A 984485-nucleotide genomic window follows, 5' to 3' on the forward strand; every position below is an offset into this window, starting at 1 on the left:
ATATTAAAAAAATATCTGTGAAATGCGAAAAATTGGGTACTTTGGCTGAATACAACTCCGTTTAAAAGATCCCCAAATGTGTAGTGTCATAGATTTAGCTAGTCCCTTATATAAGCAGAAACAGAGGATAATTCTAGGTTGTTTATTCATATATAATTATTATTTATTATTATTACTATTCAAACACAAATGCAAATATGGTAAGAAACTAAAGAAATATCTCAGGGGTCTTGCTTACAGAAACTGCAGTGAAGAAAACATGCAAAAGTCTATGAGTGAAGTAAAATCAATGTAGAAGAAGGAACTGACTATATATTCAAAAAAAAGATGTTTCCTTCAACATATCCGTTGTTCTTCATTATCTTTAAATCTTGGCCCGAGGATTCTTGATTCCTGATTCCTGTTTTAATTTTCACACACCCAATTTTTGGAATTACAGGCCAAGGAAAAAACTGGTTCAGACAATCACTTGATTCTATGAACTAAAAGAAAGTTACGGTATTAAAACTTTGTAAATTTTAGGTCCTTTCGTTTGCATAAAAAGTGTAGCACGTTTCTACACTCGATTTGATTTACACCAGTGTAGAGAAAGTTTAGTTTATCTACACATAGTCAAAAGGAGATGTAGATAAATTACACCTCCTCTACACTGGTGTAAATTCAATCAGCAAACGAATACTAAAATCGAGTGTAGAAAAGTGCTACACTTTTTATGCAGACGAAAGGACCTTTTGTCGAAATGAAACTATTTTGGTTCTTTTTATCGTGGTGAAATATTTTATTACACTAGACCACCTGATGCTGATGAAGGATCACAACACATATTATGTAACATGATGAATATCATTATTAGTATTCAGGGTGTCCCAGGATTAATGCGAATAAATAAATTCGTTGAAGAGTTACGTTTCTTCAAAAATGGAGACTTGATCATGGATTCATTCAATTTTTTCAGAAGGACAGAGATAAACAAATAACAATTTGCAGTGATATTTTTCAAACAGTTTTTCACCGATTCCTCATAGCTACAGAGTGGTGAAATCACAACAACACAAAAAATGTGTATTAAAATTACGTTTTTCTTCTGGAAATTTTACAGCCTTTTAATTGTGTTCGTAAAAGAATGAATTAGATCCTTTGGTCTGTTTTTGAACATCACATCGACATATTCCTCATCTGAAAAATTTTCTCCATAATTTGTGCACAAATCAAAAAGAACTTAAATCGGTTAAAATTCCACCTTTTTCCCCAATCGAATCGATGATCATCACAAATATTTCATCGTATCTCTAATAACCAATTTCGAGAAAATCGCTGCTGAACGAAAGACTGCTATTTTCAAAATAAAAAACGAAAAATATGTACCTACGTTATTTTGTTTTCAATAAAATTGATTTATAATTGAAGAAACGTATTTCAACTTTAATTTTTTCCACAAATGATGGTGAAAATGCTTCCCTCCCACTGAGATGGAATCCCATTAAAAAAAAAATTTAACTTTCAACACTAAGCGTTCGCGGACCTATATTTATATGGACTTTTTGCCTTAAAATGATTCAAGGAATATGATGCCTCTAAAATTATTCCACTGAATTCTGAAACTCCACATATAGGGCCAGTTGATTCATTTTGTATACTTTTTTCACTGAAACTTGTGCGAATTCTACAAGGTTTTTGATAAGTGTCAACTTATCGCGAATTATAAATAGCCAACTTCTTCAGAAATCAAAATGCCAAAAATAATTGATACATTTTTAGGGAGTTTCCTACATTTTTCGCCTCCTATAGGGCTTCTTGGAAGGAAGCTTCTAAGTACAGAATCGTTCTAACATTAAAATAAAATCCATTATTGGATAATTGTGAATCATGTCGGTACATATGTCAAGTCAAAAAATATAAGAACCGTTGTAATAGGAAAATCAGAGCAATCTGTGAAATCCATTATCATAACGAACATAACAGATCATGAAAATCATAATCTGTCACATGTATATTGTAGGTATATCGTGAGTACTAAATACTTCAAATTCTGTGAATGTGAATACAATTTCTCTGGAGCCTTTAATTGATCTATTGAGGTTATTATTCCAAATAATCATATTTTATATTACTTTTATTAAAAAAAAATATTTACATACAAATCGTGCTTCAGAGCAGACTAGATTTATACATTTGGTATAAACTTAAAATTAAAATTCTCCAATATAAATAATTTAAACGTTCAATGCTAGAATATATCAATAATACAATATATACATCATTTTTTTGCAAGTTTCGTTTAACACTCATCCATTCTATTTCTATTCCACCTGTTGTCATTTATTCCATATGGCAAGAACATTTTTGGTTTATGTGGCACCTAGAAAAATGAATGTCATTTATCATACGGATAAGGTAACGTCCCCTCTAATGCAGCAGATATGTTTAATATCCCACCTTCTTCTCAGTTGCTGTTATCATCTTTAACGTGCGCTTCTTCCTGATTGTTTTGGTATCTGCTTTGTTCTGCAGCTGACGTTATGACAGATGTTTGTTCTTCGGGTATGCCAACCATTACTGGCTGCAGAGGCGCAACACTGGAAAAAAAGGAAAGAAAATTCATCGAAAACGCCCACATTGAATGAAGAAATTGATTTTCACTAGACCCATCAAAATAGATACAGCATTGAACTTATTATCAATCGAATTGTACTTTAGTGTCCCTAGCTAATTGACCAGGTGGAACTTGATAGCAGAAAGCGATGAAGAAGTGTATAATAATCCCTACATCTTCATCGTTGAATTGAATTTCAATGAACTACCCTCAAGATGTTACAAGACTAAGACGTCCTTATACAGTGCGGCAGCGAGTCTATGACTTGGAATAAATTCAGTAAATCAAAAACAACTCTTTTGTTCTAAATATATGAGATTAGTATTTTAAATAGCGCCCTTTTATGTAAGACAATGTAATATGGCCTGTATTTTAGATAAGACGATATCGATAATTTTATTGAATGGCAATTCTAATTTTTTAATGATTATATCAAGTTACACATTCGAAGTAAATGAATAAAATGAATAACTTGCTTACTAAATAACCAAATATGTTAAGTTCGAAGAAGTCTGAACACTCTGAACAACTGATCTATCTGATATCAAACTCTAACATATGATGTTTCTTCAATAAATGTTCAAACTGTTATCGAAAAGCTTTGCTTTTCAATACCCTACAAGAAATAATCCACAGGTGTTAAATTTTGAGGCCTACATCAAAAAGAACGCAATTCAAATACCAATCCACTTGCCTGAGCACAATTACATAAAAAAAATGTCTTTGATTTTTCCGGATTCATTCCAATTTAGAAACTTGCACAGTATTGTTTTATAGTCATTATTAATGTGAAGTACATACAGCTAAGCTTCTTCAATTTTTCTCAAGATTGGCCCATCAACATTAATTTCCACTGAGGCTATGAGATCTCATAATATCGAATTTTTTCTGATCTCGCTTGCTCAACGCTATCTTTCAAATATATTTTCTTTAAATATATTTAGATTTTCAAGGAATATATAACATATATCTAATGTTAATACGTCAACATTTTTACTACTTATAGATTTTGGCATTGTTATTACACCGATGAATGTATACCCACTGTTGGTATAAATCGTGTTGAAAAGATATCGCAATTTTAAGGCCCTCTTGGAAGTGAAATATGTGTAGGTACTCGAAAAGTGAAAACTACATCCATATATTTTGCCACTATGATAATACCATAGACATATTAAACACATGGACACGGCGTAGAGAGAGAGGGAGTGCGGCCGAAATAAGATAGAGCTAGTATGGGCAAAATATTCGTTTGAACTTTGTATTTATCAAAATTTTCAGAATTTTCTCATCAATTTTAGATCAACTTTGAATGCCGTATCCTTTTTCTATTATGAAAGTAATAATGGTGTCCCCGTAGAGTGCAATTAATAGTACGAAATGAGTTGAAAATACAGATAAAGTGAAATTTCACAGGTATAGTAACTTCGAATGTATTAATCGATTTATTATATCATAGTTGAATTATTCATTTCAAATCAATAAATGTATGTCAATTCTTTCCTCATCTAGCTAAAATAATACTCAAGAAGCACTTGAGATTAGAAGAGAAAATTAGTATGCCGATTGTAATGTCTATTTTTCAACCTTTTCATCAATATTGATCAATGAAATATTTTTTCAGATATTGAACAAGAAATCAGAATATTGTGTTGGCTAAAAATGTGCTCAATTGTTTTTATTCAAATCAATTTATTTACAAACTTTTCATTAACTTATCTGTTGTATTTTCCGAGGAATAGTTGCCGAAAGCAAAAATTGTGCTCTTTAGTTCTAATTGGATCATTAAACGCAATCTAAATGATACTAATATTCGTTCAATTTTTTATATTCGATAATAGGTACTTGTTTTTATTTCTAACGGGCGCCAATATACAAATATAGCTCGGAAATTAATACCATCTTGCCCATACTAGCTCCATCTCATGTTGGCCGCACTCGTGGCTATTGAAACTCACTGAAAGGGCGCGTCCATGTGTTTTATAGGTCTATGGATAATACCTATCCAAAAAAGTTCACACATTAAGCACATTAAGGCCGCAGTGATGTTTTTAAACAGAGATATGGAATTCCTCAATTAGAACAGTTTTATCATTTATATATGAACAATTAATCAACAAACTTATGAATCTTGATTCATATATTCATGTAGCTTCTTGGGTAGGTTACGATCGAGAATGTTTAATTATCCTAATATGGGATATGATTTGCCAAACCTTTTGATATGTGAAATTTTTTTTCGAAACTATTGAATAATCCACATTTCCTGGCGTATCTATTCATAAGATGTGCACGTCAATATTATTTTAAGAAATTTCCTCAATACTGAAATATTCATCTATATTCTCTCTTTTTCTCGGGAGAAGAAATCATTTTAAATTTTGAAATGCTATGAATTATTGAATATTTAAATGAAGAATTGGTCTTTGATTCAGCATTTTGCTGTTTTATTCAATCCAAGCAGTACTTAGGTAATTAGAATTAAATGGGTGTTCTGACGAATAAAAATGGAGGGTAGAGACATGCCATAAAAGAAATAAAATTACTCAGTCCAATTAGAATTCTTCGTAACTATAAGATTCATTCCATGGCCCACCGTTAGATGGCGATGAGTGTCACTCATCCAAAAAATTTATATAGCATATTGTATATACTGAGTAAATAATGCGGATTTCCCTTTTTTACATCGATATTGAATCCTTAGTTTCATGCTTAGGAAAGAACAGATCCATTGAGAATTTTCTCAAATTCAATCATTCATCATTTTCATATTTTTCAAATGAACCCATAAATAATTATTTTTTGAGTTAAAAAAAGGTAACATTTCTCTGCAGAAATAGAATTTGGTCGCACAAAATGTACAATTTTTCTTTCATTCAGAATGTTTCAAGATATTTTAGGAATCAATTTTGACAATAATCTCAACTTACTTCTGGTTGAGTAGTTGAATCTCTGCACTGGATATCCTTCTATTGGCGAACTCTACAGTATGATTATGAAAAGGTGTTGTCACTGGAAGTTGATATTGGTCTGCAGGTATTTCATAATGGAAATGTTGGGGGGCTGCAAATAAAAAAAGATCATGACCATTTCGTGTTTAATTTAATATATGATAGCAAGAAAAATATCATATCTCAAAAGTTATATGTTTTATAAGTATAATATTATGAAGGGAATAACCCCTGAGCCCCCCCTGGATCCGCCAATGATTGGCGAAGATAGGGCTTGTTCAATGTCAGTACACCGATATATTTGGATGGATAGAAAATAGTGACAAAAGTTGTACTGACAAAAAAAAGAAAATACTTAAGATGTACTCAAATAAAATTAATATATTAATGGTCTGTTTCGTTTTTGTATTAGATCTGAGATTTTTCATGAAGAAGACCCCTATACGGGTCTCTGCTGGGTTTACATTTTGATGGCTCTTTTATAAACAATTTTGTTTTTATAAATATGTGAACAAATTGTTCAAGTATATTAGAAAAACTCACAAATACAACATTCACAGGTTTATCTATTTTCTATTGCAGTTATATCTTTCGAACGTTAGGTACCTGTACCTTTCGATTTTATAAATGAATAATCAATAAAAATGAAATTCTGCAAGTAACAACACTGTACGTTGAAGGAATTGTGAAAAAAAAGGATTTCTCATCATCTATCAACTTGGCTTGGCCTTCATAAGTGGCTATTGATTAATTTATTCAGTACAAATCCTATGATATCATATGAAAGAAGAAACATTTAATTAAAAGGCCAGTTCTTCAGATTCAAAAAATAAGAACACCATTGTCATCATTTTATTGGAGATAAAGTGAGTAAGATGCATAATCTAACCAACACATTTTCTGAAAACAATAGGAGGTAGATCTGGATCATTCGCTTAGAATTGCCCTGTTTAAATATTGTTTTCAATCTTGACATAAAGGTTACCGAATTTATATGGAAATATACACAAGAATTCGGAAAATTCGTATCCAATCGCTACGAACTGCTGCAACGCTAATTCCATGTTTCATTCCACAATGATTCAAATAAGGACTAGTAATATAAACACCAGCAGGAACGTTGTTCCTATACCTCAAACACGTTCTAACGTGCTAGCCTAAAAAAATAGATTTCATGGGCTCTTGTTCCTGTTAATGATTTATTCAGCGAAATATGGCGAAATATTGAATTGTGGAAAACCCCTTCAAGTAAGACCAATGAGAGGCATCTAGATAATAATCTTCTAAAAAAAAAAACATGAATGCACGTTTGAATAGGAACGTTGCACAATCGACATCGATGTGTTACACATTTTAGCCTTCACAATCGTTCTCGTTATTGAAGTCGGTTACATTATCCCCCCTGTCTGACGGATTGTTGACAGAGCACTCGTATTTTTATCTCTCTGTATGTATATGGGGACAAATAAAGTTATGAAACGAGTAAAACGGAGTAATCCTCTCGTTTTATACATTCGTTCTATTTGTTCATGAATTTATATGCGGGATTACAAAACTGTACCTACGAGGAGAATCTTAACGTCTATTTTCGAATCGCTTCTTCGGGAAAATTTTTGTTTGTTGGGTTTGGTTTCTTTCTTTCATTTATACTTTTGAAAGAGTACTATAGACTGCACACAGTCGTTCTGACTACCAAATATTATATTATATGGCATAAAAAAGAAATAAGGACAAGGAACAGATCGTAAAAAAAAAACTTCTTCCCTGCTCAAAATCAAGGGCGTTTCCAATAGGAAAGCCATGCCTTTACCCCCCACCCTCTTTTAGAACTTGAGAGACATATTTTATCGAATATTTACTTCTAGAAGAGGTTGCTCTTTTGGAATAAACATATATCACATTGAGATCTACCATGATTTTTCTGGGAGATACAAGTGTCGAAAATTCAGCTTCGAAAAATCCCCGAAAAGATGGGGTCAGTTAAAAAAACGTCAAGACTGAATATTTGCACCGAGCACGATGAAATTTCGAGATTTATTACTGGAAGAGTTGCTCTTTAAGAACTAGAAATATAGAAAGATATACCTATTTTATATCAACAAATAATCAAATATAAAATTATGGTCTCGTTTCAAAAATCACTCGCGGAACCGCCACTGGTCTAAATATTACAAATACAAAAATATAAGAATAAGTAGATACTAGCATTACTTAAACATAATTTTGTATTGATTTATTTTTTCAGATCAGACCGAACTATAGTAATTTGTTCTTTCTATAAGTAAGGAGCGGTCAAACTGGATGGATATTTGCGAAAATTCTATACCCAAACCTACAGAACCAAAGTTGAAAACCAGTACAGGTACTTGGCTCTGAAATAACGTTCGAAGGAGCATAATTTGAGCGTTATTTGCAAGGTAGACAAAAACAATTTTCTCTCTTCAGTACCCTGTCATGTAGATCAGAAAAGGAATCCTTGAAAGGACATAAGCCTATAATGAATATATCTAATATTTATTAATAATAGCAACTTAAATGGCGATATGTTTAAGTATATTGAGTTATTTTTCCCAATAATAACCTTCTTAAAAACTTCATTTCGAAACATTCTGTATATAACGAGTTTCACGAATTCACTTCCAAAGGTTCAGTGAAATTGAGTATAAGTAAATATTTTGAAGGCACGATTGCTAACAAAATATTGTACAATTATTTATGAATAGTTTCCGAAACAATAAAAAAATGAAGCTGCAAACAGTTGTTAATTATCTCCAAACTATACTTTTCTCTACATTTCTTACAGAGATAAATCTGTTTAAAGGTGGTTTTTCTGTAGGTAGATATAGGTTAATTTCTACGGATCTGATCTTTCAATCATATAAATATCATTCAGTAAGAATCAAACGAACGTTCATGAAGTTATAGGCAAAACGATAATGCACCTATATGTATTTAATATGCCAGTATGCGAGTAAAGTTCAACTCAAGGTAAATTTCAACAAATATAGGTACACAAGAAATCCCCACAGCAAGGATATTTCCAGATTGGAGAATTATAAATCAGTTCTGTAAAAAATTAGGATGATTTTTTCCTCAATATTGATATGTTGTGGTTAGGTTAGGTTTTAGATGACGAAGTTTTTGAATAACGAAATTGCTCAATGCTGCAGGTGTATCAATATATTCTATTGATCTTTAACTACCGTAGATTCGGGTGACTTGCGGGACGATTTCGAAATTCAACTTGTCATATTTCAAAAACGGTGACCTATTTTCATGTCAGAAAGAGGTTCAAATATGTTAAATGACTCAGACTATTGATTAGGATATATACTATGCTTCAGAATTCGGATATAAATTTGGAAAAAATAAAATGTAGTTGTCCCCAGTCACCCACCGATTTGATAGGCTTGGGACACAAGTTAAAATCTATTGATTTCTCTACTCTCGATTCTATTACAGCGAGAGTAAATATATATTGCAACTCAAATGTAAAAAAAGTAAACAAAACAAGGGAACTTTGATTTCTTTCATTCTTCGGTGATTTCTTTGTGGAAATAACGTAAATAATAATATCCTGCAAAAAATCGGCATATTTCCTGTTGCCAATGCGCCGCTTGTTTCTATTCGTCATTGTCCCAACTCACCCTATGAAACAACAAAATAAATGAATGAGATCCGTGTTGCCGTTTGATTTGTAAACAACCTTGTTTCATGACATATCTAATATCCCACGTATCCAGAAAAAAAATTACACATGCACAAAGTGAAACACATGTACAGGACACTAGAAAGTATAAGGGCCATAAAAAAACGGGCTTTTACTCTTCTGAATTCGTTAATTTTTCCTGTCAATTCAAACGCTCTGGTCACGGCAAACTCAACAGGAATTAATTGTTAAACTAACCGAAAAGACGCTACTCAATCTTATAAGTTTGTCCCTTCACTCATAAATGGTAAGAAACAAAGAAATCGGCAAGGGGGGTAATTGTCCCAAGTTACAGGTCTGTCCCAAGTCACCCGAATCTACCGGTACTGAATGATAATTAAAAAAAATGATAAAACATTTATTTATAAGAAAACTCTACATTTTTCGCTGTGTTTAAAATATTTGATGTTAATGTGAATAAATTCCTTGAACTGATAAAATCGACTAATACCACGATGTAAGTTAAATATTCAGAGCACTTCAATTTCAATTCAATTCCATCAAGATTGGCTATCATCCATTTCTCCGAAATCAGATTGAATCTCAAGGATTCTTGATAATTCTGATGACGTTGCTTTTTACAAAATTGAGCAAATACGAATGGTAATTGTTGATCAAAGTGGAATACTTATCGATTTTTTTCTAATGATAAAATTTCTGGAATGAGTTCATCTTATAATATTCGTGACTGAAACATATAGACGGAGAAAGGGAAAATTGGGTAATCTCTGAGTATATTTATAGTTTTCAACGGTTTTTTAGCGTTTTTATTTCATTGCATGGTATATGCATTCGAGCCGATGCATCATACTATTAAGAAAACTGACTTTTTGAACGAAAATGAAGTAAAATAAAGTTTTTGTACTCACTCAGTCTGGGTTGTCCTAAGGGTGGTGAAGCATGGTGTGGCGAAGGTGCTGAGCTCCCTTTGGGCCTCCTCTTCCTGGTCTGTATGCCATCCTTCTTCATAGACTGCGGTCTAGGCACCTGAAATCACGCATCAACCACTCAGCCACTCTTCACACTCTTCAGATTTTGCGAGCGAGTACTCATAAAGGCCCTGCTTGGGCTCCCGTCTTGCAGCCGCATTTTCCACATACTGAGTATGGGTTTTTGTACAATTAAATAAATCAACGGCGATTATCTTTGAAATGTTAACAGATAGTGTATCTTTCGTGTTTACCAGAGATTTTCATTCTATCTGAAAGATAGCTCGGTATCAACCCTGCATAAATTTTTTTCACAGTTAGATTAGCGTGTATCTCGCCGTATCTTAGATTATGAGCAAGCTGATTTCGTGGCTACCATCGAACGTCGTCTGCTAGCTGTTAACTCCAGATAACACCCGGTGTATTTCCTGCAAAATACCGTCTGTCACATGGTCAGAATTGTAGCAGTAAAGACAGAATCTTTGGCTTGCTATATATAGTTCATAAAGAAGTGGAGTCATCACAGTAGAGGGGGTGTAAAATGCAGCATAATGAAAATAGTTAAGAACCATTGTATCCTTGCTTGCTATATCGATACTCCAGAGATAGGTAATTGAAAGGAACTCATCGACTCTTCGTTTCTTTTGAACATCAATTGTGCTTGGAAATGGTCTTTATGAACATATGAAATTCGTAATCACTCAGATCCACTTAACGTGGATGAACTTGATAAATCCTCCAAGTGAATAATAGCCCTAATAGATATGCGTGTAGAATATTATATATTGTCCACAAATGTGAATAGATTCCCTTCAAGTTATCTCATCTTATTTTTAATATCTTATATCTGTATCCATTTCAGAAAAACAAAACTCGCTAAGGCACCTGCTGACATTTCACAATGAAGAAATATCTAGCGGGGTCACTCCCAGTTGAGTTATCTGAATTCGTGACCATAGACGTCTCTATGTCTGTAGTTGTGACCATGAGGTTTGATAGATCAGTGAATAATTACTCAATAAACACAAGTGATTTATGAATTCATTATGCTCAAGGAGAGTAAATAATGACCACTTTATTCAATGATTGTGGACAATATATACAGGGTGTATTTTAAGGTGGGGCTTTTTTTTCAACAGAAGGTAGAACTGGTAAAAATGAAGCGTTTCACCAGAAATTATCTAAACAAAACTTTCAAAATGACAAAGTTGAAAAAAAAATTGAAAATGATTACTGAAATAGATCCTACCACGACCCTAGACCGTTTGGTAGCCGAATTAACGCGAAACAGTGGGAAAAAACTTATCTCCTGATTCGACCATGTGGTTTCGTTTAGAATATTGGCTCGTTCGATATTTACGTGGTAATGAAAATGGAAACTTAGGATTGCCGAATTGTTCTCATTAATTTTTAGTATCTTACACGATTTTTTGAAATGGCTCATTTCGATACCAACTGACAAACTGACAGAAGAGACTAGGTCACAAGTATAAAAAATAGAATAATACTTCAAAATATCACCAATAAAATAAGTCTAAATTATTCACGAATTTTTTCACAGTGGGCATCACAATCTTCTTTTTCGAACATTCAAACAATCGTCGTTAAAATGGGATGAAATGGGGAAACATCATAGCACTTTTTCAAGAAAACTAACATAGGCACTTCCAAAAACTGCCTCGATTTTCTACATTGTTTTTTCACCCTAAATTGCACGATACAACAATTATGTGTAACCTGATGCATCTAATCCGATGAACTTGAGAATCATAATTGTTGTATGGTGCAATTTAGGGAGGAAAAAAATGTAGAAAATCAAGGCAGTTTCTTGAAAGTGCTTATGTTATAGTTATGTTGAAAAAGTGGTATGATGTTTCCCCAATTCATCCCATTTTTACGACGATTGTTGGAATGTTCGACTAAGAAGATTGTGATGCCCATTGTGAAAAAATTCGTGAATAATGAAGACGAATTTTATTGCTGAGATTTTGAGTATTGAGTATTATCCTATTTTTTGCACTTGTGTTCTAAGTCTCTTCTGTCAGTTGGTATCGAAATAAGCCATTTCATAAAATTGTGTAAGTTACTAAAAAATAATGAGAACAATTCGGCAATCCTAAGTTTCTATTTTCATTACCACGTAAATAATATCGAACGAGCTACTCGTAATATTCTAAACGAAACCACATAGTCGAATCGAATAAGTTTGTTCAGACTGCTTTGCGATAATTCAGCTAACAAACGCTCTACGGTCGTATAAGGATTTACATATTTCAGTAATCATTTTCATTTTTTTTTCAACTTTGTCATTTTGAGGGTTTTGCATAGGTGATTTTTGGTGAAATGTTTCATTTTGACCAGTTCTACCTTCTGTTGAAAAAAAGCCTCACCTTCAAATAAGCCTGTATTATACTGGTGATTTTCCTACAATAAAACCTGACGTTTTGTTGTATTTTCTATAATATAAGCCATTTGCTAACATTGAACTTACCCCATGTAATTTGAAATAGAGTCCACAAGCGTTGCAAACAGGTTCTCCCTGGTTGTTCCGCCTCCATAAGGTTGTAGTTGTTGTTTTACAGTTCGCACATGACACCCCCGCCCTTCTGGTACCATGCTAGAATGAAGAAGATCTGGCTAATATAGTTTAGTAGACCAAAGTCTATAATCTGCACAATTTTGTTCGGTGGATCGGTTTTTGGTTTAAGTAAACCCACAAAAAGGAGTCAAGCCCTATAATGTCGAACTAACAAGCTGGCCATTCTATTTCATAATTTGTACAGTCTCTCCGGTGGTAAGTGTGATACTTTGGAATTGCACAACCTTGGAAATTATGAGGCCTTCAAATATACCCATTTTGCATGTGAATTTTCAAAGGGGAAATTTTTGGATGTCTCTTTAAAAAAAATAAATTGCCATGTCTGATATAGTTCCACTTGGATCCTTATAACTTAATAACATATTTAATTAACTTATACGGCACGAAAACTTCTCAAACTATAATATCTATTGTAAGTATCGACTTTGAATAGTTCCTTTGATTACTCGATGTTATTTTTTTCAAGTTGAGCTCGAAAAAGAGAATAGAAGAATTTATCCACACGGTATATTGTTGAACTTTTTGTGCTCTATTTGATTGATGTATTCATAAAATTATCTCCCAATTGGCAGTTCGGTTATATCGATCAATTATGCAGGGATATGAAGAACGTTTTCCGTTTGAATTTGTGTACACAACATATTCGTATTGAGGCTGAAAACAGACTCTGACTCTGTTTGCTTAATGATAAGCATGAACACTACTCCACCGGTGATATCGTATGGGACTTTCAACCTTCTACTCCGACCCATTCTGGAGGAATATTTCATATAGTAGAAATTTTATAATTTTAAACCGTGTGGACCCAATCAGGAGAACAATTCGTAGATATACCCCTATTAATAAAATAATGAGATCTAAAAAAATTGTGTGAGTATCATCTACTTAGTGCTTCATAATATGTATGTAGAGTTTTATGATTCAGTGTTTTTTAGAACCCGTAAAAAAAATTAAAAACTGTCAACTCGTCATCACCTTCCAAAGGCTATATCTTGGAAGGGAGGTCGATTTCGAAAAAGAATTATAGGAACTACCCTTGCTTTTCATCGAGGAATCATCTTTCTAAGTCCTTCGCATTTGTTTGCAGGCAGCCTGTATTATCAGTAACCTAAAAGATTCTCAAAGAGCTCATGCTCGTTTCTTCAAATTTCACCTATCCAGGAAATGAAGCCACCCATCGCTGCCCACAAAAAAAATCTATTTTCTCAATATTTCCAAAAATACAGATAGGATTGTGTTGAAAATTAGGGTAAAATTCGATGGGATTTAATGGCAGCATATTCAAACATTCTATACCCACTTTTTTATAAAACATTCAGTATCATAGTAAAAAAAAATTATCATTCCACCAGTATAAGCTATGATTATAGAGATATGTGGTTGTGGCCATTGTCAATTTTTTGAAAATGAGATCGAAAATGCGCCATACATTCTTCCCTAACCAAACCTAACATTTGAAATTCAGAACTGCCATGTATACCAAAGACTTCTACTAATCTGTAGAAAGAGAGCAATTAAACAGCTGTCTCTTTTCTGTGGGCATAGACGTAAGTGTAGACCAATCAGAATTCTAAAAGAAGACAACTATTGGCCGCACGTTGGCTTGTTTCTTTCACATTTCTCTGCCATATTTACTATACAGCTATGATTAGGGAATGCTCAATCCATTCTTTATGTCTTAACAAGACAAAATTGGTTCTTGAACGGGCATTCATTGAAAAATACGAGAAGTGAGGGTAAACTGAATCCGATTTTTGGTCAGGAGCAGGATTCAAACTGAAAGAATCTTAAAACTAAAATAAGTACCCTACTAAGACACCGTACTCATGTCTATTTACGAGAAGAGTGTATTCGAATGGAGCAGATAATAAGTTTGGAAACAGCTTAAGCCGAAAGCACCCGATACTAACAATTAGTAGAGGGATCTGCGCACACTATAAATGGATAGAGTCAATAAAAGCGATAGCGCAAGAGTCGAATAAGTTTGAGGCCAATGTGAGATGAAAACGCATGCGCCAGATTTAAATTGCTTACAGTAATGTCAGGGCAGACAATTTCTGCAATTTATCGGAGAATCACCGAAATTCTAGATCGGGTTAAGCAACGCGATCACGTAAGGAATACACACATAACGTATAAGCTATAGTGGAATCTGCATACCTTCGTAAAGTCGTCTACTCACTCGCGTGCTTCAGGGCAATCTAATGAGTATAAATCTAAATATTATCATAAATGGTCAACACCTTCAAGAGTAAGGCAGGTGAAGAATAAACGAAACAGAAACTCTATTCCGTCGAGAAAGAGTAGATGCTGACCATAGTTTCGGTCTCATTTGACCTCGTCAGAGGAACACAACTTCCTCAAAAAAGGAAACTGGAATAGATCATTATGTCTGCAAGGGAGGTCTTCTCTAGACACCCTAGCTTACAATTCCGTAGTTTAGTCGATTTGTTTTCAATCGATAATCATAAGTATTCAGAATATCATTCTTGCATCAGATTATGATCTATACAAGATGAGTTCATTTAACAGAGAGTAGAACTTGTCAAAATAAATCATTTGAGGTAATATCACATATAAGAAACTTTCAAGAGTACAGACTTCAAAAGACAATGTCGCTCAAAGTGCGGATATTGTGATTTTACATACAGGGTAACAATTTAAAAACTTGCCAGGCCAATTATGTCGCGACAAGGATGTTTTCAGAGAAATGCCGGAACAGGTTGAGCAGAATTGTAAGCCAAAATCTCCTCAACCCTAGTTGTAGGGGCTACCAACCCTAAATTCTTAATAGGGAATAGGGGGTGAGATTTACCTCAATTGAAAGATCACTTGTCTCTCTAAATGAATATCATGGTTTGCAAATTTTTATTGATTCCTTGAAGTAGTTACAGGAGGTGACAATTTGAAAACTTGCCAGGCGAATTAGGTCTCAACAAGGATGTTTTCGAAGAAAAAGCCCGAACAGATCAATTTTTAAAGGGAGGGAGACATATTTTGAGCAAAATTGTAAGCTGAAATCTCCTCGAACCTAGGTGTAGGGGTTATCACCCCTAAATTCTTAATAGGGAATAGAGGGTGAGCTAAACCTCAATTGGAAGACAATATGTTCATCTACATAACACTGGGTCTTCCAATTGAGGTATAGCTCACCCTCTATTCCCTATTAAGAATTTAGGGGTGACAACCCCAACACCTAAGATTGAGGAGATTTTGGCTTACAATTCTGCTAGAAACATATCCCCCTCCGAATAAAAATTGACCTGTTCTGGCTTTTTCTTTGAAAACATCCTTGTCGAGACATAATTAGCCTGGCAAGATTTCAAATTGTCAGCCCCTGTAACCTGTAACTACTTCAAGGACTCAATAAAAATTTTCCAACCATAGTATATATGTAGAGGGTAAAGGGTCAAGTGATCTTTCAATTGAGGTATAGCTCATACTTTATTCCCTATTGAGAATTTAGGGATGATAGCTCCTACACCTAGGGTTGAGGAGATTTCTGCTTAAAATTCTGCTCAAAATATGCCTCCCTCCGAATGAAAACTGACCTGTTCCGGCATTTTCTCTGAAATCATCATTGTCGTGACATAATTGGACTGGCAAGTTTTCAAATTGTCACCCTGTAGGGGAGACTAGGGAGCATTGATACATGGGGAGGCTTGATACAGGCTTATATCCGCGGTATGTAGCCGTTTTCAAAAGTAATATACTGGTGAACACTATTCTCTGGCAGAAGGCACTACGTGATCTCAATCTGTAAGGCTAACAGTAGTTTGTTCCTGAAATATTCAACAAAGAGTGTTTCGAGGTTAGAAATTGTAAGTATTTACTCACGTTACCTAAGGGTTTTATGATCATGCATTGATTTTTCGGCATAAAAAAACATTTGACTGGGAAATATGCATAAAACTACTTAATTTACTGTTTTATTACGTTGCCAAAATGTATGGGTATAAAATGAAAACATGAATTACTTTAAAACTTGCTTTCAGGGAGGTTTGAGACATTTAGGGTGGGGAGGCCTGATACATGTATCATCTTTAAAAAATATTCCGGAGCTGGTTGGACAAGCCTACATAAAGGCGTTTTTACCATCCAACCTACCTTCTGAACATGTTTCTGCACCTACGGGACCAAAGCAAACCAGTATCATTGCTGACCTACCTACTGATCTACTAATTCTGGATCAGGCGTCAGGTGTGCTCGCAATGGTGCCACGAAGAATGTGACCGTGTTAGAAATGGCACAAAAATGTTTATATATGAGATTTGCAAGTGATAACAATGGGGCTCATATTTTCAGTTTACCTATGTGTCTCATGCCTCCCAGTACACCGTATCAATCCTCCCATATGTGGGGAGGCTTGAGACAGTTTGCATGTTTTTGTGTTCAACGTTTTGTACAGAATATTATGTTTATGTTTTGAGAATTCTATATTTATTTCGTTGAACGATTAATCGAAGAATTATATAATGTTATAAAAGTCCTGTTTCCTCATGTAATTCATCTTACAAAAGTAAATATTCCAAAAACGTATCAACCCTCCCCAGTCTCCCCTACATCAAAGCGCGTTGCCGACAGGTGTTCCAGTACCTGACCTTGGGAATGGGTACTCACTTACGTACACCCTCAACACTCACTCATATATTTCATTATTGTAATTGATTTTTACAGAAAAATAGGAAAGTGTGCTGCATAAAAACTACATGTGTTTTGTATGACCAATTATTGTACGTGTATTTGAAGTTTGTTTTTGAAACCGATTGAAATCGATTTTCAATTTTAACATTTGAAATAATTTGTGCAATATTTAATCTTCGTGAATTCTCTTTTGTAGCCCTGAAGAAGTGGAAATATATCTACGAAACGTTGGTATTAGTTGAATGTACTTAGTTTTTAATGCAGCACACTTTCCTATTTTTCTGTAAAAATCAATTACAATATGTCTTTACCAGGAAATGATCGATCAGATGCAGATCATATTCAATTATGCCATTATGAAACTCTTTTATTTTTGTCGCCAATTCTTGGACTAGAGTGATTGGCAGGATGGCAGGAATAAAGGGAACAGAAGGGATATTCCTTCCTAGCCTTCAAATGGCACTAATGGCAGGCGATTCTTTACGATTTTCCATGCCAAACGTGGCCGCCTAGCTATGCTTCATTACTCACTGGATTTCCCGTGTACCACGCGAGCGAGTGGCGAGCTTTACAAGTCCTCGAGTTCAGGGAACGACACGTTTCTCCGACGTAGGTACTCCGCTCGCGGCGGAGGGCGGCATAAACGTTCTCAACTTACCGCCTGGGGTTTTTTGGTGGGCCTCACCGGGGGTCGATTCACACCGTTGATACGGTTATAGAGACCACAGGCGTTACAAAGATAGTGACCGGTACCGTCCCGACGCCACAGGGGCGTCACGCTGGCACCGCAATTGACGCATTCTTTGATATTCACCTCTCGCAATTGGGAGTTCTCCTCTGGGGAGTTGGAGGCGGTCCAGGTGCTGTACGCGTACTGCTCGCCCGCCGGGGCGGTAGCACCGTGGTGGACGGCGGTGCCGTTGTAGTAGTCGACCTCCTGGTGCCCGCCTTGCCAGGGCGTCGAAGTGTTCGACGGCGTGTACTGGAAAGAGCCGTGCTGGCTCAGAAGGGTTACCTGGTTGCTGGACGAAGGGGAGCCGCTGGTCTGGATCTCGTAGTTTTGCTGTAATCAAAGGATAGAGATTGAAGAAGAAACAAGGATCCGTTGTCCGATTAGTTAAACATATAAAAGAAGCCAGACAATCTAAATGGAATTGATCTTGAATGGATAGACAATGACCAGAGTACCTACAATAAATTTTGACATTTGGAATCCGCCTTAATCTTAACTTGCCTCCACATGTACAGAGTGGGCGAATTTCGATGTTTTAGCACTAAAGCTTTTAAACCAGAGGATATAGACAAAATCTGATACCCCATTCTCGATCTCTTTTTCTGAGAAACTAACAAGAGTAGTAGTAATGCTTGGCCACCTTCTTTTGTTTTCGAGTTATAAGCGAAAATTGGAAAAATGGGGATTTCGAAATAAATTTATATCTCCGCTAATACTGATGACAGAGCTCTAAAATTAAAACATTATACAGGCACTTTTTTAAGTAGAATCCAGTGGCGTGCTTGCCTTTTTAGCAGGATTTTTAATTACGAAGCTATGACCCCACTAGGTTTCTGTGCAATTTTTCGAAAGCTTAATTTTTACTGATTTCAAAAATATATAACATCATATGGTTTGTATCAATATAAATAATAGAAAATGGTCAAAATCCTTTTTTCTCAATATTACTATGGTTTCAACTTTTGACGAGCACAGAAAAATAGATCTTCCTATAACAAGAGCAGTCTCCTTCCGGCAATGTCATTCTTTCTATGCTTTTCAACAATTTTCACAAAGTTTGAGATATAAAAATTTATGAAATATATCTAGATTAAAATTTTGTGAAAATTGGTGAAAAGCATAGAAAGAATTACATTGCCGGAAGGAGACTGCTCTTGTTATAGGAAGCTCCATTTTTTTGATTATTAAGCTTCCTTTAACCATGCTAAAAATGACAGTAAAGGAAGCTTTAAGCTTAAAGTGACTTTAACGTACATACGCCTAGTTTCATAATCAAATTGAAAGTCACTTTAAGCTTAAAGCTTCCTTTAGTGTCATTTTTAGTAGGGTTAAAGGAAGCTTTAAAATTGAAGCGACTTTAGGTTTGATTATGAAACCGGCCGTAAGTTTCATAATCGAATTCAACGTCACTTTAAGCTTCCTTTACTGTCATTTTTAGTAGGGTTAAAGGAAGCTTTAAAATTGAAGGGACTTCAGGTTTGATTATGAAACCGGCTGTAAATTTGATTATGAAACTGGACGTTAGTAGGGTTAAAGGAAGCTTTAAAATTAAAGCGACTTTAGGTTTGATTATGTTCAGGGCTTCAATCTGACTATTTTATCTATGGACTTATTAATATGTCTATGGTTTTATCATACTACTTCCTAGACGTTTGATGAATGAAAAACATACCAATAGATATAAATATCAGAAAACTGGTGAATTTTGGTATTGGAAGGGTATAGGACTATCTGTTACATCATTGGGGAGGTAGGTATACAGGGTGAGTCTTTGACTCGTACAAATATTTTAACAGTAGATTCTTGAGGTCAAAAGGAGCTCTTTTTTCCTTTACCTTTTTTCTGAATCGGCATGGTTCAAAAAATACAGGCTCTCGAAAAACCATGAAAAAATATCTCACAAACAGTTTTATCGAATGGAATGAATTTCGGGATATAGTTTTTCAATTATTTGATGAATCTTTTTCGAACACAAGATATCACCCACGCCTTCCAGTTCCCTCATTATGACCATCACGTACCATAAAAATCACCTACGTCTTTCGTTATGACCATTACGTACCATAAAAATACCAAAATTTCAAAGAACCCAACTCTTGAAACTAAGTTAGACGCTATCTCATGAATATTCGAATGTTTTGTGAAATGAAAGTATTCTTCATATTTTCTTGTATATAGTGCCGTTTTCGAGTAATTTGATGTTCAAAAATAAAAAATATCTGTGAAATTCGAAAAATTGAGTTTTTTAACCGAATGCAACTCTCTTCCACTGATGTGTAGTGTCACAGATTTAGCTACAGTTATTCTGAAGGTAATTTTGTTTTTCCAGGGGTGGCATAGCTCATTATGAAAACTTAAAATGGCCATATCACTTCATCAGGGCAGAATGTTTCTTTTGACCTCAGATCAGTCGAAGTAAATTTCTTGATTCGGACCTCACATTATTCATGTTAAAATGTATCGAATAATCACAGAAGAAATAGGCTATAAATAAATGGCATATTATTCATCTAATGTTTATCAACAACTAGCAATCATGTATGCACTTAGTCTTATATCTTATATAGTGTTATAATCAAAGGGTAGAATTGAAATTCTATATTTTCGATTAGTATAAAGTGCCATCCCATTTTCAACTCCATTATTCGGAAAAAGAGCATAATATTTTCGATTTATATCCAAATAGTCCATAAATATTTTGCGTGAGTGATATATATTCCCAATCCCAATTATCTAATGCTTATCCTGTCATTATCTTTAGGTTGTTTAGACGCCGGTTTGTCTGATTATCTTCAGCTGGCTGTATCGTACTCACCTGGTATCTAGTTCCCATGTTTGGATCATTCCTGTATAGGACCGTACTATTCGGCGGGCTATCCTGAGCAAAATACTGCTGAGGACCGTACTGAACAAGATATGGAGTCCCGTCATTCGGATATCCGGCATAGTGTTCACCACCAGGCACGCAATCAAGATTCGTATAGTCGTTCTGAGCCTGTTCGATCGGCTCAGACATATTGGTCATATGCACCGAATTGTAATAGTCTTGAGGAGTCGCGATAATACTACCATCGTCCGCGACGAACTGAGTGGCGCCACCCCCGTTCTCGAAGTTCTCCCCTTTGTACTGCAGCTCGGCCTGTTTGACTTCTTGCTCCTGCTGAGGGCTCATCTTGGGGGACTCTGGATGCGACTTCGCGTTCTCCGAGGGGCCAACCTCAATGTTTTCTATGGTACCATTTGCCGTTATGCTCCTCCTGATGACCCCCTGCGGCTGCTCCTGCTTGACCTCTTCCACCGCCGCCTTATCTTCCGATTTCGACGTTTCTTCCCTGGTAGTCATCCTTCAACCGTACCTGCGACCGCCGCGCACGAAAATGAGACCTCGATGACCTGGAATAGGAAACAATTGTTTGGTATAAGCGTGCTTCGGCGTTGACGCTCCGTTTTTTCGACGCGTCATTATTTGATCTGTGGAAAAAGCATTGTTTTATCAGTGATAAGGTAGAAGAGGACGGGGAATTCTAACATGTTGCGAGTTTCGGGAAGTTCGGATGGGCAGATGAGAATGCCCCGCTTGTTCTTGGAGATGGGGACCGGAAGGAGATGGCGAAGAATTGTCTGGTTGCACAGGACGTGTCTTAGCGGCAAGAATGTACATATGAGATGGTCGGAAGGTGATGCAGAACTGTTTGAACAGTATATCCGCTGAGGGGCCACGCGCTGGTTTTGTTACTATTTACAGCGTTTTTACGTACTACACCACTACAGCAAAGTTTCGATTTGAAATGTTACTTAGTTGGTACCAGATTACGTTTTGAAAAAATCAAGATGAATTTGACTCAGGTATTCATCTGGGAATTTCTTATTCTCTTTTGATACCTACTTAAAAAGTTTTATCATATCGTCACTCTTATATGCTCGTATTCACCAACGATGTTTAAATTTTCGTATAGCTCTGGAGGCACGAAAGACGTCAAGGTCTTGACCTATGTGTGTGTGTGTACCTCTTTTTAACTATCTACTATCTAGGTATCTTGATCACCAACTTTTGGGGAGTACTTTAACGCTAATGGAAACCCTGAAATATATGACTTGGAAAGTTGATTTTGATATACTTCTGATGCCTACGCAGATAATTTTTTTTTAAGAAAAGGGTGTTCCAAAACTAGTGAATCAAACGTCACACCACGATAGAGTAGATCAAATACTATCGAATCACACCAACATTAGTTGAGCGAAAATGTACCGTTTCTGAAAAAACCTAACCTAAAGTTGCCGATTTTCGAACTATTTTCTCAATCACAAGGCCAATTTGTGATTAAGGATAGCGTTTTTCTCCCATACTATCACCCCTATAGAGGGGGTTTATTCTGAGTAATAAAAATCATGTAGAAAAAACAATTGTTTTAATTTACATTTACCTACTTAGATTATCGACTAACTACTTAAAATAATTTCAATTAGGGGAGATAAATCAATAATCTTAGTTCAATATAATTTAAAATCGATATCCTTTTTCACAAACTGGCCCTGTGATTAAGAAAAATAGTTCGAAAATCGGCAACTTTAGGTATTTTAATGAAATTCTGTTTATTTTGAAAACGGTACATTTTCGTTGAAATAATGTTGGTGTCATTCGATAATATTTGGTCTACTCTATCGTGGTGTGACGTTTGATTCACTAGTTTTGGGACAGCCTGTATGTAAGTTGTGACAATAGATAGTGAGTTGTGGAACAAATATTTTAACAGTAGATTCTTGAGGTCGGAAGAAACACTTTTTTCTTGACCATTTTTTCCGAATCAATTCGGTTTACAAGATACAGGCAGTTAAAAAACCATAAAAAAAATTTATTTTCAGTTCTATCTCACAAACGGTTTTATGGAATGAAATGAATTTCGAAATATAGTTTTTCATACATTTGATGAATCTTTTTCGAACACAAGATATCATCCACGTCTTCCAGTTTTCTCATTATGACCATTAAGTACGATAAAAATACCAAAAATTCAAAGAACCCAACTCTTGAAACTATGTTGGACGCTATCTAAAGAATATTTCGACGTTTTGTAAAATAAAGGGAGTTATAGAAGTAAATTCGAAATAATGAAACAATAGTGAAAAAAATTATTTTCATTTTATTTCTAGAAAAAATTTGTGACTGATTCGGTCCATACTTGTCGGAAAAAAGCACCATAAAAGATTTTTTCGCGGTTTTTCGATCATATCTCCAGAGTGGTTGGAAATTTTGAAAAAATCGTTGATATAAAAGTTGTTGGGCATTGAATTTTGCGTCGAATGAAACAAGATTCATATATTTTGGATCATCCACTTTTTTTGTATGGGTCCACAAAGTTTGGCAAGTGTTTGTTGTTAACAACTGTTTTTTGAGAATATCTCCGCATATACTAACTAACTAACTAACCTAGTTATGGTAAAAGTGACTCCTACGGAATTTGTTGAGCATTTAATTCTGCGTCGATACAAAACTTTTTTTTTTAGCACCCATTTCAAAACAACGAAATTTCCAAGTTGTGTCTCCTCCGATTACCAATGGAAAAGTGAGCTCTAGTATTTAAAAATCGAAACTGACCCCATGTGTCAATTTCGATCAATCTGATTCCTATTCTAGAAAATACATAAGTATAAGTATGATATTAATTCATGTTACAGACTGTTTATGTTGTATACTTGTATAAACCATGCTCGACTTTTTGAGGTGTATTGCATGGTATTTTAATGATTTGTGCGGCAGATAAACAAAGGACGGTACCATCCTCATATCCTGTGTGGGTGTTAGTGGAAATATTCAAACACGATCTTGATTTCGTCACCGAACTGACTGCTCGGACCCACCCTTTATTTTATGACCTCGTTTTCGTAGAGAAATGAGATCATATTGATTTTTCGGGGTTAAGTGGAGGAAATGGGATTTTCGCAAGTTCGTTGTCGTGAACTCATCGGTAATTTCGACGAATTTATTTATGATACATCTATATGCCAATATAGCATATTGTTGAACACTCAACAAACTCTGAATATTGGTATGTTCTATAGCCATGTGTCCGGGAAATCCCAGATTTGAGGAAATCGAAGGAAATATGAGAAAGAAGTATTTATTAAAAAAATTCTTATTCTGTTGATAATCTTTTCACAATAACCTCTGCCTTCAGATGTGAACTGGGTGTGGGAAAAGTAGAAAAAATGAAAAAATTGGAGCTCTGTTTATTATTTTTCCCAATAAGTATTCGTTTTTCAATGGGAAAAGGAAGAAACTGAAATGAATAGTGAATAGGTAATTCAATTAATTTGTTCAAAATTTGTCTCATATTCTCGAAAATTTCAGGAATAGATTACCTACAATTATGCTATATTAGGTATTCATCTTTTCTCAGTTGCAGTGAATTTTTTCAAGTACGTTTTGATTTCAAACGGATGAACGTTAGAAATCTGGACAAGTAGATAGTCTTTCCCCGTGTTTTTATTCGTAGCAGTGTGAATGATACAGTTCACCCTTATGAAGATCATCACTATTGATGAATGATCTGAAAGATTGTGAGACTATTGGTAATTTGAAATTTTTTTTCATTGTTTAGGAGATGACAGAAACTAATTTGCTTATTTATATTTCAGTATTATTTTTCTTTTTTCAGTTTTTTCTCATTGAATTACACTATAAACATAATTCACCGGTGAATTTTTACATAGAAACGTATTTTGCTTTACTAGCTTTATTTTAAATGGGTGAAAAGTCAATAAAGAAGCCAAAGGGTCAAGACCTGCTGTTTGAGAGACTGATGGGAGTGAGAACCCTAAAGAATTTCAGAAGATTACTAATGTAGATTCAATACCCAAAATTGGTAATGGGATACACCTAAAGAGCTCAAACGATGATGGTGGAACTATCTCCATTTGAAATGTTAAAAATCCTAACTTCACTATTTTCATCAGTAGAAGTTCTCAAAAAATATATTGGGGCCACTTTGGAAATGATTTTACCTGATCTGTTTGTGATCACGAAAATTATTATGAGATTAATGTTGTAGGGTAAGGTTTAATGGACCTGTAGGTACCTAGAGGCAAAATTCTCAATTCGTGTCGCATGGAAATCAGTTTTCGAGATCGATACAGTTTTTCATTTCACATTATTTTGGAGTAAACTCCATGATGAGCACATGAATAGATCCTCAAAAAGTTATAAAGTAATGTGGACATATTCGAAATGATATTTACTCTGCAGACCGAGACGAAATTCAGTTGTTTTCCTGAGGTAAATAATGAAGTTTATTTGCCCTCTTCTATATATGGGCCCATTGACAATCGTGGATTTGAATTGTGATTCAAACGGCGGATTTGTAGAAAATATTATGATACCTACATATATTCAAAGTATATATAGTTAATTTATTCATGTCGCTTATATAAATCGTTCAAGTTTCAGTTCTCTATATTTCGATAATAGTTCATATTCGACAAATGTAAAACTTTTCCTTGGCCAAGTTCTTTGTCATTGGATGCATTTCTCTATGTGTCACCACGATACACATCTTGCTTTTAAGACTGTAAATATTATTTCTGGGAAGAGAGCAAATAGGAGATTAGGCAGCGAAGAACAAATTTTATCACATTAATACCTTGATCAACTACTGTTCTTGAAGCCGAAAGGCTGATAATAGGTTGGAGTTCAATTACAGTTGCTTTAAATCGTTACATGCTCACATGCGGCCATAAAATATAGAAAATTACATTGAGATTGAATCGATTGGCAAATAAATATTCCCACTACAGTAAAAACTAGCTAATTCAAAATAATATCAGTGATTTTGATCAATGAATCTAATAAAAATTGTTATTATTGGAAGTTCGGTCCGTTTAAAAAAATGGGTTTCGCTTTCATTGTTTTTTGTCTCATCGTGGCAGCTGAGTTTGATGGTTTCAGAGAGGTTAGACATGAGTCTATAATATTCAGATCTTATCGATCATACAAAAACCTTGTTTTTCACTGTTTTGAATATGTTTGATTAGTGCTAACTAAACATTTGTAGGAGGTTTTCTGCTTCAATTGAAGGAAAAGTGCAGCTGAAAAGCTGTGAAGTTTTGAGAGTGTTCCAAGTGATAAATCATGAAATGTTTTCGATTATGTTTAAAATTGCGATTTCAGGAGGTCATGCCTACCTCTGGACAGCAAAAAACATCGAAGACAAAGAATTCATAACTCGATGAAAATCTGAATTCTGAATCAAACCAAACGGAATAGACATTTGCAGAATCATGTGGCTTGAATTCAACAAGCAGTTTCCTTATAATTGAAATACATAAGAATCATTAAATTCGAGGTATTTAATTGAGTTTCTCATGAGCTAAACAGTGAGACGCCAAAAAGGTCGAAAAAACTCCGATGCAGGTCACCGGTTCATTTCTTCTGCAGAAATAAAAAATTTGCTCTTATCTTCCATCGCCTCGAGAGAAGTGATATTTATTTGAAAATTTCTATAGCGATGGAAAATTTTTTTTGGACTTTTGACCACCAAAAAAGGACTGAAACAGTTTGCACTTCAAATATTTCATCTCACGCTTAAAAAGAAAATCATCTTTCCAGGAAAATATGAATTCTCTTCAAAAAGAAGAGAAATAAAATGATATCGTTTATATAAGAATGTTATTCGATTAGAATGTTATTCGATTAGACGGTTAAAACTATTTAGAGGGAGACTTACAGAGATATCGAAAACCGTTAGAAATACAGGGTGGGTTAAATTACATAAAAGTTGCGTTATTTAAGGATGAGCGTGTTGGTGTAAAGAGTTCTAAAATATCTCTGATGGTTCCTGAGATATCTCGAAAAAACAGAAAATCAAGATTTTTTTCTCTCTATAACTCATTTGTTTTAGGAGATAACTACATGAAATTCGGTTTGTAGTCATAATCCTATAAAGCGATTCTTCTGGTGTACTCCTTTTTTGTAATTGAAGCCACTCTGTATTTTTAACGGTTTTCAATATTCCTGTAATCCGCGCCTCCTAAATAGTTCTAACCCTGTATTATCAATGAATTGGATGAAATTTTTCTAACACCATTGTAAAAATTAATAAACATTTCGTAGTCTAGAAAAATTTCAGCTTCGTTCAGGTCTTTGTAAATCACGATGAATAGCAAATATACAGGGTGACTCTTTGACTCGTACAAATATTTCAGCAATAGATTCTTGAGGTCGAAAGAAACACTTTTTCCATTACCATTACCATTATCTCCAAATCAAGTTTAAAAGATACAGGCTGTTGAAAGACCATACATTTTTTTTTGTTCTATCGAACAAACGATCGAATGAAATGAATATAGTTTTTCATTTATTTGATGAATATTTTTCGAACACAAGATATCACCCACGCCAAGTTCAAAGAATCCAACTCTTGAAACAAAATTGGATGCTATGATCTAATGAATATGTGTACGATTTGTAAAATAAAAGTATGCTTCGTAATTTCTCATACTTCTATATGATGCGCCATTTTCGAGTATTTTGATGTTCAAAAATAAGAAATATCTTTGAAATTTGAAAAATTGGGTACTTCGAACGAACGCAATTCTTTTTAAAAGATTCACAGAGTATAGTGTCACAGATTTAGCTACTTATTCTGAACGTAATTTGTTCTTCCAGGAGTGTCACAGCTCATTATGAAAACTTCTTCTTCTATATCTTTTATCAGGAAAAATGGTATAGGAAAAAAGTGTTTTTTTTGATCTAGTGTTAAAATATTTGTATGAGTCAGAGACTCAAAATGTAAGTATATTTCATTCCATTTTTTTCTATATATAAGGAAGGAATTTTTTACTCCACTTTTCTATGAGCCAATTTGCTTGTTTCCCCATATTTTTCAAGAGACTTTGTATCTTTGACTGAGAAGCTTGACAACTGAAATTAGATTTTCAATTTATTATCCGTTGAATTATTATATAACTTTCAACGCTCCTTCGTTAGATGCAGTAGAATTTCCAAGAGAAATGCGTACTTCTCCCAAATTCACCCCTGGTCAATATCCCCATGTTGTTTAAATATTTAGAAAAACCAAAAGTAGCGTAATAGTTTTATACATGAAATCGTTAAGGAAAAAGAACACAGTTCTTGGTATGAAAAAAGGTGTACCTACTTAAATTGAATTCAAAGATGTGAAAACATACAGAGGCGCTAATAGTAAACTGAATATTAGCTTTGCGTCTGTAGGGAAGTACTTATAGAGTTATAGAGATATCAGGATTACAGATGAAGATGAATTAGGCATTCCTTAGCAGCAGAAAAAATTAGGAAGTCTCGAATTATGGCGCTTGAAAACCAGAAAAAAACAATTTTTCTCTTGATCCGGAGAAATTCAGCATGGAATCGAGGCCCGTGAACCTTATCACTGATAAAATATAAATCAAATAAATACATACCTGAAGCTGATCGAGAGATGCGACCGTAATCTGTATAACGATAAGACGATACCTCGTCCTATACACCTTGATATCTAAACTCGTACGTGTAAATGGCGACATCCAGAGCGTCTAAGCAGCTATATAGATCGCATGACGTAACTAAATCAACAACTATTCAGCACCATTTTGATTCGATTGTCTCTATATAAAATGGGCGTTGCCACGCAGGCAGTTAGCCCCGTACGCCACTGGTCCGATTTTCGGGGTTGATTCGGGGCTGATGGGACGGCGTCGTGGTGTTTACGGCGAAAGGGGATTCCTCATTAAATATTATTTAGATTATTACTATCTTGGTAGATATTGTCCTTAACCTTACGTTATATCTTAATAAAACATAATAAAATTACGACGTAATCTTTCCACCTATCGGAACTGATAATTACATTCACTAAAAGCGGTGTTTGTGGTAGATATGGGGCTGGCAGATGCGAAATTTTGCCTTGATATGTGATGGATTCTCCCACCTGTATACAAATCCGACAAGAATAAGCTCTTTGATTTCGCGGAAACTTACTCATCAATAAATCTAGAAGTATAGGAACTTTTTGGTCAAATTAGATACTATAGAGACTCAAAGTTAGAATTCATTTCGATTTCGAAGGCAAGGAACAAAATATACTGAATGTTGGACCTCCGAAAAGTCTTCGGCACTCAAAAAGACATCGGGGCATACTTTTAATAAGATCGATTCGCCTTCAGTTCAGGTATACCTTCCTGAGCACATTGTACCTCATGTCAGAAGGCCGCTAGAGTCTGTGTAAGATGGAGTTTGAGTAAACATTTCTTCTGTATCCATTCACAATGCCCCAGACGTATTCTGTGACTATGGTTAAAAAATATTGGGAGCTATAGGAGGCTAACACAACAAATCGACTAGACCGTCTTTAACATGCACCACGCAATTCTAGCTACATGTGGTCTTGCAATATCTTGTTGAAAAAGTGGCTTGGATAGCGTCCAAATATAAGGTGAAACATGTGGTCCATCAACTCCTGTATGTAACGCTTGGCGTTCATGTTGCCTTTAATGAATACTGAAGGTGACATCCTACCATGAGCAATAGCCTATATACCATAATTCCGACAGTGCGATGCACATGCCTTTCCACACAAAAAATAGGATCTCGTCTTCCATCCTTGGACGGCCATCATGCATGGCCCAAAAAAATCTATCCAAGTTCAGCTTTTTTCTGCACCAAGACAGTTGCTCTTGAAGTGCGGTCGTTCTTCTGACTTCTAGCTCTCCGTGTACGCAGTCCCTGAGAACAATCTACTACCGTTTTTACAGTAGATGATATTTTTATTGCTTCAATTAGACCTCGTTTCGCAAATGAAGGATAAGGATGATCTCAAGTTGTGAGAGTTCGATACAACTAGTTCCGTATCTTCTTTCGCAGATACTTGATATCCTTTCAAGAAATTTTGTCCTTAGTAACGTGTGAAACTCCAAAGTATGGCATGCCTGATGATATCAGGGGCATTCCTCTATTCCTCTCTATTCAAACTACAGTCGTGGAGATGCAATTAGACAAATTCTCCACATTTTCGTATGAGGAGACATAAGACCAAGAACTCGTTGAGTCTTAGACAGCTTAGCTCTGAATGACCCGTGCAGACTAGTTTCCGTGTATCGAACCAGCTGCTAGCCGAAATCAAAGGATGATGAGGTACTGGACATGAAAACTTAGATGACTCGATCTGTTATAAGGACCTCTAAGAAATCGCCTCCGGGACTGTGATTACTTCTGAGGTCAATGGCCGCAGGTAGCATTTCAGGCGGAAATGTATGCCCTTTACCTTTGTATAGCCACCAGCTCTTTTTCCTCGACTTGTAGCGAAGGTCAATAAAAGCCTTGACGAATGGTCAAGCTTCCGTGAGAAGATTTATCTCCTGGACACTAATCTTCAAGAGAACGAGATTTCGCATGCGCAGACCAGAGAAGGCGCGAACGCAGTGGTTATTAGTCTGGAATTAGAGTTACCTATTAATTCCATGGTGAAGGAACATGGACAGATGGATAAGATGAAAGGTCCTCGGCGTAGGCGACAGAATCTGCGGTATTCACATAAGGCTTTTTCTGGACATTCCGAAAACACATCAATTATTGGTTGAATTCTGTAAAATAACTCTAAAGATCTCTCATAGCTGTTTTGATGGGATCATGGGATGGGTGAACTCAAAGATCACCTACAAAAATTGTTATCGTCGAAGAAACCCTTCGCAGGCCTCGCAAAGAAAGAAACCAGTGACCATACCCCTTGTGACTGCTCGACGGAAGACAGGGTCAGGCTTTTGAAACCTTTATTGGTTCTCTTACGCTGCATCTAGAATAGCTCAGCTCAACTGATCTTCCACTAAAAAAATCTCTTTTCTTAAGAAGATGGGCTTTGAAAGTAAGGTCTAGCTCAATGAGGTTGTTTCCGAGCGACAATGGACAAACGTGGCTTAATCCTCTAAATTAAAGCCTTACCAGAATCTATATGGTTTGATGCACATGTCTCGTAGCAGGAAACAGAACCCTTCGAACGATTTTAATTTGCCGTTAGGTATAGGGTCATCAAGCATCCCCAAACAAAATTAGAAGTCATCACTGAACACCACCTTGATTTCAAGACAAGTAGGTATCGTTCATATTGTTCAGAAAATCAAAGGTTTCAATGGCATTGGGTATTAATGTCAACTTTTGGTTGAATACCCAATGATAATGCTGAGAAGCTGAATTTGAGCTAAGACCTCAGTAACAAATGCGAATATACACGTAGAATAATAGAAAGATTGAAATATTTTGCATTTCATCATAAAAAGCAGTGATGAGAAAAAAACAGAATATAGTTGAGAATATCAATTCAAAATAATCATTTTCAGTTCTATATTTATTCGGTCAACAGTATCTTTTTAGTTGGCAGCTGAATTTTGCAGCATTTTTATGACATAGTGCATGCATAAATGCTGACCTGCTTGACCTACCTAATTAATTGGGTACATTATTTCCATTAAATGCCATTAGAGTTTTAACAATCACGATATGAGAATTAGGGCAGGTTTTCAATTGTGAACCTCAACATAGTTGAAAAAAATGGTGGATGAGTAAGAAGCACCTCAGTGTCTCAGAACGTCACCATTTACATGGCGTTAGGATAGAGTCTTACTCCTTACTCACCAAGAGCAGCTCTTAGATTAAGGACTAATTGGACTAATATTAAGTCAGTGGCGGATTTACCATAGAGGCTGAGTAGGCTGCAGCCTAGGGTGGCAGATTTCAGGGGGCGGCAAATTTAGGGACAATTTTGTTTGCACTAATTATAGAAACTGAAATATTTGTATTTCATAGATATTTTGATATCTATCTACATCTGATTTTGCCTAAATATAAAAAAAAACTAAACAAGTAGTGCATCATTACTATTTTCCTGTTTCACTCTTATTTCGGCCGCTTTGGACTCATAGCTTTTTTGTGTTTGAAGTTACATATCTGAAACTTACCTTCTTAGTCACTTTTATACGTAGATTCAGAATCATTTTTTCCAATTCAAAAATAACAAAATGAAAGTTTGCATTTAAAAAAACGAATGTTCGCCTAATGTTTCGAAATGAAAAAATATTTGGTGCTCGTCACTGGATTCTACGTAAAAAAGGGTCTGTAGAAGGTTGAAGTTTCAGATCTGTAACTGCCAAGACAAAAAAGTTATGAGAACTTTTCGAAATTGTCAAAATTTAGTTTTTTGCTAATAACTCAAAAACTGATCCAGCTTTATGAAACCCTAGGAGAGAGTTTTATGAATTACGTTCCTATTTTATTGTCATCGTCAGTTAGATTGTGGCCATATCATACATAATATAATATGAATAGTTGCAAACAGTTCAGGGGTTGATTCAAAGAGTAGGGAAGGTCTTTTTTCTTTTTTTGTGCCCCTGTCTAGAAACAGCCCCCGAAAAGCAGTTTTTGATTTTTTTTATTGAAAATCAATAAAATTTCACGTATTAAATCAAGCAGATATTTCATACGGGCGGGAAGGCATTGAAAAAATTTTGGTTCTGTTTGTCTATGATAGAAAGGGGTAGAAAGATCTATTCCTGAAAATTTCATCTTTTTGGCGTGGAGGGAAAAGAAATAGCTGAAAATTCAAGACGAAGAACAGTTTTTTCTGAATAACTCAGAAAATATCCACTTTAGGGCAAGGGTGTGATGCATACACTCACATTATTTTTTAACGAAGATTCAATATCTGCCATAAAAAAATGGGGTTCTAATTTGAAAAAATTGATTTTTCACGATTTTGTCATCCCTAACTTTGAAAGCGATTTTTTCACCCCCTGTATCATGAATCGCGATTTCGATTTTTAAAGTGGATACATCAATCTTACATCTTGAAAAATCCCAAAATTGAAAATTTTCCATCCAAAAACCTCGAAGTTATTCCTGTTTCAGCGGAGCTCTATTTTCGATTTTTTTTTCGAATTTTCCCGCTCAGAGAGAATTTTCCAACCAAAACTGAAAAATGTTACTTCAAAATAACTTGAAATTTTCTAAGGAATCTATTTCTGCAATAAAAAATGGTGTTCTAATTTGAAAAACGGAAGTTGACGTCATTTCCGGGAAAACCGGAGGTGCTCATGCCTTGAAAATATTTTAGATTTCATCAGCATCGTGAAATACTTATAAGTGCTGAATTTCATGAAAATACGTTCAGTAGTTTCCCGTATAAATATGGGTGAGGTTCCTCGTGAAAGACCCTGTATATAGTGTGCCATACTTAATGACAATAATTTTTTTTTTCGCTTGATATAAAATATATGTATTCTATTTTAAACTGTGTGCCCAATAAAAATAATTTAATTACGTTTACTGAATGTATATCACTGTGTGACTAATATCAATTAATATATTCACAACTTCGGCTCATTAGAAGTCTACGACTAAATTTTATTTCATTCTGAAATAAACGTTCTATTTCTTGTGAAATCTCAACTTGCGTTGTGAAAATGATCTGGAAACTCGGGAACTGACACATAGATTCCCTATGTCAGAATAATTATGAATAGTTATTAGGACCAAAGTGTACAAATCTCAAAGTTACATTTTCACTGACACAAATATCAATCTCTGGAACAAAATCAATAACAAAATTGATTTGCCTGCGTAAATTCAATGCACTAATTTGTCAGGAGTAAATCAAGAAGAAAAAATTGTTGCCTGACAATGAATTGAAAAAAGCAGTTTTGAGAAATTGGCTTGGCATCTTTAGGGAAAAATTATCGAACACGTCATTGTGGAGTTATGAAATGAAACAGCCTCCATTGTCTCCTCATCTACGAATCCAGAGTTGTAGTTTGGAAATGAAATAATCCCGAAATCGTATTTGGTGAGGAAATGACCTTCAATCGTAATTTTGTGAAACGAGAAACAGATCTCCAGAATAGCCTTATATGACTATGAGACTTTGGATCTTAACCTCCCTCGGAATCAGGTATTGTGTTCATTTTTAATGTGAACATGAGATTCCTTGATGTTTCACGATCTGTTTAGAGCTTCTGAGAGGTGAAATATTACACCACCTCACCTTGGTACCCATGAGAATCGGTGTAATAATAAAAAATAATATTTGAATAATCTGCCATCTTATTGAAAAGTTACTTCATTCCTTAGATGAGTTAGATTATATTGCACTACGACCACAAGGTCTATTGTGCTGTTCTTACAATTACTTCGTCTACAGCTCGCCATCCAGTTCAATATTAAAACTTCTTGGAATCATCCAACCCAGGAAGATTCGTCAGTGCTTCTCTTTCGGTTTTTTCCTTCTCCTGAAGGGGGCTTATGCTCATTTCCTGGCAAGTGTATTGGCATCTTTATCTCTTTTAATTCCCGAATGACCGGTAACCCAGACTAAACAGGCCTTATTATTTTTGCCTAATTCGTTGAGTTTTCTTCGCCACTTCCACACTTCAAAGTCTTGAAAGTTTGTATATGTGATGATCCAGAGTTCGACTTTGAGCAATGGAGGAAATTTTTTTTTCAACTGAGTTTAGTTTCGAAGACTTCCATTCACAAGATTGTTCAATGTTACACAAAGCAAATCAAAGGTTTGTAGTCGCGGTATCTGAAAGAACATGGAAGATTTCCATTGCTCTTGATTTTTCGAAAGAAGCTGGATACAGTTATTTATGAATTTTCTGGTTCTTCTCACGAAATGGGCCATCACAGGTTTCGGTATTGGAGTGAAAGAGTACGTATCCCATGAAAATTCAGCATATTTCCTATGTTGCAGAATGTGCATTGCTCAATGAAGAAAATGACTTGCGGTGTTCAGAAGTGAAATTAAAGGACAATATTATTTTTTTCTAATTTTATTGGTTTACAACATCAGTAAATAAAGATACAAATCTCTACAAACATATTTCTTCAACTACAATTAAATATTTACAATATTACGATATTCAGGAAAATGGAATTTCAGAATAAGTAATAATGATATACTGTGAGTTTTAGCCTCCGGTATAATCTTTATGAACCTTAAACTTAACGTTGATTAGATTTTACACTCGTTGGAGACTCACAGAAGATACTCTGCCGTCTCTTGTTCTAACCTAAAAGTGCAAGTAGGTAGTAAATCAGTCGAAAAACGTGTTTTGTTTAAATTATTGTATGTACAAATTAACAAAATACGTTTTTTTATAAGAGATAACAACAACTCACGTCTTTGGTTAATGAAAATGTCATGAGTAAAGCATTTATGTCATTTATAGATAAACAGAAAATAATGTGATCTCATCCTACCATATATACAATAATAAAAATAAAAATATATTTTGACGATTATTTACAAAATTGATAAAAGTCATGAATCTAGTTAAATTACAATACTTACAATAAAAAATTAGACTGACACAGAGATTGTTGGATATATGGATTAATTTGGATGAAACCCAAAAATAGATTTATCACAATAGTTTCGAATTCTACGAGTACTTTTTACTTAATATTAGGTAAAGTGTGAAATTCTAAGTGATGTCTGAGGATTCAAATTTTGTAGATCACAATGATGAAAGCATTTGGTTTAACGTTCGAAATTAAGTTTTTTTTTCAATTAAGTTCACCCAACTTATCCAAGTACAAATTTAATAGTTTCATTTTATAGATCAAAATGATGAAATGAACTGAAAAATTACTGTAAAAGAATTGGATACTCTCTATAATATAGCAATTGTTCATTCAGAAAAATATTTGAATAATTTAAGTCATGGATATAATATATTAATTACAGTTTCAATTCGAGTAAGTATGATTAAAAATTGTGGAACTTGACTGTTTTACACTACAGATATAGGTCTGGCGTCTGGCCTATAACGGAGATCACAGATCCGTTGCTTCTTGGCCGAATATAAATGAAATTAAAATATTTGGAATCCATCAAGGTTCCGTTCGAGAAATACGCGATTTAGTTGCAACGGAGGTAGCGTTCGAATTTTCAAGATAAGTAGCTCCTTCAGTTATGACTAGCAAAAACGTTAAATCCAACATTTTCAAACACGACTCGAAGATCCTTCTGTTCAAAGTACGTACAAATACGTTGAGGAATACCAGCCTATATAAATTACAGTCATTTAAACCCCAGATGACATAGAGACAACTGTAGGTCGATCGGTTTCATCGTTGATGACGACTTTTCTGTTATTATTGTTGTTCAGGACTATGTGAGAGTTTGGGCTCGGAGATTGATTTTCCGAATGGGGACTCGGTGTAGATTGTTGGAGGAGGGTGGTGTAATAGTCATTGTTGTTGAGCTGGGGGGAATTTTGCGTCGTGTAAGGCGAATGAGGGGCTTGATAGACATATGAAGTGGCCTGAACGTGGGGTAGGTGACTGAGGCCGGACACTGATCTGAGATCGGAGTAATCTGAAAAAAAAAAAAATGGTTATTTAATGAACGAACATCGACAACTTTCAATGAAGGGTTTGGAGTTTCTGAATCTGTTCATCTGGGAAAGGATGTGAATAGAGTATCTATACTCCATTCACATTTATTTTAGCAGTCGGTTGGCCATGAAATAATTTTCTCAAGTTTCTGTAACTAGAACAGAGTAAGGTTGGCACTCATGAAATGTCGTTAATGTCATAACGCTGTTGCCACAACTAATATCAATTTTTATTACGAAAATGCCGAAAGTGATTGAAAAGAAAGACAGGGTTTCAGGAAGTGCTATTTAGAATTCAGGTCCGCTCATTCAAATAGTTATACCCTGATATTCTAAAATCCACAATACGTCAAACGGTAGCGAACATATTCAATGTAAGAGAATTTATATAATGTTCCATCTGAATCTAAACGACTTGTATTTCAGCTGAATATTTCCACAATCAGAAAGATTGGGAATAAAGAAGATGACAAAGAATTTTCTCCTATTGGGAGACCCAAAAAAGTGGTGGCATTTGAGAATTTTATGTGAGTTAATTAATGCGAAAAGTTTACTACAGGATTTTCGATGAATGTCATCGTATAATAAGTTCCCGAAAATTGATTTTTCTATTTTTCATTTGACTTATCCTGTACATTGTAAATGTCTTAAGGTACCAGTAAATATCTACCTGATTATTATTATTATTATATCAATGTATTAAGATGAACAGCCACAAATACGAGCCAGTTTTCCTGTTAATTGTTTATTCAGGTGAAATTTTTGTTCAAAGGTGAAGTTCATCTTGACTTGACACTTCCTTTAATTCATTTTACTTATATTGATGCAAGATGATTTTCGTTGAAGAATTTAACATTCTTGTAATTTGTAATTGTTAATTCCTTCGGGAGATACCCATTCCCAACCACTGCATCATATGCATTTCATCTTCGGGTTAATATTTTTGAAATCTACATCTGATGTAACGTATTCAAACTTTAGCCAAAGAAGATAACGAACATTAACTCTCCTCAAGCTAGTGCATATAATGATATTATACTATACCTCTTGTATTTTCCATGCAAATAACTGGATTTGGTATGCCTTCAATCAGTTTGTATAAACTTCAATTATGTTCGTCACATATTTTCCGAAGAGATTCGACATTGTGATAAAATACGTAATAACAAAAACTTTTACGTATAACGGGCAACATAGCGTTGATTTAAAACCCTAAAATGTTTTGACAAGGTTCATTCAACTCCACATGTTCGTACTATACAGAGTGAAATCTGTCAAATTTCCATGGCCAACCGAGTGCTAAAATAACAGTGAATGTAGTACCACCCAAGTGGAATCAATGAAATTCGCTTCTAGAACTATATTATTTCCCCATAAAGTTTTCGGACTTACCTAATCCACCAGTATGTTCCATTTTAATCGCAGACAGGTTCTGCTCTAATTTGATTGGAGGTACTGATTGCCTATTTACAGACTGCATCTGATTAGCAGTCATGGTAGGAGCTTGTTGTATCCCACTTCTTGGTGATGGAGTTGCTTGTTGTTGTTGTTGACCCTTACTCCCTTTGGGCTTCCTTTTTCTCGTCTGCAAATATTGATGAATACATATAACACATTCAATCTATAATGTCGCGAATTTATATTCGAGTACTGAATGACGAATTCAATTAAGTCCAAAATATGTAAGTTTTATTCAGTTGCAAATTGGCGAATGCGTATCTGAATAAAGTGGCTTGGTAATCATTTTTCAATATAGGATTTATATCCCACTTCTTGATAAAGGAGCCGACGATCGTTGATGTTGATCACTCACTTTAGGTTTCCTTTTCGGACTAGAAATCCCGAATCTATCATGTCCCGGGTTCAAAAAAGTTTAATCAGTTGCAAATTGGCGAATGCGATCTTTTAAAGTGGCATAACAGATCTCGGTGACACGAATTAAAGTGAATAGTAATCGACTGTTATTATCACCAGACTCGTTCATGATTGTCGCTTGAAAAATCAATTTACAAACTTTTCGAAGAGAACAAAAGTATGTGTGAATGAAATATTATAACTTTACTAACCTGGATGCTATCTTTTTTCATCGCCAGAGGTCTGTCGATGCCGTGCAATTTGTAATATAATCCACATGCATTGCACACAGGTTCGCCGCATGTGTTTCTTCGCCATAAGGACGTAGTGCTGGTCCTACAGTTTGTACAGGTTAATCCAACCCTTCTGGAAGCGGACTGTACAACAAAAAAAGAAATTACAATTCCTGTAATGAAATTTTTATTTTGCATCTGAACTGAAGCAATAAAAAAAAAGGAAATGAAGATGATAAAATTCTCACAAAATATTCAAAGAAGAAGTTATAAACTTTTTAATTATCTACAGACAACTGTAGATGAGAGATTCATATTGCTTCAATCTAGATGTAGTCCAAAATAATAATGCTTGGAGTGTATTCAGTAATAATCATGCTACTGAAGACGACTAAGATGATTTGTTGTGAAAGCTTAATTAACTACTAATGGATGTGAATACATAGGATACGGCCCCATTTATTTGTTAATATGTGTTTTTGGTGAAAACTACTACGTAAGGTGGAATTAGTAAACATGCAAAGCTTGGAGGGAGCAAATCAGGACTGTAAATCATTCATAATAAAAATAATCAACAAGTTTTCAGTTCTTCCCAAATAATTGACCACCAACCTGTTGTGCTCCCTACCAGGGTATATTGGGGCCACCGCACACTACAGAACTATCAACTACTTGTGTAGTTTTTCAAAGCTGAAAGGTTCGGACTTGATAACTATAAGTGCGTAGCAAAAAATCGCACAATGAACCAAAATAACGCTCAAGTAAAAAATAATTTTCGAAAAATTTTCCAAAACTAAACTAAAGCTAAGCCTACATCTTGTTTCTACTTCGAGGTAAAATTCTGACAAAGTGTGAGGGATGTTGAGGGGGATTAAATAAGGGAACTTTTAGAGTTGTGACCTACCAAACGACGAGTGGATTTTTCTTCGGTTGTGTGCATGGGGGCACGCATGGCCCCATTATACCCATAGTAACTCTTGTAGGGATCAGGTACACCCCCGTGCCCCGGCTCCGCCGCCACTGTAACAACGCAAAAAGATATTTGTAACTTTGGTATGCATAAACGTTTCCTGTCTGAACCGGCTTTACTTAGCAGCTTTGCCTCGCACAGTGGGGGTGTTGTTGCTTAGCAATCACATAATTACCCATATGGTCGACAGAACGGCATTCTATGTCAGCAGAATATGACCGTAACGAAGTTTAAAGCATCGAGTTGATACGGTTAGTTTATTAATTGAGAGTAAACGGCGTTTTGAAGATTGAAGATTTTTCATGGAAAATAGGATGAAGAAAATCAGTAGATTTATATCCCTTTATTTGGATCATATCTAGTTCCATGAAAAATTTGAGAACATACTGAAATACGTTTACCACATGAAAGCAAAAATTTACTGATGAAATTTGAGCGGACAATTCATAGGAAGTGAAAGTGAAAGACTAATTTGATTTTGCAATTATTCAGAAGTTCAGTAAAAGAGCAAACAAAAAGAGATGAACAAAGAGAGTTATAAAATGAAAAAATGGTAAGGGTAAACGACTATTCTCTAGTTTTTGATATTTTTTCTGGTTGTCTCTTACATTTGTAGACTCTGTTTACTCTGCTGGTATCTCGAGAAAACTGTCGATGACGTGTCATTTTTCATAGAATGCCATCCTGTGGAACCACAACCTTGATGGTAAAATGGTTATTAATAAAAACTCAAATGCATCAAGATAATCAACATAAAATCTGTCGTTCTGTACCAGTCTACGAGGCTGCTTCACAAGGGGCCGGTTCATTCCATTCATCTTGTGGTAGAGACCACAAGCATTACATAAGTAGTGCCCTGTACCATCTCTTCTCCAGAGGGGGGTGTCAATTGCGCCGCAATTTACACACTCCCTGCCCTCAGTGAAATACTCTGCAGTACGGGCGTCGACTGATTGCGAAAAATAAAAAAAAATAGTACACCACAAATTTTTTGACAGCGAATTCGTTGTAAATATAAACTAAAAATTCAGGCTGTGAAAAATGAAAAATTGTGTGCATAATATCTATATATCAATGTGTCAAATTCAATTCTGAGATAGGACGAATCCCAGGGTAGATGAATCGAAAAATGTTCGAGAAACCATAGCCTTAGAGCAGAAATTTTTATGGTAGCAATGCGAAAGACATTGAAAAACAAAAAAAACAAATTTATGGCAACCAAAATTTCGAATTAATCCACAAAAGTTTTTGGTGAAAATAAATTTAATAGCGAATAACAGAACGAATGAAATGAATGTTAATTAAATTCTACCGTCGAAAAAACTGTAAGAAAATGTAACATTTGAAATAAAAATATTAACGAATCTAACAAATTGTTTTTAAAATGATGAACCAATTTCTTCATTGCATTTTTCACCACAAAAAACTTCAAGGATCTTTCTATAAATGCCTTGTGGTGAAAAACAATTAAAGCACTCCAATGATAATTGGATTCTGTTTTTTCTTCAAGATGAATAATAATTTTTAATCAAACAATTTCAAACATCTTCATTTTATAACCAAAACCTTCTTCTTTTTCATTCTTAACTTTATATCATTCGATATGTTTTCGATAACACTTCAAAAATATCAATCAGCGTATGCCATTGACCATAAAAATGCATAATAATAAATATTCGAACAGAATTAGTTTAACTATATTTGATAAAGAAGTTGATTGATTAAAAAACCTCAATGACCAAATCAACTTCAGAAACAAAAGTTCTATATATTCCAGGCATAAAAAGTTAAGTCACCATTAAAAAAACTCAACAACCCTCTATCCTTCGTAGAGGGTGTATGGTAAACTTCTCAATTTCACCTGAATTCATAATAAAACTTGACAATTTTTAGCATTTTTCCACGAAATAGTTAATACCGAAGATATAATTTTGTCTCATTTCTTATACTTATAATATGTAAGTATACAGTGATCATTGTGATGACTGTATTGCCTTATCATTATTCAATAACTATTAATAGAATTGATTTAACTGTCAAATCACGTTAAATAAGAACAGTTTTCTAACGTAGCCGTAGAAAAACATATTTTTCGAAGCCATTATTAATTATTGCAGTCATTCTTCCGCCACATATACCGGATGTTTCCATTGTATTGTTCTTCCAATCAATCGGCGATATAGTGTGGCGAATCAAATCAATTCCTACTGAGCGTAAGTCTTAATGAAAGTATGAATTGCTGGAATCGTACAACCGGAAGATGATAACTAGACTTGCGGATTACAAAGTGCTAGGTAACAAGTCTTTCCCCTGTCATTTATTGATAAAAATTATTATTAGATCTTGGTGCTGTTTACGAGAAGGGTCGGATGTGGAATAAGGAGCGATAACAATGATTTTAAACAGTTCATGTACTTGTGATATCTTGACGGACAGTACGAAACCTGAACAATATACATATTTCAACAGTAAAAGAGTTTGATAACGCTGATATGAATATGTAATTATGGAAGATGATTTCATTGTTTATTTTCATTCAGCGTAGGAACTGTTCGATCCCCCAATATTTTGAAATTGACCGTTTCAACCAAAAATCACCATAATTTGAAAGTTTTCCTTCAAGTAATTTTCATTTTAGCCAATCCTGATCGGAACAGACTGATTGGAAATTTTCTACGAATTATATAAAAGCTTCTCCTACGTGTTGAATATACGGAAGTAGAAAATGAATAAAATACGAACACAATGAGTTTGATCGTCCGTCATTTTTGTTTGTGTGTATCATACGTTTAATGCTGAGGAATCTCTGGTGTGTTCAACGTGCTCATTTGAAGCGTAGACTGATGGCAACTTTGAAGTGATTACGAGAACTTTAGCATATTTAAATTGATTCATGCGAACAGTTGAGGAAAATCACACGCATTCATCGTTAGCGGTTCTCCAATGAGGAAATCGTTCATTTAACCGCATTATCGATAAATCAGAGTCGATAAAAATTGGCATAGAAGTTTTCTTATGTAAAAAATAAGTCTAGAGCTCCAAAACTATTTATACTGCATACTACTTACATCGAGTATTACCAGATTTAATAAAAATCTCAAGATATACGTATTGATGAAAATATTATGTCTATTATACAGGGTGATTCATAACTATTGGCACATAGGCTGAGGGCAGATTGTTTGGACCATAATATGGCGATAGGACCAAATATACCTCAATAAAATATTGCAGTGGAAAAAGATAGAAGGCTTTACAGTTGAATTTTTTATAAGGGGACAGAATAATATTTTCTTCGAAGTTCGAAAGTCATTTATTAAAAGAATTAGAAAAGGCATAAAAGTCAGAGGAGGCTACGTAGAACATTTAATTAAAGTTTATTCTCTTTTTATGTTACATCGTTTTTAATTATGCTTTATCGTCGAAATAAATGAATAAAATAAATAAATCGTTACAAATATACAGTGAAATTATTAGCAAAAAACGAAAAAAAAAATTCAACTCCTATCCTATCCTATCGCCATATTTTGGTCCAAACAATCTGCCCAATAGTTATGAATCACCCTGTATTTATCTCTGATTGGCCGAAGGTGGTATAATATATATAAGTTTTATCAGAAGTAGCTGTATGATATTAGCTAGGTAAGTTTTTCACATGAACATTGACACGAAAGTTACTGAGTTATACTACTATTGTGGCCATTTTTGTTACCCTTTTAATTTAGACTACTTCGATTACAAAATCATCATAGATACAAGGTACAAGGTGTGTTAGATAAAGCACCTCAACCTCATAATACTATGAACCTATTGTTTTTCCTTCAAAAGCAAATGTTTTCAAAAAAATTGTGTTGCAGATACATCTTATACAGGGTGAGTCTTTGATTCGTACAAATATTTCTTGAGGTGAAAAAAAACACTTTTTTCCTTTGCCATTATTATCAGTTTAAAAGATACAGACTGTTAAAAAACCATAAAAAATGAATTTCGGAATAGAGTTTCTCATTTACTTGATAAATCTTTTTCAAACACAAGATATCACCCACTTCTTCGAGTTTTCGCATTATGAAGATGCAGTACCATAAAAATACTAAAAATTCCAAGATTCCAACACTTGAAATTAAGTTGGACGCTATCTCATGAATATTTGAACATTTCTAGAAAATGTATTCTACATATTTTCTCGTATAATGCGTCGTTTTTGAGTATCAATGTTCAAAAATAAAAAATATCTGTAAAATTCGAAACATTGGGTACTTTGGCTGAATATAACTATAATTAAAAATTCAGAGATGGGTAGTATCACAGATTTAGCTAGTTATTCTGAAGGTAGATAATTTTGTTTTTGGTGGCAGAGCTCATTATTAAAACCTAAAATGAGCTATATCTTTTTGTCAGGGCCGAATTTGAAAAAATGGTATAGGAATAACGTGTTTCTTTTGACCTCAAGAATCGACTGTTGAAAGACTTTTACGAGTCAAAGACTCACCCTGTATGAAAGCGGTAATTCTGAAGATTATATTTATATTTAATACTTGATTGTTTGAAATCGAAAAACTCATGAAGCGCTTGTAAATTCTCTTGGTCGAAGCCAATGAATATCTACCGCTATTCTGATCAACTCCCAAGATATATCTGCTTTGCATCTTGTTGAATAATTGTGGATGTTCCGAATTTCTGACCACCCCAAAACAAATCCGCTTATCCAGGACTAATAATAAGCCATTGTGGGTAATATTCGCGATTTTTTCGAACTGAACCGATACAGTGTTTACTCTTTCTCTCAATCATTTATCGCCCACCAATTATGTCCATTTCTCATTCGAATGTTTTGGTAAGATAAGTTTCCTAGACTGGTGAATGGAACCGTTGGTGACAAATAACGGCCTGTGACGAAGAATCTGATCGCAAACAGTCCTCGACTATCCCGATAACGGCGATTGTTTGAAAATAAACCGATGCAATCGATAAAGCCCCGATCATCATCGCGAACGTTTGTTTTCGTTGCGTCGAAAAGAAAAGCAACATGGAGACAATGGCTCTATTGACAGCCGAGACTTGCTGATTCGCGAAATGGGATTTCTGAGAAACATCGTTGTGGCGAATGAAGGTATGCATCAGCCAGGGAGGGGTCCGTATGGGAAAGGTATCCGTTCCAGACATTCAATATGCCGCGAGGAAAAGAATACCGGGATCATCGTCGCGGGAATCCTTGAAAGCGAGAAATTGAAGTGGTAGCAGCCTTCTAGCGAACCTGAGATGACCACGGTACGTGTGCGAAGGTGGCACACGTGAAATCCGTCATGTGAAAATGTTTACCTGATACATTTCGTCGCCATACATCCAATTCAACATTACTTGTTAGTAGAATGTATACTCCATTCACATTTATTTTAACGGTCGGTTGGCCATGAAATAATTTTCTCAAGTTTTTGTAACTAGAACGGAGTAAGGTTGGTACTCATGAAATGTCGTTTATGTCATAAAGCCGTTGCCACAACTAATATCAGTTGTTATTACAAAAATGCAGAAAGTGATTGAAAAAGAGACAGAGTTTCAGGAACTGCTATTTAGAATTCAGTTCCGCTCATTCAAATAGTTATACCCTGATATTCTAAAATCCACAATACGTCAGACGGTAGCGAACATATTCAATGTAAGAGAATTCATATAATGTTTCATCTGAATCTAAACGACTTATATTTCAGCTGAATATTTCCACAGTCAGGAAGATTGTGAATGAAGAGGATGACAAAGAATTTCCTTCTATTGGGGACCCAAAAAAGTGGTGGCATTTGAGAATTTTATGTTTGAGTGAATTTGAGTGAATTAATGCGCAAAGTTTACTTCGATGAATGTAATCGTAGAATAAGTTCCCGAAAATTGATTTTTCTATTTTTCATTTGACTTATCCTGTACATTGTAAATGTCTTAAGGTACCAATAAATACCTAAATATTATTATTATATCAATGTATTAAGATGAACAGCCACAAATACGCGCCAGTTGTCCTGTTAATTATTTATTCATGTGAAATTTTTAAGTGAAGTTCATCTTGACTTGAAACTTCCTTTAATTCCTTTTACTTATATTGATGCAAGATGATTTTTATTGAAGAATTTAACATTCTTGTAATAATCTGTTAATGTCTTCGGGAGATACCCATTCCCAACCACTGCATCATTTGCATTTTATCTTCGGGTTAATATTTTTGAAATCTACAACTGATGTAACGTATTCAAACTTCAGCCAAAGAAGGATAACCAACATTAACTTTCCTCAAGCTAGTGCATATTATGATATTATGCTGATCTCTTGTATTTTTCATGCAAATAACTGGATTTGGTATGCCTTCAATCAGTTTGTATAAACTTCAATTATGTTCGTCACATATTTACCGAAGAGATTCGACATTGTGATAAAATACGTAATAACAGAAACTTTTACGTAGAACGGGCAACATAGCGTTGATTTAAAACCCAAAAATGTTTTGACAAGCTTCATAACCCCACATTTTCGTACTTTACAGAGTGAAATGTGTTAAATTTCCATGGCCAACCGAGTGCTAAAATAAAAGTGAATGGAGTACATTTGATATATAGGTATTTTTAATTTTTACCCCAGTAATAGAAAGCATTTCCTCTGACTTGCGTCAATTACTATATTTTCAGTCTAGCAGCAAAAGTGAAGGAGGTGATTCCTCGTCTGAAAACATCAATATTTCGTGGATAAACATGGTGTCTGCGATATAAGGTGTCAAAAGTTTTTCAACATTTTCAGGCTGATTTTCTTCGTTCACAGCATTAGGCCAAGCAAACATTTCTTTTTGGCAAACACACTAGGTTTCCGAATCGGCTCTGTTAAAAATTTACAGGCTTGCCAAAATGTGAGATTTCGCATATCATAAAACCATTACAATTTCCTTGTAAGATTTCACCATTTTTCCTCAAAACAAGGCGACCCTTGCAAACAACAATCTTTATCGAAAATCGTTCCTATGGTGTAAAATGAATTTCGATTAACATGATTCCATGATTGTTTTCAAGACGTGCTATCTTTTGAGTGGATAAATTGTGAAACATCATAAAATATAACTCGGACAATTGAAACTCTTTGGAAATTGCACAAATGAAGGAATAGGAGAATTTTCATGACCCCAATATTTTTTTCCGTTTCTTTCCAGCCATGGACTGAACTCTCCAAGTGAGTTTTTCATGTAGATAGAATTCAGAAAATAAATGGAGCTGAAATTGAACTTGCTTCTACTGTTATCAAACCGAACTTTCTATCGAATCCCACCATAAAATGCCGGTCACACTCGTCGAATTACATTCGAGCTCATATAGTTCAACAGTCTTATAAGAAATACTGGTTAAATGGCACTCTCTCTAGACCAAACTGGCAAGAAATGGGAAAAATCGAAGATAATCGAGGCGACAACCAAGAACACTACCTGAAAAAGTCTATTCGTGTTTTGAGAGAGTTCCTTCTAATGTTCCTCGAGATTATCAGGCAAAGTCTAGATAACTTAAAATGTTTCGTTGGTAAAGGAGTAATTAGGGAGAAAAGATGAGGAAAATAAATCGTGACTTATTTCCTTCCTCCTTCGATGAAAGAATGTGATCCAATAGTAAGAATTGTGGAATATAAAGCTACATTTTTCATTATTCAGAAAGAAGCAAAGAAAAAACTATACCCGCTTCCCAAAATTTGTACACCCCCATATGAATGTACGCTTTTTCATACATTTTTGTATTTCATTCAGAGCACCTATCAGATTTAATTTTAGCTGTGCATATCCATTCATTTTGAGTTTCCCTGTATAATAATAATATGTTCCTTCTCTAGAGTGAATCTACATGAGCGGATAAAAATGTCAATTATTAAGTGAATGGGTATAAAAATTCAAAACTTCATTAATTTCATCATCCAAATTTCACTCTGTCGTTTACTCCAAAATAATAAACAATACTCCAGCTCTTCGACAAAGGTTGACGAACATTTTGATGTTTTCAAGGGGATATTTCACCTCTCTAAGCGAAGACTCACATAAAGCACTCCAAAAGTTTGATGAACAATTATTAAACAATAGCCATTATGTTCCAATTTATTGAAATGATCGGATTTTACTACGAGTCGTAGTTGATGAAGTTTATGAAGTCTTCATCGAATCATCCATTGGATGAATCACCTTATGAGGCATGTTCCGTTGTAAGCATTGGAATAGCGTAATTAAATGAGGAATTGAAACTACAACGTCGAATTTCCAAGATATTCATTTTCTTCAAGTTTGTACCATAATGGAACGCCCATCAGAGTTGATTAGAACATTTGGTCGTTTCATTCATTTTTCTAGATCTCAAAACATGAATTTTCAGAAATGTTTTTCGTCAGAAACACCTTATTTAAACAAGGAAAATTTGCGCTTATTGATTTGTTGTAACTATTTTTACTCGAGCAGATCGATTTTGATTTGAAATTAGCCTCTTTTTATGTGAGAAAATGTTATACGGCGTATCCCAAATTTGAGATATGACGATAATTGATGAATTTTTAGATGATATTTCTGATTTTTTATGACTTCTCTCAAATGGTTTATCAATTTATACATTTATACGAATCAAATTTTTATTTCTGAATTTTTTCCAACTTATAGTACATTCAAGAATTATTGACATCCCAATAGGCCAAAGTCTAGACCCAGCTTGATATCTGGTTACAAAAGATAGAACATATATAAATAACTTAGAAAAGTATTTGTAATGAAGAAATACTCCAATTCAGAGCAAATGAATCAACATTAAGAATTGATACAATTATTTTCTCAATTTGTTCGATTCAGAATATAAATAAAAGTACAAATTCGAAATATCTTTCAGTTCATAGACAAATAGGGTGAGTCTTTGACCCGTACAAATATTTTAACAGTAGATTCTTGAGGTCAAAAGAAATACTTTTTTCCTATACCATTTTATAAAGTCATTTTAAGTTTTCATAATGAGCTGTGCCACCCCTAGAAAACAAAATGACTTTCAGAATAACTAGCTAAATCAGTGACACTACCAGATCTGTAGATCTTTTAAAGAGAGTTGTTTTGAGCGAAAGTACCCAATTTTTCAAACAATACGAGAAAATATGAAGAGTACTTTCATTTTACAAAATATTCCAATACTAATTAGATAGCGTCCAACTTAATTTCAAGTGTTTGGTTCTTTGAAATTTTGTTATTTTTATGGTACGTAACTGGAAGACGTGGGTGATATCTTATGTTCGAAAAATATTAATCAAATGAATGAAGAACTATACTTCGAAATTCATTTCATTCGATAAAACCGTATGTGACACAAATAATATTTTTTTATGGTTTTCAACAGCCTGTATCTTTTAAACCGAGCCTATTCGGAAAAAATGGCAAAGGAAAAAAGTGTTTTTCTGACCTCAAGAATCTACTGTTAAAATATTTGTACGAGTCGAAGAATCACCTTGTATATTTGATCAGTGTTTATTTCCAATGTAGGTTTATGGGCTATTATCAACTTAAATTTTCTCCAACTATCCGGGATGAAAATAGTTCTTGAATAGAGTATAGATTCGATAAATTCTTCAATCATGAAATTCACTGCAGATTTCAAACCGTTTTTTTTTTAATTTGAGAAAAAAATATTCCGATTGGCTTGGAAATAATAAATTTGTTTCTTTTTCTTATTTTTCATGCAGAATTGAGAATTCTATTTAAACAAGTCAATGCATATTTATGGTTTATATTCGCCAAGTTCAAACACAAGAGCGAAACTAACTTCTGTCCTGAAGGAATCATCGACAAGGTCTCTTACGTCTCAAAAATATCCAGCGTTTGCAAACACCTTGGTATATTTCGCCATATTTTTCGGAATATCGTCTGGGTCCTTGACTTGCATACCCAGAGAGTTCTGTAGGTTAAAGTTTGCTCTCTTCGGGATTAGACGCGAAAAAAAAATCCCAATAAACCCCGAATTCCACGAAAGCGCCAAAACGCCGTTGTTGACAGGGTCAACAGTCGTACGACTCATTGGAAACGGTCTGTTGATTTTTCAAACGCAAATAGCGATCGTCCTGTTTGCCCTCGTTGAGAAAAAGAGGAAGAGAGAGATGACACGGACGGAAACGAGCCACGGGGGGTACACCGGAACACAGGAAGTGATACAAGACCACTTCAAGTCGCTCGGAATGCCTTATCGGCGAACGCACCGGGATGCGCGTGCCCCTTTCAAGCGTAATATAGGGCTATCTATACCTGTAAATGACTTTCGACTCCCGTAACGATCGGAAAAATCTTAATCTACCGTGAATGCTGGTCGGACAGGAATTTTTTAGAGTTGAGTGGATCGAATTTATGGATATCTCCGAAGGACGTCCGTCCGTGACAGTCGAGCTGGTTTCATGGCGTCGATGAGAGCATTTCCCACATTCCTCCGTTCAGAAAGATTCATCAAACCAGAAAATTTTCCATCAGTCTTCAAACGACTTCATAACAAGGAATTTCAATTTTTGTTTGTTGCAACTTATGATCTGCCTTCAGATATACAGGGTGTATTTGAAGGTGAGGCTTTTTATCAACAGAAGGTAGTACTGGTCAAAATGAAGCGTTTCATCAAAAATCACCTCTACAAAACTTTTCAAAATGACAATGTTGAAAAAAAAATTTAAGATGAGTACTGAAATAGATCCTAATACGACCCTAGACCATTTTTTAGCTGAATTATCGCGAAGCAGTGGGAAAAAACTTATGTCCTGATTTGACCATGTGGTTTCGTTTAGGATATTGGCTCGTTCGATATTTACGTGGTAATGAAAATGGAAACTTAGGATTGCCGAATTGTTATCATTATTTTTTAGTAACTTACACGATTTTATGAAATGCCTCATTTCGATACCAACTCCCAGAAGAGACTTGAGACACAAGTGTAAAAAATAGAATAATATTTCTAAAAGAAAAGAAATTTAAGCGAGATGATACATATTAATTTGCACGATACCGTCAACCATAGGAGTGATACTCAGGGATTACACCAATCTTATAATAATTTGATTTCCTTGTTCAGACAATTCAAGTGCCGTTGAGATGAACTACTGTTTAGTAGTTGTTTTGATTGATCGTTTGTGCGTCAGATGCGTGACATTGTATCTACCGTCATCCGTGTGTTATTGTTTTCTTGCGCTGTGTTATCCTAGATGCTATGTGTCAGAGTTCTTAGGATTGTTTTATTAATTGACTGTTGTTTTTAGTAAAGGTAGTTCACTTCTACTTCCTGCACATACTATGATTTTTATACAGATTTTAAACAACTAACAAAACTAGGTAAGATGCAGCTTTAATGATTTGTTGTGTTCTTGTTTCTATTATTCCTGTCTCAATTTTTAGTCTTGAGAAAGTCGAAATATATCGACGAAACGTCGACTTTGTTTTAAAAAAGTTGTTATTATTCAGTCCTAAGCCCGTGAATATCCCCTGAACATTATAATGGAAGGACGTGAAATACAAGTTGAAGAATATTTCTAAATCTCACCAATAAAATTCGTCTAAATTTTTCACAATGGGCAGCACAATCTTCTTGTTCGAACATTCCAACAATCGTCGTGAAATGGGATGAAATGAGAAACATCATAGCGCTTTTTCAACATAACTAACTTAAAGACTTTCAAGAAACTGCCTCGATATTCTAAATTTTTTTTTCACCCTAAATTGCCCGATACAGCAATTATGATTCTCTCAAAAAGTGACCCGATGCATCTAATCCGATGAACTTGGTACTGAACCATTCATTGTCCACAGCCATATGTTTATGTTTTGTTTCGTTTTTGCGGGAGTCACCTTCTACAGTCCCGTACTTGAAATTCAATGAAATTTTGTCGAACTTCCAGGGGTTGTATCTCAGCCAACTTGCATTTTATATAGAACATTTTTGGTTAAACGACTTATTCTGATGAGTTCTACGTACTGTCAAAAAAAACCTCACCTTTAAAAACAACCTGTATAGATGATAAACGGTTAAGCGGAATCTGTTTGAGTTATTTTTTCCAGAACGTTTTTTGCATCTTTTTTATGGCTTTTTTGCTACTTTTAATTGATAAGAGAAATTAGTTTCAAGTAATAAGCTGTGAAGGACAGTTGGTGTTTTTCCATATTTCCGTATTTTTTGGAGGAATAGACTCTACTTGGCGCATAAGCTGAAGGTATTCTTGACTTTATTCTACATATAAAGTTTACAGATTGGCCCAAAAGTGTTGCAACACGCCGAGAATGAAAGGTTCTTGAAATTGATTTTAGGCCTGAAATGTTTCCATAAGTATATGAAGGCAAGCCGCAAGGGTATCCAACAGACAAAAAAGTTCAGGGCATGACATTTGAAAAAATAGAGTTATTGACATTGTTTGAAAGCCATTTGAAAAATTTACGGTTCTTTCGGACCACCTTTAGAGAGATCCAAAAAACTGCAGAAGATTTGAAAACTTCGACAAAATTGTCTGCATAATGTTTCCATTTCAACATCCTAGCACAAACAAAAACGGAGATAATGACCAAAACTTAATTTTCAAATTTTGGCCTATAACTCGAAAACAAAAGAAGATAGTGGAATACAGTTGGATGGCATTATTAGTTTCTCGAAAAAACACGAACGTTATGTGCCATGCATTTTCTTCTAATTCGTTCAGTTAAAAAAGTTGTAGTTTAGGTATCACAATTTTTCCCACCCTGTACAGTTACGGGATATCCTGTAGATCAAAAAACAATAATTTTCTACAAAATATTGAACGAATTCGTCTTGACCAGCAGTGGCATAACAACACTAATTACCAAATAGCCTCCAATAATAATTCAATCACAACATCCAGCCCACCCTGCGAAGCATCACCCACATAAACCTAGTTTTCAGGTAGCACCATCAGATAACAGTTTCAAATTGGGATTGTCAAAGCTTATTCATCAACCTGATGAAGACGTGTAATCCCGAAACCCACGGGGACAGCTTCGACGGCTCGTCAGATGACGACACGACTGCAAGTCGTGAAATGCTGAATTTATGGGGGTGAACCCAGCATAAGAACCGTGGACCGGCCCTTACGCTGTAAGTTGTCAGTGTCGGCCTAAAAAATTGGCGCCACATCGCCCAGAGTATCGTATGACAGCATAAATCAGATAGATGGCCTAGATGTTGGAAAGAGACAAGATCTGGAGATTGGCCACTTTATTTTCCGAATCGATGACACGGGGGACGTGTTCAGAAAAAAAAATTTCGAAACGTTTTGTCGAGAGACAAATTACCTAGCCGACTAAATTAATATGAATGATGAATGTGGGGTATTCAAGCGGTGTATAGTGAGAGGAACTGTAAAAGTCAAATGGCACTTGGCTTTCGTACCAAGTTGAAACAACGTACGTCCAATGGCTCCAGAGAAAAGCTTGGAAAACAGACTGGGGTGGAATGTTTTTTTTTCCATAAAATGGCCAAATCGTGAGCTGTTGTACAAGGTATCCCATTTAAGGCACTTTTGGGTAGTATTCGCGATAGTGCTACTTTCTTTTTGAATTAAAAACGGTGCAAGCAAAATGTCAATGACTCTTTTGGTTTTTGAGATACAGGGTCGATTTGAAAAGCATCACACTGTTCAGATACCTCTCGTATCTCAGTTCTTATTCACATATCTCAATTCTTGATATTCAACCCTTGAAAACATAGCCTCAAACTGAAGAGCTCAGGAAGATTGATGTCAAATTTTTAACGACTTTTGTAGCAAATTTTAATAGTTAAGTACTGAAATTTCAAAAAACAAAATAGAGGTAGAGATGGAAATTTCATCCACTGCTTACATTTTACAACGATAAAGAAAATTATAGAAAACTGTGACCTTCTTCTGAATGTGCCATAATAAAAATAATCGAGAAAAATACAGAAGAACCCAGGCTGATGTTATGAGAATCAGACAGTGGTTAATACATACATCCTTATCATATCGCACGGTATATATCTGATTTGGGGACACTCAAAACCATCATAAACAATTATTCTTATCACGATACACAGGAAGTGGAAAGCATGTAAACTACTTTCGTTCGGTTATTTTAAAACATACCCTTCTCTTGTTCCACGTTCTTTTCTATCGAGGAAATTGTTCAGATAAGGACTAGACCAGCGAAAAATCGAGGTTGTGAGACCTAGCCTATAACAAGGTCAGATTGGTCTTCAGATTTCGAGGGTACCCGAGAACAGTAGCACTCTGAATAAAGAAGTTTCAACGCGGAAATTTGCATTGTTCCTTCTCTAGCTTTCCCGAGCTTTTAATGGATGGGAAATGCTGACTGCGTTATAATTCACTGTAATTAATTCTGTCCCCCAATCAGGAATTTCTGAAGTCAGGTTCCAAATATGCTGGGAGATAAAAAAATCGGATTTTAACAACGTGAGGGAGATAATAAGCTCATTTGAGGAAAAACATTATTTCTGTTTGTTAGGGACTGGATTCGATAAGAACTGGATCGATTATAATTACCTTGAGAGGAAGAAAAATGTGAAAAGTAGATCGATTCGAATGATATTATGTTATCGGAAAAAAATAATTTTACTACTACATCGGTTATAGCAGTCAATAAAATATCAACAAAATCATATTATATATCTACGACTCCCAGCACATGAGATTGAAGAATATGGTTTTCAACAGAGTCTCAAGGGCCATCCCCAAAAAAATTCACTGAACACTGAACATTCCAGGTTAGAGTGCCAAATTAATGTTTTTGCGAGCTTGTTCCTATAGGTAAGGGAGTGTTATCATTTTGCACTCTACAGGTGGCCCGAAAATGTCAATAACTCAAGGCATACCATTAAGAAAAATTGAACAAAAATTTTCAAAAATGATTAATATCAAAGAAGGCTTTGAGAGACAGAACGCAGCTCGATATCGAGTCACAAAATTATTTCTGTACTCTCAATAATAGAAACAAAATATACAGCGTGTGCAAGGTATCTATTTTGTAACGTTTCACAATTATTTCACTCAAAACAAACGAACAAATCTTTGCTTTTTGGTGTACGATGAATTTCGAATAAGATAATATAATAGATTTCAAGTTATGCTGTAGGTTATGATTTACGTGGAAAACGTATCATAGATAAGATAACTGGACTCCTTTTTTTCATAACCTTTTTTTCCGAATCAGCTCGGTTTAAAAGATACAGGCTGTTGAAAACCCATAAAAAATGTTATTTTTCTATCTCACAAACGTTTTTATAGAATGAAATGATGAATATAGCACCCACGTCTTCCAGGTTTCTCATTATGACCATTACGTACCATAAAAATACAAAAAATTCAAAGAACCCAACTCTTGAATCTAAATTGGACGCTGTCTTATGAATATTTGAACGTTTTGTAAAATAAAAGTATTCTACATATTTTCTCGTATAATGCGCAGTTTTCGAGTAATTTGATGTTGAATAATTTGAAAAATTGGGTACTTTGGCTGAATACAACTCTGTTTCAAAGATACACATATGTGAAGTGTCACAGATTTAGCTAGTTATTCTGCCAGTGGAGGCACAGCTAATTATGAAAACTTGAAATGGCTATATCTTTTTATCAGGACCGAATCAGAAAAAAAGGTATAGAAAAAAAGTGTTTCTTTTCACCTCAATATAACTGTATATACCTACTGTTGAAATATAAGTTATTGAAATATTTAAAGAAATACTCAAATCAATGGCTAATGAATCAGCATTCAAAATCGATAAAATTATATACATATTTGACATATTATAATTTCGATTCTCTTCAGCCGCCCGAGCTGTCAATAATTCTCGAAGCGAGTATAAACCCTTTCTGCTGTCTCTTCTATTTTTCTAAGTTGTTGAAGAGTAATTGTTTTCCTTTTGTTTCTTTTATAAAAATATGCCACATGTATTGAATGCAGCTCATCCAAGGGCGAGTGAGGGGCACAATACAGGCAATATGCCTAGGTGCATTTCACCGTCCGGGATGGTGTGAACATTTATCATTTATATTAAAAGTTTTTTCTGTACACACACGGAAACAAATAAATGTTATTATTATTATTATTATTATTATTTATAGAAAGAATTCTTTTTCAGACGATCAGGAGCCTTCCGAATGACCCAAGTTGAATAACGGTGTGGTTTTCACCAAAACATTACCACACACGTGCTCGTGTGGATTAGGATCTCCAATAAATCCCTAGGGCTTACGCCCCCTTATCTGTTTTCTCTCACTGGATCAGCCACACACACGCACTTCGATCCCATACATCATGTTTTTTTCCTTTCACTGGTACCTGTTCCTTCTTCGCCGTTTTTTTTCCTAGCTTTTGGCGATATTAGTTTGTTTTCAGCGTGTCAAGGCGTATATCATCCGTGTGATGTCAATTTCACATTCTTTTTCCAGCATCTTGTAATTCGACACCGTAGAAATTAGTTAGAATTTCGGTTTGACCATATCGGAGAGAGGATCGTGTTTGGGGCTATGTAATTTGTTATACATTGTAGAATATGTGAAGATAAGGCATTTCTGGCTACCTTGTATCGGTTTCGATGAGATTGTTGGGGTTGTTTCAGTTTTAACCCTCCAGAAAAGAGCTATTTCAAAATCTCATTGAGAAATAGTATGCTATTCTCCCAACAAATGAGAAAAAATACTATGGGTACTCAAGTTAGCGAATGGACAATGTTCATGAGCGTATCATGCATATTCATATCCCCAATATCTCCAATAATTTGAAAAAAAAACAGTGAGTGAAGGAATAATACTGAATCTCCTTTAATCAGGAATTCTCACAAAAAAATGAAAAATATAATTTTGAAAATTTGCACCATTGAGTTTTAGAAGCTCTGACCAATATTATTATATATTTTCAGTTTATGAGCTCTTATTCCCTTCCTTCATCGACTTATTGTATGTGTATACAGGGTGAGTCTTTGACTCGTAGAAATATTACAACAGTAGATTCTTGAAATAAAAAACATACTTTTTACTTTTTCCTATACCATTTCTTCCGATTCGGCCCTGATAAAGAGATAACCCATTTTGAGTTTTCATAATGAGCTGTGCCATGTGCCACTAATTTTTAAATTTTCAGACACTTATTAATTTTTAAACATCAAATTACTCGAAAACGGCGCATTATACGAGAAAATATGAAGAATACTTTCATTTTACAAAACGTTCAAATATTCATTAGATAGCGTCCAACTTAATTTGATGTGTTGGGTTCTTTTCTCTTTGGTATTTTTATTGTACGTAATGGTCATAATGAGAAAACTGGAAGACTTCGTGTTATCTTGTGTTCGAAAAAGATTCGCCAAATAAATGAAAAACTATATTCCGAAATTCATTTCATTCGCTGAAACCGTTTGTGAGATAGAACTAAAAATAACATTTTTTTATGGTTTTATGGTTTTTCAACAGCCTGTATCTTCTAAATCGAGCCTACTCGGAAAAAATTGTAAAGGAAAAAAGTGTTTCTTTTCACCTCAAGAATCTACTGTCAAAATATTTGTAAGGGTCAAGACTCACCCTGTATATACTTAAACAATCCCGAGAAAGCCGACTTTGCAGAATTTGCCTAATAGCATTTTTAATTTTTAATATAATCACCCGATATGTACCCATTGTATTAACATCTGTGAACAGATTCGATATTTTGTGAAATTCTTCAACTTTTTCTGTTCAAAAAAGGAACTGTTCATACATTGAAATAAATTGACAAATAACGTTCGTTCATTTCTGTTTTTCAACTTCGCGAAATTTTTTCCGCTAATTTGGAGTAGAAAATTCAATTTTCATCCCATATTTGTAGGGAAAGCTGCAAATAAACTACTTCGATACGCACCTAACAGTTGAATATGTTATAGTATTAATTTCCGAAGTCATGTAAAAAAAATATTATCGTTAGGCATTTTTGCAAAAATGCAAAATGCTCCCAAAATAAATTTCAATCGATATTTTTATGGTTGTTGACAAAAAAAACAATATTGGGGTTTCATCATCCCTAGAAATATTGCTCGATATTTTCGATTCAAAAATGAAAAATATTATTTCTCTGTTAGATATATCCGAATATTTCATGACCGAATCAAATTAATTGTTCTACTTACTGGCTGATAATGATGCTGATGCAGAAGGAAGCCTGCTTCTTCCAGCGCTGGCAGGACTCATCAAATAGGAGGGAAGACCAGGGTTGGCTTCAGTATATTGATCATAGTAACCGCTGGATGTAGACAGGGCATAAGAGTTTCTGTGATTGGGGGTGTGATAAGAGTTGGAGAATTTATTGAAACCTGGCAACGTGCTTCCACCGGTAGATTGAGCGGAATCATTCAGAGACAGGGTTGTCGCTGTATTAATTCCTGAAAAATATTGGGTTATAGATATACTGGATATTACTCAATGGGGTTAGTTCTACTACTACTACTATTAATAGGGTTATTCAGAAGATACTACTAACGAGCGAGTCTTTGGTACAAATAATAGTGTTAACGCTCTGGAAAAAATATATACCTACCTACTATTCAGAATAGTTAGAATAAATATTATAATAGCAGCAAGAAATCATTGTGAAAAGAGAAACAAGAAAGATCGGATAGAATTAAATTCCGGAGAACTCGGATGGACTTCCTTCAAACGAAAATTCCAGCCAATGAAATTTGAATGGGGTATATCGTGTGGTATATCATACGGACAGTTTTTCCTGAATCCAATAAAAATGGACTTTTAATACAAAAAAAGATGCCAGTGATCTCTCGTATACATTTCCTGTTCAAATTTCAAAGGTTATAGGATTGCAGAAGTGTAGTGATTCAACATTCTCATTCAAAAAGACGTCGTCTCCATAAACTTAATGGACCTGTCCGAGAACTTCTTTCTAAACGAAAGAACTCATATTTTGTTTTTCATGCGACTCCCAGTATAAATCAATATGTAATATAAAAATTGGTTCAAGTCTCGTTGCTGTCAGTTACATCCGTCAATAGGAAATGATATTCGTCATTAAACGAACGTGTCTAATGCTTGAATAATAAATATCGCAAAAAGTAATATATAAACGATATTCGAATGCGTGACAATCGTTGAATAAAATACCATCAATAGTACGATCTGAACCGAACAAGCCACACACCTTTCAAGGTACCAACGGAAAGACCATTCTATCGAAGGAGAGTAACAGCCGATCGTGGTTTCGGTCTTGTTTGAGCTCATCAGAGCTTCACAACTCCCCATCCGATAGAAAAGCCACAGAAAAGACTGGGTATATTGCCCGGTATCTCAGCTGGGAAGCTTCAATAACGTCCCAGCGTCACCGAACATGCAACATGCAACGACTCAATTCCTTTTCCGAGGTTCCTAGAACATAGATGGTGACATGTTTCCATTGCTACTATGTCACTTACTAAATATATCTAAGTTAAAAACTACGGAGCTATCCACAATAAATCCAGAAATTTGTTCAATACGGAAGTAGGAACACGTTTTCTAGGTATTACTGCTTGGAGGTTAAGTTTTTCACTTTCGGCTCATCATGATGATTTCTAAAGATGGGTGCACTCAAAATGGCGACTTGACAGACGAAAACACTCACCCTTAGGGATAAGGGGGTTATTTCGTTTTGACTTTGACCAGGACGTTGCACCTTACCACAGAGGTTGATAACTCTGATGCTGATGAAAAGATAACAAGCACTGGCCAAGTCCAGATCTCAGTTAGAGCATGGTTAGCTCCACTTCAGTCCACAAGGTGTTGATCGACAAGAGAGAGCCAAAAAATCTGCTCTTTCATTGTCCCATTGTCGAGGAATTCCATGCCTAGACCTCTAGATTACCATAACGGTGTCCCAAGGGTCTAGATCACGAAACCTCATGCCTATTTAACAGATGGACTCAGCGTCAACAAGTTTGTCACTGATCTCGTCTGAAAAACAGGACACTTCCTTCTTATGTAAGCTCATGTCTTCGAGCCATTACTGGTTAAACTACTCAAACTACAGGTCAAACTAAATCTCATATGTGTGAAGTTGCCCAAGAACTTTTTCGAAAACAAAAATTTGTGCTGAATTGTTCTACTTTCGTAACGTTAATTTTTTTTTTTCATTCCATACGGTTCTCAACATATTTTACAAAATGTTACCTTGGCCGAACCAGCAATTTTCGAAAAAGTGAAACAGCTGAAAAAGAATGTGCTATAAATATGTAGCTGAGTTATGGCTCCTCTCTACTGATTGATGGTGTGACCTATCAATTACAATATGTACCTATGCCAAATTTCAGTTGAATATCTTGTGAAGTGTAGATACTTCAACACCCTGTATCTCGAAAACAAATCGTTTGCGGTCCCATGTTTATGTGACTTTTTTTTTTAATCACTCAGAACTCAGTAGGCATGTATAGCACAATTTATTTCAGCTGTTGAAACTCAGTATAAAGTGCCGGCTGTGCATTTCATACATTTCTTGGAATATCTTGAGAACCGTATGGAATTTAAAAAAATCGAGGGAACAAAGCTGCACAAACAAAATTTTGAAAATCGAAAAGTGCTGAGCTGACTCCGCACACATATCTAAATTTCTCGTTATGATCACCTCCATTCTGCGGAATTGGTTGCCAGTAAATCTGCATCATCTCTTCATTATTTGGGTGAGTATTTGCTAGATTCCAAGTGTGGTTTTCTTCCTCTGGCTGCTGATTACTGGGGTACTGGTACGATCTTGAGGGCTCGGCGTCTTCGGCGTACATACATGGGTTGGGGCTGCCCCCGACGTATATACGCGTGTTAGGGCTACCCTCCGCATACATACAAGAGGAAGGGCTACCCTCCGCATACATGCAGGAGGAAGGGCTACCCTGCGCATACACGCAGGAGGATGGGCTACCCTCCACATACACGCAAGAGGAAGGGCAGCCTTCGGCGTAGACGCGCGAGTTTGGGCAGCCCTCGGCGTAGACGGGCGAGTTTTGGCAGCCCTCGGCGTAGACGGGCGAGTTTTGGCAGCCCTCGGCGTAGACGGGCGAGTTTTGGCAGCCCTCGGCGTAGACGGGCGAGTTTGGGCAGCCCTCGGCGTAGACGGGCGAGTTTTGGCAGCCCTCGGCGTAGACGGGCGAGTTTTGGCAGCCCTCGGCGTAGACGCGCGTGTTTGGGCAGCCCTCGGCGTAGACGGGCGAGTTTGGGCAGCCCTCGTATATCAATCCGTTACTAAGCTCGTACATAGAAGAATGGATCTTGTCGCCGTATTCGGAGGGTGGTGTGTATGGAAAACCTGAGGGAATTAATAAATGAATAATTTCAAATGTACCTGTGCGTGAGTCTTCGATATAAATATTTTTATTGTGCCGTCCCTGCTTAGATAAAGCCCCTAAAGATGGCACCTGAAAATCAAAATTTTCAATTTCTTTCCTCAAACCCAGAAAACCCATTAAATTGGTCAGACATTCTATGAGACCTAGAAGACAATAATCCACCCTATAAGACTCATGCTACGTACTTGTTGATAATTTTTTTTTCAAAAACCTTATTTGTTCATAATAAATCAAGCTATAAAAAATTAATTTTTCAATGTTATGATATGAATGAGGAAGAAAGTTTCTGCAAAACAAATTTTAGGGGTGGCCTTCCCTACCTCTTGCAATTATATGCAAACACCATCAAATTTTTTTTTTATTGCATTCGCCCTCAATAACCTGACAATTTTCTGGTTTCCCAGAAAAAATTGAAAATTGCTTATTTCAGGTGACAAGGAATAACTCCTCAAATTTTTTCGAAACCTTCACATCCTGTATAAGTTTGTAGGATCAATATTCATGATGTCCTGCTACTTAAAACTGTGGCGTGCACTTTCTTCAAATATTCCTTCGGCTATTTTAACGAATAATTTCGAAAGAAACTACCGTCCATAATACAAAGCAACCCACGATGACAAAACTCCAAAATGATTCACTAATGTTTATAAACTAGGTACGATGAAACGTGAAATTGCAGCATATGATTAGGATATTGAACTCGATGGCGTTGAAGTCAAAACTTCAGCTCGATCGAAGGTTTTTCCGTGGAAGAAAATGTTAGACTTCCTTGTTTGTAGCTTTCGTAATCCGCAATACACTGTACTCGATCAAGAATTCAAGTAATCTTTTTTTACCGAAATCAAACTCTTGCAACGTCACAATTAAAGAGTCAAGTCAAATTATCAGAAAAATAAACAATAAAACATTTCAACATTAATTCATTCATGTTCCATGAGGAGAACAAAATCGAATCTAAGTAGAATTTTTTCAAAAATTTTTCAAAATATTCAATTAATTCTCTCTGAAAATCAGAAGTCAATATCCGACTGCCTCAAAGCCCTCCAACAAGTATCAAGGACAAGGTCCGTCTCTGGAATATACACCTAGAAAATTGACTATCGCTTGAAGGAATTCAAATCTAAAGATAAATAAGATGGTCAAATCTCTTAGAATTCGTATTTCATTGCCGTAAAGATGTTCATAGTTTTCCGTACTTTTTTTGACAATAATGAGCCATAAATAGTAAATAACAATGGGATATGGATCTGAATTATTTTCCATCAAACTCTACTCAAGGATGCTCACTTCCTCATTGAGTATAAACCAAAAGCCTCATTGATCATGACGTTCAATCAAGAAAATGGAACAATCTACAAAAGTAATGCAGATGACATTTTTGGATTTTTTGAGGCGACTCGAGATTTTAATAGAACCCATAAGAAATCTTCCAAACGCGTTCTGATTGAGAGTGATGATCGACTATGAATAGGCGATGGCTAACGACTTCCACATAAGAACAACATAATGAGTAATTTATTAGTCTTCCACATAGAGTTCATCATCTTCAATTGTTTTCAGTTTTATCACATACACAACTACGTCAATGGCACCATAGTATAAGGGCTACTTCGAAATGACTTTTTGTGTATTTGTTCGAAAAAATAATCAAAACCGCAATTTGAGCCTTGAAAAAATTCTTAATCTATTTAGTATGTATGTAGTTGGAAAAGAAAGTTAGAATCAGACGCAATCAAGAGAAAAATTTTTCCCAGATTTTGAAACTTCAATCGGCCCGTATACAGGGTGAGTCTTTGTCTATACAGATATTTTAACGGTAGATTCTTGAAGTCAAAAGCAACCATTTTTTCGATTCATTTTAGATAAAAAATATAGGCATTTTAAGTTTTCTTAATTTCATCGCCACCCTTGAATCTAAACGGCATATTTTAAGAGAACATATGAAGAAACCTACTGTTATTTTTCAAAATGGTCAATTTTTCATTCAAATTACTTTCAAGAATTGGGTTCTTTGAATTTCTGGTATTTTTATGTTATATACCATAATCCAATGTTCGGGGAAGATTCATCCGTTCAATAAAAACCATATTCCGAAAATCCATTCGACAAAACAATTTGTGAGATATAACGCAAAACAACAGCCTGTATTTTTCAACCGTGCCGAAAAAAAAATAATAAAGAGAAGAAGTTTTTTTGACCTCAGGAATCTTCTTTTAAAATATATGTACAAGTCAAAGACTCGCCCTGTAGAGGACTTAGAGTTGAGAAATAAAATTTGAAAAACGATATTTTGAAAAATGATACCCAAAATAGTTGAAAATTTTCACTGCGTAACTTTAGGGGAAGTAGTTCTTTTTCTTTTCTATTAAGGTTTTCCTACAGGATATCCCAACTAAAAGATTTTTCCTGAACCCTTCGAATAGGGAGACATGTTTTAATTTTAAACCAATTTCTATTTTAACTATTTCATTCGATAGCGCCCTAAGCCACTCTCGATTTTTTGATACCAAAATCTGGGTCGAGTGACGCATCATTTCAAAAGTGGTTGCAATCTGGGTAAGACAAATATGCGTGACAAGATTCCTGCTTGAAATAATTATTTGAACGATTTATTTACCGATATCTCATTCCCAAAAAACTATCTGGAAAAGATGATTGGTTGTAACATTATTTCGTATAGACAAAAAAATATGTGTAATAGTTATAGAGTGACAGCATGTAATTGAAAACAATTATCATTGATTTTCTGATTTCTTTTAGGAACTGTAAACTTTTGAAAAATAGCATGTTTTATTTGGGACACACTATATACTACTGCGAGGATTAAAATCAAAAGATACATTGAAAATTCCATGTGCCAAAAATATAATCTGTATGGAGGCTTATAAATGCAATAAAACGTTTCTACAAAAATGTAACCTAACATAACACAGATAACACATCTAAATCACATACATGAATTCAAAATGGAATAGTTTTCGCGACGGCAAATAAATAGGTCAAACGAAAAAAAGTGCTGTTTGGCACCAAAAACATGTCAACGGTTTTCTCGTCATATTGAAGTGCTATTAATCAAGTGGCGCTGTAAAATATGAAATACAATTCCCCTTTGGAGTTTCCGACGTGTTCAACCGAAGGCAAAATATTTATCCCATCAGCGAACTGATTCTGTGACGATTGCAAAATCGGGCAAAGTTATCGGGTGTCCAAGTGACCAAAGCCGCTTGTTTCGAGTTTCAATGTTTCGTGAGTTTTGAACAATTCCTGATTGTGGAAAAAAAAATTAAGAAAATTCACAAGACCAGACCTATCAATTTCCGACTCAATAATCCGAAAAAACAACAAATTATGTTGGGAATATATTCAGCTCGAGAATGAGAGAACCTTCTAAAGGAGTTTTGTCTACTAGAGCTAATCGGTTGAAGGAACATGAAAATGACTGAAAATGGCCTGAATTCGTAAATAAAAAATATTTTGAATTATTAATCGATTGTGCGCAACGATAAAAATAAAATAGTTGATCAAACAGTAATTATCATAATTAGTCATCATCGATTGTGCTGATTTTTTACGTGCATCAGTTTTCTAATCGTCGTGAATTTGCTACCTGTAGATGGAAATCAAGCAGACATGAGTCACCCGTTTTGAAGGCTTGAAAAATAATAATCGGTGGTAAATTGGTGACATATTAGTCCTCTGTTCAAAGCAGCTTAAACCTAATAGGTTTTTGATTGTACTCTGCAATTTTGCTCTGAAACTTAAATAAGGAGCTGAGAGATTTTGGTCCATCATTTGGCGATCAATCTTTGGATTAGCAATGAGAAAATAGAACTGTGAAAATTTCGTGGCCATTCAGATTTGGAAATGTTTACGTCATGACAAGGTACAAAAAATAAAAAGAATTCTATGATTACCTACATAATAATTAAAAAATGAAGGTCAATTCGAAATGAAATTCTTTTGGGATAATCGAACATTCCTGCCGACAAATTTCAAAATATTGTGAAATTTCAAAGAATTTTCGATTGAAAAACTAGTACATACTGGTTTCCCCGTATTAAAATGACCCTTTATCACATACAGGGTGTTCTGCAATGACGAAATATTTCAGATATATAAAAATAAATGACTTGAACTTTTCAGTGCAACAGAAGAAAAGTTAATAAGTAGGTACACACAATCATAGAAATAATATTTCATGCAGTTTTCTGAAAATATTATGAGCGTATGAGCATATAGAGACATGCATATATGCATGTTTGTTATTGAATATGGACATGTCCAACAAATTGAAATAAAGGCTATAATAATATGTTTCAGTATTTATCCCCAATCACCCAGTGTAATAGAACAATTCCAATAAAATTAATGTATCATATCATCCTTTTGATATGAAATATAAACAAAAATAGATACATAGATATATAGGCATCGAAACAAAAAACACTTTAGCTGTCTATATACACTGGAAATGATATATTTGAAAAATAATGCGAAAAATAGTCCTTCTGGTCATCCAGAAAATGTCAATTAAAAACTAATTGTTGTATGCAAAATATGAACTGACGTTAAGATTGGAAACAAGGGTCATTTCGGAATAGTCCAGGATGAAAATATTGTCGGAAAATTCGTCGCTTTTCAAAACAATCGGACGAAAATATAATAAAAATATCTATAAAGTTTGTTTGAAAAATTAGAGAAAAATGCGACATTTTTTCAGAATTACAGCGCATCTGGTCCTATCCTCTCCTAAATGAAAGTATGTATGCATCTCGCTTAGGTACCAACTTAAATTTCTACGTGTAAAGGTTTCAAAAATTCAATTTTCAGAGAAAATAGCAGACGTACAAAAATGATGAAAAGCTGAAATGACCCTTACAAAAATTAATTGGCCCGCCTCTGGAACCAAGCGTTCGACATGTTAAAACCACCTAGTATTAAATTCCGATTTTTGCAAAAATTTTTATTCGTGAACGAAAATCAAAGACTCACCTGTATTTGTCCAAAGTTGGCTTTGCGATGTTAAATCGGGCGAATTGGGCTGATAATATGACATGGGGGCAGTTGAGTAGGAAGAGTTCCTTGGATACATCGAACTGAAAACAAAGACAGCAATATTTAGCAAGATAATTGAGATATACGGTAAGGAAGTATCAGATAAAATAATCGCGAAGATAATTAATCGAATTTCTTGCAAAAAAAAGAACACACTCTTCTGTATCGCTCGATAAGAGATCCCGCAGTATAGAACTCATTAAAAAATTTTAAACTATCGAGAATCCCCTTAATCTCTTGATAATCGGTGTTTTATCAACCTCAAACACATTCACCCTTTGAAATCAAACCAAAACTGATATGCTTCTCGTTCCAAATGTTAACGCGAGATTAGGAACATATAAAAAAAAACTAACTTGTGCTGCAAAAAGTTCAAATCCATGGCTGGCACTGATGTTTACCGCGTTTTTTTTTCAGGTGCGACACACACTATCGTCGATCGAAACCCGCACCAGAACGAAAACAACTGACAATCGTAGTACTACACTCCTCACCGATGCACAATGCGTTCTGCTACCATCTTAGACCAGCGCGCTTGTCAGACTTCAGATTTCGACAATGTGCCGTCGTCACGTGGTCAGGTAGCGTTGGCATGCGATAGCTGGTTGGTCGGGTGATGGGGAGCTATTCTGTTAAGCCCAAGAAGCTCCCCTTCCAGTTATCAGTAACAAAAGGGTTGGGGAGAGGCAACTCGTTCGTTTTTCACCCTTCCATTTTGCTTTATTTCCAAAGAAATACATCCCCCACTTTTATACACCCAAACCGAAGTAGTACTACGCCACTGAGGTCGATCTGAATTCTTCAGACATTCGTTGAAAATATTTTGTGAGGGGCATTTTTCATCAGCAAAACGTGCCTAAGATGAAGATGACATTTTATGCTAGGTACATATACAGGGTGTCTGTAAACAAATGCGAAGGACTTAGAGAGATAATTCCTCGATGAAAATAAGGAGGAGTAGTTCCTATAATTTTTTTTCGAAATCGACCTGCCTTCCAAGATACAGCCTTTGGAAGGCGATGACAAGTTGACAGTTTTTAATTTGTTAACGAGCTCTGAAAACCACTGAGTCATAATCCTACACATAATATGAAGCACTAAGTAGATGTTACTGACACAATTTTTTTAGATCTCATAACTTTATTATTAGGGGTTGAAAATAACAACCCCTTATGATTTTCCTTTAAAAATTGTTTTCGTGGAATAGATTTTCGAAAAATAAAATTCTCTTATGGTTTCCCATATTGCAAAATTTCGATACAGTCGATATTTTTCTCGGAATAAATAAAAACTTAGAAGCAGTATACGAAGGTCTATGAGGCAAAGAGTTGAAGCATGTATTTTAGAGGGTGGAAATCATTCTATGCAACACTTATACGATGAAATGGAATGAACAGTGATCAGAACTGCTTTTAAGTTTTCATTTGTTTCGAGAAAAGTATCGGCTGTATCGAAATTTTACAACAGATATTTTTTCTCCAGAATTGCATAGGAAACCATAAGAGAATTTTATTCTTCGAAAATCTATCCCACGAAAAGAATTTTTGAGAGGTTGTTATTTTCAACCCATAAAAATAAAGTTATGAGATCTAAGAGAATCTAAGAAAATTGATTGAATATTTGAAATCTGCTCACTCCAAATGCATTCTCAATCTAAGATGATTGTGATTTTTTCACATTTTGTTATTGTGTAATTATTGATGATATTCGATATTCCCTTCATGAACGGGGAAACTGAATCAGTCTCTTCTGTCTGAAGACAGAAGACAATCACGATCTCATTAATTCCACCGTTAAAGATGCACTGTAATTCAAAATTTGAAGAAGCAACATTTACATTCGATTAGGGAATATTTGGAGAGTTAATTTTAAGTAGGTACCTAATGTTCTTCGTCACGCATTTGAATTATATTCACTTTTTATAATAACCTATAACTCTTTTTCAATTGTATTGAAGTGAAATAGAAATGAAGAGGAAAATATCGAATATTTACCGCCAACAAATGGTTATGAGTTATGAATAGTACCTACTTCGTTCACCAAATGGAATGAAAGAAGTGGGTTTATGCTTGTTTTTGTAATATAGTAGCTTAAAATCGCATATTTATTGCTTGGAAATATTTCAGTATCAGGCTCGCAGGGCTGACCTATCGTATTTTGAAAACTTGAAATGGCGAATCAACTGTTGAAATATAATAATGTATTGAGGTTGTCGATACTTGATGAAAGTCCATAATTGTGTCGTGGTTTAAAAACTCATGTTAGTGAGTGTTCTCAGTCAAAATATACATATGTATAAATCAAAGACTCTGTAATGTGCATCACGAATAACCTTTCAAGGATTTATGAATTTCAAATAAAAATAATTCTGAATAGACTCTTCCGACCTCTCTACCGTGAGTGGAAACACCTGCTCTACCATACATATATTGAAGAAAAACCTTCGAAGTGATGTGTCACTCGACCCCTATTCAGAAAATAGGTGCGTTGCTTCGAAGGCAAGAAGAATTAAGTTGAGGATGTTATCGTAATCAAAGCAGGTTATCTTTCAAAATTAAACAAGTTCAGAGGTTACAGTAGGAAGAAATAATTTCATAATTTGTCAGAAAAGGTCTCCATTAATTTCACTGTTAAAAGGACAACTGTAACACAGAATTTCAAAAAGCAACATTCAATCAGGAAATATTTGGATACTTATTTGAAGTGATATTTTTCGTTAGTCATTTAACAATATTAGGCACTTTTTTAATAACCTATAACGCCTTTTCAATGATACCGATTAAACAGGTGAGTTGGCCCCTTGTTCCAATTCAACAATACAGGATATAATTTTTCTGCTTCAGTTTACATATATACAATGAAAAGAAATTCGAATTGACTTGTTATAAAAATCACGGTGAGGAAGTATAGAAAAAAAAACTGTAAACGTTTTTCCTTGTCACTCTGTACATACGAAATATTCGAATTGAATTATTCCTAATTTCTCACTCAGTATCTTACTTTCGTCGTCTAATGCAGAAAATTGTTATTCCTTGTTTTATGTCTTTCTTTAACCATTATGTAATTTTATTTTTTTCCGTTAAAATAGTAGAAGATTTATGTAATTGCGGCTTCATTAAAATACGGTGGGATTATACACCATTCTACTATTTTTGTTTCGACAAACAAGGAATAAGCTTTCCTTCCTACAGTTGCAGGTAATTTCTTCATTGGGTTTCAAGAAGGTGGCAACAGGTTGCCCACTGGAAGGAATTAGGTACTCATAGAATTGATCTGATGCAGTTGTAAACCAACGGTTTTTCTAGGAATATTAGCACTCATCATTTACGTTATCGTTTATTACATCAAACCCCTACCACAGGTAGGCCAAGTTAGCATTGTTATGCACCACAAATAAACTTTCAAAATTTTATGGCTTTCAACTGAAATATTTCTGAATAGATTCATTCTATAATTTTACTGTTACCGTTGCAGGAAAACGCCTGCCCTACCATAATAATAAACAAAATCTTTGTGAGTGATGTATCACACAACCCACAGGCAAGGGCGGATTTAGGGGGGGAAGGGGTGGCACGGGGCCACTTGCCCCCCCCCAGACGGACGGATCTTTCTATGCATACTTAAACTCTTTAAAATAAACTTGAAGTTTCTGTCACAGTTACTGTTGATTTTTTTGTTCATCTGCCCGTTGTGCCCCCCCAGTAAAAAATCCTGGATCCGCCCTTGCCCACAGGCACTCAAAAAGTTCGGAGGTGAGAAAATTGAAGTTGAGAAGTATAATCGTCATCAAAGCAAATAACATATATGTACCTCAAAAATAAATGAGTTCAAAAATTACGAAATAATTAAGCAATTTCCTGAGTTGTCAGAGCGGGCGGCAAATTTCAGTTGAGACACACTGTATACAACACGAATGAATGATAGCCCAAGGCCGATTACTATCTGCTCTTGTTTTTCATACAATCAGATGGAATTAAACCGATAGCCTACCTACTATCTTATCGTCAAAACCACGTTATGCATAGCGATAAAAATGGTCACACCATATTTTTTTCCAGCAGAAGATGAACCAGAAGGACAGGTAACTCCATGGAGGAAAGGGATGCTGTCCTTCTGGTTTCCTCGTTATGTATACCGAATACGTTTTTAAGCGTAATTTTATAGGGCTCCCAACTAATTGAAAATGAGAAAATGATATTCCTAATCAGTCTTCCCAATTGTTAGCTTGAGTGGTTTTTGATGGGATCAAAACATTCAGTTTGGAGGTGAATTTATGAAAAAATAAGCCGACTGCCATCGAGTCTCTTGCTCTCGACTGTAAATAAATCTCTATTGCAGAGTTTGGTGGTTATTTTATGGTACGTTATTCTTCGAAAATAGAAATATTGATTAATTTAAAGGCAAATATATATACGAACAGTTGCGAAAAATCTAAGGGGTGATTTCCTGTCAAAAAAAGATTGGGTCTTTCATATAAAGGATGATTCATAAAAATTGGGACATAGACCAAGGGCAGATTGTTTGGACCAAAATATGGCGATAGGACCAAATATACCTCAATAAAATATTGCTGTGGAAAAAGATAGAGGGCGTTAAAGTTGAATTTTCTTTTTTCTTCTTTGCTAATAATTTCACTGTATATTTTTTCATCCGTTTTCAAGAAAAACACAATTGAACTGTTCAGAGCATCGGAAGGGGATTTGAAGTAACGATTTATTCATTTTATTTATTTATTTCGACAATAAAACATAATGAAAAACAATGTAACATAAAAAGAATAAACTTAAATTAAACGTTCTACGTGGCCTCCTCCGACTTCTATGCCTTTTCTAATTCTTTCAATAAAGGACTTCCGCACTTCGAAGAAAATATTATTCTGTCCCCTTATAAAAAATTCAACTTTAACGCCCTCTATCTTTTTCCACAGCAATATTTTATTGAGATATATTTGGACCTATCGCCATATATTTTGGTCCAAACAATCTGCCCTAGCCTATGTCCCAATAGTTATGAATCACCCTGTATATTTTTTTTTTAACTCCTACTTAGGTACGGCATTCTAAAGCTGGCACTTGGCACTTGAAAAGCCATTTCATTTTTACTTAGAAACCTGAAAACTGCCCGAACAGTAGTGAGATATCAAATGTAACATTATATAGCTCTTTCAGGACTGCAGCCTTCAAAATACAGGACTGCAACAGCCCACTCCCATTCCGTCAAAAATTTCACGAACTTCGAGATTTTAATTACGACATATACAATAGGAAAGAGCGATAAGAGGGCTTTGCGAGAACAATCTCAGGATAGGATCAGGTGCGATTACTCTAAGCAGTTATTAAGAGTTATCAATTACCAAACCGATAAACACACCACCTCGTTCAAGATAACTCTACATATGCTGAGATTAAATTAAGCCATTTTTTTACGTGCTGCCATAGTCCGAAAGTACTCCTTCTGTTCCAATTATCGAATCGAATAAAATTGAAAGGGGCCATTCAAATGATTAGATAGTTTTGAAATAATTGGATTCTGAGGAAGTACAACATCAATACTATCAATGCGAGGAAGTAAGGCGGAACACTTAGTTTTGGGTTAGTCACGAATTGGGCAAGTTGATAAAAGCGATTTTAATTATTTGTCTTTTCTCATTGAGCAAACCAATATTTGGTACTCTCTTCAAGTACTCAGATATTCATGTCCAAACTTTCCGTGAACATTCTATCGTCCACTACTGGTTATTCCGAAATTCCTGTGGTGTTATCTGTCTCAGACTTTTCCGTTTCAACAACGGTAACGCAATAAGTCACCCCCAAATTGAATTTGTCCTAACCCATTACAATTTCAGATATATGAGCAATATACATTGTAGTTTTGGATAGGAAAAACTCGTTTTATTTCAAGGTGTCTCTGGTTCTTATCGCAAGCAGCCCATTACTCTGGCCTGCTGATAAAACGGGCCCGCATCCTACCGTGAAATGCTGGCGGAAAACCGTGTCGGTAATGCTAGTAGCTCCCTGTTTTTTTACGGCCGTCCTAGGGGTACTGGAAAAGCATTGCCCAACTGAGAAGTGGCAATCGATTTTCAGTTGATAGCATTAGTCTGAAGCTATTTGAATCGATAGAATGTAATGAAATTGTTATGCTGCTTTTTCGCGTTCATTCATATTCACAACCAGTTCGGTCACTTATCCAGATACAGAACTCATACAACGCTGCTTTTCTCCCAGAAAAATTTTTTTGCCTAATATTCCCATCAAGTTGATAACAAGTATTTGGCAAATGTTTTCGCTAAATCTAGCTTCATCTGGAGGATAGTTTTCGAGATACAAAAATTTCTTCGATTTTTTTTGTAGAGATTCGATTTCCACGAAATTTTGCACAAGTCTTCACATCGGTACTTCAGTTTCATGGTCACATAGGGACAAAAAATCGAATGTAAAACTGCTCAGCAGGGTAAAAGTCATGGGACCGAATTTCTTGATGAATATAGGGGAATTCCTTGAGTAATTTTGAGAAAAAGAATTCTCATAAACATCAGACTGCAAACGATTCGTTATATAGATACAGGTTGTTAAAGTTAGAATTTTTCTCAAGATATTGAACTGAAGCTGATAGTTAAGATTTTTACGTACTCATTCCAAACAATCAAAAAAATAGTGGCTTAAAATGAAGCCTTTTTTCAGAAGACAGTAAGTAGAAACTGCTTGTTTATTGACGTCTGAATTTCTAAAATATAACGAGAATCAATAATTATTATGACATGGCCGATAAGTGCTCGCATTATTTTTACGATTCTTATAATATAGATCTGTACCAAGTACATATACCCGAGGATATACGTTGTTGGCATTAGTTTCAACAGGAAGCACTCTTATCAGCGATCATTTTCCTGTTACTTCGATGTTTTCCAGATCGGTGCTTCAATATCGCATTTTAAAGCACCTACAAACTACCATTATAATGAAATGCTCTTCTTTGCATTCGTGAACGGGAAAGTACCAGGGTCGTCAGAAAAATGTTACTTTACAACAACTACGAAGGAATTTTAAAGATTTCTTCAACTATCAATCTGTATCTCACGATTCTCACGTCCTTCCATACTATTAGTCGGGGCTTTGTTTTAATGAGTTGTTTATTACTCAAGTCCTAAACCTGTTATCCTACCCCTGGATTCCTTCAAAATTCGGACCCTCAAATTAAAGAGAGTGTCAAAGGTCAAAGAATAGTTGCGGGAAAATACAAGGAGTTATTGTTTGTCGCAAGATCTAGTGTGGATCTTTCATATATATTTTTTTGAGAAGCCCTGCTTAGATACAGCTCCCTAAAAATAGCACCTGAAAAGCAATTTTTATTTTTTTCTTAAAAACCAAAAAACGAGAAGGCAATGAATAAGTTTTTTATGGTGTTCCCCTACAATTGCAAGGGGTAGATAAAGCCACCACCAAGTTGCTTCTTCATATTAAACCATTGAAAAATCAATTTTTGATAGATCGATTCATTTCGAATAAATGATGTCTCCTGTAATTTCTTGCCAAAAGTAACGGTTTTTGAGTAAAACAATTATTTATCAACAGACGTAGCGTGAGTCGTTATGCTGCGGAATTAATTTACCTAGTAGGCGCCTAATGCTGACATTATAGGGCGATATACCACCAAAAATTTTTTATTGCCTTTTCGCTCCTCAAGAAGATCTGCTCAATTTTATTTTCTAGTTTCTAAGAAAAAAAAATGACTTTTCGGGTGCCCATCTTCAGGGGGCTCTTTCTACTCAGGGACTTAAAAAAACTTCATGTACACCCTCTATAACTCAAGTGAACAACAAGAGGAATATTTAAATCTTTTTTGTACTTCTTGAGAAAAGATACATAAACAAATAAATGTTTTTCTCCATTGAAAGCCTAGATAATTGATAAATAACCAGGAAATTCTCCAGTTTTTTTGTAAACAACATTCTTTCATTTCTCAGTCATTTTCAGTCACACTTTCACCCTTAAGTCTAATAAGATAGGCCAATTATAACGGATATTCACACACAAACAAATCTGTATGAATACCGCAATACGAGATTCAAATTATCATTACTTAAAAACCAATCAAGCTTGTGCCATACACTATGAAAATATTTTGCTGAGTAATATTCGAAACATAACAGATTCGTGGGTATGATTCATAAGGTTCATTATTGGAATCATCAGTTCTGTAGGGTCTTTATAAATTATATTGTAACATCGCAGTTGACTTCGAATTATTTTCTGTCGCTCCATGCTTACAAATACATATTATGGAAATTCGAAATTGACACTATCTACATTCCAATTTTTTTATTCTCAATTCTTATTAGAATTTTGCTAATCTTCTGTTTCCACAACCGTATTAAAAACTATCGTAATCAGCAGAATAAGGATTGTTCGCAGAAAGCCCAGCACCATCATAATTCAATAAAGCGATTTTGAGCACCATCCCCTCCAAAGTAAAGCTTTTTGAAGTTATTATAATAAGTTTGAACATAAAATATACAGGGTGAGCTATCCATAACTTTCCACCCCGAATTTTGAGCTTTGCGATGGAATAACGAAAAAACGCTCATACAGGTCAAATTTTTTCGAAAGGGGGACAAATAAGGGTGTTCAAATGAGTTTGATATCACTACCCCTCTAGCCGCAACCTCAAACAGCTCTCATTTTTTAATAGGGAAAATGGGTCGAGCAGCACCTTGTTGGAAAGGCAATTCAATTTCCTGCATGAGTGTATTATTTTTTTCATAGCTGTATTATCATACAGAGTGACTCAGTATTCCATCAATAACTTTCACGCACCGAGTTCAGATCTTTGAGATGGAAAAAACGTTCGGACGGTTCAAAAAATGAATTCGATATCACTACGACCTATTATCTCTATTGAAAAATATTTGCTAAAGTGGTAGCGGCTAGAGGGGTAGTGATATCGAATTCATTTTTGACCCGTCTGAGCGTTTTTTCCATCTCCAAGATCAAAATTCGGCGTGTGAAAGTTATTGATGGAATACTGAGTCACTCTGTATAATAATAAAGCGATAAAAAAAATACACTCATGCAGGAAATTGAATTGCCTTTCCAACAAGGTGCTGCTCGACCCCTTTTCCCTATTCAAAAATGAGAGCTGTTAGGGGTTGCAACTAGAGGAGTAGTGATATCAAACTCATTTGAACACCCTAATTTGTCCCCCTTTCAACAACCCTGTCTCAGCGTTTTCTCGGTATTCCATCCCAAAGCTCAAATTCGGGATGGAAAGTTATGGATGGCCCACCAAATTACCTATAGTGAAGAGCCCTCCTAACTTCTGTTGATGAATAGCATCTATTCAGAAATAGTCCAAAACCCTCAAGGTTTAATCCTAGCAAAGACGAGCTCAGTTGGAGATTGAAACAGGCAGAAAAAAGAATCAAAATATTTATTTCATTTGGGTTATTTTGAATGCTATTGTGTGACACGTGTCGTGGTTTAAAAATTCAGTGGAATTCCTTTAATTTTAAGTTTTTAGTTCAATTATGTGTTTTCATCAAGTATCAGCAACATCAATTCAAAAAGTTTCAATGGCTGAATCAATTTAATAAAAAGTCGTGTTTATGGATTTCCAGTAAATTACACTCAATGTCTAAACGGCTCGTGCCGTTTTTCAGAAAAAACATCTGCAAATTACCGGGCTTAGTAAGCAGGGGCGGAAGTACAGGATCGCTCTGTTGGATCCACGTGCAGACTAATAGACTTCGGCTAAATACATCATTTACCATTTTACATTACTGGTACAAGAAGATACACTTAAGGCATTCGGAACCGGTAGTGACGGTGGTCAAGAACAACAATGACTTGTGGCATGGCACGCGACAAAAGCTTGTCCATTTGTCAGATGTCAGGTAATTTATGTTCGATTTCTGTCGTTTGCCTGACGTGAATTACAAGGAGATGAGGTACGAAAGGAGAATATTTATGGTATTATCAGGGGGTGCTTTTAAGGTGATTATGAAGGGTAGAGGGACGAAAATTCCTAGCAAAGTAAGCTTTGAGCTATTAGCCCAGAAAAGTAAGCCTTCGATTATGAAAAGATTGCAACCAAAGCATTTATTGCTCTATTGGCTTCAGATATGTCCCAATATGACTAGTCCATACAGGGTGATTCATAACTATGAATCACCCTGTGATTCTTGGGGACATAGGCTAAGGGCAGATTGTTTGGACCAAAATATGGTGATAGGACCAAATATACCTCAATCAAATATTGCTGTGGAAAAAGATAGAGGGTGTTAAAGTTGAATTTTTTGTTTCGTTTTTGCTAATAATTTCATTGTATATTTTTTAATCCGTTTTTAAGAAAAACACAATTGAACAGTTCAGAGCATCGGAAGGGGATTTGAAGTAACGATTTATTTATTTCATTTATTTATTCCGACGATAAAGCATAATTAAAAACAATGTAACATAAAAAGAATACACTTAAATTAAATGTTCTACGTGGCCTCCTCCGACTTCTATGCCTTTTCTAATTCTTTTAATAAAGGACTTTCGAACTTCGAAGAAAATAATGTTCTGTCCCCTTATAAAAAATTCAACTTTAACGCCCTCTATCTTTTTCCACAGCAATATTTTATTGAAGTATATTTAGTCCTATCGCCATATTTTTGTCCAAACAATCTGCCCTTAGCCTATGCCCCAATAGTTATGAATCACCCTGTATAGGTTTTTTCCCAGGGCAAAATTGTGTATAAGGAGGGAAAGGCTAGAATGTCTCCTCTATTAGGGGTGCTTTCAGTGTTCACGGTTTTCCTATCATATCTCCTGTAGGAGTGAAAACATCGAAAAAATGGTTGAAATAAAAGTTGAATTATTCTTCTAATGATACCAGATGCACAAATTCAAGACTTTCAGTCCTCTCCATTATACAGGTGCTCAAACTTAGATCAATTTTTTTAAATAAAGAAGAAGCACATTTTAGCTCCCCCTCTTTACGTACCTAGGATATGCATATTGTCACATATTTGAAGCTATTTCAGCAATTAATTTTTCGATTGTAATTTTTTTATAATTGGTCTATTTTAAAGTCTAATGCCTTTATGCACAAACGTGATAATTATTTAAAGCCATTCGAAATATTCTAAGTGTTTTTATTTTCCATTTTTATTAAAAAAATTCACAGTATCACACCATTTGCTCTTGGATATGTTCATACATACCAGGTGCTATTATTGAAGCCTGAATATTTCAAAAAAGGATCTTCAATAGTTGTATATCAAAAATTGATGTTATAAATTAGATATTATATTTTAAAACAGTGCTGGATGAATGAAGAGTGTCACAAACACTTTTTCTTCAACAGCTGTTGGCCTGTTGGTAAAACCAAAGGAGTACTGCATAGACATTGCTTACTGTTGTCCCTACACAACGCCTTGAGGCCCAAGTGTCAATGTTAATGCAGATTCACAGTATGAATGACTTCCTTAATTGCTCATTAATATTGCGATCTAAAGAACAGTCAACAGAGCGTTTCAAAAAATCAACAGGAATGGCTCACAACATACTGTGCATGCACATTTCAATGTACGTATCGTATTAAGCCGACTATTAAATGGGTATTTCCCAGAGGCGGACTCTGAATGAATGGCCAAAAGATCTGGTTTATTATTCAGTATTATTAATAATCCTTCGTAAAATGAAATGAAATCTAAGCCGGCCTTTAGAAGTGTTTCATACTTTAAACTCTTCGGCTAAACAATCATGAATCAAATGATTTATTGCACATCATAATTTTTTTTCATAATAATATTCTTGCAAATGTTATCGTTCCAGTCATGATGCTAAAAACAATTAGAAGAAATTATTCCTTCCGAATGTAGTTCAGATTTGAATGAACAGTCTTATGTGAAAAATGTAACTTATTATAATTTTTTTTCATTTGGTTTCAAATAGGTAGTTTGAATAAAAATATTTTGCAGACTTTGGAAATAGTGAACCTTTGGACGGAGTTCTGAGCCTTTTCTGTGAAGTAGGACAGGAATATTCTCAGCTATATCTTTGATGGAAAAGTTCATTATGAAAATTATGAAATAGAAATATAATAATTAATCACATTTAATCCGGGACATCCTCTTCAAGGTCATTTCTTAATGAATATTTAATCGCAATGTTGTTTTGGTTGAGTACGGTCCACGACGAGCGAAACCTGATGAGCCGTTGGAAACGCAACCTAAACAATTGACGGCCAGATTTTTAATTTCTGTAGTGCAACGTTACATAATATGCGAAGAAATGGAACACCCACCCACTCTCTATAATACTCTTCGGCAATTGTCATTGAAAAATTATTCAAAGAATATCTTAAATTCATATTATGAAAAATTATATTTCTCGATATTTTTCAGAACCTTTTTTCTCAAACCTTACATTGCGACCGAGGTCTTACATTGATTATGAAAAAAAAAATGAGGTTTGAAATTTTTGACAAGAAATAAATGGAAATAGATTGATATAGGATTATTTAATTTCACCTATTAGTTAATAAACTTGAATAAATTCTATCTCGTCGAACATTTTAAACCTTAATTTTTTTTTCATATTCAGTGTAAGACTTCAGAAACTTCTTACTTCTTTCGATTAATAAGGAAGTTTGATATCATTGGAAATAATGAATAAAATGAGAATTCCTTTCGTTATTCAGATTCACAAAGAATTACATACCTACATACATTATATTTTTTTTTCGAATAATGATTCATAACAGTAGGTTACTACCACCATGTTCATTATATTAAGTGTGAACAAATGCAATAGCTACATGTGAAATCGTTTTTACTGTTTGTAGAATGCTATTAACTTGTTTTACCAATTGATGGTAATCGTCCAACAAAGTATGCTCGAGAAAAATTCAACATTACTTGGACTTTTTCACAGGAAAATATTACCAATTTAATCGACTGCTCTGGGATCATTCCCATCTAAACGACTATTGTATAAAAGTGCCAAGTATCCGTGTCTAATGGTGTTGCCACCACAACAATACGAAACTTTTCAACCAGGATGCACGTACAATACGTCAATATTGAGTAAGAAGTGTTCGTATATGGGTAGAACTGTTTTCAAACTAATTTTTCATTAAAATAGAAATCGTGTGTTTCCAACTTCAAGGTCGGATTTCGTAAAGTACTTATCCTTCTAAGTTTTTGTTTTTCTTACTCAGTGCAGTTATATTATTCGATGCCTTATTCAGTTCATGAAATACTCTTTCTTCTCGAGAATTCCCCATTTCAAGGATATTTAGAATACTCATTAAACAATCAGAGTAAAAGTGGAAGACATGCATTCTGGAATATTCTATCTTCAAGTCTATTTCAACATAAAATTGAAAGGAATAATTTTTGACTAGAAAGAGTCTAGACTTCTCCATTATGAGAATTGAAGTTTGAGAATTGCAAGATCAAATGAAATTATTGTTTTGCGTCCACATATACTCTTATACAGTCGTTTTAGCTAACCTCACACCAGCAAAGGCAGTAATGAGAACATTGTTTAGCAATGACGTCTCTCCTGTAATTGCCAATAATAATTCCTCTGTTTCCAGGCATTAATACAAGTCTTACTTGATTGTCTGCCGCCAAATTCTCTTCTTGCCTTCCAATAGAAGCCCTAACCAAGCATCTATTGCTTGGTTTTGTGCTTGGAATATTGGTGTGGTGGAACTTAATGGTGCATACTTAAGAGCTTCTGTTACCTGGCATCCACACAAGTATTGTTTCGACTTGCCAGGAGAATCTTTCAGCATTTCCAAAAGCTATTTGGATCTATATTCAAGGCAAGCAAGTGCATAATCATATCAGGGTCACTTGATTCCTTGATTGTCTTGCTCCATTCTTCTGTTGTTACATTCGAATAGAAGCCCTAACCAGGCATCTTGCTTGTTTTTGTGCTTGGAATGTTAGAATATTGATGTGGTGGACCTGAACCCTGACTAAAAGATGGTTTCAAATAATACCGCCAATTTCTGACAACATATCCACAAGGGCGAGCTTCAGGATCAGGTTCCATTGAGACTATTAGAAATTTTCTATCGTTTCATCTAGAACGTAACACTTCAATTAATTCCTCTTTGTTTTGTCTTACTCCTGCGATTTCATCAGTGAAAAGGGTTTTGTTTACGTTTCTAATCAGATCTCACCAACTTAAAAATATGTATAGACACAGTGAGATACATTATTTTGGTTGAACAAAATTCCTAAGTAAGTTTGCATTATTGGCATTTTTCCCAGTACATATTGCAACGAGACATCTCTGAAGCGATATTGAAAACTCTCGACATTGACATTAATCCGGTTTGTTGACAATATGAATAGTTTGTTACACCTGAGGTCAGCGCCCTGGTCATTTGTTTGTTATTATCGCAATGAGAGTCGTAATAACGTAATAGCACGAACAATATGTCTATTTCTTCGTAGTAATGATGCGATCGAAGTTTCAATTGTACAGGCTGTGAATTCAACATTTCTATTGAACTATGCAGGGTGAGTATTTGACTCGTACAAATACACTGCGTAAAAAAATCAACGCACATTCTGAAAATCTCAATTTTAATGAAAGTTATCTCTACATTGACTTTATAACTTATTTTTATCTTATGTGAAAGAAGAGAAATGAAGAATTTTAAAATACTGAAATGCTGATAAGTGATTCAATACTTTGTATTTCCACCCCTTGCGTTAATTACAGCTCTCAAAATGTTCTGATCTAATCCTTCCCAGATTTCTCCGAGTTGGATTCCTAAGTCATTAAGAGTAGCTGGATGATTTTCTGAACTTCTCAGCCTTCTATTGAGGTTGTTCCAAACCTGCTCAATCGGATTGAGATCTGGACTTCTTGCTGCCCATTCCATTCGAGAGACTTCAACCTCTTCAAGGTACTCCTGAACGATGCGCGCACGATGGGGTCTGGCATTATCGTCCATAAAAATGAAATTTTCACCAATGTATGGGGCAAATGGCACTACATGCTCTTCAAAAATGTTCCTTATATACTTATCAGCATTCATAGCTCCATTATCAACGACCGCTAGGTCTATGCGAGCAGTCAAAGATATTCCACCCCATACCATAATCGATCCTCCCCCGAAACCAGTAGTAGGTATTCAGGAAATTGGACTGAGCATATCTTTCATTTGGACGTCTGTATACAAGGGAACGTCGATCACAATGGTAGAGGCAGAATCTAGACTCATCTGTGAAGAGAACTCTTTCCCAATCGGCCTCTTTCCAATGGATATGCTCTCTCGCAAAATCCAAACGCGCCCTTCGATGGGCTGGGGTCATAGGCGGAAATAGGGGGGGTCCAGGGGGGGCCGTGCCTCCCCCCCAGATGTCCACGGTGCCCTCCCCAGAAAAAAAGAGAAATTAGAAAACAGCAGTGAAAAACAGCAATTCTGGAGCTTTTTCGTTGTTTTTAGCCATTTCTAAAATTTTTGTCTCCACCCAACATCTTTACCTCGGGTGCTATTACCTCAGACCTTCCTAAGGGGTGCCCCCCCCCCACAAAAAATGTTCATTTCCACCTATGGCTGGGGTGAGAGCTGGGCCTATTGCCGCGACACGAGGCCTCAAATCATATTCTCTGAGGCGATTTCTTATTGTCTGAGTGCTAATTTGCACCTCATTAGTTTGCTCAAGCTGAAGTTGAAGGAGGCGAGCTGTTGCAAACCGTTGTCTCAACGAAAAAACTCTCAAGTAACGTTCTTGAATGGCAGTTGTTACCCGTGGTCTACCCTGTCCTGGTCTTCGCGGATATTTATACCTGTCTCCCTGAATCGCTGCAACATTCTGGACACACTTGTATTCGAAACTCCAACCTTTCTGCAATTCTTGTGTATGTCCACCTTCTTCTCGCAAAATTACCGCTTGGGCACATTACTCTTGGGTCAAATTGCGTGTTTCGCGTTGCATATAGCGATCGAGTGTAGAAAATCAAACGAAAGAAAAACTATTGATCACTAGAATTGATCGAGAACAACTTGTTTTAGAATGGAGCCAATACATTCAAAATCTTATAATATCATCTTTTTTTATTCCTGCTGGGAAAAAACATCTGTATTGAAGAAAACCGTTGAAAGTGGATAACATATGCATGCATAATTCTGATAAAAATAATTATCATTGAGAACACCTTCAGTTGTAGAATAAATTTGAGATTTCCATAATGTGCGTTAATTTTTTTGCGCAGTGTATTTTAACAGAAGATTCCTGGGGTCAAAAGAAAAACTTTTTTCTTTACCATTTTTTTCACAGCTTTCTGATATAGGTCGGTGAAATCACCACGAATTACTTTGACTGAGCAAGTACAGGAGGGTTTCTCCAGAGGGTTATGCTGTTGTTCAACTCCGATTGTTGGACCGCTGCCTTATATCGGTCTTTTCCAAGCTCACAAAAAGAGAATGTTAACCTTGAAGCACTTTTTGCAAGTTCATCAGCTTTTTCATTTCCTTCAACACCACAATGCCCTGGTACTCATAGTAGAGTCACTTTATTGCATCTGGCCAGTTGCTTTATGATATTACGGCACTGCAATGTCAGCACAGATCACTGAAAAGTGACAGTGTGATTCCAGGGACCTCAGCGTGGCCTGACTCTTCGTGGTGATATCTGATAAAGATCTGCGCTCCTTTGATGTTCATTTTAAGACACTCCTGAGCGCATGCGTAAACAGCCAGAGTCTCGGTCTATAAAATAGAAGGTTCACTTCCCAGGGCTTCGGAAATACTCATTTCAGGTCCATATACGCCAATGCCGTTGCCTCTCTCTGATTTTGATCCATGAGTAAACCATGTGGATGGCTTTTTGTCCAGACAATTCAAGAAACTTATTGCACTAGGACGGTCAGCTATGACATTTTCAAAGGGCCTTTTCGGAATCGAAGATGGTTTTTCCAAGACATTTGAGTCCAGTCCAGTTGATGAGAATTGGTCTAGCAGAATCTGACGAGTGCAGATTCTGTGCGGAAGAGCACATTGCCAGCGAAGGCAAAGAATGGTTTTAACGAGAAACTCTCGCATGACCGAGGAGGTAATAACCTCCTTGAAGCCATCCCAAATATCTACTGACATTGTATGAGTTGTTTTTATACAATGATACTCGAGTTCATTAGAACTCCGGAACTGTGGGGCGAGCTGTATGAAAGGACTGCTCTGATGGGAGGCACAATAAATCTTGACGTAGGATTTAAACGGAACTATCTTTGCGTTTTTGGATATATACAAAACAACTTTTTCTTCCTTATAGGCGAGAGATAATCAAAGCGTGCCATGAAACCGAATCACTGATCCTTTTTCTTAATTTTCCCGAATACCTCACCAGATAATTCCTAATTAGCGTCGCATTCTTCTTCTTCGAAGGAAAGCATTCGATAGATAGGAGTATTTTCATCGGTAACAACAAGCGGTGAGTAATCTGTCAGTTTTCCACGTAGAACCTTATCTCGTGACCATTGTTTGTTGTGGTCCCAAAGGTGCCAGGCTTTTAGTTTGCAGAAAGTGAGCGAGGTCGTAATCGACACATCTGACTAAACGGACGATAACGAACAATAACGCTATATATGTGACATAATAGGACCATAACTCACACTCGTTTTATGGAAATCGATCGAGAAATTGGTTCATTAGTGGGAAGAAGGAAGAACTAGAATTCGAATGAATATTGAAATATGTACCCACTTGAGAGGATATTTGTAGTCTAAAATAGAAATACTCATTTGGGGCGTTATTTTTGTGATGCATCTCTTACTAATTTAATGCATATAGATCATACGATATATTCAATTTATCTGTTTTGATGACCAAAAGGTTATATTAGGTATACTTTAGGTGCATAGATTATTACGATCATTATTTATCTACATCCAAAAGTTCTTCAGCCATTTTGGGCTATTTCAAACCTTAGTCTAGTAGGTAGATATTTAAAATGTGGAGAAAGGAGCTCGCAGAAAAAAAATTTAAGGTGCCCACCTATACTCTATACCAAATTCATTGCGTAGATGTAGTATAGTATAGGAATAGCCAAGTAGATACTACAAAATCACTCATAAGTCCATGGTACACATAGGTATACGCAGGCCCGGATCTAGGGGGGGGCAAGCCCCCCTAAAATTAAATTTTTTTTTTTTAGTTTCTCGGAAAAAATTAATTTCCTAGTGCTAAAATCGAAACTGTAGAATGGAAACATGATAAACCATCACTATGCCAAGAATCTCCAAAATCAATGATTGATCAATTAACTGTATATTTATTATTCAGTCATCTAGGAATGACCGCCACACTTGGGTGAAATAGGTTCAAAGATAGGATATGTCTACAATGTGTCGCAAGCATAGAGCCAGTAATTTCTTTGCCTGGGGAATTACCGACTCATCCCCATTTCATCTGGAACTAAGGGCCAAAATTTCCGACTTTTGATGGACCATAGCTTCTTAAAAACTAATCCTTTCAGCAAAATTCTGTTCGCATATTCGTAATCTACGCCCTCGATTTAGTAAATACACCAATATTGGTGGAAATCGCAGAGATCGAAAATTTTTCAAATTAATTTTTCAAATTTTCCATACTGTATGGATTTTTTGAAAAATATTTTTGGTTTCCGATCGAAACCAAATTCTTACTGTCCACTAATACGAGGGCGTAGAACACGAATATGCAAACAGATATTTTTTAAAAATTAAGTTTTCAAGTTATGGTCTATGGAAAATCGGAAATTTTGGACCTTCGCGGAAAAAATTATAAAATCTAAACTGTTAGCGGTAGATGAATGAAGTGTGGTTTTTTCTATTCATTAAGAACCAATCTATCACAAAAAATCAGCATATGACTAGTGCTTTTTTTCTGGCTGCTATACCTCCTCAAAGTGGACCAATTTATTTTTCGAACGATTTCAACCCGAGTCATTTTTTCTACTAATTCGTGGTCGAAGATTACGACTAAGCAATTAGATTTTTCCTAAGATGAGATGGGAAAAAAATAACTTTTAATGGAACAATGGAAAAAAAATAAGAGTGATTTTTTCCCTAAAGTACTCATTTTAGGAAAAATCTAATTGCATATTCGTAATCAACGATCTCGAATTAGTGAATTAGTGAAAAATTGCGGATTGAAATCGCAATGACGAATATGCAATTATACCTTAGAGGGGGGGGGCGCCATCATGAATTTTTGCCCCGGTCAGAAAAAATCGTAGATCCGGGCCTGGGTATACGGCAACATTGTTGACAGACCCACGAGATTTTTGGGTAGTACCATTGAGTATTAAGGGGGTATTAAGGGGGTCAATACTCAATGGTAGTACTGACCTTCAAACACTACTTGTCGATTTCGTGGCATTCTGGCCTGGCAGTTACGTTACGGGTTGAGTCTTTGAACTCTTTGACAGCAGATTCTTGAAGTCAAAAGAAACACTTTTTTCCTCTACCATTTTTTACGAATCGGATGGGTTTGGAAGATATAGGTTGTTGAAAAAAACATTAAAAAAATTATTTTTAGTTGTATTTCACAAAAGGTTTTATCGAATGAAATGAATTTCGGACTATAGTTTTTCTTTTATTCGAAGAATCTTTTTCGAAAACAAGATATCACCCACGTCTATCAATTTTCTCATTATGACCATTACGTACCATAAAAATACCAAAAATTCAAAGACCCCATCTCTGGAAACTAAGTTGGGAGTTATCTAATGAATATTTGAACGTTTTGTGAAATAAAAGTGTTCTTCCTATTTTCTCGCATAATGCGCTGTTTTCGAGTAATTTGATGTTTAAAAATTGAAAAGTATCTGAAAAATTGGGTCCTTTGGCTGAATACAACTCTAACTATGGAACCTAAGATATTATAGCAACAAAATCGAGTACCTACAAAAAAATTCTGCTCTTTTTATAGAAATATCGAAGTGCCCAAAATACGACTACTAATCTGATTACTCTCATATTCCTAGCCTTTCGATGATAATGGAATTATTTTAATTTTTCATCAACTGATAAAATATGACCCCATAACCTTTGCTTTCTTTATTTTGACGAATTCTGATACTGATCCCGATTTTCCAAAGGCCAAAATGTTGTCTAACTGATAGGAACGTGATTATCGATTGTTTCTTGCTGATTTTACATTCGCGATTCACGAACGTAACAAAAAAAATTCTCTTTAAAATCGGATGAATTGTAATTTTTTATTTTTATCCTTGCATCCCTATTATACGAGGTGTTTCATAAACATTACGAACAAATTCAGAATATTGTTATCTGTGTTATTTGGAGTCTGGAAGGTCCTTTAATTAGGCCTTTGTCCGGAAATGAGAAATGCTTCGTTATCCAAGATACAGGGCGTTGAATGTATTTTACAAATAAATAAATGAAAACGAATTACTCTATATTTTCGAAACGGCTTGAGATATTTGAACGATATTCGGTAAAATGGTAACCTCATTAACGTGATTATCTAACGTTGAATACCTCGTTTTCAGCAACTAGAGTGGCGTACGCACTGGTATTAAATTAAATATTTTGAAGGAAAAAATAGTATGTGACGTCCTTTATCTTGGAAACGAAGCGTTTCTGGACAATGACTTTACAAAAAACTCGGAGATTAATATCCTCAATTTCTTCGTAATGAAATGGATTTGTTCTAGGTATATGAAACACCCTGTCCCGTATATCCGATCATCTTGCCAGTTTCCCTCTGTGCAAGACGAATTTCTGTGTAGGATTGAAAAAGACTTACCCGGTGATATTTAGTGTTTGAGCATCAATGCCTCCTGCATAGCTGATGTGGTTGGTAAGTTGCGTCAGTTGCGCACTGTGGTCATCAGCACCATGCAGGGGATTGAGGCTGGTGAATTTGAATTCGTTTCGCCTCGGTGAACCTGAACCAGACGCGATACTGCCGTTGGGCGATCCGTTCGTTACGCCACTGTGCGTGTTGTCCAACTGCAGGTATTCTGTGGTGGGAGAATCATCTATGCCAACCTGCACATAGAAGAAGAAATCTAAATATGTGTATCAAATATTGAATCAAAGGAAGGAAGCATTAATTCCATTTTTAATGGTGTTCAAATTATATAGGGTGTCCCACTAACAGACGTTTACGCAGAGAACGGATCAGGATTGTTCTGAAAATTTGGGTACTATAAAAAAAGGGTTTACACTTCTGATCTATCTGACTAAAATATTTTCAATGTAGCGATATTGCCGCTTATACGAAAAAATATTAAAAACTTTTTTTTTTTCATATTGGACACCCCATTTATTATAAATTTTTTCACTTCAGAATCCCCATCTATTTTTGTCTTTTAGTCTTTTTATCACTATTCCTGATACTTTTTGAATATTGATGGTTTTCCACAAAAAAAAATTGCCAAAAACATGGATCTATTGAATGAGGCATAGAAAGGACATTTCATATTTTAGGAAGCTGAAATTTCGAAAATAGGTCACCGAAATCCTGAGGATGTATTTCGTGTAGAAAAAACTCGGTTTGAGACATACAAGGTGTACCAAAATTATTCGTCTTGTCACTGGATACAAAAGCAGCAAAATCTTGATTTTTCCAAATGGAACACAGCGTACTTTTCATCTGATATTTTCAGAGAAAATTAAAATACGCATCTAATGCTCCTATACGAAAACCTCATGGTTTCGGAAATGAGGTGAAATTTCTATTGCGGTACAACATCATAATATTCAATTACATATTACCATAAGGAAGCAAACTCAATCAGGTAAAATTCACCCCATGGTTTCGGAAATGAAGTGAAATTACTATTGAGGTATAACATCATAATATGCAATAACATATTACCATAAGGAAGCAACCTTAATCAAGTAAAAATCCCCTCATGGTTTCATAAATGAAGTGAAATTTCTATTGAAGTATAATATCATAATATGCAATTACATATTACCATAAGGAAGCAACCTTAATCAGGTAAAATTACTCCCATGATTTTGGAAATAAAGTAAAATTTCTATTGAGGTATAAAATCATAATATGCAATTACATATTACCATGAGGAAGCAAACTTAATCAGGTAAAATTCCCCCCATGATTTCGGAAATAAAGTGAAATTTCTATTGAGGTATAAAATCATAATACCTATGCAATTACATATTACCATGAGGAAGCAAACTTAATCAGGTAAAATTCCCCCCATGATTTCGGAAATAAAGTGAAATTTCTAATGAAGTATAAAATCATAATATGCAACTACATATTACCATAAGGAAGCAAACTTAATCAGGTACAATTCCCTCATGGTTTCGGAAATAAAGTGAAATTTCTATTGAGGTATAACATCATAAATATGCAATTACACAGAACCATAAGGAAGCAAACTTAATCAGGTAAAATTCCCCTCATGGTTTCGGAAATAAAGTTAAATTTCTCAATAGAAATTGCTCGACGAAGAGGGGAATCTTTTACCTGATTATGTTTGCTTCCTTATGGTAATATGTATTTACATAACATAACATCATAATATGCAATTACATATGACCATAAGGAAGCAAACATAATCAGGTAAAAGATTCCCCTCTTCGTCGAGCAAGTATGTTAACGGAAAGTGCCAATAAAATCTAGACAATTCCTGATTTCCCCTGTTATATTATTGGGAGGGAAAGATCCATATGTATAGTCAATTAATTTCCCCTCCATTACCGTAATCGTCCTTCAGAAGCGCATCGCATTTATCTCCTTCCAAACCGTCTCCTTTTACCCCCTCCCAGGAGATAACCTTTAGATCCAGATGCTAATCAACTTACCTCATCCAATCTGTTGGCCGCTGTATTATATAGCAGGTAATGCCCGCCCCCTCCATCCTCCGCCGCTACACGCATGACGGTGGAATACCCTACAACATCCTGATCGTGATGTTCCGTCGTACCTCCATATGTTAGGCACTCGGCGATCGGGGTAGGAGTAGCGCTATCAGAGTGGGGGGAAGCTTGTGTCGTAGCCACGCCCTGATGCGACGAGGTTGGACTATATTGGCCAGCATGATCGTCGCTATACTGGTTCTCCAATTCTGAAACTATAACATGTATTGTTAGTTGCATAACTAGTAGGGTTCGATTAATTAAATAATATGGTAATGGTACACCTATATGTTATATTTATAATGATATAACAGGTAATTTCGAAGGATCAGTGTTGGAATATAATCTACTATTTCGATGATATATGTTATAAGAACGTTTCTCCATCTTGAAATCACAGTAATCACACCAACTATGTAATAAATTCGGGGAACTTTTTCTTAGGTATCACAGGTGCTTTGATGCTTGTTCATTGTTCTGATAATAGTTCAATTTCGATAGTATTTATTGCTCGTAAACATAGTTGTGCTGCGATTTGAACGCCACTGAGATAAGATATCGGCGCTCTTGCTTATTGGGAAAATCATTGGTTGAGGTCAAGAACGGATAAGTTGGTTAATCAATGCAAGTCTTTATTTGTACCTACACGTAGATAACAGAAAAAATGTCTGCGGAAGATGAATGGGAGTTTTTTGAATTATCAATTATCGGCTCTTACCCATGCACGTCCAAAGTTTATAGTTCGTACAGGTATACTCCATTCACTTTAATTTTAGCACTCGGTTGGCCATGGAAATTTGACACATTTCGGTTATGACGCTTGTCAAAACATTTTTGGGTTTTAAATGAACGCTATGTTGCCCGTTCTACGAAAAAAGCTTCTGTTATTACGTATTTTATCGCAATGTCGAATCTGTTCGGAAAATATGTGACGAACATAATTGAAGTTTATACGAACTGATTGAAGGCATACCAAATCCAGTTATTTGCATGGAAAATACAAGAGATCAGTGTAATATCATAATATGCACTAGCTTGAGGAGAGTTAATGTTCGTTATCTTCTTTGGCTAAAGTTTGAATACGTTACATCAGTGTAGATTTCAAAAATATTAACCCGAAGATGAAATGCATATGATGCAGTGGTTGGGAATGGGTATCTCCCTAAGGAATTAACAGATAATTACAAGGATGTTAAATTCTTCAACAAAAATCATCAAGCATCAATATAAGTAAAAGCAACTAAAGGCAGTTTCAAGTCGAGATGAACTTCACCTTTGAACAAAAATTTCAATAAACAATTAACAGGACAACTGGCGCGTAGGTATTTGTGGCTGTTCATCTTAATACATTGATATAATAATAAAGGTTAGGTTAGGTTAGGTAGATTGATATAATAATAATAATTAGGTATTTATATACCTCAAGACATTTACAATGTATAGGACAACTCAAATGAATAATAGAAAATAAATTTTCGGGAATTTATTTTACAATGACATTCATCGAAAATCTTGTAGGGGAGACTGGGGAGGGTTGATACGTTTTTTGGAATTTTTATTCTGGAAACGGAATTATATGAAGAAGCAGGACTTTTCTTATATTATATAATTCTTCAATTAATCGTTCAACAAAATAAATATAGAAGTCGCAAAACATAAACATTTTATTCTGTACAGAACGTTGAACACAAAAACATGCAAACTGTCTCAAGCCTTCCCACATATGGGAGGATTGATACGATGTACTGGGAGAGTAATCGAGAGGATTATTCAGCTCAGTAGGTAGGTCAGCAATGATACTGGCTTGCTTTGGTCCTATAGGTGTAGAAAAATCAGGAAATTGTCAGTTAGTCACTTCCACACAAGAAAAGTCGGCCTCGTTAAATACATTGGGATTGTACGGTTTTTAAAAATCCCTTTGATATGTTGGATGGTGAAGACGCCTTCATGTAGGCCTATCCAACTAGCTACGGAATATTTTTTGAAGATTATACATGTATCAGGCCTCCCCACGACAAATGTCTCAAACCTCCCTGAAAGCAATTTTTAAAGTGATTTATGTTTTCATCTTATACCCATATATTTTGAAAAGCGAAAAAAATTGTAAATTGAGTAGTTTTATGAATATTTCCCAGTGAAATGTTTGTTCATGCCGAAGAATTAATGCATGATCATAAAACCCTTAGGTAACTTGAGTAAAAACTTACAATTTCTCACCTCGAAACACTCTTCGTTGAATATTTCACAAACAAACTACTGTTAGCCTTACATATTAACGTCACGCAATGCCCTCTGCCAAAGAATAGTGTTCACTAGTATAATACTTTTGAAAACGGCTACAGATCGCGGATATAAGCCTGTATCAAGCCTCCCCATGTATCAATGCTCCCTAGTCTCCCCTACTAAACTTTTCGCATTAATTCACTCAAACATAAAATTCTCAAATGCCACCACCTTTTTGGGTCTCCTAATAGAAAGAAATTCTTTGTCATCCTCTTCTTCACAATCTTTCTGATTGTGGAAATATTCAGCTAAAATATAAGTCGTTTAGATTCAGATGAAACTTTATATAAATTCTTTTAGATTCTGTCTATTCTTATTTATTCTTAGCTATACCGTCTGACGTATTGTGGATTTTAGAATATCAGGGTATAACTATTTGAATGAGCGGACCTGAATTCTAAATAGCACTTCCTGAAACCCTGTCTCTTTTTTCAATAACTTGCATTTTCGCAATAAAAAATGATATTAGTTGTGGCAACGGCGTTATGACATTTCATGAGTGCCAACCTTACTCCGTTCTGGTTACAAAACTTGAGAAAATTATTTAATGGCCAACCGACTGCTAAATAAATGTGAATGGACTAAATCTACTGTTCATTTCTTAGGGCAAGTCCTCTATTCAATTGAAAACGACCGAAAAGTAAAAAATCAAGACAAAGTGCGTTGTGAACCAATGGGACGAAAGCCTGAGAGAGGAAAACAATATAACCTTTATATACAGGGGGTTCAAAATATGAAAAATAACTTCATATTAACTCAGGTATACTGGAGATTATTATGCCGATCTCACACCTCTCCATCTCGTGATAGATTCATTAGCTAATGAGGTCATTTTAGGTAGGTAATGGGGAAATCAGGGATCAGAGATTTTGGGCACCGCTGACGAGATGATAAAAAAATCACCTAGAGAAAACATTCACTAGGTACGATGCCAAGAAGAAAGGTAGATTTGTAGAGGAAACCCACCTCCAAATCCTCAAAAGAAATGCCCTCAAATCAAATGGTGTATAGAGACGGTTCGAAAACCACGAATGGGACTGGCAATTTAGGGCTCTGTCTAAGCATCTTTTTGAGGCAGAAGATCTGAAAATTAACCTATGTATAAAGAAACTATCAGAAATTTGATCTAGCGATACACTCTGATAGTCAGGCTGCGATCAAAGCAACTGAGCTTCCATGTCATCAATTCTGAGATGGTATGGGAGTGCCGAAAAAAACTCAATCAAATATAGGCAGAAATACCAAGGTCTGTTCAATTTCCGATCCCTCATGGATCGAAGGTACCTAATGAAGGAGGCTCACACACTTGCCAGGAAACCGAACACAAAGTCCTCTCTTTTAATGGCCCGGAACCCTTCTGTGATAGGTATAGGAAAATGTACAGGGTGTCCGAGTTAGAGTGTCCCTATACCTTATTGTGGAAACTAAAGGATCTAGAAGAAAAAGTTCAATACAAAACTTGTCTGTAATCGATTGAATTTTTATTTTTTATAAACCACCTTTACAGGGTGCTCCGTTTTTTCCCTGTTGGTATCAACTTTCTTATTTTAAATGGAACATCCTGTATATTATTGCATTTTTGAATTCCTTCTCAAATCTTAAGATAACTTTGGTATGACAACAATGGTCCGATATAGCACTGATTCTGAGATATTCTACTTTTTCCTAAACTTTTGACTGCTGTAGGTGCTCACTAAAATAGCTGATACTAGTTTTCTAATGAATGTATAAAAACCAAATTTTGCCCAGCTCTTGTCAACATATTGAATCATACGTTACATCTCTATTTTTAGCATTCTGATATACAGGGTCTTCAAAAATTAAAGTTAAAAATTCAAATAGAAGTTCAATCGAAACTTAATTTTTTCAAATGGCAACCTATATTTTTTTCTTGTTCAGAGCAGGTTGTTCAGAGCAGGTTAAAATGAGCAAAAAATTTTTTCAAACTTCTTCTGTAAAGTGAATAGTTTCAGAAACATGGACGAAAAAGTGCATTTTCCCGTGAGAATATGATTGTCATTGTAAAGCACAAACTACTAGATATATCCAACATGTGTGATTTCATTGACAAATGATATTTAACAAGTTTCGTGTCTAGAGCTTAATAAAAAAGAAAAATGTAAATTTGCTAAACTTCAACCACTTCTCCGAAAGGTAGACAGAAAAAGATTTACCTATTTGCTAGTACGTATAATATAAAAGGACCGAGGATTTTAAGCAATTAGGTAAAGGGAGAAGACAGACAAGTAATTTACCCATTGGTAAATTACGTATGAAAGGACCAAGGATTTAAGGCAATTGGGCACCAATTTCTAAGAAATGACTAAATTTGGCAAGATACCCAGCCTATAACCTTTCAAAACTAACAATCATCCATTGATCTTCGAAGCGATTTAGCTCACAATTATTCAAAAATTTTAACCGTTTTCTTTATATTCTAATATAGGTACCGCTCTCTGCCTAGATAGAGGTTAAGACTCTGGCTAATAGCTCATATAGTCTATCCTCTCATAAAACGAATATTTGTACCTACATAATGAAAGGGTAATTTCGAGAACGCTTAAAATTCTTTTTGTCAGGGCCGAATCGGAAAAAATGTTATAGGAATAGAGTGTTCTTTTGACCTAGAAGAATATAATGTTAAAAGACTCGCCCTGTATATATCTCATAATGCATATTTGGTCCTTATGTTTCTTCTTCACAAATAATTAATTTTTTTGGATAACGAATCACCGCACCATCTGCATTTTTGTCGCATCTTCAGGAAATCCCCTGTCGCTCTGTATATCAACATAAATATACAGGGTGAATCAAATGAGCTCGATCTATCGATTACTCGTAGAAATTAAGGTCTAAAATGAATATTAAGAACTACATATGTACTTATTCCAGGCCTCACATGTTGCCATAAAAATTAGGACTACCCACTAGGGTATTAAACAGACATATGCAGCGTTAAAACCGTGATTATCTTTTTTTAATAAACTTTTCAGGGTTTTCACTCCCAATCTCTGAAACAAAATCAATTAAAAATGAAATCGATGATTTGCACTAATTTGTCAGGAGCAAATTAACTAGAAAAAAATTGTTGCCTGACAATGAATTGAAAATAAATAAAGTTGAAATTATAATTTTATGTGGTAACGTTTCGGAGTCTATATCAGACTCCTTCATCAGACGAAAAATCTATTTTTGAAAATCTTCTGAATTGTGGCTTTTGTTTGACATCAATTGTCAATACATAGAAATAGAGACTGCAGAGAAACGTTGATTCATTTGATTTTGAAATTACCGGATGACAGCTCCTTCTTTAGTGAATTGATCCAAATATGATCTATTCCTACCGAACAATTTGCCAAATCATTATCTTGATCTAATAGAATACACGTAGACTCTTTGATCTTTCGTTTGAAATGGCATGGCTCCGTCATTAAAATTTTAGTGTTAGGAGCAAATCATCGATTTCATTTTTAATTGATTTTGTTTCAGAGATTGGGAGTGAAAACCCTAAAAATTTTATTAAGAAATGCAGAATCCTCCCAGAATAAATTTTAATCGATATGTGATTATCTTTTGTTCGAAGACGAAGCAAAAATCACGGTTTTATGGCTGCATGGTGAAATTCGAGAATTTGTGGGGACCTTTTACTAATTCTATTTGTTTACAAAATTGCTAAGAAGGGTGAGTTATTCTGAGAGTATGGGGACGATCAATAATCAATACAAATTTATCGGCAAGAATTAATGACAGATCAGATTCAATCAAAAATACAAACATGCTGAATCATTATTACACTTCGTAATGTAATATTCAATTGACTTCGTTTGAAAGGGGAGAACGATGATCCAATTTGAAAAAAAATCCATATCTCGAATACAAGGTGAGTCTTTGACTCGTACAAATATTTTAAGAGTAGATTCTTGTGGGCAAAAGAAACACTTTTTCCCTTCACCATTTCCGAATCGACTCAGTTTTGAAAGATACAATACAAGCAATTGAAAAACCATTAAAAATATTATTTTTAGTTCTATCTTCTCTTCTCACAAACGGTTTATTCGAATGAAATGAATTTCATTTACCTATTTGATCAATAATTTTCGAACACAAGATATCACCCAGGTCTTTCAGTTTTCTAATTATGACCCATTACGTACCTTAAAAAAAACAAAAAATCGAAAGAACTCTCGAAACTAAGTAAAAATTAATACAGTAAGAATGAATGGAAATGGATATTCTCTAAAAAAATCGCAACGTCAAAATCAGTAAGTACCTACATCAGGTGTCCGAGGATGATAATTATTTTTCGATTTTATTGAATCTGCATCCTAGAAAAAGGACATAGATACTACATTCGTTATATAAGCAAACCCATTAATAATTCTGATAACACCAAAGGTTATCTTGCCGGCGTAGAACTTTACGTCATAAATCGAACGAAGACAACGAAAATTATATCTTTCACGATAAAATGTCTACAAATTAATACTTCTCATTTTACAAGCGAAGTGCCAGTCCACTGGGTTCTTTGCTCTTATACTCTTGTATTGAAAATTCAAATCGAATCGATCTTGAGTCGCTGTCTCTATTATGAATGGATAAACTAGAATCCTTTATATAGTATAGTATATCCACATTCAATTGATGAAATTCATTAAGATTCATAATTCACTTCATTCTGAGGATGTTGAATATCGACCCAAGAGAAAAAATGGTGTTCTGTATGAAGAAAAAAGAATCAGTACCTGACCTTGATGGTGCTATGCGATGTTATTTGACTAATGGAATAAATGAATCCTATTCATCATGAAAATTCCTATACAGATGGTGATTTCGCGAACCTCTCAGACAAAACTGTCCAAAATTTTGTAATACGGACTTGCAAATCGAATTATATTTGACTGCATTTTTCTTGAACATCGTGTGATCAATTTCCAATCCAAAGTATCAGATAAGTGATGCCATTCAGAAGATAAAGTGCTTTAAATATTTTCATTCTAATTTTAAAAATACCGTGTCAATCAGAATCTAGTAGGTACTCCTAGACACTACATTTGCGGTTTTTCGTAATCCTTTACGTATCGTTTACCACTACCATGTCTACCATTAAAATGTTTCCTATTTTATGTGGGATACCCTGCATAGTTTCACAAACTGTGTCGCTATAGCAATTTATGCAGATATTCAATCCATCTACTAAGTGAAGCAACAACATATCATTAATTATTTAACCGTTATATATTTTTTAAGGAAACACCTTTCTAACTACAAGTTAATGAAATGATTGAACATTTTCAGTCCAGTCAGTCACATATCGAATCATAATCCTCATTGGTTCCTTTCGACATGAGACAAGTCAACAATAGTAAGAGTTTTATTAAGTTGATAATGGGTTAAAGAAAACCAATTAAATGAAACGCCGACAGTTTCGGTCTAGATTTAGACCATCTACAGGGCTCTGGAAGTCTGGAATCGAACAATACAGAGATTTCAGACGTAGAAAAATGGCACCGACAATACATATGTAGTACGTACACACACAAAATCTTGAAACTCACATTATTTCTAGGTTTTCCGTGTTCTCATGTATAAATTCAAGGAACATTACAGTGCAGTGAGATTGGGCATACCACCAGCAGGAGAGGATCAATCACGACTGAAAACACATAAACAAACAGACGGTGGCATGTGATCATGTGTTCAATAAGATTTTTGCAGCGTTCGAAAAATGCCTCATAATGTAGGTATATACAGGGTGTCTGTAAACAAATGCGAAGGACTTGAGGAGATGATTCCTCGATGAAATTAGGCAGGGGTAGTTCTTGTAAATTTTTTTCGAAATCGACCTACCTTCCAAGATACAGCCTTTGGAAAGCGATGACGAGTTGACCGTTTTTATTTTTTTTATCTACGGGTTCTGAAGAACACTGAGTCATAAAACTATACATAATATGAAGCACTAAGTATGTTACTCACACAATTTTTTTAGATTTTATAATTTTATTATTAGGGGTTGAAAATAACAACCCCTTACGATTTTCCTTCAAAAATTGTTTTCGTGGGATAGATTTTCGAAAAATAAAATTCTCTTATGGTTTATCATTCAATACAGGAGAAAAAAAGTCTCTTGCAAAATTTCGAAACAGTCGATACTTTTCTCGAAATAAATAAAAACAAGCTGTTCTGATCATTGTTCCTTCCATTTCATCGTATAAGTGTTCCATAGAATGACTACCTCCCGCTAAAATACATACATGAACTCTCTGCCTCATAGACCTTCGTATACCTACTACTTGTATGTTTTTATTTATTCCAAGAAAATTATCGAATGTATCGAAATTCTGCAAGATACTTTTTTCTCCAGAATTGAATGGGAAACCATAAGAGAATTTTATTTTTCGAAAATCTATCCCACGAAAACAATTTTTGATGGAAAATCTTAAGGGGTTGTTATTTTCAACCGTTAATAATACAGTTATGAAATCTGAAAAAAATGTGTGAGTAACATCTACTTAGTGCTTCATATTCTGTATAGTTTCATGACTCAGTGTATTTTAGAACCCGTAAAAAAATTAAAAAATGTCAACTCGTCATCGCCTTCCAAACACTGTATCTTGGAAGGGAGGTGGATTTCGAAAAAAAATTGATAGGAACTACCCCTGCACATTTTCATCGAGGAATCATCTCCCTAAATCCTTCGCATTTTTTTACAGACAACAGACACCCTGTATATTAATTTATTTTCTCTCAATTTTTCATGTTAACTCGAAACTATTCAAACATACACGTCTCAACATTTCGCATTTCGGATTTTTTCGATGAGGCTAAAATACTAAAATAGCATAAGTTGAGATTATCTCTATCGGGCCTTTTGTTGATAGAGTATTTATTCTTTTTGCAAAATTATTTTTGGTTTCTGATTTCTTGATACATTTTGAACGAATAAGGCTCTTGTAATTTCTCGCTAAAAGTGACGGTTTTTGAAAAAAAAATTAATAATTTATGAACGCAGGTACACAGTGTGATTCGTATAGGTTGGAATTATCTTACAACTCAAATTTACCTAGGAAGCAGATATTATGTTCTCATAGAGCAACACCAACAAATTCTAAGAGAAAAATTTGAAATCTTTTTCAAGTAGGTACCATCTTTAGGGCGCTGTACGTATAAGGGGGGATTTTCCAAAAAAAAAAAATTATATGAACTATATATGCATACTACTTTTTTAAAAGGAATATAAAATGAATATTCATTCACACCCTGTATAATATAGCCAAATTATCACCCTTTCCTGTGATAGGTAGTTCACCATATATGCAACATGAATACAATAATTTTTTGCAAAATTTTCCGTTTTACAAAGATATTGTCGAAAAAAACATGTCTACTAATGGATGTTTCTCTTCTAGGTACTAGATGAGCAGATCCTTTCTACAAGACAAATCGTCTTTTTCAGACAAGTGCTTCTTCTTAAGTACAAGCAGCAGACAGAGGGCATTAAAACAGGCAACATGACTGAGACTGACACTTGCGCTTCCTTATCAGTTGGGAATATTGTGGAGTTGTCCATGTGAAAATAAATATAAAAATATGTAATTCGTCGATTCGTTATAGCCGCAACCATATAACTAGAGGAAGTCGTTATCAGTCACCCTGCGAGCAACGCTGGACTGATAAGGCGGACGCCACTGCGCAAGCACAGTCAAACTGGAACAATGCTAGTCAGGAACGTAATAATTCTTTTTCATAATTTTAATAATACGAGCAGTAATTTCAACAGTTGAACCAAGAACCTACCACAATTTGAATTTTGAAAATTCATCGAGGAACACATTCACAGTGAAAGAAAAATTTACAACACCAAAAATACGAAAATGAACACTTGAACACAATAAATTTCAGTGAAACAGAAGTCCATCATTCTCAATATATAAAGGGTAGGTATAAACCTACATACTTATAAGTATGTCCCTCGAAAAAAATTTTGTCTGTGGACAACTTTGTTTCTGGAAACTCTTCTGATAAAAAGTGCAAGTTACCTACTTAAACAAAAGCATTTCTCACTATAAATTTTTAATTCGTTATTCGTTGTGTATCACATATTGGGAGAGAAAACCTATGAAAACGTTCAAGAAGAATGACACCTCCCTAATAATGTTCATGTTCAAACTCATGATATGTGTATTTAGTAGTATAGTAGTAGTATATCAGCTTGGCGTCTTGTATTATGAGCAAACTAAATTTTCCTTCGGAGCCTGAGTATCCGAGTATCCAAATGATCTCTCCAAATTGAGATCATAATTTTATTCATGGTCTCTCAATGAAAGCATTTGTTCAGAATCATTTTACACGATTGGGAAAAGAACTATAGGACACATTGATACCTAAAAATTACAGCTATTCTACTTGTACCGTATCTATAGGAATTCTCGAGTTCGATGGAAATTGATTCTAAATACTTCCCTGTGTTCCAGTTCCTCAGACGGTTACTTCATGAAAAACTGTATTACGAGCATTTCCACTAATTATTCATGAATACGGTATACGTCATTTTCAGACAGGTGAAGATAGGTGAAATAGATGTTTTCTGATAGCAATTCCTATCTTGAAATACGAATGAAGATGATTCTGACCGTAGATAAGATATGTACATATATAAAATCAGTCGGCTTTTGATTTAATTGTAAATGAAAGCGCTTCTTAAAATTTTCGTTTAGGTAGGTACACCTACACTTCAGAAAATTATGAAGGATGCTTATCCATTTTTCGTCTTATGCAGCTAATGCTTTTCTTGAACACACAGTTACACAAAAAATATCGTGAAAAAGTGTGGTATATCATCAAAAAACAGATCTCCCAACTTTTCGATCCGATCTTATCATTTTTAGGACCATTATGAGTGGATGAGAACTATGAGAAGAAAAATTAACAGAGTAAATTCAAATATTCGTTTCATTTTATTGAAACATGCACAAGAGGCTCAATTTTGTCTTCAAATTACAAAACATTTCATGAATAATTGAGAAGTTTGACATGGAATTTTATTACAAAACATTTCATGAATATAGTTGAAGAGTTCGTCATTGAATTTTTCTGTGTCAGAAATGGATAGACTTTTGTTGGTGAGGATAATTTGGCCATTGATGGGTTTCTCATCAACCCTTTTATTGTAGGGATGAAATAGTGGAACTAGTTGAATTCGAATTTTGAACTGAAAAATGAATTATATGATTTTGAACAGATTTTGACAGCATTTTATCTTCACCCACCTGAAGATGCTATTGTGAAAGCGAAACACGTGTCGTGGTTGATTAACTCATGATAGTAGTGAAAATCATGTAATGATTTTCATCCACTATCGGCCACATCAATTCAAGAATTCGAATTTGATATTTTTCATGTATTTTTAGGTCAATGACATACCTACCTTTATACACTTTATGAATGAGTAATATTTCCGAAGTATTCCTAACAAGATGCCTGATAAAAGAATTACAATTACAAAAATAAATGAACCTGTAACTGATGAGTTCTTTCATCAATTACAATCCTACAAAAAATATCAAAGGTAAGGTATGAATTTTTACGTTACTTTTTAACTTTTTACTGTGCGTTTTCGAATTTTTTGATGCCGGACTATAAATTTGAGGAATGTGTTGCTATACTGGTATAATGGCATTGAATTCGTACTACTACAAAAGGACCAAATGTATGTATATCGTTTATTATCTCACCAAGCATTCTGGACAGTTTCTTCGTCAATTACTTTTTAAAAAAATTCTAATTCTCCATGATTACTTCGAATAGGTACCTAGATATATTTTCTCGATTTTTTTCACTTGGAATCTTTCAGTGACTAGTAATATCGAATAATTGATACTTTTATCGTCAGTACACAAGTGCAATTCGTCTGAATCTGAATTAATAGGTTCCAAAGATTCACCATCACTGCTTCCTTCCCCCTTAGTTTTGGGTTGGTATAAACTCATTATTCTTAAACTTTCTCCTATCCATTTATGCTACCCTGTTTTGCAGTTAAAATGGTGGGTAGTTGCAGCCATACAACCGATTCAAGATTCACAAACGCACCATAAAACGATAGGTAACCATAAAAATTTCAGCGAAGGTCATGATTCATTTTGAAGGCAGGTATTTACCAAATGCTACTTATTGACGTTATATTGAGAACGGTTCAAATTCTTCTTCTACCGGTCTTTTCCATTGTCCGGGTTATGTTTCGAAAGACTGAAAGGATCTCCCAGAACAATTGTGAATAGCTTTATATTGAGAAAGCTTCACTCTCTACTTTATTCAATTCTTCACCTGTATGCTTCCATGAAGAAAAAGAAGAAAAAATAATGTCCTTCCGATTACGTCTCTCAATCCGGTCATAAGAAAATATTGAAAAATTTTCTTGTCTCCTGCAATGTTTGTATGGAACGGAAGATTTTCGGGAAAAATCTAAAAATGTGATTGAATGCATTTTCGAGACTCGTATGGATGAAAAAATTGCAAGAGAAAAAGAACGTTTTCAATTTAATGCGTTTTCATAACTTTCCTACAATTTTCAAGGAATTCAAATAGTTGATTAATGTTTAGTGGTTCCAAAGACATCGTGGCCCAGTATAAAACGTCTTAAGAGGGTCCATCGGCAAAATAGGTAGTACTGTGAGATTTCGCATATCATAAAACTGCAAATTCAGTGATTTTCGTATGATAGAAAAAGACTATTTTTAGGGGCGAATTTCAGGGGGTAGTAACTACGTAAGGAAAAATTAAAAATAGGGATCTCCTTATTTTGCCACGGAAAATTGTGACAAAATTTGTTTTTTTCCAACAACCTTTTTTTCGATATAAAAATGGAAAGGTTACTTAATAGTAGGTACCTAGTGTCTTTCGTACTGATTCAACTGGCCTATACTGCCAAGATTTTTGAAAATATTCAACTTTGTCTTTGTTTGCGGCAGAAGTTGCCATTTTTTGTTTTTACTTGAGAGTATTTTATGTTTGAGCTCAATTAACGTTGAAATTTGGTGATTGGAGTTTTCGAGTCATTCCAAATCATCCCTAGCTGGCCTTATTACCCGCACTTACCGCAGTATTTATGGGGAGTCTATGAGAGAGTTGAACCCCTTTTCAGTCTGAAGCCAGTTGTATAGGTAGCAACTCATTTTTTTTGCGATATCATGCCCAAATAGGTAACGATAGATAAAATAGCAGAGAGATGAACATTTTGAGTACAGCAATTCTTTTTTTAGGACCGAAAATTGGCTCATGTCTCTCTAACCCATGGGAGAGTTGAACAGGGGGCGAGAGAGACTTGACCATAAGTTTGTTTATCAGGAAAAACATTGAAAGAAAACAATTTCCAATGACCAACGATTGCCTGTGTCAAGGTTTTCATCATCAGATGTATCAGCGTATGAAATACATATTTTCTATTTCAGAGTCACTCTCCCTTATTTCAGAGATGTTTTTTACTTTTTTGTACCTTATTATATTTTTTATATTCATTTCTTTTATTGGATCTTCTTTTTTTAAAGCAAACTATTATCTAAGCTCAGTGCGAGAAACTTGAACCACTGATTATGACTCCCGACCATAGCATTGGTCAAGTCTCCCGCACTCCCTTTTAGGCTATTCAACAGATGTTTTCTTGAAACTTACTTAACTTACAACTACCTATTATTAAAAAGACTCATCGTTTGTAAAACAATATTAATCAATGAAAGCAATAAAACTAAATAACACCACGCACCAACTAAACTTTTCATACAATATAACAAACAATAATTATTCAATTTCTTACTTCCTAACAACAAAATAACGTTCAACCCTCTCACTCCCGAACTGTTTTGATGGCGGCCAAAATGGAGCCACCAATGGTTGTATCTTGTTACGAGTATGTCGCAAGCTATTTACGATACCGATAGCGCAAAATTTGAATTGAAATATTTGAGGTGGTTCAAGTCTCCCACCTGAGCAAGTCTCCCGGACTTGTATGGTATTAGATAATACTAGCAGTCATCGTTTTCTGAACAATTTGTACATTGGACCTGATCTGGTTTGACCAGATTAGCTGCTTACTAGCTCTATTTACGTTGATCCAATGGAGATGAGAGTGTCCAGAGATTTCTTCATCGAGGTTTCCAAATTTGCGAAGCTGGTACGAATCAGTACGTAAAAACATAAACTAACGTTACTCCACGTGACCCCAAATCAAGTGCGACCTGTGCTAAAACAAGGAAGTACCTCGGCATGGATTCAGAATTCCAATCCTCAATTCCAGTAAAAAATGCCATTGTTATGACGTTCTAATTTTTCCACTCTCGGCCATCAGCTCCACTCCGTTGCCGTTTCTACGTTTCGCACACCTTGGGTGCTCTCCAGAAATAACAAATCGACAGGTTGTGTGTGACAACAGGGCGACCTACACTTGCCACGGCAATTTGTGAAACTGGAGAAGCAATAAAGCGGCGAACAATGGCAATGCACGGGTTTAGTTAGCTGCACGCCATTTCCCCCCTGAAAACTCGCCGATGGAAAAATCAGAGTACAGTTATCGGCAGGTGGGTTGATTTACTTCTTCCTCATATCTCGGGATTTACGAGGCCTTGCGTGGCCGTGACGCAATTCTATGGTTCGGTGTAACTTGTTCTACTGGCTCAATGGAAACATCAACGGTTTCAGTATGAGAGGATTGAGATATTTCAAATCCAGCTCCTCGGAAAAAGGACGATGTCTTAGTTGGTGCTCTGGTCAGCCAAAGGAAAAATGCTACATTTTCACACATCAGCACTAGGGCTGCACAATGTGCAGATCCCTATGACGTTAGATTAATAACTCCAACTTCTGTTTCTCCTTCCATCAATCTGAGTGACAAGTGTTTTCGTTTGAGCATAACCTCCAGAAATTCAAAATACCAATAAATAAAAAAAACAGCTCTCAAATGTAGGTAGTAGAGTGCACTGTGCACTTTGCACTGAAGCCATTAGAAAAACTTCTCTCTATGTCATTATTTTGCAGATTCAACAGGTCAAATGAGCTTTTCATCAATTCAGGCTACTTCCTTTAAACAGCAAGTTCCTGCCAAGATTCGAGACTTTTGGATATTTTGGGGCTGACACAATTTTTTTGCAAATCCTCAGCCGACGTATTTAAAAAAGGGTAGCCACCAAAAGCAAAATGTTCATATAGACTCGTTGTTGAGGTTTCTAACACTCGTTAGACTTCTTACGTCTCTGATACAAGAGCAGCTTGTTTGATAAATGCTTCCAGCAGTGTTTCATGTGTGTATCTTAACATTCTTAACAAGAGTTGAAGCCACAAAGTAGAATCAAAATATTCTCTTTCTGTATTCGAACGCTCAAACCCTCGTATTGCGTGAACATCACGTTTCGAAATCAAATGAAAATGAATCATTCAAAAACAATTTGTGTTAGATTCCAAGAGATTTATGGATCAATTTTTTTCAACTATATTATAGGTATTATGATCTTGGCGACCCCTGGAGCTTTCGCTTGAAGTCAGCAATAAGGTGATAAAATGGCGGCCAAATGCATCGAATAGTTTCAGGGGTAGACAACAAAGATGGTGGATAGTCTATTGAAACACCCTTTATACATAGTGTCGCATTGAAATGGCAGCAGATATCTTTCCTTTTAAAGAATTGGGATTTTTTAAATCGCTGAGACCCGTCAATTTGGTTCTTGAGGTCCACATTTTTATTCATACAAACCATTATCATATCATTTAATTCCTCTACGCGGCAACCCCAAACCCTTATCTTTAAATATTTGGGAAACATTGGTCTTGCGATATGTTGTTCAGAAGGTCCTGGAAGAATAAATAAAGCCAGCAAATTTCCGACAGATGTAGCCAAATACCACCGAAATGCTCCAAAATATGGGACGAAAGTCTTTTTCTATTTCAGTTTAGTTTAGAATGATCTAAAAACACATATTAATATTCTCGTTACTCTATAGGGCGAGTCTTCGACTTGTACATATATTTCATAAAAAGATTCCTGAGGCCGAAAGAAATTCTTTTTGCCTTTAGTATTTTTTCACATTCGGCGATTTCGTATAATTGGATATTCAAAAATATCTGAAAAATTGAGTTTTTTCAATGAATGCAACTTTGTTTAAAAGATCCACAAATGTGTAGGATTATAGATTAGGCTTGTTTTTCTGTTGGGAATTTTGTTCTTTCAGGGGTGGCATAAATCACTATGATAATTCGAAATGGCTAAATCTTTTTATCTAGGCTGAATCGTAAAAAAATGGTGAAAGAAAAAATTTCACTTTCGACCTAAAGAATTTATTGTTAAAATATACAGGGTGATTCGACGAAAACTAAACACCTGCGAACTGCGAGGAACAACAACGGCTTTATTTAACGAACGACATTCTGGAAAAAATGTATCCGCTGCTTACGTTGAGCAACTGGTTGCCAAATTTGACGCTACTGGTTCAGTCGGAAACAAAAAGAAGGTGCATAAAGAGACGAAGCGAGGAACGTGGCTGTCTTAGGTCATGTAGCAATGGTTCCGACCTTTAGTAGGGGAGAGTTCCTTTGAACTGGACAGCCCATGAACCGGACGCTACAGTTTCCTACTACACTCGATAGCAATTTAGCATCCCTTACGTAAAACCCATTTTCGCAATATCGATCGAGATCTCTTGTAAAATGGCTGATCCTGTGGCTCGCGCCTTGTTGCGAAAATGGGATTTACGTAAAGGATGCCAAATCACCATCGAGTGTTTTAAAAAATTGTAGCGTCCGGTTCATGGGCCGTCCAATTCAAAGGAACTCTCCCCTACTAGGAAATTGACCGATTTATCTGGTGTTTCACGCACAACAATCATAAAAATTCTTAAACAACATAAATTCCCTCCTTATAAGAGCTATAATGTTCGATTTGTTTTTCGGACGAGTGTTCATTTTACCGTAACGGCATTGTAAACCGGCACAACTGACGGTATTGGTATTGGATGATAATCCAAGATTATTTCGTGAGGTGCATATACTCAACTCCCCCGAAAATTAAATGTTTGGGCTGGTATTTATGGAAATCACATAAATGGCTCTTTTTTATATCCGATAATCTCATTAAAGATCTATTGGAGAACCCTCGTGCAAGTATTGGAGTATGCAGAAGTCCATCAAACATTCATTTCCCAACAAGGTTATGCACCACCTCATTTCGTTCAACCAGTGCGTCAGTTCTCAGATGACAATTTTCCTCAAGCTTGGTTCTGAAGAAGTTGACATATTGAGTGGTCACCCAGATCACTCGATTTGGCTTTACTGGACTTTTTTCTATTGGGTCACTTGAACTACAAGATTTACGCTACCCATCCTGAGTCACTGGATGATTTGTGAACTTGCGTCAAATTACACCAGAAATCTTGAGTGATGTACGTGAACGTTTTAAGCAAACCTTATATTACTGTATGGAAGTGAATGATACGCATTTCCAGCATTTAATAAACTAATCACAAAAGTAAGTATTCTTCCACTATTTTACCTCTATCGTTATCGATGGAATTATTTATTGAGAGAAATTTCAGGATCAGATAGTATTCGATAAGATCTTCAACATGAGATATCGTAAGACCCCACATCCCTATTCAAAATCAAGGGGTTGTGCTAACCCCCTTTAGGGAATGCAAAGAGAGGAAAAGTTGTTCCCCTTCGAATCAAAAATTGACTGGTCCCAGCGATTTTTCAAGTCAAAGACTCACCGTGTAGAGCAGTGTCAAATAAAAGCTACAATTCAAAAGATTTTCAAAACTTGACCTTCGTCTGATGAAAGACTCTGAAGTCTAATATAGACTCCCAAACGTTACTATACATAATTATAATTTCAAAGTTCCTTTTTTCAGTTCAATGTCAGGCAACAATTTCTTCTACTTGATTGGCTCCTGACAAATACGTGCAAGAATTTACGCAGGAGCAAATCAGTTATTTCAATTTTTCAATTGATTATGTTCCAGAGATTGGGAGTGAAAACCCTTAAAAGCTTCAGAAAGTGTAGAGCAGTGTTTCCCAAACTATTTGGGAATCTATTCTCATCGAATTAATTCGTCAAATTCTAACCCCAATCCTGTTTTTTCTTACGCACTATAATCACAGAGATGTGCCGACCAAAAGGATTGCCCAACATGGATCATGGTTGAATAACAAGTGTGGTAAACGCGAGAAACCCACTTGACCCGAAGGGTCACTTGTGGCCATAAAGCTCCCGATCTCAATCTCAAATATCCAAAGCCAATCGTTTCGACTGATTTATATCGATGCGACTCCGACGCTCACCGTCAGGAGCTAATTTATTGACCGAAAAAGGGATGACAAACGACCGTAGTAGCCCGCTTATCCCGGTTTCCGAGCCATCATAATCGGGAGATGGTGTTGGTACGATTCGATGGGGACTATCGGATCGAGTAATAGGAGTATAAAATACTGTGGGATCGAACAACGAATTTGAAGGTTTTTTTTTTTTAATTTTAGTCCATCTAATTAGTTTTTTCTTTCAGACAGAAGTCATGAGATGTTTTAGATTAGTCGAACTCATTAAAATAAGTGTAGGCGTTTCAACGGTTTCCATACCAATTTACTCAAAGCTAGCAGGGTATTAACAACTTATATTATTTTCTTCAAAAGTATGGAATAGAAAAATAAAGAGTTATGCATAAGTCTGGAATGAAATTAGTTATTCTTCAAAAATTAATCGAAAAAGAAAACGCTGAAACCAGTCAATTGGTTTTCAATTACCTATACCCCCATTTTCTGGTAATAAAATTAAGTGTTTTCCTTCAACCCCTTAGCTGCACCCTATTCAACTTCCATTGAACTTGAAAAGCTCGCTGAAAATGGAATCGCAACAAAATCTTTATTTTTGCCCAATATTGTGGTTATCAGAAGACACACAAAAGTGAAAATGAAATTACCTTATATCTTTGAGTATTAATACTCAATGCTACAATGCTAATATGTAGATTCTTAACCAGTTACTTGAAATTGAGACGCCGAAACACGTTGAAATCCGATTGCACTTATTTTTTGGCAATAATATTTAACATTTTTCTCCAACCCCTTAACCGCAACCCTAATCAACAGTTCAGGGAAAAACTAATCTCACCACACTCTTTATTTTTATTTTAGTCTCTCGATTATCTGGAACTCAAAAATAACAAAATATACATACTCTATGGCCTGCCGCAGACATGCAACTTTTCAGTTGCGCAACAGTTTGATTGCAAGCGGTTCGAGGGCGCACACAAAGGCAATCGCTGCAACTATTTAGTTGCATGTGTGCGGGGCCCCATATAAATGCATTGTACTCACTTCTGCAACTAAACAGTTGCAAAACTGAAAAGTTGCATGTCTGCGCCAGGCCTATTAGTATTGTCTACATAGGTGCTGACAATGTCCCCCGCAGCTACTAATTGGCATGCTCCAAGATGTTGCTAAAATCTTTCAGTAAAATTCCGAATGGCATCAGCTCAGCCGATATGTTATTTAATTCAATTTTAGTTTTGGCTTTTAGATCTCCAATATTAGCAAAGAAATTAATCTAATGGCGTTGACTCTGGGGATCTTGGTGGCCATTCAATTATATTTCCAAAATAATAAGTATACAGAGTGAGTCTTTGACTCGTACAAATATTCAAACAGTATAAATTCTTGAGGTGAAAAGAAACACTTTTGTCCTATACCATTTTTTCCGATTCGGCCCTGATAAAAAGATATAACCATTTCAAGGTTTTCATAATGAGCTATGCCACTCCTGGAGGAACAAAATTACCTCCAGAATAACTAGCTAAATCTGTGACACTACACATCTGAGGATCTTCTAAACAGAGTTGCATTCGGTCAAAGTATCCAATTTTTCAAATTTCACAGATTACTTTGAATTTTTGAACATCAAATTACTCGAAAATATGAAGAATACTTGTATCTTACAAAGAGTTCAAATATTCATTTGATAGCGTGTAACTTAGTTTCAAGTGTTGGATTCTTTGAATTTTTGGTATTTTCATGGTACGTAATGGTCATAATGAGATAACAGGAAGACGTGGAAGATATCTTGTATCCGAAAAAGATTCATCGAATAAATTAAAACTATATTCCGAAATTCATTTCATTCGATAAAACCGTTTGTGAGATAAAACTAAAAATAAATTTTTTTATGGTTTTTCAACATCTTTCAAACCAAGCCGATTCGGATTGGGATGAAGCAAAAAGTGTTTTTTTTTCTTTTTCTCTGTTAAAATATTTGTACGAGTCAAAAATTCACCTGTTATAATCGGAATCCAATATACGTGTTTCAGCGTCTTAATTTCAATTTATTGGTTGAGATTTTTGTGTTTCTATCGATAACCAAGAAATTAAAAAACAAAGATTATATGGGGAATCCATTTTCGGTGAGCTTTCCAATGAGCTCACACATGGCGTATATGTATATAATTTCCATTTGAAGAACGAAAGTTGAATGGGGTTGCGGCTAAGGGGTTGACGAAGAACACTCAATTTTATCGCCAGAAAATGAAGTTACCTAATTGAAAATCAATTGATGGATGTTTTAAGCGTTTTCACTTTTAGTTATTGGTTGGAGAAGTAGATAATATTTTCATTCCAGACTTATGCCCAGCCTGTATAATGAGTAGTATATGATTTTTCCTCATATTTTTCGATTTTCCAAAGATAGTGGACATGCCGAATGTCAATAATAATTAACGAATTTCGATCGATGCTCATATTATTCATTCATCGAAGAAACTAGAAACTAATAAAATAACAGTGACTTCATTTTTATTTACCTTCAATATCAAGAAATAATACCAATTCAATTCAAGATAAACTAGCTGTTGATGCAAATACTTGTATGAATCTTTTGTTATTTGGCAACATAGAAGAGACACATCATTAATCTTTAGTTCACTCAGCGGAAAAATTTGAATTCCTGATTATGTTTTCTTCGCTTTTCGATTTTCTCCGATGTCCATAGTGAACGCAGGTTCCCCCTCTCCAGAATACTCGGTAACCCTCCACTCTGGAGGATACTGGAATTTTCAATCAAGGGAGAATTCTGAGCACCACATCCCTCCTCCAAAAAATTCTGGCAATTTGCACATTTCCTATCCTTTACTATTATTGCATTCACACCTAACTGTTACAAACATATTTGGGGTAGTACCGATGTTCCCGAACAGGACTCATTCCTATACAGGGTGATTCATAACTATTGGGACACAGGCTAAAGGCAGATTGTTTGGACCAAAATATGGCGATAGGACCAAATATACCTCAATAAAATATTGCTGTGGAAAAAGACAAGGGGCATTAAAGTTGAATAAGGGGACAGAATAATATTTTCTTCAAAGTTCGAAAGTGCTTTATTAAAAGAATTGGAAAAGGCAAAGAAGTCGGAGGAGGCCACGTAAAACATTTAATTTAAGTTTATTCTTTTTATGTTGCATTGTTTTTAATTATGCTTTATGGTCGAAATAAATAAATAAAATAAATAAATCGTTACTTCAAATCCCCTGAACTGTTCAATTGTGTTTTTCTTAAAAACGGGTAAAAAAATATACAGTGAAATTATTAGCGTAAAACGAAAAAAAAATTCAACTTTAACGCACTCTATCTTTTCCCACAGCAATATTTTATTGAGGTACATATATTTGGTCATATCGCCATATTTTGGTCCAAACAATTTGCCCTTAGCCTATGTCCCAATAGTTATGAATCACCCTGTATTGCCAGTATACCAAAGACGGTTAATATTAGCCTGGGACTATTGTAATTTTTCGAATGGGGTAACACCAGTAATTTAGGAACTCGCCTTTTATTTATCTCATTTTCATTGTTGCCTACTTTGACCGAAAGCGAATATCTTCTATTTGTTCAGACCGTTTAAAACTAAGAAGAAGAACTTTGCATACAATTTATCAGGTAGGAATATCAGGATTTTCAAATCCCGAAACGAATATGGGGATCACCCTACCTGTTTTCGAGGATCAATCCCGAAGTGAAATGGAGACTTCAAATTGGTTAGAGCAACAAGCGAACAATTCCGGCATTTGTCCCAAAAGCTGATCTGATTGAAATTGTTCAACGGCCAAATTTCGAGTTGAATCAGCTGGGGTTTCATGGATTGACTCCAGATCTTCAGTGAGATAAAATGAGAGATCTTCCCTAGCGGATCGATACCAGGCAAATATCATTTGTGTGTTTTTCACGCGATCAAGATAGGGATCCACATTTCCTGGACTGTATCGATAACTACAACTGTGTAAATTCGGAAATTATGTTGTTGACTCCACAGAACAAGTCTTGAAATAGCATAACCGCAATAATGTAGACATCTGGATTGTCAGATAAGCAATTTCTGTATGAAATGGTTGACCGTATTTTACCCTGAATGAATTGACCAATTATGTAGACAATATACCCCTGGGAACAATAATTTTAAGGAAATGAATTTGAATATTTATTTGGGGTGATTATCTGACTTGCCAATCAAATTCAAAAGGAAGAGTTAGCTTGATTTCATTGTTTGAGTGGAGTTAGCAGGTGTTCAAGGGTGTTAAAATACACATATTCTCAAGTATCGGAGTTTTCTTGAAGGAACTGTCGACGATCTCATCAACGACTGTTTTCAATCCCCACAAACTTGTCGTCACATCATTCACGCGCTTCGTTCGGTCACTATTCAAAACGCCGACAAGCCATCATCCGACCAAAATCGATGGTATAGAAAAAATTCGACGGCCTAGGTAATCTTACCAAAATCGTAAAAACTCAATTTGTCTGTTTTTTAGAACGATCCGAATATTCATCTCGATCCTCAATATGTCAACGGATCGTTCAATAAAAACGTCGTTGACGCACTTATCAGCTTGATGTATAGACAGCGCTTAGAACCCCGCACGTCCTTTATGTCCAAAAATGAATATTTGGGGGTATGTGATAAGTTTCGGGATTACAAATGTTGAAACCTACGATATTTCACTGTGCTACTCGAAAATTATGATAAACAATAATTCAGATAAGGCGGACGTATTTTTCGTCTGAGATAAAGGGCAAACAGGGAGATAAGGTCGCTTAGTTGGGATACCCGGGTCGTCTTGTGAACGGCAACATAAACCGAAGTGTGACATTCAATATGAGGACATTCTTAAATCGTAAACTGAAATTTTGAATGATTTTTTTCAAATTTTTTTTAGCCAAATTTCCTCCAATATAGAGCCCTCTTGAAGTTAGGGAAATAATCGACTGTATTTAATACTCTTTAGTTAATCATTACTTTCCACAAATAACATAGAAAAACGTCAATTTGCTAGCACTATTTATTTCTAAAACTTTATTTTGCCCTACCCTTAAAGGGTTGTAACTTGGAGGGGGAGAGGTTTTGAACAAAAAGTTATATGAAATACACCCCTTAAATTTGGCTACAAAACCACTCTGAAATTTTCCGTATCTATACAGGGTGAGTCTTTGACTCGTAGAAATATTTTAACAGTAGATTCTTGAGGTTGAAAGAAACACTTTTTTCCTTCTCCATTTTTTCCGAATCGGCACGGTTCAAAAGATACAGGCTGTTGAAAAACCATAAAAAATGTGTTTTTAGTTCTGTCTCACAAACGGTTTTATCGAATGAAATGAATTTCGGAATGTAGTTTTTCATTTATTTGATTAATCTTTTTCGAACACAAGATATCACCCACGTCTTCCAGTTTTCTCGTTATGACAAGAAATTAACAAAAATTCAAAGATCCTCAATCTTGAAACCTAAGTTGGACGATATCTAGAGAATATTTGAACGTTTTGTAAAATAAAAGTATTCTCCATATTTTCTCGTATAATGCGTTTTCGAGTAATTTGATGTTCAAAAATTAAAAAGTATCTGTGAAATTCGAAAAATTGGGTACTTCGGCTAAATACAACTATGTTTAAAAGATCCACGGATGTGTAGTGTCACAGATTTAGCTAGTTATTCTGAAGGTAATTTTGTTTTTCCAGGGGTGGCACAGCTCATTATGAAAACTTAAAATGGCTATTTCTTTTTATCAGGGCCGAATCGGAAAAAATGGTGTAGGAAAAAAGTGTTCGTTTTGACCTCAAGAATCTACTGTTACAATATTTGAATGAGTCAAGGACTCACCCTGTGTATTCCTAGAAATTCTTTATAATGAATGCAATAATACTGGGTGTTCTGTTTTCTATGTAGTACTATATGGAGATTCAGGTGTTTCGGCCATAGGAGTGACTGTAAATTCTTGGGATTTTTGGACTGAACATATGTTGCCAATCTATATAGCTACATTGATACAATAACTCCATTTCTTTACAAGTTTCAATTTTCATTTTTCGTTGGGAAAATTGAACGCAATTATTTATGGGAACGTCCATCTGGGAATTTTTTCTGAGATCTTTTCTACCCAAATTTATGAATCTGTCGTATAGCCTCTAGAATTCGAGCATAATAACAGAGCGGATTGTCTCAGGACACCACGAAACAAGGCGGGATACCTATTTAGATTTTTATCAAAGCGTCACCTTATTTGTTCCTCTGTTTAGCAAACATAACCCTCCTGAAAATGTTTGTCAAATAATCTTTTGTTTAAACTGTCCGCGTGCTATTAAGATCATTTACAAGGGGGTTTTACCTTTCTCCTAAATATGTGTGTTTAGGATATTTTGCACTTTGTGGCCTGACACATAGTCAAGTTTGCCAACATTACCTGACCACGACGACGCTGACACTACGTGATTGTCCACGTGGTAGGGAACATTGAGCGGCTTTTAACCGCCAAGTAAAGCGGATATGTTCGTAGTAGAAGAGGAATTATTAGAATCTTATCCGAAGTAAGGGTTAACCATTATAATACAGGATGAGTCTTTGACTGATTCCTGAAGTCGAAAGAAACACTTTTCCCTTCACCATATTTTTCAATTCGGCTTGGTTGAAAATAACAGGTTGTCGAAAATCCACAAAAAATTTGATTTTTAAATTTTATCGAATGGAATGATTTTCGGAATATAGTTTCTATTGATGTGATGTTTCTTCATATTTTCTCGTACCTATAGGAATGTGCGTTTTCCAATGATTTGATATTCAAAAATAAAAATATCTGTGAATTCGGAAAATTGGGTGCTTTGACTGAACGCAACCCTGTTTAAAAGATCCACAGAATAAACTTTAAACCATAACACATTACGTGTCGTAGATTGAGCTTGTTATTCTGAAGGGAATTCTGTTGTCATTATTGTATTCTATGTTTGTTAACCTGAGTTTCACAAAACTTTGATTGCGCGATCAACGATTTGACAGTCACTCGATTTGTCGATTCCCAAAACAAAATCACTGACACCTTTTCATTTCTGAATATATTGAAGAAGTAGCAATAGAGAATAACTGACTGTGTATATGGATCATAATTTGATGCTAGAATGATATTCTGAATGCTGATAACTGAATTATCGATTGAAATCAAATTGACGTTTATCCGTTTATCAAGCGTTGATTTCCCGATGAAGCTTTGTGAAACCAGGGGTTAATGAAATAAAATAATGTCAAATGGTTTATGGTTGAATCTGGTTTTGTTTTGTTCGTAATGAAATAAACAAAAATAATTAATAACTAATATGGGTAAATGGCTAGTTGCAAGCTCAGTAGGTACGTTATTATTAGCGAAAAGAATTATAAATACAAGAAGGGAATACAAATTGCAGTAACTCATTCATCGTATTATAAATATCTTCTACTTCGTTGACCCAATGGAATTGAAAAAGTGAAAACTTAACATCTATATCTTTATATCCAGGCCGAATCGAAAAAATGATAAAGGAAAAAAGTATTTCTTTTGACTTCGAAAATCTACTGATAAAATATATAAGTATACAAATCCAAAACTCGCCCTGTATTCATATGTCAGTTGGTACATTCGTCGACAAAATATTTTTTTAATGATATTTCTTGTATTCTCTTATACGTATACGTATATGATTTATTTAGATATATAAAGGGTCCCAGAATATAAATGGTCAATAATTCACCAGCGTATTATATGACCAGAAATACTGTGGTTAATTTTTAGAGAAATGCTTTCGTATGAAGCCACAGATCCTCAAAGATATACGCCCCCTAAGATGAATTTTATTGATTTAAATTTGGTACAACCCTTTGCACTAAGAAGCTCAAACTACTACTGTGAAGATGCCTTGGAAATTTCAATAAGGTGCGTCTGAAACTATTATCAGAATATTTGATACTCCTCAAAAATGTTTTTCTCGAAAACCGCTGTTTATTTCATAATTAGGAATCAGTGTCTCACAGTTCTTCCCCTTAATTAAAACGCTGATATTATACAGAGTGTCCCAAAACTAGTGAATCAAACGTCACACCATGAAAGAGTAGATCAAATACTATCGAATTACACCAACATTAGTTCAGCGAAAATGTAACGTTTCTGAATAAACCTAACCTAAAGTTGACGATTTTCGAACTATTTTTTCAATCACAAGGCCAATTTGTGATTAAGGATAGCGTTTTTCTCCCATTTCTTACTTACTTATCACCCCTATAGAGGGCGTTTATTCTGAGTAATAAAAATCATGTAGAAAAAACAATAGTTTTAATTTACATTTACTTAGGTTATCGATTAACTACTTAAAATAATTTCAATTAGGGGAGATAAAACAATAATTTTAGTTCAATGTAATTTAAAATCGATATCCTTTTTCACAAACTGACCCTGTGATTAAGAAAAATATAATTCGAAAATCGGCAACTTTGGGCATTTAAATAAAATTCTGGTTATTTTGGAAACTGTACATTTTCGTTGAACTAACGTTGGTGTCATTCGATGATATTTTGTGTACTCTATCGTGGTGTGACGTTTGATTCACTAGTTTCTGGACACCCTGTAGATAATATCTACTGTTTGGGAATTCAAATCAAAAAGCTCCTTGATATGGCAGAAAGTGCCACAGTAGTGCTAGGACCTAGACACTTCTAATCTATCTGAATTGAGGCAAGTTGAGCTCGTTATCATCAGCGGAGAGACGAAATTGGATTCAGTAGCACTCTGACAAGCTTGCGATTGTCTCAAGGCACACCCCCATTGCATCGCGATGTCTGCGGCAAAAATTTTCATGAATGACGTCCTTATCTCACACTTTCAGCTGGTAGAGTGATAAGTTGGTGGAATGCCTCCAAAACAAAGGTGATAAGGTATCGCTATTATTATGACGGAGTGTATACACTTTTATCATCTCAGACTGAGATTATCAGGTTATAAATTTGCTATTATACATATATGGGGAAGGGGACGTGATAATGCAATCTTTAGTGGGGTATCTTTAGTATTCGCTCGAGTTTCTAGGTGTAAACCACGGATTCTCGGGGTTGCACCTGTGAAAGATCGAAAAAATCGCTTTAAACTCGTCCCGCGAAAATTATAGCAACATCAAAAATTCTCCAGATCCCCTTTTTGACTGTCAGATGTAACAACGTCGGTTTACACGTACAAGTGAGTTCTGTGATAGTGATGACCTAATGGATTAAGTGAAAAATCTGTGTGAAAACTGAGCAGTGGAGTGAATTAAAATGCATAATCGGATATTTCTCGATAGCGCATTGGAATATTTTCTGCCTGAATCCACCCCTGACGTCGACTACGTTCATTCTGACTTACGCATAGTGTTTTAAATTGCAGAGCTTTTGTTTATACTTGCGATTATAATGATGCCAGTATGAGTAAGCGTTGCACACAATGGATATTGTTTGACTGCTACCAGTGTATAGTGTCTATTCTTCAGGGTCGCTAGTCTTTGACGAATTACGAAAATATTTCTGGTTATTATTTACCCAGTAGAATCGATGGACTCCTTCACCAAAAACCAATCAGAACAAATTTAACTGATCTTTCAGCATCTTATTGTATTTTAATCGAATTTTCCATAGAGGAGTCATTGCATTCAAAATGTGTGTATAATCAATTGAATTTCTGCGGATATTTGGTGGTAAACAAACGAAATACCAACGTAGAGAGGTGTTTATATAATATTGACCACTAGGTACTAAAATTGTGTTAAATTAAAAAAGATGCATGTTTACAGAAATAACTAACGAAATTTTAAAACGAATAATTATCGAAATGAGTAGTAAATGTCACAAGTTTCTTCATTATGTGTTTTCGAAGTGTTTCCTAATACCTTTTAACACTTGAATGATTTTCGAACAAAACAACAAATACCTACTGAGATGAGATCATCTCAACGATCTCTTGAGCTGAAGGCTTGCAAAGGACGGTATTAACTTGAGTAAATTTAAATTATAAAGGGCACAAGTGAAAGTGAATGAAATGATTCTTTTTCTTTCATTTTCAAATTTGTTCAGCTATGAGTTCCTGCATAGCACTGGGTTTTGTAGCAAATTCATCTTCAGTACTTAAGAAGGAAAAGCCTTGACGAAATCTTAATAACGTCAACTGTCAAAATTTGGTTCTTATTGATTTTTCGCCTTTGTTAATAATACTCAGTACATCACCCAAAATATCTGATGTTACATATATGTGGGAAGACAAAAATGATAAATAGATCTGCTCGTTCAATGTCAATATTACGAATCTGAACTTGAGCTGGATAGAGAAAAATTAGTTTCATTATGATATACTCTACTGATCTTTCAAGATTTTGTTCCTCTGGGATAAAAAAAATTTTGCTGTCCATTTTTCCAGTTGTTAGAGCATCATCGGAAACAGACGGATGACGTGATGAATCTAGTCAGAGGAATAAAAATTTCTATTTATTATGCTTTAATAAACCGAATTTTCTCATTGAAAGTCGATCAATTGATAGGAACCTAGAAAATATAAACATAATACCAAGATGGGAGATTATGATGAATTGTTCTCTTCAAATATCAAATATTATGACGAATGGCATCAACGGCAGTTATTTATTGAATGCTGAAACCTCATACCCATTGTTGTATTCTACTTTAGTTTCTGGATTAAATAGGAAGCAATCAATGACGACACTTCTGAATCATGAAGACGAATATCAACAATATCATAAGATTAAAACAGCAAAAATTATATTTCCTATTCTTCGAGACGGTCCATTTGTGAAAAGTGTTTCTGATATATACATAGGTACATATAGTACAAACTTAAGTTCAAGCATTGAATAGTTGTTCTATCATTGAATTTTTCATTTTTTTTTATCGCAAAATGTAACTAAAGCATTTTGTCAAATTCGATTAAATTAATCCCTGCTAATATGTGAATTCGTTTTGAATGTTTTGGATAACTCTACGGCGGTAATGTCCAGACTGAGTAGCTTATTATGGCAAAGATAGTAAACTACGAGATAAGGTTATCGCTGTTGGATAACAACTTGATCTCGTTAAAATAAATTATCTCTGATCTTCATTAAAGTCGAAAATTTTCGATCGATAATGAGATTATTTCTTGGATTCGGAATAAACAAGATGGCGGAGGTCCTCGCTATCTCATTATGTTTATATTGGTAGGTCTATGTGAAATTTAATGGTTTCGCTGACTAGAGAAGTTAAAAGTCAAAAAATCACTTAATAGTTATCGAATTCCTGCTAAACTCGCCATTTAAGGTTCACAACAATTTTTGTGGAAAAAAATACAACAAATGACATTATGCTGAAAGGTCATGATCAATTGAATTACATCTGTTGGCATCATCCAACAGAAGGCTGCCAAAATTTTCAGAATTATTTAAATTTCCTATTCCCAGGCGTCTGGATTCATTGTTAAAATAATACAGGACCTTCGCCCTGAAATGCTCCTTAAAGGATTCCGAACCTTCTTTACCATAGTACCAAAAAATAATTACAATGTCAATATTTGTAGATGAGGCTGTACCACAAAAGTCTTTGCTACAGGTACAAATTGAGATGACAGATAAAGAAATGGACAAAAAACTCAATTTTTGGCAGATATATACATCGAATGATATATCCTCGATCGATATTCCAAATACACTGCAGTTCCTCTGAGAAATAATGATGATAATAGCGAAAAACCTTCACTTGACAAAAATCAGTAAAAACTGGTAGCAATTTCAAAACCCATTACGACTACTGCACTCGACATCATGTAGGTACACCCGGTCGAAATAACAATGCCATTTGGTATTTTCCGCATTCGAAACGATCATATAGTCACCAACGCAAAACCCAGCCACCTGTATTCAATTCGTTTGTGACAAATTCTAAGTCGTTTTCATCTCCACGCATTCCTAGCTGGAAATTAGCAAAGTTGGACGATTTCCTTCGAGCGACCTTGAGCCGTATACAAACAAAGGTTGGAAAATAGTTTTCTGTGAAACGAGAAAATTATCCATGATTGTAACGAGCGTTCAAAATAATTAGCCGTCAAGTAGGCCATGAAATTCAAAAGGTTGAAATTCTGTGGTTCAAAAAACTCCGTCGTCAAGTTGGCTATGGAATTCTACAGATTTAATTATCACTGACAAAGAACGTAAAAATCTCTCCATCAAGGGATAATATAACCTAATTCACAAAGGGACCAAGGAAAGGATTTAGGTACTCCCTAATAAGAGTTCTCTGCAATATTTCGTCCATCATAATATACAGTCTAGTAATGAAAAGAATATAAAATATTTTTTTTAAACTGTTCAGAAATATCAGATGTTCGAAAATCGTATTTGTATTTTTAATTAGTTCAAATAACGTAATGGTTACAACCCTTTTATGATGATGCTCTGAATTAATTCAATAAGGCTGTAAATTATTAACTTTTATAGCGAGAAATGTTCTATTCTTTACCATGACAGGTGTAGGTAATATACCATCCTAGAACAATGATGAAGCAACATCTTTCCTGTAAACAACTACGTTAATCCTCTTTAGCGGCTTTGAATACCAAAATAAACGGAAATTCATCCACCCCTCATTTTTACTGCAATGCACGCTGTAAATCAGAATAAAAACAGAATTCTCCGAAGCTGCTCTGTTCAAACAATGTTGAAAATTCCTCTTGGTAGTACAGGGGCTTTCAAGCCTAAGACCTAGCACGTCAAATGCATCATTTATGATGTCCAAAATTTCCCTTTTATTTTTCACCATAGGTACTGCAGATTATGTAGAAAGTTTTCTTTGAGTAGCATTGGGGTAATACATATATTGAACAAACAGGAAGGATATATAACTAGTTTCCGAAATATCATCCTCGAACATACACTGATAAGGAGAATTTCTTGAGGTTGGGGTATGTCACAATTACATACCTACTTATCTTCAGTTTCAACGAAAAAAACAGTAGTTCAATAGAATTCATAAATCGACCACGGAAATTAGCTTTGATTCCGATTTAGAAGGGTTGGATATTTTTTGACGTTTTTTGCTCGAGCTCGGTTACGGTTTACTATTCGATTTATAGGTCTTTGACACGTACAAATATTTTAATAGTATATTCTTGAGGTCAAAAGAAACACTTTTTTTCTATAACATTTTTTCCGAATCGGCCCGGTTCCAAAGATACAGGCTGTTGTAAAATCATAAAAAAGTGAAATGAATTTCGGAATAAAGTTTTTCATTTATTTGATCAATTTTTTTCCAACACAAGATATCACACACGTGTTCCAGTTTTCTCATTATGACCATTACGTACTATAAAAATACCAAAAATTCAAGAAACCCATCTGTTGAAACTAAGTTGGACGCTATCTAATGAATATTTGAACTTTTTGTAAAATAAAAGTATTCTTTATATTTCCTCTTACAATGCGCCGCCGCCGTTTTCGAGTAATTTTATATTTAAAAACTAAAAAGCATCTGTGAAATTTGAAAAATTAGGTCCTTTGGCTAAATACAACTCTGTTTAAAAGATCCACGGATGTGTAGTGTCACAGATTTAGGTAGTTATTCTAAAGGTAATTTTATTTTTTCCATGGTTGGCATAGCTCATTGTGAAAACTTAAAATGGCTTTATCTTTTTATCAGGGACGAATTGGAAAAAATGGTATAGGAAAAAAGTTTTTCTTTCACCCCAAGAATCTACTCTTGAAACATTTGTACGAGTCAAAGACTCACCCTGTACTTATTAAGTTTATAATGAAGAATGCAAATCTCCCAATTCGCTCTCTACCAATGGTCACGGTGCCAATTAAAATCTCCACCGCTAATTATAATCCTTATCTGCTTCCGGTGAGGAGGAAATTCCGTTTTGAAAGTATGATTTCTAACGACAATTTTCGCGTTGGTTTTTTCAGCACACTCGGATATTCAGTGTAGAGGAAAATTTTTCGACCAAGCTGATAAAGGAATCCAGTGATCACTGAATAAATAGCTGAATTTCAATTTCAAATTCCGTAAAATTGCAGATTATCAATATCAACCAGTGAAGAGAGAGAAGATTAATCATTACTAAATTGCACTTGGTGAGAAGATCAGCGATGAGTTTTATTTATAAACCTTGTTCGAGACTGACTTTTTTGGAATGATAAGATTCATCTTAAAACCAATGCAAATCCAATTTCGAAATTCTCCCTTCCAAATCGAAAATCTTTTCATAGAAGCCTATGCATTGCTTAACCAAATAACTTCTATATATTGCTTTTACCACCTTGAGGAAAATTTATAATAGTAAAAAGTATTTAAAAAAATTCATATATCATAGTAAAAACCATACTTCGGTCCAAATTTACAGGTACAAAGAGAGACACAGACAACAGATGAGTACAGAACTGAAATATTTTCGGATTCTGAAATAGGTCCTTCACATCTCTGAGCTACGGCTAACTATATGTAGTTGAGAATGGTTCTATGTATAAATGTGACAAAAAATATCTCATTCAAAAATAAAACCACACACCCAGAGGCCAGTGGGAAAACTTCTTATTAAATTTTTTCTGAATTTTTTCGAGACATCATCTTTTACAGCCTCAATGCTGCCTTATATCATCGCATCTTTCATGAAGAGGATCACTACTTCGCGAAAAAATACTGTATACTGTATAAGTTTGAAAATTCTCCAAAGCGAAGCGATATTTGTAACAGTTCATTCAAGGTCGTAATTTATGAAACCTTATCGTCCTAGCCACTCTTCAAAATTATCCATAATTGGACTATACATCAATTAGATGTATTCAAAAGTCTTATAATTATCGGCGCACCTAATTACCTTAGTTATTAAAAGGTCGAATAAAAAGGTTTTTTCGGTTGAAACCTAGAATGCACAAAAATTCTTTCGATTTTCGATGGCGCACAAAAGCGTTAATTTATTATACCTATCTGAATTTCCAGTTACAGACTTCATGCATCAATGATAATTGTTATTATTAATTATATTCATATCTACTCGATGTTGTAAATTACCAAGATACAAAACTAAAAAAATATTCTATTATATTCCATTTTAATACGAAATTATAATTATTTATCATAACGTTTTCACTAAACATTCGCGAAACTTTGTAAAGAAACAAATGGATTAGTGTTCATCGACCAAAATATAAGAAAACACTCGAACTCTACATCCATTGACATTATACAGTGCGAGTCTCTAACTCTAATTAACAAATTCAATAAATCAAGGAGAGTTTTTTTATCTTAAATATGCTTGGACAGGTCGATTGGTATTTTAAATTGCACTCTTCTTGATATAAGAAAATGTTATACAACGTGTCACAAATTTGAGATCTGACGTCATCAATAATTTTTTTATGGAGAGCTTTATTTTTTTATGACTATTCTTGAATCAAGTTACACTTGTTGCGTATACACTCAGTATAAAATTCTTATTCCTTGTAAACTCAATTGTGGCAGTTAAATGATTAAATGTCCAGAGGCATTTGTTCATCATTTTTTGTCAAATAAAAACTTATATAAAATAAGTTTAGTGAGAAAAATAGATGGTATCTAGCTAAGATTACGAGTTTATACCACAGGACTTTCTCACCATTCGTACAAATCGTAAAAGGGGTGTTGCCAGAAAACTTGAACTATAAGTAGAAGTTACGAATATTACAATAGTTTTCACTTTCGTCAAACAGCACTTAACGAACGTCTTTTTTCAATTTCACCATGATATACGAATTGTAGCAAATGGCGAGACTGTTCGAGAAATTTTTTCATTTGGGAATTCATAGAAGAGATAATTTCACCTGGGAAAGTCAATGACATGAATGAATATTCCTTCCTCGATGAAAAATTTTGTTCCCGTTTGACGAATAATAAAATTTCTGACCTTCCGAGATGACGAACTGATTGAATTGAATTATTATGAAAATCCTATATAAATTAGTGGTTTCTGACGTAAGATATTTATTTTCTTGTTTCGAACTGACCACTAAAACGGTGTTGACCGCTCTTAAGGAAGATATTTATGATACCACCGAATGCTTTTCTTTGAATAATTGAAGAACTTCATTTAGTGTTCTTTGTCCATTGAAATTTCAATCTGTGAGTTTAAGTTGATTTGGCCGATTTTCTAACAAATGTTGTTTCGCACTAAACGACAAACATATTAAGAGGGTTCTACACCGTTTTAGTGGTCAGTTCAAAAAGAGAAAATGAATATCTTACGTCAGAAGCAACTGATTTATATGGAGTTTACATTATAATTAAATTCAATTAGTTCGTCATCTCGGAAAGTCAGAAATTTCTTTATTCGTCAGAGGAAAAAAAATTTTTTCATTGAAGAACAAATATTCATTCATGTTATTAACTTTCCGAGGTGCAATTATCTCTTCTATGAATTTCCACATGAAGAAATTTCTCGAAAAGTACCGCCATTGGCTACAATTTGTATCCTGGTGAAATTGAAAAAAGACGTTCGTTAAGTGCTGCCATCTTTTCTACGAAAGTGGAAACTATTGTAATATCCGTAACTTTTACTTATCGTTCAAGTGTTCCAGCATCACCCCACATTCTTACCAGAATGTGTTTCCACCTTCACGCCTCATATACGGATGGCGACAAAGTTCAGTGGTATAAACTCCTCTTAAATACACTCGCTAAATAATTAACACCTGAATTCATAAGATAGTGAAGTAGAACACCATCATAAACAGATCGTACATAGTTGTGATTCAAAAAGTTTTCTTTTTAATTTCATAATCAGAGGTTGCTTGTCTTGTCAATAAACTAAATTTCTTCTGGATATAGAATGGCTCGTTTCCACCATAAAATGGCGATTCTGCGGTAATTTCATAAGGCATGAAAACTGAGAATCCGCTCAGTATGAAAAATTAACGATCATCATTTAGGCGTTATCGCATCCTCCACGTTCACGAAATTGCGCCAAATCATCAACATCGTTAATTGATCTGAAAATGATACAGATTTCACAAACGTACATCGTGCCTGACGTCCACTCGTAAAATGGCTGATCCGGGCAAAGTCCGCCAAAGTTCAAGAGATCATTACAGCCGTGCCCAATACAACAATAATAAATTAAAATCGAAAACTGGGAAAATTCGTGAGACGCGTCCGGCATCTCTCAAATATTTATTCACGATAAAATTTTCGGACTCTATTTGCCCCCATTAATTGGGGCAGAGCAAACTCATTACTACAGAATTTCTGTGTACATATTTGGTGCCGTACAGATTTTGTTCGTTTCAAATATTTATGAATCAGGGTGGATGATAAGGATGACCAAGATTGTTTATGTTTGTGGGTAGTTGGTAGAGGAGAGAGAAGGTCCGGTTCTGTTGTTGCCAATCGCTTTTGGAGTTTCGTAAATAGAGAAAATTGCCAATACATACGCATTGATAAGGGTGTTTATCTATTGGAATGAAATGGAATTCGAGGAAATGGTCTCAGTTTAATTATGTCACAAAAAAATTCAAAAATGCTACGAATAATCAACGAATCAATCTTCTTACCCCTATATGAGCTTTAGATCAAATCGTTGTACATCCCTACAAGAACATATTTCAAAGCGGCTCAGAAACTGCATGATAATCTGCAGGCCAATGATGAATATTCACGAGCCACCCAGTACAGGGAGTACACCGAGAGATATGCATTTCACTGTTGAAATCTTCATTGAATTTCCTTTGCATTTTACCATTTGAAAATCCAAAGATTTTGATTACCTCAGAATTAATGAAAATTTGATAAATGTTTACCGATTGAAAATTTTGCTTCATGCAAGTACGAAACCACACGTCAACCACAAGAAACTCATTCGTTAGCGTCAATAAACAGGAAAATTTCAAATATGTACACAGAATTTCCCATAAGAATAGACGCAAACCAGCGCAAAGAAACGAAAACGGTTGATCAGGAAGAACTTCAACCGAAACCAACCTCAAGCTACGAGACTTCCTATTTCACAAGGTCCGCCATAACTTACAAAAATAAAATGCATTATAAGGTACGACGACGTTGAAGAAATGATTCAAGCAGAGTCGAATGGAGGAAAACTGCAAAATATGTGGCTTTTCATCGTAAAATCATGGTAACCATTTGAAGGATAGTACAATTGTTTCATACTGTCGGGTATGGAACTTTTAGCAGCCATTTATCCATTTTATAGAATCGATATCTATATTTGAATGAAAATGTGTATGAAGAATATCTAATAGGAAATATTAAGGGTTTGAAAAAAATATCCTTCGTATGTTATTTCCTGATAAGTTGGCATAATTCTCTAACAGTTGGAACCACTCTAATATTACGCCTCAATATAACCCACTAAACCAGGCTCTAGTATAGGACCACTACAATGGCGCCAAATTTCGAATATTTCTCAACTGTCAACAATAACGCATTTTATTTTACACTTTGCAAGATAAACCGATGGTTTTCTGGAAGTAATCATTTTATATTTTTGAAAATTGAGATTCAATTAGTAATTTAATTCCAGAAAAAAGAAGCCTCAATCCTCTTTGAAGACAGCGATAACATTGTAACTCGAAGAAGATCTTGAAGGTTTACATAATATGATATTAGAATATCAACGTGATCATACATCCTGAAAATTGATCACAATTTCACAAAACGATGATCAAAAATTACAATTATAACTTTTGTGCGGTTTCCAAAAATTACAGAAGATCTTCTTCATTATTTTGAACGCGTTTCATAATTATCAGGAATAATGAATAGGAGTCCAAAAAAATTTGAGAAATCGCGATGTATGAAATTAGGTACATACTGATGGATGTTAAAATTTATGCGATTTTTAAATAAGCAACGGTATGGCTCAAAAATCCATGGGAATTATTCAAGAATGAATAATATATTGCGTGAGTCCCTGACTCGTACAATTTTAACAGTAGATTCTTGAGGTCATAAGAAACAAATTTTTCCTTTTCCATTTTTTCCGATTCAGCTCGGTTTAAAAGATACAGGCTGTTGAAAACCCATGAAAAAATATTATTTTTAGTTCTATCTCACAAACGGTTTTATCTTATGAAATGAATTTCGGAATATAATTTTTCATTTATTTGATGAATCTTTTTTGAACACAAGATATCACCCACGTCTTCCAGTATTCTCATTTCGACCATTGCGTACCATAAAAATACTAAAAATTCAAAGAACCCAACTCCTGAAACTGAGTTATGTCATATCTGTGAAGTTTGAAAAATTGGATGGTACATTGACCGAATGCAACTATATTTTAAAAGATCTACAGATGTGCAGTGTCCCAGATTTAGCTAGTTATTCTGAAGGTAATTTTGTTTTTCCAGGTGTGGCACAGCTCATTATGAAAACTTAAAATGGCTAAATCTTTTTATCAGGGCCGAATTGGAAAAAATGATATAGGAAAAAAGTGTTTCTTTTGACCTCAAGAATCTACTGTTGAAATATTTATACGAGGGAAGATTCAACCTGTATACAGATAAAGTCTTAATCTTGACTGGAACAATTCAGTATTTCAAAGGCAGTTTGTTTGCTGTGAATATGCTCGGACAGATCGATTAATATTTTAAATTGCGCACTTTTTTATATGAGAAAATGCTATACAGAGTGTCCCGAATTTGAGATGATGTTCATCGATCGATAGCTCTTTTAAATGTCAATCTTAATTATATTGAACATTCTTGAAGAGTATATCAAGTTACACATGAGAACCTAATGTACACTCTTATAAGAAGTTGAATATGCTCAGAAAATAAATATTTGCTAGCTTTTAATTTCCATAAGATGTTTCGTCACCTTTTACTATAGGTATGTGATATTTTTAGGGGGACTCTAAAATTCCTATTCATTTCAAGAAAAAAATTAAATTCAAATAATTGTGAATGGAACCGTTAATCTTATTGAGCATATACGATGAACAGAGGCGTATTCGAGTAATTCATGTTGATAAATTGTACATATAAATATCTCGAATCTTAAAACACTGGAATTCTATAAAGTAAATATTGTCTAACATAATTCGCTTGTTCCTAAAATAAAAGGTCGAATATTACCCATAAACTATAACGAAAAGCAATTTAACTGGCAGAACTCTATATCTTCTGCCAGTCCAATGCCTTTTTATAATCATTCATATCAATGTCGGCGTTTACCTTATAATTAATTATATTGCATGAATTTTCAAAAGGACTATTTGGAACGCTTTACTATTGCCAATTTTGCTCAATTAAGTTGATCCTTGAACGAATCATAAACTGATGATGTCCGAAAAATTTGAAGATTTATTATATCTTGTGCAAGCCCAAACATCATGCTCAGCTTCTAGATATACTATGATGAATCAAACATTTTGGATTTAGACAGGATCTGCTGAGAATTTTTCCACGAAAGATTTTAAATCGAAAATGAAAATAGCTAAAGATCATTGAGATTCAAGCGCTAACAGAGTCTTCAATATTTAAGTATAATGATTTAAGTAAGGGTTTAATCATCTAAGTAAATAAAAGAACTACTCTTTTTTCTACATCAAGCTTTCGCAATTTACTTTATTGCTTCTTCAGAGTCATTAAACCCTTACTTAGATCATTGAGATGTTCACATATCTGCGAAACATGCGTGGTGGTATAAGCTGAACATTAAAATAAAGAATTCCGAAGCCTACTTTACGCATCTGATGAAAATAGTTAACAAAATCGCAAAAAAATACGGTCTTTAGGGGGTGTCATTTATTATTTCATTCATTTCAATAACTTTCAAATTCATTAGAAATTTGAATCGTAACGAACTCATTTAGTCGGAAACAATGAAAAAAGTGTAAATTTCTGTATCCAATGAAATGTCATCTTATTCGCAATCTCGGATGGCCCACTGTCAACATAGTTATCTGAATATTTCGAAAAGCTTGAAGAAGGGCTGTTCATGGGTCATGCGGAGAGGCCATTTATATGGTGTCCAATTATATTACATATTAACAAAACCTTTGGATGAAGAAGAACTTTTCTATTCAAATACCTATGTTCAGAATAGTCGAATGGATCACTCAGCATTTTCCACACACCCTGTTTTTTAAAGAAGGAAATGAAGAAACAGGGTGGCAAGGAACACACTGGACAGAGAGGGAACAGAAAAGGATTTCTGGCGAATTTCCTTGTAATTAATATCATAGTACACTTCCATATTCATAACATTTTGAAATTTTTCCTAAAATGAGACGAGAGATGAGAATTCGATAATGGCGAAAATAGCGAAAACATTTTCAACAATCTTCGAATAACCCGCCAAATGTCACGTCTAATGACGTGAAAACTCCCGTGAAAAACTGTCGTTGACGGATCATGCAAACGTACTGACAGTCCACCGGCCCACTATAAAATAATCTATGTATATAAATTTTTATCAACTTACCGTAGGAACGTTGATAATCTGACTTGGTGTTAGCGGCCATTATTATCGGCTTTGAGTGTTTATCAACCACTATCAAAATAGAACTACACACAATAACTGCTTTCGGCCGACACGCAGAAAACTCAGCTCAGTTTTACACTCAATGCTCGATCGTAGAGAGCTACGTCTGTTTTTCGGGCGGTTGTATGAGTCTAGAGCAACTTAAGTCTTTTTAGGGAGGGGGGATGGGCTACTGGCAGACGTGGTGGGAGAAGGACGCTCCGAGCTATTTGTTTCTTCCATGATGGACACGCGTAAGTAGCCAATTTAATTTAATTATTGATACTTACGGTCTTTCATGCTAAACTTATCCCTTCTTCCTTCGGGAAATGGTTTACTCATAGCTTCGGAATACGAGGCTCTGGAATCAGAAAGAACATACCCTGTTCTGAGGACTATATTATACAAGGGGTTCCACATCATGTACATTAATTTTTAGAGCACAAATAAGGGTACTTCTTTATGTACACCTAGTCTGGAAACCGCATAATGATAGAGGTACAACGTTTTGAAACAATGAATTTCTTTGGGAATACGTTTTAAGAAGTATTATCAAATTTTTGCCTCAATTTGTTTTATTTTTGCTAATACACTGGTCGATTTCAATGTCTATTTGATACATCTATTGCAAAAATGTAACAATTGCAGTAAAATACATGTAAAACATTGAATTAAAATACCTTAATCGAAAACGCCGATACCTGTCCAACCCTTTTGCACGAAAAAGTCTGAGAAAACAATTTTCCCTCTCCAAAGCTACTCTGAATTCATAAGTGATGAAGTAGGCTGTAACATGAAATATCATATATATTCCCTAATTACTGCCAAAATATACACATCTTTTTCAAAAAACTTGTGTGAAGATATTTATAAAAAATTAGGTTTCTAATTCACTCCTTCAAAAGGTGCATATTATGATATTATACTGATTGATCTCTTGTATTTTCCATGCAAATAACTGGATTTAGTATGCCGAGTATGCCTTCAATCTGTTTGTATAAACTTCAATTATGTTCGTCACATATTTTCCGAAGAGATTCGACATTATGATTAAATACGTAATAACAGAAACTTTTACGTAAAACGGGCAACATAGCGTTGATTTAAAACCCAAAAATGTTTTGACAAGCTTCATAACCCCACATTTTCGTACTATACAGAGTGAAATGTGTCAAATTCCCATGGCCAACCGACTGCTAAAATAAAATTGAATGAAGTATACCTACATACCGATGGATGAAAAAATTTATGCGATTTTTAAATCGTATTCATTCAAGAATGAATAATATACTGCGTGAGTCTTTGACTCGTACAAATATTTCAACAGTAGATTCTTGAGTTCATAAGAAACACATTTTTGCCTTGCCATTTTTTCAGAATCGGCTCGGTTTAAAAGATACAGGCTGTTGAAAAACCATGGAAAAAAAAATTATTTTTAGTTCTACCTCACAAACGGTAATATCGAATGAAATGAATTTCGGAATATAGTTTTTTATTTATTTGATGAATCTTTTTCGAACACAAGAAATCACCCATGTCTTCCAGTTTTCTCATTATGACTATTACGTACCATAAAAATACATCAAACATGCCCTATTCTGAGGACTATATTATACAATGTACAATGTACATTATTTTTTAGAGCACAAATAAGGGTACTTCTTCATGTATACCTTGTCTTAAAACCGCATAATGAGAGAGGTACAACTTTTTGAAGCAATGAATTGGTTTGGGAATACGTTTTAAGAAGTATTATCAAATGTTTGCCTCAATTTGTTTTATTTTTGCTAATACACTGGTCGATTTCAATTTCTATTTGATACCTCTATCGCAAAAATGTAACGATTGCAGAAAAATACATGTAAAACATTGAGTTAAAATACCTTAATCGAATACGCCGATACCTGTCCACCCCTTTTGCACGAAAAAGTCTGAGAATACAATTTTCCCTCTCCAAAGCTACTCTGAATTCATAAGTGATGAAGTAGGCTGTAACATGAAATATCATATATATTCCCTAATTACTGCCAAAATATACACATCTTTTTCAAAAAACTTGTGTGAAGATATTTATAAAAAATTAGGTTTCTAATTCACTCCTTCAAAAGGTGGCATCTATCTTATAATACCGTTTGAGAAAAAGGTGTATGTAAAAAAGTACCTACCCTAATTTTTTAACGTATTATCAGCAGCATCCGCTCTAGATTTCAATTTACATAATTCAGCACCCTTGTACTAAGATCTCTTTGATTAGAATTAGAACTTAATTGCGCCTGAGTCAAATTCTGAAAATTTGTATGAAGTGTCTGCATCTTTCTTGAAAAATTGTTATGGGCTAACTTTACCAATATCCGAAACACAACAAATATTCAAAAAATGTATGCACAAAATCTTTCTGCTTCCAAAGTGTTTGAGAAAAGAAGTTTTTTCAAAATAATGGTGCAACAATTTAAATGAAGGTAGGTATAACGTTTCGTAGTCCATATTACTCCATATCAGACTTCTTCCTCAGACATTAAATTGAAATCTTCAGAATTATTTACTTGCCTAACTTCGAGTGCAGAAGTGATCTTTAAAATGTTGTAATTCATACATTGGGAGAAGAAATCTTAAGATTTTCCAAAAAATACCGAATACATACACATAGGCCAATTAAATAAATAAATTTCGAAGGCTGTTCATTTCTATTAAGAGTATACCTATTAAAATACAATACATCTCTCTGAATGCCGTGATAAACTAACACGTGAATGGCATAAATATTTGGTCATTTACTTCTGTAGGAAATATAAAACAATAAAAAAAACTGTGATTTCCATAATCGAAATGAAATACTGAGGTATCCCAAAAAAATGTATAATGCTAATTGATTATCTCATGTTTTCATTATTTGAAGTAGTATCATTTGATTGTAGCTTTCAAACATTGTTGTAGTATCTAATTGATTAACGAATTGTAACATGTCACTGTTACGCACCAATGCGTCAAGACAATTCACTTTCACGTGATAGGGGAACTTTCAGTGGAATTAATGAAAAAAGGGTATAAATATCTACCTATTTCATTTTGCCAAATAAACTTTGTTTCCTTATCTGTTATTTGGCACTTTTAAACTGTCATCCAAAATATTTTTGAGTTAACTATAGGTCCTTTCGTTTGCATAAAAAGTGTAGCACATTTCTGCACTCGATTTGATTTATACCAGTGTAGAGGAAGTGTAGATTATCTACAAATAGTCAAAAGGAGTTGTAGGTAAACTACACCTCCTCTGCACTGGTGTAAATTCAAACGAATACTAAAATCGCTACACTTTTCATGCAAACGAAAGGACCTTATGTCATTGATCTGAAACAAAGAAAAAAATACGAACATTTTTTTTTCTTATTTTTTTTATTTTTTTTTCACGATTATGACTATATGAAACATAAGTATACTTGAAGATATTTAAAATTATATCAATGGAGCATATCAGTGTTTTTTTTTCTTTTCAGGATCCAGTTTCCTCTTGTCACTACTACTAGAATTTAGTATAAAATTCGGATCACAGATATAAGGAATATCATTGTTAAAGAATTGTTATATTCACCTCTTGTGAAGAGTTCATCAACTAAACACTTTCTAAATACAAGCTGGTGAGATATTTGATTATCAAACTATCAGAAAAATATCATAAAATCTTCGACAACCCGTCTTATTCTTCATATTGCCTATGATTCATAACAAGATCGATATCTAAGGTAGGTGACAATAATTAATAATAATTAATTATAATAATATATTTGTCGGGTTTATGAGGGCCCACAAATTACTTGTTATTACGGTTGGTTCGTCATCAAAGAAAGTTTGTAGTAGGTGCGTGAAAACTAGCTGAACGAAAAAATTAAACAACATTAATAATGATATTTAATATAAATATTTTGGATTATGCTCCTTGTTACTAAAAAACAGAAAAAATAGATTTAAACAAAACTGGACACTTTATAAAAATAATAGAACAAAATATTATGGTACAGTCATGCTAGATTTAAGTTGAATATTTTATAAGGTATCCCATTCAAAATAAAAAGAAAAATTATCGCCTTTCATGAAAAGAGAGAGAGAAATTATATTTATTGATCTGACAATCAAACGGCTATCGACCGCAGTCTTCCAGCCTGTTAAATACGAAAATTTAAAAAGTTCTCTTCATGAAGGAGTATCAAATTTAATTAGATATTTCTAAAACCAACCTACTCACAGCATTTCAACGGACTATCTGAGCCTGAGGACCATAAAACTTAGATATTTGAATTCTTTGTTTTTAGGATCTACTTAAATATCAAACAAAATACAGGGTGTTCGATTTAGATGAAGTAATGTACATTTACATCCTGTACACAAATGAGTAAGCCTTATTTTATTATTGAAATATTGAGGGCTGATTTACCAAAAACAACTTTCGCATATGACGTATATGGGACCTTTCTCAGGAATACACCCCGCGCATTAAATAAAAAAAACAGTTGATATAGTTTATTTTTAATTATTTAGTTTCTTATAAGTTTCCATTCGAGTATTTTATAGATGAGGTCCAGCAAAGTAGAAACATTGAATTTTGGAGACCTCAATTCATAATATAGATAGGATTATTTTTTCTGAATTAAAATGATTTGGTTACTGAAATCATTTCACGCCAAATTCAAAGAAATTCGAACAGATCTGTCAAGAAATCGTTTATCAGTTTCGTTATCGTTCTTTGTTTGAACCATTTTATTGGTCTAAGTACGATTCAGATTTGAATCGTTGTGAATGTTATGTTTTCTGGACATTCTACAAACAATGGTAAGTTCTCTTAGCGAAACTCAACAATTCACGTTGGGTTATTGCAGCCGGTATTATAATTTCATTCAAATAGGATCGTTCATGAGTGAAACGAGGTTTTGAAAAATAGGTATATCTTGAAGCGACAATTTTTTCTTACAAATATTACAGCTCCGTACAACCCCGAAGAAGATTGTTTTTGTTTTCAATCATCGTCTAGACTTAGACGATGGTTTTGCGACAATAGCAATTTGCAACTGATTGAGCCAAAAAATAAGAGATTTCTTCTGAATTATATCAATAATTGTTAATTATTTCCATTATATCCTGAAGAAATAAGTTGGGATATTTTTACAAAAATTACAACAGCTATTCAAAGGATCTGGCATATCTATTTTGAAATATCACATAAAAAATATTTCACCAGGGAAGAACCGATCGATTTAATTAATTTTTAATCGTGACGTACGGAAAGCCAATATGAAAAAAGAATTCAACAAAGGAATGTTCTTGAATTTTACTCAGAACACCTGTACTAGGAGGTGTTTCGGTCGTTTACATTCAATCTGGAAGTTTTAAAAAGAACGTCAACACATTCCGAAATATTTTTTTTGTTCTACTCTGTAAAAATTGAGTCGATTAAGATCATTGTCAACTACAACAGTGACCAAAAAAAGATCTTGAAAGAAGGATGGATAGTTTTTTGTCCTCACATCTAAAAACAAAAACATTAACTGTAGGAATTTCTGGTGGTTCCTTATTTTTTGCATGATCCATTCCAAGTGTTCATTATTAGAAATAATGAACCGTCCAGTTTGATCCAAATCCAAAGGTGGATTCCGTTCTATCAATTACCGCATACCATTATAATAAATCCACAAATAAAGCCATATAATTCAACTCGTTCGTCAAAAATTTCGATTTGGAGGCATAATTCGTAGAAATACGTTGGAATTTTCACACTCAAGGTATTCAGTTGAATTTTTATGTAAACGGATATGAAATATAAAATATAGGGTATATTCTGGTTTTCTATTTGTTTTGAAGAATTTGCGGACATGACAAAATACATCATTCGAATTTGTCATCTTGAAGTATGCCTTGCGAGATGAAAAAACAGTTGAAAATGAGTTTTTCGTCGACCTCAACATAAAATGACATTTTACGTACTAATTCCCTATCAGAAAGTCGACTATTTTGATGGCAAGTATTTTTCGTCCGTAAACACTTTTCGTCCGCTCTTTTTGTAGTATATAAACAGATATTGATAGTGGCGATTAATAAATTTGGAGAGCCAGGATTTGATGATATCAAGTTCTTGTGACAATAACTGTCAATTGCTATTGTCGAATTAATTCTTTAAGAAATCTGCTAAATTTTACGAGTGAATTCAGAACGAAGTTTGAATATTACTGTTCATTATAATCAGAATTGATAGTTATAGGGATATGGATATGCGTAAAACTCATCCAGATATGAGAGAATTGGCAACTACGACCAGATTGGATTTATAGCACACAAAAAAGTAGCTACTTACTTTCATAAAGGTATGTGAGGTCGACAAAAAATGTAATATGCACCTACGCAAAAAAATGTCTATATCGTCTCCGCTGCTTGCTAGGAACTTCACTTTCCCAACTATTATTGTTTTAATGAATAATTATTCAATTTTCTCCTTGAAAATTCTTCAACCATATTTTGCTGCATGAAATTAGTATTTTTACCAATTTTGATCATTTCACCAGAGCTGAAGTATTAAAAAAGCAAAAACAAGAAGGTAATTTTCAAATTTCGTATCAAAAAATTCGAAGCATCACGGAAAAGAGAAAATTAAATGGTTTGCCAGTTCTTTATGCGAACCACGATAATGATATAACCGTTGAAGAAATTTTGCATATATAATTGCTTTGACATACCTAAACCTAAGTTTGCATCTTTTGTAAAAATGTATTTGAAACAAGCTGCTCATTTCAAATAAATTTTCACTACTTAAATAATTTAGTTTATCTAAATATTCAGAGTCTCCTGAAAAAATTACTGGTCGCGCCACTGCCTGAACGTTTGGAGATGCGGAAACTATTTTACAGGCTCATTCTTGTAAAAATAAACAAAAATTCATTTCAAATCAGTATCCCATCAATTATCGAAAAGTGGTTTATTCCTTGAAGGTGTTGTCGGAAATTACAATAATATGGAATGATTTTTTACGAGGGTACCTACTGCTACCCATAAAAGAGACAGTTACATTTACCTACTATTACACTTTAACTATTACGGTTATAACTACTATTTTGTTCTCCCCAATAACCCAATTTCGTTACCGAAATGCATTGTGGATGAGGGGTATCGTTTTCACAGATAATTCTGCATATACCCCCTTATTATTGGCAGTTTTATGATGTTGGTTAAATTTACACATTGGTTTATTTCCAATATCCGTTCTCAATTTGTGGATATACCATTAACAAACATCCGTGATGAGATAATCAAATGGAGATGGCAAGTATCGCAAGATATGCCAACAATCATCAAATTAAAAGAAAAACATTCATCAATCAACCAATCTCTGCAAATTTCACACAATGTGCAAATCTGCAAATCTCAGAAATATTCTACGCCAGCTAGCATCCTGAAGACTGAGGCAGATTATTAACCTGCTCCAGAAAAAAACTGAATGCAATTTTTTCTAATTATATAAAAAAAAAACTGCACGCTGGGGGCAGGAAAGTGGGATTGTTATGTTCATTGTACCAATAATGGTCAAGGCGTCTCTTGCTTGCACTAATACTGTATTTTATGGGACAAATGAAGATTTTTATTGGAATATTCTGGCACTTATTATTTTCTCCCTATTTTGAATTTGAATGGTGAAAATTGGAATATTTCAAATATATTTCCCCCGATTTTCAGTGGGAATAGATTCAAAAACTAATGATTGATTTTGAAATGCTCATTAGATGATTTTAGGAACAACGAAATGTAAAATAAAATTGCAATCTTATTCTATGGCAATATGATTTGAAAATTAACGGATTCAATAGAATGAGTGCCAAAAATTTTTTCACCATTTCCTGGACAATTTACTGTTTCCGAATGATGGGATGGGACATATCAAAAAAGCTTTAGATATCAGATGGTCACTCAAACTGTTGAGAGTAATGGATTCCATACTCCCACATAAGGTGGCCTTTCAATTTCTGGTATTTTCAGGATATTAAATGATTATAATGAAATAACTGGAGGATCTTGGTGGTATTTTGTGTGAGAAGACGAATTATCACATCAATGAAAAACTGTATTCCAAAAATCGTTTCATTCGATAAAATCTTTTCAATAACCGAGCCAAACTGAGAAAAAATGGTAAAGGGTATGCCTAAATGTTTTTTTTTGTCACCTCAGGAATCTTCTTTTAGAATTTATGTAAGTCAAAGATTCACCCTGTATTAACTCTGAAAAATTAATCGTTTCGAAATTATTCACAGACACTTCCACAATTTCATTCAGAGAGAAGCCTGGACAAACAAAAAACAGTGAATTTTTTTTTCGTTTCAGATAATGTGCTGAACTAGGTACTGAAAATTCTGTTTCCTTTTTTTTTCTGCAACTTCGGTATACCTATTATCAAATAATAATTAGTCGTACCCAAAAGCTCCTCAACTTTAAGTGAATGACAATGGTTGCGATTTTCGAAGGTTATCCCTCGACTGCAAGTGTAAACATGATTTAAAGAGTGACTCATTTATTTTGGGCTTCTTGATGGTTTGGTTCGCGCACAAACATAGTTGTAAATTAGTATTTAAAACGGTTCTATGACACTTACCTAATTTTTCAGTTTCAATAATGTGTTTACTCTATTTCGTAGTGATTTCCTTCGCGTCTAACCATCTGGTTTGTTTGTCAGAAATTGCACAGAATTCCAGGTACCACTTGCGATAGATAACGATGACTCAGTCTGATGAGGTTTGCTTATGTTATCATTTTAAACAAGCGAGACTAATTTGGATGAACGGCGTTGAGCATGAAGACAATTAAACATATTGGATTTTGTTATTCGAAGTTCAGAAAGCTTGGAATGCCTTGAATGCTTCCGCAGAAACATGTTTTGACGAGTGGAGTGATGTTCGTTTAATAGAGTCCTCCTCATAATTTCTTATGGCTTATATGAAGACTTACAGAGCGAGTCTCTAACTTTCCTTCTAAAATTTCCTAAATCAGATCCGCTATACCTACTGCCTCAAATTTGAGATATGATGCCATCGATACATTTTTCAAATGGCAATCTTAATTTTTTATTTGTTAGGGATTATCAAAATACATTTGCTTAATCAATCAAATTCTTATTCCTGAAATAAGAGGAAAGTAAATGGTTCAACTTAGGTAGTTTGAAAATAGAATTATCAATATATCAAGTGGTACTTGTTCATCATTATTTGTCAAACAAAGGAGTAGATAAAGAAAATAAGCATCGTATCGAGCGAAGATTAGCGAAGAAATTTTTAAGTTTTTCGTGAAAGACAAGGTTTGTTGAAAAATCGGACATTCAACTGAACTTCGGAGAAAGGACGTATCCTTATTTACCTTATGTGGCAAAGTATCAAATATATACTCGTTAATCTTCGTTCCAGAAGATGCTGTTCTATTTTTTTAAATTTTTGAGTAAAAAAAAATAGCTCTTGGCCTTCCATCAGAGTTGCTCTTTCAAAATATGTATCACATTTTCATCTACGGTTACTTTTATTGAGGGATAAACGACTCAAAAGCTGATCTTCGAAAAATACTGAAAAAGATAGGTTTAGTTAAAAATTCGACCGAACGGTTGAGCTGAGATGAATGATATTCTCAGATTTATTACTAGAAGAGTTGCTCTTTCAGAAAATGTATCACATTTCCATCTACGGTTACTTCTATTCAGAGATAAACGACTCGAAAGCTTACCTTCGAAAAATCCTGAAAAAGATGGGTTTAGTTGAAAATTCGTCAAGACCGAACGGTTGCGCCGAGATGGATGAAATTTTCAGATTTATTACTAGAAGAATTGCTCTTCCAGAATATGTATCACATTTCCATCTACGGTTACTTTTATTGAGAGATAAACATCCTGAAAAAGATCGGTGTGTTCTGTGATGAAATTTCGTGATTTATGACTAGAAGAGTTGCTCTTTCAGATCATGCGTAGATTCACTCTAATGACACAATCGCCGCTCTCGTACTGTTTCTTAGTGACGATAGCGGACGAAAAGTGTCTGAGGATGAAAAATACTTCCTTGAAAAAAAAACTTTTCCTTTGGCTTTGAATATAAGTAAGTAAAATGCGGCAAGGCAGCAAGGTAAAGCCGCTGTGTATGTGGTTGCATCGTCGGCTTGTGCCGCTGAAAATTCGCGGAACTGTCCGTCTCCATCAAAGGAAGCCAACGGAAATTTATATTATAGTGAGGATGTGCCAACCGCTGCTTTCAGAGGCCACGAGCTGCTTTAGTTGCAATTTAGTTAGACTGTGTACACCTGTCACTGGAAAACGTCCGTCAAAATCTTAAATTTAATTCAGTTTTTTTCTCAAGATTATTTGGGATGGATATTTAAAAACATCTTTCGAAAGAATTTACATTTTTTAAAAAACAAAACTTGATTCTGAAATCCAATGTACGAATTGTGTGGGTCAATTCAGATTGCATTTGGAGGAAGAAGAGATGTACGGCATGTTTCAAGTTACGAACATAAAAAAATGTTTAATGCAGCAGCGTCTTCCTCCCTGACCAAATATTTGAGATATTCAAATTTTTGGGATGAAGAAGCTTCTCTAGCAACGTCTATCCTCTTCTCATTCCACAGTGTAATGCACAACCATTATATTAATATTATTAAATTTTCGTTTTTGTGTTGTGATAAACTTTTATTATTTCTCTATTATCAATAAGTTATTTTTTTTATCGCCATACGTTGTAGGAAACTGAGTAGCTGGAATCATATACAGGGTGAGTCTTAGACTCGTACAAATATTTTACAGTAGATTCTTGAGGTCAAAAGAAACACTTTTTTTACCGTTTTTTCCTAATCGGCTCGGTTTAAAAAATACAGGTTGTTGAAAAATAAAAAAAAATATTATTTCTGGTTCTCACCAACGGTTTTATCGAATGAAATTAATTTCGGAATATAGTTTTCGAGTAATTTGACGTTCAAAAATAAAAAATATCTGTGAAATTCGAAAAATTTGGTACTTTTGACCGAATGCAACTCTTTTTAAAAGATCCACATTCATGTCACAGATTCATTTAGTTATTCTGAAGGTAATTTTGCTTTTCCAGGGGTGGCACAGCTCATTATGAAAACTTAAAATGGCTATATCTTTTTGTCAGGGCTGAATCGAAAAAAATGGTACAGGAAGAAAGTGTTTCTTTTGATCTCAAAGACTTGCCCTGTATATATGAATATATACACATTCCCCAGGTCCTTCCGTCATTGAACATTGGATAATCTGGTCAGCATAACCCATGTTAATGTGGATGCGTATTCTCTAGTTGGCTTTGCCGATCGGCAAAGCCGATGGACACACAGTGACATCATGTGGATGCAGCTCAAACCAAATTTACTGGATTGTGGAGGTCTTGAAGCTGCATCCAGATTATGCTGCTGTGTGCCGATCAGCAAAGCCGATGTATATGAAAGCACCGTCGGCACAAGCACCAAATCTCGGCACACAGCGGCATAATGTGTATATGGACAACCTGACAATTGATAACGTGGATACAGCTTTAGCGCCCGCAAGGCGCATTTTAGGACCTAGATTGATTCATAATACACAGGTAATATGTAATAAATCTAGGTCCTGAAATGTTTCCTGCGGGCGCTATAGAGCTGCATCCACATTATGCCGCTTATGTGCTGATGTTCATATTATGAGGTATTCTTCTTACTTTGACCTCTAGAATTGCCCCCTGAAATATGTATATGAACCTTTTATACGAGCACCCTGTATAAGAATTGAAGATTGAAATAATTACCAACGAATAATTCGACGATAAGGACTCGAAAGGCCGCGAGACGTAACAATCAGAAGAAACATTAAACACCAGCCTTGTAGCAAACCAGAACTGGTGTATGATTGGCTATTGTTTAATGCAATATTTTATGGTCGTGTTGTTATTAGAATTCGCTATAAATTGAATTTACTGCATCTGCCTCCGCATACCTGAATATAGCCTTTGTTTGTACCTACAATTCTTCCTCCATGATATTTTGTTCTTTCGGATTTACACTGGTCTTCTTGCCTCCGACAGAAGACGGATCCTAACGTGTGAAGCACAGGCGGCTCGTCACAAGAGAGGAAGAGGATGCTATGCCACCTCATAAATTTTCAGTAAACATGCTCTCTCGATATAATATGTTGAAATAGAGGGTGAGTTTTTGACTTGTACATATATATTTTAACAATAGGTTCTTGAGGTCAAAAGAAACACTTTTTTCCTATACCATTTTTTCCGATTCGGCCCTGGTAAAAATATATAGCCATTTTAAGTTTCATAGTGAGCTGTGCCACTCCTGGAAAAACAAAATTCCCATCAGAATAACAACCTAAATCTATGACACTACACATCTGTGGATCTTTTGAACAGAGTTGTATTCAGCTGAAGTACCTAATTTTTCGAATTTCACAGATAGATATTTTTTATTTTTGAATATCAAATTACTCGAAAACGGCGCATTATACGAGAAAATATTAAGAATACTTTCATCTTACAAAATGGTCAAATATTCATTAGTGCGCGTTCAACTTACTTTTAGGAGTTAGATTCTTAAAATTTCTGGCATTTTTATGGTATATAATGATCATAATGACAAAAATGGAAGATGTGGGTGGAACCTACTGTTAAAATATATGTACAGGGTGGGCAAAATTGGTGATACCTGAACTACAACTTTTCAACCCAACGAGATAGAGGAAAATGAATGGCACATTACGGTCATCTTTTTTCGAGAAACTATAAATGCCATTCCTGCATTTCTCTATCTTCATTTGTTTTCGAGTTATAGGCCAAAATTGAAATTTTAATTTTGGTCATTATCCGTGTCTGTTTGTGCTAGCAAGGGCGGATTTAGGGGGGGGGCACGGGGGCACGTGCCCCCCCCAGACGGACGGATCTTTCTATGCACACTTGAACTCTTAAAAATAAACTTGAAGTTCATTTCTCACATTACTGTTGATTTTTTTGCTCGTATGCCCGTTGTGCCCCCCCCAGAAAAAAATCCTGGATCCGCCCTTGTGTGCTAGGATGTTGAAATGAAAACATTGTATAATGTTTTCAAAAAGTGTTTGTATAAACACTTTTTTTAAAGCAGTCCAGTGGAGTAGGTACTTGATTTCTTCCAACAGGTTCAGTTGCTGAGCTATAACATAAAATTGTGTTTGTTTGTTTGTAGATTAAAATGACTTAGAAAGACTGAAGGCGATGTATGATATTTTTATGAATCTGGAAAAAATGGCGTTTCTTTTGAAGTCAATTCAAACTACTGTTTTCATACGAAAAAACACAACTTTATGTTACAGCTCAGCAAATAAACCTGTTGGAAATCATATTAAGCCTCTGGATTGCTATGAAAAACTGTCTCCATCATTTTTTTATTTCAACATCCTAGCACAAACAGAAACGGAGATAATGACCAAAGTTGAAATCGCCAAATTTCAATTTTGGCATATAACTCTAAAACAAAAGAAGATTGAGGAATGGAGTATATGGCATTATTAGTTTCTCGAAAAAAGACGAACGTAACGTGCCATATATATTTTCCTCTATCTCGTTGGGTTTAAAAATTTTAGTTCAGGTATCACCAATTTTGCCCACCCTGTACAAGTCAAAGACTTTTTGATTTGAATTTTCGAATTCGATTATGCCAAAAATTCCGAACCTTATTCATTTCAGAGTTCTCGCTGAAAAAATAAGTAAATTAGTGCCCTCGTTTGAAAATTACAACGTAGGTATCCCCAAAGTTAAAGAAATATACAAATGGGTCACAACTTATCAGCAATTTCATTCCGTTACAAGGCGATAAAGATTAATGCAATGCAAACTGAAGGAAGTCGTTCAATTCATACCTACATATGGCTTTCTCATATCTTCGATAACGAATTCAGCTAATTAAAATAATAGAACAGGGGTGTATGTGAATAAGCAAAGCAAAGGAAAGGGCATTCACTCCTCATCTATAGTTTCGATGAATTCATATGACAGCAATTTTTGAAGAAAATAAGAGAAAGGCTATCAGACATTTACTGTTTGCATATAGAAGATACTGTGTATAAGTAATAAGATTAGGTAGATACCTATAGGTATATGGGCACAGCTATAATGCAAACTTTGGAACTGGTTCCAGACGTTGGCAGAGAAGTTTCAAGAATAATGCAGGAATTTTTGCTGATAAAATCATAGTTATCATTCAGGCTCTCTCCATCGTTGTCCCGTGATCTCTGACGATATTGGGGAGCCCCAGAGGGGAATTTTGAATTCATTGGATTTATCTTGGACTAGGTGAAGTATCTACCTACCAAAATTACAAAATTAGCCTTGTATATAAGTAGGGGATCTGTGTGGAAAAATCAGCAGAGCAAAAAGAAAAACGACATTCTCGAGTGCGTTGAAATTTTTTTGTATTTAAAAATGATTCAAGCATAACCTGGAAAATATACTCTGGCAGTTCTCACTTTGCTTCGTTTTTACGTCAATAAAAATGAGTTTTCCGCAGCATCTCTCTTTATAAGCCTCGCAAATCATTTTTGCTTTCAGCATAAAGTTGCACCTCTGCAACATTTTAATTTCGAGATACCTCTCTCGAAATTAAAATGCAACAAAATTTGGTCACAGATTCTCGGGACAAAATTGGAAGACCTCTATTTTTTACTTCTGTCAGGAGGTGCCGTCTTTCGGAGTTACAGCCGCTGAATTTCACGCCTACAAATAGTATTTCAACTGAGAATGCGGACATACAAAAATCACTGAATTTGGTACACAGTAGTTAATATTTGACCAAAATATCTTTGGAACCACCAAACCACCAAAATTAACCCCTCAAACACTTATGTCTGTGGAAAATAAACCAGTCGTAGATTTCCTCATTCATCGTGTTGCCTTTTCTCTTTGGAAATTATTTTCTTTTAAGGATTGGTTCGATTTTTTAACTTTACTAATGATAGAGGTGCAGCTTCATTAATTGAATGTTTGAAGTTTATTTCAAACTTTGAACTAAAAACAGATTATATGATTTTCCATTTTCCCTAAAATGAGTTTTCAAACCATTACACGTGTTTCTCTAGTACGGTTTACCTTCACCCACCAGAAGATACCATATGCCATTTTGATAGCTAAACACGTGTCGTGGTTCAAAAACTCATTTATGTGAAAATCACATAATCTGTTTTTAGTTCAATTATGGATTTTCATGAAGTATCGAGTATCGAAGAATTGTTGTATTTCGGAATGCACCCTCACAAAGTTTTGAAACCCCAACGTATGCTGGATGCTAGATTTTTCAAGAAGCAAGATTTTTCAACCATAATCTTCCCCTGAATACTCAATTTATTCCAGATTTTTACTAAGTAAGGTTTTTCTTTGTAGAACTCATATCTGCTGAAGGAGGACAACAAAGTGCTATCTTCATATCACCCACAAAAGCGATGATATGATTCTCGGTCGTTGGTAGACGAAGAAATGGATTGGAAAATGTATAGGTGACAATACTGAGCCTTTAAGGACACCCAAGCTTGAGACCATCATAAGTCAGCTTACATGAAGCAGAAGTTGATGATGTAAGCCTTTCTTGTTCAGTAGATTTGATATTTTTTTTAATTTCCAATACTGAAAAAGTTATGCAGATAAGATATCTTTAGAATAACTGGTTATACTTTCTTTCAGGAAACTGAAATGTAGAAGTAGATGATTGATTCACACCCTGTTAGGCTTCCCTTTCTACAGTGACTATATAGTCACTGTATCCCTTTCTACAGTGAGTATATATGAAGGTATATAGTCACTGTATCCCTTTCTGCCTTTGTGCGCCATCTATCTTTCAATTCTGTAAGTTGCACATCATCACACTACGACACTCCAAGCTAGAGCTCAAATATTTATCAGATCCCGTCTTCTATGGTTCCAAAGAGGAACATCGACGACCTTTTTACCGCTTATGTCTTGGTCATATCGAAATATGAGAAATTTTCAGAAATCGGTTTGATTTCAATCCCAAAGTTTCAATTTGAGTTTTTTAATATTTCGAAAATAATTAAGGGGGTCTAAAACTAAGAAACCGTCGTCCGGATTCTGTTTATTCGGGAACTGGCTTATGGACTCATTTGGAATCAAAACTCAAAAATACTTCTTTCTTTCGGAAGATACCACTTTACTAGTAGGCGCACATATTTGAGAATGAATTATTCTCCAAAAGTCGAAACCACAGTATATTGGTTTCTATACTGTGGTCGAACCTAATCATTTCGGACTATTTTGACTCAAAATTCGCACTTGTTCCTGGGAACACTGTATTTCCATTTTTTTTGCTGCAAAGCGGTAAAATATTGATTTGTGACACAAACACAAATCTGAATAGGAAGAGAATATTTCCAATTAATAATCTGATGAGGCAGTCCGATTTTTGGTACATATTGTTTCGATTTACTAGGCAATGTTGAAAAAAAAAATTGCTTTCAGAAATAGTGTAACTTTTAATGCTGGAGCTTGCTCTTGATTACTGCAGCAGGTTCCTTAAATTAGACATGACTTATCTGCTTCCTTTGCTGTAAACATTCTTCTTATTCTTTAGCTTTTACAACCCAAGGTAGGTTTTGGCTGCAAACATTGGAATCCACTATTCCATATCGGGAATAATACACAATAATTAGCTCGTGCATTACAAATAATGAAATAATTTCGATACACAAGTATCAAAATCTAATTTTTTGGAAATTTTCAGCTAAAATCTTGCTCATGGGATGTGACCCAAAAACTGCAAAATTCGCAGCACCTACAAACACTGGAGACTACAAAACCGAGTTCAGTCGTCGGGTATGTAGAAGGAAAGAAGAGATCAATCAATACAAGCAGAACTTGAATGTATAATTATAATCAAGAAGGAGGAACTTCAACACATTATTAGCATCAGGGTAAAGATCTTCATTTATCACGTTCAATTTGGTGTTCAAATTCTGATAAGTAAAATAAATAAACAATAATTCTGAAAATTCAAAATACTTCACTTTTTATTTAAAACAAATTTCGGAAATCCAAAATTTCAATGAGGACAATTTTTTCAGAAGGACACTTATTGATGAACCAATAAAAAGATGTAACATAAGTGTAAATTCAGAAGCATAAAATATATTGAATTAAAAGTCACCTATAAGGTGTATTTAACATGGTATAAAACTACAATTTGTACAGTTTATAATCTGGGTAGAATAAATATATTACAGTGTTTTAAAAATTGCTTGAATTACTTTCCAATCACAATTAAAATATTGATTTTAAAACATAAATAATAGAATTTAGTTAATCTAATCCTTAATTATTATTTTGATCTATTATGTCTATATACAAATATTCGACAGAGATAAAACTTAAAAAAGTGATATCTGAAGCACTAACTGTTATAATCTTTTCATTGCATTTACGCTTAACGACGATGATTTCATTTTACGAGTGGGTTGTACCGATAAAGGGGCTTGTGGCGGATTTTCAGGTTCATTTTCACCATTTCCTATTTCCTGGAAACAAAATTATAACACTGAAGAATAACGTCAAATGATTAATATTAAGAGTTTCAAATATCCCAAAGCACAGCTAGCAGGTTCCAGAATTCATTTAAGTTATAATACATTACACTCTATTTTGTGCGGTCATTTATGTTTTAATACTACGACTACGATGGAGGTGTTGTTAAAAACGAGGCAAATTATTATAACATAGTGATTTATAAACAATACTGAATTTATAATTGAGCAAATTTGAATAGGGAACACTGATAGTAGTACCTGATGCATTTGTTGAATAGCATCTATACACTACAATGAAAAACCAACCAGGTGGATCAATCTTTAAGATATGTGCCGAAAATTTAGGAATATTTTTAGAGATGGATACTTGTATCATTGAAAATGTTGGAAGCAATATAATAACATATCATAGAATTGAAAAACTGTGACCAGAATAAATTATTTATATGATTTTTGGTACTTCAAGCTTTATAGATCTTTTTTAGGAGTATAAATCATATAATGGAATCTGGAATCGATAAGAACAAACCACACTTGAAAAGAGCCAGCAAAATAATAAACTGAAGAACATGTTGGATTGTAACGATTGTAAGAAGTTACATAAATTAGTTAAATAACTGAATAAAATCTAAATGGCGAGCCTGTACTACCAAAATGTGGCATAGCCGGTCGTCTCTGCTGGGAAGCAGAGCACTGAAGGTTCAGTCCGATCTGGTTCTTGTAATCACCAGGTCAGAAAAATAAATTTGTCAGGATCGTTAACGGTTAGGTTCTAGAGCCTGTGAGTTGCTTATCACGCCTCCACATCTATAAAAATGTGAAAGGGAGGGAGGTCATCCTATAACATTCTACCTCTCCTTTAGATATATGAATGATCAAATTTGATTATTTTTGACTATTGTATAAATTTCATTACTTTTTTCAATTAGAGTACCTTTTCACAATTTAGTTTGTCCTTCGTGTTTTGTAGGTTTTTCATTTTGCTCGTTCTTTTTATATGTGCAATGTTGTTTTCGATTCTAGATTCCATGATATGATATATACTCCTAAAGATCAGCTGCAGAGTTCAAACATGCGTTATCAATAAATCATATGAATAATTTAATCCATAATAGTTTTTTTTTTGGGCCAGATAAAACTTTTTATTAAAATAATAACACATTGTTATTGAAATAATAATAATAGTCCGAGAGCTGGCGACGAAAATCTTCAAGAGTTTTGTAATGGCTCATAATTAAATATGATTTAGTATTGAGGGTGTACATTAGTCCGCACCCACTCTCAAGGTCAGGTAGTGGAACACCTAGCGGCAACGCGCTTTGATGTAGGTATATAAAATTACAACATACCTACTCTACAAGTATTTTGTAATAATCGATAATAGTCACTTAAAGCTACATTCACAATCAATTCACAGGCCGAAGTGCACTTCGGCACGGAAGCTTAGCAGATGGCGTTCTCCGTTACCATTCACAATGAAATTCAAGACAAAATTTCTTGTAAGTCGCAAACTATCACTTCGGCAAGGAATTTCGTGCCGGCTATAGATGATGCTGATGCTTATGTTTTGATCAGTTACATGTTTGATTCATTTGAGTATTTGGTTCCAAGATTATTGCGAATGGTAAATTTCGTGCCGAAGTGCACTTCGGCCCGCGAATTGATTGTGAATGCAGCTTAACTAGTTTATAGAACAGAAAACTTGAGAAAGTAGTCAGACCTCATTTTAGTAAAACGCGGTGGTTCGGTACCCCACATAAGTTGCTGCTTTAACGATGTCGTTTCAAGAGATTTGTAATGGCTGAAAATGCATTTATTGCCCAAATACCATGTATTATTTGAGAAGAAAATAGTCAGACCACATATCAATAGAACAGAGGCAGTCAGTAGACATCTAAAGTACGGATATTGTAATTTTACATAAATCAAAGAGCCGCCAGATGTTCCACTACCTGACCTTGAGAGTGGGTCTCTTGTACACCACCCGAACTACTCTTGTCGATTTTCGTCGCTAACTCTCGGACTATAAGAGATGAAAAACTTCATAACAAGCTAATAAATTAATTAGTGATTAGTTCAGTGTAATTTTATAAAATGATTGTCCCAAATCATGCAAATTGAAAATTTTTCTCTATCACCCGAAAATATATAAAAAAAAAATCTGAAACTAGAATTGAGAAAAGTAATTCAGGTTTTACGACAGTCCATGCTCCAAAAGAAGCACCCTACAAAGTTGAAATATCGTCAGTGGTCAAGTCATAAAAGATAACAGCTTATTTTTCCCATTTACCCAAGTGAGTGATTAGTTTTAATTCTTAAACAAGCTAATGAAAGGTTAGGTAATGACGTTTGCTACTGCAGGTGGAAGGTGGAAACATTGAAATGAATATTTTGACAAATTAATGAGCATTCCAATTCGATTTGTGACATGCTGATACTGTGGAGACTACTAGTGACTAGTACCAAACTTGAACTGGACATCAATTGTTTAATCACTCTGTTAGGTCTTCAATTTAGATAAAAATATTTCTTATATCAAACAAAAATATAATTTCAAGGTAAGTGTAACATGGCACATACAGGTTTTTTTAAACTAAGTACCCAGTAGAAGTATCTAGCTAGAAAACCGAAAAAGTTTTTTTCTGAAAATTAGTGGATTATAATAGCCGAAAGGAAATATTCTCATCTTGGTGGTACCTTAACTTTGTTATTTCAAGTGGAATAACCTGTAGTGTATCACTTTTGGATTTTCTAGAAAATTTTGACTTCGGTTTATTTGCACCTCCATAACCAAACCTCAAGGTTATGGAAATGATAATTCGTTTGTCTCAAATTTGAATTTGTGACCACAATTACATGTCATGAATCTTTTGGAACACTCAATAAAAAACCATTTTGAGAAACATTTGTAAGCCCGTAATACCAAAGAACAAACCAGAAATTCGAAATTTATATGCAAGAGCGACCCTTTTTCACTCTAAAAAATCCACTATAATGAGTGACTTATGCAAATAATTCAAAAGTTTTACATCTTTGTAACAAACTAGTTTAGTCCTCCGAAAAATCAATTTTCATCTCAGACACGAACTTTTTTGAAAAACTGGTAAAACGTAAAACTTTTGCATGGATGCAGTTCCTCTGAACGGCCACCTATATGCATGATGACTGCCACAAATGGAAGAATCGAAAAATGGATAAAAAATAAAAATAAAACCAACCTTCAAAATAAACTGACGTACCAACTGACTACTCTGGCGTCAAACGAACCTCGGCACAAAAAAGGGGTATGATCACAATTTGAAACTCCGCCACATTCTGAACATACTTACATTGATATTACTATAACTGGCCAACTTCATCTGTGCTAGCTGGTTGGCCGGGGTGAGGTTTGTAGAGCTGCCGAAGGGCGACATCATGGAAGACACGGCCCTTTTCAGTTTGGAGGGCGTTTTGTTGAAAGAAAACGCCCTCCCGACCTTCATTTTCGTTCGACTCGCGAACTTGATGGCTTTAGAGAGCGTTCCATTACTGAGATCACTGGTATCGATTTCCAGCTGTTGAGGCTCCAGATAAGCCATAAACTTATCCTGCAAAAAAATGGGCTAGGTATAAATCTTCTCAATTTCTCGATAAAAACTAACTACAAAGCACTAACTGTAATCACAAAATTTTGAAAGCAGGTTGCACCATAGAGCAACCTGAATAAAAAATTCACCCTTTTGACCATCTTATGAAATGAAGGATTAACTTCCAAATTACCACTTTCATGTACAATTTGACTGCATGAATGAAAATATAAAAAGTAACACAATGTATTATAGTCTTTTTTTCGTTCGTGTAAAGTGCAGCTTACTCGCTATTTCAGATACGAGGATATATTGATATCTAGTTAGCCTAGACCAGTTCCATGCATAAAAACAATATTGCGTTACCATAGCAACGAACAATAACTTATGAGAAGTATTAGTGTGAAGTTTGAGGTCAAAAAAGTAAACCAGAGTTACGCAATAAATTAAAAGAAAGAAGATGTCCAACGAAATTGTGAAAATCGAAAAATTGTAGTATCGAGCCATCATCAAGTACCTATATTTAAAAGGGTTAAGAGGTAAGCAGATTTAAGAAGATATGCTTAATCCTTGGTGATCAATGTCCTTCGTATGCAACCGTGAAAACTTGGACTGCAAGCTACAAAAGAGGCAAATTTTCCATTGAAGATGATGACCGATCGGGAAGGCCAGTTTCTGTGTCAGTCCCCGAAAATATCGATGCAGTTCATGACATGATTTTATCAGACCGTCGAATTGGGCTGAAACGGATACTGAATTTTCATACGAACGCGTTCATCATATAGTTCACGTCAATTTGGCCGTGGAAAAAATTGCTGCAAAGTGGATACCCAAATGTTTGAATGTTGACCAAAAGCGTGCAAGGGTAGAATCATCGCGTTCGATCTGTGCTCGATTTGAAAACGATGAGGACTTCTTAAACTGAATGGATGAGACTTTGGAACATTTCTACGATCCAGAAACAAAGCAACAATCGATGGAATGGCGACACTCAGGTTCTTCAAGACCTGAGAAGTTTTGTGCCCAAAAATCTGCTGGAATAGTTCTCACTTCAGTTTTTTGGGATTGCCATGGAGTAATCATGATTTATTTTTTGTATAAGGGTATAACAATAACCGGAGATTACTATTCGACATTACTGACAGCTCTACAGGAAAAAATTAAAGAAAAAAAGACGCGGAAAGCTATCGAAAGATTGTTTTTGCAAGACAACGCCCCTGCATACAAATCTCATGTTACCATGCAAAAAATTCGTGATTTAGGGTTTGAATTACTAGAACACCCCTCTTATTCACCAGATTTGGCTCCATCCGACTATCATCTCTTTGCTCAACTGAAAAAAAGTTTGAAAGGTCGTAAATTTTCTTCCATCGAGTAGGTAATAAAAGCTGTGGAGGTCTTGTTTGCAGAGCAAGAAGAAACATTTTTTGAAAGGTCTACAGACGTTGGAGGTTCGCTGTAATAAATGTATCCAATTGAGAGGAGAATAAGTTGAGGAATAAAATTTTGTTTGGTTCTATAGTAGGCGAAGAATTTTTCAATATATCCTCGTATGATAAAAAAAGCATTCAGCAGGAAGAATTTGATGAAATTTCCCGCGCAACACTTACCGCATCAGCTGTACATGAATTCGTCGCCATTTGCTTGGTGAGGGTCTTCAGAAAGTCAGCCTTGTCTGCATCTTCGTCGGCCATCGCAAAACAATACAACCTCTCCTTTACCTCGTCATTATGCCTACAAACCAGACTGAAAACTTTCTGGCAGTCCTCAGTCTCCTTTATGTCTATGACCTTCTTGATTGTGTTCAAAGCCATCATCCTGATGTGCTTGTAGGGCTTACAATTGGTCTTGCCCTGAGACGTACTGACGCCGGTTGGGCTTTTCAGGCTGTTGAAGGCTTTAGACTTTTTTTTGCAGACTTCCAATTGATCGGAGAAGAGGAAAAGAACCAAGTTATTGCCCTTACTCGACAATACATCTGGTGAATTTAACTGTATCACTTCCGACTTGGCAATAAAAATTCTGTGGGAAGACACCATGTCAGGCTGGAAAAATTAATATTAGATCATTATATATCTGCATCAAAGCGAATCATGTATAGAAAAAAATAAACCCGGATAAAAAAAAGTACTCACCGGACAGTTATCGATTTCGTTGAAAATATTGAACAATGTCACTTGGCCTTCAGTTTTTCTCTTATCCTCATTTATATGCGTCATAATTTCTTTCAGTACTTCTTGAGCTTGATCGAGGGCAGCATTGTCTGGATTAGTTTTTGGAGTATTTTTCAAAATATCTGAAAATTTTTGTGAATATGAAGTTGAAAACGTGATTATTATGATTTGAGAGGTAAGTGATGAAATAGTTCAAATGTCCTCTTACCATTTAACAGGAGACTGACACTTCCCAGCCGCTGTACCGGTCTGATCATCAACTCCGTGAGGCTCTGCCTGCCGCATTCCGGCCGTGTCTGACAGGCCTTCAGGAAAGCATGGAATCTGGGTTTGTTCTGATCGCACCGTATCAGCACCTCCTTCATTTCCTCAAAATAGTTGATGAAAGGGGGATAGGCCTTCAACAGTTCGTTCGCGTACTTCACGATTATACTTCCGATGCATCGGTCTTCAGTCCACTGCGCGGCAGTCTTTTTCAGTTCGCCGAGCATCTTGACGTGCACATCGTAGATTGGAGGGATTTTGCCGAAAATCAGATTCAGTTCCGTATTGTTGAGAAGTGCTTCCTCCTCCGGCATTTCCTCAAGATGCTTTTTGAACATCTGAAAGGAAAATTAAAACGAATCTGTCTCAAATTATGTTTTTTTTTTCACTAAAACGATACACGCGGGTTAGGCAGGGAGTACCGTCGATCAATGGAGAGTAGAAAGACTTGCAGGACTGCAGGTAAAAACTCTCCGAGAAAGCGTCTAGTGACAGAGAATTTCAAAGTCTAGATGCTCTAGTTCTAAATTTAATGACAAACTTTCAAAATGAACATAGGTGTTTGTGAAAAAAAGCTTTGAAAAAATAAATCTGAGGTGGATGTACTTCTCCTGCATCCATTATATTATTCTTGTAACATTGGCTAATCAATTACAAGTGATTTATGAATTTCATAATGCAAAAGGAAATGGATAAATAATAATGATCACTTTAAGCATCGATCGTGTATAGTTTTTTGATGTATTGAATTTCACAATCACGAATCACGTCCTGAAATAAACTAACATCAAATCTGGATTCCCTTGTGAGTAACATTCGGCTATAGTCCAAGAATGATTGACATCCCAGTAGGCCTTGAAAGTCCAGACGCAGCTTAATATCTGGTCACAAAAGATATTCAATAATTTCTATAGTTTCAATCACAGAACTGGAATATACAGGGTGGGCATCCATAACTTTCCACCCCGAATTTTGAGCTTTCGGATGGAATAACAAAAAAACGCTCAGACAGGTCAAATTTTGTTGAAAGGGGGACAAATAAGGGTGTTCAAATGACTTTGATATCACTACCCCTCTAGCCGCAACCCCTAACAGCTCTCATTTTTGAATAGGGAAAAGGGGTCGAGCAGCACCTTGTTGGAAAGGCAATTCAATTTCCTGCATGAGTGTATTTGTTTTTTCATCATTTTATCATTATACAGAGTGACTCAGAATTCCATCAATAACTTTCACAAGCCGAATGTGGATCTTTGAGATGGAAAAAACGCTCGGCCGGGTCAAAAAATGAATTCAATATCACTACCCCTCTAGGCGCTACCCTAACAGCAATTATTTCAATTTAAACGAAAGCGTACGATTTGCGACTTATTATCTCTATTCAAAAATAATTGCTCTATGTGGTAGCGGCTAGAGGGGTAGTGATATCGAATTCATTTTTTGACCCGTCCATCTCAAAGATCCAAATTCGGCGTGTGAAAGTTATTGATGGAATACTGAGTCACTCTGTATAATAATAAAGCAATGAAAAAACAAATACACTCATGCAGAAAATTGAATTGCTCAACCCCTTTTCCCTAATCAAAAATGAGAGCTGTTAGGGGTTGCGGCTAGAGGGGTAGTGATATCAAACTCATTTGAACACTCCTATTTGTCCCCCTTTCAACAAAATTTGACCTGTCTGAGCGTTTTTTCGTTATTCCATCCCAAAGCTCAAAATTCGGGGTGGAAAGTTATGGATGGCCCACCCTGTACAAATATAACCTAGAATAGTATTTGAAAAAAAAATTGAAATTCAGAATTAATCAGCATCCAAAATTGTTACAATTATTTTTTCAATTTGTACGATTAAATTGAGAACATAAAAAGCATAAAATTCAAATTATCGTCGGTCAGTGCATAGATTCACATATACATCACTGTTTATTCAAAATACCAACCTAAATTCCGCAACACAAAATCTCAACTAATGGGCTATCACCAACTTAAATTCAATTTTCCATAGCCACCCGAGATGTCAATCATTCTTGAATGGACTATACATTTGTTGAATAACGTTTTACTCACCGTCATTATGGTTTCGAGAATGCTAACGTAGTTCGACTCTGTCTGCAACAGTTCGAGGAACACCTGATGCCGAGCAGTTTTGCCCTTTCGGGGGGTGTCGGCTACTTCGGCACCGTCCAAAAGGGCCTTGTCCGGACTGGCCGTACAATCTAAAAATGAGCCCGACACGGATAGAAGACCTGCATCGCTGACAGACGACCGACGCTTATGCAATGTGGGCGAATGCTGATTGACAAGTGACTGGATGGTTTCGTGGATCCTTTTGCGCTTCCTCCTGCTGGCGCTGCTTGGCGTTGCCTGATGGGAGTCCCTCCTTCCGTTAGGGGAAAGCACCTGTTCGATGTACTGGAAAATCCATTCGAGATTAACATTCCGACGTAACAGAAATGGAATATTGTTCAACAACTAACAAGCAGGGAATGATACTCATTTCCCACCAGTATGACGTTTGAAGGTTATAAACTCTAGCAGATTATGTGAATCCATAGACATAGAGAAATAGACTGGACATTACCAGTATGACATTGGCTATTTTGTAGAAAGAGACAAATGATCGTCAAGCCATAACATGTCTCTTTTCTGTTGACATAGATGTGAATGTGGACCAATCGGAATTCTAGAAAAGAGACAACTAGCTGGCCTGATGTTCTGTTTCTCCCTGTCACTATTTCTTACCGTACTTCATGCACAGATGATAGGGCAATGCTCAGTCCATTTCTCTATGTCTATGTGTGAATCATACAAGAGAAATTAACATTCTGTTGAGTTGAACAGTATATTTTTTTCTTATACTATCACATAAAATAGCAAAATTAGACATTTCCACCGCTCATAATATTTGAATTTGACAACCGTTGTCAAACCAGATCTGATGATTCTGATGATCTGATCAAATACGACAAATTCAAGTTCTGTCAGATATCTTATTTTTGAAAAAATCTATTATATCATATTTTCTATTATTCATGTACAAAATGCCTAAAAATAAAAGTAATCCATTGGATTTTTTTTAACTTGAATAGAATTAAAAAAAACAAATACTCCCTGCTGTATATGAAACAAGGTGTTTTACATAAAGAACACTTTTTTTTTAATTCCCTGTTATTCTACTGATGTTATAAAACATAAGTTTCAAAAACCTTTTTTTGCTTTGAAATAAGTATTTGACATCGATTTCACTGTATAAAATTGGTAATATAATTTGAAATTTCAATCCAGGTCCCATATATTTCAATTTGAAATTATACTCACATCATCAAACAAGTAATCCTTCTCGCACTGTGTGATTTGCTTCTGCACAGACATCCAAAACCACTCTGCTTTCACCACCCATGTCTTCACATTAGCGTCTGGCTTCTCCCCTACTGAAGACTCATCCACAACCTAGATTGAAACAAAAATTAGAACGTATAAGAGACCGTCCCTAAAACCCTTGTTTTATAAATATATTTGCTCCTGGAGACAGTTCAACAATTATCTACAAGGTTTAAGCCTGAAAGGTTTAAAGGAAAACACTTTAATGAAGTCCTGCAAAGGAATAAAGACTGACAAATCGAAATAATTGAAAGTTGTGTAATGGAGTCCCTCTCTTTACCACATTTGCAGAACTTAAAACGTATTCCAAACAAATTTTAACAGTTTTTTACCAATATTTTGTTAGTTCACTTTGATTATTCAATTGATTAAAAACTGTAAAGGCTAACTCAGGAGTAACTTGGTTTTAGTTTAGTTTAATGAGCTGAGCACGTTTCTGTAGATTTCTGCACTGTAATACAGGGTGATTCACAAAGATGGCCTATTATATGTTACATGTATAGAAAAACTAATCATAATTTTTTCATGAAAATTTGAAAGTTGTGTTTTCGACCATGAACTGTCTGTAAAATAATCTCAGACCTGTGCAACTTCTGGTTGTACTGGAAACAGCTTACTACTTCCTTATATCAAATGGCACATCCAGTATTATAACACTGATTGCTTTAGAACCAAAAATGTTTATTGTCAAAAACCCCAACATGCAAATTTTCAGCACAAAATTGTGATGTTTTCCATGAACATTCAATAGGCGCTAACAAATTCTACAAACCTGCCATAACAGATTGACTTCAATTTATCTTCCCATTCTTATCTTTAATAATGAGATGAGTTACGTTCAATTATACTTTGCCCAGCATAAAATAATTCAAATAATGTTTGGAATACGTTGAAGTTAATTCAGAATGAAATGAAGTTAGTACCGCAGCTGATGTTACGGAGAGCCCCCTTAACTCCCTGGTCAACTCATTGCTAGGCTCGGTTTGATCGGGTGCTAGGCTTGGGATGGCAGGAACTCGGCCAATGGCCGGAAAACAGGAAGTATTGAACTTGTCGACCTCGTCCGCTTCTCGACCCCCTTCTATCAACGACAATTTGGAAGTGTCAAGGTCCATCTTCGACCTCTTCTTGCTCGCCGAAAATTTCGAGCTGAACGTCCGTCTCAGCAGGTTCTTCTTCGACTTCTTGCAGACCGGAGTCTCGGGCCTTTCGACGGTGTTGCTGAGATCCTGGACGGTGTCCACGTTGAACACGCCAGAACTAGAGATAACGCTCTCGTTGAGGCTGCCGTTGAAGCTGGTAGAATGTATCGTACGCCTCCTTTGCGAGAAGTAATTGATTGGGGTCTTGAAAAAGTTCGAGACCCGCTTTTTCTTCTCGCTGAAGCTCTTGTCCCTCTTTCTCTTGACGTTGGAGAAATACTCGGGAGATTCTATTTTCCTCTTTCGATTCGAGGAGGTGGTGGTGTTCATCGTTTGATCGAAAACGCTACCCACCTCGCTGTCGTCGTGCGATTTCTCGTCAAGCGTTTCCAAAAAAACGCTGCGAGCTGTCGAGTTCAAGGGGGTGTTGTAGATGTTCTGGAATCGACTGAACGACTCCAGGTCGTCGACCGTGTCTTTGGCAACGGGAGGAGTGTCATTTAGGTTAGGAAGGGTGGGGGGTTCGATAGCGGGTGAGGTTAACTGTGCACCTGCGTCCATACTGAAGCCTTCTCTGTAATCCATCACCTAAAATCCACAACCATGCTCTAGTTATAGGTACTCAAGGGACACAGTACATGGAAAAAACTAGGTTTAACCTTTCAACGTCAAATTTCAATGATAATTAAAATTGACTGAATATGATCATAAAACAATGTGAATGAACATAAAATGTACCTTAGGCCTTCATCCCTCTTCTGATTAACCCTTGCAATGGATGTTTATTTGAAAACAACCAATATCAACAAGAAAATTGATGATATTTATACAATTATCATTTTTAAAGTTGAAAAAAGTTATAAATAAACATTTTAGCATTGTAGGCTATATTTATTTATACTCTCATATTGGAATCTAAGATAACCAAAAACAAATTAAACAATAACACATGAAAGTCCTATACAGGGTTTTTCACGCAAAGTGAATGGCCGGGATCTGTTCAACTAAAATATTCTCGTCCCGCTAGTACATCTAGTTATACCAGTAGAGCCACACTTTATTATTAAGAATGGGATATCTTTACTTTGTTACATTTTTGGATTCCCCACTTAATTTTAACTATGGCTTATTTGAACTTCTCCATATCCAAACCTCAAGGTTGTAGGGATTTATTTGTCTCAAATTATATGTAAAGATAGTTTTGAATAAAGTTTTATAACTTCCTTCTGACCTTCAGAGAATGGTCTTTGAATTCTACTTTTTGTCTAAGGGCCTGTATCTTCTGCATATAATGTTTGTAAACTTACATATACATTCATTGTTTTGCTAGTTACTGAAGTGATACTGAGGAGTTTATCAAGGCTGGTTTATTGGCCTACGGTTAAAACTGTTCAATAGCCTTAACAAACAATAGACAAATGAACCGGCACTAAGTTAATCAGAAGGGAACCACAGGGAACTTCAAAATTGATTAAACTGAAAGTTCTAAACGAATAGGCCCAGTTTTTCAAATACAATATCTTCTATTTTGATATACCCTTGATGGGACGCCAAAATCTCTATTTAATAATGTTTCAGATATATAGTATACCTGAAATTGAACATTTTCTAGAAACTATAACAATTCATTCAAGATTATTTTTACGTCAAATTTGAGGTTTGGTGTGAACCATAGTTAAAATTTTGTTATGATACACAATTTTTCAGAAAAAAGTCTCATTTGGTTCTGTTCAATTATAAATCATTAATGTTCTATTTGAAAATGAGGCTGTTGAAAGGCTTCAACTAGGAGAAATTAAAAAATATATGCAGGGTGTTTAATAAACATTGTGAACAAATTGAGGATGTCAATCTCTGAGTTATTTGTACTCAAACAGGTCCTTTAGGCCTTTGTCCCAAAATGTTTTTCAATTTTTCACTGAAGGTGGATCCTAGAGTAAGACAGAAATGCAGAAGTGAGTTAAATTTTGAAAAAAGGGACTGGCAATGTTATTTTTCCTTCAAAAATAAGATGCCAATGCCAGTACATAAGCCACTGTAGTTGCTAAAGATAAGGTATTCAACATAAAATAATCACTTCAATGAGGCATCAATTTTTACCAAATCTCATTCAATTATCACAAGCCATTTCGAAAGTGACGAGAAATTTGTTATTTATTTACAGTCCCTGGCCATATTATTAGACGCACTGATTCGATGCAAAATCTCAATATTGAATTATTAAATTGAATGTATATGTTACATATACTTCATCTGTAAATGATTTTCACATATAATATATCATATTGGATAAAAAATATTGATTTATTGATGATTAAACATGAAATTCTAATATTTTGCTGAGCCACCCTGTGTAGCTATGAGAGCTTCATACTATCAAAGCAGAATTGTTCGGTTTGCTGCATTCGAAGATAATGATTTCATATGTGGATTATCGAAATAACGTACGAACCTGAAGAATGCAAGACGTCCACTGGAAGACATAGTACTGAATCATACTTAAGTATTAATACTACAACATCAAAAATAAATGCCAAATAGAACAATTTAATGAGAGTCGTAGATAAAACTGACATTCTGTGGAAATGAAATTTAAATATTCTGCTTTTTCCTCGGGCAATACCAGTAAATGTAAAAAAAATTCTCAGTGCGTCTAATAAACTGGCCAGGGACTGTAAAATACATTCAACGGTCTTGGAAACGAAGCATTTCTGGACAAAGGCCCAAAGGATCTTTTTGCCTACAAATAACTCAGAGAATAATATCCTGAATTTGTTCGCAATCTTAATGAAACGTCCTGTATACTTGTAGTATGCATGGAATAATACACTAAAATCCCCATAAGATTAAGAGTTAATGAATTAATTTGGTAACTTATGAATAAATTATCCCAAACAAGAAACCTAAACTGGATGAATGTATGTTAATATCAGTAGGTTCCACAAAAACTTGATTGCCTGTTCAATGATTTGACTTGAGTTCCAGAATGAAATCATTGAATCTTTTCATTCCTGAATATATTAAAGAAGTAGCAATTAATTATTCCTAAATATATTAAAGAAGTAGCAATTAATTATCTATCATCAAATTAATGTAGATTGTAATAAATTGACGAAAGAAGCATATTCTGTGTTCTTATGACTGAATTTACAAAAAATTATGTTGATCTGCCAAAAAAGCATTGATTCCCTGATCAAGCTTTGTGAAACCCAGCATAAACCTATAAAATTTAGCCATAAATTAAGCCCGTTTGCAACAGCCGAGAATTCTCTAGAAAATTTACTCGGGATTTCATGCGCCGTGAATTATATACCGTTACATACGCACTTTCGGTAGAATTCTCTGTTCAGTTGCATACAAAATAATCTCTGCCGTTTTCTTGCGAGAATTTTGTAAAGAATTCTCCAGAGAATTCTCGGCAGTTGCAAACAGGCTTTAAATGTGGATAAAAAATGTTCAACAAAAAAAAACCCATGATTCTTATAAACGGCATTAAACTTATTTGATATTATAATTATATATGATAAAAGTAACTTACAACATGAGTGCAATTTGGATCATTGCTCTCACTAACTGTACCCCCATTAGAAATTAACACTTCTCTCATGTGCTCTTCCTCATCCTCCGGAAAGCCTTCAAATCTTATATGAGCGCCTTGGAAAGGTTTCAGTTTGTGTTGATACTGTAATAAAGAAAAAAAATATCTAAAAATTGTTGAATTCAAATTGAAAATAATACCAACAAGATGATATGTATTCTTTAGGATCATAAAATTGAAAAAAAATTCCAGCAGCAGAGGGGCTTCCAAACCAGGCAGGCAATATAGCTTTCTAGCTAATAAATAATGCGGAAGTTTTTTCAGCAACTAAAGGCTAGCAAGAAAGGATGCATCTATGCACTGGTATGACCTATTTTTACCACATGATGTGCTGCTATAATATTTTACACAAAAATGGAGTGATATTTTCTGGTTCATCAGTATTCTCTCAGGGAACCTTGAGAACCAAACAACCAATTTGTCAGTAGATGTGCTCACTTATGTGTGATGTTGAGTCCAAAATACAAAAGCAAAACTTTATGACAAATCATTTACTACGAACATTGAATATTTAGCATCTCATATAGAGAAAGTATAATCTCTAAAGGTAGCAGCAAATGAGTTAAATTTACTTTTCTTGCTGAAACTTTTTCTCTGCATGGTGCATTATTTGAAAACAAAAAAAATCAAACTAGAAGAGTAGAATCATGCCAGTCAAATTTATGTGTTGGAGATTGGAGAACCTACCAACCTATCGTCCAATAGGCTTTACGATAAATGAATAAACCTGTCGGTTTACAAAAATATGGCTACTTTCAAAAAATTCAAAAAGATCAAAACATAACTCACCAAAAAATTATCATTTGTAGCAGAAAAATCGAGGTCATATCTTTCTTCCCACGCATCTAATACCCAACTCTGATTCAGAACAGGTACTTTAAACGTAGCCGCATAGTGATACTTCTGTCCTCCACAAGTGTAGGCTATTAAATGAGTTACTTTGGCAGACATTTCCTTCCTAATTGAACCACCCATGTGATGTATCAAAGGTACTAATTTTGCCTTAAAAACAATCAAGTTGGATTATAACTATATTGAGGGTGGTATTCACTTACCAAATCATCCTTATTTCTAAAACCTGTGAAGCAAACAACAACTCCAGACATTGCAAGGTTATATAAAGGCCTAGTCTTATTATTTGGAAGAGGTTCATTTCTCATAACTAACTGCTTCAAGGCAGGTGGCCCTAATATAGGCTGTTTTGCTTTGTATAAATTGGAAAAAGTCGTGCCTTGGAACTTATCTATCACAAATATTGTACTGCAATTATTGTCTTGAGCAAAATCTCGACCTGTTTCAGATGTAATAATTGGCAAGTTATAATGTTCAGCAACTGTTCGTAAGTCATTATCAAAAGCAACATCGCCAATAAAGCATATACGTTGATATGGGGATGCATCTGAAAACATAATTCAACATTAATTATATTCACAAAACAAATTGATATGAAAATCTTAGGAAGGTCTCAGAATTTCAGTTATTTCAACCTTGAATGAAGGGACAACATAACCCTACTTTTCAAAAATTAATAAATAAAAGGCATCGACTCAAAACTTTTACTTACTATCACATTTGCTTTGTTCATCTCCATTAGAATCGAAACTGCAGGTTGAATACTGCGGTATTAAATTGTTTTGACGAACGTTGTTAACTTCGTCCATTTTGACCACAGGATTATTGGTTATAACATCCATAAAAATAATACAAAAAGTGTATAAAAATGACGACAACAATGCAACATATCACTTGAATTGAACACTTTCCATCGACTTCACATTAGTTCTCGACATTTTGATAGATTTAAGTTTCATATTTTTGTATTTTTACTTTGTTTGGTAAGAAAATGCACCATAGTAACTTTGAAGTTAAATAACTTTCCGTGATTGGTTGGAATTCACTTTTTAAACCGTCGCGACAGGTAGGAAAAGGCAAGAAGCATAGAGATAGAAAAAAAGAATGAGATAGAAGTAGCGCAACAACAGTAACGTCACTAACGTCATAGAAATGCTTAGATTTTCGAGGACCATTCAAGATTTCAAGCGCGGTTTCTCGAAATGAGTCAGACGCGTCGACAAGATTAAAATTAATTGCGGGAAGTGGTTGCAACGTCAAACAACGTCTATTTTTGAAAATTCGTTGTCATGAGCTTTCATCATGTTTTCCACAAAAGTTAATGTAATTGAATGAAATCGATCATACTCAATCAAAGAATGAAAGGTGCTCGAAACTGTTATTCAAATGTGTTATGACTTTTTAGCAAAGGAAGTAGATTCATTATTTTCAAAACAATTTCTTAAGTAATTGAAATTTTTGATACGCACGATTGAGAAAAATGAGATATTTTGTTATCTACTTTTTTTCTGGTTTATAAATTAGATATGAGCCGAAACTTTGAAATCAATAATGGAAATCTAATTTCAAAAATAAAGTGTCAGCCGGGCAATTCATAATTTGAAAGCATGCGTAATAAAAATGGCAGAGTTGAAATCTTGCCTTATGGCGGATGCGCATACATTTAATTGAAAGAATAATCTGAGAGGATGAATAATGTATCCTCGGAATTTCTGATTTGAATATATTTTAAAAGATAGTATTTTTAAACAATTGTTGGAATGGACACGGAAAACTATCTTTTATTGTGTTTATTATTTCTAACACGTAAGATTTTTGACATTTTTAATTCTTCAAATTCTAACAAAATAAGCAAAATGTAAGAGAAATTGAAAAGAAGATTCTTTCACAGCTAGAAATTATTTTGCAATCTTCTATTTTGTTATATTCAGAACCAAAGATTATAGAGTTAACTCTATAATCTTTGTTCAGAACATTGTTTCAACAAGCATTTGCTGGCCTTCTTCAGGTATTCTCTTGTTTTTAACATTTCTTTTTGTCACACTACTACATTCGGAAAACAATTTTAAAATTTAATATTTCAGAATTACCAATGAATTGGTAGTATGAAATTGTAGTATAAGAAGTTGCGATGAAGGATTCGATTAAAAAAATGAAATGTCAATAAAATCTTTATTAAAATGACTTTCTAAACAAATATGTATTCATATCTTATAAAGTTTTTTTTGGCAAAAATTCATTCATTTTCAAGTCTAAATGTGCACATGCCATTTACTACATTTGTAAAGGTAGTTTTCAGCACCTCAAAGTTGAACCCCTTCAAAGAATGTGCAAAGAAGAACGTATAAATGAGGGTATATACGAAGGGTATAAAACAAGGAAATCTAAAATATTTAGATACAAAGAACCATCCTTAAAGTTTATCGAAATTATAGTGTATAGCTACTGCAGTAAATTTCCAAATCTATTTTATACCGAATGTCGCAGAAACTTTCAAAACTCTAGAAGTACATTTACTACTGTTTTTTAATGCCTACAATTTTCGAAGAATTTCCTAATTGGATAGATTGGGAGTCTAGGTTTATAATAAGTACTTATGAACTCTGTATAGAAAATTGAATACGAAAATCGGTGAATATCTTCTGAAGTTAATTATCGATTGGCACATTATCTCCACACGTCAAGTTTGGTGTTCAGTAGAAAATTTAACAACTCCCAACATCCATTAGGTAGGTGCATATGGAATGTCAAATGTCAGACCAATTAACTTTGTTGGAAGTTTGAAAGCAAATCGACTCCAATGTGCTTGTTACATCATATTTCTTGATAATGAAAAATGGTGAATTAATTCACATAATTAATATCAATTGGTTTGTTAAAATTGAGCATCTTAATCTTTCCTCCTAAAACATATTATCATATGCGCCACCTAAATAAGGAATATTTATCATTAATATGGTTGATTGGTAGATCAAAATAGAAATACTCAATCAAAAAAGAAAACTTGATTATTCTTGATAATAAATTCATTGACATCTTTTATTGGTTCACAGTGTATTCTTCTACGTCAGTTTGATAGAAGAATATTTTATACAAATTTTGACCAAAAAATAAGCACATATCGCCATTAATGCATAGCCTTGAAAAAATTTCAGAATTTCTCATGAGGCATTTCAACAAAGATTTTTGTTCTGTTGCAGAATTCGTGATGTTGATGTCATTTTCAAAATAGCTGACAACCTAATAAATATAAAAAATGAAAAATCCTATTCAAGGCACTATCATAATTAGACTTCTACCAACTTTTCTCACACTCACAATCAGAAAAATAACATTCGTACAAAATATCACAAGAACTTTTTTCAAGAGAAGAATCAAGCTTTCCTCATTCACCATCGGTATTCAGTTCTGCCCGAAATGTATAACATTCAACAACGTTTAAATTTTCATTGTTCCAATCACTACTCCAACAGTTTGAATAATTTATATTGAAAATAAATAAATAAATTTGTATATTTTAAAAACATAAGACATATACAACAATTGCATTAACAGTCGAATACCTCGCATGGTAAGTTTAACTTGTAAATAACGCAAAAATCAATGTTTCACTGATCCTGCGGGCGTGACATATTCATCGTCCTCATCACTATAATCGTTGGTGTAATATTCATTGAGACTAGATGTACTTCGGGCAGCTTCATATCTGGCGTTTTTCCTTGGTGGCGTTTCGTCGTCCAAGGCCTCCAGGTCGCCGTTACTGGACGAGGGGGATGCGGGGGGAGAACTGGGCGGACTCAGAGCGTTCATAATTTTGTCCTTTGATTCGTTCCAGATGGAGGTGAGTCGTTCTTTTCCAAACAGAAGGAGAAAGCTTTCAATGAAATCTCTAGATTTCTCCTCCCATTTCGCTATCATGTCATCTTTGCGTTCGCCAATGGTGTCGATTACTTTACGTCCTTTATCTTTCAATTCGTGCATCTTATTCTGCAACCTGAAAATCGAGGATCATATTGAATAATTTCAATTTCGTTCAAATACTGAGAATATGCTGCATATACAGGGTGCCTGTAAACAAATGCAAAGGACTTAGGGAGATGATTCCTTGATGAAAATCAGCAGGGGGAGTTCCTATAGATTTTTTTCGAAATCGACCTGCCTTCCAAGATACAGCCTTTTGGAGGCGATGACGATTTGAAAGTTTTTATTTTTTTTACGGGTTCTAAAAAACACTGATTCATAAAACTAAGCATAATATGAAGCACTAAGTAGATGTTAGTCACACAATTTTTTTAGATCTCATAACTTTATTATTAGGGGTTTAAAATAACAACCCCTTATGATTTTCCTTCAAAAATTGTTTTCATGGGATAGATTTTCGAAAAATAAAATTCTTTTATGGTTCATTCAATTCTGGAGAAAAGTCTCTTGCAAAATTTCGATACAGTCGGTACTTTTCTCGGAATAAATATAAACTTACAAATAGTTTTCTGATCACCGTTCATTCCATTTCATCGTATAAGTGTTCCATAGAATGACTACCACCCGCTAAAATACATGCATCAACTCTCTGCCTCTTAGACCTTCGTATACTGCTTATAAGTTTTTATTTATCCCGAGAAAAATATCGACTGTATCGAAATTTTGCAAGGGAATTTTTCTCCAGAATTAAATGAGAAACCATAAGATAATTTTGTTTTTCGAAAATCTATCCCACGAAAACAATTTTTGAAGGAAAATCATAAGGGGTTGTTATTTTCAACCCCTAATAATAAAGTTATGAGATCTAAAAAAATTGTGTAAGTAACATCTACTTAGTGCTCCATATTAAGTATAGTTTTATGACTCGGTGTTTTTTAGAACCAGTGAAAAAATTAAAAGCTGTCAACTTGTCATCGCCTTCCAAAGGCTGTATCTGGGAAGGGAGGTCGATTTCGAAAGAAATTTCTAGGAACTACCCCTTATTTTCATCGAGGAATCATCTTCCTAAGTCCATTGCATTTGTTTACAGACACCCTGTATAGCTACGTTTGAAACCAAAACTAGTTTGATACATAACATCCACTATGTATTCAAGAACATAAGGGCAGTTTCATGTTGAGATGTATCTAGGAAACCGAATGAGATTTTTTCTCAAAATTTGATGATCATAATGAATGACAGGGATCTATTCAAATAGGACAGCTTATTTTTCATAACATTTTCGATTCTTCATTTGTGGTTTATTTAAACTTTCTCCTACCCAAACCTCAAGGTTCTTGACACATTAATAAATTTGTCTCAAATTAAACGTAATGATCATCATGAATGACTTTTCATAACTTCCAAATGAATCAATGCCGCAAGAACCTTAAGGGTTCGGTACGGGGAAGTCGAACTATTGTTCATGGAAGGGCAAGAGCTACAACCGACGCACAAGATCGGCGAAAACTGCACTGCGAAATCCCTTCCTCACAGCATCCCGAATTGATAGCTCATTCCAGCAAGCTACCAGTGGGATAGTTTCTGGTCAAACAATCCGGAATAGGTTGCATAACTTCAATTTGAGGACAAGAAAATCCGCCAGGCACCCGCTATTAAAAAGGGAGCTGCATGTAAGATATCGTTGGGCAGTGAATTTCTTATCTATAAATTCTTCGAACTTTTCATTTCAATTCTTCAATGATAATTACCTGATTTTTTTCTCGCTCAGGTAGGAGATGTTCAGTTCTTTGGCGGTGTAACCCCTGGCGAGGTTCCTCCTTACGTATATGTCGTAATCCCTGACTATCCTCGCCACCACGTCCGACGTCGACACGCCCTCCGTCCTCTGGGTGGCCACAAACATACCCTTCGCTTTCCAGGGCGCGTATATGTCATTGCTGTCGTCGGTACCGTAAGGGATGTCGTCATGGGCTATGAAGTCGATCTTGTGCTTGGCCACGAAGACCTCGTCCACCTCCCAGGGCGCGTCCCTGACTATCTCGTCCACGTATCTACAATGTCGGACCGCTTCGTATCTTTCATATTCGCTCATCACCGTCCTGCCCTTCTTGCTGTGCGTCAGCTTGTCGCTGCATACTGAAAATAGATAAACATCACATATTTCTTCCAAAGATAAACAGAATACTTTTCGGAAAATCAAAACAAGGTCTAGGGTTCATTCCCATTGAGGGTACTCGATGTAGTTGTAGGTCAAAGTATCCGCTATCAAACATGATCGTTGGAAGCAGTCCCTTGTTGACGATAGAGATTTTCGGACAGTTTCTATTCAATATTCTTGAATGACGTGAAAATCTATGGAATTGTTAGGAAAACCTGAATAGTCCTAATCCTCCCCGAAGACAGTTCATCGTCGCTTGACTACCACAGCTGGCAAACCCGTGATTAGCCAAGCATGTATGAATGTCTTTTTGTAAAGTGTTGAAATCATTTATGGGGGAAATTGTACAGAGTGGGCCATTGAAAACGAAAAACGTTCTGCCGATCTACAGAGCCACTGTTTCGTTTTCAATGGTCCACTCTCTATACCTAAGGACTAAAGTGACACTTTTGACCCCGAAGATAAAAGTTGCTACAATTCGCTGAGGGATTAAAAAAAAGAAGTTTAGTCGTCCCTTGGTTTATAAACTATTTCATGTACTTCACGACTGAAAATAAATGATCAAGGCTATAATGATACAGTACTCTCGTGTCCGTAGTTTCAAATGGTCAATTCCACTGACTGATGGGTAGTTGACATAGTAAAGTGATGTGCCTTGAAAGAGTTGGAATGGCTTTCAACTCCTCAGGAATTGAATTCACTTTTAATCCCTGAGGGATGAGGAGAGCTACTTCTTACAGGAACGTCCATCAAGATTTAACGTATTCCAAGGGAATAATGGAGGATTGAGATTTTAATAGAGTATTAAATTTGAACGGAATCTTCCTGCAACTGGGCGATGTTCTCTCAAATGAGGGATTAAGAGTACCTTTTTATTCTCTGAAGTGCATAAAACATTTTATACATGTCAGATGATTTTGATGAATTACAATGATTAGAAAATCCCCCTATTGTATCATGTGTTACAATAAAGCTTTATATTTGTAAATTTAAATTTAATAATCGACGAAATGAATAAGCGGTCAATATAATGACCGTGTAGAAACACACGTCAAGTTAAAGAACAAAAAAATCCAATAGGTGTAAGCCAATCTATGAAAGTGAAGGCTTGAATTGAAACAACCTAAAATAATTCCTTATTCTTTTATGAAACTACTAAAACATAGTCCATAAACTGATCTCCAACTGCCAGAAAACGTTTACTCATTAATTACCCGTTCTATTTACATTCAATTACACGCATGGAGGTTACGGCGATTGGATGAAAACGCTCAATAAAAAAGTTCCTGGACTAGATCCCATTAACCCACGAATAAATAAGCCATAAACCAAGAACGATTCGTTTCAAACATGAAACGATAATAAAGCTATGGTTAGTGAACGGAAACATTTGGATCCTCATTTTTAATCCCGAGTGTACGATAAGAATTGATTCAACCCCAAACGATCTAAGGTCAACGGGTTTCCGCCCATTTTAAAATGTATTTGTCTGCTGAGAAGGCAGACGCGCGGAATTTTTAGAGATAAGATGCGGACGGACCTTGATACGATTCACCGTTGAAATTGAAGATGGCGCTGATGGGACCATAGAACTACAGTGACTTTATTTATATGGGGGGTATAAAGTCACTGTTCATAGAACTATACTCACTTCCAACGATGAGATAGACGTTGGGGAATAAATTTTTCGCTTGCAGCAACTGCCTAGCGTGACCCTGATGGAAGAGATCGTAGATACCATCGGCGTATATCCGAATGGGCCTGGGCACGTTACCGCTCCTCGCCATTTCGATGGTTATTTTTTTGGTGTAATCACACATTTCTCTGTTTCGGATGGCTTCGGGTTCATCGCTGAATGGGGCCTCCCGGCAAAGCGACTGAAAAAAAAAATACAATTCATTAAACTGGACTTCGTTACAAATAGGTAGTTAACGCCAGCGTTGCTACAGACCACAGTGGTTATATCACCAGTTTGCCTATGAATATCACACTGAAGTAGGCTAAATTAAAAATTAATCAGAAGAACAAACTAGAATGGAAGCTTCCCAAACGCAAGCCAATATTTATCGTTCTATCGAATCATTTATGATTAGAATAGAAAGAACAATATTCATATATAGGTCGACTTAAGCCTTTACGATTTTTCCTATGGGGTTACCTCGAAGTTGTTTAAACCTTGCTTGTGACTCTGACTCATATTGAATGTAAGGGATGTATTGTGCTCTAGCTTGAATTAAGTCAATTCGTACAAATATTCGGGGAATTAATGAAAAAAAAGACACCTTATCAAGAAAAAGGAAATAGGAGGATTTATTTTTGTCCTATCCATTGCCTTGAAATTCTGTATGTCGACATCAAAACAAGGTGTATGTTTGTAAAGCATTGTTTTATCTCTTCGGTATAATTATTAGTCTATGGGAGCAATAGGTTACCAGTACTTTGTTAATCGAAAATCATATAACCCTAACCATATACTTTAATAACTAACACCGACTGGGTCCTCGAATAATGTGACCGTGACGTAGGAATAAATCGCACAGGGTCGGCATAGCTGATTTTATTTCCGTTTCAAAATAAATATTTTCTTCAATTTAAAATCAAATGATAGTTTTAGATTTCACATTGTCCTTTTAATATATGTATGTGGTGAGCTGAATAAATATGGGTACTAAATATACCTAATATAATTTCCATACCTATTGAATAATCGAAATTAAACTATTGAATATGAAAGAGAAAATGAATTAATGAAATTTATTCTCAAAAAATTATTCAAATTTTAATTAATTAATTTCATCAAATGAAGTATTTTTCAATCATTTTGGAATTTTTCCCTGTACCGCAAGAAAGTGGATAACTTCAATCCATGATTTTAAGGAGTAAAGGACACAAGATGGAAAGAACAGATACACTCTTACTTTCGATTGAACGGAGTACTTTCTACTATTATGACTGCCTGTATTTTTGAAAATAGATGGCTCTACATACATAAGTGAAATTTAACCGGTTCCTTGATCTTTTTAAGCCTTTTAGAGAGTTGAAAACAATTATTATAAATTGCAAAGCAGAGCAACAATCATTCGACAAAAGCAATGTTGGCAACGTCACTGTATAAACATCCAATGCAATCACGAAAATAAGTTCATAATACCGTGAACATCGATAATTGAATTTTTCCAGGGGATGATCGCAGGAGTACTCAAAATTCCTCAATTCCATTCATAGGTTATTCAGTGAAAAATAATTTTCTCATTGGTATTCATTATAATCAATGATAGTATAATATAAATTTTTTGGGTTTGGGTAACTCACGTTGAAAACCATCTTTCGACGTGACTTTTTTCCTGTTAGTTTCCTCCACATTATTAAAATAGAGAAATAACTCACTGAATTTGTGAACCTTGAGAAATACCGAACGGTACTGATTTTGTCACCTATAAACGGGCAAAAGTTTATCAACATTCTTTATCGGTGTATTTATACCAATTTCCTGCAGAGAACATCAGAACCCCCGCTTAACCTCTTCGATTTGAGCGTTTTATTTTATGACTCAAGTTAAATTATGAAAAAATATGTACAAACAAATGAGATGTGTGACAGTTAATAAATTTGGATATAATTCATGAATGGATGAATTGATTCAACTTATTGAATTAGAATTGTTTTCTAAGGTGAATGACATTCACTTCTCAAGGAGTGAATGAAGTACAACCCCTAGCTGCAAATTTCGTTTCAGCAATGTTCTATTTCTGTACAGCGACTACTATAGTGACAACGTATGACAACACTTTTGTTTTCGTTTCGCATCCAAACAACTGAATCATTCGACCATTATAAACACGCCTGATTTTCTGTTAAATACAATATATCGATGATGCCACACAATATAATCATCCACTTATCTGCGACGAGACGATATTCCGATATGTATTAAAACATCCGGAATATCGCCTGATTTTCGATTTCGATTCGAGGGACAAACCTGTTGACCTGAAAATGTTCCATATCCGTTTGATAAAAAAATTACATAATTGATAAGTATTGCATTTTGGTTTATCTTTTCCAATAACAAACCCATGGAATAGAGTACAAATAAAAACACTGCAAAAACAGGCACCCCCTCAAACTTGAAGAAACATATTGCTAAACCTGATCCATATTTGAATCTAGAAGTGTGGTAGTTAAATGCAGTAGGAAATATGTGGCATTTCTGGCAATTTATTTTATGGACCCCCTATCCCACTTTATCTCCGCCACTGGTAGAAATTAGTATTTTTTTTCGATATCGAAAAATTTTGGTCCAACAAAAATTATATTGATACAATAGATACAATAGAACAAATAGAATTATTTGTTCCTACTGAATTTCCACAAAATTATCGCAAAAATAAAGGTTTTTGGCAACCTTGATGAAAGGACTCTAATTCCACAGGAGTTGAATATCATTCAGACAAAAAAAAATCAACATTTATTTAGCCTGTAAAGCATTAGATCACTCCAAGATTTCAGATAATGAAGCTTTCAGCTGCAAATTTACCACTTGCGACAAGATGGGATGGTTTTAAGGGGTGGTAACGCCTTAAAACACCACTAAATCCAACAGAGGGGGAATAACCATTAACATATCGAAAATTTCGAGAAAATATCACTTGCCTTTCAATTTCAAGAACGGAAACGTGAGAAAAGCTATCATTTTAGAGGCCTCCTTTTTCAGAAAGAAGGGTGCATATTTGATCCAATGTATCTTCACGAAATATCAACATTTTCAGATAAGCAATCACCTGCATTTTTGCCGCATCCTTAGTAAACACCCAACACTCTTTATAGGACGAAAAGGACTTTAGCAATGGAAACAAACTAGATCGAGTGTGGAAGGTTTATAATGAAGCGAAATGAGTATTATACACACCTGTACATTGTAATTCATCATATTCCAACTAGGGTGCTTTCAGAAAGAAAAAAAAACCAAACACAAACACGATAAACTTCGAACCCACCACTACTTTGGAGAATTTCTAAGAGAATGATTTTACTCTTCCGAATATTACTGAGCCCTGTTTTCTACCCATTTATATCTCATTAAAAGAAGGTGTACAATCCTACGTCACTCTTCATAACCGCACAGTTAACTTTTTCGAAAATAAGTTGTCGACGGACACAAAACGAAATCGGCTCATACGTTTCGGAAACACTGGCATTTGTGAGTGCGGGAGGACACACGGCTACGTTTGCCACAAACGAACTCGATATGGGCACGACAATTTTACAATTTTTCGTTGCTAATCCTATTGAGTGGCTTTAGGTATGATGATCAAATCATACGCCTCTATTAGGCAGTCGCATTCGGGAGTAAAAATCATTAGAGCACAGTTTGAAAGTATTTGAGGGTCTTTCATTACTCCCCTTGCTGATGAACTCAAGTTACCCGAAATTTCGTAAAGAATATTTGGTTCCAAATTTGTTCTGTTATCTGATAAGGTCACGTTCAAGGAGAAAAAAATCAGAGATGGTTTTACTTATCATTTATTAAATTTGCCCGTACACAGGAATATATTCCAATAAATAACCCACTCCTATCGATAAATGGTAAGAAGAGTATAAAACCAACGGGGGTTATATGAAATACCTTACAATTTACGATCAGGCGCCAACTATAAGATCATCAAACGTATATAATTAACTATATGGCCTAAAGATCAAACACTGACGACTTGAAATCAAATTTTTCGATAATTTCAGATTTCAGGTAACTAATGTTAGGTTAAAAGACTTCAAATAAATCTGGCTCATCTTAAAAATCAATATATGTATATGACAATCTAGGTTGGAATCTATACCTAGTTGATTAAGGCAAACGAAGGTGGGATCATCCATCTGGATGTCTCGGTATATAGTTATTGCGAGAGAATTCAAAAATACAAAAAAAAAACATAAGTTGAGATTTTTTATGATAACATCACTGACGTGGGAAGCATATACTGTACTTTATCCAAGATTGCAATTCATCATAAAATAATTATATTTATATCTAATTATTTCTACCATTTTGGACAACTGGATGGGTGGGACAAATTTGCAAGAAGCTTCTGTTCAGCCTGTATTTTCTTCATCTCTCACTTCTTCATATAGAGAGCATCCTCAATACAATAAGTCAGCAAAAGTTAAGAGAGTGTGGATGATAGTGATTGAGAACTTGCTGAAGAATTGCTATTTGGGCTCTTTTCATAATCTTTTTGGTTCATTTTTTTTCAACCAAAGAGTTGACGAGCACAGTCCATATAATTATCCAACAAGTTGAACGAATTTGAATTACTTTTCAATTCATTTTCGAATTATGCAACTTAGGTAAAATACATAGTTCATCACAAACATGAAATGTAGAATGAGATAAAATATTTTCAAGATAGTGTTTATGCTGCAACTTTCAACTGATTTCATAGCGATTTTCCAAAATTTTTCTTAGAATTTGAAGAAGAAAAAAGTACCCTCTACAAGTGTAACCAAACTCTAGACATTCATCAGAATGCGTTTGCATGCTTGACACCTAAACCATCTCTTGGGTCCACAGTAATGGAATTCTTCATTCTATTCTTATCCTGACTAGATAAATGATTATTTAAGTATACAGGAAATGTACCGAGGTAATTGCAGTTACCTATTCAGACATAAAAAAAATGTTCATTTGATTTTCAGTCATGGCGATTAAGAATGGAAGAATTCAAAATTTGACCTTATTCAATATTCTTCCATATGGAGATTGAAGAACGAAAAAAATATATTTCAGATTCTGAGCATTTCATAATATCAGCTCTTATTACTTTAATTGATGAATGAAATATCATCATGATATAATGAAATTGAAACATTTCGAATGATATTGTACGAGGAAAGATAGAAAGTTTGGCAAATTTAACATAAGATAACGATAATTATGTTTTTTTTCCATAATTAGTTCATATCCGCGTCAGTAGAGTTTAATCAATATGTATTTTAAAAAGCGCACTCGCTTATTTCTGAGAATCACAAACCCAATATTTATGGAAATATGATTTTTATTGAAATTTATCTATTGAAGTCGGAGTCTAGATGGATCATTATGTGAAATCATCAACTTAGCCACAACAGTTTTAAAGAAACATATTGAGGATAGCTGAATTTTTTATTAGTTTTTCGGAATGAACATGTTTCAACACTTTGAAAAATTCAATAGGAATTATCATTTTTTTGAGTTCATTATTGAAAATAATGAACCAAAAATGATCCAATTCAATAACATTAAAATGTTAATTCATCCTCATTTTAAAATCCAAGAATTGAATCGAATCGAAATTGCAGACTCCAAAAACTCATTTACAGTCGAATTCAGCCATATGAATAACAATTATTATACTAATGGCTTGGCGAAATAAAAATGTTGAATGATCACATCCTTCAGTTAGATTCATTATGTCGATTGGCAAATGATCTTTGCAGTCGAATCGCACGGTAGAGCGAATTATAAAAATAATGTTAGTCACTTTTTTTCCCATTAACCTCGAGCTATACATAAACTGTGGATAGTCGTTATGACGATGGGAAAATTAAAAATAAACATTGGACAAAATAGGGTTTGTGAAAAACGACGACGAAGTGAACTCTTGAATCGAAATAAGACCAGTATTAGTCAAAATGGGATAAATCGATAGGGATTCAATTCCAACAAAAGGTTTTATCATTATAATGAGGTCATAAGTGACCAATAAAACTATCCGCAGAATTCAGTGCTCTACAACTTTTATAAAGACCTCCATTTTCATCATATACATTAATAGATATTGACTGTTACCTCACTGATTGAGACTTGACCACAATATGAGGTGAAAGTGAGCAGGTTTTTCATGATTTATATTTCGATTGTTTTCCTTGACGTTCCTAATAACACGGACAAAATGCAAGGGGGCGCCAGTGCATGGTGCTAAGGCCGATCCTGAATGGATAATCCGCATTTTTTGAGTTCATTTCTTTTTCGCTTTCAGCACAAAATCATCGTACTTCACTCAAAGACAAAGTTTTCCGATTTTAGTATCGCATAAAAAAAGTGTTCGGAAAGTGGGAAAAAAACTTTTCGAGGTTTTTGTCATTACCTACTTTTACATGACTTGAAATGTAAACTGATAAATTTTCATGGGGTCTTGTGACTTTTTTTTAAAATCAAGAACAATATGAAATAATAGGGCATGTACCTATAAACTCATAAAAAATGTTACAAAGTCAGTTTTAATGCGCCGAAATATCGATCAAGAAACCTTGACCTAGAGAACAGGAAATGAGGAACATCCCTTCAAGACTTGGAGCTAAATATGGACCCTCTAAATAGGTACGAGGTGTGTTCAAGGAAAAATGAAGGGATTTGTAGAATATTGACGATTACGAGTTGATTTTAGAAATTTAAAAAGCTGGTTTATGCCAACCATCTTCCAATCTATTTGAAAAGCTTTACGACTTGAAACAGTTTCGAACCAGGAACCAGCCAACAACAGTTAAATACTGTTATTAATACTTAATAAAGGGCCGACGGTTCATCCCCCCTTAACCCGCCCGGCACAATAAAGAGGTAACTTCGAAAATATCGTAATGAGGACCCATTAAGACATTTCGTGCTCCTACTCTTCTTTGTTTCAAACTTTGCTCTTTTATTGGTGCTTGATTTTATAAGAAATGATAAGAAAGGTTTAGTGTGGCTATAATTTCTTCCTCCTGTTTGATTGAAAAGTTTTTATATCAAGTTAAATAATAAACCACAAATCCCTTTGATGAAATGCATTCAGATTGCTTCACAATTTCTAAATGCCGTATCTTCCAATTGGGAGACATGATTATTTAAAATGCAAACTGCTAAATATCGTGAGTCATTTTTTCTGAACTATTTTTTTTTTCATAAATTCCTTTCATATTTTTTGTTTATGATTCAAAAGAAGTAGTCGTCGTTGTTCAGTAGATTATATGAATGTGTTCTCAAAGTAGGTCTAAATGCACCTATACACCAAATAATTTAAAGACCATAATGATACCAAATCTATTCTGCTCAATATTATCAAAGAGATTTGATATTATTTATTCAATTTATTTTAAACTTCTCGATTTCAAATCTTTAGGGCTTTTATGGCAATTCGGTTGTTTTCTTATGAAGATACATAATATATTCCAGTATTCTTAACAATAACTTGAAATTACTACGAAATACTTTTCATTCAGTATAAATATTTGTATAAAGCAATATTCTGACACTCCCAATTTGAATTTTGTCGAAATTACATCAGTTTCAAAATGTTTCGGGATAAATTTTGAATGAAACTCACCATATTGTAGGTTGATTGAGGAGGAGACGTGTCTTCTGATCTGCTTCTGGTCCTCTTCCTAGACATTGCGAAAAGGGGTTTTTCGTTTTTTGCTATAAGCTGAAACAATGAATAATCTTCAACTTTTTTGTTAGACGCAGGGTAATATTGCAGAAAAGATCTTAATGAAGCTGAGATTCCTACGTAAATATAGTGGATTTAATTAGGAATAAAATCACGAAAGAAATCTTAGGCCTGAAAGTGATTCGAAATTAAAATGAAAGTGAATGATTCAAAATGAACCAATCTCCACTAGTCAACGTCGTTCAGGTTCATTTCCTCACCCAGCATTCCTAAGATAATTACGATTCCATGCAAAAAAAATTGGGCTCTTTCATAACAAATGACACCTTTTGACACGTAGTTAATTTTGACAGTATAAGAACAGAGAAAAATCAACGAGGCCACTCCTGTTTGCAGAATGCATTTTCAACTTCACTGTTATCATAATTCATGTTATGTTTACTTACTGAAATTAACTATTATTTGAGGTTAAAAACGAGATTCGATCCTCTCCAAACTTATCGACACATATCTAAACAGCTGCCAATTTTAAACTGTACTGTCCCATCGCGCTAGCGTAAATTCCAGATTGTACCTGCGCCTTGTGTATAGACAATTTGCCGGTCCCCAATAAATAGGAATAGAAAATACCGAATAGGATTTACAAAAAAAATCTCGTTCTCAGAGGATTGATTATGACGAACAATTACTATAATTAAATTCACAATTAATTATTTACGTGCTGACTTGACTTCGTTGAAGTAGGGAGTTTCATAGATGAAACTTGAGCATTTTTCGGCCTCTCATAATCGGCGCCACGTGTCACGTGTTTGTTTGACGTGTTATCGGGTGATGGTTCCTAGGTCCGCGCAGAAATCGACGGATTTACAGGAAACTCCCGTACAGGGCCGTATTCCAAAAAATCCGAATTTATTTAGGAAAAACGTGATCAAGTAGATATATCTCTTCGATCTAAGATATTTAGAATAATGAGGATAAATCCAGATGCATACTACCCGCTGATATGAATATCAACAAGTGTTACGATCTGATATTCATTGCCTCCCCGTTTAGGCGTGATCATTCTTTATTATGATATTTAGAATGTAGAACTGAAATGGAGATTCGCTTTGTTAGCAGATGATAATCATCAGGAAGGCCTCAGACTACATATTACTTTTCAAATCCCTACCATGCCTCTGAACTCTTGGAAAATTTGAGTATTTGAGTAAAATAAATAAAATTCGTCCTGCGAAGCGAGCGAGCACAAGAGGCTTTTTTCAGCCCTTTCCAGTGCCGTATTGGTAATCTTGGAACAGGTTCAGTCAATTCTCACTATTCTTTGTTTCCATAAGAATGTAATGGGATCTCATATTAGATAATATTCTCATTTATTTATTTAATCTCCATCGATCTTTAATTAGAAAAACAAAATAGCATACATTGATTTCCAGTGATTGATTAAAACCTTTGGTTCTTCAATCATCCAATAGAAAGTAGATCCAGATTATTCATATCACAGCAATATACCTAGTCAATATAACTAATACAATTAACAAATAAAATGTATTATTCAGCTTGCTGGCTTCAAATCATCAAGATAATATGTATTTTTTTCTAACATTTCTACTAGAGGATCAATTTTATTATATTCTACATCCATCTTAGGACCAACAGACCATAATGAATCCAAATCATATCGTTCCCGAGCTTCCTTAGAAAAAATATGTAGTGCTATATTGCCTAAAATAAATCATTGTTAAAATTTAAAGTGATTAACGTCAATATGGAAGTGGAAAACAACTTAAAATCACAAACCCAGATCTAATGCTTGCCAATCTTTTGAACTTGCTCCTTCCAGTTTTGGAACTATATCATTTTTGTTTTTTTTCATTTTATATACTCTTCGAACAAACTGCGAGACAGCATGCATATGCCTTGATGATTTCACAGAGACTACACAAATGAAGTCTGCATAATTAATTCCTTCAGGTATCTTTGCAACAAATATATCTAATGCATTTTCTCTGCGTAAAACATCAACTAAGTCCTCTATCTCGAAAACTCCAGTTGAACCACCTTGAAATAAGAACACAGAGAATTGCAAAATATCCTATAAATCTATAATGAAGAGTTAAGTGGAGTAGCTTTTGTTGGCTTCATCCTGATATTATGAATGTTGGTATTCTAATAAAGTATACTATATTGACTATATTTACGTTCCAAATTCAATCCTTGATAACGATCACTGTCTTCCTCGTCATTTTCCGGAAGATCATATCCGTAATATGTATTTTTGTTTTCATCGTATATATCCGAAACGACTTCTGAATCATCTTTGAAAATTTCATACTTAGAGTGCAAGCTCTTATCGTAATTATCATCCTTTGATATTCTGGAGATGCAATCTAATTTTAGATATCTGGAAAAATTAACACTTGTTGTTTCTACATGCAAGATGCACCTAGAGATTTTATTGCATCTGAATAACATAGATCTAATGAAGCTCATGTCGAATATTGTATTTTAATAATTCGTATAAGTAAGACAAATTGTATGAGAAAATTTTAAACAGAAGGCAGAACTTATATGTTTCTATTTGCTTTCATAGGTTATTTTGTTATTTATCACAGAACACAGAGGAGTGAACCACAGATTACAGATTACAGAGATCTCTGTAATCTGTGGAGTGAACACCACAGAACACTCCGACAAAAGACTCCTTCGCTCAAAAATACACAGTGTCGTCGTAGCATCTGGGGCGTTTTTTTATTGAGCACCACTAAAATAAAACAACTTTTGCTTGCTTACGTGACTTTATGTAAGTATTGGATCACATTATTGAAAATTTTGAGAATCTTCAATTACATTAAGACACTGAAAACAAAATGGATAAATGAATCTTAAATACAGTGCCTAACTCAAAACAGTAGAATCGATAATAGCTCTAGGGTGGTCTATTATGGAATAAATATTGAGTTCAATGTTTCCATCTCTGCATGAAATACGGTCAAAATAAGTGACAAAGAGAAACTGAACATCAGGCCAGCTAGTCGTCTTTTTCTAGAATTTTGATTGGTCCACCATCACGTCCATGTCAACAGAAAAGAAACAGGTGCTCAGTCCATTTCTCTATATCTATCGGTTATCCTTCCACCAAATTAAAGATTATATAATCTTTTCACCAAATGATTTTCTGAATGTCTTCCATTTTCCATTCATTTTTTCATTTAAATTTCTCTCTTTACTATGGACCACTCTTTTGCTACGCCACCACTGTTAATACGAAATATTCTATGATACAGCTTATATGTAGTCAATTCTGTGATTTTAATCAAAACAAAACAAATCCCATGCCTTCCAAATCTTGCGAATTGTTTAATTGAACATGAATACTAAAGGCTTTTTCGATTTATGTATACCTCAGAAACATTTTATGGGTGATAACTGTGTCACCACATTGAAATTTTTACGAAAATGTGAGTTATATTTTGTAGCCAAGTATCCTATCTAACGATTAAAGAACTCAACTGACTACTTTTAGATGAAGATCGTTAATATATTTATTTCCATTAATTTCAGATGGCTACAGAACTATTGCGATAAATCATGAAGTGAGGGAGAGTTCAGAATTAAGTAATGAAAATAAAAAGAAAAAAAAGAAAGGTGTTGTGAAAGACAACAACGAAATAATTCCAGAACCAATACAAATAGATAAAACTATTTTGGAAGTATGTATCATGAATAAAGCTTTCTTTGATTTCTATGTGATATTATACTTTTAGCTTTCTGCATAGTAATTTATAATTATATTTCAGGAATTTAAGGACATGACAATATTGAACCGATTAACAGTCACCTTTTCAGATAAAGATTTTTATTACAAATTGGTAAGTTATAATCAGTACCATATCAGTTTAAAGAACTCATAATTATTGAATTTTCAGACTAAATCTACAAATTTGAAAAAATATCATATATTAGCGGTATTGCCAACAACAAAAATAGCTTTTATGGTATGTATGAAACAATAATTGGAAATGATTATTGAATGTTTGTTCATTTCAGTTTATATGTACTAGTGTTGAAGCGGATATAATAGGTTATGATTCAGAAGAGAAAGCTCCATACAAAATACAAAGGAATCTATATAATCATCTTGTGAAGAAAGGATTTTTCTTTGAATTATTGTATGCTCCTACAATAGAAGATTCAACCAAACGAAAAAATACTATAGATAGGTCCCACATGTATCACACTTATGGAAAATCAAAAAACATAATTATCTCAAGTGGAGCTTCTAACTTGATACATTTGCGGCAAGCTTATGATATTATAAACTTGTAATGATTTCTCCAATAACATGTTAAGAGATATTTCACTAATATATATCTTCTTTCAGAGGTATAATTTTTGGCTTAAATATGCAGCAAGCTAAAGATGCTGTTTCATTTTGTGGATCCGAGCTGTGTACAAAAGCTGGTATGATTTTTAATTTCACACTCTTCTACCTTAAAAGCAATCGATTATAATGATAAAGAGATTATTTCTTCTAGTTGGTCGATGTCATGGAAAATCTATTGTTATGGTTGAGACAATTGTTATCGATAGTGATATAAGTACTGTTCAAATAGAAGACTCAGATGATGAGGAAATGGCAGTAGATGAACCAGAACCTAAGAGGTCGAGAAAGGAGGACAGTGTTACAGAAATAATATAGAAAGATGATTTATTTGTTTATTTTCCACCCAAGAAAATTGTACAAAAATCTTTCCATATTTGTTACTTTTGTCAAAAATATATTTATTTCTGTATTTATTTTCTTCACTTATTGATTGGAAAATCGAAAGCAAACTAAAAAAACATCTTCACTTCTTTGAATGGAATAACTTACTACATACTTAAATGCCATATTATTAATATAAAACCAGGGTACTTGATACACTCTTCATTGTGTTTTAAAAACAAGGAGATCCTTGGTTTTAAATATAATCTTTCACAGTGAAATATGCTAAGCTTTCAACAACATCAGAATGATTAAATATTGATTATTCAATTGGCTGCTTAAGAGCATTTATTAAAATTATAATATCTTAAATTTATAACAGGAATTTTCGAAAGAATAAAAAATGCTATTCATTGTAGTTCAATACAGATTCTGTTGTCAACAGAGAGAAAAAAATCGGCTGATATATAGGATTTTTTATTTCAGACTATTAAAAACATACACGTTACTAGTAGTGAAATAGGTAAATTCTCTAACTATACAGGGTCTTTGTGTATAATAACATCGTCCTGGATGTCGAAATACGATTTGGAAAGCAAATTTGACGAAATTTTAATTTAAATTGAGAATGAAATTAAAATGAGTAATATCAATTTCGAAGTTCTATGCAATTTTTCAGTATGAAGCGGCAGATAATTATTTAAAGCGCACAATAATATTACAAGCATTTATAAAAACCCTGTGTCACATCATATATATCAGTAAAATGAAATTTTATGATCACCTGTATGAAAGTTTTTAATAATTTACATTTGTGTGAAGGTTAAGGTCAGCAACCCTTTATAACAAAATAAATTTGTAAACTTCATAATAGAATTAAAATATATAAGACTTTTTTCATTTACTTGAAATAAATATTGTACAAAAATAAATATTGCGTTGTTTTAAATTTTTTCAATAATAATCCAAACCAAATTCAGTATTTTGTGGTTTGCACATTTGCGTTTGAATTTGGCGCCATATTAGACCCCTCATAATTGTCCGCCAGGTAGCGCTTCGCTCACAGAACAGAAGCGTAATGATAAAATGGAGTACATATTTATACGTGCGGATAATATACAAAGTAATTTTAGGTAAATATCTGTATATACGTGAAATAAAAACATAATTATAACTACAGTTCGGTTTATATATGTGTGATTCACAAAATCAAAGTGTTTTATTCAGTGAAATTTTCGGTTAAAGTGTAAATTGTCATCCGATTCAGTAAAAAGAGAACAACCGAAACAGACAGATCTTAGGTATCCATGGTAAGTAATGCAAATCGTAATATCATTCTCGTATCAATTCTTTACAGTAAATATTGTGTGTTGAATCGTTTGAATTGCTTATTTCTGAATGGATTGTTTTTGATTTTCTTTCGATTTAGTAAATATTTTTCAAGCCCTCTGTGAAAACTCTAACATTGTATGTATCCATTGAAGTTATCACCTGATTGGCCGTATTTCCACAACTGTATCCTAAATTGTGATATTCTAACCAATTAAGTAGTCTGATATGTCTTGTTGCGATTGATGTCGTATATTGGAATATTCGAAATTATTCTCTGTTAAATCAGGAGATAGAGATTCGTGAAGGGATAATTGTTTACATACAACTATTTTAAAACAAAAGTGATGCGGGAAGCTGTGACCTTTGATGAACACCGCAAATGTCGCTAATTCAAACCCAAGCTTGGACATCTTTCAAATGGCGGTCGCGGTAAGGTTCATTGTTCTCGACAACTAGATTGATAAGTTGACGGATGATATTTGTATCGTCGAAGCATGCCGTGGAAAAGGTTTCCGAGATTCCGAAATGAATTTTCCTGAATCCGTGAAAGTGGATGATGGCAGATGTCGGTTTAACGTGGAGATCGTGAATTAATTATTTCTAAAGTCTGCCAGGACACCCGCTGCTAATCAATTTAGTAATTAAGTTTAGTCGCTTTCTGTCCGTATCTTCTGTTGTGCGCGGTTGCCAATGCGTAGCCGATGTAGGTAATTGCAAATTCGTTCGACTGTCGTTGTCATGGATTTTCTTACTTTTCTCATTCTTAATTCCGATTCAATGCAAGGGGTATTTGAGTCCCGCACTCCCACGTCGATTGTCCATTATTTCGCCATCGGTTTCTACGTTTTTCGTCGATAGTGTCGTAGAATAGGTAAATTTTATTGATTTGAATGGGTTATGTTGCTGTATGTTTGTAATTATGTAATTTGCGATATGGATGCAATTGATTGGGACTGATGGGTGGAAAGTTATGTCGCTCATGTTTTCATCTGGCTCATAAGCGTATAGCTTTTCCCCTTGAGTTCCAATTCTAAACTTCTTTCGGCATGTAGGATGTGTTTGTTTTGCATGCCCCGTAACGTTGAGTTTCATCTAACGTTCAGACTTTTCTGGCTACCTGGACCGCGATTAAACGCAGCCGATATCATCTACACAGTCGCAATCCCCTAGAAATTGGAAATCTATTACCAGTTCCTAAAAATACAGAAGTTTCTTCGATTTATGTCCGTCGTTCGGTCACCATTTAAACTTTTCTAGTTCGGTGTTCAGTGTCCTGTGTTTCGAAGAGCAAAATCGAACGGATGGTTGACTGAAAGGGGAGAAGTTGTCAGATTCATTCCAGTGTGAGTGAATAATTTCGAATAACATCGATTTGCTGTGATACGATTTCGTAGTGTACGGGGGCCGACCGAAAAGTTGTACAGGTTATCAATTGGAATTGAGAACTGAAATTAGACTTTGCATTTGAAAATCAAAACTTCTGCCTTGAATGAAATCTGAGAGAAATGGAATGAATAAATTATTATTATTATTATAAAAATTATTATTATTGCTGCTAGATTCATTGAAAATATACCGAATTAAAGATGAATCCGTTTATTCATACTCCATAAAGGTTCATAAAACATTCGATATTTCATAAGTAGAGTTTTTTGCATTATTTATATTATTTATATTATATTTCAACACAGGTACTTCGATTCGTTCTTGAAAAAAGTTGCCTCTTTTTTGGTTTTACTCCACAGAACTTGTTCATGTGATCTCAGACTAGTTTAGTAGTTTGTTGTGACAAAATATTTCTGCTACAGGACAGTGGAGGCCTTTTCACTGATTTATTACCCATAAATTTCTACCCGTCATTCAAAAAGGGACTCTGGGATAACTCTGTCATCATGTTCAGAACAATGATTATGTACCTATTTCTATTATGTACTGCGGTTTGAAACGCCTCCCTCAAAAACGAGAATAAAAAACCTAATGAATAATTTAGATTTAAAATACTAAATTCAAGATTTTCAAGTATGTACAACGAATCTCATAACCCTGCACGTGTTTCTCTATTACAATAGCATTTTTATGTGGGCGAAGGTGAAACATTTCTAGTGCCACATGAAAAATATTCTTGTTGTTAACTGGCATTCAATACATATTTGAAATTCTTCTTGGAGAAGATAAAATATATTACCATCCCCTTGGGTAGAGTTTATGAAATATTGAACCACATTATGTGCTCAAAAACTTCTATAACTGAAGGATCTCAAAAACGATAACTAGTGTGGTACAAAAAATGTTATATCAACATAGACCTGAATAAATTTGCCTTCGTCGTGCATTGAGTGCCATAAAAAATCTTTGTATCTGCTTGCCAATAATATGTTTCTATGCTGGTAACATCATTACGAAGTAACTTCAAAAAGGCTTTCATTTTTCGTCTCTTCTACTTTCACCAACTCCTACCACCAAGACCTGCAAGTATACCAAATTTTATTGTCAATAAAACACCCCCCTTGAACAGGTTCTTATTCCGTGTAAACAGAAGATTTCGGAGAATTTTGAAATTGCTGTAGGCTGTAGGTACTTCATTCCTTGAATGCTGGCTTGCAAATGAGCTTTATTTGCAGGTACAAATTTGTGACTTTGTGTAATTGTCGGGTTGAATACCTTTGCGAATTGTGCGTCATTTTTTTCCTGGAAAAAGCTCAAACGCAAAGTTTAAGCAGAGTATTTTTCGAATTATGGGATATATTAGGGCATACGGCTAAAGTGTACAAAATATACTTTGAAGGTGGAGATGAGTATCACCCTTGGCTTCATAAAAGTCTCCGTTAAAACCTTTTGTGTTCATACCTTTGCTCAGATCTCTTCTTCAAGACGTTACCTTGATGTGCTAGTCAGCTAGTGTATAGTGTTCAGTTCGTCGAGTTTGTCGAGTGTCAAAAGTGCACTATGTGGCTGTTATCAGGATTACTGCGTTGAATAATTTTCTACAATTGCCTATGCACACAATTCTCCGACCAATTTAAAAATACAATTAAATATTAATAGAATAGAACGACAGAGAATAATTGAATAGATCCATTTCGTAAGTATATCCGTTGTTTATTGCCACAATTTACTGAGGACAATTATATTATTTCTGGATTTTTCTAATTTCGACCTTGACTCTGGATTTATGAATCCTAAACGTTCCTAGGTGTCAGAAAAAGTGGATTTCGTGGTGATGCGCACTCATGAATAGTGGATAATGCAGAAATACAAATCAACTATCATTTCGGCAAACAATACGATCAATATCGTAATTTCGATAATATTAGAATTTCGAAGAATTTTTCTTCTTAGGTACTTTGGAACGGAAGTGTTATTAATTTATATGTTATGATTCTCTCTGCAACATTTTTTTGACTACTTACATTTATCCTGATTGAAGTCTTCATCATTATGATGGTTCGGTCTCTAATGATGAATAAATTAAAATGTTCAAAACATGGTTTTATATTTCTCAACAAGTGATTTTGAATAGCTATGTGTGTTGTTGAATCTCTTGTTGTACAGTGTGTGAATTGAAGTAGAAGAATTTGGGAATAGTAACGATCTATCAATACACTACTCCCTCATTACCCTTCACTATTTCCAAATTCTTATCCGAAAAACTTTTTCGTTTTCTGTATTAACATCCTATACAAGACACGAATTACGTATAAAACAAGGATGGTGCATCATATCCCTGTGGAATAATCCAACATCGTAATTCATAAAATGGCAAAAATTTCATAGCAACGCCATGTATTTGACCCAAAAATTGGCCTAGATGTCCCGAGGTATTTTATTTACCTAACATTCCACCCAACGTAAAAAAAAGGTATGGCCCTCTAGAAATACCAAAATCTTGCATCCCTGAGTGAAAATCCAACATAGCCAAAGTCATGCCGAAGTTATAGCTGCTGAAACTTGAACAATTTTTAAGCTGTCTCAAGTCTTTTTCCGCAAGTTTATATATATTTTTTTTTATTCCTTAATTAATAGATACATTTTTTCCAAATATCGAAGTGTTCGAGCGTTCTTATATAAGTCGGCTCTGAGCAGCTGTTTACTTTTCAATGGCCACTCTGTACCAAGGTATATACATATACATTCCTTAACGAAGTTCTATGATATATAGAATAGATTTTATTCAAATGTTGGTTTCTATTGGGATTATCTCTGTGAATTACGAAAATTCTCGTTACATAATTTCGAGTCGGAAGCCCACTTTTATTATTCCATATATTCGCTGGCCGATATACATACACAACTCGATAAATTATACTTTCCTTTTATCAATTCTGATAATATTATAATTAGGCGAGGTAAAACTATGAACAAGATACCTTGGCAGTTCTCGTGTCAGTCACATTGTGTGCTGGTAAATCGACTTTGCTTAATTTGATTAAATACCATTATTTTGTTTTGATAAGAGCGGTTGACATTGTTACCAAAAATGGAATTCGTTATCATCACATTCAAGTTTCAATAATGATTGCTACTCGGTTACTCATTGTAACTCTGTTGTTTCAACAGTTTCGTGAAGTGATTCGATCTGGTTTAATATTCAGGTGAAAACCTGAGAATTTCAGGAGAATTTATACCGTGGAAGTGAGAACACATGCCAGTTGATATTCATTCACTGATCTGAACTTGCTGCCCAAATGAATCTCGATCGTAGAGAGTATTTGTTAATAGTTGCGGTAAATATGATTTAACATAAACAATCTGCATTATCGGTTGGAATTTGATGTGACACGCCTTTCTCTATTGGAAATTTTCATAATAAATCGACGATTCAGGACTAACCTTGAACATATTCTATATAACATAGGAGACTTAATTTTTAAAAACATGTTTTCATATTTTTATTGCTCACTGTGTAGGTGAAGAGTGCCTAACCTAAATCTAAAAGGAAGAATAGTACTCATTCATGTTTATTTGGTAGCAAACAATTATGCATTTGATGAAAGAAAAAACGAATGATATATCGAAATATTGCCAACTCAACAACCTTCTTTATCTAATTAACTATAAGACGTGTGAAAAAAAGTTGAAAAAATACAATAGAATAAGCATCTTGAATAGATTAAAATGTTGATTTAATTTCACTATTCTAAAAAAATGAGATAAACTTCATTAGACCAAGGGTGCCTTTTTCCGAAAACACTTCGCAAATTTACAGCTTGCGGAATGTTTTTTAATACCCCATATTTAACCACAGAACCCATAGACATGGAGAAATGGACTGAGCAATACCATCATGAAATTGTCTATTTTATTTATTATATAGATAAATGATCGTTAGTCCAATACCTGTCTTTTCTGTTTATCTGCAGGATTTCTAGAATCAAAATTCTAGAAAAAGAAAACTAGCTGGCCTGATGTTCAGTTTCTCCCTGTAATGTTTCTGACTGTATTCCATGAGCGGAGAATGCATGGAATGCTCGGTCATTTCTCTATGTCTATGATGCGAGCTATGATGTCTTCACGAAATATTATGATTTCCGGAAAACAATCACCGCCTGCATTTTAGTGAACATCTTGTCAGCAAGAATTAATAATAACCTTGAGGTTTTTTTTTCTTAGGGTCGCTTGTCACTGTGCTAAAATCAGTACTGAAAGTTGGAATAGTCATTTATCACATGCGCGCGCAGTTAATATTAAATTTAAGTAATGAAATCTGTACTGAATTTAGTATAGTGGCAAGCGGCTCTTATGAAAAAGGCCAATGATTGACAATACGTTCGTGAAACTTCGTTTTTATTGTACGTAATAAATATATTGGGTTAGTTTACTCACAGAATTGTAATAATAATAATATTGACTCGTTTGTGTTGGTATTTACTCCATATCGAGTTTATAAATTCTGGAGATGTTATGATATGTGAATTTAATTGAAATGATAGTGGTGTAAATGGTGAGCTTATGAAGGTTCTGTTGTTTGCAGCGATGGTGTGGTGAGATGAACAAGAAGGCGATATGTGCCGCTTAAAGCGATGGACTCTTACGACTTGTTCGGCGAAGATGGAAGTGGTATGTTGGACGGTCTGCCCGAACTGGGCTCTGATCATTTCGAACCTGCGGTGACGGGAACGCGCAATGCTACATCGGCCTATTCTCAGCCTGCATACTCGCAAGAGACCCCCCTTCAAAAATTGGCTTCATTCGGCGGAACAGATTTCAACCACATGGATCCCAACGCGCAAGCGATGTACGCTCAAGGTTACGGAACCGATAGACCAATGGGACCTCCGGGCAGCGCCTACGGTCACCAGCGACAGATGGCACGACCGCCGCCCACACCGCAGGCGGCGAACCCAAATCAGTATCCCTATCAGACAGACAACATGTATTCAATGCCGGACCATCAGTTAGGAAGTATGGGAGATGGAAACAACATGCAAGCTGGTTGGGGGCAACATTCTGCGGCAGCGGTCGCTGCCTCTGCGCCAAATTACCCGATGCATAGATATTCCCAGATGGGAGCTTACCGACAACAAACCCTTTCAGCTTACCAGCAAGAAACGCAAAAACAGCAATTCCACCCTATGATGCAACAACCTCATCAGCCCGCTGCGTATCAGATGCAGCAACGACACGCTCCCCATTACCCCCAAAGCAGCGCGGGATACCCTACACCTGCTGCTGCTCAAGGTTATGGAAGTTACATGCACCAACGATTACCTCAACATCATCAATATCCTCACGCACATCACCAAATGGAGATGGGAGTCTCGCAAGCGCAACAGTACGGTCAGATGGGACAGTCTTTGGCTGGACATCCCGTCCCTCATGCCAGTTCGACACCTTCGCACATGAATCAACCGCCTCATCCTGGACACCCGAGCGGTCATCCATCTGGCCATCCTGCGTCAAATCAAGCCTTGGCTACACCTCAACCGACTCCCCAAAATCCGATGTCCCACCCAAGTAGCATGGGATATAACCAAACGCACCAATCTATGCAGCAAACAATGCAACAGAGGTCGATGGAAGTACCCGCTCCTAATCAACAATATCCTCAGAAACACCCGGCAGGTCCCATGGGTAACTCGAGTCCGCAATATAGAGCTCCCTTTCCGCAGTTATCGCCGCAAATGTCTCCTAGACCTCAAATGTCGCCTAGACCTCAAGCACCTCAGATGTCGCCACGCCCAGTGATGTCTCCAGCTAAGCCAAACATGTCCCCACATCCTCAAATGCAACAAACGAATCTTAGTCCTAGACCTGCCACAAGCTTAACGCCAAAAACGACCGCTGCATCGCCAGCTCCTATTCCGCCTTATTCGCAACAAAGTACCTTGCAGGCACTTGAACAAATGGTGATGCCTCCTTCCAGTACCAACAACACTGAGTACCCACCTTATTCTTCCAGGACATCGTTGATACCTCCTCAACCTTCTCAGAACCCATTATCGCCAGTTATGGGAATGAGAAACCAAATGGCCGATCAGTGGCCAAACCAATCACCTAGACAGCCGCCTTCGCATAATATTTCTAGTATAAACGGACTTATGGGAATGATGGATCCTAATCAAATGCAAGGTATGCAACAGCCACAAGCTCAACCACCGCCGCCGCCACAACAACAACAGCAGCAGCAGCAACAACAACAACAGCAGCAGATTCTGCCGCATTCTCAACAGTCAAATATGCCTCCATCATCTCAATCTTTACCCTCGAATCAAAATTCAAATAATCCAGGATTGCCCCCTCAGAGCATGAGCTTCAACTTTGGAAATGAGGATTTACGAAGCGACTTGAATAAACCAACTAACATTTCTATTCCAGAAATGCCTAGAGAAACAACAACTCCCCAAAATTTACCTCTGAGTACACATAAGGACTTTGCTCCCCCCATACACTCAGTACAATCTCCTACAAATAGTTTGCCCGATAAACAGCCTAGCAGTACAACTAACTCAGAGATAAATAGAGGAGAGATAAACATTCCGTACTCTACAGCAGCTAGTATATCACCACATCCTCCTACACCTACCCCTTCTTCGACAACAGATGATAATATAAATAATGCCCCAGATGTTAGTCTTCCCCTAAGCGAATCGTCTAAACCGATAGAAGAATTAGGCGAAAACGCTTCGCCAATTGAACAACCGACACAGAGCAAAACGACAAATAGTTTCACTGACTTCAATTGTGTGTCAAGTATGTCTGGTTATAATAGTGAACCAAGTACACCAAAGACTATAACTAAGATGGATGATTTGGTGCAATCTAACGCACCGTCGACATTTTCACAAGAAAATTCTTTATCACAAGACTCGTCAATGGATTCTACAAATGATGTAGTAGCACCATCGAATACTCACTCATCGTATCCACATTCTCTTAATCAAAATAGCAATTCCTCTTTCCCTACTAGTTTTTCGAATAGTGTTCATACGCCGCAAAATCAGCCTGCTACTTTACCATCTGAAGTAACGTCGCCTCCTTCTAATGTGATGTCAAACCAAATAAGTACAAGTAGATCGTCGCCTTCGTTACTATCGAATACAAGTCAGACCAGCACAAATTTAACTCCAACATCTGTTGTTCATACATTTGGTTCTCATCAGGACTTGCCCAGTACCCCTACAAGCGTGCCTACCCCTGCTCCGATAATGAGCGAAGCGAATGTTCCAGTATCTGTACCTCCAGCGATTTCGAATACGATTACCCAAGTAAGTCCATTGAATAGTACAACACCACCTGTTTCTGTTGGAGGTGCGCCTAATCAAATTCCCCAGATGCCTCTCACAAATCCTATGATTGGTAACTTGCCACAAAATCATACGAGCATTCCATCTAGCCAAAGCAATAGCTTATATGATCAAAATTCTGCTATGCCACCAAGAAGTCTTGCTACAGGTATGCCGCACACTATGCCACCAATGACACATCCTAATTTGCCTATGGGTATGCCACCTCACCCAGGTATAATGCCACTCACTATTTTACCGAGTCAAGAATTCCAAGGCTACCAACCACCGATAAGTCATCAGCAAGAAAGAGCTGCTCTACAGCAGCAGCTCCAAGAACTTTATTGTATGCCTCCTGGCCCTGATCATCAAGAGAAAATAGCCCATTTGCAAGAACGCCTAAACGTTCTTAGTCAACATGAAGCTACAGAACAATGTAACGGAGGTCCACAATGCGTTCTACAATCGCCTCTTTTCACGTCTCCCATGATTGATAGTCCACAAGTAACAAGCACAACAGGAAGAGGTAGATCAAAGAGCGGTGCTAGAGCCAAAAAGCCTCGACAAAGAAAAGGCGAAAAGGCTGCTTCTCCGATCCAGATGCCCCAGCCAATTTCTAACGTCGCCTTGACCCCACAACAACTTCCAGTATCGGAAGATTGTGTTACACCTGGTGCGGGGCTGAGCATTTCTTCTGAGGAACCTACAGATATTATGGATATGGGAGAAGATCCCATGGGTGGAGAAATTGCTGAAAAGAAAAAACGTAAACCAAGAGGTCAAAGTAAGCCAAAACAAACCAAAGATTCTCAGGAAGCAGCCGATCTTAAGACTCCTAAAGAAAGAAAGAAAAGAGAACCTAAAGATCCAAATTCAAAGAAACGCAATAGAAAGAAGAAGGGCGATAATTTGGAAGATAGTGGGGCTAGTGACACTTTGAATAAATCTGGAGAAATGATGGAAGATTCCTTATCCGAAGCTGTCAGAGATAATGTGAACGAAGCATCAGGAAATGCATCCGCAGACGAGACGAAATCTCTTCCTGAAGAAAAGGCTCTACCAGATTCAGCTCTAGCTTCTTATGATTCGACAACAGGTGATTTGTCTGGTGAAACTGATGCTGTGGTTGATTCTCAAACCCCTGATGATGTTTCTGAATCTATACCAGAATCTACAGAGACTGTTGTTAAAGACGAATATGCTTTCGAAGATCAACCTTTGAGTCCCCAAGAATTGGGAGAATTGCCACGTAAGAAGCGCATACGCGCCCCAGCAAAGAAGCCTTCCGCACCCAGAGTAAGAAATAGGAACACTTCTGGGTCATCCAGGAGTAGAAGACGTAGGGGACCTATCGTACCAGAATCTGATGGAGAAAACGATGATATGGCTTCATCACCACCTCCTTCTCCTCAGGATGAGGATTCTAATAAAAGACGTTCCGCTAGAAACACACAGAGGAAAAAATATATCGATGATGTTATGCTCCGTTTCTCTGACGACGATTCGCCAGTATCACAATCAAAGAAAAAATCATCAACTGGTCCTGTACCACCTTCTGTACCTCGACCAGAGTCTTCTCAATCCAATAACGAAGAAAAAACCGAGAATGCCAATAAACCCAATTTTGTTTATGTCAACACAACTGAGGAAGATTCTATGGTTGTTCAACATGTTCTTTCATCGAGAATGGTGATGAGGCCTAAAAAACCAGCTCCTCCATCTGAAGAACAAAACAACGAAGAGCAGAAAAAGGATGAAAATGAAGAAAATGGAAAAGGGTCTGTCGAAAAGGATATTGATGTAGAAGATAGTAAAGACTCAGATAAGGATGATGATGATGATGAGGAAACTAAAAAGGAAAAGAAAACATCTAATGAATCATCTGATAGTAAAGATACAGAGATGGTGGAAGTCGAAGAATATTATGTAAAATATAGAAACTTTTCTTACCTGCACTGCGAATGGAAAACTGAAGAAGAACTTTTCAAGGGCGATAAACGAATAGCCAACAAAATTAAGAGGTTCAAGCAGAAGCAAGCACAACAATTGAATATATTCGAAAATCTTGAAGATGAACCCTTTAATCCTGATTATATAGAGGTGGAGAGAGTATTGGATGTTGCAGTGCATACTGATCCTGTTACACAAGAAACTGTTAAACACTATTTAGTGAAATGGAGATCTTTGCAATACGAGGATTGTACGTGGGAGTTGGAGGAGGATGTCGATCCTATAAAAATCGAACAATATGAGAGGTTCAATAAACTCCCGCCCAAAGATCAGTGGAAGCCTAAGAAAAAGCCAACCCCTGAAGAATGGGTGAAGTTGGATAAATCCCCCATATACAAAGCAGGAAACAGCTTGAGAGAATATCAATTAGAAGGTTTGAACTGGTTGCTTTTCTCATGGTATAATGGCAGAAATTGTATTTTGGCTGATGAGATGGGTCTAGGAAAAACGATACAAAGTTTGACTTTCCTGAATTCGGCCTGGGAATATGGTATGAGAGGGCCCTTCCTAGTCATCGCCCCATTATCTACTATTCCCAATTGGCAGAGGGAAATTGAAGCATGGACAGAAATGAATGTGATCGTCTACCATGGTTCTGCAGCTAGCAAGAATATGTTGCAAGAATATGAATTGCATTATAAGAATGAACAGGGAAAACCGATAAAGGAATTAACTAAATTCAATATACTCATTACAACATTCGAAATCATAGTTACTGATGTTGCAGACCTGAAAGGTTTCAACTGGAGAATATGCGTTATAGATGAGGCTCATAGACTCAAAAATAGAAATTGTAAATTATTAGATGGTTTGAGACAACTGAATTTGGAACATAGGGTTTTACTATCAGGAACGCCATTGCAAAACAACGTGAATGAACTGTTTTCACTCCTTAACTTTTTAGAACCTGAACAGTTCAACAGTTCCGAGGCTTTCCTACAGGAATTTGGTGCTTTGAAATCCGAACAGGAAGTCCAAAAGCTGCAATGTTTACTCAAACCGATGATGTTGAGAAGATTGAAGGAAGATGTAGAAAAATCTTTAGCCCCGAAAGAAGAAACTGTGGTAGAAGTAGAGTTGACTAACATCCAGAAGAAATATTATAGAGGTATATTGGAACGAAATTTCTCTTTCCTTTCCAAAGGAACAACCAATAGTAACATACCTAATTTAATGAATACAATGATGGAACTGCGAAAATGTTGTATACACCCCTACTTGTTAAATGGAGCTGAGGAACAGATTCAGTACGAGTTCAAACAGACACAGGGGGATGATTCTGATGCATATTATAAGTCATTGATCCACTCCAGTGGTAAAATGGTTCTTATAGATAAATTGCTACCTAAATTGAGAGCTAATGGACACAGAGTATTGATATTCAGTCAGATGGTTAGGTGTCTTGACATTTTAGAAGATTATTTGATGTATAGAAAGTATCCCTTTGAGAGAATTGACGGTAGAATCAGAGGAAACTTACGACAAGCGGCAATAGATAGGTTTTCAAGACCTGACAGCGACAGGTTTGTGTTCTTGCTGTGTACGAAAGCTGGTGGATTAGGAATAAATTTAACAGCTGCCGATACTGTTATTATATACGATAGTGATTGGAATCCGCAAAATGATCTTCAGGCACAGGCTAGATGCCATAGAATCGGGCAGCAAAAAATGGTCAAAATATACAGATTATTATGCAGGAATACATATGAAAGAGAAATGTTTGACAAGGCTTCCCTGAAGTTGGGTCTTGACAAAGCTATATTACAAAGTATGAATACTTCCCAAGGTGGCAAAGATTCTAGCAACCGACAGTTGAGTAAGAAAGAAATTGAAGATTTGCTAAAAAAGGGTGCTTACGGCGCATTGTTAGACGAAGGCAACGATGGTGACAAGTTTTGCGAAGAAGACATAGATGTTATCCTTGCAAGAAGAACGCAAGTCATCACTATGGAATCTGAGAAAGGCTCCACATTCTCTAAGGCAAGTTTCGCTTCGAGTGCGAACCGTTCAGACATTAACATTGACGATCCAGATTTCTGGAACAAATGGGCGAAGAAGGCGGAAATTGATACGACAGAGAAAGACGAAAGTGAGGACTTAGTGATCTCGGAACCAAGAAGGAGAACTCAGATCAAAAGGTACGGACATGATGAGAGTGCTATAGACATGTCCGACTTAGAGACTTCTTCTGATACTGATCCAGAAAACGAAGGTGTTCCGGGAATGGGACGTACTAGAAGGAGTAAGCTTAAGAAAAAGAAGCTTAGGGATGATTATTATCCTCGAGAAGGGGAAAAAGGCGAAATCGTTTATGGCAGTTGGGCAAGAAGGGAATGCTTTATGGTTGAGAGAGGTCTACTCACTTTTGGCTGGGGAAGATGGCATGAAATTCTTCAAAATTCACAGTTGAGAAAAGGATGGAAAGATGTGGACATTGAAGACTGTGCCAGAATTATAGTAAGTATTATTTTTAAAATCGCATATACATTGAATACTAATTCCAATTCTTTTTCAGCTTCTCTACTGCTTAAGATTTTATAGAGGAGATGAGAAAATAAGGTCGTTCATTTGGGATTTGATTACTCCTGGAGATGAGTCGAAGGTTTCTAAAAATCACCAAGGGTTGAAGGATCCTGTACCGAGGGGTATAAGAAATAAACATAAAAAGAAGAAAGATAATACTTTAGATGCAGTGGATGATCCAAATCATTGGAGTAAGGACGAGAAATATGATGGAGACCTCTTTTTAGAAAGCAATTACAAAAAGCATCTGGGTCGACATGCTAACAAGTAAGTTTAAAATATTCAGTGAAAAGGGCCAACTCTTATTATTCTCCCTTCGAATGATGAATTACATGCTAATTTAGAGAATACTTTAGGTATTTGATGAAATGATATACTATCTGACATAAGTTCATCTATATTGATTTTGTTTTTGGCGCTTTTACTACCTGCTTACCCGAGTTATTCTTTCAGAGTTTTATTACGAGTTCGAATGCTGTATTATATCAAACATGAAATTGTAGGAGATTTGGTTCAACACATAGCTGACGGAGTACATGCCAGGTAAATTTTTTCATGTTCTTTTTTAGTTTAGTTTTTTACTCCACTGTGAGAAATTATTTGGTAATTTGAAGGTAAGCATTTTTTTTTTCTTAACCTTGGGCAAAAAATGTGGGTGAGACCTTCCTAAAGGAAGGGCATTTCAAATCAAAAGAGCTGAAATATTATTGAAAAAATGCAAACTATGAAATTGATATTTTGCATTCATTACTTTTCGTAACAAAATTGCAATGGTCTGAAGATACATTTTTGTACTCATCCAGTGGTTTTACCTAAGGACATTCTCATTACCCATTTACTCTTACATTTTATGAGAAGAAAAAAGTATATATGCTAATAATGATGCTGGGAGTCAGCTTGCCTTTTTAATATTTTTAACATTTTTGCATGTCCCTGCTTGAGGCCATGCCTAGCTTAGCAAGCCCTGACATATGTAGCTTCATTTTCGGAAATTAAGAATGCCTCAATCGATATATTTGCAAGTTTTTTATTTCAAAATCACAAACAACTTCAAATGCCGAATCCAATGGTTTAATTCCGAAAGCTATGACTGTTCATGGCAATATTTAAAGAAAAGGGACAATAATCAAATAATGAAGAAAAAATCAGATGAGATTCGAGACAGGTGAAAATTTAGGCTTGAACAAATATTCAATCAACTTCTTTAGTGTCTAGTGTGTTAACAAATGAAGGGAAAATTCAGAAGTTTTGTGTAAATTCTGTTTCTGACCTAGTAGGAGTTACAGCTTTGGGAATACAATCAAACCTTGGACAAAATTCTCGATAATGATGGCATAATCATGTTTCCACAGCTTGTTCGCTTACTTCTTAACAACATACATTTTGTTATATTAACACAATTAAAGATAGTCCAGTACTCATCAATATCCAGTTCCTTGAGTTGACACGGTACGGCACTAGTTACCAAATTTTCATTTTGGATCAACATATTGTTCGTTGGTAATCCACAAAGTTATTGCCGTGCATTCAGTAAAAAGTAAAAAATTGGCATTAATGTATTATAACTGCAGTTCAGGTGAAATTTGATTTGTACTTTGAAATTTTCTGTTTGTCAAATTTGCACGTAGTTGCAAGGTTTGATTTTTTATATAATGACTTCCTAGTATTGACAATAATAATTGCATTTGAGAACGGTAAATGTTGAGTTTTACTGCTTGATTTTAATCAGATCCTCTTCTCATAATTGTGTGGTAGTTTTTACGTTTAACGCAGAGGCTTATCAACGTGTCTTCTAGTTTTTGTTGAAGATGGATTGCAGGCTGTTTATACCCAGAGCTTCGAAAGTTGCTATGTTATTGAGGCAAAATTTTGAGCCAACAAATATCCATTCGAAAAATATTTTTTTTTTCTGTTTCACAAATACCATGGTGAACTCAGATAGTTCCTTTGAATTTTTTATATACTTTTTTTTTACACTTCTTTGATCCACTTATTCCACTGTAGCAATTCTGAATGCCAAAATTCACAAATCCTTTATGAATCAGAATACTTGAGACAAGTTACAGGCTTGATGAGAATATGTTGGGTAGGTGAAGACTTTGTACATTGGCTTGAAATTTAGCATCATATCTGTTTTATATATTGATCAATTTTTGGAACTCCTAAAATTTTTGAAGTTACAACAGAGTAAATGAGGTTGAGGATTCCCTTTGTAAATATTTTCTGGTTGAAATAAATGAGCAATTTGATGAGTAGAATTCAACACTTTTTTTTGCCCAAGCTTTTTGACCGTTTGCTTTATGTAGTAAACTGGAAAAATGTCTCGACTAACATTATAACATTAAGCGAATCGGATAATGCAAGATTCAAAGGCACTGAAAAAGCTGATTGACAAACAGAAAAATTTCGAGTATTACAATCGAAAACTCCCGTTTGAGAAACGGGTACTGCTGGAAAAAAAGCGTTATTACAACGCTACCAAGTGAAACTTCTGTATGTGCAATGGTGGAGCATTTCGAACCTCGTACTATTGTTTTTTAAATAAAGTACGCTGCTGGAAAATTATTCCAGGTTCCTTCGTGACGAAAAATATTTTTGTTTTCATATTTTAAATGAATCGGGAAGAATTTTTCATTTCGAATGATTCGGTATATTAAATTATTCTACCTTCAAAAACCCAGTGAGGATACAAATGAATAATCATGATCAGTTATCTAAACAAACAAAAAATTCACAGTATTGATCGGATTAGTGTAATCTTTATCAACAGTTTACATTATGAATGAGAATAACTCGTTTCAGGAAATCAGTAGTATATTTTCGTTATTGAATTTCTTGGGCAACGAATACTTTATGATTTCGATAAAAAAAAATCTGTCCACATACGCTACGATGGTAATATTACGAATTTCGAAGATTTGAATGTTCTATTTCAACGGTCCATGAAAAGTTTGTGTACCGTACTGTAGTGAAAAATCTTAATTTCTAAGCTTTTTCGAACTGACTAGAAAGTCATGATCATGATCTTGAAGTTTTTACTGATGCTTGGATTGTTCGGTGTGAAATAAACATGGACTTAAATGTATATATTTCGATGCCTATCCTTGTTTATGAAGTCTAAAAGATTCCCCTCGTTGCACCTTAGGAAGTTTCATTTCGGAACAACGAATCCGGTTAACTCGATCGGTTGAGTCGAATCTTCGCAAAATTTACAATTGGCGTAACGTAATTCACAGTGCCTTGCCGATAAACCCTCCCGTAACGGAGCAATTACCTACTGAGTGGTGGGACAGTGAGTGTGACAAGTCTCTGCTCGTTGGCACGCTGAAGCACGGCTATGAGAACTACACTGCGATGCGCGCCGACCCTAACCTTTGTTTCCTGTCCCGCTGTGGCCCTCCCTCCGATCGAGATCTTCAGATGCTGGCAGCCTCGAATTTGCAACCGTCAACGCCCTCTACGGCAAAGTGAGTAGACCTTATACAAATTGGAGCTACAAGAGGGTCCCTCCTGCAGGATCTGATTTTGTTATTGTTCTTCAATTTACTAACTTTTACCATCCCAGTAACTCGACGTTTCTAGTGACCATCATAGTTGGTACACTCAACACTTGCCACAATTGAGAAAGGCTATAAGGGTCTTATTTAGTATTTCACTGAATTCCAACATCTTTTCTGCTAAGAAATTAGGAAGAATAGAAGGACCAACGATGTAAAATACAATTCGTGATAGAACTATGATGGTCATTGGAAACGATAAGTTTAAAATTTAGATATAATTTTATTTCCATTTTGCAACTACTTGCTTTCATTTAAGCTTCACTACTTTTAATTATCAGTGCATGAACATACATAATTGTTATTGTAATTGCCGAAAAAGGTAAGATAGAGAATTAGAATAACTGTTAGAATTTTAGAGTCTTTAGGTATTTCCCCTAAGTCCTAATTTATGTTTTCACATTCTCACCTTGATTATTTTCTCTAGCAACGAGGAAGAAGCGGAAGAGGATGACGGTAATGACGAGAATAAATCTAAAACGAAAGAAAGTGCCGATTCGGAAATTCCTGAACCGTCCCCGGGGCCTTCTGGGTCTTCCGAGACCCACAACCCTGACGAAGAGACGAGGACAGAGGAAACATTGGACGATAAGCAATGGCCTACTATAACTGATCTCAACACCAGGTTGAGACGAGTAATTACCTCTTACCAGAGAAGTTATCGTAAGGAAGAACAAAAGCTGGCTAATAGCAAATTGAAGGTAAAAATTGTTGAAATTTAATTTTTTTTTCGAGCGTTTGGCAATAAGTTCTGCACATATTTGATAGATTCTAGATTCACACGGCAATAATTCCTCATGAAATTCTGCCTTTGTCAAGAGTGAGCCATCAATTTTATGATGATTTATTATCTAAAAACTGATCTATTCTCAAACCCTGTGTTATTCAATCCCAACGACTAAAATTTGGCTTGAATGACCAAGAAAAGGAAATCAATTTTTTCGGTACCTTATATGGAAGTTTCGGTCGGACACTATTGAAAACTCGTCTAAATACGTCATCATAGAGGTTGACCATTTTATATTTCACTAATGTGCAACTCATTTTAATTGAGAGAAGTTGAAGAAATAATTTAGAATTTTTTGGATGTTATTTGTTAATGTATCACAAGGAAACTATAGTTTCATGAAGCTTGATGTATTAACTTTAAAGGAGTAGGTCCTTTAGATAAACTTTGATCGCAAACGTCTCAAGATTTAAAATCAAGTGGTGCTTATTTCAAAATTTCGAGAAGATTATTGAATGATTGATAGCTTGAAATTTCTCAGACATCTTACTGTGCACCCTAGATAAATAGGATAATATTGCCAGCCGCTCGTGCCTCATTTTTATGATTTTTTCTTTCATCAGTTCAAATTTTCGTGGTATCTTGTAAATTTCAGTTTTAGATTTCATTTGGTGTGCTTCAAGAACATGTTTTAATGCTTGAATAATTGTTCTTATTGTTCGGTTAGTTGTTTCATTTCATCATCATTATTTTCGAAATACGTTATTAATTTAACGGATTCAATTTTTTTTATTCAAAAACTACTTGAGAACTGAGGCTTGACCTCTAGCAAAATTAGCGACGTTCACAGTCATAATTCTCATTTCTTTTTTCGTAACAAAGTTTGAATTTTGTTGTCATCAACTACCATAATTTTTCAATTCGATTCCACCATCATCTTTGCATCATGGCTGTGTTATCTCCTTCATTACGTACTTTTGCGAGAGATATGCACACGCATGTTGCGTGCTTTCTGTCTACCTGTTAGTATGTAGTTATTGCACTGTGTCCAGAACGCCATAGAACCGCCCTCCATGTCTTCACCGTTGGCCGCATTAGCCCAGGTGTCGCAGCAGTTCGATGGGAGAGACTCTGTACCAGGCCTTGGATTGCCAGGATGGGACTTGCAGCAGTTAGCTCTGTATCTACTTGTAAGTATCTTTGATATGTTTCCTTCCGGTTTGCGTCTTTGTCGATGTTAGTTTTGTCATGTGGTTGTCATCGTATACACGCTAGACAAACTAATGTAGTTTTAGGTTGAAGGGTTTTGTAGTTTGGTAAGGGGTAAGGGTTTTATAGAACTGTTTGACTTTTTATATTAGTGAACTAACGGAAAATTTTGTGGATTAATGTAGTCCTCAATTAGATTTTTGGTTAACCACATTCAAATTACTACTGAACCGTAAATTAACAGTTACGATATGAGTACTTCAAGATTGTTGTGAAGAATAAAGTATACAGCTGGATAAAACAACATGCAGCAAATATCAATCTCTTATCTTCAAGTTTGACCACTTTAAAAAGATCGATTCACTCGATTAAGTTGTTCGCAGAAAATTTCTGCGTCCACAGTTTGTTCAGATTTCTGAACGGTCCCGCGAATACACCAGAAAACATACGAAGGCTCATGTTAGGGATATAAAACTGGGTTAGCTGTGTGTTTCGTTGATGACCAATTTTTCACCTCCAGTGATCAAGCGATCAAAAAAATACTTTTGTACCTTATTTCTATCATTTTCGATCTGATGCAGAACGCTCTGCGCATGATTGGACGATGATGCTTAAAAAACGAACTCTCGATTAATTGGTGAAACAAAGATCGTTCTTTGTACTCAGAGGAGGTTGCCTTGCAATATCAAGTTTCTAGTTTGTTTGGGATTGGGCTGACTGTATCCGAGCAAGTCCGATATCTTGGTATGATATTGAACCGCAAACTAGTGTGGAATTAAGACCTTATTGAATAAGGCTTACCTGATCTCTTGGTCTTCTCAGAGATTGCTTGGGAAGAGTGACAACGGCGTGATAGTGGTCTGTTCAAGAGACACATATATCATAACTACTGTGTAAGATGACTAGATAAAAAAAAATTCGAGAATGGAGTACGCGAAGTGGTTTCAAGCATTCAAGACTCCTCATTGAGAGACTGCCCTCTGAGGTCAAAAAACTCCTGGATCGTGAGAGGAAACAGACGAGACTGCTGCAATGACTGGCCACCTGTTTAATAAACATTTAAAGAAAATGTTTCTCACTGCTGCAGGAACACTGATGTAACTGTTGAATATATTTTGCTCACCTGTAGTGATCTTACAGAGTTTAACACACCTAGCAAACGCCCACTATTCTTATGGTGCGAGGGACTCCTCTCTTTCCAAAGGCATTTTACTCTGCGTATCACAGCTATAAGTTTCATTCGGTAGAATAACGCTATTTTTCGGTCCTGATGTTATACTGCCACTTAACTGTTTTAACTTTTACACAACTTGTACTAAAAGAACCTGATTTTTCTCATCTCTAGTTGAATCTTTATTTTATAAATTATTACAGTTAGGAGGCAGAGACAAACGATTGTTTATTTGTGTATGAAAATTTTAAATTAATTTTTCACAACAAGTTGGTAGTTTAAATAATTGAGTAATCAGTACACTTAACTTGAAATATTTGCACTTCAAGGGCAGTAGAGTTTGGAACTACGTTTTAACACATGTTTGTTCATTCATCCTATCCTGAATTCCTTATCCTCCAAGATGTCTCCCCAAATTAGAAGTCGATGATAAGGTAAGCCCTAATGATCTGTATGTTGACTGTATCATCTTCTTAATCATCACCTAACCTAGCCATCACTTTGAGTTTCAAACACACAACTAACCAAAACTAGTAAATCTAGAAGTGTGATACTAAATGTTTCAGAAGATGGAACGTCAAGGCAAGCAAGTTATTGAGCAAGCGATGAGGGAGAAGGAGAAGTTGACCTTAAACAAGAGGTGGACAAAGAGGGAAGAGGCCGACTTCTTCAGGGTTGCGTCATCTTATGGCGTGATATATTACCGAAAGAGGAAGGCTTATGATTGGTCAAAGTTCAAGCAGCTTTCGAAACTGGAAAAGAAGACTGATGAGGAATTGACTGAGTATTATAAGCATTTTGTCATGATGTGCAAAAAGCAGACTGGTATATTGAATGAAGAGGGTACTTATGATACAACTATAGAACATATAGGGGAGGAAAAGGCCAGAAGGACTTTGGAGAGATTGGAACTATTGTCGCGAATAAGGGAGGAGATTATAACCCATCCGAAACTGGATGAGCGTTTGAAGGTCTGTGTGACTTCAGCAGATATGCCCGAATGGTGGATCTCTGGAAAACATGACAAAGAGTTACTTATTGGTGTTGCCAAGTAAGTAAAGATTTTTTTCATTGAATATGACAAATATTTTCTTCAATTGAAACGTGAAAAACTGTCCGATTCGTTTTATTAAATTTTTTCATTAATTTCAGACATGGCTTGGGCAGAACAGATTATTACCTTTTGGATGATCCCGATTTATCATTCCACGAAATATTAAGGAAGAAGGTAACGTCCCATGAAATGAAGGATTCCAAAGACGCTATCAAATTGGGAAGTCGCGAAGATATCCTGAAACTAAACAAGGATGAATTATTAGTCAAACTGGAAAAAGGCGAAGGAATATTGAAGATTGAAAAAGTAGTCAAAAAAGAAAACGCTGACGAAAAAGATAAGAAAGAACAAGAACCCAGCAACATTGAACTGTCAGTCGTGAAATCCGAAGATGATGAGAACTCTTCCAAAGATAAGGAAATAAGTGAAACAATAGAAGGCGAAGATGATGGAAAAATCAAAGAAGAGAAAAAGGACGAGAGTGAACAAAGCGAAGAAATTAAAGAAGGCGAGAAGGAGAAAGAATCCGATGAGCCGGAAGATATGACGAAAAAGTTGCAATCGCCTGATAGTAAACCAGCTGAGACGGTCAAGAAGACCCCTATGGAGGAAGAAAATGACCTATGTTCAAAACAAGCGGCCGAATTGAAAGCTATGTTTCCAGATTTGGAAGTTATTCAACCACTTTCCAGGCTCTCCCAAATCGATACTTTCGTTCTGAGAGATAAACAAGCATCCGGAGCTTTAGATTTCAGTGAAACTACGGTGGCCCAGCTGTTCACCAACGCTGTGAAGTGGCCTAAGGAATACGCCATACAAGTCAGGCTTCAGCACATAATATACGCTGTAGAAACCAAAGAATGGCCGGCGACCAAGAGCTTTTCAGCTTATGCAACAGGCATTGGCAACGAATTTGATATACCGATTCACGAGCTTCCTAATGAACCCCCCAAAAGGGAGACTTCTACGCCAATGTCTGTGGATTCGGACATTAATCCTAAAAAGAGAAAACGTCACATTGCTATCGATGTCGAGACTGAAAGGGCGAAGTTGCACGCTCTGCTCAACAGCACCAGTCATTTGAGCAACCCCATGATGAAGCATTCAATGGGATGGGATAATGACGATTCTGAAGACTCGAGGAGATCCACACCCGTCCAAAGCACCTTGCAGCCTCCTCCCGCACATCAGGGAACATCGAGGATGATGAGTAACATGAACATGCCTTACGATTTGAAGTACCACGCACCTGTAGCCAAGACAATTGGTCAGACTACGGTGATTCCTGGCACCAGCAGTACATTAACTCCTATCGATTTGAGTTCTAGGTGAGTTGCAATCTATGTGTATTCAAGCTTCTCGAACTGTTGGTCAGTTATGAAGAAAATAATTTACTTTTGTTTTATGTATTTCAGTATTCCCAAATCTGATAGATCATCAATGAGTGATATGACAGAAGTTCAAGATTTTTCCATGCCTTCCAAGAAGATGTCCAGTAGTAACTCGTCTTCTAAAATGGGCGGTAATAAGCTCGATGACACATTATCTAAGTTGATGAAGAGGAAAAATTGCGTAAGTTGAGTCAAAATTTGGTTCGATTTTTTTTTCACTGAATTACTTATTTTGCAGCCTGAACCTGAGCAGTTGGTAGGAAAGGAAAAGAAACGGAAGAAACTTGATGAAATTGTATTGGGACTATCCGCAGCCAAGGAACAATCAATGTTCCCGGAACCTACCAAGAAACCAACTATTCCTCCTAGTGTTACTCTGACGCCAACATCGGCACCAGTCAGCAGTTCTCATAATCCATCACAAAAACCCTTCACCATTACAGTTACATCAGTTCCATCTTCGTCCGCTTCTCGCAACGTATCTATGCCAAACATGATGCCAACCATGCCAGGATCTAGCAAGGACAGTTTCTCATCTTTCCTTGCTCAAGCGGAACAACAAAACCTTCTTCTAAAGAAGCAGCAACAACAACGCAAGAGCTACGAGGCGATGATTGCTGATATCAGCAAAGTTTCCGATTATAGCGCAAAAGTAAATTCCTTTTCGCACGAGGCCAAGGTCAACAAATGGCTAGCTGAACAGAATGCCGCTCTTGCCGAACAACCGTTAGGTGCGGATTACCTATCTCCTAGAAGAAGGAGACCCAGGATTGATCCTTCCCTCTTGGACTGGAAGAAACTCACCGGAGACGAGAACGTATCAGTTATTCATAGGGTCAGCGGAAAGAAATTGACCGGACCAAAAGCGCCGACGTTGAAGAGGTTAGGACAGTGGTTGTTGGAGAATCCAATGTACGATATCGATCCTAAGTGGGCGGAATTGGTGAAAGAACGAGGCAATCTCAGCCACGACCTCCAAAAGCGCGTTCAAGGCGGATCTTCATCTTCAGGCTCATCTAAAAAGAGTAACATTCCAGGTAGGCCGCCCCTGATGGCCAGTCCCACAGGCTCTAACTCCAGCGTTGGTTCTGCCGGAATCAATACTTCTCTACCATCGAATTTATCATTCCCCTCTTTAACAGGAGCTGGACTCGGAGGCATAAATTCCAATCTTCTTTCAGGTTTATCCGGATTAGGACAGTTCGATCCTAAAAATAGTCCATTGCTGATGCCATTCGCAGGTTTACCGAACATGGGAGCGTTAGGGTCGATGGGCGGTTTAGGAAATCTCAATAATATGAATCTCTTTGCTAATCTGGCGGGATTAGGTTTGCCTGGTTTGGGCATGGACCCAACAGCTTTGGCAGCCGCTGCTGCTGCAGCTGGAGTCGGAGGCGATCCCCAGAAATCCGGAGGCAAGGGCAGTGGTAGCAGTAAACAGTCGAAGCCTCAGGAAGCTCACAGCTCAAGCAAATCTTCAAATCCATCATCGAGCAACTCGATACCGACATCAAACCCATTTCCATTCTTTTTCCCTAATCCTAGTCTACTATACACTCCACTAGGATTAGGAGGGTTGAATCCGTTCACTTTGCAACCAGGTATGTCTGCAGCTTATGATACTCTAGCTCAACAGTGTGGATTACTCAACGGTGGTAATCTTAATCCCGCTGCGTCGCCGAACTCAAGCTCGAAATCGAGCAAATCCAGCGTGGGCTCGAGAGCCTCAGCCTCTTCAACGATGACCACTTCCTCCTCCTCTAAACCTAGAACATCTAGTCGTGATGCTCATCTTCAACAACTACTCTTGCCGCCCGATACCCAAATATTGGAAAGCATCACGAAGGCAGCAAGTTCTTTAGATGCTTCCTTGAAACAAATGAAAAACGACAAGAAGGAGGAGAAACGTAGAGCTCTCGAGAGTTTGAGGGGAATGCTACCGACAGATTTCACGACGCCAGACAAGCTGAAGGAAAAGAAAGATCTACCAGGGTTGTCTGATTTTACCAAATTGCTAGAAGCACAAGTTAGTCAAACGGCTAAAAAGACTCAAGAACAACAAATGAAAGAAGCTATCGAGCAACTTAGTAAAAACAACGCCGAACTCATGATTTCTAAAACTTATGTGCCGGACGAAAGAATGACGCCATCATCAGCAAAGAGAAGTCGAGAATCTATGGAACCTAGTCCCGACGATAACCCAGCCAAAAAGTTGAAGGAATTTACTGAGAAAATTTCGGCAGTAGAAACTTCCAAAGCTACTGGTGGTGAACAGGAAGGAGTGGACATAGAAGCATTGCTGCCACCCTCGACTGTGGTCAAAAGATCGGGCGAAGATGCTGAACCTCCGAAAGCAGAAGCTCAGGTTGAAACCGTTCAGCCGCCAGAACAGCAAGAACCATCAGTTGTGGAGGAAAAGAAAGAAACGGAGGAGAAAAAGTTCGAAGACTCGGTAGGCGATGAACCTCAACAACCAGTCAACGAACCTGAAAGGGAAACCTCGCCGCCAAAGAAAAGTACAAAGCGAACTCGCGGTAAGCGTAAATCGGGAGACCTACCTCCCATCGATCCAGAATCGGTGCGTGAGAAAAAGAATCTACGTTCAAGTGCTAGTCGATCAGCGGCCGCAGCTGCAGCACGCGCAGCAGCCGCAGAACATGCCGCAGCCAAGTTAGAAGCTGAAAAACTGCGTGAAAGCGAAAGTGGTAACGCTGATGTGTCGTAAAGTCTATTCGTGTGAATAAGGTGGAAAAGCTATCGGTAACTTTTGGTGTTTCTATATCTCTTGTTTTAGTGGGAAATTTGTTTTCAGGACTTTTTCGAAGACAAAAATATTTCCTTTTGGTTCATATAGTCGAAACAAAACTTTTGAGTTCTGAACGTAACCCAAAAAGTTATCGAAGGAACGAAACATGGACGATCTGGGTATCGCAAGTGTTGGTGGTGTGCGAAGTGAACTGTGATACATGAAGCTAAATGAAATTAGGAAGAACGCTTTTCAGTGCTTTAAACTTCTACTTAAACAGACTGTTAGGCCGTTTTGAGAAAATGGTATGCTGTAGTCGAGGTTTCTAAACAGACAACTGGAAAATGAAAAATACGCTTGATAAATTTTACTATGTATTCCCACTTTATTAACAATGAACTACTTAGGGTTACTTATTGAAATAAGCTTGAATAATTGGAAATTGTTGTCTCATTATTGGATGGAATGCGTGAAAGGACTGGAGATGTGTAGGGCGTCTTCAAATTGGTTCTTCATTTGGAATATTTGCATATTTAAATCGATAAAAATAATTGAATTGACTGAATTGTCAGTGTGGAGTCCAAGCATATAGCTCTTCAGATATTCATCAATATAGTTTTTCTAATATATTCTCATTATTGTATAAATGAAAGTTCTTCAAATTTTACTATATAAGGTCAAAATGAAGAATTCAAACAGTCCTTCAGCATTCCGTTTGAAAGAGGACGAAGTAATAAGTATATTCGAAGACTCGAATGATATGGAATAGGACATGCATCTGATAGTTGTAGCCCACAATGATAATGTTGGTTACTTGTTTCTGTATATTTTTTGCTTTCTTTGTGTAAACATACTGGGTGGGCGAAGACATATTAGGGAATGTCCTGTTGCAAAAGATTGATATTTTTTCCACTCAGTTATTTTATACAATTTGTATATAATATACTTAAAGTATTATGACTTATAATTTTCCGACAGTGTGCAAAATCTGTAAATAAAACTTAGTGTTTTTATTTCAATTTTTTATTTAATCGTGTACGTTGATTAGAGGTTTAAGAAGTCTGATGAATATTTATTATTACTTTTTACCTTGATCTTGAAATCTGGTATTTATTTGAATCCGCATTTCCGTGATTTAGATCTGCTGTTGTCATACTTACGACGTATACACGTATCATAGCATGGTAGCTCTCTCATTTATTGTTATAATGTTCATAATAGATAATTAAATGATATAAATCCAACTTGCGCCTATTTTTCAACCTTATCTGATTATTTATATTAGGTCTGCACCAATTCTATTCATCGATGAGTAACTCTAGTCGAATATTTGGCTAGAAATAGGCAACTCGGTTATTTTTACTATGTTCTCTATAAATTTTCTTGCGCCAACACGCTAACTGAAGCGTACCTCTCTGCGCCAACTCTTGAAGATGTAGTATAGGGGGCTCAAGAAGTATTGTGGTTTTGCCACGCGCTACATCACACTAGCGCGCATTGGCGTAGCTATCATGAAATTAGGCTTGACCTGGCCACCCTTCAAGTCTACTCTGAACTGAATTGCTTCTCCCTTCTATATCAAATCCATAAACATATCCCTGCGAATTCTCTACCTGACCCAGATCGTCTTAACGATCACTGCAAAACTACCAAAACAAAATTGAATGCGCCAATTTCTATCTTGAATTCGATACTTGTAGGAATTGGCCGTCGACACAAGTTTCGATAGGCGGCGATTTTGGGCTAGGACTAGATCATTACCAAAAAGTGGTATGTGCATTCAGCGCAGTGAATGCAATATATTCAAACACTGAAGTATAAGCTGGACAATGTCACATATGATCAGCGAAAGGGTAGACCACCTTATATAGGCTTATATTCAATATAATTGCAGTGTAAATTCATTATCAACAAATGAATATATTTTGAACATCAATGGTTTTTATTCTTTAAAAAACTATACATCAAAAGTAGAAACATAACAATCTAAAGTTTCTTTTGAACATTCAACAAAAATATAGGAACTGAACATCGATTGTGAACAAAGCTACAAGTTAACATCGAAATTGCATTCAAAAAATGTACAGATGTTCCAAATTCGCTCAATAAACTTAATTTCTTCGTGCTTTCATAGAAATCTTGTATACAATTGTGTAAAGAACAGCCTTTATCAAAAGATGGGAACTGATAAAAACTCAGTATCCACAATTGAGACACCTGTACATTGGTTTAATGGCTCTTCAGAAATTTGATCCTACAATTCCGAAGCTGATTTTCATCTGACTCTTTCTTTTTGGATCCGCAGATTTTTAACAAGCCAGTACCTGGTGTAGCATGACGGTTGTGGCGATGTCGAACGTTGGCAGAAATAAGGAAGAGTTCCGACCCCGAAATCCTTTTTCATACGTTCCTGAGTGTAAGTTCTTCCTCATCTTTTAGTCAAACTTCTGCTCAACAGACAAGACTGTTGCGTTGTCTTCGTCGCTAACGCACATTCCACCGGTAATACCAGAAGAGGCTGTCTCGCAAATACTGCTACGATCTAGTTCTTGGCTTGAAACTGGACAGTCGATAATGGAAAGCAGTCTCGTATTGAGGGTTTCCATCTGAGGTAAAGGTAAGTTACATAATTGATCTTGCTCGGGGATAACGATCTTCAGTTCGTTGATTCTGAATAAATGAAAGCGAAACATTAGTTCTAGTTTTGAACATTTATATGCTTTAAAGAATGGGAATTTTTTTTACTCATATACGTATCTTAGGTTTCATAAAACTTTAATCAAGAAATTCACAGTTATAAAAATATGAGAGTTGATAATCCGTTTTTGACATTGCTATTTTTAAGTATTCAACCCTGGAAAATGAGTGGGAGACTTATTGGTGAATATATCGAAGTACTAGTGTCCTCGTACATCTCAAAAAAATGTACCAATCGTCAACACAGCAAGGACTCTATAATATTATAGATAGTGGTTGACGGTAAACCATGTGAATAATAGCCAAAATATGCTCTCTCAGAGTGGTTATTCTCCATACAAAATACAGAGCATATTTGAAGAATTGAGTGTTGATGGAGGGACAAATAAAGAATCAAAAATAAATTTTTCAACTAAAAGGCGCAACAAAAACTAAATTAATTGCACATTTCATCTAAAATGTTTCTCCATGATTAGCAATACACAGTTCTCCAGTGGTCAAAGCATCAGACGGTTGATAAAAATAGTATGAAAGCCTGCATGATTTCATGATTCGTTCATATCGATCGTCGATAATAGTATATTAGTCAACGAGCATATTAGGATGACTATTTTTTTATAGTTTATCCATATCTTATCATATGATTCATTTACCTGCTAATGCTATTTGCGAATCCAGAATCTTGGCAAAATGTGGGAAGCAATCCTGTTGAATTTGGACTGAAATAAAAGTGAGATCTATATAATATACCTATATGTACAAGGAGACTTGAGTTCAGAATTAGTTTGACTTACACGGGTGTATATCGGAATAGATAAGGTGTTTCCTTTGAGTCGTAAAAAAATTTGGCGTGGTCCTTGGTATCATTTTCCTCCAACTTACTGGGACGTGCTCCTTCATCTTTGTTGTCTTCTTCGAGCAACGCAACGTCAAATTTGATTTTCTCTGAAATTGAAGTTGAGCTTTATTCGCCAAGAACAACACAAAAGGTCTCTCTAGTCTGGCTTCAATCAAAGGAAATCAAAGGCAACGAAGAAGTAATCTTCATCTTGTATCAACTTATATGCTGTGTCTTTTATGTAATATAAGTACCCTGTACATAAGGGGACCTTATATGTGAATTGTGGAACTAAAGAAGTTATAGAAAAATTTTCAACTAAAATTTGTTCTGGATAAATCACTCCTAAATTATGACTTACAATACTCATTTGTATTCAGGGCATCAATAAAATTTTCCTTTTGTTTTTAATTCAATAATATCCTACTTTCATTCGAAATTTGAGTATAACCCAATAGTCCATGCACTATGGTATTACAACACCTACCAAAGTGATGAAAATCGCATAAAGCGTAGGATGCAGTTCGAATCTTACCTCTACTTATAGGACCCAACAACTGAGCTTTTCCATATATCACTCCTGCCGTCCAAAAGTTTGGTATCCTCACAAACAACTTCCCTGTATGAGCCGGTAAATAAAGTCCCAGTTTATGCATCAACACGACGAAAGGTGGAAATCTTAATGCCACACTTTGTTCCGTTGTCCAGCTTATGAAAGGCAAAGGAAGGTTCAACACTGAAATGTAAAGTATTTATAGAATTGTTAACGGCCTCAATATTCGATTCCTTACAAGAATTGTAGTATACTGTAGGTTCTACAGGTGGACTCCCCTTTCCAAATTTTTCAGGATTTTCTAGTAAGAGTTTGGCGTAGCAAAGTTCTAAGAGGACTTCTTGTAACCACAACAAATACTTTTCTCTGCCCTCTTTGATTAGATAACTTCTTAAAGCTTCCACTTCTTTATCCACTAATTCACCTGCGTTGTTCTGCTCATTTTTTATTTCATTTTCGGGTTTGACCTTCTCAGGCTGTTCGTTCTTAGTAAAATCCTTGTATTGCTCTTCACTGATGACGTTCTGTAAGAGCAAGTCCTTGATTATCGAAAGTTGCGTCCAATGATTCATGTCGTTCTCGCTGTTCTTCTCAGATATCTCATCGATTGCTTCCAGTTTTTTTTTGGTTCGATGTTTATTTTTCCCTTTCCCGATACACCTGAAACTGTGAACCACTTTAGCATAGGTACGAAGTTTTAACGGTGTTTGATTGACTTACTCAGATTTCTCTGAGCTTTCAGAAGAATCGGTATCTGAAGTACTTTCTAAGTTTGCACCAGAAAGGCAGTGACTCTTTCTTGGCGTGTTTATGAATTTGTGAATAACGTATTCGATTAGATCTGCCCAGTCCTACAAAATTATTACGGTATTACGGCATAACAGTTTTTTTATACAAGGGCTCTATATAGATTGGTTGATAAGCTTTTATCAGAACCAACGACAAAGAAAACTGGTCATAACAAGACAAACCAGTTTTATGTTTTTTGCAAAGTCATCGTAAAGCCCTAGTATGCCATCGCATCTAACAAGAGTTGCAACCGTCAAAAACGTTAGTACTCACTTCACAAAGATCGAAATCGGTCTCCCAAATTTGCGAAAACGTCTTGAGTATGTTCGGCTGAAATAAGATAGAAACATTGCCTAGATCTCCGCCTACGTGATGCATCATTGTGAAGATGCAGTTGTTGATGAATTCTCCGTTTTCTTTGAAATTCTCCAAAAGAATTCCGTACTGGCACATTATTTCCACAGCTGCAAATCTGAAAATTCATATTTACTTCAGGCACTCCCAAAATGTCCCAAATCTTATAATAGTCATTGATTTTCTTGTTCTTGCACCTAATTATTGAATTTTTGCAGCGGATACTCACTTTTTGAGATGCTCCATCAAACTTAACTTTGGTTGGACGTACTTTATCTTGGAAACGTTGTCCAAAAATAAGAGATAAATATGATTCGTCAGTATCACATCTTGTAAATACTGTCTGCTTTGTAATTTACTATTATAATGACGCAATAAGAGAAGAAACAGACATCCAATCTCCTGTGTTCCTACAATTTTGCACTGTAAGCTGAAGAGATTATCCTTGTCTTCTTCGTTCAATTGGATTATCTTTTTGTAGGTGTCGACTGCCTGCAGAAACTCTCTAATTGCTGTTACAACCTGTAAGAATGTGCCTCGAGATAGTTTACGCACCTAAAGGTTTTTTCTGAGATTGTGCTGTAGTTTATGTGCAATAGGTTTACGAATAAAAATGTATTTTAAAATGTGGTACGTTTGTTTGGGTTACTTGCTCGTTAAATGGCTCTATTTGCATCTTTCATTATCATTTATCATTCACAAAATAAGAATGTGAAAGAGACGAATATAACCCTTCACATGTATATTTTGGGAATATTTTCCTAAATCCTGCTCACCAAATGTAGCCTCCTCAGGCACGGTTTTAAGTCCACGTAGACAAGCCTCATCTTCAGCTCGAACTCTTCCAGGGCCCAAACTCCTTGGAACACCAGGTACGACAACAAATCGTAAGATAACACTGGAACCAGATGCTCCAGATCTAATTCAAGTTGAGTTGCGAATTTCAAGAAATACGTTACTAGCCAGAAGAAATGCGAGGTGTCTATCTGTATGTGGATGTTCGTCAAAAGCTGAGTGTGGAGATCCTTGACCAGGATGCCGTAACCCTTCAGCAGGAAATCCACTGTGAATTCTTTCAGGACGTTAGAAATGTCTTCATCGGTCGGGAGATGATGCATTAGGCCCTTTACGTTTATACTGAAAATTTTTGAGCATGAATACATCACTTTCTCGGATATAAGGAACCGGAATTTGATAGTTTCGATTAACATATTTGTATGATTATTGATTGAGCAAATCATACATACATACATACTTACATGTTCGTTTTGCTACGCTTAACGAGCTTCTTGCGTCTGAGTTCTTTATTCTCTTGTGCTGTTGTTGTTTTTTTAGCAGAACTGTATCTCGTCTTCTGAAAAGCATGTGGTTTTTGATGTACTGGTTTGTGGCTCGGCTGATCATCATCATTACTTGATGTTGAAAAGATCTCTTGGTTTTCAGCCTGGGTTGCGTATCCACAATCGGATATTTCACTAGTGGAAGATGGACATTCCCGTTTTTTTGAATTGATAGACACGTCAGTGGGAAGAGAAGATAATGACTGAAAAAATATTGATTTCTTTGATCATCAGCTGCTGTCTTTACAGTATAACATTTTATGTCCTATGAATTACAAACTGAGAATTTTGTTTCATCACGAAAAAAATTTAAAGAATATGCATTGGTAGAGAGTTCGCGAGCTCTAACAAGAAGTTATTCTAGAACTCCACACTGCTTTAGCCATCGTAATTTCTGATTGAAACATAACAATAGGACTTTCCACCTTACTGAAGAAAGAATATATATTCCTCGAAATGAACTAAAAAAAACTCGAAAGAGTTTAGAATAATGATTGTGGAAAAAATCGAATAAGTAGGTACTCCTGAGCATTCACCTTATTGGTACTAGATTGGCTGACCATCGACGATATACCACTGCTAGAACTAGCCTCTGTTTCTATGGAGTGAACCCTGTTTATTTCGGACATGGTTTTATTCCTGCTCAGTGCAGTTCTCGTTTCCTTCATTATATTTCGGCCACTATCAGTGAGATCGATACCACCCCCCGTATCGCTGCTATCGGAGTTGGGTTCAGAGGTTGCAAAGGGTGATGAATCGACACTACCTTGAAAGGGCGCAGAGGTGTTGCTCTCATTATCTTCTGAACTTTCGCTCAGTGAAGCTTCCAGCCAGAGATTTAGCAGCTTCTGTAGTGTCCCAACGTGTTGATCTTTGTATAGCATAGCTATTAGTTGCACCATGGTAACGCTCCAGAAGATCTGGAATATACTTTATATTATTGGATATGAATCATTTATTATATGTGTTTCAATTTTATCTTAATTTTGGTGCTTTTGTCAACGAGACATAAATGCAAGTGCAATATTGCAATATTCTGCTGGATCTGGATTAATATTATTCCCGAAACCAATTCAAGAGGAACTTTTTCTCACCTTTTCCGGGCAAGTGATCAAAAAAATAATGATCTTATCCACACTCTGAGTAAATAAATTCCACACTATTTGGTTCTGCAGGGTGGAATGGTTACCAGGAACGCTCATTTCGGGTACATGCAAAATATTCCTCAACAACAACAAACAATTATTAATACTATCGCATTGCTCCAAAGTCAAAGGACTGTCACATTCTATGATCTGTTTGATGTGGTCCAACACAGCCTTGGTACTGCGACTGTCCGAAAATGACTCTTTACTGGCCCTGAGGAGGCTGTTGAGTTCGAAGATGCTATGCTTGCCCACATCGCTACCTCCCATCATCTCCAGAGGCAGCAGATACTCTGTGGGTATGGTCAGGTTGACGAGAAGCTTTATAGTACAGTTGACTATTTGGTTGGAGTTTGTTACGTTCTTGTTCTCTTTAAGGTGAATAAGTAAGGGGATCAGGTCGTTTTGTATGTTTTTGCTGAAGCCAATCGCCCTTCTGAAGGTTCTCAGATTTGCATCTTCGGTACTCAGTTCTTGGTTGATCTCTTCTAATGTGTCTGAAAAACAAATTGGGTGTATTTCTAGAATCACCTTTTGAACCGGAATAAGCGAAAAAAATTTACTATGATGACCGCATAGGTACTTGACCTATTGCTATATTACTATAACCTTTTGAGGTATAGGGAGAATTCAAAAACGAAATATTTCACCCTTTAATAATACTGGGTCATCGAGTGTGATACTTTGAGCTGCATGTAATAACATGCAGCTTGCAGTGGCGGATTTACATATTTGCCGCCAGTAGGCTATTCAAATTTTGCCGCCCTTGCCATAATTATTTAGTTCAAAATATTAATGACAATTTTTGTGTCAGTGAAAATGTAACTTTGGGATTTGCACACGTTGGTCCTAATAACAACTCATAATTATTGTGACCTAGGGAATCGATGTGTCCGAGTTTCCAGACATATTTACAACGCAACGATTATGTTGAGATTTCACAAGAAATAGAACGTTCATGTCTGAATGAAATGAAGTTTAGTCATAGACTTCTAATAAGGTAAAGTAATGGATATATTATTTGATATTAGTCACACAGTGATATACATTCAGTAAACTTGATCATTTTTGTTGGGCACACAGTTCAAAATAGAATAGATAAATTCTATATCAAACGAAAAGAAGAAATTTATTATCATTAAGTATGGCACAGCATATATACATGGTTACATGGTCCATAGGAATAGTTGCAAAAAAATTAAGGGGGTGATTCTTCGTCAGAAAATAGGATGGACCTTTAATATGCAATTTTCTTTTCTGAGTCCTCCTGCTTAGTTACAGCTCGAAAAGCAGTTTTCAATTTTTTTCTTGCGAATCGAAAAACTGACAAGAACGAAATCAAGCAGATATTTTATGCGAGGTAGAAAATCTCGGTGCTGTTCCTCTATGATTGAAAGTGCTAGAAAAAGCTACCCCTAAACATTGTCCCGCAAGAAACTTTTTTCCATATCCGTATTTCAAAATAAAAGATTGATTTTGGATAGCTTGATCCATTCCTAATAAATAACGTCTATTGTAGTTTCTTGGGAAAATTCACGGAAAAAAAAGACCGTAAACAAAGTGCATATCGAATATTTCTGCGTTTGTGCACACAATCATCTTGATGAGTATATGTGACAAAAATCTCAAGATGATTTTTTGAGAATGGATTAAGTTATCCAAAATTAATTTTTTATTATAAGATATGAATATCGAAAAAGTTTCTTGCGAAGCAATGAGCAGAGATGGATTTTTCTACCCCTTTCTATCATAGACGAACAGAACCAAAATTTTTTTGATGCCTTCCCGTCCATATAAAATATCTGCTTGATTTAATACAGGAAAGTTCATTGATTTTCAATAAAAAAAAAAACAAAACTGCTTTTCGGACGCCATCTTCAGGAGGCTGTAACTAAGCAGGGACACAAAAAGAAAAGACCTTCCCTACCATTCATATTATTATATGTATTATCCCATACAGCACATGACGTCCAATGGACGTCCATTTTATATCCAAATGAAGTACAAACGTCCACGGACCTTATATGGAAGTCCAATGGATGTACATTTCTGGACATTTACTGTACGTTCATAAATGGACGTTTTATGGATGTCCATTGTACTTTAAATAAGGGATGTTGGACAAACATCCATATACGTCCCTTATTGAACATCCTCTGGATATACAAATCTGGATCTTAATTGTACAATCAGAAATTGTACGTTAGTGTACGTCCATTCAACGTACAATTTTGGATCAACGTCAATTATCCATGAATGTACATCTTTTGGATGTTCGGATCTGGATACAAATATGTACTTCCAGAAATTGTACTTTTCTGTACGACAACTGGATGTACCATTTTCTTGTATCTATAATTATTCATTTCTCAACATTCGTAGGATGTACATTTCTGGACATTTACTGTACGTTCAAAAATGGACGTTTTATGGATGTCCATTGTACTTTAAATAAGGGATGTTGGACAAACATCCATATACGTCCCTTATTGGGCATCCTCTGGATATACAGATTTGGATCTTAATTGTACTATCAGAAATTGTACGTTAGTGTACGTCCATTCAACGTACAATTTTGGATCAACGTGAATTATCCATGAATGTACATCTTCTGGACGTTCGGATTTGGATATAAATATGTACTCCCAGAAATTTTACTTTTCTGTACGACAACTGGATGTATCATTTTCTAGTATCTATAATTATACATTTCTCAACATTCGTAGGATGTACATTTCTGGACATTTACTGTACGTTCAAAAATGGACGTTTTATGGATGTCCACTGTACTTTAAATAAGGGATGTTGGACATACATCCATATACGTCCCTTATTGGACATCCCTGGATATACAAATCTGGATCTTAATTGTACTATCAGAAATTGGTACGTTAGTGTACGTCCATTCAGCGTACAATTTTGGATCAACGTGAATTATCCATAAATGTACATCTTTTGGATGTTCGGATCTGGATTTAAATATGTACTTCCAGAAATTGTACTTTCCTGTACAACAACTGGATGTATCATTTTCTAGTATCTATAATTATTCATTTCACAACATTCGTAGGATGTACATTTCTGGACATTAACTGTACTTTCAAAAATGGACGTTTTATGGATGTCCATTGTACTTTAAATAAGGGATGTTGGAAATAACAGGAATGTGTATGCAAGGATATACCCTTGTATTGCTGCCATGTCGGTCTCGGCTCTTATTGAGAGTAGGTACATACTGACTGTGTTGAAACCCAGATGTTCCGCCCTCTCATAATTATTCCTTTTTTTACTCTGGAACTTTCGTCCCAAAGACCGAAACATTTATTTTTTGAGTTTCGAGTGACACACAGCGAAATATTGAATCAGAACAGAATATCTAAGAGAAACTCATTAATCTGTAATTAGTGGATTTTGAAGTGGACTCGACATATTTTGTAAATTTGTGAATATTTTGGCTTTAGCTTGTTGAACTTCATTTGAAGTATAGTGTCTAGTTCTAGTTCCAGTGTGTGGTGCATATATTTGATAGTAACGAGGTGAGTCGAAGTTTTTATTCTTGAGGGAAGTGGCAAATTTACGTGTAGATAGAAAAATATAATCTAATGGGTAGAAATGTTGAAGGAATTGAATGTTGAATGCTTGTACGAACCACGACTGTTCATCTCCGTTTCATGGTAATTTGATGATTTCATTAGTTATAATTATATTCATACTATCGTAAAAAATATATTTTTGTCTTTTCACAACCATGAATATCTATTATTTGGTAGGGGGACAACAATATAAGAATATGAAACGGAATTACGAGAAAACATCCAGAAATTCAATTTTCAATAGATATTATCACCATTCTATTATAATTATAGTATGGTGATGTACTGATATATAATATAACAACAGCAAAATTTCAATGAAATAAATTTACAGAAACGGCCATACACTCCAGTAAAGGGGGGACAAGAAGGAGATAGAAGAGGCTATTTCTAAATGGGTTCGAGGAGCCAACGATAGAAAATCATCATAAGTGTTTCCTGTTCAGTGTATATATACCTATATATCTGCTTCTTTGATATTCAGTTTTTTAGAGTTTAGTTTTTTTTTGCTTAGGGGCAGTAGTCCAATGTTCAAATTATACTTACTTGTTATTTATTTTATTTTAATTTTTCACATAAAGATGTGGAACATTTCCAGGCATTTCATTTTTCAAGAATCCCAATTTCCTTATAATTATCAATAAATATATGTATTGATAGGTGGGTTTTTAAAATACCTTTTTCGAATCAAACTTAAAAAATGCTAACCCCAATAAAATGGGCATTTGAGACTCCCAAATAACGTCCACTTATGTACCAATGAATGGTCCAGAAAATGTCCGAACCTCACTGGATTTAACATCCTATGGACGTACATACAGGATGTACAATGGACGAACATACAGGTATGTCCATAGGATGTTAAATCCAGTGAGGTTCGGATGTACAATGGACGTACCTGTATGTTCGTCCATTGTACATCCTGTATGTACGTCCAATGTACATCCTATATGTACGTCCACTGGACATCCTGTATGTACGTCCATTGTATATCTTGTATGTACGTCCAATGTACATCCTGTATGTACGTCCAATGTATATCCTGTATGTACGTCCAATGTACATCCTGTCTGTACATCCATTGTACATCCTATATGTACGTCCATAGGATGTTAAATCCAGTGAGGGTCGGACGTTTTCTGGACCAAACATTGTACATAACTGGACGTACAATGGATGTCCGTCATGTCCATTTTGTACGTCCAATGGACATTCAATGGATATACATGTGCTGTATGGGATATCGCCACAATCCAAATGACGATGACAATAAAATAGGAACGTAAGTCATAAAAGTCTCACCTCGGGTTTCATAAAGCTTGATCAGGGAATCAACGTTTGATTGATCAACAGAAGACGTCAATTTGTTTTCAATCGATAATTCAGTCATGATCATTCATAATATCATTCTCGTATCAAATTATGTTCATACGTCCATTAAATTATTCTCAATTGCTACTTGTTCAATATATTCAGCAATGAAAAAGTTTCAGTGATTTCGTCATACGAAAGTTTGTTTAGTTATGACTTTATACACGAAAGAGCCAAAGCGTTCAGCTTTTCTTGGCTCAATGTGGTTCTTAGGTACCTAACTTTTCACCTTTTTCAAGCAAAAAAAGTCGATTGTGTATACAGGGTGGGCAAAATTCTTTATCTACTGAGGGAAACTCGAGAACTATGGCAGATGAAAGAAAACGGATGACACATTTTCGAGCTCAGAAAAACAAAGAATGGTGAAAACCGACTTCGAGTTATTAGCAAAAATGAAATTTTGACGATTTCGAAAAGTTCTCATAACTTTTTTGTCTTTGAAGTTACAGATCTGAAACTTGAACCTTCTACAGACCCTTTTTTAGGTAGAATCCACTGACGAGCGCCAAATATTTTTTCATTTCGAAACATTAGGTGAACCTTCGTTTTTTTAAATTGAATTTGTAATTTTTGAATTGGAAAAGAAGATTCTGTCAATAGAATCTACTTATAAAAGTGACTAAGGAAGTATGTTTCAGATATGTAACTTGAAACACAAAAAAGCTATGAGAACTTCTCGAATTCGTCAAAACCCCAATTTTTGATTATAACTAAAAATCTAGAAATGATAGGCCGGTTCTCTTTTCAGAATTGGATTGGTCATGAAAAAAGAGCTAGATAATGTGTCATCCGTTTTCTTCTTGCTCTGATAGTTCTCGAGATCTCCTCAGCAGACAACGAATTTTGCTCACCTTGTAAATTGAGGCAATAGAGCCATAGATACGAACTTCTGGACAAACATTTCTTGAATTGTGTTTTCGTAGGAACCGAAGAAACACATCCCAACGATTCAGAATCTAGTTACACCAAAATTTTTCAACCTCACGAAAGTTCATTATAGAGTCCAAAGCGGCCGAAATAAGAGTGGAACAGAAAAATAGTAATGATGCACTACTTGGTCAGTTTTTTTTTATAATTAGGGAAAATCAGATGTAGATAGATATTAAAATATCTATGAAATACAAGTATTTCAGTTTCTATAATTAGTGCAAGCAAAATTGTCCCAAAATTTGCCGCCCCCTGAAATCTGCCGCCCTAGGCTGCAGCCTACTTAGCCTCTATGGTAAATCCGCCACTGGCAGCTTGGGCTAGTAGTAAGCCCAACTTGTTAATCATAGTTGAACCATTAGATGGTACGGTAGCAGAAGATCTGTATCCTAAGTGTCAGATTAATAACTCACTGAAATTACCTATTACAATTTCCATTTAATGTTAAAAAAATTCAAAGACAGAAATAACACCAAGTGCTTGTGTGACTTAACTAGATCGGCAGAATCAGTTTCGAAATACTTCAAAATCATATTTTACAGTGTATAAACTTTGAACCCTTTGTTTTAGCCAGAAATGTGTCTATATATGAATGAAAGGTTTCTTTTTTTTCTTTTCTATTCAGATTTGAAATGGTTGAATTACCTCTCTATTACCCTGAATTTACATTTGTATTATTATTATTATTATTATTATTTAATATTGATAAGAGAAGAGGCAGGAGCCTATACATCTCAAATACATACAGATAAAAAAAAACACACTGACAGCGCTAGACGTACAAGAGTTCAAAAAGAATTATAACGATACAACCAAAAAGAAAAGGCAAGAAAAAAGAAAATGAGAATTACGATACAGTCAAGTGCCGATCAAGATGGTTTTTGAAAGCGTTCACTGACGGGGCGCATACCATGTATATTGTATAAGATTTTATAATGATTTCGAAATTATTCCTTTTCCATTATAGGTATATTTAGCGCAATTACCACTGCAAGTGTGCTTTTATTACACACTTTTTGACAACAATGTTTTATGGGTGACTGAGTTGAGCTTACTGGAGTTCTCATGAAAAAAAAATAACAATAATTATCTTTTATCTTACCTAGACAGTCGGAGTTCACAGTCATTACATCTCCATTTCGTCTAACTAAAGACGCGAAGGTATTGTAAATTTGTAAATTTCCATTCACCCAAGTCATTGCTGGGTTTGAAATAAAACGACACTGAAAAAAAAATTATTGAAATCAATTCGCCTATTAGAAAAAATTGGTCATTTATATCTATCAGTATCTCCGATTTAATCCGGAGATACTGGACATAAAATGATACGACTTCGCAAAATACAATTCTAACGAAGATAGAATAATATATAATAGATAATCCCTCGATTAAAAATGAGAAGATGTACCTAATATATGAAATCCATCTGTTTGTGTGAGAAAGCATAAGGTTTCCGAAAGCTTTATACCCCGTCAGTTTTACCAAATTATTCGCTTTCATCTGCTGGAAAAATCAATTTACCTGCCTTAATGGGAAAATCATAAAGGACGGTTACGCTTACGCACGTTCCGAAACACGTGAAATTTTTCCCAATGGACTCCGTTCGTTGGAAAATGTTTTTCATCACAATAATCAATCTCATTCCCATCTCATCCACCCCTACTACTCAGTGGCGGTAACGAAAGGGATATTGTACATTCGGGTGCATTTATTCGAATATTGGCTGGTAGGTACGCATTTCGTGTTTTTCTTGAGTTTTGATTACATTTATCTCACCCATTTCATCCAGGATCAGTGGGAGATGTGTAAACTTTTTTCATTAATTCAGGCTTCTTTATGAGCCGAAGCCTCTTATTGGTTCAATTCAACTTTATTCTGTACTCATTTAACGTTAATATCAGGACGAGATTCTTGTTAAAGAAAAAACCTACTTGCTATCTACAAACTTTTCGATAAAAGCTACTAGTTGAGGGTGCTAAGAACGACTATTCTTGAGACAAAAAGGTCCAATGGCGTAATTGAGTTCAATTTCCCTCTGGCAAATTTTAACGAAATGATCAAAAAATATTGGATTTTGGGGGTTATGATGATAGAGGCGCCATTTTAAGATTTAAAACATAATATGAATCCCGTCCTAAAATATATTAACATTTAATCCTGATATCCTTACTAAACCTATATCCCATTTCCATTTAAAAGATGGACCGCACTGGTCCATCAGCATCTTTATGTGTTATCGACAGATCTGCTGTTATTTGTGTCAACCTCATAGCATTGATGAGAATCAATTACGCAACAAGGAATATCCTGATTATAAACCTAACAATAGATAATCCCTCCGGAAAATGAGAGAGTTTTGCGCGCTAATTTTGAATCTCGCACATTTATTTTCGTTAGATACCTATTTAATCCGTTTCCCAATGGAAAACACAAGATCTTGTTATAAAATGAAACGTTTAAATTACTAAGTAGCAGGTGAATCCTACAGTGAAGTGTTTTTTCAGAAACATTGGTAAGATATGGGACAATTATGATGAGGGATGTAAAAACAGAGAAAGAAATGTTTATAAGCACTGTCTCTGAATAAGGAAAAGTGGGAAGGGTCTGTTGAGAAAATGGAAAATAGCTGTAAGATTGATCAAAAACTATATCCTACAGAACTTATAGAGCAAATTACCTAGTAAGCCCATTAATTCGTTTTTCGTCTTTCAGGACAAATTCGCCTATAATGACGGATTCCCATTTATTGACAAATCTATCTTGCAGATAGATGCAGATTGCAGATGGATACACCTTATAAGTTAGATAAGTATTGTAGTTATACCCTAACGATCACAGTATTTTTTCCGATTATTCAATTGACAATAAACAACAACAAGTTGTTGTCTCTGGCAAACATAAAGCTACTCTACCTCGCATATACCAATGTTATAAAATGTTTGAATTTCTCGAGTGTCAATAACAACACCTCTGCAATACTCTGCATACCTACGTTCGGATTGTTGAAGTAGCCTTGGCCGATTTCGCCCAAAACTGCGGTAACAGCAGCCGGCGGGGTGTCTGTGGGGGTGGCTGATGCAAATCATCAGTGTCAATGTCAAAATCATTTTTTTTGCAGAATTGAAAAGAAATTGAGGTTTATTGGATTATACAATGCCTGGGTTACTATATCGATAGATAAATTACTCTGTTGCTGTGGATTAAAATTGATTCAAAAATATTCAAATTTCAAGTCCTATTTGATGGTGACTGGTAGCAAGAAATGAGGTCGATATGAGTGTTCTGCGATAAACTGTATTGATGCGCATGTCAATATAAATATAAGAGGAGAACATTGGATGGGTACTATTTTTTCTAATCCACCGGTCCATATGAGCAATAGATACCATCATAATCAGAACGAAAAGTCAGTATCAGCTATCAGTAGATAGCCCTCCATGGCCATAAGTAAAACTCTCTTTTGTTTTGTTGTTCGGGTTTCTCCGAACCATCCCCTTTACGGTTATTGAAAAACAATAACTCAAATCTTTTCTGATAAAGACTGATTGAAAACCTATCAAACGACTTTCAATTAAACCAAGAATGGTTACTCTTAATGATAACCTCATTCATCTTCAAAACTAAATTACGGCTTAAAATCGATTTAGTTAAGAGCTGCCAACCATCGTATGGCCCTTTCAGTGTACTGATAAAGGTTTTCCATTCTCTAATTAAGAAAGTATGTATTATCCTTTAGCCATTATCGATGTTTCTCGACTGGTTTAGAAGGGATATACAGCATTTATAGAAAGTTTATAGAGAACCAACGGCGAGTGTCAAAAAACTCCATATCAAAGATATAGACACACCGCATTCATAGAAAGTAGGTAGAGAACAAGTTGCGCGTTTCGAGAAAGTTCAGGAACATCAGAGTTTTTTTAACTCTTCATGATTTAACTTGTATCTATTTATTCAAAACCAATTGAATAATGAGCAGTAACAATAAATTATGTGTAGATTTATATGGGACTTAATTGTACTTACCTACCATATGGATATAGTGTATACACAGAATATACCTTAAAAATTACCTTTTTTTTATCAGAAAACAAAAAGAGCAGTTCTGATTCCTCTTGAATGATTCGCTAATGTATTATTGAATATATCCCCATAGTAGAACACTAAAATTAAAATAAAAACACTCACCAGATATTCAATATGTTAGTCAAAGCAAAAGATTATGAAAATTAGCGAGTTTAACATGAAGCACATAGCTTGCACATTCAAATTCCAAAAACTATAGTTGAAGAAATTAATTTTCGCAAAGCATCATGTGCTGCCCAAGCCGCGCTTAACTCTAATGGGATTTAGTTAGTGCGTCAAGTATTGGGGCGTTTTGAGGATTCACGTGTTTTACAAACGTGACCTTCTACGCCTACGTCAGAAAACTTTTATCTTACATCTCTAGAAAAGACGAGGCAAATCGAGAAGGGGTGGCTCAAGACCAGCGCACTGAAATACTTATGAAGGCTCGGCGCTCATTAAGTACATCAATTAATCCAACATATTCTTATATCTTAAAAATATTTGCTGATTAAGAGAATGATATTTTTCCAACAATCCATTTTTTTTTTTCTGTATCATACCACCCCAAAACTTAATTGTTTCGAATAAGTATATCATTAAAATCCTCTTGAAAATGAACCTTATATAAAACTCCCTACAGCATTCCAGTTAAGCAGACCAACAAAAACAATGTGATGCTTGGCAACTTGGACCGACCAGTATAAAACGCAAGAAAATTGAGTTTGTCCAACTTCCATAGCTTCAAGACTACTGTTAGGGAAAGAATACTCAGACTAAATAGATAGGAAACTAAATATGTCATTGGGATCAAAAACAGATGTTTTTCGACAATGGGACAGATATGAAGGTATATACCTTCATCTATTCGCTATGGCCTACAGATCTTACAGGAGAGATACCTGTATTATGTTCGGTCGAGAAATAAAGGTTGTCTTGTGACCTGGAGTTTGGATGTGAGCCCGGAATGAAAATAGCTGGTGAGGACAACGTGTGCAGCTTGAATGGTAGGCTACTCTACATTAATGAGAAAGTACGACAAAACCTCCAAATAGCGAATGACCGAATGAAGACTCGATATGACAGCAAAGCTGGCTATGCAACCTCCAGAGAGGAAGAGAGGATTATCACCTAAGTTACAGAATGACTGGAAAGGACCATACAAGGTATCCAAAAACTAACCAGAGGAGAGAAACGAGTTGTCCATATAAATCTTTTGGCGAAATAATACGAGGCGGACTACGACGAACATAACGAAGCCCTTCTGAGAAGGACGACCACCCAGAAAGTAAAGCATGATGAGATGAGTTTCGACCAATTCATGGAAAACAATTAAGGAACTAGGAGAGCAAGATTCAGAGTTACCTTTGAGCTGCCGCTTGAAAACATCGGGAACATCGCTACGGCCCCCGGATAGTCTGGAATACTCTCGAACCGGAGCGTATCGATATAAAAGATACGCACGGTGGACCCCAGGGCAGTTAGAGTTCTGAATAAAGCCTATATAGTGACAGGGAAATCCAAAGAGTTACTAAGTGCAAGGTACTGAAAGTAAATTAGTGAGTATGTAAATGAATTAGAGTAAAGGTCTTGTACACAAATTAGTGAAGAAAGTTACAATAGTAATGGGGGGGAAATAAACTAGATGTCATAAAATGTCATCGAATGAGGATCTGTAAAGTCGGAATCATGATTTACTTTTACTTTTAGGCAGACCGGCTATCGCGAAGTTGAGCTTAGCTGCACAACTTCGAAAACCGAAATAAAGATTTTTAATGGATGGCCGGCCACCGAATGCAAAGCAGAGCGAGCTGAGAGTAACATAGCTTGTCACTGCTTTCATTCGACAGGTTTTCGGTTTTCTATATCAAAGCGCCGCTTTACCTGCTACAATAACTAAAAATATGAAAAATTGCATTGATGCAATTCAACTCGATAGAATAAACTTATTTTTATTATTATATTGTTTTACCACTGAGTACCTGTTAATTGTTGTTGAATAATCTAAAGTTTTACATAGTTTATGGAATTCATATTTTTGGTTAGAAAACATTCTCAGCTAGACTTATTATCAAAGAGGAACTCTTCCTCTTTGTTCCTCTTTGTTATTATTATCAAGTCTATGCTTATTAAAGCATAGACTTTTTACCTCTTTTAATATGTCTATGATAATAAGTCTATGGCAGTCACTCACCCCATATTCACCCAGGTAATTTTTTTTTAAATTATATACAAAGTAACTTCAAAATATGTATTACTGATTATCATATGTTGTGTACAACAATATATCTTCATTTTAAATAATATACAAATATCTTTTTAAATCTAGTTAAATATTATCATAACATTGTCATTTTGTATAATCCTCCTAGACTTTGTGTATGACCTAACCTTAACCATATACTTCAACAAATCAGACGTAACATACAATACTAAATTAGAAGAATATTGAACCAGTTGGCACCAAACTATTCACATTTGCTCTTAACCGTCGCTATTATCATGTTTGTTTGATGAATCAAATAAAGGGCACTAACAAATACTGCATTGGCACTGAAAAAATTAAAGAGCAGTATAAATATCTGTTTATACAAACGATACATTGAGTTTAGATTGATAAATGAACTATTTCCTTCTAGTGATGAAGAAAATATTAAATTTACCCTTCTTGGATAATTCAAATAAAATTCAATTCATTTCTACTCACTGTCCTTCTTTGAAATACTCCTTTAAAGTGTTACTGAACCTTTTAGAAAATTTGACAAATTCCCTTTTCCTTTGCTCTAAAGCTTGTTTACCAGTACTTCCAGGAATGAAACCACTTATTTCATTCACAGCATCCAATAGTTTCTTAATGGCACTAGCAATTTCCCTACAAAAATATGCACATAGTTGCTGAATATTTTAATTGATTTGAAAAACTAACTTAATTGTTTCCAGGAACGTTTTTCTATCAGTTATTTCATCCGGTATCCTGCTCAATATTCTTTTTAGGGAAGCAGACTTCTTATTGAGTTCTTGAAAAGCATCTTCTGATCTACTCAGTCTGTATTCCACAACTGAAATATTTTGAAAGGATAAAGGAATAAAGTTCATTTTATAACATAGAAAAAAAGAAGCATTTACCATCAGTTTCTGAAACTCCTCCTTGTAGTCTCAAAATGCTCTCATTCATATTAACTGCAATATCTCCCTTTTTCATGATACCAACAACCAGATCATATGTAATACCAGGATATGAAGCTTCTGCTTTAGTAAGAGCTGATCGCAAAGTTTGAGAGGCTGATACATCCTGTTTTTCTAACTGAAGAAGAATTTATTATTGTGAATTGTGAATATTCATTATTAAATATGGAGAAGAATACCTGAGAAAGAATAGGGCGTATCAAAACAGGAAAAATCAGCGATGTAGCAGGAGTTTCATCGCCCATTGTCATATTTCCAAAAGGAATGATAATGAATGATATTCGTTTCCAGCACTTATGGAGATAAAATTGAATGTAATTATCGTAGACGGAAAAGTATAATTGATCAAAAATTATTCCTTAAAATTGAACCAAATACATCAATATTTTTCATATTGTGACATAGTGACATGATCGATTACCTGACGAGAAAACAATATAGTCGTTATAACTATTGTGGTGTTTCCATATTTGAACTAAAAGAGAAGAAGAACCATCCACGATCTATGTTTCAAAAGTAGTTCTAATCCATGGAGTGTCAGTGTAGTATTCTAACCTAAAATAAAAACAAAACACGTTACTCTCTTCCGCACGAAGGAATTTTTAAATGTGTCCTAGCCAAAAAATGAACCAAATAGTTATGGAAGAATCACAAGATTCAGATAGTAGTGATAGTAGTATCAGCATAAGCGATTCAGATGAAGAAGATAATGAGGTCAATATGGTAAGCGATAGTGACGACAATAAAGCAAATAAAAGTACTGAAGAAAATCCTGAAAGCGAGGAAGAGGATGAAGTTATCAAGGCTATGAGACTGGCATCTAAGAAGAAAAGTAATCATCCACCACCAATCAAAATGGAAGAAGATATTTCCACCCTATCTTTTCACCCTCATGAAGAAATAATAGCTATAGCAGATGTATCTGGAGATGTTCACCTTTATAAATATTCACTTGAAACAAATGCTTGCTTAAGTACTCTTGAACTTCACACAACATCTTGCAGAGACGTTGACTTTAGTCATGATGGAAATGTAATGTTTTCTGTTGGTTCTGATAAATCCATTATGATGAGTGACATGGAGACACAAAAATTAATAAAATTTTATGAAGATGCCCATGAACATCCCATAAACTGCATTTCTGTAGTAGGCGAGCATCTTTATAGTACAGGAGATGATGAGGGAAATGTTAGATTGTGGGATCCAAGAGTTGATACTCAAATTTATAAAGCTAGGAAGAATGAGGACTATATAAGTGAGATGATAACAAATGAGGAAGAACAATATTTATTATGTACTAGTGGAGATGGGTCATTGACAACTTTTGATTTGAGAAAGAGGTGGGTCTAAGAAATTCTTCGATATTTTCGGATTCATCAATATATGCCATTGTTTTGTTACAGAAATTTCTTAATGCAATCAGAAGAATACCAAGAAGACTTGACTTGTATTGGATTATTTCGCCATGAAACTAAAGTATTAGTTGGAACAAATAAAGGAAAGCTACTACTTTTCAACTGGAATCAATTTGGTCTTCATAGTGATATTTTCCCTGGACCCAAAACTCCTATAAACTCATTGGTTCCTATTACTGAAAATATTGTGGTAACAGCTTGTGATGATGGTGTTTTAAGAGCAACACATTTGTTTCCTCACAGACATCTTGGAATTGTTGGCCAACATGAAAATAGCTCAGTTGAAAAAGTGGATATCTGTAATAACGGAACATTTGTAGCTTCATTTAGCCCAGAAAATGATGTACGATTTTGGAACATAGAGTATTTTGAAGATTTTGATAAAGTTGATAGAAAACATAAAAAGCATAATTCAAAAAAAGAAATGAAAAATAATTTACCATCCTCGAAGTATGGAAATGCATCAGATTTCTTCAGCGGACTAATAGAATGAAAATACATCAGTTTACAAATATTTTTTATTTGGTTAAAAAAGTTATGTAATATATGGCAATAAAAAAACTATCACAGACAAATTCAATGTTAATACTCAAAATAATCATAAATCACTATCGCTACTACTCTCAGACAAATCTGCATCTTCTTTTGGAGGTCTTGATTTGTGTGCAGCACCTTTTTTGGTAGATGGGTCTATTTTTGATTTTCTAAAAACTTCAATTGCTCTCAGCCGGTTATTAACCAAGTTCTTTTGTGCTCTTTCCTTCTGGGGGATTATTTCTTTTCTGTGTATTTTTCTCTCTATCAGTTTTTTCTTATTTAATTCTTTTTCAATAATTTTTTCTGCTTCAGCTTTTATATCTTCAACTCGTTTTATAGAAAAGTCCTCTGTTTCTTTTAAAACTTTTAACTCTTCATCTATATTATCAGCAGGTTTGAGGGTTTTTGATTTGACTTTTCTTTTAGGTCGCATCTTTTCTTCAAGTGTTACAACATTCTTTCCCTCTAATTTTCTGGCAATTCGCTTTAGTTTCATTATATTGCTTTCTTTTCTAGATGTGGTAGCAGCTTCCAAATCCTCTACTGAACCTTTTTGTTCATTCTTCTCCAACTTCTTCGTTATTTTTCTATTAATAGATGTTGATCCTTGTTCTTCATTTGATTCTGGATTTTTAACTTTCTCAATCTTTTCTGCAATTTTTTTAACTCTAGCAATTTTAGTAGCATTTTTGGAGGTGCTTGGTTCCTGATTACTCAATACTTTTATGAGCAGGTTCATCTCCTCATTTTCAAGTATAGAAATGGAATTTTTCTCATCCTTGGATCCAACACTTGCTTTCACTTCTGGAGAGATTTTTTCCTCAGTCTTTTCATCAAATTTGTTCTCGTTAGATTCGATACCATCTTTGTTTTCCAATGCATTACCTGCTTCAGTTTGACCTAAGAGTTTCGAGGGTTTAACAACTTTTTTCTTCCTTCCTTTTCTAGATTTATTTGTTTCATTTTCCTTTTCAACAGTTTCCAGTAGTGCTTCAATTTGATCAATTTCAATAAATTCATCATCTGACAAGATTCCTTTTGTACTTTCGTTCTTTTTTGCCTTCCTTTTAACAGAGGTAGTTTTTTTCTTGTCTTTATCACAATCAGATTTCTTTCTTTTTTTCACATTTTTCAATTCCTCTGAATCATCACTGTCTTCAATATCCTTTGGATCTTGCCCAATCCTTTTCACAGCTGATCTCACTCTTTCACTCATGAGTTTCTGAGCTTCTTCAGCGTTCAAGTCATGTTTAATTTTGAAGTAATTGAGAAGCGTACTTTGATACTTGCTTTCTTTCATCCGTTTTATAACAGGTTTGAGTATTTCTTCTGTTTTGATTTTACTCCATCCGAACTTGGACCTACCAAAATCAATCAAGGCGACAATATCTGGTTTCGACCAAGTGAATTGCTCTTCACTTTGATCTACTGTGGGATTCAGGTAGGCTTGAACAACTTGCATGCTCGGAAAACCTTCGGTAAAGGTTACATTTTTCAATTTATTTCTCAAGGAATTTTTGGTCCTGGCTACTGATTTTCCTCCCATAAACCATGATTTGAATTCGTTCAGTCCCATGAGTAGTTGGTTGTGGGATAGGGTGAAACTTGAGGTACTGCTTGGGGGAAAATTTGCTAAGATCTCCATAGCAGTAACAGGGCCAACACCTTGTAAACCAGTTGTATAATCACTGCCCACCAATAGAGCAAGCAAAATCATTTGTTCCCTTGTTAGTTCTGTGATTGATAAAATATTAAATAGTTTTTTTGAAAAACGGAATTTCATTTGTACTTACTGAAATGATGTTTAATATCTTCCGCCCTATATTCTAAAACATGTTTGCTCTGATTGAAAAAATTCTTATATACTGTTTTGCCACCAAAGAGCCATATATCACTATCATCAGTTATAGTTCCATCAGTTAAAGAAGCAGATTCCAAAAATGCGCACTGGGCTTCAGCTTCCATTGGTGCCACAACATAGGGCAAGCCGAATAGTTCCAATAAATCCTAAAAAAAAAAAACAAATTGAATTTTGTTACTCCTTTACTACAATTTCTTCATATTTACTTGAGCTTCTTGGTACATCTGATCAGTAATATTAGTACCTAATCGTTCCCGTAGGCCTTGCTCATTTCTTAATTCTAGCTCTTCTTTATTTAAATCATCTCGAAGCGTTTTCAGATCATTCTCTGTTAATTTTAATTTATCTGCTGACTTTGGTACCTGCCAATCTTCCACCTGATGTTTTTCGCCACTTTCTTTACTTTTTATTTCTTCAACTTTATTCATTAAATCTTCTAGAAGATCATCTTTTTGTTTTGGCTCTTCTTGTTCATCTTTATTTACTAGTTTTTTATTGTCTTCCTCTTTACCTACTACCTTTTCTTCATTTGCAATTGTTTCAGTTGACTTCTCTAATATTGTTTCTTCTTTTTGGAATTCATTTTTTTCATTTTTTGGAATGAAGATATCAGCAAATAAATCATCCTCTTCAATGAACTCCTTTGCTTCAATTTTGATTTCCATCATATTTTTTTCTTCAGGGACTAATGAGAGTTCTTCAACTTCTTCAAAATCATTCTCGGATTCTTCACTTCCTGAAGTAAATCCTGCTGAAATATCTACTTTGGCTATTTTGTCCTCTGTTGAGTTTATATTTTCCTCTATCATTTCCTTTTTTTCAGTTTCTATGCAATTCACTTTTGGTGAAATGGTTTCATTTTCTGTCACATCAGTTTCTTCATTTCTAGTTGGATTACTTATTTCCATATCTTTTTTGTCACCAGAAATAACATTTAGTTTGAATCCTCCTTTGATGCTCTCGCTTTCACAACTTATATTACTGTCTCTGAGTTCTTGGGAATGAGAGGAATTATCCCTTTCTGCTAATACCTCTGAACACTCGTTAATGTGTGTCAGTTTTATTTTCTTTGAATTTGATTCTTCAGATTTTTCCACAAGTACTTCATCCGATTTCGACCTTCTGTTTATTTCACTTTTTTTTGTTTCATCTTCTAATATAGAAACTAGTTTCCTTTTCTTTGGCTGGTTTTTCTCATTACTGGCAATGATCTTTGCTATCTCATTTGGAGTAAGGCCACTATATTCCATCATATAATTTTGGGCTGAAGTCAACTTTGAATTTTTTGTTATATGGCTTGATTCTTCTGCAGAACTTGATTCAAAATCTTCATCTTCAAAATTTTCTAGAAAAGAAAAATCTGACAACTTTTTTTTGTTGACGTAACCTGACCCTGATGGTTGTTCTTGTAGAGATAAAGCAATAGCTTTCTGTATATCTGATTCCAATTCTAAGTCAGCTTTACTTGCTTTTATGTTTTCATCTTCTTCTACTTTCAAGTCATTTTCCTCACATTCTTCCTTTATTGCTTTCATTTTCTTTTTTTCTTCTTCTCGTCTGGCTTTTTCTAGGGCTTGTTTAACATCTCTTATATATAGGTATCTGTTAAAAAATAGTTTGTAAAACATTACTTTCAGCAACTGGAATATCTTCACCTTGTGTTCTCATCCGAAGCAATTCTGTTTCCCATTATATTCTTTGAAATTACTCCTTGATCCTTAAGGATTTCTTCTAATTCCGCTAAGGAGAGGGAATGGCCGCCCATCTCTTTTTCTGCCTCTTCTAAAGCCAATTGTACTTCTTGCCTTTTAAGAAGCCTTTGCATTTGGAAACCTTAAATTGATCAAAATAATTTCAAATGAAATCACAACTTTATGTGATATTATTTTACCTGAAAAATCATCACTTTGTGTAGGTAGTTCATGCAGTCTACCCCAAGAAGATTGTTTTCTGGTCTCTTTCAATTCAGTGAGGATTTCATGTCTAACATCAGCAGGAAGGCTTTTGAAATGTTCAGATCTAGTATCAATATTGTGTAAGTTCCAGTGTTTAGTCGGACTACCATTATCTGATTCACTTGAGTCTTCTTCGTCGCTTTTTTCAGATTTTTCTTCAGCTTTGGGCAATTTGAACAAGTCATCACCTGTTTTTTCTTGTTTAGACGAGGATACTGAAGCCAACTCATTTTTGGCTTTTTCTCCTAATACTTTACTCACAGCTGAATGTTTAATCAAAGTATCGAGAAGCTGCTTTTGTATTTTGTCTGCTTCAGAGATATTTTTGTGCTTCAGTTTGTTTCGCTTAGCCTGAAATTGTTAAATGATAATTTTCTGAATGAACAAATTTCTTACTTAGCTCACAATAGTTTCTCGTTTAAGAACTGGTACACCTCCATCAAAAACAAAAATAGGTTTTATTTTGAAATATAATAATTTGCACACTCTGTGAAAAATTCCCAGTAAATGGTCATTGAGTGCAGGTGCACCTTTTGCATCCTGAAATCCTTTTATTGCCTGATGCAACCATATCGAAACATCTAGTTTTTGTAAGAAAATTATCACTCTCAATCTTTGTCATTCGTTAAGCCTTATTGAACAACTAATAAAATTTCCCAAATTACACAAGGTTCTGAAGATTGAACTTAACGCCTTATCAGCTGAGAATGTCAATATCAATTCCCGACGTGAATTTAATATTCAAATATAAAATTTGTTCTGGAAAGATACCCTAAGACTTTGGGGTTATTTTAGCATAACCTGAAAACATGAGGGACTATTTATACTGATATTTGAATGTTTAAGAAGTTATTAAAGGGTAATGAACCTCTAACCACTAAGTAGATTAACTGAAACCTGGTATCTAAATCAAAAAGGATACCGACAGCCAATATTTTGTTTTCTAGGGATTCCACAGGTACAGGTTTACCGGAAGGCTCAATGAGTCTCCATAAACCGTGAACTCCCATTGTTCCTACACGAGGACAGGTAATGATAATTGAAGAGGAGGCGCGAAATATCTTAAATCAAAGCAGAAAATTCCCACGATCTGTAGACGACGCTCTGAAAATGAGTCTTGTCTTTGGTTGTGTAAAGTGGGGACTGGGGAGCAAATTTGACGGTTCCGACCTTGGATAAAGCAGTCCATACACAACCAGATATCCACCACATCCATAAAAACCACCTTTAGATACATTTCTAGGCTTTAAATACTTTTGTCTTTTTGGAGTAAGTAAAGCGAAGGCGTAAGTCAGAGAATGTTTTTATCCTTTTCGTTCTCTCCAATGCAATTGTCTCGTTTTTTGTAATAATAATCATTTATAGTTACATGTGTACCCCATCTGAGATGGGAGTTATCATGTCGGTGTATGGTAACCTCTAAATCGATCCCATGGTATGATGTTTCCGCCACATGAAAGATTCAAAATGGGAAGAAGTACTGTGGGAACCGTAGAAAATTTATTATAATAATACATTACATTCCTTCAACCTGCTAGATGGATAGTTTGGAAGATTTATAACTGGATTATAATTTTGTTCGATTTCATGGAGAACGAAAATGGTGAAGTATTAGTAAGGAGTAATGAGTATTTGACCATAACAATCTACGAAAGGGCATGACCCCTTGATGGTTTCACTCGACAAAAATTTCTAGATTCGAAAACTCAAATTTTTCCTACATAGTATTCCGAAATTCCCTTTTTTTTTAGAAAAAAATGCAATTTTACTCATTGGTTCATCCTATCCGAAATTTTATTTTCTTTTTATGCGATTTTTTGAATGGCATCTGCCTCTGCCTCCATTTTAGGTCTTCATTTTTAGTAACGCTGCATAAATCAAAAAGTTTTCTATTGTATCGCAAAGCTGAGAAAAAAATTTAATTAAATCCAAAAGATGCAATTATTATTATCTATAAGGCAAGGGGAGATTTTAACCTCCGATAATTATTACAGTGAGCGGTTCAAAAAATTTATCCAGTATTATCAAAATTGTCGAATTGTTCTATCCTTTGAAAGGATCTATGAAGGGTGTGATAATTTGGTGGAAATTCATATGGCAAAATCATTATTTTTGGCCGAGGAATCCGCTCAAAAAGTAAAGAAAAATATTGGAGATAAAAAGAACGGAAAATGCTTTATATCAAGGAATTTTGATTGAATGTTCAAAAATTGTGTGCTGTTGGAAAACGAACAAAAACTGGTGGCCTACCGACCTATTTTTGAAGGTTGAAAATTATAGGAAAAATCAAAAAACAACCATATTTACGAAAATCCTGGAGACTAATGTCAAAAAAACCGGAGATATGATATGTATGTTTTTCTCGAGTTATAGCTTTTCTGTTTTTTTAGGCTCATATGATAGAGTGAAAGAACCAAGACTTAATAAGAAATAATATTTATATATACCCATATATGGAAGATATTTTGAAAATAAAAAGACCATAAGAAGTAATGGAAAATATTGCGATTTAAGATACATAAAACCAATAGCTCAGAGCTCGAAAGTTAATCGATCGAGATATCAGAAGTCCCAACTTCAAATGTTATCAGACAAAACTCAATAGAAATCACGAAACTGACGGCAAAAATCGTACAGTCATCAGGAGCTCCCTCAGATGGGGTGCTATCACGTCAATTTTCAATTGTTTCACTGGGGAACCCTCCCGGTCGGTCTAGAAACGTCACACGGCAAGGTGATCCCCCCTGTCGCGTGCTCGTGATAGAGAAAGAAGGAAACAAAACAAACTATCGTGGCCGCGCCACCCACTCTTTCCCACACGGTATTTTCCCACGGCCTGACCTACCCCGCGTCGCGGGGAGAGGGGCTAGCGATAATCACTGAAGTAAAGCCCTATTCACATGAACCCGTTCCCTCTATTATATTTAAATTGGTTTTATAACGCCGGTTATCAAGACTGATCTGATCTTGTCTTATGTTTATAGATTAGGTTCATTTGGAGATGATGAATAGAATGTTTCGGGTAAAGAGGTTTCCAATTGGAGTAATAAAGGGCGATCCTGCTCCAGATTGAGGTCTTTGAATGAATAATACTCAGTTATCACTTTTTTTACACGACATTGATGCATATTGTGAAACTCAGTATTTGGACCAGATTGTAAATTTAGGTTTAGATTTAGTTTGATTTAGTATGACAGTATGTATATCAACCCGCAAATTTTTTATAGGCTTCACTACAGGTTGACTCTTCGAATGTATATAGGGATTTTTGTATTTTTAGACCTGTAGGTACAAGCTAAACATTTTATTGAATGGACTTGGCTGATACTTGATGATAACCCAAAAGTGAAGTAACAAAAACACTAGGTTTCATTTCAACTATATGTTCATGAACCACGGCACATATTTCTGTATCACTATACATATATATTACATCTTCAGGAGGCTAAAGCAAGGTGAAGGAGAACATACATACTTGATACTTTTCCCAAAGCTTTTTGAGATTAGATGTAGGTTGTTATGTGTTTTATTTTATTCATTGAAAGTAAAAAGCTATGCTGTTATAAATTGCAATAAGAGTAGAGTGTAGTTGTGATTGTTGTGAAGTGGTTTGTGGTTTGTAAAGCTCATTGTAATGGAAATTTATGTCTTAACTTATTTTACTCAACCTTAAAAAAATAAAGTTGTTTTTCGATTTTTTTTGAAAAACTCAATGTTTGCAATTATTTCGTATTCTTCTCTATAAGACAAAAAATTTTATAAGTTCCAGAACTTCTCGAATAAGTATATATAGGATATCAGTAGTGTGAAAAATAAGATGTTCGAATAAGTAATGTTTCCATTATAAAGAATATTGATAATCTTTAATAGACGGTCATTTATTTTTTTCTATGCGAAACACCATATTTCCAATCAACGCAACTGAGAAAATGAAAATTATAATGCGATACAGGATACAGACGAAAATTCCTCACCCCTCTGACACCAATGATTCGAATTGAAAAATAAAATCATTTATATAACAGGTAGGAAGTATTGGTATCATAAACACAGTTTTTTTCCAAAGACTTTTTTTTTATATCTTCGAGAATCTAGAAGAATTAAGTTGATTCTTTGTAGATATCAGTCTCTGGTTTTCTCAATTACATATTCGGTGATTATTGAAGTCATATTTTTAGTTCAGCAAAGGTTTTTGCAGCGTCACGTATAGTCTTTTCTTGAATAATTTTGACGAACCTTTGGCAGAAATTAATTTTGCCTTCAACTGTTTAAAAGGAACTACCGAACCAGCAATTGATGCATTTAACTCACGATTCATTTAAATTTTTTCAGGACCAGAAGTGACAAAAATCCTATGTTCTTGTAAAGCCTTGGGTTTTTGAGTTGAGGATGCTTCATGGACGTTAAAATAGATTAAATTAATTTTCGAAATGCTTTGTAGCTTTGTATATGACAATTTATCGAGTGTGACAAAATTTATATTAATTTTTTCTTATGATGGCGATTAATCAAAGCTGATCATGAAGTTACGAACTTGGTGGGTATGGAGACCTTTAGCGCGAAGGGGTGCCGTCTGAACCGCGCTTAACGCTACCAATATTGTCAAATTAAATAACCCTACAAGATCAGTTGATTAAACAACGAAGCGCTCGTAAACATTCACAAACCACACGTTTCAAAAGTCTCAAGATTCGTGCCTGATAGCAATAATATCTGAACGATATGTGAAACGCATCGAAAAAGATAGTTTCAGAATGGAATTACGCGAGTTTGGGAAGTGGTGGGGTTGGCTGAACTGTCGGAAAATCGAGTTCGAAAACAGGTGTTTGAAGATAAACTGGAATGAGGTATCGGTTGTTGTAGGCAACCGGCTTGGAGGTTCTCACGTACGACGGTAGTCCTTCTCAGATTTGAGCTGATAGAAAAGAGATCGCGATTTTCCGAAATCGCCACAGCTGATTTGCTTCTTTATACCTTGTGTCTTGTTCCAGTAACAGTGAATTCAACATGTGTTCTCTTTGAGATGAGATTAGTGGCGACCGTTGTAAATAAATAATCTGTGCGGTAAGATGCCCCATCAATACGGGCTACCTGGAATAGCCCATGGACAATCACCCCCAACACCTCCACCCCAGCAGGGGGCCATGTACGGGGGCAGATTTTCTGGCGCAGTGGTGCCTGGAGGCTACCGTGAAGACCGCAGGCTGACTAGGGAAGCAATGGAAAGGTATTTACGGGATAGATCAGATATGGTCATCGTGATCCTTCATGCCAAAGTAGCCCAAAAATCCTATGGTAACGAGAAACGTTTCTTCTGTCCACCTCCTTGTATATACCTCTTCGGAGATGGCTGGAGATTGAGACAAGAGCAGATGGCCAGAGAGGGTGAGTCTGAACAGGCCTCCCAGTTATGTGCATTCATAGGAATCGGTAATTCTGACCAAGACATGCAACAATTGGACCTTAACAATGGTAAACAGTATTGTGCAGCAAAAACTTTGTATATATCAGATTCGGACAAACGAAAACATTTTATGCTCTCAGTGAAGATGTTTTACGGTTCAGGACATGATATTGGTGTGTTTCATAGTAAAAGAATCAAAGTTATTTCTAAGCCTTCCAAGAAAAAACAGTCTCTCAAGAACGCAGATTTGTGTATAGCTAGTGGTACAAAAGTGGCTCTCTTCAATCGGTTGAGGTCTCAGACTGTCAGCACAAGGTATTTGCATGTTGAGAATGGACATTTTCATGCAAGTTCCACGCAATGGGGTGCTTTTACAATTCATCTTCTGGATGACAATGAATCAGAGAGTGAAGAATTTCAAGTACGAGATGGGTATATTCATTACGGGTCCACTGTCAAATTAGTTTGTTCAGTCACTGGAATGGCTTTGCCTAGGTTGATCATAAGAAAGGTGAGAAATCAAATAATTCAAACACATGCCAATATTGTGCAGGAAAAACTGTTACTATCGAGTCTTGAATGAAGAAAACCACTTCGTTTAATGATTAGCCAGTGCAGTATTCATTTGATATAATATTAACATCAAACATGAGTTTCAAATTGAATAACTGGAAAAATATTGCCAAAAAATAATTTCATTCAATAGATATTTCATTTTTCCTATTGATTGGTTGCTTTTATTTATCCGTATTTGACTTTTAAAGTTCATTCAATCATTTTTTTTTTAAACAGTTTCAGTCTGTTTCATCATTTTTATAATTCGAGCTAACTGACATTATTTTTTATATTCTGTATTAAATATTGTCTTCTCACCTGAGATAATGCTATTTCACTGTGCCAAATATGACATGATAATTGTAGTTTTTTATTAACAGTGTTTTTCATCAAATAGCGATATTTTATTGAGGATATGCTCATATGAGGGGAAATCTTTTCAGGTGGACAAGCAGCAGGCTCTGCTTGAAGCTGACGATCCAGTCTCTCAACTTCATAAATGCGCCTTCTACATGAAAGATACAGAACGCATGTACCTCTGCTTATCTCAGGAACGCATTATACAATTCCAGGCCACCCCATGCCCCAAAGAGGCTAACAAAGAGATGATCAACGATGGTGCATGCTGGACTATCATTTCTACAGATAAGGCAGAGTATCAGTTCTACGAGGGTATGGGACCTGTAAGGTCGCCTGTAACTCCCGTGCCGATCGTCCATAGCCTCCATTTGAATGGAGGAGGTGATGTTGCAATGTTAGAGTTGACGGGAGATAATTTTTCCCCCTCTCTTCAAGTTTGGTTTGGGGATGTTGAAGCCGAAACTATGTATAGGTGTCAGGTATGTAAACTATCATATAAATAAATACTTATATTCATTAAAATTGTGTGTTAATTTGTATTAAATTTGTTTGCCCTTTTCTACAGTGTATAGTAAATGAAATAAATTACTTTTTGAACTTGATCACCTAAAATAAGTTTTGATTTCAGGAGTCTATGCTTTGCGTTGTTCCAGACATTTCACAGTTCAGGGGAGAATGGCTTTGGGTACGTCAACCAACCCAAGTTCCTGTATCTCTGGTAAGATCTGACGGTATTATTTATGCTACGGGTTTAACCTTTACATACACTCCCGAACCGGGACCAAGACCTCATTATGGCCCTGCTGACGAAGTTATGCGAAGTGGGACCTTACAACAACAAAATTCTGAACCCACTTGGGGTCAGCAACATTCAACAAATATGCATTAAATATTTGATCAAGTTTAGGTTGTGATTGTAGTAAAGGTTAATTTCCGATGACAAATTGATGGTCGAAAAAAATTATTGTTGTCTTGGTGGTATTGATCTTTGAATTTTTAAGTTCTTCTTTCATAAGCATTTTGATAGAAAATAATGATTTTTCTATAATAATATGTACATATATAGAAATAAATCTATGTAAAAAATTGTTTAAAATGTTATGGAATATACATTTTATTGTATATACATATTCAATGTTCAAGGTTGAGTAGAATGTGGGGTATTAAAATGAACAATACATTTTTCACAAAATAAGTAGGTATTTTCAGTTTCATCTCTTGTTTCAGAAGAACTCAAATTCAAAGAAAAAATAAATATATTCCCAAGATATATTTATGACAAAAATTCCATATTTATTCCGCAATAATTTTGTTATGCAAAAATTAAAATGCAATATTTGGAGATACTCTTAGTATTATCCTGTGATTTATCTTTCAGTATTTATTTAGATAAATTACTACTAAGACAACATCAATTTTTTTTTATTTTTCAATGAAAATGAAGTAACATAATATGAACTTTCAATAAATTCACATTTTTCATTTTGATTGTTATATTCTTGAATAAGTAAAAATACAAAATGAAAACTACCACAGAATGCATTTAATAGTGTACAATAATGGTTACACTGACACTGTAGATTCTTTAGACCCAAATTTTTTAATGTAAAATCTTACACAAGGGATTTTGTGGGAATTTTCCTTTTGCATGATATTTTTACTTATCGAGAGTGAATTTCCATCAACCAATAATTTGTTCTATACTTGAGAACACACAAAGGATGCTCAAATTTTTAAATATCTAGTAATTATAATTCAAGGGACACATGCATGTCAAGCCACATATTTTTTAAATTTGAATACTGTTATTATTCTTATTAACTATTATTACACTTAATTGTTTCATTTTGCATTGTTCAGTACATTCATTTTATATTTGATGAAGGATAATTATGGCATATGTGACTTTTTCTTTCATTTCTTTCTGTGGATTCTGAAACAGTGTTGAAAAAAAAACATGTTTGACCATTCTTTGGTATCAATCAAGTTTTGAGATAGACAGTTTTGGTAATATTTTTTTCAACAAGAACATAAATATGGAATTCTGTTTTTTTTTAATTTGAAAGTTCAGTTATTTGTTTCTTATAGTGATTCTCAGATTTTGAATCTGTTTCTTCGTGATGTGATATTTATTTGATTGACTGCAAGAGACATTAATCATTGAAAACAATTTTAATGCAATTAGTTCCCAGACATTTATGTCCGTTTTTAAATACTCCGGTACGATCGAATCAAAGTAAACTTTCGTATGATTACGAATGATTTTAATCCTAAGATGAAGTATTTTTGTTGCCTCTCTTTTATATATTTTGGTATTTGTTGACGTTATTTTTTTATTCGCTATTATTTCCGAAGATTTCTTAGCATAGTTATATATACCAAAGCATTTACGTAAGGTAATCAATACAATGAATAACCTTTTGCTCATTTAAATCTTAAAGAAGTGAAATCTGATGATTTAGAAAATAACTAATTATTTCTGGAAAGTGAATTAATTTTTTTGAGTAATTTTTTAATATTGTCATAGAACACATCGAATATTAGACTAGGAAAAAAATTTTGTACAAAGTTTTGCAGAGAGTATAATTATTAATATAAATTTGAATATCTGTACAGTATGCTGCATATTTTATAGAAATACAGAATAAAATATTTAGTAATAGAAACCTTTTTCATCTACCCCAATTATAGAAATATAAAAATCAAAAAATCTGTAAATGATTTCAATAATTTTCGTGTATATTATTTTTTATCAGTGGATGGATAATTTGTCGCCTTTATTGTATTCATTTATATCCTCGTTCCTTTTCTCAATTATGAATAAAAATGAGGAAGTTGTGCATTTTCTCATACTCTTTCAAGGAAGTTCCCATAAGATGAATTGTGAGAAAATTTATATCTTGATTTGAAAACAAAACTATTAAATTTGAATGTGGGAATTTCAAGAAACAATGACGAGGAATTTCTAAGTGTTGCGCCAATATTAACGATTTGCTCCCGTTCCCAGGACTTCTTCTTTTTATGGTGAATGGAGTATGTAATTTTTTCATTCGAGAAACATCGTCGTTTTCATGAGTTGTTTTCACATAGAAAAACCGTTAGTTGGAATTGGGAGTTTTCTAACACAAGTTAACTAATTTTTGAAGGCATTTATACTTGGTGTTCAAAATCATTAATGACGGACATAAAAAACTTCAACTTCTACTGTTTAACAGCGGGCTTCACAAAACTTCAATGATTGGATAGGCTTTTGATTTCCGGAACTAAATCAGTGAAATTTTTTAATTCCTGGCTATATGGCTGAAGTAGTAATTGAAAGAAACGATATGAATCCGTCAATCAAGCGTTGATTCTCCGATCAAGATTTGTTAAACCTGACGTGAGCTATTTGCAACAGTGATAGGAAAGCAGGTGTTTCACGAAAAGTGTTCACTAGAAGTATCCATAGAACCAAATGGGATTTTTTTCTAAAAATTTGTTTTTAATAATGTGGCTGAAGCAGTAATTGAAAGAAACGATATGAATCCGTCAATCAAGCGTTGATTCTCCGATCAAGATTTGTTAAACCTGACGTGAGCTATTTGCAACAGTGATAGGAAAGCAGGTGTTTCACGAAAAGTGTTCACTAGAAGTATCCATAGAACCAAATGGGATTTTTTTCTAAAAATTTGTTTTTAATAATGTGTGGTCGGAATCTATTCTAAAATATTTTCGTCCGGTTACTTCCGGTAGTGATATGTACTTCCGGTTATACCGGAAGATGTGCCAAACTTGGTTATTTCAAATGGGACACCTAATATTTTCTTAAAATTTGTAATTCTCCAGAAAATTTTTACTGGGGTTCCTTTAAACTTACCCAAAACTAACAGAGTTGCAATCCTCAGAGAATACTCTGTAGATTCTACTTGTTTTTAGGTTGAACCAGAATGTATCTCAAGGACGTTCAAAATTGGATCTAAGAGTGGTACCTAGTTAATTTTTCCACCCTGTATTTCAATAGACAATTAGACGGGACCCAAATATCTCTAACAATTCTATTGATCAACAATTAATGAATTGAGGAGAATAACAACAGAAAAACAGATAAAGAATATTTTTTTCTGAACGAGAACAGTGAATCTCTCGCGAACTCTTTTTTTTTATCCACTCCTGGACAACCTTCGGGTAAGTTAAGTAGCGTTTTTCGAAAGGATATATCAGGAAGCAAAAAAAGCAAATTTATCATAATTATATTTTAAATATACATCTTTAAATAAATATGGTTCTCAATCTTCATATACAGATATAAATTCATGAGTATTTAACGCATAACCAGTAAAACTAACTGTAATAATTGACTAACAATGGACGGACTGTATACAAACCCCTGGACTTTTCGAAGAACCTGATTGTATAAATGAAAAAGATAAAATAACGGAAAACAAATAGGTACTTATTTGACCCTAATGCTACGTTGTTTATTCATGTTTGTTAACATCAGAGAAATGTAGGATGTTAACAGATCGTCCATTTTATATCCTAAGGAAGTTTCGCAAAGAAGTTTCGATCCTCTGACTAAATTTCCTATGGTCATGTGGAAATAGGTGTTTCCCGAAGACCAGTTAGATATCCGGGTGAAAGGATGGGTGACCAGAATTTCCTAGAAAAAAAAAATGGTCAAAGTAATATTTTTGATTCTTCTCTTCGAATACATTGTGAATGATTGTCTGAAATTTCTCTTGGTTTAACGTTACACTGAAGGACCTCAGGCCAAAATTTAATAGATTAATAATTTTTTTTTTCGTTATTCGGAACAGTTTTTTTTCCTCCTGGACGCAAAAAACATGTACCCTTGCATTTACATTTCATGACTGAAAATTCAAATAAGATGTTTTCACTGCATAAAATGTCCCTGAATGGAAAAAAATTGCATTCTCGATATTCTGTGGGATAATCAGAAACCAGGTAGCGGGACAAGAAGTTATATTCTCGTAGAACAATGATAATTGGAGGTTCTCACGATGAATACATGTCAAATTGAAGTATTTCCTGCGATTAAATGAGCGTGTTCATTCATTATAGACTTCTGAATACATTCAGCGTAGTAATTAATGAAAAGCAAATATTAATAATGTGGTGAGTAAATAATTAGTGGTTCAGTTGTGTCATCATTGAAAAAATATTAAATGTGAGCTAGCTAGAGATAATTGCAAAACTCATAGAAACAGCGGTTTTATTAAGCTTTTATTTTGAGAATTGTTTCAAAGGTTTGGACAGGCAAGAAAAAGCATTGCCTTAACATTACTATCGTTGATTCGGGTGACTTGGGACGATTGTTGAATTCAACTTGTCATATTTTTAAAACAGTGACCTACTTTTATCTAAAAAAGAGGTTCGAATATGCTTAATGACTCAGATTAGGATATATACCATGCTTCAGAATTCGGATATAAATTTCGAAAAAAATAAAATATACTTGTCCCAAGTCACCCACCGATTTGGGTGGCTTATTGGGACACAAGTTAAAATCTATTGATTTCTCAACTCTCAAATGAAATAGGTGACTTGGGACGGTGTATAGGTTTGAAAAATTAGAATTTGTGATTATATAGTTGAAATTCGGTAAGGAAATTTCAGCGAAAGAAAATATATTGCAACTCAAATGTAAAAAAACTAAACAAAACAAGGGAACTTTGATTTCTTTCATTCTTTGGTGATTTATTTGTGAAATAACGTAAATAATAATATCCTGCGAAAAATCGGCATATTTCCTGCTGCCAATACGCCGCTTGTATCTATTCGGCATTGTCCCAAGTCACCCTTTGAAACAACAAAATAAATGAATGAGATTCGTGTTGCCGTTTGATTTGTAAACAACCTTGTTTCATGACATATCTACTATCCCAATATCCCACGTATCCAGAAAAAAAAATTACACATGCACAAAGTGAAACATATGTACAGGACACTAGAAAGTATAAGGGCAATAAAAAAAACGCGCTTTTACTCTCCTGAATTCGTTTATTTTTCCTTTCAATTTAAACGCTCTGGTCACGGCAAACTCAACAGGAATTAATTGCTAAACTAACGGAAAAGACGCTACACTATCTTAAGTTTGTCCCTTCACTCATTAATGGTAAGAAACAAAGGAATCTGCAAGGGGGGTAATTGTCCCAAGTTACAGGACTGTCCCAAGTCACCCGAATCTACCGGTATTCATAAGAAATACAGCACTAAAAGAAAAGTGTGTTTTTATCCTTTGTATTCTTTTCGGCTACTTCAAATCATCCTCTCTACTGAATGAAATCACAGTCATAAATTACATATGATATAATATATTTATCATATGACAGATACTGAAAAGAAAGCCTAGGGATGGCACTTCAAAGTGACGGTTTTACCAGATTAAAAATAGAATAACAATACTGATATTGATACTTCGATTATGAAAAGCGCACGAAAAAATATTTTATTAGGGGTATAAATATAGTCCTAATAATTTTTTTTTTTAATAATGGGTTATGTTTAGAAAAAATATGTTTTGAATGAGAAATTCGAATAGTCTTTAGTTTAAGGGAGAGCATATAGGTGATGTACCGTTATTTTTTTCTACAAAAATATTCACGGCAAGACCCTTACGGAACCACTGGCAAAATAATAACTTTGTTTCTACATCATAAAATGCATTGATTGGAAAGAAGTCGTGTATTGATTTCCACAAGAATATCTACAATCGTACCAGGGTAGTTACATAGAAAAAAGATTTTTTCTCGAAACTTTATCACACACTGTGTATCTTAAAAGTTAGGATTGTGTTCACAGCAATTTGAATATGAATTATTTTTTCTTGGAATGGACCCTGGAATCACTTTAAATATTAGCATATGTCTTTAAGGAACAACATGAAGTTTTTGTGAAATTGATGTATTTCTCCATCAGCGTGTAGATTATAGTAAGAAAACTGAAGTTTTTGTCAACAGTGATAGGAAAGCAGGTGTTTCACGAAAAGTGTTCACTAGAAGTATCCATAGAACCAAATGGGATTTTTTTCTAAAAATTTGTTTTTAATAATGTGTGGTCGGAATCTATTCTAAAATATTTTCGTCCGGTTACTTCCGGTAGTGATATGTACTTCCGGTTATACCGGAAGATGTGCCAAACTTGGTTATTTCAAATGGGACACCTAATATTTTCTTAAAATTTGTAATTCTCCAGAAAATTTTTACTGGGGTTCCTTTAAACTTACCCAAAACTAACAGAGTTGCAATCCTCAGAGAATACTCTGTAGATTCTACTTGTTTTTAGGTTGAACCAGAATGTATCTCAAGGACGTTCAAAATTGGATCTAAGAGTGGTACCTAGTTAATTTTTCCACCCTGTATTTCAATAGACAATTAGACGGGACCCAAATATCTCTAACAATTCTATTGATCAACAATTAATGAATTGAGGAGAATAACAACAGAAAAACAGATAAAGAATATTTTTTTCTGAACGAGAACAGTGAATCTCTCGCGAACTCTTTTTTTTTATCCACTCCTGGACAACCTTCGGGTAAGTTAAGTAGCGTTTTTCGAAAGGATATATCAGGAAGCAAAAAAAGCAAATTTATCATAATTATATTTTAAATATACATCTTTAAATAAATATGGTTCTCAATCTTCATATACAGATATAAATTCATGAGTATTTAACGCATAACCAGTAAAACTAACTGTAATAATTGACTAACAATGGACGGACTGTATACAAACCCCTGGACTTTTCGAAGAACCTGATTGTATAAATGAAAAAGATAAAATAACGGAAAACAAATAGGTACTTATTTGACCCTAATGCTACGTTGTTTATTCATGTTTGTTAACATCAGAGAAATGTAGGATGTTAACAGATCGTCCATTTTATATCCTAAGGAAGTTTCGCAAAGAAGTTTCGATCCTCTGACTAAATTTCCTATGGTCATGTGGAAATAGGTGTTTCCCGAAGACCAGTTAGATATCCGGGTGAAAGGATGGGTGACCAGAATTTCCTAGAAAAAAAAAATGGTCAAAGTAATATTTTTGATTCTTCTCTTCGAATACATTGTGAATGATTGTCTGAAATTTCTCTTGGTTTAACGTTACACTGAAGGACCTCAGGCCAAAATTTAATAGATTAATAATTTTTTTTTTCGTTATTCGGAACAGTTTTTTTTCCTCCTGGACGCAAAAAACATGTACCCTTGCATTTACATTTCATGACTGAAAATTCAAATAAGATGTTTTCACTGCATAAAATGTCCCTGAATGGAAAAAAATTGCATTCTCGATATTCTGTGGGATAATCAGAAACCAGGTAGCGGGACAAGAAGTTATATTCTCGTAGAACAATGATAATTGGAGGTTCTCACGATGAATACATGTCAAATTGAAGTATTTCCTGCGATTAAATGAGCGTGTTCATTCATTATAGACTTCTGAATACATTCAGCGTAGTAATTAATGAAAAGCAAATATTAATAATGTGGTGAGTAAATAATTAGTGGTTCAGTTGTGTCATCATTGAAAAAATATTAAATGTGAGCTAGCTAGAGATAATTGCAAAACTCATAGAAACAGCGGTTTTATTAAGCTTTTATTTTGAGAATTGTTTCAAAGGTTTGGACAGGCAAGAAAAAGCATTGCCTTAACATTACTATCGTTGATTCGGGTGACTTGGGACGATTGTTGAATTCAACTTGTCATATTTTTAAAACAGTGACCTACTTTTATCTAAAAAAGAGGTTCGAATATGCTTAATGACTCAGATTAGGATATATACCATGCTTCAGAATTCGGATATAAATTTCGAAAAAAATAAAATATACTTGTCCCAAGTCACCCACCGATTTGGGTGGCTTATTGGGACACAAGTTAAAATCTATTGATTTCTCAACTCTCAAATGAAATAGGTGACTTGGGACGGTGTATAGGTTTGAAAAATTAGAATTTGTGATTATATAGTTGAAATTCGGTAAGGAAATTTCAGCGAAAGAAAATATATTGCAACTCAAATGTAAAAAAACTAAACAAAACAAGGGAACTTTGATTTCTTTCATTCTTTGGTGATTTATTTGTGAAATAACGTAAATAATAATATCCTGCGAAAAATCGGCATATTTCCTGCTGCCAATACGCCGCTTGTATCTATTCGGCATTGTCCCAAGTCACCCTTTGAAACAACAAAATAAATGAATGAGATTCGTGTTGCCGTTTGATTTGTAAACAACCTTGTTTCATGACATATCTACTATCCCAATATCCCACGTATCCAGAAAAAAAAATTACACATGCACAAAGTGAAACATATGTACAGGACACTAGAAAGTATAAGGGCAATAAAAAAAACGCGCTTTTACTCTCCTGAATTCGTTTATTTTTCCTTTCAATTTAAACGCTCTGGTCACGGCAAACTCAACAGGAATTAATTGCTAAACTAACGGAAAAGACGCTACACTATCTTAAGTTTGTCCCTTCACTCATTAATGGTAAGAAACAAAGGAATCTGCAAGGGGGGTAATTGTCCCAAGTTACAGGACTGTCCCAAGTCACCCGAATCTACCGGTATTCATAAGAAATACAGCACTAAAAGAAAAGTGTGTTTTTATCCTTTGTATTCTTTTCGGCTACTTCAAATCATCCTCTCTACTGAATGAAATCACAGTCATAAATTACATATGATATAATATATTTATCATATGACAGATACTGAAAAGAAAGCCTAGGGATGGCACTTCAAAGTGACGGTTTTACCAGATTAAAAATAGAATAACAATACTGATATTGATACTTCGATTATGAAAAGCGCACGAAAAAATATTTTATTAGGGGTATAAATATAGTCCTAATAATTTTTTTTTTTAATAATGGGTTATGTTTAGAAAAAATATGTTTTGAATGAGAAATTCGAATAGTCTTTAGTTTAAGGGAGAGCATATAGGTGATGTACCGTTATTTTTTTCTACAAAAATATTCACGGCAAGACCCTTACGGAACCACTGGCAAAATAATAACTTTGTTTCTACATCATAAAATGCATTGATTGGAAAGAAGTCGTGTATTGATTTCCACAAGAATATCTACAATCGTACCAGGGTAGTTACATAGAAAAAAGATTTTTTCTCGAAACTTTATCACACACTGTGTATCTTAAAAGTTAGGATTGTGTTCACAGCAATTTGAATATGAATTATTTTTTCTTGGAATGGACCCTGGAATCACTTTAAATATTAGCATATGTCTTTAAGGAACAACATGAAGTTTTTGTGAAATTGATGTATTTCTCCATCAGCGTGTAGATTATAGTAAGAAAACTGAAGTTTTTGTCTTTTTTCACAACGTACGAGTCTTTTCAACTTAATCTCGTATATACGAAAGTATGGTACCTTAGTTTAGATTCAGTGATATAAATTGAGGAGAACTCACTTTTGTGTGTGGATGAATCAAGCTGACTCCGTGTTTGTTGATGGCGATCAGCAGCATTTCTGGATAATTGGGATCGGTGGTTTGTTTCACTTCGAAAAAGGCAGAACCAAAGGTGGGCCATCTGTATACAATCTTGAGGAAGGTGATTTTAGCATCCTCTGGACTCATACCAGCATCCTGATTGTACGCCTGGACTATGGATCGCTTCCAGTCATTACTACTTTGTATTTTGATCAAGTCGTTGGGTATGAGCTCTCTGAGCATTTGACTGAAGAATAAACGAAAATTACGCCATCGTAGGAATACACCAAAAATAATACGGTGGCGGTACTTACGGTATAGCTTGCAGTTCTTGTTTGCTCTCTCCAAATCTAACCCTGTACACCAAAGCTGCCAATTTTACAGCTTCTTCTTTAGAACACTTATGATAACCCCTCACTAACTTAGGTAGTTCTTGATGAAAGTGAAATATGAGGTCAGCATTCCTATCCTTTCCAGGCACAGTGTTAGTCCATAGTTTCTTCATGAAGAAAACTTGATACGAAAACTGTGGCGTTATCCCGTCTCTCGTTGGCCTAGCCTTCCTGATCCAATCGGTCAAATGCCTGACAAAGTCGAAGAAGAAGTCGCCTTCAGGGACGGATATCACCTTATCCGCTATCTTCACGAACAAGCTGAAACCTTCGCTGGACCTCAAACTCAACCTCTGGCTAATGTTCTGGCAGAAATCCTTAGCCCGGGTGCTGGAATCGACTTCGAACGCTTCATCGGTATCGTCCGGGAAGTAAACCTTGTGAAATATCTGCGTTGTTTTGTGTTGGATGGCTTCGACTTCCACCTGATGCGGGGGATATTTTCTTTGGCCGTTTCGGAGCGTTTTCTGGAGCCTTTGCAATGAATCTTGGGCTATTGGATGACGTCTACTGCGCAGAAATGCAGTAAGTTCCTTGAGCAGGTTTTGTGAGCATGTGAACAGTCCGGCTGCTAACCACATAAGTTCCCAACCACGTTCTTCAGATAATCTGAAAAATATAGGTATATTTCTCTATGAATAGTAGAAGAAATTGAGACAGGACTGTATAATTTCCGGGGAACCGAGTTTACATTTTTAATATTTTAATAGAAGCTGCAAACTAAAGAAGAATAGCTATTTTCCTTTCAACTGCGGAAAGAGACTTTCTCTCACGCAACTGCCTTTGACCGAACCCCGCTTCGCTTTACGCAAAAAATGGAAAAAATATTTTTCAACGACCTTTCGTTCTCCATTTTTCTTCACCTATTTCAGTTTCTCAAATAACACTTCCCCGCACTAGTGCGAGAAAACTTTACTCTCCGCCAATAGCAGAAGAAAAATTCACTCTCCTACACTTTCGAAACAGAAATGAATGCGAGAAAGTAAGTAAAAACGCACGGGGGTAGAAAAAATAAATTTTTCTAGCAGCGTGCGGCGTGCGAGTCTTTAGAAGGCCGTGGCCAAACGATGCGCACGGTTATACTACAAGAACTTGAATTTGCGTGAAACTTACCTATTTCGATTTTCGGTTAGCTGCTTCATTATCTGGCAGTAAATTTCATCCCTTAGTATCTCATGTTTCAGTGGACCATCGAATATGTGATCGGTATACTCGTTTCCCAATCTAGGTCTTTTCGAAGGCAAATCTCCCATATATTTCAAGATAGCTGTGAAAGCGAAACATGCCTCTTCAGCCAATTCCTCCTTACTGAGTAATTTCTTCAGTAGAGGTTGTTTTATTGGCTCCCTACTGTGTCTCCATAGGTCATCGGCCCCACCTCCTCTACGTCCTGATGTTAAAGTCAAAGCTTTCGACATCGTCCTTTTCATGGGAGGCCTGAAGTGGTCTATGGAATATTCTGCTAGTGTATGAGGTCTGTTCTCTCTGTTATCTAGACCGTTCATTGAGTATTGTCTGCTAAGATACCTCCCATGCTCAGCACCTGAAAGATGAAATTTTTATTGAACAGGATAACTGAAATTCGATTCTCTACAATGACAGCTCCCAAACAGTAACAGCAAATATTAAAGAGTTACCTAATAATAATCTTTGAGTAACAGTTGCAAAAAAAACCTATGGATATTCTGTATGATAAAATATTTTCTTCTAAACCAAAAAAGTGCATATTTTGTATTCAGAACAAACTCCAAAAATGGGCCTCAAATCAAAATAAGTAATCGGAGCAATGAATGTATGTTTTGTTTCAAGGCTGTTACTCAACTATCACCAAAGTGATTAATGAATACGGAAATTTTCACTTTTTCAATTCGAGCCTCTACTTCAAGAACAAAATGATAAGAAATAGGGGCGTAGATATGAGTTGTTTTGTAACTTTACCACTCGGGAGCATGCTTTGTGCTGCCTGTATGTAGTTCGTATTTCCAACTCACCTTCTGCAGAAAATAGCATCAAGATCTCTTTCGGAGGCTTGGACATACAGGGCAAGACATAAACCGTCTCAGCTGGAAAATCGCCTTTTTCTTGCGTTCGCTCGCACCTTCCAACGCACCATCCAGAATTCAATACTGTCTCTCCTGTACTATCCTCTTCTAAAATTATCAAGTCTCCTTTTAGGAAAGTCAGGAAACTAGAACCCTCTCCAGGCGCCCTATAATCCTGTAAGGCTATGACGAACTTCGACCTCTTTTTGAGACCCTCTAGGAAATAAACCACCAAATCCCTTATATCTTCAGCATTTGGACTTTGGAACGTAAACTCATCGCCTCTCACGGTACTCAAACTGAATGTTTGCGTGAAAACCTTGTTGGTTTTATGACTAGCTACGGAAGTTATTTCGGGAAATGATAATTCAAGAAGTACTTGTTCCTGGTCATCGACCACGTATACGCCCGTCCAATTCACCGCTATTATCACGTCGTTCTTGGGTAAATTAGGGCCAGAATTTCTATAAGCTTCATAGAAGCGAGAAAACAGAAGGGGCCACTTAAATTTGGCGTAGCTGACTACGTCTTCTTTCACACGTAAGGATTCAGCCTTTTCTTTTACGTAGTAACTCTTTCGGTATGCCTGCGCAACCAATGTGGCCCAACGATCTATCGCTTTTTCTACCCCAGTCAGGCAATAATCTGGTATGTAACTAGGAAGAAGTGTTAGAAGTCTTTCAGTGTTCATATCTGGTCCATACTCCACATAATATTGCTGCGCAGCTATCATAGCTAAATCTTCTTCTTTATCGCACCTATATTCCCCAAATTTAACTCCTCGTACAACCTGCTGGTAAATAAGATTCGTTGCGACTTGGTCTTCACCAGGTTCGTGCCACGGAGCGAATATCTCCTTCCTGAAGAACAACCTCCAAGGAGCATTACGTTCTTGCGCACCTTGCTCTTTCGCATATTGCTCGCATTGCGAGATTGCGTCCATCACATGATCTCCGCCACTTCCGAGCGAGGAAACTTTGTCGAACAAGGCTATGTACAAGGAAAATCCAAACTGGTCTTTCAAACCAATTTTGTCGGATAGTTGGTTGCAGAGTTCTCTTGCTGTTGTGGCCGAATCTGCAAGTAGAGTCTTCGTATTACCATCCATGAATGTTATCGGTAGCATTATTGGTTTTTTCGATTTAGTTGCCTGTAATTCTAACCAACTTGGTGGCTGGTTTCTTGTGCCATTATTGAAGGTTCTCTTCAATCTGTCTTCGCAATATGGCGCGTAACCTGGCGGACCTTCTCTGATGAAGGCACGAAGATAGTTGACGAATTTTTCAGATGGGGCAAAGCAACCAACACATAAGGAGAGCAGTATCCATCCTCTAGCATGAGAAGACTTCGAAGGGTTATTCGTCAATTGTTTACAAATTTGACAGTATATTTCATCCCTTAATTCTGCTCTTAAAATACCATGCCCGATCACGAAATGCAGCTTCTCTAAGTTTGATGTTGGTCGTGATTCTAACCAGCTCTGGTAACTATCAGCGGTGTACTCCTCATCTTGGAGTTTCCTTCGAACGTCCTCCCCCAACTTATTTTTCCTTTTCAAGGTTAGCGAGACTAGTTTGTTTCTGATAGACCTTGGTTTCTGCTTCAGGAATGACTCTGGCTCCATGCCCATCATCTGGGCTTCTTGAAACTCTTTGCTCCGTATGAAGTTACGACCCAAAGTCGCTGTTACCTTGGACATCACGGATGTGTTGTCTCGTTCCATTGTGTGGTATCGTGGTTCAGGAAGATCACCGGTGAAACGAAGAATGGTTATCCAAAGCGCTTGAGCGGCCTATAAAAAATGTCAATTGAGTAAATGCAAACTTCAAGGAATATTGTGTGATCAAGAACATTTTTTTAAACTCACCAATTGATCTCCTTGCGTATGCAGCGGTAAAAGAGGGTGTTTAAGTGGTTTCCTAGAATACTGATGTCCCACATTCCCTTGGAAATAAGTGGCAGCGAATTTTTGGAATTTGAATTCAGATAGATCTTCTTCATCATCGGATGATGCATGCATTGGACTTATTATTTCGTTTTCCGATGGTTGAGATGGCAAATCATTGAAAACTGACGTTTCGCGACCTGAAACAATATTTTATTCAGACACTTAAAATCAACATGTCCCAGAAGCAATATGAATTATGACAAGTACACCCAGATAATACTAGCTGGGTATAGCTGCAAATTAAATGAAAATCCTTTGACACCATACAATGAGATGGAACAAATATAGATAAAATAAGCTGGTACACTGGATTCTTTCTAAGCTGAGTAGGCCGAGCGAAAAGATCCTGAGAAAAACTCACCTCAGTAACAATCATTGAAATCTACACTTTTGTAGTTGAAGAATTTTACTAAATCGACACCAATCAACAAATACATATGACAAAAAAAGGAATAATGATAGAGCTAAGCATTTCGAAATTTCTCTGAGTAATGTGAAAAAAACCAATAAAAAACGAATATAGTGGGAACAAATAACCAAAACGAAGAACTTAAGAATCTCCCATGCATTGACAGACACAAAAAAAAGCCGTAAACGTCGAATGAATTATATGCTGTATACTTCTGAAGATACTATCGACACACGTTTCGTTCGTGGAGCTACATCGCTGGAGGTCTCCAATCCTTTTCTTCTCTGAAACAAAGGACTGGAAGATATATCTAGTTGCATAGGTTTGTTAGAAGTATAGCCTGGAACAACGATAAAACAAAAACTAGAAGAAAAAAATGAATTTCAACAAAAATTAAAAGGGTGGAACTTTCTAAAACACCGATTCAAGGAACTAAGTTACTGCGGAATTATTTTAATCTTACCTGGTGTTGCAGTTTCACTGCTGCTATCAGGCAAGAAGTCGAACATGGCCTCAACCAGTTTGGAGTCGTCGACAGGTTCGTCGGCCTTCCTGGCCGCATCGTTGATGAGATTCTTCTTGATTTCGACCCTCCTTCTGTCCTCCATCTCCAATTCCATTTCCTTTCTTTCCAACTCGTACATCCTCTCCCTGTAGTTCTGTTCCGCTATTTCCTTAGCGCGCTTATTTCCAGCACTTTTCAGTTCTTTTTCCTCTTGCTTCTTCAGCCTCAACGCTTCGATATGATGCCTTTCTTCGTATTTGATCTTTCTGAATCTTCTCTGCGCTATCATTCTCCGTACGTGAGATTGGATTTTTATGATGGCCCACATCTTGTGACCGTACTCTCTTCTAACTAGGTAGCCTCTACAATGGGCTTGTAAGCCTAAGATGTGACCTCGAAGATGTCTGAAACGATGCGATAAAACCCTGGCTCTGATTAGCGCTTGGAATCTCATATATCCCACTCGCATCTTTTTGTATCGTTGTCGTTGAATATACCCTTTCCAGTATGTCTGGATTATGATTGTTGCGGCTTTGAGTCTTAGGAATCTTCGGCGATATACCCAGCCCCTTATGGATCTCTGCAGGATTAAGATCTTTTTTGTGAGTACCCTATCTCTTTCTTGCTCGAGGAATAAGTCGTGGGCGTCTTTTAGGAACACTTTTGTATGACCCAACTGGTAGTCGGATTTCCCCAACACAACAGCACATATTTTCGAAGTTGCTGCTCTGCAGTCTGTCCGATGTGCTGGAGGTACCCCAGAAATTAAGAACCTATAACGTTCAACGAAATCACGGAACGCATGTCTTATCGGGTATCCTGCTCTTCGAATTCTAATGGTTTCCATCATGCCGGAGTACCTCAGCTGCCTGCAACAAAGATTCCTGTCGAACTGCATAGGTTTCTTGTTTTCGTTTGGTTTTATGCAACGGATGAAGAACGGTTGACAATTCGATAACGTTCTCATGAGGGAATCCAAACTTTTCTTGAACTGGGTCGATAACGTTGGCGCCCTTTTTCTAGTTTCCGATCCCATGCCTATATCACCGGCGAAAATCTGTTGCAAGAACTTATTTCTGGATATGGTGATCAACTGGAGTAAATCTCCGCTGAAGGTATCTCTGTTCTTCTCTAAGAAACCTCTGGTGTCGTAGAATACTACTCCTGCGAAATGGTTCAGTCCGAACGAAGTGTTTATATCTGATTTCGGCTTCAGATAGTTCCTGTGGCTCCCATGTGTCTTATGCAGTTTCGCCAACATCGTCTGATCTGTTCCTTTGGGGAATTTACTTTCCTCGTCTATCAGAGCCATTATATTCAACTGTTTTATCGCTATCAGATCCAGGGCGTCTTGGTTATCGACGAACTCGATATGCTGCCAATTGATGGCCTCCAAATTGTATTCTTCCTGTTCGAGCTTGAAAATATGCTGGACAAAGAACTGTTGCAAATTCTCGTTGGCAAAGTTGATGCAGAACTGCTCGAAACTGTTGTGTGTGAAGTTCTCGAAGCCAAAAATGTCCAATACACCTATGGAAGTGCGTTGGCGCTCTTTGGACTTGTAGATGGCAGTGTTGATCTTCTTGACAATCAGGATGAAGAGTCTACCGTATATACCCTTCACGAAGGCGTCCCTAACGTCCACGCTTTGGTCCCTGGATAGGGTGGACACAACTGTTTCCCCATGCGCAAAGAGGGTTCTTTGGGTTAAGGCGTCGATAAGTGGTTGCGGTGGAACTTCCAAAAGATGGGCTACTCTATGGACGTTTGTAGGGTCTGGTATTTCAGTAGCGTCCAAATTATCTACCACTGTCGCTCGATACTTGATATTGCCGATGTGAAGTATGGCGGCTAAGAGTTTGAGGATCTCCCATATTTCTTGATCTGAGAATAGAAGGACTTTCATGGCACTCCTGATGTCGGCGAATTCTGCAGCGTCATCTCTTCCTTCGCAAGTTATGGAACCTCCCTAGAAAAACAGAAGTCGGTGAGTTAATAAGAGAGACTTACTGACAATTCAATCAGATAAATATATCATATGTTTCAAAATTTTTGTGGGTTGGTTCAAAGGAGAGAGCGTTTTTATTTTGCCCAAGAGTCTGTAATTTTATAATTTTCAGTCGAAGACAGCCATACATTGATACCAACTAAATAACAAGTTAATGGGACGACTAGAAGTGTGGGTCCAAATTCAGTAAGAAAATTTTGAATAAATGCTCTTTAAAAAACTTACCCCCGTGAGATATCTATACTGCTGTGCATCTCCAAGCTCCAACTTCATCTTCTCATCTCTACCCAAACCCGCCAGTACACAGTAGAAGATGTGGTAGTTCCTCTCATCCGGATTCTGCGACACAATCCTGCTCTTCTCCAAGAGATACTGCTCGATCTTGGCACCCTCTATGACGCCACTGGTGTTGAAGTGTATGTCTATGTATTTTCCGAACCTGGAGCTGTTATCATTTCTGACTGTCTTGGCGTTTCCGAAAGCTTCCAGGATGGGGTTGGCCTCCAGGATCTGCTGTTCGATCCAGCTGTGCTTACCGCTTATGGCAGCAAGGTACTGCAAAATCAGCTTTGTGCTTTCCGTTTTTCCTGCTCCCGATTCACCGGAAATTACTATACACTGGTCCTGCCTGTATCTTCTCATGTTGCCGTAGCAGTTGTCGCCTATGGCGAAAATGTGTGGTGGCAGTTCTCCTATCTTTCTTTCCCTGTACAATTTTATTTGATCTGCAGTGTAAATTGGGAGTATTTGGTATGGGTTCACAGCTATCAGGATGGATCCGGTGTAGGTCTAATTGAAAAATAATATAATTAATTAAGAGATGTATGTCCCTAGGTTTGTCTATTTACTATATTCTGAGGCTCATTTTAATAATATTTGAAAACAATCGGCCAAAAGTCAGAACACTGGATGCAAGGCATTGGTAGGGTGTAAAGGACTGATTCGGGAAGTCATTTTCTCTCATAATTCTGGTGTATCTAACTATTTATAAGGACTAGTGAAATTGATGACAACATAGAATATGGCAATACGATTTAGGCCAGGTTCTCACAATGTCTTATAAGATACTGAATTATTTTTGTGGAAGAGTAAACATATTGGTCAAGTAGACTGGTGTGGACAATGCAAAAAACCTCAGTAAGCTGTAAAAAAGACGCAGTTGGAATTTACAGGGTGGCATCTACAAAGTGAGTCATCAAATTGAAAAAATAAATCGTTACTCACATATATCAAGTTCTCAGCGTATCTGATCAAAAGGTTCCTGAGTATACCAGCCTCTCCTCTAAGATCACCTGTTGAAATTTTCGGATTGAGTGTGATTTGTTTAACAATGGAGACTAATACCATTGTATAAAGACCATGGTGGTCTTTATACAATGCTAATACTAACACTTTTATGGGATGACCCAATATTTCATACAAAATAGTATTTTAAAAGGGAAATGTCTTTGAAAGTCGAAATATAGTCCATTTAATGTGTTTTACTCCAAAAAGTCATAAAAATTCAAAGAATGATATTAGAAGTGAAGTCAATTAAAAAATGAATAACATCATTTTCACTATGAGTTATTTAACCACGACAAATGTTTCGCAAACACTGTAGCATCTAGCATCTTCAAGTGAGTGAAGGTAATATCAAAACACGTGTCGTGGAAATAAATGTATGTGTAAAATATGTGATTCGGTTTTTAGTTTAATTATAGATTTTTATCATGGTTTTTGGTAAAAACTTTCCAAACTCTTTCGATTCGTAAAATTGATCCAATGAATGCAATTTTCGTTAAAACTGGGTATTTGATTGTACCCTGTTCTCATCTGATTATACCACAAGAAGTATTTTTTCCGAAAATACAGAAGATTCCCGAGGTCAAAAGATGCACTTTTTCTCTGAACAATTTTCTCCAATTCGGCTCGGTTGAAAAGATACAGGCTGTTAATTGAAATTCCATAAAAACTGTAAATTTGATATTTCACAGACGATTTTACCGAACAGAATGATTTTGATTTTCGGAATATAGTATTTCATTGATGTGATGAATCTTTTCCGAACACATCTTCCAGTTTCTTTTGTTTTTTTCAAGAGATGGCATGGTGTAGCTCATTATTGACATGGCTATGTCTTTTCATCTAGGCCGAATTGGAAAAAATGGTAAAAGAAAAACGAGTTTCTTTTCAGCTCAAGAATCTGATGTTAAAACATTTGTGCAAATCGAATCCTCACACCCTGTATATTACTTCGAAGAAATGTGACTAAACTGAATTTCAAATAACCATTTCTGAAAACGAAACCAACTAATCTGAATTTCAATTGATCATTTTTGAATTACACCTGAAAATGGTATGGTTGAATCCATGTAAGTTTCGTTTTGTGTTTTCATACAGCGTGTATGAAAATTCAATACAATAGTTTCAGGAGTATATTCCCTGAAAAATTTGGTAACCGCACAGATGGGTCAGCAAACACTTAGTTAGGGAGCTACGGGGTGTTAAAGTTTGATTTTCATTTAGTTTTTTCTTTATAACTTCTGCTGTTTTTGACGTTTTCGGCTCAAACTTAAAATATGCATTGTACTACTGGTTCTTCATAATCTAACATGCCCAGTAATATCGAGAATCTACAAGGTGATATTTTTTCAGGGGTTATTCCCCCGATTTTTTTGTCGTTAGCTACTGGTATATTTCAAAACTAAAACTATTGAATATTGATTTTTTTCCAACCAAATTTCGAGAAAATCGATGCTGTACGAAAGGCTACTATGTATTATCAAACTTTTAACACCTTGTAGCTCCGTAACTAAGCATTTGGGTACCTATATTTATATGAACTTGACATAAAATTACTCAGGGAATATACAGGGTGATTTATAACTATTGGGACATAGGCTAAGGGCAGATTGTTTGGACCACAAGATATGGCGATAGGACCAAATATACCTCAATAAAATATTGCTATGGAAAAAGATAGAGGGCGTTAAAGTTGAATTTTTTATAACAGGACAGAATAATATTTTCTTCGAAGTTCGAAAGTCCTTTATTAAAAGAATTAGAAAATGCATAGAAGTCGGAGGAGGCCACGTAGAACATTTAATTTAAATTTATTCTTTTTATTACATTGTTTTTAATTATGCTTTATCGTCGAAACAAATAAATTAAATAAATAAATCGTTACTTCAAATCCTCTTCCGATGCTCTGAACTGTTCAATTGTGTTTTTCTTAAAAATGGATGAAAAAATATACAGTGAAATTATTAGCAAAAAACGAAAAAAAATTTAACTTTAATGCCCTCTATCTTTTTCCACAGCAATATTTTATCGAGGTATATTTAGTCCTATCGCCATATTTTGGTCCAAACAATCTGCCCTTAGCCTATGTCCCAATAGTTATGAATCACCCTGTATAGGTACCCATAAAATTTTTATGAGTTTTGATGTTCTTTGTATAATGGATCCATGTTCTTACCCAATCCGATCATATCCTCCACTCCATGGATTGAAGTGGAATGCATGGCTTTTATCCTCCTGTCGGGAGATAACCATTGTTCCACGCCATCATCATCTCGGACCAGGATCCTCCGGCCCTCTGTCGATATCACCCTTGCCCCTATGGCCACATCGAATTCGTCTCCTGAGATTGGCTCTATCCATATGTAATCGCCCTGAGAAAGAAAAATGACAAAATTACCAAGACATTATGGGATCCTAACGGATGATACTAAATTTCTGCGAACAATGGAAGTAGGACAAAGCTTCAGCTGTTCGAGTCATTATTTGAATCTAGCAGACCAAGCTATATAGGACACTCAGTAATATTACTTCACAGATAATCTCAACACAAAGAAGATGTAAAAATGTTTTCATCAAAATATATTTTCAACCACAATATAAAATAATTCCGCAATTTTTTCGTACAATAACAAAAATAACAAACATCTAGAACTAGATTTTAATGAGACAGAGACAGAGATATCCAAAGTATTTTCCCAATTATTTCGGAATGCCCATTTATTAAGGTTTATGAAAAGATTTATACGGTATGGTTAGATTTCTCAGATCTGAGGTTTTAGTGCTATCAAAATCACAGTATAATTACCACCAACGGCACCAACTCAATACTACCACACATAAAAAACAAGCTGATTAAAAGCAAACTAAGGTGTAACAACAACAAAAAACACTGCGTTGGTTTATTCCGCAAAAGCTCTTCGTACCCACCGCAACTGCTGCAAATACTTCCGATGATAATTATCGTAGGCTAGGTCTCATTCTTTTATTCGGAAGAGAAAACAAAGTACATGGGCTAAATATGATACTGCATTTCCTTCTCTGGTCTGAGTAGAATGAATAATTAGTATTTAATACGAATGTATGTGGGTCAATAGATCAATAAGAATTTCTTCGACTAATTGGATTTTTCAGGATTATATACTCGAAGGAAAACATATCGATTAGTGTCTGAAGGGGACTACGTTCAAGTGGAAATTTTGATGTTTGTGAGAAGTATATTCAACCCAGGATATAAGGTTTCTCCCCAATTTAAGTAGTTCATCAACATCAGAATCTTTCTCAAATGCAGTCATTTTTAAGGCTGAGATAGCTAAGTCACGTAGGTCGTAGACGTTCCTGACTCATTGTTATACATAAATAAGTTTCAATTATTTACAATTTACTGACATATTTTTCTAGAAAAACCCAATTTTCGAAATCGGCTACATTAGTTGGGGAGCCGACAATGCTAAATCGGAATTTGCTCGAGCGTCGTGGAAACCTAGTGGATTTTGAAGATTAAATGGTAGAAAAAAAATGGTTTTATGATGTATGAACTTTCATTGGTGGGGAAAGCGTCTGCACGTTTTCAAAGATGTAAAAAATCGAACGTGTTAGATTAAGATATTGTATATGCCCTACGTGTCTCTGATAATAAATTCATGTTAATCTGACAGTTTGCGTGGTGGGGCTGGCCGTACGGAAGAGTTGGAAATGGTAAAAAAAAATTTTCGAGCTTGCCAGATTTCTAGAGGGTATTTTGATTGGACCCAAAGGAAGTTACTTTTCGAGAGACTGACCGACTCATGGTCACAGCGGTCCTTTAAAATGCAAAAAAAATCGTTACTTTTACATATTCGAGCGTGTCAGATTTTCATACAGATGGTTAATCTCGGTGTTACAGACGTGTTGACCTATTGATCTGACACTAATCAGAGGGAGTTTTCTCAATCTGACAGTTTGAAGATGATAACAAGGCATTTTTTCAAAATATCTCCTTTCCTGTACCTCTAATCGTTTCTGTATTCATTATGAAAGTTGTAGAAACTCGGTGCATTCATCGCCATATATCTCAAAAATGTTCAAACGTAGAAAAAATTGCTTCAGACGAAATTTGTATAAAATGTTATGCTCTACAACTTTTATAATGAATGCGAAAACAATTTGAAGCTCAGGATAGGAGATAATTCAAAAAAAGTTATTTTCGTGACATTTATGGCCAATTTTTATTGTTTCGGCTTGCTCAAACTGTCAGATTATATTTTTTCCGTTATTCTTGAATCATTAGCTTCAAAATAAGAAAAAAAGCCACCGCATTCGAAATGTGACACTTGACGTTTTTTTTTTGCAAGTTTGGCGCCCACCCACATATTTTCGTCACGCTTAAATTGTCAGATTAAGAGAATATATACTTTTCAACATGTAATTAACCACATATATCTTAATCTGACACGGATTATGTAAAATAATCGTTTTTTTTTTCTTACTATTCTGACAGGCTGTCCTAGACAATTCCCCTTATATACAGGTCTAATTTTTGGTAGAGATAGGTACTCTACAGAGTCCAAGGTATCTCCCCTTATCTTAATCTGACACGCTTGAGTAAATTCCGAATTTCCTTTTTGGGCTCCCCACCTAAATTAGAGTGGAAATTTTGGTGTTTGTTAGAACTTTACATTCAGCCCAGGATCTACAATTTTTTCGAGATGGGGTAAAAACTTGATGGTGGCGACCCTCCTTTCCGAAATCAAGACATTTACTATCTATCATTTCTGTCAGAAAAAATAGAAATTGCTGTTCATGTGCCATCTTTAGGGGAGCTATACCTATCTATAAAAAAGTATATGAAGGACCCACACTATTTTTTGACCAGGAATCACAGCTTATTTTTTTCACAACTATTCATTAACACACTGTATACTCGTTGACTTAGCTTCAAAGAAGAATGCCAATCAGTTATTCATCTACAACACCTTTATATGTACTGTACTAGCTAAATTATTAACGAGTGTTCAAATATGTTAGTAATAATAAGACATCAGTAGTAGATACATTCACATCACACTTGCTAAAAAATCTCACACGTGGATACGTGATATTTGCTCAGTTCTCTCTCTGTAAAGAAGTTCCCATCAATATTTATAAATAGCAGCATTTTGTGGTCATCTCCGTGTCCATTCTTCCTATTCTAGGCGTTCAGCTGGGTAATCAACACATAACTTGCTGTTACCGTTACGAATATTTCTCTTGAGAGACAGACATCGAGGAATGTCTTTCCTAGGAATATTCTTGATGGGTTACTTTTCATACAGATAACTTATTGAAGTTTTGCGGTATTTTGATTGTAAGTGCAAAGTTGTACTTCATAATTCATGCAGCCCGAATGGTTACGACATGTCGTTTAGAATTTAGATGTCTCATTTCTAAATATTCTTTTTCAGAATCATGCATAGATCGTTGTTGTATAGCACTCGATTTTCATAACAATTTCTTTCATGTTAAATAGTTTCCAAAATGAAAGTCGGTAGTTGGGTGGACAGATTTTTCATTCGTCTTTCTGGATGATTTTCTTCATACAATGAATATTATTTCTGTATAAAAAACATGGCTGACCATAGATAAATTTAGATGTTTGAAAAAGGGTGAGGGGACCTGTATATATCTTATTTTAAAACTTGAAGGAGCCGTTTTGGATGAAGTTGGGAAAATAGAATTTTTATTAAAACACTTACTCTTCGAACAATAACAACCATAAAAATACCAAGCATTCAAAGAAGCCAACCCTTGAAACTAAGGAGGTTTTGTAAAATAAAAGTATATCCTTCATATTTTCTCGCATAAGCGCCGTTTTCGATTGATTTGATGTTCAAAAAGTATCTGGAAATTTGAAAAATTGGGTACTTTGGCACAGCTCATTATGAAATCTTAAAATGGCTATATCTTTTCATCAGGGCTGAATCGGAAAAAATTGCATGGCAAAAAATGTTATTTTCAGATCTCACAAACGGTTTTATCGAATGAAATGAATTTCGGAATATGGTTCTTCATTTATTTGATGAATCTTTTTCGAATACCCATATCACCCATGTCTTCCAGTTCTCTCATAGTGACCATTACGTACCATAAAAATACCAAAAATTCAACGAACCAAACTCTTGAAACTAAGTTGGACGCTATCTGATAAATATTTGAACGTTTGGTAAAATAAAAGTATCCCTCATATTTTCTCGTATAATGCGCCGTTTTCAAGTCATTTGATGTTGAAAAATAAAAAATATCTTTGATATTCGGAAACTTGTGTATTTTGGCTGAGTTCAACTCTGTTTAAAAGATCCACAGATGTGTATTGTCATAGATTTAGTTTGTTATTCTGAAGGGAATTTTGTCTCTTCATAGGTGGTCAAGCTCATTATGAGAACTTAAAATGGCTATATCTTATCAGGGTCGAATCGGAAAAAAATGGTATAGGAAAAGAGTGTTCCTTTTGACCTCAAGAATCTACTGTTAAAATATTTGTGCGAGTCGAAGAGTCACCCTGAATTTAATTCATTCTGAATCAGAAAAAAATATGGAACTGGAATACGTAAAAAAATAGGGATCATATTTAAAAAAAAACTGCATTCTACATAAAAAAGTGTCTGTAGAATGTTACATTTGTTTTTCGATATCAGTGAAAATAGGGGCATCAATTCAAAGCCGAAAAATGAGTTTTCAATCATAACCTGAAAACAAAAGAAGATAGAGAGATGCGGTTTTGGCATTCTTGATAATCTAGGTCGAATTTAATATGTCTATGAGCTACGAAACGCTAAATTATTTCAAAATAATTGTCCAAATCGGAAAAAACTTTCGGACTGAACTTAGTGTTGGTACCACACGTGGCCGGTACCAAGTTGAAAGCTACATTTTCAATTTATATCGATCCAACTTCCTCGTTTGTCCCGTGGGTAGAACTGGCCGGTAAAGCGTTAAGTCACTTCCGGTATCTCTACCAATTGGACCGCATCAAAACAAACGATGGTCTTTGTGGATGGTCGGGGTCTATTTTGCGGTTATACTAGTAATTCACAATAGTTTTCGTCCATTTTACGAGATCTCTTTTGTTCTTGTCCTATTTAGCCACCCACACAGAATAAGACTTTTATTGAAAAATTCGCACAGGCAAAATGTAGTTTCAGAAAACTGGATTAATTTTTAAGAAAATTATGAATAGCACAATCAAAATAGATTTCTTTAAAAGTACGAAAATGCTTCTGTAATAAATAAAATATGGGGCAATTTTCAATTTCAATGATTATACTGCAATAAAAAAACCAAGTGATTTGATGTTGATCAAATAAGAGGGCGATATCACTGGTGGAAAAGCCAAATGCAAAAAATTGTCATTCTTTTTCGTAAAAATCCGAACCCTACCTTCAAAGCCCTACGAAAGACAGGTACAACCCCCAATTTTTTAAATAGGAAGTATGGCTTAGTTTGGGATTGTGATATATCGTTTGAAAGGCTGCATCATTCTCTATTCAGAAATGTTATCATGATGATAATTATTGCAAAAATCAAAATAGAAAAAAAACAAAATAAAGTTATGAGCGAAATTTGGTTCTCCGAACTCGTACAAGCTCACAGAACTTGTGAGGGGTACTTCGGTACCTACGGACAATCAGGGTAAAATAAATACATAAAAAAATAAAATAAATAAATCAAAAACTAAGATGTACCTAATATTGAATTTATCAGAAAAATTATGTGTTGAAGTAGATCTTCAAAGTGTTATATATTCTACTGAATATATAGATAATGAATTTATTACATTTGGCTTTTCCACACTGCATAATATCGAAAATGTCAAATGAAATTCGGCCTGTCTAACCGTTTTTCCTCTTTTTGTTTGTTGTATGTCGCGGAAAATATTAATTTTGTTTCAAAATTTTGGTCATTATATTTTCCCTTACAGAGACTACGTGTTTCTGATAATGAATTCATGTTAATCTGACAATTTGCGTGGTGGGGCTGGACGTACGGAAGAGTTGGAAATGGTAAAAAAAATTTTTTTCGAGCTTGCCAGATTTTTAGAGGATATTTTGATTGGACCCAAAGGAAGCTACTTTTCAAGAGACTGACCGAGGTGACTCAAGGTCACAGCGGTCCTTTAAAATGCAAAAAAAATCGTTACTTTTACATATTCGAGCGTGTCAGATTTTCATACAGATGGTTAATCTCGGTGTTACAGACGTGTTGACCCATTAATCTGACACTAATCAGGGGGAGTTTTCTCAATCTGATAGTTTGAAGATAATAACAAGGCATTTTTTCAAAATATCTCCTTTCCTGTACCTCTAATCGTTTCTGTATTCATTATGAAAGTTGTAGATGATAAAATTGTATACAATTTTTGTCTGAAGCAATTTTAAGTACTCTTAACCGTTTTCGAGTTAAAAGGTGATAAGGGGGAGGTGCTTAGCCACACATGAAAGGCCAAGGTCAATATAGGAACTCAGTGCATTCATCGCCATATATCTCAAAAATGTTAAAACGTAGAAAAAATTGCTTCACACGGAATTTGTATAAAATGTTATGCTCTACAACTTTTATAATGAATGCGAAAACAATTTGAAGCTCAGGATAGGAGATAATTCAAAAAAACTTATTATTATGACCTTTTTCCTCTTTTTGTTTGTTGTATGTCGCGAGAAACATTAATTTTGTTTCAAAATTCTGGTCACTATATTTTTCCTCACGAAATCGACTGGAATTTTTGAATAAATAATCAGTCAATGTCAAGATTCCACAACCGATAAATTCGATGTAATGTTCCATTAATGCATTCTCGAGTGCGATTCAACTTTGGACCTTCAAGGAATATTTTTTGAATTGAAGTGATAATTAATTGACAATATTGACATCACCACTTATGAGAATGTTGGAAGAATGGTTATTGTTCGATCGTGGAACGAAAAGGTAATACATATTTGAAAATCACGAATTTTCAGAGATTGTAGACAATCATATTTCTATTCTTATTTTATCTGGGACGGGTTTCTGCATTCCTGTACATACAGAAAAAAATTGAATGATGGGAGCAATGGGCAATGCATAATGTCGTTACTCTAATCAACGCTGTAGTAATTAGAGCAGTATTTATGGATGTAATCATACGGAGATTATATGAAGATGAGAGTGAAGGCATAGGAGAATTATGCAATTGTGCTAGATTTCATAACAAGGTTATCGATTGTTTTGCACTCAACTAGGCCACTTTGAAAAAATGATTGAATGACATGCTGATTTCAAAGAAAACTTTTTCTTCATTCTGAAACCATCCCAAAAGTAACGTGCGTTCAAAAAAATTCGTCGTCAAGCAGGCTATGGAATTTTGAAGGTTGCTGTATTGGGACTGAACCTAATTTTTTCATCATTGAAACATTGATGATATTTGTTGTTCTTAGGTTATCGTCCATTTAGTTAGATGAAATGAAAGAAAATTAGTCCAAGAATCCCAATATTCTTTCATTTCATTGATGATATTAACCTTTATATATTAATTTTGTATGGAAATGCACTTTTTCAGAAAAGTAACTGGCAGATTCAATACCGATCAATCTACTTATAGCTAAGCTTACTGACCCTGTGATCTGGCTCCTGGCTCCATCTTGTTAAAAATGACTATTGGGCCATTTTTAAAATTGAATTCAGATCTACGATATTTTCTTTTTTTAACGCTCCTCTGTTGAAGTGCCATCAAAGAACATAGGTTCCACAATTCGCCTCCTACTTATATCTCCCAAACTCTTATTTGCTTATAATCAAGAGGTGTCTCAATGAAAAAATTTCCTTTTTTTTTACTTCTCCACATCCTCATATTTTGAGAGTCAAGGTACATATCCAAAAAGATGAAACCAAGTCTCAGCAGAATCTCAGTTTTCTGATAACACGTCAATATATATGAGTGAGTCTGACTCGTACAAATATTTCAACAGTAGATTTTTGAGGTCGAAAGAAACACTTTTTCTCCTTCACCATGTTATTTTTAGTTCTATCCCACAATCGGTTTTATCTAATGAAATGAATTGCGGAATATAGTTTTTCATTTATTTGATGAATCGTTTTCGAACACAAGATATCACCCACGGTTTCCACTGTTCTCATTATGACCATTACGTACCATAAAAATACCAAAAATTCAAAGAACCCAACTCTAGAAATAAGGTTGGAGGCTATCAAATGAATATTTAAACATTTTGTAAAATAAAAGTATTCTTCATATTTCTTCATATTATGCGCCCTTTTCGAGTAATTTGATGATACAACTCTGTTTTAATAAGATCCACAGATGTGTAGTGTCACAGATTTATCTAGTTATTCTGAAGTAAATTTTGTTTTTCAAGGGGTGTTAACGCTCATTACGAAAACTTAAAATGGCTTTATCTTTTTAGCAGGTCCGAATCGAAAAAAATGATATAGGAAAAAAGTGTTTCTTTTGAACTCAAGAATCTACTGTTAAAATATTTGTACGAGTCAAAGACTCACCCTGTATATGGAAACAAATTGATGTGTCCTTTCAAAATTGTGTGAAATGTGCCAACGGAGACCCCAGCCAGTTGAAATAAACCCCGTACAGAAGTTCGTGAAGCTTCTGTCATCACATTTTCAATATTGCTGATCAACTCTGGGGGTTCTCTTCTTTGGTCGATCACGTCCTTTTTTCTTTGAACATTGAACACCTTCTATTTCACGGAAAAGGCTAACATAACGCCTTACTTCGGAAAAATCGATAATCAAACACTTCAACAGCAATATTGGGATACTGAGAATTACTTTTAGACCCAGAATATCGACTCCCAAAATTCCGTAGCCTGCTTGATGACAATGATTTTTGAACGAACGTAATGAAGCTATTCTAACAAAAATATTTGAAAATTTCAACTCACCCTTGTTACGATGACCATTGTGGCGGCAATTCATTAACTCAGTCTGAAATAAGGAAAGAATTTTCATTATTTCACTACCACAGGTATGACAAATCAGTTTATTTAGACTTTTGTTGACAGAGTTCTTACGAAATCGCTTATAATAGAGGAGCATGTGTAGTTAACTTTTATAACGGATAAAATTGGTTAATAAATTATTAAAGATAGACATAGATAATTATATATACTGAGTGTCTGTTAAGAAATGCGAAGGACTTTGGGACTTGATCCCTCGAGGGATATCAGTAGTGGTAGTTCGTTTAATTATTTTTTTCGAAATCTAATAGATATTATAAACGCGAAAGCTTTTATGGATGTTTGTTAGTCTTTCACGCAGAAATTACTGGATTAATTTCAATGAAACTTTATAGTAATATGTTCTGATTATTTAACAGAACAGAACATGGGCTACAATTTAATGAAATTTGGAGGGTTTTAAGAGTGACTCATGGAGTCAGATGTCTGGCATTTTTATAAAAATGCATCTTTCAATTTGGTGCAGTACCAACAGGTTCAACAGTTTAAGAGATATATTTTTATTTCTTTTCATATTAAGTCGATAGATGCCAAAACCTATATATATAAAGTTCACTTATCTAACAATGCCAAATTTTTATATTGATATTCAACCATATATCTTTATTGGTTCACGACAATAAGCCTGGACGGCTTATGTTTTCACTTATATCGACCAAAACGTTATTTCGTTAAAATTTTGCCAAATTTGAGCAAATGATGAACTCATAAAATTGGTATAGACTCATTGATGGAAGTTTCTTAATCACTTCGAAATTTCATTTCATATAATAGATTTCTGGAAGTCTATCAGTTCAGTTAACCGAATGTTGAAAACTGGAGAACATAATATGTTTTTTTGAATCTGCTCCGGCAGCAAGAATCATACAATAGATCAAGAGAATTCATTAAATCCAGTGATATTGCGACAATACACAAATTCCATACCTCAGATATGTTAAACTACATGATTTTTATGTTATATTTCAATTTCAACCCTTGAAATCATTCTACTGAAAATTTCCTGTTATCTTCATGAGAAATACTCGCCAAAAATACTGATTTTATTAAAAATATTTGATATTAGGTCAGGAGATCCACCTGGAAAAACCATAATGAATTATTCGGTCTATTAGAAAAATCGGTACTAAGTATCTACTTGATAGGTACTAAACTCACTTTTGTCAGTTAGATAAACGGACATGTGTTTACATTAATGTTTGGTAAACGTCAGAAATCTCAATTTTCTCTGACTTTTTTAGTCCTTTCCAACCTCGCTCCAGGCTTAAAAGTGTAACCTTGGCACCGTATGATTATTCGACTTTCGTTTGGTTTATTTCTCGGCCGGCGAGACGCAGTGGTTCGGATAATGAAGTGATTTTCTAAATCAGCCGATTTTCCGCGTTGACTTGAGTTTTGACAAAATGATCTTTTTATACTGTTATTTCCAGTATTGATACTACAAATTCTTGAAATATTCAGCTTTGAATCGATATTTGATGATTTTTACTGTAATTTAAATACTAGGAAATATTTCTACATTGCGTTGCTGTTGGATAGATAATTTCTAACTTATCAGAGCTGATAATAATTTGAACCTTCAATTGTCATGATTATTCCGCATAAATAGAGTTTTATGAAATATCCAGAATTACACTTCCAACGGAAAGGATTTTAATTGCTGAACGTAATTCCGATTAATTCTTTTGATTTTTATTTTAAAGAATCATTCCGATTGCTTGACCATGTAATCATATTATCTTTCTCATGTTTTCGTTGTTTTTATTTCGATTATTTTAAACGAACACTGTAATCATTAGATATCTCTGATGAACAGTTAAGTAATTAGACATTTCTCATTGATGAATTTATTATCGAATTTTTCTTTTGCTTCTATTCTATAACATATTAAATGTGTAAAGCCCGTTTGCAACAGCCGAGAATTCTCTGGAGAATTCTCTACAAAATTCTCGCAAGAAAACGACAGAGATTATTTTGTATGCAAGTGGACAGAGAATTCTACCGAAAGTGCGTATGCAACGGTAAATAATTCACGCCGCATGAATTTTCGAGTAAATTCTCTAGAGAATTCTCGGCTGTTGCAAACGGGCTTTAGAATACAGTGAATATGAAGTGTGAAACTACAAAAAAAAAAATCTGATCTATCTCAAACAACAACAATACAATAAATTACAAACCGACCAGTGGTATGGTAGTTCATTTTCTCATAGGATACTGAAATTAAATTCATGAAATTCGACAACAAATCAATTTGTCAAGCTTTCATTGACTGAAATTTAAATAGGTTTTCGGAAAATTAATAAAGTAATTCTAAAAAGTACTACTGATGTAGTGACTCAACTGATATCCAATGGATGGTTATAACTATTTCAACAAAAACTTCTCTCATATAAAATACAGTCTTACATTGGGAAAATAGCATCTAATAATTGTTCCTCTCAAATTCTTTGAAATTGTTGACTTTGTCAAGATCTAGGATCTAACACTAAACCAATAAGCTAATGAACGAATTTCATAGGATTACAGAGACAACTGTTGTCTCTGGGACTAATATTATATGCATATATTTAGAAGAAAGGTTCACGCCATGTTTCTGTAGGTGTGTATGAATGAACAAAGGTGAACGCATGAGGATGTTGATGGTCATTCAACGGAACCATGAAGATTCAAAGATCAGAACGAACATCTGTTTTAGTGAATCAATTGAAGCTATACAATACGAATAACATTTGTAGTCAAGAGAAACGAGACAGTTTCTTTATTCAGAAGGATTGGTTGAGTTGTAAATTATAACAGGAAAAATCTGTCAGGTATCTTATTCCTGATATTTCTGAGAAAATTGAATTTGGACTAATAAATGAATGTTGAAAAGGCTGGAATTGCATTTACCAACATTCTATATATCTAGACTCAACACTAGAGACAGTAGGAATTTTAAGAAGATGCTAATATATGTACCTATGGGTAATTTTGGATCAGGTTACCTACAAATAATGCGTCTATTCGACGTGCCTGCCTTCATGGAAAAGTTTGAAATAAAGTTTAGTGGTTCCAAAGACATTGTGGTGCAGTAAAAAGGGTCCATCTCCAAAATATAGATAACACTATGAGATTTCACATATCGTAAAACTCATGTGTACCAAATTCAGTGATTTTCATATGACCTGATTTTGAGATTAAAAAAAGACTATTTTTAGGAGCGAAATGCAGAGAGCTGCAATTCCGAAAGAATTTTCTTATTTCGAATGGAAAAACACTGTATATTATCTATTCATAAAAAGTGCCAAAGGTTTTTCCAATTGTCTTCTTAATATTTAAATGAAAAAAATTTGTGATTCATACACGTCAGCCTCGTGAGACGCTGCAAATTTATTTTTCGTAATCGAGATTTTATTATTTACTAACCTACGAAAAAGCTAGGTAGGTATATGTTTTCGATATTAATTCAAAAACTTGAATTGTATGTCATTGACCACAAAATACATAATAAAAAGATTAGAATTCGATTACTTTAACCATTTTATCCCTATAATGAAAAAGATTGATAAAAAACACCCATCATCCTTGGCAATAAAAGCCAGAAGGTCCATTCATTTGTGACACAAAAATTGAGGGTTGCCACTTAAAAAATAATTAACTACTCTCAACCCCTGGTAGATTCAATTATACATGAATAGTTGCATAATTTGAAATGAAAATGTTTAAACATTTTTCTATAAAATAGTAAATACCGAAGATATGGATTTTATGCGTCTTTTTTACCTGCTCTGCAGATATATTGATTGCTAAATTAGTAATATTTATTCATTTACTCATGCATTGAAGGAACAATGGAACATTTTCATTCAACCTAAGGCTCTCTCGAAAATTTGACTGCTCTTTCATTATCCATTTTGTCCTATATTTATCTGATGATGAACCATTCCATGAGAATTCACCGACAAATCTGCAGAATCACCTTCTTTGGGACTTTTAATTAGTACTTTCATTACTTGCCGCAAGAAACTTTCTATTCATCGAAAACTGTTAGTCGGAATCTAGAATTTATACTTTTTCGCAATTTTTAGTTTTGGACTAAGCCGTCCCTTCAAAGGATAAAAAAATTAGACATTAGGTTTACAGAATTGAAAGCCGCACATTGCCACTGAATCGTTTTTGATTCTCTGCTGCAACTATGGAGGGTATACCCTCCATATCTGGAACGTATTAAGAATGTTCATGTAGGTAATAGATGTTTTGGGTCTGTTTCTGAATGAGAAGTTCTTTTTTCTACAGAGGGCGCAAAATTTTAACATGAAAAAGATAAAGCTCAATGTAGGCGAAGATGAACCTAGTATCTGTTCAGTAAAGCTTGAAATAATAATGAGGATTTAAGATTTCAGTTCAAAAAATATGGGGCACATGTGATAAGAAAGTGATTTGAAGAAAATAGGTCAATTTTTCACGTTATGATCAAAACATCATAATTAGGGAATTTTGACTAATTTTTTATTTTCTCATCGATTCATTATGTTTATTATCACCTACATGTGAAGATTAGAAGACTAGGTACACCTTCTTCATGTAACAGAAGTATGCAAGTACCCAATTAACTCCTATATGTGCATCATTCTAGGAGCGACACTCGAAATAAAAAAATCGCCTGCCAATATCGCTTGATTCACCCTGTATATCTCCGTGACAACACGAGACGTCAGTAAGCAGAAAACCGGTATTATGTATGTATAACCGCTGATGAGACACATGACCTCAGTATTGAACTCGTCAGATCCGTTTTCAAAATCCGATAAATCGAACTTCGATAAGCCTTTTGAAGGATGTGGCTAGTCGCACGGCAAAAAAATGCTAAAATTTCAAGGGTTACAAGTCGCTGCACTATCCGGTCGGTCAGGTACGGTAACAATAGCTACGTGTCCGTCGTCTCACCTGTTGCTCTTGGTTATTAACTGTCAATGACTCCAAAACATTTTGAATTACTCCAGTTGGACCTCACTTTTTCGGGAGTCCTCCCTTGCACCCCGAGCGTCAATCTTACACTTTCACAGGACGAAGAGTCGAAAGTAGTACATTTTCAGCGAAATCAGCACAAGATTTGACCGCACAGGTATAGCGATATACGTGAACAACTTCGACAAACTCGGTGGCACTCGTAGTATACACGGTTGTTGATGTTTTACCTGCGAATCTAGTAATTATCTAAGCGTTTTACTGGTTGCGGGCTATATTAATTAATGTGGTGACCTCTCGCGCTTTGCGCCCGAATGTTTCAGAAGCGAAATTTGAAATAAAGAGAAAACTGTTAATCAATATACAGATAACGTCTTATACAACAGTCCTTCACACTATTTTTTCGATTACCAACTGTAGAGGGCGGAACCTGAATTATTAGAGTTACAGTTACTTGTTAGGGTTACTCTAGTTGTCTAGTTAGAGTTACAGCAAGTATTACCCTTGTTTATATAACTTTGTTTATATATAAGGTCTATAAACAAGGGTATTACTCAATGTTGAATACTCGAAGATTACAGTGACTTCATCAAATCATCATCAAACAGTTTGAGAAGTTAGAGTCACTGTATTTTTCACAAAAATGTTGATTTTCTGCGAAAGATTTATAAGTACCTGTAGATTGTTTTCCAATAAAGTATGTTTTGGAATTTTCCCTATTCACGGCATTGACTCGAAGAAAAATTGAATAATAAGAATTCATATTTAGCTGGAAATTAAAACTCATAGGTCCTAAAGCTCAGGTTTTTGATTTTGATTTTAATTAAGGCTTTCTCAGATTACGTTCTGAAATGATTTGTGTAATCATTGATACTAATTTTATTCCTTCGAATGGTGGATGCGCTTTCTTTATTTTCCATTAAAATGTAATTCAAGCATCTCATTTATTCTTTTCAGCATTGAGTCAACGTTTTCTTTATTTTCCATTAAAATGTAATTCAAGCATCTCATTTATTCTTTTCAGCATTGAGTCAACGTTTTCTTTTTTCCAGAAATTGAATTGATGTTGAGTCGTAGAAATGTATTTTTTTGTGTAAAGATGATGTATTGTTTATATCACTTCGTATTACTTATTTCAATTAATGGTGCAATAATAAAATGCTTTTATATTAGAGATCGCAGATCTTTCCTAATTCATCTTACAAAAGTAAATACGTAGATTGAGACTCGGGAGAAAGTGAAATCAGAGTTTTTTCTAAGCAGTTTATGAGCAAGATTAATTCACAAGGTGAACAGCTCAGAGAACTGGCAATACTTAATATTTCTCCTATATAATTAATTATACGCGTCAAATTGAAGATGTTCAATGAAACCTTTTCTGCTTCTTTCAAATTTGCAAAAGGATCCGATTCGGATAATACGAATATATATTATATATTTGTAAATGGTTCTGAGATTAGAATAGAACTCTGGTAAGCCCATTGGACTTTGAATTACCGCATACGTCAGTGGTTCAACTTCCGGTGTTCTGTGTTCCGCACGGTCGTCTATCTGTCACATGTGTCACATTTTGACAGTGAACTCGACGACGTTGTTTGGTGTGGTCACTCGCTCCGGAATAATTTTAAAAAATCGTCAAAAAAAAATGAGGATTTGGACTAGCGAATATACGTTCAAGTAAGTGAATGATTTTTCATAAGGCTTACAAATATCCTGTTGAATTTTATTTGTAGTCATTCCTGGGAGACTGTAGCTATAGCTGCTTGGAGGAAATATCCTAATCCTCATAATCCAGCAGTCATTGGTACAGATGTAATAGACAGAAAAGTTGTGGATGGTGTCTTGCATTCCCATAGATTAGTCAGCTCCAAATGGTATTTCCCTAGATGGGCTCAAGCTGTGAGTAACTATGAAAATATTTCTTCATACTCGTGTAACCTTCGCACATTTTAGAAATGTAACTTGTGATTTGCGTTCATAATTACGTTCAAGGAGAACTAAGTCCTGGCTAATTCTTAATATCTATTAGTATTTTTCCATTTTATTTCTTCTCGGAAAAAAATAATATGTTAACTTAATCAAACTCCTCTAACTTCCATCGAAAAAAGACAGATTTTTCGACCTTTTGTGTAGTGAATTTAGCTAGAGCTCATCTATTATTGATTTTAGATTTACCGGTTTCGGCTCCCAAGAGAATTTGTTGAGATTTTTCCGTTCAAACTCGTTTAATCTTTCTGCTAGTTTGATCTACTACAGGTGTGAGAACTAAACTTTATTCTACAGATTATAGTTCTGATTATCAGATTACCTAATTTTTGGAATTCTGTACGCGCTCTGAGAGCGCGGGAAATTTGAATGAACCAATTCGTAGACAGTATTCAATTTTGTGTTTCAAATTTCAAGCCTTTGCCACGATTATTGAAATATTATCTTCCTTTTTTTTAACAAACGAATGATGAATCTCATTCAGAATTTGTGATTGCGATTTTGACATTTCAGAAATTCTGTCTATTATTTCTGCAGAACTAACCCCATATCTGAAGAGTTGATACTCTTCGATCTCACATTGATCCTTCCTCGAGAATCATTGCATGTACGACTGAATACTCGACCTATGGTCTTTCCACTTAGGACAGAAAAAAACGTAAACCGTATCAGAACATCTAAAACACTTACAATTAGAGAATTTGGGTAGACGAATTGCTTGAATTTTACGTTTTGGAAATTTGGTCGTTCTCTGAAAAAGATACTTTTTCGGAAGTAGACTTATCCGTTTATACATACTATCCTATCAATGACTCATTGATATGTTATCATGTTATCAGATTTATCGTTCCATTTAAATCTCATCTGCCTGTTCTGTCTTGCAAACTTGTTGTGTTGTTTTTGCATTGGTTCAACTCATGTTCATATCTAATATACAACTTTTATTTACGCTGTATTTATTATTAATCTGTTTCATATTTCCCTAAAAAAACATCGATGCTATCATTCATTTCTTATCACCAAGTTGGAAAATTTATGTTGATATTCGTGAAAATTCATTTTACGCTGGAAATTCTAGAAGAAAAATAATGATTTCTTCGAGGGTCACATCGATCCCGTTGTCATAGTTCCAAATCGAACTTCGATGTCTTAGGTAAGAATATCATTCCTATAATTCTCTTTAATGGGAGAAACCAGCTTATTCAATTTCTCCATTATCGAATGTTTGTATCGTCCGTTGAGCTATAAGAGGTTCACTTGGGGGAAAACCTGTTGGAAATATTCTGGAAATGTTCGCAAACAAAACACGCCCCTCATTTTCCGAGTCGTGTATGAAATTGATTAAATGAGAGCGAAAATTACCGCATTGAAACCAACATCGTGGTGGTTTTCTATTTCGGGCTAACATTCCCATTAAGTAATGGATCTTTAGAATTGAACACGAAAAAATGATTCGTAACAAACCTAATTCCGTCAGTTGGAGAATTTACAAGCAGAATTACGAAAAAATCCACCTGTCGTTCAGGTATGTACTCGAATTTGGGCAGATTGAAATTTGTAACGAAGTTAAATGAGAGTTTTTGACAACGATGAGACTACTTTGAATCTCCTATTACGAGATATACCGTGTGGCCTACATAAAAGAGTCCAACCGGATACCTATAGATAGAGTATGTATGAGTTTTTCTGGAAAATGCAGAGACAAGTTTGGGAGGGGAATAATTTCGAATATTCTGTGTAATGTGCAACGTTTTTTCTACATTTTTATTTTTATCGTAAGCTCCACATCTATCAATTAAGGCTCCAATTTACCGAACGAAAAACACTTACAACCTTGAATACGGAGAATTCAACAGCGTGAATCGATGAAATGAAAATAAGATTGGGGCACACGCGTCGTTACATAAATTTTGCCCGTGGGTGACGCCACCAACAGCTGACAATAAGACTAATTTTGGATGCATTCGCCGCCAACATTCAGCGTGTTACAATTTCGCGAGGACAATCGGACAATGGAAGCTGAAAATTTTATCTGTTCCCGGAAAAGTTATCTTTGGAATAGGAAATATGTAGGATTGAGATTGTGTCGCCGCAACTATCAATACATACGGTTCTTTCACGAGCGGTTGACCATAGCCAAGAAGTGAGTGCAGGACCTCTAGTCCTTTCAGAAAAGTTGCTTCTTTTGTACCCTAAGGCCAGTTTCGGAGATACAAGATGGATTGCAGTTCCGATATCATCAGGACAGACTCAGAATATTGAGATTTATCTTTCAAATATCAAAATCTTTTTTCCGGATCAGTTGAAAAATTTTCGCTATCAAAATTGAGAAAAACCGTTTTTTTTTTCATTAAATTCAATTTTCACTCAGTTTAGCACACTTGTTTCAAAAGGAAAACAAACGAACGAAACGTGGTCATGTTCGTTTTCGAGATCACGGTCATGTTTACATTTACTTCAATGCCACCTGCCGAGATTTAGGATATCAAACGAGGCCCTCTTTTCAATTATTTTTCATTCTGGAACATCAACACACGCAGTTCAAATATTGAATCGATGTGGAAGATACTTGATAAAAATCCATAATTGAACTAAAAACAGAATTATGTGTATGATTTTCTCTAGCATGAGTTGTTAAGCCACAACACGTGTTCGCTATCACAAAAGCATCTTCAGATGGGTGAAGATAACTCCTTTTTCCGTTCACCGAGTGTTCAGCAATTGGCATAAAAAAATATGGTCGAAAATGTATTATAGAGATGTGAATACTTTCGAAATTATCAAATCTTAGGCTTAGGCCTAGCTGTACGATGAACGATGCTTCGTTTTAGAGTTATGATCAAAAATGGAGTTTACATGTGAACTTTTAGAAATGGTCAAAATCACAATTTTTGCAAACAATTCAAACTTGAAACATCGTAGGAGGCTACTGTTTGCCTAGATTCCCTCAATGGTCATCGAATTCAGAACAGCCTGTACCTACGTAAATTGATGCTTTTTCTTACATTTTTTTCGTTTCAACCTCCGAAAAACATTATTTGATTATTTTTCCTTTAGCATATTTAGATAGCTCATGAAACATGCAATCAAATCACTTTTTAATTTTGCCTGAATAAATCACAAAATCCATCGACACACTTACTCGAAACACACTGTGCATCAAGGTAACAATACAATTAGGCGATCGATCAAACATTTGACAATTGTTCTGTTGCCAGAATCGAATCACTCGAATCTTATTCAATAAGTAATGATTCGAAACTATATAACAATAATGAACTTTCAACTATCGTCATTTGATGTCGCAGTGAACTTTCAGAACTTGAGTTACTGAATTCTAAAATAAATAAAAACGAATCGTTGATCGATCAATAGCTAGCTATACAAGAGCGGTGTAGCAACATTAGCAACAAAGTTTTTGCTTGGTTTCAAGTGAAAATCTACATTCGTTTTTCTTGGACAGAAATCTGTGACGATTGAACAAACATGTGCAAAATCGGCGTTTATAGGAACCCCAATTTCTTGGTTTTTGAATAATTCCATCTTAATCGTTTTTAACGATAAGAAATTGATTATTGGGTCTTCCTTGGCATTAATGTTCCTCCAATGACTTGTCTTACTTAACTTACCCTCTTTCTGCATAAGTTCTCCAAGATTCACGATTTCATCATAAAACTTATTATTATATGTTGAAATAATAAGTTTTTTTTGTTGCAGTTAATTGGATCAGCCAATATATGCTACGCTAGTGAAGAAAGTGAAGTGAACCCTAATTCAAGATCCATGACCTTAAGGACAATAAACCTCACTTTCTGCAGCCACATAGCAGTTAATGAAACTCTTAATTATGTACCTCACCCCGAAGATTCTTCAAAGACTCTGCTGAAACAAGAAGCTGTAGTTACTGTTAAAGGAGTACCTCTGTCGAGTTACATGGAAGATCTCTTAACGAACAAGATATCGAACAATGCTGGTAAAGGAAGAGAGGCAATTGAGTGGGTTATAACAAAGCTCGATAAAGAGGTGCAAGATTTCTCCAGGACAACAGATTTGATGATTGAACAAACTAAAAAGTCGATTTCTTACTTAGGAAGGGGGATGGACAATCTACTCAGTCAGGATGCGTAACACCGATTCACTGCCTAGAAAAGATTCAAACTGAAGCCTCATTTGTACATACCTACATATTTATGAAAGTCGTCGTGTCACTCACATCTCAAACAATTTATTTATTGACATTCCCCAATATAAGAACACCTAGGTTTAGAAAAATAAAGTATTTGATGAATGAAATGCATCATCTGTTTCTATTGTTGGAGTTTCTGTCATCTATCTCTTCTTCGTATTGAAGAGTATTAAAATTAGGTAATGAAATATATGGAAAATTGTTTTGTATTGATTTTTGTTTTATTCAACCTGTTTTTCCTAATGTGAAACAAGTCGTTAATATGTGCTTCTGAAGAAAGATCTATTTGTGTGCAAGGTGCAAGCGATCTTTTCTTGCGAAGTTACCTGCAATGCTGCCGATGTTGAAGATTCTCAATACAGGCAACGTAAAGCGTAAAATACAATATCAAATGACACAAATGCTAGAAATGGCCATTTTTCGACTGTTCTTCAACTGACAAATTCAATTATTGTACACCAAATTTTATTCCCAACAAGGACGCAAGTAAGGTGAAACTGTCATCTGAATACAAATTTTCATTGCAGGGATTTCGTGACAGAGAATACCAGCGTTTTCTAACTGGTTAAAAACGGTTTGAATTAAACTGCTCCACAAAAGTTAGGGATATCGTATTCAATCGTTCTCAAAAGTATGTAATCTTCGAGGAAATCGCTGTAAAATCATTTAAAACTCAATAACAACTTGAGTCGATCCAATAAAAATCAGTATGAGACATTTGCAATCTGGTCGCCTTTCTTCTGAAGTTTGGTTCTTTGAATATGCTTCATGAATGTTCTTATTTTGAAATGAAGTCAGTTTATCAACGGCTTCGATTTGAAACGAGTTTTCTGAAAATGCCAAGTAGTAAATTAACAAACGCTGAGGCTAATAGGGCTATCGGAATGCTACAGGGTGTCCTATCTCAGATTGTTGTAGCGGAAAGGCTTCAAGTCAGCCAAAGTGTGATATCTCGACTTTGCAATAGGTTCAGGGAGACAGGTTCCGTGTTGGAAAGACCAAGGCTTGGTGGGCGACGGAAAACAACACCTGCTCAGGATTGTTTCATCAACGTTTCGGCGAGAAGAAACCCTACATCTACGTGTAGAATGCTACGGAATACTCCTCAAAATGCAGATGGGGTTCAAGTTTCCATTGAAACCATCAGACGACGTTTGAGAGAGGTGAATCTAGGTTCTAGACGTTCATTAAGAGGAGTTCCATTAACACGTGACCATAAGCGTCAAAGATTGGAATGGGCATGGCAACATATCAATTGGAACGATGAATGGCGTAGTGTCCTTTTCACTGATGAATCCAGATATGGACCGCCTTACACTATAGGGAGCATGTCATTGACAATGTTGTGCCAAATTTTCACGCTGCTATTGGTGAAACTTTTCAATTTCTAGACGATAACGCTAGACCGCACCGTGCAGCCATAGTTGAGAATGCATTTAGCAATGCCTCCGCACTCACCAGCTTTGAATTGCATAGAACATCCATGGGATATGCTCCAAAGAAGATTAGATAATCATCAACCTACCCCAGAAATGATCTGAGAGAGCTTCTGCCCCGTTTATGGAACCAAATTCCTCAAGAAATGTTCAACAACCTCGTGTGTAGTATGCAAAGAAGATGTCAAGCTGTTATTGATGCCCGCGGAGGCCGTACCTTGTATTGTCTTAAAATGCTTGAATTCGTTATTATTCTCGATTTTTCTTAACCGCCCTGTATACGCTGCAGACCTACAGGCTAAAATTAATTTGCAACTTGAAATCATATTAATATGAATTTTCATCACAAAAATCTTAACTATATTTTTCTGCAATTTAAGTCAATATCCCTAACTCATGTGGAGCAGTTTATTTGAAAATTCAAGACATTTTCATTGCGACGAAGTTGTGAAATGCCATATTTAGTGAATATATCAAAATTTCATTTTTCTAGAAACTGAGAGACTCGAAAGAAAAGCTATTGTGATAGGTTTTTTGTTTCTGGTAATAGCTTTTCTTATTCTGAATTGCTGCTGTGGGATAGTATATATCTCATCGTTTTCAGTTTTACCATTGAGTATTAATGGTTTCACTTCGTGAATTTTTCATCTTGGACTAGGTATACTTTCATATATTATGCAATTTTGACAAAACTGTGCTCGCTACAACAGACTAACAGAGCATTTTGTATACAGTGAACTCTAAAAGAACTTTGTGAGTTCACTGTGTATATATGGACATGTCCGATAGTATTATCAGGAGTGTGGAGATCGGTTTTGTTATATTATCTGAAAATGTGGGGTTTAGGTTGATTACGATTTTATTAAAAAAAAAAAGAAACCTACTGATGGTGAAGCTCAGTTTTGAGTAACTATCCAACGGTTTTCTTTGCATGATAACTAGAGAGATCATTCGAATTTTTACTTTTCTAGTAACGTTCGATATGAATGCATGGCTCACTGATAACCAGGCATGTAGAAATATATGAATATCAGATATGTGAAATGATTCAGGCAATGTAGAGATAAGATAAAATCACACCTATTCCACATATTTTGTGTTGTGAATATATCGTTTCAAAATCAACTCTCGAAGAAATGTGATGTTATAGGAATGCATAAATAGTGAATTTGTGAGGGTATCAGAAATTGAATGAGGCCCTAGTTATAGTTCATATACATGTCTTTCCAAACTCAAGATGTCAAACCAAAAAAACTATTGGGATATCCCCTGACTACAAAGCAAGAAGTTTTAGTGAATTATTTGGTTCCATCTATAGGTGCTTGCATCCTGTATATTTTTCTATTCTCATCAGAAGTTGGGCTTGTTCATAGACATTTCGCCAATTGGCATAAGACTTTGGCATGGTGGTCGTTGGCGATAATGTACCTTCCAGCCGTTGTAAGCAACATTACTATTCTTTCGTGCTCAGAATTGTGGCCCGAGAGAAAATTTGGCGGTAAAAAGAATCTTCTTTGGCTTTGTCAAAAAACTGCTCAACATTTCTTTTTCCCCATAAGTAGTTTGTGGAGGTGAGTACTTGGAAATATCAAATAACAATGCTCTTTCTTTTATGTTCATATAGTACCTATCTATAGAATATATGTATGAGGTAAACACCAAATTTTTTACTATAGGCAGGGTGTAAATGAATATAGGGGTTATTCCTCTTCAAAAAAGAGTGTGAGTCTTCATATAATTTTGTTTTGAGCGGACCCTAAGATACAGATCTCTGAAGATGGCATCTGTATGAAGAGCAATTTTCAATTTTTTTCTCAGAACCAGAACACTTTCAAAAATAAAAATGAGGAGAACTTCTATGGGATCGAGCAAGCAATAAAAAAATTAGTGGTGTTCTCCAAGGAGTACAAAAGCCACACCTAAAATTTGTTTCGCAGGAAACTCTTTTCCTTATTCGTATATACCATTGAAAATTTTTTATAGTTTACCTGATTAATTTTCAATGAATAATGCCTAGTAGGCGGATATCATGCCGACATATATATGGGAACAATTAATACCAAAATTTTTTTTGGTCTGATCAATATCATTTCTGCCAGTTTTCTACTTTTCAAGACAAAAAATTGCTTTTGAGATGTCAACTTTAGGGGGCTGCTTAAAAAAATTATATGAAAGACACACACACTATATTTTTTGACAATTAGCCATCACCCTTAAATTTTTTATATTCCTTTACACTCTCTGTATATAGAGTGGAACTTCAATACAGTTGGGTTGGAACAGAAGTAATGTTTCATAAATTTTTTTAGATTCGCAGAAAGGATATTCTGGTCGATAGAAGCTTATAGATCAGAAGATGAGGAATCGAAACAATTGGCTATCCAAAATGCCACAACACCAAGAACAATCGAACTCTACATGTTTCTACAAGCATTTCTACATTCTCTGCCTCAGATTCTTTTCCAGTTATATCTGCTGATGCGACATTCTCACACTACAGATAAACAAACAGGTAGATAGACTGAAGAATTTTCCAATTTGAATTCTGCATTATTCAAGTAAGGGTCTATTTATTCATGATTCTCATCACAGATATGTCAGAATAGCCTCAGTCGTTGTTTCAATGTTTAACGTTCCATAGATGCTCCTGGAGAAAAGCACTTGATTTCATCACTAAGAAAATGACAATGATAAAGTTTGATAGTGAAGATGATGCATAAATAGAAAATAGATCCTAAAATATGACGAACTAAACGATATTTTTCCTAGGTTACCGATGACTGTTTGTTTTATTAATCGAAACCGATTCAGACTACTTTTTGAACTTATGATATTCTACCCACAAGTGATAGCAGCATCTATATGAACGGATTTGGCTTGGCTTTTGGCTTCACCTCTCGTCTGTCGTTGAATAGCAGAGAGAGTGGCCAATCATTTCTTGAGTAGTTTTACTTATCCATTAGTAAATCCGTTGAGTATTAACCCCCAATTGAATTACACTGACTCTGCTTATATTTTTTGGAGGAAGTGTTAAAAGACTTACTTACCACCCTCTAATATGGTGTATGCGTCTAAATCAATTTTTTTTATCGTATTCATCCGTCATCGCCTCAGTGTTATAGGCGTTATCTCTCTTTCGTTAGAAATGATAATACAGAGTTATTTTTAAATTGTTCCATTTGAATAAATTTTTTCTAATATTTAGTTTTTCAGCCCATTCTCAATTCATGAGTATAATATTCAACCTAACGAAGTTGGCAATAACCGTAACCTATTACCAAAGATTCAAAACACAGAAGCTAGCTGGTGCTCAGTATCCATGGTATAAATCTAATAAATACCAGAAAGATCCGAATCTAAGCGAAGTTATTTTACGTAAAAAACCAAAACTGAAAGCAAATTTGATAGCAAGAAGTACGAAGGGTATATCGGATGTCTCAGACAATAAGATAGAGGAAGATTTGTATGAGAGACCTGTTAACAGAAGAAGCAGCGATCTGTATTTGGAGCCAGACATAAGAGGAACTTATTTACCTCCGTATTCTTCAAGAGTTCCTTCGATGATTCATCAACTGAGAAGGATGAGTCGATACAGGGTCAGAACCAGTATTTCTGAGGGAACAACTTCCTCTGCACAGCCAGATTTCAACATTCGTAGAGTACTCTTCATCAAAGGGCTGCCTGAAGATGACTTGGCAGGAAAACTCATTTCGTTTTGTTGGTGGTCAGCGTTTCTCCTGGCAAGAATCTTGGCAATCCTAGCATTCCAATATTTTTATCCAGTACAAGTCCTATACATCCTTGTATCTCATTTTATCTTAACCTTAGCCATTCTTTGCTACGACGCAAAATCCAACAGTTTTACCAGATCTAAAGTATTATTTTTCCTTTTTGTATGTTACATCTACCTTTTTTGCATCATCGAATTCAAGATCAAATTTAAAAAGGCTAAATTCATATACTACGGTTTCTTCACTTTGGTTTATCTCGAGAATTTCGTAATGTGTTTAGTATGGTGGTATGGAGATTTGGAGTACGTTGAAGAAGAGTTTTGGTTCAAATATATGTTCAATATAATCGTAATTTGTTCTCTTTTCAGTTTCGTTTCTATGGTATTTTATATGACCGTGAATAAACCTGATAAGGTTATTGTTGGACAAGTTGTATTGTGAGGACTGAATAAACTATTTATGTCTATGAAAATGTCCATTATGAAGTCAATGAAGAGAATATTCGAGACCAGAATTTGTGTTTTATCTAAACGTTCTGAACATACAAGGAAAAACACATATGATATGAGCGCATCCATCAAATTGGATTTCCTGATTGGAACTTTCGCCATTTATTCTGAATTAGAAACATTAGCCAGGAAGCAGTTGAATGAAAATGATTTGTTAGTAAATAAGTATCCAATACTTATATAACCTTTTACAGGTTAAGGAATATTTCAACGAAGGAATCGACAAATTGTAAAAATATGTGTCCCTTACAAAATCATGTTCTGTAATACAATCGTGAAAATTCACATACTTATTTTCGAATGAAACAATTTTCCCTTTCCAAAGGGATAAAGTATGTTCGTATCGAATATCAATAAAGAATATAATATATGATTTGTAGGCGACTATGAATTAAAATCATTGAATACATCATTTAATTAGAATAATTGATTTTATGGAATACCCATTCTAATATACTGTTTCAAATTCCACAATGCTCTGCTTACGTTTTTCATAAAACAAGTTTGCTCATTCGAAATGATTACTATCTAATTGAAAAAACAGGAGAATTATTTTCTCAAACATATACGAAATTTACTGACTTCAGCAAATTTCACTTTCTAAGCTCAATTCCGCTTTGATGTTGAAGTACAAAGTACAACTTCAGTAAGGGAAGTTGTGATATTGGGGTCACAGAGGCTTATCCGGTCCCTTTGCAGATTTGTTGACTTCCTCGATTCCTTGGTTTCAGATCTGGATATCTTTGTCATTCCTACTATACATGAAACCAATACAAAAGAGACAAAAGAGAAAATCCTTGTAGAATCACTGGATCATGAAATACAGAATGTGGAAATCTAAAAACACAATCACTAAAATTAAAGGACAGACACGTGATAAAGTGGTCGAGGCGGCTAAATGAAAGCCTGAACAAATTTAAACAATCAAACTCAACTTAGTCGTGGGTACAGGTGTATGAGGGTGAATTAATTAATTCGTGAATTTCGAGTAACAAATTGAATTTGGGGCTATTAGAACAAAGATGTAGGGGATTCACGTGCTGTCCTTCTCATCAATATTGTGACCTGATTCCAGCAAATGGTTAGCCAAACTAAAAGGTCTACTGCTGTACTGGAGATGTTTGTACTACGATATTTCATTAAGAGTATCACCTGCAAACATTTTATGACCTATATGTGATTCGCAGAGAACTGGCTTCGCAAATATGAATTGGATGAATAATAATTTTTGTGACAATTGGTGTGGCACGTGGCACCCAAGCATAAGCTTCTTTTTAATAATAATAATTATTTCCGATTTTCAGCCCAAGGGCATTTCCAGTGAGGACATGCTCAGTGTATGCCATGAGAACTATGCAACCCCCTTTGAGAACTTGAGAAATATTTTTTCGAATATCGAAAAATGATTTTAATTTTCCCTTCAATTTAGAATATGTTTCAAAGTAGTTTTCTGCATGGGCGCCCGCAGAGAGATTCTGATCGCCTTATTGTTTTTCAGCACAACATCTTCAATATTATCCTTTGTTTTATGAAACTCATTGGTCAGCTAGATATAAATCTTTGCGAGTTTTCGCTGAAAACTTTGAAACTATATTCAAAAAGAAATTTCAATGAATTCTTCAACAACAAAAAGAGCTGCTCAGTTATGGGCTGCAATAAACTCTTTCACTTTTGTGGTTTATTTAACGATAGCAAGTAAATATTCAAATATATTGGAACCAATAAAAAATACACTACAAGGTGTTTTTATCAATTTTGTAGATGTTCAACGTCACATAAATTTAATTATAGATATATGTGGAAAACATCGTTCCGATGATGCATGCTTCACAGAAATTTTTTCCAAAGCATCATCTATTGCTCAGAGTCTCAATATAGAGATTGGAAAACCACAAATTTGCGGTAGACAAATCTACAGATCTAATTATGAAGCATCTTCATAGTTGAAGATTACTTCAAAAAATCTATATTCATCCAATATTTATATCATCTGATTCAAGCCCATGAATCGAGATTCTCAAAAGAACATGAAACGTTTTTTCTTTGTTCAATATTTTGCCCAAGAATTCAAAATTACTAGATATTGAATCTTTCGCATCTAAGGTCGCCATATGTATAACATTGAAGAATTTATGGAGCTCGATGCAACCGTTCGGTCTTGACGATCATTTAATTGATTCCATCTTTTTGGAAATTTTTCGATAGTCACCGTTAGAGTCGTTTTTCTCTCGATAAGAATAACCGTAAATGGAAATGTGATACATATTCCGAAAGAGCAACTCTTCTAGTTGAAAATCTGAAAATTTTATGAAGCTCGATGCAGCCGTTCGGTCTTGACAATCGTTCAATTGATTCCATCTTTTTGGAAATTTTTCGATAGTCACCGTTAGAGTAATTTTTCTCCCAATAAAACTAGCCGTAGATGATATTTTGCCCCCCCTGAGAAAAATTTCTGCGGGCGCCCATGGTTTTCTGCAAAAAAATATAGCGTTTCTTATGATTATAAAGATATACTTTGTATTTTATATCAACATTTTATATCCACAAATACCTTACAGAATTTCAAATATAAAATTATATCCCCACCCCAACATCACTCCTGGAATCGCCTCTGCATCAAGCTCGATGAAATTTCCAGATTTATTATTAGAGTACTTACTCTTTCAGAATATGTATCACATTTAGATCTACGATGATTTTTTCTGAAGATATGCGTGTTGAAATCCCGAAAGGGATGGGGTAACTTAAAAATTCGTCAAAACCAAACGAAAGAGTTGCACTTTGAGAAGGTGTATCACATTAAGCTCTACGATGATTTTTCTGGAAGATAAGCGTGTCGAAATTTGTCTTTCAAAAATTCCCAAAAAGATGGGGTCAGTTGAAAATTCGTCAAGACGGGACGGTTACACCGAGAACCATGATATTTCGAGATTTATTACAAAAAGAATTGCTCTTTCAGAATATGTGTCACCTTGAGATCTAAAATGATTTTTCTGGGAGATACGCGATTCGAAAATTTACCTTCGAAAAATTCTCAAAAAGTTGGGATCAAAAAACAGCAAAAGTATTTTTTCAGTGCAAAATGTCAACGAGCAAAAAATTGAAATTTCTCTACAAGATATCTATAACTACTTACAGATATCTTCCTAAAAAATAATGAACCCCATCCTAATATTATGTAGGTACTTAACAGGATTTTGAGCATATTCAACTTTTTTATCAGTCGAATACTACTTTTCGTTCAACCCTCTACTATTCCCGAATTCTTGGCCCAAACAGAATTTTGACTGTCTTACATTCACACCCTGTACAACAAGAAGAGATTGAGTAAAATACACCACGCGCTAGTGGCATACAGACCAAGGATAATGCTTTGCATCTCAGGGTGAAAATCCAACATCACCAAAGTAATGTCGAAGTTAAAACTAAACTAGTCAAACCTAATCAATTTTTATCTGTCCTGCTGCATAGTTTATTTGAAGAACAGCATCCATAGAGGTACCCACCTGTGAGTAAATGTTCATTTGCTTCCAGTGAGACTAATCAATTTTTCAATTGAATTCATTTTATTTTCTTGAGTTTTTTCTTGCATCCCTGAGTTAAAAAATTGGCTTTTGTACACATATTTCAATGATCCGGATCAAATATGATTTTTTCATAATTTATTTCAAACCTTTAGTATCTGTTGATCGCAGCTAAATTCACGAAACCGCTGACGGATAGCATTTTTCATCAATTCAAGGTGGATTTATACAGCAAATTGAATGAAGCAAGGAAAAAAATTTGATTCCCCTAATGGCAATCCAGTGCTGTATGAACTCCCCCTAATTCACGAGCAGTGAACTCGGCAATAAAAGAATAATCCGCTATTCCCACTTCACAAAGATTGAGTTTACTTTCTCATTAACGCCAATTGGAGCAATAATTTTTCGACCACCGTGTATCGCCGGTAAGTAAATAAATCAGAGAAAATATGTATTTTCATGATGTTTTAAACGAAGGGGCAGTTCCTGTTGTAACTGAAACTGTTAACACTCACTTATCGATTTGTTTATTTTCGAAACAACTGGAGCCTCTCTTTATGCGTGAAATATGTCAAAGAAAAGCTATCTGTTACCCTCAATACAAACATGTCGTACCGCTCGCACTACTTAAAATAAAACGGAATAAAAGAAAAAGTAAACCTCTCAGAGACGAAGGATTTCTATTCTTCCCGTTTGCATTGTTAGCAGGGGCGTGGTTTTTGGGGCAAATGGGTATGAGTGTATGGATTTTTTACGGGAAAAAAAGGCATCTGAAATTTTTCAATATTTGAAAAAATACCTATCCACTTGAATTGAAACTCAGTAACTAGTTACGGGTAGCGATAAGAACACCTGTACCGAAATTCTTTTGAATGTTAAGACAAGCAAATGAAAGGAAATCCGAATATCAGAAACTTTTTGTCAGATGATAGTAGAATTCGAAAATATATTCAAAAAGTCACTATACACAGTGAGTATAAAGAAACGCACCAAATAAATATCTTGGACATTTACTGTTTTGTAGGGATCATCAATGTTAATGAATTTGATAAAGCATCGAGCAAGCAAAATTTTCTGATGTCAGAGTTTTCTAAACTCCAATAAAAATTTTAGTCTTGCACCTTGATGAAATAAATGAGTAAAGATTTTTTTCATTCAAAGTTGTACTTGAACCTTCTACGAAAAGTGTTGGCAATGTGTTTCGTATGGCATAGAAAAAAAAATGAGAAAGAACCATAGACATAGGTTTAGTCTATGGAAAGAACATTGGTGCTTAGCACACTAAAAATATTACATTTTGTATGTTCCTGCTTCCGTACATTGAAGTATTTTTGAAACATAGTTTTTACAGAGATTTCACCTTTATTTTGAGGACAGTATACCTATCTACCTTCTCATCAGAAAACACTTTGCAGTGCATTTCTGAAAATAGACATAACCTACAATTTTCAATAGGTAATAAAAATATAAAAGCTCCAAAAAATTGCTCGATTTTTCAATGGATACGACTGAAAAAAATAATTTCCAACCTTGGAAGTCTTGAAAACACATCGTAGCAAATTCCATGTATCCGATTGAAAAATCACATAACAAGAATAACTTGCGGAAAAGTTAAAAAACCCAAGGTGTCCAAATTTTTTATTCCGTTTCCTAAGAGCTGAATTTTTGTTTAGTTTTTTTGAAATTTTTTATACATTGATACTGATGATTGGTTCATGGCTGATAATTCTGGCGATTTGGACTAGGACTCGAACTGGAAGACTCTTTTAAAAGTCAAATTTTCGAATACAACAGTCATTCATTTAACCCTTCTGGTATAAGTAGCTCCTATATCAAAACTGATTCCGATCATTCTATAGTGAAGCTATAAGTGGTGAAATATGACCCTGAATTCTTAATCCTTGTAATCTGTTTATATTTATAAAATTATTATATATAGCCAATTTGAGAATTTCATTTGAGAAATTTTTGTTTATTTATTTGACCCTGCAGCAGGAATCGAATTATACCGAACAATATTTGAAAATTCATCTATTGATTCTAAAGTGCATAGCTTGAAATGCTCGAGGATACTCTTGAAATCGATGTAAACAAAAAAATAGGACGAACGCCAATGCTTACTTCCGTGAAGATGAAGAGAATCACCCGTTTCCATTATATCAATAATACATAAACAATGGGGTCCCCAGCAGTCTGCAACCAACTGGCCCCAAGTCTCGAAGAGCTATAGGCATTTAATTCAAGTATTTAACTTTGAAGAGGCCTGAAAATGATTGACCGCTGAATAATGCTAAAAAAAAACAGCAATGTGATAATCATTCACCCAACCAGTTTCTAGTTTATCATATGTTCATTGATGACTTTGAATGTTGTGAAAAATGAAAATTCGAAGGAATTGACAATGCTAAAGGATTGCTCCCTCTGGCATATTCGGGTTTCATAGTTCAAACTTATTACTTATAAGGCTTACCTTATTATAAATGTTAATGCATATGCAAATTAATAGGCAAATAAAATAATTTCAATCGTGATGTGTGAATTTATTATTCGTTTTAAACGCATAGTATGCGTTAATAAACGTGCCAAAAGATTTTGACATTTCAGATATAGTGGGCTTAATTTCCATTCAAATTTGAAAAGAACCATGGTCTATACTTATATCAGAATGAAGAACTCATTGATACTATATACGTATGAGAGTTTTTTTGTAAATATGTAGGTGAGTGTATGTATTTTCCAATTTTTGACCAAACCTTGAAGAGTTTTTAATTTTTCATTTTCACGAATCATAATGCATTCATATCGAGTACATATAAATTCAATGTTATTTAAAACGATAATACGAAAATAATTCTAGAGCGATTCGAAAAGATAATAACATCCGTTAAAATAATGGATCTTATTGGAATATTTTGAAATATTTTGGATAATTGAATACAATAACCTTTGTATAAACTTCCTTTTAATAGTTAATCAATAACGTTTTATGATTACGATAAAGAATTTTGGACAATTCCCAAGAATGGACTGAGTGAAAATAATCATTTTTATTGCTTTAAATCGACAGGAAGCTTTTAAAAAATAAGTAGTTGTTCCGAAAAGGTTCCTTCCTCCGAAAACTCACTGGGAGGCTATCGAATTTATTACATTATATCTAATTATGGAAGTTTGTTGGTTTGTGCTTTCATCTTTCATCACGCCTAAGCGAGCAAACGAGCAACGGTCATTTTTTTTACAGATATAAATCTGTATATTATGTAGTTTAAAGCTATTTCAAGGTAGTTTTCAAGTTACAGAAGTCGATTAAATGCTCACTTGTGTGATATGTTGTTTGAATAGATCCAATTATTTTTCGAACTTGAAAGCCACATCCCATATTACATATCAAACTACCAACTTATAATTTGATCATAACCCCCTTATACAGGTTGTTTCCGAATATAAGGGGGGTCTTTCATACAACTTTTTTTTTCGAAACTCCCTCCAAGTTACAGCCCTTTGAACAAAAAGTTATATGAAAGACCCCTCTTGATTTTGGCAGAAAAAACACTCTTCAAATTATTTCGCATCAATTTAGAAACACCCTGTATATCAACGTCTGCAGATTATTCTCAGACATTCTTCAACCCTTTTTTTCTGCTGAATTCTTGGTACAGTTCGCTTTCTTCTGTTCCATTACGTCTAGTAGCGAAACAACTGTTAAAAAAAGACAATGCAAATTGAAATTCGTTCTTTTATAAAATACGAGAATTTTTCAATTAAATTGTGCTTTTCTGTAGGAGACTCAATCGAGACAGCAACATTTTTTGAGGGCCCGTTCTAATGAACTAGACTTGATTCATACAGTTTTAGAGAACTCGATGGAAAAAGTCTTTCAAACTTCTTTCGCTGATGCTGATGTATACGGTGGATCATTCCGAAATAGAGAATACAAGGAATTTTATGAACGATTGAACGACGCATTCTTTATGAAAAATAAATAGGACTAGGTACAGATAATTCCTGAAAGTTTTCAAAGTTTATTATTGTAAACTAAGCAACCAATAATGAAAGCTAAATAGATACTTCGACATTACCTATACTTTGGCAATATTTGATTTTTACCCAGATTATATGGATTGCTTTATCCTTGGTCTGTGTGTTTCTGACGAAGGATATTTTTTTCAACCTTTTCTTGTTGTACAGGGTTTAAATGGCAGCCAAATATTATAATATATATCTATTAGTGAGCTGTCAACTTAATCTCAAGATATTGAATTGATGTGGCCTATCCATAATTGAAACGGATTAGATCATTTTTACTTATAAGAGCTTTTAAACCAGGCCACGTGTTTTGCCATCACAATAGCATCTTCAGGAGGGTGAAGTTACTCTTAAGAGTTGGATTCTTTGCATTTCTGGTATTTTTATTGTATTTAATGGTCATAATGAAGAAACTGGATGATTTGGGTAGAATTTATCACATCCATGAGAAACTGCATTCTGAAAACTCTCTTTTAATGGATTTCCAGCAGGCTGCTTATTTTCAACCGAGCAGAATTGGAAAAAATGGTGAGGGAAAAATGTGCTTCTATCGATCTCAGGAAATCTTCTGTTAAAATATACAGGGTGTTTTCAAAGGTGAGGCTTTTCTTTGACAGATGGTAGAACTCATCAAAACAAGTCATTTAACCCCTAGAAGTTCGACAAAATTTCATTGAAATTCAAGTACGGGACTGTGGAAGGTGACTCCGGCATCGCAAAAACGAAACAAAACATAAACATATGGCTGGACATTGAATGGTTCAGTACCAAGTTCATCGGATTAGATGCATCAGGTTACTTTTGAGAGAATCATAATTGTTGTATCGTGCAATTTAAGGTGAAAAAAATTTAGAAAATCAAGGCAGTTTTTTGAAAGTGCTTATGTTAGTTATGTTGAAAAAGCGCTATGATGTTTCCCCATTTCATCCCATTTTTACGACGATTATTGGAATGTTCGAACATGTGATGCCCATTGTGAAAAATTCGTGAATAATTAAGACGAATTTTATTGATGAGAATTTGGAATAATATTCTTTTTTTTTGACACTTGTGTCCTAAGTCTCTTCTGTCAGTTGGTATCGAAGTGAGTCATTTCATAAAATCGTGTAAGTTACTGAAAAATAATGACAACAATTCGGCAATCCATTTTCATTACCACGTAAATATCGAAGGAGCCAATATCCTAAACGAAACCACATGTTCGAATCAGGATATAAGTTTTTTTCTTTTTGCTTTCCGATAATTCAGCTAACAAACGGTCTAGGGTCGTATTAGGATCTATTTCAGTAATGATTCTCAATTTTTTTTTTCAACTTTGTCATTTTGACAGTTTTGTATAGGTGATTTTTGGTGAAACGCTTCATTTTGACCAGTTCTACCTTCTGCTGAAAAAAAGCCTCACCTTCAAATACATCCTGTATGTAGGTACGAGTCAAAGACTGTGTAATGCACGAATTATTTGTGTTCTGTGGTTTGAAGAGTGAAACTGTTTCAAGTGGTTTGGTCGTTGCTTGGTCAACCAACAACAAGGCGACAAGCTCCTCTCAAGGTTTGACGTTGTTTGCATCGATGGTTGCAAAAATAATTGAATGATTGCTGAAATATTACTGAAGGGTGTACATCATGGATATTTCAAGAAAGTAAAATTACTGAAAGTGAACGTACAGTTTTTCACACCATTCTCTCATACCATACAAATCCATATTTCACCATTAGCCCGCACCGTGAAGCTCGCGAAGCTATTTTTACTTGATTCAATGTCTCGTTTCTCATCCGGTGTTCATTGGAGAACAGAACTTTTTGCAGATCCCGCATGGAGCCCAGTCGAGATAAGAAGAAGTAATTTATTCTGTGCTCGGTCAACTTCGGTAACGGATGATATGGAGAGAATATTCGCGCAATAACTCCATGTTAGGACGTGAGACCTCAGGAGAATGGTTTCTTTATGCTCAATTTCTTATCTGAATTGCGCTTTTGGATCGGAGGTTGTGCTTTTTCCTGGGCATTCGTGTCCAGCTCCAGTAAGAAATACGTCGCTGTATGTGTATGTGGCAAATACGTCGTTGTGTATCTCTTTGAAGGAAGCCGTAGCTCCACTGAAGGGGAATTGATATCGATTTTGTTACTTTATAGGTTTTACAAGGGTACGCCATGCAGGATGTAGTAAAGCACGGTAACTCTGCTTTTTCCAGTGAATTTGAATGAATTCCATGTATTGCTGTTGTTGAAAACATCGATATACTGGTATATCCAACGTTGAACAAGATCTCTAGTCACCTTCATTTTCAACGAAAAATTTCGATAAAATCATTCCAGTATCATCAAGAAACAAATAGGAACTGTAATCCAAAGCAGATGAGCAAGATTAACCGACTCTCCAGTGACTCCACAGAAACTACATTGGATAAAGACTAGGTACAAGTAGTCTTTATACGATGGTCACTAGAATATTGAAGATAAATAGTTAGCAGATTTATGTTCATTCTTCTCTCCAGGATATTATTTTAACGCTTTATAGCCTTCCGATGCTCTTATATCATATCGTATGATTTGGGTGTAAAAAATTATACTGAGGTGCGGAGTTCCATGAATTTTCTGAGCTTCATCGATAGCAGCATAAAACAAATGGAAATCTGCGCATTGCTGGTAGAATCACTTACCAACAATTCTGATTCGACAAGTATTCGAAGGCTCATCTCTACGGGTAGACAGAGTCAGAAACCGATCTCGTACAGGAGTGGTAGATCTTGAGCGTCCACTTTCTTGGTCTTTCTTGGCCCGAAAACTACGCTTTCACTAACTTGAAAGCAATTTGCGCAAAATCTCTCTGATTTTTCCAGCCTCGATCATACTAATAGCCCTATTGGCTTCATCCGCACTAAGTTCACGTCTAGACATAATTGCAAAACAAATTTCCAGATTTTTAATCAAAGCTGATTGTGGAAACGTTACACTCATTATACAGGGTGAGTCTTTGACTCGTACAAATATTTTAACAATAGATTTTTGAGGTCAAAAAACACATTTTTCCTTCACCATTATTTCCGAATCGGCTCGGTGTAAAATATACAGGCTGTTGAAAAACCACAAAAAAATGTTATCTCACAACCGGTTTTATCGAATGAAATGAATTTCGGAATATAGTTTTTCATTTATTTGATGATTTTTTTTCGAACGCAAGATATCACTCACGGCTTCCGATTTTCTCATTATGACCATAAAATACCAAAAATTCAAAGAACCCAACTCTTCAAACTAAGTTGGACGCTATCTAATGAATATTTGAACCTTTTGTAAAATAAGAGTATTACTTATATTTTCTGGTATAATGCACCGTTTTCGAGTAATTTTTGATGTGCAATAATAAAAAATAATGGTACGAAATAATCTTGGTTTTGATATAATAAAAATATCTGTAAAATTAGAAAAATTGGGTAGGTCCTTTGACCGGATGAAACTCTTTTTGAAAGATTTACAGATGTGTATTGTCACAGATCTATCTATTAGTTATTCTGAAGGTAATTTTGTCAGCTCATAAGGAGAACTTGAAATGGCTTTATCTTTTTATCAGAGCCGAATCGCAAAAAATGGTATGGAATAAAAGTGTTTCTTTTGACCTCAAGAATCTCCTGCCAGAATATTTGTACGAGTCAAAAACTCCACCAGTATAATTCTTAGAAACGCAAACGAAAAGAACTTGCTTGAAACTGAGAAAGTTATCAAACGAGGACCGAAAAGCCATTCATATATGAGAGACAACATTTGATTTCTCATAAATGAAAATTTGGTGAACAAGAATCAGCAACTTTTGAAATGGTCACCAAATTGAGCACATTGAGTAGGTATATTGAAAGGCGAAAGCATTTTATCACTGTTGAACCAGAGTACAACAAAAACAGTTTTATTTTGAGCTACTTTATTATTATATGATGGCACTTTTACAATTTTATAAGTAGTTCTTTTTAAGCTTATTATTTGTAATTGTAATGAGATGCAAATGTTGAACACGCCATCACGCCAATGACAAGCTTATTTTCTGGAATATTGTGTCCCAAATTCGAGATTTGCCAGGAGAGTTAGTGACTGTTTTTGTCATTTCGAGAAAGGTCTGGCGTAGTAAATGGCATATGAAATATGAAGGAATTGAAGAAAACGAATAATCTTCAATAAGTGAAGTAAAAATGGCAGATATTCCGAAACATCACCATTTCATTGAAGAATTGAACGGTTAATTTATGGATACAGTGCCTATTCATTTCGTAAGTAGGCTGTTATTCATTTCGAAAATATTGCAAAACCCTAATTGAGCTGTGAAAATAAATTCAGAGAACGCGAATATAACCAGGAATTGCACACTCCTATCGTAAATCAACTGGAATTTCAACAAAATTATCTGGTCCCCTGAATCATCTTTTATTTATCGACAACCGATTTTTCTGACCGCCCCCGATCTCAATATATACATTTATTTATGTATTTATTCATTCGAGATGCTGTTCTCATTAGTCACAAGACTTGTCGAAGAAGGTAATGAAGTAATGGGAATCCATGTTACTGGAAAAGGCAACATAATTGCTTTACAGCCGGCTATCGCAGATAATTTTGTATTGTCGAGATGAATTATACGCATCTTCGAGCTCTAATGGGATATTTATTTCTGTTTGTCGAATGGATGATGATTTTTCGTTTTCGATGATAATTGCGAGGATCTACGAAGGTCGAGGTGCTGAGCTATAATTCACGCCTTTGTTGTATTCCAAGATATCTAAATGATTAATTTGGATTTTTGATAATTATGCTTCTATATTTAACTGAAGCTATTCAATCCTATCGTAGTGGACTCTGAAGAACATCAGTCTGGATAACGTTGTAATTAAATGTTGAACGTTTGGAAGAATTCTGATCAACATTGATAAATGATGATGAATGAGAATTTTCATACTTCATTTCTAATATCCAATACTTTCAGAGTTTCAATCGAGATATGTGACTTTATAGTTCAGTTTCTTTCATTTCAAAAGTGACTATGTTTATTTCAACAGGACAATGCATAACTTATTTAAAATTAATTTGAAGATATTTAATTGGATTTCCCAAAAATTGCCATTTGTGAAAGTAAACATTCTCTGAGTTTTCGTGGGATTTTCTCCTACAGATATGTGTATCTTTCAATTGATTGGTCAACATATCAGTGAAATCAATTCTACGACATGCATCAACTATCTCGAAAAGGAACACACAATCCAAATCGTACTAGCCATCACCATCATTCGGAGTATCGAGAGAAAGACTGTAGCTGTGTGAAGCTGGCACCCCCATTTTGAATCAAAAATTTCAGGGTCGTTTGTCCATCGTAGGTCCATGTTTGTCCACCGATTTTTCGGTTCATTTTCTGAGCAGCACCCCCAAATCGCAAAAGCTTATTTTTGATGGTACAGATCGTTTGTCCAACGTAAGTCCACTTTTGTCCACCAAATTTTTTCATTTGTCCGCCCACAGAACCATAGAAATCAATCTTTGAAAATTTTGGAAAGTGTGAATTGGCACCCCCAAATGAAAATTTTTGAACAGAAATTTCAGGGTTGTTTGTCCATCGTAGGTCCATGTTTGTCCACCTTTTATTTTCATTTGTCCAGGCACCGTTTGAGAGGTATGGAAAAAGAAGTTGTTTTGGTGCATTTTCTGAGCAGCTCAGCCAAATTGCGAAAACGATTATAAATATCGTTTGTCCAACGTTAATCCACTTTTGTCCACCCAATTACTTAATTTCTCCACCCACAGAACCATGAGCAACCTATCGGTCTTGACGAATTTTTAACTGAACCCATCTTTTCAGGATTTTTCGAAGGTCAGCTTTCGAGTCGTTTATCTCTCAATAAAAGTAACCGTACATGGAAATGTGATACATATTCTGAAAAAGCATATTAACAAAAGCTAAACATTTGAACGAAAAACAAAAATAAAAATTTTTATTCACAACATACCCTGTACTTGTGGTAAAACTTATACAGGTGAAACGTCTAGACCTCTAGAAATAAGAAAACGCGAACATAAAAATAATACTTATTAAAAATAGAGAAATTAATCGATCACAGATCGCAGATCATATTTGTTCTAATTCATGCAGGACCATTATAAACGAAAGATTAAAGAGTCTACGTGTATTTTATTGGATCGAGGTAATAATTTGGCAAATTGTTCGGTAGGAATAGATCAATTTACTGAAGAAGGAACTGTTATCCGGTGATTTCAAAATTAAATGAATCAACGTTTCTATGCAGTCTCTGTTTCTATGTATTGACAATTAAACAAAACAACAAACAAAAGATACAATTCAGAAGGTTTTCGAAAATTGATTTTCGTCTGATGAATGAGTCTGATATAGACTACGAAATATTACAATATAAAACTATAATTTCAACGTTCTTTATTTTCAGTTCATTGTCAGACAACAATTTTTTCTAGTTGATTTGCTCCTGACAAATTAGTGCAATAATTTACGCAGGAGCCAATCGTTTATTTCATTTTTTAATTTATTTTGTTTCAGAGATTGGGAGTGAAAACCCTAAAAAATTTCAGTATATACATCTTGCCTTCTTGGACGAAGAAACAAAAATTGATATCGAACAAATTAATCAAATCGAAACTGAAATTTAAACTTGACGGATGTTACATTTTCTCATCCCGCAAAAATAACCGCAAACGCATATTCAGAATGAAACCAGGGTTTTTTTAGAGAAAATCAATCATCACTTCATTTTGTTGGAGCAGTATAGAACTGGATCATTGGATTTCCGCCTAATTTTCAGTGTCTTGTATTGAACGCATCGTCTCCTTTGACGATGCGATTAAAGGCTGACGATTCAATAAGCCCTTGCTTCATTCTATGCCCGACATGGATATACGTATATAATTGTTTGCACAAGTAGGATTCCCACGCTGAACCACAACATTTATGCTAAAGCCGAACCGAATAGAACGATGTGATTAGTTGAATTTTGCATAATTCGCATTCAAACCAATACTGTTACCTTCATTCCATTAAAATTTCACTGGGATTATAAACCTTATTAAACTCAAAACTTTCCTTAGCCACATCAACATGATGGGATGAGCAGATATAGATACATGAAATGATAAATAAACACTTTCTGCTTATAGAAAACAGAAGATGGAAATTACATGATTGCAAACAAGCAACCGAGATATAATTCAAAGTATTGAAAAGACGAAATAGCATATATTATTTTTAAATTAAGGCTTAGAGAACTAAAACAATAATTCCCAGTTTCATTGTCCATGAAAATGAAAGAAATTAAGCATTAACAGTATGAAGAACCTGTGGCAAGAGGAAATAACTTCAATCATAGCATTATGATTAATTATCCTTTATTTATCAATTGAAAATGTCTCTAGTTCCTTCCCAAGAGCAATATGAAAACTTTTTAGAGTGACGAATCGAAATTTACCAAGAATGGTACATTCGTTAAGGATAATGGTCATTATAAGGAGGAAAAACAGCATCACATCTATACACACGATATTTACGTGGTGATGAAAACGTAAACTTAGGATTGCCGAATTGTTCTCATTATTTTTTAATTAGTTACACGATTTTATGAAATGGCCCATTTCGATACCAACTGACTGAAGAGACTTGGACACAAGTGTAAGCAATGAAATAATACTTCAAAATTTCACCAATAAAATTCGTCTAAATTATTCACGAATTTTTTCACAATGGGCATCACAATCTTCTTGTACGAACATTCCAACAATCGTCGTAAAAATGGGATAACTAACATAAGATCTTTCAAGAAATTGCCTCGATTTTCTACATTTTTTTTACCCTGAATTCCACGATACAACAATTTTGATTCTCTCAAAAGTTACCTGATGCATCTAATCCGATGAACTTGGTACTGAACCATTCATTGTCCAGCCATATGTTTCATTTTATTTCGTTTTTTAGATCCCGGAGTCACCTTCCACAGTCCCGTACTTGAAATTCAATGAAATTTTGTCGAACTTCTAGGGGTTGTATCTCATCTAACTTGTATATTTTAGCTAGACAATTTGTGGTTAAACGACTTAGGTACTCTGACGATTTCTACCTTCTGTCAAAAAAAGCCTCACCTTTAAAAACACCCTGTTTAATCTCTGTGAAGGTTAAATGTTTCTGTAACTTTAAAATTAGGCAGAGTTTTGAAACATATGGTGCCAAAGCAGAACTGATAGATTGTAGTTTATCTCAACCCCGTTGAATTCTCTTCTGGAATTGGAAGTCTTTTAGACAATTCGATATGAATATTGAATAGAGAAAAGTGAAACTATGTTTCCAAAAGTTCTTGAATTCAGGAAAAGATACTGTGGTGTAGGAGAAGTTTTACATTAACCGAATTTTTATTCCACTTCATAAATTTAAGAATCTAGTCATAAAATCTAGACATTTATGTGCGACCTCTTAACTATGATATTTTATAACCGCCGTTTTGACGAATTGGGATTTGACTCTATAAATAAACTTATTTGTTCGGACCAGACCATTTTTTTTCGAACGTCTTGAGGCAAAAGTTCGACTCTAATGGCGACGTCCAATTATAATATTACGAAGTTTCTGGAAGACGATATGATGATATTTTATCGGATGCCTTCGACACCCGAATTCGCAGGTCAATCTGAATCTCGAAGTCCCATCAAAGAAGGCCATTCTATTATCTGATATTGTTGAATGGCACTTAATTATCTGCCAGGATGTTAGGAAATTGAACCGAAATGACTTCAGGATGAATAAATTGGTCCGTTGTTCGTTATAATCCATTTTCGAATATTCTGATGAAGATTCTACGGATAGGTATAACTGAAAGAAATAAGACTTGCCAATATTTATGAAGTGAGAAACAATTAAATTGTACACCATTCATTGCAAGTGAGTGTTGAATGTACAATTTTATTCGTTTGATATTTGATCAATACCTATCTACTATTTGCATCATTGGAACCTGAGTTTTTATTGACCATTTGTCTATTACATTTGCTGAAGATGATCTAGATGCTGCATTCAGTCCATTAATATTAACTGACAGTGTTGAAGCCTCACATGTTCATCCTTTAATTTCTATAAAGAATTCAGCGAGGTGCCAAGAATTTTTTATTTTGCCTATTATAGACTCCTGAATACATCCTCAAACAACTTGTTGTGGTATGTTAAACCTATCCACTTTTTATTCTCTGTCTCTCTCGCAGTTATAACTACGCGGCTAGAAAATAAAATTGAGTTCTATCAACCTGTAGAACAAGCTGGTTTTCGCCGCGGATTCGGAACAAATGATCACCTCCAAAGTATAAAAACACTCATTGAAAAAACAACTGAATATAATAGACCCTTGGTATTGGCGTTCATCGACTTCCACAAGGCTTTCGATACAGTTGAGTTGAAGGCAGTAATGCAAACACTGCAAGATTGCAGGGTCGATTTCAGATATTCCAAACTCATTTACAACATATACAAAAATGCTACAATGACTGTAAAATTATTCGAAAACACTGATCGCATACCCATCGGACGTGGGGTGAGACAAGGTGACACGATGTCCCCAAAATTGTTCATAACAGTCCTCGAGAGAGCATTCAAACAGATGAATTGGGATAAAAAAGGCATCAATATTGATGGCAAATATCTTAATAACTTGCGCTTCGCAGATGACATAGTACTCATTTCGGATAACCTCGGAGAAATAAAGAAAATGATAAAGGACTTGAAAAACGCATGCAGGGAAATTGGTCTAAAAATCAATATGAAAAAGTCCAAATTCATGACAAATCTTATTCCCAGTTCTAACATCGATATTGATGGTTGTGAGATTGAAAGGGTCGAAGCCTATATATATCTTGGCCACGAAGTTCGTATCTCGAGAGATAATCAGACCACTGAACTGAACAGAAGACTCACTCTCGCATGGGCAGCCTATGGTAGACTAAGGGATATTTTCAAGGGTGATATTCCTATCCACCTAAAAAGAAAAGCTTTCAATAAGTGCGTGCTTCCAGTTTTAACATACGGAGCCGAAACCCTGACATTAACAAATGCAACTGCAAGAAAGCTGAAAGTGACGCAAAGAAAGATGGAGAGGTCGATGTTGGGTGTAACTCTGAGGGATCACATAAGAAATGAAGATCTAAGAAAAAGAACTGGCGTAGAAGATGTTATCACCGTTGTGGCAAGACTCAAATGGAACTGGGCTGGTCATGTCGCACGGATGAGAGGAGATCGGTGGACGAAGCGATTGTTGGAGTGGAGACCGCGAGCAGACAAGAGAAGTAGAGGAAGACCGCCTACACGCTGGACAGACGACATAAAAAGAATATCCGATAACTGGGTTCGGACAGCACAGAACAGAAGAGAGTGGTATAGAATGGGAGAGACCTATGTCCAACAATGGACGCAAAGGGTTGCGTGATGATGAAAGTATATTTCTTCATTTCCATCATATTTATTAGCATCACTGAATCATTCAAAATGCAAACCTTTTCCTGCTCAATCCATATATGAAATTTTATCATAATCATAAATGGTTAACGCCTTCAAGAGAAAGGCATAGGTACATAATAAATGAGATTAATTCAGATAAATCACACGTCGATATTAAATCAATAAAAAATTTTACGATCTGAATCGAACTACTAGTATCAATGGAAATACCACTTGGTCATGAATGAGTGACTGACTATAGTTTCGGTCTCATTTGACTTTGAGAAACACAACTCATAACCCGACGAAAATGGAATTAATTGACGGCCCCTTTATTCGATGCCAGTAGCGGATATGATGTATGATTACACCCTAGCGACATTTGACAGGAACTGAGGGGAAGTCACTTTCCTAACTCTCAAATTGAAAATAGCATTATGTGACCATTAGCTCAAATTATTAGATTGCGTATTATATGATAATCAAGCAAGCAGAAAGAGCACGGAAAGATTCGAATTCATCGCAGTAACTGTTCTCACCCGTACATCGGAATTATAAATGGTTAACGCCTTCAAGAGTAAGGGAGGTGAATAATAAACAAAATTTATTCAGAGGCGCACTCTTTCTCCTTGCTTAATTATCGTAATATACGATTTTTGCAATCTGAGAGTTTGAGCCAATAGATTTGAACTAACAAGAAGCCTCCCGAGAGGAAATATACCTTAACAACTTTGTGAATACTCGAAGACACTCTTTCACCTGAAACGCCTTTTTTTGTTAATTCTATCTGTGCCTTTAGGTTATCTTACGCTGGGTTCATGCAGAGCTCCTAAGAACTAAGACTTATGACCTTATCAACTGCTCAAGCTAGTACAAATTCTACTGGATAACTGGAAAAAGCTATTTACAGCGGGTTTCACAAAACTTTGATTGCCCGATCAACGTCACTTGATTTCCAAATCAATTGAAACCTTTTCATTTTTGAATATATTGAATTGAATTGAGAATTATTGAATGGGCGTATAATTATCATAATTAGATGCGAGAATGATATTCTTAATGCATATGACTGAATTATCGGTTGAAAACAAATAGAGGTTTATCCGGCGATAAAGCATTGATTCCCTGATCAAACTTTGTGAAACCGGGGGCTAGTCCAGTACAGCATGCGTCAAATCCGGCAGTACTGATTTTATGCAAAATAGTTATTTTTCTTTTAAAATTTTGGCGTTTTTTAGGAAAACTTTTTTAGAACGATTAAAGTAAGTTGCGTTCAGCGCTTGAGGTCACAAACTTGGATTATTCATTAAAAAAAACATCATAAACAAGTGTGCAAAAAATCAGGACTATCGGATTTGACGCATACTACCCCATACTTCAGGTGACAAAGTAACTGGATAATTTATACACAGTTATTGATCACTGAACCTTATGCCATACTGAAAACTTGTATGAGTAATGATTAGATATGATATGAGGTAGTATCCTTGATTGACACATATCAGAAACATTGCTGTATGCAGTGCTCTTTTAAACGTGGATATTTGGATGTACGCTTGACTTGAAGCCCTTTTCTGATTCGTATCTGTGAAATAACAAGATATACTTTTCTCCTACAAAGATGCTGTAGGTCGTTGCCCTATGAAGATTTTCACGTTGAAAGAGAGTCTTTGACTCGTACACAAATTTCAACAGTAGATTCTCGATCTCAAAAGAAACACTTTTTTCCCCTACCATTTTTTCCAAATCAGGTCGGTTTAAAAAATACAGGCTGTTGAACAAAAATAATATAAAATATTATTCTCAGTTCCATCTCACAAACGGTTTCATCGAATGAAATGAATTTCGGAATATAGTTTTTGATTTGTCCGATTAATTTTTTTCGTACATAAGATATCACCCATGTCTTCTTTATGACCATTACAAACCATAAAAATACCTAAAATTCAAATAACCCAACTCTTGAAAAAACGCTATCTGATGGATATTTGAACGTTTTGTAAAATAAAAGTATTCTTCATACATATTTCCTTATATAATGCGCCGTTATCGAGTAATTTGATATTCAAAAATTAAAAAGTATCTTTGAAATTTGAAAAATTGGGTACTTTGGCTGAATACAACTCTGTTTAAAAGATCCATAGATATGTAATGTCCCAGATTTAGCTAGTTATTCTGGAGGTATTTTTGTTTTTTCAGGGGTAGCACAGCTTATAATGAAAATTCAAAATGGCTATATCTTTTTATCAGGGCCGAATCGGAAAAAATGGTATAGGAACAAAGTGTTTATTCTGACCTCAAGAATCTACAGTTTAAATATTTGTACGAGTCAAAGACTCACCCTGTATATTTTGTTTAGCTCTTTCGATTGAAATCAGATTCCTAACCTATATAAGGGGTGAACTATCTAACATAATTTGAGTTAGTCACTTGGCTACCTCTGATAGGATACACACTACCACAGTATAGACACCATGGTGTCTATACTGTGACACTACGAAGTATGGAACACTCGATTGAATTACCGAGTGTGCCTTGTAGCGAGAAATACAACTCCAGAAATGTAGGCCGATTGAACAATAGAAAAACAATAATCTTTCTGTCATCTCAGGCCACCGATTTATGCGGTCCCGTTCCAAATACGGGAATCGTGTCTATAAATCGAAGGTGGAAGATCTCGTATTCAGATATGTCTAATTTAAAGCTCGTTGAAGGATCGGTCCGGCGTAAGTGAAGGCAGAATCGGTCGCGTCACGACTGGAATTGTTAACGGGCAACCGAATCGTGAAACAATGAAACATTATCCGATTGTTCTACAATTCCACAAACTCGTTAGGTGAACGAGATTTCTTAGTTTTGGGCTGGAGCAGGTCCGTATCGCCTTCATAAGTATCAATATTCTTCAATAAGAATTTTTGGTTCATTATTCCCAACCTTAAAAGCTTGGCAGATAGCTCCTTCTAAGCACTCATGATTTACTCAAAAGTGGCAGACTGAAAAAATCTTTGACTGTGCCACTGCATTCTACATGAAAAAGTGTCTTTAGAGTGTAATTTGTTTTTAGACATCACTGATACTTTACGAAATACAGGCACCAGTATGAAGAGCCGAAAAATAAGTTTTCACTTATAACTTGAAAACAAAATAAGATAGAGGGATGCGGTTTTGGCTATTAACATTCTTTTGAAAATCGAGATCGGAAACGTGCCATCCATCCTGTTTCTGCCTTGGTTTAGAATCACCATTTACCGGTACCTATCTCACTTCTAAGGATTTATTTGGAGAGTGGTTTCCTTTTCACAATCTTCCTTTCTACTAATTTATTTATTTATTTATTTATTTATGCTAAGGGGTTACATACAGATCTAGTGATCCAAAAATAGAACCCTCTATTTAAATTTAGTGGGTTGTGAATAAAATACAATAATACCAAAACATCAATCAGTGATCAATACAAAAGCAAAAAAAAAAAAAACATTATTCGCACATAGGTAAACACAGATAAATACTACCAGCGGCTCGTGAAAAGGACACAGTTCCACAGTTCATAAGCACTTAAGCCTGTATGGCCTTGCGTTCAGCTCTTAAAAATTCTCCTGACTCTCCGACGAAAGGACAGCAGGGATAACCTCAAATATTCTACATTGCCGCAGTATTCATTGAAAGTCCTGAGCATTCGACACAAAGGGGAATTCTGACCGGCATTTGTTCTCCTAAAAGGTATTTTAAAGAATTCAAAATATCTCAGCACTCTATTCGGGATGTTCAGCTGGACCCTAGAGAAGATTTCCGGACTTTGAGTTAGTCCATTCATTATCTTGAAGACCATAATTAAATCCGCGATGGCTCTTCTACCCTGTAGTGTCACAATCCCATGCTTTCGCATCAATGGAGAATAGTCGCTATTTTCAATGGGAGTTTGGGACCTATATGCAACAAACCTGAGAAATCTCCTCTGAACTCTTTCTATCCTGTCAATATGAACTTGATAATGGGGATTCCAGACAACCGAAGCAAAGCACAGTTTACTGTGAATATACGCAAAATAAATGTTCAGAAGAGGCCTTTCCCGAAAAACATGACAGGTTCTCCTTATGAAACCGATAAGTTTGTTACAATCGTTCACAGTTTTTTCGATATGCGCTTTGAATGTAAGTTTCGAATCCATTAAAACTCCCAAATCCTTTACCTCAGAAGCCCGTCTCAATTCATGATTTTCAATTTTGTAGGTGAATTCAATACAATTCTTGTTTTTAGTAAACGAGATTCTTAAACATTTTTCGAAGTTCAGAAAAAGACTGTTACCTCTACAGAACGTTGCAAGTCTATCAAGATCTTCCTGAATTTTAAGGATCATTGAGTTAATGTTATTTTCTTGCTGGGGCTTTGATTTATCATATAATAAATAACTATAAAGAATCCGAAGATTCACTATACTTGGTACTTGGCCAGAGAACCAGGAATTTATGGCTCCTAATTCCCTCCTCAAAAGTACCTTCATTTAATTCCTCATTACATTTTTGAAGTATGATAATTTTCTGGTTTAGACTGTACTATTTATCTCCTCATTCTAGCTATGTGAAGCTGGCACCCCCAAATGCGAATTTTGAAACAAAAATTTCAGGGTCGTTTGTCCATCGTAGGTCCATATTTGTCCACCTTATTTTTCATTTGTTCAGGCACCGTTTCAGAGATATCGGACAAAAACTTTTTTGGTTCATTTTCTCTGAGCAGCATCCCCAAATCACAAAAACTTATTTTGGATGGTACAGATCGTTTGTCCAACGTCCACTTTTGTCCACCAAATTTTTTCAAAACCATAGAAATCAATCTATGAAAATTTTGAAAGTGTGAAGTTAGCACCCCAAAATGAAAATTTTGAACCAAAATTTCAGGATCGTTTGTCCATCGAAGATCCATCTTTGTCCACTTTTTTTTTCATTCGTCCAGGTTCCGTTTGAGAGATATGGAAAAATAAGTTTTTTCGGTGGAGTTTCTGAGCAGAAAGTCGTCAAAACCGAACGGTTGCTACTAGATGGATGAAATTCTCAGATTTATTACTAGAAGAGTTGCTCTATCAGAATGTACCACATTTCCATCTTCGGTTACTTTTATTGAGAGATAAACGACTCGAAAGCTGATCTTCGAAAAATCCTGAAAAAGCTGGGTTCAGTTAAAAATTCGTCAAGACCGAACGGTTGCACCTAGATGGATGAAATTGTCAGATTTATTACAAGAAGAGTTGCATGGTTCTGTGGGTTGTCAAATGAAGTAATTGGGTGGATAAAAGTGGACTTACGTTGGACAAACGATATACACCATCGTTTTCGCAATTTGGCTGAGCTGCTCAGAAAATGCATAGAAAAACAATCATGGACAAACGATCCTGAAATTTTGGATTAAAAATTTTCATTTGGGGGTGCCAACTTCTCACTTGACAAAATTTGCATAGATGGATCTCTATGGTTCTGTGGGTGGACAAATGAAAAAATTTGGTGGACAAAAGTGGACTTACGTTGGACAAACGATCTGTAGTATCAAAAATAAGATTTTGTGATTTGGGGGTGCTGCTCAGAAAATGAACCGAAAAAAGTTCTTTTCCGATATCTCTAGAACGGTACCTGGATAAATGAAAAAAAAGGGCGGACAAACATGGACCTACGACGGACCAACGATCCTGAAATTTTTGTTTCAAAATTTGCATTTGGGGGTGCCAGCTTCACATAGCTCCTCATTCTTCATTCTCATGAGCAAGGTCTTTATTCTGTCCTTCCGATTAATATTCTTCTATAGCACCATAACTCGAATGCTTCTGGTGCAAAATTGACATGACTTCGGAACTCGATGTCCGAAGAAATATCGATTTTTCGAAGCTGTTGATTTCAAGTCCTATTGAAGAAACTATAAGGATAGAGGAAAATTATGAGGTAAAATTTTGTAGAGATCAAAAGTTCTATGAAAAAGTGCTCTATGACATATCTCTAACTTTCTAGTATAAACCCCTCAAACCAATGTTAACATTCTTAATTTAATCCAAAATAATTATCGTTGCGAGTAAGTACTTGCCTTTTGAATGGGGTGTTATAATTCTTTTTACTGTACCTACTTTAGGTGGATGAGTAGATTACAATACTTCAATTGAACTATTTGGAATCAAAACCAAACTGCTCTACAATTTTCCACCTTTCATTTTTTCGAATTTCTCGTATCTGAAATTTTATTTGAAAAGTTAATATTTTGGTTGAAAAAAATGCTATTATTTCCGTGAAGGGCTTTTCAGTTCTCACTTTGCTTTTTTCGATTCTGAATATCTTTCCAGCATTGTGATTCATTCGAAAACTGATAGGTCAAAGTGAGAAGTTACAAGGTAGCTCGCTGCAACAGGCCCCCAAAAAAAACACCACGAATCTCTGTTTTAATTGCTCATTCATTTTTCGTTGTTTTGGCACACTCGAACAAAGAGCATCCAGCAAGGAAGTTTAAAAAAATCGCCATCACAAACTTTTAACAGCAACATCAATCAGTACCAATGGAAATAAGTATAAGGTTATTTTTTTGTCGAAGTTAACGATTAAATAAATACACATAAGAACGTCTTCTCCTGTTATGGCTTTTTGATGGTAATGACCAGCCCCAAGCAATGAGAGAACACGTTTCCTACGGGTGTTCCACACATATATCAAAATCTGCCTATGGGTAGGAGCACACGCTCACGTTGTTTTAATTTCAATTCGAATTAGTTTATTTCCCTCCTTGTTCAGGGACCCACCGAACAATGCGTTGGAATTTTGATGGTTCGATTATATACTACATAGATATCGATTAACTGGTATGTACAAGTCGTTAAAACTCATATAAATCAAGAAATGACAAGCATAGGTATACGCAGACAGGTAAAAGGTTCTCGTATTGATCATTTTTCATATAATAAATTCAATGTGTATGTACCAACTTATTTTTTGTGAAACATCTCTTACGAGGATATATTGAAAAATTCTTAGCCTATAGAACCAAACAAAATTTCCATGTCGAAATATTTTATCACTCAGCATATTCTCCTCTTTTGGATACATTTATTACAGCGAACCTGCAACGTCTCAAGACCTTTCAAAAAAAATGTTTCTTCTTGCTCTTCAAACCAGACCTCCACAGCTTTTATTACTTCCTCGTTGGAAGAAAATTTACGTCCTTTTAAACTTTTTTCAGTTGAGGAAAGATATGATAGTCGGATGGAGTCAAATCTTGTAAATAAGGGGGATGTTTTAGTATTTCAAACCCTAAATCACGAATTTTTTGCATGGCAACATGAGATTTGTGTGCAGGGGCGTTGTCCTGCAAGAACAAAACACCTTCGGATAGCTTTCCGCGTCATTTCCCTTTGAGTTTTCTCCGTAGAGTGGCCAGTAATGTCGAATAGATTACTATTCGGATAACCGGAGATTACTCCGGTTATTGATCTACCCTTTTCCAAAAAATCAATCATGATTACTCCATGGCAATCCCAAAAAACTGAAACAAGAACTTTTTCAGTAGATTTTTGGACACGAAACTTCTTAGGCCTTGGAGAAGCAGAGTGTCGCCATTCCATCGATTTCCGCTTTGTTTCTGGATCGTAGAAATGCACCCAAGTCTCATCCATAGTAACAATTCGGTTTAAGAAGTCTACTTCGTTTTCAAATCGAGCACAGATTGAACGCGATGCTTCTACCCTTGCACGCTTTTGGTCAACATTCAAACATTTGGGGATCTATTTTGCAGCCATTTTTCTCATGTCCAAATTGACGTGAACTATATGATGAACGCGTTCGTATGAAATATTCAGTGCTTCAGATATCCGTTTTAGCCCAATTCGACGGTCTGATAAAATCATGTCATGAACTGCATCCATATTTTCGAGGACTGACACAGAAACTGGTCTTCCCGATCGGTCATCATCTTCAATGGAAAATTTACCTCTTTTGGACATCGATCACCAAGGGTATTGAGCATATATTCTTAAATCTGCTTACCTCTTACTCTTAACACTTTTAAATACAAGTACTTGATGATGGCTCGATACTCCAATTTTTCGATTGTCACAATTTCGGTGGACATCTTCTTTCTTTTAATTTATTGTGTAACTCTGGTTTACTTTTTTGACCTCAAACCATAGACCTATAAAACATGTTTAATATGTCTAATATGTTTAATATGTCTATGCCTCAAACTTCACACTGACACTTCTAATGAGTTATTGTTCGTTGCTATGGTAACGCAATATTTTTTATGCATGAAACTGGTCTAGGCTAACTATAGCTATCAATACATCCTCGTACTTACTGATCTGGCATGGGTACAAAATTAATTATTGTTTTTCGTTCAGTTGGTTTAGAAGAATGGTAACAAATAGCAGAAGACGTTTTTGAAATGTAATTTTTTCTTCTAAAAGTGAAATAAGCGACGTCCATACATATTTCAGATCGGAAATTATTTCGAAATGATTATGCTACTTCACAACAATTGTAGTTGAGAATGGAGTAAAATTCAGTAAATTCACCCCTCCAAATAAAAATCTACTGGTTCGAAAGGCTTTGGGCACATTAATCCCGACGATATGTAAAATGTAAAAAATGCAAGCGATTAGTGTAAAATTTGCAGCGCTTTCCATATCTGTTTGTCGGAATCCCCATTATTGGGAATGATAAACCAAAATAAGAGAAGAATGAGGATCCACGTAGACAATAGAATGTATTGAAGAGAAGGTCATCTGCGTCGTTAAACCTTGGTAAGGAGTTATATATTGTCCATTAAAAGTTATGGTGTTGTCGGAGAAAGGCGCCGATGCTAAAAAATTTGTCTTGTTATTTGGAATTTGCATTCGGCCCATGTGAAATGCGGAAGAAATACAGGAGAATCTTTGAAATGTTTCGGGCATTGGCAAAATAAATTCTTGGATCATTTATTGGTATTCAGGACATTATAGAACGGCTCATTAATCAGAATGAATGCTGTCGAAATATCAGCTGTCTAGAGAGTCATTGGTCATTTCCTTTCTTGAACTCACCCAAAATCATCAACTAGAAAATATATTTTCATGGAATTCATTTTCAGAGTGTTATCTAGGATTACGAGAAAATTTGAAATGTTTTCAAGTTTCTATCCCATATTATTTTATCGAAATATGATTCTATATACCTACCTACTCCTGAAAAATCAATAAAAATGCTGAAAGTCAAAGGCGGCAATCTTCACTTTGTATATTAGTTCTTTGGCAATAGTCTCTGTGCTGTTGTATTTCATCGTAAACATCGACCACTACATTAATCTGAGTTTTTTCAATATGAAAAGCTTCTGGGATTCTTAGCCATGTTCTTTAGGGAATTTCACCAGCCAACAACTGCGGAAGATATTTTCAGAGGAATCTTGTTCTGCGATTATAGTTCACCGGATTATTCCTCAGTACTAATGCATTGTTCAAAAAGATTAACCTTTCATCAAAGATTATAGAGTAGGATAGGATAGGAAGATAGGAAACGAAGCGACTAAAGTGATGTGAGCGCCATCTTTGTTTTAAATGTGTTTTTAAGGCCCTAATACTGGTTAAAATATCAATTCGAGGGACATTTACAGAAACATATGAAATTTCTGAGATTTCAAATGGCCATTTTGATCAAAGAGGTTTTGAATGTTTTGATTCTCGTACCACCTTTTGTTTATCAATCTCGTTCTAGTTGCTGATTATTGAAATTTTTGTCTTATTTCTGGGTGAAAACCTCAAAATATCGTTCGAAAATTATTTTATGGTGAAGAACTGTGGTACAAATAAAACGAATTTTACTGAGGAAAACGGGAATGTAAGTATTTAAACTGGCAACATGTGACTCGGTCATTCATTGATTTTTATTTTCAGTGCTACGAAGTGGATAAAATCTTCAGGGAGTAAAGGCCTGAAAACACTACTGACTACACCATGTGCAATGAACATTTTACTTCAATTCAATTGAGAACTGTTCATACACGTAAATTGTTGTATACAGAAAGCATGCCTTGCATGAAGGGCCTATTTAGGGGAAATTATGACTCTTATACGTCCATTCAAAGATTCTCAATTGCCTTCAATACATTCAGAAATGCTGGTCACAAAACAAAACCATCCTTTTGTTTTGTCGCTCAGGATGTTTGTTTTCTGGTCTCAACAAGTTTAATATTGAAATTCAATACCTGGAATAGAATTTGAATTTCGCGCCCCTCAATTATAAAACAGAAAACTATTATCTAACAGTTTTTCCGTATTGACAATACGTTTTCAGCGCCATCTCATTGTCAAATGTGTTTTCACTGGCCAAAATGTAATCGGTTCTCAGTACTAGGGATATGGGGGCGTTTCCTATCTTTGTCTCTCATGAGCAACATTGTGGGGTTCCTCACTCTGCTGAGTTTGATACCCACAAAAGCTAACTTGCTTGTTCTTTGATAAACCTTTAGTCTCTTGATCTCTTTCAATTTCAATTGATCTCTCGGTCTCCTTTTGGAAATATTCCTACTTCCTATTTCTTCTTCCTGGTCAAAGTCCACTATAGTCTCTTCATTTGAATGATCCTCCTCTGTTTCATAAAGCTTCTCTGCTTTCCTCTTCATTAATTGGATGGATCTTGTGCCTATGATTGATTTATTCACTTGGCACAGGAATTTGTTTCGTTGATAGCTCTATTATTTCTGTGACTTCTGGCTTGCGCTATATAATGTTGTCCGGAGTCCGGACAAGCTGAGGTAGCACGCTAAAGAAGCTGGCATTTATATAAAAAATGAAACTCGTCCCGACTTTACACCAGATCAGAGTACCGGTGAGGTGTATTCTTAGACCAAGATTTCTCTGAAGATGCCACCGAAGTCGTAGGCGAAACGTCAGGTAAAATATCGAAAAAATTTCAAAAAGTGGGGTACCTATACAAAAGGATCTAAATACATAACACTCATTAACATGACTTATTCAACCAGGACACTTGTTTCGCTATCAAATTAGTACCTTCAGTTGGGTGAAGTCGGTGAAGGTAAACTCCTGAAGATGCCTCTGTGATTGGGAAACACGTGTTCTAGTTAAATGATTCATGTGATCACAAATCATTTTATTATGTTTTTAGTTCAAATATGGATTTTCATCGAGAATCGGCATGATCAATTCAATATTACCTAAATAGTATAAATGCACATTTTTTATGAATGGAAATAGAGTTCATTTTTTGAATGTCTGTTGTATATGATAGTTATTTCTCAATATTAAAAATGTAATTGATATTGATTGAGTCCTTTCCGATGCTTGTTCATGATTTAATTTGATTATGTACCAAATAATTGAATATCACCTAATAAAAGATTTTCTGGAATTCATGAACCAAAATATTTCAATTCAGGTGGAAATGTTGACATTTCAATTAATAACGATTGTATTAATGAAAGGTTGAACAAAATTTCCACAACTTTATCTGGACAGCCCCCAATATGATTGATATAATTCGAAAAGCAACAGATTTTCATTACCTTTGACAACGTACACTCAGTCGGAAATTTGAAATATTGCGACAGTCCTTAATTGTACCTCGAAACGAATAATCCATCCGAAAAATTGGTAATGACTTTCCAGAACTGAGGTTCAGTAGTTGCGGAAAACTTAGCTTGTTTGTCTGTCAAGACGTTTTCCCAAGCAGAACGATTGGCAACACACAAGGTAGTACGTAATTAATTTTCTCAACTTATGATTAAATTCACGTGAAGTCGTTATAACTTTATAGGACTTACTGACTTAAAACCGACTTGAAGAGAGATAACGATAAAATTATACTTTCGTATAAGGTGAATTTGAATTTGCATTGCTGCCATATAGAACACTTGATTGATTTACTATTTTATACAGGGTGATTACGGAGGAGAACATCGGATTTCAGGAGAAGTTTACACTAGTCAAGACAGTTTCGAAACAATGCTTGGTTTATGGCTGGGGGGCTCTACTGAGACTATTATAAATAACTTTGGTATGGCTCATTCAATTTTGATGAAATTTTCAGTGTAGTTTGATATCAATGAGGGCATTCAATAATCCTACCACCAAATATTATAGAGTAGAAAGATAGGAAACGCCCTCATATCTCTAGTACTAAAAACCGACTACATTTTGGCCAGTGAAAACACATTTGACAATGAGATGGGGCTAAAAACGCAATACAGAAAAACTGTTTAATAACAGTTTCTGTTTTATAATTGAAAGGCGCGAAATTCGAATTCTATTCCTTGTATTGGATTTTAACATTGACTTTGTTGAGACCAGAAAACAAACATCCTGAGCGACAAAACAAAAGTATGGTTTTGTTTTGTGACTAGAATGTTAGTTTTCATCTGAACATTGTTTGGAATGAATTGATATCAATGAAATACCGTGTTGGATGTGCTATATTTTTATTTGCAATTTATAAACATTTAAAAAAATTTGAGATTATGAACAACGAATAGAGCTTTGTCTAGGACAACTCTTGTGATCTGCTATACGTCAAAGGTGTTATTTCTAAGTAATACGTTTTTTTGATATTTCAAACTAATTAATTAATGAAGAAGACACTCACAGCAGGTTTCATAAAACTTTGACTTTCCAAACAACAATTTGACAGTCACTCGATGCCTAAAACGAAATCAATAAAACCTTTGCATTACTGAATTCAAGGAGTACCAATTGAGAATCTTTGAATGGGCGTATAAAAGTAATAATTTCCCCTAAATAGGCTCTTCCTGCACACAACAATTTCTGTGGATGAACAGTTCTGAATCGACTTGCAGTAAAATGTTTTTTGCGACTTTGCACATAGTGTAGTCAGTAGTGTTTGGCCTTTATGCTCTGAAAACTTTATCCACTTCGTAGCACTGAAAATAAAAATCAATGAGTGACCGAATCACATGTTACCATTTTTAATACTTACATCTTACATTCCCATTTTTCTTTTGTTTGATTCACAGTTTTTCACCATACGAAAATCCTGTAGATTTTGTTTCCAAAACATCGTAATCCATTTATTCCGTTTCAGATTCTACCATTATGAGTCATTATTCCAGTGTTTTGAATTTTTTGTCATATCTTCTGTTTTCGGAAAAAGAATTTTTAAAAAGAACACTATCGAACACTATCGAAATTTCGCTCCAAAGCATTGAGAATATTCTGATTTAGTTAGGAAAGGATGCAAGACGCAAAGTTGTTCTTAAGTTCGGACATAGTTTTATCAAATTTTAAATCCATATTCTGAATAAAATTAGTTTATATGCACATGAACCAGAAAAATCCACATGAATGGAGACATATGAGAGGCGAAACAAAGTATTAAAGAATATTCACATTGAATTTTCTTTTTTGAATACATATGTTTGCGCCCTTTTTATTAAATTTCCCATAGAACTTCTGATAAGATTTGGATTTTGCTTCAAACTATTGCACTCCTACTTTAGAGAATTTTGTTTTCAAATCACCCCACACAAAATATCACTATAACAGTAGTTTACTTCCACCTGAAGATGCTATTGTTATAGCGAAACACATGTGAAAATCGTATATAAACTGTTTTAAGGAGATTCATTGGGCCGTTTTCATTATTTTGGCTTATTCGGTCCAACGTTTCGGCCAGCATTCGCCAGTGGTCTTCTGTAATTCTCGTTTTTATCCTTCAACAAATTTTCTATGATAATTATTGAACATCGTAAACATAACATAGCAAGTAACATTACATCATCTGAAAATTCGATATATCACTTTCCTTTGCAATCGATGTAGGTATATTGTGATAGATTTTGAGTATTTTATCCGTAAATATAAAAGGGAATGTTACAATCTTCGGAATTAACTAAATAAACTTTTCTACTGTATATGAAAAGGTGTTATACTTATCTACTCAGTCTAAAATTCATTGTGAATACGAAAGAAACAAAGTCATCACCTAGTGATGACATGTTTCGTAAAGAACATTTGCGATTTCCAAACTCAATTTGAAATCCATAGAAGATAAGATTTTATCAGTTAAGGTACCTACTTTCAGTGAGATTCTTCTAGTCATTCAACATCTAACGATGACTCAAAGAGGTATAGTATTATTCAGTGAAAAGCCAACACTGGACTATCGGTATCAGATTCTTCAAACGACGATAAGCCAATACCCCAATTTCAATATTCTCGAAGCTCATTAACAGAAGATAACAGTGTACACAATACGAAACTCGTGCTTACTACACACACAGCCTCATAGTATCAAACTCCTCTCAGCCAATAAATCATACAGATAATGATTATTTTGACTCTAGTTATCAGCGCTCTGAAAGCTCTTGGTGGGGGAATGGGGGTGGCTGCGCTTCATTCAGGATCAAGAAGGCAAAGGATTACGCTCCTGCAACCTGTAACGTTGAAGCAGTCGGTAGCAGCTTTCAGCGCTCTTCCAAAAGCTCGCCAGATCCCGTGGTGCGCGTACGTGCGACGAAATTCTGTGCGCGCCTTTAATTTCCGAAACTTTTTGACAGTTGCCACCGAGAAAAATAAAATTGAAGGGGTGTGTTCAGAAAATGTTTATTATGAGTGATACTGGTGTGAATCGCGGTTTGGTAGTATGAGACACGAGAGAATGAGGAATAGGAAAGAGCGAGGTTTCAAAAGGACCGTGGTCGATGACTTCGAAGGTGAGCTTTTATGTTTTGATTTCATCGAAAATTGTAGCTTGGCTTGGAACATTTTTTGGACCTATGCAAATTGGCGGTAATGTATGCGATATCAAGTGGTTCTCTTTTGTTTATCTTCGAAGAGCTGGTTGCTTCCACCGATCTTAACTAGAAATATAACTTTTATGAGCGCAAAACTTTATAGTGAGTGTTTTGAAATTCAAATTTGCTATACGATTTCTTCCCGGGTGCATTCCTGTAGTTCAATAAGAAAACGATTCTGTTGATCTTTCGGAATGTCGGTGAGTTTTTCAGACATTTCAGGGTTTGAGGAAAAACATACAGGGTGATTCAGAACGAAAGGGAATCCAGTGTGGATTTAGATTACCTACTAGTAATTGTAAGATGATGAAGTGAAACTTATCAGTTCATAAGATACAAGTTGTGAGAGTAAAGTTTAACGTAGAGAACCTTAAATTACAACGTGATCATATTCTTTATAAACATCAAATTAGTTCATCAGCTGATTGTTTCTGCTGGCGTATTGTTGAGCTGGCAGAACCCTCCATTTCTCCAAGAATGGGGGAGTAAAATTTATTTCATTAGTGCAATAAATTAGCACAAAGTTATCTTTTGAAAATAAGTGTTTTTTTTTCCCTTTTAAATTGAAAAAAATCTAGAGAATTCTACTAATTTTTTCACTTACTGGTAAGTCAAAAAAGTTGGAACTTTTAGCTCTGGTCATTTAGCCACAAACGGATAATAAGGAGTTCAGAATGGAGGTTTGGGAATCCTTTTCCAAGTGATCTCAAGATAAAAGACTCTATTTTATTCGAGATTTTATTTCATGTTGGGGCAGTTTGATACATCATTTGAAATAAAATGAGAAATCACATGAAGAGAAATGAAGTTATTGATGTTATTGATACTGCGAACGTTCTTGGAGTTCAGTAACATAAGAGGGGTCTACACCGTTATAGTGGTCAGTTCAGAAAGAGAAAAATGAATATCTTACGTCAGAAACCACTAAATTATATGGGGTTTTCAATATAATTCAATTCAATCAGTTCGTCACCTCGGAAAGTCAGAAATTTTTTCATTCGTCAGACGATAAAAAAATAAAAAAATTTCTTCATTGAAGAACAAATATTCATTCATGTTATTAACTTGCAATTATCTCTTCTATGAATTTCCACAGGAGGAAATTTGTCGAAAAGTCTCGCCATTGGCTACAATTTGTATCCTGGTGAAATTGAAAAATGTCAAGTTTTTGAATTTATAGCATTATAAAAAAAAGAATATTTGGGTCCTATCGATTTTTTCAGTTTTCCTATTAAATTCCTTCGTATGAGTTTTCCATTTAATTCAATGTTTAAACCGACCTAACTATCGATGAATCACATGATTTAAAATTGTTTGAAGATTGAATCACTTAGAAAATGAAATGTTTTTTCGAGTTATCAAACTACTAATTAGTATTACTGTGCATATCTTGTTTTGATGCTCAAAAACGAAGATAACAATTACCGAAATACCTTCTTCGAATTGACTCTCGGTATCGTCACAATTCATACGAATTATACTAGACGGACACTGAAGAAGGATCTGTTCTGTTCTCTTATCCACTTTGAGACTGAGACCTGAAAGGGAGACCTTCCACCCGAAGTTCACGTTTTATCTTATTTACGTCCCAATATTTGCCTCTGTAATCGAGGATGTAACTCTTCGATCGAAACCAATTCAATTCTTCATAGCCGAAGCGCATTTAGCTAGGAAATTCCGATGCAGATGAGCCATAAGATTGTGTAATTTTCATGAAGAAATATACAGGGTGAGTTAACAGTGCTCGATCGATCGATAATTCTGAATCTACACGAAATTTTGATTTTGAAATAACCCACTTTTCATAATTTACTATGTGCCTTTTTGACGTACCGGTAGATTCTGGTGGCTTGGGACAGTCCTGTAACTTGGGACAATTACCCCCCTTGCAGATTTTTTTTTCTTACTATTTAAGAGTGAAGTGACAAACTTATAAGATTGTTTAGCGTCTTTTGTTGAATTACAGTTCGTTAATTCCAGTACAAATGCGGATTTTAATGGTCAAATCATTGTATAAAAACCACCACCTATGTACAATGGTCAACTGACCAAAGTATGAATTCAATTTCTCAAAAACTGGTGGCTACATCTGAAGCAAATCACGAAGTTACACGAAGCGTTCAAATTGAGATGCATATTTTGAATTGCGGTTCGCTACTTCCAGTACAAATGCAGATTTCAATGGTCAAAGTATGATTTCAATTTCTCAAAAACTGTTGGATCAATCGGGACCCTGAACCTTTTTTGTCCTAGTGGGCATCCAATGAATTTTAAAAACAATTCATTTTCAACAAACAAGAAAAGTTCAGGGTGTACCTTCCATTTGAAAAAAAAAGAGTTATTGGAATTTTTCAAAAGTCATTCTCGAAAAAGTGGGGTATTTCGAAATCAGAATTTCATGTAGATACAGAATATGATATGGAAATTTTCGGACCAACCTATAGAGTGAAAAATAATTCTGCGCTAAAAGTGCCAATTTTGCCAAAGCAACACAATCCAACCCCGATGAATATAGAACGAATTGATGGATGTTTCATTTGATGCTAGTAGACGCTATAATGTGTGACCATTCCCCAGCGTTACCTAGCAGATAAAGAGATCCAACTCAATTCACATTTTAACTCTCAGAGTGAAGATCGTAGCATCCATTTGCTATATTATGCTACATACTCTTAGTTTGCAGGAACCGCATTTTGCGGTCATCAAGTTAACGAGAGGGAACTTTGGACGCGAATTTTCGGCATTAATTGTTGCGCTCATATGGTTTCTTCGGTTTACCACCCGGTTCTTCCAAATCCACCTAAATATGCAATTACCTTCACGAAACTGTTTGAAAATTTTTGCAATAATTCCTGTTTATGAATATTTTGAAAAGAAAAATTTTTAACGCTGATTTCCTATTATTATTCTATGCTAGGATAATATAGATTCGAGTCGAAGTCTTCTACTTAATTGTTACGTGTGTTTCGAAATGATCGTAAAACTCTAAATTCTCTAAAGCTATCATCAGTGATTCTGTATACGCTACGACCTGAATGCATCATTTCGAAATTCTGTTCTGAAATTAATTAAAACTGAAGGAAATTTGATTTTTTTTGATCTATTGGAATCCCATAAGTTTTCTATAATTCCGAAATATGTTTATTGTTCCTCCAGTGGGATCTTTGAAAAAATCTAAATTATCCCAGAAAAATCAAAATAATTGCTCGCTTTGAAAAAAGTCCTGTGGTCTGTCTGCTATAGGAGAAAAAATATAAGTCGTCACCATATGGTGTTCGCACAATAATTTCCTTAAAAGTTCAGTACGAGGTTCAGTATTATCTACAGCAAAATATCGATTCATGCATCCTTAAAATTTTCTACTCGACTTGATCAATTTTTATTTCAGTTATTCAATTTTTCACCACTCCCCGAATTTATGATTTCGAAAACAAATTGAAGCTATCAAAATAACCAGTTATACACAGATAAAATCGAGTTTCAACATATCTACTTTTGCGTGGTATTAAATTCACCAGGTAAAGACAGGTTTTATTATTGATTCACCCTTGCGTTTTATGTTAATGGATATTATTATCAAGATGTAATTACTTTTATCGGTAGCACAGTATTGTTTGGAATAACAAATCAGCAACATGTCCGAAAAATGATCGAATTGTATCCAGTAGCCCGGCCAGAATATAATTAGGAGATTTGTGAATTATTTTTATGAGAAGAAGGAATGTTATTTTTTACTGTGGTGTTTGAGTCCGAAGCTGCAATAGCCTCAACATTGATTGCACGATGATTTGAGGAGAGGAGCTGTATAGGCCGGTTCCGCTCTTATTTGATCAGTACCGCATAATTTAAACAACGATGCTGACCAAATGAATTGGTCTAGTCTATCTTATATTCTGAAATCAGATTTTGGTCTGTTCTATTTCTTTTCATTATTATTCATAGCCATAAGCCATATTCCAATTTAAATATTGCTTTCTTTGAATTGTCACAGGAAATCGTCCTGGTGAAACAGCACAATCAGCATGACAGTCAATAATAGTAGATTCAACTGGTGCAGGGTCCTCATAATGCTTATTGCCATTATTCGACTTCAACAGCATTTTTTTCTCTCAAAAACAGTGCTTGATCAACACACAAAATTTCTTTCTATGCCATGTCTTGAGAATAAGAGAACTGGGAACACTAATGGTGAGTTTATGCAGAGTAAGTGAGAACTAATACCAGAGTTGTCTCTGACTAATACTTAAGAAAGGGACCAATCTAATAGGCAGATGTTGGTAAGGTGTTTGCCATCTCCAATGAGATAAGTCTTTTTCTTGGTTATTAGTTAAACTCTGCATGAATTCACCATTAAAAAACTGTAGTCTCTAAACTTTGATAAGTACTTTTTGAAGGTTACTATGACTATTGAGTAGTAAAAAAGTTAAATCAAAAAGGAATACCCAATGATACCACCAAGAAAATTACGTATGTCTGTCAACAATGCTGCCATACAAGATTTCTGCAATCTTCTAGGAACTGTTATTCGAACAACAAATTATTTTCATTGGTACCTGTACCAGCATTTGAAATCTTTACAATTAGTATGATTTCTTTCTAACCCACTACTCCTCGTAATATGTATTAGGGAATTTTTGAGAGCACCGTTATGGCTTAGAGTGGAGAAGAAAGCAATTGTTCAAGAATCATTTGCAAATTACTTTAGATTCGTCACAGCTCAAGCCTTCATAATCAGAGAATCGAAGCTTGCTGGTCGATTCTGCAACATTCATCTCTGAAATCTGACTTCCATCCAATGATTCTGACTTGTAGGTCAAAATTCAGAATTGCAGAATTCCGACATGCTTCTTAGAATTCTGACATGCTTCTCAGAATTCTGACTTGTGTCTTAGAATGCTCACTTGTATCTTAGAATTCCGACTTGCATCTCAGAATTCTGACTTGTATCTTAGAATTCTGACTTGTATCTTAAATTTCTGACTTGTATCTAAGAATTCTGACTTGTATCTTAGAATTCTGACTTGTATCTTAGAATTCTGACTTGTATCTTAGAATTCTCACTTGTATCTTAGAATTCTCACTTGTATCTCAGAATTCCAAACAATTTTGACTTGTTTTGAGTTTCGACTGGAAAGTCAGAACCTTGTTCTTACCTCAGACATTTCGCAAAAATCATTTTTTTCTGGCACCGTATAATTCAGAATTGCATCTCGGAATTCCAATCAATTCTGACTTGTGGGTCGGAATTACGACATGCTTCTCAGAATTCTGACATGCTTCTCAGAATTCTGACTTGTGTCTTAGAATTCTTACTTGTATCTTAGAATTCCGTCTTGCATCTCAGAATTCTGACTTGTATCTTAGAATTATGACTCGAATTTTAGAATTCTGACTTGTATCTTAGAATTCTGACTTGTATCTTAGAATTCTGACTTGTATCTTAGAATTCTCACTTGTATCTCATAATTCCAAAAAATTTTGACTCGTTTTGAGTTTCGACTGGAAAGTCAGAACCTCGTTTTTAACTCAGACATTTCCCAAAAATCATTTTTACTGGTACCGTATAATTTTCGGTTCAGAATGAAAAATTTATTTTTCCGTAACCGTTGAGCACACTGGAAATAACACAGCGTTCATGTTGCGGCGTAGGTGGATAATCGTTGTCGTGCGTGAAAAACGAAAAATCCGAGGAGTTCCGCGGGATGGGTTTCGCAATGAATTAGTGCTGAAACATCGTGCAATATTTCACATTGTTATTCGAGAGTGAAAATGACGAGGCTGCTTACTGCGCTCCGCTGATTCCTCGCCCTCTTGATGATTGACGATCGCGAATCCACTTTTGATGAATATACATTTGATTAAAATGAGTTTTTCGGGTATGAATAATTGGCTGTCATTCCGTGCTCCAACTCCGCGTCCGGATTAGGGCCGGATTTTCGTGTTTTCATGTTGGTAATCCCGGAAAAAAAAACATGTACAGGAACGTTTTGTCGGTAAATACACACCGAGCTAGCTGCACTATACCAGTAGGGCACCTCAAAGTCTTTTAACGATTTTTGTGCCCCCGTTTTGCTACGTTCTGCTCACCACTCAGTTCATTTTGCTCACTTATAAACATTGAGCTATAGACAATTCAAAATGCCCTGCTGATCTAATATTACCCTAGCATGGTATCTCAAGGAATCTTTCCCATATTGGTTTCATCCGAAAGCTCCTGCTTTGTTACGTTTTGCTCATTTATATCTACTTTACGCGTTTTTGAAGAAAAAAAAAAGGTTAATTTGTAGATAGATTTAAAGTGCCCTGTTAGTGTAATATAACACTATTAATTCAGGGATTCTATCTTGAGTTTATGAGCAGAACAAGTATTTTACAAACAAAATTAATGAATATCCGGGTAATTGAAAACATCGGATATTTTTTTCCGTGTTCATTACATTTTGATTGCATAAAAAGTGGGAGGAGAAATCACAGTCGAAAACTCGTAAAGTGTAAACACTACTGAGCAAATCGCGTTTTAGAATGACAATTATATCGATAAAATTCCTCAAAATATAAATCAGTAACGGAAATTCGTAGAGATGGACTTATTGCAGATTTCAAAGGAACTGAACTGAACAGTGGTTAGCGATAAAATGATAAGTATGCACTTTTTATCAATAATGGATTATACAGGGTGTCTTTGACTCGTACAAATATTTCGACAGTAGATTCTTGAGGTCAAAAGAAACACTTTTTTGCTTTGTAGTGCCCCAGATTTAGCTAGTTATTCAGGAGGTAATTTTGTTTTTCCAGGGACGGCACAGCTCATTATGAAAACTTAAAAAGTCTATATTTTTTTATCAGGGTAGATTCGGCAAAAATGATGAAAGGAAAAAATGATATAAGAAAAAAGTGTTTCTTTTGACCTCAAGAATCTACTGTTAAAATATTTGTACGAGTCAAAGATTCACCCTGTATAGTATGAAAGGTATCTAGTTCTGATTCAAACCCTGATTTGTACTAGGGTTGGACTTATATCACTTTTACGTTTCCCCAGAAAATCCATTTAAGTTGCTGGGATCTCGATTGTCAAATGTTTATCCTTAGTTTCCCTTTACTTCTTCGATCAATTTTTTCGTGAATTATTTTACACAAAAATTTCATCTTGTATTTTTCCCTTTTCTGTTCTTCTTTCATCACCATATTCAACTAGGGAGGAAAATTCGAAGACAAATATAATAAGTAATAATCATTTTTATGGTAATTTAGTTTAATTAATAAGTAGTAATTATCATTAATATTTTTATGCGAGGTATTGCTACTGTTTTCTGAATTGAAATGACGAATTCATATCAACCAAACTTATTACTTTATGTTATCGAACCTTATGACATAAACCTTGTAAAGTATCTGCTGGATAAAATAAATAGATTGAAATATTATATGACATAAATATGAGAATTTGAATAAAACAAATAAGAAATAACTTTTATTTTTTTTTTTTTAATTTAAAGTTAACAGGTTAACTCTTCTTGGAGCGTTCGTTTTTTTTTGTTGGAAATTTGAATTTAACTAACATAACTTTTTAAAATCTCTTTAATTCAAAAAGAAAATCATGAACTTGTTTCGAAACCACCTAGATACAATATGAATCCTCGGAAAAAGCCAGCTCTCAGATTGAAGATTCGATATTGTTTCAGACATTTCCCCGAAAAATTCAGTTAACGAAAATGATTTTCCTCGTAACTCGATCATGTTTTTTTACTTATACGGTATATCTCTGTTGAAATTAATTCGTATCTGTAATCTGAAACTTGTTCGGTATGAATATCAGTCCCTGTGTACCTTACTTCCGTTCCTAAATGGAGCTTGTGTTTATGTTTTGATGATATTCCGGACCGTCCGAACTAAACAGTGTTTTTTAATGATCCCGGAATGGTAATTTCGTTGATTGCGTCCTCGATCTCGTTTCTAATTGCAGAATTTTCTCGGTTCCTTGCCGAAACTCTGATATTTATTGAGGTTGAGTCGGTAGGTGGAATATATATGGGCGTGAAATTGGGAGGTGTAGCAATTATTTTTCCTCTTCACTTGAATTCATCTGCCTACTTGAAATGGACATAGGTATCGGCTAAATCGTCTCCTCATGAACAGAATTACCATCGAAAATCTGCGAGGAATCTATATCGAATGGCATTTTTCGCTCATCAATTGAATAAACTCTATGATAGAAGGAAATACATACAGTAGAGATGATCCGAAGAGTAATTTTACCGAATACCGAATTTTCGGCCAGTCTCTCGGCCGAAGAGCCGTATATTCGGCCTCTAGAAAATAATATGTAGGGTGACTAGGGTGAGTCCTTGACTCGTACAAATATTGTAACAGTAGATTCTTGGGGTCAAAAGAAAGACTTTTTTTGCCATTTTTTCCGAATCTGCTCGCTTTAAAAAATACAAGATGTTGAAAAACCATAAAAAAATTATTTTTAGTTCTAAGTATCTCCCAAACGGTGTCATTGAATGAAATGAATTTCGGAATATAGATTTTCATTTATTTAATGAATCTTTTTCGAGCACAAGGTATCACTCACGTTTTCCAGTTTTTCCATTATGACCATTACGTACCATAAAACACGACCAAAAATTCCAAGAACCCAACTCTTGAAAATAATTTGGAATTTTGGAATAATTGATCGTTTTGTAAAATAAAAGTATTTCTCATATTTTCTCGTAAAATTCACCATTTCCAAGTAATTTGATGTTTAAAAATTAAAAAGCATCTGTGAAATTCGAAAAATTGGGTACTTTGGCTGAATACAACTCTGTTTAAAAGATCAAAATGTGAAGTATCACAGATTTAGCTAGTTATTCTGAAAGTAATTATGTTTTTCTAGAGGTGGTACAGTTTATTATGAAAATTAAAATAGCAATATCTTTTTATAAGAGCCGAATTGGAAAAATGGTATAGGAAAAAAATGTTTCTTTTGACCTCAAGAATCTACTGTTTAAATATTTCTATGACTCAAAGACTCACCCTGTGTATAATAATTACATTACGTTTCTTTTTCAATGTGACAGCCTGTATAAGAGTTTCCATTTTCATAAAACCTGTAAGGTGGTGATAAAAACAATATCGATTGAAATTTATTCTGGGAGGATTCTGCATTTCTTGAAACTTTTTAGGGTTTTCACTTCTAATCTCTGAAACAAAATCAATTAAAAAATAAAATAAACAATTAGCTCCTGCGTAAATTTATGCACTTATTTGTCAGGAGCAAATCAACTAGAAAAAATTGTTGCCTGACAATGAACTGAAAATAAAGAACGTTGAAATTATAATTTTATATTGTAACGTTTCGTCTATATCAGACTCCTTCATCAGACGAAAATCAATTTTCGAAAATCTTCTGAATTGTATCTTTTGTTTGAAATTCTAGTTTATTAGCTCCTGACAAATTAGTGCAAGAATTTACGCATTAATTTACGTTCATTTCATTTTTTAATTGATTTTCTTTCAGAGATTGGGAGTGAAAACCCTAAAAAGTTTCAGGAAATGCTAAAAACAATGTTGAAAATTTTAGAGAAATAGGTATCACTCGATAAAATTACTGAAAAAAACGATTAGAAATTTTTTAAATATGTCAAACCGCCAATATACTTTTATATTGCGAAATATTTGAAAGGGATATTTTCCAGAAAGATCCTTTAACTCGAAAAGGAATAAAGATATCTATGATCTGCTTTCTTATATGTTATTAATTCAAAAAAATAGTTTGGGATTCCTTGAGAAATTTTTTCTTACTCTTATAGTTCCCAGCATCCTATCAGTTAGTACTTTATTCGAGACAAAATGCAGTAAGACAATAATATGAACATTCAAATGAATTTTTTTGAAGAGAGATCTGTCAGTTAATGAATACCAGAATTACATTGCCCAGCTAATCGCAAGAATTTTTCTGTCGAGGTATTTTTCAAGTCGAGTAATTAATTCCGTCAAGTCAAGCTGTGAAAAGAATACTGGGTTTGTTTTAATTTAATTGAATTGTCTCTGAAGTGTTCAGATGTAGCGATTGTTTCTGGGAAAAATTCTCGAACGGATAGGTTTCAAATGAAATGAAAAAATATGAATAACTCTTGTCTTGTCGACCTCAGATATTTCTTCATCCTTAGAGGCAAACGATCAATTATTATCAATTATTAACTTATGCTACATTGTGAAATGTGAAAAGTCTTTGATCAATTTAGAAACTGAAATAATTCTATTCTCTAGTGTCAGAAATTTTTAATGTATTAGTATGGCGATAACACGATTACAACCCATACTAACCCTGCCAAAGAATCTTTTTAAAATGCTTTTTATCTAGATTTCATTGGGTTGTGTTTCTTCGAAATCACTACGTAAAGTAATTACGAAGAATGGCGAATATTATCGTTTTTCGAAAACCCTTGCCACTTGCCACAGATTGGTGCGCTAAACATACTCTCGAAGACTCTTTATTTGTATCCAGTGTAGCCGTAACCACTTAACTGCTCCTTTCATACGGTCCTGTCCACTATATATTTCAAAAACTCCAGCCCATTTCGTGGCCACTTGCGTGAACAATAAAACACCGAAGGTGTACGAGCCCACTTGATTAATGGTATTCTAATGAGCGCAGGCAGGACAATAACAAATTGTCCAACATCTAATGACACCTGACACTTCCTAGTCTCATATCGAAGGTCCGTCTGGCCGGCTGATACACCTGATCCGCCATTTGATGAATTTGTCTCGAAAATAAGGATCTTGCGAAGGATGAAGGATGTGATGGTGAGGCTTTTGTGTGCCAGGTCAAGGTCAATGGGAAACCCACTTATAGGATGACGCACCTACCTATTGTGAGGATAAGCTGTATCAACGTAGTTCCTAGAAGGAAATATGGACTATTGGATACATTGATCATTCATATGGCTGGGATATTGAAATGTTTATCTTGGCTTCCACGATATCTTAATGCCGACTTACTCTATTTTTCATTTCCCCAGATTTCCATCGAAGGCGAAGTGAAGATAAACGATAACGATTGTTATTTCCCAGAAATTTCGATTATAAAAATCCTCGAGAAATTGGTTATCGAGAAGAGAGTATTTTTGTGAACGAATTAAGTCAGAGGATATTTATGAAAACTGAATATGAAATACATTTCGCAAAAAAATTAACGCACATTCTGAAAATCTCAATTTTAATGAAAGTTAACTCTACATTGACTTTATAACTTATTTTTTATGTTCTCTGGAAGGTTTTGAACGAAACAAGACACATTAAATGGAAGAAAAATTCAGGATTTCACCGAATCTTATGTGAAAGAAGAGAAATTGACAATTTTCAAAATACTGAAATGCTGATAAGTTATTTAATACTTGGTATTTCCACCCCTTGCGTTAATTGCAACGATGGTTCATACTCAAAATCTTAAAATGTTCTGATCTAATCTAATTAAGAGTAGCTGGATGATTTTCTGAACTTCTCAGCCTTCTGAGGTTGTCCCAAACCTGTTCAATCGAATTGAGATCTGGACTTCTTGCTGGCCATTCCATTCGAGAGACTTCAACCTCTTCAAGGTACTCCTGAACGATGCGAGCACGATGGGGTCTGCCATTATCGTCCATAAAAATGAAATTTTCACCAATTTATGGGGCAAATGGCACTACATTCTCTTCAATACTTATCAGCATTCATATAGCTCCATTATCAACGACCACTAGGTCTGTGCGAGCAGTCAAAGATATTCCACCCCATACCATAATCGATCCTCCCCCGAAACCAGTAGTATTCAGGAAATTGCACTGAGCATATCTTTCATGTGGGCGTCTGTATACAAGGGAACGTCGATCACAATGATAGAGGCAGAATCTAGACTCATCTGTGAAGAGAACTCTGTCCCAATCGGCCTCTTCCCAATGGATATGTTCTCTCGCAAAATCCAAACGCGCCCTTCGATGGGCTGGGGTAAGAGCTGGGCCTCTTGCCGCGACACGAGGCCTTAAATCATATTTTTGAGGCGATTTCTTATTGTCTGAGTGCTAATTTGCACCTCATGAGTTTGCTCAAGCTGAATTTGAAGGAGGCGAGCGGTTGCAAACCGTTGTCTCAACGAAGAAACTCTCAAGTAACGTCCTTGAATGGCAGTTGTTACCCGTGGTCTACCCTGTCCTGGTACATTCTGGACACACTTGTATGGGAAACTCCAAACCATTCTGCAATTCTTGTGTATGTCCACCCTTCTTCTCGCAAAACTACCGCTTGGGCACATTCCTCTTGGGTCAAATTGTGTGTTTCGCGTTGCATAGCGATCGAATGTAGAAAATCAAACGAAAGAAAAACTATTGATCACTAGAATTGATCGAGAATAAAATCTGATAATATCATCTTTTTTTATTCCTGCTGGGAAAAAACTTCTGTATTGAAGAAAACCGTTGAAAGTGGATAACATATGCATGCATAATTCTGATAATAGTTATTTTCCTATCAAGTGCGGAAAGTGATACTTGCCCGCACGAAACTGCCGTTGCCCGAACGATGCGAAGCAGAGTTCGGGTAAGCAGTTGAGTGCGGGCGAGACACTTTCCGCAAGAGTTAGGAACAATATTTTTTCTACAAGCGCTTGAAATATATAAATATATCAATTGCACGATACAGATCGTATCTCATTTGATTAATTCATATAAAATGACAGACGTAATTCTGCATGTCGTTACCATGGGTTACTCATCGTTGACGTTCGGTGCATAGAGACATGATAGAATTTAATTTATTCTATAAGATTTGCGTGCGGGAAAAACCCCTGCTAATCCATTCCCGCACGCAAATGCGTGCGGGAAAGAAAAAGCAGGCGATTTTCCCGCACGTTTTGGAAAAGTGACTCTTTGCAACTTGAAATGCGTGCGGGAAAAAGGTTGAACGCGCACGCTTGTAGAAAAAAATAATTATCATTGAGAACACCTTCAGTTGTGGAATAAATTTGAGATTTCCATAATGTGCGTTAATTTTTTTGCGCAGTGTATATCATTCATAAAAAAATTTCTACCTGCAAGTCCGTGCCTGACTAGAGTAACCAACATGCACCATTACTCAACCATTTGACACTCTCAAATTTAAGATATATCCTGATAAATTAGTGTAAACAGAATCCCAATTTAAATTTATATTTATGGACACCTCGTATTTTACCTGCGAGGGCTTCGAACTTCGGACGGTTAAAGGGTGCACTTTTTTTCACGAAAAAACGAATGACCACATCCTCAACTGCACGTTGACCATGAAAATCTCGACATGTGTTAGCGGTCTTTCATCATAAAAGTATCGGATTTCGTTATCTAAGAGTGAAGTGTTACGTTGGTACGCCGAAAAAATTCATTCTGCAGTTAACTGGACAGGAAAATGTATTCTGCCTCATCAAGATGGACATTCATTATTGCGCGTTGAAAAAAAAACCGATGGGTCATCAATGGAATAATGCGTTTATACCCTTTTTGCATATTTCTTTCTATGACTTTTTTCTGCAATTTGACTTTCCTCTGTAGATTTAATGATATATGATTAATTTTTTTTCACTGTATACCCTTTTAATTAATCAAAATTCATTTTGAAACGTTAATGGTAAGAATACAGTAAATATTTACCACAGAATGTCGAAGCTTATACATTATTCAGAAACGCAATTGATTCCACAAGCTTTTCTTGCCCTGTCAAACTGAGAAAGTAGAAATTGCACAATCTGTGAATTGTTTTCTTCGAAATACCAGACCAAGGAGGTATGCGACTATTTCCACACAGTGAGACTGTTTTGAAATTCAACATTTCTTGGATATTACACAGAATTTGTCATGAAAATCTGATCTGGTTGTTTTCATCCCTTCATTTCTCGCATAATTGGAATACTCATTAAGGATGTTTCCAAGAAATAAGTAGAATATCCCTAAATATCGCCTTTATTTTCCGACGAAATGATGAAGACTTTATTCTGTTCATTCATACCATGCTTGTCGCTTTTGAATTTAGACATCTCAATGTGTACATTCAATAACCAATCAGCTGTTTTCGATTCGTTGAATGAAATAATGAATATGCTGAAACAATACAGGGTGAGTCTTTGACTCGTAATATTCTAATAGTATAATAGATTCTTGAGGTCAAAAGAAACACTTTTTTATACCATTTTTTCCGATGTAGCCCTGATAAAAAGATATAGCTTCATAAATACTAGGGCTAATTTAGACACGGAAATACAAAACCGTAGCAATTCGGCATCACGGGCATTCTGGAAGCTAAAGGACAGAGTGTTTCAAAATCACGATCTCAATCTGAAGACCAAGACAGCTGTTTACAAAGCAGTGGTCCTCCCAACGCTTCTTTACGGAAGCGAAAGCTGGACGCCCTACATGCGACATATTAAACAGCTTGAAAAAACGCAACAACGTCATCTAAGACAGATAATGCACATCAGATGGTTCCACAAAGTTTCGAATGCAGAAGTCTTGCAACGGGCGAGTTGTACAACAATTGAGACTCAAGTAACGAGGGCCCGACTCAGATGGAGCGGCCACATTCTGAGGATGCAAGACACAAGACTCCCCAAAATAGCTCTGTATGGCGAATTGGCAGAGGGAACCCGGAAACCAGGATTCCAGCATAAGCGGTTTAAGGATACACTACATCAATCCCTCAAGTTAGTTAATGCCAATCATAACTGGGAACAACTAGTGTTAGACAGGTCACAGTGGAGGTCTTTGGTACACAGTTACAATGGAGAATCGAGAAGGATACAGCGGCGGCCAGATCTGGTTGGTGACTATCCATGCCCTGAGTGTGGAAGGATCTGCAGGTCACGGTTGGGTCTCTTTATACACAGGAGGGCGCACAGTCGCAACTAGCCCTAAGAAATTGCAAGTCTGTTTATTTTTTTTTCTTTTTGTAGATTTATTCCCGGTAACGGGATACAGCAATGGAATGGAATGGTATAGCTATTTAGAGTTTTCATAATGAGCTGTGCCACCCCTAGAAATACTAAATTACTTACTCAGAATATCTAGCTATATCTTTGACCCTACACATCTGTGGATCTTTTCAACTTTTAAAACAGAGTTGTATTCAGCCAAGGTACCCAATCTTTCAAATTTCACATACTTCTTAATTTTTGAACATCAAATTACTCGAAAACGATGCATTTTTCGAGAAAACATGAAGAATACTTTTATTTTACAAAACGTTCAAATATTCATTAGATAGCATCCAACTTAATTCAAAGAGTTGAGTTCTTCGAATTTTTGGTATTTTTACGCTACGTAATGCTCATAATGAGAAAACTGGAAGATGTGGGTGATATCTTGTGTTCGAAAAAAAATCATCGAATAAATGAACAACGATATTCCGGAATCCATTTCATTCGATAAAATCGTTTGTGAAATAGAACTAAAAATAAATTTTTTTTATGGTTTTTCAACAACCTCTACCTTTTAAACCGAGCCGATTCGGAAAAAAATAGTGAGTGTTTCTTTTGACCTCAAGAATCTACTGTTGAAATATTTGTTCGAGTTAAAGACCACCCCTGTATACAGATCAAGCTTATTAATCCTAGACTAACAGATTTGCAGATCGAACTTCTTCCTAACAGCGTCCGATGGAAGCTTCAGTTCATTAGCAAAACCCTAGTGAAATGAACATTTATAAACAATAGATTTGCTGAAGGAGAATTGAAAATCTCTAAATGATTCATTCAATATTCACCCTTCGATAAAAAAATTTGTAAATTTACCTAACCAGCGAAAGTAGCTGCAATCCTAGGTACATGTTCAGATTTTTATTCATATTTATTCGAATTGTCTGTTTTTTATTGCTTCTTAATAGCATATTGACTATTTTTACGATACATTGAAATACTTATATACCTTGAAACTAAGAAAGAAACAATACAAATATTTCATTCTATACATCATATATCATATAGATAGCACGAATGTTACCAGTCTGTTCTGATTCATACTGTATCCGTCTGTTCCGATATTCCTGAATAGTACTGTCAGTATTTCAGAAACGATGCCTATTGGCCCAGTCGTTCGAGTTCTATTGTTATTCGATTGCGGGCCAGTACTAACAGCAATATCGGAACAGGCCCTATATAAAATATCTTGCAATCGTCAGTCCTGATCATGATCATTATTGATGGTCCAACCATGGCCAGTATGAAATATTGGATATTTCATCAGCAGAGGCGAAGGAACTCTGGAGCTGTACTGAATAAGAGATTAATGACTAAAAAACTTTTATCAGATAACAATTTAGTGTCTGATACCCCTGTCACTTATCAACATCAATAAAGATAGCCGGATTTCAGGACCTAGATAATAAGGATGGAGGGTGGGTAGAAGCAAAATTGATTGTTTCACGTATTTTGTGACACCGTAGAATATTTTTTTCAGGTTTTATCTACCTCATTTCAGAACCCTTCGACAAACGCTTGATAAGTGCTCTGAAACTAAAGGTTTCCTTATGCATAGAATTTGACTCCCATTTTTCAAAAAAAGTATTTTTGTAGTTGAAATACGCGATGAAAATCTACCATATTTTATTTGTTTACAATAATTCTCGATTCTGAAATTAGCAAAATAGCGTTACCGAGCTAACAGAAATGTTTGCGAGCTGAAATACGCCTGAAATTGGCTGGATCCACGTTTTTTGCGACAAAAATGAATACTCTCATTACGGAAAGCTACGCGAAAAATCAATTCGAGTTTTATTGACGAATCTAATAAACCTATGGGATATTGTGTTCGCGAAGTTAGACAAGACAATATCGAAAAAATCAGGATTCAATTCGAAACTTCCTGTTGAATGCACGAACGAATCTGTTTTTCAATTAAGTACGGGGATTTCGAAATGACGAGACAAATTCATTCGATGGTAGAGCTCGAATTTGATCGGATTTTTTTCTGTTCATTTTATCATCGGGGTGGATGGGAGGTTTTGATTTTTATGAGAAGCTCATACTTTGCGAGCATTTTCATGAAATCAACAGCCAATTACTAGTTTTCAATTTTATCGAATCTGCATTTTCATAAATATTGGACTAATTTCATTTGAAAAATGTGTTTTATCTTCAATCACATGTCAGCATGCTTGCAGGGTGGGACCTTCAACAGAGACTCAGCATTAGCTGACTGAAGTCATACACAAACTCTGTATAACACAGAAATCCCAATGTTCCCAGACATATCTGGGGTCTTTAATTCGAAGGAACCCTTTGCGATTTAATACAGAAGGGCCTCAGAATGATCGAACAATGGTGATTAGCATCAACCCAACCAATACTACAGGAATTTCGTTGAAGAGGAAGCTTTCAGCCATGAAAACCATGAAATCCATCTCAATAAAGGGAGATACCATATAATAAAAGTCTAAGAATATCTGGAAATAACCCTGGACAGTATTATACACACCGGTCGTACGCCCTATTGTAACCTATGCGTCTCTAACATGGTGGACAAAAACCGAAGAGGTCAACACACGCAGCCGGCTGCAGAAACTGCAAAGGCTGGCCAGTGTTTGTGTTACGGGAGCTTTGTGTACAGCTCCTACAGCATCGCTTGAGGTTATACTTGAGCTGCCTTCCCTACACTTACATGTGAGGAACTATAGCCTGCTAAAAGCAACAAGAATATCCCTTAACGGGAATCTCCTGCCAGGAAACTGGATTGGACATGTGAAGAAATTGAACCATGTAGACTCAAAACTCTTGGAAAATCCATCGAATCATCTTCGATTTCGAAACGCCCTTTGAAACAGTCATAGCTGACCGTCCGCGTCCTAGTGCAATAAGTTTCGTAAATCGTTTGCAAAAAAAGTCATCCATGACATCCATTATGGATCAAAATCAAAAAGGGGAACCGCCATTGGCGAATTTGGACATAAACTGAGGAGCTCTAAAGCCCTGGGAAGTGACCCTGGGAAGTGAACCCTCTATTTTACAGACCGAGACACTGGTTTACGTATGCGCTCAAGATGTCTTAAAATTAATCTCGAATGGACGCATATCTATATCACCACGGACAGTCAGGCCACGCTGAGGTCCCTGGCATCACACTGCCAGAGATCTCTGCTGACATTGGAGTGCTGTAATACCATAAAGCAACTGGCCAGAGACAACAAAGTGACTCTACTATGGGTACCAGGACGTTGTGGTGTTGAAGAAAATGGGAAAGCCGATGAACTTGCAAAAAGAGCATCAAGGTTAACTTTGATGTATTTTTAAAGACCTCATTTTAATTTGATATTGAGAAGGTCCTTGTTGGTCTGGGTTGAAGAGACTCAATTTAACAAAATGCCGACGTTTCGATTTATTTAAAATCGTCTAACAATAGCCCTGAAGACAGTGAGCTTCTGTGGAATAAGCATGTCAATATAATATTACTGATAGAAAAGCGATAATAGTTTTAATGGTGAGCAGAAATCTGTCCAGTAATAACTTATGGGGTAGAAGTCTATAGTTTGCTAATAAGACAAGCATGAGAAAAATACTCGATAAGGTACAGAATCTGCCCTGTGTGTGCATCACTAGAGCTAAGAGAACGTGCCCAAAATCATTTCAGATCTCACCCCTCTACATCTAGTGATTGAAAGGTTAGCTCATGATTGTCTCCAAAGAATATGTTTTTCTCTCTGTACACCCTGTTATGTGTTTTTACTTTTTCTTCACTCAATAGTACTCGATGTTTTTCTAGTAACAAGTCTCAAGTTCTAGAACACCTCTGGGTGTTTGAAATAAAGACCTTATTATTATTATAGAACATATGATGATAATGGGTTTATCTTTATCTTACTGGTGCAGATTTGAAGAGGTGGAAACTCCTGTTCCTTGATAACAGAGTACCTCCCATTGTAAGTCAACGCAAAGAATGCTTTTGGATGAGAAGATATTAGGAGAAACGAGTACTCAGCATCTTTGGAGCCTTACCAGATACTGGAATTCATTGGAGCCCTGGAGCTGTAGATGGCGCAGTGATGAGAACAGCTCTGATAGGAGACACAATAGACCATAAGGTCGCAGTGAAATGAAACCCCCTTACCAAACTTTCAACTATCAAGGTTTTTAAGGTAGGCTTAACGTTAGAACCTACCTATTTCGTGATAGGGAATACCTTCAATCTTGAAATTTATAAGGTTTTTCGACCAACAGTGGTACCACGATCAATCGACAATCTATCGATGTCGGATACTTAATACAACCGACAGTTTTTGTGTCAACAATATGTTCATACAGCGCAAACCAATCATCTGTGGTACAATTTTCCACCTAATCGACTTAAAGATAAGGCAGAGAAAAACGAGATTATTGTCGTGAGCTTGTGGTAAGTAGTACTCAGGTCTTTCATGGGATGATTCCTCTGTTCTTCATGTAATGGAGGAATTCCCTTATGTTAGGGAAACATAGAAAAATACTATTTAATTCGAAATACATAAAATAATAAAAACTATCCTTACTTGCAAAGCATGTTATGACGTTCACATTGGCAGAATCTTAAATCGTTTTTGGGAATCAACATTTGTCATTTGTACCTCATGAAATTGTCAGTTCATTTGATGATAAAATTAGCTCTGTCATTGATGTTAGATAAAGGGGTCAAGTTCCCCAAGAGGGGTTAGCGACATCGTTTGCATTAAATACCATAACAAGTGCGTGCCATATAATTCGATAAACATACAGAGAAGGAAAAGAATCACCACGTTCCTATCGTATCGTTACGAACGAGATAAATAACATAAAACCGAAAGGTCATTTGAGATAGATTCCGAGCCAACGGAAACACTTTTTAAATTATATAATTGGTCAGTCGTAAGAATGTTTTCATGCCGATAGCGAATAAGGAAAACGGTTATGAAATGTTCGGAGAAAAATGCTCCTGAATTCGAAGTGAGAATCCCAGCGGCGAGCGGCTAATGGCTTCTCCAAGACCATTAAAGGCTGCACAGAATAAGGCTCGCCTTGCAATCACGCCACTAGATTATTGGAATAGAATCCGATTTACGGGAGATTCGAATTTGATTTACTCCACCACGTGGCGTGTAAGTTCATGTTTAATGAGAAAATTTTAATGAGGATCATACCGGTAAAGAACGTACTTACCCGAATGGTATTATTTTATTAAGGTATAATTCACGTTGGTTTAACGGGTAATCTACGGGGTTCCCAATGGCATATTATACTTGGGATTTCGAAATATCTGATGATTAAATAGGATGTTCACCCCATTTCGCTCTTGTTCATTTTCTCTTGGAAAACTTTAGATATTGAGAGAATGAGATAACAAGACAGCTTTTGCTCGAAGAGATAGATTTCAGCTTTCTTAATACTTTCATTATCTGGTGAGTTTGAGTACCTATTCTTGTTTACACAAGAATGAGAATTTATTATGTTATTTGCTTCACTTGTGTAATATTATTCTGAAACACAGAATAGTGTCAGTGTATTTTGACTATAGTAAGGGACGTAGAAAACAGAACACACAAAAATTTTTGTATACCGGTAGATTCGGGTGACTTGGGAAAGTCCTGTAACTTAGGACAATTACTCCCCTTGCAGATTTCTGTGTTTCTTACCATTTATGAGTGAAGGAAAAAACTTACAAGATTGTGTAGCGTCTTTTCGGTTAGTTTAACAATTAATTTATGTTGAGTTTGCCGTGACCTGAGCGTTTGAATTGACAGGAAAAATTAACTAATTAATGAGAGTAAAAGGGCGTTTTTCTATGGCCCTTATACTTTCTAGTGTCCTGTACATGTGTTTCACTTTGTGCATGTGTAATTTTTTTTTCTGGATACGTGGGAAATTGGTATATTAGATATGTCATGAAACAAGGTTGTTTACAAAACAAACGTCAACATGGATCTCATTCATTTATTTTGTTGTTTCATAGGGTGACTTGGGACAATGCCGAATAAATACAAGCGGCGCATTAGCAGCAGGAAATAGGTATGCCGATTTTTCGCAGGATATTATTACTTACGTTATTTCCACAAAGAAATCACCAAAGAATGGAAGAAATCAAAGTTCCCTTGTTTTGTTTAGTTTTTTTACATTTGAGTTGCAATATATTTACTTTCGCTGTAATACGGGTTTATAATTTAATTTTCTTACCGAATTTCAACTATACCTATAATCACAAATTCTAATTTTTCAAAATTAATAAGATTAATAATGTTTTGGACATCCACGGTGTCTTGGGCATTCAAAACACGTCGGGCATACTTCTAAGAAGATGGCATCTATGGAGGATAGTGTAAACGAAGTAATGCTTTCCCCTACTAATGTATCAGACGTGTTCTATGGGTGGAAGATTCTTCAAAATGAGCAAACGTCATTCTGATTACATGTGGTCATGAATTATCTTGTTTGAAAAGTTGGTAGGAAAGGCACATGTGGTTCCACCCCTTTGTGGATGTAATGATCTACTTCCATAAGCAATGGCCCACCTCATCGAATTTGAACCTCACATTATGCCACCCAATTTTGTCCGAATTCTCACCCTACTTGAAGTAGTTTGACTGGCGGTGCGAAAGCCCTGGAAAAACAAAAACGCGTTAGGTTCTCACATCATCCCACTGGCGGTGTGGAAGGCCCTGGGAAAGTGGAAAGATACGGAGAACCGAATCCAGTTATTGAGCTTTCTTCCGACCTCTGAATCTCAAACATTTGAAGCTGAGTTAAATAAAATATAGAAAGACTAGTTCAACTCTGCGTGTAGGATACTGTTTTCTATTTCCATGTATTGAACTTTCATTTGACAGATACCAGTTTATATTTCTTTCAATTGGTGGATTTTATGATGAAGCCGATCTGCAATAGATATCACTAACACCCCAGATGACGGAGAACCTTGTCTTCGAGTAGAAGCCACCCTGGTAGGTTTGCTATGTCCCCTAAAAAAATAGCTGGCTTTAGAGAACTCCCAGGAAAAGCCTTCACATGTTTGTTCCTACAATGTATGCATCCTTAAGGGGAAGTAGTTAGGTACATACGATTCGAGATCAAGACGATCGACATTGGTTGCTTTACGGATGCTACCCCAAATACGAAAATGTGTCACATCTATGAGCAATAGCCTGAATTACGAACTGGGTCAGTTGAAAAGAAGAAACTATCACTCGAGAGGTAATATCAGGAATATTGAATAATTTTCAGTTATTCCTTAATTTCAGCGTAATTTCGGCATATATAACTATGAAACTTTTTACAATATATAAAAAATTGAATAGCCGATGTCACCACGCCGCTATTTTTATCGAAATATGTTGAGAAACATATGTTAATGATTGTGAGGACAAGAACCTATAGTTATAATTTTTTTTTAATAGAAAACCAACTAAATTGGAAAAAAAGAAGCGAGGTGACATCAACTAAAATTTAAAAAAAATCAAAGCTTTACGTAAAAAAATAAAAGCGTAAATTGAGAACTAGTGAATGCTGTTTCCGAATGGAGATTCTTGAGGTATTAACTTAAACCTGAAAGAAGTTTCAACGAAAATCAACACGAACGAACCTCCTCACAAACTGAGGAGGAAGCTCTTTCAATCAATTTGAAGGCGCTCCAGTATTCGAAGCCACTCTGGTATGGAGAACAAATCTTCCAGCATCTCCCATCCCTTTCAGGACACGTGTAGTATCACTTTCAGGTCAGTAATTGAAATAATTCCTTCGCGGCAAAGGGTAACCATCACAATTTTCTCACGATCTGATGACAGGGTAAACCTCGTGCTTTGGCAAGCGATATTTTCGCTTGCTCCTTCTCGTTCAGTGAGACGAGGAGAGACGTCTAGAAGCGATGAGACCGAACAAGATTGATGTTTCTAATTATTGCATCGACGACGGTTAGATCTGTAATTTCGATTCTGTAATTATTGTGTGATATTTGGAAGAGTTCAGAGCGAGATTTTGGTCTGAAATGGGATTTGGAGCATCGAATGGTCGATATTAAATTGTGCGTCCCATCATTTCTGCCGATTTGGATTTACGATAGAGAATGCGGATTTTCAGCAACCGGGTCTAATGGGAGCGTCATTATTGCTATCTACACTGTTCAAAAATTGAAGTGGATTTTCGAGAGTATTGGAGTATTGCTGTACAGGGTGGGCTATGAGAGCTATGAGAGCTAGAAGAAAATGGATGACACTTTCCTAGCTCTTTTTCAGAGAAACAAAGAATGGTGAAAACCGTAGCATACTACGATTCTTCGTTTTTGAGTTATTGGCAAAAAATGAGATTTCGACGATTTTGAAAAGTTCTCATAGCTTTTTTATCCTTGAAGTTACGGATCTGAAACTTGAACCTTCTACAGGCACTTTCTCACGTAGAATCCACTGACGAGCTCAAAATATTTTTTCATTTGAATCAATAGGCGAACTTTCGTTTTTTTAAATGCATACTTTAATTGATTTTTTAATTTCGAAGAAATCTTTTGTCAGTAGATTCTATGTATAAAAGTACCCTTAGAAGGTTCAAGTTTCAGATCTGTGACATCAAAGACAAAAAAATTAGGAGAACTTTTCGAAATCGTCAAAATCTAGAAATGATAAGCCGGTTCTGTTTTTCAGATTTGGATTACTCTGAAAAAAAGAACATCCGTTTTCTTCTAGCTGCTATAGTTCTCGAGATCCCCTCAGTCGACAACGAATTTTGCCCACCACATACTATGAAGAGAGGCGTATTTTCCGTATCACACACGCACAAAATATGGTCCTCATGACACTTAGGCCAAGTTGTACAGTTCAAAATCAAGCTGAGTTTGCCAATTCCGAAAAATATTGACAGGCTGAACAAGGTTAAAAGATGAACTCGGATAGAATATCAAATAGGTATAACCGGGCCTCAACGGCTTAGTTAAAAAAAAATTACAAGAAACTCATTACTTATAGATGTATAATATTTTTTTGTAGTCAGTATGTGCGATAGTGGACTATAGGGTTGTGAAGCAACAATTATGAATTTATTGTCACGAGTTCAAAATGCGCTTAGAAGCCTTCCAACTTGAACAATTAGTGTGTTGGTTAAACGCAGGTTTAACTCAACAAGAAGTTGCCGTCTCTGGGTTTCGCAAAGTGTAGTTACTAGAGCGTGGAATTGCTACTGTACATGTTGAAGTGCCTGCATATACTTATGGGATTGGAAGAGCAAGAGCTACAACCTACCCACAAGATCGGATTATAACGATAACTGCACGACGAAATCACGCCCATATTAAACCTTGATTTCAAGGCGTTTGTAACAGATGGAACTTTTTTCAAACCTACTAACTTTAACAGGTATAATCTCTATTTTTATCATTTCTCTACTATGTTGACGCCCTGAGGCAGTCTTGACTGGGAAATTTCGCCAAAATAACAAATTTCGTAAGAAATGTGAAGAAAATCAAATAAATCAAGTCTATGTTGGCATCTCAGATTTTTTAAATTTTTAAGACCTGCATTCGAGCTTGTTCTGAATTTTTATTTCTTTGAAAACTAACATTTTGTCATTGAAAAGAAGAGTCACTCTCATTTTTCTTCGAAATTGTTGAGCAATGGGAGCATCAACCCATAAAGTGCCTACTTTCCTTTCTTTTCATTCTCATCGCTTATGTTCTACAAGCTTTATCTGACCATGATGTTCATGATCCTATTTTATAGCCGATGCGATCAGACGGTCTAACAACACCTATAAACAGTAAACACTTGTTTTATGAGGGACTAGATTTTTTCACTTGCTCGCTCTTGAACAAGATAAAAATGTGTTAGGTATATGTCGATAGTCTTCAAAACATTTTTATCGTCACCAGGACATGGAACTATGGAGCGCTATCCTTGATATCATGCGTAACTTCAAGTATGCGCAGACACATCAGTGGTGAAACCTTTTCCAAATTTTTGTGAATGCCTTCAACAGCATATTAACAGTAATACATATCAATAAACGTTTCATAACAATATATAAATAATATGTAGTTCAATAAAGTATAATTATGAATAATATTGAAAAATTTTGAGTTTGTAGTCGATGCCGACATTTCTCATGAATAGGGTGTAAATGAATAGTTCCAAAAAACTTTAAATATATATGAATAACCTACAGATTTTCATATATATATTTTTTGTGCTTAGATACAACCACCTATGAGACTTATGAGAGGCACCTGATAAGCAATTTTCAATTTTTATCTCAGAAATTGAGCAGACAAGGGTGATGTTCCCCTTAATTGCAAGAAGTAGAAAAAGCAACCTCCAAAAAGTTGTTTCGCAAGAAACACTTTTCCTTATTCATATTATACCATTGAAAAATTAATTTTTGGAGTTGTGATTCATTTTGAACAAATAAAGTCTCCTGAAATTTCATTTTGGTAGAATGTTATCGCACTAGTTCCTAGGAACAAGTGCGCACAAAAAGTATCTCTCCCTTAAATCTCATCTTTTCGGGAGTTTCTCTAAAACCGATGCTGTAGAGTGAAAATACAGCAATTCCAATTTTGTGCTATATCATTGAGTATTAAAGTTGAATACTCAAAGGCTTTATCAAGGTGAGAAAAGCCTTTTCTACTCAGGGTTCCTATCAATGAATGAGTTGGGGAATGATAAGTTTGCTAACAACCCCCGTGTAACACATAATTCATACATCCGTACCTACCCCAAAACTATTTAGTTTCGAACTGTAATCCACAATCCACAAATTGAACCCCCGCACCACGGATAATAATTATCATGTTCCATCTGGTTTTTGAATACAATAATCATTATATCGTGTGTTTTAAAAGCAAACAAGTAACGCGAAATATGCGAGCTTTGATATGCCACAGCTGTAAATATAAATAGAGCCCGGGTAACAATTCAATTTAAAAGCCACAAATGACCGGTTTTCACTTTCATGCTGTTCCATATTATTTCAGTGTTGGTGGTATTTCCGGCGAAATGTCGAAATGGAAAATAGTTTTGAACGATATTGATTTAATTATTGCACTTTGTTGTTGTATAGTCCTACATTTAGATTTGATGGAACTGACCACCGTACATACTATACTATGTTCATCTAAAAGACAGAATAGGAAACTCCTATTTAGTATTCAGAGGGAAACTAATAGAGAAATTATAACAAAAAAGATCTAATACATGTTTAATGTAGCAAATAGATAATGGGTCTAGCGGTGAAAAAATGAGACACCCTTCCAATTTTTAAAAATAATGTATTTAAAATTGCAATACACAATATTATATACCATACCATTGAGTATAGTTGAGTACTAACTGTACATACTGAGTCATCATGTTAATAATTCAGATGCTTTGTAATACCTTAAGATAACATTCAATGACATCATGAAGACATCAATAATATAGCTTTAAAGCTTTCAAATTTCTTCGGCCCAAATAGTCCGTTAAAAAATTAATATTTTTTTTTCTGGAGATGAGAAGGATAATCATACCTACCCATATACTAAGAACAAAGAAAATTTTCATTTCTTGTTCCAGGGTCAGTATTTTATCTAAAACCTGTTTCCTTCAACCCCAGAAATCATATTGAATGTGAAATCACTTTCAAAGGGGTCACATAAGTATTTGTATGGAGGCTGTCTTATTTTTACACTTTCTAATGAGAACATATTTCTGACTATTTTTTTATTTTATTTTAATACTAGTTTCGTAGCGTACGTATATTCTTTCATACGTTAATTAAGATGAACTCATTAACTTAAAACAAGGAATTGTTTTTTCAAATCATTATAACCACATTTGATCCTAATAATTTTTTTCGAGAATTCAACTTTGAATGATATAGATCATATACTCTGTCGACTACATGAACTTATGAGATGAAAAAAAAAGTAAATAAAATCAAGATCATCTTATTGTCTGGTCTAGACAAGTTGATTCTTAATATTAGTTGCAACTTTTCATTCTTGAATTTATCAAAATGAACGCCTCTCACCCACGCCATTATTCCACATGTAAACAAACACTTATTTTTCATTTAATTTTTCAATTCTGCATCGAATAATGTGTGTGTTTTCATGAAATATATTTTATACCTAACTGTTCAAGCATTTTTCTAAAAAGTAGTAAATACTGAAGATATGAATTTTGTGCGTTTATTTTTACTATCTCTGTATACTTATGTATGTGGTTTGGTTCTGGAAAAATGGATTGGCTATTTTGTCACTCTTTCAGAAAAAAAAAGCTTTTTGAGCGCAATCTGCAACGCTTACCCATTTATCATCAATGACAAAATTCCTAGATTTTCATCCACTTGGAATCCAGCCTTTACTGGGAATGCCTTTCCTTAGTAGCCGCAGTATAATGAACTCCTGGTACACAAGCCATCTTGGGAAAAAATTCTCGTATAGCATTGATAAATATTTCAGCAATCCGATGCTGTTTTCCAGGTAAATGTAGGTACGACAATACATTGTAGCCAACAAGAGATTCTATCGATTTCGCAGATAAGTGCGATTGTGTCTGATTTATAACCTGTACATATGACCAAAAAGAATATAAGATCGCTCTACGGAACCTTCTTAATTGGCCACATGCTACAGACTTGAGACTTTATTGATATTGCCAGGAAATTTTACTCGAGCTAAACAAATTACATCTTTTTACTTTTTTATTACACACTGGGTTCTTATAATTTTTGGTAAGTTTATGCTACGTAATGAGAAAACTGACGTGAGTGATATCTTTTGTTCGAAAAAGATTAATCAAATAAATGAAAAACTACATTCCGAGATTCATTTCATTCGATAAAACCATTTATGAGATTGAACTAAAAATGACATTTTTTATGGTCTTTCAACAGCCTGTATCTTTTAAACCAGAAATATGGTGAAGAAATAAAGTGTTTCTTTTGACCTCAAGAATCTCCTTTTTTTTTTGTCATAAAATAATAATAGAAAACCTCTTAACACTCCATTTTAAACTGCTTGAAATATTCGTTGAGTTGAATCATATTCCTTAATTTCAAATTAGTTGATATTGGTTGAATATATTTTTAGCAACAAGGGATAAGAATTTGATATTTGCCGCGCCTGTGCAACTTGATATACTAGATATACCTACCCTTTAAGAATAGTCAGAATGGACATTTAAAAATTTTTGGATGCGTTGTACCTATAACGTTTTCTTGCATAAAAATCCGCTATTCCACATACTAATCTATCTACCCTGGCATATTTAGATATAGCAAGTAAATCTGTCTTTGATTTACTGAATTTATTTCAAGTTAGACATTCGCATTGTACAGGGTGGGCAAATTTTGATGTTTTAGCACTACAGCTTTTGAACCAGAGGAGATAGACAAAATCTGATAACCCATTCTCGTTTTCTTTTTCTGAGAAACTAACAAGAGTGGTAGTCATTTTTGGCCACCTTCTTTTGTTTTCGAGTTATAAGCGAAAATTGGAAAAATGGCGATTTCGAAATAAATTTATATCTCCGCTAATACTGATGATAGAGCTCTGAAATTGAAACATTATACAGGCACTTTTTTAAATAGAATCCAGTGGCGTGCTTGCCTTTTTAGCAGGATTTTCAATTACGAAGCTATGACCCAAAGTTATGTTTTTTTAAATGGAAACACTAGATTTCTGTGCAATTTTTTAAAGCTTAATTTTTACTGATTTCAAAAATATATAACATCATATGGTTTGCATCAATATAAATGATAGAAAATGGTGAACATTGACGGAGGGAGACTGCTCATATTATAGGAAGCTCTATTTTTCTGTGCTCGTCAAAAGTTGAAACCATAGAAATATTGAGAAAAAAAAAGTTTTTGACCATTTTCTATTATTTATATTGATGCAAACCATATGATGTTATATATTTTTGAAATCAATAAAAATTAAGCTTTCAAAAAATTGCACAGAAATCTAGTGTTTCCATTTGAAAAAACATAACTTTGGGTCATAGATTCGTAATTAAAAATCCTGCTGAAAAGGCAAGCACGCCACTGGATTCTACTTAAAAAAGTGCCTGTATAATGTTTTAATTTCAGAGCCCTATCATCAGTATTAGCGGAGTTATAAATTTATTTCGAAGTCACCATTTTTCCAATTTTCGCTTATAACTCGAAAACAAAAGAAGGTGGCCAAAAATGACTACTACCCTTGTTAGTTTCTAAGAAAAAGAGAACGAGAATGGGGTATCAGATTTTGTCTATCTCCTCTGGTTTAAAAGCTGTAGTGCTAAAACATCGAAATTTGCCCACCCTGTACAAATATGAATTATTTAAGTCTGTGGGAATCAGACTATCACGTTCTTGAAACAATTTTTTTTCAAAACGCGTGTCCCATTCGTTATCAGCTTTGCATTTAATATTCCAAAGCATTTCAGAAAAACCTGTCCCTAATTTCGACAGGTATGTATTTCAATAAAAAATCATGGTATGCATTGGGACGCTCAACACATCCTCAGTTGCTTCAATTTGTCCTTAATGAGCCTTCGAAAAAAACCCTTTCGCAAAAAACTGCGTTTTTCAAGCGACTCCGCTCGCCCATCGGTATTCCGCAAAAAGATGAAAACAAATCGACGAAACCAATTTTCATCGATACGTGACGAGAAAACACACCTCGTCGATGTGCCCCGTAATGAATCAATTTTCGATCCGTAATACGATACGATCCTTTCTTTTCTATAAGGCCGAAACATAAAAGGCAACCGCGTCATATAAACATACACCTATAGCCGTGTAATTATTTACATTGAGCGTTGCCCGAGATGGACGATTCAATCAAGACGATCTGCAGTTCTGCTGGTGATCGTCTATTATTATATGCAATCTCGACAGCTGTATCGGAACGAGAAAGCGAGGAACAGAAATGATGGGGCTCCATTACTTCAAGAAGTGTTCGCTGAACGAATCGAGATAGACCTCCAGATGGATGATGTTGAGGGCTTTTGAATTGATCCTCAAATGTCCTTGGGAGCTCCCTCCACTGCGGTGACTGCTATCCTTTTCCGATAGAAAACTTTTGATTCATATTTTCCGTTCATGAAACTTTGGAATTGAACACTAACAAAAAATATATACAGGGTGATTCATAACTATTGGGACATAGGTTAAGGTTAAGGGCAGATTGTTTGGACCAAAATATGGCGATAGGACCAAATATACCTCAATAAAATATTGCCGTGGAAGAAGATAGAGGGCGTTAAATTTGAATTTTTTATAAGGGAACAGAATAATATTTTCTTCGAAGTTCGAAAGTCCTTTATTAAAAGAATTAGAAAAGGCATAAAAGTCGGAGAAGGCCACGTAGAACATTAAATTTAAGTTTATTCTTCTTATGTTACATTGTTTTTAATTATACTTTATCGTCGAAATAAATAAATAAAATAAATAAATCGTTACCTCAAATCCCCTTCCGATGCTCTGATCTGTTCAATTGTGTTTTTCTTAAAAACGGATGAAAAAATACACAGTGAAATTATTGGCAAAAAAACGAAAAAAAATTCAACTTTAACGCCCTCTATATTTTTACACAGCAATATTTTATTGGGGTATATTTGGCCCTATCGCCATATTTTGGTCCAAACAATCTGCCCTTAGCCTATGTCCCAATAGTTATGAATCACCCTGTATACAGATAAGAGAATAGTAGATTTGGTTCCCTAGCATCTACTATTCTCCTATTTTCTCCGACAAATTATTCCAATATGTACTGGGTGAGTCTTTGACTCGTACAAATATTTTAACACTAGATTCTTGAAGTCAAAAGAAACACTTTTTTCCTTTACCATTTTTTCCGAATAGGCTCGATACAAGCTGTAGAAAAAACATGAAAAAATGTACATTTTAGTTCTACCTCATAAACGATTTTATCGAATGAAATCAATTTCGGGATATATTTTTTCATTTTTTTGATGAATCTTTTTCGAACACAAGATATCACCCACGTCTTCCAGTTTCCTCACTATGACCATTACGTACCATAAAAATACAAAGAATTCAAAAAACCCAACTCTTGAAACTAAATAGCGTCCATATTTAGTGAATATTTGAACTTTTTGTAAAATTAAAGTATTCTTAATATATTCTTGTCGCCGTTTTCGAGTAATTTGGTGTTAGTTAGAAAGTATCTGTGAAATTTGAAAAATTGGATACTTTGGCTAAATACAACTCTGTTTAAAAGATCCACAGATGTGTAGTGTCACAGCTGGTTATTCTAAATTATGTATTTTGTTTTTCTAGGGTTGGCAGAGCTCTTTATGAAAACTTAAAATGGCCGTATATTTTAATCAGGGCAGGATCGGAAAAAATCATATAGGAAAAAAGTGTTTCTTTTAAACTCTACTGTTCAAACATTTATACTAGTCAAAGACTCTCCCTGTATATACAGATATGCATATACTGGCGAGTTCTTAACAGGAATTCTGCCTCTCATCCTAATCCGCATTCTTTTTTATTGTGGCAATCATCTTTCTGTCAGTCGTCTTTTTTCCATCGCATCATCTATCTATCTTTCAGAATCTTTTTCGCCTTCCTCCATTTCTTCTGGTGGTGTCCATATCCACACCCTCTTAGGCCACTTTGCCTCGTTCATTCTTGTCGAAAGATCAAATGTGGTTTCAAAATCCTTTAATCGTTTTTGTTTTGCTTATTTAACTCTGCCCCATATGAACCTATACTCTCCACGATTGTCTTAATACATTCTTATTTTGTTTTGTTTTATGATTTTTTGACAAAATAAGCTGTTTAGTTGACTGAAGGCGTCACTAGCTTGGTCCATTCGAGATATTGGTAATCTCTTCATTGATTCCTCCTTCTGAATGAAAGAGTGATTGAGTTTTACACAAGTATTCTATATTTTTGCAGCTTTTGCTTTTACTTTTTACTTTACCTCTATGTGAAGATCATAAGCATCTTTCCTTTAGTGAGTATGAAAACTTAGATAAGGGAAAAAGCGTTCTACTCTGTTATCTGTGGTAGCCAGTTCACTGTTCTACCTGAAGAAAGCGTTTAATTCTTTAAATGTCTCTTTTATACTGAGTGCTGAGTTAATACTGTAACCTAGAATTTTCGTCCATCTTGAAGTTGCCATTTTGAGAACTTTGCTTACTTCGACAACTGTCTTTTTATGAAGATCGAAAACCTACGTCATATATGTGAGGAAAACTACGAATAAATATACCAATTGATCTGAATATGTTTGAATTAGCTTTAAGGAAATTATACTGATAATCGAATCGAAGTAAATTTTGTATTCATATAACTTTTTTTCGAGCGGCTTTACCATTATTCTTTAACAAGTGGCATATACAGGATGATTCAATCATATTTGCAATTCTTATAAATGCAGTAGAACTGTGATGGCAAATATCTGGAAAATTTGGATACTAGGCAAGAATAAATTTCCCAACAGAAAAGGTCTGTTGTCCCTCATCGGTACAGTGTAGTGTTGGCTCGCATTATCTCCAGTTTCATATTTTCGAGGGACCCGGTGGGCCTTGGAGGAGTTTCATTTCAACGTAATAGTTAATACGACAGCAGTAAGAGCTAGAGACGGCACATGTTCGACCTCGATTTTCGAAAGATGGATAATGGCCGAAACCGCATACTTCTATCTTCTTCTGTTTTCAAATCTTAAGGGAAAACTCATTTTTCGGCTTCATAAATTGCTGTTTCCATCTCGTGAAGTTACTTTTTCAGTAGCATAGTTAAAGATAGGTATAAGATATATGTTTATTGAAAAATTTTTCTAAAACTATTGTTCTCTTATTTTCTGAGATGAAATTCTAAAACTGTCATATAATTTTTTTTTCGTTTTATAACATTAACATTATTTATTTTAAAATCCAATGGCACTCAAATCCTGACTAAAATAACTTTGTTCACCTAGATCGTCAAAATATCACAGTGTGCATTGTGCTTGACTATTGATATTTCCAGTGTATTCTAGAGAACTCTTTCATTATCCACTTGTCAATTCCTACTTCAATTTGATGCATTGCATTTGAGTTCTCAGAAGTTCAATTTTCTTTTTCAAAAAATATGCCAAACTTGACAAATAAACGACTAAATTCTTAAAATTTTCATTTTTAAAACAGTTGAAAAATTCGTAAAACCTCAAATTCAAGAAAATGTATTTAAATTACATATTCAGATATTTCTTTCATTATCAGAAGATTTCCCTGATCAAGCATTTGTTAAATTGTCAAATTTCATTGTAGATCACTAACCTATGCTGAACCCTATTCATTTCATTAAAGAGTACCTCCCCACTCAACTGTGTAAAATGAGTCAATATCGTCAATCAACATCCAGATTGACAGATCGTGACACAAATTGTCCCCTTTTTGTTTCACGCCATTCGATAAATTTATAATACCTGACGTGCAAATGGTCCCTATTCCTTTGTACTCCTAATTGGGATCAAAAAGCATCATTAGCGAAAGCTACCACATGCTTTTTGTCCCTTTTGCATGCAACTAACCCTCCATTTGATCATTTATTTTAACAATCGAACTGGCTAAAAACACTGTCTCTCCGATCGAAATATAATGGTCGTTTCGTTGCGAAAAATTCCGTACAATGTTCTTCGCATGTCTGGCCGTCAAGTCCGCTTGATTTATACTAGTTGTAGCCAAAATTTTATGGATTATGGGGGTTCCAATGAACTGTCCCTGAAAACAGTCAAGATCAGGTTTTCTTCTTTCTTTTTCGTTCTCTTCGAAGCTGTACGCTGCAACAGTACTTTGGTTAGGAAATATTGATAATCTACAAGAACATTGGGATACTCGATTCTGAAGTCGCTGAAATATTTATCAATATATGTAATTATCAGTAGGATTCAATAATAAATGCTTCGTCCGCGTCGGTAAAAAGCATCTTTATAATTTGCTGCTTATTTCAATAAAACAACAATCCACTACGCTTGACAGTTCACCTGTATACTGATACAACAGAAGCTAAGAATAACAAAATTCCATCGCCTATTTGTATATGTTTTTTTTAACGCACGTTATATAGGCGAAAACAGACCTTCAATCATGTTTCTTTTATGTTCTCTATGTGATACATCACAAATAGGGAACAAATTTCCAAAAGTCTTACGTAGATATCATAGAGCAGGAATCCTGCTCTCACAAAATGTGGACTTGGCTGCATCATCTCAAACACCCACTGGGTTTCACAAAATTTTGATCTACCGATCATCGATTTGACAGTCACTTGATTTCCAAATTAAATTTACTGAAACCTTTTTATTTTTGAATACAATGAAGAAGTATCCATTGAGAATAATTGAATGGAATAATGTAGTTCAAAATTTGTATGCTAACGACTGATATGTCGATTGAAAACAAATTGGCATTAATCAGTCAAGCGCTGATTCCCCGATCAAGTTTTGTGAAACCGTGGGAGTGTTAGTTATATACTCCATTCACTTTCATTTTAGCACTCGGTTGGCCATGAAACAATATTTCATAGTTTTTATAAATAGAACGGAGTAAGGCTGGCACTCATGAAATGTCGTTAATGTCATAACGCCGTTGCCACAACTAATATCAATTAACATTACAAAAATGACGAAAGTGATTGAAAAAGAGAGATTTCAGGAAGTGCTATTTAGAATTCAGGTACGTTCATTCAAAACGTAGGTAACCCAACACTCATATTCTAATATCTTACAAAATATCAGACGGTAAAGAACATATTCCATGCAAGTGAATTTATTTAAAATTTCATCTGAATTTACACTACTTATATTTTAGCTGAATGTTTCTACAATCAGAAAGAATGTGAATGAAGAGAATGACAAAGAATTTCCTTCTATTGGGAGACCAAAAAAGGGGTGGTATTTCAAAATGTTATTTTATAGTGAACGGATGCGGAAAGTAACTACAGGATTTTCGATGAATATCTTCGTACTTAGAATAAGTTTCAGAAAATTAATTTTTCTATTTTTCACTTGACTGGTCCTATACATCGTAAATGTCTGAAGGGATCAATAAATATATAATTATAATCACTATATCGAAGTTTTAAAAATCTTTGGGTTAATATTTTTGATATCTAGAACTGATGTAACATGTAACGTATTCAAACTCTAGCCAAAGAAGTGCATATTATGATATTATACTGATCTCTTGTATTTTCCATGCAAATAACTGGATTTGGTATGCCTTCAATCAGTTTGTATAAACTTCAATTATGTTCGTCACATATTTTCCGAAGAGATTCGACATTGTGATAAAATACGTAATAACAGAAAGTTTTACGTAGAACGGGCTACATAGCATTGATTTAAAACCCAAAAATGTTTTGACAAGCGTCATAACCCCACATTTTCGTACTATACTACAGAGTGAAATGTGTCAAATTTCCATGGCCATCCGAGTGCTAAAATAAACGTGAATGGAGTATACTGGCATCTGATCTAGAGCACCCTGCTTAGGTTCTCCTCAAATCCATTCAATAAATTCTCTATTATTGTAGTGATTGTAATGAAAGAGGGAAAGATTGTCACTTCGGAGGATGCGGCATACAAGGCGTTATTCAGGCGAAGTTCTTTCGGTTGTTTTTTGCCCTTGAAGTTTCCTCAAATACTATCGATGACGGCGAAAATGAACTGTCGGTTCGGTCAACTTTGTGAATAACGAGGATAGCTAAGTGTCTGTGCAACTCCACCCTAACGAATGCGCTCATTCGCAAACGCCAATTACAACTTCAAAGGCGGGAAATTTGATCCTGTCGCAATAATGACGAATATAAAAAATATAAAAACGGATGATTGGCAGACAACCGTCCAATTCATCGTATTCTTTCCGATGGCGGTTTCACGTTAACATTCGACCCTTACGGATAACGGGGTCCTGTGGGTCAAGAATTCATCGATAGCTTATTCGGTAAACAAGGAATTATGACTAGGAAGTAGACCGATATGCTACTGGATTATGCATATTCTGAGTTCTGAATGAGCGACGATATTAGATCTAAGCTAAGAGCAAATGAAGAGAGCAAAATTATGTTCAGTTCAGAAGTGGATGTGATATGCGTACCACAATTGATATTGAGGCACATTCTTCATTAAAGCCGTTTGTAACAGCCAAAAATTCTCTGGATAATTCTCTACAGAATTTTGGAAAGAAATCGGAAGAAATAATTTTGTATGCAACTGAAAGTGAATTCTATCGAAAGTACGAATGTAACTGCAGAGAATTCACGAATTTCACATGAATTGACAATTAACAGGACAATTGGCTCGTATTTATGGCTGTTTATTTTTAAAACTTCGATATAGTGATGATAATTATATATTTATTGATCCCTTCAGACATTTACGATGTATAGGACCAGTCAAATGAAAAATAGAAAAATTAATTTTCTGAAACTTATTCTAGGTACGAAGATATTCATCGAAAATCCTGTAGTTGGGAATGGGAATCTCCCGAAGGAAGATAGGATAATTACAAGAATGTTAACTTCTTCAACAAAAATCATCTTGCATCAATATAAGTAAAAAGAATTAAAGGAAGTTTCAAGTCAAGATGAACTTCAACTTTGAACAAAAATTTCACATGAATAAACAATCAACAGGACAACTGGCGCGTATTTGTGGCTGTTCATCTTGATACATTGATATAATAATAATAGGGGTTTGTTTTTTTAAGGGAAATTAGACTGACAGGACGGAAAAGAAAAACTAAATCTCTTTTTTTGTCATTCACCTAGCTTTCGAATAGTAATTCTATTCTTCTTCAGGGTTTACTAAAATGGAAAACAAACAATCAGTACATTTACAATACAAAAATAAAAAACTGATAGATAGTTAAAAATTGTTGTATATTTTATGAATTTTAATAAAATAAAGAAAAGATCTTGCTATTGTGTAGGTAATTTTAAGAAATTAGAAAAATGTAATGTTAAAATTGTAAATGTACTGATTGTTTGTTTTCCATTTTAGTAAACCCTGAAGAAGAATAGAATTACTATTCGAAAGCTAAGTGAATGACAAAAAAAGAGATTTAGTTTTTCTTTTCCGTCCTGTCAGTCTAATTTCCCTTAAAAAAACAAACCCCTACAATAACGAAAGACTGTTAAAAAACAACTCAGATTATAATAATAATAATTAGGTATTTATTGACATTTACTATGAATAGGACCAGTCAAATGAAAATAGAAAAATGAATTTTCGGGAAATCATCTACGATGACATTCATGGAAAATCCTGTAGTAAACTTTCCGCATTAATGCACTCAAACATAAAATTCTCAAATGCCTCCACTTTTTTGGGTCTCCCAATAGAAGGAAATTCTTTGTCATCCTCTTCATACACAATCTTTCGGATTTTCGAAATATTCAGCTGAAATCTGAGTCGTTTAGATTCAGATAAAACATTATTATATAAATTCTCTTACATTGAATATGTTCGCTACCGTCTGACGTATTGTGGATTTTTGAATATCAGAGTATAACTATTTGAATGAGCGGACCTGAATTCTTAATAGCACTTCCTGAAACCCTGTCTCTTTTTTCAATCACTTTCGGCATTTTCGTAATAAAAATTGATATTAGTTGTGGCAACGGCGTTATGACATTAACGACATTTCATGAGTGCCAACCTTAATCCGTTCTAGTTACAAAAACTTAAATTATTTCATGGCCATCCGACTGCTAAAATAAATGTGAATGGAGTATACATAAATAGGACTCAAAATTTAATCAATCAAATTTTTTACAGAAACGCAAAACCTGAAACTTTCAGTGATAGTGGTTTCTTGGAGGATTTTCAACTTCGTTGTTCGTTTCCCATCCCATTCATCATTCATATTTCCTGTCATGAAAAAATAATCATGCCTGGAAGACAACCAAAAAAATGCATAATATACCCACTTTCGAACAAATAGAATCTTCATATCTTACCATAGCAATAAATTACGGGCATATAAATTCTTTGTAGATATACGTTTTAGGAGCATATTCACCAGGTGAGCTGTTGCATTAAATCATAAAAGCGTGCCATGAAGAGGCGTCCGGCCGCGGCCTCCTACGGTTTTTGCACTTTCGAATGAATTTTGCGCATTTTTTCGTTAGAACTTTAAGGTTATCGTGTCGCCCGTTGATGTTAATGAGTTAGCTGCCTTCCTTGCTAGTTTACGTTTTCTCCTTATACTGCTCGCCTCTGTAAAGCAAGTGACTAATGAGTTATTTATCGACGAACATAAATTTTGTAGAAATTGACAGCTACTCCAACTCTACACTGTTCAAGAAAATTTGAGAAGTTCTAGTACCACCACGAAACTTGTCCAATAATATCTCCGTTGTCTACTGTTTGTGACCTGACAGTCAATTAATTACCTTCTATTTTAGGTATTTCTCTAGTTGGAAATGACTTTCATTCAGTGATTGTTCGACAAAACATAACTACTTATACTGCTCAATCTGCTCATGAAATCAAAAGAGGCTAAACTGCATAAGTACACAGTTAAGTTAAATTTCGACTATATAGGTAAGACATAATGTGTTTCCACTTCCCACATTCATGATGAATTAATGATTATATCCACAGGGAATTCTTTGATATGATTTGAGTTTTCTTCTATGAGAGATCATAACAACGATATGGAAACATTGGGTTCCATAACGATCCTTGTCATTTTTTTTATTTCAGATGTTTTATGAAAAAACTTATTTACAACAAGATGGTCGTGGGAATATTTCAATGGACAAAGAATATTATGTAATATCGGTATCCTTGGATGTTCCTTTAGTTTTTTAAATTATTATGAAGAGCTCATTTCAAGGGCAAGAAAACCTCATAAAGGCTGTTCTATGGGCACTTGCATCATTTCCAGATAAACTGAAGTTTTCATGAGAGTATACAGGGTGAATTTTGACTCGTACAAATATTTCAACACTAGATTCTTGAGGTCAAAAGAAACCCTTTTTTCCTCAACCATTTTTTCCGAATCTACTCGTTTTAAAAGATACAGGCTGTTGAAAAACCATAAAAAAATGTTATGTTTAGTTCTATCTCACAAACAGATTCATCGAATGAAATGAATTCCGGCATATAGTTTTCCATTTATTTGATGAATATTTTTCGCACACAAGATATCACCCACGTCTTTCAGTTTTCTCATTATGACCATAACGTACCATAAAAATACCAAAAATTCAAAGAACCCAACTCTTGAAACAGAGTTGGACGCTATCTAAGGAACATTTGAGCGTTTTGTAAAATAAAAGTATTGTTTATATTTGAAAATGCTCCATTTTCGAATAATTTGATGTTTAAAAGTAAAAAGAATCTATGAAATTTCGAAAATTAGTTGCTTTAGCTGAATACAACTCTGTTTGAAAGATCCACAGATGTGTAGTGTCACAGACTTAGCTAGTTATTATGAAGGTAATTTTGTTTTTCCACGGATGGCCCAGCTCATTATGAAAACTTAAAATGGCTTTTTTTTATCAGGGCCGAATCGAAAAAAATGGTGTACCTAGCAATAAAAGGGTTTCTTTTGACCTCAATAATATTCTTTTAAAATATTTGTACGAGACAAAGGTTCACCCTGTATATACCTACATCACGTTTTTGAGGAATTAAGAATTTTATGTATACAGAATGCTCCGGGATATATTTTCTGCTTTTCCTTATTAAGGGGTCATAACTACAGAATGAGAACCATGTAAAGCGTGTTCGCGTGTTTGTTATTACCTCTTCATAGAACAAAACAGAAGATCATCAAAGAAGCTACTGAAGCTAGTTACATATTTCTTATTGATTTTGATAGCCTCATTGAACATCCTGTACATGTGAGAGACTAGTTTTTTATAAAACATCCTAAGTTATAAAATAGCCTCTAGATAAAATGTTTTCATATCATTATGATCTCTTCATAAAAGAAAACTTGAATAATCAGAGCAATAGGAAGTTGATTTTTATAAAATTGTTATCAATTTCTTGGGATCGGATCATCTTTATAAACAAAATGCAAAAGATTCGAAACATTCAGAACATACAGAATATCAAGAGAAAACTCGTCTTTTCATTGACGTGGCCAGTACGACTCTTTTCCTTTTAGTTGTAGTAGAAAATCATAATTTTTTTCTGAAATCCTTCAATGGTTCAATTCAAAGTAGCTTCAGGTTTTCCTAACCTGAAAATATTGAGTATTTTAATTTTGAAAGCTATCCTAATGAGTTATGATGAGCCTCGAAGCATTTTTATTATAATTATTTTCTTTGAATATGTATTTAAAACTCACTCGTATTATTCTCCTTCATATCTTCAAATTTTGTTTGGGTTATGAAGCTGGGATATTTCGAAGACTTGGAAAATATAATTCTGGGAATCAAAACATTATGAAGAAGAATGCTAGGTGTAATATGTTATGAAAGATTCCCCTTGCAAATTAAAGCGTCTCTCGTTTTCAATTAAATTCCGCTAATAGCGCTTGAAGGATTCCTGGAAAATGACCATCCAGTCTTTCACGCCTCGTTTGGAAACCACTTCAGTCCATTCATAACACATAATCGAGAGCTATTCATTATTTCGGTAAAGCGAGTTTGCTGCTACACATATCTACATTCTACATATAATATGTAGGGACACTACAAGGTTTGTTCATTCTAATATCTCTACTGCATACTGATGGGGATGTAAGTGAAGCCTTTTGAAATGTGGATTTCCCAAAGTCCAACTAAAATTTCGAGGAATTAACTCTAAAAAACTAAATATACATTATTATGTGGAAATATCTCATAAGTTATATTAAAAGAATAGAAACCGATAATTTGGGTTGAAGGCAAGAATTAAATGTTCTCGAAAATTTAAACGCCACATTAAATTCAAAAGTGGACAGAATTAGGCGAATAAAATCCGCAGTGGGTACCAGATATTATATGGTCGAGGTAAGAAAAATTTATGGTGAATAAAATGAAGTTATTTTATGACAAAATCTTGATTAGAACCATTAAAATTTTTATGGTGGTCCCAACTAAAACAATTCTAAAACCATAAAATTCGAGGAAAATACATTACCGTCAATTTTGAATCCTTAACACTTATCAAACATAACCGCTTTCAGTAGATTCAAGAATACCTTAATTGGCCATAAAACTTCAATATACCCTTTTTAATTCCCATCTTACATGGAATAAAGATTCTGCTTCGCAGAGAAATGATTATATGCTAAAGCAGATTTTTTGGAGAAAAAAAAACATCATTTCGAATCCTCTTATTCTTTCAAGCTAATTTGCGGAGTATAACTACAGGGTGAGTCTTTGACAGTAGATTCCTGAGGTCAAAAGAAACACTTTTTACTTTTTTTTTATTCGGCCCTGATAAAAAGATACAGCCATTTTAAGTTCTCATAATGAGCTGTGCCACCCCTGGAAAAACAAAGTTACCTTCAGCATACCTAGCTAAATCTGTGACACTACACTTCTGTGGATCTCGTGAACAGAGTTGTGTTCAGCCTAAGTACCCAATTTTTTTTTTAATTTCACAGATACTTCTAAATTTTTTAACATCAAATTACTAGAAAACGGCGCATTATTCGAGAAAATCTGAAGAATACTCTTATTTAAGAAGACGTTCAAATATTCATTAGATAGCGTCCAACTTAGTTTCAAAAGTTGGGTTCTTCGAATTTTTGGTATTTTTATGGTACGTAATGATCAAAATGAGAAAACTGGAAGACGTGGGTGATATCTTCGTTCATGTTTTCACTCCTTTAGTTGTTGAGTAGTATAGGTATTCACTGCTTACTCCTACTCTGAAAGACACTTCAAAAAGAAAGAAAAAATTCTCGACCCAATGAAATTTATTCAAAATAGACAAAGCTACCTACCCAAAATGAGAAAAAATTCAATACATATCATGCTGTGAGTCGGATCGAATCTCCCAAAAGATAAATGAGTTTGATTTGGCAGTGCGCCTACTGTGAAAATAATGAATCTTGTTATTGTGACTGATCACTTCCCATAAGATCATATAAGATATCATGACATGAGCTACTCTATTTCACTCAGTGAATAATGATTTGAATAAAGATTAATTCAATGCAGATAGAAAGCATATTGTGCTCTCGTTTTCGATCAAGAGTAGATGGCGCAACTTTCAACATATCAATTTCTTAGGGAGCACATAATGGCGGTGAAAATATTAGATTCGAATTTTTCATCGCGTCACTTCATCAACTGTAGGTATACATGGATATCGAAATTTTTTCACCGCTTATTTCGAAGTATCGCTTAGATGCAGATCTCTGAATATGGCATCTGAAAAGCAATTTTCGATTTCAAAAAACGGTAGAAAAGGCCATCCCAAACAATTTTTTTGACAAATACTCATATTATACCATTGAAAAATAATTTGATAATACAATGATACAAAAATTTTTTGAGAATGGGTAAAAATCTGTTTAGAAATTTATATTGAAGAGGGGTCTCGTGAATCATAATATTGATCTATTTATTTATTTATTGATACCACGGTCCTCACTTTTCAGAACCAATATCTAGAAAAGGTATAAACAAAGGAAGAAGAAAAAGAACTTTTCTACATAAAGAAGCGAAAGCCTCAATTTGTTTTCGTTCATGGCAAATTATTGTTTTCAAAATTCGAAAAAAAAATTCTGCGAAACCTCAGTGCTGCTAATCGAAGTGGTTGCGAAAAATTTCATTACCTATCACCCAAATCATTGATATATAACTATTATTCAGACCAAACAAGCGTGTTTATCTGTATTCTATTTTAATCCACTAAAAAAAAACATTTCTTGTCAGATCGATACATATTCAATCCGATTTTCTAAGCGAAAGTAATATGAGCTTACAGCTTCGTGTAACGACCATAACCTCAAAAATATCTGTATTAGGAACCTATTCACTGAGTAGTAAAAGAAGAATGCCTTTTAATATGAATAGACCTTCATCATGTACTTATTAGACCCTTCAATGCCTCCATACCAGTAATTATAAGAGAAGCTGCGTCGTTATATGCTGTCACCACTCAATGTATGGTGAATTTGGCCATTATTGATACCGTAGGAAATTAAGTGGACCTGAGACATTGAAGCTTTATGTAGGTATATAAAAGTGTACTCTTAATCACTGTACTATGTGCTATATGAATAGAACTGGAACGAGGCAAAGTAAGGACATATATTAGGATTCCAAATTAGTAAAAGTAAGCGTTATTCGAATGGAAACATACGTAGTCTTTGATAGAAGAATACCAAAAACTAATATCATTGTTTTCACTGCGCTTTTCAACTTAATTTTTGAATCTTTGAGAAATACACCAAAACGAAGAGCTATGGGGCTCTTTGAATAAAATTATTTTGAAATAAAGTATTTTTTTTTAATCACGATTTCTGCTATACTGCGTCAAAATAAATAATGAATAAAATTCACATTCATTCTCTCAAAGCATCTTTGTAAAAAAATAAAAACGAATAATTTTTTATACAATTTTCACAAAAAAACTAATTATGACCCCGGGTTACATAAAGCTTGATCGAGGAATCAACGCTTGATTGACAAATAGACGTCAATTTGTTTTCAATCGATAATTCAGTCATGATCATTCAGAATTTCATTCTCTCATCAAATTATGATGTCCATACGTCCATTCTCAATGCTACTTCTTCAATATATTCAGAAATGAAAAGGTTTCAGTGATTTCGTTTTTAAATCGAGTGACTGTCAAATCGTTAATGGGACAATCAAAGTTTTGTAAAACCCGCTGTGAGTGGTTCAAAGACTTTGCTTCAATATAGGTAATTTACCATGAAAATTAATTTCAATATTAATCAGTGATTATGAGATTTTCTAAATGTGGAATTATTTTTTTAAACACTATTCATTTGTGGATCACAAATTATTTCGTTAAGATCTCAAACTATTAAAAGTTGTAGGTACGGCCTATGTCAGAAATATTTTTCAGTTATATTTCATCGTACGCACATCAGGAGGCCATCAGTAAATGGTGTTTGGTCTTTGTTTTATAGCGTAACGGGGTCAATTTACAATTATTATCGGAACGTATTCTAATATTGGCAGTTGTTGTGTCAAGTTTCGATTAATTGTTTTTGATGCTGGAAGGCAAATGTTATTTATGCTCACTGGTGTACTATTTCGTAATAGCGGTCTATTCTTGTACCAATAACCATTGACTTGGCTGGAGGTGTTTCACGGATTTTGTAAAAGTGTACCAGAATTAAAGAAATATGCTGCGAATCAGGCACATTAAAGAAGTGTAATCCAAATCGCCCTCTAACATAACAAACCTTTATGAACTTTATTAGATAAACTGAAATGTACCTTTAATCCCTAATTTGTGTGACTGTTGTTTTCTATTTTTTCGACTTAATCGACAAGAAGGTTTGTTACCCCTACACTAGCATTTTTTTCCCAAACGATTTGAAGGCTTTCGAAGGTGAATGAAATCGACACTCTTCAGGTGGAGCTTCTTCAATATTATATTGACTATGAATCATTTAAAAGATTTGTTCCACGAGGAACTTTACATACTACTAGTATATATAGAATCTACCATCAGCATCACTAATTGGGCATTTAGAAATGTCTCCTATCTTTCCTTGCCAATATACAGGATGATTTATCCATTCTGACCGAAATTTCATTCGACTATATTTCTGGTGCTGTATATGTTTTTTTTCAGAATTTTTAACACATTTTAGCATCTGTTGGATTATGTCAGAAAAATCAATTTCGACTGCTGATGACTGCTTATTCATGACCACAATATATGCCAGATCTCTGAATTTTTTTTACATTAATTCGAAATGCCTACCTATATGGTAGGACTATGTAAAGTTCCTCGTGGGACACCCTGTATAAGTAGATGCTTGATCTAATTTGCTCTTTAAAAAAGAATCATTTCCTGACATCGTAATCAGAGGAATAATACTGAAGCATTCAAAATATTGATAATTCATCCCTCCTTCTTTAGGCCTCAGAATAGTAGACGCTGGTCAAGAGGTATTTTTTAATACACTTTGTTAATAAACAAACCAATTCAGATATACTTCATGCTTCGAAGACAATTTAAACTATAGAAATTGACGTTTCACTGTTCACTTAATTGATATTCATGATATCAACAATAAGTAAAATAATTCATTCGTATAAAGTTTCATAGTTAATGGGAAAAAAATAGTCAACCACAAAAGTGCTGGGGTTGACAGAATACCGAGAAATATGTAGGGTTTGTCTAATGAACTTTTAAATCGATTATTTAGGGTGTTACTACCCGCCAAAAGGGTCTATTATTCATAATCGGGTTTTCCTAAATAACTTCTGAAGATAGTAGCATTAGGTATTTAAATTCTGGGTATATATTATTCGAGCTCCCGAAGGTAGGTTATTTTCATTCGCTACGTCAAAACTTTCACTGAAGATAACTTTCAAAGGGGGATTGTAATTAATAATAAATAATATTTATTTTTTATCAGAGAATAACTATCTCACAGTTTTCAAGTGATTTTTTTAGGGCCAGCAAGGGTTATAGCACCTTTAATAAGCAGTTTCGGTCATGAGTTCATTGAACAAAGACTAGTTATTGTCTGGTGCTCTATCATCCCTAGAAATATTTCTCGACATTTCCCATTTACCTTGTATAATGACGTTTCTCTCCATTCAATATTGGTTCAATACCTATTATGATGATGTTTTATCTTCAACCGTACGTTAAATCAATAGAGTATTGGTTGCCTCCCCTAGCGCTTGAATACACTGAACATAAATACACTTTGATAATTTATTGAAATAAGTACATACATTTGTACAACCATGAAAAAACATAGGGATCTGTGTAGAGATTCCGGATCAATTTGAATTCAACTTTGAAATATGGACTTGTCTTTTGTCACAACTTTTATAAAACATATGTGATTTATTTCATCAGGAACTGGTACTTAGTGATTCAGTTTCATTGTTTTCGTTCGGTAATTGATGGGTTTCCCAGAAAAAAAATGCATAATTTATATCGGTCAGCAGTGAATGGAATCGATGTGACAATCAATGCAACAACCGTTGGATAATCCACCTACGTTTATACGATTCCTATATAATTATCATTCCATAAGTATTTATGACTTTTTATGATGAAGGACCACACCCTATACTATACAGAGACTAGTGATACGAGACAATGGCCTATAAGTAGATACTTTGGTGGTATGGGGAAACACCCATCATTTTGGATGTTTATTTGAATGAACTGTTGTCAACTAGTGTACCCAAATTGAAGAAGGTTTGGAATGTTTTGATACCATCCTTTTAATCTTCATTTTAGAAGAAATTACGTCCTTTCATTCAACGAAGTTTGTCCATTGTGAATCAAATACTTTATAGTTTATATCGAAATAATGGAACTTTTTTCATGGAGAATAATTGATTTGTAATAGATACAATTTTACAATTCTGATAATGTTTATTGAAACCGACAGTGGCTTGTACAAGAACTCTATGTAGTAGAAATTTCAACAGAAAATTCCTGAGGTCAAAAGAAACACTTTTTCCCTTCACCATTTTTTCCAATTCGGCTAGGTTGACACGATAAATTTTGAGGTAGGGGAGACTGGGGAGGGTTGATACGTTTTTTGGAATTTTTATTCTGGAAACTGAATTATATGAAGATGAAGAAGCAAGACTTTTCTTATATTATATAATTCTTCAATTAATCGTTCAACAAAATAAATATAGAAGTCGCAAAACATAAACATCTTATTCTGTACAGAACGTTGAACACAAAAACATGCAAACTGTCTCAAGCCTCCCCACATATGGGAGGATTGATACGATGTACTGGGAGAGTAATCGAGAGGATTATTCAGCTCAGTAGGTAGGTCAGCAATGATACTGGCTTGCTTTGGTCCTATAGGTGTAGAAAAATCAGGAAATTGTCAGTTAGTCACTTCCACACAAGAAAAGTCGGCCTCGTTAAATACATGGGGATTGTACGGTTTTTAAAAATCCCTTTGATATGTTGGATGGTGAAGACGCCTTCATGTAGGCCTATCCAACTAGCTACGGAATATTTTTTGAAGATTATACATGTATCAGGCCTCCCCACGACAAATGTCTCAAACCTCCCTGAAAGCAATTTTTAAAGTGATTTATGTTTTCATCTTATACCCATATATTTTGAAAAGCGAATAAAACTGTAAATTGAGTAGTTTTATGCATATTTCCCAGTGAAATGTTTGTTTATGTCGAAGAATTAATACATGATCATAAAACCCTTAGGTAACTTGAGTAAAAACTTACAATTTCTCACCTCGAAACACTCTTCGTTGAATATTTCACAAACAAACTACTGTTAGCCTTACAGATTAACGTCACGCAATGCCCTCTGCCAAAGAATAGTGTTCACTAGTATAATACTTTTGAAAACGGCTACAGATCGCGGATATAAGCCTGTATCAAGCCTCCCCATGTATCAATGCTCCCTAGTCTCCCCTAAATATACCATAAAAATAACAGGAATTTGAAGACCCCAACTTTTTTCGAAAATAAAAGTATTCCTTATATTTTCTCATATTATTATAATGTGCCATTTTCAAATAATTTGATAAAAAAAATAAAGAATTTCTGTGAAATTCGAAAAATTGGGTTGAATTTCTGAAAATTAGATGAATTCAACTCTGTTTAAAATATCTACACATGTGTAGTGTCATAGATTCAACTCACTCTGAAAATTAAAATGTCTATATCTTTTTATGGAGGCCGAATCGGAAGAAATGGTGAGGGAAAAAAGTTTTTCTTTTGACCTCAAGAATCTACTGTTGAAATATATATAAGTCGAAGACTCACCCTGCACATTAGGTTATTTGATTCAGGAATTCAAATTTCAGTTCTCTGATGTATTCTGATACAAAAACCGGAGATTGAATTTTATACAATAGGTATTTACGGTTTTCAAAAAGCTTCTGCAATTCAGGGTGAATTTATACAGCGTTTGCCAAATGCCAAGAAAGGATTCGTGTTTTTTGGCTTGTTTTATTTTATTTTCTGTATGATATCGCCTTCAGACTGAAATTCAACTATTGCTCTCAACCAAAGGCAGTTCCAAGAAGATAGTCACAACCGACGAAAGGGTTATTCTAACTGACACTATCGTAAAAACGGATTGCGAAAGGAACTGAATTAAACCACGTAAAAAGTATTTGCAAACTTCATTATTTCTAGTTGTTATTACACGACCGTTGAGCAATTTTCTATTGAAAACTTTGAAAAATTTTATGTTTGAGAAGTCTAAGGGCCGAAAGTATAAGAAGCTGATCAAAATTTCATCGCCTTTATCTACCTCTTCGAAAGTTTTACCTTTGAACCCTTTCACCAGCCACATTTTAACCCTACCAAAGCTAACCCAAAAGATTTTCCGACTGACATTCAATTATTCTCGCAAAGTGAGTTTCGATACCATTTTCCATTTGCGAGTAGCTAACTTGTGATCGTTTATATCTATGAAGTTTTTTACTTTTACCGATACTCCTGGACCTGAAGAGTCGGTCCACTTCGAACTCACGACTTGACAGAAAATCAATAGGAAAAGTTGAATGTGAACGTGGAATTCGATCGGATTTGCGGATGAGATTACTCCCTTGACATATATACGAAATGTGGTATCGCATAATAGGTACACATGTTTTTTCTGCGGTCTACGTGAAAAATATCGCTTGTGGGCGGGAAGAAAAGAACTGCGTATTAGTTGGAAATGTTTTTTTTTCTGTTTGTCTGCTGAGAAAGGAAACTCTATGTCACCTTATTGCCTAGTTAGTGACCTGATAGAAGTGATAGTTTATCTTACTTTGAATTGCTAGAGTTGGGTTCTCTGAATTTCTGGTATTTTTATGGTATATCATAGTTTACAATGAATATGTTCAGAGAAGACTAGATGGATGAAATTCTCAGATTTATTTCTAGACGAGTTGCTCTTTCAGAATATGTATCACATTTTTATCTACGGTTACTTTTATTGGGAGATAAACGGCTCGAAAGCTGACCTTCGAAAAATCCTGAAAAAGCTGGGTTCAGTTAAGAATACGTCAAGACCGAAGGGTTGCACCTAGATGGATGAAGTTCTCAGATTTATTACAAAATGAGGTGCTCTTTCAGAATATGTACCACATTTTCATCAACGGTTACTTTTATTGAAAAATGAACCACTCGAAAACTAACCTTCGAAAAATCCTGAAAAAGCTGGGTTCAGTTAAGAATACGTCAAAACCGAACATTTGCACCTAGATGGATGAAATTCTCTAATTTATTACTAGAAGAGTTGCTCTTTCAGAATATGTATCACATTTTCATCTACGGTTTCATTTGTTGAGAAATAAGCGACTCGCAAATTGACCTTCGAAAAATCCTGCAAAACCTGGGTTCAGTTAAAAATTCGTCAAGACCGAACGGTTGCGCCGAGATGGATGAAATTTTCAGATTTATTACTAAAACAGTTGCTCTTTCAGAATATGTATTACATTTCCATCTACGGTTACTTTTATTGAGAGATCAACGACTCGAAAGCTGACCTCCGAAAAATCCTGAAAAAGATGGTTTTAGTTAAAAATGGCAAAGAGAAAAAGTGTTTCTTCGATCTCAAGGATCTTCTCTTAAAATATATGTAGAAGTTTAAGACTCACCCTGTATATTTGAACCGTAAAACAGGGTACATATAGTTAAAAGAACTTCGTAACGTAACACTGTTGCGCAACTAGTTTGGACGACATGCAATAGAACTTCGCCTAACAAAATTGTTGGACGACGATGTTAAAATGCGCTAAGCTCTGTTATCTATCTGTACCTAGCTTAACGTTAGTTCTACCGAATCATTCACCTTCTTTATCATGAAGGTTTTCAAATTCAAACTGATTGCTCGTAAGGGCATATCCAATTTTTTTCCATGTCAAACATAAATCATACGAAAACATTATTTTCTTCCAGAGGAAAGAAAAGTGGAAAAGCACCCTGGAAATTGTAGCAGGGGTAAATGCACGGGGGAACTGGCATGTAAGGAATTGGAAAACAACTTTTACTCATGTGTATGCCCTCATGACTCCAAAGCCCCCAACCCAGACGGATCCTGCCCCAGATACACAGGTGAGTTGAATTAACGTCTCCTTCTAGAATTCTTTTCCTTGTGTTCGAGCGGAAAAATTAAATTTCATATTTAGAATACCGACGAAAAAATCCGACTGTTGTGTTCCTGAATATCACGAATTATACTCTTTGAGAAGTTTTCCATGGGTTGTAAAAAAACCATGTTGGAATCGAGTTTTTAATGAAGTTCGGTTGGAATTGGGACTAACATGTTGCGAGTAAATTTATTCCATAATTGACGGAGAACTTCGTTGAAAGTTTCTGTCACGAATTATCTGAAAATCTACACCAAGTAGAACAGAATTTTTTTCCACTGAACTTGGAAGAAATAAGTATTTATATAACACAATAAAACATTGCGATTATAATTGAATGTTCAAACAAGATAGTGGGAGCAAAAGTTAAACGAAAAGGGAACATTTATGAAGTGCAGCAGAAGAATACAAATTTAAATAATCTTTCATTTTACAAGGTTACAAATTCAATGATGTGAACTTTTTTTGTTAATTTCGTTGAAGCTGGTTTTCTTTCTAATTAGAAAGTTTGAAATAATACCAGCCTATGAATGAGATAAGTAGCTATTGCCCAATAACTATTCTGTCGACCTTCGCAAAGATTCCGGAAAATCAGCAAGCAGACTACATTCAGAGGAAAAGCACTAAGACATCTGCGATGATCTTACGTGGAATTCAGTAAATATATCACAGTTTTTTTGTATTTTTAAAGATGCTCGGACAGTTCGATCAATATTTCAAATTGCAGCCTTTTTGTTGTAAAAAATGTTATACAGCGTGTTCCAAATTCGAGTAATGATATTATCGATAATTTTTCATGACAATCCTAATTTTCTTATGACTATTCAAATTTTATATCAATAAAAACAAGTACCTAAGATGAGTAGCATCGTGACGAGCGAAATGAACTATTCAGCAAATTAAGGGGGACTGCTGAAAATTGCCTCAGTTTGACTAGCTATAACCACAGCATTCTTAACTACTCTCTAAAGACGGCTGTGCTATAACCTCGACATTACTTTGGTGATGATGATTTTTATCCCGAAATGCAAAGTATTGTCCTTTGTATTTCACTGACTGTATATTTTTCTCAATCCTTTCTAGTGATACAGGTTTTTTGGCGAAGAATTTTGCTAAAGTAAAGGCTTTACAAAGTATCTTTTCCACTTTTCGGATAGTGGAGAGTTGGACAAAACAGGATAGTTCGGTAAAACGGGATATCGGGCAATATTCGAAAATAAGCAGGGCCATTTGACGACTGGTAGTATAACTCGCTGTGGATAAGGTATCTTCAAATATAGCAGTTCATTATTCAAATGAATTGTAAATCTGTAACGTGTGACAAGCTGCAATTCGTGAAGGTAGTGTTATACTATTTAGTTTTGCCGGTAGTTAATGGAGAGTTTTTCAATTTGAATAACGAAAATAAATAAAGATGAGTATTTCATATAAAAATTTGAATAATTGACTATATTTCGTGATATTTTCAGATATGAAAAAAATATTTTTTCTCGTAAAAATCCTGAATAATATTTTGGAAGACGCGGTCGGGCAAAATGGGATACCATGCAGTCGGGTAAAACTGAATACTATCCCGTTTTGCTCAACCAAGAGATCTATTGGTTTCAACAAAGATTTTGAATTTATTTGTTCAACAAGTCTGAAGAAGGATGATAAACTATGCGAGAGAAACGAATCGGCAGTACTGAACAAGAATAAAGAGAAGATAAAAAATACAATATTTAACAAAAAGTCGACAAAAGAGAAGAGAGGAAGAAACAAAAATTGTAGTAGTTCAGAAGACGAATAGGAACCCGATGTAACCTGCATTTATTGTTCAGAATTGAACTCTAAATCAAAGAGTGCTGACGGTTGGGTAATGTGCCAGGACTGTCGTATTTGGTCTTTCAAAGCTTGTGCCGGGGTTGAGAATGATGTTGATCCGTACTCGTGCGATTTTTGTCGTTGCTGAAGTCTTGATTCGTTTTTTGTACGTATGAGTTTCCTGAGGTGTTCTGTTTTCAATTTCAATAGATATATTTGACTCTGATAATCATTTTCATTTTCATTCATACATCATCCCATTTTACCCGACTAGGAGGGCAAAACAGGATACCTTTTATCACAAATATTACTTTTTCTACATACTCATCAAACAATGAAGGAATGCTCGATATTCAATGTATATAGAAGACACCAGAGAAGTTATTGTGCAGAAGTAACAGTTATCAATAGCTTGTTTAGGGAGTTATGGGTTATATAACGTTAGCTATCCCGTTTTATCCAACTCTCTCCTACAATGCTATGGAAATATTGCCATTTTATGAAATCACTTTTTTTCTTAAACTTCTAGCTCTAAATTCGACATTACTTCGCCTATATGGTATTTTTTGCTAGTGGTGTAAAACACCATCCTCAGTCTTTACTTAACTGGCGCAGGGTATTTTTTTCATGCTCTTGTTGTACTGGGTGTGAAACTAGGTATGCGAAAATTTTTGGTGTTTGGCCTAGAACTGAAGGGCGATATTCGAAAGAATATGTCTTTCAAGTTCTCAAAGAGCAACTCAAAATTTCATTGTTTCAGTGCAACCGTTCGGTCTAGACGAATTTTCAACTGACCCCATATTTTTCGGCATTTTTCGAGGAACAACTAGCACAACTAGTCTTCGTAGATATAAATTTGATGAATATTCCGAAAGAACAACTCTTCTACTAATAAATCTCGAAATTTCATCGAGTTCGGTTAAATTTTGACACGCGCATCTCCCAGAAAAATCATCGTAGATCCAAATGTTATACATATTCTGAAATAGCAACTCTTCTAGTAATGAATCTTGTTTTATCGACCTCGTTTCAACCGTTCGGTCTTGGCAATTTTTTAACTGACTCCGCCTTTTTGGGAATTTTTCGAAGGTCAACTTCGAACATGAGTATCTCCCAGAAAAATCATCATAGATCCAAATGTGTAACATATTCTAAAGAAGCAACTCTTCTAGTAATAAATCCCGAAATTTCAACTAGCTAGTTGCGGTGGCGGTTCTGTAAGGTGCTCGTTGATATAAAATAAATAGGTTTATCTTTATAATTGTAATTTATGCTATATGTTTGAAAGAAAACTACTATGCTGCTTAGTTAATTAACGAGAATATTCATTACTTTGTCGTTTTATAAGAAAAAACGTTTATCAAAAATTAGGACGAATGCATTTCACAATTGAAACCTACAATATTCAAATTTAGAAATTATGAACTAATACCTCTTCATGTTCCATTTGTAAAGTAACTGAATTATTTCATTGAATTGAATCAGATTCTTTCATTTTGAAAGGAAGTTGCTGTTTATTAAATATCTTTTCAACGCAAAGTCATTAGAATTTGATATTTGTTACGCATGGGTAGCTTGATATACCCTTATGGATTGCCAATTAGAAAATTATCGAAGACTTAATATCTCACATTTGGAACACGCTGTCTTAAATTAAATACCCACGAATGTTACATCTTTACGATTCTTTGTTATATTGTTTTAATCTATACAAAAATTCTATCTAGTTCCCTTCTAGTTCTCGCTTCATAAAACGTTGACACCGGTCGATACATTGATTTACAAAGAATCATAAGCATATTGAACAAGTTAAATATAATGGCCTCCATTAACCCATAAAATCCCGATATTCATCTATTATAATATTCTGGAGTATTCTCAGTTCACGAATATGAACTACATCTTGGGAGCGAGACACATAGGAGGATCGAGATCCCATCATCTGTGAATACTGCGAATAGCTACACTAGCATTTCGCAAATATTTTATAAATTTAGCTGAATAGGTACACTAGTTCATCGTAACTCATATAGTTGTAGTTCTTGGATCACGAAACAAGTTTCTGATGAAATTGTGGGAAACATTTGAAGACAACCAATTACCAATGGACCATATGAAAGAAATTTGAAGCATTTGATCTTTCTTGATGCCAACTTTTCGAATAATGCTCAGAAAATCTCGTGTGTGAGTGAAAAATGAATGAAATGACGAAGGAACGCAGCCGACGAAACTAAAAGAAAAACAGTACGTCCATCAAGCCTTCGTTATTCTGTTTGGTGTTCACGTCAAAACAACAACTTCCCTCTCAAAACAGCCCCCAATAACCTCAACTCATCGCGAGGCAGCGATCCACTCGCATTCCATAAAAAAGAAGCCAAGAAATACGCCTTCTAAAATAGGAAGTGTAGCTTGCGGCTCGTCAAGTCAAGAATTGACGTCTATAAAAATAGGAATCGCGTCAACTGTTCGCAGGTTAAAATATTACACATTTCACAAGAGCCGAACAGATGTTCGCAGCTTTGTAAGGGGAGTAATCCAATACTTCTTGTATTGACAGTCTGTTCTCGCTTTGAAGTGCTTTCTTAACTCCTTCACCTTTAGGCGGAAAATAGACGATGAGTCCGATATCGAAGGGAGAGGAATGAGAGGATCGTTAACGTCGGCAACCTTTATTTTTTCTAGGGGCACAAAGAGGACCACCGGGGATATGTGAACCGAAGAAATGAGTCACAGCTCACACCCTCCCTGATAATACCACAAGTCTCAAATTATGTCCGATTCGATCGATTTCATTCGATCGAAACCAACAGGTTTACAAGATATCGTAGTTCGATACAGATGTGATAGTATAGTGCAATTTATTACAATTCACTGGTGACCAGCAGATAACCATATCTAAATGAATTTCATAAATACCAAGGAAAAGAAATAGGTTTTCTTCGCTATCGATGGAATCGGTTAATCGGTAACACAGATCTGTATGGGGTTGTAACCCAAAAATACTGCGATGATTGTAAGACCTATAATCAATCACATATGGAGAAGTAGCCTGTACTGGTTTGCTAAGGCAAGTCAGGCAAGTACGAGGAGAATGCTCGACAGAGTACAAAGGCTTGCCTGTGTGTGCATCACGGGAGCTATCAGGGCGTGTCCAACTAGGGCGCTTGAGATCATTACAGACCTCGCACCTCTACATCTAGTGATTGATATGGTAGCCCATGAGGCCATCCTCAGATCATCTAAGGAAGGAACAGGTAACGAGAGAACCAAGAGTCAGAGAGTTTGGTCCTCTCTGAACGACTACATCTCATCTGCAAACCTTCCCAGTGACTTAATGATCAAGAAAGTAAGCATTGAGAAAAACTTCAGTACAATGCTAACTGAAAGAAAAGATTGGGAACGGGAATACACCGACAACAATCTTAAAGAAAAAACAATAAAATGGTATACAGATGGTTCTAAAACCGCTACAGAAGCTGGCGCTGGGATTTACGGAGCAAGTACCAAGTGTGCACTATCGTTAGGCTCCTGTACAAGCGTCCTTCAAACGGAAATACTAGCAATCGAAAGATGTCTAGACGTAACTCTAGAAAGAACCTATCAGAAGTGTGATAGAGCTAATCCTAGATATAGAGTCAAGCGGCCGTAAAAGCACTGAGCTCCTATGTCATTGATTCAAAGCTGATTTGGGAGTGCCGGAACAAACTCCATGAGGTAGGCAAGAAAAATAAGGTCTTTTGAATCTGGGTTCCGGGTCATTCGGTAATAGTAGGAAACGAGAAGGCCAATAAACTTGCCACAGAGATCACACAAACGCCACTCACTGACCCAGAACCCTTCTGTGGTATAGGAAAATGCACCTACAAGAAGGAGTTTATGGAGAAGGAGAAAGCCGAAAGGGAAATACTCTGGCGGAATCTGCCAGGGATGGATCACTCCAAAAAGTTCCTTCGGAACTTTGAAACTGCTAGATCCAAAAAATATCTGGATCTCAGTAAGAACCAACTACACCTACTCACTGTCGCTCTCACAGGACAGGACAGTGTCGCCTAAAGAAGCATCTGTTGACAATGGGTTTGTCGGACACTGACGAGTGTAGATTTTGTGGGGAGGAGAAAGAAACTCCTATTCACCTGGTTACGGAATGCTATGCCATTGCAAACCAAAGGAAAGAGTGCTTTGGACGAGAAACTTATAGGAGTGGGGAACTATCCTCGTTGAAGCCGTCCCAGATATTGAATTTCATCAGATCTCTGGAACTGGAAGAGGCGGGCTGTAAAGGGAGCGATGAGGACAGCTATGTTAGGTGGCACAATAGACCTTAAGGTCGAAGTGAACTGTAGCTCCTTCTCACTATACACTATATAAACATCTGTCTGTGATCGGTGCTAACCTCACTTTTGCCAAACTGACGGAGGTTTGTTTACATTCACTTTTGGTAAACGTAAAAAATCTCGAATTTATGAAACATTTTTTTCTTATTTTCCCTCTGGATTGGCATTTTTCGCTGCACAATATGCAATCTTTCGCTCCCAGATAGCGATTTTCCAACCAACCAGAATGGTTGGTAATTAAGAGTGCAACCCTTAATGATCAGGCGATCTGGTGTAATAAAATATTCAACTACGATGAAAGTAGCTTTTCGAGAAAAGTTTTTTCCCCACAGCTATTCTTTTTTGAAAACATCTTTATCCAAATGGTTTCCTTGGACCTTCGTTGAATTTTTTTCGAAAGTTTGAATGGAATGGTATTTCAAATTACGTGATGTGAGAAAATGTTATACGGCGTCTCCCATATTTGATATATGGCGTCAAGGATATTTTTTTTCAAGTGGTAATTCAAATTTTTATGAGTATTCTTATAGAGTGTATCAAGTTACACATATGTACTAAATATGAGACACCTATGTATTTATTCCTTGGCAAATAAGATATTCAACAAACATCCACTAATACGAGAATGGAGGAATCTGAATTCTGATTCAACAATTCAGGCTTTTCATAAACGGAATATCAAGAAGTAGGTACGCATGTTTATCATTTTTGAATATAAATATTGAAGGATGAGGGTGTATCGAGCGAAGATTAGCGAATAAATGAAGAATTTTTTTTTGTCATATTGTTCTATCTCCGTAGCCAATAATCTTTCAAATTTCAATCTTATTTCTCGAGACAGGCTATCCTCGCTAATCTTCGCTCGATAATAAGCTACTCTCCCTACTAATTTATTCAACTTTTTTGTTCGACAAAAAATGCTAAATTTCATTTTTAAACTGCCTGAACTTTTTCATTCCTTCATTTTCGAATTAGTTGTATAACTTCATATGCCCTTCGAGATAGCCATATAAATAATGAAAAAATTATCGATGACGTCATATCTGAAATTTGGTATACGCTGAATAATATTTTTTTCATCAAACAGAAAGTAATTTCAAATACTAATTGACATGTCCTAGCACATTCACAAGATAAAAACTGTATTCTATATATTGAATTTATTCACTCGCACTGTATTTCCACAATCTTACCCGATAAAATACTTCTTGAAAGATGCCATCTGGTAAATTTTTGGGTAATAGAATTTAGAATTTCTCATTCTCTTCGAAACATGACGAACTTGAAGTATCAAATATAGTAACAGTGAAAGTGCAATGGAAAATAAGTGATCTTTTCGATAAAAAAATTGAAAACAACTAACTTTCTTTGATTTTCAGTTCCTCTTCAACCAGGTTTGATACCTAATGTCCTGCCACCGTCCAACAATAATGAAGAAACAAATACCAGCAGCAGATTGCCTGATACAACTCCGTCCGTAAGTTAATTTTTTTTATTGCATGCATCAATATAAGGTAAATGAGTAATCCGAATTCCGAATAATAATCATGAATCTACCCCTACATTATCTATACACTAAGATTTCTTGCGTTCCAACCTTCTGGTACTTTGGTATGGCGAAATGCTAACATCTATAATATTGTAACGTTTTCTTCGTTGATTAAAACGTCCAACTGATTTAAATTATTTATTTACACTTAATACATTTATAACTCACAACTATGTCACTACTATTTATTTTCACTCCTATTTATTTCCAACAGTCGCTTGCACTTTAACTGTACTTGTACTTACTACCTGCTCCTCCGCTGGGCTTATATAGGCGCCGGAAACATTCAGGTAGATTCGCGGTTATTCTGGAATTTCTCGACCGCTCTGTTTCTCGAAAGGTCCGACCGCAAGGGCCGGACTGGTTACACTGTCCCCTCCTTAAGCCTGTTCTGTCCCAGAACAGATTTAGTGAATTCCTCCGAGGACCGTGGCGAAACTTGCACTCATCACCATTCCTACAGTAGCCATTCTGAAGGAAGTAGCACTCCACAGTTTTTCCAGGCTCCCTGGCCTGCTTTGGGTTGAAACTGCACACCAGGATCCTTATACCGGTCCCCTGAAATACCACCTCCAGCATGCTTCGCACAACTCGCCAATTTAGCTGGTCCAATCCACAACCGAGCTTGGGAACAGCTAATTTCCTAACCCCAAAGCGTTGAAGGTCTTCTTTCAAGCTATGCAGTGCCGTCCATAGATTCTGATAGGTTGGCTTCTGATAGGAATGTTGCTTCGTGACTAGGTGATAAATGAACCGACCTTCAGCCTTCAATTTCAAAACTTTTCCGATTCTTGGCTGCTGTCGCAATAGTTGTTCCTGACGTCCAAATTTATTTCTGAATACTCTTGCTATTCCTTTGCTCATACGAAGGTCCTCCGCTACGCAATGAGCGAGAGAGTATTCCTTAGACACGGTAAAGAGATCTTGATGTACTTCCTGTGTAACGCCGAACCGTGCAACGCGTGTCTCACCATAACAATCCATAAACTTCTGGTAATCACTGCTACCTTGCATCGGGGCTTCCACAAGACGTACTTCTTCTTCGTCCTGCGCGTACGGGGCTAATCGGTTGAAATGGACAACCTTTGGTTTTCCTCTGGGAAGCTTCCTTATCCGGTAAACTACATCATTTATCCTCTTGATTATTTCATACGGTCCCTCCCACTGTCTCTGCAGCTTTGGTGAAAAACCTTTCTTCCTTTGTGGATTATGTAGCCACACCAGATCCCCAGTGGTGAATCCACCTTCAATAGCCTTGATGTCGTAGCGCATTTTCATTCGGTCACTTGCTTGCTGCATTTGATTGCGCACCTTGCCATGAATGTAATCCAGCTTGTTCCTTAATTTACTAACGTAGTCCTCCCCAGCTACGTCTTCTCCAGGCTTACATCCAAACTCTAAGTCGCAAGGCAGTCTTATTTCTCGGCCGAACATTATACTGGTTGGAGTTTCCTTGGTAGATTCGTGAACCGAAGATCTATATGCCATGGTGAATAGATGTAAGTATTCATCCCAATCCCGCTGGTGATCAGAAACTACTTTGGCTAGATGTTTTCCCATGGTCCGATTCATTCGTTCGACCATGCCGTCTGATTGTGGATGAAGAGGTGTAGTCCTTGTTTTGTGAATTCCCAATTTGCTGCATACTTCTTGGAATAACTTCGATTCAAAATTTCGGCCTTGATCACAATGCAGCTCCAGAGGTATTCCAAATCTGCAGAAGAATTCTCTGACCAATTCGTCAGCTACCGTACTTGCCTCTTGATTAGGAATACCGTAGGCTTCCACCCATTTCGTGAAATAGTCCATCGCTACCAAAATGTACTTGTTTCCATGGTCTGTTTCGGGAAAGGGGCCAGCGATGTCGATAGCTACTCGTTCCATGGGGGATCCGACGTTATATTGCCTCATTGGTGCTTTTCCTTTACCATAAGGTCCGTTAGCAGCAGCACAAACCTTGCATCTTCTACACCAATCTTTAACGTCTCTCTTACAATTTAGCCAATAAAATCGCTGCCTGACTTTTTCCAACGTCTTGGTTATCCCGAAATGTCCACCTGAAGTTCCATTATGTAGTCTGGTCAGAATGTCTGTCACACGGCTCTTTGGCACAATCAACTGAAGTCTCTGCTCAGTTCCATCTTCATTTTCCCAACAACGTTTCAGAAGACCTCCATCAATCTTCAATGTTTCCCATTGTGCCCAATACGACTTTACATTCTGGCTCAGTCTGGATACTTCTTCCCAAGTAGGTCGTCTACCGCTCTTCTTCCAACTCAGGATTACTTTCAAGTCGTTATCTTCCTCTTGTGCTCTTTGAATTTCTTCAGGTAGCCAGTCGTCTTCGATTACGGTGGTCCGCCTTAAATCGATCTTTTCTTCCAGGCGCGAACAATGGCTGCAATTCTCGGGACAAGGTCTTCTTGATAACGCGTCTGCATTGCGATGGCTAGTCCCTGCTCTGTGTTCAGTGTCAAAGTCATACTCTTGCAGCCTCTCAATCCATCTAGCCACTTGTCCTTCCGGGTTCTTGAAACTCAGGAGCCATTTCAAAGCAGCATGGTCCGTTCTTAGTAAGAATTTCCTTCCGTACAAATATTTGTAGAAATGTTCTACGGACTTGATGACTGCTAAAAGTTCCCTCCTGGTCACGCAATAATTCCGTTCTGGTTTGGACAACACCTTGCTGAAGTACCCGATGACTCTTTCCTGTCCATCCTGGACTTGCGATAGAACGCCGCCAATGGCTGTATTACTGGCGTCGGTGTCGAGCACAAATTTACCTTCAGCCCTTGCGTAACTCAGAACTGGAGCTGTGACCAGAGCCTTTTTCAATCGTTCGAAGGCTTCAGCGCAATCATCGGACCATATGTACTCCTGTCCATCTTCCGTCAATTTCGTCAGCGGCTTGGCAACGTTGGCAAAACCAGATACAAATCTTCTATAATAAGTGCAAAGGCCTAAGAAACTCCGCAACTCACTCTTGTCTTTCGGTATAGGCCATTCCTGCACTGCCTTGATCTTATCCGGATCAACTTTCACACCTCCCCGTGAAACTACGTGTCCTAAATATTTCACTTCTGTTCGAAACAGATTACACTTTTTAGGACTTAGCTTTAGGTTGGCATCACGAAGTCGCTGGAAAACCTCGGATAGGTTGTGTAGATGATCTTGGAATGATTTTCCCACTACTATCACATCATCAAGATACACCAGACAAGTTTTCCAGGAGAGCCCTCTCAATATTGTCTCCATCAGACGTTCAAATGTGGCAGGAGCATTACATAGACCGAAAGGCATGACTTTAAACTGCCACAGACCTGTTCCAATACTGAAGGCAGTTTTTTCTTTATCCTTTGGATCCAAGCCAACCTGCCAATATCCACTCTTCAGATCCAAGGTGGAAAACCAACGTGATCCCGAGAGTGTATCCAGGGTATCGTCAATTCTCGGTAAGGGGTAGCTGTCCTTTTTCGTGGCCTGATTGAGCTGCCTGTAGTCTACGCAGAATCTAGTGGTTCCATCCTTCTTTTTCACTAATACAACGGGCGATGTCCAGGGGCTATCAGACGGTTCGATTACACCTTCTCTCGCCATGTCTTCAATAATCCTTTCAGCTTCTTCTCTTTTTGCCAGAGGAAGACGTCTAGGATGCTGTCGGATAGGTTGTGCATCACCAGTATTGATCTTATGCTGCACAACATCGGTTTTCCCTGCTTTTCCATCCGTAGCAAAAACGTCGGAGAACGTTTGAACCAACTTCCTCACTTCGAGTAGTTGATATCGGTCGAGCTCTTGACATTTTGAAGTGAGGAGGGACACCAGTTCTTCAGAATTCCTTTGCGATTTTGAGACATCTGCAGTACTTATCCCACCCGAAATATGGTACACAGGTACACCACGTCCAATCAAGGTATCCTTCTTCAGGGTGACTGGAAACATGTTGACATTGAGCAATCGGATGGGAATGCTGTCTCTTACCCTTACCAAGGTCTTCCCAAGTAATAGTCCTTTAGCTAAGGTTGTATCGTCAGAGGGCTCAATTACTCTCACGCAGCCACTCCTCGTTACATCCTCACATCTACCAGTCACTATGCCTTCAGTTCGGCCCGGCAACGTGATGTCCTCGGTCAGTCGAATCCGATATATCTTGTCGTCCACATCATTGAATGGAATCTCTTCACTTCCTAGCCGAAGTACATCACTCTTCATATCCAATTGGCATCCAAGCTTCCTAACAAGGTCCAATCCCAGAATAACTTCTTCCGTGATTCCAGCTACCAGAACTTCGTGGCTAACCGTTGTGTTTCCCAATTCAATAGTGGAGACGATCGATCCATAAGTCGGTATTTCCTGTCCAGATGCAGTTCGAAGTTTGATCCTAACTGGGCGAATCTTGAATCCTTCAGCAATTTCTGGACGCACAATGGTTTTAGTCGAGCCAGTGTCTACCAGTATTTTCACACTTCTATCATTTATCTTTCCTGGGATAACTATGCTTGATAAATCCTTAGACATTATTCCTCGGATTATCACTTCGGGGGCATTTTTGGCTTGGGTCGATTTATGCCCCTTATCACCGACCCCTTTTAGTTTCCCTGCTGAGACTCTTTTTCCAATTCTGGACAGTTTCGCTTAAAATGCCCACTTTTGTTGCAGTTCCAGCACACAGCATCCTTTTTCTTTACTTGTGATATTCTGCGGATTTCTTCTCTGACAATGTCCTGAATAGATCGGTCTGTTTCTTGGACTTGTCTTACACGAAGGTGTCCTCTATGTGACGCTTGCTTTGCTGCCTCAATTTCTAAAGCCTGGGCTAAGGCATCATCAATGGTTCTAGGGCGTGCTAGTCTCAGAGCTTGTTGTATTTCGCTATCCTTTATCCCATCCACGAATGTCTGGATTGATAGCTGTTCCAGGAAGCTATCTGGGGCAGATGGATAAGCTAGCCTGACTAATCTCGCCACATCAGCTTCAAACTCTTGGAGATTTTCCCCTGTTTTCTGTACTCGGTTCTTTATCTGTGCATGGTATACTTGTTGTAGATGAGCATCACCATATCTCATCTGAAGTTTCGATGTAAGAACTTCGTAACAGGCTTGTTGACTCTCCGGGATCGTCTGGAGAATGTTGAGTGCCTCTCCTCGTAGAGCTATAATTAATGCCGTGGCTTTTTCGTTGTCTTTCCAATTGTTTACCAGGGCAGCAGCTTCGAACTGTTTTTGATATGTCGACCAGGGTATTTTCCCATCAAAAGTTGGAGGCTTGATCTTCATTCTACTACCTTCGCCGTCATTTTCCGCTTCCGCTGTGCTGTAGGGTGTTGAAGCCAGAATATCTGTTCTGTTTGGCATTCTTTTCAAGGAATCTATCAACTTGGAATGATGTTCAATTATTCCTGCCATTTCTTCAAACTTGCCGTTAACCTTGTCAAACTTTTCATCAACTTCGTCAAATTTTCCACTCACTATATCGAATCTCTCGTCCACTTTATCGAATTTTTCATTTATGATTTCCAGTTTCTCGTCCAATTTGTCTGTAAGTTGACTCACCACATCATTACAATTTTTCTTAATCTCGTCCATTTTCTCATTCCACTTACAAGAGTTCTCGTCCATTTTCTCATTCAATTTTCGCAAAAAGTCCATTACCGCTTGAATCTCCATCGCGTTCTGCAGTCTTGTGGTCACTGGCATGAACTTCAAATATCCAAAATTATTTATTTAATTCGAGCGATGTTGAACCGCACACTTGACACCAATGTAACGTTTTCTTCGTTGATTAAAACGTCCAACTGATTTAAATTATTTATTTACACTTAATACATTTATAACTCACAACTATGTCACTACTATTTATTTTCACTCCTATTTATTTCCAACAGTCGCTTGCACTTTAACTGTACTTGTACTTACTACCTGCTCCTCCGCTGGGCTTATATAGGCGCCGGAAACATTCAGGTAGATTCGCGGTTATTCTGGAATTTCTCGACCGCTCTGTTTCTCGAAAGGTCCGACCGCAAGGGCCGGACTGGTTACAATATGTATATTTCCAACTTTTTTTTAATTGACATACACTCATCAACATTTTGCTGAGAACACTGATGCAAGAAGAAAGAAGTTAAACATCTTAAAAGTTTATTCCCTATGCTTGATCTGATAATTAGTGACCTTACAACAATGATATACAGGGTGTTCAATAAACATTTGGAGTCGTAAAGTTTCTTTCGACCTTTGTCAGGAAATGCTTTTTCTTCCCAAAATTAGATTCATTTCTACAATTTTCATTCAATTTGAACAAAAAATTGTATTTTTCTCTAGGATACACCACTTTTCAGTAGAAAACTGACAAACGCCTCCAGTTAGGATACAGTCCACTCTATCAAAAACATCAAAGTTGTTGGAAAACGCCCTGTATCTTGCAAGCATTTCCGGACAAAGGGCACAGGACCTTTACGATTCCAAATAACCCAGAGATTTCTGTAGGAATAGTTTTGTATTATATCAATTTTATTACTCTGCTAGAGTGATCTGATGATGTAAATATAATTTCCGAAACGTGGGCTGATGTAGAAGTTTGATTCCTGTAAACTAGCCCTTTTCAACATCATCCCTCATACCATACATTACTGAATTTGACGTTGAAAACACTAGTAAAACAAATTACTCAAGAGAGTTTGATTTTATTTTTTCATTGCGTAATGGCATTGACTATTATATTCAATTATTTTGATACTCAATGGTAATGGATTAAAGTCAAGAATCTCGCATCCAAGAGCATTTTCCCAGAGGAACTAAAACAGGTGTATTGCCTCTAAAATATCAAATATGATTGAAATTTTCGATGATGTATTCGAACTCCGTTCTTAAATTGATTATATGCCACCCACTATATTCCATGAACCCCGTTTAAAGTAGACGGAATGGAAATTTTAACAATATTTATATAGCTGACAGAGGAACGAGATTGGCAGATTAGGTGTAAGCCTTTCTCGATAAATTGTAATCCCAGGGGCACAGACAATAGAAATTGCTCCACCTACAGATGACATTTACAAGTCTTCGAATGGATCACTTCAGGCCATTTCGGTGCAACCCGAAATGTTATTTTGCTTATTAAAATGGAACCAAGTTTATCAGGAAATTTCCTCAACTTGGGTTGTTACTTCGATGAATTGCAAGTTTGAGCGTCATAATTTGTAGTTTCATTTATGACTTCCTCAAGTTCGATGTAGGTAGAAATTACCCAAATTAATTTTTCAAATATGGGGTTAAACCAAAAAGCTGTCTTGGTATAGCCGTATTTATAAGTAGGTAGTTATCAAAAAATTCAAATCAACGTGAAAACATTATCTGTGTAACCTGCAGACACTTGCAGTGGATGTTACAAAAGGGTGAAGAACCATTTTTCTTTTCTGTGTAGTAGCTACTTGAAGTATTTCTATTTCAGAAAAAAGTTGGAATGTTGAATTGATGTAGCCGATAGTTGATGAAAATCCATAGTTGAACTTGAAACAAATTATACGATTTTCACAATATGAGTTTACAAACCACTACACGTGTTTCGCTATCACAATAGCATCTTCTTCTGAATAATGGAAATTAGCCGAATAAACCCCACAATTTTTTTCCTTAATATTCAGGGATAATATTTCGGGCTTTATCACAGATTTCAGCAGGATGTCCTCTATTGCAACCCCATCCATAATTTTCGTCTTGGAGCCTCCATATGGATATGGTATGGCATTCGTTTCAGGATATTTATTCTATTCATAATTTTCAGAGACTGATTTTTCCTTCAAATTTGGATTTAGCACGAACTGTTTTGGACAAAATATTCTGAATGGTTATTCCATCGGTCCACTCTGAAGTCACAGAAAATATCTTTTCCAGAATTTTCGCAATTTTTTTTTCCTTTTATTTCCTTTATATCTAACACAAACGTCAATTTGAGAAAATTGGAAAACGAAGTTCTACTACAGTTTTTAGTAGGAAGTAGGATAAGGAAAACTTATTTTCTTCAATAACTTGAACATCGTCAATGAAAACAAACATGGTATTCATATCACATAGGAGTCTTTGACTCGTACAAATATTTCAACAGTAGAATCTTGAGATCAAAAGACAATCCTTTTTTTTTACCAGTTTTTCTGAACCAGCTCGGTTTAAAATATACAGGCTGTTGAAAAACTCACAAACGTTTTAATCGATTGAAATGAATTTCAGAATATATTTTTTCATTTTCATTTGATGAATCTCTTTCAAACATAAGATATTACCCAGGTCTTCCAGTTTTCTCATGATGACCATAACTTACCATGAAAATACCAAAAATTCAAGGAACCTAACCATTGAAACTAAGTTGGACGCTATGCAATGAATATTTGAACGTTTTGTAAACTAAAAGTATTCTTCATATTTTTTCGTATAATGCGCCGTAATTTGATGTTCAAAAATGAAAAATATCTGTCAAATCCGAAAAATTGAATACTTTGACCGAATGCAACTCTTTTAAAAGATCCACAGTGTAGTGTCACAGATTTAGCTAGTTATTTTGAAGGTAATTTTGTTTTTCTGTGGGTGGCACAGCTCATTATGAAAACTTAAAGGGCTGAATCGAAAAAAATGGATAGGAAAAAGTGTTTCTTCTGACCTCAAGAATCTATCATGAGAAAAAAACTTCTAGTAGTCAAAGACACACCATGTATATAACATATAAACTATACTCCATTCACTTTTATTTTAGCACTCGGTTGGCCATGGAAATTTGACACATTTCACTCTGTATAGCACGAAAATGTGGTGTTATGAAGCTTGTCGAAACATTTTTGGGTTTCAAATCAATGCTATGTTGACCGTTCTACGTAAAAGTTTCTGTTATTACGTATCTCTCCGGAAAATATGTGACGAACATAATTGAAGTTTATACAAACTGATTGAAGGCATACCAAATCCAGTTATTTGCATGGAAAATACAAGATATCAGTATAATATCATAATATGCACTAGCTTGAGGTGAGTTAATGTTTGTTATCTTCTTTGGCTAGAGTTTGAATACGTTACATCAGTTGTAGATTTCAAAAATATTAACCCGAAGAAGAAATGCATATGATGCAATGGTTGGGAATGGGAATCTCCCGAAGGAATTAACAGATAATTACAAGAATGTTAAATTCTTCAACAAAAATCATCTTGCATCAATATAAGTGAAAGGAATTAAAAGAAGTTTCAACTCAAGATGAACTTCACCTTTGAACAAAAATTTCACATGAATAAACAATCAACAGGACAACTGGCACGTATTTGTGGCTGCTCATCTTAATTCATTGATATAATAATAATAATTGGGTATTTATTGGTACCTTAAGACATTTACAATGTATGGGACAAATCAAATGAAAAATAGAAAAATCAATTTTCGGGAACTTATTCTATGATGAAATTCATCGAAAATTCTGTAGTAAACTTTCCGCATTAATTCACTCAAACATAAAATTATCAAATGCCACCACTGGGTCTCCCAATAGAAGTAAATTCTTTGTCATCCTCTTCATTCACAATCTTTCTGATTGTGGAAATATTCAGCTGAAATATAAGTCGTTTAGATTCAGATGAAACATTATATAAATTCTCTTACATTGAATATGCTCGATACCGTCTGACGTATTGTGGATTTTAGAATATCAGGGTATAACTATTTGAATGAGCGGACCTGAATTCTAAATAGCACTTCCTGAAACCTGAAACCGTGCCTCTTCTTTTCAATCACTTTCGGCATTTTCGTAATAAAAATTGATATTAGTTGTGGCAACGGCGTTATGACATCAACGACATTTCATGAGTGCATCCTTACTCCGTTCTAGTTACAAAAACTTGAGAAAATTATTTCATGGCCAAGAGACTGCTAAAATAAATGTGAAAGGAGTATATAATTTACTTCTCATTACTTGTCAGAACGCCCTTCGACAACAAAATTACTGAAGCTTCTCTTCTGGTTCCTTTTGCGTTCGATATAATCGGAAATGTGAAATTGCCCAACTTTTCGAGTATTTCGTTGTGTTCATAACCTCGAAGAAAGAACAACTGAGTTGAATTCGGAGTTAATAGCCAAAATCTCGACCTATATAAGTTCCGACATATGTCGGAATCTCGAGATCCTGACTTATGAGTAGGGATTGAAAATAAAATAATTCCTTGGCCCTTCTACTCCTTCGTTGAAAACAATAACGAATTTTGTAATAAGATTTTTTTTTGAATAGTTAAGTATGATGATTCACTACATCTAATATTTTTTCTTTCAGGTTCAACACTCTATAGCACAACCGACAACTACGAATCAGATCGATTACTACGTGGTTGGTGGTGGCGTTTCCCTCTTCCTCGTCTCGATGCTACTGTTGGGACTGATCCTGAGGCGAAAATGCTGTTCAAGATCCAGACACGATTCAATAGTAAGCAAACAGTGTGTTCATAACCGACTCAAATTCACCGAAACCATAGTTCCCTTTTCACGAAATCGAAGTTTGATAATAGTTCTACTTGTGTTTCCGGCTGTACGAATTCGGCGGAAAATAGATTAATGTGGTTGCACACAGCCTCTCAGCAAGTTTCACAAGAATGGCAGATATATTTGCCTGGTGTCGGTGAAAGGGCTTTATTCCCTACCCCTGGCAATTATATTGTATAAAAGACGTATATACTTATAATAATATTGAATTTATGTCGCCGATACTACATCAAAATTTATATCGATTTTCACTAGGACTGATATACTGCTCAACAAATGTTAAGGAAGTTCAGAAATTTTTGGATTGTTTCTAAATTTTCCATTGTTTTTCACCAATTTTTCAAATATTGAAAATCAGATGTTTGCTCACTTATCTAACTCATTCTTTCGCCCAATGCTTTTTATGATTCACAGTTCCAGGTGAAAATATATTCATCAGTTCACTCAAAATATTGGAAAAATAAAGTTCATTAGTGGCCTCCTTGAACATCAACCACAGCCAGACAAATCCTTTGCAAACTCTCGATCAAATTATTGAAGTAGCCTTGATCAATTTATCTCCATAGTTGCGATAGTATGAGTTACTGAAGTGTATATATTGTTTTTTCTTTGTTGTAGGCATCACCAGTTAATCTGAAGTCCAACCTCCTTCTGTCGAAACGTTACGTACCAAACCCTCAGTATACAGCGTGTGCTGGTACCGGGGTCCCGTTGCTGAAGAAGGAAACCTTGAAGTTCAAGCAGGAGATTGGCGAAGGTTGCTTCGGAAAAGTTTTCAAAGGTGAGATTTGCATCCGCCAAATGTATCTTAGGTTCGTGAACTTTATAATGCCTAATTCTTGCCTCTCAGGTGAAGGATAAAAGTTAACAAGTACACATAAAACTTGCCTGAAAACATCCTGAAAGGGTGTTTTTCCATTAATTATCCATTTGTAATTAAGTGATTCATTATTTATATTCAACTTAGTACCTCCCCTCTGTTTCGTCGACTTCAAAGAAGAGGTATTCCACTTTGAAATATATTCACACTTCGTCCTTGACCTTTCGTGAATTTCAACAGGGGGACTACAATGCTGATACAGGAAAAATTTCTGTTGATGGGGAAGGGCTCTATAATCAGCATTCTTCTGTCAATACAAATAAATTTCTCGCCACCGAGTCAACCGAAGATAAAAAAGAGGCGGATTATTTGATTTGCAGAAATGTGAACCCTAATAACTACTTTTTAGGGTTGCGGAGTATAGACTTCGATACTTAAAATATAGTTGTGATTATTGTCAATTATTTCCCAGATCATGCCATGCCAGATAATGGCACCTTAAAAGGGTAGAACTTATAGATACCTATTGTTGTCACATATGTAGAATAATTTTCTTGTACTCAGGGTTGTTTACATCGCTACATGACGTAAGACAGTCGCTTCCCAGGATTCTTCTCTCAGTCCTTCAGCTTGTTATTTATGAAAATTTTGACGCGATATTATAAAGTCAGATGGAACTAGATGAGATCTTTATAATAAGGAAATTGTACTTTTATCTGTTAATGAGTTACAGCTATTTAGATAAAAAAAAGCTGAGAAGATTACCTGCGAATTGATTCAAAAAAAATTACTCTTAAGGGGAAGTAATAGCTCACGAATCTCCATGCAAAAACGGCATTCACTTGTTCCAATTTACGCTTTCAATTTCTTACGTGAAGCCTTGATTTTTTTTTCAAACTAAAGTTAAAGGACGTCTTGATGTCACCCCGTCTCTTTTTTTTCAATTCAGTTGTTTTTTTATGAGAAAAAAAAACTTGAACTTAAGTGTCAATAAAACTTGTTTTCACATTCATTTTTCCATAATTCGATAAAAATAGTCATTTATTGTACGCATTTAGGTGTGTAAACAATAAATAGTCATGTTAAATAACCTATTTATTATGATGCAAATCTTTCAGCCAGTGTGGCCCAATTTGTACCAATTTCGTATTTCACTTAGTCAAGTTATCAAAACAAAACTTATAAATACATAAATACTTCTGTACAACAACAACAAGAAAACATTAAAAATTGTCAACGGATCCTCCTCAATCTAAGTCTGATAGGTTCGGAGGGTGCAGCAATCATTTTCATCACCATGTGGACATCATTTGTATTACATAGGTCTAGATGGAAATTTTCCACCAGTCGTAAAAGCATCAAGTGAAGCTCGTATTCGGCCAGCTTCTTGCCCACGCAAGACCTGGACCCCATGGCAAAAGGTAAACTAGCCTGTTTCGTCACCATACTCTTATTCGCCCTATCCCAACGTTCTGGAATAAATTCCAGGGGGTTCTCGAAGTACTTCTCGTTTCTTCCCGTGCTGTATATCGACATGATTATCAAGGAATTCTCTGGTATTTTGTACCCAGAAATTTGAGACTCGTGGGGCAAGAACCTAGTTAGGAACGGTGCCACGGGATAGAGCCTCAGAGTTTCTTTCAAAACGTGCTTGGTGTAGTTTGACCCTGGGTTAGTCAGTTCACTCCGGATTTTATCCTGAAAAGAAATAATCTTCTTAGACAAGAGTGACAAGACACATCTAGACATTCAAGGAAGTGGTTGCAGAAAATAATTTTATATGACTTATATCATTTTATGATTTGAGGCTCTTAAGAGTTTTAATTCTTTTCTTACATTACTTTGCTATTTTTTTATATTTCGTTAAACGTCGATTTTATTTTTCTCATATTTTTTATGAGCATTTGTGCATAATATAAAACTTTTTGTTGACCAAAACAATCAATCAAAAGGTCCATTCATTTTCTGGCTAAAAAGGTCGACCGCCCCCCACCCCCTCTAATAACAAATTTCAGTCAATCTGCTCTCATCAGATGTCGACATGCAATTTACAAATTTTATGAATAATGCAAACCTTCATGATAGTCTGAATTCTTTATGAAATTTTCTTCCTTCCGTGATAGAAAATTCTCAAAATTTAATGTTTGTAATTTGGACGGAAGTCACCTATTAAATATCCATATTTGTGAAGGGTATCGGGTCTTTAGGAAAGACTATCCACAATCCAAAATTAAGGCTTTATATATGGAAATGAAGACAAAAACTTTTGAATTATCCCATTCTGAATTTTTTTTTACTTCGTTCGACATAGATTTCATTTGTCTCCTGTTTTTCATGAGCATTTGTGCATAATATAGAACTTTTCTTTTTTTTCAAGAAAATATACAGGGTGTATTTGAATAGCAAAATGGAAAAATGTAAGGGCTGATTACTTGTCAAAAAATATCGTGGATCTTTCATATAATATTCTTGTTTGAGCAGTGCCTGCTTAGAAAGAGTCCCCTAAAGATGGAAATTTTATTTTTTTCTAAACAACAAGAAACTGACAGAAATGAAATATTTTTTTCGAGAAGTCAATCAAAAATAGGTTGGTGGCCACCCCTGAAATTTGTTACACAAGAAACTTTTTTCCTCATTCATATTGTACCATTGAAAAATCAATCAATTTATACTCATATAGTCATTTGCAGCCTGTATATTGTTTATCAGTTTCATTTTTGTTGAAACCATGATCAATATATTTCAATGAATTTCATTTAAAATATTATTCGTTGTGAAAACTCAAAATAGAATATCATAATTTTTTTACTTATTATTATTATTATTCCTCCAAGGAGAGAAACTCCATTCAAAAACAATTCGTTTCACTTATTATTTTTTTTTCTAGGTTTGAATAAAAATATGAGAATCTTCAGTTTAATATTAGGTACATTTATGACAACAGCGAAATTTTGCTCGTTTGATAGGGTAGTACAAATGTAATAACGAGTAAGAATCAAAATGAAAATTTCCTTGCCTTATCGCAAAGAAAAGAATCCCGTTATTGTTCTTGGAGATTCTATGTGAAATAATAATTTAAAGAAAGGAAACTGCAAATGAACATGAAATTTTTTCCACACCATTGAAAGAAAATCAGGCATTCTCGTTTTGAAATCAAGTCCATATTGGTTTATTTTCTGTAGGTTCTGTCTTCTGTAAACCTAAGAAGTTTGTAGAAACACCTTTTCTGCTGCTACTTTTTTAATAATGAAGTGGTTATCAATCTGTATATGAAAAATAAACTCCATGCGGAATTCTTCGGTTGGCTGCTGTTGGCGCTTTTGAATTCCGACTTTAGTTCACGAACTTTTTCTAAAATTCTGAATTATTTCCATTCAGAAAATACATTTTTTCAATCTTATTTTTTTTCGTCATGAAGAGTAAAGACATATCTTTATTTGACCTGAGATAACCGAGAATGATTCAACCTTGAAAACAAGAGATACCTACATAAATTTGTCGAATGAAATTCAAACGCATCACCAAAATCCTCAGTTGACTACCGTAATATGATATGGACATAGACGTAACATCAGAATGGCAAAAAAAGTTTAGCCTTGAATGAATATGAATATCTCTTTCCTTTCAACCATACACGAAAACATTCATATGCCGAATATTGGAATTTTTCAAATCAATTTTCACTTTGATCCACCCTCCAACTATATCAGAAAGATAATCATTTTGGTAGATGCAATAGGATTATCTACAAATTATGTTTAAACCTTCATTATTCTCAACACATTTAGTAATACAGGGTTAGAACTATTCAGAGAGGGGCTACAGGGATATCGAAAACCGTTAGAAATACAGGGTAGCTTAAATTACGAAAAAGTTGTGTTATTCAAGGATGAGTGGGTGGGTGTAAACAGTTCCCAAATATCTCTGATGGTTCCTGAGATATCTCGAAAAAACTGAACTTAAGATATAGGTGTACATACTCATTATTTTTCTTACCTGCACATGCTTGTTTTTTGACACCAAGTATAGAATCCACTGCATTGTGTAGGCAGTTGTATCTCCTGCGGCCAAAAACAAATCTGCCACAATGGCGTTTATACGCTCCACGTGAACATTGTGATCCCTCATTCTCCTCAACAAACCGTTACCATATCCACATTCTTCAGTCAATGTGTCCAAGATTTGCTCAGCACCAGTTAATGCCTCCGACATAGCAGTTTCGAAAATTTTCCACCTACTCAGCCCAAGTTTCTCAGCCCACTCTGCGTTTATCATCTCGAGTTTCATCGTTGTCTCGAATACTAACTGCACTGTGTCTGTCAGCTCGTTCACTAGCGTATTAATGTTAGTCTTATACTTCTTGTAAGTATCTGCACCTAACAACACACTTACTAGTACCTCAAGAAAAGCTTTGTACAGTTCACGGTCCAACGTTTCAACTGTAATGACATTCCCTTTCAAATCTTCCACGAAATTCGTGATGACAGCATCAGCAGCCTCTTCCATCCATGTTAAATCTCCTTTGAGCAACAAGTTGTTCATAATTCTCCTATGTTCCAACCATTCTGGACCGTTCATGAAGAACAACCCCCTAGTGTAATTGTGCTTCTTATTATAGACAGTCCACGATTGGGGGATGATGTGGATTGGATGTTTTCCTTCTTGTGAGAAAATGCTTCGAATGGAATCTGGTTCGGCGACGAAAACTCCCGTTATGGGACCCAGCCTTTCACGGTATATAGGACCCAATTCTCTATGCCTCTTATCGATGTACTCGTGTATATATTTCGATGACCCTGCTGCCAGGATTGCCAATCTTGTACCGATTATCGGTAAACCCCTGGGCGAGGGTATGTCCCGAAAATCACGCACAGCCTCGGAACAGGCTCGTGTGGCGGAAAATATGGCTTCTGTCAAACGTCCGCACACTTTCTTCGTTACGTACATGACGTTTTCTATCTGAACTATCGTTTCTAGCCTGGTAACATCAACTAATATTTCAACAAGTCGTGAGCGTCTCTATTGCTAGGCTCGGATTAGTCATTGACCTTTGTGTTTCATTCCCTCTACCTACTGCCCTACCCCTATGGAATCATTATATACCCCTATGTTATGGTGGGGATGTGCCTACGAAAACCTTCTCATAGACAAAGAAAATTCGAATTAAAATTGTGTGGTCGAATTTTATTCACTAATGGGCGAAGGTGTCCCTTGAGTATGGCAGTCAGTGACGTACGAGCCGAGGTTATCTGTAAGAAAGAGAATACCTTGATGAATTATTGTTTGTTTGAGTGTCGCGATTAAATTATACATGATTTGCTCCGTTTTTCACTTTGATCCATAAGCAGGTAATTGGGTCTAAATATCGAAAATTTTTAAGATCGTGTCTAATTAGCTAAAAGTTGTGTTAGATGTTCTCTTCCACCTCTTCTTCTTCTTCTCTCTCGGGAACCCCCACTTGGGGCTTATCGGCTAACCATAGCTTACCTGTATACCCAGTCTCTTACCCACCTCGCTCTCCAGAAAATATGGTAAATGAAATGATTGATTAGCTAACCTTAAATACAAAGTCACAGAGATACCTATCCAATATCTATTGATTGGCTTTTCAAATTTACCAAATTAAGGAGTATGCAATTAAAAAGAGTGAGTAAAAAAGTTCATTCATTTTCTGGCAAAAAAAGTTGAGGAGGTCATTTGAAAAAAACTCAACCGCCCTCCACCCCCTATCAAAGGTCCAGTGACGTTAAATCAAATTTTAGCCAATCACACATGGTAAATGTCGATATTTGAACCTCGTTTCAAAAGCCGAAACGCAATTTACAAATATTTAGAAATAACGAAAACCTTGATGACTTGATGAATTCATTATGAAATTTTCTCCCCTCCTTGATAGAAAATTCTCAAAATTTTATATTGGTAACTTGCACCGAAGACAACTTTTCAATATCCATACTTTTTTGAAGGATATCGAGTCTTTATCAAAGACTATCCTCAATACAAAATTAAGGCTTTATATATGGAAATAAAGTCAAAAGTTCCCCTTTTTGAAATAACTCATTTTGAGGGAATCATCCAAATGAATAAAAATGAATAAAGTCTGGCTAAACAATTTTTTTCCTCTGCAGTTTCACACCTCACAGAGAACCTTAGGGAGTCTGGGATCAAATTGGTCTTATTTGAATACTAAACCTGAACAATCAATTTTCATTACTCCATGGTGGCAATAAAATGAATAACAAAAAATTATTGTTTTATCAAAACTATTGCACGAATCAAGTTGAGAAAGAATTTGAAAATTTGATCTCGATCATTTTCTACATTTACCGCCTTGTAATTTTACAATAAAAACGGCACTCATTTTCAAGTTGCAATCAATTTTGTTATAGGTTAATATCCGATCTATTTCTTCAAATTGTTACTATTTTTTATCCTCCAATTCTTTTGCAATGATTCAGTTTTTATACAATATATCGTATTCAAATAATTAATTGCTCCTTATTTTTTTATATTATTGAATCAATTTTTTTATTCCTATAGCTCGGCCAAAGTCTGTGAAATTGCATTAAACAATTAATGTATACATTATTCGGTAAAAAATATATTTTCAATACCATTCAGGTCCATTTTTCTCCAGGTCCACTTAATCCACTTCAAGTAACTTAAAAATTCTCACGCAATTTAACTTATCTTCTTTTTTGACATTCAACACATATCACTTGTAATTTCGTCACGTGCTCGATTCAAAATTCTTCACCTTGTATTTCCGCAAAAGTGACTACTTAATATCAATGAATTCGTTATTGTGTAGGCGAGACTACTAAAATCCGTCTTTCGGGCACGTTTCAGCAAATTTATGCTGACTGGAGAATTTATCACTTTGAGGCCTTCTATCATTTTATTCGTATAATTGAATGATAAGCAGCTCATTCATTCGGATAATTTACATATGTAGGTACCCATATTATCATTTCAATTCGCATCATTCATTACCTAATGTTATACGAGGACGTATCAGCAAAAAAACAAAATATTTCCGTACTCCATAGAAATTCTGATGGATATAAAAATGTGTATCAGATAATCAGTGGCGGAGCTAGAATTTTGGCTAAGGGCTGTAGGGAAATTCCACAGGAAAAATAAAAATCATTTATTATTATTAAAACTACAATAAGAGTGGAGGTTGTACGTTATACCTATACAGGGTGAATCTTTGAGTCGTACAAATATTTCAACACTAGATCCTGAGGTCAAAAGAAACACTTTTTTCTTCTAGCATTTTTTCCGAATCGGCTCAGTTTAAAAGATACAGGCTATTGAAAAACCATAAAAAAAATGTTATTTTTAATATTCACAAATAGTTTTTCATTTATTTGACGAATCACAAGATATCACCCACCTCTTCTAGTTTTCTCTTTATGACCATTACTTACCATAAAAATACCAAGAATTCAAGAAACTCAACTCTTGAAACTAAGTTGGACGCTATCTAATCAATATTTTGAACGTTCTGTAAAATAAAAGTATTCTTCATAATATATTTTCTCGCCGTTTTCGAGTAATTTGATGTTCAAAAATTAAAAAGTATCTGTGAAATTTGAAAAATTAGGTACTTTGGCTGAATACAAGTCTGTTTAAAAGAACCACAGATCTGTAGTGCCACAGATTTAGCAACAAATTCTGGAGGTAATTATGTATTCCAGGGGAGACACAGCTCATTATGAAAACTTAAAATGGCTATATCTTTTTATCAGGGCCGAATCGGAAAAAATGATATAGGAAAAAAGTGTTTTTTTTTTGCCCTCGAGAATCTACTGTTAAAATATTTGTACGAGTGAAAGACTCACCCTGCATATACACTCTAGAGTGTAACAAAAAATAAAAAGTATTCTACTAGTATCTGAATAATCTATACTCTAAACATGTCACTTCTCCACCGGTATTGATTCTTGAATGAGTTTATTGAAGAAAACGAATTCAAAATCTACTTATCACAAATATTCGCGAACATTTATGTTTCTCGACATCTAACTTCTCTTAATTGTGGAATGAAAAAAATATTTATAAATATTTCAAAATATTCACACGATATTCTAACAACGAATAAAAAACACATGGTTTCAGTTTATGTATAGGAAATTAGTTCAATTATTGAGAGTTGCCCCATTACAAGAAAAAGTTGAGCAAAAATGCGATCAATCATCATCATTTTGAAATATTTTTTTAGTACAACATTAAAAAACTGAGGATGTAAATTTGTTGGTTATCATGGCTATGGTTATTTAAATTTGGGAAACTATCTTTGAAACTGCAGTAATTTTTTTAATTCGAGTCAATACAAACATTGCTAATGATAAGTCTTCAGGATCGAAATGGCCCTAGCACTTAATGGTCAAAAACTTTTATTTGGTTGCACATATCGGCGAAATTCCTCCATTTATTTAACTAACCATTAATTCTTCAAAAAAGGTATAGTGGTGCAATGTAGAAAAAATTCACCGTTTTCGAGTTACAAGCATTTTTATGGTTGAATATCAAAATATATTTTTGATGAATGTTGTAAGATTTATAAGCTCTTTTCTATTCAAAACCTCTTATTCTTCTAATGCTGCTGTCCTAATATGTCTCCTACCTCCTTCACCTTCTCTTCTTTGTCAAATACTCCCTCAAATGTACTCTAGATATAAAAATATCGAGACAAATTATAGAATCATTTACCAGTTTTAGAAACCATAGCAACAAAAAAGATCTTGCAATATGCATGAAAAAATATTTTGATATTCAATCACAAAAAGCCTTTCAAATCTAAAACGCTGTATGTTTTCGATGATCCACGATATATCTTTTTTGTAGAATTAATGATTAACTAGTATAGCCAGGAGATCCACCTTGTAGGTAGATTCACCTTTACTGGCAGATTCGCCTTTCGTCCGTAGCTCGGGCCTACGGCCCTCGCGATACGCCTTATGTTCGTAGCTCGGGCCTTCGGCCCTCGCTCGATTCCCCTTTTATAAATATCTAGGCCAAAAACGTTTTTTAAAAGCCCGATCGATTTAAGGCACCTCGTTCTGTGATCGCTGCCAAGCCGTCAAAACTGACGTTAACCTTTAAATCACACTCTGACATCGATTGTCAAAGTGCACTTTCACTTAATTTTCTCTGATAATCAATAGAAAATAATTTAATTTTGTGGAATGTCACTCGATTTTTAATAGACGTCAAAAATTTTCAAAATTCTTACGCTTTTTTAGGTAATATCGTTCGGGCTCCGGGAAAAAAAACAGGCCTATTTTAATTTCGGGTTCTTCGAGCTTAGTTCGACACCCATCCCGGCTCTCGAGCTACCGCGGATCTCTCAAGCTAATCAAATCAAATTGGTACCTTTTCGCGAAAATCGTGAATTTCGCGATTTTCTCACGCAATTTTCGGACACTTCTAGACGGGGTAAAAATACGATCTAGGCATTTTCGGAAAGCTCGATTCTTCCTCTAGCGTTCCATTTACCGCTCTACCCGGCCACGCGCCTTCGGCGCTCGCCATTTCAAATTTCCCATACCCTCCACCGACACTTCAACGTGGCAAAAAATTTGATACGATTCAGTGATCATTTTTTATCAACGTTATAGTATTAAATACATAAACGGAGGAATTTTGCCGATATATGTATCTTCAACCAAAAAAAGGTTCTGACCATTAAGTGCCTGGATCAATATAATCATAGCGATGGGAAAAGGTGTTGGAAATAATTCATTACTGATATTTCAAAAAACGGAAATATGGAAGTAGGTACCATTCAGAGGAGGCGTCGAGGTCATAAAAAAAATTGAAACATTCCTGACACATCTTTATATACTTTATTCTTTTATTCAGACCTGCCAGAAAGAGTCACGTAGTACCGGAACATCCTGTATTTGTATGAAATTTCCACTACAAAGAACCGAGTATTTCTGAGGTTTTCGAATTTTCCCTGAAATAATATACAGTTTTACAATGAAGGATTATCAGGATATTATTGTCTGGGTAATCATCCAGTTATTTCAATGATTAATCAACACTTAGAATCCACTCATTTCATAGCAAATGAAAAAAAATGTAGATATTCATAAAATGCTTTCTTTTCAGGTCATTATATCCTAGACGGAGGTAACAGAGTCGAGGTGGTCGCAATAAAAGTTCTCAAAGAGAACGCATCCAAGGAGGCAGAGGACGATTTTCTCAGGGAAGTGGAAATTATGAGCGCCTTCCGCCACCCCAACATCCTTTCGCTACTGGGGGTCGTGCCAAGAGGTGAGATTTGTTTCTTTTTCTTCAACAGCGGCCAGCGACTACGGCTGCAAATAAAGCGAATGCCTTTGAAGGTAGACTATCACATAAAGGTAAATTAATAATTCAAGTCTGATACGAAGAAAAAAGGGGCAAATCGTAGATTTACGATAAGAGTCGAGAAGTTAAAGGGACTCCAGGGGGGAAGATGATTTGTTTGATCTCCTTCGGAGCAACCAAGCATTGAAGTTCAACGAATGAAGGATTACCTGCTTTGGTAATATTCAAAAGGTTGATTCAGTCAATTTGAAGAAATATGGGCATTGACTTTGGATTATTTTGGATCCAACGGAAAAATTATTTATTTATTTATTTTATTTATATATTTACAAAGGAACACAAACGGGTAATCCAATACCCAAAACAGTGTTCACAAATTAACAATACAAAAAAATTAACAAATTAGATTGGAGATTTGAGTTTTGAAAATCCTCAGCCTAATCTCGAAAATCAACAGGCAGAAAATATTTCCATGAGAATCTTAGAACATAGATACATGGAATGGAAAATAAACATTTCAAAGACTTGAGTGAGATAGTTGCTTAGTGTCGCCAATCACAATTGAGACATTTGTTTCGGAGAACAGTGTCACATCAATTTTCAGTTAGAGTAGATAGGAAGTATATAAATTTTTCAATATAACGCCACTGCCTTAGTGTCGCCCTAGACAGAGAAACAACGAATGTGTGTAATACAAAGCATTCGTTTGTCGCACTGAATGTCCATTTCATGTATATATGTTCTAAGTTCTAAGATGAGGATAGATATCATCTGTTAAGCTCGGACAAAAATAATTGACTTCCCAATTCAATTTTTCCCTAACCTCAAGGTTAACTCAATGGGGAATTTTCCTCAATTTAGGTTATCACAGCATATGCAAGTTTAAACTGAATAATTATGAGTTTCATTCATGAATTTTTCAAATGCACCCCGGAAACTATTCAAAATCATTCTTCAAATATAAGGTTTCAAAATTTAAATCGCTTCGTTTCTAGTTTACGATTTGGCAACAGCGCCTATTAAAAAATAAAAAGAATAATGGCTTGTTTATAAAATAATAGCTGTTGATTTACAGCCATCATAAGGCGCGTACTCACCTGGTGAGCCTCAACAGCAACCGGCCCTAAAAATTCCATCAAATTTTACGACCTCGTTCGTCGCAGACTTCATAGACAGCCATCTTTGTGTATCTCATCAAGATAGTGCATTTGTTGTCCTTTATTATCAATGCATATTTCAGTCGAAGTTGCCAACTTGTGCGATAGAAACGAAACGCTTCAAATTTTAAATACCCATTTTAAATTTTCATTTTTTAGTACTTAAAATAATTTTTTTGGGAAACGGTTTAAATGATTATTTCAAAATGTGAAGTTTCAAAGATATTTCATAAAAAATACATCATTTTCGTCAGAAGGAGTATTGCCTATTGGAACGATCTCACTTGAGTATTGAAAATGGTTAACGTTCGAAATATCCACTCCTTATCTATGGTAAGTCCAGTTTATTGTATTTTCCATCGGAAGGGCAAAACTTTTTTTATCAGACCTACATATAATACTTGGAACTGAAGAGCTTGCAAAATCTAAACATTGAAACACCCCATGTTTTGAAGGTTGCAAAATGTAATACACGCGTATCTTCCAGAGACAGCAGCGTAGAGCTGAAAGTGATACATATTCTGAAAGAACAACTCATCTTCTAGTAATATCTCGACCTCAAAGTGTAACCGTTCGGTCGAATTTTTAAATGACCTTACTTTTCTGGAAATTTTCGAAGGTAAATTTTCGACAAGCCTTTATTCCAGAAAAATCATTTTAGAGCTGAAAGTGATACATATTCTGAAAGAACAACTAACTCCCCTATTCTGAATCTCTATTGACCTCAGCGCAACTGTTCGCTCTTGAATAATTTTTAAGTTGCCCTATCTTTTTCAGAATTTTTCGAAGGTCAATTTTCAACACGCGTATCTTCTTGAGCTCGAATCAACATTGTTTCACAAATCTGCATCCTTCCCACGAGATCAGTTCCTTTCAAATATTGTCCAGAATTAAATTTGTCAGGAAGCATCTGATGTTTTTTCAGAATTCTCCTGACTCCTGACGCTGGAACAAGATAATCCTATGTCTCTTTCAGCATCCCCAAGAGAATATTTCAGGTCCGCATGAAGATACGTAACAATTTAAATTTTGATATTTTCGTTATCCATTTTGTTATGAGAGGAACCAAAATGTCCCATGCTATTCATTGTTCTATTGATGGTCTAGGTCGTTCCGGAAATCTCTCAATGAAGAGACTAAAATGTTCTATCAACAACTAGCTAACACTCGCCATGAATAAGAATGAGAGTAATCATTATTCGTGAAATCATCAGGCGTTTTGTAGAAACAATAATTCGAAAATAAACAGTGAATTCAAATGGAAATTAGTGAGAATGAATTTCGAGACAGTGATAAAAATACTTAAAGACATTGTATAATATTGAGACGTTGAGTTGACAGTTCCAGAGTAATGAAAAACACTCAGAAGACATACACAATAAGCAAAACCTACATGAATTTTTGTTATTGTTTCACAATTCAAATGAGAACAAACAGCAATTATTGAAATATAATGTAATATTATCAATGCTTTCCCAAAATATCTTATCGTTGGCAAACAAAGCCTCAAACCTCAACCTCTAAAGTAGTCTAAAGGTATTGTTATATCCCTCATTCAATCATTCAAAAACTGGAACATAATTAGGAATATGAAAATATTAAATAAATCAATCAGGAGTACTCCTGATTGATTTATTCAATAATTTATCCTCTGGTGTGTACAGCCATCCCCATAGTAAATGAAAATATCATCAGAACACGTTTCTCTCTCCAAATAAAAAAGGAAGCCTTCTTAGCATATTCAAAGTTCAATTGAAATGTTGAAATGCAATACATACCTACTAAGAACAAATCTGTAAGAGAAGACAACTCTATATTTAAGTACATACCTCATTCCTTTCCAGAGGGAAATTTGAACCCGATGATGGTCTTCGAGTTCATGACGCACGGGGACCTGGCCGAGTTGCTGCGATCCCAAAAGAAAACTTTTTACGACCCCGAAGAAGAGGAGGTGCCCATTTTATCAGACGCCGACCTGCTCCACATAGCCCTGCAAATAGCCAGGGGTATGAGCTATCTCGCCAACCAGAGGTTCGTCCATCGCGATCTGGCTTGTAGGAACTGCCTGGTGTCTCAGGGGCCGGTGGTTAAAATTGCAGATTTCGGAATGAGTCGAGATGTGTACACGTGCGACTATTACAAGGTAATTTTGGTAAGGTTGTTTTATTACAAGTTTTTGATAGGTAGAAAACACCAAAGAGAATTTTTTCGTTTTGTGGCTAACATTACACACGGAGTCGGCATTATTTTATTCGATACTTTTTATAGTTGTAAACACACCACATTTCTGATCGTCACATAGTGAGCAGTGTTAACACTTAGCAAAGATCTCAACAGCATAACCGAAGAGTAACAGAGTTGTTACTCTTTGTCATAACTGATAACCGATCCTTAAGACTTGTTGGAGTCAGTATTTCGAGGGACTTTCTCTGTCTCAACCACGTGGAGGCATGTGGCTGAAAAGATGCTAGGATTGTGGCTGTTACAAAAATCATACAAAACACCCACACTATTTTCTGACAAGGAATCATCCCTTAAATTATTTCGCCACAATTAATTTACACCCTGTGTATATTTTTTCATGGTTCCTTTTCATCCTCCACTCCATATCCAAAACCCTGCCATGTAGTTCGATACAGAAAGAAACAATTTCATTTTCTTGCTGTAATCGGTAGATAATGAATAATAAGCATGTCAGAAACAGAGATTCTTTTATTTTCATTCCTTTACTCAAAGCTATTATAATTTCGGAGCAAACATTCAATGCCGTTTGTCCACGCATGATTCCAGAAACAAATAATTTTTTTTTTCTCTACCTAAAAAAAAAAATTACATTTTCCGTCAACCTCAAGGAAAAATTACATTTTAAGTACTAATTCCCGATGGAAAAGTCAACTATATTTTTGATGGCAAGTATGTCCGTATCAGATATACTTTTCGTCCGTAAACACTTTTTGTCCGAGGTTTGTCGCTTATTAGAAACAACATTCTATATAGAGTGGCGATTAAATAATCAATTTCGAGAGGCGGGATTTGACCATCTATGGATTTGACAAAAACTAAAGTGCCGGAGACAATAACTGTCATTTTGTCCCTTGTCAAATTCATTTTTCATGAAATCTGCTAGATTTTACGAGTGAATTGAGAACGTCGTTGGAATATTATTAACATAGAATGTCCTCATCCTCTCGAGAACAAAATATTGCTGTATAAAGCTATCATTACCCCAATATGGACATACGGGATAGAAATCTGGGGATGTGCAAGCAAATCCAGCATAGCTCTGATCCAAAAAACACAATCAAAAATTCTGCGAATGATAGGCCAACTCCCCATGGTATGTGACCAACCAGACTTTACATAAAGACCTAAACATCCCATATGTTGAAGAAGTCATCAAGTGTAAGAGCCTAAATCACTACGCAAGAATGGAAAACCACCCAAATATCTTACTACAACTACTACTGACAAACTCCTTACCAAGAAGACTACAGAGACATTGGCCAGCTGATTTAATGGATTATTCCATTAAATCAGTGAGTTTCGCTCACTGGGAGAATCTTTCCCCGCACTTCAAGCCATTTCATTAAAATGTCAACGTATTAACTTAAAGAATATTATTCTGAATGTTAATTGTGGAGATATAATTAAAAAAAAAATTCCTCATGTCTGGGAAATCCATAATAGGAGAAGGAGGTGACATAAAATCTTCAAAATGATTTACAGAGCTCTACATGTTTCGAGCTGCAATGAGCTCATCCTCAGGAGCAAAGGTCAATGAAGTCAAGCTGAAAAAATAAGTCAAACTCAGCACAAAGCATCTCAAGTGGAGGTTCATAATGTAATATCCAAAGATTATAGAGTTAGGTTACCAATTCTATAATCTTTAGAGTTAGTAACCTAACTGTATAATCTTTGGTAATATCCTCCGTTGTAAAATCTTCCTATTGTCTCAACTGCTTGCTAGACTCGGCTGCGCCTCGGCTATCAATTTGTAGGCTCGACTATAAAGGACCATTTTGTCCTTGGTATATAAATAACTATTTCAGTATCTCTTGAACGTTGCAGCTCCTGAACAAAAAAAACGGGTGGACAAACAGGGACCTACGAGGGATAAATGTTTGTTTTCAAAATTCGCTTTAGGGATGCTAACTTCGCAGGACTCACTTTTACGTATTACGTATACTTTGACCAATTATTCTGGATGCTATTAGGCTAGTTCGTAACATTATTCTTCGATTTCTATATATAAGCTTCAAAAAACCATATCTTTTTGCTCCCGATTCTTCTGCGATTTCAGAGCATCACAGATATTCATATCGTTTGTTTTCATAACTTCTCCCTTAAGTGAGACAGTATAACGAAATGAAGACTCAAATTAATCTCTTCCAAAACTAGTGGTGCTGATAGTTTCTACTTCTAACCGTAACAAATGTTTTTTTTTTCTAGATTGGTGGATCCAGACTGCTACCTGTTAGATGGATGTCTCCAGAAAGCGTAGTTTATGGTCGTTTTACCCTTGAATCCGATATCTGGTCTTACGGGGTAGTTCTGTGGGAGATCTACAGCTTCGCCAGACAACCCTACTTCGGCCACACAAACGAGGAAGTGGTCAAGTTCATACTCGACGGGATTATGCTGATACCACCAACAGACTGCCCTGCTATAGTGTGCGACCTGATGAAGCACTGCTGGAAGACAGAGCCAAGGGACAGGATCAGATTCGTCAATATCTGCGATAAGTTAGAGGTGGCTTATCAGGAATGCGTTTGTACCGAGTCGCATATTGAAAATGAAGTGAAAGGAAAATGTAAATGTGAGTAGTTATATACAAGCTAAATTTCAGGTATCTACAGAACTACATATGGAGTACACAAATTTTTTAACAGTTTCCTCGCATCAAATATCAAAATTTGTTTTTTAACGTCCCTCTGCGATCATTTTAGACGAAATTTAGTATCGAAACTACCTCGAGAATAATGGAATCCGATGTTTCAGCTGAAGATAGCGAACCCAAAGATAAAAGTGGAAAGACCTTACCAAGGCCACCACCCATGCCTCTGCTTCTTCAGGAAGATGTTCTGGACACAGAAGGCTACTTGTTAGCAAGGGAGATGGAGGCAGTGCAATATCTGGAGACTCTTCCAGGATGAATAGACATTCCTACTTAAACTCGGAAATTCACGCCATATAAGTTTGCCCAATACATAGAGATCGACTGATTTTTTATCCTTTTCCTTATATTAAGGACACGGTCTGAAGAAATAATTTACGAATTCCTTGAGAATCTACCCCCAAAGACTTATAACGATATGTTTAAATCTTCCACGTTTGAAAGAATTTTTAATGGGTTATTATTCCCTTTCAAAACTTCTGATCATGATAATGTGTCCCTATTGTTACCACGTGATTACCAATAGTAATAATCATTTCATAGTTGTGGCTGATTCTATAATCTATAGTTGTATTCTGTATACATGAGTGGTCGAGGAAGCAAAGATGACCTCTAGATGGCTCCACATTGACGGGTATTCGAATCATTCCCTTGTAAATAGTCCCAAATTTCATCGAAAAAATAAATTAAATATGAATACCTACCTAAATCGTTTCCCAATAATGAAAAACGTTCAAAAAATTTTAGACCTCAAGAAAGGTTTATTTTCTGGTACCTGACTTCAAATTACAAGAAATTATGAAATTGTATTCAAGGATGTAAAAGAAACCGTGTTATATAAACGATTATAAATTTGCAATGAAGTTCCATATTTTATGTAATTTCAATAAGAGGAGAAGACTAATTTTAATTTGAAGAGAACATAATTTTTTTCTGATATTCTTAAAAGAATTTTTTTTTCTTGAGATCTTTTAACACAAACCGAATTCCTGGAAGGCTTTTTCAATGTCAACCATTGTTGTAGATCCATAAAAAAACTGCCATTTGGCCATGCAAATATTTGTAGGATGTACAGTATTGATTTCTCAGTTCTTACTTTTCTGAAAGTGAATGATCCGTAGATATAAGGCCAAGATGAACTGTAGTTTTTTGTAGGATAGGAGGATATTCGATATTTTTTTATGATTTTGTAAATATGAAAAACAAGAAGGCGGAAAAATTTACAGAAATCATTAAAAAATCCAACTCGTAAACTATAAAAACAGTACCGTTAACATAGAGAGGATTCGAATATCTCTCAGTATCAAAGAGATTTTGAGATGCTCAGATAAATCTTATCTCTGGACTTAACCTTTCCGTCCACTCTGCATGAGGAATAAATGAAACTGCATCTTCATCTTCATAAGTTATAATTGGATGAGTATCTGTATCAATGCGCTTATTACCTATAACCGTTCACTGTTTATATTAGGCAGTTGCGAAGTTAATGAAGGTGGTTTTTCAAATATCCATCATCCACGATCGCACCGAAATATTTTTTTGTATGCCAAATTGTATGCATATCTCTTTACTCCCAAGGGGACTACCATTTTCCACCTCATTTATAAAATTGGTCATTTTGAAGACGCCCACAAACGCTTATTCAACGTCCGTTAGACAAGCCTTCAACGCCCATACCAGGAACACAAAGGTTCTTGATTAAATCATTTAAAAAAAGCAACTGAACAAATGACTGGTATCTATTTGAATGCTTTTTTAACGGTTATTGAAGAAGCTTATATTCTACAACTTCAGCCATTGAAACATTTTGATCGTCACTTGTTACATAAAACTATGGAGCTGTTCATCTCACATGGGTCTTGGGTTCAAGAAAAATGGAATTTTACAGGGTACTTAACAGCTATTTTGGACCTATCAATGTTTTGAGTGCCTTCACATCATAAATCGTTGAAAGTTATTGTCTCCCAATCAAAATATTTCATTCAAAAATGTTTCTGGAATGCTAGGATCCCAAATTTTTCGTAAGAGTTTTATAACACATTCAATCTTGGACGTTATATTATTGTTAAGAATGTATATTGTGAAAATTATTTGTGATGTTATATATGTATTTATTGTGAAAAAAAATATATGTTTCCCAAAAGTTAATCTTTTCATTACATGTAAAACTGTTATATCTTCCGAAGCATCACACTATAAAATCCTAGACATCATTTGCACCATCAGCACTTTTCATCGTACGTTGATATGAGATATTGCTGTAACATAAATATGCTTTGAATCAAGAAGTTATAGCTAGAAGAAGATATGCTATATCTGGCTTGCTTGCTTTGAATTTATTCAGAACAGATTCAAAAGACAGTGTCTAACATGGCGTGTAGATCATTCTATTCGCTCATGCTCAATTCCTCACATACATGATGATCTAGATAACATATGATATTTACAATATTTTTCACATTTATATCAACATATAAACCCCAAAATTTGAAAGAAAACTAAGCAATTAATACATTCTTTAGAAATCGAATAGAAATTAAAATTTCAGATGAACTCAGTGGCGGTTCCAGGAGTGATTTGTTGGGGGGGCATATATTTTTATAATTGAAATTATGTAAGGTGTTCGTTGATGTGGAATAGAACACTCAATAATTCTATACGGAAACATTCTCTACAACCGGGGTTAAACAGTTCATAATAATTTTTCCCATATCTATGGAACTTGAAAGGAATAATAGATTTTCTGCCTTCAAAATTTTACAGTCAATATGTAAACGTCATTCTATAGTGATGTTGTGGATGTTTTATTTCAATTTACGCAAAATTCTTATTTGAAATTGGGAGAATTTATTCTGCTGTCAACGGTGAGAGGCAGTTTTTTTTCAGTCTCCATTCATTAGCCCCTATATTGATGTAGGAAAATTTAATTCAAGGGAAACGTCTTGAAAATGGATTCAGAATAATTGCGTTACCAAGAATCGAACGACTTTCTTATTAGGGATTAGGAGGAATATGTCAAATACGGCTTCTATAATTTGAGATCGAGATCGAGTGTCGTAAAAAATCCGCTTATCTGTCAAAAGAAGATTTTCTTGACGATGACAGCGGATAACAAAAAAAACAAAAAGCCGCAAATAAAATGGACCCGTGCTGTTCCCCTGAGAAGGCCGGATTATATAAAATCTTCAGTTTTTACAGAACGAGGTGAAGTTGGATTTACGCCGACTTACGATGTAAGTAGGTATAACCCATAATTTAATAGGTTTGCTCAGGAAACCCGATACTTATCCACTCTTCTTTTTTCGCAAGTACTGAAAAACTAACCAAAAAGGCATTTGCCATTCGATCACTCTCGTACCAATCCATTTTTATAGAAAAGTTCTGGCCGATTTCGAAAATTCTTTTTTTTTTTGTTTTTCCGGAGCATTAACAAAAAAGGGCCAAGTGTATGTGTATGGCATTTTATAAAAGACAATCGAATTATCTTCAGAACAATAAGGTGTCACACAACCCCCTTCCCATTATGATTTTAGAGGTTGCTGTACGCTTTTACAGGGTTGATACAAATTTATTGGAACAAACAGTATAAAATGTCTCCTTTTCACCTGCTTTTGCATTTTTCTAACTTTTAGAACTTCAGATTGAAATTTTTATTCTTTTGTCGAATACCCATTCATTTTCATTTTCTTGGTGTGCACAACCATCCTTCTAATACTTTTTTTATATATGCAAATCTTCGTATGATTTTTGTGCATATGCTCAAGTACTATATTCTGCACTTTTTTTTGTAGATCGTTGGGTCTTAATTCCTTGGCGGAGTAGTATAAATCTATAAATAAATTTTCAGCATGGTCGTCCGAACTTGGGTTGCTTATTGAACTATGAGTACATGAGAATGTGGTTCAAGGAGAGAGATCAGTACCAGAAGGACACCTATACCAAACAAGATAAAAAGGCCGATTCGTTCGTAAAACGTCGCCATGTTCAGCGTTACACAAGACACACGGAGAAGCAGAAGATTCTCCCCATTGTGACGATAAAGAAGTAAGCCTTCCTTGTGTATAAGTATTCTACAGTTGTACCATTGAGCAGAGACAGAGCTTGTCTCTGCATTGAGTATTAACTCAAAGGTCATACCTAGAAATTTTATGCAGGCTGACATAACAATGTAGCACATGATTTCAAACAGATTTCTTCAACAGCAATACCTAATACGTTTTTCATCATTTGTAAGAAGTGGGAAATGAAAAGGGCACCAGAGATCTGATGTGGATCAACAGAAAAGAGTAGTTTGCTTTCTGTTGGGCCACGACAGAGGCGCTGATCTCTACACATCACAGCCGAGTAGGTATACTACTTAGAAGGGTCCATTGAACTAAAGAAAGTTCAACCGAGGTCCCAAACCTCGGTATTTATGAAATTTATTTTAGTATTATGGTTTTTTAAGGAAAATCGTGCCGATGAGAACGTTAATCTCCGGGCCTGATAGTTCTATTCTAACTTATAATTTTCACTATACGTAAAAGTGGTTTGATGAACGTTTCTAAAAGATTTCAGAATGTTCAGGGTATTGAATCAACTGCAAGGGAAGGAGTAAAGCTACAGGGAGGCACCAAAGCTTTCACATACGTGCAAAAAGCAGAAGAAGAGAAAGGCAAACAGTTCCTGAAATATAAACCAGACTGTAGCCGTCCGAAGAAGAAGGCCATCACAAAGGAAGAATGAAATGAAATTGTTCAAACTTTGGGATCAAGTCATCAATTCATTGAACTTATGTACATTTTTTCTACACTTTCTTTTGACAGAAATAAATTCATCGAAGCATCATGCTGTGATTTATTCATGATATTGAGAGCATTTCATGAGAGACTGAGTATTGTTGTGAATATGTAATAAAGATCTTAAGATATAAATACATGGAAAGCTCATTATTCTATGTTCCAAAAACATTGGCTTGCAGGACTCCTGGGGTTTGAGACCGAAGATCAGTCGAATTATTCTCTTCTGAGCAATAAAAACCTCCCTACCGCCTGCTGACCCTCCCCATAGAATGACGTTGTAATTCATATGTGAGAATGCCATTGAGTAATAAATACTAATCAACACACCTGGCGGAAATATATTCTTTAAACGTTTCAGTGCAAAAAAGGCACTGCTGAGCTTTTTGCAGACAGACTCGGTATGACTCTGCCAATTTAAATTTTTGTCAACCTTCAGGCCCAAAAACTTAACACACTCAGAAGATTCTAATCTTCCCAGAGGAAGATCAAGAACCAACTTTTCAACAGATTCGCGTATCTGAAAGTGAACTAGATTTGTCTTATCAACGTTTAGTATCAGAGAATTTTTCCGGCACCAGTCCGAAAAATACTCTACCAAACATCTCGCATCTGCTCTTTAGTTCCCGTAAGCTTGATGCTGTTATCAAGAAGGACGTGTCGTCCGCAAACAATAAGATTCTAAAATCAAACAGGATGATGAAGTAAATTTTAATAGAGTCCGGTGTAAATCATTTACAAATAAAATAAACAAAAGTGGCCCCAACACAGATCCCTGTGGTACACCCATTTGAATAGGATAATCTTTAGAACTTTTTTGATTACTGTAAACAAACATTTTTCTATCCGCAGGATAACTTTTAACCCATTCGAGAAAAATTCCCCTGAATCCTAGATGGTATAGTTTTTCCAAGATGAATTCAAAATTCAGACAATCGAACGCCCGAGATTCGTCGAAAAACAACCCTGCCACAAAAAGTCCACTATCCAGGCAGCCATGTACATAGTCTACCAGTTGACATGCCGCGGTCTCAGTTGACCTACCAACTCGAAATCCATGCTGGCAACTTGTTATTGTTGAGAACTTATTGAGGTAATTCATCATCCTTTCATACACTAGCCTCTCCATCACCTTCGCCAAAGAGCTCAATATAGATATCGGACGATAATTAGCTACATCGTTAATTGCATTTTTCTTTTTATAAATAGGGATAACCTTAGCCGTCTTAAGAACAGAAGGAAACCTTCCGGATGTTATTGAAGAATTGATGAGCTGGGCAAGATGCTCAGAGATCTGAGGAGCTATCGCCTTTAAGGCTCTCGTTGAAATTATATCTCTTGCGCAACTAACTTTGTTCTTTAAGTTTCTGATGACGCTCACAACATCATCGGGCAAAACTGGTAAGAAAAAAAAGGTGTTATCTGATAGAACCTGTGTCGTACAGGATGTGGACCTGTTGTTACCATAGTGCTCGCTGAGGCTAATAACACTGATACTGGAGAAATACTCACCGAAACACTCAGCCACCTCTGATGGGTTGGAGATGATCATACCATTTCTTTTTAGAACAATTTTTCGAGAGGAGGACCCGACAATAACCTTGTGGAAAATATATATTTTTAATAAAATATACTGAATTTTCGCTATGTGTAATTTCGAGTAATATTTTCCATTAAAATCTTGTCAGTTTACTTTCTCAACATCTGAAAAACAGATATTGAGTTTCAGATACTGGAAGAGAAAGTCTACGAGAATTTTGAACAAAAATATCCCAAAAAATATTTAATTATTGAATATGAAAAGTGAATCTCGCAACCCCATAGGGATTTCCACCCTTTCTTCTACGGAATACAGCATTTTAATTCTGCTAAAACTTTACTACCGCTTTGATACGAAGACGTAGAAAGGCACACATTTTATAATAAATAATTTAAGCTGAATTCCGACTTTGGAATTCAACTAAATTCCCACTTCAATTCAAGAGCACACTGAGCCACCATCCAAAGGTGGCTTTATTATACCATTAACCCAGTTCCCGCCACACCCTACATTGATCCTTGAGACTCACACAGACGAAATCTGAACTCATCTGTGAACAGGCTCTTCATTGCTTTCGAATGGGGTTTCTGAGTTTGGCAGGATCTCCATCAATGCTTCTTTCATTTTTCATGTTCGGGACGATATCTCAAACGCCGCTGTTCCCAATTCAAATGCGGGGCTGCTTGGCCGATCTTATTTCCCTCAAAGTGAAGCTATGCAACCTATTCCAGATTGTTTGACAAGAAACTTAACCGTATTAGCCGATCTTGTGTGACAGTTGTAGCTCGCGCCTCTACCCCCACAAGTATATAGGCAGCACTTCCACTGTTCCACTAGTACGATAGCGATTCCAAGCTCTGCTAACTACACTCAGCGAAAACCGGGGACGGATTTATAGCAACTTCTGGTTGAGTTAAAAGGGAAGTTTTTTCTATAGGTATAGAACGAGATAGAAAAAGTCAATTTTCATAAAGACTAACTTTTATTTCACTGAATTATCACAAAATTTCTATGCTCTATGGGATGAGAGCCGAAAATTTATAATGTACCATAACTCATTTACAGTAATATTAATGTTGTATTTCTCGGTGCAATTACCGAGTTAAAATAGGATCTCAAAACATTATTACTAGCAATAAATACTAACAACACAAAGTTTGGATTCCATTTTGAGAAAAAAGCGAGATGAAAAATTAGGAATGTGGTAACAGATACAAAGATTATTTTACAAATGAAAATAGATGTTGCGAACATTGTCAGGGTTACAAGTATGATTCAGCCAAATTGGAAACTGAAACCACCAGGGAATGAACTACCAAAAGTATACTCTTGTCCATGAGCAGTGTTGAAGAAGGATTGGAACACTTGGCTAGGATCAATGTCTGAAAAAATCAGGTAGTTTTGAGATATAACATATTGTACCATAGTCCAATACACAAGAAATAGTGAATTAAGTCTTACCTGACATTCCACAACCGAAATCTTCCATGTCTTGGCCAGAATCGTAACGGCATTTCTTCTTGGGATCTGAGAGGACACCATAAGCCTCACCAACTTCCTTGAATTTCTTCTCTTGTTCTTTCTTTTCACCTTCAGACGCGTTTGCATGGCGGTCAGGATGATGAATCAGCGCTCTTTTTCTGTATGCTTTTTTTATTTCATCTTCACTTGCATTTTTGTCCACCCCTAGTATTTTATAATAGTCCTGTAATAGAATTCGAATTATTCACATATTGATTCCTGGAAGAAGTTCCATTCGAAGTATTTAGATATTATTAGTGATGGGCAATAACGTTATTTTTCACTAACGGTTATCAACCGTTATGGTTTTTTTTTAATAACGGTTGTTGATAACAGGTGAATACGTTATTTGCTCTGAAAACCGATAACATCTTCAAGGTTTGTCGATTAAGGGGTTTTCTCTACAAATTTAGGGTGTAAACGAGTCACGACTGAGTTGGAAATTTTTGATTATAATTTTTGTGGATGTTTACTTCTTTCATTCATCTTAATGTTACATTAATGTGAAAAAAATTTACTTTTTTCTAAACCAGTGAAATACTTCGCAACTGATGAAAAATATTAGAGTATTCAATGTGTTCCCCAATATTTAAATAACCATTTTTCATTTGTTTTTTCATCTGGATACTCTCATTACCCATTCGTCCTATTCCAAGTTCGATTTATTAATTCTATATAGCCAATGAAATAATACGTTAATATCGGCTAATATCTGCGGTGAGTGCTCCTCCCGATATTTTAGCCAATCTCATCACTTCGATGTGAACAACATAATGTACCAATAACAGCCTCCCTCTGCCCGCTAACGTAACAGAACCATCAACCGAGATCGAGAGTCGAGAATATGGCCAACGTTATCCGTTTGAAAAGTGTAAACTGTTAATAAACGCCAACAAACGATCTAACTAACTGCCAACAAGTCCAATGTAGCCGACTGTTATATGAGAAACGGTTTAACTAAACAATAACCGCCAGAAACAACCTCTCTGCTGAACTCAACGGCTTCAACGCCAACGTCGTCGACTGTTATATCAGAAACGGTCTAAATAAACGGCTTATTCAACGCCAACGTCGTCGACAGTTATATGATAAGCGGTCTAACTAAACGCCATCAACGCTAACGTCGCCAACTGTTATATCAGAAACGGTCTGAATAAACGGCTTTTTCAACGCCGACTGTTCGCGCACACGTTACTGCGCAACCTGTTATTGTTCAGGACATATAACGGTTAGTTATTGCTTTTTTCGAATAACCGTTGTTAAATAACAGGTTAGGGAATAACGCCCCATCCCTAGATATTATGAATACAAAAGTTATGCCAGGGATACAGCAAAAAGTGCCTGCAATAAACACAATCTTTCCAACATCAGAGCGTTATTTCTGCATTGGTGTGAAAATTTGTAAACATTTTATTTTATGCATAATACAAAACCAAAATAATGGAAATCCTACCCAACATCATCAATCATCATTACACACATCAGCTATTGTTATACAAAGTGAGCAGAAAATAAAAAAAAATATTTTCCATATTTTCTATTTTGTAGAAAAATGCTGGTATAGGTCAACTCTACATTTGAATTATGCAACTTTTCATGTATTTTGAACCGGGATTGTTGACCACCCTCTACGAGAGGGAAAGGGTACTTTTTTGAATGGCAACCCAACTTTTTGTGCAAGAAATGGATAGACCTTTTGTTGCTGGTTTATTCAGAATATACCCTTTTCGTAGGGTAGCAATTTGAATCATCTGAAATAAAGGTCACCATAATGAAAATAAATGAACATGTAATTGATATATTCTTTCATCTTTCATAAGTTACCAACATACGAAAGGGCATGTTTTGATAACACTTCAAAAAGATCATAAGTTCACGAGTGAGCCACTCATTGAATCGAAAAAGCACATTAATTTAGCAAAGCCGATTAAAAAACACAGAAGGAAACCCGCCAAGAATTTTGTACTAGGAAGAACTCCATAAAACAAAAATGAAGAAACTTTTTTAACTTTACCCAATTCAAGACCAGAAATATCATTCTACTGCCAATCAAAAGCTGAATTCTTTGGCTTTCCAAGTACATCCACAACAACTTTTGAAGTCGGGTTTCTTAGACTTCCCAACATATTATTCCAACCAATATTGTGATAGAACTTTATAGCCTCTGATGGTTAAGTCATGTAAGTTGTTTTGTAGATTAGTATACAGTATGAACTTTACCTACCTTTCTTTTGGATTTTTTGAGTGCCAATTTAGCTTCTTGTAGAAGCCTCCTGTTTTCTCGACTCTTGTCCATTTTATTGATTTTTTCATAATCTTTTACAGCCTCTTCAAAATTCTCTAGATCCATATAACACTTGGCTCTCCTCAATAATGCTTTCATATAGCTTGGGTTCAATTTAAGGGCAGCTGTACAGTCATCCACTGCCTCTTGTAGCTTATTCTGCTTGGAGAAAGCTGTGGCTCTATTGAAATGTAATTTGGCATTTGTCATTTTGTTTAGAGGGTCGATGTTCAGGGCTTCAGAAAACAATTTGATGGATTCAGCATATTTTCCTGCATTATAAGCTTCATTTCCTTCTTCCTTCTTTTTTTTTAATTGTTTTGCTCTCTTATATAGCTCCATAGCTTTGGCGTGATCAGGTGCTAGTCTGAGTACTTGTTGGAAGTAATTTACCGAACTATCTATGTTGTCTTCATAGAACAAGCAAATTCCTCTAACATAAATAGCATCAGCATTTCCTTTATCCAGATGAAGAATGCCATTTGCTATTTCTTGAGCCTCGCCATATCGACCTAAGAAAGCTAAACACTCTGCTTTTGTGAGTTTATAACGAGGACAAGTAGGAGCTTCATCCAAACAACGATCCATACAATAAACAACCTTCCTGAAATCTTTTTTCTCATAGGCTTTCTGAGCTTCCAATTCAAACTGTTGTAACTTTAACAAAGATTTCTTTTCTGCAGCAACTGCACCTTCTTGGTTCATTGTTTCCAGAATTTTCAAGGTATTTTCTGCAGTGACTAGGTCCCCAAGTGCTATTGCACATTTTGCAATCCTCACATATCCTTTGATGAATTTGTTGTCAAGCTGAACTGATCTTCTAGCATCTTCCAAAGCATCTTGGAAACGATTAAGCATCATGAGACATGCCGCTCTGTTACCATAGTAGGAGGCTGTTTCTGGACAGATTTTGATGGCTTCCGAGTAGAATGCAAGAGCAGAATGGTACTGCTTTGTTTTGTAGAGTTCGTTTCCATGTTCCTTTTTGGTTTCTGCAAGCCTAGAGAAAGATCGACAATTACAATCATATCACATAAACTTGATCCTAAATACATACTATTATGACGACGTTCTGCTCTCATGGACAGCATTAAGCAATGACGACATTGTATTTTTATTTTTATTGCTATCTGCATATTTTATATAAATGCATGAATTTCCCCTATTCAACTATGAAGAGTATTCACCCTCCATATTTTCAACTAACAAGCCCCATTTTATGTGAAAACTAGACCTGTATTAGTCTACTATTCAGTTAAACAGTTTCTATCTGTGAGAGAAATGAGGATAACTCATTTCCGTTATGTGTACATGCTTTCTTGAAGAATAATAATGTAGAACACGGATATCTCTCTTTGAATGAAAAATGAGATGAATTGATTGTTTTGTAACCAAATAGGCAGGCTTACATGGAATAGTTGCGAAAATGAATACTGTCTTTTATTTCAGAACAAAGCATGCAAAAAAAAATCATCTGACACCTACCATACCTTTAGAAATTTCGAGAATCGATTACATTAGATTATGATAGTCTTCCAGAGACATATATTTATTAAAATTCTTAACAACTCAATAAAAGCTGATATGGCACTTACTCTTCTGGAGCTGCAGAAATAATTTCTACGGTTTCACTACAGTCCATCATTGAATCATCCACGACGTCCGCCATTCTGGTTCAGAAAGGTCAACAAATTAAAATTAAACTCATTCAAAGCGCAAGTCCCACACTTCTTTCAATTTATGGTCGGCGGGAGTTTAAAAAACAGACGAAATGACTACATGAATTTCCAGTTGAGTGACAGGAAATTTAAAACAAGACATTTGAAATAATCATTTTGAAATTATGAAGAACCAACAAGTTTTCGATATTCTGAAAGGAAATTTCAGCAGGGGCGAAACCAATGTTGAAAACTATTTGCCGTTCCGCTTCGAAAGCGTGGATGACAAGGAGACGCAACTAGTTGACGATAATGCGGATTTGCAAGAAAGAATAATATTACAAGAACCTCGATACAAGATAACTTGGCCGAGGATTTGTGTATATGAATACCTCAGTGACGCAGAATTGAAACAGCTTAGTGAAATTGAAGAAAAGAAAGCGCTCAGGATATTCGTTGGTAATAACTTGTAATTCAAATACTAATCCTTTTTCAAATTAAAATTTTAGAAAAACGCATCCCGAAGACCTGTAAAGAACCAGCGAGAACTCTGTATGCAGAACTGATGTATACTGTAATAAAATTTGCAAAGAGGAATGATTTCAACCTTAAACAAACTGGTGCTCTTTTATCCCAGTTTTATTTAACACACAAGATTTTCATAAGCTCTTTCAATGTTGCAGCAGAAAAATTGTATTTATATTTCAAAGAAATAATGATATGCCACTCTGTTGCGGTAACTATAGTATAGATTCAATTATGGATTTTCATCAAGTATCAACTCAATTTCATTTTTTTCCACTAACTCTATATACTCTTTCCAGAGCCCCCCTGATAGTATAAAAATATTCTCAATGGATGAAAGTGAGAATATAATGAAATTTTTTTGCAAGATATACCTTAGAAATTTACCTCTAATTAGGACCATGTGCTTACCCAACTTTGGCTTTTACTTAGATACTTTTTTGGAGCCTGAAGCTCCTCTACCAAAAAGATCAACAGGAGAAAAAGTGGTGAAGGATAAAAAGAAAAATAAGAAAAAGTGATCTCTAATTTATTTTTATCAATTATCATCTAATTGTTTTTTTCTGTCCTCAAGTAGAGCCAATAAACTGGTCTGATGTGAATTCAATTGCCTATGTAACCTATTAGCTGATGCATTCAAAGTGTGTACAAACATAGATTGTGCCATTTCCAAACTAGGTACTTTACTCAACTTGATCAATTCATCCAAATTCAAGAATTTTTCCTCATAAATTCCAGCTGCAAAGTGTGAACAATATGAAGTTTTGTTCAGTAGAATATATCAAGTAACATTACCTAACAAAACCAATTGTGGAAATCTTTTATTAATTCTCAACAATTGTTTCACCTTAGGTTCTGTACTGAAAACAGTCATATTACGTGACATGTAAAAATCAAGCACAGTTTCATAAGGTGTTCCTTTAAGTGCCATTTCTAAAGTTTTTTTTCCAAGCCACTTCATATGCATCCCTTCCTTGTGAAACATTGAAAGGGCTTTAAACTGCTCTATACCGGTCATGTGATTAAAATGGTAGAAAGCTATAAGTCTAGATGACTGAAAATAACCAAGAGCTTCTTTTGCGATAATTCTCTGGAATGGATTATCAACCTCTTCTTCCTTTCGATTTTTATTGATACCACACAACTCGACCATTGTTTTATTCTTTTTGGAAGATTCAAATATTGGTTTACAAATCTCTAGGTACTTTGCCTTTGTGAAATGTGGGGGTTTTGGTCTTTGTATATTTATTTTTCCTCTGAATCTCTTGGGTTGAACGAAGTAAGTGACAGTGTCAAGTAAAGCTAAAAATCATTTTTTTCTCAACAATATGAATTAATAATAGATTCATGAAGAGGCTTACGTTTCCTCAACAGTGACATTTTTTTAAATAATGGTATTATAATATAAACTTTTAATTATTATTAAAATCTATCAATTTTTCAGGTTATGCAAAGCAAAGCATAGAATCAGAAACAACTCCCTGCAAGTTTTGAGAACATAGATAGAGAATTCTAATTCTCACAAGAAAGACAAGATGAAAATATAACTATATTTTAAACAATAACTTAAAAGTAGATGAATGATCTGAACAGATTTGACATATCAGTTTGTTTAATATTTTTTTTCACTTAAAAAGTTGAAAAGTATACTTCACTTTTTACGTTATGGCCTCAGTCGTAGTTTTTAACAACCATCATTTTGAAAAATCAATACCTACCTAACTCTTGAATTGAAGAAAAATCAGAAGAGCCACAATTGATATTTATTTATTATTCAAATAAGATATTCTCAGTTTTCCAATGATAAAAACAATAAGCAGACCCCAGTGTTCCTTATAGTACTACATTGAAATAAATTAAGGTGCGATACAAATAATATGAATGAAGCTGAATTATTTAAACATTCAGGTAAATCCGAAGTAAAATAACTTGTTCAAGAGAATATTATATAATTTTTCTCCAGCTGTTCACATTATTGATATTATCCCTGATTCCTTGGCCCGGACCGAGCGTTTTCAAAATCTCTTGTCCTAGAGATAATGCTCGTATTGTGAGGAATCTCATAAAATCGAAATGGATACCAATTTTGGAAAAATACAAAGTGAATCTACCTATAGAATGTCCATTTCACCCAATGCGAGATATATTTGCACCTCAAGAAGCTGCAAAATATCATTACAGATCTTCGCAGTGGACCTGTGGCTTATGTGGTCAATCATTTTTCGATGAAAAGCAGTTGGACATGCATTTCGACAATCGCCATAAAAGCCATATTAATATGGTAAGGGGACCATCATTGTTATTTGAGTTTCCTAAACTGTAACTATTTCAGGCAGAGGATGCTGTGTGCCTTGCAGATTACTGTGACATAATTAGATGCGATGTTCTATTGACTCAAGATCCAAAATCTGTATTTCCCGATTCTGAGAATACTGGTATTGAGATTTGGAGAGAGGCATCATCTTATTCTAACAAAGCTTTAGTTACATCTGGTCCAAGAGATTTAGCAAAATATACTTCAAAAGATGCACCTGCTACACCTCCAAGTAAAACCACCACAACAGATACTAGCAATTATTGCCAAAAACCAGGTCCTGAAGATACACCAACTGGTAAGCACAACTAAATTGAGTTTTTTATTTTCCCACTCCACCTAATTTTTAGATGAACATAATTCTAATGAAGATGAGAAATCTCAAAACTCCAGTGCTAATAATATTTGCCAAAGTGATCTTGTTGATTCAGCTCTTCCTACTCCAAACAATAAGCAACAACGAATATTAGAACTGCAAAAGTTGAAAGCTAATTGCAAGCCGGAAACGTTACAGAAAATCAAAACTAAATGCGAAATTTTGGTAAGGGACTGCATAGCTGGATTACTAATACAATTGTCCATTAAAGACTTCAAAGAAGTTGAAGGTGAGATAACAATTTGTTGATACTTTTGAAAACTGACCAATTCACTGAAAAATGTTATCCTGATTGCGGTTTTATGCATTTTTAGATGAACTGAATAGAGCACTATGCTGGTATCTGACTTGCGATAGGTATTGGGAAGATTTTCAAACCGATATCCGAAGTTTTCCTTGGGGGCTACTTTGCATGATTGTTATGGTGTTATCACTAGGAATTTGCATGTGCTACTATATTATTTGGGTTCTGTTTGAGTAAGTATAAATTAGTTTTTAGTATACGGGGTGAGTCTTAATTTGTACATATATTTTACAGTATAGATTCTTGAGGTCTAAAGGCTCGAAAGCAAACTTTTTTTTTCACCATTTTTTCCTATTCGGCCTAGATAAAAAGATAAAGCCATTTCAATTTTTCGTAAATATTCTAAGCCACCCCCGGTAAAACAAAATTTTTCCTCAGAACATCAAGCTAAATCTATGACACTACACATCTGTGGATGTTTTAAACTGAGTTGCATTGAGCCAAAGTACCCAATTTCGTATTTCACAGATATTTTATATTTTTTAATATCAATTACTCAGAAGAAAGCAGAGCATTACACGAAAAAATGAAGACTTTTAAGACGCGATTGAAGGTAATAACTCACGTCTTTATCTTTATCACATATACAGGGACGGAAAATAATTAGTCGATGCCAGAACCTGTAAATTTTCACCGATATTTTTGGTGGAAAGTGCTTGAAATAGATGAATTTATTTATTTTTCCGGAGAAATGTACATATTCGTTTCCGAATATACCTAAATATGATTGGCGTTGACCAATGAACTAAGTTTTTCGTGAAATATCCTTAAAAACCACATTTCAATAGGTCTGGAGTGGGAGAAAAATGTCATAACTTTGAATGGGGTGTAATTCCCTCCTAAGAATACTTTTAATTATTTCGCAGAATGGTCAAATATTCATTAGTGAGCGATCATCTTACTTTAAAGAGGTTAAGGTTGGGTTCTTTGAATTTCTGGTATTTTTATGGTATCTAGTGGTCATGATGAAACTGGAAGATGTGGGTGTAATTCTTTATTCGGCGAAGCATCACATATCAATGAAAAACTATATTCCGAAATCATTCCATTCAATAAAATCGTTTGAGAGATATAACTCGAAATTACATTTTTTATGGATTTACAACATCCTGTCTTTTCAACCGAGCCGAATTGAAAAAAATCTACTGTTAAAATGTATTACAACTCAAAGACTTACCCTGTACAGAGCAATTGAAAGGTGTAGCAGAACCCACTTCTGCTACACCTTTCAAGTTTGAAATTCGAAAGAAATATATGTACAGGATGATTTATTATAAATGCACCTCTAACTTTTTTGTGCCACCTTGTGCAAAAAAAAAAACGTACAAACTTTATGACTAATATTTTTGATTAACATTAGAAGTTTCTGGGTTTTCTAGCAGTGGTGAAGAGTTCAGAGTAATGACCCATGCAGTAGATTGCCCCTATCTCTAATGTTTATTCTTGAGGATAATTTAAATTTTCAGATTTTTGGGTGTAACAGCCGCTTACTTCTATACCAAATTGCATACTCAAAGTACTGAAAATTGAATACCTATTCACAAATCACATGCGCACGCAGTTAGTAAGTATTGAATGTCACTACTGGGATCAGTACTCAATTTAACATAAGGTCCTTTCGTTTGCATAAAAAGTGTAGCACTTTTTTACATTCAATTTGATTTACATCAATGTAGAAGAAGTGTAAACTACACCTCCTCTATACTGGTGTAAATCCAATCAGCAAACGAATACTAAAATCGAGTGTAGAAAAGAGCTACACTATTTATGCAAACGAAAGGATCTATTGTGGCAAGCGGCTCTGAGGCAAGAGTTGCCTCATGCACAAGATTTGCTGTCTGCTGCCTCTACCTAAATGGTCATATTCTGCAAGTAATGTTTTATTCAACAATTTTTTCAAGTACCGACGATGTGAGCGTCTCTAGTCTAACTGACCGCTCAACGCCATCTCCAGCCCATGTGTCCCATAGGCACGATGCGTACACTTCTTCAGATGGACACCAAGTATACAGTGAAGATTATTACTTAGCACCGGACAAAGACAATGAATACATTTACGTAACTTACCCCCCTGACCTTAAACGAAGGTTGCTGGAAAGGTTTGTAGTATGTTGCCAGATTTAGCTCTACATATTTATAACCTTCTATTTTTTCCTAGCTGCTACAATAGAACAACCCGCTTGTGAGGTAGAAGATAAAGAAGTAGTATAGTTTTTGAATTATTAGTAATCGATTTGTGTAAAACATTCCATGATTAGATGTTAGAGAAGCACATATTTTTCATCTCATTAGCGTAGATAGAAAATTGTAGGGAATAAAATATCTGGATGATCATACACCTTCTGAAGAATTTGCCAAATATACCTATTTTCAGATTATTCAACACGACAGTGCATAATTCTTAATTCAAGTTGGCCTTATTGTAGAGAATTTCTGATAGCAACATCAACTTTCTTCATCCGTATTTACCTGTTACCTAAATGGCAGATTATGACCCCTTATTATTTTGATATATTCTTTAATTACTTTCAATTTCGAATAAAATGGAATATGATAAAAATCATCATTAGAATTGTTTAGGTGACTTGGCACTCATTCATTTCTAGTATTTTCCAGTATTTTTATACTAGAAGGTTCAATTTTTATATTGATTTTTATGATTTGATTTAAAGGAATTATCACTAGTTAGTAGCTGAGAATCTTAGGGCTAGTTCATTGTGACAGGTGTGAAAGTGCACAGCTCAGCAGTGAGCAGTTGTGAATTTTCACAGAATTATAATGTTTGTGAATTAAACAAATGGAGCGGTATTATATTTAGAATAGTAAATAGTTAGCAAAATTCGAAATTTATGTGCACCATCTACCATTTCTTTTCTCTCATTTCAGTCTTTTTAAAAGATTTTTTTCATTCTGATGAATCATGATGTGAATAATGTTGCGTTTTTTATAATTACTTGTAACTCAAATTGCTAATTACTCTTCTGTTCCAAGTCAGGTTCCTTGAGAAGAATTGCGGATGAAATAAGTTTTAGGTGCCTCATTATTCATCAAACCAAGGCTTTAACTTCGGTGTACAATGCAAACATCTGCGTTCTGGAACAAAGTTCTTCGTTTTGCCCCCTGTATCTTCATTCTATGTTTTACTGAACACTCCATATGTAGATATATAGAAAAGCATCTTTCTAAGCAGAGTATATGGTCTAAATTGAACTGCCTACATAAATTATAATTACCCTGTTGAAAGCTCCCTTATAGATATTGAATGTAAATTTCTAGAGATCTTTTATAATCAAGTTAAGCAGAGGACCATGAATTTTTTGATAGGCAAATAATGGAATTGTCCTAGCGAATTAGAAAAATAAAAAACTACAAAAAAAACTTGCCTTATATTACAACCGAATTGAATTCAAAATAATAAATAAACAAAGCATGGAAATTTAAATTTCAAACAACAATATCAGTTCAAACTCTATATTGGAAATATCTAAATAAACGGAACAAGTCAACTTCTTATCAAAAAACTTTTCTTTCTTGGATATCCACCCTTAAATTTAAGCTTATATAGTATGAAAGTCTATTCAATATTTTCTTTTTGTAACGAAACAAGTTTGCAAAAATGTGAATAAAATTTTATTGAAAAAATTGCAGTTTTCATAAACACGAAAAACAACGTAATATTTCCTTTCTGAAACAAAAAAAATCCCACGTCTCTGTACATGACGAATTCCTGCCTGAAATTCCTAAAAATATCACCATTACCACTCAATCGCAAGCACACACGGTGGGATAAAAACTAAATGGAAGGCGGGCGTTAAGGGAAGAATACGAGAGGAAAATTTTGAAACTACCAGTGCAGGGTAATATCAAGGAAGTGTCACGAAACTACCGACGCTAATTAGGATTAGATACCTGGCGGGAAAACGGTTATGCAATTGGACGCACTCACACACCGAGAAAAGGAACGACTTTATCAAAGGAAAAGGAATTCTATGCCTAAGGTGGGTTGAAGAATTGTTTTTTTGGGAGATTAAATAAAATTTCACCTAGGGAATTGGTTAAGGTACGCAAATACACATCACTATCATACAATCAAGGAAAAATTCCTGAAAATACCAGATCAGTCATAACGTCTCCGATATGACCCCCTATCTCTAGCGCCGACGCCCCTGTTACGCGAGTTCTCTTCCAAACGCCTTTTGTGTTCTTCCATTCTGGACAGACGCTGCTGCTGCTTCACAGAGATCTGGAAAAAAAATGAATCTTTGAAATATTGGACAATAGCAGACAGCGGTTCGTCAAAGATAAACGGCTCATGTAGTGAATCAATAAAGCCTTTCCAGTCATTACCTGGGGCGCACCGGGGAGCGAATCGCTCCTAATTTGAACCGCTCCAGTACGCGGAGCGTCAGGTCCCGATTGACAATTACCAGGTTCGAAAAATACACTCCATCCCCTCTCTCTACTCCTATAGTTCTTTTAATCGAATATTTTCCAATAAACTCGATAAAAAGGGCAATAGGAGTAGAGAGAGACGACGGAGTGTATTTTTCGAACTTAATATACCCACACAGTGGCGACAACTGGCCATAAAACTGTCAAAAGTCAGCCATGGATAAGGACAAATAATCATAGAAATAATAATATAGGTTAGAAAATATATGGAAATAAGAGTCATTTTGACGTCCGACAAAACATGGCGGATCAACCAATAGAATATGAGAAAGCGTATGTCCCCCTATGGGGGTATATAAGCCTTGTCCGTAGAGTGGTTCACAACGGTTGTGAACTGTACAGAGCAAGCACAATTCCATTTTAGGTTAGCGAAAATCCGTTTGTGCTTGCTCTGAGTTCACAACCGTTGTGAACCACTCTACGGACAAGGCTTATATATCCCATAGGGGGACATAGGCTGTCTCATATTCTATTGGTTGATCCGCCATATTTTGTCGGACGTCAAAATGACTCTTATTTTCATAGATTTTCTAACCTATATTATTATTTCTATGATTATTTGTCCTTATCCTTGACAAAACATGGCTGACTTTTGACAGTTTTATGGCCAATTGTTTCACAACGGTTGTGAACTGTACAGAGCAGGCGCAAATGGATTTTCGCTACCCTAAAATGGAATTGCACTTGCTCTGTACAGTTCACAACCGTTGTGAACCACTCTACGAACAAACCTATAGTCACTGCCACTGTACGATTTTCCTTCCCCTCTCCTCTGATGCACCAGCTTAATTTCTGGAGCTTCACGCTCCGACAGCTGTGAACGCGGGATTTGTCAAATTTGTTGAGGTTAGGAACGGTCGATTTAACGGTTTAGTTTAGCGTTTTCCAGTGATAGCGAGGAAAGCAGCAAAAATGGTACCACAGAAACTAGGGAAACAAGACCTTGAATAATTTAAAAAAATCCCTTTCCCAAGTCACAGTAGTACCTCTTCGGATCAGCTGATTTTAGACTAGAACCTCTGAGGGGCACACAATTGTGTTCGTGTTTTTAATGGTCTTCATAAATACTTATCAATTTTCTGAGAAAATGTCGTTCAGTGAATTATACAAGGGGATAGCAAAGGAGTGTCATTCGCCACTCTTATGCACAGATTTTTTGTAGGTGGCGACTGAAATACCAAATACGCTGACTGGGGATCTAGGCTAATCACTTTTAAAGGTCGTAACTTACTTCGGGCCCAAATTGACAAAAGCTACAAGGATCTTACGAATAGAGATCCAACATACTGACAAGCGCACCAAAGAAAACAACTAGGTAATAATATTATATCTAGACAGATATTACATTCGAAATTGTGAATAGTGGGTACTTACTTCTTCTGGAGAGAGTGGCTGCCAATATATACAGGGCATTGCTTTTGTTCTTTGAAATAAATCATCCATAAGTTTCAAAGGTACTGATTCTTCTAATTTTTTCTGCTTTCTTGCAATGAAATCTGGAAGAAAAACTAAGTTTTTTAGGAAGTCAATCCAGGATAGACAATTTTTTTACCTTCTAAAGGTGTGGGGGACCTTTTGCCACTATGCTTCCTCCTTCTGTCTCTACTTCTTGAACGTATCCTTTCCTTATTACTCTCTTTGCCAAGATCCCATTCTCTTGTAGATACAGGTTTCACTCTCTCCTTTTCCCTCTCGCTATCCTTCCTTTTCCTTTCCTCTCTCCTTTCTCCATTCCTCTGGTCATATGTAGGTTCCTGAAAAAAAAAACATCAATAATGTCAAGCATTCTCTCAAATAACAAAACAATATGCTGTAAAATATCAATTCTACTCATTTTCAAACTTTATAAAATAATCATGAATTACAACTAACCGTATTCTCCTTCTGAGGGGTTTTAGCCCTTGGTGGTGTAATTTGAACTGGTGGTGGAATAGGCTGGACTGGTGGGTTTTTTTCTTTCTCCATCTGTTCCTCTGTAGCATAGTCGATAATCAGTTTCTTGCCATTACCCACAGGCCAGTTAACACCATGTAGAGCGTTTCTTGTAGCTTCAGCCTCTCTGTAAAATCAAATTTGGTTTGAAATTGTTGTAAAATATAAAAATTCTTCTGTTATAAGTGGAACAGATACTGACTAAATATTGAAGTTTTGGGGAATCTTCAATCCAATGGTGGGTTTATCCAATGTTAATAAGAATTACAAGAGGTAGATAATAATAATATAGCTTTATTATAGAACAGTTAAGCATTCACTGGATATAGAGTGTTTTCAAAGATTACTTTTTTTTTAACAGAAGATGATAGTCATCAAATCATCAAAATAAACCGTTTCACCAAACACCACTCGATCACAAAGCTGAAATAAAATCATCAATGAAATTGATCCTAATACGCTACTTGATCGATGTCAGCAGATTTCCATCCAGAAGATTTACCACGGCGCTACATGAGTTCAAAAAATATTTTTTGAAGTAAAGAAAAAACAAGTACTAACTCTAGTTACTAAAATTAACAACAGAAGGCGCAGTGTAGAGTAACCTAAATACAATAAATCGACCAAGTTGAGCATCTTCAGAAATGAAGAATTCTAACATAGAAATGTCGAGTTTTTCACCGAGGATGAATTACCAATTTATAGCTTTTATACAGTGTGTCTGCATCACGATATTCTTGCAAAAAAAAAACATTTCTTTTTTCAAAACCCTGAGGTGAAATTTGTTCCAAAAATCCCCATACCTAAAAAATTGAATTGTGAATTTCAAGAAACTCAAAAAAAAAAAAACAGATCAATTCGGATCAGAATGAATAGGCTTTGTCACATTTCAGATGAGCACCAACATGAAAAACTTCATTTGACAGATTCAAAATTGCGAACTATAGCATGCTCACAACAATCTTTTTGAAATATCTGAATCACTGAAAAACCGTTTTTCTGTCAAATAAATCATTAGGCTTCTTAACGCTCTCGATCTGCATCATTCTGCCGAAATTGTGACTTGTAGCATGTCCACAATAGATAACAAACACAGACAGAATTTTTTTTAAAGAGGATTCTGAACCTGTCCTCTGGATTTTCTGATAATTAAAAAAAAAATTAATAGGACTTACAGGAAATGGCATTTGTTTACAAGACTAACCTTTGAAAACACCTTGTATAGAAATTATAAAAAAATAGTAGAAAAAAGATTACTCAACTGATGATGATGATTGCATTAAATGCAATTTAAAAAAATATCAGCTTTGAGATTATTAGTGAAGTTTGTTTACATTAATACACATTTATTATGGAGAATGCAGGTACTTAGTTGAGCAATTTAAGAAGAATGGTTGTCTTTGTTGATTAAAAAAGGCTTTTACAGCCCTCAGTTTTCTTTTCAACACATCAAGATAATTAATATCTCTTTCACTCAATATTATTGAAGTTGATGAATGAATAATAAGGAATTGAATTGAAACTCACTCTATTGAATTGTACCAAACATAACATTTGGATTTTATGCGGTCTGTCCAAAATCCTCCTTCTTTGATAGTCCCTGTTCTTTCTAATAGTTCTTTCAGCTGTTTGAGTGTAAAGGGTCTAACTAGATTTGATATAAACAGAATCTGAGAAACAGGTTGTTTGGCTGGACTAGGCGGTGGTTTTAGTTTACTCGCACTATCATCAACGATACTGATTTTTCTGTTAAGTGCTATTATGTTTGTACTTTCTTGATCATCAGAAGAAGCTGTTGAAAGCTGTCTCAAATGCACTGGGCATTCTACTTCTTCACTACTTGTATCCATTGACTTTACACGTTCTTTGATCACCTTTGGTTGGTATATTTCCTCCAATTTAACTTCAGATTCTGCAGCCAGCTTTAAATCTGAAGAAAGTGCCTTGAAATCCTCAATCTCTAATCTGGGCAGATCATGAAAAGATAATTTGAGACATCTATGTGATTCAGAATCCCATTTCACTCTTTTAGCAGGTTTATTATCTGTTTCACTCAATCTTTCAATTGAATCTAAAAAGCTCCCTCTTCTTAATTTGATTTTCATAGGTGTCTTCTTAGCTGAAAGAGTAAAGTATCATAAATGAATTTGAACTGATAAAAATTTACGAGTTCTACAGAGATTTGATTGCCTTATGAACAAATGAAATCACTAAAAATTTTTGATAAATGGATTCTAATAGTTTTGTTTTGTGAAGCCAAGATGAATATAAAAGTATAAGATAACACAATTTTTACCTTTGATAGGCGATTCTTTACTGTATTTTTCATTCTCTTCATCAGATTTCGATTCACGAATTTCTCCTTCTTCTGCCTGATCATCGTCCACTTCTATATTATTATTAGAATGTTCAGTTTCTGTTTCTTTCTTATCACTTTCACTCTTCACATTCTCACTGTCTTTAATTTCAGACGAAGATTTTTTTTCATCACTTTCAGTTTCTACACAAGATATCACATCACTTTTTTCTGAACTTTCTTCTTTTTTATCTTGACTCTCTGTTTTCTCATCAGCTATTTTGTCATTCGAAATAATATCACTCTTGATTTCTGAATCAACGTTTTGCTTTTCAATTATTTCAACTTTTCCTTCTACAGAAATATTTACTACATCAGGATTAACCTCATTTTTAATTGCTTCATCAGGACTGCCGGTGGTGACACTGTTCATTTGAATTTCAGAATTCTCCTCAACTTGTGAGTTACTTATACCTTTAGACTTACCTTTATCAGCGTCAACTTCGTCTTTCTTTGGTGCTTCATTACCTGTGGATTGAACATGCGGTGGGGTATGACCCCCCTTTTCATCATCACTCTTAATTTCATCGTCGGCTGATGCTGCACTAATATTTTGTACGTTTATGCTTTCTTTTGATATATCTGAGGTTAAATCTTTCAATTTTTCGGTGTTGTTATCATTAATGCTGTCATCAACATTTGAAGCTGGACATTCTTCCGATTCCACCGAAGGTGATTTACGTCGGCGTGTGCTTCTGGTTGATTTACGAGTTTCGGGTTTAGCTTCTGGTGTTGATTTTGCAGAATTTCTGTTGCTTTTACGACGCATCTACAAGACAAATGAATAATTAACAATTTAGCAAGCACGCCATTAGGGCGGTTTAGAAATTACATTTTTCGAATAAACATAAGACTTACCCTGTATTTCACTGAATTCTGTTAACATAAAAATAAGACTCTTCAAATGGTATTTCAACCCTTTTCCCTATAAATATTTGTGAATTTTTATTAAATCAACTCCAAGCTCCAAGCAATCAGTTCATTCAACGAAAACGATTCTTGATCATAGAAGTCAGAAGAAACTATCATAGAAAAACGACCACTAATCACGGATAATGGTGAATCCAGAGATTCTATATCTCTGGGTGAATCTCTGCTTGACAGCTGGCTAGTCAACTTTAAACTAAATATCAAAAATCAAATTTCTCCTAATTCAAATACTGTGCACAGGCAAGAAATATATATTGTGAGAGTTTTTTGGAATCCTCTAATTAGAATATTATTAAATTTCGCCTTTTCATCACATCAGCAAAGAAGTGAAACCAAAGAGGTGAAACATTCCCTAATCACAGAAAACTAATATTATTTGAAAAAGTATCAAAATCATTTTGAGCAATTTTCAGATTAATCATTCTCATTAAACAATGAAATAAAGTTTATATCCAAAAATTTTTTTGATTGAACGATTCAATTCACAATAATTTGGGCTGATAACACTATTTTACAAAACTAACCTGAGTGATATCATCGTAACGTAATGTGGTGACGTTTAGGTTTTAATATAAAGTTAGTTGCTTGTCTTATATAAATAAGAGAATTATTTCGAATGTTCCTTGGAAGATAAGAATCTGTATGCTATTTATAAATCAAAATGTTGGAGAAAACGTCCTGTTTTTTCTTTTTTTGCGCTATTTCATGCATAAGCGGCTTTTATTTGCCAGGTCTGGCCCCAGTGAATTTTTGTAAAAAATCAGAAGAAATGAATAATTGTAAGGTAAGTGGGTTTCTTACCCGATCAGGGTCGTGATGTGTCTAACCCCACTAGCATATTCATTTATTTAAAATATAAACAGATCAAAATATTGACCTCAATGAATGTTTTAGTCGGAAGTACTCCTGTATGTTAATCGATTGAATACAGAAGAAATGGTGATGCCCTATGAATACAGTTACTTCGACTTTTGCCAAGTGCCTGGGAATATTTCAAATCCTACAGAAAATTTAGGTCAAGTTGTGTTTGGAGAAAGAATAAAGGCATCACCTTATAAAATTAGTTTTATGGAGAATGTAACATGTGCTCAAGTATGTAAGAAACATTACAATTCTGGCGATTCTAACGCAGAATATGCACTGAAAACACTGAGAAATGGCATCATTTTCAATTATCAACACCATTGGATAGTGGATAATATGCCAGTAACAAACTGTAGATTGGATAGTGACTTGAAGAATCAAGTATGTACCACAGGTTTTCCCATGGGCTGCTACGTTAAGAATGGAAGAAATACTTGTCCCATGAAGCTAGACCGAGCCGATGCTTATTATATCAATAATCATGTAGATCTTGTAATCACCTTCCATTCTGGTGGTAAAGAAGAATGGGGTACTAAATTTCAAGATAATGGGGGAAGAATAATTTCAGTCAAAGTTATTCCCAGAAGCATCAACCACGTCAGGTAAAATGAGATTTTATAATAGTCCTAGTTGTCAACTCAAAGCTACCAAGTTCGTTTTAAATTGAGTAAAAGTAAGAAAACCAAAATATTTATGTGTCAATGTTCTTCTGCTAATATGCCTTCAAAACCTTTTCAATTTGAAATTTTTATTTCGGCCCATAACTTGAAGATGGAGGTAGAATAACTTTATAATATCAAATATGCTGATACACTGTAAATTAGTTAAAAAAACATTTAGAATGGTCTTAATCTGAAAAATTAATAAAATTCCAATAAAGACAGAAGAATCAGTCAATTGAATTCTATTGTCAGGAAAAAAATAAATATAATTAATTTAGAAATACATCCAACAGGCTAGAAGATCCTTCATTTTCGAAGGATTTCTCTTGAAATACCATAATAAAATGAATTTCTTAAATATTAAGGCTAAAAACACCACTCTTCACATATTGATAAGTTGAATCGGTACTACCCACCTCTGTCTGTTATTGGTTCTAACCTCCCTTTTGTCCAATTGACGACTGACGTACATTTGTTTACATTTGCGTTTGGTAAACGTAAAAAATTTCGCGGCCTTAAGCTACATTCACAATCAATTCACGGGCCGAAGTGCACTTCGGCACGGAAGCTTAGCAGATGGCGTTCTCCGTTACCATTCACAATGAAATTCAAGACAAAATTTCTTGCAAGTTGCAAACTATCACTTCGGCAAGGAATTTCGTGCCGGCTATAGATGATGCTGATGCTTATGTTTTGATCAGTTACATTTTTGATTCATTTGAGTATTTGGTTCCAAGATTATTGCGAATGGTAAATTTCGTGCCGAAGTGCACTTCGGCCCGCTAATTGATTGTGAATGCAGCTTTAGATATGCAGCAGTTCGTTCACAGATAGCGAATTCCCAATCCTCTGAATCAGCTGATTTTTCTCCTAGATATCTCTCACTAGATACTTTTGAATTTAGTCCATAATATACCAATAATGAGAGATTGCATTTTCGGCTGGTGAAATTCTTTAATGAATGAGTTGAAGTTGTCCACAGAGAATGAAAGGTTTAAAATACAAATTCAGCATATTAGGTTCCAAATATAAAGCTGGCAATATGTGTATTAAATTGGTTTTTTGAGGAAAAAATATTTCTTTCAGCGGTCTGGACTGTAGCCAAGGTGCAGATTTAATGGAAATACCCCTTAAGGTGCCCCAAAATGGATTAGATATTATTTATTCATACTCTGTAACTTTCATTCGAAATGATGATGTTAAATGGTCCTCCCGGTGGGACTATATTCTGGAATCTATGCCAAATATGAATATTCAGTGGTTCAGCATACTCAATTCTCTCGTTATTGTATTATTCTTGTCTGGTATGGTAGCTATGATATTACTGAGGACTTTACACAAAGATATAGCTAGGTATAATCAAATTGATAGTGGGGAAGATGCCCAAGTAAGTATACATTAAACATTTTTCAGTCCCTATATCGTAAAGCCAGGGTTGATTGTTGGTTGTTCAACTGAGGGAGGAAATTAAAATGGATTTTCAAATGAAATTGCCAGCAGTCAACTACACACTTAATCAAAAAGTATTAACTTGTTGAAATAATACAGTCATAAAACCAACTCAAAGTTTCAATATAGTTTTGTTTCCATTGAAAAAATTTTCTTTACAGGAAGAATTTGGATGGAAATTGGTTCATGGAGATGTCTTCAGACCGCCTCGGAAAGGAATGCTCCTTTCTGTTCTGCTTGGTTCTGGCGTGCAAGTGTTCTGCATGACTTTGGTAACTCTAGCATTTGCTTGTCTTGGATTTTTGAGTCCTGCCAATAGGGGTGCCCTTATGTCTTGTGCCATGATTTTATATGTCTTGCTGGGTTCACCTGCAGGATATACTTCTGCAAGAATTTACAAGAGCTTTGGTGGTGAAAAATGGAAGTCCAATGTCTTACTCACTTCAATGCTTTGCTCTGGGTATGTTGATGAAAGTTCTATCAGAAAATTTTCCCTGAGAATCACTTGATAGTTAACTCATGGTTTAACTGCAAATGAGTTCATCGGGAAAGGGTCATTGCAAATTTACTATATCAAGATAATGGTGAAAAATCAAATGAACTATGAAATTAAAACCTTGAATGAAGAATCCTGGTTTTTTGTAATCCGTTATAGGATAAATTTATTTCCAGAATTGTTTTTGGACTTTTCTTTGTGATGAATTTGGTGCTGTGGAGTAAAGGAAGCTCCGCAGCCATCCCATTCAGTACCCTGGTAGGACTGCTCTCAATGTGGTTATTGGTGTCAGTTCCACTTACTTTTGTAGGGGCATTCTTTGGATTCAGGAAGAGGGTAAGTTGCCTTGCTATTTATATATTGAACAATCAATTAAATTTTGTCAAAAATATTTTTATTTATTTTCAAAACATTCGCCTTCAAGATTTATACACTTTTGCAAGCAATTAAATCAATTTTTTTAGTCAGAAAATGATGGCATGAAAGCATGCTTTTTGCAGGTCTCATATGCTTTTTCGAGCGAGAAAGTCGTTGTTCGCGCAGTTAATCTTCGAAGAAACAAGAAGAAATATTCATTTTTTATTCAAATTCTCTCCTATCAAAGGAAGTGTTACTTCCCCATTTCGGCCATTATTTTTGAGAATCCCAGTAACTTTTAATCTGTTGAGTTTTTACCCATGGTGTGGTGCACTGTTGAAATTGTCATCAAATCAGATATCTTGCGATGCGAAGATATACCTGATGTGCCATTTAAATTAAAAAAGTAGTATGTAGTAGTTGTAGAGCTATGAAAATGTTTTAGGGAGTAAGAACATAATCGAAAGTCAAAACGTGCAAATTTTCAGCTCAAAATTATGATTAGTTCTCCATAAACGTCTAACATCTATGCCATCGTGGTAAATCACCCTGTAGTCCTATGATGACCACAAATTTCTGCACTGCATCGGTTTTTTTTGACACAACTGCACTATTCTTGAGTTAAACCACTGTTAGTGGTCATGATAAATCAGAACATGAAACTTCTTGCGAGTTAATTCCATTTTTTGGCTAGGATGAAATTTTTAACGAGAAAGATATTACCCGCACATTAAAACGCCATGTATACTATAAATGTCGAACTTCAAGATGGCAATGCCAGATTTCGCCTGGCAATACCATTGCCAGTTCTCAACACATAAATAGCAACCCTCGTAATGTTCTGTTTTCATCTCCGTTTGTTATATAATAACTAAATTATGCAAAACTTCAATGATAATGATTTTATAGTTGAAAATTATTCTCAATAAAATATAAAATTTTCTTGTTTCAGCCCTTAGAACACCCAGTAAGGACAAATCAAATTCCAAGATTGATTCCTGAACAATCTGTATATACTCAACCACTCCCAGGAATTGTGATGGGGGGTATCTTACCCTTTGGCTGCATATTCATTCAGCTCTTCTTCATAATGAACTCAATATGGTCATGGCATATGTATTACATGTTTGGATTTCTCTTCCTGGTGTTCATCATACTTGTCATAACATGTGCCGAAACCACAATCCTCTTGTGTTATTTCCACCTTTGTGCTGAAGACTACCACTGGTGGTGGCGTTCATATCTAACATCGGGATTCACGTCAGTGTATCTTTTCCTGTATTGTTGCCATTATTTCTTCAGCAAGTTGCAGATAGAGGATTTAGCATCTGCATTTCTTTACTTCGGATACACCCTGATCATGGTGTTCTTATTCAATTTGCTGACTGGAACAATTGGTTTTTTCGCTTGTTTCTGGTTCATAAGGAAGATATATAGTGTGGTGAAAGTGGACTGAGCAATTAATTTATTGCAATTTCAGGAATTTCCTTTGAATCTACTTGGTATTTTGCATTGAATCTGAGGAGGCTATCTATTGAAAATATTCATATTATTTTGTATTTTTATCAAGAAAATTAGGAAATATGATATTTCAGTAAGAGATGATCTCTTCAAGTTTATATAGGCAATATTGAAATAATAATATGTGACTGTGACAAATTTGTATATAGCTGGAGGCAATGTAAAATAAACAAGAAGTTTGTTTTGTTTCCTTGTTCTTATTGAGAATATACAAAATAATGAATGAACATGCGAAACTATATATTGTGTATGACTGTATTTGATAGCTGTTGACTTACTGCAAAGGCAATTTATTCACCTCTTAAATTTCAAGTCGTGGTAAAATTCTTCTAGGGAATATTTGATATGCATCATTGCTTCATTTGAGACATGAGTTTGGGGTGAAGTATCAAGTTTGATTGCATTGCCTTACGATTACTCATAATTGTTTCACATTTGTTCAGTGTTTTCCTTCTGCACAAATGCAATGAATTTGCACTCGATTGAGCCTTCTTTATTTTCCAATAAAATCCTGTGTAATCGAGGTATCACCAAATTTTTTTGTATTATCAATATATTTAGATCAAATCAAATATTTGTGCAATCAAAATTCAGTTCAATATTTATATTAAGAAATTATTTTTTATTTTGTAGTGGAATTTCCAATATAATCTCAGAGTCCAGATATATATTTATGTAATTTAGATAACTTTAAATAAAGCGTCTACTTAAGGAACATTTTTTTATTTGTTTATGTATAACGCTACTGTCATGTCTTCCCAAAGATTATATAGTGTGTTTTTTCCTTTTTTTTGTCCACTTCTGAAATGTGGATGTAAATAAACTTTTGCATCATATCCTGGATTTTATTTGCGACTGTTCTTACATTCATTATCCTGTAGCTAGAAACGGGTTGGCCTTATCCCAACCCTTCATCATTATAGATCTACCCTACTAATGTTCGTTTGCAAAGGCTTATTTCGCAACAGAAGTAGGAGAAGTAATAAGCTAAACCTGCTTCAAATTCGTTGAGGCAAGAAACTTTTGTCTCGTTCGGGAAATACTTAATGCACGATTTAGGACCAGTATTTCTTCTACGACTTTTTTTTCGCCTAAATCATTTTTGGAACGGCAATCAGTGCAAGATAGAAGGAAAAAACAAAAGGAGAATAAAATTGCGAACACGTGTGGGGAAAGTAATACTTTCCTGCATGCTATGCCGTTGACTCAAATGGCGCCAAGCGGAAAAGACACTACACGTGAGTTGGGAACAGTTTTTCGCGCATCATCATTGTAGTTCGAAAGTATCACTTTTCCGCACTTGTTGGCGAAATTACTATTTTCCACTTCCATGTGTTTCTACCTAACCTAGGTAGTGTCATAGAAAAATTTACTGCTCCTAAGTCATGCACATACAGGGTGTCTGTAAACAAATGCGAAGAACAGATAAGACCCCCTTATGATTTTCCTTCGAAAATTATTTTCGTGGGATAGATTTTCGAAAAATAAAATTCTCTTATGGTTTTCCATTCAATTCTGGAGAAAAAAGTCTCTTGTAGAATTTCGGTAGTTCCTTTCCAAGATAAAGCCTTTGGAAGGCGATGACGAGTTGACAGTTTTTAATTTTTTTATGGGTTCTAAGAAACATTAGGTCATAAAACTATACATAATATGAAGCACTAAGTAGATGGTTACTCACACATTTTTTTTTCATTTTTGATAACCTTATTATCAAGGGTTGAAAATAACAACCCCTTATGATTTTCCTTCAAAAATTATTTTCGTGGGATAGATTTTCGAAAAATAAAATTCTCTTATGGTTTTCCATTCAATTCTGGAGAAAAAAGTCTCTTGTAGATTTTCGGTAGTGTAGACACTTTTCTTGGGATAAATAAAATCTTAAGCAAGAGGAAACTCGTTTCCTTCTTTATATTATACAACTGAAAAATTATTCTTTTATGGCCACCCTATTTTTTAACAAGGAATCCATCCTTGAATTTTTTTCGCTACTATTCATTTACACGTACCCTTTAGGGCTATATGATGAAATAATTTTAAAACAAAGCGCTCTTGATGATTTGCTCCGCCTGTAAACGCCTCTGAAGTCTGATTTTTAAGTGTTTATTGACATTTACACTCGAGCTGATACGATTTTTGAAAATTCTTCCCTTGCCCACCATAACATGGTCTGTTGGCAGATTTGGTAAAACACTAGTGGTCACTAGTTGAAAATTTCGATCAATTTTCTGGTTGAATTTGTTGATAAAATCAACGATCACAACTATTTAACTTCTGTGGGAGCTATTCGCGACGCCCCTGTTCCTAAATAGTTCTTAAAACGTAAAAATTATTGCTAATTTTGTTAACAGCAGGCAACGGACTCGGAGTTCTATACGAGTAATAGCAGAGATAAGAGTAATAGATTTTGTACAGGGTCTCGTTATCATTCAAGAAAATCAGTTGGAATAAATTCTTCCAGAATCCCAAATGATTATTATCATTACAGTTTCTGTGGGATAAAAGGAGCGTCGACAAATGATTAAGCTGTTTCGTCACGAGTGCGATAATGGGAGTTATCTCATGTAGATAATATTTCCATTCAAAATAAATAATCTTCAGTATTCTAACATATTTCTCAGTAATTCTAGTGTATCCAAATGTGGCAGAAAATCACCAAGTTAGGACTTACTAGGTTAGTGTCTCGTTATCATTTATGTTTTGTAACCTTGAAATTCATTATCAGGAAATTCGATGGAAATGCTCAACTTATAAATTTTCCACTTCTATTTTCAGACGCATTAAGTTCATTCACAAGCAGTGGCGTAACACATTCAATAAAATATTCATAAATATCCACACAGTGGCGTAACAGCAAACCCGTTTTATTGTTTTATTTTTTATATTTATTTGCAATAAATAGGAATCCTAACAGGAAAACCCAATTACAAGGATTCACTAAAATATGTATAATAAATATATATATACACACATGATCATGAACGCAGATTAATTTTAGAATAAAAATGAATTCAGTGATTTAAACATATATTCTTCTCCTAAACATAGCAGGTGAGATGTTGAAAATATCAATAAAATAAATACGCCAATTAAGAAAATTGAATTTATTTCAAGGTTTACCAATATTCAACCGACAGTTTCTCCATCTAAATGACCATTCTATTTGATTTTCCAGGATAACCCTAGCTAGAAGATGGAAAAGTCACGCAGTAAGAAAAGTCGACAAGCTTCTTATAGCAAACAGGGGTGAGATAGCATGTAGGATAATGAAAACAGCTAAACGTCTTGGCGTTAGAACAGTTGCAGTTTTCAGCGAAGCAGACAAGAAATCGTTACACGTAGAAATGGTCAAATTTTTTCTTTTCTCTCGATTCTGTAAGTAAACAAATGATTTTTCAGGCAGACGAGGCATACAACATTGGGCCACCACCAAGTGCACAAAGCTACTTGAGGGGAGATTACATCATAGAAGTAGCTAAAAGATCCAAATGCTCTGCTATTCATCCAGGTTATGGTTTTCTTTCTGAAAATGTTGAATTCGCGGGAAGTTGCGAAAAAAATAACATCATATTTGTCGGACCACCAGCGTCGGCCATAAGAGATATGGGAATAAAAAGGTATCCACATTTTCTAAAATAAATTTTTTTCGTGTTCGATTCCAAATATTGTCACATATTGAATTTATAGAAATCAATGAAAATTTGCTGTTTAGTTCAATGCTGATCTTTCGTTGAATGTTCTCAGTACATCTAAGGCAATCATGTCAAGAGCTGGAGTACCTGTGATAGGGGGATATCATGGCGAAGATCAAAGTTTAGAGACTTTGTCAAAAGAAGCCAGTAAAATTGGGTTCCCAGTTATGATAAAAGCAGTGAGAGGTGGAGGTGGCAAAGGCATGAGAATCGCTCTAACTGAGTCCGAATTCGAGGAGGCGTTGGAATCGGCAAAAACTGAATCGCAAAAATCCTTTGGCGATTCCGTTGTACTCCTCGAAAAGTTTATACAGGAACCGAGACATGTGGAGGTGCAAGTTTTTGCTGACAAATACGGCAACGCTGTACATTTGTTCGAGAGAGACTGTTCGGTACAAAGGAGACATCAGAAAATTATAGAGGAAGCGCCAGCAGTGAGTATGAGACAATTTTCTCATATTCATTGAGTGATTAACATGTTTATGTTTCAAGCCAGGAGTTACCAAGAAGCTCAGGAATGATTTGGGAAAAGCTGCAGTTCAGGCTGCCAAAGCTGTAGGTTACGTTGGTGCTGGCACAGTAGAATTCATCTTGGATAGGAACACTCACAATTTTCATTTTATGGAGATGAATACCAGGCTACAAGTTGAACATCCCATTACAGAAATGATTACTGGTACTTTCTTAAATTGGTTATAGCACTAGAACAATAATCTCATCAAATTCAAACGTTTCAGGTACTGATCTAGTTGAATGGCAGCTGAGGGTAGCGTCAGGTGAGGAGCTTCCTCTTGCTCAAGATCAAATAAAACTTATGGGACACGCTTTTGAGGCCAGAATCTACGCAGAAAATCCGAGGGAAGGTTTCCTTCCAGGAGCTGGAAACCTAAAATATCTTGTTCCTCCACAGGAGTCTGAACATATACGTATTGAAACAGGCAAGTTATTTATGTATCATCATTGGTAGGTATATTAAAACTTCAGATCACCCTAGTATTGCCTAGGATTAGGTGGACCTTAGCATTGAAGGGGGGTGTTTCAGCAGGGGCTAATGGTAAAAAACATATTTAGAAGACCCACACTATTTTTTGCCAAATAATCACCCCTTAATTTTTTCGCAACTATTCATTTCCGCCCTGTTTAATTCTTCTGTTTTGTGAAAAACTGCATAATTTTGATTATTTGCATGCAATAAGTAGTCACAGACTCACTGAAGCAGTGTTTTAGGGGTAAGACAAGGTGACGATGTATCAGTATTTTACGACCCAATGATTGCAAAATTGGTAGTCTGGGGAGAAGATAGATCCATAGCCCTGGCAAGATTACGAAAAAATCTTTTGGAATACAATGTGAGTCAAGGAAATGAATCCTGAAATTCAAATTTCATTTGTTTGGGGTTGCAATGTGCGTAGGGGTGCTTTGATATGGGTTTTTACTGAAGAATTGTTCAGCAGAGTATACAATTAATTTTTCCACAATTTTTTTAGATTGCTGGTCTAGAGACTAATGTTAACTTCTTACTCGAACTAACCAACCACAAAGAATTCAAAAAGGGTCATGTTCACACCAATTTCATCAGAGATTATCACGACAGTTTGTTTCCAATGGTGAATACAACGGAAAATGAAAAGATTCAGGCAGCCTTGGCGACAATCCTGTTTGAAAGAAAAGTAAATGAAGGAAGATCGACGAAAAACCCATTTGTCTTGGAGTCAAATTTCAGGGTGAATCATTATCACGTTCGAAATTTATCGATTGTTTTTGACAAAGAAGGTACAGCGATTGCATTAGATTCATTCAAACTAAAAAACCAATCTATAATAAGTTCTCTCCCTCATTGAAAAATGAGATCACTCTATCTGTCCTGGATATCCTTTTTATTTAAAGATAATGTATAATAATATGAGAATGATAGAGTAGAGCTTTTCTGCTAATTCATCCCAGTTCAAAGATTTGGAAAATTATTTTTTCGAAACATTCTCATTTCAGAAATACCGGTACAGGTGAAATTTATAGGAAGAAATAATTTTGAAGTTTCCTTAAATGATGGGATGACTTGGCATACCGTCTCTGCCGATCTGAAGAAAATGAATGCAAAAACGTTACTGACTACCACAATAGATGATTTAAAATCAGCTTGCTCTGTCTTTCACTACGAAAATAAAGTTATACTTTTCAACGACGTAAGTATATTTCCAATTCCTTATCATCATCTATAAGCAATAAGGATGTGGTTTATTTGATTTAATTAGAATTTTATGACTATTAAAACACAAGGAATATTTATGAATTATAATGGGCAAGTGTATGTCTTGCAGAATGGCAAAAAGGAATTCAGCTTGCCCCATATGGTTCAACAAACGGAAACAGAAGATGATTTGACAACAACATCCAGCAAAGCTGTATCTCCAATGCCTGGAATAATAGATAAAATTTTCGTTGGGGTAGGCGACACTATCAGAAAAGGAGATAATCTTTTTGTATTGATTGCAATGAAAATGGAACACATTGTGAAAGCTCCAAGGGACGCTAAAGTGGCTGGAGTTCATTTCAAACCTGGCGATAACATTGCGAAAGATGCTGTAGTTGTGGCTTTCGAAGAAGAGGTTTGATAGATTTTTTGAATTGTACATTTTTTGATAAAATAAATAATATAAAACCAATGCGTTCAATTGTAAACAGAATCAACAGCTACTAGATAACTTCTGAAGTTGCCATTAATTATTTTTTACTAAATAAAGTTTTGGATAAACTAAACCACTGATAAACGCATACCAGACATAACAGGCCAAAATAAGCCAGCTGTTCTCCAAAAATCACCTAAACATATCTTTCAAGATAATGAAGTTGAAAAAATCATGTACCTATACCATTTAGATCTTAATACGGCTCATGAGAAAAACATAAAACCGAGAATATAATATAACTTGAGATCTCCGTATTTTTCTCATTCCCCCGTATAAAAAAATCTCTAATTATGTTGGTCTGATTCAAGCTTGGTTTGCCGCGCCGCAACGATTGTAGCTGCTTGCTCCTGAACTATGATTTCTTCTGCACATGGAGGTCTTTATAGATACTTGTTATTCAAATTTGTTTTAACTTGATAAAATTTCATCATCATCTTTATTTTCAATTAAATACTGAATTATAAAAGCTCAATAAAAATTGAGTTAAAAATTGTTAAGATACTAAAAATTATACGTTAACATTGCAAAAAAACAAAAACAAACATATATTTTCAAAATCACTTATTTCGCATCTTCATTAATAATTCAAACCGTCTATTTCCTCTCACACCTTTAAGAATCGTTCTTCTTTCCTCTTTAGTATCATGTTGTGGTTTACTTTTAGTAGCAAGGCATTTAATTTCTTCTGTTCTTTTGAGGACATTTTGTGTGGGTTTTGTACTTTGTAATTTTTTCGGAATACCAGATTTCATTAGTAAATTTTTAGAAGTAGCTGTGTCCGATTTCCCACTGGGAATGTTAGCTACAATAACTTGTTTCTTAGATTTATCTTCTACTTTGAATTTCTTTGGCGAACTTTGTTTCTTAGTCTTGGAAATATTTGGAGTTCTGTTATTTCCAATATTTGGAATTTGCTGACTTTTTGTAAAATTCAAATGTTTAGGGTGCTTAGTTTTATCATCTTTTTTCCTTTCCGATTCATTACTTGAAGAAGTAGAACTCACAGATGGTTTTTGGCCAGATAACAATAATCTCGCCCTTTCAGCCTTTCGGGCTGCCATCTGTGAAATGTCTTCCAATTTGTCATTCCATCTTTGATGTATTTTTGTGAAATTGGGCATCTTTATCCGGTTGACACATTTTTCCCTTTTTTCCTCTACACTCCTGCTTCTTCTTTTGTTAGACAAGTCTTTTGAACTATTTTTTGTTAGGATTTGCTTCAAGAGGTTATTTTTCTTCGATGGATGGAGAGGCGTACTTGTGGAACATGAAGATGCGGAAAATATTGTTTGATCAAAACTTACTGATTTATTTGCTGCTCCTATTTTAGGGGGCACCTTTCTTGCACTCGCTGCAAAATAAATAACATAATCAAATCAATAATTTTTCTGGGACATAGAATGATATAAATTATGAGAATTCAGAAAGATACTAAACATACAAAAATTTAGTATCTCACTTACCATCTGGTTTATTCTCTGGTGAATTTAAGTAATCATTTCTCCGCAAACATGGTTTCCTCTTAGTGACGTGCTGAAATCTAACGTTTTTGTTGGTTTCCTCAGAGTTATCTTCACTGGGTAATCCAGTGTTAGATAAATTGCCTTCAGACACTGATTTAAGGATAGATACATCTGTAACACTAACATCCAAGTCATAGGTACCCCTTCTTTTTAAGATAGATCCAGGGGTTGAAGGCTTTCTGAAAAAAAAAAAAGAAATTTCAAATGAGGTTTTCGTTTAAAAAAATATGTCACATTTGTGGCTTTTTAGATAGATTAAGATTATAAAATGTTATCACATTACTGATGGCAATGAGTAAGCATTTTCCTATGTATTATCGTTTTATGTAAGAAACATATGTTAGAATTAATCATGTAATTACCCATATCTTGAATTCCTAGTTTGTTTTTCATTGATAGTTGTCTCACTATTTTCTAAGGTACTTGTTTGTTCCAATGGTAAGATTCCCTCTATGAAGTCCAAAGATTTTGAATACCTTTAAAACAAATATGTGGTGAAATTCAATTCAATATTATGTCTTCATGCTCTTACCTCTTAGAGTATCTTCTCAATGAACGATCTGGTGTAATAATATTGCAGTTTTCTGGCTCAGAAACTGAATTTTTTTCCTCTAGCGAGTTATCGGCAGATGAACTTTTTACAAAAGTAGAATCCAGATTAAACGAATTTTCTTTCTGAATAGAAATAGCAGATTTCTTTGATGTATCCAGAGGCCTGGAAACGAAATTTCTGAAATTCTGGTCCAATGCACTTGGTAATTATTTGACAGTGAATTATAATTAAACTTGAGCCTTACGAGCCCGAATTGGAATATAGATAATCACAAACTCTAGCCAGTGGGAGTTCATATAAATTAAAATTGATGCAAATTGTGTTTTCTCTACGCAATTGCATTAATGTTTTTGGAAATCAATTTTTACCTCATGCTGGAATCAAGATCTTCATGGTCTATTATAAATGATCCTTTGTTTGAAATTTCATTAGTGGACGGTTCAATTATCTCTTTTATCTGAAAATCATTTGGATTAAAAGATTTTTTCTTCAATTCGGTGGACCATCGTTTTCTCACAGAACGACGTTTTGAACTGGTGTTATTTATCTCAAGTTTGCCTTCAATTGTAGCCTCCTCTTCATTATTAGCCTTTATATGACCGGAAATGGCAGAGTCATCGCCATTTAAAATGGTCCACCTGAAAGGAGAACACCCATTGAAAATGTCTAATTGTCAAGTCTTCATACCTAATTTTTTTTATACAGTCGGCCACCAAAGTTTATATCAACTGGTAACAAGTTACAAAAAAAAAAACATATATAATTATGAGATTCTGAATGATTTAATGAAAAGACAACCTTAATTAATTAACTAAGATTTAGCTAGTTCGAAGAAAGAAGAATTTACAATAATCCTCCACAAATCAATAAATTTTTTCATGAGTATTCATCAAACATTGGTATGCTCACCTTTTTCGGCTTTTTTGCTCAACAGGGGATTTCCTATTCCTGAATGGTGACTTCAAATTGCTCATAATGGAATTATTATGTAACTGAATTTCATCTTTTTCATGTTTCAGCCTACCAACAGAAAGAGAAGATTCATTGATGGACTTGACAACTTCATCCATTTCAAGACTATCAATATCTTCTTCAAGTTCTCTAGCTTCATCCTTAATTTCGGAGTTCCTAACTTGCCAACTTCTTCTTGATATTCTTGAATTTTCAACATGTACCTTCTTGTTATTTTCCTTCATCTCTTCAGTTTTATCATTAATGTTGGGTGTAAGTATTTGTTTAACATTTCTTGAATTTCGAGTCCTTGGTCTGTCAATACTTTCATCTTCTCGAACAGTTTTAATAGTAGCACCAAGGTTGAGTATTTGCTCACTTTTCCTGGAAGTACTTGAATTTTCAAAATGTGGCCTTGTGGTATTTATCCCTGCATGTTCAGTTTCATTATTAGTTTTAGGTGAAGGCATGTGCTCGATCTTTCTGGAAGTTCTTAAATTTTGAACAATTGACCTCTCAATATTTTCTACTTCTTTAGTTTTGCCAGTAATTTCAGTGCTGAGGATTTGCCAACTTCTCCTTAGCGTACTTGAATTTTTAAAATGTGATTTATCCATATTTTTTTCTACATCTTCACTGTCATCAGTAGTTTTAGGACTCAAAATTTCATCGGTACTACTGGATGTGCCCAAATTATCAGTACTGTCAAAATTATCTTCCTGTCGTACCTCATCAGTGATTTTTTCAGAGTTTAGGATTTGCCAACTCTTTCTTGAAGTTGTGGGAATTTCAATATTAATTTTATCTGTATTTTCTTCAAGTTGTAGGTTAGTTTCATTGCTGAGGAGTTTCCAACTTCTTCTGGATTTTGAATTCCTTACATTGTCTGCATTGTTCTTCAGATCAATGGATTTATCATCAAATTCAGGGTTGAGAAGTTGACAACTTTTTCTTGACATTCTTGAAATATCAACTGTTGTATTTGCTTTCTGTTTTTCAGAATTATCAGTTATTTCAGAGTTGAGGAAATGTTCGCTTTTGCTGGGAGTTTTGGAATTATCGTTACTTAAACCTTCAATACTTTTTTTTGGTGAGTCAGTTTTGAGAATTTGACTAGTTTTTCTGGAAGTCCTTGACTGCTTCACGTTGAATTTCTCAATATTTTCTTCCCATTCTACTGTTTTACTTTCAAATTCTGGTTTGAGAATTCTTGAACTTTTTCTAGTAGCCTCTGGAAGTTCATTACCCAACTTTTCAATATCTTCTCCCAGTTCTCCTGTTTCATCAACAGCTTCAGAATGGAAAATTTGCTTACTTCTTCTGCTTGGTGTATTTTCAACTATAGCCTCTATGTTTTCTTTCAGTTCCTTAGTTTCATCAGCAATTTGAAGAGTTGTAGTTCGTTTGCTTCTCTTATGAATCTCAGAATGTTCAGGTCCTGTCTTTTCATCATTTAACTGTGTATCATCTGTTTCATTGATTATTTCTGACTTAATACGTCTTTTCTTCCTAGAACTACTTCTACTCTTAGCACCAGTCTGATTATCAGTCGTTTTGAATCCTTCTGTTTCATTAGTAATTTCACTGCGAATGCGCCTTTTTTTGGAAGACCTTGAATGTTCATTACTTAACATTTCAATATTTTCTTCAACTTCATCTGCCTCATTAACAAGTTCAGGCTTGCAATTCCGCCTTCTTTTTTTAGAGGCACTTGATTTTTTAGGAGATGCACAATTTTCAATTACTATATTTTCTTTATTCTCATCTATTTCACTAATATTTTTCAGATCTTTATCTTTTGCAGCCTTTCTTGAAGATCGTGTTTTAGGCATTACAATATCTTCTTGTTTTTTTTCTCTTTTCGTACTCTTTTTCTTCTTAGATTTTTTTTTAGAACTATTCTCATTCTCATTGTTTACTGAAATGAGATGATTTATTACATCAACAATATTATCAGAGTAATTTATACTAATCATACTATTAAGAGTGCCCAAGAATCTACACTTGCATCCAATATGAAATAAAATAATTTTTATCTCCATAATTTTTAGGCCTGAAGAATCGGAAGCAATTCTTCAAAACGTTACGTAATGAAGCGTCCTCAAATTAGCAAGTTATTACTTCACATAATGAAAATATAAAAATAAAATTGTCCCTGCTGAAAATTTTGAGGTTGCAATAAATTTGACTAGCGATAATATACATAACTGTATAATCTATATATTGTGTACGTATTTATATACCGAAAGATCCTATAGCTCCAATGGTATATAGGACCCTTAAGTGTAAAAATACAGCTTACCCCAAATCCAAGGGTTTTTTCTCAACTATTATAATGGAATTGTTTCACTGTAGGTAATTGATGTAACCCTGCCTATAATTTCAGACTAATTTACCCTAATATAACATTTTTTGGTCTTTAATGATAGGAGAAATCGTGTCTTCTGTTAGCCAAACAAGTGATCAAATATTTATCAAGATTTTGAACAAATTGACCACTTTCATTATTTATTAAGGTTTTTTCTTTTTGGAGGGTGCACCTACCTGTTAATCTATCAAAACCAAATTTCACTATTTGCCAGATCTGCTAGCTTCATGGTAAAGCTAATAAAACCCAGAATTAAAAAAATACCTACAGAAGGAAATTTCTTAATGGTTTCAAACCAGAGCCTGAAATCAGGCCAGATTCTCAATTAACATTTGATTAGCTGTTTGGTCTGCTAGCTTAACTTTGAGATAGCTGAATCTAGGATTTCTCTAAAAATTCAAGGGCAAACAAATTTTTCAATAGGCCTAAAATTATAGCCTTAATAAAACTCTAAAATCTTCACGAATTTTTTGGAGATCAAGATCTCCAACAATTCAATAGATTTCTCTCTATAGAGAAGGTAGGCTTAATATTTAGTGATATAGTCTAGGGCTAGAACTCACCATTTGATGTTGATGAACTGATGGAATCAATTGAAGCATTTTTCTTTTCACTGGATATATTTTCTTCACTGTACTGGAGTGTGTTATCCAAGCTTCCAAAATCATCTAGATTCACAACAGGTAACTTGATTTTCTTCTTTCTAGATCTTTTAGATTTAGGTTTCTCTTCTGATTCAAGAAAGACCTCCGATGAGATATTTCCATCAACTTCGGAATTAGCTGAACTTCTAGAAGAAACTTTCTTTCTCGTTTTGGAAATTGATGAAACACTAGATGATGATTCTTGGTTGCCTTCATCATCGACAGAGAAATAATTCTGAGTTTTTCTCAACTTCTTTCTCTTAGACCTCTTCAAAGGAGTAGTTCCAGCTTCGTCATCCAAATTTGAAACTGATCCATTAGAAAATAAGAATTGCCTGGATTTTGGCGTTTTCAAGGAAACAGAAATTTCATTTGGCAAAGGTTTACGTTTACTCCTGGTATTTTTTGACTGAGACATTCCGAATTTTTTGCAAAATTCGGTATTTTCCTTCGAATACTGCCTTACTTAATCGACAATCACGGATTTAAAAATATATTTCTAGAGTAAACGGTCTTATCATCAAACTAAAGTTTTTTGCTCATAAATTTACAATTTCAAACACCTCGCATTCTGCGTGACAGTTAAGAACATAGCACAGATTACAGAGTAGAACATAGATTCAGAACTCACAGAACACAGAAGGGATACTCTTTGGTTTGACGTTGGATATGTCACAGGGATGATACATTTCACAAATACATCGACGATCAACATCGTTTAACATCGATTTCATCCCTACATCTCAAATGAATGTTAAGCTGCATTCACAATCAATTCGCGGGCCGAAGTGCACTTCGGCACGAAATTTACCATTCGCAATAATCTTGGAACCAAATACTCAAATGAATCAAAAATGTAACTGATCAAAACATAAGCATCAGCATCATCTATAGCCGGCACGAAATTCTTCGCCGAAGTGATAGTTTGCAACTTGCAAAAAATTTTCTCTTGAATTTCATTGTGAATGGTAACGGAGAACGCCATCTGCTAAGCTTCCGTGCCGAAGTGCACTTCGGCCCGTGAATTGATTGTGAATGTAGCTTAACGGATTTCGATATCAATTATAATTTTTTACTTAAAATCGTGCATTAGTATGCGTATTGAGGGTCACAAAATAATGGCTTTATGAGACATTACAAACCAAAAACAAAAAGAGTGGGAGCATTTCCACACAGCTATCTGAAGTAAGTATGTAAGTCTCTACAGACAGCTGTGATTTCTACTTCTTCTGAGGGTTCTATTATTCGAGGAATTTGGCCCCCGACAAGGAAATTAACTCCCAAATAAAATACCTTCACCAACCTGAAGACATGCAGGGGCGCATCCACGGGAAGATACTGGAAGGGGGGGCTAATTATGCCCCCCGAAAAGAGATTCCTCCACTAAATCTAGGTGAGCTGGAATAAATCACCCCCTCCCACTTTCGCTCATTATCGATAGCAGATCTCTGTAGATAGTTTAGGTCAGTCCTAAAAATTGCCAGTACTCCTCCCCCTCCTAACTCAGACTCTGGATGCGCCACTACCTGAAGATGCTATATTGTGATAGCGAAACAGATATCCTGGTTTGAAGACAAATTTTTGTGGAAATTATATCATCTCTGTTTTTAGTTTTAAAATTGAGGAGTTTGCCATACACCCTCTACGAAGATTGGAGGGTATGTTGTGTTTTTCTGAATGGCCAGGCCATTCTAGTTTTTTGTGCCAGAAATGCATTGACATTTTTGTTGTGGGTTGCTGAGCTGTTTTGGTCACTGATGAGGATACGAAGCATGGTGCAAAATTTCGTGAAGATGGTTTCATTACAAAATAAAAAAAACCAGCATCTTAGGAATTCTTCCTCAGTAAATGCTCAAATTTTCAATATTCAATTGATTGCGAAACCAAAAGCCCAAAGGTGCACGCATCTACCCAATTATTATTATTTGTTTTTGCATATAACCGCATCCCGCAACCACAAAATCCCATATAATGGTCATTTATAAACAGAACTATTTAGAAAAACCACATAAATTTACTTCCATGTAAATTTCGACTGGGAATTTCTGCCTCTTTTTTCCATATACCATCTTAATTCAGAACTGGGGAACGTATAAGTACTTACTGTAAATTAAATCAATATAGTCGACCATTGATTTAATAGCACTTTGTTTATTGCTTGGAAATCACTTAGCCTCCGCCATTATATAATTCATTTTAGTATTCAACCTTGCTGTGAGATACAAAAATTTTTACGTAATTTTATAGCTGTAAATTGGACTTCTAATGCGCAGAAGGGATACGTGTTTGCTCTTCGAGATTGATCTCAATGAAAACAAAGAGAAGAAGTCCTTGTAGCTGATTTGAGATGACAAAGCAATACGCATTATTTCATTGAAGTCTTTAAAATACCAGTAATAAATAGCGAGTCCAAATGAAGAGTCTTTGTGGGACCTTAGTCATACATGAATCAGCTTATCGATAAATTAGCAAATTTTTAGACACTTTCTATTTGAAATTTTCGATATTTTAATAGCCTTCCATTACTTTACTAAAAAATGATATTTTAAGGGCACCTCCCAAAGCCAAACTAACTTCCCGCACCAGCAGGATGCAAATGTTCATCAGCAAAGCTCATGAAGCCTTGAAGTGTTTCTCGAAAAGTGGAGGATGAGCTCATTTTTTGTTTGAAATAATAAAAATTATCAGCCTTTCGAAAGACGTTCTGAAAATTGAATAGAAATTCAAAAGATAGTTGTAGATTTTCTTGGCACAATTTCATGGCGATCGTATATTAATAGAAAATGATGACAAGATTCCCAATAAGAATTATAAACTATTAGCCAGATGGAATTTTAATTTTGCATGAATCTTTAAAATTTCAGCACCGGGTTAAGTACCTGGATGGGTGACCCCACTTTTAATACCTAACAGTCTTCTTATGTGTATAGTTGTGAACTACGAACTAGGTAATTGTCTGAAAATTTACATAATGAGGTATCCAATGAATTATTATTATCAAGTATTCAGAGATTACACCCATCTCTTACTTTTCACTCCACTATAGAGTTAAAAAAGAGGTTGGGGTTTGAAAAAACGTAGCAAATATTACACAAAAATTAAGGTTCATTATTTCTAAAGTCTCCGATTGAGATCCTCTTGAAGGACCTTGTATTCTTCCAATAAATCTAATTATCCTTCTACAATTTTTCCAATACCACATAAATTTAAATAGTATACACCGCATTGTCTTGTTCTGAGTAAGATAATGGAAAAATAATCGCTATTGTCGACTCCTTTGCGCAGAAGAAATATATTTTTCTTGGAAATAATGAATAGTCAGAGCACATAAAAGCAAATCTTCATTTCAAAAACACTGTGGGGAAGTACCTATGACAATCATCTCGTATTCAGGTGAGCATAGGGAAAAAATATGGATATCGAAATCGTGGATTCCCGAGTTTAGTGTTACGGAATTATACAAAACAACTTCTAGAGCCTGTGGGGATAATCGCAAATTAATATCGAAGCCTTATTGTATAATATATACCCTCTTTTTTAAACGACTTTCGTCGCAGGACAACAACAAATTAATGAAGATATATCTTCAATAAATCTTCAATAAAAATTGCTTTATATATAAAGCAATTTTTATTGGAGTATGCCGACTAACGAAAATAATAAAATCTAGAATAATAATTCATAGGAATTCCTGAAACTTAAACATATACCTTCTTCAAGAAGTTCAAATATGTAATTTGAAAATTCTATAATGAAGGTTGAAGAGACATTTCATAAATAGATATAATTCCAATATAACTGATGATGACTACTTTCATTTTACCAAAATATGAATTAGGTACTTATATCAAGTGAAATTGAAAATTTCTGATTTGCAGAATCGATATTCTGTTTATATCTAGGGAAACTTTTGTACACAGAATATTGTTTCGTAATTGCAAGTTTCGATATAGTTAAGGCACAATGACTGTTGCACACAAAGTGCAGCTTGCTGTATAGTTTTTGTACAGCAAACTACTACTACTGCATTTAAAGTGCAGCCTACTGTATGTACAGTTTGAGCACAGTGACTACTGCATATAAAGTACAGTTTTTGCACTTAACTGCTGCATTTGAAGTGCAGCTTGCTGTACAGTTTTTGCACAGTGACTTCTGCATTTAAAGTGCAGCTTACTGTATAGTTTTTGCATAGTGACTACTGTATTTAAAGTCAGCTTGCTGTACAGTTTTAGCACGTAACTGCTGCATTTGAAGTGCAGCTAGCTGTGCAGTTTTTGCAAAGTAAATACTACTGCTTGCTGTACAGTTTTAGCACATGCAGCATGATTGCAATACCATCACTGTTTTTGAAGTGCAGCTGTGGCTGTATGTCAAATGCAGTTTGTACTGTACAGTAAATGCACAGTCCACCGGGACATATACGGTCCTTTTTGGTGCAGTTACTGCATTACCAACACTGCAGTCAAGTGAAGCAACTCGATGTACAGTTTTTGTACAGTGACTGGATTTCAGTGTTTGGTGGGTCATTACAACAATAATGGTAACAGTGATACCTAAACTCAAGATTCATAAATTGCATTTCTAAACTGTTATCGCAAATATGTATTTTACAAAAACCGTTAAGAGGAATTATTGAGGAAGAATACATTCTTCAACAATAACGCGGTCTTTAAGGAGGTTTCACCTAGGGCTTTCTATAATCTACAGACAAAATTACATTTCCGATTTCTCTGCTAAAAACCCATCAGTTGTCAATTCCAAAATTATCATACCTAATTATAGCAATTTTTGTTTTGTTAAAAATTTCACATCGTTGCTTATCTCGTAAATTAGCAACATTTGTATAATTCTTTAAGTTTTCATAACTCTTCAGCAGAAACTCGCATTGTTCGAAACTGCATTTGCAAGTTTTGAAAATATCATCAATGCGTTAAAGAACCTTTCTGCCTACATTTTGATGTTATCGATATCAATAAACTTATGATAAGAAGGGATCAAAAAAGCAAACAGGGGAAGCACATTTTCATCTGTTTCGTTTACTATGGCATCAAGTAGGTAATGAATAACGGATAATTGTTAGCTTATGAAGATTCAAATGGAACATTTTTCTCTGAATTCGAAAGATATTGTAGTAATTCTGGAAAAATCAGTAAATAGAGTCAACTAATGATGAACAAGCAATTCTTGAATGGGTGAGGGAAAAAATAGAATCTTACGTTACATAACATTAATGAATAAATGAATTATGAAACAAATAGTTAGTTTTTCACAAATGCAGATAAAGTTTATGAATTGAATCCGTTGTTAAGAAAAAAAATCTTAGATAATCTCGATGGAAATTTTTCATGAATTACTAAGATTCCATTACGATTTTTCATTTTCTTCAAGTAGGAAAAAAACTGATTTTTAATGATATAATATTCAATTGTTTCAAAGGATCTTTACGCGATATGACTAATGGAGGAAATTACACTTCGGAAAAAAATCTTGAATGACATATTTTTGTCACGTGGTAGAAACTTTTATCTTGTTTTCTAATATTGGAATTTGTTATACATATTATAGAATTTATCGAAACTTTAAAGTTGGAAAATTTCAAAATATCCTCTTTTCTTAACATTTTATTTTTTGATTAAAGTCAAATGAACGTTTAAGGATATGCTTTGCAATTCACAATGATAACTCACTTCAGATAAATTGCTCATGATATGAAAAAATAGAAATAATAAAAACATATTTTTTTATACTTCGTATAGCCCCCCCATGCTCTGATAATGGAAGCTGCCATAGGAAGTAGAAAGCTTGGCAAATTTTTTTGTGGAATGTTTTTCCATTCTTCAAAAAGAGCCGATGGATCTTAAAAGGGAATTAATATAATAGAAATCATCGAAATTTTCATGCTAGTTTTTTTGGAAGAGTGCCAAAAAATTCCACAAGGACAAAAAAGAAAAAAATTCCAACAACTTTCACTGAGCTTACAGTCACACAAGAATTCAAAAATCGAATAAGATTTAGTATTCTTGATTAATCGGTGAAGAGATTTACGCAAAGGAGTATAATCTTAAATGTACCTAGGATCATTAACATCCATATAAGCATAAGCGAATGATTGAATGGAGCATCCTCAAATTCAGATTTGTTTCGAGATATCTACTATCTACTTCAGTAGAAAAAAGACAAAGTTTCTTGAGCACCATCTTAAATAGAGTATTCTATCCTAATAACTATTCTGGGACGATAACATTATCAATGGAATTCCGAACAGAAATGCAATAGCACAAAAATGATTTTTTTTGGGAGGATATCCTTATTATAATTATACTTAAATCTCTCAAAATTATATAGCTCAGAAGTTTTAAAGTGATAATAAACCCCAAGAATTATTCTAGTCAAATGTGCATGATCTTTTGAATTTGCGACATTTGGGTCAAGTAAAGGTATACAGGGTGAGTCTTTATGACTCGTTCTAATATATTAACAGTGGATTCTTGAAGTCAAAAGCAACACTTTTTCCTATACTATTTTACCAATTTGGTCTTGATAAATAGATATAGCCTGTTTTACTTTTCATAATCAGCTGTGCCACCCCTGGAAAAACAAAATTACCTTCAGAATAACTTGCTAAATCTGTGACTACACATCTGTGAATATTTTAAAGAGATGCATTCGGTGAAACCACCTAATTTTTCGAATTTCACGGATATTTTCTATTCTTGAACTCGAAAACGCCGCATTATACTTAGATACTAGAAAATATGAATTTTATAGAACGTTAAAATATTCATAAGATAGCGTCCTACTTAGTTTCAAGAGTTGGGTTCTTTGAATATTTGGTATTTTTATGGTACCTAATGGTCATAATGAGAAAACTGGAAGACGTGGATGATATCTTGTTTTCGAAAAAGATTCATCAAATAAATGAAAAACTATATTCTGAAATTCATTCCATTCAATAAAACTGTTTGTGAGATAACTATTATAAAAATAACATTTTTTAAGGTTTTTCAACAGCCTGTATCTTTTAAACCGAGTCGATTCGGATAAAATGGTAAGGGAAAAAAGTGTTTCTTTTGATCTCAAAATCTACTGTTCAAATATTTGTACGAGTCAAAGACTCGCCCCCTAATAGAGTGGTTAAATTACTTATCCTAGTGAAGATTATGTAATTCAGTTCAGTTAGAACTGAAGGAATTTCTACAATCATCCATTTTACACAAAATATCCATGACTTTGTCCAATAATCGTTGAGTTATAGACTTAAAAAGGGTGTAGAATATAGCTGCAAAAAAATTCGAGAGGTGATTCCTTATCGAAAAGCAGTGTGCATCTCTCATATAATTTTTTTTTTTTTTTGAGCAGTGCCTACTTAAATTCTTATTATCCCTGAAAATAACACCTCTGAAAAGGAATTTTTAATTTTTTCTTAGAAACCAGGAGACTAACAGAAATAAAATGGACCAGACATTATATGGGGAGCTAGGAGGCAATCAAAAAAATGTTGATGCAAGCGGTAGAAAAAGCCACCCCTAAAATTTTTTTCGCAAGAAATTTTTTCATTATTATTATATACCATTAAAAAAATTGGATTTCTGATAGCTAGTTTCATTTTGAACAAATAACGTCTCTTGAAATTTCTTGATATAAGTATCAGTTTTTGAGAATTTTTTTCATCAACATCCGTTATTACGTATATATACGTATTCTATAGAGTGAGTCTTATAGGTTATCTTCGAATTTAAACTTACCTAGTTGGTGGATATCATGCTGACATTATAGCGGAACACCACAAAATTTTTGTTCTTCTCTCTCCCATATATGAGGACTTGTCAGGTGCCATCTTGGAGAGCTGTAGCTAAGCTGGGGCTGCTAAAAATAGCGAGAATTACCCGCCCCTCAAACTTTTTCATAATTATTCATTTACACCCTGAATGGCAATTTTTTGTAATTTCTCCCCTCGGTACGACCTTCGGGTTTTTTCTTAGAAAATAAATGGAGAAATCTATGAAACATTTTATTGATAGAAAATCGAGATACGAAAATCTTATTTTTCACAATATTGTAGCTCCAGGCATGGAACTTAAAATATCAATTCATTTCTATAATTTTTCCATTTATTATCAGAATCGAATAGATGTAATACAAAATGTAAAACTGAATACGAATTCAGCGTCATCGGCATCTACACTTCTGACCGCCCCCGTATACTATGCGTGTCTTATAAATTGCGGAGCCAAGGAAGTTTTAATCAGTCAGCCGGCTCTCTTCTTTGGGTGTTTCATCAAATGCCTTTTCGCTAACCGGGCCCCATCACTATATCGTCTTTCAAAATTAGTGTTTGAAAAAAAATGTTCTTTGCCAGGACAGAAAAGCAGTGTGTTTCGTGGTTTTCCTTGAGAACTTTATGTGCTAATTGTTCAAGTAGTAAAAATTTGGAAATTTGTTAATTTTGTGATTTATCAGTTTCATTCGAAGTAAGAAGTATGATGTCTGAAGAAAAATACGGTGCGACTATTGGTTCGCAGAATTATGAGAAGAAAGATGAAGAAAACAATAATGAAAAGATTAAAAAAAAGTACGTATATTTATGATCGAAGAGACTTATGATTTGTGACAATTGATAATAGTGAAATGCATTGATTTTCATGAAATTGTTCTGAAAAACAATGTGACTGCTTTTGGGGAACTTCGGTATTGGGAAGCAAACTAAAAAAAAACACTATCCTTTTTTCGATAAACACCGCAATCATCAGAATTATCAGCTAAACTTTTTCCTTCATCCATTGAGTATATCAACAAAAATTAAATGAATTAAGCCTTTTAACATTTATCGATTTCGAAAAAATACCCTCTTCAAGATCTGAAAATCTGGAAATTGTATCATGACTGTTCGTTTACATATTTTTAGTTATTCTAGTCTTTGTTTAGGATTTCATCCGTTTTGAGAATGTAATTTTTTGAAATGTAATTTTCAAATTCTTATAGATCGTGAAAGAACCATTTCATTTTGCGCTAGAAATTGATAATCAAAAATCGAGTTGGGAATAACTGTAGTTTTTGTAATTAGAACTTTCGATGAACGATGATCCATTTTCCTGATTTTCAGATTCAAATTTGTCGTCCGACTCCCATGCTGGAGGCTTCTTTGTACTTTTGTTTCATATCTTCAAAATTCGAGACAGTCAATTCCATATCGTTCAAAATCCAGTTAAAATATTTGAAATACTATTTTACTTATTATGTCGCTTGTAAATAAATTACATCAAGATAAGAATACAAGAATTATATATTTGCTGAGATCATTGATCGATAAACTAAGAGGTTTATACTTATATATTTTTTCGGTTAGTTTCTGATTAACACAAATATTAAATTGCTGGTATTCTAATGAATATCAGTAATCTTCGGTAATGGATATTTAAATATTTGAGATGAATGAGCGTACTTGAAACTCGAAATGTTTTGAGAAAATGAGTAATACATTTCTAAATAACCATTTGTTTGATCTTATAAATATTACAAGATGTCTCTGAAAGTCATTTGGAAATCATATTTGAGGATGAAAATATAGGGATTTGAGTTAACTCATTTTGTATGAATCCAATAAGAAAAATAGAAAAAATATTCTCAAGAAAATTGTGCATTTCAGAAACTTCAGTCATGAGTTGAACACATCATTCTTTTTACGACATGATTACCCATTTTACCGCACTCATTTCAGTTTCCCCTTTCTAGTTGAGGAAAAATCACTTCTCCTCTCTAGTGCGAGGAAGTAATACTTTAAACACTGTAGTAGAAAACTAAATATTTTTCTTATGGTCCTGCAGCGTCACGCAGGTTTAGTACCTGGATTGGTGACCATGGTAGTTATGAATTTGAACAAGTTCGCAAAAGTTTCTGACTTCACGTCGGTGCTTTACTCATTTTTTCCATAGAATGATACCATTTATTTATTTATTTATTTATTTAGAATAGCTAGTTGTATAAATAAAAAATAAAATGAATAAATGATATCATTCTATGGAAAATGATACCATTTGAAACTGGCGATAGTTTCGTGTAAATTTGTCTATGCCCAATGTCATTAAAGTCAGCTATTATATGTATAACTGCAGTGATTAAACAATCTATTCTTGCGAATCCAATTAGTAAAAGCAATGAGTAGCATGATGGTCATAATGAAAGGAATTTCTTCCAGAAGAATTATCAATCCGGATAAAAAGTTGGTACCAAATCGTGAGTCACATTTTCGTAAATTATTTTCAAAATATAATTTCAGTAATTTTACTATCGATAAAAAAGTAGGGCACTTTTTCAAACGAAAGAACAATTATGTAAGTAGGTAAAATATGTTTTTACCATCCGATCAATTGAAGTCCTATTGGATTTTTATTATTTGGAAAATATGACAACATATAGGTAACCATCAATATTGGTTATCATTTTTTGTATTCAGTAAGTTTCAGAAAGTTTTGTTCTTATGAACAAAATTCAATTCAATTTCTCGATATGAAGGATTAAGTCAAGTCTATTATAATGAAAATATAGTATCGAGGATATTTGAGCAAATAAAAAGAAAAATTAATATGAAATTATTTTGTAAATAAAATAATGAACTGTATTAAAATTGCACAACCTTCGTTAATTTTTCTCCATTTTCACTTTCTAATATTTCCCCTCATATATGTATAATTTTCAAATGAGCATTGTTTTATATCTTTTATTTGCTCAAGAAATTTGAAAAATTCCACATTGAATCGAATCAGGTGACATCATAAGTGAAAAAAAGCAGATGAATTGAATCAACAATTGGAACAATGCTATACGCACTTAAATTGAATCTTGTGATTTAGAGATACATACCTATCCAGTTATTACAACACATTTATCACAAGACGTCTCCATCATCTATCTGCAAATAAGAAACGCAAATACTTATAAGTATAGATCTATGGAAAATCACTAAATTGTTTTCCTTTCTCTGTATTCATTATTTCATTCAATCTTTTCTTTAGATGCTCGAATGTTGATTTTCCATGTCGACCAACGGCATCCTACTAAGAAACTTCTAGAATTTTAATTTTCACCTATAATTTCAAATACACTCAATGATATTTAAATACACTATGCATGATGAAATTTTTATGTGTCATCTTGTCGAGATCAAATATGTGTTCTACTCCAAATAAAGCTTTCTAACCCAAAGAAGTATTTCAAATCAGTCGGGCAATTTTTGAGTGATGGTGGACTGGATAATCAGTCGTCTTTGAACTTTTATCATCGATGAAAAATCTCAATTTCAACTTTCTCAATCCCCAACATCAAACCTTTTCAACTTCTTTAGTTCAATTTTCAATTTGGGGTATTGAGTACTTAACCACTTGCGCAGTGAATTGTATGGTTAGCGCGTTCACCATTTTGCAACGCCATCGAAGTGGCATTCCACTAAAAATCCAGTACTTGAATCTTGAAATTTTCATTCGACTGAGAAGAAACATTTAGTTTTTTTTTGTATTCCAGTCAAGGTCTCCCTAAATATTGCTAGATTGTTTCAGTAGGTTGCTCGAGGTATGCTCGAACACATAAATTATAGGTCTTTTTTTTTACCAGAAGATAGAACTGGTCATCACCTATACTTTAAAGTTATAGTTAGGTAAGGGAGTTTCATTCCTCTGTGACCTCGAACATCGCCTATAAAAATCATTTAAAAAGTCGAAGTTGGTCATTCCTATATCGATAAAAAGTACCTACATCAATTTCAATTATTGCCTTTAGAAACAAACGAATACAGGGTGTGAATGAATAGTTGCCAAGAAATTAAAGGAGTGATTCCTTGCTAAAAAATAGGGTGGGTCTTTCATATATATTTTCTAAGCAATTTTTATTGTTTTCTTAGACTTAACCAGAAAACTGACTCAGATGAAACTGAAACATAGGTGCCATATTTGAGGGGATGTATTTAAGCAGGGGCTGCTCAAAAACAAAATTTTATATGAAGGAGCCAAACTATTTTTTGACAAGGGATCAAACCTTAAATTTTTCGCAATTAATCATTTAAACTTCAATTTCAATATATCGATGTGGAATAAATGTTTCAAGATCTTGTAGCTGTTCTATGGCAGAGGAACTACTATCATCAAATCATAATTAATCCGGTGGATCTATAAAATTTGAATAATGGCTGAAATTCAGGTTCTGCATAATTTGATTCAAAATTCAATCAATTCATCAGAGAGGGTCGATGACTTTCTTATTTCAGACGTTGAATGAAAATATGTAGGTAAACAGTGTGCCTTCAAAAAACAGAAGTTCTTCCGGGTTGAAAAAATAGAATTTCTCGTATAATTTTGAAATGTGCCTGGATTCGCTCGGTGAAGAGAATACAGATTCCAAAATAATTATTTCTTTCAAATTTTCAGGATGTGATAATGCCATAGGTCCATGGTGTATTCGAAATTTCGAAAATATCTCAAGGTTTTTAACCTTTTATTGGAATATTGGCACAGATTCATTGAAGTGATTTTTGGCAGCGACAATTATACGAAATATTGGTTAGAATAACAAAATACTCGGAACTCCCTCGGTCTGAATGAAAAAGTTCATAATCGTTGAATTAAATACATTGGTATTCGACAATCGTAAACACTATCAAACGTGATAATAAGTTTATAAATAAACTTATAGAAACAATATCCGACATATGTATTTATTTTATATCGGGAGCATCGGAAAAATGTTTTATCTGAATACGTTATATAAAATATGGGTAATATTTTGTTGTTTGTATGAAATGTTGAAGGATTTTCCTCAGTGATTTATTGGAAACCCCCTCAAAAATTTAAAATGTTCAATAAATCGATATCGCATAATATTTCTCACTATTTCTTTCCAATTTTTAGATATGTTTTTCCCTTCTACTCTTTGAGAACTTGTCTCCATTTGTATTTTTTCCAGAGTCTGGTGACTGGCCATTTCCATATTATCAAATCACCTCCTTATCGTTGTTTTCTGTTATTTTGGACTGGTTCATTTATTTACAAAAAGATGCATAGCCTCAGGCAGATCTTGACCTTGACCTTGACATTTGGCGTATTTTGCCACAAAGATTCCTCTTTGCTTGCCATCAATTTAAGGTTTCTGCACTTCTACATTCAAGCGACAATATTCATAGGATTTTTTTTTGTTCTCACAATTTTCAAGCCTTGAGTCTCGAATGAAACCAAAATATTCAGGTGTCATAATGTCTTTTTTGTGCTAGATTTATTGGAGGATCATTTTTTTAAATCTTCAATTGCTTGCGTAATGAAACATTGAAAGTACCAAAGTTTCGGAACTATGGCATTTGAACTCTTGAAATTGAGGATATACAGAGTGGGCCAAAAGTAACGCATACATTTATGTTGGGTATTCACTATTCTGAATATATAAATTTTGAATTACGCATACACAAAGAAATAAGGTTGCAATTTGAAAAACTCACCCATAATAGAGAAAGCATGACAAACTCCTCATTTATATATGAAAAGTTGCTCAATTTAAAATAAAAATTTATCCATTTGAGCATTTTTCTGCAAAATAGTGAATACCGAAGATATTTGTATGAATTTTGTGCTTCATACTTTTAACTCACTCTCTACATATAGGTATTTCCTAAGTCGTATTAAAAATTTTCATTATATAACAAAAGCCAACACAGTTTTAGAACTATGACAGTTTGAAACTTACTCAGGTTAATAGTCTTTTTCTGCAGCTTACTGAAAAATTAAATGAAATCATTTGAAGAAGAAAGTTCTTTAAGTAGATGATTTCGGATGCAATACTATAAAAGACTGTTCAAAAATTGTGCCAACATCAGGGGAAAATGTTTTTGTCGAATTAAAGGAAAATCGTCTTTATATCAAGGACGGATCACCAAGTAGGGGCATGATGAGGACCAGTGTGGTAACGCCTTTTCTATAGGGTGTTTCATTAAAAATTGGGGTTCTTTGAACTGGTTCAAAACTCTATGATATAGCCCAACTCGCGAATGAAATGTGGCTCCCTATATTGATTGAGGATGTGTTCTATTAATAAATTCAGAAATTTGTGCCATTACTATCATACTTGGCAGGAAGTGTAGGAACTGTGAACCAAATGAAAACATGTTAAAAAAAGGTCCAGGCTGGTACGAGGTTGAAATGAGATGTTGACCCTTTATTTATTCTCCGCAAGTGATAGAATTTTTATGTTAACCTCAATTTTTCGACTCTTCATTACTTCCTATTCAAATGGTATACTATTTCTTCGTAACAATATTTTTTCGGATATTCAAATTGAACATGAAGCCTTGACAAAGTTCCTAATAGTCCGAAACGATAAACTGGGACACGAAAAAGTGTCCTAATTTTATATATCTATGTACATAAAACATTATTCCAAGTCAGATATATCGTAGAGATTCAATACTCTGCACAAATCTATCAAAAATTTTTGGATAGAACACACTGCATCTCAATAAGGAGTCAAATTTTATGCACTTGATTTGGTGTAATCCTTAATATTTCGAACTAAAAATTCTTCAGTTCGAATATTTTCAATTAGAAATTAAACAACTCTGTCAACAAAAGTTTTTTATCCTGAAATGATTGTCCTTACACTCCTTACGTTATTCTTAAGATTTATTATTCAGAATATTCAGATAAAACGGGGAATACCTACACAAAGAATCTGATTTTCAGAAGTAGTATCAAGCTAACCGAGTTGAAAGGAATCCTGAATAAAATCCACTTGTCTAACAGTTCAAGTATAAGCTAAATTTGACTCTAGTCGAACCCGCCCACAGCTAAGGTCAACGATACGGATGCGAATGTGCTTAATGAATATACATATTGGCAAATAAATTGTTGTGGAACTGGACGGGCTCTACAAATTTTAGTTCAATAAATCACTTAAAATTCGACAACCTCTCGTTGGATACAGATATCTCTTTGTGGAAATGGCAACAGATAATAATTGTAGTAACTTACTTTTTATGTAAACTTAATCCTAGAATGTGCTGAAGGAGATCTTACAATTTTTGGAAATTATTGTAATTAATTCTCTGTGAGTTGTTTCAATAACGAATCAATCCTCAGAAATGAGAAATATTTTCCAAGAATCATTGAAGGTACCTACAGATCTTAAAAGGCAACAATCTTATCTTAGCTTAATCGTATCCGAAGGAACCTCTTCATGGCCAAAGGTTACTACTTTCAAAGTCACTACCGAATGTTTGTTTTCGCTATAAACAGAAATTGATTCTATTGTATCGACTATCCACTCGGTTAATCACGTCCAATGTATGGCTTTTGTTGTCTGTTTAGAAATAATATACCGACCGAGATTACTAAGGTTGTGCTTCAATTGGAAGACAATGGAAACATCCACGTTTTAAAATGTAACATCCTCTGTGTTGAGAGAGGGTCTTCGCGAAAAATATCTTTTGTATCCTCTCACATAATGCACATTTGATTATTTTATTCCCCATGCCGGCATGAAAGATTAATCCCTTAATCGGAAATATCAGGGATTAGGGAATTCACTGCGCAGTTTTTGATGGGACAATATACCTACTATATTGTTCATGCGTTTAAGAGTCTTGAGAATTCACATCCTCCTGATGGCATATATGTATTGAATCGATGTGGCCGATACTTGTTGAGAATCTATAATTAGACTAAAAAAAAAAATGTATTCATGTATAACACGATTCTCACTAAGACGATTGAAGAAGCATGGTATTCAGTTTCTTTAGGCTGAATTGATGTGACCGATTTACAGGATGTTCCAAAAAAGGTGACCCCGTTGATAGGATAGGTAGAAAAATGTCGTAACGATATAAGTTTTCAAGATACAGGATGTTGAAAAAATGTCATCCACCTTTTTCACGATTATGTCAAAACTAGTTATGTCACTAGTGCTCAGCGAAATTTGAAGTCCTTTTAGGATAAATATTAAAATTTCAGTATTCCCGAAATAGTTTCTTGATCCTTTTGCGATCATTCACTTTGCAAGAATCAAAATGACTAATAACCTAGTATTTTGAAACTTTGAGGGTGCCTGCCTTCTTTTATTCAACGAATTAATGTTTGTTAATTTTATGTTTTACTCTTGGCTATCCAAATAATATAATATCAAAAATAAGTTTCAGCCTTTCTGAAATGGTTTGAAATTTGACCTTTTTCTTCATAGAAAATGGCGTCTGTCAGGCATTCAGCAAGGGCCAAAACCTCTGCCAAATAATTGATATTCATAATCGTGTTAGATACTACAAAAATAAATCTTCCTAAAATTAATCATATATTAAAAAATCAGCCTTCCTGAAATTCTTTCTCCCTTAGACTAAAGAGACTCAGAGAGCTTGAAGATTTGACTTTTAATGTGGTAAATTCTAAGAAGTGAACAGGTAACATACACACGAAATATTTTTCATGACATCATTCTACAAACATTATTATTAGGTATCCAATATTAATTGAGTATTGACAGACGATTTATACCTCCAGTTTTCGATTTACGAATGTAATCGGCTGTAGATGCCGAAGGCTCAATTCTTTAGTGTTAATTTTCTATTATGAGGAAGATATGGCACAATATCCAATAGAATTATGATTTCCCAATAAATTATTATCCTCCTTCGAAATCTACCTTGTTCAGTAGTGGAAGGGTTTGTGTCAACTTTTAATTCAATTTGTGAATTATTCTTCGATAGTTAAATTAAATTCCAACCGATTTATATAAGGTACCTACATATATGCTTTGGGCCATAAAACCTACACCACTTCCTTTCACTGTTTTCTTCGATTTGCCCTAAACCTGTTCCCTAGATTTTTATGTCATTTTTGAATCTCGATTTCAGTTCAAGGAACTTTTATTGGTCAGTATCAAGGCCATCGGGTTGTATGACAATACTATTACGATATTTAAGGCTATTGTTCTATCCTTTAGCTTTCTGTCTAATATCAAAACAAAGAATATGCTTCTATCGATTTATGATATGAATGTTCATGAATTGATTTAATTATAATTTATTGCCATTCGTGCGGAATTATTTCTTATACCTACACCAAGCACATGAGATTTAAATAGTACTAATCTTCAACGATCATTATGTTGTCTATCCTCCACACTTGCGTGTGTAAATAACTGAATATGTAATATTTTTCCTTTCATTGTTAACAATGGAGAACGAAACGAAAATCAGTCCATATCAATTACTTGTATCCATATCCAAAGGGGATCTTCCTAGATCAGTAGTTTAGATCAATTCTGGTCTTCTCTCGTAAATTGCTCTAGTCATTCGTAATAAATCATAACAAATTATAGAAATCAAAATGCCATCATAATCATTAACTATATTCGTCGATTTCCTTTGACTTCAATTCCTCTCAGGAAATGGAAATATTCAAGTCATGTTCTGGAGAATATTCGATATTATCAGTCATGTTATGAGTCATTCATCTAAGAATCATTGATATTGTACAGGGTGTCCCAAATTCGATGTCCAGTGAGGGAATCTCGGAAATTAGAATAGGTAGGGCGAAACCGATAACACTTTCCGAGCTCTTTTTCAGAGAAACAAAGAATGGTGAAAAACGTAGCCTCCTACGATTTTTCATTTTTGAGTCATTACCAAAAAATGAGGTTTTGACGATTTCGAGAAGTTCTCGTAACTTTTTGTCTTTGATGTTACAGATCTGAAAATTGAACCTTGTACAGGCGGCACTTTTTACGTAGAATCCACAGACGACTGAAAAATTTTTTTAATTTCGAATCATTAGGCGATCTTTCAATTTTTTTAAATGCAAACTTTTATTGAATTCTTTATTTTTGAAAAAAATCTTTCGTCGGTAGATTCTACGTGTAAACGTGCCTAAGAAGCTTTAGGTTTAAGATCTGTAACTTCAAAGACAAAAAAAGTTATGAGAACTTTTCGAAATCTTCAAAATCTCATCAATTTTTGCTGATAACTCAAAAACGAAGGATCATAGGAGGTTACGGTTTTCACCATTCTTTGTTTCTCTGAAAAAGCGTTCGGAAACTCTAGCTCTAGTTTCTAGTTTCCAAGATTCCCTCACTGCGAACTTGGGACACCCTGTAGAGGGTTCGGTATGTGTCTTCAATAATATATTTTAACATTCTTCAAATGATAACTCTAACAGAAATCCCTACGTAAATCCGTCAATTGATTCTTAACTAACCTAATTTTCTGTCAATAAAATTGAGTGTTTTTCTGAACCCCTAATCCCCAACTTCATCCAACTTCCGTTTTTCAAAAGGAGACATATAGCATGTGTAGGCTCGTTGGAAAAAAATGAAATCCCCCGACAATGTTGTAGTCCTGTTGACTCAAAGATTATAGAGTCTTTGATGTTGACTTCTCAGAAATGACATCAACAAAACGGAGGTAGCTTAAGAAGATCATAAGTTATTCTTTACATTTATGGTGGAACGTGAATAAAGTCAATAATATTTATCTATGGTTTGTTCAACTAATTTGTGTTTCACAATTTGCAATATTTGAAAAGTGGCAATTTTATCGCCAGTTTTATCGTTTTGGAACCTGAAACATTTCCTCTGCTTGATTGACTTTATTGAGATGTTAATTATTTTTGTGATTGGTGGTGTAGGTATTATTTTCGAGATTCAATGAATCTTTTCAGGAATCCCGTATAGGATAATTAATTAACTCATAAAATGCAAATTTTGAATTTCGATAATGGATCAGAGAGTGAATGAACGAAGAAAATTTTCGAAGGTTCAAATAACAACTGGATTCTCAACAGATTCAGGATATTCTCCACTGAAGAATACATCATTAGGCAGTCTCCAAAATCTTTATTTTCTCTTAAACTCATTGTTATCGATAATGTGTATTTAATGAATTGAAAATTTTGAAAATTCCCCGCCAAGAAAAAATTGTGGGGTGCTGTCTAATTTAGTCACGTTAACAAATACTTATTAAGTAGGTGGTCAACTAAAGTCATAACGAGAAAAAAGTTTATTGTTAATTTTTTTGAAATTTTTCGATAAAAATATTATCGTATTAGTTGAATCCTTCAACAGATTGAAACTCCTTCAACTGTTCAGTGTAACCTACAATAAGCATTTTTCCCCTTATAAATTTGTTTGAGATTTTCTTAAGTATTTCGACCGAGAAAAAAAATTAATATGAGAAGGATTCGACTTTCACCTTCGTTATGTAATAAAAAAGAATGCTTTTTGTAGCATAAATCTTCGATTAAATATTGCGAGTGCATTTATTGTAAATTTACGCAAGAAAATACCGTTTTTAGGGGTGAAATTCAGGGGGCTGTAAGTAGCTCCGTAGAGTGGGCCTCCTGGCAAAAATAAAAATAGTGAACTGTTAACAAATTTTGTTGGATTAATTTCGGGACACCCTGTAGTCGATGTATCAATTCAATTGTTCCTTGGTCCTTTTGGATAGCGTACTCAGAAGTAACATTCACGAAGTTTTCCTCTTCACAAAAGGGTGGTCCTACGAATCGAGCTGGTACAGATAGTTTATAATACAGGGTGACGTGAACGTTTTGGGGAACTAGCGTTAATACTGAGCAGAAAATTTATACCGAGGGGTTTTGGACACTGATGCATTCAAGCTATTTGAGTAATAATAGGTATTCACTCATTACATGAAGAATTTTTCTTCTGAAGATATAATTTTTGCCACATTTGTTCAAAGAAATGAACACAAATTTTTCACAAAAATGATTAGAAGTCGAAAGCTGTTGAAATGATTCCTTGTGTTTGATATACATTGTTGAAATAGTCTTTGAATGGCCTCTCTTCTGGAGCCATAAAATACTTGGTATTCCTTTGAAATAAAAAGTAGAATACTGTTTCCGGCATAAGCCGAAATCGCTCTTCCATAAGTATATTTTATTTGAATAGACCAGTGCGCTAAGCCGTAATAAGAATTTTCAGATAAATATTGTCACCAGTTCTCCCAAAACTGAACGGTCAAGGTTAATCATACATCAGAAATGAATTCTCATTCTCGATAACCGAAGAAAAAGTATCGTTAGTCTAACAATAATCATAGAGACAGTCGGAACCATCGATGTTTGTCCACCACACCGATGGCCGGGGGACATCGCACCGTCCAATTTTTTTTCGTCCAGTCTATTCAATACGATCGCGACTGCACCGCAACACCTTTTGGAGGTTACGGATCGAAACGTGCTCCACTTTCTCAAAAAATTCGATGCAAACTCCACGCGTATCGGAATTATTCATCGTTTTATCAGCGACTAGTTGTTTCGTAGATAGACCGAGCACGTTTTACAAATAGTTATACAGTCTCTGCTAGTTCGAATTGGACGATGGACGGGGCCTTCGTGCAGCACCAGTCGATACCGTTGCTCGCGAACAAACTAATTTTCGTGAAACAGCCCGTTAAAAAAAAGTTCGGTTGCAGGCACCCGTTCACGCTGCGCCAGAAGGTCGCCCTGGTGATGCTGGCCACGGTGGACTTCATGAGCTTCTGTTCCATGTCCATAATGGCCCCTTTCTACCCCAAGGAGGCGGCCGCCAAGGGGATGACGGAACTGACGGCTGGTTTCGTTTTCGGCTTCTACGCCCTGGTGGTGATGCTGAGTTCTCCAGTTTTCGGCAAAGTGGTGAGTATTATGAATATTATGATCGCATTGTTTTCTGTGTTACCTAACGGTAAATAGTCAACGTACCTCGATGCCTTGACATTCAGGCATCCTGCTATTCACGTAGCGCTAAGGATCGGCTCCTGACTTTTATCGGTCAGATCGAGATTTTAGATTGGCGGATGAATAATTTGGACAAGTTTTTTTTTGTGAAAGTTCTCTTCGAAAAAACTGTTTCGGTTTCAGGATTAATTGGTGTTTCTAGAAAAGAAGAATGCCATTCTCAGTATGCACACTTATTAGAGCGAGATAAATTAACGATTAGAATTTGCGAGGGATTGAATAATGAGAAACAGAATAAATATTAATGAGTTGGGCCTCTAAGGTGTGCTGTATACTGACTCACTTCAATGGGAGGGATAGTTTTACTCCTCGGGGTTTTCATAGGATACTATCGGTAGTTGGTGACATTAGTAACAACTAGTGTCTGAGGGGACGGGGTTAACTTAGCAATCTTCTAGCCTCAATGTGGTCAACGCAAATCCACCTGTAATTACTAGCCTGAAAATTGCAATACCGAAAGGATATAGCATTTCTTGACCAAACTAAGAAGAAAGTATCAACTACTCCATAATATAGGCATTGGTTCAAATCTCAAAACGATCTCTATTATTAACAGGTTTATTCCTCTTTCTTGTTAATACAATTGTCTACTTTCCATACAAAGATTAGCGTGGATTAGGAAGCCTGGATCTATACATCCCATCAGTTAATCTTCCCAGTGATCTGATGATAGTTAGTTCAGTTAAAATTTGATAATGCCACTGCGAGCTTAAGGTCTATTATGCCCCATCAGAGCTGTTCTCAGCGCCATGAACTTCAGTATTTGAAAGGGGTTCAGTGCTTTGATAGCGGCTTGACTATCAGAATGGATCACTATGTCACATTCTTGATAGTTTCTTTCCAGATTTATGTCCACCCATCAAGTATTTCTGCCTGGAAAACAGTCGAGCAGGAGCCTAACGATAGTGTACATTTGGTGCTTGCTCAATGCTTATTTTTTTAATCATAAACTAGGTAGGTTCGCTGATGAGATGTAGTTGTTTAGAGAGGACCAAGCTCTGACCTGATGATGACAAAATCATAATCGAGAAAGCATTCACTACGAGGCTAATTAGAACAGAATATTGAAAGAGAGAACCCATCCTCCAAATCTTCATAAAGGATACCATTAAATTGTAGATTGTAGATTTAAGGACGGTTTCATTCCATTCCTTAAGGTCGATTGTGCCCCAAACAGAGCTGCTCTCGCCGTCACATAGGGCCTGTTCCTATATTGCTGGTTTTACTGGCCAGCAATCGAATAACAATAGAACTCGAACGACTGGGCCAATAGGCATCGTCTCTGAAATACTGACAGTACTGTTCAGGAATATCGGAACAGACGGATAGTCGACAGCATGCCCCCCAGTTCTAGAGATCTATCACATTTCTGATTGTTTCTTTCTAGGTTTATTTCCACACACCTTTTGATTGCGAGCATTTCTGCCCGAAAAACGCTTAACGGTAGTGAGCATTTGGTACCAGCCCTGTCATGGTTTCAGAGCCTTCTCTGTGTACCATTTGATATGGTATTCTTTTTGAGAGCTTGGATTGTGGGCTCCATCGCTCTATGTCTTCTTTTCTACTTATCATCGTAGGGAAGATTTTCTCGATGCTAATTTTCTTGTCACTGGGAAGGTTCGGTGATGGGATATATTTGATCAGAGATGTCCAAGCTCCCTGATTCCTAATTTCCCCATTGTCGGTACCTTCCTTAGACAGTCTTAGAATATCCACATGGGCTAATCTTCCTATCATAAGATGAAGGTTGTGAGATGATATCCAATGCCCTAGTTGGGCATAGATCCAGTGATACAAACACAGGCTAAATTTTGTATTATATGGTGGGCTCTCCTCGTATTGTTCTACCAGCTAGACTTCTGCACTATAAGGTTCTAAAGAAGGGGAGATAACTCTCTATTAAATGGTATAAAGATGTTTCTGAAACCACAACATGGACTTCCGCTGGAGTATTCGAGGCTGTTTCAGACAGAAATATTGGGAATTGAAAGATGTGTTGAAATAAACCTGGAAATCAATGTTGCGATTTTCATAATCCATATGAGATGAGGAAATATATACATTCCGGCAAATCTTAAGTTGCATGATGGTACAGCCTCTGATAAAGATGGATGAGAATAATAGGTTTTGTTTCGCATTACAATAATTTCAATAGTTGGGTGCACAAATCTATTCTTTGCGAATTGAGTGTCATACCCAAACAGAATCTGGATAAACACTACCTCAAAGATTATAGAGTTAGCCTAAATCTATAATAAAATCTTTGCACTACCTTATTCTATTGCATCACAGCCAGTCTCTGTGTCACTGCAACAGATGGCTTCACGAAACCCAGGACCCAATGTTCGGCAATTGGCAAGTGATGGTCTGAATAAAACTTTTTCTTGACGATACTTCGAGCTTAGCTTCAACCTTTCTACATCTGTTTTGAATGGGGAATTCGTAGCCAATACGTGTCACAAAGACTGGTGTTGGATGAGTCTAGATTATGAGTTAGCCACCAAGAAAACCCAGAAGAATCAGCCGTTTCTAAGCCACACCCCAAAGAAACCATTCTGATATAAAGTGCGTTATATCTTTGTGTTAATATTGAGTTATATTTACGAAGGAAATTTGTGTTCAAACTAGGCAGCTTGACGCCATGAAAGTATACTATTTCACTGGCTATTTTTAATACAGTATGTATAGATGACTGAGTTTCTAGTGGGTGCTGATTTGGAAATACTTTTCGTTGTACCTACCTAAATATGTGTGACGCTATGTAATTATTGCTTTTCTTCATTTCGAGGGAAATGTATGAGATCGAGACAAAGACGTTTCCTAGTGAGTTAATGAACTTATGTTGACCTTCAATAAAACTAAAACACAAGTCATCTTCATGCGACAGTAATGGAAACCTATAAAATCTTGTTGTGAATTCAAACAAGCTCCCAAATATCCTGACTTTACGTCTTTGCTTTCCTCATTTCATTTTATGTTGCTATAGACAAAGCAAATCCATAATTTAGAGAATAAATTCACCTCATGGAAAACAACAGCAACTTTTAATTCCTTTATCAAATGAAAAGTATACGCAAATGGGATAAAGAGGATTTGCAGATAGCATAAGCAAATCTTGCTGTGTTGAAGGATGAAGATAAATATATTATGTTAATAAAAAATGGTAGTTGTACCATAACTACCACACCATAACTGTTATGGTGTGCCCACAATCTCTCCAGGTCTTCAGCTTAAGTCTTGGCCCTTATAACAGAAAATGGCCATGATTATTAGAAATATCTCAAACGAACTCGAAGCACCTATGCTGTTTTTCAAAATATCTCTAGCTCAACTATTTAGTGCGAGTCTCTAACTTGGAATAAATTCAGTAAATAAAAAACAGTTTTTTAGTTGTAAATATGCTCGGACAGGCCGATTTGTATGTTAAATTGTGATCTTTTTAATGTTAGAAAATGTTATACAGCGTGTCCAAAATATGGGATATGACCTCAAATTTGTTAAAGGACAATAATATCCTATTCTTAAAGGGTATACGTACATACATATACCAAGTTACACATACGTACCTACAATTGAAAATAATTATTCTGTTTGAAGATGAGAAATCTGAAAAACTGATCTATCTGATATCAACTGAAATATAGTTCTTCAATAGACATAATGTTGTCCATTGATTAACTGAAAATATTCTTAGCAGAACTGAAACTCGTTTAAGGCATTTCTTATTACTTTGGCAGAAATAAATTTATACTTCCTGTAGCTCTTGTAACTGATGGTCAATGTTTCTCGGTTTGGTCTTAACTCTTGAGAACTTTTCTCTTCTACGAATCCATGAAAATACATAACACGTATACTAGCCCAAACATTAACTTTTTTTTGATGATGTCTGGTCAACTCACCAAGTGTGGGTTGTTTGCTCAAGTTTGACATTTTACCTCAACATTTAACGTAAACGTTGATTCGTCAGAAAATAGGACGTTTTCTCGTTTACAACATTTCAATCTAGTAGATCCAATACTGTTCGAAAAACTGGAGTTCTCTATCTGAATCATCTTCGTTGAGTTTCTGGAGGATTGTCGTTTCATAAGGATGAAATTTTGGGGTTTAAAGAATACTCACTGAAGACTGGTTAATTTCGCGTTCCCTAGAGGCATAAGGGTTTTCTTGAACTGAACTGTTTGATATCTTCAGTGAGGGCACTCTGACGATGATTTTTTGATTTTCTCAAATACCAACTTTCCCGAAACTGTTTTTCAATCTTTCTTATGGTACTTTGAGACATATGGTAAACCAGAAGAATTTCCTCTGAATAAACTTAATTTTGTTGTTCTATTTCCGTAGCCAATCATCATTTAAATTTCAATCTTGTTGCTTGTGGGTGTTAGATAACTACGGGACTTTGTACCATTTTTTAACCAACGTTTTTAAAACGCAAAACAACAAACTAATATCTACATATCACATTTCCTAGCTAATCTCCCCTTATTTCTGTTTATTCAACTTTCTTATTTAACAAAAGAGGATGGACAAATACCTCTTGACATTCCATTTATAAGATGCCTGAATTATTTCATTGAGTTGAATCAGATTATTCCTTCATTTTCGAATCAGATTAGTTGATCTTAGTTGAACAACAAGGAATAAGAATTTGATACTTTGTACGATTGTACGCATGTGCATCTTGATATACGTTTTTAGGATAGACATAAAATTACCAATTCAACAAATTATTCCTGACGTGATATCTCAAATATGGGACACGCTGTATAACATTTTGTTACACCAAAAAGCGCGCAATTTGAAATACTAATCGATCTGTTCGAGAATATTAACAATAAAAATATTGAAAAGTCATAAAAAATTTCGACTGATTGAAAGTTGGAGAAGTCTGAAACCGAATTGTCTATGTTATAGGTTACAAAACCTGCGTTGAATTAATTAATAGTAGTAAGAGCGCCAAAGCTTGTCCACACTTAAGAAATTTGGCCCTGGATATGTTGACTTGAACACTCGGTCTATTAATACACAAACCTTCAACTTCGAAATTTCCTTCCTTCAAATATCAATACACATTTTTTTTTTCGATTTCAGATGCCGAAGGTGGGAGTGAAGCTTTGCTTCATTTCGGGAACTCTTTTCTCCGGAGTATGCAGCTGCGCCTTCGGGTGAGTTATCATTAATTCGAATTTTTTGCGAATTTGACCTTTCTAACGCTGTTTATTTCAGGCTTCTGAACATGGTAAATGATTATACCACTTTTACTGTTTTATCTTTCGTAATAAGGGGCTTCGAAGCCTTGGGAGCCAGCGCCTATTCGACAGCTGGATATGTGATAATAGTTAATATTTTTCCAGAACATTCCGGAGCAGTTAGAGTAAGTGGAAATTTATTTTATGAAGAAGTAATAGATTTTTCATTAATATGCCTCTAAGTGGGCGAGATTTCATTTCATTTTAACGGTAGATTCTCTAGGCCAGAACAAACACTTTTCTTCTATACCATTTTTTCCGATTCGACCCTGATAAAAAGATATAGCCATTTTAAGTTTTCATAATGAGCTGTGCCACCCCTGGAAAAACATAAATACCTTCATTATAACTAGCTAAATCTGTGACACTACACATCTGTGGATCTTTCAAACAGAGTTGAATTCAGCCAAAGTACCAAATTTTCAAATTTAGTGGAATTTGAAAAATTGTTAAAAAATACTTAACATCAAATTACTCGGAAATGGCGCATTGTACGAGGAAATATGAAGAATATTTTTATTTCACAAAAAGTTCAAATATTCGCTTGATAGCTTCCAACTTAGTTTCAGAGTTGGGTTCTTTTTATGGTACATAATGGTCATAATGGGAAAACTGGAAGACGTGAGTGATATCTTTTGTGTTCGGAGAAGATTCATCAAATAAATGAAAAACTATATGCCGATATTCATTTCATTCGATAAAACCGTTTTTGAGATAGAACTAAAAGAAACAGCCTGTATCTTTCGAACCGAGCCGATTCGGAAAGAATGATAAAGGATAAAAGTGTTCCTTTGGACCTCAAGAATCTACTGTTAAAATATTTGTACTAGTCAAAGACTCACCCTGTATAGCCTTATTGAGAACCTAATTGGCCATGTGCCTTTGTGAGCTTCAACTGCTCTTTCAATATTTTTTATTAAATATTTATGTTCTGTTATTGTGATGAAAATTGTTTCAGGGACTTCTGGAAACCTTCGTGGGTCTAGGCATGAGTGCTGGTCCAGCTATAGGGGGTCTCCTCTATGCGGTAAATATGTTTTCATTTCATCTCAAATATCCTTTGAGAAATATATATTGATTAGATTAAGACTTTCGTCAGTTGATACTGTGTAATCATCTAGAAAATATTGATCAATCAGTGTTATGACGGATATATTATCCGAACCACATCTACGTTTTTTGTTTAAAGTATTTTTAAGAATACTAAGAATGAGAGTATTCAAAGTCTTAACGGAATTCCCCAAATTCGTAGAATTTACATTTATGTAACATGAAAATTCAATACAAAATATTGACTCTATCAAGTATTTATTCATCTGTTATTGCATGATTTGATTGTTCCTTTTCTTCTAGGAAGGTTGGAGGTTTTGGTCTGCCATTTTACGTAGTAGGATTAATAACAATTGTGATAGCTCCGATGAATATCTATCTTCTACCCAAGTTGGAGAGTGAGTATATTTAAAAAAAGTTTATTATGTGTACAACTGTACAACTTCCAACTTATTGCTTGGGAAATTATAGGGTTGTCATCCAAGTTGCCATTGACATGGTTAACAGTTTATTATTCCCTTATAAGAACTGCCCGAGGAACTGCCTCAATATAAAGTACTCAAAATCTTTTAAATGTGTTGAGAGTTAGTCAAAAAAAATTTTGAAAATTATTATTATTAAAAAAAAATTAAGTCTGGCTTTACAACCAAAGAGAACTACAGGTTGTACATTAAATATGAAGTGAAAATGCAGGATTCCTTCCTCTGCTTTCGGACGGGGAATCACTTCCTGCATTTTTAATATATCAAAATTTTTGCATTTTTCCTGCACATCACAAGAATCTTCCGTTTTCATGACTAGACCTGATAATGAACCGTTAGACCTCGAATCTGAAACCGCTCACCGAATCTAAGTTTGGACAGCGATGAAACTTTATTTGAATACGACATTTTTAATTAGGATTTCCTTCACAACTTCAGTGAAACTATTAATATCAGTCTCCCGAATCACATACCCATTTCACGGTTACACTGTTTGTCTATTTATACGAACAAATTGATTATTTTCAGTATCTGTTGAATGAGTAACTCGATATACTTAGTCATAGTACCTAGTAGATTTCGGGATAAACTATTTTCATGAAGTCTCCAAACTTCCGAACCGTTTATATTTATATATGCCTCCTGTCATAAAACCACTCCTGTTTAGCTTCACTGCATGAGAATTTGATTGGACTTTTTGTGGACAAGTTTGGCCGAACAAAATTCATACATTATTTCCGAAGTTTCTTTCGAACTACTATTTTCTTTTCAGATTATACGTTTCATGTAACGAACGAGTTTCGAACCCACATCCTCAGGTGACACATTGAATTGAAGCAGTAACGAGAGAAATAAACTTTTTATTACACTCCCAGTTAGTAATTGAATTGAAAACGTGCCGTCAAAAAAAGTTTTATAGTAGTTTTATTTGAGAAATACATATTAATAGTTTGACTCCAGCTCTTATAGATACGGAAATCGGGAAATATCAGTTTTTATGACGTGATATTTCACAAGTATATGTAATCCTCCTACTCACTCGATTTTCCTCTCAAATTCTACCAATTCATTTCGAGTGGTCCAAAAGAAAAGGATTTCTGGTTTTCTATTTCAACTAATGAAATGTTGGAATCAAGCACGACAAAATTTCTTACAAATCTCCAGAGCTGTAACTAATACTGAGTGTCATCACTGCGATCCCAAAAAAAACCTTCCACTTTTGGCTTCAAACGATTAATATTGGGAGGCATGTATCCGAAACTGATAAAGGCAGAATAACTGATAACATAATAATATATGTCACAACTAGGTATTTCAAAAGTACTACAAGTAAAAAAAGTAAATTTTCCAGAAATTGCCAGAAACTATTTTTTGTTGTATTAACAATTATTATTATTAGTTGGACTCGAAAAAAAAATATATGAAAGACCCACACTATGTTTTGACGAGGAATTATCCCGTTAAATTTTCGCAACTATACTGTTCACACCCTGTGTATGCGCAAAAAAGTCTGGTACAAGTTAAGCACCTCTCTCAAATACATCATATTATCCTTAAAATCTTAAAAATTATATTGTCTAGATGCATCGAATTTTGTGACAAAATTAAATGAACAATCCTCCAATTATAGTCATTCATCGTTCATCTTCCCTATTGGAGAATACAATCTAAAAATCGTCAAATATTATGGAAAAATGACGAATTTTGAAAATTTCCGCTTCCTCTCTGATCTTGAAAGAATACATTGTAATCTGATACTTTGCAGAAATACCTTCGCACAACCTTGAAGCATCATTCAATTCCCATTTTCTTAGATTGCACTGATATTCCACTATTAATTTTTAACACGTGCAGATTTATCTTGGATGCATGAAATTGTATCACAAATTATGCTGATTCACAAGAAACCCGATTAACGAAATTATCCAGAATCCAACGTATTAATTCGATGAAGATAATGTTCAATTTAACAATCTCGTGATTTATTTTCAACACGGTTTTCCCACATTCTCAACACGTTATAATTGTAAATAGATGTCTACTGATAAGAGCATAATCCTTTTAGTTATTGAGTTTAAATAATTTGTTTTTACTTGTATTCGAATTATTCTAGAAACCATGATGCAAGGGATATTTAAGTCCAATTATAATTATAACAGGTATTCGGGCTTTGTAGCATCGTGTTACCTCTAGCAATTCGGGACAGCGGAAAATTTAAGACATCTTCTGAAATACCTAACATTTGTGTTTTACATGTTTATTGCGAAGAGCAAATTTAGAAAAAATTCGCTTTTTATCGCAATCAAGTAACTCAATGTACGGTAAAATCTCAAGTATATATGTACCTACAGGTTGGGCTAAATTTTCAACTGATAATACCATAAACAGAATTCCTGTAGCTTCTTCTGCTTTCGAGTTATGGGCCGGAATTGAAATTTGGGTGATCTCAACGTCGGTCATCATCTCCGTTTCTGTTTGTGCTAGGGTGACACAAATGAAAGAAAATCAAATGAAATTCGAAGTAAAATATACTGAAATAGAGAATATGTTCTTTAATACTCGTACAAATTGCCAATTCTAATCATCGGTCAATCGGCTGGTGAGTGTTGAGATGGTTGGTATAGTGTGTTTCACGTAAGTGGATCGCTGTATTTTGGGACTTATTCATTAGGCGAAATTAAAAAGTGTGTTGGCTGAAGGACGTCGGCCTTCTGGATCTTGTTTCAATAATTAAATCCAATTTTCCACACGCCATTGTTCAAGACACCAACAGAAAGACCATTACATCAAGAATAACAGTATTGACAATTGTTTTTGAGCTCATCGGGGCAACACAACTGTCACCTCAATAGAAAATATTACCTATATACATGTAAGGGAGTGTATTCAATAATTTTCAAGTTCCGTCAGCTGGAAACTATCGAATTTTTTATATCTTCGTCCTGTTCTTTGCGTCATTTCGCAGGAGTTGCTCACTTCCTATTCCTATTTCTACTTTTCTCCGCCTCACATGTCCGGTAGGGTCACGCTTGTTTGCCAGGTCAATTTTACAATAATCTGCCTGTTTGTTCGGATCTATTGAAGTAACCTGAAGTGGGCAGTAATTGAGCAATTTTAATTGTTTCAATTCCGCGTTCATCGGTTGTACGAGGAACCTTTCCGTTCGGATTGGCTCTTTTATAAAATGCATCCTTGTAAATCCTACATCTGTTTTATCGCAATGGAAAGGTCAGTTGCCCTCGAAGCGATAAGGACGTTCAACGTATCCATCCGGATAAATGAGATTCTCATGAAAATACGGTGATATATGGGACAAAATTAATAGGTTTCAACAAATCTTTTTCAGAAGATTGAAATTTTCCCGAAAGCTTATCAAAATAGGAGATCAGCTCAACCTTTGGTGGCCAAAAATCAGCCATCAAAATTAGTTTTTTTTTGTGGTATTTCGCATGTATCTCCTTAGGAAATCTCTAGCTCTGCTAAGAACTAAATCTTGCATCAAATTTTTCGGCCAACCCGTTTTTATTATAGAGGAACTGAGTCAATTTTCAGAGATATTGTATGAATGAAAGGGTGCTGGACAGGATTAATACAGACAGAGAACTGTTAACATCTATCAAAAAACGGAAAATGGCCTACTTCGCGGGCACGTGTTGAGAGGTGATCATTATCGATTGCTTCAGTTGATCGCTAAGGGCAAAGTAGAGGGTAAACAGTATTGATTAAACACGAAGGAACTTCAGCTGAGTCTTTTCAGGATGTAAAATATAGATGGGCAGAACATTTGTCGAACTGAAAAAAAATAATATATATAGGTTCGAATCCTGCTCTGGGTGGTACTTTTTTTAGAATTCAATTCCTGTCTGCATGCCGCTAAAACCTTCATTTCAATATAAACAACATTGATTGAACATCATTTGACTTGGTTATATTTTACACCGTCCATAAATGTACTTCTGAGAGGAATGAAATTCGATATGTGATCTAAGAAAATAGGAATGCCTTTCAGGACAATGATAATATTGCCGCACCTACATTATTTTTCAACGCAGATTCTATTATGGGTTTGAAAAATGGGGTTCTGATTTGAATGAATTCAGTGTGCACCTTCTCGAGATTGCCAACTTTAACAACGATTTTGGGACCTCCTGTATCATGATTTGTGGTTTTGATTATTGCAAGAATTATTCCCATTCCTCCCGGAAGTCCAAAAACGACCATTCTCCAACGGATATCCTTGAAGTTATTTATGTTTCATTTTTTGGCAAAAGTTCGAAAATTTTACATTTCATGAGAAATTAATTTGAAAAAATAAAGGCGGTGATACTGTTTGTAAAACCGAAAGTCCCACGAATCTCAGAGAATTTAAAAGGAGTCATCTCTCTTATCAAAACCTAACTCCAAAATCGGATAAGTGAATTTCGTTCTCACTCCCAATCTCTGGAACAAAATCAATTGAAAAATAATAAACGATTTGCTCCTGCTTAAACTCTTGCACTAATTTGTCAGGAGCAAATCAACCAGAAAAAATTGTTGCCTGACAATGAACTGAAAATAAAGAACTTTGAAATTATAATTTTATATTGTAACGTTTCGGAGTCTATATCATCCCAAAATTTCCATTTCGTCGAAATACACCAAGATTAAACTTCATTCTTGACAAACCTTAAACAAACATTATTTTCAATTCTAATTTGTTCTTATCAGTTTTTACAGATTTCCACTCGGAAACTTTTTAAGATAATTCATTGTCATTAAAACGAATTATAAACTAATTCAAAAATAAGTATGGTTTCTTTATTTGAAACTCTCTTGAACACATAAGTGTTCCCAAATCACAAATACTCGTCCTTCATCAAATACTCTATAAATATTGACTAAACCTGATAGAAAAAGGCTCCAAAATTTTTCATCTTGTGAATTTCCACAAGGAATTTTTTTCCCACAAGAAATTTTTTTATGAGATAAACTGTTTCAGCAAATACCAAAAATACGTAAATCCAAAATATTTCTAGTGGATCGACTTGGAAAACATCCATACAATACACCTATAGTAGTTTTTTGAAAAAATATTCATTGCAATGAATGTCGTCACAATAGCATACAAGGATACCTACGACGAGGCACTACAAAGGTTAATTTTTTTTTATTTACAGAATTCACCATGGAGCAAAAAGCAGGATCTTTCACGAAACTACTGCGACTACCCTCCGTATTAGTCACTTGCCTGATCTTAGTGGTAGTTGCTGCAACTTGGGGATTCTTGGATCCCACCTTGGAGCCACATTTAAGACCGGTGAGTAATTCACTGAGAAATTTGGGAAATTAAGGATGCCATTTGAAATGAATCCATTACGTGTACAGAAAAACAATATGATAAAATTTGCCCAAAAATAGATCATTATTTTTTCGAAATATTGGGGTGCCTATAACTCCGAAAACATCAGGCATATTACAGCGATTATTTTAACCGTATTTGAGTAGCTTTTAGAGTAGAATATGTAGTTTCTAATTCTAAGGCAATCATTTATTTCGTTTAGTTATATAATAAAAAATATAAAATAAAAATTATTATAATTATTTCTAAGTATACAAAAATGAAAAAAAAAAACTTTTATTTCAGTTCAATCTTGATGCCGGAAGAATAGGATTGATATTTCTCCTTTTGTCTGCCATGTACGGCATATTTTGTCCTGGATGGGGATGGCTATCCGACAAACTGGATACTTATTGGTGGATCATGTCCGTTGGTCTGCTCATTAACTTTTTCTGCCTGATGTGTTTGGGACCTTCTCCTGTCTTACATTTTCTGACCAAGTGAGTATTTTTTGATATATCTGTCGATGGAACATAATTTTGAAGAAACTGCACTAATTACATAATTCTAAATAAGATAAGGATGACATTTTACGACTACATGTGTTTCGATGGCAGCTTGAAGTTAGCATTACCTAGCTTCTTCAGTTCAAACACGTGAAAATTTTTTCCTAATAGTAAAAATAATGCTCCAGATATGCAATGAATTTTTTTCCCACTATTTATCATTTATTCAGTGAAATTTCTTGGTAATAGGAACCTGAAGAAAATACACATATTAACAACGTTTCGGCGGATTTTTGCCACCTTCTTCAGGCTGTAATTGTTATTGAAATATCTCTTCCTCATAACATTATAACATTGTCTTCTGAGTACACACCTAACTGAAAACATGACCGAAATTAATTGAAGATTCATTTGAACGAACATGGAAACCGGCAGCATACCGAAAAAAGCATAAGACAGTAATCGACAAAACTTTCTTCAAATTTTGTTTTCAAACAAGTCGATAGTGCTCATTTTTGAATTGTATTTTAACCAAGAAAATTAGTGTGTTTAAGAGGGGTCTACACCGTTATAGCGGTCAGTTCAAAAAGAGAGAATGAATATCTTAAGTCAGAATTAAACCACTGATTTATATGGGGTTTTCATTATAATTCAATTCAATCAGTTCGTTACCTCGGAAAGTAAGAAATTTTTTTATTCGTCAAACGGAAAAAATTTTTTTTTCATTGAAGAACAAATATTCATTCATGTTATTAACTTTCCGAGGTGCAATTATCTCTTCTATGAATTTCCACATGAAGAAAATTCTCGAAAAGTCTCGCCATTGGCTACAATTCGTATCCTGGTGAAATTGAAAAAAGACGTTCGTTAAGTGCTGCCATCTTTTCGATGAAAGAGGAAAATATTGTAATATCCGTAACTTTTACCCTTGAGTGTATTAAGTAGTATTAACTTGAGTATTATTGAGGGGGTTGAATACTCAAAGCTTTTACTTATCGTTCAAGTGTTCTGGCATCACCCCAAATTCTGGTAGTCTTTATTCTTCCTTTACGCCTTATACGGATAGCGAGAAATTAACTCCTCGTAGTATAAACTCCTCTTAATCTCCTCAAATCCACAAGATTCTTCGATGAAGAATTGATATTCTCGAATTTTCCATGAATCAATAAATAAATGCATCCAACAATCAAGTATTTTAAACAATATATATATATATATATATAGTCGGATGTTCTTATATCACAGAAATTAGTCATAAGTGCATAAAATCTTTTGTAACTCCTCAAATTATTCAAATGATACAAAGTAATGTAGTATAATCGCTGGGAATTTCCGGATACTTATTTCGAATCACAATTCTGCAAAAAATGATTTGTTTAATGTACCTAATAATGAAGTCGATAAGAGGAAACATTCAATAAAGGCCTAAATATAACACAAGCGGTACTCCAGATAACTAAAAGCTATTTTCGACATTGCAGTAATCGAATATATTTTTTTACACATTTGTTCTCTAGAACGAGTTATACTGAAAAATGATTATTGTGGAAATTTCGATTTCGTTTTTGCCTGAAACTGAGAACAAAGCTAAAATTCTGCTTCTGTTTCGGTTGGACACTGAATTGTATATTTTTTGACTGATCTATGTGATATTTCCATTATGATGGATATAATTATATATGTGTTATGATGATATTGGGCTAAATTAGGATTTTTTCAGCACAATCTGGTTGAATATAGTATCCTTGTCAACTTTGGGTGTATCAGTTGCCATGGCCCAAATGCCTACCTATAGGAGCTTGTTAGACAGTGCCATGTGAGTATTGTTTTTTGTCTATATCGAAACATATATTTTCATATCAATAACTGCTGCATTATTTATTGCAATTCAGGTTGACGAATGATCCGAAAAAGAGTGTTTTTCGTGTCTTATTCTTGCACTAATGTTTTTTTATAATAACAGTGAAATTATTTGTTTCCTGTTTGAGATTATGTAGGATAATTCTTTTTTTTTTTGAGTAAGAAATGTTTCGGACCTTTCATGTTGAGGAAAGCTCACATATTAAAAAGCCGATTGATTGGCCTTCTGGCCTTCAATGTGAAAAAGTTTAAGGGCATTATTTTGTGTTGTGAGAAAAACTTGTATTTTTCCGTCATATATTATCTTGATTTATCTCTGATTTTTTTCTCCTAGGGTTGGTGGTTTCACGGAAACAATAGGAACACACAGTTTGATAGCAGGATTGTGGTCTTGCGTCTACTCAATGGGAGAGGTGATCGGCCCCATTGCTGGTGGTGCCCTTATGGAAAACTATGGCTTTCCTGTGACGTCGACAGTATTCGCAGTTGCCAACTTGGTCACCTCGATACTAGTGACTTTGTTTTTTATGACCAGGACTAAGAAAGAAGTTGTTGAAGTGCCAAAAAATAACAAGCCTATAATCATCACTGCTGAAAATTTCAATAATGGTGCCGCAGTAGTTGTTAAAGATCAGTCATCAGAAATAGTGAATTCTATAAGTGTATCGGATAGTGAATGTTTCAAATCCTGATAATTCTCGTTTTGTATATATATTTTTGATATAAAAATTGTATTATTACTAGAGATTAACTGATGCTCTGCGAATGAGTCTCGGAAAAGTATTAACTTTATCATTAAAAGTTTAAAAGCATTATATATAGTTTTTTATTATCTGAACATTTCTTTCATTTCATATTCCGAAGGATATGAGGTTTTGAAGGAGTTATGGAACAAATCATAGAGTTCCAAATTTCTAAAACGAATGTTCCCGATTCAGTGAATGCCAATATTGGAGGAACAGTATTTTTTTGTACTTTTTTCACTATTCGCATCAACGAGCATTTAAAATCTTGCATCATCATGCTACCTCAGCCATCATGGAAATGTGATGCAGAATCTTAAAGACCAACTCTTCTAGTAATTAATCTGGAAATTTCATCCATCTCGGCGCAACCATTCGATCTTGACGAATTTTCAACTGAAACCATCTTTTTCAGCTTTCGAGTCGTTTATCTCTCAACAAAAGTAACCGTAGATAGAAATGTGATACATATTCTGAACGAGCAACTCTCCTAGTAATAAATCTGAGAATTTCATCCATCTCGGCGCAACCGTTCGGTCTTGACAAATTTTTAACTGAACCCATCTTTTTCAGTATTTTCGAAGATCAGCTTTCGAGTCGTTTATCTCTCAATAAAAGTATTCGTAAATAGAAATGTTATACATATTATGAAAGAGCAACTCTTTTAGTAATAAATCTGGAAATTTCATCCATCTAGGAGCAACCGTTCGGTCTTGACGAATTTTCAACTGAACCCATCTTTTTCAGGATTTTCCGAAGGTCAGCTTTCGAGTCGTTCTCTGAATAAAAGTAACCGTAGATAGATATGTGATACATATTCTGAACAAGCAACTCTCCTAGTAATAAATCTAAGAATTTCATCCATCTCTGCGCAACCGTTCGGTCTTGACAAATTTTTAACTGAACCCATCTTTTTCAGGATTTTTCGAAGGTCAGCTTTCGAGTCGTTTATCTCTCAATAAAAGTAACCGTAAATGGAAATGTGATAGATATTCTGAGAAAGCAACTCATCCAGTCATAAATCTCAGAATTTCATCGACCTCGGTGCCTCCGTTTGGTCTTGACGAATTTTTAAGTGCACCCATCTTTTTGGGATATTTTCGAATCTCAATTTGGACATGCGTATCTCCCAGGAATATCATAGTAGAGCAGAGAATGATACATATTCTGAAATATTAACTTTTCTATAATAGTGATAAATCTCTAAGTTTCATCGACTTCGATGCAACCGGTTGGTCTTGACGAATTTTTAAGTATATACCCATCTTTTTCGGAAATTTTTGAAATTCGTTTTCGACATGCGAATCTTCCAAGAAAATCATCGTAGAGCACAATGTGATACATATTCTGAAAAGTAATAATGACAGATCGGAACAAATTGAAAGGTGCCGCATATTCTTCACTATCATAAATATCCTAGTCAGCCTGTTATTTCCGCTACGCCAGTTTTAATTACCATTCTGTTCATATTATATGGAGAGTTATTTCATTATTATATTCTAAACGAATTTGTGACTGAAATATGAGGGATCCAAACTTTATTTGATGGAAGGCTCATTCTAAATTTATACGAGGTGCAAGAAAAAAAGGGATCACTACCGAAATAGCAGAATTATCCAATGATATTGCAGTTTCAGGTAAAAAATATGGTGAACATTTTTGAGAATAAGGTCTCAACTCTGACTCTTTATATTTACGCATAGGTATGCTGTGATAATAATTTCTATGCTGTTGAAGTTGAACATTTCATCAACCTAATCATTTTACTTTCGAATATATTTAATGTTTTCATCCTTCCATCGGAAACCCCTTGAAGCTGAATCTTGCATTCTACAGAGTTATTACTTCCTTTAGGGCGGCCAACGAGTTGGAATTGGACCACTGCTGCCTAGGGCACCTTGGCCCCAAAGGCCAGCGAAGGCCCTGCATGGGTACTCCGAATTTTATAGGGGACTGAATAAAGAAATATGAAATAATTATAAGACAACTTTATTAATATAATAAATAGGATACATAAACAAATGTACAATCTTCTCATTTCTTCTTTCATACTTCGCAAGCTCCACCTCCTGTTATAGAAATTGTGCCTCTTACATCTGTGCATTGATTTTCATCTATATCACCCGACTGAAATAATACGAAAAATTGTTTATTTTTCTTCGAGATCTTCAATGAATTTTAAGAAAGTAGGTACTGAATATTCAAAAAATATGAACTAGTAGAAGTACTCTGAGGAAATCTGGTTGTCATTTGACTTTTTCAATCCATAATAAAACAAAGAGAATATTATTATATGAACATTCAACTAATAAGTAACTGCAACACATCAAATCAGCATCACCAAGTTCGTAATTTATACAAATAGAAAATACACGATAAAGGCAAACATACAGACGGAATTATGATGAAGGTAAAATCGATACTATACTTAGGGAGACTTTTTTTTCTGAAGATTTCGTTTTTCTGTATTATTGTCATATCGATTGTATCCTCTAATTTATTTTGTTGAATCATCTGTTGCTCCAATACTTTTCAAATTGTGTAACTATATATTTTCCACTCGTGTAAAAGTTGACTCGATGTGTTGTAATTTTACCGTTTTGTAACATATAGGTATTGCTGATTGTTTTATATTTACCTTTTTATCCATTCTCCTGCTTTCCCCGTAGTTCTGTACTTTATCTTCAGTGTATGTTCTGTAATCTTTGTGGTCTGTTCTCGAGAATAACAGCGACGTTGTTTCAGAGGATTCTTCATCATCGCTGTTGTTACTTGAACTTCTCCAGGATTCATTTATACCACTATCAGAAGATGGAGCAACCTCTCCACCGGTGATCGTTTTAGTTGTGAAATACATGAGGGTTATCAACGCCTGAAAATCAATAATAATCTAGAACTAGTTCGAAAACAAAGAGTAGGAGAACTTACAATTGTTAAAGTGATAGCTGCCATCACAGTTGACATCAGGGGAAAACCATAATACTGCAATAAAACTCCACCCAACGACGGTCCAATAACTTCACCAAGAGAGTAAAGGCACGACCAAATGCCCGCAACTACGCTATAGGTTGCTAGCGACTCTTTGTGGCCAGCATCTCTGAAAGAGGGATTGTATTGTTTAATTTATTAACTTCGTTTAGAAATGCATGAAGTATTGAAGTTGACAATTCTTATATTGAACAAGTTATTTTACGACCATAATGAGAATATTTTAAAAAAGATGCCATTACTAGATACAGAGGTTGAGTCCTCCAGAACACCATTTGAGTTTGAGACATTGAAAATAAGGGGTTCTAATGAACTCCAGTATCTGAGAGGGGTTCAAGGAGGCTGAGTCCTCATATTCCTCCTATAATTTTCTCGTCCAAAACATTGCATTAGGTAAGCAGGAAAACAGGTGTTTCCTCCTTTTCTACACAGAATCTAGACTAGTCAATTTCTGATAAGCCCATCCTCATCATATGCTTTCTAAGGCGACAATGTCCTGTGAGGAAGCCAGTGAGAAGGCATAGCTTATTCTTACTCAGATCCAAATACTTCTTGGATCTTGCAGTTTCAAAATTCCGGAGGAATTTTTTGGAATTATCCATTCCTGGAAGATTCCTCCACAGTGTTTCTCTTTTGGTTTTTTCCTTCTGAAGAAACTCTTTCCTCTAGGTGCATTTTCTTATACCACAGAAAGGTGAAAGGTCCTGAGCCAGTAAGTGGTTTTGTGCTCCCTTTCAAGCGAATTTGTTGGCTTCCACATTTCCTTTTATTCCAAAGTGAAACCCAGACTCAAGAGACATTATTGTTCTTGCCTAATAAATAAGGATTTGAGTGGAGTAGCTGTGGCTAGAGACCACCACAAATATTTTTCGTTTTGTAATAAATAAGCTCATCTTATTATAAATTAATCGGAGACTACTATCTTCTTATACTTACGTAGCTGATGTTAGTATCCCCCTGAATGTTGGTAATAATGTGAGTGCTATTGACACTCCGAGAATACAAAGTGCAACAATGATGAGCCATAGGGAATTTGCACTACAACAAAAAAATATATAAATATCATAAGAAACTAAAATCTAATCACACCTTCTTACCTTGCGAGCCAAGGTATATATGGACATGGCCCCAATAAAAGTAAACCTACTGTACTTATAAATAATCCTACGACCATCATTGACCAATGATTATCAACTTTATCAGCGCACCATCCCCAAATAGGGCTAGCAATAGCGTACAAAGCGGAAAAAAGGAGGAAAATCAATCCAACTTTTCCAGTCGTTAGGTCAAACTGAAAAAAAAAATTGTTATGTTATACCTATATATTATTGAACTCAATTTGAAATCTTACCTGTCTCAAGTGAGGTTCTAAAGTTGGATCTAAAAAGGCCCATGTGCTAGATGCAAAAACAACAACGAGACCAATCACCAAAACTTCTTTTATTCTGATCAGTTTGAAGAATGAAGTTGATTTACTAGACATGTTGCACTCTGAAAAAATATTTTTCATTTAAAATTGGATTTGAACAAATCGAAGCTTGAGTTACCTTCAACACTAGGTAGAAATAGCAAATTTAAGGGTACTGTAATAGCCATTGTGATGCCCAAAACTAAAAATGGAAGGGTAAAACCGCCAAGCTACCTAGAAAAAAACTTTTTTAGTTTCGGAATTGGAAAATCCTCGTCAATCGGAAATCATTTCAAAAAATACCCACCGAATAGAGAAATCCTCCTATAGCCGGCCCTGTACTCATACCTAAGCCTACAAAGGTTTCTAGGATTCCCTGAAATACAAGGAGTATGTAAATATTTTGAGTCAATGTAATGAAATTTTATTGGGATTATTCTTTATATTGAAAAAAGATCGATTGACACACAACAACGGTTGTAAAAATACTGAAACATTTTTTGAAAAAAAAAAAAATGATTATGAAAGAAAAAAGATATACAGTCCTGAAAAAGAATGATATCACAAGGTGTTAATACAAGTTTTAATAATAATAAATAATCCGGATGCATTTCAAAATTGAACCGATCTTTAACGTAGGTATATATAGATATTATGTTTTATGCAATATAACTCACCAAAACACTTCCTATACTTTGCGGAAAAGAGTTCACTACATAAACGTAGCTAGCTGTCGAATATGCACAGGCACCTAATGCTTCTATACTTCTAACTAAAATACACAATGTTGTAAATAGGGTAAAATCATCGACATAAACTAAAAACCTGAAATGAAAACAGAATTAAACTTTGTAGAGTCCCCTAGTAGCGACAATATTACCCAAAGAGAATATTAGTTATGGCTACAACCAATATTCCACCGAGAAATAAAAATTTTGTCCCCACTTTCGGTAGCTGTAAAAAAGGTTCAATTAGACCAGAATCTATCTTCACTATTGATTCAAACAAAATCTTTAAATAAATACCACAAATAGTAAATAAGGAAGATATTGAGGAATACTTACAATTTTTCCGAAAATGGGTGACGTCAGGAACATAATAAGAGCGTAAAAACTAAAAATTAAACCAATCACAGTGTCACTCAGTCCTTTCTGATGTGCCTCTTTTGGGAAAAATGGAGCCATGATGGACATGGAACAAAATCCCATAAAATCTACTAAGGCTAGTAGTAATAAAGTTAGACGTTGTACGCCAGAGAAATTTTTGAGGTGCGATTTTTCCACATGAGAATTCGTCCTGAAAAAAAAAACAGAAAATTAGATTAAATCGAAAGACTTCGATGTTGAAAGGGTTCGTAGAGTCTTTTAAAAAACTTATATAAAACTATACAAGTTTTTTTTAAATACCTCTGCAGGAAAAAATCTTCAATATTTCACCCAAAGTATTGTATACTGCTGAAATTGCCACCTAATCAGCAAATTTACTATGCGAAGATATACTGTATGTGATGTGCCATTTGAAATACGAGGATATATTGAAAAATTCTTAGCCTTCTATAGAACCAAACAAAATTTCTATGTCAAAATCTTTTATTACTCAACATATTCTTCTCTTAATTGGATACATTTATTACAGCGAACCTGCAACGTCTCTAGACCTTTCAAAAAAAATGTTTCTTCTTGCTCTGCAAACCAGACCTCCACAGCTTTTATTACCTCCTCGTTGAAAGAAAATTTAGGACCTTTTAAACTTTTTTTCAGTTGAGGAAGGAGATGATAGTCGTATGGAGCCATATCTGGTGAATAAGGGGGGTGTTCTAGTAATTCAAACCCTAAATCACGAATTTTTTGCATGGCAGCATGAGATTTGTGTGCAGGGGCGTTGTCCTGCAAAAACAAAATACCTTTGGATAGCTTTCCGCGTCTTTTCTCTTTAATTTTTTCGTCGAATAGTAATCTCCGGTTATTGTTCTACTCTTATCCAAAAAATCAATCATGATTACTCCATGGCAATTCCAAAAAACTGAAGCAAGAACTTTTCCAGCAGATTTTTGGACACGAAACATCTTAGGTCTTGGAGAACCAGAGTGTCGCCATTCCATCAATTGTTGCTTTGTTTCTGGATCGTAGAAATGTACCCAAGTCTCATAAATAGTAGCATTTCGGAAGTCTACATCGTTTTCAAATAGAGCACAGGTCGAACGCGACGCTTCTACTCTTGCACGCTTTTGGTCAACATTCAAAAAACATTTGGGGATCCATTTTTCAGCAATTTTTCTCATGTCCAAATTGACGTGAACTATATGATGAAGGCGTTCGTATGAAATATTCAGTACTTCAGATATCCGTTTTAGCCCACTTCGGCGGTCTGATAAAATCATGTCATGAACTGCATCGATATTTTCGGGGACTGACACAGAAACTGGCCTTCCTGATCGATCATCATCTTCAATGGAAAATTTACCTCTTTTGAAGCTTGCAGTCCAATTTTTCACGGTCGCATTCAAAGGACATTGATCACCAAGGGTATTAAGCATATCTTCGTAAATCTGCTTACCTCTTAACCTTTTTAAATACAGGTATAATTGATGATGGCTCGATACTCCAATTTTTCGATTTTCGGTGGACATCTTCTTTCTTTTAATTTATTGCGTAACTCTGGTTTACTTTTTTGACCTCAAACTTCACACTGACACTTCTAATGAGTTATTGTTCGTTGCTAGGGTAACGCAATATTTTTTTATGCATGGAACTGGTCTAGGCTAACTAGATATCAATACATCCTCATAAGAAAGTAGTAGGATGTATCTGATATAACCGGAAGTTGCTTAGGTATTAAATATTTTTGAGAAAAAGTTCATTGTCGAAAACCCCAACATGCACTAAATTATGATTAATTCTCCATAAACGTCTAATAGGCCACTGCAGTGAATAACCCTGTATAAGGATATAAAAACACGTATTAGTTTACGCTTCCAAATTTCAACTTACCTCAACAATCTCTCCCGTATCCTGGCCACTTCTCCCGAAGCCATATCAGGATCCAACTGCGACAAGGATTTACTCCTCTCCCTCCTGGTCCTGGGTTCCTCGCTCCCCACAGAAATGGAGTAACTGCAAGAGGATTCGTTCTCATATCTTCCCTTCCAGGCCCCCGAGGTCTCTGCGGTAACTTCCCCATCTGGATTCACGAAGCATTTTTCGGGTCCCCCCATGCTGTAAACTGAGCAGAGATTCGTGAGAAATCTGAGATCTTTACTTATTTCGGGGTTCATGGATTTCGTTTCAGTAGAAAACGAGGTTAGGAATCGAGGGTGTTGATTGTTTTCGGAGATCGAAGACAATTTTATGTTATCGATACATTCGGTCTGTTTACGCTAGAATTCACATCTGAAATGTGAATGTGTGGGATATCGGAAATATGTGTCGGGTCCGTATTAGGAATATTCAAATTTTGAATTTTATTTTCATCCACTGAACAGTTGGATGGAGAGAAACTGAAAGAAGACGTTAAGATGCGGAGCTCAAATTGAGGCCCAAAAAATTCGTACATTTTTTCAGAGTAGTTGTTGTTTCAAATAATATGAGAAATATCCCCATTGTGCACTGATACATACGACACACGCTGGGACAACAACTGATTCAATCAGTTCTTGAAGAATGGGGAGATTCCACAGATTACAGAGTAGAATGGGAGATTCCCTTAAAAATAAATCAATAGACACATAGCAAGCAACAACCAATCAAGCCTGCGTTAAGGTGGAAATGTAGATTAACGAAACTTCCAAAAAGACAACATACAATAAGTGAATACATCATAATATTTGGAGATTTTATAAATTCTGATATTATAACAGTCAGTGAAAAACTTTCGAAACTATTGTCGGCGGTAGGTTTCGTATGAAAAATTAACATAACTAACATATAAACTCTCCGATAACTCATGGAAAAAAACTGTCTCAGTGCAAATGACAAGAAGACCAAAAAGAGCTATATTGAAAAAAATTTTTGAAAGTTTTGCAATAAAAAAGTTTTATATCATCTGAATCCAAAGTTTGGTTCAAAAATCTATCCTTTGGTTTCTTCCTGTTTTCTTCTTGCATATAATGATGAATTTAATTTTTAACCAATTTCCTTTAACAACATTCTTCAAATCCTAGTTTATTTTGTGAAAAATATATCTCTTGTCTTTTTTTCGTAAGGGACCGTTTTTATACAAAAAGTAACACCCTATACGCGTATTTTACATTCCTCAAATAAATTATCAAAACTATCTAATACAATAACATCGAACCAAAACAATTACGGAAAACAACACTTATAATGAAAAAGCGCAAAGATACAACAAATGTTCAAAATGTTCTCCCTCATATACCTATAAGTGATACATGATGAAACTCATTGCTTCTAGATAATGTATTAAAAATTAAAATTAATTAATGTTGCATAAAAATTGCGCCCCATACGAAAAAAAAAATAATGAAAGTTGTTTGTCACAAATTGAGCGGGAAATTCATGAATGATTTTTAATTTAAAATATCACAGTGGCGTTCCATCTTTTCTGTAAAAAAAAATTGAGATCGCTAATGATATGATATTAACATAAAATTCTTAATTACATATCAAAAAATGCGAAATAAACAAATCTTCAAACATTTCAAATCCAGCACTGATAATTTGAATGAACGGACTGCTTTCGAAGCAATGAATTTGCAAACTATCACCATTTTTTCTTGCTGAAAATTTGTTACACTTATTCACTAACACAAGTATATTTGGTTGTAAATACATAAGAATCTGTTCTTATAATTTACCAACAGAAGAAAATATAGATAGACATTTATAGAATCTACCATAATAAGTCCCACCTACACTTTTGAATTACCTATACATACATTTATTCACCCATTTCAGATCATATCAATTAACTGCAATTTTCCAATTTGCAACAAAAATGATTATTCTTATTATTTCCATCAATTATTCAGCTATTATTCAGAATAAAAGCAGTATCATATATTTGTTTGAATAAGGAAGAAGCAGTCGTTAAAAGTAATCGATTTCGAGGAATCCCAAAAACAGAATTCAGATCTACTTTGTCATTCCTCATGATTCACAGCAAGCTCGTTTGACTTATCGTTTCTAAGTTGCATATTGATTGAGACTGACCCTATGAGTGAGAGCTAAATCTGCAACACTGATAAAACGTTCCTGACCAATAACCCCAGACTTGAGTTATAATCAAGTAGATACCTATATTTAAGGGATATATCGGGAAGGTCAAAGAAAAAGAATACACCTGTTCATTCATGAACATACCTTTATCAATATACCTATATCTGCTATATCTTTTTGGATATGATTTGTTGATATTTTCAATATATTTCGTCTACGGACTTCTGTGAAGCATTACAGGAATGCTCTTTTAATTTGCCGCAGTCTAGGGATTAAACTCATTCACAATTCCGGGTAGGTAAGAGCTGGAAATCTGATTAGTCATTCTAAGCACCCCTTATACCACTCCTTAACAAATTCACTCATCAATAGAAATTCGTGTTCAGTGAGAAATTTCGTTTCTCATGAACCCTTGATGCAGTTTATTTAATATGTTTCTAAATAATTTTTCAAATAGCATTCTTGTCAAGATGCATATCATTGAATGAACGTTCCCTACCGTTTTAGGATTATTTAAACTTAAACTTTTTCCGCAACTGGCAACTGCATGGCAAGTAAAAAACTGAATTAAGCAAGTGGAGCTCCAAATATGCTGCTTGGATTTGAAATACAAATGTCCGAAACCCCTTTTTTTATTATGGTTCTTACGTGCTATTCAATTCCATTTCGATAATTACATTTCATCTTTGAATATTCGGTTTTTTACGGCGAAAAATATTTTTTTGAATAATGAAATCCTCTTATAACATAAAAACGGAAAAAGATCGTTTGAGTGTCTGTCTGTCATTCTTTTTTTTTTCGAATCTATATGACCAATGAGCTGATTTTGGTTTTGCGAGTCTAAACTCAAAGTTCACTTCAAATAAAAAATCCTAAATGCGAAAAATTTAAAATTAAAAAGTTGGGGGTCTTTCAACATTAGAGAGAGTAATCTTGGATGTTCCCTAAGTATAAGATCAGGATTTCCGAGTGAACAATGATTTCTTCGAATTTTTTCAGCTTCACAAAATGTAAAGAGAATATTTGCCAGTGTATTGACCTAAACTTGTAAAGTAAACTATAATTATTATTCTGCTTAGTGACTAACTGCAGATTGAGGGATAAGAGTAAGGAATAGCGTTCGAATCCGTTCACACATTTTTCCCGTAAATGAAATCTCCAGCAAATATTCGATAAATTTATGCGGCCTTGTGATTTCTTTATTTTCAAGTATAGATACACTCATAAAAGGTCTCGGTCTCAAATGCTTATCATGTTACCCGATATAATGTTTCAGTTAATCATATATAAATTTTATTGAGTTATAATAATGGTAACGAAGAAAATCATTTGCTTTGACCTTTTTCATTCATTGTGGCATTACGATGGTTAACTTAATAAATATCAATAATTTAGCAACTCACGACATGAAGAAGCAAGTCCACCTCAACATAACCCCACATAGAACGTTATAAATCAAAAGTCTGTTTTTCAATCAAAATCGAATATTATTCACATTTATTCCTGACCTGGGATAATTTGAGAGTGCACGATGCAGATTATATTGCAAATAGCGAAAATAACCTGCATCTGAACAGGGCCGCATTTACATATTCCTATAATTTTAGTTTTGCACAATTTGTCAATTTCGTACTTTTTACTTTCATTTCCCGATAAAACCTTTCATTCAGGTAATTTCATTTACTTATCTCAATTATTATTTATCAACATGAAATTCCAACGTGTAGAAGAAATTTGTGAGCATTTTGTGACGGAATGATTCAAACGACACATAATTCTTCTGGAATGTGTAGAAATTGTTCAAATTGTTGTAGAAATCATAACCAAATCGGACATATATGCAGTTTTGTGTATGTGAAATGGTATTCTCGAACTTATCTAAACTTCTAACAATAAATAAGATTACAAAACAAGTAGGATTAAACTAACATATGTATGATTTGTATAAACTCTAGTTTTTCGGAAGAGAACTGTTGTACATACCTGAAATAAGATCTCAAATCCACCAAAAATGGAACACTATTGTAACTTAAGAACTTCTATATAGACTTGCTCAAGAAAAGTACAATTTGAACCGGAATCCTCCCGACCATTCTTGGTTATCGCCAGAGAACAGACTGAAGTCTGAACAGAGATGCACAAAATTTCGTTAAAGCCGTAGACACAGTTTATAAATAGAATAACGAAAATTGCAGTAAGAAGCAATAGGTTAGAATCGAAAACTAACATGTGTTTTGGACGATACAGCTGATGCAGAGAGATCAAGGTAAACTCGAAAGTTTGGGAAAGGTAAAAGGTACAGTCAAGTGGAATAACAGAGTTCCTTGGAGGCACTGACTATTGACATCTCATAAATCGAAAAAGACCTTCCGAGAAATAGGTTCTGAATCAGGCACAACTAAGCGTTACGGGTAGGTACGACAATAGAAAATTTTATTATTCAGCAATAATACTCTACCTAACGAGAAACTATAATTGAGCACTCAGCTTATTGAAATTTCGTCACTAGAAATAGAACAGCGTTTTATTATCACAAAACACAAGACTTTGAGATAACGGAAACCCGTCTCATCCGACGGAATTTGAATATCCAGTCTTCAACTACTCCAAAATGTGGGTTTGTCCCCTGGATCCTATCTATACATTCTGCCCTATTGTCCGAGTAGACTGACTACACGTCATCGACGTCGGTTGTACATTTCATTCATTCTGAACATTTACATTTCTTCATACACGGGACCAATTTACGAGGGACAATATAATAGGTTCCCTTTCTCTACTATTCATATTCAATATTCGAAGCACAGGGGCGGCTCTAAGATTTTCGGCGCCCACGTGTGAAAAACATTTTGTCGCCTCCCCCCACCATTTTTTTTCAAGAAAATTTTTTTCTAATTATCAATTACTTATTCTTAAGAACATCGAAATCCATTTTTCGGAGACACTTAAAAAAATTCTCTACCTGAAAAAATATAAGCCTTTTTCGAGCCATTTCACAATACAGAATTATAGTATCGAAAAAAAATAATTGCAAATATCACTAAAGAACTAAATATGTAAAAAAGAACATTTCTCAGAAGCGACAGGCATTCACTGAGAGTACGAGGAAGATCGATAATTAATACAAATTAATCGGCAAGAAGTAATAATGGTTTTGACAGATCAGATTCAATCAGAAATACCAACTTGCTGAAGACTATATGATCAAGTTTGAAGAAAACTTCCCATGTCCCTCAGATAAGATTTAGGTACCTACAATTGAGATTTTCGAACTATTAATTTTTATTCTAATATCCGTAACCACCCAGCTCCCGATCTTGTTCAAAAATTTCCTGAACTACTGTCATTCTAGAAAAATAGCTAGCGAAAATCATATTATTGAAACACTTTTTTCCATTGAAAATTAAAAAATACGAGAGGCGCTTGATGGAAAAATAATGAGTACCTTATAATTAATTATAGAAATTATTTTCAATCTTAGTTCCTAGTAACGCCGTATGAACCCACCCTAATGGTGACATTATGCAGAGTTATTAAGAACTAATACCTAAGAAAACGACCGATCTAATTGGCAGATGGCATGCTCGTGTTTGCCATCTGCTATTGGCCCCTTCCTTAGGTATTGGTTCTTAGTAACTCTGCATAAACTCACCATCGATTAGATTATAGAGTTAGTTAACTCTATAATCTTTGCTCACCATTAGAGATTGATCTACGGCGCAAGATTTGAGTGTCATCTGACGATCCTCCTAAATTGAACAACAAGAATTTGGGAATAGGCATGGAAAAGCCACGCTAGTTACACGTGGGCTTCAGTGGGTGCGAAGGCGTCAGTTTTACTGATATGAACTTGATTACATTCCAGATATTTCTCAGATTCGATTAAATGAGTACCAGATATATTGAACTATAGCCCTATTTATAGTATTATTACCTGCCAGGTTTATATTATCCGAGTAGGTCTTGCTCTGCATTGTTCACAACAAATTCACACTCAATCAGAGAAAATTTTTAAACACTTCGTGCAAAATGGGTGGGCCAAATTAGACGATAGTTTTGGTGTAATTTAAATCACTGATAACTATCCCGAATTCTATAAAGGTCCAAAAAATTATCAGCTGGTTCGTCATCGACAGAAGAAAACTGATCATCTACGATCAAAAAGTGGGAGTACTGAAGTATAGAACTTCAATATCGGACAGCTATGAAACCACGAGACAATAAGTAGTGTTAAGATTACAATGAATGTACTACCTATCTTCTTGACACGAATTCGATTAAATTAATCTCATTCCTCCAAGGCAAATATACATTGGAGCCTTATCTCAAGTTCAAATATAGTGTAAATAGAGATTTTTTTTGTCTCCTGTTAGTCCTGTTTGAATTCTCTTTAACCGCATTCATATGAAGCAAAATATTTGGTTTGAGAGCGGAATAATTTAGATATGATGGTGTGATGAACATATTTTTCATTCAGAATATTGTGTTATATTTTCTTCATTAATCAGTTCCGAAATAATCACAAATCACAAGTGGTATTACTGATTTATGATTCATATACATTTCAGTAGGTACTCATTCCTGCACCGTTTGGCAAAGTGATTCTTTGCGACTCGAAACGCGTGAGGAAAAAAGGTTGAACGCACACATTTGAAGAAAATAGTTATTTTCCTAACAAGTGCGGAAAGTGTTACTTTCCAGCATGAAACTGCCATAGCTCGAACGATGTGAAGAGCTGTTCTTCTAGTTTCGAGACTACTGTAGAATACAGAAAAAACAAATTTATTTCATTTTTTCAATTTTTTAAGCCCATTGATTCTGGACTAATTTTCTCTCAGTCATTTCTACACTCCACCATATTTTTGAGGAGAATTGATACTAAATTCTTGTTTTTTAAGCGAAAAACAACGTAGGTCAAAGAAAATCCATGAGATCAAATTTGCTCAAAAACGAATGCGGATTTCAAAAGTAATTTTTATTTTCAGTGAGAGCAGGGGTGTAGTATTTCTCTCCAAAAATATTCAATGCAAAACTTGCACGGAAACCACTGGTAGAAAAAATGAAAATTTTTGCCCATCACAAAATGAACCTTGATGCATAGAAGACATGTATCAAATTTTATAAGGATGTCTACAATATTATCCCAGTAATTATGAAAAACTGTTTCTTTTTTAATCGTATCACCCTGTATCTCAAAAGTAAAGAGAAAGAGGAGAGTTAATCTTTATTGGTTGAGACCATAGAGAGAGACTCTTGTCTCTGGTTGAGACTTTTTAGCACGCATATGGGTTCAAGAAATGTTTTTTCTTAAAATATGAGTCTAAGAATCGCCTCCTTAGATTAGATATTAGTAGCTCTTTGAGGTACACCCTGTAGAATGGTTAGAGTATTCGTATTGTCATTTTGATACGAGGGTCGAGGGTTGCTCTTTATCATTGAACTCTAAAAGGTCTTTCAGAGTTCAATGCTCTTTATGTATTAAGAACTGGCAACACTGGTATTGCCAGGTGAAATCTGCCATTGCCATCCTTAATCATAGGCGTACCAAGGGGGGTTATTGGGGACGTAATTCCCCATTGATTAGAAGAAATGAAAAATTGTAAGTACAATTTCAAAAAAATCGAAAGATTTTGAAGAGAGTAATATGTTGGAATGGTTGACTGGTGGGAGTAAAACCCCCTCCATGAGTCAGCTTTAGTGTCCTTAAGTTCGGCTTTTTCATATGAAGAACTTTTTCATAGTTTTTCCATAGTGTGCAAGCCCAGAAAGTTTTGAAATGGGCACAATATTTATCTCGTTCACAATGAGCTAAAAATTTTATCTCAGCAAAAAAAATGGAATTCAATCGTAAGAATTTTCGAGCTGTGATTCATCATGACTATCGACTTAAAGATTATTGAGTTAACTCGCTTATCTTTGTTTCGACCTAGTCGGTCTCAAGAATAGAGAATAGTGCATCAATCAACTTATATTTCAATGATAACGATGAAGCACCAGTCAAAACCATTAACCATGCATATATCGCCAGTAGACTGAATTCAAATTCAAACATTGCCGTACAGGGTGGGTAAAATTCGTTGTCTACTGAGAGGATATATCGCCAGTAGACTGAATTCAAATTCAAACATTGCCGTACAGGGTGGGCAAAATTCGTTGTCTACTGAGAGGATCTCGAGAACTATAGCAGCAAACAAAGAATGGTGAGAACCCCAGCGTCCTACGATACTTCGTTTTTGAGTTTAACAATTTCGTAAAGTTCTCATAACTTTTTTGTCTCTGAAGTTACGAATCCGAAACTTGAACATTCTACAGGCACTTTTTCACGTAGAATCCACTGATGAGCTCAAAATATTTTTTTTATTATTATTTAAATCTTTTATCAGTAGATACTACGTATGGAAGTGCCTAAGAAGGTTCAAGTTTCAGATCTGTAACTTCAAAGACAAAAAAGTTATGAGAATTTTTCGGAATCGTCAAAATCTCAATTTTTGTTTATAACTCGAAATCTGAAAATGATAGGCCGATTATGTTTTCAGATTTGGATTAGTCATGAAAAAAGAGCTCGAGAATGTGTCATCCGTTTTTTTTTAGCTGCTAGAGTTCTCGAGATCCCCTCAGTAGACAACGAATTTTGCCCACCCTGTACAGACTGACTAGTTAGAAGATCGCCCAAAATCGGCAATTGTTTCAAATAAAAACTGTACTGTGCGAAAACTCATGGAAGATCGTTTTATGACATGTCGTGAAATCGGAGCATGTTTTTACCAATTATTAGTATGAGCAGCATTTATGAGATTTGGCACTACACTAACATTTGGGTGTTGGATTGGACAGATGCCCAAAAAAGACTCGATTGGTGCAGTAAAACTCGTACAAAATGCAATTGTGGTGCCTTCAAAGCAATATATACGGAATCCTGAGGTGACTGGTCGTGGCAGAGACAAACTCTGTCTCTGGTCGTGGATTTATCTACACTGCTCAAAAATTTAAGTGGATATTCGACAGAAAACTTACTTTTTAAAATGAATCAAATTTTCAGTATTGATGTACCTATGTACAGGATGTCCCAAATTCGATACTCACTGCATGAGAGCATCTCGAGAATTTATCCCCCAACTCCTCAATTATATGATACAAGAAAAAAAACGAGAATTTTCCTATAAAATAGTAAATACAGAACATATGAGGTTCTGTTCGTTACTTATTTCTCTCTGTATGCATACTTACTTTAACGGTCAAGAGCAACCATTCAATTTTTTTGGAATTATCGGTCCCCCATATCTGTAATGAATATAGGATAGTTATATACAATAGATCTAATAATACCTAATCCAAGGTCTTAACACTTCTCATTGTAATTCAAAATTTTTCGATACTTCACTTTCATCAGAAGTTGAGATAAACTGCAAAACTGCATCTTTATCTTATTCTCTCAGGCCGTTATACGAAAATGGACATTTACAAATGTTGCTCTCGTTCGAACGAAAATCGAACAATCACTAGTAGGTATTCGAAAAATATGAATTATTCAAAATACATAATTACCTACCGGCTCAAAACCTGCTCAGGCAAATCTTACTACTGATGGTAATTAGATTGTTTGGTAGGAATAACTTCATAAGTAAAGATATATATGTACTATAGGATGACTTGTAATTTGCATTTCACGTTGTTGCAGTGACGATTATTACGTTTATTAGCAGCAAATAACCTTCGTTCTGCGATATGCCGTATATTATTTTTTGGCAAAGGAAGTCATGACTCTTATTATATTTTTAGAGTAGAATTGGTGTTTGATCAATATTCTGTTTGAATTCCTGAAGAGTTACGAACAAAGAATACAACTGATGCATTAACATAATTGCAAAACTATGGAGGTACTTCATGCATTGCTGAACAAATTAAAAACATGAAACCATCAATTTTTTTGGGAAAAAGCAAAATTGTATACACATAGCATGCTTCAACTTGTATTACTGGTTGCATACATATTATGCTCACTTTTCAATTATTCATAAAACCCTCAAAACTTATGCGATTTCACCACAAATTCCTATAAAGAATATAATAGAATTGAGATAATTTCACTCTTCAGTAAAAGAATAATCTATCTGAGAAGAATAGATTGATGCTGAGGAAAACGTGGAAATGGAAAACTGATCTCGCGCAAGCATCTTACCTGCCAAATGCGCACTAACCGGTGGCGTCAGCCTATTGGTTATCTTGACAATTTTCCAGTTGGAATATTGACATGAGCAGGTAGTGGTTTTCGTGTTTTCGGTTTATTGTTGTAGCGGAAGGCAATTTTCATGAAAATGGAATGATTTTTCCGTACTCCATTGTGATATTTTAGACTAGCAATATATGTCCCAATATTCAGATGTAAATAGTATCTCATCGATGTGAATTCAATTAATAACAGTTCGAAAAATTAAATCTCTGGCTGTTGATAACCTTAGGTTAATTTAAGGTGATGCACTGGATTTTTGTGTTTCATTAAATAAACGAATTTTTTTTCAGTATGAGAAACCTTGGAATTTATTTCGTTTTGTGCGTTTTATTTGTTTCCACTATTAACGCAAAAAATAAAAAATCAAAATCAGTTACCACTCTATTGGAAGCTAAATGGGAAGCTACACCTTTATTATTGGAGGTTGCAGAATATTTAGCTGACGAAAATGTAGATTTTTACTGGAATTTTATAGATTCTATATGCAAATTGAACCCTCCGCTAAATGAAAGGGGTAAGAATATTGAATGAAAACATACACACATAGCTCTATAAGTGGAGAAAATGTTTTAGAAAACGACAAAGCTAAATACGATGCTGTGATAGAGATAGCTGGCAAGACAATCACACCAGCTGAACTAGAAGTACTAAAATTAGGCCTTTCACTTCATATATATTCGCCTAAAATTCAAATGTTTAATCAGATTGCCTCAGAGAGAAATTTACCAGTGTGCTCTATAGTAGTTGATATTAATGGCCATTTGATATGTTCGTTAGAGGAATTAAAAAGTTATTTCAAAAAAGTGAGATTTAATTTTTTTTCTTGTATTGGTTGTAATAACATATTCATTCTAGAGTCCATTGCAAGTAAAAGACAAACCAGAAATATTCAATGTGGATACACATTTTCCTGGTTCCCAAAATCGAAGCAATATAGCAATTTTATATGGTGAATTAGGATCTAGTGAATTTGCACAATTCCATAGTATTTTGTCCAAGAAAGCTGAAGAAGGTTTTATCGATTATATTATAAGACATTTGGTGAAGGTAAGCTTGAGTATAAATTTTTGTAATTCATTATATGATCCATTACCTGTTAATCCTTTATTGACCTCAGTAAAGCCATGTACTAGTTAAATAACTTTACTATAATATTCTTCAGCATGAGAATGGAAGAAAACTAAGACTTTCTGGCTATGGTGTAGAGCTACAAATGAAATCAACAGAATACAAAGCTCAAGACGATGCTGAAATTCATGATAGCCAGTTGGAAGAATCTGGGCAAGAGGAGGAAGAGTCAGAAATTGAAGGATTTGACTTCTCAAAATTGAAGTAAGTATTTGTTTTTCTACAACTAATGAATTTCAGTTCTTATAAGCTATCTTGTGACCCTCCTTAATAATCAACAATATGGGAATAGAATTTGATTATACTCAAACTTATTTTAGGACCTTGTTTCCTGACAAAGTCAACGAGTTGAATAAATTCAAGCAACATTTAGAAGAATCTTCAAATGAGATGGCTCCATTAAAAGTTTGGCAATTTCAAGAACTTAGTCTTCAGGCTGCTGAACGTATTATGAATGCTCCTAAAGAAGAATCGTTAAATGTTCTCACTTATGTTGCTCAAAATTTCCCTATGCTGGTGAGTTGCAGGCTCATATAAGAGGTGTATTTAGTTGGAAATCCTAATTTTGATTTATTTCTGCAGGCTAAGAGTTTGGTTAAGACTACAGTGAACTCAAAACTGAAAAAAGAGGTGAAGAAAAATCAGGAAATATTTGCTCTTACTCTCAATCTTCAACCCCAGGATACAGCTCTATTTATCAATGGCATGTTTTTCGATGTTGATGTCATGGATGTTTATGGAATCTTAGATATCATCAGACAAGAACTTCGTACCATGGAAGGCCTAAATAAGATTGGTGTTAGTGCCAAACAATTGAGTTCTCTGTTAGCATTAGATTTCACTGAAGCTGGTAGTACACAGGAGTTTGCAATAGACATTAGGGACAGCGCTATTCTCTGGGTCAATAATATTGAAACCGATCCAAAATATAACCGATGGTCATCGAGCTTGATGGATCTACTGAGACCCTCATTTCCTGGTATGATGAGACAGGTCAAGAAAAACCTATTTAACTTGGTAAGTCAAAGTCAATTTTGTTTTAAAGCTAAAAAGGATGAATTTTAGTTTATTCCAAACTACATGAAGTAGGTACTCTAATGAATTGTCAAAATCCTTCATTAATATTGGTTACCCTAAGGCAGCCACACTCCGTTTCTAAGTAACGCTCTGACTACCCTACTGTAACCAACAGCAACGATTTTGATGATTCGTTAAAGAAGTGAGGTTATGAAGAATTTTGTTTTCAGGTTTTGATAATTGATCCAACTGATACCAAGACCAGAGGGGTTGTGAAACTCATTGAATCATTTGTGGTACACACAGCTCCTCTCAGAGTAGGTCTAGTATTCAAGGTTGATCCTTCTAGTAGTCTGACAGGTTTGGATGATGCCGGGGTAGCCATGCAATGTGCCTTTAATTATGTGTCTCAGATGAAAACACCTCAAAATGCGGTCTCTTTTTTGAAAAATGTAAGTGTAGAAAATATGGAAAACCAAAGCAATAAACTACATGTGAAAAAATTAAGTCAAGGTTACAAATTATGGTGTTTTCAGGTAATGGTTGCTGCTGGTGAAAAAAAGGTTACTGTTGACAATGTAAAGGCTCAACTTAAGAAGGAATATGAGGCAGATATCGACGAAGTCTTGGGTTCCTATTCTGATTATGATTTTGGACGACAATTATCATATGACTTTATTCAGCGTTTGGGTAGAAGTGATTTTCCACAAGCACTCATAAATGGTATCCCTCTTCCAGCTAATCAAGTGAATGTAGATGATTTCGAAGAAGCAGTGCTCAGTGAAGTTATGACTCAGACTCAGACACTACAAAGAGCCATTTATCGCGGGAAATTATCAGATGTCGATGATGTGGTTGATCACATGATGAATCAACCTAATGTTATGCCTAGGTAATAATTTTTATGTTGTGATTTACAAATGATGGCAATGAACTATTTGGGTAACAGAACCTATATTACTGTAATTTTTTGTTATTAAGGTTGACAGAACGTGTCTTGAACAAGGAAAAATCTACAAATCTGGACATGCTCGGAACACCATCAAGTATAACAGATGTAAAGAACCTAATCAAGTTGAGTCCTAGGGACATGACAGCCACTGCTTTGGAAAATGTGAAGTATTTCACAGTATCCAAGAAAGGACGAAAATTCCATACATTCACATATTGGATTGTAGGAGATTTAAGTGGAAAAGAATCTAGAGAAATTTTAGTAGCTGCTCTTGAACATGCTGTAAGTTTTTTCGTTTTAGTCCTGTCATTTCTCAAGAATGTTGCTCAGGTTATGTTTGTGATGAGTAAATTATCTTTACTCAACTCTCCTTATTTCTAGCTTACCCTACCTTACTCTACCTCACCCCCACTCTACCCTACTCTCTACTTTACCCTCATCTCCACCATACACTATACTGCCCCACCTTACCCTACCCACTTTAGTAGATACCTGGTGCATTGGCTTAGTGAAAATCAGATATCTCAGTTTCTAGTATTTTATTTATATCCTTACAGAAAACGGAATCTGACATAAGGGTGACTTTTATGCCGAATGTTGAGGGATCCAATAAGAACTCCTTGAATAAAGTCATTATTTCAGCACTGGAAACTCTGCCAGCAGATAAGGCACTAGTTTTTGCATTAAATCTTTTGAAAAATCAAGATGAATGTAATAAAATACAAAAAGGGGATTTGTCTACCTTACCTGTAAGTATTCACACTTTAGGTTAAATATAAAATCGTTAATAATAAATTTTTCAGGCCGAAGTGAAATCAAAAGTAGAAAGTCAAGAATTGAACTTGAAAATGTTGAGGGTCTATTGTCAAAGGGTTTTGGGTTTAGGTGTTGGGCAGCGAGCAATTGTAGCTAATGGAAGGATACTAGGTCCGTTAGATGATGATGAGGCATTTGTTGAAGAGGACTTTGGCCTCTTTGAGAGGTACAGTTCGGTTCAATATCTTGATAAAATTGTTGAATCTTTATCTAAAGAAACTGATGATGCTCAAGGTATTATCCGATTTCTCATCTTTTTATTTAATTTCAATTCTTGAATTCTTCCAGATATAACAAGTGATTCGTTACTCAAAATTATTTCTCTATTGATATCGAAACCTCAATCTAAATCTAGATTTGAGGTTAAAGGAGAAACAGAGACACACTCAGTTGTCAAAATTCCTGCAAGACATGCAGATAGTGTTGCTTTCGAATTGACGGCTATAGTAGATCCAGTTTCTCGAGGTGCTCAGAAGTTGGGGCCCATTCTGCAAGTTCTTCATGAAGTTTTGAATTGCAACATAAGAATTTTCTTGAACAGTGTTGAAAAGAATAGTGATATGCCTCTGAAAAGGTGAGTTTCCGAAAATTCTATTTATCGTGCTAAATTTATATTCAAAGCGCACCCTGTATATATAAAATTCCTGATCTCAAAGACGTTTCCAAGACCCAGTACATTCATTATGAAAATCAATTACTCTGTATAAAATCCAGTGGGTTCTCAAATAATAATAAAAAATAATAATATAAATAAATAAGTCAAAATGTTACGATGTTTTCACCAAATTGAATAATATTTTCGTCAAAACTCATATTATAACACCAAAAATCATCTCTATTTCTAGATGTTAACTGACAGGTATTATCTCTAGTTTGTTTAGTTATACAAATTCACACCAGGTGGCTCACCTTAGGAAAATCTCCCAAATAATCGATTTTCCATAGGATGTGGCTGCATCGCGTTTTTTCTTTTGCGAAAAGAATATTTGCTTTTTTATAACCTGAAATGAAATTCAAATAATCCCCACACCTGGCGATCCAAAAATTTCTAAAAAGGGACCCTATACTTCGGTAAATCTCAAAAAACAAAATCGATACGCTTCGTCTAAATAATCCAAACTTTTTCTTATTCCAATATAAAATCATGCCATCCTTATTTGATTATTTTCAGTTTTTACCGTTTTGTTCTCGAAAAAGAGATTCAGTTCTCTGAAAACGGAAAACAACTCCCCGGTCCAATAGCGAAATTTGCAAACATGCCAACATCACCACTACTCACCCAGAACTACCATGTACCTGAAAACTGGCTTGTGGAAGTAGTCAGATCTGTCTACGATTTGGACAACATCAGATTAGAGAATGTTGACAGTAATGTACATAGGTGAATATGAAAACTAATAGGTTGGAAAACTACTATAATTCTGAATTATTTCAGTGAATATGAACTTGAGTACTTGCTCTTGGAAGGTCACTGTTTCGATGTCACATCTGGAAGTCCCCCCAGAGGTCTTCAAATTACTCTTGGTACTGAAAGCCATCCAGTAATTGTCGATACAATTGTTATGGCTAATCTTGGTTATTTTCAACTTAAAGCCAACCCTGGTGCTTGGCTTTTGAGGCTAAGGCAGGGTAGAAGCTCCGAAATTTATGACATTGTCAGGTAAACACTCAGGTTGTTGTTTCCCATTGGTGCTTCATTTCTTCATTTTCAGTCACGATGGAACAGATACTCCGGCTAATTCCACTGATATCAAAGTTCTGATTAGTTCTCTGAGATCTCATATTGTTAGATTAAAAGTGCAAAAGAAACCTGACAAGTTTAACATGGACTTGTTATCTGAAGATGATTCGCCAACTGGAATTTGGAACTCAATTGCAAGGTGAGTTGAAAATTACTACATAAAAGTTAATTTTATCGATAAATGTCTCATCCTGATCTTAGTTCCTTTGGTGGCAATGAAGATGAACCAGAAGAGAAACTAAATATATTCTCTTTAGCCTCTGGACATTTGTACGAAAGGTTTTTAAGAATTATGATGTTATCAGTACTTAAAAACACCAAAACACCAGTGAAGTTTTGGTTCCTGAAAAACTATCTATCTCCACAAATAAAGGTAAGGAGGTGTGCTTCTAGTGGTCTGCTTGGTGTAAATATGGTGAAAATTCAATTGATATTTCTCCTTAGGATTTCTTGCCTTACATGGCTAAAGAATATGGATTTGAGTATGAACTAGTTCAATACAAATGGCCTAGATGGTTGCATCAGCAAACTGAAAAACAAAGAACAATTTGGGGATACAAAATATTGTTCTTGGATGTACTCTTCCCGCTAGATGTCAAAAAAATCATTTTTGTAGATGCAGATCAGGTTATGAATGAAACAAGGGATTCTCCTTTGCATGCATTATTATTTCAATTCTTATTACAGGTAGTTAGAGCCGATCTAAGGGAGTTGCAGCAGTTAGATTTAGGGGGAGCTCCATATGGTTACACTCCTTTCTGCGATTCTAGAAAGGAGATGGATGGTTTCCGATTTTGGAGACAGGGTTATTGGAGGAACCATCTTCAAGGCAGAAGATATCACATTTCTGCTCTTTATGTTGTTGATCTCAAAAGGTTCCGTAGAATAGCTGCTGGAGACAGGCTTAGAGGCCAGTATCAAGCACTGAGTCAAGATCCGAACAGTTTATCCAACTTGGATCAAGACTTACCTAATAACATGATTCATCAGGTGGCTATCAAGTCCCTACCTCAAGAATGGTTGTGGTGTGAAACTTGGTGTGATGATAATTCGAAGAAAACAGCTAAGACCATCGATTTGGTAAGTTTTGATGATTCATTTTATATAGGTTATGTGCTATGTGTTACCAGAGGCATATATGGAAGAGAATAAAGAGACTGTGATCCCCAACTTTTTTCTTCGATTGAAGGAAATTTATGTGATACTTTCATCTAACCTCATTAACATGTTAAATTTCTCTAAGGCTTATAAAAAGCAAAATTTGACAAGATGTATCACTCTACTATTTTGATGAAGCTAGTTTCTTTGACCTTGAGTGGTTCGCATCTCGCAGTGGGCGGGGATTAGAGAAAAATACTTGAAATATGAATCTGTACATGGGCAGGAACACCTAGGTCGTTGGTTCTTTGCAACGTTGTTTCAATAAAGATTATTACTAATGAGAATGAGTGTTTAGGAACATAAATATGAAGTAATCATTTTGCAGTGTAATAATCCTTTGACAAAAGAAGCCAAATTGTCAGCTGCAGTCAGGATAGTTCCAGAATGGCAAAATTATGATAATGAAGTAAGGCAGCTTCAAAAGAAAATCGATTCTGGGGTACTGGATGAGGATCCTGCAGCGGAAAATGAAAAGAGTAGGTTGAATGAAAGACGTCAATGCATGCGAACCTTACTGACTAATTTTTATTTTACAGATATACCTGACAGTACAGATGTACATACAGAATTGTAGGGATGTCAAATTGATTTATATACAAATTTTTCGATTAAAAAGTCACTATTTACATAGCTGTTTTTACTTTCAAGCAAGTTACAACTTTGGAAATTTCATTTGAAAACAGTAAAGTTTGAGATGTCATGTAAATTTTTATTTCTTTCATTTTGTATTCGATATTCTGGCTCAAGGTTAATAGTTATTTTATTAATTGATACCCGTGTTTGGGATTGCTCATACGTTATTAACTTCTTAACAAAATGTTATGAAAATGGCAGGTATGCTTGCATAAAATGTTGGTAAATTTTATTATGAAATTTTTTCTATATGAGTCTGAACTCTTGGATGGGCATGACAGAAAAAATGAAGAGCAATAAAAAGACAGAACTTGAGCATACTAGTGTTATAGGTGTTGATATAAAACAAAATCTATATTACAGATCGAGAAGCATTAAGTTTGTGGTGTTGACCCCTAATTCTCTCAGATAAGTATAAATATTCTTAATTTTGTACCTGGAATATGTAATTTTTTCCTACTACATGATTTTTCTCTTCGGAATAAATAAGCAATATATTATTTTTTTCCAATAAATACTCTGCATTCTTGGTGACTACCAATAATTCAGCTACACTCATATCTCAAACTGGTGGTCTTACAAACTTTACATTTGACATAGCAGCAGTAGTAATATTTACAATGGCATCGTTCGATCTTCTCTTCGACTACAGTTCTGTATCCTCTACCGCAACATAACAAACGGCAGCTGTCAGGTCCTTTGGACGTTACATTGCACTGCCTGCAAATTGAAAAGAAAACGTTATCTGGTTTCAACAAAAGCTGCATGTGTTATTTGGAAATACAGTGCGAGTCTCTAACTTGGAATGAATTCAGTAAATCAAACACAGTTGATTTGTTTCCGAGTCTCTGACAAGGGTGGCCCTAGGTTGAATTCTATGGGGTCGGGGTCATTATAGAATTTTAAATTAAAATTTTAAGTAACAGCCTCTGTAAGTATCTCGAATTCGAAGTATTTGCAGTCCCATATTTATATAATTTGTTTTTCAAAATCGTACTTCTTTTCATATCATTATTATATTATTTTTGTTATTTTTTTCATAAATAAAATTTAAAAAGTCGAATTGGTTGTTGTGCTCTGAGGAGGGTAATTACCCCCTCTACCTCCCTCGTAGGACCGCTCTTGGTCACTGATTTGTTGTAAATATGCTGGGAGAGGTCGATCAGTATTTTAAATTGCGCTCTTTCTGATTTAAGAAAATGTTACATACAGCGTGTCCCAAATTTATTGAGATATGCGACCTCATCGATAATTTTTTTAATCGGCAATCCTAACTTTTTTATGACCATTCTCAAAGGGTTGATCAAGTTACATATGCGTATCAAATTCTTATTCAAGAGATATTCGTTTATCTTTTTTTGTCAAACCATTGAGTATCATGGTTTTTACTCAATGGTCAAACGAAATAGTTGAGTAGATAATATTGGCCGACTTATCAACTGATGTCGTTCCTTACGACAAACTGATATATATCCTCGCTATTGTTCGCTCATTGTATTATCCTGATTCTCTATAGTTACCGAAGTACCCCTCAGAAGCTCTGTGAGCTTGTACGGAGAACCAGTTGCGTTCTGTGTAGGCTTTGTGTCCTTACGCCACCTTAGGCACAGCACTGTTAATTTTAACCCAACAGTGAATGATGGCCAGTACCAGTAGAAAGTTTCTTATCTAGCCCAGGATCGAAATCCAGTACCTTGCGGTATACCATTATTGAATGAGGTTGAATACTCATGCAAAGAGTGGTATACTAAGCCGACGCTTTAACGCACAAGCCACGGACGCTATCGATGCGATGCTACTCTTCTTACTTCTTTTTATTTAACTTTTTTGTTTGACAAAAAATGATAAGAAATACCTCTTGTCAATTCATTTTTAAACTGCTTGAATTATGTCTGCCTCTCCGTGAACAACTCTTTTACAGATAACAGATAGATATATAAATAGATATCGAGATCGATAGTATGATTTTAACGCCGATAAGACTATGGAGGTCAACAGGACAATCACTGCTATTGCAGTGAAGAAATATACGCAGATACCTACTTTTGACTACCCCTATACATTTGATCAGATCCATTCGACTGATTGAAGACAGTTGAAAAGGTTTTCAGAGAATTTTCTGAGATTGTAGATGACGTGCAGTTCCGAATACTTTTCAGCACGACCTGGTACATTCTCTGTAATCTGTGCTGGTACATTCCTGGTTTCTAATTACTGATAATTCAGGCCTGTGACCGCCGAAAATTCGTAAGATTTTAGCGATGCCTGTAAGACTGGCTCTAAAAGAAACTAATTGGTGGATAATTGCGCCAGAATGTGCAAGCCAAAATCTCGAGGGGCAATTATAACTTTTTGTTATTGGTGTTCGGCAGGATTCACTCTGATTTAAATGTTCTTTCAAAGGTTTATGGGTATATCCACGAATGCAATAGAACAAATACTTGTCCTTGACTAGAAACTTTTTAATTAATTATCTGTCGGTCTTCTTCTTTGCTATGCGATATTCCATTTCTTCGATCAAATCGAAAGTTATCTGGTATGCTCGAATTCCATATCTACATAATACATAAGAATAAGAATGGATGTAGATAGCATGAAATTGGAATACTATAATACATAGGTAATGGAAAAATTGCTTATGTTGGATTATCGTCGTTAGAAAAATACATTTTGCAATACCATATACCCATAAAAAGTATCTTCCTATTTTGAATACTTAGAATAGAAAATACATTTCGAGAAAGAGTATTCACAATGCAAAATTAAATTACATATTTTGCATTTAAATATAGAATGCTATATAGAGATCTTAAAAATAAAGAATGGAAAACCTATATTTTCATATGAAACTTTCGGTAAAAAAATTGGTAAACATAAGCAATTTTTTCTTAAATTCCAAAATTTTCTCTAATAACGATGATTTTTTAACACCTACACGTGTGTTTCGCTTTCTTAGGTATAGTTTATTGCATTCCATTACCTTCACCATTGAGTATTAACTCAATACTTAAAGCCATTACCCAGCTAAACCTAAACGAGCTATATTTTGGCATAGCCAAACACTTGTAGTGGTAAAAACCTCATCGTCAGTAAAAATTTTGTAATTTAATTTTATTATAGAGGCCCCTATCAATGCAGCAATGCTCTTATCCTACGATGGTTTAGGCATCATTTCGCAAGGACAAAAAATCATTTCAACGAGAATAATTTGTATTCATATGTAGGCGGGCAAATTGTTCTCAATGTACAAAAGACAACCAAGAACACATTAATCTTATTGTGCCGTTGCATTCAAGATATAATCAAGGTAGGACAATTGTTGAGCGATATAAAATTATACTCTTATAATATATAGGAAATATGTAACAATAGTGCATATGTTGAACTAATTTATTGGAATGAAGGATGGATGCGCATTATTTTCTCATCCATATAAACATGAAGTAATAATTGATTGAATTGTTCTGATTGAATTTTCTGCATCCTTGTCTTGCTATATACCTACCTTTTATTGTTCATAATGACAACCTTTAGCCGGTACCTCATAAGTTATGCCCCAGGGAAGAAAAGTGCTAGCGAAGTATATAAATAAACATTATATGCCGGAATTTTCAATGGGCGCTGTGATTTTAATTTATAAAAATCCTAAGCTCGCAAAATTTGAACGTGCATTTATTAGGTATATTATAATATAATATATGTATTATATATTAAAACGCAATCATTATTTTTGAGAAATTCAAAATTTTGTCAGTTTACACTGTTTTCAGTAACAGTACATACAAAAGCGATCGAGATGTAGTGTCTCTCTCCCTGGAAAACTACTCTAAACTCCAACTGACTGAACATCAAGAAAATGATGACTTAAAAACCTTCAGTATCTAACGAATTCGGTATTACCAAGTAGAAAAAATTGAACACTTACCTTCCAACTGTCCCCAAACTTCCTAGTTTGTCATCTCTAGTACAATAATCAGGTGATTTGGAGAGATAAATTAATTGATTGGTTCCTGGATGCTTATATCCTTCTTCAACATCATCAGGCAATACATCCTTAACAACTTCTTTGGCATTTGAGTACCTCTGCAGCAGCTTCCTCCCTATCTCCACCATAGAGGGCAAAGCTCTCCAGCAGGTCTTTATGTTGCAAGAACCAGACACACCATGGCACTTACACTGAGTCGTCATACTCTCAGAGATCACCCTCCTGCCCACCCTGTTATTGTGGAGATTTATCAAGGCCATCTGAGTTTTCAGCAATGAATATTTCCTTTGCTCTTCTCCTTCGAAACTGTTGTCTCTCTTTTTCAATTTCTCTCTAGTTTTTTTAGCCACGTATTTTTCAGCGTTGTCTATAAACCGTTTGGCGAAGGATGCGCCCCATTTGAGGTTGTCCCCACATCCGCCCCACTGGAAGTTTTCGTTGGGGGTTTCTGTGGGTTTAACTGCACATGTACAGTGGTAAAGGGCGCCACTGGAACATGCCCTTGCCATTGCATAGGTCAGACTCGCTGAGCTCAGGGAGTAAACAAAGGCTTGCTCTCTCGTTGCTGGAACAATTCATAGTTTGATTTCAATATGATACTCAATGAAAATATGGAATATTATGATACAAGTACAAGTGTATAAGTGAGCCTTCAAAGCACTCGAAACGGGGTTGAAACATCAACACTCTTCATATGATTGCTAACTTAAAGTTAGCCCAAAATTATAGCAAAAAAATCCAGGAATTTGTTTGTATTATAATATATGAAAAGTTGCTGATTGGATTGATTATATCTCCAAGAATTATAAATCTCATCCTATATGTATCTATATAGTGGGTACACCATTGATAATAGACCATTCGTTTTGCATATTCGGAAGCCAAAATTTATTGAAACTAATTTCTGAATAGATATAATAAAATAGAATTGTTTTTTTTTACTGTATCCATGGTATATAACTTCTTACCTCTGTTTTCCCCTCAACCCTATTGAGAATTTCCTGATTTTGGCCAAACGGCTTTCCGCAGCTATGTAAAAACCCCTCGTTGCCATCGCAAAGATAAGATCCTGACAAGGCATACGAATTGTTCAATTGTAGGCAGTTACACCGGAATAAGGCTCGATATATTCCTTCGTAAATGTTCTAGGGATTTTAATTTTAGCCGAGGTCCGAACGGAGGTAATGTTCTGACGAGGCAGATTCGTAGAACAATTCTAGAGTGTGTGTTCGACGTTCATCCAGAGACTAATTTCAAAGATATTCAGAGAAATTTGTCACTATTCAACAGGCTCGGATCTAAGGAGGGGCAAACCGAAGCATCTGTCTTGGGTGCCAGCTTCTCGGGGCGCCAAAAAAATAATATGACATGGGTTTGAAGAACAAATTCTTCAGGAAGATGCCTAGCATTAACCACACATTAGTTTTTTAATTAGGTATCAACCTCATTTGATTTTGAAATTGACATCAGTTTGTAGTATTTGAACACAATCGGCAAGGGTTCATTCCGAAATGCAAAAGTTTGGATAATATATAATAAATAATAGGCACATGTAGGTAGTGAGAAGTTGAAAGGGATAGCTTGAAGAAACACGACTCCATAAAATTTGATTTTCAACTTAGGTAGCTGAACTTTTTGGACTTCAAGAAGTGCAAAAATGTTCGCTAAGACCTGTCCACTGCTCACAAATTGAAGAGACGAATTCGAGAGAAAGCTGATTGTTTGCATTTGAATCGAATTAGCAGTATTTCTGTACATAGCATGTGGAGTAGCAACACACACACATAAATATGGTCCTCATGGAACATAATTGCGCAATTGCAAAAATGCAAGAAACTCATTCCTTATAGTTGAATGATATTTTTTTTGCGGTATATGTATGTGCTATAATGGGCTATTGCATATCATATTCTGGTGTTGTGTAATATCAATTGTGGATTAATTGTCACAGACTCACAATGCGTTCAAAAGCCCCCAACTACTCCAACTACTAATTGCTGAGCTAACCGTCTCCGGTTCTGCAAAGTTTAGTTAATGGAGCCTGGACACGGTATTGTAGTAGTAGAAGTGCTGCATATACTCAGGGGGTGGAAGAGCAAGAGCTATAACCGTCGCACAAGATCCGGTAATACGAATAACTGCACGACGAAATCTCTTCTTCGCAATACAATAATGACAAATTTTTTCATAATGGGCATCACAATCTTCTTGTTCGAACATTCCAACAATCGTCGTAAAAATGGGATGAAATGGGGAAACATCATAGCACTTTTTAACATAACTAACATAAGCACTTTCAAGAAACTACCTCGATTTTCTACATTTTTTTTCACCCTCAATTGCACGATACAACAATTATGATTCTCTCGAAAGTGACCTGATGCATCTAATCAGATGAACTTGGTACTGAACCATTCATTGTCCAGCCATATGTTTACGTTTTTTTCATTTTTGCGATGCGGAGTCACCTTTCGCAGTCCCGTACTTGCAACCATTTTTGGTTCCGAAAATATCTCAATTCAGATCCCTCTACGAAGAATAATGGAGAATTTTATTTTAAAAACGCAGACACGAATCAAGTCTGGAAAAGCGGAAAACCCAGTCCCTCCTCCCCCCTTAACTTTGCCAGAAATTATTCAAGGGACAGCCGCCCCCTTCACGAACACGAGAAAAATCTTGAATTACAACAATAATTTTCTTTTAGTATCCAATGCTAGTCACGATTCTGCGATCCAATTTTCAATTTTCCATCCGACATACGTATAATGGGGAAGAATAGCTGTAGTTCTTTTGCACAACAGCCCGCGCTCGGATTTTCTCATCCTCCTTGTTCCATTATTGACTTTTCTTTATACTTCATCAAATAAGGATCGTGGGCTGAATGCGGAATGCATATTTCTGATTTTCGCACGCAATTCATCATGTGGACTATTGAGGACGACTCCAGGACGGAAATTGGAATCGGCTTTCCAATTGAGGATAACCTTTTCACCATACTGTCCTCGTTTTTTTAAAGTTGAACATGAGGGGAGTATTCTATTTCCGAAATCCCAAAAGCTACCCTCCGAATAGATCGAGTTAAACTTCTCTCTACTTTAGTGATAAACTGAGTGTACGTCATGGTTTTCAATAAAATTCATAGGAATTAACAATGATAAACAATAAATAAGTGAATTTTAGAAAATTCTGGATTTTTTAGCCCTAGACTTCTAGCATTCCTAGAGAAACCTCGGTCTGAGTTTATCTCATAATCATGGGATGAGGGATGAGTTATAAGGATAATAATTTGCCCTTTTTATTCAACGGATATGCCCACCCTTTGGGTTTGGTTTGGTAACACGGTAACGAAGCTGGCGTTCATTAGTTCATCCCCCTCACTTCGAATTGGTTTCACATTCGACTTATAGGTGACTGGTATCCAAACTCCATATACTATAAGAGTCTCTTCTCTTATTTTGATTTTATTATTATTATTATATTAGTAGATCTCGATGGCTCACATATTCATCATCTTTACAATTCCTATCTCGCGTAAAGGCGGTAGGTATTACTTAGGTAATAGCAAGTGGGGATAATATGCATTAATTATATGACAGTTGGACCAAACTAGCCCTGAACCTTGACACATGCAAATGGCGTAGTTATATAGTCAATATTTTCGGGGAACGAGATGCTTACCCCATTTAAAAAAGTTTTTATTTTTCTATTTTCTAGCGAACTTTTAATACACTGCGCAAAAAAATTAACGCACATTCTGAAAATCTCAATTTTAATGAAAGTTAACTCTACATTGACTTTATAAGTGATTTTTCATGTTCTCTCGGGAAGGTTTTGAACGAAATAAGACACATTAAATGAAAGAAAAATTCAGGATTTCACCGAATCTTATGTGAAAGAAGAGAAATGAACAATTTTCAAAATATTGAAATGCGGATAAGTGATTTAATACTTGGTATTTCCACCCCTTGCGTTAATTACAGCTCGGCAACGACGGTTCATACTCAAAATGAGTGATCTTAAAATGTTCTGATCTAATCCTTCCCAGATTTCTCCGAGTTAGATTCCTAAGTCATTAAGAGTAGCTGAATGATTTTCTGAACTTCTCAGCCTTCTATTGAGGTTGTCCCAAACCTGCTCAATCGGATTGAGATCTGGACTTCTTGCTGGCCATTCCATTCGAGAGACTTCAACCTCTTCAAAGTACTCCTGAACGATGCGCGCACGATGGGGTCTGGCATTATCGTCCATAAAAATGAACTTTTCACCAATGTATGGGGCAAATGGCACTACATGCTCTTCAAGAATGATCCTTATATACTTATCAGCATTCAAAGCTCCATTATCAGGTCACTGACACTAGGTCTGTGCGAGCAGTCAAAGATATTTCACCACATACCATAATCGATCCTCCCCCGAAACCAGTAGTATTCAGGAAATTGCACTGAGCATATATTTCATGTGGACGTCTGTATACAAGGGAACGTCGATCACAATGGTAGAGGCAGAATCTAGACTCATCTGTGAAGAGAACTCTTTCCCAATCGGCCTCTTCCTAATGGATATGCTCTCTCGCAAAATCCAAACGCGCCCTTCGATGGGCTGGGGTAAGAGCTGGGCTTCTTGCCGCGACACGAGGCCTTAAATCATATCCTCTGAGGGGATTTCTTATTGTCTGAGTGCTAATTTGCACCTCATGAGTTTGCTCAAGCTGAATTTGAACGAGGCGAGCGGTTGCAAACCGTTGTCTCAACGAAGAAACTCTCAAGTAACGTTCTTGAATGGCAGTTGTTACCCGTGGTCGACCCTGTCCTGGTCTTCGGACATTCATACCTGTCTCCCTGAATCGCTGCAACATTCTGGACACACTTGTATGGGAAACTCCAAACCTTTCTGCAATTCTTGTGTATGTCCACCCTTCTTCTCGCAAAACTACCGCTTGGGCACATTCCTCTTGGGTCAAATTGCGTGTTTAGCGTTGCATAGCGATCGAGTGTAGAAAATCAAACGAAAGAAAAACTATTGATCACTAGAATTGATCGAGAACAACTGATTTTAGAATGGAGCCAATACATTCAAAATCTGATAATATCATCTTTTTTTATTCCTGCTGGGAAAAAACATCTGTATTGAAGAAAACCGTTGAAAGTGGATAACATATGCATGCATAACGCGGATCGGTCACCGAATGCGAAGTTGCGCGAAGCTGAGCATTTTCAGTATTAATACAATCGACAAGCTACGAATCGAGTGACGTAGCTCATCATTTAGCATTGAAAACTCTCAGCTTCGCTCAACCTCGCATTCGGTGGCCGATCTCCCTAATTCTGATAAAAATAATTATATCATTGAGAACACCTTCAGTTGTAGAATAAATTTGAGATTTCCATAATGTGCGTTAATTTTTTTGCGCAGTGTATTTAGGCTGAAACTTCCGATTCAACGTCAGATCATTCTCCATTTATTCTATTGAATGTGTAACAGTAATATTCATAAAAAATAATAATAAATTCCAAATGTCCTGAAGAAACTTGAGTTACAAGTTACAGTATAATACCACTTTTTATTATGTAGTTACAAATTTTCAAGGAAATCTTAATTATTTGATCGAACATATCTTTCCTAACTCTTTTACAAAGATTTTGTCCTATGGATTAAAGAAAACATTTGGAGGATTCCCTTTTCATTCCATACCGGCGGAATCTCATTGAAACTTCCGCGCCAACTTCGCACGTTAATGTGCTCTAACAACGTCCTCTCGTACAAGAAACACAACAACAAATTGAATATTTAGGAGCTCGAAGTTGACTCAGTGTAGTGCTCGGACTACGTGATTTTCACGAAATAGAGCCAATAATGTCTTTGTCAGTGACAGCAGCCCCTGAAAAATTAACAGTCTCCTTGTTGGCTTCCAACTCAGGACTGCATATGAAATTGCAAGTCTTGGATAGCAGGAGCAGCTGTAATTTTCCTCTGGTTATATTTCAGACGAAGATATTTCGTATTTTCGTTTCGGCTAAGTACAAGAAGTATCTACATCAATTTAAAAGAAAATATTATAATGTTAATCCCTTTATAGGCTTATGGATACGGCTCTTTTCAATTTGTTTTAACTTCGAAATTGTTCGAAACAGTTCATATTTGAAAAATTGTATTTTGAAAAGTTCTTTATCCCTTGCCTTCAATAATTTTGGTTCTTTTTTAAGGTGTAAAAAAGAATTATCACCTTACATTATGGGACTATCACGTAGGTAATGTTTGACTCATTGACCTAACGAATACTTTTATATATAAGTTAAATGTGGATTTTATTTGCTTTGATTCGATATTGGTAGATGAACAGAAAATTTAGGAATTTAATCATTTTGCCATTCTTACCTCTGGTCAAGTCGGGCATCAAATATGGTGCTCTAGTTATCGAAGAGCAGTTCCATCGTCTGTCTGCAAAGATTTTCTGGCAAGTATCTGCGGCTATGGTAGCAGCCATCTGCACGTGTGGCATGGTTTCCATCCAGGACCTGCACAATTTCGCCTGGATCTTGATAAACCCGTACCTTCTCCTTGCAACTCCACATGGAGATCGTAGGCCTGACCGTATACCTCTTGATGGGTTGTTGTTGGCCGATGAGAGGTTCCAGTGGATGTTGGAATGTTGGAGGGATCTGAAGAAATTTCACTTTTATGTAATACCTATTAATTTCAACCCGCGGTTTCGTCCGCGTTATTATGGTTATGATGAATATTAAAAATATCAACTGGTTTTCCCCTTAGTTAAGTAGAATTCAATTATGAAAAAATTGCAACCAAAGAATTTATTGCTGTATTGGCTTCAGGTATGTCCCAATACGAATATCCTAAGTTTTCTCCCTCGGCGGAATTGCCAATAAGTTGGGGCGGGGCGCTGAAATGTCCACCCTAAACGGGTGTTTGTGCGGTTTTTCGATCATATCTCGTGTAAGACTTGAAATTTCGGAAAAAAGCCTGATATGAATGTTGTAGAGTATAAAATTTTGCGTTAAATAAGAGCAGACGCAGGTATTTCGGACTAACCGTTTCCGTTATACAGGTTCTTAAAGTTTGACATATTTTTGAGAAAAATGAAAAATATGCGTTTTAACAGCAGTTTTGTGAAAATATCTTCTGAAATAACCTTTTAATGATGAAAGTGATCTCTATTAAAAGCTCAAGCATTAAATTCTGCGTCGGATGGCATGAAAAGCGTTTTTCACCTATTTCAAAACATTTCGAAGTTGTGTCACCTTTGAACATTCACAACCACTAAGTAGCAACTGCTTTCTGCTCTGCATCCAGATTTTTCTTCTTCTTTTCGGATTTATAACAAGAAACATGCTTTTTTTTTACAGTATCACCGCTCTTAACAAGATAATGTTTTCCATCCCTGCTCTTCCTACTGAGCACGACTTGTTTTCACAGTCGCATCCTCATCGTCTTCCTTTATTATCTCCTCACACACAAAACACTTGTCCGTCGTTTTCAATCACAATATTTCAATCACAAATAATTTTAAACAGAGGAATTATTCGGGACGTGAAATGCACAAAGTCCGTGACCAGCAGGTTTCTAAAACGAATTGAAATGAACAGAGAAATACATACTGTACAGTACAGTACATTTGCAACAAAACTTGCCGTGTTTATTCCATAGCTTTTCGTTAAGAACCTTCCTCCAAATACCTGTGTATAACCCTTCAAAATACAAATTTTGTGATCTGGTTCGAAAAATATAATGAGCCCTAAAAAATGGGGGAATCCAAAGAAGGGACACGAACAATAAATAACAAATAATAAATATATTATATAAACTAATTTCTACAAAGTCTGTTACAGAAACAACCCACCGTTCATACATACCTTTCATACATCTCTTTGCATTTCGCCAACCAAGGCAATAAAAATAATCATTACAAGGGTCAAGAATAAATCGAACAAATCCTCCAGAAGTACAGTGAGGGGGCCACGACTACGAAAAGGAGAGTTTGGAATCAACTCCCTAACTAACTTTATTTTTTTTAATCGATTTTATCTCTTCTATTCTATAGTCGTTAGTAGAAATTGGTAAACCATTGTGTAAAATTCGCGAGGTCTTTTTGATATTTTGTTTGGGGTGGACTAACTTTTTTAAATTTTTTTAAATATCACATTTAACTGAAATGACTCTAATTTTTGGGCCTTCCTGGAAAATTGAAAATTTGGTTTGTACCTAATATTTTAATTCATTTTACCTACATCAATTCTTTCAATAATTCTGTGATTAATTTCAAAAAGGAAGTATATCTTGCGGAAAATAAACCAACATAAAAATGTTATAATTTGAAAGAATGCGTGAGTAAACTTCACCACCCTGTACATTATCTGAAAGGTTCGCGATCCGAATCATAACGAATGTCATAAAGTTCGTTATGTATGTGGAATGTGCATCATAACTAATATGTGGATATATCGTGCACAACCTCGTTCATTTGGAGAACGAAAGTAATAAATAATAAATCAGGCTAATTTGAGACAAAAGAACCGTCAGTCTGGCACCCAGAAAACCCAATCAGTTGCCACAATCACCAAGGGCGTAGAAAAGAAGCAGGAAGAACTTGGTAGAACATCGATATTAGGGTCAAGTTTTTTCTTCTACCTAAAAACCCTTTATGAATCCTCAAAATTAAAATCATCTTAATTATATCGATCCAATACAGACGTTGGATTTTTAACTCTTCCTAGTCTTTCTCAAACAATTCACTTTTATTTGTCCCAATTTCTTAGAAATGTTTTTCTTCTGAAAATATCTGAATCGAGCACTTCCACAGCTTTTATTTCATTTTTCATTTCGAGATGTTTCTCGAGAAGTTGGTGTACCAGTATTCTAATCAGGTAGAAAAATTAATGCCTTTAATGGGCTGCAAGTTGGAAGGGAAAGGATTTTGAACAGAAAGTTATATTAAACAGCAACTTTTGACATTGCAACATTACTATATGTTTAGTATACAGGGTGTCCCAAAACTAGTGAATCAAACGTCACACCACGATAGAGTAGACCAAATATTATCGAATGACACCAACATTAGTTCAACGAAAATATACCGTATCCAAAATAATCAGAATTTCATTCAAATACCTGAAGTTGCCGGTTTTCGAACTATTTTTCTCAATCACAGGTACAGTTTGTGAAAAAAGATATCGATTTTGAATTATATTGAACTAAGATTATTGTTATTTCCCCTAATTGAAATTATTTCAAGTAGTTAATCGATAACCTAAGTAAATGTGAATTAAAACAATTGTTTTTTCTATAATACATAATTTTTATTACCCAGAATAAACCCCCTCTATAGGGGTGATAATATGGGAGAAAAACGCTATCCTTAAACACAATTGGCCTGATTGAAAAAATTGTTCGAAAATCATCAACTTTAGGTTAGGTTTCTTCAGAAACGGTACATTTTCGCCCAACTAATGTTGGTGTCATTCGATAGTATTTGATCTACTCTATCGTGGTGTGACGTTTGATTCAGTAGTTTTGTGACACCCTGCATGTATGTATCTATATATTTTGTTCAGTTCAGATACTCTGTCTATGATTTCGACCATAATGTTTGATAGACCAGTGTTTAATAGCTCATAAATCACAAGTGATTAATGAATGTTTGATATATGAGGTGTGAGTTCTTCCGCTATGCCAAGGCGGAGGGGATGTTCCATTAAAACCCTAGCAGAGACCCTAGTTGAAAGCAAATATTTTGTGTTAAATCTTTGAAATATTGAGCAGTAGAACAATATGGTCAGCTTGTCCTCACAAGTTTCAACCACGTTGAAACATCATCAGTGAGATAAGCAGCATTCAAGGGCGAGATTATCTCAGCACGCCACTGGCAATCATACCTGTAATTAGAGGCGCCCTGAGTGACTACCTGAACCACTCCAATATCATGTGTTAATTATGGGTTGCTTCACAAGCAGAAAAGTTGAGAACTCCTCACGATATGTAATTTCCCTTATTCAACAAGGTTCCGTGTTATCGCCCTAATTTATACCAGAAGGGATGATTGTAATTGTGCAGGGGTCGGGGTTCTTCAGTGGGAACTACCCCTTCCAGGCGACCAAGTCTACGCAGGTGGTGAGAAATTCGTTAGATTTATTTTTCCAAGCGTTCTCAAGAAAACGAGGAATACGCGATGATATTATGAATAACTCATGTGAACACAACCAAAGTTAACTCTTAACTGAAATCACTCAGGCTTTTTCATAAAAACTCAAAATAAGAACTCTGAAACCCATAAATTGATTTTCATTTACCCGCACACAACTTATTTCGAAAAAATTGGGTTTTCTTTCAGATCAGAGATATTTTGAGAATATAAATTGTTGTCTCAATTTCATTGAGACGCTTCAATACGCGGACGTTATTCAAATAAAAAATTAGTGTGTGCAATCAAAACATCCCGTATTTTTGCCTATACAGGGTGTCTGTAAAAAAATGCGAAGAACTTAGGGAGATGATTCCTCGATGAAAATAAGCAGGGGTAGTTTCTATAATTTTTTTTTTAAATCGACCTCCTTTCCAAGATACAGCCTTTGGAAGGCGATGGCAAGTTGGCAGTTTTTAATTTTTTTTACGGGTACTAAAGAACACTGACCTCGGGTTTCAAAAAGCTTGATCGGGGAATCAACGCTTGATTGACAAATAGACGTCAATTTGTTTTCAATCGATAATGCAGTCATGATCATTCAGAATATTATTCTCGCATGAAATTATGATGTTCATGCGCCCATTCAATTAGTCTCAATTGCTACTTCTTCAATATATTTAGAAATAAAAAAGTTTCAGTGATTTCGTTTTAGAAATTGAGTGACTGTCAAATCGTCGATTGGACAATCAAAGTTTTCTGAAACCCGCTATGAGTCATAAAACTATACATAATATGGAGCACTAAGTAGATGTTAATCACACAATATTTTTAGATTTCATAACTTTATTATTAGGGGTTGAAAATAACAACCCCTTATGATTTTCCTTCAAAAATTGTATTTGTGGAATAGATTTTCGAAAAATAAAATTCTCTTATTGTTTCTCATTCAATTCTGGAGAAAAAAAGTCTCTTACAAAATTTCGATACAATCGATACTTTTCTCGGAATAAATAAAAACTTACAAGCAGTTCTGATCACTGTTCATTCCATTTCATCGTATAAGTGTTCCATAGAATGACTACCTTCCGCTAAAATACATGTTGTTATTTCCAACCCCTAATAACAAAGTTATGAGATCTAAAAAAATTGTGTGAGTATAACATCTACTTAGTGCTTCATATTATGTATAGTTTTATGACTCAGTATTTTTTAGAACCCGGGAATTTGGTTTCGATAAAAAATCTTAGGAACTACCCCTGCTTATTTTCATCGAGAAATCATCTCCCTAGTGATCGTTGAAAAGTCAGGAAACCAAAAATTTTGCACATTTTCGAAAAATGACTACTTATTACTTCAGTTCTTCCGTACCACTACTTTTATTGAAATTTTGATTGGGAAATGCATATTTCCTAATATACATGCTGGTGTGAAAATGTGTAAATATTTCGGTAAATATTTTTTAAACCGAAATTTGCCATATCTTGTAGACTACAGTAATTAACTACAACAAGGGGTGTCAACTAGAGTCAAAATTTCTTTGAAATGAAAATGAAATGTTATGCAATAAAATTGCTTCTGACCACCTTTTTGCCATAATAACCCCTACTCCAGATAAGAAGCGTATAATTAATAACGATCTGCGAGTAAAGGGCAGGTTGAATAACTGACTCGAATACTTTTCAAACAAATAAATGTCCAAAAAAGCCCTAATTGACATGTTGTAGTTGCTGCATTCCACAGGATGTAACAAAATTCTGTCGAGAAATATCTGCAATTTTTACACTCTGTTTTATCTCAAATATTACTTTGAATAATTAGGTACAATTTCGACCATATATTTCTGACAAAATAATTGATTTTGTGGATCACAAAGCATCAAAATCCAATCAGGCGTTCAAGAGGCAGCTACTTATGAAAATCTTTCGAAATTTTCTTGGTAGTTTTGCGGTCAGTGTTTAAATATACCCACCAATCCGTTATTTATGAAAATCACAAGTTCAAATTCCTTGGAAACAAACACAATAGAACGAACGAAAACCCGCAAACCAATAAATCTCTATAATAACCTCTAATTTTCGACATAAATGTTCAAAGAACCATTTTCAAATCATAATCGTAGGTGCTTTGCCCTTCCTCCAAGACCTTATTAGGTCATTTTAGGAAACTCTCTTCCTGTCTCCTTTACGACCATCTAATCATTAAATGATGTGTAAACAAAGGGCACGTCTGGCTCACGACTTCAACTTCAATCGTAAAAATATATTTATTCACAATTAACACCTACGTTAGCGGTGAAATATCAAATGCACACGCTTTATAAACATTCCGATACTGAAGCTCCACCCTGTATGCAGCGGAACACAATACCGTAATTACATTTTATCTTTTCATTTTACACATTTCAATGACTCCACGGTTAATTTCATAGATTTTACGATGATTGGTTTTATGCGAGCTTGAATCCTGTTCTGATAGCCCTTTTAGATATTGGGTGTTAAAAGTTTTCGAAGCGGTGCCGTATGATGATGGTGCAATTTCACGCTGCCAGAAGGCCTCTTCTTGGTGAATTGAGTCTTCCCCTGTGATTTATTGAATGAGCTTTCCGCGGAGACATTCCGTAGGTGTCCTGTGACGGATTTTCCATTGAACCTGTGATGGCCATCACGATTTTAATGTATCCAATGGCTACCCAATAATCCTGAAGCAAATACCGTTAAGGGGTAGCGTACTATCTCCAAGAAGAAGAAAGGAAATCTCAAGTTGTGTGATTCCATTTAATGAGCACGGAAACGATATATTATACTTATCAGAATGTGTAATATCAACGGATGTTTATTGATTTCAGATGGATGCGAAAATGGATTTTATAGACACTCGGAAGATAATACTGAAATTATTGAATATGGGCTATTTAGATCAGCCTTTTGTTAAATTTCACCCTGAATCACGTACGACCAATGTAATATTGACACCGTATATTCCATTAGACAGTTGAGTAGAGCTTCAAAAGAATAAATAAAAATGTGGTTTTATGGGTCTCTCAGCCGAATTTATTCATAATTTTGACCCAAAATGATTCTACATCGGAAATATAGGTAATTATGTTACCTTTGGCAGTTTGTCCTGAAAAATTTCAGGGATACCTAACTCGGAGCCCTTTTATTAGTGAATAGAACGTTTTTATGAAGCAGAAATGCTATGCATTTCAAAAATTCATTTTTCTCCTTTTTTTCAAATGGGACAAAGCTCTTTGAAAGCAGCATCCAACCATATCACACAGGCATGACTTTTTCTCTGTTAAAATGATTTTTCCGCAAAGTCTGTTCTTTCTTCTGAACTATACTTTTGTCGCGATCTTTAGATATCTGTAAAAAATGGAGATTCGAAAAAATTGTTCATGCCTGTGATGATTGATTTCGACATTTAAAGAGCTTTCGAATGATATATTTATACAGAGTGTCCCATGTGAGCGAAAAACATTTTCAAATGTGGCACAACTACTTTTTAACTAATAATAACATTCTTCCGAATAAATAAGGAATTTGTCGATATTTTCGAAACGCTTTGAGATATTGGAACTAGATTCGGCAACTGCGTAATGGCATTGACTTGAAAAAAATATTAGGCCATATTGCGCCTTTTTCAAAATTAAACTCATTTTTATGATTCTCAATCCATTCAGAGCAAAAAGTCTAGGCGTTTTTTTCCTATTATGCACCACTTTTCAGTGAAAAATTGAAAACCCGTTTCAACGAAATACTCGAGAAGAGCAATGGATAAATTAATACTATTAGATCAAAAAGCTTTTCAAGTCAAAAGAATTGTTGTATGACCGCCTCCTGCTAGGATACAAAAGTTCAGTCTCCTCCTCATGGATTGCCGAACTCTTTCAAACACATCAGGGTGATCTCTTATTGTGTAGCCCTCTATCTTGGAAACGAAACATTTCTGGACAGAGGCCTACAGGAAGTTTGCGACTCTAAATAATCCTGAATTTGTTAGAAATGTTTATAAAGCAGATACTTCTGAAAATTTTTGGCATAATCTGTAAATGTTGGACTATCTTCGTTGCAATTTTCAATAAATCTGAAACGAGCAATCTGAGACCTATAAAATTGATAAATTTGAATTCATCTTTCCATGTCCCACTAACTTTGAATAAAATATAGATTACCCAACTTGAAGAAAAAATTGCATAAATAAATTATTGAAGGAACAACTTTTAGTAGACAAGTTTTTTAACTCCTATAGTGTTCATATGATTTTTGGGTCTATTTAGGCATACGCACCGTGTATGTAGAGTGAAAAAACTGAAGTACAAGGCAACAAACATTCCTAAATTCCATAAGCTTGAGAAGGGCTTTTGTGCTGGACTCATTCGACTAAAAATGTTATAGAAAGTGTTATTTTTTTATTCTGATTTCATGAATCTGCTGACGTTGAAGAAATGAGTCTATTGGGGTAAAAAAATAATGGTTGGACCGTTCTTGTATACTTCTCGATTCTTCTACCAATTTTCATGAAGTTATCCATGGCAATGCAAAGATCGTGAACTAAAAAATCAAATTACATATTAAAAAAAAATCGACATAAAAAAAATGTATGAATTTTTTTATTTTACAATATTTATTTTCAAAATCACAACAATACATTTAGTAATTAATAGTTTCGAGAACCGTCCTTCTTTAGGAACTATCCTACCTACTCTCTGTGAGTATTGGAAACAAAAAGAAGTGAATAAAGTAAAAATTTTAGATTTTTTCGAAAAATTGGCGCAAGAATTACCTACCAGTTACATAAATAACTAGAAAAAATCACTGTAAATTCTACCTCATAGCCATTCTTTCTGATGTTTCCGAAATATTTCTTCTAGCATTCACCATTTCAAGTCAAACTCAAAAGCCAACTAAGATTTTATAAAGGCTGGAATATTTCAAATTCAACTTTCAAATTTTCATCCTTTCGAATGGGTCGATGAAATCCCAAAAGGGGATAGATACCGGACAGCTTTCGAGGGTGTTTTTTCCACCTGTCTTGTTTAAATTCAAATTTTATTATTGGAGGAAATGAACCAGTGTAGTGCAGTTCGGAATTTTCGTGATACCCAAACATTACTGTCATAGTTAACTCTCTAAAAATGGGGAGGGTCACGTTTTCAACAAATAATTTACGACGTCGTCTTCATTTTTGTTGTTGGAGAGACAAACTGCCTGATACACCTTGTAAAAACTACCCCAATTCAAATTAGAGCCGGGGTTTCCCTTCCACCTCCCGTAATTTATCATGTTTTTCGGATTTTCAGGGGTAGCAGGAGATATATTTCAGCGAAATCTACATAAACGAGTGAGGAACAAAGCGAAACGGAATCCCCTAACGGCAGAAACGTGGGTTTTAATGTCACGTTTGCGTGCCGGAAAATTTACCTCCAGAAATCATCAGTACATGCTAAGATTGTCAACTGTATGTTATAACGAGTGAGGTGCAAGGGTTGTTAGTTATTTTGAGGGCGTTCAGGTTGTTTCAAGTATGGTATAAGTTTTTTCAAGGGCTCAAAATTATGTTGGTAGAACGAGGGGGATAATCGGCTGTTTTTCTCATACAAATTGGAACTATGCCTCTGTTGAAGTTGTATACCATTGCAAATAAACTGCTCCACAAGAGTTAGGGATATCGTATTCAATCGTTTTTAAAAGTATGTAATCTCCGAGAAAATCGCTGTAAAATCATTTAAAAGTCAATAACAATTCGAATCGATCCAATAAAAATCAGTATGAGACATTTCGTCAATCTGGTCGCCTTTTTTTTGAAGTTTGGTTCTTTGCATATGCTTCATGAATGTTCTTATTTTGAAATGAAGTCAGTTTATCAACGGCTTCGATTTGAAAAGAGTTTTCTGAAAATGCCAAGACGTAAATTAAATTAAATTCCGACTTTGAAGTCGGAATTTAGTTAAATTCCGAGTTCAAAGTCGGAATTTAACAAAATTCCGAGTTCAAAGTCGGAATTTAACTAAATTTCGAGTTCAAAGTCGGAATTTGACAAAATTCCGAGTTCAAAGTCGGAATTTAGTAAAATTCCGACTTTGAAGTCGGAATTTTATTTACTTCGAAACCGACACAGGCTAGATGCACAGGGTGTTGTTCTACGACGACATAGATTATTTTTCCATATTCACAGAGGGGAGGGCCTGGGAGCTCAATGTTCTTTTTATGGTACTATTTCAGTACTGGGGTGGGGGGAGGTTGTGCCCAACCTTACCTCTACCTGTCTACGACCATAATTTCATAATTATTCAAAAACATGGACCTAATGACAATTTTCTCCAATAAAATACATCAAGTTCAATATTTATTAATGAACAACGTGTTTATTTTGTGAAATCTGAATCCTCTCATGAATATCTCAGCATATTTGGAAATGAACCAATTCGTCATAGAGCAGCCTATATGAGGTTTTCTCACCGTTGTAATGACATCTTCATGTAAGAAACATCAAAGCACACCGAGTGTACCTTGGGGTGTACTGATTTCTTGTCCATTGAGCCTCACGAGTACATATGGGAAGGCAGTTTTTTTCATAAAATCTCCGGAATATAGGCTAAAAAACAGTTATGTCTAAAAAAAATATTCATGTCATGTCATGTCTGTATCATGTTATCACCTCTCATAGAAGAAAACTCAAATAATAATGTACACCCTGTGAATATTTGTAGAAAACAAACTGTAATTCAGGAACAAATCTACGTCGTCGTAGAACACCCTGTAGAAGTTCGGAACTGAATAAAATTCCGAGTTTGAAGTCGGAATTTAGTAAATTCCGACTTTGAACTCGGAATTTTGTTGAATTCCGACTTTGAACTCGGAATTTAGTTAAATTCCGACTTTGATCTCGGAATTTTGTTAAATTCCGACTTTGAACTCGGAATTTAACTAAATTCCGACTTCAAAGTCGGAATTTAAGGAAAAATATTTTTAAAATATTATGTGGCCCTTCTACGCCTTCGTAACTTCTCGCTCCCACAAAATGTCTGCTCAATTTTTTGACAGTTTTCTGAATTGTAAAAAAAAATTTAAAAAAGGCTTTTCAGGTGCCATCCTCAAGGGCTGTTTATCAAAACGTCTTTCTGATGGCACCTCGCACCTCATGCTAGCTACTCCACTGAACCCCCATCTTAAAACTACTTTTTTCGTTATTGAAGTGGGCCGGTCTGGAAGAAAATTCCCGGGCCGGTTCGAGGTAGCCCATCCGCCCCTGCTTCGTTTCCCGATACACAGTTTTTCTTAAAAGCTATAACTATTTAATTATTGCTCTGGAACCGGTCGAGATATGCAAGTGAAATTTTGGTGGTTTAGGTAGTTATTGAGCATTTTTTGACAAGTAATTAAGTATTTGATGCTCATCGTTGGCGCCCATACGGGTATGATGTCAATTTAAAAAAGTGATACGCCACTAGGTTTTCTAAATGAAAATCATTCTTTAGTTTCTCTTTCCATTTGTGATAAAAACCTCTCATGATTTGTTTTCATATGGGGACCGTTTTCATTCAAAAAGCATCTTAACGCAAATTTTCCCTTTCTTTAATACACCAATAGTTTTAAGTACTGTAGATTCGGGTGAATTGGGACGATAGTTGAATTCAACTTGTCATATTTTCAAAACGGTGACCTATTTTTATCTGACAAAGAGGTTCGAATATGCTTAATGACTCAGACTATTGATTAGGATATATAGGGTGTTTCCTAATTGAAGGTCAATATTTATGCTTTATGGGGGTGATTTTTGGACCCATTTCAAGAAAAAAAACTTCTTGGTAAATCGGCAATGAGGCTCAGAGCTGAATCTTTTTCACGTTTGGGGGTGTCATGTTGGCAGTTTATTAATTTTATGTTATTTTCTTTTATTGTTCTGGTACTTAATCAGATAGTTCTGATATAATAAGGAAATGAAGAATAAGCGTTAAAATGTTTTTTTTTTTATAAAAACGGCGTCCTATCTGAAGGCAGGAGAGTTTTTCTTGTCACAAATTGAATATCCCAGAGGCGTACCTTTTTTTTTCTTTTGAAAAATTGGGATCATATTCATATCTTGACTAATTACAGAGCAAAAAATAAATTGTTAGTTCTTGAAAAAAATTCTAACACCACGTATCGGTAAACATTTGCGAAAACAAGTAAAAAGTAGATACCCCGTGAAAAAATTCAAGGATAGCAAAGATAGTTCATTAATCACAAGAAAGATTATGATTTATTATTGGTAGATAAATCGAGGTATAACTCTTTTCGCAAATTTCGCAAGACCTCTCATTTACTAGTTTTCACTTTCATTGAATATGTATTCAAAGAAATATTGGGAAAATGATTTTTTTGCTAACCAAGCAGCGTTTGGCACGACTATCACTTGGATGGACGACCGCCATGGTTATTTCAATACGTTCTATACGTATTGAATGAGTTTCAGAATCCTTGCACTTTACAGTGATTAACATGTCAGCAAAATTTTGTTCTTGGTAAAAATTGGAGTAAAGGTACCTATAGTAGAGAAAACTTGCATCCAGAATTTTGAATATCCAAAAAGTGCGAAAAACAAAAAGAGATTTTTGATCAAGTTTCTGAGACTCAATGGGGAGTCAGAATGAAGTTATATTTTTATAACCAATTGAAAAGTAACAAACAAAAAATATTTCCAACTGAGCATATCCCAATGAAAATCTGCAGAATCAGAAAAAGAGAAAAATAAATTATCGGAAAAAAAATTATCCATGTCGACATATTCATTTAAATATTCTCGAATTTGAAAAACCGTCAAAAACAACTTACAACCATCGTATACCCTCCGCACAATCAACCAGCAAGACAGCGAGCAGAAAAAATATCGCCGTATTCATATTGGTAGCACCAAATAGGTACACATCACACTTTTTGTCGAACAGTGCGACAGCTTTTCCGGCTAAGACGTCACTTCATTTTCGCGGCAAGCTGAACGTTCAAGAAAGCTCCGGAGCGGCAAATGGACTAGAAAGCTGGCCGAAAGTCAGAATCGCACTGACTGCCGTTGTCGAGCGCGCTAGCAGGGGCTCAAAGATGCCGAAGGAATTTCAATAACTACAGTTTCGTGAATGTGGGGCCATTCAATTTCGGAAAAGACCGGCGAAAGGGGTTCCATTTGCGGGATTAAAAAGTTCCAACTATATTTCATGAGTTACAAGATGTGGAAATGGGTGTTTCATCCGGGTTTTGGCAGGGGATGAATGTTCAATCCCTCTTGGTTTAGTCCGTATAGTGCAACTAGCAAGGTTTGATCGAATATTTGGGAGTAAGGTTTACTATCTTTGAATTTGATAGGTTTAGATGTATCAATATTTTGTACACCTATACTGAAGGTTTGTGAATAAGTGAGAGACACAGAGCGTGATTCTGCATGAAAAATGAAATGACAGTTTGCTGTACGCTATATAGCATACTTAGACCTTGCTAAAAAAGAACGCAGCAAACCCATAATTCTTTTAAGAAGAATTATTAAGCAAACCACCACCACCACCAACAGTAAAAAACCCTTTCTCCCCGTGAGTGTATTGGATTAAGAAATGGAACTCCTACAAAATGAGTTTAAATATTTCATATTGAAGGGCATCTCACACTTCAACAATTGATCCTTTCCTCGAAGAAAAAGACAATCCAGGAAGTCTATCCATCAAGTTACCTGAAAATTTTATCTGAAATAGAAAAAAAAAGCAGAGTAATGTGAGATAATAAAATTATAAGTTCTATATGTCTAAAATTCACAACCCAATTCGAAAAAGATTCGGAAACTTCATGTAGCCCTAAAACCATCCTGAAATTCATAAATGGGACAATGATTAACCTGATGATTTATGATTTCTACTGGTTCTCCCATTCACAACTAGGGCTCTCAACTGAATTCCATCGGAAAATCATTCTATTCTATTCTATTGCAGCCTATTCTCACATACGATTCAGAATACATATTTCCCTAGATCAAAACTCTATTCAAGGGCTCACTTACTGATTCTTAGTTGAAAATAGTGCACGTATTCCATTCAGGGTCTACGCGACTAGTTTTGGAATAGTATTTTGTGGATTTTATAGGACAGAATTGGAAATGAGTCGGGAATGGAGTGAAATTTATTCCAAGAATTTATAACTGCAGTCTGTCTAAAAATATGGTACAAATATACGGTACAATGTTTGAATAAAGAACTGGTACCATTGAAGAGGTGAAGATCTAAAAGTTCCAGTAACATAATTGTCAAATGAAAAGCCATTCGATTATCCATGCAGCGGTGTGCCTAGAGGAAAATGTTGTAGTTGATGACCTGATTACAGTACTCTTCAATCACAAATTATAAATTTTTTCCTAATGCTTCAATAAAAAACGGAATATCCCGTTTCCTCTAAAGTTACATCGTTGAATGGGTAATCGAACGAGTTTTCATTCATCTCATGTATCAAAATATATTCCCATTTGAAAAGGATGGGGGGGGGGAGGTGATAAATATCAAATCCAAAAAGTCATAGCGTTACTTCCCCTACCTCATTTTGTACCTATTTTCAAGAGCTCTGATCAGTTAGACTTCTTCCGCCTACATAGCCTAAAGAAAGATCGAAACATTTCACGAAAAAATGTTCATGAAGGAATTCATTTTCTTATATTATGGGACCTTGAAAAAATTCATTATTCAATTTTCCATTTCTCCAAAATTGAGACCTTCTATAAATATATATATTTTGATTTTTACAATTCAAACAGATTCAAATTAGTTCGTTATCGTCCAGTTGCAGGAAAGTCCATTAAAATTTAATACTTCATTAAAATCTTAATCCTCCATTTTCCCCTTCAAAAATGACAGTTTTAAATTTTGATAGGACATCAAATCTTAATAGACTTTCCTGCAACTGGGCCTATGTCCTATTTTCCAACGAAATCATATTTTAGTGTATTTGGTGGATGCGCTCTTACATCCTAACTTGTCTCGTACACTTTATATACAACATTCCTGTTATTCCCGATATTCGGATGGTTTAGAAATAAGTTATAGCATGAAAACTAAACAGAATTCTAGTTATCCCAAATGTTCAACTTCATAGATCTGTTATCAAATCAGAGTAACAGTCGTTCATAATATTGCATTTATACAATTTTTCTACCTTACATTAAAATATGGGTGCTAAGTTAAAATTTAATATTTTCTAGTGATGTTCATCATTCTAAGGCAAACTTTCATATTGACAATTTCTAAATATCCAAGGAAAATGTAAATAAAACAACATACGTTTTATTAAATATCTATTATAACAAAAACTTGGAAGTCATTCTTTTCAGGATTATTGACAATTTGCATAGCAGAATATGTGATTGCTTTGACTTCAGTACCTTGGGGATGTTTTCCAATTTGGAACTCTTCCCCATAACATTTACACTTAATTTTCATTTCCTCTCCTTCAACAATAAACTCTGTTATATCTAATTTTTTACATATTAAATATGGTTCACAACTGAATAAAAATAAAAGTTCATCCAGGAATTTGTATAATAGACTCTCCAAGTCATGTCCTTCCGCTTCAATCTCTGCTGTTTCTTTTATTTCAACAGAAGGTAGTTCCGTCATGTATCCATACATGGCAACACCACATTGTTCAAATGCCTCTTTCAGGGAATTGCCCCAAGCATGTATTCTAGAAAATATTTATGTTGATGAATGGTTCATTTCGTTTTATTCAAATGTTCTTACTGTACATCTGCTGTATGGTCCAAATCTTCAAGTACATAAAACATAGTAATGGAATTATTGATTTACAGAGGAAAAAATTGGATGTTATTACTTACATTCATATTTACATGGTGGAATATATAATTCTGCTTGTGTGAATGATGCCATATCGAAAAGAAAAAATATAAAAATATCAGAAAAAGTAAATTTGTGACGGTTTTGTTTGTGGTTGAAATTTGAGGTTATCTTTCGGGTTAGAGGTTATGTATCCTTTCATAGAGATAAATTTCATTTATCTTTTTCTTTCATACGGAGAAGAATTCTTGGGCAGTGAACAGTGGCGAAACAATAGAGTAGCAGACAGGGCAAAATGATACGGGCCTCTGGTATGAGGATTTATCAGCCAGGAACATAACATATCAAGCACATAGCTTTTTCATTCTAAGGTGAATTCGAGCCCCAATGATAAATAGTGAAATGCTTTATAATTTATTCCTCTTCGAGAAATTCATGAAAGCCATTAATTATTCGATAGTGTTCGCGGTAGATGGTGTCCTCAAATGATGAATATACTGCAGAAAAAATACCACAAATAATAAAATTTTTATAAAATTGGGTGTAGAATTACAACAAAATAAAAAAAATATATTTAAAAATTTTAGCCAAAAAACTATTTCTTTTTTTCATAATTTGAAATATTAATTCTGAATTACCTACCAATATTTTGCGAAATAATACTCATCATGGGAAACAATGAAATATGGGAGTAGGTGTTTCCAAATGAAAATTTGAAAGGTTTTCAACGATGAAACACTCTTGAAAAGAGTTGCTTTGGATTCCCATGTAAATTTTTGCTGGCTGATCAGTTGGGAATCTCTACGAGATTGCTAAACCAAAATTACTAAGAGAAGTCACCCCAAATGGCCTTTATTGTCAACTGTATACTATTAACAACATCAAACAATACTAGTTTGAATTTTTTATTTTATCGTTTTCAATATTTATAATACTTTTCACTAATAAAAAAAATCAACCTTAAAATGAATGTGTTGTGTCTTATATATTACTCTTATTTTAGATTTTTTCAACTTTGAACTTAATCGCTATACATACAACGTTTCCACAAAAATTCATCGATGGAAGGATAAATTTCGACAAAATTCGGTTTGTCTCAAATCGCACGAGCATCACAAACCCATTTAAACTTCCAACGAAAACAAATTACCAACAAATATCTGACTCGCTTCAAGCAATCGTGAAGTATTTCATGTACCTTCTCATGTTGCCCCATTAAATGACATTTAAAACCACCCACAAGCAGCGGCTATTGATGAGATAAATAACTAAAGAGTTATTTATTCAGTAATTATTCAGAGATTGCGAGATTTTCAATTACAGACAAAAACCACTAGCATTGAATTCTTTGAAGGAATCATGATAAAAATGTTCATTATAATTATTTGAAACTGTTGCCTGTGGGTTGTGCAGTAAAATTTTTCATCTTTGCTAAAATCACTATTATAAAATATTGATATGAGCTTCAGTGTTTTCGGTTTGAACTGTAGTTATATTCAGAGTTAAGAATCTAAAACATTACCATGGGGCACATCAGAAATAAAGACATAACATCACATGAAGTAGACATCCATATGATATATACAAATGAATGACATCATATAAAATCTGGCCAAACCAGTAGTAGAACCACAGGTCTTAGGTTCTTAAAATTCCTTAATATTTACACTAGTAACAACAACTGGTTTTTACAAAATGCATTCAGTCAGTATTTTCACAAACTTTTAAGTATCTCTCATGCACATATAGACGAGTAACTGCTTAAGTTTATACCAACCTTTGAAATAAATAAGCAATTACTATACCTATCTATATATCTAGGCAACTATATATATTTGTGCAAATTCAATTTTAGAGCATTGTATAATAATTTTATACATAATCTCTAGTTTTTCCATATTCATATTCGAGTATGTATATTATATGAAAATTTTATTAAATGAACAAAAATATATTTAACTATTTCTTGAATATAAGTAACAACAACAACGCTAGCTCTAGCAACAATAAGTATATAATATATATTTTTAACATTAACAATAATACAACAATGCAAAGCAGAGAAAATCATCTGAAAATTCAAGCAAAAGTGGTTCTTAAATTCTTCGATTATTGCAATTGGTTTTTCTCTGTCCTCTATTTCTCTCATTCTATAATCACTCAAACTGAAAAAAAAACAACATATATCATTTGCATTCATAATGGACGTATTACTCAGTCAGAAATTGATAATACTAAAAATCTAAGAATTCCAAGTTGAAAGGACAAATGTTATCAGCGAACATTTTGGCTGAAATACACCGAATGGGGGTGCTTATAATTTTCACTGAGATTGTAGAGGAGTAGAAAACGAAAGCATTGATTAAATAAATTATAAGATATTCCAATCTTTTTGCCAGTGTTTCTATTTTGAAGGGTTTTGTTTGTACTATTCATTCATTTACTCTAGTCATTATTATATACATCTGTATTGGACATCAAGGCTTGTTTAATGTAGGTATTATTGAAAAAGGAAATGGCAAAATAAACACATAATCGAATTTTCAGGTTATTATTTAAAATGAATAACTGCTGCTGGATCAAAACAGATCCATTCTCAGCAATCTAAAAGTCTCAAAAGAGTTCATTTTGATTGAAAACTTGGAGTTTCATTCGAAAGTTTATAATTTTCGCGCTAAAATTATGAAATAAGTTGGAGAATATTCTACCTTATTATCCCAATGATAATTATGTACATATCGAAATATCAACAATTACATGTGACCCCATAAATGAGATTGAATATGAATAGGTGTTTTTATTTGGTCACAATATTTTTTATAGGATTCAATGATCGGATAATATTTCCATTACCATCTTCACAATAACTTGTCACTTCAACTAGCAGAATTGAAGGATAAAAACTCAAAAATACCTCTGAGATCTTTGGAATAATTATTTGATAAGATTTTTATTTGTTTTTTTTTACCATGTTGATGAGCTCGAAAATAACGGACTTTACAGAATGATTTCAACTAAAAACACTCAGTAGAGTTCAACATGCTCCTATTAACCTATATTTACTACATATATTCTATTATTATCATTGTTTTGTTTTTAAATTACTTTCTATCTTGCATTGTTGAAGGCAAATACATCATTGAGCTATTAAATTAAATAGAACACATAAATATTATACAGGTAAATAATTCTCAGTACATAGAAACGAGTCAGATATTTGTACTGTAGAGTGTTTGGAAACTTTTTGGCACGTCATTTTCGACTGAGGCCACTATCATTACAATACTGTCGAGTTAATTCCATCTGGTTCTAGATCACGAAGGATATCTTACAAAAATTCATACAATTGACATTTAAATGCTAAAATAATAACATAATACAAATAAAAGGTTTTGTAGGTATACTGTTGTTTGCTTGATCCTATATCCAATTAATACTGAACCGAGTTCTCAAAAATCTGAAATATATCAGAACTTTCAAATTTTCACAAGTAGGTGTAATTATTTTTGATGGAAACGTTTGATTTGTTTATACAATTTTAACATCCCAACTGAAATATGCTTAGATACACCAGGATCATTTTATTCCTACAATAGTGAAAAGGTAGACATGTTAATTACATCGATAGTGAAATATTTATAAAGTTTACATTCATTCTGACTATATTGCATTTTAAGGCTCAGCTCTTAGTTACTAAGAGTTTCTGTAACTAGAAAGAACTCATAACGACTCAAATTGAAGTAATAAAAAAAGGTTTATGTTCCACCGAGAGAAGAAAGAGTATAATGACAGTTTTGGATAAAAAAAGTCTACATGGTCTCTTTATTGTTGAAAAAGTTTAAAAATTGAATTAGGAATGATTATTCTTTTCTCCAAATATCTATGATATTTAGTCATACAGAGTGGTGACAAATTCGATACTATCTTCCAAACTACACCAGATTGAAAACTCATTTCTTGAAAAAAAGGAAAATGTGTAATTTTCCAAAGTGATTTATACTTATCTGCTGCATGGAGACAAAAAAGTTGAAAGTCGTATCTTGTACTCTTGTAGTCCGATTTGAAGGAAAAGATTGTTAATTTACATAATGTGATGGCAATAATATTGAAGGATAACATGATTTAGTCGATAAAGTTTTGCAAATGGAAGCAGATATAAACGATAATATGAGTTGAAAATGATTCTAGGTTTATCAGGACCGGATTACACTTATTTGCTACCCTAGGGCAATTACAATGAGTAGACTTTACTGTCACAAATACCAAACAAATCAAACTATTCAATTGTTTCACACTAGGCACCTACTCATGGAATTTTCATTGGTATCGATAATTCACTTCTTAGTTCAAAAACTACTGCAATAAAAATTTTAACAGAGCAAAAAATACCTTCTTATTATCACAAAATGCAATTGCATGCAATTTTCTGGCGTAGATTGGTTTACCATTTATGAAAGCAACTTCAACAAAAGTGTCATCATAAATATTCACATTTTCAGTAAGTGTATGACTAAAGTTCGCAGGAAACAAGTGAAAAAAATTGCATCATTTTAATAATTGGAATGCTGCAAACTTCTGCTATAGTTTGGAAGATGTTAGTGGTGAGCATCAAATTTGTCATTGTATATGGTTTGTATTTTTTCTGGCTTCTTCTCAGTCACCTTTGAAGAAAAACTATTGAAGAAGCAGCATAAATCAGTGTTAACAGTAAAAAATTTAAGACCATAGGCGATTGTAACTGTGTTTGAGCTGTTATATATAAGGCTCTTTCATAATGAGCATTATCTTCACCAAAGGAGTCCCTATCTAAGCATATGACTGTTCGGCTGAGTATGTATAAGACCTCTAACGAACACAACTAGTAACATGAGACCACTAGCGACTTCTTCGCATTGCGAACGAATCTAAAATTTACTACGCAAAAGTCGTCTCACTTATATACGATATCTTGTATTATATTATATTTTGATTTTTCTGTACTAAAACATACTCACACAAACAGTGGACAGTCTTAACTAAACTTTTTCAATTTTATAATGTGAAAATAAATCGAGAATTTACCAGATTCGAATTGTAGCTAATATATTTTAAAGTTTACTACTAAAAAAAATTCAATCTTATACATCAATGAAAATTTGGTCTACGTTATAGACATCAAATTAGATATTCCCATTGTTTTCAAAAAGAGTTCTATTGGAAAACTATATTCCTTAATCGACAATATTTTTGATTTCAATCATTCATATAAGTAGGTACAATTTTGATACAAATTAATAATTAATGAGTTTTTCAAATATATGAATGATTTTATCGAAATTTTCTGAGGAACAACAGATAGCAACATAGATTTTTTGGAGGTTCAATGATATTTTTTATTTGAGATCGCTTAATATGGTGTCATAAGGATAACATCAAATCAACGAAATGAAATTACTTAATTCGATATTATAATAAACGATTTTACTGAATTTGATAATGAACTAATCTGGTTTGAAGATTGTATTTTACATTGAACCTCCCGTGTACAAAAAAATAATAACAATTTTACCGAATATCAACCTAGCAGAAGAGGAAAACACGTTCTTTGCACGAGTTCCAATTTTTGAACTCCCTAAAAAACACAACGAATTTCTGATGACAAAATTACCTGAGAAAGTTTAAAATATTCAACTTTTGTCCACGAAAACGTCTACAAATCTTTCTTCACATAATGCTGCCATGATGTTTCTGTTCCTCTTTTTGCGTTGAACGTTTACGAAATACAATTGGCCTCCTTATGCTCACAGTTGTGAAACTTCCATTCAATACTTACAATTACAAGTTTTTGAACCGTTTCTATATGCACGTATGAGGTCAATGAAAATATCAACAAATAATTTGTGTGTATCGAATGAAAACTATCAGAGAGAAATCTTCCTTCTGTATTACTAGTATCAGAGGGAAAGCAACGTAAAAAAAATTGAATTGCAATCGAATACCTACTTATTCTTACCTACTTCAGGAAATGACTCTTCGATGCTGAGATCAGTAGGTCATTTTTGGGATATTCCAAATGATATTGGCAAGTTATTGCCTTTAATAGTTTTCGAGCTTGTCAGACACTGGGTCTGTAGAAAATAATACTACTGAACTCGTATAATATTTTATCAGTTGTCGTAAAATCTGATTTGCATTGGTCGATTTAGTCCTAAAGCACAGTCTCGATAGATAATAGTTATTTCTAACTGCATTACCTTCAATTCTTCCGTTGCTTACCTTTGTTGTTTGATTTTCGATTATGAAATTATATTTCTTGTCCTTATACAATTTTTGAATTGATAATCTTATTTTTATTCAGGAAGTGTTCGGAAATATATTCTTATGGAGCGAGAATCATTTCAGAAATACGTGTTTTTTTTACTCCAATACTAGCAATACAGAGTTCCAGAGAATGCTATACAAGCATTTTGCTCAAAGTAAGAGATGTGCTTTGAATATTTTGTAGAACAAAATTTTCTGTAGCATTTAAGTTTGCTGGAAAGAAAATATATTGATATTTCAATTGACAACGATATATGTTTTTCGACTAGACTTGCAGTCTTGATACAAATCTATGTGCATGAAGATATAACCCTTCTAATAGTCCACAGCCTACTCTATGTGCATCGCTTCGCTATGAATAATAAATATTAGGTCCTTTGAATATCAAAGGTATTTCAATAGTACATATTTGGTCACAAAACCAAACTCCTTTTATCAAATATATTACATTTAATATAGATATTTTATAACAAAATATTTCCTTTTCAATCATCCAGTTCAAGCTATCGAAAATGAGGAAACTAGGCCTGATTGTGTTCTATTCGGGAAACGAAAATTTTGATATTGAGGCGTGAGTATATAACGAGTAATTTAATGCGGAAACTCGATCCAAGCAATCCATGATGATTAAGACGATAGTCCGTGCACAAACAGATAGAATACTTGGAGCATGGATCTGTCAGTGTGACAGAAGGACCTAATTCGGTTGTATGATAAAAAAAAAATATTTTTAGGGGCGGAGACTGTCGAAAATGAAGGTTCTCTAATTTTGTGATCTCGGTACACCTGTAGAATAATATTAGTTCGGATTCAGGCATGAATATCCAAGAAAAATAATAAAATCAAACCGCATCTTAACTTTAACTGAAAGATCCATGATCCATACTAATTTAATTCAATGTTCAAAAGAACATCAAGGGGAGTCAGCGATGAAAGTTAATAAATTCAAGCATTTGGCACTGTTTTTTGAAACTTCCAAGACAAGAATAACTGAATAACATATCTTGGAGATATATCGCTTTATACCTATAGGCGCTGAATGTTTCTTATCATTTCGACTTGTGATGATTAGGTAATGCCGAAAATCCAATTTTCATGACGTTTGAGAATGAGATTTTTTTTACTTCGCTTCAATTCGAGAACTTAAGTTCGTTGTAATTTGAACGATTTTTAATCGTTCAGTTATCGAAATCAGCGATTGTATCTGTACCAATCTCTTCATTCTTGAATCCTATAGCTCATATGATATGTTCAAACAATTTATGTTAAAACTCATATATTTAACTTTCGTTTTGACTCCTGAGTTTTTGATTGAGTTGTGATTCTACGACTATAAGAAGAGCTCAAGATGAATTACGAGTATTAGTATTGGGTCTTAACCTCCTTGGGGGTTGAAAAGTAAGAGGTATTAGTTTTGATTTTCGTTAATTCATGCTGATCACACCTGACCAATATTAAATAAGCAGGCAACAAATCATTTTGGTCACCATAGTTTTGAATATAAAATTAGTTGTTTTTGGAATAGTTCAGTTCTCAGGACAAGCTTTTCAACAGCAGTTTTTAAAAGAAACATAAGTTGCATGCTTTTTTGCTCAGGTAATACAGGTTTAAGAAAAATTACCTGAATAGTCGATATTTCACAATATCCCACATAAAAGTTGTAGGGCTGTTAAAAATCTACGTATCTATGACCAGTGAATTAACGGGGTATATATAATATATATGGTGCGTAAAATGATAGTTTTTGAATGAAATAACCTGTATAATATATTGCTTCACACCTTTGTGTGCGACCATGTATAATTCAGTTTATCACCAATAGATTTTAACATCTATTTAGAACATTGTTTTGATATATTTTGGAATAATTTGGGTAATTTTCCTTATCCTGTATATTATGGATATAATGATTTTTTTAAATATAATCTATTGAATATTGATAACTAAAAAAACCATGTTCATGAATTTCTTAGAGGAATTTTAGCCAAGCCTATTACATTCATAAATTTGTATGCCAACAGCGGTTATTGCATTTTTTGAAAATTTCGATTTTGTATGTTTTCAGCGTCAGTTTCTTTGATCTGTTTGGTATGGTGGCGGTGGGTAACCTTTCATCGAAATTTCGTTGATAATAAAAGGAAGAAATGTTAATTTGAGAAGGATTAGTTATGAAATGTTTTAGGATCCAATTTCCATTAAATTAATGAAAATTTTCAGACACTTTTTGTATATTAGGAACGTGAACTATATAATCTCATTTCATTATGGCATGTGACAACAGATAGATGTATTTACAGGACCAACAGTGTGGATGTGTTCAGAATGCACCTGGTGGAAATCAACCTGAATTTTCTCCATTGTATCTCACTTACTATGACGACATTTGGCTATTCAAAGCAATATTTTTTAAAGATTTTAAGTATTAGAACTAAATCTGCCCGAAATGAAACTGATAGGTATTTATCGTGAGGATACTAGGACCCTTAATAAGTGAACTTGACCCCTTCATTGTACACGACTGGACAAAATCTATTAGATCGTTGCATTTTAATGGATTTTATTCTGTGGATGCGAAGCGCATAGAGTGGCCGGATTTCGGTAAGAACACAAATCGTCTAATTCCCCTAATTCTATGAGCACGATCTGTACGCGTTTTTTGTCCATGTGAGCGTCGTCCTTACACTAATCGCGCACATAACTAACAAACATTTTATTAAGTCTTTGATTTGGTTTTGCGCGTTCACGAAAATCCACGCGGTCCATATTAAAACACTGGTACGGTGGTGAGTCCGGGTCGCGATCGACGGTTCTTCTTCTTCTTTGTTGGCGGGCCGGCCTGGGCAGTGTTCACACAATTCCATTGTTCCGCCTCCCCTTCCCGGTGAGCCGCAATGGGAGTAACAGCAGTCTTCTTCTCCAACGTGGGAGGATCTTAGCCTCTGTTGACCCGTCAGTGGTATGTTCAAGTCTGAAACAGGGTATAGATGTCATTGGACGTTAATAACAATCAATTTCTATGATTTTTATGAAGGTAGACTTGAAAAAATCACTAGAGCTTCACTATCACACTAGCAAAACCATTTAGGGGAGACTAGGGAGCATTGATACATGGGGAGGCTTGATACAGGCTTATATCCGCGGTCTGTAGCCGTTTTCAAAAGTGATATACTGGTGAACACAATTCTCTGGCAGAAAGCACTACATGACCTTAATCTGTAAGGCTAACAGTAGTTCGTTCGTGAAATATTCAACAAAGAGTGTTTCGAGGTGAGAAATTGTAAGTATTTACTCACGTTACCTAAGGGTTTTATGATCATGCATTAATTTTTCAGCATAAACAAACATTTGACTGAGAAATATGCATAAACCCACTTAATTTACTGTTTTATTAGGTTGCCAAAATGTATGGGTATAAAATGAAAACATAAATTACTTTAAAACTTGCTTTCAGGGAGGTTTGAGACATTCAGGGTGGGGAGGCCTGATATATGTATCATCTTAAAAATATTTTCCGGAGCTGGTTGGACAGGCCTACATAAAGGCGTTTTAACCATCCAACCTACCTTCAGAACATGTTTCTGCACCTACGGGACCAAAGCAAACCAGTATCATTGCTGACCTACCTACTGATCTAGTAATTCTGGATCAGGCGTCAGGTGTGCTCGCAATGGTGCCAAGAAGAATGTGACCGTGTTAGAAATGGCACAAAAATGTTTATATGTGACATTTGCAAGTGATAACAATGGGGCTTATATTTTCAGTTTATGTATCTCATGCCTCCCAGTACACCGTATCAATCCTCCCATATGTGGGGAGGCTTGAGACATTTTGCATGTTTTTGTGTTCAACGTTTTGTACAGAATAGGATGTTCATATTTTGAGAATTCTATATTTATTTCGTTGAACGATTAATCGAAGAATTATATAATGTTATAAAAGTCCTGTTTCTTCATATAATTCATTTTACAAAAATAAATATTCCAAAAACGTATCAACCCTCCCCAGTCTCCCCTACTTGGAGATAAAGTACAATTTATTCACATAAATATAAGGTTTAATTAACAAACAGTACCCAGTGGAATATTAGCCATTGGCAAACCCAGACTTAGATGCCATCCTGTAAGAAACCGTTGTAAGTGTTATAGATATGGTGACCTTTATAGGTTTGTCCCGAATTATACAAGAATTGTCCCGATTTCCTAGATTTTCTAGCAAATATGAATCTGAACATCATTGGGATCATTGTCCCTCATCAGTATAGTGCATTGTTAGATATTTCAACCGGTGGATAGGGCCTTAAGCGAGCACGTTGGGTCGTTGCGAGAGATATATTCAAATCCCTCTACGATGCGCCACCAAAGAGACTGAACCAAACCTCACTTACTCTGCAGACTCCTACACCCATTCATGGCTCATCCACCGGTTGAAGTATATAACACTGCACCGTAATGATGAGGGATAATGGTCCCGAAGCCGGTCTACAGTTATGTTAGATGTTTTCAACTATTCTGGCATTTCCTATACTTGAACATGACTAGCTAGTATTGTTGTTTCTTCAAATTAATATTTTCGAGATACATCATATTTCAGTAGGTAATGGTAGACAGCTCAAACCATGGTGCACAAAAACAAGTACCGATTATGATAAGATATTTCTATGATAATAGCGGTGTGAATGTGGAACTTTACCTGGAGAAACGAGTGATCAGCTGAATGAATATATATGTCTCTTCATATTTATAGAGTTCGAGTTGCAGAATTGAAAGAACTTTGTATTAATTTCGATGAAGAATACCGTAAACCGCTGTCTTATTCAAACACTCGACTTCTACCAGCACTGAAATGAGTATACTTCAAGTGTTCAAATCTCTCAACCAATATTTTGCCTCACAGCCCCATACCCCTGAAGTATTAAAGTCATTTTTTGAAAATCCAAATGGGGAGATTTGGTTGTGGTTTCTTCACAATATAGCTGGGGTATTCAGTGAAACTCTCAAGAAAATGGAGGGTAACAAAATATCGCCAAGTGAAGTAGCGAATGAATACAAGATCTTGCTCAAAAACCTTATGCACAGAAAGGAATACTCATTTTTGTCTATGAAAGTTAAAGAAATTCAGAGGAAAAAAGTTGCCAATGGATGGACAGAAAATATCAAGAACACAGCGAAATTCCTTTATCAGCGATGAGCTGATTATATGGATCTCTGGGTCCATAAATTCCAAGCGTTTTTCCATAGGAGGTCTAGACGGCATTCCGGCGGAGATATTCAAAGCCTTGGATGAGGACATTGTCAATAGTCTCCTAATACTATTCCGCAAGATCTGGGAACAGGGAGATGTGCCACAAGACTTCAGAGACGCTTTAGTTATCAACCTCTATAAGAACAAAGGCGATACGTCGAATTGCAACAATTACAGGGGCATATCGTTGCTTAATGTGGCCGGTAAAATTCTCTCGAAGATTATGGCTAATCGTCTGGTTCCACTCTTAGAGAAGCTTTTACCTGAATCCCAGTGCGGCTTTCGACCAAATCGAGGTACGGCGGACCTGATTTTTACACTGCGACAGCTACAAGAAAAGGCCCGTGAACAACAATCAAGGATTTATACAGCCTTCATCGATTTAAGCAAGGCATTCGACTCGGTGAATCGGAGAGCGCTCTGGAAAATCATGGCACGTCTAGGAGTACCCGAAAAATTCCTAGCAGTGTGTAAAAGCCTTCATACCAACAACACCGCTAGAATACAGCATAATGGCTCTACAACCGACCATTTCTCAACCAACTCTGGAATAAAACAAGGCTGCGTATTAGCGCCTTTACTGTTCAATATTTTCGCCATAGCTGTATCGATAATTGCTGACATGAGCATGCCCGTAAGAGGTGTTGGGATAAGATTCAGATTTGATGGAGGCCTGTTTAACCTGAAGCGCCTCAGAGCAAAAACCCGTACCAAGTTTATCACGGAACTTCAATATGCAGACGACTGTTCACTCATCGCTAGCAGCTCAGAGGATCTACAGATAATGATGGACACCTATAAACATATATACGAAGCTTTAGGCCTTAGACTCAATATTGACAAGACCAAAATCCTGGTAAGTCCGCCAGAAAGCCTTCAAACAGATATCAGCCTGGACAATGAAACTCTAGAACAGGTCGAGCAGCTCAAATACTTGGGAAGCTTCATAAATACTAGGGCTAACCTTGACACGGAAATACACAACCGTATCAATTCGGCATCACGGGCATTCTGGAAGCTGAAGGACAGAGTGTTCCAAAATCACGACCTCAATCTGAAGACCAAGACAGCTGTTTACAGAGCAGTGGTCCTCCCAACGCTTCTTTACGGAAGCGAAAGCTGGACTCCCTACAGGCGACATATTAAACAGCTTGAACAGACGCAGCAACGTCATCTAAGACAGATAATACACATCAGATGGTTCCACAAAGTTTCGAATGCAGAAGTCTTGCAGCGCGCGAGTTGTACAACAATTGAGACTCAAATAACGAGGGCCCGACTCAGATGGAGCGGCCACATTCTGAGGATGCAAGACACAAGACTCCCCAAAATAGCTCTATACGGCGAACACACTGAGGGAGCCCGGAAACCAGGAGGCCAGTATAAGCGGTTTAAGGATACACTGCATCAGTCCCTAAGGTCAGTTAATGCTAATCATAACTGGGAACAACTAGCGTTAGACAGGTCACAGTGGAGGTCTTTAGTCCACAGTTATAGTGGAGAATCGAGAAGGATACAGCGGCGGCCGGATCTGGTTGGAGACTATCCATGCCCTGAGTGTGGAAGGATCTGCAGGTCACGGTTGGGTCTCTTTAGTCACAGGAGGGCGCACAGTCGCAGCTAGCACTAAGAAGTTACAAGTCTGTTCGAATTTTTTTTTTTTTTTCTTTTTTCTTCTTCTTCTTTTTGTAGATTTATTCCCGGTAACGGGATACAGCAATGAATGAATGAGGAGGAGTTGTGTTGCTCTGACGAGGTCAAATGAGAGCGAAACCATGGTCAGCATCTGCTCTTCTTCGGTGGAATGTTCTCCATTTCGTTGTCCTGACGATGGCAAATTGGCTAGTTCAATTCAGATTGTAACACTTGTTGATATTTATGTTCATCAAAACCGCCGTCATAACCATAGGAGGTGGTGAGATATGAGCTGCCTTATATTTAGAAGCTGTTAAACCCATGCGCCAATGAATTCCCCTTTTTGAAGACAATCAAGTCGATTTCTTGCCTTGGCCCCCTAGATATCCTGATCTTCCAACTATAGAAGACGTCTTTTACATTATGGGAAGCATATTACTCCGGTTATTCCATACTCCACTCTAGCCTCACTTCGAAATGAGGTACATCTTGCAGGGGATGATATATTTTAAGAGGAAAATGGGCCATCTTATAAGGAGTAAGACCCGACAGCTGCATAAGGCATTGTGGAGGTTCGAGGTCCATTACATTATTAATTTTTCCTTCCTTTTCTGTCGAATTTCTCAAAAATTTTCTGAAACGAATCCATTAATACTGGGTGTTGTGCTTCCTATGTCACTTATAGCGAATTCCATTGGTAGCACAAGTGCTGCACTATAGACCACAGAACATCGAATATAGATCAGGATATTTTGCTTTTAAAATATTCATTCAAGGTGCAACAGTTTAACTATTAGAAAATTTTCTATAACACCAAATTCTAAAATTCAAAAACTACCATCCAAAAAACGTCAAATTGATAACTTCAAATGTTTTCGAAAAGAGGTCTACAGCCTATTATTTCGACTAGAGCCATACACTGTTAGTGAATTCCTGGAGAGTAACATTGAATGTTGATCTTCTCTCTGTTTTTGTTTATTTTTTTCCTGTATGACGTTTCCCATCTTCATTGTTTTGTTAACAATTATTATTGGTGAATAAAGATATTCTATTCTATTCTATTCTATTAGTAAAACTAGCCTAAGAACTTTTGAAATGATTTTAGTGACTCAATGCTCATCAGTTCTGTTAATTAAATTCGTTATTAGTGTATGTATATCGTAAGGGCTTTTGCCCACATAAAACTTCGCTTTTGAATTACTCGTGCTCCTTTTGAACATCAATATTGGCACGTCCGTTCACCTTCAGCGAGAAAAACCTGCTGCTAAGGCGAATCATGACTCCTCCACATTGGAGAATTCCCCGGAAACCGCTTAGCCGGAAAGATAAACTGCATATATGTGGAATGGGATCTTGAATTAAGAAAAATTTGCTGTTGAAGTAGCTGGCAATTATGTGAAGAAGCGTCCGTTCTCACAATGAGCGACACTTGACCTCGTTTCGTGAAGTAGCTCGCTGTATTTCTACGTCGTATGCATCTACATATTATCTGGGGAGCATCTTCTACCTAATTATCAGAGTTGGAGGAAGCTGTGAGATATTCGTTCTTTGACATACGTATCCGATGATAGGATTCAATATGTGCTGGCCTAGTGCGATCGATCAGCGTAGTTTTCTGATAGAGCGTGCAAAAATATAGGTAAGTATGTAAAATAATCCACCTTCCACATAAAACGTACGACCTGGAGAGTGGTGATAATATTTTAAAGTTGAATTGGATCGCAGACCTACTATGTACTTGTACAGGACAATCTTCAGTGATCAAGCTGGAAAACTATTTAAATGATTGGATTAGGTTTACAGATGAATTTAATATAATGAACAACTGATTTATTCGTTACTTTTTGCGAAGGTGCCTACTCCAATTACATCAATATAATTCCCTAATTATTTTTAAATGTCATAATTTACCTACATATCGATGTCATATTTATTCTGGAATATTTTCCTGAATAGAAGTGAGTGTTCAAATCGTGAATCGTATCAGGATTTCAGTTCCTCAACTACAATAATGGTGGGCTGTTGCAAATTGCCGGATGCACCGGTCAATTTCAGCGAACCTTTGTGAATTTGACATGCACGAGTTCGCAAAATCCTTCACGACCTGCTAGGATTCTGATAGGATTCAAACACAATGAAATAGTCCTATTGGGAAATTTTCAGTTAACTTCATTCATTGTTTGGAGAAAAATGCACATAAGAGGGTACAGGTCATGACCTCAAGATAATCTAAAGCTGATTCAGCAAAACTATTGAAACATTTTTTCTTCAAATGGTTAAGCACTTCACGGGTTCTGCTAGTTTAATGACTAGTAAAACTAAACAGCTGATCTAACGTTTATCAAGAATTTGACAACACTATCTTTTAAGCTCATTTGAGATTTGAATCCACTGACGGTTTTCCTTTGTACGTTTTTATTTGAATCCTAGGTGCTTACTTTTCTGTTAAGCTCAACTTAAAAGAAACCCCCCATATACCTAAAATTATGATTCGGTCAGATTCAGATTGTTGAAAATTTTACTAACTGATTGCTCCTGCTAGACTTCTCAACAATTCCCAAGTCTGTAAGTACCTAATTGTCATAATCTATCTACACATCGAGGTCACATTTATTTTGGAATATTTTCCTGAATAGAAGTGAGTGTTCAAATCTTGAATTGTTTTAGAATTTCAGTTCCTCAACAACAATAGTGGTGTGCTGTTGCAAATTGCCGGATGCGCTGGTGATTGGATTCAAACGCAATGAAATTCTATGGTTCTATGGGGAAATTTTAAGTCAATTTTATTCATCGTTTGGAGAAAAATTCACATAAGAGGCTACAGGTCATGATCTCAATATAATCAAATTTTGATTCGGTGAAACTATCGAAAGATTTTTTCTTTAAATTTTTGTGGACTTCGAAGGTTCTGCTAGTTTAACGGCTAGCAAAATGACATAGCTCGTCTAACGTTTATCAAGATACTGTTAACACTATTTTTTAAGCTCATTTGAGGTTTTGGTTTGAATCCACTGCCTTTTTCGTTTTTACGTTTTATTTGAATCCTAGGTGCTCACTTTTTTGTTAAGCTCGATTTAAAAGAAGCACTCATGTACCTCAAATTACATATGATTCGGTCAGATTTAGATTCTTGTTGAAAATTCTACTAACTGATTGCTCCTGCTAGATTTCGCAACAATTCACGAATACGTAATTATTCATAAATGTAATAATTTACCTACTCATCGATGTCACATTTATTCTTTTTCCTGAATAGGTGAGTGTTCAAATAGAACATATATATATAATAATAATGAACAACTGATTTATTCGTTACTTTTTGCGAAGGTGCCTACTCCAATTACATCAATATAATTCCCTAATTATTTTTAAATGTTATAATTTAACTACATATCGATGTCATATTTATTCTGGAATATTTTCCTGAATAGAAGTGAGTGTTCAAATCGTGAATCGTATCAGGATTTCAGTTCCTCAACAACAATAATACGGTGTGCTGTTGCAAATTGCCGGATGCACCGGTCGATTTCAGTGAACCTTTGTGAATTTGACATGCACGAGTTCGCAAAATCCTTCACGATCTGCTAGGATTCTGATAGGATTCAAACACAGTGAAATAGTCCTGTGGGGAAATTTTTAGTCCACTTTATTCTTTGTTTGGTGAGAAAAGCACATAAGAGGGTACAGGTCATGAACATAGGATGATAATCTAAAGCTGTAAAACTATCGAACCATTTTTTCCTTGAATTGTCAAGGACTTCGAGGGTTCTGCTAGTTTAACGGCTAGCAGAACCAAACAGTTCGTCGAACGTTCATCAAGAATCTGATAACACTATTTTTTGAGCTCATTTGAGGTTCTGGTATGAATTCACTGTCAGTTTTTCTTTTGTACCTTTTCATTTGAATCCTAGGTGCTTAGTTTTCCGTTAAGCTCAATTCAAAGGAAGCACCCATGCAGCTCATTATTTCAACTTTTCATAATTTGCAGCTTTCAAATGATTTATCACATGGCCAATCCTTCCTATTATAAATAAGGGAAGCCACCTCTTCAACAATAGAAAGCTGACGCCTCCTTCTATCACTATTATTATCTCCTACTCTTCCAAGGTTATGTCTCGTGGACCTTGATAATAAGTGAGTATAATTAGCTCTGAGCGCTAACACGACATAATTAACAGATCCATTTAAATACATAAGTAGGTATATGCAGTAGTCATTTGGCATATTTAATATTTTCAATTACGATTAGGTATACATCGTATTTGACTCATATCATAATATGTCTTTATTGTGTGAGCCATATTATCCACGGAAATTCTTCAATCCGGACCTGCATGGCTACGTGTGTTAATTTTTCGTCGATTCGAATCACTCTCATTCATAGATTTTAATTACGAAGAATTCGGACGGTAACGCAGTTTTTCAACGTTTGTCGATCGGTTTTGAAGTGGGTTATTTTTATGCCGATTGACAAACATTTCAGAGAGCTGCTAAATACCGAAAATCCATTGAAAATACGTTCCGTGTAAATCGACGGGAGTTAAATCAATTTCAATCACTGTCCGGAATGCGTTAGAGGGAGTCGCTAAATGGCGAATGCGCCAGTCACAGATTCAGTTAGCCGGAAATAATATTGTTTCGGTGAAATATAAGAGAAAATGCTGCAGATAATAAGGATTGTCAGAGAATTTCTGACCTACAACTAGTTAAATGATACAGGGTGTCCTTATGATACGTAATGGTCATAATGATAAAACTGGAAGACGTAGGTGATATCTTGTATTCGAAAAAAATCATCAAATAAATGACAAACTATATTCATTCGATAAAACCATTTGTGAGATAGACCTAAAATCAACATTTTTTTCATGTTTTTCAATGATCTGTATCTTTTGAACCGTGCCGATTTGGAGAAAATGGTAAAGGAAAAAATTGTTTTTTTTTTAACTCAAGAAACTTATGTTGAAATATTAGTTCGAGTCAATGACACATCCTCTATATAACTTAAAGTTGAGCCTGCCTCAAATAAGTTGGTGCAAATAAGCATCAGAGTTATCAAGGAAAAACTTCAAATAAGGGAAAACATCAATTTCGAACTACTTAATTAGTCTGTTATTTCCAGAAACCACAAAAAGAAACTAAAATTCAATATTTTGATGATACATGATTTTGATATTTCATGAATTGTTGATAGATTTTCAGCAATCCCAACAAGCAATTTATTAGGTATAATAAAATTCATGAAATCCAAATTATTCACATTTTTTTTTGTGAGTTCTGGATGTTTTCCTCAGGATCCCGATTTTCCGAAAGTGATTGAAAAAAAGAAAAGACAGGGTTTCAGCAAGTGCTATCTAGAATTCAGGTTCCCTCATTCAAGTAGTATGTAACTCTGATATTCTAATATCTACAATATATCAGACGGTAGCGAACATATTCAATGTAAGTGAATTCATATAATGTTTCATCTGAATCTAAACGACATATTTTAGCTGAATGTTTCCACAATCAGAGAGATTGTGAATGAAGAGGATGATAAAGAATTTCCTTCTATTGGGAGATCCAAAAAAATGGTGGAATTAGAGAATTTTATTTTAGGGTGAACGAATGCGAAAAGTTACTACAGGATTTTCCAATGAATATCATCATAGAATAAGTTCCAGAAAATTAATTTTTCTATTTTTCATTTGACTTGTCCTATACATTGTAAATGCCTCAAGGGATCAATAAATTATTGATTGATTGATTGATATAATTATTATTGTTATATCAAAGTATTAAAAATAAACAGCCATAAATACGAGCCAGTTGTCCTGTTAATTGTTAATTCATGTGAAATTTTTGTTTGAAGGTGAAGTTCCTCTTGCCTTGAAACTTTCTTTAATTCTTTTGACTTCCATTGATGCAAGATGATTTTTGTTGAAGAATTTAACATTCTGTAATGATCCATTAATTCCTTCGAGAGATACCCATTCCCAAGCACTGCATGGCATGCATTTCATCTTCGAGTTGATTATTATTCAAATATAACGTATTTAACCCTTAGCCAAAGAAAATAACCAACATTAACTCTCCTCAAGCTACAGCATATTATGTGTCACAATAATCCAATTTTCTTCCATAACAATAATAAATATATTTGAAAACTGATCTCTTGTATTTTCCATGCAAATAAGTAGATTTGGTATGCCTTCCATCAGTTTGTATAAACATCAATTATGTTCCTCACATATTTTCGACTTCATATTTTCCGAAGGGATTCGTCATTATGATATAATACGTAATTACTGAGACTTTTACGTAAAACGGACAACAAGGCGCTGATTTAAAACCCCAAAACTGTTTTGACAAGCTTTGTTTTGATAACCCCAAATTTTCGTACTATATAGAGTGGAATGTGTCAAATTTACATGGCCAACCGAGTTCTAAAATAAAAGTGAATGGAGTATACTCCATACTATACCAGGTGGCCCACCCCGGACGCGGCGCTAATTTTGAGGGAGTAAATGAAGATATTTTGAAAATCTTTTCTTGTGGTGTGTGTAGGATGTCCCAAAGCACAATTTAAAATTATTGTCATATATTTGACCTCAAATTATGATGAATTTCTTCAGATTACTTTATAGCTCAGAAGCACCCTTTAGGAGATAATGGAGAAAAATCGAAAATATGGAGTTTTTTAAAATATCAGTTAATGAAAAAACTAGTCAAGCCAGCGATACAGACAGAATTTTTTCGAGTAGACAAGTTGGCTACTCTTACATTAAAAAATAAATTCAACTCTGGAATATACATAGTGATCATAATTAATTCCCAAACATCAACTACAAATAATCGTCGAAAACTTTCTTATTTCAAATGGCACAACCGGTATTTCTATATCTCGTTGAACGTAAAAATTAATTTCGAAACTATATCCATAAAATTTTCCTACATCTAAATATGATAGTTTCTGAGCAATTTTCGATTTTTGATTCAAAACTAGTAAACCATTTTCGCCATTATCTCGTAAATGCTCCTTCTAAGGTATAAAGTGATCTGAAGAAAATCATCATAATTTGAGCTTGCCATTCCATTTTTGAGGTCGAATACAGAGTGTTACATTTAAAAAAGTGTAACATTGGTCTATATTTCGACCCTGTATATATGAGAACAATTTCCTATATAGGTAGGAGCGGAAGAAACATAGCGACCAGAATACAAGAACACCTCATGAGTCAAAGGATCATGTCCAACAATAAATCAACATTCGGTAAACACCTCAAAGACATCAACCATGAATTCGACCCCAACACAGATGTAGAACTTCTTCACCCGGTAGACTATGGTTTTAAACAAGAAACTTGGGAAGAACTAGAAATACACAAACATTCCCAAAGCAGATACGAAGAACCCGTAAACATCATGTATACGAACACTGTACCACCTCTTTTCAAGATTCTCAAAAATTGTTAATGTTTCTATTATCCTCTTATATTTAAAAATTTTTAAATTACTAATTCACATACAATTCTATGATTTATAATAATTGTCGATGCCCCCCTATTCTCTAACCTAAGATCTTCTCATTGATGTCAATTTCATTTTTAATCTGTTTCCCATCGTAAATCTGTATAATGTGATTTTACTGTTCTGATCTTTAACATAACTATTGATGTGAGAACTTCGTTTAAAACTTGGACTTATTTTCTTTTTATGACTAAGCTTCAACGTTGTAAGTAAATAATAACAACTTTTATCTAACAAATATGCTCACACAACCTTACTTACAGCGGATCAATTTTATAACCCGAAGATGGCATATTGCCGAAACATGTAGTTATTTGACCGAACAACATTGAACTATCTTTAGTTCAATGCCGAACAATAAATGAAGCGAATGAATAAGTGAGGATAAGACTAATTTCACCCCCTTACATTAAATTGAAGAGATTTTCAAAATTCCTCTATTTACTGTCTCAAAATGAGCGCAGGGTATATTTCGTCAGTAAGAGTTATATCTATTGAATCTAAAAATGGTTTTTAGATCCTACAAATAAAGTTGATCCGATTCGCCTCGTTCTAACCTATAGATAACCCGTTTCTTCTGGATAGCTTAGAGACCCATAAACACGTCCTCCGTCCATTCACAAAACCGTCGCAGGATGAAAATTCGAATCGCTCCAATTCCGCCCGGAGTTTAATGAACCGAAAACCGCGGCTCTATTCATCCGGACCACGACGACGACGTTCCGCTTTTATGACGATAATTCCGGATCACGAAATTACACCCCGATAAATTCGCAGATTGTGGGCCCGCGGACGCGAGTTCAAAAACGCCGTCGTCCCAAAAAGAGGAACCATACCGCGAATTTTTGGCCCCGCACGGTAACCGGGCGGATTGAAGGGGCTCCGAAAAAGGGTCGGCAAACTGGGGAATCAATCGATAGACCGGGAACCGGCGGCGGGGGCGGGATTTACTTGTCGTAATCTCGGATTTATTCGGTGACGAAGTCGCTACGTCCGTCTTACGAAAATACAAGAGAGTCGCTGCGACAGGGATCGTTACTTCGCGACGCGACGTTCTGATTTTCATCCGTGAATGAGGTTGATTTTTCGGGGACTGGCTTCATCGGCGTTCGTTTTACAGGAATACCGGGCCTTCGTCTCATCATAGGGTACAGGGTGGGCTCAATTCGTTGTCTACTGAGGGGATCTGGAGAACTATAGCATTTCCGAGTTTTTTTTTTCAGAGAAACAAAGAATGGTGAAAACCGTATCCTACCGATTCTTCGTTTTTAAGTTATTAGCAGAAAATGAGATTTCGACGACTTCGAAAAGTTCTCATAACTTTTTTGTCTTTGAAGTTAGAGATCTGAAACTTCTACGTAAAAAAGTGCCTGTGGGACCTTTTTTCACGTAGAAATCAACTGACGAGCTCAAAATATTTTTTCACTCCGAATTATTAGGCGATCTTTATAATGCAAATTTTTATTGAATTTGTAATTTTTTAGTTGGAAAAGAATCTTTTTTCAGTAGATTTTACTTATAAAAGTGCCCAAGAAAGTTCAAGTTTTAGATCTGTAACTTTTCGAAATCGTCAAAATCTCAATTTTTATTTGTAACTCAAAATCTATAGAAATGATAGGCCGGTTCTATTTTCAGATTTGGATTACCCAGGAAAAAAGAGCGAGAATGTGGCATTCGTTTTCTTCTAGCTGCTTTACTTCTCTGTAGACAACGAATTTTGCCCACCCTGTACAGGGTATCCCAAATTGCTTGAAATTTGCTGTTTCTGGTACTTCTAGACTAGATAAGTGAAAAAGTTGGCAGTAGTTTTGGGCTCGATTTTAAAGAGTCCATCAGTGAAAACCGTTTCACGATATCATTAATTGTCTTGAAGATAAACAAATTTTGATATTTAGTCGATTTAGAAAATTCGCCATAACTTATTCATTTTCGAAAATATCTAAAAACGATAAAAACTTTCTACAGGCACTTTTTCACTGGGAATACTACATTAGGTATATTCATTTATAATTTTTTTTTAATCTGTCATACTACGGGTGGCAAAAAGTAATTTCCTTATTTTTAATATAAATAAATTCTTTTTTTGATCGCATATTATGCAAAAAAAATAGCTTCTTAAAAATATAAGGATGTGTCTTTGACTCGTACTAATATGTCAACAGTAGATTCTTGAGGTGAAAAAAACACTTTTTTCCTATACCTATACCATTTTTTCCAATTCGACTCTGATAAAAAGATATAGCCATTTTAAGTTTTCAAAATGGGCTATGCCACACCTCAAGAAACGAAATTCCCTTCAAAATAACAAGCTAAATCTATGACACTACACATCTGTGGATCTTTTTAACAGAGCATTCAGCCAAGTACCCAATTTTCCGAATATCACAGATATTTTTTATTTTTGAACATCAAATTACTCAAAAACGGCGCATTTTACGAGAAAATATGAAGATCAATTTTATTTTATGAAACGTTCGAATATTTAGTAGATAGCGTCCAGCTTAGTTTCAAGAGTTGGGTTCTTTAAATTTTTTGGTATTTTTATGGTACCTAATGGTCGTAATGAGAGAACTGGAAGACGTGGGTGATATTTTGTGTTCGAAAAGGATTTATCAAAGAAATGAAAAACTATATTCCGAAATATATTTCATTCGATAAAGCCGTTCGTGAGATAGAACTAAAAATAATTTTTTTCATGGTTTTTAAACTGCCTATATCTTTCAAACCTATTCGGAAAAATTGGTAGGGGAAGAAAAAATGATCTAGGAAAAAGTGTTTCTTTTGACCACAAGAATTTACTGTGAATATTTGTACGAGTCAACGACTCACCCTGTATAGGGTGACTGGTACTGTGAGGGACAACTGCTCAGTGGAGATAAAGGACCTCAAACTCAATTACTGTTTTTATCCCAAATCGAACTATAAAACAATTTTTTTCAAGTGAGCTGATGCAACTAATCATATAAACTCGGATGTATTGAACCATTCCTGCCATATGTTTATATTATATTGTTTCACTTTTCCGATGCCGGAGTCACTTACCACAGACTCGTAGTTACTTGAAATTCAATGAAATGTTGTTGAAATTCTAGGGGTTGTAGCTCAGCCATCTTGAATATTTCAAATAGACAATTTTTCGTGAAATGACTTATTTTGGTGACTTTCAAATCAGAACGATATGGATTCAAAAAATACTTCACTTTTCAAATTGGATAGTTTATTCGGGATGGGAACGCATGATCCTATTGCCTGGCCAGAAAGATAACCAGACCTCAATCCTTTGGATTTTATTGTATGGGGATAGGTGGAGAATAAAATAGGACTGAATAATGTTGTTGAATACAGCGAATTCTGTTAGAAAAAGATGTCGAATTTGTTTACCGAATAATGGCACTTAATTTGACTTTTTATGAGTTAGGTATATTATATTGATTGTAGAAATTTTCCTCGATATTTATTCAAATTGAGTGGATAAATCACATGATTTTATTGAACTTAGATATACATGTTTCAGCTAACAAATGAAATTCTATGATATGCCAATAGAGTTGGCAATAGAGTAATATAGTGTTTAGACTACTGTCCCCACAACCCACTAAATATCGCATAAATAACCTATGTATCTGAAGTTTGGCTGTTGAAACAGTTGACAGGAAAGATGTTGAGAACTACAGAAATCGACTTCTAGAGACGAGCAGCAAAAAGAAACAAAAAAAAAACAAATGACCAAACTGGTTTGGTCATGTACAACGAGTGTCGGAGCTCGGAGCAATGGAGAATGGACACCCAAAGGTGGAAAGAAACCAAAAATACCAAGGAGAAGCTGGAGAGAGGTCATCTATCGAAAGATAGAAGAAAGGGAGATTGGTACCTGCGGTAAGGCCGAGAGGACTGGAGATTTCAGATAGGACGTTATCGGAGATTGTTACATTCATTCGCCGCAACAAAAAAGTCCTACTGATTAATTGTTGCTTCAATAAAATAAAGAAAATTTTTGGTCCTTCGGGCCGGATCGAGATTTCGAATTCACAGCCCTCGTCTCGATCACGTCTATCGAATATAACGAAGCACTTCTAGAGGGTCCGAGAGCAAACCTCAAAATTCGACTATGAATAATGCGCTAGAAAAGTAGCCGAAGCAACCAAATAAAACCAGCAATCACGGAAATAAGTCGAAAAGTGGAACGCTCTTTTGCTAAGACAGCCAAAGCTCCTAAAGCCAAATTGCTCTTGGAGTGCTCCTATAAATCTCACCTCACATCTCCGGATAAACCGGGAAAATATACATTTCCCGACGAAGCGGCCAGAAGACGGATCTCGCCGTCGTTTCCCTCAATCAGGGACGACTCGATCTGACCGGGTTATCAATCCGGGAAGCCTCCCCCTACCCTCGTGCCCGTTCCGCAACATTTTTCCCTCTGAGGGAAAACAAATTTCCATTGAAAAGTTCGCGCGCCAGTTGAGCCAGCCGCGTTCTCATTAAAATGATGAAATATGTTGCCAGCGGTTTTCGGGAGGGGATGTTGGATGCGGTGTTGCCGGGTTTTTAATTTGGAAATCGGTAGGACTGATGGCCTTCAGGGATACGTAAATTGTTGAATTGATGCGGCCGACAATCCATAAATTGAAGTAGGAACTGAATAACATAACTTTCAGTAGAATTACCCATACAAACCATGACACTGATGAAATTTTTTTTGTTGATTATGTTGTCCATTATTCTGTAGGCATTTCCAGATTCTTCCCCTACGTTTTTGAACACTTCAACTTAAATTTCTAGGCATTCTGTGCGCATCCTTAGATATTTTCAATTCTTGCGTGACTGTGTTTTATAGACAACCGACTTTCAATATCCCAAGTGGAAATAATCTGAAGGTGTCAAGTCTGGAGAGCATGGTGGCCAGTTAATCGGCCCATATTTATTGAAGAACACCTTACTGGTAACATTTACTTGAATCTGTTCGAAGAAATAATAGATTTTTCAATAACAACATGTTAAGAGAATAAACTTTATGAGTATGGCACGATAAATGAATGGGTAGAAGAGGCAGTTTAAATGGTCACCACGACCACAATCTCCAGACTTGACACCTTCAGATTTTTTTCACTGAGAACATTTAAAGTTTGTCGTATATAAAATACAGCCCCATGTAGAAGAATTGATAGTGAGAATACGCACAGCATGCCATAAAATTCAAGTTAAAGATTTTCAAAACGTAGGGATGAATTCGTAAATAGGTTATATTTTTGTCTACATTTTGAAAATCTTTTATAGCAGATAATCTTTTATCAACTCGCATGTATCGCAACTCTTGCGATATATTCTACTCTCGTTTTTTGTTTTTTTGTATTGACAAAAAAGGTAATTTTATACCAACCGTAAAACATGTCACCCTACGAACCGAAATTAGGTTTTTTTTTTGGCATCTTTTCTGATTTAGTATGGGCCAAGATATTAATATGGTAGGTACATATTTCGTTTACAGAGTACAGACAGTTGTTTTTTCTTGGACATGTGGAATTGTTTCATTTGATACAGGGTGAGTCTTTGACTCGTACAAATATTTCAACAGTAGATTCTTGGGGTCTAAAGAAACACTTTTTTGCTTCACCATTTTTTCCGAATCGGCTCGGTTTGAAAGATACAGGCTGTTGAAAAACCATAAAAAAATCTCACAAAAGATTTTATCGAATGATATGAATTTCGAAATATAGTTTTTCGTTTCTTTGATGAATCTTTATTTTCGAACACAAGCTATCACCCAAGTCTTCCAGTTTTCTTATTATGATCATTACGTACCATAAAAGTACCAAAAATTTAAAGAACACAAATCTTGAAACTGAGTTATACGCTAAGTAATGAATATTTGAACATTTTGTGAAATATAAAAGTTTTCCCCATATTTTCTCGAATAATACGCTGTTTTCCAGTAATTTGAAATTTACGAAATCACGAAATCAGTATACCTACTGAAAAATGCAGCATGCAGCAACGCCGCTGTTCTCAGCTTGGGATATCATATCACTGTTGCCGTTACCGATGGGTGGAAGGTTAATTGCAGGATATTTAAAACTTTGGCGAAACGGGTGTATTGTGCTTGATTACGCTGGAGAAATATGAGTTAAGTGGACCAGAGTAACATTGTATGATCGAATTATCATCCCCTCGCTCGCATGATTAATAATATACTAGGAGATATTTTATGAGGTCAATATATTGGTAGGTAGGTAGGTATAAGTAGGTATACGAAGAGCTTGACCGATGAAAAATGAATTTTCCCTTTTTTAACGTGGGATGCAGCGAATAATTAATTGTACTCAGATATTTTTTTTTGCTATATGAGATGGCACAGGATTATTGTTTTAAAATTTCGTATCAATTTGAGGAATTTCTGAGAAATTGTCAGTGTATGAAAAGCGTCCACCAGTTCGATAATTATTAGTAGGTCTTCACTTCAAGTAGATTTTTAAAATTCAAATATCTGAGCAAAACGTTACTTATCCTAAATTTTTCTATGCGATAATATCGTTCAGCATTTGAATAATGAACTTCTTGCATATTATATCAGAGAAAAATCCAATACATAAAATTCGAATTTACTGTTTGTGCTTAGTGTGGTTTGATGGTATAGGTATAGGTACCTAAGTACCTACTGTAATAATCAAATCAGTTTTTTTTTTAGATACAAACATTAAATGTAGGTATAATTTGTTAGTTTTCATCTCTATATAGGGTGAGTACGTTATACCGTTATACCTAATTCATTTCATTGATTGTACAGTAGGGTAAAGGACGATCATGTTTTAGCTTGTAGTCGGGCTGATCTGTGCTCTTAAAGGGTACACGTATGCACCTACCTATATAAGTAGATGTGAAGTTTAGGTTGTTTTTGATAATTAGGGGAAATATGGGACATATGCTTTTGTCTTCGTGTTGGTTTCTATCTGGAGGGGATTGAATCGGACACCGTTTCATACTGGGTGGCGCTCCGGGTAACTGTATAGTACTCAGTAGTCGCTGTGTTACTGGATATTACTCAGTAGCGCTTGTCAGTATTGAATAAGGGTCCATCAATTCCAAACGTTCTCCATCGGAGAAAAAAGTTGTTGCTCTGATGAGTTCAAATGAGACCGAAACCATCTGCTGTTCTTCGATGGGGCGTACTTTATTAGGGGCCTTGACGAAGGCAAATTGGCTAGTTCAATTCAGATCGTAACACTTGTTGATATTCATATCAGCGGGTGGTATGCATCTGAATTTATCCTCATTGTTGTTTTTGATTTTGTGTGAATAAAGTTGATGTGAGACAATTGATCTTCCTTCCTGTAGTAGCAACAAATGACAAGAGTATGAGGTGTATACATTTTTTATTTTGGCAGAAATCATTGAACAGTGGTGAAATACCTCTTGTATAACAAAACAATATAGACTCTAAAACAATTTATATCCTGTCCAGAGTTTCCTCATTAGTATCTATATATGATCAAACTTAAGCTGATATGATAACCCTAACAATACTTATGATATAATTTATTGTATTTTATGGACTTAAATCGGAAAGTTAGTCACTGATTATTATCTTAATTCGAGACAGACCACAGACTTTCGATGATCGATAAAAAATAGGATACTTTTAATTTTACGCGAGAAATATTTATTCATACATCAATTTCATCCCTTCCAAAGTATCCGGCTCAGATATACAGGGTAAGTCTTTAACAGTAGATTCTTGAGGTCGAAAGAAACATTTTTTTCACATACAATTTTTTCCGATTCAGCCCTGATAAAAAGAAGAGTAGATATAGCCATTTTGAGTTTTCATAATGAAAATGGAAGACGTGGGTTATATCTTGTGTTCGGAAAAGATAAATCGAATAAATGAAAAACTATATTCCGAAATCCATTTCATTCCATAAAACTGTTTTTGAGATAGATCTAAAAATAACATTTTTTTATGGTTTTCCAACAGCCTGTATCTTTCAAACCGAGCTGATTCGGAAAAAATGGTAAAGGAAAAAAGTGCCTCAAGAATCTACTGTTGAAATATTTGTACGAGTCAAAGATTCACCCTGTATAAGAGGTAGATACATTTGTGTCAGAGCTTATTCCAATCCTCGAAGCACATATTATGATGTGCGCTTTTTGGTAATATGCTTTTGAGCTCTTCAAATTTTTTTCTCTCGAATAGTGGCAAACCTCCATTTATTCATGGGTCTTTTCAGTTTTCGCGAAACAGGAAAAAGAGTCAAGTCTGGCAAAAATGGCTGATGAGGCAAGATTGCGGCGTTCTTCCAGCCAGAATATCAAAAACAAGCAATGAAATGTGTGTTGAAGCATTAGCGTGATGACTGGTTGTCCGAAAGTCTGGGCTTTTTTTCCGTATACAGCCTTATGCAAAGATCGCATAACTCGAAGATGATATTCCTCAATAACAGCACTACCCCTCCATGCACTAAAATTTGTTTGAAGGAAACATTACCAAAACCTTCACATTTGACTGAAGATTCAACAACTCCTGAGCGATGACAAACATTTCATGCCTAACAAATTCAATAAAATTCGATGGCGATATGCCGACATCCTTAGCACCTTTCCTTCTAGAGATTCGACGATTCCCCTCAACAATTAATACTCTGCAGTCTTCATAGCTTTATCAAACAGAGAGTACAACGCAGAATTCGAATTTCCCTCCATCGATCGATAGCAATCACAGAGTAGTCTTTTGTTGAAATCCCCTGGGTGGGGAAGAAAGAAAACATCGTCCATCTGTGCTACGCAGTTATTTTTCGCCGTTTCCATGTAAAACAACGTCATTCCCCCAGTTTTTCACGGTCGACGACATTAATGAATTCTTCTACCGACACAGACGACCGTTAGGCATTAATTATCGGAATTTTCCGTGATCGCACTAGGGAAGAGATCGCGGCGGAGTGCGAAACCTTTCTGATTGGTTGCCGCGGAAACGTGACCTCTCGTCCCCGCGGAAATTCGAGACGATGTGGATGTTGGCGGCCGTGGCCTCCTGTTTTCTATGTTCTAGAATGAAACCACGAGGGAGCCTTGTTAGAAAGATCCGTCTGTATAGTAGGTTCTTCACTTGATTATTTCTTACGAACCCTAGTGGAAATTACCAACAAAAGCTTAATCTTATACTGAAAATTTTGTTACAAATAATGATTGTCTGTGTTTGTATTATACAGGTTGAGTTTTTGACTCGTAAAAATATTTTAACACTTTTTCCTATATCAGTTTTTCCGATTCAGCCCTGATAAAAAGATACAGCCATTTTAAGTCTTCATAATGAGCTATGCACCCCTGGGGAAACTAAATTACCTTCAGAATAACAAGCTGAATCTATGACACTACACATCTGTGGGTCTTCTAAACAGACTTGCATTCAGCCAAAGTACCCAATTTTCCAAATATCACAGATATTTTTTTATTTTTGGACATCAAATTACTCGAAAACGGCGCCATTATACGAGAAAATATGAAGAATTTTAACAAAACGTTAAAAGATTCATAAGATAGCGTCCAACTTAGTTTCATGAAAATAAATTGGAAGATTGAAATATGTGGGTGGTTCATCATGAACGAGGAGGAAATTTTATCTTAAAGATTTTGAGACAAAAAGACTTTTTCCCCTCATTCATGACTTCATTAGTTTCAAGAGTTGGGTTCTTTGAATTTTTGGTAAGACGTGGGTGATAACTTGTGTGTGTGTATCAAATAAATGAAAAACTATATTCCGAAATTCATTTCATTCGATGGAATCGTTTGTGAGATAGAGTCATTCGGGGCAACTGTGCGCACTTTTGCCTTTCAAGCCATACCCTCTCAAATGTTGAAGCTAGGAATATTAAAACATATTCATAAGATAGAGAAGAAGAAGCATCAAAAAGCAAACAAACAAAAACGTTCTTTTTCCACAAAAAAAAAAATTTAATAATGAAAGTCGGAGTGCGTTCACATGCCGCGTATTGCGGGTAAGTGTGCGCACCCTCACGGGGTAAGTGAACGCAGTGCTTAGTGAACCACACAATCAAAACAAATTACAAAATAATGTCATCAAAATTTTACAATATTAGAGAAATGCTGTTTATTGTCACTACAGAAGCGCCTTTTTACAAGCACTGCATTATTGTTCGTGCCACCATTCCTGGTGAACACAACACTTGATACATTCTCCTGTTGGTGGCTCTTCATATTTTTCTGAACAAATAGGAGAATATTGATCGAGTCTTTACCAAGAAAATCAACAATGTCATAATTCATTCCTCACTGAACAAATGCCCATATAATGAATCTATGCGCACACTTTCCCCAGTAAGCCCAAATTTGAATTGACGTTCTTATAGAGTTGAGCAGCTAAGACAACGTGGAGAATGTATCAAGTGTTGTGTTCACCAGGAATGGTGGCACGAACAATGATGCAGTGCTTGTAAAAAGGCGCTTCTGTATTGACAATAAACTGCATTTCTCTAATATTGTAACATTTTGAGGACATTATTTTGTAATTTGTTTTGATTGTGTGGTTCACTAGGCACTGCTTTTACTTACCCCGTGAGGGTGCGCACACTTACCCGCAATACAGGGCATGTGAACGCACTCCGACTTTCACTATTAATTTTTTTTTTGCGGAAAGAAAACGTCTTATGAATAGGTTTTAAATTTCCTAGCTTCAACATTTGAAACGGGGTATGGCTTGAAAGGCAAAAGTGCGCACAGTTGCCCCGAATGACTCTAATATTCTTAATAATAAAACATATCTTCAGTTTTATTCATTCTTATCAAATTTCTATTCGAATTTATTCATCTCATAAACCGGATGATATTTTTCACCTGAACAAAATTTTTGGAAGAGGTCCCGCTGTTTTTTCTTTTTTTTTTCTTGAGCTGATGTAGAATGTGCATAATAATAAGTTTGGGAAATATCAGCGAAGAATTTGCTATCGTGGTATGAAAGGAGTAGAGATACCTACTGCCTATGGGAGATTTGTTCGAGCAAATCTCCAGAATTGATCAAAATAATAATTTTTAGATTTCCGTGAACGTTATAAGAGATGTAAAGTTCCAATCCTTAAAGTTCGCGAAAGGTGAACCACACTTTATTCAAGTTATTTTCAACTTTTCATCATTCCAGACTGTTTCATTTGATTTGTTAGTACCATATTTGAGTGACCGTGTGAATTCTTCTTGAAAAGAAGCTTGTAATTCATAAACTTTGTAATGACCATCCTGACTTCATGCAATGAGGCATTTAATAACCGTAGTAGAGTGTACCGCACAGAAAACACAAACAGCTTTCAGTTGAATTATGAATGAGCCTCACCACCTCTATGATAGCCCACAGCGATTTATTTTTGATGAGCTGACTAGAGAAGTGGCGAATAGCCAACGTTATGAATTGATAAAGAGATTACTCATTCTTCTGTAACCACTACTCTAACAGAGATCCATCACGAATGCAATCAGTGCTTTATGAGAAATAAAGCAGCAAAATCTCCCGCGGAAGTTATCCATATATCACTTATACAGGGAGAGTCTTTGAATCGTACAAATCTTTGAGCAGTAGATTCTTGAGGCCAAATGAAACACTTTTATCCTATACCTTTTTTCCGATTTGGCTTTGATGCAAAGCTATTAAGCCCTTTCCAAGTTTTCAAAATGAAGTGTGCAACTCTTGGAAAAACAAAATTATCTTCAGAATAATTAGGTTAATCTGTGACACTACACAACTGTGGATCTTTTAAAAAAAGTTGCATTTGGTCAAAGTACCTAATTTTTCGTATTTCACAGCTGATATTCTTTATTTCTGAACATCAAATTACTACATCAAATTACTACAAAACATCAAATTACTACTAGAAAATATGAATAATATTATGTAGTACGTTCAAACATCATTTTCAAGAGTTGGGTTCTTTGAAAATTTGGTATTTGTATGTTACTTAATGGTCATAATGAGAAAACTGGAAGACGTAGGTGATATGTTGTGTTCGAAAAACTTTCATCAAATAAATGAAAAACCATATTCCGAAATGAATTTCATTCGTTAAAAATAATATTTTTTTATGGTTTTTCAACAGCCTGTATCTTTTAACCGACCTGATTCGAAAAAAATTATATAGGAAAAAAGTGTTTTTTTCGACCTCAAGAATCTAGTGTACAGGGTGTCCCACAGCGGGTGGCCTATAATTGACGGTTACGGAGAAGGGATCATAGAATTGTTCTGAAAATGCTTGTACTATGATTTACGCTTCTGATCTATATGACTAAAATATTTTTCGTTATTGCCGTATATACGGAAAAATACTACAAACTTTGTTATATCAAATGGAACACCCGATTTATTATAACGTTTTTCGCTTCTCTATTCTCATCTGAGTATTTCTCTCTGGTACTTTCCTATCCCTATTCCTGATAATTTCAGATGTGTTAACGATTTTCCAGGAAAAATTGCCAAAATACTGAGATGGGGATAGAGAAGCGGAAAAAGTTATTATAAATAAGATGTCCCAGTTTTCGTATGAGCAGCATTTAGAATATTTTAGTCAGCTAGATCAGAAGAGTAAACCCTAGTACCCAAATTTTCAGAACAAACCTATGATCATTTCTCCGTAAACGTCTATGATCAGTTCTATTCAGAAGTAAACGTCTAAAAGGCCAACCACCGTGAAACACCTTGTATTTTTTCGTATGTGAATACTGAAGAAAGTTTGCAAAATCAAACATTTTGATCATAAACAATGTTCATAGATCTGGAATGAATTACATGAGAGGAATAACTGTGTATTTTTTCATTAATATCTTTGAGTAAGTATTTAATAATACTCAATGTTAATATAGAACTAAGTACACAGGGCACTTCGTATTGCTCATTCTAGTTCGGGGAATAAAAATGGTGGAAACTAAAACATTCACTCAATTGATAGTTTTTATAAACCCTTCAGTAAGTTGTAGCAGAGAGAAATTCGCATCCAACTGTGATTATGTTTTGTCCAATTCGAGTGCATGGATCTCAGGGAGACCTCATGATTTCACACAAACAGTTTCATCCATATCAGTTCACATGGGACGAATCCGAGCAAGCCTGAGCCTAAATACCGATTCAATATCCATAAAGAATTTTGAAAACCATCAATAAAATAAGTATTAATTGTGACTTTTTTATTGATATTATTGACCAGAGATGAGATTCGTCCTCGATTCAATAGAGACCAAAAACGTCATGATATCTCATAGGGAACCAATAAAGTTTCCGTCGTAAAAGTGAGGTTGTCAACTTAACGAAATCAATCTTCGAAACCTTGCTAATGAAATAGCACGACTCGGCCAAGATAAGGTAATTAAAACTCTCGAATATCTCGTCGTTTTAATCTCGGGAACTCAACGAATAACATTTTATCAGTTGGCTGAAAGCAAAGTTCGACGTTAGGGAGTGAGACAACTCCGATTGAAAGATTTTGTGCCGTTTATTTTTTCAGACTCTCTCAGAATGTCCAAGGATTTTCCTTTTTCTACTGTCTATTTATTAGAAAGAGGTGTAATTTTCTCACGAAAAGAGTAGTTTGAATTCATTTGGATTGCTCCGTTTTTGAAGATGGTTTTGCTATTCTGAACAGGCTTATAGCTCTTTATTATTCAATATTTTGGTAGCTCTCTATATATGCATTAAACTGGAAACTGATTTTAACTATAATACAATCCGAGAGGACATACGTAACACTGTAACATGCAGCTGATAACTCATCCAGAACATGATTACGTAGAGATGTACAGGCTGTCTCAATTTCGATGTCCAGTGAGGGGATCTCTGCTAGAACGAAACCGATGACACAACTCCAAGCTTTTTTTCAGAGAAACAAAGAATGGTGAAAACCGTAGTTGTTATTCCTTCGCTTTTGAGATATTAGCTAAAAATGAGATTTTGACGATTTTGAAAAGTTCTCATAACGTTTTTGCCTTTGAAGATATGAAACTTGAACCTTCAACATGCACATTTCACGAAGAATCCAGTGACGAGCTCAAAAATTTTTTTCTATCCTAGATTTCGAATTATTAGGCAAATTTTTCAAATGCAAAGTATTATTGAATTTGAAAATCGTTTGTCAGTAGATTTTACGAATAAAAGAGCTCGTAGAAGGATCAAGTTTCAGATCTGTAACTTCAAAGACGAAAAACTTATGAGAACTTTTCGAAATCGTCAAAATCTCAATTTTTACTATTAACTCGAAAACGAAGAATCGTAGGGGGCTACGGTTTTCATTATTCTTTGCTTCTCTGAAGAAGAGCTCATAAATTTATCATTGGTTTTGCTCTAGCTCTTTCAGTTTCCGAGATTCCTTCACTAGACATCGAATTTGGGACACCCTGTATTAATAAATTGTTATTTAAAAAGTGTAATATTTTTAAAGAAACAACACACTCCTGGTGATGGCCTTACTCAGTAGAATTCAGCATTTTCAGATGGGTGAAGGTATGTTATTTCATGAAGCTGAATCCCTTTACAGGGACGATTTGAAATGGATGGCATGAGCAACAAACGAACAAATGAAGCAAATGCTGAAAATTGTAGAAGAATTCGTGATATAAAAATGGAGTTTGGACTTGATAAGTGTCGTTTCGTCGTTATAACCAGGGGCAAAATAGAGGGCAGTACATTCAAGTGGAAAGAGAATTTTGAAACCGAAGCAACAAAGAGAAATACGTACAAATATATCGGAATGAAACGGGCATCAAGCGTAGACTGATCCGGGAAAAATTAACAAAAGAGGTAACGCGAAGAAAAGAAAAAAATTCAATTAAAGCCACAGACATAGTAGCAATAAAATGAGAAATAATAACAAAAGGTCCATTCGTTTGCATAAAAAGTGTAGCACTTTTCTACACTCGATTTTAGTATTCGTTTGCTGATTGAATTTACACCAGTGTAGAGGCGGTGTAGTTTATCTCCTTTTGACTATGTGTAGATAAACTACACTTCCTCTACACTGGTGTAAATCAAATCGAATGTAGAAAAGTGCTTTTCTTTTTATGAAAACGAAAGGACCTAAAGCTTACCAAGGCTCACTCAAAACGATCCATAGAACAAGAGAACCTGGGAAGGCTTCAGCATCCAACCAGTGGCGGCTCTTGAATTTTCATCATAGGCCGGCAGATTATTCCTACAAATTCTGAATTTGTCCACAATGAAACATTTTCCATCGTATCAATTACTTATCTTAAGATTTCCAACAAAAAGCCATTAATTTTTTTACCTGGTATTTCGACATATTTCTCTCGTCAATAAGAATAATTCTTATAATAAGCGACCCTTTTCGAATGGAAAATAACAACCAAAACACACTGTCGGTTAAAAATACATTACGAAGTCACTAGGAACATAGGAGGCTCAAGGTTTTTACAGAAAACAGCTACGTGAATCGAGAGATGCCGATTATATTTCGGTAGGAACCTTCAAGTACGGCAAACGGCATTCTGCCGTGTACTGACTGGCAGAAGTTCTATTCATCTATGACATTGTCATTATCATGTTGGCATACATTTTCAAATATGAAAGGCGAAACATCGATGTTAGCTTCAACAAATATCATTTATCTAATCGTACATCGATTTCCATAAAGAGTCCGGTCTTGGGGGATATAGAAGTGCGATTCCGCGAAGGGAAAAACAAACATTCCATAGGGATGTCACAACAGACGCCGGCTGCTGAGGCCCTCTGGCGGTCCGCGTTGCCATAGACGACCCGAGATTTCCTCTCGTGATGCCGAACATCCTTCCAGCTTCCAGATGAATTTCGGTCTTATTCAAGCCCCCCACCTGGATGTGGACTGGCGCGTTTTGAGTGGATTTGCTTCGATTTTCGGGGGATGGGGAAGGATAGGGAGCAGAAAACTTGGCAGCTTTCGTGGAAATCTTGAATGAAAAGTTGGGGAATGCGTAAATACATTGGTTCGGTGAAATTCGATACTGTAAGATCACCCAATAAATTTGTTTTTAAATCAAATCGAAGAAACAGCATGATTGATGAGTTTTTTACCACTACACGTGTTTCCTTATCACATAATCATCTCCAAGTTCAATATTATAAATATAAAAGTTTATTTTGTAAAGAGTCGTGAACGACCTAGACATAAAAAACTAGCGACCAGTTGAAAATTCTCGAATATTTATTTTTATCTTTGTTTGAATGCAAATAAACCTTTTTGCATCGCAAAAATATGCTAAACAATTAGTGTCTACAGAGTCCGCAATCTGGAGAGAAAAAATTGAGGGCATCCTTGAAATGCGGCATGGAAAAACCGTTAATATTTCCACGAAATTTTCGATAAGACCTTGGAAAAACTCACCTAGGCATAAAAACGTAGGCTCCCCAGCATACTGAGGCGTAGGATGCGTTGTGGTCTCCCCTGGGATTATGGTGATATCGCCGGGCAACAGGAATGGGCACTGTCTTTCGACGTCTTGGCAAACCCCCAGACAGGGCCGCACTCGGCGTCCCGAGCGTGTGAAATGAGGCATGAAGGTACTGCACACCCACCGCCTGTAAGCGTCCTGCAAATAATAAGAGAGAGGTTAAATGGGGCCTTCCAGGAAGATTTTCAATCTAAATTTAAAATTAATCATTGAATTACTTGATGAAAGTTCAAGATTACTCAAATTAGTCTTTCTTAACTTTTGCTTCAATTGAAACTTTTGAAAATCTTTTGCGAATGAAATTTTGATCAGTATATCTCAGTGTGCTGTATGTTTCATCCCATTTATGAGATGAAATGTTTATTTTTCTTCTAGAGTCTGCTAAATATTCTTTTTGAATTCGATAAATATTGTATTATAGATCTCATTAATAACCCCAAACAAATCCGGGATGTCACTTCATTTGTTGGGAATTTTTTTTCTACGACCTCAGGAAACTGAGGAGCCTCTAAATAACCCATATTTTATGGTCTATCTTTCCTTATTACCAAGATGATGGGTGTTTTCCATTTTTTCAATTAATCATAACTCTTGAACCACCCTACTCATTTATATAGTATTTGGTTTGTATGGACATTCTTGGTCCACACAAGCCTCAAAAAAAAATGTATGAGTACCTTCAGAATCAAAACAACACTCTATATCAGAGGTTCCCAAACTTTTTTCTCTCATGGACCACTTTCAAAATTTTGCTAGTTTCGATGGACCCCCTGCCTACATTTCTACCATATTCCCAAAATTCAAAACAAAAAATGTGAAGATTAAATCAAACAAAAGAAATTTGCGTTAAAGCTGCGTTCCAATCACGAATTTCGAAAAAAATCTGAGAATAATTGGTTAATTAATTGATTTATTGTGATGTGAGTGGTTGTAAGAAAAGAAAAGTTGGCCAATCAAAAAAGTAATTCCATCCAACTTTTCTTTTTCGTCATCCACTGGCAGTGGCAGTTTATTTTATTTAGAAAACTCCCCATTCGCAGATGGTAAGGATAAAAAAATAGTATATTTGCTTCAATATTCAAATATGTAATTATTACAAATAATATTATAATGTAATATGATAACAATATAAATAAAATCAAACATTAATAACGTAATATAACTATAATGACAAAAAACTCATAATTTTAATGGGAGGGATGTACTTGATGGATTGACAGCAAATTATCAATATTTGGCTTCAGTTTTGTTAGGAATAACCGCAAATCTCCCCGTTCTGTGATATTTAATCTGCTCCGTTTTTTTGTTAAAAGATTTGTGACGACACTGAAGCTTTTTTCGACAAGATATGACGAGGGAAAGGCTATCAGAAGCTTTCTCGCAATTCCCCACAGTCCAGGATATTTTTCGGGTATTTCTGACAAAATGCTTGATATCCTCTTTTAAATTTAACCTTCAGTTCCTCATTAGTGCTGAGTTCAAGTAGCTCCTCTTGTAATATCACAATCCCCACTTCCGTTTCATCAAATGGATTTATGATCCATGGTGGTATTTCCATTGTCAAGATATCTTCAAATCTGATTTTAAAGTCATCATGCAGGGCAATTAAATGTTGAACGTATGTCTGAATATCCTCATCAAGGCGTTCTACCTGTGACAAGTTTGAGAAAATTCTCGCCGACTAATATTTTGCTTCATAAATTTCAATTTTCCAAGAAAAGCTGAGACTGCACCCTTTGTTTTTATTAAATTGAGGCTATCCCCTTGTAATTGTAAGTTGAGGTCATTGAATTTTTTGAACAAATCCGTCAAATACGCGATGTCTGCTTTCGAATTGATCAGGTTTTTTTTTAAATCTGAATCTTTACTATCCAAAAACTCTAGAACAGATTCAAAAAGTAAGTAAAATCTTGTTAAACATGCACCTTTCGATAACCAGCGTACTTCAGTATGTAAGAGCAATCGTCGAAAATCTTCATCATTTTCATCGCACAATTGTGCAAATAAACGCGTATTCAATGCATTGCTTCTTATTTTGTTAACTGCATTAATCACAAATTGAAGCGATTGGTGCAATCTGCCACACAAATTTTTTGCTACGAGGTGTTGTCGGTGGATGACACAGTGAATTGCAATTACCTCTGGTACAATTCTTTTAAGATGGCTTATAAACCCACGATATCGCCCGACCATGGCAGGAGCTCCATCTGTTGCCACCGAAATAACGTTTGTGAATGGTATCGATTTTTCCCTAAAAAAATCACTCAGGATATTGAATATTGATTCACCTTTAGTGTCCGTCTCCAATTTTTTCGCGAAGAGTAGCTCTTCATGCATTTCTTCGTCCATAACAAATCGAACATGAGCCAATAGTAATGCTTCATTACCAGGTAGAGTTGACTCGTCCAATTGTATAGAAAAATGAGTTGTTTGCAGATAATTACACAAGAAACTTTCAATATCAGAGCTCATTTCATCAATACGTCTTTGTACAGTGTTGTTACTCAAAGGAATTCTTTTGAGTATGTCAAATGGAGATTTGTGCAGAACAGTTTTCAAAACCTCTTCAACAACGGGTAAAATTAATTGTTCTCCAATGGTGTGCGGTTTTCCAGATTTCGCTATAAGCAATGAAATATTGTAAGATGCCCGCAAGCCATCCTCGTTACTTTCAGACGTTGAAGGTTGAAGCGAACATGCTTTGCACAGTGGGTCTCTTTTCATATTTTTCCTTCAATGTTTGAAAATATTTCAAATCTTTACCTACTTTATCGGGATGACACCTTCTTAGATGATCTTCGAGCTTCGATGGTTTCATAGAGTCATTGCTCAAAAGTTTGTTGCATAAAAGGCATATGGGCAATCGCTTATCTGCCTTTGATGGAAGAAAACCAAATTTTAAATAATCAACACTGTACCGTCGACATTTTTTCTTATATTCAGCCATGTTGCGTATCAGTTACGTACCTGTAAATAAAAAGGCTCTGTTTAAGTCTTCTTTAAGACTGTTTTCTTCAACAGAATATGATTATTTCAACAGAATTTGATTGAATAATTATTGCAATGAAATAAAAAAAGTACCGGCAGCAAACTGATTCTAATAATTGATAGCAATAAATTGCTAAGATCCATAATAAACTTTTAAGAAAATAGCAGAACCGATTGATGTAAAGTGGAATATCCATTGATTCTATTTGGATTTATGTATTTCTGTAAATTCGAAAAAAATTGTATACCCATAACAAATAGCCAAATTAGTATGTAGGTACTTACTTTTTCCGACACTGGCAAACACTAAAATCGATTCACTTAACTTTTCTGTTCGAAATTCCGGAAACAAATGAGTAACGTTGATTCTTGGCATTCGTATTTATATTAGTGAAGAATCCAACAAGTCCGTGCAAGATTGAAAGCTTGCACACCACAAGTCGTATTTCGTATTTGCATTTCCAACCAAGCGCTGCAGACGGCAGCGGCGGCCCTTTTCAAGTCTCGACACGTTGTACTGAATATGGAATATGAAAGATTTACAAGTAACAGTCGGTGAACTTCTCAAAATATTATCTGCCTACGTTGATAGGTGAAATCAAACCAACATTTCAGTTCTTCACTATCGAAACCAGATAAATTTTCGTGGACCCCAGCTTACGAACTGCGAACCCCCATTTTTTTGTCACGCCAACGTGAACCCCCATCGAGTCTTCCATGGACCCCTGGGGGTCCACCTGGACCACTTTGGGAATCAGTGCTCTATATCAATATCTCAAATTTAATATACAAGGCTGAAGGACCTCGGTCGATGGCCATTTGTAACAATGTTTACAATATACAATTTTGGAAAGATAGAAAAAAACGGGTAAGACTAAATGTATATTTTTCCGTATATCTATAAATTTTACATTTTTTAACTTGAGTCAAGTCTAGATGTTCCGATAATGGCAAAAAATTGGAAAACTAAAATATTGTCTTCTCCAAATGGTACTTTTCCAGATTTATTCCATAAAATCCTCAACTCTTCCTTATTTTCCTAATTTCTGGATCTCAACTTCAGAGAGGATATGTTCTTTATTGGGACAATTTTTATTATCAATAACTGGGTTTCAAACACTCCGTATGTGTAAGTTGATCATCATAACATGTGTTCATTGTGCAACATTGGGAAAATATTGGAAAATAGAAATATTCATTAAAAAGCAAGCATAAACTTTATTTTAAATAAAAATAACGTCAGAACAAATCTACATTTCAAAGGTTAAACAAAACAAACACAAGGTGTTCGAAAGTTAGTCGATTATAAAAAAATTGTGCCCAATACGGACATGCTTTGTCGTTTTTAATTGAGGTTGGAATCCATCAGAAATTAGGAAAATGAAAAACAGTTGATGATTTGTGCTAAAAAACTACCTACCATTTGAGGAAAACAATTTTTTCATCTAATTTTGTGCCACCTCATTTTCGAAAAAGCTAAATTTGATTCAAACTAATAACAAGTGAAAAAGTTGTGTGCGAAAACACCAAATGCATTTGGTTTTACTCATTCTTTTTCTGCTTCTAATAATGGTAATTTACGAGAACGTTAGATCAATTACAAGGTAATTAACAATCGGTGGATCAATCATAAAATAATATAGAAAATGAAACTTTCTTTAGGTAAATTTCAATTAGTTCATAATAAAATCTTCATTACTCGATTATATCAAAACCTAAGTATTATCTACCCTTAGATTTCAACGAAATTTTTTATTTTTTTTATTTTTTGAACATTCAAGTTTTATTTTTCTTGTTTATTTCATGTTAGCGACTGAACTGACAAAAATACTTTTAGTTGAACACAAATATTCAAAATAAATTCAGTCATGGGTAGAAGATTCAGTTTCTGATTTTTAGTTTCAACCTTATGTAAAATTTGGAATTCTTCGTTGCAGTTGGGCTTTGCATTCAACAGATGCTTGATGAAACAATTTCTGTGTTCTAATATTATTTTCTGAAATTTTCTACCAGTTTGACCAATATAAAAATATGAACAATCATTACAAGTACGTTTATAAATTCTACAAGTATCGGTCACATCAATTCAATATTTGAAGAATTTTTAGAGAAAGCTTTCAAATTTCAGCGTTTTCACAAGGTAATCACATTATTGCGACCGTATGTCTGAAGTCCGAAAATCCCAGTACGAATACTAAATTATATATTGAAAATAACATTTCATAACCGTAATATGACAAGGACTATCGCATAAAATTCGCATAATCATAAACTGCATAATTTAACCCGTAATTATGACTATTCAGTTGCCATCAAATCGATGTGTGAACAAACCTCTTTGCTCAGCCCATTAACGACTGTGATATAAACGTGAATTTGTCGGAAAAGTTCCGCATTTAATTGAACTTAGGTGGTTAAAGCGTGGTAAACTGAAGCCGAAGTAGTGAGTACAGTAGAGTTCTGAGAAGTGCATCGCAGTTAAATTAGGAGTAAGGCAAAATGACGACGTTATATAAATGTAGACCAACAATCTCGGTTGGGGATGCCGCCAGTTTGGTCTTTGGAGTTTATGAGCGTGAAAGATGGGGAAAATGTTGTGAAATTGTCTTTTAATGGTTGTCTCTCAGTTTTAAATTGCTTTTGGTGCAATTTGAAATCATGAAATTCATTCAACCTATTGCTTTTTTGTTTATTATCGAATTAAAGAACACAATAATGTTTTTCTACGATTTGACGACTTCTCCACTGTAATTCGTTTATGAAGTGATTCAATATTTTAAAATCTGATTTGTTTGCTCAACGTAGTCTTTCTTGCAACTACTGCAAGGTATACTACAGGTTGTCCCGAAATTAATACAACAAAATTTGGTTACAGATTCTCGATACAAAATTGGAAGACTCCTATTTTTGATTTTTGCCAGTAGGCTTCCTCTTGAGGAGTTACAGCCCCCTCACTTTGTCCTCTGAAGATTCTTCCTTTTTAACTCAGAATCGGGTTGTACGAATATCACCGAATTTGGTGCACAGTAGTTTTATGATATGCGAAATATCATACTGCTACCTATTTGGGAGATGAACCCCCTTAAGACATTCTTTACTGGACCACAATATCTTTGCAACCATAAAGGTTACCGTGGAACCACTAATCATAAACTGCATTTCGAATTCCTTGAAAATTGTTGAACCTTAAGAAAGCCATTGAAAAACTTTCTAAACTTTCTTGTCTCTTGCAATTCTTTGATGAAACGCAAGATTTTCGAGGATAATCTAAAAATGTGATTATAGAATTCATTTTGAGATTCGTAGGGAGTTATACATCTCAATCTCAGGTGGCGACGTTAACAATGAAGTTTGACAGTAATCATAATGATCTACCAACAAATAAACTCGTTTGGGAAAGACACTATACGCACTGTATAGTCCATCTTCCATCACCTACTTAAATTTTTGAAATATCACTTTCCCGCACTTGTGCGAGAAAAAATCACTTATTCTCAATATAAGTAGGTTAGTAAAAATGCACAGTTATAGAAAAACCTATAACTATGACTTCGAAGGCATTATGTTGTTTCATATGATATATACATTATTCGAATTTTACATAATAGTTTGTACCATTTGTCCATATTTCATATTTTTCGAATCTTTATAATTTTAAGCTTTCGTTAAGATAAAAATTAGAATGTCGAAGACTTGGAAAGGGTTAAATTTATGACTGAATTATATGTTTACTACTGTTTGAACAAATAATCTGATCTTAGTTTATGTCTCAATAGTCGAAGAGCTGGCTACAAAAATGGGTAAGAGTTTTGTAATATGAAAAAAATTATGACTAAAGGTACCTACAGATTTCTCTGACGCGATGTGGACCCACGTCATCATAGAAATACCAAACGTCATAATGCGCATGATTCAATAATTCAAAATAGGAGTTTGCGCGGAAGTGCATTCCTATGTCACGTTAGAACAATTAGAACGTTTCCGCGCAAAATCCTATGTTAGATTTTTGAATCATGCGCATTATGACGCCCACGTCACGTTAGAATAATCTGTGGGCACCTTTAATATTGAAGGTGTACATGAGTCCACTCAAAAGGCGACGAGTTTTGATGTTGGTATGTAAAATTACAACATGCTCTTTTGTAATATACGAAAATTGTCAGTAAACTTATTTGAAATCCAAAAAAATTTGAAAAAGTGGTTAGACCACATTTTTGTGGGTCAGCAGCCAACATAAGTTGCCGCCATAAAGCTGCATCGGCATTATGCCGCTCGGCAAGCCGATGTGTGGATGCACCGTTGGCTTCTGCCGATATGCCGCTGTGTGTCGACGGTGAATCCACCATAGACTTATTACCCCATTAATATGTCTATGGAATCCACATACTCATCGGCTTAAAGCTGCATCCACATTATGCCGCTTTGTGCCGATCGGTATATGAATGCCGATTTTTCATCGGCACACATCAAAAGAAGCCAATGGAAAGGTATAGTGAGGATGTGCTAACTGCTGGCTGGCCTCGGTTGCCTCGAGCGGCTTCAGTTGCATTTCAAGCCGGGTCCAGACTATGTAACAAAACATTTTATTAACAAAGTTATACAACAAATGTGTTATACAACTTTGTTATATAACTTGTTATAAAATAGCAGAGACATCCAGACTATGTAACAAAATAAAACTAAACAAAAGTGCTCATCTGGAAGCAGTGGTTTCTGTAGTATCAAAAATGTCCTCAAACGTAGAGGATGTCATTTTGGCAGCAGCAGCTTACGTGATTTTATGTAGACGACGAGTGAAATCTAAACGGAGATTTTGGGTCCGGACATCATTGAGAGCTAGAGGAACATATAGTGGAACAACTCTTTTGAAGGATCTAGCAATGGACCCATTGACAGGGGACATTAAATGTGATGGTAGTTTTTTAGTTCTGCAATACTAAATTCAATCGCCGATTCGCCGATGCGCTGGTTGGCGCTGCAGTAAATGTTTAATAACACAAGTGTGGACAAGTTGCGGCGTGTTATATAACAAAGTTATATTACTTTCTTTGATCTTTACCGACACCTAACGGATAACATAAAATTTGCTATATAGCAAGAAAAATGTTGTATAACATTGTGTTATATAACTTCTTCACTTGAATTTCTCTAACAAGTTATATAACTTTGCTATATAACATGTTTTGTTACATAGTCTGGACCCGGCTTTACACTGTGTACACGCATGTTAATGTGGATGCGTCTTCTGTCGTTGGCTTTGCCGATGAGATTTTGCCGATCAGGAAAGAGGCTCGGCACATAGCGGCGACGGTTTTAGAGTGTTGTAATGACTGAAAATGCATTTACTACTCATTTATCATACATAATTTGAGAATAAAATATTCAGGACATAGAATAAAGGTACAGAGATAGTAAGCAGTCGCTAAACGTGCGGATATTGTAATTTTCCATACATCGTAATGCGTTGCCGCTAGCTCATATCATATTTAAGTATCAGCCATTATGAGCTTGCCGATTTTTCTCACCAGCTCTTGGACTACAATTGGTATATTCAGCATGTATGAAGGTATAGAAATACACCTTTCTGTAAGGTGGAGTAAGTAAGTTTTCCTTCGATGTTAAAAATGTTGTTTTAGGAGTATTTTATGATCGAGACGGAAAAAGAAACCCAGAAATTACCATATTTTGAAATGCCACGATGCAAGTAACCGTAAGAGAACTCTCGAACACCATGGGAATCGACAACTTAAAAGATGTAGTATTCTCGTTCGAAATTCCTTTCCCCACCTTGTTGCACGGAAAAAGTTATATGGAAACTTTATCAGAAGGCGATCCGTATATATCAGAACCTCAGCCGGAAACAAGAAGCCCCGCTCGAAAAACGGCAATGTAATTTCCGGTAATCCAAAGCGTCCAAAAGTTTTTCCGAACTCCGTCGGAGTATTCATGATGGTGGATTTCATAGTCATGAAACTTGTTTAATTAGGCGAGTTTTTGGCGCTAATTTGGTACACTTCATGGAATAAGAGACGTAGGCCAGCGGACCTCCGACCGTTGCCTGCGGCGGTATCTGATCGTGGCTTGTAACTTTCCTGCGAAGATGCTGGAACAAAGTCGGCTCATGCGAACTGGGGTATGTGGGGTGAACTACGTCGTGGAGTATTTATATACAGCGTATCTCAGAATGGATGGAAAAGCCTGAAAGAACTCATAGTCATATAAGAGTTTTGATGCCCACGAGAGTCCTTTCTCATTAGAGAGATTTATACTTTGTTTTCTTAATAAGGATTTTTTTTAGGAGTTTATTCTGTTATTGTGTGTTTGGCGTTCATTTTTGTTCATTATATTCTGAGTCTCTTAGGTTTATTCACCTCGACATAAAATGATATTTTACATACTAAGTATTTTCCATCCGCATGAGATACTTTTCGTCCGTAAACACTTTTCGTCCTCTGTGTTTGTCGCTTCGAAAGAAATTCGACGGAGGCGATTAATCAATTTCGAGGGCCAGGATTTGATAAAAACACGAGTGCCTGTGACATTTGCTGTTGTCAAATTAATTCTTCACGAAATCTGTTAGATTTTACTAGTGAATAAAGAACGTGGCTTGAATATTAGTGTTAATTATAATCAAGAATAGATAGTGATAGTGATATGGATATGAATAACACTTCTCCAGAGATTAGGGAATTGCCAACTACGGCCATGTTGCATTTGCAGCACACTTACTCTCATGAAGGTATGTGAGGTCGACGAAAAAATGTAATATGCGGGGTGGAATAATAATTAACGGGAAATGAGAGGAAACAGGCAGATACAGGGCTCAATTTAATTAACCGGAAAGAAAGGTTTTTAATTTAGGTTTAGAGTAAAAAGGTTTTGAAGAAGTTAGAAGCATAGATTAACTTGAAAATATAGATAAATCGTTCTTGTATCCAGTGCCATCTGTTGGGATGGTACACTAAACACGAAACATAAAAGTAAAATTGATAGTTGTGTCGCTGCATTCGACATCGTAAGCGGATCGTAATCACTCGTGAATGATCGGTGATATTACCGAGTCTCAATATTCGATACCACTAATGCCCGTTTTTCCAAATTTTTCAGGCTTAGTTGAGCAAACATTGAATTTTGAGGTAGCCTAATTTTAATTCGTTTGCGCCAACCCCAATCCCAATTGAATAGTGGCGGCAAAGCTGTAAAAAGGTTAGAAAAATCACGTTATGACAAGAACGTTTCCATGGAAACATAATCTAATTTCGAAGTTCAATAAAATCATTCGAAAAATATTCACTTCGAGTTTTATGTGAAATAGTGGCAATGAAAAGGATTCGATTTACTATCATCGAGTGAAGAGACAGAGAAGTGCTCGAAGATATCTTCCATATGCTACACTACAAGAAATTGCACTGACTTTGAACATACTAGAAAATACGAGGACTGAAAATCTCCGACTTTCACTAGTAAATTTTTTTTTGCGGAAAAAAAAACGTTTTTGTTTGTTTGCTTTTTGATGTTTTTTTATAGATTAGAAAATTCTCTATCTTATGAATATGTTTCAATTTTTCTAGCTTCAACATTTGAAACAGGGTATGGCTTGAAAGGCAAAAGTGCGCACAGTTGCCCCGAACGACTCTACTGTTCTTGTCTGCACAATGGAGATGGAGTTTATTCGCAGAATATACCTACTCCGGAAAATAAATTTGCATATGTTGTTTCAGTCAGGGAACACTGAAATCCCTTTTTGAGGAAAACCAGCAGAAATGCCGATTACAGTGACGTATTCCTTATGTATGAGATTGTAGGGCACAGTTATGATGTCGATTGGAATTCCGTCTGGACCGGTCCTGGCCAAACCTAGTTTCGTATTGTTGGAGGAATCGATCCCCGAACACCAGCTGGCACAAGGGAAGGGCGGTGTCCCCAGCTCCAGTTTCTCCAATTCCCCCTTCCTCCCGCCATCCGCGTTATCCTCGTGAACGTATACTTTGTAACTCATTCATTTCTACCTGGCAATGACGTAGCTGCAGGAGAAGCATCGTTTCATGTCACTCCAACTCAGGTAAATCCAGACAGAACAGCCGTGGGGGATCGCAGCAGCTTTTGAACAGGATTAGGCCACAGGCTGTAATTGTTCTTACTCCCTTTTAATTTTTTTTTAGGGAGGCATACAAGTTGAGCGACACGCAACTTTTTGTCAGACATTTCTGGTAGATTCACGGGTTTAGTAGTCACAAAACGAGTGTGTAAGTGTTCAAAACATCTTACACACTTGATTTCCTCATTAATATTAAAAATTTATGGACTACGTTCGGATTAGTATTTTGGTATAGCAGTTAGTCCTTTGTTCATTGTTCCCAACAACGACTACATTCACGTTGGTATGTATCTTGAGAATTTTCAACATTTCATTTTTCGAAACATATTTTGACGTTAATCCGACACCAGGTTCCAGGTTCGATGGTTCAATCACTTGTTTTTTTTTTGGCGGATCAGCATATAGGGGGAATTTGAAAATAATCTGCTTTACAATTGAATGGGATCACCATCAATTTCTTAAAATATTCGCTTCATACTACCCAAAATACTTTTTGGGAAGTCCGGGAGAGTTGAACGCCTTTTCACTCTGGAGCCACTTAAGTTGTACATGTAAATGGTAGCAACTCATTTTTTTACGTGGATATATCATGCCCCAATAGGTAAAAATAAATAATAGTAGAGTGATGGTGAGATGAACATTTCGAGTACAGTAATTCTTTTTTTATGAACCGAAAATTGGCTCATGTCTCCCTAACCCATAAGAGAGTTTGTTTATCAGGAAAAACATTGAAAGAAAACAATTTCCAATGACGAACGATTGTCTATATCAAGGTTTTCATCATCAGATGTATCAGCGTATGTAATATATATTTTCTATTTCAGAGTCAGTCTCACTCATTTCCGAGACGTTTTTTACTTTGTGAACCTTTGTATATTTTTTTATATTTATTTCTATTATTCAATTTTCTTTTTTTGAAGCAATTTATTATCGAGCCCAGTGCCGGAAACTTGGACCACTGCTTATGTCTCCCGATCATAGCATGGGTCAAGTCTCCCGAACTCCCTTTTAGACTATTCAACAGATATTCTCTTGAAACTTTTACAACTGTTATTAAAAAGGCTCATCGTTTGTGAAACAATATTAATCAATGAAATCAATAAAACTAAATAACACCACGCACCTCTTAAACTTTTCAGACAGTGTAACAAACAAACATTATTCAAATTCTTACTCCCTAACAACAAAATCAACCCTCTCACTCCCGAAATGTTCTATGGCGGCCAAAATGGAGCCGCCACTAGTTGTGCGTTGTTAAAAGTAAGTCGCAAGCTATTTACGACACCGGTAGGGCGAAATTTGAATTGAAATATTTGAGGTGGTTCAAGTCTCCTACCTGAGTAAGTCTCCCGGACTTCCCCTAGTAAGTTTGGTTGATATTCTTGTTTTTTACAGAAAATAATGTTTCATTAAAAAATTTGGTCTCGTAAAGCTATTCTTGTCAAGTCCCATACTACCTCGAAGAATACTTTCGACAATTTGTCAAAATGACAAATTTGTCCAAATATCCAGCGATGAGTTAGAAAGCCACCCTAGATTTTATCAATTGGTTATTCAAGGGAGGACATGTGTCTAGACATCTCTGCCTAGACATGATATAGGATGAGCTTCCATAGCTTTATTAACCAGGTGACTGCGGTGAGGACAGGCATTATCGTTCATTAAAATAAAAATTTTTATTGACCGACTGAAAGAAAAACCCTTCAACCAAAGAAAATTACAAAGAATCATTGACTTTCACAGAAAAGTATTGTAAAGAAGTCACGACAATGTTTATTAACTTCTTCATGCTAATTCATCTATCATTTACAATACTTATGAGGAGTAAATTGGAAATTTCAATGAAGGTCTTAAAAAATTATGATTATGGTGATATCTTGAGCTTTTTATACACGACACTTTCAACAAATCCCATTGGATAGAAATAACTGGCCCAAACGGAGCAAACTCGCATAAATAATTTATTGTGAACATCATTGGGGTGAGAAGACAATAAACGTCAATTGAATTGATGCTCTGGAGTGCTTTATTAGTCTAATGCTAGACCCTTGGAGAATTCACTGATCGATGTCACTTACTCCTATAGACCCATAAGGGAAATGTTTGCATTTCAGACGGAGGGACTTCAGTTAATCTGATTTGTATAACTATGTCCATAATTGTGGGAGTATTTGATTTTCCCTAGATAATCTGAATGTTTTTGGTTCATACATAAATATAAAAATTGTTATTCTGATTCTTATCATATCTCTTGATGAAATCGAATGAATTTCGAAAAATTTGAATTTTTTTAAGACTATCGTGAATTCAGATCCAAAGAATTTGTGTGGACACTTTCCGGATTCAAAACAAATTTCATACTTCTTGGTCAAGTCTCTCCAACAAAATCTACTACTTTCCTATTCCATATTATGTAGGGTATCGCGAAACTAATTTTGCCATCTATTTTGCGGTAAACGATTTTCAGCCAAAAAACAACAGTTTGGCGCTTGAAAGTTGAGGTTCATAAAAAAATTACCGAAAAACAACTCATTTTCAACGTAAGGAATATCCGAAAATAACGTTTAGAAGCCGCAGTTCCAAATTTCTCATTGAATAACGGCCAGTTTCATAATCAAACCTAAAGTCCCTTTAATTTTAAAGCTTCCTGTAACCCTACTAAATATGACAGTAAAGGAAGCGTTAAGCTTATAGTGAATTAAAATTTGATTATGAAACTGGACGTAAGACCTATTGAGTATTCAACCCTCAGATTCTCAAAACCGTATCAAATATTCATCATAACATAACACTGTAAAAAATATATCAACACATTTTGTTCCTCTAACTTATCTCGAATTCTGCATTCTGAGCATTGCAAGAGGTTGTGAATTGTTTCAGACAAGATAATTTCAATAAGCTAACGACATGCTATTACTGGCCATTGAAGTTCTGAGTCACGTTTTTAATCACGTTTTGCACTCGAAAAAGGTCGAATAAAGTAATTTTCCATTACACCGGTTTATGCGATACTGGAAGGGATTACCATTAGTGCTGATGAAGTAAAGTCTTGTTCTCTATGTTTAGTATGATTTGTTTTCGTGATATGTTACGAAATTATATCTTTCTACAAATATCCACATCGAAATGACATCAAGTGAACTGATGAGAAGGATAATATTTATTGTTTCTCTGGAAGAAGATCGAAAAATGATCCAGCTTTTTTCCGATTATGAATTTTTTAAATTTCAAGTATACATTAACTTATAACTTCTCTTTTGAGTGTGATATTGTATAAATATAAAGAATCTTCGATAATAAAATTGTAATCCATTAGGCAGTACTGATATACTCCTATTCTTCATATATTCACGATGATGGAGAAAGAACTTTTAATCAGAATTTTTGGAATGATTAATCGTGTTTGGTCCACTCACCTAACTTCCGATGTTCTTTATTCAGTTATTCAGCAGTCCCACAAAACAAACAACTCTGATCTGAAGGATGTTCAAATCATTTATTCAAGAATCACACCACAAAAATTCAAATACGAACAAATGGATCAAGATGCCCTGATAACGAATACACTAGGGGTGAAAAGTAAGTAAATTGGACATTGGTATAACTTTCCAATTTTCAAAGATACACAGAAAGTTCAATTTAATCTCGCTCTAATTGAGAGTGTCTTTTCATTGTGAATATTTATATAAGAAGAAATTAGTATTTGGTGAATTTGGGATTGGAAGACTTGAAATTTTATTTTTTCCTCAATGATGAAATTTCAGTTACAGCTGCACTTTTCTTAATGCAAAGTTGTGACAACTATCTAACGTAAACCCTTATTTACCTTCCATATTGTGATCATGAACTTCATATCAGCGTTACGTTCTTTATCAAATTTTTTTATTTTTTACCTTTATTGAATTACTATAAGTACATTTATCATTATTGATCTGAAGAAGCAAAAATATACAGGGTGAGTCTTTGACTCGGACAAATATTTCAACACTAGATTCTTGGGGTCAAAAGGAGTACTTTTGTCTTTTACCATTTTTTCCAAATCGGCCCGGTTCAAAAGATACAGGCTGTTGAAAAACCTTATAAAATTTTATTTTTAGTTCTATCACACAAACGGTTTTATCAAATGAAATAAATTTCGAAATACCGTTTTTCATTTATTTGATGAATCTTTTACTAACACAAGATGTCACCCACGTCTTCCAGTTTTCTCATTTATGACCATTCCGTACCATAAAAATACGAAAATTCAAAGAACCCAACTCTTGAAACTAAGTTGGACGCTATCTAATGAATATTTGAACATTTTTTAAATAAAAGTATTCTTCATTTTTCGTATAACGCGCCGTTTTGGAGTAATTTGATGTTAAAAAATTAAAAAGTATCTGTGAAATTTGAAAATTGGGTACTTTGGCTGAATACAATTCTGTTTGAAAGATCCACAGATGTGTAGTGTCACATATTTAGCTAGTTACTCTGAAGGTAATTTTGTTTTTTCAGAGGTGGCACAGCTCCAAATAGCTATTTTTTTATTTTTTTTATTTTTATCATGTTCTAATCGGAAAAAATGGTATAGAAAAAAGTGTCAAGAGTCTACTATTGAAATATTTGTACGAGTCAAAGATCCACCCTGTATAATTTGTTTGAAGTTCAGAAAAATATTGACGAAACGATGGAATTAGCTAGGATTCGCTGATTCTTACCACCTATCTAGTCCTCATTAACTTATCCTGTGCAAATTAAAGAATAATAATAAATATGAGAGATCTGTATTCAGACTGATTAAAATCTCACATGAATTGTGAAGCACCTTTAAAAATAACCTCATACGTGACAGGATATCGAATTTTACCCTGATTACTCGTGCATCTTACATTGTAAAACACTCATCCATCTTCCGATGAAAACATTATCAAAAACCAATCGATCACAGTGACCGAATTTGATTAATACTCATTGTCAAAGTATGTGCCACCCTTATTATAACATCAGACCGTACCCCAGGGATCATCGATTATGCTTCCCATATTTTCCACCGGAATGACAAAAGATTAAATCGGGGAGGAGTTATTGCGGACCCAGAATTAAAAGTAATTTGTTTTTATCCCGGAGGAATGCTGAACAGTTAGCGGGCGTTCAATTTAAATGCCATAACCAATTAATATAATTCGCAGGGATGAGATGGGGTCGTAGAAGAAGGCACCGGCTTCGGAAAAACAGCAGGGGAAAGGGGGTTGGCCTGACAGCAATTCTGTCTTAAAAATGAGAGTTGTGACCCGAAGGTTCGCTTTTGGAATAACTCCGGCTTATCGGGCGTGTGAGGAACCGTTTTTCAACGAATATTTCGCGAGATATTCAGGTTGGAGAAATGCAAATTTAGGCAAGAAATAAAATCTACCCGGGACCTCACTGCCACGTGACGCCAATTTCGAGTGTTTCTTTCGATAAATTAACCTGTGTTAAAACACAGAAGATTAGGAATCGAAAATGAACCCAAAAAAAATTACATGAATTGAATTTGTGGTATGTGCTACTTGCACTGACTACGAAGGGTAAAAATCAGATTTTTCCCTACTCCTTTTTATCAACGATACGATAGATCCGAGGGTGAAATGGACCAGACCTCAACAAACGTTTCAATTTGTATCCGATATTCCTGAATACTCCTTCCGATTGGAGTGGCGAGCAATTTTCGTGGCTCGGATTTCACATTTCCGCGAAAGGTCATGGTTTATTATAGCAGAATGTATGAATGAAGTCGTTCAAGTCGTTCGGTAGCAACAAAGCGAGCTCTTTCATCCATTCCGAAGGACCTATTGAGTCAACAAGTCCTTTTTGTAACACCCACACGCGCTGTTGCTTTCGATGTTTTGACATTTAACTATTTTGAGGACTGGAGATAATGAAACATAAGAATGTTTTCACGGCCATCATGGAAAACCTTCTAACCTCACAAAAATGGTGGAGGACAAGTAAACGCATCATTAGGAGTGAAATTCCACACTCGAAGAATATTTTCGTTGTTCCAATGTACAAAAGGGTGGCATTTTAGTTTATCAAGAACAATTATAGAAATACAAGGTCTTCAGAGATGATTGTAACATCTGGCTTTGTATTAGTCAGTGCAGCTTCTTATTCAGGCGTTTCAAATCAAATATTTTAGAATTTTAAAATTGAAGGAGACTGTGATATTAAATACCTACTCAAGATGCTTTCCTCCACTTTGTGTCTCTATATGTAATGTAAGGTCGTATTATTTCCAAAAGCTCATCAAAACTTGTTTCACTCATTTTGCGTAGAAATTCTAACTCTTTCAACATACCTATATTATATCAAAAGTTATTGCTGAAATCACGATTAATAATGGATATGGGGGTGGATTGCAAATTACGGTTATATTGACCGTAGTATAAATTGATATTGATCATAAAATATTCGTCACATGTGGTTGGGGTGTTCCTGAATGATTCAATAATTTTGCGGAACAATGAAGTTGATTAGCGTTTAATTTATTCAAATTAATCTGTCTACCTCGAATCAGATGCATATTGTTGAATAGAGAACTTCGTAGGCTATTATTGGTCCGAGTATATATTCTTCTTTTTTTTTTTCTAACCGAACATATCTGGACTACGTTCTTTGGAAGAAAAATGGTCAATTATTCAGAACGGTATTATTTCAACAAATATCAAAAAGCATGGGAATCTGGAGCAAAAACAAAACTGTAGGTATGGTTGAGTCAGTCATCATCAGATGAGTTTTTCTTAATCCTTTCCGATAATTCAGATAACAAATGATCTAGGGTTGTATGAGGATCTGTTTCAGTACCTAATTATTTTTTAAGTTTTTTTCCACTTTGTGTTTTCGAAAGTTTTGTATAGGTGATTTTTGGAGAAACGCTTTATTTTGACCTATTCTACCTCCTGATGAAAAAAGCCTTTAAATACATCCTTTATATTTCAAACAAAGTGAAATGGAACAGATCTTGAATATTGAAGAGTTTTATATTGCCTAGAAGTTCCGACACCAATAATTTTATGTTTATCTAAGCTCAATTCTCAATTTGAAGTTCGTGTGGAGTGGGTATGCTTAAATAATCGCTATTCCTTAATATACAGGGTGGCCATTTGAAAACGAAACAGACGAGATTACAGACGAAATAAATTTTTTCGATAGAAATGCTCGGACAGGTCGATTTCTGTTTCGAGGGGGACAACTTAAGATGTAGGTTACGGACGCATAGCGCTTCAACCCCGGTTACTACAACCCTCACCCCCAATTTTTGAAAGGGGAAGATGGGGTGAGTGATACCTCATTTGAAAGGTATTTTATACTGATTTTAGCACAGTAATTGTTTTTTCATTTTATGCATTAGTTCTCGAAATATTCTTAACTAAGTATTTGAAAATGAAGTGGTGTTTTCATGGCACTTGTAGTGGTTTTTTGTGAAAAATCGACATTTTGAGCTTCAAACCAACCATGACTGTGGCTTCCTTCCTCCAATCCACTGACATAGAAATCTTTAATCAAGATGTCGAACAAACAAAGCGTATTGCGAAGGAGCTCAATCTTGCTGAAACTCAATCTAAATTATCTTCGATATAATTTGCAGTATTTCCAATAACATGCGGTAACACTTAATCGATAGAAATCTCCAAAACGTCCAAATACGTACATATCCCTAATCAGATTACCAGGTAAGAAAATCAAATCATTAATGATGCCACAGATTCAATAATCAACAAAATGAAAACATTATTGAAGCCAACTGAGAAAACACTTCATAATTAAGTCGGAAATCGTTTCACGAATTGGGACTGGAATATTTCTGTGGCATCATTAATGATTTGATTTTCTTACCTGGTAATCTGAGTAGAGATATGTACGTATTTGGACTTTTTGGAGATTTCTATCGATCAAGTGTTACCGCATGTTATTGGAAATACTGCAAATTATATCGAAGATAATTTAGATTGAGTTTCAGCAAGATTGAGCTCCTTCGCAATACGCTTTGTTTGTTCGACATCTTGATTAAAGATTTCTGTGTCAAGTCTCTCAGCACTCATGAAATTATACTGTGAAATAATACCCGATTCATTTGTTCACATTTCACCACTATAAAGACCCAAATGATTGATAGTCACCTCATTGGTGTTTCCAGTTTAGTTAGATTGAGCATTAGATTAGTGAAATCAAGGATTTGTTACATAGTGTCGTTAATGTGTTTAATAGTACTCTTACTCTAAGTTACAGTTACGATTACCCGTTACGGCAATAGGGGGTTTCAATTTTCGATTAATTTAATAGGTCAGGCACCAGAGGTTTGTTTTGGTTCATACAATGCGCTGTATAATTATGTTGCAAACAGTGAATTACTTCATTACCGATCCCCCTTATAGTTCCGATGCTAAACTGAATATGTAACAGACTATGTAAGAGTTCGTGCATAAAGCCTACTACTACATTGAATTCGCGATGAAAAATATTGAAAAATTTTTAGCCTACTATAAAACAAAACAAAATTTCAATGTCAAAATATTTTATTACTCAACATATTCAACTCTTAATTGGATACATTTATTACAGCGAACATGCAACGTCTCTAGACCTCTAAAACAATGTTTCTTCTTGCTCTGCAAACCTCCTCGTTGGAAGAAAATTTACGACCTTTTAAACTTTTTTTCAGTTGAGGAAAGAGATGATAGTCGGATGGAGCCAAATCTGGTGAATAAGGGAGGTGTTCTAGTAATTCAAACCCTAAATCACGAATTTTTGCATGGCAACATGAGATTTGTGTGCAGGGGCGTTGTGCTGCAGAAACAAAACACCTTTAGATAGCTTTCAGCTTCTTTTCTCTTTAATTTTTTCCCGTAGAATGTTCAGTAATGTCGAAGAGTAATCTCCGGTTATTGTTCTACCCTCATCTAAAAAATTAATCATGATTACTTCATGGCAATCCCAAAAAACTGAAGCAAGAGTTTTTCCAGCAGATTTTTGGATACGAAACTTCTTAGGTCTTGGAGAATCAGAGTGTCGCCATTCCATCGATTGTTGCTTTGTTTCTGGATCGTAGAAATGTATCCAAGTCTCATTCATAGTAACAATTCGGTTAAAGAAGCCTACATCTTTTTCAAATCGAGCATAGATCGAACGCGATGCTTCTACCCTTGCACGCTTTTGGTCAACATTCAAACATTTGGGGATTCAATTTGCAGCAATTTTTCTCATGTCCAAATTGACTTGAACTATATGATGAACGCGTTCGTATGAATTATTCAGTGCTTCAGATATTCGTTTTAGCCCAATTCGACGGTCTGATAAAATCATGTCATGAACTGCATCGATATTTTCGGGGACTGACACAAAAACTGGCCTTCCTGATCGGTCATCACCTTCAATGGAAAATTGACCTCTTTTGAAGCTTGCAGTTCAATTTTTCACGGTTGCATACGCACGACATTGATTACCAAGGGTATTAAGCATATCTTCGTAAATCTACTTACCTCTTAACCCTTAAATACAGGTAGTTGATGATGTTTGGATACTCCAATTTTTCGATTTTCATAATTTCGGTGGACATCTTCTTTCTTTTCATTTATTGCGTAACTCTAGTTTACTTTTTTGACCTCAAACTTCACACTGACACTTTTAATGAGTAACTGTTCGTTGCTATGGTAACGGAATATTTTTTTATGCATGGAACTGCTCTAGACTAACTAGATGTCAATACATTCTCGTACATATGGACATGGACCAGAAATGCAAGGATGTCCCTTGGAGGTCTATTGAATGAGTTATCCTTCAATGAGAAAGCTTCCATTACCTTATTAGCCTTCAGAAAACGGTTGAATTATATTGAGACTTTTCCTCTGACTATACTTCATTACCCCTTGTTCAGTAGCAATGAAAATGAAGCCAGTAACAAAATAAGAAGATTTACTTCGAAGCCTCTTGAATATAGGTAGTCGTAAAAAACGTAGGTAACATTTCAACTGATCTGTTTAATAATGAACCAGTTCACCATGTTCACGCATGCATGGAAATCGTAGTCTCGAAATACACACCCTCTTGCAAGAATTCCAGCAATACTGGCTGTTCACTTTCCCTTACAGCAAACAAAGGCCGTAATTCAAGAGAACCTTTCGGGATAAAACCCTATATAATCTCCGTCTCACGCAAGAAAACCACCCGGTAACTCACCTACTGAATAATTCCAGAGAGAGCTCATCCAATTTATCTCTTCTACATAATTTCAGCGCAGTTCTTAAAAGGGAATCCTCCCAATTAGTCCCCATTTAATTTACACATTAATCATGTTCTTTTTCAAAAGCAGATGACGAAAAATTACAAAAATAATTGATGCTTATTCACGGAAGGCGGTTGATACTCGACGAATGCAAATTAGTGGTTTGAGGCCTGCATGGAAAGACCTGGTTGGCGATGATTATATCATCAGCGTAAGGTTGTATGAGAAAAAGAGGGAATAGAGTGTGATTAATTATGCTCCTTCATTCATTAGGATACCCTAATTACAGATTGAGTTATACTTATCATGGTTCTGGTATTTAGAAATGATTCTGTTAACTATCCAATCTTATAGAAAAAAATCTTTGTGAATCATCTCCAGGAAAAAATGAAGTAGCCATTTGAGAGCACTCATCATCCTTGATGATTTTGAAATGAGCATGTTTTTCCACTTCACGAGGATGTATTGATATCTAGTTAGCCTAGGCGAGTTCCATGCATAAAAAAAATATTGCGTTCCTATAGCAACGAACAATAACTCATTAGAAGTCTCAGTGTGAAGTTTGAGGTCAAAAAAGTAAACCAGAATTATGCAATAAATTAATAGAAAGAAGAATAAGAAGATGTCCACTGGAATTGTGAAAATCCAAGGATTAGAGTATCGAGCCATCATCAAGTACCTGCTTGTATTTAAAAGGGTTAAGAAGTAAGCAGATTTACGAAGATATGATTAATACCCTTGGTGATCAATGTCCTTCTATTCTATTCGTATGCGACCGTGAAAAATTGGACTGCAAGCTTCAAAACAGGTAAATTTTCCATTGAAGATGATGACCGTTTGGGAAGGCGAGTTTCTGTGTCAGTCCCTGAAAATATCGATGCAATTTATGATATATGATTTTATCAAGCCGTCGAATTGGGCTAAATCGGATATTTGAAGCACTGAATATTTCATAAGAACGTGTTCATCATACAGTTCACGTCAATTTGGACATGAGAAAAATTGTTGCAAAATGGAACTCCAAATATTTGAATTTTGACCAAAAGCGTGCAAGGGTAGAAGCATCGCGTTCGATCTGTGCTCGATTTGAAAACGATGTAGACTTTTTAAACCGAATTTTTACTATGGATGAGACTTGAGTACATTTCTACGATCCAGAAACAAAGAAACAATCGATGGAATGGCGACACTCTGGTTCTCCAAGACCTAAGAAGTTTCTTGTCCAAAAATCTGCTGGAAAAGTTCTTGCTTCAGTTTTTTGGGATTGTCATGGAGTAATCATGATTGATTTTTTAGATAAGAGTAGAACAATAACCGGAGATTACTATTCGACATTACTGACCACTCTAGGGGAAAAAATTAAAGATAAAAGACGCGGAAAGCTCTCCAAAGGTGAAGGACAACGCCTATGCACACAAATCTCATGTTGCCATGCAAAAAATTCGTGATTTAGGGATTGAATTATTAGAACACCTCCCTTATTCACCAGATTTGTCTCCATCCGATTATTATCTCTTTCCTCAACTGAAAAAAAGTTTAAAAGGTAGTAAATTTTCTTCCAACGAGGAGGTAATAGAAGCTGTGGAGGTCTGGTTTGCAGAGCAAGATGAAACATTTTTTTTTGAAAGGTCTAGAGACGTTGCAGGTTCACTGTAATAAAATCTAATAAAATATTTTGAAATTGAGATTTTGTTTGGTTCTATAGTAGGCTAAGAATTGTTCAATATATCCTCGTACAGCCTATTATATAAAAATGATATCATGTGAATATATCACTAAAAAATTATCATTCAGAAATTCAGGCAATCCAGAAATCGACGAAGATTCCAGATTGTATGGAAACGGGTTGTCCAACTGTCCAAAGAATACATTACCTACTTGATAGTGGCGGCTTTTTATGAGCTAGTAGTTTCTGAACCACGTAGAATGTGGCTACAATGACAAATTGATCTTCGTATCAGATACTTATGTTTGTATTATTGTATTTCAAACAGTCATGCTCAGAAGGCACAAGAAACATCGAGGTTTTCAAGATGTTAGAATAGATTAAGTTTTGCGAATCGAGAGGTCGATGCTCTTTAAGTAGAAACGGCAAATGACTTTCTGCCGACCGTGTGCAACACTACATCAGTATAATGGGCAATTAATTTGAAGTTATTGAGTTGATGAAGAACTTCAAGTTATCGGCTTAGTCGATATTTGCGTTTCCTGGGAAGATATTATCGGAAACACCCCTTTTGAGATCCAGTTTACCTACTTTCAGTAAGAAGAGTGGTAAGTAGTAACCTAGGATAGTCTTATGAAATCACAAAGTATAAAATCTGTAGGTTAGGAATCTTATTGAATCATAATAAGACAAGATGTAGACGTAATGAATTCCAGTATCTGGGATTGCATCCAGGAGATTATTTCTTCATTTCTACAAAGTTTCTTATCCTCTTAAGGTGGCAATGCCTTCTACTTGTCGAAGTGCGAGCGAAATTTAAATTTCTTTTAGTTTTCTTGATTTTCCTAGTGTCCCAGGAAAATTTGGAGAAGTTTCCTTCCGCAAGAACCTTCTAGGAAGTTTTAGGATGGTTCAGGAAAAAATATAATAAAAATCGGTTCAGCGGTTATTACGTAATGCGCTTACATATAATATCCATAGATTCTCTTTTATTTATTTGAAGCTGTCATCATGCTATTACCCATATTTGGAATGGATTGTTAAGACTGTGATGATCAGCTTGCAAATGCTCATCGTGGTAATCATAAGCAGACCAAAGTCACCTTCATATATTCAAAGTTTCCTGTTTGTTATATCATTAAATCGTAATATATCAGAAATTGCAGCTTCATTCGGTCTTTTGTGCTTCAAACTCCGTATTCGGGATATGGATAGCAGCATCAATCAAAACAACCCTCCATTAAGAACTCAGCCCATGTACATAAATTACCGCAAGCTCAGCTCCAAAAACATTATTTTCCTTCCAGCCTCCACATTTCTTCTGTCCGATCGATAGGACCTATTTCGGCATGCGATTTCGAAAACACGTGACCCTCCTCGAAGGAGAAACTGTAAACAGTCGAAAGCTCCCATGTTCGCACGCGCCACCTACGCAATTTCCTTCCATCAACGATAACCATAGAAACCACAGACAGAATGAACCCCGAGTAGGGCACACACACGCAGTAACAGAAGGACGAAGATGAGATGTGGATCTCATTCGGTATAATTCGGTTTATTGCCAGATTCGGCAACGTGGCTGCGTGTGTGGCATCTTTCCTTGACTGCGGGGGGTTGGAGGGATTATTGGCTTCTTGCGTGGGCGTGAGGGTGGATGAATTTGAGGTTAATCATGGATTTATACGGCTATGGCGGGAAGGGAAAATTAGTGGAATTATTATGGGGATGCTGATTTATAGCTATTTAATTCCGAGTTATTCCAGTATCTACTTCTTTGGTCCTTCAGACCGAATATTCACATGAATATATGTTTCATATCATGAAAATCTTTTTTTTCTCTGGACGCTTGTAGAATCTACTCGGTGCGGGAATTGACATGAACAAGACAGAGGCGGATTATCCTGCTCTTAATATTTTCTCATTTCCAGTCTTCCCATGCTTTTGTTCTTGCTTATTTTAGTTTTATTTTGTTGATGATAACGAATTGATAATACAGAAACTTTGCATCCTCCAGAGGGTTTCCCTTTTGGTTTCTTCCCTCTCCAGAAACTCTTTCCTATAGGTCCATTTTCCTATACCACTGAGAGGCTCTGGGCCAGTAAGTGTCATTTGTGTTCCCTTTCTGACGATTGTGTTGGCTTTCTCGTTTCTTTCGATTCTAGAGTTACCTGAAACCCATACTAAAGAAGATTTTGTTGATCTTGCCAATTTCATTGTTCCTTCGGCACTCCCATGTCAGCTTTGAGTTGATAACATAGGAGTTCAGTGCTTTAATAGAGGCTCGACTATCAGCATGGATCACTATGTCACATCCTTTCTATAGTTTCTTTCCGGGTTTATGTCCACGCATCTTTCGATTGCAAGTATTTCTGCCTGAAAAACATTGGAGCAGGAGCCAAACGATATACCTAGTGTTCACTTGCACCGTATATTCCAGCGCCACCCCCTGTAGTGGTTTTTGAACCGTCAGTATACCATTTTATGGTATTAACTTTGAAATTCTGGGTAGTGTATCCCTTTTGCCATTCCTCCCTTTTACAAAGCATCGTGTTTAAGTTCTTCTTAATGATTACTTTTTTAATCATAACATCACTATATAGTTACCAATAACCAATATCACAAGATAGGTTCGCTGATGAGATGTACCAAGCTCTATGACTTTCAATTCTCTCATTACTTTTATCTATTACTATTATCTTCCCTAGATATTCTGAAGATGGCCTCAAGGGCTTCCCTATCTATCACTAGGATTAGAGGAGTGAGATTTGTGATTATATCACAAATGGGCATGTTCTCATAGCTCCAGTAACGCACGCACAGGCAAGCCTCTGAACCTTGTCGAGTAATTTCCTCGTGCTCGTAGGTTATATCGTGATAGTATATTATCGGTCTCACAATATATCGCAGTATTTTAGGGTTGCAGTGTTACCGGATAGATTTCTGCATACCATCACGGCTCTTATCGCACCACTAAAGGTATTTCTATATTTCTAACATGCTTATTCCACAGAAGTTTGCTGTCTAGGGTCCAGATATTTGACCTCCTACTTCCATTCTTCGATATCTCCACTCAACGAGATGGATTTCATAGCTAGAAGGTTTCTTTTGCGAGTAAAGATAATTACAGTGGTGTTGGTTGGGTTAATATTCAGCCCCACTGATAAGCACCACTGCTCAATAATTCTGAGGCCCTTCTGTAGTAAATCACAGAGGGAGCCCTCTTACCATTGAGACAATGTCAACGGCATAGCCCTCACATTCGAAGCCAAGCTCTGTTAGCTTGTCCAGCTGCCAAGCTCCATAGGAGAGGAGATATTACTCCTATTTGTGGTGTTCCGCGAGTGGTTTTGACAGAGATGGTTTGACTGCGACCAAGTGGAATATAATCCCCTTACCAAACTTTAAATTATATACTATAATATTCAGTATTAATAATTGAAGATGTGATGATAGAAGCTACGCGGTTTAATTGAATATAGGGACGCGTTGTCAAAGTGTAGATAAATGCCATCGGAACCATCAGTGACACTTCTAATCACAGATACACGATGTTAAATCACGAAGATACGATAAATCAAAACGGTATCTCAATCGCATCCATAGCTGGTACAAACGAGTGACACATAGATAAATAACGCCTACGGGTCAAGATGTACGCGGACACCTGTCAAGACTGGAGACCGAATTACACGCGTATTAATTCTTGCCAATGCCCGAGCTGCCCGTCAGAAATTATGGTTTTCATAGGGTTCCCCGCTGTGTTTGACATTCCCATCAATGAATGAGCAATCAATTTGCGGCCGACAAGTAATTCTGCAGCGATGTGTACAAATTAGCCTCACAACGAGATCTGGGATTACGTTGCAGACTCCGGCAGTGTGGAAAACGGCTAACTCCGGTTGTGGACAGCGCTGGAGACACACTTGGAATTCTGCTGCTCATGTCGATCGGACTAATTGTATTTGTGTGTCATTTTCGACAGTTTATTGGTTCAATTTTCCAGCAATGGTAACGAATGTATTCACTCACTAACCTGATTTATGATTTGTGTTTTCTCTTTAAAAACCTCAATAAAAACGGGCCATTCGAGACACAGTAAAGAGGTTGCTGAGCAATGGTTTGAAGAGAAAGATACCTGTTTCTATCAGGATCAAGATGTCATCTTGGAGAGACATGATTTTAGGATTGCTTGTGGGGAGGCTTGGCCACAAGTCTATGGGAATAATTATTTGGGGTGCTGCTACCTATGGTAGTTGATCTTCACTGTTGATTCGATACAGTACGATCAGCTCGAAAACTACACCACCTCCTTATCTAACTGATTGTCAACACGGTCTTCTTCAGCTAGTCAACAAAAATTTTCTCGGAAAATTGTTAATATTTCTGGGTGGAAACACCATTCATCAATATGACTACCAAAGAAAATATTAAAGATATGATTGAGAGAAGATTTATCACTTCTAGAGATTAATATCTCATAATCCCTTAAAAGGTATGTTCTAGAAAGTATAAAATGTGACCTCAAGCGAAATGTACCAATTGGACTATTTAAAAACTGAAAACTTCGCCAGATAAGGTTATAATTTTCAAGAAATGAACATCAGAATGGCTCTGCTTTGAACTGCATTCAAAAAACGTTAGTTTACGGAATATTTCAACAACATGATAATTAAAAAAATCCTTCTTCAAACTTTACCACTTTAAAACGAGCAATTCATGCGATAAATTTTAATTCAGTTTCAGTTTATCAAGATGTGGTGGTGTCTCACTGGTAAGGGGATATTTCTGGTAAACAACAGTTCTAGAAGTTTTTGCTTGAACAGCATAGAGCAGGAGAATGGGGTGTGAGAATCTGGCAGCAGCCTGCAACTATTCCTGTAGCGGAGCATCGACGGTGATAGTATCTAAAAAACCCACTAGTCTGCAAGGTTTCCGATATTCCCACGAGGTCGTTGTGGCTCGGTTAGCCTTCTGGGAACTGCGACCATGTATGTAGATCTTTTGTTCTCTAACCTATTCATTCATAGGAACCCAAGGAAGTCATCAATGATGTTGATAAAACCGACAGCATCCTTAGGAGCCTTGACCATTACCCGTGTATATCCAGGACTGGTTTTCTCATATGAATGGCCCTTAGGCCAGCCAGCTCTGGACACTTGCATACCATGTGTTCAGCTGTTTTTGCTTAAACCATTTTTTAAGCACTAAGATCATCATAACCGTCCAGACTTGATTCAAGTTCCAGAAACCAACGTGTTGAACGGCATCAGAGGAAAAGTAGTGTCAGTTAGAACCTGTCGCGTCATGCGAGAACATTCCTTTATATGAACCACTAACTGCACCCTTAATTCTTAAATCACATAACTCAATCAGTCACGAATTGCATCCGTCATCAAATCGGCGAAAATGGAATGGGGAAATACGCTTGAAAGTTTCCCGATTCGAGAAATCGTCACGCGTATCAAGCCTCGATCCTGATGAAAACATATAGCGGAAGTTCTTGGCGGATGCAATCCATATTTGTCAGAGTCGGCTGATCCGCGCGCTGTCTCTTTGATGTATCGTCTTGGAGGCTTCTTTTATACGTGCCGTCGAAGACAACGTCCGAATCGATTATGAAACTTCGGGAGGAACGATTATTCCGGACTTTTCCCCATTTATCAGTGTTTTTCGGAAAAAAGAGACAGGGGGCAATTTGATCGGGCTCGGATAGTCGAGTTTTAATGTTGTTACGCATCGACGGCTTAGAATCACGTTCGGTCTGTTGGTAATGTTTGAAATAGTACAAGAAATAGACGGTCGCTCTGACTTATTCTCGAAGAGGAATTTTTCTGCATTAAGATGGGATCAATGAAGAGAAAAAATTGAATTGGTGCTTTCGTATAACCTTAGTCCGGATGTTTTACAGACATGTATTGTATTTGAATCAGTCATATTTCAGAAACGCCCTATAACTCGAGAATGATTGAAGATATCTAATACTTTTTGATATCTAATTTTTACTGTCCTTGAAGATTTTTTAATCGAGATGTTCTCAGTGAGCTTCAAATTAGGGACTGTAAAGCAATACTGAAATTTTGATTCAAGTACAAAAATGAAGTTTCCCCTCAAATATCCACTTCCCTTTTGAGCAGTGCAGAATAGAAAAAAAGAAGACTTGAATTCAACTGCTGTCATTATTCACCAAATATAGGTGACTTACTCGAGCGTGTCAGATAAAAATAAGGGGATATATGGTATTGGACACTGTAGAATATCTCTACCAAAAATTAGACCTGTATATAGGGGGAATTGTCTAGGACAGCCTGTCCGAATAGTAAAAAAAAAGATCTTTGTTTCCGCATTTATTATAAAAGTTGTAGAGCATAACATTTTCTAAAAATTTGTCCAAAGCAACTCTTTCTACGTTTGAACTTTTTTGAGATATATGGCGATGAATGTACTTTAGACTAGGTTTCTATATTGACCTTGGCCTTTCGCATGAGTGGCTAAGCTCCCCGCACGTATCACCCTCTAACTCGAAAACGGTTAAAAGTGTGTACAATTTTTTCAGACAAAAGTTGTATAGAATTTTATTATCTACATCTTTCATGGTGAATAAAGAAACGATTAGAGGTACAGGAAGGGAGATATTAAAAAAATGCCTTGTTATCATCTTCAAACTGATAGATTAAGCTGATAGATTAAGAAAACCCAACCTGATTAGTGTCAGATTAATGAGGCAACACGTCCACAATACCGAGATTAACCATATGTATTAAAATCTGACGAACTCGAGGATGTACAAGTAACGATTTTTTTGCATTTTAAAACGACGACTGTGACCTTGCGTCATGTCCAAATTGTCAGTCCCTTGAAGAGTAGCTTCCTTTGGGTCCAATTAACATATCCTCCAAAGATCTGACACGTTCGAGAATTTTTTTTTACCATTTTCAACTCTTACGTACGGCCAGCCCCACCGCGCAAACTGTCAGATTAGCGTAAATTCATTATCAGAGACACGTAGGGCATATATACAATATCTAAATCTGACACGCTCGAGTATGTACACCTGACGATGTTTTTTAAATCTTTGAGAACCTGCATACGTTTTCCCCATCGCTGAAAGTGCTTAGGTACTTCATAGAACCTTTTTTTCTTTCTACCATCTTATCTTCCAAATCCACTAGGTTTCCACGACGCTCGAGTAAATCCCGATTTAGCATCGTCGGCAGTGTACTGTACTGAGCTGACCTCTCAATCGACCAGCCTCAGAAGGTGATCTATTCAGGCTCCTGGTGTTACACTCCAGTTTATAGCTGGTCTGTTTCTTTCTGCAAAACTGAGTAATTTCATGGAACTTAGGTTATGTGCTTGTCTAAAGCAAATCCTCGCCTCTAACCGAACAAGAATTTCAAGCAGTGGGAGTTATCAGATAATAAAACAATCCCACAACTGGAGAAGATTCATCAAGGCGCAAGTAGCCACTCGCCCACTACATTTCTATCTCGAAACTGCTCAGAAACAGCCTTCTCATGAATAATTCAAGAGGCGCTTGGATGAATTGCGCGAGCGTGATTATACGCCGGTTTATGCCCCCTTTACAAGACCACCCCGTCGCGGCTTAAGTTCGAGAAGTGCACGACTGGCTCATAAAAATAATGATCGATGCAGGAATTATAAAGTTTAACGGGGGCATCAAGACGCATAAAATCGCTGGAGAGGGTCCGGCAGTGAATCACCGCACTGGTTTACGAGCAGTACGTCGGCCATATTGACCGTTGGACCGAAATTGTAGTTAACGTGGGCAATAAAAGTTCTTGTGTGCGTTGGATCTGTCTTTCTCATGTTACTCAGGAGGACTCTATGAATTTTTCATCGAGGGAGATCTTTGTCTGTTCTAGCAGTTTTATGTACTTGTTGTTTTAGGGGAAAATTGTTTGCGACAATGATGATTATATTGTGATTTGAGTTTTCAGAGTGAATGATCCTGATGCTACTAGATAAATATTATGATAGAAGATGTGGCAGATATCTGATTCTTATTAACTTATATGAGGAAAATTCTTGATTTTCTTCCCTTGTGAAGAGTTATAATCGGTTTTTTACTTCCACTCAGCTCCCCAAAGTTGAAATATTGTTTGTTTTGTGGGCTACATTTTGAAGGATGTCCCAAAATTAACGCAAGATTCGAATTGGCCGCCATCTGACAATTTGACAGCTGACAGGTGACTAAAAATGTAGCGTGAAATCAAATTTTGCTGTGGCGACAGATTGTCAGACGGATAGTATGTAACAGCAAGTGACTCTGCGTTGCCTTCTCTCTTGGCAAAGGAGGCACAAGAGGAGATCGGAAGTACTCGGGGTCACTCGGAGGTAACGCCACACGCCATGTCACAGTAGCGCGCATTGGCGTAGCTATCATAAAATTAGACGATGTCGTGCAATTAATTCAAATAAATATCTTCTTATCTATTTACTCGACTAACTCGTAAAAGTGTCTTCAGCACTTCTAATTATGCGGTCATTAGATAAACCACGTTTTAACACAGTAGTTGAAGTTATTTTAAATTATCTTCTTTATAACTTTACCCATTGTTCATGCTACGCCACTGCTAACAAAGCTAGTTCTGTCAATGAGCTTGGCATTGCCACCTTCTACGTCATCACTCGAATCGGCTTTGACCTTTGAACTGAATTGCATCTCCTTCGTATATCTTCTTGGCCCACATCTCGTGATTTAGACCCACTGCTAAAGTGTATATAGGGTGGGCAAAACTGATGATACCGAGGGTGATACCTGAACTACAACTTTTTACCCCAACGAAATAGAGGAAAATGAATGTGCCATTCATGTCGTCTTTTTTCGAGCAACTAATAATGCAATCAATTGCATTCCTGTATCTTCTTTTGTTTTTGAGTTATAGGCCAAAATTTAAATTTGGGCGATTTCAACTTTGGTCATTTTCTCCGTTTCTGTTTGTGCTAGGATGTTGAAATGAAAAAATTTTACAGACACTTTTGTGATAGCAATCCAGTAGCGTACTATGATTTTTTCCAATAGGTATATTTACTGAGCTATAACATAAAGATGTGTTTTTTCTTATGAAAGCAGCAGTTTTTCTAAGTCATTTCAAACTACTGTTTTCACAAGAAAAAACACATTTTTATGTTATAGCTCAGCAAATATAGTACGCCAGTGGATTGCTATCAAAAAAGTGTCTGTATAATGTTTTCATTTCAACATCCTAGCTTGAACAGAAATGGAGATAAAGACCAAAGTTGAAATTTTAATTTTGAATTATAACTCGAAAACAAAAGAAGATAGAGGAATGCAGTTAATGGCATCATTGGTTCCTCGAAAAAAGACGCCCGTTATGTGCCATGCATTTTCCTCTATCTCGTTGGGTTGAAAATGATGTATTTCAGGTATTACCAATTTTGCCCACCCTGTACATACATATGCATTTCATCTCTACAAAATAATGCTGGGCCTGTATAAGAATACAGGATGAGTTTTTGACTCGCCCAAATTTTTTAACAGTAGATTCTTGAGGTAAAAAAAAACTTTTTTCCTGTATCATTTTTTTCTATTCGGCGCTGATAAAAAGATATAGCCATTTTAAATTTTCATTATGAGCTGTGCCACCCCTGGTAAAACAAAATTACTTTCAGAATAACTAGCTAAATCTATGAATTTCACGGATACTTTTTAATATTTGATTATCAAATTACTAGAAAACGGCGCATTACACTAAAAAATTTGAAGACTCCTTTTATTTTAGAAAACGTTGAAGTATTCATTAGATAGCGTCCAACTTAGTTTCAAGAGTTGGGTTCTTTGAATTTTTGGTAGTTTTATGGTACGTAATGGTCATTATGAGAAAACTGGAAGACGTGGGTGATATCTTGTGTTCGAAAAAACTTCAACAGATAAATGAAAATCTATATTCCGAAATTCATTTCATTGGAAAGAACTGAAAAATACATTTTTCTTAAATGGTTTTTCAACTAACTATATCTTTTAATTCAAGCCGATTCGGAAAAAAATTGTAGGAAGAAGAAGTGTTACTTTTGACCTCAAGGATCTACTGTTAAATTATTCGTACGAGTCAACCTATATGAGGAGTTAGAAATGGATATTCAAACCTCCTTATTTACTAAACTTTGGAATCGATCCTGATATTTCTGATTATATTTTCAAGCTTATTTTCATTCAACCAATAGTCAAAATCAAGAGAAATCATAAAACATTAATTTTTTCTTGAGGTTCGCTTCGCTGAAGCCTTTTGAGTGTCTCAAAGACAATCTTGCAAAGTTTCATCAAAATCGATTCAATGTCTAAGAAATTATAGAAACTACTAGGCATAAGGAATGTTTTGGTGTCCATTTCTAACACATCTAGTATGAGATGGTTTTCAAAGTGTCAACAAGAAACTATTCAAAATTCGTTCAAGATATTTTAATACTCTGGTTCGTCTGTCCTTTGCTATATTCACCATTTTCCATGAACATGTCCATGTATATTGACAATTGTAAAGTTGTAAACCCAAACTGTAACGATATAGCGTTAACGAATCGACCGTTTCCCACAAGTCCTGGACAGAACAGTTTCCCTGACAGTAAAGCAGTAGCTTTTCTTCGAGCTGTACATCCTGAGAATCCGGAAATAGCCATTAGTCTCGGGCATCAAGTGTACAACGTCCTCTCCCTGCGGTGTCACGGTATGAGAGCCGTTACCCTTGTAATAGATAGCGAAAATAAACTTTCAAGTTTGTCCAAGACCGTGGGAGGGTACGGCAGGCATCGGTTTAGGCGAGATCGAATTCGAGTAGCTGGGATCGGATGCTGCGGAAAGAGTCGCATGACTCGAGTGGGTTTTGCCTGCCTTGAGCTCTCTTCACCGCGAAAATTCCGAGGGTTTTCCTTTTGTTTCGTTCGGCATGTAACGCGCAGACAGACAGCAGAGCGCTCCTCTTTACAGGGGCAATCGATGATTTCCCTGGACGAAGGACGAATACAGGGTGGACGCCTTACACGGAAAATATTCAGTAGTTTATGAACTCGAATGGAGTAATTGAAAAAAAATAGGAATAAAGTTTTGGTAGAAGTAGACAAGGATATATTGAAAAATTCGTAGCCTAAGTACTATAGAACCAAACAAAATTTCAATGTCAAAATATTTTATTAATCAACATATTCTCCTCTTAATTGGATACATTCATTACAGCGAACCTGCAGCGTCTCTAGACCTTTCAAAAAAATGTGCTTGCTCTGCAAACCAGACCTCCACAACTTTTAATACCTCCTCTCTGGAAGAAAATTTACGACCTTTTAAAAACTTTTTTCAGTTGAGGAAGGAGATGATAGTCGGATAGAGCAAAATCTGGTGAATAAGGGGGGATTCTAGTAATTCAAATCCTAAATCACGAATTTTTTGCATGGCAACATGAGATTTGTATGCAGGGGCGTTTTCCTGCAAAAACAAAACACCTTTGGATAGCTTTCCGCGTCTTTTCTTTTTAATTTTTTTCCCGTAGAATGGTCAATAATGTCGAATAGTAATCTCGGGTTGTTATTCTACCCTTATCCAAAAAATTAATCATGATTACTCCATGGCAATCCCAAAAAACTGAAGCAAGAACTTTTCCACCAGATTTTTGGACACGAAACTTAGGTCTTGAAGAATCAGAGTATCACCATTCCATCGATTGTTGCTTTGTTTCTGGATCGTAGAAATGTACCCAAGTCTCATCCATAATAGCAATTCGGTTCAAGAAGTATACAAATCGAGCACAGATCGAACGCGATGCTTCTACCCTTGCACGATTAGGGTCAACATTCAAACATTTGGGGATTCATTTTGCAGCAATTTTTCTCATGTCCATATTGACGTAAACTATAGGATGAACGCATTCGTATGAAATATTCAGTGTCTCAGATATCCGTTTCAGCCCAATTCGACGGTCTGATAAAATCATGTCATGAACTGCATCGATATTTTCGGGGGCTGACACAGAAACTGGCCTTTCCGATCGGTCATCATCTTCAATGGAAAATTTACCTCTTTTGAAGCTTGCAGTCCAATTTTTCACGCTCGCATACGAAGGACATTGATCACCAAGGGTATTAAGCATATCTTCGTTAATCTGCTTACCTCTTAACCCTTTTAAATACAGATACTTGATGATGATCCAATTTTTCGATTTTCACAAATTCGGTGGACATCTTCTTTCTTTTAATTGATTGCGTAACTCTGGTTTACTTTTTTGACCTCAAACTACCCAGTGACACTTCTAATGAGTTATTGTTCGTTGCTATGGTAACGCAACATTTTTTTATGCATGGAACTGGTCCAGGCTAACTAGATATCAATACATCCTCGTAAGATGCTGACCGATGAGTTTTGAACAGTGTTCTATCCAACTCTAAACTAAAATATGTTGATAGAAGTGTTACTTTACCATTTTTAGTGGAATTTGGAATGCTTTATTCCTATAGTCGAAAACCTTCATCATTCGTCCTTTTCATACTTCTTGTTCAAAAAACTGAGCTATTTCGGAAGTACATTCATTCCCAATTTTGATTTAGAATCAAAAAAATTTTAAGAGTTTTTAAGGGCATCTGGTAGATCATGGAACAGTTTTACTATCCAGTCATAGCATGACGGACTCGGAAGAATAACTGCAGATATAGCAGAAAAGTAATATCGATTACGTCATATCAACGAAAATGTTGAGTAAAATTCAAAAGACTACCTACTTCGAATTATATGTTCCGGGACATCGAACACTAAAATGAATCGAAGTGTCGATTTTTTTCTCGCGTTTCTTCTCAAGATAATACTCAGTGTTCAGTAAAAGGAGTTCGACAATCCTTGCTATAAAAGTTTCATAAATTTCACTTTGAGAACCATTAATTGCAGTAATTCAAAAGTATCATAAAAATCCCGTGAAAATGAGGAAATGTTTCGACGCTAGGGTGAACGCTAATCCTCAGGCTTAGTAAACTACCGTAAACCTTAAGAGCCTTCAAACAAATATGAACTTTTAATGAGGCCAACTTGTGGCCCGATGGGATAGTAAAAATTTCATATTTCGGGAATCTTACAGAGCAATAAATTTCTGTTGTATGGAGTGTTTGATTGAGGAATATTGAAACTATATATTTTTCAATTGATTCCCTTATCGAATCATCTATTCTTAATAAGATCACGAAATGCTTTTTTAGAAATTTATAATATCATATATGCGGTTGTTAGCCAAATAAAATGAAGGAAAATCTACACAGGGTGAGTCTTTGACTCGTACAAATATTTCAACAGTAGATTCTCGAGGTCAAACAAAAATTTTTTTTTGGTTTATCATTTTTTTTTAATCGGCTCGGTTTGAAAAACCATAAATGAATATCGGAATCTTGTTTTTCATTTATTTGATGAATTCTTTTCGTACAAAAGTTATCACCCACGTTTCCAATTTTCGCATTATGACCAATTCGTAGCATGAAAAAATCAAAAATTCAAAGAACCCAACACTTGAATCTAAGTTGGACGTTATCTGATGAATATTTGAACATTTTGTAAAATAAAAGTATTTCTCATATTTTCTCGTATAATGCGCCGTTTTCGAGTAATTTGATGTTCAAAAATTAAAATGTATCTGTGAGATTTGAAAAATCGGGTACTTTGGCTGAATACAACTCTGTTTGAAAGATGCACAGAGGCTAGTTATTCTGAAAGTAATTTTGATTCTCCAGGGGTGGCACAGCTCATTATGAAAAGTTCAAAAGGCTATATCTTTTAATCAGGGCCGACTCCGAAAAAATGGTACAGGAAAGAAGTGTTTCTTTTGACCTCAAGAAACTGTTACAATATTTGTACGAGTCAAAGATTCACCATGCATTGTATAAAAATAATATTCTCTAGGTTTTTGCATTAATTATGTAAGTCTGTGTCAATAATCAATAATGTGTCTTTTGGTGGGGTGAAATTCATAGATTGTTAATAAAAATTGAGCTCTATTCGATACGAGAATTTGAATTGGCTTGTAAGGAAGCTTTGTTCAGAAATTTAGTTTAGTTTTTTTCTTTCTCTGACGTGTTTTCTCTCTGTTGATATATGTATGTATCGATAATTTAAAAAATAAAACTTATTCTATTCTATCTTCTATTAACTTTGATAATATGGATTTTGGTGGGAACGATTATTTCGATTTAAGTCCTCGTTGAACAGTGAAACTCATTATTATTTTACTCATAAGTCTTTAGGACCACCTAAAACGGACTGACTCTAGCACTTGGATCAAGATGTCAGTGGAATCCCTCTATTTATGTATTTTACGGTTTTCATTTTGATGATTGAACATCCAAATATTTTTTCATGAATATTGCCTTCGTTGCAGGCTTTATTTTGTTAGAAAGAGAGCAATGAAGAGGAATTTTTTTGAGGTTTTCACCATATTTTTAATTGCTCTGTATGCTTTCAATTATTGATCATCTATTTCAGAATCACCTAGTATATCAAGCTCATCGTAAAAGATATACTTCATTGAATAAACAATGTCTGTCGTACGCATGAATCTTTGTCGCATAAGAATCTTTCAGAAGATTTCTCCACAAAACTAACCCCAGACCTTATACCACAGAGACCGCCTATACAAAGCTTTATTTTCCATCTAGAAACTCTACCTTGCCAGCGTATATTTCAGGGCTCCCTCGTCGCCACTGTCTCCAGCTGCCTGCCTCATCGATTATGGAACCTTTCCGGTCTTTCCCCTGGGCTCAAGTCGCATCCACCCACAAACCGTAAGAATTTCCACTCGAGTTCCTCGGTCAGAATCCAGGTTTCCGCCTAGAAATATGGAGAAGGACCCTGCGAATGCTGCGGAATTCGTTACGGAATCATCTGATCATTCATTTTGATTTGATCTACGGCGAAATCCCCGGAGGAACGGTCCTTCTTACCGACCTTTCGGATTTTCCCGCGGGCTGATTCAGTTTTCCGAGGATCGTTCTTTGAGTTGGGTCAACACTACCGGAAGGATGATTCTAATTTCATCACTATCGATCGAAAGGGGTTTTGTGATTTGGAAAACAGGGATGGAATCTACGTTGGATAGAATGTGCAGAAAAAATGTTCACGATTAAACATGGACAAAGGCTTATGTTGGTTAGATTCGGTTCAGCCATGTTTTGGCGCTCTATCACTTCAATCCTTCAAGTTGCACAATTAAAATAAGACAGTGTGTGTCGAGTGGCCTCTTCGACATCTTTGACAACCACTGACAAGCCAATTTGAAAATACAGTTCGACAAAAAGTTATCCTTAGGGTGACCGGCCACCGAATGCGAAGTTGTGCGAAGCGGAGTGTTTTCAATGCTAAATGACGAGCTGCGTCACTCGATTCGTAGCTTCGTAGCATTGAAAACGCTCAGCTTCGCACAACTTCGCATTCGGTGGCCGGTCACCCTTATGGTATACTGATGGATCAAAATCAGAGAGGGGTATAAGCATTGGGGTAGAGATGCTATACTTCATTCACTTTTATTTTAGCAGTCGGTTGGCCATGGAAATTTGACACATTTCACTCTGTATAGTACGAAAATGTGGGGTTATGACGCTTGTCAAAACATTTTTGGGTTTTAAATCAACGCTATGTTGCCCGTTCTACGTGAAAGTTTCTGTAATTACGTATTTTATCACAATGTCGAATCTCTTCGGAAAATATGTGACGAACATAATTGGAGCTTATACAAATTGATTGAAGGCATACCAAATCAAGTTATTTGCATGGAAAATACAAGATGAACTTCACCTTTGAACAAAACTGGCGCGTATTTGTAGCTATTCATCTTAATACATTGATAAAATAATAATATTAGGTATTTATTGATACCTTAAGACATTTACAATGTATAGGACAAGTCAAATGAAAAATATAATAGAAAAATCAATTTTCGGGAACTTATTTTACGATGACATTCATCAAAAATCCTGTAGTACCTAAATTTTTCGCATTAAATCACTCAAACATATAATTCTCAAATGCCACTACTTTTTTGGGTCTCCCAATAGAAGGAAATTCTTTGTCATATCCTCTTCATTCACAATCTTTCTGATTGTGGAAATATTCAGCTGAAATATAAGTCGTTTAGATTCAGATGAAACATTATATAAATTCTCTTACATTGAATATGTTCGCTACCGCCTGACGTATTGTGGATTTTAGAATATCAGGGTACAACTATTTGAATGAGCGAACCTGAATTCTAAATAGCACTTCCTGAAACCCTGTCTCTTTTTTCAAACACTTTCGGCATTTTCGTAATAAAAATTGATAACAGTTGTGGCAACGGCGTTATGACATTAACGACATTTCATGAGTGCCAACCTCACTCCGTTCTAGTTACAAAAACTTGAGAAAATTATTTCATGGCCAACCGACTGCTAAAATAAATGTGAATGCAGTATAGCTATCTAGATTTGTGCTTTAGCGTCTCTAAAAACAATCCTTAAAGCAGTAAACATCTACAGGGTGAAACTTTGACTCGTGTTCCTGTCAAAAAAAGTGTCAGAAGTTTTTTCAATTTCATTCTCGTTTTTTCAATTTTCTACTGAATAACCACTGGTATAACTATAGGAAATAATGCCCCAACATAAGGGTCCTGTAGCGTTGCACGAACAACTGAAGAACAGAAGAATCATCACTTGGAAGACTGGACCTGGTCGATAGACCCTCCCAGTCAAAAGCAAGATTTGGCTATTATTAGTTTGAGTACTGAAGGCATTTCTAACAACGAAGATCAGCAGAAGATTTTTGACGCAGACATGATATTCCTTCCAGTGCAATTGAAGGACAAGTTATGTAAGTACCTATGATTATTTATTTTTTTCTTCATTCATCATCAAGTCTTCGAATAAGTTTTGATTAAAGCTTTATTATTCACTTTTTTCTCTCGTTTTCCGCTCTATTTCTTTGTTTCAGATATTATTTCGAAATGGAAAATGGATGAAGAAATTTTTGTATCAATGGAAAAGAAGCCCTTCAGTATCAAAAGCTTTTTCTTGAAACAAATTTGTCATTACTACACTACTCACGGGGAGACAGGGTTTTTCCCTAAGCTCTTGTAGCATACTCTAAATTGTATGGTACCCCGTTACACTAACCTTTGCTAAAACTCATACATATGCATTGTTTGATAACCAAATATGTATTGGCTACACTCAAAAGAATATATAGGTATATATAGCAGTAGATTATTGAGGTCAAAAGAATCACTTTTTTACTTCACTTTTTTTCCGAATCGGCTCGGTTCAAAAGATACAGAGTATTGAAACCCATTGAAAAATTCATTTTTTTTGTATCTCACCTCACAAACGGTTTTATCGAATGAAATTAATTTCGGAATATAGAAGGGTGGCCTCTTCGACATCTTTGACATCACTGAGAGCCAATTTGAAAAGATAATTATTGATGGTTCAAAATTTGACAATTCGAAAAAAAGTTATCCTTATGGTGTACTGAGGGATCAAAATCAGAAAGTGATGAAAGCATTGGGGTAGCGATACTAGTAATCTACAAGTGTGTCTCAAAACAAACCTTAAAGGAGTGCAGATGTACAGGGTGAATCTTTGACTCGTACAAATATTTTAACAGTAGATTCTTGTGATCAAAACAAACACTTTTTTCTTATACCATTTTTTCCAAATCAGCTCGGTTTCAAATATACAGGCTGTTAAAAACTCATTAAAAAAATATTTTTAGTTGTATATCACAAACGATTTCATCGAATGAAATGAATTTTGGAATATAGTTTTCATTTATTTGATGAATGATTTTCGAACACAAGATATCACGTCTTCAGTTTCCTCATTATGACCATTAAGTACCATAAAAATACCAAAAATTCAAAGAACCCAACGCTTGAAACTAAGTTGGTCTCTATCTAATCAATATTTGAACGTTTTGTAAAATAAAAGTATTCTTCATATTTTCTCGTATAATGTGCCGTTTTCGAGTAATTTGATCTGTGAAATTCGAAAAATTGGATATTTTGACCGAATGCAACCCTTTTTAAAAGATCCACAGATGTGTAGTATCACAGGTTTAGCTAGTTATACTGGAAGTTTATTTAGTTTTTCCCGGAGAGGAACAGCTGATTATGAAAACTCAAAATGGCTATATCTTTTTATCAGGGCCGAATCGGAAAAAATTATCTAGGAAAAAAGTGTTTCTTTTGAGCTCAAGAGTCTACTGTTAAAGTATCTGTACGATTCAAAGACTCACAAAGGACAGTCGGACCAAGCTAAGGACCCTGGATTCTTATAGCCAGGGTTCTCAGCTGATAAGGGAATATCATCACTAATATTACGTTTACTGGAAGCAATAACAATATCCATCAACCTCAATGGAAGTATCCTACCTCGAAACCTGGTGGGAAATATGAGGATATTAGATCAACTTAATTGAAACGTCTCGAAAATACCCTCGGTCTTGGATTCGTATAGTCAGAGGATTCCCTACTTGAATCAAAACTGGCCAGAGGGAATGAGGTCTCTATCCTATGGATGCCATGGCATTGTGCTATTGAAGGAAATGTAAAAGCCGATTAACTTGATAAAAGAAAATGAAGGCAAACACTGGCTGGACCTGAACTTTTTCGTTGCCTTGGGAAAGGCAGCAGTCTTGTACTTGCACATGAAAAAATATCCGTGGTACCTACTAGCTACCCACACTGAAGCTGCGACGAGCTGAGTTCGGATGAAGCTGAGTCTGCAGGCAAAAATATCTTTTGAACTACACGGGAAAGTCAGCAAATAAGACATGCTTTGTGAATCGAAAAAAGAATCAGCTGAACACATAGTTTGCAAATGTTATCTGGTTGGCTTACGAACCATAAATAATATGGGAAAGTCGGTACTGGATCGTCACGAAGATCAACCTTCCCTCAATATCCTAAACTGAATTATTGAGACAGCACTTAAAATATTGCGAATGCTGTCCGTGTCAAAATTAAGGCTTTGTTTGTTATTAATATAACATAGTGGCAGCTGATTATAGCAGTTTGTGAAACGTTAAACATCAGCCAATAATATTCAATTGATATCACTCTGAATTACAAACAAAAACTTTTTTATTCACTATGTTGAATAGTTTACTGAACAACGGGAAGTTTAGTTTGTGTTTTCTGCTTTAATTGGATGAAAGTGCAGATGAAATGCATTGAATGCTTGTGAAAGTTTATGGGGATAATGCTGAAACTGATAAATCATGTAGAGAATGCTTTGGAAGTTTTTGGAATGGTGATTTCAGCGATGGCGAAAAGCGTTTCTCTGGGCAGCCAAGAAACTTAGATCTGTATTCTCCAGATATTGCCCATTTCTAAAAAGTGATTGTTTCAACCATGTAGCATCATTTTGCAGGTCATCAGCTGGCTTTATTCTTGGAAATCCAACATTGGCGCCTCAAAAAAACGAGGTAATAATACCAATAATATACATATAATATACATATAAAATCCAAATCCAAAAATACAACTTTGCTTCGAGAAGTTAATATTATTGGTATTATTACCTCGTTTTTTTGAGGCGCCAATGTTGGATTTCCAAGAATAAAGCCAGCTGATGACCTTTTATGAAAAGTATTTACACAAATTGAAACTGAAAGCTGAATTTTAATGTTCGCTCCACATATAAAATCCAAAAATACAACTTTCCTTCGAGAAGTTAATATTATTGGTATTATTACCTCGTTTTTTTGAGGCGCCAATGTTGGATTTCCAAGAATAAAGCCAGCTGATGACCTGCAAAATGATGCTACATGGTTGAAACAATCACTTTTTAGAAATGGGCAATATCTGGAGAATACAGATCTAAGTTTCTTGGCTGCCCAGAGAAACGCTTTTCGCCATCGCTGAAATCACCATTCCAAAAACTTCCAAAGCATTCTCTACATGATTTATCAGTTTCAGCATTATCCCTATAAACTTTCACAAGCATTCAATGCATTTCATCTGCACTTTCATCCATTCATTCATTCCTTCATGTTAGCCATCTGACCTATCTGAAGAAGCACGATTTTGATTTGTCAAATCTATAAAGAACCCCCCAGAGAGAAAACTCAAAAAACATTAAAATGAGTTGTTTACCGTTTGTGGTGAAAATCATGTAATAAATTAAGTTTGTATGGATTAAATTATAGTTCCATGAAGTTTAGCACATTTACGGCCGATAGCTGTTAACAGCCAAGCTTGAAAGCATTATTTACCTTCAATAGAGGTCACATACCTACTTATTTATTGTTACGTCAGCAGAAGGTGATACCCTTCGATGCTATTTTAGCAAAATGAAAAATGACGGTCCGTTCAGGTTCAGTGGAAATAAAATTGAATACGACGTTCTAAGGGTAACTGAGCCAATCTGACTATGACAGTGTGAAAACTTTTAGACTTGTAGAAAGATAAAAAAATGTCGAAAAACAGGAATATGGAAGAGCCATGTCGTTGATGCTTCACAGCGTAGATTTTCTACAGAATTTCACATGTATCGATAATCTCCAACACCATTTCTGAATCTGAACTTCGGCACTGCAAGGGAGAGGAGTTCAAGCGAAGTTCTGCGAGTTCACAATTTGGCGCGTTTAGAGATTAAAACGAGAACTTCATAACTAATCGAAAATTACGTAGTACGGAGTTCCTTTGTTGCATGTTTATCTTTCAGATTTAGTGTTTAATTGAGTGCTTGGCGGAACTTTATCAAATGGCGGGAGTTAGGCTGGAAGTCTGAATCAGATATTGCATTTCTGAGCCGATAATTAGTCATATACTGTGACAGGAGGTCGTAGGAGGCGATGTAAAGCAATAGCAGAGATAATTTCCATAGTGTCCTGAATTTGGTGTACGGTCTGCCCGAAACTCGATTTCTTGAAATTTTATCTATTTCCAGCTTTTACGCGTAAATGGACCAGACATTATTGGAATCGATTCGCGAGACAAATCAGATGGAAAAATCTATATCTCAATAACTGGAGCAATTTTCGAGAGAATACCAATTTTCAAAAAATGTCATAACCCTGTCTTTTTATGTATGCTGAGTGACCTTCGTCCTTCAAAAACATAGCATGAAATTGATATTTATAAAACTATAATTTTGAAATATCATTCAATACATTTGGTTACAATAGAGATCGTACTCAAGAATAGCCAAATTTCAAATATCAATCGAGGTAACTCATGCCAAAGCTATTACATTTATGTATTACCAAATTGGTAACACCTAGTTGAAATTCAAGAGCTGTTCCAGAATGAATATTTGCTCTAAGATGTTTATGTAATGGAGAAATAGTTCATAAAGTTTTCCGTGGAGGGTAATCCATCAAAAACTGCCATTACGGGATCACATCTTGATACGAATAGCATCATCTGTCCCTATTGAAATCTGCATTCAATCTATCAGACGATCTCAGTGAATTAACTTTCAATATTCTCCGGCTATAGGTCGTCATTAGGTTGCCACCCCTCACTGAGCTAGGATAATTAACCAATTAAATGATGCTCTAACAGGCAATTAAGCTCCGTCCACATCTTGTTGACCACGTATTCAAGTGAGTCTCAGCTATTAGAACTCCAAATGGCAGGGACAAATAGTCAATCTGACGGAGTGACCAATTCGGGATGCTTGAGAAAGATGGGAATCAGTAGATGAAAAAATTATTTTTTATTATATCTTTTGAATCGTTGAGGTGGGAATTTGATTGATGCACTGAATTTCATCATTTTTGTGCAAAATTACCTATTATTAATTCATTTCTGATCTGAAAACCATGTTTTCCTTTCATGAAAACTGAGGATGTATTATTAGGCAATCAAATGGTGCATACAAGACCATAGATAAACCAATTACTAAGGGGTTATTTGTCTATGATACACACTGTGATTTAGGGTCGCCTAAGAGCTAGATGAATTTTCAAATTACAGAGCTGACGATATTTAATAGATAATTACCTATAACATTTGCCCTTCTGATATTATGCATAATTCATAACATTCATAACTATTAACAGATTTATATCTTTTGTTTATCGATTTTATTCAGGAATAACATTAATTTTTCAGTGAATTATATGAAGAATATGCGAATAATCAAGTTACAAATTGGCGAATGCACTGTGTCCTGATATGTTCCTCGTTTTCTAATATGAAGCATCTCTACAGTATATCAATATCAGTATCACTATACCGTTTTTTGACACACGAGGGACATACCGTTTCCGCAGCCATCAGGTGGGTACATTCTACAGGTCCCTCATTCTGTTTTGAGTAGTCAATCTGTACCGAGTATCAATTCTGTATTGAGTAGTCATTCTTTCTGAGCAAATTATGTGTTCTTGCCGTGCTAATTATTCATTCCAGAGTAGTTCCCACTACTCTGTATTAGAGCCTATGCCGCAGTAAATAATTTTGTATTGAGTAACAAGCCTGTATTGAGTACTCATTTGGGATTTTTGATGAGTCAAGCTGTTTAAAGTTCAAATGGTCATTTTAGCTTACTCCAGGGGTGACCACGTCTACGCCATGTGCCAGAGCAACCAATGAGACCGACGTAAACGAAAACGTATTTTAAGTCCACCGAAAAATCTCTTCTCTACATCCTTTGGTAGCATCGTCTATAGTCTATACTCCATTCACTTTTATTTTAGCACTCTATTGGCCATGAAATAATTTTCTCAAGCTTTTGTAACTAGAACGGAGTAAGGTTGCCACACATGAAATATCGTTAATGTCATAACGCCGTTGCCACAACTAAGATCAATTGATATTACAAAAATCTTGATAGTGATTGAAAAAGAGAGAAGACTGGATTTCAGGAAATGCTATACATAATTAAGATCCGCTCATTCAAATAGTGGATAACCTTGATATTTTAATATCTACAATTTATCAGACGGCAGCGAACATATTCAATGTAAGAGAATTTATATAATGGTTCATCTGAATCTATAAATGACTTATATTTTAGCTGAATGTTTCCACAATCAGAAAGATTTTGAATAAAGAGGATGACAAAGAACTTCCTTTCATTGAGGGACTCAAAAAAGTGTTGGCATTTGAGAATTTTATTTTAGGGTAATGAATGCGAAAAGTTACTACAGGATTTTCGATGAATCGTAGAATAATTCTTCATGTGACATATCATTTACATTGTGAATGTTTTAAGGGATCAATAAATATAAAATTATTATATCAAAATATTGAAAATAAACAGTCATGAAGATGTGCCAGTTGTCCTGTTACTTGCTAATTCGTGTGAATTTTTTTAAAGTTCCTCTTGCCTTGAAACTTCCATCAATTCTTTCGACTTCTATTGATGCAAGATGATTTTTGTTGAAGAATTTAACATTCTTGTAATTATCCCTTAATTCCTTCGAGAGATACTCATTCCCAACCACTGCATCATATGCATTCCATCTCCGGGTTGAATTTTTTTTTTAAATCTACAACTGATGTAACGTATTCAACCTTTAGCCAAAGAAGATAACCAACATTAACTCTCCTCAAGCTACTGCATATTATGCGGCAATAATTCAATTTTATTCCATAGCAAAAATGTATTCAAAAACTGATCTCTTGTATTTTCCATGCAAATTACTGGATTTGGTATGCCTTCAATCAGTTTGTATAAACGTCAATTATGTTCGTCACATATTTTCGATTTCATATTTTCCGAAGTAATTCGACATTGTGATAAAATACGTAATTACTGAGACTTTTACGTAGAACGGACAACATAGCGCTGATTTAAAACCTAAAAATGTTTTGATAAGCTTCATAACCCCACATTTTCTTATTATACAGAGTGGAATGTGTCAAATTTCCATGGCCAACCAAGTGCTAAAATAAAAGTGAATGGAGCACTCCTAACCTCAAACTCAACAACTACTACCGGCCCTCGTCGAAACCCGATTATGGGCAGCCAGTTCCCGGACCACTTAAACTCGAAACGACGACGCAGGGAGCGAGCGTCTAACAGAGTTGTGTACTTTACCTCGCATCAGCGTCGCGCGCCGCGACGCGTCGTGGGAAATACTGTATATCCAGCCCGAGATTTGTATTGCGAAACAGAGGATGTAGGCACGGTGTTCCCCTCGGGATCTCTCTGCGACGTGGGTGGATGTCAGGGGCTCCACCTTTGTTAGGCATAAGGTCAATATTGGCACGGTAAACACGTGAATGCATCATCGCCATAATAGCCAGCTCGCAGCAGGCTGTGAAATGCTCTTTTATCTCTGGAAGAGGGGATTGCTTCCTGATTTAACATTCATCATTCACGAACGACACAGATGGGATGTCCTAACAAGTGGAGATTAATTTTCAGGTGTAAGATATGAGTTAATCCTTCAAAGTTAAAAGTGAGCGAAGATTCTAATAAATGCTGACTACTGGATGATGTAGACCTAGTTAACATATCTTGATTTTGGCATTATCAGATTCCGAGTAATTGGAGCTGTCTTATGAGAGTACAATTAGAAATTGAAAACATCAATTATGGGGCACAATGTAGGTTAGATGCAATACTCTTCGAAGTATCTCATTTAAAGAATTTGGACTTTTTCTGAAACGTTTTCTTCGGGATTTCTACGATTTCTGAGCTTTTGTTGGATGTAAAGCAACAAAGCTGAAACATTTTACATGTATACTCCATTCACTTTTATTTTAGCACTCGGTTGGCCATGATAATTTGACACATTTCACTCTGTATAGCACGAAAATGTGGAGTTATGACGCTTATCAAAAAAATTTTGGGTTATAAATCAACGCTATGTTGCCCGTTCTATGTAAAAGTTTCTCTTATTACATTTTTTATCACGAACATAATTGAAGTTTATACAAACTGATTGAAGGCATACCAAATCCAGTTATTCGCATGGAAAATACAAGAGATCAGTATAATATCATAATATGCACTAGCTTGAGTAGAGTTAATGTTCGTTATCGTCTTTGGCTAAAGTTTGAATACGTTACATCAATTGCAGATTTCAAAAATATTAACCGGAAGATGAAATGCATATGATACAGTGATTGGGAATGGGTATTTCCCGAAGGAATTAACAGATAATTACAAGAATGTTAAATTCTTCAACAAAAATCATCTTGCATCAATATAAGTAAAAGAAATCAAAGGAAGTTTCAAGTCAAGATGAACTTCACCTTTAAACAAAAATTTCACATGTATAAACAATTAACAGGACAACTGGCGCGTATTTGTGGCTGTTCGTCTTAATACATTGATAAAATAATAATAATTAGGTATTTATTGATACCTTAAGACATTTAAAATGTATAGGACAAGTCAAATGAAAAATATAAAATCAATTTTCGGGAACTTCTTCTACGATGTTATTCATCGAAAATCCTGTAGTAAACTTTTCGCATTAATTCACTCAAACATAAAATTTTCAAATGCCACCACTTTTTTGGGTCTCCCAATAGAAAGAAATTCTTTGTCATGATGAAACAGTATATAAATTCATGAATATGTTCGCTACCGTCTGACGTATTGTCGATTTTAGAATATCAGGGCATAACTATTTGAATGAGCGGACCTGAATTCTAAATAGCACTTCCTGAACTCTGTCTCTTTTTCCAATCACTTTCGGCATTTTCCTAAGAAAAATTGATATTAGTTGTGGCAACGGCGTTATGACATTAACGACATTTTATGAGTGCTAACCTCACTCCGTTTTAGTTACAAAAACTTGAGAAAATTATGTCATGGCCAACCGACTGCTAAGGTAAATGTGAATGGAGTATAGTTTACAGTGAAAAGTTTTAAAATCAATAAAAATCTAAGAAATCTTGCGAATTTATGATTATTCTATCGAATTTTTATGGAGGGTGCTCATACCTGAATAAGCATTTGAAGGAGGATTTTGATTAGCAATAAAACGGTCGTCTTCACTTCTACCGACAAGATACCTAACCGAAAATGAAACCGATATCGGTAAAGATGAAATCTTATTACGAGGGAACGATGCTTTATTGAATTGTCGTCATGTCATTAAGGAGTCAAACCTAATTTATATCTGATCTGCGGGCAGATGTCATATTTTCATTGAATTTGGATTGGAGAAATACTGATTGTATGGATATGGATTTTTCGTTTTTTGACTAGTACTCAACGTACTAAAGTGCCTTATTTTTCAATGAAAATGGATCGGAGCAAAACAGAGCTTATATATACAGGGTGTTTCACGAATAATTCTACAGGCTTGCAGGGTAGATGCAAGACATTTTGGTGAGTCTGAATCAGTGTTCGAAAACGTCCTAACTAAAATCGTTCAAGAGATACAGGATGTTTTATGTATTTCGTAGAGAACATTCAGTCAGCATAACTCTTGAATACCTGCATGGATCTTCAAGTTACAGATATTCAATAGATCATAAAATGAGGGGTTCATAGCTGAAGTGAACCAAGTCCATGCAGCCTAGTTTTGGGTTAAATGGCTAAGAAGTTGTTTATTACCAATTAATAGATAGAATAGAATAGATAGATAGAATGTGAGCATATGCTTACATGCTAACCCTTTAAAATCTATAAAGAAGTCACTTTTGAATTAATTGGTGATAAACAACTTTTAAGCCATTTATCTCAAAACTAGGCTGCATGGACTTGGTTCACTTTAGCTATAAACCCCTCAAATGTTGATGCGAAGTCTGTCAATATTTCAAGTGAGCTTGTTCGAAAGAGTATTCATTGTACATTCTGAGGAATATTTCGCTTTTCAAAAATTTGATGTACAGGCTGTTTTACAAAAAGTCGAATAGAGAATATAATTTTTTCAGTCAGGACCTGCGCTATCGACAAGTCATTAGGTGCAAATATTCCTTGAAATTTTCATGAAATCTATGCAGGCATTCAAGAGTTATGCCGATTGAAAGTTTTCGACAAAATACAAAAAACATCCTGTATCTCTTGAACGAATAAAATTAGGATATTTTTCGAACACTGGTTCAGACTCACCAAAATGTCCTGCATCTGCCCTGAAAGCCTTCAAAATCATTCGTGAAACACCCTGATAGATTATTTGTTTCTTTTTCTTTGACTTTCGACATTGCTTTAGAATTTGTGTTTATTTCACAATCCGATGTCGGATCGAAAAAAAAATATGTTCAGCAACAAATACCCCATGGTTTTTATGCCACTAACTCCAGTCTAATGAAATTAATCGACTTCAGAGGACAAGAGCCTGATAGTGGTTAAAAAAAAAATATGATAAAAAAACTTAAAATATCCCTATTTTTATTTGAAGATGTTCCAGATGGGTAAACGAAGGCCACTAATATTACTATCAATCGTTGAGCATTGTATTTTGAGTGGAATACCTATGTCTTTTAATCTAAAATGGTTATACCAACGTGTCGTTGTGAAAACGCCCATCAGATGTTTTTTGTGGTCGAATTCCGATGTGAAATAAGCTTCTACTAAAAAAGGCAATAAAGTTCGGTTTTGTTGAATTAGCTCGATTCCTCCAAGTGAAACGATTCAGTCCTATTCACGTTGAAATTTAACATGCCACCGTTGACCTTTCCAGAGTCGACCGAAATGGCTTTGGATGGACTATTCTATACGCCATTCAAAGGCTTCGATTTCCCGAATTCCAAGAAGTGGCCGTTTTCGCTAAGTGAATGAGGATGAGGATAATCACTGCCGATCTTTCTTTGTGATGAAGAAGGGCGTTTCTGCGTTTCAGGACTGAAATATCCAACAAGATTGGCCGATTCGGAAAATACACAGGGTCTGTATTTGGCTTGTAAGGGCCTATTCACATTGATCGTAAGCCGTAACTTCAACTTAAATATAATGTTGTACTGATGAGTAAGGTGTTTAAAATCCAAACCAGGGGGGGGTTAACTCCCTTGAAATGATTCTGTTCGGGCAGAAGTAGTGCATCTATCGAGTTTTTTCCTTTTAACTATCGACGAATAGATATCTTAGAGTAGATTTCCTCACGAATATCTATTTAATATCAGCAACTTTGATTGAGAAAGAAAAAAATAAATAAAAACAACAACAATGTGATGGAAGTCAAAACTTTTGACGTAAAAATGTAAAAAATGATTTGAGGAAACCGTATGTGGCGGGATATTTAGCCAGAAAAACGATGAAAGATATTATTAATAAATGTTCGGATTGCTTGGAAGTAATTAAGGCTAAATGAAGCCAAACACAACATTGGTGAGACCCTCCTGAACATTCAATACTATTTTTCATCGCTCAGCTCTAAATATCCTCGCCAAAATAACTCTTTTTGATAACCCAATTCAAAATTAGGGAAGAACTCAGGGGGCAAGTAGATGTTGAGGAGTTTCAAGCCCAATATGAGGAGGTATTATCTTCTTTTATTCCTATAGATTAATTTTTCCAATCAGATGTTACCAAATCTACAAATTGAAATTTTTTTGGCGAGTTTCAAATCTGCTGCGCATCATTACTAATTTATGTCGGAAATTAGATTATTTTCGGCATAAATTTGTGATGATACGACCGAAATTTCAATATCTATGATTTCAATCTTGATGTATTGAAATTTAAACCAAATGCGTTGGCAGTTCAGTAGGCATCTGTAATTCTGGTAGCAACGCTGCCAAAATCATGGCAGCGAAAAAGGAAAAAACTCGATAGATGTCGCTCTATAAGGAAACAAATTCAAACAGAGAGTTGCGCATCTATAGGTTATCTATGATCCAAACGTAACTTCGACAAATGTCAAATTTTACATATGTCAAGTATTATTTATGTAAATTCAAATCAGATAACCTTTCAACTTACTTTCAAGCGTTGGGTTTTTTGAATTACTGGAATTTTTATACTACTTGACAATGAAAAAATTCGAAGACAGTGGGTGGAATTTTGTGCTCGGAGATGATTCAGCACCTCAATAAAAAATATTTTGAAAAAAATGGTGAAAGGAAAAAGTGTTTTTTTTTACCTCGGGAATCGTCTGTTAAAATGTAGGTACAAGTCGAAGACTCACCCTGCATAGTTTCAATATCACTTTTGATTTTGACGGTATATTTTTTACTCAAACTACCAAGCTGATTCAGTTATAGAAATGAGTAACAAAGCTTTTATAAAAGACTTGAAGCCTACAGTATAATTCAAAACATCCGAGGTGATTCTAATTTTCTAGAATTTCACAGTCGTTCCACTGCTCCAGGCTTCCAGGCAGTTGAAATTTAAAGAGAAATTACAGTGTTATTCGGCTATGTTTTGCTGGCAGAATCTGACAAGGGAATAGAAAATTGTTTGAAGTAGAAAAAACAAATCTTGTGCAACAAGAGGGCAAAATAATTGAATTGCTGGGTGGGAAACTTCACGATTACTCTAACAATCATTGAATGGTTGAGGAGGTAATTACGTAATTAGAGAAAAGTTTTTAATCTGCTGTCTTATTGCACAAGACTGTTTGTTTCGGAAAGGAAGCTATTTTAGAATGTGCTTGCGACAGCATCTCAGCTTGAGTCCTTGGGGCACCTGTCAATGATAACCTCTTCTGTTTGGGACATCCTTCTGCTGTTGTTCCATTTAAATGGCATATTTCTACATTTGAAAATTTTACAACAGCAGGGGGTCTGAAAATTAAACTACATAGAATATTCCATGAGTTTAATTTACCAACTTCTTCATATACAATGTCCTCATTTCCACGATTTTCAATGTCAACTGTATATTTTTTGTTCTTGAAGTTTTTATTTTTCGATACATATAACATTTTCCCCGCAAGAGAAGATTTCCATCAGATTTCACATAAGAAGTTTTGTACACTGTCAATTTGAAAAGGTACCAATTTTTACATCTCGAGGCAAAATTAGAAAAATTGCAAAAATAGGTAAACATTCCCTCGTCGGGGGACATTTTATAGGTTCCCATCTATTTGTATCAACCCTATAAACGTATTGACAGCAACCCTTAAAATCTTAAACAGGAAAGTGTAAAGGGTGTAAGGGGGAAGAATGCATTTTATAGTCTCTACCTCAAATGCCATCCTCACCTACTCGCGGTGCACCCTTGTCTTACGAAAGAGGCTCTGACGACCGAACATGAGCCTAAACATTGGCTTGAACAGGAAATGGAGCTCTGCGTTACGTCTTAGACCTTGTCGTCACAGGATACCTGTGCCACAAGATAATCTAGTCGAAACCGCAACCAGAGTTGCACCGAGAGCGTTTACCAGTGCAGCTTTTAAACACCTTCTAACGCAGCTCCTACAAAAAGATGGATCAGTCGAACAGGACAAAATTTGTATCCTCCCATTCGGATCTCCGGGGGAGGGTGCCTGAGCCTGAGTGCCTGAGGAACTGCAACGAACATCCATTGCAATACATGCCTTAAGCGAGACACAATATTCTGACGAAGGTAGCTTGGTAGAACAAGCATATACTTTTTTCTGGAAGGGCCTGCCGAAAGGCGAAATCAGACAACATGGCGTAGGCTTCGCCATGAAAAACGACCTGGCCGCCAAACTAACCGTTGGCATCTCAGAACGTATGTATAATGACCCTACGCTTTCCTGCAGCAAATAACACGTTTGTGTTACGCACCCACTTTGAACTCCTCTGAGAACTTGAAGGACACTTTCTACGAAACACTCGTTGCTACATTAAGTAAAATCCCAAAACGGGAACGAATTATTCTCCTTGGAGACTTCAACTTCCAGAGTGGGTAAATGTCAAGACTCAGAACTGTGGCCAGGAATAAGGAGAACGTCTGCTGGCTCTTTGTTCAGAACACAATCTGTGTACAACGAATACCTATTTTATTACGAGACCCAATTCAAAAGGAACCTGGGTCAGGGCATTAGCATACTCTCGACTATGTAATCGCGAGAAGAAAAGATCTCAAAGAGGTTTTGGTCTCTAAACCCAGAGCAGATCTGGAATGCTGGACTGATCATAGGCTTGTTATTTCGAGAATGAAGATTTTAATGCTCTCAGTACCAACGCAAGCCGAAGTAACTAAGAGAAGGTCTTCAAATCTCCAAACCACAAAACTCTTCTACAACAAAAAGATTCACAGCTGCCGCCAAAGATAGTCTAACACCACCCGATTGTAACAACGACATTGAGAGTTACAAAACGCTCCCAAAAATCCCCAGACTGGTTCGCCGACAGCGAAACTCATATCGCACCCCTTTTGGAGACAAAACACAAACAATGAAAACAGCAATCAACAAGCCTGGTGAATTTGCAGCCCAAAACAGTCTTATAAACATAAAACGCGAGGTCCGTTAAGACATAAGAAAAATCAAGGATAGCTGGTGGAGAGAAAAAGCTAGGGAGATACAAGCTTACGCCGATATCCATGACTTGAGGCGTTTTTTCGAAGCTATTAGAACTGTTTATGGTTCAAGCAGAAGAGCTAACTCTAACTGTGCGTATTCCATCCTTATACATCTCGGGTCTGTGTCATACACAACCTACCTTGTATGACCCCAGAGAAAATAATCAAGTGTGTCACGTCTGGGGAGCGCGGTGGCCATTACATTGACCCTCTATCAATCCATTTCTCTTGGAAATAATCAGTGGGCCATTACCTCACTGGATGAAAGTAGGCAGGTGTTTTTGTAAAAACATATTGCCATTCTCATCAAGCTATTTCTCTAAACTTGCTGTTATTAACGGATCTGACACACTGTTAAGACGAGATATATTTATACAGAATTTCAGGCCTCGATTGAGTTTAGTCATCTAAAAGTTGGCCCACTTTTGTTAATAGTATACATGAATTTTCTTCTCAGCCAAAACTATTGATTGTTTTTTCGCTTCGGGATTAAAAGTTTCACTTTGGTCCTTAGGTTCATAACTATACCGGTACCGTCCCCAGATGCCGTCCAGACCTACAATCAAGCAAAACGTTCTCGTCGTTTTGTGTCTTCGTCTGGTTGCAGCATTAAGATATTCGCAAGGGCACATCGACACGTACGGGAAAAAGAAAAAAAAGCATGGAGAGCCTTTTCTCAGAATCGATATCAGGTGGACCCGCTCCGGACCGATACTCGACATCTGACGACCGGATTCTGCTTCTTCCATTCCGAATTACACGATTTTTCGATCTCCGTGTCGCGCCGCCCGGTCGGATTCAATATATTTCACGGGATTTGCGAATTTACATTTTCAATTTCGTTGCGACATCGTCGGATTGACCGTAATGTATGCCGCATCGGTTCGCGAGGGATGATAAGAGTAGCAGGCGTTTAATTTGGAAATCCTCATGATTCAAAGATGAAAAAGAGATCACGGAGTAGCCCTGCTACAAGCAGGGGAACTCTTCGGCATATTGGGAAGAATATGTATGAACATTAATAAAAAGGGGACTCTTTACCGTAACAGCTATCGCCAAAATTCCTATTCTCATTACCCAGTTGACCCACTAGTAATGTAGTTTGATTTTTTTAACAAAAATCCACCCTCATTTTGAAATTATTTGTCCATTTTTTCCGTTCTGAAAAACTATGTAGCACCGTAAAAAACATCCTGAATTTGGAGATCATTGCGTTCTTGTTCGTCAGTACCGATAAGCAAAAACATTTTATCGACGCAAATTCTAAAGCTTTTTAGCTGTGTGAGGGACATAACGTTTCCGCACCCCGTAGGTGGGTACAAGATGTAATCCTGCCGGTCATTCATTCTGTATTGAGTCATTCTTCATTGAGTTTTCTTTTAGTTTTTTCTGCTTCGAGAATAATCAGGGTGCACTCAAAGAGTAGTCTTTCAGCCGGTATTTTACTGTTTTCTTGCTAGGATTCCTTATGAACCGAGTAATTAACGCTCATAGATTATTTTCCTTCTCCACGTTAACACCGAGTACAAAACACAGAATCACTGGTGGGACTGACGTCAAAAGAAGGTTGTGTAGAGCGTCCAGAGGATTGTTAACATGGACCTCATCTTCAACCCACCCCATCCTGGCCCTTCTTTCCCTATTGTAATCTATGCTAGCTGGAGCGGAAGCCCGTGATTCACTGAAAGCAAGAAACGAGAGACCCCACCGTAAAGTACGAGTTCTGCCCATGCTATGAGTACGATTCTCGGCTGGTGTGAAAGCCCGTTGAGAGCAAAAAACAGAGCGGAGAGTCGCTGTGACTGGTTCTCCGATCTGAAAACCGAAACTTTGGAGAATTAGTTCCCAATTATCGATGAAAGTCTTGGTTCTGGCTGGCGAACGAATCGGTACCATCTGGATCGCGTTCGGTATCGGATCCCGTTTTCTTTTCGTTCAATTCACTGCGCTTCTATATTGCGATCTCAACACCGAAACATTCGTTGCAACTCTTGGATTTCATCCAAAAAGAGCTGTATGACTAATTGACTGCCCAACTTTCACAGTCAGTCTGCAGCCGTTGGAACATCACAGTAAAGTTTCAGGCTTGTTACTGTTTCATAGATATTATAACGCCGATGCTCTGCTCAGCTGCAGGAAATGATGCCAGCTGCTGCATATAGTGCACATCCTTATATGCTATTCAATTAAGAACTTCAAAAACCTCTGTTCACCAAAAATCCTTCTGTCACCGAACTGGAAAATGGTATAATAGCATCTGATGAGTTTTCGTTAGAGTAGGTACAATATCCGCAATTTGAAAGAAGATGAAACAGATTCCATTCGGTGCACCATAAAGATGGGTTTCCCTTTTGCTGGGCGGACAAACATAAAATGAAGTCTAGTGCTGAATAAATAGTTTATTAAAAAAACTTATGCCATCTCTTCTGTGCCGGTTTATCTACAGGGCGCTTGGGCGGGCGCCTAGGGGCCCGAAAGGGTCTGGCCCTAACAATAATTTCAGGTCATTACTTTTGATAGCTGAAAATTTTTGAGAATAATATATATATATATATATATATATATATATATATATATATATATATATATATATATATATATATATATATATATATATATATATATATATATATATATATATATATATATATATATATATATATATATATATATATATATATATATATAGGAGATTTAGAGGCTGTGTTGTAGCTTATAAAAAATCCACTAGTGTAATTTCAAGTACGGAATGATATCATTATAATGTCAGGAACAAGAAAAGTAGTCACAAAATAAACCCTGTCAAAAGGGATGAACAGAACAATATGCTTGCCCGTATGCTATTCCTTGTGATCCTCATCAAGACTTTTTTACTCGTTCTTCACGGTATAAATCGATAAAAATTGTCAGCAAACTTTTTTACAAACGTCACAGAATGCTGTATAGTTTCAGCCTTTTTTCATATTTCCAAAACAATTTTTATTTTTCACTTTTTCGGATATCAAAATGTCAATTCAGGAAGAGGGACAACATATTGGAAACTTATATCATTTTCATATTTTAATTGTTAGTGGAATACCGTATACGATTTGTGGTAGTACAATCGTTGATTGAAGTATTGATTGATATTTCAATCAACGGTACAATACCTTTGGATATTTTTTGTGCTAAATTATGCTACGTTTGTATTGCTCTGTGCCGTTGACAAAATTTTTTTTTGTCGCCGGTTCTCAAGATATTTCACAAAATGCTTTAAATGGACCAGCCCAAGGCTTTTGAAAAAATTGTTTTCCATTTTTGTATATGTACCATGTTTTACCGTTGAAAATAAGTTGAAAGTAGGAAAAATATTAGCCCAGCACTTGTTTTTTCAGAATGAACACGAAGGCAAAAAATTGTGCTTACTTTTGTTTGAAAACCTGCTCATATTCCGAAAAATTAATACGCATGTGTACGACGAGTGAATATCATTCTCATAAATGAACCATCACCGGGGTTATATTACCATCTGAAAGCTTATTTTTGGCAATACCATTAGTGAATTCCGTCGCAGATAATTACGTTGCGGTCCTCAACGGTCTGGGCCTCCAGCATGTTGTCATGTTTAATGGTTTCCAAGCAATCTACTGATTTCTTATAATTTTCATCATTTGAAGCTTCGAAGGAAAAATGGAAAGTTTTGTCTGAAAATCGTGACTACTGTAGAACAAAAAATAAAAGAAGTACTGTCGCGAAATTCAAACGACATAACTCAGTAGTATAGTACAGCCTATTGTTATCCATTTCGAGAATTATCTTGAAAAACCGTGTCTACTAAAAATGTATTCTTGAGGTGCAAGACCAATGACGGCAAATAGTAGTGAAAAAAGAGATTTATTTCCATTAGGTAGGAAAATATTCCTGCATCCAAATTATACTATTTTGGGGGGAGGGAAAATGAGTAACAAATTAACAAATGTCAATCGTGCTCAGAGAAAAGGTGTTTGATTTTTTTTATCTCTATCTAAGAAGAAATTTCTATTTTTCAGAAAAATTTTATTATTTCTTCCATATTTATTTTTCCATTCAAAGTTAAACCTAAAATTATATTGTTGCATTTTTGTTGATATGTGTATTCAAGTGAATTCAAGAAGTCCGCTTATGCCAAGGGGGCTAAAGATCTTATACGCCCTGGGCCCTAAAAACCTTAAACCGGCACTGCATCCATTATGTGGTCAGAATCAAATAAAAAAATATATATATGTCCTATTCTTACGACACAATGCTTTTCATTTTAATTAAGGATTAACATGCATAACTACAATTTCGTGATATACCGTGATCTCAACTTTAGACATTGAGGGAAGATTACTTATACAAAAACGAGGAATAGTCAATATTAAAATAAAAATGAATGAACCATAATTCTAATTACTTTTTCTTTCATAGCTTCCTTATTTGAATAGTTCAGTGTACAAAACCACTCTCTACATTTCTAAATATACCAAAATACCAATTTCACAATGTAAAAACAAAACAGATTCGAAGGTTCAGTAATAAGTGGTTTTTAGTAGCGTTGCCTTACAAAAGTGTTTTTGATGCATTGCTTCTTTGCTAACCATTTTTTCAATACTAATCCACTCCTTTTTTTCATAATCCTGCTCTATTTATTAGGGAACCATATTCCATACTACGTCTTACCAATTCGATCCCTATACATGTATTCGAATAACTTACTTCCAGATCGAGTAATAAAATGAAAATATCCAGCAGGAAATTCCTAGTGATATTTTCCCATTTCCGTTTATTGCGCAGCATTCAGGAAATATTCCTCCTTCAACCCTACTTTGGCTGCAACATCTCGGCAGCACCGAGAGACATAAATAAGCCCCGTAATTGATCGGAAAGACAGCGCAGAGGGCTGGGATAAAAACAAATTGCTGTCAACGTTTTCCACCAATTTCTTGTGGAAGGTTGGCAAACCCTATTAATAAAATTCTTTGCGATCGGGATCTCTCATCAAAGTCCCCTTCCGGAGGAGACTTTCAATTTTGATCTTGTGGAGATATATTGAGTAATTCCAATGCTGGACAACGTTCGCTCGAAGGGGTGAAAAACCCTCTTTTTTGTGACTGACACGAGTCCGGATTGAGCAGAGGGACTAGATATGAGATGTGGTTAATACTGAGCTCCAGGAATACAAATTACTCGGTATTACTCAGTAAAAAAGTGTTGAAGTTGAGAAAAAAGCCTCAAATCATTTTCTGATAATAAAATTGAGTGTTTTTCTTCAACCCCTTGGCCGCAACCACATCAAAATGGATGAGTCTTTGACTCATATAAATATTTTAACAGTAGATTCTTGGGATCCAAACAAACCCTTTTTTCCAACATAATTTTTTTCGAATCGGCTCGGTTTAAAAGATACAGGCTGTTGAAAAACCATAAAGAAATATTATTTTCAGTTCTCACGAAACAGTATTATCGAATTGAATGAATTTCGGAATGTAGTATTTAATTATTTGATGAATATTTTCTGAACACAAGATATCACCCAGGTCTTCCAGTTTTCTCATTATGACGGTACGTACTATAAAAATACCAAAAATTCCAAAAACCCAACTCTTGAAACTAAGTTGGACGCTAATGAATATTTGAACGTTTTGTAAAATAAAAATATTCCGCATATTTTCTCGGATAATGCGCCGTTTTCGAGTAATTCGTTCAAAAATAAAAAATATCTGATATTCGGAAAATTGGGTACTTCGGGTGAATGAAACTTCACAGATGTGTAATGTCATAGATTTAGCTTGTTATTCTGAAAGAAATTTTGTTTCTGCAGGGGTAGCATAGCTCATTATGGAAACTTAAACTGGCTATATCTTTTTATCAGGGTTGAATCGGAAAAAATGGTAAAGGAAACAAGTGTTTCCTTTGACCTCAAGAATCTACTGTTCAAATATTTGTTCGAGTCGAAGACTCACCCTGTATACTATGTGTGGGCTTATTAAAAAGCTCACGGAAATTGTAATCTCACTTCTTTGTTTTTTTGTAAAAAAAATAAAATCAGTAGTTTCTCAACCCATAACAAGAAATTTAGACGTTGAAACACTTGAATTGATTTTCACCGATTGTACTTATTTTTTGAAATTAAATTGAATGTTTTGTCCATCATAATCTTGTTTTTTATTCAGTCGTTATCAGGAACAAACACAAGGGTCTCTTGAAGCTAACTCAAAATTAGAAATCTGATGTTTGGTTCGATTGAACTTTGTTTTTTTCAATAAATTTTTTCTCCAAACCCTTAGCCACAACTCTACCCATCGGCTCATAGAAAAACAGCATACTCTTTATTTTGATTTCAGTCTCGTGATTATCCGTAGTAAAATGAAAGTCTTTTGGAAACAACAAAACACATGTTCCAAATAAAATTAAAACCATGAAAGATTCGCATTTCCGTTTGCTATTGGATATGGATGAGACTAAGGGGTTGAAGAAAAATTTTCAAACATATTGGAAAAAAAGTGTAGAATCTGAACTCAATTAACGTGATTCATCGTCTTAATTTTAAGTTTTGAGTTATTAGTTGAGAAACTATTGATTATTTTCTTTTTTCAAGAGACTTTCGTGTTATGAAAACCACAAAATTAAAAAAAGCAAAGATTTTGGTGCGATTCAGTCTTTGGTGAAAAGTATCTCCCTCCTAGATCCCTCGATTCAGTAACTCTCGTCAGCAGTTGTTTGTTTAAACTATAATCAAAAACAATTTTAGATATCCTCTTGTAAATCTCATGGTCTCACATTCATCTACATGAAAAAGGGCCATTGCCATTACACCACTCATGTAACCTATCAACGTCATTTTGCAGCAGAAGAGAATCATGAAAACTCTTTCTTACCCTGAACATTTTCAAACCATTAGGAAAAAAAAGATATTACTCATATGAGATTTCGTTAATGAACAAAAGAAATAACAGTTGTCCCGGATTTCCAGATCAGAAGTAATGTTCAACCAGGAAAAGACTACGAAACTGAATTATAAAAAAAATTCATCAAGAAGAGCATCCCATATGATGAGAATAATGGTTTGAGTATAAGAACCTTCAAGAATATAGAATTGAAAATATCGACACTCAAAGTGAGTTCTAATCACTATATCAAGGAATAATTAATTGAATATATTGAAATTGTATAGATTTCAGCCCCGCATTAGAAAAAACGATATTGTATTGAAGCCGGGATCGAAATACTTACAGCAAATCCTTGTACCAATCATTCGATAAACTCATTTTCGAAGTTTATTCAACTCGAATAAAAAAGTCACGAATATTCACGAAACTCTGGTGATGATTGAGAGGACACAAGCTTATTCTTAAAAATATTCACCTTCTCTGAAAAGCACACGAAGCCAAACTGAAGATAAATCTGAAGTAGGATATTATATAGGGTTGAATGGTATGGGTGAGGTTTTTCGCAGAAATGTATTCATAATCTGTCATTCTTCACATGAGTATCAGAGAACATTCTGGACAACTTTTCAAGAGATAAATAGTTCAAGTCATATCTTTATTTTGGAATGAAAACATTGATTTTTGGTTTTTTATTCACCTTCTCCGAAAAGCACACGAAGCCAAACTGAAGATAAATCTGAAGTAGGATATTATATAGGGTTGAATGGTATGGGTGAGGTTTTTCGCAATAATGTATTCATTATCTGACATTCTTCACATGAGTATCAGAGAACATTCTGGACAACTTTTCAAGAGATAAATAGTTCAAGTCATATCTTTATTTTGGAATGAAAACATTGATTTTTGGTTTTTTTTTTATTTCGTAACTGAGTTTTGAAACAGGAATTAAGCACAACGAGGAAAAGACTACAAAACTGAATAAAAAATTTTTTTATCAGAAAGAGCATCCTACATGATGAGTCTAAAGATTAAATTATACAAAATTCAAGAATATAAGATTGCAAAAACATACATCCCGATATGTATGTGAACGAAAACTATATAGTTCCTTTTTACTCAGCGTATTCTACACTCAGATAGGATTTTAAAGGAGCACAAAAAACGATAATAATGAACTTTTGGAGTTGGACGCGTAAAACCATTGTACACCCCAAAAAAATGTCCACTGTTCACAGGTTGTTGTTATGAATTTCCCGTTATTCTGTTCATAAATTAAAATGAATTATATACCTCTATGTATATGACGTAGCTTACAACGAAAAACTTCCTTGCGATAAAAACCGCCCTAACCCAGTAACCCGCGCAGTTCTGATCTTTTTTCAGTATGAGTCTGAAACCACCGCTACAAGTTATCCGCTTCGGGAAAAGGGTGAAACTTCCACGCGGAATTCGGAAACAAGTTCTACGGAACGGCCATAATGCAAAACCGTGCTCGCGATTTGTCTCATTATTCGGGGCCTGGGCAGAAACCGCAAAAATGATAAAAGGTTTTCGAGGAAGTTTCACTTTTTGTCGGTCGTTTTTTCCGAGCATTGGTTGCTGGAAAGATTTCCTGTACAACTTTCGAATAACAGAACTTTGGAGATTTCAACTTGAAGGAAAACAGATGCATGGATTTTCCACTGGAAACTCTTTCCCTCTGGATCCTAGATCCTACTGCATATTCTGCAGGAAAGCGCTTCAATAAACCAGCAGAGACAACAGAGACATATTTATACATATTTCATACCTTTTCATATCCTGTAGTGCAAGTGGAGGAATTTCTTTTGCAATATTTCTTTCATGAATTAGTTATTTTCCTAACAAGAACAGAAAGTGCTTATTTCCTACACAAAACAGCGTGAGTTATTTTTTCTACGACCTTTGTTCAAGTTCTTTTCATTTTTGGCCCCATGTTTTTTGACGAAATATAAATTTTGTCGGACAAAGTATCGCCTCTTGCATTTTTGGCACATCTTCAGCAAACACCCAATAAAAAGGAGGAGTCCGGGAGAGTTGAACCCTTTTTCACTTTGAAGCCACTTAAGTTGTATTTGTAAATGGTAGCAACTCATTGTTTTGCGTGAAGATATCATGCCCAAATAGGATAATAGTAGAGTGATGGTGAGATGAACATTTTGAGTAAAGCAATCCTTTTTTTAGGAACCGAAAATTGGCTTTTGTCTCCCTAACCCATAGGGGAGTTGAACAGGGGGCGAGAATTAAGTTTGTTTATCAGAAAAAACATTGAAAAAAAAAACAATTTCCAATGACTAACGAGTGTCTATGTCAAGGATTTCATCATCAGATGTATCAGCGTATTAAATACATATTTTCTCTATCAGAGTCACCCTGACCTATTTCCGAGATGTTTTTTACTTTTTGAAACCTTTGTATATTTTCTTATATTTAGTTCTATAATTCAATTTTCATTTTATGAAGCAAACTATTATCTAGCTAAGTGCTGGAAACTTGAACCACTGATTATGTCTCCCGACCATAGCATGAGACAAGTCTCCCGTACTCCTTAAAGTCTATTCAACATATGTTTTCTTTCTTTTACAACTATTATTAAAGAGGCTCATAGATTGTTAAACAATATTAAACAATTGAAGCAATAAAACTAAATAAAACAACACACCTATTAAAGTTTTCAGACAGTGTAACAAACAAAAATTATTCAATTTCTCACATCCTAACAACAAAATGACGTTTAATCCTCTCACTCCCGAACAGTTCTGATGGCGGCCAAAACGGAGCCGGCACTAGTTGTGCCTTTTTACGAGTATGTAACAAGCTATTTACGATACCGGTAGCGGGAAATTTGAATTGAAATATATGAGGTGGTTCAAGTCTCCCGGACTCCCTCTACAAGGTTTTTACTAGGGATATATCTAACAGAACAGAAGATGTGAGATATTTCAATCTTGAATCGAAAAATTGATGTTTCAGAATTATAAGTGCGATATCTCAATGATATTTGGATTTATTATTTAAACCAATAAAAATGTAGATAGGGGAAACCAAATCTATCCAGAAATATTCTCTTGCATGCCTCTTTTTCGACACAAATATACTGGATTCATATGTATGGTATGTCTTCGACTTGTACAAATATTTTAATAGTAGATCCTTGAGGTCAAAAAAAAATACTTTTTTTCTTAGACATTTTTTCCGATTCGGACCTGATAAAAAGGTATAACCATTTCAAGTTTTCATAATGATATGTTCCAGCCCTATAACAACAAAATCACCTTTAGAATAACTAGATAAATCTGTGACAGAACACATGTGTGGATCTTTTAAGCAGAGTTGTATTCAGCCAAAGTACCCAATTTATCCAATTTCACAATTGCTCCGTTTATACGAAAAAATATGAAGAATACTTTTATTTTACTAAACGTCCACATATTCATTAGATAGCGCACAACTCAGTTTCAAGAGTTGGGTTCTTTGAATTTTTGGTATTTTTATTCATTCAAATTCATTTCATTCGATGAAACCGTTGTTGAGACTAAAATACTAAAAATAACATTTTCTTATGTTTTTTCAGCAGCCTTTTTCTTTTACACGGAGCTGATGCGGAAAAAATGATAAGGGAAAAAAGTGTTTTTTTTTGACCTCAACAATCTACTGTGAAAATATTTGTACGAGTCAAAGACTCACCCTAATAACTTCATGGTTTAACAAGCACATATTTCGTAAACAATAATCGTTAGCTCAGTTGTCGCGTTTCCCCCAGTAGCATGTTTGAATCGAATATCTTGCCGGGAATATATTAAATTTTCCTGATTGAGCCCATTGACAGCATGAACGTGATTCTAGCGAATACCTGTGGATTCCCAACTATGCCCAGGGAGGGATGTTAAACCTGTAACGATGATTTTTGTTGCAAGAAGGTACGTGGCAACCGCTAAATATCCCGCAATGGGTTGGTGTACGGATGGTTGTTCGAATATTTCGAAGCCCATGTACCCTCTGATAACATGAAACTATTGGGGAAACCCCAAGGCAGTTCCATTGACAAGAATTTCATCGCAGGGCTAATGGAAATTAGTGCCAATGTGGGCTTCATCAGCGCAAGCGAAACATTATTTCATGTCAAGTTTGGTAGTTGATTTAATGAAAAGTTGGAATGATTCGTCGACCAGTGGGCTATGCAATAGTAAGTTTTTGTTTAAATTCCGTGAAAAATCCTGAAAAAAGTCAATTTCATTTTTAATTGCCTATCTCAAGGTGCTTTTTTAATATCGAAACACATGCAGTGGTTAAAAAACTTATCCAAGTAAAACCATGTAATCAAGTACTTATCTTGTAAAAATGTATTCAGTTGTCGTACAATACCTTGTAAAGAATTTTTCACTTCACTCTCAGTAAATGATCTGAATTATTTTCTTGCTAGAAGAATGTATATGTTTTGTGAATTCATTTACACAATTTTACTTCTCTTGGTGATTCCCGAACAATGAAATGAAAAACAAAGGTGTTCAACAAAATTTTTGCAAATCGAATACTACTACCCAATAAATCCGAAGCGAATAAGCACCTATTGAAAAAGTAGTCAAGCACTATGTAAATTCTGCGTCGAATGAGATCAAACGCGAATTTTTTCAACCACCCCTCTCCATACTAGATGATCACTTTGGGGCAATCTAAGATATTTTAAAATAATCATTTTGAAATTGATCATCAAATAGCTGGTGTACGATGAAAGTGAACCACACAAAAGTTTGAAGTAAAATAATTCAAGGCTAACAAAAGTTTAAACTGCCCTAGGCTTCATTTCTCGTCCTAATATGACACCACTGTACGATCTGCTGCGTTGTGACATCGTTCTCCAGGCTTTCTCTATAAACGACTGTCGTTAAATGCAATAACTATGTCTTCAATTTGATAATTCAATAATCTTCATACTAATTGCTTTTATTACAATAGCTAGGTCTTCAATATATGCTATGTGTCAGCAGTTCAATGGGATATGTATTGATATTGATGTCTTCAATGATAGTGTACGCGAGCTTTCAAACGTAAACTTAGAGAATTACTGCGTTTTTGTTATATTAATTCACATCAACTACTTATCTAATGTTGTCTTAAAGTAATTGGAAGTACCTCCCCAATCAAATACACATCTATTTCTATAATTTCGAAAAACTTCTATCAGGTAAGCACAATAAATGCATTATTTTAATGCCAGTGGGCGATAAGTTACTCCTCGGTCGATAAAGTTCTGTATCGCCCTCAAACGTGTACTTATTCACGCCAGGTAGGGTATAAAGTATTAGGTACTTTTTTCTTCAAAATTCACTTCTGGACAAAAAAAATCGGACAAACAAAATGTTCACCGAATTTATTTTGAAATGACTTTTTAAAGTGTGTATCAATTTTGAACATTTTGTTGGCTATTTCATCTAGTTTACCACCTGATGTCGAGTCTGCAGAACTGAAAGGTAGAACTGAAAGTTGCAATTTCTTCGGAATTTCTGAACACCCTGTGGATGTAATTAGTGACGCAATGATGGGTCTTCAAATGGATTTTTGAAGGCTGATCTTCTCTTAATATTTTCCTGTTCAATTCACATCAGAATAGCTCCCTCCTGAGAGGAAATAAGATTTTTCAAAGAGAACCATGCATTACAATATTAAGACATTAAAAACAATTCTTTTTGATCAAGAAACACAGTAACAACGTTATCATTAGTAATGAGAAAGATCACGCCGAAAGGCAATAGATAATTCTTATTATCTATTGTATACATATACATTTTTTTCATTATGTGGTCAAAAGAAATTGCACAAGCAGTTGCCGATGTGGCGGGAATTGTAACAAATTATTTCGATGAGATGAACATCCATCGATTAGACTGGCCTCCACGTAGACCCGATCTAAACCCAATTGAGCATGTGTGGAACATGTTAGGGGGGGCTCATTCGCAACCTTCAACCGAAAACCATTCCAACTCTCATTACAGAAAAACGTTCCACAATAGACAATTGCCAATAGGGAATACTCCTTCTGACGAAAATGATGAATTTTTTATGAAATATCTTTGAAACATCACATTTTGAAATAACCATTTCAACCGTTTCCAAAAAAACTTATTTTAAGCACTTAAAAATGAAAAATAAAAATGAGTATTTAAAGTTTAAAGCGTTTTGTGAGAATTGCACAAGCTGGCAACATCGACTGAAATATGCCTGGAAAATAAAGGACAAATGCATTATTTTGATGAGATAGACAAAGATGGCTGTCTATGAAGTCTGCGACGAACGAGGAAGGTCGTAAAATTTTATGGGATTTTTTTGGCCGGTTGCAGTTGAAGCTCGCCAGTAAGTACGCGCCTGTAGATCAACAGCTGTTATTTTATAAACAAGCTGATGGGACATTGTTCTTTTCACTGTCTTGTATACCCTGTTGCCAAATCGTAAACTCCGCACAAAGCGATTTAAATTTTAAAACCCCATATTTGAAGGATGATTTTGAATAGTTTCCGTGGTGAATTTGAAAAAATCATGAATGAAACTTATAATTATTCAGTTTAAACTTGCATATGCAGTGATAAACCAAATTGACGAGAATTCCCCATTGTATTGGAAGTTTACCCCGCCGCATGTAAGCAGTGATAAGAATGTGTTTATTCTCCATAATTTTATCTGCATATTCTTAATGTGTTATCGCCAATGTTATAAATTGCATAGTTTCGTTCGAAAAATCGTATTTCCTTTCAGGAAGAAGCTATTGACGTGAATTAAACAAGAAAATGTTAAGGAAAGATCAGGCTTCGAAAACTCATTTAAGGATACATCATTGCGACACTAATTACCTCCACAGTGTGTTCAGAAATTCAGAGGAAATTGCAACTTACAGTTGTACCCTGTACACCATCAAATTCAATTGAAATTCCTGCAGACTCTATATCAGATGACAAATTAGATCAGATAGGCTACAAATAGAGAACAAAAAAAGTTATTTCAAAATGAATTCGATGAACATTTTGTTTTTCCGTTTTTTTTTTTGTCCAGGAGTGTATTTCTTTCAATATTCATATTTCATCTTCTTCAAAGCTCGCATTACCTTAATGAAAATAACTTCCTCCATCGTCATTTGCGCAAATAGGCCTTTTTAATGTCCCTATTTCCCATCCGTACAAGCTATCTAATTCGCGTATTCATCCGTGACTCGTTGCAAAATAATCCACATCGATGGCCCTTGTTCCTATTCAAAATCCTGCCTTTGTTCCTTCCCACATATGGGATGGCGTCCCTCGTCGTCGTCGTCCTTTTTGCGGGCGCGTCCTCACGTTCCACCTAAAGATCATCGACGTAGACAAAACGACAGAACTGTGTCAACATGTCCTGGCGTTTTGAAGTTTTACCTTTCTCAGGCTTTCTCCTCAATTATTTTCACGCTGAAAAAATCAACCTTTGAATCTTACGGTTGGCATGAATGTTGAGAAAACAGTTTCATGGTGTAAGGCAGGTTTACGTATTACCTTGGATTATTTTTTGGGGAAAATTGTACTCTCATGCCCGTCAGGGGACCTATTAAGGATTTCGTTTTCACCAACCTTTAGATATAATGATAGAACGTCTAAGCGTAAGGAAGGCCTTCCAGCAGGACAGTTGTACACGACGCCCAGTCCTGCTGCCTGTACACAGATTTTAAATGTTTCTGGTCCGGATTTTTTTGGCTACCAGTAGTGCATTAGAATTTTCCATAGACGTAGAATATTAACCTCTATTCATCATTATAAACGCTCAGTATTGAGTTTTAGTCGAGGTTTTAGTGAACAAAATTTGATTGTTAAATTATGCTTGATTTTTCCTGTATTCGTTTTCCTAAATTTTCGAATTTTTCTTGGTAACGACGTACTTTTTTTAATTGGTGAAACGTTGAATTTTCGAATTTGTTCAATGTATTTGCTATTTTCAATATAAGTAGGTACCTATAGGCACTCTTTCCCAAAAAAAAAACATCAGAAAAAAATTGATTTATTCACACCAAAATTGACTAGGGAATTATAATTTGCAACCCCCAGTGAAATTTATCTTCTAACATAAAAAAATATAAGAAACAGAATCAGCACTGGAATATTTACCTTGGCATTTCTTCAATAATCCCAAATTTATAGGCATTTCCTTTATTTTATCAATATTTCCTAAAGAACAATACCTGTCTTGCCAAATATATTTTCACCAATCCGTAGCAAACACCACTTACTGAACATTCCTGATCAAACACGAAGAAGCTCTATTTATTTATTCCATCATCGAAATAAGTAGCTTTTGGCAAAACTCTGTAATTTCGTCTTATTTTTTTATTCATTTTTAGTGTACGCCGCTGAACGACTGAATATAAACCGAAGAAGTCTTCTTGTTGTTATAATTTGGTATGTACTGGAGCTATCAATTCGAAACTTGCACATTTATTAGGCAACTTTTTACATTCTTTCAAATAGTTTCAAATAGTTAGTTCTCCTAGCAGATCAGCTTCCTATAGGAAATCAAATATTATAAAAGCTGTCCTGCTGGCAGGACAAATTGTACTAAAGGCGCATTGGACGTTCTATCATTAAACGCTCAGAGACGCTCGTCATTCCAAGACTACAATACCTACAATCCTGGATTTTTTAAAATAGGTATCTAAGGTACGGAGGAGGAATTTTGTTGGGAAACAAAGTATTTATCGTGAACAGAATTCAGCAATGTCTATAGAAATTTAAGGGTGGGTGGTCGTTTCACTCGTTACTTCGTGGGCTTATCGCTAACACACCATTAACCACTAAAATCATACAAAACACTACCGTGAGAAAAATAGTTTCCTTATTGATAAGTCTTATCTTTTTCTAAATATGCTGCAAAATACGATAAACTACTACATATACAGCTCCTGTAACTCTACAACACTTATTCAAGCAAAATATTAAAGAAAAAAGTATTATAAAAAATTTTTCCCTGACATTTAAATTAGGCTAGATGGAGAAACAGTCTGTTGAAAATCCTCGAAAAAAATAATATATTCAATGCTTGGAGAAACTCCATTGTCACGTTTACATGGCATAGCTCATTATGAAAACTGAAAATTGCAATATCTTTTTATCTAGGCCGAATCAGAAAAAGTGGTTAAAGGGAAAGCAGTGTTTTTTAACCTCAAAAATTCACTGTTGATCACGTAAAAGTCAAAGACCCAACCCGCAGGACAAATTGGAATGAAAGGGTGTTGATGTTTTTGTATAATAACACCGTACAACAAAGTCAAATCAATTGTATTCTAACAAAGATATCGAAATAAAAATATATCCTAATAGGCATTATGCGTGAGATCTGAACAAATAAACTTTCAAAAAATACTTAACAGCATAAACTATCATGACATGATCATAAGTCTAGAATTTTCGATTTTCCCCAAACCGCTCCATTAAATTCCTGATGAGTGACGCGAAACGAAACGAGGTTGGCGCAAGAAGTTCGAATCATAATCGAATATCGAAAACTTGCGTTCCTGCCTCGCACATAAACCAATAACTGAGAGCAAAGTCCCTTCCCCCCTACCCCTCAGTCCAAGTCGCACTTCACACCCTGGCGCTTTTCCGGGTTATCGGAAAATTGGGAAATTAAAGGTCCCCGTGTATCGGCGCGATTACCTAACACTTTCACGTCTTCGCCGATCACCGCTCTGTTCGAAAGTTTCGTAATTACGATATCAATTTCGGCGAGAAATGATAATTCGGTATGTTTTGCGCCCAGATCACACTTGTAGAGAGAGATTATCCGAAACTGCCTATACCTAGATATAACCAACCATTCTTCGGTTTATAACCTGTACTTTCCTTCACAGTCTACAATCATTCACTTCACTATGTACAAGGTGAGGAGGCAAGGAAGTTAACGATATGGCTATGAAGTATGAACATAATTTGTTTTAAAAAAATTCGTCGTCAAGTAGGCTATGGAATGTTGGAAGGTTTATGTTCTGTGACTGAACGTATGTCTCCCCTTGAATTCCTTCAACTTCCCAAAATGTGAACAATGAGGACATCAACCTATACAGGGTGAGTCTTTGACACCTACAAATATTTCAGTCGATTCTTCAGGTCAAAAGGAACACTTTTTTCCTTTACCATTTTTTCCGAACCGGCTCGGTTTGAAAGATACAGGCTGTTGAAAAACCATAAAAAAATGTTTTTTTCAGGTCTATCTCACAAAGGGTTTTATCGGATTAAATGAATTTCGAAATATAGTTTTTCATTTATTTGATGAATCTTTCTCAAATACAAGAAATCAACCACGTCTTCCAGTTTTTTCATTATGACCATTACGTACCATACAAATACCAAAAATTCGAAGAACCATACTCTTGAAACTGTTGGACACTATCTATAAAAATTCCTCATATTTTCTCGTATAATGGATGCGCCGTTTTCGAATAATTTGATATTAAAAAATAAAAATACCTGTGAAATTCGAAAAATTGGGTACTTTGACCGAATGCAACTCTGTTTAAAATATCCACAGATGTGTAGTGTCACAGATTTAGCTAGTTATTCAGAAGGTAGGTAATTTTGTTTTTCCAGGGGCGGCTAGCTCATTATGAAAATTTAAAATGGCTATTTCTTTTTATCAGGGTCGAATCGGAAAAAAAAGTATAAGAAAAAAAGTGTTTCTTTCGACCTCAAGAATGTACTGTTAAAATAATTGTAAGAGTCAAAGACTCACCCTGTATATCGTAATTTTGTATGGGGCAGTTTTCTCAACTTGCGGAAAGCTTTTGATCATTGAGTCAGATCACAAGAATCCAAATAATATGAGGCGGTTGAAAAATATTTTAACCATAGTTCACAATCTTCATACGTAAGAGACATGAATCGAGATATATTTCTTTTGTTGTACCTACTTTCAATTATGTAAAGGGTTCTACTTATTTCAGTAATATGAACAGTAATGTTCTCGATATGTTTAATTCTCTAAAATATACATATGGAATTGATGTGTAATACTGAAAATCCATAGCTAATCTGAAGAAACTGAATTACACGAGGAATTACATGATTTTCATTAGAATGAGTTTCAGCCGAGGTTTCAGCATACCAAACTCCATTTTTTCTGGATGCTAAAAGGGTAAGTAATCAAACAACATTGGGAGTAATATGCAGTCGCTAAAACATTTATGAACTGAATATTTCCACTCTCCTTGGTAATGGCTCTTTGCACGTCATTGAAAACCATCTTTATAATTTGTTGATAATTTCAATACAACAATCCAAAACTTGAAAGTTCACCTGGAAAATAGTACAGCACAAACTAAGAATATCGATATTCAAAATTCCATAGCCTACTTGACGACGAATTTTTTGATCGAACTTTTATTTTAACAGTTTAAAAGTTAGTGACAAAAGAATATGGGTTTATTCCTAATGTATTCTGCATTTGATTGAACCAAATACTTCTTTTTACTCATTTGTCAAACTGAAACAAGTTCTTTAGTTTTATCTTTACTACTACACCTATTTTCAGCTATCATACTTTTCTTCAGTATAGAATTGCATAAAAATGCAGCTTATTTTCAAAAAAGTTTTTTAGTTTTATCCTTACTAGACGATTCATTTTTTCACGTCTCATATTTCTCTTCAGTATAGAATTAAATAAAAAAACTCTAATCGATGTAATTTATTCATAGTGTCCTTTGCTTAATTGAAAAACGTTTTATGAAGTTGACAACAGCATAATGGCATTTGAGGAAACCCTCTATGGGCGTATTTGTACTATAAACTGATATTTCTCATTCTTCAAATTTCTATCATTTCATCTTTCTTCATGTTGAAGCTCTTCTGTGGTTCGTGATTGAGAACGAATACTTTAAAACACTCCGTGGAAGTCAAATAATTTTTGGGTTAATTCTTTAGTTATTGATTCATAGAAAAAACTGAATAAACGCGCCATAAATTGCTATGTTGAATCTGCGAAATATCCGCGTCTTCGCCATTCGCTGAAGAAGAATGCCAATATGCATAACGAAATTTTCTGTTATAACCAAGCACTTTCGCCCTCTCTATGCCCCTCAGCGAAAATCCATCACCGCGCAAACAAGCGAACGGAAATTTCCCGAACCATACACCAATATATCTGCGAAAGGACGCGGTTTCCGTGTGACTAGTTCTATTGCGCGAATCCATAAAGCCGTTGCTTCATCACACACGTAACACACTCCATCAAAGGCCAATCACACGCCCGGTTTGCTTGTTCAACATTTCTACTATACAATCGTGCCCGAAAGCAAATGCTGCGCCCATAAAACGGGAGGCTGTACATTTTCATCTATTCGAATTCAGCGAACGTGTATCTATTCGATGAACGGCCCCCAATTTTTAACATGCATCCACGAGGATGACAGAAATCTGGATCTGGAGAGGCAGAAAACCTTTGACTCAGTAAGGGTATGTGGTGAACATTATACTACATAGGTTGAAAAGCTCCTGTGGAGCATCTCGTATGCATGGGGATTAAGGGAGATTTTCTATAGCCTTATTATACACCAAAAAGGATTACTCTTTCCCCAAATATTTCGACCTTGCCTTACTCTTTGTAGCCTGTCTTGTCTATAAGGGCTGCTCAAAACTCAGATTAGTCAGTCATCAGAAATTCATCCTAGTTGTGTTCGAAGACTTTTTATGAAATTTCCATGGTTGGCTTTTTGATCTTCGAACACTATACCGGCGTTATATTCTATAGAGTTTTGCCCGGTTAGCTCTTGAACTATTACTGAATTATTTTCCGGCACAAAAAGTTTTTCTTTCATTGATATGCTAATCCCTGTCAAGTGTAAGGATTGTCTTAGAAGTTCTGGATGAGTTGCCATTCCATTTCTTGTAGCTCAGTGTTACTCCAATGTAGGTCACACAAGATTAAGTAATGGCGGTAGCTCACCTGATTTGCAAATGCAACAAGGCACTAGTGACATAATGAAATTCTTTTTTTTTCCTGTACCAACAATCTTTCCCAGAAAACATTGACTAACCCCATTCTGAAAGCAGCCATCAGTTCCTGTCCTTCTTCTTGTTCGTGTTGTACCAGTAAGTCCAAAAAACTGCTACTTGTGTGGCAAATTTTTGAAATATTTTAGCCTTTCTTAGCTCATCTTTACCCTATGCCTTCCTAGGTTCTCCCTTTAGAGTCTTTTTGTCCTTTGAAGTTTTCGGAGCACTTTGATTAAATATTATTATTATTGAGGTCAGTTGGCTAGAGTTCAGTCCTTCCGAACGGCGACCAAATTGATCCATTGTTAATTAATAGCCTAGTGAATCAGTTCTAAAGGAGATATATAGGTAAATACTCGTATATAGCTTTCACGCTCAGGTGAAGATCTAGAGCTGCTTTCCGGAGGCAAGCAAGCTTCGTACACTCACACAATATATGAAAAAGATTTTCCTCATTGGGGCAAGTACATTCAAGCTCTTCGTAACATTATCGACCACATTCAGAAGACAGACGTCAGTTTCTGGCTTTCTTTTTGTTCGTGCAAGCAGGTACAAAAACAGCCAATTTTGTAGTAGGTATAGCAAATTTCTGAAATATTACAGACTTTCTTAGTTCATCTTTACCTTGTTCTTTTCTAGGTTTTCTCCATAATATCCTTGTCCCATAATATTTTCTCGGAACACAGACAGAACTTCATGTATTGTAACACCTCTGACGATCACTCTAAAACAAAGAAACCTCAGATCATAAGGGAAATGGGAAGGTTTCCAGCATTGTAACTTCTCCTCGTTTGTACCATCCCTGTTCAGCCTATTCTAAAGCCTACGTCATCTGCTTGTTTTTAATAACGATCATAGGTTTCATTGCCATCAACCTAATGTTCAAATACCAGCACCTCATTCTCAGTTCGTTATTGAAAACTAGCAGATGACGTAGGCCTTAGAATAAGGAGAGACCCAATCGAGGAGAAGGTCCAATCCTGGCAACCTTTCCCTATACTGTGCAAGTGTACGAAGTTTGCTTGCCTCAGGAAGACACCCTAGTATCAACCTGCTCTAGATATAGATTTTCGAGCACTTTGAATCTGAGTCTTGTTTGACAACTCATATTGCTGGATAACTGCCATAAAATGCCATGGTTTTTTCAAAAATCATGAAAGAGTTCAACAGGCTTTACCATTGACGCGCTTTTCGTGGGTTCAACATTATTATCATTTCCTCTCCACTCAAGAAAATCACTGTACTGACCCTAGATGCTTTATTTGTTGCTTTCTCATGTCAGTCGGGAGTTCTGGCTTTTGCTTACAGAGCTCTCAGTGTTGCTTGGCTGTCTGATGATGCTTTGCCAATCTCTTAAAAGTATTTCCTCAAACACTTTTCGCTGTGAGACGAATTGTTCATGTCCTATAGTATGGAAAGCCTTAATTTCAGTCCGCACAACTCTATACCTCTACTCTCTGTAGATTTTGATCCATCTGCAACCATATAAGTGACTTTTGATCTTATTCACATAGTCCACAGCAGTTTGTGGGTCACAAAAGTTCGAACTTGAGGTTGCGAATGAAGATGGTGCGCTGTTATGTCTTTCCAGTTCTCCTGTAAAGCATGGAAGCATGGACACTGACTGAGAAAATGCTCAAGCGTCTGGCGGTTACTAAAGATCAGCTAGGTAGATAGAATAAGTAACAACATAGTTCTTAATCGCATGGCAAAAGAGTTAGAAGTAGTTAAAACCATCAAACGACGCAAATTGGAATACTTTGGTCATATCATAAAGCACCCAGAGAAATACGAGATCTTACATCTCATTATGGAGAGAAAAATCCTGGGCAGGCGTGGTCCAGGAAGAAGGAGAACATCGTGGTTGAAGAATTTGAGGCAATGGTACGACACATCTACAGTACAACTTTTCCGAGCAGCTGTCAATAAAGCAATAGTTGTCAACATGATGACCACCGATCGTTAAACGGTCATGGTACCAGAAGAAGAAGAAGCAGAAGAAGAAGAAGAAAAGTCCGTTACAAAGTGTGTTTCGAAATAAAAATAAGCGGATATCGATCGATTACTCTTAAACATGGATGATTTCGAGACGTTCGTTGTCGATCCCTGCATATACCCTGGGATTTGCTCATGGAGAATGAATCATTCACAACTCCCTTCACGACTTCCCCACTTCCGAATATAAACGCATAGCGCCACTCTTCCGTTAATCAGATTTGGAGTAACTCGCAAGGTTCTCGCCAAACTTTCCCGTTTGCGTCAACCATCAGCACCGAAAATCCGACGCTGCCGTCTCCTTGTCGTTCAGCGGAAAACGGCAGCGGTGTCCCCTCACTCCGGCAGCTTAGGCTGATCGATCTGAGCGAGTATGACCTGAATATGGCCCTCTCCCGCCCCCGCTATCTATGAAACAGCCGGCGAGTGCTTTTGTGTCACGAAAATTGGACGAGTCGCATCCTGCATTCGACTGGCTTGGACAAAAAGCGGTGGAGTGCGGTTTTTATGTTTGTTTCGAAATTAATTTGCACCCCTGAGGATTCGTGCGTCTCTTACTGAGATACTCTAGATCTCTAGTTGCGTTATTCGAAAACATGAGACGAAGCAAGACCTTGTGATTCTATATAAAAAATTGTTTGCTTGCTATTTGTTGTTGAACATTCAAATTTCAATAGTTTAGAATTCACACTTTGTTAATTCGAAAAGGTACCACCTTCAATATCTCGGCCACCATGCAAAATCAAAAAAAAATTTTAGGAAGAGTTGAACTTTGAGTTGGGTTCAATCAATTTATGAGGAACATCAAAGGTAATCCGAGTACCATTTCAAGAATGAATTACACTTTTTTGTGAGTATGAAAAGTAAGAAAAAAGAGTAGAATAGTTTCGATAGCAAGAGTTACAATGAAACATAAAAATAATTTTTGACTATGAAAGATTTTCAAAATGTTGTCAATTTTTTTCTAGACAAAAATATAACCCAAAGATTATAGAGTAGAAAGATAGGAAACGAAGCGACTAAAGTGATGTGAGGGCCATCTGTGTTTCAAAAGTGTTTTTAGGACCCTGAAACTGGTTAAAATGTTAATTCGAGGGCCATTCGCAGAAATATATGAAAATTTGTGAGTTTTCAGTTCAGATGGCCATTTTGATCAAAGAGATTTTGAATTTGAATGTTTCGATTCTCTTACCGCCTTTTGTTTATCTAGCTCGTTTTTCTAGGTGCTGATTATTGAATTTTTTGGTTTAATTTCTTGGTGAAAGCCCCTAAATATGGTTCAAAACTTATTGCATGGTGGAGAATCAAATAAAATGGATTTTTTTTACTTCATTGAGGAAAATGGAAATGTAAGTAATAAAACTGGTAACATGTGACTCGGTCATTCATTGATTTTTATTTTCAGGCCGTAAAGACAATGACTTCAGCAAACACTACTGACTACACCATGAACAGTGAACATTTTACTGTTAATCCACGTTAATTGTTGTATGCAGGAAGTATCCCTTGCATGAAAGGACTATTTAGGGGAATTTATGACTTTTACACGTCCATTTAAAGATTCTCAATTGCTACTCCTTCAATAAATTCAGAAATGTAAAGGTTTTATTGATTTCGATTTGGGAATCGAGTGACTGTCAACTTGATGTTTGGAAAGTCAAAGTTTTATAAAACCTGCTGTGAGTCTTTTCTTCATTCATGAATCAATTTGTACATTGTGTCATATAAGGAGACCATACCATAAGACTCCATGAAAAAAGCATAGAGAAACTATACTGACGAGCTAACATACAGGTCTTGTATACCTCTGTAAGGTTTTTTCAATTGTGGTTCTGAAAATTCTTTAAATGATATGTGAGTAACTGAAACGTGTATGCTATGATGGTATATTGGATATTGGTTCATATTAATTTCTGATATAAATTGTACAAATTCAACTGAGTTTATCTAAACAATGTATTGCACAGAAATAACACCTTTGACTTAGAGCAGATCAAGATATACTCTTGTGTCCTAGTCAAAGCTTTATTCGTTGTCCATAATCTCAAATTTTTGTAAATTTTTATAAATTGCAAATAAAAATATAGCACATCCAACGGCGTATTTTATTGATATCAATTGATTCAGATGAAAACTAACATCCTGATCATAAAAAAACCATAATTTTGTTTTGTCGATTAGGATTTCTGTTTTCTGGTCTCAACAAAATCGATATTGAAATTCAATACGAGGAATAAAATTCGAATTTCGCGACTCTCAATTATAAAACAGAAAACTGTTTTTCTGTACAGTTTTTCTGTATTGACAGAACATTTTTAGCGCCATCTCATTGTCAAATGAGTTTTCACTGCCCAAAATGTAGTCGGTTTTTAGTACTAGAGATATGAGGGCGTTTCCTATCTTTCTACTCTATAATCTTTGATATAACTTTTTTTCAAATTGGGCCCTGACGTTTTGGAAAACTTCAACTTGAATTTCTCGGCATGCTGTGCGTATTCTTACTTTCAATTCTTATTGATCACATCTTGGGGCTGTGTTTCATACGCAAACGACTCTGAATGTCTCCAGAGAAAAAATGCAATGGTGTCAAGTCTAGGATGCCTGGTGGCCATTCAAATGCTCATTCTCTACCAATCCAGCTTGGAAATGATCAGTGAGCCATTGCCAAACTGGATGGAAGTAATGACATTGAGCTGCATCTAGTTGGAAGTGAATAGGCACTCTCTTCTTGTTGTACAGGATGTGAATGTGAAGCAACCAAAGATTTTCGTTTTTTGACGAAGAATTTGGGAATATTAGGAGTCTTCACAAAGTTTTTTTTGGTGCTGGGTGGACTGTCAGGTCAATACTTCCGGACATCTCAGCCACTTTTCGGATACCATGCTATGGAAATATCGCCATTTTATGCAATCCCCTCTTTTTCCTGAAATTCTAGCTATAACTTCGACATTTCTTCACCGATGTCGGATTTTCCGCCAGTGATGCAAAGCACAATCCTCAGTCTTACGCAACTGGCTCAGGGTATTTTTTAAGTTCTTCTTGTTGTACAGGGTGAGAATATAAGGAAGCGAAAAATTCACATCTTTTGGCTGAAAATTCAGAAACAGTAAGGGCCTCACAAAGTTTTTCTGTATGTATGTATTTTATGAAATTTCGTTTTTCTTGGGAAATTCGTCTTTTTTTGAAGGAAAAAGCAGAAATTAAGTGTAAACTGCATCAAGGAATACTTTGTAATGAAATGGATCAAAAGCAGTGGCGTGCGTATGAGGTAGATAGGCATGTGATGAAAAAATACCGAGAAAAAAATCCTTAATTTTTTTGAAATTTTCTATCGTTCTGTTGAGAGTTACCTACACTTTGAAAGAAGCTACAAATGAAATGAGTTCCATTCATAGTCGTATGAATTGGAGTTTAGTGAAAATAGTATTCTCTCTTCATTTCTATAAAATTTCATCTGTGAATTTCTGGCTGACATTTCTTAAAGAAAAACACCAATTTCATTCAAGGGTTGATGTCTAGGGATCTAGGAGGAATTCACTACGATTAAAGGATTTTGCTTTTGACTATACTTGTGCACTAATTATGCCCGATGAGGCAACGCATTATCGCCCATAAAAACAAAATCCGCACTCCATGTTACCTTTGAAGCTGTAGTTCTAAAAGAACTCAGGAAAATTTCTCTTTATGCATGTCAATTCAGTTGATCATTTCAATAAGATATCCTTGATGCAGTTTAAACTGAAAAATATGAAAAAATGCGATTTTTTCTAGAGAAACAGAATTGCAGTAGAGTATTTCTACAACAACGTGAGAAAATGACGAAAACTTACAGAGCAAATGACCTAATAACAATTCACCCGAAATAAAAAAAACTTTATGAGGACCCTAATAATTCTAAATTTCTAGCCGAAAAACTAAAATTTTTCCTTTCTTTATGTTCACTTCCTTTACCTCGAAAAGAGATTGAAAAAAAGTACCCTGCGCCACCCACCACGAAAAAAAACTTAAGTCCCTTTACTATTCCCAAATATTCTCAAAAAACGACAATTTTTGTCTGCCTTACATTCCTTATTACACCCTGTACAACAAGAAAAAAATTACCTTGTGCCAGTGGCATTTAGGAGAATTACCCCCCCGAATTACATTTCGGGGTGTAAATCCAACATCACCAAAGTAATGTCCAAGTTATAACAAGTCAAAGTTAGGCAATCTTTCAGATGTTACACTTCATTTGCTACTAAGTTCATTCCAAAAATAGTGCTACGAAGGTTATTTATGATTAGGGTCATCTGCATCTGGTGATATACAAATCAATCAAGTGCAAAATTATGATGATCGAACAAGTTTCCTGCCTCTGAATATTCAGGAACGCTATCTGCAAACCTTCTCATTTCCCCTCCTTTGAACCTCGATGAATGAAAAAACCCTTCTCACCAATCCTCTGGCAGGGATCCCGATAACAACTAACGGTCAACCATAAATTTTCCGCCAAACTGTCAGGTGTCTTGAGAAAATCCTGCAGTCGGCCGTTTCCATTTTCGCAAATTTCGATTTATCGCCTTTTCCTTATCCTTGCAACTCATCCACGAAAACTTTAAGCCACATTCCGGCTGCTATAAAACGATATACTCAAGTGTCGTTAAACTGATACCCACGAAGAAAATGCCTGATTTTTATGAAACACTTTCTCTAGGCTTCGTAGGATGAGATTTCAGAATGAGAACCTCATCTCCGAAAGTGTATCTTGCAACCCTATACTGGGATTACTTTGCTATCATTTGGCTAGCACTCCGAAGATGATATGACTTTGACAAGATGCATTCGTCTTCAAAAAGGGTAGTTTATCTAAAAATTTGTTTTCCAAAGGGAATTTTTGTTAGATTTCGATGTTTCCAACAACAGAGCGTCCAGAAATGTTTTTTTGGTAATTAAAAAATTTTAAGCAAACCACTAGTACTAGTGTTTAAGGAATCAGAATTTCTTCCTCCGTATGATCCTTATTCGTGACTATTGTATTCAGGTTTCAATTCGAATGCAGATTTTTTAGAATTAATGATATTATTCATTCTTAACATAAATGATGAATATAAATAATGATTTATTGAAGAAATAACGATTATTATATCATATTCACAAACAGATATAATATAAGAAAAGATGGAGATGCAAATTTCAAATAACAAATATACAGGGTTAGTCTTTGACTCGCAAAAATATTTCAACAGTAGATTTGAGGTCAAAAGAAACACCTTTTTACTTTATCTTTTTTTCCGAATCGGGTCGGTTTAAAAGAAACAAGCTGTCGAAAAACCATAAAAAAATGTTATTTTCAATCGAATGAAATGAATTTCGGAATATAGTTTTTCATTTATTTGATGGCTCTTTTTCGAACACAAGATATCAACCACGTCTTCCAGTTTTCTCATATGTCCATTACGTATCATAAAATTACCAAAAATTCAAACTGTTGAAACTAAGTTGGACGCCACGTAATGAATATTTGAACGCTTTGTAAAATAAAAGTATTCTTCATATTTCTTCGTACAATTCACCTTTTACGAGTAATTTGATGTTTAAAACTAAAAAGTATGAATACAACTAACTGTTTAAAACATCCGCAAATGTGTAGTGTCACAGGTCACAGATTCAGCTAGTTATTCTGAAAACTCAAAATGGCTATATATTTTCGTCAGTGCTGAATCGGAAAAAATGGTATTGGAAAAAAGTGTTTTGACCTCAAGAATCTACTATTCAAATATTTGTACGAGTCAAAGACTCACCCTGTATATAAATCGATACTCACCGATCTATGAACACAAAACAAAAAAATCGGAATTGGACTCCATTGATGAATAATGTAACTTCTCTGGCAACACTCTGAGCTGGTGACAGTTGCTAGAAATATAAGGTGTCCCAAATTCGAATATATCGACGCATTAATCTGTTTTAGAGATATGGTCAAATTTTGTTATTTTTTTATCGAATTCGAAAATGTATAATTCTTTTCTATTTTTGATTCATCCAGAAACGGTGGAGACTTTCTACAGGCAATTTATTACTGACAATAGGATACTATTTATTAATTTTTTTCTTTCAATATAGGGGGACACCCGTTATTTCAAATACGACTGACATTCTTAGTTGACCCCATAGTACCCAAAATAAGCTTCCGAATATATACAGGGTGTCCAACAATGGATGGGGGATGGGAAATATGGTCGTTTTGCTGCTATTGATATTCGAATGCAGCCAGTAACACCAGCAATATCGGAACTTGACTTAAACCGAAACAACATACTACTCCCTTATTTCAAATGGCCCACCCAGTATATTTTTTCATCGTTAGATAGCTAATTTGATGGCAAATAAAAGTGTGCCATACTTTGGGCAAAAGGTCAACGGTTTTATGAGTTATCAGGATTCTCATGAAAACAATGGTGAAAACTATATTCTACGAATATTTCTGCTGAAGAAGTTTTTTTCAAAAAACACTGTACCGTTTTCAATTCTGCTATTATGTTATTTTACTTCAGCATACAACCAATATTTTCATTATTTCTACTGAGAAGGAGGGGTTACCTGAATAAACCCTATACCTACCTAAAAAAATAAAACCTGTCAAGAAATTCTATTGCTAATTTAACTTCCTCAAAATTACTCAATCAAGGTTCAAGAAAACTCCATTGTGTAACTAGTTATCAGTGTTGGCGTGTTTCGCTTGAAAGAGCCTGTATACAAAGCAGCCTCAGCAATTCTAGCTGAATGAATACGCCCCTGATCTGATCGCGATTGTATTAAGCCCGTTGAAGCCAAAATTGGAGGATGACAATTCATTTGCACTTACCAATATGGAACAGGAGGATCCGTGTTATTTTATAACCTCCGTTAAGATTAACTCACTTCCTGACACATATTATTTCAAACAATACATTGTTGATACAGCGTCGCGACGTGCTGAACTCGACGGCAGCATTATTATCAGGTATTCTTCAGAGCCAAGGACAACTCCTTTTGTGTTATTCTTGCTGAAATTGGCTCTTTGTGATGTAAAATTTAAGCTACGATGGAATAACAGGGATTGGAGGCAGAAATTTGGTTGGTAAGCGTTTTATATTTGGCGTACGGGGTGGACAAAATAAAAGAAAATCTTGAGGAATTGAGTCAACCATATAGAAAAACAAGAGAGTGGTATCAGTTATGGGGAAGTTTTCTTTTTATATTTTATACTTTGTCATCCTTATCATCAATCATGCCTTAATAATATTTTAATGGTGATGGGAGTTGAATGAAGTAATGTTAAAAATGTTTTATGTTTGTAGATTCATATTGCTGACAGAAGCAGTGGAATAATCTGAATTGCAAACACCGAACGTACTGTTAAAAAGTGAAACGATTTCTCACATTGCATGTCACAGTCTGTACTCTAATGGAATGAACATAAATTTCCTCTGTGATTCCTGAATAATGCTACTTTTTCGCACGGCGTTTGATGTGTCAAAGAATGATATTCTTTGAAGCATTTTCTTTTGGCATTAGATACACTTATCCTGGGTTTCATAAAGCTTGATCGGGGAATCAACGCTTGATTGACGAATAGACGTCATGATCATTCAGAATATCATATCAAATTATGATGTTTATACGTCCATTCAATTATTCTCAATTACTACTTCTTCAATATATTCAGAAAGGATGTTTCAGTGATTTCGTTTTAGAAATCGAGTGACTGTCAAATCGTTGATCGGACAATCAAAGTTTTATGGAAACCGCTGTATATGTATCATGCATCAATTAACCGTTTTAGAATTATTCAGGGTTACCAAAACATCATCTCTCAAGGCTGTGGTATCCCCATGCACTTCACACTATATATTTCATGGCATTCCATGACTCCTAGCAGTATTTACTGGTACTGGTCGACAATTTTGATTCACCTTGCCTATGTTATACCTACTCTTGAAAGACGAGCACATCTTCATTAATCTTCAATTACCTAAAAACTATTGATTTTTGTACGACATATCAAGTGTGAAGAACCTACGTTTTTTCGAGGAAAAGCTTCACAATAAAACTATTTTGATACGTATCATAGAAAAAACTGATAACAAAAAATGGATGAAGAGAAGGATAAATCGTCCATGGTCCCTTTGAAAACTAGGAGCAAGTCATCTGAACATTTAAAACGTAATGCCACATCCTTAAACTTTAACGATTTCCAAAATTTGATTTTATTGATGATTGTGGATTTGTGAACTGAAAAACATGAGATTTTTATCCTCACTTGAAGATTGAAGTGTTGAAAATGAAAATAACGCAAAAAATGTGCCCCTCTTCAATAAAAAATGATACGTCCCAACTTTATAAGTGATCCTGAACTCTTCCCATTCGTGAAAAAAATTTGAATATTCATTATTGAAAACCGAAATTCTCTTTTATTATCATAATTCTAGTACACCCCTCACAATTCCGCTGGCGACGCAGTTTCCAATAGTTCAATACTCCTCTACCTCCCTCATGGCGTCCATCGTTTCAACACGTGACCCAGTTTCGCAACCTAGCACACTGGCTGGTTAAAATATCGGTTAATTGAGAAATTGATGCGAAGAAGAAGCGTCGAGGCTGAGCTTTGCCTAATTACTGGCGTCGGATCGTTCGACTGAAATGGGCATAGCCCAATACATCTTCTGCAGGTATAATGTGGGAACATACAGTTGCAGTTGCTAAATGATTCTGCCAGTCTGCCTGTCAGGTGCAACCATATCCAAGGTTTCCACTCCATCATTCAACGTGGGGCGTGCATTAATCAGGGTAGATCAGCTCGAGCACTTTATCTGTCGTCGATCGACTTTTGAAGATCTGATTGCAGTTGGATTCGTCATTGCAGAGTTTTCAAATGAGTCAATATCCCCGAACAAACTCAGAGTAGAATTATTGTTGATTATATTTAAGGGGAAAGGGTGCAGTTGAATGATATTCTTGCCTTAAAGAACGAGAACATTGCTGACTGTTCTGAGTCATTACTCATTGGTTTGGTACAACTTCAGAAACAACTAAAAAGAAAAAACGATCTGGCTTAGAGTTGAATTGATATTTTCTGAAGCTACGTACTGAAATCCTCCTCAGCAGACTCCTATTTTTCTATGTATCTACCTTTTCTCAGGAGGTACTGGATCGAAGTGTATATATAATATGTAAATAATCGTCAAGATCGAACGGCTGCATCGAGCTCCACAAAAGTTTTAAGATTTATTACTAGAAGAGTTGCTCTCTCAGAATATGTATCACATTTTCATCTATGGTTATTGTTATTGAGAGATAATCGACTCGAAAGGTGAGTATCGAAAAATTTCCAAAAAGATGGATGTACATGCATTCAGTACATGAGATTTTTACCAATGGAATTTGCTATCAGAACAAGTGAAAGAAATAGTCATTTTCTATCCGATTTCAGTTGAGTAATTCAAATTTTTTTCATAATAATTTGTAATCCTTTCAGATGATATCATTGAACGTGTTTCTACAATAAGGAGAGTAAGAATTCATTTCCATTTATACGGTATTTGCAAACCCGTTGAAGCTCATTCGGTAAAGAATAATATTCCAAAACTTTCATCATTCATCATCATCATCATTCATTTTGCCTATTGGAACTACAATCATAGAACACGAATCGACTAAGGTCAATTCAGTGACTTTTTTGACGATAAATTATGACGAAACATTGGTTCTATAAATGAATAATTTAATGCAAAATCAAAGCAAATTATTTTTTGGAAAAAGAAATAAAAAAATAACTGGTTTCAGGGAATTAACATATAAATAGTTCGCAAAGGGTTTGCCACCAATTTCCGATTAATGTTATTGTAGATATTGAGCAACTGAACAAGTTAAAATGCAATTACTTACTCCAACGGGCTTAAGAAGAAACCTAGGCGAATCTCCACTAGTCTGGTAGAAGAAAGGGGGTTCTAAAAGGAACGGAAACAGGAAAATAATCTTCTCTCCTTACAAGTTTCTTGGAACCTAGCTGATAGAGAAGACACCAGGCACTTCACTCAAAATTGCTCAAGAACACTCTGGTGGACTTAATGTAGATGATTTCACAATAATCTAGCTAGATGACTGGCGGCGATATATCACAGGATTTCAAAAATCTTTCGGGGCGTTCGGCGATGAAATTATTATTTTTGTGATGATTGACAGACGAAGAGATCCGTTTTCCTGCCCGCAAGGTCTCGCTAGCGACTGAGATAAAAAACGCCTGACAAACCCTAGTCAGGCAACCCTGATCACGATCAGACACACATGGAAAGACTGTATTTTGTAAACAAAGCCTTTCCATATACAGGTTCATATGAAATTTTCGTCCCGTTTTGATACTTAGAATACACAGTTAATTTTTTTTAAGTTACTTTTGGGACACTCAGAATGAAGCATTTCAAGCAATATGCGTCCGTCTTCTGGAAGGGGTCTGTGGAGCACGCGTCTTAGGATCTCCAAACCTCTCAAATGGTTGACAGCGATTAGCAAATTCTGGAAATAGTCCTCGTTCATCGGAAAAAAAGGAGGTGAACAATAAAGAAGAATTGGAAACGGTATTGGAAGTCTCTAGGTCAACCTTATCTTTTCTCCTTTAACGTCGAATACTGTGCGGATATCAAACTAATCGTGACCAGTTTGGACCATTTCTGTTAATAATTTTATTGTTTTTGAACTTACTTCCAATGTAAGTGTACGTTAATGGGAATTAGGAAGGTGAAAAAATCAGCAAATCTTAGCTAATGCCAACGTTTCGCAACATATATTGTCGCTTCTTCAGGGCTAAAAAATACAGAATATCATGAATAAAAACGAAAGACACACACAGAAGAACACAAATCAACATGAATATAATAAAATAGACAATTGCAGAGTCACGATCCGCACTGAGACACACCTACCAAAGCCAAATTATGCTTTCAAAAAATAGATGGTACAAGAAGAGACAGCAAACAGTGATACATTGAAAAACTTATTGTCTTGTATGTATGTCTTGGGACATATGTGGGTTGCACTGTGTATTTTCATTTGAATTCTGTCTCTTTCAGTTGACAAATTTCATTCGACGGTTGAAGTGATGTCGAACGCGCTACAAGACAATAAGTTTTTCAATGTATCACTGTTTGCTGTCTCTTCTTGTACCATCTATTTTTTGAAAGCATAATTTGGCTTTGGTAGGTGTGTCTCAGTGCGGATCGTGACTCTACAATTGTCTTTTTTATTATATTCATGTTGATTTGTGTTCTTCTGTGTGTGTTTTAGCCCTGAAGAAGCGACAATATATGTTGCGAAACGTTGGCATTAGCTAAGATTTGCTGATTTTTTCACCTTCCTAATTCCCATTAACGTATTCACTCTGGTGATTTCAAAGGTGAGGGGGGCTGAACTTATCTTAAGCTTGAGCTAAAAGACAATTAGAAGAATACGACACCCTGTATATATTCAATCAGGCCCAGTAGTCTGTAACCATATCGATGACCCAAATGACAAAACCCCCCAATTACATTTGAAATTAACTGGAATCGTCGAAAAAGGTACGGAGCCGTAAGCCTCGAAATCCGAAACGCGACGTAGGCCGTTAATCGATAGACCGACGTCCGCCGAAGCGTGAACGCACCCCTCTATGACCCTCGTCACTCTCTCTCGCTCTCTATGCTCTCGCCTGCTATGTGCGCCTTCGGGCGAACCGACCAATCTTCATGAATTCTGATACAAATCTTCCCCTTGCGACCCGGTCAGGATTTTCTGGGCGAAATTAATCAGTGCATTGAAACGAAACAAGTAGGTTATGAGTTTGCAGGATCGCCAGTGCTGGAGATGAAGCTTCCCCCTTCACTTAGATCAATTACGCCATGATTGATTCGATTAACGTGGATTCTATGGTTCGCTACGTTCCAATGGCGCAGTTTGGATGCTCGTGCCTAGCTCGGAACATAGAATTATTCACCATTTTGGACCTTGTACTGGCGAAGTGCCATAGAAATATTTTCTGTGGTGTTTCAGAGAGAATTAAAGAGTTTCCATCAAAGATTATAGAGTAGAAAGATGGGAAACGAGGCGACTAAAGCGATTTGAGCGCCATCTGTGTGTCACGCGTGTTTTTAAGACGCTAGGACTGGTTAAAATATTAATTTGAGTGCCATTTGCAGAAATATATGAAATTTTTTAAGATTTCAGAGGTCAATTTTGATCAAAGAGGTTTTGAATGTTTTGATTGTCATTCCGCTTTTTGTTTATCTGGCTCGTTATAGTTGCTGATTTTTGTCTTATTTCTTGGTGTAAACATCAAAATATTGTTCGAAAATTATTGAATGGTGATGAACGGTGGATCAAATAATAAAATGTATATTACGTGATTAAGTTTTTCACTCAACTAAGGAAAATGGAAGCCTAAGTATTAAAAATCGTAACATGTGAATCGGTCATTCATTGATTCTAATTTTCAGTGCTCCGAAGTGGATACAATTCTCAGGGCTTGAAGACAATTACTTCAGCAAACACTACTAACTACACCATGTGCAATGAACATTTTACTGCAGGTCAATTGAGAACTGTTCATCGACGTAAATTGTTGTATGCAGAAAGCATCCCTTGCATGAACGGCCTATTAAGGGGAAATTATGATCTTTATAGGTCCATTCAATGATTCTCAATTGCTACTTTTTCAATATATTCAGAAATGCAAAGGTTTTATTGATTTCCATTTGGGAACCGAGTGACTGTCAAATTATTGTTTAGAAAGTTTTATGAAACCTGCTGTGAGTGTTTTGTTCATTCATTAATCAATTTGTATATTGTGTCATAAAGAGACCATATCATAAGGAAATCATAAAAAAAAGCACCAAGAAACTATACTGACATACAGGTCTTGCATATGTCTGTAAGGTTTTTTTTTAGTGTGGTTCTGAAAATTCTTTAAATAATATCTTCATATGTAAGTAACTGGAATATGTATGCTATGATGGTATATTGAATATTGGTTCATATTAATTTCTGATATATTTATATTTTACAAATTCAACTAAGATTATTAGTTCAGAACAACCTTTTGTACAGAAACAACACCTTCGACGTATAGCAGACCATATACTTTAGTGTCCTAGTTAAAGCTTCATTTATTGCCCACTATTTCAATTTTTGTAAATTTTTTATGAATTGCAAATAAACACATAGCACATCCAACAGCGTTTTTCGTTGATATCAATTGATTCCAAACGATGTTTAGATAAAAACTAACATCCTGATCACAATACAAAACCATACTTTTGTTTTGTCGCTCAGGATGTTTGTTTTCTGATAGAAACAAAGTCAATATTGGAATGCAATACGAGAAAAAGAATTCGAATTTCGCGCCCCTCAATTAAAAAACAGAAAACTGTTATCAAAAACTTTTCCTGTATTGACAGTGCGTTTTTAGCGCCATCTCATTGTCACGCGTGTTTTCACTGGCCAAAATGTAGTCGGTTTTTAGTACTAGCGATATGAGGGCGTTTCCTATCTTTCTACTCTATAATCTTTGGTTTCCATCAAATTGCCTCATTTCGTTACATTTGAGTGAATTTTGATTTTTAAACTTTGATTTTATTGAGCCATTTCAATTCCATCCCTCATCTTTTGTGCATTTTCGCATTGTTTGCTTCCACATAATAATTGGGTGTTATATTTAATTTATAAAGGATAAGCGACAAAAACTGGATAACCGCGAAAATTAAGCGTGACAGTGACTTGTCAAATGTACGTGTAGCGCAGGAAGAAGGTGCGTCACCCTGCGTCACCTCACTAATCTGCGTTTCTATTTGCGCCTGGCCTATGTGGTTGATTACATGTTGAAAAGTATATATGTGTTCTCTTAATCTGAAAATTTAAGCGAGACGAAAATGTTTGGGAGGCCGCCAAACTTGCGAAAAAAAAACCTCACGTGCACATTCTCGAGCACGGTGCCTTTTTTTTATTTTGAAGCTAATGATTCAAGAATAATGGAAAAAATATAATCTGACAGTTACAGCAAGCCGAAACAATAAAAATCGGCCATAAAGGTCACAAAAATCAGTTTATTTTAATTATCTCCTCCTCTGGGCTTCAAATTGTTTTCGCATTCATTATAAAAGTTGTAGAGCATAACATTTTCTACAAATTTTGTCAGAAGCAATTTTTTCTACGTTTGAACGTTTTTGAGATATATGGCGATGAATGTACAGGGTGGGCAGAATTCGTTGTCTACTGAGAGGATCTCGAGAACTATATCAGCTAGAAGAAAACGGATGACACATTTCCGAGCTCATTTTCGGAGAGACAAAAAATGGGGACAACCGCAGCCCCCTACGATACTTCGTTTTTGAGTTTGACAATTTCGTAAAGTTCTCATAACTTTTTTATCTCTGCAGTTACAAATCTGAAACTTGAACTCTCTACAGGCACTTTTCTACGTAGAATCCACTGATGAGCTCAAAATATTTGTTCATTTCGAATCATTAGGTGAACTTTAATTTTTTTAAATGCAAACTTTTATTGAATTTGTTATTTTTGAATTGAAAAAAATATTTTGTCAGTATATTCTACGTATAAAAAAGCCTAAGAAGGTTCAAGTTTCAGATCTGTAACTTCAAAGACAAAAAAGTGATGAGAACCTTTCGGAATGGACAAAATCTCAATTTTTGTTTATAACTCGAAAGCTAAAAATGATAGGTCGATTCTGTTTTCAGATTTAGATTAGTCATGAAAAAAGAACTGTTATCCGTTTTCTTCTAGCTGCTATAGTTCTTGAGATCCCCTCAGTAGACAACTAATTTTGGCCAGCCTGTACATTAGACTAGGTTTCTACATCGACCTTAGCCTTTCGCATGTGTGGCTAAGCTCCTCGACCTTATCGCCCTCTAACTCGAAAACGGTTAAGAGTATGTAAAATTACTTCAGACAAAAGTTGGATAGAATTTTATTATCTACAACTTGCCTAATGAGTACAGAAACGGGCGATATTTGAAAAAAAAATCCTTGTTATCATCTTCAAACCCCTCTTGATTAATGTCAGGTTAATGGGGCAACACGTCAGCAACACATCAGATATGATCGAGTATATTATTACGATTTTTTTTTGCATTTTCAAAGGATCGCTGTGACCTTGCGTCACGTCAGTCTCTTGAGAAGTAGCATCCTTTGGGTCCAACATATCCTCTAAAAATCTGACAAGCTCGAAATTTTTTTAAACATTTTCAAAACTTCCGTACCCCATCACGCAAACTGTCAGATTAACATGAATTTTATGAGAGACACGTAGAGCATATGCGGTATCTTAATCTGACACGCTCGAGTATGTACAACTGACGATTTTTTTTACATCTTTGAAAACCTGCGGACTTTTCCCACCGCTGAAAGTACATACCTACAACATAGAACCTTTTTCTTTTTTCTACCATCTTATCTTCAAAATACATTAGTAATATCCACATCCACAGTAATATTTAAGCGCAAAGGAAATATACAGAAAACGGAATTCAAAATCTGGAAAATTTATTATGTAATCATGAAAACCTGTTTGGAAGCTTTGATAAGTCAGAGTGGCCTTCGATAGTTCTTTTTTATTTCAACATTTATTAACGCTACTCCACGGAGTTACAAAACTAAAACAATTTTATCTGGCACGGAACCCGGAATCCTTATTCTAATCCGTTCTATCGACAATTAACGATCGCATAAAGTGAGAAACAACAGCGGCATCATAAAACTGCAATCTTCCATTCTTCGCGTAAAAAGATAAATTTACCATTTCTCAAATAGCAAGACCGTAGCGTAGGAATGAAAAGATGAGTCAGTCAGAACTGATGTGATTAAGCGAGCGGCTTATAATTGCAATTTCATTATTGTAGTGTAATTTTCCTCTACGCCAACATTCCGTCCGAATTCATTTCAAAATTGAATTCCTTTGGCTTTTTCAATAATTCCATGTTGTATGAGCTGAAATGGGAACGGTGATGCTTGTTAGAGCTCTCGGCGGCTTGAAATTAAGCCTTGATGAGTAGGACGTAGAGATCCGAGGCTGCGCACGAGAAGAAATCACTGGGCGAGGCTTATGAGAAGATCAGAGTCGGAATTAATTGGGGAAAATAAAGGATGATAAAAAAGCGCTGAACACATATACGCGATGGTCACAACCACAATCAAACATATTTGAATTCAAATCTCAAATGCATTACATAGTAATGATTGCCTATAGGTATTCAACGCTTAACAAAGACGTGATACATCTCACCACATTATCCCAAACTCCGGAAAATTAGATACAATACATCACAGTATTGCAGAAAGAAATCTTATGAGTTCCTCACTTGGTTGGCATCAAAATACATTACATATAATTACTTCCAACCCCTCTTAGGCTTAGCAAAAGAATGAAATATTAATGGAAACAACAATTCCGAAGGAATTGTCGTTCCAATAATGTGAGCTAGTCACATCAACTTTTGTTTATTAGCAAAAGAATCCAATGAGAAAGCTAACCATAAGAAGGAAATAGGGTTTAAATAAAGTAAACATGGTGGTTTACTTATTTCCTTATTGAAGGAAGTCCATGGACCATAAAGAAAAGACAGTAGAGTCATTCGGGGCAACTGTGCGCACTTTTGCCTTTCAAGCCATACCCTGTTTCAAATGTTGAAGCTAGGAAAATTAAAACATATTCATAAGATAGAGAAGTCGGAGTGCGTTCACATGCCCCGTATTGCGGGTAAGTGTGCGCACCCTCACGGGGTGAGTGAACGCAGTGCTTAGTGAACCACACAATCAAAACAAATTACAAAGTAATGTCATCAAAATATTACAATATTAGAGAAAATGCTGTTTATTGCCAATACAGAAGCGCCTTTTTACAAGCAGTGCATTATTGTTCGTGCCACAATATTTGGTGAACACAACACTTGATACATTCCCCTGTTGGTGGCTCTTCATATTTTTCTGAACAAATAGGACAATATTGATCGAGTCTCAACCAAGAAAATCAACAATGTCATTATTTATTCCTCACTGAACTAATGCCCGTATAATGAATCTATGCGCACACTTACCCGCGCACACTTTCCCCAGTAAGCCAAAATTTGAATTGACGTTCTTATGGAATTGAGCAGCTAAGAGAACCTACAATTTTTTTTTATATATTTAGATTAATATGCCCATGATCGAATAAAATATTGTTTGACACTGAGGGACTCGGAACTTGGACCTGACAGAATGTGCAGAGATGCTAAAAATTAACAAGAAAACTATTGAATTTGATTGATTGCAAATAAAAAGTTAAAGAAACGTGGCACGGCGCACTCCTATGAAAAACTAATATGGCGATTCTGCGCCCTTGCTTCACCCAAATGAACCCCTCTTTCATACTTTGCATAGTCGAGATATACGCACTGCGCACACTTACCCACTGCGCTCAGTTACCCCGAATGACTCTATGCCTCGAATGAACTGAAGTTGTGATCAAATACTATGGGCAACAGCATCTCAATTAATCCTCTGCATGCCTCCCAACAGCAAACCCAATATTATCTTATCTGCCTGCCAATCCTTTCTCTGCATCTTTTCAAACACTAACAATAGTGCTTCACAGTCAAGAAAAGGATTTGTAATTAATAACGAGTTATCTGAAGAACCTATCTTGACGTTCCGATGGACCAGGTATACTCTATTTTCTTCTATTCACAATGTTCACATACATTAGAGTTATCGCAACAAAATCAACACGGCACTAAATCAACATCTTAAAAAGGAACCATTCTCCACTTGTCAAAGTTACTAAGATTTGTTGATTTCAAATCTCAACACTAAAAAACAGAGGAGCCAAAAATGAATATGTATATCTGTTTCAGGCTGCTCTCATGAATACATTCAAACATGAAACATTGGCTTTGTTACAATTGCAAACTTCATACAAAGAAATATGTGAAAATTCCACTTAAATACGAAACAGTTTATGCAAAATACATTCAACAAATTATTTGTATAGAATACATATATACATACGAGCAAGAAGAGGTGAATGGAACCATGAAAACAGCAATCGAGAGTCTAGCAAAAAAGGGAATTTATGTGGTACTCCCAGGAGAGTGAACCATAAGTGAAATTCAGCAGTAAAAGAGCAACAGGGGCTACAAACTCGACGATCTTCTTGTAAAAAACTGAAACACAGTCTATCTATCTTTAGCCTGGTTGATAATGGTCGGTAATAGACTGCTCCACAGCTCCGCATATCATGGAATCATTTATATAACTACATAAAGAGCACAAGTCTCAGTACAGAACCCTCCGGCATTCCCTATTTTATCTTCATTGGCCTCTGCCTGTGTCCCTGACAATCAACCTCCTGGTACCTGTCGCCAATTAGTCCATAAGGTTCAGGAGTCTGTCCCTCTCTTTTGTTGGGCAGTATTTTCTGGTATACACTTTAGAATGCCTTGGGGAAATCCAAGCATGTTATTGAGGTCTCTCCACATGTATCCAACGTCTACACTGAAATTTCGACGATTTCCATCATTGTATTTTAGTAACAGCAGATCAACCCTTTTTGAAGCCATGTCGATTTGTGTTAATTACTTTTCTCATCCCTTAAAACTTCTTCCAAACATTAATATAATAACCATAGGTTTGTAGTTTCAACAGTCATTCACGCTGCTTAGAGAAAATCACTTAAAGAACAGAACTTAATAGGCGATAGAGGTTTTTAAATTAACAACTGATATATCATATGCATGCATCAACAGAATTTGTATTCCATCCACTTCAATGGATTATTTCATTTTCACCTGTATCGATAATAATCATTGCAAAGAACTCATCATCATTAATTTGGTGAAATATTACATTATATAATATAGTCCTTCTGTTGGTGAAAAATCAACTTTTTTCACTTTGCTTTGAGTATATGTTGAAACCGCTTATAAAGTCTCCATTAATGTAATAATGTCAGTGCCAACGAATCAGCTTGTCCTGAGATTCCGAGAAAATGTCCTTGAAAAGTGAAATAGGGCTGATAGCAGTATATTTCACTCTCAATATGGTATACACAATACACAGAATTATTGTATCAATTATAGAATTTGCCTGATGCAATTTCTTAAAGTTCTTCTTCTTAAAGTTATAGATTTCCTCTGAGTAAAAAAATAAAAGAACTTCAGAATCACCCTTCATGGAATGATGGAATTTTATTGTAATAAAAAATAAATTATGATATATTTAAACCTAATAACTCCAGACAAGTTATGCTCCTCATAACATCTGTAAAATCTTTTTTGATACCTATTCTATAAGTCCTTCAGAAGGATATGAAAAGCCTGCTCAAGTCAATTCTGTTTAATTACTACGTATAACTGACAGAGCCATATAGTCCACCATCCGTTTTTTTGCGATTCAGTGGGTTGTTTGCTTAATTGCCTCTGAGGGTGACAGTCCAATTTCAACCAGACCCTTTGAAATAAGGGGATAATGTAGATTTACTGAGTTGTCAGTCTCTGCTTTATTGAGTATATTTGAATTTTAGGGGACTACCTAAAGCCTGAAGAAGGTTATATGAGAAGTGAATTGAATAAATCTGCATATTTGGCTTTATTGACTCGTATATATGTGTTCGACCAAATGAAACACTGATCATAATGTATGTGTTTCCTCGAGCATTATTATATTCATAAATCAAATATTATTACTGAACCGTACTTCACTGATTTTCTATCAAATAATCATTAATCACTTGTGATTTATGAGCTATAAATGTCTATGAAACGTTAGATTCAGAATCCTAGGCAGAAGCCTTATATTTGTAGGTATAATGGTATACAGCAATATTGAAATAACGTAAGCATAGCTAGTATTTATATATAAATTGAAATGAAAACAGATATTATTGAAAATGAGGTGAGATATTTTAGATAGCCATCATAAAATGCTCGTTGAATAATATGGGGAGTCCGGGAGAGTTGAACCCCTTTTCACTCTGAAGCCACTTCAGGTGTATCTGTAAATGGTAGCAACTCTTATTTTTTTCGTGATTACATGCCTAGATAGGTAACGATAGATGATAGTAGAGTGATGGTGAGATGAACATTCTGAGTATAGTAATTCTTTTTTTAGGAATAGAAATCTGGCCCATGACTCCCTAACCCATGGCAGAGTTGAACAGGAGCGAGAGAAACTTGACCATAAGTTTGTCTTTGTCTGAAATAACATTGAAGAAAACAATTTCCAATGACCAGCGATTGTCTATGTCTAGGTTTTCATCATCAGATGTATCCAGGGCCGGATTAAGTCCACTTGGCGCCCGGGACACAAGATATTTTTTCGCCCCCCTCCCCCATATTACAATAATGATCATTCAATAAAAAAGGAACCTCTAGAGATATTTTCATAATGAAGTTTTTTCATCGAAAAGTAGTTAGCAAAAATTATGATGAACATATGATACAGTTAAAAAAAGGTGAATTGAAAACAACTTAGGAGTTTTCAATTCACCTTTTTTATATGAACTAGGTATCGCTGAGTCAAAAATTGAGAGTAAACCAATGTTAAGAATGCATTAGACAGTTCAATATTCGCAAAAAAATCCTGGGAAATTTAAATTTTGTTCATACAGCCGTTTTTTTGTGTTTCACGAGACTGAATTTCTGAAAACAATCGCGATTTTATATTTCAATTCGCTATAATATCGGAAAAATTATATTTTTTCTCTACTTTTCAGCATTTGAGATTACGGAATGAAAATACATATTCTCAAAATTTCTGCAGCTCTCCTTTGAGCCAGCGTTTAGAACTGACAACTATCGGATCGCTCCGAACGACGCAGGGGTTCAGTTCGCAATACGTCCACACTGACAAACCAACGACGGAAGTCATAAAATTTGGGGTTGAGATTTTCATCGACGTTGAATGAACCGTTTTTCAGTGAGTACACGCCTGAACATGATGAAAAATTCAAGAATATTTAATTTAAAAAAAAAACGTTTCTCATATTATTTTTCAGACAAAAAAGTTGGTAGTTATGAAAAACAACATATCTTCAAAATATGTATCGCAAAATAATCCCTGCAACCAGAAGGTCGAAATTCACTTGGGGGTATCAAAATTTTTAAAGAATTTAAACAACAGTTGAATTGAGCTTTGTGTGCCTTTGTGATTGCTCCACTTGGTCTAATCACTCTTATTCCATTCACTTTTATATTTGCACAATGAACACCCTTCAGTGAAATATATTATGACGTTAATCGACAGTACTATTAAAAATATAAAAACAGAAACAATCTATCTACATATTAATAAAAGAGGATCTATGGTTTACTTCAAAATGCTTTATTGTTCAAACGATCGCACCAAATCGGACAATTCTTTTTTTGTTGTGTTTATTATTGTTAGGGCAAGGTTTATATAACAAAATATTCCCAAAAAAAATTGTACAGAACAGAAAAAAAGGCATTCCTTTTTCGTACGACCAATCGAGCAATCACGATGAGTTAGTTATTATTATCTACCCTAGAAATAATTTAAATGGCAAAACAAGGTTTGCCGGGTCAGCTAGTAAAATATAATCACATTCCCGGCATTCACAGAAGCGTCTATTTCCATACCGCAAAAATTCGTTTTAGATGCGTGCGCTTTCTATTCACCCTGTATTGTTGACTAGTCACAATATTACCGAATGAATAGAATGCGCTGGAGCTCGAGCATCGAAGAGGCGGTGGGGAAATTCGGAACTTCTGATAAGCGATGCGCGATGCGCCCTCTGGGGATCGAAATGTGAACTAGTCTAAGTTAGTATATGGGTCAAAACCGTATGTTTCTATTATTTGGAATCGGATTTCTCTATTTCTGTTATTTCCGTATTTAGATACTGTTACTAACAATGAATTCGCCCCCAATACTGAATTCGCCAAGGGCCATTGCCCTTTTTGCCCTGGGGTTAATCCGGCCCTGGATGTATCAGCGTATGAAATACATATTTTCTATTTCAGAGTTACTCTCACTTATTTTCGAGATGTTTTTTATTACTTTTTCAAACCTTTGTATATTTTTTATATTTATTTCTATTATTCAATTTTTGTTTCTTGAAGTAAACTATTATCTAAACTCAGTGCGGGAAACTTGGACCACTGATTATGTCTCCAGACCATAGCATGAGTCAAGTCTCCCGCATTCTCTTATAGTCTATTTAACAGATGTTTTCTTGAAAATTTTCAGACCGTAACCAACAAAAATTATTCAATTTCCCATTTCCTAACAACAAAATCACTCCAGAAACTGTTATAATGGCGGCCAAAATGGAGCCGCCACTAGTTGTGCCTTGTTACGAGTATGTCGAAAGCTATTTACGAGCCGATAAATTGAAATATTTAAGGTGGTTCAAGTCTCCTACCTAGGCAAGTCTCCCGGACTCTCCTACTATTTTCGAATCTAATATTGTGTACCTTTCTATTCAATTTGGACATAAGAGTGTATTTTTGTTATTACTGCTAATCGAGGAAAACATCCAGAATGCTAAAATTAATGCTTTTTCCCTGTAAGATATTAAGGCTTTTCTTTCACAACATTCATTCATTTCTGTATCCCGTTACCGGGAATAAATCTACAAAAAGAAGAAGACAAAAAACTTAAGGAATAATTTTTTTAATTGAAAATGCATCTGTTTTAGGAGTTATACACTAAGAACTATATATTCTACATTCTACAAAAACTCATACTTTAAAGTTTATTGTTATAAATGTAATAGTAATAGAGCTGATGCCTCATTATGGGTCCTGATTTTTTTTAATTTTAAGGCTTTGAGAATAATGGCGTTTTTTTTTCACTACATAACCCCTGAAACTTAAAGAAGTTTCAGTGTTAACCTATAATGAGGCATAAGCTGCCTCCTTTAAGAGAACGCTGTATTTTTGTGAGTTTGTGTTCGATGAAAATATTTATTTCTGGAAATTACGAACCATAACGAAAATTCTGAACATCACGGGTCGCTTCGACAATGAAAAATCGAAACTGTCACGTGTATCGACCGCATAAAACAAGGGTTAACCTCCACATCTGAATGAGCGCTGATTTAGTGCAGTTTGAAAATAAAGGGAATAAATTCAGGAATAACGAGTATGACTGGGGGCAAACATGCCATCTGAGAGGTATTTTGCACAATAAATATGCCTACAGAGGCGAGGGTCCAGGAACGGCTAGTGTGGATGACACTAATGCTCGTTGACAAGATATAACCGAGTGCAGCATCCGACACGGTTATAAGAGCACGCCGCTTCCCTGTGCCGTTGGTGGCCATGTTCCACATCGAGGTGTAACTTTGCATTAATTCCAGGACGCCGGAGGGTTTCCGGAAATTCCGGTCAGAATATTTCGGAACCGTATTTTTATGTAAATACGAGTGTTTTCGTTGGTGCTTCGAACCGAAAGAATGAAAAATACCAGATGGAATATTCCGTCTTGACTCTTCTTGAAAAGTTGATTTCATGTTTTATGCATGTGTGTACTGTGTTTTGACACAGGAGGGACACTCATCAGAAAAAACTATTTCACCACCTGAGTAAAATGACGACTAGTCTTAAGAGCTAGCAACATTTACGAGCAAGAATTTTAGGAAAGCAAATTCTTCAATATATAATTCCTTGGAGTACCCGAACAGAGAACGACATCTCTGAAAGCTAGAAGACGTTGGTTCTCTAGTGCATGCGCAGAGTTCATTTAAGGGTAAGGTTTTTTGGGCAGACGTTTTGACCAAACGTTGCCAAATGCCTGGCAGATGCCATTTTTTATGAAGAAAATAGTGAAATTTCGAACCAATTTCAGGAATACTGTTAATTTTCCATTATATTAAAATTTTTTAGACATTATATAGAACTACCATCTTAATCCTAATTAATATTTGATGTTCTGTGATCAAAAGCTGCTCAAGTGTTACCAATAGAAAGAGGTATAGGTGAGAGTATTGGAGAACACATCCTGCCATATTCACTCTGAGAATTAAGGAAGTGAATTGAGTTGGCAGACCTCTTTTCGTGCCAGGTGCTAAATCGGGATTTACTCGTTCGTCGTGGAGACCTAGTGGATTTTGAAGATTTGGTGGTAGATAGAAAAAAAGGTTTTATGATGTATGCACCTTCAGCGGTGGGGAAAGCGTCTGCAGGTTTTCAATGATGTAAAAAAAATGTCAGGAGTACATACTCGAGCGTGTCAGATTAAGATAATGTGTATGCCCTACGTATCTGTGATAATAAATCCATGTTGATCTGACAGTTTGCGTGGTGGGGCTAGGCGTACGTACGTTGGGAATGCTATAAAAAAATTTCGAGCGTATCAGATTTTCAGAGGATATGTTAATTGGAACCAAAGCAAGCTACTTTTCGAGGGACTGACAATTCGGACGTGACACAAGTCATAGCGGTCCTTCAAAAATGCAGAAAAAAATCGTTGCTTGTACATACTCGAGCGTGTGAGATTTTTATACAGATGGTATGTTGCAGAATTGTGGACCCATTAATATGACAATAATCAAGGGAGGTTTTCTTAATCTAACAGTTTGAACAGGATAACAAGGCATTTTTTTAAATATCTCCTTTCCTGTGCTTCTAATCATTTCTGTATTCATTATGAAAGTTGTAGATAATTCTATATAACTTTTGTCTGAAACAATTTCACATACTCTCAACCGTTTTCGAGTTAGAGGGCGATAAGGGCGAGGAGCTTAGCCACACACGCGAAAGACCAAGGTCAATGTAGAAAGCCAGTCTAATGTACATACATCGCCATATATCCCGAAAACATTCAAACGGAGAAAAAAATGCTTCGGATAATCTTTGTAGAAAATGTTATGCCCTACAACTTTTATAATGAATGCGAAAACAATTTGAAGTCCAGGAGAGGAGATAATTCAAAAAAATTGATTTTTGTGACCTTTATGGCCAATTTTTATTGTTTCGGCATGCTGAAACTGTCAGATTATATTTTTCGCGCTAATCTTGGATCATCAGCTTCAATATAAGAAAAATGCCACCGCGCTCGCGAATATACACGTGAGGTTTTTTTTGCAAGTTTGACGCCCTCCCACACGCTTAAATTGTCAGATTAAGAGAATGTAAACTTTTCAACATGTAATTGGGTACTTATATCTTAATCTGACACGCTCGAGTATGTACAATGATCGTTTTTCTTACTATTCTGATAGGGTGTGTAATGAATTTTTATCTGTGTTTAACGTTGTTTTTCTTGCATGCCGTTGAAGATTTTGAAGTTTTTCTGATGTTGATATGCGATAAACCGGAGCTGACGACGTTTTTCACTCTTGTCGCATTCTGGAATTTCCAGATTTTTAAAGTGTGCGGGGATTTGCCTATAAAAGCAGATTTTCCACCGCGACGGCCTCTTTTGTCACTTGACGCTCTTTACTCTCCTTTCTCTTGTCTCTGCGATTGTGTGCCCGACGAGCCGATCAGCGAATTTAGAATAAATTTTGTGTTACGAAGGTAGTGCTCTTAGAAATTAATTTTTATTTTTCGTTTTTTTTTCCGCGAGTGCTTTGAATAAAGGAGGTAGGTCCCCGTCTATACCGTTCAGTTTCTTTATTAGACCTACACCGGTTAATTCTTTGACACTGCTGTACTGTATCGCTTTCTGTTATCTTTGCTGTACTTTACCCTGTTTCGCGAGTCTGACTTTTCCCTTCGCTATCAGTCATGGTGCGTAAGCCCTTGGGGTAGTGAAGAGGAGAAGTCCCGTCAACCCCTGTTGTTCGCGTTCCTGCGTCATAAGTGTTGAAATAGAAATCTCTTCTTTTCTATCAGTCATGGTGCGTAAGCCCTTGGGGTAGAGAATAAGAGATACCGCTCGTCGTCAGTGAAATCCCGTAGTTGCGCTCAAAATAGACCTTTTCTTCGCTATCAGTCATGGAGCGTAGCCCTTGGGGTATTGGTGAATAAAAGTCTCGAGTGGGTCCGTCCTGGTTGTGTTTCTTTCATTTCTGGAGAAATACAATTAATTACATCCCGATACCGTATAGCAAGTAATTTCACTTCGTAAGGTCATCCTTAGTATCCATTTCGTCAGTTCTGGTTGGCGCATTTTATTGAACAACCTTTGATTTTTTCACTGTACCCAGTATGAACTTTATTAAGTGCTCGTGATCGGATCGAATTTCCCGAATGTATGTTTGACCGATTCGCTCATATTTCATACTTACACATATTTCCGTTGTATATATAATCAGTTTCCGAAGGTGTGAATAAACTGGTACATAATTTGATTTTGACTACTTCGTTATCGCTACCACCCTAGATAACAGCGAACTCTGTCTCCGACTAGCAGCTACTCTGGTAGGTTTGCTATTCTTCCTAGTGAAAAGAATAGCTGGCGCTCGAGATAAGTTTCTCCGAGGAAACCACGTTACAGCTGTCCTAGACAATTCTTCGTATATACAAGTCTTATTTTTGGTAGAGGTACCCTACATGGTCCAAAATGTATCTAATCTTATATTAATCTGACACGCTCGAGTAAATCCCGAATTTCCCTCTTGGGTTCAACAACTAGTAGGGACTACAGGTATAGAATAAAAGAGCTATCAGTTTATAGTTTATTCCATTTTCATCGCGGAAGTTGTCTTGCTCTGACAAGGTCCAATAGAACCGAAACCTTGGTCAGTATCTACTCTACATAATAAGATTTAGAGACAAAATGTTTAAGGACCCCCGATATCCTTTTTTGAAAGAATTAAATATCAGAAAGCAGTTCATAGATCGTTCTCGAGCTACAGAAGTAGGTAGACAGAGCAGATTCTCGACCACAATGGCGACTGAAGAGTAATCCGACAAAGTATGATTCGGAGTACTTGAACATTATTATGTGGTTGGATTATGAAATGTTATACTGGTGTGTTATTAGATTGATTGATGAATATTTTTCAGAGTTAGATGAAAAAATCGTTGTTTAATTAAGGGTGGTGTCTCTGTGTGCGTGAAAGGAAGAAGCTATAAAGGTGGTCCATGATTTCGTATAATAGATAAAATTGGAAATGTTTCTTTGTTCCTTTGACAGAGGTTTTTTTTTTCTCATCTGTGGAGATGTTCCGAGAAAAACGTTTGGGTCTTTTATTGTTTAAATAAGGGTGTCTTTGCATGCCGGAAAAAAAGAGCAATAAAGATCGGCAATAATTCAGTATAATAGATGAGATTCCTTTGACAGGGTTTTTTTTCGTTATCTATGAGGATGTTTCGAGAAAACTATCAGTTTGGGTCTTTTATCATGAAATGACAATTATCTGAATTAATGGTCACTCTTTTACTCCCCAATATACCTGTGGATTCTCACCGTAATAAAAATGTAAAGTTTACCCATTCGAAATAGTTTTGGTGCTATAGGTATTCGAAGATGTCAGTCTGCAGTCCGCCTCAGGTGATAAGAATGACAGGTTTACTCATTTCCTTTGTCCCAAAAATGGTACATTATGACCACTAATGGGGGCTGAAGGTTTATTGTGTTTAATGACAAAGGGCGGAGCTATCCCTTAATTCTTCTCGATACACCTGTCGAGTGGCGTTTCTCACCGTAATAAATAAAAGATTTAATTGGTCTTCAGTTCAGATTCGTTTGATGCAGATCTTTTATAACGAAAACAGTCTGGTTATTTTTTTGAATGGTAAGAAGGGCCATGATGGTGGGGAAAAAGGGTCGAGAAGAATATAAAAAGAATAGAACTGACATTCCAACATCAGTCTTCAATTCTCAGTTGCTCTGACTTTGATGAAAAAAGAAATATCACAGAGTTTGTTGCAGTCCATAGAGTAATAAGAAATTGTTTTTCTTCAGTGAATTTGTGTTACGAATCTCATTTTCCAATGTAAGTATTCAAACTTTGTAGCGATGGAAATATTCTTAAATATTTTAAATTTATTTCAGCATAAAATAAAAAAAAAAAACAATAATAATTATAACAATGGATCTGACAAAAATTAACCAGTGTGGTTCACTTTCACAGCACCAGAAACCAATTGCATCACTTAAGGATTTGATAGTGGGTGAAGTCCATCGAATAATTGATGCAAAATTACTGAAGACTAGATTCGGGGAATCTATTCTCTTGGAGTTGGAAGAAAAGTGTATATTTCTACCGAAACGTGCAAACGACCATCTGAAGCAAGTCATAAAGGAATTCAGTGGAGCTGGGTTTGGAATCAAATTCCTTGGGGTGAAGGAAATACCGAAATATAAACCAGTTCAACTCTTTGAGATTGTCCAATTGTGAAGATGGAGGTATGTAATATTGATTTATTCCATAATGCAATGAATCTTCTGTTTCACGAAAATGACATCATGATTAGAAAAAAATGGATCAATTTGATTAACAAACATATTCGTTTATTGAAAAATTTAATGAAAAATACTCATCACGGACAAAAATTCAGCATTCAATCTGCCATTTGCCATTTGAAAAGATACAAAATTCAACTCAAATCCTTTGATGCGCATAGAGGTGAGGGAATAAGAAGCGTAAGAAGTAATCGGGTGAAATGGGAGGATGTTCAATCAGCATTTGAATCAAGAATAAGAACTGGGGTTATAATCAATTTGAAGCATACGGTCGTTGAAGAATTTTTCGATGATGCATTTCATCTTTTCAAATATAGAATTAGAAATGTAATAAGCAGTATTGGAATTGTTAAAGTGAATTTAGTATTTTGCGGACAATTCATTAAAAAAAGTGGTGATGAAGAGCTACTCGATTTCAAATATTTCCCTACACAAAATGCAACAATTGATGGGGGAACAGATTTAAACGATTGGTTTGAAAGAAATGCTTTAAACATAATCAAACAAAAACTTGAAGAATTTCAAGAGAAAGAGAGTGGTTTTGCTCTTCAATCAATTGTTTCATTAGAAGTCAATATGAATAAGGTGGAAATGGGTAATGGAGGTAGTTCATTCATCAATCTTCCTGAAAAAATTGCGGCCAAAAAAGCATGCATTAATATCAAAAACAATGATCAATGTTGTTTTTTGTGGAGTATTACTGCATGCTTACATCCAGCATCTTCCCACTCTGATCGAGTGTCATCATATCCCCACCCAAGCACTATTTTTAATTGTGATGGTATAGATTTTCCTATAAAACTTAAAGATATAGAGAGGTTTGAAATGTTGAATAATGTTTCAGTGAATGTTTTCTCACTGCAAATGGTTAAAAATGATGATTTCATTGTAGTTCCATCTCGTATCTGCAAATCCAAAATTCCACAAAGACATGCCAATTTACTTCTAATTCAGAATATATATAACCATATTGATGATGGGAAAAATGCTCCTATTGATGCCAAAATAGAATATCATTATGTGTATATTAAGAACTTGTCGAGGTTAGTGTCGAAACAACTTAGTAAGTCTAAAAAAAATAAGTTCATATGCGATCAATGTCTTAATTATTTCACTACAGAAGAAAAACTAGGGAAACATATCGAATTGTGCTCGAATCATGAGCCATGTCACATACAGTTTCCAGAAAAGTCTCATGTTAGTTTTACAAATTACAGATACAAACAGAGAAGTCCTTTTGTAATGTATTGTGACTTTGAGTCATATTTGAAACCAATCAATGATATAAATTTGAGTTGTTTAAAGTATCAAGAACACAAACCTATCAGCGCAGGTTTTTATTTGAAAAGTTCTTATGAGGACATTGTACCGTCATATTATGAGAGCTATACTGGGGTTGATTGCATGGAATGGTTCTCGAATAAATTGTGTGAGATTGCAGATAGGTTATGCAAAATAATTAATCATGTGAAACCCATAAACTCAACTGGTTCACATAGTCGAGTTATATGCCATATATGTGAGAAAACATTCAAAGCGGATGATAAAATAGTCATGGACCATGATCACTTTACTGGAGTGTGCCGCGGGTGGGCTCACAATAGTTGTAATCTCAATTTCAAAAAGTCTTTTATCATACCAGTAGTTTTCCATAATCTAGGTGGATATGACGCACATTTTCTTATAAAGGAGATTGCAAAACAGGGCCGCGTTTCTCTTCTACCATTAAATAAAGAAAAATATATTAGTTTTACGAAATATGATGAAAATACTCAAATACAATTCAGGTTCATTGACAGTTTACGTTTTCTCAACAGTTCGCTAGAGAATTTAGCCTCATATCTTTCATTGAATCAGTTTATTGAATTGAAAAAACAATTTTTCGACTATAATGATGATGCATTCAAACTTTTGACTAAAAAAGGTGTGTTTCCCTATGACTATATTAGTAGTGTTGATAAATTGAATGATACATGTCTACCGTCCATTGAGAAATTCTACAACAAATTGAATTATGAAGAGATAAGTGATGAACAATATCTACACGCTCAACTAATATGGTCCACATTCAATTGTCAATCATTGAAAGATTATATGATGTTATATCTTAAAACTGATATTATGCTTTTAGCCGATGTGTTTGAACAATTCCGCAATAGCTGTATAAAAGAGTATGAATTAGATCCTATTCATTTTTACACCCTTCCGGGTTATACCTTTCAATGTATGCTTAAAACAACAAAAATCAAATTAGAAATCATTAAAGATATTGACATATTACTATTCATAGAAAACGGTATAAGAGGTGGAATAAGTCAGTGTTCAAACAGATACTCTACGGCTAATAACAAATATATGGGGCCAAAATTCGATGTTAATGAACCTGAAAAGTATTTACTCTACTTAGATGTGAATAACTTATATGGTTGGGCTATGAGTCAGTTTTTGCCATATGGGGGATTCAAGTGGACAGACACAAATATAGATATTACACAAATACCTGATGATGCTCCCGAGGGATATATTTTAGAGGTTGATTTGGAATATCCCGCCGAAATACACGACAAGCACAAAGACTTGCCATTCTGTGCGGAATCACGTATCCCACCTGGATCAAAGTTGCCTAAATTATTAACTACCCTTTATCATAAAAAAAATTATATCGTGCATTATAGGACGTTGAAACAAGCCTTGAGTCATGGACTTGTTTTGAAAAAAGTCCATAGAGTTCTTCAATTCAAACAATCTGCCTGGCTCAAAATGTATATTGACAAAAATACACATTTGAGGCAGACAGCAAAAAACAATTTTGAAAAAAATCTTTTCAAATTAATGGTTAATGCTGTGTATGGGAAAACTATTGAAAACGTCCGGAAGCATAGAGAAGTTAAATTGGTCAACAAATGGTATGGCAGATATGGTGCAATGAATTTGATTTCTAGCCCTTTCTACAAGGATAGAATGATCTTCGGAGAAAATCTAGTCGCTATTGAATTGCAAAAGCGTTTAATCACAATCGATAAACCAATATATGTAGGAATGTCTGTATTAGACATTTCAAAGGTTTGCTTGTATGAATTTCATTACGATTATTTCCAACCTAATTTCAAAGAAAGTATATTGAATTATGTAGATACTGATAGTTTAACTTATGAGGTATCAAATCAAAATCCCTATGAGTGCATAAAACGAGATTGCTACACACGCTTTGATACATCTGACTATCCTAAAGGAAATCCATATGGAATTCCTCAAGTCAATAAAAAAGTATTGGGTTTGATGAAGGATGAGAATAATGGTAAGATTATGACCGAGTTCGTAGGATTAAGATCAAAAATGTACTCATTTCGTGTTGATAAAGAGGAAATAAAAAAAGTGAAAGGCATAAAGCGGAATGTGATTAAAAGCCTTTCTTTCGATGACTACTTGAAATGCTTGATTGATTCCAACACTAAATTAGTAAGACAAAGAAATATAATATCTAAATGTCATGATGTTTTTTCTATTGAGCAGGAGAAAATTGCATTGTGTAGTAGAGACGATAAAAGATACATCCTACCTAATTCACATTGTACTCTACCTTGGGGTCATTATCGAATACCATCATCATCCTAGATTCCAGAGGGTGAGAGGGGGAGAAATATAATGATGAATTATGCTGTGACAGCCATTGAGAGAACTTTCTCATACGACCCGAATTTGTCTGAGAAATTCATCAAAAAGTTTCCACAACAATATGAAGAATTTGAACAGTTTCCAATAAAGGATTGGATGCTTGTGGGACAATTCATATTGTACTTACAGGGATTGATTCCAACCTTTGACATAATCGAAGTATGGATACTGGGTCCTCATCATGATCTAATGATGGATTGGTTCCGTGGCAAATCCATATTGTGGACAAAGACAAATGAGGGCGATGATGATGATGATGATGATGATGAAAATCACGCAGATTTTCATTTTGAGTGGAATTTAATCAAATGTGATTCATATATATGTACGATTAATGAAATTACTATCAAAGTTCATGTTATGGAATACACAGATATGCCAGCGAAAAATATGTCGCATTGTCATTATTTGGACACGTTCAGTAAACTGAATGATTATTTTTCAAATCATGTTGACAGACGAGCATTGCTGTTAAAAAAATCCATATTGATTAATTCTTACTATAGTAAATGTCACTCTCATTGTGTTGAATCAATTGATTCTGAAATGTATAAAAATGTTTTAGTTTATAATCCTCCTCCTCTTAAATATTTGTCTTTTTTGAAATACTTAAGCGATCCCTCTGTGTACCCCATTTATAGATATTTATATGAAAAGTTGGAAAGGGAACCTCCAGATTTATACAAATCCTCATTTTGTTTCGATTCCGAATCTTCAGATTCGGACTCTGAAATATTTTATTTATGAAATATGTTAAATGAACCATTCAACATTGTAAATATGTGGATATATATGTATATGAAATAAATACTAAGAAATGTATAAAAAGTATTTTTATTATCCTTCACAAATATTTCTCTATGTCACAAAGAATGTTGTTTTCATTTGAAATCATACATTCACATAATATCAAATTTTCAATAGAAGGATTGATCTGACAAAAAATTCCTATTAGTTCTTCAATGGATTTCGAACTATCTTTTTTAATATTGGTTATAGTTATCAGAAAATTCTTATAATAAGATTTGAAATCAAGTTTCATAAGCATTTCCAATCTATTTCTGAGAAAACTTTTATTGAATTCTAGAATCTTAGCAACATCGTCGCTAATAAGATATAAATGATTTTCCTTCCTTGATATCATGATCATTTTGAATCCATTCACAGTTGTGGTTGTAACAGAAATATCATCAATAAATCGAATATCATTTGCTTCATTCAAGTTGAGGATTTCAGTAAGCATCATCCATTGCATGTAATCAAACGAAATGAACATTTTTCCACCAAACATCAAAGAGTCTTCATTCGTTGACAGCTTCACTGAGGGTTCATAGTTTCTCGCACTACTTAAGCCACAATCGATGTTATATCCTCCTGTTTTGAAATTTGTATTCAAAACAAATTTTTTTTCGATATCAATCATTTCAGAATCGTAATATGGAGATGGATTAAATTCACTCTCTTGACAGTACATGTTGCTGAACTGAAGATCAAAGCGATACTAAATTAAAAAATCTCTATAAACGGTTGGATTTATCTATCCATGAATCATGTGACTGATCGAATCCAAGCCATCTCACAAGTACTTTGTTTCCCCGCTCACATAGAATTTTTTCAACTAAATATATATCTGAGTTTGAAGCGCTTTGCAGTTCAGGCTCATAAAAAGCTCCTCGGATTGGATTACCTTGTAAGTCATCAAGAAGGTAAGTTACTGGATTAGTAATTTGTATCTTACTGATTTTGAATATTTCTGTTGTCCAATTTGGTAAATAACCCTTAGAGAAAACATGTTTGAATTTACTTATACGCACAGTATCACCAACTTTAAATTTTCCTCTACCAGCTATTTTGATGTGATTGTACCGACTTCTAAGTAGGAGTTTCTCATTTGACTTATTTACTTCAATAGGACTCATTCCAATTGTTCTATGTTTAATTGTATTGTAATCAGCGACAATTTTCGGTAGGATTTGCAACCAATAGTATGTTCCATTCAAACTGAAATACTTGAATAGTTTTTCTTTAAGAGTTCGTATTACTCGTTCAACAATTGCTGCTTTTTTCACAGAATATGTATTGTAATGATTGATCTTATATTTTTTCATTAGGTTTTTGAATTTAAAATTGAAAAACTCTCTTCCTTGGTCAGTCTGTAGGTTCTTGGGTCTTCTATTACTCTGTTTCAATATTTCCGAAAACGCCTTAGTAACTTCTTCGGCACATTTCGTTTTCAATGCTTTAGTCCAGACAAATTTGGAAAAGCAATCAATCACAACGAGAACAAATGTATGATTTTTGTTTTCATCAGCATACGAGTCCATTTGCATCAAATCACTCTGCCACAAATCATCTATACCCTTGATGATAGTACGCCTTCGGGGGAAATTTTTTCTAGCTGGTCTATGCAGCTCATTAACCACTTGAACTTTCTCCTTTGAGTGCTCCATTGGAAATGGTCTTTTTTTTATTGAGTAGGATAACTATCGAGTCAGTTGTAGTTGTACCTAGTCTATTCGTAAAGTTAAGATCTCAATCAATTCTTTGTGACCTTCTCACTAAACTTTATAACAAATGATCTGAAATCTTCCCTCAGTTCTTGTTTCAAATCCTGAAGACATTTTTCCTGGTTGGATAAAACATCGGAGATAATTTTCTCATGGCTGAGCTCCAACTCGTTTTTGATACTTTGGACTCTGATTCCTAAATCGCCCATTAAATTGATAACTTTGAGCAATTCATTGTCTAGAATTTCTTTAGTCACAACATCACTTTTTTCGGTAGGTATTCTCACATTGCATAGCTTACGATTACCGAAATCATAATCACCATCTGAAGTTAAAGGGAAGCTTTGAATTTCAGTACGTTTACGTTTATATTTATTTTGCAGCCCTCGTGAGGTTCCACCAAACTTACTGAGAGGCATTCTTGAACTGTTGATCATTTCAAACTGCATTATTAATATATAATGTTAGCTTCGCGTAGTTCTTCGATAATAGATTGGATTTCATTATCCACCGATGTATTACCTGCATCTCTTGACGCATGAAGTAATTGTAATCTATCAACTAGTTCATTCACATCATTCCAATACACATACTCGATTGGTTTTTCATTGTATGTCAACAAACTACCTCCTTGAGTTGAAGTTAAAGGTTTTATAATTTCAACCCATTTAAATGCTGCTGATCCACGTCGTTGCTTTGTAGCATCAAACTGTCTCCTATGAACGTTTGTCAAATTTAAAACTGTTTTATAACATTGTGAATCCTCTTTCGTATAATCGGTCGGTTGTTTATCGAATATCAGTCTGTACAGCCCTGGTGTACCGGGAAATCGTTCATTATTGTCTATTATAATCTCACTAGTTTTCCCATCAAAACTGATAGCCTTGTTACCAAGGAACCATTTAGAAATTTTAGAATCGTATTTAGGCCCATATGTGATATCGACTACATTATCTTGTTCAGGGGATGACAATATAGATGAAATATAATGTCTAGATTCAACTGGATACTGTTTCAAATATTCATCAACACTTGATTGGTACACATTTTCATACTGAGACTCTTGACTTTCTTCTTCAGTGTTTTCCGGAAAGAAATCTTCCTTTGAAAAATATGAGGAATCTGACAGCCTTGCTGTCTGATGCTGTTTCAGAGCTGACAGCTTATCTGTCTGAAGCTGTGTTGGATCTGTCAGTTGAGCTGTCTTGAGCTGTACTGGAGCTGTATGGAGTTTCACAGTCTTCAATAAACCATCTGTTTGCTTATATTCTATTCTATCTAGTCGTTTGGTGATCGGATCAAATAATTGAGAAATTGATCGATCGTCTTCATTTTTTCCTAGCTTGAATGTGAGAAACTTCTTTCTCACATCTCTTATAAGTTGTTGTATTTTACGTTTTCTCTGCTGCTCAATAGCACTCTTCATTACGGCTTAGTTTGATGTATACTGAGGGCATTTCATGTATTTACATAATTTTTATATTTGACTGAATTTTTTTTTTATGAACCTATCAAATCCTTGACGATAGCGTCCTCCATCAATATCAAAGTTTTTAACAATAACAATGAATCCATATTTGGTTGAATTCCAACAGAATGCACACAGTTGTTTAAACTCTTCATATGACATATCCGGAGAGACATGCTCATTGAATGCATGTTTCAGATTAGTATCATCTTGTTTGAATAATACAATAACATTCAAGTTATCACGACATAAGTGTTTGCTTGCCATAACATAAGTTTGACATAGAAATGCCACATCAATGGCCTTATGTCGACCCATAGAGTAATAGGCTTTAATCTTATCTTGCTTATCTCCAACAACATCATCAAAAATAATGATAGAATTTTCTTCAGCGTCATTAGGATCAATTATATCATCATTCTCCTTGTATGGATGATAACCTATTTCAGGCACGCCTTTCAGCACTTGTTCCAACAATTGATATTTCGGTTGATAAAGACTCTAAAGACAGTAAACTCAAAAGTGCATTGGATTTTCCACAACCACTTGGTCCGGCAAATAAAATTCGACAACTGTCAGGAAAGAGATCTCCATGTTTTGGAAATCTTTCATTTTCTAACATATCTAAATTATCAACTGATAAAACAGATGGTTGCTGTTCGACTTCCATCTTACAATCAAATAAAGCCAGATCCTCTTTCTGTCTCATTATATAATGTTATATATGAATAGAGCTTACACATTATTTATTCAGTATAATGCTGACCTTCGCCAATGGTGGGGGTCTTATAAACTCCATAATAAATAAGCTTCCTATTGAACTCCATTTGCCTGGTGAGAAAAAAAAATGATGAAAGTTGTACGATGATAATTAATATATTCTCTCTTTCTCTCTCTCTCTTTCTCTCTCTCTGTAGGATACTCATATTGTGGACCTGGTACTAAACTGCAAAAACGATTAGAAAGAGGTGATCCTGGAATAAATCCTTTAGATCAGGCGTGTAAGGTTCATGATATAACCTATAGCAGGACAAACAATTTAGAAGAAAGACATAAAGCAGACAAAGAATTGGAAGATAGAGCTTGGAATCGATTTCGCTCCAAGGACGCTTCGTGGCGTGAAAAAACTGCAGCGCTTTTTGTAACTGGTACTATGAAAGCCAAACGAAAATTAGGTATGGGATATCGAAAATCCTTCCGGACTGCTATATTGAACCCTGTGAATAAAATATTACAAAAATCTAATACGAATGATCTGAAGAAATCAGCATCCATAGCTCTGAGAGCAGCAAGAGCAGCTGTTAAAAGGGCAGGTGGTAAACGTAAAATACGAATTCCACGAACTATACCATTTGAAAGTAAGTGTGGTGGAGTACTACCATTAATGGGTATTTTAGCTGGTTTGGGTGCTATTGGATCAGTGCTTGGAGGAAGTGGTTCAGTTGCCAATGCTGTTATCAATGCCAACAGAGCAAAAAAGAAGTTAGAGGAAGAAAAACGGCATAATAGGGCTATGGAAGCTATTGGACATGGATTGTTCTTAAAAAAGATGAATAAAGGTTATGGACTATTTTTGAAGAAGCAAAAAAAAAAAAACCTCTGAAAAGTTTGCCCAAAAGGGCATTATATGATCACGAGATATTACAATTTGCCCAAAGTATTCCTCATTTTCGAGGTGTATTTATGCGAAACACTTTACCAAAAGCTATAAACAGAACAGAGTGTGGAGTTGTGAATTTAGATACTTCATATGGTCCAGGAACGCACTGGGTTGCATATGTCAAAAAGGGAAAAGATGTAGAATATTTTGATAGTTATGGAAATTTGAAACCGCCTAAAGAATTAGTTCGTTATTTCAGAAACTCTGAAATTAAATATAACCAAACTGATTATCAGAGAACTAATCCCTACAATTGTGGTCATCTATGTTTGGAATTTTTATCAAACAAAATGATATAAATAAATAGATGATGTGTTACTCTCTTTCAGTCATGTCTGTTCTTTTCACATTGAAAGATCGATCTCCTATACTCTCTATTGATTTACCAACTCCAATAGAATTAGATCCAAATTACATTGGATTGATAGGATTTCATACTTATAACTCAATCCCAAACATTGACGAAAATAATAATAAGTTCTGTTATTATGAAACTAAAGCAGGTTTTGATGACTTTCTGAATGAAAATAAAAAAGTAATTGAAATTCCTTCAGGGGCGTATGAAATAAGTGATATTGAAGAATTTCTGAAGAAAAAACTACTTCCGGAAGAAAAATACAGGAGTGACAGTGAGGAACTATTTTTCTTAAGACCCAATCGCAATACACTCAAAAGTGAAATTTACCATAAAGACTTTGCGATTGATTTCTCCAAAGACAATTCGATTGGAAAACTCTTGGGGTTCTCTAAAATAATTCTTCCACCAAATCAAATTCACGAATCTGATATACCTGTTAATATTGTTAAGGTTCAAACTATACACATAGATAGCAATATTACTGGAGGAGCTTTCTATAACAATAGACCATCACATACAATATATGAATTTTCAGTAGACTCCGATCCTGGATATAGTATCGACGAAGTGCCTAGAAATTTGATTTATTTACCACTGACGACATCAAGAATATACAATATAACTTTGAAAGTGCTCGATCAAGATTCTGAACTAGTTAACTTCAGGGGTGAGGAGATAATAATACGATTAGAATTGAAAAAATGGTCTTGATAATTAACTCATCATATAAATATGCAGCCCCTACTCCATCTATACCAGTTGTGAAAAATAAATATGCAGCCCCTACTCCATCTAAACCAGTTGTGAAGAGAACGTGTAAGAAGCTGGGTGGAAAACTCACCGTGAAGAATAAATTATTCCTAAAATCTATTGGACATGCTATCCAACAACACGTTTAACCTATATCAGCCAGTCAACAATGACGAATCAATCACAAAAGTGGAGACAAGAACATATTTGCCGTTTGTAAAATCTTTCGGCAATAATGATACTATTGAAATAACCATAAATCGTGCTGATACATGGGTCCTTATGCATGATGCAGCTCTCATCATTAAGGGAAAACTTCAAAAAACTGCTGGTAATGGAACTGTTCAATTAGTTTTGAATGGGGGAGCTTTCCTTTTTGACACAATCTCGTATGAGTTACATGGAACTGAAGTTGATTCGGTACGAGATCCAGGATTAATAAGTACAATAAAAGGATATCTGTGTTACGATAAAGATTCTGTGAGGGAATTGGAAACAGCTAGTTGGTCATATCCTGATGATCCTAAAATAAACGCTGATGGAAATTTTGTATTTAGAATACCATTAAGACATGTATTGAATTTCTTCGACGATTACCGTTTAGCTATCTGTGGGAAGCAAACTATTCGATTGATGAGATCTCAAAATGACAATAATGCTATGAAAATCACACCTGGTCCCGAGGAAACAGTCAATGCTACAAAAGGCAAATTTACAATTGATAGTATCGAACTGAAAGTTAAACATATCTATCCAAATGATGTATTGAAGATTGAATTACTAGAATCAATGAAATCAAATAGAGCAATATTATTTCCATTCAGAAAATGGGAAATTCACGAATTGCCAACTCTGACAGCGAACTCTCTAACAGAAATATGGAATATTAAAACTACTTCAATTATTGATTATCCTAGATTCATAATATGCTGTTTTCAGACAAATAAGAAAAATAAGAGTACTGAAAATTCCACGTTATTCGACAATCTGGACATCTCAAATGTCCGTTTGCTACTGAATGGTGAATTCATTCCTCAAGAAAATTTAAGATTGAATTTCAATAAAAATGATTATGCAGAAGCATACTATAATTATACAGAATTTTCAACAAGTTATAATAATCTGAAAATCAATCCAATATTGCAATATTCAGACTTCAAAAACAGATGCTTATTTGTTATTGATTGCTCGAGACGAAGTGAATCTTTTAAATCTTCAACTGTTGATGTGAAACTTGAGATTGAATCTAGAGTTGGTTTTCCCACCTCCACTAAAGCATATTGTATAATCGTGTACGACTGTGTGATGGAGTATTTGCCTCTAACTGAAACAGTTCGAAAGTTGACATCGATATGATCAGTATGTAATATAGTGACGGGTTCATTGACTATAAGGAACTTGTAACATATTCAACAAGATATTGGTTGGCCTTGATATTGTTCATCTAAAAGGGCTTCAAAATATAAGTTCTTAATGAATATATTGAAATCTACCGTTACAATGATCAATTTGGGGAATGAGATATGTCCGAAATTTGAAATGGAAAAACCTGAATGCATTGCCCATGCGGATAATATGAGAATCTGTACTATAAATAATTGTGAGAAATTGTATACATGGTTGTGTGACACTGCTAATAGATCAAATGATAAATGGATTGATGTTTTTCATAATAAACATAGATTTCTAAAACTAAAATGTTCATCTAGACATATAAGATTGAATAAAGAGTAATGTATCAAGTTTATATTTTTTTTTATTTCAGCTACCTTCATCTTATCTATCCTTAAAATGTGAAAAAACATTAGAGCATAATCCTTTTGATATCTGAGATAAGTGAATGTTGCTCTGGAGAAGCGTGTGAAGTCACCAATGCGAAAGTCTTAATAATAATAATAGGATGAATAGGAGGATAAAATCATACTATGCATTATCAATTTTTATTTTGTCTCATATACTGATAAGTTACACAATCGCATCTGCAATTTCCAAAGGATTCACATTTTGAACATGCAATTCCATCAACAGAGTCCACATTTAGTCCCCATCCGATGCATTTCAGTGGACAGCAGTATATTCTTCCATCGATAATGAAACTGTTTCTTTCGGCATCCATTTTTAAACAATCTTTTTGTCCACAACTAAGACATTGAATATGATCAAAATGAAACTTGAACTTTTGACATATAGTAGATGGCTTAACCAATTTATTATAATTATAATATTTTATAAGCACCAGAATTGCTATTACTATTATTATTGCTACGACGATGTATTGGATGAAGTGTTTATATTTCCAAACGATATCATTTACTGAATATTCAGCCATTATATTTCAGAAGTAGTATTGTATGAATTCCTCGGATAAGGCTGAACAATTTCTTATTGAAAACTGATATGAACATACAATTCATCAACGTTTTATGTATTTCACCATTACAATTTTTTCAACATCATAGCCCCTCCTACCATTCAAAAAAATAACCAGACTGTTTTCGTTATAAAAGATCTGCATCAAACGAATCTGAACTGAAGACCAATTAAATCTTTTATTTATTACGGTGAGAAACGCCACTCGACAGGTGTATCGAGAAGAATTAAGGGATAGCTCCGCCCTTTGTCATTAAACACAATAAACCTTCAGCCCCCATTAGTGGTCATAATGTACCATTTTTGGGACAAAGGAAATGAGTAAACCTGTCATTCTTATCACCTGAGGCGGACTGCAGACTGACATCTTCGAATACCTATAGCACCAAAACTATTTCGAATGGGTAAACTTTACATTTTTATTACGGTGAGAATCCACAGGTATATTGGGGAGTAAAAGAGTGACCATTAATTCAGATAATTGTCATTTCATGATAAAAGACCCAAACTGATAGTTTTCTCGAAACATCCTCATAGATAACGAAAAAAAACCCTGTCAAAGGAATCTCATCTATTATACTGAATTATTGCCGATCTTTATTGCTCTTTTTTTCCGGCATGCAAAGACACCCTTATTTAAACAATAAAAGACCCAAACGTTTTTCTCGGAACATCTCCACAGATGAGAAAAAAAAAAACCTCTGTCAAAGGAACAAAGAAACATTTCCAATTTTATCTATTATACGAAATCATGGACCACCTTTATAGCTTCTTCCTTTCACGCACACAGAGACACCACCCTTAATTAAACAACGATTTTTTCATCTAACTCTGAAAAATATTCATCAATCAATCTAATAACACACCAGTATAACATTTCATAATCCAACCACATAATAATGTTCAAGTACTCCGAATCATACTTTGTCGGATTACTCTTCAGTCGCCATTGTGGTCGAGAATCTGCTCTGTCTACCTACTTACAGATTACAAGCCGTTTCTGGAAAATGACTGTTTCAAATATTCCTATATCCTGATTTATGTTAGAGATATTCGAAAAATTCCTAAGCATTTTCTTAAGTAATTTTTATGTTTTATGTGATACTTGTAGCTGATCATAGAAATCAATTACCATTTCAAAGATATAGAGGAGAGTCTGGGTTTTTTCAAATGGGACACCCTGTATTTTTCAACTCACTTTTTTAGTCGAAGATTCGTCGATAAGCATCATGTTACCAGTTTTTCGAAAACGCCATCTGTTTCAAAGGTATTCAGTTTTTCGACTTCATTCTTGACATGGGACGCCACTTGTAGGAAAACTTGTTTTTGAAATTGTTGTAATTAATTCTAGATCAGTTATGATTAAATTAATATTTTCCCCCGAAAAATATAGCATCAATATGAAATGGAAATGTTAAATGTTATAATCAATCTCATATGAATCAGTATTCAGAGTTCACTATAATTCACCCACATATCGTTTCCAGTCTATTCCAAATAACTTTCCGCCAGGAAAAAAATGATTCAATTTGCGGATTAAAATTACGCTCACCAACGTTATATCATTTCCCCGAGCAGTGTTTAACTCCATTTCGAGGGTACACCCGTGCTGGTCGTTAATTTTTAATGTCATGCGGAGGACATAATGCTCGTATTATGCGACCATTAAAATTTGAATGGATGAGTGTCACACGTAGGGTTTGGAGGTTGGAGGGACTAGCTTTGGGGTTTCGAGGGAAATTCAGTCGATGCATGCTAACGAAAAAGAAGTGTAAAGCTGAAGTTCAAGAATAAAAAATTATACATGGGGTTTCACTCAATTACTTAGGTCATTTTATTTTAGAAAAGCTTAGCATCAAATTTCGATTAAGTACAATCACTTTCGCTTTGATCCAATCTCTATGGAAATTCATGATTACCTTATGAATTGAGGGGAGTATTTCATATAACTTTTTGATCGAAACCCTTTCTCCACCAAGTTAGAGCCCTTCGAAGGGCATTATAATCGACTTATTAATATCATGTAGTTTGTTAATTATTGTCATTTATTACAATTATTGTTCAATTTCTGAAAATGATATTTAGAAAACTGGAAAAATAAAACTGAATGTAATCATGAAGTATCCTGCTTGACTTTTTAACGCATTGTACCTAACTGTGATTCTATGAGAGACTCTAAATAATTTATTATTTTTTTGCGATGAAAGGAACAATTTCATGAAATGTGGTCAATACAAGTTTCAAATCAAAATCCTATGGATTTTTAAATATGAAAATACAGGCACGTTGAGAGGTTCTGATGCGAAACAATATTGAGATTGTTTTCTTAGCTCCCTTGTACTGATAGTTCCTGCTTAAAAAAAACAGAAAACTGTCGTTTTGCTAGTGCCATAACTCAGATCATTCAAAATCATAAAATTATGCAGATACCGCCTGAGTTTTTTCGGTTCAATATTGCTCATAGTCTACTCTCTCAATCGAAATTGACTATATAGGGTATAAAAAACAGATTGCCATGTGTGGCAATGTAAATGATACATTATTGCATATATTCTATATAGGACATTATAAGAAGAGCCAAAAAGGATATTCATTCACATTGCAACAAGTATGCCATTTGGTTGGATTATATTTCCTACACAAAATGGCATACACTAATATTTCAGTCTTATGATAACTACAGTCTTACAAAGCGTGAAAGTGTAGTAAAAAAAGGGTAGCAATAATAGCACATCTTCCACGAACAATTTCCCAAGAATATTAAGGGGAAGTAATACCTCAAGAATCTCCATTCAAAAACGGCATTCACTAGTTCCTAATTTATGCTTTCAATTTCTTACGTGAAGCCTTGTTTTTTTTTCAATGGAAGTTATAGGACGTCTTGATGTCACCCCGTCTCTTTTTTTTTTCAATTTTGTTGTTTTTTTATGGGAAAAAAAACTTGAACTTTAGTGTCAATAAAACTTGTTTTCACTATCTTTTTTCGAAGGTTTTTCGACATATTTCAAAAAAAATAACGACGGGGTGACAGCGGCGATTCATTTCTTTATATATTGCAAATATTTTCATAGCGATAGGTATATGCCAAAATTACTCTGAAATTCAGGAATAACTGAAAATTATTCAATATTCCTAATTTTACCTCTCACGTGGTAATTTCTACTTTTCAACTAAGTACGTAATTCAGGCTATTGCTCAAAGATGTGACACATTTTCGTATTTGGGGTAGCATCCGTAAAGCAACCAATTTCGATCGTTTTGATCTCGAATCGTATGTACTACTTCCCTTTGAGTAGGCCATTTCCTCCACACCGTTTACTTCCCAGTGTTTCGAATGATCACAAACATTTCATTGATGATGATCTGATCAGTGAACATAGATTACTCTGAAGGGACGTGACGTCATAATGCGCATGATTGAAAAATGTAACACAGCTAGGCTAGTTTTGTGCGCTTGCGTTCATATCGACCTGACGTGACGTGGGCATGCGTTGAATGCACGCAATACGCCTTATGACGTAGGAGGCGTCAAGTAATATCTCTTGTACGATTTCTAGTAATTTTTTGGAAGGTGGAGGATATGTTGGTCGAGTACGTACAGTCAAGTACAGTGATTTACTATCCCATTAACAAGAAGTGGTTGTAAAAAAAATAAAATAAAATAATTTATTGATCCCTTGAGACATAACATTGATGTATGGGATAGGTCAACACTTCTACATATAACATCAGTTAATCCTACAAATAATACTCATAGGTATTTAAATAAGCATAAGTATACTTATGTATACAAACAAATAAAATGTATAAAACATAACGACCCGATAAATGAACAAAAATATACGAAAGAACTGATAACACACAAAATTATAGGGAAAAATCTAAATTAATTCAATAGTTTTATCACTCAGGTATTCAGCAACACTGAAAGCTTATTAGCTTTCCTTAAAAGAAGTTTTTTAATTTTATTTTTGAAAGAAACTTGATTGATGTTTTTGAGGACAGATGGAAGATGGTTATAAAGTAATATTTCTTGATATAAGGCAGAGGATTCAAATTTTGCTGTCCTGTGAGTTGGTATACTCAGCTGATCCGAGTGCCTAGTTGGATAGTTGTGGAAAAATGAGTTCTTCTTCAGTGAATTTAAATTCGATCTGATGTAAACCAGCACACTATAAATGTATATGCATGGAAAAGTCAGGACCTGGTTTGCAATGAAGTGGGGTCTACATGATTCCCTTGGAGGGATCCGAATATAAGGCGCAAAATTCGCTTCTGGGCGACAAACAATCTATTGCTACTCGATGAATTACCAAAAAGAATAATGTTGTATGAGAGATGACAGTACACAAGCCCATAATAGACGCTCATAACAGAACTCAGAGGCATTGAGTTTTGAGTTTTTTGTATTCAGCTTTGATTTATATTCGCCTTTTGTAAAGTTGTTAATGGACTACTTCCAATATGTTTTACTCGATTTCTGATAAGAGAATGTTACAGGCATCTTTCAAAAAATGTACTACACGCAAAAGGAACCACAACCACAGCAATTCTGCACAATAACTATCTCATGATCGTTCAAAATCCGCAATTGCAATTTCATGAAATTGCGTTGAAATAAGGAAGATGACAACATCTGTCAAACACACTTTTGAAATCACCCCGTATAAGCCCTAGTGGATTGAAGGATGTAATATATTCATTACATCCTCCTGCACCTCAGCTGGCATCACCAATAAGAATATCATCCTCACACCAAATCTGAATTTCCCATCCTCGCACACATCTACTACCGAATATTCCTCCCGTTTCAGAAAGGCGACTTTCATGTTATTGACAAAAAAGATAAGAAGGAGCAACTCCCCTTCCTCCTCCTTTCAGAGGAGATAATTTTCGAACGGATGTGACGTCAAAGTTCCGCCAAACGAGAAATAAGTCCCGATTTGATCTTTCCTCTCCGCTATGGAAGCATCAGCGCTTTTGAATACGAGCCAACTTCTCAAAGACATCGGATATAATTTTGGAGTGATTGGACTCCGAGAATTTCTATGAAAATTTCATTTTTGTTTGCTCCTAAAACGACGGGGTCATCGTTTTCCGTAATTGGAGAAATGTTCGTCCTTTGTGCGGGCTGCCTAGAAAAAGCACTGAAAGGGATTGGAATATGTCACGGAACATTCTGAGATGTTCCCTATAATTCTACGATTAGGATGTGATATTCCTGGAATCGGTCTTTAGCGAATGATGAATTTCAAATGTATGGTTCACTATGACTACTGAGATTATAGGTATAGTATAGGGTATTAACAAATAAGTGCGAAAGTTTTTAGGGGGTCTTTCATGTAAACTAAAGCTGAGTATTTTCTTATTTGGAGAAAATAAATTTTTTCGAAGTGAGAAAATCCATTTTCTCGGAAACTCTATAATTCTTTTTTGCTTTGAGGAAATCATTTTTCTTTTTACAAAAAAAGGAATATCGTTGATACAAGAAAATTAATTTTCAATTGGATAGTTCTGAATCATGAGTAAGCTAAAGATGTGAAGCAGTGAAGCAATCATGCTTTTGAAAATGAGTAAAAAAATATTATTATTTTTTTATTGGATTTTTAGACATTTGAAATGGCATTTTGTTGGTATGTTCTACCGTCTTTTGGACCCATTTTCACACCAGTTAAGACTGTAAAGACGTTTAACCAATGATGACAGCTTTGAACAATTTTCGTGGTGAATATTTCATTTCATTTGCAATTTTTGGTTGAAACAAGCTCACCTATGAAAATATACTGTACTATTGGTTGTTTGGTTATTGGTTATTTGGTGCGTAGCTCTTCTTCTACTTTCTTTTAGAATCAGAATTTCTCGTTTCAAACACACTAGAAAATGACCCATTACGTTGGAAACCTTTCAACCTAACGAAAAGCTGAATTCATTTTTCTTTCTATTCCGTCCATTTTTAATCAGTTTTTGCATCCTTTCAAAACTCATGATTTTTAGTCGGTCTATGAACAAACTCTAGATACGTCAGGGAACCGACAGACCGTATAATTTCAACGACCACAAGTTTGTCAGGACTCTTTTATGATTTCGGCTTTTTGAAGGAACGATCACGAAACTTCTTTGTCTGGCGCATTTTGTCGTTTTGAATGAACAGGACTCTCTCCTAATGGAAAATGAGAGAGTTGACGAGAGAACAATGATAAACTGTCGTTACTCGAAACTCATGCATCAACGCCAGAGACTCTGTCAACGCTAATCTTCATTTCCTTTTCAATCGTGCATATTGCTTCGATCTTTGAATTGATACCAAGTAGCCTACACTCCTTATGTCATTATATTATATACACGCCTCTAAAGGTGCTTCTTAAATAAACCACGAAGCGATCATATGGTGAAGTGTCAGGCAATTGTTCCTCTACTGTAAAATACTCTCGAAATTTTTTTTTATATCATTCAAACAATATAGAAATAAAGAATAAACCAAATCTTCGCAATATTTGAAGCTTTCAAGGTTTTCATCAAAAGATTATTGTCGGAGCATGATCTTGTAGTTCTAGAGCTTGTACTCTTCGATAATGCTCGGAGCAAAATTGCTCTCACCTTTTTTTCTCACAATTTATTTCACTTCAACTTGCGATGCACCTTGCAGTGGTTTTTTGATTTTCCCCTACTATTTCCAGAACTTTTGCTACTCAAATTGATACAGACCTTCCAGAGATTCTTTGAATGCGCCAAGTGTCTCCATAACTTTAGAGTGGATTTATAAATCTCTGTTGTGTTCAACTCCAAAATCAAAGCCGGCAAGATGTGTACGCGGAACGGCTGTTATATGGAGAATTTCTGGACTAAAAGCTAAAAGACTTCCACTGCAATGATACAAACTCCAAAGGTTAGTCAATCTAGTTAAAATTCACAGAATAATAATTAAGTGATTTTGAAAGTTATCAACTATGTACTTAATTTGAAAACTAACTGATGAGAAAATATTTTCTCATTCCAAATATACAGGGTGAGTCTCTGACTTGTACAAATATTTTAACAGTAGATTTTTCAGATCAAAAGAAACACTTTTTTCATCACTGTTTCCGATTCGGCCCTGATAAAAAGATATAACCATTTTAAGTTTTCATAAAGAGCTATGCCATCCCTGAAGAAACAATCTGTGGATCTTTTACACAGAGTTATATTCAGCTAAACTACCCAATTTTCCGAATATCACAGATACTTTTTAATTTTTGAACATTAAATTACTCGAAAACGGCGCATTATACAAGAAAATATGAAGAATACTTTTATTTTACAAAACGTTCAAATATTCATTACATAGAGTCCAACTCAGTTGGGTTCTTTGAATATTTGGTATTTTTATGGTAGCTAATGGTTATAATGAGAAAACTGGAAGACGTGGGTGATTTCTTGTGTTCGGAAGATATTCATCAGATAAATGAAACTATATAACGAAATTCATTTCATTCGATGAAACCGTTTGTGAGAATTAAAAATAATTTTTTATGGTTTTTCAACAGCCTGTATCTTTTAAACAGAGCCGATTCGGAAAAAATGGTATGGGAAAAAAGTGTTTCTTTTGACCTCAGGAATCTACTATTAAAATATTTGTACAAGTCAAAGACTCACCCTGCATAGCCGCTCTCCAATATATCTATATATTTGAAGAAAAAACAATTATTTCCTTCTGAACCGGATGATCAGCATTCCAAATCCACCAATTCACTGAAAACGCGCCTCAAGTTATCTATTCCATCGATTATCTGGCTTCATATTGGAAAACATCAATCCGATCTGGCGTTCCCTCGGCTGTTCCCCAATTTCCCATTCATTTCCCCCTTTTCAGCAGCTGGATCTTTCCACTTGAGAAAATTGAAAATTGAATTATTTCCCGTATTATACGGAACCTTGAAAGACGACCAATTTTGCAGTACTGAGTGAACAGATTGTTTAATTGGCAAATCATTATATTGAGATATCTTTTGGAGACAGAATACTGCTGATTTGAAATTTTTCATACTTGATAGTTTGTCTCTAGCTAGAAACTGTTCTGAACTATAAGACCAAGGTGAGTGAAGTGATGAAGTAGATTTATGGTAGGTAACATATTTGATCGAATCAACTAATGACAAAAATAAATAATAAATAATAATAAATCTTGGAGGATTTTTTATTATTTATTATTATAACCTTGAAAGACGACCAATTTTGCAGTACTGAGTGAACAGATTGTTTAATTGGCGAATCATTATATTGAGATATCTTTTGGAGACAGAATACTGCTGATTTGAAATTTTTCATACTTGATAGTTTGTCTCTAGCTAGAAACTGTTCTGAACTATAAGACCAAGGTGAGTGAAGTGATGAAGTAGATTTATGGTAGGTAACATATTTGATCGAATCAACTAATGACAAAAATAAATAATAAATAATAATAAATCTTGGAGGATTTTTTATTATTTATTATTATTTAAAAGCAGCTAATAATTCTAGATTGGATTCACTGCCAGTGAATTCAAATAAGTGCTCCCGAAGTGCAGGTAGGCATATCATATGGGATGGAAAGAAGAAGAAGAATTCAAATGGTTATTTAAGTACCAAGGACGAAGAACTGTCTATTACAGCCGAGATACTAATTAATAGCTGAGGCATAGCCGATGATAGCAAGCAGGCGAGACAATACAGTTTTTTGCCGAGGTGCATATTAGGATTATTTCGTCGACCTCGCATACCTTTATGAAAGTAAGAAGTTATCCTTTTTATGGCCTCATCTAGGTGTCCCTAATTGTCAATTCCCTGAACTCTATTGTAGTACTAATGTGATCCATATCGCTATCACTATCCATTCTTGATAATACCGAACACTAACATTCAGACCACGTACCTAATTCACTGGTTAAATCTAGCCGATTTCGTAAAAAATTAATTTGACATGTTCACATTTGACATCAAATGACAGTTATTGTCACAGGCACTTATGTTTTCATCAAATTCTGTATTCACAGAAATTCACAAAATTGATTAAATCGCCCCAATAATATATATTACTTAGTGACGAAATCCGGACGAAAAGTAAATCAGTACGAAAAGTACTAGCGTTCAAAAAAGTCTACTTTTCGTTTGGAACTTAGTTGGTAAAATGTAATTTTTTTAACAGGTCGACGAAAAAATATATTACGGAAATTCTTCCAGTTTTCTCATTATGACCACTACGTATCATAAAAATACCAAAAATTCAAAGAACCCAACTCTTGAAACTAAGTTGGACCGTTGGACGCTAAATATATCGTCCATTCATAATAATGAATGTTTCAGCGTTTTGTAAAATAAAAGTATTATTTTTTTGTATGGTGTGCCATTTTCGAGTAATTTGATGTTCAAAAATTAAAGGGTATTTGTGAAATTTGAAAAATTGGATGCAACTCTGTTTCAAAGATCCACAGATGTGTAATGTCGCAGACTTAGCTAGTTATTCTGAAGGTTTATTTTTGAAGGGGTGGCATAGCTCATTATGAAAATTTAAAATGGCTATTTCTTTTCATCAGGGCCGAATAGGAAAAAATGGTATAGGAAAAAGTGCTTTGTACGAGTCAAACACTCACTCTGTGGTCAATGTTACAAGATAATGGAAGACCACCAACATTATGAGTTTCCTCTCAATTTCACGCTTTTGTTGAGTCTTTGCGATTGTTATTGTAATCTATTTTATTCATGATATTTCCTACTTCGTCATCTTAAAAATTTCGTATACATCGCTGTTCTATGGCGAAATGGATTATTCAGACGAGTTCTACTTCTCGACGTAAAAATTTCCTTCAAGAACGCCCTGTACTATCATAAAAATTGATTCAATACTGAAGAACCTTTCAATCAAGAATCGGTTTGTGAGGAATAGTGCCTATCATGAATTATGTACCCCTCGGAAGTTTCCCAATATTCCGATGCTTTTGGCTAAATTTATGGGCAACTACTAATCTAATTAAATGCCTTAGAGACCTGCGGATAATTCTATTGCGTAATTACCCCTTCGCCGCCAAACTTTGCTTTCGAGTGAATTCTCTTTGCAACCTCAGCATGAAATTGTGGCGAGGAACAGTTTCTACTTCTATCAAATGAAAGCTAATTTTCCTCAGGATTCAATTTCTACCATAACTTTATGATTTAGGTTGTATGTTACTCATACTCTGTGGAATGATATCAGAGAATTAAATTGAGTGTTTGCATTATTCATTAATGAGACATTGACAGGCGAAGAATTCGAATTGATATATATACATACAGTAGATTATCCTTGAAGTCAAAAGAAACACTTTTTTCGTTTAAAATTTTTTCAGAATCGACTCGGTTTAAAAGATACAGGCTGATGAGAAACCACAAAAAAAGTTATTTTCAGTTATACGAAGATATATTGAAAAATTCTTAGCCTACTATAGAACCAAACAAAATTTCAATGTCAAAATATTTTATTACTCAACATATTCTCCTCTTAATTGTATAAATTTATTACAGCGAACCTGCAACGACTCTAGATCTTTCAAAAAATTTTTTCTTTTTGCTCTGCAAACCAGACCACCACAGCTTTTATTACCTCCTCGTTGGAAGAAAATTTACAACCTTTTAAACTTTTTTTCAGTTGAGGAAAGAGATGATAGTCGGATAGAGGCAAATCTGGTGAATAAGGGGGGTGTTCTAGTTATTCAAACCCTAAATCACGATTTTTTTGCATGGACACATGAGATTTACATACTTGCAGGGGCGTTGTCCTGCAAAAACAAAACACCTTTGGATAGCTTTCCGCGTCTCTTCTCTTTAAGAGTCAGTAATGTCGATAATTTCCGATTATTGTTCTACCTTTATCCAAAAAATCAATCACAACTGAAGCAAGAACTTTTCCAGCAGATTTTTGGACACGAAACTTCTTAGGTCTTGGAGAACCAGAGTGTCGCCATTCCATCGATTGTTGCTTTGTTTCTGGATCGTAGAAATGTACCAAGTCTCATCCATAGCAACAATTCATTTTAAGAAGTCTACAGTCGAGCACAGATCGAACGAGATGCTTCTACCCTTACACGCTTTTAGTCAACATTCAAACATTTGGGGATCCATTTTGCAGCAAATTTTCTCATGCCCAAATTGACGTGAACCATATGATGAACGCGTTCGTATGAAATATTCAGTGCTTCAGATGTCCGTTTTAGCCCAATTCGACGGTCTGATAAAATCATGTCATGAACTGAATCGATATTTTCGTGGACTGAAACAAAAACTGGCCATCCTGATCCTGGAAATTCACCTCTTTTGAAGATTGCAGTCCAATTTTTCACGGTCGCATACGAAGGACATTGATCACCAAGGGTCATTAGCATATTTTCGTAAATCTGCTTAACCCTTTTAAATACAGGTACTTGACGATGGCTCGATACTTCAATTTTTCGATTTTCACAAATTCGGTGGACATCTTCTTTCTTTTAATTTATTGCGTAACTCTGGTTTACTTTTTTGACCTCAAACTTCACACTGACACTTCTAAGGAGTTATTGTTCGTTGCTACGGTAACACAATATTTTTTATGCATGGAACTGGCCTAGGCTAACTAGATATCAATACATCCTCGTATTTCATAAAAGGTTTTATCAAATGAAATGAATTTCGGAATATAGTTTTTCATTTATTTGATTAATCTTTTTCGAACGAAGATACATATATCTTCCACATCTTCCAGTTTCCTTACTATTATTCATCATGTATAATAAAAATACCACAAATTCGAAGAACCCAACTCTTGAAACTAAGTTGGGCGCTATCTAATGAATATTTGAACGTTTTGTAAAATAAAAGTATTCACGTTTTCGTGTAATTTGTTGTTCTAAAATCCAAAAGTATCTGTGAATTTTGAAAAATTGGGTACCTACTTCGGCTGATTACAACTCTATTTACTCAGTTTTACACCATTCAAAATAAAAGTCAAGAACATACTGCTATCCAAATGTTATTATTCTGTTGTAGAATTTTATCAGGATTGTCCTATAATTGTTAATGAGGATTGAATAATTTGTACAATGACTTGTCCTATACACTGTGTTGTCTACAGGATCAATAAATTATTATTATTATTATTATTTAAAAGATCCAGAAATGTATAGTGTCTCGGATTTAGCTAGTTATCCTGAAGGTAATTTTGTTTTTCCAGGGGTGGTACAACTCATTATGAAAACTTAAAATGGCTATATCTTCTCATCAGGGCCGAATCGGAGAAAATGATATGGGAAAAAAATGTTTCTTTTTACCTCAAGAATCTACTGTTAAAATATTTGTTTATCGGGTTCGTTGGTAAGTGGCATAAAGTAAATCAAGGCTGTTTTCTGTGGTAAGTGGTTACATTCGCGTGGTCAGCCTAATCAAAACTCAGCATGAGAATCCTTCAGTGTAGGTATAAAAATGTATGTCTAATAAAAAAGAATAAACAAAAAATGTTCCAATATCACCACTTGAGGCATCCAGAGCTCATCTCGTTTCTCATTCATCAATGGGCGGATGGTAGGTTCCTGTTAAGCGCAATTTCGAAAGCGGCAGGAATATATCACGGGAAACGGAAAGTAGATGTGAAATTCGTCTGCGAATGGTTTTCGATAAGAGCTATTAGCTGTTCAGCAAATGGGGCCCGCCAATGGAGAAATTATGCGTGATATTGCCCGAGTGGATTCGATTCACGTATCGCGCCCGGCCGTTATGGGCCGCGTTCCGGAAATATCCGCCCGGGCGCGATTTTTCAGTTGTCTTGAGCAGGTGGATCGCGCGGGCTGGAAGGGGGGTCATATTTCAGATGGCTTTTCGGTGGAAATGGATCCAGTGGGTTCAGGGAATCAAAATGAGTTGTGAGATTACGATGGTTGTTCCTTCTTCCGTTGAGCCTATCAAGTAGGCGATAATATGTTTGTAACCAATTTTGTATGACATTTCGTTGTTTATACAGGGTGGGCTTTTTAAAACAAAACAGACGAAACAACCACCTTAATTGTTGACAATTAATGGTTACCATCGTAACCACAGAATGAATTAGTCAAATAATTGATGATTTCACATAGCATGGTTAGCGGAATGACTGGTACTGTACGAAATTCAAAATTGAGTATCTCAAAAATGAATGCATTAAATGAGAAAAAAATTAATACGCTGAATTCAGGATAAAAAGACCTTTCAAATGAGGTATCACTCACCCTTTCTTACCAATTAAAAATTTAGGGGTTGTTGTTCTAACACTAAGAGTTGAAGCGATATAGTTGTGAATTTGACCTCAAAACTTCTCCCCCTGGAAACAAAAATCGACGTGTCCGAGCATTTTTTCGAAATAAATTTATTCCGCCCGTTATCTCGTCTGTTTCGTTTTAAAAAGCCCACCCTGTATACAAGTTTAATTAATGACAGTTGTCAAATGTATATATATATATATAATGAGGCAATTCAGATTGACATCACTTGTGGGGCAAACAAACCATCTGTGACATTAATAATCACAAAATTGTACAAGTCAATATTGTCTATAATATTCATTTTTCCATCATATTGCAGTTCCATGTCACCACTAAAGGAAAAATAATATTCACTCAAACCCATTTCATCAGAAACTGACATCTAATAAACAGGCCGTCAATTCATTCCATTTTAGTCGGGGTATTAGTTGTGTTGCTCGGATGAGGTCAAATGAGACCGAAACCTTTGTCACCATCTACTCTTTCTCCATGAAATGATATTACTGTTAATACTTTGAGTGATGGTAGTTTGTTCGATTTAGATCATAACATTTGTTGATTTGATATCAGCGGGTGTTATGTATCTGAATTGATTTCGTTTCTTATTCATCTTCATTATAGTTGGAGAGCCCAGAGAGAAATTCGGGAGTTACTCGAGCGCGTCAGATTGATATGGAGGGAGGTACTTCGGACCCTGCACCAAAAATTAGACCTAGTCAGATTAAGATATAATGTAGTCAATTACATGTTGAAAAGTATCTATTCTCTTAATCTGACAATTTAAGCGTGACGAAAATGTGTGGGAGGTCGCCAAAGTTACCAAAAAAGTCACGTGTACATTCTCGAGCGAGGTGGCTCTTCTTCTTAATTTGAAGCTAATGATTCAAGAATAACGGAAAAAATATTATATAATCTGACAGTTTCAGCAAGTCGAAACAATAAAAATTGGCCATAAAGGTCACAAATATCAGTTTTTTCGAATTATCTCCTCTCTTGGGCTTCAAATTGTTTTCGCAGTCATTATAAAAGTTGTAGAGCATAATATTTTCTATAAATTTGGTCCGAGGCAATTTTTTCTACGTTTGAACGTTTTTGAGATATATGGCGATGAATGTTCATTAGAGTGGGTTTCTACACTGACCTTGGCCGTTCGCATGTGTGGCTAAGCTCCTCGCCTTTATCACCCTCTAGACCGAAAACAGTTGAGGGTATGAAAAATTGCTTCAGACAAAAGTTGTATAAAATTTTATAATCTACAACTTCTTTAATTAAAACAAAAATTATCAAAAATTACAGGAGGGATGATATTAAAAAAAAATGCCTTGTAATCATTTTCAAACTGTCAGATTAAGAAAACCCCCTCCTGATTAGGGTCAGATTAATTGGTCAACACCATCTGTAGGAAAATCTGACACGCTCGACTATGTACAAGTAACGATTTTTTTTTGCATTTTCAAAGGACCACTTTGACCTTGCGTCAAGTCCGAATTGTCTGTCTCTTGAAAAGTAGCTTCCTTTGGGTCCAATTATAACATATCCTCCAAAAATCTGACACGCTCGAACAAAACTCTTCCGTACGGCCAGCCCCACCACGCAAACTGTCAGATTTACATGAATTCATTATCAGAGACACGTAGGCAGTATCTTAATCTGACACGCTCGATTTTTTTCACATCTTTGAAAACCTTCAGACGCTTTCCCCACCGCTGAAAGTCCATATATCCTGGAACCTTTCTTTCTTTCTACCACCTAATCTTCAAAATCCACTAGGTCTCCACCTCCACGACGCTCGAGTATATCCTGATTTAGCATCGTCGGCTCCCCAACTATTACTCTTGAAGGCGTGAACCATTTACGATTTAACTATTGTTAGAACTAATTTCTATTGAATCTACATGCTATAAAGAATCTTCGTTACATACGGACCAATCAAAAGTTCAATATAATAAAACGTGTGCTGAAAAAAAATTCATCGTCAAGTAGACAACGAATTGTGGTGAAATGTCAAGTGAGCATTTCGAACTTTTGTGTGGATCTGCTTGGAATTCTTAAAAAGTGTTCCTATTGAAAATTTCAGTAGAAGTAAATGCTTTAGTTGCAGTTGCACATTTTCATTCTGCGAATAATGTGGTGATGCAAGCTAAGTGCTACACAGACACACCATATCAATCAACCTTCCAAAGCCTACTTGACGACAAATTTTGTTGAAGGCACGTTATAGTAGGAGAATTCATCTGCATGATATGAAACTCGCATATTTGCAGCATTACTCGCTGTCAAACCACTCAAAACAATGAATTTGCCCACATCAGTTTCGACGTCGACACCTGAAACATCAAAAGATGACAGACTGTCAGAAACCATCGGCATCCATTTCGAATTAAACACCCTTGTCCAAAGAAACGGGTCCGAAATCTTATCACGTCACGCAAACACAGAATTTCGATACCGTGGTGTTCGAATGTGAAGGTTATGAATTTTCGATGGGCCCCAGAGTGCAGCCATTATGTGGGGCCACATTTCATGAGCGTTATTGGGTATGACAAGCTAACAATTGAATCAACTTGTCCACCTGCCCGGTCTGAACGATAAATCCGTAAAATTGCTAGGGAAACTGCTGGATTTATCGCGGTGACGTCGTTTCGGTTTTGATTCCCTTTTGATGGGGAATAAATGAAAAAACGCTTGGAGTACTCCGGTTCACGATTGATGGCTCTTGAAAGCTCTTTTTTGCACGCGACATTCATGGCACGCTGTTCAATTCCCTGTTAATTTGTTTGATATATAGGCGCCAGGGGATATTTTGATGATTTTTTTTCAGATCTTATGAGAATATCACGCATACAACTCCGAATAAAACCCAACAGTGTGCGACAATATGTTGGAATAAGTAAGTACCCACCTTGATTTTCCAGCTTCCATACTTTTTAAGATTCGAACCTTATATACACAGGTGGCAACATAAAATATTTACAATCATACAGTCAATTTGTATTTTGAGCTGTACAATAAAAGCCACAGATAACAGTAATCGTTGTCGTAGCCCTCTTAAATATCTTAAATTGCGCAGAGGGCAAAGTGATGATGATATTACAATTTTTGGGAAATACTGAACCAATTTGCGTTGGTATAAGGAACTTCTTAAGATAAGTAGAGTGAATTAAACGGATAAGTTGTTAGATCAAATTCAACTTGTTATCTACTTCCCAGTTATTTTTTCATACCAAGAAATACTTGCAAGATGTATTTTCTATTTTCAAAGTTGATATTCCAGACATCCAGACGGCGAAATAAAAAAGTATTTTCTATAAAACTTTATCGGTCTGTATATATCTCTTACCTAGTCAACAGAATAGTTTTTGCTTCATTCCATAGAAGAACCTTCTGCTGAAATACCTTTAATTCAAATGTACTAGTCGATCTATTATCTTACATCGAAGTAAAGAAAGGTAAATTCAAGAATGATTAATCTGAATTTCCAGCTTCTGTGTACATTTTTCATATCAATATACATTATAGGAAGGTACCCATCTCCCTGGAGGAATGGAAAAAATTCTGGATTTTCTTAAATGATCAAGCCATGAAGAAACAAACTACTACAATAGACCATGCAAATTTATGATACTGTGTTTCTTTTCAACTCATATCAAAAATTCGATTTCTGAAAATTTCTTAACCTGAAAATTGCATTGTAGGTACACACACAAACAAATTGATTAGAATCTTGCAAGTGGTCAGTTCAGTGAATCAGACAGAGAGCATTCGCTTCTTAGTGTGATTAGGGGACATAGGTATGTCCTCCTGCTACCACAATATCTTAGACCTCGGCTCGGGCACTTTGAGAAGCAGGGGCGGCTCATCCTATGAAGAAAATGAGGTTTGAAATTCTATATTATACTCGATATTATATATATAGAATAAATTATTAATTATGTTTCTCTATTTCATTATGGCTGTGCAGTGTGTGCACCCTTTAGTTATTTAATGTTTTTCATCGATTGCATCCACAAGCACCCATAGCATAATTTCACTTAATCAAAAAACAATGCAGTCTTGGCTTTCTATCGGTATCGGCCTTCGCAGTTTCCAATATCTCACGAGCCCTTTCCCACATAGCATGGAATATTGCAGTGAAAAATTTCAAAATATTCTCGAGAAAGATTTCATTGAAATATTTATGAAAGGTTTCGAGAATATTTACGGCGAGAAAATTTTCGCAAGATTGGCAGAATATTTCCATGATATGTAATAAATGTTTCATGAAATATGACTTCATAAGATTCATTAATATTTCATGAAATATTCTACGAAATTTTTATGACAGATTTTGCAATATTTCAGGAAAATAAGTATCCATAGGAATCAGAATATTTGTGAGAAATATTTCTTAAATATTTCAAAAAATATTTGCAGGAATACAAATTAAATATTTCTAATTCGTCTACATAATACATTGAGAAAAACCTTAAAGTAATATTTCAGTGGAATATTTTCGATGAAAAGCTGAAAGTGTAAAAATTATATCAATTTTCATTCCCGAAATCTTACTGAATGCTCTTTACCTATAATGCAACTGAACATTTCATTAACGTTTCAAGTAATGCTACAATAAATATTTCAGAAATCGCTCCAGAATATTTCTTTGCAATATTTCTGAAAGATGAAGTGGAAGCCCAAATAAATTGTTAATATTTCAGGAAATATTTTTGAAAGATAATGATATTTTAATTTCATCGAAACGTTTTCATATAAGAATTAATATATTTAAATAAATATATAAGAAATACTGCAGGAATATTTCAACACATCTCCGGATTTTTGTGCGGAATATTTCGGGTTATATCCGTGAAATATTCTACTGACCTTTTATTTAATGTTTTGTCGTTAGCATCCCTCTTGTCAAAAGTTACTGTCTTTTTAATGTGTGAAGAAAAAATTGTTTATATGCTATTATTCTTTTCGCACTAGGTAGTCATTATAGTACGTCGAAAGAGCAAATAACAACAACAAAATATCTATCTGTATGAATAAATTTGACTGTATAGTCTATACCTTGTTTCTTCAACAATTTATAAATTTTCGTCGTATCCTAGTTAACTTTCGAATAACGCGCTCTTCTCTCGACTAGACTAGTGTACGTCGACGCGGCATTCCCAGTCCCCCGCGATAAAATCAGCAGCGATGCCAGGTTGGAGAAATTTTCCTAAGATTTATTTTCCGATGTCCAGAAATCTGTTTTATTTCATATAATACACTATCTTCAATTACTCTAAGGCACGGTTTTATACTTTACAGTTCAGGTTCAAATCGAGTTCAAAGTTGAATCCATTGTAATTTTGGATAGTTCAGTTCTATTTTGTCATTGTCAGTGGCAGTCAGTTGAATTTTGAATTGGGTTCAACGTTGGATTAAGCTTTTATCTGTAACTGTATAATCGGCATTCAATCATTATAAGTAATAAATAATTTGTGAAGTAGATGAATTATTTTCAATCATATTGTCTTTAGGAACTGACTTTATTTACTTTATTCCTTGGATACAAATGAACTTAACAAGTACTACTTTCAGAAGTCGATATTCTCTATCCGTTCTTCTCAAGGCTTGATAAAAATAAAAATCCATCTAATCAATCTAGGTAATTCAACATAGTAAAAATTTACTTTACTCTGGGGAATAAAATTTCTGGAACTGGCAACGCTGATCACTAGCCACTCTAGCCAGCTGAGCAGCTGCAGAAACGAGAAACCGGAGAAACGGCAGTACGTGAGATTTGGGTTTCATTCGAAGAAGCGCAAGCCGAACAAGGAAGCATTCATTGGTGCCATTTTGATTTTGTCGTTTGCGCGTTGTCTCGATCGTTTTGTGTGTTTGTGTGAGACTAACGTGTGTATTGATATGGAACGAAATAAATTCCAGTTTGATTACCACTTGATTCTTGGTAAGTAACTTATTTCCTCTTTAACGTTTTCCATCTACTTACACGTGTTATCAAATCTATCCATTTGTGCCATTATGTCACCGAAATATTTGTATATGTTCATTTGTATTATTTTTCATCGCAATTCAACTGTTTCACCCTAGGTCTTACCTTACCACAATCAGGTTGAACGAGAGGAATTTTCGAATTAATCTTTACCTTTTTATAATATCTATTTTAACATGTGATTGGGAGGTAATGAATTCCATGTTTTATGGATTTCTACTCGTATTTTTATTTTTTGATATTTGTTTACCTATTTATGCAAATTATATCATTTGATTAAAGTTGTATCATACTTCATACTGTGAATGTTTTGCAGTAGCTTTTGGTGAAAGGACAAAATATGAAGAAGCGACAGATGCCGAAATAATACAAAGTGTTACCCATACGGATATGGTTTGATGACTTCAGATGGTGGACGGAATAAAAAGTGAGTTTTATAATTTTTTCGTATCCTAAGATTTTTTGCTTCTCTTCATTTCACCCTCAGAATAGAATGAATTTTGTGTTTCTTTTCACGACTACTTGCTGTGCGAGTTGCTGTCGAAATAGAATCTGCTCTAAAATTGTTTTCGTGAAGTGAATTTTTTAGGGCTTTTATTGTTTTGTAAATAATGACTTCACTTCAAAGAGTGTGAGAATTTAACTTCAAACAAATTCTGTGAAAAGGGCAGTTTTTTTCTAAATATACTAGCACAGGTTGATTAGTATTTTTAAATGGAGCTTTATTGAGTGAAGGAATATTATACTGTAATTTGATACATTTATCGAAATAAAAATCGATGTACTTTTGAAGACCGAAATCATCTTGATTTCCGAAATCAATGTACATTTTTCACATAGTTGTTATCCTCTCCATTTCTGAATGTTTTATCAAGTTACACTTAAGTATGTACCAAATATTAAAGTCTTATTTCTTGTCGTTGGAAAGATATTCAACAAACATCGACTAATTCGAAAACGAGGGAATCTGATTCAACTCGAAAAAATAACTCGGTTATTTGAAAAATTGAATGACACGAGGTTCTTGATAATCGTTTTCTGTCAAATAAAAAGTTGAGAGTAGCAGCGAAGATTAACGAGGATATTCATTAGTTTGTCGTTCTGTGGGTCACAACGTTTGTTGAAAAATCAAACAAAAGAATATGAAATAAAAACTTTATATTTGTGTGCGTATGTGTAACATAAGAGTAATCATAAAAAAAATTAGAATTGTCCTTTGAAAAAATCATCACTGACGTCATGTCTGAAATTAAGGTCACGCTCAACATTTTTCTGAATGAAAAATAGCGCAACTTAAACTACCGATCGCTCTGTTCTGGCATATTTACAACAACAAAAATTGCCTTCGATTTACTGAATTTGTTCAAAGTTACACACTTGCACTATAAAATCTTCTGTTAACATCTATTTGTTCTAATACCAAAATCACACCGATCAGGAATTTGACAAGTTGAAGAAAACATATTTCAGTAAAGTGTATCTTTTCAGTACTATAAATATTCCATACCACCAATGTAGTATCATCTAGTACTGACAGGTTGTTTATAAATAATTTTTACATCAGTTGGCGTCAATTTCGAAATTCTATGATGTTATTCAGTTCAAAACCCTTTAGTAAGGAGCATCATTCGAAGCCAAATGCTATGCAACAATCTTTAATAAAGACCCCGTATTTACTGTTGCTAAATTAATTTTCTGAAAAGTACATATTAATTACTTTTCCTCCAATTTTGCCATAATTACCACAATTATTCATAGAAGAACTTTCATGACCCTAAATTCACAAAAAATGGAACTTTCTGTTTCTGAAAAATCATAAAAATATATTTATTCCAGGATTGCCAGTAGCCAACGACAATATCCGTTTCAATTATCTGCAGATCCTGATGACGAAGATAAAGAATTCGTGTATATTGATACATATTTTAATGTAGTTAATGAAAAATGAATAAATTTTTTTAACTGATTTTGATCTATTCAATACAAATATAACCTTGTTATACTCTTTCAGGAAAACCTTATACATATAAATATAATGTTCCTCAAAAAATATCTTGCGAGATCTTTGAACAATATTTAGCAAGGGACTTTATGAAATACAAATCCTCAAAAATTTGGTATTACTTTGAATATATATGTTCAAAGTATTGCTCAATTCTTCAGGAACATGTATTTTATGAAGTTATTCAGCTACCCTGGCGAAATATTGTTCAGAGACTTCGCAAGATATTTTTTTGCATATTGCAGAAATATTTAAAGTCAGATAACGCTGAATATAATTCAAAACATTTCCTAAATTTTTATGGAAATATTTCCTATTATTGCATATAAATCTTCCAAAAATATTTCTAGAAAGATTCCAGCAACTTTACACAAACATCGCAGAAATATATTTCGTAACATTTCAGACCCCCCCGTTGGAAGATTTCGAAAACCTCTTCTGAAGATTTCAGGAAACATTTTCTTCAATTAGAAGAAATCTTGCGTAAATATTCCATGTAATATTACTATGATCTTTAGAAGAGATTTCACATAATGTTGTAGAAAATATTTCAAAAATCTATATGAAATATTTCATGAAATATTTCAATGTGAGAAAAAGTCGGACATAACTTTATTTCATGAATATTTCAACGAAAGATTTCTTAAATATTCAAAACCTTGCGTACAAATATTTCATAAATATTTGGCAAATATCCCATGCTATGTGGGTTGTACCTATAAACATCTCACTTCCTCTTTAAGAAGTGTAATGTAAGAGGCCAGCCTCAGCGCTTCCTTGTCTTGCGCGTTATATATGGATCCACTATGCCACATTTACATTTACGTCATATAAGAGAATCGAAATCACTATTTTGGGTAAAAAAAAACAAACTATCGCATTTGAAAGATTCTCCGGAGGCTAGCCTCTAGAATTCAGTGGTCAAAAATTATGTTTATACATTTGGTAGGTATATCATTGAATTGTAGAATAAGACTCGCTTCTCCAAATAAATTGCTGAATCAGCAACATTTTTCTAAATATTCCTATATCTTTCAGCGTTATCAGTATCAGATTTTCAGGATATATCTACTTTCATAAAAACAAATTGTTGGAAAAAGTATGACGGTAGCTTCTTTTAATAATTTTTGACGAAGTCAAGTGTATGTTCTGCATCATTTCCTTACGGTTCGAGCTGCCCCTGTCAATAGATGAAGAATTTCAAATCGATTCAACATTTAACTTCATTCCATACGCGTTAAGATGTTATTCAGAAAGGTGACTGTCTGAGTCAATAAATCTTTCATAATGGCAAAATTATTCTATTTTCGCACTATTTATACAAAAATCTTGAATAATACTCATTATTTGATTCAATCAAATTAATTCCTGGTTTTCTGTACGAAAACTTGGTTTGAAATAACTGAGAAACTGAAAAGAAAACCATCATTTTTCAATCAGTGCGGCAAAAAAAGTTAAGCAATCTATTATACAAAAAGCATTTTACCTAATTATTGTTCGGTGTACCTTAGAAGAAAGAAATGTGGTATTGGTTGATTTGAAATAATATTAGTGATGACAGTAGGAACAGAAACCCAAAAAACCTGTCTTCTTCACATTGAGAAGAGAATGCCCTCTGTTTTTCACATCGAACGATCAATATTTCGATTTTTCTTCTTTTTATATCAGGTTCTTGAATTTTTGTTTTTTTCTTCTTTTTTTTTAAGAATACATTATAGAAATAAGATTGTAAAATGGCAAGGCCGTATAAATAAATAAATATTTATGTGGGGCCTAATGCAATCTGTAAGTGAATTGAAATATTTTACTTTAGATTCGTTCAAATAATTTATAGAAACATGTGTGACTCTATATACGGGGTGTTCCTAAATTCGAGGTACTTATGAATGAAAAAAGGAGATTCCTTGATTCTAAGAAAAAGAGTCTCATGAAAACGATTCGTTTTCGAGATACAGGGTTGAAGTTAGAATTTTTTCCAAGTTTTTCTCTTATACTATCTACACTTCACAAGATATTCAACACAAAAGTTTAATTCGATGTGTCAAAACTCAACAATGAATTTATTCACCACACTTACTAACTGAATTTTTATGACAATTTGTATTTTTCTGAGGATTTCGAAAGAATAATTCAAAATTTTTTCTCGAAATCTGCAGCAGATACCTACGACAAAAATACAGGAGACTATAATGTTTAGTATAACAATAGAGCTTCTTTTTACATTTTTAGCACTAGCTCACGGAAAAAAGTTGTGGGGTAAAGCAGGGGACAGTGTTTCAGAAAAAAAAAACACCCTGTAGATTTGCTATCGAAATTGGCATGTCACGTGGTGCAAACATTCAATTGTAATACTTGTGCCAAATTTCAGTTGAATATATTGTGAGAAAAAACCTCGAAAAAAATTCAAACTTTAACACCCTGTATTTCGAAAACTAAACTTTTGAGATCCCATCCCGGATCCCATGCTTATAGGACTTTCTTTTCTTGAAATCACTTAAGGATCTCCCCTCTCCGTTTGTACCTCCGATTTAGGAACATCCTGTATATATAATTTATGAGAAATTCAATTCATAACACAAACATGCCAAGAAAATCTACCAGAATCAAACCTCTTGACCCTCAACACTTGACCTCAGCACAATTTCCTGAAATTTTTTCGATTTAGACTATCATATATTCATAAAAGGAATAATGATATGTCGGAACCATGCTTTTTGGGATTATTTCTTATGTCGCCTCCAGATCAAAGCTCAAACGCCAACGAACCCAAACTATATCGAATGTAGATAAGTGCCAATTAGCGTTTTGGGATTCGTAAGATTTGAATCTATTCGAAGTTGTCGATCACATAGGATTCATATTGGACTCTATTGGATGAGATTCGGTGACACTTTCAAAGCGAGAAAATAATTATCTACGACTGAAAACATTCGAATCTCGTTCAAACCAAAACAAACATCCCTTTTATGTTGGTACCACGTCTCGACCGAAGATAGGTTAATGCAATTGAACCGTTGAACAGCGTTCAGATGGATTTGGCGTTGGCGTCCACATCCAATCCAACGTACCTGAAGCTCTATTCAAGTGTGCGTTTGTTGGTGATTTTGTCGATGCTAAGCATAATCAACAATTCCTTCGTATAATTGTCAGGCGAGCATGTATACCTAATTGTTAGTTCTTGAGTTTCCTGAATATACTATCTACTAAGAACTGCAACAATTTCTTTCTTATCATAATGACATCCATCACTAAGATAAATTGGTTTGATCCTCCCCTAATATACACAAATTCACGGGGAGCAAGTAAAAATTGCATTTTTCATTTTAATAGGAATAATCTTCGATCAAGGTATACTTCCTATTTAATTTAGGATGGCCTCAGTCAATAGAATAAAGAATAGCAACTGTACCGAAACAAGTTCTGAAATCTGGGGACGAAGAGAATCACGCAAACATTATTGAAGAGTGGCTGTGTCAAGTTGCTAGGAAAACACTTGAATGGCTTTTCCATTTGAACAAGCTCGTGTCGAATCTTCCCCTGTCTCTACAAACACGAACCGATTCGTATATAACAGTTGTCATGGTTATATACAATGGTTAGATACAATCATCATAAATATGTACTACAAGCTTAGGACTTTGATAGAATGGAATGGTTATCACCAGGGTATTCAGTTTATTTTGGACATGGTGTTCTATATTGAAATTAAAGGTCCTGTAACCAATGACGTTCTGGTAAATAGCTATTGCATTCGGGATTGAATTGGTAGAAGCTGCTTAAGTAGAAGATGCTAGCAGCTATCTGTTTCCGTGGAGTATCAAGTAAGGAAGCTTTCCTCGTGTGCGTAATACTCTTTCTTCTTGAGCCAAAGGGCAAAAAAGATGCCTTGAGGTAAATCAGCAACAAACACCAACTTCATATTGTGTGGATACAGATACAGACTTTCCTCCATAGAGCACTCAAATGCATCATGAGGAAAAGGAAAGTGATATGTAAATTGGCAGAAGCTCTCTGGAATATTCAGCTCAAAACATCCGTTGGTCGATGAAGAGATGGAAACACCAACTGGCAGAGCTCAACCGGATAGTGAAAGTATTAATCAGTTATCACTTGTAGGAGACAAGGCAGTGAAAGATATACCATCCATTCCAACCCTGGAATACTCATTTGAACCCATTAAATGAAGATGTGATTGCAAATTAAGTTTTTAAGTTGGAGGAGACCCAACGGTAAAATATAACCTTCTCTTGTTGGTATGCAGCAAGTTGATTCATTCCCAACGAAAGTGAGACACCTGCTAACCACAAAGGTTGTTAAAAGACTAGAGTCCAAAGTTTGGCCCTTGCTGTTGATTCATGCAAAGTTACATTATTTTAATTTCCTGGAGTCGCCGAATGATTGAGAGTTAGCTTATATCATTCTTGTTGAAACTACAGTCTTGTACGCTAAAGTTTCAAGATTCCTAGATGATGATGAACCGGAGAAGATTCCTAGCCTAAGTATTACGTCGGAATTATTGCCAAAGGTCTGAGTAGATTCTTGCCTTCATGGTAAACCTGTGTAAGGTAGTTTTGGTGTTGGATCAAGAGGATTGAATCTTGGTGTGTTGAACCTACCTTGCAGTCTTTGCAACGATACATTCTGGTATAGGGTTGGCCGCAGTCGTAGCGGGACAGCAGGTCGGCGTTGATACAGGCCGCCTGTCCCGCCAGGTTGTCCAGCACCAGGAGTTCGTCCAGCATTTGTCTGCAAGGAGCACCCCCCAGAAGAGCGATCTCTGGAAGGGCACCGTCCACGGCGTGTTCGCAACAGTGGCGCATCCGAAGACCGTGCAGCACCTCACGCCTGCGCTCGACACCCAGGTCGCGGCCGCACACCTCCTCTTTGTGCGATTCTTTCAAATAATAAAGGCACTGAGTAGAGTTACTGTTAACAGTGGCGGGGCAAGGCGGCGGACAAGCGGAAGAGGTTATCTCTTCCGTTGACGTGGTATGCGATGAAGAACAGATGGCCCGCAGTTCGTCCGTGAGTTGCAGGTCGTTCGACGACAGCCAGGGGTTCAGTAGCGGCGGGACGTTGTTACCGGCAGTGGCGAACGCCAGGCCGGCGGCCATCAGGAGCAGCGACAGGCCGACCGACGAGACCCGGGGCATTCTGCGGGGCATTCAGCTGCGGGAGCCGGGAGCATCGCTGCGGTTGCCCCCCTCGTGGCTCCCCCGGGGGCCGTCAGCCAGGGCCCGCTAGGCCGCCCCCCGGCCCCACTCACCTCTGTCATGCTGCATGCTCCTCGGAGACGACGGCTTCGTTGACTGTGTCGCTCCGGAACCCGGCACGCACATCACATCTCTATTTCACTTCGGCACCCCACGGCACTCCACGGTTTTGCGACTAACGCGCTCACTGGACTCGTGATTTCTCCACTGAACTGTCTTCTACGCGAGCACTTGCTCTGCTGCTGGCAACGGCCGCCATCTTTGAGAAGGTATGTTGGTAACAGTCCTCCCCGCCCGGGCGCGAGCTGTGCCGGCCGTCTCTCGCTCGACACTGGCGCTCGCACCGATTTTAGGGCGCACGCGCCGAACAGATCGATACGCCGCCGCCGCCGCCCCGGCCCGCTCAGATCAATTACACATCTGCGGCTGACGCGATCCTGGCGCAGCCTAGCGGGCTGTTCAATCAATTATAGAAAAAAGTCGCGACATCTAGCGTATTTTGTCCACTCGGAGGGGAAATCCTTATTAGGCTGGTCGTGATTTTTGACAATATCATTTCACCGTAACTAGCAATGAAAAACGTAATAAGTACTTCTTCACTCAAAAATTAAGTCACTATCAAAATGATTTCATCGGGAGCCAAAGAATGATTGTTGTTATAGACGACCAATTTCGGTTTGAGAAACTGAATGGAATACTAGGATTCTAAGAGCAACGTTTCGGCCATTATATTTCGCCTTCCTCGGGCTACAATAATAAAAGATCAATATGTTAACAATTTTCGAGGTACTCACAACAAACTTACAAGCTGATGAAGATAAACCCATCACAAATTATTTATGAAATCGATTGATAAAACCTAACAACTGCATATTCCAATAACTCTCTGATTGGGTCCTGAGTAGGGTATATTACCTGAGAAATCCATAATTCTTCAAAGAAGAATCATGTATCAATAATGAAACAATAAGGTTGATTCAATTCATTAAAACTTAGCTCTTAGCTAAAATATGACATCACCTTACTTTTACCCTCACGCCAAATACCCAAAAGTGGGACACCACGTGCTACAACAACCTGCCTCTTAGCACTTGCAGAAGAGCAAGTCAACGTGTCATGATGCACAGTCACAAGACGTCTCTATTAAGTCAATCTTAAGCTGCATCCACATTATGCCACTGTGTGCCTATTGGCTTTGCTAAACGGCAAAATCTCATCGGCAAAGCCAACGAGAGAAGACGCATCCACACTAACATGGGTATTAAGCTGCATCCACATTATGCCGCTGTGTGCCAATTAGCAAGGCCGCTCGGCAAAGCCGCTGCGTATGTGGATGCACCGTCGGCTTATGCCACCATGCCGCTGTTTGCCGCTGAACTGTCGGTCCGCATCAATAGAAGCCAGCGGAAATTTATAGCGAGGATGTGCCAACCGCTGGCCTCAGTGGCTTCGAGCGGTTTCAGTTGCAATTTAGACTCTGTACACCCGTGTTAATGTGGATGCGTATTCTCTCGTAGCCGATGAGATTTTGCCGATTGGCAAAGCCGCTCGGCACACAGCGGCATAATGTGGATGCAGCTTTACACAGTATAAATTGCAACTGAAGCAGCTACGGGCCACTGAGGCCCATCCTCACTATAAATTTCCGTTGGCTTCCTTTGATGGAGACCGACAGTTCAGCCACGATGCATCCACATACACATCGGCTTTGCCGATAGGCATAATGTGGATGCAGCTTTACATGGATATATGAAGAAACCGCAGCTCTATCCACGAAGTCCAGCCTTTTCGAGGAGGCATAATTATGGTTCGAGGTGGGGTTTGTTACGAAAGGCAGGACTGATTTATTAGTACTTCACCATGAACCCATGAACTCCCAGACATATTGTGTTGATGGAGATTTATCAACGGAGTAGGCCCAAAGTTTCACTCAGCTGTAGGCGGAAATTTCAATTTTCAGGATATGCATTATCATATAGATCCCACTGCTTGAGTATATTCCACATCTATTAACATTACCTCCAAGATCCCCCGAATCTAAATCCAATAGGACGCTTGTAAACAATTAATTATAAAAAGGTCAAAGAGCCCTCGATGCCCACATTGAAAAAGTTCAAACCTTCACCTCAACTTTGGCAGAGATTGAGCAGGATTGTCTCAATAACTTAATATTGGAAATAAGCATGCAGAGAAGATGCCAAGCAGTTGATGCATGAGGGAAGTTGAGAAATTTTCAAAATTAGGTAACGTAATTATTGGAATATGTAATTATTACGTCTTTCCAAAAGGAAAGTTACTTGGTATGCGCTCCTATAAATAAGTGCCATTATTGTTTCTGCTCTATAATATTGAAATGTTCTTCATATACCTCTTATAGGTAACTTCAGGTATATGCCAATGGCAAGTTTTTGAAAATCAATTCTGTATATGTCTTTCTCTACTGTGGTAATGGGATTTTTTCTTTCAGTTTTGCTGGACTCAATAATTAGAGAAGGATGAAATCAAAATATCAAAAAATGTATTATAAAATATAATTTATTAGCTGAATAATACAAAAATCAAAATTTTAAGTATACATGATTGAAAAAGGAATATCATTTACTAGTCGAAAAAATGAAAAAAAAACAGATCGTGGAAATATTCTTCTAATATATTTATAACTTGGGTTGTAAATAAACATCGTATATTCTAAAGGAAAATATCAACTCAATAATTTATTGCTCATCGAAGCACCTTTAGTTTGTGATAACACATTGTGTTACATAAAATCGAAAAATAAAACATTCATTCTCTTTCTATAAGTACCTAATTAGCCATTTATACAAGATGAAGAGCAAAATCTATATTTTTTTGACACTAATGGAACTACCGAATACTGTGAATTCATTGGTACAAATTTATTGAGGTTGCAGAATCTGTTGAGACTCTGCCACCACTATAAACAAGCATTTCGGAAGATTCTACAGTGCGAATGGAAAAATTGAGTAACAACATATGTTAGACCTTCGTTCATGATCTACGTATGTATATAAATATCACAACTCAAGTGTAAGGCAATGATTTCAATGATATGATAGACTCCTCCATCTAGTTGCCGGCATTTCAACTACAAGAATCACGTTCCAGAGTAAGAAACCTGTCATTTTCGCCTAAAAACAGGTTCTTTCCAGTTCAATCGACATAAACAGTGACAAACAATGACTAGTGGTCCTCAATTGAACTGAAGAAACACTTATCGCATTTGCTATGTACACGATATATTTGACTTTTAACACAGGAGGCACTTTAAATTCAATCTAGTTCGTTTATAAAACGAAAAAAAAACGTGTTTTACGAAACACAGTGGATCAATTTCAATGTCACTAATAGGAGAAATAGCGAAGCTGATGATGCTATCCTCGAGGTATTGTTCTTTTGATTGGTGGTCGTGTTGCCAGTCCTTGCGAAGTATTTTGGACCTTCTTCCTCTACCAAATTGTTTATGTCATCTGAAGAAAGAAGATAAATCAATATGGCGCTTTATGCCAATTTTCAGAATCAACTTGCAATTTCAGGCAATCGGACAGTTCAATTTTAGCAATTATATTTTGAAAATAATGAAAAAATATAGCACACTGAACATAGAATAGAGCTACCTATATTAGATACTCTAATATATTTCATCTAGATATACATACAACCAAACTTACACAGAATCATTATGCATGATGGAATATCATTGATCATTGTATACAAGAAGCCTTTTTAATTGCTTTAATTGCCAAAAATTATATTGAATTTCTCATATAAGAGATGACTTAATATGCCTATTGAGGAATTATGCATTCTCAATAAAATATTCACTTCTTGGGACTTTTAATAATTTCCATTTTTGACTTCGACATGTCTGTGTGAGTTTGGTAGTGTGCCTTGCCTGAATATTGAACATATACCATTGAAAAGCGTGCAAAGAAACAAATAAAAATAAACACAACATACTCATAACGTGGGGAATTGCCAACTTCATTGCCTGGGCGGTCTTCTGTAATTTTCTGGAATGTAGCCGTGTCCATTAAAGATTGGCCAAAGGTATCGATAAACTAAACAATACACTAATTCGTTAGACCCAAAGCTAAGCTCCGGCGGTATTTAACTGATCGATAAAGAAACTTATAGCATCTGTCACAAAATTTTATGAATTATAATTCTTCAATTTCCGTTTCATTTTCACTTCGTGAAATCTTGGTTTCTGGCCGAATTTCTCTTCATTTTAAATTGATACATGAAAATTGTTGCATTATTGCAAAGATCGTTTTTCGTAAGTCAAACTTTTATTTTGTTCGAGGGGACGTATTTTGATGTTAATTTTACTTGAGCTTCCTATGTTGAGGGTGTCAAAATGGAAACATAAAATGACATCAGAACACGGCCCCACCCTCCCAAAAACGACAAAAGATTTTTTTAGTTTGAAGACAATGTATACAAGCATATTCACAATATACATTATTTTCAAATTATCACTCTATTCTTTTATCTGCTACCTTTTAATTAGATGAGTGACGTTAAAAACCAACCACATTTCCCTATCGATCAGTTTAAAAATAGTTTATTCCTCCTCCAAAAATCATCAAACCCCATATTTTCATCAAAACCCCTCTAAACTAAAGTAATCAAATATTCAGTTATAGGAACAAATTAGTGCAAGGTCATCACATGCAAAACACGACATATGTAGAAGAAAATAAAAAAGGGTCGTTAAAAAAATGTTTACAGAATAGTGTAGTATTAGCGAAATACTGTGACATAACCATGTTTGAAAAGTTTCCTTCTACATCAACTCCACGTCAATTATTATTCAATCCACTTACTACTGAGTGAAAACGTGCTACATTCAAAACTACCAAGGCAATGCAGTGCAATTATGCATTAAAAACATTAAAAATAAATATAAAAACAATCAAGTACAGAGTAATAGCATGCAAACTAGTGAATTTATGTGATGTTTAATATGTGAATAATGTGAGTGAGTTAGTAGTAAAGCAGTGAAAATTTCGTGCATGCAAGATAAGTTTAATACATACTCAATGAAGAGAGCGAATAATGTCTTTTCAAAAACGCTGAAATTTAAAGGTTAGAACTGGATGGCATAGGTATGCATTCATTTGTTAGTGAGATGATTTCCAGTTTGAAGTTTTTTCGGGGGTGAATATCCGTTAATAAAAACGATTATAAAAACTTTCTACTTTACCATGTTTCAGTTAGTACAAACTCGAAAATGCAAAAAGTTTAGAACTCATAAAACGATTCAATACAGAATTTTATAGTTAGTTGAGAAGATGCATCCTTTTGATGGAAAATGTGTTAGTGAGGGTTCTGATATTATTATCTCTGGATGAAATAGATGCTTTTGAATGAAGTCCTACCTGAGTCATGATAAATTTTACTGGCATCTTCGTTATATTCGCCCTCTTCACTGAGAAGCCAATCTCTGGACTCACTGGTTCCAATAGTTCCTTCTGGAGCGTTCTCGCAACCAAACCACCAATATCTGGAATCCCTAGGGAAGGCAGGAGACACCCTGTCTACCGCAAAGGCCTTGTCGTTGAACCTGTAGTAACCATTATCCTTGAAGAAATAAGTATAACCATTGCTCCATTGGAAACCTGCATCCAGATTGTCTGGCAGTCCTTCCCAATTCGAGATGGGTTTGGGATACACACTCTTGACCGGTGGTCTTGCTGATGGGTCAAACCTCCAAAACTTAGTACCCTTGTAGAAATAGATCTTTCCATTGCCACTCCATACGACGGCAGTGTCGATATTGTCAGGTATACCGGTGAAACCAGCGGATATTTCCTTTGGATACGCGCCATCCATCTTACTTCCAACATACCTCCAGTACTTGCTACCTTTGAAGAAATACGTCTTTCCGTTTTTGTAGGTGAAGGCAGCGTCTATGTTTCCAGGCAAACCAGGCCAGTTTGAGCTGATGGGTTTGGGGTACCCAGGTGCGATACTAGTGTCAGTCAACCTCCAGTACTTATCACCTTTGAAGACGTAAGTTTGACCGTCGGCAGAGGTGAAAATGGTGTCTATCTTGGGATCTTTGCAGAGGTCTGCGTTGGAGCCCCCAGAGGATGGTTTTGGTGCTGGTTCTTTTCTGTTATTGACGTTACTTTCATCGTAGTCACCATCGTCGTTATCGTATGATGGTCTGGATGACTTCTTCGTTTTCTTTCCGTACAGTGCTTGGATACCGTAGATGTCGTCTTCGTTAAGGCTAAAAACAGGATCGTATCCCCTGTAGAAGGGAGCCATAAGGGCTTCTCGTACATCGGAATGGCTAAGGCCGAGGGAATGACCGAATTCATGAGCGGCTACTTGGAATAAGTTAGTGCCAGAGTAGGAATCTACAGTCCACCTTTCGGAGGCATCGAAGTGAGCATCTCCTCCGTAAACCTAGAAAAACACCAAGTTATTCACCTGCTATTACGAACTTTTATTACCACTTACAGGGAAATAGGCGTGAGCGAGAGTGCCACCAGGTCCATCAAATGGATCTCCGTCACCATGTTCGCCTTTCTCGAATCTTATGTCGATATGAACGTTGCCGCTAGATGGCGTGAAGGTGAGATCAGTGTATTCAGACCATACGTTGAACGCTTTTTGAATTGTTGAGTCAACAGCGCTTCTTTTGAGGTTGGAGGGGTATTTGGTGATGCGGTATTTAAGATTTTTAACCTTCCATCTGCTACCTGAAACCCATACTTATATTACTTTATGTTTGAATCACCAATAGCACCTAAACAATCTCTATTTCAAGTATTCCTCAACCTAAGGCATTACCAAATGCTACCCATAATTTAAGTGCATTTTCACCCAACAAAGTTACTGCACCGACTATGATAATTGAAGGAAGTTATAAACCCTTGATTCTGCTTTATAGTTTTGACAAAACTTATAAATCTGATTTTTGAGTTTAAAAAAACTGTGATTATCGTTTGTCTATGTGAGATGAAGACTAAATGGCCACATGGAATATTTTTTATTCCTTATTACCATAGTTTCAGTTAGGGTTTAAAAATTCGATCGCTCTGAAATACTGTACCTTGCAAAGCATATCTTTTGGCTCTGTTATCTCCAGTGCCAACTTTGTCTTTTACTCCACACCTTGGCAGGCTCATGGCTTCGATAGTTTGGGCATCAAGCTTTCCTGTGAAGAGAGTTTCTCACATAAATGTTTGATACTACATTGGATTCAAATAAATTAATGTTTGAGGCTTTCTGGTAGATTGGTTACAAGTCTTTCTCGTCTTTTGGGAATAAAAAATCGACGGAAACCTTACTAGTGAATACTAGTTTAAGTAATTTCGTGAAAAGTTCAGAGAATTTGAAATCATATTTACAGAATATTTTTCGATAGAGAGAACTCAGAATAGACCTGGTACAAAAAACGTTTATCTATTTATCAGTACCTGTTCCAATATTTCGAAACTGAACGATACAAACCAGATAAGTTTTCAATGGAAATTATCTCAACAAGTCGCACATACTGGTTGTGACCTTAACCCATTCTTTATTCAATGTACAACTTATTGTACGAGATTCCCCACATAGGTTAACAGCCTATATTTCAATATTCTCGATTTGTCATTCAATCATACAAAGAAGATAAAGAATTATTTCGATTGAAGAGTTGGAAACTGTGTCCATGTACTCATTAGATTGGCCAATTACGAAATGACTGTATTTACCTGTTATGTCTAAGCCTGCGAACATTTGGAAATCCTCTATGCCTTTCTGAAATGTCTTCTCATCTACTAGAGCGCCGCTATTGTTTTTGTTGATGTGTGTTGCACCTAAATAACCATACTGCGATAGATAGAGCTGAAACAAAATATTAAAATTAGGAACAATTCAATAAGAAACAGACGAACAACATTTATTATAAATTGAACTGAAGTGGAGTACTTTCTCTAGATTATTTTTCATTCTTCTCCACTGAAAGTTCTTTAATATTTCTCTATTCAATCAGAAAACGTACAGTGATAAAGATGTTCTCTTAGATTCTACTTCAATCTAACCTTACTTAGATCCTTCTTCAACTTCAAACTAATCTTACGAGTGAAGATTTCTTGTTAACTTATTTCATCCTGGTCAGAATAGCCGAAATTCTTTTAAATGCGCTTCTGAAATCCGTATTGTTCACTAATTTGTGAATTGGTAGGCCGTCAAGTATGCATACATTGTGCTTTTCTAAACTTAGTTTCAGAAACTTCCTTTTTCAAATTTTGTTGACACATTCACCGCCTTTGTTCGACTTAGCTCATTCTCATCATGTAGTTCGCTAACATTCTGCATTCTGTAGATGAAAGAAACTAACACTTTTGGAGATGTGATTTTTTATATATATTCGCAATACAGAAATTATAACTATGATGATAATTTGAAGGTACATGCCAGATTGATAGAATATGAAACTTGAGAGGAGTTGTGAGAATAATCAATTTGAGCCACCAAGAAGGAAGTGATTCATAAACGTAAGCCGTCAACTCATGTTTTGTCTGTAATTAGTGTAATTAAAAACCATAACACTTCTAATATATTTTCATGAAATGTAAGACTCAACCAATTTTTTTTTGAAAAACTACCAGAAGATACAACAAAAACCATATGAATTGTTGATGCTGACCCTTCCTGATGACATATTGATAGGAATGACAGAGATTTATCTAAAAAGTGACCGTAATAGTTTGATGTCAATGTAAACAGGGTCAATATGCACGCAGATGTCCTATCATCAAAGCTCCAGCTGCTAGAGAAAAACTGAAGTTAGATTAGGAATCAATGACCTCAAATTAGTAAACAATCATTAACATGGAACAGAAAAAAAATTGGTTGAGCTCTGGAAGGTATGGAAACCGTATTGAAAATTAAAAAAAAAAATGTTATACCCTCGAGTGCAATGGAATCTAGATTCTTCACTTGAAGATCAAATGATCTTATTAAGGGTTTTCTTGATAGACTTTCACTATTTCTGTTGCGTTCTACGATGATTGATTTTATTTATCTGATGAATTGACAACTGTATGAGTCAACAGCTTCAAAATGTGCTAACACGAATTCCATTTCATGAATCGACTCAGGTGAATGAGACTAATAGTGGGTAGTATCTTGAAAAATCCGTTTTCTGAGAAAACTAGTGAGTAAACCAAAGAAATATTAATAATTCCGGTTTAAATGAATGACTACTATGCGACGCTGACTCATCGTTATCCTACGGAAGGTCAAGATTATAGATTTGGTTATTTCGTTATAGTTTTGGAGATAGTTGCTTATTTATACTTATAATACACGTTTTGACAATGGTAGAATCCATTTCACTTTCAGATAATTTGACACGGAAAGTATGAATGAATTTCTCAGAAGAATACCAAATTTTTTTCAGAATCCTTATTTTATTATTCTTCAAGATTTAACAGCTATTTTTCACAGCACCTCAATAATTATAAGAAGTTTTATGATAACTGCCGAATAAATGATTTAGCTGAAGTTCAAAAAACTGCAAAGGTCCTGAATATTTAGTCTACAGGGTTTTGGGTAAGTTTTGGCTACTTCAACCAATAACTCAAAATGAAAACGCTGAAACCGGCCAATTGGTTTTTAACTGAGTATCCTCATTTTCTGGCAAAAAAATTTAGTATTTTTCTTCAACCCCTTAGCCGCAACCCCATCAAACTTCTAACTTCTGTGTTTCAAATGGAAACATATACCATGTGTAGGCTTGTTGGAAAATGGAATCCCACCATAATCTTTGTTTTTTTTTATTTTGTGGTTATCAGAAGAAACACAAAAGTCTCTTAAACAAAAATTAATAGTTCCTCAACCAAAAAATTGAAATTGAGACGCTGAAAAACATTAATTGAGTTCCGATTGAAGGACTTATTTTTTGGCTATAATATTGAATATTTTTCTCCAACCCTTCAGCCTCAACCCCATCCACCTTTTGTTTTTCAAATAGATGCAAATATATGTACCTATCTATCATCGATTGGAAGATTGGTTGAGAACTATTGGTTCTTTTTTTGATATGTACTTTGTTTTTCTTCCACAAAATGTAAAAGAAAACAAATTATATGATCTTTTAAGAGCACTAGACCAAGGGTAACCACTTTTTAGCAAATCCTCTGAGGTTTACGAAAATGACATTTTCAGGTTCGAATTTGCATCTTGTGAGGGGAAAAGTTGCATTTGACGTGTGATTTTTTTGTTTCAAATAATGAAAAACTATCAACATGTCTCTAACCTAATTTAGTCAAGGAAAACGTGAGAAAAATTCCCATTTCTGACACAAATTTCAGAAGCGGTGCATATTTGAATACATGTTCCTCCACAAAATATTAGTGTTTTCGGAAAAGGATTCACATCCTACATTTTTGTCACATCTGTATGTTAAGAAATCATCAAATTTGCGCTGATAAGTGATACAAGTCCCTCTGAGGAGTTCACATCATATTCTCATGCAGCCTAATCTTGAAAACTTTCAGATGATACACAGGGACTTATCTCATCTGCTTATTTATTGATAACCGCCCTCGGCCATTTCTCTAGACTCCAGATCACTATCAATTCACGTAGTTGAAATTGAAAACAACACCAGTTCATTCGCACTTGACTCTGCCAAAAAATGCAGATCTTACACCAGTCCATCAACATGAAAGTAATAAATCAATGTTAATGGGACCCATGTCATCTGTTCAACATTCGGCAATGCGAAGCAAAATATTCATCGACTTTTTTACAATTCGGATAGGTTAAGCTGCATTCACAATCAATTCGCGGGCCGAAGTGCACTTCGGCACGAAATTTACCATTCGCAATAATCTTGGAACCAAATACTCAAATGAATCAAAAATGTAACTGATCAAAACATAAGCATCAGCATCATCTATAGCCGGCACGAAATTCCTTGCCGAAGTGATAGTTTGCAACTTGCAAGAAATTTTGTCTTGAATTTCATTGTGAATGGTAACGGAGAACGCCATCTGCTAAGCTTCCGTGCCGAAGTGCACTTCGGCCCGTGAATTGATTGTGAATGTAGCTTTATGAATGTGTGATGACGGCGGAAGCGAAGAAGAACCTCGGTGCACCTACTGCATTGGCCGTATCTGCTGTGGCACACGTGTTTTACATGATAAATTGAAGTCAGAGTTCAAAAAACTCCGAAGTAGGGTGCGGCTATGCTTTTGAACTGGCTGTGAGTGAGATCAGTCGAATTTTTGCATTTCAGAGCTAATGACCCCACAGAGACCCTTCTCAACAAATGCAGATATAGTCAACATTGTAACTGTTGCCTGTCATCATGAGTTCTGATTCCTGGTGATATTATTCCGTTGCTTCTGACTGTGAATAAGAGTAGACTTTTCAAAAGGGCCTTATCATTAGTATTTCAGCATGAACCATGAACTTTCGGACAATTGGCGGAAACTTCGTTTCTCTGGATGATAATACAGTGCCATACCAGGTGGGAATCACCTCCAAAGTTCCCTGACCTAAACCCAATCTAGCTCTGAGATCTTTTGTCACAACTTTGGCAACAAACTGAGCAGGATTGTTTCTATAAATTTGTGGAAAGTTTTCGGAAGAAAGCATATAGAGAAGCTATATATATATCCATATCCACCTAGACTGAGTTTAATTTCTTCTCAAATCTTTTTATTCTCACTTGAAACAGCATATTTCAAAGACATGGGGGATTTCTGAAGGTAAAACACAATTCAATTCAATATCCTCAATTTTTGACGAGTAGTTTATATTCAGACCACCCTGAAGGCAGACTAAACAACGCTATGAAAGTTTAGCTTACAGTTCAATGTAACAATTTGTTTGTAAGCACCGAAATATTCAGCTTGTAAATATTTTCGGGATATATATTTTTTCCAAACATCACGATTCGGATCTTTTAAAAATAATTTTCTTTCACTTTTATGCACTCTTCATATTGTTAAATATTCTGTAGCTATTTCTAGTAATGAGTGATTCAATTTTCACTCTTGTTCGGTCGTTCTGTTTGGATAAACTTTCATAACAGATAATTTTCAAAGAGAACATAATAGGACGTTTATTTGGCACGGAGAACAGATTGAGGTTTATATCCAAATATTTATCTTTATCTACTCAACTTTAACCTCTTGAACACAAAATGAAAATAAAAACATAACCTGATCAGAACAATACATATTACGCCTCAAGTGTTCAGTTCAGCACTTATAGTTTTGTATAAATTATTCTAAAGTTATATTTCCTAGAATTCTTTAGATCTTGCACCCTAATAATCTCCCTGAAACGAGATAATTCAAATTGTCGAAATTTTCGAAACAATACCTTCTTTTCAGATTCTGTATTTCTGAATAGAGAAGAGCTTTTTGCGGTCTCCGATGTTCATTATTGGGATGAAATGAACCCAAAGTTACATTCGGACACGATCAAAGACTGGTGATAGCTTAATAACGGTCGAAAGTGAAAATCCACCTAGTTGTACCTATAATACATACCCCAATAAGTTTTTCCTTAAGCTATTGATGACTATTATAATTCTTAGCATCATATTTGTAAAAATAAATGATGATATGAGTCACTGACTTCTTCGATAGATCTTACCGATGATCGTTCGCTAATGAAAATCAACACCGATATTGTATACAAAGCTAATCTTTGACCTTCAATTCGCTATTCTTACGTGAAAACAATGAAGTCGCTGAGTCTTATGCATCTCAGAACTAAATTGTTATTACATGGAATCGATGATCTGTAATTATAAACAACTTCTCCGATGTCGGTGATCGTAAATAGAAGATTTCTTTGTGGAAGAAAAATTTAAGGAGAGAAATCTCATTATTCTTGTAATACAATAATTTTCACAGAAAGAAATTATTTGTGAAACAAAAACACCAAATTTGGCGCAAGAAAATTTTTGGTAATGAATTGAAACTTCGTACCAAAAAATTAGATACTATCTGCTAACAACAATGAAAACATTACAGAAAACACTTGTGAATTACAAATATATTTATTTCAACTAATTCAAGTACAATGACATCGGACCTGTTGAACCAAACAACTTCGTAACCTTTCAATTTGCACTTTTCGAATCAAAGATTATAGAGTAGAAAGATGGGAAACGAGGCGACTAAAGCGATTTGTGCGCCATCTGTGTGTCAAGCGTGTTTTCAAGACGATAGGACTGGTTAAAATATTAATTTGAGTGCAATTTGTAGAAACATATGAAACTTTTTAAGATTTCAGATAGAACAAATTTGACAAAATGGAGAATGAATTGTTACATATTAGCTTGGTGCAAGAGGTTCTGATGTTAGATTTAACAAACCGACATTTCTCAATATTTCAGCATTTGATTTCATAAGCTCAATAAAAATTCCAAAATTATAACATTTTGTGACAATTAGACCAAGTATAGGTACCAAATTTTGTATAGCTGAAAAATGTTCAGTCAGACCTAATGGGAAGAAAAAGTGGGAGACTAAATATTGAAAATTGAGTTGATACTCAACTTTATCATTTCAATACATATAACGGATATGCTGTATAGAGAGGATACGCTGCTTGGAAAAATGTCTACACTAACAATTAAGTAACCTATGTTCTGAACAGATTTCCACACATTTGTCTTAACTACAGCTACCTTGAATGAAACCTGTTGTTTTTCATATTTCATATTTCAACATTCCTCATGGTGCCATTAATGAACTGAATTACTTATTTCGGTTCATCAATAAGTAGTTTGATTTGAAAAACAAATTCACAGTAACATCTGAACCTTACCTCCATAACTCAAATTGTGTATACCTGTGTATATGTTACTCGCCATCCCAAAAATAATTTTGTGGATTGACGTAACATAATTATGTTATTAAATCGTATTCGTTAACTGGAATCGAACACGCTCGTTTTATCTCGTGTTTAGTGATGTTCACGGCCAGTTCATTGTCACTGTCACTACCGTGATCAAATTGCAATGAAATAGTAATTTTCCGGGTATGGATTAATTTTTATTATTGTATATGTGGAAAATATAATAGGTCTAGTTAGGAAACAGGAAGGTTATCACTATGTTACTCTGAATTCAAGGCATATCCGGATTCTGTCTATGAGGAAGGATCAGATGACGATACATGATATTTCACTCATATCGTTATTTAGTTTTACGAGGAATATATATTTATAACTGAAGAAGAACTTATTCGGATAGAGACCATCAGCGTCCTGTGGAAAGCCTCTCCAAAATTAGTAATTTTTATGTTAAACACGAACGTCAGTAAAAAAGTTGGGAAAGAAAGACTGGTCTAGTGAAAGATTGAAAAAATATTTTCTTCCATAGGTGCATTTTGATTTGGTTCCTGATAGTTAGACTATCTCATATGAAAAGTCCACAAAATAGAGTATTTTATCGTTTGAAAGTATACAAGGTTCGATCAAGGAAGCTGAAACCATTATTTTAAATGTGGTTGAACTGGTATGTGGCTCTGTTGAGCAAAATTATCGCATCGTTAGTCAAATATTTAGAAGAAACCTTTTCACTCCATGAAGGAATCGCTGTTTGATGTGTGTTACGGTCAGGTAATATAATTATTTAAAAGATGATGCTAACAGTTTGAATAATTTCCGATTTCCTTGATTGTCACAAAATGATTTGAATAATTTTTTAGCGAAATCGTTCCTGAAGACATCCAAATAATGAAACTATTAAAACAGTGCAACTTTTCTATGAATTTAAAATATTTTTAATAACAGAAAAGCAATATATTAAGCAGTTAAAAATGAGCATTCAAGAAAAAAATATTGTTGCAATTAAACTTTTGTTTCTACGGTGAACGCATTCTTATCCAAGCATTTAAACGTCTGATGACAAAACTCGAGAGGAACATGCTTTTTGGATGTCAGAGAAAACTCCAGAGTTATTATTTGACAAGAAAATTTAATGACGAATCTCGTTTTAGTCGTTTGTAGGTATTCAAACTATTTGGCTGATGAGCTTCACGATGACTGCACTTGAATCCTTCGTACAGGGTGATTCATCAAGGAAGGCGAACGGCCGTATTTTGGAAACCGTAGGTTCATTGTCTTTCTTATAACAAAGTCAGCTTGGAAAAGTGTTTTCAACTATTTCCAAGATCATAGGTTTATAGTTTCTTGTTTGATGGCGCAAATTATCGTTTTTACAAATTACGATTGTTTTTTTACAAAGCAGACCCGTGCTAAAGTTGGAAAAAATTGCAAAATTAGAAAACCCTTCCATATAGCCAATTGTTGAATGGTGGGAGGAATGAACTTTTTCGCAGAAAAATACTGCATATTCAAATTCTCCATGTGTGAATTGATTTTGAAAATCCATTCTCATTAAGTGCTTCTTAACGTTGCAATACAATTACTTAGGTCATCCAGTAAGGTGGTAAGGAGGCACATTCTTGCTAAGATCCGGATACTTCTATTAAAATCGGCTATAAAACTACGTCGAAAATCGTCGTATTTCCGAGAAATTTCGTTCAACAAAAGTTTGTCAATAACTTTTAAAAACTTGTTGTTTTCCAAGTTGTGAATAAATTATTTGAGTACATGAAATCTCTGTTCCAACAATCAAAATGATTATTTGCATCAAAATTGAATTATGGTCATTCTGAGAACACAATTCGTTCTGCGCCAGTAAGATGTACACAATCAGTCTACTAAACAAAGTACAAATGGCTGAACGCGTCGGTCTGAGTCATAGCACTAACGTATCTGATTGTATTGTTTGTTTTGCATTAATGCATCCTTTCTCTAATCACGATAATGCACGTTCTGTGGTCGAAAATAATGAAAAAAAATGAGCCAAATCTTCTCTTTCCCGAGGCACAAAAACAACGTGATGTTTCGACTAAAATCCTGCCATGTCTGCTTCAATGCTGCACTAATAGTTCCAAAGGAACTCGTAAATAAAGGAATCAGGATCTCGTTGAATAGAATTGTTTAATTACTGTAGATGTTGATTACATTGACGTTATTGGAGTTGCTATTTCAATGGAAATTGTGACTCATGGAATCACAGGAATCTATTGAGATTCAGATACACTCGTTTCGTAGATGCAACTTCACGCAGCTTCCAGAGCTTCCTAATCATGAAGGATGTGCTCGTTTAATATATTTTTCAGCAATAGTTTATAGAATCCACAGTCAACTATATTTACTTATATTTACCGCCCAAAAATCGCAAAGCATGTAACACATATAGGTTTATCTTTCTATTTCATCTCAGTATGACAATTCTTCCTGTATTCATTCTGAGAATCAACAAATTTATTACATATTCGGTTTTGGTTCTGAATCGAATATGAAGGAATTGACTGTTCATTTTAAACTTATAAATCAACCTACGCTCTAATTTGTTGACGTATGTGTGCTTTCTTCGTAGTACTACTCTTATCATAATCTCCATAGTTTACCTCATCTGGAACATTGGTGATAAAATAATTTCGGTTCATTTTATTCATTTCTAGTGATAAACGAACCAGAATCGGAAAATATGAGCATCGTTAATGTAACCTCGGAATTTCGCTTGTGGGATAAAGAGAATGTGTGAAGATTGTAGGAAGAATTTGTTTGGTATATTCAGTTTCAGATTGACTTCGTGTTGAACAGTAAAGAGCATATAGCATATTCTTTTGAATATCCTTTTTGGGCTTTGTCACTCAATATTGAAAAAGTGTCCCTGCCAATTGTTAATTCTGTAGACCTTGATTCAGGAGATATTACCATTATTGTCTGTCACGGTCAAATATTACGTATATTTTGATTATTATATTCCGGAAGTTTATTCAGAACTTAATTATTTTCAGATCGAAAAATTTTTAAACGCATAATGTAAAAGAGGAATTGGTGAAAAATTCTCACTAAATGAAACACGTTTAGTGCAAATGCAATAGAATTGTGACCTATATAGTGACCTTCATAACTCTCAGCACCTTCTTGAAATTTCGTCGAAATTGCGAATTAAGCCAGAAGACCAAGCTTATCGATTGATTTTTACTAAGAATCTGGTCATACCATAATTTTAAGTTTATTTATTCCTAGTGAAATCTGCTCAACAATTATGAAGAATATGGGAACTATTTGGATTCTGAAGGATTCCACACTAGTGGAAATAATAGCTTAGCCTTAGATCATCCACCTCTCCATATCAAACATTGTATAGAGACTAGTGCTTTTTTTATTTTCATATTGAGATATTTTAAAAATGCCTTGATCGTTTATTTTCAAATACTGAGATCTTCAAACCTCATTTCACGCTATCAATTACTGTCAAGAAAAAACCTATTGTTATTAGTCAGCAACATTATGCATAGATTGTAATCTATGGGTTTTTGGAATTATCTCCTGATGGCTTCTGATTTGGGCAGACAGGACCTTATAAAAATCAAAGTCTTCAAGGCAAGTTCTTACATCTTGTTCATTGAAAAGGGTTTATTTATTACTCCACCATCATAAACGTTTTTGTTCTTCAATTGTTGTTCTGTTGGCTCAATGTTGAACTCGAATTATGATGTAATCAGATTCTTTATGAACATTAAGCTAGCAGAATCCACGATTCCTCTCACATGTGGAGAGCAAAAATTGTTTACTTGTAATAAATTACCCTTAAATTATGACGAGGGCAAAAAATCCGAATTTCCAAGATGACTTTGCTGGTTTGAAGTTGTTAAAATTTATTTCATGTAATGGACTCCAAAATTGAAAATTTGCAGCATCGGTCAAGTCAAACGTTTTCATATCTAACATTGAAGTTGTGAATTAAGCTAAAATACATATTCCGACCTGAAAATTGCAAGTACTGGTAAAATAATCCGAAATTCCAGGATATATGGGATATGACAGATGTTACAAACAATTATATTTTCACAAATATTTCATCTTAAAAAGATGAGCAAATCACAAGCTTCTTTGAGAAAAAATTTAAACTTCTGCATCATTTCAAATGAAAATATAATAATTCCTGACTTCTTTCGATCTATTCAATTTCGATTGTACACAGGAAATATTTGAAATCCTGACTAATAATGCCGTCTCGAAAATGAGGAAGACCTTCATTTTCAGAACTTACATCGTATTATTTCAATTAAAATAAATACCGGTGTTCCTATGCGGTTTGCATATTTATCAATCCACTCAAGAACAAATGGAGTTCGTAATATATTGTACCAAGAATCACTACCTACTCTGATATTTATAAAACCGCACAAGTGTAGGAGCAAATTGATTTTGATTCACTTTTTCAGTAAGGGGTTTTCCTAGAGTAAATGCGGATATACAAATATGCTCATCTAGATTTGGAATAAGAAAATCGTACCTTCAAATGCCTTTCAAAGGATACTGTTGAGTTTCTATCATCAGAAATGTTGATGAAAATAGTACATAATACTTTGGTTTCGGAAAAGTCCTGGACATTTATTTACAGTATATCATCTGACCATTTGGATTTGTTTTCACTTTTCAAACAGTACTACATAAAAAAATTAGTGCAACAATATAGTCAAGAAAAAATAATATTTATAGACGATTTGTATTAATGGAATTCAGTTGAAAGCCCAAGTTGTGAATGCATGAAACCAGAAGAAACCATAAATCATCTGGTTAATATTTGTCCCATTCATAAATTTCAGGATGATTTCGGGGCTATACATGCTGTTTCCGAATCTTTTTTGAATTGGGTAGTGAATTTTAGGTCAATGTGGCACGAGATGTGGCATATCGAATTTAATTTTATTATTTCACATTTTCTGCAATTCTATTTCATCATATAAAATTAACTGGTAACTCCCAAGATTTTCTTCTTCGAAGAAAGGATCAATTTCTGCAGTGCAAGCTGTACTTCAATATCAAATATTTCAGCATATTTTGTATACAGTTTCATTTCTTCTAATCCACTACCCCACAATCATGGGGAGAAAGGTTTGTCTACTGGGGTTTTTCCCTAAGCTCTCGTATCATACGCCAAATTGTATGGTACCATGTTACGCTAACCTCTGCTAAAACTGTATCTCATATGCTATAATTATTGTTTGATGTTAAAAATTGTTATGCCCTTTATAAGGAAAAGCGTAGATGACAATACAAATCCCCAAAAACATCAGAGTTTTTTTTCAAATAAAAATGTCTCTATTCCATCTTAAATCCTTGTGATACAATTCACAATTGATATTTGAATACGCTGCATCCTTGTGATACAATTCACAATTGATATTTGAACTAAGCTGCTCAACAATTCTATCCATCCACGTCACATCTAAGTGTAAACATATAGATGATTTGTGACGGATGGATCATTTATAAGAACTGTTATCTTTGATAAAGCAAGAATATGAAACTAAACTACTTTCTGCTGGATGTTCAGAAACGAAATAATTTCTAAAGAGGTCCACACACTGCAACTCGTTGTCTAGTGAATGATGAACGTATAAGTCAAGTTCAATAACACGATACGAATGGATAAAGATATGTAAAGGTGATGAGTATTGTAACTGTAACTGAGATCTATCAGCAGTGTATGAAGAATTTCAGAATTGGAGTTCATCTCGCAAATTTCAAGTTTTGGTTTACCCTTACCTACAATAAGAAATCTATCAACATTGTTTTAAGATATAAAGCCTTGGTAAACAGAAATAAAAGTGGGATGTTTTCAATAGATTCTTTTTTTTATGGAAATATCTAACGATGGACAAGTGGAATTTTCAAATCTGATGGAGTATATTCTGAGCGAAATAGATGATCATAAATACAGCGCTATCATCTCCAATGAAAGGGCCAAAGGTTGCCGTATTCAAATAGGAATCTATTCTTGTCTCGCAAAACTTTATGTTTGTGCGTTGTCTTCAAATAAATTTCAAGTTTCTCGTCTAAGATTACGTTTCCAGCAGATGACCTTTGTCTAGCCTTCATCGTAGCTCACTTACTGAATAATGCATCCAGTCGTGTTTTATTTCCGGAATGTTGAATTTTCCTCATGAATCTGCGCGAACTGAACTTGTTAACTATTTTTTCAATGTTGATCAATCATGGGTAGAAAAGCTCCATTATTTGTTAACATAATTATATTATCTAGGAATGGTAGGAATATTTTTGTGACAGGCCGAAAATATTTTCTGAATTTTAGACGTGATAATGGCCTAATATATTAATGAAATAAACGAACCAACGCCAGTAGACAAACAATTCTGTTTCCTATACCAGAATGGTATGCTATGGGTCAAAAGCTTCGAACAATAATTGTGATCATGGTCATTGACAGAGACCATTCTGCTATCATTAATATTCCGTTAACGCCTCAACACTTTGTGTCCAGTCCTTGGCGATCGCGAATAAAATATTTAAAAGTTCCTAGAATAGATTCCAGCCAGGTTCGCAAAACGGAAAATAAAAGTGAAAATTTTACCATTTCATTCAATCTTCGATCATAAGCTGCACCAACAGTATATAGGTTTTGATATACGAGGATGTATTGATATCTAGTAAGCCTAGAACAGTTCCATACATAAAAAAAATATTGCGTTACCATAGCAACGAACAATAACTCATTAGAAGTGTCAGTGTGAAGTTTGAGGTCAAAAAAGTAAACCAGAGTTACGCAATAAATTGAAAGAAAGAAGATGTCCACTGAAATTCTGAAAATCGAAAAATTGGAGTATCGAGACATCATCAAGTACCTGTATTTAATCGGGTCAAGAGGTAAGCATATTTACGAAGATATGCTTAATACCCTTGGTGATCAATGTCCTTCGTATGCGACCGTGGAAAAATTGGACTGCAAGCTTCAAAAGAGGTAAATTTTCCATTGAAGCTTATGACCGATCGGGAAGGCCAGTTTCTGCGTCAGTCCCCGAAAATATCGATGCAGTTCATGACATGATTTTATCAGACCGTCGAATTGGGCTAAAACGGATATCTGAAGCACTGAATATTTCATACGAACGCGTTCAACATATAGTTCAAGTCAATTTGGACATGAGAAAAATTGCTGCAAAATGAATCCCCAAATGTTTGAATGTTGACCAAAAGCATGCAAGGGTCAGTCAGGGTAGAAGCATCGCGTTCGATCTGTGCTCGATTCGAAACCGAATTGTTACTATGGATGAGACTTGGATACATTTCTACGATCCAGAAACAAAGCAAGAGTCGATGGAATGGCGATACTCTGGTTCTTCAAGACCTAAGAAGTTTCGTGTCCAAAAATCTGCTGGAAAAGTTCTTGCTTCAGTTTTTTGGGATTGCCATGTAGTGATCATGATTGATTTTTTGGATAAGGGTAGAACGGAGATTACTATTCGACATTACTGAACACTCCACAGAAAAAAATTAAAGAGAAAAGATGCGGAAAGCTATCCAAAGGTGTTTTGTTTTTGCAGGACAACGCCCCTGCACACAAATCTCATGTTGCCATGCAAAAAATTCATGATTTAGTGTTTGAATTACTAGAATACTCCCCTTATTCATCAAATTTGGCTTTGACATTGAAATTTTGTATGGTCCTATAGTAGGCTACGAATTTTTCAATATATCCTCGTATCCTTAAATCATTGGATGCGTGCGAGATATCATTAAAACGAAAATTACATATATTTATGTAATCATGGAAGTGCATGGAATGATATACTTAAGTACAGTAAATATATGAGATGATTAAGATGGAGATGCTACAGAAAACTAGGCACGTGTCGAATATGCATTGAGTGAAAATAATGGAATTCGAGGAGAACTAACATCCCTCTAAAATTATTTGGAACAGACAATTTTATTCGGTAAGGGGAGTAGTAGACAGAAATTCCCACAATTTGATCCTCCAAGCTAGGTTTTGAATAGAGAATATGAGCATAAATTGTGCCTATGTTTTCTCACCTCAACTTAATAATCAAATGATCTGAGGAAATGGAATAAAAAATATTTAATTCCAACATCATTTAACGTTACCAAATGATCTTGAACAACATATGTTTTCAAACCTAACATAACCACATAAGTAGATGTGGCACATCGTGCATACCCCTGTGCTGTTCAGTTGACAACTTCAAGAACTTCTGATGTGTTTCCGTGAGAGTATAACTTCCACCAGTTTTAAAATGGTTATAAGTTGCCATTTTTCGCTCCAACTAGGTGATATGGGTTCACCTTTTCCCGAAAGGACAAAAATTAAAGTCTTTGTTTCATTCCTAATCGTTCAAACCCATTATTCAATATAATATGGATTTTAAATTCATTCCCCAGTATTCAGTTTCGCTCAAATGTGACACATTCGCGTGTTTTCATCCACCTACCTCCGTCAGTAGGTTACTGTAATAATATCGACCTGTGTTTGGTAAATATTATATATCCTTCTGTAAATTGTAAAGCCCGAAGCTATTTTCATGTCGAATGAATCAGTATCTGATTTATGTTCCACCGACCAGTTTGAATTTAGATTTATTTTATTTATTAGATGGTATGTTTCCCGAATTTCAGATGACTACACTTAGTAGTTGGTTTTGACATTTTATACGATTGGTTCCAATCAACCCTGTAGGGATAGCAACCCCTAAAATCTCAAATGGGAAGGTGGGTTGACTGAAACCTTTTTTTGAAGGTAATTCGATTGCCTTTTCAAAAATACTATACCTACACTTCTCCTTTTTTGTACGATCTTCCGAAAAAAATGCAAGAGTAACGATAGCAAAAGTTGCAATGAAACATGAAAATAATTAAAAAAATTTTAATATTTTCAAAATGTTGTCCATTATTTTGTAGACAAAAATATAACCTTCAAGCTAACACAGTAGTCGTTGTCCTGCCATAGTGAGTCTAGTAATTGGAAGTAAAATAAGAAATTAAAAAAATTGAGTTAGAAGAGTATGAAAAGTAGATATAGATAGTAACTACTCGAAAGCTGACCTTCGAAAAATTCCCAAAAATTTGGGTTCAGTTAAAACTTCCTCAAGACCGAACGGTTGCGCCGAGATGGATCAGCTTATCAGATTTATCACTAAAAGAATTATTTGATCAGAATATGTATCACATTGAGATCTACGTTAATTATCCTGAAAGAAAGACTACTCGAAAGCTGACCTTCCCAAAAAGTTGGGTTCTGTTAAAACTTCCTCAAAACCGAACGGTTGCGTAGATTAGTAAATTTTTATCACTAGAAAGCTTGCTCTTTCAGTTTTAAGTATGCATCTCGTCCAAATCTACTATGATTTTTCTGATAGATACCTAACTCGAAAGTTGAAAAATGGCCAAATTAAAAATTTGATTTTCTGGTAAACAATGTTAGATATCCGAAAGTTTGGTGAACAAATGTAGGTTTTCGGATACGCTGAATCTATTGCGAGCGATTTCGAAAGCCTATTTCTCTTAGTTTAGATTCTCACCTCCGAAATGGCATTTTCCAAAAATTGCAAATTTCAATCTGCGATGTCTCCTATATTCGTCTGATCGAACTGAGATTTCCGGTTGTATAATCAGCGTTGCCTAGGCTTCCGCCCTAGCACAAAAACTCGATTCCGAAAATATCGATTTTTTGGGTCAAAAATGAGCAAGGTGTTAGACCCCCTAAAATGGCATATTTGCTACTCTGTCTGAAAATCAGGATGTTCTATTACTTTTTTTGGATATGGAGTGCATAGAAATTGTTTTGAAAATTCTAGAAAACCAAACAGTTGATGATTCAATAGAGAATTGGTACTCTAGAGAGCTCGACGAAGTCAACTTAAAAATGAAAACTGCTGAACTTTGAAAACGTCAACTTTCAACCACCAGCAAGTGCTGATTACTTATACATGGAGGGTTGACTACCCAACATATATTTGGGCGCGAAATTTGAATTTCGTTCAGTTTTCTTGATTTTCCCAGTTTCCCAAGAATTTATTCCAAATTTTTCTTTCCTTGAAAACTTCTACAAAGTACGGGGAAGGTTTCAAGGAAAAAATAAATGAAATAGATTCAGCCGCTTTTAAGTGATGTGATGACAACGAAAAACAGGGCTCCATTTTTATTTATTAAAGAATTTCAAATTCGGCCCTCATGTTTTGGCTGTGTGTATTTTTAAAATTTTTTTCGAGTTCAATTGAGGAAATTTTAACAAGGTTTCAATTGACCACTTTTATTAACCAAACAAAAAAACTCTACCCACCAACCAAAATTTTTGCATTATTTCTGATTTTGCATGTTGGACAAGATATTAAGGCTGGTACCTTTTCAAATTGTCACACTGCTTATAATAGTAGGTAGTTGATTTTCACATGTGTTTACCGGTTCGTCTTTGATATTTTCTGACTCACATTGGAAAATATAAGTTGAAATCGAGTGTGTTCTGCGATCCAAACTGAAGGTAAACAATTAGTGATGCCTACCAACTGTCTCCTCATCAAAACACTTTTTCAACAAACTTATTCGTTCAACCTAATAATGCCGTTAAAAAATTGACATCTGAGTTGATAGCTACCAACGAATTGTTACCACTGGTACCATATCGTATACAGGTAGCCAAGGTCAGCTCGAAGCCCAGGAAAAAGCGGAAATAACCTTGCCTCTTCTATTTCTATTCAGAGGAAGCATCAGCGATCGAGAAAAATATGCCTTGTCTCAATCAAGGACCTTTTTCTTTGAAAATTCTATTAAAAATCGGAGTATATCCTATGCAAAATGGAGTCCGTTGAGGAATATTAATTTTATTCGCACATTTATGGGAACAATTGGTAGGATGTTGATCACATTGTTGTTTTTCGAAGAACTCCTCATTGATCTCACGTTGATACCGATTTCTGTGGCTTTTCAGTGGCGTAGGTGAAATCAATTTTATTTGCAATCAAATCTGAAAGAGTTAATTGAAAAAGAACATCAGGTCAGTAGGCAATCAGTGTTCGATGTGTTAAATAATTTATTGCCTATGCTCTATCCGAATCTCTATTCAACCGAGTTAAATGACATCGGAAAAACCGAGTAAAAACCAATAAGAATTTGAAGCTAATGTCGGAATTATTAGCCAAAAAACCTATCTCTTTACCATATGAACAGAAAAAGGAAGAAGTTTTATCTGTACCAGATATTTCACCTCAGGTACATTATACAATTGTTCCAAATAAGCATGAATTAATAGGCCGAAGTGGTAAAGACTCTGATTTTGAAACGCATCGACAAAAAACGAACTTTTGTTCTATTATTTCAACATTGAACCCAGTGACATAATATCAGTTTCGTTAAATCATTATTGATTTACGGTTAGGAAGTAAAAAATCGAATGAAACGCAATTTGTTATCGATTCACTTTCTACAGTTCCGTTTGTTAGGAGTACCTAAGCTAATTTTTGTTGAATTTTACGGTCTACATTGAAGCCAACGAATCCACTTTGCGGAAGTAACAAGATGGTTTCAATCCCAACTGAACTAAAATACGAAAAATACCGACAGTGAGAATGTGATGGAACAATATTTCTTCTGAAATTCATTGCATGACTTTGCAAAAGTTATTCGCATTTCTTTATTTTTATGAATTCGTGAAGTAGCCAATAAATTCAATGAAAATTAGAATAAATTTTGAAAAAAGCCATGAAAAAATAAATTTTTGTAACTGAAATTTAAAGAATACTCTCAAATCCCAAAAAAATTAATTATCGAAATTATTGTATGCGAATGAATGTCGATATTGACCACCACTCAATATCAAAACAACAAAAACTAAATTTTCCGCAAAATTTTTTCCTGGTTTTATCCAACTTTGTTGCATTTTGGCAATGTTACATACCAAACGATATTTTACTGGAAAAATTCTCTCTCTTGTGATATTCAATATGCATATACTTACACGAAAATTTATGCAGTTCCGATAATATACAGGATGGTCCAGCCAGATCGTAACCAAGAAATTTTAACCACGTATTCTACATCAAAAATAAGCCCTAGTTTCTCATATAAACATATGACATATGGTGATTTCTTCATGCATGAGAATGTGTTTTATTTTTTTAATCGGAAACGGTGCCTCGTACAGCAAAAAGTCAGGAGAGCGAATTTGCTCCAAATTAAATAAGAATTTAAATAGTAATTTTTATTGTCGGAAAAACCAGTGGCGTATCATTTTTTAATCTGAAAATATTAAGTCTTACTGCAGTACGGACGCCACTGGTAGAATAGAGAAGAAATGATATTATGCAAAAAGTGCTCCTTGACGCTCAAAACCTATGTCCCAAATTTCATAAAAATATTTCAAGCAGTGTGAAAGTTATCAATAAAAAACATTTTTTTTCTATAATTTTAACACCCCGTATCTCGGAGAGGAAACATTTCTCGACATATGTTTATATGACAAACTAGGGCTTATTTTTTATGTCGAATACGCGGTTAGAATTTCTTGGTTACGATCTGGACCACCCAATTCAAGTGAGATCTCAGGGGTGGATCGATAACTTTAGATTTTCAAATAGGTAGATATATTTGAAAATTTTCTGAAATTTTGACTTGTGGGAGGGCGCCATAAATTTCGAGAGTGAAAGCGGCAAGAAATTTTGCCGTATTGGCTTACGCTCAAGCCTAAATTGTTTTTCGAACTGTACCTAACAGTATTTTCGATACCTGCCCAGTAAACCTTGAAATTTGCATGGATCGCGTTTGTCGTGGGACTTCTATCGACCTGAACTCCGTTGAATGATGCTTTACATCACAACCGAATACACAATAAGGATTTTATACCTATCATTCAAATTGAGGTTGCGTAAAGACTGAAATATACATCACAGTCCGCCACAGAATCAGCTGATTATTTTCCATTCAAAAAATATCGTCGTATCTGACGATTCATTTGATTTTCGTAGCGGGTACAAAATCTTGAATGAATTCTAAAAATCCAGCATTACTTGTCGTCATTTTAGAGATAACATTCTTCAATAATAACGTGTTTACCGTTTACCTTCCTGTTATCGTTAGATTGTGTCAAAGTTCCATTTTTTAGAACAAATAGGAGAGACAATTAATGAATTAGATAGCGATGAAATTTTTCAAGAACATTGGAGAAAGGTGCGTAGCTCATTCCGTTTTCGAGTGATGCAGCTGAAATATTTTTGAAAAGAATAAAAATTTTTATGGTGAATTTCTCACAATGAATACTCGAATATGTTTTCGAAAAAACCCAGACGACCCATATATTATGTGATCAAATCTTACAACTGCTAAGACAATACAAAAAACAAAAATGCTATCATAAGATCTATGTGTCATATTGGAAATATCTGAATGACTCATTATTTTCCATCAGTAGTAGTGATCTAGATAGCGTCGTATGGAAGGTGGAAAATACATAAATGAGTGCTATGACCCATGAAATGTTTACTTTCAATAGTTTCATTTCCCTCATCGATTCTAAGGTTGAAGGTTCCAAAAGCACAATAAAGGGGTGAAGTATTTTCCTTAGTGAATAGGAAATTCGATTTCTTCGGGCTCAGTTAACCTTGAAGCATCATAAATCCATTAATTCAAATAGATATTTTGGATATATACGAATTTTTTCATTGACTAGTTTCCAGGGATTCACTATTTTTCAAAATTTTCACCGGATATATGATGATTTTTAATGATAACACATAAGAGGTTATTATCAGCAACCTTTGGATTTATTTGAGTTATTTCTACCCGAGTTTCTACCTTTTTATATCTGAATCCATTTCTAAATTCGTTGAGAAATCATAAAAACGTTTGTGTATTTAAGCTACAATCACTTTTTTCTGATATTTTATCATTTTTCTGCAGAGAATACTACAATAACAAATAGAATTGAATATCAAGGATTAGAAATTTTATTCAAGTCAAAATCTGTATCAATATGATATTTTTGGCGTTCCTTCATTCATCTCATTTCTGAATGCTCAAAAGATAATGCTCATATTATCCGTATTAAGTTTTATTATTACTGAACAATTATTGCGATTCCGATTTCAAGGCATAAACATCTAGAGGTCATGATTCATCCATTAGTTTCGAATCGGAAAAATCTCGATAATTATTATTATTACATACATCGCCATCAAATATCAAAACGAATCAGATCAAAAAGTTTTGAAATTCGCCTTTAAAATTGATTGATTAAAGGATCCATCCGAAGGACCAAATATATTTTCTGGTTCGTTTTGACAGGGCGTCTTCATGTTGAAATAATAAAAACCATTCAATAACATAAATATCTTTCAATAAACATGTGAGAGTCCAGAACAAATAAATATTTATATTCATTTGGAGTTTTCAAAGGGTTGAAAAATATTTCTATGATTCGTAAATGTGCAATTTGTGAGTATTGAACACAGCCAATTATGTTTACATTGAGAATATCTGAAAGACTACTTAATTCTTAATTTATTCACATTTCACAAACAAATCATAAACCACAACCATCTAGAACACTCATACCTATAACTTAAACTTATTAAGGCGTAAGTGATGTGTATTAATCTGTTTTTGAATTTGAAGGATCATGGGGCTGCATATGAATGAGCCAATACCAACGCCACAATAAAGAAAATTGTGAACTTTGATTTTGCTAGAATATAGAAGTTTTTTTCACATTGCATCTCAGGGGGCATTATTAAGATACACGCACCGGAATATCCTTTGTAAATTAAAAAAAAAAGTGGATTATTTTAGTGTTTTATACCCTTTATGTTCAACTATAATTGAAGATAATTTTGATTGTTGCAAGGATGGTTTTTCGCTTTGCACTAATTCCCAGTGTTTAGGAGATGATATGAGCTTCGGAAGAATGGAAAAAATTTGGCGAAACTGACTGGATAGACTGGGAGGAATTTTTGCCAAAAAATCAAACAACTCACCAATGCTCCTTGAGTACTGGGTGCGCTATTCGTCCCTTCTAGACAGAAGAACAACGCGAAAACCAAAAGAGCGAATCTCTCCATCTTTTCCAAATGAAAAAGGGCAAGCAACACGTCTGAACACGATGGTTTCGAAAAAAAAAATCGGACACTACTTCGTTTCGGCCAGATAAAATCAATCAAGTAACTGTCGGTACCGAAACCCGATAATTACTGCTAATAATTAAATGGCAGAAAAGCGCGGATTCACTGACCTGTTCAGTATGACGGTCTGAACATGTCTGTATGAGCGGTGCTACTGAACGCCAGGAAAGCGCGGACAAGCTTTTATGAACGCGCGGCTTACTCACCGCTGGATCGTGAAAATGCAGGCTGCGATCCCAGATTACCGCAAGATTAAGACCGCTGGGGGCCTTCTGAGGACCACGGTGGACTTTGCGGAAAGGCAATGAGCCGTTTCCTAGGAGGTTTCCTGAAAAAGACGCCGCTCAGGCTGGAAAAACCGCGGCGAGATCAAACACTTCGTTTTTCCGAAAATCGGGTCAATTGGAAAATTGTGTGTTGGATGTGCCGACTGGGCAATAAATCAAGTGAGTGTTTTCCTCAGATGTGACTGAGATATCAATCGAAACTTTATGTACAAGGTGTAACAAGAAAATGCCTCATGAAATATTGAAATATTCATCGAAGCTCAAATATTCAAGCTGTTGATTTGTGCCAGGAGGCCCTCTCTTTCGGGGTTACTGCCCCCTTAATTTCTTTTTTCATATCTTACTTTACTTTTTACTGGGCCACAATATCTTTGGAAACACTAAAAGTTAGCCCAGAATCTGAATTACTTGGTAATTGGTAAACCGTCAGAAAGTCCATTCAATTGAGAAACTTCCTTGTCTCTTGCAAGTTTTTCATGGAATATACAGGGTCCTGCAATAGTGCGTTAGGCTTCCATACCTGCCAAACCAGACGTTTTAGGAATTTAGTTGAGAAGCATTCCCTTTGTACTTTCAATTCTGCATCTCAGGAAATTATTTTCTGATATACAGGGTGTAACCAAATAAAATTATTCAACAAATGAGTGATTTTTTAAATGGAATACCCCTTATATTTTTGCATATTTTCAATGCTCTTTTATACCTATACCATGATGCAAAATATTAGGGATATTTCTCCAACGGTACGGATCTTATTCACAAAAAACTGCAAAATTTCGACGAAACAGAAGTTCGGTTGAAGCCATTTACCGATTTCCAGAAGCGATAGAAACATGAATTTGATCAGGATTTCTTTTAACTTAAGAATTTGCCTAGTCGTCGTTCCTAAATGATCAACCTCTCTTATACAGGGTGTCCGTTATCAATGTCCAAATATAAAGAATTTCAAATTGTTTTTTCTCGATTTTTTCAAATGTAATACCCTGTATTTTTTTCCATGATGATTTACACAGTTTAAAACCTTACATTTTTTCACAAGTAACCTTAGGATTATTTTCACTCCTGTGTCCAGCAGACACGAAAAATGACATTTCAACCAAAAATAAAATAATGAACATAATAGGTTTGTTCGTAGAGTGGTTCGCAACGGTTTTGAACTGTAGAGAGCAAGCGCAATTCCATTTTAGGGTAGCGAAAATCCAATTACGCTTGCTCTGTACAGTTCACAACCGTTGTGAACCACTCTACGAACAAGCCTAATATCTAACGGATATTTCAAATGAGTCACACAATGAAACCAAACTTATAGTTATACAAACAAGGGAACTTTTTTCATTCTTTGGTGATTTCTTTGTGGAAATAACGTGAATGATAATATCCTGCGAAAAATCGGAATATTTCCTGCTGCCAATGCGCCCCGCTTGTATCTATTCGGCATTGTCCCAAGTCACCCTATGAAACAACAAAATAAATTAATGAGATCCGTGTTGCCGTTTGATTTGTAAACAACCTTGTTTCGTGACATATTTAATATCCTACATATCCAGAAAAAAAATTACACATGCACAAAGTGAAACACATGTACAGGACACTAAAATGCATAAGAGCCATAAAAAAAATTAACAGGAATTAATTGTTAAACAAACTGAACAGACGCTACACAATCTTATAAGTTTGTCCCTTCACTCATAAATGGTAAGAAACAAAGAAATCAGCAAGGGGGGTAATTGTCCCAAGTTACAGGACTGTCCCAAGTCACCCGAATCTACCGGTAATCATAAGTTGATTGTATGAAAACATGACATGTTTGAGGCTTTGAGAGTGATGGTTTTTGATGAATTATTGTATGGAATTAAAATCATAATTAGAAATATAAATGAATATAATATTAATACTTCCCCCCTCCTTCATCCATTACTAAATATAATATGGAATAGTTTCGATAACATCAATCACTACTAGTGTATGTCATTGACGTCAAAATATCTCAGAAAAAAGTAAAATTCAATTTGAATAACTGTCAATTTGTTAGTATGGAGCGAAAAGATTATTTCAAAGCCCTCAAATGATGTTGAAATCATTTATGAAGACCCTGTACAATTCTTACAAATTTCCCTAGATCTGAAATACTACATGAAACGAGTGCGAGTATATAGTGTAACATTCGTTATTATACGAGAAGATACGCGGGTAGCCCTTTATCATTCTTGGCTGAACTCCGACAAGTCTGGACAAGAACGCTTGCAGGTGCTCTATAAACCCTTCTCGACTATATCATAAATTGTACACAATTCCTACTAGACTTACTTAGACTAACATCCAATTTTCATTCATATTATAGCTCCTATTTTAGCTTCATTCTATTTCTTTCACACATCTGATAGTAATCAGAATGTTGATTATTCGTTAATGCATCAAAAAAAAACCTCCAATGTTAAGACGAGTTCATACATCAAATAAAATAGGATTACAAAAACTAATCCAATGCATGGTTTATACACCGAAACAAAATAGGAACTGAGAAAGAACGAATATAAAACGCCCCCTTTGACAATTAAAAAAAAAGGGAAAATTGTATAAACAGCATTTTTATGTTCTGTTCATAGAACCAATTTGAAACGTCAATGTCATTTTCTCGACATTGTTAAGACAATTATTGTTTATGGTAACCAGAAATAATTATTATGTATCATCTTGTACCAACTCACATTATTCGCTATTTGACAAATCAAGGCAGATTTACGTAGGGGGTAATTACCCCCCCACTGTTGGGGTTTGTTGAAATGAAACTTTTATAAGTGGATCAAAAAATAATTTTTTTGTGAAGAATTTTGTTTCCCACGATTCCACATATTGTAAATAGTTGTGAACATTCTATTATTACCGTTTTACCAAAATAAAGAGTTCCCACAGATATTTTCGGAATGAACTAGATATAAAGGACGAAATTTGCATTTATCTACTAGACCTCTTGATCTTACAAATATTCGGGGAAGAGAGAACAATCTCCTCGGAAAATCCTGTCGCAAAACGATTAAATTCACTCTCAAAGACCCGACTTGATAACCTCCGATGATGACCAGAAATCTGCAAATTTACCTCTGACGTCGAAATTCCCCTCTTGATCAAAATTCACGTCTTATGAACCGGCCACCATCAGCGATTACGTAGCAGCTTCTGGTTTTCGACGAGAATTGTTTGTTAGCCCACATTTGGAAGATCGCGAAACCAGTCATTCGGAAAATTCTATTGAATGAAATTTGGTAATACGAAATTCGTGCTTGTTTGATTATATTTTATGTCACCCCGAAGCCGAGCGATTTATATCGTTCTGCGAAGATGAAGAAAGTGGAGTTGTTAGTGAAGTTTGTTGACTAAGGGTCCCCATACGCAGGTAGGTCGTGGAATGGTAGTTAATAGTGGGTATCCCTAGCTGTTTCATCCAAACCATATTATATTGAGTTAGTTAGAGGGTGTTTCCTGAATTTGGAACTTAGGCTGGACCCTATTTATTTTGACTGAATACTGAATATCTTCGAAATTCTTGGCTCATACCGAGCATTTCTCTGATACCTACCACTATTCCTGTCGCTTGTGGAAATTGTCTTTGAAGTGCAGAATAATTTTCATAGTTTTTTCAAAGATTTCTGAGCATAACCTTAACCAAAAGTTTTGATTAGATATTTTTCAAAATTTTAGCTCCCACCAAGCATTACTCTTATGCCTTCCACCTCATTGTATTATGAAAGTTCTGGATAATTTTCGTTTTTTTTCAGGAAAATTATTTCTCGATGACGTACACTAAAAACTACACCTTATTATGGACATAATAATCTCTAGTCCATATTGAATCTTGTGTTGTTCTCTCTTGATCTCAACTTAATATCATGAAGCTTGATCAGGGAATCAACGCTTGATTTAAAAATAGACGTCAATTTGTTTTCAATCGATAGTTCAGTCATGATCATTCAGAATATCATTCTCGCAACAAATTATGATGTTCATACGTCTACTCAATTATTCTCAATTGCTACTTCTTCAATATATTCAGAAATGAAAAGGTTTCAGCTATTTCGTTTCAGAAATCGAGTGACTATCAAATCGTTGATCGGACAATCAAAGATTAATGAAACTTGCTGTAAGTGATCTCCTATCAAGCATTTCTGAGATCTTTTTTACTGATTCGCTCATTTTTGTCTGTTGTGGAAATTGTCCTTAAAAAAAATGGAAATTTTCCTTAAAGCATTCGACAAGTTGAAAGCTTGTGATAAATGTAATCTAAGTTATTTCTTGAATCTCAAAATCAATACTAAGCCTTATATTGGTATTATTTTTCACTAGTAACCGAATATTCCTTGTACCTAGATACCATTGAGTAGTAATACAGGATGTTCCATCTCAGACGAGCCACCCATAGTGATTGGAAAAATTTCCCGAAACACGTCGAATGATTTTGTTTGGGGGACATCTTTTGAAGTATATTTAAGGCTTGAACGAGCAACCCCCTAAGGAGGGCGCTTCAACCCCTCAAAATTGAATAGGGAAGAGGGGTTGAGGGATACTTTATTTGAAAGATCTTGGAAGCCCATTCACAACGGTGTATAAAAAACCTAATTTCGCCAAAAATCTATTTTTTAGCTCAAATGAGCCGCCGCGTATATTTTTTATCCCACAGTGATTGGAAAAATTTCCCAAAATACGTCGAATGATTTCGTTTGGGGGACATCTTTTGACGTTTATTTGAGGCTTGAACAAGCAACCCCTCAAAATTGAGTAGGGGAGAGGGGTTACCTCTTTACAAGGTCTTGCCTCTTTACAACGAGGAGGATCGTTTTCTAATTTTTCTGTTTTTGACGGATCATTTGCATTTTCAAACATTTCAAGATAAATTTCGTAAATTACCAGGAATAAACGAAGGTCCAATTAGGTGGTCTCCCAAAATTTCTCCAGCATTATAAAAATAACCAAAATATTTAAGGAGGCTCATTTGAGCTGAAAAATTGTTCATCAAAATTACGTTTTTCTTACAACGTTTTAGACAGTCTTCCAAGACTTTTCAAATGAAGAATCACTCAACTCCTCTCCCGTATTCAATTTGGAGGGGTTGAAGCGCCCCTTCTTAGGAGGTTGCCTATTCAAGCCTCAAATATGCGTCAAAAGATGTCCCCCAATCGAAATCTTTTGACGTGTTTCGGGAAATTTTTCCAATCACTATGAGATAAAAAATATACGGGGTGGCTCGTCTGAGAAGGAATAGCCTGTATATACGCAATGCTAATATTCAACTGTTATCCTCTTATTGAACAATTGTTTCTGTGGAATAAGGAAAACACCTCCGAGTTTTTGTATTGTGCAGATATTGATCATCCGATATATTATACTCCACTCAAAAATTATTGACGTCTCGAGTGGCTTTGGTATCGAAATTGATTTGGTAATAGCCCATAAAGTAAGGTTTTTGGTTTCGGAATACAGGTTGCTATTGAAAATAATCACCGACACATAGGCCAATTTCCCATAGACTTAGGGTAATTTAAAGTTTGTACTCTTTTTATTTTTACGTTCTTGATTTGATTCGAAAGAATAACGTATTGCTCTTCATATAGCTGAAGGATTCACTCATATCACATGAATCACTTTCATTTATCTCAATCTAGTGCAGAATTTACTCATTATATCAATCTCCATTAAATGACTACAAACATAATATCTCCAATTGAAATCACTTGTTTTAAATAGATGAAATAGTGTTCAAAATCCTCTAGATGCATGCATAACGATGTTCAATATCTTTAATCCCTATCTCAATAACCTGCCGCAATAAAATTCCTCTTCATTAATATACACTTGTGCAGTGAACTTAATCAAACCACAAGAATCCATAATCCTCATCCATTTTTATGTAACATTGGGAGGCAAACAATATTTTTATTGTGTGATTATTGTTCATACATGCTCAATAACCTCGACAGTGGTCTATGTCAGTTCAGGAAATGATATTCGAAAGATTATGGTGTATGCGTAAGGGAGATGATCCAAAAATCTGTGTAAGTATTGCAATATAAAAACAGTGTACTTTAGTTATTACGAATTCTAAAGCCTAGAACTCCTAGACCAACTTGTAATTACTTTTTTTGAATATTCTACAGCATTAATTTATAGATTCAAACTAACCATACATTGAGAGACATAGATCGACGAAGAAAATAATTTTGGGGTTTGGACAAGGATTGTCTCATTGACAATGAAAGGAGGTATGGATAATGTTATCAATAGCTAATAAAAAGAAGGAATAGAATAGCAGATTTAAGAGATGATAATGGAAACTTCATCAACAAGGCGAAGATCAATGAGGAAAAATCAAAAAATGACAAAGATAATGGAATTTTCATTTTTTGGAAGGATATGTGCGGGGTACCTATAAAAATATAAAAATAGAATGGTCATGGATTTAAAGTGACTGAAAACTAAACTAAAAATAACTTGATAATTATATCTATTAAGATTAGGTTCAAACCAATTCAAAAAACAAACAAGACAAGAGAACCTTACCATCGATATGAAAGGGTCACTTTAGAAGCAAGTGAATATTCAATAAACTTAATTTGATAATGATAAAAATAATATTTATTTTTGTCAATATCATGATATATGCACGAAATCATTCACTTCTGTCTGAGTTTTCCTTTTCCTTTGAATAATGCTGGTTACCATGATTACATAGATGAAAGGAAAATTTATCCAGTGAAAATTATGAGTTCCCTTACCGCTGGACTACTGGACAGGGCAAATAAACGAGTTGACTCATTGAGGTTTTGCAGACTACGACAAAATTAGCATGAGACAGCTTGTGACTCACAGTCCAGCAAGAACACCGTTTCTTCTTGTTCTATCGAATTCCTATAGGCTGATGATGATTCTCTGCTTCTTTTTTTATGTTTCTCGAAGTGAAAGAAAGCCCGGCTGCTTTTGTGGTTAAGGGCTCCCATATAGAGCGGAAGGAGTTGAGAGATGACTAAGAAGTTCATCAACATGTGCATCCCAATTGTTTTCGCATAATTCGGAGAAGAGTACTTGTGATCGTTTTTTTTTTTGTTGAACTAAAACTGTGACGGAATAAGAGCCTTTTCACAAAGGACTGATGATGATGAGTAGGTACCTACCGCTAAACGAACAGCTAGTTTCATTGCTCAAATGAGTGAATTGAAATGTCATTCAATAATGCTTTTTTCCAAGGTGCGAAAAGCATTTTTGTCTATGAGTTAGATCATAAGAATCCAAACAATCTAAGGCTATATTGGAAAAATTGTCGAAGTAGGTTGCAGTGATGGAATCAAAGTTAGAATCGCAATATGTTGGTCGAAATCAGAAACGGGTATTCGAAGATCTATAGGAAAAAAACACGTGGTGCAAAAAATATTTTTTTAAATGGTTTTTCCGTGAAAACTTTTCATATGTTTCACAATATAATTTCAATCCCAAATATCTCGGAATAAAATTAGATTTTTCTTTGAATTTTAAAGTTCATTTGGAAAGTTGACGTTTGAAATTAAAATCGAGGAACAATATACTTCAGAAATTAGCTGATTTTTCATGGGGTGCTGATGCCATCACACTTTGTGCGCAGCTTCTTTGGCCTTAATTTGTTCTGCTGCTGAGTATATTGTTGCTCTGTTTGGTTCAAAAGTGCTGACGTCAATATAATCGATGATTCTATGAGGATTGTTACTGGAACCATCAAATCTACACCTTTGCATTGGTTACCCGTTCATAGCACTTTCTCATATTCGCCGACAGGTGGCAGTCCGAAGTTTTGGAATAAATTCTATTCCTTCCCAAATTTATTCCCAATTTTATCAAATAGGTATACCAGATTCTAGAAGTGCGAGAATGAAATGTCGCCTTTATGGACAAATGATTATGATTTTCTGTATATAGTCAGAATTTTGGTAATCAGAATGGAATTCGAGCAATGTCTTTAATAAAGGTTTGATTATTGATCCTTCAAAAAAAGTCCCTCGATTTGATCTTCCTAGAAAAATTTGGTATAGGTACGCTAAATTGACTTAGGACTGGCCATGGTCGGTGTAATAGCATGCTCTTTAGATGGAATGCTGTTGATAGTCCGAGATTTGAGTATGGCGCAGAAGAAGAAAATATAGACCACTTGGTAAACAGTTGCACAGAATTAAAATTTCAGGGTGGTTTCGAGGGAATTTATTCGGTGATCGAAATTCACTTCATTCGATAAAACGTATGTGAGAACTATAAATAATAATTTTTATGGTTTTTCAACCTCTTGTATCTTTCAAACCAAGCTGATTCAGAAACAATAATAAAGAAAAAAGTGTTTTCTTGCCTTTTCTCCTTTACCACTTTTTTCGAATCGAATCGGTTTAAAAAATACAAGTTGTTGAAAAACCATACAAAAATTTTACTTTTAGTTGTACATCATAAACGTTGTTATGGAATGAAATGAATTTCGGAATATACTTTTTCATTTATTTGATTAAACTTTTCGAACATAAGATATCACCCACGTCTTTCAGTTTTTTTATTAGGACCATTACTTACCATAAAAATACCAAGAATTCAAAGAACCCAATTCTTGAAACTAAGTTGGACGCTATCTGATGAATATTTGAACGTTTTGTGAATTAAAAGTATTTCTCATATTTTCTCGTATGATGCGCCATTTAGTTCAATGTTCAAAAATTAAAAAATAGGTATCTGTGAAATTTGTCATAAAGTTGTCATAAAGAGACCCAGACCAGATCCAGTTCACCACAGAAATAGTGAGAATTGATTGTGTTCCAAGTCCAACTCAACAAGTGTCCAACTCAGTAAGGTTGCTGCAAGCGAAAAATCCATGTGTACTCCTGCACCAACCTTCTGGAGGGAACAACCAGTTAACCTTCTTATGGTGAGTGTCCTGATATAAAATCTCGAGAGACAGTATCGAGATTAATCTCAGGGAGTTGATCATCTGAGCACTTGAGACACGTTCAGTCTCGGAGACTATAGTATTGACTTGTGTCGCAGAGTGCTTGAGTCTGCTCTTAAGACTATTTTGTCGCAGGTGGACAGGTACCTACCATTACATTCAAATGTTTATCAGATTGCTTATTTAAGCACCAGTCACTGGTCTCAATTGCTTTCTCTAAACAGCCAGATTTTTGGCCACGCATAGTCTTCCAATAAGGTGGTAAGAAGACACAGCTCTTTTTGCCCTCAAGAGGACAATTTGCTATTGAGCAATCTCACTACAGTGATTTTCTCATTTTTTCATGAAGTGCATTAACGTTTTGCAAGACATTAGGCTGACCAGATTATCCCCAGATCAATGACGGACGGACCTGGGGAATGTTTATATGTATATTTATATATACAGGTTGAGTCTTTGAATCGTGAAAATATTTCAACATTAGATTCTAGAGGTCAAAAGAAACACTTTTTTGCTGTACTATTTTTTCCGATTCAGCCCTGATAAAAAGATATAGCTATTTTATGTTTTCATAATGAGTTGTGCCACCCCTGAAAAAGCGAAATTACCCTAATAACTAAATGACTCTGTCTGTGACACTACACATCTAATAATATTAATATAATACTTGTGCATACACTGTGGAATGAGAAGAGGGCTTCAGGTGTTGCTAGAGAAGCTTCTACATTCCCAAAATTTGGCTGTCTCAAACATTTGGTCAGGGGGGAAGTGAAGAAGACAATGCTGCATTAAATATTTTTTTATGTTTGTAACTTGAAACATGCCGTACAATATCCCTTCTTTCTCCAAATGCAATCTGAATTGACCCAAACACTTCGTACATTGGACTTTCATCAAGTTTTGTTTTTTCAAGAAATGGAAATTCTTTTGAAAGATCTTCCGTAAATTGGCACTTTCTTTTTTCATTATCCATCTCAAATAATCTTGAGAAAAATACTGAATTAAATTCAAGATTTTGACGGACGTTTTCCAGTGACGGACTTCTTGGACGATTGACGGACTGACCGTCACAATGACGGACGTCTGGTCACCCTACAAAACATTATAATCGAAATTGATGGGTTTCGCCAAGATTGTGCCACACAAATCAAAAGAAAATGCCATACCAGGGTCTTTCCCTTGTCGTGTAACCTCCTTTGTGGGCCACCACCAACGGACAGTTTGAGATTTTTCTGTGAGGTTGTTATCCAAAGTCACAGCTGATCGATCGTGTTGTTTTAACACACATGCATCAATGGCGATTCAATAGTTATCGTCCAATTGAGCATTCGTTCCACCAACACCGGCATCAATCTACTTCCGATGGTCGTACATCCGGAATAATTGGTATGAGGCATATTTCTCTATTTCAAATTCGCAGTACGATATTCGACTTTTAAAGGAATCGGCACGCAGATTTGAGAAGGCTCTTCTCAACAAGGTTCCGAATAAAAAGTGAGGCGTAGATCTTGAATGAGGTGAATGTTTATTTATATAAACGTTCGATATATCTTTTTTCCGGTACATTGATCTTCTATTCATTGTATGCGAAAATACGTTCTGAATACGGATGAAGATGTGTAAATTTGAAATCGAGGAGGACTTTGGTTTACACGGTGCGATTTCATCGCCAACTTCATCTATTTATTGTACTTGTCGGAGATTCAAGGGGATTTATAATTCGGAAATGAAATACAGGGAAAATGAATTGGTAGTCCGGTCAATAGTCAATAAAATAATGAACGTGATATTATCTGGTGACACTACAAAAACATGTTCCAAGCTGTTAGGTTGACCAGTTAATTGATGGATTGATAATACCTCTAACTGTATTGATAATACATTTAACTGTCTAAATTCAACAAAAACAATACGATAACAAAGGGTGATTATTTTCAATAATCATAATCAAAGAACTTTCCAGAGTGTTTCAGTCTCGGAAGATTCCTCCAGAGTAATTTTCTTTCGATTTTCTCCTTCTTCTGAAACTCTTTTTTATACGTAGGTACATTTTTCTATACAAAATAGGTTCCACGCTAATGAAGGCAGTTTGTGCTCGTTTCCAGGTAAGTGAGGTAAGTGTCTCTTCATTTCATTTGATTCCAACAGAGCAATCAAGTTCTGAAGTTCCTCGCATTCACTTACAGACACTGTAGATGAAAAAAAGATACATAAAACTACTTAAATATCAGGTAGGTGATATACCGTAGATTCGGGTGACTTGGGACGATTGTTGAATTCAACTCATATTTTCAAAACCGTGACCTATTTTTATCTGAAAAAGATGTTCGAATATGCTAAATGACTCAGACTATTCATTAGCATATATGCCATGCTTCAGAATTCGGATATAAATTTATTTGTGGAAATAATGTAAAAAATAATATCCTGCTGCCAATGCGCCGCTTGTATCTATTCGGCATTGTCCCAAGTCACCCTATGAAACAACAAAATAAATGAATGAGATCCGTGTTGCCGTTTGATTTGTAAACAACCTTGTTTCATGACATATCTAATATCCCAATATCCCACGTATCCAGAAAAAAAAATTACACATGCACAAAGTGAAACACATGTACAGGACACTAGAAAGTATAAGGGCCATAAAAAACGGGCTTTTACTCTCCTGAACTCGTTAATTTTTCCTGTCAATACAAACGCTCTGGTCACGGCAAACTCAACAGGAATAAATTGTTAAACTAACCGAAAAGTCGCTACACAATTCTATAAGTTTGTTCCTTCACTCATAAATGGTAAGAAACAAAGAAATCTGCATGGGGGTAATTGTCCCAAGTTACAGGACTGTCCCAAGTCACCCGAATCAACCGGTATTGACACATACATTAGTACATCAATTGAAATAATATTGACAAAATGCAGGCAAATTACACACTGAATTGAAGAGAGTATGTGTCTTTTGGAGATAAACATAGGTATCTACTCCTACCTACTATTTTAGAAATCGAAATAATGCCCAATCTAATCTGCTGTTGTTCTCCTCTAATATGATCATTTTTATATTCAGAAACTCTTTGTCTTTACCTGCCCGTCTGGCTCAAGTAACGAAGACAATTAAACATATCTTATAATAGTTATTTATATAACAAATTGATAGCCGAGGCTCGCAAGCCAGGAAAATATATATAGTTTTTTGACAAGGTGCATATTACATTTTTTAGTCGACCTGTAGGAGATTTCCTGAAGAATTGATTTGACAAATGCAAATGACAGTTATTGTCACAGGCACTTATGTTTTCATCAAATTCAGGCTCTCGGAATTGATTAAGTCGCCACTATCGCATATATAAATTAAGCGAGGAACAAAGCACACGAAAAGTGAATACGGACGAAAAGTACTTGCCTTCAAAAATAGTCGACTTTTCGTTCAGAAATTAGTACGTAGAATGTAATTTTTTGTTTAGATCGACGAAAAACAATATTAGAAATGGAATTGGAAGGAATTTCATTTATTCAATTCGGATTTATAACGTAAACGTTGAAATTTTCCGAGGATTTTGAAAATGATAATCTTTTGTTAAAAATTTCAGCGTTTCCTTTTAAAATTTATTCAGGAGAGAAATAGTATGATGATGGATTCATTTGAAAAGATGTCCTTCCTGTAACAGAATCAGCTTATTTGCAACATTTTATTTTTACCATTACAATTCATAACGAGGCATTGACATTTGGGTAGGGTGCGTTCAGTTCCCAGTTCACTGCACCCATAGCTGTCATTCCTTATGCTGATTTATTCATACAAAAATTCCACCCTGATCGATTTCGCGAATCTGTCAGTAGAAAATCCGTCGAAAATTCAAAGCCGAAGTGACTCAGTTACGCTATGTACGCTAAGAAATCGCGATCTACTTTAAATGCAAAATTGAGGACCGAGGTGGTGGTTTTTCAATATCCAAGTCCGACGATTGTTTACATCCGAAGAGTCGATGTTAGATGCATATCCAATGTTGATTTCATCGGCGAGTTTGAGTGTTGGAGGTTCCCCAAATAATTGTCGAATCATTGTCAGAGCAGGACCCAGCCACAACAAACACAATTGAACCTGAGTTTTTTGCCAAACAAATATTTTTTTATGGTTTCGTGCAATTAACAAATCAGAAGATAATTTTTGATATTCCATTGAGTGTAGCAATGCGTTAAATGTCATTTTCTACAATTTCCACGCTTTGATGACTTACTACTAATCTTCATTGAATTCGTAAAATGTAAAATGGAATCAATGATTTTCATAAGCCCAAAAAACGTACAATACAAAAAGTTAGCTTCATTCATAATCCAGCCACTGCTCAGCTATTTTGTTGATAACTGCAAAAGGGTTTCACATCTGAAATTATTTCATTACTACATTATTTCATTACATTACATTAAGATTTTTTCAGTTCAATTTCAACATGGAAATTTTCCTTTTATATATATACGTTAATTATTTCTGATGAAGAGCTGTTTCATATCAATTTGCTTGATTGGAGATACATTGTTATCTGTTTAAACAAACTGAAATTTTTTTAATCCCAGTATTATATTCACTTCCATTTTTTTTTTGCCAATTCCTTGTTAGGATAAATTCATCAGAGCCATCTCTATTTTTTTCAGATCCATTTATATATGTAGATATTAACATCTTCACAGAGTAGCTGAAGGTATGAAACTATCAGCACTTAAGTGCTTATTTGAAATGAATCAAAATAAAATAAATATTTCACTGCAGATTGAATGGTTTAGTTTTGCAAAAAATATAATGAATTTCAATCTTTAATACGATTTCAGCGAATAAGGCATGTAAGTACAACCTATACCTACTAACAACCTCTAAATAATTTCAGGGAAGTACCTTCAGAATTGATTCAACTTAAAGATATTTCTAAAAAGTATCTGTTTCTGGAGATAATATTTCCGGTAGATATTTTTGATTGCTTCCTCTATTCATTCGAAATACTTCTGTCTTAATATGGTCTAGCATACTAAAGCATTTTTCAATGTAATGAATTCATAAAAATTATATTCATCTGAGAGACTCCAATCTATAATTCGAATGATTTTCCTTGAATCATACATGCTCACACAAATATAAAAGTATATGAGGCAAGAATTAAAAAAGTACTAGTTTTTGCCAACTTTGCTTCGAACTTCTATTCCAAGAAATGGTGTAGTGTTTTCACTAACATTTGAAAAAAAAATTCTAATTTTCAGCTTAAAAAACCGAATCGAAATAATGAACTACAGAATATTCAGATCCTCGAACTGGAACTACAAAATTTTTATTCATAATTTATTGCTATGTTGCGATAACTGATCTTCTCAGTGTTCTGAATTGAATAAGGTAGATCGAAAAACTCTGGTATCAAAAATTCTCAATCTGGCTGTTATTTGTTACCTGAAACAATGATTTCTTTTAGCCCGGTCCTGGCCATTTCAGAGATGGATTTCCATGACCACCTTCGTACACTTTTCGATATACATCTCCGTCTCCGAATAACTTCGTGGTGTATCATAAAAATGGTAATGACAAATTGCTTATTCATAACTCATTTTTCTGTAGTAAATTGTTAAGGTGTAGTAGGTTCGTTGCTCAGTTAAATGGGTATACACAATGGAAAGTTAAAAAAAAGATCTTCATACCGAGAATATGAAAGAAACTCTCAAGATGGGACAATTTTCGTAATGATAATGAGTGAATTGCAACAGATATTGATATTTTTTATACATCAACAGTTTTTTCTTTCTTAAATCCAAATTTACAAATCTCGAATGGCGAATAGTCTGAAATCGATAAAAATTAACAGACTGAGAGATATTAATTTATTGTTATTTACTTCAACATGACTGAACAGAATATTTTCGTTAGCTTGAAATTTTACAAAATTTCTGGCTTCGTACTTATAGTACAAGCTTTGTTCAAACAAAATAAGACTACCCTGTCGGTTTAGATTCAAATTCAAGGAGTAAAAATCGACAATAGTGGACGATGTGAGTACGATGATGAACTTATAGAAATTTATGAAAAGACAAAACAAACAAATATCATTATTTTATTTAGAGTATCCATTCTGAAACCAAAACAGTGAAGTCAAGTGATCCTAAGTTAATTTCATGAACTAGTCTCAAGTAGTCAGCGGCCTTTAATGGTCACAAGCTTTAAAATGTCGTCCTTTTTCTGTTTATTGCTGGTTCCTGACCTATCACAACAAAGCGAATATGATATGATCGTTCCATTGTAATTCAAAACGGTCAGCAATAAAACTTTATATTGATATTATCGCCACCGTCATCGCAATCACAAGAGCATACATCTTCTTTGACTATGACAGAATTACGACTATATCAGTACAGGAATAATTTGGTTGGACCTTGAAATGACGGATTCATCAACCCCAGCATCGGATATCGACTTGATGATTTCATTATAGGGCAGAAAAATTAAATAAGCAAATTAATGGTTAGAACAATCCGAAATTGACGGAATGGGTCTGTTTACTCGGAACTCGATACGAGCAAATCATTTGATTCGTCATTTTAAATTAAAGACACGTGTGTAGAATAGGCTGGAAATTCCTGTGTGATTTGTGCGTGAAATTTTGTAAAATGCGAAATGATGAAGTTGCAGATTTTATAACAGAGGTGGTAGTTTGGTCCAACACAAATCTCCTTACAGGTAACCATACTGCACAGGTACAACCGGTCCATGGAAGTAAAGTATGCATTACTTTCCTAAAAAATATTACCTATAAAACGAACAAAAATTTTGGCATGGAAATTGTTGAAAAACACTAACATTATTTTTATTCAATTTGTAACTAAATAGATTAACGACCAGAGTTTCTTTACATGGTGATAGCATGTGCAGGATGTTCGATGATAAATGTCCCCCTCTCCTTTCACATTTTTGTGCAACTGTGTAGAAAAAAGTTTTACGATTCAAATAAAGAAATTTAATTTTTTATTCATTTAATTTTACTTCCCAATCCTTATGCTAAAATCTTATTTATTGGATATGCCAGATATAATACATTAAGAATTGTCAAGAAAATGAAAAGATCGAATAGAAAATAATTCACGCATTTGAAATAGCGAAGTAGGATTCTACGAGGTTTTCTGAAACAACTTGCATGAATTGCAAGGGGTGATTAATGGTTCCGATATCTTTTTTTTTAATCATTCGATATCAGAAAACAAATCATTATTTCGTTTTCGAAATAGAGTTTCTGAAGAATTGCTTGGTGCAATAGATTCCCATGAAGGAAGGGCTTCTAGTTCTTCTGGCTCTTGAAAGTCATCTTCTTTGTACTAGTAGAAGAAAAATGGTTCCTTATAAATTATTACCTTATTCTGTTGAAGAATACATTTCGTTAAAAACATACCTACTAGGTGGACTATTGTTCCACATTTTTGAGTTCGGTAGAATGAACAGGAGTCCTGTGAGATACCTACTAAAATAAGTCAGAGTTATCTTAAATATCTCGAATTCAGTGTTTTTGTCCTATCAAGAATAATATTTCATCAAGGGGCTATGCATGAAAATATTGTAATATTCCGTTTCCAACATATCATGAAAACCATACAGAATTTGGGCCATTCAAACAAAAATAGATCTTCAGGCAGTTTTTCGTGTGATATTTCTTACCTGACACGTAAATTGAAATCTTTTAATACGGGCGTGCAATATCCGTGGAATATCAGCGACAAAATTGTCATATTAACAAAAATATGGGACTTCATGGTTGCAGCATTTTTTCATCACCCTACATCCCTTAAACTAATCTCCTTATGGAACATTCAAATTAAAATCCCAAACCTCAGTCAGTTTGAGCCGTAGTCCCTAAAATCACCAGTCACCCTGTACAATGGCATTTCGATCGATCAAATTGACTCTTGAATCTAGATATAAATTAATCTTTGCTTTTTATTCTATTCATCAATCATTGATACTAAAAAGGAAATCCCACGACATCGTCTTCAGGAAATGATTTTCTTTGCGTAATAAGCCCGTAAAGGAGTATCAATATCAACATTGCAGTATAGAGTTAGGCACCTACACATTGTCAAAATTTGAATATAATTTTGGAAGATCAATACGTTGTAAATATATCATGATATGAATATTGGAAAACGACTCTGTATCATTGAAATATACAAATGAAACTGTCACTTATACTTTCTGTTTTATGCATTCTTTCATACAGTAAAAGTAAAAACTTTTCGAATGATATCATTCGAAAGAAAGAAAGAATTTCGTTTTGTATAATCCAATATAACGCTTTGAGAATAAAATTTTGCAGTCCAAAGATTTGTATAAGTTTTTCAGGGTGTATGAATTTGTTTAGGTAAGGACTACTAGTATGTATATTCAATAGCTATACTAGACGCTTATATTAATTAATTTATAAAAAAAATTTTAATCATATTAGGGATAATAGAGTCTCAATTGTGAGAAAAAAATGTTTGGACAAAAAAAAACTTTAGCTCGTATAACAACAGGGAAACGAAAAATAGGTACCTACCTATCTAAGAATGAATTTGATTTAAACAAATTAGCAATGTGAGTTTGACGAAACGAAATATCTGATCTAATCATCTGACCAAACAAAAACTGTTTTGTCAACGTGGGAATTCCCATAATGCCGAATTTCCCAATATCACCTTTTTCTTGGGCGTCGTCATTAGTTCTTTTTTCAATGCCTAGATAAGGTAGCAAGAGCAAAATGTAGCATACTCAAATAAAAACAATATCAGCGGGGTTATTGAAATTTCCAACCATGTATACCGAATGAGTCAAACAATGCAACTTATCTGATTGTGTCCACACCAGGGAGTGTTTGTATCAACCATCAGTTTTTATGATTTCAATTTTTGTCTCCGTTGAGCAGTATAGTATTAAGAAAATTCACCATTTTAGATTGAAAACTATCGCAGAACGATACCATTTATGCACTGAAAGGAAGGAAACCATCCAAAAATAGTTTCTGTTGTATATAGGTCTATAAATTTCCAGTGGTGAAATACTTGTTGGTCAGGACAAGATAAAGAAATGTTAGGAAAGATGTTCGGAACCATAAAACAATATTTAATCTTGTGAAGAAGGTTCGCTGTACTATTGGTAGAAATAAATCCACATCAGTGTTTAGGTTCGTTCGATACATTCATATAACTATCAAGATTTTCTTGATGAAAATCAGGGTCGAATTTATTTTTATACTTTTCTATTTCCTTGATATTGATTGCAAGCCTGGAATCAGAAATGCACTCGTGAGTATTGAAAACAAACCAGTCTGATCATGTCAATGAAGCTCTTTTTGATTTATTATGTTTTATCACGGTTTTCGGAATGTCATTGTCAGTTTTTCAAAGATCTAGAAATTGGACTATTATTCAGTCATTCAGAGGGGTTTAATTTTTTTTTTCGATTTAGAATTCACTGCTCATTGTTTTGATTGTTTCGATCCTCAGATAATTATTAAAAGCAGTAAATATTTCGTGCAAATCGATATTCTATACAATTTATGTTCATAAATAATTCATATTCAATTTTTGAATATAGTTACACATATTAAGTACTTGAATGTTGGTAAGTCATTAAAAAAAACTATACAGAGTGAGACTTTGACTCGTACTAATATTTTAACAGTTGATTTTTGAGGTCAAAATAAACACTTTTTTTTCTTACGATTTTTTCCGAGTTGGCACGGCTCAAAAGATAGAGGCAGTTAAAAAAACAATAAAAAAAATTATTTTTATTTTATATCTCACCAACAGTTTTATCGGATGAAATGAATTTCGGAATATAGCTTTTCATTTATTTGATTAATCTTTTTCGAATACAAGATATCACCCACATCTTCCAGTTTTCTCATTATGACCATTACGTACCATAAAAATACCAAAAATTCAAAGAACCCAACTCATGAAACTAAGTTGAACGCTATCTAGTGAATATTTGAACGTTTCTTCAAAATAAAAGTACCTATTCCTTATATTTTCTCGTATAATACGCCGTTTTCGAGTAATTTGAAGTTAAAAAATTAAAAAGTATCTGTGAAATTTTTAAAATTGGATACTTTGAATACAACTCCTGTTTAAAAGATTCGCAGATGTATAGTATCACAGATTCAGCTTGTTATTCTGAAGGTAATTTTGTTTTTCCAGGGTTGAAAAGCTCATTATGAAAACTTAAAATGGATATTTTTTTTTATCAGGGCCGAATAGGAAAAAATAGTAAAAAGAAAAAAGTGTGTCTTTTGACTTCAAGAATCTACTCTCAGAGACTCACCCTGTATACAATTATATCTCTCAGTAAATTCGAGGGACTTCGAAACTTGTTTCCTTGATGAAAATTAATAGGGATATTTTATTTAACTTTTTTGTTCGATCTCAACCACCCATCACGACTTTGACATATTTGAAAATTATTTTTTTAATGGTTTCCTGTTCCTTTCTGAATAGTGTTCTTCCGACCCCTTAAAAAAACAAAAATTATCAATTCGTTAAAACTTTCTAGAAGAGCTATGGGGCTACATTTGAAGGTTGGGTGATTTCGAAATAAATTTATATAAAGTAGGTACCCCTACTAATTTCCATCGAGGAAGTAAGTCCTGAAGAATGGAAAACCTAGGTTGTTAGCCCTTTGAATTAAGGTTCAATAAAGTTAATTTTTTTTCTCTCTCTATTTCAAACCTCAGTAAATATCTCTAAACATACAAAATATATCACAATGATGCCCAAAAACTAATATAATAATAGTTAATTCAAAGAATTAACCTACTTTTAGGTATATCTATCCAAATATGGTTACATGGAGGAAATAGATATGGATTCATCTGCGCCAATAATTAAAGCTAGTGAGCTGGTAGAAAGTTTGAAACAATTTCAAAGTTTCATGGGTCTTCCCGTTACAGGTAATCAGGATAGGTCGAGTCTTTCTTAATTTTTCTTCTCTAAAAACACAACTTTTAGGTAGATTAAATAAAGCTACAATAAAAATGATGAGCATGGCAAGGTGCGGAGTCAAGGATATAACAGCTCGTACACAACAAAGAGTTAAACGGTTCGCCATGCAAGGTGATAGAATTTTTAACGTAATAACTTTGAGTATTCAACCAGAGACAAAAGAGAGTTTGTCTCTGATTCAACTTTAATATTCAATCGTAATAACTAATAGCTCCAGAGTCAAAAGGATAATGGTCTTGGACCTGATGCCCATCTTTGTTAGAGACTGCTGCATATATTTTCAACAATCCCTCTTTCTTTTATTTTGAATCGAGCTCGTTCCACAAGATTCCCCACCATTTGAAACCAGCCGGTATAATTCCAATAGATAAGGGTGGTGACAATAAGGGGTCTATTTGAAGCTATAGACCAATGACCAATTTATGAATTTTGGGTGTCTCCGAAGACATTTTTGAATCCTTGGTATACTTATTAAAAACCCAGATAATTCCCGTGCAATGCGGATTTTTTGAGGCAGATCAATTGAGATCAACTTTTTGAGTTTTGTTACTACAACACTTTGGCCAACAAGCTAGACAATATCAATACTGAGACTCGAAAATCTTAAAACAAATCTTTTTAGCTACCTCATTTTTAAGTATTTTGATACAAAAAGTAATCCGGAGTATTTATTATAACGGATTAGTGATAACAAAATAGATTTTCGCAACAAGAATTTTCATTTCAAGTATGAAAACATACACATACACAGGCTTAAATTCGCGAATACTGAAATTTTCACAACCCTTTCAAAAGCGCATTAAGTAAATTTTAAGAATTCTACAAACAAACAAAAATATGCATAATTTCATCTTCTCTTTTTCAGGGAGTACTTGGAAGAAGAAACACATAACTTATAGAATCAATAAGTACCCTAAGAATCTGAGGAAGGAGGATGTCGACATCATGGTACATAAAGCCTTCAATTTGTGGTCAAATCACAGTGAGCTGACATTCGAGGCTTGTAAAAACTCCAGTAGAATAGTTGATATTGATATTGCCTTCGTCAAAGGAAAGCATGGAGACGATACATCATTTGAGGGACCTGGTGGTATTCTAGCTCATGCGTTTTTCCCAGTAAGTACAAGAAAGAAGAATTATCTATTGGAGGATGAATCTACAATCAATAAAACGTCGAACATCCATCTAGATTTACATAATCATTTGTATCCCAGACAAATTAAGGTTTTTATTCCTATAATTGCTTAAAAGGTGGAAATGGTTTTAAGAAACGGAGGGCATCCCATATATCAATCAGTAAAGTGAAGTTTGCGGCTACCAAGGGTTAACTTCAACTGTTGAGGACCAAAAAAATCGAATTTTTTTTTTGTTTTTTGCAAGAGAGAGTCTTGAAGTCGGAATTTTGGGAAATTTTTGTGTGTGTAACGCTTTCGTAGTTCTCAGCTTGATTAGAGCTGCATTGGGATAGTTCACTACCTAACCGGGCACCTGACATCATGTCTGCTTGTGCTACCCTCGTTTTTTCCATTTTCCAACCCATTTTTTTTACTTATTTCAATTCTGAAAAATTGATATCGTAAAAATCTTTCAGCAATTCGGCGGTGATGTTCATTTTGATGACTCCGAGACTTGGACCATCAACTCGGTGGAGGGAACTAACCTTCTACAAGTTGCCAATCATGAAATAGGACATTCATTGGGCTTGAGTCATTCGGAGGAACTCTCAGCATCAATGTCCCCTTTGTATAATGATTACATCCCGGATTTCATGCTCCATATGGACGATATACAGGGTATACAAAAATTGTATGGGAAAAAAACGATTCAAAAACCACGGAAGTTAGAAAAGACATCTCAAGAGATATGGGACGACTACTGGAATGGACTCCCTGATTTGTGAATTTTTGAAATGGACATTGCAGAAGTTTCCTAACATTTCTTTCAGAAGTTGAAAAAAAAAATTTTGGGAATAAACCATCGGTTGTTTTTGATTTTACCAATTCTATATAAACCTTCCCATAAATTCACTATATTTATAATAATTTTTTTTATTGCTTCTTAGAATGTGTTCTATGGAAACTGATTCTACCACAGCATTTCATCATCTCAGAGCACAGTACTCCTCTTAAATTGTTCATAAGTTGAATAAGATCGATACATATTGATTTTCTCATCAAAATGTTGATGAGATAACTCGAAAAACATTAGACGTGAAAAAATCCATATGTTTTTTTGAAACTTTTCAGATTATTAAATTTTTTTAAACTGAAAACTGCAAAAAAACAAGTGAAAAATGTTGCTGAACAAAGCATTCATATAGACATAGATCCTAGCATCACAGCTTTTCATCAGGGGCCAGCAGGCAACGGAAAAAATAATAGAATATACAGGCTGGGCCATCCATAACTTTCCACCCCGAATTTTGAGCTTTGGGATGGAATAACGAAAAAACGCTCGGACAGGTCAAATTTTGTTGGAAGGGGGACGAAGGGTGTTCAAATGAGTTTGATATCACTACCCCTCTAGCTGCAACCCCTAACAGCTCTCATTTTTGAATAGGGAAAAGGGATCGAGCAGCACCTTGTTGGAAAGGCCATTCAATTTCCTGCATGAGTGTATTTTTTTTTATCGCTTCATTATTGTACAGAGTGACTCAGTTTTCCATCAATAACTTTTACTCGCCGAATTTGGATCTTTGAGATGGAAAAAACGCTTGGATGGGTCAAAAAATGAATTCGATATCACTACCCCTCTAGCCGCTACCACTTAGAGCAATTATTTTTCAATGGAGATAATAGGACGAGTAGCTTTGTTAAAAAGGTAATTCAATTACCTGCATGAGCGTATTATTTTTTTTCTATTATTTAACTATTAAACAGGATGAAACAGTATTTCAATCCATAAGGGTTAGTAATATCGAATTCATTTTTTGACCCGTCCGAGCGTTTTTTCCATCTCAAAGATCCAAATTCGGCGTTTAAAAGTTATTGATGGAATACTGAGTCACTCTGTATGATAATAAAGCGATGAAAAAGTTAATACACTCATGGAGGAAATTGAATTGCCTTTCCAACAAGGTGTTGCTCGACCCCTTTTCCCTATTCAAAAATGATAGCTGTTATGGGTTGCGGCTAGAGGGGTAGAGATATCAAACTCATTTGAACATCCTTATTTGTCCCCTTTTCAGCAAAATTTGATCTGTCTGAGCGTTTTTTCTTTATTCCATCCCAAAGCTATTCGGGGTGAAAAGTTATGGATGGCCCTCCCTGTATAATAAGAAAACCGTTCTCGTATCTCATATGTCAAACCGCCAAATGAAGAATTGTTGACAAGGTCAAGAGCCATTGTTACTTGAGTTTTTTTAATTCGTAGACTCGAAATGAAAAAAAAAATTCAAAAATTTTGATGTCAGTAGTTTTTTCAAGGTTGAAAAAAATGGGAAAAACTTTTATGATTTTCAGAACTTAAAACAAGACACGAGATGCTACGATTCGATTTTTTAAAGTGATTTTACGATGATTTTTCTTCAAGTTACAGCCTGTTGAGAATCACCTGAAAATTTGAAAAATTTTTCTGATCTTTTCCATCTTCTCCATTAGTGTATACCATGAAATTTTTCAAGATCGTAGCAGTAGAGAATTCGGAGAGTCGCATTTAGTGTCTTTTCATATAACCTAATGGAGCATGGACAATACCAGCAGACAGGATATGCATAACAGTTTCCTGCTGATCATGGCATGCCATGGAAGTTGTTGGTCTTTCAGACTCTTGAAATATACAGAGTGTATATTCTGTCTTCCTTACCATCTTGATTCCGGTGTCATGATAGGTGTTCCCATATGCTCAAGATCTATTGATATGTCGATTATTCTGAGCTTCCCCAAGGCTCCTTTCAGCTGTCAATAGAAAACATTATTCATGATTTCATGATGAGCTACATTTCCCAGGAGTGAGTCTTCTCAATATCCTTATCGCCATTTTCAATGTTTGTTGATGCATGGTGTTGGTAACCCAAACTTTGCAAATTCTAACCTTCCTGCATTCGAGAAAGATATATCCTCTGAATCGAAGTGTTACGACGCAGGCTACAATTCATGTTTTTCTTTTTTCTCGTGGATCTGTTGAACTCGATAAACTTTGTTTTCACCATACAACTGGGATTTCCATATATCTCTGAGCTTCTCGTTCTACTTCAACGTCTCCTTAAACTTTTTCTTCTCCTTATCCTTGTCCTTTTTCTCTTCCTCCTCCCTCATTCTCCATCTCATTCCTTTTTAGTTTTTTACACCCATTACACCGTTCAAAAGTAAATTGTTCAAATGTGCGGGTGGATTTCCGTTAAAAGTATAAGGCATTACTTGGATGTTACAAAACCCTTTCATAATTTTTTCATAACCAACCTTCCAAATAGAGCATTCAAAAATTTAGAATCTCTCCTGAAATATTATGGTTCAATATAAGTATTTCAATTTTGCAAAAGGAATAAACATGTCCATCCACCGTTTGATATCCAGGTTTTTCTCGGAGAAGATAAAGGGATCATTTTTTTTATTGTGACCTTGTTAGAATCTAATTGTTGACAATCCTTTATGGGGCGTTGCCCCCCAGTTACAGTCACGTAATTTCGTAAGATCTGTTCCCGCTCATTTTATGACACTTTTCTCAATAAATCCGTGTTTACTTCATATTAACCGCAATTTCCTAACTATCACAGTTTCATTTCCTCCGTTTTTCATTTCCGTATCAGACGACGAAGATAACCATCATCATTGACGAAATAAGTGATTCATGCGCGACGTAACGTAGTAGGCATTGTTTTTCTTCGTTTCTCTAAAAACTGCCGAAACAGTTTCGACCTGAGTGTACGCAAGTTTGTTCGACGAGCTCAATAGAAATAGAGAATAGAATAGGAATAGACACAAGGTACCTACGACGATATATTGAAAAATTCTTAGCCTACTATAGAAACAAACAAAATTTCAATCTCAAAATATTTTATTACATATTCTCCTCTTAATTGGATACATTTATTACAGCGAACCTTCAACGTCTCTAGACCTTTAAAAAAAATGATTCTTCTTGCCTGCAAACCAGACCTCCACAGCTTTTATTACCTCCTCGTTGGAAGAAAATTTACGACCTTTTAAACTTTTTTTCAGTTGAGGAAAGAGATGATAGTCGGATGGAGCCAAATCTGCTGAATAAGGGGGCTGTTCTAGTAATTCAAACCCTAAATCACGAATTTTTTGCATGGCAACATGAGATTTGTGTGCAGGATCCTACAAAAACAAAACAGCTTTGGATAGTTTTCCGCGTCTTTTCTTTTTAATTTTTTCCCGTAAAGTGGTCAGTAATGTGGAATAGTAATCTCCGGTTATTGTTCTACCCTTATCCAAAAAATCAATCATGATTACTCCATGGCAATCCCAAAAAACTGAAGAAAGAACTTTCCAGCAGAATTTTGGACACGAATCTTCTTAGGTCTTGTTGAACCAGAGTGTAGCCATCCCATCGATTGTTGCTTTGTTTCTGGATCGTAGAAATGTACTCGCCCATAGTAACCAATTCGGTTTAAGAAGTCTACATCGTTTTCAAAATCGAGCACAGATCGAACGCGATGCTTCTACCCTTGCACGCTTTTGGTCAACATTCAAACATTTTTGTTTGGCAGGCGGGAGAATTGTTCTGAAATCAGCGAAAATGAAAGACACAATCTCCGTGAATTCATTACAATTATCTCAATCAAAAATTTCCACCAGATGACCAATATGAAATCTTGGAATTCAGGACTATCCCTTCAAGTCCAAACTTACGCTGATCATATCCATTATTTTTCCATTCCTGATAATGATGTGTAATTACAGTGTGAAGAAGTATTCCTAGAAGTCAATTTAACACTTTATTGAAACCATATGATACTCTGCTATAACACTTGTTGCTCTAAGGTTCATAGGCCTCGAAACTTGTGAGTACACTTTGTTTAAAGTTCAGAACGCTTTCTGTGTAGTATTTAACGATGCTAATGGACCGAATCTTTTTAATTAATGTAAGCTGATTAATCTTTCTATATCGATCTACCGATGTCATTCTGGAATTTGATTATCTTCCAGAGAACGATATAGAAACATCATTTCAGCTGAAACCTCGTTTCAATATGTACCTAATGTTTTGGGATAGGTATCAAATACAGTTCTTTAATATACCTACTTTTTGATCGATCCATATCTGCGTCACTTGATATAAACGCCTAAAATATTCTACTTGCTCCAGACTTTGAGTGACATTATTTTCTGTATTGGAGCAGTTGGCTTTGAATCAAAGGTTACAGAAGCCCTATTCAGGGTAACGGAAAAATTAAAATCGGAAAAAAGTGGATAGTTGTACCAACAGGAGTTGAGAATTGGAGTATACCTATCGCACTCTGTATCTTCTTACGCAAACAGGAATAACCTATTTTTCTCAAGTTTCAAACGAAAATTAATCGTGATTTCGAGCATCCTGAACACTTTTATATCTCGTTTCCAAATTGATCGCTTTCAGAAATAATCACAAAAACGAAAGTAAAATAGTTGGGGAGCCCAAGAGAGAAATTCGGGATTTAGACGAGCGTGTCAGATTAATATAAGGGGAGACAACTTGGACCATGTAGACCTCTACCAAAAAATAGACCTGTATATATATAATAATATAATAGTTAAAAATCCATCATTGACTCGTTCGAGCGTATCAGATTAAGATATATGTGGTCATTACTTGTTGAAAAGTATACATTCTCAATCTGACAATTCAAGCGGCCGAAACAACAAAAATCAGTTTTTCTGAAATATCTCCTACAATGAACATATCCACTGAAAATCTGACACGAACGAAAAAAATTTTTTTAACGTTTTCAACGAACGGCCAGCCCCACCACGCAAACTGTCAGATTAACATGAATTTATCATCAGAGACACGTTGGGCATATATAGAGTATCCTAATTTGACACACTCGAGTATGTACACCTGAAAATTTTTTTTCACATCTTTGAAAACCTTTAGAACCTTCCCCCACTGCTGAAAGTGCATACATCATATAGAAAACCATTTTTCTTTCTACCATCTAATCTTCAAAATCCACTAGTTCTCCACGACGCTTAAATAAATCCCTATATAGCATCGTGGGCTCCCCAACTAAAACGAGTAATTACCAAAACCCAAAGATTATAGATATAGATATAATCTTTGACCAAAACCGTCATAAGCAGTCAGTTGATCGATGTGAACAGAACACAAAACACTAAAGAGAGAGACGAATACCCTCCAATGTGCCTATATCTCTCCCATTCTTTTGGACACACTTTATGCCGATTTGCTGGGCCCTTTCATTTATTTATTGGGTTATCAGCGCATATTGTCTGAGTCATCTTTGACATTTTGACCCTCTAGCTCCCATTGCCCCACTCCCTCCAAAAACATCACATTCTCATAAATTTTATTCAAAAACCACCTAATTACAATTTTTGTATTTTTGTGTATATTTTCCCGCGACTTCAAAAGTTAACCCTGAAAACACGACGGTGAATAGGAAATCCAGGATAATGGCGTGGAAATCCGGGAAAGAACCGAGGTGTTCTCGGAAAACCAGGAAAAACTGGAAAACCTGGAAATCCCGGAAAACCTGGAAATCCTGGAATTCGAGGACGAGGAGCTGGTTCTTGTGGAGGAGCTGGTTCTTCTGGAGGAGCTGGTTCTGGTGGAGGAGCTGGATCGGTTCCACCTCCTTTTCCTCCATATAATTTCTGGATTCCAGTTATATCATCTCGATCAAGATCGTTGTTCCACTGTCTCTTGTAGAATGGTGCCATAAGAGCAGCATTTACTTGAGAGTGGCTGAGGCCAAGAGCATGACCGAATTCATGAGCTGCTACCTGGTACAAATTTATGCCTGAGCCAGCTCCAATAATCCATGGTTCAGAGTCGTCGAAGTGGGTAGCACCGCCAAATTGCTGAAAAAAATAGAGAACTTGAATATTTGCATCCTTATATGTATTTTATCCGGCTTGAAGGACCAAAAAAAAATTGTTCGAAGACAAAATTAACTAACATGTGGAATCGATAAATTGCTAGGCAAGTATAAACATAATTCTTAGTCAATAATAAGTAGTTGGAGAACACTATAATCTTCGTTAAACGTCATAGTGTCTGTTGACATCGAATAACGGGTCCATAAATTGGTACTATTTTAATCGAGGTGGGACTTGTGTTACCCTGACGAGGTCAAAATGACCGGAACAATTGTCAGCATCATATGCTCTGAGTGCATGGGCGCCCGCAAGGGGGGGGCCATGCACTCTGATTCTGATTCTGATCGCCTTATTTTTTTTTTCAGCACAACACCTTCAACATTATCCTTTGTTTTGTGAAACTCATTAGTCAGCTAGATATAAATCTTTGCGAGTTTTCGATGAATACTCTGAAACTATTGTAACGTTTTCTTCGCCTGATTAAAACGTCCAACTTATTGAAATTATTTATTTACACTTAATACATTTATAATTCACAAACTAACTATGACACAACTATTTATTTCCACTCGTATTTATTTCCACTAGTCGCTTGCACTGTGAACTATATCTGTACTTGTACTTGTTCTTCCTACCTGCTCCTCCGCTGGGCTTATATAGGCGCCGGAAACATTCAGGTAGATTCGCGGTTATTCTGGAACCTTTCGCGACCGCTCTGGTTCTCGAAAGGTCCGACCGCAAGGGCCGGACTGGTTACACTGTCCCCTCCTTAAGCCTGTTCTGTCCCAGAACAGATTTAGTGAATTTCTCCGAGGACCGTGGCGAAACTTGCACCCATCACCATTCCTACAGTAGCCATTCTGATGGAAGTAGCACTCCACAGTTTTTCCAGACTCCCTGGCCTGCTTTGGGTTGAAACTGCACACCAGGATCCGTATACCAGTCCCCTGAAATACCACCTCCAGCATGCTTCGCACAACTCGCCAATTCAGCTGGTCCAATCCACAACCGAGCTTGGGAACAGCTAATTTCCTAACTCCAAAGCGTTGAAGGTCTTCTTTCAAGCTATGCAGTGCCGTCCATAGATTCTGATAGGTTGGCTTCTGATAGGAATGTTGCTTGGTGACTAGGTAATAAATGAACCGTCCTTCAGCCTTCAATTTCAAAACTTTTCCGATTCTTGGCTGCTGTCGCAATATTTGTTCCTGACGTCCAAATTTATTTCTGAATACTCTGGCTATTCCTTTGCTCATACGAAGGTCCTCCGCTACGCAATGAGCGAGAGAGTATTCCTCAGACACGGTAAAGAGATCTTGATGTACTTCCTGTGTAACGCCGAACCGTGCAACGCGTGTCTCACCATAACAATCCATAAACTTCTGGTAATCGCTGCTACATTGCATCGGGGCTTCCACAAGACGTACCTCTTCTTTGTCCTGCGCGTACGGGGCTAATCGGTTGAAATGGACAACCTTTGGTTTTCCTCTGGGGAGCTTCCTTATCCGGTAAACTACATCATTTATCCTCTTGATTATTTCATACGGTCCCTCCCACTGTCTCTGCAGCTTTGGTGAAAAACCTTTCCTCCTTTGTGGATTATGTAGCCACACCAGATCTCCAGTGGTGAATCCACCTTCAATAGCCTTGATGTCGTAGCGCATTTTCATTCGATCACTTGCTTGCTGCATCTGATTGCGTACCTTGTCATGAATGTAATCCAGCTTGTTCCTTAATTTACTAACGTAGTCCTCCCCAGCTACGTCTTCTCCAGGCTCACATCCAAACTCTAAGTCGCAAGGCAGCCTTATTTCTCGGCCGAACATTATACTGGATGGAGTTTCCTTGGTAGATTCTTGAACCGAAGATCTATATGCCATGGTGAATAGATGTAAATATTCATCCCAATCCCGCTGGTGATCAGAAACTACTTTGGCCAGATGTTTTCCCATGGTCCGATTCATTCGTTCGACCATGCCGTCTGATTGTGGATGAAGAGGTGTAGTCCTTGTTTTGTGAATTCCCAATTTGCTGCATACTTCTTGGAATAGCTTCGATTCAAAATTTCGGCCTTGATCACAATGCAGCTCCAGAGGTATTCCAAATCTGCAGAAGAATTCTCTGACCAATTTATCTGCTACCGTACTTGCCTCTTGATTAGGAATACCGTAGGCTTCTACCCATTTCGTGAAATAGTCCATCGCTACCAAAATGTACTTGTTTCCATGGTCTGTTTCGGGAAAGGGGCCAGCGATGTCGATAGCTACTCGTTCCATGGGAGATCCGACGTTATATTGCTTCATTGGTGCTTTTCCTCTACCATAAGGTCCGTTAGCAGCAGCGCAAACCTTGCATCTTCTACACCAATCTTTAACGTCCCTCTTACAATTTGGCCAATAGAATCGCTGCCTGACTTTTTCCAATGTCTTGGTTATCCCGAAATGTCCACCTGAAGTTCCATTATGTAGTCTGGTCAGAATGTCTGTCATACGGCTCTTCGGCACAATCAACTGAAGTCTCTGCTCAGTTCCATCTTCATTTTCCCAACAACGTTTCAGAAGACCTCCATCAATCTTCAGCGTTTCCCATTGTGCCCAATACGACTTTATATTCTGACTCAGTCTGGATACTTCTTCCCAAGTAGGTCGTCTACCGCTCTTCTTCCAACTCAGGATTACTTTCAAGTCGTTATCTTCCTCTTGTGCTCTTTGAATTTCTTCAGGTAGCCAGTCGTCTTCGATTACGGTGGTCCGCCTTAAATCGATATTTTCTTCCAGGCGCGAACAATGGCTGGAATTCTGGAGACACTCAATGGTTTTGGTCGAGCCATTATCTTCCACAGCGAATCCTTTTATTTTCCCAGCTGTAGCCCTTTCAAATTCTGGACGATTTTGCTTGAAATGCCTCCTTTTGTTGCAGTTACAGCACACAGCATCCTTTTTCCTAGCAAGCAATATTCTGCGGACTTTTTCTCTGACAATCTCCTCAACAGATCGATCTGTTTCTTGCTCTTGTCTTACACGAAGGTGTCCTCTATGTGACGCTTGCTTTGCTGCCTCAATTTCTAAAGCCTGGGCTAAGGCATCATCAATGGTTCTAGGGCGTGCTAGTCTCAGGGCTTGTTGTATTTCACTATCCTTTATCCCATCCACGAATGTCTGGATTGATAGCTGTTCCAGGAAGCTATCTGGGGCAGATGGATAAGCTAGCCTGACTAATCTCGCCACATCAGCTTCAAACTCCTGGAGATTTTCCCCTGTTTTCTGCACTCGGTTCTTTATTTGTGCATGGTATACTTGTTGTAGATGAGCATCACCATATCTCATCTGAAGTTTCGATGTAAGAACTTCGTAACAGGCTTGTTGACTCTCCGGGATCGTCTGCAAAATGTTGAGTGCCTCTCCTCGTAGAGCTATAATTAATGCCGTGGCTTTTTCGTTTTCGTTCCAATTGTTCGCCAGCGCAGCAGCTTCAAACTGTTTCTGATATGTCGACCAGGGTATTTTTCCATCAAACGTTGGAGGCTTGATCTTCATTCTACTACCTTCGCCGTCATTTTCCGCATTCGCTGTGCTGTAGGGTGTTGAAGCCAGAATATCTGTTCTGTTTGACATTCTTTTCAAGGAATCTATCAACTTGGAATGATGTTCAATTATTCCTGCCATTTCTTCAAACTTGTCGTTAACCTTGTCAAACTTTTCATCAACTCTTTCATAAACTTCGTTAAATTTTTCGTTTACTATATCGAACTTCTCGTCTACTTTATAAAATTTTTCATTTATGGCTTCCAGTTTCTTATCCAATTTATCTGTAAGTTGACTCACCACATCATTACAATTTTCCTTAATCTGGTCCATTTTCTCATTCAATTTACAAGAGTTCTCGTCCATTTTCTCATTCAATTTTCGAGAATTTTCTTCATTTTGGACCATTTGTTCATTCAACTTACAAGAATTCTCGTCCATTTTCTCATTTAGTTTTCTCAAAAAGTCCATTACCGCTTCAGTCTCCATCGCGTTCTGCAGTCTTGTGGTCACTGGCATGAACTCCAAATATCCAAAATTATTTATTTAATTCGAGCGATGTTGAACCCCACACCTGACACCAATGTAACGTTTTCTTCGCCTGATTAAAACGTCCAACTTATTGAAATTATTTATTTACACTTAATACATTTATAATTCACAAACTAACTATGACACAACTATTTATTTCCACTCGTATTTATTTCCACTAGTCGCTTGCACTGTGAACTATATCTGTACTTGTACTTGTTCTTCCTACCTGCTCCTCCGCTGGGCTTATATAGGCGCCGGAAACATTCAGGTAGATTCGCGGTTATTCTGGAACCTTTCGCGACCGCTCTGGTTCTCGAAAGGTCCGACCGCAAGGGCCGGACTGGTTACACTATATTAAAAAAAAAAAATTCAATGAATTCTTCAACAACAAAAGAGCTGCTCAGTTATGAGCAGAAATAAACTCTTTCAATTTTGTGGTTTGTTTAACGGTAGCAAGTAAATATTCAAATATATTGGAACCAATAGCAAATACACTGCAAGGTGTTTTTATCAATTTGGTTGATGTTCAACGTCACATAAATTTTAAATAAATTAAATAGATATATGTGGAAAATATCGTTCCGATGATGCATGCTTCACAGAAATTTTTTCCAAAGCATCATCTATTGCTCAGAGTCTCAAATATAGAGATTGGAAATCCACGAATTTGCGGTGGACAAATGTATATCTAATTATGAAGCTGAAGATTACCTACTTCAAAAAATCTATATTCATCCAATATTTAGATCATCTGATTTCAGCCCTTGAAACGAGATTCTCAAAAAGAACATGAAATGCTTTTTTCTTCGTTCAATATTTTGCCCAAGAATTCAAAATTACTAGATATTGAATCTTGCGCATCTAAGATCGGCCATATTTATCATATTGAAGATTTTATGGAGCTTGATGCAGCCGTTCGGTCTTGACGATCATTTAATTGATTCCATCTTTTTGAAAATACACCGTTTGATTAATTTTTCTCTCAATAAATCTAACCGTAGTTGGATGTGATACATATTCTGAAAGAGCAACTTCTCTAGTTGAAAATCTGAAGATTTTATGGAGCTCGTTGCAGCAGTTCGGTCTTGACGATCATTTAATTGATTCCATCTTTTTGTAAATTTTTCGATAGTCACCGTAAAAGTAGTTTTTCTTTCCATAAAACTAACCGTATATGTATATGTGATACATATTCTGAAAGAGCAACTCCTCTAGTTGAAAATCTGAAGATTTTATGGAGCTCGATGCAGCCGTTCGGTCTTGACGATCATTTAATTTATTCCATCTTCTTGGAAATTTTTCGATAGTCACTGTTAGAGTAATTTTTCTTTCAACAAAACTAACCGTAGATGGATATGTGATACAAATTCTGAAAGAGTAACTCCTCTAGTTAAAAATCTGAAGATTTTATGGAGCTCGATGCAGCCGTTCGGTCTTGACGATCATTTAATTGCATCTTTTTGGAACACTATGTGATACATATTCTGAAAGAACAATTCCTCTAGTTAAAAATCGGAAGATTCCAACTACATATTTAGAAATTTTTCGATAGTCACCCTAAGAGTAATTTTTCTCTCAATAAAACTAACCGTAGATGATGAAAATGTGATACATATTCTGAAAGAGCAACGCCTTTAGTTGAAAATCTGAAGATTTTATGGAGCTCGATGCAACCGTGCGGTCTTGACGATCATTTAGTTGATTCCATCTTTTTGAAAATTTTTCGATAGTCACCGTAAGAGTAATTTTTCTTTCAATAAAACTAACCGTAGATGAAAAAGTGATATATATATTCTGAAAGAGCAACTCCTCTAGTTAAAAATCTGAAGATTTTATGGAGCTCGATGCAACCGTGCGGTCTTGACGCTCATTTAGTTGATTTCATCATTTTAGATATTTTTCGATAGTTACCGTTAGAGAAATTTTTCTTTCAGTTAAACTAACCGTAGATGATATTTTGCCCCCCCTGAGAAAAATTTCTGCGCTCGCCCATGTCTGAGTGGTGGTAGTTGAATAGTTAGATTTAGATCGCAACAGTTTTTTTAATTTGTATATGAATGGATTCGACTATTCATGCCGCTTCGTCCTCTGAGTAGAAGAATTTTACAGTCTGCGGATCGGTGAAGAAATTCGCCGAAAATGTACTGTGCAAGTGTCCAGATCTCGCTAATCAGCAATCAGCATAGACAAATAGAGAATGGACTGAGCATTCCCTATTCAGCTCTACAGTAAATATAGCAGAAAAATGTGGGAGAGACAACCAAATATGCTGCCCTAGCATAGCTATATCTTCTTGGCAGAATAGACATTTTCATGCGGGTATTGCTCAGTCCATTCTCTATGTGTATGCTAGTCAGATATAAGATATACAATATGTACCTACTCATATCGACATATCTGGGCAGCCCATTTCTCAAGGGTCACCGCATGTTATAAGGTTCATTGTCAAATTTGTCAACAGCATACCATAGATATTTTTCACTTTTTCAGACGACTGTTTGGTCCTTAGAACAGATACATGGAATGGAAAATAAACATTCCAAAGACTGGAGTGTGATAGTTGCTTAGTGTCACCAATCACAATTGAGACAGTTGACTCGGACATCATTGTCACAATTTTCAGTACGAATAGGATATGTAGTATGTAACTTTTTCAACATAACGCCACTGCCTTAGTGTCGCGCTAGACAGAGAAACATCGAATGTGTGTACTACAAAACATTAATTTCTAGCACTGAATGTTCATTAGTCCATTCTATATGTTCTGAGGTTTGAGCGGGGTATTAGAACAAAGGAATGAAATTGACGTTGTTGTGAGAGAGTCCAGAGAGACTGAATCCTAGCCAATTGACATCAACGTTTCCTATACAGGGTCCCATCAAAGATTTGATACTCTTTGGTTTGACATAAAGAACGGACGTTTTTCAAATGGCAATAGAAATGAGACTGAATTGGATGCAAACTGGCCTGATTGAAAAACGTACGTACGTCATTTACATAAAGACGTATGAATGAGTATATGTAGAAATGCCTATGTTTGGAGATAATAATATGCTGATCGAATTAAGTTAAACTTACAGGAAAGTAGGCATGAGCTAATACTCCTCCTGGTCCATCAAAGGCGCTGTTATCACCGTGATTTCTCTCTTCGAACCTGATGTCTATCTTACCTCTGTCTGACCGTTCGAATGTCAAATCTGTGTATTTCGACCATAAGTTGAAGGCGTCTTGTATCGCTTTGTCTACCTCTTCACGTCCAAGGCTATTCGTATACTTCGTTATCTTATAGGTGAGACTTTTGCTACGCCACTTGCTCCCTGAAAAAAGACGAAACTTCAAACTACATCAAAAAATCCTTGTCCAAATCCATAACTAGAGCATTCACTCATCCAGGTACTGAAATATCTTTTTTATTGAGAAAAAAAATTCAAGGTGCCCATAGCGCTGCAACAACCTGCCGGATTCTGTCCAGCAACGAACTTTAAGGGCTCGTTCGGAACATAAACCTACGCTGAAAACTTCAATTTCCTTGCCTTTTTTTCGGAGTTGGAGTATTTACAAACGAACGAAAAAATTTGAGAAAATTGCAAATTATGACATGAAAGTCTGACAACGACCTGTGTTCATCTTTTCACCGAGCATTTTGTTTATACATACCCTGTGTCACATATCGTTTCGTCCTTCCAGGAGTGCCAACCTTGTCTCCAATACCACATCTTGGCGAGCTCATTACTTCCAATGTGAGTTTATCCAGTTTTCCTGCAACAGAAAACACCATTCTTTGAAGATCTTAAAGCGCACCACCTAATCCAATATACTCACCAGTTCTAGGTATTCCTGCGAATGATTGAAATTCTTTCAAACTTTTCTTGAACGTTTTTGCATTTACCAATGAGCTATTACCCATAGCATTAGGTTCCAAGTAGCCATATTGTGAAAGATACATCTGAAATAAGGAAAAAAGGGATATTCATGAATTGCAGAACTAGATTCAAGGGGTAGAAATATAGAATCCACCTACGTCCTAAAATGGAAAGTGATATGTTTTGAGGCGTCCATCATATGACCCCTCTGCGGAGACCAATCATTTGGCCAACATGTAGCAGGCACAAATGAATTCCAGTTTAGTGATAATTTAAAGAGGCTCTTTCAGAACGTATCCTGAGGTGCTACGGAGTCTTTTTGATGACGAAGGGGGCTTCAATTTTGAAATTTCATGATATTTAATACGAAATCTCTAAGTAGGAAAAAGCGCAGAGTGATGGTCCAATCAATATATCGCTGTACTATAATATTAGAAAAGTGGTTCGTGTGTTTGTTTGTCCTTGAATAACTCTTGAACTAGAAGTTAGATTTTGATGGGGCTTTCGATATAGTGTAGAATATTTAGTACAGAAGATTTTCATGTAAATTCTATTGTGCATAATGAAGAACTGAGCAAAATTATCGATTTTGCGTAAAAAAAAACGTGAATGAAATCGTTTCTTTCAGCCTTTTATGGGCGACTATTCTAATAAAACTTATTATAGAAAATTAATTCACAAAATCAAAATAAATATGTAAAATTAATATCAACTCTCAAAATGAAATATTCAACTCACCAATGCATTTTGAATTTTAGGCTTGCTTTCACACAATTTCAAACATAAAAAAATTAGGGGGAGCACGAAATTAAGAATTTTCATTTTGGGCCGGCGACACCAAGCTACCAAATGCAACTTATGGCACGGATTCGGTAATTATACTGAATTTTGAATTTTTTTCCGTAAGGAAACCGCTGTCTTATCATTCTTTATTGCGTGTAGGCATCTTACAAAATCCAACGTGAAACTCGTCTTCAGATGATAAAAAGATATAGTCTGGTAGATATCCCCATAATAAATCAGTGTGAGTGATTTCCACTTTTCGTAATTTCAATTTTCCACTCCGGCTGTGACGATCATGGTTGAACTTTTTATCCTTCAATTACCCATTTATTTATTCAACCAATATTCCGGACTAATCATGAATTCACACTCATTAGGGTGTAAATGAATAGTTCTAAAAAATGTAAAGATGATTCCTTGTCGAAAAATGAGGTGGCTCTTTAATATATATTTTTTTTTTAATAGATGAACCTTCTTAGATACGGCCCCCTAAAGATGCCAACTGAAAAGCAAATTTAACGATTTAACATCAAGTTCCCAAAGAGATGGGGTCGGTTAAAAATTCGTCAAGAACGAACGGTTGCAACGGGGTCGATGAAATTTTGAGGTTTAATACTAGATTTGTTCTTTCAGAAAATGTTACTTTCACACAGAAAAAGGGGGAACTGCTGGGCCGATGGGGATAATGAATCATTCTTTCGGTTTCCACTAAGTTAAATAAACTTGTCCAAAAAACAAAGCAGTATAGCCTGTATGTTATCCTTGATTATGATCCATTCTTGGAAACCTGAAGCTTGCTTAGCGATATTTTCAAAAAGGTTGGGCAGAATTCATAAAAAAACAACTATTATTTTGATTTATTTTTGTTTTAATTTCATTATGAAACTCAACAAATAATTAATAAATTTTTATAGTAGGTAGGTATATAAGTTTAGAAACAGCATGCTGTTGTTCAAACATGAAAATCGGACTAATCTGCAATAAAATACTTGTTCAATCCATCTATCCAAAAATAACATAAATTTTGTATCTCATCAAGTAAAGTTTAAGGAAATCAGCGAACAATAAGCCAAGTTCGATAATCAGTTATTTCTTTCATATGATTTCCAAGCTTTCAACAAATCAATTTTCCGATTTCAACACAAGGTTCAATATACAATTAGGCTATCTAATCCAGTCGTTTTTTACATCGAAATTGTAGATGTATTTCAAACTGGTAAAATATGTCATTCAGCAGTTCATCTTCTTGAATCCAGGAATCCTCACAAATCCCTGTTGAAACACTTGAGTATCGTTGAGGACGTTTAAGCGATAAGTTATCAGTTTTTCTGCGGCGAGAGGATGCCACACACCAAAAGTACAGGCTGCGTTAATATCTGTGTCGTAATAATGGCAACGTTTGGTGACCCTAGTCGAAGGAATATATTCGATCAAATCAACGGATCCGCAAATGGGCAGAAGAAGCCTGAGACCTGAAAACGAAAGAAAAATGAAGCTAAAAAGCTAAGAGCAGAATTTTTCAATCTTAAATTTCGATAATAACATTCAATACACAGCCTGGTCTAACTACATGATACATATAAAAAAATCTAAAATTTTTGAGAAAACTAAAGAGAAAGCTTCACGAAACAAGTATTTCAGTATGGCGTTGATCCTTCTCTAGCTTGAATGATTCTCTGACACTTCGGTCACGGCCTTCTAAACCCCTGTCTTTAGACGGTCTTTAGACGGCCGTGCTTCGGTTAACATGCTCTAAATTTAATTAATTAGTTCAAAAGAAAATGACTCCCAGAGTTCTAAAATGATCACCTCGAGATCGTTTAAAATTTCTGGCTCCTTTCGGAACAACTCCAACATGGAGTCAACAACATTAACCAAAAAGGTTGACGTCCGGGAATAGGAAGAAATCCTCTACGAATATAAGATTTTGCACTTAGACGATAGGTACTTGTGCACCATACTCGACGAGGCCAAAAAAAATTTTGCAATTCATATTACCTTTAGAACTGTACCCAACTATGAACAAAACTGTAGCATCTTCCACCTAAAATTAAGATAACTATTTTTTAAATCATAAGTCCCCTTATGCACGTTAATGTCAATGCTGTTGATCATTTTAATTATAAGATTATTATCACCAGAATTCCAGAAAAAGAGAATTTCATGAAATAGCGTTATTCCTTTAACTGTTAAATGTCGATAAAATGACGAAAATATCCCGAGTAAAAGTCAAACAATCTATCGAACATAAAGAAAAACTCTTTAAGACCCTCGCTTTTCTGAATTCTTAGCCAAACCACGAAAAATTTTTGCTTCTCTATATTCTCATCTTGTACAACAAGAAGAGCTTGAACAAAAATACCCTGCGATAGTTATGTTAAGACTAGAGGTGCATACAAATTACTCAAATTGGTCTGCCAGACTGTGACGTGAAGTGCATTACCAACCGATTTGAGCGCTTCCGCGCATAATCCTAAGTTAGATTTTTGAATCATGCGCATTATGACGTGGGCCATGTCACGCCAGAGTAATCAGTATGCATGATACTTTGATATGATGAACGCGTACGTATGAAATATTCAGTGCTTCGTTATCCGTTTTTGCCTAATTCGACGGTCTGATAAAATCATGTCATGAACTGCATCGATATTTTCGGGGACTGACACAAAAACTGGCCTTCCCGATCGGTCATCATCTTCAATGGAAAATTTACCTCTTTTGAAGCTTGCAGTCCAATTTTTCACGGTCGCATACGAAGGACATTGATCACCAAGGTTATTAAGCATATCTTCGTAAATCTGTCTAATTCTTAACCGTTTTAAACACTGGTACTTAATGATGGCTTGATACTCCAATTTTTCGATTTTCACAATTTCGGTGGACCACTTCTTTCTTTTAATTTATTACTTAACTCTGGTTTACTTTTTTGACCTCTAACTTCGCACTGACACTTCTAATGAGTTATTGTTTGTTGCTATGGTAACGCAACATTTTTTTATGCATGGAACTGGTCTAGGCTAACTAGATATCAATAAATCCTCGTACTACTTAAAATCGACATACCTACTACATGCTGAACATTATGAGAACCTCGAATAAATATCGAGATAGTGTTGTTCATTAAGTGCATTTGTAATCCGCCATCAAGTGTCAATCACTCTTCTGTGGAGGGTGAACCAACCAACATAAACTTACGCACGAAATTTAAATTTCGTTTGGTTAACTCGACTTTCTCTGTTTCCCAGGACACTTTTTCGAATTTTTCTCTCGTTAAAACCTTCTACAAAAAATGAGGAAGGTTTCAAAGAGAAAATAAATAAAATCGGTTTTGCCGTTTTTACTTTTTATGCGATGACAACACAAAACAGGGCTCCGTTTTCATCTACATATAGATTTACCTACTGCTCCTCTTGTTTTTTTTTATTTTGTTTTCGTTTTGAAGCCGAATTTGTAGCGAGTCTATTGAATGAGACAGATGAATAACTGAGGGACTCACCTAAAAATCCCGATGAAGGAGGATTTTTCCTAAGCCTACTCATCGTGTTACTCTGCAAAAATCTCCACAGACCCCATAAAGTTCTCGGGTCCACCAGGTAGAATCGCGACTTTTCCACGGTTCTCCTATGTTCCATATAGTTCTCAAAAAGTTGAAATTCAGGTTTGCGTATCCATTCATCTAAGCTCGACGAATAATTGCCAGGATCCCAAGCCACCAACGTTACATTTTTGTACAAGTTGGAGTTCAAGAAATCGAACTCCTTTTTGGTAACCACTTGGGAGTTCAAGATACGGATTGTGGTTTTCTTGCCGACATCTTTTTCGAAATTGATTGTAGGAGCATTGTTGAAGCGCAGTACGAGATCATGGGAATCTGAAAAAAATAATAGGTATCTTGTATATATACTTTTTTAACCTATTTTTTCTAATCTGACAAGTCACATCAATATCTCGGCTGAAAATTTTTTTTTCTACGTCAAACCCGCTAATTTCTTTATACCGATTTCAAATCTTTATATTGAGATTTGGCACAAGCTTATGGCAAAATCATCAGTACGCCATACCTTGGGTCAACGGCTGAGTTATTGGGATTTGATATTCTTATGAATACTTATGATATAAAAAAACGGGAGATCCCACTTTTTTGAAAAATCTTCACCATTTTCAATTATTTTGAAAAAAACTCTAAATATTTTCAAATTACATTACCTACATTTTTCATCATTTCAGTTGATTATACGTACTCACCTATGAATCTTCCCAGATTGGAGCCGTACAGTGCACCGGAACTGGCTACAATAGCGCAAGTATTGAAGAATTTATTCTCGAAAACAGCCCTCTTCGGTAGGAATGGCCTCAAATACGATTCCACTGGTAAATCCGATCTTTTCAGCGTTCCAAATTCTACCCTCTTTAGGTCGCAAAGAACATCGTCCGGTATTTTACTCTCAACATTTTCTCTCGGCCCCTCGAATTGTACACTATAAGGGTTCTCTGAGCCGGACTTGAAGGCACTACTTTCATCTAAAATCACCCTTCTGAACTCCCTCAAAAGTTTTTCCTTATACTCGGTAGTTCTGGACAGGCAGTCGAAATCATTTGTGTTTCTTTTACACCTGTATTTTCTAGTGTCTAATTCAAAATTCGAGTTTCTAACGTTTGGAAATCTGGGTTTACTGTCTTTCACCACCGTGAATGTTGAATTATCTTTCAAATGTTTTCTCGAACGTATTTTGGCTTCTTCTTTGCGCTTGGGAATAAGAATATACTTTTCGGTTGGCATGAAACCGTGATTGTAGAAATAGATCTGCTGATCGTAAGGGGATGGGGTTGGATTAACTTCTCCTACCATATACAGCCAATATTGTGACCAAAGAACATACATATATCCACACATCCCAAAAAACAGAAGATTTATGAACACCCATATTGTCACAACTGCAGGCCGCATTTTAATAGTTCATTTTACAACCATTTCCATATCAGTAACTGTGAAAAAGTTCACATACACTAAGTCGAAATGAAAATAACTCCGGAGTGGAAGAATACAAAGCAATATTCGAGTAATAAACTGAGTTACTCAACAATCCATGTCGAATCCCGAAAAAAAATATTCATTTCAATCAAACTAATCACACTATCAATGACAAAACATAAAATATTCAACGATATGAAAACTATAATTTCAATTTAAAACTTTATTATAAAAAAATATATATAACAAATAATAAAGAATATAAAAACTAAATACAACAAAAACACGCCTCCTCTTCAAATAACATCAACCTAGCACACTACCTCTAGTAAGCACAATTCCACTAAACATACATACTTTCTTCAGGATTTCATCTTCCAGTCTTTAACTTAATGTAAAGCTTTTTCATTATAAATGGCAAAAACTATACATTTGTTAGTCTACGGATTATTCTGCCGTAAATGCTTTTAAATGTCATGTATGTTTGATTGAAATGTGAAATTTCGCATGTCAATGTCATATATCTTATCGAAATGTCAATTCTGTCAATTATTATTATTATTTTAGCCTATCATGATCCTATCATTTATTAAATGGCAAATTGAATAGTAATTGTTGCATTTGTTGCAAGGACAGATCAGAGTATCTGATATTTTGCATATATCGAAATAAATGTTTATTTCTGATCAGACTTTTTGATAGTAGATGCATCCAACATGTAGGCAATTCGCAAAGCAGGCATAAAAGTGTGGAATAACAAAAAGTTGCTTTATAATTTTTAAAGCTTAAAACAGATCAAATCTACCCTGAATATTTTCTTAACAAATTCCCTCATGAATTCCATTAGTGATGAATTTTATAGAAGCTGGTTAACCTCAATTATAGGCATCGCATTATTTTGTACGGGTGTTTGGCTTCTAACGTGGAACGAGGTATGTTTAAGATTTTTGTTGAATAAATTCGATTAATCATTTTCGTTCAGGGACGGGCAGTTCACCATGCAGATATCTTAGACGAAGCCTACAATAGCGTTTTATCCTTAAATTCATATGAATCTGCTCAAAGGGAATATGATGGGGAATTGATTCATATAAGTGGACCTATTATTGTTGAAGAGCCCCTCACAGAACCAGATTATGGTATATCAATTCAATCGGTGAAGTTGAAACGAAGAGTTCAGATGTATCAATGGGTAGAAGAAGTTATGTAAGTGTCTTTGATTTCAAAATGGCATGAGAGACTATTTACATTTTTCTAGCACCAGAAGTACAAATGAGATGGGTTCTAGCTCAGATATAGCAGACTACCATTATGATACAGAATGGAGGGATAAACTTGTTGATAGTAGTAGTTTTTATATACGTCATGGGCACCAGAATCCTATGTAAGTTTGTATAATTTGAATGGATGTATATTATTAAGTAAAGGATATTGTTTTAGTGAAATGCCTTTGAAGACACATACTTATCTGGCCCCATTTGTAAGAGTAGGTCGCATAACTCTTGGGAAACACATAAAAAAAAAGTTCAATGATTTTGTAGAGGTTACTAGCGATGAGAGACCAGATAATAAAAATATCAAGCTTCATTTGGGTATATATTATCATTGTGAGGATGTCTGGAATCCAGAAGTAGGAGATATAAGGGTTCAGTTTTACTATGCAGGATTATCTGGGGATCCAGTAGGTTGCACATATTTATAAATATATATATGATATAAATATTACTTATAGCTTCATAACTCCTTTTTCAGGTCACTGTCATTGCAATGCAGAAAGATGGTATTTTAGTACCTTATGTCACTTCAAAAGGACAAGAGATTGCCTTAATAAGACATGGTATACTTAGCGTTGATGATATGTTTTCTGCAGAGCATTCCGATGCTAAAATAGAAACATGGAAATATCGAGCACTAGGAATGTTCATTTTATATGCTTCAAGTGTTTGTTTAGCTAGGCTTTTGAGAATAGCTTGTAAGTTCACTATAATATTTTGGAACATAAACAACTATTGATGTACAAATATAAACTAACAGATTTTTTTTTCAGTCAACAATATGCCTATGCTTCGAGGCATGTTCTCTGAAGAAATAAGCAATTATTCCAATTTAATGATTACCCTCTCAGTAGCTTTGTTCGTCATTGCCATGGCTTGGATCGCCTATAGGCCAATGCTAGGAGTTGCTCTGTTAATGGCTGCTATAAGTCCTTTTATGTATTGCAGTATCAACTTGTATAACATGATGCATTTACAAAATGGCTACCACAACAGATGAGATTAACACATGCTTATAAATTTCAGTGTTTTCTGTTCTTCCTTGACTAAATATTTACAATAATTCTATTCTAGTCAATAATTTGTGATAGTGATTGTGTGATATCGTATTAGTATGTCCAAAACTGTAATTGAAGAAGACTAAGACTAATATACACTCGCCTTTAGAATTTCAGTCTTAATTAATCTAATATTGAATAGGTTTCAGAGGGTTGGGATTATTGATAAAAAAAAAAATTTCAAATTTACTTGATAAGACATTGTCCGATATTAATTTAGTTCCGGATCTCGTCCGCTACAACAGCGCCAATTAATGTTATGCGAGTTCCCTATCTAAACCTATCTGTGAACGTAAAGAGATTGCTACATCTTCTTTACTCTCCATAGTCATAACCTGTTCAAGTTGATTAATATTCTGAGATTTCAACTTCACAGTCCATATAATATAATCGGAAGAAGATTAATTCTATGCATATCTGGACTCTGCATTTTGACATTTGAAGTTGACAAATCGATGTAAATATTGACATTTTAGTGATAATTTTTAATTGGGCTCTGTGGGTAAAAAAAATAAAATATGTTGATATCACTAAGAAACGATCATAAAGAACACTTAAATTTGTTGAAAGATCAGAGCACTCAAGGTAGTCATTATTATGATTTAGTACCATATGAGATAATATTTTGTTTACAGTACTCGTTAATTTCTGCAAATTATCTATTGACTATTTAAACAATGGCCCCAATGAAAAATTATACTCAACTGCATCAGAAAAACTTGGGGTTACAGCTGACGATATACAAAAGTGTGTTTACGGATTGGTTAATTTACTTATGCTGTCTTGCCAACATAGGGTAATCCATGAAACCTAATCTTTATACCTGGGAGTGAAGGATATGTTTAATTTTACGGTATTATTCAATTGGTTTTCTATTGTATGAAGTGATAAAAACATTTGTCAACAATAAGCAGAATGTCCCACAACTCCCAGGTGCAGATCTTTAAATCATTTTACTTCTTAATAAAGTTAGGATTCCAGTTGAGTGAAGCTGATTTTCGAGACTCTATTCTTACACTTGGATTCAATGATGATCAAGAGGCTATATTGAATAAATTTTTTCAAAGTAAAAAATCTGAAGTAATCAAAATTCTCCATCAGTTGAGTGTTAAAGAACCCCATTTTGATAACTTAGAATGGAGACTGGAAGTAGTGGTAATGTTTAATTTCCTTATGAAGTACCTACATGATCCATCATACATTTTATTGTAGGTCGCTTCTAGGTGCATGCTTAAACAAGCAAATCCTATATTAACTATGGATCTTTCTCTCAAAACACAGAAAGAAAATTGTGTGGATTACACTATTGACCATCATATCATTCAGACTGATGTTAATAACTTGAATCATATTTGTAATGAATTGGAAACAGCTTTAAAGGAATCAAAAAGTAGACACTGCAGGAAATTACAGAGAACCTTGATGACTTCATAAATGGATCTTTCATTTTCTTCATGGAAGGATATTGATAAAAATCATACCAAGGAATTTAAAATAAAATCTAACTTTATACATTCCATATGAACAGTTCGATACAAAAATAAATATGAACAACCTGTATCTTATATTTTTTGAACATTCATAAATAAAATATTATCTCAACAAAAGGGCAACAGTTTGTAGAACAGAGTTAACTCAGCTTCTTCACAGGTGTTTGACCCCCTAGAACTTTTCTTCTTAAGGTGAACATGTGCAAATATAACTGAGGGAAGACTGAAATAAATCAATAAAGATTAGTCATGTTAAATTAAAGCATTCATTAAAAAGCATTATCTTCTTTTTTCTTCTATTGTTGGCAATTATTTTTTAACTTTTTTTGCCAGCAAAAAGTATGTTACAGAAGATTATTATCCAAAAATAAGGATAATAATTTCTGTACTAATTAGTGTTAGGATCAATTATAACACAAAACGAAAGTTGAAGGTAATGGAATAGATAACTCCATTACACTTACGATCCATGAAAAAATTAAGCAAACAATTAATGGACAGATTTTGAAGCTAAATAAATGGAAATGATTTACTCACAAGGAATGTACATCGTCATAACAAGGATTAGGAAATGAGAATAGTTGAAAATGAAGTTTAGGGTGTTTGGCATTTGTACAGACAAGAATCCTGTCTTTCTTATTTCCCATTGAGCTGCATACAGACACAATAACTCTCCAGTAACTCCAATAGGATACAGGATTATGAATGTGGTATATCTGAAACAAATCAAATCAGAATGGGTAATGTAATCGGAAATTTGTAACAAAAAGTTCTACCAAGAGTATTTTAGCGAAAAAATTTAATTTTCATCTGATGAATGAAATTCGCTTGATGTCACTTATTTTTGGGTTTTAAGTGATTTATATTATCTTGTTGACAGGTGCCAGCTCGTGCTGAGCCTTATATTTAGAAAATAAAATTATTACGAAGAATGTTTCAGACGACATAGAATCAAAATCCGTAAAACATTCGGTCTGCATGTAATCTATTTTGGACACTACAAAAAGCAGTTTTGAAGTTATTGAACACGATTCTCAAAAATGTGGCAACGCTATAGTTCGCAATTTTGGATCAATCAAAGTGAAATTTCGCAGGTTGGTGCGTGACGAAGCCTAGTGATTTTCGAGAAAATCCATCTAGTCGTTTTCAAGTTTTTTTGAATATGCCTTGTTAGAATTTCGCGGGTAGGTACCTCGTCAGGAATATTCTGCTAGCTAGGCCGTTCTCGAACGAATTTTCTTTTAACAAAAATCGAGACTCCTATACAAAAAGCGGTAATTTGGGAGCTTTACCTGGACGAAGAACTCTACGTGGATTTACTTTATTTCCGAAGATTCTGAAGGCATACATATAGGTACCTAATGATTTATGAATAACGAATCTATATTCATTAAATTTTCACGTCACATGTACGTTCGTTTCGCAGCATCGTTCAAATTGAATGACAGGTATCGATTCCACTACATTTCGCCAAACACCTAATTATTTTATAATCGTACGTTTATTTAGGTAATTACATACAATATTTCATTAGTTCGATACCTATACGCAGCGCAAATAACCAATTTACTCGATGATATAGTGGGAAAACAAATCGTAGAATAAAATGAATGAGGAAAAATTTCCATGTCAGCTTTTATATCAATATATTCATAAATCAAAATATTTATTGGCTTCGCAATAGTAAAAACTTGGTGTGGAGTTTATAGTTAACGCTCTATTACCGCCGAACAATATTTTTTCGTTTCACAAAGTTTATGGTTGTAATCCAGATCAACTTTTATAATCTTCAGTCATAAAATTTTCACATTATCTATACTATACGTAAATAAAATAACAGTCTGCTATTTTCGAATATTTGACCTTTTCGGGTTACTTGCATATTTTATCATCGGGTATCTTTGAGTTGAATACTCAAAGATATTATCTAAGCCCGAGTCTGAACCTAATCAACTCTCAACTCTTTTCAAAAATTTTGTCTGTTATGAGAAGTTTTAGAATTACTTCAATAATAACTCGAAAACGAAAAATCGTAGAAGGCTACGATTTTCACCACTCTTTTTTTTTTCGAAAATGTGCTATCTGTTGTGCTATAGCTCCTCTAGTTTCCGATATTGGCAGCATTGTAAAAATAACCAAAATATTCTCATTTGTAAAGAGGCTTTCAAGACCTTTTAAATGAAGTACCAGTCAACCCCTCTCCCCCATTCAATTTCTAGGGATTGAAGCGCCCCCTCTTAGTGGGTTGTTCGTTCAAGCCTCAAATATACGTCAAAAGATGTCTCACAAACAAAATCACTCGAGATATTTCGGGAAATTCTTCAAATCACTGTGCGATAAGAAATATACGGGCTGGCTTTTCTGTATCCCTGTATCTTCTGCACTTCCAACGGCGTAGTCTTTAGATAAACAAGGATTTCGCACATAAGTTGAAATTATTTGGATTCATTCAAAAAATTAAGGTGATGTGATGTGATTAAGGTAATGTTCTTCAAATAATTATATTATCAAAACATTTATTCCATCGCCAACGAATTCAGTTATAAACCTTGATGATGAGTGCTTCGAAAATAATGGACACAATAGTGAAGTGAAAATTCAAACAATGGAAGGCACCATTGTTAGAAATCAATGAACTGATGAATAACTCGTTATATATTCGTTATTTTAATTCAGTACAGTTTCTATTTCGATCCATGAGTTCAAATAATTAACCTCCATACTTATACTGCATCATGAAAAGAAAAATGCAATCCCTGAAATATTCATTCGACGTTTTCAAACGTCTACATTTAGATTTTCATTCAAAAATAGGAGAATATAAACAGCATAGATAATCTAAGAAACAGAGGTTAACACCCACTTTATTAAGTGGAGTGGCATACTGATAGAAGAAAAAAGTAAAAAGTAGCCTACCTATCAGGAGATCATCCCGGACAAACAAGCAGACAAAAATTTTAAAAAGAGTTTATGCAACGTGCAAATAACCGAAAAAAGTAAGATATTCTAAAAAATACAGATACTCCAATTCTATTTAATGCTACCTATAGATTGAACCTGATTTTGGTTTAGTGCTAGTAGAATAACGTTCTTGAAAGAATTCCGGGAGCACACATCTAAGGATACGTAACATCTCAAAAGGCAAAAGGGGAGGAACAAATTATGGGAGTAATCTTGGTGTATCGCGGAAAAGCTGTGTGAACAATTCAAAAGAATTGATACACGATCACTCGTGATTTAAATACGTAATTAAATACAATACATAATATGTATTTAGTACCTATTTGTTAAAAATGTGATTTACAATAATTGGTACGTGGTTATTTCAAATACCTGACGCTGAGTTGTTAGTATCACAAATACTTATGGCTACAAAATACATTTTCACATATGTAAATACATTTGGCGTCATGAGCATGAGGATAGTTTTCAGACATTAACCAAATGATGGAAATAAGGCATACTTTTTCGCCAATATTTTATGTATGGACTCAATCTTACAAATCTCGAAGATATGTACCTCTGAAAAAGTCTGGAATGTACTAAAACAATATATAATTCAATTTTCCACATAGTGAGTTGAGTTTCAATAAACGATCTCGTGAACGATCATTACATTGAATATCTATCTTCTAATGAAGTCCTTGTACCAAAAGGAAAATGTCCATGTACATGTAGAAACCTTATTACGTTCACCATAAATCACTGATAAGTAAGTAAAATCGATATAATTATACTATCCAAACAGGCTACATAACACCTTTTTAGCTGATGAATCTGACTGTAGGTAAACAATTTTTTCAATTGTAACCAGACTCGTGGTCTAGGTCAATTACCCAAAGATCTTAAAAAAAGGCTCTAATTTTGAACAGAGTTTCTTAATAAACTTTTTAGGCTTTTCACTCCCAATCACTGAAACAAAATCAATTAAAGATTAAATAAACGATTTGCTCCTGCGTAAATTCTTGCACTAAAATTTGTCAGGAGCAAATCAACTAGAAAAAATTGTTGCCTGACGATGAACTGAAAATAATGAAATGCAGAATCCTCCCAGAATAAATTTCAATCGATATTTGAACACAGTGTCATTAATTTCGAAGTCCAAGCAATATCTTTATTTTTTCTATCTCAATTCAAAGTTGAAATAATTTTTTTTTAATCTCCACATTCTGTACCCTCCCATTACACGTAAAAAGTCTGAAAACCGCTAAGACACGGAAATCGATAAGCGAAAGTTATCAAATATACAGGGTGACAGAGGAGTGTGTAAATGGTCCATAACTTTGTTTCTACCCAAGTTACCGACATGATTTTTTTGAAGAGTAGGCCTGACAATGAGCATATCCTAAAAATAATTTTCATGTGCATACAGGATGTCCGAAGATAAAATACACAGATGGGTTAGGTTTATCCTTTATTGCGACAATTTTTTGCTACTCTCCACAGGCCACGACAGTTTCGTGGTTGCGTTGTGGTGGATACGTGTGACTCAGGCCTTAATTCGAGCAGTTTTTAGCGGATAGCCTGCATTGTTAATGGTCCTATTTTTTTTAATCAAATAAACGTTCGAAAAAGTTAACTGTTAAGTTTTCAAGAGAGGTATAATTCTTTTCCTGATTCATGCCATAGGTTCTTTAAAAAATTTGCTTCAAATAAAAATAAATCCGGGCTGAAGAACTTAAGGGGTAGTAAAACCTCAAGAATCTCTATTTAAAAACGGCATTCACTAGTTCCTAATTTACGCTTTCAATTTCTTACGTGAAGCATTGATTTTTTTTAAATTTAAGGTAAAGGACGTCTTTATGTCACCACATCTCTTTTTTTTCCAACTTAGCTGTTTTTTTATGAGAAAAAAAACTTGAACTTTAGTGTCAATAAAACTTGTTTTCACAATAATTTTTCGGAGGTTTTTCGATAAAAATAACGACGGGGTGAAATCGGCGATTCAATTGTTTATATATTGCTAAGATTTTCATAGCGATATACATATATGTACCAAAATTACGCTGAAATTTAGGAATAACTGAAAATTATTCAATATTCCTAATATTACCTCTGACGTGGTAATTTCTACTTTTCAACTGACTAAGTACGTAAATCAAGCTATTGCTCAAAGATGTGACACATTTTCGTATTTGGGGTAGCATCCATAAAGCAACCAATGTCGATCGTCTTGATCTCGAATCGTATGTACTACATCCACTTAACTTTGTACTTCGGCTGCAGGCAATTCCTAATCGATACATACAAGCTCAATCACTTGATTGGGCTATATCGATATTTTCACTTCATTTGCAATCCCATCGCACTCCATACGTCGTTTAGAACTTCAACATCAAACATCTATTGATTGAACTTTGACTTATCGATTATCGGAAGCGATAAAAAATGACTAAAAAACGAGATTCTGGAATCTAAATGATCCGTACTTTAATTTCGAAACGGTACAACACATTCTCAAACCAGTTTTTCAAAACCATCAAAATACGGATTCAAGACAACCGCGAAATCATAAATACCGTAGTCTGTGTGACCACATAAGAAAATCATTTGAATAATTTCACCTCTAAACGCAGGTTTTTATTATTACTCTCCATATGATGAATAAAATCAATATCTAATTGATGGATATCAAATTATCAGATGAATTCTTCATTATTCAATAATAATATTAAAGATCTTAACAGAATCGTATCAGAAGAATCAAATACATAACATTTTTGGGGACGAGATCTAGTTCTCATAGCCATCATAACCCAAGTCGAAGTACAGTTTTATATTGAACCAAGAAGATATACTAAAGGGGTGCAATTCAGTTCAAAACCGATTGAAAGCGTGATGACGTGGAAGGTGGCAATGTGGAGCTCACTGACAGAACTCCGTTAGCAGCGGCGTAGCGTAGACTTGTGTAAAGTTGGAAAGAAGATGATTTAAGTTTGTATATTCAACATTTGTGTGAAGACATTGTTTATCTGACGAATAAGTCACAGGAAATGCTGCAGATCCTTTCACGAGTGAGGCTGTATAACACACACGTCGGAGCTAAGTTCAGTTGAAGTCTTTTGACATTCACCCTTCTCTCCTTATAACTTATAATTATTCAGTCCTGGAAATTCTATTATTGCTGTGGAATATTGAATTTAGAATATTGAAAACTGCTGTGACCCGGATAACTTTCGAAACCGATAAGCGATATATAATATTCCGGTATTAAAATTTTCGTTACTCATTTAATACTTATCTAAAGCTAAGCGGTGAAAAGTATTCTATTGTGCAATATCGATGTTTAGCACAGAAAATATTTATAATTTTAGGTTTAGGTTTTAGATGGGTATGCGCACAATACATAGATATTTTAGAAATATCGATATTCCAGGTGTAGATCAGTAAAATTATATCCCTATAAGCTGTCTCAATGAATCTTTGAACAAAACTTCACCCAAATATCCAATTATCGTTCAAATAAAAAATGAATTGGAGAAAAAAATGAATGGTGATTTGAAAAGAATCGATTCCTATTGGAATAGATATTTTCGAATTTATAGAGTTCGATAATGGAATTGGATACTGCATTGGACCCGAAGTTCAACTCATTGCAATTCAAAGATTCATTGGCCAAATGTAGTCACATTATACTTCAAGGTCATTATCTCGACGCACTGTGTCAGATGATTCTTGGAATTCAAGAGTATCAGATAATAATGATGACAAATGACATAATAAGCATAGCATGCTTGACATAAAGTTTTCTTGGCCCAACTCAATATTTCCACTTTTAGGTTGATTTTCAGATTTTCTACAAAGAAACAATATACAAAGGGCGCAATACATTTTGCGGCATTAATTGACTCCGGTGTTTCTTTTAGGAAAATTTGAAAATTTTTAGTTCTCAACAAATTGTAAAGTTCAACCAGGTGAATGACCTTAAGATATAATTTGAATACAATGTTCCTTAACACGTATTGTTTCAATGGAGTTGCTTTGTCCGCCAATTTCATTATTTCCAGTAATAAATCTTCAGAATCGAGCAGAAAAAAAGCCCACCTTGAAACTTTTCACTTCACACGGTTTGCGTCATGTATGATCATAAAACGTGTAAAATAATCGGTCAGTCCTGCCTTTTATTGGAAAACTACCGGAGGCAAATTCGCGAAAATTTATGGAACAAGTTTTACCAACGATTTTCTTAGCCTTAGACCTCCATCCAATCTCAAAAAGTATTTTTTCTACAAGCGTGCGCGTTCAACCTTTTTCCCGCACGCATTTTAGGTTGCAAAGAGTCACTTTTCCAAAACGTGCGGGAAAAACGCCTGCTATTTCTTTCCCGCACGCATTTGCGTGCGGGAATGGATTAGCAGGGGTTTTTCCCGCACGCAAATCTTATAGAATAAATTAAATTCTATCATGTCTCTATGCACCGAACGTCAACGATGAGTAACCCATGGTTACGACATGCAGAATTACGTCTGTCATTTTATATGAATTAATCATAGACATAGAGACATGGACTGAGCAATGCCAGCATGAAATTGGCTATTTATTAGAAAGAGAGAAAAGCTCGTCGGGATATACCTTTCTCTTTTTTGTTCACATAGAGGTGAGTGTAGACCAATCAAAATTCTAGAAAAAGACAACTGCATTCCCGACGTGTTTTTCTCTCTGTCACTTTTTTTGACCGTATTTCATGCATAGATATAAAGGGAAGGCACAGTCCACGTCTCTATGTCTATGGAATTAATCAAATGAGATATGATATGTATCGTGCAATTGATATATTTATATATTTCAAGCGCTTGTAGAAAAAATATTGTTCCTAACTCTTGCGGAAAGTGTCTTGCCCGCACTCAACTGCTTACCCGAACTCTGCTTCGCATCGTTCGGGCAACGGCAGTTTCGTGCGGGCAAGTATCACTTTCCGCACTTGATAGGAAAATAACTATTTCCGAAATTTTCTAGGCTTATGGAAGTCTGAGCCAGAATTCACAAATATTTAATATTGTTGCATGTCTTCGGCATTTACTATTTTGCAGAAGAACGCCCGAACAGGTTAATTTTTATTTACCCAGCTTTTCATGTATAATTATGGTTATATTTGTATTTGAATTTCAAAGAATGACTTTCAGAGAAATAAATAAGAACAGTAAGAATGTTTGTGATCAACCTCACAATAGGTACAATTTTGAGCGTCATTTTCATTAACCCGTATATCAACTTTTTACCATATGGCCAAAATGAGATCAAGAAGTTATTGGGTAGTGAAAGCTTGGTAGTAAACTTGAAACTCGGTCGAAAACTTATGGAAGTTTTAATCTTGGTATAGTCAAATTCTAAGAAGAATATTCTGATATTGAATTGATGTGGCTGATACTTGATGAAAATCCAGAATTAAACTAGAAACTGAATTACATGATTTTCACTGTAAGACTAGTTATCCATTAGCCGCTATCGCGTTTCGCTATCACAATAGCATCTTCAGATTACGTAACTTATACTAGTGAAAATTGTGTTATTCAGTTTCTAGTTAGGAATATTTTGAAATGAGACTTCGAAAATAATCAAAAATAATGTTATCGAATTTTAAATTGTTTTTTGTTCGACTCCATTTAACTTAAAAGGTTTGGAAATGTTATCTTTTTTTCGTGGAATACTGTAAGTAAGTACTAGATATATCGAAGTCGATTTGAATTTGATAACTATTTTGTGCGTCAATAATATTGGTGTAATTTCGATGTTTAAGGAATTGCAACTATTTATGCTTGCACGGAAGTTTTTTCCGAAGCAATCACCTTAGAAAGTTCGAAACAAAATTCACCTCGTTATGAAAGACAATGAAGATAGTCTTTAGGAAGCAAAAACCAGCTTTGGGCCAATAAACATTCTTTGTATGAAAGTATATTCCATTAATGCTCATCGGCATGACATTAATAGCATATCACACAATGTTACTTTGATAACAGCCAATTTCGAGACTAAGAAATAAATATGTATTGCGTATTAAAAAATACATATTTCCATGCTTATCCTAATTGAATAGGAGATCAATTTGGTCACAGTTCACAATTCTGAAAGACAACCGACTCCATCAGCCATAATAATAATACCTAATATGGATCGATTGGCATGGACAAAAAACTCATTGGAAATGAAAGTGCCTATATAATGTGGCAGATTTGCTGAACCGATTTTTATTACGAAGTTCAATTTGTCCGTTCATTTTTAAACTAGAATAATAGTGCCTTTTCTAATATTTGCACTCACATCGTGTAATAGTTCTTGCAATTTATAAGTTTGTTGACCCTTTGATTACGCCTGGAGTACTACTAAATGTTGCTAAAAATATTGATTAATCTTTTAATTACTGTCTAGCAGAAAACGCTGAAAAAATTTCAACATATCAATACTCAGAATTCGTTCAGAAATTCAACCACTCAAGGAACTTCCAACGAGTTTTTCGCAAAAGAAACTAACGCCAAAGAGAATTTTTTAGCATATTCGTAAAGAGATCTGCAGAACCTTCAAAATTATATATCATTGGACCACTATTGTCATTTAAGATTCTTGAGATGGTTACCAACCCGCTTACGGGAGGATCGTACATCCACCAATTTGCAATGAAAAGATGTATCCCTGGAAGTGTGTTTGCGGTTTGCCCTCAAGGGGTGGTTCAAAACCGTTCCCGGATGTGGGAATTTTTTCGGTCAAAATAATCCCGGCAATCGAGCAAGGCGATAATTTTTGGCAAAAAAGTATTTTTGATGCACCAAACCATTTCAAGTGATACAGACCTAACGATTTTTTACTGGGACATTTTTTCCCAGTAAAAATCATACATTGATATAGGGTCACTCCTAATGTAGACGGTAACAAGAGGTTAATCTAAAATTCAATGTTTTTGTTTTTGAAAAATTTTCCATCATTTAGTAAGAGTTGAGTAAACGAAATAAAGTGCGGGAATCCCACGAGGCCGAGCACGACGACAGTTCAAAACATGAAAATTTGAAACGAGCCGATGTATCAGAAAAGAAAAATATTGACGATATAATATCTGTATCGACAACGGATACAGGAAGAGTAACGTTGAGATGTTTGAATAAACGCGTGATGATATAAAAATATTTTGTCCTTCAACAAATCGTTCCGAAAAATTTATAATACATAGATAATAAATATGTATAGGAAAGAGTTTGAATTTAGACAGGACAGAAATATTTATCTCATTTTTTTTCCACAGAATTGAAGAAATTCTACCTAATTTACATTGTAGGAGAGAAATAATATTAGGAAATAATGAAATATTGAGAAAATATTCTCTCATTCTGTTAGGTAAACTGTGAACTATTTTAATTTGAATGGCCAAGTCAGGTTCTAGTTTCAATCAAAATTTGAATCAATAATGTAAAAATTTCAAGTTTCTTTTTTCCTTGATAATTGTTTGTGAAAATATCCATTGATAATTGTTTTGATGCTCTTAAAATTATGATTAACTTTAGTTCACTTCAATATATGAAAACTTGACCAATCATCAACCCACTGGCACCAATAACTAGACAAATAAACATGAAATTCCATAATTCGATATATAATGTGAGCAGAGTAGAACTGAAATAAATATAATAATAATTATTTCAGATGTATTCTGATATAAGTGCCTACCAGGACACGATTTTTCGATCCCCATATCAACAAATGGTGAAGTTTCCAAAAAAGTAAAAACATATTCTCATACTGTTTTGTTCAAACGTAAAAATATGAATAAAATGAACAAAAAGCACGCACAATTCATGCTAAGATAAATCTGCCTTGAAATCATAATTTGTGGTATCGTGGTGTGAATCGTGGAAAAAATTTCTCCAAGGAGAAAATGATAAATGCTAATTGTTCATTATTTAAAATCGTGAATGTAGGTATTAATATTATTTCAAATAAAACCTAATATTGATGTCATCTTAAATCCTGGATAATGAATAAAAATACGAAAATGAGGATTATTAGTAAACTGTGATGAATGAATATATTTTAGAATATGTATTTGTTGTGATGAAAAATTACTCACCTTAACCATTTAATAAAATAAGGAACATAACCAAGAAGAGTGAATGTGTAGTTTCCATATCGAATGACTTCTGTAACTGACCAAGCAAAGAGTGCCAATGGGAGTCCTAGAGATTCTCTTGATGACTCGGTTACCATAAGAACACCACACACTACAATAACTCGAGAAGAAATCTGTTGAACTGTTACGATGGGATTTGAAGAGACAAATTTTAAAAAGGCATGGATCACTTCTAAAATAGCGGCATTTTGAAATATAATCAAAGTGTATTTAACAGTATCATAGAGGGACTTGTCCGATTTAGCATCATTTTGAGAGAGGTAGTAGGTTATCAATTGGTACAAAAGGAATGACCATCTGAAACGATATTCTTTGGTGAATTGATCAAAAGAAGAGTTTTATTTTGAACTCACCCAATTGTCTGTATGGCATTGTAAGCTATCAAATAATTATGAATTAAAGCAGAAGCTTCTTTCTTTTTATTTTCTTTCACACTTGCCATACTTCAATGGCAATAAAGAATTTATGGGAAATTCACCAAAAAGATATAAAACTCAAGTGAAGTGACCCAGATAAACTCTAGATGAAGATCACTAGGCGAAATCTGAAACGAGCTTCGCACCTCGACCTCGCACAGTCGATCGTTTCCCCACCTGAACTTTATTTGCTCATTAATGAAAAAGCGTCCAGCGCGATGTGAGTCTGCCACGTACTTTCTGATTTAATGAAATTATATTCATATTTTCCTTTCCATTCATTCAGAATGTACGTATTCATCACTTTCGTTTTGATATCATCTTTCTCGTTTGACAAATACTTCCCCACTCCTAACGTCCTAACCTAACATTCAAAAGTTGTCAAAGAGTGTCAAAGAGGTTATGTTCAGCATCAGCTGTCAAAAATGTGTAAATTTCACATGCAAATAAAAACTAATCATTGTGGCATAGACTTAATAAAAATTTGTTAAGTCTATGGTCGGTCTACAAAATTACTCGGTGGTTCAATGTAACCTCACATTTTTTAATGTCAAACTGTTGGAAACTCAAACAAACTAAATGAATCATGTCGCTCTTCAAAAAACCTAAGAAACAAATCCAACGTAGAGTATTAACAGAAAATTCTGATGAAGATGAGCCCATGGAAGTGGAGGTACAAAGTGTGCCAGTCATCAAAAAACCAAAAAAGGATAAGAAAGACAAAAAACCAAAGCAAAGTATCCTGAGCTTTGAAACCGAGGAAGAAGGTGAAGTGTTTCAAGTGAAGAAGTCTTCTCATCATAAGAAAGTTATGAAAATGTTCGAAAAAGAAAAGCACAAGAGAAAAGAGTCAAAACCTGAAAAGGAAGGGAAAAACAAGGATAAAACAGAGATAGTTACCGATGATCTTGTGTTAGTTGTTAATCCTAGTCATAAGAAACCTCCAACGCCTCCTCCTCCTATTTTATCAGGAAGAGATGCTCTGTGTGCTGGTAAAGATGATCTTTCGTCAGAAGAAGATGATGAAAATGTTATGCATGGTATACATAGGTATAATAGAAAACAATTCAAAAAGTATTAGTCAATCATTCCATAAATTTTTCTTATAGATTTTCCAAACCAGACAATTTCAAAAGAGTGTTGGAATCTGGAGCTATTCCAGATGCTGCAATGATTCATGCAGCTAGAAAAAGAAGACAACGGGCTAGGGAAATGGGAGATACTATTCCTCTAGAAGAGGAAAAAGAACAAGATACTGGTGGAGGTCGCTTACAGAGAGAAGACGAGCATGATGAAAGTGATGATGAGAGGATTGACATGGATTTAAATCATAAAGTTAGAGATATTGAAAGACGTAGAGAACAGTTTTATGCTGCTCAAGATAGTGACCAGGAAGTTGATGAATGGGAAGATCAACAAATTCGAAAAGGTGTAACAGGTGAGCGTTATTGAGTGAAATCAGTTTGTGTTAATGATACAGAATTCATTTTTCATTGGATTATGGACTTTTAACCTCTGAAAATGGCTTTTTTCTTGATTAAATCCTAGAAAATTTTTAAATTGTAGTACAGTGTGTCCAAATCAAGATAGATTATTTTTGACGTTGTGGTTTGATTGATGTTCATGAAAGTGCAAATTAGATCTTGCTCTTTACAATTCCAAGATTTTGTAATTTCTTATATGACAACATATCATTCAAATCTGGGTATAAATTGCTAAAATACTATTTTATTTTTTTCAGGAGCAGCTGCAGCACTAGCCCAAGAGTTAATGATCAATTCTGAGCAATTGCAACAACAGATAACCATTCCAGCCCCTGTGATAGAACCAGGTGTGCCCAGAACTCCTCAAATGATAGTGGAAAAACTAAAACAACATTTTGAAGATGTTCGTAAATCAAGAGATCAACACGCTAGGCAATTGGATAAAGTCCAACAGGATATAATCCTACTAACGTCAGAAATGGATGATCTAAAACTAAAAATACCCCAAGCTGCTGAGCGGTTCAGATTCTATCAAGAACTCAGAGGTAAGAAATGAAATATTGATAATTGAAGGGGTCAGTAGGGTCAATCCAAACAATTTGTTTGCTAAGAAGCGCATACCACGAGGGGAAAAATTACTTTTATTATGGGCTTTATATAAAGTAAAATCATTAAGATGTATCTAATTGTAATAATATTCCTATAATGAAGGGATAACGCCTCAAGGCAATCTTTATTCTTCTTATTATTATTATTCCTATATTCATATAATTTTTCCATTTCAGGTTACATTACAGATCTTGTGGAATGCCTCGACGAGAAAATTGGCACAATAATGACTCTAGAGCAAAAAGCAATGGATTTACAAGCCAAAAGGTCTGAATGGTTTATTGAAAGAAGGAGACAGGATGTGAGAGACCAAGCAGAAGAGGTGACTAGTAAATTGAATATGCGAAAAGTGCCTGATGATGAGACGAAAATAAGAAGAGCAGCTGAGAGGGAAGGTAGAAGAACAAGAAGGAGAAGAGCCAGGGAACTTGCAGATCAAGCAACAAAACATGTGGAAGGTATGTCGAGCGATGATGAAATTTCACAACAGGAAGAAATGAATTTCAATAAAGAACAAGAACAGATTGAGAATGAAGCCAAGGCGGTTCTTGAAGATGTGACTGATGATTACTCAACTATTGCCAATATCCTTATTAGATTTGAACATTGGAGGGAAAATGATATCAACTCTTATAATGAAGCATATGCGACTTTGTGTTTACCAAAAGTTGTGAGTCCTTTCGTGAGGCTTGAAATGATATTCTGGAATCCCCTGTTGGAAAGTCAAGATTTGGAGAAACTTCCTTGGTATCGAACCTTAGCACTGTATGGTTTGCATGATGATGAAACTGAATCATCTCTAGCCAAAGATCCAGATATAAATGTACTTCCAATTCTTGTAGAAAAATTAATTGTTCCGAAATTAGTACAGTTGGTTGATAGATGTTGGGATCCTTTATCAAGTTCTCAAACTCTCAGGTTATTAAGTGTGGTCACTAGGTATATTAGAAAGTTTCCTACACTTGGACCTGCCTGCAAGCCCCTGAGCAACTTATTTCATGCTATTCTACACAAAATGAAAACATCCTTGGAACATGATGTTTTCATACCAATGAGTCCTAAGCTTGCTGATAGTAAATCTCATTTTTTCCAACGACAATTTGCCAGTGGAATGAAGTTGTTGAAGAACATAACAAGTTGGCAAGGTGTGCTGAATGATAATACTTTGAAAGAATTGGCCTTAACATCTCTGATGAACCGTTATTTGTTAACTGCAATTAAGTTCTGTTTGCTAACTGATGCTGTGTTTAAAGTGAATCTTATAACACAAATTCTACCAAGGATTTGGCTGCAAAATAATCATCCTGAACTCAAATTGTTCAAGACAACAGTGATGGGTCTGCTGCAACAGCTTGATAAAAATAATCCTTTACACTTGGAGTCAATAGATATTTTGAATGGGATTTTGAAAACATTGAGGAATAAATGAGAAAATATGATGCATCATGAAACTTTCATGTAATGTTTGAAAAGTCCCATGTTAGCGAAGATCAACTAACTTTCAATTGAGTTCTCCCACATTTCGATGCTGAATAGTGGTGTTGAAGTTTGAACCAAGTCAAACATGTTGAAATCAGGGTTTTACTCTTTTCTAACGATATTAATTTAAAATGTGTATAAATAAAAGTTATACAAATTTTTTTGAAGTTTCTTGACCATTCCAACTTTTTCAATTCTCCTTTTTGTTGCCCATCTCAAGCAGAGATACAAGTGTGAACTTACCCTTATGAATTTATGACCACCTTTGATGAAATAAAGATTGAGAGTACTCATAACAGGTTACAATAGTTCCAATGCAAATTCCTAAATTTACTTGTGAAATAGTTTTGTTATACTACGGTCAATAAAAATTATATATTCATACGTCAGCAATCGTTCTCCGATGAGTCAATATATTTGTAATGAAGTCCAGTTTTCTGAGGAAAATTGGAATTCATTTTAGTGCATTTCTTTCGTTTTAGATTTCCGTCTTTGAAAATATTTTAATTCTCGAATATTCCGTACGTTCATTCCGACAGGCAGAGTAAATGTAAAAAACCGCTTATCTGTATTTCACGTTGTTTTTCTTACATGCCGCTGAAGATTTCGACGTTTTTCATCTGTTGATATGCGATAAACCGGAGCTGACGACGTTTTTCATTCTTGTCGCATTCTGAAATTTTCAGATTTTTACCGTGAGAGGGGATATGCCTATAAAAGCAAATTTTTCCCCGCGACGGTCACTTTTTCGACTTTTACTTCAGTTCTTCGACTTGCTCTCTGACTTTGCTTCAGTATTTCGATTTTTCGCTTTCTAACGTGGTGACTTCTGTTTTAAATTCAATTAATTTTCCGTATTTCTTTCGCCGTTGAAGAATAATTATTTTGTGTTTGCATCAGTGCTACTTAGAGTTAATTTTTTTTAGTTTTTCTTTTAAATCCTTTGAGTTCCGCGAGTGCTTGAAACAAAGGAGGTAGGTCCCCGTCTGTACCGTTCAGTTTCTTTGTTAGACCTACGCCGTTACTTCTTTAACTTTGACACTGCTGTACTGTATCGTTTTTTTCTGTTGTATGTTGTATTTTATCGTTCTTTACCCTGTTTCGCGAGTCTGACTTTTCCCTTCGCTATCAGTCATGGTGCGGAAGCCCTTGGGGTACTGAAGGGAAAGTTCCGTTAACCCCCCTGTCCGCGTTCCGCGTCATAAGTGTTGAATCCGAAATCTCTTCTTTTCTGTCAGTCATGGCGCGTTATAGCCCTTGGGGCAGAGAATAAAAGATACCGCTCGTAGTCAGTGAAATCCCGTAGTTGCGCCAAAAATAGACCTTTTCTTCGCTGTCAGTCATGGTGCGTTATAGCCCTTGGGGCAGCGAATAAAAGTCTCGAACAGATCCGCCCTTATTGTGTTTCATTTCCGGAGAAATACAACTACATACCGATACCGTATAGCAAGTCCTTAGCATTCGTTCCGTCAGTTCTGGTTGGCGCATTTTTATTGAACCTTTAATTTTTCACTACACCCGGTATAAATTTCATAAAGTGCTCGTGACCGGATATGATTTCCCGAATGTATGTTCGCTTATAGAATCACTCATATTTCATACCTACACATATCTCCCTTGTACATATAACTAGTTTCCGAAGGTGTGAATAAACTTTTCCATAATTCGATTTTGACTTCTTCGTTACCGCTACCACCCTAGGTAACAGCGAGCTCTGTCTCCGGCTAGCAGCTACTCTGGTAGGTTTGCTATTCTTCCTATTGAAAAGAATAGCTGGCGCTCGAGATCAGTATTCTCCGAGTAAACCACGTTACATATTTTATAACTGATCCAAGAAAGATTGTAATTGGATACAACTAAAAAAATACCTAATCAATGTAGGATGAAGACTATGCTATGTCTTTGGAGGTCCATTTACCAAGGACAGAGTAGAAGCTTCTTCGATTGTTCGATTGATCTTAATAGAGACAAAACAAGCTTTTGGCAAAACAGAAAACGCCTCTGTCTGTAGGCGTATGGACAAAGAGGTATGGAGATACTCCATATATGGAGACTAACCCCCATAACTCCCAAGTATCAGATTTATGGAGGTAGGCCAACCACTGTGCCTCTGTTTCTGGCCAAGCACAACAATTGTCTCTGAGGTAGAGGCAGTGAACTCTCAAAGAAAGATCTTTTAGCAGAGACTGTCTCTGGTCTTTTAGAGTTCACTGGGTAGAGGCCAGAGACTCTATGTAAAGAGTAACTCTTACTCTTTGCTCTATGGTAGAGGCTCTAAACTAACCTTCACCCTCAAGTGTCGATGTTATTTAACCTCAAAAAAAAAACAACGTAAACAAATAATGTATTCCACTCTGATTTTTTTAACATTTTCTTCTTTCTCGTTTGTATTATCTAATACCGATCAATGTTCAAAAGAATCTTCAGATGGAAATTGTGGATTTGATGCATTAAATGTTAAAAAATATTCGAAAGGTAGAAACTGATTGTATAGAGTCAATATTTTCACTAATCAAATGTTCATTATAGAACAGAACTATTTAGCCATAATTAAGGCTGCTAAAAAGGAATATGAACCATGTGACAGTATCTGCAAGTGCTATTCTCAAGTTATTTCAAAAGATTTAACTCCTTTCAGCCGAGGTATTGACAAACAGTTAATCAATAATATTCGGACTAAGTAAGTAATGAAACTGGTTTTTTGCACTTCGAAAGATTAATGTGATCAATTTTAGGGGAACCAAGTATCAAATTATCAACCACAAATTATATCGTGACAAAGATTGTCTTTTTCCTGCTAGGTGTTCTGGCGTTGAACACTTCCTCTTGAAATTATTGCCCAAATTGAATGATACAGAATTCATTTTGAATTGTAGGGATTGGCCCCAAATTTTCCAACACCATGGGCCACGTGGACCTGTATTCTCTTTCAGTAAAACAGATGATTATCTAGATATAATGTATCCTGCATGGGCTTTCTGGGAGGGAGGTCCTGCCATTTCCCTCTATCCTCGTGGTATTGGTTAGTTTCTAAATAACTGTTTTTGAGGATAAATAATGAAATCAAGTTATATTCAAGGTCGTTGGGATCAACATAGAAAACTTCTTGGTAAAATGGGGAATGATAGCAAATGGGATAGCAAAATATCTAAAGCATTCTTTAGAGGTTCAAGAACAAGCTCGGAAAGGGATCCCCTTATTTTATTATCAAGAGAGAATGCTGATTTGGTTGATGCTAAGTACACAAAGAATCAAGCTTGGAAATCAGACGCTGTAAGTTTTGAGTCATATTATTGAAAAATGATTGCATGATAAGTGACACTTCAACAACCATTATAACATTTTTGAATGTTCATTATTTTCTAACTATTCATTGCCGTTAGGCGTTATCATTCTTCATTATTTTCTAACTTAATTTTGTTTTCAAAGTAGTTCAGAACAATTGCAAACGTCTAGAGCTAGTCCATCACCACATTAAAGTGTATCAGAGGTTGATCTATAGTTTCAGACTGTTCTGAACTACTCAATGAACATCAGTTGAAAAAATTGATTTCTGGAAAATAGAAACTAATCACAATAATATTTCCCATAAATGTTTAGGTTGGCTTAGAAGACAGAAAACCCATCACATTGTTTAAATTAAAATACTTTTTTTCTAGGATACTCTTCATGCACCCCCAGCATCTGAGGTTTCTTTTGAAGACCATTGCAAGTATAAATATCTTTTCAATTTCCGAGGAGTGGCTGCTAGTTTTAGGTTTAAGCATATTCTACTTTGTAAGTCCCTAGTTTTTCATGTGGGGAAAGAGTGGCAGGAATTTTTTTACCCCTTTCTGAAACCATGGGTTCATTACATTCCGGTTGACAAGGATGCCAGTAAGGAAAGTATAAAAGAATTAATTGAATTTTTCAATAACCATCAAGATTTAGCAGAAGAAATCGCCATTAATGGTTACAATTTTATTTGGAATAATTTGCAAATGAAACATGTTGATTGTTATTGGTTGAATCTTATGAAACGTTACTCGAAGCTTTTGAAATATAAGCCTGAATTGGATCAGACTTTAATTCAAGTTCATAAAACTGATTGAAGTAAACCTCTATGAGTTAGCTTCAAAAGGAGCACTAGATTTCTCCAATTTACCAAAATAGGGATGACAAATACGTGGTGTTCATACCCAATTGTATTTTGTGCGTAGAAATGGTTTTTCAAATATAGTCTTGATTTTTTTTAATGTTTCCAATTTCCATTCTTCTTTTGAAATGATATTCACGAGGTATAACAAGCCTCTACAATATTAGTCAAGTGTGCTATGAAGTTTTTAAGTTTGAAATTTTGTACAAGAAGAACTTAGCTCTAACTATACTGTTCTGTGGATTGCTCAAAACTGTCAAGTTAGCAATTCAGATAAAGTGAAAATCAGCTAATACATTTTCTTATAGTATCAATTGAGCTCTACCCATTAACATCATTGTTAATTTATGTTCAATTTACTAAAACTGTATCCATACATTCCTACAGAATATGCAGAATCTCAACAAATTCGTTAAAGATATGTTGGCCTGCTTTAGAAGAAAAGTGCGTTATTAAGTGATCAATGTTGATTTTTTATTCTTTGAAATTCACTGACCTCTGATGTCAAGAGGATTATTTTAATTTTGATATAGAGTTTCGTGTGATTTTATATTGGTAAATCATTATGCAATTTTTATTCTGCATATATGTATTATCTTTCGTACACGATTTGATCTGTTGAATTCATTTTTCCTGTTTGACATATCTATCTGGTTCCATAGTAGTGGAAGTTAATGAATGCCCAACCATCTTTAGAGACTATAGAATCTATAGAGAGTACTTTAGGTGGCTGTGATGAATGTATCTATCTATAATCATCATTAACAAAGAAAGCATATTTGCATAAATTTCCAATTTCTCAAGTTTTCCAAGAATTCTTCAAAATCCCATTCAAGCAGTTGTATCAATTAGGAGAATGTTTTGACACTGCTTCATCACTCATTAATAGATGAGAAATTAACGAAGTACCATAAGGATGCAATATTCTTCTAAGATTTCAAATTAATCTTAAGTATTTTTTTCAATGTGAACATATCTAAATGAGACAAAAACGAATGGTTTTCCCACATATGAGTCAATATTTGAATAATATTATTATGCTTCAATCTGTTCATTCAAAGGAATCGTTGATTGGTCGATAAGCCAGCTCATTATATTACAGATTTCCGAAAAAAATGCTTTATTACACAAAATGTTATCAGTATTTGTTGATGGTTACTATTTTAGTTGCTCCATTAGGTTTAGTAGCCCAAATTGGTCACTCCCTAAGAATGATCATGAATAAAGAGAAATCGAGCATGAATCAACAGTAAATAATTGCATTCGTTTGGGCATTGATTTAATGTTTCTTAGATCTCATTATAATATTGAACTCATTATTCGAAGGCGTCGTACTTTATTTTTATAAGAACACGCAGACTGACATATTGGATATCATAAATACCTCCTTGACAATAATTTTGATGTGATACATCCGACAATAACTTAAATGTAAGTGTGTATCTAAAAGTTCTATTAGCTATGTGATATTTTCAATTAATTAATATATCTGTGACAATAAATAAATGTGTATATGTGTGAATTGCTGATTCTTATTCATTTCTCCATTCTGCAGTTTAATTTTTCTTAGAGCTTCCATGTCCAAGCTATTTTAGCAAATAATCCAACTTGCTTGAAAGCTCTGATATTAATTTGCCAATTTCTCATTGAGAAAACACCTTTTCAAACATAAATAAATTTTTCATTTTACCTTTCATATGAGATGAAATGATTGAACATCCAGGTGAAAATAACAAATAGCAAAAATGAGTAAATCGTAAATGTTTTTATTGCAGATCCATATTCCACCCAATTCAAATTTCAACAGTAAAATATGTAAGTGGCAGATATATTCTACCGTCAAAATTCAAATAAATAAAAAAGCATATAATAAATAACTTAGAGATCAATATCGCTCCATAGTAAAGAAGTATCAAATACTTATTTTTAAAAATTTGGCGTCTTATTCTGAAACATTCATATTGTCCTATAAAATGTTGTCTAAATCTAAACTTGTATCACTTCCATATAAAAATTCGTAGATGTCGGTTGCCAAACTGTCCATATCTTTCTCTCCTAACTTCTGGTCCCTTCCTTGCCTTCGGATTTCAACATCGTCGTCCAAGTCCTCGTCAGCAACACCGGCGTATTTTTCTCTTACATCTTTCATCACACAAGCTTCCAGTTTCTTGTGTTTGTAACATTTGAAGAAGAACATTGGTCTGATAAGCTCTCTAGAAAGAGGGGCCCTCTCTTTCTTTATTTCAGGAACGCATTGCTGAAACAGTATAACTCGTGACAACTGATGTAACTGACTGTTTTCTACACAATTGTGGAGAGAGGTATACCAATAAGATTTTTTCAGGCTGAAGGACTTCGGTCGATGGCTATTAAAGGACAGTTATTATTATTATTATTATTAAGATTTTTTCCTTTTGAACTATTTTTTAGTTATATCGAAAAATCTAAGATACCTATATGGTTGCTCTCCGCATATCACACAAATGTAGAAGATGATTTCTATTATTGTTTACTCCCATAGCGAGATGGTTTTTCAACATGAAAAATTTGAAACCGAGCCGATTCGGAAAAAATGGTGAAGGAAAAAAGTGTTGCTTTGGACCTCAACTACTGTTTAAATATTCGTACGAGTTAAAGACTCACTCTGTACTATGCGTTTTTTCTTAGGAACCAGAAAACTGACGGAAATAAAATTGAGCGGACTCAATGGAGCAAGCAACACTACAAAAAATTTTGATACTATTTTCATCCGCTATATATGATTGCAAGATGCAGAAAAAAAGTCCTCCCTAGGATTGGTTACGCAAGAAATTCATACTTATTCAGATTATATCAATTCTATAAAAATTAATTTCTGATAGCTTGATTTATTTTGAACAAATAAGGTCTCTAAATTTTTCGCTATAAGTAAAGGTTTCTGAGAAAAAAATCAATCAACAGATACCTACGAAGCGAGAGTCGTATATGCTGGAATTATCTTCGAACTTAAATTCACCTAGTCTTAGTAGTCAAATATCATATGCCGACATTTTATGGGAACATCATGCATGCATCAAAATTTTCTTTGCCTTATACCCTCCCATACCCATATAGAAGATCTACTCAATTTCATTTCTATGAATTTTCTGGTTTACTATACCTATATCCTAAGCTGTTTATTTATTAAGTACATATTTGATCAAAATCAATTTTTTGTATATAATCACGAATGGCAGGTTATATTTTTTTTGCTATCGAAATATTGCCGCAACCATTTCTCATTAATAATTGAAATTATCGATTTTTTCACATTCAATAAAATTAAACATATTGAATACACGTAATCCGTAAACCGGTTTGTCTTAAATTTGTCAAATATATTTTTAAAGATTCAGTGCGTACCGAAAATTGTTGGCAGAACTGGATTCCATCCAACATATCCCTCCTTAGCTCTTCAGACACTGGTAAATTGTTGATTCTATCACTTATTTTGAGGTAATTTGGCTCTAAATTATCATCCAGATATCCCAATTCCTGCATGACACATGTTACATTTTTCACTCTACCGCTCATTCTAGAGGTTAAAGCTTCTAGCTGACTTCTTACATCTAAATCCCTCTGAAAAAGAAATAACGTTACATATAAAATTAGTACGTTGCTGGAAAAAGGCTGCAATGTATTCATATCGATCCGCTAATATCGGCCCATGAGAAAATATTTCTGATCTATGCTTACCGACATTCTGTTGCCACCCAGATAAGGTTGGCCTGCTACCATTGGGAATGAATATGGTGAATATTGTCCAGCTTGCTGGTATGCGGGATATAACAGAGGCGTTTGGTACATGGGGTTGTTGAATGGGTAGAACCCGGAAACTGGGGAGTATGGCCTATACTGAGGTGCACCAAATGGATTCTGCAAATTGTTTATTTTTTAGTAGGTATATAGAGTTCTGTTGTCAGTGATCACATCATTCTGTGAGGCTTATTGAGCTTAATTGACATATTGTTGAATAACGTATAGTATCTGGATTTCCCTTTCGTTTTGAATTACTCTGTGTATATTAAACAACTCACTATGGAGGGTATATACAACTCACATACCAGCAGTTGATCACCAGCTTCCAACTTCCTTAAATCAAATAACGTTGCTCAATTTTCTTGCATGGTAGCTGCCAAGCTACCTAAGTAGGTACATGGCATTTTACGTATAGGTATGCTTAACATCTATACGCACGTATGTACCTGACTGGTATGTGCAAGTGGTAAGTATGCTTTTGTGCAAGTCACTGGTATGTGTATTGTGTACCTACTCTCATCTAAATGACCAAGTTGCAGTTACTCCCACAAATATTATTTGGCAAACAAATTACCGGTCTGTAAGCTAGAATGGCTTGGTTCAGTTTCTCCTGATCGAACAGTTGTTGTGGATAAAGGGTATTTCCTGTATCATGGGGCGTTTCTTGGGGTGGTATATTTGTTGGTAATGGTCTTTCTGTTGGCTGTGCCATCTGAGGCATCTCGTACGCAGCACATTTGGCACAAGCCGCTTTCATTTCTCTCCTTATCTGCTTGACTACTTCTGCACCAAAACAGCTCTCATAAATCTGAAAATAAACAGGAGTAATAATTCATCCACAAAATAGGATATATAGAACTGAATAGTTTTGATTGAAAAGAAACAACCAAAAAATCTAACCTGATATGTGAGACGGTGTATCTGAGAATGACACTGGGTGATTTTTTTTGAGGAAAACTAAAGTGAGGAATTTGGTATGAAAATTTTTGAAAAACCTCCCCCGGAAAAGTAACGCCCCTCCGAAGGTTTACTACACTACTTCAACCCTTTCTGAGCATACTTCAGGGTTGAAAAAAAATTCAACATGTCTAATTTCATTGACAAATGATATTCACCAAATTTCGTGTCTTAAGATTAATAGGTATACAGGGAAAATTAAAAATACAAATTTTTTTTATATTCGGAAGGGTGTAACTTTTTCAGGGCGAGGTTTTTCATGAAATGTTATACCAAATACCCCCTTTAATTTTCACCACATAATCACCCCTTACATTTTTTTGTTGTTATTCAGGTACATTGAACACTCTCAAGAAGATATTCAATTCTATACCTTACGTAGACCGTCAACCTCTTTACAAGAAGACAATGTTGAGAATCTCATATATGAAAACATTGCCGGGTCTTTGGTCTAAAGGCCCGTCCTCATCAACGATCCCTGAATTTAAGGGGAAACCTAAACCCATTTTAGGTGACACTTAGCAATAAGGTGACACAAACGCTAAGGGACAATCTTAATTGGTTATATGAAGGAATTAGGTTCTCTGTAAGAAACCAATCGGACCTTTCCATCAGGAAATCAGGAATCAGGAATGCATTGATACTGAGCCTATAGAAAGTCAAGCTCTAGATTGACTGATCCAAACGGATTCATTTTAAATCAATTATTCATTTTTCGTTATGGAAAAGATCATTGTTATATAAAATTGATGTTCATTGATTTTCATTTGCCATTTAAAAAAATTTCTAATCAAAATTCTCTAGGGTTTGGAAGCCAGAAATTTGTCTAAAGTGGAAACTTTAGACAAAAAGTAAAAAAAGGTAAAGTCTGGAGTTGAAATAGACAAGACACAATCTAACTATTGATCGAACTTGTGTTAACAAATGCATCGTTAATGCATATTCTCCATCAACGTCCGCGTCGTCCACGTTTATCAAACTACAAGAATGATGAAATAAAAACCAACATGCTTCGTAGATGAATTAAATTCAAAAAGTTGCTCATACAGGATGAACATCGTCCGCGATAGTCCGGAAATAACAAAAAGTTAAATCGTTAATTCCCGAATACGCTATTCTTAGGGTAAAAAACTAGGTACACCTAGGCGCTAATCAAAGAAAAATTTCCATATAATTATACTATGAAGTGTGGGACTTTTTCATAGCTGCGGTAGGTATAACGGTGTACTTTAGACTAGAATGAAGAAATTATCAGTATAACCTGACATTAGGCCCCCTACCAAGTTTTTTTTTCATCAATCTGCCACATAATCGAAACATATACTTATTGTTCGTATCAGATGTTAATAAAAGTATATTATTTAAAGTCATTTAGTTTCATTACGAATGAAGATGACGTTGTTATTATTGTTGTTGTTATTATTGAGTAGCGATCGCTATACTTATTGAGTTGCTACTATTTAGAATACACGTCTGACGAAACTACAAAAAATTCAGTTAAGTAGGCTATCATCCGTTCAGACATCCGTATGAACTGTTTCATTCAGATGAGTCCACCATAAAAAAATGGCGGGACTATAATTGAATCATGTGTATAATGATATTTTGCCATGTCTATTATTTTAGCAGTAGACTCAACGTAAAGTCGGATATCAGTAAAAGTTCATCAGGTAGCGAGGGAATGAAGAAAAATGCAGAAATCTTGAGGCACGTAATCTAGAAATTGTAGGCGTTTGAAAAAAATCCAAAAAACTGATAACCTGTGATGATCTGTGTGACTATAACGACTCTTTTTAAATTTTCCGCGAGTGATGTTACTCTGAAACCCCTTTTTCAAATTAAAAGAGAACTGATAGTACTGAAGTAGCTTTTAAACTTATTTCCATGAAAATATTCCCTATTGGGCAATAATAAACTAGGTAGGTACCATATACTTTAATACTTTTCGATTCTGGATTGAATACGTGAACTCCCGAAGTCACTTGTCAGAAGAGCTTAGTATGTACCTTTTTCCCCTTGCATATACCTACTTAGTAATTTTGAGTACACTTCTAGATAAAAAAGGGTTAAATATATAGATGAATCATTCAAGGTTGGACCTTAAGAAAAATTAAGAAAATTGAAGAATTGCATTTACAATTATGTACTTTGTATGTAATAATAAAATTAGATACATGTCCCTAGACTTTTCATTCTAAAATCTTCTGGATTATCTATTTCCGTCATACAGTTTAATATAACTTGAATAGGTTAATAGGTAGGAACGAGATTAATTGGTGGAGAATATTATATGATGCCATAATTATTGACATTCATTATAAAATCAAGATGGTTCAAGCTTGTTTTGTATCGCGTTTTTGAAGTGAAGCAACCTCTCTGAAGTATAGGAGAGTTACCAAAAAAAAATCATAATCGACCAGCACATTATCCACTCACCTTCATCATAGCGTATTTTTTTATGAATTTGTCCTCGCTACCCCCAAAGGCGAGAACTACGATGGCAAAATAGCCTAGGATTAGACCTGCTGGTAGTAATTTCTTCATCTCGAGTTTCTGAACTGAAAAAAGGAAATAAAATTTAATCAGCATCTTCAAGAGCTATATCGATATTCTATCATTGTTATTATTATTTATGTCTCTAATGGATAGGTATTGCTTTGATGGAAAATCAGCCTAGCGGATGCTAGGTCTATAACATCCTATGAGAAGAATAGAAGATGCAGAGTCCTCCCAGATTGAATTTCAATCGATACTTGAATACTTGTCTAATAACTGATGAGAATGCAAATATCGTTTAATCAGGAATGTATAAAAAAAAACATCGTTGTATAAAAATATCACCTAGACACTATCGAAGTATCATATTATCATTGAGTACAATACTCAATGAATTCAATCTTACTATCGATGTTTTCTTGTTTAAAATAAAATACACTTTTTCTTTTCACACAATAACACCTTATCTATTTGGTAATTGAATTAAAAAAAGTTTTGAAACCCGTTTCGCAGTCATAGATTTTTTTCGGGATATGGTAGCTATATTGCCTAAAAGAAGAAAATTGTCATATAGGAAATAATGGTGCTACTTTCGGTAAGTATAATTTTATTCTAGATACACTCCTAAAACTCCGAAAACATAGTCTTCTTATCTTCCCATATGTGGATAGGATGCATATGCAAAGCATCGATGTAGGTATCTATGGATGGTTTATAATAATGAACATGGATGGCAAATATCATTTTTTTTACAACTGAAACAACGATGTTTCTAAAATTGGTATCTATATGTATGATCTTCTGCCTAATAATGACATGCAGTTGTTTCAAGGGTGGGTATACATTTTTTTTCAGATTTCTTATGTACAAATTTCCGAAATATGATGAATTTCATCACATCTTAATAACAAAGAAATTAAAAATGCTATAAAAACCTCAATAATACATGTATGATGTAAAATTTCATGGAATTGGGCGTAGCTCCAATTATGAAAGCGTTCCAATCATGATTTTTAGTGCCTTGCAAATATTTTTCTATTGTTGCTCTATATGGATTGTATCCTTCATTTATGAAATGTCACATGCTGATGTTCATAGAAAAATTCCTGAACTGTCTCAATTTAATTTTTGAATGAAAACTGAAAATAGGGTCTTACCTGACTATTAAGAAAAATGAAATTGGAATTAAATGATATCAGACATATACGAAATCAAACGATTTTTTGTAATATACACTCTTAAATCGATTTTTTTGTTTGAAAAAAACACCGAATTTTTGCCAAGAATTTGAATAATAATTTAAAGAACAATAAAAAAATGGATTATAATTATGGCGCTTATATATGTACACAATGACTTTGTTAAGTCACATCAGAATTCATCGTAGAATCCATGTCACTGCAGTTTCCATTTCAGGTTTTTTTCGGAAAAATCCCATCACTTTCGAAAAGTTAAATTTACAATTTTTGAATAAAATGCATTTCAATTTCATTAGTCGTGAATATGTTCATTCCTACACTCAACGGGAAAGTACAAATTTCAATTTTTGTCGATTCGAAACTCGAAGATGATTTCTTTAATTCCTCATCTGTTTGGAGTTCGTGTCATTAGCTTCTTGATGGTGAACAATATTCTAGAGCTAGATGATATTTCCGAGGTTTCAAACATAAAAACCCCCATTTCTTCCTCGTGTTTTTCGAGTAAAAAGATGAGTTGCCTTGCCTTGTTGCCTACAAAAACTCCCATATACATAACTTCTTTCATTTCTGCCTCAGGACTACCACCAGAGAGAAGAGCATCAAGAAGCTTCGGTTTTCGTACGTGGTCAGTTATCTTGTTTACCAAAGTAATTACCGGTTGGCGCAAATGGTCCTTTTTCTACATGTCAAAATACGTATATAATGATAGTCATTTTAAACCATGTGCCTGTGGTTCCCAGCCATATGACTCTCAACTAGATATTAACCGTTCAAGTTTAACACGTACCTATACTACGTGCGACCGTTAGGCCTGGATGACACCGATCGAAATAAGATCATTTATTTTCTATCGCGAATTCCGAGTCAATGATGTTAAATTTTAACATGTGTACGTTTGGGCGAGCGAAGAATGTCTAATAATATAAAGAGAACAATAGTTGGTCGAGTTTTTTGAACAAGGCAGTAAGGAAACACCAGCTTATTGTTCTTAAAAAAAACACCGTCTGATTTGTACTGCGAATGTGGAGGAAAATTTTGTTGCTGTATGCACTTGCTATAAATTTAGATTCATTGTACCTATTGATACTAGGAAAACGCCAACGTTTCTAAAAAGAATTATGTTCCAAATTCTGTTTCTCTTTCACTGTTTCTCATCATAGCTTTGAATAAATTGGTTAATACAAAAATATTTGATAATTTCTGAAGTAGGACTGACTGAATTATTGAGGATTTCAATTTTTAGTGCGCGAGCTTCATCCTAGCGAGCGAGTTTCATCCTAGGATCCTGCAATAGTGCGTTAGGCTTCCATAGCGTTTTAGGAATTCAGTTGAGAAGCATTCCGTTTGTACTTCCAATTCTGCATCTCAGGAAATGATTTTCTAATATACAGGGTGTTCCCAAATAAAATTATTCAACAAATGAGTGATTTTTTAAATGGAACACCCCTTATATTTTTGCATATTATCAATGCTTTTCAATACCTCTACCATGATGCAAAATATAAGGGATATTTTTCCAACGGTACGGATCTTATTCAGAAAAAACTGCAAAATTTCGACGAAACAGTAGTTCGGTAAAAGCCCTTTACCGATTTCCAGGAGCGATAGAAACATGAATTTGATCAGGATTTCTTTTAACTTGAGAATTTTCCTAGTCTTCGTTCCTAAATGATCAACCTCTCTTATACAGGGTGTCCGTTATTAATGTCCAAATATTAAGAATTTCAAATTGTTTTTCTCGATTTTTTCAAATATAATACCCTGTATTTTTTCCATGATGATGTACACAGTTCAAAACCTGTTGCACGCAGGAGTGAAAATGTAAGGTTTTAAACTATGTAGGTATACTTCATTCACTTTTATTTTAGCAGTCGGTTGGCCATGGAAATTTGACACATTTCACTCTGTATAGTACGAAAATGTGGGGTTATGTAGCTTGTCAAAACATTTTTGGGTTTTAAATCAACGCTATGTTGCCCGTTCTACGTAAAAGTTTCTGTTATCACGTATTTTATCACAATGTCGAATCTGTTCGGAAAATATGTGACGAACATAATTGAAGTTTATACAAACTGATTGAAGGAATACCAAATCCAGTTATTTGCATGGAAAATACAAGAGATCAGTATATCATAATATGCACTAGCTTGAGGAGAGTTAATGTTCGTTATCTTCTTTGGCTTACATCATTTGTAGATTTCAAAAATAATAACTCGAAGATGAAATGCATATGATGCAGTGGTTGGGAATGGGTATCTCCCGAAGGAATTGACAGATAATTATAAGAATGTTAAATTCTTCAACAAAAATCAGCTTGCATCAATGGATGTAAAGGGAATTGAAGGAAGTTTCAAGTTAAGATGAACTTCACCTTTGAACCAAAATTTCACATGAATAACAAGTAACAGGGCAACTTGAGCGTATTTGTGGCTATTCATCGTAATACATTGATGTAATAATAATAATTATATGTATTTATTAGTACCTAAAGACATTTACATTGTATAGGACAAGTCAAATGAAAAATAGAAAAATCCATTTTAGGGAACTTATTCTCCGATGACATTTATCGAAAATCGAAAGTAAACTTTTCGCATTAATTCACTCAAACATAAAATTCTCAAATGCCATCACTTTTTTGGGTCTCCCAATAGAAGGAAATTCTTTGTCATCCTCTTCATTCACAATCTTTCTGATTGTGGAAATATCCAGCTGAAATATATGTCGTTTAGATTCAGATGAAACATTATATAAATTCTCTTACATTGAATATGTTCGCTACCGTCTGACGTATTGTGGATTTTAGAATATCATGGTATGACTATTTGAATGAGCGGACCTGAATTCTAAATAGCACTTCCTGAAACCCCGTCTCTTTTTTCAATCACTTTCGACATTTTCATAATAAAAATTGATATTAGTTGTGGCAACGGCGTTATGACATTAACGACATTTCATGAGTGCCAACCTTACTTCGTTCTAGTTACAAAAACTTGAGAAAATTATTTCATGGCCAACCGACTGCTAAAATAAATTTGAATGAAGTATACATCATCATGGAAAAAATACAGGGTGTTACATCTGAAAAAATCGAGAAAAAACAATTTGAAATTCTTCATATTTGGACATTGATAACGGACACCCTGTATAAGAGAGGTTGATCATTTAGGAACGATGACTAGACAAATTCTTAAGTTAAAATAAATCCTGATAAAATTCTTGTTTCTATTGCTTTTGGAAATCGGTAAAGGGCTTTTACCGAACTACTGTTTCGTCGAAATTTTGCAGTTTTTTCTGAATAAGATCCGTACCGTTGGAAAAATATCCCTAATATTTTGCATCATGGTAGAGGTATTGAAGAGCATTGAAAATATGCAAAAATATAAGGGGTGTTCCATTTAAAAAATCACTCATTTGTTGAATAATTTTATTTGGGAACACCCTGTATATTAGAAAATAATTTCCTGAGATGCAGAATTGAAAGTACAAAGGGAATGCTTTTCAACTAAATTTCTAAAACGTCTGGTTTGGCAGCTATGGAAGCCTAACGCACTATTGCAGAACCCTGTATAGGTATTCATTGAGGAGGAAGTTGTACCAGATCTTCCAGATGTGAAACTAATAAGTACATCTTGACTAATGATTCGACTTGAAATGATTTAATACTCATTTAATTCCGACAAAATCAATTAATCACGAAGAGGTAGTACCTTCTAAAAAACGAACAAAATAGACTCAGGAAACGTCACAGTAGTCCCATCGATATCAATCAGTAACAAGACAATAAAATTTAATTGATGTCAAAAGAAGTCACGCTGGCAAACGAGTTCTTACCGGAGCTGCAAACGGAAAAGGAGCGTCCTGTAATGTTGAGAACATAGATAGTTATTTATTTTTGTCGTTCTATTCTTTTTTAGCAAGATTAAGCCATGTTTGGTTTTTCGAATAAGGTATATGCTTGTCTTCTCCAATTACATACGAGAGCTGAAGCAGAAGAAGATTTGATCATAACTGGTAACTTGAATTAGTTGTCTAGCCATCGGTATTCACTATTTTGTAGAAAAATGCTCGTATACCTCAAATTTTATTTTATTACGAATCTTCTCATGTAAAATTGTAAAAGTTTGTCATGCAAACTACGAGAGGTGGACAACAGTTGAGATTTTCAATTGGCAACCCTAGTGTTTTGTGCCAGAAATGGATAGACTGTTTTGTTACTGAGGATGATTTGGTCATTGAGTGGGTTTTTCAATGAAACCTTTTAAATTATAGGGATGACATGGTTAAATTAATGGAATTGAATTTTTTTATGTTTTTTGAGGTAAATGAAATATTCTTTTGGTTTTTTCTTATTTTCTAGTGATAAGATCGCCAATAAATGATGCACAAGCCTTTGTATCGGTACTCCTCTCAGTTTCAGTTCAATTGCATCATCTGAAAAAATTAACCCTTAAATTTTTTCTTTTCAACTTTTAGAATATTTGTAAAGAAATTCCAACTCATTGTTGTTTATCAAGACATTGTCATAAGAAATTATGGTATACCTAATTGAGTATCTTTTTTTTCAGAATTTTGATCGATCTAAATACCTTTTATTGAAAAAGTCCTATCCTATCCATTTTTTGTGTTGCACTGACAAATTAATTTCGTCTTTTCTATCTAAATTGTCATTCGATGCAAGAAATAAAAATTTATGTGATGCAATAATTAATGAACTATCATAAATTATAAAATATGTTAATAATACAAGTGTTCAGCTCGATGTCTCATTTAATACTGAATTGATCTACACATGTACATTATCTATATTCTAGTATATGTTTCAAATTATATCCCATAACAATTCGAATCTTGATTCACTGCGTTTCAAAAAATGGAGGTAGGTACTTCATAAACTACCTCTAACCTCTCGGATAACTTGATAAGGGGTAAATTATTTCAGTTATCTACTCCAAGCTTGCACAAATCGAGAATTATTTTAATGAGACACGTAGACAAGTTGTAAACATACACTACCATCTCTGCATGTCTACTTATTGAAGTATTCTTCATTCAGATATAATTCAAACGAGTACTTGTCATGACAAGAAGTAGCAAATTACGACGTAGGAAGAGATTCCAGGCAATCATCATCTGCTTCTAGAATCTATGGGATTGGTTTTAATGATAGCTGAAGAAAACTATTTCATAACTAATTTCAGAGATAAACAATCGTCTGAGTCCTTTTTTATTGAGATGTATATGTGTAGATGTCCATTTTCTACGAAGGAAGAAGATAGCTAGGGAACCTCATATTACAGTGTGGTCTCAGAAATGATCGCAAATTCAAAATAAATTCAATATCATTTGGATTCGAACACCTGGTGATTTTATCATGGGATTCATAGATATGGGTAAAAACGTTTGGCCTTAGTGACTTATTTTCATAGCTTATCCATAGTTTCACTAACGGCCGTTTTCAATAATGCTATCTATCCATTATTTCAGTTACTGCAGATAGAAAATGCATGTGATTTCGTTTCTATGATCTATCTGTAGATTATATCTGTCTGTTACTATTGCTGAATAAATAATAATAATAATATTTTAGAATGGTTACCAATGGTCAGCAAATGAAACGATGGATAGATAGGTTTATTGAAAACGGCCGTTACTGACGATTGGAAACCATTCTGAAATATTTCTACAGATAGATCATAGAAATGAAATCAGAAGGTTTTTCTCTCTTCAGTAACTGAAACAATGGATAGATGGGTTTATTAAAATTTATAAAAATCTTTTATAAAAGTTGTAGGGCTGTTAAAAATTTATATATCTGTGATAAATTGAAATATACACGGTAGCCCACAAAATTGTATTATAAACTGATATCGGAGATTTCCAGAAAGATTTGTCACTAAGAAGAAAAAAGAAGATATAGTAGATATATTATACAGCGTCTTTATGAATGATTGTAACATTTCATTTGAATTTTTCAAACAAACTCACAGATATCTTAAAATTTTGAAATCGACAGTCATCTCAATTACTGTATTCCCAATTCTCATTGAACCTTGTTTGTTGAGATGTTGAGATTGCAAAATCAGAATATTTAGACGCCCACTGCAATGTTATAAGTAGATAATCATTCACAAAAATCCTGTATTATATGTACCTATTCGTTTATGGTGTACCTACTTATATTTAATCCTAATACATATGAACTTTTAAATTGAACATGGAAAAATGGCCAAACTTTAATTTTATTTTATGTTAGGAATATGAAAACTTTCAAATTTGAGGTCCAATTGAAAAAAAAAACAAGATACTTAAAGCAATGCGTTTTCCATAGGGGTTCGGCACAGTAAATCAAGTTAAGAAAATTCGAAATCTTTATATCACTATATTTTTTAAATATACGAGGTAACTCCAGTATTTTACTGGGTCCTACACTGACTCATGAGAAGGAAGTGTTGCGTTCTACCATTGAGTATTAATCAATGGGGTTCCGGGCAAGTAGTCAAAAATCATTAAATCATTTCTTTTCAGGTATTATTCGATCTACATGATTGGGAGATCAAGATTCTTTTGAGAATTATGCCTTATGCCAGTTGGGAAATACGAAGTATTAAAAACTCAGTTGGAAAAACAAAGATTACTTGTTCTAAATAATGAATCAAAACACTCAACATTCGTTCACCTCATTATACAGGGCGTTTTGTGATTGAATTTCAAAATTTAAGGAATATTGCTTTATGCATAATTAAAGTTAAACTACTCAATATAAACAAATATACGATTACTTTCATCTTGTAGGTATATACAGGATATCCATATTAATTCAAAAAATTCTTAACATTACCAACTGGTAGGTATAACATAGTTCAATAGTTGAAAACTGTTTTAGATGCTTGTTCTTCTTTGGCGAAAATTTGGTATCTCACTGATTAGATAGGTATGTAAAAATAATATTTAAGAGGAAATTTCAGCACAATATAATTTCAGTGATAAGATTGGTGCGCCTAATTTGTATCTAGGTTATGGATCTAGAACTATGGAAAATGAAAAACAAAAAATTATTTATTTTTGTTTTTTTATTTTTATATAATATTAAATATATGGACAATCTACATTTGATCGAAATTTCCTTTTTCTCCTTCTGTACACCGTTTCAGTTTCCTGAAAATGATATTTTTTGACACATTGATATTAGGAAATTTTTTGATGTGGGTTCAAATTTTTAGAACTCATTGTACCTACTTATATGATCTATTTTTTGGGCCCATTTCCAATGGTTTAGTTTAGTTAGGTACATAATTTTTTTTCATTTTCTTCAACTTCAACCTTCAAAATTAATAAATTGTGGATCAAAACTGAGAAAACAATTGTCTGACAGCACGAGTTTTTTGCCCCAAATATTACAATTCTTTTCTGATAGTCTCCGAGAAAAATTTTCGGACGTTACGAATAATTCACAAGTTTCAAAACTTTGAAAACCTCAGGAGAGTTATTATATTTTTGTGTTCGCTTTCACAGGTTTACTGTTGAAATTGATGGACCAAAAAAACAACCGGAATTTCCGAGAATTGTTTTTCTCGAACTGTCGATGTGATAAAAAATCATTCAAATAAATTACAACATAAAAAGATCCAAGAAATAATAATATATCGTCTAACCGGCTTTTCACGAGATAATCAATTCCATCAACCTGGTTTACCGGACACATCCGTTCGCCCGAGATTCTGTGCTCGCCAAAAACGGTACTCACCCTTTTTTGGTGCGCGTTCCAAAAAAAATCAAGACCAGGTCCTCACAGAAAGTAACGAAGAAAGTAGAAGCACTAGGTTAACTTCGCGATTCCATGAACAACACTCTCGCGTTGGGCTTCCTTCATCCATCTTTATATCCTCCACCTCTGCTTCTTCTTGGTCTTCACATTCGGTTCGTACGTAACGGTGACTTCGTTTACGGCTACCCCAGGGTAATGTATTCATGAGGCATTTTGTTTATGTAGCTGGAACATGAGAACCAGATAATTAGTACAATCTATTATGAGAAATATTTTCTGATTTCGTTGAAGTTTACAACATTCCTAAGTTAACCACTTCCTGAACGACATCTCAGGAATAAGTATTCAAATTCAGTAAAATAGTGTACAGTCTGTAAAAAAAACGCACAGAATTCTTATTTTCTATCTATTTTCATTTCAAACTTCTTTATTCAACTTCATCCATTTCAGTTTATTGCAGTCAACTTTACTTCATTTGATTCCACATCTCTAGGTACTCCAGTCTGATATACTCCATTTCTCTCCACTCTACTCCACTCCACGCTGACTGTCAGTGGTGACAATTCCAGGTATAGATCCAAAAGTTTCCTTGCTTAACCCAGCATTAGGGTCTCCTAGAGACGAGGATATTAGACTTCCAGATCTGGCACTATACCTAAGGTCTCTAGTTTGAATATGTCCGAAAAAGGTTATTCTATCTGAGCTTTTTTTTGAATTTCACTTTTATTACTTTACATACGTTTTGATCTGAATAATAAACCCTCAAAATCAACGTTAAAAATTAACATACATAGTTTATAGAGTACCAAACCACTGAAAAAGTTTCTCGCTTAACATAACATTGTCTCCTATAGCTATGCAAGTTTCTCTCAACTATAGTTCCAGTCCCCAAGATACAAAGATTTCTCACTCAAATCGAAATTTATGGAGATTCATTCATTAATTGCCTTCATGCATTGCTTCGATACTAGCACCCTAGATACTTCTAAAAAAGTGCTCGTGATTGTTTAGTATAGTTTTGCTTTATTTCTAATTCTTCGAGTTTTTGTCTCCATATTAAACATTATTTCAAAGCTGAGTTAATTCTTGAGGGTAAAGAACTATCTCAATGTTACTTTTTTCTGGTTCACCCTGTGAAAAATGGAAAAATGCTCCCTAAGTGTAGGAAAGGAAAGACACCTTTCGAATGAGAAGGAACGTAATTTCTTGTATTTTTAATCAAAATTGGGACGATCAAAAATTATAAAATTAACCTGTTTCAGGATCTGCTTGCAGGCCCCAAATATATAGAGTGATTCGGAGTAACTTAGCGCAGTGGGTAAATGTACGCAGAGCGTATATCTCGACTATGCAATGTATGAAAGAGTGGTTCATTTAGGTAAAGCAAGGGCGCAGAATCGCCAAATTAGTTTTTCATAGGAGTGCGCCGTGCGACATTTCGTTAACTTTTTATTTGCAGTCAATCAAATTTACTAGTTTTCTTGTTAATTTTTAGCATCTCTGCAAATTCTGCCAGGTCCAAGTTCCGAGTCCGACAGTGTTAAACAATATTTTATTCGATCATGGGCATATTAATCTAAATATATAACAAAAAATTTTAGGTTCTCTTAGCTACTCAAGTCTATAAGAACGTCAATTCAAATTTTGGCTTACTGGGGAAAGTGTGCGCATAGATTCATTGTATGGGCATTTGTTCAGTGAGGAATAAATTATGACATTGTTGATTTTCTTGGTAATGAATCGATCAATATTGTCCTATTTGTTCAGAAAAATATGAAGAGCCACCAACAGGGGAATGTATCAAGTTTTGTGTTCACCAGGAATTGTGGCACGAACAATAATGAACTGCTTGAAAAAGGCGCTTCTGTATTGACAATAAACAGCATTTCTCTAATATTGTAACATTTTGAGGACATTTTGTAATTTGTTTTGATTGTGTGGTTCACTAAGCACTGCGTTCAATTACCCCGTGAGGGTGCGCACACTTACCCGCAATACGGGGTATGTGAACGCACTCCGACTCACTATTAAATTTTTTTTGCGGAAAAAAACCTTTTTGTTTGTTTGCTTTTTGATGTTTTTTATAGATTAGAAAATTCTCTATCTTAGGAATATATTTTAAGTTTCCTAGCTTCAACATTTGAAACAGACTATGGCTTGAAAGGCAAAAGTGCGCAAAGTTGTCCCGAATGACTCTATTTTATGCTTGAACGTGAAGCGCAGCTTCTACTTAAACAATTTATGGCTATCTTTCATATTTAATGTAACTTTCAATATAGCTTTCCGGATCTTCTAGGAAATTTTCTCAAGACGTTTTGATATCGAGAATCACGCTGAAAATAAATGTTATTGAGATGTTAAGAGGGAATTATACCACGTGACTTTTCAGATGCGTTTGGAGGGAAATTCCCTATATTATTATTTTTGGTGGAAATTTCTTGAAATGAATTTAAAATTTGAATGGCTTGTAATTCCCTCTTAACATATTTTTACTCTGCGTATAATATTGTGGTACAAAGTGCAGCGAAACGTTTTGACACAGAATATAAGCTTAGTTAACTGCTAATTTTTCTGAAAGCATTTTATCCCAATGGATATCTGATGTTCAAAATTAGCTATCCATTTGTGAATCACCCATTTCAGGGTAAGAACCAGACGTAAAGATAGACTTTCCAACAAATATGTACTTTTGGTAAATGTTAGAAAATTGCAGTTTCCGAAAAATGAGGGAATGAGTACCTATTCTGAAAAAATTTGTATCGTTAACTTCACTTATTTTCGGGTAAGGAATCTGCTCATGAAGTCCATTTGTGAATGACTCATGAGTCAGAGTAGGAATCAGGGACTCGTGTGTTCTTGGCAGATGCTAGAAAATTGTAATTCACGAAAAAAATTTTAAAACTTTTTTCAGGTCACGAATCATTAAGTTCGCACATGAACAAAGCACTTCGATGAGTATACGCACTGCGGACGAACGCAAGTCATCGGCAACCACCGAAGAGCCACCGTTGTGTGTCGTCCTCGACCTCTCATAATTTCCGATCATCTTCCAAAGTCAAGTTCATCTGTCCATTAGGCATTCACTTTATCCATCTGATTGCGAAAGAGGGCGATGAACACTACCGCGAGACCTGTATGACTCTTGTCTCCGATAATTGAAGAAGACCCGGTAAGAGCCGTGACCGCAGACCGCAAGTAATAGCTGAATTTACATTTGCAGAAAGATATGAGTATGCGAATATCCCGAGGAGTTTTTTTGAGATTTTCAGGTTGGTTGACTCGAGATATAAATTTCGGTTTATTCAACTTGTTGTGAAGGTATACCGAATATTGTATCTATATTTTCCGCATCAAGCACTATGTGCTGCTATTCTTGAGCACTAGAACAATTTAGATTTAAGAACTGAATACAGAGTGGGCCACTGAAAACGAAACAGCGACTCTGTAGGTTTGGAGAACCGAACTATATAAAAACGCTCGGATACGTCGATTTTTTATTTCAGGGGACAATTTCTAAGACAGACAGTTGATACTCTCATCCAATAAAACCTATGGATTTATAGTTCGAAACACTAGAAACTTTCAGAACTCAAATACTTTGATAGCCCTATTTAATTGTTTAATAAGAAGTCGAATGGAATACTGTAGCATCGTTTGGAGACCCATATATGAGTGTCATAGGAAGAGCATTGAGTCGGTGCAGCGAAAATTTTACAAGTTTTTAATGTGGAGGCAGGATGGTGTGTATCCTCCCATAGGCTATGACAATAGTCTCTTGCTCTCTAGATTCGGTACCGTATCCACTACGGATAGGGTGAATATATGTGCACTTTTATTCATATGCAAAATTATTAGTCGAAAAATCGATTGTCCAGAGCTTTTGTCTTGTCTTCCGTTTCTGGTTCCCCGTTTGGGTTCTAGGAGTGACATGGTCTTTTATTGTGGGACGGGGAGAACAAACGCCAGTTCTCGATCTCATATAAATTATGCTTGTGGAATAATCAATTCGCTCGCCAATGTATGTGACATTTTTTTCGACTCTCCTCGGGCCATAGTGCAGACCTATTTGTCGCGCCACACCTGAATTTTGTGAGGATTGTTTATTTGTTTTTTATTATATTACTTTGTGCACCATTTCAATATGTATCTGTATTCTCAATTTTTTTCTTTTGTGTTTTCCTGTAATTGGGAGTGTATCCTGTGGGAAATAAACTACTTATTATTATTATTATTATTATTAAGACCAAATTCATGAAAGTATTGCTTCAACCCCTATATTTTAAATGGGAAAGATGGGGTGAGTTATACCTCATTTGAAAGGCCTTTCAATTCTGAGTTCAGCATATGCAATTTTTTTTCAATCAATTCATTCATTTTCGAAATATTGACATTCATTTGAATGTGAATATTTGAATTAAAATATTTTAAACGATGTTTGTTTTTCCTTCAAATATGCTGTGTAAATCAATCGAATTTTCTTATACCACTAGAAATGAAATTTTGCCGGAATAATTTCTCGATTGTAAAATGAAAGTTCGTTGTCTGGATATTTCGCGAGTGACATTTGTATCAGAATCACCAACGAGTAGGGGAGTGATTTTGGGGAAAAAGTCATGAGCGAAACTCCCGAAAAGCAACAAACTTGAATATTACAATAAGAGAGAAATTTGGCCGTCATTTTATGAAATCACCTCTTTTCTTGAAATTATAGCTACAAGCTACGACTTATACATTTTCACCCCGATGTTGGGATTTTCGAAATCAGTGATGCAAAGCGAAATTCTTATATATACTCCATTCTCATTTATTTTAGCAGTCTGTTGGCCATGAAATAATTTTCTCAAGTTTTTGTAACTAGAACGGAGTAAGGTTGGCACTCATGAAATGTCCTTAATGTCATAACGCCGTTGCCACAACTAAGATGTTTTTAGACATCTTAGCCACAACTTATATACATACATTTTTTAATTTTTATTACAAAAATGCAGAAAGTAATTGAAAAAGAGGCAGGGTTTCAAAAAGTGCTATTCAGAATTCAGGTCCGCTCATTCATAAATAGTTATACCCTGATATTCTAAAATCCACAATAAGTCAGACGGTAGCGAACATATTCAATGTAAGAGAATTTATATAATGTTTCATCTGAATCTAAACGACTTATATTTCAGCTCAATATTTCCACAATCAGAAAGATTGTGAATGAAGAGGGTGACAAAGAATTTCCTTCTATTGGGAGACCCAAAAAAGTGGTGGCATTTGAGAATTTTATGTTTGAGTGAATTAATGCGAAAAGTTTACTACAGGATTTTCGATGAATGTCATCGTAGAAGAAGTTACCGAAAATTGATTTTTATATTTTTCATTTGACTTGCCTTATACATTAGTAAATGTCTTAAGGTACTAATAAATACCTAATTATTATTATTATATCAATGTATTAAGACGAACAGCCACAAATACGCGCCAGTTGTCCTGTTAATTGTTTATTCATGTGAAATTTTTGTTCAAAGGTGAAGTTCATCTTGACTTGAAACTTCCTTTTACTTATATTGATGCAAGATGATTTTTGTTGAAGAATTTACCATTCTTGTAATTATCTGTTAATTCCTTCGGGAGATACCCATTCCCAACCACTGCATCATATGCATTTCATCATCGGGTTAATATTTTTGAAATCTACAACTGATGTTACGTATTCAAACTTTAGCCAAAGAAGATAACGAACATTAACTCTCCTCAAGCTAGTGCATATTATGATATTATATTGATCTCTTGTATTTTCCAAGCAAATAACTGGATTTGGTATGCCTTCAATCAGTTTGTATAAACTTCATTTATGTTCGTCACATATTTTCCGAAGATATTCGACATTGTGATAAAATACGTAATAACAGAAACTTTTACGTAGAACGGGCAACATAGCGTTGATTTAAAACCCAAAAATGTTTTGACAAGCGTCATAACCCCACATTTTCGTACTATACAGAGTGAAATGTGTCAAATTTCCATGACCAACCGAGTGCTGAAATAAAAGTGAATGGAGTATACATATCAATTTTTTTAATCACATGTCCCTTCATGCACGTCAATGCATTTTATAAGGCCCTCAATACCCACTTCTAATTCCTAGCCAAAAAATTGAGATTTTTCGCTTCTATATTATTATGTTTACATCCTGCACAACAAGAAGAGTTAGAAAAAATTAACCTTTGCCAGTTGGATGGAGGCTTCATTGGACTAGACTTTTTTGAAAATGGGGCTAGTCAAGCAGTACTGCTGCTTGATATCGCGACATTACTAAACAATTGTTTCAACCGAAATTGTATGATATTGATGGCAATACTTATATATTTTCAACAATAAAGAGCTATATGCTATGCTGCCAGTGAAACCATTAAACACAGATCTGTGTAATCTGTGCAATTAAATTTACGCATTCAGTGGCGCATCCAGAGTCCGAGTTCAGGGGGGTACTGGCAAGTTTTAAGGGATTGACCTAAACTATCTATAAGATAAGCGGAAGGGATGATTGAATTCTAGGGGAGGGTAATTACTCCCAGAACTCCCCCGAGAATGCGCTCCTGCCTGCATAAGACATTTCCTAATCGTGTACTGTATTGTTTCGATACCTGGATCGAAACCTAGATCGGCTGATTTGACACCATCAGATTTATTTCTTTGGGATGGGGTTAGTCGAAGTGGAAAATCTATATCAACAAGATCACAACCACCCGTGCATTACATGAGGAAGTCAAAGACTGTATCAACGAAATTCATCCACTTTTACGTACACTTTAGTTGGAGGATATATTAGACCTTTAAAGAAATGGGAAAAAGGAAGATTCACGAACCTTTTCTATAATCGAATTTCGCTCTTTTTGGATAGATATTTTGATAGAAAGAAACCCTTATGTACTACAATCGGAATCGGCGAAAATTTTCGAACACCATCTGCTTTGTTTATCACTGAAGGAACGTGTGTTGGAATAGTCCCAAAAGTTGTCAGAAACCTGATTCTCTCCAGCAGGTGTATGTGCTGGACCGAATTGTCAAATCCTGCTAAACCGAGCTCAATTGTGGTTCAATATTTAACTTTACAGTTAGCGTATTTAAGCCTTGATGACATTCAAACAATCTTCCGTCCGAAAGGGCAACGAAACTTCAACAATGTGTACTTATTACGTTGTTCTTCATTCACACGAGAACTCGAGGCACCTTGCTCCTCCGTGTTTATTGTCTCTCTGCTATTTGGTAATAATTTTATTTTACCTACAACGGATGGGGCGATGTAAATCGAGAAGTGCTGTTATGCGTAGTGACCCAATGGGTAATTCTTCGAATATTTCTCGAGATCTCTTATCTTTTTGTATACGTTGATGAAGATGAATCTAGCTGAGTCTTTGGAGAGTGAAATATAATATATTGCTTGCTATCGATCTGGCATTGTATTCAAAACACAATTTTCAATATTCTTCAATGGTGATAGGAATATTAGGATTGATTAGCCGAACCCACAGGTTCAATGGGTATTTCAGAGGAAGAACCTATGGATGATGAATAGCGGAATGTATGTGTGAAGTAGTTCATTTCAATATATACCCAGTGACATATAAAAGATGTTATAACCACAAGGAATAATATCTTCAACACTATATTTTGCAAGGGCGTCTCCAGCCTTTGGGCCAAGGGGGAAGGGACAAAAAAAACCAGAATAGAAATAAAGAACTGGAGGTAGTGTGGGATTAAATAAAATTTATTTTATTATATAGCTAACAGTATTATACAGGGTGTTTCATTGGTAAATGAACATACAGTAACCTGAGCTAGAGCTACCCTAGGCGAGTCCAAAAAACCCATATATTATAGGTCTAATCAATTCCATAACCGAGATACAGGGTGCTTCATGCATTCACCTAAAATTTCAATTTCTCATAACTTTTGCACCAATCAGTATGATCGGTTGATATTTGGAATATATGATTCACTTGCACAGATCGATAGATTTACATTTAAATTTCCAAAAAATTTTAGGTCCGTAATTGAAAAATATGGGACATCTTCCAAGCTGGGATTCAACACCCTGTATATAAAATTTTTTTGATTTGATGGAAATATTTGAAAAGAGCAGAAAATTTTCAATGAGATTCAGTAGATTTCATTGTCCCGCCGGTCATTTCGTTCAAAGGAACTCCAGGGAAAGCGAAGTGAGAAATGTTTTCTTTGCTTATTTTGGTTACAAATCGTTCTAAGACCTGTGTAATTGAATCATGTATTCCAAATATCAACCGACTCTACTGGTTGGTTCAAAAGTTATGAGAAATTCAAATTTAAGGTGAATACATGAAGCACCCTATATCTAGGTTATTACGGTTATGGAATTGATTAGACCTATCTAATATGGTTTTTTTGGACTCGCCTATGGTAGCTCTAGCTCAAGTTACCGTATGTTTATTTACCAATGAAACACCCTGTAAAATTCATATCAGAATACAGTCGAATAAAAATTTCAAACCAACCAAAATACAACCTTCTTGGATTCTTAGCAAATTGTTCAACAACTCTGTTGATCATAAAATTCAAATAACCAAAGATTTCTTCCAGTGTTCGGATGGGCCAACAGCTGGTTGGTTGCTCCAATAAATTTGTCATTCTTCAGTCCCGGGCAATGACTCCAATTTTTTTTTCCTGGAGCGAACTTTTCGGTGATAGAATAGGCATCTTTAGTTATTGCGTCAGTGACTTTTTCAGCATCACCACGGTGACATTTGATCATTTGCAACATTTTTGTATGTGTTCTGAGGCCTTGATTATATCTAGGGAAACAGAAGAAGCTAGAATGTTTACTACAGGTTCTGACACGCAGCGGAGTATTGCCATTAGGACAAGGCAAAGAATAAACGCATCTTCTCAAGCTTGGAGCTTGAAAGCATATTTCCGTGTGGCACTCCAGTCAACCAGAAATGTAACAGTAAGTCGCAGGGAGTACCCAAAAATATCGCATTGAAGCGCTTCTTTCAGAATTTTCATGGATGTACATAAGATTTCACATTGTGGACATTAACGTCCTCCTCATGTTAAGTTTGCGAATTCCTCAACTTTAGATCCCTAGGGATTGCATGTAACATCATATCGAGATGTTCCGATGAAGTGAACATAGCTACTACTATGTGACTTCTCTCTGTTGATATTTTTGAAATATTGAATCTGTGATATTTTTAGAACATGAATGAATTTTGAGAATAATATTTTTAACCGTGCTGTTCTATTATTAAATTTCGTTTTAGTTAAGTGTAACTTGACGTTGACTGATTAATTAACTGAAAGAGGCTGAAGAGGCCCAAGCTACAATTTTTCTGAAATTGAGTTTACGAGTATATAAAATTTTGATTCATTTTTAGGCAGTTCTTACTGTTAATTCAATTTCAGAAGAAATTGTAGCTTGGGTCACTTTTGCTCGAAACGCCTCGAATATAGAGTGCAAATTGATTGCCACGATGGTAATTATCAAATTGAACATGAATACAACTTCAATAGAGGATACACTTTGGTAGTTTATTCTGTAAAAATAATCGTTCCAAAAACCTCCAAAATGAGAAGTCGCAATGTTGCTGTCTATGTGGTCTACTGGGTAATTACCCGCGATATGCGATGTTGCGGACATTAAGCACTCTCCAGTAAGTACTGGTGGCCTTTTTTTAAATCAACATTGTGAAGTCGCATGTCCACAGTGGTAATTCCCAACAACTTCCCTGTGACTGAAACTGGTTGACCTGCTTCCATCTCGAGATAAAAAGTCTAGAGCCTCCATTATAGAAGGCAAATGTTCTTTGAAATTTGAGAACACCACATTGTGATTTTCGTGTTTTATGCTATTATTTCATGAGGTTTTAAGGGATACTTGTGAAGCCCATTATATTTTGTGATAATATTACTATGGAAAAGTCATTGGCAATAGCAATCCAGTAGTGAAGAACACTTTTGTAGATATTTAAGCATCGACAAAATGAGATGGTAGATGTCTACTTGTGGCACCTCGTTCCAACAAATTTGAAATTCGTGGATTAACTGTGCCAGTATCTGTAAAGGGAAGTATGGTGGAGGGTGCAGGTTAGACAATCTTTTCTCCATTATAATATCAAACACATCTAACATAAATATGTCGATGGAATTCAAATCCTGTGAACGAAGCGGTCTCAGCAAAATACTAAAGCGTGCTTCTTGCAGTGAATCTTTAGAAGAGCAAATTGAGATTAGGGAATTCTGCCCTGAATCCCAAATGCGAGGGTGACAATTTTCTCATGAAATGATGAAATTTCTATAAAAAACATTTTGAACTTTAAACAGATCATACGATTTTCACAAAATGAGTTTTCAAACTTTAAACCACTACATTTGTTTCGCTATCACATTAGCATCTCAAGGTGGGTGAAGGTAAACCCTTATGGCTATTGTGATAGCGAAACACGTGTCGTGGTTTGAAAACTCATTTTGGGAAAATCGTACAATCTATTTCAAGTTCCAATTTCCATCAAGTTTCAGCCACATGAATTCAATATAAAAACATTTATGAGAAATTAAGGAAATATTCCGCTTCTGGGTCCTAAGGAAAGTACCCATCCTGGCCCCTATTTACCTACGCCTTGCCTCTGGGGCAAGAATATTGAGGATAGAAAATAAGAATTGTGTTGCTCAGAAAACCCCATACATGTAGAAATATTTTTTTTTATTCGATTCACTGAAATAACATTTTCAATATTTCCAGTTGCCACTGAGTTTCAGGACTGTTAATACCCAGCATTGTTAGAGCACAACCATTGTTAGAGACTACCGAATGAACTCAAAATTTTGAATGGGGGATAAGTAAAAAACAATAAATTGAAAATCTGATTTACAACTTATTTGCATATTTCCTTTATTGTTTCATAGAAGTAACGAGTTTTGTATTCAATGATTTTGTAGCTTTTTCTTTGGAATTAGTTTGCTTTCTGTTATTGTTATTATGTGTGATGTCCTCGACTTCTATACAACAACTTCTATACAACAAAGAGGCATCTCTATTACCTCGGTGAGTTGCACATCTTTCATCTGTGTGTATTTTCGGTTTAAATAAATAAATAAATAATATCCATATTTACGTTTATTAAAACACATTAATATAATTGCTAAAATGAGATTGGAAATGAATCCTAGGAAACCTTTTAATAAAATTTAACTTCTTCGAATTGTTTTTTCTCATTTTCTTCTCGTCTCATTTAGTTTGAGTACCAACTTAATTGTCATCTCCTACTGGATTGTCAGAAGTTTCTGGAAAAATAAAATCTCTTCTTAAAATGTGAAGGAATATTATATTATTTCTATAACATCGCCAATAGATCTGTTGAGCAGACAGACTACAGAACCTCTGTAAAATGATAAATAAAATATTAGCAACCTTTCTTTATAACTTCGCTCGAACTCAATCCCATGAAAAACTCTGCTTCATCGTCATCCTCGTTCTGAACCACGTGTCTTCCGTCACCAGCTTCCATTCCTTCTTCACCGTAATCGCCTTCTTCTGCTCCGATCACTTTGGCCAGATCCGTCAAGCTAAAGTACTCGTCAGTTGTGCCTCCATGATGGCTGTCATCCAGGGTCATTGAGGTCTTGCTGCTCTTGGGTGTCAACCAGTGCTCGGTCTCGGTAAAACTCATATTCTATGAGGAATAGTATTATATGAGCATGAGCAAAATGAAAAAAAGTTATTCAGTATGAAATGAACATTGAAAACTGTAATACAGCAAATAAAATTTCAAATGAGGGAAGACTTTTCGGAAGCACAGGTATAGTAGGCATAGACTTATTACTATTATTATTAATATGTCTATGGTAGTAGGACTGACATATTTAAATAAAAAAAGGCCTCTTTCCGAGTTTCAAGAACTCTTTAATATCTGTCATATCTATTCAATTTATTCGACTCACGTCATGGGCCTCGAAGGGCAACTTCCATTCCATTGCATGGTCACAGACGCAATCCTCAGCACAAATATAATCCAAGGGCCTGTCTGGAACGATCTCCTCTCTCTCACCTTTCATAATTTTCCTGTTCACTGAAATTTCAACAGCGCTTCGATCTTCGTACACATGGTCCTTCTGAAACAGAAAAAACATGTCTCCTTGGATTATTTCTTGCCTAATATACGGGGTCATGAAGAAGACTATGGTTACTCACCCTAGAATCAAGGTATTCTTGTACATCATCTGCTATATCTGATTCGCTCCTATTGAAAAATTTCGCTATGAACTCATGGACCTTTATCATAGGTCTCCTTCTCAGCAGTACTCTCAGTAGCAAGACAATGATGGCTCTGACCTGAAACGAATTTCAATTTCGACTCAATGAGAGATGAAGTTACCATTATATCCTGTTTTCAAAATCCTAATATTACTCAAATTTAGATTCTACGAGTCCTGTGGTCAATAGTATATTAGAGGAGCGATATACGAGGATGTAATGATATCTAGTTAGCCTAGGCCATTTCCATGCATAAAACAAATATTGTGTTACCATAGCAACGAACAATAACTCATAGAAGTGCCAGTGTGAAGTTTGAGGTCAAAAAAGTAAACCAGAGTTACGCAATAAATTAAAAGAAAGGAGATGTCCACCGCCATCATCAAGTACCTGTTAAGGGTTAAGAGGTAAGCAGATTTACGAAGATATGCTTAATACCCTTGGTTATCAATGTTCTTCGTATGCAACCGTGAAAAATTGGACTGTATGTAAGTTTCAAATGGGGTAAATTTTCCATTGAAGATGATGACCGATAGGGAAGACCAGTTCCTGTGTCAGTCCCTGAAAATATCGATGCAGTTCATGACCATGATTTTATCATGCCGTCGAATTAGACTGAAACGGATATCTGAAGCACTGAATATTTCATACAAACGAATTCATCATATTGTTCACGGTTCACGTCAACTTGGACATGGGAAAAATTGCTGCAATGGGGATCCCCAAATGTTTGAATGTTGACCAAAAAAAAAGCGTGCAAGGGGAAGCATCGTGTTCGATCTGTGCTCGATTTGAAAACGATGAAGGCTACTTGAACCGAATTGTTACTATGGATGAGACTTGGGTACATTTCTACGATCCAGAAACAAAGCAACAATCGATGGATGGGCCACACTCTGGTTCTCCAAGACTTGAGAAGTTTACTGTCCAAAAATCTGCTGAAAAAGTTTTTGCTTCAGTTTTTTGGGATTGCCATGGAGTAATCATGATTGATTTTTTGGATAAGGGTAGAAAAATGACCGGAGATTACTATTCGACATTACTGACCACTCTACGGGAAAAAATTAAAGAGAAAAGACGCGGAAAGCTATCCAAAGGTATTTTGTTTTTGCAGGACAACGCCCCTGCACACAAATCTCATGTTGCCATGCAAAAAATTCGTGATTTAGGCCCGGCGCAAATAGAAACGCAGGTTAGTGAGGTGACGCAGCGTGAGTTTTTGTAAAACATAGAAAAGACCAAGACCGTGCAAATAAAGCGTGATAGTGACTTGTCAGATAGTACATGCATCGAAGGAAAAAGCTGCGTCACCCTGCGTCACCTCACCAACCTGCGTTTCTATTTGCGCCTAGCCTTAGGGTTTGAATTATTAGAACACCACCCTTATTCAACATATCCGACTATCATTTCTTTTCTCAACTGAAAAAAAGTTTAAAAGGTCGTGAATTTTCTTCCAATGACCCCTAATAAAAGTTGTGGAGGTCTGGTTTGCAGAGCAAGGAGAAAATTTTTTTTTGAAAGGTCTAGAGACGTTGCAGGTTCGCTGTAATAAATGTATCAAAGTTGAGTAATAAAATATTTTTGGCTAAACTATTAATTTTAATGAGTTCATCCTTCTGTAAAAAAAAAGCCTCACCTTTGAAAACACTCTGTATAGTCTCAGATCAGGATACAATATATATATTTATATTCATCTTTTATTTAATCGAAATGAATTTTTTGCATAACATAATCACTTAGAACATAGAATATCAGGAAGGAGCTTTTTCGAATAAATGTGACGGGAATTGTGCGACGGAAACGGCCATATTGGTCTTCCAAATTTTGATTTGAAAAGTGGCAGACTTGGAAGTCAAATGATTCTGTTATCTGTGGCCAAATAAATAAAGTGATGTTTAAACTTCATTTTGACAATAACACTCCATGGGCGTAGGTGATGTTAAGTCTTAGACCTTAATACCATTAAGTATATAGCCAAGTAGTGTTAGGCGAGGTGAATTTATGCTTTGATTATCAATTTGAACGAGCGTGAAAAAGCTTCTGACTTTACGTTAGTGCTTTCCTAATTTTTTTGATAAATCAGAATCAACTGACTATTAAAGTTAGTTTTTTGGAAACTTCATTGTCCTACGCCACTGTTGAAACGGAAATATATGTCGGCCATATTTCTCCTCTATTCCGGTCAACTTGAAATGAGCAATATGCTCGTTCCTGTTATTCTATATTCTAAGCATAATCATGAATGAGAGGTATATTCTTGCCAGGTTGCCTGGAAACCTGCACAACGATGTTGCTCGAAAAATCAGTATCCACTTTCTGTTTTCCTGTAATCCATTAACCGAATTCTGTTCGCATAGTCATCAGGCTTCTATTGTTCCGTTTATCGAATTTTGTGAGCGTGGGACCACATCTGAACGTATATGCTTGAGTATTCGATGTGAACACTTTCTTGGGCTGTACTTGGAGCACCCTGTATAAACTTACAGTTCGAACAACACGACATCGAACAATTCGCTTCGGGTATAAAAAAGCCTTCAACACTACCCATTCGAAGCGTTAGGTATCTCGAATATTATAGTATAACAATCGCGGAAACGAATAAAAGCCTCGGCTTTATGCGTTGCCAATTATTTCTTCCTCAAGCTCCTAATTTCGTAATTTTACGATGATTCGCCCGTTTCTTAAGAGCCGTATGAAATTGAAACTATCCACTGGCAATCGGAGGTAATAACTCATCTCATGGATTCTCCAACTTCAACAGTTCAATGCGTTTTCCGTTGGAGGAAATATCCGCTATAGTCTTTGCGTACATCTAAAACCACATTACCTAGCCTTATACAGGGTGACAATGTGAAAACTTTCCAGTCCAATTATGTCACGACAAGGATGAAAGGAGGACATATTTTGAGCAGAACTGTAAACCGAAATCTCCTCAACCCTAGGTGTAGGAGCTATCTTACCGAGAAGACTATACGTCCTGTGTTGAATAAATTGGAACCCATTGGTTCAGAATTCAATCAGCAATCATCCGTACGTCAACGAAACTCAATAGTTGCCAAAAATATCACCGCTATCTGTGGAGCAGCCCACTGCTAAGCAACATGGTTGTCAACCCGGTTGACAGAGAGCTATGAAGATAGAACACTTGGAGTAATCAAACAACCGGCAACGAGCCTACATACGAGAAACATAGTTATTAAATAAGGAGAAGTAGAAGAGGGCGCAATAGGAGATCGGAAGTTGTACTAAGGGTCACTCGTGTATAGCCACACTCTACGTCACACTAGCCCGCATTGGCGTAGCTATCACAAAATTAGGTGGTGCCGTAAAATGTAATAAAATAATTCAATTCTCATTCAGTCACTTGACTACTGATTACTGATTGCTGTGTGTGTTGGACGGATAAACCAAACCTGCCACAAGCGGTCTATTGTAGCACACAGGCATGCTAGTAGAGCTAGCTCTCTCTCCCTCCAGTCCCTCCATCCTACTCAAAAAGGAGATGATGTCGGAGGGGGAGTGATTCTTGAGTTCCTCTAGGACCATCTTCGGAGAACCAAATACTCCAAGTCTGACCCTGTCTGCCACCGGGCAGTCACATAGGATGTGCTCAATCGTTTCGTCCTCCTCTAAGCAGAGTCTGCAGAGCGGGTCATTGACGATGCTAAGTTTTTTAAGATGGGCTCTCAGTCTACAGTGTCCTGTGAAAACCGCCATGATAGATCTCAGATTGGTTCTAGAAAATCCTAGCCAACGACTGGTGTATGGACTGGGAGGCACTGAAATAGCCCTAAGTATAGGGAAATTCCTATACTTGGTTCCGGGCCTAAGAGCTGATGTTGCGCCTTCTCTGGCTAGAGCATCCGATACTTCTTTGCTTCTGAGGCCAGAGTGTCCAGGTATCCAAATCAGTTGCAGTCTGTTTAAACTTTCCAATTTGGAGAGTTTAGATCTCCATTCAAATACCTGTGCCGAGTTGCATTTGTCAGATGCGAGAGATGTAATCGCGGCTTGACTATCCGTTAGGATTTTTATTGACCTACCCGCCCAACCCATGTTAAGCAAATGGTTGGCGCATAGATCAATGGCGAAGATGTCGACTTTCTCAGACTGGCACTGAGTCAGCGGTCTACGACTGTAGACTCCGGCTCCAGATCACTGAGTCATCAGTAAACCAGCAAGGTCCTTGTAGACAGAATTCCTTGTGACGGAGCCATTCGTCTCTGCTTCGAATCAGAGATGGTTTCATCCGTGCTGGTTTTTGTGATTATCTTATCAGTTCTCATGCATATCACCACTTGACTAACTCGTGAAAGTATTCTCAGCACTTCCAGTGACTTATTCATTAGATAAACGATGTTTTCACACGAAATTTGAAGTTGTCTAAAGTTCTCTTCTTTGAAACTTTACCCACTGGCTTTGCTTCGATACCTAATACGTCACCATCCTTCAATCGGCTCTGAGCTGAATTGCTCCTCCCTTCTAAATCTTCTTGGTTATCAACACGGTAGATTGCCAACCTGGTTGACAACCATGTAACTCTTCTCTCTTTGCTGTTTGAGGATGTAGAAGGCAAGGCAATTGCAAGGCAATTGTTTGCGCGCCACTGGCAAGAATTCGGCATTTCGCAGACCAGAACTAGACCAATTTTACGTTGAGTCGTGGACCTACAGCACCCTGTACCGTACAAAATTCAATCGACCCAGGAGGTGAAAGCAAAGTTTCATAGAAAATGACGTGTGTTATCTGAATCCTGAAGCTGGATCTGGAGCAGTTAGAAACTGACCCGTATTTTCATTGGAAAATCAACACTGGCGGTGGGGACCACTTCTGGATGAATGGATACATCGACAACAGAAATTGATGAACTTGGGAAGATACCAATCCACATGTTATCCAAGAGTGTCCAATGCATCCCGGAAAAGTAACTGTTTGGATTTCGGGCCGGTGGCCTCATCGGTCCATATTTCCTTGAGAATGACATTGGCTAGACAATCACCATCAACAGCAGGTGCTAAAGCGACATTTGGTCTCAACAGGACTCGCTACCTACCACAAAGCTCTTGCCACATTGGACATTGAACTGGCCACCGAGATCGTGCGATTTGACTGTGCAGGGAATCTTATGGCGCCGTTCTATGTAAGTGACTCGCCTACCCTATGGACCCTCAAAGTCATCATAACCCATGACATCGGTCAAATTCAGCCTAATGTATGCGCTAGAGTTAAGGAGGAAAATAAAACATTTCGGATGCTCGTTCTATGGAACGAAAAATCATATACAGCAAGCAGGCATACAAATGACGAATACTTGTCTTCTAAGCTAAGCTAAGCCTTCGTGGTTAATAGGCCTAAGGGATACCTCGGGATGAGTTGCCAAGTATTTTTCGTCCTCTCTTATAGTGTTGATTTTCAGGGCGTTCAGCTGGATCTGCTGGTTTTCGGTCAGCTCTTCCAGATTGTAGTAGAGTGTTCCCCTAGGAGAGTCAGTTGGATGGTACTTCATGGGTTGGTCTACTGGTAATGAATCGTCCGCCATTTTGTCTAAAATATCGAAAAAATTGTTTTAAAATACAGTGTGTCCATTTGAAAAGGTAACACCTTCAATAACTCGGACCCCATACAAAATCAGAAAAAATTCAAAAAGACTTTGGTTCGAAGGGAGATTTTATACGATTGGTTCTAATCACTTTGTATCAACCTTGTGAGCTTAATGACAGGAACTCCTTGAATCTATTTTAAAAAGGAAGGGGGCTTGAGTGACACTTTTCACTTTTTACAAAGGTAATACTCTTCAGAAATGACATGCACTTGAAAATGTTTGTAAGTACGTTCAAATGCCTTCATGGTTGTTCTTGAAAATTTCAATAAATGGGTAGGTATAGGAGTATAGGACAATGACTCATTATTCATTCCACATCTTGTGAAACACCCTGTACATCAAATTTTTAAGAAGCGAAATTTTCCACACAGTGTAAACTAAATACTCTTTCAAACATTGGAAGTACTGGCACACTCTATCAATATTTCATGTTTCCGATATTCAATGTTGCGCACTGAGTATATATTTTGATGCCACTGCAATCATTCCAAAAGATCTGAAACTAGTTTTACCAATGGAATTCAGTATTATATAAAATTCAATAAGCTGAACTGTTGCACATTGAGTGCATATAATATTATCAAAAAAGAGCAATAAGTTCAAAATATTCTAATCTGTTCTATGATCTAGTTCAACAAAGATTGAAAATGTCGAAAACTGAAAAATTATTGACACGTTATACACAGTTCCCTCGTCAGTAGTTGTTAATTTTTTTTTGAACTCATTGCGTTTCATCAGGTTGATTTCTCAATGCATACAAAACATTAATCATTCCAATATTTCCTACTGATAACCGTTAAACTAGAATACAAAAAGGATAGTTGATTGTTGGTTCGTACTATGTCCTTCTTACCATTTCAGAGTGTCTTAAGCATCATGATTTACTCAAGTTCTAAAAATGCTTAAGGGGAACGCTCTCCAGATAAAATTGCATCAACAACAGTTATAAAAATGTTGAATGTAAAACAGTTAACTATATTCGTTCAAGATATCCCACGCTGAAAGCATTTTGCGAATTATAATTGGAAAGGTCTTCGGAAGCGTTAATTAGACGAATTTTTTGCATATCTAATATCGCGCATAGGTCAAACCAGTTCTGGAAATTGTTGTCAGTAAAGAATTATCTGAGAGATGTAAAACTTACCAAATTTTCTTTATAAAACTGATATTTTGTTCAGAATGTCGCCGAAATTATAGATTTAGGATATGTCACAATTGACAAATTTGAATAGAAAAGAATTACCTACCTACATTCAAAAAGTATTCATGCAATAGTGTAATGATTGTTGATTTATATCTTATTTTAAGTCTTTGTTGTGTTTTATATGTATATTGGAAGAGGAAACCCACAAAAATTCCAGGTAAACTGCAAACTTTTACGTGCTTGTTTCTCTGACATCAATATATTTCGAGCCGTGAATGGTTTGAAACGATAAAGTTTTACTGGTTGATGAAATATTTGTCTACCTAATCAATTATGTAGGTACCTCCGTAAACACTATAAGAAAAAATTTCACGAATTTAAGGGTAATTACTAATATGTATTCATCAGAATTGTCGTTCTCAATGCGTGAAAAAATGAATATCCAATCTAATGGAGACTACATGAAATATTTTTTGGGTATAGCACCAGTAGAAAATGAAAAGAAAATTGAAAAACGCAGAAACAAATAACACCTATTTTCAAATTCAAATCTTGATTTGGTAAATCAGTAGAATACTGAAAAATAAGTTGTGTTTGTTCAGTAAAAGAATTGTGTTTGAAATTATGAACAGTGTGATAAGAGCCTTCTATTCTTTGTGAATCAGATATAAAAACAAATTCTAAAATAATTCATACAAGATGACAGTAGTTTCAGGACAATCGTAAAAAAATTGTGGAAAATTAAAAAGTATTCTGCCTCTAATACTAGCAACAAGGCCAGTTTTTTACTATAAAAAAGGATGATCCTTACTGTTTTTTTTAGTGGTTTTTGAGGGTTACCACCACTTTACACTACCCTTACTTTTCCGAAGAGCAAGATGCAAATTTGTAACTAAAAGCCCATTCTCCATCTCCAAAACCTTGGATTGTGTGTCCACTTGCTCTAAGTCTATAATGCTCTAAACCTAATCGTTTCCAAAAAAAACTGCCTGAAAGAGTAGAAAACTCTGTCAGATTTTTAAACATTTTTGTTATATTCTGGTAGACGCAGTCTAGTACGTTATATATCTATTTTCATTCCGGCTACATAAATACCTATTGAATTTTTTTTCGTGTGAGAATTTCATGTACTATGTTATCTGCTCTAATCTTGAACTACTTTTGACTCAATATATCTCAGAAGAATATGAACTTGAACTATTTTTCTTTATGAAATGAAAAAGAAAATAATTATTCTGCGTTTGTGTCGCATCTTTGGTATGGTAAACATCCAGTAAGAAAGCTTTCTGCGTAGGTGATACCTGCGTTTTTCTAAGTCAACTAGGTGCTCTTTTCAAAAGAAAAAACACATCTTCATGTTATAGCTCAACAAATATACCTGTTGGAAAAAATATAGAACGCCACTGGATTGCTTTCAAAAAAGTGTCATTTCAACATCCTAGCACAAACAGAAACGGAGATAATGACCAAAGTTGAAATTTTAATTTTGGCTTACAACTCAAAAACTAAAGAAGATACAGAAATGCAGTTGATGGCAATTGGCATTATTAGTTTCTCGAAAAAAGATGACGTTAATTCTAGGGATACTAAAAGCTTATGCAGTGAAGATGTGCTTTCGTAATAGAATGCTCATTCTTATCCTCGAATAGAACGGATAGGAATGACGTTAAAGTTTTTCGATATCATTTCATAAGACATGGGAAACCATCAATCAAGAAGATGCCATAGGATAACAGTACACTCTTCAATTTTTGATTCGATCTATTATTTAATTAAATAATGGACCATATTCGTCTCGACCACACATGGTCTGTGATTTAAATCATGTTTCAAAATTAGTTCCTTTCTGTCCTCGATTTTACATCCTCGCCGTAGAAAAGATTTCAATTAACTCTCTGTTGTAGTTTGGAAAAAATATACTGCTAACTGTTTATCCTTCTTCAGATGATACGATAAGATGACGCTATTATATATGTACATGGAGTTCCAACTAAACACTAAACCATTTAAGTTTTTATGGCATGTCACAAAAAGTTTGTATTTCTGAAACATCCTCAGTTTTATGGAACAAATATGTTATTGTTTTGATTATATAGGGATTAGATTGCTGTTCATTAAAAAAAATCTAACCTAACCTAATACGGATTTTTTCCACTAGAAGTTAGTACTTATTCCGCTATTTTGTTCTTCTGATCACTTTTTTTCGATGAATTTTACCAATGCTTTTGAAACATTGAAGACTTAGTCTAAAGACATGTTTTCTTGGATGTTTGGAATGTAATAGTATGTAGGTATATTCTATTCTAAGTAGAGGCGAGAACAGCTCTGGTGACGGACACAATAGAACAGTAGGGGGTGGTTGACTATAAATCCTCCCCACTTTTTTGTGTCTCTGTGTAGAAAAAATATCAAGAAGTTTCATAATCCATAATCAATTTTTGCAAAAAGTCTTTTATGTGAATTACTTTTTTTACAAATGGTTAACCTATTTTTGAATTCAAAATTTGTTTCATCTGCCACCGTTTGTTCTGTACAACAACCTAGGTTCGACGTATAAAAAGATATTGACAAATGAAATAGCAATAAAAATTTTATATATGTAAAATAAATGAAATATTCAGAATATTAAGGGAATATCAAACGCTCAATGATGCAATAAAATTCCGATATGAACTAAAAATGAAAAAAAACCCAAACTCAATATTTGGAAGAAAAATTTATCAACTATAAAGCAATATGTCGTTAATGAATTGATCAACTTAATATTTTGTAAGCGTCCTTCATTTTCTACAAATTTTCTTTTGTCTTTCTATTGCTGCCAGAATCAAACCGTGATTGTGGGTGTAAAATAGATTGAGGGTGGGTTCATGCAGTATCATTAACAACAAATGGTGGCAGAATTACTAAGATCTAAGACCTAAGAAAGGAATGTACAGGGTGGGCAAAATTGGTAATACCTGAAGTACAACTTTTCAACCCAACGAGATAGAGGAAAATGCATGGCACATTTCGGTCGTCTTTTTTCGAGAAACTAATAATGCCATCAACTGCATTACTCTAAGAATAAGAAAAAACACAACTTTATGTTATAGCTCAGCAAATAAACCTGTAGGAAAAAATCATAGTACGCCACTGGATTGCTATCAAAAAAGTGTATTGTGTCTTCATTTCAACATCCTTGCACAAACGGAGAATAATGACCAAAGTTGAAATCGCCCAAATTTAAATTTTGGCCTATAACTCAAAAACAAAAGAGGATAGAGCAATGCAGTTGATGGCATTATTAGTTTCTCGAAAAAAGACGACACGAATGGTATATTCATTTTTCTCTATCTCGTTGGATTAAAAAGTTGTAGTTCAGGTATCACCAATTTTGCATACCCTTTACAGATGGCGTGAAAGTCATCTACCAATGATATTGGTTGTTTTCTTGGGTCTTAGTTCTTGGTAAATTTGTGCAGATGGCAAATACATACATCCCTTTCTTAGGTATAAGTTCTTAGTAACTCTGCATAAAGTCACCATTGAATTTGTCAATTTCTTAGGTTTTAGTTCTTAGGAACTCTGCATAAACCCACCACAATATAAAAATGAATAAATATATAGGGTGAGCCATTTATAAAATCGAAGTAAGGAGGATTTCCCAATTGAATGACATAGCCAGAAGATTCAGTCCAAGTGCTTAACAAAATTTCAGATAATTTTCAGCTGAGAACTTTCACTATTGAATGGATAATAAGGGTTATTGAAGAATTCGCATTAGCTGAAACAATCTGTATACATAAAGTTAAATTAATGAAAACAAGATTACTCTTTATGTTCAATTCGTCACTTCAGTATTTTTGGGAAGTGGCATTCATTAACTATTTTTTCGAATTATCCGAATACCGATCCGAAAGCCATCTGTCGGAAGCTGTACTCAAATTTTTCACTGGAATTGCTAGTTTTTGTTGCGGCCGTTACTCACGTTTCTGCTAAAATCAGAACCGATCTTATGCAGTTAGCTGTAACAACCACCGCCTAGGTCAGATATGATTACAGCTTTCAAGATGCCGGCAATAATTAGTTCATGATTTGCAACATAATGAAATATCTCCGAAGAAGAAAAATTAAAGAGTGGTTTTGCTCTGACCGATCTCCGAGTCACCTTACATGTTCAATTTGCATTCCACCAAGAACCGTGATATCCAGATAAAGATCTGATAAGCATGGTTATCAATGAAAGATTGATCAGTCGCATGCCAACTGTATTTATAATTGCGGGATATAAGATATTGATGATATACGCTGATTAGAGGGCAATATATGCAAGAAATGCCTCAAGTAGTTGTAAATGCAGCGTACTATATAATACATCACAAAGCTCTCCTAGCTGACGTTGTCGTTTATCCTGCTTTTGTGAGGGAATATTCGAATATTTAGTATTTTGAAGTAAAATGAGATGAGAGAAAATTTAATTTGGAATAATATGGGAAGTGAAAAAAGTTTTAGGTATTGAAACAATTTATTGAGTACATACATATAGACTACCGCGCGAAATTGTAAATTTCATTTAGTTCTCTTGATATTCTCAGTTTCCCAGCAAAATTTTCCATATTTGCTTCGAGGAAAGTTATAAAATCAGTTCAGTCGTTTTTCGTGATGCGATGACAAAACAGAACAGGGCTCCATTATTATCTACAAAAAGATTGTCCAAGGATCAAAACACTCGTTAGCTTTTTCGAGGTTTGATGGTAAGAATTGAGTCATCATAATCCTTATCTCATTCTATTTATTCGTTTACTGAACCTAAGTGTTATAGTTATACACAATAAAATATGATCATTGCTACTCGAATTCAATTCACATACATAATATCCATAGATATAAAAATTAACAAATTTTACAATCTGAATCGAACTAGCCAACTACCACCACTCGGTGCATCAACACAAAGTCCATTCCATCGGGGAAGCGTAGATGCAGACCATAGTATCGGTCTCATTTGACCTCATCAGAGGAACACAACTCCCACCTTGATGAAAATATTACCAATCATTGAACTAAAGAAAGTTCTTTAGTTCAATGTTACCAATTGATGGACGCCATGCCTATAGTCGATGTCAAAAGACCCCATGATGTATTGATACAACCCAGCGCCACCTGAGAGGAAACGGGAGCCAACTCAATTATCCTTCTTGACTCCCACAGTGTGAACGGCAGCATGCATCATGGTTTCAACTCTCAGTTTACAGGAACCGCTTTTAACGGTCATTCTGCATTAGAGAGGGAGCTGCGGAATAGTTTGAGTTTACAGTTGTAACCGCTGCACGGACATTAAGGATAATACAGTGACTCTATACAAGATATAGAGTCACTGTAATACCAATGAGTTTAATACTCAATGATAATACTCAAAATTAATTTATATATAATGACATAACATCCCTTGATGAAAAATCTATAAATATTGAGATGTAAATTGAACTATATAGCCAATTACCATCACTCGGATCATTCATAAAAACATATTTTTTTATGCCACTGTCAAGTGATTCATAGATATCGTCACAGAACGATATCGTTATGATCAAGGAAATGCATAGAATATTTTATTATTATATTTTATTTCTTCATTATGCATAGCATAATTCGTGTACGATATAACCCATTTGATTATGATCACTATATGCATCCATGGTAGATGAAATATCATCAAACTTCCTGGAAACAACCATTTCGCTACCCCCTACCCATCCAACATCCAGAAGTAGAAATTTCACAAATTTCCCTCCATTTTTCTTCATTTACTCAAATACTATAATTCATATATACAGGGTGTCCCAAAACTAGTGAATCAAACGTCACACCACGATAGAGTAGATCAAACTATCGAATGACACCAACATTAGTTGAACGAAAATGTACCGTTTCTGAAAAAACCTAACCTAAAGTTGCCGATTTTCGAACTATTTTTTCAATCACAAGGCCAATTTGTGATTAAGGATATCGTTTTTCTCCCATATTATCACCCCTATAGAGGGGGTTTATTCTGAGTAATAAAAATCATGTAGAAAAAACAATCGTTTTAATTTACATTTACTTAGGTTATCGATTAACTACTTGAAATAATTTCAATTAGGGGAGATAAACAATAATCTTAGTTCAATATAATTTAAAATCGATATCCTTTTTCACAAACTCGCCCTGTGATTAAGAAAAATAGTTCGAAAATCGGCAACTTTAGGTATTTTAATGAAATTCTGATTATTTTGGAAACGGTACATTTTCGTTGAAATAATGTTGGTGTCATTCGATAAAATTTGGTCTACTCTATCGTGGCGTGATGTTTGATTCACTAGTTTTGGGACACCCTGTATAAAATTTTCCGACTACCACAATACTGCCTAAAATATTACCTATTACCTAATTCAATTAAGTTTGGTCCAGTTGTTTAATGATTATTCAATTCGATAATCAAATAACGATGCTTCTTCTAGACCTATTAATATATTTTACGAATAGTTTCATTTATCAAAAAGCATGAATTCGCCGTTTAAAAAACTGTCCAACTGCTTTCAAACATTTATTTGCAAACTACAAAAAGAAATCCTTAAAAATTCGTATCTTTCTCGACCTCTTTCACAATCCTTTTTAGCCTTTACCTGTCTCCTTTCTAGTATTCCGAAAATACTAGCAATAAACATAGCTCTCCAATAAATCTCCCTTCGTCTACCTGACAGTTTTACAAAGGGGCTGACGAAAGTTCTATGTTAATGGTACACAACTTCTTTGCATATTGACACAAATTTTTTTTCAATCTGCAACGTTAATTTGCATGTACCCTTGGAACCCCCTTTAGTGACGTCCAGAGAAAGGTTTGACTTTTGTGTCGAATTAGAGTGACTAGTATTTAGAAAGGCTTTCAGAACCGAAGCCTTTATGCTAAAATTACCCAATGCGGTTATATGGGGGTGGTGTAAATCAAACTCTTTTTGTGTTTTGCATATTACGGTTCTTCGTCGGGGAATTTGGGGAACCTTTGGATACTCGAAAATGAGTTTTTTATTATTTTGGCTATTCCAAACTACCTACTCCTTGACTTTTCGACTTATAGTTTCTCGGAAGAAAAGGATTAGTGAAACACTAATATTAGTGGAATATTAATGGTATTTCCAATAATTCTAGAATTCCCCAAAATGACATCAACTTCTTAAATTCCTAGTGTGAACATTCGGAACTTAATAATTATACACTGGGACCGCAAAATATAATGGACGGAAAAAATTCACTTGAATTCATTCTTGGATACCTTTTTTAGTTTTTTGTTCCAGGTGCTTTCATCCTCATCATGTCCTAATAACGATTTTTATGTACAGGATGGAAACGCTGACATACAGGGTAGCACAAAAAGTTGCATTTTATGTAAACATATCACAATCCTGCTGTAGCCCACGTTATTTTTTTCAGAATTTGAGTGTAAAATGCAATTCTTGTGCTACCCTGTATATCAGCGTATTCATTCATTCTGTCCATAAAATCGATATCAGGACATGATGCACATGAAAACATCAGCAACCTATCAAAAAATTATGGAAATTGGTTGAAAACCTTGAAAGTTATTCAAAATTGAAGTCAGGCAAATTTTTTTTCATCCGGATGATTTTGCAGTCCACTATGGTCAGTAATTATCGCTGTTTTTCATTATTTTAGTATGTATATCTAGGTATAAGGGAGAAAAGAATGGTTCAATGTAGAGAGTTTGAACATTGAATTAATACACTATGCTGATCAGGACAGACCATGTAGAGTGTTTGATATACCCCATAAAAAAATACAACGAGATATCTTCATGTTTTTTTCGGAAATCGGGAGGCAGTTCAATTTTTAAATATATATTTGTAATCATTGAAAATTCCTGCCTGGTATCCCTCAAATATCTTGGAGGTTATCGTTTTGAAGATTTTGCAATTCAATTCATGAATATGCTGAAATATTTTAGTTTGGCATTCATATAGGAGTAAAAAATCGATAAAAGTGATGTGCGAATTACATTAAGAGTAGTGTACACCGTTTTAGTGGTCAGTTCAAAAAGAGAAAATGAATATCTTACGTCAGAAACCACTAATTTATATAGGGTTTTCATTATAATTCAATTCAATCAGTTCTTCATCTTTAAAGTCAGAAATTTTTTTATTCGTCAAACGGAAAAAAAATTTTTTTCATTGAAGAACAAATATTCATTCATGTTATCAACTTTCCGAGGTGCAATTATCTCTTCTATGAATTTCAACATGAAAAAATTTCTCGAAAAGTCCCTCAGTTGGCTACAATTCGTATCCTGGTGAAATTGAAAAAAAACGTGGCAACACCCGACATTCCAGTAGTCTCTCCCCCTTTACGCCTTATACGGATGGCGAGAAAGTCCCGTGGTATAAACTCCTCATAATATTGGTCTAGTTTCTGAATGAAAATTTATTATTGGGTTATTCAAATCACCAATCTTATTTCTTAGCAGTAATAATGTCTTCATTGAACATGTTAGACGGATGATGTAATCAAGAGTTCGATTATGCAAACACTTCATGGTTTGTTGTGAGTGTTGCTTCTTTGATCACACCAAAAGTGCTACAATAAAATAACGATGAAAAATATCAGAATTAAACTTCTACCTAGAAAGAAATGGGTAGAAGCGAATCCAGAGGCACACAGAGGTGGCACGTGCCTCGTGCCATATTTATGTCGCATTAACAAACGACACGTTAAAATACAAGAAGACGTAACAACCGTGAACCATAAGCCCATATGAACAATAGTGTGGTCATAGCCTTCGACAGATTTTTCTAGAGTTAGTGCTTAAGGGTGCTTCCGCCAATTCAATTCAAATAGTCCCCGGAGTGCCCCTTCTCAAATTTAAATCCTGTTCCGACCCTTAACAAATGACGAGCAATTTCTATACTAAGGTGTTGGTTCAGAAACTCAACATTAGCCATCACTTACAAACGAACCATGAAACAGAAAATTTTCAGCCTACTGTTAATCATAATTCGAAAAATATGAAATTATCTGACATTAGTAGGTTATGTATCATTGACTATTGACACTATCATAGTATTTATCATTATCACTTATCATAAAATTAAATTGAATCTATGAATTAATCTTGTAACATTTATGTAAAACATTAAAACAACGACTGCGTTGATCCTGATATAAGACTTTGGTGGTGAGTAGAGTAGGACAATGACAATTATGCATAAATAGATCGTTATATAGTGGCTGCCATTCCGCTATAAGAGGGATGATCGCACACTCACGTACCAATAAAAATTGATCTGTTATGGCGTTTTTCTAAAAAAGTCATAATTAGGATAATATGCGGCTGGACTATTCAATGTGGGGCACCCTATAACTGCCCAACTGGCATATAACAAAAAAGAATCTGTTGCGATGTGAATGAAGAAATGCATTGTGCAACACGCTTTACCGCTAATATAACAACCTTCGTATTTCGTGTTGCGTATGATTCTATAGGAGAACGAATTATATTCGTGAACAAATATAAATAACTTCAAATAATCGAATGTATGGAGTGTTGCAGATTAGCTTGTAGATTCAGACTGTATTTATCTTTGGATATCTTCTTAGTTTAATTTTATACGTTCTCATTGTTCAACTAATGACAGACAAAAATTACAAGTTACAAAATTTATGTATGTACTTCCTACTTTATTTTGTCTGGTTTTGTACAGCTTTATCCAACACCGTAACTTGCTCCATGAGTTTGGGGTCCAGAATTAATGAATTAATTTAAAAAAGGCAGAATCGATAGGTCAATTTTGTTTTAAATTTCTCAACTTCTTATGTAAGTAATTTGTCCTGCATCCTCTACCAGGCGTGGAGGCTAGTAGACATTTTTAAATGACAACCTTAACTTTTGGGGTCAAAAATGCATGGACTTTTTTTGCTGAAGATGATTTGGTCAATTATTTGAGTTCGATTGCCACTATGTTATATTTTAAGGTCAATGACATACACTTCAGGAATGATTGATATTTTTTAAGTGTCGACTTAAGTAAGGTTAATGCTTTTTTCGTAACATAGTATCTGATGAACGATAACCAAACTCATGTTTATTTCTTTCTGTAATTGTAATTTTATTCCAGATTATTAATGAGTTATTACCCTACGAAAAAGGCATGTTAACGAGAACATCAACTCCTGAAATGCATGTCATTAACCTCAACAACATAAAAAAAGGTTTTAAATTCAAATTCGATGAGATTAATCATTTCATCCATAAAAGAGAGTGTTATGAAAAACCAACAATGATCAATCATACTTAGCAACAAAGGAAAATAAAGAAATTAATATATCAATTTCTGGCACAAAGAGTTAGAGATTCCATTAAGAAAACTACCCTTGTACCCTTCACTCCTCTTAGATGGTGTAGGACAAACCCCTCAATAATACATATACAGATATATATGAAAAGTTGACAAATTTAAAATAAAATGGACCTGATCAATCATTATTCCACAAAATCGCAACACTCTGTATAACAGCCGGTCCATAAACATTTGATTGCCGGATGTTACATCAGTCATTTGGTTTCCATAATTATTGAGAAAAAGCGAATCATCAAATCGACGTAGTATAAGGATCATATTTTGATGCAAGAATGAAACCGGAAATCTGAGCAAAAAATTTTTTGACCGAGAAAGCTTCATCGTCATTTTTAATGTGATAACTAGAAATTCCAAGCGCCAAAATTTTTATTTTCACGTTTTGGTTTTTCCCAGCACCTTCAAAAGATACCAGCATCCGATAAAAAATGGACTTATGCTATTAATCAGCTGAACACCACCATTGAATTCAGAACGAAATTGAAATATTCAGGAAAGAAATTAAATATAAACATGCCACAGTCAAGGGTCTCTGTTCTTAATAATGTAATTACCACTAAAAAAATATTAAACATTCAATTCGAGAATTTGAATAATTTCAAAACTCACGAAATGACCAAAAGTCATAAGTGAACTATCACAACCCCTTTTCCACAACGTGGCATCCCATAATTGCGAAATTAAGGAGGTAGATGCATGTCATCTCAACCTTTCAACCTCATCTCAAATTCCTAATTGTCTTCCTTCAGCTAATAGACAAGCGGGCTTGTATAATGTGTTGTTGATACAAAGATACTGCACTAAATTGAAGGCAAACACAAGTGTGAAAATGATACAAACGTCGTCGACGTATCCGTGTCACTCAGCCAAGCAAAAAACCGACCCCCAAGTCCATCAAGAGGGCGGCAGGGTGGTTGGTTGTGTCGTCCATATGTGCAATAGGAAGAGGATGTGACACACGGACACTACTTTTTGTGAGCTAGAATGGGGAAATATGATATTTTCAATTTTGCTTCCAGCCATGTTACTCGGAAGATGGAACGTGTTTTTTACGATTTTTAACTTCTTAAGGTTGAGATTGGGCCTTGGTCTGGAATGGATTAAGAGGGTGGGATTGTTTCCGTATGTTAAAAATGCAGATGGACAAGTGCAGGTCCAAATGGTAAACGTTCCATTTGATGAGGAAATTTAGGCATTAAATTTTTCTTTAACGGAAGAAAAAACATAAATTATTGCTAGAAAGACTGGGAATTCTTCTGAAAAGTTCGTTATTTCAGAAACAAATGAAATTTTCTAATTTTCACCCTGTCAAATCTGGGTAAAAAACCACAAGTAAGCGTCGAATCTAACAATTATTCCATAATTGCCCTTGCATTGTCGTACAAGTAAGTCAAGGTGAAAACGAGTTGATTTGGTACCTACTGTTACAATTGTATGGCTTTAGGGAGTTTTTTTATTACTTTTTATTAATAAACTGCTCCACATGAGATAGGGTATTGACTTAAATTGCAAAAAATATAGTTAAAATAAGATTTTTGTGATGATAATTCATATCGATATGATTTCAAGTTGCAAGTTAATTTTAGGTTGTAGGTTGTAGGTCTGCAGCGTATACAGGATGGTTAAGAAAAATCGAGTAAAATAATGAAATTTTATTCCCAGTGAATTCAAGCATTTTAAGATTATCGATACAATGTATGGCCTCCACGGGCATCAATAACAGCTTGACATCGTCTTTGCATACTACACACGAGGTTGTTGAAGGTTGAACATTTCTTGAGGAATTTGGTTCCATAAACGGGGCAGAAGCTCTCTCAGATCATTTAAGGATTCTGGGGTAGGTTCATGATTATCTAATCTTCTTTGGAGCATATCCCATGCATGGTCTATGCAATTCAAATCTGGTGAGTGCGGAGGTATTGGTAAATGTGGAATACCAAGCTCCTTGCGGGCATTCTCAACTATGGCTGCACGGTGCGGTCTAGCGTTATCGTCTAGAGATTGAAATTGAGAAGTTTCACCAATAGCAGCGTGAAAATTTGGCACAACATCGTCAATAACATGCTCACTATACTGTAAGACGGTCATATTCCCTGGACAAATGTGTAGATCTGTGCGCTCGTTGAAACATGTCCCGGCCCATACCATAAACACTATCCCCTCGAAATGGATGGACTTCTTGGACATAGAGACGATTACGAGGTATGCGTGGGATTGTCCATACCCTTATTCTTCGAGAATCTGAAAATCGTCCATATCTGGATTCATCAGTGAAAAGGACACTACGCCATTGATCGTTCCAATTGATATGTTGCCTTGCCCATTCCAGTCTTTGACGCTCATGGTCACGTGTTAATGGAACTCCTCTAAATGGACGTCTAGAGCCTAGATTCACTTCCCTCAAAGGTCGTCTGATGGTTTCGATGGAAACTTGGAACCCATCTTCATTTTGAAGAGTATTCCGTAGCATTCTACACGTAGATGTACGGTTTCTTCTCGCCGAAACGGTGATGAAACGATCCTGAGCAGGTGTTGTTTTTCGTCGCCCACCAAGCCTTGGTCTTTCCAACACGGAACCTGTCTCCCTGAACCTATTCCAAAGTCGAGATATCACACTCTGGCTGACTTGGAGCCTTTCCGCTACAACAACCTGAGTTAGGCCACCTTGTTGCATTCCGTTAGCCCTATTAGGCTCAGCGTTTGTTAATTTACGTCTTGGCATTTTCAAAAAACTCGTTTAAAATCGAAGCCGTTGATGAACTGACTACATTTCAAAATAAGAACATTCATTAAGCATATGCAAAGAACCAAACTTCAGAAAAAAGGCGACCAGATTGACGAAATGTCTCATACTGATTTTTATTGGATCGATTCAAGTTGTTATTGAGTTTTCAATGATTTTACAGTGATTTTCTCGAATATTACATACTTTTATTAAAAACGATTGAATACGCTATCCCTAACTCTTGTGTGTTGACAATTAATGGCAGACAAAAAGCGACAATTCAGAAGAATTTCAAAAGTAGATTTTTTCGTCTGATGAAGGAGTCTGATATAGACTCCGAAACGTTACAAAGAATTATAATTTCAACGTTATTTATTTTGAGTTCATTGTCAGGCAACAATTTTTTCTAGTTAATTTGCTCCTGACAAATTAGTGCAAGAATTTACGCAGGAGCAAATCGTTGATTTCATTTTTAATTGATTTTGTTTCAGAGATTGGGAGTGAAAACCCTAAAAAGTTTATGAAGAGATGCAAAATCCTCCCAAAATAAATTTCAATCGATATCTTGTGGAGCAGTTTAGTTCCTACATTTAACATTCAAGTATACACCGAGTATACACCAATTCTTTGATTTGAGTGACTTTTTTTAAATTCGTCTAGGTTAAAAAGATACAGGCCGCTACAAATCCATAAAAAAAAATGTGGAACCCTTAAAACATAATACATATGTGTTTAGTATCATAGATGTAGCTCATTATTCCAAAATGAATTTTTTCGTCGACCTGGACATTTTACGTACTAATTCCCGATCGAAAAGTCGACTATTTTCGAAGGCGAGTACTTTTCGTCCTGATTAACTTTTCGTCCGGCTCTTCGTCACCGAGCAATATATGAGATTCCGGAGCGACTGAATCAATTTTGTGAATACAGAATTGGATGAAAACATACTGATTGAAATTTTTAAAAACTTTGCCAGTTTTAAGTGAAATTAATAGTTCGAATAAAAAACCTCGCGGATGAAAAATCTCATAATAAAATTAGTAGTATTTGCTATGCTCTTTCTGCTTTTGGCTCAATTTGTGTTGTTCAGGAAGCTTTTGAGTCAGACTTGAAATTAATAAATATTCATCTACTTTCGTTCATTTGCTTTTTTTTCTTATGAGAATTCATAGGTACTAGAGTTAGTTCATAAATGAAGCCTGAACTGTACTACCCATTTCATCAAAATAATTCTCTAGCTTCTTCAAAAATTTTGATCTTCCACTATTATTATAAATGATTCATTCGTTTCCTCTCCATAAACAAACAGACCGATGCGATTTTTACTGAAACGAATTAACGGATAAACAGAACAAACAACAAAATGTACAGTTCCCATCCGAAAATACAGTAATCTGTTGAGTATTGATGCATCTTATTTACCATCTCTCAAATTTCTTTATCTGCACAAGGCAATATTTATACAATTGGACATTATCGTTTTTTAATTCTGAGAATTTTATGTGAATGCAATATTTTTATTTGTGCTTTGGGAATTCTGTCATATTTAATTGAACAACATCGATTATCTCCTAATGGTTCTGAAGTCCGCGACTGAAGAAGAGTTCTTTATGATAGCAAAGGTTTCGTGAAAAGTTCTGAGGGATTGAATGATTCACTATGAGTAGAATGAAAGTATGAGCATATAGTAATTTCAGAAAAAAAATATAGCTGTTTCCCTTGTTCATATGATACTGTAAATGATGTTTTGTTTTTAAATTTTAACTTTACTTCACGAAAAATACAAAATTTGAACAGGTGCAGAATTTAAAAAATGATATAAAATGAGAGAAGTAACAATTTCGGTTGCTTGATATGCAAAACGATTCTAAAGTACGAAACGTTATTCTCTATAACACAGCTGAGTTTTTCTGTTCCGAGATTTAAAGCGTTGAACATCTGATTCGCAAAGAACTGCCAAACTTTCTAAAAAGAGATATTGCATAATAAAACATTCCGAGGTCCTTTCAGAGGTTCCAAGAACCCCCCCCCCCCTCCCTCACAGACACGCAGCCCCTAATTTTTGCGCAAAAGTCAGGAACATAACAAGCTCATTGCACATTATTGCGTCCTTTTGAATTCTTTTTAGTGAAAAAGTGAAATCGATCCTATAGCACAATGGACAAAAAAACTCTCGATGTCTCAGATTTCCTGGTAATATATGGCCTCATTTCTGGACCCATGGTTGCAATTATAACCATGGCAGTGGCTCTTTGTTGCCGCAGATTTAGGTGACCTGGTGGCAGTTTCCTAGACTGACCGTTCAGCCTGTCAATTTTTATTGATGTGGTCTTTTCTCTTTTTCGTTATTTTGGGCAATGTGTTCTGCAGAAGGCGGCTTTGATGTTTCTGGTAAAAAGAAGGCAATCATAGTTATATTGCCGGCTTGATCTCTTGCACGCTTTTCGGACCCCACGGTCAGAACGTAAAGGAAATTTTTTTTCATTTTTATCGAACTTTTAACACATAAACTATAATCTATAGCTCGTTTGTAACACCGAAAATTCTCTGCAGAATTCTGCATAGAATTTTGGCAAGAAAACGACAGAAATTATTTATTATGCAACTGAACAGAGAATTCTACCGAAAGTACGTATCTACCTGCAGAGAATTCACGGTGCATGAATTTACGAGTGAATTCTCTAGAGAATATTCGGCTGTTGCAAACAGGCTTGATAAGAAATTTACATACAAGTACATACAAGCATCTACAATTTTTTAATGCATTACTATTACATAAATTCTTAACGCATTTTCCCCATATTCCTATTGATCAACAAAGCGTTCATTTGTCGCCGAAAACTTTTCTGGGGTTGAAGAATTTCCTCGATACTCTTACAAATTTTTTCACTTACAGAGTATAATTCTGACTGTTCATTTGAGACAGAAGAATTGAAAAAACTTTTGTGATGCTAATGTGAATAGCTTCACACTAAATATTAAGTAGATACTTACCACTAAATCATACAACACTATCCATTCAAGAAAAATCCCAAATAAATAAACCTTCATTTATCTGGTGAACTGATGAAACAATACATCAAAAATGATGGTACCTAGGGAAAAATCAAATGAATGACAGAATTGTAATCGTTTAAAAAGTGGCATTATTCCCAATAGTTCGAGTAAAAATATTTGGTACAAGAATTCTGATAACTTCAAAATGAAACTTCTTCGTCAAGTAGGTATTGAGTTGTGGGTTAGAAAAATTCTACTTCTTTGTTAACAGCAGCCAAGAGGTTATTATGCATTATCAACTCAGATTAAAGGATTATATATTTTTTTATCAGCTTTATTCATTTGCGAAATTTTGAAGACTTTCAAAGATGAACGTGAGAATTAAGGTAAGATCATCGAAAAAAGTTCCAGCACTACGAAATTGTACTTGTTCATTCACCTCTGTCACTGTTTTTTTATAGTTTAAGCCATAAAAGACTGAAATCAACTACAGTTGTACGAAAAATCGATTTTTAAGGTTATTCCTTCATTATGTAGAAATTAATTTAGCACGAAAATCTCAATGTTCTGGTTCCGAAGTTATGTAAAGTCAAACAAAAAAGCAGGTAGCTTTCTACTGGTGAAAGAATTTTCAAAATCAGTTCAGAAGTTTTAGAGGTTACTTTCTACAAACCCACACACTCGTAAACTTATAAACTTTTCCTCTTTATAATATTCGGTCCTGATAAAAAGATATAGCCATTTTAAGATTCCATAATAAGCTGTGCCACCTCAGGAAAAATAAAACCTTCAGAATAATTAGCTAAATCTTCGACACCACATATCTGTGGAATTTTCAAACAGAGTTGTACTCAGCCAAAGTACCCAATTTTTCAAATTTCACACATACTTTTTCATTTTCGAACATCAAATTACTCAGAAACTGCGCATTATGCGAGAAAATATAAAAAATATTTCTATTTTACAAAATGTTCAAATATTCATTAGGTGGCGTCCAACGTAGTTCCAAGAGTGGGGTCTTCGAATTTTTTGGCATTTTTAAGGTACGTAATGGTCATAATGAGAAAAATGAAATACATGGGTGATATCTTGTGTTTGAAAAAGATTCATTAAATAAAAACTATATTCCGAAATTCATTTCATTCGATTAAACCGTTTATGAGATAGATCTAATTTTTGTAATGGTTTTTCAACAGCCTGTATCTTTCAAACCCAGCCTATTCGGAAGAAGAGGAAAAAATAATCTACTGTTAAAATATTTGTACGAGTCAAAAAACATCCTTACCCTGTATATATGGATGCGAGTATTTTCGATGGGTTCTGATGTATCTACTAGTCCGTCTCTGTGGGGATTAGGAAAGCAAGAGGGGTGAGTTTCCACAGAAGCAATCGTGACTAGACAGAAATCTTATTACAGTTTTTTGGTCAACGCAGCTTTTTACATTTTCCGATGGAAAACAATATTAGGAACGGGGAATCTGAGGAAAACACTACGATATTTCATAGTCACATACGCCCAAAAAAAGAAAGCTTTCGAACATTGAGTATTGATTAATTCAGTAGTAATTACATACCGGGTGTCCCAGAGCTTTTAGGCCAGCAAATATCTCAGTTACCTGCGGAAAAAAAAAATTGAAAAAAATACTTGTCGTAGGAGACCATACGCTCTTTCATGCAGCATAGCAAAATCCACCCCCTGACAAACAACCCCCGAGAAACCACCCCTAACTTTTGTTTTTCAAATGGCACCCCCATGTTTGTTGTGCTTCAACTTACAGTTTTTTTCATTTCTCATTCAATGATGTATCATGGTAACTAGAATGGCATGCAGAATTATGGAAAATAAAAATACAAATGAAATACGAATTTATACGCTCAGCTGTATTGTTACTGCAACATTATACTAAAGAAAATGTTTTATAACATAAATTATAATAAACAAAAAGTTCTAACATTTTATTGACTCTTCTTTTTCAACATCCACTTTTTCTTGTCTCTACAATGTGGACTAATTCGATCAGTCCAATTAACAGGACCCACTAACGAATTCAATTTTATCGAGTGACTATCTTTACAACTACATATTATGATATATCATTGATTGAGAATTAAAAAGAGCTGTCAGTTGAAGCACAACAAACATGGGGGTGCCATTTGAAAAACAAAAGTTAGGGGTGGTTTCTCGGGGGTTGTTTGTCAGGAAGTGGATTTTGCTATGCTGCATGAAAGAGCGTATGGTCTCCTAGGACAAGTATTTTTTTCAATTTTTTTTTTCCGCAGGTAACTGAGATATCTGCTGGCCTAAAAGCTCTGGGACACCCGGTATATCATTTATCCATCGATTGAAGATTAGATCCAAATCGAATTTCAACCATTTTGGAACTGAATAAAATAAATGTGGATATTTAAATTGTTTATCATTATTATTGGATATTTCTGATGAAAAATTTAAATTCGAACAAAATTGACAAGTGGGAAGTTTTTAAACAATCAATTATGTAATTATTCATTAGACTAAAAAGAAGCATTTCCTTTTGGAAGTCTAGACGGGATAGCCAGTATTGAAGAACAAAGAGAAGCAAAAATTTCAAGACTTTTGCACGTGCATCTTACACTCCCCCCGCGCACCCAGTATTATACTTGCTCAGCTAAGAAGAAAAACCAATTTGATTTTTTCAAAGCAGAGACGAACGTCACGAAACCATATTTGAATTACAAAAACTCAGCAGGCATTGTAAACATGACAACAAACTGCCCTCCATTAAAAACGAAATTCACAGCAGGTATTCTACGACTGTTTTCGGGGGGCCTAATCCTTTAGCTCGGGGCATAATCTTTCAGTACTCCGGACTCCTCAAATTCCAACATTCGGTTCGTACTTTCCATGTTATAAATGTCGATCCGCAGTAAATGTTTCAACGTTTTCTTGAAAAATGCAAAGTAACCAATTTTTGGCTCACAGAAGGAGGTATACCTAATTTTAATACCCACTTTTAAGTTTTAAGCTTTTCTACCTTTCGTTATTTTGGGGATCAGTCCACTTTAACGCTCATAGAGTCAAATCCGGGTTTGGCAGAATGTACTTTTTGAAGTTACAAGCTGTGTTTAATCCCATTTCAGAACCAAATGACGATTCCATCGTCATGGCCATGATTCATACAAAATTGTTCGTATAGATAAAGATTCATGTATTTTCGTGACGTCCTTGAGCTGTCCGAAAATAATTCCATCCAAAAACCTCCCCTATCACTCGGATAAATCATTAATCTCTTATTCATACCTGGGTGGACCGGATAGAGCCGCGTTTCCATTTTAATACGTGCGCAGCGGCTCTCGCATCTGTCAAAATTGTAATTTAAGGGTTGGCGGAGCCACCCCCGCATGAGTCATGTGATATCTCCACGGGCGGGAAAGCAAAGCCGACGTTGGGGATGCTGGGGGAGAAAAAAGACCCTAGCAATTCGCAGCCATTTTAGATTTTATTACCGTTCGATACTAAAACATATATCGAGGACGAATGTCGGTGGCAAAAATACTACGTGGGGGATGGTTTTTAGCGCAGGGACGGCTGCTGAAGATTTTCCTTTGTATTTATTGGAAAATCCACTTTCTAGTATTTCGTTGGATCGTCATTGTTTCTTGAAAGGAATGATTAATTATGGTAGTGATGAATCGAATAATATTCTTTCGAGTTCAATTTTCAATTGTTGGATGACAAGAATAAATAGATAAACTGTCAGCCTTGTGAATGTGCCTTTCGTTTAATTTGGGATTTTTTATGCTTCTGAAAAACACTGTTTTCGTCACAGAACAATTACTGAATTGATACTACCAGGGAATGTACAATATAAATTTTATATCATCTCTCGGATTTGATATAGAATCTAAAAAATCCGTTTCCATTGTTAGGGTTTTGTCGAATATTTACAACTCTGGTATGCGTTTTCGAACACGTCCATTGAATAGATATTTTCATGAATATTGAGAAAAAAATGACTGTGATCTTGCAACCATCAGCTGGGTTTTTGCACTTGAAGATTCTAACCGAGGCATTTGGGCCCTAAAACTAAGCTGAAATTTACAAGTCACTAGCTCTTTTCCTTGAAGACTCTTCAATCAGGTAATAGAGAGTATTTTTAATGTGTTTTGAGGTTAATTACTACCCTAAGTAAGACGCATGTTTTCGATAGCACTATAAAAATATACATTACTTATGTAAAGTGTATGTCATTGACCCAAAAATACATAAAAGTATTGAAAAATCGAATTTAATTAATAAGTTCCATTTCACCCCTATAATACAGGAAAGTTCGTTAAGAAATCCCATCAATTACCAAATTATTCACAGCAATTTTCATTTCTCGCATAAAAAGTTGTTGTTTCCATTAAAAAGCTCAACTATCCTCCACCCTTTGTAGAGGTTGCATCCAAACTCAATTGGACATGAAAAGTTACGTACTTTAAAATGAATATTGACCTGTTGGGGCATTTGGCCTCAAAATAGTAAATACCGAAGATATGAATTTTGTGCGTTAGGTACTTTTTACTCCCTGAGTATAGGAGAGATAAAGAGCATTCTACAATGAATAAAACAAAAAATAGATCAAGAGTTTTTGATTTTCAATTTAACCAGAATTTTGGTATTTCTGCGTATAGAGTGGGCAAAATTCGTTGTCTACTGAGGGGATCTCGAGAACTATAACAGCTATAAGAAAACGGATGACACATTCCGAGTTCTTTTTCGAAAAACAAAAACTTTTTAAAACCGTAGCTTCCTACGACTCTTCGTTTTTGAGTTATGTATTAGCAAAAAATCGTCAAAATCTCATTTTTTGCTGATAACTGAAAAACGAAGAATCGTAGGAGGCTACGGTTTTCACCATTCTTTGTTTCTCTGTAAAAAAGCTAGAGAATGCGTTTTCTTGGAGCTTTCTATGGTTTCATTTTGCTTCAAGAATAAAACAGAGAATTACTCAGTTGCACTATTTTATTCATCAGAGGTTATTATATACCATCGGTACCTACATTTTTGAAATCGTCGATAAGCGTTTTTGTCCCAATTTCTCATTTTCAGGTGACGAAATCAGAATGCATAATATTATAAAGTATCATTCAATTTCGAAACAACTTTCCGTGGAAAATCCGACTCGTTTACATGAATCATCCTCGCGTGGCTCACAAAAAACAAACGGGCAAGAAATCAACAAAACATCCATTATTTTTAGAACGCCTGACCTAATTTTAAAACGGCACCAGCCACTAGACGTAAAAATGTAAACGATTTCGTAGATTGCAACCATCTTGCATAATAATAACGAAACGGTCTGGTATATTGGACCCCCATTGTATTTTAAGACCTTTATTTTGCCAGATGTAAAAGATGGTTACGGTAGCTAGAATAGTGGACAGCGTCAACCTCTCTATTATCTTCGCATTTTGGCAGTCAGAAAGTCAAGTTTTGCGACGTGTTATAAATTTTTGTGTCGGGTTCATGCCATCTCGGTGAAATTTCGGAGACTTGGGAAGTTTGTTGAATGATTGCTCTGTTGTAAAATAAATCCACCCTTTTAGTCATATAATAATAAAAATATTGAAATAAACAAGTCTGGAAATACCTTCTCGGCAAAAACCGGTTGTCGGCCAAACGTAAAAGGAATTAGTCATATCTGCAATAAATACAAATAAAGAAAAAACTAAATAAAATTTTGTCAACAAGAAAAAACTAGGCTTTTCGATGATCATCATTTTACTTTGAAATTTTCTTTTTTGTCTTAATAGACAAAAAAATTTTGAAAAAATTGGTGCAAATAAGCACTGAAATATCAAAAATATTGCTTTTCTTTGATAACTTTAGTGCTAAGGCTTAAAGTTTCGAACAAACCACACGACTGAAAAACTGTTTCCCTTGATTTATTTTATCAGAACTAATCTCAATATCTAGACTTCATCGAAAAGTATGAGTTTTCTCACCAAACAAATGAAACTCAATATGTTGGTACTTAAAAATCATTTTCAAGAATTAACATATGGTATTCTTCAGTCTATTCCTCTTATTGTTCATACATCTGGCAATCTTTAATGAAAAAGTCTAATCAAAACTACATATTCCAGAATATTGACTAATATTCTCATCCATTTCATGAGAAATTCGACTGAAACACACTTTTGTGGAAATTGAAATTAAGTGCAGATACCTATTGTATTTTACAAGATTAGTTACTTTCTATAGTATCGAGATACGGTAGATTTATATGCCTTACGTGTCTCTGATAAGAAATTCATGTTAATATGACAGTTTGCGTGGTAGGGATGGGAGTAGGTACGGAAGAGTTGAGAATGGTAAAAAAAAAATTTTCGAGCGTGTCAGATTTTCAGAGGTTATGTTAAATGGACCCAAAGGAAGCTACTCTTCAATAGACTGACAATTTGGACGTGACGCAAGGTCACAGCGGTCCTTGAAAATGCAAAACAAATCGTTACTTACACATTCTGGAGCCTGTTAGATTTTTCATACAACTGGTTAATCTCGGTGTTGCAGACGTGTTAACCCATTAATCTGATACTAATAAGAGAGGGGTTTATTAAAATTTAAACTGATAGTTTGAAGATGATAACAAGGATTTTTTTTAAATATCTCCCTTCCTGTATACCTCCAATTGATTCTGTATTCATTATGAAAGATGTAGATGATAAAATTGTTTACAACTTTTGTCTAAAGCAATTTTACATACTCTTAACCGTTTTCGAGTTAGAGGGTGATAGAGGCAAGGAGCTTAGCCACACATACGGCCAAGGTCAATGGAGAAACCCAGTCTTATGTACATTTATTGCTATATTATCTCAAAAACGTTCAGAGATAGAAAAAATTGCTTCAGACAAAATTTGTAGAAAATGTTATGCTCTACAACTTTTATGATGAATGCAAAAACGATTTGAAGCTCAGGAGAGGAGATAATTAAAAAAAACGATTTTTGTGACCTTTATGACCAATTTTTAGTGTGTCGGCTTGCTGAAACTGTCAAATTATATTTTTTCCGTTATTCTTGAATCATTAGCTTCAATATAAGAAAAAAGTCACCGCGTTCGAGAATGTACACGTGACGTTTTTTTTGCAAGTTTGTCGCCCTACCACACATTTTCGTCACACTCAAATTGTCAGATTAAGAGAATAACTATATACTCAACATGTAATTAACCACATATATCTTAATCTGACACGCTCTAGTATGTACAATGATCATTTTTTTTTACTATTCTAGCAGGCTAACCTATAACACTCCCCCTATTTACAAGTCTAATTTTTGGTAGAGGTACTCTACAGGGTCCAAGGTATCTCCCTTTATATTAATCTGACACGCTCGAGTAAAAATACCGAATTTCCTTCTTATGGACTCCACTACTACCTACTATTTTCCATGAAATTAAAAAAAGGGGAAAAGAGAGGTTTTGTTCTTCATTTTCTCAAGGGATTTTCGTCAATTGATCTACTTCGATAGTCATAAACAAAATGGTCTTTTTTCTGTATACTTTTTTGGGACTGCGTGATATTGTTGGTACAATTTGACGTTTCTGGTCCATGCGGAATCCATTCTTTGTTATCAAAACTCTCGTCTGACCAGCATATCATAGCGACCAAATGTGTTTTAAATACAAAACCATTTGAAATGATTGAGATACTACAAAAATCACAACCGTGTGGTCTTAGTTGATAGTTTTTTGATGAGAATGTTGTTTTTTGTAGATTACTCTGTTCCGACAAACAACGTCTTCACCGTGACAATTTTTCTGAACAAGAATTTGTTAAATGTTGATAGAGCTAGATGTATTATTCCAACGAACTGGTTGATTTTGTACGTTAGAAAGTTGATATGAGTAGACGCAGCATTAAGCTATCAACAACCTACCGATATCCGAGATATTTTCGGCGAAATTCAAAAGAGCAGCAAAGTGTTTAGCTATTCCAAATAGAAAAATCGAGTCTCTACCCAGAAACTCGTCAAATTTCACGCCACGAAGCCATAGATACATTGATTAAAGTGTAGTATAATGCCGCGATGCAAAATTAGAATTTCCTCTTTTCTTCTTTATTCAATGTGTCCAGATTCAGCCAGATTTCAGGACTTGATTTCAGTGACCAAAATGGCCTACGTCGTTAAATGAAAAGCACTTTGGGCATTTCTTTATATTGATCTCCCAGATAAAAGTAATGGTGCTTAGAAAACGACCTCTCGGTCAATCCTGGTAGAACAGAGAGGGTTTTTTTACTAGGAGGTGGGTGTCCAGCAACATCAAAATTCCTAATTTGTTTGGGGTAAAGGAATAAGGCTAATATGATCTTGGTTGGTCTCTTGGTTGTAAGGCCTTTTCTATCCTACGCATTTCTTGCATGGTGGAGAAGAACTGTAACCACCTATTATGATCAAATGCGAGAGGAAAGCCTGCCCAAGTATTATGGCCGCTCTGAGATTATATACCTAGGGAAGCTAAGGAGTGTCTTCTAGGTCTACCTTCTGTATACCCCGCTGTTTTGAAAGTGGCTATGAACATGAAGACACCTCTCAGAGACTAGGAAGACTGTCAGTCACAATGGAGTGATAATGAGTTGTTTATGCGTCACGCACGGGCTCCCAACATGGTGCAGGATGCTAATTCATCCCTTCTCCTTCTCCATTGATATGAGATTTTTTCCATATTCTGTTTCATAAAATTAAGTCCTGAAATATATTGAAGTTATGTTATTCTCACATTGTTTCTGTGACAATTTAAGCGTGAAAATATGTGGGAGGGCGCAAAAATAAACTCTCTCTTGTACATTCTCGAGAGTGGTGGCTTCTTCATCTTAGTTTGAAGATTATGATTCGAGAATAACGGAAAGAATATAATGTTTCAGTTTCAGCAAGCCGAAACCATAAAAATTGACCGTAAATGTCAAAAAACGATTATTTTTTCAAATTATCTCCTCTTCTGGCTTCAAATCGTTTTAGCATTCATTTTAAAAGTTGTAGACCATAACATATTCAATGAATTTTTTCTGCGTTTAACTGTTTTTGAGTAACCTATATGGCCATGAATGTAGCTACATTAGATTGGGATTTTACATTGACCTTGCCCTTGTGCATGTTTGCCTAAGCTCATTGACCTCATCATCCTCTACCTCGAAAACGTTCAAGATTACCTTATGTGAAATTGTTTCAGACAAAAGTTGTGTAGAATTTTATTATCTACAACTTTTATAATGAATACAAAAACTATTAGAGATACAGGAATGGAATTATTTAAAAAAAAATTCATTTTTATCATCTTCAAACTGTCAGATAAAGAAAACCCTCCTGATCAGTGTCAGATTAATTGGTCTTCACGTCTGCAACATCAAGATTAACGAGTTTTTTTGCATATTCAAAGGACTGCAGTGACCCTATGTCCGAATTGTCAGTCTCTCGAACAGTAGCTTCCTTAGGGTCCTATTAAATACTCTGAAAATCTGACTGTGACACGTTCGAAAAAAACACTTTTTTTAGCATTTTCAACTCTTCCTTTCAGCAAGCCCCACCAAGCAAACTGTCAGATTAACATGAATTTATTATCAGAGACACGTAGGGCATATATACCTACACCTACAGTATCCTCATCTGTCAAGCACGAGTTTGTAGGTACACCTGACGATATTTTTTACATCTTTGAAAACCTGCAGAAGTTTTCCCCACTGCTGATAGTGCGTACATCATAGAACCTTTTCTTCTTTCTATCATCTAATCTTCAAAATATACTAGGTCTCCACGACGCTCGAGTAAATTCCGATTTAGCATCGTTGGTTCCACAAATATAATATTTTGATGTCTGATGTATGGCAGTTAACGATATCGTAAAACCATAGAATAAGTTAGTAAAAATTTGATTGATTCAAACAGCATGTTTAACGAAATTACCCATTCTGCACAAAATTTAAATTTGAATATCTCAAAAGTTAAAGGATTGAATGAAAAATTATTAAAGATGCTGAACTCAGAATAGAAAGGCCTTTCAAATAAGGTATCAACTAATCAATATTCACAATATAGTGGTTGTAACACTTATTGTTGAAGCGATATGTTATTGTATTTGATCTTGAAAGTTATTCCACTTGAATCATAAATCGACGTGTTGGAATATTTTTAAGAAAAAAAATTCATCTGTTATCACGTCTGTTTTCTTTTTAAAAGCCCAACTTGTATGAAAATGATAGAACTGTGCAGATTTTAAAGAACTGAGGAAGAATTTTCAGCATAAACCAGAGAGGTACCGTAGAAAAAAAGTTTCACTTACTTGCACGAAGTAGCCTCTGCAACCTACTGTAGTATCCCACAAATATTCGTGACCAGTCAAATTATTTTTCAAAAATTAATCACCCTGCTAGTGAATTTGGGAGAATAGGATTCCGAAAAATTTAATTTGATCTACCATTATTTTAGCGTGAGTATTCCGCCAAATTCCTGCGAATAACTAAATTTATTCTTAGGATAAGTAAAAATGCTGTCTTTTCACTTTCAGATAGTGTTATTCATCGAATAAATCTGTCATTGAAACTTAATAATAAGAGTTTATTTGTCATAGATCGAATGTTAGTACGTCATTATTGGTTGAATTTTTTAGATTCTGGATGTATGGTTATTCTTTGTGATTTTCACGAAATATTTGCTTTCTAGTTGGTATTATGACAATTTCTACAATGCGGTGTCTTATTTTACATTAGTCAGTGAAAAGTAGTATACCGTGTTTTCATAGAATTGTTATTCGTCAATTAATTTCATCTGAAAGCACCGAATTAAGGTATCCTTCAGATAGGAAATTATTTGACAGATAAAATATTGAAAGTACCGGGCCTGAATAAAATTTATTGGGAGGTGAAAGTACCGGGCCCCGGGCCTAAAGCAATTATATTTTTGAAATATTAAATGGAAAAAATGTCCCCCCTAATTCACAGGGTTTTCGACCAAAAATTTCTTTGAATTCGTCACCAACATTGATTGCTGAAAATAATAATAATTAGTGATACTGATTGGGATATAAAGATGAGACCACATGGCGAGGAGAGCATGGAACCACGCTATATCTTCAAATATCCGAATACCCGAAAATGCGCTCTTAAATCGACCTTCCCGAAAATTTTCAGCACTTCGAAAGCTGGGCCTCCAAGCGCGTCCAATTCTCCTGAAAATCGGAACGTGTGATATTCTCATTAGTGAAAAAAAACATAGACGGTTGGGTTTCAAGGGATGAACCGCCCAAGTGACCGAAATAAATTACAAGTCGTTCCGGGTTCTTGATTTTTTGAATTCGGAATGTTTTAGCGCTAAATTAATGTATCTGTTTTATCTTGATTTATTGGATAACGAAAAATATCGTATAACTCATTTCCTGGTCCTGAACTCAATGTGGAAGAGGAATATTAAGGTTCATCTGCTTCGATGTAGGGTGTATTGGGGTGAAAAGTAGATTATGAGTTATGGGATCCAGTAATTTGTCTGTTTTCTTCACCAAAATTACCGCAGTTACGAATCTCAAATGTTCTATCATGACCTCGATTAGTAAATAATTTTCAATTAATTGATTTTCAATCTACCAACAATCCCCTTATGGAACTATTTCAGTTATTTCTTATTACAACCGAATAACCCTTAGTGGGAAGGCATTCGAAGTTTTATTGAAAAATTTGATATACATGGTGAGTCTTTGGCCCGTTAAAATATTTCAACAGTAAATTCTTGAGGTCAAAAGAAACATTTTTTTCCTATACCATTTTTTCCGACTCGGCCCTGATATATAGCCAATTCAAGTTTTCATGATGAGCTGTGCCATACCTGAAAAAACAAAATAACCTTCAGAATAACTAGCTAAATCTGTGACACTACACATCTGTGGATCTTTCAGAAAGTTGCATTCGGTCAAAGTACCCAATTTTTCGAATTTCTCAGGTACTTTTTAATTTTTGAACATCAAATTACTAGAAAATGGCGCATTATACGAGAAAATAGGAAGAATACTTCTATTTTACAAAATATTAAAATATTTATTAGATAGCGTCCAACTTAGTTTCAAGAGTTGGGCTTTTTGAATTTTTGGTATTTTTATGGTACGTTATGGTCAGAATAAGAAAAATATCTTGTGTTCGAAAAAGATTCATGAAATAAATGAAAAACGATATTCCGAAATTCATTTCATTTGATAAAACCGTGTGTGAGACTAGGAATCACCACTTTTTATTTTTCAACAGCCTGTATATTTTAAACCGAGCCGATTCGGAATATTCATTCTTTACTATTTGGTAAAGAAAAAATGGTTTCTTTTGACCTCAAGAATCTACTGTTAAAATATTCGTACGAGTCGAACACTCACCCTGTATAAAGCCTTTTCTGGGGGAGATAACGAAATATTTCAGCAAGAACAATTCGAGTATCGGCTAGAATATCAGATTGGTAGCATTTTCCAAGAGACAAATTTTTGGATACCAACAAAAAAATTAAAAATTCTCATTTCAACAATTTCTGAAAAATGATCCGGATTGAAAGTTCGTAATGACAAAGGTATTCTTCAAAAGAAATGTTTTTATGTGGGTAAGGGATAGCACAAATGAAATTTTTATGCATGCTGAGCCAGTTGACGAACCTTCTTGGAGGACAACCTTTAAGCTTTCAAAATACATACATGATTCATCTTCTTACTTCTTTCACTGGCTGTTACTCACGGCGTTCATCAATGTCTTTAACAGCCTTTATAGGTGTTTACATTAAGGTTTTTTAAAATGTCATGATTGTTAGAAATCCAGCAAAGTTTTAACTTCTTCAAAACTAACTGAAATTGAAGAAATGCTTGTTGGAAAAGATACGGAAAATGGAAACAAACCGTGATGGTTCTAATATTAATGTAAAAATTGACAGTCAGGTTTTCAATCGATTTTGAAGTCTCCTTTATATTCAAGCTTCTTTAAGTTTCCCTTTCGAGTAGGACAAAAATGCTTCAGAATTAAAAGGACAAAATTTACTATATGAAATTGGGAGTCACCATGTTTTTCATTATTTTGAGCTTGAGCTTTCAGGTTACAGGATCGGAACATGTAGATACTGATCTCTTTTTGCTCTATACTGGGTGGCCCACCCCAGACGCGGCGCTCATTTTGAGGGAGTAAATAAAGATATTTTGAAAATCTTTTCTTGTGATGTGTGTGGGTTGTTCGACAGCGAAATTCAAAATTATTGTCATATATACAGGGTCTTCGAAAACAAAGATATAAACCAAAGTTACACTTTATAGACTATATAGACCAAATGTAACACTCTGTATTTGACCTCAAAAATGGAATGGCAAGCTCAAATTATGATGATTTTCTTCAGATCACTTTATACCTTAGAAAGATCATTTACGAGATAATGGCGAAAATGGTTTAGTAGTTTTGAATCAAAAATCGAAAATTGCTCAGAAACTATCAGGTTTAGATGTAGGAAAATTTTATTAATATAGTTTCGCAATTAATTTTTACGTTCAACGTGATATAGAAATACCGGGTGTGCCATTTGAAATAAGAAAGTTTTCGACGATTATTTTTAGTGGATGTTTAAGAATTAATTATTATCACTCTGTATATTGCCGAGTTGAAATTTTCTTTTATATGTAAGAGTAGCCAACTTGTCTACTCGAAAAAAATTCTGTCTGTATCGCTGGCGTAGCTAGTTTCTTCATTGATTGCTATTTACAAAAAAACTCCATATTTTCGATTTTTCGCCATTATCTCGTAAAGGGTGCTTCTGAGCTATAAAGTAATCTAAAGAAACTCATCATAATTTGAGCTTGCCATTCCATTTTTGAGGTCAAATATAGGGTGTTACATTTAAAAAAGTTTTGCTTTGGTATATATCTTTGTTTTCGAACACCCTGTATATATGACAATAATTTCAAATTGTGCTTTGGGACATCCTACACACACCACAAGAAAATATTTTCAAAATATCTTCATTTACTTCCTCAAAATGAGCGTCGCGTCTGGGGTGGGCCACCTGGTATATAAAATAGTCTTGTGAAAAGAGTAGGAAGTATATTTTTTGGTGGATCACAACGAAGAACTCTAAATCCCCAGAGGTATATTTTAGGATGTAGGTTGGTATGAAATTTTTCCATATTCTGCATAGTTTCACGCCCTGAAATATATCAACGTTAAATCCAGAGACCCTGTATACATTTTACCTATATCGCTGTACTTATTCTATTTCCCCACATAAGCATCAAAAACTGTGGAAAAATTCGTTGGCATCTCCTGAAACCAACTTAGGACTTGATCAAACAACAAAGACTAGAGCAGTAAATCACGCATTCCTCATTGTCAAAAAACCAAGGTGGAGCATTCGAAAACCACCACTTCTGCCAGTGTGAACTTCGACGATGTTTCTTCACAGTCTCACTTCCGTCACATAAGGGGGGAAAAGCAATGAAAAATTGCTGATATGTTTATCTACGCTACAATTATTAGGGTCAAAAAGTTTAACCCTCGGGTCGGCAATAACAAAGGAAAAGTATTGAACGACAATAGATACGGGGTGGAAATAAAACTTAGGTCACGATAATGTTAACGTAAGGCCATTGTCGAGAGTGACCAAGGGTCAGTTTTTAATAAAACAGATCATATAAATCAAGTATCGGTCCATTGTAGTCGAGACCTGTGTGGTTGACTTTTGGCCTACATCTGTTCTAACCTCCCGTAATGAATGATCGCAACACTCTTTTCGAATTTTCGGACGTTACCGTAGGATTATTCTTGTTTAAATATTTTCTATTGTCGATTCGTCGGGTTCGCATATGGTCCTTGTTACGGTAATTCGGCAATTTTAATGTTTTGCCGTTTACAATCCGCGTGGAGTTTCTGGAGCAGCTGGACCGATTCCCATGCCTACTTCGACATAGAACCAGTGAAATATCGCACATCAATTTCTCTTTTTTGTCCATCAAATTTTCCAGGATAAAATTTTCAAAAAATACCTTCCATAATTAATATGTAGAAGAAAAATTAGAGCTTTGCCAAAATTTTATATTTGTTGAAGATGCGATGAATTGATTGTTGATGTGAAATCATTGATAATGAAAAATTTATCGTGAAGAACATTGAAAAACTGATCACTAAAGAATAAGGACAAAACACATGCAATACTTCTTTAAAAAAACACATGCTTAGTTTGAGATTGTGAAAGAATTCGTGACATCAACCGATAGCAAGAACTAACTATATCTATGTAAATTCTTGGAATATTTGTGGGGGAAACGTTGAGATGGAAGGAACATATGTATTTCTAAATATTTTTTATGGAAAACATACTAGGTGTTTTCAAAGATGAGGCTTTTTTTTACAGAAGGTAGAAACCATCGAAATAAGTAGTTTAACCAAACATTGTCAATATAAAATATCCAAGATGGCTGGGATACAGCCTCAAGAAGTGCGACAAAATTTCATTGAATTTCAAGTAAGGGACTGTGGAAGGTGACTCCGGCATAGCAAAAACGAAACAAAACATAAACATATGGCTGGTAATAAATGGTTCATCGGATTAGATGCATCAGGGTCACTTTTGAGAGAATCATAATTGTTGTATCGTGCAATTTAGGGTGAAAAAAAGTCTCTTCTGTCAGTTGGTATCGAAATGAGCCATTTCATTGAATAGTGTAAGTTACTAAAAAATAATAAGAACAATTCGGCAATTCTAAGTTTGCATTTTCATAACCACGTAAATATCGAACGAGCCAATATCCTAAACGAAACCACATGGTCGAATCAGTAGATAAGTTTTTTCTCACTGCTTTGCGATAATTCAGCTCACAAACGGTGTAGGGTCGTAATAGGATCTATTTTAGTAATCATTTTTAATTAACTTTGACATTTTGAAAGTTTTGTATAGGTGATTTTTCGTGAAACGCTTCATTTTGACCAGTTCTACCTTCTGTTGAAAAAAAAGGCTCACCTTCAAATACACCCTGTATACCTACAATGCTGAGTTGTACCATCTGTTCCGATATTCCTGAACAGTACTGTCAGTATTTCAGAGACGATGCCTATTGGCCCAGTCGTTCGAGTTCTATTGTTATTCGATTGCGGGCCAGTAAAACCAGCAATATCGGAACAGGCCCGTAGTCCAAAGCAAGATATAGTAATTTGTTCTGTGGTCATACGTCCAAGGTAATTCAAATATGCATTCCTAAATATTCTCGAACTCGAATGACATGATGATCGAATGACAGATTTTGTCTTTGAAAACAAGGGTAAATTTGAGTCTAATCTTTGTGTACCTAATACTCAATGGTTGAATGCATCTAACACATATGCCACAAGAACAATAAATCTGAAATATCTCTCTCATAAAGAAAAAACTTCTGCAGAAAAATGACGCAAATATAGATGTATGAAGTATTTCAATGCAATACCAGATAAAGATGAAGAAAGAAAATAATCTGAAGACCTATAAGAGCTATTATTGCTTAAAATAGCAATATGAAAAAAATTTTAGAGATGTAAAAATCTGAAACAAAAATAACATTCAGAGGACAGAATCCTTGTAAATAATTCATTTTTAATTTAGTTTTATTGACGACATTTGATATAAAAAATTACAGCCTATCATTGTACCTTTTATATGAAATAAATACTATTCTATTCAATTTAATACATTGGTCTATTTTAATTATTTTCCATTAGTTCATCCAACGTTTCGTTAGGCATTAACAGTTTGTCTTCAGGGACTATCTCGTTTCAACCGATTAAGTTATCAATTCAGTTTAATTTCGTTCTGAAAAATTCGTCATATCAGATAGTGTTATTTATCAAATCATCAATGAACTTTGAGGTTCAGATATGACGAAATTTTATTTCTACTATGCCTGGGACCTGGGCGTCTTTCTTGTTTCAAGTGAAAGTTAGATATTCAATTAATTTGATGTAAATTTCATTTTGTCTGAATACGTTCTCATTATTGGTGCCCCCATCTTCTTGAGTTCAACAGATAGTTCACGACACTTTTCAGAAATGGTCAATTGAAATTCAGATTTGTCAATTTAATTTCAGAAACCATTAATTATCATGATCATCATTAATCAAGTACGAAAAAGTACGAGTTACCGGTAGATTGGGGTGACTTGGGACAATTACCCCCCTTGCAAATTTCTTTGTTTCTTACCATTTATGAGTGAAGGGACAAACTTATAAGATTGTGTGGCGTCTTTTCGGTTAAAACTAACCGAAAAGCTAAAAACTCAACAGGAATTAATTGTTAAACAACAATTGTTAAACAACAATTAATTCCTGTTGAGTTTGCCGTGACCAGAGCGTTTGAATTGACAGGAAAAATTAACGAATTCAGGAGAGTAAAAGCGCGTTTTTTATGGCCCTTATACTTTCTAGGGTCGTGTACAGGGTGGGCAAAATTCGTTATCTACTGAAGGGATCTCGAGAACTATAGCAGCTAGAAGAAAACGGAAGACACATTCTCGAGCTCTTTTTTCTTGACTAATCCAAAACTGAAAACAGATCCAGCCTAACGTTCATAGATTTTGAGTTATGAACGAAAATTGAGAAATTGTCATTTTCAATGAAGGTGAATAACTCGTTTATTTGAACTCGTATTCGAAATCCGTTGTTACATTCTACAGGCACTTTTTTATGAAGAATTCGAATATGATATTGTCAAATTTTTTGATCCAGTCATTTTTGAGATACGATAGGGATTTCTGATTTTTCAAATGTAAACTATAGTTGAAAGTCCTTTCATTCTGCTGCAATTTTTTTGCTGATTTCGAAAATGTATCATATGTCGCTATTCACATGAATATAACATAAGAAAAAAAATTCAATACTTTTTCCAGCTTTTCGATTCACTGTTGAATTTTTAGTAGGCTAGTGTAACCATAGCGACCGTTGAAAATGCATTATGGTTTGTGAACTCCACATAATTCTATGTGAACTCAACCTTGTGTGATAGGAATCACAGACCGTCGAATAATTATTTCTTTTATATATCGAGATCGATATCCTTTTAAAGAGAGTAAAAGACTTTCGTCTGATTATTAAAGAAGAAAATTTATTCAATTATCGTTTTTCAATTCATGAAAGAAACTTAAAGAGTCAGTAATATAAATAAAATACGAAAGCTATCTATAATTATGATTTTTACAAAAGTAAGATGATGAAAAATAGGTACTTCTGTCAACGGTAGTGTTCGAATTGAGAACCATCGTAAGATAAGCATGCCAAGCATCGCGAGAACAAACGATGGCAAATTAATCATCGAAATATTTATTCAGCAATCCTATGATTTCAATCATAGAGGCTCAGGTTCACAAAATGTAGTGCATATTCAACGGTTGCTATGGTTACGCGCGCCAGCCTACTAAAAATTCGACAGTGAATCGAAAAGCAGGAAAAATTATTGAATTTTTTTTCTTATGTTATATTAATGTGAATAGCAACATATGATACATTTTTTAAATCAGCAAAAAAATTGCAGCAGAATGAAAGGACTTTCAACTATAGTTTACATTTGAAAAATCAGAAATCCCTGTCGTATCTCGAAAATGACTGGATCAAAAAATTTGACAATATCATATTCGAATTCTTCATAAAAAAGTGCCCGTAGAATGTAACAACGGATTTCGAATACGAGTTCAAATAAACGAGTTATTCAGCTTCATTGAAAATGAGAATTTCTAAATTTTCGTTCACAACTCAAAATCTATGAACGTTAGGCTGGATCCGTTTTCAGTTTTGGATTAGTCAAGAAAAAAGAGCTCGAGAATGTGTCGTCCGTTTTCTTCTAGCTGCTATAGTTCTCGAGATCCCCTCAGTAGACAACGAATTTTGCCCACCCTGTACATGTGTTTCACTTTGTGCATGTGTAATTTTTTTTTCATATGTGGGATATTGGGATATTAGATATGTCATGAAACAAGGTTGTTTACAAATCAAACGGCAACACGGATTCCATTCATTTATTTTGTTGTTTTATTGGGTGACTTCGGACAATGCCGAATATATACATGCGGCGCATTGGCAGCAGGAAATATGCCGATTTTTCGCAGGATATTATTGTTTAGGTACGTTATTTCCACAAAGAAATCAACAAAGAATGAAAGAAATCAAAGTTCCCTTGTTTTGTTTAGTTTTTTTACATTTGTGTTACAATATATATATTTACATTAGCTGTAATTGGGGTTTATCATTTAATTTCCTTACCGAATTTCAAATATATAATCACAAATTCTAATTTTTCGAAACTATACACCGTCCCAAGTCACCTATGTATTTCATTTGAGAGTTGAGAAATCAATGGATTTCAACTTGTGTCCCAAGCCTCCTAAACCGGTGGGTGACTTGGGACAAGTATATTTTATTTCTTTTTAAATTTATATCCGGATTCTGAAGCATGGTATATATCCTAATCAATAGTCTGAGTCATTAAGCATATTTGAACCTCTTTTCACATAAAAATAGGTCACCGTTTTTGAAATATGACAAGTTGAATTTCAAAATCTTCCCAAGTCTAGAAGAATCTATGGTACTCAACTCGAATGAAGGATTTATAGCTCAGTAGAGGATGATTGATTATAAATGATCCACCCTCTCTTTAACTGTTTTGTGCCACCCTTTAAAAAAAGATTCAAAAGATTCATACGAATGTTTCATGATTCAAAATGAATTGTGAAAAGTTTGGAATTCATAACACAAGAGGCATGGCTACCCGTTCTCCAATATTGTAGCGAAAATTTATTGTTTCAATAAATGATCCTGCAACTGTCGACATCAGAGTACATCAACACTTAACTGAACGATAATCTCGCACATTGAACATGAAATATAAAAGAACTCAGATTCTTCTCGGACATAGGGAAACGGCAATCTCTGATATCCGGTGCGAATTTATATCTCTTTCGCATGGGAACCGAACTGCCCAATGTCCAGCTACAGATGACGGTTGCGTGGGTTGAAATGACGCTTATTGTTAGGGTAAAAAGGGGATGTAAGGAAGATCATTATTCCGGATTAGTACTTGAAGCGATGGGTGGACAGCCTATTCGGCAAATAGGACTGAAATGGGAGATCTGGTCAATGCGATTCATTTGCAACATGTGACATGCGAGGAATATTGTCAATATTATGGAATGAAAAGGAACCAATTGAACAATTATGGAAGTTTCAGATTTTTGGAGGACCTTACCGGAAGTGTGTGAGGAAAATATTATACAGAAGAAATTGGTTGTAGAAAGAACTATAAGAAGCCGTTGTTACACACTATCATCACAATCATGAAATATGTATTAGAGTTTCAATGGCTTCGGACATCAGTTACTTATGTAGATACTGAAAAAGAAGCATATTTTTGTGTTATGACCTAAATTTTAAAAAATCGACAGCAAAAACAACTCTATATTTACTTGAAATTAACTAGGTGGAGGGTGGATCTAGAAAATATTAGTGCTCAGATACTTCCATCAACGGTAGCTCTAGGATCTTCTGCGTCCAATTGAATTCATCCCTAATTTTATTGATTTATCCTCCTTCTGAAGGTACAAAAAGAAGAAAAAAACTTTTTTCAAATAATCATTGTCTGAATCTGCAGAATCATTGATCTATTTCCATATTTTCAACGAGAGGGAAAAAGAGACAACCTAATTTTTTTGGACGGTAGAAAAAAATTAACATCCTACAACCAAATTGAGGTTGTCTACCACAAAAGGAACGTAAAAAGCTGGCTGGTCTATATCTAGGATTCTGTTTTGTAAACATATGTTATGACCTTTTATATTCAAGCTATTATCATATTCTTGACTATACGCATATCCTGTAAATCGATTGCGGAAGTTAATGTGTTGATGAATAAAAATATCAGCAAGACGTCACTAGGAGTATTCCAGTCGATTATTTCGAAAATATAGGTATTGTTTTGTTTTTAGATGGAACAATCGAGATATTTTGTTTTTCAGATGGTTCTACTCCATACAAAAATTTGTGCCATTCGAATTGATTATTTTTTGCTTTCCATAGCATTTTTTTTTCACCAAACTGAGAATAACATTTTTTTCATGTACAGGGTGGGACCGTTTCTGTTCAAGCTAGGATGTTGGAATGAGAACATTATATAGACACTTTTTCGATAGCAATCCAGTGGCGTACTATGATTTTTTCCAACAGGTATATTTGCTGAGCCATAAGATAAAGTTGTATTTTTTCTTATGAATACAGTAGTTTAAAATGACTTAGAAAGACTGAGGGCGATGTATGATATATTTCTAAAACGGTTGAAAAATGGCGATTCTTTCTAAGTAATTTTAAACTATTGTTTTCATAAGAAAAAACACAACTATATGTTATAGCTCAGCAAATAAACCTGTTGGAAAAAATTATAGTACGTCACTGGATTGCTGTCAAAAAAGTGTCGGTATAATGTCTTCATTTTAACATCCTAGCACAAACAGAAACGGAGATAATGACCAAAGTTGAAATAGCCCAAATTTCAATTTTGGCCTATAACTCAAAAACAAAAGAAGATAGAGGAATGCAGCTGATGGCATCATTAGTTTCTCGCAAAAAGACGACATGAATGGTACATTCATTTTTCTCTACCTCGTTGGGTTAAAAAGTTTAGTTCAGGTACCACCAATTTTGCCACCCTGTACATAGAGATGTTATGGTAACCAGACGTGAAAAATTGATGATCTAATCCTGATTTTTCATGATTTTTGCTTTTGGATTTTTTTGACTGACTCAAAGAGAAAATAAAGCTTGCAAAATATCAAAATTGAAGAAATCATAGGGGTTTGAATAATCAATAATTTGTTCCCACCCACCATCTCAGAAAGTAGTAGGGCAGGCAAAAGAGATCTGTGAGTCCCGATTTCCCTTACCATTTTTCCGAATCAGCTGGGTTTAAAAGATACAGGCTATTGAAAAACCAAAAAAAAAGTTGTTTTTAGTTCTCATAAACGCTTTTTTCGAATAAAATTAATTTCAGAATATATTTGAGGAAGAGTGTTTATTTTGTTCTCAAGAATCTACTGTTAAAATATTTGTTCGAGTCAAAAACTCACCCTGTATAATATTTAAATGGTTTTCATCCAAGAAGAAATTCTATATTATGTTCAACGATTATTGAGAGAACATTACAACTTTTTAATGCAACCGTTATTTTCTAAAACCTCTACAACAACAAATGACACTTAAACAGGCTAAAGTGGTTTACTTCTCGGTTTTTTAAACAATTTCCACTAATCATATGCCCAAATTTACCAACAAGTTTTAGTTCTATCAATTTACTTTAAAATCCACCATCGACTTCACGAAGGATATAAAATGAGATAAAACGTAATTGACGTAAGAGTAACTCGCCGATTTATGTCGACTACGCTCAACTTAGTTAATGGAGTTCTCCATGTTCTGTCGTCTCTCTACCCTCCATATTCACTTCCTAGATAAAACAGATTCTTCGCCACCAGATCCCCCCTTATAAATGACAAATTTTAAATGTTCATAATATGATTGTTGAGGGTTATCATCAGGAGAAAGACACTAACATAAGACAAACTCAAGAAAGAAAAGAAGTAAATGAATACAGAATTAAAAAATTACCGGCGTAGCCAAGTTGCAAGGTGCGTTATATTCCTAAATCTCTAATTTCCTCGTATGAGTGCAAGCTGGTGAAATTAGAATTCCCTTAAACACGTTTAACAGGGTTGATTGATTGAATCTGAGTTTAAGTAAGCGGGGTTATATCAGCTCTTGTTGATTGGTGGCCTTCAGTACCTACATAGTTATGTACAAATTCAACATATTAGGTCTTTTGAAATTTGCAAAGTATAGGTACCTACATTTATCCAATTTAAATTGAAAAAGTATTAGGGTTAAATCAGAAATACAATAGTAACAAAAAATTTCATATCAGTTGCTTCCCTATAGCTTATTGTGGAAACTAAAGGAAAAAAAGTTGAATACGAAACTTGTCTATAATCGATTGAACTTTTATTCTTTATAACCCACCTTAATGCAGGGTGCTCCCTGTTGGTATCGACTTTTTTATTTTAAAAGGAACACACTGTATATTGTTGCATTTTTGAATACCCTGTCAAATTTTAAGATAACTTTGGTATGACAACCATGGTGCTATATAGCACCGATTCTGAGATATTCGACTTTTTCCTAAAATTTGGACTGCTTTCGGTGCTCACTAAAATAGCTGATACTAGATTTCTAATGAATGTATCAAAACCAAATTTTGCCCATCTCTTGTCCACATTTTGTATCATACATTACATCTCTATTTTTACCACTCTGATGTGCATGGTCTTCAAAAATTGAAGTTAAAAATTCAAATAGAACTTCAATCAAAACTATCTAACTCTGTACACCTTTTCGTTCGATATTGGCACAATAATTAATTTTCAATAAAATTGGGATGAGAAACTGTTATTGTTCTACACGAAGAATGTTATATTACGTTTGTTTCTTTTTGTGAATTTTACCCTTCATTGTGTAACAACTAAAAAAGTTCTCTCCTTGGAATTCATTCATTCGGGTCACTTCCAATACCAGAAATTGTTTATCCAATTTCAAATATCGCCGGCCTTCTCTATATAGTTTTAATTCTGAAACACTCAACATTCTCGAAAAAAATGCCATCAACTTTCAACTCAAATATGGAATCAACATTCAGAACAACAGTTCAACAGTATTATCCAGAAATAACGAAATTATGATAAGAAGACCTTTCGGTATGCACCTTCTCGGGCATTTCTCGACTCCAACTACCAAATCCTGAAAAATCACACTTCGTTTAAACGCCTTACACGCACCATCATTTTTCAAACGGAAAATAGCTTCCTAGAACAGAGGGCTATTTGTTTTTTGTTATTTTTGGTCTTTCGAAACTAGACTTTTGCCGTTTCAACTTCTCGACCTGTCAGCATGATTGAGACCTGGCAGATGTATTATTTTAAGGACCATGTGCCAACGATATATCGGCAGACGAATTTTGTTCCGTCCTCAGCTACTGTTGTGTTTTGCCATAGGTGGGGTATCGGGTTTCCAAGCGTTTATCGGAAATAATGAATCGATTTCCGATAACGTTCGATACTTGGCTGATTTTTGGATTGAGAAAAATTTGTTTTTGAACTGTAAATCGGTATCTTATTGTTATCGTTATGAGTGCAATTCCCAAAACAACAGGGGGATTCTAGATAAGAGTATCAGTGGATAAAGGAATTCATGTAGGGTGTTGATGAGTATGGTTTGGGAGATTAAAGAAAGCTTCAAAATTGCACATTATTCTCCAGTCTCTACGTCAATGTTAATGGCAGATTGAATGAAAAATTCTATGTATAACCTAAGTCACTTTTAAAACCGTGGCTGGAAGTGAAATTCGTTACGAAAATTCGATAGTTCTTTGATATAAGCCAATTGAACTCAATAACTTAGACTGCTCAGAGGATTGTTATTGATTTTGTCATGAAGTTCATGAATTGAGATCAACTCCTTTCATAAAAAACGAACCAAGTATATACAGGGTGTCCACGTCCGCGCCATGGGGCAGCGGTCGATTACTTTAATTCTATTAAAATTAATTCTCCTAAAATTATTTAGAACTATACAAAGTGTTTCGTTTCTTCGGTGCAGCTATCAACTTCATTATTTTAAATGGAACACCTCATATATTCTTACATTTTTGAATTCCTTGTTGAATTTGAATATAAGTTTGATAACACAAGTATGTCCGAATTCTCAACGATTTTCGAGAAATTTGACTTTTTATTGTTTTATATTTTACAGTTTGAGGTACTTACATATAGCTCCGTACCTATTCTATGTAATTGATTCAAATTTGAACTGTGTCTAGTCAATAAATGAAACACTAAAAATTTTCTTTGTAAATAACCATATTATATACAGGGTCCACAAAAACGTAAAAAACAGAAATTCATCGAAATCTTTATCTTTTTAAATGGCTAACCATATTTTTTTTTTCTATTCATTATTAAAATAACTAATAGCGAAAAATAAATGTTTAAATAATGAACAGAAAAAAAATATGGGTTGTCATTTAAAAAAATGAAGATTTCGATGAATTTCTGTTTTGATAATGGATCTACGTTTTCGTGGTCCCTGTATATAATATGTTTATTTAGAAAAAAAATTTTCAGTGTTTCATTTATTGACTAGACACGGTCCAAATTTGAATCAATTACATAGAATAGGGACGGAGCTATAGTCCTTTATGTAAGTACCTCAAACTGTCAAAATAATATTAAAAAGTTAAATTTCTCGAAAACCGTTGAGAATTCAGACATAGTTGTGTTATCAAACTTATCCATATTCAAATTTATCAAGGAATTCAAGAATGTAAAAATATATAGGGTCTTCCATTTAAAATAACGAAGTTGATAGCTGTGCAGAAGAAACGAAACACTTTGTATAGTTGTAAATAATTTTAGGAGATGCTCTACTTAAAAAGAGGAAATTTTTGTTTGAAACTCTTTTTCGTAAAGCTAATAGAATAAACATCGACCACTCACTGCCCCACGGCGCGGACATCCTCTATATTTAAAATGAAATGGAGGAGTGATAAATTTCCTTCAATTGGCAGTTGCGGATTTTATTTTCGGAAAAGAACAAAAATACTAAAACACTGATACTTTTCAAATAACTAGGTGAGGAATACCTTCAATCAATTTATATTAACGTTAATTATGCTCACCACATCTTTTCGAATTCATTTATTTTCAGGAGTAAACTCCCATTGTGAGAAATCGTAGCTGATTACTAAGGTCTCTATAAAAAATGGAAAATATATCGCTGATCAGTGTCGGTTCCAGTAGTGATTTTGGGGAGGGGGGATTTTATATTTGAAATTCTGTGAGGTATATACAGGGTGTCCCAAAACTAGTGAATCGAACGTCACACCACGATAGAGTAGATCAAATACTATCGAATATCACCAACATTAGTTGAGCGAAAATGTATCGTTTCTGAAAAAACCTAACCTAAAGTTGCCGATTTTTGAACTATTTTTTTAATCACAAGGCCAATTTGTGATTAAGGATTGCGTTTTTCTCCCATATTATCACCCCTATAGAGGGGGTTTATTCTGAGTAATAAAAATCATGTAGAAAAAACAATTGTTTTAATTTACATTTACTTAGGTTATGGATTAACTATTTAGGATAATTTCAATTAGGGGAGATAAAACAATAACATTAGTTCAATATAATATCGATATCCTTTTTCACAAACTGGCCATGTGATTAAGACAAATAGTTCGAAAATCGGCAACTTTAGGTAGTTCAATAAAATTCTGATTATTTTGCAAACGGTACATTTTCGTTGAACTAATGTTGGTGTCATTCGATAATATTTGGTCTACTCTATCGTGGAGTGACGTTTGATTCACTAGTTTTGGGACACCCTGTATAAGTATGCTAAATCTTTGAAACAAAACTACTCTGAAACTTATTCTTATTTGAAGGGAGAAATTATATTATTATCAAAGAGCATTCTTCTTTCGTAATAAATCTCGAAATCTCATCGATCTCAGTGCAACTGTTCGGTATTGACGACCCCATCTTTTTGGGAATTTTTCGATGTTCAACTTTAAACACTCGTATATCCCAGAAAAATTATTTTGCGAGGGAAAAATTTCTAAACGAGTATCTCTCAGAAAAATCTCCGTAGAACTCAATGAGATACACATCCTAAAAGAGCAACTCTTCTAGTAATAAATTTCGAAATTTTATGGAGTTCGGTGCAACCGTTCGGCCTTGACGAAGTTTTAACTGAACCCATCTTTTTCAGGATTTTTCGAAGGTCAACTTTCGACACGCGTGTCTCCCAGAAAAATTATCCGAAATCTAAATGTTTGAATCGATCAGTAACTTGTTATTCTATGGTGCGAATATTCCTGTGCCATTGAGGAAAAGGAAAAAAATTATCTTTGAGAAGACAGCATAATAACGATAAAATTGTTGAGGTTTAGAGTGTGAAGTAGGTAGGCATGTGCATAAAACAATCACATCGCTGGCAAGTCAGACGATATGAAATATTTTCATTGAAATTAAACTCAATTTTTTATGTACTTCCCACACCCACTCCATATTAGAACTGAAAATGTTTGGACTTGATATAGTTTTTTTTTGTCGAGGATATTTTAGTTCGTTCCAAAGTATTGCTTTTATTGACACCACAAATAATTACAATCATTCTCAGATTCGCAGAATAGGATTGAAGAACTGCTCAATATTACTGAAAAAGCCGTCATTAACATATGCCATTAATAATTGACAGATGCAGTCGAGCTCAATTATTATGAAACAGATCCCCATTTCTTCTTTCATTAATACATGTAGGCATAAAACTAATCACAATCTCCATTTTTCCCAACGGCACCGAACCCTAGCCATTGAAATTGATTGAAAAACGCCGATATATATGGGCGAAAGCCAAATAAATCTTACTTCTCCATGAAATATATATCGAGCGTATATACAGAGTGGTCCTTATCGCGTCCAGTTGATCTAGCATTGTTTTGACAAAGAAAAGGGGGACCAATAGCGGTGGACCTCATACGTCACCCCTATACGGGGTTCTCAATTATTTTATTTATTTTAGTCGATCTTTAAGTGTCTTTTATCTTTTCCCATACTGGATGGATGTATTCTCGCTGGGGTGGGTTGAGATAGGGTAGGGTTGTATTTATCTACTACCTCGTCTATAAATAAAGTGTGCGGGGATTGTCACTGTGTTCCAGAAAATGGCGGGGCAAACTAGAAAATCAATAACAAGTTTGATATCGGGTTATGGAAAAGGGGTGGTGATTGTTAATGGGGTTGCTAGTTTCGATGAGAATACTGAACGAGTTCTATGGCGAGTCATGACAATGCCTGATGAATCATCAAAAAAATATTGATCGATTCCAAAATTTCTTCTGTTAGTTATAACATAAACAACATCCTTTATATCGTCATCGTGCCTAATAGAAATATGATCAGTGGAAATTCATTTTCGAAATACCCCAGAATCAATCACATAACTTCTTATCTATACTGGATAACTACAACTGTTTCTAATTTATCTACACCATCTTCATTTGAAAAGATAATTATCTAGATTATCATAAATCAATCCTGAAATGAAAAACTCCGGCTTATTTCTATTTTTATAAAAATATTCGTATAAGTATTCCCTTTTGTCTTGAAACCGTTCATCATACAAAAATTTTTTTTTGGAGAATTTTCATTTTGCTTGATTTATTTGCAAGAAATATGTAAACAACATAATATATCTTCGCTTTCATTTCATTCGATTTATTTTTATCTATCTTTTAGTAGCATACCCAGAGGGTGATCGGAGCACGTATCTTCTCAAGACCAAAACTCCTCCATCGCCTTCACTAAATTTTCATATGATTTTTGACCCTTTTCTAGAAAATGTACGCCAGTGAATTCGAATAGTCCACAAAAACCCAGATCTTGAATACGTTTCTGAATACGACTGGATATTTTGTTTAATATTTTCGTCTTATTATTATTATTTCTGTTATTGAGAGAATATCTTATTCCTCACTGTATCTAGAAGATTAAAAAAAAAATCTTTTTTGAAGAATAATTTGTGTATAGGTACTAACTACTCAAGTGCCAACTATATTATCAAATATCGAATTTAAAAGACTCTTAATAATTGAAAGTTCTGTTTTGAAGATTTCTTTACTTTTAAGTCGACCCTTTATTTATCTGATTACAATTGAGTATTTGTGTATTGAGTAATAATGTACAGGGTGTCTGTAAACAAATGCGAAGGACTTAGAGAGATGTTTCCTCGATGAAAACAAGCAGGGGTAGTTCCTATAAATTTTTTTCGAAATTGACCTCCCTTCCAAGATACAGCCTTTGAGAGGCGATGACGAGTTAACAGTTTTTAATTTTTTTACGGGTTCTAACAAACACTGAGTCATAAAATTATACATAATATGAATCACTAAGTAGATGTTACTCACACAATTTTTCTACATTTCATTACAACCCCTTCTGATTTTCGAAAAATAAAATTCTCTTATGTTTTCCCATTCAATTCTGGAGAAAAAAAGTCTCTCGCAAAATTTCGATACAGTCAATACTTTTCTCGGAATAAATAAAAACTTACAAGCAATATGCGATGGCCTATATAATGTATCAACTCTCTGATGCATTTATTTTAGCGGAAGGAATGAATAGGGATCAGAACTGCTTGTAAGTTTTTATTTATTCCGAGATAATTATCGACTATATCGAAATTTTGCAACGGACTTTTTTCTCCAGAATTTAATGGAAAACCATAAGAGTATTTCATTTTTCGAAAATCAATCTCACGAAAACAATTTTTGTAATTTAATTAAGTTATGAGATTTGAAAACATTGTTTGAGTAATATCTACCTAGTGCTTCATATTATGTATAGTTTTATGACTCAATGTTTTTTAGAACCCGTAAAAAAAATTAAAATCATTTTATTTTCAAAAATATTTTTCTCTTGTATACTATTTGATAAATTTACCTTGGATACAGTTGCTCTACACTTATGGCGTTGGCGTTATAAACAACTGAAACAAAATTTGATTTGTGATGCTGATGTATGAAAAGAATTGTCAGTTGAGTAGAGACGAATGAAATGGAAAAATCAGTAGTGGTAGAAATTCACATTTTTTTGAAATTACAAAAGGGACAGTATTTTGAAACGACGAGGTGAGGATTAAAGTGGTTGTTTTGAGCTGCAGAACAGGTATAAGTACCTGCTGAGTTTGGACATATGGGGTAAGGCACAAGGTGATTCAGTAGCCTGCGTGGTTTTTGAGGTAAGAAAGGCTGAAGATTTTGGAAAGTCCAAATATGCTACATATAGACTCTTATGGAAGTCCGTTTTTTACCTTGGGATCTGCTCGTTAAGAATCATGCTTGACCAGATAACATTTTATCGCTTTAGTCGTGATTTATAAAATTATTTCAATATTCAGGACAAATCCAGAGCTGCAGCATATCGATAATATTAATCGTAGTAATAAGCAATAGGTACTGAAACTATGTTTTCAATAAAACCATAGGACGTTTTTCGTATAAATTCAAACAATTTCTACTGATATCACTAAGCTTAGAAGTTCCTGTGTTCTAAACTCCTTATTGCAACTGCTCCAAACCAATTGCACATTGGCACCAATTGATATTCATCAATGATGCTCGAAAAATAATAACTTTTTTGGTTTTTCACAAAAAATATATAATCTCCCATCCAAATCTCATACTTCTCTATATCAATCAACAAAGTATGTAGTTGAGTATATTCGTATCTTCACGTTTCATCTTTCTGATTTGTAAAGAGTATATTATTAAATATTAAATGAAATTTGATTTTAAACAAAACAAACTTTTGAATAATGGAATCTATTATGATGAATTGAACCTAAAGAAGCAAGTTATATTTCAAACTTGTCTAAATTGCAGAAATATAAGAAGGAATAAGAATAAATGTCTGTTGCACTAAAGGACTTTTCAAGTTTTCATTTTGTACCCATTTTCTAATTGAATTGCATTGCACGAAAAATATTTATAATTGAGGAAAGCAAAGTGAAAAGTCCGTGAAAAATTAAAAGCACGTTTCAAAATAATAGCGATCTGTTATACCGATACATGCATTTTTCAAATCAAAAATTGTGGAAAAAAATTGAAATAATTTTCTTCAAGCTACGTTGAAATTTTATACTTTGAATTGGCTATGAAAGTCACGATTTTTTTCAATGCAGTTCTGAAGGAGCACCTCAATAGAAGTCTATAATCAAGATTATTTAAAGAATATATCAGGGATGAGATCGAAATTTGTATCTATCCAATCCAGAGAATGGAAAATTGTTGGTTAATTTTAGGGAAATTTGATATTTTCTAATCCAATTTGTTACTATATTGACCAACACTGAATTTACGACAGGAAATAATATTTTCCTTTCTAATGCTGATGGCGTAAATGGAAATTAGGTGTTAACATCGAGGGAAGTTATGGGAAATGATAAATCGTATGTTTAAATCCCGAAATTTCTTTATTTTCAAGGAAGCACCGTAAATTTCATAAGCCGCTGCCCATATAACCTCCCTTTCTGCGAAATTGACACATCAGTTTCTGAAAGCTGACCCTGAAAAACAGAAATATACCAAAACAACACATCGAACATCTATTCCAATTTGTTCTTTGTTGTCGTAAAGCTAAGTAGTTATCGATGTTTTCATCGGAAATTATACAGGGCTGACCGTTAAAACGAGTCCGACATTCGGAGAGACAGGAAGCTGTCACAGATGTCCGAAAGGTCCTAACAGGAACCAGAAGCTTGTTAATAAATTCGCCACAGAGGTGTCAGGAAGACCAAATTGGTGGAATTCCCAACCCGCAAAATATGCCACGTATGTTGGGACGTCTTAATGATTCATGTGACCACCGGTGAAAAAAACGGTAATGGTAGTCTGTCATTTTTCGTTTGAAAAATTGACCCCTGATCTGTCCCTCGTGAACTATGTCACTTCCTCGTTCTCAGATGATTAGAGCTAATGACGCCCACTGGAAATCTCAAGATGCAAAAATATTTTCAGATAGACCCAATACAAAAGGCAATAGTTGCTATACCAACTATTGACTTTTCATGTAAGTTTATGTAAGTTCGTTTAAGAATTAAAAATAAAAACCAATAATGTACAAAGTATTTCTATACAAATCATGAATCAGTGTGCGATATCACGAAAGATTTTGTTTTATTTCAGATCGTTTTGATCATTTTTTCATTGAGAAGCAAAGCTTTCTATAGCCTTGTAATCCTCCAAGATGACATAGTAGGCATCCTTAATGATGCTCAGGAGAACGACAAGAGTTTTTTAAAGCATATTCTCTCAAAAGTCTCGTTTATGATTACCATTTTGAAAGCGGAATTTTGATATCTAATCATTATAAATAAAGCATTCCCTAGCCAACTTGCTGGTACATTTTCTCCAATAATACGCCTTTGGAATTGAGCAAGATACATTATAATCTCATCTTATCCATTTCTGGCAATCGACAAATTACCTAAAAAAATTCAATATGACTATGGTTAAAAAAATTTTCAGAGACCTAAAATACACAGGGTCTCGGTGAATAAGTGTGATTTGCATGAAAAAATAATGACAGCTTGATATATTATTTTGTCCACAAATTAATTCTCCGTTTACTGAAATGAAGGTTGAAGTTTCTCTTGAAAACGCTATTTATTTATTGCTCCGAAACCGGTTGACATATGCAAAAAAAAATTCAGTGAATTTTGGGAGGTAATTATTGTGCGTTTCTTGATATGCAATTAAGAATTTTATGTTCTTCATTGGTGCACATATAGGTAATGATTCCAATTCTTTTTCAAACTAAGATATTGCACACTAAGTATCATTTTTGAGTTCCTCGATCAAATTGTGAAAACAAATGAAACATCTTAAAGTCATTTTTCGTTTTTTTAATACACCATTTAGTACTAGGCTACTCTCAACATTCTCTTCAATAGAACTATTCAAAGGAAAGGTCAAATTAGTGTTTCTTCATATTTAAACTTTAGTTTGGTTTCTGAACAATAAATAAGTACTTAGTCAGTTTTCAAGAAAAACTTTAATACCCCATATTTAGGAAAAAGACGTATTTTAGCAAACTGTCATTATTTTTTCATGCAGAATCACCCCCTGAAGTGTTGTCACCCTGAACTGAGCCTTCCCTTCATACAACTTAATGTGGATGGGTTCAACTGTACTTAAACGAAGTTTAAGCTCTAAACGACTTTCAAGCATAGAATCTCTATTGACAAAAAGGATGTTTGGAATTAATCTCGTTTAATGAAACGGTGCATATGACCATAAACGAGTGATTTTCATATTTTACCTGTACACACGGTGTTTTTTCAACTATTCAGTTGATTAATATTTACTTTCATCACACGCGGCTGAAACAATCAGCCATTGCATAGTTAAAGCACCCAAAAGAAAAAAAAAATTACAAATTCTCTGATACTCTCTTTAGAAGTAGTTCATCATTTACCATAGCCACGTGCTATGATACCACATAACTTCTTTCAGTCTCTAGTCCCAAGAGTTGCAGACTAATAATGTTACCAAATCTGTTCCTCATTAAGGTCGCCTAAAACACTTGTAGGAAGTAGGTTCTTAGGGCTTATTACCCAATTTCAGGAACGTGGAAGATAAGAATGGGGAAACAAAGATTTATTGATGTAAAAAGGATCAACCAAAAATAGAAAGGGTTCGGAATTGCCGACTCTATGTATGGTATCTATTCCCTCATTAACATGTTACAATTCTGGAGAACTCTTTTTCATGGTTAATTGAAATGTTATAGGTTCCTTGGTTTAATAGGTTCGGGTGTTGAGTAGAATAAAATGGCTAGAAAGTTTATTTTCTAATTAGAGAAAAGAAGTGTAATAGAGAGAAATCTCAGTTAAGCATGATGCAATATAATAACTGCCCTTTCAGCTCACGCTCACACAGACTTTCACAGAAATTAATGAAAACGAATTGTATTCTGGGTTGAAAATTGAGAAATAAAACAGAATAAAATAAAATAATCATGCTGGGCTCATGAAAATAGACACATATTTTGCCTTAATAGTAGTTATGAATGTCTACATGCTAATGCTAGCTATTTTCGACTATGATCGAAAGTCTATCATAAAAATATTATTTTGGAAAAAAATAATTTTAACTTTTTTACTGGTCAACCAGATTTCCGAAACGTTTGGGGGGTAATTCCTCATTTGTTCTTCAAAAACAATTGAAGAGATAGAGATTCTATCATATCCTATGCTTTCCCTCATTTCTCTCACCCTGTATTTTATTCAAGAAATGGCACAGAAGGAGCTTGCATTTTTTATAAGGTCTCAGGAATTTTGTTTGGTTATTCATTGATTTATCCCTAAAATTCACCAAATCACAAGATTTCTGCTGGATTTTTACATTTTTTCAGAACTTATCGAGAAATGGCTTTTTAAGTACCTTCGCTGGTATGAATTTCAGAAAACAGTCAATAAACACAATATTACTAACTGCTGTGCTCAATGTATTCTATTTCATTCTCCAGCAACTTTAATGTCCAGTTTCACAGATCATGAATAGAAAATCAAGTGCTTGATTGACGAATCCATTTAGATTCGTTTTGTATAAGGCAGTTTTGAATATAAAGAATATGATTATTGCATCAAATTATTATCAATAAATATCGATTTAATGATTTTCAACTGTTAATCGATCAATCAGCTGATTGATCGTCCTTTCCAGTAAGAATCGGGTTGGTTTCTTTACTCTATTTCTATGTATACAGGGGTGGGCATGAATCTGGAATAAAATAAATATTTCTTCAATTAATTACCCTCTATTTTCTGTCAATAAAAATCAAGTATTTTTCATCAAGCCCTTAGCAGTAACTCCATTCAACTTCCGTTTTTTATATGGAAATGGAAGAGGTTGAAAAAAAATATGTAATCTTTTTCCAAAAAAAAAAGTACAATTTTTTTTCAGGGACTTTTGTGTTTCTCTGATAACCGCAAAATTAAAAGAAAAATTATGGTTATATACCATATCATATTGACTTACAGACTGTCTGTTGCAATAATCACAGATTCTTTAGCTCATATGATATTAATAATGTTTTCATTTTCAGAATATACTTCGAGAAAAATTTCAATACCTTTTGAATAACGTTAAGTATATTGCGAAAAAAATGAGAGAATAATTCAAGCTTCTTGCTAGGAGTGTGCGTTAAGGTTATTTATAGGTTCTATACAGGGTGTTCCTAAATTGAACGTACAAACGAAAAGGGGACATTCCTTAAGTGAGTTTAAGAAAAAAAAGTCCCATAAACATGGGGTCGCAAACGTTTCGTTTTCGTGATACAGAGTGTTGAAGTTTGAATTTTTTTCAAGTTTTTTTCTCATAGTAGCTACACTTCACAAGATATTCAACTGAAATTTGGCATAGATATTACATTTTAGAGTTATCACCACGTGACATGGCAATTTCGATAGAAGATCTACAGAGTGATATTTTTTCTGGAACACTGCCACCTGTTCTTCTGCAGAACTTTTTTTTGGTGAGCAACTATTAATTTGAAAAAATGTTGAAAGAAGCTTTGTTATTATACTAAACTTTTCGGTCTCTTGTAGTTTTGTCGTATCTACCAACGATTTCGAGAAAAAAACTTGAAAAAAATTCAAACTTCAACACTCTGTATCTCGAAAACGAAACGTTTGCGACCCCATGTTTATGGGACTTTTTTTTCTTACACTCACTTAAGGAATCTCCCCTTTGATTTCTAAAAAAGCGCTGAACTAACGTCAATTCTGTGTCCTACATAATTCTTCATTATCTATAGTATCCCACCACGGAAATGCACCGGTTGATCAGTGGAAATTTCTGATCATCTCTGACGCCAACTTTACTACGTTAAAACTTTTTCGACAACCTCTCTTGACAAACGTCCAAAAATGTCAAAACGGTGTAAATTCTTGATTGATTATCAGCAAAAATTCACGAAAAATATCAATTTCTAATGACATATTCAGGTAAATTACAAACAAGTTTAGATACCCCAAAAATGATTACGCACCGAATCACCGAGTATCAGGTGTAATAATGACATGAATGAAATTACTTCAAACCGTCAATGGGATTCCTGGCATACCCGACCTCCTCTGATTCACCCGTTCCCGAAATAAAACTGATGTTCTAGAGTATGTAAATTGCTTTTTGAGCACGCTTCTCGTTTATTCAGAACCGCCGTAATAGAATTTGGTGCCGAGATTTTCGCTATGTGGTATTGGTCGAAAGTTATTTGAGTTTCTAAATTAAAAACTGCGGTATATCATTGAAGAAAAAGATGTAATCAGTTAGGAATTCCTTTTAAATTGTCCATTTGAAATCGATACCTGCTAATGTTCGACATTGTAATTGAAATTAGGCTAATTTCCCTTGTACTTGTCGTTTATTATATTTTTACAACATCTTGGAAATTCTTGATATCGGATATCGTCCAAGGGTGCCACAAAATTTGTTGTTGTTGAGGGTAAGTAATTAGCACTGGAGAACGTTGTTTGACGTTCTGATAATGAGATGTTCGAAAACTATTGAACTGCATTATTACATTCCTTTAAAGAATTCTAGATATTGTTTCCAATTATAGTATGATGAAAACTGCACATTGCATATAGTTGCCAAACCAGACGTTTTAGAATTTAGTTGAAAAGCATTCCCTTTGTTCTTTCAATTCTGCATCCCAGGAAATTATTTTCTAATATACAGGGTGTTCCTAAATAAAATTATTCAACAAATGAGTGATGTTTTAAATGGAACACCCCTTATATTTTTGCATATTTTCAATGCTCTTCAATACCTCCATTCATAATTTTCTATTGAGTGTCCGTGAGACAAAAATCTCACATGGGCCTATTTTGAAGTAAATACATAAATTAATAATACATATATACGTATTCTGTATTTTTCATTCACCAAATTCCGTTTTAATTGGCTCCAAATTAGCTATAGAAAAACCAACTATTGAACGTAGGCATATGATGCTTTTACAAAAAATAGTTTTAAAACAAATAATTCTGCAAATTCGATTTTTTTTAAACATTGAATAGTGTAGTGACAGGGTAATTTTGAACAACTTGATAGAAATAAAATGAAACCTATTTCATTTATGCAGTGTGTCAATTTGAAAAAGTATCTCCATTAATATGTCAACGCCCATGCTAATTCCAAAAAAATGCAAAAACAGGTGAACTTTCCGATCAATTTTCAATATTTTTATCAACCCTTTGAGCGTGATGTCACAAATACCCTTAAAATCTTAAATGAAAAGGGGTGTTGAGTGACACCTCGTTTCAAAGATATTTGCCGAAATAGATAAAAAATGTAGAAGAATAGTTATTGTATGATAGCAAGAGTTGCAATGAAACATGAGAATAGTGAAAAATAATTTACTATAAAAGATTCTCAAAATGCTGTTCATTATTTTGTAGACAAAGATATAACCTATTTTCAAATTCCGCCATACGTTTTTAAAAGTACCATGAGTCAATAAAAGTGTATTAATGTTGTACAAATCCAACAGTTTTACAATTAGGTAGCCTGAAATTTTACATCAATTTTTTTCCACTACATTTCATATTGTACGTATTGAGACGGAATGCACAATCATGAAGTTACTTAGAGGTCTTTTTCACTTATTTAGTTTCTTTCTGTTCCTTCCAAATAATTTGTCCATTTTAATGAATTCAGATATACAGGGTGTTTTATAGCCATATTTTAGTTCAATCAAATTTTACTGAGCCGGTCCTGAACTTCAGGTTTCGCTGCTATGCCAGTCGATGAGGATGTCCAATCAACACATTCTCCCAAAATTTGAATACCCCTACAGAGGGGTTCCGAATTTATGGCTTGTAAAAAATATGGACCAAATTGATAAAACACCCTGTATCTTGTGCAAAAGGGCAAGGCATCGTAGTCCCTATAACTATAGGTTATTTGCAATCGTTTGTGTGTCTCCTACCTGCAGTTGAGCTATGTATACTTAACTATGTATGAAATACCATGGATAAACTTGTCATGTTTTCACATATATTTACCGACAGATTAATAATGGGTCTGTGTATGCTTATAAAAGAATTAAAGGTACCATTAATTTCAATCAATCCATAGCTATTTACAATGAAAAAGTCACTAGTATCCAGCCTGCAGTCTCATCCACAGTAGTGCATACATCCTAATCACCCCCAAAAAAACTTCTTTAGCATTTCTTCAAATTCAATACGTCGGCACCCTAAAAATTTACAACGTCTCATGATCACCAGACCATGCAAGACCCTGATTTCATTCATTCCCTATGGCGCCGCAGCAAGTGTATAGAAAAGCTAAAAAACATCTGCCAATAATAAGGGTGGCTCTTTAACCTGACCGGTTTTTTATGAGGGGTCGTTTTTTTTGCGGCGTGTAAGCGTTTAGTAGTATACTTATTTGGGATGATCTTTCCCCAGTCATTTTTTATTATGCCGTTTCCCACCCCTGAAATAGAGTCGTACCACGCTTAAAATACCGTGCTACTTCAGGCGGTTTGTGGGGTTGTTTGAGAAGGGAAGGTGACTTTTTTATCTGGTACCTGTCGGTGATAGGAAGATTGATTGGGTTTTTTATAGTTACGGATTGTCAGGTGCTTTATGCTGGGATTTAATATATGTTGGTCCGCTGTATTGTGTTCGCGAATTTGTTGAATGGTTTTTTGGGATAATTTGTATTGAATTTTTAGTTTAGCAGAAAGTCTTTAAGATATATTTGTTAGACATTTTTCGACATTTGTTTACATTACATATAATGTAGGTTGTCATAAAAACTATAACAAAGAATAATCCTAGGGAATTTTTTTTAAAACATCAATTTTGTCACATATATAAAGAGACAGAAATCGTCCTCTGTGCACCGAGACTTTGCTACATTTTGTCATATATCTATTATAATAGATATATGCATTTTGTTCATGAATATATCGTTACAAACAAGCAGTTATCCAGATATCTTATGTAGATAACTCTTATCTTGCATTGACGAAAAAACTAGTTATTTCTTCCCTTATAGCGTCGAACTACACATTCACTTGTGGAAATATTCGGAATAGCACCAAAGAATTGGAAAAAAAGACCAATTCTCCTATGTCTCCTCAAAGAAATATCAAGCCTAGTCTCGAAAACGAGAATCTTGTGGGTATTGGTATGGATTATTTGATAAGTTTAACTTGATTATTGAATGAGGAGGTGCGGAAAAGATATAAAAAATCATTCATTATAATGTGGTAATTAACCACATACTAATTCATAGATCATTTGTGTATTTTCACGCATTTATTATATTTGTCTCTTCCTTTTTTTTCCTCCTATTAGGCTCGATCGGGTTGAATGGATTTCCTTTGAGTTGAGGATAAGATCGCTTTATCCTTTAAATTGACAACTCCAATTTTTATACTGACTTAAGGATCGTATTAAAATTTTCGAATTCATGCCTGGCTGTGATCTAAAATATGAGTGCTTAGATTTGTCTTAGGGTTTGTCCATAGATTAACTTGACTAAAACTAAAAATATTTTTTTATATTAAACTCCTTCTGGGTGCTAAAAAACTCGTCTTAATTTGTTGGTAGAGAGGAAAGAGGACATTCCAAAGTGTTACAACTAATCGTAGTAAATATGATATGAAATTTCAAAGAGAACTCAATGAACAATTCGGCATGGATGGAATGACCTTCAGAGAGTGACAACCGGAGGCTTCACCCTGGCATTCACGGGGATTCACAAATAATGACCATAAATTCTTGCACGACTATAAAGCGAAATACGAATTTGAGAATCAACAAAATCTACATAAGCATACTTAAAATGCGGCAAAAATAGAGGACGTGATTCCTTCCAAACAAGCATATTTTTTTAGTTAGGATTATCAAAAATAGCAAATCTTTTCACATTTAGGTAGATACGTTGATAAATTTAAAACGCCAAAAGATATTTCTCGTTCAAGGGGTTCTTCTTGAAAAAGGATCAGAGCATTAGACGAAAAAATGTTTGTTGTGGCAGACCCCAATCATAGAATGTTGTTTTCAGCTACAATCAATGCATTTTGCAAGAATTGATATAAAATGGTTTTAAGGGGGGTACCCCAACCGTAGCGAAAACAAACAGTAGGCGGGTGACCTTAATCTAGGAGAAATGGTCATGTGTTGAAAGAGTCCACCATCTCTCGGATGGTAAAAAACGAACGCCCCTTCATGTGTCTCATCGATGTAAAACATCCCGCTCTGTGATCAGTGCCAATTTTCTCTGATCATCGATCGTCACATAAATGACACTTATTCTTGCTTCGTCACATAGGTGACACCTGTGCTTCCCCATGACAGTTTCGATGGTTTTCTTTTCGCAGCGATTGGAAGAATTGAAATTGAGAAATGTTAAAAATTCCACCTTTTTCGGGTATTTGGGGCTTGTCTGAGACGGCTAAAGTGTCAACTCAGCACAAATTGGTCCTTCGTGATAAAAATAAAATAGCCGAAAGGAATTCGTGCAATCTCCCAATCTGCCAACATTTTGCACCTTTTGTCGTCACAAAACACCTTATAATATCTATATAGACGAAAAAATAGAATTTATCATGAGTAGGAAAAAAACCTGTTTTTTTTTTAATTTTGCCAACCATTATTCAAATCAAATAACGAGCAAAAACAAAATCTTATAATTCTGAAGTTGTGTTGTGAGAATTGATAAAAAGATTCGATTCGTTAGCCTGTTTAAAAACAAGCTAACTAACTAAAAATAATGAAACCAATTTTCGTCAGAAAAAGTATTAATTGCTTTGCATTTCTTTCAAAAACTGAAATTTGATGATTTCTGAAAACCTTAGAATACCAATTAAATACAAATTTAATGTTGGCAGTGGCAGTTAATACAACAATGGAAACTACTAGAGTTGTAAGTTACCTTCGCGCTGTGAGTGTCATAATAAATTTGATTGGCTACCCCATTTAGCAACACCTTAGCAGAGTTAATAGGGTGTGAATGGGATATCAGGGCTTGTGTTTTTGAGGTTGAGATTCTATCCACTTGGCTTGTGACGGAATATCTTGTTGTTCCGCTTTGCTACTATTCCCTAAGCAAAAGGGGGTAGGTATTTGCCGCTTTGCCGTAATGGTTGTAGGTGTAATGTACAACACTTTCACCTTCTACCACCTAAAAATGTCATTATAATTCGAGTATTTCCTATTATGTTCGATAATTGAAAAACTAATTTTTATATATTTTCATTATAACTTTGTCTGTCTAAAATTCTTTTCAAGTAGTTTATGACCGAACTACGTCCTCGATTACAATCTAGTAAAGGGCTGCTCAATTAATATCAATAAAGAAATAACCACATAACACATTACAGAGGTCGAAGTCTTTTTCAGTCTGAAAATTCAAAATAAAAGAGTATAGTTGGTAGTTGAAATATGCTTTATTGAGAATGTGACGTACCTATCTATCTAATTTAAAGAAAAATGTCACAATAAAACGAAAACATGTCATCTTTGCATTCTTCATAACCAAAATGAGGATGGCCAAGAAGATGAGGTATGCAAGAAGAAATTAGTTCAGGCCAAGTTTTGCGATAAATTTTTCTGGAATTTTGATGAAAAAATTTCACCAAGGGCTTAACTATTAAATCGATGTGGACGATACTAGATAAAATTCATACACTATTGAACAAAAAGCACTGAATCACTAGGATGAATTTCTTAACATTGTACGTATCCTGTTATAATAAAAGCTGCTATATAGAGTGTTAAACGATAGCACCAGTTTGTTATAAGGAACTTTTTCGATTCCTCACCCATAGCTGAGTTATAACCCTTGAAACAATGAAGAGATTATTAATTTTTTAATTTTTATCTACCCAAACAAAATGCTTAGACATATTTTTAATAAAACCCCAATACACCATAAATGGTGCAAAGACTGCTATTTTTTCAACCACTTACGATATGCACTAGGGGTTAAAACAAACAGACCTCTCCAGAAATAATCTCATAGCTTTTCAGATATTGGTAACAATTTTGGGAAATTTTTGTTCCTTGAATTGACCTTGCAGCTTGAGTACTTTTGGAGGAAAAAATTTAAACGTGAAATCAGTCCACGGTCGATCCTTTTAAGGGTGGGAATTCGAAAAAGTTTTATATAACAAATTAGTCCGGTTTTTGGTCAAGGAATCGTCTCTCCTGAAATCTTTTGCAGTTGTTTTTTAACACCCTGTATACATTATGATTAACACCCTGTATAACTTCACCTGAACGAAAATCATATTTTTCACTTTTTCGGCTATAGATTACTGAAAAATTTCCACTGTTTAGGCTGTGTTTGTGACAATGTGGAACATAACGATTTTCAGTATATTTTTCTTCTCTTTTAAGACAGAAGGGAGATTTAGAATTCCTTTTAATTCACAGCTTTTTTTCTGGAATTGTAAAATAAAATAAGTTTTTTCTTCTCCAAGAATTTAATTCATTTTTTGGCCGTGCATATAAAAAAGAAAAAGTATAACTTATTTATTTTTACCATGAAGCTACACAACATACATTTCGTAATTTCTCTCTTCTACAGAGAAGACAAATATTTTCAAGCAAAATCTTGATATTTTTACAAAATAATTAGAATTTTATAATTCATGAAATAAAATATATAGAATTCTATAACTATTCTATAAAAGAATATTCTTTGGGCAGATCGAGTGTGCCAAAAATACTCAATTTCACTGACCAACCCCACAGGCAGCTCGTACAGAGTTGTTTTTGCAGAACATCTGCCGAAGTGTAGGGTTACTTTTACCTTGGACATAAAACGAAAGGGTCACTTCACCAGAAACAGTTAAATAAACGCTTTTTCGGGCATATTGTTAAGGTTCTAGTCGGGAGAGATATCTTTGTGTTTTTGTAGGGATTCGCTACGTTTCTTGCCTGCATCCAAACCGGTCCTTTCAATTGTGCATTCCGACTTATCAGAAAAAATTATTTCATCGCAAAAAGTGGTAAAGGGTTGAAAATGACTGAGAGGTTTTTGAGCGTAGGTAGAAAGTTGGCGTGGGATTTATGGATTGGATATATTTCGGGGTATTTTTTCGGTTCTCGCATGTTGCGGGTTTCACAAAACATTTATCTGTTTTTGTGTTTGAGAAAGATATCGACATCCGCACCCCGAGATTATAATATCTGAATGTTGGTGTTTACCCGACAAACCAAAGGGCACAAGGGAAAAAATATGAGTGTTATTTTTAGATAACTTACTTATCCTCTTCTACAGCTTGTGTGTTGAATTCGTTGGTTTCTCATTTTCTTGTTTGCTGTTGGGATTTTGATGATAAAACTGTCGTTGGTCTGACAAAATATAAAAACTGATCAGGAATACAAAAATTTAGACAAAAATAGTGGATCATTATCAAATTTCAAATAGTCCCACTAACAGACATTACAAAAATTTCGATGAAATTAATTCAAATCGCTCCTTGAATTCTCTCTCATTTTGCACTACACATTGCTTTCGAGAAAGTAACTCCTATTCGTGAAAACGTACATAAAAAAGTATACAGGGTGGGCCAGATCTTGACCAAAAAATTTTAACCACGTATTCTACTTCAAAAAGAAGCCCTAGTTTGTCATATGAACATATGTCGAAAAATGCTTCCTCTACGAGATACAGAGTGTTAAAATTCTGTGTTCAACAAAATGGTTCATACTTCTTCTTTAAATTGGTATTAGAGTGTGGGTGTTAACGCTTATTTTTTTTAATTACACGTACGTCAAAAGACCGAATTGGCTCCAAATTGAATAAGGAATTCAAGAGTAATTTAATTGTCGGAAAAACCAGAGGCGTATCATTTTTTGTCTAAAAATATTCAGTCTCGATGCAGTACGGACGCCACTGATAGAATAGAGAGTAATAATTTCATGCAAAAAGTGCTTCTTGATGCTCAAAACCTATGTCCCAAATTTCATAGAAATATTTCGAGCAGTGTGAAAGTTATTAATAAAAACTATTTTTGGAGTATCATTTTAACACCCTGTATCCCGGAAGGAAGCATTTCTCGACATATGGACATATGACAAACTAGGGCTTATTTTTGACGTAGAATACGTAGTTCAAATTTCTTGGTTAAGATCTGGACCACCCAGTATTATCGGTATTATATGAAAAAACTATAGATTTAATTTGTGAATAAGGGTATAACGACTACTTTTGTAGGGAGAATTTAAGAAAAACTCTTCATTCTATGCCAAGCTTTCGAATTTAATTTAATTCTTCTTCAGGGCTTTGAATATGAGGTTATTTAAAGAAGTTCCGCAAGGCCATAAACATTTCTCGTCAATAAATTTAAAATAAAGTTTTTGGGACATCCCATTTCATCTTCAACTTTAAGAAAACATCGTTGAAATCACATTTGTAATAAACAAAAATTTTTGTAAATTGTTTGAACATTGTAGTCGAATGAAATGTGATGTCCCAAAAACTTTATTTTAAATTTATTGACGAGAAATGTTTATGGCCTTGCGGAACTTCTTTAAATAACCTCATATTCAAAGCCCTGAAGAAGAATTAAATTAAATTCGAAAGCTTGGCATAGAATGAAGAGTTTTTCTTAAATTTTCCCTACAAATGAAAAAACTAAAGACAACTGAATTTGGAATAGGAATAAATTGTTGAGTTTCCAAGCGTTCAAAACTCAATCCGTTTTTTAATAGCTTAATACAGAGTTTTTCTGAATTGAAGCGGAATATTTTGAGATGTGGTATTTCAAAGCAAACTAGGGGATGTAGTAAGCCTTTCTACCCAAGTTATTACTATTTAAAATGAGGGAAAATTTTTATGGTGTTGTCTATAATGTAGTCATATTAACAAATACCAATCATGTAAATTGATATCAAATAAAGTCATAACGATAGATATCTTTAGTGTTCAAATTTTCAATAATACAGGCAGGGGCATTTCCAGCCAATCGTCTTAGGGTGGTAATTCCAACGGAGGAAAAACTTAAACGGTTTTTACATATAGAAATAACATAACAAAAACCCAAAGATATGAGCGAACAAAATTCTTAGGGGTTAATGACCCCAATTATCCCTCCTGAGACCTCCACTGAATATAGGTTGGGCATGAGTTTAAAACAAAATTGATATTTCTTCAACCAATAACTCATCAAAATAAAAACGTCTCGAAAAACGCTGAAACCTGTAAATTGATTTTTAAGTACCCTCATTTTCTGACAATAAAATTAAGTGTTTTTCTTCAACTCCTCAGCCGCAACCACCCATCCGACTTTCGTGTTCCAATTGGAAACATACACTTTTTGTAAAAAAGCTGACGAAAAATCGAATTCCACCATATTCTTTGTATTTTTTGAGGTTTTCAGAAGAAATTCAAAAGTCTCTTGAAAACAACAGATTAAATAGTTTCTCAATCTACGGTATGATATGGTATCAATAACTCAAAATGAAAACGCATTCGGACCTCGAACTTACTGAAAATTTCAAGTACCTGTCTGATTGTCTCAAAAACTTATGTTTTTTCGGTTAGAAAGTTCAGTTTTTAGTTCAATGCCAAAGCAATGGATATTAACAATAATCAGTCGCTATAACTACTTTCCCTTAATTCTGCGTCCAGAGTATACGCAACTCAAAATCAGGGACCGAAATGTGTATCAACTTTTTTTCATTCGTGTAGTCTTAATTGATCAAACGGATGTAAATAGAATCATGATTCAGTAGAGCTTTTCTTATACATTTTCACAAATATGACCCTTGATAGTGCATCTTCCCCTCTTAGATTTTTATCATTTTGAATATCTACGATTCGGACCATCAGTCAAAAAGGAATATACATATTAATAAATGCTTCAGTTCAGTTCCCTTGTTCTTTAACAATTTTGGAGCGCTGTAACGCAGCGACTCGGACTCCTATCGATCTGAAATTTCATCCCATTGGATATGAAACATGAATAAATGATAACCAGCTCCCTAACTGAGCTTAGTAGAATCTGTATTTTTGGAAATATTGGAAACATTCATTTCTGGGGACCAAGCAGCGTTGGACAAGCTGAATACCTGGCTGGGTGACCGTCCTGTTTATGAATTTCAACAAGCGCTCGTAAGTTCCTGAGCTCCGTCAGTGTTTTCCTCATTTTTATGTAATTTCTACGATTTTGAAACGAATATTTCAGAAAATGTTCACATTATAGGTACATCCACCACCAACTTCTATTTTTTCATTTTCTTCAGAAATGAAGCCGTTAATTCCAATTCTTCATTCAAGCCATACCTACGTCCGTGATTGTTAAACCAACGAAATTTAGTCTTGTATACAAACAATCTGATTCCATCGAACCTAATAAATAAGAAATTCTCAAATCTATTAAAAATAGTGCAGTAAGTGATTGAGTACGTTTCAAGTTATCCGAAACTAAGTATTCATGAAGAATCGTTTCGTTGACTGAGTTAATTAAAACTAAATCATGTTTGGTTCGGTCATAGTTGAGAGCACTTTCAATATGCAAAATTTGCTCTAATTACCATACCGAATAATTGGGGTACATAGAGAGGAACAAATCTCTTGAAGAGTCATGAAAAAAATTCCCAGAAAATACCAGGGTATTATTCAACAGCGTTTTCGGAATTCCGGTAGGAAATGTCCAGATGAATTAGATATGCATTATTGCCACAGTTGAACTTTTTGAGTCAATTTGAAGAAATTATCTGTTTGAAATGGCTCATTCAGAAAATATTTGACATCCACGATTTATTTCAATCCAATATTGTTATTGATCAAATAAGAAATACAATTCATTCCAGATTTTGATTACGGGCGTCTTTACATGGGTGGATTTCGAGTGAAACTAAAAGTAGTAAAACACTTCTTTTTCCACATATTCACATTCACCAAAATTGAATATTGCGGTTCTATCTTGAGAACACGTTTTTTTATGAATGGTCTTCGCGGAAAACATCAACTTGTTTATCAGAATGGCTAAATTATTCGAAAGGAAACAGAACAACGATACTTCTTTTCATAACATTGGTTTATTTCTAGGCGATTTGATAAAAATATACTTCACCAAAAAATAAACTGTTTACCGCCTGAAAGGGGGTCAAGGACAAATTTCTGGATTACAAAACACCAATCGAATAAAAAATGATAACTATGAGGAAATAAACTGTATAATAACATGTGAATTAACATTATACGAAGTGATAAATATTGACAGTTAGAATTTCTAAATAATTGATTAAGTATTTGGAACTCTTGGGGAGATCATTCCTCGGTTTTTTTAATAACGTCGGAGTTGTATAAATTATCGCTCGATATAAAAATAATTCATAATATACACGTGCCTTTATATTTCGCAACTCAATCAGTTGCTTTCAAAATAGGTTTTTTCTGGAATTATTTTGATGTTTCTTAATCACAAAGAAATGCACCCAACCTGGAAAAAAACATCACATTAAGGTATTCCAACAATTATTCAATGAATCATCAATACTATAATAAAAAACAAAGTTGAATTAAGAATGATTTCCATATTCTATTGCACTGATTGAGTTGGCATCAATAGGTGGTATAAATCAATGTTATCCAGTAAAGCTTTTGAAAAATAATCTTTTTTATTAGTGTTTATTGGCACTTACACTAATAATTTTAGTGAATTACTCATGCTTGGAGCAGGTAAAAAAATAATACTATTACCCACATAAGCCGTTTGTATCTAAATAAGGGAGTTGCAAATTATGGAACATAGAAATACTGAAATAAATTTTGAAAAGGAAACTCCATACCTGAACAACATTACTACTAAGAAGTATGAAAGGGATACATTGGGAAAGAAATAAGACTTTTTGATTGACTTTTAGGGTTCTGATTTCTTCTCCGTTATTTGAAGAGAACGTTGCTAGATGCAGATACCTACAAAGGAATTGGAGAGCAGAATAAGAAGGTATAATGCTAAATCCCACGTGGGGTTAAAATTACCTGCTGTAAACAACCCACTGGTTAATCATTTCAAACAATGAACACATATATTTTAAGTTGTTCGAGAAATATTGTTCAAATAATAAGTATTTTAATATATTTTTTGTAATTGTAATTGTTGGGAAAAATATAAAAATGATGAGATAAAAAAGGTTGAGTCAAAATAATGAAAAAAATATAGAAACATAATTTCAAACAATTTATTTTAAGTTAATGTAATGACAAGAGCATAATTATTCGATAAAAAAATTTACTTATACTCATGTAACAAGTATTTATTGTCTTAATTTCTATTCGCAAATTATATTTAAGTACACAAAATATAATCAATGGTGATTTCACTGAGCTATTGATTCTATGGAAAAATTCGATTTTAATTGTGGTAACAATGATAATGTAATTATATAGTAACTTTATGTAATGCAACAAAGATTTGTTTTATCTTGAGACCATTAAAGAATTCATTTCCTAGAGAGAAATTGAATACAATTTCACCAAAAATGTCGTGAAATTTTTCCTTTTTTGCATGATGATCCAGAATAATCCAAGATTAAGAGAAAAATTATGAGATCCATTGATAAAATTCACCATCAACTTTAATACATACTTATTGAAAAACTTATAACAGTTAAAATTTATATTGAAAGTATATATTTCAAATCAAAACTGTTGGGCTATTAGTGTTCGAGTTAATGGAATTTTAAATATTGGCCTTCTCATTAATATTTACTACAGACGCAAAATCAATCATGCAGAAAATTTTTCAGCCACTATGATATTTCTTCGAAAGAAAGGCTGCCGATTTTCTGTGAACTGACTACTTTTTAATTACATTACACTTTCGAGCTCGTTTCAGTTGTAAAAACATCCTTAAATAGAGACATTATTTTATCATTTTTACTAGGCTAGACAAGGCCTGAAAAGTTTATCATTTCTAGGGGGTAGACAAGACTTGAAAAGAAGTCTGAGGTAAAATTTTCCTGAATGGATATATGTAATTTTCCAGAACCGAAAATGATAATATGCTTATCCAAGAAAACCCCATTCAATAGACTTAGAAGAAGACTTGACTGACAATCAATATGTCTCAAATCGTGAACTGAAAAAATGTTTTTTCAAATTTTTTTTCCCGATTCCGGTAAAATTTAAATTTTACTCTTCAGGGTTACCAAAGGTGACAGTGCGATCTGAATATCTCTTTTTTCATAGAATAGAACTTTTTCATTAACGGCTCTAATTGTACAAAGGAAAACTGCCTTCTAAGTTGCATGTACAGCATTTTTTTTTAGATTCTTTGTTAGACAGTTCCAGACAGTTTCTGTCTGATGACCGTGCACTTTTTGTTGGAAAACAACAAACGGCGAGGGATTCTGGAACGAGATAGGGTGGCTTACCCCTCTCTATCACCGTTCCAATAGCGGGGGAGAAATGGCCATTCGCAGCAACTGAAAGAAGGGTCGAAAAAGGATCGAAACATCAAAAAAATCATGTGGAGCGAGATGAAGAGCATGCATTTTAGCGAAATATGGATTTCGGACAAAGGCAAACAGAAATAATACACCGATTTGGTCTCGCAAGCTGCAATCCTTTCGTTATTTCATATATTCGAGTGTAACCGAGTATTTTTCTTCTCCTTTGAGTGCAGAACTTCCTGCGTGGATAATAATGGAAAAAATTTGAGATCCGTGAATACCATCTGGTGTTATGCAGCTACCTCATACCTGTCGTTAGAATGACAATTTCTTTACCTCAGAAAGTATTTGTTGGATGCCTGGAAAATATTGAAACCCATCTTGCCATGGTATGAGTACACGTATTGGGCAATTATGCTCCAATATAGAATTATAGAAGGTTTAAATTCATTTAGGTTCATATCCCTATAATTCTATTCCAAGATATTTCGGATTGAACCTAATGGATTACTCTTCCTTTCGGTTTATTAATCCCCAAAATAAATCTTTGTATCGACATTTCTGGAGCCGTCTTTCAAAAATTGCGTTCAGATACTTTTTTCTCTTATAATTCGATCACAGTTTCCGACATGCGACTGATTGAATGTTTACGATATCTCTTATCTCTTCAGAATTCTATGACGTTGTTCATCTCTTGAAAGATAATTATTTGATGTTATGGGATTTTATGGGACATTTCCATTACAGTTAGGAATGGTTTCTACTATCGATCGTTATCATAAAAAAAATTGGTTGCCCTCTGGTTTTTACTAGATTATTCATTTCTACTGATTTTGCAGAATTTGCTTGTTTATATTCACTTCACCAATAAAGAACTAGTGAAGATAACCTGAAACATATCAATTTATTAATGTATTCGTTGGGGGCAATGGTAAATTGCCTGGATGGAATTTTCATTCCATCCACAGAGGGCCATTGGATAACCTGTCAAAATATTGACCCTTCAATAAAACAATGGTTTCTTCTTCAGAATGACCGATGAAACATAAAATTATTCTACCAACATATCAAGAAAGGACTCTAAGTTTGGAATATCGAAGCTTTTTCTCCCAATTGATGTTGCACATCTTAGGGGTTTCATCTTCATCGGGAAATGTTTTTTAACATAATTCTTAGTCTTCTCAGTTCAGTTCTTTGAAAATAGCTGAAAGCGTTACTTTTATGATCACACAATGAACAGACTAATCTTAAAGTGGAACTTTAGTTGAATAATGCTAATAGGTATACCTAATAGCGGTTTTTGACGGTTGTAATCTTGAAATGTTATGCCCAAGGGGTATAAAAATCAGCACCTACAATGTTTCACATCCTAACAATCAATTCTTTATAGTTTTACTTAAAAAAACTGATTGAAGGTCAAACTTTTTACCGACAAAGGAATTGCTTCGATAAATGAACTGAGGTGATCATTAACAAAAAATAAAGAAATTGTCGTTACACAATATTCACTCTCGAGATAAATAAGAACACATTGTTGAATTCTGAAACAAAAAAGTCAATGAAAAATCTTAGCCTGAATCCTTCATTCTATTACTAATTCCTTGATATCTGAATAATGGATAAAATACAAACCGAAATCAGTCCCAAAATAACCAATTTCATGATACCTTCAGTACCTTCTCATTATCGTTACTAGAACCGAATATTCTTGGAAAAAATCCACCCCATCCCTTCACCCTTCTTTCTCTTCAACCTTTCTCTATTCTATTCGCTCAACGCTAGTGGAGGGGAGGAGCAGTGGTGGGGGAAAAGAAGCACATTTTGAGCTGTCTTCGTTAAAATGGTCAGTTGTCCGGTAATCACCATAGCGAACGTTTGTGATTTTTCGAAAGAGTTTCTGCAAATAGAATTCGTTTTTCATCAGTTTGTTGTGATTACACTTCGTGAAATCGAAGACAGTGCCTTGTGCTTCTTATACCAAAGGAAATTGGAACAGTCAGATAAATGGTTTGTGAGGTAAGAATTAACTGATGTTTAATCTAACATTTTCCGAAAAATTTTACTACGAGGTAATTGGTTTTTTTCGTTTCACTCGGTTTTTCAATATAGATTTTTGATATATGTTTTCTGAAATTTATTTTCTCTTCATTATAATTTATTATTAAAGAAATTATGTAGGAATATTTTCGGTATTTTTGGTGAAGGTTGGTAATAAATTAGGTGCTTGAATATAGGAAAATAAATCTGCTTTATCAGTTGAATTCTTTGGTCACAACTGAATCTTCCCACGCGAATATCAATGAAGTTACACCTTTATCCTCCAAAATTTCGAACATTTCTTATCTCCAATTTATAACGAAAGAACCGCAATATGATTTCGATAATCATTTCCTCCTCCTGTCTCATTCAATAGGAAATAGTTTCTTTCAAAATTTGTTTTTAGTGAACAAAAACTACCCGATAAAAACTTATCGCGACCGCTTGTTCTTCGAAAATATCGATAAGTTGAGCTTTATCGCGACCCCAAAAAACGCTCTACCTCCAAAAATGAATGGTAGATTAGGCGCTCGGCTTGCCAAACCGCAAATTCGAACCGGAAATATCTGTTGGCTTCCTCCGAAAAATTGGAGCATTGATTAATTCAGCTTTCAACGTTTCAGAGCACACGACTCTAATATGAAAGATTGCTTTGAGATGTCACCGACTTGCCTTACTAGTGGTTATCCACACCCCCTGAGGGAGTTTCCCATGATGAATATGGGAATGCCTTCCCCACATATTACCTGGGGGTATCCCCCAATGTACCAGGTATGAATTTTATGATTTTTGCATAAAAAACAGAGTGCAAATTTTGTATCAGGGTTTATTATTAAAATTGTTCGTTTGTTTCAACTTGTGCCTTGCATATAAGAAAAAATTTGCCTTGAACCTGCCAATTATTACGGAATCACTTGATCTGCTAAACACTACCACTACTTTTTTATATGAAAATCACTTGAGCTGGGAAGTGTAAAATTATTATTGTCAAAATTGATATTCAATTTCAAAATTATCGAAAATACATTTTCAAAAAATAAGGTTATATGGAATGTCAATAATGTACTTTTTCATTTTTTAAAAACGGAATATAAACATAGTTCTACTAAGCGAAACTACATTGCGCAGGAATTGAAAAATTTGTCATGATTTCTGCTTCTTTACATATCATGTAAGGAAACGGAAAAGACATGACGTCTTTGAATCTCAATGTGTTTGTCATTGTTTAGTTGATTGATATCGATAGTTTTTTAGAGGTGAATCCTCATTTTGTTTCAGTTTTTGTCGTTTCAGTGTGTCATGTAAAGTTGACTGTGTTTTCATTAATATCAAATGTAGTTTACGTTTACAAAGTCATAAATCTGAAAGGACACACTCAGGTACATTTGCCTAACAATCGGCTTATTCATTTTATTTTGCATATACCTAAGTATGGAATTAAGTACTTTTTAAGGACTAAGTATACTTTTACTATTATAGTTCACCCTTTCAGTATATTTTACGATTTTACGAACTATTCTTTATCGCCGAAAATATATTTACTTGGGTCCTATCAGAGAATTTCAAACAAATGGTTAATAGTCAAATTCATTTTCAAGCACCGTGTTATCTTTGCTGTTATTTCATTGCTATATTTTGTTTTCAAATGTCGTATGGTTAAAAGGCTATTGCTGCTATAAAAATATGTGATGGACCTTTCCCATAATTTTTGTTCTTTCAATAATAGGTATCTCCAGGTTTAACATGCTTAAAAATGTCGAATATCTTTTAGGGTTTACAGCAGTATTATTAGTATCCTTGTACCCTTCAAATTGTTCGAATATAAAGAAACGAAAATGAACATCAATAAAAATTCAGAGATGAATATTTCAGCAACAAATTGAAGGTCTTACATTTACTACGTTTTATAAAATTCTGAAAATGAAATCGCTTGAATTTATTGGAAATTTCGGAAAAAAATTGGCAGCTAATTCGATTCGAAAGAAAAATAATGAATGGAGAGTAGGTATATTTCGATATTTTATTCGAGGTTTGCACCACCATGAGATCTGAAGGTTTTCGTTGGTAATTATTTGATATTCTTCGTGATACAAAATTATCATTTTCTGTGAAAAGTGAAGATCAGAACCACAGTCAAATGTGTGAAAAATATATTTGAAACAATCAATAAGAGGAAGAGAACAAGAATTAACGAATAGGGCAGATTTTCACTCTTTTTTCACCAAGTATAAGTAACATGAAATTAATATAATATAAAAAAAATTCCCTGATCGATACATCTATTTGGATAATTTTTTCTAATAATTTTTTTTATTTCAGAGGAACCCACGATCTCCATCGGAAAGGAGGGATTCTGGAGTGCATTCCAGCAGCGAAGGTCACGTTTCTCCACCAAGCAGCGATGAATCTGATCGTTATATGATTCCAAGAGAGCAGTCATCTTATGCTTACGCCAACAACCACCAAAACCACAATCCTACAACCATGCCAAGTAATTCTCCCCCAATCATCCCCGTTTCAATCAAAGAAGAAATAACTTCTGATGACGAAAAAGAACGCTCAACCTCAACACATTCTGAATTTTCGACGGACACGAACGCCCTCCAAAATCTTCAAATGTCGGTTGAAAAAAATTTGAACATTTCCTCTCCAGAACCCTCGGATAAAGGTAGGATATCCGATAACAATAATGATGATTATGTCAACCAAGAAGACTACAGTGTACCGACTGTGAACTCTCACGGAAAAATCAAAACAGTGAAATGTAAGCAGTGTAAGTTGGTCTTCAAGACCAAACTCGAATTTTGGACGCACCAGAGGGAGCATATAAAACCCGAGAGAAGATTGGAGTGCGTGAAGTGCCCATTTGTGACGGAATATAAACACCATTTGGAATACCATATCAGAAATCATGGGGGTGAAAAGCCCTTCCAATGTAAAGAATGCGATTATAAATGTGTTAACAAATCCATGCTGAATTCTCACATGAAGTCACATTCAAACATTTACCAGTACAGATGCGCCAGTTGTCACTACTCTTCCAAATATTGCCATTCATTGAAACTGCATCTTCGAAAATACAATCACCAGCCAGCTATGGTATTGAATCCTGATGGTACTCCCAATCCTCTTCCTGTTATCGATGTGTATGGTACAAGAAGAGGGCCAAAGGTAAAGACAACAAATGCAGAAGAAGAAGCTTTGATGTCATCTGCTAAGAGAACCAGAACCGAGAATCATCCACCTGCAATGTTTCCACCACCACAGGTTCATCAAGGAATGGCCGGCATGATGCCTCTTCATCTTATGACACAAAACCCAGATATGCAGTTGAATTTCATGTTGCAACAAGCGTTTCTGATGCAATGCACCTTCCAAAACCTGCAGATGATGAATCAAAGTCCTGGTCTTGTTAGTGCACTAGCATCGGCCTCAAATGACTCAGTTAATATGTCCAGAGAAAACAGCAGCAGTGACCAAGAAGATTCCGCCCTAGACTTATCCAAAGACAAAAGCTCCAACGTCGACAATTCCGAAAACAATAATATCAAATTGGAAACGCCATCCACCACTGACGATGAGGATGATGAGCGATTGAGGTTATTGTACCAGGTTAAGGTGCAACATGATGTGGACGATACACCGGCAGAAGATCCAAATGCCCCAACGCCTCCAGCTGAATATAATCCACCAGCATCTTCGGCAGAGTCATTGAGGTGTCCACACTGCTGCATAACATTCGATGACATGGCGCTCTTCACGATTCACATGAGATTTCACAATTTTTCTGATCCATTCACTTGCAATTCGTGTGGACAAAAATGTGAGAATAAAATAGAATTCACCGTACACATTTTTTCGAGACCACATTAGAAGACGCTAACACATTGAATAACGTACAAAGATCGGAAAATTCCACAGTGGTGAAAAAATTTTTGAATATTGTATACATATAAATATTTTATATTATTTTATAATATACTTTATATTCTAGTCAAAACTGGTCTATCTATTTTCAGTAGATGTTGTGTGCAATTTTGTGTCTCAAGATCGGAAATTGACGGGTTGAACTGAAACTGTGGTACTGAGTTCATTTCTTGTATAAAATCGATAATTATTCCGTGGTGATCTCGAAATAATTTCGAAACAAAATATGATGTAGGTTCCAATCCCAACGAATGATGCTCTAAAGACTGATTGTGTTAAATACTTGTATATATATATATATATATATAAACTTAGATTTCCAACTAGATTATTGTAAATATTTGACTTTTACTTCCCTATTCCACACTATTTTTGTAAATAAAGTTTTTTCGACGGCCCGAGCAGAAAAATCAAATTGTAACATAATCTTAAATTATTATATACTATACTGCTATATACTAGTGTATATTTTTTCCATATTGAATGTTCCTTTAATTTATTATTGTCCCATTTGATTTTGGGATATATCAGAGCAGAAACTTGTATGTATATAAATATATTTATTCTTTTTAACTTTTTTTTTTCATGTCCCACATACCCGATCCAACATTTCTCAAACTGTTCATCTTATTGAAAACTGAAGAACTATCTGCATAGACAGGTTGGGACCAGAGTGGCCTCAATCACCACATAATTCTTAGCTCCCCTACACCCCAGATAATGGAATCAACATAATTTCCAAGCAAAAAATTACAATGAGCCTCCCAGGTCTCCAAAAAAAAAAACAAAACGACTAAATTTTCGAGCAAGCAAGCATAAAACTACATTGAGCTTCCAATGCCCCCCAAAAAATCGTAGCTGTTCAATTAGAGTGTCTCGGGAAGCACATTTTCGCGTGAAATTTTCAGGATAATTCAAACTATGTCAGGAGAAACAAATATTATTTTATTGTAATTCTCTTACTATAGAAAAATAGGGAAAATTTTCAGTGAAAATAAGAATACCTGAACGATAGATCGTAGTCGATCTTCAAAAGTATTGAATATTTAAAAATGAATTTCATTCTCCGTTTATAAAAAAAGTGAATTAGGTTAATTAGCAGCATAATAAAATGGCCAAATATACAGGGGGAATCTTTGACTCGTACAAGTATTCTAACAGTAAATTCTTGAGGTCAAAAGAAACACTTTTTCTTATATCATTTTTCCGATTCGGCACTGATGAAGAGATATAGCCATTTTAAGTTTACATAATGAGCTGTGCCACCCCTGCTTTTGCATTTGAAACAGAGTTGTATTCAGCCAAAGTACCCAGTCTTCCAAATTCCCGATACTTTTTAATTTTTGAAAATACTCGAAAACGGCGCATTATACGAGAAAATATAAGGAATACTTTTATTTTATAAAACGATCAAATATTGATAAGGTAGCGTGCAACTTAGTTTCAAGGGTTGGGTTCTTTAAATTTTTCGTGTTTTTATGGTACGTAATAGTCATTATGAGAAAACTGGAAGGCGTGGGTGATATCTTGTGTTTGAAAAGATTCATCAAATGAATGAAAAACTATATTCCAAAATTCATTTCATCTAATAAAACCGTTTATGAGATAGAACTAAAAACACTATTTTTATGTGGTTTTTCAACAGCCTGTATCTTCTGAACCGAGACGATTCGGAAAAAATAATAAGGGAAATAAGGGTTTCCTTTGATCTCAAAAATCTACTTGTTGAAATATTTCAAAGACTCACCCTGTTTATGTAGTAGTCACACTCATATTCAGTCAGGATTATGATTCTGTCAATACAAATATTAATACCGAGCTTCCCTCGGATAATAATGATTAATGATTTTCCTCCTATGGCACGAATATCTTAACGTATTGTTTCTTGAAACTAAAGAGAATAGGACGCACTGAAAATTCCTTATACACGTGTACAGAAATAGATGTTTACATTCTCAATTTCAGTTCAGTGCAATCTCATATGAATTATCGTCAAAAAAATACTTGTATTGAGAGCATTTTGCATCTGCTATTTCTGGTGCTTCGTCTTTGGATAGGATGTTTTGAAACAACCGTTTTTTGCGGCGATAAAAGCTAGGAAATCACCAGTTTATACGAGGTGTGAGCAAAAATTTTTGGACTCTCGTTTCAAATTAATCTTATTCACAAGAAAAATATATGATTCCACGAATTCTTCCCAAGGCTATCTTCTGCATAATAAAGAAGAATAGCCCAGAATCCGTAGGTATATGTACATGATAGTTATGATTTGTTCATTGACGAAGTTTTTTTTTTGTCAAAGAAATGAAATACATATTTCAACTTATTGAATTCGAATTTTATATTTCTATACGTATTTTGATTGATTTTGATGAGGTCATTGACCTCAAAATACATGAAAACATCAGAAAATATTCGAATTCAATGAGTTTAACCATTTCATCCCTAGAATAAAAAAGAACTGAGAAAAAACTGTATCGATGAAGAAATAATCCACTGCAACAAAAAGTCTATATTCATTTCTGATACAAAAAGTTTTGGTTGCGAGGTGAAAATACTTATAGGGTGCATGACAAACTCCTCAATTGTAGATGAAAAGTTGCTTAATTTAAAATGAACATTTTCGATCATTTTCCTACAAAATAGTGAATTCCAAATACTTATATGAATTTTGTGCAATATAATTTTGAGAACAGGAAAAACAGGGAAATTGTTTGTTTATTTATTCATACAAACCTGCCATTCTACGACTACAAAATTCAAAGTGTTAGTAACGACGTTGATTCTTTAGAAATCTGCTGAACTGCCCTTAAAATATTCAGAATGAGGAAAACATAATTTATAGAAATTTCCAAATTATTTTATCAAGAAACAAATTTTCGCTTTGTTTGTCTTTCCTACACCTAACTGAGTGTCAAGTCAAGTTTTCATCTTTATGAAGCCACTATTAATATTATTCTATATTATTCAACGTTTGATATTAATAATGAGAGATTAGTTAATAGAAAATAGTTTTCGGTGGAGTGATACTGCGATTATAATCGAGGTTTAACTATAAATAACTGGAACTAATTTAATGAAAGCCTTCCTTTGGACATTTTTCTTTTTCAAAGAACCAGAAGGAATATTTTGGTTCACTCTCCGCAAAGGATATCACGTTTCAATGCGTTACCTACGCGTCCAAAGATTCTTTCCTTAAAAATCATAAGGGCGGGGTCTCTGGGGGCGAATTCATTCAGGGTGGGGACCTATGAATGGACCGCGAGGGAAGTTTCATCATATACCTTCGAGTAACTTCCGTTTGCCATCAAGAACCACACGTTATTCGACCCCATAGCACGTGGATAATATTCCATACGTGTCTCTTATGAGTTGAGAATGGAAAACACAGGCCCCTCTGATAGCACGTGGAGAAATATTGTGATATTTGGTTCATATGTTATTTTAGGGGAATATTACGATGGTTAAAAGAGCCGTGGACTTGGCTCTAATGTAGATTTAATAGAATGGGCTCAAGGGTCTTCGACATACAACAAACCAATGTGATGACATGAAATGAAATTATGTTTATCATTAAGAATTATTCTACTGATTAATATTTGCATAATTGAGTAGCAAAATAGACATTTTTATGGGTATATGGGCAGAACCCAGAACCAATGAAAACACTGTGTTCTTAGAAAAATTCCGTGTGATTTTATTCACAGATTATCAGATTATCTGTAAAAAAATAATGAGCAAGATGCATTATTTTCGTTGTTCTCCAATTTTAAATAACTTTGACAGTAATTGAAATAATTGTTATTCCAATAATAGTAACAATAAAATACTTATTTAAGCATAACAGATAGAAATCAAATTGATGGGAGCCATCCATGTGGAAAATCTATCTTAATTCTATGGGAGTAAGAACGAAATAAAAAAAAATTTAGTGGTGTTTCCCCGGCTGTCAATTTTTGTGAATAAAAAGTTAATGCAGAGAATATTTTGTTGTTTCAATCAGAAATATATCTGAATCTGTCGAAAATATCTTAATCTATCTAGTGGCAATGGGGAAAGCTTAGTGAATATTGAATATTTTATAATTTGCATCCTTTGAACAAATCTTCGATTACGATTTTCTTGTGAAGATGTCAGTTTTTACTATTTTCCACGATGAAATGAACGTTTAGTCAATGTTTAAGGACATATGTATCTCGTCCTTATAGCACAGTAAAGTTTTTGTACACTTCAATTTGGTGAATGAAGTAACCTGGATATACTTATAACCTCAAAATGAAAGGACTTACACAAAAAACAAATCTGTTTCCCCCAGAAAGGATTTTTTCCACCTAGTAAGTTGATATACCTATGAATTTCGATAACATTCACACAAAATTTATCTAGAAAATCATCTCTGATTTCCAGTTCAACTTGAACAAGTTTTCTCAGCATCAATTATTACAATGCAATTAAAATTACATGCAATTTTAGCCATTGTATGTAATGGAGAAGGCAAGATATCATAGTTGTGGCTTTCCATATAATCAATTTCCTTCTATTATGATCGTGTAAAGAGCCAAGAAGTTTGGATTCAAAAAATTTTGCTCTCTTTTATCAGCTGATTCAGAACATACGGAAATTTCTTCATAAATACCAATACTTCATGACATTTATTGGCCTAAAATTGATAATAAATTGAATCCAGTTTCGACAACCAATCTTCAAAATTGATATAAAACAATTATAAACTGAGAAAAAGGATTTATTTGAAGAAAATCTCAAAATTCCGTTCAAAAATGACAAATGCATTAACTTTTTACTTCGATCTGTCATCACTATATGTCGCTGCAATCTGCATTTGAATTCCCAATGATTGCAAGGGTAGGAAATCTCACAAGGAACTTTTTTCCTTATTCATATTAAGCCATGGAAAAATAAATTTTTGACTGCTTAATTTTCTTTAAGAAGTAGTTAACGGTTTTTGAGAAAAAGAACAATTTATCAAGAAGTTCTTAGAGTGAGTCGTTTTGGCTGGAATCATTTTCAAACTTAAATTAACCTTATAGGCGGATATTCTGATGACATCATAGGGAACCACCAAATTTTTCTGATTACCTTCTGGCTTCCATAGAATGTATGCTTAATTTAATTTCTGGCAGTTTGCAGGTTTCGAAAAAAATAAAAAATGCTCTTCATGCATATCTTTAGGCAGGGATGTATCTAAGCAGGGACTGTTAAAAAAAAGTATAGGTATATCTCCCTTCTCATATTAGGTCAGAAGCTACTTATACGGCCATCAAGAGAGCAGCCTGCCGTGACAAAAAATAATATTTCAATCAGCCGTCTCCCCCTCAAGCATAAAAACTGTATCAAATATTCATTGACAGCCAACACAAACCCATAGACCCAGAAAACCCGTCAAGAACCCATCAAAACATCTCCTCTGTCACAAGTCCATCACGCTGACGTACTATAGTTGACTTAGTTTCCTTTTTACCCTTATTATTTCCATTTTTGCTCTTCCGTTTAGTGAGTGGGCCGTAACAACATCTGAAGAAGCTACTCCTTGGGTAGGAAGCGGGTAGGTGAAGAGCATTTTCACTGATTTCAAATCGTGGGAGGCTGAGAGAGATCTTCGTCAAAGAAATGTCCGCCTTTCCTTTGAAGGTAGAATGTGTCTGGAGCACCGAAGGCAGGCGGGTGAGGTAACAGTCTGGCGTCTCGGTAAATAGATAGGTTTTTTCGCTATTATTTCGTATTTTGTTGGATGTTACAAAAGGAAAAGTGAGTGAAAGAGGGATATTTTAAACGTGTTCCAATTCATGAGTGGCATATGGGACGGAGTTCTTAAGTTGGTAGGTCCTACTTCCTTTTTTATCTCTTGGCCTGTGCGGTTCACCATGCATTTGTCGGAGAGTGGATAAAGCCCATTTCACGGCACTTACTTACTCCGGATCAAAAAGGGCCCCGGATTATTAAAGGTGATTACAGGGAATTAGATTTCGACATTGTTATTTTCGTGCGTCTCAATAACGTTATATTTATATTGGGATATTATGAAACGTTTTATGTGTTTTCGTTATTTTGTTGCTTCAGAAAACTGACCTCATAATCTAAAAAACGGTTAACGAGCGTCTATTTCGGTAACGCTTCTCTTCAGTTTCTTTTCGGGTGCGATTGGATTACACGCTTCTGGATTTTATGCGTTCGGAGAATGTGATGTTTTCATCACGATTTTTCCGCACTATGTGGGTCAGGGAAACATCTGTATTCTATACTCGGCCGAACAATTGGCGCTATTGATATTTTTCATTAGTTGAATCGAAGTATTCACCTATTTCTGAAATCTGGGATTAAAAAAAGAATTGGTCCTCCTCATTTTCAAGACTTACGTGCTTTTCAATTAATATGTTATCCATGACCTAAATGATAATTCGGATTTTAAGCTCTACCCAAATATATCGAAAAAAAATAAAATACAGGGTATCGGTAAATAAGAGCGATGGACTTAAGGAGATTATTCCTCGATGAAAATAAGCAGGGAAAGTTCATATAAATTTTTTTCGAAATCTACCTCCCTTCCAAGATACAGCCTTTGGAAGGGGATGGCGGGTTGACAGTTTTTAATTTTTTTACGGGTTCTAAAGAACACTGAGTCTTAAGAATATGCACAATATGAAGTACTATGTAGATGTTATTCACACAATTTTTTTAGATCTCATAACTTTATTATTAGGGGTTGAAAATAACAACCCTTTATGATTTTCCTTCAAAAATTGTTTTCGTGGGATAGATATTCGAAAAATGAAATTCTCTTATGGTTTTCCATTCAATTCTGGGGAAAAAAAGACGCTTGCAAAATTTCGATACAGTCGATACTTTTCTCCGAATAAAAAAAAACTTGTCAGCAGTTCTGATCACTGTTCATTCCATTTCATCGTATAAGTGTTCCATAGAATGAGTACCTCCCGCTAAAATAAATGTTGTTATTTTCAACCCCTAATAATAAAGTCATGAGATCTAAAAAATTGTGTGTGAGTAACATCTACTTAATTAGTGATTCATATTATGTAGGTATAGCTTTATGACTCAGTTTTTTAGAACCCGTAAAAAAATTAAAAACTGCCAACTCGTCATCGCCTTCCAAAGGCTGTATCTTGGAAGGGAGGTCGATTTCGAAAAAACTACCCCTGCTTCTTTTCATCGAGGACTCATCTCCCTAAGTCCTTCGCATTTGTTTACAGACACCCTGTATAAGGGAACAAATTTCTATTTACACCTCCTTGTACTCAAGATGCCTGTGAAAGGGTGTTTTTTAAAATAAAAATGAATTTGAATCGTTTCCGAAATACCGAATGGAACAGTTGAAAGCTTTCATTCTTTTTGCATTTTATTTTGTAAGTACTGTGTTTAATTTTACAATTCGTGAAATTATTTCATAACTCTTTATCTTAACTCATTTTGCCATAATTTGTGTTCTATATATGATTTACGGAGTAGATGTATCAATGAATCAAAAAATACTTTCTTCATGATATCCCGTAATTATAAAGGAAAAATGGATGTGGATATTTTCAGCTCAACATTAACCATTTGGTAACTTGAATCTACACACTTTGGAAACGGTCGAAAATTATACCAGTTTTTAAAAAAGGTGATAAATCGAATGTTTTAAATTATCGTCCAATTTCCATATTGTCAAATTTTTCGAAGATTTATGAGATCATCCTCCACAAGTGTATTTTTTTCTCGGTCCGTAATAAAATCACAGTTAACCAACACGGTTTCATGCCAAAAAGGTCCACTACAACCAATCTTGTATCTTTTTTCGAAGAAGTGCTGAAATCATTAGATGAATCCGGTCAGGTAGATGTTATATATACCGACTTTCAAAAAGCCTTCGATAAGATTGATCATAAAATTTTAGTCAATAAATTGAAAAATAAATTTGGTTTCGGCCCAAAACTGATCGATTTAATGAAGTCATATCTAGCTGACAGAGTTTGTATTGTTAGCGTTGAAGATCACTGTTCTGTCGGATTCTTTGCGACATCGGGAATCCCTCAAGGCTCAAACCTTGGGCCTTTACTGTTTCTTCTATTTATAAATGATGTAGTGGACTTTATTGATGTGGCAGTATTATTGTTCGCAGATGATTTGAAGATTTTTCTTAGAATACACAATACCCTTGATTGTCTCAGGCTGCAGGCGGCACTTGACAGCCTCTCGACATGGTGCAAGGGTAATAGATTGAACCTTAATATATCTAAATGTAATGTTATGACATACACCAGGAAGAATAAAGTTGTAAATTTCAATTATAATATCCGTGGCACAATACTGTCTCGGGTGACTGAAATAAGGGATCTGGGAATTTTGTGTGATAGTGGTTGCTCTTTTGTACCGCATATTAATCAATTGTTACTTGCCTCCAATAGAACTTATGGATTCATAGTCCGGAATACTAAATGCTTTCACAATTCGAGCACATTGATAGCCCTTTTCAATAGTTTAATACGTAGTAGATTGGAATACTGCAACATAGTTTGGAGACCTATATATGACTGTCATAGGAAGAGCGTTGAGTCGGTGCAGAGAAGGTTCTATAAGTTTCTGATGTGAAGGCAGGAAGGTGTGTATCCTCCCATAGGTTGTGATCATGGTGTTTTACTTTCAAAATACTGTGCTGATTCTACTGTGGATAGGGTGAACATATGTGCATTATTGTTCATTTACAAAATTGTCAATCATAAGATCGATTGTTCCGGGCTATTGTCTTGTTTGCCGTTTCTGGTTCCCCGTTTGGGTTCTAGGAATGAAATGGTTTTCTACTGTGAAGCGGGGAGAACAAATGCGAGCTTGAGATCACCTATTAAATATGCATGTGGACTTGTCAATTTGTTCGCCAGTGTACTTGACATTTTCCACGATTCTCCTCGGTCCATAGTGAGGGCCTATAATTCGCACCGCTGTTTGCTTTCTTTGTAGGGATTTGTTTTGGATATTTTATTTTTGTTTTACTTTTCATGTCTAAACATTGTACACCATACCAGTGTATCATAATTGTATCAAAGTTTTTTTCTCATTGTGATTTCCTGTAATTGGGGGTAACCTGTAGGAAATAAAGTACTTATTATTATTATTATTATACACCAGCCAAATCAACCTGCTAAAACCGGAAGCATACAATTTGTTTCATTTTTATTACAATTTATTACACCAGATCCGAATTTTATTACATTTGACATTCCTGAATTATGCCCGCTTAGCACTTGTAATTACTTTGAAGTAATTAGTAATTGTTATGGCGAAATAGAATTTGTACTAGAATATATGTATTACGAAATTTATTACAATTGGCTTATCAATTCGAATCTTTCTATAAGGACGTCTCACCCACGACATCAAATATTCTTAGTTACTATTATCATGAATGACATGAATAATATTTTATTGCACCAGAGCACCTGACGCTGAAGGGTCGCAACAATCTATATTATGTAATATTTGTTATGACCAACGATTCGGTTTCAGAAAAATGTGAAATTTTGACCTGAACATCATTCGTTTTTGTGTATTTGAATAAGTACGAATGATGTTCTGGTCCAAATTTCACATTTTCTGCAACCGAATAGATGGTTATAATTATTATAAATATAACATAATACAGGGCGTTGTGACCATTCAGCATCAGGTATAAAATATTTCTCTGATTCTGATACACGCCCTCAGAATATTTCATGTCGACGGTAGACGTCCTTAGCAAAGAGTATACTCTTTGTTCTTAGTAAGATCAAAATTGGGATGCGAATTGATAAGTCAGAAGTCAGTTGTATTAAATTCTAATCCAAATCCCACTTCGCTATCACAATTATTTCAGAAATTCGGCGGTGTAGCTTTAGATATAGATCACCTACACACCAAACAGGCATAACTCAGGAATGGCAAGTGTAATAAAATTCGGACTTGGTGAAATAAATTGTAATAAAAATTGTACAAATTTTAGTATGCTTCCGGATGATTTGGCTGGTGTAGATTTAAGTCACTTTAGTATGTATGGGAAGTCCTCTTTTCACTCCGATGTTGTATCTGTAAATAGTAGCAACTCATTTTTTTTGCGTAAAGATATCATGCCCAAATAGGTAAACATAGATAATACTAGAGTGATAGTGAAATGAACAGTACAGCAATTCTTTTTTTAGGTACCGAAAATTGGCTCATGTCTCCCTAACCCATGGGATAATTGAACAGGGGGAGAGAGAATTGAATTTGTTTATCAAGAAAAACATTAAAAGAAAACAATTTTCAATGACAAACGATTGTCAATGTCAAGGTTTTAATCATCAAATGTATCAGCGTATGAAATACATTTTTTTTTCAGAGTCATTTTCCCTTATTTCCGAGATGCTTTTTATTTTTTTGAACCTTTGTGTATTTTTTTATATTTATTTCTATTATTCTTTTTTTTTGGAGCAAACTATTATCTAAGGTATTATGTCTCCCGACCATAGCATGGGTCAAATCTTCCGCACTCCCCTTTAGTCTATTCAACAGATATTTTCTTAACTTTCACAACTATTATTAAAAAGGCTCATCGTTTGTAAAACAATATTAATCAATGAAAGCAATGAAACTAAATAACATCACGCACCTATTAAACTTTTCAGACAGTGTAACAAACAAAAATTATTCAATTTCTCACTTCCTAACAACAAAATCACGTTCAACCCTCTCACTCCCGAACTGTTCTGATGGCGGCCAAAATGGAGCAGCCACTAGTTATGCCTTATTAGGAGTATGTCGCAAGCTATTTACTATACCGGTAGCGCGAAATTTGAATTGAAATATTTCAGGTGGTTCAAGTCTCCTACCTGAGCAAGTGTTCCGGACTGCCCTTATTAATGAATTGATTTTTCTCAACCAAAAAATATTTATTCGAATTACTACGTACTTATCCAGATCCAGCACAAGGCTTTATAAATAGAACTGCCTAAAGTAACTATTTCTACCTATTAGTGTGGCAAAGCAATTCAACTACCCAACGATACTACCTCTAGAACCGCCATTTTATAAACGGAAAGGGCGGTCCTAAAAATCATAAAAAATGCCCCTCGCTCAACCCTACTTCTATCACCCTTCGGAAATAACCCCAGTTGTTTTTTCAACATACTCGCGTGTCGCCGAATCAGGTAGATCCGAGGGATATAAAAAGTCCCCTCCGGCTTGAATGTCTAATAGTTGAACCGTCGAATTCGAAAAAAACACTGGAGGTTAAGGACGCACCTCCACCCCTCTTTTTAGCGTACGAGGGGTAGGAAGTCGCGTGCCGTTTTTTGTGATGGGTTCTCCGCAGGTTGATGATTTGATTTCCGGTGTCGAAAGAAGGTAGTTGGGGTTGGATTACGGGGCAAAAAACACCCCACGAATATGTTTGATGAATTGATGAATAATTTTGCCTCGCCTCCTTGAAAGCGGTGAGGTTGATCCACCTGTGAGTTTTTTTTAGATGTTTTGTGAGAGGCACACTTAATATTTAACACAATACGGGGGATATCGGTTTGGGGAAGATGAATAAAATAAGTAGTTTTAAAATGAGGTAAAAATCGTAAGATTGTAAGTTTGTAAGAAGTAATCTCTGGAACTACTGAATCGATTTTCAAAATTCTTTTACCATTAGTAAGCTACATTTTTTATTTTGATTAAGATTGATTGTATTTTTCAATGTGAAACATCAATATGTGACAAGCGATTTCGAGACTAGTTCTATCGAAAATCACACTAGCATCTTGAAGTGGGTGAAGTTATACTGAACCTACAATAATCGGTTTTTCCTACATAACTTTCGAAATGGGTAACATAATAGATTCACATTTCTATAAGATATCAATGAACTGTATTTGTTGATGGCTCTTCGATTTTTCGGACTAACTAAGGATAGTTTCCAAAGAATGAGTAGGTATCTACCTCATTTCGGAATATATGTTTTTATCACTTTTTTTAGATGTAATTAGCATTAAAATAAAATAAAACAAAGTATTTCCGAGTAATTTACTTGTAATTCAGATCTGTTTCTGTTTTGAGGTCAACAGAATTTTTGACCAGTAGGTAACTCTGAATCAGAAAAGCACTGTTCAGAAGTACTATTTGAGATTTTTTTCACCTTTCTCTTGTACATTCGAAGGAAGAACAAGCATTTCAATCTCTAAACTCGAAAACATTGAATTTAATAGCAAACTGCGATTACTGGAATTCATGTAGAAGCTTCCCCCTGAGGTTTGTCGCAAGTATTCACTAACACCCTCAGAGTATTCATTGTAAAATATTCCTAAACCTTAGGCCTTATCTTATATCACCAAAAGGTTCATAATTATAATATAATATAGGTTAGGTTAGGTTAGGTTTATAATTATAATATAGGTTAGGTTTTGCAACAGTTTTTATAGAGCATCCTATATAGAGTCATTCGGGGTAACTGAGTGCAGAGGGTATATCTCGACTATGAAATGTAGCAAAGAGGGTTTCATTTGAGTGAAGCAAAGGCGCAGAATTGCTAAATTAGTTTTTTCATAGGACTGCGACGTTTCGTTAACTTTTTATTTGCAATCAATCAAATTTTCCATTTTTTTGGTTAATTTTTAGCATCTCTGGAAATTCTGCCAGGTCCAAGTTCAGGAGTCCGATAGTGTCAAACAATATTTTATTCGATCATGCGCATATTAATCTGAATATATATTGAAAATTTTTAGGTTCTGTTAGCTGCTCAACTCTATAAGAACGTCAACTCACATTTTGGCTAACCCGCAATACGGGGCAAGTGCATTCCGACTTTCACTTTTAATTTTTTTTTCCAGAAGAAAAAACCTTTTGTTTGTTTGCTTTTTGATGTTTTTTTCATAAATTAGGAAATGCTCTATCTCATGAATATGTTTTAATTTTTCTAGCTTCAACGTTTTAAAAAGGGTATATTGTTTGAAAGGCAAAAGTGCGCACAGTTGCCCCGAATCACTATACCCTTAGAGCTAATAATATATGAATGTAGCTTCTAACTTTTATTAGTTTTTCTTCATAATATTGTCGTGTACTATATCATCTACTCCAGGTCCAGATATAAAGAGAGAATTCACACAATTTTGACTTAATTGATTTTGATAATTCCTAAATTTTTGCTGAGGGACTGATTTATTGTTTGGTTAATTCGCAATAAAACTGCAGTGCAAATTCGAGTACTCTCTGGTATGGAAAATATTATTATGGGTGTTAATGGTATTATGGCTGGATACTCTACGGGTCTAGGGTACTGCTAAATTCATTTCTTTATGCATAAATTTATAGTCTTCTCACTACAATTTAACAAAGTTGAATCAATAATAATACCTGAAAAATATAGTATCAAGAATATGAAGACAGTTATCCTACAGACTTCATTGTATAATACATTCACAGACATGAAAAAACTATTATTCTTTATTAGGAAATTGGTCTTAAAAGATACCCGAAAAAGTTTTAGTCATATTCAATAGCAAACTGCTTTATTGTTGATGTAGCCAAAACTTAGAAAATTTATTTCGCACACTGACCACATTATCTATTGATCAGCATTTGATTTGTATACTCAGCGATAACGAAATACTATGAAACAATTTTGTACAAAAAATAAACTTCCATCAAAATAGAAGAACAGAAAAAAAAACAAAAAGACGTGACAATTTTACTGAAACTCTGAAATAACAACGTAAAAATTTGGGGAAAACGTTCGGAATCTTACTTATTAAAATTTCTCGACTGCTTTCAACGTCTTCCAGCTAATTTGTCCCTTCTTCAGTGGCATCAATAGGCTATAATTCATTCAAAGCATCAATGGATTCGATACATCTCCTTTCCGCTTTTTGAGGGGGACATCTCGAACTTCCTAAGACATTTTAACGGTCTCGCAGCAGTCGGCAGCTGCCGCACCGAAAAAAATCCACGTCTGCGGTCAATAAAGCTGAATTCTGACGTGCCTCCATAAGTCACAACTTCCCCGTTTCGTTTTTGACGCGCGCTACACTTCTTGTTTCTTCTATTTTTGTCGAGACCGGGGGGAAAAATCATTAGTTTAAATGGGGGACCGATTGATTTTATCTTTTATCTGTCCGAATGGAAATATTCTTCAAGCAACACACTCTCGAAGTGGCAGACTAAAATTGAGAATTTTGTACGGAGATCCTAGTGGAGATATATCGCCGAAGCGAATGTAAAATACAAAACTTGTCTGTAATCAATTGAATTTTTATTTTACCCACCTTAATACAGGGTGCTCCGTTTTTTCCCTATTGGTATCAACTTTCTTATTTTGAACGAAACACCCTGTATATTATTACATTTTTTAATTCCTTGTCAAATTTTAAGGTAATTTTGGTTTAATAACCATGGTCCTATATAGCACCGATTCTGAGATATTCGACTTTTTCCTAAAATTTTGACAGCTGTAGGTGCTCACTAAAATTGCTGATTCTAGATTTCTAATGAATGTATCAAAACCAAATTTTGCCCAGCTCTTGTCAACATATTGTATAATATCATACGTATCTCTATTTTTAGCAATCTGATATAAAGGGTCTTCAAAAATTAAAGTTAAAAACTCAAATAGAAGTTCAATCAAAACTTAATTTTTTCAAATGGCAACCTATATTTTTTCTTTTTCATCGTGTAGAGCAGGTTAAAATGAGCAAAAAATGTATTTAAACTTTTACTGTAATGTGAATAGCTTCAGAAACATGAACGAAACGGTGCATTTTTCCGTATAAGCAACAACGATAATTATTAATTAGTGTTGCTACTATATAGTGGGCTTTGATTTTTTTGATAAATTTAATTAACTAGATTGACTAATGAAAGACAAAAAGACTCTTTTACTCATAACCAGTACTCGCTCCCAATAAAATTATATTATTTAATTTTAAATGGAGACTCAACTAACAGATACATTATTCTCGAAAGAATCAAGTGGTTGTTTGACAACACTAAAGAAAACTCAAAAATACACAATTCGATTAGTACTAGTTTCCATAGTTACCATATTCTATCAGCTTAATTAATTAATTATCGTTGGTTCTTATGGAAAAATGTACTTTTTCGAGTTTTTCGTCCATATTTCTGAAACTATTCACATTACAGAAAAAGTTTGAATTCATTTTTTGCTCATTTTAACCTGCATGATGAATAAGAAAAAATATAGGTTTTGATTGAACTTTTATTTTCAACTTCAATTTTTGAAGACCCTGTATATCCGATTGCTAAAAATAGAGATGTAACGTATGATTTAATATGTTGACAAGAGCTGGGCGAAATTTGGTTTTGATACATTCCTTACAAAACTAGTATCAGCTATTTCAGAGAGCACCTACAGCTGTCAAAATTTTGAGAAAAAGTCGAATATCTCAGAATCGGTGCTATATAGTTTCATGGTTGTCCTTCCAAAGTTACCTTAAAATTTGACAAGGAATTCAAAAATGCAATAATATGCAGGATGTTCCATTCAAAATAAGAAAGTTGATACCAACAGGGAAAAAACGGAGCACCCCGTATTAAGGTGGGTTATAAAAAATAAAAGTTCAATTGATTACAGACAAGTTTTGTATTTAACTTTTTCTTCTAGTTCCTTTAGTTTCCACAATAAGGTATAGGGACACTTTAACTAGGACACCATGTACCTACATTTGAATCTATAGCTATGCATATTTACATAATGCAAATGGTTTTATTGTGACTGAAAAAAAATCAATACTGAAGGGGTGTTATAAGCCCATTTGAAATTCCTTGAAATGCTTAGAATATCAGTTTATTTCGAATGCATATAATATATGCTCTAGAAATTGTCTTTCATTTAAAACGGAGTTGATATTCTTGCATCATCTCCTTTTGAACGTCTAATATCACCTTTATAGGGTAATTTTCCTTATCATTTTCCCATTTTGTTTGAAATCGATGTAATTAATAAAACAGACAATGGACTACAAAAAAATTTCATATTTGCCAATGACCTATACCTATTCATTTTCGTTTCTTTGTTTGCATTTCTGATAGAATAGAAAGACTACACCCCAAAAAAATCGTCCTATACTATTATTCCGGCTCACTGAAAGATATTTCCGACTGCATAATTTAAAATTTCATGTATTTTTAAGCTAGAACGATATTTTTTACTCTCCTGTTCAAAAAAATGTTAACAATCTCGACATTTTTTGGTCGGCTCCTTTCAACCCTTTCGTGATGATTTACCCTAAACCAAGTTACCGTTAGCCGTTGAAAAGGGTACTGGAGTGAAGTATAAAAAACAGGTACCTACCTAGCCGCTCGGAAACTAGGAAATGGAATATGAGAAAAAACTATACAAGCAATGTCAATCAGGGTAATCCTGATGTTCATGGAATTTTACAACGATGAGAATGTAACTTTTTTCGATCTCAGTCAATAAAAAAGTGAGGGGGGGGGGGAATTACTTTATTGAACCTCAAGTCAAGCGCCTAAAACCCTGGTCTTAATTTTTAATAGAAACATCATTTCTAGTGAACTCGAATGATGATCAAATCGAAATTTGAATTTAAACACAGTTTTGATTCGGAGGATTGAACAAATCAGGCGAAAAACGATCAGATTTTTCAGACCCTTGAAACTTGCAATAATAATAACTTCTGATTAAACAATGTGTTGAATTTTGCGATGATTTAATCATAATACATATTATAACAAAACAAAAACAGCGGTCAGTTCAAAATTATACACAGGGATACAACATAAATGAGGGAATATCAGTATAAAAATAAGAGTAATTTATTTTTGTACTTAAAATTGTGCTGGATAATATGTATTATGAATAGTAGAAGTGAAGAAATAAAAAAATCTAAAAAATAAAATTTATACTCCTCAAAATCTTCCAGATAACTATAACTACAATTATTTCGAAATCAAAACTAAAAAAAGTTTAAAAAATTTTGTTCCCATCAAAAAATTTTGTTCCCATCAAAAAAATTTGTTCCCGAACAAGTTTTGTACCTGCAACCATTCATGTATTTATACTTTGATGAGAAGCACTGAAATAATACAAAGAAATTTTATCGAAAATGCACCAAATTCCAAAATTAGTATCACTTTTTTACCACGATAAATCTCGAACCAGTGAAAATGACATAAAAGATTTTTGTAAAATATTATTAAATCATGATAATAATAAATGAAAACCTACAAAAAACTGCTTCATAAGAACTTACACCTTCGGCCTAACCAAAAAAATGTTTCTTGAAATTTTCAAAAATAACATCCTATCAAATTGAACTATGAACCTCTTTGTTTTACATGTCTTCTCAGTATTTTTCATTATCAGTTTGAAACTGCACATTTTTGCGGTCAAGCAGGACTCCACAGAAGAAATCCCTTACTAAAATTCTCATGAGGCATTTATTTAAGGGTGGAAAGCTGCAAAATCTTCCTGCAACATCCCACGCGATGTGGGTTCCCATTTCTGAATAGGAAATCCGTCGAACACAAATGTTCGCCGTATGTAATCTCGTGTGATATTTCTTTTCCACCCCCCTGCCACTACAATTAAAGCCATCAAATTGGTTCGTTGTAAGCCGGGATTAAGAATTTCTTCAAATGTCCGAACGGTCGATAGGTTATTTCAATTGTTGGTGATAAATGTAACATACGAAATAATGGCGCCCGATGCACCCCATTGTTACTTTCGCCAGCTATTTTTGGTCATTGTGTGTCCAGTTGAGTTACCCACGCAATCAAGCTGACCCCTCTGACCAACACCCTTGCGGGGTCGAATGAGATCGAATTCGGAAAAAAATCAGAAGAATAAACGAACTACAACAAGGAAATATTTGAAAATCGTGGAAAAGACAACTCTGGGTAAATAAATGCGAAAGATTTTGGTTGCTCAAAGAAAATTAGTTGGGATACTTCCTTCATTTTTTTCCCAAATCACCCACCCATCCTAGAAAGTGTTGAGGAGTTAAGTTCCTATTTTTTTCGGGTTCTGAAAAACAATGTGACATTGAATACAATTATACTCGAGGGTAATATTGCATATGATCTTCGTATAACTTCCTCAAACCATAAACATTATTATTAGCGATTGAAACCCGATCTATTTTTTCTTAAATAATTTGTGTTTAATTTGCTTTTTATAATTCTCCATTCAATTCTCTCGAGGAATTTCGATACAGTCGTTATTTGTGTTAGAAATAACTTTTTCAAAAAAAAATTTTGCATTCGTTAATAACTTTCTGTAGCACCAAAATTTTTATTTGCACCTCTAGAAAACTGGCATTCCGCTGAGGGCTGACTTCACAGGCATCCAGTTTTCGATTTTCTGGGCAAAATAAAATACAGTAAGAAAGTCCAGAATTTTCTTTTACAAAAAATTTTCATATTTTATATCCCTCTTTCATTTTCAATAATATATACTTAGTTAGTAACTATTTTTCACACTAAAAATTCTATTTGTTACCTAACCGATAATGAAAAAATTGCACCTTGAAATGGTGAAGTAAGAAAGTTGGAAAATTCTTTATTTCTCTTTTGTTTTCGACAGTACCTATACCTTGTTTGTTACTAACTGTTTGGAAACTCTGAATAATTTTATTGCTTTCGATGGAACTTCATCTTCATTGTAATTTAAATTCTATAATGTGTCACAAACGGTTAAGCAGAGTAGGTACTTACTGAAGCATGAGAGAAACTGAGAAATTTACAACATATTGGTGATTTCTCCAGTCTCCACCCTCTCCTGATTCAATCTTTCCATTATCGGTTGGATTAAAAAAATTCAGTGTCACAAATAGTTACTAACGAAGCTGTATTGGAAACAGAAAGGTAACAGAAAGAAAACATATAATGTTTGGAGACAATGTGGCTTCTACATATAGTTACTGAAACGTTCAAACAATCAAAAGCAAAAGAAAAATATAGAGTACGAGTATTTGAGATTGTGGAAGTAAATATTCATCGAAATTCAATTTTCTTCAAACTATATTTAGAGATTTCCTATGTATATAAGGCATTTCATAAACATTGCGAAAAAATCAGGTCATTTTTCTATGAGTTATTTGGAGCCACAGAGGTCCCAGAGGCCTTTGCCCGAATATGGTTCGTTTTTCAAGCGTTGAATGCATTTCGAATAAATAACGAATTCCTCAATATTTTCGTTAATAGATGAAAATAGATACGTCATTAAGGTGATTATTTCACGTGGAATACCTCGACTTCAGTAACTACACTGAAGTGCGTACCTACTGGCTTTGATTTTCGTAATTTTGAAGAAAAAAATGTGAGCCAGTGCCTTTTTCTCTAGGATGCATCACTTTTCGGTGAAGGATTGAAAACAGTTTGTTTTTCAAGAAACAATGACTTTTATTATATCAAAAGGCTCTTCAAATTATAAGCATTGTTGAAAATGGTCGACTCCAGCTAGGATACAAGAGTCCAGTCTTCGAAAATATCAAATTTTTTTTATTTATTTGGAAAACATGTAACACCCTGTATCTTGGAAACAAAGCATTCCCGGTCAAAGGCCTACAGGACCTTTACGATTTCGACTCAAATTAACATAGAGATAAATATCTTAAATTTGTTCACAATGTTCATGGAACACCCGGTATAGAGTAGGTTTCAAAATCTTCTAATTTTCATTATACCTATTCAATTCATAACATCTCCGAAAGCTTGAAAAGTGTGGTTCCGATTTGTCTCTCCCTTGAATCTTCTTTCCGCCTCTCAGCCCAAACCTATATTTTTTTTATAAGCCTTTGCCGAACTCCATAACACAGTTATATTTTATGGCCTGCAATTCTCAATGAAAAAACTAGGACTTATACAGTTTTTATCACGAATCATTTTTTACTAACGGTTCAACAACCCTTTTTTACCGCTATGAAATATATGTACCGTTAAGTTTCAGGGGTAATAATAGAAAAGAGGGTGATAAACACCGACAAAGAAAGAGAAAGAATTGCATCCTTTTTTTTTGTCACATCATTTTGTGGTAATATCATTTTTGGAATGAATTCCTTAAAATTTATTGTGTGCCCAACTTTTTTGAATTCATAAGAATATAGTTTCTGAACTTATCAGTCGACATCACATTGTTTTATTACGACAATTGGCTGGAAATTTCTCATAATTTAAATTCATGAGAATTTTGAACTTCTTCTGTATTTGTTTACCTATGTACTTTTCTTTATTCATTAGAATCTCATATTAAATTATCTGAACATTAGAAACAAGTATCTACACCATTTTCATGATCATAATAAGTATAAAAATATTTGAGAATTAAATGAATCAACAATCTTTCAAGAAAAAATTCAAATCAATTCTATTCTGGTCTTTCCTAAGTGAAATTAGCTAGAGCTAGATATATTTTTTTCAGACTATTTTCATGTGCGATTTCAATCGAACGTACCAAACTTTCTCAAAGTCATTCTCTAAAAATTCATCCATCACAGCATCGCAACTGAAAAACCACAAAACACTACCACGAGGATGTCGTTTCCGAAGATGGATGATGATTTTGGGTGGAATTCATCAAAGCACGTGCCATTTGTTTCACCATTAAGGTTTGTACTATGTAATTATAGATTTCTCGTTTCACCGTGTAACATCTGGCTTTGTTCTAGGGATTTGCCTATTAGGATGCTCTTCCCTCTTCATTGTCTGAGTTTGAAATAGTCATTTTAAGGAGGACCAGAACAGTTCCCGCTATAATTGAAAAAGAAAAGTTATAAAAACCTTCATTTACCCCAAAAAAATCATTATGATTCTTAAATAGAAAAATGATAGTTGATCCTCGTTCCAAGCGAGAGGTTTGTGGATGGCCACCATTGAATATAAACATTCATTTTCCAGCTTGATATGCTTCCAGAGAACTTGGTTTTATCACACACCAGATTCTTATAGCATATGCTTAAAATTCTTTGTGTTTTCAGAAAGAAAAATTACTTTTCGAGAGTCGCTGCATGAAAAAAAGGTCTACTTTCCTTCAGTTCCTGACATTTTCAACATTCACTTTTGAGAAGTTACACAAAAAATACGAGAAAATTTTTGGGTATGAAAAGAACCAACTACAATCGGGAATATTTTGAAAGGAGGGTGTTCTCAAAAATGATAATTGATAGTGAATTATGCCAATATATATTATTTTGATTTGAAATAAGCTATTTATTATTAGATTATTAATTTTTCAAGGGAATCAACAAAATTAAATATAACAACTATGAATTTTTAAATCAATGATACATTTCCTAATTAATAACAGATTCTTGCCTAATGCGGTCAAACTATTTGTGACTGAGGAAAGTCACTTTTCGAGGAAATGATCGAATTATACAATGTTGTGTACCTAGAGGAACTCCCAACCTAAGGGAAGTCAACCACTCTTTGACGAAATTATTATACTATACAAAAGGTATTGTCAAAATTTGTTTGCCATAGGATCAGCTTTCTGGGTAAAATTAATTTTGAAAATTAAGGATTCATTATATTACCGATAATTCATCACTTAATACATTACGCAAGAGGTATGTTTTCGATAATACTTCAAAAACAACAATCATTCCTAAAGTTGATGTCACTCATCACGAAATATATACCTGGAAACAGTAAAAATTCGAATTCAATAAAAAAGGGTTGATTAAACCAACCTAAGAATAAAACTTTATACTTATGAAATGCTTGTTATCAGTCAGCTCCAAAAACTATTTTTTAAAATAAGGGTTGTGTAAATATCATCCCTCTAACAAATCTATCAAAACACATAATCACAAGGATTCTCAGAAACACCTCAAATTCAATTTAATGTATTGAATGAAATGATAAGGATAATTCATGAATAATAAAATATATTCTAATGATAGCTTTTCCAGTCAGAAGATTCTCAATGTTTATGATAAGAGAGGAAAGTTTATTTGAATCCACACTTAGCGATAACCACTGCTATGACTAATTACATTTAAAGAGCAAGCCGTATGTCCTTCTGTCCGAGACATTCCTCTATGATTGCTTCACGGGCGAAAAATCTATTATTTCACCCCCTGAACAGAAACTGATGACCAGCGGTCAGTGTGACTCACCCTTGCACTTTCTCATTGTAAAAATTGGCAGGTCTAACCCCACAAACGACTCCCCCAAAAACTATTTCCATGATACATTGTGCCGAAATAAGAAATATGGCGTGCACTCGTTGTAAATACCGTAAATAAAAGATATGGAATCGGGGGCGTCCATTGAAGGGTGACGGCAGATTAAATTCGCTCCTTATTCCAAACCTACACAATGACCCCCAAAAATCGAAATAATCTATTTAATAATATAAAAGGTGGCTCAAAATTGCACCCCGATACATATTTCAATATATAAGTAATGGAAAAATTAATAAATTGAGAAGAATCAATAAAAAACTACTAAAAATTAATATACAAATTAAATATCAATATAATATAATTATTCACTTTACATTTTCATTTTAACCATCTTTCTTGATTATTTCAGATGTGTGTAAGGGATTGAAACCTATACATTTTTTCTATACAGGGTGGGCCTTTGAAAACGAAACCGACGAGAAAACTGGCGAAATGAACTTATTTCTAAAAAATGCTAGGAAACGTCGAATTTTTTATTCGGTGGACAACTTTTACGATCACACCCTTATCGCTTCAACCCTGAGTTATACAAACTCAAGCTCTAAATTGTGAAGATTGGGTAAGTGATGCCTCATATATGTAACGCCTTTTTAACCCGAGTTCTCATATTGAATTTTTTTTCATTTAATCTATTCGTTATTTACAAAAAAAAAAGTATTTCAATTCTTCCAGTCAATAATTAACTTTATTGTTACTGAATGAAAAAAACAAATATTTTGATGTCTGCTGTATGACAGTTAACATTTGTCATCAAAACCACAGAATAAATAAATGCCAGTTTGATTGATTCATACAGAAATTCAAAAATTTGGAGTAAAAGGAGAAGTTATGTAATGTAAGTTTCAAGATATTGATATTCAATTTCTATAATCTAGTGTTATTTAGTAAATGAAACCTTTGTTTCAATTCTTTTTTATTTTAATTCATTTTATTCTTTCAGCCAATGAAGGTTTACTCAAAATGATAAACTATCATGTGTTCATAGAATAATTGGATGGTCATCTTCCGTTTCCATCAGATTCGCTCTATGACGTCATTATAATGCATTTTCATCCGATAAGATTCTGCAAATAGGTATGCAGCTCAATTGGATACCAATAAATGGTAGAAAATGGTTTACAACTTTTGAACGGACACAGCCACACACAAAAACGAGTTGAGTAAAAGATTGTGAATCCCTAAAATGGATTGTAGGAGAGATTATGCCCCCCATGGCTGTTCAAAATTATCAGTTCCTATTTATTAATAGATTATTAAGCCTAACATCACTTCGCTTGTGGAAATGTTGGTTATTTCCAAAAAATATCAAGATAATATTTTTCAAAGCTTTCTTGACTGAAAATTAAAAAGATCAATTAATAAAAATATGGTGTAGACCACACTCTAAAGAGGTGCATGTGGGCATAACATCGTTAAATGTTAAAACACTTTATTGAAGTAACCAATCAGTACAAAATACAGGAGTGCTAGGAATTGTACATTTCAATCAGATCCAAGCTTTGATTAGTTTTCCTCATATCCATTGATCCACATATTTCAGAATTCAAACTCTTGAGATTCCCATAATGCTTTCTCTGCCGCATATCGGAAATAACAAACCGAAATTAAAAAAAACCTTGGCGTTACGTCAGCCTGTTGAAATTTTCAATAAAATTTCGTAGGAACCAAAGGTCAAAAATCACTGTGTAACGGGTCCAGTTCAAATTTTTGATTTCGAAAAAATACTTAAAAAAACACCGCGAGAACGACCTAAGATATTCATCATATTTACGTTAGTTCCAAATTATAAACATGATAACAAACTCAAGTATAAACATTATCTAGTCATTGGGCAGGAATAATAAATCGAAGAATTTATGAAAAATACGAAATGATCCGACTTGTTTTTAGAAACGAGGCACGTGTAGGCTGATACTGAAATTTGCGCCGTCCTTTTTTTCCTAATTGTTGTTCAACTTTTGGAACCGCTCGTGTTAGCGGTTTTCTGAAAAAAACAAGGGTCAGGATGTCAGAGACGTTTTGGAAAATTCAATATCATACTGATATCACGGAATATCTACATTTCTGGTTGGTTATATTTCGATTTTTCCTGGTTATGAATGAATCACATTGTATCGGGCAGACCCAACAAATTTTTTTCACAGCAAAAATTGAAATTTTTTATGTCTAGATAATTATTTTGAAGATGCTATTCTGGAATATGATTTCAAATCTCTTCTTTATGATATAAATATCATAAAGTGATTCTTTTAAACAGAGTTGCATTCAGCTAAAGAATACCCAATTACCCAAATATCACAGATATTTTTTTTTGGAACATCAAATTACTCGAATAAAACGGCGCATCATACGAGAAAATATAAGAACCTACTTCTATTTTAAAATTCGTTCAAATATTCATTAGAAATTTGGTTTCAAGAGTTGGGTTCTTTGAATTTTTGGTTTTTTAATGGTAGGTATAATGGTCATAATGAGAAAACTGGAACACGTGGGTAATATCTTTTGTTCGAAAAAAATTTATCAAAGAAATGAAAAACTATATTCCGAAATTCATTTCATTCGATATAACCATTTTGAGATTAAACTAAAAATCACATTTTTTATGGCTTTTCAACAACCTGTATCTTTTAATAAACCTCGCCGATTCGGAAAAAATGATAGGGGAAAAAATTGTTTCTTTTAATCTCAAAAATCTACTGTTAAAATATTTTTACGTGTCAAAGACTCACCCTGTATATGTGCATGGGTGGATTTACGAAGGGGGGTAATGGGAGTAATAATCCCCCAATGAGTATCGAATTCCATACTATCTGTGGAAACGGGTACTATACTTCAAAGTTTATCGGAGGTGATTACACCCCCCTACCCCACAAAAAAGTATATCCGCCCTTGTATATGGGAATTAAATAATAAAGTAAGTCATAAGTGGAAAAAGTATTATGAGCTCAAAAAATTATTTCAAGAACACACTGAAAGAACTATAAACTGAACAAAATTGTACGCAAATAATAAGCAGAGGGAAATGAGAATAATGCCTATGGATAGCCTTCACCATACCTAGATTTGGGGTGAAGCTGTAGCCTGCTAGTTACATACTGTGAAAAAATTAAATTTTTCTAATTTTGACATATAAAGTAACATTTAAAAAAATGTAAGTAAGTCAGTAAGTCTTAAAAGACTTACTGATGTTTCGAAAAGTTTTACTTTTTGTAACCACTTACGAAAATTAAAATATTTCGCAAATGATGATGAAAAGATACTTGCTTCCAAAGTAACCAGTGAAAAATTAAATATTTCCTTCACTAGACGGTTTGAAAAGAATCTGCGAGGGACGCAGACGTATAGACGTTTTTGGTACTTTTAGTTTGAATTCATAGCCACATCCTATTCAAAATTTGAGAAAAAATGTGAAATGTGACATATTTTTCGTATTGCACGTTCTTTCGCGCAAAAATACCCTCATTACGAAAAATAATACGATGATAACCTTTAGTATCGTTCCAAAAAACTATGATGAAATTGATCGTATCGGTCAAAGAACAAAAACAAAGAATACTATTCCTTCAGCGACGATTTAGCTCCTTTATTGGGCCTTCATCATGCTAAAATCGAGAAAAAAGTTATAAATAACAATACAATATATGTACAATTAAAAAATTACAATGATAATATATGAACAGTAACAAGGAAACATTAAAATAAACAAATACAATCATGAAAAATAATACCAACAGGTTGAACAAATGACTATTTCAATTCTCAAACCTTGGTGAACTTGTGTTTTTTTAATTCCATTTTCTCGAGTTCATTCACGAGGATCAATAGAAAAAACTTAAATCGATATCACAAACGTTATAACGTTCAGCCGTTTTACTGCTCATAAAGCCGGAATCCATTTTTTCATCCCCTGACGAAGTGTGATCCTATAATATCATCATCCCCATACGGCCATCAACCATATTCAGATAAAAATCGATATGCAGGCACGTTCTTCGTCGTGTGCTCAACAAAACGTGGCCATTTTTCCACCGTTTCGCCAGAACGAAGCCCGGAGAACCCTCACCCCTAAAAATACGACAAAAAGACGAAAGAACAAACACACCCCAAGCGTGTGCTGGGCACGAACTAAAAAGGGGACGTAGAAAAACGAAAACGACTGTATAATTCTTCGATGTGAAAAAAAAATGGGGTGGGATTTGCATTTCTCAGTGTACCTATACCCCGGAATTAACATAAGGGCGGAAATGTCTAAGCTTGTGCCATGCAGGGGAACCTTGAATAGCAGCATAATTATTCGATTCTATTTTTGTAGTGTAGGGGAATTTTTTCCAGATGTTACGGTGAGTGCTTCGAGGTTAATCGGCTCTCGACGCGTTTTTTGCTCGCAGGTTGCGTTTTTTGTACGTTTTACAGGTCGACAAAAAACGGAGATCAGGTTGGGGTGAGAAGTGGGTCACAGGTGGATGTTTTTTATGCATTTAACGAGTAATTTCTATTAAAATGGGTTAATTTTCGAATGTTACAATAAAACTTGTTTTTTACATTTATTTATATGTTTCTTCATTATATTTTTTTATATTTATTGATTGTTTGTGATCCTACTGGATGTTTTTTTTGCAATTATTCAATCAAACTTTTAGAATGTGCCTAGGTATCCTTATGACTTTGTAATCGCTGTTCGTTCTTTCTGAAGATTTCCAAAAATTATGTATTGAGTTCAACAATACCTATTTAAACTGCTCCAATTTGTAAATAATAAAAAATGGTATCTGTCTCTTTTTACAAAGAAATTATCAGTCGTCATGAAATGTTCATATCCTAGATTCTAGAAGAAAGGCCTTATCATAACAATCTGTAAAGCCAAAAAATTTCGTTCTTCAAAAGTACAAACCCTTTTATGTTATTTCTGAAAATGATTGAGAAATTAATTTTTCCAACAAAACATACAAGGGAGTGCATATTTTTGTCAATTATTTATTGATGTGAAAAACAGAATTGTTACCTAAATACAATTTACATGTGTTCAATTTATTAAGCGCCAATTTAATAATCAATTTCAAAGTTTTTTTAAGCTTTCAAAGTTTCCTTCTGTGCCATTTTTAGTAGGACTAAGGGAAGTTTCAGAATTAAAGAGACAATTTGATTTTGAAACTGGCCGTTATTTGAGTTCCAAAAACATCATCTTTGATATTCTCTTCAACTCTAATTCACTACTTTGGTATTTTAACCTCCTATATCTCAGCCTCCTAACTCCAAATTGTATGAAAGTTATAGTTCGAATCGATTCTTAATGTTGTCCAAAAATTTACTTCGTCAGTGTTTAAAATAAAACCATTCCTTCCCAATATTCTTACATTTCAGCTTCAACACAAAAAATCTGTGATTAGTTTTCTTCTCTAGGCATACAGCACAATCAACTTGGTTTGGAAGAAGTTATATAACGACATTGAGTATATGGTTTAATACTCAGTGATAACGATTATTCCTGAATAACAATAAGAGTGCCCCACCAGAGAGAAAATTTATAAACCTCGCAGGGTCCGACAAAAAATTGCCTAAATGAATAAATGAAGGAACTGTGTGGGACGAATGTGAAATAGGTATAAAGCATTTTCGGTGCAGCAGCGCAGTTCACAGATAAATCCAAATCTAAAGCTCCTCGACGAGATACAATCTTCACACACAAATATTTATGCCCAATAAATCTGGAATTATTTGTCCCATACACGTTTTAAACCCAATTTTTGCCATCAAACTTATCTGATCTTGAATGCAGCTGATAGTTCAATCGAGGAAGAAACTAGACCAAAAACACGACGCTGAAAGATATGCATCTTGAGTTGGTTACATACCTGACCCTAGAATAGTATGTATTCATTCATTCGGAAATAAACAGAAAATATAAGAACCTACGATCGATAAACAAAATTCGAAGAAATAGTAAATTTTTTATCGAATCATTTGAAGACTATGAGCTATGAGCTTACCTATAACTCGATTGAAATAATAGTGTTGTATCAAAAAGATTATAATGGTCACTCACTTTACGTTGGGTATAAAAAATAGATATGCCCAATACATACCTACAAGTATATGCAACAATTTCACTTGAACATAAAAGATTTTGGTTTTTAGCACAATAGCATTATCAATTTTGTGTGTAATTTTCGAATTTTGTTCTGGAACTGGTCTGGAAAATTGAGTTCATTAGGGGCATTGAGTTTAATACTCATACAACTATGTTACAGTTGGCGAAATAACTTTTTTCTCAAACACTCTTGAAAAACTGAAAAACTAATCCAAGTGAAAATCATGAATTCAATTTCTTCAATAATTAATTGTGCAATTTCATCCAGTATTGGCCACATCAATTCAACGTACACTAGTATCTAAGCAAAAATGCCTTGAAGAGATTATAAGACTAGCCAGCTTGTTACCCCAACTTAATCCCATTGAAAATTTTTGGTATTTGGTAAAAACTGTATGGAAGTTTTAGAGCATACACTGATGAATAGGTATCAGTATCGAAGCAAAATACAGATTATTCTTCAGAGAAGGTCACTTTTTACACAGAATTTCCATTTCTTTCAAGGTTTCTTATGAAATTAGAAATATTACTTTACTTCTGATTCCAGACCTCAGGAACCGTTATTTTCATCATTGATATATAATCTATTGGTTGATTCCAATGATTCCATATAAGATCAAGATACGAGAATATCTCTTTTCTCTTTTAGATTCGATTGAAAAAACGTGGCCTTCAACTTCACACATTAATAACCCCCGAAAATCTGGTGACCTACGGCTAGTGGTCATTTAGGGGCAGGTGAGAGCCGTTGGGGGTTGTAGAGGGCTACTTAGCTCTGGTCGACCATTATATTCTTCAATGGAACACAAGCGATTTCTCTCAACGGCAAAAAATCGTGACCCAGCCATGATTCTTTTTATGATCTCGAACTGCACAAGGCACGAGGCTTGGTTTTCGTCTTGAATACAATGTGTTCCACATATTGTAACTCCTGGATTAGTGTCCACACTCGAAGTTTGCTAGAAAAAGTTTATTCTTTGTAAAAAAACGTAGATAGAGTTCATAACCACCTTCGGATGAATCTGTATATTTAATTTTTGTAAGATTATTTTCAATATACAGGGTGTTCCTAAATTCATGCGTCAAAATTCAGGAGGTGACTGCTCGTATGAAATTAAATGGGTCTTTCCTGTAACAAAATTTTTCTCAGCCCACCCCGAAGTATCTCCCTTAAAAGATGGTGACTAAAATTCAGTTTTTATTTTTTTTCTTGAATTCCAGAAATTCGAAATTCTGTAGTTTTCGTGCAGTCAACATTCAAACTATTGAAGTTTGTTCGTGTAGCCATTCATTTTCTGAAAAAAATTGCAACGGAACTGTAGATTTCTTCAAATTTTTTCTCTGACTTTTTGCGAAGGGAATAATAAACAATAAAGAGATTGAGGAACATTTCAATGATCAAAGTAGATCAATGAAACTTCGACAAAAATTCCTCCCATGCATTCTCTGCAAAGAAAGAAACTAATGTCAAAGTGATGAACCATTGTAAGAAATTATATTCTGCGTATTATACACAATAACCCATGACATTCTCCATATTTGCTGGGTTTTCTACGTCTCATATAAAAAATATTTTCATCTTCAATCCATCATATGTTCCAGGTTCAAAAGACAAGTCAACAAGATGGATTTTCAATAGCTCCATATCCCCCACATCATTCTCAAGATCCTACGCATTTCGCAATATGAAAAACATAAAGACGCACTGCTTTTGTACGCCTTTTAACCGAAAAAAAGGAATGAGCAAGTCATGACTTCGAGAACCGAATAAACCACACACGTGATGGGCCCGAATGCCACTGATTTCCGTTTAAAAAACCCCCCATGAATGGGTCCCATTACTACCGTATTGAGAACTCGTGTCCGAAGTATGATTTATAGGTTATAGATGAGCGATGGGTGTTATTTTTGGGACCGCTAGATTTTTGCGCGCTTTTATATTTCGGGATTCTTCAGGAATTTTTATCGCTCGTAATTTAATGCAGTAGTGATACCGTTGGTTGCTTCCTTGTTTATTCCCGCTGATGAATCACCATGATATTGGTCGATTTTTCAGTCAATGTAAAGAAACACATACCTACATACTATCCTACAAAAATTGAAAATAGCTTTGAAAATTTTGACAAACTCGGTTTTTTGGAAAATAGATTCAGTAATTCTGTTTGATTCCTGCATGTTCATCAGGAATATTGATGACCAGCTGTGACAGACGCTCCAATTTTTTGATTCTTTGATTTTTAATTGTTTTTCCTCAAATATTCTGAATTCGAGAGGGCTTATTCAATGAAAATCTTTGCAATTCTTTTTGGAATTTCGAAATGGTGGATTTCATTTTAAGATGGTATTTTCTATTCCTAGAAAATGCTCCTGACTTCAAAATTATGTACAGGGTCTTTTGAAAGAATTTTTACATCTTTGTGGAAATTTTATGCTATTTAGTTCAAAACCCTTGACAACAGCACAGAATAATTCAAAGCTAACTGCGATGGAACAATGATGTAGGTAACATAAAACGGGCAAAACAATATTAAAATGATTAAAAAATTCATAATAACGTTTCGGAGGTTCTATCAGAGAGTATATTGAAACCTATAAAAACTTTCAAGAAAAATACATCAATTATAATCTGGATTATCGATAATGATATAACATCATACATGTTTTTCGAAATATATATCTACCCATCTATGTAAATATTTTGCATGATTTTTTTTGTAGACTCTCAAGTTTTTATCCGAATTCATTGATATCTTTTGGAATATGCTATTCAAAATAAACAGAAAATACTGTTTTACATCCCTTAAAACCCCTTTCATTCGATACAAACCATGGTGAACTAGATTTTATTTTCATCTTTCAATTTTTTCCTCAATCAGAATTTGTCCATTCACGATAGAGGTTCGTTATTTGATCACCTTACTCTATGCACGTAACAAGTATCAACTCGTCCTATATTCGGAGAAAAGATGGTATGATATACGAAAAGACAGACACACAGACAAGCGAATGATAATGAATTCAATGTATCCATCCTGTGAGCGGAAACTCAAAAAAAACATCATAAATAACTAGGAGGAATGAAAATATCGTGAAATACATAAAAAATTGATGTATGGATACAACGACGTATTGGAAATATCGCCAAAGATGATGACCACAATCGATGTATCGTTAACGTGATTTTTTCATAGTATAAAGTAAAATACCTTCTGAGTTTTCAATTTTTATTTTGATTCTGTGCTAGGTGGGCAAAATTGGATGAAATTGAATGTCAGCCCTGTAACCTTAGGAGTTAGGGAAATATATATCAGTGTTAGCACATTCCCAATCTCAATTCTCAAAACATGAATAAAGGCTAAAATTGCATCTCATTTTGTTAATAATAATAGTTATACCTATGTGATACCTGATTTTTCGGCACTTTAAAGTGATGACAGTATATCATAAATTTCCAGTGCAATCGAAAAACAAATGTAAAAATCCAGAATCGCTTTTTATGCAGAATTGAGTGGCGTAGTCAAAGATTTATTTTCAGTCCACGACTATTTATAAAAAAGTAACGAATACTTACTGAAGAGGTAGACAGATGCATTTTTTCATAGTTGTTACGGATACAGATCTTCCACTCAATACCATCGAATTTTTAATAGAAGATGAAGACGGATGCCTAAATTTTGTGATGCTGAAAGCCAAATATTTATGAGAAATGATATGTCTTTTCTGACTCGTAGAGAGTATCGGATTTATATTTATTTTATTTTCATTTTGTCAAATCCCGTCGTCATTTTTTCTCCCATTCATTATTTTTCGTAACTATAATAACACTTATCTTTTGGTTCATTGATACAGCTCACTAGAGTTATAATTTTACTGATCTTTACACATGATTTTCAAAGAATCTCTGGCTTAGGTAAAACCTTCGAACATAGTTTCAGAAAAGACATTGTTTATCCAGGATCGTTGCATAAAGTTAGCTTGAGCTTGATGACTTTCATAAATCATGATTAATGAGCAATAATACACTGATTATCTATCAAACATTCATTAATCACATGTGATTAATGAGCCATTATTCACTTGTCGATCAAACATTATTGTCTCAATCATAGACATAGAGACGTCTATGGTCTCATGTACAGAAAAGTGAGAAGCGACTGAGACCAGACTAGAAGCGGACTCGAAACACGGATATACATTGCTATTTAGTTGCCAGAAGTTGCTGTGCGAATATTGAGATATTGAAATATTGAAATATCGAAAATGAAATGAGATATTTTGGATCTTCACAATCCTGAATAATGTAAGGTATTTTACGGGACTTCGTCAGATTCGGTAAACGCCATCCACGTGAAGGATAGCCATCAGAATGTTGAATAATATACTAATACTTTAAATTTGTCAAAGGGCATGAATAATGACATAACCATTGCTAGAATTCATAGCTATGATTCGTCGCCGACCTATCTGTCTATATAGCCGGTCAATACTAGATTAGATCAATTTTTTCGACATAACCGCTGTTCAAATTGAGTTTTCAACACGAAAAGAACCAATTCCGGGTCCGACAAAATTATAGGGAATCGCCAAATCGGTTTAAACGACCTTAGAGATCAGCACATGCCGGACCAATGTCCACAACGGTGGCTCCTGCTCGGCCCTTTGCCACCTGGCTTTTCCGCACATGTGCCCCGCACAAAGGGCCGATATCACAGTCCTACAATTGTCACTGATATTTTATTTATTGGCCCTCGGGAGAAGAAAGACCACGGATACCGGACGCGACCGTTTACCTAAAAAAAGACCAACATTTGCTGGATCCAGAAGAACTTATAAGGCGGATTATTGAACCGCAGCCTACCATTCATTTTTCCGAAAGTATTGACTGGGTGGGTGAGGTATTTGGATCGAATTTTCGATTCGTTGCTTCCATTCAATAATATATATGAAATTAAATGTTGGCATCGAAGTAGAGGGTGTTATTGTTCAATAGCCGAGTCGTGGAAAGAACCACCTTAAGATCACATACAGTGTATACGAGGTTGTATTGATATCTAGTTAGCCTAGACCAGTTCCATGCATAAAAAAAATATTGCGTTACCATAGCAACGAACAATAACTCATTAGAAGTGTCAGTGTGAAGTTTTAGGTCAAAAAAGTAAACCAGAGTTCGCAATAAATTAAAAGAAAGAAGATGTCCACCGAAATTGTGAAAATCGAAAAATTGAAGTATCCTGCCATCATCAAGTACCTGTATTTCAAAGGGTTAAGAGGTAAGCAGATTTACGAAGATATGCTTAATACCCTTGGTGATCAATGTCCTTCGTTTGCCACCGTGAAAAATTGGACTGCAAGCTTCAGAAGAGGTATATTTTCCATTGAAGATGATGACCGATCGGGAAGGACAGTTTCTGTGTTAGTCCCTGAAAATATCGATGCAGTTCATGACATGATTTTATCAGGCTGTCGAATTGGGCTAAAACGGATATCTGAAGCACTGAATATTTCATACGAACGCGTTAATCATTTAGTTCACGTCAATTTGGACATGAGAAAAATGGCTGCAAAATGGATCCCCAAATGTTTGAATATTAACCAAAACCGTGCAAGGGTAGAAACATCGCGTTCTATGTGTGCTCGAATGGAAAACGATGTAGACTTCTTAAACCGAATTGTTACATTTCTACGATCCAGAAACAAAGCAACAATCGATGGAATGGCGACACTCTGGTTCTTCAAGACCTAAGAAGTTTCGTGTCCAAAAATCTGCTGAAAAGTTCTTGCTTCAGTTTTTTGGGATTGCCATGGAGTAATCATGATTGATTTTTTGGATAAGGGTAGAACAATAACCGGATATTAAAATGACATTACTCACCACTCTCCGGGAAAAAATTAAAGAGAAAAGGCGCGGAAAGCTATCCAAAGGTGTTTTGTTTTTGCAGGACAGCGCCCCTGCACACAAATCTCATGTTGCCATGCAAAAAATTCGTGATTTAGGGTTTAGATTACTAAAACACCCCCCTTATTCACCAGATTTGACTCCATCCGACTATCATCTCTTTCCTCAACTGAAAAAAATTTAAAAGGTCGTAAATTTTCTTTCAACGAGGAGGTAATAAAAGCTGTGGAGTTCTAGTTTGCAGAGCAAGAAGAAAAATTTTTTTGAGAGATCTAGAGAAGTTTCCGGTTCGCTGTAATAAATGTATCCAATTAAGAGGAGAATATGTTGAGTAATAAAATATTTTGACATTGAAATTTTGTTTGGTTCTATATAGTAAGCTAAGAATTTTTCAATATATTCTCGTATGATAAACTTTTTCTTATTGAAGAAATCGAAAACAGAGCGGAATTCATTCAGATCGTTCTCGAGTAGCAACTCATTTTATTTATTTTTATTTAACTTTTTTTGTTTGACAAAAAAATGAATTACAAATACCTTTTGACATTCCATTTTAAAATCCCTGAATTATTTCATAAAGTTGAATGGAATTCCTACATTTTAGAATTAGGTATTTAATATTTGTTAAACATATTTTCAAGCACAAATAGTGAAAACTTGATATTTGGTATGCATGAGAAACTTATTGAACCCTTTATAAGAATATTCATGAAAAAAAACAGGACGTCATATCGCAAATTTGTGAAACGCTGATAACATTTTCTTAGCTGAAAAAAACGTATTCACAACAACAAAGAATAAATTGTTCAGTTTTTATTCAACAATTTTGGTCAACCAAGCAAATATTGAACGGAATGTATCAAAATCATCATCATCGTCATCAATTGTTTATTTGTCTCAAATTTTTACAATAACAGGTTGACAGTATTATAAACAGACAAAAAGGACCACTATGGCCTATAAACAAAAGAGGAGTGATAAAAAGCCCCATCAATGACATTGACAATGACAAACAACGAATGGTCTACGAATTCGGAGACAAAAAGTTAGTGTTACCATTTAAAAAAGCTTAACTACCCTTCGCTGCATTCTTCTTCAAAATAGTATATGCCGAAAATATGAATTTTATGCGATACTCTATAAAGCAGAAAGTAAGTTTTTGATCGTAAAATGTGAATGATAATAGATAATAATAAACCAATAAAAATTAAAAAGAATACAGTTCCATCAAATCTCCAAAACTATCACTTTCCTATACCAGAGATAGATCCTTTCAGTTTCTCATCAAAACTAAGTCTGTATATAAAAATCTTTAAAATTATGAGGTTAGGGATGCATGTTTTATCTCAAAACATACTTCGAACATTGTCGATTTCTTACCATCCAAAATGATTCAAGTGCAATATTTTCTTCATATCTTTCCTTTCTTGTAACTTATTGAATAGAACATTTTTATCTATTATTTGTTAATACGTCAGGTATGGGGACCGTACAATGCTCATATAGGTACCAGTTCTAAATCCCACATTTCCGAGAAGCATTTCGAGTTTTTTCACTACAAAAAGTGCATCGCCTACTTCAGTGGTCAACCCCTCTATTCATACGTTCTTCGAGTACCTACGTCTCGCAATGTAGCAGATTAAGAATGCAGAATGATTTGCTTTTTCAGTGTGTGTAAACCTTTTTCAGTTTTTGAAGGAAACTACCTGCCCTGCCAAATGCGACGGGACAAATAATATATCAACGGTTCGCTCTCAATAGTTTCCGCTTATTTTTTCGCTCTCAGTGAGTACCGCTTATTCCAAACCCGCATACCAAAAACTCTGTCTCTTTCATCTATCAGAAAAAAAAATTATGGAACAATATGGGCGGAAATGAAGTAAAAAAGTTAACATATAGAGAGATAACTTATTTTTTTATCTTCTTAGACCATAGAACGGTTAATTTTGCTTTAAGATCAATGTGTAATGTAATTAAGATGAATACAAATGGAAAAACATAAAAAAATAGTATTTCAATTATTTTCCTCATTCAAAATCTTTCAGTGATTATATTGAAAGAAATAAAAAACAAATGAACAATTGGAAGCATTGCTTCTATTATCACAAAACATCACGAACACCATCATCAAAATAAAGCATTAATGGTTGAATATAATAAAGTATCTCAGCCTCTGCTGAAAATCAGAAAATATACACTAACATGTTAACTTGATTTCATTTCATTATTAATAATAATAATACGAGTATTGCAATATCAAAGAGCTACACAATGGCAATTCGATCACGTCAGCATATTCAACTGTTGATAACTTAGGTAATAATTCTGAAGAAAACTTTCAAAAAATATACTGTTTAATAATTTAACATTCAACTCTGTTCCTAAAAAAATTGCGCAATTGATAATAATGGTATGTATATACTCATATTAAAGTCAGGAGAAATGTAAAAAAGTCTAGCTCTTTGTGGTGACATCTAACTTCTGAAAGCTCAACCTAGTGTTTCAATCGTTGATAATGAAAAAAATGTTGATGAACAGGTCAAAATAAATGAATGATTGAAGATTCCAGTTTCTGTTCAATAAGATTGCATTTTATAAACCATAGATGTCGCAGAGTAGGAATAGGAGGTACAGTGACTAACAAGAGTCTCTGTAATGGGAAGTAAACCTTTTGGAGCCACAAAATTTTAAAATTCCAACTTTCCATAGCTCATGTTTTAAAGTGTCTCATATTTTATATCCTTATTATTTTTATCACATCTCAAATCTGAACAGAGATGATGAACGTAGAAGTTTCAATAACTTCTGGTGGATGCGTATAGAACGATCAATTTAAGTAGCAACTTGGCATCTAAAATATATTTTTGACAATTTAAAAAAAATATACTGATCCGTTGGAATTAAAATTCAACAAATAACTGTGGAGATATCTAAAAAATAAAAATTTATTATTAATTATATTCATGGATAAATTTAATAGCAATTGATAAAAAGCATGACATGCTACATGCCAATGGTATAACATATCATAGTAGCGTAGTAGTATTAACCCCCGGGGGTTGAATAATCATAGGTACTATAAATTCGTTCGACCCTTCCACTTTATTTTAATGCGGAACTTTTCATCCAGAAAAGAACCGATTTCAAGTTTATTCCTTTTGGTTTGTTGGAAAGCTTCCTTTACAATCGAAGCTTTTTCTGTGTTCCCAATTATGAACAAGAAATTTGAATGTGGGGGTAGAAATGAATAAGAAACCAGAGGATTGTGGATTTGATACTTGACGTACCTACCTACTGTTTGAATGAATTGATCTTGAGAAATTTCATTAATGAGGAAAAAAGGAAGTTTTGCCTACATTTAGGATAAAATAAAGGTAGAAAATTAATGGTGGATGGGCACAAGAGAGAGTTCTTGTTATCTTGTTGTCATTATTTGGTGGATGCTTTTTGCTTGGTTGCCAATAATGGCCAAATATCATTTTAGTCAAAGTAGGTATGTCGTCTAATAATAATTGTGTATTGAACCTCAATACAAATTGTTATTCAATAATTACTTTTTTCAAGAAAAAGTATAAAATTGTGGCGAGTGTTGAAAATTTGATTTTTCTGAGGACCTCGCTAAATTATAGGCATCCAAAGACAAATCCTTCTTCGAAATGAGATTCCATATTTTTATTTGCCAGTATGAAAAATTATTTTTTTTCTCTTCGGTGGTAAATAAACTCAATATGGAGGAAATGGTTCTTACGTGCATTGAAAAAAAAAGTTTTGACCCAAATCCTGACAAAAATGTCTTCAAAATCCGTATCCAAAAATCATACAATGATAGTTGTCTGTCCGAAGAAATTATACTCTGAAATTAGAATATATCCAATCTACCTAACTCTGAACGTGAAATTTTTGATTATGGAGATGAGTACTAGCTGCATAATTATTTGGGCTATTTAAATCAACAGGTAAAAATAAAACAAAAAAAAACAGCTGAAATAATAATCCAGCAAGTCCATATACATTGTAGGTCATATTCTGGAATGATGTCAATACGTCTGACACACATTTTTCCTTCGTCAATCTATATTCAGTCTAGACCTCCCTGTTATATAATGATATAGTGACGAATTACTCAAATTTCTTTTTAAATATATGTGCAAGTTCTCAGTTTACAGACACTTTCAATTTCGTTTGAAATTCACTACCTGATTCGAATATTGCCTAATTAGAAGCATGGCCTGAATTGTACCAAATAGAAAAGAAAGAGTTAACCATTGTGTATAGGAGTATCTCCATCAAAGTATTCCTTCCATCTTCCATTTTTTCTGATAGGTGGTAATTCAACCACATAAAAAAAAATTTACGACCTTGTGGTGCACCTTATAATCCCTATGGGGTATACATTTTAGTTATTTGAATTAAATTATTATCTATTTATATCATTCTGTAATATTTATGCACTGCATATCCGAGGTTCATGAGTCCAACTCTGATAGATCCAAAAATATAATATTTTTTCTGTCGTTCTTTATTTCATCAAAAACTGACGCTTGAAATATGGAAGCAAAAGGTTTGTTTTGACAATATACTTGATTTTGTAACGAATTTATTGATTTTCCGAATCTACATATCCTCAAAATGTGAACTGTGAGAACACATAGATTTTTTTCTACAAGATTGCAAATATTCAAAACTGCAATTTTTTCATTATGTACCTATTCAGTCTATCCCAATGCTTAACTGTGAGTATAACAATGGGCATGCACATTTCGGGAAATTTTATCAGGTATTGAAATATTAATATACATATGGAAATTAACCATTTCATTCAAAAATTTACCTTGTAACAGTAAGTTAGGAAGAAACAATCAATTTCAATAAATATCTCCGCGAAAAGAATATTTAAACGAATGAATTAAAACAAATAAATAATACTAGCAAAGAAAACAGTTTTCTATGGTTCATTTAACATAATTTCATTACAAGAGAATGAAAAAAGCAACCCCTATATTATTTTGCATCAAAACTTTCATTGTGCCTTTATTTTCTTATTCAACAAATTCATTTGAGATTAGGAATTCAATCTGAAACTCTTTCATGTCTTAATTTTTTTCATGAAACTGTTCCTTTGATCACAAGAAAATAAAATAATATTCAGAGTCTCTCCATATAGAATCACAGTTTGTTTGTACCTATACCTACAATGCGTTAAAAAGTCAAGCGTCAGGCTACTTCATAATGATATTTGGTCTTATTTTTCCAGTTTTCTAAATAGCACAAGAATAAATTTAAAAAAAAGGATAAATGTAATAAATAATAAACAAACTACATGATATTAAATGAAGTCAATTTTTTGTTCATTTTCAAAGGGAACTTGGAAAGTTATGAACAAAAATTTATGCAAAATACCCCGCTTAATTTGGGAAGAAATCACCTTTCGAAACTATTTGCATCAATTTTGAAACATCCTGTTTATACAGAGTGATTCACCGGGACAACCTATTAGATGTCTATGAAAACCTTATCATAATTTTTTTGAAAATTGCATGTCATTGTTAGGATTTTTGACAATGAACTTCCGATCTTTCAATCGAAGCTAATCAAATAACCTTTCCAACAGCTACGGTAAATCAAGAGCAACTATGTACTTAATTTCTCAGGCAGTCGTTCACTGGGTTCACTCGTAATAAACCTATATGTGCGATGAATCTTTTATAACACATGTAGCACAAATAAAAAATCCAAAGGAGGTATATCAAGTAACGGGAATACTTCCAAAGGAAAATATCTCAGTCTGTATCCTACATCATAAGACCTTTCTGTTCAACTCCTTTTTGTCCTATCGTATCAGCTTGAATAATTATTTAGCTAGAGGCAAGTAACATCGTCCATGTATTGACAAGGATGTAACTCGACTTTTGTGGTCAAGTTCACGCGATGATTTTTTATTGGTTCTTAATTGTTTCACCTCGACTCTGACCTGTAATACTTATTCGAGAGGGAATTGAACTGTCATATGAGGAACATGATTTCATAGGTACTAGCAATAATGAAAGGATTTAATATAGAAATCTGCATAAATTTTCATATATTTTTGTATGTTTTCTCACTTTTCAATCTTCATAATTCGTCGACAGAGCTATGAGAGATACTTATAGTCGAATGAAAATGAATTTTGTGTCAAATTTAATCGATGCAACTTCACACATTCCAGGAAAAGCCTAGATGGGGAGAGTCCAATATTTCTCATTCGTTTGACGAGAACTTTATGAATTTAACTAGTCTCTTCTTATTGTATAAAGGGTTGAAGTTTGTGTCAGTGAAAATAGTCAGAAAGTTGATTCTCTAGTTACATTTAATTTATTAATTTATACATTTGATAATGGTCTTATCTGAGCATACTTTACGTAATCTCAATGTGATCCATATAAGTGGATTGGTACGAATGAAGTATTGTTTTCACTTCACTTCTTAAATTTGTTTTCATAGATATTGATATTCTAATGCGATGAAATATCAAAAATCGAAAAATTCTATTCTTGGCAAAACATTTCAATATTTTCCTGCAAAATATGAAAACTCTTTGATGACTCTCAACAACTTGGATATTTCTTTCTCGTTATAGAATGACTGGTCAAACTAGGATTGGAATTGCGGTAACCTTGCGAAACCTTGACATTGCCATCATTATGTCAATGACCCTCCTTTGGTAGGATGCTCCAGGGAAATCTGTGGATATATTATAATTTAGCTAAACACCCACTTAGCATGATGGTGGGTAGCATTTTAAGTATTATCATGTGGTTGTTGATCGTAAGTACCAGATATTCTTGTATTAGGATAATTACTCAATGTTCTATTCAGTTTTTTTTGTGGTTTATATAGATAGGTATCTAATAATCTGCACCCAAACAACATGCCTATTGATTTCTTTTGCAGAAGCGAAACAAAAAACACACAAAACTACGGTTCATTTCGATGAACAACCACTTCATGCAACTAACTAAAAACCAAATAGAAAATAGATGTTATAACTCGACACTAGGAAAAACAGTTGCGGTATACTCATAATCAAAGCGTTCAGCCATTCAGATAGTGATCTCGCTGAACGCTGCTAACACCCAAAAAAATATTTTCCGAAAATTCGGATCCGATCATTTTGAAAACTAGGTGTGAAATAACGTATTAATCGTTTATTGGAAATTTGTACACCATCTATTCAGAGATAGTTCCGGAAATAAAGAATATTTTGAGATTTTTTGATTTCTAGTGATACGAAACTCACTAAGGCCCGGTACTTTCACCTTCGAATAAATTTTATTCACTGTCAATAAGTATCTGTCGAATAATTTCCTTTCTGAAGGATACCTTATTTCGGTGCTTTCAGATGAAATTATTTGACGAATTACAATTCTATGAAAACACGGTATACTACTTTTCTCTGATTAATGTAAAATAAGACACCGCATTGAAGAAATTGTCATAATACCAACTAGAAAGCAAATATTTCGTGAAAATCACATAAAAAATAACCATATATCAAGAATCTGAAAAATTCAACCAATAATGACGTACCGACATTCTATCTATGACAAATAAACTCTTTAATTAGGTTTCAATGACAGATTTATTCGATGAGTAACACTATCTGAAACTGAAAAGACGGCATTTTTACTTATCCTAAGAATAAGACTTATCTATCGAATAAATTTAGTTATTCGTACGTGAAAGTACCGGGTCTAAATTTTGCATAATTTTTGTATCAGATACTACTTTACAGCTATTGCTAATTTCTTGATTATCGGGAATAAAATTCAGATGCCTATTTATGAACAGATCCTGATAATTTGTATAATTGGAATGTTAATTATGGAGTGTTGTAGTCCAAACAATGATACACGCATTAAATTAATGTAAAACAGGCAGAAGAAAAAAAACCTTTGTAAAATGAAAACAATGAAAACAAGATAAGGAAATTAAAATGCTGTTCTTTTTCTTATTTTGACAGATAATGAGATTTACAAAACAGTTTAGATTAGATACATATAATTTCATTTTATTCGACAGTGCTTCTTTCACATAATGTTTGTTAATCGTTTAAATATTTAAATTTATTTCATTCAGTGTCCATTTGAAATCTTCTCGGGAATTTTCATCAGTTTTCAATATTCCTCGTTAAAAATCGGTCAAATCAAACAGTAAATTTTTGAATCTATGAAATGACACCTTGTTTTATTTTCTTCTTTCGATGGGAGTTTTTTATTGGTTGGAAAAAATAAGAAGGTAGATAGGTATTTTATTGTTGAAAACATCCATCATTTGTAATGCCATAAGATGTATTGACGACTGATGAGTTTCAAAGGGAAAATCTTTTTCATTCTACGTTTTTAGTGGAAGCTTTTTTGACTTACACTCACTGGATTTGTGTAAAATAATTCTGTAGAGCTACAACACTACAACAGCCTAGTGTTCGTTGCTTAACCAAACGTTGAAGTCTCCGATAAAAGTACTTCTACCTTATTTTCTGATGAGATTATTGTGCTCCCCAGCGGTTTACTGATAGGCGAATGGAAGCTTCCCAAAAGTATTGAGATTCAGACTCATCTGAACTTAGCCTTTTTCAAAATCGGAGAATTCTTGTTGTTTATAACTATGAGAACTCTATCTCTATTTCCAAAGAGGAAAAAGCTACGCCTAAAATTCGTTTCAAGAGAAACTTTTCTCCTTATTCACATAAAGTTCGACAATACTTTGGTAATGTTGGATTTTCAACCCCAATACGCCAAGCATCAACCTTTGTTTGTTTGTTTGTTTGGCGCAGGCTGTTTGTGTCAGGGAATCATTCAGGCCAGAAGTGGACCAACACCTTACTGAAAATATTTGTTTCAATTAGCTTTCTGTGCGGTTTGAATTTTGAAAATTAAGATTAAAATTTTCTTTTTTTCAGCATTCCATGTTGAATTACGTTTTTTCTTCATCAATTCATACTTTTGAACCGCACCGTAAATTAATAATTGAATGGTTCACACATTATTTTCACAAAGACTTATGAACTTTTTTATACTCATTCTAATTTCAGGTGAATTCACATTAAAATCCCACAAATGAAGGGAAAATGATATTTTTCACCAAACTTCAATTTGAACGACTCTGAAATGTACTCATTAAATGAGTGTTTTAGTTTTTCTATATTTTATATCCCCTTTCACGCACCACTGCCGTTGATCATTATCAGTACAAAGTATAATGTTTACAGTATCTGCTATTATTTTTTAAAAGAAGGCGAATTCCACGAGAAAATAGAAATTCCATAAAAAAGGTATTTCCATAGCGTATGGAGAAAATGTCGAAGACTTCCCACTCTTCCCCACTATTGCTTATACTGTGAATAATTGAAAAATCTGAAAAATTATCCAAGATCGACATGGAAAAATGTATATTAGATCAACGATGAATTAGAAGTACATTTGAAAATTTTTCAGTATACAGGATGTCCTATTTGAAAAAAGAAGTTGATGTCATCAGTTTTCTGAACAATCGGCAATGTGGCAAAGCTGTGAGTATTTTAGACCAATTTTTCTAATAATCTTAAGCTCCGTGCTCCGTCACAAGAAAACGTCTAAAAGGGCATTTACCGAAACCCTGTACATTTTATATTTTTCGGAATTTTCATATTTACCTTCTTCTCTCCTCTTTTTCCTAAGTGACATGTTCGCGTCTGAATCCAAAGCTAAAAAGTGAAAACAATAATACAAAAATGCGCCAAATTTATTTGCTACCTCCTTCTACATCGCTCCTTTTCTTTGGGGAAGTATGTGATAGGACACCAACTAACGTTACTCTTACCTCCCATATGAAGAAATGGAAGAAAGAGTAGATACCATCGTCTCTTACAACAGGTCAACCAACAGGTGACGTACCTCGATACTGCCTTCCGTCAGTTTTAAAAAGGCCGAAGTAGATATTTAACAGACAGTCCAACAACAAATAACTGCTCAGTGGTCTCCTGGTCTTATCCTGTTGGAATTTTAAAATGAACGGAATGTGGTTGACGATTTTTTGGGTACGTAGAAAATGAGATAGTGAACTGGTGATTTCCTGTGCATTGTCAGTGGAAAAGTGATACGAAAAAAATTTCGAGGATTTTACGCACTGTCCAACTACATTTTTTTCCAAACAATCTAAGGGTACAGAAAAAATCAATCGAATTTAAGTTTACCTTTTTCCATATTGTTGAAGATTATCCATAAATGAAGCATTAGTATCTAAAATTGATATTTTCTAGACTTGAATTACTCTCCAGATCCTTCTCAAACTGATGAGCGATCTCAAATTGACATCTTCAAATTTCAAGGTGAACGAATCAAGTCAATTAAAGTTTATCGATCTTCATCGGTGTGCTATTCAGTTAACTCGAATATGTCGTAAATGTCAGTAACTTGTTTGTGAATTGACGATTTTATCTTTTTCGTTCAGCCAGCTTCTCCAAAATCTCGATTCAAATTGAAGAAGTCATTTGCGGTTATTTACACTTAAAAAGTTCATATCATTAATGTCGATTAAAATGAAATTTTATTTATTTTTGCATTTTAAAAAAATATATCTTCATCAGTATTATTTGTCTCAAGAATAATAGACAATATAAAAAGAATAAATTAACATGACCACACGCTTCAATGAAAAAAATTAGAAATGAAAATTGGATGTCCCACGATTATTATTGAAGCAACTCTTCAATTTGTTCCTATCACATAATAATGAATTTTAAATCGAATATGGAAATTCTGAACGAACACATCCTGTTCAAAAGAGAATGGATATCAAAGAAATCAAAAATGACTGGACTTTGAAGGCTAATAATAAAAATGGGATCAAAAACAAAAATCATCATACTGATCAAAATTACACTTCCTACAGAGACTTCTCGGTGTTCAAAATATAGGGACAAAAAATTTGAGAGACTTCAATTGTTTTGGTACTTTAGATCATATCATATCTGATTTGAAATAGGTTGTACTTTTGTCCATGAGAACATCACATAGTAATGATTACATTAGCAAACATTTGAAAATACAATTTTACTCGAAATCAAAGAAAGAAAATGATTTTATGAACGAAAATCAATACTTCCCTGAGCATTCTGTATTCTGGGTCAACAAATACTGAATCAACATCAAGATTGATCTTATTTAAGAAAAATTAGCGATAATTTTTTGCAAAAAAAACAAATCCTACTCGATATAATTTTGTATTACTTTTCATTATGTTTCGGCAAGCATATTGATAATTTCTTCGGTTAGTAAATGAAATAATTTCACGTTGAAAAATATCAAGAGAGCTATTTTGCTTTAGGAGAGCTTTTTCACGAGAATATTTCACACGTTCTTCGAAAAAGTTCCTAGTAGGTAATTGAAAATATTTGGGAATTTTTGAATATTACTCTCCAAAATTTCAAAATTGGAAAACAGTGTAATTCACGAGCACAGTCGTGGTGGAATGAAATTATCAGCAGAATAGTCAAGTAATTCTGAATTCCAAAATATTCACTCAAGAATAGTGTTCAAGATTCACAAATTATGTATCTATTCCTTTTTTTAAATATTACAACATGTGTTATTGTTTCAGTTTTAGAGACAGTTTTTTGAATACCTACTCTTATAACAAAATAAACGTGACCTCTTTCGTATTGGTTTGTCGGTTGATTGTAAATTATTCTTCCTTTTACTTGGTTCTCTCATATTGTAGGTACAAATAAAGTTCAATTTCAAATACTAATATCAGCAACTTATAATGTAAGGTATAGCCCAGTGAGCATAATGTTTTTTTTCGAAATTGCTGCTTACAGGTATTTGATAGCCAAATCCAATATACAGGGTTAGAACTATTTAGAGGCTGACTATAGGAATATCGAAAACCGTTTAAAATGAAGGGTGGCTTAAATTACAATAAAGTAGTACACCAGTATAATCGCTATATAGGATTATGACTACATACCGAATTTCGTGTAGTTATCTCCAAAAATAAATGAGTTATGAAGAAAAAATGATAATCTTGATTTCCAGTTTTTTCGAGTTATCTCAGGAACCATCAGAGATATTTTGGAACTGTTTACACCAACCCACTCATCCTTAAATAACGCAACTTTTATGTAATTTAAGCTACCCTGTATTTCTAGCGGTTTTCGATAGCCTTGTTGTCCCCCTCTAAATAGTTATAACCCTGTATTGCTACCTCCTCAAATTTTGAAAATTTCCTTCACTTTGGTGCTTTTTGCTCAAAACTGAGTCCATACCTAAATATCGACACAAAATTTAAGAAATTTAATCTTATTGATTAGGAGTAGTCTATTGCTAGTCTTTTACATTTCTACTTAACATGATGATTGCGGCTCTTCAAATATCGGAATGGAAGTACGCATTCCTGTTTAGTGAAGAAAAATATAATAGAAGGTAGGAGGAATTTCAAATAAATCAATCCGATGTCCTGGGCATTGTCATGTTAATTTATGAATTCCTCGATATTTGTCCTTCCCAAACAATGAACACAATGATAGAGAAAAACTGATGAATGTTTAGATATAAAGAGTGCTTAAACAAACCACGAATCCTGACGTTATGTAACGAAAATGATAACTGTTATTCAGCATCTAATGAAAATGTAGATTCCTTGTACCGTTAGGAGAGTTTTAAATTTCAACTGCCAGACGTGTCTTCGGCACCGATTCGATCAGAATAGATGATTTCGGTGTGTTATTAATTGATGATTGGTTTATTACAAGAACATTCGATTATTTTTCGATGAAAAGCCGGTTTTCAGAGCCTTCCGAGGTCGGGGAATTATACCCTATAAAATTATGGGTATAAAATATTAATGACATAACATTATCTGTGGTTTCAATGTCAAGTGATAACTCAAGAGTTAGAAACATTCATTTTGAAAAACCATACAAGTCAACAAGTTATGAACAATAGTCTATGAGCCCCTAAAATACTATTTTTCATTTATTTTTTTTATTCAGTTATGTCGTTAGGTTCTCAAACAAAAGCTATTGGTTATATTCAATTTCTCAGTCCACGATCAAAATAAAATATTAGTATGAAGAAAATAAAGAGAAGGAAATGACTTTCGTACCTCACGAGTAGGATGTATACAATATAGGTGCAATCAAAAGCAGAAAAAAACTTTAAGTCCATATTGGAGACTATACATTTAAAATTTTAAAAACTGCTTATAAACAACACGTGATTGTTGAACGCCTCCTTGAGCTATACTCATGAGGTTAAATTTGTATAAAATAAGTATAAAGTATTTATTGATACAAAACAAAGTAATTACAACCAGTTTCGAGAGTCTACCAGTAGTACCAGTACCAGTAGATACTAATTTGTGAAATATGATTTTGTTTTTGCTCAGTTTTCTACCACCATAATGAATCGGAACAAATGGGATGGTAAAAGTTTTTTGTACCAATGTTCGTCGACTGGTACTACCGTGAGTCTTTGAAAAAGGCTGGAAGGCAGACGATGGACAAAAAAAATTTTGATTCCTGCATGTTTCAACACGATAGGTTTTATAGTTTCATTCTTTATCGTTTAAAAAAATGGCAAAAAATGCATGAAACTTGAACTATGAAAAATTTTGATTGTTTTTGATGTTGTTGATGGAAAAACATTTTTTTCATTGAATAATTCACTCCTCATAAGCCTCGGACACTGAGATATCAACCCCGCTTTAGCTTCTTGTTACAATCGTTTGATTCTGTGGGTTGAAAATGTATAAACTTGAAATACTTATTCGATCGATATTATTAGATCGTCGGTTATTATTAATTTATAAAAAAACTCTCGAATAACTCGTTTTTCATTTCAAATTTCGGAAAGTTTTATGTACAATTGGGGACTTTGTCATGCACCCTTCACAGGGGGTGGAGGGTTGTTGAGGTTTTTTCAAATGGCAATCCTAACATCCCTAACTTTTTGTACCAGAAATGGATAAACCTTTTATTTCTGAAGAGATTCTACTTTTATGGGTTTTTATCCACCTTTTTTTACTAGGTAAAGGGATTCAATGCTTGAACTTATGAATTGGAATTTCACTTTTTTATGTGTTTTGAGGTCAATGACTTGCACATTAGGAGTGATTGATGTTTTTGTAGTGATGTCGACTCTCATTAGTGAAATATGAAAAGTTTCGTGGAGATCACATCAATAGAAGATAAAAAATTTGTTTTAAAGAAACTATTAGCCAACTGTCTTTTTAAAGCAAAGTACCAGTTTTCAACTCATATATTTTTGGAAATATTGAAAAAAACATTCTCTGGGTAATGAATTTGGAACTATCGCACAAAAACTCTCGACTTCACGTTATTGCATTCCTAACTTCTCATATTTTCTTTTTCAGGTGGCTTTCATCAGCTATTCCGACTGCCGACCACAGAATTTCCAGTTAGATGGCTCGAACTCAAATGTAGAGTAAGTAAAAAGTTTCGCAATATTTGATAAACACTGAATGGTGGTAGATGATACTAACAGAAAATTTCGGGAAATGATTCTACCAAATTGTTGTAATTTCAGGCATTCAATAATATATCCCTATCACATATGACTAAGTAATTTTTACTAGGAATCATCGGTTTAATCTGTACTGTACAATCAATGTAAATAAATATTAGTTGGTTGATGTGTTGGTGTAAAGTAGTGTAGATAGAGGACATATTTTAATGGGTTAGGTAAGTTTGTCGATACTAATTATCATTGTTAATAATATGCAAGAAGCATGAGGTAATGTTGATTTTGTAATGGAAAATCGATTTATTTTCACTGCCATAATTCACTCAACAATGCTGGTTTTGTATACCACGTGATTTTTGCAGGACCCAACAACAGGATGTTCTCCATGTATCCAGCTTCAATATGTCCATGAGAGATGAGACTTCCCAAAGGAAAATAGAGGAGAATACCAGACAAATCTTGGAAAAAATAGAAGAACTGAACCGAAAGCAAGGGCTCGTCAAAAAGAAGAAGCCAACCTATTTTCACTTCCCCTTCAGTTATTCTAGATCGAAGGAGAATTCAACATCAAATCATCAACCGCAACAAAGGTCGGAACAAGAATTCAGCTTACCAAAATCACCTTTCGAAAACCCAATCACTCAATATTTAATTAATCAGAAGGATCTTCCAACTGGACTGAAAACTTCTTCCTCTCCAGACTCAACAGGAGGAATAACAGTTGTTGAGACGAACCCCAACGCGCAAATCACTGAGGAAGACGAGATTCCTGGTCAATACGTTAAAAGAAAGGTTACTCATCAGCAGGTTATGGTAGTTCCAAGCGTTCAAACCTATATGAACAATAGGAATAATCCAGCATTCCAACAATACCATCAGCATATGTTGAATCAACAGAATTTGGCCATGCAAAATATACCAGGGTACGGTTTGCCAAACACAGCCCCTCCTATGTTCAACCCTTTCTCTAATAACCCTGATGCGAACCGTAAGAATCCCATAAAACCTAGTGACCAAATGGAGAATCTTGAAAGCCAGACTCTCAATAACATAAAAAATATAATTTATAGCTCCCAAACAAACCCGAACTATGTCAATCCATATTTTTCTAATCTCCAACCAAGCCCTTTTCCCTATTATCCAACAACTTCATATAAAGCAGACAATAAGGCAGAAAATAGTCAAGCACCTGCATTAATTTATGGTCCATACGTAGTTCCCAACTTAGAGGCAGCTCAAATGACGAGACAAATTCAGATTCAATCGCCATTGTATGACTATTTTCCAATTATGATCAAGGATCCGATCATGCACTTCTACACAGCCCTCACAACAATGGTAGAATATGGACCACAAGCTGGCGCTACAAGTGCTACATGTAAGGGTAAAGATGATTCTAAGCAAAAATCGAACTCTGATTCTGAACAAAAATTTAACACTGATTCTGAGCAAAACACGAATAAAGCTTCAGAGAACACTACAGAAAACAATGCTCAGTTACCCTCTGCTAGTAATTCTTTCACAAGTAATCAGGGGGACAGTTTTAAATACGATCCTGAAAATGCCGAGAATCTCAACGTATTACTCAAAAACCTAACTGACGATGAACACATCACTTTGGAGTTTGAAAACCCAAATTTCCAAAACGAAGATGAGAATAGTGGACGAGGATTCAATATCAGATTCCCTAAAAATGATTTAAGAGATAAGGAAACAAGGGTTGAGAGGTTATCATCCTCTGTTCCCAATTCAAAATCTCCACATTACACTATAAAGGAGAACAAAGTTGATTTGGGACAGCAAATGGTCAGAGTTGGCACAAAAACTAACAAAAAAGAAACGTCAACAACCTCAAGGACTGTTTATATAGGAAACAAAGCACATTTGATAGATTCACCACCTAATCGAGAACAAATCCCATATGAAGATGAAATTGAGGACGACAAAGGTCTAGGATTCGGTAGCAGACCAGAAGATATTCAAGTTTCCCATGATGGCAACAAAAAGTTGTTCAGCAAAGATAATACCGGGAGTGGGATCTTCATTCATAAGCTCAAAGTCAGAAAGGGTGGTGTAGCTATAGCTGGCCCAGGAGGTATAGCTACTGCAGGTGATGGAGGGACAGCTATAGTAGGTCCAAATGGTTATGCCTATACTCAGCCAGATAGTCTCGCTATAGCTGGAACTGGAACCAAAGTAATAGCTGTGGAGCCTACCATTAACTTAAGCGATCTTCTGAAAGGTAACAGATCGAGATTGGAGGGTCCAAATAGTCAGAGAATTGGTAAATTGGTTGCAGTAGGCCCTGTTATTTACTACAACAAAGGTTGAAAGAAAAAGCGCATTCTGTAATAGTAAAAGTTATTGGATATAACTACGTGCTTGCACAGTTATAAAACGTTGAGCTTTCAGTTGTCAATGTGTTGGCGAAGATGATTTCTCTGGATCTTCAGTTCTCTGTGAAAATGATGAAAGTGGGTACTGATAGCTCTCGCATGAAATTGAATTGTTCCTGTATTTTAGTCCTTTAGTTAATCCATGTTGTTCACTTGTAAATATCAATCATCTCACAGTACTTGAATCATATAGTCATGTAGAAATATTTGTGATAAAGTAATAGATGTATTCTAAAAACGTATAATGCTTTTTTCAATGAAATTGCCCCCTACTTCCCTGAAAATTTTATCATTGCTAATTTTTTGCATCTAGAAGAGCAAGTTATAAAGATCTTATTTGCTTTCCATCACTAATAATTTACCTCAATCAATTCTTAAAGCTGTAGTTTTCTTATTATAGTTCAAATCAGCATGTATCAATCCTTCTGGGTTATTTACAATATTTTTCTTCTCTAGATTGGTTCCTTTACTTTATGGTGGTGTGTTTCCATCCTGGATAGCAACGAACCAACTCCAACCCATTTCTAACCCAAACCTCTATCTATACAAATTAATACCAACTTCAAAAAATGCTAAAGGATTCATAAAAACGCATACAAAGGGATCTAACTTATACACAATAACTCCTCCGAATGAAGTGAAAGAATCTATGCCTACTTCCGAAATATCTAGTACCGAAAAAAACACAAATTCGACTGACAAATTTGTTGAAACTGCCGGACAATCACACATGGCTCCTATGAATCCAATCAATAGGATGATAAAAGATCTGACAGAAGCTTCCATGAAATCCATGAACTCCACACCTTCGTTGGCACCATATAGATACCATCCGTTGCTCAATTTTTTGAAGCAAAGGATCAATTTGGGGGACAGGAAGATAATAGAAGTGAGGAATAGCAAATCGGAAGTACCAGCTGCAATAACTACGCTTATACTGAAGCCAGTTGCAAGATCAGTTGCAGGAGTTGACGGTAAAGCAATTTCGAATCCTGTTTCAAGAGCTGCGCTACGCAAAGGAGCCAATGCCGATATTCTTTTTGAACCAGATGCTGTGGCTATAGCTGGACCAGGTGGCATAGCGCATGCTGAGAGTAATTTGGAGATATATTACGAGGATGATCCCCAAGAAAAAAGATGAGGGTGGTAATTATTATTAGTAACAATATATACTAGTCAATTTTGATCGATACGCTTCTTATTGATTTTACCAATAATAATTTTATGAAAATATTAGACGCTTTCATGAAAACTAAAAATCGTTGCATCTTCTAGTCTGCTCGATAATCTCGAAAGTCTTCTATTCTTAGAAGAAGTCTCAAGCTATTACCTTCATAAATAAGGAAGAAAACTTAGATCAGCTTGTTTTATAAATGAGTCTATTTTTGTATTTGAAATAAATTTTCTGTAGTTACCCACCATGTAGTTTTATTCGTTTTGCTTGTCAAGATAGGAAAACGCGCATCCATCATTTAGTATATTTATATGAATCCACACATTGTATAAAGACAGTGGTCTTCATACAATGATCCAGATATTCAACATCAGTTGAACACTGACCGATTAAATTTATATCCCGTTTCTTTCGAAGAGACAAGTTAGAAAAAAAAGTTAAGATACCTAATGTTAATTCAAACTGAAACTGATATTTTTGTCTGTAAAAAATTTAGAGGTCTAATGTCTAATGATTGGGCGATGAAAAATTTTGCTCTATTTCAGATTTGAAAAAATATTTAGTTTCAAGGTAAATATTATGTAATATATCATATATCAACATTAAGTTTGCAATAAAAAGTTTTTGTATCTATCAATCTTTGTTATGACTAATCAATATTTCGTAACGAAGCTATCATGATGATCAAGAACGTAATTTGCAATAATTGTCCGAAAATAACTTATATTGAGGGGTTGCAAATCTATTTGTTCATAACATAACAAATGGAGAAGTTGTTGTTCTCTTGACTTGTAATTACCTACTATATAGAGACATCAGGCGTAACAATATTTTAGTGTTCAGGTTATCCAAATTATACAAGGTGATGGTAGATATAAGTTCGACAGTGATTCTGAATGAAAGAATAATGGCAGTTTACTAATTTGCATTTTGTCCCCAAATTCTTCGTTTTGCGAGATACAGTGAGTTTTTCTTAAAAACTGACTACATACTACAATATATTAAACTATTGTGAGCAAAAAATTGGAGAGGTTTCTGGACCAAATTCTCAAACGTCATAGATTTTTTTTTCGATTCAAAAACTAAATAATACCTTTTATAATATGAGAGGTTCAGAGCTGAAGTGAACCAAGTCCATCCAGCCTAGTTTTGAGATGAATAATTTAGAAGTTGTTTATCACCAATTAATTCAAAAGTGACTTCCTTAGATTTTAAAAAGTTTGAATGTAAGCATATGCTTACATAAAAATAATACTAAATAAAGAAATCACTTTTGATTTAATTGGTGATAAACAACTTCTAAATTATTCATCTCAATACTAGGCTGAATGGACTTGGTTCACTTCAGTTTGAACCCCCCACATGATGATTTCACCGCAATATTCGACTATAAATGAGCTTGAGAACTTTTCATTGGACTTGACATTATGGTTGTGAATTTAAGATGTTGAATCCTAATCATATATGATTCCAGAGTAAGGAGGGTGACTGATGATTAATAGTTCGTATGCATAACCTCCGCTGATTTTCAATCAATAAATGTTAAGATCTAAATCCAAGTAACAAACCACTTTGACTCAGAGTATTAAAAGAAATACCATTTATTTCGTCGAGAAAGAATAGAGGCTAACTATGGTTTTGGTCTCATTAGACTTCGTCAGAGCTACACAACTCAAACCTCGACAAAAATGAAATAAACAGCGAATATGATGTAGAAATATAACCTAGAGACATCTGACATTAAACGAGGAGCAACTTGATTAACTTTCCTAACTTTTAGAGGGAAGATGACAGTATCTATCCATTTGCGCAAACTCTCAGATTGCAAAAATCGTATATTACAATCAATGAACTCTAAAAGAACTTCTTTTTTTAGAGTTCTTCTTTTAGAGTTCAATGATTACAATGATAGCGCGAAAAGATTAGAATTCATGGCAGTAACCTTTCTGCAACGTGAAATCAAAAAGAAAAAATCAACAATTTATTTTTCATTAATCACTTATCAGTTTTTCATTCTGCAAACTATTGCTCAAATTATTCAAAGTGAATAAATTTAACGTACCTATAAATACAGCCCACAATACAGGGTGTTTCCTAATTGAATGTCAATATTTATGGGGGTGATTTTTGGGCCCATTTTAAGAAGAATACTTTATATGAACATATGTCCTTACCTTTTGAGATACAGGCTGGTATTATTTAGACAGTCAGTGACACGCCACTGACATGAGCAAATTTGATCTCTTGAGTTTTTTTAATCCGACTCACGGGTTTCACCTAAAAAATAAAATATACGTATGTCCCTGCATGGTGATATTGTCATATATGTATCTATTAAGGATATTGTTATGATCATGCAGAGAAACGGTTTTTATTTTTTTAAGCGGAAACCGTGAATCGGATTAAAAAAAGTCAAGTGATCAATTTTGGTAATAAATGATTGGGAATTTCAAAAATAATTTTTATTTCATCAAAAATCTGTGGCGTACCATCATTGTCTGCTAAAATAGGTAGGTCAAATCACGTACGAACGCCACTGGTGGAAATTAAGAAAAAAGTGATACACTAAAAAATGCCTCTTGATTCATAGTATACATGTATGACAAATTTCATTGAAATATTTGAGGTGGTATTGTAGATATTGATAATAAATGATTCATTTTTCAAAACTTTACCTCACTGTATCTCAAAAGATAAGACGTTTAGGACATATGTTCATATGAAGTTTTTTTCTTAAAATGGGCCCAAAAATCACCCCCATAAATATTGACATTCAATTAGAAAACACCCTTTATATTAGACCTAAATGAGAAAACTATCGAACACCAAAAGATTTGCTTTACGGAGCTTCTGAGGGGTACTTCGGTACCTATGGAGAATCAGGATAATATGAATATATGTATATTATCCAGATAGCTCATAGCTCCCAGATGTAATCACCCTTTTGGTGATGATTTCATACATAAGAATATATCATAAGAAATTACAACGAATTATTCCACATGTTTACGTATGTGATTTCTTGCTTCCCTGTTCAAATGACATGGGCCACAATGAGTCTTGGGAAATATGGAAACCATGATACGTGTAATTGCTCAACTTCGTATTACTGAACTATGTCATTTAACTTAATGAATTAAAATAGGGATGAGGAGTATATACATATTTTCAAATAACAAAAATTGAATTATAAAGTTACTGGTTAGATCTTTGCACCATATTTGAATAAAAAGGCATTATCTGTCTTATGTCTACACCTCTTCAAATTCAGAATCAAACCCAGCATTTTATGTCATTTTTCGAAAGCCATAAATAATCCCCTATTATATTTCCTTCATGCTCAAAATGAAACAAGGTCGATAGTTATTTTCACTCGTCAAATAAATCAAAATTCAGATCCTCCTTGACATACATAACGATAACAACAATTCGCAAAACACAAATTTTATACCAAATTCACAATAAGCATAATGAGCAAAATTCGCCGCATCATCCCATCAAATTATCATATAAAGTATTTCCTGAAATCGTCATGATTCATTCCAGAAAAGGAATCCTTTCAATATGCCGCCTTCGGAGGAAATTTCCCAGTTGTTTTCTGTGTCAAAATCTTTGTCAGAAGACAGTGAAATTACTATTCCAGGTGCATTTTCCTCGATACACACATCACGCATATTGGCGGTCAAATCACATAGCCGTACATTTTTCTCGAATAATTATTAGTGGATGTCCACAATATCCAGTAAGAAATTGTGCAATTAACCTTGACTCAACTCGCTTTGCAGAAATCAAATCAATGAGGTCTTTGCGTGCTTTCGATTTCAAATTCGAAGCAAGTCTGTAAACAATGACTATCGCAATGTTGGTACTTACCTAGGCCACTCTTGCAAAACTGCAAAGAATGAATGAATTGAGTCAAATATTTGTTTTACTCTTAAGAATGGAGAATAAACTTTTGTAGATTCAGAAGTGAATAGGGTTGTAAACTGAAAACCTCGGGCTGAATTCTGGAAAAATTTCACTCTTCACTATGTGTCCAACATCTTTCGAATTCGATAACTGCAAACATTAAATCAACTGCTTTTCAACTTCAAATTCATAGTTTGTAGTGGGTACACATAAACGCATAATAAGGCCAAAAAGGGTATTTGATTTGAGACTTCGATGGCGATGGGCGATGGGCGATGGGCAAGGGCTAATCATAATTGATAAAATAAAATAACTGTTTCGATCTCTTTCAATTGTTTTCGGCGTTTGGATTGGGTATGTCCAAGAACTTTGTTGACTTCCCAGTTCATCCCGATTCGAAAATATTCATTCCAATTTAGATACAGAGCCAATTTACTTTAAGGTTGAGCTGTTTGAGTTGAATTAATAAGACTTAATTGAGTCATAAGATGGTTAAGGATCTACAGATAATGCTGGACACCTATAAACATATATACGAAGCTTTAGGCCTTAGACTCAATATCGACAGAACCAAAATCCTGGTAAGTCCCCCAGAAAGCCTTCAAACACATATCAGCCTGGAGAATGAAACCCTAGAACAGGTCGAGCAGTTCAAATACTTGGGAAGCTTCATAAATACTAGGGCTAACCTAGACACGGAAATACACAACCGTATCAATTCGGCATCTCGGCAATTCTGGAAGCAAAAGGTCAGAGTGTTTCAAAATCACGACCTCAATCTGAAGACCAAGACAGCTGTTTACAAAGCAGTCGTCCTCCCAACGCATCTTTACGGAAGCGAAAGCTGGACGCCCTACAGGCGACATATTTAACAGCTTGAACAAACGCAACAACGTCATCTAAGACAGATAATGCACATCAGATGGTTCCACAAAGTTTCGAATGCAGAAGTCTTGCAACGCGCGAGTTGTACAACATTTGAGACTCAAGTAACGAGGGCCCGACTCAGATGGAGCGGCCACATTCTGAGGATGCGAGACACAAGACTCCCCAAAATAGCTCTGTATGGCGAATTGGCAGAGGGAGCCCGGAAACCAGGAGGCCAGTATAAGCGGTTTAAGGATACACTACATCAATCCCTAAAATCAATTAATGCCAATCATAACTGGGAGCAACTAGCGTTAGACAGGTCACAGCGGAGATCTATGGTGCACAGTTATAAAGGAGACCCGAGAAGAATTCATCGGCGGCCAGATCTGGTTGGTGACTATCCATGCCCGGAGTGTGGAAGGATCTGTAGGTCACGGTTGGGTCTCTTCAGTCACAGGAGGGCACACAGTCGCAGTTAGCCCCAAGAAATTATAAGTCTGTTCTTTTTATGTCTTTTTGTAGATTAATTCCCGGTAACGGGATACAGCAATGAATGAATGAAAAAGATGGTTCAATCTTGCTTGCATACTGAAATGGATTTGACCAACAAACCAATTTCATTTTATTATTTCAGTGATGCCAGGAATTCGAAAAAGATTTCTCTGATTCCATCCTGGTTTATTCCCCAATTCAATCCAGTATAAAATGCTCAATTATTTTCTTAAGTCTTATGGTCCTTTCATTGCAGGGCCGAGGGAACGACAAGAGTAACGCTCCTTCCTTTTTATGGAGGCGGCAAAGGTCAGTCGTTACAGATCGTAGAAAATGCTAATGGGACAGTGACAACCAACATAATCAAGACGCCAGATCCAGACAAAGATAACAAGGTAGAGGAAATAAACCCAGCAGAGCTCGAATATCCACAGCTTCCGTCGAAATTCGAGAAGAAATTCGACGATCACGTCAGACTGATAAACATGAAAGCTCTGAATATACTCTCTCTCCAAGACAAAGCAAAAAAGAAAGGACAACTCACTAAGGAGGAACAGCTGTTTTATCAAGAGAACATGGACGAAATTTCTGAAGCAGCGGAACAGTTAACTAAAATACAAGAAAAATCAGATCCGGACTTCGAGAACAGAGAAGGACTCAGCGCCTGGTTCGAAAAGAAAAATAAGCTACAAGCGCAGAAAAGAGTGAACAAGACCACTGAGGTGAAAACGGAAAGTAACAACAATGAGAAGAATAAAGAACAGGAAACAAGTAAATGGTGGAACAAAGTTGGTGAAGATAGTAAAAAGGAAGAACAAGAGAAAAAAGAGAAGGAGAAAGAGGAGGAAAAAGGAGAAAAAGAAGAGGAGAATGGGGACGATACGGTTGAGATAAATCTTCCTCCAGATAACGCTTCGGTTGCCGAAGCCATGCCGGTTGGATTAGCCGTAGCAGGTAACTAATATTGATTGATGCTTATTACATTGAAATTACTTTTTCATTTGTACAGGGCACAGGGTATCCTAAATTCGATACTCACTAAAAAAATATCGAGAAATATGAGAGGTGGGGAGAAAATCATAGATATCTTCAAGCGTTTTCGAACTGAAGAGCGTTTCTGAAAAAATACTTTTTTAATAGTTTGCTGAAGTTTGTTTCAATAAAAGAGCTGTAGAGGAAAATTGGTGTTTTTCAAATGATTCACCATTATTTTCCAACATAATCAAAGATCATTACGTTATCGTACTTTCGGAAATGTTATTTGTTGAAATATTTTACATTTTTTTTAAATATAATTCTTCAAGTGTCTGATTATAATATAATAATAAAACAGCTGAATTTTGTGAACAGCTCATTTTAATGGGAAATTGCCATCAATAAAATCGAAATTATTATTCTTCGAATATAGCACATTCATGAAAAGGTCGAAATTATCGAAAAACAAGAAAAAAAAATTTGAAACATCTCAAACAGAAACTAAGAGACAGCGAAATAGTTGAAGAGTTATTTCTCAGAATGAGCCTGTAATTAGAAAGTCAATTGAGATTATAGCTATAATCATAAGCTTTTTATAATAATATTATATTAGTATTTCAAAAAAAAGAGTTCTGAAGTCAATTTTTCTGTAACTCTTATAATCGCAAGATGGTTTCAGTGAACTTCGAATTTGGGACACTTTGACCATATACTAAGTAATGTAATACTGATACTTAAAACTGAGTCATTACTTTATAACATGTTGCATCATTTCTATTAGGCATTTTAATGAATACATTCAAATACATTGCTTCATCGTTCAAGTTGTAATCTCTGTCAATTTTTTTACTATCAGGAGAAGGCGGTATAGCTGCAAGTAAACCAGTAGCCACAGCTGTTGTAGGACCCAATGGCTTGGCTGTAGCTAGGCCAATAGCTACGGCAATAGCTGGAGTAGCTCCTGATCAGGCCTTAGTTCCAATTTACGCCGAAGGCTACGTTGGTAGTAATAAGCCCAAGAGGAATGGATCTCAGAGCCCAAAACAGGGTGATGCAGACGAGTTTTTGAAGAGAATCATTTCGAAATTTCATTCCAGTGCCATACCCGATCTCTCTTAGACATAAAATTGTCTTAATTTATATATTATATATTTATTTAGTTGAATGAATAAATTGATTGCATATCGATGAAATCATGTCAATCTTATTTCAATCCATGAGAGAAATCCAGCATTTTGCCATTTACCTATTTCTTAAGTGAACATTGACTTAAAGATAATTTGTTGAGGTTTCTTCCTGGGGATTTCTCCCCCAATATCTTAGACAAAAAGAAAAAAATGAAAAATTGTTAGTAAGAATATATAAGTAGTTATACGTAAGTACCTAGTTATTGCACTATTTGTCAGAAACTATAATATTTCTGTTCGATACAATGTCGCATGTTGATTAATGAATAATACTGAAATAATGTAGATGAAGTCCACATAAAACTCCTTCATCAGACGGTAAACATAAAATCTTCAGACATTTTTTTCTCGCCAATTTCTTATTCAGAAATATTTTCGTTATATGTAACATTTCATTCACACGTTTACAGTACTTTCTTGGAAGGCCTGAACTCCCTTGAAAAAAAGGGGAACTTTGGCACAATCCATATCCATATTTTTCAAATTTTTTTTCGTGAATTGACATAAAACAGTCATTCGAAATTTTTTCGAATAAAATCAAGCAAACGGAAATATTAAGAGATTCCGATGCCTACGAAACATACGCATAGATACAATTGGATATACTCCTTGTGAATTATTTATGAGGTTTACAAGGAGATTACGCAAAGAAATGCTTCGATTTTATCGATTTGAGTGATAAAGATTATTTCGTTAATTTAGTTAACGTACCTTCAATTTGCGTGATTTGGGTATTCAAGATAGGTATACAAGGGAAGATAGGAAATCAATATGATTGGGTGTGTGTATTTCTTTTTTGTAAATCTAATTTGATTACGTCTCAAGTCCACTGACTGCTTCCAACCAATTCTCAATATTTCAGCTTCCAGGGCGAGATTTGAATATGCAGAGTGAGCCATTAAAAACAAAACAGAGGCTCTGTTGGTCTGAAGTATCGAACTATACAAAAATGATAGGACACATCGATTTTTTATTCCAGGGTTGTTCAAAGATCAAATTCAAAACCTTATCGCTTCAACCCTCAGTTCAGCTTGTTAAATTTTTTTTTCATTCAATCCGTTTGTTTTTGAGGTACATATTATATTTTAAAAAGATTCCGGCCATAAATGTGCACTGCCTACACCTTTTATTAACAATTGAGAAGAAAATAGTTTGTTCATTGGCAGAAAGAATTGAAATTCTTTCTTTATTTTCCAAATATGTATAACTGGAGCGGTGACCTCACAGCAGAATTATACCGAAACTGCAGAATAGACTTCTAAATGAGTGAAAAATGGAATGATTGAAAAAGGAAAACCAATATTGATTAGGTAAAATTTTAATGTGAATATTTCGAAAACAAATGGACTTTCCTATGACTGGGCCATTGAGTATAAAACTAGATTTTTATTACATTTATGAAACAGTAATGAATTTTCTCTTGAGCATATTTCGAGTGATTAACACAAAATCGGTTGTCTTCTCACAGGCAGCAAGCAAGTACGTCTAAATGACGTACTCAGTTGATGATTTCCTGACGGTAGACGTCATCGACGCGAAAATGACGTCCTATGAACGTCATCGAAGGTGACGTAATAAAGACGTCTTCACGTGACGTCAATAATGACGTACTCAATTGGTGATTTCCTGACAGTGGACGTCAACGACGCAAAAATGACATACTATGAACGACATTGAAGGTGACGTTATAAAGTACTCAGTAGCGCGTGCCAGTATTGAACAAGGGTCCGTCGATTCCAAACGTTACTTCATCGGAGAAGGGGCCTGTTCCGACATTGATGGTTTTACTGGCCCGCCATCGAATAACAATAGAACTCAAACGACTGGGCCAATAGGCATCGTCTCTGAAATTGTGACAGTACTGTTCTGACGAGGTCAAACGAGACCGAAACCATGGTCAGCATCTGCTTTTCTTCGATGCAGCGTACTCTATTTGGTGGCCCTGACGATGGCATATTGGCTAGCTCATTCAGATTGTAACTCATGTCAAATTCGTATCGGCGGGTGGTATGCATCTGAATTAATTCAATTCTTATTATATTCATTGCCTTCCTCTTAAGGCGTTATCCCTTTCATTAGACGTCAAAATAACGTCTTACGCTGACGTCATAATGACGCTGACATTTGACCGTCATCTAAACGTCAAAAAGACGTCAACTTTGAGGTCTATATGACCTCTGACATGACCTTCAAGGTACGTCATTATGACCTATTCCGATATTCCAAGCAGACTTTTTAAACGAACTAGGTCCTTTCTTGATATGTAGATCCAAGTTCTTTTGGTATAGGTATAGGGCTTTGAGTTGATTATCTTCGATAAAGCGTACGGGTTCGAAAGCCTCTATTGATTTATTGAAGTTTTCTTCATTTTATAAGATATAATGAACTGAAGTTTATGATATCCAGTAATAGGAAATTTTTCCACTGATTGTTGAAATTACACATATATTTGTGTATCTTTTTAATTTTTTCACACTAGAACATCCATTCAAAAAAATACCACGAAGAGACAAAATTTTAAGCAATATGGATAGAATAAGGGATCGATCAATATTCCAACTGTGCATTCAACTATTTCGAAGGTCAATTTTCACGTCGAACTATGATGCCGAGCAAAATATGATTGTGCAAGTAAGGTCAACGATTCCAGTCAGCATGGAGCAAAATAAAGACATTGATATAATCAGGAATTCAAATGGAGTAACGGTAGAGTAGAGGAGGAGCGAGGCTAGAAGATACATCTTTCCTAGGTAGGTATGTTGAAAAGGCTGAAATCGAAAACAAGAATCACTTAGAGGAGAAAAATACGACGGAGAGTCGAAAAATAGTGAATGCAATTGAAAAACCATTTTTTCATTTAAATTTCATCCTTGGCAACACTTTTGTGCGATATAATGGATGATAATAATAAATATACAGGGTGTGGCGTAATGAATGGATAATATGGTAGAAAATGGGTAAAGGATGCTATGGCGCAGCAGAAAAATATGTTTTACGTTAGGTAAAAGTCCCTAGGGTTTCAAGATATTCGACTTTTTCGAAAATTCAAAAAAAATACACTTTGTTTACCTTGTTTTTAAAATTTTCAGTAACTGAAATGAGACATGCAAGCACAATTTAACAATCATTCATAAGAAGATCCAGAGAACTTATGATGTTAGAGCTCATAGTGAAAAAATAACGATTTCAAAATAAGTATAGTTTTACTGAATGAAATTTCACAAAAGGTGTTCAAAGTGACCACCAATAAAAGCTCTTACACTTTCTAATAAATGATTGCTTAGTTGTGCTTTGTGTTTTCATGTCTCATTTCAGTTTTCCATTGAAAAAATAAAATTCACATGCATTAAATTAGGCCTTGACTCATTACAATGAGTATGAGTGGTGTTCATATTACAAAATGAATTTATTCTGTATTAAAATGATGGAAATACAGTGAAAAATAGGCTTGTTTTTCCTTACTTGGGCACTGGGGTAACCATATTTTTTTACACCACATTCGGTTGAATAATAATAAACAGAACAGAAAATTTTAGTTAGATCTCTGTTTAAAAAATAACTATGCATGCGCTCCGAAAGTAATAAATTATATTCGATGGCGCATCTATCCAGGAATACCTGGAATACTATCCAAAAATACACTGCGCAAAAAAATTAACGCACATTCTGAAAATCTCAATTTTAATGAAAGTTAACTCTACATTGACTTTATAACTTATTTTTTATGTTCTCTCGGGAAGGTTTTGAACGAAACAAGACACATTAAATGGAAGAAAAATTCAGGATTTCACCTAATCTTATGTGAAAGAAGAGAAATGAACAATTTTCCAAATACTGAAATGCTGATAAGTGATTTAATACTTGGTATTTCCACCCCTTGCGTTAATTACAGCTCGGCAACGACGGTTCATACTCAAAATGAGTGTTCTTAAAATGTTCTGATCTAATCCTTCCCAGATTTCTCCGAGTTGGATTCCTAAGTCATTAAGAGTAGCTGGATGATTTTCTGAACTTCTCAGCATTCTATTGAAGTTGTCCCAAACCTGCTCAATCGGATTGAGATCTGGATTTCTTGCTGGCCATTCCATTCGAGAGACTTCAACCTCTTCAAGGTACTCCTGAACGATGCGTGCACGATGGGGTCTGGCATTATCGTCCATAAAAATGAAATTTTCACCAATGTATGGGGCAAATGGCACTACATGCTCTTCAAGAATGTTCCTTATATACTTATCAGCATTTATAGCTCCATTATCAATGACCACTAGGTCTGTGCGAGCAGTCAAAGATATTCCACCCCATACCATAATCGATCCTCCCCCGAAACCAGTAGTTGCGTGTTTCGCGTTGCATAGCGATCGAGTGTAGAAAATCAAACGAAAGAAAAACTATTGATTACTAGAATTGATCGAGAACAACTGATTTTAGAATGGAGACAATACATTCAAAATCTGATAATATCATCTTTTTTTATTCCTGCTGGGAAAAAACATCTGTATTGAAGAAAACCGTTGAAAGTGGATAACATATGCATGCATAATTCTGATAAAAATAATTATCATTGAGAACACCTTCAGTTGTAGAATAAATTTGAGATTTCCATAATGTGCGTTAATTTTTTTGCGCAGTGTAGATTGCAAATATTCCTTCATTTGGAGTCTTGTCACCAAAACAAGTGGTAGAAGGTGTAATTTCTTTGAATTTTCAAAAATCTCGAATATCTTGAAGACCAACGAACTTCTACCAAACATAGAACATATTTTTCTGAACAGCAAAAACGTCTTCTACGCGCCATATTATCCACTCATTACGCTACACCCTGTATACAAGGACTTCAGAAATGATGAAACATATACAGAATTTTCGATATAGATATTTGCATGCAAATAATTCTTTTTTAATTTCATCTTTGCTGGGGTTTCAAAGAAGAAATGAACTCTGGTAGGTAAAGTTTTAAAAATTCGAAATTTCAATGAGTAGTAAAATTTTTTAATAAAAACAAATTATCGGGAATTTGGACTTTTATTGTGGATGTTAAATTATCTTAAATCTTCGCCGACGTTTCGGACACAAACTTGTTCCTTTATCAAGGCTAAAATGTAACAAAGTATAAATTGCAGAGTTCACCCGGAAGAGCACGAAACAGGTACCCACCTCGAATTTTCATTAATTTAACATTTATAAGCTTTTGGAAGAATAATCATTAATTTTAAAACTTTGTAACGCATTTGGTGAGATTTTTCTCTTTCTTTCGAAAGTACGTGAACATATGAACGGACAACAAAGTTTTAGGTTGGAGCATAGAATAATGTTTTTTTGTTTTTTCTTTTCTCAAGGTTTGTGATTCGGGTAGGCCCCCGAATCCTGCCCTCCCAAGCGCCATCCGCATCAACATGATTAAAACAGTGTGGTGTAGAAACTAAAAAGGATTTGACAAACAATCCACAAAACAATATAACACACATAAACAATCAATTGGGCAACAATACAAATACAATGATGTTACATAAATCTTCAAATATAATTTCGACAGATCACAGTTATTCGAGCATTTCAAAGTTTTTTGAATATTAAAAATATATTAAAGCACTACAACCTTCCAAAGATTAAAGGATATTAGTTTTAAAAAAATTTTTTTTTTTTTTTTTTTTTTTTTTTTTTTTTACCATTATTATATAATAATGGTAGAACTTAGAGTAATGGTTGGTGGATGGTATTGTGACTATATTCTCATAAAAAAAAAAAAAAAAAAAAAAAAAAATTTTAAAACTAATATCCTTTAATCTTTGGAAGGTTGTAGTGCTTTAATATATTTTTAATATTCAAAAAACTTTGAAATGCTCGAATAACTGTGATCTGTCGAAATTATATTTGAAGATTTATGTAACATCATTGTATTTGTATTGTTGCCCAATTGATTGTTTATGTGTGTTATATTGTTTTGTGGATTGTTTGTCAAATCCTTTTTAGTTTCTACACCACACTGTTTTAATCATGTTGATGCGGATGGCGCTTGGGAGGGCAGGATTCGGGGGCCTACCCGAATCACAAACCTTGAGAAAAGAAAAAACAAAAAAACATTATTCTATGCTCCAACCTAAAACTTTGTTGTCCGTTCATATGTTCACGTACTTTCGAAAGAAAGAGAAAAATCTCACCAAATGCGTTACAAAGTTTTAAAATTAATGATTATTCTTCCAAAAGCTTATAAATGTTAAATTAATGAAAATTCGAGGTGGGTACCTGTTTCGTGCTCTTCCGGGTGAACTCTGCAATTTATACTTTGTTACATTTTAGCCTTGATAAAGGAACAAGTTTGTGTCCGAAACGTCGGCGAAGATTTAAGATAATTTAACATCCACAATAAAAGTCCAAATTCCCGATAATTTGTTTTTATTATTGACAACATGGACGAGAATCCTGATACAGAGGTAAAATTTTTTGTTTGGGAATATGGCTATTTTTTCAATTGTATAACTCGTAAAAATAAAAACTTGGATCTTTCGCTGAAAAAAAAAATGATTTCCTGCACGTACTAGATAGGTAATCTATATTTGCAGTTATTCTTCATTCAAATCAAAATTTTTGTTGCGGAAGAAATTTAAAACCAAAATATCGAATATCTTATAACTAGTTATGAAAAATAAAATATTTTGCGAACTATTATTGATGAAACGATACTTTATAGCAACGAAGTAAAAAATAAATTTAATAGGTATCTCCGAATTCACCAGACGATTTAAAAGGAATTTGTCCAGTGGACGTTTCTGGTACTTTCAGTTTTAATTCAAATACCCCTCAGTCTTCAGAGGTCAAGAGAAAGATGAACCCTTCGACACCTGAAGGTCTCGCATGCAAATTCGGAAGCTAAATAGACAGAAGTAAACAAACACCCGAACACCCGAAAAGATACCTAATTTCCATTGAATGGCCCACCAAAACCCACTCATCCACCATCTCATATTATAATTACAATGATCTGCGTGTTCTGATTTATATCGCGAATTGAATTGCACAAATGCATTGTCGTTTGCCGAAAGGCAAACTCAATGGTAGTAGGAATTTTTGGGTGTGCAACTTTGACTCATTGTGGTTTGTTTAGCAACGAAATCCTTGGTTTATGCATAGCTTTCCGGAAAAAACTTCTATATTTCCGAAATGAATTCTTCGGAGTGAACGGAAAAAATATCCAACCATAATCTGAGAATCTTGGGAATTAATTATTAAGAATAGTATCAGTCTCCATGAGCCACCTCATATTGAACATAATTTCATTCAGTAATAATGTAAACTTCGTCACTTTATGTCTATCAACATAAAGAATTCATGAAATCGAATTAAAGCAAATAACCAAAAAAAGATTACCTTCTAGTAATGTGTATTTTATACAAAAATAAATTGAGGTCCTTGAAAATTTTGTGCTCAAAACTTGATATTCGTCGATTACTCGATCAAGTTTTTTCAAACCGGCTGTAATGTGTGCATAAACGTAGTGTTTGGAGTCCTTTATCCGTAATTTTTCATTTCAAATTTCCTAGCAGAACTTCTACGAATT

General features: G+C 34.9%; 47 protein-coding genes and 2 long non-coding RNA genes across 85 annotated transcripts; 24 read left to right on the plus strand and 25 right to left on the minus strand.

The window, feature by feature from the left end:
* Positions 1–2095: 2095 nt before the first annotated feature.
* LOC123311926 (endothelial transcription factor GATA-2-like) lies at positions 2096–28742 on the minus strand. The gene is made up of 8 exons (XM_044896059.1): positions 28593–28742; positions 20974–21551; positions 18240–18488; positions 12674–12799; positions 10123–10240; positions 5524–5656; positions 2437–2576; positions 2096–2359 (listed from the first exon to the last, which is right to left on the minus strand). Exons 2-7 carry the CDS (start codon positions 21499–21501, stop codon positions 2444–2446), a joined length of 1287 nt encoding a protein of 428 aa, XP_044751994.1. The 5' UTR covers positions 21502–21551; positions 28593–28742; the 3' UTR covers positions 2096–2359; positions 2437–2443.
* Positions 28743–34966: 6224 nt separating this feature from the next.
* On the minus strand, positions 34967–129058 carry LOC123312289 (transcription factor GATA-4-like). 3 transcript variants are annotated; one of them, XM_044896645.1, is made up of 9 exons: positions 128924–129058; positions 88798–89066; positions 86762–87006; positions 65936–66039; positions 57752–58003; positions 39543–39658; positions 38618–38782; positions 37944–38136; positions 34967–36532 (listed from the first exon to the last, which is right to left on the minus strand). In XM_044896645.1, exons 1-9 carry the CDS (start codon positions 128961–128963, stop codon positions 36240–36242), a joined length of 1677 nt encoding a protein of 558 aa, XP_044752580.1. In that variant the 5' UTR covers positions 128964–129058; the 3' UTR covers positions 34967–36239. The 3 variants fall into 3 exon arrangements, with proteins under 3 accessions (XP_044752580.1, XP_044752578.1, XP_044752581.1); XM_044896643.1 differs by lacking the exon at positions 39543–39658 and adding an exon at positions 40382–40557; XM_044896646.1 differs by lacking the exons at positions 39543–39658; positions 128924–129058 and adding exons at positions 40382–40557; positions 96690–96776.
* An 18-nt stretch (positions 129059–129076) lies between these two features.
* On the plus strand, positions 129077–146227 carry LOC123312290. 4 transcript variants are annotated; one of them, XR_006537603.1, is made up of 5 exons: positions 129079–129216; positions 132454–132699; positions 144367–144557; positions 144664–144754; positions 145718–146227. It is a non-coding gene; the product is annotated as an uncharacterized LOC123312290 (long non-coding RNA). The 4 variants fall into 4 exon arrangements; XR_006537602.1 differs by having other exon boundaries at positions 144664–144722; XR_006537605.1 differs by lacking the exon at positions 132454–132699 and having other exon boundaries at positions 129077–129216; positions 144664–144722.
* On the minus strand, positions 146096–162567 carry LOC123312288 (protein ECT2). 3 transcript variants are annotated; one of them, XM_044896641.1, is made up of 12 exons: positions 162203–162566; positions 161694–162037; positions 161428–161640; positions 160579–160722; positions 156822–157628; positions 155836–155967; positions 154585–154929; positions 152465–152858; positions 152218–152378; positions 151693–152127; positions 149846–150103; positions 146096–146507 (listed from the first exon to the last, which is right to left on the minus strand). In XM_044896641.1, the coding sequence occupies exons 1-12, from the start codon at positions 162330–162332 to the stop codon at positions 146391–146393; spliced, it is 3480 nt and encodes a 1159-aa protein (XP_044752576.1). In that variant the 5' UTR covers positions 162333–162566; the 3' UTR covers positions 146096–146390. The 3 variants fall into 3 exon arrangements, 2 of the variants coding, with proteins under 2 accessions (XP_044752576.1, XP_044752577.1); XR_006537601.1 differs by having other exon boundaries at positions 149735–150103; positions 162203–162567; XM_044896642.1 differs by lacking the exon at positions 156822–157628 and having other exon boundaries at positions 162203–162561.
* A 1081-nt stretch (positions 162568–163648) lies between these two features.
* On the minus strand, positions 163649–177757 carry LOC123312618 (choline-phosphate cytidylyltransferase B). 4 transcript variants are annotated; one of them, XM_044897162.1, is made up of 5 exons: positions 177420–177757; positions 176911–177009; positions 169224–169449; positions 167163–167550; positions 163649–165484 (listed from the first exon to the last, which is right to left on the minus strand). In XM_044897162.1, the coding sequence occupies exons 2-5, from the start codon at positions 176974–176976 to the stop codon at positions 165091–165093; spliced, it is 1074 nt and encodes a 357-aa protein (XP_044753097.1). In that variant the 5' UTR covers positions 176977–177009; positions 177420–177757; the 3' UTR covers positions 163649–165090. The 4 variants fall into 4 exon arrangements, with proteins under 4 accessions (XP_044753097.1, XP_044753098.1, XP_044753099.1 ...); XM_044897163.1 differs by lacking the exon at positions 177420–177757 and adding an exon at positions 177234–177382; XM_044897164.1 differs by lacking the exons at positions 176911–177009; positions 177420–177757 and adding an exon at positions 172482–172517.
* A 747-nt stretch (positions 177758–178504) lies between these two features.
* LOC123312621 (uncharacterized protein K12H4.2) lies at positions 178505–179582 on the minus strand. The gene is made up of 3 exons (XM_044897166.1): positions 179172–179582; positions 178771–179031; positions 178505–178695 (listed from the first exon to the last, which is right to left on the minus strand). The coding sequence occupies exons 1-3, from the start codon at positions 179461–179463 to the stop codon at positions 178526–178528; spliced, it is 723 nt and encodes a 240-aa protein (XP_044753101.1). The 5' UTR covers positions 179464–179582; the 3' UTR covers positions 178505–178525.
* A 670-nt stretch (positions 179583–180252) lies between these two features.
* On the plus strand, positions 180253–181768 carry LOC123312619 (ribonuclease P protein subunit p30). Its single transcript, XM_044897165.1, has 7 exons — positions 180253–180431; positions 180535–180683; positions 180771–180842; positions 180900–180968; positions 181021–181295; positions 181355–181434; positions 181509–181768. The coding sequence occupies exons 1-7, from the start codon at positions 180341–180343 to the stop codon at positions 181670–181672; spliced, it is 900 nt and encodes a 299-aa protein (XP_044753100.1). The 5' UTR covers positions 180253–180340; the 3' UTR covers positions 181673–181768.
* Positions 181769–182729: 961 nt separating this feature from the next.
* Positions 182730–210558, plus strand: LOC123312615 (chromodomain-helicase-DNA-binding protein 7). Of its 9 annotated transcripts, none has more exons than XM_044897159.1 (12): positions 182730–182988; positions 188982–196200; positions 196259–196533; positions 196720–196809; positions 199503–199733; positions 200251–200524; positions 201585–201740; positions 203497–203981; positions 204083–205312; positions 205400–205556; positions 205614–206412; positions 210427–210558. In XM_044897159.1, exons 2-12 carry the CDS (start codon positions 189031–189033, stop codon positions 210432–210434), a joined length of 10875 nt encoding a protein of 3624 aa, XP_044753094.1. In that variant the 5' UTR covers positions 182730–182988; positions 188982–189030; the 3' UTR covers positions 210435–210558. The 9 variants fall into 9 exon arrangements, with proteins under 9 accessions (XP_044753094.1, XP_044753092.1, XP_044753086.1 ...); XM_044897157.1 differs by lacking the exon at positions 210427–210558 and adding an exon at positions 206557–209365 and having other exon boundaries at positions 182733–182988; XM_044897151.1 differs by lacking the exon at positions 210427–210558 and having other exon boundaries at positions 182733–182988; positions 205614–209365.
* LOC123312617 (protein timeless) lies at positions 210557–226119 on the minus strand. The gene is made up of 14 exons (XM_044897160.1): positions 225914–226119; positions 222831–222951; positions 215787–216334; positions 215229–215612; positions 214612–214895; positions 214129–214489; positions 213582–213874; positions 213272–213470; positions 212930–213060; positions 212448–212875; positions 212192–212392; positions 211613–211763; positions 211472–211537; positions 210557–210791 (listed from the first exon to the last, which is right to left on the minus strand). Exons 2-14 carry the CDS (start codon positions 222925–222927, stop codon positions 210557–210559), a joined length of 3378 nt encoding a protein of 1125 aa, XP_044753095.1. The 5' UTR covers positions 222928–222951; positions 225914–226119.
* Positions 226120–228027: 1908 nt separating this feature from the next.
* On the minus strand, positions 228028–229384 carry LOC123310874 (programmed cell death protein 10). The gene is made up of 5 exons (XM_044894559.1): positions 229156–229384; positions 228917–229094; positions 228717–228849; positions 228498–228662; positions 228028–228343 (listed from the first exon to the last, which is right to left on the minus strand). Exons 1-5 carry the CDS (start codon positions 229225–229227, stop codon positions 228259–228261), a joined length of 633 nt encoding a protein of 210 aa, XP_044750494.1. The 5' UTR covers positions 229228–229384; the 3' UTR covers positions 228028–228258.
* A 125-nt stretch (positions 229385–229509) lies between these two features.
* Positions 229510–230966, plus strand: LOC123310873 (WD repeat-containing protein 55 homolog). The gene is made up of 2 exons (XM_044894558.1): positions 229510–230316; positions 230380–230966. The coding sequence occupies exons 1-2, from the start codon at positions 229583–229585 to the stop codon at positions 230882–230884; spliced, it is 1239 nt and encodes a 412-aa protein (XP_044750493.1). The 5' UTR covers positions 229510–229582; the 3' UTR covers positions 230885–230966.
* On the minus strand, positions 230892–235940 carry LOC123310872 (DNA excision repair protein ERCC-5 homolog). Its single transcript, XM_044894557.1, has 7 exons — positions 235667–235940; positions 235150–235325; positions 234681–235095; positions 234445–234622; positions 232996–234391; positions 232722–232935; positions 230892–232662 (listed from the first exon to the last, which is right to left on the minus strand). The coding sequence occupies exons 1-7, from the start codon at positions 235752–235754 to the stop codon at positions 230990–230992; spliced, it is 4140 nt and encodes a 1379-aa protein (XP_044750492.1). The 5' UTR covers positions 235755–235940; the 3' UTR covers positions 230892–230989.
* Positions 235941–239365: 3425 nt separating this feature from the next.
* On the plus strand, positions 239366–243725 carry LOC123311598 (suppressor of hairless protein). The gene is made up of 3 exons (XM_044895649.1): positions 239366–240659; positions 241147–241542; positions 241692–243725. Exons 1-3 carry the CDS (start codon positions 239814–239816, stop codon positions 241950–241952), a joined length of 1503 nt encoding a protein of 500 aa, XP_044751584.1. The 5' UTR covers positions 239366–239813; the 3' UTR covers positions 241953–243725.
* A 4920-nt stretch (positions 243726–248645) lies between these two features.
* Positions 248646–276252, minus strand: LOC123312550 (myosin-VIIa). Of its 2 annotated transcripts, XM_044897030.1 has the most exons (13): positions 276002–276252; positions 271001–271043; positions 262270–262465; positions 260034–260101; positions 259035–259598; positions 256760–258770; positions 256532–256636; positions 255807–256024; positions 253889–255731; positions 253011–253440; positions 251820–252506; positions 251485–251752; positions 248646–249071 (listed from the first exon to the last, which is right to left on the minus strand). In XM_044897030.1, exons 2-13 carry the CDS (start codon positions 271016–271018, stop codon positions 248865–248867), a joined length of 6615 nt encoding a protein of 2204 aa, XP_044752965.1. In that variant the 5' UTR covers positions 271019–271043; positions 276002–276252; the 3' UTR covers positions 248646–248864. The 2 variants fall into 2 exon arrangements, with proteins under 2 accessions (XP_044752965.1, XP_044752966.1); XM_044897031.1 differs by lacking the exon at positions 256532–256636.
* A 1286-nt stretch (positions 276253–277538) lies between these two features.
* On the plus strand, positions 277539–282403 carry LOC123312078 (protein slowmo). Its single transcript, XM_044896297.1, has 3 exons — positions 277539–277699; positions 277756–277921; positions 281726–282403. The coding sequence occupies exons 1-3, from the start codon at positions 277581–277583 to the stop codon at positions 282134–282136; spliced, it is 696 nt and encodes a 231-aa protein (XP_044752232.1). The 5' UTR covers positions 277539–277580; the 3' UTR covers positions 282137–282403.
* A 2286-nt stretch (positions 282404–284689) lies between these two features.
* LOC123311049 lies at positions 284690–287833 on the plus strand. Its single transcript, XM_044894806.1, has 3 exons — positions 284690–285201; positions 285940–286142; positions 286844–287833. The coding sequence occupies exons 1-3, from the start codon at positions 284849–284851 to the stop codon at positions 287800–287802; spliced, it is 1515 nt and encodes a 504-aa protein (XP_044750741.1). The 5' UTR covers positions 284690–284848; the 3' UTR covers positions 287803–287833.
* A 32411-nt stretch (positions 287834–320244) lies between these two features.
* On the plus strand, positions 320245–406436 carry LOC123310974 (BDNF/NT-3 growth factors receptor-like). 3 transcript variants are annotated; one of them, XM_044894701.1, is made up of 9 exons: positions 320245–320567; positions 370600–370755; positions 378307–378404; positions 388777–388926; positions 389601–389763; positions 399925–400089; positions 403127–403434; positions 405732–406098; positions 406281–406436. In XM_044894701.1, exons 1-9 carry the CDS (start codon positions 320498–320500, stop codon positions 406433–406435), a joined length of 1632 nt encoding a protein of 543 aa, XP_044750636.1. In that variant the 5' UTR covers positions 320245–320497; the 3' UTR covers position 406436. The 3 variants fall into 3 exon arrangements, with proteins under 3 accessions (XP_044750636.1, XP_044750637.1, XP_044750638.1); XM_044894702.1 differs by having other exon boundaries at positions 403127–403425; XM_044894703.1 differs by lacking the exon at positions 320245–320567 and adding an exon at positions 358975–359131.
* On the minus strand, positions 390883–396714 carry LOC123310975 (cytochrome P450 315a1, mitochondrial). The gene is made up of 3 exons (XM_044894704.1): positions 396417–396714; positions 393799–395051; positions 390883–391500 (listed from the first exon to the last, which is right to left on the minus strand). Exons 2-3 carry the CDS (start codon positions 394747–394749, stop codon positions 391036–391038), a joined length of 1416 nt encoding a protein of 471 aa, XP_044750639.1. The 5' UTR covers positions 394750–395051; positions 396417–396714; the 3' UTR covers positions 390883–391035.
* A 2691-nt stretch (positions 406437–409127) lies between the features above and the next one.
* On the plus strand, positions 409128–410945 carry LOC123311768. The gene is made up of 3 exons (XM_044895853.1): positions 409128–409409; positions 410024–410220; positions 410727–410945. The coding sequence occupies exons 1-3, from the start codon at positions 409275–409277 to the stop codon at positions 410899–410901; spliced, it is 507 nt and encodes a 168-aa protein (XP_044751788.1). The 5' UTR covers positions 409128–409274; the 3' UTR covers positions 410902–410945.
* A 2512-nt stretch (positions 410946–413457) lies between these two features.
* On the minus strand, positions 413458–418047 carry LOC123310646 (dnaJ homolog subfamily C member 7). The gene is made up of 4 exons (XM_044894187.1): positions 417895–418047; positions 416240–417299; positions 413956–414199; positions 413458–413876 (listed from the first exon to the last, which is right to left on the minus strand). The coding sequence occupies exons 1-4, from the start codon at positions 417966–417968 to the stop codon at positions 413770–413772; spliced, it is 1485 nt and encodes a 494-aa protein (XP_044750122.1). The 5' UTR covers positions 417969–418047; the 3' UTR covers positions 413458–413769.
* LOC123310649 lies at positions 418015–419084 on the plus strand. Its single transcript, XM_044894191.1, has 3 exons — positions 418015–418416; positions 418467–418693; positions 418782–419084. The coding sequence occupies exons 1-3, from the start codon at positions 418143–418145 to the stop codon at positions 419001–419003; spliced, it is 723 nt and encodes a 240-aa protein (XP_044750126.1). The 5' UTR covers positions 418015–418142; the 3' UTR covers positions 419004–419084.
* On the minus strand, positions 418996–419918 carry LOC123310648 (39S ribosomal protein L10, mitochondrial). The gene is made up of 3 exons (XM_044894190.1): positions 419844–419918; positions 419278–419784; positions 418996–419220 (listed from the first exon to the last, which is right to left on the minus strand). The coding sequence occupies exons 1-3, from the start codon at positions 419860–419862 to the stop codon at positions 419021–419023; spliced, it is 726 nt and encodes a 241-aa protein (XP_044750125.1). The 5' UTR covers positions 419863–419918; the 3' UTR covers positions 418996–419020.
* A 73-nt stretch (positions 419919–419991) lies between these two features.
* Positions 419992–423995, plus strand: LOC123310647. Its single transcript, XM_044894188.1, has 7 exons — positions 419992–420390; positions 420446–420763; positions 420815–421094; positions 421147–421401; positions 421487–421649; positions 423378–423575; positions 423635–423995. The coding sequence occupies exons 1-7, from the start codon at positions 420364–420366 to the stop codon at positions 423660–423662; spliced, it is 1269 nt and encodes a 422-aa protein (XP_044750123.1). The 5' UTR covers positions 419992–420363; the 3' UTR covers positions 423663–423995.
* A 940-nt stretch (positions 423996–424935) lies between these two features.
* On the minus strand, positions 424936–431236 carry LOC123310645 (apoptotic chromatin condensation inducer in the nucleus). Its single transcript, XM_044894186.1, has 7 exons — positions 431075–431236; positions 430157–430985; positions 429388–429979; positions 427801–427987; positions 427481–427682; positions 427303–427424; positions 424936–425719 (listed from the first exon to the last, which is right to left on the minus strand). The coding sequence occupies exons 2-7, from the start codon at positions 430983–430985 to the stop codon at positions 425594–425596; spliced, it is 2058 nt and encodes a 685-aa protein (XP_044750121.1). The 5' UTR covers positions 431075–431236; the 3' UTR covers positions 424936–425593.
* A 256-nt stretch (positions 431237–431492) lies between these two features.
* LOC123311498 (transmembrane 9 superfamily member 2) lies at positions 431493–437331 on the plus strand. The gene is made up of 6 exons (XM_044895519.1): positions 431493–431930; positions 432041–432612; positions 433759–434059; positions 434283–434581; positions 434794–434953; positions 435927–437331. Exons 1-6 carry the CDS (start codon positions 431808–431810, stop codon positions 436428–436430), a joined length of 1959 nt encoding a protein of 652 aa, XP_044751454.1. The 5' UTR covers positions 431493–431807; the 3' UTR covers positions 436431–437331.
* A 1636-nt stretch (positions 437332–438967) lies between these two features.
* On the plus strand, positions 438968–442847 carry LOC123312053 (methylcrotonoyl-CoA carboxylase subunit alpha, mitochondrial). Its single transcript, XM_044896247.1, has 10 exons — positions 438968–439166; positions 439668–439839; positions 439892–440109; positions 440237–440618; positions 440677–440860; positions 440922–441122; positions 441412–441533; positions 441672–441957; positions 442174–442367; positions 442503–442847. The coding sequence occupies exons 1-10, from the start codon at positions 439132–439134 to the stop codon at positions 442794–442796; spliced, it is 2088 nt and encodes a 695-aa protein (XP_044752182.1). The 5' UTR covers positions 438968–439131; the 3' UTR covers positions 442797–442847.
* A 430-nt stretch (positions 442848–443277) lies between these two features.
* LOC123311299 (myb-like protein A) lies at positions 443278–449498 on the minus strand. Of its 2 annotated transcripts, XM_044895186.1 has the most exons (8): positions 448830–449498; positions 445857–447816; positions 445465–445585; positions 445316–445404; positions 444927–445109; positions 444757–444870; positions 444335–444573; positions 443278–444222 (listed from the first exon to the last, which is right to left on the minus strand). In XM_044895186.1, exons 1-8 carry the CDS (start codon positions 449326–449328, stop codon positions 443429–443431), a joined length of 3999 nt encoding a protein of 1332 aa, XP_044751121.1. In that variant the 5' UTR covers positions 449329–449498; the 3' UTR covers positions 443278–443428. The 2 variants fall into 2 exon arrangements, with proteins under 2 accessions (XP_044751121.1, XP_044751120.1); XM_044895185.1 differs by having other exon boundaries at positions 445316–445585.
* A 7665-nt stretch (positions 449499–457163) lies between these two features.
* On the plus strand, positions 457164–484942 carry LOC123311571 (MFS-type transporter SLC18B1-like). The gene is made up of 10 exons (XM_044895607.1): positions 457164–457482; positions 469363–469564; positions 474758–474831; positions 474893–475040; positions 475874–475942; positions 476273–476363; positions 481604–481743; positions 482071–482264; positions 483991–484086; positions 484465–484942. Exons 1-10 carry the CDS (start codon positions 457391–457393, stop codon positions 484820–484822), a joined length of 1464 nt encoding a protein of 487 aa, XP_044751542.1. The 5' UTR covers positions 457164–457390; the 3' UTR covers positions 484823–484942.
* Positions 484943–486846: 1904 nt separating this feature from the next.
* Positions 486847–502582, minus strand: LOC123310667 (MFS-type transporter SLC18B1-like). Of its 7 annotated transcripts, none has more exons than XM_044894235.1 (14): positions 502445–502568; positions 501671–501724; positions 492260–492491; positions 490334–490565; positions 490150–490223; positions 489947–490094; positions 489577–489645; positions 489409–489499; positions 489213–489352; positions 488959–489152; positions 488798–488899; positions 487802–487970; positions 487512–487745; positions 486847–487000 (listed from the first exon to the last, which is right to left on the minus strand). In XM_044894235.1, the coding sequence occupies exons 3-14, from the start codon at positions 492481–492483 to the stop codon at positions 486920–486922; spliced, it is 1758 nt and encodes a 585-aa protein (XP_044750170.1). In that variant the 5' UTR covers positions 492484–492491; positions 501671–501724; positions 502445–502568; the 3' UTR covers positions 486847–486919. The 7 variants fall into 7 exon arrangements, with proteins under 7 accessions (XP_044750170.1, XP_044750168.1, XP_044750172.1 ...); XM_044894233.1 differs by lacking the exon at positions 502445–502568 and adding an exon at positions 501993–502132; XM_044894237.1 differs by lacking the exon at positions 501671–501724 and having other exon boundaries at positions 502445–502582.
* An 89-nt stretch (positions 502583–502671) lies between these two features.
* On the plus strand, positions 502672–510114 carry LOC123310666 (UDP-glucose:glycoprotein glucosyltransferase). Its single transcript, XM_044894230.1, has 21 exons — positions 502672–502913; positions 502964–503187; positions 503247–503476; positions 503529–503720; positions 503836–504005; positions 504122–504317; positions 504384–504818; positions 505049–505270; positions 505355–505710; positions 505800–506052; positions 506328–506519; positions 506574–506820; positions 506875–507160; positions 507758–507967; positions 508022–508246; positions 508299–508466; positions 508529–508700; positions 508772–508954; positions 509015–509407; positions 509814–509964; positions 510025–510114. Exons 2-21 carry the CDS (start codon positions 502965–502967, stop codon positions 510060–510062), a joined length of 4542 nt encoding a protein of 1513 aa, XP_044750165.1. The 5' UTR covers positions 502672–502913; position 502964; the 3' UTR covers positions 510063–510114.
* A 535-nt stretch (positions 510115–510649) lies between these two features.
* On the minus strand, positions 510650–533304 carry LOC123310668 (protein Wnt-11b-1-like). The gene is made up of 4 exons (XM_044894239.1): positions 533058–533304; positions 520482–520765; positions 514047–514671; positions 510650–510841 (listed from the first exon to the last, which is right to left on the minus strand). Exons 1-4 carry the CDS (start codon positions 533123–533125, stop codon positions 510667–510669), a joined length of 1152 nt encoding a protein of 383 aa, XP_044750174.1. The 5' UTR covers positions 533126–533304; the 3' UTR covers positions 510650–510666.
* A 2227-nt stretch (positions 533305–535531) lies between these two features.
* LOC123311471 (protein archease-like) lies at positions 535532–536239 on the minus strand. Its single transcript, XM_044895484.1, has 3 exons — positions 536086–536239; positions 535991–536015; positions 535532–535934 (listed from the first exon to the last, which is right to left on the minus strand). The coding sequence occupies exons 1-3, from the start codon at positions 536135–536137 to the stop codon at positions 535538–535540; spliced, it is 474 nt and encodes a 157-aa protein (XP_044751419.1). The 5' UTR covers positions 536138–536239; the 3' UTR covers positions 535532–535537.
* A 641-nt stretch (positions 536240–536880) lies between these two features.
* Positions 536881–717307, minus strand: LOC123312266 (transmembrane protein FAM155A). Its single transcript, XM_044896607.1, has 3 exons — positions 716354–717307; positions 573082–573286; positions 536881–545312 (listed from the first exon to the last, which is right to left on the minus strand). Exons 1-3 carry the CDS (start codon positions 716900–716902, stop codon positions 544975–544977), a joined length of 1092 nt encoding a protein of 363 aa, XP_044752542.1. The 5' UTR covers positions 716903–717307; the 3' UTR covers positions 536881–544974.
* Positions 574438–576891, minus strand: LOC123312268. The gene is made up of 3 exons (XM_044896609.1): positions 576422–576891; positions 575916–576115; positions 574438–574799 (listed from the first exon to the last, which is right to left on the minus strand). The coding sequence occupies exons 2-3, from the start codon at positions 576093–576095 to the stop codon at positions 574515–574517; spliced, it is 465 nt and encodes a 154-aa protein (XP_044752544.1). The 5' UTR covers positions 576096–576115; positions 576422–576891; the 3' UTR covers positions 574438–574514.
* On the plus strand, positions 709315–711701 carry LOC123312269. Its single transcript, XR_006537599.1, has 3 exons — positions 709315–709690; positions 710052–710162; positions 711572–711701. It is a non-coding gene; the product is annotated as an uncharacterized LOC123312269 (long non-coding RNA).
* Positions 717308–719469: 2162 nt separating the features above from the next.
* Positions 719470–746127, minus strand: LOC123312265 (matrix metalloproteinase-14). Of its 5 annotated transcripts, none has more exons than XM_044896606.1 (7): positions 745816–746127; positions 724684–724816; positions 724038–724142; positions 723443–723684; positions 722428–723388; positions 720929–720981; positions 720368–720438 (listed from the first exon to the last, which is right to left on the minus strand). In XM_044896606.1, exons 1-6 carry the CDS (start codon positions 745897–745899, stop codon positions 720953–720955), a joined length of 1554 nt encoding a protein of 517 aa, XP_044752541.1. In that variant the 5' UTR covers positions 745900–746127; the 3' UTR covers positions 720368–720438; positions 720929–720952. The 5 variants fall into 5 exon arrangements, with proteins under 5 accessions (XP_044752537.1, XP_044752536.1, XP_044752541.1 ...); XM_044896605.1 differs by having other exon boundaries at positions 722353–723388; XM_044896604.1 differs by having other exon boundaries at positions 720929–721029; positions 722353–723388.
* Positions 746128–752248: 6121 nt separating this feature from the next.
* On the plus strand, positions 752249–768163 carry LOC123312267 (macrophage metalloelastase-like). The gene is made up of 5 exons (XM_044896608.1): positions 752249–752293; positions 766010–766136; positions 766195–766299; positions 767054–767304; positions 767780–768163. The coding sequence occupies exons 1-5, from the start codon at positions 752264–752266 to the stop codon at positions 768086–768088; spliced, it is 822 nt and encodes a 273-aa protein (XP_044752543.1). The 5' UTR covers positions 752249–752263; the 3' UTR covers positions 768089–768163.
* A 5484-nt stretch (positions 768164–773647) lies between these two features.
* Positions 773648–782975, minus strand: LOC123311328 (matrilysin-like). The gene is made up of 5 exons (XM_044895225.1): positions 782848–782975; positions 782069–782192; positions 781904–782005; positions 781325–781563; positions 773648–774173 (listed from the first exon to the last, which is right to left on the minus strand). Exons 1-5 carry the CDS (start codon positions 782929–782931, stop codon positions 773718–773720), a joined length of 1005 nt encoding a protein of 334 aa, XP_044751160.1. The 5' UTR covers positions 782932–782975; the 3' UTR covers positions 773648–773717.
* A 1111-nt stretch (positions 782976–784086) lies between these two features.
* Positions 784087–788359, minus strand: LOC123311739 (beta-galactoside alpha-2,6-sialyltransferase 2). Its single transcript, XM_044895810.1, has 4 exons — positions 788222–788359; positions 787138–787878; positions 786389–786763; positions 784087–784364 (listed from the first exon to the last, which is right to left on the minus strand). Exons 2-4 carry the CDS (start codon positions 787838–787840, stop codon positions 784123–784125), a joined length of 1320 nt encoding a protein of 439 aa, XP_044751745.1. The 5' UTR covers positions 787841–787878; positions 788222–788359; the 3' UTR covers positions 784087–784122.
* An 84-nt stretch (positions 788360–788443) lies between these two features.
* LOC123311740 (transmembrane protein 43 homolog) lies at positions 788444–790304 on the plus strand. The gene is made up of 6 exons (XM_044895811.1): positions 788444–788796; positions 788847–789070; positions 789123–789248; positions 789305–789545; positions 789617–789836; positions 789912–790304. The coding sequence occupies exons 1-6, from the start codon at positions 788698–788700 to the stop codon at positions 790136–790138; spliced, it is 1137 nt and encodes a 378-aa protein (XP_044751746.1). The 5' UTR covers positions 788444–788697; the 3' UTR covers positions 790139–790304.
* A 322-nt stretch (positions 790305–790626) lies between these two features.
* LOC123310829 (COMM domain-containing protein 2-like) lies at positions 790627–791756 on the plus strand. Its single transcript, XM_044894500.1, has 4 exons — positions 790627–790781; positions 790832–790992; positions 791178–791351; positions 791409–791756. The coding sequence occupies exons 1-4, from the start codon at positions 790715–790717 to the stop codon at positions 791628–791630; spliced, it is 624 nt and encodes a 207-aa protein (XP_044750435.1). The 5' UTR covers positions 790627–790714; the 3' UTR covers positions 791631–791756.
* Positions 791675–803568, minus strand: LOC123310827 (very-long-chain (3R)-3-hydroxyacyl-CoA dehydratase hpo-8). The gene is made up of 4 exons (XM_044894499.1): positions 803153–803568; positions 802740–803096; positions 792224–792402; positions 791675–791909 (listed from the first exon to the last, which is right to left on the minus strand). The coding sequence occupies exons 1-4, from the start codon at positions 803239–803241 to the stop codon at positions 791827–791829; spliced, it is 708 nt and encodes a 235-aa protein (XP_044750434.1). The 5' UTR covers positions 803242–803568; the 3' UTR covers positions 791675–791826.
* A 152-nt stretch (positions 803569–803720) lies between these two features.
* On the plus strand, positions 803721–806947 carry LOC123310826 (PAX3- and PAX7-binding protein 1). The gene is made up of 4 exons (XM_044894498.1): positions 803721–804265; positions 804325–804653; positions 804957–805244; positions 805485–806947. Exons 1-4 carry the CDS (start codon positions 803802–803804, stop codon positions 806735–806737), a joined length of 2334 nt encoding a protein of 777 aa, XP_044750433.1. The 5' UTR covers positions 803721–803801; the 3' UTR covers positions 806738–806947.
* Positions 806948–809085: 2138 nt separating this feature from the next.
* LOC123311794 (O-glucosyltransferase rumi homolog) lies at positions 809086–812444 on the plus strand. Of its 2 annotated transcripts, XM_044895885.1 has the most exons (6): positions 809086–809262; positions 809317–809467; positions 809523–809809; positions 809867–810060; positions 810447–810668; positions 811310–812444. In XM_044895885.1, exons 1-6 carry the CDS (start codon positions 809130–809132, stop codon positions 811376–811378), a joined length of 1056 nt encoding a protein of 351 aa, XP_044751820.1. In that variant the 5' UTR covers positions 809086–809129; the 3' UTR covers positions 811379–812444. The 2 variants fall into 2 exon arrangements, with proteins under 2 accessions (XP_044751820.1, XP_044751819.1); XM_044895884.1 differs by having other exon boundaries at positions 810447–812444.
* A 228-nt stretch (positions 812445–812672) lies between these two features.
* On the minus strand, positions 812673–827593 carry LOC123311795. Its single transcript, XM_044895886.1, has 7 exons — positions 827543–827593; positions 827099–827344; positions 818093–818214; positions 815274–815507; positions 814637–814816; positions 814304–814519; positions 812673–813179 (listed from the first exon to the last, which is right to left on the minus strand). Exons 3-7 carry the CDS (start codon positions 818198–818200, stop codon positions 812889–812891), a joined length of 1029 nt encoding a protein of 342 aa, XP_044751821.1. The 5' UTR covers positions 818201–818214; positions 827099–827344; positions 827543–827593; the 3' UTR covers positions 812673–812888.
* A 10645-nt stretch (positions 827594–838238) lies between these two features.
* LOC123311409 lies at positions 838239–919177 on the minus strand. Of its 2 annotated transcripts, none has more exons than XM_044895327.1 (6): positions 919024–919177; positions 844756–844937; positions 839331–839471; positions 839081–839251; positions 838551–838812; positions 838239–838423 (listed from the first exon to the last, which is right to left on the minus strand). In XM_044895327.1, the coding sequence occupies exons 2-6, from the start codon at positions 844930–844932 to the stop codon at positions 838389–838391; spliced, it is 786 nt and encodes a 261-aa protein (XP_044751262.1). In that variant the 5' UTR covers positions 844933–844937; positions 919024–919177; the 3' UTR covers positions 838239–838388. The 2 variants fall into 2 exon arrangements, with proteins under 2 accessions (XP_044751262.1, XP_044751263.1); XM_044895328.1 differs by lacking the exon at positions 919024–919177 and adding an exon at positions 846140–846221.
* LOC123311408 (protein hunchback) lies at positions 913138–917849 on the plus strand. 2 transcript variants are annotated; one of them, XM_044895325.1, is made up of 3 exons: positions 913138–913328; positions 913973–914120; positions 915669–917849. In XM_044895325.1, exons 1-3 carry the CDS (start codon positions 913153–913155, stop codon positions 917220–917222), a joined length of 1878 nt encoding a protein of 625 aa, XP_044751260.1. In that variant the 5' UTR covers positions 913138–913152; the 3' UTR covers positions 917223–917849. The 2 variants fall into 2 exon arrangements, with proteins under 2 accessions (XP_044751260.1, XP_044751261.1); XM_044895326.1 differs by lacking the exon at positions 913973–914120 and having other exon boundaries at positions 913177–913328.
* A 40151-nt stretch (positions 919178–959328) lies between the features above and the next one.
* Positions 959329–968470, plus strand: LOC123312397 (protein PF14_0175-like). 2 transcript variants are annotated; one of them, XM_044896793.1, is made up of 3 exons: positions 959329–959700; positions 965818–965888; positions 966290–968470. In XM_044896793.1, exon 3 carries the CDS (start codon positions 966330–966332, stop codon positions 968256–968258), a length of 1929 nt encoding a protein of 642 aa, XP_044752728.1. In that variant the 5' UTR covers positions 959329–959700; positions 965818–965888; positions 966290–966329; the 3' UTR covers positions 968259–968470. The 2 variants fall into 2 exon arrangements, with proteins under 2 accessions (XP_044752728.1, XP_044752727.1); XM_044896792.1 differs by lacking the exon at positions 959329–959700 and adding an exon at positions 961130–961480.
* A 4874-nt stretch (positions 968471–973344) lies between these two features.
* On the plus strand, positions 973345–976862 carry LOC123310867 (101 kDa malaria antigen-like). The gene is made up of 3 exons (XM_044894550.1): positions 973345–973358; positions 975025–975722; positions 976600–976862. Exons 1-3 carry the CDS (start codon positions 973345–973347, stop codon positions 976860–976862), a joined length of 975 nt encoding a protein of 324 aa, XP_044750485.1.
* The last annotated feature ends 7623 nt before the right edge of the window (positions 976863–984485 follow it).

This window comes from Coccinella septempunctata, chromosome 4 (genome assembly GCF_907165205.1).
Source record: "Coccinella septempunctata chromosome 4, icCocSept1.1, whole genome shotgun sequence".
NCBI classification, from domain to species: Eukaryota; Metazoa; Arthropoda; class Insecta; order Coleoptera; family Coccinellidae; genus Coccinella; species Coccinella septempunctata.

What these genes read in the sequence shown, in the direction of transcription:
- LOC123311926 (XM_044896059.1), bottom strand. Translation starts at nt 21,501, where the DNA reads ATGACTACCAGGGAAGAAACGTCGAAATCGGAAGATAAGGCGGCGGTG. An exon ending in ACATGGGAACTAGATACCAG is followed by an intron (nt 18,489 to 20,973) that starts GTGAGTACGATA and finishes CTTTGATTACAG; the next exon opens with CAAAACTACGAGATCCAGAC. An exon ending in CTTAGGACAACCCAGACTGA is followed by an intron (nt 5,657 to 10,122) that starts GTGAGTACAAAA and finishes TTTTATTTGCAG; the next exon opens with CCCCCCAACATTTCCATTAT.
- LOC123312289 (XM_044896643.1), bottom strand. Translation starts at nt 128,963, where the DNA reads ATGGCCGCTAACACCAAGTCAGATTATCAACGTTCCTACG. An exon ending in AGATTATCAACGTTCCTACG is followed by an intron (nt 89,067 to 128,923) that starts GTAAGTTGATAA and finishes TACATGTTATAG; the next exon opens with TTTCAGAATTGGAGAACCAG. An exon ending in CGGCCAACAGATTGGATGAG is followed by an intron (nt 87,007 to 88,797) that starts GTAAGTTGATTA and finishes TTCTATGTGCAG; the next exon opens with GTTGGCATAGATGATTCTCC.
- LOC123312288 (XM_044896641.1), bottom strand. Translation starts at nt 162,332, where the DNA reads ATGGATGTTATAACCAATAATCCTGTGGTCAAAATGGACGAAGTTAAC. An exon ending in TTAGAAATAAGGATGATTTG is followed by an intron (nt 161,641 to 161,693) that starts GTAAGTGAATAC and finishes ATTGTTTTTAAG; the next exon opens with GCAAAATTAGTACCTTTGAT. An exon ending in ATTCATGTACAGCTGATGCG is followed by an intron (nt 150,104 to 151,692) that starts GTAAGTGTTGCG and finishes ATTTTTTTGCAG; the next exon opens with GATAAGTTTATGGCTTATCT.
- LOC123312618 (XM_044897162.1), bottom strand. Translation starts at nt 176,976, where the DNA reads ATGTCTAGGAAGAGGACCAGAAGCAGATCAGAAGACACGTCTCCTCCT. An exon ending in CGTCTATCTCATCGTTGGAA is followed by an intron (nt 167,551 to 169,223) that starts GTGAGTATAGTT and finishes ATCTATTTTCAG; the next exon opens with TATGCAGCGACAAGCTGACG. An exon ending in CTGAGCGAGAAAAAAATCAG is followed by an intron (nt 165,485 to 167,162) that starts GTAATTATCATT and finishes CTCGATTTTCAG; the next exon opens with GTTGCAGAATAAGATGCACG.
- LOC123312621 (XM_044897166.1), bottom strand. Translation starts at nt 179,463, where the DNA reads ATGAGCTTCATTAGATCTATGTTATTCAGATGCAATAAAATCTCTAGG. An exon ending in TCAAGGATTGAATTTGGAAC is followed by an intron (nt 179,032 to 179,171) that starts GTAAATATAGTC and finishes TCTTATTTCAAG; the next exon opens with GTGGTTCAACTGGAGTTTTC. An exon ending in TTGGCAAGCATTAGATCTGG is followed by an intron (nt 178,696 to 178,770) that starts GTTTGTGATTTT and finishes GATTTATTTTAG; the next exon opens with GCAATATAGCACTACATATT.
- LOC123312619 (XM_044897165.1), top strand. Translation starts at nt 180,341, where the DNA reads ATGAATACTAAAGGCTTTTTCGATTTATGTATACCTCAGAAACATTTT. An exon ending in ATTGAAATTTTTACGAAAAT is followed by an intron (nt 180,432 to 180,534) that starts GTGAGTTATATT and finishes CATTAATTTCAG; the next exon opens with ATGGCTACAGAACTATTGCG. An exon ending in CGAGCTGTGTACAAAAGCTG is followed by an intron (nt 181,435 to 181,508) that starts GTATGATTTTTA and finishes TATTTCTTCTAG; the next exon opens with TTGGTCGATGTCATGGAAAA.
- LOC123312615 (XM_044897151.1), top strand. Translation starts at nt 189,031, where the DNA reads ATGGACTCTTACGACTTGTTCGGCGAAGATGGAAGTGGTATGTTGGAC. An exon ending in AAGACTGTGCCAGAATTATA is followed by an intron (nt 196,201 to 196,258) that starts GTAAGTATTATT and finishes ATTCTTTTTCAG; the next exon opens with CTTCTCTACTGCTTAAGATT. An exon ending in CTGGGTCGACATGCTAACAA is followed by an intron (nt 196,534 to 196,719) that starts GTAAGTTTAAAA and finishes TTATTCTTTCAG; the next exon opens with AGTTTTATTACGAGTTCGAA.
- LOC123312617 (XM_044897160.1), bottom strand. Translation starts at nt 222,927, where the DNA reads ATGACTTGGGTGAATGGAAATTTACAAATTTACAATACCTTCGCGTCT. An exon ending in TGTGAACTCCGACTGTCTAG is followed by an intron (nt 216,335 to 222,830) that starts GTAAGATAAAAG and finishes TTTGTTTTTCAG; the next exon opens with ACACATTAGAAGAGATCAAC. An exon ending in GTTGGGTCCTATAAGTAGAG is followed by an intron (nt 211,764 to 212,191) that starts GTAAGATTCGAA and finishes CTTCAATTTCAG; the next exon opens with AGAAAATCAAATTTGACGTT.
- LOC123310874 (XM_044894559.1), bottom strand. Translation starts at nt 229,227, where the DNA reads ATGACAATGGGCGATGAAACTCCTGCTACATCGCTGATTTTTCCTGTT. An exon ending in TACGCCCTATTCTTTCTCAG is followed by an intron (nt 229,095 to 229,155) that starts GTATTCTTCTCC and finishes ATTCTTCTTCAG; the next exon opens with TTAGAAAAACAGGATGTATC. An exon ending in AGGAGTTTCAGAAACTGATG is followed by an intron (nt 228,850 to 228,916) that starts GTAAATGCTTCT and finishes AAAATATTTCAG; the next exon opens with TTGTGGAATACAGACTGAGT.
- LOC123310873 (XM_044894558.1), top strand. Translation starts at nt 229,583, where the DNA reads ATGTGTCCTAGCCAAAAAATGAACCAAATAGTTATGGAAGAATCACAA. An exon ending in ACTTTTGATTTGAGAAAGAG is followed by an intron (nt 230,317 to 230,379) that starts GTGGGTCTAAGA and finishes GTTTTGTTACAG; the next exon opens with AAATTTCTTAATGCAATCAG.
- LOC123310872 (XM_044894557.1), bottom strand. Translation starts at nt 235,754, where the DNA reads ATGGGAGTTCACGGTTTATGGAGACTCATTGAGCCTTCCGGTAAACCT. An exon ending in AAACAAAATATTGGCTGTCG is followed by an intron (nt 235,326 to 235,666) that starts GTATCCTTTTTG and finishes TACAAAAACTAG; the next exon opens with ATGTTTCGATATGGTTGCAT. An exon ending in AGATGTACCAAGAAGCTCAA is followed by an intron (nt 232,936 to 232,995) that starts GTAAATATGAAG and finishes TTTTTTTTTTAG; the next exon opens with GATTTATTGGAACTATTCGG.
- LOC123311598 (XM_044895649.1), top strand. Translation starts at nt 239,814, where the DNA reads ATGCCCCATCAATACGGGCTACCTGGAATAGCCCATGGACAATCACCC. An exon ending in CTAGGTTGATCATAAGAAAG is followed by an intron (nt 240,660 to 241,146) that starts GTGAGAAATCAA and finishes AAATCTTTTCAG; the next exon opens with GTGGACAAGCAGCAGGCTCT. An exon ending in AAACTATGTATAGGTGTCAG is followed by an intron (nt 241,543 to 241,691) that starts GTATGTAAACTA and finishes TTTTGATTTCAG; the next exon opens with GAGTCTATGCTTTGCGTTGT.
- LOC123312550 (XM_044897030.1), bottom strand. An exon ending in GATGCTATTTTCTGCAGAAG is followed by an intron (nt 253,441 to 253,888) that starts GTGAGTTGGAAA and finishes TTCATCTTTCAG; the next exon opens with GTGCTGAGCATGGGAGGTAT. An exon ending in TGATTCATCCACACACAAAA is followed by an intron (nt 249,072 to 251,484) that starts GTGAGTTCTCCT and finishes TTTTTTTTCTAG; the next exon opens with GAAATTCTGGTCACCCATCC.
- LOC123312078 (XM_044896297.1), top strand. Translation starts at nt 277,581, where the DNA reads ATGTGTCACATTTTGACAGTGAACTCGACGACGTTGTTTGGTGTGGTC. An exon ending in ACTAGCGAATATACGTTCAA is followed by an intron (nt 277,700 to 277,755) that starts GTAAGTGAATGA and finishes TTTTATTTGTAG; the next exon opens with TCATTCCTGGGAGACTGTAG. An exon ending in TCCCTAGATGGGCTCAAGCT is followed by an intron (nt 277,922 to 281,725) that starts GTGAGTAACTAT and finishes TTTTTGTTGCAG; the next exon opens with TTAATTGGATCAGCCAATAT.
- LOC123311049 (XM_044894806.1), top strand. Translation starts at nt 284,849, where the DNA reads ATGTCTTTCCAAACTCAAGATGTCAAACCAAAAAAACTATTGGGATAT. An exon ending in CCCATAAGTAGTTTGTGGAG is followed by an intron (nt 285,202 to 285,939) that starts GTGAGTACTTGG and finishes AAATTTTTTTAG; the next exon opens with ATTCGCAGAAAGGATATTCT. An exon ending in CACTACAGATAAACAAACAG is followed by an intron (nt 286,143 to 286,843) that starts GTAGATAGACTG and finishes TTAGTTTTTCAG; the next exon opens with CCCATTCTCAATTCATGAGT.
- LOC123310974 (XM_044894701.1), top strand. Translation starts at nt 320,498, where the DNA reads ATGAGACACGAGAGAATGAGGAATAGGAAAGAGCGAGGTTTCAAAAGG. An exon ending in GATCCAGACACGATTCAATA is followed by an intron (nt 388,927 to 389,600) that starts GTAAGCAAACAG and finishes TCTTTGTTGTAG; the next exon opens with GCATCACCAGTTAATCTGAA. An exon ending in AGTGAAAGGAAAATGTAAAT is followed by an intron (nt 406,099 to 406,280) that starts GTGAGTAGTTAT and finishes CCGATGTTTCAG; the next exon opens with CTGAAGATAGCGAACCCAAA.
- LOC123310975 (XM_044894704.1), bottom strand. Translation starts at nt 394,749, where the DNA reads ATGTACGTAACGAAGAAAGTGTGCGGACGTTTGACAGAAGCCATATTT. An exon ending in CAAAAAACAAGCATGTGCAG is followed by an intron (nt 391,501 to 393,798) that starts GTAAGAAAAATA and finishes ATTTCTTTTCAG; the next exon opens with GATAAAATCCGGAGTGAACT.
- LOC123311768 (XM_044895853.1), top strand. Translation starts at nt 409,275, where the DNA reads ATGACAGCGGATAACAAAAAAAACAAAAAGCCGCAAATAAAATGGACC. An exon ending in GATTTACGCCGACTTACGAT is followed by an intron (nt 409,410 to 410,023) that starts GTAAGTAGGTAT and finishes ATAAATTTTCAG; the next exon opens with CATGGTCGTCCGAACTTGGG. An exon ending in CCCATTGTGACGATAAAGAA is followed by an intron (nt 410,221 to 410,726) that starts GTAAGCCTTCCT and finishes CGTTTCTAAAAG; the next exon opens with ATTTCAGAATGTTCAGGGTA.
- LOC123310646 (XM_044894187.1), bottom strand. Translation starts at nt 417,968, where the DNA reads ATGGCGGACGTCGTGGATGATTCAATGATGGACTGTAGTGAAACCGTA. An exon ending in TCAAAAAATCCAAAAGAAAG is followed by an intron (nt 414,200 to 416,239) that starts GTAGGTAAAGTT and finishes ATTCTATTACAG; the next exon opens with GACTATTATAAAATACTAGG. An exon ending in TTTCGGTTGTGGAATGTCAG is followed by an intron (nt 413,877 to 413,955) that starts GTAAGACTTAAT and finishes TGATTTTTTCAG; the next exon opens with ACATTGATCCTAGCCAAGTG.
- LOC123310649 (XM_044894191.1), top strand. Translation starts at nt 418,143, where the DNA reads ATGAAGAACCAACAAGTTTTCGATATTCTGAAAGGAAATTTCAGCAGG. An exon ending in AGCGCTCAGGATATTCGTTG is followed by an intron (nt 418,417 to 418,466) that starts GTAATAACTTGT and finishes TTAAAATTTTAG; the next exon opens with AAAAACGCATCCCGAAGACC. An exon ending in TGATATGCCACTCTGTTGCG is followed by an intron (nt 418,694 to 418,781) that starts GTAACTATAGTA and finishes TACTCTTTCCAG; the next exon opens with AGCCCCCCTGATAGTATAAA.
- LOC123310648 (XM_044894190.1), bottom strand. An exon ending in TCCACAATTGGTTTTGTTAG is followed by an intron (nt 419,221 to 419,277) that starts GTAATGTTACTT and finishes CACACTTTGCAG; the next exon opens with CTGGAATTTATGAGGAAAAA.
- LOC123310647 (XM_044894188.1), top strand. Translation starts at nt 420,364, where the DNA reads ATGAAGCTGAATTATTTAAACATTCAG. An exon ending in TCCTGAAGATACACCAACTG is followed by an intron (nt 421,095 to 421,146) that starts GTAAGCACAACT and finishes CCTAATTTTTAG; the next exon opens with ATGAACATAATTCTAATGAA. An exon ending in AAACGAAGGTTGCTGGAAAG is followed by an intron (nt 423,576 to 423,634) that starts GTTTGTAGTATG and finishes ATTTTTTCCTAG; the next exon opens with CTGCTACAATAGAACAACCC.
- LOC123310645 (XM_044894186.1), bottom strand. Translation starts at nt 430,985, where the DNA reads ATGCGTCGTAAAAGCAACAGAAATTCTGCAAAATCAACACCAGAAGCT. An exon ending in CCCCTCAGAAGGAGAATACG is followed by an intron (nt 427,683 to 427,800) that starts GTTAGTTGTAAT and finishes TTTTTTTTTCAG; the next exon opens with GAACCTACATATGACCAGAG. An exon ending in GTCCCCCACACCTTTAGAAG is followed by an intron (nt 427,425 to 427,480) that starts GTAAAAAAATTG and finishes TTTTTCTTCCAG; the next exon opens with ATTTCATTGCAAGAAAGCAG.
- LOC123311498 (XM_044895519.1), top strand. Translation starts at nt 431,808, where the DNA reads ATGTTGGAGAAAACGTCCTGTTTTTTCTTTTTTTGCGCTATTTCATGC. An exon ending in AGAAGCATCAACCACGTCAG is followed by an intron (nt 432,613 to 433,758) that starts GTAAAATGAGAT and finishes TATTTCTTTCAG; the next exon opens with CGGTCTGGACTGTAGCCAAG. An exon ending in ATAGTGGGGAAGATGCCCAA is followed by an intron (nt 434,060 to 434,282) that starts GTAAGTATACAT and finishes TTTTCTTTACAG; the next exon opens with GAAGAATTTGGATGGAAATT.
- LOC123312053 (XM_044896247.1), top strand. Translation starts at nt 439,132, where the DNA reads ATGTGGCAGAAAATCACCAAGTTAGGACTTACTAG. An exon ending in TTATAGAGGAAGCGCCAGCA is followed by an intron (nt 440,619 to 440,676) that starts GTGAGTATGAGA and finishes TTATGTTTCAAG; the next exon opens with CCAGGAGTTACCAAGAAGCT. An exon ending in GATTGTTTTTGACAAAGAAG is followed by an intron (nt 441,958 to 442,173) that starts GTACAGCGATTG and finishes TTCTCATTTCAG; the next exon opens with AAATACCGGTACAGGTGAAA.
- LOC123311299 (XM_044895185.1), bottom strand. Translation starts at nt 449,328, where the DNA reads ATGTCTCAGTCAAAAAATACCAGGAGTAAACGTAAACCTTTGCCAAAT. An exon ending in TTGAGAAGATACTCTAAGAG is followed by an intron (nt 444,871 to 444,926) that starts GTAAGAGCATGA and finishes TTTGTTTTAAAG; the next exon opens with GTATTCAAAATCTTTGGACT. An exon ending in ACCAGAGAATAAACCAGATG is followed by an intron (nt 444,223 to 444,334) that starts GTAAGTGAGATA and finishes TTTATTTTGCAG; the next exon opens with CGAGTGCAAGAAAGGTGCCC.
- LOC123311571 (XM_044895607.1), top strand. Translation starts at nt 457,391, where the DNA reads ATGATGTCTGAAGAAAAATACGGTGCGACTATTGGTTCGCAGAATTAT. An exon ending in TAGGGGGTCTCCTCTATGCG is followed by an intron (nt 475,943 to 476,272) that starts GTAAATATGTTT and finishes TCTTCTAGGAAG; the next exon opens with GTTGGAGGTTTTGGTCTGCC. An exon ending in GTCTTACATTTTCTGACCAA is followed by an intron (nt 482,265 to 483,990) that starts GTGAGTATTTTT and finishes GGATTTTTTCAG; the next exon opens with CACAATCTGGTTGAATATAG.
- LOC123310667 (XM_044894231.1), bottom strand. Translation starts at nt 492,543, where the DNA reads ATGAACCCCGAAATAAGTAAAGATCTCAGATTTCTCACGAATCTCTGC. An exon ending in ATACGGGAGAGATTGTTGAG is followed by an intron (nt 490,566 to 492,259) that starts GTAAGTTGAAAT and finishes TTTTTTTTTCAG; the next exon opens with GACGAATTCTCATGTGGAAA. An exon ending in TATATACCTTGGCTCGCAAG is followed by an intron (nt 488,900 to 488,958) that starts GTAAGAAGGTGT and finishes TTTTTGTTGTAG; the next exon opens with TGCAAATTCCCTATGGCTCA.
- LOC123310666 (XM_044894230.1), top strand. Translation starts at nt 502,965, where the DNA reads ATGAGAAACCTTGGAATTTATTTCGTTTTGTGCGTTTTATTTGTTTCC. An exon ending in AGTGATATGCCTCTGAAAAG is followed by an intron (nt 507,161 to 507,757) that starts GTGAGTTTCCGA and finishes GATTATTTTCAG; the next exon opens with TTTTTACCGTTTTGTTCTCG. An exon ending in TGCAGCGGAAAATGAAAAGA is followed by an intron (nt 509,965 to 510,024) that starts GTAGGTTGAATG and finishes TTTATTTTACAG; the next exon opens with ATATACCTGACAGTACAGAT.
- LOC123310668 (XM_044894239.1), bottom strand. Translation starts at nt 533,125, where the DNA reads ATGAATACGGCGATATTTTTTCTGCTCGCTGTCTTGCTGGTTGATTGT. An exon ending in GCGGAGGGTATACGATGGTT is followed by an intron (nt 520,766 to 533,057) that starts GTAAGTTGTTTT and finishes AAATTTCTTCAG; the next exon opens with ATCCCTCCAACATTCCAACA. An exon ending in GATGCCCGACTTGACCAGAG is followed by an intron (nt 514,672 to 520,481) that starts GTAAGAATGGCA and finishes GAATTGTTCCAG; the next exon opens with CAACGAGAGAGCAAGCCTTT.
- LOC123311471 (XM_044895484.1), bottom strand. Translation starts at nt 536,137, where the DNA reads ATGGCATCATTCACACAAGCAGAATTATATATTCCACCATGTAAATAT. An exon ending in TCCACCATGTAAATATGAAT is followed by an intron (nt 536,016 to 536,085) that starts GTAAGTAATAAC and finishes ATGTACTTGAAG; the next exon opens with ATTTGGACCATACAGCAGAT. An exon ending in GACCATACAGCAGATGTACA is followed by an intron (nt 535,935 to 535,990) that starts GTAAGAACATTT and finishes AATATTTTCTAG; the next exon opens with AATACATGCTTGGGGCAATT.
- LOC123312268 (XM_044896609.1), bottom strand. Translation starts at nt 576,095, where the DNA reads ATGGCTGAATATAAGAAAAAATGTCGACGGTACAGTGTTGATTATTTA. An exon ending in GAAGGTGTCATCCCGATAAA is followed by an intron (nt 574,800 to 575,915) that starts GTAGGTAAAGAT and finishes AACTTGTCACAG; the next exon opens with GTAGAACGCCTTGATGAGGA.
- LOC123312266 (XM_044896607.1), bottom strand. Translation starts at nt 716,902, where the DNA reads ATGCCCCGCAGAATGCCCCGGGTCTCGTCGGTCGGCCTGTCGCTGCTC. An exon ending in ATCGTTGCAAAGACTGCAAG is followed by an intron (nt 573,287 to 716,353) that starts GTAGGTTCAACA and finishes TATTATTTGCAG; the next exon opens with GACGCTTACAGGCGGTGGGT. An exon ending in GCCTACGTTTTTATGCCTAG is followed by an intron (nt 545,313 to 573,081) that starts GTGAGTTTTTCC and finishes ACCCTGTTTCAG; the next exon opens with ACTTGAACATACCACTGACG.
- LOC123312265 (XM_044896601.1), bottom strand. Translation starts at nt 745,899, where the DNA reads ATGGAGAGATTCGCTCTTTTGGTTTTCGCGTTGTTCTTCTGTCTAGAA. An exon ending in CGCAGGCTTAGACATAACAG is followed by an intron (nt 724,143 to 724,683) that starts GTAAATACAGTC and finishes CTCTCTTCACAG; the next exon opens with GAAAGCTTGATGCCCAAACT. An exon ending in TCGCTCACGCCTATTTCCCT is followed by an intron (nt 723,389 to 723,442) that starts GTAAGTGGTAAT and finishes GTGTTTTTCTAG; the next exon opens with GTTTACGGAGGAGATGCTCA.
- LOC123312267 (XM_044896608.1), top strand. Translation starts at nt 752,264, where the DNA reads ATGCGTAAGGGAGATGATCCAAAAATCTGT. An exon ending in TAAACGGTTCGCCATGCAAG is followed by an intron (nt 766,300 to 767,053) that starts GTGATAGAATTT and finishes TCTCTTTTTCAG; the next exon opens with GGAGTACTTGGAAGAAGAAA. An exon ending in TAGCTCATGCGTTTTTCCCA is followed by an intron (nt 767,305 to 767,779) that starts GTAAGTACAAGA and finishes AAAATCTTTCAG; the next exon opens with CAATTCGGCGGTGATGTTCA.
- LOC123311328 (XM_044895225.1), bottom strand. Translation starts at nt 782,931, where the DNA reads ATGAAAATTCTTAATTTCGTGCTCCCCCTAATTTTTTTATGTTTGAAA. An exon ending in CTAAAATTCAAAATGCATTG is followed by an intron (nt 782,193 to 782,847) that starts GTGAGTTGAATA and finishes TCCTTATTTCAG; the next exon opens with ATGTATCTTTCACAATATGG. An exon ending in TAGCTCATGCCTACTTTCCT is followed by an intron (nt 774,174 to 781,324) that starts GTAAGTTTAACT and finishes TATTTTTTTCAG; the next exon opens with CAATTTGGCGGTGCTACCCA.
- LOC123311739 (XM_044895810.1), bottom strand. Translation starts at nt 787,840, where the DNA reads ATGCGGCCTGCAGTTGTGACAATATGGGTGTTCATAAATCTTCTGTTT. An exon ending in CAATCTGGGAAGATTCATAG is followed by an intron (nt 786,764 to 787,137) that starts GTGAGTACGTAT and finishes TATTTTTTTCAG; the next exon opens with ATTCCCATGATCTCGTACTG. An exon ending in TCCTTCATCGGGATTTTTAG is followed by an intron (nt 784,365 to 786,388) that starts GTGAGTCCCTCA and finishes TTTCGTTTTCAG; the next exon opens with GTCTCAGGCTTCTTCTGCCC.
- LOC123311740 (XM_044895811.1), top strand. Translation starts at nt 788,698, where the DNA reads ATGAATTCCATTAGTGATGAATTTTATAGAAGCTGGTTAACCTCAATT. An exon ending in CAATGGGTAGAAGAAGTTAT is followed by an intron (nt 789,071 to 789,122) that starts GTAAGTGTCTTT and finishes ACATTTTTCTAG; the next exon opens with CACCAGAAGTACAAATGAGA. An exon ending in TAGGCTTTTGAGAATAGCTT is followed by an intron (nt 789,837 to 789,911) that starts GTAAGTTCACTA and finishes TTTTTTTTTCAG; the next exon opens with TCAACAATATGCCTATGCTT.
- LOC123310829 (XM_044894500.1), top strand. Translation starts at nt 790,715, where the DNA reads ATGTTGATATCACTAAGAAACGATCATAAAGAACACTTAAATTTGTTG. An exon ending in TGCTGTCTTGCCAACATAGG is followed by an intron (nt 790,993 to 791,177) that starts GTAATCCATGAA and finishes TTAGGATTCCAG; the next exon opens with TTGAGTGAAGCTGATTTTCG. An exon ending in AATGGAGACTGGAAGTAGTG is followed by an intron (nt 791,352 to 791,408) that starts GTAATGTTTAAT and finishes ATTTTATTGTAG; the next exon opens with GTCGCTTCTAGGTGCATGCT.
- LOC123310827 (XM_044894499.1), bottom strand. Translation starts at nt 803,241, where the DNA reads ATGGCAAGTGTGAAAGAAAATAAAAAGAAAGAAGCTTCTGCTTTAATT. An exon ending in TATTTTATTAAATGGTTAAG is followed by an intron (nt 792,403 to 802,739) that starts GTGAGTAATTTT and finishes GATTTGTTTCAG; the next exon opens with ATATACCACATTCATAATCC. An exon ending in TATGACGATGTACATTCCTT is followed by an intron (nt 791,910 to 792,223) that starts GTGAGTAAATCA and finishes GATTTATTTCAG; the next exon opens with TCTTCCCTCAGTTATATTTG.
- LOC123310826 (XM_044894498.1), top strand. Translation starts at nt 803,802, where the DNA reads ATGTCGCTCTTCAAAAAACCTAAGAAACAAATCCAACGTAGAGTATTA. An exon ending in GTTATGCATGGTATACATAG is followed by an intron (nt 804,266 to 804,324) that starts GTATAATAGAAA and finishes TTTTTCTTATAG; the next exon opens with ATTTTCCAAACCAGACAATT. An exon ending in AATTCGAAAAGGTGTAACAG is followed by an intron (nt 804,654 to 804,956) that starts GTGAGCGTTATT and finishes TATTTTTTTCAG; the next exon opens with GAGCAGCTGCAGCACTAGCC.
- LOC123311794 (XM_044895884.1), top strand. Translation starts at nt 809,130, where the DNA reads ATGTATTCCACTCTGATTTTTTTAACATTTTCTTCTTTCTCGTTTGTA. An exon ending in ATCAATAATATTCGGACTAA is followed by an intron (nt 809,468 to 809,522) that starts GTAAGTAATGAA and finishes GATCAATTTTAG; the next exon opens with GGGAACCAAGTATCAAATTA. An exon ending in AAGCTTGGAAATCAGACGCT is followed by an intron (nt 810,061 to 810,446) that starts GTAAGTTTTGAG and finishes CTTTTTTTCTAG; the next exon opens with GATACTCTTCATGCACCCCC.
- LOC123311795 (XM_044895886.1), bottom strand. Translation starts at nt 818,200, where the DNA reads ATGAAGAAATTACTACCAGCAGGTCTAATCCTAGGCTATTTTGCCATC. An exon ending in CCATTCTAGCTTACAGACCG is followed by an intron (nt 814,817 to 815,273) that starts GTAATTTGTTTG and finishes AACAATTTGCAG; the next exon opens with AATCCATTTGGTGCACCTCA. An exon ending in TGGGTGGCAACAGAATGTCG is followed by an intron (nt 814,520 to 814,636) that starts GTAAGCATAGAT and finishes TTTCTTTTTCAG; the next exon opens with AGGGATTTAGATGTAAGAAG.
- LOC123311409 (XM_044895327.1), bottom strand. Translation starts at nt 844,932, where the DNA reads ATGGCGGACGATTCATTACCAGTAGACCAACCCATGAAGTACCATCCA. An exon ending in ACTTGGCAACTCATCCCGAG is followed by an intron (nt 839,472 to 844,755) that starts GTATCCCTTAGG and finishes AATTCGTTTCAG; the next exon opens with GTCAGAGCCATCATTGTCTT. An exon ending in TGCCCTTCGAGGCCCATGAC is followed by an intron (nt 838,813 to 839,080) that starts GTGAGTCGAATA and finishes TATTCCTCATAG; the next exon opens with AATATGAGTTTTACCGAGAC.
- LOC123311408 (XM_044895325.1), top strand. Translation starts at nt 913,153, where the DNA reads ATGGTCAGTTGTCCGGTAATCACCATAGCGAACGTTTGTGATTTTTCG. An exon ending in TCAGATAAATGGTTTGTGAG is followed by an intron (nt 913,329 to 913,972) that starts GTAAGAATTAAC and finishes TCAACGTTTCAG; the next exon opens with AGCACACGACTCTAATATGA. An exon ending in GGTATCCCCCAATGTACCAG is followed by an intron (nt 914,121 to 915,668) that starts GTATGAATTTTA and finishes TTTTTATTTCAG; the next exon opens with AGGAACCCACGATCTCCATC.
- LOC123312397 (XM_044896792.1), top strand. Translation starts at nt 961,451, where the DNA reads ATGAACGGAATGTGGTTGACGATTTTTTGG. An exon ending in TGTGGTTGACGATTTTTTGG is followed by an intron (nt 961,481 to 965,817) that starts GTACGTAGAAAA and finishes TTTCTTTTTCAG; the next exon opens with GTGGCTTTCATCAGCTATTC. An exon ending in GGCTCGAACTCAAATGTAGA is followed by an intron (nt 965,889 to 966,289) that starts GTAAGTAAAAAG and finishes TGATTTTTGCAG; the next exon opens with GACCCAACAACAGGATGTTC.
- LOC123310867 (XM_044894550.1), top strand. An exon ending in GGTTGGATTAGCCGTAGCAG is followed by an intron (nt 975,723 to 976,599) that starts GTAACTAATATT and finishes TTTTACTATCAG; the next exon opens with GAGAAGGCGGTATAGCTGCA.